This window comes from Scyliorhinus torazame, chromosome 8 (assembly GCF_047496885.1).
Source record: "Scyliorhinus torazame isolate Kashiwa2021f chromosome 8, sScyTor2.1, whole genome shotgun sequence".
In the NCBI taxonomy this organism is placed as follows: domain Eukaryota; kingdom Metazoa; phylum Chordata; class Chondrichthyes; order Carcharhiniformes; family Scyliorhinidae; genus Scyliorhinus; species Scyliorhinus torazame.
The window spans coordinates 277961423-279089041 of NC_092714.1; the positions used below are offsets into that span (position 1 = coordinate 277961423).

The window sequence follows — 1127619 nt, forward strand, 5'->3', positions numbered from 1 at the left end:
GCTACACATGTGTGCACAGGGAGTAGAGTAGGAGGCTAACTACGCAGCCTTGCGGGGCCCGGTATTGAGGACTATTGTGGAGGAGGTGTTGTTCATTCTTACTGATTGTGGTCTGTTGGTCAGAAAATCGAGGATGCGGTTGCAGAGTGAGGAGCCAAGTCCTAGGTTTTGGAGCTTCGATATGAGCTTGGCTGGGATTATGTGTTGAAGGCGAAGCTGTAGTCAATAATTAGGAGTCTGATGTAGGAGTCCTTGTTGTCGAGATGCTCCAGGGATGAGTGTAGGGCCAGGAAATGGTGTCTGATGTGGACCGGTTGCAGCGGTATGCGAATTGCAGTGGATCAAGGCGTTCTGGGAGTATGGAGGTGATGCGCTTCATGATGAACCTCTCGAAGCACTTCATTATGACTGAAGTCAGGGCCACCAGATGGTAATCATTGAGGCACGTTGCCTGGTTCTTCTTTGGCAACAGTATGATGGTCTTCTTGAAGCAGGTGGGGGACCTCGGAGTGGAGTAGGGACAGGTTAAAGATGTCCGTGAACACATCTGCCAGCTGGTCCGCGCAGGCTCTGAGTGCACAACCAGGGATCCCGTCTGGGCCCGTCGCCTTCCGAGGGTTCACTTTCAGGAAGGCCATCTGACTTCGGAAGCTGTGATGGTGGGTATGGGTGAATTATGGGCTGCTGGGGCACTCGACAGCAGATCATTGGTCACTCTTTCCCTCCAGTCCTCTCTCTCTCCATGCAGACTATGACGCATTCAGCCTTGCTGGCTCAAAGCAGATGATTAGTACATCTTGAAGCTGCCCCCAACTTAAAATGCTAGCGGAACGGCCTCCATATTTTTAACGTGGCCACCACCACTGGATTTGTTGAGCACTTTGTCAGCACCAAAGGACGTGGTGGCCTTGCCAAAGCTACAACCCCGTTTCTCTAACTGACTCCGACTCCATCTGAACCCAGAGAGCTCCCCCGGGGTCCCCGCACCACCCAGCACCTTCTCCGCATTAGCTGCCCAATAATAACACCGCAAATTTGGCAACGCTAAGCCCCGTGCCCGTCTCTCCCTCTGAAGCCCCCCCCCCCCCCACGCCCCCCATTCCGATCCTTGGGACCTTACCCATCCAAATAAAACAGGAAATAAACCGTTCGGCCTTCCGGAAAAACTTCGGCAGAAACACGGGATACACCGGAATAAAAATAAAAACCTTGGCAAGATGTTCATCTTAACCGATTGGACCGGGCCCGCCAATGATAACTATCCCACCTCTGCAAATCCACCTTAAATCTACCTACTAGGCTGCTATAATTCAACCATCAAAGCTGCCCCCAGACCCCCACCACCTGGACCCCTAGGTATCGAAAACTAGTCCGACGAACTGAAACGGCAAACCCCCCTCCCCCAAAATCCAGCTCCTGTCCTGAAGCACCCACCACAAATGATTGTCGTTTTTAATAATTATTATCTGGGATATTGTGCCACTGGCTATGCCACCACATATTGCTCATTCCTAATTCACCGTCACAATTTACATCGATGATTTGGAGTTGGGGACCAAGGGCAACGTGTCCAAGTTTGCAGACGACACTAAGATAAGTGGTAAAGCAAAAAGTGCAGAGGATACTGGAAGTGTGCAGAGGGATGTGGATAGGCTAAGTGAATGGGCTAGGGTCTGGCAGATGCAATACAATGTTGACAAATGTGAGGTTATCCATTTTGGTAGGAATAACAGCAAAAGGGATTATTATTTAAAAGATAAAATATTTAAACATTCTGCTTTGCAGAGACCTGGGTGTGCTAGTGCATGAGTCACAAAAAATTGGTTTACAGGTGCAACAGGTGATTAAGAAGACGAATGGAGTTTTGTCCTTCATTGCTAGAGGGATGGAGTTTAAGACTAGGGAGGTTATGCTGCAATTGTATAAGGTGTTAGTGAGGCCACACCTGGAGTATTGTGTTCAGTTTTGGTCTCCTTACCTGAGAAAGGACGTACTGGCGCTGGAGGGTGTGCAGAGGAGATTCACTAGGTTAATCCCAGAGCTGAAGGGGTTGGATTACGAAGAGAGGTTGAGCAGACTGGGACTGTTCTCATTGGAATTTAGAAGGATGAGGGGGGATCTTATAGAAACATATAAAATTATGAAGGGAATAGATAGGATAGATCCGGGCAGGTTGTTTCCACTGGCAGGTGAAAGCAGAACTAGGGGGCATAGCCTCAAAATAAGGGGAAGTAGATTTAGGACTGAGTTTAGGAGGAACTTCTTTACCCAAAGGGTTGTGAATTTATGGAATTCCTTGCCCAGTGAAGCAGTAGAGGCTCCTTCTTTAAATGTTTTTAAGATAAAGATAGATAGTTTTTTGAAGAATAAAGGGATTAGGGTTATGGTGTTCGGGCCGGCAAGTGGAGCTGAGTCCACAAAGATCAGCCATGATCTAATTGAATGGTGGAGCAGGCTCGAGGGGCCAGATGGCCTACTCCTGCTCCTAGTTCTTATGTTCTTGAGAAGATGGAGGTGAGATCTATCCTTGAATGTAGGTGCCCCCGCGGAGCTGGTGGAGTTGCAGGATTCTGATCCAGCATCAACAAAGGAACAGTTGGATGTCAGGGTGATGTTTGGCTTCGAAGGGAACTTGCACCAGGAGATGTTTCTGCACATCTGCAGTCCTTGTTCTTGATGGTGCAGGTCATGGGTCTGGGTGTCACAGCAAGAACTGATCCCTTAACCTCAGCTGGCACCCGTACAGACAAAATATCGGAGCAGATATCGGAATCTGCACAACTTACTTCAATTATTTATTTTGCTCCCACCTTCTAAATATGTTTAGGGTCAGAGGTTACAAATAATATTTGTCCACCTTGAAACTGCAGCTGTCTATCCATACAAAGAAAATCACTGGTGACGTACGCAGCCTTGGTTTTAGTTATAAAGCTCGAACCTTTGGCCAGCACTTCTCCACACTGCTCCAGCCAAGTGATGTTATTGGTACTTCATTCCCAGGACCTGAGGCCCACATGCTGGGGTTGTGATAAAGGCAGCAACAGAGACAGTGGATCCACCTTTGCAAACAGCGTTGTAGGCACGTCTGCCTCATTCTTCAACCAAAGTTCTACCGCCCCCCCCCCCCCTCCCCCACTGTGGGTGACAGGGCACTCACTCAACCATATTCAATCTGCCTTACACATCGCTGCCCTCCCCCCTCTCTCCCAGAACCACGTTAGGGCCCCTCTTGTTCTTTTCACCCCGTCTGCCTCTGCATTCAAAGGAACATTCTCCAGAATATCCGGCAACTCCAGAATGATAGCTCCATGAAACAGATCATCCCCTCTCTGCCAGCATTCTGCAAGAGACCGCTCCGTCCACAACACCCCGCCCACTCCTCCGTCCAACCCATCATCGCCATCCCATGGCCCATTCCCACTCAATCATTGAAGGTGCAACACCATCCCCCTTTACCTCCTCCCTCCTCACTGCCTAAACACCCAAACACTCCTTTCTGGTGAAACAGTGATTCACTTGCATCTCCTACAGTTTGATCGACTGTATTCACTGCTCCCAATGGGGTTACCTTGACACTGGGAAGACTAAACACAGACTGGGTGACAACTTTCCAGAACACCTTCACTCCGTCCACAAGTAGGACCCAGACCTTCTTGTCGCTGTCATTTCAACGCCCCGTCCGGCCCTCGCACCCACATGTCCGTCCTTGTCCTGCTGCAATGTTCCAGTGAAGCCCGGCGCAAACGGAGGAAACACCTCATCTTCCGATTAGGAACGTTACAGCCTTCTGGACTTAACATTTGTGGTGAACGTATTGCTACTGCAATTAACCACTGTATTGTACTGTATTATGTTGATGTCCCTGTGGGCTCTGCCTATGGCTCCGCCCCCTCAGGAGTGGTATATAAACCTGCAGCCTGTAGGCGGTACTCAGTACAGAGCAGTCGTCGGCAGGCACAGATCTTGCTGATTAAAACCACTGTTCACTTCTACTAATCGTCTCGTGTGAATTGATGGTGGCATCAATTTAATCAGCTAAGATATCGCAATGGAAGCCACCCTCAAACCTGATCGACTGGAACTCAACCCACAGGCAGCTGAAGCCAAAGGAATCTTTTCGCACTGGCTCCGCTGCTTTGAGGCCTACCTCGCCGCCTCCTTCTCACCCGCCGTCACCGAGGCACAGAAACTGAGTCTCCTCCACGCCCAGGTGAGCCACAGAATCCTTTTACTAATCGAGGACACGACCACGTACGCAGACGCGGTCGTGATCCTGAAAAGACACTACGTGAGGCCGGTGAACAAAGTGTTCGCACGGCATCTTCTCACCAAACGTCGTCAATGCCCCAGGGAATCGCTGGAGGAATACCTACGCGACCTGAGGGTACTCACTCAAAAACTGCAATTACAAAGACGCCTCGGCCTCGCAGCATATGGAACTCGCCATCCGGGACACCTATGTGGCTAGAGTCCGGTCCAACTATGTCAGACAGCGCCTGCTCGAAAAGGGCGCCCTCGACCTAGCAGAGACGGTAAAACTATCCACCTCCTTAGAAGTAGCCTTCCAGAGCCTCAATGCTTTCCCCTCCGACCACGCGATTTCCTCGTGGGCGCCGGAGGCGCGGCCATCACCCGACCCGAGGGTGTCCCAGGCCTGTGCCACGCGGCTTCCCGCCCAACCCGGGGGGCCGCCTTGCTATTTCTGTGGTCAGAACCGGCACCCCAGGCAGCATTGCCCGGCTCGGAACGCGACCTGCAGCGACTGCGGCAAGAAGTCTGCTTGGCCCGACCCAAAGTTCCAAAACCGCAGGCCCGACTCACAGGCCCGCAGAGTCATCCGCCTCGTGCTATCCGTGGGGGCCGCCATCTTTAACTCCGCCTGTCACGTGCGGCTCATGGGGGCCACCATCTTGGCCACCATTTTCAACGCCGCCCGACACGTGCAACCGACGGGGGCCGCCATCTTGGGACCACCTCGCTACCACCAACCATTCCGGCTACCCGCAGCTGGGCGCTGTCACTCTCGACCAGTCACGGCCCAAGCACCTCAAGAACTCCATGATGACCGTCCGGGTCAATGGGCACGAAACGCCCTGTCTGTTTGACTCCGGGAGCACGGAGAGCTTCATCCACCCAGACACGGTAAGGCGCTGTTTCCTCCAGATTTCCCCTGCATCCCAAACAATCTCCCTCACTTCCGGATCACATTCAGTGCAGATCCGGGGTTACTGTGTCGCAAACTTCGCGATATAGGGCGTCGAGTACGCCTATTTTAAACTCTATGTCCTTCCCCATCTCTGCGCTCCTCTCTTGCTAGGGCTGGATTTCCAGTGCAACCTCAGAAGCCTGACCTTGAAGTTCGGCTTATGAGCAATGAGCTGCATCAGTACCTGCTCGGTAAGGACATCACCTTGAGCAGGACTACCAGCTACAACCCCCGGGGGAAACGGGCAGGTGGAGAGGGAGAACGCGACGGTCTGGAAGGCCATCCTTCTGGCCCTACGGTCTAGAAGTCTCCCGGTTTCCCGCTGGCAGGAGGTCCTCCCCGACACGCTCCACTCCATTTGGTCACTCCTCTGCACAGCCTCGAACGAGACCCCACTCGACCGTCTATTTGTCTTCCCCAGGAAGTCCATCTCCGGGGTCTTGCTTCTGTCCTGGCTGACAACTCCGGGGCCTGTCCTCCTCCGGAAGCCAGTGAGGAGCCTAAGTCCGACCTCCTGGTCGAGATGGTCCAGCTCCTTCACGCCAACCCCCAGTATGCCTACGTGGCGCACCACGACAAGATACAGTCTCCCTCCGGGATCTGACACCCGCTGGAAGTTGGGTTTGATGCGAGACAAAGGGTCTTTAGAGAGAAGCAGACTCAAAGGTGGGTCTTTGAGTGCAAGGCCCAGTTTAATAAAGGCTAAAGTTCTCTCCAGAAGAAATCCTACTGCCTGTGAGTACTGAATGAATGTTCCTCCAGAAGACCATCACCAACTGCACACCGGTGGCTTTGATCAATCAGCCTGCTGCAAAGAATTCAACATCGAATGCAAGGACTCTTATCTTTACCTTAATCCTTATTATTGTTATTCCTTTCACCCTGCCCCCCCCCCCGCCCCGTTAGTCTGTATTGTGTGGGGGGGAAGTAATTTGCTTGCCCTTATTCCGTTGTCATTACTGCATATTTCATCTTTATTTGTTATAAATAAACACCGTACCAGCCTCCCCAAACAGGCGCCGGAATGTGGCGACTAGGGGCTTTTCACAGTAACTTCATTTGAAGCCTGCTTGAGACAATAAACGATTTTCATTTCAGCCAATCTTGTGAATTTTTATACAGTGTATTAATTTACTTGTGTTGGGACTCTGAAGCCGGTAAGGCTGCACCCGCCCAGGGTGGCCGTAACAATAGCTGACCAGCTATAACCCCCTCAATGATCAATTCTAACACCTTTCCCAGGACAGTCATCAAGCTAACCGGCCTAGTTTCCTGCCTCCCTCCCTTCTTGAATAGGGGGTGGGGGGGTTCAGGCGGATGGAAAGTTTCTCGAATCGAATGAATTTTGGAGAATTAACACCAACATATCTATTACTTCATCAGCCACTTTTTAAGGCCCGGGGACGAAGTCCATCAGGACCCAGAGGTCTGTCGGGCCACAGCTCCATCAGTTTGCTCAGCACCACTTCCTCAGTGATTGCAATTTCATCAAGTTCCTCCCTCCCACCTCCTGATTTACAGATATTCCTGGAATATTTCTTGCATCTTGAATACAGAAGCAAAGCACTCGTTCGTTTCATCCACCATTTCCTTATTGTCGACTATGAACTCCCCATTCTCACTCTCGAAAGGACCAACACTCACCTTCCTGACTCGTTTCCTGTTTAAATACCTGTAGAAACTCATGCTATCTGTTTTACATTTCTAACTAGCTTCCTCTTCTACTCTCATTTCTTTCTCCTGAGTAACCTTTAAGTTATTACCTGTCGTTCTTTATTTTCTGATCAATTATCTGACCAGCCACTCATCTTAGCAGTTTTTTCCTTAACCACTTTAGTTAACCACAGATGATGGCTCCTCCCTTTAGAATTGTTCTTGATGGTAGGAATATTCTGAAATATCCCCATAAATGTCTGTCACTGCTCATCTGCTGATGTATCTCCTGCTCCAGTATCCCAGTTCACTGCAGCTAACTCCGCTTTCATGCCCTCATAGTCGCCCTTATTTAAGTTTAAAATACTAGTCTTAGACTCACTCTTTTCCTTTTCAAACTAGATGTCAAATTTAATTATATTGTGATCGCTCCTACCTAGGGATGCCATTACTGACATCATTCATTAATCCTATCACATTACACAATACAAAGTCCAATAGAACCTTCTCTCTGGCTGGCTCCAGCATGCTTCCTCAAAAGCATTCTGGAAACTCCTCATCCAGATCATAATACAGGTGGGATGGTGGCACAGTGGTTAGCACAGCTGCCTCACAGCGCCAGGGACCCGGGTTCATTTCCAGCCTCGGGTGAATGTCTGTGTAGTTTTCACTTTCTCCCCGTGTCTGCGTGGGTTTCCTCCGGGTGCTCCGGTTTCCTCCCACAGTCCAAAGATGTGCAGGTTAGGTGGATTGGCCATGATAAATTGCTTTTGTGTGTTCAAAAGGTTAGGTGGGGTTACTGGGTAGAGGAGATAGGGTAGGGCATGGGCCTAGATGGGGTTACCTTTCAGAGGGTCATTGCAGACCCTCTGGGCCAAGTGGCCTCCTCCTTCACTATCAAGATTCTAGGAATACAATGCAGTTTTAGACTTCATATTTAAGGAAGAATATACTTACCTGGGAAGTTGTATAAGGTTCATTAGATGAAAGGTTTGTCCTATGACTTAATTAGCAAGTGTGTGTAGAAGACTGTGCCAAAGGAGGTAGTACATACGTTCCCCAACCGGAAACCATGGCTTAATCGGGAGATTGCCGCCCTACTGAAGGGCAGGTCTGAGGCATTCTAGGTGACCCTGACCTATACAAGAAATCCAGGTACCACCTCCGTAAAGTCATCAGGGATGCCAAGAGAGACTATCAGACCAAGCTAGAGTCACAGACTAGCGTCATGGACTCTCGTCGGTTGTGGCAAGGCTTAAACAACATAACGGGCCACAAAGCGAAGCCGAGCGGTATCTCTGGCAGCAGCGCACCCCACCGATGAACTCAATGCGTTCTATGCTCGGTTCGAGCAGGAAACCATCAATCCGCTGTCAACAGCCCCAGCAGGCTCGGATACGCCAATACCCACCATCATAGCTTCTGAAGTCAGATCGACCTTCTTGAAAGTGAACCCTTGGAAAGCGACTGGTCCTGACGGGGTCCCTGGTCGTGCACTCCGATCCTCCACAGACCGGCTGGCAGATGGGTTTGCGGACATCTTCAACCTCTCCCTACTCCGCTCCGAGGTCCCCACCTGTTTCAAGAAGACCATCACCATACCGATGCCAAAGAAGAATCAGCCAACATGCCTCAGCGACTATCGTCCGGTGGCCTTGACATCGATCATTATGAAGTGCTTCGAGAGGTTGCCCATGAGGCACGTCAACTCCATATTCTCAGAACGCCTCGATCCACTGCAATTCGCATACCGCCGCAACCGGTCCACAGCAGACGCCATCGCCCTGGTCCTACACTTGTCCCTGGAGCATCTCGACAACAAGAACTCCCACATCAGGACTCCCATGTCACGTAGGGGGCCATTGACAGAGGCCCCCACCGTGCGAAACCGGCTGAGTTCCCTGTGGCGTGGTTCTAACCACGTATCGGCCATCGGGAACCTCGGGTTGCGGGCTCTGTCCGTGACCTCCCTGGTGGGGGGGGCGGAGGGATCGATCACCGGGGGGGGGGGGGGGGGGGGGGGGCTCATGGGTGGCCAGGGGAGTGATCGGGTGGCAGGGATCCACGGGCGAGTGAGATCTCGGGGGGCCTACATTTTGCATGACGGTGAGAGTCCGCCACGTCGCACGGTGCAGCCGCCGCAGGCCGTGCGCATGCACGGACTCCCGACCGGAAGTGCGGGGCTCCGTATCCATAGCCAGAGCTGCGAGGAGCACTCCGGGTCCCTGCTAGCCCCCTGCAGGTAGGAGAATCGCTCAGGATTTAAGGAAAGTCCAGAGTGAAACGCGAGAATCCAGCCCATCAGGCTGCATCAAGCCTGGTATGGTAACTGCTCGGCCCAAGACCACAAGAAACTTCAAGAGAGTGGTGTACACCACCCCCCCAGTCCATCACACAAACCTGCCCCCCATCCCTTTACTCCGTCTACACCTCCCGCTGCCTGGGGAAAGCGGGCAGTATAATCAAAGACCCCTCCCACCCGCTTATTCTCTTCCAACTTCTTCCATCGGGCAGGAGATACAGAAGTCTGAGAACACGCACGGACAGACTCAAAAACAGCTTCTTCCCCGCTGTTACGAGACTCCTGAATGACCCTCTCAAAGACTGATCTGATCTCTCCACATATCTTCTTACTGAGTAGCACTACACTCCGTAAGCTTCACCCGATGCCTGTGTCTATTTACATTGTGTATTCATTGTATTTTCTTTTCATGTATGGAATGATGTGTCTGGACTGTACGCAGAACAATACTTTTCACTGTACCCCAATACATGTGGCAATAAATCAAATCCATTTACGATCGGAACAAAGGAAATAGGTGCAGATATTCTCCCAGTGTCTGCGTGGGTTTCCTCCGGGGGCTCCGGTTTCCTCCCACAAGTCCTGTAAGACGTGTTTGGTGAATCGGACATTCTGAATTCTCCCTCTGCGTACCCGAACGGGCGCCGGAGTGTGGCGACAGTAACTTCATTGTAGTGTTAATATAAGCCTACTTGCGACACGAATGAAGATTATGTCGGCAATTCAGCCCTTCGAGCCTGCGTCGCCATTCATGCAGATCCTGGCTGATCTCTTCCGGGTCTCAAAACCACTTTCCCACCAGTTCCCCATAACCCATTATCATCAGAAATATCTTTTTATCTTGAAACCATTTAATGACTCAGATTCCGCACTATGGGGCAGCGAGTTCCACAAATTCACCACCCTCTGCGAGAAGCATTCATCTCGGTTCTAAATCTACCGCCTCTCAACCTCTATCTGTGATCTCGCATTCCAGATTGCCCCACAGGGGGGAGCATTTGGTCTATGTTTACTTTATCAATCCCATTTAGTATTTTATACACCTCGATCAGATCCCCTCTCATCTTTCTAAACTCCAGCGAGTATAAACCCAAACTGTTTAATCTCTCCTCATACGTCAACCCTTTCATCCCCGGAATCAATCTGGTGACCCTCCTCTGAACTGCCTCCAATGCCGCCACATCCTTCCTCAAATAAGGGGCTGTTTAGCACAGGGCTAAATCGCTGGCTTTGAAAGCAGACTAAGGCAGGCCAGCAGCACGGTTCAATTCCCGTATCAGCCTCCCTGAACAGGCGCCGGAATGTGACGACTAGGGGCTTTTCACAGTAACTTCATTTGAAGCCTACTTGTGACAATAAGCGATTTTCATTTCATTTCAAATAAGGAGACCGAAACTGGACACAATACTCCAGATGTGGTCTCACCAACGCCCTATACAATTGCAACAACACCTCTCTACTTTTATACTCCAGTCCTTTGGCAATAAACGCTAACGTTCCATTTGCCTTTTTAATTACCGGCTGCACCTGCAAACCGACTTCCTGTGATTCATGAACAAAGACACCCAGATCCCTCTGCCCAGATCCCTCTGCCCAGATCCCTCTGCCCAGGGGCATTTTGAATCTACTTTGCGTTTACATAATTTGGCTTTCTCCTTTTCCGGTCAAAATGGATCTCAAATTTATCCACATAAAACTCCATCAGCCACATTTTGGCCCAATCTCCTGGCCAAAATTAGATTTGCATATTGTGGAAGTTTCGAAGAATGAAAGGTGCTCTTGTTGAAACATTCAAGGTGATGAGGGAGTTTGAAAGGATAGATACTGAAGTGTTTCCCCTGGTTGGGAAATGTAGATCACAGGTACAGTTTCGGGATAAGGAGGCGATCATTTAGGGCTGATAAACTTCTTCAGTGTTTGGGATTTAGAATTCCAAAGATTTACAGCCCTCCAGGGTTATGGATGCTTCACCATGGGGCGGTATGTGGCGCAGTGGTTAGCACTGGGACTGCAGCACAGAGGACCCGGGTTCGATCCCGGCCCTGGGTCACTGTCCGTGTGGAGTTTGCACATTCTCCCCACGTCTGCGTGGGTTTCACCCCCACAACCCAAAGCTGTGCAGGTTGGGTGGATTGGCCGCGCTAAATTGCCCCTTAATTGGGAAAAAAAATAAATGGGTACTCTAAATTTAAAAAAAATGGATGCTCCATCATTTAATATATTTAAATCTGGGATAGACAGATTGCAGCAAATCGAGAGACATGGGGTGCGGAGGATCAACAATGATTGTATAGATTGGCTGAATAGGCTTGAGGGTCGTATGGGCTACGCCTCCTATTTCTGATCTTGTGTCTGCGATAGAAGTAGGGGCATAGGGTGTAGACAGGACAGAGATGGACGCGGTGGACGCCCAACACAGAACAGGTCCGCAGCATAGTATTTATTAAACATTTCAGCTCATTAAATATTTACACAAATGCTGTGTACAGTAATGATTTAACAAAGGGAATCCTTCAACTCACAGTAGGATCAAACACACATCACCACAAAAATAATGTGCTCTGGAGGTAAATTAAAATGAGGTTAACTCTCCTTATGACAGACACAATGTGAGGATTCCAACTGCTCAGTGATGAATCAGAACAGTGAGCATTTCTCCAGTCAGACCAGCACTTGGAACATGCAGAGACTTGGGCATGGTTCACAGTGATACACCACCCACACACAAATCTCCAAGAAGCCCCAGTGAGATACTGGAATCTCCCCCCACCCACATCCCCAGGAGCCGATGATTTGTGATGTCCATGTTTAATAAATGAGACTGCAGAATTCCTATCCTATTTGAATATTGAATTCCGTGTGGACCGAAGGCCAGGACATGTATTCCGTTGAAAGACAACATTCAGCAGCCACTGAAGGGCAGCACTGCTCCAAATTTATTTCTTTTTAAAATACCAAAGGTTGTTGTGAGACAGCCAATGGAACACATTTAGGTTTGGATTATTGGTTTAATCAGAGCCAGCAATCCACCCATTGATCTGTGGCGTCTGACAATAAATATTATTTTTAATAGTGCCGTGCTTCCATAAAGGCCTGCTGAATGTTCATTTATTTTAAACTGTCATTAGTTTGTTTCCCCGCCCCCCCAGTTGGCTGAGAATGCAGGTCAGATGCTGCTGGAGTTGAGTATTCCTGATGATGAGTTATTTAGGAGGTTTGTAGGCAAGCTTTCTGCTCTTTAAAACAGACCATCGATGCCTCTTCAGGTAGTAAAGCAGGGGCCAAAGCAGAGCCGTGAACATCAGCATCTGGAAGAGAAAGGCAGAATCTTACAGTTTAGAGAGATTATCCAGCCCACTGGGCTTGTGGAAGCTCTCTGAAAGAACTGTCCAATTAATCCCATTTCCCCACTGCAATTCAAGTGACCACACTTCACAAGTATCACCCTGGCTGTGAAGCCAAGGGACTCCTATCCCTCCTGTAAAAACAGCAAGACTGAGCTCATTCCTTTCCTCAGTCAACACCAAATCAAGAATGAAGATCCACAGACAGCAATGAAGCAAAGTCCTGGCCCACTCTTACCTTCTCCACAAACTGTGACCATCACTGCCACCCAAACACCCAGGGGCTGTTTAGCACAGGGCTAAATCGCTGGCTTTGAAAGCAGACCAAGGCAGGCCAGCAGCACGGTTCAATTCCCGTAACAGCCTCCCCTAACAGGCGCCGGAATGTGGCGACTAGGGGCTTTTCACAGTAACTTCATTTGAAGCCTACTTGTGACAATAAGCGATTTTCATTTCATTTCAAGATAAAGGTAGTAAATGGGCAGAGACCAGGGCATAGAATTGAATTCAGGGCCATTCTGTGTGATTCAGCAGCATGTCCTCTTTGAGCCACAGGGAGGTGCACTTCCCTTTAAAAGCCAACAAAGTTGTTCAGAAATGCTCCTCCGTGGACTGTGCGACAATCTCACCCTGTGCCCCTTTCAGGGAGCGAGAGTTCCTGCATCACCCATTTTGCCAAACTATGAACGTATGAATTGGGAACAATAGGCCATTCGGCCCCTCGGGCCTGCTCCACCATTCAATAAGATCACGGCTGATCTGACTGTAACATCAACCCCACATTCCTGCCGACCCCCCAATAATCTTTCCCCAACCAATGCATATGAAGAATCTGTCCAGCTTTGCCGTAACAATTTTCAAAGACCCTGCTTTTCCACCCCCTTTTGAGGAAGAGCGCTCCAAAGACTCAATCCTCAGAAAAAGATTTTTCTCATCTGCCTGAAATGGGCAACCCCTTATTTTTAAACAGTGGCCCCTTGTTCGCCTCTGAATCCATGGGAAGATGTTTCAACAATGCAGCTTTCAACTGCAGCACAATGCAATGTGGCAGGAATGCTGCTCATTCACTTCAGGAGGATCACTTTAGTACAGAATAATATTCCCACAGCCCCTCTCAACAACATGGCCAATACTTGCCAAGACCGAGTTCAATTTCCCCATCTCCACTCAAATATTTTTCCATAGAATCTCTGCAGTGCAAAAAGGAGGCCATTCGGCCCATCTAGTCTGCATCAACCCTCCGAAAGGGCGCTACACCTGGGCCCACTCCCCCACCCTATCCCTGTAACCCTTCGCATTGATCACGGCCAATCCACATAATCTGCGCATCCTTGGGCTGTGGAGGAAACCGGAGCACCCGGAGGAAACCCACGCAGACACGGGGAGGATGTGCAGACGCCACACAGACAGTGACCCAAGCCGGAATCGTACCTGGGTCCCTGGCGCTGTGAAGCAGCAGTGTTAACCCGGGTCCCTGGCGCTGTGAGGAAGCAGTGTTAACCCGGGCCCCTGGCACTGTGAGACAGCAGTGTTAACCCGGGTCCCCGGCTCTGTGAGACAGCGGTGCTAACCCGGGTCCCTGGCACTGTGAGACAGCAGTGTTAACCCGGGTCCCTGGCACTGTGAGACAGCAGTGTTAACCCGGGTCCCTGGCACTGTGAGACAGCAGTGTTAACCCGGGTCCCTGGCACTGTGAGACAGCAGTGTTAACCCGGGTCCCTGGCACTGAGACAGCAGTGTTAACCCGGGTCCCTGGCGCTGTGTGGCAGCAGTGCTAACCTGGGTCCCTGGCACTGTGAGGCAGCAGTGTTAACCCGGGTCCCCGGCTCTGAGAGACAGCGGTGCTAACCCGGGTCCCTGGCACTGTGAGACAGCAGTGTTAACCCGGGTCCCTGGCGCTGTGAGACAGCAGTGTTAACCCGGGTCCCTGGCACTGTGAGACAGCAGTGCTAACCCGGGTCCGTGGCACTGAAACAGCGGTGTTAACCCGGGTCCCTGGCACTGAGACAGCAGTGTTAACCCGGGTCCCTGGCGCTGTGAGGCAGCAGTGCTAACCTGGGTCCCTGGCGCTGTGAGGCAGCAGTGCTAACCCAGGTCCCTTGCTCTGTGAGACAGCAGTGTTAACCCGGGTCCCTGGCACTGAGCCAGCAGTGTTAACCCGGGTCCCTGGCGCTGTGAGGCAGCAGTGCTAACCCGGGTCCCTAGCGCTGTGAGACAGCAGTGCTAACCAAGGTCCCTGGCACTGTGAGACAGCAGTGTTAACCTGGGTCCCTGGCACTGAGCCAGCAGTGTTAACCTGGGTCCCTGGCGCTGTGAGGCAGCAGTGCTAACCCGGGTCCCTAGCGCTGTGAGGCAGCAGTGCTAACCCGGGTCCCTGGCACTGTGAGGCAGCAGTGTTAACCCGGGTTCCTGGCACTGTGAGACAGCAGTGCTAACCCGGGTCCGTGGCACTGAGACAGCGGTGTTAACCCGGGTGCCTGGCTCTGTGAGGCAGCAGTGCTAACCTGGGTCCCCGGCACTGTGAGGCAGCAGTGCTAACCTGGGTCCCTGGCGCTGTGAGGCAGCAGTGCTAACCCGGGTCCCTGGCTCTGTGAGACAGCAGTGTTAACCCGGGTCCCTGGCACTGTAAGACAGCAGTGTTAACCCGGGTTCCTGGCGGTGAGACAGCAGTGTTAACCCGGGTTCCTGGCGCTGTGAGGCAGCAGTGTTAACCTGGGTCCCTGGGTCTGTGAAGCAGCGGTGCTAACCCGGGTCCCTGGCTCTGTGAGACAGCAGTGTTAACCCGGGTCCCTGGCACTGTGAGACAGCAGTGTTAACCCGGGTCCCTGGCACTGTGAGACAGCAGTGTTAACCCGGGTCCCTGGCGCTGAGCCAGCAGTGTTAACCTGGGTCCCTGGCGCTGTGAGGCAGCAGTGCTAACCCGGGTCCCTAGCGCTGTGAGACAGCAGTGCTAACCCGGGTCCCTGGCACTGTGAGACAGCAGTGTAAACACCGGTCCCTGGCACTGAGGCAGCAGTGCTAACCCGGGTCCCTGGCATTGTGAAACAGCAGTGCTAACCCGTGTCCGTGGCACTGAGACAGCGGTGTTAACCCGGGTGCCTGGCTCTGTGAGACAGCAATGCTAACCCGGGTCCCTGCCGCTGTGAGGCAGCAGTGCTAACCCGGGTCCCTGGCACTGTGAGACAGCAGTGTTAACCCGGGTCCCTGGCACTGTGAGACAGCAGTGTTAACCCGGGTCCCTGCCGTTGTGAGGCAGCAATAGAACATAGAACATTACAGCGCAGTACAGGCCCTTCGGCCCTCGATGTTGCGCCGACCTGTGAAACCATTCTAAAGCCCATCTACACTATTCCCTTATTGTCTATTTGTCTATCCAATGACCATTTGAATGTCCTTACTGTTGGCGAGTCCACTACTGTTGCAGGCAGGGCATTCCACGCCCTTACTACTCTCTGAGTAAAGAACCTGCCTCTGACATCTGTCTGATATCTATCTCCCCTCAATTTAAAGGTATGTCCCCTCGTGCTAGACATCACCATCCGAGGAAAAAGGCTCTCACTGTCCAACCTATCCAATCCTCTGATCATCTTGTATGCCTCAATTAAGTCACCTCTTAACCTTCTTCTCTCTAACGAAAACAGCCTCAAGTCCCTCAGCCTTTCCTCATAAGATCTTCCCTCCATACCAGGCAACATTCTGGTAAATCTCCTCTGCACCCTTTCCAATGCTTCCACATCCTTCCTATAATGCGGCGACCAGAATTGCACGCAATACTCCAAATGCGGCCGCACCAGAGTGTTGTATAGCTGCAACATGACCTCATGGCTCATAAACTCAATCCCTCTACCAATAAAAGCTAACACACCATACGCCTTCTTAACAACCCTCTCAACCTGGGTGGCAACTTTCAGGGATCTATGTACATGGACACCGAGACCTCTCTGCTCATCCACACTGCCAAGAATCTTACCATTAGCCCAGTACTCAGTCTTCCTGTTATTCCTTCCAAAATGAATCACCTCACACTTTTCTGCATTAAACTCCATTTGCCACCTCTCAGCCCAGCACTGCAGCTTATCTATGTCCCTCTGTAACTTGTAACATCCTTCCGCACTATCCACACTCCACCGACTTTAGTGTCATCTGCAAATTTACTCACCCGTCCTTCTACGCCCTCCTCCAGGTCATTTATAAAAATGACAAACAGCAGTGGCCCCAAAACAGATCCTTGTGGTACACCACTAGTAACTGGACTCCAGTCTGAACACTTCCCATCAACCACCACCCTTTGTCTTCTTCCAGCTAGCCAATTTCTGATCCAAACTGCTAAATCACCCTGAATCCCATGCCTCCGTATTTTCTGCAGTAGCCTACCATGGGGAACCTTATCAAACGCTTTACTGAAATCCATATACACCACATCAACTGCTTTACCCTCATCCACCTGTTTGGTCACCTTCGCAAAGAAACCTATAAGGTTTGTGAGGCACGATCTACCCTTCACAAAACCGTGTTGACTATCTCTAATCAAATTATTCCTTTCCAGATGATTATACATCCTATCTCTTATAAACCTTTCCAAGATTTTTCCCACAACAGAAGTAAGGCTCACTGGTCTATAGTTACCGGGGTTATCTCTACTCCCCTTCTTGAACAAGGGGACAACATTTGCTATCCTCCAGTCTTCTGGCACTATTCCTGTAGACAAAGATGACTTAAAGATCAAGGCCAAAGGCTCAGCAATCTCCTCCCTAGCTTCCCAGAGAATCCTAGGATAAATCCCATCCGGCCCAGGTGACTTATCTATTTTCACACTTTCCAGAATTGCTAACACCTCCTCCTTATGAACCTCAAGCCCTTCTCGTCGAGTAGCCTGAATCTCAGTATTCTCCTCGACAACATTGTCTTTTTCCTGTGTGAATACTGACGAAAACTATTCATTTAGCACCTCTCCTATCTCCTCGGACTCCAAGCACAACTTCCCACTACTGTCCTTGACTGGCCCTACTCTTACCCAAGTTATTCTTTTATTCCTGACATATCTAGAAAGCTTTAGGGTTATCCTTGATCCCACCTGGTAAAGTCTTCTCATGTCCCCTCCTGGTTCTTCTTAGCTCTCTCTTTAGGTCCTTCCTAGCTGACGTGTAACTCTCGAGCGCCCTAACTGAACCTTCATGTCTCATCTTTACACAAGTCTCCTTCTTCCTCTTGACAAGTATTGACTGCTTTAGTAAACCACGGTTCCCTCACTCGACCACTTCCTCCCTGCCTGACAGGTACATACTTATCAAGGACACGCAGTAGCTCTTCCTTGAACAAGCTCCACATTTCCATTGTGCCCATCCCCCGCAGTTTTCCTCTCCATCCGATGTATCCTAAGTCTTGCCTCATCGCACCATAATTGCCTTTCCCCCAGATATTACTCTTGCCCTGCGGTATATACCTATCCCTTTCCATCACTAAAGTAAACGTAATCGAATTGTGGTCACTATCACCAAAGTGCTCACCAAAGTACCTCCAAATCTAACACCTGTCCTGGTTCATTACCAAATCCAATATGGCCTCGCCTCTCGTTCGCCTATCTACATACTGTGTCAGGAAACCCTCCTGCACACATTGGACAAAAATGAACCCAACTAATGTACTCGAACTATAGCGTTTCCAGTCAATATTTGGAAAGTTAAAGTCCCCCATAACAACTACCCTCTTGCTTTCGCTCCTATCCAGAATCATCTTTGCAATTCTCTCCTCCACATCTCTGGAACCTTTCGGAGGCCTATAGAAAACCCCTAACAGGGTGACCTCTCCCAACAGTGTTAACCCGGGTCCCTGGCGCTGTGAGACAGCACTGTTAACCTGAGTCCCTGGCACTGTGAGACATCAGGGTTAACCTGGGTCCCTGGCATTGTGAAACAGCACTGTTAACCCGCATCCCTGGCGCTGTGAGGCAGCAGTGCTCACCCGGGTCCCTGGCGCTGTGAGGCAGCAGTGCTCACCCGGGTCCCTGGCGCTGTGAGGCAGAAGTGCTAACCCGGGTCCCTGGAGCTGAGGCAGCAGTGTTAACCCGGGTCCCTGGCACTGTGAGGCAGCAGTGCTAACCCGGGTCCCTGGAGCTGTGAGGCAGCAGTGCTAACCCACGTCCCTGGCGCTGTGAGGCAGCAGTGCTCACCCGCGTCCCTGGCGCTGTGAGGCAGCAGTGCTAACCCGGGTCCCTGGAGCTGTGAGGCAGCAGTGCTCACCCGGGTCCCTGGCGCTGTGAGGCAGAAGTGCTAACCCGGGTCCCTGGAGCTGAGGCAGCAGTGTTAACCCGGGTCCCTGGCACTGTGAGGCAGCAGTGCTCACCCGGGTCCCTGGCGCTGTGAGGCAGCAGTGCTAACCCGGGTCCCTGGAGCTGTGAGGCAGCAGTGCTAACCCACGTCCCTGGCGCTGTGAGGCAGCAGTGCTCACCCGCGTCCCTGGCGCTGTGAGGCAGCAGTGCTAACCCGGGTCCCTGGAGCTGTGAGGCAGCAGTGTTAACCCGGGTCCCTGGCACTGTGAGACAGCAGTGTTATCCCGGGTCTCTGGCACTGTGAGACAGCAGTGCTAGCACGGGTCCCTGGCACTGTGAGACAGCAGTGCTAACCCGGGTCCCTGGCACTGTGAGACAGCAGTGTTAACCCGGGTCCCTGGCGCTGTGATGCAGCAGTGTTAACCCGGGTCCCTGGCACTGTGAGGCAGCAGTGTTAACCTGGGTCCCTGGAGTTGTGAGGCAGCAGTGTTAACCCGGGTCCCTGGCACTGTGAGACAGCAGTGTTATCCCAGGTCTCTGGCACTGTGAGACAGCAGTGCTAGTCTGGGTCCCTGGCACTGTAAGACAGCAGTGTTAACCCGGGTTCCTGGCGCTGTGAGACAGCAGTGTTAACCCGGGTTCCTGGCGCTGTGAGGCAGCAGTGTTAACCTGGGTCCCTGGCTCTGTGAGGCAGCGGTGCTAACCACTGTGCCGCCCTTTGAACAAGATGTGACAATCAGATTGTAGTAAATGCCTAATTGGTTTATCAATGCTGTCTGGCCTATATGTGACTCCCATCCCACACTGAAATTTAACTCCACGGTCTTTGTGACGGTCCAACATTCAACCCAATTGTCGCAACAGAAATGGGTGATAAAAGTTGGCACGGCCAGTGATGCCCACTATTGCCCAAGTGGGGGATGGAGCTCACCTTGAGGCCCATGCGTTTCCGCTGGTCGTGTTCTGGCTCGGCTGTCCAGCGCAGGAATGTGCAGACATCTTTAGCGATCTGACTCATCGAGGCTGGGGTACCTGCACATTGGGAGAGAGGCCAACATGTAACCCAGCGAGTTCAATAAGCTTCAGTAATCTCAAAAGGTTCTCACAGACAATGCTAGTGGCACAGTGCAGGTTTCAGCACCGAGCCAGCCATGTAGCAATGCCAGTTATCACAATTACATCCAACCAGAACATCATTTTCATACAGTAGGGTCTTTGTTCTGGCGCCATTCATAGCACTGAACTCCAACACCAGTCTGTGACAGACATTGGAAAGGTGTGGAGCTGGAATGCGAAGCAATCATCCTCCCTGCCAGACCTGGCTTGCAATTCGCAGAAAAGCAAGTTTTCCTCCCTTATGGTCCCATTGCCCTGGCCTCCCCGCCGTGACCTCCGCCTCCCCGCCGTGACCTCCGCCTCCCCGCCGTGACCTCCGCCTCCCCGCCGTGACCTCCGCCTCCCCGCCGTGACCTCCGCCTCCCCGCCGTGACCTCCGCCTCCCCGCCGTGACCTCCGCCTCCCCGCCGTGACCTCCGCCTCCCCGCCGTGACCTCCGCCTCCCCGCCGTGACCTCCGCCTCCCCGCCGTGACCTCCGCCTCCCCGCCGTGACCTCCGCCTCCCCGCCGTGACCTCCGCCTCCCCGCCGTGACCTCCGCCTCCCCGCCGTGACCTCCGCCTCCCCGCCGTGACCTCCGCCTCCCCGCCGTGACCTCCGCCTCCCCGCCGCGACCCCCGCCTCCCCGCCGCGACCTCCGCCTCCCCGCCGCGACCTCCGCCTCCCCGCCGCGACCTCCGCCTCCCCGCCGTGACCTCCGCCTCCCCGCCGTGACCTCCGCCTCCCGCCGCGACCCCCGCCTCCCCGCCGTGACCTCCGCCTCCCCGCCGTGACCTCCGCCTCCCCGCCGTGACCTCCGCCTCCCCGCCGTGACCTCCGCCTCCCGCCGTGACCTCCGCCTCCCCGCCGCGACCCCCGCCGTGACCTCCGCCTCCCCGCCGCGACCCCCGCCTCCCCGCCGCGACCTCCGCCTCGACCCCCGCCTCCCCCGCCTCCCCGCCGCGACCTCCGCCTCCCCGCCGTGACCTCCGCCTCCCCGCCGTGACCTCCGCCTCCCCGCCGTGACCTCCGCCTCCCCGCCGTGACCTCCGCCTCCCCGCCGTGACCTCCGCCCCCCCCGCAGTGACCTCCGCTTCCTGCAGTGACCTTCAACCCCCCGCAGTGACCCCCCCTGCAGTGACCTCCGCCTCCCGCAGTGACCTTCCCCCTCCCCTCGCAGTGACCCCTCCCGCAGTGACCTTCCCTCCCCCCCGCAGTGACCTCTGCCTCCCGCAGTGAACTCCGCCTCCCGCAGTGACCTCCCACCCCCCGCAGTGACCTCCCACCCCCCGCAGTGACCCCCCCCCCCCCCCACGCGCGGTGACCTGCTCCTCTCCCCCCCCCCCCCCCCCCCCCGCAGTGACCTTCCCCTCTGTGTTGTTGGTCATTTGTATCCCCCAGGTGCACAGAGGCCAACAGTCTCAGGACAAACTCGGGATGAAGCACTCAGCAGTAAGGCTCAGTTCTGAGCACTGGAACATTGGGGACATTCTTGTGCTTTGATTCAGATTCATTCTCAGCTCATTCACAGAACAGAAGGCCATTCCGCCCATTCAGCCCATCCTGCCTTCCAACACCACGGTTCACCTATATCTTAACTCCATCCACATCACCATTCCAAATCCTTTTTTACCCTTGTCTAGAAATACACCATCAATCTCAGATTTAAAATTAATTAAACGAGCATCAATTGCATTTAGTTGCCAAGAGTTTCATACTGTTGCCACTCTTTGTTTGAAGAATTATTTCCCAACTTCTCTACTGAACAGACAAACTCTGATTTTAAGGTTATTTTCTTTGCACCTACCCATCAAATGCATTCAATATTCTAAAAACTTCAATCAAATCAACTCTTCAACCATTGATATTTTGGGGATACCAGCCGAGTTCATGCAATCTCCCCTCATCATCTTTTCCCAGGAATCCTGGTAACATCCTGGTCAACTGCGGTGCTATCCTTCCGAGGCCATTATCTCATACTCAGCTGCAGAGCCCAGGCCTGTGAACCAGTGCTCCAGCTGTGGATCGAGCAGGGTTTTGAATGCTTTAAATGGAATGGATCAAAGAGCACCAGAGCAAAAAGAAAGGTCAGAGTGTGCAGCGACATCAGGAATACAAGATCCAAGTCTCACCATCCTCAAACTCAACGGCTTCATCATAGATAGGAGGGGCCATCCCAATGGCCTGTCCAGGGAAGTAGGGGTTGTAGTATAACCCTTCCCGGATAGAGATGCCAGCAGGAGGTTCACAGTAACCAGTCAGGAGGGTGAAGATATAATCCTCACCACCATGTCTGCACATAACCAAAGAAGAACAATCAGTCCACATGTCTTACCGGCAAGTTAAACATTTCAGCAGCAATTTGTGAAAGAATGAAGTCTTACAGCAGATCCTGCCTCCCGCAGATTCTCTATCAATTCCTTCTCTTGGTGGAGATTATAGCAAAGGTTTCTCAACCCAAGGTCAGATGTTATCATTCTAGATTTCTTTAGAACAAGCAATTTTACAGCAAAGGCCATTTGTGTCAACTAATCCCACTGCCCCGCTCTCTCCCCATAGCCCTGAATCAATCCCAAACTAATCACACTGCCCCACTCTCGAGCCATAGCCCTGTATAAATCCCCAAACTAATCCCACTGTCCCAGTCTCTCCCCATAGCCCTGAATCAATCCCAAACTAATCCCACTGCCCCGCCCTCTTCCCATAGCCCTGAATCAATCCCAAACTAATCCCACTGCCCCACCCTCTCCCCATAGCTCTGAATCAATCCCCAACTAATCCCATTGTCCCACTTTCTCCTCATAGCCCTGTACCAATCAAACTAATCCCACTGTTCCACTCTCTCCCCCTAGCCCTGTATCAACACAAACTAATCCCACTGCCCCACTCTCCCCATAGCCCTGTATCAATCCCAAACTAATCCCACTGCCCCGCCTTCTACCCATAGCCCTGTATCAATCCCCAAACTAATCCCACTGCCCTGCCATCTCCTCATAGCCCTGTATCAATCCCAAACTAATCCCACTGCCCCACTCTCTCCCCATAGCCCTGTATCAATCACAAACTAATCCCACTGCCCCACTCTCTCCCCATAGCCCTGCATCAATCACAAACTAATCCCACTTCCCCACTCTCCCCATTGCCCTGTATTAACCCCAAACTAATCCCACTGTCCCACTCTCTCCCCATAGCCCTGTATCAATTCCCAAACCAATCTCACTGTCCCACTCTCTCCCCATAGCCCTGTATCAATCCCCAAACTAATCCCACTGCCCCGCTCTCTCCCCATAGCCCTGTATTAACCCCAAACTAATCCCACTGTTCCACTCTCTCCCCATAGCCCTGTATCAATCCAAAATAAATATCACTGTCCTGGTCTCTTCCCATTGCCCCGATCTCTTCCTAGGTTTCAAATATTTATTCAATTTTTCCATAAACAATTCAATAGTCTTTGTCTCGAAGGTCGCCTTAAGGGAGACTATCCTTTATACCAAGAGCAAAAAGAAAATGCTGGAAAATCTCAGGTCTGGCAGCATCTGTAGGGAGAGAAAAGAACTAACGTTTAGAGTCCAAAGGCTCTTTGTCAAAGCTAACAGGCAGAGAAAGTGGGAAATATTTATACTGTGGAGTGAGAATGAAAGATGAGTCATAGCCACGGAAACCCAGGGAAACCGGGTGCTAATGGCCACAGAATCCCAGGGAAACCGGGTGCTAACGGCCACAGAAACCCAGGGAAACCGGGTGCTAACGGCCACAGAATCCCAGGGAAACCGGGTGCTAACGGCCACGGAAACCCAGGGAAACCGGGTGCTAACTGCCACAGAAACCCAGGGAAACCAGGTGCTAATGGCCACAGAATCCCAGGGAAACCGGGTGCTAACGGCCACAGAAACCCAGGGAAACCGGGTGCTAACGGCCACAGAATCCCAGGGAAACCGGGTGCTAACGGCCACAGAAACCCAGGGAAACCGGGTGCTAACGGCCACAGAAACCCAGGGAAACCGGGTGCTAACGGCCACAGAAACCCAGGGAAACCGGGTGCTAACGGCCACAGAATCCCAGGGAAACCGGGTGCTAATGGCCACAGAATCCCAGGGAAACCGGGTGCTAACGGCCACAGAATCCCAGGGAAACCGGGTGCTAACGGCCACAGAAACCCAGGGAAACCGGGTGCTAACGGCCACAGAAACCCAGGGAAACCGGGTGCTAATGGCCACAGAAACCCAGGGAAACCGGGTGCTAATGGCCACAGAAACCCAGGGAAACCGGGTGCTAATGGCCACAGAATCCCAGGGAAACCGGGTGCTAATGGCCACAGAAACCCAGGGAAACCGGGTGCTAATGGCCACAGAAACCCAGGGAAACCGGGTGCTAATGGCCACAGAATCCCAGGGAAACCGGGTGCTAATGGCCACAGAAACCCAGGGAAACCGGGTGCTAATGGCCACAGAATCCCAGGGAAACCGGGTGCTAATGGCCACAGAAACCCAGGGAAACCGGGTGCTAATGGCCACAGAAACCCAGGGAAACCGGGTGCTAACTGCCACAGAAACCCAGGGAAACCGGGTGCTAATGGCCACAGAATCCCAGGGAAACCGGGTGCTAATGGCCACGGAAACCCAGGGAAACCGGGTGCTAACGGCCACAGAATCCCAGGGAAACCGGGTGCTAACGGCCACAGAAACCCAGGGAAACCGGGTGCTAACTGCCACAGAAACCCAGGGAAACCAGGTGCTAATGGCCACAGAAACCCAGGGAAACCGGGTGCTAACTGCCACAGAAACCCCGGGAAACCGGGTGCTAATGGCCACGGAAACCCAGGGAAACCGGGTGCTAATGGCCACGGAAACCCAGGGAAACCGGGTGCTAATGGCCACGGAAACCCAGGGAAACCGGGTGCTAACGGCCACAGAAACCAAGGGGAAAGAGTGCTAATCGCAGTCCCCAGAGAGAACAAATGGGGAGAGTGGTCAACTACATTGTGGTGTAGGGGAATGCCTATATACAACTACATTGCGGTGAGGGGAATGCCTATACAACTGCCTATGTACAACTACACTGCGATGTAGGGGAATGCCGATATACAAATGAACTATGGCTCACTCATATCTTCATTGTTCTTGCTTCCATCAGCATGCATGTAACCATAGGTTAGATCAACATTTGGGGATTCTAAAACATTTACCAATTTTCATTGCTACTGGGACCAAGGACTATCCTCTCTTTTCTAGAAGGATAATTGTGTCATCGACAGTGTTATAAGCAGCACTTGCACAGCATTGACCTGCTCACGGACACTCAGCTTGGGTTTTGCCAGAGCCACTCGGCTCCTGACCTCATTAAAGCCTTGGTCCAAAGGAGCTGAACTTCAGAGATGAGATGGGATTGACTGCCCTGGACAGTAAGGCAGCATTTGACCAAGTGTGGCATCAAGGAGCTCCCGCAGAATTGAAGTCAATGGGAACCAGAGGTAAGGCTCCACTGGCCAAAAACTGAACTGGACTAGCCATATAAATACTGTGGCTACAAGAGCAAGAGCATGTCAGAGGCCGGGAATCCTGCGGCGAGTAATTCAGCACCTGACTCACAAAAGTCTGTCCACCGTCTACAAGGCACAAGACAGGGATGTAATTGAATACTCTCCACTTGCCTGGATTAGTGTAGCCCCAACAACACTCAAGAAGTTCATCACCATCCAGGACAAAGCATCCCTAACATTCACCCCCTCCACACCACCGATGCACAGTGGCAACCGTGTGTACCAGGAGAACCAGGGGGCAGAGGTGAGTGCAGTGACCATTACTAAGGAGAAGGTTTCGGGGAAACTGAAGTCTGATGGTGGAAAAATCACCTGGACGGGATGGACTACACCCCAGGGTTCTAAAAGAGATAGCGGAGGAGATTGTGGAGGCATTGGTGATTCTTTCAGGAATCACTGGAGGCAGGAAGGGTCCCAGAAGACTGGAAAGTGGCTAATGTAACACAGCTGTTTAAGAAGGGAGGGAGGCAGAAGATGGGAAATTATAGGCAGGTTAGCCTGACTTCAGTCATTGGTAAGGTTTTAGAGTCTGTTATTAAAGATGAGATCGTGGAGTACTTGGAAGTGCATGGTAAAATAGGACTAAGTCAGCACGGCTTCGTCAAAGGGAAGTCATGTCTGACAAATCTGTTAGAGTTCTTTGAGGAAGTGATAAGGAAGTTAAACAAAGGAGAACCAGTAGACCTGATTTATTTAGATTTCCAGAAGTGGGGATAAAGGTCTTTTTCAGGATGGCAGCCGGCAATTAGCGGTGTGTCTCAGGGATCGGTGCTGGGACCACACCTTTTCACAACATACATTAATGATCTGGAGGAAGAAACTGAAGGCACTGTTGCTAACTTTGCAAATGATACAAAAGATTTGTAGAGGGGCAGGTAGTATTGAGGAAGCAGGCGGGCTGCAGGAGGACTTCGACAGGCGAGGAGAGTGAGCAAAGAAGTGGCAGATGGAATACAATCTGTAAAAGTGTGAGGCTATGCACTTTGGAAGGAGAAATGGAGGCATAGACTATTTTCTAAATGGAAAGATGCTTAGGAAATCAGAAGCACAAAGGGACTTGGGAGTCCTTGTTCACGATTCTCTCAGAGTATTGAAAGTCAAAGAGATCTTGGAGTACAGGTCCACAGGTCACTGAAAGGGGCAACACAGGTGGAGAAGGTAGTCAAGAAGGCATACGGCATGCTTGCCTTCATTGGCCGTGGCATTGAGTATAAGAATTGGCAAGTCATGTTGCAGCTGTATAGAACCTTAGTTAGGCCACACTTGGAGTATAGTGTTCAATTCTGGTCACCACACTACCAGAAGGATGTGGAGGCTTTAGAGAGGGTGCAGAAGAGATTTACCAGAATGTTGCCTGGTATGGAGGGCATAAGCTATGAGGAGCGGTTGAATAAACTCGGTTTGTTCTCACTGGAACGAAGGAGGTTGAGGGGCGACCTGATAGAGGTCTACAAAATTATGAGGGGCATAGACAGAGTGGATAGTCAGAGGCTTTTCCCCGGGGTAGAGGGGTCAATTACTAGGGGACATAGGTTTAAGGTGAGAGGGGCAAGGTTTAGAGTAGATGTACGAGGCAAGTTTTTTACGCAGAGGGTAGTGGGTGCCTGGAACTCACTACCGGAGGAGGTGGTGGAAGCAGGGACGATAGTGACATTTAAGGGGCATCTTGACAAATACATGAATAGGATGGGAATAGAGGGATACGGACCTAGGAAGTGTAGATGATTGTAGTTTAGTCGGGCAGCATGGTCGGCACGGGCTTGGAGGGCCGAAGGGCCTGTTCCTGTGCTGTACATTTCTTTGTTCTTTGTTAATGTGCAGGTTCAGTCGGCAGTTAGGAAGGCAAATGCAATGTTAGCATTCATGTCGAGAGGGCTAGAATACAAGAAAAGGAATGTACTTCTGAGGCTGACGGTCAGACCCCATTTGGAATATTGTGCGCAGTTTTGGGCCCCGTATCTAAGGAAGGATGTGCTGGCCTTGGAAAAGGTCCAGAGGAGGTTCACAAGAATGATCCTTGGAATGAAGAACTTGTTGTATGAGGAACGGTTGAGGACTCTGGATCTGTACCCGTTGGAGTTTAAAAGGATATGGGGGGATCTTATTGAAACTTACAGGATACTGTGAGGCCTGGATAGAACAAACATAGAACATACAGTGCAGGAGGTCGTCATTCGGCCCATCGAGTCTGCACCGACCCACTTAAGCCCACACTTCCACCCTATCCCCATAACCCAACAACCCCATCTAACCTTTTTGGTCACTAAGGGCAATTTATCATGGCCAATCCACCTAACCTGCACGTCTTTGGACTGTGGGAGGAAACTGGAGCACCCGGAGGAAACCCACGCAGACACGGGGAGAACGTGCAGACTCCACACAGACAGTGACCCAGCGGGGAATCGAACCTGGGACCCTGGCGCTGTGAAGCCACAGTGCTATCCACTTGTGCTACCGTGCTGCCTGTAGAGTGGGCGTGGAGAGGATGCTTCCACTTATAGGAAAAACTAGAAGCAGAGGACACAATCTCAGACTAAAGGGACGATCCTTTAAAACAGAGATGAGGAGGAATTTCTTCAGCCAGACGTGGTGAATCTGTGGGACTCTTTGCCACAGAAGGCTGTGGAGGCCAAATCACTGAGTGTCTTTAAGACAGGGATAGATACGTTTTTGATTAATAAGGGGATCAGGGGTTATGGGGAGAAGGCAGGAGAATGGGGATGAGAAAATATCAGCCATGATTGAATGGCGGAGCAGACTCGATGGGCCGAGTGGCCTAATTCTGCTCCTATGTCTTATGGTCTTATCATTTACAAGATGTACTGCAGCCAAGGTTCCTTTGACAGCACCTTCTAAATCCACAATCTCTGCCACCTAAAAGGACAAGGGCAACAGATGCATAGCACCTGCAAGTTCCCTTCCAAGCCAGGCTCCATTCTGCTTGGGATTATATTGCTGTTTCCGTCAGTGCCAGGGAATCAAAATTCTGGAACCCACTAACAGCACCAGCTGGATGACAACAGATCAGCGGAAGCTCAGTACCCACATTCTCAATTGCAATCAGGGATGGGCAACAAATGTTGGACGAGCCATCAGTGCGCAGTTTCAGATGGGAAACAAACTACCATCGCAGAAATGGACAGATTTCACCCCTTGGATTTTCACAATGCAAACAAAAGAATTCTTCCCTGAGAGACAGTAATTGCAGCATTAGTCAGTGAGCGTGAGGAAGGTACCTGGCATTTGCAATGTACGTGAGATCAGGTGGAAAAGATCCATTATTCGCTGCTCTTGCTGCCTCAGAATTGGGATACGGTTGAGGGAAATAGTCAGCGAGTTTTCCAGGGCGAGTGAACATTTCTCCAGTTTCATCTGGTCCATCCAGAATTTCAACCTAGAGGTAGTAAGGAGAGAGAGAGAGATGGTAAGAAACAGCAGGCATGGGTAATTCCTGCTTTTCTGGAGGGCAACTACTGATCAATACCAAAGAAACTCAAGTTAGCTTTCAGCTTTGTACACACTGAGGTATTAGATGTTAGCTTGGCCCAGTTCAGAGCTGGGGGTCAGAATCAATTCATTAGAAAACATGGAAACAGCCACTCGGCCCCAAACCAGCCCGTGTTCATGTTTGTCCTTCACACGAGCAGCATTATAATCCCACATCAGCACCCTGATCCCCTATCTTCTTCCAGCCCTTTAGTCATCTAATCTCAGACCCAGATTTGGGTATATACTCCTGCCTGCTCATATTGTCATGTGAGAGTACCTTTAAGAAATGGGTGTTTATAAATGGGGGTGTATATAAATATCTGTAGTGAGAGTACCTTTAAGAAATGGGTGTTTATTACTGCAGTGATGTCAGAGAGTGGGTGGAGCTGGGCTGTCTGTCAGCTTTTTACTTTCGTTTTTGAGCCGGTTGCAGGGTGTGTTTTAGTTTCGTTTCCAGAGCCGGATAGCTGCAGTCACAGCCAGAAGGTGTATGAATCTCTCTCTGTAATCTAAAGACTGTAAATCGATCCTAGTGATTTAAAACTAATAACAGTAGTGACTTTAACCTGGTGTGTTTCTGGCAAAAGGTGTTTTAAGTCGTATGGATGTTAAAAGGAAAGTTTAAAGGATTACTTAGTGTTGAAGTCTTTGGGGGTTGTATTTGAATTAACGGTTGCTAAGCTGTTGTTTGTTTTAAAAAGGTTAACTCGAGTTCATAGAATAAATATTGTTTTGCTTTAAAAAGTACTTTTCCATTTCTGCTGTCCCACACCTGTAGAGTGGGCCGTGTGCTCCCCATACCACAATCTAGTAAAAGTTGTGGGTCAGGTGAACTCCATGATACACTTTGGGGTTCGCTAAACCCTGGCCCATATAGTATGGATGTTAAAACCCTGTGCTATTATTCTGAGATTCAGGCTAATATTCACCATAAGGAGTCAAAAAACAGAACAAATCAACTGATTGTTCACCTTGCTGTTTTGAGGGTAATTCATTCAACTCAATGGGAAAACATTTCGAGACTTTAATCCGAGAGAAATGAATTGTCATTTGGAAAATTTAAGGGTTAACAAATGAAAGTCAGCACAAATTTGCCGATGGCAGAATGCGTTTGTCTAACTGGAGTTCTTTGATGCAGTTACAGAGAATGGGTGAGGGTAGTAGTTGTGTACATGGACACTCAAAAGGTGATTGAGAGCCACTTAATAAGACTTGTAAAAATGAAGCCAGTGGGATTAGAGATAGTAGCAGCATGGATACAAAATAGGCTCAGGGACAAAAATCAGAAAGTAATGGTGACTGGTTGCCCTTCCGATTTTCCTCACTCTTCCATGGGATGTGGCAGGGCCAGTATAAGGAAACAGGAGCATAATGAGGCTATTGTTAAAATTCATTTACGGGATGTAGGCATCGCTGGTTAGGCCAGCATTTATTGCCCATCCAGAGTTGCCCTTTAGAAGGTGATGGGTGAATTGCCTTCTTGAACCGCTGCAGTCCCTGAGGTGTAGGTACACCCACTGTGGTTAGGGAGGAAGTTCTAGGATGTTGCCCCGCCGACAGTGAAGGAACGGCGATATATTTCCAAGTCAGGGTGGTGAGTGACTCAGAGGGGAACCTCCAGGTGGTGGGGTTCCCAAGTATCTGCTGCTCTTGTCCTTCTAGATGGTAGTGGTCGTGGGTTTGGAAGGTGCTGTCTAAGGAACCTTGGTGAGTTACTGCAGTGCATCTTGTAGATGGTACACACGGCTGCCACTGTGTATCGGTGGCGGAGGGAATGAATGTTTGTGGAAGGGGAGCAATCAAGCGGGGCTGCTTTGTCCTGGATGGTATTGAGCTTCTGGAGTGTTGTTGGAGCTGCGCTCATCCAGGCAAGTGGAGAGTATTCCATCACACTCCTGACTTGTGCCTTGTAGGTGGTGTGCAGGCGGCGAGTTACTCGCCACAGGATTCGTAACCTTTGACCTGCCTTGGTAGCCACAGTATTAATGTGGCTGGGTCCGGTTCAGTTTCTGATCAATAGTAGCCCCAGGATGTTGATTGTGGAGGATTTAGCGATGGGAATGCCATTGAATGTCAAGGCGATAGTTAGATCATCTCTTGTAGGAGATGGTCACTGCCTGGCACTCGTGTGCTCTGAATGTAACTTCAGCCCCTCGAGCTTACTCTGTCATTCTACTAGATCACGGCTGATGTTCTACCTCAACACCATTTTCCTGCATTAATCCCATATCCATCGATGTTTTTAATCTGGAGAAATCGATAAAACTCTTGTCTTGAACAAACTCAACAACTGAACCTCCTCTGGACAGAGAATTCAAAAGATTCACCATGCTCTGACTGAGGAAATTCCTCTTTGTCTCGGTTCGAAATGGCATATCTCTGACTCTGAAACGGTGTCCCTTGGCTTTCGATCCCCCTCAACCATCCTTCTTGCATCTAACCCATTGAGTTCTGTAGGAATTTTATTGCCTCAATGAGGTCACCTCTCATTCGTTTAAACTATAGAGAATACAGGCTGAGTTTCCTTAATCGCTCCTCATAGAACAATCCCATTATCCCAGGAATGAGTCTGGTGAACATTTGTTGCATTCTTGGTGGTCAGTATATCCTTCCTCAGGTAAAGAGATCAAAACTGTACAATATTTAAAGAGTTCAAAATTACACAAGGTAAAATCACACACGCTGCTAAATTATAAAAGACAAAAAACAGTGATGAGAAACCAGTTGCTTCAGCTCAGACTGCCTACAGATTCAAGGACCATTGCTATATTAATTATAGGGAGGCTTTGGTCACACAGCTTACACACAAATATTCAATTGATCATTACACAGTTGCAGGACATATGCGCCCACTGGCCACGCCCACGGGACACAGGGGCACGCCCACAGGCCAGGCCCACGGGACACAAGGGCACGCCCACGGGACACCGGGGCAGGCCCACTGGACACAGGGGCAGGCCCACTGGACACTGGGACAAAGGGAAAGGAGTATGGTACATCACTGGTGAGGCATATTTTTCTCTTATTTATGTCTAGCAGATGGTGGAGAAGTCAAGACAAATTGGTGCTTGGTGATATTATAATTAAGTATATGTGCCCAAAATATGATTGGTTAATTATACTCATGTGTTATACATTATGCAATCCTAATTACTAGCTATGAATGTATACAGATAATTTCTACACAAAATGTAAACTTTGATTGGTATATGATAATTACTTGGAAGATAAGCAAACGGTATAACTTCTGTATTTTCCTTGTCCGGCGAGCTGGCAAACCATGCGGTAAATGTTTAGCTCCCCTTTTATAGCTTGAATAAAGTTTTTTTGAATTGAAACTTAATGCCGTCTGGTCAGTTGGAGAGTGAGGAACACTATAGTTGACTAGCTGGGAAACTCCTGTAACAATAATACTCGAAGTGTGGTCTCATCAAGGCTCTATACAATTGCAGCAAGACTTCTTTACTCCTGTACTTAAATCATCTTGCGATAAAGGCCAAGATAGTCTATGGAATTACTTGCTACACCTGCATGTTAGCTTTCAGTAACACATGAACAAGAACAGCCAGGTCTCTTTGGACATCAACATTTCCCAGTCTCACCATTTAAGAAATACTCTTGCATTTCTGTTTTTCCTAAAAAGAGGATAACGTCACATTTTTCCACATTATATTCCATCTGCCATGTTCTTGTCCGCTTACTTTGTCTGTCAAAAATCACACCTTGAAGCCTCTTTGCACCCTTCTCAACTCACAAGCGCACCTAGTTTTGTGTCAACTTCGAATATTACATTTTGCCCCGACATCCAAATCATTGATAGATTATGAACATCTGGGGCCAAAGCACTGATCCTTGCAGAACTCCACAAGTTACAGCCTCCGTATCTCTACCCCATTGTTTTCTGTTTGTTAACCAATGGTCAATCTATGCCAGTTTATTATCTTCAATCCCATGAGCTCTAATGTTGCTTCCAAACCTTGTGTGGGACCTTATTGAAAGCCTTCTGAAAAACTAAAAACACCACTTCCACTGGGTTCCCCTTATCTAGCCTACTTACATCCTCTTAAAAACTCCAATAGGGGGGACTTCCGGGTGCGGCGATGACCAGCTGAGTCGCATGTTTCGGCAGCTCCCTGTGAAACGGACTTTTGGGCTCTTGATAGGAGCCCCAACGGCAATTTTAACGGCTGAAAACACCGTGCGGTAAACCAGAAGGGTGTTCCCCCTGGACACGGATGGAAAAAGGAGAGGAAAGTGGCCGGATTGCAGCGGATCCTTTGGAGCAGCGGCAAGGAAGGCAAGCAGAAACCAAGATGGCGTCGGAAGGTGGCAGTTTCATATGGGGCCCTGAACAACAAGAGTTTTTGAAACGCTGCGTGGAGGAGATAAAAAAGGAAATGAAGAAAGAGTTGTTGGCCCCGATACGACAGGCGATCGAAGGGCTAAAGGAGGAACAAAAGACCCAGGAGCAGGAGCTTCGGGTTGTGAAGGCGAAAGCAGCAGAGAATGAAAACGATATACAGGGCCTGGTGGTGAAGTCGGAGATACAGGAGGCACACCAGAAACGATCTGTGGAGAGGTTGGAGGCACTGGAAAATAACGCAAGGAGGAACAACTTGAGGATTCTTGGCCTTCCTGAAGGTGTGGAGGGGGCGGACGTCGGGGCATATGTGAGCACGATGCTGCACTCGTTAATGGGAGTGGAGGCCCCGACGGGTCCGTTGGAGGTGGAGGGAGCATACCGAGTTATGGTGCGAGGATCGAGAGCAGGAGAAGCTCCCAGAGCCATAGTGGTGAGATTCCTCCGTTTTAAGGATAGAGAAATGGTCCTTAGATGGGCGAAGAAAACTCGGTGTAGTAAATGGGAGAACGCGGTGATCCGCGTCTATCAAGATTGGAGTGCGGAGGTGGCGAGAAGGAGGGCGAGCTTTAATCGGGCCAAAGCGGTACTTCACAAAAAAAAGATAAAGTTTGGAATGCTGCAACCGGCAAGACTGTGGGTCACATATCAAGGGAGGCACCACTACTTTGAGACGGCGGATGAAGCGTGGACTTTTATTGTAGAAGAAAAATTGGAATGATTGGACTACGAAAATGAACGTTTGGACAAAGTGGTGGGACGAGTGGGGGGGGGGGGGGGGGGGGGGGCGAAGAGGGATTGTATGATTAATCCTGCGGTATGGTAACTTTTCTTTCTCCCACTGGTGGTGATGGGGGGAGGTGGGGAGGGAGAGGAGATGGGGCGTTGGCCATGGGAGGCGGGGCCGAGGGAGAGGCGCGGGCTTGGTTCCCGCGCTATGATAATTATGGCGGGAATAGAGAAGCAGGAAGGAGGGGGCGCCGCACGGTGCGAGCCGTGATCACGGGGGGAAGCCGAGGTCAGCCAGAGTTTGCTGACTTCTGGGAGCAACATGGGGGGAGTAATTACGCTAGCGGGGGGTCTAGCGGGGGGGGGGGGGGGGGGGGAATTACTGGGTTGCTGCTGCTGGGGAAAGGGGGGAGTGGGTACGGGAAAGGATGGGCGGGGGGGCACCGTCTGGGAGAAATACAGCTGCGTGGGAACTGGGCGAGAAGCTGGAAAAAGATGATGGCTAACCGGCAAGGGGGGGGGGGGTGGGAAGCCCCCCAACTCGGCTGATCACGTGGAACGTGAGGGGGCTTAACGGGCCGATAAAGAGGGCACGAGTACTCGCACACCTTAAGAAACTTAAAGCAGATGTGGTCATGTTACAGGAAACGCACCTGAAACTGATAGATCAGGTTAGGTTGCACAAAGGATGGGTAGGGCAGGTGTTCCATTCGGGGCTGGATGCGAAAAACAGGGGGGTGGCTATATTAGTGGGGAAGCGGGTAATGTTCGAGGCAAAGACTATAGTGGCGGATAACGGGGGCAGATACGTGATGGTGAGTGGCAAATTACAGGGAGAGATGGTGGTGTTGGTAAACGTGTATGCCCCGAATTGGGACGATGCCAATTTTATGAGGCGAATGCTAGGACGCATCCCAGACCTAGAGACCGGAAAGCTGATAATGGGGGGAGACTTTAACACGGTGTTGGAACCAAGGCTGGATAGGTCGAAGTCCAGGACTGGTAGGATGCCGGCAGCAGCCAAGGTGCTTAAGGATTTTATGGAGCAGATGGGAGGGGTGGACCCGTGGAGATTCAGTAGACCTAGGAGTAAGGAGTTCTCGTTTTTCTCCTATGTCCATAAAGTCTATTCACGCATAGACTTTTTTGTGTTGGGTAGGGCATTGATCCCGAGGGTGAGGGGAACGGAATATACGGCTATAGCCATTTCGGATCATGCCCCACACTGGGTAGACTTGGAGATAGGGGAGGAAACAAGAGGGCGTCCACCCTGGAGAATGGACATGGGACTAATGGCGGGTGAGGGGGTGTGCTTAAGGGTGAGGGGATGCATTGAAAAGTACTTGGAACTCAATGACAATGGGGAGGTTCAGATGGGAGTGGTCTGGGAGGCGTTGAAGGCGGTGGTTAGGGGGGAGCTGATATCAATGAGGACACATAAAGGGAAGCAGGAGAGTAAGGAACGGGAGCGGTTGTTGCAAGAACTTTTGAGGGTGGACAGACAGTATGCGGAAGCACCGGAGGAGGGACTGTACAGGGAAAGGCAAAGGCTGCATGTGGAATTTGACTTGCTGACCACAGGCACTGCAGAGGCACAATGGAGGAAGGCGCAGGGTGTACAGTATGAATATGGAGAGAAGGCGAGCAGATTGCTGGCACACCAATTGAGGAAAAGGGGAGCAGCGAGGGAAATAGGGGGGGTGAGAGACGAAGATGGAGAGACGGAGCGGGGAGCGGAGAGAGTGAATGAAGTGTTTAAGACATTTTATAAAAAATTGTATGAAGCTCAACCCCCGGATGGGAGGGAGAGAATGATGGAGTTTTTGGATCGGCTGGAAATTCCCAAGGTGGAAGAGCAGGAAAGGATGGGATTAGGAGCACAGATCATGGTAGAAGAAGTGGTGAAAGGAATTAGGAACATGCAGACGGGAAAGGTTCCGGGACCGGACGGATTCCCAGTTGAATTTTACAGAAAATATTTGGACTTGCTCGCCCCGCTACTGACGAGGACCTTTAACGAGGCAAAGGAAAGGGGACAACTGCCCCCGACTATGTCAGAAGCAACGATATCGCTTCTTTTAAAGAAGGAAAAGGATCCGCTACAATGCGGGTCCTACAGACCAATCTCCCTCCTCAATGTAGATGCCAAGGTCTTGGCCAAGGTAATGGCAATGAGAATAGAGGAATGTGTCCCGGGGGTGGTTCATGAGGACCAAACTGGGTTTGTGAAGGGGAGACAGCTGAACACGAACATACGGAGGTTGTTAGGGGTAATGATGATGGCCCCACCAGAGGGTGAAACGGAGATAGTAGTGGCGATGGATGCCGAGAAAGCATTTGATAGAGTGGAGTGGGATTATCTGTGGGAGGTGTTGAGGAGATTTGGGTTCGGAGAGGGGTATGTTAGATGGGTGCAGCTGTTGTATAGGGCCCCAGTGGCGAGTGTGGTCACGAATGGATGGGGATCGGCATATTTTCGGCTCCATAGAGGGACAAGGCAGGGATGTCCTCTGTCCCCATTACTGTTTGCACTGGCGATTGAGCCCCTGGCGATAGCGCTGAGAGGTTCCAAGGGATGGAGGGGAATACTTAGGGGAGGAGAAGAACACCGGGTATCTTTATATGCGGATGATCTGCTACTATATGTGGCGGATCCAGCGGAGGGGATGCCAGAAATAATGCGGATACTTGGAGTTTGGGGATTTTTCAGGGTATAAATTGAACATGGGGAAGAGTGAGCTGTTTGTGGTGCATCCAGGGGAGCAGAGCAGAGAAATAGAAGACCTACCGTTGAGGAAGGTAACAAGAGACTTTCGTTACCTGGGGATCCAGATAGCTAAGAATTGGGGCACATTGCACAGGCTAAATTTGACGCGGTTGGTGGAACAGATGGAGGAAGATTTCAAGAGATGGGATATGGTAGCATTGTCAATGGCAGGGAGGGTGCAGGCGGTTAAGATGGTGGTCCTCCCGAGATTCCTCTTTGTGTTTCAGTGTCTCCCGGTGGTGATCACGAAGGCTTTTTTCAAAAGGATAGAAAAGAGTATCATGGGTTTTGTTTGGGCCGGGAAGACTCCGAGAGTGAGGAAGGGATTCTTACAGCGTAGTAGGGATAGGGGGGGGCTGGCACTACCGAGCCTAAGTGAGTATTATTGGGCCGCTAATATTTCAATGGTGAGTAAGTGGATGGGAGAGGAGGAAGGAGCGGCGTGGAAGAGATTAGAGAGGGCGTCCTGTAGGGGGACCAGCCTGCAGGCTATGGTGACAGCCCCATTGCCGTTCTCACCAAGGAACTATACCACGAGTCCGGTGGTGGTAGCTACACTGAAGATTTGGGGACAGTGGAGACGACATAGGGGAAAGACCGGAGCACTGGGGGGGTCCCCGATAAGAAACAACCATAGGTTTGCCCCGGGGGGAATGGATGGGGGATATGGAATGTGGCAAAGAGCAGGTATAACGCAATTGAAAGATCTATTTGTGGATGGGAAGTTTGCGAGTCTGGGAGCGCTGACCGAGAAATATGGGTTGCCCCAAGGGAATGCATTCAGGTACATGCAATTGAGGGCTTTTGCGAGGCAACAGGTGAGGGAATTCCCGCAGCTCCCGACACAAGAGGTGCAGGACAGAGTCATCTCAAAGAAATGGGTGGGGGACGGTAAGGTGTCGGATATATATAGGGAAATGAGAGACGAAGGGGAGACTATGATGGACGAACTAAAAGGAAAATGGGAAGAAGAGCTAGGGGAGGAGATTGAGGAGGGGATGTGGGCAGATGCCCTAAACAGGGTAAACTCGTCGTCCTCGTGCGCCAGGCTAAGCCTGATTCAGTTTAAGGTATTACACAGGGCACATATGACTGGAACACGGCTCAGTAAATTTTTTGGGGTGGAGGATAGGTGTGCGAGGTGCTCGAGAAGCCAGGCGAATCATACCCATATGTTTTGGTCATGCCCGGCACTACAGGGGTTTTGGATGGGGGTGACAAAGGTGCTTTCGAAAGTAGTAGGAGTCCGGGTCGAACCAAGCTGGGGGTTGGCTATATTTGGGGTTGCACAAGAGCCGGGAGTGCAGGAGGCGAAAGAGGCCGATGTTTTGGCCTTTGCGTCCCTAGTAGCCCGGCGCAGGATATTGCTAATGTGGAAAGAAGCCAAGCCCCCGGGGGTGGAGACCTGGATAAATGATATGGCGGGGTTCATAAAGTTAGAGCGGATTAAGTTCGTCCTAAGGGGGTCGGCTCAAGGGTTTACTAGGCGGTGGCAACCGTTCGTCGAATATCTTGCGGAAAGATAGATAGGGGAGAACAAAAAAGGCAGCAGCAGCGGCCCAGGACTTGGGGGGGGGGGGGGGGAGGGATGGGGGGGGATGGGTGGCCTCAGACAAGGCAGTTGCCAATTAGGGCTAGTTTTTATTTTTTTGTTATTTAATATTTATTTATTTGTTGTTGTTTTTGTTTAAACTTAAAAAGGTCATTATTATCTGTATTGTTACAATGTTGTGTAAAGGATGCACAATGTACTGTGTTGGTTGACCAAAAATTTTCAATAAAATATTATTTTAAAAAAAAACTCCAATAGGTTTGTCAAACAGGATTCTACTTTCATAAATTCATGTTGAGTCTGCCCAATCCGATCATTATTTTCTAACTGTCCACTTATCACATCCTTTATAATAGATTCAAGAATTTTCCTAGTACCTTTGTCAGGTTAACAGATCTGTAGTTTCCGTTTTCTCTCTCCCTCCTTTCTTGAAGAATGGAATTACATTTGCGACCTTCCGATCTGCAGGCACTATTCCAGAATCTATAGAATTTTGGATTAGATGACCACCAACGCATCCACCATCTACAGCTACCTCTTAACACGGAGATAGGAGTAGTGTACCATCGGTCACTAGTTCCACTATTCCTCAGGTCACAACATAGTTAAACGATTTCTCCAGCTAGCTATATGGACAAATCGGTGATTTACTCGTGAATCTCAGATAGACTACTCAATGTCCATGTTTCTTCTCCAAACAACAAAATTATTAGTTTATTATACCAAACCTGTGCAGAGAAAGGTGAAGCTTATTAACATACAGTATGAAATATACCCTAACTCTCTCTCACACATAAAAAAAAATTAAAATAGAGTAATTCTGCCAAAAAGTTAATGATTCGAGGGAAAAGGATAGATGGGAGTCTGTGGCATGGTGTCTGGGTTATACGGCTGATCCACCAGCACTGGTTTACGAAATAATCAATGACGCTTGCACTACTTTTCAAGAGGACTTTGCAGGAAACTTGACGGCAGTCAATTTCAGAAATTAGAGCGACTTCAGAGCAATGTCTGTTCACTTTTTGCTTTCGACTGGGTCTGGAGTTTCAGGAGCTATTGTCTTTAATCAAGTAATTGATCCTTCTTGTTTTCTCCCCAAAGCAAAACACGTACCAGATTTTAAACATACTTTTTCAAATCATGTTTTCCCCCCAAAGCCAGAGAGCACCAGGGTCAAGAGGTTCCCGGCTTCTTTAAAACTGCTTAATTACCTTTTCTTTCAAAATGCTGTCTTTTCCAGAAACAGCAGCAACTAGAGTCACAGAAACCATAGTAAATGTATGGCACAGAAATTTCAAACGAAAAAGAAAAAAATAAGAAAATGAGCTGCCCATTCTAATCCCACCTTCCAGCATCCAGCCCGTAGCTTTGCAGGTTACCTCACTTTGATTTTGACTTGTGTCACATGTACCGAAGTACAGTGAAAAGAATTTTTCTGCGACCAAGGGAATGTACACAGTAGACAAAAGAATAATCAACAGAGAACATTGACAAATGGTACATCAACAAACAGTGATTGGTTACGGTGCGGAACAAGGGGCCAAACAAAGCAAATACATGAGCAAGAGCAGCATAGGGCGTCGTGAATAGTGTTCCTACAGGGAACAGATCAGTCCGAGGAAGAATCGTTGAGGAGTCTAGTAGCTGTGGGGAGGCTGTTATTATGTCTGGATGTGCGGGTCCTCAGACTTCTGTATCTTCTGCCTGATGGAAGGGTCTGGAAGAAGGAGGTGCGAGGAGTCTCTGATAATGCTATCTGCCCTCCTGAGGCAGCGGGAGGTGTAGACAGAATCAATGTGCGGGTGGCAAGCTTGTGTGATGCGTTGGGCTGAGTTCACCACACTCTGCAGTTTCTTGCACTTTAGGTATAAATTCAGGTACTTTTAAATGAGAGGGTTTCTACGTCCACCACCTAACTAGGTAGTGAATTCCAAACACCCACCACCCTCTAGGCAGTTTCATCTCATGTCCTCTTTAATTTGACAGAGTGGTCTTAAAATCTCACAAACCTGAAAATCACTTCTGATATCTTTCTGGCCTATTCAACTCTGACTTTACTGAACAGTTCTCCGTTCTAGTACCTTTAACCTCAGACCTCTTGGAATCTTCTCTTCATTTCTCTAGTTTCCTCAACTTGTTACTCTTCAGATCTCCACACTTGCTTTCTTAACCATTCATCCATAGTCTGACTTTTCTTCCAGCAAAGCTGAGAGAGATGTTCCCTCTCTAGCTTTCTAAACCCACTGCTTCCAGCAGAGATGAGAGCTGCCTTCTCTCTCACTACGTGTCTCCAAGTGCCCATAAATTTGCTCAAAGTTTCTATACCTTACAAGGCCTCAGCTGCTAAGCAATCCCCACGTGCTACTGCCTTTTATTTATTCTTCATGCTGTAGCCCTCTCTAAGCACAATAGAAACATAGTTTCCCAGCATGAATCCAATTCTAGGTTTTACCCTTCCAGGCACAGAACCAATAAATTAAACGCACTTAAAACTGTACCTTATGAAATGAAATGAAAATCGCTTGTCACAAGCAGGCTTCAATTAAGTTACTGTGAAAAGCCCCTAGTCGCCACATTCCGGCGCCTGTTCAGGGAGGCTGTTACGGGAATTGAACCGTGCTGCTGGCCTGCCTTGGTCTGCTTTCAAAGCCAGCGATTTAGCCCTGTGCTAAACAGCCCCTTTCTAATGTTTACCAATGCAAATATATATCCCTTAAAACTTCCATTATTTTCCCAACAGGGTCAGAACTCTGGAACCCCCTTCCAACATTGAGTGTGTACTTACACCACATGCACTGCAGCAGTTCAAGATGGCAGCTCAGCACCTCCAGGGTAGTTAGGGATTGGCAATAACTGCTGATCAAGCCAGTGAGACCAATATTCCATGAAGAAATTGTCTTGCTCCTGTTTTCCCTCCCTGAAGAGCAGCTCGAGTTGAAATAACTATGGAATAAGTGTCTGGATCTCAGAGTTTGTGTGAAAGCAGATAAGACACAGAAATCCAAAAGGGGCAGTGTAAAACCTGGACTGGTTTCACTGTTAAAAGTGGAATGGAAGCTTTGTTTAAGTGTCATTTGCAAAGCCGGGCCTGAATTTCAGAATGCAAACCGCTAAGGGAAAGCATTCTTATGAGAGATTTTTAAGCTTGTTTTTGGGAGTCGAGTTTGGAAACGCTCATGTGATGATCATCTGGAGAGATTCTGAGGAAAAAATCCCCAGCCATTAACTTGTGTTCTCATTTAACCATAGCCAATCATTCTGCTTAAAAGGAACTGTGTGTTAATGGGATCTTTGTAACTTAAGAAAAGTTGTCACCAGTGATAACCATTAAATCTGTGAATAGTTGTGAAGCTTGGGGGAGGGGAGGGATATTGTATTATCCAATTTTTTCATGTTAAATAGTGGTTTGTTAGTTTTTGTATTGAAGGATGTAAAAATTGTTGTATATTATTTCATATTTGTTGCAGTAATATTATTAAAAACCCTGGTTTAGAATACATACAGACGGTGTGTCTACTAAAACTGTATTTAAGGTGTCAAAAGAGTAGGGTAGTTATTCATTCCAACCACTTAACAGGTTACAGATAAAGGGGTGATGGGATGTTGTTATGATTGCTGGAGATTCCCTGGAGAGAAGATACTTTGAGGGATTATATTTAGTCCTAGTTGAGCAGGTCATGCAGGTTAGTGGGATACAGATGATGTAATAAATGGGAGGAGCCAGGTCTGTCTGTGGGTTTTCAGTCTGTTATAAGATTTTAAGTTGAACAGCAGTTTGCCATAGGATTTGAGTCTGACAAGACAGATGTGTATTGGATCTGCTCTTGAAAGTATCTCCCGTTAAGTATCAACACAGATAATTAACCTGTGTTAACCTTAATTATAAGTGACATTTGAACTGTATTGCTTAATTGGAATTAGTAGCAGGTATATTTAGTAGGTTTAAGTTTTTCCTTTTATTTCAGAACTGCTTAACTGAGAACAGCAAGTAACCTTGTTAACTTTATTTACGAGGCTCCCGGTTGCGGCTATGCGGAGCTAAGTCACACGTTCGGCAGCTCCCGCAAGAAACTGACTTTTGGGCTCTTTTTAGGGCCCCCAACGGCACTTTTTCGACAATTCCCAGTGTGGGAAGGACAGCAATATTCCCCCAGCACTGTATGGATTGGACCAGGAGTGGAGCGGTGGAAAAAGTGGAATTGGAGCAGAGAAAGGTGCGAGGGAGGAAGACCAAGATGGCGGCGGGTGGAAAGCAGGCAGCGTGGGCGCAGTGGTCACAGGAGCAGGAGTTTCTCCAGCGCTGCTTCACGGAGCTGAAGGCAGAGCTGCTGGAGCCGATGAAGGCATCAATTGACAAGCTACTTGAGACTCAGACAGCCCAAGGGGCGGCGCTCCGGGAGGTCCGGCAAAAGGTCTCGGAGAATGAGGACGAGATCTTGGGCCTGGCGGTGGAGGTGCTCCATAAGAAATGGCAGGCGAAGTTCGAGGACATGGAGAACCGGTCGAGAAGAAAGAATCTGCGGATTCTGGGTCTCCCGGAGGGGCTGGAAGGATCGGATGTCAGAACCTACGTGGTCACCATGTTAAACACGCTGATGGGCGCGGGGGCCTTCCAGGGGCCCCTGGAGCTGGAGGGGGCCCATCGAGTGCTGGCGAGGACGTTTCGTGGACAGAGAATGTGACTTAAATTGGGCCAAGAAAGAGCGGAGCAGCAGGTGGGAGGACGCAGAGGTCCGGATTTATCAGGACTGGAGCACGGAGGTGACTAAGAAGAGAGCAGAGTACAATCGGGCTAAGGCGGTGCTGCATCGGAGAGGGGTGAAGTTCGGCATGTTGCAGCCGGCGCAACTGTGGGTCACCTACAGGGAACATCACCATTACTTTGAGACGCCGGAGGAAGCGTGGACCTTTATTGAGGCCGAAAAGATGGACTTGGATTAAGGGCTGGCGACGAGGGGGGTGCTGAGGGGGGATGGTTTGGACTGTTGTGTCGTGTTTTGGGGGGATTGTGCGGTTGATTGGGCAATGTTTCTTCTGTCTGCCGGGTGGGTTCGTGTGGGGGGGGCAGGTAAAAGCCTGTGGGCGTCGGTGGCTGGTAATGGAGATGGGGCCTGAGCCGGGGGAATTGGGACTGGGCCTGGAAAGGGAGCTGCGCCAGAAGAGGCGGGTCAGGTGGGTGGAAAGCACGGGCTTTTCCCCGTGCTAAGGGTGGAAAGGGGTGGGGCCGGGTTGCTGCTGGAATGGCCAAGGGGGAGCTGGAGTCTGTAGAGGAGGTCGGGGTGGGGGTCTGCTGCTGGGGGGAACGGGAAGTGCGGGGGGTGCAGGCACGTGGCTGGCCTAGAAAGGGTAATGACTAATCGGCAGGGGGGGGGGGGGGGAGCCCCCTGATCCGGCTGATAACCTGGAATGTAAGAGGCCTGAACGAGCTGGTCAAACGGGCCCGTGTGTTCGCGCACCTGAAGGGAGATGTGGTCATGCTCCAGGAAACGTATCTGCGGGTGGCAGATCAGGTAAGGCTAAGAGAGGGGTGGGTAGGGCAGGTGTTCCATTCGGGGTTGGATGCAAAAAAATCAGGGTGTGGCGTTTTGGTGGGGAAGCGGGTGTCGTTTGCGGCGTTGAGCATCGTGGCAGACAATGGAGGTAGGTATGTGATGGTGAGTGGTAAGCTGCAGGGGGTGTGGGTGGTCTTGGTAAATGCATACACCCCGAATTGGGACGATGCGGGGTTCATGCGGCGCATGATGGGCGGATCCCGGACTTGGAGACAGGGGGCTTGATAATGGGGGGGGGGGACGGACGACATCAACACGGTGCTGGATCCGGCATTGGATCACTCTCGGTCTAGGACAGGCAGGTGGCCGGTGGCGGGCCAAGGTGCTGAGGGGGTTTATGGACCAGATGGGAGGAGTGGATCCGTGGAGGTTTGCGAGGCCGGGGGACAGGGAATTCTCCCATGTTCATAAGGCCTACTCTCGCATTGATTTTTTTGTAATGAGCAGGGTGCTGATTCCGAGGGTGAAGGACACGGAGTATTCGGCGATAGCCATCTCTAACCATGCCCCGCATTGGGTGGACCTCGAGCTGGGGGAGGAGAGAAACCAGCGCCCGCTGTGGCGCTTGGATGCGGGGTTGTTGGCAGACGAGGTGGTGAGCGGGTGGGTACGGGGTGGTATAGAAAGGTACATGGAGGCCAATGATAATGGGGAGGTGCAGGTAGGGGTGGTCTGGGAGGCACTGAAGGCAGTGATCAAGGGTGAGTTGATCTCCATTAAGGCCCACAGAGAAGGGAAGGAGAGGGAGAGAGAGGGAGAGATTGGTGGGGGAGATTTTAAGGGTGGATAGGAGGTATTCAGAGGACGCCGAGGAGGGACTACTCAAGGAGCGACGGAGCCTCCAGGCCATGTTCGACCTGTTGACCACCAGGAAGGTGGAGGTGCAGTGGAGGAAGGCCCAAGGGGCGGTGTACGAGTACGGAGAGAAGGCTAGCCGGATGATGGCACACCAGCTTCGGAAGCAGGAGGCAGCGAGGGAGATCGGGGGAGTTAGGGATGGAGGAGGGAAGCACGGTGCGAAATTTCATAGAATTTTTTTACAGTGCAGAAGGAGGCCATTCGGCCCATCGAGTCTGCATCGGCTCTTGGAAAGAGCACCCTACCCAAGGTCCACACCGCCACCCTATCCCCATAACCCAGTAACCCCACCCAACATTAAGGGCAATTTTGGACACTAAGGGCAATTTATCATGGCCAATCCACCTAACCTGCACATCTTTGGACTGTGGGAGGAAACCGGAGCACCCGGAGGAAACCCACGCACACACGGGGAGGATGTGCAGATTCCGCACAGACAGTGACCCAAGCCGGAATCGAACCTGGGACCCTGGAGCTGTGAAGCAATTGTGCTATCCACAATGCTACCGTGCTGCCCTATGCGGTGGGTATTAATGGGGTCTTCAGGGACTTTTACGAGGGACTGTATCGGTCTGAGCCCCCATCGGAGGAGGGGGGGGATGGGTCGCTTTCTGGACCGGCTGAGGCTCCCGAGGGTAGAGGAGGGGCAGGTGGTGGGGCTGGGGGCGCCGGTGGGGCTGGAGGAACTGGTCAAGGGACTGGGGAGTATGCAGGCGGGGAAGGCACCGGGGCCAGATGGGTTCCCGGTGGAATTCTATAGGAAGTACACGCACCTGTTGGGCCCGCTGCTGGTAAGGACTTTCAACGAGGCAAGGGAGGGCCGGAGGGGGGGTCCTGCCCCCGACGATGTCTAGGGCGCTGATTTCTTTAATTCTGAAGCGGGACAAGGACCCTGTACAGTGCGGATCGTATAGGCCGATTTCACTCCTTAATGTGGATGCGAAACTGCTAGCAAAGGTATTGGCCATGATGATTGAGGACTGTGTTCTGGGGGTCATACAAGAGGATCAGACGGGTTTTGTGAAAGGGAGGCAGTTGAATACCAACGTACGAAGGTTCCTGAATGTAATTTTAATGCCGGTGGTGGAGGGGGAGGCGGAGATAGTGGCAGCTACAGACGCAGAGAAGGCCTTTGATAGGGTGGAGTGGGGGTACCTGTGGGAGGTGTTGAGGAGGTTTGGGTTCGGGGAGGGGTTCGTTAGCTGGGTGAGGTTGCTGTACGAGGCCCTGGTGGAGAGTGTGTCCACGAACAGGAGGTCGTAATATTTCCGGCTATACCGAGGGACGAGGCAGGGGTGTCCTCTATCCCCCCTGCTCTTTGCGCTGGTGATCGAGCCCCTGGCCATGGCTTTGAGGGAGTCTAGGAACTGGAAGGGGGTGGGGGGGGGAGAGAAACACCGGGTATCGTTGTATGTGGCGGACCCGGTGGGGGGAATGCCGGAGGTGATGCGGATCCTGAGGGAGTTTGGGGATTTCTCTGGGTATAAGTTCAACATGGGGAAGAACGAGCTGTTAGTGGTGCACCCGGGAGACCAGGAAAGGGGGATTGGTGAGCTTCCACTAAAAAGGGCAGAAAGAAGTTTTAGATACCTGGGGGTTCAGGTGGCTAGCAGCTGGGGGGCCCTGCATAAGCTCAAAGTAACGAGGCTGGTGGAGCAAACGGAGGAGTTCAAAAGGTGGGACATGCTGCCGCTCTCCCTGGCGGATAGGGTGCAGTCGGTTAAAATGACGGTGCTCCCGAGGTTTTTGTTTTTGTTTCAGTGCCTCCCCATCCTGATCCCTAAGGCCTTTTTTAAGCGGGTTAACAGGAGTATTATGGATTTCGTATGGGCGAAGAAGACCCCAAGGGTGAGAAGGGTGTTCTTAGAGCGGAGCAGGGACAGGGGGCGCGGTTAGCGTTGCCAAACTTATGTGGGTACTGGAGTTGGGCTGCCAACGTGCCGATGATACTTGTGGGTAATGGAGGGGGATGGGGGTGGCATGGAAAAGGCTGGAGATGGCTTCCTGTGTGGGCACGAGCCTGGGGGCGCAGGTGACGGCACCGCTGCCGCTTCCTACGACTAGGTACACCATGAGCCCGGTGGTAGCGGCGACCCTCAAAATCTGGGGGCAATGGACACGCCGCAGGGGGGGGGGGAAAGAGGTGGGGGCTTCGGTGTGGTCCCCGATACGGGAGAACCATCGGTTTGTCGCGGGGAAAATGGATGGGGGCTCTTGAGGTGGCACAGGGCAGGTATTAGGAGGATGGGGGACCTGTTCATAGACGGGAAGTTTACGAGCCTTGGGGAGCTGGAGGAGAAATTCGGGCTCCCCCCTGGAAATGCTTTCAGATATATGCAGGTAAGGGCGTTCGTTAGGCGACAGGTGGTGGAGTTTCCGCTGCTGCCGGTGCGCAGGGTCCAGGACAGGGTGCTTTCGGGGGTGTGGGTTGGAGAGGGTAGGATCTCGGCAACTTATCAGGTGATGCAGGAGGAGGAGGAGGCCTCGGCGGAGGAGTTAAAAGGTAAGTGGGAGGAGGAGCTGGGGGAGGAGATCAACGAGGGTATGTTGGTGGATGCCCTGGGAAGGGTAAACTCTTCCTCCTCTTGCGCGAGGCTCAGCCTGATACAATTTAAAGTGCTGCACAGGGCGCACATGACCGGGGCAAGGCTAAGCCGTTTTTTTGGGAGTGAGGACAGATGTGCGAGGTGTTCAGGGAGCCCAGCAAACCACACCCACATGTTCTGGGCATGTCCAGCGATTGAGGAGTTCTGGAGGGGCGTAGCGAGGACGGTGTCAAGGGTAGTGAATTCCAGGGTTAGGCCTAGCTGGGGGCTTGCAATATTTGGGGTGTCGGACGAGCTGGGAGTGCAGGAGGCGAAAGAGGCCGGTATTCTGGCCTTTGCATCCCTGGTAGCCCGGCGAAGGATTCTGCTTCAGTGGAAGGATGCGAGGCCCCCAAGCGTGGAATCCTGGATTAACGACATGGCAGGGTTTATTAAATTGGAGGTGAAATTTGCCTTAAGTGGATCTGTGCAAGGGTTCTTCAGGCGGTGCCAGCCGTTCCTAGACTTCCTGGCGGAGCGTTAGGAAATGGTCAGCAGCAACAGCAACCCGGGGGGGTAAGTTCGTGTCTGGTAGGGGATGCACTATTGTTTACTGTTTATTTATGCACTTTTGTTCTTGTTTTATTGTTTGTGTAAAGGGGGGGGGGGGGGGGGGGTTCTATTTTTCTGTTGTGATAATGTGAAAAATTTTGAATAAACATTTTTTAAAAAACTTTATTTATGAGTGGATTTTGAACTGTAGTGGGTTGCTTTGTTGGAATATATGTACGTTGTAGCAAACTCATCAAAGGACCAAAATGAACTGGACATGTTGGAACAGGACATTCTATTTTAAATGGGCAGATCAGGCAGACAACTGAATCAAGACAAACAGGCCGTGAGTCCTGAAACAGCCCAATCTCATTCAGAGACCAGGGGCAGTTGAAATGCAAATTACTTATTGCATTTCAGCCAGACGGAAGCACAATACCTAAATGAGATAACGATTAAAGTTGTCTAAAGCGACTATTGTCAAGAGACCAGCAGAAACCAGAGACATTGCAATCTTTTTTTAAGGGCTCTGATTAAAATCAAATTACATTATGACACCTTTTGATTAGGGAACTTGATCACTTCCATTCTGTCAACAATCAGAAGGCTTCCTTTGTCCTGGAACTCACCTGTGGGAGGGTCAGTGTTTGACCCATTCAGGGTTTTGCCTTTAAAAAGTCAAGTCTGAGGAACTGTTAGAGAACTCTACTCTCTTGCCTGACACACGCTTCGCCTTGCTGAAAACAGATGAGAACCGGAGGAACAACAGCCACAAGGACGGCCAGCTAGGAAGAAGATCTAAAGAAATCTGTGTCAACGTTTTTTTAACTATCCTGTCCCTGGAGTGGTGAGTATATTCCTCCAGCTCACACAAAACTCCCAATTAGTATAGCTTGTCGAGGTTTGGGGTGGGTGAGTGAATGTATCTGTGTTTGCGTCGCTAAAATAAATCTGTGTAAGCTGTAAGAATTTTCGATGTGCCGTTTAGTCTCTTGTTTTACACATAGTATTTCATAATCGGTGTGTGTGTGTGTTAATCTGAGTTGCAGAAGACTTAATTTCTCTTGAGTAAATCAATTATTTTAAAACTACCATTATTGTGGTCTCACCTTCCTTTCACTGTCCGCTCCGGTCAAGTCACAATAATTGCCAGGACATAATCCTGTAGTCAAGGACCGGAAAAAGGGAATCTGAGCGCTTCGAACACGCTCACTCAAGAGAGTCTACTAGTCAGGAGTAAACAGCGGTCCCTCTTTCTCTCTCTCGTGAAGTTGCACTAGTGGGGCGCTTCCGGGTGACATTTCACCATCACAGGAGAGAGACTCACACAGGCATAGGTGGCAGTCAAGGTAACTGGTGTGGCACAAGGACAACCTCACTGGTTAGGTATAAACAGTGAGACATGTCCCCTCTCTCTTGCGAAGCTGTCCCAGTGCGACACTTCCGGGTCGTGGTTTTAACACCTGCAAGAGAGAGACACCCAGTTATCTGTGACACCCAATACCAGCCTGTTGTGGAGTAAACATAGAACATTACAGCGCAGTACAGGCCCTTCTGCCCTCGATGTTGCATCGGCCCGTGAAACCACTCTAAAGCCCATCTACACTATTCCCTTATCGTCCATATGTCTATCCAATGACCATTTGAATGCCCTTAGCGTTGGCGAGTCCACTACTGTTGCAGGCAGGGCATTCCACCCCCTTACTACTCTCTGAGTAAAGAACCTACCTCTGACATCTGTCCTATATCTATCTCCCCTCAATTTAAAGCTATGTCCCCTCGTGCTAGACATCACCATCCGAGGAAAAAGGCTCTCACTGTCCACCCTATCTAATCCTCTGATCATCTTGTATGCCTCAATTAAGTCACCTCTTAACCTTCTTCTCTCTAACAAAAACAGCCTCAAGTCCCTCAGCCTTCCCTCATAAGATCTTCCCTCCATACCAGGCAACATTCTGGTAAATCTCCTCTGCACCCTTTCCAATACTTCCACATCCTTCCTATAATGCGGCGACCAGAATTGCACGCAATACTCCAAATGCGGCTGCACCAGAGTTTTGTACAGCTGCAACATGACTTCATGGCTCCGAAACTCAATCCCTCGACCAATAAAAGCTAACACACCGTATGCCTTCTTAACAACCCTCTCAACCTGGGTGGCAACTTTCAGAGATCTATGCACATGGACACCGAGATCTCTCTGCTCATCCACACTGCCAAGAATCTTACCATTAGCCCAGTACTCTGTCTTCCTGTTATTCCTTCCAAAATGAATCACTTTACACTTTTCTGCATTAAACTCCATTTGCCACCTCTCAGCCCAGCGCTGCAGCTTATCTATGTCCCTCTGTAACTTGTAACATCCTTCCGCACTGTCCACAACTCCACCGACTTTAGTGTCATCTGCAAATTTACTCACCCATCCTTCTACGCCCTCCTCCAGGTCATTTGTAAAAATGACAAACAACAGTGGCCCCAAAACAGATCCTTGTGGTACACCACTAGTAACTGGACTCCAGTCTGAACATTTTCCATCAACCACCACCCTTTGTCTTCTTCCAGCTAGCCAATTTCTGATCCAAACTGCTGAATCACCCTGAATCCCATGCCTCCATATTTTCTGCAGTAGCCTACCATGGGGAACCTTATCAAACGCTTTATTGAAATCCATATACACTACATCAACTGCTTTACCCTCATCCACCTGTTTGGTCACCTTCTCAAAGAACTCAATAAGGTTTGTGAAGCACGACCTACCCTTCACAAAACAGTGTTGACTATCTCTAATCAAATTATTCCTTTCCAGATGATTATACATCCTATCTCTTATAAACCTTCCCAAGACTTTGCCCACAACAGAAGTAAGGCTCACTGGTCTATAGTTACCGGGGTTGTCTCTACTCCCCTTCTTGAACAAGGGGACATTTACTATCCTCCAGTCTTCTGGCACTATTCCTGTAGACAAAGATGACTTAAAGATCAAAGCCAAAGGCTCAGCAATCTCCTCCCTAGCTTCCCAGACAATCCTAGGATAAATCCCATCCGGCCCAGGGGACTTTTCTATTTTCACACTTTCCAGAATTGCTATCACGTCCTCCTTATGAACCTCAAGCCCTTCTAGTCTAGTAGCCTGAATCTCAGTATTCTCGACAACATTGTCTTTTTCCTGTGTGAATACTGATGAAAAATATTCATTTAGCACCTCTCCTATCTTCTCGGACTCCACGCACAACTTCCCACTACTGTCCTTGACTGGCCCTACTCTTACCCTAATCATTCTTTTATTCCTGATATATCTATAGAAAGCTTTAGGGTTATCCTTGATCCGACCTGCCAAAGACTTCTCATGTCCCCTCCTTAGCTCTCTCTTTAGGTCCTTCCTAGCTAACTTGTAACTCTCGAGCGCCCTAACTGAACCTTCATGTCTCATCTTTACATAAGCCTCCTTCTTCCTCTTGACAAGTGTTTCGACTGCTTTAGTAAACCACGGTTCCCTCACTCGACCACTTCCTCCCTGCCTGACAGGTACATACTTATCAAGGACACGCAGTAGCTGTTCCTTGAACAAGCTCCACATTTCCTCCGACAGTCCAAAGATGTGCGGGTTAGGTGGATTGGCAGTGCTAAATTTCCCTCATGTGCAAAAAGGTTAAGTGGGGGTTACTGGGTTACGGGGATAGGGTAGATACGTGGGCTTGAGAGGGTGCTCTTTGTAAGGGCCGGCGCAGGCTCGATGGGCCGAATGGCCTCCTTATACACTGTAAATTCTATGATCTATAAATTCTATGATAAAAAGGGGTCACGAAATGTCCTTGGCAGACAGGATTAAGGAGAATCCCAAGGCATTTTGTACGTATATTAGGAACAAGAGGGGAGCTAGAGAAAGAGTTGGTCCATTCAAGGACAAAGGAGTGAAATCATGTGTAGAACAAGAGGAAGTCCTTAATCAGCATTTTGCATCAGTATTCACAAAGGAGAGGGACACTTTGATTGGTGGTGTCTCAGAGGGACAGGTCGTTATTGAGGGAGGAAGTGTTAGGTGTGTTAAAAGGCATTACGGTAAACAAATCCCCAGGACCAGAAGGCATCTATCCCAGATTACTGAGGGAGATGAGAGATGAAATCTCTGGGCCTCTAACAGAAATTTGTGTGTCCTCGTTGGCCACAGAGGATTGGAGAATAGCCAATGTTGTACTGTTTTTAAGAAGGGTTGCAAGGATAATCCGGGTAATTATAGGCCAGTGAGCCTGACGTCAGTGATAGTGAAATTGTTGGAAAAGAGTCTCAGAAATAGGATCTATGCATATTTGGAAGTGAATGGTCTTATTAGCGACAGACAGCATGGTTTTGTACAAGGGAGGTCTTGTCTCAATAATTTAATTTTTTGAGGTGACAAAATGATTGATGAGGGAAGGGCTGTGGATGATGTCGACATGGACTTTAGTAAAGCATTTGATAAGGTCCCTCATGGCAGGTTGGTGCAAAAGATTAGATCACATGGGGTCAGGGATGAACTAGCTGGATGGATCCAGAACTGGCTTGGCCATAGAAGACAGAGGGTAGCAGTGGAAGGGTGTTTTTGCGAATGGAGGTCTGTAACTAGTGGTGTTCCGCAGAGATCAGTACTGGAACCTCTGTTCTTTGTAATATATATAAATGACTTGGAAGAAAACATAGCGGGTCTGATTAGCAAGTTTGCGGATGATAATAAGATTGCATGAGTTGCAGATAGTAATGAAGATTGTCAGAGAATACAACCGGATATAGATAGGCTGCAAAATTGGGCAGAGAAATGACAGATGGAATTTAACCTGGACAAATGCGAGGCGATGCATTTTGGTCGATCCAATTCAGGTAGGAGCTATAAAATAAACAGCAGAACCATCAGGAATATAGACACATATCTGGGAGTGCGGGTCCACAGATCCTTAAAAGTGGCAGCACAGGTGGAAATGGTGGTAAAGGAAGCATATGGCATGCTTGCCTTCATAGGACAGGGTATCGAGTATAAAAGCTCGAAAATTATGTTACAGTTATATAGAACATTGGTTAGGCCACATTCGGAATACTGTGTCCAATTCTGGTCACCGCACTACCAGAAGGATGTGGAGGCTTTGGAGAGGGTACAGAAAAGGGTTACCAGGATGTTGCCTGGTATGGAGGGTATTAGCTATGAGGAGAGATTGAATAAATTGGGATTGTTCTCCCTAGAGAGACGGAGGCTGAGGGACGAGGAGGGAAAGGTTCAGAGGAGATGTGCGGGGAGGTTTGTTTACACAGAGGGTGGTGGTGGCCTGGAATGCACGGCCAAGTGAGGTGGTTGAGGCAGATACGTTAGCGACCTTTTCAGACTTATCTGGATAGGCACATGAACAGACAGGGTATAGAAGGATACAGGCATTTGGCCTAGATAGGACACGTGACCGGCACAGGTTTGGAGGGCCGAAGGGCCTGTTCTTGTGCTGTATTGTTCTTTGTTCATTACCAGTGGTGAACCATTAAAAGCAAGATTTAGTGGACGATATCAAATTGAAAGGAAATTGAGTAAGGTGAATTATTTGATAAGTATGGCAGATAGAAGAGTGTCACGTTAATATACTCAAAAGCTATTTTGATAGGGAAGGAAAGCTGGCTGCGTTAGTCGTTATAACTCAGAAAAAGATAAAAATCCAGATGATTCTGAATTTGACATTCCTCAAGTTAGACTGGATAATGAGGGAGTAAAAAGAAATTTGGATTAATTACGGAGTTAGGTTTCAGAGGAAAATCAGAGTGACCTAAAAGAGTTGTTACAGTCGCATAGAGCTATATGTGGGAACAAACCAAGAATTACCAAAGTAATTATACATCATATAGATGTGGAAAATTCTATTCCAATTAAGCAACATCCACATACACTCAGTCCATCAAAGTTGGCACAGGTACAAAAGGAGATTGAAAGCAAGCTTAAGAATATCATTGAAGTGAGTTGCAGCGATTGGAGCTCACCTCTTGTGATGGTACCAAAACCAGATGGAACGCAACAACTGTGTGTGGACTATAGGAAAGTCAATGCAGTTATGAAGTCAGATTCGTATCCTATTCCTCATTTGGAAGACTGTATTGAAAAGGTGGGACAAGCAAAGTTTATTACCAAAATTTACTTACTAAAAGGATACTGGCAAGTACCTATATCTGAAAGGGCAAAGGAAGTTTTGGCTTTTGTGACGCCAAATGGTCTGTATCAATTTACGGTTATGCCATTTGGAATGACGAATGCACCTGGAATATTCCAAAGACTAACCAACAAAGTCATTTCTGGACTAAAAAATTGTGCCACCATATGATCTGGTGGAGTTCAGACAAACCTGGAAGAAGCATTTGGAACATTTAAAGGAATTGTTCAATCGGCTACAGGAGGCTGGCATGGTGGTAAACTTGACCAAGTGAGTTTGCGAAAGCCCAACTCACATTCGACGGCCATACTGTTGGACTTGAAAATGAATGTGATTAGGGAGTTCTCAATACTGTCAATAAGAGAAGTTCTGAGGTCTCTGGGCATGAGTAGTTTCCGAAAGAAAATTTGGGCCAAATTTCAGCAGTGATTGCTCCACTGACTGAACTTCCACTGGAGGTCAGAATGTCAGGTCAATCTGAAAACTGTAATGACCACCTCACCAGTTTTGGTGAGAACCTAATTATGACAAGTAATTTAAGGTGGTCATTGATCCGAGTGATGTGGGTGTTGGTGCTGTACTGTTACAACAAGATGACAAAAGGTGCAGAAAAACCTGTTGGTTATTTTTCCAGAAAACTAAATACTCATCAAAAGACGTATTCGACCATTGAGAAGGAGACATTGAGTTTGATATTGGCGTTACAATATTTCAACATTTGTGTTGTTAACAATTCTTCAGAGACAATTGTTTATACAGACCATAACCCATTGAAGAAGAAAAGGCTGTTTGGATGGAGTTTATTGCTTCAACCATTTAACTTGAAAATTATACATGGAGACAAAATGTGATTGTCATGCTTTATCATGACTTTGAGATGGAAGAATAACGGAGTGTTCAAAGTTGGGAAAGGAAAACTGAATGGACTATCCTGATGTTTAAATCTGTATGCAGAAATGACGAGGTATGTATCATATAGTCTAATAGCAGTATTTCATAATTAGTATTTAAAGTTGAAATGTTTTTGGAAAATGAAGCCATCTTTTCTTATTGCTGGCTTATTTTTTTTTAAGGAGAAGGTATGAAGAATGTAGGAATTGTTATATATTATTTGTCATATTTGTTGCAGTAATGTTATTAAAAACCCTGGTTTAACATACATACAGGCAGTATGTCTACTAAATCTGTAATCAACGAGTCAGAAACAGTGTGAGGTAACATTGCTTCTAACCATTTACTTGGTTACAGATAAAGGGGATAATCGGATGCTGTTATGATTGGAGATAGGGCTGCACGGTGGCACAGTGGTTAGCACTGCTGTCTCACGGCACCGAGGCCCCAGGTTCGATCTCAGCTCTGGGTCACTGTCTTTTTTTAAAATAATCTTTATCACAAGTAGGCTTAAATTAACACTGCAATTAAGTTAGTGAAAAGCCCCTACTCGCCACACTCTGGCACCTGGTCGGATACACTGAGGGAGAATTCAGAATGTACAATTCACCTCACAGCACGTTTTTCGGGACTTATGAGGAAGAAACCGGAGCACCCGGAGGAAACCCACGCAGACACGGAGAACATGCAGACTCCACACAGTGACCCAAGCCGGGAATCAAACTTGGGACCCTGGCGCTCTGAGGCAAGATTGCTAACCACTTGTGCAACCATGCTGCCACTGTCCGTGTGGAGTTTGCACATTCTCCCCGTGTTTGTGTGGGTTTTGTCCCCACAAACCCGAAGATGTGCGGGGTAGGTGGATTGGCCATGCTAAATTGCCTCTTAATTGGAAAAATTGAATTAGGTACACTAAATTTAAAAAATAAGGAAAAAAAATGATTGCTCCCGATTCCCTGGAGACTAGACAATTTAAGTGGGATTGTATTTAGTCCTAACGAAGGAGGTCAAGGAGTTTTGTGCGGTACAGATGATGTAATTAATGAGAAGAGCCAAGTCTTGTCTTTTGTTTTGCAGTCTGTTATAAGATTTTAAGTAAGAAGTCTTACAACACCAGGTTAAAGTCCAACAGGTTTGTTTCGATGTCACTAGCTTTCGGAGAACACCACCCACCAGGTACGCGGTAAATACTCGTGCGACTCGGCCAACGTTGTCTACCTCATACGTTGCAGGAAAGGATGTCCCGAAGCGTGGTACATTGGCGAGACCATGCAGACGCTGCGACAACGAATGAACGGACATCGCGCGACAATCACCAGGCAGGAATGTTCCCTTCCAGTCGGGGAACACTTCAGCAGTCAAGGGCATTCAGCCTCTGATCTCCGGGTAAGCGTTCTCCAAGGCGGCCTTCAGGACCCGCGACAACGCTGAATCGCCGAGCAGAAACTTGTAGCCAAATTCCACACACGAGTGCGGCCTCAACCAGGACCTGGGATTCATGTCGCATTACATTCATCCCCCACCATCTAGCCTGCGAAATCCTACCAACTGTCCTGGCTTGACACAATTCACACCTCTTTAACCTGGGGTTACCCCATCTCTGGATCTGTAAAGATTTAATCACCTGCTAATGCTCACATTCCAAGCATTGTCCGGCATCTTTGGATCTGTCTATATATATATATATATATGTTTCTGGAACATACCTCCTCATTCACCCGAGGAAGGAGCAGCGCTCTGAAAGCTAGTGACATCGAAACAAACCTGTTGGACTTTAACCTGGTGTTGTAAGACTTCTTACTGTGCTTACCCCAGTCCAACACCGGCATCTCCACATCAAGATTGTAAGTTGAACAGCAGTTTGCCATTGGATTGGAGTCTGACAAGACAGAAGTGTACTGGATCTATTCTTAGAATACATAGAATCCCTACAGTGCAGAAGGAAGCCACGCAGCCCATCGAGCCTGCACCAACTATCTGAAAGAGCACCCTACTTAGGCCCACGTCCGCCCTATCCCCATAACCCTACATAACCTTCACATCTTTGGACTGTGGGAGGAAACGGGAGCACCCATAGGAAACCCACGCAGACACGGGGAGAATGTGCAAACTCCAGTCACCCACGGCCGGAATCAAATTCTGCCGCTGAGGCAGCAGGTTCTCTCTCTAAAAGTATCTACACAGATATGTAACCCTTTTGTTAAGTTTACAAGTGGCATTTGAACTGTATTGGGTTGCTTAATGGAATTAGTAGCAGGTGTAGATAGTAAGTTGAAGTTTTTCCTTTTATTTAAGAACTGTTTAACTGATAATTGTAAAGCTATTTCTTTGATGTTAATGTGGTTAATTCTGAGTTTGAATTAAAGCTTGTTTTAACAAAAAAGATACCTATTTATCAGAGTCATCACCCCTGGAGTGAAGTATCCTTTCCTCAGTTTTACAAATGTAAAATATTGGGGTTCTTGTCCAGCATCCTGACAAAAGTTGGAGTCTGGTTCGGTATCCGAACGTTGTTAATTAGCAGTCCTGTGACCCTCTTCCTCCACATTTAAAAAATGACAGTCTTTTGAGCCGGGATTCCATTCAAATACAGTTATCACAACTGTGATCGTAACATCACACCAACAGTGAAGTCAGGACAGTCTGCGGTTTGGGGTGGTGTTCCCATGTGCCTGCTGCCCTGTTTTGCTAGGCGGTTGATGTCCCAGGTTTGGAAAGTGAAGAGGTTTTTGAGTTGCTGTGGCACATCTTGTAGATGGTACAAACTGCTGCTACTGTGTGCTGTTGATGGACGGAGTGAATGTTTAAGACGGTCGACTTGTCATGGATAGTGACTAGTTTCTTGAGTGTTGTTGGAGCTGCACTCATCCAGGCAAATGGAGAGTATTTCATTTCACTGCTGTTGGTGCCTTGTAAATGGTGGGCAGGGGCATTGAAAGGTCAGGTGGAGTTAACTCTCCACAGGATTCTCATCCTCTGAACTTCTCTTGTAGCCACAGTAATAATGTTGCTAGTCCAGTTCAGCTTCTAGTCAATGGTAATCCCCAGATATTGATAGTGGGGGAATCAGCGATGGTAATGCCAGTGAATGTTATGGGGAGATGGTTAGGCTCTTTCTGGTTGGTGATGGCCGTTGCCTGGCACTTGAGGCACAAATGTAACTTGCCACTTTTCAGTCCAAGCCTGGATATTGTCCAAGTCTTGCTGCATATGGACACAGACAGTTTCAGTATCAGAGGATTACATTGCATTTGTTTATTGTCACGTGGACCAAGGTACAGTGAAAAGTATTTTTCTGCGAGCAGCTCAAACAGATCATTAAGTATATGAAAATAAAATGAAAGGAAATACATACTAGGGCAACACAAGGTATACAATGTGAATCCATAGACACCGGCATCAGGTGAAGCATACAGGAGTGTATCATTAATCAGACGTGTTACAAATATTGAACATTGTCACCAGCAAACACACACAGTTTTGACCTTAGGAGGAATGATCACTTGTGAAGCAGCTGAAGATGGTTGGATCGAGGGCACTACCCTGAGGAACTCCTGCAGTGTTGTCCTGGAACTGAGATGATTGATCCCCAACAACAGCAACCATCTTTTTGGTGCCAGGGAATACTCCAACCAGCAGACAATATTCCCTAGGGCTAGTTGTGCTAGGGCTCCTGGATGTCATACTCGGTCAAGGGCAGTCACTCACCTCTGGAGTTCAGCACCCATGTCCATGTTTGAAATGGGAGCTGAGGGGCCGGGGCAGAATGCAAAATGAATATCAGTGATCAGGTTATTGCCAAGTATCAGTAAGCAGGTTATTGCCGAGTATCAGTGAGCAGGGTATTGCTGGGTATCAGTGAGCAGGGTATTGCCGAGTATCAGTGAGCAGGGTATTGCCGAGTATCAGTGAGCAGGGTATTGCCGAGTATCAGTGAGCAGGGTATTGCCGAGTATCAGTGAGCAGGGTATTGCCGAGTATCAGTGAGCAGGGTATTGCCGAGTATCAGCGAGCAGGGTATTGCCGAGTATCAGTGAGCAGGATATTGCCGAGTATCAGTGAGCAGGGTATTACCGGGTATCAGTGAGCAGGGTATTGCTGGGTATCAGTGAGCAGGGCATTGCCGAGTATCAGTGAGCAGGGCATTGCCGAGTATCAGTGTGTAGCGTATTGCCGAGTATCAGTGAGCAGGGTATTGCCGAGTATCAGTGAGCAGGGTATTGCCGAGTATCAGTGAGCAGGGTATTGCTGAGTATCAGCGAGCAGGGTATTGCTGAGTATCAGTGAGCAGGGTATTGCCGAGTATCAGTGAGCAGGGTATTGCCGAGTATCAGTGAGCAGGGTATTGCTGGGTATCAGTGAGCAGGGTATTGCCGAGTATCAGTGAGCAGGGTATTGCTGAGTATCAGTGAGCAGGGCATTGCCGAGTATCAGTGAGCAGGGTATTGCCGAGTATCAGTGAGCAGGGTATTGCCGAGTATCAGTGAGCAGGGCATTGCCGAGTATCAGTGAGCAGGGCATTGCCGAGTATCAGTGAGCAGGGCATTGCCGAGTATCAGTGAGCAGGGCATTGCCGAGTATCAGTGAGCAGGGTATTGCCGAGTATCAGTGAGCAGGGTATTGCCGAGTATCAGTGAGCAGGGTATTGCCGAGTATCAGTGAGCAGGGTATTGCCGGGTATCAGTGTGCAGCGTATCGCTGAGTATCAGTGAGCAGGGTATCGCTGAGTATCAGTGAGCAGGGTATCGCGGGGTATCAGTGAGCAGGGTATCGCGGGGTATCAGTGAGCAGGGTATCGCGGGGTATCAGTGAGCAGGGTACTGCTGAGTATCAGTGTGCAGCGTATTGTTGGGTATCAGTGAGCAGGGTATTGCTGGGTATCAGTGAGCAGGGTATTGCAGAGTATCAGTGAGCAGGGTATTGCAGAGTATCAGTGAGCAGGGTATTGCCGAGTATCAGTGAGCAGGGTACTGCTGAGTATCAGTGTGTAGCGTATTGCTGAGTATCAGTGAGCAGGGTATTGCCGAGTATCAGTGAGCAGGGTATTGCCGAGTATCAGTGAGCAGGGTATTGCCGAGTATCAGTGAGCAGGGTATTGCCGAGTATCAGTGAGCAGGGTATTGCTGAGTATCAGCGAGCAGGGTATTGCTGAGTATCAGTGAGCAGGGTCTTGCCGAGTATCAGTGAGCAGGGTATTGCCGAGTATCAGTGAGCAGGGTATTGCTGGGTATCAGTGAGCAGTGTATTGCCGAGTATCAGTGAGCAGGGTATTGCTGAGTATCAGTGAGCAGGGTATTGCCGAGTATCAGTGAGCAGGGTATTGCCGAGTATCAGGGAGCAGGGTATTGCCGAGTATCAGGGAGCAGGGTACTGCTGAGTATCAGTGTGCAGCGTATTGCTGGGTATCAGTGAGCAGGGTATTGCTGGGTATCAGTGAGCAGGGTATTGCTGGGTATCAGTGAGCAGGGTATTGCTGGGTATCAGTGAGCAGGGTATTGCGGAGTATCAGTGAGCAGGGTATTGCCGAGTATCAGTGAGCAGGGTATTGCCGAGTATCAGTGAGCAGGGTATTGCCAAGTATCAGTGAGCAGGGTATTGCCGGGTACCAGTGAGCAGGGTATTGCCGGGTATCAGTGAGCAGGGTATTGCCGAGTATCAGTGAGCAGGGTATTGCTGAGTATCAGTGAGCAGGGTATTGCCGAGTATCAGTGAGCAGGGTATTGCCGAGTATCAGTGAGCAGGGTATTGCCGAGTATCAGTGAGCAGGGTATTGCTGAGTATCAGCGAGCAGGGTATTGCTGAGTATCAGCGAGCAGGGTATTGCTGAGTATCAGTGAGCAGGGTATTGCCGAGTATCAGTGAGCAGGTTATTATCAGTGAGCAGGGTATTGCCGAGTATCAGTGAGCAGGGTATTGCCGAGTATCAGTGAGCAGGGTATTGCCGAGTATCAGTGAGCAGGGTATTGCCGAGTATCAGTGAGCAGGGTATTGCCGAGTATCAGCGAGCAGGGTATTGCCGAGTATCAGTGAGCAGGATATTGCCGAGTATCAGTGAGCAGGGTATTACCGGGTATCAGTGAGCAGGGTATTGCTGGGTATCAGTGAGCAGGGCATTGCGGAGTATCAGTGAGCAGGGCATTGCCGAGTATCAGTGTGTAGCGTATTGCTGAGTATCAGTGAGCAGGGTATTGCCGAGTATCAGTGAGCAGGGTATTGCCGAGTATCAGTGAGCAGGGTATTGCTGAGTATCAGCGAGCAGGGTATTGCTGAGTATCAGTGAGCAGGGTATTGCCGAGTATCAGTGAGCAGGGTATTGCCGAGTATCAGTGAGCAGGGTATTGCTGGGTATCAGTGAGCAGGGTATTGCCGAGTATCAGTGAGCAGGGTATTGCTGAGTATCAGTGAGCAGGGCATTGCCGAGTATCAGTGAGCAGGGTATTGCCGAGTATCAGTGAGCAGGGTATTGCCGAGTATCAGTGAGCAGGGCATTGCCGAGTATCAGTGAGCAGGGCATTGCCGAGTATCAGTGAGCAGGGCATTGCCGAGTATCAGTGAGCAGGGCATTGCCGAGTATCAGTGAGCAGGGTATTGCCGAGTATCAGTGAGCAGGGTATTGCCGAGTATCAGTGAGCAGGGTATTGCCGGGTATCAGTGTGCAGCGTATCGCTGAGTATCAGTGAGCAGGGTATCGCTGAGTATCAGTGAGCAGGGTATCGCGGGGTATCAGTGAGCAGGGTATCGCGGGGTATCAGTGAGCAGGGTACTGCTGAGTATCAGTGTGCAGCGTATTGTTGGGTATCAGTGAGCAGGGTATTGCTGGGTATCAGTGAGCAGGGTATTGCAGAGTATCAGTGAGCAGGGTATTGCAGAGTATCAGTGAGCAGGGTATTGCCGAGTATCAGTGAGCAGGGTACTGCTGAGTATCAGTGTGTAGCGTATTGCTGAGTATCAGTGAGCAGGGTATTGCCGAGTATCAGTGAGCAGGGTATTGCTGGGTATCAGTGAGCAGGGTATTGCCGAGTATCAGTGAGCAGGGTATTGCAGAGTATCAGTGAGCAGGGTATTGCCGAGTATCAGTGAGCAGGGTACTGCTGAGTATCAGTGTGTAGCGTATTGCTGAGTATCAGTGAGCAGGGTATTGCCGAGTATCAGTGAGCAGGGTATTGCCGAGTATCAGTGAGCAGGGTATTGCCGAGTATCAGTGAGCAGGGTATTGCCGAGTATCAGTGAGCAGGGTATTGCTGAGTATCAGCGAGCAGGGTATTGCTGAGTATCAGTGAGCAGGGTATTGCCGAGTATCAGTGAGCAGGGTATTGCCGAGTATCAGTGAGCAGGGTATTGCTGGGTATCAGTGAGCAGTGTATTGCCGAGTATCAGTGAGCAGGGTATTGCTGAGTATCAGTGAGCAGGGTATTGCCGAGTATCAGTGAGCAGGGTATTGCCGAGTATCAGGGAGCAGGGTATTGCCGAGTATCAGTGAGCAGGGTACTGCTGAGTATCAGTGTGCAGCGTATTGCTGGGTATCAGTGAGCAGGGTATTGCTGGGTATCAGTGAGCAGGGTATTGCTGGGTATCAGTGAGCAGGGTATTGCTGGGTATCAGTGAGCAGGGTATTGCGGAGTATCAGTGAGCAGGGTATTGCCGAGTATCAGTGAGCAGGGTATTGCCGAGTATCAGTGAGCAGGGTATTGCCAAGTATCAGTGAGCAGGGTATTGCCGGGTACCAGTGAGCAGGGTATTGCCGGGTATCAGTGAGCAGGGTATTGCCGAGTATCAGTGAGCAGGGTATTGCTGAGTATCAGTGAGCAGGGTATTGCCGAGTATCAGTGAGCAGGGTATTGCTGAGTATCAGTGAGCAGGGTATTGCCGAGTATCAGTGAGCAGGGTATTGCTGAGTATCAGCGAGCAGGGTATTGCTGAGTATCAGCGAGCAGGGTATTGCTGAGTATCAGTGAGCAGGGTATTGCCGAGTATCAGTGAGCAGGTTATTATCAGTGAGCAGGGTATTGCCGAGTATCAGTGAGCAGGGTATTGCTGAGTATCAGTGAGCAGGGTATTGCCGAGTATCAGTGAGCAGGGTATTGCCGAGTATCAGCGAGCAGGGTATCGCCGAGTATCAGTGAGCAGGGTATTGCCGAGTATCAGTGAGCAGGGTATTGCCGAGTATCAGTGAGCAGGGTATTGCCGAGTATCAGTGAGCAGGGTATTGCCGAGTATCAGTGAGCAGGGTATTGCCGAGTATCAGTGAGCAGGGTATTGCCGAGTATCAGTGAGCAGGGTATTGCCGAGTATCAGTGAGCAGGGTATTGCCGAGTATCAGTGAGCAGGGTATTGCCGAGTATCAGTGAGCAGGGTATTGCCGAGTATCAGTGAGCAGGGTATTGCTGGGTATCAGCGAGCAGGGTAATGCTGAGTATCAGTGAGCAGGGTATTGCCGAGTATCAGTGAGCAGGGTATTGCTGAGCAGTGTATCGCTGAGTATCAGTGTGCAGCGTATTGCTGAGTATCAGTGAGCAGGGTGTTGCTGGGTATCAGCTAGCAGGGTGTTGCTGGGTATCAGTGAGCAGGGTATTGCTGAGTATCAGTGAGCAGGGTGTTGCTGGGTATCAGTGAGCAGGGTGTTGCTGGGTATCAGCGAGCAGGGTATTGCTGAGTATCAGTGAGCAGGGTATTGCTGAGTATCAGTGAGCAGGGTACTGCTGGGTATCAGCGAGCAGGGTATTGCTGAGTATCAGCGAGCAGGGTATTGCCGAGTATCAGTGAGCAGGGTATTGCCGAATATCAGTGAGCAGGGTATTGCTGGGTATCAGCGAGCAGGGTAATGCTGAGTATCAGTGAGCAGGGTATTGCCGAGTATCAGTGAGCAGGGTATTGCTGAGCAGGGTATCGTTGAGTATCAGTGTGCAGCGTATTGCTGAGTATGTGAGCAGGGTGTTGCTGGGTATCAGCGAGCAGGGTATTGCTGAGTATCAGTGAGCAGGGTATTGCTGAGTATCAGTGTGCAGCGTATTGCTGAGTATCAGTGTGCAGCGTATTGCTGAGTATCAGTGAGCAGCGTATTGCTGAGTATCAGTGAGCAGGGTATTGCTGGGTATCAGTGAGCAGGGTATTGCTGAGTATCAGTGTGCAGCGTATTGCTGAGTATCAGTGAGCAGGGTATTGCTGAGTATCAGTGAGCAGGGTATTGCTGAGTATCAGTGAGCAGGGTGTTGCTGAGTATCAGTGAGCAGGGTGTTGCTGAGTATCAGTGAGCAGGGTATTGCTTAGTATCAGTGTGCAGCGTATTGCTGGGTATCAGTGAGCAGGGTATTGCTGAGTATCAGTGTGCAGCGTATTGCTGAGTATCAGTGAGCAGGGTATTGCTGAGTATCAGTGAGCAGGGTGTTGCTGAGTATCAGTGAGCAGGGTATTGCTGAGTATCAGTGAGCAGGGTATTGCTGAGTATCAGTGAGCAGGGTATTGCTGAGTATCAGTGTGCAGCTTATTGCTGAGTATCAGTGAGCAGGGTGTTGCTGGGTATCAGTGAGCAGGGTATTGCCGAGTATCAGTGAGCAGGGTATTGCTGGGTATCAGCGAGCAGGGTAATGCTGAGTATCAGTGAGCAGGGTATTGCCGAGTATCAGTGAGCAGGGTATTGCTGAGCAGGGTATCGCTGAGTATCAGTGTGCAGCGTATTGCTGAGTATGTGAGCAGGGTGTTGCTGGGTATCAGCGAGCAGGGTATTGCTGAGTATCAGTGAGCAGGGTATTGCTGAGTATCAGTGTGCAGCGTATTGCTGAGTATCAGTGAGCAGGGTGTTGCTGGGTATCAGCGAGCAGGGTGTTGCTGGGTATCAGTGAGCAGGGTATTGCTGAGTATCAGTGAGCAGGGTGTTGCTGGGTATCAGTGAGCAGGGTATTGCTGAGTATCAGTGTGCAGCGTATTGCTGAGTATCAGTGAGCAGGGTATTGCTGAGTATCAGTGAGCAGGGTATTGCTGAGTATCAGTGAGCAGGGTGTTGCTGAGTATCAGTGAGCAGGGTACTGCTGGGTATCAGTGAGCAGGGTATTGCTGAGTATCAGTGTGCAGCGTATTGCTGAGTATCAGTGAGCAGGGTATTGCTGAGTATCAGTGAGCAGGGTATTGCTGAGTATCAGTGAGCAGGGTATTGCCGAGTATCAGTGAGCAGGGTATTGCCGAGTATCAGTGAGCAGGGTATTGCCGAGTATCAGTGAGCAGGGCATTGCCGAGTATCAGTGAGCAGGGCATTGCCGAGTATCAGTGTGTAGCGTATTGCTGAGTATCAGTGAGCAGGGTATTGCCGAGTATCAGTGAGCAGGGTATTGCCGAGTATCAGTGAGCAGGGTATTGCTGAGTATCAGCGAGCAGGGTATTGCTGAGTATCAGTGAGCAGGGTATTGCCGAGTATCAGTGAGCAGGGTATTGCCGAGTATCAGTGAGCAGGGTATTGCTGGGTATCAGTGAGCAGGGTATTGCCGAGTATCAGTGAGCAGGGTATTGCTGAGTATCAGTGAGCAGGGCATTGCCGAGTATCAGTGAGCAGGGTATTGCCGAGTATCAGTGAGCAGGGTATTGCCGAGTATCAGTGAGCAGGGCATTGCCGAGTATCAGTGAGCAGGGCATTGCCGAGTATCAGTGAGCAGGGCATTGCCGAGTATCAGTGAGCAGGGCATTGCCGAGTATCAGTGAGCAGGGTATTGCCGAGTATCAGTGAGCAGGGTATTGCCGAGTATCAGTGAGCAGGGTATTGCCGAGTATCAGTGAGCAGGGTATTGCCGGGTATCAGTGTGCAGCGTATCGCTGAGTATCAGTGAGCAGGGTATCGCTGAGTATCAGTGAGCAGGGTATCGCGGGGTATCAGTGAGCAGGGTATCGCGGGGTATCAGTGAGCAGGGTACTGCTGAGTATCAGTGTGCAGCGTATTGTTGGGTATCAGTGAGCAGGGTATTGCTGGGTATCAGTGAGCAGGGTATTGCAGAGTATCAGTGAGCAGGGTATTGCAGAGTATCAGTGAGCAGGGTATTGCCGAGTATCAGTGAGCAGGGTACTGCTGAGTATCAGTGTGTAGCGTATTGCTGAGTATCAGTGAGCAGGGTATTGCCGAGTATCAGTGAGCAGGGTATTGCTGGGTATCAGTGAGCAGGGTATTGCCGAGTATCAGTGAGCAGGGTATTGCAGAGTATCAGTGAGCAGGGTATTGCCGAGTATCAGTGAGCAGGGTACTGCTGAGTATCAGTGTGTAGCGTATTGCTGAGTATCAGTGAGCAGGGTATTGCCGAGTATCAGTGAGCAGGGTATTGCCGAGTATCAGTGAGCAGGGTATTGCCGAGTATCAGTGAGCAGGGTATTGCCGAGTATCAGTGAGCAGGGTATTGCTGAGTATCAGCGAGCAGGGTATTGCTGAGTATCAGTGAGCAGGGTATTGCCGAGTATCAGTGAGCAGGGTATTGCCGAGTATCAGTGAGCAGGGTATTGCTGGGTATCAGTGAGCAGTGTATTGCCGAGTATCAGTGAGCAGGGTATTGCTGAGTATCAGTGAGCAGGGTATTGCCGAGTATCAGTGAGCAGGGTATTGCCGAGTATCAGGGAGCAGGGTATTGCCGAGTATCAGTGAGCAGGGTACTGCTGAGTATCAGTGTGCAGCGTATTGCTGGGTATCAGTGAGCAGGGTATTGCTGGGTATCAGTGAGCAGGGTATTGCTGGGTATCAGTGAGCAGGGTATTGCTGGGTATCAGTGAGCAGGGTATTGCGGAGTATCAGTGAGCAGGGTATTGCCGAGTATCAGTGAGCAGTGTATTGCCGAGTATCAGTGAGCAGGGTATTGCCAAGTATCAGTGAGCAGGGTATTGCCGGGTACCAGTGAGCAGGGTATTGCCGGGTATCAGTGAGCAGGGTATTGCCGAGTATCAGTGAGCAGGGTATTGCTGAGTATCAGTGAGCAGGGTATTGCCGAGTATCAGTGAGCAGGGTATTGCTGAGTATCAGTGAGCAGGGTATTGCCGAGTATCAGTGAGCAGGGTATTGCTGAGTATCAGCGAGCAGGGTATTGCTGAGTATCAGCGAGCAGGGTATTGCTGAGTATCAGTGAGCAGGGTATTGCCGAGTATCAGTGAGCAGGTTATTATCAGTGAGCAGGGTATTGCCGAGTATCAGTGAGCAGGGTATTGCCGAGTATCAGTGAGCAGGGTATTGCCGAGTATCAGTGAGCAGGGTATTGCCGAGTATCAGTGAGCAGGGTATTGCCGAGTATCAGCGAGCAGGGTATTGCCGAGTATCAGTGAGCAGGATATTGCCGAGTATCAGTGAGCAGGGTATTACCGGGTATCAGTGAGCAGGGTATTGCTGGGTATCAGTGAGCAGGGCATTGCGGAGTATCAGTGAGCAGGGCATTGCCGAGTATCAGTGTGTAGCGTATTGCTGAGTATCAGTGAGCAGGGTATTGCCGAGTATCAGTGAGCAGGGTATTGCCGAGTATCAGTGAGCAGGGTATTGCTGAGTATCAGCGAGCAGGGTATTGCTGAGTATCAGTGAGCAGGGTATTGCCGAGTATCAGTGAGCAGGGTATTGCCGAGTATCAGTGAGCAGGGTATTGCTGGGTATCAGTGAGCAGGGTATTGCCGAGTATCAGTGAGCAGGGTATTGCTGAGTATCAGTGAGCAGGGCATTGCCGAGTATCAGTGAGCAGGGTATTGCCGAGTATCAGTGAGCAGGGTATTGCCGAGTATCAGTGAGCAGGGCATTGCCGAGTATCAGTGAGCAGGGCATTGCCGAGTATCAGTGAGCAGGGCATTGCCGAGTATCAGTGAGCAGGGCATTGCCGAGTATCAGTGAGCAGGGTATTGCCGAGTATCAGTGAGCAGGGTATTGCCGAGTATCAGTGAGCAGGGTATTGCCGAGTATCAGTGAGCAGGGTATTGCCGGGTATCAGTGTGCAGCGTATCGCTGAGTATCAGTGAGCAGGGTATCGCTGAGTATCAGTGAGCAGGGTATCGCGGGGTATCAGTGAGCAGGGTATCGCGGGGTATCAGTGAGCAGGGTACTGCTGAGTATCAGTGTGCAGCGTATTGTTGGGTATCAGTGAGCACGGTATTGCTGGGTATCAGTGAGCAGGGTATTGCAGAGTATCAGTGAGCAGGGTATTGCAGAGTATCAGTGAGCAGGGTATTGCCGAGTATCAGTGAGCAGGGTACTGCTGAGTATCAGCGAGCAGGGTATTGCTGAGTATCAGCGAGCAGGGTATTGCTGAGTATCAGTGAGCAGGGTATTGCCGAGTATCAGTGAGCAGGTTATTATCAGTGAGCAGGGTATTGCCGAGTATCAGTGAGCAGGGTATTGCTGAGTATCAGTGAGCAGGGTATTGCCGAGTATCAGTGAGCAGGGTATTGCCGAGTATCAGCGAGCAGGGTATCGCCGAGTATCAGTGAGCAGGGTATTGCCGAGTATCAGTGAGCAGGGTATTGCCGAGTATCAGTGAGCAGGGTATTGCCGAGTATCAGTGAGCAGGGTATTGCCGAGTATCAGTGAGCAGGGTATTGCCGAGTATCAGTGAGCAGGGTATTGCCGAGTATCAGTGAGCAGGGTATTGCTGGGTATCAGCGAGCAGGGTAATGCTGAGTATCAGTGAGCAGGGTATTGCCGAGTATCAGTGAGCAGGGTATTGCTGAGCAGTGTATCGCTGAGTATCAGTGTGCAGCGTATTGCTGAGTATCAGTGAGCAGGGTGTTGCTGGGTATCAGCTAGCAGGGTGTTGCTGGGTATCAGTGAGCAGGGTATTGCTGAGTATCAGTGAGCAGGGTGTTGCTGGGTATCAGTGAGCAGGGTGTTGCTGGGTATCAGCGAGCAGGGTATTGCTGAGTATCAGTGAGCAGGGTATTGCTGAGTATCAGTGAGCAGGGTACTGCTGGGTATCAGCGAGCAGGGTATTGCTGAGTATCAGCGAGCAGGGTATTGCCGAGTATCAGTGAGCAGGGTATTGCCGAATATCAGTGAGCAGGGTATTGCTGGGTATCAGCGAGCAGGGTAATGCTGAGTATCAGTGAGCAGGGTATTGCCGAGTATCAGTGAGCAGGGTATTGCTGAGCAGGGTATCGTTGAGTATCAGTGTGCAGCGTATTGCTGAGTATGTGAGCAGGGTGTTGCTGGGTATCAGCGAGCAGGGTATTGCTGAGTATCAGTGAGCAGGGTATTGCTGAGTATCAGTGTGCAGCGTATTGCTGAGTATCAGTGAGCAGGGTGTTGCTGGGTATCAGCGAGCAGGGTGTTGCTGGGTATCAGTGAGCAGGGTATTGCTGAGTATCAGTGAGCAGGGTGTTGCTGGGTATCAGTGAGCAGGGTATTGCTGAGTATCAGTGTGCAGCGTATTGCTGAGTATCAGTGAGCAGCGTATTGCTGAGTATCAGTGAGCAGGGTATTGCTGGGTATCAGTGAGCAGGGTATTGCTGAGTATCAGTGTGCAGCGTATTGCTGAGTATCAGTGAGCAGGGTATTGCTGAGTATCAGTGAGCAGGGTATTGCTGAGTATCAGTGAGCAGGGTGTTGCTGAGTATCAGTGAGCAGGGTGTTGCTGAGTATCAGTGAGCAGGGTATTGCTTAGTATCAGTGTGCAGCGTATTGCTGGGTATCAGTGAGCAGGGTATTGCTGAGTATCAGTGTGCAGCGTATTGCTGAGTATCAGTGAGCAGGGTATTGCTGAGTATCAGTGAGCAGGGTGTTGCTGAGTATCAGTGAGCAGGGTATTGCTGAGTATCAGTGAGCAGGGTATTGCTGAGTATCAGTGAGCAGGGTATTGCTGAGTATCAGTGTGCAGCTTATTGCTGAGTATCAGTGAGCAGGGTGTTGCTGGGTATCAGTGAGCAGGGTATTGCCGAGTATCAGTGAGCAGGGTATTGCTGGGTATCAGCGAGCAGGGTAATGCTGAGTATCAGTGAGCAGGGTATTGCCGAGTATCAGTGAGCAGGGTATTGCTGAGCAGGGTATCGCTGAGTATCAGTGTGCAGCGTATTGCTGAGTATGTGAGCAGGGTGTTGCTGGGTATCAGCGAGCAGGGTATTGCTGAGTATCAGTGAGCAGGGTATTGCTGAGTATCAGTGTGCAGCGTATTGCTGAGTATCAGTGAGCAGGGTGTTGCTGGGTATCAGCGAGCAGGGTGTTGCTGGGTATCAGTGAGCAGGGTATTGCTGAGTATCAGTGAGCAGGGTGTTGCTGGGTATCAGTGAGCAGGGTATTGCTGAGTATCAGTGTGCAGCGTATTGCTGAGTATCAGTGAGCAGTGTATTGCTGAGTATCAGTGAGCAGGGTATTGCTGAGTATCAGTGAGCAGGGTGTTGCTGAGTATCAGTGAGCAGGGTACTGCTGGGTATCAGTGAGCAGGGTATTGCTGAGTATCAGTGTGCAACGTATTGCTGAGTATCAGTGAGCAGGGTATTGCTGAGTATCAGTGAGCAGGGTATTGCTGAGTATCAGTGAGCAGGGTATTGCCGAGTATCAGTGAGCAGGGTACTGCTGAGTATCAGTGTGTAGCGTATTGCTGAGTATCAGTGAGCAGGGTATTGCCGAGTATCAGTGAGCAGGGTATTGCTGGGTATCAGTGAGCAGGGTATTGCCGAGTATCAGTGAGCAGGGTATTGCAGAGTATCAGTGAGCAGGGTATTGCCGAGTATCAGTGAGCAGGGTACTGCTGAGTATCAGTGTGTAGCGTATTGCTGAGTATCAGTGAGCAGGGTATTGCCGAGTATCAGTGAGCAGGGTATTGCCGAGTATCAGTGAGCAGGGTATTGCCGAGTATCAGTGAGCAGGGTATTGCCGAGTATCAGTGAGCAGGGTATTGCTGAGTATCAGCGAGCAGGGTATTGCTGAGTATCAGTGAGCAGGGTATTGCCGAGTATCAGTGAGCAGGGTATTGCCGAGTATCAGTGAGCAGGGTATTGCTGGGTATCAGTGAGCAGTGTATTGCCGAGTATCAGTGAGCAGGGTATTGCTGAGTATCAGTGAGCAGGGTATTGCCGAGTATCAGTGAGCAGGGTATTGCCGAGTATCAGGGAGCAGGGTATTGCCGAGTATCAGTGAGCAGGGTACTGCTGAGTATCAGTGTGCAGCGTATTGCTGGGTATCAGTGAGCAGGGTATTGCTGGGTATCAGTGAGCAGGGTATTGCTGGGTATCAGTGAGCAGGGTATTGCTGGGTATCAGTGAGCAGGGTATTGCGGAGTATCAGTGAGCAGGGTATTGCCGAGTATCAGTGAGCAGGGTATTGCCGAGTATCAGTGAGCAGGGTATTGCCGAGTATCAGTGAGCAGGGTATTGCCGGGTACCAGTGAGCAGGGTATTGCCGGGTATCAGTGAGCAGGGTATTGCCGAGTATCAGTGAGCAGGGTATTGCTGAGTATCAGTGAGCAGGGTATTGCCGAGTATCAGTGAGCAGGGTATTGCTGAGTATCAGTGAGCAGGGTATTGCCGAGTATCAGTGAGCAGGGTATTGCTGAGTATCAGCGAGCAGGGTATTGCTGAGTATCAGCGAGCAGGGTATTGCTGAGTATCAGTGAGCAGGGTATTGCCGAGTATCAGTGAGCAGGTTATTATCAGTGAGCAGGGTATTGCCGAGTATCAGTGAGCAGGGTATTGCTGAGTATCAGTGAGCAGGGTATTGCCGAGTATCAGTGAGCAGGGTATTGCCGAGTATCAGCGAGCAGGGTATCGCCGAGTATCAGTGAGCAGGGTATTGCCGAGTATCAGTGAGCAGGGTATTGCCGAGTATCAGTGAGCAGGGTATTGCCGAGTATCAGTGAGCAGGGTATTGCCGAGTATCAGTGAGCAGGGTATTGCCGAGTATCAGTGAGCAGGGTATTGCCGAGTATCTGTGAGCAGGGTATTGCCGAGTATCAGTGAGCAGGGTATTGCCGAGTATCAGTGAGCAGGGTATTGCCGAGTATCAGTGAGCAGGGTATTGCCGAGTATCAGTGAGCAGGGTATTGCCGAGTATCAGTGAGCAGGGTATTGCTGGGTATCAGCGAGCAGGGTAATGCTGAGTATCAGTGAGCAGGGTATTGCCGAGTATCAGTGAGCAGGGTATTGCTGAGCAGTGTATCGCTGAGTATCAGTGTGCAGCGTATTGCTGAGTATCAGTGAGCAGGGTGTTGCTGGGTATCAGCTAGCAGGGTGTTGCTGGGTATCAGTGAGCAGGGTATTGCTGAGTATCAGTGAGCAGGGTGTTGCTGGGTATCAGTGAGCAGGGTGTTGCTGGGTATCAGCGAGCAGGGTATTGCTGAGTATCAGTGAGCAGGGTATTGCTGAGTATCAGTGAGCAGGGTACTGCTGGGTATCAGCGAGCAGGGTATTGCTGAGTATCAGCGAGCAGGGTATTGCCGAGTATCAGTGAGCAGGGTATTGCCGAATATCAGTGAGCAGGGTATTGCTGGGTATCAGCGAGCAGGGTAATGCTGAGTATCAGTGAGCAGGGTATTGCCGAGTATCAGTGAGCAGGGTATTGCTGAGCAGGGTATCGTTGAGTATCAGTGTGCAGCGTATTGCTGAGTATGTGAGCAGGGTGTTGCTGGGTATCAGCGAGCAGGGTATTGCTGAGTATCAGTGAGCAGGGTATTGCTGAGTATCAGTGTGCAGCGTATTGCTGAGTATCAGTGAGCAGGGTGTTGCTGGGTATCAGCGAGCAGGGTGTTGCTGGGTATCAGTGAGCAGGGTATTGCTGAGTATCAGTGAGCAGGGTGTTGCTGGGTATCAGTGAGCAGGGTATTGCTGAGTATCAGTGTGCAGCGTATTGCTGAGTATCAGTGAGCAGCGTATTGCTGGGTATCAGTGAGCAGGGTATTGCTGGGTATCAGTGAGCAGGGTATTGCTGAGTATCAGTGTGCAGCGTATTGCTGAGTATCAGTGAGCAGGGTATTGCTGAGTATCAGTGAGCAGGGTGTTGCTGAGTATCAGTGAGCAGGGTGTTGCTGAGTATCAGTGAGCAGGGTGTTGCTGAGTATCAGTGAGCAGGGTATTGCTTAGTATCAGTGTGCAGCGTATTGCTGGGTATCAGTGAGCAGGGTATTGCTGAGTATCAGTGTGCAGCGTATTGCTGAGTATCAGTGAGCAGGGTATTGCTGAGTATCAGTGAGCAGGGTGTTGCTGAGTATCAGTGAGCAGGGTATTGCTGAGTATCAGTGAGCAGGGTATTGCTGAGTATCAGTGAGCAGGGTATTGCTGAGTATCAGTGTGCAGCTTATTGCTGAGTATCAGTGAGCAGGGTGTTGCTGGGTATCAGTGAGCAGGGTATTGCCGAGTATCAGTGAGCAGGGTATTGCTGGGTATCAGCGAGCAGGGTAATGCTGAGTATCAGTGAGCAGGGTATTGCCGAGTATCAGTGAGCAGGGTATTGCTGAGCAGGGTATCGCTGAGTATCAGTGTGCAGCGTATTGCTGAGTATGTGAGCAGGGTGTTGCTGGGTATCAGCGAGCAGGGTATTGCTGAGTATCAGTGAGCAGGGTATTGCTGAGTATCAGTGTGCAGCGTATTGCTGAGTATCAGTGAGCAGGGTGTTGCTGGGTATCAGCGAGCAGGGTGTTGCTGGGTATCAGTGAGCAGGGTATTGCTGAGTATCAGTGAGCAGGGTGTTGCTGGGTATCAGTGAGCAGGGTATTGCTGAGTATCAGTGTGCAGCGTATTGCTGAGTATCAGTGAGCAGGGTATTGCTGAGTATCAGTGAGCAGGGTATTGCTGAGTATCAGTGAGCAGGGTGTTGCTGAGTATCAGTGAGCAGGGTACTGCTGGGTATCAGTGAGCAGGGTATTGCTGAGTATCAGTGTGCAGCGTATTGCTGAGTATCAGTGAGCAGGGTATTGCTGAGTATCAGTGAGCAGGGTATTGCTGAGTATCAGTGAGCAGGGTATTGCTGAGTATCAGTGTGCAGGGTGTTGCTGGGTATCAGTGAGCAGGGTATTGCTGAGTATCAGTGTGCAGCGTATTGCTGAGTATCAGTGAGCAGGGTATTGCTGGGTATCAGTGAGCAGGGTATTGCTGGGTATCATTGAGCAGGGTATTGCTGAGTATCAGTGTGCAGCGTATTGCTGAGTATCAGTGAGCAGGGTATTGCTGAGTATCAGTGAGCAGGGTATTGCTGAGTATCAGTGTGCAGCGTATTGCTGAGTATCAGTGAGCAGGGTGTTGCTGAGTATCAGTGAGCAGGGTATTGCTGAGTATCAGTGAGCAGGGTGTTGCTGAGTATCAGTGAGCAGGGTATTGCTGAGTATCAGTGAGCAGGGTATTGCTGAGTATCAGTGAGCAGGGTATTGCTGAGTATCAGTGTGCAGGGTATTGCCGAGTATCAGTGAGCAGGGTATTGCTGAGTATCAGCGAGCAGGGTATTGCTGAGTATCAGTGAGCAGGGTATTGCTGAGTATCAGTGTGCAGCGTATTGCTGAGTATCAGTGAGCAGGGTGTTGCTGAGTATCAGTGAGCAGGGTATTGCTGAGTATCAGTGTGCAGCGTATTGCTGAGTATCAGTGAGCAGGGTATTGCTGAGTATCAGTGAGCAGGGTGTTGCTGAGTATCAGTGAGCAGGGTATTGCTGAGTATCAGTGTGCAGTGTATTGCTGAGTATCAGTGAGCAGGGTATTGCTGAGTATCAGTGTGCAGCGTATTGCTGAGTATCAGTGAGCAGGGTATTGCTGAGTATCAGTGAGCAGGGTGTTGCTGAGTATCAGTGAGCAGGGTATTGCTGAGTATCAGTGAGCAGGGTATTGCTGAGTATCAGTGAGCAGGGTATTGCTGAGTATCAGTGTGCAGGGTATTGCCGAGTATCAGTGAGCAGGGTATTGCTGAGTATCAGCGAGCAGGGTATTGCTGAGGAAGTGCCATTTGATAGCACCGTTGAGAACACTTTCCATCACTTTGTTATGATTGAGTTGATTGACGGGGCGATTGGCCGGGTTGGATTTGTTCTGCTATTTTTGGGCACACCTGGGCAATTTTCACATTGCCAGTTAGATGCCAGTGTTGTCGCTGTACTGGAGCAGCCTGGCTAGGAACGCAGCTGCATCCGGTGCACAAGTCATCAGTACAATTGCTGGAATATGGTCAGGACCAATAGCCTTTGCAGCATCCCTGTGCCATCAGTCGTTTCTTGATATCACGGGAAGTGAATCGTATTGGCTGAAGTTGGGCACCCGAGATGCTGGGAAGCTGAAGAGGGGGCAAGAGATGGATCATCCACTTGGCACTTCTGGTTGAAGATGGTGGTGTCCGGAACGTAGCCAGGTCTCACAGAATCATACCGTACAGTCAATGTCAGGCTGCAGGACAGCTCTCCCACGTTTGGCACAAGCCCCAGATGTTACTAAGGAGGACTTTGCAGAGTCGACATGGCTGGATTTGCCCCTGTTGCTTCTGGTTCCGAGGTAGAGGCCGGGTGATTGGTTGGGTTACATTCCTTTTATACACTGTATTGGTTTGATATAACTGAGAGGCTAACTAGGTCATTGTCGAGGGTATTTAAGAGTTGGTCACATTGCTGTGGGTCTGTAGTCACGTACTGGGTTATAGACAGTAGATTTCCTTCGCTAAAGGAAGTCAGTGAGCCAAACAGACATTGGTTTCATGGTCATCATTACTAACACTAACCTTAATTCCAGATGGTGGGATTTGAACCCAGGACCGCAGAGCATTAGCCTGAGTCCCTGGATTATTGGTCCAGTGACATTATCTCAATGCCACTGTCTTCCTGTTTGTGGCTGGAATTCCACAGGATCAGATTGTGTTCTGGTTTGAACTTAAATACATACAACTCAGCTATAATTTACTCCCTGCATGCAATATTCAGATAAATGGCCTTCCACTCAAAAACCTTGCTCTGATGGATTCATTATTTACCGTCAGGTACGTGTTTAAACTTGCCCCCAGGTTCCAGCGGCCTTCATTTCCGGGAGCAGGAGAGAGAGAGGGAGCCGGAGTGCTTAAGTGTTTGATTTTTACCTCTATTTCAGTTGGGCGGTTGCTAAACCCGAGACACACCCTTCCACCTCCTCTAACCTAAGGGGGTGAGTGAATATCAGGTAAGCTCTCTCTTTTCTTTTATCCGCAAGTTATAGCTTCAGATTTTCGGCGGGAGCAGTGGCCGGGGTTTGTCAGGAAGGTAAGTTTACCCTTTAAAAACTTACCTTGCATGAGAAGCGGCCTTCAGATTTTTGGCGGGAGCAGTGGCCAGGGGTCTGTTAGGAAGGTAAGTAGCTGGGAGAGATTTAACTCTTCCTGGGTTGGTAAGTATTGTGATTGGTAAGTAAAATCCTTATTCCTTTCACTTATTCATTATTTGATATTATATTTGTAATCAGTTAAGGTAAAGTGTAAAAATGGTAGGAGATCCCAGACCCATGTTATGCTCCTCGTGCTCAACGTGGGAGTTCAGGGACGCGGCCGATGCCCAGACTCCTTCATGTGCGGGAGGTGTGTCCAGCTGCAGCTCCAGTTAGACCGCATGACGGCTCTGGAGCTGCGGATGGACTCACTTTGGAGCATCCGCGATGCTGAGGAGGTCGTGGATAGCACGTTCAGTGAGTTGGTCCCACCGCAGATTAGGATTGGTGAGAGAGACAGGGAATGGGTGACCAAAAGGCAGAGAAAGATCAGGAAGGCAGTGCAGGTGTCCCCTGCGGTCATCTCCCTCCAAAACAGGTATACCGTTTTGGATACTGTTGGGGGAGAGGACTCACCGGGAAGGCAGTAGTAGCCAGGCTCATGGCACCGTGGCTGGCTCTGCTGCACAGAAGGGCGGGAAAAAGACTGGCAGGGCTATAGTCATAGGGGATTCAATTGTAAGGGGAGTAGACAGGCATTTCTGTGGTCGAAAACGAGACTCCCGAATGGTATGTTTTCTCCCGGATGCACGGGTCAGGGATGTCTCAGATCGGCTGCAGGACATACTGAAGGGGGAGGGTGAACAGCCAGTTGTCGTGGTCCATATAGGCACCAACGATATAGGTAGAAAACAGGATGAGGTCCTACAATCAGAATTTAGGGAGTTAGGAGATAAGTTAAAAAGTAGGACCTCAAAGATAGTAATCTCAGGGTTGCTACCAGTGCCACGAGACAGTCAGAGTAGAAATTCAAGAATAGTCAGAATGAATACGTGGCTTGAGAGATGGTGCAGGAGGGAGGGATTCAGATTTTGGGACATTGGAACCGGTTCTGGGGGCGGTGGAACCATTACAAATCGGATGGTCTACACCTGGGCAGGACTGGAACAAATGTCCCAGTGCTTTTGCTAACACTGTTGGGAGGTTTTAAACTAATGTGGCAGGGGGTTGGACTTCCGGTGACGGCAGACGGGAGGCAGCCGCGCGTTGGAGGGCTCCCGTTCGGGAACGGCATTGGCGGGGAGTAACGCCCGGACCTAGGGACAGCGACGGCATTTAAAGTCGGGAGACAGCGCACGGAGAAGAAGGACGTCAAAAAACACCAAAAAAACGACCGGGGAAAAAAGCGTCTGAAAGTCCATTGGGGAGTGGAAAGGTCACCGCAGGGTCAACAAAGAAAATGGAGGCTGGAGCACCAGGGGAGGCCGCAGTGCTTACGGCTGAAGAAATAACCACGGTGATGGCTGCGGAATTCCAAAAGCAGTTGGCGCAGATTGCGAAATGCATGGAGACGGTGAGGAAGGAGATGAGGGAGGGTTTGAGTGCGCTGGTGGAGGAGGCGGTTTCCCCGGTGATGACGGCGGTGGCGAGCGCAGTGGCGGAGGTGCGAGAGCAAGGGGAGGCGCTGAAGGAAGTGGAAGAGATGTTATTGCAGCACGGTGATCAACTTGCCTCGATGGGGAAGGAGATGCGGAAGGTGATAGACACTAACAAGGATCTGCGAGGAAAAATGGAAGATCTGGAAAACAGATCCAGGCGACAGAATTTGAGGATCGTGGGGCTGCCCGAAGGAGTTGAAGGACCAAAGCCGACTGAGTATTTTGCCGCGATGCTGGCAAAACTATTGGGAGAGGGGGAGGATCCCTCCCGATATGAACTGGATCGGGCTCATCGGTCGTGAAGGCCTGTACCAAAGGCGAGTGAGCCGCCAAGGGCAGTGACTCTGTGCTTCCGTAGGTACAGTGTGAAGGAGAAGGTCCTGAGCTGGGCCAAGCAGAAGCGGGTGGTGCAGTGGGATGGAGCTGGTATACGTGTATACCAGGACTTTACGGTGGAGCTGGCGAGGGGGCGGGCTGCCTTCAACCGGGTGAAGAGGGCACTGTACATTAGCAAGGTGCAGTGCGGCATTGTATATCCAGCGAAGCTGAGGGTGACTTATAAGCTCAGGGACTTTTATTTTGGAACGGCGGAAGCAGCGGAGGAGTTTGCGAAGGCAGAAGGACTGTGGCAGAACTGACAAATTGAGGAATGGTCATGTGCCGATGTAACCTCATGACTGTATTTTCTTCTTTTTTGTATCACTGCGCGCGGGTGTAGAGATTAAAGGAGCCAATGTTGTATATATTTGGACAAGGGAAGGGACGGGACTTTCACTCAAAATGAGGGCTCTTTGGGGTGTAGGTGGATGTGCGGGGTGTGTGTGCTAAAAGGGGATCTTTGGGCTTTCCTAGGGCTGGGCAAGGGGGAAAGGGACCCGGGCGGGGGCCTCCACGTTGGCCGGTTTAAGCCGGCCAGTGAACGGGAGTGAGGTGGGGGGAGGGGCTGCGGCCATCGGAGCCTGGCAGAACAGGGTCCGAGTGGTCTAGCCGGGGTGGAAAGTCGGGGGGGGAGGGAACTGAGGTTGGGAGGAGGAATTTTACAAGAGGCAGTGGACGGGAGGAGCTGGAGACTTTTTTTTTGGGGGGGGGGGGGGGGTACAACTCTGGGGTATCATGTACAGTACTCAGAGGCTGGATGGCGTTGGTTGGGGGGGGGGGGGGAAACTGTGTAGATTAAGGGTGACTATGGGTAATCCCTGATTCCTTTTTGTCATTTGTTTATGTAAACATGCGGGCTGATGTTTGGGGGTTGGTGGGCGGATGGGATCGTTGTTGTTATTATGGGGATTGACATATCTTGCTGATTATTGTTTATTGTTGATGGGTGTAAATGTGGGAGAAAATGTGAAAAAGGAGGAGCATTTAAAAAAAAAAATGTGGCAGGGGGATGGGAACCAGATTAGGAAGTTAGAGGTCAGTAAAGAGGCAGAAACTAAAGCCATTAAGGTCCTAGATAATAAACTCAATGTGACTAAGGGGAAGAGTAGACAGGGAAGAGATGATGGACGCAAAGGGACAGGTGGTCTGAGGTGCATTTGTTTCAATGCGAAAAGTGTAGCAGGTAAGGCAGATGAATTTAGGGCTTGGATTAGTACCTGGGAATATGATGTTATTGGTATTACGGAGACTTGGTTGAGGGAAGGGCAAGACTGGCAACTAAATATCCCAGGGTATAGATGCTTCAGGAGGGATAAAGAGGGAGGTAAAAGGGGTGGAGGAGTTGCATTGCTCGTCAGAGATGATATCACAGCTGTGATTAAGGAGGGCACAATGGAGGATTCGAGCACTGAGGCAATATGGGTAGAGCTAAGAAATAGGAAGGGTGCAGTAACATTGTTGGGATTTTGCTACAGGCCTCCCAAAAGCGAGCGTGAAGCAGAGGTACAAATATGTAGACAGATTATAGAAAAATGTAGGAGCAATAGGGTGGCCGTGATGGGAGATTTTAACTTCCCCAGCATTGAATGGGACTCATGTAGTGTTGGAGGCATAGATGGAGCAGAATTTGTAAGGAGCATCTAGGAGAGTTTTTTAGAGCAGTATGTAAATAGTCCAACTCGGGAAGGGGCCATACTGGACCTGGTATTGGGGAATGATCCCGGCCAGGTGGTTGAAGTTTCAGTCGGTGATTACTTTGGGAATAGCGATCACAATTCCGTAAGTTTTAGAATACTCATGGACAAAGACGAGAGTGGTCCTAAAGAAAGAGTGCTAAATTGGGGAAAGGCCAAGTATAACAAAATTCGGCAGGAGCTAGGATTGGGAGCAGCTCTTTAAGGGTAAATCCACATTTGAAATGTGGGAGTCTTTTAAGGAAAGGTTGATTAGCGTGCAGGACAGACATGTCCCTGTGAAAATGACGGATAGAAATGGCAAGATTAGGGAACCATGGATGACAGGTGGAATTGAGAGACTAGCCAAGATGAAAAAGGAAGCATACATAAGATCTAGGCGACTTAAATCTGATGAAGCTTTGGAGGAATATCGGGAAAGTAGGACAAATCTCAAACGCGCAATAAATAGGGCTAAAAGGGGTCATGAAATATCTTTGGCTAACAGGGTTAAGGAAAATCCCAAAGCCTTTTATTCGTATATAAGGAGCAAGAGGGTAACTAGAGAAAGGATTGGCCCACTCAAAGACAAATGAGGGAATTTATGCGTGGAGTCAGAGGAAATGGGTGAGATTCTTAATGAGTACTTTGCATCGGTATTCCAAGGAGAGGGACATGACGAATGTTGAGGCTAAGGATGGTTGTTTAAATACTCTAGGTCAAGTCAGCATAAGGAAGGGGGACGTTTTGGGTATTCTAAAAGGCATTAAGGCGGACAAGTCCCCAGGTCCGGATGGGATCTATCCCAGGTTACTGAGGGAAGCGAGGGAAGAAATAGCTGGGGCCTTAACAGATATCTTTGCAGCATCCTTGAGCACGGGTGAGGTCCCGGAGGACTGGAGAATTGCTAATATTGTCCCTTTGTTTAAGAAGGGTAGCAGGGATAATCCAGGGAATTATAGGCCTGTGAGCTTGATGTCAGTGGTAGGCAAACTGTTGGAGAAGATACGGAAGGATAGGATCTAGTCACATTTGGAAGAAAATAGACTATCAGTGATAGGCAGCATGGTTTTGTGCAGGGAAGGTCATGTCTTACAAACCTAATAGAATTCTTTGAGGAAGTGCCAACATTAATTGATGAGGGAAGGGCTGTAGATGTCATATACATGGACTTCAGTAAGGCGTTTGATAAAGTTTCCCATGGCAGGTTGATGGAAAAAGTGAAGTCGTATGGGGTGCAGGGTGTACTAGCTAGATGGATAAAGAACTGGCTGGGCAACAGGAGACTGAGAGTAGTGGTGGAAGGGAGTGTCTCAAAATGGAGAAAGGTGACTAGTGGTGTTCCATAGGGATCCATGCGCGGACCACTGTTGTTTGTGATATACATAAATGATCTGGATGAAGGTATAGGTGGCCTGATTAGCAAGTTTGCAGATGATACTAAGATTGGTGGAGTTGCAGATAGCGAGGAGGACAGTCAGAGAATACAGCAAAATATAAATAGATTGGAGAGTTGGGCAGAGAAATGGCAGATGGAGTTCAATCCAGGCAAATGCGAGGTGGTGCATTTTGGAAGACCTAATTCAAGAGCGGTCTATACGGTCAATGGAAGAGTCCTGGGGAAAATTGATGTACAGAGAGATCTGGGAGTTCAGGTCCATTGTACCCTGAGGGTGGCAACGCAGGTCGATAGAGTGGTCAAGAAGGCATACAGCATGCTTGCCTTCATCGGACGGGGTATTGAGTACAAGAGTCGGCAGGTCATGTTACAGTTGTATAGGACTTTGGTTAGGCCACATTTGGAATACTGCGTGCAGTTCTGGTCGCCACATTACCATAAGGATGTGGATGCTTTAGAGAGGGTGCAGAGGAGGTTCACCAGGATGTTGCCTGGTATGGAGGGTGCTAGCTATGAAGAAAGGTTGAGTAGATTAGGATTGTTTTCGTTGGAAAGACGGAGGTTGAGGGGGGACCTGATTGAAATCTACAAAATTATGAGAGGTATGGACAGGGTGGATAGCAACAAGCTTTTTCCAAGAGTGGGGGTGTCAATTACAAGGGGTCACGATTTCAAGGTGAGAAGGGAAAAGTTTAAGGGAGATGTGCGTGGAAAGTTTTTTTACGCAGAGGGTGGTGGGTGCCTGGAACACTTTGCCAGCGGAGGTGGTAGAGGCGGGCACGATAGCATCATTCAAGATGCATCTAGACAGATATATGAACGGGCAGGGAACAGAGGGAAGTAGATCCTTGAAAAATAGGTGACAGGTTTAGATAAAGGATCTGGATCGGCGTAGGCTGGGAGGGCCGAAAGGCCTGTTCCTGTGCTGTAATTTTCTTTGTTCTTTCCCCACCTCCTCCCGGATGCTCAGACTCAAGATATGGACCGAGTCACTCACTGGAACCTCACCTGTTACTGAAAGATCTGCAGCTTAGGAAGGGCATTCTCAAAGTGCAATCTAAGGTACGAGGTAATAATTCCACAGCAGCAAAAGGTAGAAAAAATACCAAAACATATGCAGAAGCGACGGATTGAACCAAGGTTCTTAAGGTGGATATTCAGCACATGGTTTCCAACCATTGTTCTGTGATGCACAGAATATTGAGGTATCGGACACACCGATCAACATGCAGTATTCAAAAACAATTAACAGGGAGACTGGTTTCTAGCCAGCTGAGACTAATGGTGTCACAGTTATCTGCTGTCCACAAAGTGAAATGTTTCTAGGCCAATACCAATCCACTTCAACAAGGGCTGGTCTGGGAAATGCCATTCTCGTCCCAGTTTTCCCAAGAACTCACTGCTGTGGCAAGGCACAGGAGCTTCACCCTGCACCCAACTCGTGCTGTCCCCCAGCAACGGGTGTTCAATGCTTCAAATACTGAATGGTGTTATCCCATAATGCAAAGCCAGTCATGCACACATCCCTCACCTCAATGAGGCCAAAAGTAAAATGGAGTCTGTGCTCTCACCTCCTCAGCTAGAACCTTGGCCTCGTCCTGTGTGTGAGTTGCGTCAACCAGGTTTCGAAAGGCTACATATTCCATGGTGTGACAGGCTGCACAGACCTGCTTGTAAACCTGATAACCACGGCGAACACTGGAAATAAAGCAAGACAGCAACTTCAAATCAAATAAAACCGCCCTCGAGGAGAAACAGAACCAGCGCTCCTCCACCACCCTCTCCTCCCAAGCAGGCTTCCTTCAAGAATTAGTGTCACTAATATACAGAACCAATATTTTAAAGCCACAAAATATTGGACTATGTCAAGCAGCAATTCGCATTAGTGCAGCAAGATTGAACTGCATTTTCATCCAAAATGTAGACCTGTTCATGGTGCAAAATGCTGAATAAATATCTGGAAAGTGTAGTGAGACATTCAATGAAAATAACCATATTTCCACAAGTCTTCTTGCATACATTAGATCAGAAATGTGATTACTCTTTTCAGGTAGATTTGTGAGCTGATTTAATCTCTTCACGCATAGCTGGGACACGGACACCCATCATACGTTTGATAAGGTTCCCCACGGTAGGCTATTGCAAAAAATACGGAGGCTGGGGATTGAGGGTGATTTAGAGATGTGGATCAGAAATTGGCTAGCTGAAAGAAGACAGAGGGTGGTGGTTGATGGGAAATGTTCAGAATGGAGTACAGTCACAAGTGGAGTACCACAAGGATCTGTTCTGGGGCCGTTGCTGTTTGTCATTTTTATCAATGACCTAGATAGAGGAAGGCGCAGAAGGGTGGGTGAGTAAATTTGCAGACGATACTAAAGTCGGTGGTGTCGTCGATAGTGTGGAAGGATGTAGCAGGTTACAGAGGGATATAGATAAGCTGCAGAGCTGGGCTGAGAGGTGGCAAATGGAGTTTAATGTAGAGAAGTGTGAGGTGATTCACTTCGGAAGGAATAACAGGAATGCGGAATATTTGGCTAATGGTAAAGTTCTTGAAAGTGTGGATGAGCAGAGGGATCTAGGTGTCCATGTACATAGATCCCTGAAAGTTGCCACCCAGGTTGATAGGGTTGTGAAGAAGGCCTATGGAGTGTTGGCCTTTATTGGTAGAGGGATTGAGTTCCGGAGTCGGGAGGTCATGTTGCAGCTGTACAGAACTCTGGTCCGGCCGCATTTGGAGTATTGCGTACAGTTCTGGTCACCGCATTATAGGAAGGACGTGGAGGCTTTGGAGCGGGTGCAGAGGAGATTTACCTGGATGTTGCCTGGTATGGAGGGAAAATCTTATGAGGAAAAGCTGATGGACTTGAGGTTGTTTTCGTTGGAGAGAAGAAGGTTAAGAGGAGACTTAATAGAGGCATACAAAATGATCAGGGGGTTGGATAGGGTGGACAGTGAGAGCCTTCTCCCGCGGATGGATATGGCTGGCACGAGGGGACATAACTTTAAACTGAGGGGTAATAGATATAGGACAGAGGTCAGAGGTAGGTTCTTTACGCAAAGAGTAGTGAGGCCGTGGAATGCCCTACCTGCTACAGTAGTGAACTCGCCAACATTGAGGGCATTTAAAAGTTTATTGGATAAACATATGGATGATAATGGCATAGTGTAGGTTAGATGGCTTTTGTTTCGGTGCAACATCGTGGGCCGAAGGGCCTGTACTGCGCTGTATTGTTCTATGTTCTATGTTCTATACCTGCACACATAAACCTTCCCAGAGCTTACACAGGGAGCGTTGGGCAGACTAATCGATCTGTAGGCTGTTGTCAGCAGTTGGTCAATGGGTAGCGCACACTCGTCTGAATCTGAAGGTTGAGAGTTCAAGTCTCACTCCAGGTTTAGGTATCCAAGGGGAGTTTCCCTCCTTTTCCCACGTACATCGGGTATATTCCCATATTGATTTTTGTGTGGCAGGGAAGTCGGTGCTCTCGGGGTTGTGGGGGGAATATGCAGTGATCGTGATTTTGAAGCACTTGCCACACTATGTGGTGTGAGGTTGGAAACGGGCTGGGCTCAGAGACCTGGGTGGAGGTTTGATTCTGCGCTCCTGGCAGACAGGAAATTCTCCGAGAATGTGGCCTTGGTGATGGAGGACTATGTGGAGCTTAATCAGAACAGGGAGGTTTCTCCCTCCACGTTTTGGAAGGCATTGAAGGTACGAGGAGAAGGCTAGTCGGCTGCTAGCAAATCAGTTGTTTCTTTAAAATTTAGAGTACCCGGGTCCTCAGTGCCGAGAGACAGCAGTGCTAACCACTGCGCCGCCCTTGCCCATCAGTTGTGACGGCAGGTGGATACATGGGAGATTGCGCAGGTGAGAGAGGAGGTTTGGTGACGACATCGGAAAAAAATTGATGAGGCATTCGAGGCCTTCTATCAGGGGCTGTATAGATCTGAGCCCGGAAGAGGAGGGGCAGGGCAGGGGTGACAGGGGGTGTATTAGTGTTCCCGGAGGTGGAGAGAGGGAAGGGACAAGGATTGGAGGCACCATTGGGGTTGCAGAAGATAATGGAGTGTGTCGGGTGATGCAGTCAGGGAAGGCACCGGGGCCGAATGGCTTTCTGGAACAATTTTATACACAGTTTTCCACAGATTTGGTGCTCCATCTCCTGGGGACTGGGCCTGATCCCAAAGAAGGATAAGGACCCGGCAGAACTTATAGACCCATCTCCGTGCTGAATACTGATGTGAAGGTGTTGGCGGAAAGGTTGGAGGGATGTATGCCAGAGGTGGTCTCGGAGGATCAGGCGGGGTTTGTTAAAGGGCAGCAGTTTTCAAGCATCATCAGGAGGTTGTTGAATCTGGTAATCACTCCATAAGGGGTAAAGCGGTAGTTATTACATCAACGGACGCGGAGAAAGCTTTTGACCGTCTAGAATGGAGGTAACGGTTTTAGATCTTGGGTGGTTTGGGTCAAAGTTCACTTCATGGGTGCGTTTTCCGTCCCACAAGTGCGAGGACGAATACGGTGGATTAGGGCAGCACGGTAGCACAAGTGGATAGCACTGTGCCTTCACAGCGCCAGGTTGGATTCCCCGCTGGGTCACTGTCTGTGCGGAGTCTGCACGTTCTCCCCGAGTGTGCAGGGTTTCCTCCAGGTGCTCCAGTTTCCTCCCAAAGACGTGCAGTTAAATTGCCCCTTACTGACCAAAAAGGTTAGGAGGGGTTATTGAATTACGGGAATAGGGTGGAAGTGAGGGCTTAAGTGGGTTGGTGCAGACTCGATAGGCCGAATGACCTCCTTCTGCACTGTATGTTCTATGGTTACAAATCTGTCTGTTTCAGCCCTGAACATACTTAATGGGCAGCACGGTAGCATTGTGGATAGCACAATTGCTTCACAGCTCCAGGGTCCCAGGTTCGAATCCCGGCTCGGGTCACTGTCTGTGCGGAGTCTGCACATCCTGCTCGTGTGCGCGTGGGTTTCCTCTGGGTGCTCCGGTTTCCTCCCACAGTCCCGAAAGACGTGCTGTTAGGTGAATTGGACATTCTGAATTCTCCGTGTACCCGAACAGGCGACAGCAGCACAGTGGTTAGCACTGTTGCTTCACAGCACCAGGGTCCCAGGTTCGATTCCTGGCTTGGGTCACTGTCTGTGTGGAGTCTGCACAGGGACTGTTTAGCACAGGGCTAAATCGCTGGCTTTGAAAGCAGACCAAGGCAGGCCAGCAGCACGGTTGAATTCCCGCACCAGCCTCCACGAACAGGCGCCGGAATGTGGCGACTAGGGGCTTTTCACAGTAACTTCATTGCAGTGTTAATGTAAGCCTACTTGTGACAATAATAAAGATTATTAATCTCAACCTCTCTTCATAAGAAAATCCCTCCATACCCAGGATCAACCTCGTGAACTCTCTCTGGATTGCCAATGTCAGTATATCATTCATAGAATAGCGACAGTGCAAAAGGAGGCCATTCGGCCCATCAAGTCTGCACCAACCCATCCTTCGATAAAGTGACCAAAAATGTTCCCAATATTCCAGGTGGGGTCTAACTAGTGCAAGACTTCCCTATTTTTACACTCCATTCCCTTTGAAATAAAGGTCAACATTCCATTTACCGTCCCAATTACCTGAACTTGCTAGCTTTCTGTGATTTATGCACAAGCACCCTCAAATCCCTGTGCGGCAGCTTACTGCAGTCTTTTTCCATTTAGATGTTTACAGCATGGAAACAGGCCCTTCAACCCAGCTTGTCCATGCCGCCCAGTTTCTATCACTAAGCTAGTCCCACTTGCCTGCATTTGGCCCATATCCCTCTCTACCCACCCTGCCCATGGAACTGGCTAACTGCTTTTTAAAGGACAAAATTGTACCCGCCTCTACCACAGCCTCTGGCAGCTCGTTCCAGATGCTCACCACCCTTTGTGTGAAGAAATGTCCCCTCTGGTCTCTTTTGTATCTCTCTCCTCTCACCTTAAACCTATGCCCTCTAGTTCTAGACTCCTTTACCTTTGGGAAAAGATGTTGACTATCTACCTTATCTATGCTCCTCATTATTTTATAGACCTCTCTAAGATCCCCCCCCCCAAGCCTCCTACGCTCCAAGGAAAAAGTCCCAGCCTATCCAGCCTCTCATTGTAGCTCAGACCATCAAGTCCTGGTCGCATCTTTGTAAATCTCTTCTGCACTCTTTCTAGTTTAACAATATCCTTCCTGTAATAGGGTGACCAGAACTGAACACAGTATTCCATGTGTGGTCTTACCAATGTCTTGTACAACTTCAACAAGAGGCCCCAACTCCTGTATTCAATATTCTGACCAATGAAACCCAGCATGCTGAATGCCTTCTTCACCACCCTGTCCACCTGCGACTCCACCTTCAAGGAGCTATGAGCCTGTACCCCTAAATCTTTGTTCTGTAACTCTCCCCAACTCCCTGCCATTAACTGAGGAGGTTCTGCCCTGATTTGATCTACCAAAATGCATCAGCTCACGTTTATCCAAATTAAACTCCATCTGCCATTCATTGTCCCACTGGCCCAATTGGTCAAGATCATGTTGCAATCTTATATAACCTTTTAAGAAAAATAGATTTACAGTACCCAATTCATTTTTTCCAAGGGGCAATTTAGCGTGGCCCGTCCACCTACCCTGCACATCTTTGGGTGGTGGGGGCGAAACCCACGCAGACACGGGGAGAATGTGCAAACTCCGCACGGACAGTGACCCAGAGCCGGGATCGAACCTGGGACCTTGGTGCCGTGATGCAGCAGTGCTTACCACTGCGCCACCATGTTGCCCCATATAACCACCTCCCAGCACCGATCCCTGAGGCACACTGCTGGTCACAGGACTCGTTTGAAAAACAACCCCCCTCAACCACCCTTTGGCTTCGGTCACCAAGCCAATTTTGTATAATGTTCAGCTCCTTTATTCTTCCTACAAAAACGCATAACTTCACATTTTCCCACATTATATTCCATCTGCCAAGTTGACAAGAGCAGCAGATACCTGGGAACCCCACCACCTGCAACTTCCCCTCCAAGTCACTCACCATCCTGACTTGGAAATATATCACCGTTCCTTCACTGTCACTGGATCAAAATCCTGGAACTCCCTAACAGCCCTGTGGGTGTACCTACACCACATGGACTGCAGGAATACAGCTCATCATCACTTTCTTTTTTTATTGTATATTTCTTTTAATTTAGAGTACCCAATTCTTTTATTTTCCAATTAAGGGGCAATTTAGCGTGGCCAATCCACCTGCCCTGCACATCTTTGGGTTGTGGGGGTGAGACCCATGCAGGGAGAATGTGCAAACTTCACACGGACAGTGACCTGGGGCTGGGATCGACCTGGGTCCTCAGCGCCGTGAGGCAGCAGTGCTAACCACTCAGCCACCGTGCTGCCCCTACACCATCATCTTCTCAAAGGCAGTTAAGAACGGCAGATAAACGCTGGCCCATGAAAAATCCCAGTCCCTCAAGATTTTTTAAATATTCTGCTTTTCTATTTATCATGCCAAACTGGGTAAGAATATTTTTATATTTTCTATTCCAGCTGCCATGCTCTTACCCACTTATTTAACTTGGCCAAATTCTTTTGCAGCATTTTCTCACAGCTTTCATTAGCAAACTTCAATACATTAACAGTACAGATGAGAGATGGAACCCAGGCTCTTACTGTTCTGTTCACTCTCAAACGGACCCATGATCTCACCAAGCAAGAAAGGCTCCGTCCATTTGATTAATTACCGCCAAACCCAATACTTGCCCAATTGAACAGCCTCTGGGGTGTAATTCTCTTACCTGGCATGATCTAGTGCAGATAAGTACCCCCCGTGACTCCAGGGGTAGCTGGGCGAATGGAGTTCCAGGTCCGCATACACAGAGTGATGCAGTGTCAAGGCAAGCGCACTGCCCCCCGCAGCAAGGACACCAAGTGTAGACAATGCTATCTTCCTCCCACGGGACAGGTTAGCAAAGGACATCCTGGCCTGCAAGACACAGAAAAATCAGAATTCAGTCCCACCAGTGAGCAGAAAGATGATCAGAATCCTTTTCTTTCTTACAGGCTGCTTCAGAAACATTAATAGGAAGATACAGAGAAATTTCTAAGTTTTTCCTTCCTGATTCACACGCCTGGTGGCTCTGGCGTATTACTGCTCCAGTATCTTTCCCCAGAGAATTCAACTCAAGGAACACTTCATCTTTGAGTCTCGCTGCATGGGCTATCATAGTTGTATGTAATGCTGTACGTTCGGACAGGAGGTGGCCATTCAACTCTTCGAGCCTGTACCACAGCTGATCTGTGTTTTAGCTCCATTTTACCCACTGTTGTTCTACATCCTTTACCGAAGAAAACCAGTCCTGAAAGCTCCAATTCACCCCAGTATCAGCAGGTTTTTTTGGGGGGGCGGGGAGCAAGAAAAGTGTTCCCGATATCCAGCCCTTCCTGGTATCACCCGAGCAGCTGGATTTTAAGGTAGGTTCTGTCACCTTATTATAATTATTATTATTGTCACAAGTACACTTACAGTAACACTGCAATGAAGTTACTGTGAAAAGTCCCTAGTCGCCACATTCCGAAGCCTGTTCAGGTACACTGAGGGAGAATTCAGAATGTCCAATTCACCTAACGAGCATGTCTTTCGGACTTGTGGGAGGAAACTGGAGCACCCGGAGGAAACCCACGCAGACACGGGGAGAATGTGCAGACAGTGACCAAGTCGGAAATCGAACCTGGGATGCTGGCGCTGTGAAGCAACTGCTAACCACTGTACTACCCTGCTGCCCCAAAATAATGGAGCACCAATTTGCTAACCCGAACCTTTGGTTTAAAAACCTGGAGTTTATCGGAGGAAAGCATGATTGTTTCTGGACTTATAAAATCCTAAGAAAAGGCTTCAGATCTGAAACAAAGGCTCAACGAGAAGGGTGCGCCATCTGTGACTAAGTATGGTATCAAAGTGAAGCAAAAGATATATGATGCTGCAAAGATTCGTGGTGGGCCAGAAGACGGAAGAATTTAGAAACCAGCAAAGAATGACCCAAAAATAACAGAGGGAACAATTTGAGAGAAAAGCAGCAATATAAAGAGTGAAGGCTTCTACAAGTACAGAAATTGGGAAAAAATAGCGAGAATGAGGGTGGATCCGTTAGGAGAGTGAGAATAAGAACAAGGACATGGCAAGGGTTTGAACAAGTATTCAGTATCTGTTTTCACTGTTGAAGAGGCAAAAAGCTTCCCAGGAACAGGAGAAAGTCAGGGGGCAAAAGGGCGATAGAAACTTAAAGAACAATCATTATCAAAGTACCAGGAAAATGAATGGGACTTGAGGCTGGCAAGTCCACTGGACCAGATGGCCTGCACCATAGGGTCTCAAAGGAAGTGGCTACAGAGATAGTGGGTGCACTGATTATAATCCTCCAAAATTTCCTCAATTGAGGAAACGTCCCAGCAGATTGGAAAACCACAAATATAACATCAATTTTCAATAAAGGAGGGAGACTGAAGCTGGATGTCAGGTGACGTAACATCGGTCATTGGGAAAATGACAGAACAAACAAAACAAAGAACAAAGAAATGTACAGCACAGGAACAGGCCCTTCGGCCCTCCAAGCCCGTGCCGACCATACTGCCCGACTAAACTACAATCTTCTACACTTCCTGGGTCCGTATCCTTCTATTCCCATCCTATTCATATATTTGTCAAGATGCCCCTTAAATGTCCCTATCGTCCCTGCCTCCACTACCTCCTCCGGTAGCGAGTTCCAGGCACCCACTACCCTCTGCGTAAAAAACTTGCCTCGTACATCTACTCTAAACTTTGCCCCTCTCACCTTAAACCTATGCCCCCTAGTAATTGACCCCTCTACCCTGGGGAAAAGCCTCTGACTATCCACTCTGTCTATGCCCCTCATAATTTTGTATACCTCTATCAGGTCGCCCCTCAACCTCCTTCGTTCCAGTGAGAACAAACCGAGTTTATTCAATCGCTCCTCATAGCTTATGCCCTCCATACCAGGCAACATTCTGGTAAATCTCTTCTGCACCCTCTCTAAAGCCTCCACATCCTTCTGGTAGTGTGGCGACCAGAATTGAACACTATACTCCAAGTGTGGCCTAACTAAGGTTCTATACAGCTGCAACATGACTTGCCAATTCTTATACTCAATGCCCCGGCCAATGAAGGCAAGCATGCCGTATGCCTTCTTGACTACCTTCTCCACCTGTGTAGCCCCTTTCAGTGATCTGTGGACCTGTACTCCTAGATCTCTTTGACTTTCAATACTCTTGAGGGTTCTACCATTCACTGTATATTCCCTACCTGCATTAGCCCTTCCAAAATGCATTACCTCACATTTGTCCAGGTTAAACTCCATCTGCCATCTCTCCGCCCAAGTCTCCAGACAATCTAAATCCTGCTGTATCCTCAGACAGTCCTCATCGCTATCCGCAATTCCACCAACCTTTGTGTCGTCTGCAAACTTACTAATCAGACCAGTTACATTTTCCTCCAAATCATTTATATATACTACAAAGAGCAAAGGTCCCAGCACTGATCCCTGTGGAACACCACTGGTCACAGCCCTCCAATTAGAAAAGCATCCCTCCATTGCTACCCTCTGCCTTCTATGGCCTTCTATGGCCTAGCCAGTTCTGTATCCACCTTGCCAGTTCACCCCTGATCCCGTGTGACTCCATTATTAAAGACAATCAGGCAGAATTAACATGATTTTATGAAATATAAGAATTCTTTGAGGATGTAACAAGGTGGATAAAGGCGAATTGGTAGACGGTGGTATGAAGTTTTCAAAAGTAATTTGATGAGGTGTTACAGAAAGATTACTGCACAACTAAGAACTGCTGGTTTGGGGATGATGTACCTGAATTAGCATGGAGAGTGGATCAGCAAACTTACAGAAGTTGTGCTAAACGGATCACTTTCAGATTGGCAAATTGCAACCGATGGTGTGCTACAGGAATCAGTACCGTAGCCTCAACTGTGATTGTCTCGACATGAATGACTTGGATGAAGGAATGAACTGTATTGTAGCCAAGTTTGCTGATGACACAAAGATGGGGAGGCTGAGGGGGTGGGGGGGGAGGCTGAGGGGGTGGGGGGGGGGGGGGGAGGCTGAGGGGGTGGGGGGGGGGGGGGAGGCTGAGGGGGTGGGGGGGGGGGGAGGCTGAGGGGGTGGGGGGGGGGGAGGCTGAGGGGGTGGGGGGGGGGGAGGCTGAGGGGGTGGGGGCAGGCTGAGGGGGTGGGGGGGGCAGGCTGAGGGGGTGGGGGGGCAGGCTGAGGGGGTGGGGGGGCAGGCTGAGGGGGTGGGGGGCAGGCTGAGGGGGTGGGGGGCAGGCTGAGGGGGTGGGGGGCAGGCTGAGGGGGTGGGGGGCAGGCTGAGGGGGTGGGGGGCAGGCTGAGGGGGTGGGGGGCAGGCTGAGGGGGTGGGGGGCAGGCTGAGGGGGTGGGGGGGCAGGCTGAGGGGGTGGGGGGGCAGGCTGAGGGGGTGGGGGGGCAGGCTGAGGGGGTGGGGGGGCAGGCTGAGGGGGTGGGGGGCAGGCTGAGGGGATGGGGGGCAGGCTGAGGGGGTGGGGGGGGAGGTGAGGGGGTGGGGGGGGAGGCGGGGGGGGGGGGAGGTGAGGGGGTGGGGGGGGAGGGGGTGGGGGGGGAGGCGGGGGGGGGGTCCGGGTTTGGGGGGGGGTCCGGGTTTGGGGGGGGGGGTCCAGGTTGGGGGGGGGGGTCCGGGTTGGGGGGGGGGGTGGTTCCGGGTTGGGGGGGGGGCCGGGTTGGGGGGGGGGCGCCGGGTTGGGGGGGGGGGGGGCCGGGTTGGGGGGGGGGTCCGGGTTGGGGGGGGGGGGGGTTCCGGGTTGGGGGGGGGGGGGGGTTCCGGGTTGGGGGGGGGGGGGGGGTTCCGGGTTGGGGGGGGGGGGGGGTTCCGGGTTGGGGGGGGGGGCCCGGGTTGGGGGGGGGGGGGCCCGGGTTGGGGGGGGGGGTCCGGGTTTGGGGGGGGGGGGTCCGGGTTTGGGGGGGGGGGGTCCGGGTTTGGGGAGGGGGGTCCGGGTCGGGGGGGGGGGTCCGGGTCGGGGGGGGGGGGGCCGGGTCGGGGGGGGGGGGCCCGGCCACGACCTCCGACTGACCCTCCGGAACCCCGCCTGCCTCCCGGAGCCGCTCCGACCCTCGGCCCCGAGGTGACCTTGAGGCGAGCCGGGCTGTGCACGTGATTTCCTGGCCCCGCTGTGGGGCTGCAGCCCAGGCCGGGATTCCGGCGCGGCGCCGCCCCGCCACCCTCACCTTGCACAAGTGGAAGGTTTTCTGCCGCGTATGGAGGAGGCGCCCACTCCCCACCACCGCTGCCGCTCGCAACGCCGCCATCTTCAGGAAGGCGCCCTCACTCCCATTGTGCACCGCGTCCGCACCGCGCCGCCATTTTGGCTGACCCGCCCTCACACCCAGCGTGCACAGCGGCCGCTCCTTCGCCGCCATCTTGGCTGATCGGCCTCACTCCCGGCGTGCACCACGCCTCCCGCCACTTATTGGAACGATTGACGATCCGAGGCAAAGAGAGATCTTGACGAATGTTTACTGTGATCGGCGGCCCGTGCACCCTCTACGGGCTGGGAGGTCGCAGTGCAGCACTCCCTCAGTACCGACCCTCAGACAGTGCAGCGCTCCCTCAGAACTGACTCTCTGACAGTGCAGCACTCCCTCAGTACTGATCCTCGGACAGTGCAGCACTCCCTCAGTACTGACCCTCTGACAGTGCAGCACTCCCTCAGTACTGATCCTCGGACAGTGCAGCACTCCCTCTGTACTGACCCTCTGACAGTGCGGCGCTCCCTCAGTACTGATCCTCGGACAGTGCGGCACTCCCTCAGTACTGACCCTCTGACAGTGCAGCACTCCCTCAGTACTGACCCTCTGACAGTGCGGCGCTCCCTCAGTACTGATCCTCGGACAGTGCGGCACTCCCTCAGTACTGACCCTCTGACAGTGCGGCACTCCCTCAGTACTGACCCTCTGACAGTGCGGCGCTCCCTCAGTACTGACCCTCTGACAGGGCAGCGCTCCCTCAGTACTGACCCTCTGACAGTGCGGCACTCCCTCAGTACTGACCCTCTGACAGTGCAGCACTCCCTCAGTACTGACCCTCTGACAGTGCAGCACTCCCTCAGTACTGACCCTCTGACAGTGCAGCAATCCCTCAGTACTGACCCTCTGACAGTGCAGCAATCCCTCAGTACTGACCCTCTGACAGTGCGGCACTCCCTCAGTACTGACCCTCTGACAGTGCAGCAATCCCTCAGTACTGACCCTCTGACAGTGCAGCACTCCCTCAGTACTGACACTCTGACAGTGCAGCACTCCCTCAGAACTGACTCTCTGACAGTGCGGCACTCCCTCAGTACTGACCCTCTGACAGTGCGGCACTCCCTCAGTACTGATCCTCGGACAGTGCAGCACTCCCTCTGTACTGACCCTCTGACAGTGCAGCAATCCCTCAGTACTGACCCTCTGACAGTGCGGCGCTCCCTCAGTACTGATCCTCGGACAGTGCAGCACTCCCTCAGTACTGACCCTCTGACAGTGCGGCACTCCCTCAGTACTGACCCTCTGACAGTGCGGCGCTCCCTCAGTACTGACCCTCTGACAGGGCAGCGCTCCCTCAGTACTGACCCTCTGACAGTGCAGCAATCCCTCAGTACTGACCCTCTGACAGTGCGGCACTCCCTCAGTACTGACCCTCTGACAGTGCGGCACTCCCTCGGTACTGACCCTCTGACAGTGCGGCACTCCCTCGGTACTGACCCTCTGACAGTGCGGCACTCCCTCAGTACTGACCCTCTGACAGTGCAGCAATCCCTCAGTACTGACCCTCTGACAGTGCGGCACTCCCTCAGTACTGACTCTCTGACAGTGCGGCACTCCCTCAGTACTGACCCCCTGACAGTGCAGCACTCCCTCAGTACTGACCCTCTGACAGTGCGGCACTCCCTCAGTACTGATCCTCGGACAGTGCAGCACTCCCTCAGTACTGACCCTCTGACAGTGCGGCACTCCCTCAGTACTGATCCTCGGACAGTGCAGCACTCCCTCAGTACTGACCCTCTGACAGTGCAGCACTCCCTCAGTACTGACACTCTGACAGTGCAGCACTCCCTCAGAACTGACTCTCTGACAGTGCGGCACTCCCTCAGTACTGACCCTCTGACAGTGCGGCACTCCCTCAGTACTGATCCTCGGACAGTGCAGCACTCCCTCAGTACTGACCCTCTGACAGTGCGGCGCTCCCTCAGTACTGACCCTCTGACAGTGCAGCGCTCCCTCAGTACTGACCCTCTGACAGTGCAGCAATCCCTCAGTACTGACCCTCTGACAGTGCGGCGCTCCCTCAGTACTGATCCTCGGACAGTGCAGCACTCCCTCAGTACTGACCCTCTGACAGTGCGGCACTCCCTCAGTACTGACCCTCTGACAGTGCGGCGCTCCCTCAGTACTGACCCTCTGACAGGGCAGCGCTCCCTCAGTACTGACCCTCTGACAGTGCAGCAATCCCTCAGTACTGACCCTCTGACAGTGCGGCACTCCCTCAGTACTGACCCTCTGACAGTGCGGCACTCCCTCGGTACTGACCCTCTGACAGTGCGGCACTCCCTCGGTACTGACCCTCTGACAGTGCGGCACTCCCTCAGTACTGACCCTCTGACAGTGCAGCAATCCCTCAGTACTGACCCTCTGACAGTGCGGCACTCCCTCAGTACTGACTCTCTGACAGTGCGGCACTCCCTCAGTACTGACCCCCTGACAGTGCAGCACTCCCTCAGTACTGACCCTCTGACAGTGCAGCAATCCCTCAGTACTGACCCTCTGACAGTGCGGCGCTCCCTCAGTACTGATCCTCGGACAGTGCAGCACTCCCTCAGTACTGACCCTCTGACAGTGCGGCACTCCCTCAGTACTGACCCTCTGACAGTGCGGCGCTCCCTCAGTACTGACCCTCTGACAGTGCGGCACTCCCTCAGTACTGACCCTCTGACAGTGCAGCGCTCCCTCAGTACTGACCCTCTGACAGGGCAGCGCTCCCTCAGTACTGACCCTCTGACAGTGCAGCAATCCCTCAGTACTGACCCTCTGACAGTGCGGCACTCCCTCAGTACTGACCCTCTGACAGTGCGGCACTCCCTCGGTACTGACCCTCTGACAGTGCGGCACTCCCTCGGTACTGACCCTCTGACAGTGCGGCACTCCCTCAGTACTGACCCTCTGACAGTGCAGCAATCCCTCAGTACTGACCCTCTGACAGTGCGGCACTCCCTCAGTACTGACTCTCTGACAGTGCGGCACTCCCTCAGAACTGACCCTCTGACAGTGCGGCACTCCCTCAGTACTGACCCTCTGACAGTGCCGCACTCCCTCAGTACTGACCCTCTGACAGTGCAGCACTCCCTCAGTACTGACCCTCTGACAGTGCGGCGCTCCCTCAGTACTGACCCTCTGACAGTGCAGTACTGACCCTCTGACAGTGCAGCACTCCCTCAGTACTGACCCTCTGACAGTGCCGCACTCCCTCAGTACTGACCCTCTGACAGTGCAGTACTGACCCTCTGACAGTGCAGCACTCCCTCAGTACTGACCCTCTGACAGTGCGGCATTCCCTCAGTACTGACCCTCTGACAGTGCAGCACTCCCTCAGTACTGACCCTCTGACAGTGCAGCACTCGCTCAGTACTGACCCTCTAACAGTGCAGTACTGACCCTCTGACAGTGCAGCACTCCCTCAGTACTGACCCTCTGACAGTGCGGCATTCCCTCAGTACTGACCCTCTGACAGTGCGAAACTCCCTCAGTACTGACCCTCTAACTGTGCAGCACTCCCTCAGTACTGACCCTCTGACAGTGCAGCACTCGCTCAGTACTGACCCTCTAACTGTGCAGCACTCCCTCAGTACTGACCCTCTGACAGTGCGGTACTCCCTCAGTACTGACCCTCTGACAGTGCGGCACTCCCTCAGTACTGACCCTCTGACAGTGCAGCGCTCCCTCAGTACTGACTCCCTGACAGTGCAGCACTCCCTCGGTACTGACCCTCTGACAGTGCAGCGCTCCCTCGGTACTGACCCTCTGACAGTGCAGCACTCCCTCGGTACTGACCCTCTGACTGTGCAGCACTCCCTCGGTACTGACCCTCTAACTGTGCGGCACTCCCGCAGTACTGACCCTCTGACAGTGCAGCACTCGCTCAGTACTGACCCTCTAACTGTGCAGCACTCCCTCAGTACTGACCCTCTGACAGTGCGGTACTCCCTCAGTACTGACCCTCTGACAGTGCAGCACTCCTTCAGTACTGACCCTCTGACAGTCCAGTGCTCCCTCACTACTGACCCTCTGACAGTGCGGCACTCCCTCAGTACTGACCCTCTGACAGTGCAGCGCTCCCTCAGTACTGACTCCCTGACAGTGCAGCACTCCCTCGGTACTGACCCTCTGACAGTGCAGCGCTCCCTCGGTACTGACCCTCTGACAGTGCAGCACTCCCTCGGTACTGACCCTCTGACTGTGCAGCACTCCCTCGGTACTGACCCTCTGACAGTGCGGCACTCCCGCAGTACTGACCCTCTGACAGTGCGGCACTCCCTCAGTACTGACCCTCTGACAGTGCAGCACTCCCTCAGTACTGACCCTCTGACAGTGCAGCGCTCCCTCAGTACTGACCCTCTGACAGTGCGGCGCTCCCTCAGTACTGACCCTCTGACAGTGCAGCACTCCCTCAGTAATGACCCTCTGACAGTGCAGCACTCACTCAGTACTGACCCTCTGACAGTGCGGCACTCCCTCAGTGCTGACCCTCTGACAGTGCAGCACTCCCTCAGTACTGACCCTCTGACAGTGCGGCACTCCCTCAGTACTGACCCTCTGACAGTGCGGCACTCCCTCAGTACTGACCCTCTGACAGTGCGGCACTCCCTCAGTACTGACCCTCTGACAGTGCGGCACTCCCTCAGTGCTGATCCTCTGATCTGAGGGGGGGCAAGTGAGAGGTTGAGGTTTGTTCATGATGTGCCTTCGGGAGTTGGTTACCATTGACTGTTGAATGGGGGGGGGTTAGGGTTTTGGATTGTAAAATTGTTGAAAATTTGCTGAATAAAAATATTTTCAAAAAATAGATGTACCCAGACGAAGAGGAAATGGGAACAGCAAGTGCAGATTTCAAAAGGAGCAATCAGACTTGACAGCGAGACAACATTCTTTGAGGAAGTAACTGAGGTCAGAGGGGTAAATGCAGCAGATATATTGTACATGATTTTTTTAAAATTGTGCTGTTATTGAAGTTGAAAGTTTTAACAATTGTCACATCGAAACAAAAGAAAAAGAACAAAGTCAGGGGTATCGATGCAAAACAGCGACAGCACAAAACAACGTCTCTGGAACATGGGAATAAATAAGACTGGATGAGTCGGGGAGAACGTTGCTCCCTCCGCGAGTACAAAATCAGTTTGTACCAAGCAAGGTACAGCCAATGGCAGCATAGTTAAATCAGACCCATAGTTCAAACAAAAGTATTAGAGGAATATAAACCCGAGAACCGTGGGAGTTACACTGACAACCACAGCACAAAACTGCCTGGGTTAAGCTCGATATCACCAGATCCCAGCTGGGAGGGAAGAAACCCCAATCGGAGCGGCCATCAGGGCTCCCCCAAAGAGTGGGTGCCCTGAGAGAGAGAGAGAGAGAGCCAGCCCACCTCCCCCGGCACCAGGAACCCACCAACACCACTCAGGAAAAAAGGGTACAGTTACCCCAAGAGAGAAAAGTACCGATGCTCAGATCCAAATTAAAAGAAAAAAGTCAGAAAAGAACCAGAAACAGATGAACTCTAACTGGGGGGAACCTTCCTCGATCACAGGGAGGAGAAAACTAACCCGATCAACTCCAGCCCTCCGCCCCTCGCCCCGCTCTGGATCCACTCAGCTTCCTCTCGGCGAGACAGGGGGGAGACAACAAAAAACATCCCCTCCCTCCACCAGCAGGATTGTCCGACAATATAAACCCCAATTACATTTAGGATAAAGACTGCACAAATCCCCAACTCAATATTTGGCTCAACATGAACTTGTTAAATCAGGATACCCAACGGTACAGGTCATCACACCCACATTATTCACTTCACTATAAACCGTTGACAACATCAAGCAGACAACAACAGGATCAACATGGAGCAAAGTCCAGGATAATAACCGAGATGCAGAAATGCAATGCAGTCCCCAGGATAAAGACTCCTGCACTGGAGCACGAAAGCTATAATCCGCGATGAAGCAGGATCGGGATCAATGAATGCTCACCAGATTTCTCAAGGATTTTGATGAACGAAGCATGAGACACCATTATTTCCGCCATCCCATCTCACCAGAACCTGGGCGGTCAACAACCTAGGTTCCACCCGGGGGGATGACTCTATCAGCTTCGCCACCTCCAACTCCATGACCCTCTGACAGTGCAGCACTCCCTCAGTACTGACCCTCTGACAGTGCAGCGCTCCCTCAGTACTGACCCTCTGACAGTGCGGCACTCCCTCAGTACTGACCCTCTGACAGTGCGGCACTCCCTCAGTACTGACCCTCTGACAGTGCAGCGCTCCCTCAGTACTGACCCTCTGACAGTGCAGCACTCCCTCAGTACTGACCCTCTGACAGTGCAGTGCTCCCTCAGTACTGACCCTCTGACAGTGCAGCACTCCCTCAGTACTGACCTTCTGACAGTGCGGCACTCCCTCAGTACTGACCCTCTGACAGTACGGCACTCCCTCAGTACTGACCCTCTGACAGTGCGGCGCTCCCTCAGTACTGACCCTCTGACAGTGCGGCACTTCCTCAGTACTGACCCTCTGACAGTGCGGCACTCCCTCAGTACTGACCCTCTGACAGTGCAGCGCTCCCTCAGTACTGACCCTCTGACAGTGCAGCACTCCCTCAGTACTGACCCTCTGACAGTGCAGCGCTCCCTCAGTACTGACCCTCTGACAGTGCAGCACTCCCTCAGTACTGACCTTCTGACAGTGCAGCACTCCCTCAGTACTGACCCTCTGACAGTGCAGCACTCCCTCAGTACTGATCCTCTGACAGTGCAGCACTCCCTCAGCACTGACCCTCTGACAGTGCAGCACTCCCTCAGTACTGACCCTCTGACAGTGCAGCACTCCCTCAGTACTGATCCTCTGACAGTGCAGCACTCCCTCAGCACTGACCCTCTGACAGTGCAGCGCTCCCTCAGTACTGACCCTCTGACAGTGCAGCACTCCCTCAATACTGACCCTCTGACAGTGCAGCACTCCCTCAGTACTGACCCTCTGACAGTACGGCACTCCCTCAGTACTGACCCTCTGACAGTGCAGCGCTCCCTCAGTACTGACCCTCTGACAGTGCAGCGCTCCCTCAGTACTGACCCTCTGACAGTGCAGCAATCTCTCAGTACTGACCCTCTGACAGTGCAGCGCTCCCTCAGTCCTGACCCTCTGACAGAGCAGCGCTCCCTCAGTACTGACCCTCTGACAGTGCAGCACTCTCTCAGTACTGACATCCAGAAGATGACTGACATCCAGCACCGGACAACACAGGACCAGTGGTCAGAAAGCCCCACCAACCCCAGGCCTCGAACACAGAATCAGATGTGCCCCAGTCTCCAGAGTGAGATTCCTGTAACTTGGCCCCCAATTTTCAAACTCAGCTGGGAATGTCTCCATCGCCTCACCTCGAGGCCTGTGCGCAGCAGCACTCCCCTCCTGTTCCCCCTCTCCCCCCCCGGCTGCTTCAGGATAAACAACAGGCCACGCAGCAGGACCTCCACCGTATGGAGGTGCGAGCTCCCACCAGGGACAGCGCTCTCTCTATTGCAGCAACCTCCTTGATTGCCTCCATAAAATCACCCACAACTCCTGGAATTGGGCCTTGACAACCTGAACCTCAGAGGTTAACAGGGCGGGCCCCCCTTGACAAGGAGCCGAGATCTTCAGCTAGAACGGCATCTTCATTGGCAGCCGTTATGCGTCGATGCACATCGCACCGTCAGGGCGGGAGCCCGCTCATTAACAACTGTGTCACTAAAGGCAAGGCCCCAACCCAAACTCCTTCCAGCCACCACAATCAATCGAGGATTTGAACATTCTAACTTGGCTCCATCCTGTACAAACACTGGCCTAAATTCTCAGGACATGGTGTAAACCAAGAAAAGACAAAAAAATCAATGTGCAAATGGATGAAAAAATGGAATAAAAGATAAGCAGAGCCAGAGCTCAGGAAAACAATGTAACTCCCGCGCTCATATCACTTGACCCCCCCCACTGTGTACATGCATTTTAAGAAAGGCTTTGACACACAATCGTGAAGATGATGAGGTTTGGAATGAGGAGAGGACAGCAAACCTGATTAAAAATGGCTTAGAAGAGATAAAACAGAGGGGAGGCATGATGGCACAGTGGTTAGCACTGCTGCCTCACAGCACTGAGGTCCCAGGTTTGATCCCAGCCCCGGGACACTGTCCGTGTGGAGTTTGCACATTCTCCCCGTGTCTACGTGGGTTTCACCCACACAACACAAAGACATGCAGGCTAGGTGGATTGGCCATGCTAAATTGTCCCTTAATTGGATAAAAAATAATTGGGTACGCTAAATTAAAAAATGAAAAAAAAAACAGACCTTAGCAGTGTATGAACTTCCCCTGTTTCTGTAGCTCTTGGGGGCTAACGGGATAGAGGGAAAGGCGGGATTGAGCCTAATGGTCAGCCATGATCATAATGAATGGCGGAGGAGGCTTGAAGGGCCGAATGGCCTGCTTCTGCGTTTCTATGTTAACAGGGCGGGCTCCCCCTTGACAAGGGGAGCCTGTCTAGTATAAAGGGCCCGGTTAAGTGAAGGTCAGGGTGGGAGAACCTTTCGGGGAGGAGAATAGAGTAACTGTGTGCTTCATTAAACCTTTATTTATACATGATGTGGAGATGCCGGCGTTGGACTGGGGTGAGCACAGTACGAAGTCTTACAACACCAGGTTAAAGTCCAACAGGTTAGTTTCGATGTCATTAGCTTTCGGAGCGCAGCTCCTTCCTCAGGTGAATGAAGAGGTATGTTCCAGAAACACATATATAGACAAATTCAAAGATGCCAAACAATGCTTGGAATGCGACCATTAGCAGGTGATTAAATCTTTACAGATCCAGAGATGGGGTAACCCCAGGTTAAAGAGGTGTGAATTACATCAAGCCAGGACAGTTGGTAGGATTTCGCAGGCCAGATGGTGGGGGATGAATGTAATGTGACATGAATCCCAAGTCCCGGTTGAGGCCGCACTCATGTGTGCGGAACTTGGCTATAAGTTTCTGCTCGGCGATTCTGCGTTGTCGCGCGTCCTGAAGGCCGCCTTGGAGAACGCTTACCCGGAGATCAGAGGCTGAATGCCCTTGACTGCTGAAGTGTTTTCCGACTGGAAGGGAACATTCCTGCCTGGTGATTGTTGCGCGATGTCCATTCATTCGTTGTCGCAGCGTCTGCATGGTCTCGCCAATGTACCACGCTTCGGGACATCCTTTCCTGCAGCGTATGAGGTAGACAACGTTGGCCGAGTCGCACGAGTACGTACCGCGTACCTGGTGGGTGGTGTTCTCACGTGTAATAGTGGTATCCATGTCAATGATCGGGCACGTCTTGCAGAGATTGCCATGGCAGGGTTGTGTGGTGTCGTGGTCACTGTTCTGAAGACTGGGTAGTTTGCTGCAAACAATGGTTCGTTTGAGGTTGCGCGGTTGTTTGAAGGCAAGTAGTGGGGGTGTGGGGATGACCTTGGCAAGATGTTCATCGTCATCAATGACGTGTTGAAGGCTGTGAAGAAGATGATGTAGTTTCTCCGCTCCGGGGAAGTACTGGACGACGAAGGGTATTCTGTCGGTTGTGTCCCATGTTTGTCTTCTGAGGAGGTCGGTGCGGTTTTTCGCTGTGGCGCGTTGGAACTGTCGATTGATGAGTCGAGTGCCATATCCCGTTCGTACGAGGGCATCTTTCAACGTCTGTAGATGTCTGTTACGCTCCTCCTCGTCTGAGCAGATCCTGTGTATACGGAGCACTTGTCCATAGGGGATGGCTTCTTTAATGTGTTTACTTAGAAGTTTACTACTTGCCTTCAAACAACCGCGCAACCTCAAACGAACCATTGTTTGCAGCAAACTACCCAGTCTTCAGAACAGTGACCACGACACCACACAACCCTGCCATGGCAATCTCTGCAAGACGTGCCCGATCATTGACATGGATACCACTATTACACGTGAGAACACCACCCACCAGGTACGCGGTACGTACTCGTGCGACTCGGCCAACGTTGTCTACCTCATACGCTGCAGGAAAGGATGTCCCGAAGCGTGGTACATTTGCGAGACCATGCAGACGCTGCGACAACGAATGAATGGACATCGCGCAACAATCAGGGGAGGCAGTGGCGTAGTGGCATTGCCGCTGGACTAGTAATCCAGTGAGTTTGGATAATGCTCTGGGGACCAGGGTTCAAATCCCACCATGGGAGATAGTGAAATATGACTTCAATAAAAATCTGGAATTTTTTAGGGCAGCACGGTAGCATAGTGGTTAGCACAAATGCTTCACAGCTCCAGGGTCCCAGGTTCGATTCCGGCTTGGGTCACTGTCTGTGCGGAGTCTGCACATCCTCCCCGTGTGTGCGTGGGTTTCCTCCGGGTTCTCCGGTTTCCTCCCACAGTCCAAAGATGTGCGAGTTAGGTGGATTGGCCATGCTAAACTGCCCATAGTGTCCAAAATTGCCCTTAGTGTAGGGTGGGGTTACTGGGTTATGGGGATAGGGTGGAGGTGTGGACCTTGGGTAGGGTGCTCTTTCCAAGAGCCGGTGCAGACTCGATGGGCCGAATGGCCTCCTTCTGCACTGTAAATTCTGTAAAAAAATCACCAGGCAGGAATGTTCCCTTCCAGTCGGAGAACACTTCAGCAGTCAAGGGCATTCAGCCTCTGATCTCCGTGTAAGCGTTCTCCAAGGCGGCCTTCAGGACGCGCGACAACGCAGAATCGCCGAGCAGAAACTTATAGCCAAGTTCCGTACACATGAGTGCGGCCTCAACCGGGACCTGGGATTCATGTCACATTACATTCATCACCCACCATCTGGCCTGCGAAATCCTACCAACTGTCCTGGCTTGATGTAATTCACACCTCTTTAACCTGGGGTTACCCCATCTCTGGATCTGTAAAGATTTAATCACCTGCTAATGGTCGCATTCCAAGCATTGTTTGGCATCTTTGAATTTGTCTATATATGTGTTTCTGGAACATACCTCTTCATTCACCTGAGGAAGGAGCTGCGCTCCGAAAGCTAATGACATTGAAACAAACCTGTTGGACTTTAACCTGGTGTTGTAAGACTTCGTACTTTATTTATACAACCTACTTATCGTTTCCTTGTGGTCACTCTGCTCGGACCCAACGTTGGCGACGAGCATCAAGTGGAGCTGCCGACAGCGCCAATTTCTAAGAAGTTGGAGCAGTTTTCAAAGGACTCTGGAGGCCACTTCTCAGCCATCAGGCAGGGCCCATATTGGGAAACTGGAACCGTTCGAAGCAGGCACAGGAGATTGGGGCCAATATGTGGAGCGTATGCAATAGTTTTTAAAACAAGTCCCATAATTGGAGGCAAACAGCAGACGGTCTACTAACGGCTTGTAGAGACGCCACGTACAGCATTATCAAAAACTCACCTACCCCAATGCCCCAGATACGAGGGACTGGATTCTCCGATTTGGAGACTATATCCCCACGCCGGCGTGGGAACGGTGGCAGGAATACTGGTGGAAAACGGCCACCGATTCCCCGTTTTTCTGGGGGCTAGCAGGGAGGCAGTGTAGAGCACCCGGCTCTAGCTGCCGTTACGCCCCAGAGAATTGCCTGTTCCGTGGCCGCGCATGCGCTTGGCGGCGGTCTGCAGCGGCCGCACGTACTTCATGGCAGTTGCCGCTCGCGAACCCGGCCCGCAAGATAGTCCCTTCGGCCGGTTTGTGCCTTCTGGACCGCTCTACCATAGTGCCCCCAGCCCCAAATAATGTCCCCCCTAACCGCGGATTGGCCCTCCCCCGACTGTGGTGCCGCAGGACTGAGTCCGCAGTCGCCACGCTGAGTTCCCGACGGGTGAGACCATGAGACACCCACGCCGTCGGGAACTCGGCCCGTCGGGGACGGATCATCGGGGGGCGGGCCTCAGGCAATGGCCTGATACGTGGCGCGGCTTACTCTGCGAGTACACCATTTATAAGGGGGCGGAGCATTGCCACCACATCCGGTTGGAATTGGATACTGGGGCCGCAGTCTCTGGGGTCAGCCGCTGCACCTTTGACCAGGTCAGCTCGGGAATCCAGACACTGGCCTTGTGGGATACTGACGCCCGGCTGGCCACGTACATGGGGAGGCCATTGGCCATCAACAGGTACCTCAAAGCATACAAAATGATTAGGGGGTTGGATAGGGTGGACAGTGAGAGCCTTCTCCCGCGGATGGATATGGCTGGCACGAGGGGACATAACTTTAAACTGAGGGGTAATAGATATAGGACAGAGGTCAGAGGTAGGTTCTTTACGCAAAGAGTAGTGAGGCCGTGGAATGCCCTACCTGCTACAGTAGTGAACTCGCCAACATTGAGGGCATTTAAAAGTTTATTGGATAAACATATGGACGATAATGGTATAGTGTAGGTTAGATGGCTTTTGTTTCGGTGCAACATTGTGAGCCGAAGGGCCTGTACTGCGCTGTATTGTTCTATGTTCTAATGGTGCTGAAGATGGGCAACAGTCAGCCAGTCTGTCCCTGGCGGCGGTACGCGATGGAGGACCCAACTTGCTGGGGCGTTATTGGTTGAAGAATCTCCGCCTCGAGTGGCAGCAGGTTTGCTGCATGTGCCCAGACAGACCAGAAGGCGTATTGGCAAAATTGCCGGAGGTTTCCCGGTATGGGTTGGGCACCATCAAAGGAGCCGTGGCCAAGATCTGTGTCGGCCAATCGGCACAGCCACACTAGGTCCGCGCCCAGCTGGTTCTGTAGGCCTTGCAGCTAAAGGTGGACATAGAGCCTGACCACTTGGAAGGACTGGGTATTATCCACCCCATACAATTTGCAGAATGGGCTGCTCCGGTCGTACCCGTTTTGAAGCCCGATGGCTCCGTTCGTCTTTGCAGGGATTTTAAAATGACAGTCAACAGGGTGTCTCGTTTGGACCATTACCCTGTCCCGCGCATAGAGGACGTCTACGCAAAACTCAGCAGCGGCTGCACATTCACGAAGCTGGAGATGAGCCACGAGTACCTCCAGCTGGTTTTGGCCCGGGGTTGAGTTAGTTTGTTATGGCGAACACACACCGTGGGCTTCAGGGTTTCATTGGCTTGTGCCAACTTTCAGCGGGTCATGAACCATATACTGGGGGGCCTACCACACGTCGCAGTCTCCCTGGATGATGTGTTGATCACCGGAGCCTCTGACCAAGAACATTTACAGAATGTGGCCGAGGTTCTCTAGCGTTTCACAGCTACCGGGGTTTGGCTGCGCAGAGAAAAGTGCGTGTTTTACGCTGCTGAAGTGACAGACTTAGGCTACGGTGTGGACCACCATGGCCTCCACGCGGCTAAGGATGAGGCACAAGCGATCCGGCAGGCCCCATCCCGGAAGGACCAATGGAGCTCCGTTCATTTTTGGGTTCTTTAATTATTACGGGATGTTCATTCCAAATCTAGCGACCCTGCTGGACCCTCTGCATCGATTGCTGAAGAAAGCCAGCCATGAGAAAGGGCTCAGCCACAACGTGCGGCCTTTTCAGAAGTAAAGAAGCAGCTGTCATCTTCAAGCCGCTGCTACTCACGTCCAATGCCTCGCCTTACGGAGTTAGGGCTGTTTGGGCCTGGTATGGACGACCGGACAGAACACCCCATAGCGTACAACTCTCAAGGTTCACTGTGGCTGAGCGGAATTATGCCCAAATTGACAAGGGGGAAGCTAGCCATGGTGTTTGCGGTCAAGAAGCTCCACCAGTACGGTTATGGCCATGCGTTCATCATACATCAGACCACAAACCCTTGCTTGGACTATTTAAAGAAGACAGGGCAATCCTTCCCTTCGCTTCGTGTGGATTCAGCATTGGGCACTGTTACTAGCAGCCTATGAGTACGTATTGGAGCACTGCCTGAACCCAGGCGGACCCACAGTTGTCTCGTGTCCGACATATAATTTTGTGTCGGGCTTGCCGGACGACCTGAGGGCTTTTACTAAAATTACAGAGCTCACCGTGGAGGATGGCGTTATCCTTTGAGGGACATGCAACATGATCCTGGAAAAAGGACATGGCCCGCTTTACAGGACCTCCACAACGGGCACCCGGGGGTGAAGAAGATGAAGGTGTTGGTGGCCCCCAGCTACGTCTGGTGGCCCGGGATTGACACCGACATAGACAGGTTAGCCCAGCAATGCGCCCCGTGTTAGGAACACCAGAGACTTCCTCCGGCAGCGCCCCTCCACCCTTGGGAATGGCCAGGTCGGCCCTGGTCCCGCTTTCACGTTGACTTTGCTGGGCCGTACCAGGGGTCAATCTTCCCGGCGATAGTTGACTCTCACTCCAAATGGATGGAGATACACCGGCTGCAGCCACGGCCACGAAGGCCTCAGTCGAGCGGCTTCACCAAACGTTTAGCCTACACGGCATCCCTGAGCTGCTCATTTCCAACAACAGAACAACATTTACCAGCACTGAATTTGGCTCTTTTATGTAGGCCAACAGGATGTGCTATGTTCTCACCGTTCCGTACCACCTGGCCTCCAACGGTTTGGCTGAATGGGGGCTCCAAACTTTAAAACAAAGGCTGTGGAAACAGACCACTGGCTCCCTTCAGACACGTTTGGTCTGTTTACTTTTTTGTTACCGGACCACACCACACACCACCATGGGGGTTGCACCGTTGGAACTGCTCATGGGGCGCTGCCTTTGCACTCGGTTGAGTTTGGTGATCCCTGACATTGGCGGGAAAGAACGCTGCGGGCAGGATCACTCTGAGGTAGACATGGCCAGACCTTCTCCCTGATGCCAATTTTCGCCAGGCAACTCAGTTCATGTACTAATCTTCGGCGATGGAGCCACATGGGTCCCGGGCCTGGTACTAGCCCAGATGGGACCGCTCCCCTATAAGGTGCAGGGCAGTGGATCCAACAGGCACGTGGGCCACCTTCACAGCCACGTCCCAGAGCTACCCGAACTGCTCCTGGTCGCCCAGGCCCCACAGATTCTGCCCCCTCCACTTTTGCCACTGGTAGCGGGCCCACAGGTCCGGGAACCCCAGGACACCGAGATGGTGGATGCAGACCCCTCGGACTCGGAAACTCAGCTGCTGGCGGTGGTCGAAGGGCGGTTTCCAATGCAGAGGCAGCTGCACCGACTCCGCTAAGATGTTCCACTCGATGTCAGTCCCCATATGGTACACGCCTCCGGACCCTGCACAGATGACGCCCGAGCGGCAGCCCCAGGTGAAGCGGACAGGAGGACCTTTGTGGCATTCCATTCAGGGCTGGGGGTGGGGGTGGGGAAGAGTGTTACAACCCTCACGGAGGTCACGAGACCTCAACAGAATATGAATTTCCCCGTTAACAGGACGGGACTTCCCCTTAACAAGGAAAGCTTGTCTAGTATAAAAATCCCGGCCTAAGTGAAGGTTGGGGCGGGAGAACCATTCGGGGGGTGGAGTAGAGTAATTGTGTGTTTCGTTAAACCTTTGTTAATGCCTCTTATCGACCGTTTCCTGGTGGTCACTCGACTCAGATCCAACAATTATCTTAATAGGAGGAATGTGCAGGGCTATTGGGAGAAGGCGGGAGTGGCACTTGGTAAATTGTTCCCATGGAGAGCCAGCACAGACACGATGGACCAAATGGCCTCCTCCTGTGCTGTGACAATTTGGTGATTATGTAGCCTCTTATCTTCCCACCCTCACCTCCGATAAGATCATCTCCTGATAAAGACAAAGTTCCTGGGCCCAATTGGTGTCTAATTCCCATCCCTGCGGTTTTCAGTTCAGCTTCCCCTTCAGGATCCCTGTGGCGTTGCAAACCCCAGAAACATCACCCAACAAGACTGTCTGCTGCTCCGCCTGGGGATCATAGAATTTACAGTGCAGAAGGAGGCCATTCGGCCCATCGAGTCTGCACCGGCTCTTGGAAAGAGCACCCTACCCAAGGTCAACACCTCCGCCCTATCCCCATAACCCAGTAACCCCACCCAACACTAAGGGCAATTTTGGACACTAAGGGGCAATTTATCACGGCCAATCCGCCTAACCTGCACGTCTTTGGACTGTGGGAGGAAACCGGAGCACCCGGAGGAAACCCACGCACACACGGGGAGGATGTGCAGACTCCACACAGACAGTGACCCAGCCGGGAATCGAACCTGGGACCCTGGAGCTGTGGAGCAATTGTGCTATCCACAAGGCTATCAGGACCAGGGTTTCACATGACAAACCTCCAGGGCCAAAATGTGTCAAACCGAGCTAATTTCACCTTTCCTCTATTCAAATCCAAACATTTTGGAGGTGAGCTGAGGGTGAAAATACGTGAGACGCCATCGAGAAGGAGTTTGTCCAACTTTAAATCTGCTCTTTGTGCCGCTGATGCAGATCAGGGTCTGAGTTAAGTTTCAGACTGAAACTTTGAAAGGCAAGTTAGTTTGAGTTGGAGCAGAGCACCCAGACCTCGGCACACAAGTCGGGTTTTATTAAATTGAAGCAGAAAACCACAGAGAGAGTCCCTGGCAGTTTACGGATGGTGTAGCAGAGCTCTCACTTCCTCTCGAACCATGCAGTATAAATCTGGAATTCCCCAACTCAGTTAGAATCTCAAATCCTGGTGTGTGTTGAAAGCTGGATGTGTCAATGCAACCTGATGCACGATTATCATCAAAGTCTGTCAGCATGAAACCAATAAGCAGGTATGTCTGACATTTTCTCAGCTGTAGTATTGGCTGTTATTCACAATCCTGTGGAAGAAATGTGGCCCTTGTTTACTGTTACTCTTCCCTGACAAGCTCCGAGCTGTTGACTCTTTGCTGGAATGCTTTCCAGTCTTGTCAAGTTATAACTTGTGCAGTTAATTATTTCAAAATTCCTTTTGAATTCTATAAGGATTGAGTCGCTAAAAATATTTGACATTTTTTTGGACTGTACAAGTGAATGTGATTCAGGTTGTAAGGTAAACACTGGCTTTGCGCAGCACAGCAGTCATTGCCCCAGGTATAAAACACGGCGAATGTGACTCGGAGCCAGAGTCTCCAATGCCCCACTGCCAAACTGAATTGTTAATGAGTTCAGTCAGCTCTGTGTTCACTTTCTTCAGGCACCAAACTGACAGCTCTTTTGAGGGCGATTGCCCAGACAAAAGGTAAATTCCACATTTTATTACCTTACTGTAGAGTCAGGTAGGGATGGGGTGGTTCAGTTGTCTATGTTACTCCATAATGGAATCAGCCTCACCCCCTCTTTCCCTTCTCGCTCTTCCCATCTCCCTCTCTTCTGCTCTCCTCAGCCCATCTTCTCCAACCTCCCATCAACTCCTCCCCCCTCTTCTCTCCACCCCTTTCCCACCTCCAATTTCCCCCCCCCCCCCCCCACCCTTCTCCCGGCCATCCTTTGCCCATACCCCCTCGCCTCCCCAGTTCCCCCTTTCCTTCCTCACCTCCCCAATTCCCTCACCTCCTCAATCCTCCCCCACCCCTCTCTCGTCCATCCCTTGCCCAGTCATCTCCTTCCTCCCCAATTCCCTCCCCTCCTCAATCCTCCCCCTCTCCCCCTCCCCACCCTCTACCTGCTCTCTTCCCCATATTGAAATCCTTGATCCAATCAGTCCTTCTCAATTCCAGGGAATACAACCATAGTTTGTGTTAGTCTCTCCTTTAATTTTACCCTTTGAGTCCCAGTGTTGGTTTGGTGTTTGTTGTAAGTTAACTTAAGAGTTTAGACATGGCAGGAGATCTCAGACCCGTGTCATGCTCCGCGTGTACGATGTGGGAGCTCAGGAACACGTCCACTGACCCTGGCTCCTTCACGTGCAAGAAGTGTGTCCAGCTGCAGCTCCTGTTAGACCGCTTGATGGCTCTGGAGCTGCGGATGGACTCACTTTGGAGCATCCGTGATGCTGTGATCATCGTGGATAGCACGTTTAGTGAGTTAGTCACACCGCAGATAAAGAGTACTGAGGGAGATAGGAAATGGGTGACCACCAGACAGAAGAAGAGTAGGAAGACAGTGCAGGGGTCCCCTGCGGTCATCTCCCTCCAAATCAGGTATACCGTTTTGGATACTTGGATGCGGGGTTGGTTTAGCTCAGTGGGCTAGACAGCTGGTTTGTGATGCAGAACAAGGCCAGCAACGCGGGTTCAATTCCCGTACCAGCTTACCTGAACAGGCGCCGGAATGTGGCGACTAGGGGCTTTTCACAGTAGCTTCATACTTGTGACAAAAAAAGATTATTATTATACCGTTTAGGGAGATGGCTCACCAGGGGAAGGCAGCAGTAGCCAGGTTCATGGCACTTTGGCTGGCTTTGCTGCGCAGGAGGGCAGGAAAAAGAGTGGCAGAGCTATAGTGATGGGGATACAATTGTAAGGGGAGTAGACAGGCGTTTCTGCAGACGCAAACGAGACTCCAGGAAGATATGTTGCCTCCCGGGTGCAAGAGTCCTGGATGTCTCAGAGCGGCTGCAGGATATTCTAAAGGGGGAGAGTGAGCAGCCAGCTGTCGAGGTGTATATAGGCACCAAAAATAAAGCTAAAAAATGGGATGAGGTCCTACATGCTGAATTTAGGGAGTTAGGAGATAAACTAAAAAGTAAGACCTCAAAGGTAGTAATCTTGGGTTGCTATCTGTGTCACGTGCTAGTCAGAGTAGGATTGACAGGGTAGAGAGGATGAATGCGTGGCTTGAGAGATGGTGCAGGAGGGAGGGATTCAGATTTTTGGGACATTGGAACCGGTTCTGGGAGATGTGGGACCATACAAATCAGACGGTCTGAACATGGACAGGACTGGAACCAATGTCCTAGAGGGGTTGTTTGCTCGTGCTTTTGGGGAGGGTTTAAACTAATGTGGCAGGGGGATGGAAACCATTGCAGGAAGTCAGAGGGGACGGAAACAAAAGCTAGTGTGGAGAAAAGCGGAAGACAGAGAAACAGATTGAACTGCCTAGTATGGCAGGGAGGTGGGAACCAGAGCAGTAGGTCAACGGGAGAAATAACACAAGGTAGGAGTTAGGAAGGCTAAAAGGGGTCATGAAATGTCATTGGCAAACACGATTAAGGAAAATCCTAAAGCGTTTTATCCATATGTAAAGAGCAAGAGGGTAGCCAGAGAAAGGGTTGGTCCATTCAAGGATATAGGAGGGAATCTATGTATGGAACCAGAGGAAATGGGAGAGATACTAAATGAATACTTTGCCCCAGTGTTCACCAAAGAGAAGGACTTGGTGGATGAGCAGTATAAGGTCGAGTGTGTAGATATTCTGAGTCTTGTTGATATTAATAAAGAGGTGGTGTTGGGCAGGACGGTGGCGCAGTGGTTAGCCCTGCTGCCTCATGGCGGCGAGGTCCCAGGTTCGATCCCAGCTCCTGGTCACTGTCCGTGTGGAGTTTGCACATTCTCCCCATGTTTGTGTGGGTCTCACCCCCACAACCTAAAGATGTGCAGGGTAAGTGGATTGGCCACGTTAAAATTGCCCCTTAATTGGAAAAAAATGAATTGGGTTCTCTAAATCTATTTTAAAAAAGAGGTGGTGTTGGACATCTTAAAAAGCATTAAAGTAGATAAGTCCCCAGGGCCTGGTGGGGATCTACCCCAGAATACTGAGGGAGGTAAGGGAGTTAATTGCTGGGGCCTTGACAGTAATCTTTGTCTCCTCATTGGCTACAGGTGAAGTTCCAGAGAACTGGAGAGGAGCCGATGTTGTTCCTTTGTTTAAGAAGGGCAGCAGGGATAATCCAGGAAATTATAGGCCGGTGAGCCTTACGTCAGTGGTAGGGAAATTATTGGAAAAGATTCTTAGAGACAGGATTTACTCACATTTGCAAACAAATGGACTTATTAGTGATGGACAGCATGGTTTTGTGAAGGGAAGGCCGTGCCTCACTAAATTAATCGAGTTTTTCGAGGAAGTGACAAAGATGATAGATGAGCGAAAGGCAGCAGATGTTGTTTACATGGACTTCAGTAAAGTCTTTGACAAGGTACCTCATGATAGACTGGTACAAAAGGTGAAGTCACACGGGATTAGAGGAGAACTGGCAAGTTGGATACAGAACTGACTTGGGTACAGAAGACAGAGTGTTGCAGTAGAAGGGTGCTTTTCTGAATGAAAGGCTGTGACTACCAGCGTTCCACAGGGATCAGTTCTGGGGCTTTTGTTGCTCGTGGTGCATATAAATGATTTGGAAGAAAAATGTAGCTGGTCTGATTAGTAAGTTCGCAGACGACACAAAAATTGGTGGAGTTGCAGATAGTGAAGAGGATTGTCAGAGGATACAGCAGGATATAAACTTGGAGTCTTGGGCGGAGAAATGGCAGATGGAGTTTAATCCAGACAAGTGTGAGGTAATGCACTTTGGACCAATGCAGGTAGGAATTACACAATAAATGGGAGTATTCCCCTCTTGCGAGTATTGACAGGCAGAGAGATCTGGGCGTGCATGTCCACCGATCACTGAAAGTGGCAATGCATGTGGACAAGTTGGTCAAGGAGGCATACGGCATGCTGGCTTTTGTGAGGGCCGCGAAGAATCCAGCACGAGTTTTAAGGTTACAAAGTAATAACATTTATTTACAATAACATATATATATATATATATAACAGCAGCAGCAACTTCCCTTGCTGCACACTCCTTCCTGCTGGTTCCTAAACTGGCCAGCTTTATTTATACTAGGAGTTTACTAATGGTTTCTCCGCCCCCCTCATTGGGGAAGCTCATACGCCCACAGGATTGTGGGATTGTCATTAGTTCCCAGCCAATGGTAAGTAGGCAGGTTATAACATCCCTCCCCCCCAAAGTCCAAGGAATCCACCGAAGACCCTGGCGAAGGAGGGCGTCGGACTCGTTTTGCCGCAGGCCGGACACCATTTGCACGCGGCGCTGGATCAGGCGGCGTGTAACGAGACGGAGACCGGCGCTTCCGTGATGAACGGCGCAACGGTTGTACATCCACAGCCCGTGGACCCGAGGATTCCCCCTCTGATGCATCCTGTGTCTCCATCTCGGAGTCAGAGTCTGCTGCCTCCGTCATGTCAGCGTCTCTATCTCCATTCGGTTCTGTAATGACCTGCGCAGGCTTCGAGTGAGGCACCAGTGGAAGATTGTGAGGACTACCTTCCCTTGTCTCTGGTCTCTGCGGCTGTAGAAATGAGCTCCGGGGGCGGGGAATCTTTTGAGGGGATAGTCTTCTGGACTGAACGTGGTCTACATGTTTGCGCTGGAGACGACCCTGGGCTTGCACCTGTTAAGATATAGGGCCCGTTTGGTGAAAGATTACACCAGGAACCCACTGGGCACCACCAGCAAAATTCCGAACGAACACTGGGTCACCGGGCGCAAACTGCCGAATCGGCCGATGCCGAGAAAATCCCTGTCCCTGCCATTCTTGTGTGCGGCGTACTTTTGCGGCAATGTCCGGGAAAACCATACTAAGGCGGGTGCGACGTCTCCGGCCCATCAGGAGTTCTGCGGGAGCTACCCCAGTCACCGCATGGGGGGGTGGTCCTATACGTAAACAAAAAGTGAGCCAGTCTCGTGTCCATTGATCCGGAAGACTGCTTCTTTAGGCCTCTTTTGAATGTCTGCACTGCGCGCTCTGCCAACCCATTTGAAGCCGGGTGGTAAGGGGCAGTGCGGATATGGCGTATGCCGTTCATCTTCGTGAACCTCGCAAACTCCTCACTCGTGAATGGAGTGCCGTTATCCGTGATCAGCACCTCGGGGAGGCCATGCGTACTAAACGACAAACGCATCTTTTCAATTGTTGCGCAGGACGTTGTCCCCTGCATATTATGCACCTTTAGCCATTTAGACTGGGCGTCAATTAATAGAAGGAACATGGATCCTTGAAAAGGTACTGCGAACTCTGCATGCAGGCGTGCCCAAGGCCGCCCTGGCCATTCCCAGTGATGTAGGGGCGCGGCCGGCGGAAGCTTCTGATGCTCCTGGCAAATGGAGCAGTTTTGGGCCACCTTCTCAATGTCGGTGTCGAGGCCTGGACCCCAGACATAACTCCGGGCCAACATTTTCATTTTGGTCACACCTGGATGCCCATTGTGCAAGTCTGTTAGTATCAGCTCCTGTCCTTTTTCCGGGACAATCACACGCGTCCCCCACAAGAGGATGCCGTCTTCCACGCTGAATTCTGACAGCTTGGAGGAAAATGCCCTCAACTCGCCTGGGAGCTGTCTATGCTGCCCACCATACAGGACTATGTGCCGAACCTTTGACAGGGCTGGCTCCGTCTGGGTCCACTCACGGATCTCTGATGCCGTGACAGGCAAGGTGTCCATAAAATTTAGGGTTGCAACCACCTCACCGGTCGTGGGGGTCAACATGGGGCCGGTCGATAAGGGCAATCGGCTCAGTGCGTCGGCATTTGCTATCTGCGTTCCTGGTTTGTGCTCCAGAGAATACTCGTATGCAGCAAGCAACAAAGCCCAGCGCTGGATCCGTGCGGAAGCAATGGGCAGTATTGGCTTATCCTCTCTGAAAAGTCCCAGCGGAGGCTTATGATCAGTCACGATAGTGAAATGGCGGCCATACACGTACTGGTGGAAGCGTTTCACCGCAAAAACCACTGCCAGGCCCTCCTCGATCTGCGCGTACTTTTTCTCCGCTGCAGTCAATGTGCGGGAGGCGAAAGCTATCGGTCGCTCGGCCCCGTTCTCCATCTTATGGGACAGGACGGCCCAATACCATACGGGGATGCATCACATGTGACGAGCAAAGGCTTTCCAGGGTCATAGTGGGTTAGTAACCCAGACAACGACACTTGTTGCTTTACCCGCCGGAAAGCGGTTTCTTGCGGCTGACCCCAAACCCAGGTGTGATTTTTCTTTAGCAGAAGGTGCAAAGGGGCCAGCGTAGTTGCCAGATTGGGGAGGAACTTCCCGTAATAGTTTACGAGACCGAGAAAAGAACGACGATGTGAAGTGTCAGTCGGGGCGGGGGCCTGTTGAATTGCACGCACCTTCTCTGCGACGGGGTGCAAACCTTCGCGGTCCACCCGATAACCTAGGTAGACTACTTCCTTTGCCTGAAATACACACTTTGTGCGACGTAAACGGACTCCAGCCTCCGAAAGGCGTCTAAGGACAGCCTCCAGATTTTCCAAATGTTCCTGCTCTGACGTCCCTGGAATCAAAACGTCATCCAAGTAGACAGCAACACGTGGTAAACCTCTCAAAATGCCCTCCATAACACGTTGAAAAATTGCGCAGGCAGAGGATACTCCAAAGGGCAACCGTGTATATTCATACAGGCCCCGGTGTGTATTAATCGTTACATATGGTCGGGAGGCAGGGTCCAGCTCCAACTGCAGGTAGGCGTGACTCATATCTAATTTTGTGAACGAGAGTCCACCTGCAAGCTTCGCGTAGAGATCCTCTATGCGAGGCATTAGATATCGGTCGAGTCGGGAAGCCGTATAACACTAAGTTTATAGTCGCCACACAAGTGAACTGTGGCATCTGGCTTCATTACAGGTACAATTGGTGCTGCCCAGTCAGCAAAACGGACGGGCCTGATAATACCCAAACTCTCCAAACGAGTGAGCTCCCCTTCTACCTTCTCGAGCAAGGCGTAAGGCATCGGGCGCGCCCGGAAATAGCGCGGCGTGGCTCCTGGTTCGATTTGGATACGGGCTACGGCCCCTTTTATTTTCCCCAAACCAGGCTGGAATACATCTGGGTATCGTCCTAGCACCTCAGTCAACCCTTCAGAAACTGTTTGGAGGATGTGCTGCCATTGCAACCGCAAATGGCGCAACCAGTCCCGACCCAACAGGCTGGGCCCATGGCCGCGCACCACGATACGTGGGAAACGCCCCCCCCTGGCATCCATAAACAACAGGGGTCATTGTAGTTCCTGCAATGTCCAGTGGTTCCCCCGTGTAGGTGGCCAACCTGGCCTGTGAGTCGGTTAATGTAAGGGTCTGTATACCCTGCTTGATGCGGTCGAATGTCCACTGGGCGATCACGGAGACCGCTGCGCCAGTGTCCAACTCCATCTCAAGCGGGTGGCCACTGACCCGTACTGTCACCTTAATGGGGGCCACACGGGGAGCTGCCACACAATGCAACTGCAGGCAGTCGTCCTCCGTCTCCACATCCTCAGGAGTAGTCGCCGCAGGTTCATCCACATGGAAGGTACGGCCCCTGGACTGGTCCCAGTTACGGCCCCTGGGCTGGTCCCAGTTTCGGTCGGAACGACGGCGCCTCTGGCGCCCCCAGGACCGCTGTCCGCGACGGGGTCGGCGCCTACAAGTCTGACACGGACATGGCTCCTCATCCATTGGTTCTGGAGAAGGCTTCCTTCGGGGAGGAATGTCCGACGGCCACTGACTTCGGTCCGGACGTTGCCTCGCCCAAGGTACCGCAGGAGTGCGGGGGGACGTTTTCGGACGGAAGGGGTTGCGCCCCAAGGCATGCACTTCCATTCCCTGTAGCTCCTGCACTGCTCGTTCTGCGCTCACTCGGGACAATACTATTTGAATGGCCTGTTGAAAAGTCAATGTTGGCTCAGCTAACAACTTTCTCTGGGTGGCCGCATTGTTAATACCGCAAACCAAACGGTCGCGTAACATCTCTGACAAGGTCTCACCATAGTCACAGTACTCCGCAATCCTGCGTAGCCTGGATAGAAAATCGTCAAGGGATTCTCCAGGGGTCCTCTCAGCTGTATTAAACCGGTAACGCTGGACTATCGTGGAGGGGGTTGGGTTAAAATGTTGCCCCACTATATTCACAAGTTCATCAAACGTTTTGGTGTCCGGCGCAGCTGGGTACGTAAGGCTCCTAATCACCCCAAACGTATGCGGGCCGCAGGCGGTGAGCAATATGACCACCTGGCGCTCGTTTTCGGTGATATTGTTTGCCCGGAAATAGTAACGCATCCATTGTGTGTACTGGTTCCAGCTTTCCAGCGCAGCATCAAAAACATCCAAACGTCCGTACAGAGGCATGGTATAATAGAAAACAACTTCCAACCTGTATCCAACAAAAATCCAGGGAGGTGGCTTCAGCAGTGTAGACAGCTATTCACTTTAACCTTCGTCGCCAGTTTTGTAAGGGCCACGAAGAATCCAGCACGAGTTTTAAGGATACAAAGTAATAACACTTATTTACAATAACATATATGTATAACAGCAGCAGCAACTTCCCTTGCTACACATTCCTTCCTGCTGGTTCCTAAACTTGCCAGCTTTATTTATACATGGGGTTTACGAATGGTTTCTCCGCCCCCCTCATTGGGGAAGCTCATACTCCCACAGGATTGTGGGATTGTCATTAGTCCCCAGCCAATGGTAAGTAGGCAGGTTATAACACTTCATCGGTCGGGGCATAAAAATTGGCAAGTCATGTTGCAGCTGTACAGGATCTTAGTTACACCTCATTTGGAATATTGTGTACAATTCTAGTCGCCACACTACCAGAAGGATGTGGATGCTTTGGAAAGGGTACAGAAACGGTTTACTAGGATGTTGCCTGGTATGGAGGGCATTAGCTATGAGGAGAGGTTGGATAAACTCGGTCAGTTCTCACTGGAACAACGGAGGTTGAGAGACGACCTGATAGAGGTCTACAAGATTATGAGTGGCATGGACAGAGTGGATAGTCAGGTGCTCTTTCCTAGGGTAGGAGAGTCAAGGGGACAGAGGTTTAAAGTGCGTGGGGAAAAGTTTAGAACTGATGTGCGAGGTAAGTTTTTTACACAGAGGATGGTAAATATATGGAACGCGCTGCCTGGGGAGGGGGTGGGAGCAGGCACGACAGCAGCATTTAAGGGACATCTGGACAAATATATGAATAGGGTGGGAATGGAAGGATACGGACTCCGTGAGTGTATAAAGTTTTAGTTTAGGCCGGTACCATGGTCAGCGCAGGCTTGGAGGGCTGAAGGGCCTGTTCCTGTGCTGTATTGTTCTTTGTTCTCTGTTGATGTTTAAACCGACATTGCACTCCCTCAGGCCAGTACATCCTTGCTAAGGTGTGGTTCCCAGAACTGCTCACAGTTAGAAAATACCCTGTTTTATCCTCTCGTGGTTCAAAGTGAATGATCTCACATTTGTCTCCATTCACTGTATCTATCAAAATCTCCGTGGAATGTGGTGATTCCATCTACATTGTTTAAAATCTGGCTGATTGTGCCACCGACAAATTTGGATACAAAGCTTTCTTTCCCATCATTGAAACGTTAATAAATAAAAATAGCTGGCGTGCGGGCAGCACGGTGGCGCAGTGGTTAGCACTGCTGCTTCACAGCGCTGAGGTCCCAGGTTCAATCTCGGCTCAAATTGCCCCTTAATTGAAAAAAAAAGAATTATTTACTCTGTATTTAATTTTAAAAGAAGCTCATTGACAACCTATATGATTCATTTATCTTTTAATATGTCTTGGGAATGGAAAGGAGAGAGATAGAGTTTCCTTTTCTATATTTCTTTTATTGATCTTTGACCTTTATTGACTATAAATATAACCAATTAATATTTCTTATCAAAGTTTATTAATCGTACAAAGAATTTTCAACCTCCTGGACCTGGGTCTGTGTTATAAACTGCCTTCAAGTCTTATCGATACCCAGGGTAACCTGTGCCATTGTGTGTTTGCAAACCTCTGACTTTTTCTCTCATTTTCCTCAATCTTAAAGCTGGCCTGTTTAGAGTTTCTCTTGTTTTTCGCCTAAGACACCCTCAGAATCCTTTGCCTTATTACCTTTCAACCATTTGTTATTTTAAATTTCATTTGAGACCTTCCACCCACAACTCACCTTCTTCACAGGCGTGCTGAACAAGCTAGAAGAGGATTCAAATGGTTAATAATAAACCTGCCCTCCGTTTTGCAATAGTTTGCATCCTGCCCTAATTAGATAAGGGCCATTTGGGAGATCAGTCTCGTGTTATTTACTATTTCTGTCATTACCTGGAAAAATAAGCACACACCTCTTTCCTCTGAGAACTGATAGATTTCAGCGTCTGTCAGCAGTGAATATTCCCCAGTAAAGACCAGAGGAGAAATGTTTTGCTGTCACTTTCCCACTCAACAAGGTGAATTTTCCGCAATGATTCTACCTGTCTGAGGCACTGAGCTGACCTTGGTGATAACATAATGATTGCAAGTATTTGTTAATATTTCATTATTGTTTATTTTATGTTATTTAAAAAGAATGTGAGGTAACTCTTTATCAATTCAATCATTTCAACAAGGTAAGGTGGCTTTAATTTAATTTACATAAAACTGAGGAAAATGTAACAACAAAACAATAGGAGCTTGAGAATTATTCTAAGCTTTCTTGACCAGTTTTTTTAATGTTCATACCCTAATCACTCACAGTAACGTGCTGGCTGTGCCAACGTCTTACAGCCTGAACCGTATTCTCCCTCACCCAGTTTGTGAAGGATTCTAGATTCATAGAACATAGAACATAGATCGATACAGCGCAGTACAGGCCCTTCGGCCCACGATGTTGCACCGAAACAAAAGCCATCTAACCTACACTATGCCATTATCATCCATATGCTTATCCAATAAACTTTTAAATGCCCTCAATGTTGGCGAGTTCACTACTGTAGCAGGTAGGGCATTCCACGGCCTCACCACTCTTTGCGTAAAGAACCTACCTCTGACCTCTGTCCTATATCTATTACCCCTCAGTTTAAGGCTATGTCCCCTCGTGCTAGCCATTTCCATCCGCGGGAGAAGGTTCTCACTGTCCACCCTATCTAACCCCCTGATCATTTTGTATGCCCCTATTAAGTCTCCTCTTAACCTTCTTCTCTCTAACGAAAACAACCTCAAGTCCATCAGCCTTTCCTCATAAGATTTTCCCTCCATACCAGGCAACATCCTGGTAAATCTCCTCTGCACCCGTTCCAAAGCTTCCACGTCCTTCCTATAATGCGGTGACCAGAACTGTACGCAATACTCCAAATGCGGCCACACCAGAGTTTTGTACAGCTGCAACATGAAGGGGGGACTGGAACTTAGTGCAGGAGCCAAAGTTGGACAGATCATGGCCGCGCTCGCTGGTCCCATCAGTGGGGGGGGGGGGGGGGGGGGGGCGAAGGCGCTGGCTGGGCTAATGGTGGAAATGGGGGGGGTGGACCCTTGGAGGTTCCTGCACCCGAGGGAGCGGGAGTATTCATTTTTCTTGGCGGTCCATAAGGTATATCTGTGGATCGACCTTTTTGTGGTGGGGAAGGCGTTGCTAGCTGGGGTTAATGTTTCGATACATGCAGGTTCGAGACTTTGCCAGAAAGGAGATATAGAGCTTCCTGGTAGAGCTGGCCTCCACATTATTGGAGGAGGTGCTGATGACAGGGGGACTGGAGAAGTGGGTAGTGTTGTCAGTTTACGGAGCTATTTTGGAAGGGGAGAAGGCACCACTGGAAGGGATCAAAGCAAAGTGGGAGGGAGAGTTGGGAGAGGATATGGAGGAGGGGTTCTGGGAAAACGATTAAAGAATACAGTGTTTCCTTACAATCTCATGGGTTTGTGCTTAACATATTTAATTTCCAGAAGAGGTGCGAATGTGTTGGACAATGGATCCCTTAGACTTACTGGGGCCTCCTGTGTTTCCCTTTTCATATTCCAATGCTCTGTGAGATGATTAAATCATTTCCAATGTGGGTGACTTTAACCCCTTGCTTGCTGGTTTTCCCTTGGTATATGTTTAACCCCTTGCCTGCTGGTTTGGCCTTGACCTGTGGCTATTACAATATTTTGAGACATCTTTATTATACCAATCCTGACACATACAGCAATTTCTTCCGCTAACAGATGGGATTATTGTTATTGATATGGGCATTGACTTTGCATTCGTTACTGATTATTGTTTATTTATTTTTAAATTTAGAATACCCAATTCATTTTTTCCAATTAAGGGACAATTTTTGCGTGGACAATCCACCTACCCTGCACATCTTTGGGTTGTGGGGCGAAACCCACGCAGACACGGGGAGAATGTGCAAACTCCACACGGACAGTGACCCAGAGCCGGGATCGAACCTGGGACCTCGGCGCCACAAGACAGCAGGGCTAACCCACTGCTCCACTGATTATTGTTTATTGTTGGTGGGTGTAAATTTGGGAGAAAATGTGAAAAAGGAAAATACAAATATTTGTTAAAAAACTTTTAAAAAACAAGAGGGGGTGAAAGGTTATTGGGTGGGTGGGAATGTGGGGTTGAGTTTACAATCTGATCGCCACGATTTTATTGAATGGTGGAGCAGGCTCGATGGGCCGAGTGGCCTGCTAACCGTATGTTTGTTTGGTATAGCTCGGTGTGTGTACAATTGCAGGTTACCTTGGGCAGGAAGGAAGTGACGAGGCTGGTTTGTCTTGGTTTATTTTCTGCTTCCTACAACCTCAAACTTCTGCTAACCTGATTTTGCTGGAGCTGGACTGCATTTGTCAGCTTTCCAAAGAGTTTCACTGCAATCACAAGTTTAATGGTGGGACTGCCTTTGGGGCTGGAGCATGTGGGGACGCAGCAAGGAACCCAGGAGATACCAGGAGCAGCTGACAGAGGTAGGAGGAGGAGGGCGGACCAGGCCACAGAGGATACCCAGGGGACTTTTATCTACCTGAACCCCACTCTGGGACATGTCTCAGAGATCCTGCTTCACCAAAGGAGAGCATCATCGAGCTAGGTCGGCTGCTGCAGCCACAACACAAACCTTGCAATAGAACGTGGCTGCCGTCAAGGTCACCTTGGCCCTTAACCTTTGTGCAAAATGCTCCTTACAGCCTGCAGTAGGGGTAACAGTAACAGCATGAGGGAGGTCATCAAGGCTTTCTACCAGGAGTAAAAGCTACATGTTCCTTGCCCTGACAGACAGTGCTAGGCTGTGCCTTGAGGCTCAACACTGTATTTAGCCAGCTTGAATTACTTGTGTCTTATATTAAAAAACAGCACTGGATTTTCAGAACAAATGAATGAGTTAATGGCTCAAATAGAGACAGAAGGGCATGATTTGGTGGTAATTATTGAGACATGGTTACAAGGAGACCAGGGAGTAATCTATGGGTCCAAACAGTAGTTCCGCAGTGGGGTAAAGTATAAACCAGGAAATATTGGGGGCTTGTAAGAAGGCACAGCAACAATCATGGGTGATTTAAAAAGAAATGTTTTTATTATATATATATATGTTTTTATTATATATATATATGTTTTTATTATATATATATATGTATCAGCCACAACCAAAACCAAAAAGAGAAAAAACAGGAAGTCACATAACAATTTAAATAACCGACACCCAGCCCCCTCCCCCCCCAAAACCTTCTTAACTATCCTTGAAGAAGTCGATAAACGGTTTCCATCTCCGGGCAAACCCCTCCACAGTCCTTCTCAAGCTAGGAGAGTGGGCAGTGAAGTGGCAAATGGAATACAATGTGGAAAGGTGTGAGGTTATGCACTTTGGAAGGAGGAATTGAGACACAGACTATTTTCTAAATGGGGAAATGCTTTGGAAAGCATAAGGACAAAGGGACTTGGGAGTCCTTGTTCATGATTCTGGTGTTCAGGTTCAGCCGGCAGTTAGGAAGGCAAATGCAATGTTAGATTTCATGTCGAGAGGGCTAGAATACAAGACCAGGGATGTACTTCTGAGGCTGTACAAGGCTCTGGTCAGACCCCATTTGGAGTATTCTGAGCAGTTTTGGGCCCCGTATCTAAGGAAGGATGTGCTGGGGCCTTGGAAAGGGTCCAGAGGAGGTTCACAAGAATGATCCCTGGAATGAAGAACTTGTCGTATGAGGAACGGTTGAGGACTCTGGGTCTGTACTCGTTGGAGTTTAGAACGATTAGAGGGGATCTTATTGAAACTTGCAGGATACTGCGAGGCCTGATAGAGTGGACGTGGAGAGGATGTGATGTACGATCAATGACCACTAAAGCGTGGTTGTAGTCCAACTGAAGGCTTTAATAAGCGCAATGTTTCCCCCAGCAGCTCAGGTACAGAATGAAGGTGCTGGGGCGGCACGGGCTTTTATACCCTGCCTAGCAGGGCGGAGCTACCATACAGCTTGACCAATAGGAAGCATACAATTTCTACCAATGGTGTTCCATCATTACCAGGTACCGTAATACCTCCACTACCACATTCACCCCCTATTAAAAAAGAGTCTGGCGGGGGTGGTGGCCTGATACTACAAACATGGCAACGTGGTAGAATTAGTTATGGAGGTACCGTAATCCTCCGTACAGCGTTTTGTAACTATTTACAATTCTAGTAACTATTTACAATTTATGATTTAAATTTAAAATGAAGCAATCAGTCGATCGGGGCCCCTGGTCGTCCTCTGTGATCGTCGGAGCTTCGGTGGTGACTCCAGTGGAGGCTCGGGCGTCTGTGACTCCAGGAGCGTGGCCTCGATCTCTGTGGCAGCTTCGACACCCCTAGACGGCGCTGGTGGGGAAAACGGTTGATCTGGGAAGGGAGCACCTGCGGGGTGCGTCGGTGGGTGGGGGGGCCTAGACGGGGCCGGCGGAAGGACCGATCCTCTTGTAAGGTGCTCTGGTGGAGGGGAGGGTGGGACTGGTGGCTGGGGTGTGTGTGGGGATCCGGCGGGTGCCAGGTCTCGTAGGGAGACCGTATCTTGTCGGCCATTGGGGTACGCCAGGCGTACTGAGGGTTAGCGTGGAGAAGATGGACCCTCTTGACCAACAGGTCCGACTTGTGTGCCCGCACGTGTTTTCGGAGCAGGATGGGTCCGGGAGCTGCCAGCCAGGTCGGGAGCAAGGTCCCAGAGGAGGACTTCCTGGCGAAGACAAGGAGATGTTCGTGAGGTGTCTGGTTGGTTGTGGTACAAAGCAGTCACCGGATGGAATGGAGGGCATCCGGGAGAACATCCTGCCAGCGGGAGACTGGGAGATTCCTGGACCGTAGGGCCAGTAGGACGGTCTTCCAGACCGTTCCGTTCGCCCTCTCTACCTGTCCGTTACCCCGGGGGTTGTAACTGGTCGTCCTGCTCAAGGCGATGCCCTTGCTGAGCAGGAATTGACACAGTTCGTCGCTCGTAAATCACTATGTATGTAGGCCGGGAACCTGAACAGTGCAAAGATGCTATGGAGGGCCTTGATGACGGTGGTTGCGGTCATGTCGGGGCAGGGGATGGTGAATGGGAACCGGGAGTACTCGTCAATCACGTTCAGGAAATACGTGTTGCGGTTGGTGGAGGGGAGGGGGCCTTTGAAGTCCATACTGAGGTGTTCAAAGGGATGGGAAGCCTTCATCAAGTGCGCTTTCTCTGGCCGGTAGAAGTGCGGTTTGCACTCCGCGCAGATTTGGCAGTCCCTGGTGACTGTCCTGACCTCCTTGATGGAGTAGGGCAGGTTGCGGGTCTTGATAAAGTGGAAAAAGCAAGTGACCCCCAGGTGGCAGAGGTCCTCGTGGAGGGCTCAGAGGCGGTCCACTTGTGCGGTGGCACATGTGCCGCGGGACAGGACGTCAGGAGGCTCGTTTAGCTTCCCGGGACGATACAAGATCTCGTAGTTGTAGGTGGAGAGTTCGATCCTCCACCGCAAGATCTTATCGTTTTTTATCTTGCCCCGCTGTGCATTATCGAACATGAAAGCAACCGACCGTTGATCAGTGAGGAGAGTGAATCTCCTGCCGGCCAGGTAATGCCTCCAATGTCGCACAGCTTCTACTATGGCCTGGGCCTCCTTTTCGACTGAGGAGTGGCGGATTTCGGAATCATGGAGGGTACGTGAGAAGAAGGCCACGGGCCTGCCCGCTTGGTTGAGGGTGGCTGCCAGAGCTACGTCAGATGCGTTGCTCTCGACCTGGAAGGGGAGGGACTCGTCGATGGCGTGCATCATGGCCTTTGCAATGTCCGTTTTGATGCGGCTGAAGGCCTGGCGGGCCTCTATCGACAGGGGAAAAGCTGTGGATTGGATCAGGGGACGGGCCTTGTCCGCGTAGTTGGGGACCCACTGGGCGTAGTAACTGAAAAACCCTAGGCAGCGCTTCAGGGCCTTGGAGCACTGAGGGAGGGGGAACTCCATAAGAGGGCGCATGCGTACCGGGTCGGGGCCTATAACTCCATTTCGCACTACGTAGCCGAGGATGGCTAGGCGGTCGGTGCTAAACACGCATTTATCCTTGTTGTATGTAAGGTAAAGGATCTTTGCCGTCTGGAGGAATTTTCGGAGGTTGGTGTCGTGGTCTTGCTGGTCGTGGCCGCAGATGGTGACATTATCGAGATACAGGAATGTTGCCCGTAAACCGTACCGGTCAACCATTCGGTCCATCTCGCGCTGGAAGACCAAGAACCCGTTGGTGACACCAAAGGGAACCCTTAAGAAGTGATAGAGCCGCCCATCTGCCTCGAAGACAGTGTATTTGCGGTCACTAGTGCGGATGAGGAGCTGGTGGTAGGCGGACTTGAGATCCACCATGGAGAAGACCTTGTAATGCGTGATCCTGTTTACCAGGTCGCATATGCGGGGAGAGGGTGTTGCTAACTTTTGGTTGGTTCAATTGGCTCTGTTTTATAACCTTTGCTCTAGAGTCGCCAGGTATCATTATGATACCGCCGCGAGGTTCAAGTAATGATCAATAACTCAACACACCAATTAGTAAGATTCAAATCAAAACACATTTATTATACACAGTAAATCGCTACTCATGCATAAACTCTACTTTCTAGGCTATTTCTACAACTAACAGGCCTATACTTAGCTTCGGACTGGCCCACCAGGTCTGGGGAACAAATGGCCTTTCGTTCAGGTTCTGAGTCTGCGGGATTCAAAAGCTGGTATGGACTGGTAGCTAGGAGCACCTATCTCGTAGCGAGCGTTGACTTGAGACTTACTTGCTTGGAGGCAACAAGACAGGTCACTGTCAAGGGTTGGTTCAAGTTGCTGAGTGACCCTGCCAAAGAAGAACGATTTGAACTTGGGGGCTTTACTTTATAGTCCCCAGGGGCACAGGTCATGTGGGTCAATCCTCAGAAGTCAGAGACTATCTGGACCAGAAAGTAAACATAAAAGACCATGATTAGTGATTATATAAGTGTTAGAATTGAGTTTTAAAAGGTTGGAACGGTGATAAAAGGGAGAGGATCTGTGGGGAGAACTCGCAGAGAGTCGCCACGCTCTGGCGCCATCTTGAGTAATTATAATGGGATCCTGTAGATGTATATCTGGACTTCCGGCAGACGTTTGATAAGGTGCCGCACAGAAGTTAAATCACAAGATTAGATCACATGGGATTTGGAGTAATTTATCATCTTGGATCGAAGACTGGCTGACGGCCAGGAGACAGAGAGTCGGGATAAATGGGTCTTTTTCTGGGTGGCACAATGTAACGAGTGGGGGGCCAGAGGGTTCGGTCCTCAGGCCCCTGGTTTCAGTCCCTGGGCCCCAGGTTTCGGTCCCTGGGCCCCAGGGTTCGGTCCCTGGGCCCCAGGGTTCGGTCCTCAGGTCCCAGGGTTCGGTCCTCAGGTCCCAGGGTTCGGTCCTCAGGCCCCAGGGTTCGGTCCTTGGGCCCCAGAGTTTGGTCCTCAGGCCCCAGGGTTCGGTCCCTGTGCCCCAGGGTTCAGTCCTCGAGCCCCAGGGCTCGGTCCTCAGGCCCCAGGTTTCGGTCCCTGGGCCCCAGGGTTCGGTCCCTGGGCCCCAGGGTTCGGTCCTCAGGCCCCAGGGTTCGGTCCCTGGACCCCAGGGTTCGGTCCTCAGGCGCCAGGGTTCGGTCCCTGGGCCCCAGGGTTCGCTCCCTGGGCCCCAGGGTTCGGTCCTCAGGCCCCAGGGTTCGGTCCCTGGACCCCAGGGTTCGGTCCTCAGGCGCCAGGGTTCGGTCCCTGGGCCCCAGGGTTCGGTCCCTGGGCCCCAGCTATTTACTTGGATACTGAGATAGAAGATTCTATTGCCAAATTTGCAGATGACACTAAAATAGGTAGGACAGTAAGTTACAAAGAGGAAATAAGAACCTTACAAAATGGGTATAGATAAGTTAGGAGAGTGGGCCAAAATGCGGCAGATGGAGTTTAACGTGGATAAGTGTGAGGTCATCCACTTTGGTTGAAAAAATAGAAAGGCAACTTCTTATTTAAATGGGGATAGACTTCGGGGAGCTCCGATGCAGAGGGATCTGGGTGTCCCTGTGCACGAGTCAGAAAACGAGCATGCCGGTACAGCAGGTAATAAAGAAAGCAAATGGAATTTTGGCATTTATAGTGGGGGGTTTGGGCCTGGGAGGGGGGCTCTTTCAGAGGGCCAGTGCAGACTCGATGGGCCAAGTGGCCTCCTTCTGCACTGTAAGGATTCTATGATAAGGGATAGCAAATTTAAAACACAGATGAGGAGAAACTACTTCTCCCAAAGGGTTGTGAATCTGGAATTCGCTACCCCAGAGTGCGGTGCATGCTGGGACAGTGAGTAAATTTAAGGAGGAGTTCAACAGATTTTTAATTGGGAATGGGTTGAAGGGTTATGGAGAACGGGCAGGACGGTGGAGTTCAGGCCAGGATGAGATTCCATGATCATACTGAATGGTGGAGCAGGCTCGAGAGACTAAATTGCTGACCCCCGTTCCTAGTTCTTATGTTCTCGGGAAGAACTATTCTGTCTAATTCCACCTTCCAGCTCCTGGTCTGAAGCCTTGTAGTAACAGCACCTCAAGCACAAATCTGGTGTTCTTGATTAATAAGGAGATTTCTTGATTAATCTGAAGATCAGGGGTTACGGGGAGAAGGCAGGAGAATGGAGATGAGGAAAATATCATCTATCATTGAATGGTGGAATAGACTCCATGGGCCGAATGGCCTAATTCTGCTCCTGTATCTTTGGTTTTATGGATTTGGCCAATCATAATGACACCCTCCTTAACATTGTTCACAGTAAGTTGCAGGAACCCTGGGCGTGATTCTCCGCTCCCGCGAATAAGTGCCCACGTCGTCGTGAACGGCGTCGAAGTTCACGACGGCGCGAAACGGCCCCGATCTCGACCGATTCAGGGCCCGAAAATGGGCTAGGATCGGGGCTGCGAGAAACTTGAGGGGGCGTGTCGCGAAAGCAGCGGCGTCAGTGCGCGCCGGGCGGCGCCGCTTAAATGACGCGGCCGGCGCCACGTAACTTGCGTCACCCGCGCATGCGTGGTTGCCGTCCTCCCCGAGGCCGCCCCGCATGAAGATGTTGGATGGATCTTGTGGGGCGCGGAGGAAAGGAGGTCCTCCTTCAGAGAGGCCGGTTCGCCGATTGGTGGGCACCGATGGCGGGCCAGACCCCTTTTGAGTGCAAGCCCGGTGAAAGAACCTCCCTCGCCCCCCCCACAGGCCGCCCCCCCAGCGTTCCCGCGCTGTTCCCGCCGGCAGCGACCAGGTGTGGATGGCGCCGGCGGGAAGCCGTCGTTTTTTGGCAGGCGGCTCGGCCCATCCGGGCCGGAGAATAGTGGGTGTAGCGGAGAATCGCCATTTTGGGTGTCCTGGGCGATTCTCCGGCCTGCGCCGCGCAGAACGCGACCGGGCCGTTCTCGCCGCTTGGGTGCATCCCGGGACGGCGTTGGACCGGCGTCTCGGGGAAAAATGGCGCGCCCAGCGATTCTTCAAACCAGCGCGGGAGCAGAGAATCGCGCCCCCTTTGTTTTATAGGGAAGAGGGATCGTTTTTTTTCATTTTTTCATGGTGTGTGGATGTCGCTGGTCAGGCCAGCAATTGTTGCCCATCCCTAATTGCCCTTCAGAAAGTGGTGGTGAGCCGCCTTGAACCGCTGTAGTCCTTGAGGTGTAGGTACACCCACCGTGCTGTTAGGGAGAGACTCAACGACAGCGATATGGTTCAAGTAAGGATGGTGAGTGACTTGGACACGAACATGCAGGCAGTGCTTTCGTGTGCCTGACAGCGAAATAATCTCGTTTTGTTAGTCATTCTAACTAACTAAATTATTCTCTTATACTTTAAAACTTTCAGCTCAGAATATTGTTCAAGGATGAAATGAACCATCGGAGATGATAGTTTTTGAAGATCCCTCAGCATTCAGCGAGATTTTACCAGGAGCTGAGAGATCGCCAGCTGAACTGCACCATGGTCTGTCATTTCAGAAAGAAATTTCACAAAAGGATAAAGTCTTTCCTTGTCATCTGTTGCTTTGTGTCTCCCACATACTTTATCTACAGCCATAGGCTAGTGAAGGAGGAACCATTGTGTCTGAAGAATACTTGCAGTTGTGAGACCTGTATCTCAGATCGAGGCATCTCCCATTGGTTCGACAGGAGATTTAATTCAAGTATTCAGCCACAATTGACTAGTAATAATGAGAATATTCCCCGGGAGGTCCTTTTGTGGTGGCTGGTAAGTTAAACTGACATTAAAAATTACATCTCAAATAATATTATTTCACCAGATGTGTTGTTGAGCTAATCTTGGCAGTCTGTGTGGTCAGGAGCACTGCTCTGCTCGGGCAGAAATTCCAGGATTTTAACTCAGTAATGCTGAAGAACTGGTGAGATATTTCCAAGTCAGGATGGTGTGTGATTTGAAGGGGAACTTGAAGGTGGTGGTCTGCTGTTCTGGTCCTCGGAGGGGTTTGGGAGGTTTCCATATAAGGCAGTGTTAGAGCCAGGGACCCTTCAAAATGGTTGCGTTTTCTGATGAGGAACATTAAAGACAATGCCAGGTTCTCTTTGCAGACACTCGGGGCCCTTTGCCCAACCAGGTCCAACAGCCTGGCACTGCGGACTCTGCCCTTGCAAGTTCCCCCTCCCCCATCCCCACAACCCTGGCCCCGTCGGTGCACAGCAAGAGTGAGGGTCCGTCCTAAATCACGATGACATCTTTCCATTTCTCACAGATCCATCCTTGTATCTTTGCAGAGTGGGACTGGCGTTTTTATAAAGGTATGAATCCACTGTGCAGAGGGATGTGACTTCCTCACATTCATTTTATGCAGAGGGGGGGTGATGGAATTCTCCGGTCTCCGACGCCGAAATCACGTTCGGTGATCAGCTGGAGAATCCAAGTTTTCGATGTAATCAGGGGTGGTGCCGTTTTTGCAATGCTCCGCCTCCTCCAAAGCGGTGGCTGAGGCCCACCCCCCGATGCTCCACCCCCGACCGGCCGAGTTCACGTGGGGTCTCACCCATCGGGAAATCGGCGTGGCGGCTGCGGACTCAGTCCAGCGCTGCAACAGTCGGGGGAGGGCCGATGCACGGGTAAGGGGGGACATTATTTGTGGCTGGGGGCACTGTGGGGGTGGGGGGGGTGGGGGGGGGGCGAAGTCCGGCGCGCACTGGCCGGCCGAAGGGTGGGACTATCTCGTGGGTTGGATCCGCCAGCAGCCACCGCCGTGAAGCATGGCGCGGCCACGGACCCGGCAATTCTCCGGGGCTTATCGGCAGCTAGAGCCGGGTTCACCTGAGGAAGGAGCAGCGCTCCGAAAGCTAGTGATTTGAAACAAACCTGTTGGACTTTAACCTGGTGTTGTAAGACTTTTTACTGTGCTCACCCCCGTCCAACGCCGGCATCTCTACATCATCTTTGGACTGTGGGAGGAAACCGGAGCACCCGGAGGAAACCCACGCCGACAGGGGGAGAAAGTACAAATTCCACACAGTCACTCATGGCAAGAATTGAACCTGGGTCCCTGGTGCTCTGAGGCAGCAGTGCTAACCACTGAATACAGATCCCTGGAACGAAATGACAGTACCTGTAGCAAAACTCAAACAAAACTCTTATTCTGATCCTCTCACAATCGTTCTCATTCATTTATTTGTGTATTTCCTGGCCAATATGCTCCAGGTAAGCAGGTTTAACTGTTGCTGTCTGTATATGTTTCCCTTCCCCAGTCACTGCTGTTTTACAGTTCGGGGAGAAAGCAAGTGAGCTAAACGGCTTTGCTATTTTGACATTCCCGAGCGCAAGGTGATGCTCTCCTTAGAATCTTTCCAAATGTCACATGCCACCCTTTGGATTAAGATTTGATTGATGGAAAGTGGGAGAGGGTTATACGGGTAACCCAACACAATATGTCAGAGTGTCAATAACCTCGGTGACACAATTGCAGTTTATACGGAAATCCACCCTCACTGCTGTGAAAGACTTGGGCGGAATTCCGCTGGAGGAGGTTGCACCCGGCCCAGGAGCTCCCTATGCCCGCCAGGGACCGGTGGACCGCCGGAGGAGTGTCAGCTGACAGCAGAATGAGGAAACGCGATTGTGCGGGGAATCGGTTTTGACGCCGGACTCGTGGGAGGCACCAGATCGGAATTCTCCGTCGCCTCGACAGCGGTCTCAATGCGTTCCACGTTCCACTCCGCACGTACAGTGAACGCAGTTGGCAAATCATTAGCGGGCCTGACCCGGTATTCTCCGGAGCCTCCGCCTCCACCACAGCGAATGTCTGACGGTGAGGTTCACTTCTGCTTTTAAAAACCGAGAAACAGGCACCGTGACTGGTGAGGGAGAGAGGGGAGGTAGGACATGGAGAGGTGTGACTGTGGGCTGCCGGGCAGGACACTGGCCAGGGTGGGGGCGTGACAGGGGGAGGACCATGGGGTCGGGGTGACCCACCACTGGACTGGGGCGGTGTCCAGGCACAGACTGCCATTGCTGCGGCCTGCAAGGCAGCCATCTTGCTGTACATCCCACTGACCACCCACCCCAGCCCCTAGTTCTGCAGAATGACACCAGCCATATAGGTGCTCCCAACCCCCGCCCCGCATCCTACCTTCCCTCATACCCCCCTAAAGTAACCGCCACCCACCAGCAGGGCATCATGCGGCCCGCACAAGGGCAATGGCCATAGTAGCCCCTCTAGGGGGCCTCCGGATGTGTGGGTGGGAGCGTACCACTGGCATGGTCAGCATGAGCCGACGGTACCCCTGGCAGCAGGGATGGACACCAGGCCAGAGGCCCCCAGGTTGCCGGGCATCAACGGGGCCAGGGGTGGGGGGATGGGAGAGAGTGGAGGGAGAACATGTGGGGGCAAAGTACGCAGTGCCAACCGTGGGCACCATGCAGCCCATGGGACCTGGTTGGGTCGGGGGCACGCGCCAAGCTAAGATGCCAGCCTTCAACCCCCTGCAGACAATGGATATTGGAATACAACCAGCAATGGTGGCCTTCCCGCTGGTCGCTGCAGCCCTGGGGGATGCCCTGCGGCTGCACCAGCTGGGCCACGCTGAGGAGCACCGCTGCAATCTCCAGCAGGCTCTGGCACATGGCTGCCTGTGAGAGGGTAGCCCTGCCCTGGGCCTCGGCCCCCGCCTGCACGGACTGCCCCAGGCCTTGGACAGGCTGATCCACAGCCAAAACCATCGCAGCCAAGACTTCACCGTGGACACCACCCGTGTGGTGTAGGCCTGGGAGCCATGCATGCCCGACGCCTCCTCCTGCTCCTGCAGGTACTGGATGGTCGCTGACAACCCCTCGTATAGTCCCTGGCTCGGTGACGGCATCTCCGCAATCGATGGACTGTCTGTTCCAGAAGCCCGAAACCCGCCAGACGCCTGCCCCCTCGGGACTTCCGACCTCCACCTGCTGTATCGCAGCAGCTAAGAGTGTCGCAGGAGCCTCTGCACTAAGCTGCCCCGCCGAGGTGAGTGTCTCTGGGATGGTGGAGGGTGTTGGAGAAGTTGTGACGAGAAGTCAGGGTCGTCCCCAGACTCGAGCACAGGGGTGTCCTGGGTCTTGGGTTGATGGCTCCCGTCCATCACAATATCATTCTCATCGCTGACCTGCACCCCGGGCTCTGGCTGCGGCTGTGACTGGGGTGGGGGACACCAGAAGGAACCCCCAAACCAGCAGGTCCGCAAGTCAGGACACGTGGTCTAAGGGTGGGAGGGGGGGGTGGGGGGGGGGGGGGGCGGGGGATGGTCTGAGGGTGAAGGTGCTGTTGGGGTGAGGGTGGTGTGGGAGTGAAGGGGGGGGTGAGGGTGGTGTGTGGGTGAGGGGGGTGGTGTGGGGGTGGGCGGGTGAGGGTGATGTGGGGGTGAGGGTCATGGTAGGGGGGTGTGGGAGTAAGGGGGGTGGGTGTGAGGGTGAATGGGAGTGGGGGCGGGGGTGGTGTGGGGGCGGGGGTTGTGTGGGGGTGAGGGTGAGGGTGGAGTGGGGGTGAGGGGGGTGAGGGTGGCGGGGAGGGGGCTGGAGGGGGGTGAGGGTGGTGGTGAGGGGGGTGAGGATGGCGGTGAGGGGGGTGAGGGGGTGGTGTAGGGGTGAGGGGGGTGAGGGGGAGAGGGTGGTGTGGGGGTGAGGGTGGTGTTGTGGTGAGGGGGGTGAGGGTGGTGGTGAGGGTGGTGGTGAGGTGGGTGAGGGGGGTGGTGTGGGGGTGAGGGTGGTGTGGGGGTGTTGGGGGTGAGGACTGTGGGGGTGAGGGGGAGAGGGTGGTGTGGGGGTGAGGGAGGTGTGGGGGTGAGAGGGGGTGAGGGCAGTGTGGGGTGAGGGGAGAGAGGGTGGTGTGGGGGTGAGGGTGGTGTGGGGGTGAGGGGGTGTCAGTGTGGTATGGGGGTGTGGGGGTGAGGGGGGGTGAGGGCGGTGTGGGGGTGAGGGGGGAGAGGGTGGTGTGGGGAAGAGGAGGGTGAGGGTGGAGTGGGAGTGAGGGTGGGGTGAGTGTGTGTGGGGAGTGTAATGTGTGTGTGCGGCTGGGATGAGTGTGTGTGGGGAGTGTAATGTGTGTGTGCGGCTGGGATGAGTGTCTGTGGGGAGTGTAAAGTGTGTGTGCGGCTGGGATAAGTGTGTGTGGGGAGTGTAATGTGCGTGCGGCTGGGATGAGTGTGTGTGGGGAGTGTAATGTGTGTGTGGCTGGGGTGAGTGTGTGTGGGGAGTGTAATGTGCGTGCGGCTGGGATGAGTGTGTGTGGGGAGTGTAATGAGTGTGTGCGGCTGGGATGAGTGTGTGCGGGGAGTGTAATGTGTGTGTGCGGCTGGGATGAGTGTGTGTGGGGAGTGTAATGTGTGTGTGTGGCTGGGATGAGTGTGTGTGGGGAGTGTGAAGTGTGTGTGCGGCTGGGATAAGTGTGTGTGGGGAGTGTAATGTGTGTGTGCGGCTGGGATGAGTGTGTGCGGTGAGTGTAATGTGTGTGTGCGGCTGGGATGAGTGTGTGTGGGGAGTGTAATGTGTGTGTGCGGCTGGGATGAGTGTGTGTGGGGAGTGTAATGTGTGTGTGCGTCTGGGATGAGTGTGTGTGGGGAGTGTAATGTGTGTGTGCGGCTGTGATGAGTGTGTGTGGGGAGTGTAATGTGTGTGTGCGGCTGGGATGAGTGTGTGTGGGGAGTGTAATGTGTGTGTGCGGCTGGGATGAGTGTGTGTGGGGAGTGTAATGTGTGTGTGCGGCTGGGATGAGTGTGTGTGGGAAGTATAATGTGTGCGTGCAGCTGGGATGAGTGTGTGTGGGGAGTGTAATGTGTGTGTGCAGCTGGGATGAGTGTGTGCGGGGAGAGTAATGTGTGTGTGCGGCTGGGATGAGTGTGTGTGGGGAGTGTAATGTGTGTGTGCGGCTGGGATGAGTGTGTGTGGGGAGTGTAATGTGTGTGTGCGGCTGGGATGAGTGTATGTGGGGAGTGTAATGTGTGTGTGCGGCTGTGATGAGTGTGTGTGGGGAGTGTAATGTGTGTGTGCGGCTGGGATGAGTGTGTGTGGGGAGTGTAATGTGTGTGCGGCTGGGATGAGTGTGTGCGGGGAGTGTAATGTGTGTGCGGCTGGGATGAGTGTGTGTGGGGAGTGTAATGTGTGTGTGCGGCTGGGATGAGTGTGTGTGGGGAGTGTAATGTGTGTGTGCGGCTGGGATGAGTGTGTGTGGGTAGTGTAATGTGTGTGGGCGGTTGGGATGAGTATGTGTGGGGAGTGTAATATGTGCGTGTGGCTGGAATGAGTGTGTGTGGGGAGTGTAATGTGTGTGTGCGGCTGGGATGAGTGTGTGTGGGGAGTGTAATTTGTGTGCGGCTGGGATGAGTGTGTGTGGGGAGTGCAATGTGTGTGTGCGGCTGGGATGAGTGTGTGTGGGAAGTGTAATGTGTAGGTACGGCTGGGATGAGTGTGTGTGGGAAGTGTAATGTGTACGTGCGGCTGGGATTAGTGTGTGTGGGAGTGCTGTGTGTGTGTGTGGCTGGGATGAGTGTGTGGGGAGTGTAATGTGTGTGTGCGGCTGGGATGAGTGTGTGGGGAGTGTAATGTGTGTGTGCGGCTGGGATGAGTGTGTGTGGGGAGTGTAATGTGTGTGCGCGGCTGGGATGAGTGAGAGCGGGGAGTGTAATGTGTGCGGGGAGTGTAATGTGTGTGTGCGGCTGGGATGAGTGTCTGTGGGGAGTGCAATGTATGTGTGCGGCTGGGATGAGTGTGTGTGGGGAGTGTAATGTGCGTGTGCGGCGGGGATGAGTGTGTGGGGAGTGCAGTGTGTGTGCGGCTGGGCTGAGTGTGTGTGGGGAGTGTAATGTGTGTGTGCGGCTGGGATGAGTGTGTGGGGAGTGCAGTGTGTGTGTGCGGCTGGGCTGAGTGTCTGTGGGGAGTGTAATCTGTATGTGCGACTGGGATGAGTGTGTGTGGGGAGTGTAATGTGTGCGTGCGGCTGGGATGAGTGTGTGTGGGGAGTGTAATGTGTTTGTGCGGCTGGGATGAGTGTGTGTGGAGAGTGTAATATGTGTGTGCGGCTGGGATGAGTGTGTGTGGGGAGTGTAATCTGTATGTGCGACTGGGATGAGTGTGTGTGGGGAGTGTAATGTGTGCGTGCGGCTGGGATGAGTGTGTGTGGGGAGTGTAATGTGTTTGTGCGGCTGGGATGAGTGTGTGTGGAGAGTGTAATATGTGTGTGCGGCTGGGATGAGTGTGTGTGGGGAGTGTAATGTGTGTGTGCGGCTGGGATGAGTGTGTGTGGGGGAGTGTAATGTGTATCTGCTGCTGGGATGAGTGTGTGTGGGGAGTGTAATGTGTGTGTGCGGCTGGGATGAGTGTGTGTGGGGGAGTGTAATGTGTATCTGCTGCTGGGATGAGTGTGTGTGGAGAGTGTAATATGTGTGTGCGGCTGGGATGAGTGTGTGTGGGGAGTGTAATGTGTGTGTGCGGCTGGGATGAGTGTGTGTGGGGGAGTGTAATGTGTATCTGCTGCTGGGATGAGTGTGTGTGGGGAGTGTAACGTGTGTGTGCGGCTGGGATGAGTGTGTGTGGGGAGTGTAATGTGTGTGTGCGGCTGGGATGAGTGTGTGTGGGAAGTGTAATGTGTATGTGCGGCTGGGATGAGTGTGTGTGGAGAGTGTAATGTGTGTGTGCGGCTGGGATGAGTGTGTGTGGGGAGTGTAATGTGTGCGTGCGACTGGGATGAGTGTGTGTGGGGAGTGTAATGTGTGTGAGGCTGGGATGAGTGTGTGGGGAGTGTAATGTGTGTGTGCGGCTGGGATGACTGTGTGTGGGAAGTGTAATGTGTATGTACGGCTGGGATGAGTGTGTGTGGAGAGTGTAATGTGTGTGTGCAGCTGGGATGAGTGTGTGTGGGAAGTGTAATGTGTATGTACGGCTGGGATGAGTGTGTGTGGAGAGTGTAATGTGTGTGTGCGGCTGGGATGAGTGTGTGTGGGGAGTGTAATGTGTGCGTGCGACTGGGATGAGTGTGTGTGGGGAGTGTAATGTGTGTGTGTGAGGCTGGGATGAGTGTGTGGGGAGTATAATGTGTGTGCGCGGCTGGGATGAGTGTGTGTGGGGAGTGTATTGTGTGTGCGGCTGGGATGAGTGGGTGTGGGGAGGGTAATGTGCATGTGTGGCTGGGGTGAGTGTGTGTGGGGAGTGTAATGTGTGTGTGGCTGGGGTGAGTGTGTGTGGCGAGTGGAATGTGTGTGTGCGGCTGGGATGAGTGTGTGGGGGAGTGTAATGTGTGTGTGCGGCTGGGTTGAGTGTGTGTGGGGAGTGGAATGTGTGTGTGCGGCTGGGATGAGTGTGTGTGGGGAGTGTAATGTGTGTGTGAGGCTGGGATGAGTGTGTGTGGGGAGTGTAATGTGTGTGTGGCTGGGGTGAGTGTGTATGGGGAGTGTAATGTGCGTGCGGCTGGGATGAGTGTGTGGGGGAGTGTAATGTGTGTGTGGCTGGGGTGAGTGTGTGTGGGGAGTGTAATGTGCGTGCGGCTGGGATGAGTGTGTGTGGGGAGTGTATGTGTGTGTGGCTGGGGTGAGTGTGTGTGGGGAGTGTAATGTGCATGTGCGGCTGGGATGAGTGTGTGGGGAGTGTAATGTGTGTGTGGCTGGGGTGAGTGTGTGTGGGGTGTGTAATGTGCGTGCGGCTGGGATGAGTGTGTGTGGGGAGTGTAATGTGTGTGTGCGGCTGGGATGCGTGTGTGTGGGGAGTGTAATGTGTGTGTGGCTGGGGTGAGTGTGTGTGGGGAGTGTAATGTGCGTGCGGCTGGGATGAGTGTGTGGGGGAGTGTAATGTGTGTGTGGCTGGGGTGAGTGTGTGTGGGGAGTGTAATGTGCATGCGGCTGGGATGAGTGTGTGTGGGGAGTGTATGTGTGTGTGGCTGGGGTGAGTGTGTGTGGGGAGTGTAATGTGCATGTGCGGCTGGGATGAGTGTGTGGGGAGTGTAATGTGTGTGTGGCTGGGGTGAGTGTGTGTGGGGAGTGTAATGTGCGTGCGGCTGGGATGAGTGTGTGGGAATGTAATGTGTGTGTGTGGCTGGGATGAGTGTGTGTGGGGAGTGTAATGTGTGTGTGCGGCTGGGATGAGTGTGTGTGGGGAGTGTAATGTGTGTGTGCGGCTGGGATGAGTGTGTGTGGGGAGTGTAATGTGTGTGCGGCTGAGATGAGTGTGTGTCGGGAGTGTATTGGGTGTGTGCGGCTGGGGTGAGTGTGTGTGGAGAGTGTAATGTGTGTGTGCGGCTGTGATGAGTGTGTGGGGGGAGTGTAATCTGTGTGCGCGGCTGGGATGAGTGTGTGTGGGGAGTGTAATGTGTGTGTGCGGCTGGGGTGAGTGTGTGTGGGGAGTGTAATGTGTGTGTGCGGCTGGGATGAGTATGTGGGGGGAGTGTAATGTGTGTGTGCGGCTGGGATGAGTGTGTGTGGGGAGTGTAATGTGTGTGTGGCTGGGGTGAGTGTGTGTGGGGAGTGTAATGTGCGTGCGGCTGGGATGAGTGTGTGTGGGGAGTGTAATGTGTGTGTGGCTGGGGTGAGTGTGTGTGGGGAGTGTAATGTGCGTGCGGCTGGGATGAGTGTGTGTGGGGAGTGTAATGAGTGTGTGCGGCTGGGATGAGTGTGTGTGGGGAGTGTAATGTGTGTGTGCGGCTGGGATGAGTGTGTGTGGGGAGTGTAATGTGTGTGTGGCTGGGGTGAGTGTGTGTGGGGAGTGTAATGTGTGTGTGAGGCTGGGATGAGTGTCTGTGGGGAGTGTAAAGTGTGTGTGCGGCTGGGATAAGTGTGTGTGGGGAGTGTAATGTGCGTGCGGCTGGGATGAGTGTGTGTGGGGAGTGTAATGTGTGTGTGGCTGGGGTGAGTGTGTGTGGGGAGTGTAATGTGCGTGCGGCTGGGATGAGTGTGTGTGGGGAGTGTAATGAGTGTGTGCGGCTGGGATGAGTGTGTGCGGGGAGTGTAATGTGTGTGTGCGGCTGGGATGAGTGTGTGTGGGGAGTGTAATGTGTGTGTGTGGCTGGGATGAGTGTGTGTGGGGAGTGTGAAGTGTGTGTGCGGCTGGGATAAGTGTGTGTGGGGAGTGTAATGTGTGTGTGCGGCTGGGATGAGTGTGTGCGGTGAGTGTAATGTGTGTGTGCGGCTGGGATGAGTGTGTGTGGGGAGTGTAATGTGTGTGTGCGGCTGGGATGAGTGTGTGTGGGGAGTGTAATGTGTGTGTGCGTCTGGGATGAGTGTGTGTGGGGAGTGTAATGTGTGTGTGCGGCTGTGATGAGTGTGTGTGGGGAGTGTAATGTGTGTGTGCGGCTGGGATGAGTGTGTGTGGGGAGTGTAATGTGTGTGTGCGGCTGGGATGAGTGTGTGTGGGGAGTGTAATGTGTGTGTGCGGCTGGGATGAGTGTGTGTGGGAAGTATAATGTGTGCGTGCAGCTGGGATGAGTGTGTGTGGGGAGTGTAATGTGTGTGTGCAGCTGGGATGAGTGTGTGCGGGGAGAGTAATGTGTGTGTGCGGCTGGGATGAGTGTGTGTGGGGAGTGTAATGTGTGTGTGCGGCTGGGATGAGTGTGTGTGGGGAGTGTAATGTGTGTGTGCGGCTGGGATGAGTGTATGTGGGGAGTGTAATGTGTGTGTGCGGCTGTGATGAGTGTGTGTGGGGAGTGTAATGTGTGTGTGCGGCTGGGATGAGTGTGTGTGGGGAGTGTAATGTGTGTGCGGCTGGGATGAGTGTGTGCGGGGAGTGTAATGTGTGTGCGGCTGGGATGAGTGTGTGTGGGGAGTGTAATGTGTGTGTGCGGCTGGGATGAGTGTGTGTGGGTAGTGTAATGTGTGTGGGCGGTTGGGATGAGTATGTGTGGGGAGTGTAATATGTGCGTGTGGCTGGAATGAGTGTGTGTGGGGAGTGTAATGTGTGTGTGCGGCTGGGATGAGTGTGTGTGGGGAGTGCAATGTGTGTGTGCGGCTGGGATGAGTGTGTGTGGGAAGTGTAATGTGTGTGCGGCTGGGATGAGTGTGTGTGGGGAGTGTAATGTGTAGGTACGGCTGGGATGAGTGTGTGTGGGAAGTGTAATGTGTACGTGCGGCTGGGATTAGTGTGTGTGGGAGTGCTGTGTGTGTGTGTGGCTGGGATGAGTGTGTGGGGAGTGTAATGTGTGTGTGCGGCTGGGATGAGTGTGTGGGGAGTGTAATGTGTGTGTGCGGCTGGGATGAGTGTGTGTGGGGAGTGTAATGTGTGTGCGCGGCTGGGATGAGTGAGAGCGGGGAGTGTAATGTGTGCGGGGAGTGTAATGTGTGTGTGCGGCTGGGATGAGTGTGTGGGGAGTGTAATGTGTGTGTGCGGCTGGGATGAGTGTGTGGGGAGTGCAGTGTGTGTGCGCGGCTGGGCTGAGTGTCTGTGGGGAGTGCAATGTATGTGTGCGGCTGGGATGAGTGTGTGTGGGGAGTGTAATGTGCGTGTGCGGCGGGGATGAGTGTGTGGGGAGTGCAGTGTGTGTGCGGCTGGGCTGAGTGTGTGTGGGGAGTGTAATGTGTGTGTGCGGCTGGGATGAGTGTGTGGGGAGTGCAGTGTGTGTGTGCGGCTGGGCTGAGTGTCTGTGGGGAGTGCAATGTGTGTGTGCGGCTGGGATGAGTGTGTGTGGGGAGTGTAATCTGTATGTGCGACTGGGATGAGTGTGTGTGGGGAGTGTAATGTGTGCGTGCGGCTGGGATGAGTGTGTGTGGGGAGTGTAATGTGTTTGTGCGGCTGGGATGAGTGTGTGTGGGGAGTGTAATGTGTGTGTGCGGCTGGGATGAGTGTGTGTGGGGGAGTGTAATGTGTATCTGCTGCTGGGATGAGTGTGTGTGGGGAGTGTAATGTGTGTGTGCGGCTGGGATGAGTGTGTGTGGGGGAGTGTAATGTGTATCTGCTGCTGGGATGAGTGTGTGTGGAGAGTGTAATATGTGTGTGCGGCTGGGATGAGTGTGTGTGGGGAGTGTAATGTGTGTGTGCGGCTGGGATGAGTGTGTGTGGGGGAGTGTAATGTGTATCTGCTGCTGGGATGAGTGTGTGTGGGGAGTGTAACGTGTGTGTGCGGCTGGGATGAGTGTGTGTGGGGAGTGTAATGTGTGTGTGCGGCTGGGATGAGTGTGTGTGGGAAGTGTAATGTGTATGTGCGGCTGGGATGAGTGTGTGTGGAGAGTGTAATGTGTGTGTGCGGCTGGGATGAGTGTGTGTGGGGAGTGTAATGTGTGCGTGCGACTGGGATGAGTGTGTGTGGGGAGTGTAATGTGTGTGAGGCTGGGATGAGTGTGTGGGGAGTGTAATGTGTGTGTGCGGCTGGGATGACTGTGTGTGGGAAGTGTAATGTGTATGTACGGCTGGGATGAGTGTGTGTGGAGAGTGTAATGTGTGTGTGCAGCTGGGATGAGTGTGTGTGGGAAGTGTAATGTGTATGTACGGCTGGGATGAGTGTGTGTGGAGAGTGTAATGTGTGTGTGCGGCTGGGATGAGTGTGTGTGGGGAGTGTAATGTGTGCGTGCGACTGGGATGAGTGTGTGTGGGGAGTGTAATGTGTGTGTGTGAGGCTGGGATGAGTGTGTGGGGAGTATAATGTGTGTGCGCGGCTGGGATGAGTGTGTGTGGGGAGTGTATTGTGTGTGCGGCTGGGATGAGTGGGTGTGGGGAGGGTAATGTGCATGTGTGGCTGGGGTGAGTGTGTGTGGGGAGTGTAATGTGTGTGTGGCTGGGGTGAGTGTGTGTGGCGAGTGGAATGTGTGTGTGCGGCTGGGATGAGTGTGTGGGGGAGTGTAATGTGTGTGTGCGGCTGGGTTGAGTGTGTGTGGGGAGTGGAATGTGTGTGTGCGGCTGGGATGAGTGTGTGTGGGGAGTGTAATGTGTGTGTGAGGCTGGGATGAGTGTGTGTGGGGAGTGTAATGTGTGTGTGGCTGGGGTGAGTGTGTATGGGGAGTGTAATGTGCGTGCGGCTGGGATGAGTGTGTGGGGGAGTGTAATGTGTGTGTGGCTGGGGTGAGTGTGTGTGGGGAGTGTAATGTGCGTGCGGCTGGGATGAGTGTGTGTGGGGAGTGTATGTGTGTGTGGCTGGGGTGAGTGTGTGTGGGGAGTGTAATGTGCATGTGCGGCTGGGATGAGTGTGTGGGGAGTGTAATGTGTGTGTGGCTGGGGTGAGTGTGTGTGGGGTGTGTAATGTGCGTGCGGCTGGGATGAGTGTGTGTGGGGAGTGTAATGTGTGTGTGCGGCTGGGATGCGTGTGTGTGGGGAGTGTAATGTGTGTGTGGCTGGGGTGAGTGTGTGTGGGGAGTGTAATGTGCGTGCGGCTGGGATGAGTGTGTGGGGGAGTGTAATGTGTGTGTGGCTGGGGTGAGTGTGTGTGGGGAGTGTAATGTGCATGCGGCTGGGATGAGTGTGTGTGGGGAGTGTATGTGTGTGTGGCTGGGGTGAGTGTGTGTGGGGAGTGTAATGTGCATGTGCGGCTGGGATGAGTGTGTGGGGAGTGTAATGTGTGTGTGGCTGGGGTGAGTGTGTGTGGGGAGTGTAATGTGCGTGCGGCTGGGATGAGTGTGTGGGAATGTAATGTGTGTGTGTGGCTGGGATGAGTGTGTGTGGGGAGTGTAATGTGTGTGTGCGGCTGGGATGAGTGTGTGTGGGGAGTGTAATGTGTGTGTGCGGCTGGGATGAGTGTGTGTGGGGAGTGTAATGTGTGTGCGGCTGAGATGAGTGTGTGTCGGGAGTGTAATGGGTGTGTGCGGCTGGGGTGAGTGTGTGTGGAGAGTGTAATGTGTGTGTGCGGCTGTGATGAGTGTGTGGGGGGAGTGTAATCTGTGTGCGCGGCTGGGATGAGTGTGTGTGGGGAGTGTAATGTGTGTGTGCGGCTGGGGTGAGTGTGTGTGGGGAGTGTAATGTGTGTGTGCGGCTGGGATGAGTATGTGGGGGGAGTGTAATGTGTGTGTGCGGCTGGGATGAGTGTGTGTGGGGAGTGTAATGTGTGTGTGGCTGGGGTGAGTGTGTGTGGGGAGTGTAATGTGCGTGCGGCTGGGATGAGTGTGTGTGGGGAGTGTAATGTGTGTGTGGCTGGGGTGAGTGTGTGTGGGGAGTGTAATGTGCGTGCGGCTGGGATGAGTGTGTGTGGGGAGTGTAATGAGTGTGTGCGGCTGGGATGAGTGTGTGTGGGGAGTGTAATGTGTGTGTGCGGCTGGGATGAGTGTGTGTGGGGAGTGTAATGTGTGTGTGGCTGGGGTGAGTGTGTGTGGGGAGTGTAATGTGTGTGTGAGGCTGGGATGAGTGTGTGTGGGGAGTGTAATGTGTGTGTGCGGCTGGGATGAGTGTGTGTGGGGAGTGCAATGTGTGTGTGCGGCTGGGATGAGTGTGTGTGGGGAGTGTAATGTGTGTGTGCGGCTGCAGCTTGTCAGCCTCACGAGTGTCAATCACGGACCCGGTGAATCCGGCACCTTTTCTCATTGGAATCGATTGTGTTCCACGTAATGCCGGAATCGGTCCGGGTGCGACGCTAGGCTGCCTGTCGTGGAACTGCACGAATCCTGCCCTGGCGTCAAAACTTAGTCTGAGGAATGGAGAATCCCGCCAATGATCTCCCTGATTTCCTGACCCATCTCATTTGGCATCAGGATGACGGGGACACATAGCTGTTTGACTCATACTCTGTAATCTCAGGGCAGCACGGTGGCGCAGTGATTAGCACTGCTGCCTCACTGCGCCGAGGTCCCAGGTTCGATCCCGACTCCAGGTCACTGTCCGTGTGGAGTTTGCACATTCTCCCCGTGTCTGCGTGGTTTTCACCCCCACACCTAAAGATGTGCAGGGTAGGTGGATTGGCCGCGCTAAATTGCCCCTTAATTGGAAAAAATGAATTGGGTATTCTACATTTTAAAAAAAATGCTCTGTAATCTAAGTACCACATCCTCACTAACACCCTGACCCCGAACCCACCACCTGACACCTGACCCCCATACCCCATCCCCTGACTCCACCCCACCCCAACCTACACTGACCCTGTTCCCCCGACCTATTGACCTCTGCCTGACCCCGATCCCACCACTGACCCCAGCTCTGACCCTGCTTTGTTTTTCTCATAAATGCCTGGATGGTGACTATCATTGTTTTCCTCTCCAGACGCTCCAATCTCGGCATCCGAGAGTCAATATCATCCACAGCAAGCTGTTTGAGGCCATGCCGAAATCAGATCCATCTCAGTCTGCCTCTCCCTGCCGATGTCGGAGCTGTGCCGTTGTTGGAAACTCTGGGAATCTCAAAGGATCAAATTATGGCGAGCTGATTGATTCGCAGGATTTTGTTATAAGGCAAGTTTTGAAATGTAATCGGTCCAATTATAACTCTCTCAGTTCCAAGAATACAGAATGTTTTCCCACAGTTTTCAGGCATCACGGTTTTCCCAGAGATCCTCTGTTGCGGTGCCCAGATTCCCGACAGTTTCAGACAGAAGGCCGAGTGTGAAATGTTAATGGACACAGTGTGCACTGTGTCCTCTGCCCATCCCGCACTGTGTCCTCTGCCCATCCCGCACTGTGTCCCTCTGCCCATCCCGCACTGTGTCCTCTGCCCATCCCGCACTGTGTCTCTCTGCCCATCCCGCACTGTGTCCCTCTGCCCATCCCGCACTATGTCCTCTGCCCATCCCGCACTGTGTCCCTCTGCCCATCCCGCACTATGTCCTCTGCCCATCCCGCACTGTGTCCTCTGTCCATCCCGCACTGTGTCCCTCTGCCCATCCCGCACTGTGTCCTCTGCCCATCCCGCACTGTGTCCTCTGCCCATCCCGCACTGTGTCCCTCTGCCCATCCCGCACTATGTCCTCTGCCCATCCCGCACTGTGTCCTCTGCCCATCCCGCACTGTGTCCCTCTGTCCATCCCGCACTGTGTCTCTCTGCCCATCGCGCACTGTGTCCTCTGCCCATCCCGCACTGTGTCCCTCTGCCCATCCCGCACTATGTCCTCTGCCCATCCCGTACTATGTCCTCTGTCCATCCCGCACTGTGTCCTCTGTCCATCCCGCACTGTGTCCTCTGCCCATCCCGCACTGTGTCCCTCTGCCCATCCCGCACTGTGTCCCTCTGCCCATCCCGCACTATGTCCTCTGCCCATCCCGTACTATGTCCTCTGTCCATCCCGCACTGTGTCCTCTGTCCATCCCGCACTGTGTCCCTCTGCCCATCCCGCACTGTGTCCCTCTGCCCATCCCGCACTGTGTCCCTCTGCCCATCCCGCACTATGTCCTCTGCCCATCCCGCACTATGTCCTCTGCCCATCCCGCACTATGTCCTCTGTCCATCCCGCACTGTTTCCTCTGTCCATCCCGCACTGTGTCTCTCTGTCCATCCCGCACTGTGTCCCTCTGCCCATCACGCACTGTGTCCTCTGTCCATCCCGCACTGTGTCCCCTGCCCATCCCGCACTGTGTCCTCTGTCCATCCCGCACTGTGTCCCTCTGTCCATCCCGCACTGTGTCCTCTGCCCATCCTGCACTGTGTCCCTCTGTCCATCCCGCACTATGTCTCTCTGTCCATCCCGCACTGTGTCCTCTGCCCATCCTGCACTGTGTCCCTCTGTCCATCCCGCACTATGTCCCCTGCCCATCCCGCACTGTGTCCTCTGCCCATCCCGCACTGTGTCCTCTGCCCATCCCGCACTGTGTCCCTCTGTCCATCCCGCACTATGTCCCCTGCCCATCCCGCACTGTGTCCTCTGTCCATCCCGCACTGTGTCCTCTGCCCATCCCGCACTGTGTCCCTCTGCCCATCCCGCACTGTGTCCCTCTGCCCATCCCGCACTATGTCTCTCTGTCCATCCCGCACTGTGTCCCTCTGTCCATCCCGCACTGTATCCCTCTGCCCATCCCGCACTGTGTCCCTCTGCCCATCCCGCACTGTGTCCCTCTGCCCATCCCGCACTATGTCCCCTGCCCATCCCGCACTGTGTCCCTCTGCCCATCCCGCACTGTGTCCTCTGCCCATCCCGCACTGTGTCCCTCTGTCCATCCCGCACTGTGTCCTCTGGCCATCCTGCACTGTGTCCCTCTGCCCATCCCGCACTGTGTCCTCTGTCCATCCCGCACTGTGTCCCCTGCCCATCCCGCACTATGTCCTCTGTCCATCCCGCACTGTGTCCTCTGCCCATCCCGCACTGTGTCCTCTGTCCATCCCGCACTGTGTCCCTCTGTCCATCCCGCACTGTGTCCCTCTGTCCATCCCGCACTGTGTCCCTCTGTCCATCCCGCACTGTGTCCTCTGCCCATCCCGCACTGTGTCCCTCTGTCCATCCCGCACTGTGTCCCTCTGTCCATCCCGCACTGTGTCCCTCTGTCCATCCCGCACTGTGTCCCTCTGCCCATCCCGCACTGTGTCCCTCTGCCCATCCCGCACTGTGTCCTCTGCCCATCCCGCACTGTGTCCCTCTGCCCATCCCGCACTGTGTCCCTCTGTCCATCCCGCACTGTGTCCCCTGCCCATCCCGCACTGTGTCCTCTGCCCATCCCGCACTGTGTCCCTCTGCCCATCCCGCACTGTGTCCCTCTGCCCATCCCGCACTGTGACCCTCTGCCCATCCCGCACTGTGACCCTCTGTCCATCCCGCACTGTGTCCCTCTGCCTATCCCGCACTGTGTCCCCTGCCCAACCCGCACTGTGTCCATCGGTCCATCCCGCACTGTGTCCTCTGCCCATCCCGCACTATGTCCTCTGCCCATCCCGCACTATGTCCTCTGTCCATCCCGCACTGTGTCCTCTGTCCATCCCGCACTGTGTCTCTCTGCCCATACCGCACTGTGTCCCCTGCCCATCCCGCACTGTGTCCCCTGCCCATCCCGCACTGTGTCCCTCTGCCCATCCCGCACTGTGTCCTCTGTCCATCCCGCACTGTGTCCCTCTGTCCATCCCGCACTGTGTCCCCTGCCCATCCCGCACTGTGTCCCTCTGCCCATCCCGCACTGTGTCCCTCTGCCTATCCCGCACTGTGTCCTCTATCCATCCCGCACTGTGTCCCCTGCCCATCCCGCACTGTGTCCCTCGTACTGTGTCGCACTGTGTCCCTCTGCCCATCCCGCACTATGTCCTCTGCCCATCCCGCACTATGTCCTCTGCCCATCCCGCACTATGTCCTCTGTCCATCCCGCACTGTTTCCTCTGTCCATCCCGCACTGTGTCTCTCTGTCCATCCCGCACTGTGTCCCTCTGCCCATCACGCACTGTGTCCTCTGTCCATCCCGCACTGTGTCCCCTGCCCATCCCGCACAGTGTCCTCTGTCCATCCCGCACTGTGTCCCTCTGTCCATCCCGCACTGTGTCCTCTGCCCATCCTGCACTGTGTCCCTCTGTCCATCCCGCACTGTGTCCCTCTGTCCATCCCGCACTATGTCCCCTGCCCATCCCGCACTGTGTCCTCTGCCCATCCCGCACTGTGTCCTCTGCCCATCCCGCACTGTGTCCCTCTATCCATCCCGCACTATGTCCCCTGCCCATCCTGCACTGTGTCCTCTGTCCATCCCGCACTGTGTCCTCTGCCCATCCCGCACTGTGTCCCTCTGCCCATCCCGCACTGTGTCCCTCTGCCCATCCCGCACTATGTCTCTCTGTCCATCCCGCACTGTGTCCCTCTGCCCATCCCGCACTGTGTCCCTCTGCCCATCCCGCACTGTGTCCCCTGCCCATCCTGCACTGTGTCCCTCTGTCCATCCCGCACTATGTCCCCTGCCCATCCCGCACTGTGTCCCTCTGCCCATCCCGCACTGTGTCCTCTGCCCATCCCGCACTGTGTCCCTCTGTCCATCCCGCACTGTGTCCTCTGGCCATCCTGCACTGTGTCCCTCTGCCCATCCCGCACTGTGTCCTCTGTCCATCCCGCACTGTGTCCCCTGCCCATCCCGCACTATGTCCTCTGTCCATCCCGCACTGTGTCCTCTGCCCATCCCGCACTGTGTCCTCTGTCCATCCCGCACTGTGTCCCTCTGTCCATCCCGCACTGTGTCCCTCTGTCCATCCCGCACTGTGTCCCTCTGTCCATCCCGCACTGTGTCCTCTGCCCATCCCGCACTGTGTCCCTCTGTCCATCCCGCACTGTGTCCCTCTGTCCATCCCGCACTGTGTCCCTCTGTCCATCCCGCACTGTGTCCCTCTGCCCATCCCGCACTGTGTCCCTCTGCCCATCCCGCACTGTGTCCTCTGCCCATCCCGCACTGTGTCCCTCTGCCCATCCCGCACTGTGTCCCTCTGTCCATCCCGCACTGTGTCCCCTGCCCATCCCGCACTGTGTCCTCTGCCCATCCCGCACTGTGTCCCTCTGCCCATCCCGCACTGTGTCCCTCTGCCCATCCCGCACTGTGACCCTCTGCCCATCCCGCACTGTGACCCTCTGTCCATCCCGCACTGTGTCCCTCTGCCTATCCCGCACTGTGTCCCCTGCCCATCCCGCACTGTGTCCATCTGTCCATCCCGCACTGTGTCCTCTGCCCATCCCGCACTATGTCCTCTGCCCATCCCGCACGATGTCCTCTGTCCATCCCGCACTGTGTCCTCTGTCCATCCCGCACTGTGTCTCTCTGCCCATACCGCACTGTGTCCCCTGCCCATCCCGCACTGTGTCCCCTGCCCATCCCGCACTGTGTCCCTCTGCCCATCCCGCACTGTGTCCTCTGTCCATCCCGCACTGTGTCCCTCTGTCCATCCCGCACTGTGTCCCCTGCCCATCCCGCACTGTGTCCCCTGCCCATCCCGCACTGTGTCCCTCTGTCCATCCCGCACTGTGTCCCCTGCCCATCCCGCACTGTGTCCCTCTGTCCATCCCGCATTGTGTCCCTCTGCCCATCCCGCACTGTGTCCCTCTGCCTATCCCGCACTGTGTCCTCTATCCATCCCGCACTGTGTCCCCTGCCCATCCCGCACTGTGTCCCTCGTACTGTGTCCCCTGCCCATCCCGCACTGTGTCCCCTGCCCATCCCGCACTGTGTCTCTCGCACTGTGTCCCCTGCCCATCCCGCACTGTGTCCCTCTGCCCATCACGCACTGTGTCCCTCTGCCCATCCTGCACTGTGTCCCCTGCCCATCCCGCACTGTGTCTCCTGCCCATCCCGCACTGTGTCCCTCTGCCCATCCCGCACTGTGTCCCCTGCCCATCCCGCACTGTGTCCCTCTGTCCATCCCGCACTGTGTCTCCTGCCCATCCCGCACTGTGACCCTCTGCCCATCCCGCACTGTATCCTCTGCCCATCCCGCACTGTGTCCCTCTGCCCATCCCGCACTGTGTCCCCTGCCCATCCCGCACTGTGTCCCTCTGCCCATCCCGCACTGTGTCCCTCTGCCCATCCCGCACTGTGTCCCTCTGTCCATCCCGCACTGTGTCCCTCTGCCCATCCCGCACTGTGTCCCCTGCCCATCCCGCACTGTATCCTCTGCCCATCCCGCACTGTGTCCCTCTGCCCATCCCGCACTGTGTCCCCTGCCCATCCCGCACTGTGTCCCTCTGCCCATCCCGCACTGTGTCCCTCTGCCCATCCCGCACTGTGTCCCTCTGCCCATCCCGCACTGTGTCCCTCTGTCCATCCCGCACTGTGTCCCTCTGCCCATCCCGCACTGTGTCCCCTGCCCATCCCGCACTGTATCCTCTGCCCATCCCGCACTGTGTCCCCTGCCCATCCCGCACTGTGTCCCTCTGCCCATCCCGCACTGTGTCCCTCTGTCCATCCCGCACTGTGTCCCCTGCCCATCCCGCACTGTGTCCTCTGCCCATCCTGCACTGTGTCCCCCTGCCCATCCCGCACTGTGTCCCCTGCCCATCCCGCACTGTGTCCCTCTGCCCATCCCGCACTGTGTCCCTCTGTCCATCCCGCACTGTGTCCCCTGCCCATCCCGCACTGTGTCCCTCTGCCTATCCCGCACTGTGTCCCCTGCCCATCCCGCACTGTGTCCCTCTGTCCATCCCGCACTGTGTCCCCTGCCCATCCCGCACTGTGTCCCTCTGCCTATCCCGCACTGTGTCCCCTGCCCATCCCGCACTGTGTCCCTCGCACTGTGTCCCCTGGTCATCCCGCACTGTGTCCCTCTGTCCTTCCCGCACTGTGTCCCTCTGTCCATCCCGCACTGTATCCCTCGCACTGTGTCCTCTGTCCATCCCGCACTGTGTCCCTCGCACTTTGTCCTCTGTCCATCCCGCACTGTGTCCCTCTGTCCATCCCGCACTGTATCCCTCGCACTGTGTCCTCTGTCCATCCCGCACTGTGTCCCTCTGTCCATCCCGCACTGTATCCCTCGCACTGTGTCCTCTGTCCATCCCGCACTGTGTCCCTCGCACTGTGTCCCCTGCCCATCCCGCACTGTGTCCCCTGCCCATCCCGCACTGTGTCCCCTGCCCATCCCGCACTGTGTCCCCTGCCCATCCCGCACTGTGTCTCTCTGTCCATCCCGCACTGTGTCCCTCTGCCCATCCCGCACTGTGTGACTCTGTCCATCCCGCACTGTGTCCCTCTGTCCATCCCGCACTGTGTCCCCTGCCATCCCGCACTGTGTCCATCTGTCCATCCCGCACTGTGTCCTCTGGCCATCCTGCACTGTGTCCCTCTGCCCATCCCGCACTGTGTCCTCTGTCCATCCCGCACTGTGTCCCCTGCCCATCCCGCACTATGTCCTCTGTCCATCCCGCACTGTGTCCTCTGCCCATCCCGCACTGTGTCCTCTGTCCATCCCGCACTGTGTCCCTCTGTCCATCCCGCACTGTGTCCCTCTGTCCATCCCGCACTGTGTCCCTCTGTCCATCCCGCACTGTGTCCTCTGCCCATCCCGCACTGTGTCCCTCTGTCCATCCCGCACTGTGTCCCTCTGTCCATCCCGCACTGTGTCCCTCTGTCCATCCCGCACTGTGTCCCTCTGCCCATCCCGCACTGTGTCCCTCTGCCCATCCCGCACTGTGTCCTCTGCCCATCCCGCACTGTGTCCCTCTGCCCATCCCGCACTGTGTCCCTCTGTCCATCCCGCACTGTGTCCCCTGCCCATCCCGCACTGTGTCCTCTGCCCATCCCGCACTGTGTCCCTCTGCCCATCCCGCACTGTGTCCCTCTGCCCATCCCGCACTGTGACCCTCTGTCCATCCCGCACTGTGACCCTCTGTCCATCCCGCACTGTGTCCCTCTGCCTATCCCGCACTGTGTCCCCTGCCCAACCCGCACTGTGTCCATCGGTCCATCCCGCACTGTGTCCTCTGCCCATCCCGCACTATGTCCTCTGCCCATCCCGCACTATGTCCTCTGTCCATCCCGCACTGTGTCCTCTGTCCATCCCGCACTGTGTCTCTCTGCCCATACCGCACTGTGTCCCCTGCCCATCCCGCACTGTGTCCCCTGCCCATCCCGCACTGTGTCCCTCTGCCCATCCCGCACTGTGTCCTCTGTCCATCCCGCACTGTGTCCCTCTGTCCATCCCGCACTGTGTCCCCTGCCCATCCCGCACTGTGTCCCTCTGCCCATCCCGCACTGTGTCCCTCTGCCTATCCCGCACTGTGTCCTCTATCCATCCCGCACTGTGTCCCCTGCCCATCCCGCACTGTGTCCCTCGTACTGTGTCGCACTGTGTCCCTCTGCCCATCCCGCACTATGTCCTCTGCCCATCCCGCACTATGTCCTCTGCCCATCCCGCACTATGTCCTCTGTCCATCCCGCACTGTTTCCTCTGTCCATCCCGCACTGTGTCTCTCTGTCCATCCCGCACTGTGTCCCTCTGCCCATCACGCACTGTGTCCTCTGTCCATCCCGCACTGTGTCCCCTGCCCATCCCGCACAGTGTCCTCTGTCCATCCCGCACTGTGTCCCTCTGTCCATCCCGCACTGTGTCCTCTGCCCATCCTGCACTGTGTCCCTCTGTCCATCCCGCACTATGTCTCTCTGTCCATCCCGCACTGTGTCCTCTGCCCATCCTGCACTGTGTCCCTCTGTCCATCCCGCACTGTGTCCCTCTGTCCATCCCGCACTATGTCCCCTGCCCATCCCGCACTGTGTCCTCTGCCCATCCCGCACTGTGTCCTCTGCCCATCCCGCACTGTGTCCCTCTATCCATCCCGCACTATGTCCCCTGCCCATCCTGCACTGTGTCCTCTGTCCATCCCGCACTGTGTCCTCTGCCCATCCCGCACTGTGTCCCTCTGCCCATCCCGCACTGTGTCCCTCTGCCCATCCCGCACTATGTCTCTCTGTCCATCCCGCACTGTGTCCCTCTGCCCATCCCGCACTGTGTCCCTCTGCCCATCCCGCACTGTGTCCCCTGCCCATCCTGCACTGTGTCCCTCTGTCCATCCCGCACTATGTCCCCTGCCCATCCCGCACTGTGTCCCTCTGCCCATCCCGCACTGTGTCCTCTGCCCATCCCGCACTGTGTCCCTCTGTCCATCCCGCACTGTGTCCTCTGGCCATCCTGCACTGTGTCCCTCTGCCCATCCCGCACTGTGTCCTCTGTCCATCCCGCACTGTGTCCCCTGCCCATCCCGCACTATGTCCTCTGTCCATCCCGCACTGTGTCCTCTGCCCATCCCGCACTGTGTCCTCTGTCCATCCCGCACTGTGTCCCTCTGTCCATCCCGCACTGTGTCCCTCTGTCCATCCCGCACTGTGTCCCTCTGTCCATCCCGCACTGTGTCCTCTGCCCATCCCGCACTGTGTCCCTCTGTCCATCCCGCACTGTGTCCCTCTGTCCATCCCGCACTGTGTCCCTCTGCCCATCCCGCACTGTGTCCCTCTGCCCATCCCGCACTGTGTCCTCTGCCCATCCCGCACTGTGTCCCTCTGCCCATCCCGCACTGTGTCCCTCTGTCCATCCCGCACTGTGTCCCCTGCCCATCCCGCACTGTGTCCTCTGCCCATCCCGCACTGTGTCCCTCTGCCCATCCCGCACTGTGTCCCTCTGCCCATCCCGCACTGTGACCCTCTGCCCATCCCGCACTGTGACCCTCTGTCCATCCCGCACTGTGTCCCTCTGCCTATCCCGCACTGTGTCCCCTGCCCATCCCGCACTGTGTCCATCTGTCCATCCCGCACTGTGTCCTCTGCCCATCCCGCACTATGTCCTCTGCCCATCCCGCACTATGTCCTCTGTCCATCCCGCACTGTGTCCTCTGTCCATCCCGCACTGTGTCTCTCTGCCCATACCGCACTGTGTCCCCTGCCCATCCCGCACTGTGTCCCCTGCCCATCCCGCACTGTGTCCCTCTGCCCATCCCGCACTGTGTCCTCTGTCCATCCCGCACTGTGTCCCTCTGTCCATCCCGCACTGTGTCCCCTGCCCATCCCGCACTGTGTCCCCTGCCCATCCCGCACTGTGTCCCTCTGTCCATCCCGCACTGTGTCCCCTGCCCATCCCGCACTGTGTCCCTCTGTCCATCCCGCATTGTGTCCCTCTGCCCATCCCGCACTGTGTCCCTCTGCCTATCCCGCACTGTGTCCTCTATCCATCCCGCACTGTGTCCCCTGCCCATCCCGCACTGTGTCCCTCGTACTGTGTCCCCTGCCCATCCCGCACTGTGTCCCCTGCCCATCCCGCACTGTGTCTCTCGCACTGTGTCCCCTGCCCATCCCGCACTGTGTCCCTCTGCCCATCCCGCACTGTGTCCATCTGTCCATCCCGCACTGTGTCCCTCTGCCCATCCCGCACTGTGTCCCCTGCCCATCCCGCACTGTGTCCCTCTGCCCATCACGCACTGTGTCCCTCTGCCCATCCTGCACTGTGTCCCCTGCCCATCCCGCACTGTGTCTCCTGCCCATCCCGCACTGTGACCCTCTGCCCATCCCGCACTGTATCCTCTGCCCATCCCGCACTGTGTCCCTCTGCCCATCCCGCACTGTGTCCCCTGCCCATCCCGCACTGTGTCCCTCTGCCCATCCCGCACTGTGTCCCTCTGCCCATCCCGCACTGTGTCCCTCTGTCCATCCCGCACTGTGTCCCTCTGCCCATCCCGCACTGTGTCCCCTGCCCATCCCGCACTGTATCCTCTGCCCATCCCGCACTGTGTCCCTCTGCCCATCCCGCACTGTGTCCCCTGCCCATCCCGCACTGTGTCCCTCTGCCCATCCCGCACTGTGTCCCTCTGCCCATCCCGCACTGTGTCCCTCTGCCCATCCCGCACTGTGTCCCTCTGTCCATCCCGCACTGTGTCCCTCTGCCCATCCCGCACTGTGTCCCCTGCCCATCCCGCACTGTATCCTCTGCCCATCCCGCACTGTGTCCCCTGCCCATCCCGCACTGTGTCCCTCTGCCCATCCCGCACTGTGTCCCTCTGTCCATCCCGCACTGTGTCCCCTGCCCATCCCGCACTGTGTCCTCTGCCCATCCTGCACTGTGTCCCCCTGCCCATCCCGCACTGTGTCCCCTGCCCATCCCGCACTGTGTCCCTCTGCCCATCCCGCACTGTGTCCCTCTGTCCATCCCGCACTGTGTCCCCTGCCCATCCCGCACTGTGTCCCTCTGCCTATCCCGCACTGTGTCCCCTGCCCATCCCGCACTGTGTCCCTCTGTCCATCCCGCACTGTGTCCCCTGCCCATCCCGCACTGTGTCCCTCTGCCTATCCCGCACTGTGTCCCCTGCCCATCCCGCACTGTGTCCCTCGCACTGTGTCCCCTGGTCATCCCGCACTGTGTCCCTCTGTCCTTCCCGCACTGTGTCCCTCTGTCCATCCCGCACTGTATCCCTCGCACTGTGTCCTCTGTCCATCCCGCACTGTGTCCCTCGCACTTTGTCCTCTGTCCATCCCGCACTGTGTCCCTCTGTCCATCCCGCACTGTATCCCTCGCACTGTGTCCTCTGTCCATCCCGCACTGTGTCCCTCTGTCCATCCCGCACTGTATCCCTCGCACTGTGTCCTCTGTCCATCCCGCACTGTGTCCCTCGCACTGTGTCCCCTGCCCATCCCGCACTGTGTCCCCTGCCCATCCCGCACTGTGTCCCCTGCCCATCCCGCACTGTGTCCCCTGCCCATCCCGCACTGTGTCTCTCTGTCCATCCCGCACTGTGTCCCTCTGCCCATCCCGCACTGTGTGACTCTGTCCATCCCGCACTGTGTCCCTCTGTCCATCCCGCACTGTGTCCCCTGCCATCCCGCACTGTGTCCATCTGTCCATCCCGCACTGTGTCCTCTGTCCATCCCGCACTGTGTCCTCTGTCCAGCCCGCACTATGTCTCTCTGCCCATCCCGCACTGTGTCCCCTGCCCATCCCGCACTGTGTCCCCTGCCCATCCCGCACTGTGTCCCTCTGCCCATCCCGAACTGTGTCCTCTGCCCATCCCGCACTGTGTCCTCTGCCCATCCCGCACTGTGTCCTCTGCCCATCCCGTACTATGTCCTCTGCCCATCCCGCACTATGTCCCTCTGTCCATCCCGCACTGTGTCCTCTGCCCATCCCGAACTGTGTCCTCTGCCCATCCCGCACTGTGTCCCTCTGCCCATCCCGCACTGTGTCCCTCTGTCCATCCCGCACTGTGTCCTCTGCCCATCCCGAACTGTGTCCTCTGCCCATCCCGCACTGTGTCCTCTGCCCATCCCGCACTGTATCCTCTGCCCATCCCGCACTGTGTCCCTCTGCCCATCCCGCACTGTGTCCCTCTGTCCATCCCGCACTGCGTCCTCTGCCCATCCCGAACTGTGTCCTCTGTCCATCCCGCACTGTGTCCTCTGCCCATCCCGCACTGTATCCTCTGCCCATCCCGCACTGTGTCCCTCTGCCCATCCCGCACTGTGTCCCTCTGCCCATCCCGCACTGTGTCCTCTGTCCATCCCGCACTGTGTCCTCTGCCCATCCCGCACTGTATCCTCTGTCCATCCCGCACTGTGTCCCCTGCCCATCCCGCACTGTGTCCCTCTGCCCATCCCGCACTGTGTCCCTCTGCCCATCCCGCACTGTGTCCCCTGCCTATCCCGCACTGTGTCCCCTGCCCATCCCGCACTGTGTCCCTCTGCCCATCCCGCACTGTGTCCCTTGCCCATCCCGCACTGTGTCCCTCTGCCCATCCCGCACTGTGTCCCTCTGCCCATCCCGCACTGTGTCCCTCTGCCCATCCCGCACTGTGTCCCCTGCCCATCCCGCATTGTGTCCCTCTGCCCATCCCGCACTGTGTCCCTCTGCCTATCCCGCACTGTGTCCTCTGTCCATCCCGCACTGTGTCCCCTGCCCATCCCGCACTGTGTCCCCTGCCCATCCCGCACTGTGTCTCTCGCACTGTGTCCCCTGCCCATCCCGCACTGTATCCCTCTGCCCATCACGTACTGTGTCCCTCTGCCCATCCTGCACTGTGTCCCCTGCCCATCCCGCACTGTGTCCCCTGCCCATCCCGCACTGTGTCCCTCTGCCCATCCCGCACTGTGTCCCCTGCCCATCCCGCACTGTGTCCCTCTGTCCATCCCGCACTGTGTCCCCTGCCCATCCCGCACTGTGTCCCTCTGCCCATCCCGCACTGTGTCCTCTGTCCATCCCGCACTGTGTCCTCTGCCCATCCCGCACTGTGTCCCTCGTACTGTGTCCCCTGTCCATCCCGCACTGTGTCCCTCTGCCCATCCCGCACTGTGACCCTCTGCCCATCCCGCACTGTGTCCCTCTGCCTATCCCGCACTGTGTCCCCTGCCCATCCCGCATTGTGTCCCTCTGCCCATCCCGCACTGTGTCCCCTGCCCATCCCGCACTGTGTCCCTCTGCCCATCCCGCACTGTGTCTCTCGCACTGTGTCCCTCTGCCCATCCCGCACTGTGTCCCTCTGCCCATCCCGCATTGTGTCCCCTGCCCATCCCGCACTGTGTCTCTCGCACTCTGTCCCTCTGCCCATCCCGCACTGTGTCCCTCTGCCCATCCCGCATTGTGTCCCCTGCCCATCCCGCACTGTGTCCCTCGCACTGTGTCCCTCTGCCCATCCCGCATTGTGTCCCCTGCCCATCCCGCACTGTGTCTCTCGCACTGTGTCCCCTGCCCATCCCGCACTGTGTCCCTCTGCCCATCACGCACTGTGTCCCTCTGCCCATCCTGCACTGTGTCCCCTGCCCATCCCGCACTGTGTCCCCTGCCCATCCCGCACTGTGCCCCTCTGCCCATCCCGCACTGTGTCCCCTGCCCATCCCGCACTGTGTCCCTCTGTCCATCCCGCACTGTGTCCCCTGCCCATCCCGCACTGTGTCCCTCTGCCCATCCCGCACTGTGTCCCCTGCCCATCCCGCACTGTGTCCCTCTGTCCATCCCGCACTGTGTCCCCTGCCCATCCCGCACTGTGTCCCTCTGTCCATCCCGCACTGTGTCCCCTGCCCATCCCGCATTGTGTCCCTCTGCCCATCCCGCACTGTGTCCCTCGCACTGTGTCCCCTGCTCATCCCGCACTGTGTCCCTCTGTCCATCCCGCACTGTGTCCCTCTGTCCATCCCGCACTGTGTCCCTCTGCCCATCCCGCACTGTGCCCCTCTGCCCATCCCGCACTGTGTCCCCTGCCCATCCCGCACTGTGTCCCTCTTTCCATCCCGCACTGTGTCCCCTGCCCATCCCGCACCGTGTCCCTCTGCCCATCCCGCACTGTGTCCCCTGCCCATCCCGCACTGTGTCCCTCTGTCCATCCCGCACTGTGTCCCCTGCCCATCCCGCACTGTGTCCCTCTGTCCATCCCGCACTGTGTCCCTCTGCCCATCCCGCACTGTGTCCCTCTGTCCATCCCGCACTGTGTCCCTCTGCCTATCCCGCACTGTGTCCCTCTGTCCATCCCGCACTGTGTCCCTCTGTCCATCCCGCACTGTGTCCCTCTGCCTATCCCGCACTGTGTCCCTCTGCCCATCCCGCACTGTGTCCCTCTGTCCATCCCGCACTGTGTCCCTCTGCCCATCCCGCACTGTGTCCCTCTGTCCATCCCGCACTGTGTCCTCTGTCCATCCCGCACTGTGTCCTCTGCCCATCCCGCACTGTGTCCTCTGTCCATCCCGCACTGTGTCCTCTGCCCATCCCGCACTGTGTCCCTCTGTCCATCCCGCACTGTGTCCCTCTGTCCATCCCGCACTGTGTCCCTCTGCCTATCCCGCACTGTGTCCCCTGCCCATCCCGCATTGTGTCCCTCTGCCCATCCCGCACTGTGTCCCTCGCACTGTGTCCCCTGCCCATCCCGCACTGTGTCCCTCTGTCCTTCCCGCACTGTGTCCCTCTGTCCATCCCGCACTGTATCCCTCGCACTGTGTCCTCTGTCCATCCCGCACTGTGTCCCTCGCACTTTGTCCTCTGTCCATCCCGCACTGTGTCCCTCTGTCCATCCCGCACTGTATCACTCGCACTGTGTCCTCTGTCCATCCCGCACTGTGTCCCTCTGTCCATCCCGCACTGTATCCCTCGCACTGTGTCCTCTGTCCATCCCGCACTGTGTCCCTCGCACTGTGACCCCTGCCCATCCCGCACTGTGTCCCTCTGCCCATCCCGCACTGTGTCCCTCTGCCCATCCCGCACTGTGTCCCTCTGCCCATCCCGCACTGTGTCCCCTGCCCATCCCGCACTGTGTCCCTCTGCCCATCCCGCACTGTGTCCCTCTGTCCATCCCGCACTGTGTCCCTCTGACCATCCCGCACTGTGTCCCTCTGTCCATCCCGCACTGTGTCCCCTGCCCATCCCGCACTGTGTCCCTCTGCCCATCCCGCACTGTGTCCCCTGCCCATCCCGCATTGTGTCCCTCTGACCATCCCGCACTGTGTCCCTCTGTCCATCCCGCACTGTGTCCCCTGCCCATCCCGCACTGTGTCCCTCTGCCCATCCCGCACTGTGTCCCTCTGACCATCCCGCACTGTGTCCCTCTGTCCATCCCGCACTGTGTCCCCTGCCCATCCCGCACTGTGTCCCTCTGTCCATCCCGCACTGTGTCCCCTGCCCATCCCGCACTGTGTCCCTCTGTCCATCCCGCACTGTGTCCCCTGCCCATCCCGCACTGTGTCCCTCTGCCCATCCCGCACTGTGTCCTCTGTCCATCCCGCACTGTGTCCCTCTGTCCATCCCGCACTGTGTCCCCTGCCCATCCCGCACTGTGGGTGGTCACCAGCAGCTCCAGAAACTGAATGCTGGAAGTTGCTGGAAAACTTTAATTGAAGATTATTGTGTGGTCAACTCCTCACCCTGGAGTCTGGGTGTCCTCACATCGATTTCCATTGAGTCACCTGGTCAACGGCTGCAATCTCAGTGCACAGAGTCTGCAGAGCTCATTCTTCAATTAAATATGATTGGCTTGTCTATTTTCCTGTGGGAGCTGGTGGAACTCTGCCCACCTCTTACATCACTGCCCACCTCTTATATCACTGCCACCTCTTACATCACTGCCCACCTCTTATATCACTGCCACCTCTTACACCACTGCCACCTCTTACATCACTGCCACCTCTTACATCACTGCCCACCTCTTGCATCACTGCCACCTCTTACATCACTGCCCACCTCTTACATCACTGCCCGCCTCTTACATCACTGCCACCTCTTACATCACTGCCCACCTCTTACATCACTGCCACCTCTTACATGACTGCCACCTCTTACATCACTGCCCACCTCTTACATCACTGCCACATCTTACATCACTGCCACCTCTTACATCACTGCCACCTCTTACATCACTGCCCACCTCTTACATCACTGCCACCTCTTACATCACTGCCCGCCTCTTACATCACTGCCACCTCTTACATCATTGCCACCTCTTACATCACTGCCCACCTCTTACATCACTGCCACCTCTTACATCACTGCCCACCTCTTACATCACTGCCCACCTCTTACATCACTGCCACCTCTTACATCACTGCTCACCTCTTACATCACTGCCCACCTCTTACATCACTGCCACCTCTTACATCACTGCCACCTCTTACATCACTGCCCACCTCTTACATCACTGCCACCTCTTACATCACTGCCCACCTCTTACATCACTGCCCACCTCTTACATCACTGCCACCTCTTACATCACTGCCCACCTCTTACGTCACTGCCACCTCTTACATCACTGCCCACCTTTTACATCACTGCCCACCTCTTACATCACTGCCCACCTCTTACATCACTGCCACCTCTTACATCACTGCCACCTCTTACATCACTGCCACCTCTTACATCACTGCCCACCTCTTACATCACTGCCACCTCTTACATCACTGCCCACCTCTTACATCACTGCCACCTCTTACATCACTGCCCACCTCTTACATCACTGCCACCTCTTACATCACTGCCACCTCTTACATCACTGCCCACCTCTTACATCACTGCCCACCTTTTACAGACCCAATCATCCACAGATAATGCAATGCAATGATTGAATAGCAGCAGCAGAAACCTTCCTGCCTATTCCTCTGGTAGGGTACCTTAACTCTCCACGCAAAACTGTTGGGAATTTGGGATGCCATCAGACAGGGAACTTTGAGTAAAAGCCAGTCATTGGGATGCATACTCCATTGTCCGATGCTGGGATTGGGTTTACTGATCGGTGGAGAATGGAACACCTGCTGAAAAATATCCTCGGCGCTGGAGCCCCTTAAAGTTCATTGGAAGGGCCCCTCTCTCCCACAATGCAAATCTTGCCCCACACATCCATCCCCATCAGACCCCCCCAACAGGTTCCCCCATCGGACCCCCCATCAGAGACCCCGCCTGCAAGCTAAAGAGCAGTCCAGGCAGTATAGGGCAGAATCACTGCATTTTCACTTGCCCTTCCCTTACATCTACTGCCTCACATAAAAGTGTTTAAAGCAGCAGTTGTTACAAGTGTCAGAAGGTTTCTCAAAAGCCCAGTAGACTTCAAATGGCTTCAAATCCCATGACTGCCTTTGAAATGCAAATCTTTCATTCAATTTCACACAGCAATACATTGCACTAGCCAGTGATTGACAGTTTTATTAGTCCAGAGACAGGTGCTTGGTGGATTATTGGTCTACGTTTCCCTTCACGTTTGAATGCATCGCTAGTACCTTGCTTTGATGCTAACCACAATGTTTATAAACACTCTTGAAATGATTGACATTTCCTCACCACATCAAAGGGAGCTAAGTGATTTCACTTCCTCTTTGTCACAGCAGACAACACTTAATTGCTTTTGATGTTGCAAGGAACCATTAAATGGGTGCACTTAGTCTCAAGAACAGGCAATCTAGCCCATTAGTCTTGCACCTTAAGGTTTTGACGGAAGAATTTGAATTTGTACAGGTGTACAGGTGTAACACCTGTAATAGGTGTACAGGTCCACAGGTCACTGAAAGGGGCAACACAGAAGGTAGTCAAGAAGGCATACGGCATGCTTGCCTTCATTGGCTGGGGCATTGAATATAAGAATTGGCAAGTCATGTTGCAGCTGTATAGAACCTTAGTTAGGCCACACTTGGAGTATAGTGTTCAATTCTGGTCGCCACACTACCAGAAGGATGTGGAGGCTTTAGAGAGGGTGCAGAAGAGATTGACCAGGATGTTGCCTGGTATGGAGGGCATTAGCTATGAGGAGCGGTTGAATAAATTTGGTTTGTTCTCACTGGAACGACGGAGGTTGAGGGGAGACCTGATAGAGGTCTACAAAATTATGAGGGGCATAGACAGAGTGAATAGTCAGAGGTCTTTCCCCAGGATAGAGGGGTCAATTACTAGGGGGCATAGGTCTAAGGTGCGGGGGGCAAGGTTTAGAGTAGATGTACGAGGCAAGTTTTTTACACAGAGGGTAGTGGGTGCCTGGAACTCGCTGCCGGAGGAGGTGGTGGAAGCAGGGACGATAGTGACATTTAAGGGGCATCTTGACAAATACATGAATAGGATGGGAATAGAGGGATACGGACCCAGGAAGTGTAGAAGATTGTAGTTTAGTCGGGCATCATGGTCGGCAAGGGCTTGGAGGGCCGAAGGGCCTGTTCCTGTGCTGTACATTTCTTAGTTCTTTGTTCTTTGTGTGAATTTGACCATGGCAGTAACACTTTGGCTTTTCACCTTAGAATGAACGGGGCAGTGACAACGGGATATGAGGCTGATGTGGGCAAGAAGACCACCCACCACTTTATGTACCCAGAGAGTGCCAAGGACCTTGAATCCAATGTTCATCTGGTACTGGTTCCGTTTAAACCTCAGGATCTACTATGGTTTATGAATGTCCTGTCAAACAGAAAAAACATTCTGTAAGTAAAATGTAGCCGAAGACAAACTTAGTGATCATCTGTAAGGAGAATGCTGATGCCTCACTAACGTGCCCAGCTCCTGTGGATGTGGCCCACTCTGAATAGGGCAGGTGTCACAGCTCGAAGGTTAAATACAGCTGAGGGGAATGGAATGAGGTGGGTTGGCAGAAATGCGGTCATGTGAAATTCAGAACCACCTGGAGAAATTAGTTCAAATCTCACCATGGCAGCTAATTCAATTAATTAAATAAAATTAGGAATTAAAAAGCTATTAAAAAGTAATATTGTCGTATTGAAACTATGAGAATATCTGAACTATGGGAGACATTAAACTGAGGACCCATCTGATATCTTCACTGGATGAAAAAGCTCCCAGGGTAATATTCTGAAAAAGAGCCCTGGCCAACATTTAATGCACGGGTAACACCGCCAAATAAACAGATAAGGTCATTAGCTAGCCAATACCTCCCCCCGCTCTACCCCATTGCTCCCCCGCTCTACCCCATTGCTCCCCGCTCTACCCCATTGCTCCCACCGCTCTACCCCATTGCTCCCCGCTCTACCCCATTGCTCCCCCCGCTCTACCCCATTGCTCCCCGCTCTACCCCATTGCTCCCCCACTCTATCCCATTGCTCCCCCGCTCTACCCCATTGCTCCCCCTGCTTTACCCCATTGCTCCCCCGCTCTACCCCATTGCTCCCCCTGCTCTACCCCATTGCTCCCCCTGCTCTACCCCATTGCTCCCCCCGCTTTACCCCATTGCTCCCCCCGCTTTACCCCATTGCTCCACCGCTCTACCCCATTGCTCCCCCCGCTCTATCCCATTGCTCCCCCCGCTCTACCCCATTGCCCCCCCCGCTCTACCCCATTGCTCCCCCCGCTCTATCCCATTGCTCCCCCACTCTATCCCATTGCTCCCCCGCTCTACCCCATTGCTCCCCTGCTTTACCCCATTGCTCCCCCGCTCTACCCCATTGCTCCCCCTGCTCTACCCCATTGCTCCCCCTGCTCTACCCCATTGCTCCCCCCGCTTTACCCCATTGCTCCCCCCGCTTTACCCCATTGCTCCCCCGCTCTACCCCATTGCTCCCCCGCTCTACCCCATTGCTCCCCTCGCTCTACCCCATTGCTCCCCTCGCTCTACCCCATTGCTCCCCCGCTTTACCCCATTGCTCCCCCGCTGTACCCCATTGCTCCCCGCTCTACCCCATTGCTCCCCCCGCTCTACCCCATTGCTCCCCGCTTTACCCCATTGCTACCCCGCTCCACCCCATTGCTCCCCCGCTCTACCCCATTGCTCCCCCCGCTCTCTCCCATCGCTGCCCCCGCTCTACCCCATCGTTCCCCCCGCTCTACCCCATTGCTCCCCCCGCTCTATCCCATCGCTGCCCCCGCTCTACCCCATTGCTCCCCCCGCTCTACCCCATTGCTCCCCCGCTCTACCCCATTGCTCCCCGCACTACCCCATTGCTCCCCCCGCTCTATCCCATTACTCCCCCCGCTCTACCCCATTGCTCCCCCTGCTCTATCTCATTGCTCCCCCGCTCTATCCCATTACTCCCCCCACTCTATCCCATTGCTCCCCCGCTCTACCCCATTGCTCCCCCGCTCTACCCCATTGCTCCCCCGCTCTACCTCATTGCTCCCCCGCTTTACCCCATTGCTCCCCGCTCTACCCCATTGCTCCCCGCTGTACCCCATTGCTCCCCCGCTTTACCCCATTGCTACCCCGCTCTACCCCATTGCTCCCCCCGCTTTACCCCATTGCTCCCCCGCTCTATCCCATCGCCGCCCCCGCTCTACCCCATTGCTCCCCCCGCTCTACCCCATTGCTCCTCCGCTCTACCCCATTGCTCCCCGCACTACCCCATTGCTCCCCCCGCTCTATCCCATTACTCCCCCCGCTCTACCCCATTACTCCCCCCGCTCTACCCCATTGCTCCCCCTGCTCTATCTCATTACTCCCCCCACTCTATCCCATTGCTCCCCCCGCTCTACCCCATTGCTCCCCCTGCTCTATCCCTTTGCTCCCCCTCTCTATCCCATTGCTCCCCCCGCTCTACTCCATTGCTCCCCCCGCTCTACCCCATTGCTCCCCCTGCTCTATCCCATTGCTCCCCCCGCTCTATCCCATACCTCCCGCTCTGTCCCATTGCTCCCTCTGCTCCATCCCATTGCTCCCCTGCTCTATCCCATACCTCCTCCCGCTCTATCCCATACCTCCCTCCGCACTATCCCATTGCCCACCCCGCTCTATTCATTGCTCCCCCCGCTCAATCCCATTGCTCCCCCTGCTCTATCCCATTGCTCCCACCGCTCTACCCCATTGCTCCCCCTGCTCTGGCCCATTGCTCCTCCCGCTCTATCCCATTGCTCCCCGCTCCATCCCATTGCTCCCCCCTCTCTATCCCTTTGCTCCCCCCGCTCTATCCCATCGCTCCCCCCGCTCTATCCCATCGCTCCCCCCGCTCTATCCCACTGCTACCTCCACTCTATCCAATTGCTCTCTCCGCTCTATCCCATTGCTCCCCCCGCTCTATCCCATTGCTCCCCCCGCTCTATCCCATTGCTCCCCCCGCTCTATCCCATTGATCATTGCTTCCCCGCTCTATCCCATTGATCATTGCTTCCCCGCTCTATCCCATTGATCATTGCTTCCCCGCTCTATCCCATTGACCATTGCTCCCCCGCTCTATCCCATTGCTCCCCGGCTCTAGCCCATACCTCCCCTCCTCTCTATCCCATTGCTCCCCCCACTCTATCCCATTGATCATTGCTCCCCGCTCTAGCCCATTGCTCCCCCGCTCTATCCCATTGCTCCCCCTGCTCTATCACATTGCTCCCCCCGCTCTATCCCGTACCTCCCGCTCTGTCCCATTGCTCCCCCGCTCTATCCCATTGCTCCCTCTGCTCCATCCCATTACTCCCCCGCTCTATCCCATACCTCCTCCCGCTCTATCCTATTGCACTCCCGCTCTATCCCATACCTCCCTCCGCACTATCCCATTGCTCCCCCCGCTCTATCCCACTGCTCCCCCGCTCTATCCCGTTACTCCCCCTGCCCTATCCCGTGGCTCCCCCCGCTCTATCCCATTGCTCCCCCTTATCCTATTGCTCCCCCCGCTCTATCCCATTACTCCGCCTGCTCTATCCCATTGCTCCCCCTGCTCTATCCCATTGCTCCCCCCTGTCTGTCCCATTGCTCCCCTGCTCTATCCCAACGCTCCCCCCCCACTCTATCCCATTGCTCCCCCCGCTCTATCCCATTACTCTGCCTCGTCTATTCCATTGCTCTCTAAATATTCCTGTTCATGTCCAACAGGTTTGTTTCAAATCACTAGCTTTCGGAGCACTGCTCCTTCCTCAGGTGAATGAAGAGGCAGGTTCCAGAAACATATATATAGACAAATTCAAAGATGCAAGACAATGCTTGGAATGCGAGCATTTGCAGGTAATTAAATCTTTACAGATCCAGAGATGGGGTAACCCCAGGTTAAAGAGGTGTGAATTGTGTCAAGCCAGGACAGTTGGTAGGATTTCGCAGGCCAGATGGTGGGGGATGAATGTAATGCGACATGAATCCCAGGTCCCAGTTGAGGCCGTACTCATGTGTGCGGAACTTGGCTATATGTTTCTGCTCGGCGATTCTGCGTAGTCGCGTGTCCTGAAGGCCGCCTTGGAGAATGCTTACCCGGAGATCAGAGGCTGAATGCCCTTGACTGCTGAAGTGTTCCCCGACTGGAAGGGAACAATCCTGCCTGGTGATTGTCGCGCGATGTCCGTTCATTCGTTGTTGCAGCCAATGCGTGGTCTCGCCAACGTACCATAAACTTTACCGAGTGACAGGAAACAGGATAAGGCTTGACACATATTTCTGTGACTGGAAAACTGTTTGTAGTGGGTTTCCATGGAGCTGAGCAATGGATTCCATGCTCTCCGTGGTTAATATCAAATGATGTACATGCCAGTAAATGGGATATCATCAAGATGTTTACAAAGGATAGAAAAATTGTTTATGTGGTTGACAGTGGTGAGGATCGCTGTAGACTACAGGAAGTTATAGAAACAGAAAATAGCAGCAGGAGGAGGCCATTCGGCCCCTCGAGCCTGCTCCGCCATTCATTCTGATCATGGCTGATCATCAGGTTCAGTAGCCTCATCCCGCTTTCCCCCCATATCCTCTGATCGCCTTCACCCTAACTGCTATATCTAACTGCTGCTTGAAAACATACAATGTTTGCCCTCAACTCCTTCCTGTGGTGACGAATTCCACCGGCCGACCACTCTCTGGGTGAAGGAATGTCTCCTCATCTCTGTCCTAAATGGTCTACCCCGTATCCTCAGACTGTGACCCCTGGTTCTGGACACCCCCACCATCGGGAACATCCTTCCTGCATCGACCCTGTCCAGTCCTGTTCGAATTTTATAGGCTTCTATGAGATTCCCCCTCTGAACTCCAGCCAATACAATCCTAACCGACTCGATCTCTCCTCATACATCAGTCCCGCCATCCCAGGAATCAGTCTGGTAAACCTTCGCTGCTCTCCCTCTGGAGCAAGAACATCCTTCCTCAGATAAGGAGACTAAAACTGCTCACAATACTCCAGGTGTGGCCTCACCAAGGCCCTGTATAATTACAGCAAGACATCCCTGCTTCTGTACTCGGATCCTCTCGCTATGAAGGCCAACATACCATTAGCCTTCTTTACCACCTGCTGTACCTGCATGCTTACCTTCAGTGGCTGGTGCAGGAGGACACCCAGGTCTCGGTGCACATTCCCCCCTCCTAATTTATGGCCATTCAGATAATAGTCTGCCTTCTCGTTTTTGCTACCAAAGTGGATAACCTCACATTTCTCCAAATTATACTGCATCTACCATTCATTTACCCACTCACTCAGCCTGTCCAAATCACACTGAAGCATCTCTGCATCCTCCTCACAGCTCACCCAGGTTTGTGTCACCAGGGGCAGCACGGTGGCGCAGTGGTTAGCACTGCTGCCTCACGGCGCTGTGGTTCGAACCCGGCTCTGGGTCACTGTCCGTGTGGAGTTTGCACATTCTCCCCGTGTCTGTGGGTTTCACCCCCACAACCCAAAGATGTGCAGGGTAGGTGGATTGGCCACGTTAAATTGCCCCTTAATTGGAAAAAAAGAATTGGGTACTCTAAATTTAAAAAAAAGGTTTGTGTCATCTGAAATTTGGAGATATTACGTTTTAGTTCCCTCATCTAACTCATTAATATATATTGTGACTAGCTGGGTTCCCAGCACCGATGCCTGTAGTACCCCACTAGTCACTGCCGGCCACTTGGAAAAAGACCTGTTAATTCCTACTCTTAGTTTCCTGTCTGCCAACCAGTTTTCATTCATCTCAATACACTCCCCCTAATCCCATGCACTTTAATTTTACACACTAATCTCTCATGTGGGACTTTGTCAAAAGCCTTCTGAAAGTCCGAATAAACCACATCGACTGGCTCCCCCTCGTCAACTCTACTAGTTACATCCTCGAAGAATTCCGGTAGATTTGTCAAGCATGATTTCCCCTTCATCAATTCATGCTGACTCTGTCCGATCCTGCCACTGTTGGCGGAAAAGTGACAAATGGAATTCAGTGCAGAGATGTGTGAGGCAATGCATTTGGGAAAGGAATAGACAATAAATGTGCGGATACTGAGAGTGCAGAGGAACAGCGGTAGATTGGAGTGAATATCCAGAGATTCCTGAATGTGATTGGACAAGTAGGTAGATGGTTAAGAAAGCGCACAAGCTATGGAGCTTTATTAGTCAAGGCATGGAATATAAGACAAGGAGGTTATGCTGGAAATGTATAAACCACAAGTTATACTGCGGCTTGAGCATTGCGTCTGCTCCTGGTCACCGCACTATAGGAAAGATGAGACTGCACTATGGAGGGACAAAAGATTGGATAGACTGGTGTTGTTTTCAATAGAACAGAGGAACCTGAGGGAAACCTTAATTGAGGTGTAGAAAATGATAAGGGGCCTAAATGGAGTGGGTAGGAAGGTTTTACGAGGGGTAAGTCATGCTTGACAAACTTGTTTGAGTTATTCGAGGATGTAACCAGCAAGGTGGATAATGGGGAACCTGTGGATGTGGTACATCTAGACTTCCAGAAGGCATTTGACAAGGTGCCGCAAAAAACGCTGATCCAGAAGGTGAGGTCGCAGGGGACTGGGGGTAGAGTACTAGATTGGATTGAGGACTGACTGACAGAAAGCAGAGGGTCGGGATAAATGGGTCCTTCTCTGGCTGGTGAACTGTAACGAGCGGGGTGCCACAGGGGTCAGTCCTCGGACCTCAACTGTTTACAATTTATATAAATGATCTGCAAGCAGGGACAGAGTGTAACATAGCAAAATTTGCGGATGATACTAAAATAGGTGGGACACCAGGCAATGAAGAGGAGATACAGAGTTTACAGACGGATATAGGTAGGCTCGGAGATTGGGCCAAAATCTGGCAGATGGAGCTTTGCAGGGGCTGGTTTAGCACAGTGGGCTAAACAGCTGGCTTGTAATGCAGAGCAAGACCAGCAGCATGGGTTCAGTTCCCGTTCCAGCCTCCCTGAACAGGTGCCGGAATGTGGCGACTAGGGGCTTTTCACAGTAACTTCATTGAAACCTACTTGTGACAATTAGCAATTATTATTGTTATTATTACATGGATAAGTGTGAGGTTATCCATTTTGGCCAAAAAAATAGAAAGGCAAATTATTATCTAAACGCAAAGCAGATTCAAAATGTGTCTGGGCAGGGGGAGCTGGGCAGAGGGAGCTGGGCAGGGGGAGCTGGGCAGAGGGAGCTGGGCAGGGGGAGCTGGGCAGAGGGAGCTGGGCAGGGGGAGCTGGGCAGAGGGATCTGGGTGTCTTTGTTCATGAATCACAGAAAGTCGGTTTGCAGGTGCAGCCGGTAATTAAAAAGGCAAATGGAACGTTAGCGTTTATTGCAAAAGGACTGGAGTATAAAAGTAGAGAAGTGTTGTTGCAATTGTATAGGGTGTTGGTGAGACCACATCTGGAGTATTGTGTCCAGTTTCGGTCTCCTTATTTGAGAAAGGATGTGGTGATTGGAGGCAGTTCAGAGGAGGGTCACCAGATTGATTCGGGGATGAAAGGGTTGGTGTATGATAATAATAATAATCACTTATTGTCACAAGTAGGCTTCAATGAAGATACTGTGAAAAGTCACCACATTCCGGCGCCTGTTCGGGGAGGCTGGTACGGGAATTGAACCCGCGCTGCTGGCCTGCCTTGTCCTGCTTTACGAGCCAGCTGTTTAGCCCACTGTGCTAAACCCGCCCCTAGAAGAGAGATGGTTAAACAGTGAGCAGAGATTAAACAGTTTGGGTTTATACTCGCTGGAGTTTAGAAGGATGAGAGGGGAACTGATCGAGGTGTATAAAATACTAAAAGGGATTGATAAAGTAAACGTAGACCAAATGCTCCCCCTTGTGGGGCAATCTGGAATGAGAGGTCACAGATATAGGTTGAGAGGCGGTAGATTTAGAACTGAGGGTGGTGAATTTGTGGAACTCGCTGCCCCATAGTGCGGTTTAAATGGTATAAAAGCATTACATGGTTTCAAGAAGGACGTAGATATATTTCTGATTTTAAAAATGGGTCAAAGGACTATGGCAACAGTTAGGGAGGTAGATTTGAGGCTGGGATCAGGTCTGATCTGACTGAATGTCGGGGCAGGCTCCAAGGACTGAATTGAAGACTTCTGCTCCTAATTGCTATGTTCCTCATGACCTATTTTCTGAATCAGTAAAATAATTGGTAGAAGGATTAGAGGGGAATTGAGGAGTAATATTTTCAACTAGAGGGTGGTCGAGTCTGGAACTCTCTGCCTGAAAGAGGCAGAAATCTTCACTGCATTAAACAAATTCTGGGATATGCACTTGAAGCGTCTCATGGCTATCGACTAAGAGCTGGAAAGTAGGGTTAGACTTGATAGCTTTTTCAGATAGCACACAAGAGGTGTTGAATGATCTCTTGTGCCATCTATCTTTCTCTGTTTATATGTTAATACATCATTTCCCACTTTTTCATGTTGAATTTTTATCTGACATGTTGTCTGCCCATTACCAGGAAGTCTGCCCATTACCAGGAAGTCTGCATCCTTCTTGTCATGATATTCAAACACACACATCATGATAGACACACCAACAGACAAATCAGAACACACAACACCACAACCAATGACAGAAAGATATAAAAGCACAGACACGACCCCCGGTGGTCAGTATTAGCTGCAGAGGAGGACCAGGACACATCTGCTACCAAACACACTCAGGGAGACAGCACGTGCAGAGTATCCAGAACGAACTGTATTATAAGAGTTAAAATAAAATAGAGTTGTACCACATACAACTGTGTTGGCTCATCTGTGCACCAGAGCACCCAACACCACATGGTGCAGGAGTGGATCGATACCTGCCGGCATACCTCCGTGTACACAGACAACCAGCAGTGCCCAGGCAAAATGATAGAGCTCCCGGTTCCGCAGCCGCTCCAGTGCTACGGCGATCTCCGCGAAAACTGGCGGCGATTCCGGCAATGGTTCGAATTGTTCCTGGTGGCAGCTGAACTCCAAGACCTGGATGATAGCGAAAAAATTGAATTTTTCCTCATCATCGCCGGTGCAAGGGCAAGAGAAATATTCACAAGGTTCAGGTTCTTCAGGAGGCAGCAAAGGTACGATTACCAGGCAGTCCTGGACAAATTCTCCAAGTACTGTGAAGAAAACGCAATCCAATCGGCAAGTAAAGGTAAGAAAAGCTGCAGTACTCACCTCGTGGCTGGGATCCCGGAGCCCGAATTCCCAGAGGCCGAAATCCCGGGCCTGAGAGGGGGCTGGGTCGAGGTCGGCGGCCATCTTGCTAAAGGTATCACGCTAGCACAGTTGCGCGAGCAGTGCGCAGAACCGGAAGTTTCGTTTGCGCATGCGCGAGATGCTGCGCATGCGCAGTCAAGAAAATGGCCATCGGTAAAGGAACAGCGATTTGAGCATGCGCAGTCGCTTCCTACGTGCTACATACCGAGCGTCAGGATGTCAGAGGCCCCAGACTGCACCAATTTAAAGGGGAAACGTCCCAAATCCAATTTAAAAGAGAAACGTCCCAAATCAAAAAAACAAAAATCTGTTAAAGCTGTAAAACAACCTTCCCTCACCTGGAATGACAGCACAGTGCCGCAAATTGACCCAGGAGATGAATTTGACCTCCGAAGAACCCTCCGACAAGCAGTTACCTACGCACAAGCCGATGATTCCGACCTCGAATACTTCGATGACGATCTTTACAGTGTTTCCGGACCTCGCGAGCCCAATGATAGCTCCGTGGTCCTATACGACTATGACTCGGACGAACCTTTCGTGTTGCACATTGGCGGCCCCCACATTGAATCCGACGCAGATGCGGATTCATTTTTCGGATTTGAGGATCTTCAATCCAGCAGATATGACGTTCCAACTTATCAGTACCGGATGATGCTGCAGCCTGACATTAACAGACAGGGAGCGGTGCAAGCACACGGAGAGCGCCCTGCTGCCACACAGAGCGTGGTCCACGTCCCGCTCAACGTTCCCGACTCTATGAAAGAAGACATGCACGACTCCAGAGCGCAGTCCTCGCATGAACCAGAAGTGACTCCAGTGTCACAAGCCTCCACAGCAAGCTCGTGGACAGACTCCACAATTGCAGAAATGCAAGACTCCAGAGCGCAGTCCTTGCACGGACAAGAAGTGACTCCAGTGTCACAAGCCTCCACAGAGAGCTCGTGGACAGCCTCCACGATAGAAGCAACGCAAGACTCCAGAGCGCAGTCCTTGCACGAACAAGAAGTGACTCCAGTGTCACAAGCCTCCACAGAGAGCTCGTGGACAGCCTCCACGATAGAAGCAACGCAAGACTCCAGAGCGCAGTCCTTGCACGAACAAGAAGTGACTCCAGTGTCACAAGCCTCCACAGAGAGCTCGTGGACAGCCTCCACGATAGAAGCAACGCAAGACTCCAATGTGCAGTCCTTGCAGGAACATGACCATGAGGGTCTAGCAACCTCTCCTGACCAACCAGCGGCAGATGATGCAAGTCTGCCATGCTCACGTGAACAGCAAGAAGGCTATAACAGCCTACCATGCTCCACTACACAGCAGCATGACCATGAAGGTCTCTCATGCTACAATGAAGGGCACAGCGCTGATGACTGTTCAAGCCCAACTGAAGACAAGCCAAAAGAATCGCCTCGTCCAAGCCCGAAGAAAAAAGGTTTATGCGCTGACCTTCAGGATCATTATAGCCGAACAGAGATTAATAATGCTGCACGGCCACAGAAGGATGCTGAGGATTTGCTAAAGAAATTTATTGAATGTTTAACTTGCAAGGAGCAGACTGAGAATTGCCAGTGTTTTAGTACGGATCGAAAAAATGGACACGACATTGATCCTCAGGTAATGGAAATAACACAACCTGAATCATATCTACAGCAGGGACAAATGTCTCCCTTCAACACAACGCCGCAAAAATCCCAACTTCGGAGACCAGCAGTTAGTCAGTAATGACTCTTCAAACCTTGAGGGGAACATTAATTGCATTGAACCTATACACACTCCACTGATAAATGAGCAGAACATTGGAGCAAGAATCCTGAGGACACCGACATCGAGTAGCCAGATAACGAATTTAAAACCCACAGCAGTTTCAAGTGAACCAAGTGTGCTTTCCACTAATGGTGAAGATGCAGATAAGGTCGACCCGATTATCCATTGTACCACACTAACCCCAGTGATTAAGCAGTTATGTATGGGGAGTATAATGTGGGCAATTGAGAACAGTAAAAGAGAGACTGTGACCATGCCAGTCCCAGCAAAATCAGACCCAGAGACCATGAAGGCATGTACATTAGACAAAGATACATATGAGGTACCTGAGAAGAAAAGTGAAACGGAATGTTCTTTGGAAAATAGTACAATGTCGATAGAAACATTGGATCCTATATTCGAGACCATACATATGGGAGAATTTGGGGGTAATAAACAAGGTTCTGCAATGTCTGGGGGAAGATTTAAAATTCCAAAGAAGAAAAGCCCAAATGAAGGACAACGGCAAGACAATGACAGTCCACCGACATGGTGTGCACCACCAGATGAAAACTCTGACAATTTATCCAACCCTAGTGAACAGCAAGCTGCTAATGAGGATCTATCCACGGGATGTGAGACGAGTGACGACAGCATCCCACTTCCCATGCAAAAGGTGCAAGGTGACAGACCTCGCCTAGTGCGTACCGAGGCACTCGACGATCACGGTGGGACCACTGACGACTGCGGTGGCGGCGCACCGCTTCCACCCTCGATGGCTCGAGCCTCTCCACTGGTTGGTGCATTCCTGCATGTTCCGACTCCAGAAGTGCAGCTTCAGGGAATCTCGGCTGCCTCCAGTGAACCTGTTGGGACTCCGGACGGGGGGCATCGACGGAAGGCAGACCGGACTCCAGATGGGGAGCAGCCAAGCGCCGACTCTGATTTGCGCACGCCAGACCTTGCTCCGGACGGGCGGTGTCGCGGCCTCGGTGATGGCACGCTCAGGGTGACGGCGGATGCCACGGCGACAGGGAATGGATCGCGTGGCAGTCCCACTGGGTCGGCAGTGGCAACCAGCACCGGCGGTCCAAGATGGACACACCAATTCGCGCCATCGCCAGACGTTGATGCGAGCAACAATTCTCTCTCCAAGGCGACATGCTTCGACGTTTCTCTGCGGAGTCGCCCTTCCGGCATAGCAGGTGGCCGGAACCAGCGTGCACGGTCTCGGCCAACTTCCACATCTGGCACAGTCATCGCCTTGCATGATATTAGTGATGGTGCTACTTCGATGGCAACGACCCATCGGCTACAAGATGCCGTCCACCACAAACATAAAAAGAAAAAAGACTCCACCTTGTTCCTGGCATGCAGGGCGGATGGATTGGTGCGTAGGCGCAATCAGCGAGCTTTGCGCCGCCTTCCACGCTCGCAACTGAACCGTACGCACACGCCGGATCCTCCACTGGTTCCCAAGGATGACTTCGTGGAGATGCCACGGATCATGCCCCTTCCATCGCCACCAGAACCAAACCACAGCCAAGGCACCACTAACAAAGATGTTGAATGTTATATTTGCACGAATGAAAAAACCAAGCACTGCACGAAGTACAACAAATGGTAAAGTAGAGACTTCGGCAACAGCATCACCTCCAACAGTCCAAGGTGAACCAGTGTGACCCCAAATCTCCACAGCTGAACCGGCTTGAGGACCAGCCCATTCTTGAGGCGGTCACCCATTAGACTGGACTTATAACGCTGTTCATACGTTCAAAAAGTCAAACACTTCTGTATTATAACCTGTTGTTGTTTATTGTTCCAGATATCGTCTGACCGGACCAATGTTCAAGTTTTTTTTTTCTCTCGCATCCAAGTTTTGTTATGGTACAACCTTGTTAGTGTGACGCACCCGACATCGCCCCATGTAAATAGTTACGTCATATACACACGCTGTACATAACACACACACACACTCTTAGATGCACTCACGACACAATTATATTTATAACCACGTAGGCACATATCTTTGTAAAAAGGGGGGATGTCATGATATTCAAACACACACATCATGATAGACACACCAACAGACAAATCAGAACACACAACACCACAACCAATGACAGAAAGATATAAAAGCACAGACACGACCCCCGGTGGTCAGTATTAGCTGCAGAGGAGGACCAGGACACATCTGCTACCAAACACACTCAGGGAGACAGCACGTGCAGAGTATCCAGAACGAACTGTATTATAAGAGTTAAAATAAAATAGAGTTGTACCACATACAACTGTGTTGGCTCATCTGTGCACCAGAGCACCCAACACCACATGGTGCAGGAGTGGATCGATACCTGCCGGCATACCTCCGTGTACACAGACAACCAGCAGTGCCCAGGCAAAATGATAGAGCTCCCGGTTCCGCAGCCGCTCCAGTGCTACGGCGATCTCCGCGAAAACTGGCGGCGATTCCGGCAATGGTTCGAATTGTTCCTGGTGGCAGCTGAACTCCAAGACCTGGATGATAGCGAAAAAATTGAATTTTTCCTCATCATCGCCGGTGCAAGGGCAAGAGAAATATTCACAAGGTTCAGGTTCTTCAGGAGGCAGCAAAGGTACGATTACCAGGCAGTCCTGGACAAATTCTCCAAGTACTGTGAAGAAAACGCAATCCAATCGGCAAGTAAAGGTAAGAAAAGCTGCAGTACTCACCTCGTGGCTGGGATCCCGGAGCCCGAATTCCCAGAGGCCGAAATCCCGGGCCTGAGAGGGGGCTGGGTCGAGGTCGGCGGCCATCTTGCTAAAGGTATCACGCTAGCACAGTTGCGCGAGCAGTGCGCAGAACCGGAAGTTTCGTTTGCGCATGCGCGAGATGCTGCGCATGCGCAGTCAAGAAAATGGCCATCGGTAAAGGAACAGCGATTTGAGCATGCGCAGTCGCTTCCTACGTGCTACATACCGAGCGTCAGGATGTCAGAGGCCCCAGACTGCACCAATTTAAAGGGGAAACGTCCCAAATCCAATTTAAAAGAGAAACGTCCCAAATCAAAAAAACAAAAATCTGTTAAAGCTGTAAAACAACCTTCCCTCACCTGGAATGACAGCACAGTGCCGCAAATTGACCCAGGAGATGAATTTGACCTCCGAAGAACCCTCCGACAAGCAGTTACCTACGCACAAGCCGATGATTCCGACCTCGAATACTTCGATGACGATCTTTACAGTGTTTCCGGACCTCGCGAGCCCAATGATAGCTCCGTGGTCCTATACGACTATGACTCGGACGAACCTTTCGTGTTGCACATTGGCGGCCCCCACATTGAATCCGACGCAGATGCGGATTCATTTTTCGGATTTGAGGATCTTCAATCCAGCAGATATGACGTTCCAACTTATCAGTACCGGATGATGCTGCAGCCTGACATTAACAGACAGGGAGCGGTGCAAGCACACGGAGAGCGCCCTGCTGCCACACAGAGCGTGGTCCACGTCCCGCTCAACGTTCCCGACTCTATGAAAGAAGACATGCACGACTCCAGAGCGCAGTCCTCGCATGAACCAGAAGTGACTCCAGTGTCACAAGCCTCCACAGCAAGCTCGTGGACAGACTCCACAATTGCAGAAATGCAAGACTCCAGAGCGCAGTCCTTGCACGGACAAGAAGTGACTCCAGTGTCACAAGCCTCCACAGAGAGCTCGTGGACAGCCTCCACGATAGAAGCAACGCAAGACTCCAGAGCGCAGTCCTTGCACGAACAAGAAGTGACTCCAGTGTCACAAGCCTCCACAGAGAGCTCGTGGACAGCCTCCACGATAGAAGCAACGCAAGACTCCAGAGCGCAGTCCTTGCACGAACAAGAAGTGACTCCAGTGTCACAAGCCTCCACAGAGAGCTCGTGGACAGCCTCCACGATAGAAGCAACGCAAGACTCCAATGTGCAGTCCTTGCAGGAACATGACCATGAGGGTCTAGCAACCTCTCCTGACCAACCAGCGGCAGATGATGCAAGTCTGCCATGCTCACGTGAACAGCAAGAAGGCTATAACAGCCTACCATGCTCCACTACACAGCAGCATGACCATGAAGGTCTCTCATGCTACAATGAAGGGCACAGCGCTGATGACTGTTCAAGCCCAACTGAAGACAAGCCAAAAGAATCGCCTCGTCCAAGCCCGAAGAAAAAAGGTTTATGCGCTGACCTTCAGGATCATTATAGCCGAACAGAGATTAATAATGCTGCACGGCCACAGAAGGATGCTGAGGATTTGCTAAAGAAATTTATTGAATGTTTAACTTGCAAGGAGCAGACTGAGAATTGCCAGTGTTTTAGTACGGATCGAAAAAATGGACACGACATTGATCCTCAGGTAATGGAAATAACACAACCTGAATCATATCTACAGCAGGGACAAATGTCTCCCTTCAACACAACGCCGCAAAAATCCCAACTTCGGAGACCAGCAGTTAGTCAGTAATGACTCTTCAAACCTTGAGGGGAACATTAATTGCATTGAACCTATACACACTCCACTGATAAATGAGCAGAACATTGGAGCAAGAATCCTGAGGACACCGACATCGAGTAGCCAGATAACGAATTTAAAACCCACAGCAGTTTCAAGTGAACCAAGTGTGCTTTCCACTAATGGTGAAGATGCAGATAAGGTCGACCCGATTATCCATTGTACCACACTAACCCCAGTGATTAAGCAGTTATGTATGGGGAGTATAATGTGGGCAATTGAGAACAGTAAAAGAGAGACTGTGACCATGCCAGTCCCAGCAAAATCAGACCCAGAGACCATGAAGGCATGTACATTAGACAAAGATACATATGAGGTACCTGAGAAGAAAAGTGAAACGGAATGTTCTTTGGAAAATAGTACAATGTCGATAGAAACATTGGATCCTATATTCGAGACCATACATATGGGAGAATTTGGGGGTAATAAACAAGGTTCTGCAATGTCTGGGGGAAGATTTAAAATTCCAAAGAAGAAAAGCCCAAATGAAGGACAACGGCAAGACAATGACAGTCCACCGACATGGTGTGCACCACCAGATGAAAACTCTGACAATTTATCCAACCCTAGTGAACAGCAAGCTGCTAATGAGGATCTATCCACGGGATGTGAGACGAGTGACGACAGCATCCCACTTCCCATGCAAAAGGTGCAAGGTGACAGACCTCGCCTAGTGCGTACCGAGGCACTCGACGATCACGGTGGGACCACTGACGACTGCGGTGGCGGCGCACCGCTTCCACCCTCGATGGCTCGAGCCTCTCCACTGGTTGGTGCATTCCTGCATGTTCCGACTCCAGAAGTGCAGCTTCAGGGAATCTCGGCTGCCTCCAGTGAACCTGTTGGGACTCCGGACGGGGGGCATCGACGGAAGGCAGACCGGACTCCAGATGGGGAGCAGCCAAGCGCCGACTCTGATTTGCGCACGCCAGACCTTGCTCCGGACGGGCGGTGTCGCGGCCTCGGTGATGGCACGCTCAGGGTGACGGCGGATGCCACGGCGACAGGGAATGGATCGCGTGGCAGTCCCACTGGGTCGGCAGTGGCAACCAGCACCGGCGGTCCAAGATGGACACACCAATTCGCGCCATCGCCAGACGTTGATGCGAGCAACAATTCTCTCTCCAAGGCGACATGCTTCGACGTTTCTCTGCGGAGTCGCCCTTCCGGCATAGCAGGTGGCCGGAACCAGCGTGCACGGTCTCGGCCAACTTCCACATCTGGCACAGTCATCGCCTTGCATGATATTAGTGATGGTGCTACTTCGATGGCAACGACCCATCGGCTACAAGATGCCGTCCACCACAAACATAAAAAGAAAAAAGACTCCACCTTGTTCCTGGCATGCAGGGCGGATGGATTGGTGCGTAGGCGCAATCAGCGAGCTTTGCGCCGCCTTCCACGCTCGCAACTGAACCGTACGCACACGCCGGATCCTCCACTGGTTCCCAAGGATGACTTCGTGGAGATGCCACGGATCATGCCCCTTCCATCGCCACCAGAACCAAACCACAGCCAAGGCACCACTAACAAAGATGTTGAATGTTATATTTGCACGAATGAAAAAACCAAGCACTGCACGAAGTACAACAAATGGTAAAGTAGAGACTTCGGCAACAGCATCACCTCCAACAGTCCAAGGTGAACCAGTGTGACCCCAAATCTCCACAGCTGAACCGGCTTGAGGACCAGCCCATTCTTGAGGCGGTCACCCATTAGACTGGACTTATAACGCTGTTCATACGTTCAAAAAGTCAAACACTTCTGTATTATAACCTGTTGTTGTTTATTGTTCCAGATATCGTCTGACCGGACCAATGTTCAAGTTTTTTTTTTCTCTCGCATCCAAGTTTTGTTATGGTACAACCTTGTTAGTGTGACGCACCCGACATCGCCCCATGTAAATAGTTACGTCATATACACACGCTGTACATAACACACACACACACTCTTAGATGCACTCACGACACAATTATATTTATAACCACGTAGGCACATATCTTTGTAAAAAGGGGGGATGTCATGATATTCAAACACACACATCATGATAGACACACCAACAGACAAATCAGAACACACAACACCACAACCAATGACAGAAAGATATAAAAGCACAGACACGACCCCCGGTGGTCAGTATTAGCTGCAGAGGAGGACCAGGACACATCTGCTACCAAACACACTCAGGGAGACAGCACGTGCAGAGTATCCAGAACGAACTGTATTATAAGAGTTAAAATAAAATAGAGTTGTACCACATACAACTGTGTTGGCTCATCTGTGCACCAGAGCACCCAACACCACACTTCTTCCCTCCACAATCGTCAGGAATTCAATCTCCCCTCACCCACATTCTGCTCTCGTGCCCCCTGCTGTTTCTGAGTGTATTACACCTGCACTAAACACCTCCTTTCATTCTTCCTTTCCAGGATGTACAGGAGAGTGAAAAGTTACATTAAAGCTGATCGAGACAAGGTGAGACGAGCTGGTTTATATTGTTATAATTACTTGTCCCATGTTCACATGATTTAAATACATTAGCCAATTATGTGGAGGTGTGCAAAAATATGAAAATGCAAATATACATGCATCAATATACATGGGTATGAAAGGTGTTTGCAAGTACCTGTTTGGGTTTTTTGTGTATGATTCTGTGCATTAGTGAACGTGTGTGTGCGGTGGTGTATGAGTGGGTGCCTGCCCAAGCCTGTGCATGTGGGCGTGCAGGTATCTATACGGATGTGTTCATGTATGTGCACGCATGGGTGTGTGTGTATGTCTGCATGCATGTGTGGGTGCACGTGTGTGCATGTGCACATCTGTGCGTGCCCGTGCATGTACACGTGTGGGAGTGCAGGTGTGCACGCATTTGTGTGTGCGGTGTTTTTAAAAAATATATTTTTATTCTCTTTTTTCACATTTTCTCCCAAATTTACACCCAACAATAAACAATAATCAGTAACGAATGTAATGTCAATCCACATATCAATAACAACAATCCCATCCTCCCATCAAATCCCCAAACATTAGCCCGCATATGAAGATAAAAAATGACAAAAAGGAATCAGGAATCATCCATAGTCACCATTAACACACACAGTCCCCCCCCCCCCCCCCCCGCACCCCCCCCCCCCCCCCCTCTCCGCCTAATGTTCGATGTAATCCAATTCTCGAGAGTGCATAATGAATAACGCCCATGAATTGTAGAACCCCTCCATCTTTCCCCTCAGTTCAAGTTTGACCTTTTCAAGCGTCAAGAATTCCAGCAGGCCCCCCAGGGCACAGGGTGGAGAGGTTGATCTCCACCCTAACAGGATTCGCCTTCGGGTGATCAACGAGGCGAAGGCTACAACATCTGCCTCCGCAACCGTTTCCAACCCCCGGCTGGTCCGACACCCCAAATATGGCCTCCCGAGGGCCCGGGTCCAGTTTGTGTGTGTGCGTAGTTGTGTGCCTTTGGTTGTGTATATGTGTGTGTGCATGTGTTTGTGCATGACTGTGTGTTCGGGTGTGTGTGTGTGTGTGCTGCATGGGTGTGTGCACATGTGTGGGTGTGTGTGCATGTGCGCATGCCTGTCTGCATGTACAGGTGTGCGCGCGTGTAAGATCTTCTTATCTCTCTTCGGGAGTTCAAGAGGTATCCAAAACACTCTTTATTTTTCAAGAATTCACTGAATGTATTTGCACAAAATTAAATCGAAAACCAAGATCAAAATAATACATAAACTGGTCAGAACAGATCAAAAAGCGTTGAACATAAAACCATAAAGGAATTACTTTAAATTACTTTGTGGAGAAGTAGGCTGCAAGTGTTGGGCACACTGGATAAGTGGGGCTTGTTCAAGGATCAGCTACTGCGTGTTCTTGATAAGTATGTACCGGTCAGGCAGGGAGGACGGCGTCGAGCGAGGGAACCGTGGTTTACCAAGGAAGTGGAATCTCTTGTTAAGAGGAAGAAGGAGGCCTATGTGAAGATGAGGTGTGAAGTTTCAGTTGGGGCGATGGATAGTTACAAGGTAGCGAGGAAGGATCTAAAGAGAGAGCTAAGACGAGCAAGGAGGGGACATGAGAAGTATTTGGCAGGAAGGATCAAGGAAAACCCAAAAGCTTTCTATAGGTATGTCAGGAACAAGCGAATGACTAGGGAAAAAGTAGGACCAGTCAAGGACAGGGATGGGAAATTGTGTGTGGAGTCTGGAGAGATAGGCGAGATACTAAATGAATATTTTTCGTCAGTATTCACTCAGGAAAAAGATAATGTTGTGGAGGAGAATGCTGAGCCCCAGGCTAATAGAATAGATGGCATTGAGGTACGTAGGGAAGAGGTGTTGGCAATTCTGGACAGGCTGAAAATAGATAAGTCCCCGGGACCTGATGGGATTTATCCTAGGATTCTCTGGGAGGCCAGGGAAGAGATTGCTGGACCTTTGGCTTTGATTTTTATGTCATCATTGGCTACAGGAATAGTGCCAGAGGACTGGAGGACAGCAAATGTGGTCCCTTTGTTCAAAAAGGGGAGCAGAGACAACCCCGGCAACTATAGACCGGTGAGCCTCACGTCTGTAGTGGGTAAAGTCTTGGAGGGGATTATAAGAGACAAGATTTATAATCATCTAGATAGGAATAATATGATCAGGGATAGTCAGCATGGCTTTGTGAAGGGTAGGTCATGCCTCACAAACCTTATTGAGTTCTTTGAGAAGGTGACTGAACAGGTAGATGAGGGTAGAGCAGTTGATGTGGTGTATATGGATTTCAGCAAAGCGTTTGATAAGGTTCCCACGGTAGGCTATTGCAGAAAATACGGAGGCTGGGAATTGAGGCTGATTTAGAGATGTGGATCAGAAATTGGCTAGCTGAAAGAAGACAGAGGGTGGTGGTTGATGGGAAATGTTCAGAATGGAGTTCAGTTACAAGTGGAGCACCACAAGGATCTGTTCTGGGGCCGTTGCTGTTTGTCATTTTTATCAATGACCTAGAGGAAGGCGCAGAAGGGTGGGTGAGTAAATTTGCAGACGATACTGTGGTGTTGTCGATAGTGTGGAAGGATGTAGCAGGTTACAGAGGGATATAGATAAGCTGCAGAGCTGGGCTGAGAGGTGGCAAATGGAGTTTAATGTAGAGAAGTGTGAGGTGATTCACTTTGGAAGGAATAACAGGAATGCGGAATATTTGGCTAATGGTAAAGTTCTTGAAAGTGTGGATGAGCAGAGGGATCTAGGTGTCCATGTACATAGATCCCTGAAATTTGCCACCCAGGTTGATAGGGTTGTGAAGAAGGCCTATGGAGTGTTGGCCTTTATTGGTAGAGGGATTGAGTTCCGGAGTCGGGAGGTCATGTTGCAGCTGTACAGAACTCTGGTACGGCCGCATTTGGAGTATTGCGTACAGTTCTGGTCACCGCATTATAGGAAGGACGTGGAGGTTTTGGAGCGGGTGCAGAGGAGATTTACCAGGATGTTGCCTGGTATGGAGGGAAAATCTTAGGAAAGGCTGATGGACTTGAGGTTGTTTTCGTTGGAGAGAAGAAGGTTAAGTGGAGACTTAATAGAGGCATACAAAATGATCAGGGGGTTGGATAGGGTGGACAGTGAGAGTCTTCTCCCGCAGATGGAAATGGCTTGCATGAGGGGACATAACTTTAAACTGAGGGGTAATAGATATAGGACAGAGGTCAGAGGTAGGTTCTTTACGCAAAGAGTAGTGAGGCCGTGGAATGCCCTACCTGCTACAGTAGTGAACTCGCCAACATTGAGGGCATTTAAAAGTTTATTGGATAAACATATGGATGATAATGGCATAGTGTAGGTTAGATGGCTTTTGTTTCGGTGCAACATCGTGGGCCGAAGGGCCTGTACTGCGCTGTATTGTTCTATGTTCTATGTTCTAAACAGATAGATGATTCAAGAACTCAGAAAGGCAGGAATTCAAGAACGAAACCTTGCCCATGAGGTCTTACGTTTAAGGGAATCCATATCTATGGTCTAACCCCTTATTTACTCTTATTGGATCTAATTCTCAGCTGAGACCCCCCTGAATCGTTCAGGACAGTGTCAGTCACCTAACAGGTGATTGGTTAATTGGACATTAATCAATTACTCCAAATTAATTATCCTTCCTGACACCGCACCGTTCTCATGCATTCTGTCCCATGATCAAACTCTGTGTGTCATGTCTAGTCTCAGCTTATGCCATTGTTGCTAGATTGTTGAAAATTCATTGAATGAACCTTTGTATCGTTTCTCTGGACATATTTGTACAGTGAATCGGTCCATCTTTTGAAACATCTGTCAGTATCTATAGACAGTCGTGGTTGGGGTTCAATAGTTTAGTCATTTTTTATAATTGATCATACTTCTGCAGATTCAGTATTTTTCAAGAATTGTTTTATTTTCCAGTATAGTTTTAGCTGTTTCTCTTTAAGGACCCCCCAAAATAATTGTTAAATCCAATAGCGCGAGTGTGTGCGTTTGTGCTTGTGTGCGTGGGCGTATACGTGCAGGGTGTGTGTGCATTCTTGAATGTGTGCGTGTCTGTGTGCATGTGTGTTTGTGTGTGCATGGTGTTGTGCACATGTGCATGCATGTGTGCATGCGTGAGTGTGTATTTGTGTGTATGTACTTGTGAACACATGCATGTGCACGTTTGGTTGTGTGTGTGTGCGGGTGCCTGCAAGCATGGGTGTGCACACAGGTGTGTGTGCATATGGGTATGTGTGCATGTGTGCATGCTCGGTGTGCGCACAGGTGCATGTGCCTGTGCATGCACTTGAGTTCAGTGTGGGAGTGTGTGCGTATGTCTCTGTGTGTCTCTGCGTCTGTATATACTGAGAAGCTGACTCTAGTATCTCTGTGCAGACTAATTCCAAGTGTTCAGATTGTCCTCCTGCAATGTTTTCTCCAAGATCTTGCCTGATGTCCATTAGCCGCCATTTATTCCAGAGTCTTTCTGCCTCAACTAAAGGAAACCTCAAGAACGAGGGAACGAATGTACTATTGCCAAGTTTGTGGATGACACAAAAATAGGTGGGAGGGGAAGTGGAGAGGATGACCAGAGTCCAGAGAAGGTTCACTGGGTTGATCCTGGGTATGGAGGGATTTTCATTTGAGGAGAGGTTGAGTAGATTGGGCCTGTAGTTACAACACCCCTGGGCGAGTGTACGGTCAATTCCAGCACTACAGACCCCGGAGACCAACATAAGTGAATTAACCAATAATTTGTATATTGTCCTGAGGGGGCGATTCTCCAATATTGGGCCCAAGAGCTCGCGCCGTCGTGAACCCCACAGGGGGCCAGCACGGCGCTGGAGCAGTTCACGCCGCTCCAGCCTCCTTTTGCAGCGCCAGACGCGCCCGCGCAAATGGCGGCGATTCTCCGCACCTCGGAGAATCACACGCCGGCGTCGTGGCGCGGTTGCGCCGATTCTCCGGCCCGGCGCGTGGCTCGGAGAATCGCCCCCGAGATCTTTGACCCTTAACTGCTCCAACGATTTACAGGCAACAGATTTGTAAGTAAAACTTTAAAAAAGGACTTTTTTAATAACAAGAGGAGAGATGAACGTGTAATGGTTATAATAGAAGAATGGACTGCTCATCTCGTTATTCCCCAAACCCCTTCCCACCCTCCACCCAGACACACACATGCTGTGGGTAGGGAAAGGATCGACAATAACAGAGATTAAAAGGGTGCGAGATGAATCTTTGTAGTCAGCGATCTTCCAGTGACGACAAGTGTTGAAATGATCGGTTGGTTTGAATCTTCTAATGTTTGTCCCAAGTAGGATTGTAAGAATTTCTCTGGAGAGTTACCTTCACTTCCACTAACCTGGGCTTTCCCAGAGACGATTCCCCGGCGGTCTGTGCAAAGAGAGTTTTCCATCCACTATGCCTCTGGAACGCTTTGTCTGCTCTTTCTGCAGATCAGGATTAACTGTAGTGAAGAGAAAGTAAAATGCCCTTTGCCAGATCTCTAGAGATATCAGGGGAGAGCTACCAGCGCTGTGCCTTCCCCAGCCTTCCAAACAGGGTTTAGGCTTTTACAGATCTGGCTGGACACTGCCTACAGCCTTTTGATCTGAGGTTAAAGTTCACAGGACTGATAGAGTCCAGACCTTCTCACTCCAGCCGAGAAATCAGAGAGAGAAGTTCCAGCCTTTCTGGGAGAGATAGTTAACAGGCTTCTGCCAAACCCCTTCTCAGAACAAAACTGAAAGCAAAAATGGAACCTGCCTTTTGTTCCATAATCTTCTAAAAGGCTCTACCAATCCCTATAAAAAACAGAAAATGTCCCTCAGTTTCAGAAGGGGGGGATTTCCTGCTAGCCAAGTGCATCAAAATGACATCACGAGCTATGCCACAGAGCACACTGCATCAAGAGATGTGCCTTTGCCAGTTCAAATAGCAGCTTGCAGTGGGGTGTTTCAGTTCAAAACCAAAAGTCTGCAGTTTTAAAGACAGCCAGCAGGTCAGGCATTAAAAAGGAAACCAGGATCAGACAAGGATGTAAAAGAGGTTCTTTACACTGTACTCATTGGTATTTAGAAGAATGAGAGGTTAGCAATCACCTGCTCACTGACGTTCAGTTTGGGTTCCGTCAGGGTCACTCAGCTCCTGACCTCATTGTAGCCTTGGTTCAAACACGGACAAAAGAGCTGAATGTCAGAGGGGAGGTGAGAGTGACTGCTCTTGACATCAAGGCAGCATTTGACCGAGTATGGCATCAGGGAGCCCTCGCTAAACTGGAGTCAATGGGAATCAGGGGGAAAACTCTCCGCTGGTTGGAGTCATACCCGGCACAAAGGAAGATGGTTGTGGTGATTGGAGGTCAATCATCTCAGCTCCAAGACATCACTGCAGGAGTTCCTCAGGGTAGTGTCCTCGGTCCAACCATCTTCAGCTGCTTCATCAATGGCCTCCCTTCCATCATAAGGTCAGAAATGGGGATGTATAATATTCAGCACCATTTGCAACTCCTCAGATAATGAAGCAGTCCCTGTCCAAATGCAGCAAGACCTGGACAATATCCAGGCTTGGGCTGACAAGTGGCAAGTTACATTCGTGCCACACAAGTGCCAGGCAATGACGACCTCCTACAAGAGAGGATCTAACCATCATCCCTTGACATTCAATGGCATTACCATCAGTGAATCCCCACAATCAACATCCTGGGGGTTACCATTGATCAGAAACTGAACTGGACCCAGCCACATTAATACTGTGGCTACCAGGGCAGGTCAGAGGCTTTGGATTCTGCAGTGAGTATCTCACCTCCTGACTCCCCAAAGCCTGCCCACCATCTACAAGGCACAAGTCAGGAGTGTGATGGAATACTCTCCACTTGCCTGGATGAGCGCAGCTCCAACAACACTCCAGAAGCTCAACACCATCCAGGACAAAGCAGCCCCGCTTGATTGCTCCCCCTTCCACAAACATTCAAACCCTCCATCACCAACAAACAGTGGCAGCCGTGTGTCCCATCTTCAAGATTCACTGCAGTAACTGCCCAAGGTTCCTTAGACAACACCTTCCAAACCCACGACCTCTACCATCTAGAAGGACAAGAGCAGCAGATACCTGGGAACCCCACCGCCTGGGGGTTCCCCTCCAAGTCACTCACCACCCCGACTGGGAAATATATCGCCGTTCCTTCACTGTCACTGGGGCAAAATCCTGGAAATCCCTCACTAACTGCACTGTGGGTGTACCTACACCTAGGGTCTGCAGCGGTTCAAGCAGCTGACCACCACCTTCTGAAGGGCAATCAGGAATGGGCAATAAATGCTGGGCCTAACCAGCGACACCCACATCCCGGTGCGCAGGGGCCTTCTGGGAGGTGAGTAGTGTCTTTAAAACCACTTACCTTTACAGGAGCAGCCCTTTGGATTTCGGCGGCAGCGGTGCGCAGGGGCCCTCTGGGAGGTGAGTAGCGACTTTAAAACCACTTACCTTTACAGGAGCAGCCCTTTGGATTTCGGCGGCAGCGGTGCGCAGGGGCCCTCTGGGAGGTGAGTAGGTAATTTAAAAACCCTTACCTGGTCCCGTGTCTGTTCTTCTTTTCTGTTTTATTTGTTTTTATATAAGGCAGGAACCGGAAGTTCGACCCGCGGACCTCTGGGAAGTCCCCCCCCAACCAATAAATTCTGGTGGAGAGGAAACCCGAGACACTACACATGTAGTGTCTCCCACCCCCCCTCCTCCTCTAACCTAATAATAAGACCCATTGGTGTGAGGTAAGTGCCATATTATATTATTATTATATTATTAGCATTGTGCAGGTCAAGGTTCGGAGGTGGAGGAGCAGTCTCTGTCAGCGAGAGAACCTGAGAACATCTAAGACACTCAGAAGGTAAGAAGGTAAGTAGGTGATTTTTACTTATTTTTACTTTTATACCTTTTTTCAAATTGTGTGTCGGGGGGAAACTGAAGTGACATCACAGAAAAGCTGTGGCCAGAGTGGCTAGTATTTGATAACTAATTAAACATAATAACTTAATTATAATTTAGAGGGATATCTAAGCCAGAGATCGGAGAGTACTATAGTTAGCTATCGCATTTCTATTAGAAATCTAGTGCTAGGAAACAGATAGTTGACAGTAACTTTGAAATTTTAAAAAATATATTAAAAAAAAAGACAAATTTTAATTTTAATTAATTGACGCAATGTCAGTTAGAGGGGTGCTGTGCTCTGACTGTGAGATGTGGCAGGTCCGAGAGGCTTCCAGCGTCCCGGATGGCTTCATCTGCAGAAAGTGCACCCAACTGGAGCTCCTCACAGACCGCATGGTTCGGTTGGAGCAGCAATTGGATGCACTTAGGAGCATGCAGGTGGCGGAAAGCGTCATAGATCGCAGTTATGTAAATGTGGTCACACCCAAGGTGCAGGCAGAGAAATGGGTGACCACCAGAAAGGGCAGGCAGTCAGTGCAGGAATCCCCTGTGGTTGTCCCCCTCTCGAACAGATATACCCCTTTGGATACTGTCGGGGGAGATAGCCTATCAGGGGAAAACAGCAGCAGCCAGAGCAGTGGCACCACGGCTGGCTCTGATGTTCAGAAGGGAGGGTCAAAGCGCAGAAGAGTAATAGTAATAGGGGACTCTATAGTCAGGGGCACAGATAGGCGCTTCTGTGGACGTGAAAGAGACTCCAGGATGGTATGTTGCCTCCCTGGTGCCAGGGTCCAAGATGTCTCCGAACGGGTAGCAGGCATCCAGAAGGGGGAGGGCAAACAGGCAGAGGTCGTTGTACATATTGGTACTAACGACATAGGCAGGAAGGGGCATGAGGTCCTGCAGCAGGAGTTCAGGGAGCTAGGCAGAAAGTTAAAAGACAGGACCTCGAGGGTTGTAATCTCGGGATTACTCCCTGTGCCACGTGCCAGTGAGGCTAGAAATAGGAAGATAGAGCAGCTAAACACGTGGCTAAACAGCTGGTGTAGGAGGGAGGGTTTCCATTATCTGGACCACTGGGAGCTCTTCCGGGGCAGGTGTGACCTGTATAAGAAGGACGGGTTGCATCTAAACCGGAGAGGCATAAATATCCTCGCGAGGTTTGCTAGTGTCACACGGGAGGGTTTAAACTAGTATGGCAGGGGGGTGGGCACGGGAACAATAGGTCAGAAGGTGAGATCATTGAGGGAGAACTAGGGAATAGGGACAGTGTGGCTCTGAGGCAGAGCAGACGGGGAGAAGTTGCTGAACACAGCGGGCCTGGTGGCCTGAAGTGCATATGTTTTAATGCAAGGAGCATTACGGGTAAGGCAGATGAACTTAGAGCTTGGATTAGTACTTGGAACTATGATGTTGTTGCCATTACAGAGACCTGGTTGAGGGAAGGGCAGGATTGGCAGCTAAACGTTCCAGGATTTAGATGTTTCAGGCGGGATAGAGGGGGATGTAAAAGGGGAGGTGGAGTTGCGCTACTTGTTCGGGAGAATATCACAGCTGTACTGCGAGAGGACACCTCAGAGGGCAGTGAGGCTATATGGGTAGAGATCAGGAATAAGAAGGGTGCAGTCACAATGTTGGGGGTTTACTACAGGCCTCCCAACAGCCAGCGGGAGATAGAGGAGCAGATAGGTAGACAGATTTTGGAAAAGAGTAAAAACAACAGGGTTGTGGTGATGGGAGACTTCAACTTCCCCAATATTGGCTGGGACTCACTTAGTGCCAGGGGCTTAGACGGGGCGGAGTTTGAGCATCCAGGAGGGCTTCTTAAAACAATATGTAGACAGTCCAACTAGGGAAGGGGCGGTACTGGACCTGGTATTGGGGAATGAGCCCGGCCTGGTGGTAGATGTTTCAGTGGGGGAGCATTTCGGTAACAGTGACCACAATTCAGTAAGTTTTAAAGTACTGGTGGACAAGGATAAGAGTGGTCCGAGGATGAATGTGCTAAATTGGGGGAAGGCTAATTATAACAATATTAGGCGGGAACTGAAGAACATAGATTGGGGGCAGATGTTTGAGGGCAAATCAACATCTGACATGTGGGAGGCTTTCAAGTGGCAGTTGAAAGGAATACAGGACCGGCATGTTCCTGTGACGAAGTAAGATAAATACGGCAATTTTCGGGAACCTTGGATGACGAGTGATATTGTAGGCCTCGTCAAAAAGAAAAAGGAGGCATTTGTCAGGGCTAAAAGGCTGGGAACAGACAAAGCCTGCGTGGAATATAAGGAAAGTAGGAAGGAACTTAAGCAAGGAGTCAGGAGGGCTAGAAGGGGTCACGAAAAGTCATTGGCAAATAGGGTTAAGGAAAATCCCAAGGCTTTTTACACGTACATGAAAAGCAAGAGGGTAGCCAGGGAAAGGGTTGGTCCACTGAAGGATAGGCAAGGGAATCTATGTGTGGAGCCAGAGGAAATGGGCGAGGTACTAAATGAATACTTTGCATCAGTATTCACCAAAGAGAAGGAATTGGTAGATGTTGAGTCTGGAGAAGGGGGTGTAGATAGCCTGGGTCACATTGTGATCCAAAAAGACGAGGTGTTGGGGGTCTTAAAAAATATTAAGGTAGATAAGTCCCCAGGGCCTGATGGGATCTACCCCAGAATACTGAAGGAGGCTGGAGAGGAAATTGCTGAGGCCTTGACAGAAATCTTTGGATCCTCGCTGTCTTCAGGTGATGTCCCGGAGGACTGGAGAATAGCCAATGTTGTTCCTCTGTTTAAGAAGGGTAGCAAGGATAATCCCGGGAACTACAGGCCGGTGAGCCTTACTTCAGTGGTAGGGAAATTACTGGAGAGAATTCTTCGAGACAGGATCTACTCCCATTTGGAAGCAAATGGACGTATTAGTGAGAGGCAGCACGGTTTTGTGAAGGGGAGGTCGTGTGTCACTAACTTAATAGAGTTTTTCGAGAAGGTCACTAAGATGATTGATGCAGGTAGGGCAGTAGATGTTGTCTATATGGACTTCAGTAAGGCCTTTGACAAGGTCCCTCATGGTAACTTGTACAAAAGGTGAAGTCACACGGGATCAGGGGTGAGCTGGCAAGGTGGATACAGAACTGGCTAGGCCATAGAAGGCAGAGAGTAGCAATGGAGGGATGCTTTTCTAATTGGAGGGCTGTGACCAGTGGTGTTCCACAGGGATCAGTGCTGGGACCTTTGCTCTTTGTAGTATATATAAATGATTTGGAGGAAAATGTAACTGGTCTGATTAGTTAGTTTGCAGACGACACAAAGGTTGGTGGAATTGCGGATAGCGATGAGGACTGTCGGAGGATACAGCAGGATTTAGATTGTCTGGAGACTTGGGCGGAGAGATGGCAGATGGAGTTTAATCCGGACAAATGTGAGGTAATGCATTTTGGAAGGTCTAATGCAGGTAGGGAATATACAGTGAATGGTAGAACCCTCAAGAGTATTGAAAGTCAGAGAGATCTAGGTGTACAGGTCCACAGGTAATTGAAAGGGGCAACAGGTGGAGAAGGTAGTCAAGAAGGCATACGGCATGCTTGCCTTCATTGGCCGGGGCATTGAGTATAAGAATTGGCAAATCATGTTGCAGCTGTATAGAACCTTAGTTAGGCCACACTTGGAGTATAGTGTTCAATTCTGGTCGCCACACTACCAGAAGGATGTGGAGGCTTAAGAGAGGGTGCAGAAGAGATTTACCAGAATGTTGCCTGGTATGGAGGGCATTAGCTATGAGGAGCGGTTGAATAAACTCGGTTTGTTCTCACTGGAACGAAGGAGGTTGAGGGGAGACCTGATAGAGGTATACAAAATTATGAGGGGCATAGACAGAGTGGATAGTCAGAGGCTTTTCTCCAGGGCAGAGGGGTCAATTACTAGGGGGCATAGGTTTAAGGTGAGAGGGGCAAGATTTAGAGTAGATGTACGAGGCAAGTTTTTTACGCAGAGGGTAGTGGGTGCCTGGAACTCACTACCGGAGGAGGTGGTGGAAGCAGGGACGATAGGGACATTTAAGGGGCATCTTGACAAATATATGAATAGGATGGGAATAGAAGGATATGGACCCAGGAAGTGTAGAAGATTTTAGTTTAGACGGGCAGCATGGTCGGCATGGGCTTGGAGGGCCGATGGGCCTGTTCCTGTGCTGTACATTTCTTTGTTCTTTTGTAAATTAATTAAAACATTTCCCATCCCACCTGGTGTCATTTATAACATTCCTACATTATCATCCCACTAGATCAGCATCTTTCATCCGACCTTTTTCAAGTATGTCCACGATGAATGGACTGAGCACCACGGAAGATATCCCTCGACTGGGATGCTGGCTCTCATCTTCGGTCTTCACATCTGTGATCAGGTAAGAGCGGAGAAACCAAGAGCGATTCCTTCAGCACTAAGTTACCAGTATTGAGGTCAGTGTGATTCTCCCTCTTACGGATTTGACGCCGGTGTCAACGGGCCTCCAGGCCCAGTCATTCTCCCCTTCCTCGGGGGCTAGAACGGCGCCGGAGTGCTGTGCGCTGCTCCAGCGCCGAATGCTGGCCCCACACGGCCAGCGTGGGTCCGCGCATGCGCGCCACGGCCATCTCCGTGTGGGCCTCCGGGCAATATGGTGGAGCCCTACAGGGGCCCGGCGTGGGATTGTAGAATCCCGCCTCAGAGTCTCAAATGGGGAATCAAAGTGTAGACTGAGTGCTTTGCCACTGAAAATTGACAGATGCCAAACTGCAGCTTGCCTCGTCTGCCACTTGTGTGGTGCGAATGAAACTTGCCTCTTGTCAGCCCAAGCCTGGAGATTGTCCAGGTCTTGCTGCATTTGGCCATGGACTGCTTCATTATCTGAGGAGTGGCGAATGGTTCAGCTGGGCATTGGAAATGGTGTAATCCCATTCGAGATCCTCGGTGGGATTCTCCGACCTGTGATGGGCCGAAGTCCCACCGCTGTCAACCCTCTCCCGCCGGCGTGGATTAAACCACCTACCTTACCGGCGGGAGCAGGCGGCGCGGGTGGGCTCCGGGGTCCTGGGGGGGGCGCGGGGCGATCTGGCCCCGGGGGGTGCCCCCACGGTAGCCTGGCCCGCGATCGGGGCCCACCAATCCGTGGGTGGGCCTGTGCCATGGGGGCACTCTTTTCCTTCCGCCTTCACCATGGCGGAGGCGGAAGAGACCCCCTCCCCTGCGCATGCGCGGGGATGATGTCAGCAGCTGCTGACGCTCCCGCGCATGCGTGGACCTACACAGGCCGGCGAAGTCCTTTCGGCCCCGGCTGGCGGAGCGCCAAAGGCCTTCCACGCCAGCCGGTGGAGCGGAAACCACTCCGGCGCGGGCCGAGCCCCTCAAGGTGAGGGCTTGGCCCCTAAAGGTGCGGAGACTTCCACACCTTTGGGGCGGCCCGACGCCAGAGTGGTTCCCGCCGCTCCATTACGCCTGGACCCCCCGCCCCGTTGGGTAGGGGAGAATCCCGGCCCCTGTTTTTTGGTCCAGGTCAAGCTGAGGTCATTTAGTGGACATTAAGCTGAGCACTCAACTAGCATTTCTATCAGAGCAACATCAAAACTACCACAAAGCTCGACATGGCAGAGGAACTGAACAGTTACTTTGCATCAGTCTCAGATTGGATCACACCAGTGACATATCAGAACTTCAGGAAAGTCAGGGGGCAGAGGTGAGTGTAGTGGCCATCACTAAGCAGAAGGTTCGGGGGAAAACGAAAGGTCTGAAGGTGGATAAGTCACCTGGACCGGATGGACTACACCCCAGGGTCCTAAAAGAGATAGCTGAGGAAATTGTGTCGACAATGGTAGTGATCTTTCAGGAATCACTGGAGGCAGGAAGGGTCCCAGAGGATTGGAAAGTGGCTAATGTAACACCGCTGTTTAAGAAGGGAGGGAGGCAGAAGATGGGAAATTATAGGCCAGTTAGCCTGACTTCGGTCATTGGTAAGATTTTAGAGTCTGTTATTAAAGATGAGATCGCGAAGCACTTGGAAGTGCATGGTAAAATAGGACTGAGTCAGCACGGCTTTGTCAAAGGGAGGTCATGCCTGACAAATCTGTTAGAGTTCTTTGAGATGGTAACAAGGAAGTTAGACAAAGGAGAACCAGTGGACGTGATTTATTTAGATTTCCAGAAGACCTTTGACAAGGTGCCGCATAGGAGACTGTTAAATAAGTTAAGAGCCCATGGTGTTAAGGATAAGACCCTGGTATGGATAGAGGATTGGCTGACTGGCAGAACGCAGAGAGTGGGGATAAAAGGGTCTTTTTCAGGATGGCAGCCGGTGACCAGTGGTGTGCCTCAGGGGTCGGTGCTGGGACCACAACTTTTCATAATATACATTAATGATCTGGAAGGTACTGAAGGCACTGTTGCTAAGTTTGCAGATGATACAAAGATCTGTAGAGGGACCGATAGTATTGAGGAAGTGGGGAGGTTGCCGAAGGACTTGGACAAGCTAGGAGAGTGGGCAATGAAGTGGCAGATGGAATACAATGTGGAAAAGTGTGAGGTTATGCACTTCAGAAGGCGAAATGGAGACATAGACTATTTTCTAAATGGGGAAATGCTTAGGAAATCAGAAGCACAAAGGGACTTGGGGGTCCTTGTTCCCGATTCTCTTAAGGTTACCGTGCAGGTTCAGTCAGCAGTTAGGAAGGCAAATGCAATGTTAGCATTCATGTCGAGAGGGCTAGAATACAAGAGCAGGGATGTATTTCTGAGGCTGTATAAGGCTCTGGTCAGATCCCATTTGGAATATTGTGAGCAGCTGTCGGCCCTCTATCTAAGGAAGGATGTGCTGGCCTTGGAAATGGTCCAGAGGAGGTTCACAAGAATGTTCCCTGGAATGGAGAGCCTGTCGTATGAGGAACGGTTGAGGACTCTGGGTCTGTACTCGTTGGAGTTTAGAAGGATGAGGGGGGGGATCTTATTGAAACTTACAGGACACTGCGAGGCCTGAATAGAGTGAATAGGAAAAACTAGAACCAGAGGACACAATCTCAGACTAAAGGGATGATTCTTTAAAACAGAGACGAGGAGGAATTTCTTCAGCCAGAGGGTGGTGAATCTGTGGAACTCTTTGCCACAGAAGGCTGTGGAGGCCGAATCAATGAGTGTCTTTAAGACAGAGATAGATAGGTTCTTGATTAATAAGGGGATCCGGGGTTATGGGGAGAAGGCAGGAGAATGGGGATGAGAAAAATATCAGCCATGGTTGAATGGCGGAGCAGACTCGATGGGCCGAGTGGCCTAATTCTGCTCCTATGTTTTATGATCTTATGGATCTCGTGTAAAGCCTCACTGTCGGAGCTCTATTTCCAAACTGAAAATCAAAGAGTTACATCACAGGAAATGCATAAATTCATTGGTTGATGTGAAACTACTGCTAGGGGGTGTCTTTAAATAGCTGTAAATTAGACAAGCTTATTATTATATTTTTAATAGTATTTTTATTAAGGCATTTATAAATAACCTTCAAAAACGACCAAAATCAAGTCCAAAAAGAGAACAAACAGGAAATCACATCATAACTAAATAAGTAACTAACAACCACAACCTGCCCTCCCTACCATGTCCCCCACCCTCTCTGTCTCCACCTTTCCTCATTAACCCCACAAGCTTATTATTTTTTAAAGAAGTACCTGTTTGGATTTGAGTAAGAGCCAATAAAATAAAGTAATACAAGTAAACCAAAGTAAAATAAAGCTAACACAAGGGAAGTAAATTTAAAACATGGCAGATAAGCTCAGCTGTGTGAAATATACGTCCTGTAATATGTGGGAAACAGTGGACTCTGCTGTTATCCGAGATGACCCACATGTGAAGGAAGTGCTACCAGCTGCAGAAAGATAAACTTCAGGGTTTGGAGCTCGAGTAGGGCTTGCAGTCACTCTGGCTGTGAGCTACGTGGATAACAGGTTCAGAAAGGTGGCCACTCTGAAGGTTAGGAACGTGGAAGCAGAAAGGGAATGGGTAGGGCAGCACGGTGGCACAGCGGTTAGCACTGGTGCCTCACGGCGCTGAGGACCCGGGTTCGAATCCCGGCTCTGGGTAACTGTCCGTGTGGAGTTTGCACATTCTCCCCGTGTCTGCGTGGGTTTCACCCCCACAACACAAAGATGTGCAGGGTAGGTGGATTGTCCACGCTAAATTGCTCCTTAATTGGAAAAAAAAATAATTGGGTACTTTAAATTTATTTTAAAAAAGAAAGGTAGTGGGTGACTGCCAGGCAGTCCAAAGGAAGGAGGCAGGGGGTGCAGGAGCCTTGGGCCCCGCTCACTAATCAGTTTTCCGGTTTGGATTCTGGTGAAAGTGTTGGTTCCTGTGAGGAGTGCAGTCAGAAAGTGCAGCAATATGGAAGGAAGTGAGAATGTAAATTCCTAGGGTGCTGTCCATAATCCTCAAGCATTCCCGAGCCTCAGGGAGGTGCCGGAGGACATGAGAATTGCAAATGTGACATCCTTGGTCAAAGAAAGATAAGCTCAGCAATTGCAGGCCTGTCAGTTTAACTTGAGTGGTGGGGAAGCTTCTGGAAACAATTATTTGGGATGGAATTACAAGTCACATGGTAAAATGTGGGTTGATTAGGAAGAGCCAGCTTGCATTTCTAAAGGGGAAATCATCTTTACGTAACTTGGGGCGGCTCGGTGGTGCAGTGGTTAGCACTGCTGCCTCACGGCCCCGGGTCACTGTCCGGGTGGAGTTTGCACATTCTCCCCGTGTCTGCGTGGGTCTCACCCCCACAACATAAAGATGTGCAGGGTAGGTGGATTGGCCAAGATGCTAAATTGGCCCTTTAACTAGGAAAAAAAAAAGAATTGGGTTTTCTAAATGCATTTAAAAAAACTAACTTGTATTTTTGAGGAGAGAACAGAGAGGGTTGATGAGGGTAATGCTGTTAATGTGGTGTACATGGACTTTCAGACGACATTCGATACAGTGCCACACAACAGACTTGAAAGAAACGTTCTAGCTCATGGAACAAAAAGGGACAGTAGCAACTTGGATGCAACATTGGCTGAGTAATAGAAAATTGCGAGCAATGGTCAATGGATATTTTTCAGGCTGGAGGACGGTTTGTAGTGGTGTTTCCCAGGGACCATCGGGATTGGGATCCTTACTTTTCCTGAGATATATTAATGATCTAGATCTTGTGTGCATGGGACAATTTCAAGTTTGCAGATGACACAAAACTTGGAAGTGTAAACTGTGAGGACAATGCAGAACTTCAAAGGGACATAGACAAGTTGGCGAAATGGGCAGATAGGTGGCAGATGAAGTTCAATGCGGAGAAGTGTGAGGTGATGCATTTTGGTAGGAAGAACATGGAGAGACGATATAAAATAAGGGGCAAAATCCTTAAAGGACCAGAGGGACCTGGGTGGCAGGACAGGCATCGAGTATTCTGTACTTTATTAATAGTGGCAGAGAGTACAAGAGCAAGGAGGTTATGCTGAACTTGTATGAGACACTAGTCAGACATCAGCTGATTTAATGTGCACAGTTCTGTGCACCACACTTTAGGAAGGGTGCTGTTAGGAGCATGATGGTAGCTTTAAGGGATTGCTATTGGCAAACATTAGAAATAAGATCTGTGTAATAACCTGTATGTAATATGCATTAGGTTCACCCAGCTGGGGATGATTGTTCCCTTGTCCTGATTGGACCTGGAATTAACCACCATTGGTATAATAAGCCGGCCTCTGTAGTAGTCGATAGGAAGGAGTAAGGACCCGGTAATGTGTAACTGGGCCTTATGTATGTGCTGCTGTAAAGGTGAATAAACGTCTCCCTGCGAACTCCCCCTGTTGCTACTATAGTATAGTTTTATGTGGGTTTAATGCAATGTTTCTGTGCCTGGAAGGATGAAACCTATAGTTCAGATTGATGCTGGACAAAGGTGTTTTGTATGTGCGGGGGTTGGTTAAGTTCCAACAGTATTTCTAAGAGAGGGCTATGATGTGAAGAATAAATAGTAATAGCAGGGGTGCCACATGGGCCCATTCCCCAGAGGGAAGGGCTTTCCTTTGTTCTTGGTTTTAACTAGAAGCCAGGGCAGTTGGAGACAGAACATCTCTTAATCCTGCTAGAAGACAGACTGGATTGGACAGGAAGGGAGTTGAAAAGAGGCAGGCTTCCTAAAGTGCAAGTTACAGTCCAGATAACCAGGGAATTGGGACCGAAAGAGTGTTCAAGACAACTGAAAAGAGATCAAGGTATTGTTCAGAATAATTCAAGGAAGAATAAACAAAGTGTTCTGAGTTAGAGAGACAATTGCAGTAACCAGATTTAAAGTGGAACAGCAGACTTCAGAGTTAGATGAAAAGTTTGATGCCATTTAAATAGAGTCTGGGAATTGAAAGTTAAAGCAATTGTGCGCAGTTTCCATAGCAGTCAAGACAAAGAAATCCTAAAGGGGTTGGTGTGAAATCCTGGACTGGAGTATTGTGTAATAATCCAACTTTTCATGTTGAAGATTTTTTTTTCTTGTTAAAATTAATTAACGGTCCCGTGACTCTGTTCCCCAAAGTTCTCTTCAAAAGAAGTAAAAGTTATGGGGCGGGATTCTCTGTTGGCCAATGTCGAAATCGGGAAAGGCGATTGGATGGTGAACAGGTTCCAATGCCAAAATCGAGGCAGGTGCCGATCTGATGCCAAATCGCAATTCTCCATCACCTTGGCAGCGGCATCAATAGTCTCCGGAATGCACATACAGTAAACGCTGTTTGCATGTCATTAGCGGGCATGGCCCGGATTTTCCGAGGCCTCCATGATGCTCCGCCTCCGATGGCCGAGTTCCCGATGCGCGGTTCATTTGTGCTTTTAAAAATCGTGCAACCGGCCTGGCGGCTGCTGAGGGGGAGAGGAAAGTGTCCAACATCGCCATGGTTTGCTGACAGTTGTGCCGCTGGCCGGAGGGCTACTGTCAGGGTCGGGGGGGAGTAGAGGAGGGTGGCCAGGAGGAAGGCTGTGGGGTCGGGGTGGACGGACACGGAACACCATTGTTGCTGCCGGCAAGGCAGCCATGCAGCTGTGCACGCCGCCAACAGCCCACTGTGAACTTAGGGCCACGGTTGTATAGGTGTCCCCACAAGCCACCAGGTGCCCTCTGGCCCCTGCCGGCCCATCAGCAGGATGGGCACGCTCCACCACATCCCAGCCAACAAGATGGCACTGGCTGAGTGTGTGTGGGGAGTGTAATGTGTGTGTGTGGCTGGGATGTGTGTGTGTGGGGAGTGTAATGGGTGTGTGCGGCTGGGATGAGTGTGTGTGGGGAGTGTAATGTGTGTGTGTGGCTGGGATGAGTGTGTGTGGGGAGTGTAGTGTGTGTGTGCGTCTGGGATGAGTGTGTGTGGGGATTGTAATGTGTATGTGCGGCTGCAGCTTGTCAATCACGGGCCCGGCGAATCCGACACCGTTTTTCATTGAATCGATTGTGTTCCACGTGGCACCGGTGCTGCCCCTCAGCGGTAGCGGAATCGGTCCAGGTGTGGCGCCAGTTTTTGTGTTGTGAAAGTCCAGGAATTCTGTGTCGCCGTCAATACTTAGTCTCAGAAACGGAGAATCCCGCCCTGAGTCTTTTAGCCAGGGTTCCATTCTGGAATATTCCCACCCAGTTTATCAACTGGGATCGTAACAATGGGAAACAAACTGGAGAGAGCGCAAAGAGATTTACAAAAATGTCAGCGCTGAGAACTGCCCCGCCATTAAACGGGACTCTGCTTTATTTCTGGGCCTCGGCAATGAACGCCTCCCCCACCCCACCCCCGAGGCCACACTTAGGGGGTGGCACTGCCAGGGTGCTGGGCTGGTGTGGTGTGGTGCTGGGTGGAATTGGGGGTGCCAGGGTACCACCTTGCCCAATCACCCAGCGGACCCCGATCACCTGGGAGACCCCCCCCCCCAAATACCATTACACATGGTCCACCAGGGCTTAATGGCGCTCGCCCGGGGTGTCCGCGACACGGGTGTTAGCTCTGCCGTAACTCTGGCACAAACATATTCAAGTCAGCACATTTGAACATGCAAATCTGGATCCTGCCCATTGTGGGCAGCATCCAGATTGCGATGCCTCACAAGGTTGTGACTTTGTGGAACTTTACAGACTTTTGCTCGGAGACATTAAGGTGAGGTAGGCTCGATCCAGGTCTTTCTTTCTGCTGCTTTGCACAGAACAATTTTGTGACCGTTTTGTCTCCTTCAGCTCCTTCTGCAGGGAAATGTGCAGAGCACCAAGGTAATGAGTTTCTGTTAAGGATTTCCCCGTCATTAACTCCTTCATTCTAACCAACAGCTATCGGTATTTGGCTATGGTGTGGACAAGGACGGTAACTGGCACCACTATTGGGAAAATAACCGGTTAGCTGGAGCTTTCCACATAACAGGCGTACACAACGCAACCTGCGAGACTCGCATCATCAGTCACCTGGCAGAAATTGGGAAAATCCAGCTATACAGAGGGAGACATGGAGCTTCCTGAATAACCAATGGAGAAGGAAAACCCTCACAATTCACCCCCTCATCACCGGGATCAGACCAATCAGGTCTGTCAGAATGCACAGAACCAATCAGAATGTTTGCGAGAGCTTAAGACTGATGGAATCAATTGTTTTCTGCTGGGAGAGCATCAGGCCAAGAATTTTGAGAATCACAGTTGCTTCGATTTAGTCTCTTCCCCCAGATAGGTTTTATATAAGAATGACTGGGGCAGCACGGTGGCGCAGTGGTTAGCCCTGTTGCCTCACGGCGCCGAGGTCCCAGGTTCGATCCCGGCTCTGGGTCACTGTCCGTGTGGAGTTTGCACATTCTCCCCGTGTCTGCGTGGGTTTCGCCCCCACAACCCAAAGATGTGACAATAAACGATTATTATTATGTGCAGGGTAGGTGGATGGGCCATGCTAAATTGCCCCTTAATTGGAAAAAATGAATTGTGTACTCTAAAATTTAAGAAAAAAAGAAAAAGATCTAACAATGATCTAAAACTCGCCCATTTCTGTAACACCCCCCATCACATTGGGGTAGATCTAAAACGCGCCCATTTCTGTAACACCCCCCATCACATTGGGGTAGATCTAAAACTCGCCCATTTCTGTAACACACCCATCACATTGGGGGAGATCCAGAACTCGCCCATTTCTGTAACACACCCCATCACATTGGGGTAGATCTAAAACTCGCCCATTTCTGTAACACCCCCCATCACATTGGGGTAGATCCAGAACTCGCCCATTTCTGTAACACACCCATCACATTGGGGTAGATAGCCACAGCCTGACACATTGAGCTTTAATTCCAGTCAGCTGATAAGTTTCTTTTGTTATATAATTGTTGGATGTGACCGTCACGGCAAGTCAAGCATTTATTGCCCACTCTGAATTGCCCTCAGGAAGGTGGTAGAGACCTCTACTGTCTGAAAACACTGCAGTGCATTCACCAGATTTGATACACCTGAGTTGGTGCTGGTCATCCAGTTGGTTTAATTTCAAGTTGACAGCATTTGGATGAAGGTTACTTTCTCGGTGTTGCCCCCAATAGGCCATCTGTGCCCAAAGCAGAAATGATCCAAAGGGGCGGAGGTTCGACCGGAGTTCGCTGGCAGGCTTGGCCTCCACGGTGGGAAATCTGGGACAGCTCATGCCTCCAGGCTGCGTGCCCCAAGGGGCGGTGAGTCCGGGATCGCTGCAGCTTTTAAGGGAAAATTGGATAAATATTTGAAATGGGGAAAGTTACGGAGCAACGGACTGAGAGGAGGAAAGTGCCAGCGGCCTGAACAAAGAGGAAGCAGATGCTCAATGCACAGAATGGCCTTGTGTTGTAAACTTGTGATTTAATCAGTAATCTATTAAAAAAAACATTTGTTTTGAACAGGAATTTGAAAGAATGTTCAAATGTTAATGAACTCACTCCATTGACATTCAAATTATATTTTTTATACACACACTAAACAGTTCAATTCTGAATGGAAAGGTTCCTGCGGAGCTCGTTTGTTGGGATTTACACTAAAATAAAGACGCAGTGCAGCAGAACATTTCCCCATATTCCTTTAATTTAAGGCAGAAGTCACTACAAAGAAAAAAAAAACTAGAATCCTTATATTACACAACAAAGGAGAAGAGATCAAAGGTCAAACAACCCAACAATCAAACACAACGTTAGCAACAGGGTTTTAAAGAGACAGTATCCATTTTGGTCAATATTCGAAAAAGAAAATCTTGCAGATCAAGAAACTTTGGTGCCATTTTCAGCTGATTGGAATCAGAATCCAGTCCTTTCCCTCCCCCCATTTCTTTGTTTCAAAGAGTTGTGCAGTGAGGTGATATCACAGAAGTATCTGGATCAGTGCCATCACCCCCCCCAACTCAGTCAGACGTCCCTGAACAGAAAGACTCTGGTGAAAAATCATTGTCCTTTGCAAGGTTTCGATTGGAAAGCAAGCTGGAGTTTGCGCCAGTAATAGCGTTAAAGCCACGTGCTCTGCTTTGTGAAGACAGGACTGTCAGGAACGAAGCAGAGCGATGATTTCAGACCAGTCTACTCCCGGGTGAGGACATTCTGTGGGAACAATGCAGTAACTCTGCCAGTGAGAAGCGTGAACCAAAGCGTTCATACTGAAATGATCACTTGTGAGTCACAAGAGTTGTTCAACTCACTGACACCGTGAAACTGTCTTTATTCCAAACCCATTGCACTGGAAAGCAATAAAAACATCCCCAAGCGCGGGTAAATCCGTTGCCCAAGATTACGTGGCGATGAATGTCGGAGCATTTAGGATGGTGAATTTTGCAGAAATTTGTTGCTTCTTGCAAAACATTCAGAGGGAATTCTGATTGTTTGGAAAAAAAGACAATTTATTCTCTAAGAGGACCAGAGTTCAAAGTCACAGCAAAGTAGTGAAGGCTCAAATTTACAATCTACTACTGAGCTGTCAGATTCTACAGAATCAGATGGAATCTGGGATTGCCTAATCATGTGTCCAGTGAGTCGACTCACAGAATTCCTACAGTGCAGAAGGCCCATCGGGTCTGCACCGACCCTCTGAAAGAGCAGCCTACCTAGGCCCACTCCCCCACCCTATCCTCGTAACCCAACCTAACCTTTTGGATACTCGGGCAATTTATCACGGCCAATCCACCTAACCCGCACATCTTTGGACTGTGGGAGGAAACCGGAGCACCCGGAGGAAACCCACGCACACACGGGGAGAACGTGCAGACTCCGCAGATAGTAACCCGAGGCCGGAATCGAACCCGGGTCCCTGGGAACCTTTGCAGCAGCTGCTTTGTGTTGTCATGGTCACTGCAATAATAATAATAATAATAATAATAATAATAATCGCTTATTGTTCAAGTAGGCTTCAATGAAGTTACTGTGAAAAGCTCCTAGTCGCCACATTCCGGCGCCTGTTCGGGGAGGCTGTTACAGGAATTGAACCCACGCTGCTGGCCGTGTTCTGCATTACAAGCCAGCTGTTTAGCCCACTGTGCTAAACCAGCCCCTCGATGCAGCCAATCAGCTGTCTACTTCCCAACTAGTGCATAATCCAAGCAAACAGTGAAAGAAAAGACAATAAAAGAAATGAACAGATATTGAGGCAGAGTTTGAATCAGACTCTCCCCTCAGGTCTATTAATTTCCCACCGTAAGATCTTTCCAGGGAGATTCAGTAATTATAGTTGGACTGTGGACAGTGCCAAGATCCCATTTACAACCAGACTTACAGTAAACTATCTACCCACAGGAGGATTTATAATTGACAATAAACTGTCAGGCTTCAAAGATCTGAACTGTTTCATATTGTACAACAGTATATATATATTGAGAATTTGATGTAAAAATGTAATTATTAATTTTTAAAACTTTATCTGGGCGTTGATAGATTAAACTCTGCTTTGTTCAAAGATCCTACTGCAGAATTTTGGTTCAACTTGTAACAAAGGAATACTGTCTCTATAAATCATCTAATTTTTAATAAACATTTAGTATTCAACAATCTGGAAGAAAAATGCTTTATGAAAATTCGTCAAATAAAAATGTTTTCACCTTCGCACATGGTAAAATGAAATAGAAATTCGAATTGAGCACTTGCAAATGATCAACACAATTTTCAAAATGTATGGAATTTAATAAAAAGGCTCTGATAATTCCTTTTACCTACCGCTAAATAACCTGGTTTCTGTTCTAAAGTGCAATGATTATGCAAAAATACTCCTGTGTATTTGTCTTTTGTGCTTATTGAGGTCAGAGGTGCCAGTGTTGGGAATGAAATTTGTCACTTTTGGCTGGCAGTATCAAACGCCCCTGATTAGAATATAAGTGACAATGAGATAGTCACATTGCTTCCACAGTGCCCCAAACTGGGAGATCGTCCCATACATCATATCCTGTACAAGGCCATTTCCCATGTTTGCATCCTCCCTAAAGCTTCTTTGTTTTGCTTGTCTGCTGCTTGCTCCCACAGAATAAACGCGTTGAGATAAACTTGCTCTGGGATGTTTTGGAGACCAGCAGTGAAGGCAATCTTTTTTTGCTGGACATCCCCTATCTATTTCCATCTCCCCCCCCCCCCCCTCACCAACAGCAAGCACACAATTCTCAAAGCTGACTCCATGATGCACAAACTTTGCTGTTATCTTGGCAATGGCATTGTGACATACACACTGTAAATGGCCAAAGCGCCACATCCAGCCAGCCACTTGGGCAGAGGGTTGAGCCCTGATAATAGTCAGTGTATAGGTCAACCCTGATGGCCATTGCAGAAATAATGTGGGAGAGCTTGTTTAGTTCCCTTGCTTAGAATCCAGGCCATAACACAAACCGGAGCTTGGATGAGGTTGCTAGGCTCATGTTAATTTGTCCTGAAGTAGGTGTTGTTCTGCTAGTGGGTTGATGATGCAATGCCATTGGGCCGGCACCTGCAGCAACCCCCCCACCACCCCTCCACTACCCACCCCAGATACTTTACAACCAGCCTACAAACACACGCAAGACTTTCATTTTGCCAGGTCTGGATCGGATTTGAATCAAGATTCAAGAGGTGGATAAACAAGGGGCCAAATTGTTGCAGATTTCCAGATTGTCCTTTCCCTCCCCCGTCACTCCTTTCTTACTATATTTGATAAATATTTTAACTTTGGTTTTTATTTTGAGAACTATACACTCCATAATTAAAATGGGCAGCAAATGACCCATTCCTGAATAAAACACTTTAGTATATCTCACAGTGTTAACTGATTTCCCTCCTTTTAAGGTCATCAGTACTGTCACATTCACCAATCTATCTCCAGAAACATAGTACTGCTGGCTACTGCTGAATAATATAGATTACAAGCAGAGTGCAATTAACATTTCTTAAAAAGACATTCACTCCATATGCGAGAATTTGGCACATTCATCACTGACCAATCATACAAGGGGGACTCACTAGACAGGTTGATTTACTAATGCACAGAGTTGAAAGATCTTGGACCCTCCCTTCTCCTGCACTGCTCACTCTCAACCTTCCGAAAGAGCACTTATTATTATTATTGTCTGGAACTGATTTCCTGACCTTTCCTACCACTTCCCTCCACTTTTGTTTGCCTCCTGTCTCAGCCCCGCACACTACTTCCTTTTCTCCAACAATCCAGAGTCTCTCAAAACCTGAGCAGCACCGTCTGCAAGTGCTACAATTCTTCTTTCACCACTCCTGCATTCGGAGGCTTGGCACAAATCTTGGGGGTTTCCTTAAAACAAGTGTTTGCCAAATTCTTCCCTAAGTTCTGTGCTGCTTCAGCCAATGTTGATTCACATTGTGGGTGGGAGGGGGAAGAGAGAGAGAGAGAGATCTTGATACACCAAAAATGCAGTGTAACTGTTAAAGGTTTCTGCCCTAGGCACCAACTCACACCAATACAAAACATAGAACATAGAAAAATACAGCACAGAACAGGCCCTTCGGCCCACGATGTTGTGCCGAACCTTTGTCCTAGATTAATCAGACTGCATAAACAGCTCTATAGTTTAAGATTGCAGGATTTTCACTAAAGATTCTCATATCACTTAAATGGGCCAACATTGACTAGGTTCTGGGTTTATTACGGGAGAAAGACTGCATTTCAACACTGCTCAGAGAGAAATGAGACTGAAAATAGTGATAGAAATGAGCTGAGGGTAGATGAGGAAAGGTCGAGCAGGGAATAGACACGGGAGTGAGGGTCTGCATTGGGGAGAGAAGCTCTGAGGGTGAATGAATATCCTGGAACCTTGCAATAAGGAGATGTTTATAAAGAGGTGAATCAGACATTGCGACGTGGAGATGGGACAGACGGTGAAAATAGGCTTAAATTTTTAAAATAAATTTAGAATACCCAAGTCATTTATTTCCGATTAAGGGGCAATTTAGCGTAGCAAATTCACCTACCCTGCACGTATTTTTGGGTTGTGAGGGTGAGACTCATGCATACACAGGGAGAATGTGCAAACTCCACACGGACAGTTACCCGGATCCAGGATCAAACCGGGTCGTCGCCAGCAGTGCTAACCACTACGCCACTGCCCCCCCCACCCTGGCAAATAGACTTAAATAAAAGCAAATTACTGCGGATGCTGGAATCTGAAACAAAAACAGAGGATACTGGACAATCTCAGCAGGTCTGACAGCATCTTTGACGAAGTCATCCAAACTCGAAACATTAGCTCCTCTTCTCTCCACAGAGGCTGTCAGACATTCTGAGATTGTCCAGTATTTTCTGTTTTTGTTTGTGAAAGAATACACTTTCGTTGAGAGGTCTTGTTCTCTATTCTTCATAGGGCGTGAATCCAAATATAGACCACTGATTATTTTTGCAGAGAGGTTATTTTGTAATGTGGAGAAAGTCTGTGTATTGACGGGGAGATATTGCCTGGAATGCATTGCCTGAGAGTGTGGAGGAGGCAGGTTCAATTGAAGTATCCAGAAGAGAATCAGACTGTTATCTGAAAAGGAAGAATGTGCAGGGTGACAGGGGTAAGGCGCGAGAATGGTACTAGGTGGATTTCTCATACGGAGAGCTGGTGCAGACTCAATGCACAGTAACAACTGTAAAATCGGCTCTGATTGCCGTTTTTGGGCCTTGCTTTTATACCCAGTCCAGCTGGGTTAATGTTACTCCTTTGTGATTAGGAGATTCAAGTTGCTGCTAAAACAGGGTCTGGCCAATAAAGTTCACCCTCATTAATGACCTAGACTGAAGGGCAGGATGCAGTGTTACAGAGAGCAGAGGAGTCAGCTCGTCAGAACCTTCAGTTCTGGGCCCAAGGAGAATACATTGAATCGGGATGGGGGGGGGGGGGTTGCCGCCAATTCATTGTGGCTCAAAACGCTGATTTAGGAGGACAGGTTGCATAAACCTAACTAGAATTCTCTTGTGTTTAAAGGGTTGAGAGATGATTTGACTGAAGTCTTTGAAATGATAAAGTGATTTGATGGGGTAAATCCGGAGAAATTATTTTCTTGGGAGGAAATTCAGAATGAGAACCTTAAAGTTCGAGTCAGGCTGCGTGGTGCAGGCATAATTTTTCCACACAAACAGGAGTGGGAATCTGGAATTTCCTATATTTAACTCGAGCTCCTGATACTGAAATGCGCACCACCAGCAAGACAGTTGGAGCCAGCAAAACCCAGTGTTCCTGGCATGATCTGCTCTTACGATTAAATTGACCAACATTTGTTCCATATTTAACATTGATTTATCAAAGAGGAGCAATTCAGTTTTCAATTGAAACTTACAGCCATGCGGGAAGGTTGGACAGGCTGGGGCTATTCCCCCTTGAAGAGAGGAGGCTGACGGGAGATTTGATGGAGATGTACAAGGTTGTGTAGGGTCTGGGTCGAGTGGATGCGACGGGCCTGTTTATTTCAGCAGTCAGGTCAGTGACTAGGGGCCACAGATTTAAAGTGATTGCTGGAGGATTAAAGGGGAGATAAGGAAAAATCTTTTCACCTGGAAGGCTGTGAGGGTCTGGAACTCGTTGCCTGGGAGGGTAGTAGAGGCAGGAAACCCTCAACTCTGCCGAAGGTATTCGGATAAGCAACTGAATTCTCGTAATGTTCTGGAAAATGGGGTTAGTCTACGTGACTCATTTCTCAGCTGGTGCAGCCACAATGGTCAAAGTGGCCTCTTTCTGTGTCCTAAATCTTTCTACATTTTCTAAATATGTGAAAGGATGAATGAACTTGAATGTGGGGGAGGGGCAGCACTGGAATACTCTCCACTTGCCTGGATGAGCGCGGCTCCAACAACACTCAAGGAGCTCGACACCATCCAGGACAAAGCAGCCACGCTTGCTCCCCTTCCACAAACATTCACTCCCTCCACCACCGGCGAACAGTGACAGCCGTGTACCATCTACAGGATTCACTGCAGTAACTCACCAAGGTTCCTCAGACAGCACCTTCCAAACCCACGACCATCTAGAAGGACAAGAGCAGCAGATACCTGGGAACCCCACCACCTGGAGGTTCCCCTCCAAGTCACTCGCCCCCCTGACTTGGGAATATTTAAAAAAAAATTTAAAGTACCCAATTCATTTTTTCCAATTAAGGGGCAATTTAGCATGTTCAATCCACCTACCCTGCACATCTTTGGGTTGTGGGGGTGAAACCCACGCAAACACGGGGAGAATGTGCAAATTCCACACGGACAGCGACCCAGAGCCGGGATCGAACCTGGGACCTCGGCGCCGTGAGGCAGCAATGCTAACCACTGCGCCATCGTGCAGCCCTCTGACTTGGGAATATATCGCCGTTCCTTCACTGTCACTGGGTCAACATCCTGGAACCCCCTCTCTAACAGCACTGTGGGTGTACCTACACCTCAGGGACTGCAGCGGTTCAAGAAGGCAGCTCACCACCAACTTCTGAAGGGCAACTAGGGATCGGCAATAAATGCTGGGCCTAACCAGCAGGGCCCACATCCAATGAATTAATTTAAAAAAATTGCTCCTTGGGGGAGCCAGATTGGACCTGATGGACCGAATTGCCAGGTGCTGTAACAACTTTTTTCTCTGAAAAAGCAAACGTGGTCCAATCAGTTTTTCCTACAAATATGCTACTTGCTCAAGTATTGCAACAAAACTGATAGTCGTCTCTGATTGTATAAAATATAGTGGAAAATATATATGTATTTGTGTATGAGATTGGTGAATCTGGTTTTAGCTGTAAAGCAAGTTTATGTTGTCCACCAGTGTTGGGCTTTGGAAATAATTCAAGAATCTGTGACTGCCCTTTAGGTCCAGATATTCACACAGCATTTATCCAAAACCACTCAAAAATCTTTAATTTTGAGAGCTGAAATTGGCACATTTATTGGGAAGAGGCACTTTCAGAGAGACCAGATTGGCAGAAAGTGTTCCCTTTCACAGTCAGGCACTGAATTAGGGTGCCTGGCCCAGTGGGCGAGAGCTGGTGTGTGAGATGTGGCTGAGGAGAGGAGGTGGCAGACAAATTCGAGAAGGGCACCAGGAGCTGAAAAACCCTGCAGCTTCTGAAATCATTGTACAATCTTAAAAATAAAAGCTAATATATTAACGCAAAATCAAATCTGGAAAATGCGTTTTTAAAAACAATGCTGACAAAACACCGGACATTTAAATATAGTCATCAGTCCCTCCATTTCTCAGGAAATCACAGGAAGCATTCTTCAGGAAAGTTACCTCCTGCGCAGAGAGCATTAACTAAAGCACAGAGAGTTGGTCTACATGTCTCACCTGTAAACCCGTAACTGTCGTCATCTCAATGTGTGGCAGAGAGTTAGGATGAACATTAATCGTTTTCTGGGGCTACTGTTCAATTTCACACCAACTCCATCCCTGCTCCCTACAATTAAATGTGTAATTCCAAAACACTCCTCCATTAAAATCTTCTGCCTCACAGAGTTCTGAACAATGACAACAGTTTGACAGCTTACTGTAGGGAGCTGAAGAAAAGTTTCTCGAAATATAGGTTGCACCCCACAATTGATTTTGATTTTCTGCTCTACATCAGTTGAAGTGATTATTCATCAACAAGTTTTCTGATCCTTCAAGGATTCACACGATGGATCGGAGGGGATATTAATGGAGGTTCTGGTCAGTTTTGACTGAGTGAGAACAGATTATTTGGCACCAGCTGTGGGTCAGCTGGCATCAGCTCCAGCCAGTGGTCACCAGCCATGAGTTAGCAGGCACGCTCTTTAGAACATTACAGTGTGCTCACATCAGACAGCAGAGGAATGTGTTGATGTACAAATCTTAGAGGCGAGATGCACTTGTTGCTAAACCAAGAATTTAAAAGAAAACATTTAGCAGACTGCTCACATTGCCAACGTACTTAAATACCCGATTAAAATTTAGATGCTCTGACAATTTTAAAACACTGCCCACTTAAGCCAAAAGAACAATAATTAAATAGGTCTGCGCACACACTGACAAACCTCACCCCTCGAGCTCAGTCTGTAAAGGTGGCAGCACAAAGCAATGCGATAGGCACCAGCAGTATAGAATAAAATTTAAAAGGGATTTAAAACTAACATATACAAACTATAATCTTTACCATTTAAAGCTTCCACTTCAATGAGAGGTGGTGGAGTTTCAATATTTGCTGCAAGAACTCATTATACAAACAGAAGCTTTCACAATTTTGACACAAATAAATATCTTTCGATGTTGTTAAGATTCACAAGGAAAAAAATAAATCTGTTGTTGCCCACCATCTGCAGTTTTTTTTAAACCTTGCGGGTTTAGAAATGAACACAAGCAAACTGCTGAGGTTTCTGTAAGGGCAGATGCTGCTTTCCACCAAGTATCAGAAAAAATGTCCTTTATAAACTTTGTTGAAAACAAATCCTTTGTAAGAAGCTTCACGTTGAAAATTCTGAGCAGATCCCCGAAGTGTCATTGCAAAATTATTTCCATGCCTCTCCACCTCAAAACACACTTCAAATGGACCAATCACGCTCCTGGCAGTGAACATAACTGCAAGGAACAAGTACAGTTTGTTTCAGTATTTCGGGGGGAGGCAGGGGTGGTATCCCCCATCCCCACCCCACCCTGAATTCTTCCCATTCTCTTCTGAAGCTATTGGCTGGGGTAAGGTCCATGGAAGTTCTCTCACTTTCCCCACAGGGCCACATCCGGGCTGTGACGGAGTCTGACGTCCAAGGCAGTGAGATCTCGCAGTCCTCATCTTACCCTCACCCAACATTCACACATCGCCATTTTGAGTATCGTTTAAGTCAGCATTCAGGAGCAGGAACCAGAGTCGATTTTCCATCTCTAACCTGGGTGCTGAGGCCACTTTTAGCCCCTGCTGCAAAGGGCTGACTCAGCAGGGGTCACACCTCATCACCTGCTGGGACTATGTGACCCAGTCTCACAAACTCCATCCCCTCCTCCCGTAGTCCATGAGACACAGTCTCCCAGCCTGAGACCTGTTACAGGAGGCGTGAGGATTCCCCAGACATCAGGAGAGCTGGGATGTGACCGGTTCTTGATGATATTTTGTGCATCAACAGTTTAATTCGAGAATGAGGAGTGAAAGAACTGTAACCAGTTTTGAAACAAAATACAGAGCGTGAAGGGGACAACATGAGGGGTTTCCATGTGTGCATTCGCCCCACTTTGTCTCTTTTAAATGATCTTGGGGGCTGATCGGTCATTGGTTAAAGTCTTTCTCAGTTTGACACCCCTGCGAATCATGGACAAAACATCATCGCCTCCCTCCATTGGTGAGGGGGTAGCGGCAACATTGTCAATCCTGCCAGTCCTTTGGGAACACTCCGTGATGCCCAGGTGAGGAGTCAGTCCATTTCCTGTCGGAGTTCTGGCAGGTTTGGATTCTTGGGCATTTTGGAGATTGGGAGCTGAGCGCTGGAGGCTGCTGCTGACCGCAATCGGTTTCTCTGGTACGAGGGAGTAACCGGGGTTCTGGGCCATGCTCAGACTTTGGGTTGAGCTACAAATCCCCGGGTTCCTCTGCACGAAACTGGAGCGCCCCCCATGCAGGCTGACTGACCCCTCGCTGCCTGTCCGAGAGGCTGCCAGGCCGGTCGGCTTACTCGACACAGGTGGCCCTGGAATGGGCACCACGGGAGTCCGGATGGGAATGGGCACGCCGCTAATGGTGCCACGTCGGAATGTTGGTTTGCTGGAAGGCTTCCTTCGAATCGTAGCTACGTGAGACATCATCATGGACTCAGGGTCAACCAGGAGACTGACTGTGGAAGCTGGCCGCTTAGTCTGGAACATTTTCCTGTAATTCAGGCTGATGTCACTATTCCTGGGAATGGTGGAGGATTTATCAAAATCAATCTGATCAGGCAGCTCCTGTTCCCCATGCAGTGAGATGTAATCATAGTCGGACACTAAGAGAGAGAATAGAAATTAATATGGAAACACACACACAACCACACTCTGAAATAAACCCTGAAGGAAGCAGGGACCACCAATAACAGAGAGGCCTGTTTGTACAAAGTATCTGTGCATCATTTTACAATGGAGCCAAGCTAGGCTGACGCTGTTAAAATGCTGCAATTTTATTCAAACACTAAGAAATCCAAGTTAATCGTATAACAAATTCAACCCATGAGGTTTGGGAGATTAGGGGGTGTACAGGAACAAAGAAATGTACAGCACAGGAACAGGCCCTTCGGCCCTCCAATCCCGTGCCGACCATGCTGCCCGACTAAACTAAAATCTTCTGCACTTCCGGGGTCCGTATCCCTCTATTCCCATCCTATTCATGTATTTGTCAAGATGGCCCTTAAACGTCACTATCGTCCCTGATTCCACCACCTCCTCCGGCAGCGAGTTCCAGGCACACACTACCCTCTGCGTAAAAAACTTGCCTCATACATCTCCTCTAAACCTTGCCCCTCACACCTTAAACCTATGTCCCCTAGTAATTGACCCCTCTACCCTGAGGAAAAGCCTCTGACTATCCACCCTGTCTATGCCCCTCATAATTTTGTAGACCTCTATCAGGTCGCCCCTCAACCTCCGTCGTTCCAGTGAGAACAAACCGAGTTTATTCAACCGCTCCTCATAGCTAATGCCCTCCATACCAGGCAACATCCTGGTAAATCTCTTCTGCACCCTCTCTAAAGCCTCCACTTCCTTCTGGTAGTGTGGTGACCAGAATTGAACACTATACCCCAAGTGTGGCCTAACTAAGGTTCTATACAGCTGCAACATGACTTGCCAATTCTTATACTCAATGTCCCGGCCAATGAAGGCAAGCATGCCGTATGCCTTCTTGACTACCTTCTCCACCTGTGCTGCCCCTTTCAGTGACCTGTGGACCTGTACACCGAGATCTCTCTGACTGTTCTTTACAAACAAAGAACAAAGAAATGTACATCTCAGGAACAGGCCCTTCGGCCCTCCAAGCCCGTGCCGACCATGCTGCCCGACTAAACTACAATCTTCTACACTTCCTGGGTCCGTATCCCTCTATTCCCATCCTATTCATGTATTTGTCAAGATGCCCCTTAAATGTCACTATCGTCCCTGCTTCCACCACCTCCTCCGGTAGCGAGTTCCAGGCACCCACTACCCTCTGCGTAAAAAACTTGCCTCGTACATCTACTCTAAACCTTGCCCCTCTCACCTTAAACCTATGCCCCTTAGTAATTGACCCCTCTACCCTGGGGAAAAGCCTCTGACTATCCACTCTGTTTATGCCCCTCATAATTTTGTAGACCTCTATCAGGTCTCCCCTCAACCTCCTTCGTTCCAGTGAGAACAAACCGAGTTTATTCAACCGCTCCTCATAGCTAATGCCCTCCATACCAGGCAACATTCTGGTAAATCTCTTCTGCACCCTCTCTAAAGCCTCCACATCCTTCTGGTAGTGTGGCGACCAGAACTGAACACTATACTCCAAGTGTGGCCTAACTAAGGTTCTATACAGCTGCAACATGACTTGCCAATTCTTATACTCAATGCCCCGGCCAATGAAGGCAAGCATGCCGTATGCCTTCTTGATTACCTTCTCCACCTGTGTTGCCCCTTTCAATGACCTGTGGACCTGGACTCCTAGATCTCTTTGACTTTCAATACTCTTGAGGGTTCTACCATTCACTGTATATTCCCTACCTGCATTAGACCTTCCAAAATGCATTACCTCACATTTGTCCAGATTAAACTCCATCTGCCACCTCTCCGCCCAAGTCTCCAAACAATCTAAATTCTGCTGTATCCTCTGACAGTCCTCATCGCTATCCGCAATTCCACCAACCTTTGTGTCGTCTGCAAACTTACTAATCAGACCAGTTACATTTTCCTCCAAATCATTTATATATACTACAAAGAGCAAAGGTCCCAGCACTGATCCCTGTGGAACACCACTGGTCACAGCCCTCCAATTAGAAAAGCACCCTTCCATTGCTACTCTCTGCCTTCTATGACCTAGCCAGTTCTGTATCCACCTTGCCAGCTCACCCCTGATCCCGTGTGACTTCACCTTTTGTACTAGTCTACCATGAGGGACCTTGTCAAAGGCCTTACTGAAGTCCATATAGACAACATCCACTGCCCTACCTGCATCAATCATCTTAGTGACCTCCTCGAAAAACTCTATCAAGTTAGTGAGACACGACCTCCCCTTCACAAAATCATGCTGCCTCTCACTAATACATCCATTTGCTTCCAAATGGGAGTAGATCCTGTCTCGAAGAATTCTCTCCAGTAATTTCCCTACCACTGAAGTAAGGCTCACCGGCCTGTAGTTCCCTGGATTATCCTTGCTACCCTTCTTAAACAGAGGAACAACATTGGCTATTCTCCAGTCCTCCGGGACATCCCCTGAAGACAGTGAGGATCCAAAGATTTCTGTCAAGGCCTCAGCAATTTCCTCTCCAGCCTCCTTCAGTATTCTGGGGTAGATCCCATCAGGCCCTGGGGACTTATCTACCTTAATATTTTTTAAGACCCCCAACACCTCGTCTTTTTGGATCTCAATGTGACCCAGGCTATCTACACACCCTTCTCCAGACTCAACATCTACCAATTTCTTCTCTTTGGTGAATACTGATGCAAAGTATTCATTTCGTACCTCGCCCATTTCCTCTGGCTCCACACATAGATTCCCTTGCCTATCCTTCAGTGGGCCAACCCTTTCCCTGGCTACCCTCTTGCTTTTTATGTACGTGTAAAAAGCCTTGGGATTTTCCTTAACCCTATTTGCCAATGACTTTTCGTGACCCCTTCTAGCCCTCCTGACTCCTTGCTTAAGTTCCTTCCTACTTTCCTTATATTCCACGCAGGCTTCGTCTGTTCCCAGCCTTTTAGCCCTGACAAATGCCTCCTTTTTCTTTTTGACGAGGCCTACAATATCTCTCGTTATCCAAGGTTCCCGAAAATTGCCGTATTTATCCTTCTTCCTCACAGGAACATGCCGGTCCTGAATTCCTTTCAACTGACACTTGAAAGCCTCCCACATGTCAGATGTTGATTTGCCCTCAAACATCCGCCCCCAATCTATGTTCTTCAGTTCCCGCCTAATATTGTTATAATTAGCCTTCCCCCAATTTAGCACATTCATCCTAGGACCACTCTTATCCTTGTACACCAGTACTTTAAAACTTACTGAATTGTGGTCACTGTTACCGAAATGCTCCCCTACTGAAACATCTACCACCTGGCCGGGCTCATTCCCCAATACCAGGTCCAGTACCGCCCCTTCCCTAGTTGGACTGTCTACATATTGTTTTAAGAAGCCCTCCTGGATGCTCCTTACAAACTCCACCCCGTCTAAGCCCCTGGCACTAAGTGAGTCCCAGTCAATATTGGGGAAGTTGAAGTTTACCCTCACCACAACCCTGTTGTTTTTACTCTTTTCCAAAATCTGTCTACCTATCTGCTCCTCTATCTCCCGCTGGCTGTTGGGAGGCCTGTAGTATACCCCCAACATTGTGACTGCACCCTTCTTATTCCTGATCTCTACCCATATAGCCTCACTGCCCTCTGAGGTGTCCTCCCGCAGTACAGCTGTGATATTCTCCCTAACCAGTAGCACAACTCCGCCTCCCCTTTTACATCCCCCTCTAGCCCGCCTGAAACATCTAAATCCTGGAACGTTTAGCTGCCAATCCTGCCCTTCCCTCAACCAGGTTTCTGTAATGGCAACAACATCATAGTTCCAAGTAGTAATCCAAGCTCTAAGTTCATCTGCCTTACCCGTAATACTTCTTGCATTAAAACATATGCACTTCAGGCCACCAGACCCGCTGTGTTCAGCAACTTCTCCCTGTCTGCTCTGCCTCAGAGCCCCACTGTCTCTATTCCCTAGTTCTCCCTCAATGCTCTCACCTTCTGACCTATTGCTCCCGTGCCCACCCCCCTGCCATACTAGTTTAAACCCTCCTTACCTTTACCTTTCCTTTATTCATTTCAAGGATGTGGCCATTGCTGACAAAGCCTGTACACACTGCCAAGGTGGCGGTGAGCTGCCTCCTCCAACCCGCTGCAGTCCTTGAGGTGTAGGTACAACCACTGTGCTGTTAGGGAGGGAGTTCCAGCATTTTAACCCCGTGACAGTGAACGGCAATATATTTCCAAGTCAGGGTGGTCAGTAGCTATAAGGGGAACTTGCGGTTGGTGGTGCTCCCATGTATCTGCTGCCTATGTCCCTGTAGAGGGTACACACTGTGGCCACTGTGCAATGGTGGTGGAGGGAGTGAATATTCAAGGTGGAGGATGGAATGCCAGTTCAGGTCAGTACGATGGAAGCACTCCACTGTCAGGGGGTCAGTACTGAGGGAGTGCCGCACTGTCAGAGGGTCAGTACTGAGGGAGTGCTGCACTGTCAGAGGGTCAGTACTGAGGGAGTGCCGTACTGTCAGAGGGTCAGTACTGAGGGAGTACTGCGCTGTCAGAGGGTCAGTACTGAGGGAGTGCCGTACTGTCAGAGGGTCAGTACTGAGGGAGTGCCGCACTGTCAGAGGGTCAGTACTGAGGGAGAGCTGCACTGTCAGAGGGTCAGTACTGAGGGAGTGCTGCACTGTCAGAGGGTCAGTACTGAGGGAGCGCCGCACTGTCAGAGGGTCAGTACTGAGGGAGTGCTGCACTGTCAGAGGGTCAGTACTGTGGGAGCGCTGCACTGTCAGAGGGTCAGTACTGAGGGAGTGCTGCACTGTCAGAGGGTCAGTACTGAGGGAGCGCTGCACTGTCAGAGGGTCAGTACTGAGGGAGTGTTGCACTGTCAGAGGGTCAGTACTGAGGGAGTGCTGCACTGTTTGAGGGTCAGTACTGAGGGAGCGCTGCACTGTCAGTGTCAGTACTGAGGGAGTGCCGCACTGTCAGAGGGTCAGTACTGAGGGAGAGCTGCACTGTCAGAGGGTCAGTACTGAGGGAGAGCTGCACTGTCAGAGGGTCAGTACTGAGGGAGAGCTGCACTGTCAGAGGGTCAGTACTGAGGGAGTGCTGCACTGTCAGAGGGTCAGTACTGAGGGTGTGCTGCACTGTCAGAGGGTCAGTACTGAGGGAGAGCTGCACTGTCAGAGGGTCAGTACTGAGGGAGTGCCGCACTGTCAGAGGGTCAGTACTGAGGGAGCGCTGCACTGTCAGAGGGTCAGTGCTGAGGGAGTGCTGCACTGTCAGAGGGTCAGTACTGAGGGAGTGCCGCACTGTCAGAGGGTCAGTACTGAGGGAGCGCTGCACTGTCAGAGGGTCAGTGCTGAGGGAGTGCTGCACTGTCAGAGGGTCAGTACTGAGGGAGCGCCGCACTGTCAGAGGGTCAGTACTGAGGGAATGCTGCACTGTCAGAGGGTCAGTACTGAGGGAGTGCTGCACTGTCAGAGGGTCAGTACTGAGGGAGTGCTGCACTGTCAGAGGGTCAGTACTGAGGGAGTGCCGCACTGTCAGAGGGTCAGTACTCCAGTTGAGGAGGTGATCAAGGATCCCAATGTTCTCACGAATGTTCATCATGAAGTGATTTTATTAGGAGCTGGTTTAGCACAGTGGGCTAAACAGCTGGCTAGTGATGCAGAACAAGGCCGGCAGCGCGGGTTCAATTCCCGTACCGGCCTCCCCGAACAGGCGCCGGAGTAACTTCATTGAAGCCTACTTGTGACAATAAGTGATTATTAATATTAATCACCCATCTGATGGCATAGATTATGGGGTCTTGCTGTGTATATGATGAGCTCTCTGCATCGCTATGAATCTGAAAACTGCTTCATAATACATCCTGCCTCTCAGAAATTTACACTTCTGTTCTGGTCAGATTAACCCCTTCAATAATCTGCCTGCTTCCCCGCAGCTTCACATTTATTGTTTTAGAATGACACAAATAATTTTACAACTCACCGATCAGGGACTGTTCCTTCTTCACTGCTGTAAAACAACCAGCAAAATTCAAAACCACATCAACAAACTGCAGGAAATAATTTCCACCTTCAGAACTCCCAACTCCACGCCTGGAGTATTGAGTGCAGTTTTGGTCTCCCTATCTGAGAAACGGACTTGCCGTAGAGGGAGTGCAGCGGAGATCCACCCGGCTGATACCAAATTAGCGGGAACGTCGTTTGAGAAGAGGTTGGTTTGACGGGGCCTAATTCACTAGAGTCTAGAAGGATGAGGCGAGCTCATTGAACCAAGTAAAATTCTAACAGAGTTGGACAGACTAGATGCAGGGAGGATGTTTTCCCTGGTTGGGGAATCCTGAACCTGGGGACACAGTCTCAGGGTACGGGATAGACTATTCAGGGCTGAGATAAGGAAACATGTCTTCACTCACAGGGCAGTGAACCTGTGGAATTCCCAATCACAGAGGCTCTGGAGACCAAGACACTGAAATGTGTTCAACAGATAGATCCTTTTACATTTAATTTAAAAAAATAAATTTAGAGTACCCAATTCTTTTTATTCCAATTAGGGGGCAATTCAGCGTGGCCAATCCACCTACCCTGCACATCTTTGGGTTGTGGGGGTGAAACCCACGTAGACACGGAGAGAATGTGCAAACTCCACACAGACAGTGACCCGGGCCAGGGTTGAACCCGGGTCCTCGGCGCCGTGAGGCAGCAGTGCTAACCACTGCACCACCATGCTGCCCAAGATCTTTTTAGACTTTAATGTCATCAAGAGCAGTGAGGCCGAGGCTGAATGGTCTACTTCTTCTATTTTCGGTATAATCTATTGAAAAAGCTGTCACAGTGGGAACCTGCTTGGGCAATGTTGTTCTCGAAAATTTTTAGACAAGGCAGGGAGAGTGGGGCAGGGGGATTAGTTTGGGATTGATACAGGGCTATGGGGAGAGAGTGGGGCAGGGGGATTAGTTTGGGATTGATACAGGGCTATGGGGAGAAAGCGGGGCAGTGGGATTAGTTTGGGGATTGATACAGGGCTATGGGGAGAGAGCGGGGCAATGGGATTAGTTTGGGGATTGATACAGGACTATGGGGAGAGAGCGGGGCAGTGGGATTAGTTTGGGGATTGATACAGGGCTATGGGGAGAGAGTGGGGCAGTGGGATTAGTTTGGGATTGATACAGGGCTACGGGGAGAGAGCGGGGCAGTGGGATTAGTTTGGGGATTGATACAGGGCTATGGGGTGAGAGTGGGGCAGTGGGATTAGTTTGGGATTGATACAGGGCTATGGGGAGAAAGCGGGGCAGTGGGATTAGTTTGGGGATTGATACAGGGCTATGGGGAGAGAGCGGGGCAATGGGATTAGTTTGGGGATTGATACAGGACTATGGGCAGAGAATGGGGCAGTGGGATTAGTTTGGGATTGATACAGGGCTATGGGGAGAGAGCGGGGCAGTGGGATTAGTTTGGGGATTGATACAGGGCTATGGGGTGAGAGTGGGGCAGTGGGATTAGTTTGGGATTGATACAGGGCTATGGGGAGAGAGTGGGGCAGTGGGATTAGTTTGGGATTGATACAGGGCTATGGGGAGAGAGTGGGGCAGTGGGATTAGTTTGGGATTGATACAGGGCTATGGGGAGAGAGCGGGGCAGTGGGATTAGTTTGGGGATTGACACAGGGCTATGGGGAGAGAGCGGGGCAGTGGGATTAGTTTGGGATTGATACAGGGCTATGGGGATAGAGTGGGACAGTGGGATTAGTTTGGGATTGATACAGGGCTTTGTGGAGAGAGTGGGACAGTGGAATTAGTTTGGGATTGATACAGGGCTATGGGGATAGAGTGGGACAGTGGGATTAGTTTGGGATTGATACAGGGCTTTGGGGAGAGAGTGGGACAGTGGGATTAATTTGGGATTGATACAGGGCTGTGGGGGCAGTGGGATTAGTTTGGGGATTGATACAGGGCTATGGGGTGGGGCAGTGGGATTAATTTGGGGATTGATACAGGGCTATGGGGAGAGAACGGGGCAGTGGGATTAATTTGGGATTGATACAGGGCTGTGGGGAGAGAGCGGGACAGTGGGATTAGTTTGGGGATTGATACAGGGCTATGGGGTGGGGCAGTGGGATTAATTTGAGGATTGATACAGGGCTATGGGGAGAGAGCAGGGCAGTGGGATTAGTTTGGGGATTGATACAGGGCTGTGGGGAGAGAGCGGGACAGTGGGATTAGTTTGGGGATTGATACAGGGCTATGGGGTGGGGCAGTGGGATTAATTTGAGGATTGATACAGGGCTATGGGGAGAGAGCAGGGCAGTGGGATTAGTTTGGGGATTGATACAGGGCTATGGGGAGAGAGCGGGGCAGTGGGATTAGTTTGGGGATTGATACAGGGCTATGGGGTGGGGCAGTGGGATTAATTTGGGGATTGATACAGATCTATGGGGTGGGGCAGTGGGATTAATTTGGGGATTGATACAGGGCTATGGGGTGGGGCAGTGGGATTAATTTGGGGATTGATACAGGACTATGGGGTGGGGCAGTGGGATTAATTTGGGGATTGATACAGGACTATGGGGTGGGGCAGTGGGATTAATTTGGGGATTGATACAGGGCTATGGGGTGGGGCAGTGGGATTAATTTGGGGATTGATACAGGGCTATGGGGTGGGGCAGTGGGATTAATTTGGGGATTGATACAGGACTATGGGGTGGGGCAGTGGGATTAATTTGGGGATTGATACAGGGCTATGGGGAGAGAGCGGGGCAGTGGGATTAGTTTGGGGATTGATACAGGGCTATGGGGAGAGAGCGGGGCAGTGGGATTGGTTTGGGGATTGATACAGGGCTATGGGGAGAGAGCGGGGCAGTGGGATTAGTTTGGGGATTGATACAGGGCTATGGGGAGAGAGCGTGGCAGTGGGATTAGTTTGGGGATTGATACAGGGCTATGGGGTGGGGCAGTGGGATTAATTTGGGGATTGATACAGGACTATGGGGTGGGGCAGTGGGATTAATTTGGGGATTGATACAGGGCTATGGGGAGAGAGCGGGACAGTGGGATTAGTTTGGGGATTGATACAGGGCTATGGGGAGAGAGCGTGGCAGTGGGATTAGTTTGGGGATTGATACAGGGCTATGGGGTGGGGCAGTGGGATTAATTTGGGGATTGATACAGGACTATGGGGTGGGGCAGTGGGATTAATTTGGGGATTGATACAGGGCTATGGGGAGAGAGCGGGACAGTGGGATTAGTTTGGGGATTGATACAGGGCTATGGGGAGAGAGCGGGGCAGTGGGATTAATTTGGGGATTGATACAGGACTATGGGGTGGGGCAGTGGGATTAATTTGGGGATTGATACAGGGCTATGGGGAGAGAGCGGGGCAGTGGGATTAATTTGGGGATTGATACAGGACTATGGGGTGGGCAGTGGGATTAATTTGGGGATTGATGCAGGACTATGGGGTGGGGCAGTGGGATTAATTTGGGGATTGATACAGGACTACGGGGTGGGGCAGTGGGATTAGTTTGGGGATTGATACAGGGCTATGGGGAGAGAGCGGGGCAGTGGGATTAATTTGGGGATTGATACAGGGCTATGGGGTGGGGCAGTGGGTTTAATTTGGGGATTGATACAGGGCTATGGGGTGTGGCAGTGGGATTAATTTGGGGATTGATACAGGGCTATGGGGTGGGGCAGTGGGATTAATTTGGGGATTGATACAGGTAAAAAGTCTGCATGGATATGATGGGTACCATTTGTAGCAACAGACTGCACTTCGTATGCCTTTTAGTTAACATATTCAATGTTTTCTTGTCAATATTCTGCTCAAGAATTTAGAGGGAGATAGTGCTGTAGTGTTAATGTCACTGGATATGACCAGATGCCCAGGTAATACTTCGAGGACTTGAGTTCAAATCTTACCATGGAAGCTGGGGAAATGTAAATTTCATGAATAAATCTGGAGTTTGAGGCTTGCCTCAGCGATGGTGACCGTGAAACTATCAGCGATTATAAAAACCTAATGTCCTTTAGGGAAGGAAATCTGCCGTCCTGACCCGGTCTGGCCTACATGTGACTCCAGACCCACAGCAATGTGGGTGACCCTTAACATCCCCTGAAACCGTTGACAGGCCAGTGTTTATTATAAACAATTTAATTACAGTTTCTCTCCAATCATTGAGACCAGCTTTTATTGCAGATTTATGTAATCCACTGAATTTAAATTGGTGAGATTTGAACTCATGTCTCTGACCATCGCAGGCGTCTGGATTGCTGATGCAGTAATATAATCATTTTGTTACAGTACCCTCGCTGCTATATGACTGGACCCAATTGCCAATCCTGTCCTTTGCTTCCCATTGGTTTGCAGTTCCTTACCGTGGGAGGGGATGGTGTCCTCGGAGCATGATGGTGTGGTGGTCTGGGTGCTGTAACCGCTAGAGCAATGCAGGGAGTCGCGGCTGCTCCTTTGAGCGTCCAGATTTATCCCTTGACTCAGGGTTAAGGCCAGATGTTCTCGAGCACTCATCTCTCCTACCTGTGGCTGCAAAACACAGAGTGATGAAGTGGGTGCATCTTTACAATTAATATCACTCTGTGGACAACCGGCATTCAATTGATTGGGAGTAGTGAGAATCGACAGGCATTAAAATACGCAATGCTAAACAATCAGTCACATCGACCCTGTTGTGTTATGTACTCTGGGATAACACAGGCTGCAACTCGATGCAGCTTTGACCAAAAGATACTCCAGACTTTGAAGTAAGTTCAATGTGATTTATTGAACCATCAGCACAGTTCTCCATGAGTGCGACTCTCCTGCTAATCTTGCTATAGTAACTCAGTCTAACTAACCAGTCTGCTCTAAGCCACGTGCTGGATGTGATGCTTCTGATCTGCCCCTGTCCTACCCTCTAAGTGTCGCCTGTGGAAAGAGACAGAGCATGTGTGCCCTGTCCTTATATATGGGTTGTGTAATGCCACCTCTGGGTGTTTTGACTGCTCATTGGTCGTGTCCTATTCTATGTGTTCATTAGCTGTATGACTGCATGTCATGACGTCTCTGGTACTCCCTCTAGTGTTTACTTAGTCGTAGTGTATTTACATTAACCCCTTGTGTATTTACAGTGATGAATATCACCACATCCCCCCTTTTTTCGTGTTACATATTTTCTGTACTTTGTTAAAGAAAATTGAACAAAATAGGTAGATAAGTGATGAGATGTACAAGTCATGATGACAGTGATGATTATACAATACCAAATAATAGTTTATGGGTCCAAAGTTCATGAATTTACACGGTCGAGTGGCTTTCTTGTGCTGTTATGGAAGTGTCGATTACATAGAATTTGCAGTGCAGAAGGAGGCCATTCGGCCCATCGAGTCTGCACCGGCTCTTGGAAAGAGCACCCTACCCAAGTCCACACCTCCACCCAATCCCCATAACCCAGTAACCCCACCCAACACTAAGGGCAATTTTGGACACTAAGGGCAATTTAGCTTGGCCAATCCACCTAACCTGCACATCTTTGGACTGTGGGAGGAAACCGGAGCACCCGGAGGAAACCCACGCACACACGGAGAGAACGTACAGACTCCGCACAGACAGTGACCCAAGCCTGAATCGAACCTGGGACTCTGGAGCTGTGAAGCAATTGTGCTATCCACAATGCTACCGTGCTGCCCTGTCGATGTCGATGTTGTCATTCCCTTGTGAATGCCGTCAGAGTCCTGGTGTTTACGTAACCAAGAAGTCATCAGGAGGAGTTCAAACCGTCAAATCACTTCATTGTCTGAGGTGGACTTTTTTCTTTTTATGCTTGTGGTAGCGATTCTTGATGATATCTTTCCCGAAATTGGTTTGCTTGTCCGTAGTGTAGCAAATGTGAATTGGTAAGATGCGTTGACATGCCATGGTATGTTTGCACTCTCGCCATTGTTCTGAGCTGAGCAGTAACATTGTCCTCCATGGGCAGAGTTGTACCATGTCGTACCAGTTGTTGTTCTATTGTTGTTATTGACCTGCTTGTTGTTGTGTTTGTTGCGCTCAATGACCACACCGAGTGGAGAATTCAAGTCCTTCACAAAGTTACTTGTGTCAGTGTCCTTTGTGACATCTGCTGTCTTACTGAGCGTGCCGTCTCGGATTCCTCGGCGCTCCCCGTCTGGAGTCATGTCCGGTTCACTGGAATCATCTTTGGCTTGTCGATGCTCCCCGTCTGGAGTCATTTCAGGTTCTTGTGGAGAGGTTCGAGTAGATGAGGTTTGAATTAACGTGGTGTCACTGGAGTCACTAGTAGCCTCACTTTGATTGTCGAGTGCCTCTGTACATACTAGCTGGGATCTGTCAGTCTCGCTGAGATGTCGCACATCTTGTATGGGAATTGTGAAGCCTTCGTCACTTGTCTCACATACAGTGGGTAGACCTTCAGTGTCTTCTTGTTGGTTAGATGAGCTGGGTAGACTGTCAGAGTCTTCTTCTGGTGGCTCAAGTAATCTGGGCAGACTGTTATAGTCTTTCTGTTGTTCATGTGAGCGTGGTAGACTGTCATAGTGGTCTTGCTGTGCACTTGAGCATGGCAGACTTGCATCGTCTGCTGCTGATTGCTCAGCTAAGGTTGCTAGACCTTCATGGTCTTGTTCATGCAAGGACTGCGCTCTGGAGTCTTGCGTTGCTTCCATTGTGGAGTCTGTCAACGAGCTCGCTGTGGAGGCTTGTATCGCTCTCTCTGTGGAGTCTGGCATCGTTCTCTGTGTGGAGACGTGCAATGGTCTGCTGTGGAGTCTGTCATCGCTTTCTGTGCGGAGTTGGGGACTCTTCGTGGTGCGTGGACCACTCTCTTGGTGTCAGGCCGCTCTCTGTGGGATTGTACCGCGCTCTGTCTCTTGGCGTCAGGCCGCTCTCTGTGGGATTGTACCGCTCTCGGTCTCTTGGTGTCAGGCCGCACTCTGTGGGCTTGTACCGCTCTCTGTCTCTTGGCATCAGGCCGCTCTCTGTGAGATTGTACCGCTCTCTGTCTCTTGGCATCAGGCCGCTCTCTGTGGGGTTGTACCGCTCTCTGTCTCTTGGCGTGAGGCCGCTCTCTGTGGGCTTGTACCGCTCTCTGTCTCTTGGCGTCAGGCCGCTCTCTGTGGGCTTGTACCGCTCTCTGTCTCTTGGCGTCAGGCCGCTCGCTGTGGGCTTGTACCGCTCTCTGTCTCTTGGCTTCAGGCCGCTCTCTGTGGGCTTGTCCCGCTCTCTGTTCTTGGCGTCAGGCCGCTCTCTGTGGGCTTGTACCGCTCTCTGTCTCTTGGCGTCAGGCCGCTCTCTGTGGGATTGTACCGCTCTCTGTTCTTGGCGTCAGGCCGCTCTCTGTGGGCTTGTACCGCTCTCTGTCTCTTGGCGTCAGGCCGCTCTCTGTGGGCTTGTACCGCTCTCTGTCTCTTGGCGTCAGGCCGCTCTCTGTGGGCTTGTACCGCTCTCTGTCTCTTGGCGTGAGGCCGCTCTCTGTGGGATTGTACCGCTCTCTGTCTCTTGGCGTCAGGCCGCTCTCTGTGGGCTTGTACCGCTCTCTGTCTCTTGGCGTCAGGCCGCTCTCTGTGGGCTTGTACCGCTCTCTGTCTCTTGGCGTCAGGCCGCTCTCTGTGGGATTGTACCGCTCTCTGCCTCTTGGCGTCAGGCCGCTCTCTGTGGGCTTGTACCGCTCTCTGTCTCTTGGCGTCAGGCCGCTCTCTGTGGGCTTGTACCGCTCTCTGTCTCTTGGCTTCAGGCCGCTCTCTGTGGGCTTGTCCCGCTCTCTGTTCTTGGCGTCAGGCCGCTCTCTGTGGGATTGTACCGCTCTCTGTCTCTTGGCTGCAGGCCACTCTCTGTGGGCTTGTACCGCTCTCTGTCTCTTGGCGTCAGGCCGCTCTCTGTGGGCTTGTACCGCTCTCTGTCTCTTGGCTTCAGGCCGCTCTCTGTGGGCTTGTACCGCTCTCTGCCTCTTGGCGTCAGGCCGCACTCTGTGGGCTTGTCCCGCTCTCTGTCTCTTGGCGTCAGGCCGCTCTCTGTGGGCTTGTACCGCTCTCTGCCTCTTGGCTTCAGGCCGCTCTCTGTGGGCTTGTACCGCTCTCTGCCTCTTGGCGTCAGGCCGCTCTCTGTGGGCTTGTCCCGCTCTCTGTCTCTTGGCGTCAGGCCACTCTCAGTGGGCTGGTACCGCTCTCTGTCTCTTGGCATCAGGCCGCTCTCTGTGGGCTTGTACCGCTCTCTGTCTCTTGGCGTCAGGCTGCAACAGAATCCTGTACTCATGGTCGGGATGTCGTCTATGCTGAGCTGAGGATCCTCAAATCCGAAGAACTCGTCCATGTCTGTGTCGGATGCTTCAATGTACAACACATCTCGTTGCGGTTCAGATTTGGTACTGAGGTCGCCACGTCCAATGATGAAATCATCGTCTGAGTCGTGGTCTTCAAGGACTAAATCATCTCTTAGGGCGGTGCCAACTGCTTGTTGCAGGGTTCTGTGGAGGCTACTCTCAGCTACTGGTCGAAGTTCAGGCATTGTGCTGTCGTTCCAGGTGAAAGAATTGTGTTTTCTGGCTTTAAAATGTTTTTTCCACTATTTTCAGACATTTCCCCTTTAAATGGGTGTGGTCCGGGGCCTCTGACGTCATGTCGCTGGTGACGTAGAGCGTAGGAATGGATTGCGCATGCGCAGATCGCTTTTCCTTCACTGTGCGCTCTTTTTTTCACTGTGCGCTCTTTTTGCAACTGCGCATGCGCGGCTTCTCGCGCATGCGTGAAACTGTTTCGCTGGTTCGCGTATTCTCGGGAACTGCGCATGTGCGGCTCCTTGCGCAAGATGGCTGCGAATCAAAATTGCCGTTTGCCTCTGCTGCAAGCCTACCTTTGCCTCGTGGGGAGTATAGGCGCCAGTTTTACCGATTTCTGTTGTGTTCAGTAGTTTTCAAACTTGTCCAGGACTCTCTGGAAGTCTCTCTTGTCCTGCCCTTTGGAGTACTTGAAGGAGTTGAAGATTTCTGTTGCATTTTCACCCGCAATGGTGAGTAGAAGATCTATCTTCTCAGCATTCGTCACGCCATCTAGGTCGGATGCTACCATGTAAATCTCAAATCTCTGCTTGAATGCACGCCAGTTGGCACTGAGATTGCCATGGTTCCTGAGCTGCTGAGGAACCGGAATCTCGATCATCTTGCCTGAGTGCTGTTTGCTGGTAGTCACGGATCTTGCTGATTTAACAGGCACTACTGGTACCATGTTGTGTTATGTACTCTGGGATAACACAGGCTGCAACTCGATGCAGCTTTGACCAAAAGATACTCCAGACTTTGAAGTAAGTTCAATGTGATTTATTGAACCATTAGCACAGTTCTCTATGAGTCCGTCTCTCCTGCTAATCTTGCTATAGTAACTCAGTCTAACTAACCAGTCTGCTCTAAGCCACGTGGTGGGTGTGATGCTTCTGATCTGCCCCTGTCCTACCCTCTAAGTGTCGCCTGTGGAAAGAGACAGAGCATGTGTGCCCAGTCCTTTTATATGGATTGTGTAATGCCCCCTTGTGGTAATGCCACCTCTGGGTGTCTTGACTGCTCATTGGTCGTGTCGTATTCCATGTGTTCATTAGCTGTATGTCTGCATGTCATGACGTCTCTGGTGCTCCCTCTAGTGCTTACTTAGTCTTAGTGTATTTACATTAACCCCTTGTGTATTTACAGTGATGCACATCACCACTGACCCCACTGACAAAAAGCAATTCTGTCCTGTCAGAGTGAGTCAGAGACATAGGGCTTGAGTGCGTCGTGCCCCTGTCTCGGAGTTTCACTACAGAATTTGATAGCTAAGGAAGATGCATTTGTGACGTGGCAAACCGGTTGATTATCAGCCTGTGAACCCTTCCGGTACACCTGAGGGCAGGCGGGACTTTCCTGGGGCAGTCATACTGCAGAAGGCAACAACGAACCACTGCAGTACTTTGCCAAACATAATCACGGATTGACAGGAATCAAATGAAAGTCCCTGGTCGCCAGCACCCTCTTAGGTCACGGCACGGGGAGAGAAAGACCGAGCCTCTTCACCCGAGTGAGGTTGGCACTGAAGTGCTCAGATGGTAACTCACTCAGAAACTTGTGGGTTCGAATCCCATTCCACAGTCTTTAAAGAAGGGCTGGGGAGTTCTCCCCAGTGTCCTGGCCAATAATTCCCACTCAATCCACATCACGAACAAACATTATCTGGGCATTATCACCTTGCCCTTTGTGGGATCTTGCTGTGCACAGTGACAGCTGCATTTCCTACATCACAATAGTGACCGTACTCCAGAAACTACTTTGCTGACATTCTGAAGGCGTAAAAGATGCTACAGAAATGCAAGTGTGTATTTTTCACTGGGGTACCTTGCAAGCAGCAGTCATTGTCATGGACGGTGGTCTGTCTGTGGCCTGTGTATACACACTGGCCTCCATTGGTGCTTGGGGTCCATTTGCTCCAATCAACTGATAAGAAGATGCTTCCTTCAGCTGGAGGTTGCTGCCCTGCAGGTGGTCCGTCGGTGGTAACTTTGCCCAGTCCTGGTTTAAACAGAGAGCAATCATTTAATGATTTTTGGGAAATGACACTCTGAATATCTGTTGGGTAAATGGTTCACAAAAATATTTCACATCTCGGGTGAAATTGGCATTGTATCTTTGGCAGTTTCTACTGTGATATGGATACACGTCATAGCTCAGCGATCGTCAGTCTATTAGACCGAATGTGGGTTTGATCCCAGACCACAGGTCATCATTCAGGGATACAGAACTTCCTTCCCTGTTAATTGACCATTGGAAAGTCCTTCTTCCTCTTCAATTGTGCCAACCTGTAACTTCTCCAATTGCACTATCTCACCCTCAGCGTTACTCTGGGGTTCAGCTCCTCGGGGATTGTGAACCCGCTCCAGCACACTCCCAACCCGCTAAACACAAGGCAATACAATCCACCTTCCTGCAGCCTCTCCTCCTGATGTAACCGTCAGATCCTGGGAATCCAGCTGATTTTTGTCTTTCCTTGAATACAGAGACCAGGGAACACATTCCATCACAACCCAGCCTAACTCAGGACACAACACTGAGATCCTCCTGATCAACCGGATTTAATCGCACAACATACGCCGCCTCTGCCTGGAAAACAGTCCAGGACTGCATTTATGTTGGAATCCATTCGGAGTTTCCCCAATCGCTGTAGACAGTGCAGTGATGGTAAAGCGAATGAAAGCAATCACCCACTTAGAACCAGCCAATCAGCAATTTGCTGAAGGAACGTTCATTAAAAACAACTGAACAAGATCTGAATTAATTTAAAATGTAAAATCTAAAGAGAACATGACCTATTGTCACAGTTAAAATCCCAGGTTCCCAATTTCCATCCGATCTCTATCCGTCCTGCACGCCAGTGTTATACAGTGACAGACCCCTCCCCACCAGTACTGTAACCCAGTGTTATACAGTGACAGACCCGTCCCCACCAGTACTGTACCCCAGTGTTATACAGTGACAGACCCGTCCCCACCAGTACTGTACCCCAGTGTTATACAGTGACAGACCCGTCCCCACCAGTACTGTACCCCAGTGTTATACAGTGATAGACCCGTCCCACCAGTACTGTACCCCAGTGTTATACGGTGACAGACCCGTCACCACCAGTACTGTACCCCATGTTATACAGTGACAGACCCGTCCCCATCAGTACTGTACCCCAGTGTTATACAGTGACAGACCCGTCCCCACCAGTACTGTACCCCAGTGTTATACAGTGACAGACCCATCCCAACCAGTACTGTACCCCAGTGTTATACAGTGACAGACCCATCCCCACCAGTACTGTACCCCAGTGTTATACAGTGACAGACCCATCCCAACCAGTACTGTACCCCAGTGTTATACAGTGACAGACCCGTCCCCACCAGTACTGTACCCCAGTGTTATACAGTGACAGACCCGTCCCCACCAGTACTGTACCCCAGTGTTATACAGTGACAGACCAATCCCCACCAGTACTGTACCCCAGTGTTATACAGTGACAGACCCGTCCCCACCAGTACTGTATCCCAGTGTTATACAGTGACAGACCCGTCCCCACCAGTACTGTGCCCCAGTGTTATACAGTGACAGACCCGTCCCCACCAGTACTGTGCCCCAGTGTTATACAGTGACAGACCCGTCCCCACCAGTACTGTGCCCCAGTGTTATACAGTGACAGACCCGTCCCCACCAGTACTGTACCCCAGTGTTATACAGTGACAGACCCGTCCCCACCAGTACTGTACTCCAGTGTTATACAGCGACAGACCCATCCCCACCAGTACTGTACCCCAGTGTTATACAGCGACAGACCCGTCCCCACCAGTACTGTACCCCAGTGTTATACAGCGACAGACCCGTCCCCACCAGTACTGTACTCCAGTGTTATACAGCGACAGACCCGTCCCCACCTTTACTGTACCCCAGTGTTATACAGTGACAGACCCGTCCCCACCAGTACTGTACCCCAGTGTTATACAGTGACAGACCCGTCCCCACCGGTACTGTACCCCAGTGTTATACAGTGACAGACCCCTCCCCACCAATACTGTACCCCAGTGTTATACAGTGACAGACCCCTCCCCACCAATACTGTACCCCAGTGTTATACAGTGACAGACCCGTCCCCACCAGTACTGTACTCCAGTGTTATACAGCGACAGACCCGTCCCCACCAGTACTGTATCCCAGTGTTAAACAGTGAAAGACCCATCCCCACCAGTACTGTACCCCAGTGTTATACAGTGACAGACCCGTCCCCACCGGTACTGTACCCCAGTGTTATACAGTGACAGACCCCTCCCCACCAATACTGTACCCCAGTGTTATACAGTGACAGACCCGTCCCCACCAGTACTGTACTCCAGTGTTATACAGTGACAGACCCGTCCACACCAGTACTGTAACCCAGTGTTATACAGTGACAGACCCCTCCCCACCAATACTGTACCCCAGTGTTATACAGTGACAGACCCGTCCCCACCAGTACTGTACTCCAGTGTTATACAGCGACAGACCCGTCCCCCCCCAGTACTGTACCCCAGTGTTAAACAGTGAAAGACCCATCCCCACCAGTACTGTACCCCAGTGTTATACAGTGACAGACCCGTCCCCACCGGTACTGTACCCCAGTGTTATACATTGACAGACCCGTCCCCACCAGTACTGTACCCCAGTGTAATACAGTGACAGACCCGTCCTCACCAGTACTGTACCCCAGTGTAATACAGTGACAGACCCGTCCCCACCAGTACTGTACCCCAGTGTTATACAGTGACAGACCCGTCCCCACCAGTACTGTACCCCAGTGTTATACAGTGACAGACCTGTCCCCACCAGTACTGTACCCCAGTGTGATACAGTGACAGACCCGTCCCCACCAGTACTGTACCCCAGTGTTATACAGTGACAGACCCGTCCCCACCAGTACTGTACCCCAGTGTTATACAGTGACAGACCCGTCCCCACCAGTACTGTACCCCAGTGTTATACAGTGACAGACCCGTCCCCACCAGTACTGCACCCCAGTGTTATACAGTGACAGACCCGTCCCCACCAGTACTGTACCCCAGTGTTATACAGTGACAGACCCGTCCCCACCAGTACTGTACCCCAGTGTTATACAGTGACAGACCCGTCCCCACCAGTACTGCACCCCAGTGTTATACAGTGACAGACCCGTCCCCACCAGTACTGCACCCCAGTGTTATACAGTGACAGACCCGTCCCCACCAGTACTGTACCCCAGTGTTATACAGTGACAGACCCGTCCCCACCGGTACTGTACCCCAGTGTTATACATTGACAGACCCGTCCCCACCAGTACTGTACCCCAGTGTTATACATTGACAGACCCGTCCCCACCAGTACTGTACCCCAGTGTTATACAGTGACAGACCCGTCCCCACCGGTACTGTACCCCAGTGTTATACATTGACAGACCCGTCCCCACCAGTACTGTACCCCAGTGTAATACAGTGACAGACCCGTCCTCACCAGTACTGTACCCCAGTGTAATACAGTGACAGACCCGTCCCCACCAGTACTGTACCCCAGTGTTATACAGTGACAGACCCGTCCCCACCAGTACTGCACCCCAGTGTTATACAGTGACAGACCCGTCCCCACCAGTACTGTACCCCAGTGTTATACAGTGACAGACCCGTCCCCACCAGTACTGTACCCCAGTGTTATACAGTGACAGACCCGTCCCCACCAGTACTGTATCCCAGTGTTATACAGTGACAGACCCGTCCCCACCAGTACTGTACCCCAGTGTTATACAGTGACAGACCCGTCCCCACCAGTACTGTACCCCAGTGTTATACAGAGACAGACCCGACCCCACCAGTACTGTACCCCAGTGTTATACAGTGACAGACCCGTCCCCACCAGTACTGTACCCCAGTGTTATACAGTGACAGACCCGTCCCCACCAGTACTGTACCCCAGTGTTATACAGTGACAGACCCATCCCCACCAGTACTGTACCCCAGTGTTATACAGTGACAGACCCGTCCCCACCAGTACTGTACCCCAGTGTTATACAGTGACAGACCCGTCCCCACCAGTACTGTACCCCAGTGTTATACAGTGACAGACCCGTCCCCACCAGTACTGTACCCCAGTGTTATACAGTGACAGACCCGTCCCCACCAGTACTGTACCCCAGTGTTATACAGTGACAGACCCGTCCCCACCAGTACTGTACCCCAGTGTTATACAGTGACAGACCCGTCCCCACCAGTACTGTACCCCAGTGTTATACAGTGACAGACCCGTCCCCACCAGTACTGTACCCCAGTGTTATACAGTGACAGACCCATCCCCACCAGTACTGTACCCCAGTGTTATACAGTGACAGACCCGTCCCCACCAGTACTGTACCCCAGTGTTATACAGTGACAGACCCGTCCCCACCAGTACTGTACCCCAGTGTTATACAGTGACAGACCCGTCCCCACCAGTACTGTACCCCAGTGTTATACAGTGACAGACCCGTCCCCACCAGTACTGTACCCCAGTGTTATACAGTGACAGACCCGTCCCCACCAGTACTGTACCCCAGTGTTATACAGTGACAGACCCGTCCCCACCAGTACTGTACCCCAGTGTTATACAGTGACAGACCCGTCCCCACCAGTACTGTACCCCAGTGTTATACAGTGACAGACCCATCCCCACCAGTACTGTACCCCAGTGTTATACAGTGACAGACCCATCCCCACCAGTACTGTACCCCAGTGTTATACAGTGACAGACCCATCCCCACCAGTACTGTATCCCAGTGTGATACAGTGACAGACCCATCCCCACCAGTACTGTATCCCAGTGTTATACAGAGACAGACCCATCCCCACCAGTACTGTACCCCAGTGTTATACAGCGACAGACCCGTCCCCACCAGTACTGTACCCCAGTGTTATACAGCGACAGACCCGTCCCCCCCCAGTACTGTACCCCAGTGTTAAACAGTGAAAGACCCATCCCCACCAGTACTGTACCCCAGTGTTATACAGTGACAGACCCGTCCCCACCAGTACTGTACCCCAGTGTTATACAGTGACAGACCCGTCCCCACCGGTACTGTACCCCAGTGTTATACATTGACAGACCCGTCCCCACCAGTACTGTACCCCAGTGTAATACAGTGACAGACCCGTCCCCACCAGTACTGTACCCCAGTGTTATACAGTGACAGACCCGTCCCCACCGGTACTGTACCCCAGTGTTATACATTGACAGACCCGTCCCCACCAGTACTCTACCCCAGTGTTATACATTGACAGACCCGTCCCCACCAGTACTGTACCCCAGTGTAATACAGTGACAGACCCGTCCCCACCAGTACTGTACCCCAGTGTTATACAGTGACAGACCCGTCCCCACCGGTACTGTACCCCAGTGTTATACATTGACAGACCCGTCCCCACCAGTACTGTACCCCAGTGTAATACAGTGACAGACCCGTCCTCACCAGTACTGTACCCCAGTGTAATACAGTGACAGACCCGTCCCCACCAGTACTGTACCCCAGTGTTATACAGTGACAGACCCGTCCCCACCAGTACTGCACCCCAGTGTTATACAGTGACAGACCCGTCCCCACCAGTACTGTACTCCAGTGTTATACAGTGACAGACCCGTCCCCACCTGTACGGTACCCCAGTGTTATACAGTGACAGACCCGTCCCCACCAGTACTGTATCCCAGTGTTATACAGTGACAGACCCGTCCCCACCAGTACTGTACCCCAGTGTTATACAGTGACAGACCCGTCCCCACCAGTACTGTACCCCAGTGTTATACAGAGACAGACCCGACCCCACCAGTACTGTACCCCAGTGTTATACAGTGACAGACCCGTCCCCACCAGTACTGTACCCCAGTGTTATACAGTGACAGACCCGTCCCCACCAGTACTGTACCCCAGTGTTATACAGTGACAGACCCATCCCCACCAGTACTGTACCCCAGTGTTATACAGTGACAGACCCGTCCCCACCAGTACTGTACCCCAGTGTTATACAGTGACAGACCCGTCCCCACCAGTACTGTACCCCAGTGTTATACAGTGACAGACCCGTCCCCACCAGTACTGTACCCCAGTGTTATACAGTGACAGACCCGTCCCCACCAGTACTGTACCCCAGTGTTATACAGTGACAGACCCGTCCCCACCAGTACTGTACCCCAGTGTTATACAGTGACAGACCCGTCCCCACCAGTACTGTACCCCAGTGTTATACAGTGACAGACCCATCCCCACCAGTACTGTACCCCAGTGTTATACAGTGACAGACCCATCCCCACCAGTACTGTACCCCAGTGTTATACAGTGACAGACCCGTCCCCACCAGTACTGTACCCCAGTGTTATACAGTGACAGACCCGTCCCCACCAGTACTGTACCCCAGTGTTATACAGTGACAGACCCGTCCCCACCAGTACTGTACCCCAGTGTTATACAGTGACAGACCCGTCCCCACCAGTACTGTACCCCAGTGTTATACAGTGACAGACCCGTCCCCACCAGTACTGTACCCCAGTGTTATACAGTGACAGACCCGTCCCCACCAGTACTGTACCCCAGTGTTATACAGTGACAGACCCGTCCCCACCAGTACTGTACCCCAGTGTTATACAGTGACAGACCCATCCCCACCAGTACTGTACCCCAGTGTTATACAGTGACAGACCCATCCCCACCAGTACTGTACCCCAGTGTTATACAGTGACAGACCCATCCCCACCAGTACTGTATCCCAGTGTGATACAGTGACAGACCCATCCCCACCAGTACTGTATCCCAGTGTTATACAGAGACAGACCCATCCCCACCAGTACTGTACCCCAGTGTTATACAGCGACAGACCCGTCCCCACCAGTACTGTACCCCAGTGTTATACAGTGACAGACCCGTCCCCACCAGTACTGTACCCCAGTGTTACACAGTGACAGACCCATCCCCACCAGTACTGTACCCCAGTGTTATACAGTGACAGACCCATCCCCACCAGTACTGTATCCCAGTGTGATACAGTGACAGACCCATCCCCACCAGTACTGTATCCCAGTGTTATACAGAGACAGACCCATCCCCACCAGTACCGTACCCCAGTGTTATACAGCGACAGACCCGTCCCCACCAGTACTGTACCCCAGTGTTATACAGTGACAGACCCGTCCCCACCAGTACTGTACCCCAGTGTTACACAGTGACAGACCCGTCCCCACCAGTACTGTGCCCCAGTGTTATACAGTGACAGACCCGTCCCCACCAGTACTGTACCCCAGGGTTATACAGTGACAGACCCATCCCCACCAGTACTGTACCCCAGTGTTATAGTGACAGACCCGTCACCAGTACTGTACCCCAGTGTTATACAGTGACAGACCCATCCCCACCAGTACTGTACCCCAGTGTTATACAGTGACAGACCCGTCCCCACCAGTACTGTACCCCAGTGTTATACAGTGACAGACACGTCCCCACCAGTACTGTACCCCAGTGTTATACAGTGACAGACCCGTCACCAGTACTGTACCCCAGTGTTATACAGTGACAGACACGTCCCCACCAGTACTGTACCCCAGTGTTATACAGTGACAGACCCGTCCCCACCAGTACTGTACCCCAGTGTTATACAGTGACAGACCCGTCCCCACCAGTACTGTACCCCAGGGTTATACAGTGACAGACCCATCCACACCAGTACTGTACCCGTGTTATACAGTGACAGACACGTCCCCACCAGTACTGTACCCCAGTGTTATACAGTGACAGACCCGTCCCCACCAGTACTGCACCCCAGTGTTATACAGTGACAGACCCATCCCCACCAGTACTGTACCCCAGTGTTATACAGTGACAGACACGTCCCCACCAGTACTGTACCCCAGTGTTATACAGTGACAGACCCATCCCCAGTACTGTACCCCAGTGTTAAACAGTGACAGACCCATCCCCACCAGTACTGCACCCCAGTGTTATACAGTGACAGACCCATCCCCATCAGTACTGTATCCCAGTGTTATACAGTGACAGACCTGTCCCCACCAGTACTGTACCCGTGTTATACAGTGACAGACCCGTCCCCACCAGTACTGTACCCCAGTGTTATACAGTGACAGACCCGTCCCCACCAGTACTGTACCCCAGTGTTATACAGTGACAGACCCGTCCCCACCAGTACTGTACTCCAGTGTTATACAGCGACAGACCCATCCCCACCAGTACTGTACCCCAGTGTTATACAGCGACAGACCCGTCCCCACCAGTACTGTACCCCAGTGTTATACAGCGACAGACCCGTCCCCACCAGTACTGTACTCCAGTGTTATACAGCGACAGACCCGTCCCCACCAGTACTGTACCCCAGTGTTATACAGTGACAGACCCCCCCCCCCCCCAGTACTGTACCCCAGTGTTAAACAGTGAAAGACCCATCCCCACCAGTACTGTACCCCAGTGTTATACAGTGACAGACCCGTCCCCACCGGTACTGTACCCCAGTGTTACACAGTGACAGACCCCTCCCCACCAATACTGTACCCCAGTGTTATACAGTGACAGACCCGTCCCCACCGGTACTGTACCCCAGTGTTATACAGCGACAGACCCGTCCCCACCAGTACTGTACCCCAGTGTTATACAGTGACAGACCCGTCCCCACCGGTACTGTACCCCAGTGTTATACAGTGACAGACCCCTCCCCACCAATACTGTACCCCAGTGTTATACAGTGACAGACCCCTCCCCACCAATACTGTACCCCAGTGTTATACAGTGACAGACCCGTCCCCACCAGTACTGTACTCCAGTGTTATACAGCGACAGACCCGTCCCCACCAGTACTGTACCCCAGTGTTAAACAGTGAAAGACCCATCCCCACCAGTACTGTACCCCAGTGTTATACAGTGACAGACCCGTCCCCACCGGTACTGTACCCCAGTGTTATACAGTGACAGACCCCTCCCCACCAATACTGTACCCCAGTGTTATACAGTGACAGACCCGTCCCCACCAGTACTGTACTCCAGTGTTATACAGTGACAGACCCGTCCCCACCAGTACTGTAACCCAGTGTTATACAGTGACAGACCCCTCCCCACCAATACTGTACCCCAGTGTTATACAGTGACAGACCCGTCCCCACCAGTACTGTACTCCAGTGTTATACAGCGACAGACCCGTCCCCCCCCAGTACTGTACCCCAGTGTTAAACAGTGAAAGACCCATCCCCACCAGTACTGTACCCCAGTGTTATACAGTGACAGACCCGTCCCCACCGGTACTGTACCCCAGTGTTATACATTGATAGACCCGTCCCCACCAGTACTGTACCCCAGTGTAATACAGTGACAGACCCGTCCTCACCAGTACTGTACCCCAGTGTAATACAGTGACAGACACGTCCCCACCAGTACTGTACCCCAGTGTTATACAGTGACAGACCCGTCCCCACCAGTACTGTACCCCAGTGTTATACAGTGACAGACCTGTCCCCACCAGTACTGTACCCCAGTGTGATACAGTGACAGACCCGTCCCCACCAGTACTGTACCCCAGTGTTATACAGTGACAGACCCGTCCCCACCAGTACTGTACCCCAGTGTTATACAGTGACAGACCCGTCCCCACCAGTACTGTACCCCAGTGTTATACAGTGACAGACCCGTCCCCACCAGTACTGCACCCCAGTGTTATACAGTGACAGACCCGTCCCCACCAGTACTGTACCCCAGTGTTATACAGTGACAGACCCGTCCCCACCAGTACTGTACCCCAGTGTTATACAGTGACAGACCCGTCCCCACCAGTACTGCACCCCAGTGTTATACAGTGACAGACCCGTCCCCACCAGTACTGCACCCCAGTGTTATACAGTGACAGACCCGTCCCCACCAGTACTGTACCCCAGTGTTATACAGTGACAGACCCGTCCCCACCGGTACTGTACCCCAGTGTTATACATTGACAGACCCGTCCCCACCAGTACTGTACCCCAGTGTTATACATTGACAGACCCGTCCCCACCAGTACTGTACCCCAGTGTTATACAGTGACAGACCCGTCCCCACCGGTACTGTACCCCAGTGTTATACATTGACAGACCCGTCCCCACCAGTACTGTACCCCAGTGTAATACAGTGACAGACCCGTCCTCACCAGTACTGTACCCCAGTGTAATACAGTGACAGACCCGTCCCCACCAGTACTGTACCCCAGTGTTATACAGTGACAGACCCATCCCCACCAGTACTGCACCCCAGTGTTATACAGTGACAGACCCGTCCCCACCAGTACTGTACCCCAGTGTTATACAGTGACAGACCCGTCCCCACCAGTACTGTACCCCAGTGTTATACAGTGACAGACCCGTCCCCACCAGTACTGTATCCCAGTGTTATACAGTGACAGACCCGTCCCCACCAGTACTGTACCCCAGTGTTATACAGTGACAGACCCGTCCCCACCAGTACTGTACCCCAGTGTTAAACAGTGAAAGACCCATCCCCACCAGTACTGTACCCCAGTGTTATACAGTGACAGACCCGTCCCCACCGGTACTGTACCCCAGTGTTATACAGTGACAGACCCCTCCCCACCAATACTGTACCCCAGTGTTATACAGTGACAGACCCGTCCCCACCAGTACTGTACTCCAGTGTTATACAGTGACAGACCCGTCCCCACCAGTACTGTAACCCAGTGTTATACAGTGACAGACCCCTCCCCACCAATACTGTACCCCAGTGTTATACAGTGACAGACCCGTCCCCACCAGTACTGTACTCCAGTGTTATACAGCGACAGACCCGTCCCCCCCCAGTACTGTACCCCAGTGTTAAACAGTGAAAGACCCATCCCCACCAGTACTGTACCCCAGTGTTATACAGTGACAGACCCGTCCCCACCGGTACTGTACCCCAGTGTTATACATTGATAGACCCGTCCCCACCAGTACTGTACCCCAGTGTAATACAGTGACAGACCCGTCCTCACCAGTACTGTACCCCAGTGTAATACAGTGACAGACACGTCCCCACCAGTACTGTACCCCAGTGTTATACAGTGACAGACCCGTCCCCACCAGTACTGTACCCCAGTGTTATACAGTGACAGACCTGTCCCCACCAGTACTGTACCCCAGTGTGATACAGTGACAGACCCGTCCCCACCAGTACTGTACCCCAGTGTTATACAGTGACAGACCCGTCCCCACCAGTACTGTACCCCAGTGTTATACAGTGACAGACCCGTCCCCACCAGTACTGTACCCCAGTGTTATACAGTGACAGACCCGTCCCCACCAGTACTGCACCCCAGTGTTATACAGTGACAGACCCGTCCCCACCAGTACTGTACCCCAGTGTTATACAGTGACAGACCCGTCCCCACCAGTACTGTACCCCAGTGTTATACAGTGACAGACCCGTCCCCACCAGTACTGCACCCCAGTGTTATACAGTGACAGACCCGTCCCCACCAGTACTGCACCCCAGTGTTATACAGTGACAGACCCGTCCCCACCAGTACTGTACCCCAGTGTTATACAGTGACAGACCCGTCCCCACCGGTACTGTACCCCAGTGTTATACATTGACAGACCCGTCCCCACCAGTACTGTACCCCAGTGTTATACATTGACAGACCCGTCCCCACCGGTACTGTACCCCAGTGTTATACAGTGACAGACCCGTCCCCACCGGTACTGTACCCCAGTGTTATACATTGACAGACCCGTCCCCACCAGTACTGTACCCCAGTGTAATACAGTGACAGACCCGTCCTCACCAGTACTGTACCCCAGTGTAATACAGTGACAGACCCGTCCCCACCAGTACTGTACCCCAGTGTTATACAGTGACAGACCCGTCCCCACCAGTACTGCACCCCAGTGTTATACAGTGACAGACCCGTCCCCACCAGTACTGTACCCCAGTGTTATACAGTGACAGACCCGTCCCCACCAGTACTGTACCCCAGTGTTATACAGTGACAGACCCGTCCCCACCAGTACTGTATCCCAGTGTTATACAGTGACAGACCCGTCCCCACCAGTACTGTACCCCAGTGTTATACAGTGACAGACCCGTCCCCACCAGTACTGTACCCCAGTGTTATACAGAGACAGACCCGACCCCACCAGTACTGTACCCCAGTGTTATACAGTGACAGACCCGTCCCCACCAGTACTGTACCCCAGTGTTATACAGTGACAGACCCGTCCTCACCAGTACTGTACCCCAGTGTTATACAGTGACAGACCCATCCCCACCAGTACTGTACCCCAGTGTTATACAGTGACAGACCCGTCCCCACCAGTACTGTACCCCAGTGTTATACAGTGACAGACCCGTCCCCACCGGTACTGTACCCCAGTGTTATACAGTGACAGACCCGTCCCCACCGGTACTGTACCCCAGTGTTATACAGTGACAGACCCCTCCCCACCAATACTGTACCCCAGTGTTATACAGTGACAGACCCCTCCCCACCAATACTGTACCCCAGTGTTATACAGTGACAGACCCGTCCCCACCAGTACTGTACTCCAGTGTTATACAGCGACAGACCCGTCCCCACCAGTACTGTATCCCAGTGTTAAACAGTGAAAGACCCATCCCCACCAGTACTGTACCCCAGTGTTATACAGTGACAGACCCGTCCCCACCGGTACTGTACCCCAGTGTTATACAGTGACAGACCCCTCCCCACCAATACTGTACCCCAGTGTTATACAGTGACAGACCCGTCCCCACCAGTACTGTACTCCAGTGTTATACAGTGACAGACCCGTCCACACCAGTACTGTAACCCAGTGTTATACAGTGACAGACCCCTCCCCACCAATACTGTACCCCAGTGTTATACAGTGACAGACCCGTCCCCACCAGTACTGTACTCCAGTGTTATACAGCGACAGACCCGTCCCCCCCCAGTACTGTACCCCAGTGTTAAACAGTGAAAGACCCATCCCCACCAGTACTGTACCCCAGTGTTATACAGTGACAGACCCGTCCCCACCGGTACTGTACCCCAGTGTTATACATTGACAGACCCGTCCCCACCAGTACTGTACCCCAGTGTAATACAGTGACAGACCCGTCCTCACCAGTACTGTACCCCAGTGTAATACAGTGACAGACCCGTCCCCACCAGTACTGTACCCCAGTGTTATACAGTGACAGACCCGTCCCCACCAGTACTGTACCCCAGTGTTATACAGTGACAGACCTGTCCCCACCAGTACTGTACCCCAGTGTGATACAGTGACAGACCCGTCCCCACCAGTACTGTACCCCAGTGTTATACAGTGACAGACCCGTCCCCACCAGTACTGTACCCCAGTGTTATACAGTGACAGACCCGTCCCCACCAGTACTGTACCCCAGTGTTATACAGTGACAGACCCGTCCCCACCAGTACTGCACCCCAGTGTTATACAGTGACAGACCCGTCCCCACCAGTACTGTACCCCAGTGTTATACAGTGACAGACCCGTCCCCACCAGTACTGTACCCCAGTGTTATACAGTGACAGACCCGTCCCCACCAGTACTGCACCCCAGTGTTATACAGTGACAGACCCGTCCCCACCAGTACTGCACCCCAGTGTTATACAGTGACAGACCCGTCCCCACCAGTACTGTACCCCAGTGTTATACAGTGACAGACCCGTCCCCACCGGTACTGTACCCCAGTGTTATACATTGACAGACCCGTCCCCACCAGTACTGTACCCCAGTGTTATACATTGACAGACCCGTCCCCACCAGTACTGTACCCCAGTGTTATACAGTGACAGACCCGTCCCCACCGGTACTGTACCCCAGTGTTATACATTGACAGACCCGTCCCCACCAGTACTGTACCCCAGTGTAATACAGTGACAGACCCGTCCTCACCAGTACTGTACCCCAGTGTAATACAGTGACAGACCCGTCCCCACCAGTACTGTACCCCAGTGTTATACAGTGACAGACCCGTCCCCACCAGTACTGCACCCCAGTGTTATACAGTGACAGACCCGTCCCCACCAGTACTGCACCCCAGTGTTATACAGTGACAGACCCGTCCCCACCAGTACTGTACCCCAGTGTTATACAGTGACAGACCCGTCCCCACCAGTACTGTATCCCAGTGTTATACAGTGACAGACCCGTCCCCACCAGTACTGTACCCCAGTGTTATACAGTGACAGACCCGTCCCCACCAGTACTGTACCCCAGTGTTATACAGAGACAGACCCGACCCCACCAGTACTGTACCCCAGTGTTATACAGTGACAGACCCGTCCCCACCAGTACTGTACCCCAGTGTTATACAGTGACAGACCCGTCCCCACCAGTACTGTACCCCAGTGTTATACAGTGACAGACCCATCCCCACCAGTACTGTACCCCAGTGTTATACAGTGACAGACCCGTCCCCACCAGTACTGTACCCCAGTGTTATACAGTGACAGACCCGTCCCCACCAGTACTGTACCCCAGTGTTATACAGTGACAGACCCGTCCCCACCAGTACTGTACCCCAGTGTTATACAGTGACAGACCCGTCCCCACCAGTACTGTACCCCAGTGTTATACAGTGACAGACCCGTCCCCACCAGTACTGTACCCCAGTGTTATACAGTGACAGACCCGTCCCCACCAGTACTGTACCCCAGTGTTATACAGTGACAGACCCGTCCCCACCAGTACTGTACCCCAGTGTTATACAGTGACAGACCCATCCCCACCAGTACTGTACCCCAGTGTTATACAGTGACAGACCCGTCCCCACCAGTACTGTACCCCAGTGTTATACAGTGACAGACCCGTCCCCACCAGTACTGTACCCCAGTGTTATACAGTGACAGACCCGTCCCCACCAGTACTGTACCCCAGTGTTATACAGTGACAGACCCGTCCCCACCAGTACTGTACCCCAGTGTTATACAGTGACAGACCCGTCCCCACCAGTACTGTACCCCAGTGTTATACAGTGACAGACCCGTCCCCACCAGTACTGTACCCCAGTGTTATACAGTGACAGACCCGTCCCCACCAGTACTGTACCCCAGTGTTATACAGTGACAGACCCATCCCCACCAGTACTGTACCCCAGTGTTATACAGTGACAGACCCATCCCCACCAGTACTGTACCCCAGTGTTATACAGTGACAGACCCATCCCCACCAGTACTGTATCCCAGTGTGATACAGTGACAGACCCATCCCCACCAGTACTGTATCCCAGTGTTATACAGAGACAGACCCATCCCCACCAGTACTGTACCCCAGTGTTATACAGCGACAGACCCGTCCCCACCAGTACTGTACCCCAGTGTTATACAGCGACAGACCCGTCCCCCCCCAGTACTGTACCCCAGTGTTAAACAGTGAAAGACCCATCCCCACCAGTACTGTACCCCAGTGTTATACAGTGACAGACCCGTCCCCACCAGTACTGTACCCCAGTGTTATACAGTGACAGACCCCTCCCCACCAATACTGTACCCCAGTGTTATACAGTGACAGACCCGTCCCCACCAGTACTGTACTCCAGTGTTATACAGCGACAGACCCGTCCCCACCAGTACTGTATCCCAGTGTTAAACAGTGAAAGACCCATCCCCACCAGTACTGTACCCCAGTGTTATACAGTGACAGACCCGTCCCCACCGGTACTGTACCCCAGTGTTATACAGTGACAGACCCCTCCCCACCAATACTGTACCCCAGTGTTATACAGTGACAGACCCGTCCCCACCAGTACTGTACTCCAGTGTTATACAGTGACAGACCCGTCCACACCAGTACTGTAACCCAGTGTTATACAGTGACAGACCCCTCCCCACCAATACTGTACCCCAGTGTTATACAGTGACAGACCCGTCCCCACCAGTACTGTACCCCAGTGTTATACAGTGACAGACCCGTCCCCACCAGTACTGTACCCCAGTGTTATACAGTGACAGACCCATCCCCACCAGTACTGTACCCCAGTGTTATACAGTGACAGACCCGTCCCCACCAGTACTGTACCCCAGTGTTATACAGTGACAGACCCGTCCCCACCAGTACTGTACCCCAGTGTTATACAGTGACAGACCCGTCCCCACCAGTACTGTACCCCAGTGTTATACAGTGACAGACCCGTCCCCACCAGTACTGTACCCCAGTGTTATACAGTGACAGACCCGTCCCCACCAGTACTGTACCCCAGTGTTATACAGTGACAGACCCGTCCCCACCAGTACTGTACCCCAGTGTTATACAGTGACAGACCCGTCCCCACCAGTACTGTACCCCAGTGTTATACAGTGACAGACCCATCCCCACCAGTACTGTACCCCAGTGTTATACAGTGACAGACCCATCCCCACCAGTACTGTACCCCAGTGTTATACAGTGACAGACCCATCCCCACCAGTACTGTATCCCAGTGTGATACAGTGACAGACCCATCCCCACCAGTACTGTATCCCAGTGTTATACAGAGACAGACCCATCCCCACCAGTACTGTACCCCAGTGTTATACAGCGACAGACCCGTCCCCACCAGTACTGTACCCCAGTGTTATACAGCGACAGACCCGTCCCCCCCCAGTACTGTACCCCAGTGTTAAACAGTGAAAGACCCATCCCCACCAGTACTGTACCCCAGTGTTATACAGTGACAGACCCGTCCCCACCAGTACTGTACCCCAGTGTTATACAGTGACAGACCCCTCCCCACCAATACTGTACCCCAGTGTTATACAGTGACAGACCCGTCCCCACCAGTACTGTACTCCAGTGTTATACAGCGACAGACCCGTCCCCACCAGTACTGTATCCCAGTGTTAAACAGTGAAAGACCCATCCCCACCAGTACTGTACCCCAGTGTTATACAGTGACAGACCCGTCCCCACCGGTACTGTACCCCAGTGTTATACAGTGACAGACCCCTCCCCACCAATACTGTACCCCAGTGTTATACAGTGACAGACCCGTCCCCACCAGTACTGTACTCCAGTGTTATACAGTGACAGACCCGTCCACACCAGTACTGTAACCCAGTGTTATACAGTGACAGACCCCTCCCCACCAATACTGTACCCCAGTGTTATACAGTGACAGACCCGTCCCCACCAGTACTGTACTCCAGTGTTATACAGCGACAGACCCGTCCCCCCCCAGTACTGTACCCCAGTGTTAAACAGTGAAAGACCCATCCCCACCAGTACTGTACCCCAGTGTTATACAGTGACAGACCCGTCCCCACCGGTACTGTACCCCAGTGTTATACATTGACAGACCCGTCCCCACCAGTACTGTACCCCAGTGTAATACAGTGACAGACCCGTCCTCACCAGTACTGTACCCCAGTGTAATACAGTGACAGACCCGTCCCCACCAGTACTGTACCCCAGTGTTATACAGTGACAGACCCGTCCCCACCAGTACTGTACCCCAGTGTTATACAGTGACAGACCTGTCCCCACCAGTACTGTACCCCAGTGTGATACAGTGACAGACCCGTCCCCACCAGTACTGTACCCCAGTGTTATACAGTGACAGACCCGTCCCCACCAGTACTGTACCCCAGTGTTATACAGTGACAGACCCGTCCCCACCAGTACTGTACCCCAGTGTTATACAGTGACAGACCCGTCCCCACCAGTACTGCACCCCAGTGTTATACAGTGACAGACCCGTCCCCACCAGTACTGTACCCCAGTGTTATACAGTGACAGACCCGTCCCCACCAGTACTGTACCCCAGTGTTATACAGTGACAGACCCGTCCCCACCAGTACTGCACCCCAGTGTTATACAGTGACAGACCCGTCCCCACCAGTACTGCACCCCAGTGTTATACAGTGACAGACCCGTCCCCACCAGTACTGTACCCCAGTGTTATACAGTGACAGACCCGTCCCCACCGGTACTGTACCCCAGTGTTATACATTGACAGACCCGTCCCCACCAGTACTGTACCCCAGTGTTATACATTGACAGACCCGTCCCCACCAGTACTGTACCCCAGTGTTATACAGTGACAGACCCGTCCCCACCGGTACTGTACCCCAGTGTTATACATTGACAGACCCGTCCCCACCAGTACTGTACCCCAGTGTAATACAGTGACAGACCCGTCCTCACCAGTACTGTACCCCAGTGTAATACAGTGACAGACCCGTCCCCACCAGTACTGTACCCCAGTGTTATACAGTGACAGACCCGTCCCCACCAGTACTGCACCCCAGTGTTATACAGTGACAGACCCGTCCCCACCAGTACTGCACCCCAGTGTTATACAGTGACAGACCCGTCCCCACCAGTACTGTACCCCAGTGTTATACAGTGACAGACCCGTCCCCACCAGTACTGTATCCCAGTGTTATACAGTGACAGACCCGTCCCCACCAGTACTGTACCCCAGTGTTATACAGTGACAGACCCGTCCCCACCAGTACTGTACCCCAGTGTTATACAGAGACAGACCCGACCCCACCAGTACTGTACCCCAGTGTTATACAGTGACAGACCCGTCCCCACCAGTACTGTACCCCAGTGTTATACAGTGACAGACCCGTCCCCACCAGTACTGTACCCCAGTGTTATACAGTGACAGACCCATCCCCACCAGTACTGTACCCCAGTGTTATACAGTGACAGACCCGTCCCCACCAGTACTGTACCCCAGTGTTATACAGTGACAGACCCGTCCCCACCAGTACTGTACCCCAGTGTTATACAGTGACAGACCCGTCCCCACCAGTACTGTACCCCAGTGTTATACAGTGACAGACCCGTCCCCACCAGTACTGTACCCCAGTGTTATACAGTGACAGACCCGTCCCCACCAGTACTGTACCCCAGTGTTATACAGTGACAGACCCGTCCCCACCAGTACTGTACCCCAGTGTTATACAGTGACAGACCCGTCCCCACCAGTACTGTACCCCAGTGTTATACAGTGACAGACCCATCCCCACCAGTACTGTACCCCAGTGTTATACAGTGACAGACCCGTCCCCACCAGTACTGTACCCCAGTGTTATACAGTGACAGACCCGTCCCCACCAGTACTGTACCCCAGTGTTATACAGTGACAGACCCGTCCCCACCAGTACTGTACCCCAGTGTTATACAGTGACAGACCCGTCCCCACCAGTACTGTACCCCAGTGTTATACAGTGACAGACCCGTCCCCACCAGTACTGTACCCCAGTGTTATACAGTGACAGACCCGTCCCCACCAGTACTGTACCCCAGTGTTATACAGTGACAGACCCGTCCCCACCAGTACTGTACCCCAGTGTTATACAGTGACAGACCCATCCCCACCAGTACTGTACCCCAGTGTTATACAGTGACAGACCCATCCCCACCAGTACTGTACCCCAGTGTTATACAGTGACAGACCCATCCCCACCAGTACTGTATCCCAGTGTGATACAGTGACAGACCCATCCCCACCAGTACTGTATCCCAGTGTTATACAGAGACAGACCCATCCCCACCAGTACTGTACCCCAGTGTTATACAGCGACAGACCCGTCCCCACCAGTACTGTACCCCAGTGTTATACAGCGACAGACCCGTCCCCCCCCAGTACTGTACCCCAGTGTTAAACAGTGAAAGACCCATCCCCACCAGTACTGTACCCCAGTGTTATACAGTGACAGACCCGTCCCCACCAGTACTGTACCCCAGTGTTATACAGTGACAGACCCGTCCCCACCGGTACTGTACCCCAGTGTTATACATTGACAGACCCGTCCCCACCAGTACTGTACCCCAGTGTAATACAGTGACAGACCCGTCCCCACCAGTACTGTACCCCAGTGTTATACAGTGACAGACCCGTCCCCACCGGTACTGTACCCCAGTGTTATACATTGACAGACCCGTCCCCACCAGTACTCTACCCCAGTGTTATACATTGACAGACCCGTCCCCACCAGTACTGTAGCCCAGTGTAATACAGTGACAGACCCGTCCCCACCAGTACTGTACCCCAGTGTTATACAGTGACAGACCCGTCCCCACCGGTACTGTACCCCAGTGTTATACATTGACAGACCCGTCCCCACCTGTACTGTACCCCAGTGTTATACAGTGACAGACCCGTCCCCACCAGTACTGTACCCCAGTGTTATACAGTGACAGACCCGTCCCCACCTGTACTGTACCCCAGTGTTATACAGTGACAGACCCGTCCCCACCAGTACTGTATCCCAGTGTTATACAGTGACAGACCCGTCCCCACCAGTACTGTACCCCAGTGTTATACAGTGACAGACCCGTCCCCACCAGTACTGTACCCCAGTGTTATACAGAGACAGACCCGACCCCACCAGTACTGTACCCCAGTGTTATACAGTGACAGACCCGTCCCCACCAGTACTGTACCCCAGTGTTATACAGTGACAGACCCGTCCCCACCAGTACTGTACCCCAGTGTTATACAGTGACAGACCCATCCCCACCAGTACTGTACCCCAGTGTTATACAGTGACAGACCCGTCCCCACCAGTACTGTACCCCAGTGTTATACAGTGACAGACCCGTCCCCACCAGTACTGTACCCCAGTGTTATACAGTGACAGACCCGTCCCCACCAGTACTGTACCCCAGTGTTATACAGTGACAGACCCGTCCCCACCAGTACTGTACCCCAGTGTTATACAGTGACAGACCCGTCCCCACCAGTACTGTACCCCAGTGTTATACAGTGACAGACCCGTCCCCACCAGTACTGTACCCCAGTGTTATACAGTGACAGACCCATCCCCACCAGTACTGTACCCCAGTGTTATACAGTGACAGACCCATCCCCACCAGTACTGTACCCCAGTGTTATACAGTGACAGACCCGTCCCCACCAGTACTGTACCCCAGTGTTATACAGTGACAGACCCGTCCCCACCAGTACTGTACCCCAGTGTTATACAGTGACAGACCCGTCCCCACCAGTACTGTACCCCAGTGTTATACAGTGACAGACCCGTCCCCACCAGTACTGTACCCCAGTGTTATACAGTGACAGACCCGTCCCCACCAGTACTGTACCCCAGTGTTATACAGTGACAGACCCGTCCCCACCAGTACTGTACCCCAGTGTTATACAGTGACAGACCCGTCCCCACCAGTACTGTACCCCAGTGTTATACAGTGACAGACCCATCCCCACCAGTACTGTACCCCAGTGTTATACAGTGACAGACCCATCCCCACCAGTACTGTACCCCAGTGTTATACAGTGACAGACCCATCCCCACCAGTACTGTATCCCAGTGTGATACAGTGACAGACCCATCCCCACCAGTACTGTATCCCAGTGTTATACAGAGACAGACCCATCCCCACCAGTACTGTACCCCAGTGTTATACAGCGACAGACCCGTCCCCACCAGTACTGTACCCCAGTGTTATACAGTGACAGACCCGTCCCCACCAGTACTGTACCCCAGTGTTACACAGTGACAGACCCATCCCCACCAGTACTGTACCCCAGTGTTATACAGTGACAGACCCATCCCCACCAGTACTGTATCCCAGTGTGATACAGTGACAGACCCATCCCCACCAGTACTGTATCCCAGTGTTATACAGAGACAGACCCATCCCCACCAGTACCGTACCCCAGTGTTATACAGCGACAGACCCGTCCCCACCAGTACTGTACCCCAGTGTTATACAGTGACAGACCCGTCCCCACCAGTACTGTACCCCAGTGTTACACAGTGACAGACCCGTCCCCACCAGTACTGTGCCCCAGTGTTATACAGTGACAGACCCGTCCCCACCAGTACTGTACCCCAGGGTTATACAGTGACAGACCCATCCCCACCAGTACTGTACCCCAGTGTTATAGTGACAGACCCGTCACCAGTACTGTACCCCAGTGTTATACAGTGACAGACCCATCCCCACCAGTACTGTACCCCAGTGTTATACAGTGACAGACCCGTCCCCACCAGTACTGTACCCCAGTGTTATACAGTGACAGACACGTCCCCACCAGTACTGTACCCCAGTGTTATACAGTGACAGACCCGTCACCAGTACTGTACCCCAGTGTTATACAGTGACAGACACGTCCCCACCAGTACTGTACCCCAGTGTTATACAGTGACAGACCCGTCCCCACCAGTACTGTACCCCAGTGTTATACAGTGACAGACCCGTCCCCACCAGTACTGTACCCCAGGGTTATACAGTGACAGACCCATCCACACCAGTACTGTACCCGTGTTATACAGTGACAGACACGTCCCCACCAGTACTGTACCCCAGTGTTATACAGTGACAGACCCGTCCCCACCAGTACTGCACCCCAGTGTTATACAGTGACAGACCCATCCCCACCAGTACTGTACCCCAGTGTTATACAGTGACAGACACGTCCCCACCAGTACTGTACCCCAGTGTTATACAGTGACAGACCCATCCCCAGTACTGTACCCCAGTGTTAAACAGTGACAGACCCATCCCCACCAGTACTGCACCCCAGTGTTATACAGTGACAGACCCGTCCCCACCAGTACTGTACCCCAGTGTTATACAGTGACAGACCCGTCCCCACCAGTACTGTACTCCAGTGTTATACAGCGACAGACCCATCCCCACCAGTACTGTACCCCAGTGTTATACAGCGACAGACCCGTCCCCACCAGTACTGTACCCCAGTGTTATACAGCGACAGACCCGTCCCCACCAGTACTGTACTCCAGTGTTATACAGCGACAGACCCGTCCCCACCAGTACTGTACCCCAGTGTTATACAGTGACAGACCCGTCCCCCCCCCAGTACTGTACCCCAGTGTTAAACAGTGAAAGACCCATCCCCACCAGTACTGTACCCCAGTGTTATACAGTGACAGACCCGTCCCCACCGGTACTGTACCCCAGTGTTACACAGTGACAGACCCCTCCCCACCAATACTGTACCCCAGTGTTATACAGTGACAGACCCGTCCCCACCGGTACTGTACCCCAGTGTTATACAGCGACAGACCCGTCCCCACCAGTACTGTACCCCAGTGTTATACAGTGACAGACCCGTCCCCACCGGTACTGTACCCCAGTGTTATACAGTGACAGACCCCTCCCCACCAATACTGTACCCCAGTGTTATACAGTGACAGACCCCTCCCCACCAATACTGTACCCCAGTGTTATACAGTGACAGACCCGTCCCCACCAGTACTGTACTCCAGTGTTATACAGCGACAGACCCGTCCCCACCAGTACTGTACCCCAGTGTTAAACAGTGAAAGACCCATCCCCACCAGTACTGTACCCCAGTGTTATACAGTGACAGACCCGTCCCCACCGGTACTGTACCCCAGTGTTATACAGTGACAGACCCCTCCCCACCAATACTGTACCCCAGTGTTATACAGTGACAGACCCGTCCCCACCAGTACTGTACTCCAGTGTTATACAGTGACAGACCCGTCCCCACCAGTACTGTAACCCAGTGTTATACAGTGACAGACCCCTCCCCACCAATACTGTACCCCAGTGTTATACAGTGACAGACCCGTCCCCACCAGTACTGTACTCCAGTGTTATACAGCGACAGACCCGTCCCCCCCCAGTACTGTACCCCAGTGTTAAACAGTGAAAGACCCATCCCCACCAGTACTGTACCCCAGTGTTATACAGTGACAGACCCGTCCCCACCGGTACTGTACCCCAGTGTTATACATTGACAGACCCGTCCCCACCAGTACTGTCCCCCAGTGTAATACAGTGACAGACCCGTCCTCACCAGTACTGTACCCCAGTGTAATACAGTGACAGACACGTCCCCACCAGTACTGTACCCCAGTGTTATACAGTGACAGACCCGTCCCCACCAGTACTGTACCCCAGTGTTATACAGTGACAGACCTGTCCCCACCAGTACTGTACCCCAGTGTGATACAGTGACAGACCCGTCCCCACCAGTACTGTACCCCAGTGTTATACAGTGACAGACCCGTCCCCACCAGTACTGTACCCCAGTGTTATACAGTGACAGACCCGTCCCCACCAGTACTGTACCCCAGTGTTATACAGTGACAGACCCGTCCCCACCAGGACTGCACCCCAGTGTTATACAGTGACAGACCCGTCCCCACCAGTACTGTACCCCAGTGTTATACAGTGACAGACCCGTCCCCACCAGTACTGTACCCCAGTGTTATACAGTGACAGACCCGTCCCCACCAGTACTGCACCCCAGTGTTATACAGTGACAGACCCGTCCCCACCAGTACTGCACCCCAGTGTTATACAGTGACAGACCCGTCCCCACCAGTACTGTACCCCAGTGTTATACAGTGACAGACCCGTCCCCACCGGTACTGTACCCCAGTGTTATACATTGACAGACCCGTCCCCACCAGTACTGTACCCCAGTGTTATACATTGACAGACCCGTCCCCACCAGTACTGTACCCCAGTGTTATACAGTGACAGACCCGTCCCCACCGGTACTGTACCCCAGTGTTATACATTGACAGACCCGTCCCCACCAGTACTGTACCCCAGTGTAATACAGTGACAGACCCGTCCTCACCAGTACTGTACCCCAGTGTAATACAGTGACAGACCCGTCCCCACCAGTACTGTACCCCAGTGTTATACAGTGACAGACCCATCCCCACCAGTACTGCACCCCAGTGTTATACAGTGACAGACCCGTCCCCACCAGTACTGTACCCCAGTGTTATACAGTGACAGACCCGTCCCCACCAGTACTGTACCCCAGTGTTATACAGTGACAGACCCGTCCCCACCAGTACTGTATCCCAGTGTTATACAGTGACAGACCCGTCCCCACCAGTACTGTACCCCAGTGTTATACAGTGACAGACCCGTCCCCACCAGTACTGTACCCCAGTGTTATACAGAGACAGACCCGACCCCACCAGTACTGTACCCCAGTGTTATACAGTGACAGACCCGTCCCCACCAGTACTGTACCCCAGTGTTATACAGTGACAGACCCGTCCTCACCAGTACTGTACCCCAGTGTTATACAGTGACAGACCCATCCCCACCAGTACTGTACCCCAGTGTTATACAGTGACAGACCCGTCCCCACCAGTACTGTACCCCAGTGTTATACAGTGACAGACCCGTCCCCACCAGTACTGTACCCCAGTGTTATACAGTGACAGACCCGTCCCCACCAGTACTGTACCCCAGTGTTATACAGTGACAGACCCGTCCCCACCAGTACTGTACCCCAGTGTTATACAGTGACAGACCCGTCCCCACCAGTACTGTACCCCAGTGTTATACAGTGACAGACCCGTCCCCACCAGTACTGTACCCCAGTGTTATACAGTGACAGACCCATCCCCACCAGTACTGTACCCCAGTGTTATACAGTGACAGACCCATCCCCACCAGTACTGTACCCCAGTGTTATACAGTGACAGACCCGTCCCCACCAGTACTGTACCCCAGTGTTATACAGTGACAGACCTGTCCCCACCAGTACTGTACCCCAGTGTTATACAGTGACAGACCCGTCCCCACCAGTACTGTACCCCAGTGTTATACAGTGACAGACCCGTCCCCACCAGTACTGTACCCCAGTGTTATACAGTGACAGACCCGTCCCCACCAGTACTGTACCCCAGTGTTATACAGTGACAGACCCGTCCCCACCAGTACTGTACCCCAGTGTTATACAGTGACAGACCCGTCCCCACCAGTACTGTACCCCAGTGTTATACAGTGACAGACCCATCCCCACCAGTACTGTACCCCAGTGTTATACAGTGACAGACCCATCCCCACCAGTACTGTACCCCAGTGTTATACAGTGACAGACCCATCCCCACCAGTACTGTATCCCAGTGTGATACAGTGACAGACCCATCCCCACCAGTACTGTATCCCAGTGTTATACAGAGACAGACCCATCCCCACCAGTACTGTACCCCAGTGTTATACAGCGACAGACCCGTCCCCACCAGTACTGTACCCCAGTGTTATACAGCGACAGACCCGTCCCCCCCCAGTACTGTACCCCAGTGTTAAACAGTGAAAGACCCATCCCCACCAGTACTGTACCCCAGTGTTATACAGTGACAGACCCGTCCCCACCAGTACTGTACCCCAGTGTTATACAGTGACAGACCCGTCCCCACCGGTACTGTACCCCAGTGTTATACATTGACAGACCCGTCCCCACCAGTACTGTACCCCAGTGTAATACAGTGACAGACCCGTCCCCACCAGTACTGTACCCCAGTGTTATACAGTGACAGACCCGTCCCCACCGGTACTGTACCCCAGTGTTATACATTGACAGACCCGTCCCCACCAGTACTGTACCCCAGTGTTATACATTGACAGACCCGTCCCCACCAGTACTGTACCCCAGTGTTACACAGTGACAGACCCGTCCCCACCAGTACTGTACCCCAGTGTTATACAGTGACAGACCCGTCCCCACCGGTACTGTACCCCAGTGTTATACATTGACAGACCAGTCCCCACAAGTACTGTACCCCAGTGTAATACAGTGACAGACCCGTCCTCACCAGTACTGTACCCCAGTGTAATACAGTGACAGACCCGTCCCCACCAGTACTGTACCCCAGTGTTATACAGTGACAGACCCGTCCCCACCAGTACTGCACCCCAGTGTTATACAGTGACAGACCCGTCCCCACCAGTACTGTACCCCAGTGTTATACAGTGACAGACCCGTCCCCACCAGTACTGTACCCCAGTGTTATACAGTGACAGACCCGTCCCCACCAGTACTGTATCCCAGTGTTATACAGTGACAGACCCGTCCCCACCAGTACTGTACCCCAGTGTTATACAGTGACAGACCCGTCCCCCCAGTACTGTACCCCAGAGTTATACAGAGACAGACCCGACCCCACCAGTACTGTACCCCAGTGTTATACAGTGACAGACCCGTCCCCACCAGTACTGTACCCCAGTGTTATACAGTGACAGACCCGTCCCCACCAGTACTGTACCCCAGTGTTATACAGTGAAAGACCCATCCCCACCAGTACTGTACCCCAGTGTTATACAGTGACAGACCCGTCCCCACCAGTACTGTACCCCAGTGTTATACAGTGACAGACCCGTCCCCACCAGTACTGTACCCCAGTGTTATACAGTGACAGACCCGTCCCCACCAGTACTGTACCCCAGTGTTATACAGTGACAGACCCGTCCCCACCAGTACTGTACCCCAGTGTTATACAGTGACAGACCCGTCCCCACCAGTACTGTACCCCAGTGTTATACAGTGACAGACCCGTCCCCACCAGTACTGTACCCCAGTGTTATACAGTGACAGACCCATCCCCACCAGTACTGTACCCCAGTGTTATACAGTGACAGACCCATCCCCACCAGTACTGTACCCCAGTGTTATACAGTGACAGACCCGTCCCCACCAGTACTGTACCCCAGTGTTATACAGTGACAGACCCGTCCCCACCAGTACTGTACCCCAGTGTTATACAGTGACAGACCCGTCCCCACCAGTACTGTACCCCAGTGTTATACAGTGACAGACCCGTCCCCACCAGTACTGTACCCCAGTGTTATACAGTGACAGACCCGTCCCCACCAGTACTGTACCCCAGTGTTATACAGTGACAGACCCGTCCCCACCAGTACTGTACCCCAGTGTTATACAGTGACAGACCCGTCCCCACCAGTACTGTACCCCAGTGTTATACAGTGACAGACCCATCCCCACCAGTACTGTACCCCAGTGTTATACAGTGACAGACCCATCCCCACCAGTACTGTACCCCAGTGTTATACAGTGACAGACCCATCCCCACCAGTACTGTATCCCAGTGTGATACAGTGACAGACCCATCCCCACCAGTACTGTATCCCAGTGTTATACAGAGACAGACCCATCCCCACCAGTACTGTACCCCAGTGTTATACAGCGACAGACCCGTCCCCACCAGTACTGTACCCCAGTGTTATACAGTGACAGACCCGTCCCCACCAGTACTGTACCCCAGTGTTACACAGTGACAGACCCATCCCCACCAGTACTGTACCCCAGTGTTACACAGTGACAGACCCATCCCCACCAGTACTGTATCCCAGTGTGATACAGTGACAGACCCATCCCCACCAGTACTGTATCCCAGTGTTATACAGAGACAGACCCATCCCCACCAGTACTGTACCCCAGTGTTATACAGCGACAGACCCGTCCCCACCAGTACTGTACCCCAGTGTTATACAGTGACAGACCCGTCCCCACCAGTACTGTACCCCAGTGTTACACAGTGACAGACCCGTCCCCACCAGTACTGTGCCCCAGTGTTATACAGTGACAGACCCGTCCCCACCAGTACTGTACCCCAGGGTTATACAGTGACAGACCCATCCCCACCAGTACTGTACCCCAGTGTTATAGTGACAGACCCGTCACCAGTACTGTACCCCAGTGTTATACAGTGACAGACCCATCCCCACCAGTACTGTACCCCAGTGTTATACAGTGACAGACCCGTCCCCACCAGTACTGTACCCCAGTGTTATACAGTGACAGACACGTCCCCACCAGTACTGTACCCCAGTGTTATACAGTGACAGACCCGTCACCAGTACTGTACCCCAGTGTTATACAGTGACAGACACGTCCCCACCAGTACTGTACCCCAGTGTTATACAGTGACAGACCCGTCCCCACCAGTACTGTACCCCAGGGTTATACAGTGACAGACCCATCCACACCAGTACTGTACCCGTGTTATACAGTGACAGACACGTCCCCACCAGTACTGTACCCCAGTGTTATACAGTGACAGACCCGTCCCCACCAGTACTGCACCCCAGTGTTATACAGTGACAGACCCATCCCCACCAGTACTGTACCCCAGTGTTATACAGTGACAGACACGTCCCCACCAGTACTGTACCCCAGTGTTATACAGTGACAGACCCGTCCCCACCAGTACTGTACCCCAGTGTTATACAGTGACAGACCCATCCCCAGTACTGTACCCCAGTGTTAAACAGTGACAGACCCATCCCCACCAGTACTGCACCCCAGTGTTATACAGTGACAGACCCATCCCCATCAGTACTGTATCCCAGTGTTATACAGTGACAGACCCGTCCCCACCAGTACTGTACCCCAGTGTTATACAGTGACAGACCCGTCCCCACCAGTACTGTACCCCAGTGTTATACAGTGACAGACCCATCCCCAGTACTGTACCCCAGTGTTAAACAGTGACAGACACGTCCCCACCAGTACTGTACCCCAGTGTTATACAGTGACAGACCCATCCCCAGTACTGTACCCCAGTGTTATACAGTGACAGACACGTCCCCACCAGTACTGTACCCCAGTGTTATACAGTGACAGACCCGTCCCCACCAGTACTGTACCCCAGTGTTATACAGTGACAGACCCATCCCCAGTACTGTACCCCAGTGTTAAACAGTGACAGACCCATCCCCACCAGTACTGCACCCCAGTGTTATACAGTGACAGACCCATCCCCATCAGTACTGCACCCCAGTGTTATACAGTGACAGACCCGTCCCCACCAGTACTGTACCCCAGTGTTATACAGTGACAGACCTGTCCCCACCAGTACTGTACCCCAGAGTTATACAGTGACAGACCCGTCTCCACCAGTACTGTACCCCAGTGTTATACAGCGACAGACCCGTCCCCACCAGTACTGTACCCCAGTGTTATACAGTGACAGACCCGTCCCCACCAGTACTGTACCCCAGTGTTATACAGTGGCGGACACGTCCCCACCAGTACTGTACCCCAGTGTTATACAGCGACAGACCCGTTCCCACCAGTACTGTACCCCAGTGTTATACAGCGACAGACCCGTCCCCACCAGTACTGTACCCCAGTGTTATACAGTGACAGACACGTCCCCACCAGTACTGTACCCCAGTGTTATATAGCGACAGACCCGTCCCCACCAATACTGTACCCCAGTGTTATACAGTGACAGACCCGTCCCCACCAGTACTGTACCCCAGTGTTATACAGTGACAGAACCGCCCCCACCAGTACTGTACCCGTGTTATACAGTGACAGACCCGTCCCCACCAGTACTGTACCCCAGTGTTATACAGTGACACACCCGTCCCCACCAGTACTGTACCCCAGTGTTATCCAGTGACAGACCCGTCCCCACCAGTACTGTACCCTAGTGTGATACAGTGACAGACCCGTCCCCACCAGTACTGTACCCCAGTGTGATACAGTGACAGGCCTGTCCCCACCAGTACTGTACCCCAGTGTTATACAGTGACAGACCCGTCCCCACCAGTACTGTACCCCAGTGTTAAACAGTGACAGACCCATCCCCACCAGTACTGCACCCCAGTGTGATACAGTGACAGACCCGTCCCCACCAGTACTGTACCCCAGTGTTATACAGTGACAGGCCTGTCCCCACCAGTACTGTACCCCAGTGTTATACAGTGACAGACCTGTCCCCACCAATACTGTACCCCAGTGTTATACAGTGACAGACCCGTCCCCACCCATACTGTACCCCAGTGTTACCCAGCGACAGACCCGTCCCCGCCAGTACTGTACCCCAGTGTTATACAGTGACAGACCCGTCCCTGCCAGGACTGTATCCCAGTGTGACACAGTGACAGACCTGTCCCCACCAGGACTGTACCCCAGTGTTAAACAGTGACAGACCCGTCCCCGCCAGGACTGTACCCCAGTGTGACACAGTGACAGACCCGTCCCCGCCAGGACTGTACCCCAGTGTGACACAGTGACAGACCCGTCCCCACCAGTACTGTACCCCAGTGTTATACAGTGACAGACCCGTCCCCACCAGTACTGTACCCCAGTGTTATACAGTGACAGACCCGTCCCCACCAGTACTGTACCCCAGTGTTATACAGTGACAGACCCGTCCCCACCAGTACTGTACCCCAGTGTTATACAGTGACAGACCCGTCCCCACCAGTACCGTCCGCCAGTGTGATACAGTGACAGACCCGTCCCCACCAGTACTGTACCCCAGTGTGATACAGTGACAGACCCGTCCCCACCAGTACTGTACCCCAGTGTTATACAGTGACAGGCCCGTCCCCACCAGTATTGTACCCCAGTGTTATACGGTGACAGACCCGTCACCACCAGTACTGTACCCCATGTGATACAGTGACAGACCCGTCCCCACCATTACTGTACCCCAGTGTTATACAGTGACAGACCCGTCCCCACCAGTACTGTACCCCAGTGTGATACAGTGACAGACCCGTCCCCACCAGTACTGTACCCCAGTGTTATACAGTGACAGACCCGTCCCCACCAGTACTGTATACCAGTGTTACACAGTGACAGACCCGTCCCCACCAGTACTGTACTCCAGTGTTATACAGCGACAGACCCGTTCCCACCAGTACTGTACCCCAGTGTTATACAGTGACAGACACGTCCCCACCAGTACTGTACCCCAGTGTTATACAGTGACAGACCCGTCACCAGTACTGTACCCCAGTGTTATACAGTGACAGACACGTCCCCACCAGTACTGTACCCCAGTGTTATACAGTGACAGACCCGTCCCCACCAGTACTGTACCCCAGGGTTATACAGTGACAGACCCATCCACACCAGTACTGTACCCGTGTTATACAGTGACAGACACGTCCCCACCAGTACTGTACCCCAGTGTTATACAGTGACAGACCCGTCCCCACCAGTACTGCACCCCAGTGTTATACAGTGACAGACCCATCCCCACCAGTACTGTACCCCAGTGTTATACAGTGACAGACACGTCCCCACCAGTACTGTACCCCAGTGTTATACAGTGACAGACCCATCCCCACCAGTACTGTACCCCAGTGTTATACAGTGACAGACCCATCCCCAGTACTGTACCCCAGTGTTAAACAGTGACAGACCCATCCCCACCAGTACTGCACCCCAGTGTTATACAGTGACAGACCCATCCCCATCAGTACTGTATCCCAGTGTTATACAGTGACAGACCTGTCCCCACCAGTACTGTACCCGTGTTATACAGTGACAGACCCGTCCCCACCAGTACTGTGCCCCAGTGTTATACAGTGACAGACCCATCCCCACCAGTACTGCACCCCAGTGTTATACAGTGACAGACCCATCCCCATCAGTACTGCACCCCAGTGTTATACAGTGACAGACCCGTCCCCACCAGTACTGTACCCCAGTGTTATACAGTGACAGACCTGTCCCCACCAGTACTGTACCCCAGAGTTATACAGTGACAGACCCGTCTCCACCAGTACTGTACCCCAGTGTTATACAGCGACAGACCCGTCCCCACCAGTACTGTACCCCAGTGTTATACAGTGACAGACCCGTCCCCACCAGTACTGTACCCCAGTGTTATACAGTGGCGGACACGTCCCCACCAGTACTGTACCCCAGTGTTATACAGCGACAGACCCGTTCCCACCAGTACTGTACCCCAGTGTTATACAGCGACAGACCCGTCCCCACCAGTACTGTACCCCAGTGTTATACAGTGACAGACACGTCCCCACCAGTACTGTACCCCAGTGTTATATAGCGACAGACCCGTCCCCACCAATACTGTACCCCAGTGTTATACAGTGACAGACCCGTCCCCACCAGTACTGTACCCCAGTGTTATACAGTGACAGAACCGCCCCCACCAGTACTGTACCCGTGTTATACAGTGACAGACCCGTCCCCACCAGTACTGTACCCCAGTGTTATACAGTGACACACCCGTCCCCACCAGTACTGTACCCCAGTGTTATCCAGTGACAGACCCGTCCCCACCAGTACTGTACCCTAGTGTGATACAGTGACAGACCCGTCCCCACCAGTACTGTACCCCAGTGTGATACAGTGACAGGCCTGTCCCCACCAGTACTGTACCCCAGTGTTATACAGTGACAGACCCGTCCCCACCAGTACTGTACCCCAGTGTTAAACAGTGACAGACCCATCCCCACCAGTACTGTACCCCAGTGTGATACAGTGACAGACCCGTCCCCACCAGTACTGTACCCCAGTGTTATACAGTGACAGGCCTGTCCCCACCAGTACTGTACCCCAGTGTTATACAGTGACAGACCTGTCCCCACCAATACTGTACCCCAGTGTTATACAGTGACAGACCCGTCCCCACCCATACTGTACCCCAGTGTTACCCAGCGACAGACCCGTCCCCGCCAGTACTGTACCCCAGTGTTATACAGTGACAGACCCGTCCCTGCCAGGACTGTATCCCAGTGTGACACAGTGACAGACCTGTCCCCACCAGGACTGTACCCCAGTGTTAAACAGTGACAGACCCGTCCCCGCCAGGACTGTACCCCAGTGTGACACAGTGACAGACCCGTCCCCGCCAGGACTGTACCCCAGTGTGACACAGTGACAGACCCGTCCCCACCAGTACTGTACCCCAGTGTTATACAGTGACAGACCCGTCCCCACCAGTACTGTACCCCAGTGTTATACAGTGACAGACCCGTCCCCACCAGTACTGTACCCCAGTGTTATACAGTGACAGACCCGTCCCCACCAGTACTGTACCCCAGTGTTATACAGTGACAGACCCGTCCCCACCAGTACCGTCCGCCAGTGTGATACAGTGACAGACCCGTCCCCACCAGTACTGTACCCCAGTGTGATACAGTGACAGACCCGTCCCCACCAGTACTGTACCCCAGTGTTACACAGTGACAGACCCGTCCCCACCAGTACTGTACCCCAGTGTTATACAGTGACAGACCCGTACCCACCGGTATTGTACCCCAGTGTTATACAGTGACAGACCCGTCCCCACCAGTACTGTACTCCAGTGTTATACAGTGACAGACCCGTCCCCACCAGTACTGTACTCCAGTGTTATACAGTGACAGACCTGACCCCACCAGTACTGGTACCCCAGTGTTATACAGTGACAGACCCGTCCCCACCAGTACTGTACCCCAGTGTTATACAGTGACAGACCCGTCCCCACCAGTACTGTACCCCAGTGTGATACAGTGACAGACCCGTCCCCACCAGTACTGTACCCCAGTGTTATACAGTGACAGACCCGTCCCCACCAGTACTGTATACCAGTGTTACACAGTGACAGACCCGTCCCCACCAGTACTGTACTCCAGTGTTATACAGCGACAGACCCGTTCCCACCAGTACTGTATACCAGTGTTACACAGTGACAGACCCGTCCCCACCAGTACTGTACCCCAGTGTTATACAGTGACAGACCCGTCCCCACCAGTACTGTACCCCAGTGTTATACAGTGACAGACCCGTACCCACCGGTATTGTACCCCAGTGTTATACAGTGACAGACCCGTCCCCACCAGTACTGTACTCCAGTGTTATACAGTGACAGACCCGTCCCCACCAGTACTGTACTCCAGTGTTATACAGTGACAGACCTGACCCCACCAGTACTGTACCCCAGTGTTATACAGTGACAGACCCGTCCCCACCAGTACTGTACCCCAGTGTTATACAGTGACAGACCAATCCCCACCAGTACTGTACCCCAGTGTTATACAGTGACAGACCCGTCCCCACCAGTACTGTACCCCAGTGTTACACAGTGACAGACCCGTCCCCACCAGTACTGTACCCCAGTGTTATACAGTGACAGACCCGTACCCACCGGTATTGTACCCCAGTGTTATACAGTGACAGACCCGTCCCCACCAGTACTGTACTCCAGTGTTATACAGTGACAGACCCGTCCCCACCAGTACTGTACTCCAGTGTTATACAGTGACAGACCTGACCCCACCAGTACTGGTACCCCAGTGTTATACAGTGACAGACCCGTCCCCACCAGTACTGTACCCCAGTGTTATACAGTGACAGACCAATCCCCACCAGTACTGTACCCCAGTGTTACACAGTGACAGACCCGTCCCCACCAGTACTGTACCCCAGTGTTATACAGTGACAGACCCATCCCCACCGGTACTGTACCCCAGTGTTATACAGTGACAGACCCGTCCCCACCAGTACTGAACCCCAGTGTTATACAGGGACAGACCCGTCCCCACCAGTACTGTATCCCAGTGTTATACAGCGACAGACCCATCCCCACCAGTACTGTACGCCAGTGTTATACAGCGACAGACCCGTCCCCACCAGTACTGTACCCCAGTGTTATACAGTGACAGACCCGTTCCCACCAGTACTGTACCCCAGTGTTATACAGTGACAGACCCATCCCCACCAGTACTGTACCCCAGTGTTACACAGTGACAGACCCGTCCCCACCAGTACTGTACCCCAGTGTTATACAGTGACAGACCCGTCCCCACCAGTACTGTACCCCAGTGTTATACAGTGACAGACATGTCCCCACCAGTACTGTACCCCAGTGTTACACAGTGACAGACCCGTCCCCACCAGTGCTGTACCCCAGTGTTATACAGTGACAGACCCGTCCCCACCAGTACTGTACCCCAGTGTTATACAGTGACAGACCCGTCCCCACCAGTACTGTACTCCAGTGTTATACAGTGACAGACCCGTCCCCACCAGTACTGTACTCCAGTGTTATACAGTGACAGACCAATCCCCACCAGTACTGTACCCCAGTGTTATACAGTGACAGACCCGTCCCCACCAGTACTGTACCCCAGTGTTACACAGTGACAGACCCGTCCCCACCAGTACTGTACCCCAGTGTTATACAGTGACAGACCCGTCCCCACCGGTACTGTACCCCAGTGTTATACAGTGACAGACCCGTCCCCACCAGTACTGAACCCCAGTGTTATACAGGGACAGACCCGTCCCCACCAGTACTGTATCCCAGTGTTATACAGCGACAGACCCGTCCCCACCAGTACTGTACGCCAGTGTTATACAGCGACAGACCCGTCCCCACCAGTACTGTACCCCAGTGTTATACAGTGACAGACCCGTTCCCACCAGTACTGTACCCCAGTGTTATACAGTGACAGACCCATCCCCACCAGTACTGTACCCCAGTGTTACACAGTGACAGACCCGTCCCCACCAGTACTGTACCCCAGTGTTATACAGTGACAGACCCGTCCCCACCAGTACTGTACCCCAGTGTTATACAGTGACAGACACGTCCCCACCAGTACTGTACCCCAGTGTTATACAGCGACAGACTCGTCCCCACCAGTACTGTACCCCAGTGTTATACAGTGACAGACCCGTCCCCACCAGTACTGTACCGCAGTGTTATACTGTGACAGACCCACCCCCACCAGTACTGTACCCCAGTGTTATACTGCGACAGACCCGTCCCCACCAGTACTGTACCCCAGTGTTATACAGTGACAGACCCGTCCCCACCAGTACTGTACTCTAGTGTTATACAGTGACAGACCCGTCCCCACCAGTACTGTACCCCAGTGTGATACAGTGACAGACCCGTCCCCACCAGTACTGTACTCTAGTGTTATACAGTGACAGACCCGTCCCCACCAGTACTGTACCCCAGTGTTATACAGTGACAGACCCATCCCCACCAGTACTGTACCCCAGTGTTATACAGTGACAGACCCGTCCCCACCAGTACTGTACTCTAGTGTTATACAGTGACAGACCCGTCCCCACCAGTACTGTACCCCAGTGTGATACAGTGACAGACCCGTCCCCACCAGTACTGTACCCCAGTGTTATACAGTGACAGGCCTGTCCCCACCAGTACTGTACCCCAGTGTTATACAGTGACAGACCCGTCCCCACCAGTACTGTACCCCAATGTTATACAGTGACAGACCCATCCCCACCAGTACTGTACCCCAGTGTTATACAGTGACAGACCCGTCCCCACCAGTACTGTACCCCAGTGTTATACAGTGACAGACCCGTCCCCACCAGTACTGTACCCTAGTGTTATACAGTGACAGACCCGTCCCCACCAGTACTGTACCCCAGTGTTATGCAGTGACAGGCCCGTCCCCACCAGTACTGTACCCCAGTGTTATACAGTGACAGGCCTGTCCCCACCAGTACTGTACCCCAGTGTTATACAGTGACAGACCCGTCCCCACCAGTACTGTACCCCAATGTTATACAGTGACAGACCCGTCCCCACCAGTACTGTGCCCCAGTGTTAAACAGTGACAGACCCATCCCCACAAGTACTGTACCCCAGTGTGATACAGTGACAGACCCGTCCCCACCAGTACTGTGCCCCAGTGTTATACAGTGACAGGCCTGTCCCCACCAGTACTGTACCCCAGTGTTATACAGTGACAGACCCGTCCCCACCAGTACTGTACCCCAGTGTTATACAGTGACAGACCAGTCCCCACCCATACTGTACCCCAGTGTTACCCAGCGACAGACCCGTCCCCACCAGTACTGTACCCCAGTGTTATACAGTGACAGACCCGTCCCTGCCAGGACTGTACCCCAGTGTGACACAGTGACAGACCTGTCTCCACCAGTACTGTACCCCAGTGTTATACAGTGACAGACACGTCCCCACCAGTACTGTACCCCAGTGTTAAACAGTGACAGACCCGTCCTCACCAGTACTGTACCCCAGTGTTATACAGTGACAGACCCGTCCCCACCAGTACTGCACCCCAGTGTTATACAGTGAGACCCGTCCCCACCAGGACTGTACCCCAGTGTTACACAGTGACAGACCCGTCCCCACCAGTACTGTACCTCAGTGTGATATAGTGTTATACTTCTTCACCCACCCAGTCACCTCAACAACTCTCCATACTCCTACCTTCTGTGGAACAGAAACAGGAAGAATATAGAAAGAGATGGAGAAATGGAGAAAAGGCGTGAAAGAAAATTTCCTCGAAAGCTAGGTTGATGGAACTGGACTTCCGATTAATTTGTGTCACTTGATCAAATCAGAGTGATGCTGGTCCACAGAGCCTGCCTCATCCGCCATCGACCTGTATCGCAGGGCCCAGGAACGTGAACTCCTGCCAAGTTCTCTCACTCCATCAACGTCGTCAGCCTCCACTCTCTGAAAGCACCCTCTTTCAAACCATCAGTCTTCCTCCACCTCCAACCCCTGTCATTGTCAGCACCCCTCCCCCCTGCGCCATTGTAAGTTACTAAAGTGAGAGGAGCCACAAAGAGAATAGGAAGGTCCCAGCCAGATGTGGTGCAGCCCGATACACCGTATCTGTCACGACCCCATGCAGCTTGGAGGTTGTTTCCACAAACCCTGCTCCAGTTATTGCAGCTCTGTAGTTACACAGCTTGGGTAGGACCCAGTGCACCCTGTGCTTTCCTCTGACCCACCCTCAGGACCCAGCACTCAAACCTGGCACGGAAGAGGCTGTTATCACCTTGCTGGTTGCTGCCCACAGCCCAGTCTTGGAGCCAGAGCAGAGAGAAGTGGGAGAGCTGCATTCGCTAAACGACCTCCAAGTTTCGGATGTCTCGGAGGATGCTGAACTGGTAGACATCTGCAGGTCAAGCCAAGAATTAAAGCAAAAAATAGGAAAGAGAGAGAGGGAGGAAGAGAGAGAGAGAGACAGGAAGTAGAAAGATTAGAAATCATAACCGTGAACATTTTTAGTTATTAAACCCTTTGAAAGTCCGGGATAGTGTGAGGCAGCGATTTGAATGGACATGGCAGCAATAAACAGGATTAACATGGAGTAAATCGTCACTGCTTGTTTCGCTTCAGCATTCAGCACACACACAACACACCCACTCTGAGTGAACTCCCAAAGTACCCCCACAGCTCTCGTCCCTACACAGGCACGGTGGCACAGTGGTTAGCACTGTTGCTTCACAGCTCTAGGGTCCCAGGTTCGATTCCCCGCTGGGTCACTGTCTGTGCGGAGTCTGCACGTTCTCCCCGTGTCTGCGTGGGTTTCCTCCGGGCGCTCCGGTTTCCTCCCACAAATCCCGAAAGACGTGCTGTTAGGTGAATTGGACATTCTGAATTCTCCCTCTGTGTACCCGAACAGGTGCTGGAATGTGGCGACTAGGGGATTTCACAGTAACTTCATTGCAGTGTTAATGTAAGCTTACTTGTGACAATAAAGATTATAACTCCCTGTCCCACCCTCACAACCCTTCCCACTCCATAACCCTCCCCGCAGCCCCTCCCCACCTTCCCCGCAGCCCCCTCCTCCACCTTCCCCGCAGCCCCCTCCCCCATCTTCCCCGCAGCCCCCTTCCCACCTTCCCCGCAGCCCCCTCCCCCACATTCCCCACAGCCCCCTCCCCCACCTTCCCCGCAGCCCCCTCCCCACACCCACCTTCCCCGCAGCCCCCTCCCCATGCCCACCTTCCCCGTAAACCCCCCAAAATTCCCCATAACATGCCCCCCCCCCTCGAAGGTGGAATACTGATGAAAGTGTATGGTAGGCAGAGACAGCTCATCTGCATCGTCGCCTGTCTCACATGTACCACAGTGGGACATGCAAAGCAACACTGGAATATGGTGGAGGGGGGTTGCTAGGAGATTGCTAGGGTTTTGGGGTAGCTGCTGCAGGGTTGAGTGTGAGGTGGTGGAACGGAGTGTATGGCAGAGTCTACATTAACACAAGACGCTAAAGATCTGGGGACAGTGGAGACGACACAGGGGAGCGTTGGGAGCCTCGGCGTGGTCCCCGATTAGGGATAACCATCGGTTTGTCCCAGGAAGGATGGACGGGGGGTTTCAGAGCTGGCATCGGGCAGGGATTAGAAGAATGGGGGACCTGTTCATCGATGGGACGTTTGCGAGCTTAGGGGCGCTAGAGGAGAAATTTGGACTACCCCCGGGAAATGTCTTCCGGTACATGCAAGTGAGGGTGTTTGTGAGGCGGCAGGTGAGGGAATTCCCGCTGCTCCCGGCACAGGGGATTCAAGACAGGGTGATTTCGGGCGTATGGGTCGGGGAGGGCAAGGTGTCGGCGATATACCAGGAGATGAAAGAGGGGGAGGCTTTGGCAGAGGAGCTGAAGGGTAAACGGGAAGAGGAACTGGGGGAAGAGATTGAGGAGGGTCTGTGGGCTGATGCCCTAGGTAGGGTTAATTCCTCCTCCTCGTGTGCCAGGCTTAGCCTGATACAGTTTAAGGTGGTCCACAGAGCGCACTTGACGGGGGCGAGGTCGAGTAGGTTCTTTGGGGTAGAGGACAGATGTGGAAGGTGCTCAGGGAGCCCGGCGAACCATGTCCATATGTTTTGGTCATGCCCGGCACTGGAGTGGTTCTGGAGGAGAATTGCGGGAACAGTATCTAAGGTGGTGAAAGTCCAGGTCAAGCCAAGCTGGGGGCTAGCTATATTTGGAGTAGTGGACGAGCCGGGAGTGCAGGAGGCGAAAGAGGCCGGCATTCTGGCCTTTGCGTCCCTAGTAGCCCGGCGAAGGATCTTGCTAATGTGGAAGGAGGCGAAGCCCCCTAGCCTGGAGGCCTGGATAAACGACATGGCTGGGTTCATAAAGTTGGAGAGGATTAAGTTTGCCTTGAGAGGGTCTGCGCAGGGGTTCTACAGGCGGTGGCAACCGTTCCTACACTATCTCGCGTTAGAGGAAGGTCGGACAGCAGCAACAGCAACCCGGGGCGGGGGGGGGGGGGGGGGGGGGGGGCACATCGTTCGTGGTGGCAGCGGCCGGGGGGGGGGTTTCTGGGGGGCATTTGAGCAAGAAAACACATGAATGATCTGGAAAACTGACATGTACGGGAGGAATCCAATATTGACTTGCTATGTTTATGTGTTGCTATGCAAGCTTTCTTTCTTTTTGTAACGCCGGGGGGGGGTTGTTTGTATGGTTGAAAACTTTGTTGAAAAATTCTGAATAAATATATTTTTAAAAAAAGAAATGACATCGTAAACTTCACTTGTAACATCACAGCAACAAGCAGCTGAACTGCTACAAAATACTCATCAGTCAGTGTTAGATTAATGCATCAGGTAGGAGGAGGTTCCACACTGAGGCCTCGGACAGATACATCACACTTGCATCTCTGAATTCAAAGGGGTCTCCAGGCTCCGGATATGAAGATCTATTTAAACTGACCACAGCAGCCACAGTGGTACAACATTCCTCATTCAGGATTACAGAGGGTGCCAGCACAGAACGAGGCCATTCAGCCCCTCCAGCCTTTGCCAGCGCTCTGAATGAATTCTCCACTCACTCCCGAGACCCTGCCCTTTCACATTTCCCTATTCCAATTATTTATCAACCTCCCTCAAAACTGTTTCTGCCTTTATTGCAAACAGATTGGAGAGCAGGAGTAATGAAATCATACAACAAGTGTACAGATCTTTGTGATCGTGCATCTGGAATACTCTGGGCAGTTTCGATCTCCACATTTAAGGAACGATATACTTGAATTGATACAGCAAAGGTTCACTAGTTAGGTCCCTGGGCTGAGGGGCTGCCTTGTGAGTAAATTAGGCTTATATACTCTGGAGTTATATACTCACTGAAACACACGGGACTCTGGAGGGGTTTAAAGACCTTTATTCGAATGAAAATAGCCCCATGTCTCCCATCTCTCCCCAAAGATAACTGCCGGGATCCTCCAGGTCCACCTGCTAGATTCGGGATTCGCGATGGCCTCTGGAATCCTGGGTCGGGCCAAAATCGGGCTTCGTGTCATGCAGCATCCCGTTGCATCCCGTGCCTACCCTGCCTGCCAAAGCGGGTTTTCCGATGTCCCATCCGGGCTTCCCAGACCCCAGGACCCTGCACATGTAACTCATTAGATCTATTTTACATGTCATTGACAGACAGGACGTACCATTCACTCACCGGGCGGGAATCTCCCAGGAGGTGCTGGGGTTTGGTGTGAATTGGTCCACGTATCGAGCAATGTGGGCCTGGCGACTTGCAGTCTGAGGGGTGGCAAGGTGGTAAGTATCCTCCCAATAATTGGGCCAGGGTGCCGATGGGGGTCCATCGTGGGAGGTGGGGGTCAGGGGGGCTTGTGCTGGGCTGGAGGGGCTCAGACCGGGGTCGTCCCAAGGATGGGGCTCGATTGGCTGTCTCTCCATCAGTCAGTATGTAAAAAATAAAGTTTTCACATAATAAAGTGAATATGTTCTCCTCTGTACCCCAAAGCCCTTTAGAAAGTCAGTCAGGATGCCAAGTTTAAAGCAAATTACTGCAAATCTGAACTAAAAACAGAAAATTCTGGACAATGGCAGCAGGTCTGACAGCCTCTGTGGAGAGGGGAGCGAAGGTTCCGAGTCTGGTGACTCTTTCAGAGAGGCTGTCAGATTTGCTGTGATTGTCCAGTGTTTTCTGTTTTTATGCCAGGTTTAAAAGTCTGTGTGAAGAAGGTCAACACAGACTTCTAACGTCAAAGGGCAATGAAACTGACTATGTGAAAACCACCTCAGCGTGTTTGGCTAGAAGGCTGAAAGCTTTGAACTGGATTGTTTACATTCAATTTCACACTCCTTTGCCTGCCAAAAGCTTTTCGATTGACAGGTTGAGACAGGTTCAAAGGGGAGAATCAGATTGTTTATTTTCATAGCTCTGAAGGGATCCATTAATTCAGGGTAACCGGTATTTTCCTAACCCCAGGTTTTTTTTAAATGAGTCTGACTCTTTGTTCTCAAGTGCAACTGTGGGGGCTCAGGGGGCTAGGGGTACAGATGAAACACTTTCACTTTATTATGAAGGATGTGTATTTCTAAGGTATTGAGTAACTGATAATTTTTATGATTGGACAGCCAGAAACGGGTTCAATATTTCAGTGCTTCCTCCATGGCCAAACAGCTAACCCACATTAATCCTGCACAAAGAATGAAGCCTCTGGCTGGAGGTAGCCCTGGTCCAGTAAGCCGGGCCCTGGTGTGAGACCGCACATTCAGGCAGTGGGGGAGCGAATCATGGGCAAAACTAAAATTCACCATGAAATAAGAACTGGATCCACACCTGTCCAGACTCGAGGATAATCTGAATAAGCCAACATATGAGGAGGTGCTCACTCCCCTCGATGGATAAACTCGCCACCGGTTCTACTGCAGGTCTCAGGCTAAGCTGGGAAACCCAGTAAGTTGCAGGTATATAATCAGGTTTTCACTGTCTGAGGGCCTGATTTTGGGGTTTTATACAGAATTAACCCTTCAATGAACCAGAGACCTTTGTTGGTTAGAGCAATAATACAGCAAGGGGCAGCAAGAGGCGGTGGGCACAGGGCAGCGAGAGGCGGTGGGCACAGGGCAGCGAGAGGCGATGGGCACAGGGCAGCGAGAGGTGGTGGGCACAGGGCAGCGAGAGGCGGTGGGCACAGGGCAGCGAGAGGCGGTGGGCACAGGGCAGCGAGAGGCGGTGGGCACAGGGCAGCGAGAGGCGGTGGGCACAGGGCAGCGAGAGGCGGTGGGCACAGGGCAGCGAGAGGCGGTGGGCACAGGGCAGCGAGAGGCGGTGGGCACAGGGCAGCGAGAGGCGGTGGGCACAGGGCAGCGAGAGGCGGTGGGGACAGGGCAGCGAGAGGCGGTGGGCACAGGGCAGCGAGAGGCGGTGGGCACAGGGCAGCGAGAGGCGGTGGGCACAGGGCAGCGAGAGGCGGTGGGCACAGGGCAGCGAGAGGCGGTGGGCACAGAGCGGCGAGAGGCGGGCAGCACAGGGTGGCGAGAGGCGGTGGGCACAGGGCTGTGAGAGGCGGGCAGCACAGGGCAGCGAGAGGCGGGCAGCACAGGGCAGCGAGAGGCGGGCAGCACAGGGCAGCGAGAGGCGGTGGGCACAGGGCAGCGCGAGGCGGTGGGCACAGGGCAGCAAGAGACGGTGGGCACAGGGCAGCGAGAGGCGGTGGGCACAGGGCAGTGAGAGGCGGTGGGCACAGGGCAGTGAGAGATGGGCAGCAGAGGGCAGTGAGAGGCGTTGGGCACAGGGCAGCGAGAGGCGGTGGGCACAGGGCAGCGAGAGGTGGGTGGCACAGGGCAGCGAGAGGTGGTGGGCACAGAGCAGCGAGAGGCGGTGGGCACAGGGCAGCGAGAGGCGGTGGGCACAGGGCAGCGAGAGGCGGTGGGCACAGGGCAGCGAGAGGCGGTGGGCACAGGGCAGCGAGAGGTGGTGGGCACAGAGCAGCGAGAGGCGGTGGGCACAGGGCAGTGACAGGCGGTGGGCACAGGGCAGCGAGAGGCGGTGGGCACAGGGCAGCGAGAGGCGGTGGGCACAGAGCGGCGAGAGGCGGGCAGCACAGGGTGGCGAGAGGCGGTGGGCACAGGGCTGTGAGAGGCGGGCAGCACAGGGCAGCGAGAGGCGGGCAGCACAGGTCAGCGAGAGGCGGTGGGCACAGGGCAGCGCGAGGCGGTGGGCACAGGGCAGCAAGAGACGGTGGGCACAGGGCAGCGAGAGGCGGTGGGCACAGGGCAGCGAGAGGCGGTGGGCACAGGGTAGCGAGAGGTGGGCAGCACAGGGCAGCGAGAGGAGGGCAGCACAGGGCAGTGCGAGGCAGTGGGCACAAGGTAGCGAGAGGCAGGCAGCACAGGGCAGCAAGAGGCGGGCAGCACAGGGCGGCGAGAGGCGGTGGACACAGGGCAGCGAGAGGCGGTGGACACAAGGCAGCGAGAGGCGGTGGACACAAGGCAGCGAGAGGGGGCAGCGAGAGGCGGTGGGCACAGGGCAGTGAGAGGCGGTGGGCACAGGGCAGCGAGAGGCGGTGGGCACAGGGCAGCGAGAGGCGGTGGGCACAGGGCAGCGAGAGGCGGTGGGCACAGGGCAGCGAGAGGCGGGCAGCACAGGGCAGCGAGAGGCGGGCAGCACAGGGCAGCGAGAGGCGGGCAGCACAGGGCAGCGAGAGGCGGTGGGTACAGGGCAGCGCGAGGCGGTGGGCACAGGGCAGCAAGAGACGGTGGGCACAGGGCAGTGAGAGGCGGTGGGCACAGGGCAGCGAGAGGCGGTGGGCACAGGGCAGCGAGAGGCGGTGGGCACAGGGCAGCGAGAGGCGGTGGGCACAGGGCAGCGAGAGGCGGTGGGCACAGGGCAGCGAGAGGGGGGCAGCGAGAGGCGGTGGGCACAGGGCAGCGAGAGGGGGGCAGCGAGAGGCGGTGGGCACAGGGCAGCGAGAGGGGGGCAGCGAGAGGCGGTGGGCACAGGGCAGCGAGAGGGGGGCAGCGAGAGGCGGTGGGCACAGGGCAGCGAGAGGGGGGCAGCGAGAGGCGGTGGGCACAGGGCAGTGAGAGGCGGTGGGCACAGGGCAGCGAGAGGCGGTGGGCACAGGGCAGCGAGAGGCGGTGGGCACAGGGCAGCGAGAGGGGGGCAGCACAGGGCAGCGAGAGGCGGTGGGCACAGGGCAGCGAGAGGCGGTGGGCACAGGGCAGCGAGAGGCGGTGGGCACAGGGCAGCGAGAGGCGGTGGGCACAGGCAGCGACAGGCGGTGGGCACAGGGCAGCGACAGGCGGTGGGCACAGGGCAGCGAGAGGCGGTGGGCACAGGGCAGCGAGAGGCGGTGGGCACAGGGCAGCGAGAGGCGGTGGGCACAGGGCAGCGAGAGGCGGGTGGGCACAGGTCAGCGAGAGGCGGTGGGCACAGGGCAGCGAGAGGCGGTGGGCACAGGGCGAGAGGCGGGCAGCACAGGGCAGCGAGAGGCGGTGGGCACAGGGCAGCGAGAGGCTGTGGGCACAGGGCAGCGAGAGGCTGTGGGCACAGGGCAGCGAGAGGCGGTGGGCACAAGGCAGCGAGAGGCGGGCAGCACAGGTCAGCGAGAGGCAGTGGGCACAGGGCAGCGAGAGGCGGGCAGCACAGGGCAGTGAGAGGCGGGCAGCACAGGGCAGCGAGAGGCGGTGGGCACAGGGCAGCGAGGCGGTGGGCACAGGGCAGCGAGAGGCGGTGGGCACTGGGCAGCGAGAGGCGGTGGGCACAGGGCAGCGACAGGCGGTGGGCACAGGGCAGCGAGAGGCGGTGGGCACAGGGCAGCGAGAGGCGGTGGGCACAGGTCAGCGAGAGGCGGTGGGCACAGGGCAGCGAGAGGTAGTGGGCACAGAGCAGCGAGAGGCGGTGGGCACAGGGCAGCGAGAGGCAGTGGGCACAGGGCAGCGACAGGCGGTGGGCACAGGGCAGCGAGAGGCGGTGGGCACAGGGCAGCGAGAGGCGGTGGGCACAGGGCAGCGAGAGGCGGTGGGCACAGGGCAGCGAGAGGCGGGCAGCACAGGGCAGCGAGAGGCGGGCAGCACAGGGCAGTGCGAGGCGGTGGGCACAGGGTAGCGAGAGGCGGTGGGCACAGGGTAGCGAGAGGCGGGCAGCACAGGGCAGTGAGAGGCGGGCAGCACAGGGCGGCGAGAGACGGGCAGCACAGGGCGGCGAGAGGCGGGCGGCACAGGGCGGCGAGAGGCGGTGGGCACAGGGCAGCGAGAGGCGGGCACAGGGCAGCGAGAGGCGGTGGGCACAGGGCTGCGAGAGGCGGTGGGCACAGGGCAGCGACAGGCGATGGGCACAGGGCAGCGAGAGTCGGTGGGCACAGGGCAGCGAGAGGCGGGCAGCGCAGGGCAGCGAGAGGCGGTGGGCACAGGGCAGCGAGAGGCGGTGGGCACAGGGCAGCGAGAGGTGGTGGGCACAGGGCAGCGAGAGGCGGTGGGCACAGGGCAGCGACAGGCGATGGGCACAGGGCAGCGAGAGGCGGTGGGCACAGGGCAGCGAGAGTCGGTGGGCACAGGGCAGCGAGAGGTGGTGGGCACAGGGCAGCGACAGGCGGTGGGCACAGGGCAGCGAGAGGCGGTGGGCACAGGGCAGCGAGAGTCGGTGGGCACAGGGCAGCGAGAGGTGGTGGGCACAGGGCAGCGAGAGGCGGTGGGCACAGGGCAGCGAGAGGCGGTGGGCACAGGGCAGCGAGAGGCGGTGGACACAGGGCAGTGAGAGGCGGTGGGCACAGGGCAGTGAGAGGCGGTGGGCACGGGCCAGCAAGAGGCGGTGGGCACAGGGCAGCGAGAGGCGGTGGGCACAGGGCAGCGAGGCGCGGTGGGCACAGGGCAGCGAGAGGCGGTGGGCACAGGGCAGCGAGAGGCGGTGGGCACAGGGCAGCGAGAGGCGGTGGACACAAGGCAGCGAGAGGGGGGCAGCGAGAGGCGGTGGGCACAGGGCAGTGAGAGGCGGTGGGCACAGGGCAGCGAGAGGCGGTGGGCACAGGGCAGCGAGAGGCGGTGGGCACAGGGCAGCGAGAGGGGGGCAGCACAGGGCAGCGAGAGGCGGTGGGCACAGGGCAGCGAGAGGCGGTGGGCACAGGGCAGCGAGAGGCGGTGGGCACAGGGCAGCGAGAGGCGGTGGGCACAGGGCAGCGAGAGGCGGTGGGCACAGGGCAGCGAGAGGCGGTGGGCACAGGCAGTGAGAGGCGGTGGGCACAGGGCAGCGAGAGGCGGTGGGCACAGGGCAGCGAGAGGCGGTGGGCACAGGGCAGCGAGAGGCGGTGGGCACAGGGCAGCGAGAGGCGGTGGGCACAGGGCAGCGAGAGGCGGGCGGGCACAGGTCAGCGAGAGGCGGTGGGCACAGGGCAGCGAGAGGCTGTGGGCACAGGGCGAGAGGCGGGCGGCACAGGGCAGCGAGAGGCGGTGGGCACAGGGCAGCGAGAGGCTGTGGGCACAGGGCAGCGAGAGGCTGTGGGCACAGGGCAGCGAGAGGCTGTGAGCACAGGGCAGCGAGAGGCGGTGGGCACAGGGCAGTGAGAGGCGATGGGCACAGGGCAGCGAGAGGCGGGCAGCACAGGTCAGCGAGAGGCAGTGGGCAAAGGGCAGCGAGAGGCGGGCAGCACAGGGCAGTGAGAGGCGGGCAGCACAGGGCAGCGAGAGGCGGTGGGCACAGGGCAGCGAGGCGGTGGGCACAGGGCAGCGAGAGGCGGGCAGCACAGGTCAGCGAGAGGCGGTGGGCACAGGGCAGCGAGAGGCGGTGGGCACAGGGCAGCGAGAGGCGGTGGGCACAGGGCAGCGAGAGGCGGGCAGCACAGGGCAGCGAGAGGCGGTGGGCACAGGGCAGCGAGAGGCGGTGGGCACAGGGCAGCGAGAGGCGGTGGGCACAGGGCAGCGAGAGGCGGTGGGCACAGGGCAGCGAGCACAGAGCAGCGAGGGGCGGTGGGCACAGGGCAGCGAGAGGCGGTGGGCACAGGGCAGCGAGAGGCGGTGGGCACAGGGCAGCGAGGCGGTGGGCACAGGGCAGTGAGAGGCGGTGGGCACAGGGCAGCGAGAGGCGGTGGGCACAGGGCAGCGAGAGGCGGTGGGCACAGGGCAGCGAGAGGCGGTGGGCACAGGGCAGCGAGAGGCGGGCAGCACAGGGCAGTGACTCCCGGGCAGCACAGGTCAGCGAGACCCGGGCGGCAGCAGACACCACAACTGTCGGTGGAATGAAGGAAAGGCAGGTTTGGAGTGAGATTCGATTCTTACCTGACTCGTACCATCAGCTGCTGTCACAGATGGGGTTTGAATATGAAGCGTTTCCATTGATGGAGAAGCAGATTGGAAGTTGGGAATGCTGGCGTGTCTGCCTGAAGATTGTGGGTACTGACAGCTGCTGCAGGAATGGCAGATAGAGAAATCTGATTAGTTTTCCTCCACACCACTTGTCCCATCGCCATGGCGACACATTCCTGGTTAGGTAGCATTCAGTCCATCACTCCCCACTGCTATAATATCCAGCACCTGAGTGTCACATCACACTCCGTCTTTATTAACCACACCATCCGTCAACTTTTACAGATGCTTTTCCATACGTTTTACATTTAATTTACAGCACAGAACCAGGCCATTCGGCCCATCAGCTCCATAGTGGTGTTTCTGATCCACACGAGCCTCCTCCCACCTCATCGCCATATCCTTGTAATCCTTCTTCCTCATCTGTTTATCCATCTTCCCTTAAATATATCCCTGTTATTTGTCTCCGCCACTCGCGAGCGAGTTCCACATTCTCCCCTCTCTTTCTGGGTAAAGAAGTCTCTCCCGAATTCCCGATTGGATCTATTCGGGTCTGCCTGATATTGGTGGTCCCTGGTTCTGATCTGCCCCATAACTGGAAACATCTTCTCTGTGTCTCCTCTATCAAACCCCCCTTTGTAATTTTAAACACCTCCATCAGGTCACCTAGCTAGTGCCGCAATAATGGTGCGTCAGCAATCTAAGCGACCTTGCATACTCTTTACAATGAACATAGATAAAATGCCAACTCCAAGGTGAAAGATAGCAGGGAGGGTCAAACAAGGAATGGTTTTAGCTACAACCCAGCCTGGCTTAGCTTTAAGATTCCTTGACAGAAATCTTTGGATCCTCACTGTCTTCAGGTGATGTCCCGGAGGACTGGAGAATAGCCAATGTTGTTCCTTTGTTTAAGAAGGGTAGCAAGGGTAATCCAGGGAACTACAGGCCGGTGAGCCTTACGTCAGTGGTAGGGAAATTACTGGAGAGAATTCTTCGTGACAGGATCTACTACTTTGGAAGCAAATGGACGTATTAGCGAGAGGCAGCATGGTTTTGTGAAGGGGAGGCCGTGTCTCACTAACTTGATAGAGTTTTTCGAGGAGGTCACAAAGATAATTGATGCAGGTAGGGCAGTGGATGTTGTCTATATGGACTTCAGTAAGGCCTTTGACGAGGTCCCTCATGGTAGACTAGTACAAAAGGGGAAATCACACGGGATCAAAGGTGAGCTGGCAAGGTGGATACAGAACTGGCTAGGTCATAGAAGGCAGAGAGCAGCAATGGAAGGATGCTTTTCTGATTGGAGGGCTGTGACTAGTGGTGTTCCACAGGGATCAGTGCTGGGACCTTTGCTGTTCGTAGTATATATAAATGATTTGGAGGAAAATGTAACTGGTCTGATTAGTAAGTTTGCAGACGACACAAAGGTTGGTGGAATTGCGGATAGTAATGAGGACTGTCAGAGGATACAGCAGGATTTAGATTGTTTGGAGACTTGGGCAGAGAGATGGCAGATGGAGTTTAATTCGGACAAATGTGAGGTAATGCATTTTGGAAGGTCTAATACAGGTCGGGAATATACAGTGAATGGTAGAACCCTCAAAAGTATTGACAGTCAGAGAGATCTAGATGTACAGGTCCACAGGTCATTGAAAGGGGCAACACAGGTGGAGAAGGTAGTCAAGAAGGCATACGGCATGCTTGCCTTCATTGGCCGGGGCACTGAGTATAAGAATTGGCAAGTCATGTTGCAGCTGTATAGAACCTTAGTTAGGCCACACTTGGAGTATAGTGTTCAATTCTGGTCGCCACACTACCAGAAGGATGTGGAGGCTTTAGAGAGGGTGCAGAAGTGATTTACCAGGATGTTGCCTGGTATGGAGGGTATTAGCTATGAGGAGAGGTTGAATAAACTCGGTTTGTTCTCACTGGAACGACGGAGGTTGAGGGGAGACCTGATAGAGGCCTACAAAATTATGAGGGGCATAGACAGAGTGGATAGTCAGAGGCTTTTCCCCAGGGTAGAGTGGGTCAATTACTAGGGGGCATAGGTTTAAGGTGTGAGGGGCAAGGTTTAGAGGAGATGTACGAGGCAAGTTTTTTACGCAGAGGGTAGTGGGTGCCTAGAACTCGCTGCCGGAGGAGGTGGTGGAAGCAGGGACGGTAGTGACATTTAAGGGGCATCTTGACAAATACATGAATAGGATGGGAATAGAGGAATACGGACCCCGGAAGTGTAGAAGATTGTAGTTTAGTCGGGCATCATGGTTGGCACGGGCTTGGAGGGCCGAAGGGCCTGTTCCTGTGCTGTACTTTTCTTTGTTCTTTGTTTGAATTCCAGTAATTTAAGGTGGAGAGTTGGAGTTTTATCTGAACCCAGCCTAGATGCTAGCGGAGGAAGAGACTATAGGCTAGTGCAAGGCTAACAAACTAACACAGAGAAACCCAGGTTAGCACAGTCGGCTGCCCACCTGCTGATAGTCCCTCTCCGAGAGTGGGAGCTGCTGGGAGATGAGGGAGGAGTGTGATAGGTGTAGTTATAATCGTCTGCCACCTTCAAATCCAAGATCACCTGTCAACGAGAGAGAACACAAACATAGTCAGAAACTGCAGAGGTGGTTGGGGATAGAGTTAGGTGACAAACTGGCACCTGGGCACTGCCAGGGTGCCACAGCTAAGAGTCAGGCCCAGAGGGGACTTACCAGGTAGTGGGGGGGCAGTTTCCGGGGCCTTCCCCAAGATTGGGGTGGTGGTGGAGGGTCACAAAAACAGGGTGGGGAGGGAGGAAAGAACGATCGAGGCTGCCAGGCAAAACAGAGCCTCGATCTGTGAGGAATCTTTTCTGCCTGAGAGCTTGAATCACTTCACTAACTATGCTGAACAGCAGACTTTAACTTGAGTCCCCTGAATGGGGCCCAGGGTCTAATCTCTGCCATGTGGAATGTGGGAAGAGTAATAGATTCATTGAACATTAGAACAATCTTGTACAAATAAATGTAACTTTCAACCAAGGGGTAATGTATTAGCATGGATTGAGGATTGGTTAACTAACAGAAAGCAAAGAGTGGGGATAAATGGGTGTTTTTCTCGTTAGCGATCAGTGGCTAGTGGTGTCCCTCAGGGATCAGTGTTGGGTCTGCAATTGTTCACAATTTATATAGTTGGTCTGGAGTTGGGGACCAAGTGCAATGTGTCAAAGTTCGCAGATGACACTAAGATAAGTGGTATAGCCAAGTGTGCAGAGGACACTAAACCTGCAGAGGAATATAGATAGTTTAAGTGAGTGGGCAAGAGTCTGGCAGATGGAGTACAATGTTGGTAAATGTGAGGTCATCCATTCTGGTAGGAAAAACAGCAAAATGGACTATTATTTAAATAGTAAAAAATTGCAGCATGCTGCTGTGCAGAGGGACCTGGGTATCCTTGTGCATGAATCACAAAATTTGGTTTGCAGGTGCAGCAGGTAATTAAGAAGGCAAATGGAATGTTGTCCTTCATTGCTAGTGGGATGGAGTTTAAGAACAGGGATTTGGATTTGATTTGTCAGTGAAAAGTATTGTTCTGTTGTCCAGACAGATCGTTCCATACATGAAAAAAACATAGGACATACGATAAATATACAATGTAAATACATAGACACAGGGTGAAGCATACAGGAGTGTAGTGCTACACAGCAGAGAAGATGTGTGGAGATATCAGTTCAGTCTATAAGAGGGTCGTTTAGGAGTCTGGTAACAGCGGGGAAGAAGCTGTTTTTGAGTCTATTCGTGCGTGTTCTCAGACATTTGTATCTCCTGCCCGATGGAAGAAGTTGGAAGAGTGAGTAAGCCGGGTGGGAGGGATCTTTGATTATGCTGCCCGCTTTCCCCAGGCAGCAGGAGGTGTAGATGGAGTCAATGGATGGGAGGCAGGTTTGTGTGATGGACTGGGCGATGTTCACGACTCTCTGAAGTTTCTTGCGGTCTTGGGCCGAGCAGTTGCCATACCAGGCTGTGATGCAGCTAGAAAGGATGCTTTCTATGTACATCTGTAAAAGTTGGGAAGAGTTAGTGTGGACATGCCGAATTTCCTTAGTTTCCTGAGGAAGTATAGGCGCTGTTGTGCTTTCTTGGCCGTGGCGTCGATGTGGGTGGACCAGGACAGATTGTTGGTGATGTGCACCCCTAGGAATTTGAAACTGCTAACCATCTCCACCTCGGCCCCGTTGATGCTGACAGGGGTGTGTACAGTACTTTGCTTCCTGAAGTCAATGACCGGCTCTTTAGTTTTGCAAGTCAGGAATTTACCCAACAGCAGCAAGTCAAATCGTATTGACCTCAATTAAAAAAATTAATTGTGGGGATGGGTTGGTAACTGGCTCGACCCACGTTTATTGCTCATCCCTAATGGTTGAAGAATGCGATGGTAGCTCTCCCTGAATGAACTGAGCGGCTGGCTGGCCCATTGCAGAGGGCAGGGTCTGTTGGTGAAGGTCAGGAATCACGCGAAGACTCAGAATGGATCAGGACGGCAGGGGATTTTTTCCTTGAAAGGATATTAATGAACCAGTTGGAGTTTTAACAATCGAACAGCTCTGGGATCACTGCTACTGAGACCAGCTCTTAATTTCCACATTTGTGAAATTAATTCAAAATCCCCCAAATTGTCCCATCGGGATTTGAAATCACATTCCCTGGATTATTACTCTGTAACAGGATCATTACTGTGCCCACGAGGCACCCAAACAAACGTAAGTCGCTGGGAGACGCCCCCGAGTTTAAACTTTTCATCCTGGTTTTCAAATCCCTCCATGACCATGTCCTTCACTCCCTCTGTACTCTCCAGCCCTGCAACTCTTCGAGATATTTGTGCTCACCTAATTCCCCTCCCCCCCCCTCTCTCTAATGGTCACTGCTCCACCATTGGCAGCCGTGCCTGTAGCTGCTTGGGGCCTATAACTCTGAAATGAAATGAAATGAAAATCGCTTATTGTCACAAGTCGGCTTCAATGAAGTTACTGTGAAAAGCCCCTAGTCGCCACATTCCAGCGCCTGTTCGGGAAGGTTGCTACGGGAATTGAACCATGCTGCTGGCCTGCCTTGGGCATCTTTAAAAGCCAGCGATTTAGCCCAGTGTGCTAAACCAGCCCCAGATAGGAAGTATAGGCGCTGTTGTTCTTTCTTGGTCATAGCGCGACGTAGGTGGGTCGGGCCCTATCTGGAATCCTCTCCCTAAATTTCACTGCCTCCCTCTCCTTTAAGATGCTCCTGAAAACCCACCTCTCCTGCCCCAATATGTCCTTATTTGGCTCACTGTCAAATTTTCTTTGATACTATTCCTGTGAAGCACCTTGGGATGTTTCACAACGTTGAAGGCGCTATATAAATACAAATTGTTGTTGTTGGTGCTGTAGCCAGGTTGGGGTGCCCTTTTGTCGATATTTCAAGATTTAATTTCTCAAAAAATTATTTATTTAAATACACAAAAGCAGTTAAAACTGTCAGGAGTCAGGGAGTCAGAATTGCACACGGCTGAGCAGCTTCAATCCTGGGACTGTGAGGCGCGCTCGCTCCTTGACACAGCAGATCCCTGGGTGGATCTGGGGTTGTGCTGAGCAGGTTCACAAAGAGAGGGGGCGGTGGAGAGAGGGACTCTGAGTGATGCCTCTTGCAGTCGCAGAGCAAAACCCACAGTGACCATTGCCAACTGGGCTTGGGAATTTGCCTACTCGATGCTGGAGAGGGAGAAAGTTGCTGCAAAGGTGTCAAAAGCCACTCACTTGTTCACTCGCAGGAGGCAATTTCTGAGGTTCAGCCGTCAGGTTTGTCAGGTCTTCTAAAATAGTTTGTAAGTGTGTGACCTCTCCGAGCATTCCAATCTCCTCGCCCTGTGTGGGGAAGAGAAATCAATACTTTCAATATTAACAGTCGGCTGGATATTTTCATGAACTAAAGGTCATTCCATTAGATAGCGAGACTATTTCACAAGGTGCAGGTACCTTTACATCTAAAGGAGCCAAACTTCAGCTGAAATCAGTAGCAGCTTCATTAGTGTCTGCGATTTGAGTCCTGACCCACTTTATTCACTGGGCCTATAGTTCCTAAAAAGAAGGTGGCCTGATGGAGGGGTTGAGGGTGATTAAAGGATTTGATGGGGTCGATAGAGAGAAATTATTTCCTCTGGTGGGGAGAAGGTCCAGAGCCTTAAAGTTTCAGCCAAGCCTTTTAGTGGTGATTGTAGGAAAAATGTCCTCACATAAAAGGGAATGGAAATTGGAGTTGAGTCAGGGCGTGGGGCAGGGGGATTATTAATCAGTGAGATATCGGCGGGACAGACGGGGAGAGGATTTATAAATCAGCGAGATATCGGCGGGGGTTATAAATCAGCGAGATATCGGAGGGACAGAGCGGGAGGGGATTTATAAATCAGCGAGATATCGGCAGGACAGAGCGGGGGGAAGGCTATAAATCAGCGAGATATCGGAGGGACAGAGGGGTAGGGGATTTATAAATCAGCGAGATATCGGCGGGGCAGAGCGGGAGGGGATTTATAAATCAGCGAGATATCGGCAGGGGTTATAAATCAGCGAGATATCGGAGGGACAGAGCGGGAGGGGATTTATAAATCAGCGAGATATCGGCGGGGGTTATAAATCAGCAAGATATCGGAGGGACAGAGCGGGGGGGGCGATTTATAAACCGCGAGATATCGGCGGGGGTTATAAATCAGCGAGATATCGGAGGGACAGAGCGGGAGGGGATTTATAAACCAGCGAGATATCGGAGGGACATAGCGGGAGGGGATTTATAAATCAGCAAGATATCGGAGGGACAGAGCGGGGGGACGATTTATAAACCGCGAGATATCGGAGGGACATAGCGGGAGGGGATTTATAAATCAGCAAGATATCGGAGGGACAGAGCGGGGGGGGCGATTTATAAACCGCGAGATATCGGAGGGACATAGCGGGAGGGGATTTATAAATCAGCAAGATATCGGAGGGACAGAGCGGGGGGGGGGATTTATAAACCAGCGAGATATCGGAGGGACAGAGCGGGGGGGGGGGGTTTATTAATCAGTGAGATATCGGAGGGACAGAGCGGGAGGGCGATTTATAAACCAGCGAGATATCGGCGGGGGTTATAAATCAGCAAGATATCGGAGGGACAGAGCGGGGGGGGGGGGGGGGGGGATTTATAACCAGCGAGATATCGGAGGAAAGAGCGGGGGGGGTTTATTAATCAGTGAGATATCGGAGGGACAGAGCGGGGGGATTTATAAATCAACGAGATATCAGAGGGACAGAGCGAGAGAGGATTTATAAATCAGCGAGATACCGGAGGGACAGAGTGGGAGGGGATTTATAAATCAGCGAGATATCGGCGGGGGTTATAAATCAGCAGGATATCGGAGGGACAGAGAGGGAGGGGATTTATAAATCAGCGAGATATCGGAGGGACAGAGCAGGACGGGATTTATAAATCAGCGAGATATCGGAGGGACAGAGCGGGAGGGGATTTATAAATCAACGAGATATCAGAGGGACAGAGCGGGAGAGGATTTATAAATCAGCGAGATATCGGAGGGACAGAGCGGGAGGGGATTTATAAATCAGCGAGATATCGGAGGGACAGAGCGGGAGGGGATTTATAAATCAGCGAGATGTTGGAGGGACAGAGGGGTAGGGGATTTATAAATCAGCAAGATATCGGCGGGGCAGAACGGGAGGGGATTTATAAATCAGCGAGATATCGGAGGGACAGAGCACGACGGGATTTATAAATCAGCCAGATATCGGAGGGACAGAGCAGGACGGGATTTATAAATCAGCCAGATATCGGAGGGACAGAGCGGGAGGGGATTTATAAATCAGCGAGATATCGGCGGGGCAGAGTGGGAGGGGATTTATAAATCAGCGAGATATCGGAGGGACAGAGCGGGAGGGGATTTATAAATCAGCGAGATATCGGCGGGGCAGAGTGGGAGGGGATTTATAAATCAGCGAGATATCGGAGGGACAGAGCGGGAGGGGATTTATAAATCAGCGGGATATCGGAGGGACAGAGCGGGAGGGGATTTATAAATCAACGAGATATCAGAGGGACAGAGCGGGAGAGGATTTATAAATCAGCGAGATATCGGCGGGACAGAGTGGGAGGGGATTTATAAATCAGCGAGATATCGGAGGGACAGAACGGGAGGGGGTTTATAAATCAGCGAGATATCGGCGGGACAGAGCGGAGGGGGGATTTATAAATCAACGAGATATCAGAGGGACAGAGCGGGAGGGGATTTATAAATCAGCGAGATATCGGCGGGGGTTATAAATCAGCAAGATATCGGAGGGAAGAGAGGGAGGGGATTTATAAATCAGCGAGATATCGGAGGGACAGAGCAGGACGGGATTTATAAATCAGCGAGATATCGGCGGGGGTTATAAATCAGCGAGATATCGGAGGGACAGAGTGGGAGGGGGTTTATAAATCAGCGAGATATCGGCGGGGGTTATAAATCAGCAAGATATCGGAGGGACAGAGAGGGAGGGGATTTATAAATCAGCGAGATATCGGAGGGACAGAGCGGGAGGGGATTTATAAATCAGCGAGATATCAGAGGGACAGAGCGGGAGAGGATTTATAAATCAGCGAGATATCGGAGGGACAGAGCGGGAGGGGATTTATAAATCAGCGAGATATCGGCGGGGGTTATAAATCAGCGAGATATCGGAGGGACAGAGAGGGAGGGGATTTACAAATCAGCGAGATATCGGAGGGACAGAGCGGGAGGGGATTTATGAATCAGCGAGATATCGGAGGGACAGAGCGGGAGGGGATTTATAAATCAGCGAGATATCAGAGGGACAGAGCGGGAGAGGATTTATAAATCAGCGCGATATCGGAGGGACAGAGCGGGAGGGGATTTATAAATCAGCGAGATATCGGCGGGGGTTATAAATCAGCGAGATATCGGAGGGACAGAGAGGGAGGGGATTTACAAATCAGCGAGATATCGGAGGGACAGAGCGGGAGGGGATTTATGAATCAGCGAGATATCGGAGGGACAGAGCGGGAGGGGATTTATAAATCAGCGAGATATCGGCAGGACAGAGCCGGGGGAAGGCTATAAATCAGCGAGATATCGGAGGGACAGAGGGGTAGGGGATTTATAAATCAGCGAGATATCGGCGGGGCAGAGCGGGAGGGGATTTATAAATCAGCGAGATATCGGAGGGACAGAGCAGGATGGGATTTATAAATCAGCGAGATATCGGCGGGGCAGAGCGGGAGGGGATTTATAAATCAGCGAGATATCGGAGGGACAGAGCAGGACAGGATTTATAAATCAGCGAGATATCGGAGGGACAGAGCAGGACGGGATTTATAAATCAGCCAGATATCGGAGGGACAGAGCGGGAGGGGATTTATAAATCAGCGAGATATCGGCGGGGCAGAGTGGGAGGTGATTTATAAATCAGCGAGATTTCGGAGGGACAGAGCGGGAGGGGATTTATTAATCAGCAAGATATCAGAGGGACAGAGCGGGAGGGGATTTATAAATCAGCGAGATATCGGAGGGACAGAGTGGGAGGGGATTTATAAATCAGCGAGATATCGGAGGGACAGAGCGGGAGGGGATTTATAAATCAGCGAGATATCGGAGGGACAGAGCGGGAGGGGATTTATAAATCAGCGAGATATCGGCGGGGGTTATAAATCAGCGAGATATCGGAGGGACAGAGAGGGAGGGGATTTACAAATCAGCGAGATATCGGAGGGACAGAGCGGGAGGGGATTTATGAATCAGCGAGATATCGGAGGGACAGAGCGGGAGGGGATTTATAAATCAGCGAGATATCAGAGGGACAGAGCGGGAGAGGATTTATAAATCAGCGCGATATCGGAGGGACAGAGCGGGAGGGGATTTATAAATCAGCGAGATATCGGCGGGGGTTATAAATCAGCGAGATATCGGAGGGACAGAGAGGGAGGGGATTTACAAATCAGCGAGATATCGGAGGGACAGAGCGGGAGGGGATTTATGAATCAGCGAGATATCGGAGGGACAGAGCGGGAGGGGATTTATAAATCAGCGAGATATCGGCAGGACAGAGCCGGGGGAAGGCTATAAATCAGCGAGATATCGGAGGGACAGAGGGGTAGGGGATTTATAAATCAGCGAGATATCGGCGGGGCAGAGCGGGAGGGGATTTATAAATCAGCGAGATATCGGAGGGACAGAGCAGGATGGGATTTATAAATCAGCGAGATATCGGCGGGGCAGAGCGGGAGGGGATTTATAAATCAGCGAGATATCGGAGGGACAGAGCAGGACAGGATTTATAAATCAGCGAGATATCGGAGGGACAGAGCAGGACGGGATTTATAAATCAGCCAGATATCGGAGGGACAGAGCGGGAGGGGATTTATAAATCAGCGAGATATCGGCGGGGCAGAGTGGGAGGTGATTTATAAATCAGCGAGATTTCGGAGGGACAGAGCGGGAGGGGATTTATTAATCAGCAAGATATCAGAGGGACAGAGCGGGAGGGGATTTATAAATCAGCGAGATATCGGAGGGACAGAGTGGGAGGGGATTTATAAATCAGCGAGATATCGGAGGGACAGAGCGGGAGGGGATTTATAAATCAGCGAGATATCGGCGGGACAGAGCGGGAGGGGATTTATAAATCAGCGAGATATCGGAGGGACAGAGTGGGAGGGGATTTATAAATCAGCGATATATCGGCGGGACAGAGCGGGAGGGGATTTATAAATCAGCGAGATATTGGAGGGACAGAGCGGGTGGGTTATAAATCAGCGAGATATCGGAGGGACAGAGTGGGAGGGGATTTATAAATCAGCGATATATCGGCGGGACAGAGCGGGAGGGGATTTATAAATCAGCCAGATATCGGCGGGACAGAGCGGGGGGAGATTTCTAAATCAGCGAGATATCGGAGGGACAGAGCGGGGGGGCGGGATTTATAAATCAGCGGGATATCAGAGGGACAGAGCGGGAGGGGATTTATAAATCAGTGAGATATTGGGGTGCGGGGGTTATTGTCATGATATTCAAACACACACATCATGATGGACACACTAACAGGCAAATCAGAGTACACAACACCACAACCAATCACAGACAAGAACACCAACCACATAAAAAGCACGAGCACGACACCTGGAGGTCAGTAGGTCTGGGGAGAAGGAAGCATGAAAGAGCTGTTGAAACACCACAAGCAGGGAGCCCCCCACGTGCAGAGTGCAAAGACCAAGTTGTAAATAGTGAGTTTAAATAAACAAGTGTTGTACCATATGCAACTGTGTTGGCTCTTCTGTGTGTTAGAACACCCAACACCACATGGTACAGGAGTGGATCGATACCTGCCTACCAACCTGCCATTCTGGACATGGACCACACCGGCAAACCGCAGCCGATGCAAGTCACGGGGAACCTAGGCACCAACTGGAAGCTCTACAGGCAGCGATTTGACCTGTACATCCGTGCCACCGAAAAACAGAATGTCTCGGATGATTCGAAGATTGCAATGCTCCTCTTCTACGCAGGCCCCCACCCAAATGATGTCTTTAATTCACTGGTGTTCGAGGAAGGCGAAAACCAGGCCAAATATGACACGGTCATCCTCAAAATGGACCAGCACTTTCAAACTGAAGTAAACGAAACTTTCGAAAGATACATCTTTCAGCAACGCCTGCAAGGTAAGGAGGAGCTTTTTCAACCCTTTTTGACGCACCTCCGGATTCTAGCGCAGTCCTGCGGTTACGGCACCACCACAGAGTCCATGATCAGGGACCAGATTGTTTTTGGCGTTGCCTCCAGTGGCCTACGCCAGCAGCTTCTTAAAATAAAGAGCCTCACCTTAGCGTCTGCTGTGGAAGCCTGTGTCCTCCATGAAAATGCGACCTGCCGTTTTGCCCGATTTCAGGCGTCCGAGTTGGCACGGAGGGGGTCCCCAGCCGTCGAATCGGCAAGCCAGGCCGCCCACGACGTTGAACGCATCCAGGCCGTCGATTTCTTCCCGCCCCACGGCCCGGACGACAGCGGCCGCTTCCCGCGCTTTTCGCGGTCTCCCGCGCAGGTGCGCGCCAAGAATAACGGCCACAACGAGGGACGCACTGCGCAGGCGCGCCCACCGCAAGATCGCACTGCGCATGCGCAGTGGCGCAACGAACGCCGTGACGTCATGACGTGCAGCAAGTGTGGAGGTCTACACTTAAAAGGGCAATGTCCTGCAAAATACCAACAGTGCAACAGATGTGCCATGATAGGCCACTACGCAGCCCGCTGTCGTGCGGCTCAACCCATGGATCCGGCGCATCCTCGACAACCTCGCACACGAGTCAGGACCGTCCAGCCCACGCATCAAGACTTCCAGTTAAGTGATGCAGATGACCAGGATGACTTCAGAGTTGCCGTCATTGATGTCAACAAGGTCAATGCCATCAATCCAGACGATGAGTGGTGTGCCACCCTGACGGTCAACCGATCGCGCGTCGCCTTCCGTCTGGACACCGGCGCATCCGCCAACCTGATTGCTTACTCTGCAGTCCAGGCCATGAAGGTCAAACCACTCATCACACCATCCCGGCTTAAGATGGTTGACTATAACGGGAACGTTATCCCGTCCGCAGGATCTTGCCAGCTACAGGTGACTCACAAGGGGTACACGGCCACACTCCCCTTCGAAGTTGTGGGCTCATCAAAGGACTCGTTACTGGGCGCACAAGCGTGTAAGGTCCTTCACCTGGTACAGCGCATCATGTCTCTCTCTCCAGATGAGATATCCGACTTCCCGGATGCTGAGTTCCACGCGAATCTCCATTCCCTCCTCGCTCACAACCAGGAGGTTTTTGAAGGCATGGGGACATTGCCACACACGTACAAGATTCGACTCAGACCGGACGCCATCCCTGTCGTTCACGCACCTCGCAGGGTTCCTGCGCCTCTCAAAGACCGCCTCAAGGCACAACTGCAGATTCTTCAGGACCAAGGGGTCCTATCCAAGGTCACGGAGCCCACGCCATGGGTCAGCTCCATGGTCTGTGTAAAGAAGCCCTCTGGCGAGCTCCGTATATGTATAGATCCAAAAGATCTGAACAACAACATCATGCGGGAACACTATCCCATCCCAAAACGAGAAGACCTCACCAGCGAGATGGCGCGAGCCAACATATTCACTAAATTGGATGCGTCCAAAGGATTCTGGCAGATCCAACTGGACCCGGCCAGCCGAAGACTATGCACATTCAACACCCCTTTTGGCAGATTCTGCTACAACCGGATGCCATTCGGCATCATTTCGGCATCTGAAGTATTCCACCGCATTATGGAGCAGATGATGGAAGGCATCGAAGGGGTACGTGTATATGTGGACGATATCATCATTTGGTCCACCACTCCGCAGGAACACATGCATCGTCTTCGACGTGTCTTCACCCGCATACGGCAAAATGGCCTGCGTCTCAACCGTGCGAAGTGTGCTTTCGGCCAGACGGAGCTGAAATTCCTCGGGGACCACATCTCAAGGTCCGGGGTCCGTCCCGATGCAGACAAGGTTAGCGCCATCACAGCCATGCCACGACCGGCTGACAAGAAGGCTGTCTTAAGATTCCTGGGCATGGTCAACTTCCTTGGGAAGTTCATTCCCAACCTGGCTTCTCATACAACAAACATGCGCCATCTCGTAAAAAAATCGACGGAATTCAACTGGCACCAGTCGCATCAGCAGGAATGGGAGGAGCTCAAGCACAAACTGGTCACGGCACCAGTGCTGGCCTTCTTTGACGCGACTCGCCCTACAAAGATCTCAACAGACGCCAGCCAATCTGGTATTGGAGCGGTACTCCTGCAAAAAGACAGCACGTCATCATGGGCCCCGGTTGCGTATGCCTCACGAGCCATGACCCCTACCGAACAGCGCTACGCGCAAATCGAAAAAGAATGCCTGGGCTTGTTAACTGGACTGGACAAGTTCCACGACTATGTGTATGGCCTGCCACGATTCACGGTCGAAACTGACCACCGCCCCCTGGTCAACATCATTAACAAAGACCTGAACGACATGACTCCTCGCCTCCAGCGCATCTTACTCAAACTCAGGAGGTACGATTTTGAACTGATCTACACTCCGGGGAAGGAACTCATAGTGGCGGACACTCTTTCCCGAGCAGTGAGCACACCACCAGATGCGGAGGGGTTCGTGCGTCAAATTGAGGCACACGTGACTCTGACAGCAGCAAATATGCCAGCTGATGATCCTTGTCTGGCCCACATACGCGCAGAGACGGCGACTGACCCTCTGCTGCAGCGAGTGATGCGCCACATGACGGAAGGGTGGCTAAAAGGGCAGTGCCCCCAGTTTTACAATGTGCGAGATGATCTCACCAATATAGACGGGGTCCTTATGAAATCGCATAGGATCGTCATTCCACACAGTGTGCGCCAGATGATTCTTCGTCAACTACACGAAGGCCACCTGGGTGTCGAAAAATGCAGACGAAGGGCCCGGGCGGCGGTATATTGGCCGGGTATTAATGAAGACATAGCCAACATGGTGCTCAACTGCACAACCTGTCAGAGGTTTCAGCCGGCGCAACCTCCGGAAACACTTCTACCACACGAGATGGTGACGTCCCCCTGGGCGAAGGTGGGTGTTGACCTATTTCACGCGCTCGGCAGAGATTACATTGTTATTATAGACTACTTCTCAAACTACCCGGAAGTCATGCCTCTCCATGATCTGACGTCGTCCGCAGTCATTGGGGCCTGCAAGGAAACGTTTGCTCGCCATGGCATTCCAAGGACTGTCATGTCAGACAATGGACCTTGTTTTGCCAGCCGTGAATGGTCGTCCTTTGCCGCAGCATATGGTTTCACTCATGTGACATCCAGCCCTCTGCATCCACAATCGAACGGGAAGGCTGAAAAGGGTGTCCACATCGCAAAGCGGCTCCTGTGCAAGGCGGCTGATGCCGGATCGGACTTTAACCTTGCCTTGCTGGCCTATCGATCGGCCCCGTTATCCACGGGCCTCTCGCCAGCGCAGCTACTAATGGGTCGCTCCCTCAGGACGACGGTACCTTCCGTCCTGGCACCGACAACAGACCATGAGGCGGTTCTTCGGGACATGCAACTGCAGCGTGATCGCCAGAAAGGTCGGTACGACACACGAGCGACGGACCTGCCCCCCCTGTCCTCCGGAGACAAAGTACGCGTCCATCAACCGTATGGTGGCTGGTCAGCACCGGCCGAAGTCCTCCGACAAGTGGCTCCCCGCTCGTTCCTGGTTCGCATGCCGGATGGTTCCGTGCGTCGCCGCAATCGGCGCGCCCTTCGCCGACTTCCACGTTCACAGCCACACAACACGCCAGATCCTCAACAGGCTTCCGAGGATGACTTTGTGGAGCTGCCGCACATCACGCCCTTTCCATCGCCACCCATGGCCATGCCTGCACAGCAGCCGGTGGTTCGTGATCCACCCTTAAGGCGGTCAACCCGAATTCGTCGCAAACCCATTAGAATGGACTTATAATACAGTTCATATGTTTAATAAGTTGGACAATTTTACATGATAACCTGTTGTTGTTTATCGTTCCAGATGTCGTCTGACTGGACAACTGTTCAAAATTTTTTTTCTTCTTCTCTCGTTCGAATTTCTGTTATGTTATGGTACAACTGGATTCATGTGACGCACTCGACATCGCCCCATGTACATAGTTCCGTCATAGACACATGCTGCACACGACACACACACACTCTTAGATGCACTCACGTCACGATCATATTTATTACCACGTAGGCACATATCTTTGTAAAAAGGGGGGATGTCATGATATTCAAACACACACATCATGATGGACACACTAACAGGCAAATCAGAGTACACAACACCACAACCAATCACAGACAAGAACACCAACCACATAAAAAGCACGAGCACGACACCTGGAGGTCAGTAGGTCTGGGGAGAAGGAAGCATGAAAGAGCTGTTGAAACACCACAAGCAGGGAGCCCCCCACGTGCAGAGTGCAAAGACCAAGTTGTAAATAGTGAGTTTAAATAAACAAGTGTTGTACCATATGCAACTGTGTTGGCTCTTCTGTGTGTTAGAACACCCAACACCACAGTTATTATTCAGCGAGATATTGGGGCGCGGGGGTTATTAATCAGCGAGATATCGGGGTGCGGGGGTTATTAATCAGCACAATTTTGGGGTGCGGGGGTTATTAATCAGCGAGATATCAGAGTGCGGGGGTTATTAATCAGCGAGATATCGGGGTGCAGGGGTTATTAATCAGCGAGATATCGGGGTGCAGGGGTTATTAATCAGCGAGATATCGGGGTGCGGGGGTTATTAATCAGCGAGATATCGGGGTGCAGGGGTTATTTTTCAACAAGATATCGGGATGCGGGGGTTATTAATCAGCGAGATTTTCTTGGGGGGAGGGGTTCCAATCAGAACGTGCATTCGGAAATGAGAGCTACGCTGTGACATCACAGTAAAACTGGTCGGTGATTGGATGCTGTGTATTTCTCATTCACTTTATCTAACCTATGGATTTTGAATCGGGAAGTAGAACCTTTCTTAAATAATAATAGAAGCACAAACAGGCGTAGATGTATTCAATGAATTAAGAAAATAATTAGTTAATAAAAACCTATTAAAGATGGCAGGGTAGGTGATGTGTTGCGGCTGCAGTATGTGGGACCTGATGGATCCACAGTGAGATTCTGCGACTCTCGAAGTTTCAGCTAAGGGGAGGCTGAGCTGCGGACAGTGAGACACATCAGGGAGGCTGAGCTGCGGACACTGAGACACATCAGGGAGGCTGAGCTGCGGACACTGAGACACATCAGGGAGGATGAGCTGCGGACAGTGAGACACATCAGGGAGGCTGAGCTGCGGACACTGTGACACATCAGGGAGGGAGAACGTCACGGTGACTCTGTCCCAGAGGGCAGTGATACCCTCAGGCTAGGGTCATTTGATTTGTTCCATGGTCAGGGACAGGTGGTTGTGATGGCGAAGGTAACTGATATGGGAATGGAGAAGGGAGAAGTGGGGGAGCCTCAGTACTTGCAATTGTCCAACACGTTTGGAGTTGTTGCAGCGTTGATGGATTAGAGTGGGACTGCAGGGTGGATGGATTAGAGTGGGACTGCAGGGTGGATGGATTAGAGTGGGACTGCAGGGTGGATGGATTAGAGTGGGACTGCAGGGTGGATAGATTGATAGGGCGGATGGATTAGGCCATGCGGCCCTTTCTGCTGCATCATTTAATAAGGCCATGGCTGATCCGGTTGTGGTTTCAACTGCAGTTTGCTGTAGCTGTGGGTGAGAAGGTTGTGTTGCCTGCCCAGTGCCAGGGTTCAGAGCATCTGCTGGGGGCTGGAGAGACACTTGCAGTGAGAGACGGAGGATCCGTGTCAGTATCAACGTTGTAGGGAAATGGTTCCACACAGGGAGTTTGAGAAATCTGGGGCTAAAATAAAGAGTAGAACCTACAAGGTAATACGCTCTGGATTATTAACCGAGCCAGGAGCAAATTGGCATTTGGTAAATCAGATTAGGGAGCTGAATCTGCAGCTCCAAGATTGGCATGGAAGACATGGGCTGATTCAGCACTGGGCTAAATCGCTGGCTTTGAAAGCAGACCAAGGCAGGCCAGCAGCACGGTTCGATTCCCGTACCAGCCTCCCCGAACAGGCGCCGGAATGTGGCGACTAGGGGCTTTTCACAGTAACTTCATTGAAGCCGACTTGTGACAATAAGTGATTTTCATTTTCATTTCCTTTTTCATTGGGCTGGATTCTCCGTCCCTGATTTCTGGTTCAGCATGCTGTCGGGATGCTCCGTTTGGCCGGCTGGTCAGTGTGGTTTCCCATTGTGGAGCAGCCCCACGCCGGAACCCCCCGGGCTGTCGGCAAAACGGAGCATCCCGCCCGCAGAGAATCCCCGGTTATTTCTCAGAGAGCAGTGGGGGTTGAGTTATTGAATATTTTAAAGGCTGGATTAAATAGATTTTTAATTGACACTCAGGTCAAAGGGTATTGGGGGGGGGGGCACTGGGGGTAGTCCGTCTCCCCCCCCGGTGTCTGACTTACCAGCACAGGTCTCAGTAGGGTAACAAATGTACAGAAGCGACTGCGTTCCTCGATGAGAGCTCGCACCACAGCTTGCTTCTCCGTCTCCTCCAGCAGGACATACTTGTCATTGACGTCCTGTAAAGCTGTGTCCAATTGTAGCCTCACATCCTCCTTCCCTGTAACACAGCACGAGATACCGGTCAGCACACCTGCCCCAGGGGCCAGCACAGTATATAACCACATCAGCAGCAGCAACACCGAAAACACCCAATCTGGTGCATGGAGATAGATCAGTGTGCACCCCCCGGCCCTGGCACTGTGGGCTCCCCCACCCCCATGGGCCCAGCACTGCCCCCTTGCCCCGGTACTGCCACCGCCCCCCCCCCCCCCCGGCACTGTGGACCCCCCTCCCCCCGGCCCGGCACAACCCCCCCCCGGCACTGTGGACCCCCCACCTCCCCCACCCCAGCACTGCCCCCACTCCCTCACCTATAACCAGTGTTACCGCCACTCTTATCTCCAGGTTAGCAGATCATGGGTTGAGGCCCATTCTGGGTCTTTAGTTAATACTTTTGGTCAAAAATTCTGGAACTCCCGACCTAAGAGTTGTGGTCGGCAACGTTATAATAATGTTTTGGAGACATTGCAGAAAGAGCAAAAACAAATCTTGATCTTGAAGTCATCTTTGTCTACAGGAATAGTGCCAGAAGACTGGAGGATAGCAAATGTTGTCCCCTTGTTCAAGAAGGGGAGTAGAGACAACCCCGGTAACTATAGACCAGTGAGCCTTACTTCTGTTGTGGGAAAAATCGTGGAAAGGTTTATAAGGGATAGGATGTATAATCATCTGGAAAGGAATAATTTGATTAGAGATAGTCAACACGGTTTTGTGAAGGGTAGGTCGTGCCTCACAAACCTTATTGAGTTCTTTGAGAGGGTGACCAAACAGATGGATGAGGGTAAAGCAGTTGATGTGGTGTATATGGATTTCAGTAAAGCGTTTGATAAGGTTTCCCATGGTAGGCTACTGCAGAAAATACGGAGGCATGGGATTCAGGGTGATTTAGCAGTTTGGATCAGAAATTGGCTAGCTGGAAGAAGACAAAGGGTGGTGGTTGATGGGAAATGTTCAGACTGGAGTCCAGTTACTAGTGGTGTACCACAAGGATCTGTTTTGGGGCCACTGCTGTTTGTCATTTTTATAAATGTCCTGGAGGAGGGCGTAGAAGGATGGTTGAGTAAATTTGCAGATGACACTAAAGTCGGTGGAGTTGTGGACAATGCGGAAGGATGTTACAAGTTACAGAGGGACATAGATAAGCTGCAGTGCTGGGCTGAGAGGTGGCAAATGGAGTTTAATGCAGAAAAGTGTGAGGTGATTCATTTTGGAAGGAATAACAGGAAGACAGAGTACTGGGCTAATGGTAAGATTCTTGGCAGTGTGGATGAGCAGAGAGATCTCGGTGTCCATGTACATAGATCCCTGAAAGTTGCCACCCAGGTTGAGAGGGTTGTTAAGAAGGCATACGGTGTGTTAGCTTTTATTGGTAGAGGGATTGAGTTTCGGAGCCATGAGGTCATGTTGCAGCTGTACAAAACTCTGGTGCGGCCGCATTTGGAGTATTGCGTGCAATTCTGGTCGCCGCATTATAGGAAGGATGTGGAAGCATTGGAAAGGGTGCAGAGGAGATTTACCAGAATGTTGCCTGGTATGGAGGGAAGATCTTACGAGGAAAGGCTGAGGGACTTGAGGCTGTTTTCGTTAGAGAGAAGAAGGTTAAGAGGTGACTTAATTGAGGCATACAAGATGATCAGAGGATTGGATAGGGTGGACAGTGAGAACCTTTTTCCTCGGATGGTGATGTCTAGCACGAGGGGACATAGCTTTAAATTGAGGGGAGATAGATATCAGACAGATGTCAGAGGTAGATTCTTTACTCAGAGAGTAGTAAGGGCGTGGAATGCCCTGCCTGCAACAGTAGTGGACTCGCCAACACTAAGGGCATTCAAATGGTCATTGGATAGACACATGGACGATAAGGGAATAGTGTAGATGGGCTTTAGAGTGGTTTCACAGGTCGGCGCAACATCGAGGGCCGAAGGGCCTGTACTGCGCTGTAATGTTCTATGTTCTAAAAGTCACATGGATGGTACCAGACTGAGAGGTTAAAACTATCAAGAAAAACTGTCGTCTGTGCTCATTTCTCTGGAAAAGAAAAAACTGACGGGTGACGGAACAGATCATAGAATAGGAGGCCATTCAGCCCATCGAGTCTGCACCGATCCTCGGAAAGAGCGCCCTAGCCACGCCCACTTCCCGCAACTCCACCTATCCTTTTGGACACTTAGGGGCAATTTATCATGGCCAATCCACCTAACCTGCACATCTTTGGACTGTGGGAGGAAACCGGAGCACCCGGAGGAAACCCACGCACACACGGGGAGGATGTGCAGACTCCACACAGACAGTCACCCGAGGTTGGATTTGAACCCGGGTCCCTGGTGCTGTGAAGCAGCAGTGCTAACCACTGTGTCGCCAAAAAGATCTTTAAAATCATGAAAGGGTTTGATAGGATAAACGTAGAGAAGTTTCCACTTATAGGAGAGATCAGGATTAGAGGCCATATATAAGACAGTCACTAATAAACTGGATATGGAATTCAGGAGAAACCTGATCCAGAGAGTAGTGAGAATGTGGAACTCGCCCCCACTGGGAGTGGGGTGGGGTGAATAGAGTAGAGACAGTTAAGAGGAAGCTGGATAAAACTGAAGGATATGGTGATGGACTGAGATGAACGGGGGCAGGAGGAGGCTGGTGTGGAGCAGAAAGACCAGCACAGAGCACGTGGGCCGAATGGACTGTTCCGATGTTGTAACGACTTCTAAACAGCACTCAGACAATCATGGGGCTGCAGCAATTTGAGGAAACGACTCACACCCACCCTCTTGTGCGGGGGGGGGGGGGGGGGGGAACGAGGGATGGACAATAATTGCCAGTCTTGCCCATGGTGCTCACATCTCGAGAATTAATCTAAATATAATCCAGGCTGACACTACTGATCCAATATCCAGCTGACAATCTCTGCATAAAATATCTGTAACTAAGGTTCCAACAGCCAGGTCAGTTCTGGATCTAATGACCACTTGTAAAGACCAGGAGAGCAACTGCTCCACTCAAATGTTATTCGTGAAACTTTATTGCAGCAGAAAGTTAGACACAGTCAGAAAGTCTTCATTCTGTGAAGAGTTTATGATAAGATGTCACTCTGATGAGGATTCAGCGACACCAATGTATTCTAGTCACTCACATGCGGGGGGGGGGGGAGGCACACAAGAGATCTTGAATTGAGAAAGAGAATGGGCGGGATTCTCCGATTCCCCGCCGGATCGGAGAATCCCAAGGGGGCGGCACGAATCCCGCCCCGCCGCCGGCTGCCGTATTCTCCGGCGCTGTTTTTCGGGCGGGGGCAGGGATCACGCCTCGCTGGTCGGGGGCCGTTGGCAGCGCCCCCCCCCCGGCGATTCTCCGGGCCCCGATGGGCCGGCGTGAATCACTCAACTCACGCTCAGCGGCACCTGGCAGGTAACAATAATACTCGCTTATTGTCACGAGTAGGCTTCAATGAGGTTACTGTGAAAAGCCCCTAGTCACCACATTCCGCCGCCTGTTCGGGGAGGCCGGTACGGGAATTGAACCCGCGCTGCTGGTATTGTTCTGCATTACAAGCCAGCTGTTTAGCCCACTGTGCTAAACCAGACGCTGGTCAGTACCTTCAATTATTTGACCACATAGTCCCTTTCTCCGTGGAATCCAGATTTCTGTGACCTCCAATCTTGAAATGAGAATCGATCTGCACCTTTTGTTTTGTGTGACGAAGCGGAGCTGGTTATTAGCGCAGTGACTGCACAACACAGGCCAGACCACTGGGTGGCAGTGACGAGCCACAAGTCTGAGCCACAGAAATCAAACAGAATTCCCCAAAACAATATAGCTGATCTCAAAGGAGAAGGTTTTTCTCTCACTTCAAACAATTAACTGACTCATCACCATCAAGACAACACCACCAGGTCCACAGCAAATATTGTCATTCAGCTTTGGTCTTTATTTCAAAGCGTCTGAAGAAGCTATACTTTTCATTGTATACCAATACACGTGACAACAGCCCAGCCCAGCCCAGCTCAGCCCAGCCCAGCCCAGCCCAGCTCAGCCCAGCCCAGCCCAGCCCAGCCCAGCCCAGCCCAGCCCAGCCCAGCTCAGCCCAGCCCAGCTCAGCCCAGCCCAGCCCAGCCCAGCCCAGCCCAGCCCAGCCCAGCCCAGCCCAGCCCAGCCCAGCCCAGCCCAGCCCAGCCCAGCCCAGCCCAGCCCAGCCCAGCCCACCCCAGCCCAGCTCAGCCCAGCCCAGCCCAGCCCAGCCCAGCTCAGCCCAGCCCAGCCCAGCCCAGCCCAGCCCAGCCCAGCTCAGCCCAGCCCAGCTCAGCTCAGCCCAGCCCAGCCCAGCTCAGCCCAGCCCAGCTCAGCCCAGCTCAGCCCAGCCCAGCCCAGCCCAGCCCAGCCCAGCCCAGCTCAGCTCAGCCCAGCCCAGCCCAGCTCAGCCCAGCTCAGCCCAGCCCAGCTCAGCTCAGCCCAGCCCAGCCCAGCTCAGCCCAGCTCAGCCCAGCTCAGCCCAGCTCAGCCCAACCCAGCCCAGCCCAGCTCAGCCCAGCCCAGCCCAGCCCAGCCCAGCCCAGCCCAGCTCAGCTCAGCCCAGCCCAGCCCAGCTCAGCCCAGCCCAGCTCAGCCCAGCCCAGCTCAGCCCAGCTCAGCTCAGCCCAGCCCAGCTCAGCCCAGCTCAGCTCAGCTCAGCCCAGCTCAGCCCAACCCAGCTCAGCCCAGCTCAGCCCAGCTCAGCCCAACCCAGCTCAGCCCAGCTCAGCCCAGCTCAGCTCAGCCCAGCCCAGCTCAGCCCAGCTCAGCTCAGCTCAGCCCAGCTCAGCCCAACCCAGCTCAGCCCAGCTCAGCCCAGCTCAGCCCAACCCAGCTCAGCCCAACCCAGCTCAGCCCAACCCAGCTCAGCTCAGCCCAGCTCAGCTCAGCCCAGCCCAGCTCAGCTCAGCCCAGCTCAGCTCAGCTCAGCCCAGCTCAGCCCAACCCAGCTCAGCCCAGCTCAGCCCAGCTCAGCCCAGCTCAGCCCAGCTCAGCCCAACCCAGCTCAGCCCAGCTCAGCCCAGCTCAGCTCAGCTCAGCCCAGCCCAGCCCAGCCCAGCCCAGCCCAGCTCAGCCCAACCCAGCCCACCCCAGCCCAGCCCAGCTCAGCCCAGCTCAGCTCAGCTCAGCCCAGCTCAGCCCAACCCAGCTCAGCCCAGCTCAGCCCAGCTCAGCCCAGCTCAGCCCAGCTCAGCCCAACCCAGCTCAGCCCAGCTCAGCCCAGCTCAGCTCAGCCCAGCCCAGCCCAGCTCAGCCCACCCCAGCCCAGCCCACCCCAGCCCAGCCCAGCCCAGCCCAACCCAGCTCAGCCCAGCCCACCCCAGCTCAGCTCAGCCCAGCCCACCCCAGCTCAGCCCAGCCCAGCCCAGCCCAGCCCAGCCCAGCCCAGCCCAGCCCAGCTCAGCCCAGCTCAGCCCAGCTCAGCCCAGCCCAGCCCAGCCCAGCCCAGCCCAGCCCAGCTCAGCCCAGCCCAGCTCAGCTCAGCCCAGCCCAGCCCAGCCCACCCCAGCTCAGCCCAGCCCAGCCCAGCCTAGCCCAGCCCAGCCCAGCCCAGCCCAGCTCAGACCAGCCCAGCCCAGCCCAGCTCAGCCCAGCCCAGCTCAGACCAGCCCAGCCCAGCCCAGCTCAGCCCAGCCCAGCTCAGACCAGCCCAGCCCAGACCGTATCAGACCAGACCAGACAGACCAGCCCAGCTCAGAGCCGACCAGTCCAGACCAGCCCATCCCAGACCAGTCCATCCCAGATCAGTCCAGCGCAGCCCAGATCAGTCCAGCCCAGCTCAGCCCAGCCCAGCTCAGCCCAGCCCAGCTCAGGTCAGACGAATCCAGACCAGTCCAGGCCAGCTCAGACCAGACCAGTCAAGACTAGCCCAGCCCAGCCCAGCTCAGATCAGACGAGACGAGACGAGCCCAGCCCAGCTCAGATCAGACCAGCCTAGCCCAACCCAGCCCAGTCCACTCCAGCTCAGCTCTATCCCAGCCCAGCTCACATCAGACCCCCCATTCTGGAGGGGGGGGGGGGGGGGGGAAAGGAGGAGGAGGAGGAGGAGGAGAGAGAGAGAGAGAAGAGAAGAGAGAGAGTCCAGGGTGGGGGGCAGGATCTGCAATTCGAGCCAGCCCATTCAGGGGCACCATAAGAAAGCACTTTGCACACTAAGGGTTCTGGAAATCCGGACTTTTCCCCAAAGAAGCTGTGAATGTTGGGAATCAACTGAAAATTTCACGATGGCGATTCCTGAGTTTAGTTGGATAAGGATATGGTGGGACTGGGAGCAATGTCAGCTAGGCGGAGTTAAATATAGACAAGACATAATCTAATTCAATGGCAGAGCAGTATATTGGGGCTGAATGGAACACAGCTCTTCCTGTGCAGCGCTCCCTCAGTACTGACCCTCTGACAGTGCGGCACTCCCTCAGTACTGACCCTCTGACAGTGCGGCACTCCCTCAGTACTGACCCTCTGACAGTGCGGCACTCCCTCAGTACTGACCCTCTGACAGTGCAGCACTCCCTCAGTACTGACCCTGCAACAGTGCGGCGCTCCCTCAGTACTGACCCTCTGACAGTGCAGCACTCCCTCGGTACTGACACTCTGACAGTGCAGCACTCCCTCAGTACTGACCCTCCGACAGTGCAGCTCTCCCTCAGTACTGACCTCTGACAGTGCAGCACTCCCTCAGTACTGACCCTGCAACAGTGCGGCGCTCCCTCAATACTGACCCTCTGACAGTGCAGCACTCCCTCAGTACTGACCCTCTGACAGTGCGGCACTCCCTCAGTACTGACCCTCTGACAGTGCAGCTCTCCCTCAGTACTGACCCTGCAACAGTGCGGCGCTCCCTCAATACTGACCCTCTGACAGTGCAGCACTCCCTCAGTACTGACCCTCTGACAGTGCGGCACTCCCTCAATACTGACCCTCTGACAGTGCAGCACTCCCTCGGTACTGACACTCTGACAGTGCAGCACTCCCTCAGTACTGACCCTCCGACAGTGCGGCACTCCCTCAGTACTGACCCTCTGACAGTGCGGCACTCCCTCAGTACTGACCCTCTGACAGTGCGGCACTCGCTCAGTACTGACCCTCTGACAGTGCGGCACTCCCTCAGTACTGACCCTCTGACAGTGCGGCACTCCCTCAGTACTGACCCTCTGACAGTGCAGCACTCCCTCAGTACTGACCCTCTGACAGTGCGGCACTCCCTCAATACTGACCCTCTGACAGTGCAGCACTCCCTCAGTACTGACCCTGCAACAGTGCGGCGCTCCCTCAGTACTGACCCTCTGACAGTGCAGCACTCCCTCGGTACTGACACTCTGACAGTGCAGCACTCCCTCAGTACTGACCCTCCGACAGTGCAGCTCTCCCTCAGTACTGACCTCTGACAGTGCAGCACTCCCTCAGTACTGACCCTGCAACAGTGCGGCGCTCCCTCAATACTGACCCTCTGACAGTGCAGCACTCCCTCAGTACTGACCCTCTGACAGTGCGGCACTCCCTCAGTACTGACCCTCTGACAGTGCAGCTCTCCCTCAGTACTGACCCTGCAACAGTGCGGCGCTCCCTCAATACTGACCCTCTGACAGTGCAGCACTCCCTCAGTACTGACCCTCTGACAGTGCGGCACTCCCTCAATACTGACCCTCTGACAGTGCAGCACTCCCTCGGTACTGACACTCTGACAGTGCAGCACTCCCTCAGTACTGACCCTCCGACAGTGCAGCACTCCCTCAGTACTGACCCTCCGACAGTGCAACGCTCCCTCAGTACTGACACTCTGACAGTGCGGCACTCCCTCAGTACTGACCCTCTGACAGTGCGACGCTCCCTCAGTACTGACCCACTGACAGTGCAGCACTCCCTCAGTACTGACCCTCCGACAGTGCGACGCTCCCTCAGTACTGACCCTCTGACAGTGCAGCACTCCCTCAGTACTGACCCTCTGACAGAGCGGCACTCCCTCAGTACTGACCCTCTGACAGTGCGGCACTCCCTCAATACTGACCCTCTGACAGTGCTGCACTCCCTCAGTACTGACGCTCTGACAGTGCGGCACTCCCTCAGTACTGACCCTCTGACAGTGCAGCACTCCCTCAGTACTGACCCTCCGACAGTGCAACGCTTGCTTAGTACTGACCCTCTGACAGTGCGGCACTCCCTCAGTACTGACCCTCTGACAGTGCAGCACTCCCTCAGTGCTGACCCTCTGACAGTGCAGCTCTCCCTCAGTACTGACCCTCTGACAGTGCAGCTCTCCCTCAGTACTGACCCTGCGACAGTGCAGCACTCCCTCAGTACTGACCCTCTGACAGTGCGGCACTGCCTCAATACTGACCCTCTGACAGTGCAGCACTCCCTCAGTACTGACCCTCTGACAGTGCAGCTCTCCCTCAGTGCTGACCCTGCGACAGTGCGGCACTCCCTCAATACTGACCCTCTGACAGTGCAGCACTCCCTCAGTACTGACCCTCCGACAGTGCAACGCTCCCTCAGTACTGACCCTCTGACAGTGCAGCACTCCCTCAGTACTGACCCTCCGACAGTGCAACGCTCCCTCAGTACTGACCCTCTGACAGTGCGGCACTCCCTCAGTACTGACCCTCTGACAGTGCGGCACTCCCTCAGTACTGACCCTCTGACAGTGCGGCACTCCCTCAGTACTGACCCTCTGACAGTGCAGCACTCCCTCAGTACTGATCCTCTGACAGTGCGGCACTCCCTCAGTACTGACCCTCTGACAGTGCAGCACTCCCTCAGTACTGACCCTCTGACAGTGCAGCACTCCCTCAGTATCCCCACCCTATTCCTGTAACCCAATAACCCCATCTCACCTTTTTGGACGCTAAGGGCAATTTATCATGGCCAATCCACGTAACCTGCACATCTTTGGACTGTGGGAGGAAACCGGACCCACGCAGACACGGGGAGACTCCACACAGACTGTCACCCAAGTGAAAATTGTACCCGAGACCCTGGCGCTCTGAGGCAGCAGTGCTAACCACTGTGCCACCCAGTTAGAAACATTTAATTTACTAAACCCGTTAGCAACATGTCACTAACCTTTTTTAAAATAAATATTTTTATTGAAGTTTACATTTTTACACTGTACAGGAGAAAACCGAAACGGTTATTATTTACAATATACATGTTCTTCCTTTTTGGCTCCCCCCTCCTCCTACCCACTCATGTTATTTTCGGGCCCTGTCTTCGGCCCTTCCCTCCGCCGTTGATGGATGATTTGTCGTTCATTTTGGTCTTGCAGCTTTGTGTGTCTGTGTCCGTGTGTGTGTCTGTGTGTTTGTGTGTCTGTGTGTGTGCGCCTGTGTGTGTGTGTCCGTGTGTGTGTCCTTGTGTGTGTCCGTGTGTGTGTCTGTGTGTGTGCCTGTGTGTGTGTGTGCCTGTGTGTCTGTCTGTGTGTGTGTGTGCCTGAGTGTGTGTCTGTGTGTGTGCCTGTGTCTGTCTGTGTGCCTGTGTGCGCGTGCGCCTGTGTGTGTGTGTGTGTGCCTGTGTGTGTGCCTGTCTGTGTGTGTGCCTGTGTGTGTATGTGCCTGTGTGTCTGTCTGTGTGCCTGTGTGCGCGTGCGCCTGTGTGTGCGCCTGTGTGTGTGTGCCTGTGTGTGCATGTCTGTGTGTGTGCCTGTGTGCGTGTGCCTGTATGTGCGTGCCTGTGTGTGTGTGTGCCTGTGTTTGCTTGTGTGTGTGTCTGTGTGTGTGTGTCTGTGTGTGTGTCTGTGTGTGTGTGTCTGTGTGTGTGTGTCTGTGTGTGTGTGCCTGTGTGTGTGCCTGTGTGTGTGTGCCTGTGTGTGTGTGTCTGTGTGTGTGTGTCTGTGTGTGTGTCTGTAGGTAACGGGGAGCCAATGGATGTGGTATATCTGGATTTCCAGAAAGCCTTTGACAAGGTGCCACACAAAAGGTTGTTGCATAAGATAAAGATGCATGATATTAATAGGAAAGTAGTAGCATGGATAGAGGATTGGTTAATTAATAGAAAGCAAAGAGTGGGGATTAATGGGTGTTTCTCTGCTTGGCAATCAGTAGCTAGTGGTGTCCCTCAGGGATCAGTGTTGGGCCCACAATTGTTCACAATTTACATAGATGATTTAGATTTGGGGACCAAGGGCAATGTGTCCAAGTTTGCAGACGACACTAAGATAAGTGGTAAAGCAAAAAGTGCAGAGGATACTGGAAGTCTGCAGAGGGATTTGGATAGGCTAAGTGAATGGGCTAGGGTCTGGCAGATGGAATACAATGTTGACAAATGTGAGGTTATCCATTTTGGTAGGAATAACAACAAAAGGGATTATTTAAATGATAAAATATTAAAACATGCTGCTGTGCAGAGAGACCTGGGTGTGCTAGTGCACGAGTCGCAAAAAGTTGGTTTACAGGTGCAACAGGTGATTAAGAAAGCAAATGGAATTTTGTCCTTCATTGCTAGAGGGATGGAGTTTAAGACTAGGGAGGTTATGCTGCAATTGTATAAGGTGTTAGTGAGGCCACACCTGGAGTAGTGTGTTCAGTTTTGGTCTCCTGACTTGAGAAAGGACGTACTGGCACTGGAGGGTGTGCAGAGGAGATTCACTAGGTTAATCCCAGATCTGAAGGGTTGGATTACGAGGAGAGGTTGAGCAGACTGGGACTATACTCGGTGGAATTTAGAGGGGTGAGGGCGGATCTTATAGAAACATAGAAAATTATGAAGGGAATAGATAGGATAGATGCGGGCAGGTTGTTTCCACTGGCGGGTGAAAGCAGAACTAGGGGCATAGCCTCAAAATAAGGGGAAGTAGATTTAGGACTGAGTTTAGGAGGAACCTCTTCACCCAAAGGGTTGTGAATCTATGGAATTCCTTGCCCAGTGAAGCATTAGAGGCTCCTTCATTAAATGTTTTTAAGATAAAGATAGATAGTTTTTTGAAGAATAAAGGGATTAAGGGTTATGGTGTTCGGGCCGGAAAGTGGAGCTGAGTCCACAAAAGATCAGCCATGATCTCATTGAATGGTGGAGCAGGCTCGAGGGGCCAGAAGGCCGACTCCTGCTCCTAGTTCTTATGTTCTAACCAGTGAGCAGTATATCACTAACCTAACCAGTGAGCAGTATATCACTAACCTAACCAGTTACTGTGGTTGGTTCCGGTGAATAACAAGATGACAATGTACACTGGCCATTGTTTAACAGATGCTACGAACCACAACCTATTGTGTCCTTTGTTTAATTATTAAACCACACTTAATGTAGTCAATTCATTCTGTCTCAGGCACGTAACAAAGGAAATAAGAATGTCTGTTTTTATTAGTGGGATATCTATAATTTACAAAATCTCAGACACTGGAAAGAATCAATCGTTAATCTTCATTCATGCAGGATCCACAAAATACTGAATTAACCTTCAAATATTGCTGAGGGACCTTTAATGTTCACCTGAGCAGAGATTGACCAGCAGTTTAACAAAGCACACCCCCCAATCACCGTGCCCCCCAACCCGCTCACCCCCCATCCCGCTAACTCCCCCCCCCATCCCGCTCAGCCCCCCATCCCGCTCACCCCCCCATCCCGCTCATCCCCCATCCCGATCACCCCCCCCAATCACCGTGCCCCCCATCCCGCTCACTCCCCATCCCGATTACCCCCAATCACCGTGCCCCCCCATCCCGATCACCCCCCCAATCACCGTGCCCGCTCCCCATCCCGATCACCCCCCCAATCAACGTGCCCCCTCCCCATCCCGCTCACCCCCCCAGTCACCGTGCCCCCTCCCCATCCCATCCCGCTCACTCCCCCATCCCGATGACCCCCCAGTCACCGTGCCCCCCCATCCCGCTCATCCCCCCATCCCGATCACCCCCCCAATCACCGTGCCCCCCCATCCCGCTCACCCCTATCCCGTTCACTCCCCCCCATCCCGCTCAGCCCTCCATCCCGCTCACCCACCCCATCCCGCTCAGCCCCCCATCCCGCTCACCCCCCATCCCGCTCAGCCCCCCATCCCGCTCAGCCCCCATTCCGCTCAGCCCCCATCCCGCTCACCTTCCATCCCGCTCCCCCCCATCCCGCTCACCCCCCCATCCCGCTCACCCCCCATCCCGCTCACCCTCCATCCCGCTCACCCTCCCATCCCGCTCACCCCCCCATCCCGCTCACCCTCCCATCCCGCTCACCCCCATCCCGCTCACCCCCCCATTCCGCTCCCCCCATCCCGCTCACCCCCCCATCCCGCTCACTCCCTCCCATCCCGCTCACACACTCCATCCCGTTCACTCCCCCCATCCCGCTCACCCCCCATCCCGCTCACCCCCCCATCCCGCTCACCCCCCATTCCGCTCACCCCCCATTCCGCTCACCCCCCATTCCGTTCACTCCCCCCCCATCCCGCTCACCCCCCCCATCCCGCTCACCTCCCATCCCGCTCACCCCCCCATCCCGCTCACCCCCCCATCCCGCTCACCCCCCATCCCGCTCACCCCCCTACCCCATTCACTCCCCCCCCATCCCGCTCACCCCCCATCCCGCTCCCCCCCATCCCGCTCACCCCCCCATCCCGTTCACTCCCCCCCCATCCCGCTCACCCCCCATCCCGCTCACCCCCCCATCCCGCTCACCGCTCCCCCTCCAATCCTGCGCTGTCAGGAAAAGGAGATAACGTGAGTGGGGACAAAAACTTTGTATAAAGAATGGCCGTTCGCGATAGAGGGGTTGAGGAGTGGAGATGGGGGGAAATGGCGAATGGAGGAAGAGATTACAGGGTGGAGGGGGGCAGACACAGGGGGGGCAAATGAGGACATGGGGCTGAATTTTAACAAAAATAGATGAGTTGCCTGGTGTTAAATTTAAAAAATCTGAAGCCTCTCTCCCGGGTTGCGAGGCAGGGCAGGGGTAGGCAATCTGCTCACACACGGTAGGACGGCAATTTAAATACCGGAATGAATCTGGCAGCCTGGCATTTAATCGGTTTTACCGGTTTATCCGTGATTGGCTGAAATTCCCAGAATTTGGGAAAGTGGCTGCTGAAGAGAAGCGAGGGTAGAGTCAGATTGACGGCAGCTCCTTTACAGCACGGCTTGTGGGCCGAGGGACAGAGCAGCTCCCCAGGCTCCCACACCCCTTCTTACAAAGGCCCAAGGGGCAAGAAATCTCTTTGGATTCAGAACTGGACCATACCCAGGGCTCGAGTTTGGGTCTATCTGTTCCTACATCCTCCTGCTAGCTGATTGAAAGACAAACCTGCCAAATCAGGCTGACTTCTAGACGGGGAAAGCTGCCAGCAACAAACCTTCCGCAGGCTGGCACCTAAACCCCATCACGCGGGGCTGAAGAAACTCGGTCTCCGGATCCTCCGACTCCACTCTCCCCTACACAACCCATTCTAATTAATATCCAGGTCTTGGAGACGGAGTCAGACCCATCGGGGGGGCAGGGCCTGTGTGTGGATCAGTGAGGTCGTGGAGCAGTGAGGTCGTGGAGCAGTGAGGTCGTGGAGCAGTAAAGTTTAATTAAGGGACAGGAGAAGGCTGGACTGTGTAATGGTTTCAGTGATTAATTATGAATCCTTTGCCATGGTTACAATGTGCTGGATTGCGTCACACTTTGTGGATCTTACGAACTGTAGCTTACCTCTGTACTCACTATTTAATGCAACACACTCAACAAAGACAAATGCAATGTGAGAGCTGGAGTTTGAATGTTCTCAGACAGAGGATGTGAGACAGTGAGACACTCACTGCTTATTGCTCAGCTGCGATTATCTGAGGGGCGGCTGAATGGATGGCCTTCACCTCGATGTTTGCTCCCTCTGAAGGTCCTCCCGCTCATCCCTCCGGGAATACCATGCTGTTTAAGGTGATATCTGCTCGAGATTCTCAGAATAAAACACTGCCAACGACTCGAGGCCCTTCTCCCTCTCACACAATTCATCCAGGGCGGGGATTGAACGACTCTCTCCGATCAGCCCATCCCGCCTCTCAAACCAAAGTCAAATATTCCGCAGTCACTACCCCGGGTCCTGGCCAATAGAAATCATTCGCTCGACATGGGAAGAGTTATCTGGTCAGTGAGCAGTTTCTGCGTTTGGGAACAGATTGAGTGTTGTCTTTCCGACATTGCAGCCGTGGCGAATCAAGAACTCCACTGTGGCTGTCAAACATTTTGGGAAGTCCTGTGGTTGCGAAAGGCGCTATATAAATGCAAGGCGTGGCAGGAGCACGGGCGTGGAGAGGTTGGAGGTCAGGTGGTGAAATCTCCAGGAATATGTCCAATGGAAAATGGGATGAGCCTCACTGCGAGTGGAGTCTGCCCGCTGAGGACACATGTAGCAACTTAAATTGGCCAACTCCAGATTCAAAATGATGAACGGCAAAGGCTGATGGGAAAGTCAGCCAACAAGACTAAAACCAGCAGCTGCAGGTTGGCTGTGTATTTACCTCTGGAAAGGCCAGACAATATCGATACCAGCAACCATCAGCATAACAAAGCAACAGCCATCTGCATACTAATGAGCAATCCCCGGGAACAATAAGCAACATTTAGACAGACAAAGCCAAACCAGACTCTTCGGCACCAGCAGGAGCCTACACAAAGGAGGTGACCGAGCACCTCAAGACCGCCCCTCGATCAGGGAACCGCTCCAGCATTGGAGAAAATCGAACCAAGTGATTGGAACTGAGTCCAATCACTTGGGACCAGGCACAGGGTCCGCCCCGAAAGGCAGGAAGCCCCTGGGAACTAGAAGAATTGAGCCCCAAGTTCAAGTCGCTCTCTTCCTCAGAAGATCCTTTATAATTAAAATCTTCACTCGTCAGCTGCTCCTCTTCAGCTCCCCTTCCTGCCCGGGTCACCCAGCATCAAGAACCAACATTGACCGTGACCGGAGCAGTGAAGATCAAACTCGTAAGTTTAATTCAACGCTCGCTACGAGATAGGCGCTCCGAGCTACCAATCCGTACCAACTTCGAATCCCGCGGACTCAGAACCCGAACGAAAGGCCATTTGTTCCCCTGACCTGGTGGGCCAGTCCGAAGCTAAGTATAGGCCTGTTAGTTGTAGAAGTAGCTGAGACGTAGAATTTATGCATGAGTAGCGATTACTGTGTATAATAAATGTGCTTTGATTTGAATCTTACTAAGTGGTGTATTGGATTATTGATCATTACTCGGACTTGAACCTCGTGGCGGTATCATAAGGATACCTGGCGACTTGAGAGCAAAGGTAATAAAACAGAGCAATTGAACTAAGGCAAAATTAGCAACACACAGCCATCACGACAAGCACAGAGGCTGAATTAAACAGCTTCACAGATCTGTGATCAGACTTGCATTTACATCACTCCGGCATGTCTGAAAATGCTTCATGCATGATCCACAACTCTGACTAATACGGAAATGAACACAGCAATAAAACCACAAAAATGCAATAGTGAAAAGGTTTCAGTCCAATCGGCTGAAGGATAAATATCAGCGAGGTCAGGAAGAGGCATTGCCCTGCTCATCTACATGTGGTGTCTATGAAGTTTATTATATCCAAAGGAGCTTTTCTGTTGTTTAAACAATATCATCTCTGACAGTGCAGCACTCCCTCAGTACTGACCCTCTGACAGTGCAGCACTCCCTCAGTACTGACCCTCTGACAGTGCAGCACTCCCTCAGTACTGACCCTCTGACAGTGCGGCACTCCCTCAGTACTGACCCTCTGACAGTGCAGCACTCCCTCAGTACTGACCCTCTGACAGTGCAGCGCTCCCTCAGTACTGACCCTCTGACAGTGCAGCACTCCCTCAGTACTGATCCTCTGACATTGCCGCACTCCCTCAGTACTGACCCTCTGACAGTGCAGCACTCCCTCAGTACTGACCCTCTGACAGTGCGGCACTCCCTCAGTACTGACCCTCTGACAGTGCAGCACTCTCTCAGTACTAACCCTCTGACAGTGCAGCACTCCCTCAGTACTGACCCTCTGACACTGCCGCACTCCCTCAGTACTGACCCTCTGACAGTGCAGCACTCCCTCAGTACTGACCCTCTGACAGTGCAGCACTCCCTCAGTACTGATCCTCTGACATTGCCGCACTCCCTCAGTACTGACCCTCTGACAGTGCAGCACTCCCTCAGTACTGACCCTCTGACAGCGCGGCACTCCCTCAGTACTGACCCTCTGACCGTGCAGCACACCCTCAGTCTGACACTCTTGACAGTGCAGCACTCCCTCAGTACTGACCCTCTGACAGTGCAGCACACCCTCAGTACTGACCCTCTGACAGTGTAGCACTCCCTCACTACCGACCCTCTGACAGTGATGCACTCCCTCAGTACTGACCCTCTGACAGTGCGGCACTCCCTCACTTCCGAGCCTCTCACAGTACAGCACTCCCTCACTACTGACCCTCGGACAGGGCGGCACTCCCTCAGTACTGACCCTCTGACAGTGCAGCAGTCCCTCAGTACTGACCCTCTGACAGTGTGGCACTCCCTCAGTACTGACCCTCTGTGAGTGCCGCACTCCCTCAGTACTGACCCTCTGACAGTGCAGCACTCCCTCAGTACTGACCCTCTGACAGTGCAGCACTCCCTCAGTACTGACCCTCTGACAGTGCGGCACTCCCTCAGTACTGACCCTCTGACAGTGCAGCACTCCCTCAGCACTGACCCTCTGACAGTGCAGCACTCCCTCAGTACTGGCCGTCTGACAGTGCAGCACTCCCTCAGTACTGACCCTCTGACAGTGCGGCACTCCCTCAGTACTGACCCTCTGACAGTGCGGCTCTCCCTCAGTACTGACCCTCTGACAGTGCAGCACTCCCTCAGTACTGACCCTCTGACAGTGCGGCACTCCCTCAGTACTGACCCTCTGACAGTGCGGCACTCCCTCAGTACTGACCCTCTTACAGTGCAGCACTCCCTCAGTACTGACCCTCTGACAGTGCAGCACTCCCTCAGTACTGACTCTCTGACAGCGCGGCACTCCTTCAGTACTGACCGTCTGACAGTGCGGCACTCCCTCAGTACTGACCCTCTGACAGTGCAGCACTCCCTCAGTACTGACCCTCTGACAGTGAGGCACTCCCTCAGTACTGACCGTCTGACAGTGCGGCACCTCCTCAGTACTGACCCTCTGACAGTGCGGCACTCCCTCAGTACTGACCCTCTGACAGTGCGGCACTCCCTCAGTACCGGCCCTCTGACAGTGCAGCACTCCCTCAGTACTGACCCTCTGTCAGTGCAGCACTCCCTCAGTACTGACCCTCTGACAGTGCAGCACTCCCTCAGTACTGACCCTCTGTCAGTGCGGCACTCCCTCAGTACTGACCCTCTGACAGTGCAGCACTCCCTCAGTACTGACCCTCTGTCAGTGCGGCACTCCCTCAGTACTGACCCTCTGTCAGTGCTCCCTCAGTACTCGAGAGACTGTCTGGATTGAGTTTGGGTTTCTGTTCCCTCACCCTGTCACCCTCAGTAGTGAGTGATACGAGCGGAACCAAACTGGGACGTGGATTTTCGCAACGGTCACAGAACTGATAAGGTGCAGGTGAAATTCAACACATTAACAAAGTTAATCTTGGAAATGATTTAATCACTTAAGAAAACAGATTCTGGTGGTGTCCGGAGCTGAGAGCTCCAGGAACTGCCTCTCTGATTAAATCCGAGTATTAACCATGAGCAGTGATGGTTTAATCATTCACAAGCTCAATAGCTCTTTAAAACTGGCAGGAATTTGGAGCAAGGTAATTATGTTGGATCTTTTTTGATCTGTGGATTATGGAAAGTCGCTCAATCTCACAGTTAAATCAGATTTGGGTTTTTTTTGTTATGGTTTCTTTCAGCAGGAGCATGTGAAAAATCCCAGGATCGCCCCTGCTCCGGCAGCCTGGTAAACAGGCCTCACGTGTGTGACTGCTGACGGAGCAGCTTTCCAACAAGGAGCTGAGCTTACCCTCGGAATATTCTGGACCCTTTGTGAAGGGTGGGGTACGCGGGATACAGTGACACTGCTAACAGGTTTGCAGTAGGCTAATCTGTTACCATAACAACCACATTCCAACACAGATATCCAGCAGCTTCTGTGCACACATCACAGTCAGGACACATGTTTGCATCGTGTTTGTACAAGCCCAGACCCTGCCTCCAGTAATTGGATCTGTTTCTCAGCCACCTGCACAGGGTAATAAAGTGGACAACGTGAGCCCCTGGTCATCACACAACCTCACAAACCAGGAACTTCCCACTCTCCTCACAATAACTGAGAATGAACAACTTGCTCAGGGCCATTTAGCCACACCAGTTGTTTTCACACTCTGCATGTGACTGCTGTATTCCCATCAACCCCTTCTCTAATCCCCTCTCCAACACCGTCTCTTCTCCACCCACTGAACAATTAGGAACCTCAGTCTTTCCCAGAACCACAGAATTCCTCCTGTGCAGGAGGCGGCCATTCGGGTCTGCGCCGACCCTCGCCGGTCATTCCCCAAGAACAAATCTACAGCCCCCTCTCCCAGTTTCCAAGAATAATTCTCGGAGCTTTCTTTCCAATGTTATTCCAGAACTTTCTTCATCGTGCTGATCGCTCCTGGGAATATCTTCTCAGTGGCCGCTACACTTGGTTGAATTTGACCCATTCTCCCTCATTCAGGTACCGTTCTTCAAGACTGAAGGTCTTGTCGATGTGCCATTTGTCAATGTTCTCTGTTGATTATTCTTTTGTCTACTATGTACGTAGTGTGTACGTTCCCTTGGCCGCAGAAAAATACTTTTCACTGTACTTCGGTACATGAGACAATAAAAATCAATCAATCGAGATCTTTCATGTATTTGTGATAAAGTTGGTGTGCCCCGGAGATCGATATTTTTAGATAAGGTATAAAATATCATCAAGGCACATGCCTTCATCCCAGAGTACATAAGGAAGTGACCCTAGAAATAGTAGATCCATCGGTGGTCATTTGCCAAAATTTGTTGGACTCTGGAATGGTTCCTGCAGATTGGAGGGTAGCTAATGTAACCCCACTATTCAAAAAGGGAGGTAGAGAGAAAACAGGAAACTATAGACCAGTAAGCCTGACGCCGGTAGTGGGGAAGTTGCTGGAGCCCATTATCAATAATAATAATAATAATAATAATAATAATAATAATAATAATAATAATAATAATAATAATAATAATAATAATCGCTTATTGTCACAAGTAGGCTTCAATGAAGTTACTGTGACAAGCCCCTAGTCACCGCATTCCGGCGCCTGTTCGGGGAGGCTGGTACGGGAATTGAACCTGCGCTGCTGGTATTGTTCTGCATTGCAAGCCAGCTATTTAGCCCACTGTGCTAAACCAGCCCCTATCAAGGATTTCACAGCACAGCATTTGGAAAGCAAGGGTGTAATCAGACAAAGTCAGCGTGGATTTACAAAAGGGAAATCATTCTTGACAAATCTATTGGAATTCTTTGAAGATGTATCGAGCAGAGTTGACCGGGGAGGACAAGTGGATGTGGTTTATTTAGACTATCAGAAGGCTTTCAACAAGCTCTCACATAGCAGATTACTATGTAAAGTTAAAGTGCATGGGATTACAGCCAGTGTCTTGAGATGGATAGAAAGCTGGTTAGAAAACAGGAAGCAAAAAGTTGGAATAAATGGGTCTGTTTCCGATTGGCCGGCAGTGGCTGTGGGGTACCGCAGGGATCTGTGCTAGGACTCCAACTGTTCACATTATATAGTAAAGGTTTGGACAAGGGAACTAAATTATCTCCAAATTTGCAGATGATACGAAGTTGGGTGGGAGGGTGAGCTGTGAGGAGGATGCAGAGATGCTTCAGCGGGATTTGGACAGGCTGAGGGAGTGGGCACATGCACGGCAGATGCAGTATAATGTGGATAAATGTGAGGTTATCCACTTTGGTAGCAAAAATAGAAAGGCAGATTATTATTTGAATGGGTGTAAATTGAGAGCGGTGGATACTCAGCGAGACCTTGGTGTCCTCGTGCATCAGTCGCTGAAAGTAAGCGGCAGGTACAGCCGGCAGTAAAGAAGGTAAATGGTATGTTGGGCTTCATAGCGAGAGGATTGGAGTATAGGAATAGAGATGTTTTACTGTAATTGTAAAGGGAATTGGTGAGGCCACACCTGGAGTATTGTGGGCAGTTTTGGTCCCCTTATCTGAGGAAGAATGTTCTTGCTGTGGAGGGAGAGCAGCGAAGGTTTACCAGACTGATTCCTGGGATGGCGGGACTGTCATATGAGGAGAGACTAATTCGGTTCGGATTATATTCACTGGAGTTTAGAAGACCCTCTGACAGTGCGGCACTCCCTCAGTATTGACCCTCTGACAGTGCAGCACTCCCTCAGTACTGACCCTCTGACAGTGCGGCACTCCCTCAGTATTGACCCTCTGACAGTGCGGCACTCCCTCAGTACTGACCCTCTGACAGTGCAGCACTCCCTCAGCACTGACCCTCTGACAGTGCAGCACTCTCTCAGCACTGACCCTCTGACAGTGCAGCACTCCCTCAGTACTGACCCTCTGACAGTGCAGCACTCCCTCAGTACTGACCCTCTGACAGTGCAGCACTCCCTCAGTATTGACCCTCTGACAGTGCAGCACTCCCTCAGTACTGACCCTCTGACAGTGCGGCACTCCCTCAGTATTGACCCTCTGACAGTGCAGCACTCCCTCAGTACTGACCCTCTGACAGTGCAGCACTCCCTCAGTATTGACCCTCTGACAGTGCAGCACTCCCTCAGTACTGACCCTCTGACAGTGCAGCACTCCCTCAGTACTGACCCTCTGACAGTGCAGCACTCCCTCAGTACTGACCCTCTGACAGTGCAGCACTCCCTCAGTACTGACCCTCTGACAGTGCAGCACTCCCTCAGTACTGACCCTCTGACAGTGCGGCACTCCCTCAGTATTGACCCTCTGACAGTGCAGCGCTCCCTCAGTACTGACCCTCTGACAGTGCAGCACTCCCTCAGTACTGACCATCTGACAGTGCGGCACTCCCTCAGTATTGACCCTCTGACAGTGCGGCACTGCCTCAGTACTGACCCTCTGACAGTGCGGCACTGCCTCAGTACTGACCCTCTGACAGTGCAGCGCTCCCTCAGTACTGACCCTCTGACAGTGCGGCACTCCCTCAATACTGACCCTCTGACAGTGCGGCACTCCCTCAGTACTGACCCTCTGACAGTGCGGCACTCCCTCAGTACTGACCCTCTGACAGTGAGGCACTCCCTCAGTACTGACCCTCTGACAGTGCGGCACTCCCTCAGTACTGACCCTCTGACAGTGCGGCACTCCCTCAATACTGACCCTCTGACAGTGCAGCACTCCCTCAGTACTGACCCTCTGACAGTGCGGCACTCCCTCAGTACTGACCCTCTGACAGTTCAGCACTCCCTCAGTACTGACCCTCTGACAGTGCGGCACTCCCTCAGTACTGACCCTCTGACAGTGCGGCACTCCCTCAGTACTGACCCTCTGACAGTGCAGCACTCCCTCAGTACTGACCCTCTGACAGTGCGGCACTCCCTCAGTACTGCACTGAAGTATCAGCCTGAAGTTTGTTTGTGCTGGTGCGGGAATAAACTCAGTTCGTAGGAGGTGTTATAGAAACACATGTTCTTGAAAAGTTGGACATCCAAAACCAGCAGTTGAAGAGTTAATTGCACCGAGCAGTGGAGATTCTGGTCAGTTGTTTTTGAACCGACCAGTCCTGTTCCCCCAGTTAAGTGAGAAATTCTTCCGGGCTCACCTGGTATGGCAACACAATAAGTTGTGATCTAGTTACACTGAGTTTCCACCTGACTCTCGAATGCACTCTGTAAATGTGTGTCGTGTGACCTTTTCAGATCTCAATGACTTTACTGAGCAAAATATATAAACAAGTGATATCCACAGCCTTTCATCTTTACCTCCGAAGGCAAGCCTCATTTCACAGCACATTCCATTTCCTCCCAAGTTAGGGGCAAACAATTAATGAGGAATTTCCAAAATGCTCCAATTTTGGTTCATTTTTTCTGCCACTGGAACCCAAAACTGTGACTGAGTTTCAGGAGGTGATGTTGGAATTACATCTGCACCACCGTAACTGCCTCAACACACTCCGGATCCACGCCCCACGCCAGAGACCCCAAGCTCAGAAGCCAGGCTGACACACCCAGCGCGCCACGCTCTCCGAGGTGCCACTGTCCGGATCAAACATTAAGCTGCCAGCCTTCCCAGCTGGATTTCACGGGTACTATTCAAAGAGCTGAGGAATTTTCCCAGGGCCCTGGCTGACAGTATTGCTGCATGTCTGAGCTTGCTGCTAGAATTCAAACGTATGTCACTGGTTGTGAAACTCCGCTCTCCTTCCCTCCCCCACACCCCCCGTCTTTGGGGTGGGGAGGATACAGGTGAGGACAAGAGGGAAAGGGATGGGTCTAAATTTGGTCAGGAAGCGAGAAGGTTCCTCCGCTCACAGTTCTTAGTAAAACTAGAAACACTTCTAAAAGGCAGCCAGGCAACCCTCATTGGAATAGAGTTCAGGGGAAATCCGTTTCCTTTCCTTATTGAACTCTCTCATTTTGGTCCGGTTTCCCCAACTTGGTCACCTCAGTGACCTGTCCGGCTCCACTCTCTGGCCAATCATGACCAGCAACAGGTGAGTGCGGACGAGATAGTCGCTCACAACCACACATCGCCATGAGCCTTGCATCCCGCTTCACCCAAACTCTTGGGCGTTCCAGCTGTTTCCAGTTATTTAGTTATTTATTTCCTGGGATTGGATTGCACGGAGGAAGCATTTTCCTGCATTCTGGAAGCCCTCCAGGGTTTTCAAGCCCATTTCCTGAAGCACTTTCAGAAATTGCTGCAGTTTGTTATTTCAAATGTCCCTATGCCTTCCCAGAAACCCCCTTCTGGGCGGAGAGAAACACAGATGATTTAACCTGTGTTCGTAAAGGAGACTTACATGAAAAAGTGTTTTGTGAGCTGCATTGATAATGGCAAAGGCAACAAACAGGCATCAGTGTAATGAATGTAGAAGTGGTTATTTATTATAGTTTGTTGCAATAATGTTATTAAAAACCCTGGTTTAAGATACATACAGGCTAAAGCTGTGATTAAGGAGTCATAAAGGTGAGATAATCATTGATTTTAACCATTTACCTGTTTACAGAGATGGCTAATGTAACATTGTTTATGTTTTGGGGATGTAGATCATTAATTTTTAAAAATAAATTTAGAGTACCCAATTATTATTTTTTTTCCAATTAAGGGGCAATTTAGCGCGGCCAATCCACCTAACCTGCACATCTTTGGGTTGTGGGAGTGAGACCCACGCAGACACAGGGAGAATGTGCAAACTCCACACGGACAGTGACCCGGGGCCGGGATTTGAACACAGGTCCTCAGCGCCGTAGTCCCAGTGCTATCCACTGCGCCACCTTGCTGCCCTCGGGATGTAGATCATTAATGAGGGATGGTGTTTAGGCCTAGCTAAGCAGGCCATGGGATATTTTAGTAGGATCCAGATGATGTAATTAATGGGAGGAACAAGGTCAGTTTGTGGTTCTGGCAGTGGAGTGCAGGCAAATGAGTACAGCCCCAACTTACTCAACCTCTCCTCATAACAAAATCCCTCCATGCCCAGGATTAAGCGAGTGAACCTTCTCTGAATGGCCTCCAATGCCAGTATGTCTTTCCTTAGATAAGGGGATCAAAACTGTTCACAGTATTCCAGATGTGATCTAACTAGTGTCTTGTACAATTTTACCAATACTCACCTATTTTTGTCCTCCAATCCCTTTGTAATAAAGGCCAATATTCCATTTGCTTCCCAATTTCCTGCTGAACTTGCATGCTAGCTTTTTATGATTTACGCACAAGGCCCTCCAAATCCCTCTGTACTGCAGCTTTCTGCAATCTCTCTCTATTTAAATAATATTCAGCTCCTTTATTCTTCCTACCAAAGAGCAGAACTTCACATTTTCCTACATTATATTACATCTGTCAGGTTTTTCCCAGCTCAGCTAACCTGGCTATCCCTCTGTAGATTCTGTGTCATCCACACCACTTCCCCTCCCACCTGTTTTGTGTCATCCACAAACTTGCCAATAGTACATTCACTTTCCTCATCTGAGCCATTAATATATATTGTAAATAATTGTGGTCCCAGCACGGATTCCTGTGGCACTCCACTGGTTTCCGATTGCCATCCTGAAAAAGCCACTCTTATCCCAACTCTGTCTTCTATCAGTTAGCCAATGCTCTATCCGTGCTAATATGCTACCCACAACACCATGGGCTCTGATCTTAATAAGCACCTTATCAAACGCATTTTGGAAATCCAAGTATATTACATATACTGGTTCTCCTTCATCTATCCTGCTCCTTACCACATCAAAAAATTCAAGTTAATTTGTGAGCCATTATTTCCCCTTCATGAAGCTATGCTGACTCTGCTTGATAATACTGTGTATTTCTAAATGCTCAGCTACTACATCCTTTATTTGTTGAGTTATCACACGGTCTAGTACACCAGTGAAAAGCTGTCGCATGAAAAAGCTGTTTCCAGTGAGATGTTGTCACAATCAGCTCAGTATTATCCAATCGATCCTGGGCAGCTGAGAGTGGAGGGGCTTCATTAGCGAGATTTGCATCCTCCACTTCCCACACACCCTATGCCACCAGACAGAGATTTGAAAAATGTCAATGAAATATTGGCCTTTAGCACCAGGGATACAAAGATGCTTCAGTTGTACAGAGCATTCGTCAGACCCCACCTGGAGTACCTGTGTCCATTTCTGGGTACTGGTCTTCAGGAAGAGAGACTGGCCTTGTAGGGTTTCAGTGCAGATCAGAATGTTACCAAGGCTAAAGGGTTAAATTGTGAGGACAGGTTGCACAGGTATAACCCTCCCTCCAATCTAGAATGGCTTTGTCAGAGGGAGGTGATGCCTAACAAATTTGATTGATATTTTTTGAGCATGTGACCAGGTGTATAGATGAGGGTAGTGCAGTTGATGTAGTTTACATGGATTTCACAAAGCCTTTGACGAGGTCCCACATGGGAGACTTATAAAGAAGGCTAATGCACTTGGGATACAGGGGGATTTGAGAAGGTAGATTCATATTTGGCTGAGCTGTAGGAGACAGGGGGTGATGACAGACGGCTGCTTTTGTGCCTGGAAGCCAGTGACCAGTGGGGTACCACAGGGACCTGTGCTGGGTCACCTATTGTTTGTCATTTATATAAATGACTTAGATGACTATGTGGGGGATGGGATCAGTAAGTTTGCAGATGACACAAAGATTGGCCGGGTGGTTAACAGTGAGGTGGAGTGTCTTGGGTTACAGGAAGATGTAAATGTTGTGGTCAAATGGGCAGAAAAGTGACAGATGGAATTTAACCCTGAAAAGTGTGAGGTGATACACTTTGGAAGGAGTAATTTGACAAGAAAGCATTCAATGAATGGCCTGTTTGTCCATAGATCTCTTAAGGCAGAAGGGATTAGGTTGGCTCAGGTGTCTTTCATATATCGGTGCAGACTCGATGGGCTGTAGGGCCTCTTCTGCACGGTGTGATTCTGCGATTCTGTCATTTATCTCTGTCACGTCTAAAAATACTGAAAAAGGGACAGAAGGGCGATGGGCTGACATTCCGGTATCCAACTGGGTAACGAGTCTTTTTACTTTGCAATTGGTATAAGGAGCAGTGTGTCATTAGCAAGGTGTATTGACGGACTAGTGGGTGAAGCATGGGGACAAGTCACGTGATGATACTTCAGGGAATACATTTCAATACAATTGGGGACTCTTCAGCTTATCCTGAGACTGCACCCACTCACTCTGAACTTTCCCAGTAAGAAGTCTTACAACACCAGGTTAAAGTCCAACAGGTTTGTTTCAAACACTCGCTTACGGAGCACTGCTCCTTCCTCAGGTGAATGCTCCTTTCCCAGCAGGGGCAACAGCATTTACCCATCCCAAGCTCAGTAAGAAGATCTCAATGAGACCCTCTCTCATGCTTCTTGGCTTCAGAGAACATAGGCTCATTGTACTCAATCGTTCCTCATGGAACACCCTTCCCATTGCAAAATAAGCACCCTCTGCATTCTCTCTAAGGCAAATATATTCTTCAGGTAAGGAGTCCCAAACTGTACATAGTCCCCAGCTTTGGTCTCTCCACTGTCGTTTATAGTTTCCTTGCAGGAAGTGGGGGGGTGGGGGGCGGGGGGGGATGTCACCTCATGTTGTAACATTCGGGAAACATCAAACGGTCCACCTCAAATGTGAAAAATTCAGGTATTCCAGTTTGCAAAGTGACACTGGGCTGACATCATTTCACTCGAACTGTGCTCATGCAGAGTAAACACATTTCTCTGAACTAGTCACTTCAAGGTCATTTACTAAAGGCAAAGTGTACAGAGGCATTGTACAGAACAAGGTCGCACAAAGAATAAGGAGGACAACGTGCAGTTAATTGATGTTGTGGACACTGGTTTATGGCAGGACAATTCACTCTGCAATCTAAATTTGAATGGTTCAGAATTCGCTGTGGACCTTAAACCCACAACTTCCAACTCCGGCATCAATGTGCAAACTAAGAGAAGCTAAAATTTGTTGACAATAGACAAGTCCCAACTCCCTATACGGCCATGATCTAATGTGAAGGAGCACTGCCCATGACCAGTAAATTACAACACGTCCCAGGCTTCTAACGTTGAAAATCTTAATCTCTGAGCAGGCAGCATGGTGGCACAGTGGTTAGCACTGCTGCCTCACAGCGCAGAGGTCCCAGGTTCGATCCTGGCTCTGGGTCACTGTCCGTGTGGAGTTTGCACATTCTCCCTGTGTTTGTGTGGGTTTCACCCCACAACCCAAAGATGTGCAGGGTAGGTGGATTGGCCACGATAAACTGCCCCTTAATTGGAAAAAATGAATTGGGTACTCAAAATTAAAAAAAATAAAATCTGATCTCAGTGATCCAGAAAGGGAATAAAATCACCAGGGGAACTTTCTCCTACTGGCTAATCCTTGCAGGACCCCCCAGCCCCCCCCCCCGCCCCCCCCCCACCCCCCGGTATCTCTACAGCACTTTTCCCAACCTCTGGATCTTCCAAAGCACTTTACAGTTAATTAAATATTATTTTGAAATGTAACCTGGGAGGGTGGGAGAGGCGGGTGTGAGACGCGCTGCCTGGGAGGGGGGGGAGAGAGGCGGGTCTGGGACGCGCTGCCTGGGAGGGGGGGGGGGGAGAAGAGGCGGGTCTGGGACGCGCTGCCTGGGAGGGGGGGGGGGGGGGAGAAGAGGCGGGTCTGGGACGCGCTGCCGGGGGGGGGGGGGGGGGGGGGGGGGAGAGGCGGGTCTGGGACGCGCTGCCTGGGAGGGGGGGGGGGGGGGGGGGAGAGAGAGGCGGGTCTGGAATGCGCTGCCTGGGAGGGGGGGGAGAGGCGGGTCTGGAACGCACGGCCTGGGAGGGTGGGAGAGGCGGGTCTGGGACGCGCTGCCTGGGAGGGTGGGAGAGGCGGGTCTGGGACGCGCTGCCTGGGAGGGTGGGAGAGGCGGGTCTGGGACGCGCTGCCTGGGAGGGGGGGGGGGGGGGGGGGGGGGGGAGAGGCGGGTCTGGGACGCGCTGCCTGGGAGGGTGGGAGAGGCGGGTCTGGGACGCGCTGCCTGGGAGGGTGGGGAGAGGCGGGTCTGGGACGCGCTGCCTGGGAGGGGGGGGGGAGAGGCGGGTCTGGGACGCGCTGCCTGGGAGGGTGGGAGAGGCGGGTCTGGGACACGCTGCCTGGGAGGGGGGGGGGGGGAGGCGGGTCGGGGACGCGTTGCCTGGGAGGGGGGGGGGGGAGAGGCGGGTCTGGGACGCGCTGCCTGGGAGGGTGGGAGAGGCGGGTCTGGGACGCGCTGCCTGGGAGGGGGGGGGGGGGGGAGAGGCGGGTCTGGGACGCGCTGCCTGGGAGGGGGGGGGGAGAGGCGGGTCTGGGACGCGCTGCCTGGGAGGGGGGGGGGAGAGGCGGGTCTGGGACGCGCTGCCTGGGAGGGTGGGAGAGGCGGGTCTGGGACGCGCTGCCTGGGAGGGGGGGAGAGGCGGGTCTGGGACGCGCTGCCTGGGAGGGGGGGGGAGAGGCGGGTCTGGGACGCGCTGCCTGGGAGGGGGTGGGGAGAGGCGGGTCTGGGACGCGCTGCCTGGGAGGGTGGGAGAGGCGGGTCTGGGACGCGCTGCCTGGGAGGGGGTGGGGAGAGGCGGGTCTGGGACGCGCTGCCTGGGAGGGTGGGAGAGGCGGGTCTGGAACGCGCTGCCTTGGAGGGTGGGAGAGGCGGGTCTGGAACGCGCTGCCTGGGAGGGGGGGGGAGAGGCGGGTCTGGGACGCGCTGCCTGGGAGGGGGGGGAGGCGGGTCTGGGACGCGCTGCCTGGGAGGGTGGGAGAGGCGGGTCTGGGACGCGCTGCCTGGGAGGGTGGGAGAGGTGGGAGAGGTCGCACAAAGAATAAGGAGGACAACGTGCAGTTAATTGATGTTGTGGACACTGGTTTATGGCAGGACAATTCACTCTGCAATCTAAATTTGAATGGTTCAGAATTCGCTGTGGACCTTAAACCCACAACTTCCAACTCCGGCATCAATGTGCAAACTAAGAGAAGCTAAAATTTGTTGACAATAGACAAGTCCCAACTCCCTATACGGCCATGATCTAATGTGAAGGAGCACTGCCCATGACCAGTAAATTACAACACGTCCCAGGCTTCTAACGTTGAAAATCTTAATCTCTGAGCAGGCAGCATGGTGGCACAGTGGTTAGCACTGCTGCCTCACAGCGCAGAGGTCCCAGGTTCGATCCTGGCTCTGGGTCACTGTCCGTGTGGAGTTTGCACATTCTCCCTGTGTTTGTGTGGGTTTCACCCCACAACCCAAAGATGTGCAGGGTAGGTGGATTGGCCACGATAAACTGCCCCTTAATTGGAAAAAATGAATTGGGTACTCAAAATTAAAAAAATAAAATCTGATCTCAGTGATCCAGAAAGGGAATAAAATCACCAGGGGAACTTTCTCCTACTGGCTAATCCTTGCAGGACCCCCCAGCCCCCCCCGCCACCCCCCCCACCCCCCGGTATCTCTACAGCACTTTTCCCAACCTCTGGATCTTCCAAAGCACTTTACAGTTAATTAAATATTATTTTTAAATGTAACCTGGGAGGGTGGGAGAGGCGGGTGTGAGACGCGCTGCCTGGGAGGGGGGGAGAGGCGGGTCTGGGACGCGCTGCCTGGGAGGGGGGGGGAGAGGCGGGTCTGGGACGCGCTGCCTGGGAGGGGGGGGGGGAGAAGAGGCGGGTCTGGGACGCGCTGCCTGGGAGGGGGGGGGGGGGGGGGGAAGAGGCGGGTCTGGGACGCGCTGCCGGGGGGGGGGGGGGGGGGGGGGGGGGGAAGAGGCGGGTCTGGGACGCGCTGCCTGGGAGGGGGTGGGGAGAGGCGGGTCTGGGACGCGCTGCCTGGGAGGGTGGGAGAGGCGGGTCTGGGACGCGCTGCCTGGGAGGGGGTGGGGAGAGGCGGGTCTGGGACGCGCTGCCGGGGAGGGGGGGGGGGGGGGAGAGAGAGGCGGGTCTGGGACGCGCTGCCTGGGAGGGTGGGAGAGGCGGGTCTGGGACGCGCTGCCTGGGAGGGGGGGGGGTAGAGGCGGGTCTGGGACGCGCTGCCTGGGAGGGTGGGAGAGGCGTGTCTGGGACGCGCTGCCTGGGAGGGTGGGAGTGGCGGGTCTGGGACGCGCTGCCTGGGAGGGTGGGAGAGGCGGGTCTGGGACGCGCTGCCTGGGAGGGGGGGGGGGGGAGAGGCGGGTCTGGGACGCGCTGCCTGGGAGGGTGGGAGAGGCGGGTCTGGGACCCGCTGCCTGGGAGGGTGGGAGAGGCGGGTCTGGGACGCGCTGCCTGGGAGGGGGGGAGAGGCGGGTCTGGGACGCGCTGCCTGGGAGGGTGGGTGAGGCGGGTCTGGGATGCGCTGCCTGGGAGGGGGGGAGAGGCGGGTCTGGGACGCGCTGCCTGGGAGGGGGGGAGAGGCGGGTCTGGGACGCGCTGCCTGGGAGGGGGGGAGAGGCGGGTCTGAGACGCGCTGCCTGGGAGGGGGGGGGGAGAGGCGGGTCTGGGACGCGCTGCCTGGGAGGGTGGGAGAGGCGGGTCTGGGACGCGCTGCCTGGGAGGGGGGGGGGGGGAGAGGCGGGTCTGGGACGCGCTGCCTGGGAGGGTGGGAGAGGCGGGTCTGGGACACGCTGCCTGGGAGGGGGGGGGGGGAGGCGGGTCGGGGACGCGTTGCCTGGGAGGGGGGGGGGGGGAGAGGCGGGTCTGGGACGCGCTGCCTGGGAGGGTGGGAGAGGCGGGTCTGGGACGCGCTGCCTGGGAGGAGGGGGGGGGAGAGGCGGGTCTGGGACGCGCTGCCTGGGAGGGGGGGTGGGAGAGGCGGGTCTGGGACGCGCTGCCTGGGAGGGGGGGGGGGGGAGAGGCGGGTCTGGGACGCGCTGCCTGGGAGGGTGGGAGAGGCGGGTCTGGGACGCGCTGCCTGGGAGGGGGGGAGAGGCGGGTCTGGGACGCGCTGCCTGGGAGGGGGGGGGGAGAGGCGGGTCTGGGACGCGCTGCCTGGGAGGGGGTGGGGAGAGGCGGGTCTGGGACGCGCTGCCTGGGAGGGTGGGAGAGGCGGGTCTGGGACGCGCTGCCTGGGAGGGGGTGGGGAGAGGCGGGTCTGGGACGCGCTGCCTGGGAGGGTGGGAGAGGCGGGTCTGGAACGCGCTGCCTGGGAGGGTGGGAGAGGCGGGTCTGGAACGCGCTGCCTGGGAGGGGGGGGGGGGAGAGGCGGGTCTGGGACGCGCTGCCTGGGAGGGGGGGGGAGGCGGGTCTGGGACGCGCTGCCTGGGAGGGTGGGAGAGGCGGGTCTGGGACGCGCTGCCTGGGAGGGGGGGGGAGAGGCAGGTCTGGAACGCGCTGCCTGGGAGGGTGGGAGAGGCGGGTCTGGGACGCGCTGCCTGGGAGGGGGTGGGGAGAGGCGGGTCTGGGACGCGCTGCCTGGGAGGGTGGGAGAGGCGGGTCTGGGACGCACTGCCTGGGAGGGTGGGAGAGGCGGGTCTGGGACGCGCTGCCTGGGAGGGGGTGGGGAGAGGCGGGTCTGGGACGCGCTGCCTGGGAGGGGGGGAGAGGCGGGTCTGGGACGCGCTGCCTGGGAGGGTGGGAGAGGCGGGTCTGGGACGCGCTGCCTGGGAGGGTGGGAGAGGCGGGTCTGGAACGCACTGTCTGGGAGGGGGGGGGGAGAGGCGGGTCTGGGACGCGCTGCCTGGGGGGGTGGGGGAGGCGGGTCTGGGACGCGCTGCCTGGGAGGGGGGGGGAGAGGCGGGTCTGGGACGCGCTGCCTGGGAGGGGGGGAGAGGCGGGTCTGGGACGCGCTGCCTGGGAGGGGGGGGGGGGAGAGGCGGCTCTGGGACGCGCTGCCTGGGAGGGGGGGGGGGAGAGGCGGGTCTGGGACGTGCTGCCTGGGAGGGTGGGAGAGGCGGGTCTGGGACACGCTGCCTGGGAGGGGGGGGGGGGGGAGGCGGGTCGGGGACGCGTTGCCTGGGAGGGGGGGGGGGGGGAGAGGCGGGTCTGGGACGCGCTGCCTGGGAGGGGGTGGGGAGAGGCGGCTCTGGGACGCGCTGCCTGGGAGGGGGGGGGGGGAGAGGCGGGTCTGGGACGCGCTGCCTGGGAGGGGGTGGGGAGAGGCGGCTCTGGGACGCGCTGCCTGGGAGGGGGGGGGGGAGAGGCGGGTCTGGGACGCGCTGCCTGGGAGGGTGGGAGAGGCGGGTCTGGGACACGCTGCCTGGGAGGGGGGGGGGGGGGAGGCGGGTCGGGGACGCGTTGCCTGGGAGGGGGGGGGGGGGGGAGAGGCGGGTCTGGGACGCGCTGCCTGGGAGGGTGGGAGAGGCGGGTCTGGGACGCGCTGCCTGGGAGGGGGGGGGGGGGGAGAGGCGGGTCTGGGACGCGCTGCCTGGGAGGGGGGGGGAGAGGCGGGTCTGGGACGCGCTGCCTGGGAGTGGGGGGGGGGAGAGGCGGGTCTGGGACGCGCTGCCTGGGAGGGTGGGAGAGGCGGGTCTGGGACGCGCTGCCTGGGAGGGGGGGGGAGAGGCGGGTCTGGGACGCGCTGCCTGGGAGGGGGGGGGGGGGAGAGGCGGGTCTGGGACGCGCTGCCTGGGAGGGGGTGGGGAGAGGCGGGTCTGGGACGCGCTGCCTGGGAGGGTGGGAGAGGCGGGTCTGGGACGCGCTGCCTGGGAGGGGGTGGGGAGAGGCGGGTCTGGGACGCGCTGCCTGGGAGGGTGGGAGAGGCGGGTCTGGAACGCGCTGCCTGGGAGGGTGGGAGAGGCGGGTCTGGAACGCGCTGCCTGGGAGGGGGGGGGAGAGGCGGGTCTGGGACGCGCTGCCTGGGAGGGGGGGGAGGCGGGTCTGGGACGCGCTGCCTGGGAGGGTGGGAGAGGCGGGTCTGGGACGCGCTGCCTGGGAGGGTGGGAGAGGCGGGTCTGGAACGCGCTGCCTGGGAGGGTGGGAGAGGCGGGTCTGGGACGCGCTGCCTGGGAGGGGGTGGGGAGAGGCGGGTCTGGGACGCGCTGCCTGGGAGGGTGGGAGAGGCGGGTCTGGGACGCGCTGCCTGGGAGGGGGGGAGAGGCGGGTCTGGGACGCGCTGCCTGGGAGGGGGTGGTGAGAGGCGGGTCTGGGACGCGCTGCCTGGGAGGGTGGGAGAGGCGGGTCTGGAACGCGCTGCCTGGGAGGGTGGGAGAGGCGGGTCTGGGACGCGCTGCCTGGGAGGGTGGGAGAGGCGGGTCTGGAACGCGCTGCCTGGGAGGGGGGGAGAGGCGGGTCTGGAATGCGCTGCCTGGGAGGCTGGGAGAGGCGGGTCTGGGACGCACTGCCTGGGAGGGTGGGAGAGGCGGGTCTGGGACGCGCTGCCTGGGAGGGTGGGAGAGGCGGGTCTGGGACGCGCTGCCTGGGAGGGGGGGAGAGGCGGGTCTGGGACGCGCTGCCTGGGAGGGTGGGAGAGGCGGGTCTGGGACGCGCTGCCTGGGAGGGTGGGAGAGGCGGGTCTGGAACGCACTGTCTGGGAGGGGGGGGGAGAGGCGGGTCTGGGACGCGCTGCCTGGGAGGGTGGGAGAGGCGGGTCTGGGACGCGCTGCCTGGGAGGGTGGGAGAGGCGGGTCTGGAACGCACTGTCTGGGAGGGGGGGAGAGGCGGGTCTGGAACGCGCTGCCTGGGAGGGGGGGGAGAGGCGGGTCTGGAACGCGCTGCCTGGGGGGGTGGGGGAGGCGGGTCTGGGACGCGCTGCCTGGGAGGGGGTGGGGAGAGGCGGGTCTGGGACGCGCTGCCTGGGAGGGGGGGAGAGGCGGGTCTGGGACACGCTGCCTGGGAGGGTGGGAGAGGCGGGTCTGGGACGCGCTGCCTGGGAGGGTGGGAGAGGCGGGTCTGGGACGCGCTGTCTGGGAGGGTGGGAGAGGCGGGTCTGGGACGCGCTGTCTGGGAGGGTGGGAGAGGCGGGTCTGGGACGCGCTGCCTGGGAGGGTGGGAGAGGCGGGTCTGGAACGCGCTGCCTGGGGGGGTGGGGGACGCGGGTCTGGGACGCGCTGCCTGGGAGGGGGGGAGAGGCGGGTCTGGGACGCGCTGTCTGGGAGGGGGGGAGAGGCGGGTCTGGGACGCGCTGTCTGGGAGGGGGGGAGAGGCGGGTCTGGAACGCGCTGCCTGGGGGGGTGGGGGAGAGGTGGGTTGCCTCACATCCTTTAAAAAGTACCTGGATGAGCACTTGGCTCGGCTTGACATTCCAGGCTATGGGCCAAGTGCTGGCAAATGGCATTAGGTCGACACGCCAGGTGTTTTCCATGCATCGGTGTGGACTCGATGGGCTGAAGGGCCTTTTCTGCACTGTGTGATTCTGCGATTCTCACAAACAGCAGTGCGATAATTGCTAGGTACTCTAAATTTAATGATGTTGTTTGATAAATATGGTGTCCAGGACACTGGGGAGTCCTCCCCTGCTCTGAGCAAGATTGAGGGATGTCAGAGACTGTGTGGATTCTACCACATACCCTCTCCATTGAACATCTTGCCAAGCCTCACTGCAGAGGCTCACACTTGGGGGCAATGTGATCCAGCACCTTCTAAAGTGGAGGGTTTCGGGAGTGGGCTAAGCGAATACTATAAGATATCTCACCCATCCCTTCACGCACAATGAAGGACCTCTCATCAGCGTCGACTGGGCTGGAATCCAAAGGTAGAGCCAGAAAGTTCTGGAAAAATAGAGGGAAATGGAGCTGGGAGGGGGGTGGGGTGCTAACATTCGATTCAATTCATTAATCACTTTGAAGGAGAATTTTCCAATTCCAGTGGTTAACCTCCAACACACAGGTCATCATTTCCATTGACCAATGTAAGCTGCTAAATATGAAGTGACTCATCGCAGACACTGACAGAATGCACCCTGAAGCCAAGATAACCCTCACTCGTACTTTCACATAGAAAAACTGGGTCAGAAAAGAGGCTTAAAAAGTGGGCATGTTAAATCATTTTTAAACCTATTTTCTAAAGCATTAAGTTAAGCATCAACTTCTAAACATTCCCTCACAAATAGGAGGTGTCAAGATGCTGACGAGGCAGTGAGGAAATCACGCAAAACGGAGGCTCTCTTTTATAAATGATGTATGCGTTCCCTCGATAATAAAATGTCTCCAGCTCCCAGTCTCCCTCAAGAGGCTCCTCACCATCCCAGAGTCTTCAAGTCTCGCTCAGCTTCACTTCATCCGCTGGGAATCGCAACTCCTCAACCTAACCTCAGGATTCCCCAATCTGAGACGCAGTCTCCAGCCACCGACTCCACCTGAGACGCAGTCTCCAGCCACCGACTCCACCTGAGACGCAGTCTCCAGCCACCGACTCCACCTGAGACGCAGTCTCCAGCCACCGACTCCATCTGAGACGCAGTCTCCAGCCACCGACTCCATCTGAGACGCAGTCTCCAGCCACCGACTCCATCTGAGACGCAGTCTCCAGCCACCGACTCCATCTGAGACGCAGTCTCCAGCCACCGACTCCACCTGAGACGCAGTCTCCAGCCACCGACTCCACCTGCGACGCAGTATCCAGCCACCGACTCCATCGAGACGCAGTCTCCAGCCACCGACTCCATCTGAGACGCAGTCTCCAGCCACCGACTCCACCTGAGACGCAGTCTCCAGCCACCGACTCCACCTGAGACGCAGTCTCCAGCCACCGACTCCATCTGAGACGCAGTCTCCAGCCACCGACTCCACCTGAGACGCAGTCTCCAGCCACCGACTCCACCTGAGACGCAGTCTCCAGCCACCGACTCCACCTGAGACGCAGTCTCCAGCCACCGACTCCACCTGAGACGCAGTCTCCAGCCACCGACTCCACCTGAGACGCAGTCTCCAGCCACCGACTCCACCTGAGACGCAGTCTCCAGCCACCGACTCCACCTGAGACGCAGTCTCCAGCCACCGACTCCACCTGAGACGCAGTCTCCAGCCACCGACTCCATCTGAGACGCAGTCTCCAGCCACCGACTCCACCTGAGACGCAGTCTCCAGCCACCGACTCCACCTGAGACGCAGTCTCCAGCCACCGACTCCACCTGAGACGCAGTCTCCAGCCACCGACTCCATCTGAGACGCAGTCTCCAGCCACCGACTCCATCTGAGACGCAGTCTCCAGCCACCGACTCCACCTGAGACGCAGTCTCCAGCCACCGACTCCACCTGAGACGCAGTCTCCAGCCACCGACTCCATCTGAGACGCAGTCTCCAGCCACCGACTCCATCTGAGACGCAGTCTCCAGCCACCGACTCCACCTGAGACGCAGTCTCCAGCCACCGACTCCACCTGAGACGCAGTCTCCAGCCACCGACTCCATCTGAGACGCAGTCTCCAGCCACCGACTCCACCTGAGACGCAGTCTCCAGCCACCGACTCCATCTGAGACGCAGTCTCCAGCCACCGACTCCACCTGAGACGCAGTCTCCAGCCACCGACTCCATCTGAGACGCAGTCTCCAGCCACCGACTCCACCTGAGACGCAGTCTCCAGCCACCGACTCCACCTGAGACGCAGTCTCCAGCCACCGACTCCACCTGAGACGCAGTCTCCAGCCACCGACTCCACCTGAGACGCAGTCTCCAGCCACCGACTCCACCTGAGACGCAGTCTCCAGCCACCGACTCCACCTGAGACGCAGTCTCCAGCCACCGACTCCACCTGAGACGCCGTCCTCAGCTACCAACTCCATTTCTCTCCCTCATAACGTTCTGAGGCCAAACAAAACTGTTTGCAACCTCAGTTTTATTTCTGACCCCGAGATGAGCTTCAATCTCCTATTCGCACTGAAACCACCCATTTCCACCTCTGAAATATAACCCCACCTCCACCCTTGCCTCAGAGTATCAGCTGCTCAAACCTTCAGCCTGTTACCTTCTCTGTTAACCCTGGACTTCACTATTCAAACACACTGCGGGCCGGTCCCCAATATTCTATTTCCATTCTATTTGTCCTTCAACGCAGCAAGTCCTCTTCCCCCATCGCGGGTTTGCTCGATGATCTACCTCGGCCCCCAGTTAAACGACGCCTTGATTTTTACATTTTCAGCAAATAAATGCCCCCCTCCCCCGGGATATCTGTGCTCCGCTCTACCTGGCCCCCTGAGCATCTCTGATTTAAATTACCCCGCCACTGGTGGCCGTGCCTTCTGCTGCCTGGGTCCTAAGCTCTGGAATTCCCTCCCTAAACGTGTCCGCCTCCCACTCTTCCTTTACCCTGCTCCTTAAAACCCACAAACAAACTTTTAACCATTCACCTGACTAGCAGCTCATGGTCCAGTGCGGACTTTGCTTCATAAAGCTCCTGTGAAATGCTTTGGTATGTTTTGTGACATTGAAGGCGCTATACAAGTACAAGTTGTTGTTGTCAGCACTTTGGGACCTTTGGAGTTTATGAAAGGAGCTACAGAAAATCCGAATTCCAAATCTCTTTCCCTCCAGTCTGATGCCGGGATCGAGCCTCGGGCGTTAAACGTCCAGCCCGACAATGGGCCAGAGCCTCTGTTTCCTCTCTCAGGTTAAGCAGCAGAAACTCCCAGCGAGGATTAAATCCACAGTCAGGAAAATACTTCTGCAGCCATTACGCACATCACCTCCCGCGCCCTAATCAACAGCTCAATTCATTTTGTTCCTCCATTAAGTTGATCTTTTCTCTACGCCTTGCTTTAACAGTAACATTATATTCTGCAGTCTCTCCTTCCTTCCCTGTGTACGGTGTGCATTGTTTGTACAGCAGGCAAGAAACAATACTTTTCACTGTGTACTAATACATGTGACAATAATAAATCAAATCAAATAAGCTGATGGTGAACATCGCTTGCTGGAGGAGTGATTCTCAAACCACAGGGATTGACTTTTCTGCTCAATGGTCACAAGTCTGTTATTAATTCATAATGAACTGTTCACAAACTGGCTGTGGATGAGGTTCCAACATTGATTGCAGTAGCTACCTTGGGATACTGTCTCATCTTTTATTCCTTTGTGAAGGAGCCCAACTGCCTGCCCACTGCATAAACCAGGTCAGTGAGGACTGGTCGGCCAGTAAACCAGCAAGGTGCTGTTTTACCTTGAATTGATCAAATATCTCTGTATATATGGAAAATGCAGATGTAATTTGCCATTTCCAGCAGGGTCTCAGGAAAGGGGACCCCAACCCTAACCTATTGCATCCTCCCAGCCCTGCTCCCTCGTCATCACCCTAGACCAACAGATACGTGGACAGTACGGTAGCACAGTGCTTAGCACTGTTGCTTCATAGCTCCAGGGTCACTGGTTCAATTCCCTGCTGGGTCACTGTCTGTGTGGAGTCTGCACGTTCTCCCCGTGTCTGCGTGGGTTTCCTCCGGGTGCTCCGGTTTCCTCCCACAGTCCAAAGATGTGCAGGTTAGGTGGATTGGCCATGATCAATTTCCCCTTGGTGTCCAAAAAGGTTAGGTGGGGTTACTGGGTTATGAGGATAGGGTGGAGGTGTGGGCTTCCAAGGGCCTGTGCAGAATCGATGGGCCAAATGGCCTCCTTCTGCACTGTAAATTCTATGATTCTCTGAGTTGCAATGCCCATTCACCGCACCGCCTGCTGTCTCAACTATAAGTGAAAGAATGTTGATAATTATCCAGGGATCTCATTTATAATTGTGGGAAACGCATTTAGGGAAAAAGACCAACATTTACCGAGCAGCGGATTCAGAGACTGAGGACTGCCTGTAAATGTAACAAGGTTACAAGTATCACCAATGAGCGATAAACTGGCCTCAAGGTAGGTTTCTGATGCTGTTTATTTCCCACTTCACCAAGACAGAGTTTTATTTCATTTAATCCTTTTATCCCAGTCTTATGAAAACAGTTTTAAGTGAATTGGAATTGTATTAGTAAACAATAGAAATAAGGTATAGTTTTGAGTGGGTTTAATTTGACTGTTTCTGTGCCTGGAAGGGAAAAACCTAGAGTTAGATTCATGCTGGACAAAGGTGTTTGTATGTGTGGGGGTTGGTTAATTTTCAACTTTGTGTTTAGCGAGGGCTATGGCGTGAAGAATAATAAAAGGCATAAGCATGTGGAAGTTGCTTAGCAACTGGGGCCTTGTAAGGGAGAGAAGCATTTAGGTTTTAATTTTAGCTGAATTTGTGGGACGTTGAGATAGGTAGAGAGAGAGAAGGCAGTTCTTACAGCTCTGCTAGAAGCTGTTGATTTTGAAGGATAGTTAGAAGCAGTTGGTTTAGGAGCAGCACCATAGTTAGCAATGCTACCTCACAGACCCAGGGACCCAGGTTTAATTCTGACCTTGGATGACTGTGTGGAACTCTCCCCGTGCCTGCGTGGGTTTTTTCCGGGTGTTCCGGTTTCCTCCCACAGTCCAAAGATGAACAGGTTACATGGTTTGGTCATGCTAAATTGCTCCTTAGTGTCCAGGTTAGGTTACAGGGATGGGGTGGGGTGGATGGGGGAGTAGACATGGGTAGGGTGCTCTTTCAGAGAGTCGGTGCAGACTCGATGGGCCAAATGGCCTCATTCGGCACTGTAGGGATCCTCTGATTCGATGAAGGCCAGAGAGGGAACGTCTCTATCAGCTTTGTTAGATGAAAAGCAACGGTTAAGAAAACAAGTGCAGAAATCGGAAAAACAGATAGTTAAGGAAACTAGAAAAATGGAGAGAAGTTTCCAAGAAGCCTAAAGGTACTGGAACCGAGAACTGTTCAGTAAAGATAGACAGAGCTGAGAAGAAGGCAGAGATGTCAGAAAGATCTGGAGTGATTTTCAGGTTTGTGAGATTTTACTGAAACGTGTGTTGAAATAGCTATGGAAATCAGCGGCTGGATCTTGGAGTAAAACATATGAGACCAAGAAAATCTAAAAAGGGCGGAGTAAAATCCTGGACTGATTCGCCGCTAAAAGTGGAGCAGAAGCTTTCATTAAAAGGGTCATTTGTAAGACCTGGATTGTTTTTCAGTATGCAAACCACTCAGGGAAATCATAATTATGAGAGAAGATATTAAAGCGTGTTTTGGGGAATAAGAGTTTGGAAACTTTTATCTGATCATCATCTGGAAGGATTCGGAGCAGATTGTGTGAATTTGACTACAGTCATCTTGTGTGCTTGAAAGGGACTTTTCTTTTAATGAGACCATTGTAACTTAAGGTGTACTTGTAATCCATATTAACCTTTAAATCTGTGTGTATTCGTTAAGCTAAGGGGGGAGTAAAGGAGCATTTTATAATAATCCAATTTTTTAAATGTTTAATAAATGTTTTCTTGTTGTTGAACTAATTAACCATCCTGTGACTCTGGTCCTCCAGGTTTTGTAAAAAAATGTTAAACTGGGATCGTAAGTGGGCTCAGATTCCAATCGGTCAGAGTCACAGGATTTGTTTAGAATGCAAGTTCCTCCCTTTCCTTCATTTACAAAATGACAAAAGATATTTCATTCTTCATCTTACTTCCCACACTATGTTTGTACATTCAGCTGAAGCTCTTTCCCTCCTCAACCAACCCCCCCCCCCCCCATAGTGCAGGCTGATGTTCAGAGGTTATCACCTCCCCCCGCCCCCCTCAGAGTGAGAGCATTGTGGGTTCAAGTCCCTCCTTCAGAGACCTCGGGCCCATAGCCCAGGCCGGCAAACCCCAGTGTAGTCACAAGAACAGAAGAAATAGGAGCAGGTGTTAAGGAATGGGTTTAAGAGGCATTCCAATTAAATGTCTCATTTATGTTAAGTATCCAATAATTGACACTGATATGTAAAGAAGCTTCAGGTGGCCTTTGGGGCACGTGATGTGATGATAGAGTTTTGTACAGAGTTGTGTTAAAGGAAAATAAAGGTGTTTGTGAGAAGGTGCAGAATCTCTGACTCTTTATACAACAGCAGCCAGAAGTTAACAGCAGGATTGGACCATACGGCCAACTGGTCAACTTTGCTCCACCATTCAGTGTCCCATTGGCTGATTTTGGTCTTCAGCTCCACTTTCCCGCCCAAATCCCATAATTCCAGGGGAAACCAAAAATCACTCCATTCCGGCCCTAAATGTAATCCACAGTGGAGCATCCACAACCCTCCCGGCTGGAAAACTCCAAAGATTCCCAACTCTGAGTGAAGAAATTTCTCCTCATCACAACGTGAACTGATTATCTGGAGACTGTGCCCCCGGGGTTTAGATTCCCCGACCAGGGGAAAGAATCTCTCCGCATCCACCCCATCACACCCCTTCCCAATTCTGTCTCCTTCGATGACTTTTCTGCCCATTCTTCCATACGCAGGAAATACAAGCTCAATTTACTCAGCGTCTCGTATAGAATAACCCCATCTTCGGAGTGAACCTTCGCTGTATCGTCACCAATGCAACTATATCCTCTTTTAAACGTGGAGACAGAAATGCACACAATATTCCAGATGGGGTCTCACATAAACCGTCTGCAATTGTAACAAGGCTTCTTTATCCCTGTATCCAATCTCCTTGCAGCCAACCTGTCACGTGCCTTCCGAATTGCTTGCTTCACCTGCAGACTAACATTCTGCGTTCTTTGTACAAGGGAGCCCAAGTCTCTTTGAACATCAACACTTAGAATATTCTGCTTTTTGTGGCAAAACCTGAGGAACGTACCTCGACTCAAAGTCGGAGATCAGGAGATTGGAGGCCAAGGGGTATCAGGAGTGCGGTGTTGAGATAGAACACAGAAAAATACAGCACAGAACAGGCCCTTCGGCCCACGATGTTGTGCCGAACCTTTGTCCTAGATTAATCATAGATTATCATTGAATTTACAGTGCAGAAGGAGGCCATTCGGCCCATTGAGTCTGTACCGGCTCTTGGAAAGAGCACCCTACCCAAAGTCAACACCTCCACTCAACACTAAGGGCAATTTTGGACACTAAGGGCAATTTATCATGGCCAATCCACCTAACCTGCACATCTTTGGACTGTGGGAGGAAACTGGAGCACCCGGAGGAAACGCACGCAGACACGGGGAGGATGTGCAGACTCCGCACAGACAGTGACCCAAGCCGGAATCGAACCTGGGACCCTGGAGCTGTGAAGCAATTGTGCTATCCACAATGCTACCGTGCTGCCCTTAGAACAAATAAATCTACACTATATCATTTTACCGTAATCCATGTACCTATCCAATAGCTGCTTGAAAGTCCCTAATGTTTCCGACTCAACTACATCCACAGGCAGTGCATTCCATGCCCCCACTACTCTCTGGGTAAAGAACCTACCTCTGACATCCCCCCCTATACCTTCCACCATTCACCTTAAATTTATGTCCCCTTGTAATGGTTTGTTCCACCCGGGGAAAAAGTCTCTGACTGTCTACTCTATCTATTCCCCTGATCATCTTATAAACCTCTATCAAGTCGCCCCTCATCCTTCTCCGTTCTAATGAGAAAAGGCCTAGCACCCTCAACCTTTCCTCGTAAGACCTACTCTCCATTCCAGGCAACATCCTGGTAAATCTCCTTTGCACCTTTCCCAAAGCTTCCACATCCTTCCTAAAATGAGGCAACCAGAACTGTACACAGTACTCCAAATGTGGCCTTACCAAAGTTTTGTACAGCTGCATCATTACCACACAGCTCTTAAATTAAATCCCTCTGTTAATGAACGCTAGCACACCATAGGCCTTCTTCACAGCTCTATCCACTTGAGTGGCAACTTTCAAAGATGTATGAACATAGACCCCAAGATCTCTCTGCTCCTCCACATTGCCAAGAACTCTACCGTTAACCCTGTATTCCGCATTCATATTTGTCCTTCCAAAATGGACCTCACATTTTTCAGGGTTAAACTCCAGCTGCCACTTCTCAGCCCAGTTCTGCATCCTATCTATGTCTCTTTGCAGCCGACAACAGCCCTCCTCACTATCCACAACTCCACCAATCTTCGTATCGTCTGCAAATTTACTGACCCACCCTTCAACTCCCTCATCCAAGTCATTAATGAAAATCACAAACAGCAGAGGACCCAGAACTGATCCCTGCGGTACGCCACTGGTAACTGGGATCCAGGCTGAATATTTGCCATCCACCACCACTCTCTGACTTCTATCGGTTAGCCAGTTCGTTATCCAACTGGCCAAATTTCCCATTATCCCATGCCTCCTTACTTTCTGCAGAAGCCTACCATGGGGAACCTTATCAAATGCCTTACTAAAATCCATGTACACTACATCCACTGCTTTACCTTCATCCACATGCTTGGTCACCTCCTCAAAGAATTCAATAAGACTTGTAAGGCAAGAGAGAGTCAGGGGGCAGAGTTGAATATGGTAGCTATCACAAAGGAGAAAGTGCGAGAGAAACTAAGAGGTCTAAAAATTGATAAATCTCCAGGCCCAGATGGACTACATCCTAGAGTTCTAAAGGAGATAGCTGAAGAAATAGTGGAGGCGTTAGTTATGATCTTTCAAAAGTCACTGGAGTCAGGGAAAGTCCCAGAGGATTGGAAAATCGCTGTTGTAGCCCCCCTGTTCAAGAAGGGAACAAGGAAAAAGATGGAAAATTATAGGCCAATTAGCCTAACCTCGGTTGTTGGCAAGATTCTAGAATTCATTGTTAAGGATGAGATTTCTAAATTCTTGGAAGTGCAGGGTCGGATTAGGACAAGTCAGCATGGATTTAGTAAGGGGAGGTCGTGCCTGACAAACCTGTTAGAGTTCTTTGAAAAGATAACAAATAGGTTAGACCAAGGAGAGCCAATGGATGTTATCTATCTTGACTTCCAAAAGGCCTTTGATAAGGTGCCTCACGGGAGACTGCTGAGTAAAATAAGGGCCCATGGTATTCGAGGCAAGGTACTAACATGGATTGACGATTGGCTGTCAGGCAGAAGGCAGAGAGTTGGGATAAAAGGTTATTTTTCGGAATGGCAACCGGTGACGAGTGGTGTCCCGCAGGGTTCAGTGTTGGGGCCACAGCTGTTCTCTTTATATATTAACGATCTAGATGACGGGACTGGGGGCATTCTGGATAAGTTTGCCGATGATACAAAGATAGGTGGAGGGGCAGGTAGTATGGAGGAGGTGGGGAGGCTGCAGAAAGATTTAGACAGTTTAGGAGAGTGGTCCAAGAAATGGCTGATGAAATTCAACGTGGGCAAGTGCGAGGTCTTGCACTTTGGAAAAAAGAATAGAGGCATGGACTATTTTCTAAACGGTGACAAAATTCATAATGCTGAAGTGCAAAGGGACTTGGGAGTCCTAGTCCAGGATTCTCTAAAGGTAAACTTGCAGGTTGAGTCCGTAATTAAGAAAGCAAATGCAATGTTGTCATTCATCTCAAGAGGCTTGGAATATAAAAGCAGGGATGTACTTCTGAAGCTTTATAAAGCATTAGTTAGGCCCCATTTAGAATACTGTGAGCAGTTTTGGGCCCCACACCTCAGGAAGGACATACTGGCACTGGAGCGGGTCCAGCGGAGATTCACACGGATGATCCCAGGAATGGTAGGCCTAACATACGATGAACGTCTGAGGATCCTGGGATTATATTCATTGGAGTTTAGGAGGTTGAGGGGAGATCTAATAGAAACTTACAAGATAATGAATGGCTTAGATAGGGTGGATGTAGGGAAGTTGTTTCCATTAGCAGGGGAGACTAGGACCCGGGGGCACAGCCTTAGAATAAAAGGGAGTCACTTTAGAACAGAGATGAGGAGAAATTTCTTCAGCCAGAGAGTGGTGGGTCTGTGGAATTCATTGCCACAGAGCGCGGTGGAGGCCAGGACGTTGAGTGTCTTTAAGACAGAAGTTGATAAATTTTTGATTTCTCGAGGAATTAAGGGCTATGGAGAGAGAGCGGGTAAATGGAGTTGAAATCAGCCATGATTGAATGGTGGAGTGGACTTGATGAGCCGAATCGCCTTACTTCCACTCCTATGTCTTATGGTCTTAAGACCTACCCCTCACAAATCCGTGCTGACTATCCCTAATCAAGCAGTGTCTTTCCAGATGCTCAGAAATCCTATCCTTCAGTACCCTTTCCATTACTTTGCCTACCACCGAAGTAAGACTAACTGGCCTGTAATTCCCAGGGTTATCCCTATTCCATTTTTTGAACAGGGGCACAACATTCGCCACTCTCCAATCCCCTGGTACCACCCCTGTTGACAGTGAGGACGAAAAGATCATTGCCAACGGCTCTGCAATTTCATCTCTTGCTTCCCATAGAATCCTTGGATATATCCCGTCAGGCCGGGGGACTTGTCTATCCTCAAGTTTTTCAAAATGCCCAACACATCTTCCTTCCTAACAAGTATTTCCTCGAGCTTACCAGTCTGTTTCACACGGTCCTCTCCAACAATATGGCCCCTCTCATTCGTAAATACTGAAGAAAAGTACTCGTTCATAGAGGATTGGCTATGATTATACTGAATGGTGGAGCAGGCTCGATGGGCCGAATGGCATACTCTTGCTCCTAGTTTCTACGTTCTCTATAAATGCAAGTCCTTTGTTCTTTCTATCGGCCACATGCTACAGTTTGAGTCCAGCTGGACAATATTTAAAATCATCGAAAGTCAATAAATAATTATCCGTATCTGGCAGATACTTTCAATTAATGATACAAAATAAACCCCTGCCCAAGCATAGAGAGCACAATTTTAATTTCATAAAGCACTGAGGAAGGAGGGATATCTGACGAGCGAACCCTTAATTTAAGACAATGTTTAATCACTTCCGCAGAACTCTCTTGTAATAATTGTTATGTGAGGGGTTTCATTTTCAGCTTGTACATTAACCAATGGATGGTTAGTAAGTGGTAATTTGAAACACGGAGAGGGTTAAGCAATCACCAATTGTTTCATTTGTAATACTTCCAGGGGTTATTGAGAGTCGCATTCAGTTGCCTGGTTACTCTTGGGTCTTTCCCTTGTTTGAACTTGGCTGATAGACACTCAATAACAGAGGACTTCCCGTCAGCCCCTCAAGCCCGTCAAATACACGAGGTTGGTAAACCCAGATTTTCCAACTTTCACAAACCTTTTTTCACTTTCTTCTGCAGTTTCAGTGTATCAGACGATTTCTTCTTAATCTCCTGTCGAGCTTTCTTGTATTCTGCAAAAATAAGCAGTGGAGAGACACCGTTAGTGAAGAGGGTTTAAAATGAAGTGAGTTTCACAGAAGTAGCAGTGGAGTCGTGTTCCACATCATTCACTGTTTTGATGTTTTTTTGACATTTCACAACCAGCTCTGTGAATTGTTGCTGATGACATGTCACAGTCTGTTCCCCAGACCACAAATTCCATGCCAGAATTGTGGGAGCAGTTTCCATGAACCTCTTGCCCAATCATTATCTTGGAACACGCACAGAGCTGTAGTTAATGAAAGTTGTATACAGCACTGGGTGAGAAGGGATTAGGAGATGGTGTGTAAGCAACAATGGGCTAACTACAGATTCATTCGTTTCTCATAGCCTCCTTCAGCAATATCAAGTCCAATCTCAGCTTGGGGGGGGGGGGGGGGGGGGGGGGGGGTCCCTCGTGCTCCTAGAGGAAGCCACACAATCTTGTATCCTAAAAGACAAATTTTAATTTTAATTAATTGACGCAATGTCAGTTAGAGGGGTGCTGTGCTCTGACTGTGAGATGTGGCAGGTCCGGGAGGCTTCCAGTGTCCCGGATGGCTTCATCTGCAGAAAGTGCACCCAACTGCAGCTCCTCACAGACCGCATGGTTCGGTTGGAGCAGCAATTGGATGCACTTAGGAGCATGCAGGTGGCGGAAAGCGTCATAGATCGCAGTTATGTAAGTGTGGTCACACCCAAGGTGCAGGCAGAGAAATGGGTGACCACCAGAAAGGGCAGGCAGTCAGTGCAGGAATCCCCTGTGGTTGTCCCCCTCTCGAACAGATATACCCCTTTGGATACTGTCGGGGGGGATAGCCTATCAGGGGAAAACAGCAGCAGCCAGAGCAGTGGCACCACGGCTGGCTCTGATGTTCAGAAGGGAGGGTCAAAGCGCAGAAGAGTAATAGTTATAGGGGACTCTATAGTCAGGGGCACAGATAGGCGCTTCTGTGGACGTGAAAGAGACTCCAGGATGGTATGTTGCCTCCCTGGTGCCAGGGTCCAGGATGTCTCCGAACGGGTAGAGGGAATCCTGAAGGGGGAGGGCAAACAGGCAGAGGTCGTGGTACATATTGGTACTAACGACATAGGCAGGAAGGGGCATGAGGTCCTGCAGCAGGAGTTCAGGGAGCTAGGCAGAAAGTTAAAAGACAGGACCTCGAGGGTTGTAATCTCGGGATTACTCCCTGTGCCACGTGCCAGTGAGGCTAGAAATAGGAAGATAGAGCAGACAAACACGTGGCTAAACAGCTGGTGTAGGAGGGAGGGTTTCTGTTATCTGGACCACTGGGAGCTCTTCCGGGGCAGGTGTGACCTGTATAAGATGGACGGGTTGCATCTAAACCGGAGAGGCATAAATATCCTGGCCGCGAGGTTTGCTAGTGTCACACGGGAGGGTTTAAACTAGTATGGCAGGGGGGTGGGCACGGGAGCAATAGGTCAGAAGGTGAGAGCATTGAGGGAGAACTAGGGAATAGGGACAGTGTGGCTCTGAGGCAGCGCAGACGGGGAGAAGTTGCTGAACACAGCGGGTCTGGTGGCCTGAAGTGCATATGTTTTAATGCAAGGAGCATTACGGGTAAGGCAGATGAACTTAGAGCTTGGATTACTACTTGGAACTATGATGTTGTTGCCATTACAGAGACCTGGTTGAGGGAAGGGCAGGATTGGCAGCTAAACGTTCCAGGATTTAGATGTTTCAGGCGGGATAGAGGGGGATGTAAAAGGGGAGGCGGAGTTGCGCTACTTGTTCAGGAGAGTATCACAGCTATACAGCGAGAGGACACCTCAGAGGGCAGTGAGGCTATATGGGTAGAGATCAGGAATAAGAAGGGTGCAGTCACAATGTTGGGGGTATACTACAGGCCTCCCAACAGCCAGCGGGAGATAGAGGAGCAGATAGGTAGACAGATTTTGGAAAAGAGTAAAAACAACAGGGTTGTGGTGATGGGAGACTTCAACTTCCCCAATATTGACTGGGACTCACTTAGTGCCAGGGGCTTAGACGGGGCAGAGTTTGTAAGGAGCATCCAGGAGGGCTTCTTAAAACAATATGTAAACAGTCCAACTAGGGAAGGGGCGGTACTGGACCTGGTATTGGGGAATGAGCCCGGCCAGGTGGTAGATGTTTCAGTAGGGGAGCATTTCGGTAACAGTGACCACAATTCAGTAAGTTTTAAAGTACTGGTGGACAAGGATAAGAGTGGTCCGAGGATGAATGTGCTAAATTGGGGGAAGGCTAATTATAACAATATTAGGCGGGAACTGAAGAACATAGATTGGGGGCGGATGTTTGAGGGCAAATCAACATCTGACATGTGGGAGGCTTTCAAGTGTCAGTTGAAAGGAATACAGGACAGGCATGTTCCTGTGAGGAAGAAAGATAAATACGGCAATTTTCGGGAACCTTGGATGACGAGTGATATTGTAGGCCTCGTCAAAAAGAAAAAGGAGGCATTTGTCAGGGCTAAAAGGCTGGGAACAGACGAAGCCTGTGTGGCATATAAGGAAAGTAGGAAGGAACTTAAGCAAGGAGTCAGGAGGGCTAGAAGGGGTCATGAAAAGGCATTGGCAAATAGGGTTAAGGAAAATCCCAAGGCTTTTTACACTTACATAAAAAGTAAGAGGGTAGCCAGGGAAAGGGTTGGCCCACTGAAGGATAGGCAAGGGAATCTATGTGTGGAGCCAGAGGAAATGGGCGAGGTACTAAATGAATACTTTGCATCAGTATTCACCAAAGAGAAGGAATTGGTAGATGTTGAGTCTGGAGAAGGGGGTGTAGATAGCCTGGGTCACATTGTGATCCAAAAAGACGAGGTGTTGGGTGTCTTAAAAAATATTAAGGTAGATAAGTCCCCAGGGCCGGATGGGATCTACCCCAGAATACTGAAGGAGGCTGGAGAGGAAATTGCTGAGGCCTTGACAGAAATCTTTGGATCCTCGCTGTCTTCAGGGGATGTCCCGGAGGACTGGAGAATAGCCAATGTTGTTCCTCTGTTTAAGAAGGGTGGCAGGGATAATCCCGGGAACTACAGGCCGGTGAGCCTTACTTCAGTGGTAGGGAAATTACTGGAGAGAATTCTTCGAGACAGGATCTACTCCCATTTGGAAGCAAATGGACGTATTAGTGAGAGGCAGCACGGTTTTGTGAAGGGGAGGTCGTGTCTCACTAACTTGATAGAGTTTTTCGAGGAGGTCACTAAGATGATTGATGCAGGTAGGGCAGTAGATGTTGTCTATATGGACTTCAGTAAGGCCTTTGACAAGGTCCCTCATGGTAGACTGGTACAAAAGGTGAAGTCACACGGGATCAGGGGTGAACTGGCAAGGTGGATACAGAACTGGCTAGGCCATAGAAGGCAGAGGGTAGCAATGGAGGGATGCTTTTCTAATTGGAGGGCTGTGACCAGTGGTGTTCCACAGGGATCAGTGCTGGGACCTTTGCTCTTTGTAGTATATATAAATGATTTGGAGGAAAATGTAACTGGTCTGATTAGTAAGTTTGCAGACGACACAAAGGTTGGTGGAATTGCGGATAGCGATGAGGACTGTCTGAGGATACAGCAGGATTTAGATTGTCTGGAGACTTGGGCGGAGAGATGGCAGATGGAGTTTAACCTGGACAAATGTGAGGTAATGCATTTTGGAAGGGCTAATGCAGGTAGGGAATATACAGTGAATGGTAGAACCCTCAAGAGTATTGAAAGTCAAAGAGATCTAGGAGTACAGGTCCACAGATCACTGAAAGGGGCTACACAGGTGGAGAAGGTAGTCAAGAAGGCATACGGCATGCTTGCCTTCATTGGCCGGGGCATTGAGTATAAGAATTGGCAAGTCATGTTGCAGCTGTATAGAACCTTAGTTAGGCCACACTTGGAGTATAGTGTTCAATTCTGGTCGCCACACTACCAGAAGGATGTGGAGGCTTTAGAGAGGGTGCAGAAGAGATTTACCAGAATGTTGCCTGGTATGGAGGGCATAAGCTATGAGGAGCGATTGAATAAACTCGGTTTGTTCTCACTGGAACGAAGGAGGTTGAGGGGCGACCTGATAGAGGTATACAAAATTATGAGGGGCATAGACAGAGTGGATAGTCAGAGGCTTTTCCCCAGGGTAGAGGGGTCAATTACTAGGGGGCATAGGTTTAAGGTGAGAGGGGCAAAGTTTAGAGTAGATGTACGAGGCAAGTTTTTTACGCAGAGGGTAGTGGGTGCCTGGAACTCACTACCGGAGGAGGTAGTGGAGGCAGGGACGATAGGGACATTTAAGGGGCATCTTGACAAATATATGAATAGGATGGGAATAGAAGGATACGGACCCAGGAAGTGTAGAAGATTGTAGTTTAGTCGGGCAGTATGGTCGGCACGGGCTTGGAGGGCCGAAGGGCCTGTTCCTGTGCTGTACATTTCTTTGTTCTTTGTTTGTAGTCCTGGACACTTGTGCACAGACACTTGTGCACAACACTATTTTGCTGCACCTTTGGCAACATGGACGAGTTCAGCTGCAAATTTCGGTTGGGAAGCTGGGATTAGTCTCCATTGCTGCCAGGAGAATGGGGGAGATTTGCTCAAGGTGTGTAGAATTATGACAGGTTTGGATAAGATGGACCAAGGAAAAGCTGTTCCCATTACCTGAGGACGTAAGGACTAGGGGGACACATATTTAAGTTGCAGATGCAGCAGGAATGTGAGGAAGAACTCTGGGACTCAGTGCCAGTGAGGGTGGTGGAACAGGAGCTGCTTGAGGGAAATAAATGTGCAGGAGTCCAGGGATAGAGCGGGGGATGGGATAGAGCGGTGAGGCGAGCTGGCACTGAGGGAGAGCGGCGTGGCGGACCGCGAGGGGGAGTGGCGTGGCGGACCGCGAGGGGGAGTGGCGGGGCAGACCGCGAGGGGGAGTGGCGGGGCAGACCGCGAGGGGGAGTGGCGGGGCGGGCCGGCACTGAGGGAGAGCGGCGTGGCGGACCGCGAGGGGGAGTGGCGGGGCGGACCGCGAGGGGGAGTGGCGGGGCGGACCGCGAGGGGGAGTGGCGGGGCGGACCGCGAGGGGGAGTGGCGGGGCGGGCCGGCACTGAGGGAGAGCGGTGTGGCGGACCGCGAGGGGGAGCGGAGAGGCGGGCCGGCACTGAGGGAGAGCGGTGTGGCGGACCGCGAGGGGGAGCGGAGAGGCGGACCGCGAGGGGGAGGGGCGAGGCGGACCGCGAGGGGGAGTGGCGGGGCGGACCGCGAGGGGGAGTGGCGGGGCGGACCGCGAGGGGGAGTGGCGGGGCGGGCCGCGAGGGGGAGCGGAGAGGCGGGCCGGCACTGAGGGAGAGCGGTGTGGCGGACCGCGAGGGGGAGCGGAGAGGCGGGCCGGCACTGAGGGAGAGCGGTGTGGCGGACCGCGAGGGGGAGTGGCGGGGCGGACCGCGAGGGGGAGTGGCGGGGCGGACCGCGAGGGGGAGTGGCGGGGCGGACCGAGAGGGGGAGTGGCGGGGCGGACCGCGAGGGGGAGCGGAGTGGCGGACCGCGAGGGGGAGCGGAGAGGCGGGCCGGCAGTGAGGGAGAGCAGCGTGGCGGACCGCGAGGGGGAGTGGCGGGGCGGACCGTGAGGGGGAGTGGCGGGGCGGACCGTGAGGGGGAGCGGAGTGGCGGACCGCGAGGGGGAGTGGCGGGGCGGACCGCGAGGGGGAGTGGCGTGGCGGACCGTGAGGGGGAGCGGAGTGGCGGACCGCGAGGGGGAGTGGCGGGGCGGACCGCGAGGGGGAGCGGAGTGGCGGACCGCGAGGGGGAGCGGAGAGGCGGGCCAGCAGTGAGGGAGAGCGGTGTGGCGGACCGCGAGGGGGAGTGGCGGGGCGGACCGCGAGGGGGAGCGGAGTGGCGGACCGCGAGGGGGAGCGGAGAGGCGGGCCAGCAGTGAGGGAGAGCAGCGTGGCGGACCGCGAGGGGGAGTGGCGGGGCGGACCGTGAGGGGGAGTGGCGTGGCGGACCGTGAGGGGGAGCGGAGTGGCGGACCGCGAGGGGGAGTGGCGGGGCGGACCGCGAGGGGGAGCGGAGTGGCGGACCGCGAGGGGGAGCGGAGAGGCGGGCCAGCAGTGAGGGAGAGCGGTGTGGCGGACCGCGAGGGGGAGTGGCGGGGCGGACCGTGAGGGGGAGTGGTGTGGCGGACCGCGAGGGGGAGCGGCGGGGCGGACCGCGAGGGGGAGCGGAGTGGCGGACCGCGAGGGGGAGCGGCGGGGCGGACCGCGAGGGGGAGTGGCGGGGCGGACCGCGAGGGGGAGCGGTGAGGCAGACCGTGATGGGGAGCGGAGGGGCGGACCGCGAGGGGGAGTGGCGGGGCGGACCGCGAGGGGGAGCGGCGTGGCGGACTGTGAGGGGGAGTGGCGGGGCGGGCCGGCACTGAGGGAGAGCGGTGTGGCGGACCGCGAGGGGGAGCGGCGGGGCGGACCGCGAGGGGGAGTGGCGGACCGCGAGGGGGAGCGGAGAGGCGGGCCGGCACTGAGGGAGAGTGGCGGGGCGGACCGCGAGGGGGAGTGGCGGGGCGGACCGCGAGGGGGAGTGGTGTGGCGGACCGCGAGGGGGAGTGGCGGGGCGGCACTGAGGGAGAGCGGCGGGGCGGACCGCGAGGGGGAGTGGCGGGGCGGCACTGAGGGAGAGCGGTGTGGCGGACTGTGAGGGGGAGTGGAGAGGCCGGCCGGCACTGAGTGAGAGCGGTGTGGCGGACTGTGAGGGGGAGGGGCGGGGCGGTCCGTGAGGGGGAGGGGCGAGGCGGTCCGTGAGGGGGTGCGGAGTGGCGGACCGCGAGGGGGAGTGGAGAGGCCGGCCGGCACTGAGTGAGAGCGGTGTGGCGGACCGCGAGGGGGAGTGGCGGGGCGGTCCGTGAGGGGGAGGGGCGGGGCGGACCGCGAGGGGGAGCGGAGAGGCGGGCCGGCACTGAGGGAGAGCGGTGTGGCGGACCGCGAGGGGGAGTGGCGGGGCGGACCGCGAGGGGGAGTGGCGGGGCGGACCGTGAGGGGGTGCGGAGAGGCGGACCGTGATGGGGAGCGGAGTGGCGGACCGCGAGGGGGAGTGGCGGGGCGGGCCGGCACTGAGGGAGAGCGGCGTGGCGGGCCGCGAGGGGGAGCGGAGTGGCGGACCGCGAGGCGGAGTGGCGGGGCGGACCGCGAGGGGGAGTGGCGGGGCGGACCGCGAGGGGGAGTGGCGGGGCGGACCGCGAGGGGGAGTGGCGGGGCGGACCGTGAGGGGGAGCGGAGTGGCGGACCGCGAGGGGGAGTGGCGGGGCGGACCGCGAGGGGGAGTGGCGGGGCGGACCGTGAGGGGGAGCGGAGAGGCGGGCCGGCACTGAGGGAGAGCGGCGTGGCGGGCCGCGAGGGGGAGTGGCGGGGCGGACCGTGATGGGGAGCGGAGTGGCGGACCGCGAGGGGGAGTGGCGGGGCGGACCGTGAGGGGGTGCGGAGAGGCGGACCGTGAGGGAGAGCGGCGGGGCGGACCGCGAGGGGGAGTGGCGGGGCGGACCGTGAGGGGGTGCGGAGTGGCGGACCGTGATGGGGAGCGGAGTGGCGGACCGCGAGGGGGAGTGGAGAGGCCGGCCGGCACTGAGTGAGAGCGGCGTGGCGGACTGTGAGGGGGAGGGGCGGGGCGGTCCGTGAGGGGGAGGGGCGGGGCGGACCGCGAGGGGGAGTGGCGGGCCGGCACTGAGGGAGAGCGGCGGGGCGGACCGCGAGGGGGAGGGGCGGGGCGGACCGTGAGGGGGAGGGGCGGGGCGGACCGCGAGGGGGAGGGGCGGGGCGGGCCGGCACTGAGGGAGAGCGGCGGGGCGGACCGCGAGGGGGAGGGGCGGGGCGGACCGTGAGGGGGAGGGGCGGGGCGGACTGTGAGGGGGAGTGGTGAGGCAGACCGTGATGGGGAGCGGAGTGGCGGACTGCGAGGGGGAGCGGTGAGGCGGGCCGGCACTGAGGGAGAGCGGCGTGGCGGGCCGCGAGGGGGAGGGGCGGGGCGGACCGTGAGGGGGAGGGGCGGGGCAGACCGCGAGGGGGAGCGGTGAGGCGGGCCGCGAGGGGGAGGGGCGAGGCGGACCGTGAGGGGGAGGGGCGGGGCGGACCGCGAGGGGGAGGGGCGAGGCGGACCGTGAGGGGGAGGGGCGGGGCGGACCGCGAGGGGGAGGGGCGAGGCGGACTGCGAGGGGGAGGGGCGAGGCGGACCGTGATGGGGAGCGGAGTGGCGGACTGCGAGGGGGAGCGGTGAGGCCGGCCGGCACTGAGTGAGAGCGGCGTGGCGGACCGCGAGGGGGAGGGGCGAGGCGGACCGTGAGGGGGAGGGGCGGGGCGGACCGCGAGGGGGAGGGGCGAGGCGGACCGTGAGGGGGAGGGGTGAGGCGGACCGTGAGGGGGGGGGGAGGGGCGGGGCGGACCGCGAGGGGGAGGGGCGAGGCGGACCGTGAGGGGGAGGGGCGGGGCGGACCGCGAGGGGGAGGGGCGAGGCGGACCGTGAGGGGGAGGGGCGGGGCGGACCGCGAGGGGGAGGGGCGAGGCGGACCGTGAGGGGGAGGGGCGGGGCGGACCGCGAGGGGGAGGGGCGGGGCGGACCGCGAGGGGGAGGGGCGAGGCGGACTGCGAGGGGGAGGGGCGAGGCGGACCGTGAGGGGGAGGGGCGAGGCGGACCGCGAGGGGGAGCGGTGAGGCGGGCCGGCACTGAGGGAGAGCGGCGGGGCGGACCGCGAGGGGGAGGGGCGGGGTGGACCGCGAGGGGGAGCGGCGGGGCACGAGGGGGAGCGGCGGGGTGGACCGCGAGGGGGAGCGGCGTGGGTGGGAGGGGGAGCGGCAGCGAGGGGGTGCGGTGGGGTGGGCCGTGGGAGGGAGGGGGAGCGGCGGGACGCGACGGTGATCTAAGGGGCTGACTACGAGGGTGAGCAGTGGGGCGGGAGGGAAAGCGCTGAATTGCTAGCGGGATTCTCGGGCCGGATCGTGAGTGCCGGGTCAGTTACCCTTGGCGTGGTCTTTGTCCAGTTGATTAGCCATTTTCTTCCACTCCTCGATTCGACCCTCCAGAGGGTTTATCAGGCTGTCAGTCAGAGCCCTGTCAGGGAAAAGAAACAATTCAGCAAAGTGATGAGGAAATGTGTTCAGGGAGCAAGAGAGGGAGCGTGATAAAGAAAAAGCACAATAAAAGAAGAGAGAGTGAGAAGAAGAACAAGAGAATGAGATAGAATGGGACCAGCAGACAGCAAAAATTGAGACGGAGGGTCTGTTTGGAAAATGAAGATAATTTGTAAAACAGACTTACGCAGTGAGCTGTTTGAGCCTGGTCTCGATGCTGCGGTGTCTCATACACATCCTGGTCAGAGCTGAACCAATCTCCTTAGTGGCACCTGAAATAAAAATATATAAATCATGTCAATTACAGCAACTTATTCATTTACATGAGTACAGTCCAGAGGGAGCTTTACTCTGTATCTAACCCCGTGCTGTACCTGTCCTGGGAGTGTTTGATGGGGACAGTGTAGAGGGAGCTTTACTCTGTATCTAACCCCGTGCTATACCTGTCCTGGGAGTGTTTGATGGGGACAGTGTAGAGGGAGCTTTACTCTGTATCTGACCTGCACTGTACCTGTCCTGGGAGTGTTTGATGGGGACAGTGTAGAGGGAGCTTTACTCTGTATCTAACCCCGTGCTATACCTGTCCTGGGAGTATTTGATGGGGACAGTGTAGAGGGAGCTTTACTCTGTATCTAACCCCGTGCTGTACCTGTCCTGGGAGTGTTTGATGGGGACAGTGTAGAGGGAGCTTTACTCTGTATCTAACCCCGTGCTGTACCTGTCCTGGGAGTGTTTGATGGGGACAGTGTAGAGGGAGCTTTACTCTGTATCTAACCCCGTGCTGTACCTGTCCTGGGAGTGTTTGATGGGGACTGTGTAGAGGGAGCTTTACTCTGTATCTAGCCCCGTGCTGTACCTGTCCTGGGAGTGTTTGATGGGGACAGTGTAGAGGGAGCTTTGCTCTGTGTCTAACCCCATGCTGTACCTGTCCTGGGAGTGTTTGATGGGGGCAGTGTAGAGGGAGCTTTACTCTGAATCTAACCCCATGCTGTATTTGTCCTGGGAGTGTTTGATGGGGACAGTGTAGAGGGAGCTTTACTCTGGTCGATAGGGGTGAGGTGCACCAAGCTTTGCTCTGTATTCTGCTTCTTAGCCTGGACACGATGCTGATCGCCAGCCCAGCTCAACCAACAGTGTTCCAGGACACAGAATGCTGGACAATCTCAGCAGGCCTGACAGCATTGGTGGAGAGACAAGGGAGCTGATGTTTCGAGTCTGATGACTCTTTGAGACACCTAGACTGGAAACGTTCGCTCCCCTCTCTCTCCACAGAGGCTGTCAGACCTGCTGCGATTGTCCAGTAGTCTCTGTTTTTGTTGCAGTTTTCAGCATCCCCAGTTGCTTTTATGAACAGTGTTCCAGACTTGACGCTCACCCTCCCCTCCCTCCAAATCCACTGATTCAAGGAACAAAGTCAAAAAATGCCAGACCATAAAGACAGTAAAGTCAGAACAGTATAAAGTTGGGTGGCACGGTGGTGCAGTGGTTAGCACTGCTGCCTCACGGCACCGAGGTCCCAGTTCCGATCCCGGCCCCGGGTCACTGTCTGTGCGGAGTTTGCACATTCTCCCCGTGTTTGCGTGGGTTTCGCCCCCACAACCCAAAGATATGCAGGGTAGGTGGATTGGCCACGCTAAATTGCCCCTTAATTGGAAAAAATGAATTGGGTACTCTAAATTTTAAAAAAAGAACAGTCTAAAGCTTCATGTTAAAGCTGCTGTAAGTGTGTGGCATGTCCGGTAGCTCGGAACCCATTAACAGGCTCAACCTCTCCACTTTAAAAGGCCGAAACACAAAAGAGACACAAGCTCCTGTTGCTTGGCCTCTACGTGTATCACAGGATTGGAGGCCATTTCGGCAACTTCAGAGAGGATTTCAGAATGGTGCGAATTGTGAGAGAATCGGCAGCATTTTAATCTCTGCCCAGGCCAGCGAGCGGGCAGTGAGGATTGCCGGGACAGTGAGGATTCCCGGGCCAGTGAGCAGGCAGTGAGGTTTCCCGGGACAGTGAGGATTCCCGGGCCACTGAGCAGGCAGTGAGGTTTCCCGGGCCAGTAAGGATTCCCAGGCCAGCGAACGGGCAGTGAGGATTCACGGGCCAGTGAGGATTCCCAGGCCAGCGAGCGGGCAGTGAGGATTCCCGGGCGAGTGAGGATTCCCGGGCCAGTGAGGATTCCCGGGCCAGTGAGCAGGCGGTGAGGATTCCCGGGACAGTGAGGATTCCCGGGACAGTGAGTGGCAGTGAGGATTCCCGGGACAGTGAGGATTCCCGGGCCAGTGAGGATTCCCGGGCCAGTGAGCGGGCAGTGAGGATTCCCGGGCCAGTGAGGATTCCCGGGCCAGTGAGGATTCCCGGGGCCAGTGAGGATTCCCTGGGCCAGTGAGGGTTCCCGGGGCCAGTGAGGATTCCCGGGACAGTGAGGATTCCCGGGCCAGTGAGGATTCCCGGGCCAGTGAGCAGGCAGTGAGGATTCCCGGGCCAGTGAGGATTCACGGCCAGTGAGGATTCCCAGGCCAGTGAGGATTCCCGGGCCAGTGAGGATTCCTGGGCCAGTGAGGATTCGCGGGCCAGTGAGCGACAGTGAGGATTCCCGGGACAGTGAGGATTCCCGGGCCAGTGAGGATTCCCGGGCCAGTGAGGATTCCCGGGCCAGTGAGGATTCCCGGGCCAGTGAGGATTCCCGGGCCAGTGAGGATTCCCGGGGCAGTGGGCGGCAGTGAGAATTCCCGGGACAGTAAGGGTTCCCGTGCCAGTGAGGATTCCCGGGACAGTGAGGATTCCCGGGCCAGTGAGGATTCCCAGGCCAGTGAGCGGGCAGTGAGGATTCCCGGGACAGTGAGGATTTCCAGGCCAGTGAGGATTCCCGGGACAGTGAGGATTCCCGGGCCAGTGAGAGGGCGGTGAGGATTCCCGGGACAGTGAGGATTCCCGGGACAGTGAGCGGCAGTGAGGATTCCCGGGACAGTGAGGATTCCCGGGCCCATGAGGATTCCCGGGCCAGTGAGCGGGCAGTGAGGATTCCCGGGACAGTGAGGATTCCCGGGGCCAGTGAGGATTCCCGGGACAGTGAGGATTCCCGGGGACAGTGGGGATTCCCGGGGCCAGTGAGGATTCCCGGGCCAGTGAGGATTCCCAGGCCAGTGAGGATTCCCAGGCCAGTGAGGATTCCCAGGCCAGTGAGGATTCCCGGGCCAGTGAGCAGGCAGTGAGGATTCCCGGGCCAGTGAGGATTCCCGGGCCAGTGAGGATTCCCAGGCCAGTGAGCGGCAGTGAGGATTCCCGGGCCAGTGAGGATTCCCGGGCCAGTGAGGGGCAGTGTGGATTCCCAGGCCAGTGAGGATTCCCGGGCCAGTGAGGATTCCCGGGCCAGTGAGGATTCCCGGGACAGTGAGCGGCAGTGAGAATTCCCTGGACAGTAAGGATTCCCGTGCCAATGAGGATTCCCGGGACAGTGAGGATTCCCGGGCCAGTGAGGATTCCCAGGCCAGTGAGCGGGCAGTGAGGATTCCCGGGACAGTGAGGATTTCCAGGCCAGTGAGGATTCCCGGGACAGTGAGGATTCCCGGGCCAGTGAGCAGGCAGAGAGGATTCCCGGGACAGTGAGGATTCCCGGGCCAGTGAGGATTCCCGGACTAGTGAGCGGCAGTGAGGATTCCCGGGCCAGTGAGGATTCCCGGGCCAGTGAGGATTCCCGGGCCAGTGAGGATTCCCGGGACAGTGAGGATTCCCGGGCCAGTGAGGATTCCCGGGCCAGTGAGCGGGCAGTGTGGATTCCCAGGGCAGTAAGGATTCCTGGGCCAGTGAGGATCCCCAGGGACAGTGAGGATTCCCAGGGCAGTGTGGATTCCCAGGGCCAGTGAGGATTCCCAGGGCCAGTGAGGATTCCCAGGGCCAGTGAAGATTCCCAGACCAGTGAGTGGGCAGTGAAAATTCCCAGGCCAGTGAGGATCCCCAGGGACAGTGAGGATTCCCGGGACAGTGAGTGGGCAGTGAGGATTCCCAGGCCAGTGAGGATCCCCAGGGACAGTGAGGATTCCCGGGACAGTGTGGATTCCCGGGACAGTGAGGATTCCCGGGCCAGTGAGCGGGCAGTGAGGATTCCCGGGGACAGTGAGGATTCCCGGGACAGTGAGGATTCCCGGGACAGTGAGGATTCCCAGGCCAGTGAGGATTCCCAGGGCCAGTGAGGATTCCCAGGGCCAATGAGTATTCCCAGGGCCAGTGAGGATTCCCGGGCCAGTGAGCAGGCAGTGAGGATTCCCGGGCCAGTGAGGATTCACGGCCAGTGAGGATTCCCAGGCCAGTGAGGATTCCCAGGCCAGTGAGGAATCCCAGGGCCAGTGAGGATTCCCAGGGCCAGTGAGTATTCCCAGGGCCAGTGAGGATTCCCGGGCCAGTGAGCAGGCAGTGAGGATTCCCGGGCCAGTGAGGATTCACGGCCAGTGAGGATTCCCGGGCCAGTGAGGATTCCCGGGCCAGTGAGGATTCCCGGGCCAGTGAGGATTCCCGGGCCAGTGAGCGGCAGTGAGGATTCCCGGGACAGTGAGGATTCCCGGGACAGTGAGGATTCCTGGGCCAGTGAGGATTCCCGGGCCAGTGAGGAGTCCCGGGCCAGTGAGGGGCAGTGTGGATTCCCAGGCCAGTGAGGATTCCCGGGCCAGTGAGGATTCCCGGGCCAGTGAGGATTCCCGGGCCAGTGAGGATTCCCGGGACAGTGAGCGGCAGTGAGAATTCCCGGGACAGTAAGGATTCCCGTGCCAGTGAGGATTCCCGGGACAGTGAGGATTCCCGGGCCAGTGAGGATTCCCAGGCCAGTGAGCGGGCAGTGAGGATTCCCGGGACAGTAAGGATTCCCGTGCCAGTGAGGATTCCCAGGGCCAGTGAGGATTCCCGGGCCAGTGAGCAGGCAGTGAGGATTCCCGGGCCAGTGAGGGTTCACGGCCAGTGAGGATTCCCAGGCCAGTGAGGATTCCCGGGCCAGTGAGGATTCCCGGGCCAGGAGGATTCCCGGGCCAGTGAGTGGCAGTGAGGATTCCCGGGACAGTGAGGATTCCTGGTCCAGTGAGGATTCCCGGGCCAGTGAGGGGCAGTGTGGATTCCCAGGCCAGTGAGGATTCCCGGGCCAGTGAGGATTCCCGGGCCAGTGAGGATTCCCGGGACAGTGAGCGGCAGTGAGAATTCCCGGGACAGTAAGGATTCCCGTGCCAGTGAGGATTCCCGGGACAGTGAGGATTCCTGGGACAGTGAGGATTCCCGGGACAGTGAGGATTCCCAGGCCAGTGAGCGGGCAGTGAGGATTCCCGGGACAGTGAGGATTCCCGGGCCAGTGAGGATTCCCAGGCCAGTGAGCGGGCAGTGAGGATTCCCATGACAGTGAGGATTTCCAGGCCAGTGAGGATTCCCGGGCCAGTGAGGATTCCCGGGCCAGTGAGGGGCAGTGTGGATTCCCAGGCCAGTGAGGATTCCCGGGCCAGTGAGGATTCCCGGGCCAGTGAGGATTCCCGGGACAGTGAGCGGCAGTGAGAATTCCCTGGACAGTAAGGATTCCCGTGCCAATGAGGATTCCCGGGACAGTGAGGATTCCCGGGCCAGTGAGGATTCCCAGGCCAGTGAGCGGGCAGTGAGGATTCCCGGGACAGTGAGGATTTCCAGGCCAGTGAGGATTCCCGGGACAGTGAGGATTCCCGGGCCAGTGAGCAGGCAGAGAGGATTCCCGGGACAGTGAGGATTCCCGGGCCAGTGAGGATTCCCGGACTAGTGAGCGGCAGTGAGGATTCCCGGGCCAGTGAGGATTCCCGGGCCAGTGAGGATTCCCGGGCCAGTGAGGATTCCCGGGACAGTGAGGATTCCCGGGCCAGTGAGGATTCCCGGGCCAGTGAGCGGGCAGTGTGGATTCCCAGGGCAGTAAGGATTCCTGGGCCAGTGAGGATCCCCAGGGACAGTGAGGATTCCCAGGGCAGTGTGGATTCCCAGGGCCAGTGAGGATTCCCAGGGCCAGTGAGGATTCCCAGGGCCAGTGAGGATTCCCAGGGCCAGTGAAGATTCCCAGACCAGTGAGTGGGCAGTGAAAATTCCCAGGCCAGTGAGGATCCCCAGGGACAGTGAGGATTCCCGGGACAGTGAGTGGGCAGTGAGGATTCCCAGGCCAGTGAGGATCCCCAGGGACAGTGAGGATTCCCGGGACAGTGTGGATTCCCGGGACAGTGAGGATTCCCGGGCCAGTGAGCGGGCAGTGAGGATTCCCGGGGACAGTGAGGATTCCCGGGACAGTGAGGATTCCCGGGACAGTGAGGATTCCCAGGCCAGTGAGGATTCCCAGGGCCAGTGAGGATTCCCAGGGCCAATGAGTATTCCCAGGGCCAGTGAGGATTCCCGGGCCAGTGAGCAGGCAGTGAGGATTCCCGGGCCAGTGAGGATTCCCAGGCCAGTGAGGATTCCCAGGCCAGTGAGGAATCCCAGGGCCAGTGAGGATTCCCAGGGCCAGTGAGTATTCCCAGGGCCAGTGAGGATTCCCGGGCCAGTGAGCAGGCAGTGAGGATTCCCGGGCCAGTGAGGATTCACGGCCAGTGAGGATTCCCGGGCCAGTGAGGATTCCCGGGCCAGTGAGGATTCCCGGGCCAGTGAGCGGCAGTGAGGATTCCCGGGACAGTGAGGATTCCCGGGACAGTGAGGATTCCTGGGCCAGTGAGGATTCCCGGGCCAGTGAGGAGTCCCGGGCCAGTGAGGGGCAGTGTGGATTCCCAGGCCAGTGAGGATTCCCGGGCCAGTGAGGATTCCCGGGCCAGTGAGGATTCCCGGGCCAGTGAGGATTCCCGGGACAGTGAGCGGCAGTGAGAATTCCCGGGACAGTAAGGATTCCCGTGCCAGTGAGGATTCCCGTGCCAGTAAGGATTCCCGTGCCAGTGAGGATTCCCAGGGCCAGTGAGGATTCCCGGGCCAGTGAGCAGGCAGTGAGGATTCCCGGGCCAGTGAGGGTTCACGGCCAGTGAGGATTCCCAGGCCAGTGAGGATTCCCGGGCCAGTGAGGATTCCCGGGCCAGTGAGGATTCCCGGGCCAGTGAGGATTCCCGGGCCAGGAGGATTCCCGGGCCAGTGAGCGGCAGTGAGGATTCCCGGGACAGTGAGGATTCCTGGTCCAGTGAGGATTCCCGGGCCAGAGAGGGGCAGTGTGGATTCCCAGGCCAGTGAGGATTCCCGGGCCAGTGAGGATTCCCGGGCCAGTGAGGATTCCCGGGACAGTGAGCGGCAGTGAGAATTCCCGGGACAGTAAGGATTCCCGTGCCAGTGAGGATTCCCGGGACAGTGAGGATTCCTGGGACAGTGAGGATTCCCGGGACAGTGAGGATTCCCAGGCCAGTGAGCGGGCAGTGAGGATTCCCGGGACAGTGAGGATTCCCGGGCCAGTGAGGATTCCCAGGCCAGTGAGCGGGCAGTGAGGATTCCCATGACAGTGAGGATTTCCAGGCCAGTGAGGATTCCCGGGACAGTGAGGATTCCCGGGCCAGTGAGCGGGCAGAGAGGATTCCCGGGACAGTGAGGATTCCCGGGCCAGTGAGGATTCCAGGACTTGTGAGCGGCAGTGAGGATTCCCGGGCCAGTGAGGATTCCCGGGCCAGTGAGGATTCCCGGGACAGTGAGGCTTCACAGCCAGTGAGGATTCCCAGGGCAGTGAGGATTCCTGGGCCAGTGAGGATCCCCAGGGACAGTGAGGATCCCCAGGGACAGTGAGGATCCCCAGGGACAGTGAGGATCCCCAGGGACAGTGAGGATTCCCAGGGACAGTGCGGATTCCCAGGGCCAGTGAGGATTCCCAGGGCCAGTGAGGATTCCCAGGGCCAGTGAAGATTCCCAGGGCCAGTGAAGATTCCCAGACCAGTGAGTGGGCAGTGAGGATTCCCAGGGCCAGTGAGGATCCCCAGGGACAGTGAGGATTCCCGGGACAATGAGGATTCCCGGGACAGTGTGGATTCCCGGGACAGTGTGGATTCCCGGGACAGTGAGGATTCCCGGGCCAGTGAGTGGGCAGTGTGGATTCCCGGGTCAGTGAGGATTCCCCGGCCAGTGAGGATTCCCAGGCCAGTGAGGATTCCCAGGCCAATGAGGATTCCCAGGGCAGTGTGGATTGCCAGGGCCAGTGTGGATTCCCAGGCCAGTGAGGATTCCCGGGTCAGTGAGGATTCCCGGGTCAGTGAGGATTCCCGGGTCAGTGAGGATTCCCGGGTCAGTGAGGATTCCCAGGCCAGTGAGGATTCCCAGGCCAGTGAGGATTCCCAGGCCAGTGTGGATTCCCAGGGCCAGTGAGGATTCCCAGGCCAGTGTGGATTCCCAGGGCCAGTGAGGAATCCCAGGCCAGTGAGGATTCCCAGGGCCAGTGAGGATTCCCAGGCCAGTGTGGATTCCCAGGGCCAGTGAGGTTTCCCAGGCCAGTGAGGATTCCCAGGACAGTGAGGATTCCCAGGGAGAGTGAGGATTCCCAGGGAGAGTGAGGATTCCCGGGCCAGTGAGGATTCCCAGGGCCAGTGAGGATTCCCAGGCCAGTGAGGATTCCCGGGCCAGTGAGGAGTGAGTGGATTATATCTTGCAGCCGAGTAGCACATTCAGTGCGGGCTCGGAGCACCTGGATTGAGTTATATATCTTGGCAGAGACACTGTGCATTTTCCTTGCAGATGATTCACTGTCTGCAGTGAGGAGAGGACAGACTGTCTGAGCGACAAACCTGGGAGAGAATATAGAAAACAAGATGCTGCATAGCGGCTGGTACCAGATTGAGATGTAAACCAGAGATTGGAGCGGGGGAAGAGCGGGGAGCAGGGGGATGATGGAGGGTGAGGGAGGAGGGGAGTGCATGGCGAGGGCAGTGGAGGGCGAGGTGAGTGGAGGGCCAGGGGAGCAGGGGACGAGGGGAGCGGAGGACGAGGGGAGCGGAGGACGAGGGGAGCGGAGGACGAGGGGAGCGGAGGACGAGGGGAGCGGAGGACGAGGGGAGCGGAGGACGAGGGGAGCGGAGGACGAGGGGAGCGGAGGACGAGGGGAGCGGAGGACGAGGGGAGCGGAGGACGAGGGGAGCGGAGGACGAGGGGAGCGGAGGACGAGGGGAGCGGAGGACGAGGGGAGAGGAGGACGAGGGGAGCGGAGGACGAGGGGAGCGGAGGACGAGGGGAGCGGAGGACGAGGGGAGAGGAGGACGAGGGGAGCGGAGGGCGGGGGGAGCGGAGGGCGGGGGGAGTGGAGGGCGGGGGGAGTGGAGGACGAGGGGAGTAGAGGGCGAGGGGAGTAGAGGGCGAGGGGAGTGAAGGGCGAGGGGAGCGAAGGGCGAGAGGAGTGGAGGGTGAGGGGAGTGCAGGGCGAGGGGAGTGGGAGAGGGGAGTGGAGGGCGAGTGGAGCAGAGGGGAGGGTGAGGGGAGCAGAGGGGTGAGGTGAATGGAGGGTAAAGGGAGCGGAGGGCGAGGGGAGCGGAGGGCGAGGGGAGCGGAGGGCGAGGGGAGCGGAGGGCGAGGGGAGCGGAGGGCGAGGGGAGCGGAGGGCGAGGGGAGCGGAGGGCGAGGGGAGGGCGAGGGGAACAGAGGGGAGTGGAGGGCGAGGGGAGGAGTGGTGGACGGGAACGGAGGGCAAGGGAACACCACCCTGAATCACTCCACTGCTCCCACAATCCTTTGGCAGTTTGAATAAACAGTACTTGACCTGTCTGACCTCAGCATCCCCAATATCCATCCCGATTGTCCATCCCCAATATCCATCCCGATTGTCCATCCCCAATATCCATCCCGATTGTCCATCCCCTGAACAGATTCAAAAACAGCTTCTTCCCCGCTGTTACCAGACTCCTAAACGCCTCATTTACACTACACCCTGTATGCTTCACCCGGTGCCAGTGTTATCTCGTTACATTGTGGACCTTGTGTTGCCCAATTATATATTTTCTTTTCTTTTCATTTATTCAATGATCTGTTGAGCTGCTCGCAGAAAAATACTTTTCACTGTACCTCGGTACACGTGACAATAAACAAATCCAATCAAAGATTGTCCATCCTCAATATCCATCCGTTCCTGACATGAATCTTCTGACTGACCCGTGCTGAGGTACAGCAGAGAGGCAGCCGTGTGGGTATGAAGACAAATTTATCCCATCCCCCCAAAATTCAGCAGCCAGGGATTCTCAAATAAATAGTCAAGTCAAACTGCAAACTGTGGGAAAATTTTAAATGTCCAGATTACAGGGTGAGCTGGGATTCTTGAACACTTGTATCTGGTTTCTATTTCGGAGCCATTCTGGTGGAAAGGATTCTGAGGTTTGGAGTTTAAATAACTAACTATGTGCAATTACATTCCCCTTTTAGCATAAAGCGAGGTTTCAAATTGCCCTGGATTCCACAGCTCAGGGTATTAGAGAGAGAGATTCCTCATCATTAACTATAAATAAAACACCCAAATAGTTAACACTCGGTCAGGTTGTCTGAAAACAGATTTTAATTTGGATTCAATTTTAATTTGTTGTTCACTTATGTCAAATACAGATACCGGTGTCTCTGGATTTATATTGTGTACCTTGTATTATGTACTTTTCTTTCACGTACTGATCGGTTTGAGATGCTCGCAGAAAAATACTTTTCACTGTACCTCGGTACACGTGACGATAAACAAATCCAAATGTCCTTTAAGGAAGGAAATCTGCCGTCCTTACCCGGTCTGGCCTACATGTGACTCCAGACCCACAGCAATGTGGGTGACTCTTAACTGTCCTCTGAAACCTTACAACACCAGGTTAAAGTCCAACACGTTTGTTTGAAGTCAGTAGCTTTCGGAGCGCTGCTCCTTCCTCAGGTGAGTGAATAGGTGGGTTCCACAAATACATATAAAGACAAAGTCAATGATGCACGATGAGACTTTGAATGCGAGTCCTTGCATCATTGACTCTCTATACATGTGTTTCTGGGACGCACCTATTCATTCACCTGAGAAAGGAGCAGTGCTCCGAAAGCTAGTGATTGAAAACAAACCTGTTGGACTTTAACCTGGTGTTGTAAGACTTCTTACTGTGCTCACCCCAGTCCAACGCCGGCATCACGGTCTCTGAAACGGCCGAGCGAGTCACTCAGTTCAAGGAAAGTTAGGGATGGACAACAAATGCTGGTCCAGCCCAGCGACGCCCACATACCTCTGTTAATTCTGAAAATACCCCAAGCTGCTTCACAAGAACGTAAATCAAATAAAAAGTGTCACAACTACAGGATCATTGAGATCTCAAGATGAAAAACAAGTTCAAAAACAAAGGAGTGGCTTTTCAGCTGTTGTGATTGGTTGGGGGGGTGTTAAGGAGGATTCCAGAGTTTCGGACCTGGAGAGCTGAAGGCCAGTTTGAAGTTTTGAAGCCTGCAGGAATTTGACATTTTATTGTTCAACACGGGATCTACTGTCTCTCAGATATTCAAACACACCTTCTACAAGAATCGAGGTGACAATCATAATCACCAGGGAGCTACTCCCTGAACAGTCTAACAAATTCCAACGTGCAAGTTACAACCAATAGCTCACTTATTGGCTGAAAGAGTCTTCACCTTGAGATCTGGAGTTGGGGGTCACACACTCGGTCAGGATGTGGAGTGGGTCATTTAGGATTGAGATGAGGAAAACCTTTTCACTCAGAGGGTGCTGGAAGTCTGGAACTCGCTGTCGAAAGGGTGGTGGAGGCAGAGACCCGCATAACATTTATACAAACATAGATACATAGGAGATAGGAGCAGGAGGAGGCCTTTCAGCCCTTCGAGCCTGCTCCGCCATTCATCACCATCATGGCTGATCATCCAACTCAATAGCCTAATCCTGCTTTCTCCCCGCTAGCCTTTGATCCCATTCTCCCCAAGTGCTATATCCAGTCGCCTCTTGAATATATTCAATGTTTTAGCATCAAGTACTTCCTGTGGTAATGAATTCCACAGGCTCACCACTCTTTTGGTGAAGAAATGTCTTTTTATCTCTGTCCGAAATGGTTTACCCTGAATCCTCAGGCTGTGACCCCTGGTTCTGGACCCATCAATGGTAACATCTTTCCTGCATCTTCCCTGTCTAGTCCCGTTAGAATTTTATAAGTCTCTATGAGATCCCCCCTCGAACTATCCCAACATAGTCAATCTCTCCTCATATGACAGTCCCAACATCTCTGGAATCAGTCTGGTAAACCTTCTCTGCACTCCCTCGAGAGCAAGAACATCCTTCCTCAGAAGGAGACCAAAACTGTCCACAATACTCTAAGTATGGCCTCACCAAGGCACTGAACAATTACAGCAACAAATCCCTGCTTCTATACTCGAAACCTCTCGCAATGAAGGCCAACATACCATTAGCCTTCTTGACCGCCTGCTGCACCTGCATGCTTACCTTCAGCGACTGGTGCACAAGGACACCCAGGTCCCGATGCACACTCCCCTCTCCTAATTTACAACCATTCAGGGAGCAATCTGCCTTCCTGTTTTTGCTTCCAAAATGAATAACCTCACACTTATCCAAATTATACTGCATCTGCCATTGGTTTGCCCACTCGCCCAACCTGTCCAGACCTTGCTGTAGGATCCCTGCATCCTCGTCACAATTCACCCTCCCACCTAATTTAGTATCATCTGCAAACTTTGAGATGTTACATTTTGTTCCCTCATCCAAATCATTAACATATATTGTGAATAGCTGGGGTCTCAGCACCGATCCCTGTGGTGCCCCACTGGTTACTGCCTGCCAATTTGAAAAGGACCCATTAATCCCTACTCTTTGTTTCCTCTCTGCCAACCAGTTTTCTATCCACCTCAGTACACTTCCCCCAATCCCATGCACTTTAATTTTGCACAATAATCTCTTATGCGGGACTTTGTCAAATGCCTTCTGAAAGTCCAAATATACTACATCGACTGGCTCCCCCTTGTCGACTGTACTGGTTACCTCTTTAAAGAATTCCAACAGATTTGTCAAGCATGATTTTCCCTTCATAAATCCATGCTGTCTCTGACTGATCCTGCCACTGCTTTCTAAATGTTCCGCTATAAAGTCCTTGATAATGGATTCAAGCATTTTCCCCACTACTGATGCTAGGCTTACTGGTCTATAATTCCCTGCTTTCTCTCTACCTCCCTTTTTGAATATCGGAGTGATGTGAGCTACCCTCCAATCTGCAGAGACAGTTCCAGAGTCTATAGAATCCCGGAAGATGACCACCAATGTGTCCATTATTTCCAGAGCCAGCTCCTTAAGCTCTCTGGGATGCAGATTCTCAGGCCCTGGGGAATTATCCGCCTTCAATCCCATCAGTTTTCCCAGCACCATTTCTCTACTGATGTTGATCTCCCTCAGTTCTTCCGTCTCACTAAACCTTTCATTTTCCAACATTTCTGGGATCTGATTTGTGTCCTCATTTGTGAAGACAGAACCAAAGTATGTATTCAATTGCTCAGCCATTTCTTATTATTTCTTATTGTCCCTTATTATGCATTCCCCTGTTTCTGTCTGCTGTGGGCCTACATTTCTCTTTACCAATCTCTTTCTCTTCACATATCTATAGAAACTCTTAGTGTCAGTCTTTATCTTCCCTGCAAGCTTCCTTTCGTACTGTACTTTCCCCTTCTTAATCAATCCCTTCGTCCTTCTTTGCTGAATTCTCAACTACTCTCAATCCTCAGACCTATTATTTTTCTTGGCCAGTCTGTATGCTTCTTCCTTGGATCAGATACTATTTCTAATTTCCTTTGTAAGTCATGGATTGGCCCTCTTACCCCCTTTGCTTTTGTGCCAGACAGGAATGAACAGTTGCTGTAGTTCCTCCATGCGTTCCTTGAATGTTTGCCATTGTCTATCCACTGTCATCCCTTTAAGTAACTCTCCCCAATCTATCAAGGCCAACTCACGCCTCATATCCTCACAGTTCCCTTTATTAAGATTCAGCACCCTAGTCTCCGAATCAACTACTTCACTCTCCATCTTGATAAAAAATTCTATCATGTTATGGTCGCTCATCCCCAAGGAGTCTCGTACAGTCAGATTGGCAATTATTCCCTTCTCATTACACAGTACCCAGTCTAAGATGGCCTGCTCTCTAGTTGGTTCCTCCACATATTGGTCAAGAAAACCGTCCCGTAAACACTCCAGGAATTCCTCCTCTCCGGCATTGTGGCTAATTTGACTTGCCCAATCTATGTGAAGATTAAAATCACCTATGATCACCGATGTTCCCTTATTACATGCATCACTAATTTCTTGTTTAATGCCATTCCCAACCTCACCAGTGCAGTTTGGGGGTCTATATGTGACACCCACCGATGTTTTTTGTCCCTTGGTATTTCTCAACTCTCCCCATCCAGATTCCACATTGTCAGAGCTAATATCCTTTCTCTCTATTGTGTTAATTTCCTCTTTAACCAGCAGTGCCACGCCACCACCTTTTCTTTTCTGCCTGTCCTTCCTAAATACTGAGAATCCTGGGGCATTCAGTTCCCATCCCTGGTCCCCCTGCAGCCATGTCTCCGTCATCCCAATTACATCACACCCTTTTATATCTATCTGCGCGATTAGTTCACCCACTTTATTGCGAATGCTCCGTGCAGTAAGGCACAGAGCCTTTAAGTTTGTCTTTTTCACAATGCTTGTCTTGCTCCCAATATTTTTCTCTACTGCCCTGTTTGAATTTTGTCCCTGGTTTCTCCAACGATCACTTTTCTAATTCACTTTTCTACCTTTTGCTTTTGTCCTTGCTCCCTCTTTCTCTGACTCCTTGCGTAGGTTCCCACCCCCCTGCCACATTAGTTTAAACCCTCCCCAACCGCTCGAGCAAATAGCCCCCCTAGGACATCAGTCCCAGTCCTGCCCAGGTATAACCCGTCCAGTTTGTACAGGTCCACCTCCCCCAGAACCGGTCTCAATGCCCCAGGAATCTGAAACCCTCCCCCTGACACCATCCCTTCAGCCACGTATTCATCCTATATATCCTGTCATTTCCACTCTGACTAGCACGTGGCACCGGTAGTAATCCTGAGATCACTGCCTTCGAGGTCCGATTTCTTAACTTCCGTCCTCGCTCCCTGTATTCTGCTTTTAGGACCTCATCCCTTTTTTTACTCTGTCGTTTGTACTGATGTGTACCACGACCACTGGCTGTTCATCCTCTCCCTCCAGAATGTCCTGTACCCGCTCCGAGACATCCTTGACCCTAGCACCAGGGAGGCAACATACCATCCTGGAGTCTCGTTTGCGGCCACAGAAACACCTGTGAATCCCCTCTAACTATTGCACTGTCACACTTATCCCCCCTCCCCTCTGCAGCAGAACCAACCGCGGTGCCACGAGTTTGGCTGTTGCTGCTTTACCCTGAGAGGCCATTCCCCTCAATGTATCCGAAACGGTATATCTGTTCTGCAGGGGAATGACCACAGGAGATTCCTGCACTACCTGCCTCGCTCTGTTGCTCTGTCTGGTGGTCACCCATTCCCTTCCTGCCTGCGGAGTTTCCTCCCACAAGTCCTGAAAGACGTGCTGTTAGGTCATTTGGACATTCTGAATTCTCCGTGTACCCGAACAGGCGACGGAATGTGGCGACTCGGGGAGTTTCACAATAACTTCATTGCAGTGTTAATGTAGCCTATTATTATTATTACATATAGCTCTGGGGGGAGCACAGTGGCGCAGTGGTTAGCACTGTTGCCTCACAGCGTCGAGGTTCCAAGTTCGATCCCGGCTCTGGGTCACTGTCCGTGTGGAGTTTGCACATTCTCCCCGTGTCTGCGTGGGTTTCACCCCCACAACCCAAAGATGTACAGGGTAAGTGGATTGGCCACGCTAAATTGCCCCTTAGCTGGACAGCCTTCTTCGAGGCAATGTCTAAGGTGGTGGGGGTGAGGGTGGAGCCGTGCCCGAAAGTGGCGGTCTTCGGGGTTTCAGACCAGCCAGATCTATTCCTGGGGAGGCGGGCGGACGCCCTTGCCTTTGCTTCCCTGATCGCCCGCCGTAGAATCCTGTTCGGCTGGCGGTCAGCAGCACCACCCAAAGCTGCAGACTGGCTGGCGGTCAGCAGCACCACCCAAAGCTGCGGACTGGCTGGCGGTCAGCAGCTCCACCCAAAGCTGCAGACTGACTGGCGGTCAGCACCACCCAAAGCTGCAGACTGGCTGGCGGTCAGCAGCACCCAAAGCTGCAGACTGGCTGGCGGTCAGCAGCACCCAAAGCTGCAGACTGGCTGGCGGTCAGCAGCACCACCCAAAGCTGCAGACTGACTGGCGGTCAGCACCACCCAAAGCTGCGGACTGGCTGGCGGTCAGCACCACCCAAAGCTGCAGACTGGCTGGCGGTCAGCAGCACCACCCAAAGCTGCAGACTGGCTGGCGGTCAGCAGCACCACCCAAAGCTGCGGACTGGCTGGCGGTCAGCAGCTCCACCCAAAGCTGCAGACTGACTGGCGGTCAGCACCACCCAAAGCTGCGGACTGGCTGGCGGTCAGCAGCACCACCCAAAGCTGCAGACTGGCTGGCGGTCAGCAGCACCCAAAGCTGCAGACTGGCTGGCGGTCAGCAGCACCCAAAGCTGCAGACTGACTGGCGGTCAGCACCACCCAAAGCTGCAGACTGGCTGGCGGTCAGCAGCACCACCCAAAGCTGCGGACTGGCTGGCGGGCAGCACCACCCAAAGCTGCAGACTGGCTGGCGGTCAGCAGCACCCAAAGCTGCAGACTGGCTGGCGGTCAGCACCACCCAAAGCTGCAGACTGGCTGGCGGTCAGCAGCACCCAAAGCTGCAGACTGGCTGTCTGACCTCTCGGAATCTCTCCAAATGGAGAAAATCAAATTGGCCATCCGAGGGTCAGAGGGGGGGAAGAGACGGAACAATAGAGGAGAGCCAAGGAGGGGGAGAGGGGGGCAGGGAAATGTTAACAAACTTAACGTCCACAGGAACAGAGAAAACGGGGAAGACGGGAGGGGCGCAGAAGCGGAATGAGACAACAACGGCAGCGAACTCCGTCTGGGAGAAGCAAGGGACGACAACACCACGAACAGATGCCTACTTATGTGTGTAAATAATTTTGCCAAGTGTACAGAGCTGCTGTTGAGTGGGGGCATAATACCGTCCGACGGCTTCTCAGGGAAAATTAAAACGTCAGCAGCAGCAGCGACCCGTAGGGGAGTGGGGGTGGGGGCTCCGTTGGGAGGGTGTGGGAAGACTGAGGCGCGTGGGGTCACGTCTAGTCAATTGCTGTTGTATATTCTCTTTTTGCACTATGTTAATGTTCACTCTATTTTGCTGTGTTAGGATTATTACTATTTATTATGAAAAACTTTGCTAAAATTTAATTTTTTTTAAAATTGCCCCTTAATTGGAAAAAGTCTAATTTTATTTAAAAAAAAACAAATAAAAAGATATAGCTCTTGGGCCGAAAGGGATCAAGGGGTATGGGGGGGGGGGGGGGGGGGGGGGGGGGGGCAGGATCAGGGTATTGAACTTGATGATCAGCCATGATCATAATGAATGGCGGAGCAGGCTTGATGGGCCGAATGGCCTCCTCCTGCTCCTATTTTCTATGTACTGAATTTTGTTGACATGTTTCCCAGTAGGTTCTGGATTTTATTTTCAAGGAAGCCCCAGTTCTTTCGCCCCGTCACTGGCACCCGGTAGGAAGATTCACTTTGCACAGGGAGTCTTAATTCCCAAGGTATGATTTGTTTAAATTGAGAAAGGCACAGGAAGAGCCCTGGGAGCAGTGAGAATCCAGACCCGATTGCTGTAGTTATCAGAACCGAGTTTCCAAATCCTGCGGAGTGAAGGAATGAGAAAAACAGTGAAGGCAACGGGACAAAAGGTGAGAATAGATCCTTTAGCTGAAGTGGAGCGGTGATGATAGGGAGGGTGAGGCAAGGAGAGTGCGTCAGGCTGAGGCAGTGGGGGACCAGTGTGTGTGTGTGATAGTCCGACAGACAGGAGTATGGTTGAACAGAGTGTGGGTACATAGCGGCTACACTGAATGGTCAGTGTCTGGAACGTATTTTGCAGATGGATTATTGATCGAATTGCCGATTACAGGCCTGTTTGAACTTCTCTCTGCTAAGATCCAATCTTCCTGCAGCAGACGTCTGCTCCACAGCTGAGCTAAGTGAATGTGGGCTCTGGAGGTAGTGCCATGAGCGGTCAATGAATCAAACCCTGGCTCAGTCCAGCCGAAGTATAAATATTTACTGAAGTGTGGTCTGATTATTTAACAATTGGACCAGTATCTGAGGAAGGCCGTGCAGAGTATTTTTCCAGGACACTCGTCACTCTCACAGATTATTGCTGGGTTCTGTTCCGCGACAAACTCTCCCAATTCCTCAAACACGTGACTGGCAGCGAACGTCTGAGATAAATTATGAAATGTTTGAGGTTGAGATAAATATGGAGCAGCACGCCCGGGAAAACTCCCTGATCTTCTCTGAAATCTGAGCTGTGGAATCTTTTACATCCATGCAAGGGGCAAGCTGACACTTGGTGTAATGTGTCATCAGATAGACTGCGCTGCACTGTCAGAGGGTCAGTACTGAGGGAGTGCCGCACTGTCAGAGGGTCAGTACTGAGGGAGTGCTGCACTGTCAGAGGGTCAGTACTGAGGGAGTGCTGCACTGTCAGAGGGTCAGTACTGAGGGAGTGCCGCACTGTCAGAGGGTCAGTACTGAGGGAGTGCTGCACTGTCAGAGGGTCAGTACTGAGGGAGCGCTGCACTGTCAGAGGGTCAGTACAGAGGGAGCGCCGCACTGTCAGAGGGTCAGTACTGAGGGAGTGCTGCACTGTCAGAGGGTCAGTACTGAGGGAGTGCCGCACTGTCAGAGGGTCAGTACTGAGGGAGTGCTGCACTGTCAGAGGGTCAGTACTGGGGGAGTGCTGCACTGTCAGAGGGTCAGTACTGAGGGAGCGCTGCACTGTCAGAGGGTCAGTACTGAGGGAGTGCTGCACTGTCAGAGGGTCAGTACTGAGGGAGTGCTGCACTGTCAGAGGGTCAGTACTGGGGGAGTGCTGCACTGTCAGAGGGTCAGTACTGAGGGAGTGCTGCACTGTCAGAGGGTCAGTACTGAGGGAGTGCTGCACTGTCAGAGGGTCAGTACTGAGGGAGTGCTGCACTGTCAGAGGGTCAGTACTGGGGGAGTGCTGCACTGTCAGAGGGTCAGTACTGAGGGAGTGCTGCACTGTCAGAGGGTCAGTACTGAGGGAGTGCTGCACTGTCAGAGGGTCAGTACTGAGGGAGTGCTGCACTGTCAGAGGGTCAGTACTGAGGGAGTGCCACACTGTCAGAGGGTCAGTACTGAGGGAGTGCTGCACTGTCAGAGGGTCAGTACTGAGGGAGTGCTGCACTGTCAGAGGGTCAGTACTGAGGGAGTGCCGCACTGTCAGAGGGTCAGTACTGAGGGAGTGCCGCACTGTCAGAGGGTCAGTACTGCGGGAGCGCTGCACTGTCAGAGAGTCAGTACTGAGGGAGTGCTGCACTGTCAGGGGGTCAGTACTGACCGCACTGTCAGAGGGTCAGTACTGCAGGAGCGCTGCACTGTCAGAGGGTCAGTACTGAGGGAGTGCCGCACTGTGAGAGGGTCAGTACTGAGGGAGTGCTGCACTGTCAGAGGGTCAGTACTGAGGGAGTGCTGCACTGTTAGAGGGTCAGTACTGAGGGAGCGCTGCACTGTCAGAGGGTCAGTGAGGGAGCGCTGCACTGTCAGAGGGTCAGTACTGAGGGAGTGCCGCACTGTGAGAGGGTCAGTACTGAGGGAGTGCTGCACTGTCAGAGGGTCAGTACTGACGGAGTGCTGCACTGTTAGAGGGTCAGTACTGAGGGAGTGCCGCACTGTCAGAGGGTCAGTGAGGGAGCGCTGCACTGTCAGAGGGTCAGTACAGAGGGAGTGCTGCACTGTCAGAGGGTCAGTACTGAGGGAGCGCTGCACTGTCAGAGAGTCAGTACTGAGGGAGCGCTGCACTGTCAGAGAGTCAGTACAGAGGGAGTGCTGTATGATTGGAGATGCTGTTTTTTGAGACGAGATGTTAAACTGTACTGCCCCATATGTCCTCTTGGGTGGATGTACATGATTCCATGGTCACTATCCGAAGAACAGCAGGCTAATATATCCAAGGTCTGCTCTATATTTATCCCTGAACAGCACCACTCAGCACAGCGTTGCTGTACATTGTCGTATGAAGACCATAAGACATAGGAGCGGAAGTAAGGCCATTCGGCCCATCAAGTCCACTCCACCATTCAATCATGGCTGATTTCAACTCCATTTACCCGCTCTCTCTCCATAGCCCTTAATTCCTCGAGAAATCAAGAATTTATCAACTTCTGTCTGAAAGACACTCAACGTCCCGGCCTCCACCGCCCTCTGTGGCAATGAATTCCACAGACCCACCACTCTCTGGCTGAAGAAATTTCTCATCTCTGTTCTAAAGTGACTCCCTTTTATTCTAAGGCTGTGCCCCCGGGTCCTAGTCTCCCCTGCTAATGGAAACAACTTCCCTACATCCACCCTATCTAAGCCATTCATTATCTTGTAAGTTTCTATTAGATCTCCCCTCAACCTCCTAAACTCCAATGAATATAATCCCAGGATCCTCAGACGGTCATCGTATGTTAGGCCTACCATTCCTGGGATCATCCGTGTGAATCTCCGCTGGACCCGCTCCAGTGCCAGTATGACCTTCCTGAGTATGTCCTATTGTTGCCAGTAGGCTGTTGTGATGAAGCTGGCTGTTTGCTACATTTCAACAGCGCCTACATTTCATTAAATATTACACTGACGGGGAAGAACGTTGGGATCTGGCATTGTGGAAGGCTCTGCAGAAATATAAGTCTTTCTTTTCCAGTCCTTTGGGAAATTCTTTTTCACGCTCATCTTATAAAGACATCATTCCACAGAAATGTTGAGAATTCAGAATTCTGAGCTCAAATTGGGACAAAGCCTGTGTTCCTTTATACCAGAGGCAATCCTTGTGGGTGAAATTCTCCAGTTGTCCCCATTCTGCCACTGTTCCTTTAGTGGAAACTACATTTACACATGTTAACAGTGACGTTACAGATCATACTGAAAACACTTGCAGAACTCTCTGTGTGAATCTATCCGTTTGACACCCTGACTCCGTGTGACTGTGACCAAGGTGAACTTTCCCCCTCCTCACCCTCCTCCACCTGCCTGCAGCCTTTGACATGTTTGGCTGCACCAACCTCCTCCGACCCACCTTCACTGTCGTCCAGCTGGGTGGGACTGATCCCACCTGGGTCCAGTCTAGTACCTAATCGTAACCAGAGAATCACTTACAATGGCTTCTCTTCCTGCTCGGTAACATTGGATTTATCTTTGCTCCTCTCCTATTTCCCATTTTTCTCAGCGACATCATCCAAAAGCACATTAGCAACATTTAAGAGGCATCTGGATGGGTCCATGAATAGGGAGGAAATAGAGGGATACGGACCGAGTCCAAAGATGTGCAGGTTAGGTGGATTGGCCGTGCTAAATTGCCCTTAGTGTCCAAAATTGCCCTACTATAGTGTTGGGTGGGGTTACTGGGTTATGGGGATAGGGTGGAGGTGTGGACCTTGGGTAGGGTGCTCTTTCTAAGAGCCAGTGCAGACTCGATGGGCCGAATGGCCTCCTTCTGCACTGTAAATTCTATGAAATTCTATGAAATTTGCAACTTTGGTGTTGTATTTGACCTCGAGATGAGCTTCCAGCCACATTTCCAAGCCTTTACCAAGACCTCCTATTCCCAACTCCATAATATCACCGAGCGCCATCCCTGCCTCAGTTCTTCAGCTGCTGAAATCGGGATCTATGATTCGGTAACTCCGGTGCACTCTTGGCCAGCTCTCCTCCATCAGTTTGAAGTGATTCTGCTGTCGAGATCCCAACTTGCACCCGTCCTGTTCACTGAACCACGCTGGCTTCCGCTGAAGCAACCTCTCAATTTTAGCTTTAAAAATGCGTTCAAATCCCCCCCCCCCCTCCCACCTTTACACTTTCCTGGATCTCCACATTCCTCCAATTATAGTCCCATCATCTCTCTTTCTGCTTGCTAACATCTTTCTTTTTGACCAACCCTTTGATCATGGGTTCAAATATCCCTTATTTAGTTCGGTGTCAATCCTTTATTTTGGATAAAGTTCCTGTCAAGAGTTCCCAGACGTGGAAAGTTCGATATAAACAGGAGTTGATGTGTAAACTACAGAAATGGAGTCAGGCTAACTCCAAGATGTACAGCCCTCTTTTAATAAGCTTATCTTCAAAGTAAAGTTTAAAAACAAATTCATTCCCAGATGTGGGACTTGTTCTTGTCGACGAGTTTAGTTTAATTTTTCATGAGGAATACGAGGCGAGATTCTCCGACCCCCCGCTGGGTCGGAGAATCGCCGGGGGCTGGCGTGAATCCCGCCCCCGCCGGTTGCTGAAGTCTCCGGCACCGGAGATTCGGCGGGGGCGGGAATCGCGCCGCGCCGGTTGGCGGCCCCCCCCCCCCCCCCCCGCTCGATTCTCCGGCCCGGATGGGCCGAAGTCCTGCCGCTAAAATGCCTGTCCTGCCGGCGTAAATTAAACCACCTACCTTACCGGCGGGACAAGGCGCGGGGCAATCTGGCCCCGGGGGGTGCCCCCACGGTGGCCTGGCCCGCGATCGGGGCCCACCGATCCGCGGGCGGGCCTGTGCCGTGGGGGCACTCTTTCCCTTCCGCCTCCGCCACGGTCTCCACCATGGCGGAGGCAGAAGAGACTCCCTCCAATGCGCATGCGTGGGAATGCCGTCAGTGGCCGCTGACGCTCCCGCGCATGCGCCACCCGGAGATGTCATTTCCGCGCCAGCTGGCGGGGCACCAAAGGCCTTTTCCGCCAGCTGGCAGGGCGGAAATTCGTCCGGCGCTGACCTAGCCCCTCAAGGTTGGGGCTCGGCCCCCAAAGATGCGGAGAATTCCGCACCTTTGGGGCGGCGCGATGCCCGTCTGATCTGCGCCGTTTTGGGCGCCAGTCGGCGGACATCGCGTAGTTTCCGGAGAATTTCGCCCACGGTGTGGACAAAAAACAATATTTGGTCACTCCTCCCTTAAGGGGCTGGTTTAGCTCACTGGGCTAAATCGCTGGCTTTTAAAGCAGACCAAGGCAGGCCAGCAGCACGGTTCAATTCCCGTACCAGCCTCCCCGAACAGGCGCCGGAATGTGGCGACTAGGGGCTTTTCACAGTAACTTCATTGAAGCCTACTTGTGACAGTAAGCGATTTTCATTCTTTTTTTCAAGTGCAGCAAGAAGTAATCTTCCAGAAAAGCTAAACCCTGATGCACATTAACTTCGATATTAGGTGTTCTGCTGCTGTCTGCATGAAGAAAATATGTTACTATAGCAACAAAACATTGGTCGTTGCTCAAAGGTTGATTTACATCGACACTGCCACTCCCTGAAATATTAATGTAAATCTCCAACCAAAGATAAACACAGCTCTGGATGGAACTGACACGATTCAGGACAATTCCCCACAGCTGACAGTCCGGAATGCCATATTCGTGTCCCAGCACTCACTGCCCGTGTGTGCTTCAACCGTCCATCAACAATCAAGGAGGAAACACTGGAAAACAGTGACTGCACCCACTTTAACCTGTGTCTAAATTAAATATTACCCAGCAGTGTATCACGGTACCAGGGTGGGGCTAACACAACGGAGCTTAAACATTACACCCCCAACCCAGACATTTCACGCCTGCATGCAAAAAGGTTTTGATCGAGAGGCTTTAACGATTTGGTACACGGATGAGTTTTAAGATGGGGCAACGGGGGCAAGAATGGTTTTCATTTGGAAGAATAAAAAGAGAGAGAGAGAAAGAGAGAGAGAGAGAGGAATCTGACCAAGCGGTTTGACAAGTACATCTCAGGATCACAGACAAAAATACCCGGCTAAAGCAGCCACAATTTGAGTCGTTTTCCTGTCTCGTGAGCTCAGGCAACTTTGTGGCAACTTTTAACAGCAAATATTAATAATCTAGATTGCCGTTGGTGCTGCTGCCTCGAGCCAGCTCTGCACTGACCCCCTGCTACCCCCCCCCAACAACCCCGCTTCTTGATTCCATTCTCTGTCTCGGTAACATCAATAATATCATTGGAAAAAATACTGGCCTCAGATTATCTCGCTCTATATTCCTGCTGGGGGTGTACAGCTGCAATTTTACCAGCTACAAAGGGAGCCCCTGGATAATGAAACACCAATATGGGCGACAGTTAGTCACCAATGAAGGGTCAGTGGCTGGCGTGAAGGGTCTGGAAGATGATGATAGGAGCAGCTTCCAATCAACAGGCTGTAGTGAGGGCCGTTAGTCTGCAGCTCACATAAACTCGGTGGCTGAGAGCTCGATGAAGTTATGGGATGGGAGGGAGTGGGATCCTCCGATCGGGAGCTAACGGCAGTGGATGTGGAGGATGCTCACACCCAATTCCCAGAAGCTGTTCTGGGACAGAGATGGGTAAACGGTTTCGGAACCCCTGCCTCAAGTGGGAATGTTCCGGCCGGAGCTGCTGAATGGAATTGTGTTTAAGGAGCACAGATTCTTGGTGCTGTGCAGCCTGGTCCTCGAATCAAATGGTCTTCGTTTGTTTCCTGGGCTTTGTTGCAGATGATTCGTCAGGTGTTCTGAAGGACCAGAGTCATCAGAACAAAACCCTGATCTGGGAGTTCAAACTCCTGATAATATTACTGGCGGGGGGCGACACTGGCGGGGGAGACACTGGCGGGGGGAGACACTGGCGGGGGGAGACACTGGCGGGGGGGCGACACTGGCGGGGGGAGACACTGGCGGGGGGAGACACTGGCGGGGGGAGACACTGGCGGGGGGAGACACTGGCGGGGGGAGACACTGGCGGGGGGAGACACTGGCGGGGGAGACACTGGCGGGGGAGACACTGGCGGGGGGAGACACTGGCGGGGGGCGACACTGGCGGGGGGAGACACTGGCTGGGGAGACACTGGCGGGGGGAGGCACTGGCGGGGGGAGACACTGGCGGGGGGAGACACTGGCGGGGGGAGACACTGGCGGGGGAGACACTGGCGGGGGGAGACACTGGCGGGGGGAGACACTGGCGGGGGAGACACTGGCGGGGGGCGACACTGGCGGGGGGCGACACTGGCGGGGGGCGACACTGGCGGGGGGAGACACTGGCGGGGGGAGACACTGGCAGGGGGAGACACTGGCAGGGGGAGACACTGGCAGGGGAGACACTGGCAGGGGGAGACACTGGCAGGGGGAGACACTGGCAGGGGGAGACACTGGCAGGGGGAGACACTGGCGGGGGGAGACACTGGCGGGGGGAGACACTGGCGGGGGGAGACACTGGCGGGGGGAGACACTGGCGGGGGGAGACACTGGCGGGGGGAGACACTGGCGGGGGGAGACACTGGCGGGGGGAGACACTGGCGGGGGGAGACACTGGCACCAAACATCAAGTCCAGTTCCACTGAAGAAGCTCAACACCATCCAGGACAAAGGAGCCCCCACTTCAACATTAAACATTCACTCCCCAAGTGGGCAGCATGGTGATGCAGTGGTTAGCACTGCTGCCTCACGGTGCCAAGGTCCCAGGGTCGATTCCGTGTGGGGTTTGCACATTCTCCCCGTGTCTGCATTGGTCTTACCTCCACAACCCAAAGATCTCTATGATGATGATGTGCAGGGTAGGTGGACTGGCCACGCTAAATTGTCCCTTATCGGAATTTTTTTCAGAAATTTTTAAAAACAATAACTTCTCTCCATTATAGAACATTGAATATAGCACAGCACTGGCCCTTCAGCCCACGATGCTGCACCGACCATTTATCCAAATCTAAGATCAACCTAACCTACAACCCTTCAATTTACTCCTGTCCATGTGCCTAAGAGTTGCTTAAATGTCCCTAATGACTCTGACTCCACCACCTCTGCTGGCAGTGATTCCACACACCCACCACTCTCTGTGTAAAGAACCTACCTCTGACATCTAGAACTTAGAACATAACAGCGCAGTACAGGCCCTTCGGCCCTCGATGTTGCGCCGACCTGTGAAACCACTCTAAAGCCCATCTACACTATTCCCTTATCGTCCATATGTCTATCCAATGACCATTTGAATGTCCTTAGTGTTGGCGAGTCCACTACTGTTGCAGGCAGGGCATTCCACGCCCTTACTACTCTCTGAATAAAGAACCTACCTCTGACATCTGTCTGATATCTATCTCCCCTCAATTTAAAGGTATGTCCCCTCGTGCTAGACATCACCATCCGAGGAAAAAGGCTCTCACTGTCCACCCTATCCAATCCTCTGATCATCTTGTATGCCTCAATTAAGTCACCTCTTAACCTTCTTCTCTCGAACGAAAACAGCCTCAAGTCCCTCATCCTTCCCTCATAAGATCTTCCCTCCATACCAGGCAACATTCTGGTAAATCTCCACTGCACCCTTTCCAATGCTTCCACATCCTTCCTATAATGCGGCGACCAGAATTGCACGCAATACTCCAAATGCGGTCGCACCAGAGTTTTGTACAGCTGCAACATGACCTCATGGCTCAGAAACTCAATCCCTCTACCAATAAAAGCTAACACACCGTACGCCTTCTTAACAACCCTCTCAACCTGGGTGGCAACTTTCAGGGATCTATGTACATGGACACCGAGATCTCTCTGCCCAGTACTCTGTCTTCCTGTTATTCCTTCCAAAATGAATCACCTCACACTTTTCTGCATTAAACTCCATTTGCCACCTCTCAGCCCAGCGCTGCAGCTTATCTATGTCCCTCTGTAACTTGTAACATCCTTCCGCACTATCCACACTCCACCGACTTTAGTGTCATCTGCAAATTTACTCACCCGTCCTTCTACGCCCTCCTCCAGGTCATTTATAAAAATGACAAACAGCAGTGGCCCCAAAACAGATCCTTGTGGTACACCACTAGTAACTGGACTCCAGTCTGAATATTTCCCATCAACCACCACCCTTTGTCTTCTTCCAGCTAGCCAATTTCTGATCCAAACTGCTAAATCACCCTGAATCCCATGCCTCCGTATTTTCTGCAGTAGCCTACCATGGGGAACCTTATCAAACGCTTTACTGAAATCCATATACACCGCATCAACTGCTTTACCCTCATCCACCTGTTTGGTCACCTTCTCAAAGAACTCTATAAGGTTTGTGAGGCACGATCTACCCTACACAAAACCATGTTGACTATCTCTAATCAAATTATTCCTTTCCAGATGATTATACATCCTATCTCTTATAAACCTTTCCAAGACTTTGCCCACAACAGAAGTAAGGCTCACTGGTCTATAGTTACCGGGGTTATCTCTACTCCCCTTCTTGAACAAGGGGACAACATTTGCTATCCTCCAGTCTTCTGGCACTATTCCTGTAGACAAAGATGACTTAAAGATCAAAGCCAAAGGCTCAGCAATCTCCTCCCTAGCTTCCCAGAGAATCCTAGGATAAATCCCATCCGGCCCAGGGGACTTATCTATTTTCACACTTTCTAGAATTGCTAACACCTCCTCCTTATGAACCTCAAGCCCTTCTAGTCTAGTAGCCTGAATCTCAGTATTCTCCTCGACAACATTGTCTTTTTCCTGTGTGAATACTGACGAAAAATATTCATTTAGCACCTCTCCTATCTCCTCGGACTCCAAGCACAACTTCCTGCTACTGTCCTTGACTGGCCCTACGCTTACCCTAGTCATTCTTTTATTCCTGATATATCTATAGAAAGCTTTAGGGTTATCCTTGATCCTACCTGCCAAAGACTTCTCATGTCCCCTCCTGGCTCTTCTTAGCTCTCTCTTTAGGTCCTTCCTAGCTAACTTGTAACTCTTGGCAGGTATCTCCCCTATACCTTCCTCCAATCACCTTCAAATTATGTCCCCTCGTGACAGCCATCTCCGCTCTGGGGAAATGTCTCTGGCTATACACTCTATCCATGCCTCTCATCACCTTGTACACCTCTATCAAGTCACCTCTCTGCCTTCTTCGCTACAGTGAGAAAAGCCCTCGCTCCCTCAACCTTTCTTCATAAGACATGCCCAGACCAATCCCGGCCGAGCCCAATCCCGGCCCAGACCAATCCCTGCCGAACCCAATCCCGGCCCAGACCAATCCGGCCCAGCCCAATCCCGGCCGAGCCCAATCCCGGCCCAGACCAATCCCGGGCCAGATCAATCCCGGGCCAGACCAATCCCGGGCCAGACCAATCCTGGCCCAGACCAATCCCGGCCGAACCCAATCCCGGCCCAGACCAATCCCAGCTGAACCCAATCCCGGCCCAGCCCAATCCCGGCCCAGCCCAATCCCGGCCCAGACCAATCCCGGTCCAGACCAATCCCAGCCGAACCCAATCCCGGCCCAGACCAATCCCGGCCCAGACCAATCCCGGCCCAGACCAATCCCGGCCCAGACCAATCCCAGCCGAACCCAATCCCGGCCCAGACCAATCCCAGCCGAACCCAATCCCAGCCGAACCCAATCCCGGGCCAGACCAATCCCGGGCCAGACCAATCCCGGCCCAGACCAATCCCGGGCCAGACCAATCCCGGCCCAGACCAATCCCGGCCCAGACCAATCCCGGCCCAGACCAATCCCAGCCGAACCCAAACCCGGTCCAGACCAATCCCAGCCGAACCCAATCCCGGCCCAGACCAATCCCGGCCCAGACCAATCCCGGCCCAGACCAATCCCGGCCCAGACCAATCCCGGCCCAGACCAATCCCGGCCCAGACCAATCCCGGCCCTGGTCAGCACAAACTGTCTGTGAAGATCTTTGGATTTGGATTTGTTTATTGTCACGTGTACCGAGGTTCAGTGAAAAGTAATTTTCTGCGTTCAGCTCAAACAGGTCATTTAGTACATGGAAATAAAAGAAAATAAAAAGAAAATACATAATTGGGCAACACAAGGTCCACAATGTAAATACATAGACACCGGCATCGGATGAAGCAGACAGGGTGTGGTGTTAATGAGCTCAGTCCATAAGAGGGTCGTTTAGGAGTCTGGTAACAGCGGGGAAGAAGCTGTTTTTGAGTCTGTTCGTGCGTGTTCTCAGATTTTTAAGCCCCTCTGATGACAGGTGGCCACCATGTAGGTGATCAGGAAACGAAGAGCAGGGTGAGAGTTCCTGGAAACCGCATGGACATATCCAGTGTCACGGTTAGAAACAGCGCTGGTTTTGAACTCAGCCCCGGGAGAAGTCAGAACCACAAACATGCCAGAAGATGGTTCATTTGGTAACCAATGGCAACAGAGAAAATAACTCCTTTGAGAAACACAATAACTGCGAGTTGAATTTAACTGCCGCAAAGTAGATCCAAATGATAGAAATTTGTAAATACACAATGGAGTATAGTTTGCATTTTATGTACTCTGTAATGAACACCATTTCCATACAGCAGTGTTGGCCCAAATCCATGCTTCCTTTTTCAATGTAGCGTTTGTTCTCCAGCACTCATTTAATCTCAGTACCACAGGGAAAATGTGTTAGCAACACAGAACAGGGGGAGGATTTCCTCTTTGTTATTTCGAGACAAATCATTACCGTTCTGCAAGAGAATGCATTTAGATCTGTGATAATCAGCAATCAAGGAAGACCTGTCACTATTTTGAAAACAAATTCCTTTACCCAGCTGAGAGAGAGTGCCTGAGCTCCAGCCACTGGCAATGCCAAGATCTACACCCAGCTTTCCCCACACATCTGCCAGAGTCATTCATGGCACACAAAAAGAGGCCATTCAACACATCAAGTCCATGCTGGTTCTCTGCAGAGGAATTGTGTTGTCAAAACCTGTCCACTTCATTAGAGAATTGTCCAATTTCATACAACACAGAGCAGTGTAGAGGGAGCTTTACTCTGTATCTAACCCGTGCTGTACCTGTCCTGGGAGTGTTTGATGGGGACAGTGTAGAGGGAGCTTTACTCTGTATCTAACCCCGTGCTGTACCTGTCCTGGGAGTGTTTGATGGGGACAGTGTAGAGGGAGCTTTATTCTGTATCTAACCCCGTGCTGCACCTGTCCTGGGAGTGTTTGATGGGGACAGTGTAGAGGGAGCTTTATTCTGTATCTAACCCCGTGCTGTACCTGTCCTGGGAGTGTTTGATGGGGACAGTGCAGTGAGAGCTTTACACTGTATCTAACCCCGTGCTGCACCTGTCCTGGGAGTGTTTGATGGGGACAGTGTAGAGGGAGCTTTACTCTGTATCTAACTCCGTGCTGCACCTGTCCTGGGAGTGTTTGATGGGGACAGTGCAGAGAGAGCTTTACACTGTATCTAACCCCGTGCTGTACCTATCCTGGGAGTGTTTGATGGGAACAGTGTAGAGGGAGCTTTACACTGTATCTAACCCCGTGCTGCACCTGTCCTGGGAGTGTTTGATGGGAACAGTGTAGAGGGAGCTTTACTCTGTATCTAACCCGTGCTGTACCTGTCCTGGGAGTGTTTGATGGGGACAGTGTAGAGAGAGCTTTACTCTGTATCTAACCCAGTGCTGTACCTGTCCTGGTAGTGTTTGATGGGGACAGTGTAGAGAGAGCTTTACTCTGTATCTAACCCAGTGCTGTACCTGTCCTGGGAGTGTTTGATGGGGACAGTGTAGAGGGAGCTTTACTCTGTATCTAACCCCGTGCTGTACCTGTCCTGGGAGTGTTTGATGGGGACAGTGTAGAGAGAGCTTTACTCTGTATCTAACCCAGTGCTGTACCTGTCCTGGGAGTGTTTGATGGGGACAGTGTAGAGGGACCTTTACTCTGTATCTAACCCCGTGCTGTACCTGTCCTGGGAGTGTTTGATGGGGACAGTGTAGAGGGAGCTTTACTCTGTATCTAACCCTGTGCTGTACCTGTCCTGGGAGTGTTTGACGGGGACAGTGTAGAGGGAGCTTTACTCTGTATCTAACCCCGTGCTGTACCTGTCCTGGGAGTGTTTGATGGGGACAGTGTAGAGGGAGCTTTACTCTGTATCTAACCCCGTGCTGCACCTGTCCTGGGAGTGTTTGATGGGGACAGTGCAGAGAGAGCTTTACACTGTATCTAACCCCGTGCTGCACCTGTCCTGGGAGTGTTTGATGGGGACAGTGTAGAGGGAGCTTTACTCTGTACCTAACCCCGTGCTGTACCTGTCCTGGGAGTGTTTGATGGGGACAGTGTAGAGGGAGCTTTACTCTGTATCTAACCCCGTGCTGTACCTGTCCTGGGAGTGTTTGATGGGGACAGTGTAGAGAGAGCTTTACTCTCTATCTAACCCAGTGCTGTACCTGTCCTGGGAGTGTTTGATGGGGACAGTGTAGAGGGACCTTTACTCTGTATCTAACCCCGTGCTGTACCTGTCCTGGGAGTGTTTGATGGGGACAGTGTAGAGGGAGCTTTACTCTGTATCTAACCCTGTGCTGTACCTGTCCTGGGAGTGTTTGACGGGGACAGTGTGGAGGGAGCTTTACTCTGTATCTAACCCCGTGCTGTACCTGTCCTGGGAGTGTTTGATGGGGACAGTGTAGAGGGAGCTTTACTCTGTATCTAACCCCGTGCTGCACCTGTCCTGGGAGTGTTTGATGGGGACAGTGCAGAGAGAGCTTTACACTGTATCTAACCCCGTGCTGCACCTGTCCTGGGAGTGTTTGATGGGGACAGTGTAGAGGGAGCTTTACTCTGCACCTAACCCCGTGCTGTACCTGTCCTGGGAGTGTTTGATGGGAACAGTGTAGAGGGAGCTTTACTCTGTATCTAACCCGTGCTGTACCTGTCCTGGGAGTGTTTGATGGGGACAGTGTAGAGAGAGCTTTACTCTGTATCTAACCCAGTGCTGTACCTGTCCTGGTAGTGTTTGATGGGGACAGTGTAGAGAGAGCTTTACTCTGTATCTAACCCAGTGCTGTACCTGTCCTGGGAGTGTTTGATGGGGACAGTGTAGAGGGAGCTTTACTCTGTATCTAACCCCGTGCTGTACCTGTCCTGGGAGTGTTTGATGGGGACAGTGTAGAGAGAGCTTTACTCTGTATCTAACCCAGTGCTGTACCTGTCCTGGGAGTGTTTGATGGGGACAGTGTAGAGGGACCTTTACTCTGTATCTAACCCCGTGCTGTACCTGTCCTGGGAGTGTTTGATGGGGACAGTGTAGAGGGAGCTTTACTCTGTATCTAACCCTGTGCTGTACCTGTCCTGGGAGTGTTTGACGGGGACAGTGTAGAGGGAGCTTTAGTCTGTATCTAACCCCGTGCTGTATCTGCCCTGGGAGTGTTTGATGGGGACAGTGTAGAGGGAGCTTTACTCTGTATCTAACCCCGTGCTGTACCTGTCCTGGGAGTGTTTGATGGGGACAGTGTAGAGGGAGTTTTACTCTGTATCTAACCCCGTGCTGTACCTGTCCTGGGAGTGTGTGATGGGGACAGTGTAGAGGGAGCTTTACTCTGTATCTAACCCGTGCTGTACCTGTCCTGGGAGTGTTTGATGGGGACGGTTTGGCCACACACTCACAGGAAAAAAATTCCGCCACAAACTTTCTTACGAAGTTCTAAATACCACAGCTACAAAGCAAGTCTCTCACATACGCGAGACATTTCTCCACATCGCTACTTGACACACCACTCCTTTCTCTGGCTGCCTTGACAGCTCATGGTACTGGATTGTGGCACACAAACTCTGGTAAAATACCTCCACATCAGTATTACCAATCGGGCTTGTACAGACTGCTACCATTCGACAGAACACACCAAAATGCTCTCTGGATAAAGATAGAGCAGGAACAGGAAACCTTCCAGTGAGGGTGAAAATTATTTTCTAGCGGGTGTGTGGCTGATTGCTCTGGATAGAGCTGTAAGGGAGGAGTGGGTATTTAATGGAGGCCGTGAACGTTTCCACGGGAGCCCCACCTCATCTGTTTCAGGAAGAGCCGGCGTATTAATGCCACTGGACAGCTGGGGTGCTCTATCGGCTTAGAGCAGCTGGCCAATCAGAGGCCAGCAACCCTTCGTTGCTCAGCATGAATAATAATAATCTTTATTACTGTCACAAGTAGGCTTACATTAACACTGCAGTGTAGTTACTGTGAAAAGTCCCTAGTCGCCACATTCTGGCGCCTGTTCGGGTACACTGAGGGAGAATTCAAAATGTCCAATTCACCTAACCTGCACGTCTTTCAGGACTTGTGCGAGGAAACCAGAGCACCCGGAGGAAACCCACGCAGACACGGGGAGAACGTGCAGACTCCGCACAGACAGTCACCCAAACCGGGAATCCAACCTGGTACCCTGGAGCTGTGAAGCAACAGTGCTAACCACTGTGCTACCGTGCTGCTCGAGGATTGTCACGCGGGGCAGCAAAGCCCTTAAATTTCACCCAAAGTGTCTGATGTCACCCACCTGCTTACCCTGAGAGCGGCACGGTAGCACAGTGGTTAGCACTGCTCACCATTCCTTGCCCTCACTCATCATCTCCGTGTTTACAGAACTAAGATGGAATCTCATGTGGATAGATCACAGGACACAGGCACCACTCGATTAACAATGGCCAAATGTACAATAACAAATATACTCCTCCCACAGCAGATGTTTACTCTACCCATCAGTCTTACGTCTGTGGTGAGCAAAATATTGAAAAGGATTCTGCGAGATTGGATTTATGATTATTTGAAAAAACATAGTTTGATTAAAGATAGTCAGCATGGCTTTGTGAGGGGCAGGTCACGCCTCACAAGCCTCATTGAATTCTGTGAGGATGTGATGAGACACATTGTTGAAGGTCGGGCAGCGGATGTGGTATATATGGATTTCAGCAAGGCATTTGATAAGGTTCCCCATGGTAGGCTCATTCAGAAGGTTGGGGGGGGAATGGGATACAGGGAAATTTGGCTGTCTGGATACAGAATTGGCTGGCCGAAAGAAGACAGCGAGTGGTAGTGGATGGAAAGTATTCCGCCTGGAGGTCGGTGACCAGTGGTGTCCCGCAAGGATCTGTTCTGGGACCTCTGCTCTTTGTGGTTTTTATACATGACTTGGATGAGGAAGTGGAAGGGTGGGTTACTAAGTTTGCCAATGACATGAAAGTTGGGGGTGTTGTAGATAGTGTTGAGGGTTGTTGCAGGGTACAAAAGGACATTGACAGGATGCAGAGCTGGGCTGAGAAGTGGCAGATGGAGTTCAACCTAGATAAATGTGAAGTGATCCATTTTGGATGGTCGAATTTGAATGCTGAATACAGGGTTCAAGGCAGGATTCTTGGAAGTGTGGAGGAACAGAGGGATCTTGGGGTCCACGTACATAGATCCCTCAAAGTTGCCACCCAGGTACATAGGGTTGTTTAGAAGGCGTACGGTGTGTTGGCTTTCATTAACAGGGGGATTGAGTTTAAGAGCCGTGAGGTTTTGCTGCAGCTTTATAAAACCCTGGTTAGACCACACTTGAAATATTGTGTCCAGTTCTGGTCGCCCCATTATAGGAAGGGTGTGGATGTTTTGGAGAGGGTACAGAGGAGATTTACCAGGATGCTGCCTGGACTGGAGGGCATGTCTTATGAAGAAAGGTTGAGGGAGCGAGGGCTTTTCTCACTGGAGCGAAGAAGGCAGAGAGGTGACTTGATAGAGGAGGACAAGGTGATGAGAGGCATGGATAGAGTGGATAGCCAGAGACTTTTCCCCAGGGTGGAAATGGCCGTCACGAGGGGACATAATTTTAAGGTGATTGGAGGAAGGTATAGGGGAGATGTCAGAGGTTCTTTACACAGAGAGTGGTGGGTGTGTGGAATGCACTGCCAGCAGAGGTGGTGGAGTCAGAGTCATTCGGGACATTTAAGCGACTCTTGGACAGGCACATGGACAGCAGTAAATTGAAGGGGTGGAGGTTAGGTTGATCTTAGATTAGGGTAAATGGTCGGCACATCGTGGGCTGAAGGGCTGTGCTGTACTGTTCTATGTTCTCTGTTCACCCCACAGCACACATACACTTCTGAGCTTTGATCATGTTTGCAATGTAGGAAGCACATTTGTGCACAGTAAGATCTCACAACCAGCAATGTGTTGATTTAAGGTGAGGGGCAGGAGGTTTAGAGGGGATGTGAGGAAACCCTTTTCACCCAGAGGGGGGTGGGAGTCTGGAACTCGCTGCCTGAAAGGGGGGTGGGGGCAGAGACCCGCATAACACTGAAGAAGTATTTAGATGTGCGCTTGCGATCCCAGGGCAGACACGGCGATGGGCCACGTGCTGGGATATGGGGTTAGAATGGTCAGGTGGGTGTTTTTGGCCGGCGCAGATGCGATGGGCTGAAGGGCCTTTTCTGTGCTGTTTGGCTCTAGAACTTTATGACCAGATCATGTTTTTTGTGTTGTTGGCTGAGGGATAAATATTGGCCAGGACACTATGGAGACCACGTCTGCTCTTCTTTCAACAGCACAATGGGACACACCTGTGAGGGAGATAAGACTTTGGCTGAACATTTTGTTCAGAAATGGCACCTCTGACAGTGCGGCACTCCCACAGTACTGACCCTCTGACAGTGCGGCACTCCCACAGTACTGACCCTCTGACAGTGCAGCACTCCCTCAGTACTGACCCTCTGACAGTGCGGCACTCCCTCAGTACTGACCCTCTGACAGTGCGGCACTCCCTCAGTACTGACCCTCTGACAGGGCAGCACTCCCTCAGTACTGATCCTCTGACAGGGCAGCACTCCCTCAGTACTGACCCTCTGACAGGGCAGCACTCCCTCAGTACTGATCCTCTGACAGTGCAGCACTCCCTCAGTACTGACCCTCTGACAGTGCGGCACTCCCTCAGTACTGACCCTCTGACAGTGCAGCACTCCCTCAGTACTGACCCTCTGACAGTGCAGCACTCCCTCAGTACTGACCCTCTGACAGTGCGGCACTCCCTCAGTACTGACCCTCTGACTGTGCGGCACTCCCTCAGTACTGACCCTCTGACAGGGCAGCACTCCCTCAGTACTGACCCTCTGACAGTGCGGCACTCCCTCAGTACTGACCCTCTGACAGTGCAGCACTCCCTCAGTACTGATCCTCTGACAGTGCGGCACTCCCTCAGTACTGACCCTCTGACAGTGCAGCACTCCCTCAGTACTGACCCTCTGACAGTGCAGCGCTCCCTCAGTACTGACCCTCTGACATTGCAGCACTCCCTCAGTACTGACCCTCTGACAGTGCAGCACTCCCTCAGTACTGACCCTCTGACAGTGCAGCACTCCCTCAGTACTGACCCTCTGACAGTGCGGCACTCCCTCAGTACTGACCCTCTGACAGTGCGGCACTCCCTCAGTACTGACCCACTGACAGTGCAGCACTCCCTCAGTACTGACCCTCCGACAGTGCAGCACTCCCTCAGTACTGACCCTCCGACAGTGCAGCACTCCCTCAGTACTGACCCTCTGACAGTGCGGCACTCCCTCAGTACTGACCCACTGACAGTGCAGCACTCCCTCAGTACTGACCCTCCGACAGTGCAGCACTCCCTCAGTACTGACCCACTGACAGTGCAGCACACCCTCAGTACTGACAAACAAACAAAGAACAAAGAAATGTACAGCACAGGAACAGGCCCTTCGGCCCTCCAAGCCCGTGCCGACCATGCTGCCCAACTAAACTGCCCTGTGCCCTGACAGTGCGGCACTCCCTCAGTACTGCCCTGTGAGAGTCAGCCTGGAGTCTGTTCACAAGCCACTGGTGTGGGTCTTGAAGCCATGACCTCCTGACAGGAAGCCATTGCTGACACAATCTATTGGTTCACGGATACTATCTCACTGTGTCAGGAATAATAAGTAATAATAAAAATAAGGCATGCGGTAAGGATTGGCTAAAAATTGGAGAGTGAAGTCCTCTTGCTCCTAATAATCCAGCTGTTCCTGTGCTATCTGTTGATATCACGCAAACCACAACTTGAGCTCAACCATCATCTGCTCCGCCATAGAACAGACCAGCAACAACCCCCCCATTGACCTCCGCATGACGAACTGGCTCTGGGATCATCGCCAGTGTGAGGTCTGTCCCTTGTGGCCCGGAGGATGCAATCGAGTCCTGTTGAAACCAAACCTCCCACCGCCCAGCCTTAGTGAAATGGAACAGGAGCCATCAGATGTAAAGAGCATTTAAATGTTCCATTAATGAGTCAACATTACAGATATATGGAAACATTTGGAAGTTGCTGTTTTGACAAGCAGACAGCTCCGCCCTGTTAATTACTACCTGCGTCTCAAAGTGGGCAAGGTAGCAGCTCGCTGAACAGGGCTTGTTTGAACAAGATGATCTGTGTGAATATATGAGCTCAGCCAGTTTAAACAAGAAAACCCTGTTCTACAGAGAAAACACAGAACAAAACGCCTTTCTATCTTCTCTGCTGTGCACTAATATTGCGGACATCGAGGCAGTGAGAACTATTTGTTTGAAGTTCAATGACGCAGACAATAAATGTTAGCCGCAGCTCGGTTTTCTGTTGAATCATTTTGACTTTTGCTGTGAATGCTCCTTGGGTGCCATCACTAACAGCGGAGTGTGAATCCAATGGAAAGTTCAGGCTGAAAATGCTGCCCTTCCCTCAACTCATTCCCCAAAGATAGGGGCTCACCCCTGGGTGAGGTTTCACAGGTCCCTGGTACCAATCAGCACTCTCCTCTCATACAGTATAAAGACGTTGTTTCGCCTGACATTGGTACTCTTGTGATTGTTCTGATGAGTGTAAGATGAAAAACTTTGACAAAATGTATTTTCTTCAGCAATACCCAAGCAGTGTGAGATAAATTTAACCTCAATGATCTGGTCCTCACCCGACATTCAGGGTGATGAATACTGCAGCAGCAGCTGTGGACCCTCACCAGATGTTGGGAGTCCAGTGTGATGACCCATATGCTGGGAATAGCCTGGATTTGCTTTTGTGCAATGTCCCTTTAAGAACAAAGTGAGCTCGAGAGTATTCTGAAAGAGGGTTAAATAGTTTCCTGATAATTACATCACTAGGTTCAAAGGAATGCCAAATGACCCAAGGTTGCCATGGGAATAAACAGCTAAGAAGCAAGGGGTAAATACAAAGCTAATTGCAGCGGGATTGGGTACGCGAGTGTTTTCTATTCGGCAATTCAGAAGACACTTAGAATTAGTGCCAAGAGAAAGCAGGGAAAGTTCTTTCTGAATGGAACAGTTTTCTGCTTGGCATTTTTATACAGATCCTGGTGTTCAAATAGCACCGGGTGTTCCGATGTATGTTATCCAACTGGAAAGGACAGAGCTGAAGATTGGAAGGTCAACCGATTGCGGATTGTGTCAGGAATGTGGGAGGTTAACGAGATTAGTCGTGCATTTGAGATGAAAATACCAGAAAATAACAACACTAGCAGATACCTAGCGGAATAATGCAATGTGATCTGCCCAGTAAAGGTTACGAGATATTGAGGTGCGAATGGCCATATCGGATTGTTTATCAGAGATCAGGGAGGTTGTACTTCTAAAGGTAAGGATTTGGAGCGAGGTAGACAGCAGAATCCACAGGGGGGAATATCAAAGAGATTGAACAGTATAACTGCTAGCACCCTCATTGGGGAGAAAGGTTAGTTCTCCATCCAACAGTCAGACAGGCCAGCTCCATCTGTGATCTGAGCCATGTTCCACCTAATATTCTGTGCCACGGCACATTGCAGATACTCATAATAATAACATATTATTCTCAAGCCGCAGTTTTGTGCCTTCGCTGAACCAGGAAGAAACTTTTCACAGACTTGGTCACCTAGGCGGTATTCTGGGGTAACTATTGACTGGATTTGACCAACACAGTTTTTAAAATTGGATATTGTCTGGGAAAAGGGCTGTCTCCGAGTTCAGGGAAGGCGGATATATTTTAGAAACAAGAGGTAACTTCAGTTAAAATGGTTTGTTTAGTTATTCATATACTTAAATATCATAGTTTATGTGAATTATTTGTTGTGTTTTTCTTTTCATAGAATTTACAGTCCAGAAGGAGGCCATTCGGCCCATCGAGTCCGCACTGGCTCTTGGAAAGAGCACCCCATTTAAGCCCACACCTCCACCCTATCCCTGTAACCCAGTAACCTCACCTGACCTCTTTGGACACGAAGGGGCAATTTAGCGTGGCCAATGCACCTAACCTGCACATCTTTGGACTGTGGGAGGAAACCGGAGCACCCGGAGGAAACCCACGCACACACGGGGAGAACGTGCAGACTCCGCACAGACAGTGACCCAAGCCGGGAATCGAACCTGGGACCCTGGAGCTGTGAAGCAACAGTGCTAACCACTGTAATACCCTAACTTTAGTCAATATCATTATTAATGGTTTACACAATGACTGAACTGGTTCCTCACTGGGTTGTACATTGTCCCTCACATTATTCCAAACAAAAATACACCACCAAGAAGAAGTTACCCTTTGGGGTTTTGAGACACTTTCGCAGGTAACATCAGCGAGGTTTACAATTGGAAAATACATATTGCTGTTGTTTCAGTGTCGTCAGAGTTCAGTAGATAACTTAAATGGTTCAAAGGGAGGGATTCTGTGCGATCAGTACCATTGTGATCTGAGTGAGAGGGGGTTCATGAGCACGTGCCTTGTTTTTTGTTTAAGAATTTCTAATGTTTTTCTTGGGTTTTCACATTTTGTATTTCCCAACTCGTTACATGTTACACTGTACATAGTCACAACAGGCAGAGAAAAACAAACAAGACAAAAACGAGCTAGGTATAAAAGGAGATAAAAAGACAGACAGAAGTCAGTACAGATATTACATACAATTGATTTCTCTCCCGCTGTGGCCGAGACCCCCCCCCGATGAACAATGTTGCTTTGTTGCCGTTCCCAGGTTGTCCTGGGTGCAGTATATTTACAGATGTCTATCTACCGTTTTACTCCCTTGTCCCTCCCCACACCGCCCCCCCAACCCTTTCTTTTTCATCTCTATTCCGTGACTCGCTTGCATCTCCCCGCTCTCTCTCCCCCTCCTCCTGCTGGTTGCAGCATGTGCCTTGTTGACGGTAACCGTGTCCAGGGACTTCAGATGGAACCAGGCAATTGGTGAATGTGACCTCAAGGGCAGAGAAGGTTGAACGGGGAGTTAGAAATACTGAAAAATGGAGGCGGTGTTGTAAAGACAGTGCTAGGTACGAGTCCATCCAGCGGAGAGTTTCCCCGATTACAACTGACTTCACCTTTGCTCCAGTTCCTTGATGCGACCGCACTCGAGTCAAATGCTGCTTTGATGTCCAGGGCATTGACTCTAATCTCAGACGGAATTCAGCTCATCTCTCCATGTTTGGACCATTTCTATCTTAACAGGTGGTAATATAAGGATGTCAGGTGACTGCTGGCCCGGGCAGAATCCTAAACTGAGCAGATTCAAACCAGTGTGATTATCAGTATTCCCCCACCCCCAAAAAAACCCAGTGACATCATTGCTGGAACATTCAGTTTTACTCATTAAGAACCCAAGAAGCAGACCCCTTGACATCCCTCTAATCACTAAATCCTCAGCGGAGGTGGAAATGATGCTGTAAATAGAACCAAACTGTTTAGGGGCTGGATATCCGGGAAGTGAGGTTTGTTTGTGAGTTTGTTTCCTGAGCTTGGTTCAAACACTGAGCCTGACTGAAAGTGAAACACAATTCAGCAGCAGACTGATTGAGGAATTCATTCCTGAAAGGGGATAGGTGGAGAGAGGACAGAGAGCGAGAGAGTGGAACAATATCCTCCAACCATTACATTCAATAACATCGCAAACACAGGAGAGAAATCACACTGAAACTGTAAATAATCTCAATTCACAAAACACGAAGGTGTCTCTCAGTCGGAGTCTGAAATTCAGTGTCTGAAAAGCAGAAACGCTTGGATATACACACGAGATGCTGTGTCCTACAAGGCTGCGGACCAAGAACTGGAAGGTGGAATTAGAACGGACAGCTCTTTTCCGATTTTCCCAGACAAGATGGACTGAATGGTATCCTGTGCTGTAAAATTTCTATCTCAGCAGGTGGTAAAATTAGTTTCCAGTCAATACTGACACCAAGGCAGCAAGATAAACTGTCCTCGAACATTAGGTTAAACTTTATTAGACCACACCTGGAGTACTGTGAACAGTTCTGGTCTCCATATTAATAAAAAGATGTAGAGGGTGAAACTGGAGAAGGTGCAAAAAAGATTCACTTGGATGACATCAGAGGTTATACACATCAGGAAAGAATGGACCAGGCCAGAACCTGCTCTTTAGGAAAGAGTAGATCGAGGAGTGGCCTGATATAGGTCTTTAAGATTATCAGACGCTTTGATGGGCAAATATTGAAACGGTGTTCACACTTGTGGAGACAACCAGAATTAAAAGCCATCAATATAAGACAGTCATCAAGAAATCCAATAGGGAATTCGGGAGAACCTTATCTATCCAGAGAGTGGTGAGGATGTGGAGTTCACAGGGAGTGTCTGAGGTGAATTAGTTAGTTTCTGGCACCCTTCCATCTATAAACAGTGACGGTCATATGTAAACAATCCTCTCAGATAAGGATGAGGTGAATAGTATAAATGCACTTATGGCAAAGTTAGATAAACACATTAGGGAAAAAAGGATAGAAGGCTACGCTGATAGGATGAGATAAAGAAGGGTTGTAGGAGGCTCATGTGGAGCAGAAAGACCAAATTAGTCCCATTATTCAAAAAGGGAGGGAGACAGAAAGTTGGGAACTACAGGCCAGTTAACTTAACATCTGTCATGGGGAAAATGTTCGAAACTATTATTAAAGAAGTTATATCATACACTTGGAAAATCCAAAGGTAATCAGGCAGAGTCAACATGGTTTTGTGAAAGGGAAATTATGTTTGACCAACTATTTGGTGTTCTTTGGAGACGTAACCTATGCTGCAGATAAATGGGAACCGGTAGATGGACTGTACTCAGATTTCCAGGTGGAATTTGGTAGGGCGTCATATTGAAGGTTATTGCTGGAAATGAAAGCTTATGCTATAAATGTATTGGCTAACTAACAGGTAACAGAGAGTAGATATAAATGGGCCTTTTGCAGGTTGACAGGAGGTGACAAGTAATAACAATAATAATAATCGCTTATTGTCACAAGTAGGCTTCAAATGAAGTTACTGTGAAAAGCCCCTAGTCGCCACATTCCAGCGCCTGTTCGGGGAGGCTGGTACGGGAATTGAACCCGCGCTGCTGCCTTGTTCTGCATTACAAGCCAGCTGTTTAGCCCACCGTGCTAAACCAGCCCCTGGTGTGTCACAGGGATCAGTGCTGGGGCCTCAACTGTTTACAATTTATATAAATCACTGGGATGAAGGAATAGTTGCCAAATTTGTTGATGACACACAGATAGGCAGGAAAGTAAATTGTGAAGAGGACATAAGGAGTTTACAAAAAGATAAAGATAGGTTAAGATCTGGCTAATGGAGTGTAATGTGAGAAAATGTGAAACTGTCCTTTCTTGAAAAGTGAAACTTGATAGAGTTTTTACTAACTTGATAGAGTTTTTCGAGGAGGTCACTAAGATGATTGATGCAGGTAGGGCAGTAGATGTTGTCTATATGGACTTCAGTAAGGCCTTTGACAAGGTCCCTCATGGTAGACTAGTACAAAAGGTGAAGTCACACGGGATCAGGGGTGAACTGGCAAGGTGGATACAGAACTGGCTAGGCCATAGAAAGCAGAGGGTAGCAATGGAGGGATGCTTTTCTAATTGGAGGGCTGTGACCAGTGGTGTTCCACAGGGATCAGTGCTGGGACCTTTGCTCTTTGTAGTATATATAAATGATTTGGAGGAAAATGTAACTGGTCTGATTAGTAAGTTTGCAGACGACACAAAGGTTGGTGGAATTGCGGATAGCGATGAGGACTGTCTGAGGATACAGCAGGATTTAGATTGTCTGGAGACTTGGGCGGAGAGATGGCAGATGGAGTTTAACCTGGACAAATGTGAGGTAATGCATTTTGGAAGGGCTAATGCAGGTAGGGAATATACAGTGAATGGTAGAACCCTCAAGAGTATTGAAAGTCAAAGAGATCTAGGAGTACAGGTCCACAGATCACTGAAAGGGGCTACACAGGTGGAGAAGGTAGTCAAGAAGGCATACGGCATGCTTGCCTTCATTGGCCGGGGATTTGAGTATAAGAATTGGCAAGTCATGTTGCAGCTGTATAGAACCTTAGTTAGGCCACACTTGGAGTATAGTGTTCAATTCTGGTCGCCACACTACCAGAAGGATGTGGAGGCTTTAGAGAGGGTGCAGAAGAGATTTACCAGAATGTTGCCTGGTATGGAGGGCATAAGCTATGAGGAGCGATTGAATAAACTCGGTTTGTTCTCACTGGAACGAAGGAGGTTGAGGGGCGACCTGATAGAGGTATACAAAATTATGAGGGGCATAGACAGAGTGGATAGTCAGAGGCTTTTCCCCAGGGCAGAGGGGTCAATTACTAGGGGGCATAGGTTTAAGGTGAGAGGGGCAAAGTTTAGAGTAGATGTACGAGGCAAGTTTTTTACGCAGAGGGTAGTGGGTGCCTGGAACGCACTACCGGAGGAGGTAGTGGAGGCAGGGACGATAGGGACATTTAAGGGGCATCTTGACAAATATATGAATAGGATGGGAATAGAAGGATACGGACCCAGGAAGTGTAGAAGATTGTAGTTTAGTCGGGCAGTATGGTCGGCACGGGCTTGGAGGGCCGAAGGGCCTGTTCCTGTGCTGTACATTTCTTTGTTCTTTGTTCTTTGTTTGAAACTGAGAAGTTTATTATCTAAATGGTGAGAGATTGCAGAGCTCTGAGATGCAGAGGGGTCTGGGTGGCCGAGTGCATGAATCATAGAAGGTTAGTATACAGGTACAGCAAATATTGCGAGGGGAATTGAATACATAAGTCGGGAGGTTATGCTTCAGTTAAATCGACACTAGTGGTTAGCACTGCTGCCTCATGGTGCCGAGGACCCGGGTTCGATCCTGGCCCCGGGTCACTGTCTGTGTGGAGTTCGCACATTCTCCCCGTGTTTGCGTGGGTCAAAGATGTGCAGGGTAGGTGGATTGGCCACGCTAAATTGCCCCTTAATTGGAAAAAAGAATTGGGCACTTTAGATTAAAAAACAGGCACTAGTGAGACCCATTACTGTGCACGGGATTAGTCACCTTATCAGAAGCCTAGAAATGATGTGGTGGAGAAAGAGGCCATTCAGCCCATTTTGACTGCACCAGCCAGAAAAGATAAAAAGGGAACTAGCCACTCATTTTAATCCTACTTTCCCGCACCCGGTTACACAACTTTAAATGTAGATCCTGGTACCTATTAAGTGAGTTTAGTGTTTCAGCCTCAACCGCCAGCTTAGACGGTGCATTTCAGATACCCACCACTCGCTGGGTGAAAGGTTTTTCTTCACGACCAATCGAATCGCTCCGGCAATCACGTTAAGTCTATGCCACCTGGTAATTAACCCGCAGCCTGGGGAAACCAGTTTTCTTCTCCACTCTATCCAGATCCCTCAAACCCCTCCATCACCTCTGTTCTAATGAAAACAACCCAAGCCTATCCAATCTCTCGTCATAGCTGTGATTTTCAATCCCTGGCAACATTCTTGTCAATCTCTCTCTTCACTCTCTCCAGAGCAATTATATATTTCTTATAATGTGGTGACCAGAACTGTCCACAAAACCTCAGCTGTGGCCTAGCCAGTGTGTTTTACAGTTCCATCATTACATCCCTGCTTTTGTATTCCATACCACAGCCAATAAAGAAGAGTGTTCTATCTGCTTTCTTCACCTCCTTATCCACCTCTCCTTAAGGGACCTGTGGACATGCATTCCAAGGTGTCTCACTTCCTCAACCCCTCTCAATATCTTCCTGTTTATTGAGCATTCCCTTGCTTTGTTTGTCCTCTTCGAACGCACTGCCTCACACTTTTCCAGATTGAACTCCATTTGCCACTTCTCTGCCCACCCAACCAAACCACTGACATTTCTGGAGTTGACAACTATCCTCTTCACTATCGACCACACGTCAATTATTGAGTCATCTGTGAATTTCCCAATCACACCTCCCACATTTAAGTCTAAATCATTAATCGGAGCCCTGTGGAACACCGTGGAAACTGCTTTCCATTCGCAAATCCAATCCATTAAACAATTACAATTTGTTTCCCGTCACTGAGCCAATTTTGGATCCAACCTGCCACCTCCCCCCATATCCCATGAGATCTCACTTTTCTGACCAGTCTGCCATGTGGGGCCTTGTCAAGTAACTTACTGAAATCCATGTAGATAACATCCACTGCACTACCCTCATCAATCCTCCTTGTTACTTCCTCAATAGTTAGACATGATCTTCCCCAAACAAAAGCATGCTGACCATCCCTGATCAATCTGTGCTTTTCTAAGTGAAATTTATCCTGCCTTTCAGAAATTGTTTCCAATAATTTGCCGATCACCGCAGTCAGACTGACCTGCCTATCGTTCCCTGGCCTCTCCCTCACACCCTTTTTAAATAATGGTACAACGTTGCAGACCTCCAATCCTCTGGGACCTCGCCTGTATCTAGTGAGGATTGCAAAATGATCCTCAGAGTATCTGCTATTTCTTCCCTGGTTTCCTTAGGGATACAATCTATCCGGCCCTGGTGACTTATCCATCGTCAAGGATGCCAGTCCCTCCAATACTTCCTCTCTCGTTATGTTTATTGTAGCTAATATTTCACACTCCTCCTCTTTAACTAGAATGTCTGCATCATCTCTCTCTTTAGTGAAGACAGAGACAAAGTGCTCATCGAGATCCCAGCCCACATACATAGAACATAGAACATAGAACAATACAGCGCAGTACAGGCCCTTCGGCCCACGATGTTGCACCGAAACAAAAGCCATCTAACCTACACTATGCCATTATCATCCATATGTTTATCCAATAAACTTTTAAATGCCCTCAATGTTGGCGAGTTCACTACTGTAGCAGGTAGGGCATTCCACGGCCTCACTACTCTTTGCGTAAAGAACCTACCTCTGACCTCTGTCCTATATCTATTACCCCTCAGTTTAAAGTTATGTCCCCTCGTGCCAGCCATATCCATCCGCGGGAGAAGGCTCTCACTGTCCACCCTATCCAACCCCCTGATAATTTTGTATGCCTCTATTAAGTCTCCTCTTAACCTTCTTCTCTCCAACGAAAACAACCTCAAGTCTGTCAGCCTTTCCTCATAAGATTTTCCCTCCATACCAGGCAACATCCTGGTAAATCTCCTCTGCACCCGCTCCAAAGCCTCCACGTCCTTCCTATAATGCGGTGACCAGAACTGTACGCAATACTCCAAATGCGGCCGTACCAGAGTTCTGTACAGCTGCAACATGACCTCCCGACTCCGGAACTCAATCCCTCTACCAATAAAGGCCAACTCTCCATAGGCCTTCTTCACAACCCATCTTCTGAATCAACCCACGAGTTACCATGGACATCTCTGATAGGCTCCACCTTTTCCTTAATTATTCTCTTGCTCTTAATGTACTGGTAAAGCACGAGGATTTTCTTTGATTTTATCATCCAATGTTCTTTCGTATCCTCTCTTTGTTTCCTAATTTACATTTTTACTTTACCCATGCACTTTGTATACTTTTAGGATTTATAAGCTTTCTTTTTCTGCTTTATCTTGGCCTGTATGTTTCAGGATAAGCAGGGACTCTGGGTTTTGGCAGGACTACCCCTTTTCTTTTTGGGGACATGTTTACATTGTGCCCACAGAACCTTTCCCTTTGAAATGCCTCCCACTGACCCAACACCATTTTTCCTTCGAATAACTGGGTCCAGTCCACTCGCCAACTCACTTCTCAGTTTTTTCAAATTTGTCTTCCCCCAATTTAGAACTTTTACTCCTGTCCTATTTTGTCCTTTTCCATAATGATGCTAAATCTAACTATATTATAATCTCTCTACAGAATGGTCGCCCACGTCCTCCCCGTGTGTGCGTGGGTTCCCTCCGGGTGCTCCGGTTTCCTCCCACAGTCCAAAGATGTGCAGGTTAGGTGGATTAGCCATTCTAAATTGCCCTTAATGTCCAAAAAGATTGAGTGGGGTTACTGGGTTACGGGGATAGGGTGGAGGTGTGGGCTTGGGCAGGGTGCTCTTTCCAAGGGCCAGTGCCGACTCGATGGGCCAAATGGTCTCCTTCTGCACTGTAAATTCTATGATAATATGATTTCTCCAGTTCCCTGCTCTGAATTTGCCCTCAGGTCCCCAATTCCCTGCCAATCTAATTTAACCCACGCCCACCCTCCCCACAGTGCTGGCAAATCTCCCTAGTAAGGATCCTTCTGTTTCTTCCCTTATTTTCCCTTTCCTTTATTCTTTCAGTTACATTTTTGATCCATGGATGATTAATGGACACGTGTCTTTAAGACAGTCTGTCATTTGAATTCAAGCAGAAGGGAGTGTTGGCCTGTGCCTTTAATTCGAACAGCAGGATCCAGAAGACTGTGCGTTCTTTCGACTGGTGACTGGAGATTGGCTGGCCTCAGTGATGACTCAGTTTGATTGATGTGGCTGGTGGCCTATGATTTGACCTAAAAGGCTGTGCTCTGCCTGGTAACCGGTGCTGATTGGATATTATCCCACTGGAATGTTTTTGAGAGCCACAAGATTCCATTTTAGTTTCACTTTTGGTCGTGAAAATGGAGGGAAAAGAACCAACAAAATCCTTCCAGAAAACTGCTGCCAAGCCTCTCCGAAAAAGATCCAGTTGACTCTCTCTTTCCAATATGCCTGTTGGTGTTGGGTTTCTGAAAACAGAACCTGAAGGCAGGCCATAAACTGAGAGCAAAGTCAGATGAAACAGGGACAGTACAGCTGCAAAAGAAGGACTGTGTTTCCCGAAGCTACTGTGGGGGAAGCTTGTGCGGACCGTCACCTGAAGCTTGCGCGGACCGTCACCTGAAGCTTGTGCGGACCGTCACCTGAAGCTTGCGAGGACCGTCACCTGAAGCTTGCGCGGACCGTCACCTGAAGTTTGCGCGGACCGTCACCTGAAGCTTGCGCGGACCGTCACCTGAAGCTTGCGCGGACCGTCACCTGAAGCTTGCGCGGACCGTCACCTGAAGCTTGCGCGGACCGTCACCTGAAGTTTGCGCGGACCGTCACCTGAAGCTTGCGCGGACCGTCACCTGAAGCTTGCGCGGACCGTCACCTGAAGCTTGCGCGGACCGTCACCTGAAGCTTGCGCGGACCGTCACCTGAAGTTTGCGCGGACCGACACCTGAAGCTTGCGAGGACCGTCACCTGAAGCTTGCGCGGACCGTCACCTGAAGCAAAGACTCATTTCTCTTTCACTTATGTTTTTTCCCCCTTTTCCACCCCATTATGTCTGTCTGTCTTGTGTGTGTGTGAGTGGGAAGGCAAGTTAAAGTAGGAGCTGGGTACTTATTAATATTTGTGTCTGCTGTACCTTTCATAATTAATCGTGTGATAAATAAAGAGTAATTGTGTTTCAACCTACAAACCTAGTGCCTGTAATTATTGGGCAGCTAAGGGCCAAAGATTTTGGGAATTTTTATAAGATTTATTGGTTAATTCACTCGTGTTGTGACTCCGGGGCGTGTGGGGCTGGAATTGACCGCGCACTCGCCCAGGGTGGCTTAACACCCTGCAAGGATTTTCGTCCCAATCCAGTTCAGGTGTAGACTGGCTTGAACAAGTCCCACATTCCCCAGGACTGTTCCCAATGCCTCAGTAATCTGATGCCCTCCCTCCTAAACCAGCTTTCCAGCCATAGGTTTAATGGCTCAATTCTCCTGTTGCTGCACTCACTTGCACATGGGTCTGGGAGCAATCCTGAGATTACTGCTTTTGAGGTCTTGCTTTTCAATCTCCTTCCTAGCTCCCTAAGGTTTGACTTTAGGAGACCTCATCCCCTTTCCTACCCAAGTCATTGGTACCAGCGTGGACCATGCCTTCTAGCTGATCCCCCTCCCCTAGCATATCCCGTCGCACTGCAGCCTCACGGAGCCGAGGTCCCAGGTTTGAGCCCGGCCACGGATCCCTGTCTGTGTGGAGTTTGCACATTCTCCCCGTGTCTGCGTGGGTTTCACCCCCACAACCCAAAGATGTGCAGGGTATGTGGATTGGCCACGCTAAATTGCCCTTTAATTGGAAAAAAGTAATTGGGTACTCTACACTTATTTAAAAAAACAATACTCCAGGTGTATTCTCACCAAGGCCCTATACAGCTGCAGTAAGACATCCTTGCTCCACACTCAAGTCCTCTTGCAATGAAGGTCAACATATCATTTACCTTCCGAACATGCTGTACCTGCATGTTTGCTTTCAGTGACTGGTGTACAAGGACACCCAGGTCCCTTCTGTATGTCAACATTTCCCAATCTGTCACCATTTAAATAATACTCTCTCATTCTGTTTCTCTGTCCGAAGTGGATAATTTCACATTTATCCACATTATACTGCATTTGCCATGTATTTGCCCACTCACTCAACACATCTAAATCACCTTGAAACCTTTTAACATCCTCCTCGCAACTCGCATTTCCACCATGTTTTGTGTTATCTTGGAAATATTACTTTTGGTTCCCTCACCCAAATCATTGCTGTATATTGTGAAAAGCCGGGTCCCAAGCTCTGACCCCTGCGGGACCCCATTAGTCACTGGCTGTCACTTTGAAAAGACCCATTTATTCCTACTCTCCGTGTACTGTCAGCTAACCAATTCTCAATCCATGCCACTGTATTATCTCCAATCCCATGTGCGTTAATTTTTCACACTAACTTCTTATGTGGGACTTTATCGAAAGCTTTCTGAAAATCCAAATACACCACATCCACTGGTTCACCCTTATCCATTCTATTAGTTACATCTTCAAAAAACTCCAGTAAATTTATGAAACATGTTTTCTCTGTCATAAATCCATGTTGACTTTATCTAATCCCATTGATATTTTCTAACTGTCCTCTTCTGGCATCCTTTATAATAGACTCTAGAATTTCCTCTACTATTGACGTCAGGCTAACTGCTCTGCAATTCCCTGTTTTCTCCCTCCCTCCTTTTTGAAATAGCAAGGTTATATTTTCCACCCTCCAACCTGCTGGGACTATTCCAGAATCTACAGAATTTTGGAAGATGACAATCAACACATCCGTTATTTCCATGGCACCTGCTTTACTCCCCTGGGCTGTGGACTATCCGGGGCAACCAATTTCCCAGCACCATTTTTCTAGTAATACCACTTTTGTTCAATTCCTCCTGACTGGACCCTTTGTTCCTTGCATTTCTGGAAAGTTATTTGTGTCTTCCTCTGTGAAGACATACAAACATAGAATTCCTACAGTGTAGAAGGAGGCCATTCAGCTCAAGAAGTCTGCACTAACCCTCTGAAAGACCACCCCCCCTCCCTATCCCCATAACCCCACCTAACCTGCACATCTTAGGACACAAAGGGGAAATTTAGCATCTAACCCATGCATCTTTGGGCTGTGGGAGGAAACCGGAGCACCCGGAGGAAACCCACGCAGACACGGGGAGGAAATGCAAACTCCACACATAGATTATCATAGAATTTACAGTGCAGAAGGTACAGTGCACATAAAATCATCTGAGGCTGGAATTGAACCCTGGCATTGTGAGGCAGCAATGCTAACCACTGTGCCACCATGCTGCCAACATAGTTGTTTAATTGCCCTGCCATTTTCTTGTTCTCTATTATAAATCCCCCCCTTTCGGTCTTCATTCACTTTCTTTTTAAAGACGTGTTGGATCTTTAACAGTCCGCTTCTATGTTTTTAAAATTATTAAAAAAAAATTTTTTTTAGAGTACCCAATTCTTATTTTTTCCAATTGAGGGGCAATTTAGCGTGGCCAATCCACCTACCCTGCACATCTTTGGGTTGTGGGGGTGAAACCCACGCAGACACGGGGAGAATGTGCAAACTCCACACGGACAGTGACCCAGAGCCAGGATCGAACCTGGGACCTCAGCGCCGTGAGGCAGCAGTGCTAACCACTGCGCCACCGCGGTCCGCTTCTATGTTACTTGCAAGTTTACTCTCATATTTTCTTTTCTCCCTGTTAGTCAATCTCTTGATTCTCCTTTGTTGAATTCTGAACTGCTCCTAATCCTCAGGCTTGCTAATTTTTCTAATTAATGGAACTTTGTATTACTCTTCTTTACTATCTTTAATTATTTTTGTTAGCTGTAGTTGGGCTATTTATCTTGTAGTGTCTATCTGCCAGAAAGGAATATAACTGTTCCAATGTGCACATTCGTTCCTTAAATATTAGCCATTACCTATCCACCATCGTGCTTTTTAATGAAGTTAAACAGGGGCGGCACAGTGACGCAGTGGTCAGAACCACTGCCTCACGGCACCGAGGTCCCAGGTTCGATCCCAGCCCCGGGTCACTGTCTGGGTAGTTGGATTGGCCACGTTAAATTGCCCCTTAATTGGAAAAAAAATCTTTAGATTTAAAAAGAATAAAATTAATGAAGTTACCCAATGTATCTTAGCCAACTCGCACCTCGTGCCTTTTGTACTTTTGGGATCTTGCTGTACGCTTTCAGGCTGCCATATTTGCCTATGGAACAGGAGTGGCTACACTTCAAGTAGCTATTTCAGGAGGTCCTGAAAGATGAAAGTTTCATAAGTGCAAGCTATTTTAATCCATCCATCTGAAGGAGCAGATGGGGTTTGACATCTGAGCGAGAATCTGTAGCTGTGCCTCAGCGACGCACTCGGTCAACATCGAGTGTGTTCTTCAATCCCTGTCCAGGTTCAGCCCAGAGCTTCCAGCCTCGAAGGTGTGCTGCCTCCACACTGACAGCCTCTCTCATTCTTACTGAGTTTTAACCGTGTCCCTCCTCAGTCCCTTCCCCCAATGTTAACACACATCACAGACCTGGTTAAAATGTTTAAGTGCGCCTCTCACTATAACTCGGTTTTTTGGGGTCTGATTGTGCTGTGAAAAGTAGGTTATTCCTTTCACTGATCAAACGGAATGAAAAATTAATGCCTTGGGAGACAGAAACATGTTGAGACACAGAATTTTTGTTCCCTGGTTCAGGCTGCCAGACCTGCTGATACCTGTCTGATATTATGTTTACTCTCTACCTTCCACATCCCAGGCCTAGGCATCCAGACACACTCAGAAAGTATTTGCACACTCAAGCTGCTTAGTGTTGAGCTGGGATCTATTCTGCTTATTTTGGTCAAAACTTTTAAGAAGCATTTTTAGGATGAGTCCAAATTGCTTGATGCTCCAATTAGTAAACGTGGCCATTGCTGATCTCTCTCCGCTCCAGCAGCCCTGACTCAGTCTGGGGAATGGGCTGGGAATACCCTTCCTGCTTGCTGGGCAGCGCCTCCAGCAGGGAAGTGCGTGGGTGAGGAAGATGGTGGGCTCAGCCATGAGGGTTTACACAGTTGGAAATCCTGCTGGCCTTCCCATCAGAGCTCACACCTGAATTAGAGTCACTATTACAGACCGAGCTGGCCAGGTCCTAAAGGACAAAACTGCTAGACTGGGTCTGTAGGTGGTGAGGGAACCACCAAGAGGGAAAAACATACTTGACGTCATCCCCACCAACCTGCCTGCCGCAGATGCATCTGTCCATGACAGTATCGGGGGGTGCGGCGACCGCACAGTCCTTGTGGAGACAGAGTCCCGTCTTCACATTGAGGATACTTTCCATTGTGATGTGTGGCACAACCACTGTGCTAAATGGGATAGACTCCGAACAGATCTAGCAACTCAAAAATGGGCACCCATGAGGGGCTGTGGGCCATCAGCAGCAGCAGAATTGGGTTCTGCCAGGGTCACTCAGCACCTGCCTTGGTTCAAATATGGACAAAAGAGCTGAACTCCAGAGGTGAGAGTGACTGCCCCTGAGATCAAGGCAGCACTTGACCGAGTGCGGCATCAAGCAGGCCTCACTAAACTGGAGTCAATGGGAATCGGGGGAAACTCTCTGCTGGTTGAAGTCATACCTGGCACAAAGGAAGATGGTTGTGGTTGTTGGGTGTCAGTTCCATAGAGAGCATCCTATCCGGCTGCATCACAGCTGGTACGGCAACTGCTCGGCCCAAGATCGCAAGAAACTGCAGAGTGTGGTGAACACAGCCCAACGCATCACACAGCTTGCCACCCCCACATTGATTCTGTATACACCTCCCGCTGTCTCAGGAAGGCAGACAGCATTATCAGAGACCCCTCCCACCCAAGCATTGCTTTCTTCCAGACCCTTCCATCAGATGGCAGAAGATACAGAAGTCTGAAGACCCCACATCCAGACATAGAAACAGTTTCTTCCCCACAGCTACTAGACTCCTCAACGACTCCCCCTCGGACTGATCTGTTCCCTGTAGGAACACTATTCACGACGCCCTATGCTGCTCTTGCTCATGTATTTGCTTTGTTTGGCCCCTTGTTCTGCACTTTAACCAATCACTGTTTGTCAATGTACTTTGTCGATGATTCTTTTTGTCTGTGTATGTCCCCTTGGCTGCAGAAAAATACTTTTCACTATACTTCGGTACGTGACAATAAATCAATCAATCAATCAAACCAGGACATCACTGCAGGAGTTCCATGGAGTAGTGTCCGAGGCCCAACCATCTTCAGCTGGTTCAGCAATGACTTTCTAATATAAGATCAGATGCGGGGATGTTTGCAGATGATGTTCAGCACCATTCGGCACACTGAAGCCGTCCAATTTAGAGTACCCAATTCATTTTTTCCAATTAAGGGGCAATTTAGCGTGTTCAATCCACCTACTTTGCACATCTTTGGATTGTGGGGGCGAAACCCACGCAGACACGGGGAGAATGCGCAAACTCCACACGGACAGTGACCCAGAGCCGGAATCGAACCTGGGACCTATGCGCCGTGAGACTGCAGTGCTACCACTGCGCCACCGTGCTGCAATTGCAAGTAACATTCATGCCACACAAGTGCCAGGCAATGGTCATCTCCAATGAGAGAGACTCAAACCTTTGCCCCTTGACATTCAATGGCATTATTATCACTGAACGCCCCACTATCAACATCCTGGGGGTTACCATTGACCCAGCCATATAAATACTGTGGCTACCAGGGCAGGTCAAAGGCTAGCAATTCTGCGGCGAGTAACTCACCTCTTGATTCCCCAAAGCCTGTCCACCATCTACCAGGCACAAGTCAGGAGTGTGATGGAATACTCTCCACTTGCCTGGATGAGCGCAGCTCCAACAACACTCCAGATGCTCAACGTCATCCAGGACAAAGCAGGAGCGACCGATTGCTCCGCGATGCTCCCGACACCCACCTGCGGTTCACGATCCGCACTTTGAAAAATCCTGATCTACAAGATGCACTGCAGCAACTCACCAAGTTTTCTCAGACAGCACCTTCCAAACCCCCAACCACTACCTTCTAGAAGGACAAGAGCAGCAGATACCTGGGAACCCCACCACCTGGAGGTTCCCCTCCAAGTCACTCACCACCCTGACTTGGAAATATATCGGCCGTTCCTTCACTGTCACTGGGGCAAAATCCTGGAAATCCCTCACTAACTGCACTGTGGGTGTACCTACACCTCGGACTGCAGCTGCTCAAGAAGGCAGCTCACCACCACCTTCTGAAGGGCAACTAGGGATGGGCAATAAATGCTGGCCTAACCAGCGACGCCCACATCCAGTAAAAATGAATTTACCGTAAAAAGGTTGTAGACTGACTGTCATCCCCTCCCCACACACCCCAGTATCTTCCCACATGGCCATGCCTGACACGTGTGGTGATATGCATCACTGTAAATATACAAGGGGTTAATGTAAATACAATAAGACTAAGTAAACACTAGAGGGAGCACCGGAGATGTTATGACATGCAGACATACAGCTAATGAACACATAGAATAGGACACAACCAATGGGCAGTCAAGACAACCAGAGGTGACACTACCACAAGGGGGCAACCCATATAAAAGGACAGAGCACACATGCTCTTTCTCTTTCCACAGGCGACACAGGGGCAGATCAGAAGCATCACACCCACCGCATGGCTTAGAGCAGACTGGTTAGTTAGATTGAGTTACTATAGCAAGATTAGCAGGAGAGTCGAACTCAAGTAGGAGAATGTGTTAAATCTGTGCTCTGTGAACATTGGAGAACCATCTCATTGAAATCTCTAACATTTTGGTGACAGTTCTGTAAAGGCAATGGGGCAAGAATTGCTAATAGCTTTGTTCAGTGTAATAATGAAATCAGGTATCTCTTTAGAATAATAAACAATAGCTGAGAGGGTAATAATTGTACACTTGAGAAAGAGCAGTTTAAGTTGCCAGATACAGGTTACAATGTTGTTCTGGCCAGATAACATTCTTTAAGATGTGATACTGGATTGGTTTGTATTTACAATTGCTTTGTTGGAAATGTTAATCTCTTAGTCTAAGGTCCCACTCTGCAGTCTCAGTGTCTCTCTCTCTCTCCTTCCCCCCCCACCCCGATCATTTCAAACACTGTTACAAACGACATCAGTTTGTTCCCACCTGGGCCTCCCTTCTTTCTAACCAATATCAAAGAGTCATCTGTTCTGTTTTGATAACTGGGTTCATTCATGAACAGTTTGGTACATGTGTGCTTAATTATTATTTTTTTTAACTCTTTCCGTTTTCTTAGTTTAGAAATTGGGTGAGACCTGAGCAGTAAAAGATGCACAGTCCCAGGCCGGCTGGGGCAGATAGTGACTGAGGGTTGTGATCTGAACTGGCAGTCTGCGGGAATAGGCACTGGACCCACCAAATCTAATCTCCACTTCCCCTCCCCTTACATTACACCCCCTGTATCCCCTAATCCCTACAATTACCCTTAATTTCATTCCAAGATTTATATACAATCGCATTTATTAAAGAGCATCAAGCTAACTGGCGGGAGTGCGGCCTCCTGGAATAGTTTATACTGGTTTTGAGTTTGGCAGCGGAACAATTTCCAAACTGAGGCTTCAGCTGTTATCATAGAATCATAGAATTGACAGTGCAGAAGGAGGCCATTCAGCCCATCGAGTCTGCACCGGCCCTTGGAAAGAGCACCCTACCCAAGCCCCACCCCCCCACCCCATCCCAGTAACCCCACCCAACCTTTCTGGACACTAAGGGGCAATTTACCATGGCCAATCCACCTAACCTGCACATCTTTGGACTGTGGGAGGAAACCGGAGCACCCGGAGGAAACCCACGCAGACACGGGGAGGACGTGCAGATTCCGCACAGACAGTGACCCAAGCCGGAATCGAACCTGGGACCCTGGAGATATGAAGCAGCTGTGCTAACCACTGTGCTATCGTGCCCCCCCCCCCAACTGAGGATGTTTGAAAACATTCGCACCTTTCATTCACAAACTGCTGCAAAGAGGGACAAGGAGGTTATAAAACCACTGGTTATGTCTCAGCGGGAGTATTGTATCCAGCCCTGGGAGGATGTCAGAGTCTCCGAGAGGGTGCGGAGGGGATTTACAAGAATGTTACCGTCATGTGGTACCTAATGTTCCGCAGAGAGTCTGGGAAAGCTGAAATTCTTCTCCTTAAAGCAGGGAAGGTTATGGGGAGATTGAATAGAGGTGGACAAAATGATGAAGGGTTTTGATAGAGTAGGAGGGGAGAAGCTGTTCCCTCTGGTAGGATGGTCAGTCGGCAGAGGTTGTTAATTCAAGGTGATAAGCTAAATAAACCCAGAGATGAGAGTTTATTTTACAGGTTGTTATGGTCTGGAAGACGCAGCTTGTAGAGCAGGGGAAGCACGTTGAATAGGAACTTGCGAAAGGAAATTTGATAAATAGTTGAAAGGGAAGAGTTTGCAGGGTGGTGGAGAAAGAGCAAAAGAGTGGGATGAATGTCATCTTTCTGTGCTCAATCATATATTTTTTCAATGACAATGGTGGGAAGAGCAGCTTGGTGAGTTTCAGTATGGAGGGAATATTACTGAGTGGTCTGAAATGGCCTTCCCCAGTGTTATTGGACAGCAATGGGGGCAGGGGCAGTCACAGTTGGTTGGAAAGCAGTGAGACTCTGTGGGACATGGGCCAATTCTAACCCTGAATGTGAATTCAGGTAGAAACAGCTGGCTCTACACAGCCGAGGAATCAGGCCAGGAATCTCCTAGTTGGGCATGGCTCCCGCTACTAATCTGGAAATCACTGTTTTGGTGTTTTATCCAGTCCCTTGGAAGAGTCTATTCTGTGCTCAGTGAAATGTTGGTGGTCTTCTCACCAAATATTCCGAGCTGAACTTAGATACTGCAACAGAACCAAATCAGTCGGATGGTAAGGAGGAGGTGTTAGCAATTCTGGAAAGTGTGAAAATAGATAAGTCACCTGGGCTGGATGGGATTTATCCTAGGATTCTCTGGGAAGCTAGGGTGGAGATTGCTGAGTCTTTGGCCTTGATCTTTAAGTCATCTTTGTCTACAGGAATAGTGCCAGAAGACTGGAGGATAGCAAATGTTGTCCCCTTGTTCAAGAAGGGGAGTAGAGACAACCCCGGTAACTATAGACCTGTGAGCCTTACTTCTGTTGTGGGAAAAATCTTGGAAAGGTTTATAAAAGATAGGATGTACAATCATCTGGAAAGGAATAATTTGATTAGAGATAGTCAACACGGTTTTGAGAAGGTGACCAAACAGGTGGATGAGGGTAAAGCAGTTGATGTGGTGTATATGGATTTCAGTAAAGCGTTTGATAAGGTTCCCACGGTAGGCTACTGCAGAAAATACGGAGGCATGGGATTCAGGGAGATTTAGCAGTTTGGATCAGAAATTGGTGAGCTGGAAGAAGACAAAGGGTGGCGGTTGATGGGAAATGTTCAGACTGGAGTCCAGTTACTAGTGGTGTACCACAAGCATCTGTTTTGGGGCCACTGCTGTTTGTCATTTTTATAAATGACCTGGAGGAGGGCGTAGAAGGATGGGTGAGTAAATTTGCAGATGACACTAAAGTCGGTGGAGTTGTGGACAGTGCGGAAGGATGTTACAAGTTACAGAGGGACATAGATAAGCTGCAGCGCTGGGCTGAGAGGTGGCAAATGGAGTTTAATGCAGAAAAGTGTCATGTGATTCATTTTGAAAGGAATAACAGGACGACTGAGTACTGAGCTAATGGTAAGATTCTTGGCAGTGTGGATGAGCAGAGAGATCTCGGTGTCCATGTACATAGATCCCTGAAAGTTGCCACCCAGGTTGAGAGGGTTGTTAAGAAGGAGCTTTTATTGGTAGAGGGATTGAGTTTTGAAGCCATGAGGTCATGTTGCAGCTATACAACACTCTGGTGCGGACGCATTTGGAGTATTGCGTGCAATTCTGGTCGCCGCATTATAGGAAGGATGCGGAAGCATTGGAAAGGGTGCAGAGGAGATTTACCAGAATGTTGCCTGGTATGGAGGGAAGATCTTATGAGGAAAGGCTGAGGGACTTGAGGCTGTTTTCGTTAGAGAGAAGGTTAAGAGGTGACTTAATTGAGGCATACAAGATGATCAGAGGATTGGATAGGGTGGACAGTGAAAGCCTTTTTCCTCGGATGGTGATGTCTAGCACAAGGGGACATAGCTTTAAATTGAGGCGAGATAGATATAGGACAGATGTCAGAGGTAGGTTCTTTACTCGGAGAGTAGTAAGGGTGTGGAATGCCCTGCCTGCAACAGTAGTGGACTCGCCAACACTAAGGGTATTCAAATGGTCATTGGATAGACATATGGACGATAAGGGAATAGTGTAGATGGGCTTTAGAGTGGTTTCACAGGTCGGCGCAACATCGAGGGCCGAAGGGCCTGTACTGCAACGTTCTGTGTTCTATGTAATGTCTGTGGCTCCAGGCTAATCTTCTTTCCCCAGTTCCTCTTTCTCTGCCCTTCCTTACATTTCTCTCGCTTGCTTTCTCTGCCTCTCCTTTTCTCTCCTGTTTCTGTCTCTTTTATCTCTCTTTTTCACCCTCTTTCTTCCTTTTATTTATTCCCCCTTCCTCTCTTCACCTCCACTCTTTTTCCCCCTGGCCTATTCGCTCATTCCCCCCCTCACCCTCACTGTCCTGTGTCTGTATCTTTTTCTCTCTTTGCCATACTTGCTTTCAAGTTATTTTGCTCTTGTTTTTTGTGTGTCTGACTCTCTCACACAAGCTCTCTCTGTCTCAAAAGCAACTGATGTTTCTCGAGCATCTTTTAATGTAATATTGCATTCCAGGGCATTTCACAGGAGCTTTATGAAGCAAATTAGATGTTGAACAACCGAAGGAGATATTAGGTCAGATGACCAAAATCTTGGTCAAAGAGGTAGGTTCTAAAGAGTATCTTAAAGGAGAAAAACAAGGCCTCTCCCTCTCCGCCTCCCCCTCTCCGCCTCCCCCTCCCTCTCCGCCTCCCTCTCCCTCTCCGCCTCCCTCTCCCTCTCCGCCTCCCTCTCCGCCTCTCCCTGCCTCTCCGCCTCTCCCTGCCTCTCCCTCTCCCTCTCTCCGCCTCTCCCTCTCTCCGCCTCTCCCTCTCTCCGCCTCTCCCTCTCTGCCTCTCCCTCTCTCTCCGTCTTTGTCTCTCTCTGTCTCTCTCCCTCTCTCTCCGTCTTTGTCTCTCTCTCTGTCTCTCTCTCTCTCTCTCCGTCTTTGTCTCTCTCTCTGTCTCTCTCTCTCTGTCTCTCTGTCACTCCCTCTCTCTCCGTCTTTGTCTCTCTCTCGGTCTCTCTGTCTCTCTCTCTCTGTCTCTCTCTCTCTCTGTCTCTCTCTCTCTCTGTCTCTCTCTCTGTCTTTGTCTCTCTCTCCGTCTTTGTCTCTCTCTCCGTCTTTGTCTCTCTCTCTGTCTCTCTCTCTCTCTGTCTCTCTCTCTCTCTCCGTCTTTGTCTCTGTCTCTCTCTCTCGGTCTCTCTCTCTCTCTGTCTCTCTCTCTCTGTCTTTGCCTCTCTCTCTCTGTCTCTCTGTCTCTCTCTCTGTCTCTCTGTCTCTCTCTCTGTCTCTCTCTCTCTCGCTCTGTCTCTCGCTCTGTCTCTCGCTCTGTCTCTCGCTCTGTCTCTCGCTCTGTCTCTCTCTCTCTGTCTCTCTGTCTCTCTCTCTCTCTCTCTGTCACTCCCTCTCTCTCTGTCACTCCCTCTCTCTCTGTCTCTCTCTCTCTCTCTGTCTCTCTCTCTCTCTGTCTCTCTCTCTCTCTCTGTCTCTCTCTCTCTCTCTGTCTCTCTCTCTGTCTCTGTCTCTCTCTCTGTCTCTGTCTCTCTCTCTGTCTCTCTCTCTGTCTCTCTCTCTGTCTCTCTCTCTCTGTCACTCCCTCTCTCTCCGTCTTTGTCTCTCTCTCTCTCTGGCACACACACACACACACACAAACTACTTCTGGAAGATCCTGCCGTCTGTGCCCAAACCTGCAAATAATAAAGTTGTTGCCATGGCAACATCCCGCAGCATGCCTGCACACACTGTGTTACGATCTGGTTGAAATGTTTTGAAGTTCAGGTGCCTGATATTCTTAATGGAGAGGGTTGGGAAATCCTTATTTCAGCTTTGTTTTTTCACTGAAAAATGTAAAGCCCAGTAATGGTGTACTGGGGCGAGCACTGTTTTTTCCCTTAAATTTAGAGTACCCAATTCATTTTTTCCAATTAAGGGGCAATTTATCGCGGCCAATCCACCTACCCTGCACATCTTTGGGTTGTGGGGGTTAGACCCACGCAGACACGGGGAGAATGTGCAAACTCCACACGGACAGTGACCCGGGGCCGGGATCAAACCACTGTGCTAACCACCATGCCGCCCACTGTTTTTTATAATAATCTTTATTAGTGTCACAAGTAGGCTTACATTAACACTGAAGTTATTGTGAAACTCCCCTAGTCGCCACATTCCGGCACCTGTTCGGGTACACTGAGGGAGAATTCAGAATGTCCAATTCACCTAACAAGCACGTCTTTCAGACTTTGGGAGGAAACCCACGCAGACACGGGGAGGACGTGCAGACTCCGCACAGACAGTGACCCAAGCCGGGAATCGAACCTGGGGCCCTGGCGCTGTGAAGCAACAGTGCTAACCACTGTGCTACCGTGGCGCCCATAAGGCCGGGAACACTATATTCTGTAACACAATGGTATTACCATTACTGAATCCCCCACATCCTGGGGGTTACCATTGATCAGAAACTGAACTGGACCCAGCCATATTTATACTGTGGCTACCAGGGCAGGTCAGAGGCTGGAATCCTGCGGAGAGTAACTCACCTCCTGACCCCCCCAAAGCCTGTCTACCATCGACAAGGCACAAGCCAGGAGTGTGATGGAATACTCTCCACTTGCCTGGATGAGTGCAGCTCCAACAACACACAAGAAGCTCAACACCATCCAGGACAAAGCAGCCGCTTGATTGCTCCCCTTCCACAAACATTCACTCCCTCCACCAGCAGCCGTGTGTACCATCTGCAAGATGCACTGCAGGAACTCACCAAGGTTCCTTAGACAGCACCTTCCAAACTCATAGCCGAATGGCCTTCTTCTGCACTGTAAATTCTATGAAATTTATGAGTAAGGGCAGGAGGTTTTTATAAGTTAGGGCATCGTGATCGGCACAGGCTTAGAGGGCCGAAGGGCCTATTCCTGTGCTGTACTTCTCTTTGTTGTAACATCATGTTGGAGCCAGCAGGATTGTCATTGCCCTGGATTATTACCCTGCCGTTCGAGACACTTGTCTCAAACAAAGGAGTACGGTTGGCACAGTTAATTTCACTGGAGATGTAAGGGCAGCCTGCCATTAGTATCAGTGAACGCCTTGTTAATATTTAATGGCCTGTTTTTTTTTAATTTAGAGTACCCAATTCATTTTTTCCAATTAAGGGGCAATTTAGCGTGGCCAATCCACCTACCCTGCACATCTTTGGGTTGTGGGGGTTAGACCCCCGCAGACACGGGGAGAATGTGCAAAACTCCACACGGACAGTGACCAGAGCCAGGGTCGAACCTGGGACCTCGGTGCCGTGAGGCTGCAGTGCTAACCACTGCGCCACCGTGCTGCCCATTTAATGGCCTGCTAACTGACTGTTGACGCAGCCTTGCATCCTGGGTGAGTTGGTGCAGTGGACATCAGGATCTCAGCACTGTTTCCAATTGCACCCTTATCCCTCCCGGATCTCAGCCCCTGTTGATTGAGAGAGTTACATAGAATATGGAGGCCATTCGGCCCAACAGCTCCAGACTAGTGTTTATGTTTGACCGAAGCTACCTCTGACCTTCCTGTGAATCTAAGGACATATCGTGCTAGTCTTCACTCTGTGTTGGGGGCTATTCAACTGAAAAGACATATCAAAGACCCAAACAATCCTGTCCTCTCATTTGTCCACTGAACTTGTAGCTATCCCTTGGGACCAACTAGCCCACGTTCACTTGCTGTTCAGTTGGAACCCGTCTTCACTTTGATCTTCTTTCTAGCCTGAATCACCACTTGATCTTCTTGGGAACTTCACCCGACACCTCCCCACACTCCAGTCCCAAGACTTGTGGGCGCTAAGGCCAATTCCAGGGCTACAGATCTTGCCCTGGCTTATCGTGGAATGATAGAGCGCAGAAGGGGGCTATCTGGCCCACCGTGACTGTGCTGATTATCCGAAAGAGCGAGCTCGGAACAGCCTGGCCATTCTTGTTTGGTGTGTCTCAGTATCACAGCAGCCAATACAGTTATCCAATGAGCTGTTGAGATGGCCACGCTGCCTTTCAGTAAATAAGAATTGACAGCTTTATTAACCATGCAGCTAGATATCGCTGCCTGCTAACTAACCTGCTAACTAACCTGCTAACTAACCAGTGAACTGTAACCCTGGCTACAACTGTATATATTTTTGCTATCGAGTTTGAGAGTATTTTTTTCTGGTGGCTCGGTGATGTGAGTCACACCCAGATGGGGAAGGACAGTTACACTGGGGAACAAGGGAGTTCTGTGATAGACTGTTTAAATAAGGGAGGTTTATGGGACGCACATTGTATCATATAGGAATACCTGTGTGGGCTGTGGAGTGTATTGCTCACAGAGAGATTTCTGTCTTGAGGGGCATGTCTAAGGAAAGCTCAATGACGCCTTATAAAGAACAGGGAGGGAACTTGGTGGGCTGTATGGGGGCTGTATGTGAGAGAGGGGGAAGCTTAATGGGCTGAATCGAGGGTATATGTGAGAGGTACAGTGTTTGGTGAGTTGTGCAATGTTATAGTTCGAGAGTTGCTAAGTTCTGGTGTTGGGACTTGTGTTTTTGGGTGGGGATGTGAATTCCAGGAAATCTCCCAAGGTTGGAAAAGTGTTTCCCAAGTTTCCTTCCGGAGCCTTTTTTTAAAAGTTTATTTATCATAATTTTATATTTTAGAAACAGACGCAACAAAATTACAAAATAGTATAGAGCAGGGGGAAAAAAGGTTCAACATTTCATGGGTACAAAGTGGAAGCGAGAACGACATCACATCTGGCTCCGTACATCTGGCTCCGTACAATTACTGGGTAAAACCAAATATGAAAAATGAAATGAAAATCGCTTACTGTCACGAGTAGGCTTCAAATGAAGTTACTGTGAAAAGCCCCTAGTCGCCACATTCCGGCGCCTGTTCGGGGAGGCTGGTACGGGAATTGAACCGTGCTGCTGGCCTGCCTTGGTCTGCTTTCAAAGCCAGCAATTTAGCCCTGTGCTAAACCAGCACTGAAATATTCCCGCGACCCCGCAAGAAACCAAGGGAAGAAAAGGATAAAGTCCTAAAAACATGACGACAGTGCTCGCCATTCCAGGCTGCACGACTCCCAGCCATGTCACATGCACACCCACACACAAACCCCTCAACACCGGCACCACCACAGCAACCTGGGCAGCACGGTTGCACAGTGGTTAGCACTGCTGCCTCACGGCGCCAAGGGCCCGGCTTTGATCCTGGCCCGAGGTCACTGTCCGTGTGGAGTTTGCACATTCTCCCCGTGTGCGCGTGGGTCTCACCCCCACAACCCAAAGATGTGCATAGTAGGATTGGCCACGTGAAATTGCCCCTTTATTGTAGAAAAGAAAGTTATCAGCAAGCCAGCCGTCCCTTTCGAATATCAGACCCAGCCGCACCAGGCAGGGGCCAAGAATGGGTAAATCATACCCAGCACGACAGAATCACAGATAATACAGTGCAGTGAACAGACCCTTCGGCCCATCGAGCCTGCACAGACATATGAAAGACACCTGACCTGCCTAACTAATCCCATTTGCCAGCACTCAGCCCATAGCCTTGAATGTTATGACGTGCCAAGTGCTCATCCAGGAACTCTTTCAAGGATGTGAGACATCAAGTAAAGAACGAGAATGCCCTGGGAGGGCTGGCACCACCAGCACCAGGTAACTCCCCACCAGGACCGCCCAGGAGAAAGCCCAACACCATAAAGCGAACGTTCAAAGTGGACCCACTCCTAAACAGCCCGAACACCCAAACCTAGCCAGCTTCAACATGGCCAGGAATGAACCGCATCTCCCAATAGCCCAGGGGGAAAGTCAAGGGGAAAAGCCGCTGAGATATCCCAGGCGTATGGGCGACATGGTAACACAGTGGTTAGCACAATTGCTTCACAGCTCCAGGGTCCCAGGTTCGATTCCGGCTTGGGTCACTGTCTGTGCGGAGTCTGCACATCCTCCCCGTGTGTGCGTGGGTTTCCTCCGGGTGCTCCGGTTTCCTCCCACAGTTAAAAAGATGTGCAGGTTAGGTGGATTGGGCTGGATCAAGTCCCCTTAGTGTCCAGAAAGGTTGGGTGGGGTTACTGGGATGGGGTGGAGATGTGGGCTTGTGTGGGGTGCTCTTTCCCAGGGCTGGTGCAGACCTCAATGTATACATTAAAATGTATACATTTAAACAGTGGCCTCAAGTTCCCGATTCTCCCCCAAGAGGAAACATCCTCTCCACATCCACCCTGTCAATATCCCTCAGAATTTTATGTTTCAGTCAAGTCGCCTCTTACTCTTCTAAACTCTAGCGGATACAAGCCTAACCTGTCCAGCCTCTTCTCGTAAGACAATCCGCACATTCCAATCTTCTCTGAACTGCTTCCAAAGCATTTACACCTCTCCTAAAGAGTGAAGGGTGCCACAAAGCAGCTGCAGGATGTGCTAAGCACTGCACCACCGTGCTGCCCAACACCTGGAGTATTGTGTGCAGCTGTGGTCTCCTTATCTAAGAAAGGATATACTGGTCATGGAGCAAGTTCAGCAAAGGTTCACCAGACTGATTCCTGGGATGGCGGGATTGTCAGATGAGGAGAGACTGTGCCTGTATTCACTGGAGTTTAGAATGAGAGGGGTTCTAACAGAAATGTATAAAACTCTGACAGGGCTGAACATGGAGGCCGGCAGGCTGTTTCCTCTGGCTGGGGGGGGGGGGGGCCGAATGGCCGGCTCGATGGGCCGAATGGCCAGGCCGGCTCGATGGGCCGAATGGCTTACTCTTGCCCCTATTTTCTGTGTTTTGAGATTTTTATTAACTGCTCTCAACCTGTCCTGTCACCTTCAATGCTTTACACACATATACACCTAGGCCCCTCTGTTCCTGCACCCCGGTTAGAATTGTAACCTTTATATTGTCTCTTCGTATTCTTCCGACCAAAATGAATCACTTCACACTTCTCTGCATTGAATTTCATCTGCCACACGTCTGCCCCAACAACCTGGATCAGTATTCTGGAAATTTGTCACTAGTCCCCTCACAGTTCACAGCATTTACAAGTTGTGTCATCTGAATATTTTAAAATGTGCCCTTTAGAAAGTGTAGGTCATTAATCTAAATCAAGATAAGCCGTGGTTCTAATACTGCCCCCCCCCCAAGGAAGCTCACTAAATATCTTCCTCCAGTCCAATAAACATCTGTTTATTACTACTCCGTTTCCTGTGACTCCCATTTCCTGTGATTCTAATTAATTCCGTATCCATGTTGCTACTTTCCCTTGTATTCCATGAGTTATAACTTTGCTCACAAAACTGCTTGTGGCACTTTATCCAATGCCTTCTCAAAGTTCATGTACACCATTTTGACCGCATTACCCTCATCAACCCTCTTTATTACCTCATCAAAAACCACAAATCAAGCTAAACACAATTGTCCCTCAACACATTGTACTGGCTCTCCTCAATTAATCCACATTTATCCAAGTGACTTTTAACTTTGTCTCGCATTCTCATTTTTAAAAGCTTCTCTATCACAGAGGGTTTGTATTCTTAACTTGTCACAGTGTACACGGAGTTAAAATTAAAAGTGCTGTTTTCTAATTCATCGTGCTGCTGAGGATACTCATTGTGGTCTCGGTGGTCCCTGCCAGACAAACGGCAGCCACTGGGTCCACTGGAACCTTGGTGACCACTGTCCTCAGATAGTCTCAAGCTGTCTGGAAAAGACTGATGGGATTTCAAGGGAGGGGCTAAGTCAACTAACTCAAATCTTCACAAATGATTGACATCCCAGTGATATTTATTCCAAATTAACATCAATTCGATCAACAACTATACCGAGATGTGACACCAGAATTGCAGAGACGCCAGAGGATGGGTTTTCATTGCCTTCAATAAAGGGTCAGACTTTCTGACTATCAGAGATTCATAGACGATAGGAGCAGGAGGAGGCCTTTTGGCCCTTCGAGCTGCTCCGCCATTCATCACCATCATGGCTGATCATCCAGCTCAATAGCCTAATCCAGCTTTCTCCCCATAGCCTTTGATCCCATTCTCGCCAAGTGCTATATCCAGCCGCCTCTTGAATATATTCAAAGTTTTAGCATCAACTACTTCCTGTGGTAATGAATTCCACAGGCTCACCACTCTTTGTGTGAAGAAATGTCTCCTTATCTCTGTCCGAAATGGTTTACCCTGAATCCTCAGGCTGTGACCCCTGGTTCTGGACACCCCCAACCACTGGGAACACCCTCCCTGCATCTACCCTGAACAGTCCTGTTAGAATTGTATAAGTCTCTATGAGATTCCCCCCTCATTCTCCTGAACTCCAGCGAGAACAATCCCAACCTAGTCAATCTCTCCTCACATGACAGTCCCGCCATCCCTGGAATCAGTCTGGTAAACCTTCGCTGCAAGCACTCGAGAGCAAGAACATCCTTCCTCAGAGAAGGAGACCAAATCTGCCCACAATACTCCAGATGTGGCCTCACCAAGGTCCTGAACAATTGCAGCAACACATCCCTGCTCTCAGATCACATTCTCTTCCTCTACATGACAAATTTCCTTTGGCCGCATAATTAGTACAACTTGTTTCTAGTTAACCATTTACACTTTATATGTTTATAAAATGGTTTAGGGCTCAAATTAATGTCACTTGTCAATCTGTTCCAATCCCTCTTTGCATCTTGTATTATAACTTTTTAATTCCCTCCTATATTTTCCTAATCTTCCTGGTTATGAAATAGAATTTGCTCCTGATATTTCTCATAAGCCTCCTTTCTCTGTTTAATTTTAACTTTTATTGCCGTTGCCACCCAGCTTGCTTTAGCTTTGTATATTCTACCATTTCCTTTGTAGCCACCTGGGTTGGCCACTTCCCGACTTAAAATGGAGAACCGCAAAGACTACAGGGAAATTCAGCCAACACAGGCAAAGACCAGCAAATACAGAAATCATGTGTATTGAGCCCTGTAAGAAACCAGACAGCACTGAAACCAGCAGCCATCTGCATAGTAATGAGCAATTCCAAGGCACAAATGCAACAGTTAAGGTGAATAAAGCCAAGCCAGACTCCTCGGCGCCAGCAGGGGCCAAGACAAAGGAAGGCCAACGGACATTTAGGGACCGCCCAACGATCAGGGAACAACTCCAGTATTGGAGAAATCGATCCAAGTGATCGGGACGCAGTAATCGATCCAAGTGATCGGGACGCAGTCCAATCACTTGGAACCAGGTACAGGGTCCGCCCCGAAGGGCGGGAAGCCTCGGAGGACTATAAAGTAAAGCCCCCATGTTCAAATCGTCCTTCTTGACAGGGTCACTCAGCAACGCGAAGCAACCCCTGAGAGTGAACTGTCCAGCGGCCGCCAACCAAGTAAGTCTCAAGTCAATGCTCGCTACGAGATAGGCGCTCCTAACTACCAGTCCATACCAGCTTTTGAATCCTACAGACTCAGGACCTGAATGAAAGGCCATTTGTTCCCCTGACCTGGTGGGCCAGTCCGAAGCTAAGTATAGGCCTTTTAGTGATAGGAACAGTCTAGAAAGTAGAGTTTATGCATGAGTAGTGATGTACTGTGTATAATAAATGTGTTTTGATTTGAATCTTACTAATTGGTGTGTTGAGTTATTGATCATTACTTGAACTTGAACCTCGTGGTGGTATCATAAAGATACCTGGCGACACGAGAGCAAAGGTTAAACAAACAGAGCAAATTATGAATTAAGAGCCAACCAAAAGTTAGCAACACCTTGCAAAGGAATACACCTGGTTTGGACCTGAACACTCACTTTCATTAATTCCCTCCATTGTTTCATTACTGTTTCACCTCAGAATCATCTTCTCCAATCAACCAGTGCCAGGTCCGTTCTCGAAACATTGAAATTAGCTCTTTGCCTTGGCATATTTACTTGGGAGATTTTCTGGTCTCTTTCAATAATTTTCTTTTAATTCATTTACAGGATGTGGGCGTCACTAGCTCGGTCAGCATTTATTGACCAGCCCCAATTGCCCTTCAGAAGGTGGTGATGAGCTGCCTTCTTGATCCGCTGCAGTCCATGTGGTGCAGGTACACCCACTGTGCCGTTCGGGAGGGAGTTCCAGGATGTTGTCCCAGCGACAGTGGAGGAGCAGCGATATATTTCCAAGTCAGGGTGGTGAGTGACTTGGAGGGGAACCTCCAGGTGGTGGGGTTCCCAGGTATCTGCTGCTCTTGTCCTTCTAGATGGTAGCGGTCGTGGGTTTGGAAGGTGCTGTCTGAGGAACCTTGGTGAGTTACTGCAGTGCATCTTGTGGAACCTCGGCAAGTTCTGGAGCACAAGTCTTCAGTACTATTGCCTGAATATTGTCAGGGCCCACAACCTTTACAGTATCCAGTGCCTTCAGCCGTTTCTTGATATCACGTGGAGTGAATCGTATTGGCTGAAGACGGACATCTGTGATGCTGGGACCTCCAGAGGAGACTAAGATGGACTCTAAACAAAATTACATTGTGATTGCTATTTGCGAGATGCTATCAGAGTGGCACATTCCACTTGCCCAGATCCACTGTGCTTCTTTCCTTGTTACACGGGAGAAATATTGATCAAGAAGGTTTTGTTGTACAGATATCAGAAAGTCCTCTCCTTTCCTTCTACATGTTGATTGGTTTAACCAGGTCGGTCAAGGCAGCCTTGAGGAGGAGTTTATAGAATGTATCCGCGATAGTTTCCTAGAACAGTATGCAATGGAACCTACGAGGGAACAAGCGGTCCTAGATCTGGTCCTGTGTAATGAGACAGGATTGATTCAGGATCTCATAGTTAGGGATCCTCTCGGAAGGAGCGATCACAATATGGTGGATTTTAAAATACAGATGGAGGGTGAGAAGGTAAAATCAAGCACTAGTGTTTTGTGCTTAAACAAAGGAGATTACAATGGGATGAGAGAAGAACTAGCTAAGGTAGATTGGGAGCAAAGACTTTATAGTCAAACAGTTGAGGAACAGTGGAGAACCTTCCAAGTGATTTTTCACAGTGCTCAGCAAAGGTTTATACCAACATAAAGGAAGGACGGTAAAAAGAGGGAAAATCGACCGTGGATATCTAAGGAAATAAGGGAGAGTATCAAATTGAAGGAAAAAGCATACAAAGTAGCAAAGATCAGTGGGAGACTAGAGGACTGGGAAGTCTTTAGGGGGCAACAGAAAGCTACTAAAAAAACTATAAAGAAGAGTAAGATAGATTATGAGAGTAAACTTGCTCAGAATATAAAAACAGATAGTAAAAGTTTCTACAAATACATAAAACAAAAAAGAGTGGCTAAGGTAAATATTGGTCCTTTAGAGGATGAGAAGGGAGATTTAATAATGGGAGATGAGGAAATGGCTGAGGAACTGAACAGGTTTTTTGGGTCGGTCTTCACAGTGGAAGACACAAATAACATGCCAGTAACTGATGGAAATGAGGCTATGACAGGTGAGGACCTTGAGAGGATTGTTATCACCATGGAGGTAGTGATGGGCAAGCTAATGGGGCTAAAGGTAGGCAAGTCTCCTGGACCTGATGGAATGCATCCCAGAGTGCTAAAAGAGATGGCTAGGGAAATTGCAAATGCACTAGTGATAATTTACCAAAATTCACTAGACTCTGGGGTGGTCCCGGCGGATTGGAAATTAGCAAACGTGACACCACTGTTTAAAAAAGGAGGTAGGCAGAAAGCGGGTAATTATAGGCCAGTGAGCTTAACTTCGGTAGTAGGGAAGATGCTGGAATCTATCATCAAGGAAGGAATAGCGAGGCATCTGGATGAAAATTGTCCCATTGGGCAGACGCAGCATGGGTTCATAAAGGGCAGGTCATGCCTAACTAATTTAGTGGAACTTTTTGAGGACATTAACAGTGCGGTAGATAACGGGGAGCCAGTGGATGTGGTATATCTGGATTTCCAGAAAGCCTTTGACAAGGTGCCACACAAAAGGTTGTTGCATAAGATAAAGATGCATGGCATTCAGGGGAAAGTAGTAGCATGGATAGAGGATTGGTTAATTAATAGAAAGCAAAGAGTGGGGATTAATGGGTGTTTCTCTGCTTGGCAATCAGTAGCTAGTGGTGTCCCTCAGGGATCAGTGTTGGGCCCACAACTGTTCACAATTTACATAGATGATTTGGAGTTGGGGACCAAGGGCAATGTGTCCAAGTTTGCAGACGGCACTAAGATAAGTGGTAAAGCAAAAAGTGCAGAGGATACTGGAAGTCTGCAGAGGGATTTGGATAGGCTAAGTGAATGGGCTAGGGTCTGGCAGATGGAATACAATGTTGACAAATGTGAGGTTATCCATTTTGGTAGGAATAACAGCAAAAGGGATTATTATTTAAATGATAACATATTAAAACATGCTGCTGTGCAGAGAGACCTGGGTGTGCTAGTGCATGAGTCGCAGAAAGTTGGTTTCCAGGTCCAACAGGTGATTAAGAAGGCAAATGAAATTTTGTCCTTCATTGCTAGAGGGATGGAGTTTAAGACTAGGGAGGTTCTGCTGCAATTGTATAAGGTGTTAGTGAGGCCACACCTGGAGTATTGTGTTCAGTTTTGGTCTCCTTACTTGAGAAAGGACGTACTGGCACTGGAGGGTGTGCAGAGGAGATTCACTAGGTTAATCCCAGAGCTGAAGGGGTTGGATTACGAGGAGAGGTTGAGTAGACTGGGACTGTACTCGTTGGAATTTAGAAGGATGAGGGGGGATCTTATAGAAACATATAAGATTATGAAGGGAATAGATAGGATAGATGCGGGCAGGTTGTTTCCACTGGCGGGTGAAAGCAGAACTAGGGTGCATAGCCTCAAAATAAGGGGAAGTAGATTTAGGACTGAGTTTAGGAGGAACTTCTTCACCCAAAGGGTTGTGAATCTATGGAATTCCTTGCCCAGTGAAGCAGTAGAGGCTCCTTCATTAAATGTTTTTAAGATAAAGATAGATAGTTTTTTGAAGAATAAAGGGATTAAGGGTTATGGTGTTCGGGCCGGAAAGTGGAGCTGAGTCCACAAAAGATCAGCCATGATCTCATTGAATGGTGGAGCAGGCTCGAGGGGCCAGATGGCCTACTCCTACTCCTAGTTCTTATGTTCTTACCCCCAGCACCATGTTTTGCCCACTTTTTTATGAGGTTAACTGAAGTCTCCTAATATTATTTCTCTATTTATCTTGCACTTTAATATTTTCTCATCTTTCACCTGCTCAGAGTTTGAAGCTCCATAAAGCTACTCCTCTATTCCCCAACTCAAGAAAAATGGGATTAAATCCTAAAACCATCGAGTTCGTCTTGTCCATTTGGAACTGTAACATCTCCTTAAACAATTCTGCAATGGTCACTTCTGTTTTTCCAATAAAAGTTCACACGATCCCTTGGCCTTGCCAAATCTACTGAGACATTGGTATCAGAGACTGCCCAAGGACCACTTAAAAGACAGATTGGTGATCCTAAACCCAAGAGGAATAATCAACACAACCCATTGATGAAAGTATTATTCTTCTCTTAAAGAGAGTTAATCTGCGTGTCCCAATGGATCAGGAACAGGAAGATTCGATCAAGCTTGTTCTCTCACTCAATTGGATTACGGCTGATCTGATTCTTAACTCCATTCACTGCCTTTGAACAAATCATTTGTTCAACACAAAGAGCTAAGTAAACAAAATCAAATTAACTGAGGGACAAATTAAAGGGACAGTCCCTTAAAGAGAAACAGTCGTAAACAAGTTCCTTTATACCCTTAACTCTATCAGCCCCAGGGATCATTTTTGATTCTGATGCTGAGAGACTGTGCCTGAGAGCTGGTTGCCAGCATTTACACTCAGTCCAACTCACATAGTTTGGAAGGAGACGTGTAGGCTCAGACAACAACGTTTAAGAAGTTTGAAGTTAAGATTATAAGTTAACAGATGGCTACAGTCGTGGTGAAGTAACTGGCACCAATATCTCACAATATTTCACTCGACTTATTTAACTTGGATATTTGAATTGCTGGAACAAATATTTCTTTATTGAAGGAACAAACCTGGCTTTGCAAGGCAAGTGGAAAAATCCAGAAAATCGTGTCCCAGATCACAACATGGAAAAAGCAAAACAAGGCTTTTTTTCATCATTGAAAAGCTGAGCTGAAGGCAGGGTCTCTGTCCTTACATTCTAACAAGGCTGGAGTGACAGGATACCTGAAACTGGGGGGCGGGAGCGAGTGAGGGAGGAGTGAGCAGAGATAGGACGGGACAATGTGTGCAGACACTTATGGTAGAAGAGTAAAGTCGGTAATTTTTGAAAAATGAAAGGAAGCTTTAGAGTTTCCAAATAGGCAGAACAAAGAGTGCTGCAGAAAGCCTGATTGGGAGTGTGGCTGGTGAGGACAGGAGAGAGGAAGGGAGAAGGGCGGGAGGGAAAGATGGAGGGAGAGAGGTATCATGCGAGAAGGGCGGGTGGAAGGGAGCGAGAGAGAGGGGGAGGGAGCAAAAATATGCACATACAGATGTGAAGTGGATCACCATTGGACAGGCCAATGGCTATTTCCAATCCAGAAGCTAGTGGAGTGTGGGGACATCTTTCTCAGAAGCAGCAACTACTGTTCATTGCCCTTGTGATGCTGGCTGGGTTAAATTTGCAAACTCAGTTGTGGCATCTGCTCGGAGTCACGTTTGATAATCCTGCTTTTCATTTTGGGAACAGATGTGCCTGCTGGATTCCACAGGCAATCAGACTCTTCAAGGAGTGAATTATAGGCTGTCAGGAGCTGGACACAATTAACACAAGATGTGGGTTTAGCTGCTCATTTTGCACAGCTTGTTCTCCAAGGTGCAACACTGAACAGTGTACACCTCACTGGAAAATAACAGCCTTGCAACAGCACTCTGCAAGTCACATGACCCATCAATTACACTTGCTGACATCAGCAAAATTCCATAATTTACCTCAGATTCCCAAACTGCTAAAAGGGAGTTGGAGAGTAAAGCTTGGGTTTATATATCCATAAAGGAAATGCCAATATATTTACAAAGTCAGTCCACTGTATGTTCTACAGATAGCACTGAGGTAATTATGTTGTTCTTGTCACAACCTCAAAGGTTACAATTCTCGCCTTTAAACAGGTGAGGATTCCTTTGTTGGGCTCTGATCCCATGTTCAACGTGTGACAATGGCCCTCACTTCACAAACCATACAGCCCCGAAGGAGACCATGTAACCCAACGTGCAATGCTAATCTTTGATAAAAATCCTTTCACACAACACTGCACATAGACATTTCAAAAGGCAATGGGATAGGTACATGGAGTTACAAATGAATCTGCTTCCAGCAAACTTTCAGGCAACGAGTTCCAGGAGCTTTCTATTTCAGGCTAGTGCCCCTGAAACAGACTTGTATTTGTGGTTGAGATACGATTAGCGATGGGCAATGCAGAGGTAGGATAAGCGATGGACAATGCTGGGGTAGGATTAGCGATGGACAATGCTGGAGTAGGATTAGCGATGGACAATGCTGGAGTAGGATTAGCGATGGGCAATGCTGGGGTAGGATTAGCGATGGGCAATGCTGGAGTAGGATTAGCGATGGGCAATGCTGGGGTAGGATTGGCGATGGACAATGCTGGAGTAGGATTAGCGATGGACAATGCTGGAGTAGGATTAGCGATGGACAATGCTGGAGTAGGATTAGCGATGGGCAATGCTGGAGTAGGATTAGCGATGGGCAATGCTGGAGTAGGATTAGCGATGGGCAATGCAGAGGTAGGATAAGCGATGGACAATGCTGGGGTAGGATTAGCGATGGACAATGCTGGAGTAGGATTAGCGATGGACAATGCTGGAGTAGGATTAGCGATGGGCAATGCTGGGGTAGGATTAGCGATGGGCAATGCTGGAGTAGGATTAGCGATGGGCAATGCTGGGGTAGGATTGGCGATGGACAATGCTGGAGTAGGATTAGCGATGGACAATGCTGGAGTAGGATTAGCGATGGGCAATGCTGGAGTAGGATTAGCGATGGGCAATGCTGGAGTAGGATTAGTGATGGACAATGCTGGGGTAGGATTAGCGATGGGCAATGCTGGAGTAGGATAAGCGATGGACAATGCTGGAGTAGGATTAGCGATGGACAATGCTGGAGTAGGATTAGCGATGGGCAATGCTGGAGTCGGATTAGCGATGGGCAATGCTGGAGTAGGATTAGCGATGGGCAATGCTGGAGTAGGATTAGCGATGGGCAATGCTGGAGTAGGATTAGCGATGGGCAATGCTGGAGTAGGATTAGCGATGGACAATGCTGGAGTAGGATTAGCGATGGACAATGCTGGGGTAGGATTAGCGATGGACAATGCTGGAGTAGGATTAGCGATGGGCAATGCTGGAGTAGGATTAGCGATGGGCAATGCTGGAGTAGGATTAGCGATGGACAATGCTGGAATAGGATTAGCGATGGGCAATGCTGGGGTAGGATTAGCGATGGGCAATGCTGGAGTAGGATTAGCGATGGGCAATGCTGGAGTAGGATTAGCAATGGACAATGCTGGAGTAGGATTAGCGATGGGCAATGCTGGAGTAGGATTAGCGATGGACAATGCTGGAGTAGGATTAGCAATGGACAATGCTGGAGTAGGATTAGCGATGGACAATGCTGGAGTAGGATTAGCGATGGACAATGCTGGAGTAGGATTAGCGATGGACAATGCTGGGGTAGGATTAGCGATGGATAATGCTGGAGTAGGATTGGCGCTGGATAATGCTGGAGTAGGATTAGCGATGGACAATCCTGGAGTAGGATTAGCGATGGGCAATGCTGGGGTAGGATTAGCGATGGGCAATGCTGGAGTAGGATTAGCGATGGACAATGCTGGAGTAGGATTAGCGATGGACAATGCTGGGGTAGGATTATCGATGGATAATGCTGGAGTAGGATTAGCGCTGGATAATGCTGGGGTAGGATTAGCGATGGACAATGCTGGAGTAGGATTAGCAATGGACAATGCTGGAGTAGGATTAGCGATGGGCAATGCTGGAGTAGGATTAGCGATGGGCAATGCTGGAGTAGGATTAGCGATGGGCAATGCTGGGGTAGGATTAGCGATGGGCAATGCTGGAGTAGGATTAGCGATGGGCAATGCTGGAGTAGGATTAGCGATGGGCAATGCTGGAGTAGGATTAGCGATGGGCAATGCTGGGGTAGGATTAGCGATGGACAATGCTGGAGTAGGATTAGCGATGGACAATGCTGGAGTAGGATTAGCGATGGACAATGCTGGAGTAGGATTAGCGATGGACAATGCTGGAGTAGGATTAGCGATGGACAATGCTGGAGTAGGATTAGCGATGGGCAATGCTGGAGTAGGATTAGCGATGGGCAATGCTGGGGTAGGATTAGCGATGGACAATGCTGGAGTAGGATTAGCGATGGGCAATGCTGGGGTACGATTAGCGATGGACAATGCTGGAGTAGGATTAGCGATGGGTAATGCTGGGGTAGGATTGGTGATGGACAATGCTGGAGTAGGATTAGCGATGGGCAATGCTGGAGTAGGATTAGCGATGGGCAATGCTGGAGTAGGATTAGCGATGGACAATGCTGGGGTAGGATTAGCGATGGACAATGCTGGAGTAGGATTAGCGATGGGCAATGCTGGGGTAGGATTAGCGATGGACAATGCTGGAGTAGGATTAGCGATGGACAATGCTGGAGTAGGATTAGCGATGGACAATGCTGGGGTAGGATTAGCGATGGACAATGCTGGGGTAGGATTAGCGATGGGCAATGCTGGGGTAGGATTAGCGATGGGCAATGCTGGGGTAGGATTAGCGATGGGCAATGCTGGGGTAGGATTAGCGATGGACAATGCTGGAGTAGGATTAGCGATGGACAATGCTGGAGTAGGATTAGCGATGGGCAATGCTGGAGTAGGATTAGCGATGGGCAATGCTGGAGTAGGATTAGCGATGGGCAATGCTGGAGTAGGATTAGCGATGGACAATGCTGGAGTAGGATTAGCGATGGACAATGCTGGGGTAGGATTAGCGATGGACAATGCTGGAGTAGGATTAGCGATGGGCAATGCTGGAGTAGGATTAGCGATGGGCAATGCTGGAGTAGGATTAGCGATGGACAATGCTGGAATAGGATTAGCGATGGGCAATGCTGGGGTAGGATTAGCGATGGGCAATGCTGGAGTAGGATTAGCGATGGGCAATGCTGGAGTAGGATTAGCAATGGACAATGCTGGAGTAGGATTAGCGATGGGCAATGCTGGAGTAGGATTAGCGATGGACAATGCTGGAGTAGGATTAGCAATGGACAATGCTGGAGTAGGATTAGCGATGGACAATGCTGGAGTAGGATTAGCGATGGACAATGCTGGAGTAGGATTAGCGATGGACAATGCTGGGGTAGGATTAGCGATGGATAATGCTGGAGTAGGATTAGCGCTGGATAATGCTGGAGTAGGATTAGCGATGGACAATGCTGGAGTAGGATTAGCGATGGGCAATGCTGGGGTAGGATTAGCGATGGGCAATGCTGGAGTAGGATTAGCGATGGACAATGCTGGAGTAGGATTAGCGATGGACAATGCTGGGGTAGGATTATCGATGGATAATGCTGGAGTAGGATTAGCGCTGGATAATGCTGGGGTAGGATTAGCGATGGACAATGCTGGAGTAGGATTAGCAATGGACAATGCTGGAGTAGGATTAGCGATGGGCAATGCTGGAGTAGGATTAGCGATGGGCAATGCTGGAGTAGGATTAGCGATGGGCAATGCTGGGGTAGGATTAGCGATGGGCAATGCTGGAGTAGGATTAGCGATGGGCAATGCTGGAGTAGGATTAGCGATGGGCAATGCTGGAGTAGGATTAGCGATGGGCAATGCTGGGGTAGGATTAGCGATGGACAATGCTGGAGTAGGATTAGCGATGGACAATGCTGGAGTAGGATTAGCGATGGACAATGCTGGAGTAGGATTAGCGATGGACAATGCTGGAGTAGGATTAGCGATGGACAATGCTGGAGTAGGATTAGCGATGGGCAATGCTGGAGTAGGATTAGCGATGGGCAATGCTGGGGTAGGATTAGCGATGGACAATGCTGGAGTAGGATTAGCGATGGGCAATGCTGGGGTACGATTAGCGATGGACAATGCTGGAGTAGGATTAGCGATGGGTAATGCTGGGGTAGGATTGGTGATGGACAATGCTGGAGTAGGATTAGCGATGGGCAATGCTGGAGTAGGATTAGCGATGGGCAATGCTGGAGTAGGATTAGCGATGGACAATGCTGGGGTAGGATTAGCGATGGACAATGCTGGAGTAGGATTAGCGATGGGCAATGCTGGGGTAGGATTAGCGATGGACAATGCTGGAGTAGGATTAGCGATGGACAATGCTGGAGTAGGATTAGCGATGGACAATGCTGGGGTAGGATTAGCGATGGACAATGCTGGGGTAGGATTAGCGATGGGCAATGCTGGGGTAGGATTAGCGATGGGCAATGCTGGGGTAGGATTAGCGATGGGCAATGCTGGGGTAGGATTAGCGATGGACAATGCTGGAGTAGGATTAGCGATGGACAATGCTGGAGTAGGATTAGCGATGGGCAATGCTGGAGTAGGATTAGCGATGGGCAATGCTGGAGTAGGATTAGCGATGGGCAATGCTGGAGTAGGATTAACGATGGGCAATGCTGGAGTAGGATTAGCGATGGACAATGCTGGAGTAGGATTAGCGATGGGCAATGCTGGAGTAGGATTAGAGATGGGCAATGCTGGAGTAGGATTAACGATGGGCAATGCTGGAGTAGGATTAGCGATGAGCAATGCTGGGGTAGGATTAGTAATGGACAATGCTGGGGTAGGATTGGTGATGGGCAATGCTGGGGTAGGATTAGCGATGGGCAATGCGGGAGTAGGATTAGTGATGGACAATGCTGGGGTAGGATTGGTGATGGGCAATGCTGGGGTAGGATTAGCGATGGGCAATGCGGGAGTAGGATTAGCGATGGGCAATGCTGGAGTAGGATTGGTGATGGACAATGCTGGAGTAGGATTAGCGATGGACAATGCTGGAGTAGGATTAGCGATGGGTAATGCTGGAGTATGATTAGCGATGGGCAATGCTGGAGTAGGATTAGCGATGGGCAATGCTGGGGTAGGATTGGTGATGGACAATGCTGGAGTAGGATTAGCGATGGGCAATGCTGGGGTAGGATTAGCGATGGACAATGCTGGGGTAGGATTAGCGATGGGCAATGCTGGGGTAGGATTAGCGATGAGCAATGCTGGGGTAGGATTGGTGATGGACAATGCTGGAGTAGGATTAGCGATGGGCAATGCTGGGGTAGGATTAGCGATGAGCAATGCTGGAGTAGGATTAGCGATGGGCAATGCTGGAGTAGGATTGGTGATGGACAATGCTGGAGTAGGATTAGCGATGGACAATGCTGGAGTCGGATTAGCGATGGGCAATGCTGGGGTAGGATTAGCGATGGGCAATGCTGGAGTAGGATTAGCGATGGACAATGCTGGGGTAGGATTGGTGATGGACAATGCTGGGGTAGGATTGGTGATGGGCAATGCTGGGGTAGGATTGGTGATGGACAATGCTGGGGTAGGATTAGCGATGGACAATGCTGGGGTAGGATTAGCGATGGACAATGCTGGGGTAGGATTGGTGATGGACAATGCTGGGGTAGGATTAGCGATGGGCAATGCTGGGGTAGGATTGGTGATGGACAATGCTGGGGTAGGATTGGTGATGGACAATGCTGGGGTAGGATTGGTGATGGACAATGCTGGGGTAGGATTAGCGATGGACAATGCTGGAGTAGGATTAGCGATGGGCAATGCTGGGGTAGGATTGGTGATGGGCAATGCTGGGGTAGGATTAGCGATGGACAATGCTGGGGTAGGATTAGCGATGGGCAATGCTGGGGTAGGATTAGCGATGGGCAATGCTGGGGTAGGATTGGTGATGGACAATGCTGGGGTAGGATTGGTGATGGACAATGCTGGGGTAGGATTGGTGATGGACAATGCTGGGGTAGGATTAGCGATGGACAATGCTGGAGTAGGATTAGCGATGGGCAATGCTGGAGTAGGATTAGCGATGGGCAATGCTGGAGTAGGATTAGCGATGGGCAATGCTGGGGTAGGATTAGCGATGGGCAATGCTGGGGTAGGATTAGCGATGGGCAATGCTGGGGTAGGATTGGTGATGGACAATGCTGGAGTAGGATTAGCGATGGGCAATGCTGGGGTAGGGAGGGAGAGCAGCGAAGGTTTACCAGGCTGATTCCTGGGATGGTGGGGCTGTCAGATGAGGAGAGGTGATTATATTCATTGGAGTTTAGAAGAATGAGGGCTCTTATCGAAACTTATAAAATTCTAACAGGATTAGACATGGTAGATTCAGAAAGAATGTTACCGATGGTGGGGGAGTCCAGAGCTAGGGGTCATAGTTTGAGGATAAGGGGTGAAGCTTTTAGGACTGAGGTGAAGAGAGATTTCTTCACCCAGAGACTGGTGAATCTGTGGAATTCACTCCCACAGAAAGTAGTTGAGGCCAAAATATTATCTAATTTCAAGAAGGAATCAGATACAGCTCTTGGGGCTAAAGGGATCCGGAGAGGCGGGATCAGGGTATTGAACTTGAAGATCAGCCATGATCATAATGGTAAGAAGTCTTACAACAGCAGGTTAAAGTCCAACAGGTTTGTTTTGAATCACTAGCTTTCGGAGCACTGCTCCTTCATCCATTCACCTGAGGAAGGAGCAGCACTCTGAAAGCTAGTGACTCGAAACAAACCTGTTGGACTGTAACCTGCTGTTGTAAGGCTTCTTACTGTGCTCACCCCAGTCCAACGCCGGCATCCCCACATTATGGTCATAATGAATGGCGGAGCAGGCTCGAAGGGCCGAATGGCCTCCTCCTGCTTCTATTTTGGATGTATGTTTCTCTGTATGGTGACCGCTCTTTGTGTGAAAAATGACATCTTGATATCAGTTCCAACTAAGAGATTATATCCACTTCGAAAGACCAAACCGGCTGAGGCTCCCTGCTCTTGGACTGAGTGGGGGTACCTGGGAAATGTCTTTAAAGTTGGGAAAGGATTTGATCCGGTAAAAACAAAGTTTCCACTTGCTGGTGAGGCCAGAACGTGGGGTCACAAATATAAGATAATCACTAATAATCCAATGGAAAATTGAGGAGAAACTTCTTTACCCAGAGAATGGAGAGAATGTGGAAGGCACCCACAGGCTGTGGTAAAGGGCAAAGAGTACAGACACAGTTCAGGGGAAGTCAGCGAAGCATACGAGGGAGAAAGGAATAGGACGAGGTAAGATGAAGGGAGACAGGAAGAGGCTGCGTGCAGCTGGCACAGAGCAGCAAGGATGGATGACCGGTTCCTGGGTGATAAATGTATTTTTCTCCCTTCTGCTGCAGGAGCTGACCTCCGCATGGATCTCCCACGGTATTTGCCCAATCTACTCACAATCATCAACATACACAGCTCTGGAAGCCACCTCACTCACCTCGTGTGTTAGTTGCCAGGTCTGCAACTTTCTGAAAAGCATCCAGAAAGGATCCAGCGATCACAATGGTGGTCCTGAAATAAACAGAGGATTCATTATGTTCACCAAAGATATTTCCACAATCTTTAGGAGTACCGTTCAAACACTGGCTCGGTAAAGGCACAAAGCCATATAGTTAAACTGATCGCCTGGCTCACCCAAGTGCCCACTCTTTCTGCCTCAGTCCAAGACAGCGAGTGCGAGCGGGCTGTTCAACTATAGTGTGGCATCACACCTGAGCGCAATGCCGCCATCGTCCTGGACTGCCTGCTCTGATTCGGTATATTCCTGGCAGGGTCATCACTTGATCTCCAACTCAAACCAGTAGCTCACGATCACGGTTACTGAGACCAGATTTATATTCCAGGTTAGTTAAAAAATTTAATTTAATTTCTCCAGTTGTTTTGCTTTCTCTGGGTTACTCATCAATAACAAAACCACAAACCACATTACTTCCACTGAAGTCAGCAAAGCCTAGAGATTGAAGCCAGGGCCTTGCTGCTCTGTATGCCTCAGTATCATATTGGACTGATTTTCAATCAAAGTGGACCATAGAACAATACAGCACAGTACAGTACAGGCCCTTCGGCCCACAATGTTGTGCCGACCATTTATCCTAATGTGGCAGGTCCGGGAGGCTTCCAGCGTCCCGGATGGCTTCATCTGCAGAAAGTGCACCCAACTGGAGCTCCTCACAGACCGCATGGTTCGGTTGGAGCAGCAGTTGGATGCACTTCGGAGCATGCAGGTGGCGGAAAGCGTCACAGATAGCAGTTATATAAATGTGGTCACACCCAAGGTGCAGGCAGAGAAATGGGTGACCATCAGAAGGGGACCACCAGAATAGGTATACCGCTTTGGATACTGTCGGGGGGGGATAGCCTATCAGGGGAAAAAAGCAGCAGCCAGAGCAGTGGCACCACGGCTGGCTCTGATGTTCAGCAGGGAGGGTCAAAGTGCAGAAGAGCAATACTCACAGGGGACTCTATAGTCAGGGGCACAGATAGGCGCTTCTGTGGACGTGAAAGAGACTCCAGGATGGTATGTTGCCTCCCTGGTGCCAGGGTCCAGGATGTCTCTGAACGGGTAGCAGGCATCCAGAAGGGGGAGGGCAAACAGGCAGAGGTCGTTGTACATATTGGTACTAACGACATAGGCAGGAAGGGGCATGAGGTCCTGCAGCAGGAGTTCAGGGAGCTAGGCAGAAAGTTAAAAGACAGGACCTCTAGGGTTGTAATCTCGGGATTACGCCCTGTGCCACGTGTCAGTGAGGCTAGAAATCGGAAGATAGAGCAGCTAAACACGTGGCGAAACAGCTGATGTAGGAGGGTGGGTTTCAGTTATCGCGACCACTGGGAGCTCTCCCGGGGCAGGTGTGACCTGTATAAGAAGGACGGGTTGCATCTAAACCGGAGAGGCATAAATATCCTGGATGCGAGGTTTGCTAGTGTCACACGGGAGGGATTAAACTAGTATGGCAGGGGGGTGGGCACGGGAGCAATAGGTCGGAAGGTGAAACAATTGAGGGAGAACTAGGGAATAGGGACAGTGTGGCTCTGAGGAAGAGCAGACAGGGAGAAGTTGCTGAACACAGCGGGACTGGTGGCCTGAAGTGCGAATGTTTTAATGCAAGAAGTATTACGGGTAAGGCAGATGTACTTAGAGCTTGGATTAGTACTGGGAACTATGATGTTTTTGCCATTATAGAGACCTGGTTGAGGGAAGGACAGGATTGGCAGCTACGCAGCAGGCCCCGGGAAGAGAGTGCAGCAGACCGTGGGGAGAGAGTGCACAGGCCCTGGGGAGAGAGTGCACAGGCCCTGGGGAGAGAGTGCAGCAGACCCTGGGGAGAGAGTGCACAGGCCCTGGGGAGAGAGTGCACAGGCCCTGGGGAGAGAGTGCAGCAGGCCCCGGGGAGAGAGTGCAGTAGGCCCTGGGGAGAGAGTGCAGTAGGCCCTGGGGAGAGAGTGCACAGGCCCTGGGGAGAGTGTGCAGTAGGCCCTGGGGAGAGAGTGCACAGGCCCTGGGGAGAGTGTGCAGTAGGCCCTGGGGAGAGAGTGCAGCAGGCCCTGGGGAGAGAGTGCAGCAGGCCTCGGGGAGAGAGTGCACAGGCCCCGGGGAGAGAGTGCAGCAGGCCCTGGGGAGAGAGTGCAGCAGGCCCCGGGGAGAGAGTGCACAGGCCCCGGGGTGAGAGTGCAGCAGGCCCTGGGGAGAGAGTGCACAGGCCCCGGGGTGAGAGTGCAGCAGGCCCTGGGGAGAGAGTGCAGCAGGCCCTGGGGAGAGAGTGCAGCAGGCCCCGGGGAGAGAGTGCAGTAGGCCCTGGGGAGAAAGTGCAGTAGGCCCTGGGGAGAGAGTGCACAGGCCCTGGGGAGAGTGTGCAGTAGGCCCTGGGGAGAGAGTGCACAGGCCCTGGGGAGAGAGTGCAGCAGGCCTCGGGGAGAGAGTGCACAGGCCCCGGGGAGAGAGTGCAGCAGGCCCTGGGGAGAGAGTGCACAGGCCCCGGGGTGAGAGTGCAGCAGGCCCTGGGGAGAGAGTGCACAGACCCCGGGGAGAGAGTGCAGCAGGCCCCGGGGAGAGAGTGCAGCAGGCCCCGGGGAGAGAGTGCAGTAGGCCCTGGGGAGAGAGTGCACAGGCCCCGGGGAGAGAGTGCACAGGCCCTGGGGAGAGAGTGCACAGGCCCTGGGGAGAGAGTGCACAGTCCCCGGGGTGAGAGTGCAGCAGGCCCTGGGGAGAGAGTGCACAGGCCCCGGGGAGAGAGTGCACAGGCCCCGGGGAGAGAGTGCATAGGCCCCGGGGAGAGAGTGCAGCGGGCCCTGGGGAGAGAGTGCAGCGGGCCCTGGGGAGAGAGTGCACAGGCCCCGGGGATAGAGTGCACAGGCCCCGGGGAGAGAGTGCAGCAGGCCCTGGGGAGAGAGTGCACAGGCCCCGGGGAGAGAGTGCACAGGCCCCAGGGAGAGAGTGCACAGGCCCCGGGGAGAGAGTGCAGCAGGCCCTGGGGAGAGAGTGCACAGGCCCTGGGAGAGTGCGCACAGGCACTGGGGAGAGAGTGCACAGGCACTGGGGAGAGAGTGCACAGGCCCTGGGGAGAGAGTGCACAGGCCCTGGGGAGAGAGTGCACAGACCCTGGGGAGAGAGTGCACAGGCCCTGTGGAGAGAGTGCACAGGCCCCGGGGTGAGAGTGCAGCAGGCCCTGTGGAGAGAGTGCACAGGCCCCGGGGTGAGAGTGCAGCAGGCCCTGGGGAGAGAGTGCACAGGCCCCGGGGAGAGAGTGCAGCAGGCCCTGGGGAGAGAGTGCACAGGCCCTGGGGAGAGAGTGCAGCAGGCCCTGGGGAGAGAGTGCACAGGCCCTGGGGAGAGAGTGCACAGGCCCTGGGGAGAGAGTGCAGCAGGCCCTGGGGAGAGAGTGCACAGGCCCCGGGGTGTGAGTGCAGCAGGCCCTGGGGAGAGAGTGCAGCAGGCCCCGGGGAGAGAGTGCACAGGCCCCGGGGAGAGAGTGCACAGGCCCCGGGGTGAGAGTGCAGCAGGCCCTGGGGAGAGAGTGCACAGACCCCGGGGAGAGAGTGCAGCAGGCCCCGGGGAGAGAGTGCACAGGCCCCGGGGAGAGAGTGCAGCAGGCCCTGGGGAGAGAGTGCAGCAGGCCCTGGGGAGAGTGTGCAGCAGGCCCTGGGGAGAGAGTGCACAGGCCCTGGGGAGAGAGTGCACAGGCCCTGGGGAGAGAGTGCACAGGCCCTGGGGAGAGAGTGCACAGGCCCTGGGGAGAGAGTGCACAGGCCCTGGGGAGAGAGTGCACAGGCCCTGGGGAGAGAGTGCACAGGCCCTGGGGAGAGAGTGCAGCAGGCCCTGGGGATTAATCACTTTCAATCTTATTAATTTCCCGAGCACTTTTTTTTCCACATGTTTCCTTCAATTCTTCCTTCTCACTATATATTCAAGAGGCGGCTGGATATAGCACTTGGGGAGAATGGGATCAAAGGCTATGGGGAGAAAGCAGGATTAGGCTATTGAGTTGGTTGATCAGATATGATGGTGATGAATGGCGGAGCAGGCTCGAAAGGCCAAAAGGCCTCCTCCTGCTCCTATCTTTTATGTATCTATGTATCAGTGTATCTGGGTATCAGTGTATCTGGGTATCAGTGTATCGGGGTATCAGTGTATCGGGGTATCAGTGTATCGGGGTATCAGTGTATCTGGGTATCAGTGTATCTGGGTATCAGTGTATCGGGGTATCAGTGTATCGGGGTATCAGTGTATCTGGGTATCAGTGTATCGGGGTATCAGTGTATCCGGGTATCCGTGTATCGGGGTATCGGGGTATCGGTGTATCGGGGTATCAGTGTATCTGGGTATCAGTGTATCTGGGTATCAGTGTATCTATGTACCCGTGTATCTGGGTACCCGTGTATCTGGGTACCCGTGTATCTGGGTACCCGTGTATCTGGGTACCCGTGTATCTGGGTACCCGTGTATCTGGGTACCCGTGTATCTGGGTACCCGTGTATCTGGGTACCCGTGTATCTGGGTACCCGTGTATCGGGATACCCGTGTATCGGGGTATCCGTGTATCGGGGTATCCGTGTATCGGGGTATCCGTGTATCGGGGTATCCGTGTATCGGGGTATCCGTGTATCGGGGTATCCGTGTATCGGGGTATCCGTGTATCGGGGTATCCGTGTATCGGGGTATCCGTGTATCGGGGTATCCGTGTATCGAGGTATCCGTGTATCGGGGTATCAGTGTATCGGGGTATCAGTGTATCGGGGTATCAGTGTATCGGGGTATCAGTGTATCGGGGTATCAGTGTATCGGGGTATCAGTGTATCGGGGTATCAGTGTATCGGGGTATCAGTGTATCGGGGTATCAGTGTATCGGGGTATCAGTGTATCGGGGTATCAGTGTATCGGGGTATCAGTGTATCGGGGTATCAGTGTATCGGGGTATCAGTGTATCGGGGTATCAGTGTATCGGGGTATCAGTGTATCGGGGTATCAGTGTATCGGGGTATCAGTGTATCGGGGTATCAGTGTATCGGGGTATCAGTGTATCGGGGTATCAGTGTATCTGGGTATCAGTGTATCTGGGTATCAGTGTATCCGGGTATCAGTGTATCCGGGTATCAGTGTATCCGGGTATCAGTGTATCCGGGTATCCGTGTATCCGGGTATCAGTGTATCCGGGTAACCGTGTATCCGGGTATCCGTGTATCTGGGTATCAGTGTATCCGGGTATCCGTGTATCCGGGTATCCGTGTATCCGGGTATCCGTGTATCCGTGTATCCGGGTATTCGTGTATCTGGGTATCCGTGTATCTGGGTATCAGTGTATCCACTTCTGCGGAATCAATACAGCTGGACCAGGACAGGTGGGAGGAAGGATTATCACAAAAAATATGTATAACTCGTGATGAACTGAATTAATAAATTAATACCTTAGGTGTGACTGCAGCTTTGTAGTTTTGGAGATGAAATCCTCCCAGACTGGGTAACCACCCTGGAGAGGAATAAAAGTAGAGTCACCATGATGAAATACACTGACACCAGGTACAGTTAGCAATCTTAGACCGTGACAGTCCATCCACATCAAACAATCTGTGCACAAATGCAATTCGAAGACGCAACACCTCAAGGGGGCGTTTAGCAAGAAGGGACAGCACAGTGGTTAGCACAGCGGCCTCACAACACCAGGGACCCTGGCTCGATTCTGGTCTTGGGTCACTGTCTGTGCGGAGTCTGCACGTTCTCCCCGTGTCTGTGTGGGTTTCCTCCGGGTGCTCCGGTTTCCTCCCACAGTCCAAAGATGTACAGGTTAGATGAATTGGCCATGATAAATTGCCCCTTAGTGTCCATGTTAGGTGGGGTTACAGGGATAATAATAATAATAATCGCTTAGTGTCACAGGTATGGTTCAATGAAGTTACTGTGAAAAGCCCCTAGTCGCCACATTCCGGCGCCTGTTCGGGGAGGCCGGTATGGGAATTCCGCTCTGCTGGCCTTGTTCTGCATTACAAGCCAGCTGTTTAGCCCACTGTGCTAAATAGGCTGGGGGAGTGGGCCTGCGAGGGGTGCTCATTCAGAGGGTCGATACAGACTCTATAGGCTGAATGGCCTCCTTATGCACTGCGGGAATTCCGATTCCAATGGAACCAGCCAGGGGCAGGGTTTCAGATTAATGTTGTCTATGAGCAAGGCAGGCACATTGTGAACAGGGAGGGAATTCTGCCGTCAGTTCCCATTGCTGACTCCCAGGTTCCAGTGACAATCATCACACTGCTGATAGGAACGAGACTGGCTTTGAGTTAGCACAACAGAATTTGGAAATTGCCACGCCCAGTCCAGTGACAAGAGGGATATCAGAAGAGAGTTTATAATCTCTTGGGGCCCAGTCACCTAAATGTACCACAAAATCTCCTGGAATCTGGATTTTCAATTGAAGCAACAGGGTATCATTCCATTAGTCTGGCCTGAATTTAGTCTAAGTCGAGGAACAGAGACCTTCAATTACTTAGTTTCAATATTATCTAAGCACGCTTGGTAAATGCACTGTGTTAGAGTTACACAGGCCACCAAGCTCTTGATCGTGATTCATTGCTGGGTTTAATGGTTCTTGATTATGGCTGTGATGGCTGCTCTACAGCTGGGAACAATATTCTTGGTCTGAGAGAGTTAGGAGACCCTTCAGAGTATTGACAGGCAGAGGGGTCTGGGTGTACAGGTACTCAGGCCACTGAAAGTAGCAACGCAGGTGGAGAAGGTAATCAGGAAGGCATACGGCATGCTTAGAACCATAGAATTTACAGTGCAGAAGGAGGCCATTCGGCCCATCGAGTCTGCACTGGCCCTTGTAAAGAGCACCCTACCCAAGCCCACACCTCTACCCTATCCCCATAACCCAGTAATCCCACCTAACCTTTTTGGACACTATGGGCAATTTATCATGGCCAATCCACCTAACCTGCACATCTTTGGACTGTGGGAGGAAACCGGAGCACCCGGAGGAAACCCACGCAGACACGGGGAGAACGTGCAGACTCTGCACAGACAGACCCAAGCCGGGAATCGAATCTGGGACCCTGGAGCTGTGAAGCAACTGTGCTAACCACTGTGCTACCGTGCCGCCCCAAGCTACATCCTCAGAAAATCCTAATACATTTGTCAAATGCAATTTCCCGTTCATAAAACCAGGCTGACTTTGATCATACTGTGGATTTTACAAGTGCATTGTTAAGACTTCCTTAATCATAGATTCCCGCTCTTTCCCAATGACTGATGTCAGGCTAACTGACCTTTTGATCACTGCTTTCTCTTTCTCTCCTTTCTTGAGTATCGTATCCTCAGATACTGATGCACTCTGTGTCCACCTGCCTGGTGACTGCAGCTCCAATAACACTTCAGAATTTCAACACCATCTCAGATAAAGCAGCCCGTCTGATTGGCATTCCACCCACCACCTTAAACATTCCCCCCCCCCCCTCTCACGGATGCACAGTGGTAGCTGTGTCTTCCATCTACACTACAGCAGTGCCTTGGGCAGACCTCGCAAACCCACAGCCTCTCCCACTCATAATGGCAAAAGCAGCAAAATCATCATCATTGCCAAGCTACTCACAAAGACACACACATAGAAAATAGAAGCAGCCCCTTCGGCCTGCTCTACCATTCATTATGATCACGGCTGATTGTCAAGTTCAACCCTGACTTGGGATCCTCACCATCCTGACTTGGAAATATATCTCTGTTCCTCCATTGTTGCTGGGTCAAAATCCTGGAACTCCCTCCCTAAGAACACGGTGGGTGTACCTACACCTCAGGGACTGCAGCGGTTCAAGGCAGCAGCTCACCACCACCTTCTCAAGGGCAATTAGGGATGGGCAACAATGGCTGCCCTATAATAATAATCTTTATTGTCACAAGTAGGCTTACATTAACACTGCAATGACGTTACTGTGAAAAGACCCTAGTCGCCACATTCCGGCGCCTGTTTGGGTACACGGGGAGAATTCAGAATGTCCAATTCACCTAACAGCACGTCTTTCGGGACTTGTGGGAGGAAACCGGAGCACCCGGAGGAAACCCACGCAGACACGGGGAGAACGTGCAGACTCCGCACAGACAGTGACCCAAGCCGGGAATCGAACCTGGGACTCTGGCGCTGTGAAGCAATAGTGCTAACCACTGTGCTACTGTGCCACCGTGTAGCCTGCATAACTAAGAACAGATTGAGAAAAAGACTGTTAATATCAGCAGCCTGTGTTCCCCATGAAGGAATAAAGCTGATTCTGTCCTTAACCAAGTACGAAGTCTTACAACACCAGGTTAAAGTCCAACAGGTTTGTTTCGATGTCACTAGCTTTCGGAGCACTGCTCCTTCCTCAGGTGAATGAAGAGGTCTGTTCCAGAAACACATATATAGACAATATATATGAGAGACTTAACCAAGTGGCATAAACATGGAATGACTGGGTATAAATGAGAAGCAGGAACCTTGAAGGACTCTTACCCTCGATAGAGGCACTACTACCAATTGCCCCAACTGAAACCATCCAGACCCAACTCAGCTATGAGAATAGGGACCTCAGTGTTGGATGTCTGGCTGACTACGACACTCATTACACCAGAGTCTAAATATTTAATATTTGAGGACCCGAGGTCTCACTCCATGAGGTTTACAATAATCAATTACGGAGCTTCAGTTCCTTCCCACATGTACTATTTATATCCAGACGCTGTGACAAGCCTCCCATACTCAGACTATATTTGGCACACATTTGTGCCGTCTGCAAGGTGCACTAACACTGGAAGGAGGACAGAATAGAATTCACAGGCATCTCAAAATCTGAGCTATCAAATAATGTCTGCAGAAATGAAATAGCTTTTTATTTCGAGTCCGTGAACTGCGATCCTTCACAGCTGCATCTGATCAGGAAATCTGCTTCTACTTCCACGCTACAGAACTGAACAGTAACAGTCTCATTGCAGCTGCCAAGTGTGATACATACTCTTCTCCCAAGCCCAGTGAAATTCACTCCCTGCCCCACACTCACCACCCCACAAAAGGGGAGGCAGTAGCGTGCTGGGATTGTTGAAGGACTAGTGATCACGAGACCCGAGAGGAGGGAGTGGAGTTCAGTCTCCCTCTTATTGTTGGGGGGCTAGCACCGAGTCCTGGCCTAGTCCAAACAGGGATCATCAAGGGGCTCGGGTTCGAATTCCACCACAGCAGATGGGGGAATTTAAGTTACATTTGTTAAAAATCTGGGATTCTAAATCTAATGCTAACCATTGTCGGTTGTTGTAAAAAAAACATCTGGTTCACTAATGTCCTTTAGGGAAGGAAATCTGCCGTCCTTACCCGGTCTGGCCTACATGTGACTCCAGACCCTCTGAATCATAGAATTTACAGTGCAAAAGGAGTCCATTCGGCCCATCGAGTCTGCACCGGCTCTTGGAAAGAACACCCTACTTAAGCCCGCACCTCCACCCTATCCCCGTAACCCCAGCTAACATTTTTTGGACACTAAGGGCAATTTAGTGTGGCCAATCCACCTAATCTGCACATCTTTGGACTTGTGGAAGGAAACTGGAGCACCCGGAGGAAACCCACGCAGACACGGGGAGAACGTGCAGACTCTGCACAGACAGTGACCCAAGCCGAGAATCGAACGGTTCCCAGGTTGCAGTGAAGCAACTGTGCTAACTACTGTGCTACCGCGCTGTCCTTGAAACGCTCATGGGCAACAAATGCTGGCTATCAGCAATGGCCAAATCCCACCAAAGAATAAAGAATAAAAATGCCAAGCAATAGCTTCCTTGTTTTCTGAGTTTGCCACCACTTAGTCTGCTGAAGGGATAATGTCACCAGTTTGCACAACCGTCACTCACTGAAAGCCAAAGCTTGGCAAACTCTACCAGAATCACAGGGCAACAAGCATTGCATCAAACTTGGTTTAATTCTCATCCTGGATTGCGTGGTTCCTCAGTGTGGGGGAGGAGGGAGCGGAGCCCAGGGTTCAGTCTCCTGCTCACTGTCGGGGGATTGAACTCAGTCTTGGCCGAGCCCAAACAGTGATCATCGGTGGGTGACTGCAGGGCAATAATACCAGGAATGGCCAGGATGTCGCATGAGAACGAGTTGGACAGGTTGGGTTTGCAACCATTGGTGTTTAGAAGAATAAGAAGCCACTTGATTGAATCACAAGATCCTGAGGGGTATTAACAGGGTGGATGTGGAGAGGATGTTTCCTCTTGTGGGAGAATCTAGAGCTGTAACTATTTAAAAATAAGGGGTCGCCCATTTAAAATAGCGAAGAGGAGAAATGTATTTTCTCTCGGAGGATACGGAGTCTCTGGACTCTTCCTCACAAGGCAGTAGAAGCAGATTCTTTGAATATTTTTAAGGCAGAGCTGGAAAGATTCTTCATTAACAAGAGGGTGAAAGATTATGGGGGGTGGGCAGGAATGTGAGATTATAATCAGTTCAGGCAGAAGATGAGAGAGTTCAATGACCAGCAGTTCCCTGTCAGACACACAGTAAACTCCAGTCATTGCAATCACTGCAGCTTGCAGTGTGGTGTGGCTGAATGGGCGCCAGTTGGTCAGCAGCAGAGGGCAGCAGCATTCCCGCCGTTAGGGAGACACTGCGCTGTGCCCAGTAAACCACAGCGCCCAACAGGATTCCAGCAGTGTTTCCCTCCAACTGTTCCAGACTGCTCAGGCTGTTTAACCAGCTGCTCCTGTGAACATGTTACCGTCTCTGAGACAGGTGCGGGTAACGTTTTTGCCATTTAGTCTGCAGGGCAATCACTCACAATCGGCATCAAATCATTGCCCAGGGCAGGGGTGAGAACGGGGGTTGTGGAAGGGTCTGACTATAATTAATTCTGCAGCTGACAACTGGCTGCATCCTGGGTCACAACCTGAGCCCCCTCCACTTCAGCAAATGGTGCATTATCGAAGGAGGACTGATGTACTAATGTTGGGCACAGAGTGGACATAGAACAATACAGCACAGAACAGGCCCTTCGGCCCTCGATGTTGTGCCGGGCTTTGTCCAAAACCAAGATCAAGCTATCCCACTCCCTGTCATTCTGGTGTGCTCCGTGTGCCTATCCAATAACCGCTTGAAAGTTCCTAAAGTGTCCGACTCCACTGACACAGCAGGCAGTCCATTCCACACCCTAACCACTCTCGAGTAAAGAACCTACCTCAGACATCCCTCCTATATCTCCCACCCTGCATCTTATAGTTATGCCCCCTTGTAACAGCTACATCCACCCGAGGAAATAGTCTCTGAACGTCCACTCTATCTATCCCCCTCATTATCTTATAAACCTCTATTAAGTCACCTCTCATCCTCCTCCGCTCCAAAGAGAAAAGCCCTCGCGTTCCCTCAACCTTTCCTCATACAACCTATCCTGCAAACCAGGCAGCATCCTGGTAAATCTCCTTTGCACCCTTTCCAATGCTTCCACATCCTTCCTATAGTGAGGTGACCAGAACTGCACACAATACTCCAAATGTGGTCTCACCAGGGTCATGTATAGTTGCAGCATAACCTCGCGGCTCTCAAACTCAAGCCCCCTGTTAATAAACGCTAACACACTATAATCCTTCTTCACGGCTCTATCCACTTGAGTGGCAACCTTCAGAGATCTGTGGACATGAACCCCAAGTCTCTCTGTTCCCCCACATTCCTCAGAACCCTCGGGTTCAACTCCGACCTCGGGTGACTGTCTGTGCGGAGTCTGCACGTTCTCCCCGTGTGTGCGTGGGTTTCCTCCGGGTGCTCCGGTTTCCTCCCACAGTCTAAAGATGTGCAGGTTAGGTGGGGTTATGGGGATAGGTGGGGGAAGTGGGGCTAGGTGGGGTGCTCTTTGAGAGGATAGGTGCAGACTCACTGGGCTGAATGGCCTTATTCTGCATTGTAATGGACAGTGTTAAAGCCATACAGACAAGACAAAATCAAGATCAAGGAATGTGACCAAAGTCTGAAAAGAGAGGGTATTCACCTCTTCCAGAATTGGGATTTTCCTCCTTTGAGAGGAGGAGTGACCAGCTGGATAATCCCCAGGAGTCTGCAGTTTCCTGCTTATTCCTCTATTCTGCTGGGTGAATATCACGGATTATTCAACTTGGAAGTCAGGGGGGTTGTCTGGAGACTGGGATGTCAGCACACCACCGTACAGTGCTCTCAGGGGCAGCACGGTAGCATAGTGGTTAGCACAATTGCTTCACAGCTCCAGGGTCCCAGGTTCGATTCCCGGCTTGGGTCACTGTCTGTGCGGAGTCTGCACGTTCTCCCCGTGTGTGCGTGGGTTTCCTCCGGGTGCTCCGGTTTCCTCCCACATTCCAAAGATGTGCAGGTTAGGTGGATTGGCCATGCTAAATTGCCCTTAGTGTCCAAAATTGCCCTTAGTGTTGGGTGGGGTTACTGTGTTATGGGGATAGGGTGGTGGTGTGGTCTTTGGTAGGGTGCTCTTTCCAAGAGCCGGTGCAGACCCGATGGGCCAAATGGCCTCCTTCTGCACTGTAAATTCTATGATCTATGATCGTGAACAGGAAGGGAAACCCTGGATGAATATCCATGTCCAGAGCCAATTATACATAAACGTCCCCCCCCCGCCACCGCCTTCCCCCCTCCAAACCCCTCAATTAGAGTCTGCATCTCACTGGTCACTGTCTACTATTCCATATACAAATCACGCTAACTGGTCAATTAGATTCTAGGACTGCTCTGGAGAGGATTGCTCCTCCAAATTCAACTCTCAGAGTGCAGATACTCTGCACTCAGCAGCTTCCCTCACACTCAACACTTCTCAAATCTCCAACTGCCCATTGCACACTCCAGTCTTTCCTTGATGTAATCAGACAAAGTGAGCTGTGCACATCACCAGGTAGCTTTTGCAAAGCTAAGGTCACAGAGACCTTATGCACAGAGCCTGTGTGAGGTAAGTAAGTGCTTTGTTTAACAAGGCAGTTTTAACAGAGCTAAAATTAAATTTACTTCCATCACTGTTGCAACTTATCAGATCAGAACATCTCAGACAACCTTCATATGACCAATTACACTTCCCCGTAATCAGGAGCAATCTATCCCATCGACTCCCCAAAAACTGATCCACCTGGTTTCTGGGGGAAGAACATTGTGCAGGAGCTGAAATAATCTTTCAATCGTGTCCTGGGAGCTTCGACACCCATCGCTGCAGTAGTGAACAGAACGTTAATGCCTGGAGGATGACAGCAGAGAAGCTCCCTTTCAACAATTAAAAATGTTATTGTGAGATCCCGGCTGCCCTCTCAGCGAAATGGAAAAGATCTCAGAACTGTTCAGAGAAGAGCAGGGTAATTGCCCCAGGGTAACTGCGCCCTGGCCAATATATTTCAGATAAATCAGCCAACATCACAAACACAGATTACTTGCTCATTGCCACTTTGCTGGGTGTGAATTGGCCATTGGGTTTGCCCAGATTATGAGTGTGACCTACTTCATTGGCTGGAACACACTTTGGGATGGCTCGAGGACATGAAAGGCACTATTTAAATGCAATGGCTTTCAATGGAAAATTATTTTTTGAAACTTGCCCTGCTACTCTCTGCACCAGGTACAGCATTGAGGTGTCCTCGCTGATGGCTGTGAAACAAGGCAGCCTATTCACCCACAAGCGCAATCACAGTATATCCACTGCTGCCACAATCAAACACCCTGCCTAAACTCACTGGGTGGAGGGATTGAGGTTAATTCGTGCGTGGAATCAGACAGCTACAGGTCGGCACTGTCGACAATGGCACCTTGGGGGACAAGGCAAGTTGAGACGGCTGCCAGAAGGCAAACAGAATCCGTAGCTTTATAAATAGAGGCAGAAAGCAAGGAAATGAAGCTCAACTTTTATAAACACCAGTTAGACCCCAGCTAGAGTATTGGGTCCAATTCTGGGCCCCACACTTTAGTCAGGATGTCAAGGCCTTGGAGAAGGTGCAGAGGAGAGGGACTAGACTGGGGCCAGGGATGAGGGATTTCAGTTATGTAGAGAGGCTGGGGCATCTGGGATTGTGCTCCTTAAAGCAGAGAAAGTTATGGGGAGATTTGATCAAGTTGTTCAAAATTATGAATTGTTTAGCTAGAGTAATGAGCAGAAACTGTTTCCAGTGGAGGGAGGGTCAGTAACCAGAGACATAGATTATCTGAGGCATGATGAGAATTCTATCTTTTACACAGTAAACCGCAAGGTCCTACCCTGCAGATTGAACCAAAACTTCCAAAAGAGAATCAGTGAAATATTAGAAAAGTATGAATTTGCAGGGCTGAACAGAAAGAGCCGGGAGTAGGACTGATCGGACATCGCTTTCAAAGAGTGAGGCACATAAGACCACAAGACCTAGGAGCAGAATTGGGCCACTCGGCCCATCGAGTCTGCTCCGCCATTCAATCATGGCTGATATTTTTCTGATCCCCATTCTCCTGCTTTCTCCCCATAACCCCGATCCCCTTATTAATCAAGAACCTATCTATCTCTGTCTTAAAGACACTCAGTGATTTAGCCTCCACAGCCTTCTGCGGCAAAGAGTTCCACAGATTCACCACCCTCTGGCTGAAGAAATTCCTCCTCATCTCTGTTTTAAAGAATCGTCCCTTTAGTCGGAGATTGTGTCCTCTGCTTCTAGTTTTTCCACTTTCTAGTTTTTCCTACAAGTGGAAACATCCTCTCCACGTCCACTCTATCCAGGCCTCGCAGTATCCTGTAAGTTTCAATAAGATCCCCCCTCATCCTTCTAAACTCCAACGAGTACAGAACCAGAGTCCTCAACCGTTCCTCATACGACAAGTTCTTCGTTCCAGGGATCATTCTTGTGAACCTCCTCTGGACCCTTTCCAAGGCCGGCACATCCTTCCTTAGATACGGGGCCCAAAACTGCTCAGAATACTCCAAATGGGGTCTGCCCAGAGCCTTATACAGCCTCAGTACATCCCTGCTCTTGTATTCTAGCTCACTCGACATGAATGCTAACATTGCATTTGCCTTCCTAACTGTCGACTGAACCTGCACGTTAACCTTAAGAGAATCTTAAGCCAAGTCCCCGGTTCTGCGCTGTGAGATTCTGTGTTTGTCCCACTTTATGTTTTCTGCTCTTTTCCTTTGCCCGTGCTGTGACTTTGTTGAGTTTTTCTTTGTTGAAGTAAATACTCCCGTGTTTCCTGCCTCGCCCACAAGCTGCAGCCTCCTCACGATGTCACATTGAAAGCAAACAACTTCCTTTCCAGATAAGAGTGCACACTCTCCACCCGAAATAAACTATTCAAGAGTTTTGCCATTAGAAGCCATGCATTTTGATTCGTTTGACCACGTGAAGGAAATCTGGCCCCTCCCGAAGCATTTTCTAACTTCAATCATAAATTTAACCTTCCCACAATCAACATTTTCATTCACTGGATTATATGCACGTTAGACAGCAAATTACTCTGTACAGTGAGGTTAAATCGGAAAAGCAGGGTCCCCAATTCCAAGAAATAATGGGTCACATTTGCTGCAGCAGGTCATCGGACATCAGTCATTAGTTACACTCGCCCAATACAATGTTTGGTTTTTGAATTTTTGCTTGGCAAGTAATAGAAAGTGCAAGCTGATAATTTCACAGTGAGAGAGCGAGTGAGAAAGAGAGCGATCAACTGGGACCAGAGTGAACAGTGAGAGTGAGAGCATGAGAGTGAGAGAGAGAGACAGAGAGAGAGAGAGAGAGAGAGAGAGGGAGGGAGGGAGAGAGAGAGAGAGAGAGAGAGGGAGGGAGGGAGGGAGGGAGAGAGAGAGACACACACAGAGAGGGAGGGAGAGAAAGAGAGAGAGAGGGGGAGGGAGAGAGAGAGAGAGAGGGGGGAGGGAGAGAGAGAGAGAGACAGAGAGAGAGGGAGAGAGAGGGAGGGAGGGAGAGAGAGAGAGACACACAGAGAGAGAGGGAGGGAGAGGGAGAGAGACACAGAGAGAGAGGGAGGGAGAGAGAGAGAGAGAGAGAGAAAAAAAGAGAGAGGGAGGGAGAGAGAGAAAGAGAGAGACACACAGAGAGAGAGAGACAGTGAGAGAGGATATGACTGAATGAATGGTGAACTGGGACCACAATGATCAGACCAAGCTATGAAATCCTGCCCTCTAATGAATCAATGAGCCACTCACAGCATCTTCCAGAGCCGAGCTTAAACTTAAACCTCTCTCTCTTTCTCTCTCTCCCCCCCTCTCCCCCATTCCCCACCCCCCCCCCCCCCCCCCCCACCCCACTCTCTCTCTCCCCCTCTCCTTCTCTCACTGTGCACGGGTTCCAATTGAATGTCCTCTCTCACACTCCAAGGTTAAGCAATCAGAGTGAAAGATTCTGATATTAATGTCACAAAACTGAGATGGAAATGTAAATTAAAGTGGGTGAATTTAACATCAAATCAGGTACAGAAAAAAACAAAGGGAAATAATTAGATTGAGAGAACAAAATTTGAAAAAATCATTTTAAATGTGACATTTTTATAACCTGCATTGGTTTGGGAGAATGTGATTCCCCACATTTGTTGTTAATCTTCAGTGTCAGGGAGGTCAATTAATAGTAATTACTGGCCATTAGATATTTAGACTAAAATGGTTAATTTTCTGTGGTGAGTTTAGTTTATATTAAGTTTATTAATAGTTTATGTTATTGCTAAAACAGCACTGTTCAGTGAGATTCTGTGGCATAGCTTAAACTGCAAATTCCAATTTCCACCTTCAAGGGAGAATCTTGCCTGAAGTTCCTGTGCCACATGCGCAGGACAGGGTTCGACACACAGGATGTGGAGGTCACTGCCAAAGCCAGCATTTGTTGCTCATCCCGAATTGCCCTTGAACTGTGCGTCTCGCCAGTGATCGCTATATTTAAACTTTTTAAATTTAATTTACGAATTAATTGATGCAATGTCAGTTAGAGGGGTGCAGTGCTCTGGCTGTGAGGTGGGCAGGTCCGGGAGGCTTCCAGCGTCCCGGATGGCTTCATCTGCAGAAAGTGCACCCAACTGGAGCTCCTCACAGACCGTGTGGTTCGGTTGGAGCAGCAGTTGGATGCACTTAGGAGCATGCAGGTGGCGGAAAGCGTCATTGATAGCAGTTATATAAATGTGGTCACACCCAAGGTGCAGGCAGAGAAATGAGTGACCACCAGAAAGGGCAGGCAGTCAGTGCAGGAATCCCCTGTGGTGTCCCCCTCTCGAACAGGTATACCCCTTTGGATACTGTCGGGGGGGATAGCCTATCAGGGGAAAACAGGAGCAGCCACAGCAGTGGCACCACGGCTGGCTCTGATGTTCAGCAGGGAGGGTCAAAGTGCAGAAGAGCAATAGTCACAGGGGACTCGATTGTCAGGGGCACAGATAGTGCTTCTGTGGACGTGAAAGAGACTCCAGGATGGTATGTTGCCTCCCTGGTGCCAGGGTCCAGGATGTCTCAGAACGGGTAGAGGGCATCCTGAAGGGGGAGGGCAAACAGGCAGAGGTTGTTGTACATATTGGAACTAACAACATAGGCAGGAAGGGGCATGAGGTCCTGCAGCAGGAGTTCAGGGAGCGAGGCAGAAAGTTAAAAGACAGGACCTCTAGGGTTGAAGAAGCTAGCTGGAAGAAGACAAAGGGTGGTGGTTGATGGGAAATGTTCAGACTGGAGTCCAGTTACTAGTGGTGTACCACAAGGATCTGTTTTGGGGCCACTGCTGTTTGTTATTTTTATAAATGACCTGGAGGGCGTAGAAGGATGGGTGAGTAAATTTGCAGCTGACACTAAAGTTGGTGGCGTTGTGGACAGTGCGGAAGGATGTTACAAGTTACAGAAGGACATAGATAAGCTGCAGCGATGGGCTGAGAGGTGGCAAATGGAGTTTAATGCAGAAAAGTGTGAGGTGATTCATTTTGGAAGGAATAACAGGAAGACAGAGTACTGGGCTAATGGGAAGCTTCTTGGCAGTATGGATGAGCAGAGAGATCTCTGTGTCCATGTACATAGATCCCTGAAAGTTGCCACCCAGGTTGAGAGGGTTGTTAAGAAGGCGTACGGTGTGTTAGCTTTTATTGGGAGAGGGATTGAGTTTCGGAGCCATGAGGTCATGTTGCAGCTGTACAAAACTCTGGTGCGGCCGCATTTGGAGTATTGCGTGCAATTCTGGTCGCCGCATTATAGGAAGGATGTGGCAGCATTGGAAAGGGTGCAGAGGAGATTTACCAGAATGTTGCCTGGTATGGAGGGAAGATCTTATGAGGAAAAGCTGAGGGAATTGAGGCTGTTTTCGTTAGAGAGAAGAAGGTTAAGAGGTGACTTAATTGATGATCAGAGGATTGGATAGGGTGGACAGTGAGAGCCTTTTTCCTCGGATGGTGATGTCTAGCACAAGGGGACATAGCTTTAAATTGAGGGGAGATAGATATAGGACAGATGTCAGAGGTAGGTTCTTTACTCAGAGAGTAGTAAGGGCGTGGAATGCCCTGCCTGCAACAGTAGTGCACTCGCCAACATTAAGGACATTCAAATGGTCATTGGATAGACATATGGATGATAAGGGAATAGTGTAGATGGGCTTTAGAGTGGTTTCACAGGTCGGCGCAACATCGAGGGCCGAAGGGCCTGTACTGCGCTGTAATGTTCTATGTTCTATATCGGGATTACTCCCTGTGCCACGTGCCAGTGAGGCTAGAAATAGGAAGATAGAGCAGCAAAACACGTGGCTAAACAGCTGGTGTAGGAGGGAGGGTTTCCGTTATCTGGACCACTGGGAGATCTTCCGGGGCAGGTGTGACCTGTATAAGAAGGATGGGTTGCATCTAAACCGGAGAGGCATAAATATCCTGGCTGCGAGGTTTGCTAGTGTCACATGGGAGGGTTTAAACTAGTATGGCAGGGGGGTGGGTACCGGAGCAATTGGTCAGAAGGTGAGAGCATTGAGGGAGAACTAGGGAATAGGGACAGTGTGGCTCTGAGGCAGAGCAGACAGGGAGAAGTTGCTGAAAACAGCGGGTCTGGTGGCCTGAAGTGCATATGTTTTAATGCAAGAAGTATTACGGGTAAGGCAGATAAACTTAAAACTAGGATTAGTACTTGGAACTATGATGTTGTTGCCATTACAGAGACCTGGTTGAGGGAAGGAAGGATTGGCAGCTAAACGTTCCAGGATTTAGATGTTTCAGGCGGGATAGAGGGGGATGTAAAAGGGGTGGCGGAGTTGCGCTACTGGTTAGGGAGACTATCACAGCTGTACTGCAGGAGGACACCTCAGAAGTCAGCGAGGCGATATGGGTAGAGATCAGGAATAAGAAGGGTGCAGTCACAATGTTGGGGATTTACTACAGGCCTCACAACAGCCAGCGGGAGATAGAGGAGCAGATAGGTAGACAGATTTTGGAAACAAGTAAAAACAACAGGGTTGTTGTGATGGGAGACTTCAACTTCCCCAATATTGACTGGGACTCACTTAGTGCCAGGGGCTTAGACGGGGCAGAGTTTGTAAGGAGCATCCAGGAGGGCTTCTTAAAACAATATGTAGATAGTCCAACTAGGGAAGGGGCTGTCCTGGACCTGGTATTGGGGAATGAGCCTGGCCAGGTGGTAGAAGTTTCAGTCGGGGAGCATTTCGGGAACAGTGACCACAATTCAGTAAGTTTTAAAGTGCTGGTGGACAAGGATAAGAGTGGTCCTAGGGTGAATGTGCTAAATTGGGGGAAGACTAATTATAACAATATTAGGCGGGAACTGAAGAACCTAGATTGGGGGCGGATGTTTGAGGGTAAATCAACATCTGACATGTGGGAGGCTTTCAAGTGGCAGTTGAAAGGAATTCAGGACCGGCATGTTCCTGTGCGGAAGAAGGATAAATACGGCAAATTTCGGGAACCTTGGATAACGAGAGATATTGTAGGCCTCATCAAAAAGAAAAAGGAGACATTTGTCAGGGCTAGAAGGCTGGGAATAGACAAAGCCTGTGTGGAATACAAGGAAAGTAGGAAGGAACTTAAGCAAGGAGTCAGGAGGGTTAAAAGGGGTCACGAAAAGTCATTGGCAAATAGGGTCAAGGAAAATCTCACGGCTTTTTACACGTACATAAAAAGCAAGAGGGTAGCCAGGGAAAGGGTTGGCCCACTGAAGAATACGCAAGGGAATCTATGTGTGGAGCCAGAGGAAATGGGCGAGGTACTAAATGAATACTTTGCATTAGTATTCACCAAAGAGAAGGAATTGGTAGATGTTGAGTCTGGAGTAGGGTGTGTAGATAGCCTGGGTCACATTGAGATCCAAAAGATGAGGTGTTGGGCGTCTTGAAAAATATTAAGGTAGATAAGTCCCCAGGGCCTGATGGGATCTACCCCAGAATACTGAAGGAGGCTAGAGAGGAAATTGCTGAGGTCTTGACAGAAATCTTTGGATCCTTACTGTCTTCAGGTGATGTCCCGGAGGACTGGAGAATAGCCAATGCTGTTCCTTTGTTTAAGAAGGATAGCAAGGATAATCCACGGAACTACAGGTCGGTGAGTCTTACGTCAGTGGTAGGGAAATTACTGGAGAGAATTCTTCGAGACAGGATCTACTCCCATTTGGAAGCAAATGGACGTATTAGCGAGAGGCAGCATGGTTTTGTGAAGGGGAGGTCGTGTCTCACTAACTTGATCAGAGTTTTTTGAAGAGGTCACAAAGATGATTGATGCAGGTAGGGCAGTGGATGTTGTCTATATGGACTTCAGTAAGGCCTTTGACAAGGTCCCTCATGGCAGACTGGTACAAAAGGTGAAGTCACACGGGACCAGGGGTGAGCTGGCAAGGTGGATACAGAACTGGCTAGGTCATAGAAGGCAGATAGTAGCAATGGAAGCGTGCTTTTCTGATTGGAGGGCTGTGACTAGTGGTGTTTCGCAGGGATCAGTGCTGGGACCTTTGCTGTTCGTAGTATATATAAATGATTTGGAGGAAAATGTAACTGGTCTGATTAGTGAGTTTGCTGACACAAAGGATGGTGGAATTGCGGATAGCGATGAGGACTGTCAGAGGATACAGCAGGATTTAGATTGTTTGGAGACTTGGGCGGAGAGATGGCAGATGGAGTTTAATCCGGACAAATGTGAGGTAATGCATTTTGGAAGGTCTAATGCAGGTCGGGAATATACAGTGAATGGGTAGAACCCTCAAGAGTATTGAAAGTCAGAGAGATCTAGGTGTACAGGTCCACAGGTCACTGAAAGGGGCAACACAGGTGGAGAAGGTAGTCAAGAAGGCATACAGCATGCTTGCCTTCATTGGCCGGGGCATTGAGTATAAGAATTGGCAAGTCATGTTGCAGCTGTATAGAACCTTAGTTAGGCCACACTTGGAGTATAGTGTTCAATTCTGGTCGCCACACTACCAGAAGGATGTGGAGGCTTTAGAGAGGGTGCAGAAGAGATTTACCAGGATGTTGCCTGGTATGGAGGGCATTAGCTATGAGGAGCGGTTGAATAAACTCGGTTTGTTCTCACTGGAACGACGGAGGTTGGCGACCTGATAGAGGTCTATGAAATTATGAGGGGCATAGACAGAGTGGGTAGTCAGAGGCTTTTTCCCAGGGTAGAGGGGTCAATTACTAGGGGGCATAGGTTTAAGGTGCAAGGGGCAAGGTTTAGAGGAGATGTGCGAGGCAAGTTTTTTTACACAGAGGGTAGTGGGTGCCTGGAACTCGCTACCGGAGGAGGTGGTGGAAGCAGGGACGATAGGGACATTTAAGGGTCATCTTGACAAATACATGAATAGGATGGGAATAGAAGGATACGGACCCAGGAAGTGTAGACGATTTTAGTTGAGACGGGCAGCATGGTCGGCACAGGCTTGGAGGGCCGAAGGGCCTGTTCCTGTGCTGTACTTTTCTTTGTTCTTTGTTCAGCCCAGTTAAGGGCCAGCAGGCTGCTGACGTCAGCCACACCAGGTAAGGACAGCAGATTTCTTTCCCTAACGGACAGTTTTCATGTCGTGAGGTAACTATTACTGAGACTACCTTCATATCCACATTTATTCATTGAATTTAAATTCCACCAGCTGCCATGGTGCGTTTGAACCAATGGTCCCAGCACTGTGGGCCTCTGGGTTACTGTGCTGTGACATTACCACCATCTCACCTCCCATGAATAGTAACAGGTTAATCTCAGTACTTGGAGGCCAGCACGGTAGCAGTGGTTAGCACTGTTGCTTCACAGCTCCAGGGTCTCAGGTTCGATTCCTGCTTGGGTCACTGTGTGCCTTCTGCACGTTGTCCCCGTGTGTGCGTGGGTTTCCTCCGGGTGCTCCGGTTTCCTCCCACAGTCCAAAGATGTGCAGGTTAGGTGGATTGGCCGTGCTAAATTGCCCCTTAGTGTGCAAAAGGTTTAGATCGGGTCACTGGCTAATGGGGACAGGGTGGGGGCGTGGGCTTCAGTAGGGTGCTCTCTCCAAGGGCTGGTGTAGACTCGATGGGACAAATGGCCTCCTTCTGCACTGTAAATTCTAGGATTCTATGAAGAGCCAATATGTGACAAACTTTCAACAAGAAATCAAAATATATTTGAATTGACAGTTGTCTTTAGTTCAGCACCTTCGAGTCAAGAACCACACAGGCTGACATCTCTCCCAGCTCAATCATAATGCTGCAATAAGGCTGCAGTACACACTCACCGCCCCCCAACCCTGCCCGCACCCCAGCATTTATTGGTGCATCCTCGTCTCCCACAAAATCTCTGCCCCTTTGAAAAGCCCCTGCCCCAGCTCAGGTCCGGAGCCCGTGCCCAGTCACATCAAAATAATATTTCCCCCAGACAATGTTTACGCACAGTGCCTGTAACCCTGACACTCCCAGTTACATTCCAGATTCTAATTGTACAAGGTCAAGAAAGCAAATTGCTGTTTCATTATGTTTAGAATGCTCGAACCAAGCCTGCTGTTAGAACCTACCCTCAGACACCCTCATTCCCAGGGTGAACCTACCCTCGGACACCCTCATTCCCAGTGTGAACCTACCCTCGGACACCCTCATTCCCAGTGTGAACCTACCCTCGGACACTCTCATTCCCAGTGTGAACCTACATTCGGACACCCTCATTCCCAGTGTAAACCTACCCTCGGACACCCTCATTCCCAGTGTGAACCTACCCTCGCCCTCATACCCAGTGTGAACCTACCCTCATCCTGATTCACAGTGTGAACCTACCCTCATCCTCATTCCCAGTGTGAACCTACCCTCGCCCTCATTCCCAGTGTGAACCTACCTTCAGACACCCTCATTCCCAGTGTGAACCTACCCTCGCCCTCATACCCAGTGTGAACCGACCCTCACCCTCATGACAAGACCCTCTCTCCGCCAAACACTGATGATCACCAGAATGGAATCGCTGACTGCAATAGTCCAACACCGAGCATTCCAACAATCCAACATGGAATAGAACATGAGCTCTAAATGCTGTACCTGTCCTGGGAGTGTTTGATGGGGGAAGTGTAGAGGGAGCTTTACTCTGTATCAAATCCCGTGCTGTACCTGTCCTGGGAGTGTTTGATGGGGACAGTGTAGAGGGAGCTTTACTCTGTATCTAATCCCATGCTGTACCTGTCCTGGGAGTGTGTGATGGGGACAGTGTAGAGGGAGCTTCACTCTGTATCTAACCCCGTGCTGTACCTGTCCTGGGAGTGTTTGATGGGGACAGTGTAGAGGGAGCATTACTCTGTATCTAACCCCGTACTGTACCTGTCCTGGGAGTGTTTGATGGGGACAGTGTAGAGGGAGTTTTACTCTGTATCTAACCCAGTGCTGTACCTGTCCTGGGAGTGTTTGATGGGGACAGTGTAGAGGGAGCTTTACTCTGTATCTAACCCCGTGCTGTACCTGTCCTGGGAGTGTTTGATGGGGACAGTGTAGAGGGAGCTTTACTCTGTATCTAACCCGTGCTGTACCCGTCCTGGGAGTGTTTGATGGGGACAGTGCAGAGGGAGCTTTACTCTGTATCTAACCCCGTGCTGTACCTGTCCTGGGAGTGTTTGATGGGGACAGTGTATAGGGAGCTTTACTCTGTATCTAACCCCGTGCTGTACCTGTCCTGGGAGTGTTTGATGGGGACAGTGTAGAGGGAGCTTTACTCTGTATCTAACCCCGTGCTGTACCTGTCCTGGGAGTGTTTTATGTTGACAGCAGTTGTTTGAAATGGGGAAATGTAAAGATCCAAGTTAAATAGTGGCTGTTGTGGATGGTAACTGGTCTCACAGAGAATAATCTGAAATGAAGTGTAGCTGAGAGTTTAGTGAGTAAGCGGAGGAGAGGGGTTGGCTGGGGGGGCAGAGAGGGGGTGGCTGGCGGGGGGGCAGAGAGTGGGTGGTTGGCGGGGGGGCAGAGAGGGGGTGGTTGGTGGGGGGGCAGAGAGGGGTTGGCTGGGGGGGCAGAGAGGGGTTGGCTGGGGGGGCAGAGAGGGGGTGGTTGGTGGGGGGCGGAGAGGGGTTGGCTGGGGGGGCAGAGAGGGGGTGGTTGGTGGGGGGCGGAGAGGGGTTGGCTGGGGGGGCAGAGAGGGGGTGGTTGGTGGGGGGCGGAGAGGGGTTGGCTGGGGGGGCAGAGAGGGGGTGGCTGGCGGGGGGGCAGAGAGGGGGTGGTTGGAGGGGGGGCAGAGAGTGGGTGATTGGCGGGGGGGCAGAGAGTGGGTGGTTGGCGGGGGGGCAGAGAGGGGGTGGTAAACGACCCTCTCACAAAGGCAGTCAAATATAAAACAAACATTTGAGACTGCAAAGATTTGGGGGATTCAAAGGGTTAAATATAAAATCCTCACTCTGCACATGGGGGTAAGGAGTGACCCGGATGAGACACACCCCAATTTGCTCGATAGATTCTGCCCAGCGGCTCAATGAGTTCCAACAAATCTCACATTTCTCAATACAGACCCCACCTAACCTCAACACAGCAAAGCACAAATCTTTACAATGCCTCATCGTGGAATCAATCTTGAGCAAGACCAAGAACCTAGCTCTGGGCGATGATACACAGTATAAGTCACTGCCTGTTTTATGGGCCAAGCAGATTTATCACCCGACCACAGTCCATTGGAATCCTGCCCGAATGAGAAGGTCTTGGGTTCAAGTTAGAGGTTGGTGCCCATAGACACAACTGTCACTCCAGAGGGTCAGTACTGAGGGAGTGCTGCACTGTCAGAGGGTCAGTACTGAGGGAGTGCTGCACTGTCAGAGGGTTAGTACTGAGGGAGTGCTGCACTGTCAGAGGGTCAGTACTGAGGGAGTGCCGCACAGTCAGAGGGTCAGTACTGAGGGAGTGCTGCACTGTCAGAGGGTTAGTACTGAGGGAGTGCCGCACTGTCAGACGGTCAGTACTGAGGGAGTGCCGCACTGTCAGAGAGTCAGTACTGAGGGAGTGCCGCACTGTCAGAGAGTCAGTACTGAGGGAGCGCCGCACTGTCAGAGGGTCAGTACTGATGGAGTGCCTCACTGTCAGAGGGTCAGTACTGAGGGAGTGCCGCACTGTCAGAGGGTCAGTACTGAGGGAGTGCCGCACTGTCAGAGGGTCAGTACTGAGGGAGTGCCGCACTGTCAGAGGGTCAGTACTGAGGGAGTGCTGCACTGTCAGAGGGTCAGTACTGAGGGAGTGCTGCACTGTCAGAGGGTCAGTACTGAGGGAGCACTGCACTGTCAGAGGGTCAGTACTGAGGGAGTGCCGCACAGTCAGAGGGTCAGTACTGAGGGAGTGCTGCACTGTCAGAGGGTTAGTACTGAGGGAGTGCCGCACTGTCAGACGGTCAGTACTGAGGGAGTGCCGCACTGTCAGAGAGTCAGTACTGAGGGAGTGCCGCACTGTCAGAGAGTCAGTACTGAGGGAGCGCCGCACTGTCAGAGGGTCAGTACTGATGGAGTGCCTCACTGTCAGAGGGTCAGTACTGAGGGAGTGCCGCACTGTCAGAGGGTCAGTACTGAGGGAGTGCCGCACTGTCAGAGGGTCAGTACTGAGGGAGTGCCGCACTGTCAGAGGGTCAGTACTGAGGGAGTGCTGCACTGTCACACGGTCAGTACTGAGGGAGTGCTGCACTGTTAGAGGGTCAGTACTGACGGAGTGCCGCACTGTCAGAGGGTCAGTACTGAGGGAGTGCTGAACTGTCAGAGGGTCAGTACTGAGGGAGTGCTGCACTGTCAGAGGGTCAGTACTGACGGAGTGCTGCACTGTCAGAGGGTCAGTACTGAGGGAGCGCTGCACTGTCAGAGGGTCAGTACTGAGGGAGTGCCGCACAGTCAGAGGGTCAGTACTGAGGGAGTGCTGCACTGTCAGAGGGTTAGTACTGAGGGAGTGCCGCACTGTCAGACGGTCAGTACTGAGGGAGTGCTGCATTGTCAGAGGGTCAGTACTGAGGGGGTTCCAATCCCACCACAGACCCAGGGTAACGCTCTGGGCCCCGGGTTCCAATCCCACCACAGACCCAGGGTAACGCTCTGGGCCCCGGGTTCCAATCCCACCACAGACCCAGGGTACTGCTCTGGGCCCCGGGTTCCAATCCCACCACAGACCCAGGGTAACGCTCTGGGCCCCGGGTTCCAATCCCACCACGCCATTGGTGGAATTTGAATTCAATTTTTTTAAAAATCTGGAATTAAAAGTCTAATGGTGACCATGACAGCATTGTCAATTGTTGTATAAACGCATCTAGTTCACTAATGTCCTTTAGGGAAGGAAATCTGCCGTCCTTACCCGATCTGGCCTACACGTGACTCCAGTCCCACAGCAATGTGGCTGACTCTTAAATGCCCTCAGGGATGGGCAGTAAATGCTGGCCCAGCCTCGTCCACATCCCATTAATGAATAAAGAAAACATAAGTTTCATTGTGTTGATGTTCACTGATGATTGAATAATGTTCAGCACTATTCGCGACTCCTCAGATACTGAAGCAGTCCCTGTCCAAATGCAGCAAGACCTGGACAATATCCAGGCTTGGGCTGACAAGTGGCAAGTTACAGTCGTACCAAACAAGTGCCAGGCCATCTCCAACAAGAGAGGATCTAACCACCGCCCCTTGACATTCAATGGCATTACCATCGCTGAATCCCCCACAATCAACATCCTGGGGGTTACCATTGATCAGAAACTGGACTAGCCATATTCATACTGTGGCTACCAGGGCAGGTCAGAGGCTGGGAATCCTGCAGCGAGTAACTCATCTCCTGATTCCCCAAAGCCTGTCCACCATCTACAAGACACAAGTCAGGAGTGTGATGGAATACTCTCCACTTGCCTGGATGAGCGCTGCTCCAACAACATTCAAGAAGCCCAACATCACCCAGGACAAAGCAGCCCAGCTGTTTGGCATCTCATTCCCAAACATTCAAATGTCCACCATCAACCCACACCAGCAGCCGTGTGTACCATCTACAAGATGCACTGTAGTAACTCACCAAGGTTGCTTTAACTGCACCTTCCAAAACCATGATCACTACCATCTGGAAGAACAAATGTAGCAGATACCTGGGAACTATGAAATATATCACCGTTCCTTCACTGTTGCTGGGACAACATCCTATAACACCCTCCCTAGCAGCACTGTGGGTGTACCTACACTGGTCCAAGAAGGCAGTTTACCACCACCTTGTCAATGAGCAGTGAGGGATGAGAAACGAAAGATGACCTTTCCAGTGACACACATCTGGTAAAAATGAACTGGAAGAAAATTGGTTGTCACATTGCCTACAACACTTTAAAAGTATTTTACTGGCAATAAACATTCTGAGTTTGCGAAAAAAGCTATAGAAAACTAAGTTCTTTCTTCAAACCCATATTTCGGACAGCAAGTCCAAACATTCCAACAGCTGCAATGAAATGAAAGGAGATCTGAGGCTGTGTATAAGACAGTATGTGGGGCACTTCCTGGCTGGTCTGCCTCTGTGTGCTTCAGATAAGGAAAGGGCTGGAATTCTAACCACTTCCTTGGATGGTACAATCACAACAACACCTATCAGTGCAATACTATCCTGGAAAGAGCAATTTGCTCCGTTCCACAGCCCCTGGACTCAATCACTTCTCCCTTCACCTCCGATAGACAGTGACAGTAGTCACACTTTCTACAAGATACATTGCAGCAACAACTTACCAGGACTCCTTCGACAGCACCTTTTCAACCTGCAACTAGATCAAGGGCAGCAGACACATGGGAACACCATTAGCTGTATGTTCCCCTCCAAGTGGGGCTGTTTAGCACAGGGCTAAATCACTGGCTTTGAAAGCAGACCAAGGCAGGCCAGCAGCACGGTTCAATTCCCGTAACAGCCTCCCCGAACAGGCGCCGGAATGTGGCGACTAGGGGCTTTTCACAGTAACTTCATTGAAGCCTACTTGTGACAAGAAGCAATTTTCATTTTTCATTTTTTTTCAAGTCACTCACCACCCTGACTTGGAAATATATCTCTGTGCCTTCACTGTCACTGGGGCAAAATCCTAGAACTCCCTCACTAACTGCACTATGGGTGTACTTACACCACATGAACTGTAGCAGTTCAAGGCAGCTACTACCACCTTCCCAAAGCAATTAGGGATGGACTATATGGATGGCACGGTGACACAGTGGTTAGCACTGCTGCTTCACAACACCAGGGACCCGGGTTCAATTCTGGCCTCAGGTCACTGTCTGTGCGGAGTCTGCACGTTCTTCCCGTGTCTGCGTGGGTTTCCTCCGGGTGCTCCGGTTTCCTCCCACAGTCCAAAGATGTGCAGGTTAGGTTGATTGGTCACGCTAAATTTCCCCTTAGAGTCCAACAGTTAGGTGGGGTTACTGGGTTACGAGGATAGGGTGGAGATGTGGGTCTAGTTCGGGTGCTCTTTCAAAGATGGATCGAATGGCCTCCTTCTGCACTGTAAATTCTATGGGCGCGATTCTCTGAAATGGAAACAGAGTGTTTGCACCGTCGTGAACGCCATTGAGGTTCATGACGGCGCGAAATGGCCCCTATCCCGACCGATTCAGGGCCCGTAAATGGGCTAGGAACGGCGCTGCGTCATTTACACGCGCCAGGCCTTGGCGCCGCTTACATGACGCGGCCGGCGCCGCATAACTGGCATCACCCGCGCATGCGTGGGTGCCGTCCTCCCCGTATCCGCCCCGCAAGAAGATGTCCGACGGATCTTGCGGGGCTGCGGAAGAAAGGAGGTCCTCCTTCAGAGAGGCCGGCCCGACGATCGGTGGGCACCGATCGCGGACCAGACCCCATTTGAGGCCCCCCCCCGGTGCAGGATCCCCCCCCCCCGCAGTCTCTCCCCCCCCCCCCCGCAGTCTCCCCCCCCCCCCCCCCCCCAGCGTTCTTGCGCTGTTCCCGCCGGCAGCAACCAGGTGTGGACGGCGCCGGGGGGAACCCGCCGTTTTGGGCAGGCTGCTCGGACCATGCGGCACTGAGAATCGCGGGGGTACCGGTGAATCACCATTTTGGCTGTCTCAGGCGATTCACTGGACTGCGCCGCGCAAAACGCGATTGTGCCGATCTGGCCGCTTCCATGAATCGCGGGAGGGCGTCGCGGGAAAATTTGGCGACCCAGGCGATTCTCTGAAAGGCGGGGGAGCAGAGAATCGCGCCCCATGATTCTACAAGTCGTTGTGAAATGTGGTCTGTTCTACTCTTTTTTATTATGTGCTGTGACCCTCGTGGTTATGGGGAGTCTTTTTGGACATCCCTTATCCCATTTATAATGAAGATTATCATAAAATTCGGCCCATCGAGTCTGCACCGGCTCTTGGAAAGAGCACCCTACCCAAGGTCAACACCGCCACCCTATCCCCATAACCCAGTAACCCCACCCAACACTAAGGGCAATTTATCATGGCCAATCCACCTAACCTGCACATCTTTAGACTGTGGGAGGAAACTGGAGCACCCGGAGGAAACCCACGCACACACGGGGAGGATGTGCAGACTCCGCACCGACAGTGCCCCAAGCCGGAATCGAACCTGGGACCCTGGAGCTGTGAAGCAATTGTGCTATCCACAATGCTACCGTGCTGCCCTGGAGCCAGGGTAGGGTGATGGGTGGATGGTTGGTGTGGAGTTGGGTGGTAGAGTTAGTTAAGACCTCACTGAGATTGAGGAGAGCCCCCCAGTTAGAGATCACCATATCAGTTCTTTATTTGGTTATTTGTTATTTTGAATTTAAGAATCTATGCTCGTCTCCTTCGATGGGCCTGGGCAGATTCGGTATCCTGGGGCAGGCAGGGTTCCTACAGACTCTCCCTTGAGGTTGGGGAGCTTTTTTGGGGTTGTTTGTTTTAGAGCTATAAGAACAGGAGGAATTGAATGAGGATGCATGCCGAGGTGGGTTTGACCAATTTGTTGAAAAGAGAGACTATTTGCCATCTCTCAACATTGTTGGAGCTCTTGCCTCCTGTGGGGATGGTTCAATGGGGGAGTTAGGAGCCCTCCTCCAAGTCGTCGTATATGATGGTTTCCAGAGTGTCTTGCTCGTGGTGGTTGGGTTTTCCATGAGAAAGCAGTGTTTGTGTCTCTGTTGAGGCAGTGCTGCCTTAATATCCTCATTGTGATGGTGTACAGTGAGGGGCAGTGTTTAATTATCCTGTCAATCGGGCTTTCCTCCTTTAGGGTTATGGTCCTTCCCTTCATCTTGGTGAGCAGCGTGCTGATATAAATCCTGGTCTAGTCCGGTGGCCTACGGGCCTTTGTTATCCTGTGATCCACTCCTGGTAGTTCTAGCTCTCCTTCCCTTTTTGTTTTTCTTGGTTGGGAGGTGTTGATGGCACTGATCGTAATCCGAACATGTTACTGCTGGTCCTCTCGGTGTAACTGTGTGGAACGATGTTGGTTCTGTACTGGGCCCGAGACTGCCGTTCTGTTGTGTTGGGTGATATTTATGTCACACTCTTTTAGAACTAGGGTTCTCGTGAATTTCTGTTGTATATGCTGCCTTTTCTTTAAGGGTGGGTATAAAGGGGGCTGTAGTTTGTCATTGATACCTCTGTGCTGGAGTTCAGGGAGATGTAACTTGGTGCGCGTCCGAACAAAAAAGTTATCCTGAGCTCTCGTGGTAATTGTGAGCAATCACTGTGTGGGAAGGTGTGAATCGTTTTACCTGTCTTCATGGCCTTAGCCTGTTCCTCCATTGTTCTCTGGTCGAGTTTCTAGAGGCAGCAAGTTATGTCCAATAATTGTATCGAGCTGGTTAATGCCTGTTCTCCTGCAGCCCTCTGTGTTCATGTTCGTCGAGCCTCGTGTTTGGATGCGGTGCTGTGTCAGACTTCCAGTTTTGTTGCTTTGTTTATCAAAATGTAAAGCCTTAATAAACATACTATTTAAATAAAACATGGAGGAAGGGGCATGGCTGCATGAATTGCCTCAGCAGACATTGGGCCACTGCGGAGATTCAGCCTTGCATTCATATAACTCATTTGTGAAGCTCCCATAATGCAATTGCTAGACAAGGAACAGGTGAGTAATCCTCAGACAATTGAATGTGGAAAATATCCCAGCAAAAGTTTTCACAATGTCAGCAGAGAGAGGGGATCAGGAAGAATTGGACAGAAACAAGTAATAAAAACAGACAACAAGAGCAGAGACTAACAACTGCAAAGTATTCAATGATTCAGGGAAACCCTCAAGCACACTGATCATGTGAACTCAGTACCAGGTCACAGAAATAAAATCCAGGGGGAACTTGATGGAGGGGAATGCCAAGGGAAAAGGAATAACTGCTCTCATGGGTACAGTATTAGGTTGCTAATAGAATAATAGGCAGATCCGAACCGTGAAAAAGAAGATCCCCCCTCGTGTTGCCATTACTGCTTTTGCCAATTAACTTAAATCTGCTCCCTCTGGTCCTCAATCCCTCCACCAATGGGATGTTTCTCCCTCCCTATTCTGTCCAGACCCTTCACAATTTTGAATACCTCGATCAAATCGCCTCTCAACTCTTTCAACAGCAAGGAAAACAGCCGCTTCTCCAATCGATGATATAATTGAAGTTCTCTATCCCTGGGAGCACTCTCATTAATCTTTTTTGCACTCGCGTCTTCCTAAAGTGTGGAGCTCACAACTGGACACAGTTCTCCAGCTGATGCCAAACCAGTGGTTAATATAGGCTTCACATAACTTCCTTGCTTATACAGTCTGTGCTCCTATTGATAAAGCCCAGGGTGCCAAATTCTAACCGGTTCTCTGAACCCACTCTGCCACCGTCAATGATTTACACCCTGTTCCTATACCCCCTTTACAATTGCACCTTTCTATTTATATGGGCTCTTGGTGTTCAATCTGCTAAATTTCACCTGCAGAGCGGTTAGCACTGTTGCTTCACAGCGCCAGGGTCCCGGGTTCGATTCGCGGTTTGGGTCACTGTCTGCGCGGAGGCTGGGATTCCATGGATTCAGCCCCTCAAGCATGGTAAGATCATAGCTGACCTGCCTGTGGCTTCCACTTTCCTCTCTACCCCCATGCCCTTTGACTTTCTTGCCAGTCAAGGATCTATCCAACCCAGTCTTAAAAGTACTCGATGACCCGGCCTTCACTGCTCTCTGGGGAAGAGAATTCCACAGAACCAATCACCCTGTGCGAGGAAAGATTTCCTCACCTCTGTCTCAAATGGGCGATCCCTTATTTTTAAACTGTGTCTCTGATCCCGCTTGCAAGGGGAAACATTCTCTCAGCATCCATAACCAATACTACTAAATACAGTAAGTACAATACCTTGAATTACTATCTCTATTCCCAACTAAACAATAAGAAAGGAAAAACATACAGCTCTCAATCCATTCCCCATCCCGATGACACAGATTAACACTTGCTTTCCAGAACAGATTAGGCTGTTAGAACCCCTGCAGACTCTGGCTGGACATCTTCAAAAAACCTGTTTTAACTGATTTGTTTCAGCTTTCCCCTTGTCCTCAGACAAGTCTGCTCTGCTTTAAATTATATGAATCCTTTTTAATTATACTATTGTGGGCACAAAATACTTTACTGCTTGACTCAGTGTTAGCCGGATTAGAACGCAACTCAAAAGTTGCGAATACATTAGCTCCACACAACAATAAAATCACCACTCAGACCCAAAACACACAAACTCCCCAGGCACAAGACACGCAAACTACCCAGGGAAAAAACACGCAACACAAACTCCCCATGCCCAAAACATGCAAACTCCCCATGCCCAAAACATGCAAACTCCCCATGCCCAAAACACCCATATTCCCCAGCCCAAAACACGCAAACACCCCAGGCTTAAAACACGCAAACTCCCCAGGCACAAAACACGCAAACTCCCCAGGCCCGAATCACGCAAACTCCCCAGGCCCAAAACACGCAAACTCCCCAGGCCCAAAACACACAAACACCCCATGCCCAAAACACACAAACACCCCATGCCCAAAACACGCAACACAAACTCCCCAGGCACACAACACGCAACAGAAACCCCCCAGGCCCAAAACACGCAACACAAACTCCCCAGGCCCAAAACACGCAAACTCCCCAGGCCCAAAACACGCAAACTCCCCAGGCCCAAAACACGCAAACTCCCCAGGCCCAAAACACGCAAACTCCCCAGGCCCAAAACACGCAAACTCCCCAGGCCCAAAACACGCAAACTCCCCAGGCCCAAAACACGCAAACTCCCCAGGCCCAAAGCACGCAAACTCCCCAGGCCCAAAACACGCAAACTCCACAGGCCTAAAACACGCAACGCAAACTCCCCAGGCCCAAAACATACAAACTCCCCAGGCTGAAAAAACACAAACTCTCCAAGCTGAAAACACGCAAACTCCCCAGGCCCAAAACACGCAAACACCCGAGTCCCAAAACACGCAAACTCCCCAGGCCCAAAGCACGCAAACTCCCCAGGCCCAAAACACGCAAACTCCACAGGCCTAAAACACGCAACGCAAACTCCCCAGGCCCAAAACACGCAAACTCCCCCGGCCCAAAACACGCAACACAAACTCCACATGTCCAAAACACACAAACTCCGCAGGCCCAAAACACACAAACTCCCCAGGCTGAAAACACACAAACTCTCCAGGCTGAAAACACACAAACTCCCCAGGCCCAAAACACGCAACACAAACTCCCCAGGCCCAAAACACGCAACGCCCCAGGCCCAAAACACGCAAACTCCCCAGGCCCAAAACATGCAAACTACCCTGGCCCAAAACACGCAAACTCCCCTGGGCCAAAACATGCAACACAAACTCCCCAGGCCCAAAACACGCAACATAAACTCCCCAGGCCCAAAACACGCAAAGGCCCCAAGCCCAAAACACGCAAAGGCCCCAAGCCCAAAACACGCAAACGCCCCAGGCCCAAAACACGCGAACTCCCCAGGCCCAAAACACGCAAACTCCCCAGGCCCAAAACACGCAAACTCCCCAGGCCCAAATAACACAAACTCCCCAGGCCCAAAACACACAAACTCCCCAGGCCCAAAACACGCAACACAAACTCCCCAGGCCCAAAACACGCAACACAAACTCCCCAGTCCCAAAACACGCAAAGTCCCCAAGCCCAAAACACGCAAACTCCCCAGGCCTAAAACACGCAAACTCCGCAGACCCAAAGCACGCAAACTCCCCAGACTCAAAACACACAAACTCCCCAGGCCCAAAACACGCAAACTCCCCAGGCCCAAAACACGCAAACTCTCTAGGCCCAAAACACGCAAACTCCCCATGCCCAAAACACGCAAACTCCCCAGGCACAAAACGCGCAAACTCCCCAGGCACAAAACACGCAAACTCCCCAGGCCCAAAACACGCAACACAAACTCCCCAGGCCCAAAATATGCAACACAAACTCCCCAGGCCCAAACCACGCAACACAAACTCCCCAGGCCCAAAACACGCAAACTCCCCAGGCCCCAAACACGCAAACTCCCCAGGCCCAAAACACGCAAACTCCCCAGGCCCAAAACACGCAAACTCCCCGGGCCCAAAACATGCAACGCAAACTCCCCAGGCCCAAGACACACAACACAAACTTGCCCAAGCCCAAAACACGCAAACTCCCCAGGCCCAAAACACGCAACACACACTCCCCAGGCCCAAAACACGCAAACTTCCCAGGCCCAAAACATGCAACACAAAATCCCCAAGCCCAAAACACGCAAATTCTACAGGCCCAAAACACGCAAACTCCCCAGGCCCAAAACACGCAAACTCCCCAGGCCCAAAACACGCAAACACCCCAGGCCCAAAACACGCAAACTCCCCAGGCCCAAAACACGCAAACTCCCCAGTCCCAAAACACACAAACTCCCCAGTCTCAAAACACACAAACTCCCCAAGCTGAAAACACGCAAACTCCCCAGGCCGAAAACACGCAAACTCCCCTGGCCCAAAACACGCAACACAAACTCCCCTGGCCCAAAACACGCAAACTCCCAAGGCCCAAAACACGCAACACAAACTCCCCAGGCCCAAAACATGCAAACTCCCCAGGCCCAAAACATGCAAACTCCCCAGGCCCAAAACACGCAAACTCCCCAGGCCCAAAACACGCAAACTCCCCAGGCCCAAAACATGCAAACTCCCCAGGCCCAAAACACGCAACACACACTCCCCAGGCCCAAAACACGCAAACTTCCCAGGCCCAAAACATGCAACACAAAATCCCCAAGCCCAAAACACGCAAACTCCCCAGGCCCAAAACACGCAAACTCCCCAGGCCCAAAACACGCAAACACCCCAGGCCCAAAACACGCAAACTCCCCAGGCCCAAAACACGCAAACTCCCCAGTCCCAAAACACACAAACTCCCCAGTCTCAAAACACACAAACTCCCCAGGCTGAAAACACGCAAACTCCCCAGGCCGAAAACACGCAAACTCCCCTGGCCCAAAACACGCAACACAAACTCCCCTGGCCCAAAACACGCAAACTCCCCAGGCCCAAAACACGCAACACAAACTCCCCAGGCCCAAAACATGCAAACTCCCCAGGCCCAAAACATGCAAACTCCCCAGGCCCAAAACACGCAAACTCCCCAGGCCCAAAACACGCAAACTCCCCAGGCCCAAAACATGCAAACTCCCCAGGCCCAAAACACGCAAACTCCCCAGGCCCAAAACACGCAAACTCCCCAGGCCCAAAACACGCAAACTCCCCAGGCCCAAAACACGCAAACTCCCCAGGCCCAAAACACGCAAACTCCCCAGGCCCAAAACACGCAAACTCCCCAGGCCCAAAACACGCAAACTCCCAAGGCCCAAAACACGCAAACTCCCCAGGCCCAAAACACGCAAACTCCCAGACCCAAAACACGCAAACTCCCCTGGCCCAAAACATGCAACACAAACTCCCCAGGCCCAAAACATGCAACACAAACTCCCCAGGCCCAAAACATGCAACACAAACTCCCCAGGCCCAAAACACGCAAACTCCACAGGCCCAAAACACGCAAACTCCCCAGGCCCAAAACATGCAACACAAACTCCCCAAGCCTAAAGCACGCAAACTCCACAGGCCCAAAACACGCAACACAAACTCCCCAGGCACAAAACACACAAACTCCCCAGGCCCAAAACACGCAACACACACTCCCCTGGCCCAAAACACGCAAACTCCCCAGGCCCAAAACACGCAACACAAACTCCCCAGGCCCAAAACACGCAAACTCCCCAGGCTCAAAACACACAAGCTCCCCAGGCCCAAAACACGCAACACAAACTCCCCAGGCCCAAAACACGCAAACTCCCCAGGCTCAAAACACGCAAACTCCCCAGGCCCAAAACACGCAAACTCCCCAGGCCCAAAACACGCAAACTCCCCAGGCCCAAAACACGCAAACTCCCCAGACCCAAAACACGCAAACTCCCCAGGCCCAAAACACGCAAACTCCCCAGGCCCAAAACACGCAAACTCCCCAGGCCCAAAACACGCAAACTCCCCAGGCCCAAAACACGCAAACTCCCCAGGCTGAAAACATATAAACTCTGCACGAACTGCGCCTAGTCAATAAACAGTGTATCAGCCCAGGCTTTTACACTGGTCAATGTTATAGAATCACTACAGTGTAGAAGGTGGCCATTCAGCCCATTGTGTCTGCACCAACCCTCTGAAGGAGCATCCTACCTATCCCCGTAACCCAGTGACCTCACCGAACCTTTTGGACATGTTTTGGGGGCAATTTAGCATGGCCAATCCATCCAACCTGCACGTTTCACGCCTGGCTTCTAAACATTTTCTGAAAGATTAGAATCATAGAAATGTAGAATCCCTACAGTGCAGAAGGAGGCCATTTGGCCCATTGGGCTGCACCGAACCTCCAAAAGAGCATCTTACCTAGGCCCAATCCTCCGCCCTATCCCCGTAACACCACCCAACCTTTGATTACTAAGAGACAACCTATCATGGCCAATCCACCTAACCTGCACATCTTTGGACTGTGGAGGAAACCGGAGCTCCCGGAGGAAACCCACGCATAGAACATAGAACATAGAACATAGAACAATACAGCGCAGTACAGGCCCTTCGGCCCACGATGTTGCACCGAAACAAAAGCCATCTAACCTACACTATGCCATTATCATCCATATGTTTATCCAATAAACTTTTAAATGCCCTCAATGTTGGCGAGTTCACTACTGTAGCAGGTAGGGCATTCCACGGCCTCACTACTCTTTGCGTAAAGAACCTACCTCTGACCTCTGTCCTATATCTATTACCCCTCAGTTTAAAGTTATGTCCCCTCGTGCCAGCCATATCCATCCGCGGGAGAAGGCTCTCACTGTCCACCCTATCCAACCCCCTGATCACTTTGTATGCCTCTATTAAGTCTCCTCTTAACCTTCTTCTCTCCAACGAAAACAACCTCAAGTCCGTCAGCCTTTCCTCATAAGATTTTCCCTCCATACCAGGCAACATCCTGGTAAATCTCCTCTGCACCCGCTCCAAAGCCTCCACGTCCTTCCTATAATGCGGTGACCAGAACTGTACGCAATACTCCAAATGCGGCCGGACCAGAGTTCTGTACAGCTGCAACATGACCTCCCGACTCCGGAACTCAATCCCTCTACCAATAAAGGCCAACACTCCATAGGCCTTCTTCACAACCCTATCAACCTGGGTGGCAACTTTCAGGGATCTATGTACATGGACACCTAGATCCCTCTGCTCAGCCACACTTTCAAGAACTTTACCATTAGCCAAATATTCTGCATTCCTGTTATTCCTTCCAAAGTGAATCACCTCACACTTCTCTACATTAAACTCCATTTGCCACCTCTCAGCCCAGCTCTGCAGCTTATCTATATCCCTCTGTAACCTGCTACATCCTTCCACACTATCGACAACACCACCGACTTTAGTATCATCTGCAAATTTACTCACCCACCCTTCTGTGCCTTCCTCTAGGTCTTTGATAAAAATGACAAACAGCAACGGCCCCAGAACAGATCCTTGTGGTACTCCACTTGTGACTGTACTCCATTCTGAACATTTCCCATCAACCACCACCCTCTGTCTTCTTTCAGCTAGCCAATTTCTGATCCACATCTCTAAATCACCCTCAATCCCCAGCCTCCGTATTTTTTGCAATAGCCTACCGTGGGGAACCTTATCAAACGCTTTGCTGAAATCCATATACACCACATCAACTGCTCTACCCTCGTCTACCTGTTCAGTCACCTTCTCAAAGAACTCAATAAGGTTTGTGAGGCATGACCTACCCTTCACAAAGCCATGCTGACTATCCCTGATCATATCATTCCTATCTAGATGATTATAAATCTTGTCCCTTATAATCCCCTCCAAGACTTTACCCACTACAGACGTGAGGCTCACCGGTCTATAGTTGCCGGGGTTGTCTCTGCTCCCCTTTTTGAACAAAGGGACCACATTTGCTGTCCTCCAGTCCTCTGGCACTATTCCTGTAGCCAATGATGACATAAAAATCAAAGCCAAAGGTCCAGCAATCTCTTCCCTGGCCTCCCATAGAATCCTAGGATAAATCCCATCAGGTCCCGGGGACTTATCTATTTTCAGCCTGTCCAGAATTGCCAACACCTCTTCCCTACGTACCTCAATGCCATCTATTCTATTAGCCTGGGGCTCAGCATTCTCCTCCACAACATTATCTTTTTCCTGAGTGAATACTGACGAAAAATATTCATTTAGTATCTCGCCTATCTCTTCAGACTCCACACACAATTTCCCATCCCTGTCCTTGACTGGTCCTACTCTTTCCCTAGTCATTCGCTTATTCCTGACATACCTATAGAAAGCTTTTGGGTTTTCCTTGATCCTTCCTGCCAAATACTTCTCATGTCCCCTCCTTGCTCGTCTTAGCTCTCTCTTTAGATCCTTCCTCGCTACCTTGTAACTATCCATCGCCCCAACCGAAACTTCACACTTCATCTTCACATAGGCCTCCTTCTTCCTCTTAACAAGAGATTCCACTTCCCTGGTAAACCACGGTTCCCTCGCTCGACGCCTTCCTCCCTGTCTGACCGGTACATACTTATCAAGAACACGCAGTAGCTGATCCTTGAACAAGCCCCACTTATCCAGTGTGCCCAACACTTGCAGCCTACTTCTCCACCTTATCCCCCCCAAGTCACGTCTAATGGCATCATAATTGCCCTTCCCCCAGCTATAACTCTTGCCCTGCGGTGTATACTTATCCCTTTCCATCATTAACGTAAACGTCACCGAATTGTGGTCACTGTCCCCAAAGTGCTCTCCTACCTCCAAATCCAACACCTGGCCTGGTTCATTACCCAAAACCAAATCCAACGTGGCCTCGCCTCTTGTTGGCCTGTCAACATATTGTTTCAGGAAACCCTCCTGCACACACTGTACAAAAAACGACCCATCTATTGTACTCGAACTATATCTTTTCCAGTCAATATTTGGAAAGTTAAAGTCTCCCATAATAACTACCCTGTTACTTTCGCTCATATCCAGAATCATCTTCGCCATCCTTTCCTCTACATCCCTAGAACTATTAGGAGGCCTATAAAAAACTCCCAACAGGGTGACCTCTCCTTTCCTGTTTCTAACTTCAGCCAATACTACCTCGGAAGAAGAGTCCCCATCTAGCATCCTCTCCGCCACCGTAATACTGCTCTTGACTAGCAGCGCCACACCTCCCCCTCTTTTGCCTCCTTCTCTGAGCTTACTAAAACACCTAAACCCCGGAACCTGCAACATCCATTCCTGTCCCTGCTCTATCCATGTCTCCGAAATGGCCACAACATCGAAGTCCCAGGTACCAACCCACGCTGCCAGTTCCCCTACCTTGTTTCGTATACTCCTGGCATTGAAGTAGACACACTTCAAACCACCTACCTGAACGCTGGCCCCCTCCTGCGACGTCAAATCTGTGCTCCTGACCTCTATACTCTCATTCTCCCTTACCCTAAAACTACAATCCAGGTTCCCATGCCCCTGCTGCATTAGTTTAAACCCCCCCAAAGAGCACTAACAAATCTCCCCCCCAGGATATTTGTGCCCCTCAGGTTCAGATGTAGACCATCCTGTCTGTAGAGGTCCCACCTTCCCCAGAAAGAGCCCCAGTTATCCAAAAATCTGAAACCCTCCCGCCTGCACCATCCCTGTAGCCACGTGTTTAAATGCTCTCTCTCCCTATTCCTCATCTCACTATCACGTGGCACGGGCAACAACCCAGAGATAACAACTCTGTTTGTTCTAGTTCTGAGCTTCCATCCTAGCTCCCTGAAAGCCTGCCTGACATCCTTGTCCCCTTTCCTACCTATGTCGTTGGTGCCAATGTGGACCACGACTTGGGGCTGCTCCCCCTCCCCCCTAAGGACCCGGAAAACACGATCCGAGACATCACGTACCCTTGCACCTGGGAGGCAACATACCAAACGTGAGTCTCTCACGCTCCCACAAAATCTCCTATCTGTGCCCCTGACTATAGAGTCCCCAATTACTAATGCTCTGCTCCTCTCCCCCCTTCCCTTCTGAGCAACAGGGACAGACTCCGTGCCAGAGGCCCGTACCCCATGGCTTACCCCTGGTAAGTCGTCCCCCCCACAAGTATCCAAAGCGGTATACTTGTTTCTCAGGGGAACGACCGCAGGGGATCCCTGCACTGACTGTTTTTTCCCAGTCCCTCTTACAGTTACCCACCTATCTCCAATCTTTGGTGTAACTAATTCCCTGAAGCTGCTATCTATGACCCCTTCTGCCTCCCGAATGATCCGAAGTTCTTCCAACTCCAGCTCCAGTTCCCTAACTCGGTCTTGGAGGAGCTGGAGATGGCAGCACTTCCTGCAGGTAAAATCAGCAGGGACACTAACTGCATCCCTCACCTCAAACATCCTGCAGGAGGAACATTGCACTCCCTTCCCTGCCATTCCTCTAACTTTCTACCAAGATCTGGCTAACAACTAAATTAAATTTTTATAAAAAATAATAATAATATAATAAAAATATGGTACTTACCTCAGACCAATGGTTTTATTATTAGGTTAGAGGAGGAGGGCGGGTGGGAGACACTACACGTGTAGTGTCTCGGGTTACCTCTCCACCAGAATTTATTGGTGAGGGTCTTCCCAGACGTCCGCGGGTCGACTTCCTGTTCCCGCCTAAAAAACTAATTTAAAGAAAAGAGAAAAAGTCTCAGCTCCTGCTGAAACTGACTCACCACTCACCAGCTGCTCTCACGCCGCCGAAATCGACTGGCCTGCCCCTGCAAAGAGAAGTGCTTTTAAAGGTTGACTTACCTCCCAGCACCCTCCTTCCGCAATGCTCCCGCTGAAACTGACTAACCAGCTGCTCTCACGCCGCCGAAATCGACTGGCCTGCCCCTGCAAAGAGAAGTGCTTTTAAAGGTTGACTTACCTCCCAGCACCCTCCACGCACACGGGGAGAACGTGCAGACTCCGCACAGACAGTGACCCAAGGTTGGATTTGAACCCGGGTCTCTGGTGCTGTGAGGCAGCAGTGCTAACCATTGTGCCGCCCCAAACATTATCTTTTAAACATGACGACTGCAGTCAAACTCACTCTAACCCCAGGCTTTTAACCCTTAAATTGCAAATATTTATAAACCAATGTTTCTAATATCCTGCATTTGTCATGCTACCACCCGGAAGGCACCAGCAGCAGATACCTGGGAACCCCACCACTGGGAGGTTCCCCACCCTGACTGGCAAATATATCACCGTTCCTTCACTGTCACTGGGGCAACATCTCGGAACTCCCTCCCTAACAGCACAGTGGCTGTACCTACACCTCAGGGACCGTAACGGTTTAAGAAGGCAGCTCACCATCACCTTCTGAAGGGAAACTCGGGCTGGGCAATAAATGCTGGCCTAACCAGCGACACCCACATCCCGCAAATGAATTTTAAAAAACGCGCATCAACAACTGCCTGAAGCGAAATCACAGAAAACTGAATGAGAAATACATGAACAGCAGCGAACATAGAATTTACAGTGCAGATGGAGGCCATTCGACCCATTGAGTCTGCACTGGCCCTTGGAAAGAGCACCCCACCACCCCATCCCGGAACCCAGTAACCCAACCTAACCTTTTTTGGACACCAAGGGCAATTTATCATGGCCAATCCACCTAACCTGCACATCTTTGGACTGTGGGAGGAAACCGGAGCACCCGGAGGAAACCCACGCAGACACGGGGAGGACGTGCAGACTCCGCACAGACAGTGACCCAGCCGGGAATCGAACCCGGGACCCTGGCGCTCTGAAGCCACAGTGCTAACCACTGTGCTACCGTGCTGTCCCCGAAGATTGGAAGCTGGAACGAGAAATTTCAAACGTTTACGCAAAGCACCAGGTTTAGTCCCTGCAGAGCCAGGGCAGAATGCCCAGCAACAGCGCGGAGAGCTAGAGACCAGGTGCACACAGAGAGGGGCGTGTGGTGCATGTGGGTGCCCAGGCCACGGGGGCACTCAGGCGCACGCACTGACATGCAAGCTTTCTTTACCCCATAGCAAAGTGAATCCCAGGAACATTGGGATCCCTCTGGAATTGTACAGCTTGTATACTCCCATGATTCATTCGCTAGGCGAGAACACGGAGATACCAGGAAGAGTCTAACACCAGATTATAGCAACTGCCCCATTCAATCAACAAGACCCTCTAGACACCACTTCAGCTCAAACTGCCCACTTGTGCGTCTCCTCAGACACCCCAATACCAACCTCCTCATCCATCTCTCCTCCATGAGTCTACTCGTGTTTCAGCTCCACCCTGTACCAATGCAGAGTGACATCTCCAGCTATTGATTCTCCTCCTAAACCGTCCATCGCCACCCTGGTTGTTCACTCGGGTTTAACCAGGGCTGTGTCCAAAGATGAGCTTCAAATCACCCTCCCCATCGTCCCCACGCATCAACCACCAAGATGGGTTACTCCACCTTGACATTACAGCCCACTGCCTCAAGTCCACCTCCCTTGTTATCCATTGCTGTCACCAACCCTAAACTCATTTTCCTTCTGATACTGAATTTGTGTTTCCCCCAGTCCATCTCCTTCTCTCTGGAATTCTCTCCCAGGATGATCATCTCTGTCTCCCTCTGCCACCAATACAAAGTCGCCACAGTCCCAGGTGACCATCGGCGGCTTTCTCCTTTGAGGGGGACAGCTGGCTGGAGGAAACTCTCACAGACACGGGGAGAAAGTGCAAACTCCACACAGTCACCCGAGGCCGGAATTGAATCCAGGACCCTGGAGCTGTGAGGCAGCAGTGCTAACTGCCGTGCCACCCCACGAACCAGCTCTGCAGCCCAGAGCTAAACCAGCCCCAGCTACACCCAGTGACCATCTTATTCCCCTCAAGCTCCCTGTGTCTTTGTGAGCACAAAGTGTCCAGTCTCACCCAGCCAGCTAGATCATTAGTTCCTGGAAATGAACAGGTTTCTTTTCACAACAGACCCACAGAGACAGGACTGGGGCTGTCCTGAGCAGTCACAAAATAACTTGTACACAAACCGGCCCAAGTACAGGTTTGAACCCGGAGGGAGTATCGTGGAGTCAGTCTTATCATCAGCTCGACATAAGTTAACAGCAAATCCTAAACTCAACAGCACTTAATCTAATCTCCCGTAATAGTGCTAATTGAGAAATTCTGGCAACAGTCAAAGATTTGAATCATACAGACCGGGTGAGTGAGATTGAGATATTTTTAACAGGCATGGGTAGTAACACAGAACCAAGGGTAGGAAGATCAGCAGCAAAGCGACTGAACAATAGAGGAGCTCAGGGAATGTCCGTTCCTGTGTTGTTACCTTGATCAGAGCTGAGTGATCAAACTTCACCTGGATCAGTGCTGGGGCTACACCCGAGAATCATCCGTCCAGCCGGAACGCCAGTAAAGACGAGGGGAGAGAAGCCTCAGTCTCGGAGCAGGAACCGCACGTGGGGGCACAGAACCAGTGAGGGCCAAACCCCGCAGAGGGCCCAGCGCAGACCCAGGAGCTGATGGGCAAAGGGACAAGCTTCATCACCTCCGACCTCCAGAGAAACGGGGCGGAGATGAGGAAAGATCGCCTGACAGCGTCAAGGGGCAGTGGAACCCACGTCGGCCCCCATGAGGGGGTCAATGGACAATACAGAGCGGGGGCTGGAGGCCCAGGAGACGACGACAAGGGACCTCAGACCAAGGAGGCCAAATCGCGGCCATCGGCAAAACTGGAAATCGTGGGGCTGCCGGAGGGAACGGAGGGGAGAAACCCCACAGAATATGTAGCAGTGATGCTCGGGAATCTGGTCGGCGAGGAGGGCCTTGCCCAGTCCCTGGAGGTAGACAGATAGACAACGCCCTGGAGGAAGGCAGGAGTGTCCGCTATCCTTGCTCCTGTTCGCAATGACAATCGGACCACTGACCATTGGCCTCAGATCAGACGAGTGGTGGACGGGCGTTTGGAAAGGGGGCAGAGGGCACAGAGTCTCGCTCTATGCGGATGACCTGCTCCCTCGACGTGTCGAACCTCCGAGCCAGCATGGGAAATAGAACAGGACTCATCAGGGAGTTTGGAGCCTTTTCAGGTTACAAACTCAACCTGGGAAAGAGCAAAATCTTCTCGGTGAACCCCTGAAATGGAGGAGCAGAGCTGCAAGAACTGCCATTTAAAGTGACCCAAACCAAGTTCAGGTACCTGGGGATCCAAATGGCCCACACCTGGATGAGGCTCCACAAGTGGAACCTCCCCATCCTGTGGAGATGGGACTCACTCCCTCGTTTGCCAGCGGGAAGGGTCCTGATGGTCAAAATGAACGTGCTGCCTGGTCCTCTTCGTGTTCAGATCATCCGAATCTTCATCCCCAAATCATTCTTCACCAGGGTCGACAGGTTAACCATGGCCTTCATCTGCTGGGGGAAGAGTCTGGAGGATATGCAAGACCATTTTACAGCGAGAATGACACGTGGGAGGCCTGGCCCTACCCTCCGGAAGCCCCACGACTTCCTGTTTTGCCGACACGATCGGTTCTCCTGGCCTTACCGAACCTCCTACTCTACCACTGGGCGGCAAACGGGTAAAGGGTGAGGAGGTGGCTAAGGGAACTGGAAACGTACTTGATCCAAATGGAGGAAGCCTCGTGCACGGGGAAGTCCCTTCGAGCACTGGCCACCGCACCACTCCCAGCAGCACCACCCCCCCCCCCCCCCCCCCCCAACACACACACACACTCCAGGAGCACGGTGGTAGTGGCCACACTAAGGACATGGAACCAGTTCAAGGGCCATTTGGCGAGATGTCCAGAGGTCCCTCCATCTGTAACAACCACAGGTTCACACCGGCATGGATAGACGCCACATTTGGGACGTGGAATGAGGACAGAGGTACACTGAGATTGAAGGACATGTTAAACTGGTGACCCTGGGGGAACTCTCAGAGAGGCTCCAACTGCCGAAAGAGAATGAGCTCAGGTACCTGAAACTGTTTGACTTTCTGCGTAAGGTGACAAAAGCGATTCCGCAGAGACGCGGACACACATTTCCGGTCACAATGGAAGAGTTGGGCTGGTTAGGGGACAGCAAATGTGGCGACATCTACGGATAACTCATGGAAAAGGTCAGGACTCCACTGGACAAGACCAGACGGAAATGGGAGGAGGAGCTGGGCATGGAGATAGGGAGAGGACTCTGGATCGAGGCGTTGCACGGGATCAACTCCACCTCCTCCTGTGCCGGGCTAAGCCAGATGCAGCTCAAGGTGGTGCACAGAGTGACCTTACCAAGGCACACATGAGCGGGTCCATCCCGCGGGTGAAGGATAAGTGAGAGTGGGATGGTGAATGATGTAAAGTCCTGGCAATAAATGTAAAACATGTGTAAAATTAGGTGTAACTCACACCACTAAATGTTAAGAGTCCTGATAAGAACACTTCTAAAAAACTATTTGATACAAACTAATGTAAATAAAGTGGGGAAAAGATAGAACTGGGACCACTGCCACCGACGCAGGGACAGCCTGTGGTATCTGTGTTGATGATTTTTATCCTTGTTTCTGTATTATTCTGCAAAGTTTGGATATTAAGTGCAAAATGCCAATGAAAATATTTTTTCTTTTTAAAAAGGAAATTCCTCACCTATCCAAGGTGTACCCGAGTAATGAAGTGACCTCATGTCAGGTTGACCGAGGGACTTCCGGTTGCGGTGATGCCGAGCTAGCCGCACGTTTCGGCGGCTCCAGCTCCCGACGGACCTTCGGGCTCTTTTAAGAGCCCCAACGGGGAATTTTTTGTCGACCCAGCCCGGTGTGGGGTGTGGGAGAAGGGAGTCCCCCCCAAACGAAGGAGGAAAAAACCGGCGGCGGCGGCTGCAGCCCGAGGAATCATCGACCAAAAGGTCAGAGGGAGAGAAGTTCAAGATGGCGGCGGAGAAAGCGCAGGCGACATGGGGGCCTGAGCAGGATGAAATCGTGAGACGGTGCGTGGAGCTGCTGAAGAGGGAGGTGCTGACCCCGTTGCTACAGGCAATTGAGGGGCTCAAGGAGACATTAAAGACCCAGGAGACTGAGCTCCGCGTGGTGGAGCAGAAGGTGACAGATATTGAGGACGAGATCCTGGGCCTGGCGGTTAAGACTCAGACGCACGAGGCACTTCATAAAAAGTGCACTGAAAGGATCGAGGCCCTAGAAAACGGAGCGCGAAGGAAGAACCTTCGGATACTTGGTCTCCCTGAGGGTGTGGAAGGAGTGGACTGTGGAGCGTACGCAAGTACGATGCTGAGCTCACTGATGGGTGCTGAGGCCCCTACGGGCCCCATGGAGGTGGAGTGGGCAAATCGGATTCCGTCGAGAAGACCAAAAGCGGGAGAACCACCGAGGGCGATAATCGTGCGATTTTACTGCCTTAAGGACAGAGAAGAGGTCCTGAGATGGGCTAAAAAGGTGCGGAGTAGCAGATGGGAGAACGCTGTGGTACGGATATACCAGGATTGGAGTGCGTAGGTGGCGTGAAGGAGGGCGAGCTTCAACCGAGCCAAAGAGGTGTTGCATAAAAGGAAGGTGAAGTTTGGGATGCTGCAGCCGGCAAGACTATGGGTCACGTATCAGGAGAGACACCATTATTTCGAGACGGCGGAGGAAGCATGGTCCTTCATCAAAGAAGAGAAATTGGATGGGAACTGAGGGACTGATGCTGCAGGAAATGTTATTGTTATTGATTTTGTTAATGTTATGGGTGAAGTTAATTGAGAAGCAAACTGGGAAGGGGGGAGACACTGGGGAAATGTGGGCGCCGGTGATGGGGGAAAGACGGGACACAGTCGGAGAATGGGGAAGGGGAGGGGGAGGGGAAAGGGAGCTGCGCCATAAGAGGCGGGTCAGGTAAACGGATGTTCCCGTGCCTGAAAGAATAAGGCGGGAAGACAGGCGCAAGGCGGATGGGAGTTCCCTCACACGGGGAGGTCGAGGAGTGAGCAGGAGTAGCCGGGGTCAGTTGAAGTCAGCTGACTTACGGAAGTGACATGGGGGGAGCAATCAAGCTAGATAGGGATCTAGCGGGGGGGGGGGGGGGGGGGGGTGGGGGGGGCGGGGTCAACTGGGTTGCTGCTGCGGAAATCCAAAAGGAAATGGCTAAAGAGTGGGTGGGCGGGGATGGTGTGCGACGCTGGGGGAGCGAGCGCGGAGGCGGGATATGGTACTGGCCTAGAGAAGGTAATGGCTAGTCGACACGGGAGGGGGGCAGGTAGCCCCCTAGTGAGGCTGATCACGTGGAACGTGAGAGGCCTGAACGGACCGATAAAAAGGGCCCGAGTGCTCGCACATTTGAAAGGACTAAGGGCAGACGCACATAAAGGTGGCGGACCAAGTTAGGCTCAGGAAAGGATGGGTGGGACAGGTGTTCCACTCAGGACTGGACGCAAAGAACAGAGGGGTGGCCATTTTGGTGGGGAAACGGGTAGCATTTGAAGCAAAGAACATCGTAGCAGATAGCGGAGGTAGATATGTAATGGTGAGTGGTAGGCTGGAGGGAATGGAGGTCGTGTTGGTTAATGTGTATGCCCCAAATTGGGACGATGCAGGATTTATGAGACGGATGCTGGGGCGTATACCGGACCTGGAGGTAGGAAACTTGATTCTAGGAGGGGACTTTAATACCGTGCTAGACCCGGGGCTAGATAGATCCAGCTCAAGGACTGGAAGGAGGCCGGCAGCGGCCAAGGTACTTAAGGGGTTTATGGACCAAATGGGGGGAGTGGATCCATGGCGATTTCTTAGACCTAGGGCTAGGGAGTTTTCCTTCTTCTCCCATGTCCATAAAGTGTACTCCCGGATAATTTTTTTGTTTTGGGAAGGTCGTTGATCTCTAGGGTGGAAGAAGCTGAGTACTCAGCCATAGCGGTTTCGGATCATGCCCCACATTGGGTGGACCTGGAATTAGGAGAGGGCAGGGAGCAGAGAACACTCTGGCGATTAGATGTGGGACTGATGGCGGATGAGGGAGTGTGTGCAAGAGTGCAGGGGTGTATTGAGAGATATCTGGAGGTCAATGACGACGGCGAGGTCCCTGTGGGAGTGGTTTGGGAAGCACTAAAAGCGGTGGTCAGAGGAGAGCTGATCTCTATTGGGGCCCACAAAAGGAAAACAGAGGCCAAGGAAAGGGATAGATTACTGGGGGAGATTGTAAGGGTGGTCAGGGAATTTGCAGAGAACCCGGAGGAGGAATTGTACAGGGAGAGGAGACGACTCCAGACGGAGTTTGACCTTCTGACCACCAGAAAGGCGGAGGTACTGTGGAGGAAGGCACAGGGGAGGAGGTATGAATATGGGGAAAAGGCTAGTCGCCTGTTGGCGCATCAATTGTGAAAGAGGGCAGCAGCGAGGGAGATAGGAGGAATTAGAGACGAAAGGGGAGACACGGTGCGAAGGGCAGGAAAGATAAATGAGGTGTTCAAGACCTTTTATGAGGAACTGTATAGGTCTCAACCCCCAGAGGGAGAGGAGGGGATGCGGCAGTTCCTGGACCAATTGAGGTTCCGAAAGTGGAGGAGCAGGAGGTGGTAGGCCTGGGGGCACCGATTGAGGTGGACGAGGTCATTAAGGGACTGGGAAGCATGCAAGCAGGGAAGGCCCGGGGGCCAGACGGGTTCCCGATATCGCTAATTTTGAAGAGGGACAAAGATCCGTTGCAGTGCGGGTCCTATAGACCTATTTCACTATTGAACGTGGACGCCAAATTGTTGGCAAAGGTACTGGCATCGAGGATAGAGGACTGTGTCCCGGGGGTGGTGCACGAAGACCAGACAGGGTTCGTAAAAGGGAGACAATTGAATGTTAACGTGCGACGGCTATTAGGGGTGATAATGATGCCCTCAGTGGAGGGGGAGGCAGAGATAGTGGCGGCAATGGACGCAGAGAAGGCATTTGATAGGGTGGAGTGGGAGTATTTATGGGAAGTGTTAAGGAGGTTTGGGTTTGGGAACGGGTTTATTAGCTGGGTTAGACTTCTTTATGGGGCACCAACGGCAAGCGTAGTTACAGGTCGACATAGATCGGAGTATTTCCAACTATATAGGGGAACAAGACAGGGATGCCCGCTGTCTCCATTGTTGTTCGCGTTGGCAATTGAACCTCTGGCCATGGCGTTGAGAGACTCCAGGAAATGGAGTGGGGTGATTTGAGGGGGAGAAGAACACAGAGTCTCGTTATACGCGGATGACCTATTGTTATACGTGTCGAACGTTCAAGGGCAGCACGGTAGCATTGTGGATAGCACAATTGCTTCACAGATCCATGGTCCCAGGTTCGATTCCAGCTTGGGTCATTGTCTGTGCGGAGTCTGCACGTCCTCCCCGTGTCTGCGTGGGTTTCCTCCGGGTGCTCCGGTTTCCTCCCACAGTCCAAAGATGTGCGGGTTAGGTGAATTGGCCAATGATAAATTGCCCTTAATGTCCAAATTGCCCTTGGTGTTGGGTGGAGGTGTTGAGTTTGGGTAGGGTGCTCTTTCCAAGAGCTGGTGCAGACTCAAGGGGCCGAATGGCCTCCTTCTGCACTGTAAATTCAATGATAATCTATGATTAATCTAGGACAAAGGTTCGGCACAACATCGTGGGCCGAAGGGCCTGTTCTGTGCTGTATTTTCTATGTTCTATGTTCTATGAACCCAGCAGGGGGGATGATAGAGGTTATGCGAATTTTGAGGGGGTTCGGGGAATTCTCGGGGTATAGGCTAAACATGGGGAAGAGTGAATTATTTGTGATACATCCAGGGGACCAGAGTAGAGAGATAGAAGGTTTGCCGCTAAGGAAAGTGGAAAGAAACTTCCGATACCTGGGGATTCAGATCGCTAGGAGCTGGGGAACCTTGCACAGACTTAATCTGACACGGCTGGTAGAACAAATGGAGGAGGACTTCAAGAGGTGGGACATGCAGCCTCTATCGCTGGCGGGCAGGGTGCAAGCAATTAAGATGATGGTCCTCCCGAGGTTCTTATTTGTATTTCAATGTCTCCCTATATTAATCACCAAGGCCTTCTTTAATAAAATAGATAGAAGCATCACGAGCTTTGTGTGGGCAGGGAAAGTTCCGAGAGTAAGGAGGGGGTTCCTTCAGCGTAGTAGGGACAGAGGAGGATTGGCACTACCGAACTTGGGCGATTACTATTGGGCCGCCAATGTGGCAATGATACGTAGATGGATGATGGAGGGTGAGGGAGCGGCGTGGAAAAGGCTGGAGAGAAGGTCCTGTAAAGGGACGAGTTTAGAGGCGCTGGTGACGGCGCCGCTACCGTTCTCACCTAAAAGGTTTACCACAAACCCGGTGGTGGCGGCAACACTGAACATATGGGGACAGTGGAGGCGACAGAGAGGGGTGCGGGGAGCCCTGGTGGGGTCCCCTATCAGGAACAACCATAGGTTCGCCCCGGGAAGAATGGATGGAGGATTTCAGAGCTGGTACCAGTTGGGAATTAGGAGGGTGGGAGATTTATTTATAGATGGGACTTTTGCGAGCTTGGGAGCATTGGAGGAAAAGTATAAGTTGCCCCGGGGAAATTTCTTGAGATATATGCAGGTGAGGGCGTTTACTAGACAACAGGTGAGGGAATTTCCGTTGCTCCCGACACAGGGGATACAGGACAGTGTGCTTTCAAGGGTGTGGGTCGGAGAGGGCAAGGTGTCAGAGATGTATCGAGAGATGAGGGAAGAGGGGGAGGAGTCGGTGGGCGAACTAAAAGGAAAGTGGGAAGAAGAATGAGGGGAGGAGATAGAGGAGGGTATGTGGGCTGATGCCCTAAGCAGGGTAAATTCCTCTTCCTCATGCGCCAGGCTTAGCCTGATTCAATTTAAGGTGCTACATAGAGCACACATAACGGGAGCAAGATTGAGCAGGTTCTTTGGAGTGGAGAACAAATGTGGGAGGTGCGGTGGGAGCCCGGCAAACCACGCACATATGTTTTGGGCGTGCCCGGCACTGGAGGGGTATTGGAAGGGAGTGACGAGAGTGATTTCGCGGGTGGTGAAGGCCCGGGTCAAACCAGGCTGGGGGTTAGCTCTATTTGGAGTTGCGGAAGAGCCGGGAGTGCAGGAGGCGAAAGAGGCCGACGTTGTGGCCTTTGCGTCCCTAGTAGCCCGGCGCAGGATCCTACTCATGTGGAAGGAGGCGAAACCCCCCGGACTGGAGGCCTGGGTAAACGATATGGCGGGGTTCATTAAACTGGAGCAGATAAAGTTTGCCCTGAGAGGATCGGCTCAAGGGTTCACCAGGCGGTGGCAGCCATTTCTCGACTACCTAGGGGAACGTTAGAGGGAAGACAGATGACCAGCAGCAGCAACCCAGGGGGAGGGGGGGGGGTAGTTTAGTTTAGGTCAATAGATAATGGGGTTTTGTTACTTGTGTATTGTTAAAAATTTCTGTATTGTTACTGTTGCGTATGCTTTATAAGAGGGGAAAATTGTTGTTTGGGTAAAAAAATTTCAATAAAATATATATATTTTTAAAAAAAATGTCAGGTTGACCGACTTGTCACCTGTGCATTTCCAGACGCCAGTCCGGCAGTCCAGCCTTCCGGCAGTCCGTCGGTCCGGCAGTCCGTCGGTCCGGCAGTCAGTCAGAGAGTCCGACAGACTGGAAGTCAGTCCGAGAGTCCGCCAGTCAGTCCGGCAGCCAGTCAGTCCGACCGTTCGGCAGTCCATCAGTCCCACCGTTCGGCAGTCCATCAGTCCCACCGTTCGGCAGTCCAGCAGTACGCCAGTCAGTCCGACAGAGCGGCAGTCCGGCAGTCAGTCCGACAGAGCGGCAGTCCGGCAGTCAGTCCGACAGAGCGGCAGTGCGACAGAGCGGCAGTGGGACAGAGCGGCAGTCCGACAGAGCGGCAGTCCGACAGAGCGGCAGTCCGACAGAGCGGCAGTCCGACAGTCCGGCAGTTAGTCCGACAGAGCGGCAGTCCGACAGAGCGGCAGTCCGACAGAGCGGCAGTCCGACAGAGCGGCAGTCCGACAGAGCGGCAGTCCGACAGTCCGGCAGTTAGTCCGACAGAGCGGCAGTCCGACAGAGCGGCAGTCCGGCAGTTAGTCCGACAGAGCGGCAGTCCGACAGGGCGGCAGTGCGACAGGGCGGCAGTCCGACAGAGCGGCAGTGCGACAGAGCGGCAGTCCGACAGAGCGGCAGTCCGACAGTCAGTCCGACAGAGCGGCAGTCCGACAGAGCGGCAGTCCGACAGAGCGGCAGTCCGACAGGGCGGCAGTCCGACAGGGCGGCAGTCCGACAGGGCGGCAGTCCGACAGGGCGGCAGTCCGACAGGGCGGCAGTCCGACAGGGCGGCAGTCCGACAGGGCGGCAGTCCGACAGAGCGGCAGTCCGACAGAGCGGCAGTCCGACAGAGCGGCAGTCCGACAGAGCGGCAGTCCGACAGGGCGGCAGTCCGACAGGGCGGCAGTCCGACAGAGCGGCAGTCCGACAGGGCGGCAGTCCGACAGAGCGGCAGTCCGACAGAGCAGCAGTCCGACAGAGCGGCAGTCCGACAGGGCGGCAGTCCGACAGGGCGGCAGTCCGACAGAGCGGCAGTCCGACAGAGCGGCAGTCCGACAGAGCGGCAGTCCGACAGGGCGGCAGTCCGACAGGGCGGCAGTCCGACAGAGCGGCAGTCCGACAGAGCGGCAGTCCGACAGGGCGGCAGTCCGACAGGGCGGCAGTCCGACAGGGCGGCAGTCCGACAGGGCGGCAGTCCGACAGGGCGGCAGTCCGACAGGGCGGCAGTCCGACAGGGCGGCAGTCCGACAGAGCGGCAGTCCGACAGAGCGGCAGTCCGACAGGGCGGCAGTCCGACAGGGCGGCAGTCCGACAGGGCGGCAGGCAGTCCGACAGAGCAGCAGTCCGACAGAGCGTCAGTCCGACAGGGCGGCAGTCCGACAGAGCGTCAGTCCGACAGAGCGGCAGTCCGACAGAGCGGCAGTCCGACAGGGCGGCAGTCCGACAGGGCGGCAGTCCGACAGAGCGGCAGTCCGACAGGGCGGCAGTCCGACAGGGCGGCAGTCCGACAGAGCGGCAGTCCGACAGAGCGGCAGTCCGACAGAGCGGCAGTCCGACAGAGCGGCAGTCCGACAGAGCGGCAGTCCGACAGAGCGGCAGTCCGACAGAGCGGCAGTCCGACAGAGCGGCAGTCCGACAGAGCGGCAGTCCGACAGGGCGGCAGTCCGACAGGGCGGCAGTCCGACAGGGCGGCAGTCCGACAGGGCGGCAGTCCGACAGGGCGGCAGTCCGACAGAGCGGCAGTCCGACAGAGCGGCAGTCCGACAGAGCGGCAGTCCGACAGAGCGGCAGTCCGACAGAGCGGCAGTCCGACAGAGCGGCAGTCCGACAGAGCGGCAGTCCGACAGAGCGGCAGTCCGACAGAGCGGCAGTCCGACAGAGCGGCAGTCCGACAGGGCGGCAGTCCGACAGGGCGGCAGTCCGACAGGGCGGCAGTCCGACAGGGCGGCAGTCCGACAGGGCGGCAGTCCGACAGAGCGGCAGTCCGACAGGGCGGCAGTCCGACAGAGCGGCAGTGCGACAGAGCGGCAGTCCGACAGAGCGGCAGTCCGACAGAGCGGCAGTCCGACAGAGCGGCAGTCCGACAGAGCGGCAGTCCGACAGAGCGGCAGTCCGACAGAGCGGCAGTCCGACAGGGCGGCAGTCCGACAGGGCGGCAGTCCGACAGAGCGGCAGTCCGACAGAGCGGCAGTCCGACAGGGCGGCAGTCCGACAGGGCGGCAGTCCGACAGGGCGGCAGTCCGACAGGGCGGCAGTCCGACAGGGCGGCAGTCCGACAGGGCGGCAGTCCGACAGAGCGGCAGTGCGACAGGGCGGCAGTCCGACAGAGCGGCAGTGCGACAGGGCGGCAGTCCGACAGGGCGGCAGTCCGACAGAGCGGCAGTCCGGCAGTTAGTCCGACAGAGCGGCAGTCCGACAGAGCGGCAGTCCGACAGAGCGGCAGTCCGACAGGGCGGCAGTCCGACAGAGCGGCAGTCCGACAGAGCGGCAGTGCGACAGAGCGGCAGTGCGACAGAGCGGCAGTCCGACAGAGCGGCAGTCCGACAGAGCAGCAGTCCGACAGAGCAGCAGTCCGACAGAGCAGCAGTCCGACAGAGCAGCAGTCCGACAGAGCGGCAGTGCGACAGAGCGGCAGTGCGACAGAGCGGCAGTCCGACAGAGCGGCAGTCCGACAGAGCGGCAGTCCGACAGAGCGGCAGTCCGACAGAGCGGCAGTCCGACAGAGCGGCAGTCCGACAGAGCAGCAGGCAGTCCGACAGAGCAGCAGGCAGTCCGACAGAGCGGCAGTGCGACAGAGCGGCAGTCCGACAGGGCGGCAGTGCGACAGAGCGGCAGTCCGACAGAGCGGCAGTCCGACAGAGCGGCAGTGCGACAGAGCGGCAGTGCGACAGAGCGGCAGTCCGACAGAGCGGCAGTCCGACAGAGCGGCAGTGCGACAGAGCGGCAGTGCGACAGAGCGGCAGTGCGACAGAGCGGCAGTCCGACAGGGCGGCAGTCCGACAGGGCGGCAGTCCGACAGAGCGGCAGTCCGACAGAGCGGCAGTCCGACAGAGCGGCAGTCCGACAGAGCGGCAGTCCGACAGGGCGGCAGTCCGACAGGGCGGCAGTCCGACAGGGCGGCAGTCCGACAGAGCGGCAGTCCGACAGAGCGGCAGTCCGACAGAGCGGCAGTCCGACAGAGCGGCAGTCCGACAGAGCGGCAGTCCGACAGGGCGGCAGTCCGACAGGGCGGCAGTCCGACAGGGCGGCAGTCCGACAGGGCGGCAGTCCGACAGAGCGGCAGTCCGACAGGGCGGCAGTCCGACAGAGCGGCAGTCCGACAGAGCGGCAGTCCGACAGAGCGGCAGTCCGACAGAGCGGCAGTCCGACAGAGCGGCAGTCCGACAGGGCGGCAGTCCGACAGGGCGGCAGTCCGACAGAGCAGCAGTCAGTCCGGCAGCAGTTTAAGGTCAGAGACGATGCAGGAGAAAAGTTAACCCACTGACATCAGCAGGGGTTTGACAAAAGGTCTCATTTCCTATCACAGGCTGACTAACCAGAGGCACATGTCCAACTCCTTAATTAAACAAGGATCGGAACAAGCTGAAGGAGTCGATGGAAATGCCAGCGACCTGTTTGGTGACACAAGTAGTTCGTAGGCAAAAATATAATACAGAACTAATTAATCATTACCAATTTACCACAATCAACTGGAATTCATATTAAAAAACTCCCCAAAATGCTTCATAATGTTTTTTTTTCAAGTAAGGGGCAATTTAGCGTGGCCAATCCACCTACCCTGCAGCTCTTTGGGTTGTGGGGGTGAGGCCCACGCAGAAACGGGGAGAATATGCAAACTCCACACGGACAGTGACCCGGGGCCTGAATCGAACCCGGGTTCTTGGCGCTGTGAGGCAGCAGTGCTAACCACTGAACCAACCTGCCGCCCGTTCTAAATCTACGACCAAAGGACATGGACAACAGGCCAGAGTTGGAGATATTAGGGGGGGGGGGGGGGGGGGGGGGATGAGCAAATATTTGGTCAGGGAAGAAATTGGCTGAATCGAGGCTGCAGCTGTCAGATAGGACAGTGCACCCAGTGTGAGTACTATCCCCAGCACTCGATCAGTGAACTGTCAACTTGGCCAAGGGGATCCTCAGCACTAACAGTATCTATTAAACTTCCTTAACACACCGGTCAGTCATAAACAGCTTTTTCACAATTACAGACTTCCCCACTGCCCAAAATACCGACACACTGCCAGGGGCCCTTGAGTCATACAGACACACTCCCGGAGACCCCAGTGCACAGTGACACACTCCCGGAGACCCCAGTGCAGTGACACATTCCCAGAGACCCCAGTGCAGTGACACATTCCCAGAGACCCCAGTGCAGTGACACATTCCCAGAGACCCCAGTGCACAGTGACACACTCCCGGAGACCCCAGTGAACAATGACACACTCCCAGAGACCCCAGTGCACAGTGACACACTCCCAGAGACCCCAGTGCACAGTGACACACTCCCGGAGACCCCTGTGCACAGTGACATACTCCCAGAGACCCCAGTGCACAGTGACACACTCCCAGAGACCCCAGTGCACAGTGACACACTCCCGGAGACCCCAGTGCAGTGACACACTCCCGGAGACCCCAGTGCAGTGACACATTCCCAGAGACCCCAGTGCACAGTGACACACTCCCGGAGACCCCAGTGAACAATGACACACTCCCAGAGACCCCAGTGCACAGTGACACACTCCCAGAGACCCCAGTGCACAGTGACACACTCCCGGAGACCCCAGTGCACAGTGACACACTCCCGGAGACCCCAGTGCACAGTGACACACTCCCGGAGACCCCAGTGAACAATGACACACTCCCAGAGACCCCAGTGCACAGTGACACACTCCCAGAGACCCCAGTGCACAGTGACACACTCCCAGAGACCCCAGTGCACAGTGACACACTCCCAGAGACCCCAGTGCACAGTGACACACTCCCAGAGACCCCAGTGCACAGTGACACACTCCCAGAGACCCAGTGCACAGTGACATACTCCCGGAGACCCCAGTGCACAGTGACACACTCCCAGAGACCCCAGTGCACAGTGACACACTCCCAGAGACCCCAGTGCAGTGACACACTCCCGGAGCCCCTGTGCACAATGACATACTCCCAGAGACCCCAGTGCACAGTAACACACTCCCAGAGACCGCAGTGCATACTGACACACTCCCAGAGACCCCAGTGCACAGTGACACACTCCCAGAGACCGCAGTGCACAGTGACATACTCCCAGAGACCGCAGTGCACAGTGACATACTCCCAGAGACCCCAGTGCACAGTAACATACTCCCAGAGACCGCAGTGCACAGTGACATACTCCCAGAGACCCCAGTGCACAGTGACATACTCCCAGAGACCGCAGTGCACAGTGACACACTCCCGGAGACCCCAGTGCACAGTAACATACTCCCAGAGACCGCAGTGCACAGTGACATACTCCCAGAGACCCCAGTGCACAGTGACACACTCCCAGAGACCGCAGTGCATACTGACACACTCCCAGAGACCCCAGTGCACAGTGACACACTCCCAGAGACCGCAGTGCACAGTGACATACTCCCAGAGACCCCAGTGCACAGTGACACACTCCCAGAGACCCCAGTGCATACTGACATACTTCCCGAGACCCCAGTGCACAGTGACACACTCCCGGAGACCCCTGTGCACAGTGACATACTCCCAGAGACCCCAGTGCACAGTGACACACTCCCAGAGACCGCAGTGCACATTGACTTACTCCCTGAGACCCCACTGCACAGTGACACACTCCCAGAGACCGCAGTGCACAGTGACACACTCCGAGAGACTGCAGTGCATACTGACACACTCCCAGAGACCCCAGTGCACAGTGACACACTCCCAGAGACCGCAGTGCACAGTGACACACACCCAGAGACCCCAGTGCACAGTGACACACTCCCAGAGACCCCAGTGCACAGTGACATACCCCCAGAGACCCCAGTGCACAGTGGCGCACTCCCAGAGACCCCAGTGCACAGTGACACACTCCCGGAGACCCCAGTGCACAGTAACACACTCCCAGAGACCCCAGTGCACAGTGACACTCTCCCAGAGACCCCAGTGCACAGTGACACACTCCCAGAGACCCCAGTGCACAGTGACACACTCCCGGAGACCCCAGTGCACAGTGACACACTCCCAGAGACCCCAGTGCACAGTGACATACTCCCAGAGACCGCAGTGCACAGTGACATACTCCCAGAGACCCCAGTGCACAGTGACACACTCCCAGAGACCGCAGTGCACAATGACACACTCCCAGAGACCGCAGTGCACAATGACATACTCCCAGAGACCGCAGTGCACAGTGACATACTCCCAGAGACCGCAGTGCACAATGACATACTCCCAGAGACCGCAGTGCACAGTGACATACTCCCAGAGACCGCAGTGCACAGTGACACACTCCCAGAGACCGCAGTGCACAATGACATACTCCCAGAGACCCCAGTGCACAGTGACACACTCCCGGAGACCCCAGTGCACAGTAACATACTCCCAGAGACCGCAGTGCATACTGACACTCTTATGGGAACCATTCACTTTGATTTCAACAGGTAGTTAAGGCGCGGCACTCCCTCAGTCCTGACCCTCTGACAGTGCGGCACTCCCTCAGTACTGACCCTCTGACAGTGCAGCACTCCCTCAGTACTGACCCTCTGACAGTGCGGCACTCCCTCAGTACTGACCCTCTGACAGTGCAGCACTCCCTCAGTACTGACCCTCTGACAGTGCGGCACTCCCTCAGTACTGACCCTCTGACAGTGCAGCACTCCCTCAGTACTGACCCTCTGACAGTGCGGCACTCCCTCAGTACTGACCCTCTGACAGTGCAGCACTCGTTCAGTACTGACCCTCTGACAGTGCAGCACTCCCTCAGTACTGACCCGCTGACAGTGGAGCACTCGTTCAGTACTGACCCTCTGACAGTGCAGCACTCGTTCAGTACTGACCCTCTGACCGTGCAGCACTCCCTCAGTACTGACCCTCTGATAGCGCGGCACTCCCTCAGTACTGACCTTCTGACAGTGCAGCACTCCCTCAGTACGGACCCTCTGACAGTGCAGCACTCGTTCAGTACTGACCCTCTGACAGTGCAGCACTCCCTCTGACAGTGCAGCACTCCTTCAGTACTGACCCTCTGACAGTGCAGCACTCCCTCAGTACTGACCCTCTGACAGTGCAGCACTCCCTCAGTACTGACCTTCTGACAGTGCAGCACTCCCTCAGTACTGACCCTCTGACAGTGCAGCACTCCCACAGTACTGACCCTCTGACAGCGTGGCACTCCCTCAGTACTGACCCTCTGACAGTGCGGCACTCCCTCTGTACTGACCCTCTGACAGTGTAGCACTCCTCAGTACTGATCCTCTGACAGTGCGGCACTCCCTCAGTACTGACCCTCTGACAGTGCAGCACTCTCTCAGTACTGACCCTCTGACAGTGCAGCACTCCCTCAGTACTGACCCTCTGACAGTGCAGCACTCCCTCAGTACTGATCCTCTGACAGTGCGGCACTCCCTCAGTACTGACCCTCTGACAGTGCAGCACTCTCTCAGTACTGACCCTCTGACAGTGCAGCACTCCCTCAGTACTGACCCTCTGACAGTGCGGCCCTCCCTCAGTACTGACTCTCTGACAGTGCGGCACTCCCTCAGTACTGACCCTCTGACAGTGCGGCACTCCCTCAGTACTGACCCTCTGACAATGCGGCACTCCCTCAGTACTGACCCTCTGACAGTGCGACACTCCCTCAGTACTGACCCTCTGACAGTGCAGCACTCCCTCAGTACTGACCCTCTGACAGTGCAGCACTCCCTCAGTACTGACCCTCTGACAGTGCAGCACTCCCTCAGTACTCACCCTCTGACAGTGCGGCCCTCCCTCAGAACTGACCCTCTGACAGTGCAGCACTCCCTCAGTACTGGACCTCCAGCAGTGTGGCACTCCCTCAGTGGAATGGGAGTTGAAGCTGGGACCTTGAACTCCAAAAAGGAATTGCCACAACCTGCCAAGCAATCTCTTTCCTCATTTTAAAACCTTTATCAGGTTGCTTGACCTGAAAAGAGCCCCTGTCGGTTCGATCTTTCTTGAAAACAGTGACTGAAAAATACAACTACCGGTCCCCTAACCCTACCCTGCACATCTTTGGGTTGTGGGGGTGAGACCCACGCAGACACGGGGAGAATGTGTAAACTCCACACGGACAGTGACCCAGAGCCGGGATCGAAACTGGGACATCGGCGCCGTGAGGCCACAGTGCTAACCACTGCGTCATCGTGCTGCCCCAGTTTACAGCGTTATCGTTACAAGTTAAGAGTTATAATTTTAATCTGACAGCAGTGATCAAGCAAGAGCGTATGTTTGAACAGACTGGTTCAGTATAACTTCTTTCCAATTGTAGCTGATGACAACACCCAGAACATCGATGGTCACTAAACACTAGTGTCTGTAACTACAGCAGCTGCAATCATGTCAACATAAACTCACAGCAATTGCTGGAATCATTCAATTCCCTGTTGCAGCACTGATCCTCGTGACAGCTGAATCTCTATCAGACTCTCACTCTTTCTTAATGTCGGTGTGTCTGACCATCCTTCAACAAGGAAGTTCAGAACTGCAAAAAGCCAGGTATCTGGAAGGTCTTAACTTTTGTTCCCAACTGAGGGAGCATGTTTGCACGCGGATCTTTCACCAATTGTAGAATTATTCAACAGAGGAGGCCATTCAGCCCATCGCGCGCTTACTGGGCTTGGAAAGTCCCCCGCTCTTTCTCCATAGCCCTGTTATAGTTTCCCCATCACTATCCAAGCTTTAAGTACACAAATATTTTTCTAAATGTTTAGAAAATTAGACCAATTTGAAAATACATGTTCTGCAGCAAGTTGGGTTTTCAGACTGAAAAGTCCCGATAAAACGCTGGTTTTAAATGACGCTGGAGAAAAACTGTTTGCAAACCATGCCTCAACGTTTAACGGTTCATTAATGACTGAAGTCTCCATAGTGTTAATAGTATCAAGCAGTCAACAGGTCACATTACGATCAATGATTTGAAATTCCAGCCATATATCAATCATTAGGATTTCTAATCCTATTTAATATCAGAAACACAGCGATGGATTCATCTAGTGCTCCCTCCCACCCCCGTGAACAACCCCCAGCCTCTCAAATTTGCTTGTGTCTGTGCGGAGTCTGCACATCCTCCCCGAGTGTGCGTGGGTTTCCTCCGGGTGCTCCGGTTTCCTCCCACAGTCCAAAGATGTGCGGGTTAGGTGGGTTGGACATGATAAATTGCCCTTAAGTGTCTAAAAGGTTAGGTGGGGTTACTGGGATAGGGTGGAGGTGTGGACCTTGGGTAGGGTGCACTTTCCAAGGACCGGTGCAGACTCGATGGGCCGAATGGCCTCCTTCCTCACTGTAAATTCTGTATGACTTTCCCAAAACTCCAGCCATTACCCCCCTCACCTCTCAGTCGGAACATTACTCACTCCAAAGGGTATGCTATTGGTTAAAAAGCATTTTAGCACATTTCCCAAATAATGAAAACACAAAACTTAATTTCAGATCAAAACAGCAAATTCCCTCACTGACCATGATCGCCTTCACCTCCACCCCCTCATCCTCCACCTCCTCACCTACCCCTCACCACCACCCCTCACCCTCCACCCCCTCACCCTCCACCTCCTCACCTACCCCTCACCCACTACCCCATACCCTCCACCTCCTCAACCATCTCTCACCACCACCCCATCCACAACCACCCCATCCACAACCACCCCCCCTCCACCTCCTCACCCACCCCTCATCCTCCACCATCCACTCAACCGCCCCCTTCTCCCTCCACCTCCTCACTTACCCCTCACCACCACCTCACCCTCCACCTCCTCAATCACCCTCCACCCCATCCACCCCCCTCACCCTCCACCCCATCCACCCCCTCACCCTCCACCTCCTCAACCACCCCTCATCCTCCACCCCATCCACTCCTCAACCGCCCCCCTCCTCACCTACCCTCATCCTGCAGCTCCAACTCTCCCACACAACCACCTTCCTCCACCTCCCACCCTCACCCGTTAGATTTATTGTCCGCGCTGACAGATTGCCCTCAGGATAAGGGTCCCTCACTCTGCCTCTCACTCACTCTGCCTCTCACACTCTGTGTCTCCCTCACATTCTCTCTCTCTCTGTATGTCTCTCTCTCTCTCTGTCTGTCTGTCTCTCTCTCTCTCAGTCTCTCTCTCTCTCAGTCTCTCTCTCTCTCAGTCTCTCTCTCTCTCTGTCAGTCTCTCTCAGTCTGTCTCTCTCTCTGTCTGTCTCTCTCTCTCTCTCAGTCAGTCTCTCTCTGTCTGTCTCTGTCTCTCTCTCTCTCTCAGTCTCTCTCTCTGTCAGTCTCTCTCTGTCAGTCTGTCTCTCTCTCTCTCTCAGTCTCTCTCTCTCTCACACAGTCTCTCTCAGTCAGTCTCTCTCTGTCTGTCTCTGTCTCTCTCTCTCACACAGTCTCTCTCTCTCAGTCTCTCTCTCTCTCTCTGTCTGTCTCTCTCTCTCTCTCAGTCAGTCTCTCTCTGTCTGTCTCTGTCTCTCTCTCTCTCTCAGTCTCTCTCTCTGTCAGTCTCTCTCTCTCAGTCTGTCTCTCTCTCTCAGTCTCTCTCTCTCTCTCTGTCTCTCTCTCTCTGTCTCTCTCTCTCAGTTTCTCACCTTCATGTCGTTCATGATGGTCTGGAAGAGCTCCCCCAGGGCGCTGCAATCTTTCTCCATCCCGCCCGCGTCCATCCGGCTCCCAATCCCCAATCCCGGCTCCGCTTCACAGGCTCCCGGGGACCCGACCCGAGTCCATGGAGCCCCGGAGCCGGGAATCACTCACTGCGGGACCGGGAATCACTCCGGGATCGGGAATTCTCTCTTAGTCCGGGATCGGGATTCACTCCGGGATCGGGAATTCTCTCTCACTCCGGGATCGGGAATTCTCTCTCACTCCGGGATCGGGAATCACTCCGGGATCGGGAATTCTCTCTCAGTCCGGGATCGGGAATCACTCCGGGATCGGGAATTCTCTCTCACTCCGGGATCGGGAATTCTCTCTCACTCCGGGATCGGGAATTCTTTCTCTCTCCCAGTTTCCATTTTTTCCTCCGGCCGCCGCTTCCTGGGAGGAGTCGGAAACTTCGCCGAATTTCCGACAAATCTCCGCCCCGCAAACCCCTCCCCGCAAAACCCTCCCCTCCCCAAACCCCGCCCCTTCCCCCCAAACCCCGCCCCTTTCCCCCAAACCCCGCCCCTTTCCCCAAACCCCTCCCCCAAATCCCAAATCTCCCCCAAACCCAACCCACAATTCCCCCGAAACCCAAATCCCCCAAATCCCAAATCCCCCAAACCCAAATCTCCCCAAATCCCAACCCCCAAATCCCCAAGACCCAAATCCCCAAAACCCAACCCCAAAATCCCATCCCCCAAACCCATCCCCACTCCCAACCACCAAATCCCAACCCTCAAATCCCCCCAAACCCGAATCCATCAAACCCAAATCCCCAAAACCCAACCCCCAAATCCCATCCCTCAAATCCCCCAAAACCCAACCCCCAATCCAATCCCTCAAATCCCCAAAACCCAACCCCCAAATCCCATCCCTCAAATCCCCCAAAACCCAACCCCCAATCCAATCCCTCAAATCCCCCAAAACCCAACCCCCAATCCAATCCCTCAAATCCCCCAAAACCCAACCCCAAAATCCCATCCCCCAAACCCATCCCCCACTCCCAACCGCCAAATCCCAACCCTCAAATCCCAACCCCAAAACCCAACCCCAAATCCGCCTAAACCCAAATCCACCAAAACCCATCCTCCAAAACCAAACCCCAAAATCCCAACCCCCAAAAATCCAACCCCCAAAATCCACCCCCAAACCCAATCCCCCAAACCAAATCCCAAACTCCCAAAACCCGACCCCACAAATCCAAAACCCAAATCCCCCAAACCCTCCAAAACCCAAGTCCCCCAAAACCCAACCGCCAAATACCCCAAAACCCAAATCCCACAAAACCCAACCCCCAAATCCCCCAAAACCCAGATCCCCCCAAACCAACCCCCAAATTCCCCAAAACCCAAATCCCCCAAAACCCAACCCCCAAAACCCAAGCCCCAAATCCCCCAAAACCCATCCCCCAAAGCCCATCCTCTAAAACCCAACCCCCAAAACCCATCCCCAAAAACCCATCCCCCAAAACCCAACCCCAAAACCCACCCCCCAAAAACCCAACTCCCAAATTGCAAATCTCCCAAAACCCAATCCCCAAACCCAATCGCCAAATCTCCCAAACACAAACCCAATCCCCAAATACCAACCCCCAAATTCCCCAAAACCCATCCCCAAATCCCAACCTCCAAATCCCCCAAAACCCAACCCCACCCCACCCAAATCCCAACCACCAAACCCCATCCCCCAAATCCCAACCCCCAAATCCCAACCCTCAAATCCCCCAAAACCCAACGCCCAAATCCCAACCCCCAAATCCCATCCCCCAAAACCCAACTCCCAAACCCCTCAAAACCCATCCTCCCAATCCCCCAAAACCCATCCTCCAAAACCCAACCCCAAATCCCCAAAAGCCCAACCCCCAAATCTCCCAAAACCCAACCCCCAAATCCCCCAAACCCAACGCCCAAATCCCAAATCTCCCAAAACCCAACCCCCAAACCAATCCACACTTCCCCCAAATCCCAAATTCCCGAAAACCCATTCCCCAATACCCAAATCTCCCAAAACCCAAATCCCCCAAACCCTCCAAAACCCAAATCCCCCAAAACCCAACCCCCAAAACCCAGCCCCCAAATCCCCAAAAACCCAACCCCAATCCACAAATCCCCAAATTCCCCAAAACCCAGTCCCCAAAACCCAAATCTCCCAAAACCCAAATCCCCCAAAACGCCTAAAACCCAAAACCCAAATCCCCAAAACTCTCTTTAACCCAAGTCCCCCAAAACCCAACCCCCAAATACCCCAAAACCCAAATCCCCCAAACCCAACCCCCAAATCCCCCCAAACCCAAATCTCCAAAAACCCAACCCCCAAATCCCCCAAAACCCAAATCCCCCAAAACACAACCCCCAAATCCCCCAAAACCCAAATCTCCCAAAAGCCAACCCCCAAAACCCAACCTCCAAAACACATCCCCCAAAACCCAATCCCCAAATCCCCCAAAACCCAACCCCCAATACCCAACCACCAAATCGCAAATCTCCCAAAACCCAATCCCAAAATCTCCCAACCCCCAACCCCAAATCCCAACCCCCAAAACCCAAATCCCCCAAACCCTCCAAAACCCAAATCCCCAAAACCCAACTCCCAAAACCCAAATCCCCAAAACCCAAATCCCCCCAAAACCCATCCCCTAAATCCCAACCCCCAAAACCCAACCCCCAAAACCCAACCACCAAATCGCAAATCTCCCAAAACCCAATCCCCAAATCTCCCAACCCCCAACCCCAAATCCCAACCCCCAAAACCCAAATCCCCCAAACCCTCCAAAACCCAAATCCCCAAAACCCAACTCCCATCTCCCAAAACCCAAATCCCCCCAAACCCAAATCCCCCAAAACCTAAATCCCCCCAAAACCCGTACCCCAAAACCCAAATCCCCCAAACCCTCCAAAACCCAAATCCCCAAAACCCAAATCCCCCAAAACCCATCCCCCAAAACCCAAATCCCCTAAAACCCATCTCCCAAAACCCAAATCCCCCAAAACCCAACCGCCAAATCCCCCAAAACCCACCCCCCAAATCCCCACACTCATATCCCATCCCCCCAAAACCCATCCCCTAAATCCCAACCCCCAAATCCCAACCCTGAAATCCTAACCCCCAAATCCCAAACCTCCCAAAACCCAACCCCCAAATCTGCCCCCTAAATCCCAACCCTCAAATCCCCACCCCCAAATCTCAACCCCCAAATCTCCCAAAGCCCAACCCCCAAATCTCCCAAAGCCCAACCCCCAAACCCAATCTTCAAATCCCCCCAAACCCAATCCCAACGTCCAAATCCCCCAATCCCAATCCACTCCCCCACCAACCCCAACCCCCTCCCCATCCCATCCCCCAAATCCCCCACCTCCAATCCAAATGCCCAAATCCCTCAAACTCTGCGCCCTCCCCACCAAAGCCCACCCCCCCCCCACCCTTCCCCAACCTCACCACCACCCCAAACACAACCCCCTCCCATTTGCAACCACTTCCCAAATTCTCCAGCATCCCCCAACCCTTCTGCGCCCTGCCCCTCCTCCCAACCCTTCTCCCCCTCCCCCAACCCTCTCCCCAATCCTCCCTTAACCTCCAATATGACACTGATCCCCCCCCCCAAACACTGATCCCCCTCCCCCGAACACTGATCCCCCTCCCTGACACGAACCCCTCCTGGACACTGACCCTCCCTCCCCCCCAAACACGGTTGCCTCACAGACTCTATTTTGAAATATTGACAATCAGACAGGGGGCAAAAGGGGTTAATGTGCCTCGTGTGTTGCCCTAGCCTTACCAGGCTCAGTGCCAGCAAAGCAGCAGCCCCTGTACTGGGGGGTGGGGGGGGAGGCGAGAAAATTAGAAAGATTCTGCATTTGTTGCTCTGGGTAAAACAGATAGATTCCCGCACACAGTCTCTTTAAACAGGAGAGTTGTCTTGTCACACCGACAAAAGCTGCCCCTGTTTTCGGGAACAAAGAAAAAAGATTCCGGAGATCCAATACCTTCGGTGAAAATGATTTTTAGTGAGAGTTCAAAATGGAATAAAACACGCGGGAAGATAATGCGGAAGGTGGTAGCTGCTTCCCCCTCTGGCTGAGTGCAAGCTTTCTTCACAAAGCTTTGGGGTCACCGGTTGAGCTTGTGCAAAAATAACTGTGTCTATAACCCACCCACTGCCTTGCCTGAAACACAGCCAAAACATCAACCAACACACATTGGGCTGCCTTACCAGACAGTCCTGCGATCTACAGCTCCCCCAATGGCAAGCTACAGGCAGACAGGTAAAGGGTTCAAAGAAAAATATGCAGCTTCAGCAGAAACGTGCAATGAACAACTTTTTAACATTGTAAAACAACTCCAGGCTCGTGACCCCAAGGTACAGTGTAGAGGGAGCTTTACTCTGTATCTAACCCCGTGCGGTACCTGTCCTGGGAGTGTTTGATGGGGACAGTGTAGAGGGAGCTTTACTCTGTATCTAACCCCGTGCTGTACCTGTCCTGGGAGTGTTTGATGGGGACAGTGTAGAGGGAGCTTTACTGTGTATCTAACCCCGTGCTGTAGCTGTCCTGGGAGTGTTTGATGGGGACAGTGTAGAGGGAGCTTTACTCTGTATCTAACCCCTTGCTGTACCTGTCCTGGGAGTGTGTGGTGGGGACAGTGTAGAGGGAGCTTTACTGTGTATCTAACCCCGTGCTGTAGCTGTCCTGGGAGTGTTTGATGGGGACAGTGTAGAGGGAGCTTTACTCTGTATCTAACCCCTTGCTGTACCTGTCCTGGGAGTGTGTGATGGGGACAGTGTAGAGAGAGCTTTATTCTGTATCTAACCCTGTGCTGTACCTAGTACTGGGAGTGTTTGATGGGGCAGTGTAGAGGGAGCTTTACTCTGTATCTAACTCCGTGCTGTACCTGTCCTGGGAGTGTTTGATGGGGACAGTGTAGAGGGAGCTTTACTCTGTATCTAACCCCGTGCTGCAGCTGTCCTGGGAGTGTTTGATGGGGACAGTGTAGAGGGTGCTTTACTCTGTATCTAACCCCGTGCTGTACCTGTCCTGGGAGTGTTTGATGGTGCTGCTCATTTTAGCCTTAGTCTATTGGCTCTGATTACGTCACCTTTGCTCACGAGTCGCCAGGTATCTTTATGATACCGCCACGTGGCTCAAGTTCAGGTTATGATTAATAAGTCAGCACACCGCTTAGTAAGGATTAAAACAACGGTCATTTATTATATACAACAAGCAATATTAATACCCTAATACTACTTTCTATATAATAAACCTATCACTACTGGCCAATACTTAACTTAGGAAGAGCCCACCAGGTCAGGGAAACGAATGGCTTGTCCAATCAGATCTGGCCCGCGGGATTCAAAAGGCTGCTACAGGTCGGTGGCTAGGTGTCTCTACCGGATAGCGATCGCTGGATTCAAACTTAAAGTTGCCGGTTGCTGTTCTTGTGAAGGTCTCGAGCAGGCTAAGAGGTGAGAGAGAGAGATCTGAACTTGGCCCCCCACTTTTATAGGGCCCAGGGGCTTCCCGCCTCCCGGGGCGGCCCTTGACCCTGAGTCCCAAGTGATTGGATTCTGTCCCCAATCTCTGGGGTCGATGTGTCCAATGGTGAGGTGATTCCTCGATCAGGGGGTGGTCGCTCACCTGTCTTTGTTTCGGCCACTGCAGGCGCCGACAGGTCTGGCCCGGCATTCAATTGCTAATATGTTGCAATTGTTCCCGGGGATAGCCGATTAAACTGTGGATGTCTGGGTTGATTAGGTGTAAACAGTCCTGAATGTAAATGCAAATACCTGGGTTGATGGGCTGTTGATAGCCCTGAGTATCGATCTGGGCTAACTTCCCCAGAGCCGAATATGCAAAACTGTCTGCAGCTGCCTGCTTGTGTCTCGTTAGCTGCTTTTCCCAGCAGTCTTTCGGGTTAGCCATTTCAAACTGGGTTTTGGCCAGATTAATCGGAACGCAGCCATTTTACGTGGCTACAATGGGGACAGTGTAGAGGGAGCTTTACTCTGTATCTAACCCCGTGCTGTACCTGTCCTGGGAGTGTTTGATGTGGACAGTGTAGAGGGAGCTTTACTCTGTATCTAACCCCGTGCTGTACCTGTCCTGGGAGTGTTTGATGGGGACAGTGTAGAGGGAGCTTTACTCTGTATCTAACCCCGTGCTGTACCTGTCCTGGGAGTGTTTGATGGGGACAGTGTAGAGGGAGCTTTACTCTGTATCTAACCCCGTGCTGTACCTGTCCTGGGAGTGTTTGATGGGGACAGTGTAGAGGGAGCTTTACTCTGTATCTAACCCCGTGCTGTACCTGTCCCGGGAGTGTTTGATGGGGACAGTGTAGAGGGAGCTTTACTCTGAACAAAGAACAAAGAAACGTACAGCACAGGAACAGGCCCTTCGGCCCTCCAAGCCCGTGCCGACCATGCTGCCCGACTAAACTACAATCTTCTACACTTCCTGGGTCCGTATCCCTCTATTCCCATCCTATTCATGTATTTGTTAAATGTCACTATCGTCCCTGCTTCCACCACCTCCTCCGGTAGTGAGTTCCAGGCACCCACTACCCTCTGTGTAAAAAACTTGCCTTATACATCTACTCTAAACCTTGCCCCTCTCACCTTAAACCTATGCCCCCTAGTAATTGACCCCTCTACCCTGGGGAAAAGCCTCTGACTATCCACTCTGTCTATGCCCCTCATAATTTTGTAGACCTCTATCAGGTCGCCCCTCAACCTCCTTTGTTCCAGTGAGAACAAACCGAGTTTATTCAACCGCTCCTCATAGCTAATGCCCTCCATACCAGGCAACATTCTGGTAAATCTCTTCTGCACCCTCTCTAAAGCCTCCACATCCTTCTGGTAGTGTGGTGACCAGAATTGAACACTATACTCCAAGTGTGGCCTAACTAAGGTTCTATACAGCTGCAACATGACTTGCCAATTCTTATACTCAATGCCCCGGCCAATGAAGGCAAGCATGCCGTATGCCTTCTTGACTACCTTCTCCACCTGTGTTGCCCCTTTCAGTGACCTGTGGACCTGTACTCCTAGATCTCTCTGACTTTCAATACTCTTGAGGGTTCTACCATTCACTGTATATTCCCTACCTGCATTAGACCTTCCAAAATGCATTACCTCACATTTGCAATGACCATCTCCTACAAGAGAGGATCTAACCATCGCTCTTGACATTCAATGGCATTACCATCGCTGAATCCCCCACATTCAGCATCCTGGGGGTTACCATTGATCAGAAACTGAACTGGACTAGCCACATTAATACTGTGGCTACAAGAGCAGGTCAGAGGTTGGAATCCTAAGGTGAGTAACTCACCTCCTGACCCCCCCCAAAGCCTGTCCACCATCTACAAGGCACAAGTCAGGAGTGTGATGGAATACTCTCCACTTGCCTGGATGAGTGCAGTTGCAACAACACTCTAGAAGTTCGACACCATCCAGGACAAAGCAGCCGCTTGATTGCTCCCCTTCCACAAACATTCAAACCTTCCACCACCATCGAACAGTGGCAGCAACTCACTATGGTTCCTTAGACAGCACCTTCCAAACCCACAACCTCTGCCATCTGGAGGGACAAGAGCAGCAGATACCTGGGAACCCCACCAACTGGAGGTTTCCCTCCAAGTCACTCACTACCCTGACTTGGAAATATATCGCCATTCCTTCACTGTCATTGGACAAAATCCTGGAACTCCCTCCCTAACAGCATTATGGGTGTACCTACACCTGAAGGACTGCAGCGGTTAAAGAAGGCAGCTCACCACCACCTTCTGAAGGGCAACCAGGGATGGGTAATAAATGCTGGCGTAACCAGCGACGCCCACATCCTGTCAATACATTTTTTTTAAAGGTGGCACACAGTCGGGAGGGTGTTGCCCTGGGAGTCCTCAACATCGACTCTGGACCCTATGAAGTCTCATGGCTTCAGGTTAAACATGGACAAGGAAACCTCCTGCTGATTACCAAGTACCGGCCACCATCAGCTGATTAATCAGTTCTCCTCCATGTTGAACACCACTCGGAGGAAGAACTGGGGTTGGCAATGACGTAGAATATGCTTCTGGGTGGGGGGACTTCAATGTCCATCACCAACAGTCGCTCGGTAGCACCACCACTGACCGAGCTGGCCGGGTCCTAAATTACATAGACTGGCACTGCAGCAGGTGGTGAGGGAAAAACATACTTGACCTCCTCCTCACCAACCTGCCTGCTGCAGATGCATCTGTCAGTGACAGTATCGGTAGCAGTGACCACCACGCAGTCCTTGCGGAGACAAAGTCCCGTCTTCACATTGCGGATACCCTCCATCGTGTTGTGTGGCACTAGCACCGTGCTAAATGGGATAGACTTTGAACAGATACAGCAACTCCAGACTGGGTATCTATGAGGCGCTGTGGGCCATCAGCAGCAGCAGAATTGTATCAACCACAATCTGCAACCTCCTGGCCCGGGATATCCCCCACCCTACCATTACCACCCAGCCAGGGATCAACCCTGGTTCAATGAAGAGTGCAGGAGAGCGTGGCAGGAGCAACACCAGGCTGACTGAGAAATGAGGTGTCAACATGGTGAAGCTACAACACAGGATTACTTGTGTGTCAAACAGCAGAAGCAGCAAGTGATAGACAGAGCTAAGCGATTCCACAATGAACACATCAGATCTAAAGCTCTGCAGTCCTGTCACATCCAGCCGTGAATGGTGGTGGACAATTAAACAACTCACTGGAGGAGGAGGCTCCACAAATATCCCCATCCTCAATGCTGGAGGAGAACAGCACATCTGTGCGAAAGACAAGGCTGAGGCATTCGCAACAATCTTCAGCCAGAAGTGCCGAGTGGATGATCCGTCTCGGTCTCCTCCAGAGGTCCCAGCATCACAGATGTCAGTCTTCAGCCAATACGATTCACTCCACGTGATATCAAGAAACGGCTGAAGGTAGAGGATACTGCAAAGGCTATCGGTCCTGACAATATTCCGGCAATAGTACTGAAGACCTGTGCTCCAGAACTTGCCGCACCCCTAGCCAAGCTGTTCCAGTACAGCTACAACTCTGGCATCTACCTGGCAATGTGGAAAATTGCCCAGGTGTGTCCTGTACACAAGAAACAGGACAAATCCAACCCAGCCAATTACCGCCCTATCAGTCTACTCTCCATCATCAGCAAAGGAGTTATCAACAATGCTATCAAGCAGCACTTACTCAGCAATATCCTGCTCACGGACACTCAGTTTGGGTTCCATCAGGGTCACTCAGCTCCTGACCTCATTACAGTCATGGTTCAAACATGGACAAAAGAGCTGAATGCCAGAGGTGAGGTAAGAGTGACTGCCCTCAGCATCAAGGCAGTATTTGACCGAGTGTGGCATCAAGGAGCCCGAGCTGAACTGGAGTCAATGGGGATCAGGGGGAAAACTCTCCGCTGGTTGGAATCATACCCGGCACAAAGGAAGATGTGATGGTTGGGGGTCAGCTGAGATGACTGACCCCCAGGACATCACTGCAGGAGTTCCTCAGGGTCGTGTCCTAGGCCCAACCATCTTCAGCTGCTTCATCAATGATCTACCTTCCAGCATAAGGTCAGAAGTGGAGACGTTTGCGGATGACTGCACTATGTTAAGCACCATTCGCGACGCCTCAGATAATGAATCAGTCCCTGTCCAAATGCAGCAAGACCCGGACAGTATCCAGGTTTGGGCTGACAAGTGGCAAGTTACATTCGCGTCACACAAGTGCCAGGCAATGGCCATCTCCTACCAGAGAGGATCTAACCATCACCTCTTGACATTCAATGGCATTACCATCATTGAATCCCCCACAATCAACATCCTGGTGGTTACCATTGATCAGACACTGAACTGGACTAGTCATATTAATACTGTGGGCAGGTCAAAGGCTAGGAATACTACTGCGAGTAACTCACCTCCTGACTCACCAAAGCCTGTCCACCATCCACAAGGCACAAGTCAGGAGTGTGATGGAAACTTCCCACTTGCTCAATGCCATCCAGGACAAAGCAGCCGCTTGATTGCTCCCCCTTCCACATTCACTCCCTCCACCACCGATGAACAATGGCAGCCGTGTGTACCATCTACAAGATGCACTGCAGGAACTCACCAAGGTACCAAATCCACAACCACTATCATCTAGAAGGTCAAGAGCAGCAGATACCTGGGAACCCCACCACCTGGAGGTTCCCCTCCAAGTCACTCACCACCGTGACTTGGAAATATATCGGCCGTTCGTTCACTGTCGCTGAGGCAACATCCTGGAACTCTATCCCTAACAGCACAGTGGGTGTACCTACACCTCAAGGACTGCAGCGGTTCAAGAAGGCAGTTCACCCCCACCTTCTGAAGGGCAACTCGGGATGGGCAATAAATGCTGGCGTAACCAGCGACGCCCACATTCCGTAAATGAACTTTTAAAAAGGTGACACTTATCATAACATGATAGAATTTATGGGGAATAGCAAGTTTATCGTTCTATTAAGACTTTAGAGGCTATGTTTAGTTCTTTGAATCTTGCTATTGTGAAGGTAAGGTAACTAAAATTCTGGGCTTTACAGATTTCCAGAACACCTATAAGAAAATGGCAGTTCAGAATGTTAGCCGTGTTTGTTTAGAAAAGTCAGAATACAAGAAATGGAGCCGTTAAAAACAGCAGATGGTTTTCTTACCTGGAGAACTGCAGACGTGATGGCCACATTGCTTGCAAAGAACGGTGGTCCAGAAATAGGTTTTGTTTTTGAAGTTAGAGCTAAATTTATTTTAAAACATTCAATGATCCCTGAATGTCTATGTTGTCATGGGGGGATAGGTGGAGCTTTAGAAGGCTCCCTGATTTCAATTTATCTGTGTGTTGGCTGGGAGAGTGGGTTGTTTGCAGTTTGGAGCTTGTATGGTTTGCAGTTCACAGTGAAGACCTGGGAGCTGTTCAATGTAGTTAGGGCTCAGTAAAAGTCCTGGGAAGCTGAGAAGATGGTGCAATGTTGTTCTTTCTCTGTTGAAGACAGTTAGGCTTAGGGTAGCACGGTGGCACAGTGTGTTAGCCCTGCTGCTTCACGGCACTGAGGTCCAAGGTTTGATCCCGGCCCCGGGTCACTGTCTGTGTGGAGTTTGCACATTCTCCCCGTGATTGCGTGGGTTTCGCCCCCACAACCCAAAGATGTGCAGGGGAGGTGGACTGAACATGCTAAATTGCCCCCTAATTGGAAAAAAATGAATTGGGTACAGTAAATTTCTAAAAAAAAAGACAGTTATGCCTCAGAGAAGCCCATTTATAGCTCAGTGTAACAAGCAGACTGGAGTTCAGAGAAACCCGGGGCAGTATCAGCTTAGTGTTGTGCTGGTTATTAGAGGTGGGAATGCAGCTTTATGAATCGAGTGGAATGCTGACTCAGAAGAGATCGAACCCTCAGGAGGTGAGCAGCCATTGAGACAGTGCGAGTCAGAGCGGCTTTGAGCTAATTCAGAAGCTAGATCTTCAAAAGTGAGGAGTTGAACTCCTTCGTGAGGGAGACAGAGTTTTAATGAGATTTTGTGACTCACAATGATCACTGATGCTTGGTTGAGTTGCTGAGAAATCTATGGGATCTGTGTTGGTTTCATCTGCCATTTATTGTACAGTGTGTGTTTTATCACAGTTTTCCTGTCAATTCATATTTACCTCATGCTAATTCTGAATGTTAGAGTAAAAGGTACACAATGCAGAGTTCTTTGAGGGTGTCACATGTGCTGTGGATAATGGGGAACTGGTGGATGTACTATACTTCTCAAGAGTATTGAAAGTCAAAGAGATCTAGGAGTACAGGTCCACAGGTCATTGAAAGGGGCAACACAGGTGGAGAAGGTAGTCAAGAAGGCATACGGCATGCTTGCCTTCATTGGCCGGGGCATTGAGTATAAGAATTGGCAAGTCATGTTGCAGCTGTATAGAACCTTAGTTAGGCCACACTTGGAGTATAGTGTTCAATTCTGGTCGCCACACTACCAGAAGGATGTGGAGGCTTTAGAGAGGGTGCAGAAGAGATTTACCAGAATGTTGCCTGGTATGGAGGGCATAAGCTATGAGGAGCGATTGAATAAACTCGGTTTGTTCTCACTGGAACGAAGGAGGTTGAGGGGCGACCTGATAGAGGTATACAAAATTATGAGGGGCATAGACAGAGTGGATAGTCAGAGGCTTTTCCCCAGGGTAGAGGGGTCAATTACTAGGGGGCATAGGTTTAAGGTGAGAGGGGCAAGGTTTAGAGTAGATGTACGAGGCAAGTTTTTTACGCAGAGGGTAGTGGGTGCCTGGAACTCACTACCGGAGGAGGTAGTGGAAGCAGGGACGATAGGGACATTTAAGGGGCATCTTGACAAATATATGAATAGGATGGGAATAGAAGGATACGGACCCAGGAAGTGTAGAAGATTGTAGTTTAGTCGGGCAGTATGGTCGGCACGGGCTTGGAGGGCCGAAGGGCCTGTTCCTGTGCTGTACATTTCTTTGTTCTTTGTTCTTTGTATACTTAGATTTCCAGAAACCATTTGATAAAACACCACATCAAAGGTCAGTGTGGAAAACAACAGTTCATGGCATGGGGGTAAAATATTGGCATGAATAGAGGCTTAATTGGGTGATTTTCTGGTTGGCAGGCTGTAACTAATGGAGTGCCACAGGCATCAGTGCTGGGGCCTCAACGTTTTACAATTTATATACATGACTTGGATGGAGAGACTGAAGGAATGGTTGCAAAGTTTGCTGATGACACACAGATAGGGAGGAAAGTAAATTGTGAAGAGGGTGTAAAGGGGCTACAAAGGGACACGGTTGGGTTAAATGAATGGACAAAACTCTGGCAGATGGAGTATAATGCAGGCAAATGTGAAATGGTCTATTAGGAAGAATTTTAAAAATGATTTAAATGGTGAAAGACTGCAGAGCTGTGAGGTAGAGGGATCTGGGTATCCTCGTGCATGCATCACAAGAGGCTGGTACATAGACACAGCAAGTAATTAGGAAGGATAATAGAATGTTATTGTTTATTGTGAGGAGAATTGAATACAAAAGTAGAGAGATTATGCTTCAGTTTTGTAGGACATTGGTGAGACCACATCTGGTGTACTGTGTACAGCATTGGTCACTTTATTTAAGGAAAAATGTAAATGCATTGGAAGCAATTTCAGAGATGATCAGGAATTGGCTGGTTGTCTTATGAGGAAAGGTTGGGCAGGTTGGGCTTTTATCCAGTGGAGTTTAGAAGAGTAAGAGGCGATTTGATCGAAACCTTCAAGATCCTGAGGGGTATTAACAGGGTGGATGTGGAGAGGGTGAGATCCTGAGGGGTATTAACAGGGTGGATGTGGAGAGGGTGAGATCCTGAGGGGTATTAACAGGGTGGATGTGGAGAGGGTGAGATCCTGAGGGGTATTAACAGGGTGGATGTGGAGAGGGTGAGATCCTGAGGGGTATTAACAGGGTGGATGTGGAGAGGGTGAGATCCTGAGGGGTATTAACAGGGTGGATGTGGAGAGGGTGAGATCCTGAGGGGTATTAACAGGGTGGGTGTGGAGAGGGTGAGATCCTGAGGGGTATTAACAGGGTGGATGTGGAGAGGGTGAGATCCTGAGGGGTATTAACAGGGTGGGTGTGGAGAGGGTGAGATCCTGAGGGGTATTAACAGGGTGGATGTGGAGAGGGTGAGATCCTGAGGGGTATTAACAGGGTGGATGTGGAGAGGGTGAGATCCTGAGGGGTATTAACAGGGTGGATGTGGAGAGGGTGAGATCCTGAGGGGTATTAACAGGGTGGATGTGGAGAGGGTGAGATCCTGAGGGGTATTAACAGGGTGGATGTGGAGAGGGTGAGATCCTGAGGGGTATTAACAGGGTGGATGTGGAGAGGATGTTTCCTCTTGTGGGAGAATCTAGAACTTGGGGCCACTGTTTAAAAATAAGGGGTCGCCTTATGGCAGATGAGGAGAAATTTATTTTCACTCAGTGGGTAGTGAGTCTCTGGAACTCTCTTCCCAAAAGCAGAGTGTTTGAATATTTTTAAAGCAGAGGTAGATAGATTCTTGATTAACAAGATGGTGAAAGGTTACCAGGGGTGGGCGGATGGTTACACTCAGATTGGACATGATCCTAGTGAATGGTGGAGCAGGCTCGAAGGAGCAACTGGCCAAAATCATGTGTTTGTATGTTGTAAATAGTTTTACTTTTCTGACTTTGCACCTTAAAGTTTATTTTATTGGTTTTACACCGTGGAATATTGTGGCTTTATCCTCCAGGTGGGTAACTGAGATTTCAAAAGGTTACTGGTCCCTAACTGGGTGGTAACAACATTCAGTTTGAAGATCAGGGGCGGGATTCTCTAATCTCGCGGAAGTGTCGAAGCTGTCGTAAACACTGTCGCGTTTTACGACGGCGTCAACGGGCCGCTGCCAGGACTAATTATGGCCCCTACAGGGGGCCAGCACGCCGCTGGAGCGGTTCGCACTGCTCTAGCTGCCAATCCCGGCGCGAACCGTGGGCCGCGGGATCCGCACATGTGCAGTGGCGCCGGCGCCAACACACGCATGCGCAGTGGCCTCCTTCAACGTGCCGGCCGGCCCCAACGCAACATGGCGCAGGGCTACAGGGGCCGGCGCGTAGGAAAGGAAGCCCCCAGCTAGAGAGGCCAGCCCGCCGATCACAGGCCAGGCCACATCGGAGGTCCCCCCCCCGGGTCGGACCCCCCTCCCCCACAGGCCGCCACCCGCCCCTTCAACGCCGTGGTCCCGCCGGCTCAGAGCAGCTTAGAACGGCGCCAGCGGGACTCGTTTTTTTATTCACGGCCGCCCGGCCCATCCGGGCTGGAGAATTGCGGGGCGGGGGGGGGGCCTGTAGAGCGGCCCGCGACTGGCGCCGTGCCAATGGCGCCGATTCTCCACTCTGCCCAGGGTTGGGAGAATCCCACCCCCTAAGTGTGGGTCTAAGACGACTGTTTCAAACCTAAATGAAAGTAATTACAAGGGTGTGAAGGCAGATGAATTGGAAACTAGGCTAAAAGGTAAGACAGTAGAGATGCAATGGCAGACATTTAAGGAGATATTTAATAGCTGTCAGCAAAGATTTCTCCCAGTGAGAAAGAGAGACTCGTTGAAAAGGATGCATGAATCATGGCTGAATAAGGAAGTTAAGGACGGTATCAAACTGAAAGAAACACTTTATAATTCTGTGAAGATTTGTGATAGGTCAGAAGATTGGATAGATTTTAAGAACTAGCAAAAAGAATGACTAAAAATATAATAAAGGGGGAGAAATTGGAGTATAAGTGAAAGCGGGCTCACGATATAAAACCGATAGTGAGTGTTTCTACAAGTATTTAAAAAGGAAAATGGGCAGCATAGTGGCACAGTGGTTAGCACTGCTGCCTCACGGCGCCGAGGATCCGGGTTCGAATCCCAGCCCCGCGTCACTATCCGTGTGGAGTTTGCACATTCTCCCCGTGTCTGTGTGGGTCTCACCCCCACAACCCAAAGATGGATTGGTCACACTAAATTGCCCCTTAATTGGAAAAAACTAAATGGGTGCTCTAAATTTAAAAAAAAGGAAACTAGTAACTACATCAAGTCTTGGTCCTCTAGGGTTGTGAGTCTGGGGAATTAATAATAGAAGATAAGGAAATGATACAAGTGTTGAACAGATATTCTGTGTCTGTCTTCACTCTTGGACACTTGGAAAACTAACCATGGATAATTGGAAATCAAAAGAAAAAAGGAGGGATGAACTTAAAACAACCACCACCATCAGGGAAAATCTACTGGGACAACTATTCGACCTAAAGGCTGACAAGTCCTCAGGGTCAGATAGCCAGCATCATAAGAAAAGTCACTACAGAGATAGTAGATTCATTGGTTAGAATCTTCCAAAGTTTATTAGAATCTGGGAGGTTCCCAATGGATTGGAAAATAGCAAATATAACACCTTTCTCCAAGAAAGGAGGGAGACAGAAAGAAGGAAGCTAGAGGCCAGTTAGTCTAACATCAGTCATAGGGTAATCGTGAGAATCCATTATTGAGGAGGTTATAGGAGGGTACTTAGACATCATTGTAGAATCAGGCAGGGTAAACATGGCTTTGTGAAAGGAAAATTGTGCTTAAATCATTTATTAGATGAATTAACAAGCAAGGTAAATAAGAGAGGACTTGTAGATGTGGTGTATTTGGATTTTCTAAAGATATTTGATCTGGTGCCACATAGATGGTTACTATAAAAAATAAGGATTTGTGGTGTTGGCAAGTTGTAACTCTCGAGATCAGTGCTGGCTCTCACAGTGCTAACCACTGTGCCACCGTGCTGCCCTTACATCAATGATTTGAATGAAGGGACCGAATATATGGTAGCTAGATTTGCTGATGACACCAAGATAAATAAGTTGTCAAGAGGAGGTAGGGAGTCTGCAAAGAGACAGGTTAAGTGAGGGGGAAATAAATTGGCAGATGGAGGATAATGTGGGAAAATGTGAGGTTGACCACTTTGGCAGGAAGAATAGAAAAAATATTCCATTTAAATGGAGAGATTGCAGAACTCGAGGGACAGGTGGATCTGGGTGACCTGCTCCATGAATCACAGACGGTTAGTTTGCAGGTTCAGCAAGTGATTAGGAAGGCAAATGGAATGTTGATGTTTATTGCAATGGGAATGGAATATAAAAGTCGGAATGTTTTACTGCAGCTGTGCAGGCTCTTGGTAAGGTCACATCGAGAATATGGTGTACAGTTTTACTCTCCTTATTTGAGAAAAGATATAATTGTGTTAGGAGCAGTTCAGAGAATCATAGAATCACTACAGTGCAAGAAGAGACCATTCGGCCCATCAAGTCTGCACCAACGCTCTGAAAGATCCCCCACCCACCCTAACCCCATAACCTAGTAAAAGCCCACCTAACCTTTTGGACACTAAGAAGCAATTTAGCACGGCTAATCCGCCTAACATGCACATTTTTGGACTGTGGGCGGAAACCGGAGCACCCGGGGGAAACCCACACGGACACAGGGAGAAAGTGCAAACGGCACACAGACAGTCACACAAGGCCGGAATTGAACCCGGGTCCCTGTGCTGTGAGGCAGCAGTGCTAACCACTGTGCCATGTGCCGCCAAAGAGATTCACTCAACCCATTCCTGGGATGAAAAGCTTATCTTATGCTGAAAGGTTGGGGCTGTATCCATTGGAGTTTAGAAGAATGAGAGGGACAGATAGAAAAATGGAATTGAGACCACAGCCAAATCAGCTGTGATCTTATTGAATGGCACAGGAGGTTTGAGGGGACAAATGGTGGATACCTGCTCCTAAGCCCTATGTTCCTACGCATTTGTTTCTGTGTTATGATTAATGTTTGAATGTAGTTTGAATGGATTGAATGGTGAATGGGAGGAAAGTGGGAGGAGAGATCAGAGATGGAGACAGAGTGAATTCCAATCCAGCCTAAATATCAGCAGGGTATAGAATAATACTTTCTTTACATTACAGATTCTAGCTCTTGTTAGAATCCCTTCAGACTCTAGCTGAATATCTTCAAATAGCTGCTTCAACTGGGTTGTTTCAGTCTCTTCCTTGTCTTCAGGCAAGACTGCTCTGCTTTAAAATATTCTTCTTCTTTTTTGAACTAGCCTACTGGGAAAGAAAACTGCCTTTACTTGTGATAAAAAAAAGAGTTGTCAGGTCAGACTTCAACTCTTCTCCCCAAAAGCTTTCTCAAAATGCCTCTCTCTCCCTTAGCTCCACCCAGCACTGACATCATCTCTTCAAGCTGAAAAGCAAATTAACTTTCTAGTGACCGAAAGCACATTGACTCCCCAGGGAGTTCCCCAGTCAAATCACAGTGCATTAACTCAGACTGACAAACACATTCCTATTGGTCAATTTCACCTTCTGGCTGCTAAAAGCTCCCAGGATCTGCAAAACAGAATCTTTTTTTAAAAAACAGGACCACTGCAGCCAAACACACTCCAACCCAAGTCTTTTAACTCTTAAATTATCAATATATTTATAATCCAATTTTCCTAAAATTTTCCAGTTGTCCCAAAGGCCTGATCATAGTAAATGGTAATAACCCTGGCTCCCCTCTTACTCAACAGCTCGTCTGTAATATCACAAGGTGGCACAGTGGTTAGCACTGCCGCCTCACAGCACCAGGGTGGCACAGTGGTTAGCACTGCTGCCTCACAGCGCCGAGGTAGCACAGTGGTTGGCACTGCTGTCTCAGTGTCAAAGGCCCGGGGGTCGGTGGAAGCTCGAAGTGCTGACTGTCCTCTTTCTGCACTGTAGAGATTCTGTGATGTATGATTCTATGATAATGTGTGGGACATATAAACAGAAGGACCATTCAGCCTCTCAAACCTGTTCCGCAGGAACATGAGGCCATTAATCCCCTTGAGTCTGTTCCACAATTCAATTCAATTCCGAGTATTCTGCACCTCAATTCCTTGAACCCACTTTTGCTCCATATCACTTCTCGCCTCCCCAACAATAATCTATCCACCTCAAACTTGAAGGGTTCAATCGACCCCTAACATTGAAGATTTTTTATAATAATCTTTATTATTGTCACAAGTAGGCTTACATTAACACCGCAGTGAAGTTACTGTGAAAAGCCCCCAGTCGCCACATTCCGGCGCCTGTTCGGATACACAGAAGGAGAATTCAGAATGTCCAATTCACCTAACCTGCACATCTTTGGACTGTGGGAGGAAACCAGAGCACCCGGAGGAAACCCACGCACACACGGGGAGGGTGTGCAGACTCCACACAGATAGCACAGTGGTTAGCACTGTTGCTTCTCAGCTCCAGGGTCTCAGGTTCGATTCCCCGCTCGGTCACTGTCTGTGCGGAGTATGCACGACCTCCCCGTGTCTGCGTGGGTTTCCTCCGGGTGCTCCGGTTTCCTCCCACAGTCCAAAGATGTGCAGGTTGGGTGAATTGGCCATGCTAAATTGCCCCAGTGTCCAAACGTTAGGTGGAGTTGCTGGGTTACGGGGCTAGGGAGGAAGTGTGGGCTTAGGTAGGGTGTTCTTTCAGGGGCTGGTATAAAACGCAATGGGCCAAATGGCCTGCTTCTGCACTGTAAATTCTATGACAGTGACCCAAGCTGGGAATCGAACTTGGGTCTGGTGGTGTGAAGCAACATTGCCACTATGCTACCGTGCAGCCCATATGCCTGGGATGTCTCAGAGGCTGAGGTCTCCGCTGCGTCTCCCCTTTCCTTGGCTTTTCCCCTGAACTACTGGGAGATGCTGCCTTGATGTCGAGGGCAGTCACTCTCACCTCTGGCATTCAGCTCTTTTGTCCATGTTTGAACCAAGGCTGTAATGAGGTCAGGAGCTGAGTGACCCTGGCGGAACCCAAACTGAGTGTCTGTGAGCAGGTTATTGCTGAGTAAATGCCGCGTGATAGCACTGTTGATGACCCCTTCCATCACTTTGCTGATGATGGAGAGTAGACTGATAGGGTGGTAATCGGCTGGGTTGGATTTGTCCTGTTTCTTGTGTACAGGAAACACCTGGGCAATTTTCCCCATTGCCGGGTAGATGCCAGTGTTGTAGCTGTACTGGAACGGCTTGACTAGGGGTGCGGCAAGTTCTGGAGCACAAGTGTTCAGTAGTATTGCTGGAATATTATCAGGGCCGTTAGCCTTTGCAGTATCCAGTGCCTTCAGCTGTTTCTTGGTATCACATAGAGTGACAAATCCTCCGGAGCAGACTGGGACAGTTCTCTCTGTCGGGTAGTGTTTTGAATTCAAGTTGTGGGTCTTAAACGTATGTAACTGTTCAAATAAGCGCATAACTAAAGTCATACTGAGTTAAATAAAGTTGTATAAAATAAAGTTTGTATTGAGTAGACTCCAAATTATGACGGATGTATCTGTTTCGCCAGTTGAAGCCAGTGGAGGCGACAACAGTTCTGTATGAGGTGCTGTTCTCCTCCATCATTGAGGATGGGGATATTTGTGGAGCCTCCTCCTCCAGTGAGTTGTTTAATTGTCCACCACCATTCACGGCTGGATGTGACAGGACTGCAGAGCTTAGGTCTGATCCATTGGTTGTGGGATCGATTAACTCTGTCTATCACTTGCTGCTTATGTCGTTCGGCTCACAAGTAGTCCATGTTGTAGCTTCACCCGGTTGACACCTCATTTTTAGGTATTCCTGGTGCTGCTCCTGGCCTGGCCTTCTGCACTTGTCACTGCTTATCTCCTCGCATCAGAGAGAGTAGATGCTCCCTATCTGCCTTTTGTGAGGGCCACGAAGAATCCAGCACGAGTTGAAGGATAGAAAGAAATAACATTTATTTACAATAACGTATATATACAACAGCAGCAGCAACTCCCTTGCTGCTCACTCTCCTCCAGCTCGTTCCAAACTGGCCAGCATTATTCATGCAGGGAATCTGCGAATGATTTCTCTGCCCCCCTCATTGGGAAACTCACACTCCCAAAGGATTGTGGGATTGCCATTAGTCCCCAGCCAATGGTAAGCAGGCAGGTTATAACATCCCTCCCCCACAAAGTCCAAGGAATCTACTGAAGACCCTGGCGAAGGAGGGCGTCGGGCACCATTTGCACGAGGCGCTGGATCGGGCGGCGTGTAACGAGACGGAGAATGGCGCTTCCGTGATGAACGGCATAACGGTTGTACATCCACGGCCTGTGGGCCCAAGGATTCCCCCTCTGAGGTGTCCTGTGTCTCCATCTCGGAGTCGGAGTCCACTGCCTCCGTCATCTCGGCGTCTCTATCTCCACGCGGTTCTGTAACGACCTGCGCAGGCTTTGAGTGCGGCACCAGAGGAAGCTTGTGAGGAATAATCTCCACTGTGTCTGGTCTCTGTGGCTGTAGAAATGAGCTCCAGGGGCAGGGGATCTTTGGAAGGGATGGTCTTCTGGACCGAACGAGGTCTACATGCTTGCGCTGGAGACGACCCTGGGCTTGCACCTGGTAAGAGATAGGGCCCGTTCGGCGAAAGATTACGCCAGGAACCCACTGGGCACCACCAGCAAAATTCCAGACGAACACTGGGTCACCGGGCGCAAACTGCCGAATCGGCCGATGCCGAGAAAATCTCTGTCCCTGCCATTCTTGTGTGCGGCGTACTTTTGCGCCAATGTCTGGGAAAACCATGCGAAGGTGGGTGCGAAGTCTCCAGCCCATTAGGAGTTCCACGGGAGCTACCCCAGTCACCGCATGTGTGGTGGTCCTATACGTAAACAAAAAACGAGCCAGTCTCGTGTCCATTGACCCGGAAGACTGATTCTTTAGGCCCCGTTTGAATGTCTGCACTGCGCGCTCCGCCAACCCATTTGAAGCCGGGTGGTAAGGGGCAGTGCGGATATGGCATATGCCGTTCATCTTCATGAATCTCGCAAACTCCTCACTTGTGAATGGAGTGCCGTTGTCCGTGACCAGCACCTCGGGGAGGCCATGCGTACTGAAAGACAAACGCATCTTCTCGATTGTTGCGCAGGATGTTGTGCCTACCATCTTATGCACCTCTAACCATTTAGACTGGGCATCGATTAATAGAAGGAACATGGATCCTTGAAAAGGGCCTGCAAAATCTGCATGCAAGCGCGCCCAAGGCCGCCCTGGCCATTCCCAGTGATGTAGGGGCGCGGCCGGCGGAAGCTTCTGATGCTCCTGGCAAATGGAGCAGTTTTGGGCCACCTTCTCAATGTTGGTGTCGAGGCCTGGCCACCAGATATAACTCCGGGCCAACATTTTCAGTTTGGTCACACCCGGATGCCCATTGTGCAAGTCTCTTGGTATCAGCTCCTGCCCTTTTTCCGGGACAATCACACGCGTCCCCCACAAGAGGATACCGTCTTCCACACTAAATTCTGACAGCTTGGAGGAAAATGCACGCAACTCGCCTGGGTGCTGTCTATGCTGCCCACCATACAGGACTATGTGCCGAACCTTTGACAGGACTGGCTCCGTCTGGGTCCACTCACGGATCTGTGATGCCGTGACAGGCAAGGTGCCCGTAAAATTTAGTGTTGCAACCACTTCACCGGTCGTGGGAGTCGACATGGGGCCGGTCGATAAAGGCAATCGGCTCAGTGCGTCGGCATTCGCTATCTGGGTCCCTGGTTTGTGCTCCAGAGAATACTCATATGCAGCGAGCAACAAAGCTCAGCGCTGGATCCGTGCGGAAGCAATGGGCGGTATTGGCTTATCCTCTCTGAAAAGTCCCAGCAGAGGCTTATGATCAGTCACGATCACGATAGTGAAGTGGCGGCCGTACACGTACTGGTGGAAGCGTTTCACCGCAAAGACAACTGCCAGGCCCTCCTTCTCGATCTGCGCGTACTTCTTTTCCGCTCTAGTCAATGTGCGGGAGGCGAAAGCTATCGGATGCTCGGCCCTGTTCTCCATTTTGTGGGACAGGACGGCCCCAATACCATACGGGGATGCATCACATGTGACGAGCAAAGGCTTCCCAGGATCATAGTGGGTTAGTAACCCAGACGACGACAATTGTTGCTTTACCCGCCGGAAAGCGGTTTCTTGCGGTTGACCCCAAACCCAGGTGTGATTTTTCTTTAGCAGCAGGTGTAAGGGGGCCAGCGTAGTTGCCAGATTGGGGAGGAACTTCCCGTAATAGTTTACGAGACCGAGAAAAGAACGAAGATGCGAAGTGTCAGTCGGGGTGGGGGCATGTTGAATTGCGCGCACCTTCTCTGCAACGGGGTGTAAACCTTCGCAGTCCACCCGATAACCCAGGTAGACCACTCCCTTTGCCTGAAAGACGCACTTTGTACAACGTAAACGGACTCCAGCCTCGAAAAGGCGTCTAAGGACAGCCTCTAAATTTTCCAACTGTTCCTGCTCCGACGTCCCTGTAATCAAAACATCGTCGAAGTAAACAGCGACACGCAGTAAACCTCTCAAAATACCCTCCATGAGACGTTGAAAAATAGCGCAGGCAGAGGACTTCCAGTTGCGGCTACGCGGAGCTAAGCCGCACGATTCGGCAGCTCCCGCGAACACGGACTTTCGGGCTCGATAGAAGACCCCCAACGGAATTTTTTTTACAGCCAACCCATGGGGAAGCGAGGAGAGAGGTTCCCTACTAACTTGTATGGACCGGACCCGCAGCGAAACGGCCAAAAAAGTGGCACTGGAGCAGCGGGAGAAGAGAGGGAAAACAAGCAAAATGGCGGCGGCCGGGACAAAGAGGAGATGCAGGAATTCATCAAGCGCTGCTTCGAGGAGCTGCGTAAGGAGATGGTGGCGCCTATGCTGGCAATAATTGAAGGACTTGGGGCAACCCAGAAAGCCCACGAGGTGAAGATCCAGGAGATTCAGGAAAAAGTGAGTGAGAATGAGGACGAGCTCTTGGGCCTGGCGGTGAGAGTGGAGCGGCACGAGGCACTACACAAGACGTGGGCAGGAAGACTCGAAGACCTGGAGAACAGGTCGAGGGGAAATAATCTGAGGATCCTGGGTCTCCCAGAAGGAGTGGAGGGGGCCGGCGCCGCGGCATATGCGGGCACAATGATCGGGGCGCTGATGGGCGCGGAGGCCCCCCCGGGGTTGCTGGAGCTGGACGGGGCGCACCGGGTGCTGGCGAGGAAACCCAAGGCAAATGAGCCGCCAAGGGCGATGGTGGTGAGATTTCACCGGTTTACGGACAGAGAGAGGGTCCTGAAATGGGCCAAGAAGGAACGGAGCAGTAAGTGGGACAATGCTGAGATCAGAATATACCCGGACTGGAGCACGGAGGTCGCTAAGCGGAGAGCGGGTTTAAACCGGGCTAAAGCGGTGCTGCATCGGAAAGGAGTGAAATTTGGAATGTTGCAGCCAGCGCGACTGTGGGTCACACATAATGGCCAACACCACTACTTCGAAACGCCCAAAGAGGCATGGACATTTATACTAACTGAAAAGTTGGACTCTTTAATTGAGGGTTTGTGAGGGTGGGGGGTGTTTGAGGGTTGAAGTATGATGGTTGTTGTATATAGGGGGCAATCACGCGCAGGGAATGTTATATGGGCTGGGGGAGAGAGACAAGGCCGCGACAGGAGCTGTGCCAGAGGGGGCGGGGCAGGCTTTGGAAAGCGCGGGGTTTTTTTTCCCGCGTGCGGGAAGAAAGGCGGGTAGGGGAACGAAGGAACGTATATTGATGGGGAGACTCACACACGGGGGGGCCAAAGGGATGGCGGGGGAAGCCGGGGTCAGCAGGTGTCAGCTGACTTACGGGAGTGATATGGGGGGAGCAAAAAAGCTAGACAGGGATCTAGCGGGGGTGGGGGGGGGGGGAAAGAGGATTGCTGCTGCACTGGCCGAAAGGGAATGGGACACAGAAGAGGTGGTCGGGACGGAGGTCCCCCGGCTGGGGGACTGGAGGGTGAGGGAGACGCGAACTTACGCCCGCTGTGGCGGCTGGACGTGGGACTGCTGGCGGACGAGGTGGTGTGTGGGAAGGTGAGGGGGTGTATCGAAAGGTACTTGGAGGCCAACGATAACGGGGAGGTGCGAGTGGGGGTGGTATGGGAGGCGTTGAAGGTGGTGATCGGGGAGAGCTAATCTCCATCAGGGCTCACAGGGAGAAGACAGAGAGCATGGAAAGGGAGAGGTTAGTGGGGGAGATTGAGAGTGGACAGGAGATACGCAGAGGCCCCGGAGGAAAGATTACTTGGGGAAAGGCGACGGCTCCAGACGGAGTTTGACCTGTTGACCACGGGGAAGGCGGAGGCACAGTGGAGGAAAGCGCAGGGGGCGACCTACAAGTACGGGGAAAAGGCCAGTCGGATGCTGGCACACCAGCTCCGTAAGAGGACGGCAGCGAGGGAAATAGGGGGAATCAAAGATGGAGGGGAGCCACGGTTCAGAGTGCAATGAAAATAAACAAGGTATTCAAGGCCTTCTATGAAGAGCTGTACAGATCCCAGCCCCCAGGGGGGAAGAGGGGATGAGACGATTCCTAGACCAGCTGCGGTTCCTGAGGGTGGAGGACCAAGAGGTGGCTGGTTTGGGGGCACCAATCGGGTTGGAGGAGCTGAGTAAGGGTTTGGGGAGCATGCAGGCGGGGAAGGCTCCGGGGCCGGACGGGTTCCCGGTGGAGTTCTACAGAAAGTATGTGGACCTGTTGGCCCCGCTACTAGTGAGGACCTTTAATGAGGCAAGAGAGGAGGGGACCCTGCCCCCGACAATGTCGGAGGCGACAATTTCCTTGATTCTGAAGCGAGACAAGGACCCACTGCAATGTGGATCGTACAAGCCTATTTCGCTCCTTAATGTGGACCTTAAAGTTATTGGCAAAAGTGCTGGCCACGAGGATTCAGGAGTGTGTCCCGGGGGTGATTCATGAGGACCAGACAGGATTCGTAAAGGGCAGGCAATTAAATACCAATGTGCGGCGGCTCTTAAACGTGATAATGATGCCATCAGGGGAGGGAGAGGCGGAGATTGTGGCAGCTATGGACGCGGAAAAGGCCTTTGACCGAGTAGAGTGGGAGTCCCTCTGGGAGGTGTTGCGTAGGTTTGGGTTCGGGGGAGGGTTTATTAGCTGGGTTAAGCTCCTTTACAGCGCCCCAGTGGCGAGTGTGGTGACGAACCGGCGGAGGTCGGAGTACTTTCGGCTGTACCGAGGGACGAGGCAGGGGTGCCCCCTGTCCCCCCTGTTGTTTGCATTGGCGATCGAACCCGTGGCCATATCATTGAGGGAGTCTAATAAATGGAGGGGGGTGGTCCGCGGGGGAGAAGAGCATCGGGTGTCGCTATATGCGGATGACCTGTTGCTGTACGTGGCGGACCCAATGGAGGGGATGGTGGAGGTCATGCAGACTCTGAGGGAGTTTGGGGAGTTCTCGGGCTTTAAGCTCAATGTAGGGAAGAGTGAGATTTTTGTACTACAGGCAGGGGACCAAGAAAGAGGGATAGGGGACCTACCGCTGAGGAGGGCGGTGGGGAGTTTTCGGTATCTGGGGATCCAGATAGCCAGGAGTTGGGGGGCCCTACACAAATTGAATCTGACGAGGTTGGTGGACCAAATGTTTTTCCCACTCTTCTTCCTCCAACTGAAATCCTTCTTGATTGACATTCTCTTTGAACAAGAAGGTCTCTGCACGATCCGTCCATTTCTCTATGCCTCGGCATTTCTCTTTAAAGTCAGATACTTTAGTTCAATCTGATCACAGAGTCCCTTGTAATTCTCCAACACAGGAGCATTGGTTATCACAATTTGCAGGCCGTCAAATGCCTGTTGAAACTCCGCGGTCCACTGGAATGTGTTACACTTCTTGAGCAAGTCCGTCAGTGGAGCGACCACACTACAAAAATTTTGCATCAATGTTCGAACAAATCCACTCATGCCAAGAAATCGCATTATTTCCCTTCATCTTGAGGGTATTGAAAACTCCTCAATAACTGTTGGTTTCACATCCCGTGTGACTATTCGACCCTGTCCGATTGTACGGCCAAAGAAAGTGACTTGGGCTTTTCCAAATTCACTTTTGGCTAGGTTTATCACCAAACCCGCCTCCTGAAGTCGATCGAATAACTTCATCAGATGTTTTAAATGTTCTTTCCATGTCTGGCTGAAAATTACCAGATTGTCGATGTATACCGCACAATTGGGCAATCCTGAAACGACTTTGTTAGTTAACCGTTGAAATGTGGCTGGGATGCTTTTCATGCCAAATGGCATAACTTTGAATTGGTATATACCATCTGGAGTCACAAAAGCTGAAATCTCCTTCACCCTTTCAGATAAAGGTACCTGCCAGTAACGTTTAAGTAACTCCAGTTTAGAAATAAAAGCTGATTGTCCCACTTTCTCAATGCAATCCTCCAAACGTGGGATAGTATAAGAGTCTGTTCTTGTAACTGCATTAACCTTTCTATAGTCCACACACAACCATTGGGTACTGTCTGGTTTAGGTACCATCACTGTGGGTGAGCTCCATTGGCTGCAACCCACTTCAATTATGCCATTTTTAAGCATACTCTCAACCTCTTTGTTAACTTGTGGCAATTATAAAGGATTAAGTCGATATGGATGTTGTTTGATTGCAACAGCATTTCCCACATCTACATCATGTATAGCCATTTTAGTACTTCCCAATTTATCTCTACAAACTTGCCCACGTGACATCAATAACTCTTTCAGGTCAGTCATTTTTTCCTCTGGAAGGTAACTCAACAATTTATCCCAATTAAAGCGACAGTCTCATGACAGCTTCCACAACCTCCCCTGGCAGCGCGTTCCACAACCTCTCCTGGCAACGCGTTCCACAACCTCCCCTGGCAGCGTGTTCTACAACCTCCCCTGGCAACGCGCTCCACAACCTCCCCTGGCTTTGCGCTCCACAACCTCCCCTGGCAGCGTGTTCCACAACCTCCCCTGGCAACGCGCTCCACAACCTCCCCTGGCAGCGTGTTCCACAACCTCCCCTGGCAGCGTGTTCCACAACCTCCCCTGGCAACGCGTTCTACAACCTCCCCTGGCAACGCGCTCCACAACCTCCCCTGGCTTTGCGCTCCACAACCTCCCCTGGCAGCGTGTTCCACAACCTCCCCTGGCAGCGTGTTCCACAACCTCCCCTGGCAGCGTGTTCTACAACCTCCCCTGGCAGCGCGTTCCACAACCTCCCCTGGCAGCGTGTTCCACAACCACCCCTGGCAGCGTGTTCCACAACCTCCCCTGGCAGCGTGTTCCACAACCTCCCCTGGCAGCGTGTTCCACAACCTCCCCTGGCAACACGTTCCACAACCTCCCCTGGCAGCGCGTTCCACAACCTCCCCTGGCAGCGTGTTCCACAACCTCCCCTGGTAACGTGCTCCACAACCTCCCCTGGCAGCGCGTTCCACAACCTCCCCTGGCAGCGCGTTCCACAACCTCCCCTGGCAACGCGTTCCACAACCTCCCCTGGCAGCGCGTTCCACAACCTCCCCTGGCAACACGTTCCACAACCTCCCCTGGCAACACGTTCCACAACCTCCCCTGGCAGCGCGTTCCACAACCTCCCCTGGCAACGCGTTCCACAACCTCCTCTGGCAGCGCGTTCCACAACCTCCCCTGGCAGCGCGTTCCACAACCTCCTCTGGCAGCGCGTTACACAACCTCCCCTGGCAGCGCGTTCCACAACCTCCCCTGGCAGCGTGTTCTACAACCTCCCCTGGCAGCGCGTTCCACAACCTCCCCTGGCAGCGCGTTCCACAACCTCCCCTGGCAGCGTGTTCCACAACCTCCCCTGGCAGCGTGTTCCACAACCTCCCCTGGCAGCGCGTTCCACAACCTCCCCTGGCAGCGCGTTCCACAACCTCCCCTGGCAACACGTTCCACAACCTCTCCTGGCAGCGCGTTCCACAACCTCCCCTGGCAGCGTGTTCTACAACCTCCCCTGGCAGCGCGTTCCACAACCTCCCCTGGCAGCGCGTTCCACAACCTCCCCTGGCAGCGCGTTCCACAACCTCCCCTGGCAGCGTGTTCCACAACCTCCCCTGGCAACGTGTTCTACAACCTCCCCTGGCAGCGCGTTCCACAACCTCCCCTGGCAGCGTGTTCCACAACCTCCCCTGGCAGCGTGTTCCACAACCTCCCCTGGCAGCGCGTTCCACAACCTCCCCTGGCAGCGCGTTCCACAACCTCCCCTGGCAGCGTGTTCCACAACCTCCCCTGGCAGCGCGTTCCACAACCTCCCCTGGCAGCGCGTTCCACAACCTCCCCTGGCAGCGCGTTCCACAACCTCCCCTGGCAACACGTTCCACAACCTCCCCTGGCAGCGCGTTCCACAACCTCCCCTGGCAACACGTTCCACAACCTCCCCTGGCAACACGCTCCCAAACCTCCCCTGGCAACACGTTCCACAACCTCCCCTGGCAAAGTGTTCCACAACCTCCCCTGGCAGCACATTCCACAACCTCCCCTGGCAGCGTGTTCCACAATCTCCCCTGGCAACGCGTTCCACAACCTCCCCTGGCAGCGCGTTCCACAACCTCCCCTGGCAACACGTTCCACAACCTCCCCTGGGAACGCGTTCCACAACCTCCCCTGGCAACGCGTTCCACAACCTCCCCTGGCAACGCGTTCCACAACCTCCCCTGGCAGCGCGTTCCACAACCTCCCCTGGCAGCACGTTCCACAACCGCTCCTGGCAGCGCGTTCCACAACCTCCCCTGGCAGCGCGTTCCACAACCTCCCCTGGCAGCGTGTTCCACAACCTTCCCTGGCAGCGTGTTCCACAACCTCCCCTGGCAGCACATTCCACAATCTCCCCTGGCAACGCGTTCCACAACCTCCCCTGGCAGCACGTTCCACAACCTTGCCTGGCAGCGTGTTCCACAACCTCCCCTGGCAGCGTGTTCCACACCTCCCCTGGCAGCGTGTTCCACAACCTCCCCTGGCAACGTGTTCCACAATCTCCCCTGGCAACGCGTTCCACAACCTTCCCTGGCAGCGCGTTCCACAACCTCCCCTGGCAACGCGTTCCACAACCTCCCCTGGCAGAGTGTTCCACAACCACCCCTGGCAACACATTCCACAACCTCCCCTGGCAGCGCGTTCCACAACCTCCCCTGGCAACGCGTTCCACAACCTCCCCTGGCAACGCGCTCCACAACCTCCCCTGGCAGCGCGTTCCACAACCTCCCCTGGCAACGCGTTCCACAACCTCCCCTGGCAGCGTGTTCCACAACCTCCCCTGGCAGCGTGTTCCACAACCTCCCCTGGCAGCGCGTTCCACAACCTCCCCTGGCAACACGTTCCACACCTCCCCTGGCAACACGTTCCACAACCTTCCCTGGCAACGCGTTCCACAACCTCCCCTGGCAGCGTGTTCCACACCTCCCCTGGCAGCGTGTTCCACAACCTCCCCTGGCAACGTGTTCCACAATCTCCCCTGGCAACGCGTTCCACAACCTTCCCTGGCAGCGCGTTCCACAACCTCCCCTGGCAACGCGTTCCACAACCTCCCCTGGCAACGCGTTCCACAACCTCCCCTGGCAGCGCGTTCCACAACCTCCCCTGGCAACGCGTTCCACAACCTCCCCTGGCAACACGCTCCACAACCTCCCCTGGCAGCGCGTTCCACAACCTCCCCTGGCAGCGCGTTCCACAACCTCCCCTGGCAACACGTTCCACAACCTCTCCTGGCAGCGCGTTCCACAACCTCCCCTGGCAGCGTGTTCCACAACCTCCCCTGGCAGCGCGTTCCACAACCTCCCCTGGCAGCGTGTTCCACAACCTCCCCTGGCAGCGCGTTCCACAACCTCCCCTGGCAGCGTGTTCCACAACCTCCCCTGGCAACGTGTTCTACAACCTCCCCTGGCAGCGCGTTCCACAACCTCCCCTGGCAGCGTGTTCCACAACCTCCCCTGGCAGCGTGTTCCACAACCTCCCCTGGCAGCGCGTTCCACAACCTCCCCTGGCAGCGCGTTCCACAACCTCCCCTGGCAGCGTGTTCCACAACCTCCCCTGGCAGCGCGTTCCACAACCTCCCCTGGCAGCGCGTTCCACAACCTCCCCTGGCAGCGCGTTCCACAACCTCCCCTGGCAACACGTTCCACAACCTCCCCTGGCAGCGCGTTCCACAACCTCCCCTGGCAACACGTTCCACAACCTCCCCTGGCAACACGCTCCCAAACCTCCCCTGGCAACACGTTCCACAACCTCCCCTGGCAAAGTGTTCCACAACCTCCCCTGGCAGCACATTCCACAACCTCCCCTGGCAGCGTGTTCCACAATCTCCCCTGGCAACGCGTTCCACAACCTCCCCTGGCAGCGCGTTCCACAACCTCCCCTGGCAACACGTTCCACAACCTCCCCTGGGAACGCGTTCCACAACCTCCCCTGGCAACGCGTTCCACAACCTCCCCTGGCAACGCGTTCCACAACCTCCCCTGGCAGCGCGTTCCACAACCTCCCCTGGCAGCACGTTCCACAACCGCTCCTGGCAGCGCGTTCCACAACCTCCCCTGGCAGCGCGTTCCACAACCTCCCCGGGCAGCGTGTTCCACAACCTTCCCTGGCAGCGTGTTCCACAACCTCCCCTGGCAGCACATTCCACAATCTCCCCTGGCAACGCGTTCCACAACCTCCCCTGGCAGCACGTTCCACAACCTTCCCTGGCAGCGTGTTCCACAACCTCCCCTGGCAGCGTGTTCCACACCTCCCCTGGCAGCGTGTTCCACAACCTCCCCTGGCAACGTGTTCCACAATCTCCCCTGGCAACGCGTTCCACAACCTTCCCTGGCAGCGCGTTCCACAACCTCCCCTGGCAACGCGTTCCACAACCTCCCCTGGCAGCGTGTTCCACAACCTCCCCTGGCAACACATTCCACAACCTCCCCTGGCAGCGCGTTCCACAACCTCCCCTGGCAACGCGTTCCACAACCTCCCCTGGCAACGCGCTCCACAACCTCCCCTGGCAGCGCGTTCCACAACCTCCCCTGGCAGCGCGTTCCACAACCTCCCCTGGCAGCGTGTTCCACAACCTCCCCTGGCAGCGTGTTCCACAACCTCCCCTGGCAGCGCGTTCCACAACCTCCCCTGGCAACACGTTCCACAACCTTCCCTGGCAACGCGTTCCACAACCTCCCCTGGCAGCGTGTTCCACACCTCCCCTGGCAGCGTGTTCCACAACCTCCCCTGGCAACGTGTTCCACAATCTCCCCTGGCAACGCGTTCCACAACCTTCCCTGGCAGCGCGTTCCACAACCTCCCCTGGCAACGCGTTCCACAACCTCCCCTGGCAACGCGTTCCACAACCTCCCCTGGCAGCGCGTTCCACAACCTCCCCTGGCAACGCGTTCCACAACCTCCCCTGGCAACACGCTCCACAACCTCCCCTGGCAGCGTGTTCCACAACCTCCCCTGGCAGCGTGTTCCACAACCTCCCCTGGCAACACGTTCCACAACCTCTCCTGGCAGCGTGTTCCACAACCTCCCCTGGCAACACATTCCACAACCTCCCCTGGCAGCGCGTTCCACAACCTCCCCTGGCAACGCGTTCCACAACCTCCCCTGGCAGCGCGTTCCACAACCTCCCCTGGCAACGCGTTCCACAACCTCCCCTGGCAACACGCTCCACAACCTCCCCTGGCAGCGTGTTCCACAACCTCCCCTGGCAGCGTGTTCCACAACCTCCCCTGGCAACACGTTCCACAACCTCCCCTGGCAACACATTCCACAACCTCCTCTGGCAACACGTTCCACAACCTCCCCTGGCAGCGTGTTCCACAACCTCCCCTGGCAACACGTTCCACAACCTCCCCTGGCAGCGTGTTCCACAACCTCCCCTGGCAGCGTGTTCCACAACCGCACCTGGCAGCGCGTTCCACAACCTCCCCTGGCAGCGCGTTCCACAACCTCCCCTGGCAGCGTGTTCCACAACCTCCCCTGGCAACACGTTCCACAACCTCCCCTGGCAACACATTCCACAACCTCCTCTGGCAACACGTTCCACAACCTCCCCTGGCAGCGTGTTCCACAACCTCCCCTGGCAACACGTTCCACAACCTCCCCTGGCAGCGTGTTCCACAACCTCCCCTGGCAGCGTGTTCCACAACCGCACCTGGCAGCGCGTTCCACAACCTCCCCTGGCAGCGCGTTCCACAACCTCCCCTGGCAGCGTGTTCCACAACCTCCCCTGGCAACACGTTCCACAACCTCCCCTGGCAACACATTCCACAACCTCCCCTGGCAACACGTTCCACAACCTCCCCTGGCAGCGTGTTCCACAACCTCCCCTGGCAGCGCGTTCCACAACCTCCCCTGGCAGCGTGTTCCACAACCTCCCCTGGCAGCGTGTTCCACAACCTCCCCTGGCAGCGCGTTCCACAACCTCCCCTGGCAGCGTGTTCCACAACCTCCCCTGGCAGCGCGTTCCACAACCTCCCCTGGCAGCGCGTTCCACAACCTCCCCTGGTAACGTGTTCCACAACCTCCCCTGGCAGCGCGTTCCACAACCTCCCCTGGCAGCGTGTTCCACACCTCCCCTGGCAGCGTGTTCCACACCTCCCCTGGCAGCGTGTTCCACAACCTCCCCTGGCAGCGCGTTCCACAACCTCCCCTGGCAGCGTGTTCCACAACCTCCCCTGGCAACACGTTCCACAACCTCCCCTGGCAGCGTGTTCCACAACCTCCCGTGGCAGCGCGTTCCACAACCTCCCCTGGCAACACGTTCCACAACGTCCCCTGGCAGCGCGTTCCACAACCTCCCCTGGCAGTGCGTTCCACAACCTCCCCTGGCAGCGCGTTCCACAACCTCCCCTGGCAACACGTTCCACAACCTCCCCTGGCAGCGTGTTCCACAACCTCCCCTGGCAACACGTTCCACAACCTCCCCTGGCAGCGCGTTCCACAACCTCCCCTGGCAACACGTTCCACAACCTCCCCTGGCAGCGCGTTCCACAACCTCCTCTGGCAACACGTTCCACAACCTCCCCTGGCAGCGTGTTCCACAACCTCCCCTGGCAGCGTGTTCCACAACCTCCCCTGGCAACGTGTTCCACAACCTCCCCTGGCAGCGTGTTCCACAACCTCCCCTGGCAACGCGTTCCACACCTCCGCTGGCAGCGCGTTCCACAACCTCCCCTGGCAGCATGTTCCACAACCTCCCCTGGCAACGTGTTCCACAACCTCCCCTGGCAGCGCGTTCCACAACCTCCCCTGGCAACGCGTTCCACACCTCCCCTGGCAGCGCGTTCCACAACCTCCGCTGGCAGCGCGTTCCACAACCTCCCCTGGCAGCATGTTCCACAACCTCCCCTGGCAACGTGTTCCACAACCTCCCCTGGCAGCGCGTTCCACAACCTCCCCTTGCAACGCGTTCCACACCTCCCCTGGCAGCGCGTTCCACAACCTCCTCTGGCAGCGTGTTCCACAACCTCCCCTGGCAACGCGTTCCACACCTCCCCTGGCAGCGCGTTCCACAACCTCCCCTGGCAGCGCGTTCCACAACCTCCCCTGGCAGCGTGTTCCACAACCTCCCCTGGCAGCGTGTTCCACAACCTCCCCTGGCAACGCGTTCCACAACCTCCCCTGGCAACGTGTTCCACAACCTCCCCTGGCAGCGCGTTCCACAACCTCCCCTGGCAACGCGTTCCACACCTCCCCTGGCAGCGCGTTCCACAACCTCCCCTGGCAGCGTGTTCCACAACCTCCCCTGGCAACGCGTTCCACACCTCCCCTGGCAGCGCGTTCCACAACCTCCCCTGGCAGCGTGTTCCACAACCTCCCCTGGCAGCGCGTTCCACAACCTCTCCTGGCAACGCGTTCCACAACCTCTCCTGGCAACGCGCTCCACAACCTCTCCTGGCAACGTGTTCCACAACCTCCCCTGGCAGCGTGTTCTACAACCTCCCCTGGCAGCGTGTTCCACAACCTCCCCTGGCAGCGTGTTCCACAACCTCCCCTGGCAGCGCGTTCCACAACCTCCCCTGGCAGCGCGTTCCACAACCTCCCCTGGCAGCGTGTTCCACAACCTCCCCTGGCAGCGTGTTCCACAACCTCCCCTGGCAGCGTGTTCCACAACCTCCCCTGGCAACACGTTCCACAACCTCCCCTGGCAGCGCGTTCCACAACCTCCCCTGGCAGCGTGTTCCACAACCTCCCCTGGTAACGTGTTCCACAACCTCCCCTGGCAGCGCGTTCCACAACCTCCCCTGGCAGCGCGTTCCACAACCTCCCCTGGCAACGCGTTCCACAACCTCCCCTGGCAACACGTTCCACAACCTCCCCTGGCAGCGCGTTCCACAACCTCCCCTGGCAACACGTTCCACAACCTCCCCTGGCAACACGTTCCACAACCTCCCCTGGCAGCGCGTTCCACAACCTCCCCTGGCAACACGTTCCACAACCTCCCCTGGCAACACGTTCCACAACCTCCCCTGGCAGCGCGTTCCACAACCTCCCCTGGCAACACGTTCCACAACCTCCTCTGGCAGCGCGTTCCACAACCTCCCCTGGCAGCGCGTTCCACAACCTCCCCTGGCAGCGCGTTCCACAACCTCCCCTGGCAGCGCGTTCCACAATCTCCCCTGGCAACGGGTTCTACAACCTCCCCTGGCAACACGTTCCACAACCTCCCCTGGCAGCGTGTTCCACAACCTCCCCTGGCAACACGTTCCACAACCTCCCCTGGCAGCGCGTTCCACAACCTCCCCTGGCAACACGTTCCACAACCTCCCCTGGCAACACGTTCCACAACCTCCCCTGGCAACACGTTCCACAACCTCCCCTGGCAGCGCGTTCCACAACCTCCCCTGGCAACACGTTCCACAACCTCCTCTGGCAGCGCGTTCCACAACCTCCCCTGGCAGCGCGTTCCACAACCTCCTCTGGCAGCGCGTTCCACAACCTCCCCTGGCAGCGCGTTCCACAACCTCCCCTGGCAGCGTGTTCCACAACCTCCCCTGGCAACGTTTTCTACAACCTCCCCTGGCAGCGCGTTCCACAACCTCCCCTGGCAGCGCGTTCCACAACCTCCCCTGGCAGCGTGTTCCACAACCTCCCCTGGCAGCGCGTTCCACAACCTCCCCTGGCAGCGCGTTCCACAACCTCCCCTGGCAGCGCGTTCCACAACCTCCCCTGGCAGCGTGTTCCACAACCTCCCCTGGCAGCGTGTTCTACAACCTCCCCTGGCAGCGCGTTCCACAACCTCCCCTGGCAGCGTGTTCCACAACCTCCCCGGCAGCGTGTTCCACAACCTCCCCTGGCAGCGTGTTCCACAACCTCCCCTGGCAGCGTGTTCCACACCTCCCCTGGCAGCGTGTTCCACAACCTCCCCTGGCAACGTGTTCCACAATCTCCCCTGGCAACGCGTTCCACAACCTTCCCTGGCAGCGCGTTCCACAACCTCCCCTGGCAACGCGTTCCACAACCTCCCCTGGCAGAGTGTTCCACAACCACCCCTGGCAACACATTCCACAACCTCCCCTGGCAGCGCGTTCCACAACCTCCCCTGGCAACGCGTTCCACAACCTCCCCTGGCAACGCGCTCCACAACCTCCCCTGGCAGCGCGTTCCACAACCTCCCCTGGCAACGCGTTCCACAACCTCCCCTGGCAGCGTGTTCCACAACCTCCCCTGGCAGCGTGTTCCACAACCTCCCCTGGCAGCGCGTTCCACAACCTCCCCTGGCAACACGTTCCACACCTCCCCTGGCAACACGTTCCACAACCTTCCCTGGCAACGCGTTCCACAACCTCCCCTGGCAGCGTGTTCCACACCTCCCCTGGCAGCGTGTTCCACAACCTCCCCTGGCAACGTGTTCCACAATCTCCCCTGGCAACGCGTTCCACAACCTTCCCTGGCAGCGCGTTCCACAACCTCCCCTGGCAACGCGTTCCACAACCTCCCCTGGCAACGCGTTCCACAACCTCCCCTGGCAGCGCGTTCCACAACCTCCCCTGGCAACGCGTTCCACAACCTCCCCTGGCAACACGCTCCACAACCTCCCCTGGCAGCGCGTTCCACAACCTCCCCTGGCAGCGCGTTCCACAACCTCCCCTGGCAACACGTTCCACAACCTCTCCTGGCAGCGCGTTCCACAACCTCCCCTGGCAGCGTGTTCCACAACCTCCCCTGGCAGCGCGTTCCACAACCTCCCCTGGCAGCGTGTTCCACAACCTCCCCTGGCAGCGCGTTCCACAACCTCCCCTGGCAGCGTGTTCCACAACCTCCCCTGGCAACGTGTTCTACAACCTCCCCTGGCAGCGCGTTCCACAACCTCCCCTGGCAGCGTGTTCCACAACCTCCCCTGGCAGCGTGTTCCACAACCTCCCCTGGCAGCGCGTTCCACAACCTCCCCTGGCAGCGCGTTCCACAACCTCCCCTGGCAGCGTGTTCCACAACCTCCCCTGGCAGCGCGTTCCACAACCTCCCCTGGCAGCGCGTTCCACAACCTCCCCTGGCAGCGCGTTCCACAACCTCCCCTGGCAACACGTTCCACAACCTCCCCTGGCAGCGCGTTCCACAACCTCCCCTGGCAACACGTTCCACAACCTCCCCTGGCAACACGCTCCCAAACCTCCCCTGGCAACACGTTCCACAACCTCCCCTGGCAAAGTGTTCCACAACCTCCCCTGGCAGCACATTCCACAACCTCCCCTGGCAGCGTGTTCCACAATCTCCCCTGGCAACGCGTTCCACAACCTCCCCTGGCAGCGCGTTCCACAACCTCCCCTGGCAACACGTTCCACAACCTCCCCTGGGAACGCGTTCCACAACCTCCCCTGGCAACGCGTTCCACAACCTCCCCTGGCAACGCGTTCCACAACCTCCCCTGGCAGCGCGTTCCACAACCTCCCCTGGCAGCACGTTCCACAACCGCTCCTGGCAGCGCGTTCCACAACCTCCCCTGGCAGCGCGTTCCACAACCTCCCCGGGCAGCGTGTTCCACAACCTTCCCTGGCAGCGTGTTCCACAACCTCCCCTGGCAGCACATTCCACAATCTCCCCTGGCAACGCGTTCCACAACCTCCCCTGGCAGCACGTTCCACAACCTTCCCTGGCAGCGTGTTCCACAACCTCCCCTGGCAGCGTGTTCCACACCTCCCCTGGCAGCGTGTTCCACAACCTCCCCTGGCAACGTGTTCCACAATCTCCCCTGGCAACGCGTTCCACAACCTTCCCTGGCAGCGCGTTCCACAACCTCCCCTGGCAACGCGTTCCACAACCTCCCCTGGCAGCGTGTTCCACAACCTCCCCTGGCAACACATTCCACAACCTCCCCTGGCAGCGCGTTCCACAACCTCCCCTGGCAACGCGTTCCACAACCTCCCCTGGCAACGCGCTCCACAACCTCCCCTGGCAGCGCGTTCCACAACCTCCCCTGGCAGCGCGTTCCACAACCTCCCCTGGCAGCGTGTTCCACAACCTCCCCTGGCAGCGTGTTCCACAACCTCCCCTGGCAGCGCGTTCCACAACCTCCCCTGGCAACACGTTCCACACCTCCCCTGGCAACACGTTCCACAACCTTCCCTGGCAACGCGTTCCACAACCTCCCCTGGCAGCGTGTTCCACACCTCCCCTGGCAGCGTGTTCCACAACCTCCCCTGGCAACGTGTTCCACAATCTCCCCTGGCAACGCGTTCCACAACCTTCCCTGGCAGCGCGTTCCACAACCTCCCCTGGCAACGCGTTCCACAACCTCCCCTGGCAACGCGTTCCACAACCTCCCCTGGCAGCGCGTTCCACAACCTCCCCTGGCAACGCGTTCCACAACCTCCCCTGGCAACACGCTCCACAACCTCCCCTGGCAGCGTGTTCCACAACCTCCCCTGGCAGCGTGTTCCACAACCTCCCCTGGCAACACGTTCCACAACCTCTCCTGGCAGCGTGTTCCACAACCTCCCCTGGCAACACATTCCACAACCTCCCCTGGCAGCGCGTTCCACAACCTCCCCTGGCAACGCGTTCCACAACCTCCCCTGGCAGCGCGTTCCACAACCTCCCCTGGCAACGCGTTCCACAACCTCCCCTGGCAACACGCTCCACAACCTCCCCTGGCAGCGTGTTCCACAACCTCCCCTGGCAGCGTGTTCCACAACCTCCCCTGGCAACACGTTCCACAACCTCCCCTGGCAACACATTCCACAACCTCCTCTGGCAACACGTTCCACAACCTCCCCTGGCAGCGTGTTCCACAACCTCCCCTGGCAACACGTTCCACAACCTCCCCTGGCAGCGTGTTCCACAACCTCCCCTGGCAGCGTGTTCCACAACCGCACCTGGCAGCGCGTTCCACAACCTCCCCTGGCAGCGCGTTCCACAACCTCCCCTGGCAGCGTGTTCCACAACCTCCCCTGGCAACACGTTCCACAACCTCCCCTGGCAACACATTCCACAACCTCCTCTGGCAACACGTTCCACAACCTCCCCTGGCAGCGTGTTCCACAACCTCCCCTGGCAACACGTTCCACAACCTCCCCTGGCAGCGTGTTCCACAACCTCCCCTGGCAGCGTGTTCCACAACCGCACCTGGCAGCGCGTTCCACAACCTCCCCTGGCAGCGCGTTCCACAACCTCCCCTGGCAGCGTGTTCCACAACCTCCCCTGGCAACACGTTCCACAACCTCCCCTGGCAACACATTCCACAACCTCCCCTGGCAACACGTTCCACAACCTCCCCTGGCAGCGTGTTCCACAACCTCCCCTGGCAGCGCGTTCCACAACCTCCCCTGGCAGCGTGTTCCACAACCTCCCCTGGCAGCGTGTTCCACAACCTCCCCTGGCAGCGCGTTCCACAACCTCCCCTGGCAGCGTGTTCCACAACCTCCCCTGGCAGCGCGTTCCACAACCTCCCCTGGCAGCGCGTTCCACAACCTCCCCTGGTAACGTGTTCCACAACCTCCCCTGGCAGCGCGTTCCACAACCTCCCCTGGCAGCGTGTTCCACACCTCCCCTGGCAGCGTGTTCCACACCTCCCCTGGCAGCGTGTTCCACAACCTCCCCTGGCAGCGCGTTCCACAACCTCCCCTGGCAGCGTGTTCCACAACCTCCCCTGGCAACACGTTCCACAACCTCCCCTGGCAGCGTGTTCCACAACCTCCCGTGGCAGCGCGTTCCACAACCTCCCCTGGCAACACGTTCCACAACGTCCCCTGGCAGCGCGTTCCACAACCTCCCCTGGCAGTGCGTTCCACAACCTCCCCTGGCAGCGCGTTCCACAACCTCCCCTGGCAACACGTTCCACAACCTCCCCTGGCAGCGTGTTCCACAACCTCCCCTGGCAACACGTTCCACAACCTCCCCTGGCAGCGCGTTCCACAACCTCCCCTGGCAACACGTTCCACAACCTCCCCTGGCAGCGCGTTCCACAACCTCCTCTGGCAACACGTTCCACAACCTCCCCTGGCAGCGTGTTCCACAACCTCCCCTGGCAGCGTGTTCCACAACCTCCCCTGGCAACGTGTTCCACAACCTCCCCTGGCAGCGTGTTCCACAACCTCCCCTGGCAACGCGTTCCACACCTCCGCTGGCAGCGCGTTCCACAACCTCCCCTGGCAGCATGTTCCACAACCTCCCCTGGCAACGTGTTCCACAACCTCCCCTGGCAGCGCGTTCCACAACCTCCCCTGGCAACGCGTTCCACACCTCCCCTGGCAGCGCGTTCCACAACCTCCGCTGGCAGCGCGTTCCACAACCTCCCCTGGCAGCATGTTCCACAACCTCCCCTGGCAACGTGTTCCACAACCTCCCCTGGCAGCGCGTTCCACAACCTCCCCTTGCAACGCGTTCCACACCTCCCCTGGCAGCGCGTTCCACAACCTCCTCTGGCAGCGTGTTCCACAACCTCCCCTGGCAACGCGTTCCACACCTCCCCTGGCAGCGCGTTCCACAACCTCCCCTGGCAGCGCGTTCCACAACCTCCCCTGGCAGCGTGTTCCACAACCTCCCCTGGCAGCGTGTTCCACAACCTCCCCTGGCAACGCGTTCCACAACCTCCCCTGGCAACGTGTTCCACAACCTCCCCTGGCAGCGCGTTCCACAACCTCCCCTGGCAACGCGTTCCACACCTCCCCTGGCAGCGCGTTCCACAACCTCCCCTGGCAGCGTGTTCCACAACCTCCCCTGGCAACGCGTTCCACACCTCCCCTGGCAGCGCGTTCCACAACCTCCCCTGGCAGCGTGTTCCACAACCTCCCCTGGCAGCGCGTTCCACAACCTCTCCTGGCAACGCGTTCCACAACCTCTCCTGGCAACGCGCTCCACAACCTCTCCTGGCAACGTGTTCCACAACCTCCCCTGGCAGCGTGTTCTACAACCTCCCCTGGCAGCGTGTTCCACAACCTCCCCTGGCAGCGTGTTCCACAACCTCCCCTGGCAGCGCGTTCCACAACCTCCCCTGGCAGCGCGTTCCACAACCTCCCCTGGCAGCGTGTTCCACAACCTCCCCTGGCAGCGTGTTCCACAACCTCCCCTGGCAGCGTGTTCCACAACCTCCCCTGGCAACACGTTCCACAACCTCCCCTGGCAGCGCGTTCCACAACCTTCCCTGGCAGCGTGTTCCACAACCTCCCCTTGAAACGTGTTCCACAACCTCCCCTGGCAGCGCGTTCCACAACCTCCCCTGGCAGCGCGTTCCACAACCTCCCCTGGCAACGCGTTCCACAACCTCCCCTGGCAACACGTTCCACAACCTCCCCTGGCAGCGCGTTCCACAACCTCCCCTGGCAACACGTTCCACAACCTCCCCTGGCAACACGTTCCACAACCTCCCCTGGCAGCGCGTTCCACAACCTCCCCTGGCAACACGTTCCACAACCTCCCCTGGCAACACGTTCCACAACCTCCCCTGGCAGCGCGTTCCACAACCTCCCCTGGCAACACGTTCCACAACCTCCTCTGGCAGCGCGTTCCACAACCTCCCCTGGCAGCGCGTTCCACAACCTCCCCTGGCAGCGCGTTCCACAACCTCCGCTGGCAGCGCGTTCCACAATCTCCCCTGGCAACGGGTTCTACAACCTCCCCTGGCAACACGTTCCACAACCTCCCCTGGCAGCGTGTTCCACAACCTCCCCTGGCAACACGTTCCACAACCTCCCCTGGCAGCGCGTTCCACAACCTCCCCTGGCAACACGTTCCACAACCTCCCCTGGCAACACGTTCCACAACCTCCCCTGGCAACACGTTCCACAACCTCCCCTGGCAGCGCGTTCCACAACCTCCCCTGGCAACACGTTCCACAACCTCCTCTGGCAGCGCGTTCCACAACCTCCCCTGGCAGCGCGTTCCACAACCTCCTCTGGCAGCGCGTTCCACAACCTCCCCTGGCAGCGCGTTCCACAACCTCCCCTGGCAGCGTGTTCCACAACCTCCCCTGGCAACGTTTTCTACAACCTCCCCTGGCAGCGCGTTCCACAACCTCCCCTGGCAGCGCGTTCCACAACCTCCCCTGGCAGCGTGTTCCACAACCTCCCCTGGCAGCGCGTTCCACAACCTCCCCTGGCAGCGCGTTCCACAACCTCCCCTGGCAGCGCGTTCCACAACCTCCCCTGGCAGCGTGTTCCACAACCTCCCCTGGCAGCGTGTTCTACAACCTCCCCTGGCAGCGCGTTCCACAACCTCCCCTGGCAGCGTGTTCCACAACCTCCCCGGCAGCGTGTTCCACAACCTCCCCTGGCAGCGTGTTCCACAACCTCCCCTGGCAGCGCGTTCCACAACCTCCCCTGGCAGCGCGTTCCACAACCTCCCCTGGCAGCGCGTTCCACAACCTCCCCTGGCAGCGCGTTCCACAACCTCCCCTGGCAGCGCGTTCCACAACCTCCCCTGGCAACACGTTCCACAACCTCCCCTGGCAGCGCGTTCCACAACCTCCCCTGGCAACACGTTCCACAACCTCCCCTGGCAACACGTTCCACAACCTCCCCTGGCAGCACATTCCACAACCTCCCCTGGCAGCGTGTTCCACAATCTCCCCTGGCAACGCGTTCCACAACCTCCCCTGGCAGCGCGTTCCACAACCTCCCCTGGCAACACGTTCCACAACCTCCCCTGGCAACGCGTTCCACAACCTCCCCTGGCAACGCGTTCCACAACCTCCCCTGGCAACGCGTTCCACAACCTCCCCTGGCAGCGCGTTCCACAACCTCCCCTGGCAGCGTGTTCCACAACCTCCCCTGGCAGCGCGTTCCACAACCTCCCCTGGCAGCGTGTTCCACAACCTTCCCTGGCAGCGTGTTCCACAACCTCCCCTGGCAGCACATTCCACAATCTCCCCTGGCAACGCGTTCCACAACCTGCCCTGGCAGCACGTTCCACAACCTTCCCTGGCAGCGTGTTCCACAACCTCCCCTGGCAGCGTGTTCCACACCTCCCCTGGCAGCGTGTTCCACAACCTCCCCTGGCAACGTGTTCCACAATCTCCCCTGGCAACGCGTTCCACAACCTTCCCTGGCAGCGCGTTCCACAACCTCCCCTGGCAACGCGTTCCACAACCTCCCCTGGCAGCGTGTTCCACAACCTCCCCTGGCAACACATTCCACAACCTCCCCTGGCAGCGCGTTCCACAACCTCCCCTGGCAACGCGTTCCACAACCTCCCCTGGCAACGCGCTCCACAACCTCCCCTGGCAGCGCGTTCCACAACCTCCCCTGGCAGCGCGTTCCACAACCTCCCCTAGCAGCGTGTTCCACAACCTCCCCTGGAAGCGTGTTCCACAACCTCCCCTGGCAACGCGTTCCACACCTCCCCTGGCAGCGCGTTCCACAACCTCCGCTGGCAGCGCGTTCCACAACCTCCCCTGGCAGCATGTTCCACAACCTCCCCTGGCAACGTGTTCCACAACCTCCCCTGGCAGCGCGTTCCACAACCTCCCCTTGCAACGCGTTCCACACCTCCCCTGGCAGCGCGTTCCACAACCTCCTCTGGCAGCGTGTTCCACAACCTCCCCTGGCAACGCGTTCCACACCTCCCCTGGCAGCGCGTTCCACAACCTCCCCTGGCAGCGCGTTCCACAACCTCCCCTGGCAGCGTGTTCCACAACCTCCCCTGGCAGCGTGTTCCACAACCTCCCCTGGCAACGCGTTCCACAACCTCCCCTGGCAACGTGTTCCACAACCTCCCCTGGCAGCGCGTTCCACAACCTCCCCTGGCAACGCGTTCCACACCTCCCCTGGCAGCGCGTTCCACAACCTCCCCTGGCAGCGTGTTCCACAACCTCCCCTGGCAACGCGTTCCACACCTCCCCTGGCAGCGCGTTCCACAACCTCCCCTGGCAGCGTGTTCCACAACCTCCCCTGGCAGCGCGTTCCACAACCTCTCCTGGCAACGCGTTCCACAACCTCTCCTGGCAACGCGCTCCACAACCTCTCCTGGCAACGTGTTCCACAACCTCCCCTGGCAGCGTGTTCTACAACCTCCCCTGGCAGCGTGTTCCACAACCTCCCCTGGCAGCGTGTTCCACAACCTCCCCTGGCAGCGCGTTCCACAACCTCCCCTGGCAGCGCGTTCCACAACCTCCCCTGGCAGCGTGTTCCACAACCTCCCCTGGCAGCGTGTTCCACAACCTCCCCTGGCAGCGTGTTCCACAACCTCCCCTGGCAACACGTTCCACAACCTCCCCTGGCAGCGCGTTCCACAACCTCCCCTGGCAGCGTGTTCCACAACCTCCCCTGGTAACGTGTTCCACAACCTCCCCTGGCAGCGCGTTCCACAACCTCCCCTGGCAGCGCGTTCCACAACCTCCCCTGGCAACGCGTTCCACAACCTCCCCTGGCAACACGTTCCACAACCTCCCCTGGCAGCGCGTTCCACAACCTCCCCTGGCAACACGTTCCACAACCTCCCCTGGCAACACGTTCCACAACCTCCCCTGGCAGCGCGTTCCACAACCTCCCCTGGCAACACGTTCCACAACCTCCCCTGGCAACACGTTCCACAACCTCCCCTGGCAGCGCGTTCCACAACCTCCCCTGGCAACACGTTCCACAACCTCCTCTGGCAGCGCGTTCCACAACCTCCCCTGGCAGCGCGTTCCACAACCTCCCCTGGCAGCGCGTTCCACAACCTCCCCTGGCAGCGCGTTCCACAATCTCCCCTGGCAACGTGTTCTACAACCTCCCCTGGCAACACGTTCCACAACCTCCCCTGGCAGCGTGTTCCACAACCTCCCCTGGCAACACGTTCCACAACCTCCCCTGGCAGCGCGTTCCACAACCTCCCCTGGCAACACGTTCCACAACCTCCCCTGGCAACACGTTCCACAACCTCCCCTGGCAACACGTTCCACAACCTCCCCTGGCAGCGCGTTCCACAACCTCCCCTGGCAACACGTTCCACAACCTCCTCTGGCAGCGCGTTCCACAACCTCCCCTGGCAGCGCGTTCCACAACCTCCTCTGGCAGCGCGTTCCACAACCTCCCCTGGCAGCGCGTTCCACAACCTCCCCTGGCAGCGTGTTCCACAACCTCCCCTGGCAACGTGTTCTACAACCTCCCCTGGCAGCGCGTTCCACAACCTCCCCTGGCAGCGCGTTCCACAACCTCCCCTGGCAGCGTGTTCCACAACCTCCCCTGGCAGCGCGTTCCACAACCTCCCCTGGCAGCGCGTTCCACAACCTCCCCTGGCAGCGCGTTCCACAACCTCCCCTGGCAGCGTGTTCCACAACCTCCCCTGGCAGCGTGTTCTACAACCTCCCCTGGCAGCGCGTTCCACAACCTCCCCTGGCAGCGTGTTCCACAACCTCCCCGGCAGCGTGTTCCACAACCTCCCCTGGCAGCGTGTTCCACAACCTCCCCTGGCAGCGCGTTCCACAACCTCCCCTGGCAGCGCGTTCCACAACCTCCCCTGGCAGCGCGTTCCACAACCTCCCCTGGCAGCGCGTTCCACAACCTCCCCTGGCAGCGCGTTCCACAACCTCCCCTGGCAACACGTTCCACAACCTCCCCTGGCAGCGCGTTCCACAACCTCCCCTGGCAACACGTTCCACAACCTCCCCTGGCAACACGTTCCACAACCTCCCCTGGCAGCACATTCCACAACCTCCCCTGGCAGCGTGTTCCACAATCTCCCCTGGCAACGCGTTCCACAACCTCCCCTGGCAGCGCGTTCCACAACCTCCCCTGGCAACACGTTCCACAACCTCCCCTGGCAACGCGTTCCACAACCTCCCCTGGCAACGCGTTCCACAACCTCCCCTGGCAACGCGTTCCACAACCTCCCCTGGCAGCGCGTTCCACAACCTCCCCTGGCAGCGTGTTCCACAACCTCCCCTGGCAGCGCGTTCCACAACCTCCCCTGGCAGCGTGTTCCACAACCTTCCCTGGCAGCGTGTTCCACAACCTCCCCTGGCAGCACATTCCACAATCTCCCCTGGCAACGCGTTCCACAACCTCCCCTGGCAGCACGTTCCACAACCTTCCCTGGCAGCGTGTTCCACAACCTCCCCTGGCAGCGTGTTCCACACCTCCCCTGGCAGCGTGTTCCACAACCTCCCCTGGCAACGTGTTCCACAATCTCCCCTGGCAACGCGTTCCACAACCTTCCCTGGCAGCGCGTTCCACAACCTCCCCTGGCAACGCGTTCCACAACCTCCCCTGGCAGCGCGTTCCACAACCTCCCCTGGCAGCGCGTTCCACAACCTCCCCTGGCAGCGCGTTCCACAACCTCCCCTGGCAGCGCGTTCCACAACCTCCCCTGGCAGCGCGTTCCACAACCTCCCCTGGCAACACGTTCCACAACCTCCCCTGGCAGCGCGTTCCACAACCTCCCCTGGCAACACGTTCCACAACCTCCCCTGGCAACACGTTCCACAACCTCCCCTGGCAGCACATTCCACAACCTCCCCTGGCAGCGTGTTCCACAATCTCCCCTGGCAACGCGTTCCACAACCTCCCCTGGCAGCGCGTTCCACAACCTCCCCTGGCAACACGTTCCACAACCTCCCCTGGCAACGCGTTCCACAACCTCCCCTGGCAACGCGTTCCACAACCTCCCCTGGCAACGCGTTCCACAACCTCCCCTGGCAGCGCGTTCCACAACCTCCCCTGGCAGCGTGTTCCACAACCTCCCCTGGCAGCGCGTTCCACAACCTCCCCTGGCAGCGTGTTCCACAACCTTCCCTGGCAGCGTGTTCCACAACCTCCCCTGGCAGCACATTCCACAATCTCCCCTGGCAACGCGTTCCACAACCTCCCCTGGCAGCACGTTCCACAACCTTCCCTGGCAGCGTGTTCCACAACCTCCCCTGGCAGCGTGTTCCACACCTCCCCTGGCAGCGTGTTCCACAACCTCCCCTGGCAACGTGTTCCACAATCTCCCCTGGCAACGCGTTCCACAACCTTCCCTGGCAGCGCGTTCCACAACCTCCCCTGGCAACGCGTTCCACAACCTCCCCTGGCAGCGTGTTCCACAACCTCCCCTGGCAACACATTCCACAACCTCCCCTGGCAGCGCGTTCCACAACCTCCCCTGGCAACGCGTTCCACAACCTCCCCTGGCAACGCGCTCCACAACCTCCCCTGGCAGCGCGTTCCACAACCTCCCCTGGCAGCGCGTTCCACAACCTCCCCTAGCAGCGTGTTCCACAACCTCCCCTGGAAGCGTGTTCCACAACCTCCCCTGGCAACGCGTTCCACACCTCCCCTGGCAGCGCGTTCCACAACCTCCGCTGGCAGCGCGTTCCACAACCTCCCCTGGCAGCATGTTCCACAACCTCCCCTGGCAACGTGTTCCACAACCTCCCCTGGCAGCGCGTTCCACAACCTCCCCTTGCAACGCGTTCCACACCTCCTTTGGCAGCGCGTTCCACAACCTCCTCTGGCAGCGTGTTCCACAACCTCCCCTGGCAACGCGTTCCACACCTCCCCTGGCAGCGCGTTCCACAACCTCCCCTGGCAGCGCGTTCCACAACCTCCCCTGGCAGCGTGTTCCACAACCTCCCCTGGCAGCGTGTTCCACAACCTCCCCTGGCAACGCGTTCCACAACCTCCCCTGGCAACGTGTTCCACAACCTCCCCTGGCAGCGCGTTCCACAACCTCCCCTGGCAACGCGTTCCACACCTCCCCTGGCAGCGCGTTCCACAACCTCCCCTGGCAGCGTGTTCCACAACCTCCCCTGGCAACGCGTTCCACACCTCCCCTGGCAGCGCGTTCCACAACCTCCCCTGGCAGCGTGTTCCACAACCTCCCCTGGCAGCGCGTTCCACAACCTCTCCTGGCAACGCGTTCCACAACCTCTCCTGGCAACGCGCTCCACAACCTCTCCTGGCAACGTGTTCCACAACCTCCCCTGGCAGCGTGTTCTACAACCTCCCCTGGCAGCGTGTTCCACAACCTCCCCTGGCAGCGTGTTCCACAACCTCCCCTGGCAGCGCGTTCCACAACCTCCCCTGGCAGCGCGTTCCACAACCTCCCCTGGCAGCGTGTTCCACAACCTCCCCTGGCAGCGTGTTCCACAACCTCCCCTGGCAGCGTGTTCCACAACCTCCCCTGGCAACACGTTCCACAACCTCCCCTGGCAGCGCGTTCCACAACCTCCCCTGGCAGCGTGTTCCACAACCTCCCCTGGTAACGTGTTCCACAACCTCCCCTGGCAGCGCGTTCCACAACCTCCCCTGGCAGCGCGTTCCACAACCTCCCCTGGCAACGCGTTCCACAACCTCCCCTGGCAACACGTTCCACAACCTCCCCTGGCAGCGCGTTCCACAACCTCCCCTGGCAACACGTTCCACAACCTCCCCTGGCAACACGTTCCACAACCTCCCCTGGCAGCGCGTTCCACAACCTCCCCTGGCAACACGTTCCACAACCTCCCCTGGCAACACGTTCCACAACCTCCCCTGGCAGCGCGTTCCACAACCTCCCCTGGCAACACGTTCCACAACCTCCTCTGGCAGCGCGTTCCACAACCTCCCCTGGCAGCGCGTTCCACAACCTCCCCTGGCAGCGCGTTCCACAACCTCCCCTGGCAGCGCGTTCCACAATCTCCCCTGGCAACGTGTTCTACAACCTCCCCTGGCAACACGTTCCACAACCTCCCCTGGCAGCGTGTTCCACAACCTCCCCTGGCAACACGTTCCACAACCTCCCCTGGCAGCGCGTTCCACAACCTCCCCTGGCAACACGTTCCACAACCTCCCCTGGCAACACGTTCCACAACCTCCCCTGGCAACACGTTCCACAACCTCCCCTGGCAGCGCGTTCCACAACCTCCCCTGGCAACACGTTCCACAACCTCCTCTGGCAGCGCGTTCCACAACCTCCCCTGGCAGCGCGTTCCACAACCTCCTCTGGCAGCGCGTTCCACAACCTCCCCTGGCAGCGCGTTCCACAACCTCCCCTGGCAGCGTGTTCCACAACCTCCCCTGGCAACGTGTTCTACAACCTCCCCTGGCAGCGCGTTCCACAACCTCCCCTGGCAGCGCGTTCCACAACCTCCCCTGGCAGCGTGTTCCACAACCTCCCCTGGCAGCGCGTTCCACAACCTCCCCTGGCAGCGCGTTCCACAACCTCCCCTGGCAGCGCGTTCCACAACCTCCCCTGGCAGCGTGTTCCACAACCTCCCCTGGCAGCGTGTTCTACAACCTCCCCTGGCAGCGCGTTCCACAACCTCCCCTGGCAGCGTGTTCCACAACCTCCCCGGCAGCGTGTTCCACAACCTCCCCTGGCAGCGTGTTCCACAACCTCCCCTGGCAGCGCGTTCCACAACCTCCCCTGGCAGCGCGTTCCACAACCTCCCCTGGCAGCGCGTTCCACAACCTCCCCTGGCAGCGCGTTCCACAACCTCCCCTGGCAGCGCGTTCCACAACCTCCCCTGGCAACACGTTCCACAACCTCCCCTGGCAGCGCGTTCCACAACCTCCCCTGGCAACACGTTCCACAACCTCCCCTGGCAACACGTTCCACAACCTCCCCTGGCAGCACATTCCACAACCTCCCCTGGCAGCGTGTTCCACAATCTCCCCTGGCAACGCGTTCCACAACCTCCCCTGGCAGCGCGTTCCACAACCTCCCCTGGCAACACGTTCCACAACCTCCCCTGGCAACGCGTTCCACAACCTCCCCTGGCAACGCGTTCCACAACCTCCCCTGGCAACGCGTTCCACAACCTCCCCTGGCAGCGCGTTCCACAACCTCCCCTGGCAGCGTGTTCCACAACCTCCCCTGGCAGCGCGTTCCACAACCTCCCCTGGCAGCGCGTTCCACAACCTCCCCTGGCAGCGTGTTCCACAACCTCCCCTGGTAACGTGTTCCACAACCTCCCCTGGCAGCGCGTTCCACAACCTCCCCTGGCAGCGCGTTCCACAACCTCCCCTGGCAACGCGTTCCACAACCTCCCCTGGCAACACGTTCCACAACCTCCCCTGGCAGCGCGTTCCACAACCTCCCCTGGCAACACGTTCCACAACCTCCCCTGGCAACACGTTCCACAACCTCCCCTGGCAGCGCGTTCCACAACCTCCCCTGGCAACACGTTCCACAACCTCCCCTGGCAACACGTTCCACAACCTCCCCTGGCAGCGCGTTCCACAACCTCCCCTGGCAACACGTTCCACAACCTCCTCTGGCAGCGCGTTCCACAACCTCCCCTGGCAGCGCGTTCCACAACCTCCCCTGGCAGCGCGTTCCACAACCTCCCCTGGCAGCGCGTTCCACAATCTCCCCTGGCAACGTGTTCTACAACCTCCCCTGGCAACACGTTCCACAACCTCCCCTGGCAGCGTGTTCCACAACCTCCCCTGGCAACACGTTCCACAACCTCCCCTGGCAGCGCGTTCCACAACCTCCCCTGGCAACACGTTCCACAACCTCCCCTGGCAACACGTTCCACAACCTCCCCTGGCAACACGTTCCACAACCTCCCCTGGCAGCGCGTTCCACAACCTCCCCTGGCAACACGTTCCACAACCTCCTCTGGCAGCGCGTTCCACAACCTCCCCTGGCAGCGCGTTCCACAACCTCCTCTGGCAGCGCGTTCCACAACCTCCCCTGGCAGCGCGTTCCACAACCTCCCCTGGCAGCGTGTTCCACAACCTCCCCTGGCAACGTGTTCTACAACCTCCCCTGGCAGCGCGTTCCACAACCTCCCCTGGCAGCGCGTTCCACAACCTCCCCTGGCAGCGTGTTCCACAACCTCCCCTGGCAGCGCGTTCCACAACCTCCCCTGGCAGCGCGTTCCACAACCTCCCCTGGCAGCGCGTTCCACAACCTCCCCTGGCAGCGTGTTCCACAACCTCCCCTGGCAGCGTGTTCTACAACCTCCCCTGGCAGCGCGTTCCACAACCTCCCCTGGCAGCGTGTTCCACAACCTCCCCGGCAGCGTGTTCCACAACCTCCCCTGGCAGCGTGTTCCACAACCTCCCCTGGCAGCGCGTTCCACAACCTCCCCTGGCAGCGCGTTCCACAACCTCCCCTGGCAGCGCGTTCCACAACCTCCCCTGGCAGCGCGTTCCACAACCTCCCCTGGCAGCGCGTTCCACAACCTCCCCTGGCAACACGTTCCACAACCTCCCCTGGCAGCGCGTTCCACAACCTCCCCTGGCAACACGTTCCACAACCTCCCCTGGCAACACGTTCCACAACCTCCCCTGGCAGCACATTCCACAACCTCCCCTGGCAGCGTGTTCCACAATCTCCCCTGGCAACGCGTTCCACAACCTCCCCTGGCAGCGCGTTCCACAACCTCCCCTGGCAACACGTTCCACAACCTCCCCTGGCAACGCGTTCCACAACCTCCCCTGGCAACGCGTTCCACAACCTCCCCTGGCAACGCGTTCCACAACCTCCCCTGGCAGCGCGTTCCACAACCTCCCCTGGCAGCGTGTTCCACAACCTCCCCTGGCAGCGCGTTCCACAACCTCCCCTGGCAGCGTGTTCCACAACCTTCCCTGGCAGCGTGTTCCACAACCTCCCCTGGCAGCACATTCCACAATCTCCCCTGGCAACGCGTTCCACAACCTCCCCTGGCAGCACGTTCCACAACCTTCCCTGGCAGCGTGTTCCACAACCTCCCCTGGCAGCGTGTTCCACACCTCCCCTGGCAGCGTGTTCCACAACCTCCCCTGGCAACGTGTTCCACAATCTCCCCTGGCAACGCGTTCCACAACCTTCCCTGGCAGCGCGTTCCACAACCTCCCCTGGCAACGCGTTCCACAACCTCCCCTGGCAGCGCGTTCCACAACCTCCCCTGGCAGCGCGTTCCACAACCTCCCCTGGCAGCGCGTTCCACAACCTCCCCTGGCAGCGCGTTCCACAACCTCCCCTGGCAGCGCGTTCCACAACCTCCCCTGGCAACACGTTCCACAACCTCCCCTGGCAGCGCGTTCCACAACCTCCCCTGGCAACACGTTCCACAACCTCCCCTGGCAACACGTTCCACAACCTCCCCTGGCAGCACATTCCACAACCTCCCCTGGCAGCGTGTTCCACAATCTCCCCTGGCAACGCGTTCCACAACCTCCCCTGGCAGCGCGTTCCACAACCTCCCCTGGCAACACGTTCCACAACCTCCCCTGGCAACGCGTTCCACAACCTCCCCTGGCAACGCGTTCCACAACCTCCCCTGGCAACGCGTTCCACAACCTCCCCTGGCAGCGCGTTCCACAACCTCCCCTGGCAGCGTGTTCCACAACCTCCCCTGGCAGCGCGTTCCACAACCTCCCCTGGCAGCGTGTTCCACAACCTTCCCTGGCAGCGTGTTCCACAACCTCCCCTGGCAGCACATTCCACAATCTCCCCTGGCAACGCGTTCCACAACCTCCCCTGGCAGCACGTTCCACAACCTTCCCTGGCAGCGTGTTCCACAACCTCCCCTGGCAGCGTGTTCCACACCTCCCCTGGCAGCGTGTTCCACAACCTCCCCTGGCAACGTGTTCCACAATCTCCCCTGGCAACGCGTTCCACAACCTTCCCTGGCAGCGCGTTCCACAACCTCCCCTGGCAACGCGTTCCACAACCTCCCCTGGCAGCGTGTTCCACAACCTCCCCTGGCAACACATTCCACAACCTCCCCTGGCAGCGCGTTCCACAACCTCCCCTGGCAACGCGTTCCACAACCTCCCCTGGCAACGCGCTCCACAACCTCCCCTGGCAGCGCGTTCCACAACCTCCCCTGGCAGCGCGTTCCACAACCTCCCCTAGCAGCGTGTTCCACAACCTCCCCTGGAAGCGTGTTCCACAACCTCCCCTGGCAACGCGTTCCACACCTCCCCTGGCAGCGCGTTCCACAACCTCCGCTGGCAGCGCGTTCCACAACCTCCCCTGGCAGCATGTTCCACAACCTCCCCTGGCAACGTGTTCCACAACCTCCCCTGGCAGCGCGTTCCACAACCTCCCCTTGCAACGCGTTCCACACCTCCTTTGGCAGCGCGTTCCACAACCTCCTCTGGCAGCGTGTTCCACAACCTCCCCTGGCAACGCGTTCCACACCTCCCCTGGCAGCGCGTTCCACAACCTCCCCTGGCAGCGCGTTCCACAACCTCCCCTGGCAGCGTGTTCCACAACCTCCCCTGGCAGCGTGTTCCACAACCTCCCCTGGCAACGCGTTCCACAACCTCCCCTGGCAACGTGTTCCACAACCTCCCCTGGCAGCGCGTTCCACAACCTCCCCTGGCAACGCGTTCCACACCTCCCCTGGCAGCGCGTTCCACAACCTCCCCTGGCAGCGTGTTCCACAACCTCCCCTGGCAACGCGTTCCACACCTCCCCTGGCAGCGCGTTCCACAACCTCCCCTGGCAGCGTGTTCCACAACCTCCCCTGGCAGCGCGTTCCACAACCTCTCCTGGCAACGCGTTCCACAACCTCTCCTGGCAACGCGCTCCACAACCTCTCCTGGCAACGTGTTCCACAACCTCCCCTGGCAGCGTGTTCTACAACCTCCCCTGGCAGCGTGTTCCACAACCTCCCCTGGCAGCGTGTTCCACAACCTCCCCTGGCAGCGCGTTCCACAACCTCCCCTGGCAGCGCGTTCCACAACCTCCCCTGGCAGCGTGTTCCACAACCTCCCCTGGCAGCGTGTTCCACAACCTCCCCTGGCAGCGTGTTCCACAACCTCCCCTGGCAACACGTTCCACAACCTCCCCTGGCAGCGCGTTCCACAACCTCCCCTGGCAGCGTGTTCCACAACCTCCCCTGGTAACGTGTTCCACAACCTCCCCTGGCAGCGTGTTCTACAACCTCCCCTGGCAGCGTGTTCCACAACCTCCCCTGGCAGCGCGTTCCACAACCTCCCCTGGCAACACGTTCCACAACCTCCCCTGGCAACACGTTCCACAACCTCCCCTGGCAGCGCGTTCCACAACCTCCCCTGGCAACACGTTCCACAACCTCCCCTGGCAACACGTTCCACAACCTCCCCTGGCAGCGCGTTCCACAACCTCCCCTGGCAACACGTTCCACAACCTCCTCTGGCAGCGCGTTCCACAACCTCCCCTGGCAGCGCGTTCCACAACCTCCCCTGGCAGCGCGTTCCACAACCTCCCCTGGCAGCGCGTTCCACAATCTCCCCTGGCAACGTGTTCTACAACCTCCCCTGGCAACACGTTCCACAACCTCCCCTGGCAGCGTGTTCCACAACCTCCCCTGGCAACACGTTCCACAACCTCCCCTGGCAGCGCGTTCCACAACCTCCCCTGGCAACACGTTCCACAACCTCCCCTGGCAACACGTTCCACAACCTCCCCTGGCAACACGTTCCACAACCTCCCCTGGCAGCGCGTTCCACAACCTCCCCTGGCAACACGTTCCACAACCTCCTCTGGCAGCGCGTTCCACAACCTCCCCTGGCAGCGCGTTCCACAACCTCCTCTGGCAGCGCGTTCCACAACCTCCCCTGGCAGCGCGTTCCACAACCTCCCCTGGCAGCGTGTTCCACAACCTCCCCTGGCAACGTGTTCTACAACCTCCCCTGGCAGCGCGTTCCACAACCTCCCCTGGCAGCGCGTTCCACAACCTCCCCTGGCAGCGTGTTCCACAACCTCCCCTGGCAGCGCGTTCCACAACCTCCCCTGGCAGCGCGTTCCACAACCTCCCCTGGCAGCGCGTTCCACAACCTCCCCTGGCAGCGTGTTCCACAACCTCCCCTGGCAGCGTGTTCTACAACCTCCCCTGGCAGCGCGTTCCACAACCTCCCCTGGCAGCGTGTTCCACAACCTCCCCGGCAGCGTGTTCCACAACCTCCCCTGGCAGCGTGTTCCACAACCTCCCCTGGCAGCGCGTTCCACAACCTCCCCTGGCAGCGCGTTCCACAACCTCCCCTGGCAGCGCGTTCCACAACCTCCCCTGGCAGCGCGTTCCACAACCTCCCCTGGCAGCGCGTTCCACAACCTCCCCTGGCAACACGTTCCACAACCTCCCCTGGCAGCGCGTTCCACAACCTCCCCTGGCAACACGTTCCACAACCTCCCCTGGCAACACGTTCCACAACCTCCCCTGGCAGCACATTCCACAACCTCCCCTGGCAGCGTGTTCCACAATCTCCCCTGGCAACGCGTTCCACAACCTCCCCTGGCAGCGCGTTCCACAACCTCCCCTGGCAACACGTTCCACAACCTCCCCTGGCAACGCGTTCCACAACCTCCCCTGGCAACGCGTTCCACAACCTCCCCTGGCAACGCGTTCCACAACCTCCCCTGGCAGCGCGTTCCACAACCTCCCCTGGCAGCGTGTTCCACAACCTCCCCTGGCAGCGCGTTCCACAACCTCCCCTGGCAGCGTGTTCCACAACCTTCCCTGGCAGCGTGTTCCACAACCTCCCCTGGCAGCACATTCCACAATCTCCCCTGGCAACGCGTTCCACAACCTCCCCTGGCAGCACGTTCCACAACCTTCCCTGGCAGCGTGTTCCACAACCTCCCCTGGCAGCGTGTTCCACACCTCCCCTGGCAGCGTGTTCCACAACCTCCCCTGGCAACGTGTTCCACAATCTCCCCTGGCAACGCGTTCCACAACCTTCCCTGGCAGCGCGTTCCACAACCTCCCCTGGCAACGCGTTCCACAACCTCCCCTGGCAGCGTGTTCCACAACCTCCCCTGGCAACACATTCCACAACCTCCCCTGGCAGCGCGTTCCACAACCTCCCCTGGCAACGCGTTCCACAACCTCCCCTGGCAACGCGCTCCACAACCTCCCCTGGCAGCGCGTTCCACAACCTCCCCTGGCAGCGCGTTCCACAACCTCCCCTAGCAGCGTGTTCCACAACCTCCCCTGGCAGCGTGTTCCACAACCTCCCCTGGCAGCGCATTCCACAACCTCCCCTGGCAACACGTTCCACACCTCCCCTGGCAACGCGTTCCACAACCTTCCCTGGCAACGCGTTCCACAACCTCCCCTGGCAGCGTGTTCCACACGTCCCCTGGCAGCGTGTTCCACAACCTCCCCTGGCAACGTGTTCCACAATCTCCCCTGGCAACGTGTTCCACAACCTTCCCTGGCAGCGCGTTCCACAACCTCCCCTGGCAACGCGTTCCACAACCTCCCCTGGCAACGCGTTCCACAACCTCCCCTGGCAGCGCGTTCCACAACCTCCCCTGGCAACGCGTTCCACAACCTCCCCTGGCAACACGCTCCACAACCTCCCCTGGCAGCGTGTTCCACAACCTCCCCTGGCAGCGTGTTCCACAACCTCCCCTGGCAACACGTTCCACAACCTCTCCTGGCAGCGTGTTCCACAACCTCCCCTGGCAACACATTCCACAACCTCCCCTGGCAGCGCGTTCCACAACCTCCCCTGGCAACGCGTTCCACAACCTCCCCTGGCAGCGCGTTCCACAACCTCCCCTGGCAACGCGTTCCACAACCTCCCCTGGCAACACGCTCCACAACCTCCCCTGGCAGCGTGTTCCACAACCTCCCCTGGCAGCGTGTTCCACAACCTCCCCTGGCAACACGTTCCACAACCTCCCCTGGCAGCGTGTTCCACAACCTCCCCTGGCAGCGCGTTCCACAACCTCCCCTGGCAGCGTGTTCCACAACCTCCTCTGGCAACACGTTCCACAACCTCCCCTGGCAGCGTGTTCCACAACCTCCCCTGGCAGCGCGTTCCACAACCTCCCCTGGCAGCGTGTTCCACAACCTCCCCTGGCAGCGCGTTCCACAACCTCCCCTGGCAGCGTGTTCCACAACCTCCCCTGGCAGCGTGTTCCACAACCTCCCCTGGCAGCGCGTTCCACAACCTCCCCTGGCAGCGCGTTCCACAACCTCCCCTGGCAGCGCGTTCCACAACCTCCCCTGGTAACGTGTTCCACAACCTCCCCTGGCAGCGCGTTCCACAACCTCCCCTGGCAGCGTGTTCCACACCTCCCCTGGCAGCGTGTTCCACACCTCCCCTGGCAGCGTGTTGCACAACCTCCCCTGGCAGCACGTTCCACAACCTCCCCTGGCAGCGTGTTCCACAACCTCCCCTGGCAACACGTTCCACAACCTCCCCTGGCAGCGTGTTCCACAACCTCCCCTGGCAGCGCGTTCCACAACCTCCCCTGGCAACACGTTCCACAACCTCCCCTGGCAGCGCGTTCCACAACCTCCCCTGGCAGTGCGTTCCACAACCTCCCCTGGCAGCGCGTTCCACAACCTCCCCTGGCAGCGCGTTCCACAACCTCCCCTGGCAGCGCGTTCCACAACCTCCCCTGGCAAAACGTTCCACAACCTCCCCTGGCAGCGCGTTCCACAACCTCCCCTGGCAGCGCGTTCCACAACCTCCCCTGGCAGCGTGTTCCACAACCTCCCCTGGCAGCGTGTTCCACAACCTCCCCTGGCAACGTGTTCCACAACCTCCCCTGGCAGCGTGTTCCACAACCTCCCCTGGCAACACGTTCCACAACCTCCCCTGGCAGCGTGTTCCACAACCTCCCCTGGCAACACGTTCCACAACCTCCCCTGGCAACACGTTCCACAACCTCCCCTGGCAGCGCGTTCCACAACCTCCTCTGGCAACACGTTCCACAACCTCCCCTGGCAGCGTGTTCCACAACCTCCCCTGGCAGCGTGTTCCACAACCTCCCCTGGCAACGTGTTCCACAACCTCCCCTGGCAGCGTGTTCCACAACCTCCCCTGGCAACGCGTTCCACACCTCCCCTGGCAGCGCGTTCCACAACCTCCCCTGGCAGCGTGTTCCACAACCTCCCCTGGCAACGTGTTCCACAACCTCCCCTGGCAGCGTGTTCCACAACCTCCCCTGGCAGCGCGTTCCACAACCTCCCCTGGCAGCGTGTTCCACAACCTACCCTGGCAGCGCGTTCCACAACCTCCCCTGGCAGCGTGTTCCACAACCTCCCCTGGCAGCGTGTTCCACAACCTCCCCTGGCAGCGCGTTCCACAACCTCCCCTGGCAGCGCGTTCCACAACCTCCCCTGGCAGCGCGTTCCACAACCTCCCCTGGTAACGTGTTCCACAACCTCCCCTGGCAGCGCGTTCCACAACCTCCCCTGGCAGCGTGTTCCACACCTCCCCTGGCAGCGTGTTGCACAACCTCCCCTGGCAGCGCGTTCCACAACCTCCCCTGGCAGCGTGTTCCACAACCTCCCCTGGCAACACGTTCCACAACCTCCCCTGGCAGCGTGTTCCACAACCTCCCCTGGCAGCGCGTTCCACAACCTCCCCTGGCAACACGTTCCACAACCTCCCCTGGCAGCGCGTTCCACAACCTCCCCTGGCAGCGCGTTCCACAACCTCCCCTGGCAGCGCGTTCCACAACCTCCCCTGGCAGCGCGTTCCACAACCTCCCCTGGCAGCGCGTTCCACAACCTCCCCTGGCAACACGTTCCACAACCTCCCCTGGCAGCGCGTTCCACAACCTCCCCTGGCAGCGCGTTCCACAACCTCCTCTGGCAACACGTTCCACAACCTCCCCTGGCAGCGTGTTCCACAACCTCCCCTGGCAGCGTGTTCCACAACCTCCCCTGGCAACGTGTTCCACAACCTCCCCTGGCAGCGTGTTCCACAACCTCCCCTGGCAACACGTTCCACAACCTCCCCTGGCAGCGTGTTCCACAACCTCCCCTGGCAACACGTTCCACAACCTCCCCTGGCAACACGTTCCACAACCTCCCCTGGCAGCGCGTTCCACAACCTCCTCTGGCAACACGTTCCACAACCTCCCCTGGCAGCGTGTTCCACAACCTCCCCTGGCAGCGTGTTCCACAACCTCCCCTGGCAACGTGTTCCACAACCTCCCCTGGCAGCGTGTTCCACAACCTCCCCTGGCAACGCGTTCCACACCTCCCCTGGCAGCGCGTTCCACAACCTCCCCTGGCAGCGTGTTCCACAACCTCCCCTGGCAACGTGTTCCACAACCTCCCCTGGCAGCGCGTTCCACAACCTCCCCTGGCAACGCGTTCCACACCTCCCCTGGCAGCGCGTTCCACAACCTCCCCTGGCAGCGTGTTCCACAACCTCCCCTGGCAGCGTGTTCCACAACCTCCCCTGGCAGCGTGTTCCACAACCTCCCCTGGCAGCGCGTTCCACACCTCCCCTGGCAGCGCGTTCCACAACCTCCCCTGGCAGCGCGTTCCACAACCTCCCCTGGCAGCGCGTTCCACAACCTCCCCTGGCAGCGTGTTCCACAACCTCCCCTGGCAGCGTGTTCTACAACCTCCCCTGGCAGCGCGTTCCACAACCTCCCCTGGCAGCGTGTTCCACAACCTCCCCGGCAGCGTGTTCCACAACCTCCCCTGGCAGCGTGTTCCACAACCTCCCCTGGCAGCGCGTTCCACAACCTCCCCTGGCAGCGCGTTCCACAACCTCCCCTGGCAGCGCGTTCCACAACCTCCCCTGGCAGCGCGTTCCACAACCTCCCCTGGCAGCGCGTTCCACAACCTCCCCTGGCAACACGTTCCACAACCTCCCCTGGCAGCGCGTTCCACAACCTCCCCTGGCAACACGTTCCACAACCTCCCCTGGCAACACGTTCCACAACCTCCCCTGGCAGCACATTCCACAACCTCCCCTGGCAGCGTGTTCCACAATCTCCCCTGGCAACGCGTTCCACAACCTCCCCTGGCAGCGCGTTCCACAACCTCCCCTGGCAACACGTTCCACAACCTCCCCTGGCAACGCGTTCCACAACCTCCCCTGGCAACGCGTTCCACAACCTCCCCTGGCAACGCGTTCCACAACCTCCCCTGGCAGCGCGTTCCACAACCTCCCCTGGCAGCGTGTTCCACAACCTCCCCTGGCAGCGCGTTCCACAACCTCCCCTGGCAGCGTGTTCCACAACCTTCCCTGGCAGCGTGTTCCACAACCTCCCCTGGCAGCACATTCCACAATCTCCCCTGGCAACGCGTTCCACAACCTCCCCTGGCAGCACGTTCCACAACCTTCCCTGGCAGCGTGTTCCACAACCTCCCCTGGCAGCGTGTTCCACACCTCCCCTGGCAGCGTGTTCCACAACCTCCCCTGGCAACGTGTTCCACAATCTCCCCTGGCAACGCGTTCCACAACCTTCCCTGGCAGCGCGTTCCACAACCTCCCCTGGCAACGCGTTCCACAACCTCCCCTGGCAGCGTGTTCCACAACCTCCCCTGGCAACACATTCCACAACCTCCCCTGGCAGCGCGTTCCACAACCTCCCCTGGCAACGCGTTCCACAACCTCCCCTGGCAACGCGCTCCACAACCTCCCCTGGCAGCGCGTTCCACAACCTCCCCTGGCAGCGCGTTCCACAACCTCCCCTAGCAGCGTGTTCCACAACCTCCCCTGGCAGCGTGTTCCACAACCTCCCCTGGCAGCGCATTCCACAACCTCCCCTGGCAACACGTTCCACACCTCCCCTGGCAACGCGTTCCACAACCTTCCCTGGCAACGCGTTCCACAACCTCCCCTGGCAGCGTGTTCCACACGTCCCCTGGCAGCGTGTTCCACAACCTCCCCTGGCAACGTGTTCCACAATCTCCCCTGGCAACGTGTTCCACAACCTTCCCTGGCAGCGCGTTCCACAACCTCCCCTGGCAACGCGTTCCACAACCTCCCCTGGCAACGCGTTCCACAACCTCCCCTGGCAGCGCGTTCCACAACCTCCCCTGGCAACGCGTTCCACAACCTCCCCTGGCAACACGCTCCACAACCTCCCCTGGCAGCGTGTTCCACAACCTCCCCTGGCAGCGTGTTCCACAACCTCCCCTGGCAACACGTTCCACAACCTCTCCTGGCAGCGTGTTCCACAACCTCCCCTGGCAACACATTCCACAACCTCCCCTGGCAGCGCGTTCCACAACCTCCCCTGGCAACGCGTTCCACAACCTCCCCTGGCAGCGCGTTCCACAACCTCCCCTGGCAACGCGTTCCACAACCTCCCCTGGCAACACGCTCCACAACCTCCCCTGGCAGCGTGTTCCACAACCTCCCCTGGCAGCGTGTTCCACAACCTCCCCTGGCAACACGTTCCACAACCTCCCCTGGCAGCGTGTTCCACAACCTCCCCTGGCAGCGCGTTCCACAACCTCCCCTGGCAGCGTGTTCCACAACCTCCTCTGGCAACACGTTCCACAACCTCCCCTGGCAGCGTGTTCCACAACCTCCCCTGGCAGCGCGTTCCACAACCTCCCCTGGCAGCGTGTTCCACAACCTCCCCTGGCAGCGCGTTCCACAACCTCCCCTGGCAGCGTGTTCCACAACCTCCCCTGGCAGCGTGTTCCACAACCTCCCCTGGCAGCGCGTTCCACAACCTCCCCTGGCAGCGCGTTCCACAACCTCCCCTGGCAGCGCGTTCCACAACCTCCCCTGGTAACGTGTTCCACAACCTCCCCTGGCAGCGCGTTCCACAACCTCCCCTGGCAGCGTGTTCCACACCTCCCCTGGCAGCGTGTTCCACACCTCCCCTGGCAGCGTGTTGCACAACCTCCCCTGGCAGCACGTTCCACAACCTCCCCTGGCAGCGTGTTCCACAACCTCCCCTGGCAACACGTTCCACAACCTCCCCTGGCAGCGTGTTCCACAACCTCCCCTGGCAGCGCGTTCCACAACCTCCCCTGGCAACACGTTCCACAACCTCCCCTGGCAGCGCGTTCCACAACCTCCCCTGGCAGTGCGTTCCACAACCTCCCCTGGCAGCGCGTTCCACAACCTCCCCTGGCAGCGCGTTCCACAACCTCCCCTGGCAGCGCGTTCCACAACCTCCCCTGGCAAAACGTTCCACAACCTCCCCTGGCAGCGCGTTCCACAACCTCCCCTGGCAGCGCGTTCCACAACCTCCCCTGGCAGCGTGTTCCACAACCTCCCCTGGCAGCGTGTTCCACAACCTCCCCTGGCAACGTGTTCCACAACCTCCCCTGGCAGCGTGTTCCACAACCTCCCCTGGCAACACGTTCCACAACCTCCCCTGGCAGCGTGTTCCACAACCTCCCCTGGCAACACGTTCCACAACCTCCCCTGGCAACACGTTCCACAACCTCCCCTGGCAGCGCGTTCCACAACCTCCTCTGGCAACACGTTCCACAACCTCCCCTGGCAGCGTGTTCCACAACCTCCCCTGGCAGCGTGTTCCACAACCTCCCCTGGCAACGTGTTCCACAACCTCCCCTGGCAGCGTGTTCCACAACCTCCCCTGGCAACGCGTTCCACACCTCCCCTGGCAGCGCGTTCCACAACCTCCCCTGGCAGCGTGTTCCACAACCTCCCCTGGCAACGTGTTCCACAACCTCCCCTGGCAGCGTGTTCCACAACCTCCCCTGGCAGCGCGTTCCACAACCTCCCCTGGCAGCGTGTTCCACAACCTACCCTGGCAGCGCGTTCCACAACCTCCCCTGGCAGCGTGTTCCACAACCTCCCCTGGCAGCGTGTTCCACAACCTCCCCTGGCAGCGCGTTCCACAACCTCCCCTGGCAGCGCGTTCCACAACCTCCCCTGGCAGCGCGTTCCACAACCTCCCCTGGTAACGTGTTCCACAACCTCCCCTGGCAGCGCGTTCCACAACCTCCCCTGGCAGCGTGTTCCACACCTCCCCTGGCAGCGTGTTGCACAACCTCCCCTGGCAGCGCGTTCCACAACCTCCCCTGGCAGCGTGTTCCACAACCTCCCCTGGCAACACGTTCCACAACCTCCCCTGGCAGCGTGTTCCACAACCTCCCCTGGCAGCGCGTTCCACAACCTCCCCTGGCAACACGTTCCACAACCTCCCCTGGCAGCGCGTTCCACAACCTCCCCTGGCAGCGCGTTCCACAACCTCCCCTGGCAGCGCGTTCCACAACCTCCCCTGGCAGCGCGTTCCACAACCTCCCCTGGCAGCGCGTTCCACAACCTCCCCTGGCAACACGTTCCACAACCTCCCCTGGCAGCGCGTTCCACAACCTCCCCTGGCAGCGCGTTCCACAACCTCCTCTGGCAACACGTTCCACAACCTCCCCTGGCAGCGTGTTCCACAACCTCCCCTGGCAGCGTGTTCCACAACCTCCCCTGGCAACGTGTTCCACAACCTCCCCTGGCAGCGTGTTCCACAACCTCCCCTGGCAACACGTTCCACAACCTCCCCTGGCAGCGTGTTCCACAACCTCCCCTGGCAACACGTTCCACAACCTCCCCTGGCAACACGTTCCACAACCTCCCCTGGCAGCGCGTTCCACAACCTCCTCTGGCAACACGTTCCACAACCTCCCCTGGCAGCGTGTTCCACAACCTCCCCTGGCAGCGTGTTCCACAACCTCCCCTGGCAACGTGTTCCACAACCTCCCCTGGCAGCGTGTTCCACAACCTCCCCTGGCAACGCGTTCCACACCTCCCCTGGCAGCGCGTTCCACAACCTCCCCTGGCAGCGTGTTCCACAACCTCCCCTGGCAACGTGTTCCACAACCTCCCCTGGCAGCGCGTTCCACAACCTCCCCTGGCAACGCGTTCCACACCTCCCCTGGCAGCGCGTTCCACAACCTCCCCTGGCAGCGTGTTCCACAACCTCCCCTGGCAGCGTGTTCCACAACCTCCCCTGGCAGCGTGTTCCACAACCTCCCCTGGCAGCGCGTTCCACACCTCCCCTGGCAGCGCGTTCCACAACCTCCCCTGGCAGCGCGTTCCACAACCTCCCCTGGCAGCGTGTTCCACAACCTCCCCTGGCAGCGTGTTCCACAACCTCCCCAGGCAACGCGTTCCACAACCTCCCCTGGCAACGTGTTCCACAACCTCCCCTGGCAGCGCGTTCCACAACCTCCCCTGGCAACGCGTTCCACACCTCCCCTGGCAGCGCGTTCCACAACCTCCCCTGGCAGCGTGTTCCACAACCTCCCCTGGCAACGCGTTCCACACCTCCCCTGGCAGCGCGTTCCACAACCTCCCCTGGCAGCGTGTTCCACAACCTCCCCTGGCAGCGCGTTCCACAACCTCCCCTGGCAGCGCGTTCCACAACCTCCCCTGGCAGCGTGTTCCACAACCTCCCCTGGCAGCGCGTTCCACAACCTCCCCTGGCAACGCGTTCCACAACCTCCCCTGGCAGCGCGTTCCACAACCTCCCCTGGCAGCGCGTTCCACAACCTCCCCTGGCAGCGTGTTCCACAACCTCCCCTGGCAGCGTGTTCCACAACCTCCCCTGGCAGCGCGTTCCACAACCTCCCCTGGCAGCGTGTTCCACAACCTCCCCTGGCAGCGCGTTCCACAACCTCCCCTGGCAACACGTTCCACAACCTCCCCTGGCAGCGCGTTCCACAACCTCCCCTGGCAGCGCGTTCCACAACCTCCCCTGGCAGCGTGTTCCACAACCTCCCCTGGCAGCGCGTTCCACAACCTCCTCTGGCAGCGTGTTCCACAACCTCCCCTGGCAACACGTTCCACAACCTCCCCTGGCAGCGCGTTCCACAACCTCCTCTGGCAGCGTGTTCCACAACCTCCCCTGGCAGCGCGTTCCACAACCTCCCCTGGCAGCGCGTTCCACAACCTCCCCTGGCAGCGTGTTCCACAACCTCCCCTGGCAGCGTGTTCCACAACCTCCTCTGGCAGCGTGTTCCACAACCTCCCCTGGCAACACGTTCCACAACCTCCCCTGGCAGCGTGTTCCACAACCTCCCCTGGCAGCGCGTTCCACAACCTCCCCTGGCAACGCGTTCCACAACCTCCCCTGGCAACACGTTCCACAACCTCCCCTGGCAGCGCGTTCCACAACCTCCTCTGGCAGCGTGTTCCACAACCTCCCCTGGCAACACGTTCCACAACCTCCCCTGGCAGCGCGTTACACAACCTCCCCTGGCAGCGCGTTCCACAACCTCCCCTGGCAACACGTTCCACAACCTCCCCTGGCAGCGCGTTCCACAACCTCCCCTGGCAGCGCGTTCCACAACCTTCCCTGGCAGCGCGTTCCACAACCTCCCCTGGCAGCGTGTTCTACAACCTCCCCTGGCAGCGTGTTCCACAACCTCCCCTGGCAGCGTGTTCCACAACCTCCCCTGGCAGCGCGTTCCACAACCTCCTCTGGCAGCGTGTTCCACAACCTCCCCTGGCAGCGCGTTCCACAACCTCCCCTGGCAACACGTTCCACAACCTCCCCTGGCAGCGCGTTCCACAACCTCCCCTGGCAACACGTTCCACAACCTCCCATGGCAGCGCGTTCCACAACCTCGTCTGGCAGCGTGTTCCACAACCTCCCCTGGCAGCGCGTTCCACAACCTCCCCTGGCAACACGTTCCACAACCTCCCCTGGCAGCGCGTTCCACAACCTCCCCTGGCAACACGTTCCACAACCTCCCCTGGCAGCGCGTTCCACAACCTCCTCTGGCAGCGTGTTCCACAACCTCCCCTGGCAGCGTGTTCCACAACCTCCCCTGGCAGCGCGTTCCACAACCTCCCCTGGCAACACGTTCCACAACCTCCCCTGGCAGCGCGTTCCACAACCTTCCCTGGCAGCGCGTTCCACAACCTCCCCTGGCAGCGTGTTCCACAACCTCCCCTGGCAACGCGTTCCACAACCTCCCCTGGCAGCGTGTTCAACACCTCACCTGGCAGCGCGTTCCACAACCTCCCCTGGCAGCGTGTTCCACAACCTCCGCTGGCAACACATTCCACAACCTCCTCTGGCAGCGCGTTCCACAACCTCCCCTGGCAGCGTGTTCCACAACCTCCCCTGGCAGCGTGTTCCACAACCTCCCCTGGCAGCGCGTTCCACACCTCCCCTGGCAGCGCGTTCCACAACGTCCCCTGGCAGCGTGTTCCACAACCTCCCCTGGCAGCGTGTTCCACAACCTCCCCTGGCAGCGCGTTCCACAACCTCCCCTGGCAGCGTGTTCCACAACCTCCCCTGGCAGCGTGTTCCACAACCTCCCCTGGCAGCGTGTTCCACAACCTCCCCTGGCAGCGTGTTCCACAACCTCCCCTGGCAGCGTGTTCCACAACCTCCCCTGGCAGCGTGTTCCACAACCTCCCCTGGCAGCGCGTTCCACAACCTCCCCTGGCAGCGCGTTCCACAACCTCCCCTGGCAGCGTGTTCCACAACCTCCCCTGGCAACGCGTTCCACACCTCCCCTGGCAGCGCGTTCCACAACCTCCCCTGGCAGCGCGTTCCACAACCTTCCCTGGCAGCGTGTTCCACAACCTCCCCTGGCAGCGTGTTCCACAACCTCCCCTGGCAGCGCGTTCCACAACCTCCCCTGGCAGCGCGTTCCACAACCTCCCCTGGCAGCGTGTTCCACAACCTCCCCTGGCAGCGTGTTCCACAACCTCCCCTGGCAACACGTTCCACAACCTCCTCTGGCAGCGCGTTCCACAACCTCCCCTGGCAGCGTGTTCCACAACCTCCCCTGGCAACGTGTTCCACAACCTCCCCTGGCAGCGCATTCCACAACCTCCCCTGGCAGCGCGTTCCACAACCTCCCCTGGCAACGCGTTCCACAACCTCCTCTGGCAGCGCGTTCCACAACCTCCCCTGGCAGCGCGTTCCACAACCTCCCCTGGCAGCGCGTTCCACAACCTCCCCTGGCAGCGCGTTCCACAACCTCCCCTAGCAGCGCGTTCCACAACCTCCCCTGGCAGCGTGTTCCACAACCTCCCCTGGTAACGTGTTCCACAACCTCCCCTGGCAGCGCGTTCCACAACCTCCCCTGGCAGCGCGTTCCACAACCTCCCCTGGCAACGCGTTCCACAACCTCCCCTGGCAGCGTGTTCCACAACCTCCCCTGGCAACACATTCCACAACCTCCCCTGGCAGCGCGTTCCACAACCTCCCCTGGCAACGCGTTCCACAACCTCCCCTGGCAACGCGCTCCACAACCTCCCCTGGCAGCGCGTTCCACAACCTCCCCTGGCAGCGCGTTCCACAACCTCCCCTAGCAGCGTGTTCCACAACCTCCCCTGGCAGCGTGTTCCACAACCTCCCCTGGCAGCGCATTCCACAACCTCCCCTGGCAACACGTTCCACACCTCCCCTGGCAACACGTTCCACAACCTTCCCTGGCAACGCGTTCCAGAACCTCCCCTGGCAGCGTGTTCCACACCTCCCCTGGCAGCGTGTTCCACAACCTCCCCTGGCAACGTGTTCCACAATCTCCCCTGGCAACGCGTTCCACAACCTTCCCTGGCAGCGCGTTCCACAACCTCCCGTGGCAACGCGTTCCACAACCTCCCCTGGCAACGCGTTCCACAACCTCCCCTGGCAGCGCGTTCCACAACCTCCCCTGGCAACGCGTTCCACAACCTCCCCTGGCAGCGCGTTCCACAACCTCCCCTGGCAGCGCGTTCCACAACCTCCCCTGGTAACGTGTTCCACAACCTCCCCTGGCAGCGCGTTCCACAACCTCCCCTGGCAGCGTGTTCCACACCTCCCCCGGCAGCGTGTTCCACACCTCCCCTCGCAGCGTGTTGCACAACCTCCCCTGGCAGCGCGTTCCACAACCTCCCCTGGCAGCGTGTTCCACAACCTCCCCTGGCAACACGTTCCACAACCTCCCCTGGCAGCGTGTTCCACAACCTCCCCTGGCAGCGCGTTCCACAACCTCCCCTGGCAACACGTTCCACAACCTCCCCTGGCAGCGCGTTCCACAACCTCCCCTGGCAGTGCGTTCCACAACCTCCCCTGGCAGCGCGTTCCACAACCTCCCCTGGCAGCGCGTTCCACAACCTCCCCTGGCAACACGTTCCACAACCTCCCCTGGCAGCGCGTTCCACAACCTCCCCTGGCAACACGTTCCACAACCTCCCATGGCAGCGCGTTCCACAACCTCGTCTGGCAGCGTGTTCCACAACCTCCCCTGGCAGCGCGTTCCACAACCTCCCCTGGCAACACGTTCCACAACCTCCCCTGGCAGCGCGTTCCACAACCTCCCCTGGCAACACGTTCCACAACCTCCCCTGGCAGCGCGTTCCACAACCTCCTCTGGCAGCGTGTTCCACAACCTCCCCTGGCAGCGTGTTCCACAACCTCCCCTGGCAGCGCGTTCCACAACCTCCCCTGGCAACACGTTCCACAACCTCCCCTGGCAGCGCGTTCCACAACCTTCCCTGGCAGCGCGTTCCACAACCTCCCCTGGCAGCGTGTTCCACAACCTCCCCTGGCAACGCGTTCCACAACCTCCCCTGGCAGCGTGTTCAACACCTCACCTGGCAGCGCGTTCCACAACCTCCCCTGGCAGCGTGTTCCACAACCTCCGCTGGCAACACATTCCACAACCTCCTCTGGCAGCGCGTTCCACAACCTCCCCTGGCAGCGTGTTCCACAACCTCCCCTGGCAGCGTGTTCCACAACCTCCCCTGGCAGCGCGTTCCACACCTCCCCTGGCAGCGCGTTCCACAACGTCCCCTGGCAGCGTGTTCCACAACCTCCCCTGGCAGCGTGTTCCACAACCTCCCCTGGCAGCGCGTTCCACAACCTCCCCTGGCAGCGTGTTCCACAACCTCCCCTGGCAGCGTGTTCCACAACCTCCCCTGGCAGCGTGTTCCACAACCTCCCCTGGCAGCGTGTTCCACAACCTCCCCTGGCAGCGTGTTCCACAACCTCCCCTGGCAGCGTGTTCCACAACCTCCCCTGGCAGCGCGTTCCACAACCTCCCCTGGCAGCGCGTTCCACAACCTCCCCTGGCAGCGTGTTCCACAACCTCCCCTGGCAACGCGTTCCACACCTCCCCTGGCAGCGCGTTCCACAACCTCCCCTGGCAGCGCGTTCCACAACCTTCCCTGGCAGCGTGTTCCACAACCTCCCCTGGCAGCGTGTTCCACAACCTCCCCTGGCAGCGCGTTCCACAACCTCCCCTGGCAGCGCGTTCCACAACCTCCCCTGGCAGCGTGTTCCACAACCTCCCCTGGCAGCGTGTTCCACAACCTCCCCTGGCAACACGTTCCACAACCTCCTCTGGCAGCGCGTTCCACAACCTCCCCTGGCAGCGTGTTCCACAACCTCCCCTGGCAGCGTGTTCCACAACCTCCCCTGGCAGCGCATTCCACAACCTCCCCTGGCAGCGCGTTCCACAACCTCCCCTGGCAACGCGTTCCACAACCTCCTCTGGCAGCGCGTTCCACAACCTCCCCTGGCAGCGCGTTCCACAACCTCCCCTGGCAGCGCGTTCCACAACCTCCCCTGGCAGCGCGTTCCACAACCTCCCCTAGCAGCGCGTTCCACAACCTCCCCTGGCAGCGTGTTCCACAACCTCCCCTGGTAACGTGTTCCACAACCTCCCCTGGCAGCGCGTTCCACAACCTCCCCTGGCAGCGCGTTCCACAACCTCCCCTGGCAACGCGTTCCACAACCTCCCCTGGCAGCGTGTTCCACAACCTCCCCTGGCAACACATTCCACAACCTCCCCTGGCAGCGCGTTCCACAACCTCCCCTGGCAACGCGTTCCACAACCTCCCCTGGCAACGCGCTCCACAACCTCCCCTGGCAGCGCGTTCCACAACCTCCCCTGGCAGCGCGTTCCACAACCTCCCCTAGCAGCGTGTTCCACAACCTCCCCTGGCAGCGTGTTCCACAACCTCCCCTGGCAGCGCATTCCACAACCTCCCCTGGCAACACGTTCCACACCTCCCCTGGCAACACGTTCCACAACCTTCCCTGGCAACGCGTTCCAGAACCTCCCCTGGCAGCGTGTTCCACACCTCCCCTGGCAGCGTGTTCCACAACCTCCCCTGGCAACGTGTTCCACAATCTCCCCTGGCAACGCGTTCCACAACCTTCCCTGGCAGCGCGTTCCACAACCTCCCGTGGCAACGCGTTCCACAACCTCCCCTGGCAACGCGTTCCACAACCTCCCCTGGCAGCGCGTTCCACAACCTCCCCTGGCAACGCGTTCCACAACCTCCCCTGGCAACACGCTCCACAACCTCCCCTGGCAGCGTGTTCCACAACCTCCACTGGCAGCGTGTTCCACAACCTCCCCTGGCAACACGTTCCACAACCTCTCCTGGCAGCGTGTTCCACAACCTCCCCTGGCAACACATTCCACAACCTCCCCTGGCAGCGCGTTCCACAACCTCACCTGGCAACGCGTTCCACAACCTCCCCTGGCAGCGCGTTCCACAACCTCGTCTGGCAACGCGTTCCACAACCTCCCCTGGCAACACGCTCCACAACCTCCCCTGGCAGCGTGTTCCACAACCTCCCCTGGCAGCGTGTTCCACAACCTCCCCTGGCAACACGTTCCACAACCTCCTCTGGCAACACGTTCCACAACCTCCCCTGGCAGCGTGTTCCACAACCTCCCCTGGCAGCGTGTTCCACAACCGCACCTGGCAGCGCATTCCACAACCTCCCCTGGCAGCGCGTTCCACAACCTCCCCTGGCAGCGTATTCCACAACCTCCCCTGGCAACACGTTCCACAACCTCCCCTGGCAGCGTGTTCCACAACCTCCCCTGGCAGCGCGTTCCACAACCTCGCCTGGCAGCGTGTTCCACAACCTCCCCTGGCAGCGCGTTCCACAACCTCCCCTGGCAGCGTGTTCCACAACCTCCCCTGGCAGCGTGTTCCACAACCTCCCCTGGCAGCGCGTTCCACAACCTCCCCCGGCAGCGCGTTCCACAACCTCCCCTGGCAGCGCGTTCCACAACCTCCCCTGGCAGCGCGTTCCACAACCTCCCCTGGCAGCGTGTTCCACAACCTCCCCTGGCAGCGCGTTCCACAACCTCCCCTGGCAGCGCGTTCCACAACCTCCCCTGGTAACGTGTTCCACAACCTCCCCTGGCAGCGCGTTCCACAACCTCCCCTGGCAGCGTGTTCCACACCTCCCCTGGCAGCGTGTTCCACACCTCCCCTGGCAGCGTGTTGCACAACCTCCCCTGGCAGCGCGTTCCACAACCTCCCCTGGCAGCGTGTTCCACAACCTCCCCTGGCAACACGTTCCACAACCTCCCCTGGCAGCGTGTTCCACAACCTCCCCTGGCAGCGCGTTCCACAACCTCCCCTGGCAACACGTTCCACAACCTCCCCTGGCAGCGCGTTCCACAACCTCCCCTGGCAGTGCGTTCCACAACCTCCCCTGGCAGCGCGTTCCACAACCTCCCCTGGCAGCGCGTTCCACAACCTCCCCTGGCAGCGCGTTCCACAACCTCCCCTGGCAACACATTCCACAACCTCCCCTGGCAGCGCGTTCCACAACCTCCTCTGGCAACACGTTCCACAACCTCCCCTGGCAGCGTGTTCCACAACCTCCCCTGGCAGCGTGTTCCACAACCTCCCCTGGCAACGTGTTCCACAACCTCCCCTGGCAGCGTGTTCCACAACCTCCCCTGGCAACACGTTCCACAACCTCCCCTGGCAGCGTGTTCCACAACCTCCCCTGGCAACACGTTCCACAACCTCCCCTGGCAACACGTTCCACAACCTCCCCTGGCAGCGCGTTCCACAACCTCCTCTGGCAACACGTTCCACAACCTCCCCTGGCAGCGTGTTCCACAACCTCCCCTGGCAGCGTGTTCCACAACCTCCCCTGGCAACGTGTTCCACAACCTCCCCTGGCAGCGTGTTCCACAACCTCCCCTGGCAACGCGTTCCACACCTCCCCTGGCAGCGCGTTCCACAACCTCCCCTGGCAGCGTGTTCCACAACCTCCCCTGGCAACGTGTTCCACAACCTCCCCTGGCAGCGCGTTCCACAACCTCCCCTGGCAACGCGTTCCACACCTCCCCTGGCAGCGCGTTCCACAACCTCCCCTGGCAGCGTGTTCCACAACCTCCCCTGGAAGCGTGTTCCACAACCTCCCCTGGCAGCGTGTTCCACAACCTCCCCTGGCAACGCGTTCCACACCTCCCCTGGCAGCGCGTTCCACAACCTCCCCTGGCAGCGCGTTCCACAACCTCCCCTGGCAGCGTTTTCCACAACCTCCCCTGGCAGCGTGTTCCACAACCTCCCCTGGCAACGCGTTCCACAACCTCCCCTGGCAACGTGTTCCACAACCTCCCCTGGCAGCGCGTTCCACAACCTCCCCTGGCAACGCGTTCCACACCTCCCCTGGCAGCGCGTTCCACAACCTCCCCTGGCAGCGTGTTCCACAACCTCCCCTGGCAACGCGTTCCACACCTCCCCTGGCAGCGCTTTCCACAACCTCCCCTGGCAGCGTGTTCCACCACCTCCCCTGGCAGCGCGTTCCACAACCTCCCCTGGCAGCGCGTTCCACAACCTCCCCTGGCAGCGTGTTCCACAACCTCCCCTGGCAGCGCGTTCCACAACCTCCCCTGGCAACACGTTCCACAACCTCCCCTGGCAGCGCGTTCCACAACCTCCCCTGGCAGCGCGTTCCACAACCTCCCCTGGCAGCGTGTTCCACAACCTCCCCTGGCAGCGCGTTCCACAACCTCCCCTGGCAGCGTGTTCCACAACCTCCCCTGGCAGCGTGTTCCACACCTCCCCTGGCAGCGTGTTCCACAACCTCCCCTGGCAACGTGTTCCACAATCTCCCCTGGCAACGCGTTCCACAACCTTCCCTGGCAGCGCGTTCCACAACCTCCCGTGGCAACGCGTTCCACAACCTCCCCTGGCAACGCGTTCCACAACCTCCCCTGGCAGCGCGTTCCACAACCTCCCCTGGCAACGCGTTCCACAACCTCCCCTGGCAACACGCTCCACAACCTCCCCTGGCAGCGTGTTCCACAACCTCCACTGGCAGCGTGTTCCACAACCTCCCCTGGCAACACGTTCCACAACCTCTCCTGGCAGCGTGTTCCACAACCTCCCCTGGCAACACATTCCACAACCTCCCCTGGCAGCGCGTTCCACAACCTCACCTGGCAACGCGTTCCACAACCTCCCCTGGCAGCGCGTTCCACAACCTCGTCTGGCAACGCGTTCCACAACCTCCCCTGGCAACACGCTCCACAACCTCCCCTGGCAGCGTGTTCCACAACCTCCCCTGGCAGCGTGTTCCACAACCTCCCCTGGCAACACGTTCCACAACCTCCCCTGGCAACACGTTCCACAACCTCCCCTGGCAGCGTGTTCCACAACCTCCCCTGGCAGCGTGTTCCACAACCGCACCTGGCAGCGCATTCCACAACCTCCCCTGGCAGCGCGTTCCACAACCTCCCCTGGCAGCGTGTTCCACAACCTCCCCTGGCAACACGTTCCACAACCTCCCCTGGCAGCGTGTTCCACAACCTCCCCTGGCAGCGCGTTCCACAACCTCGCCTGGCAGCGTGTTCCACAACCTCCCCTGGCAGCGCGTTCCACAACCTCCCCTGGCAGCGTGTTCCACAACCTCCCCTGGCAGCGTGTTCCACAACCTCCCCTGGCAGCGCGTTCCACAACCTCCCCCGGCAGCGCGTTCCACAACCTCCCCTGGCAGCGCGTTCCACAACCTCCCCTGGCAGCGCGTTCCACAACCTCCCCTGGCAGCGTGTTCCACAACCTCCCCTGGCAGCGCGTTCCACAACCTCCCCTGGCAGCGCGTTCCACAACCTCCCCTGGTAACGTGTTCCACAACCTTCGCTGGCAGCGCGTTCCACAACCTCCCCTGGCAGCGTGTTCCACACCTCCCCTGGCAGCGTGTTCCACACCTCCCCTGGCAGCGTGTTGCACAACCTCCCCTGGCAGCGCGTTCCACAACCTCCCCTGGCAGCGTGTTCCACAACCTCCCCTGGCAACACGTTCCACAAACTCCCCTGGCAGCGTGTTCCACAACCTCCCCTGGCAGCGCGTTCCACAACCTCCCCTGGCAACACGTTCCACAACCTCCCCTGGCAGCGCGTTCCACAACCTCCCCTGGCAGTGCGTTCCACAACCTCCCCTGGCAGCGCGTTCCACAACCTCCCCTGGCAGCGCGTTCCACAACCTCCCCTGGCAGCGCGTTCCACAACCTCCCCTGGCAACACATTCCACAACCTCCCCTGGCAGCGCGTTCCACAACCTCCTCTGGCAACACGTTCCACAACCTCCCCTGGCAGCGTGTTCCACAACCTCCCCTGGCAGCGTGTTCCACAACCTCCCCTGGCAACGTGTTCCACAACCTCCCCTGGCAGCGTGTTCCACAACCTCCCCTGGCAACACGTTCCACAACCTCCCCTGGCAGCGTGTTCCACAACCTCCCCTGGCAACACGTTCCACAACCTCCCCTGGCAACACGTTCCACAACCTCCCCTGGCAGCGCGTTCCACAACCTCCTCTGGCAACACGTTCCACAACCTCCCCTGGCAGCGTGTTCCACAACCTCCCCTGGCAGCGTGTTCCACAACCTCCCCTGGCAACGTGTTCCACAACCTCCCCTGGCAGCCTGTTCCACAACCTCCCCTGGCAACGCGTTCCACACCTCCCCTGGCAGCGCGTTCCACAACCTCCCCTGGCAGCGTGTTCCACAACCTCCCCTGGCAACGTGTTCCACAACCTCCCCTGGCAGCGCGTTCCACAACCTCCCCTGGCAACGCGTTCCACACCTCCCCTGGCAGCGCGTTCCACAACCTCCCCTGGCAGCGTGTTCCACAACCTCCCCTGGAAGCGTGTTCCACAACCTCCCCTGGCAGCGTGTTCCACAACCTCCCCTGGCAACGCGTTCCACACCTCCCCTGGCAGCGCGTTCCACAACCTCCCCTGGCAGCGCGTTCCACAACCTCCCCTGGCAGCGTTTTCCACAACCTCCCCTGGCAGCGTGTTCCACAACCTCCCCTGGCAACGCGTTCCACAACCTCCCCTGGCAACGTGTTCCACAACCTCCCCTGGCAGCGCGTTCCACAACCTCCCCTGGCAACGCGTTCCACACCTCCCCTGGCAGCGCGTTCCACAACCTCCCCTGGCAGCGTGTTCCACAACCTCCCCTGGCAACGCGTTCCACACCTCCCCTGGCAGCGCGTTCCACAACCTCCCCTGGCAGCGTGTTCCACAACCTCCCCTGGCAGCGCGTTCCACAACCTCCCCTGGCAGCGCGTTCCACAACCTCCCCTGGCAGCGTGTTCCACAACCTCCCCTGGCAGCGCGTTCCACAACCTCCCCTGGCAACACGTTCCACAACCTCCCCTGGCAGCGCGTTCCACAACCTCCCCTGGCAGCGCGTTCCACAACCTCCCCTGGCAGCGTGTTCCACAACCTCCCCTGGCAGCGCGTTCCACAACCTCCCCTGGCAGCGTGTTCCACAACCTCCCCTGGCAGCGCGTTCCACAACCTCCCCTGGCAACACGTTCCACAACCTCCCCTGGCAGCGCGTTCCACAACCTCCCCTGGCAGCGCGTTCCACAACCTCCCCTGGCAGCGTGTTCCACAACCTCCCCTGGCAGCGCGTTCCACAACCTCCTCTGGCAGCGTGTTCCACAACCTCCTCTGGCAACACGTTCCACAACCTCCCCTGGCAACACGTTCCACAACCTCCCCTGGCAGCGCGTTCCACAACCTCCTCTGGCAGCGTGTTCCACAACCTCCCCTGGCAGCGCGTTCCACAACCTCCCCTGGCAGCGCGTTCCACAACCTCCCCTGGCAGCGTGTTCCACAACCTCCCCTGGCAGCGTGTTCCACAACCTCCTCTGGCAGCGTGTTCCACAACCTCCCCTGGCAACACGTTCCACAACCTCCCCTGGCAGCGTGTTCCACAACCTCCCCTGGCAGCGCGTTCCACAACCTCCCCTGGCAACGCGTTCCACAACCTCCCCTGGCAACACGTTCCACAACCTCCCCTGGCAGCGCGTTCCACAACCTCCTCTGGCAGCGTGTTCCACAACCTCCCCTGGCAACACGTTCCACAACCTCCCCTGGCAGCGCGTTCCACAACCTCCCCTGGCAGCGCGTTCCACAACCTCCCCTGGCAACACGTTCCACAACCTCCCCTGGCAGCGCGTTCCACAACCTCCCCTGGCAGCGCGTTCCACAACCTTCCCTGGCAGCGCGTTCCACAACCTCCCCTGGCAGCGTGTTCCACAACCTCCCCTGGCAGCGTGTTCCACAACCTCCCCTGGCAGCGTGTTCCACAACCTCCCCTGGCAGCGCGTTCCACAACCTCCTCTGGCAGCGTGTTCCACAACCTCCCCTGGCAGCGCGTTCCACAACCTCCCCTGGCAACACGTTCCACAACCTCCCCTGGCAGCGCGTTCCACAACCTCCCCTGGCAACACGTTCCACAACCTCCCATGGCAGCGCGTTCCACAACCTCCTCTGGCAGCGTGTTCCACAACCTCCCCTGGCAGCGCGTTCCACAACCTCCCCTGGCAACACGTTCCACAACCTCCCCTGGCAGCGCGTTCCACAACCTCCCCTGGCAACACGTTCCACAACCTCCCCTGGCAGCGCGTTCCACAACCTCCTCTGGCAGCGTGTTCCACAACCTCCCCTGGCAGCGTGTTCCACAACCTCCCCTGGCAGCGCGTTCCACAACCTCCCCTGGCAACACGTTCCACAACCTCCCCTGGCAGCGCGTTCCACAACCTTCCCTGGCAGCGCGTTCCACAACCTCCCCTGGCAGCGTGTTCCACAACCTCCCCTGGCAACGCGTTCCACAACCTCCCCTGGCAGCGTGTTCAACACCTCACCTGGCAGCGCGTTCCACAACTTCCCCTGGCAGCGTGTTCCACAACCTCCCCTGGCAGCGCGTTCCACAACCTCCCCTGGCAGCGTGTTCCACAACCTCCCCTGGCAACGCGTTCCACACCTCCCCTGGCAGCGCGTTCCACAACCTCCCCTGGCAGCGCGTTCCACAACCTCCCCTGGCAGCGTGTTCCACAACCTCCCCTGGCAGCGTGTTCCACAACCTCCCCTGGCAGCGCGTTCCACAACCTCCCCTGGCAGCGCGTTCCACAACCTCCCCTGGCAGCGTGTTCCACAACCTCCCCTGGCAGCGTGTTCCACAACCTCCCCTGGCAACACATTCCACAACCTCCTCTGGCAGCACGTTCCACAACCTCCCCTGGCAGCGCGTTCCACAACCTCCCCTGGCAACGCGTTCCACAACCTCCCCTGGCAGCGCATTCCACAACCTCCCCTGGCAGCGCGTTCCACAACCTCCCCTGGCAACGCGTTCCACAACCTCCTCTGGCAGCGCGTTCCACAACCTCCCCTGGCAGCGCGTTCCACAACCTCCCCTGGCAGCGCGTTCCACAACCTCCCCTGGCAGCGCGTTCCACAACCTCCCCTAGCAGCGCGTTCCACAACATCCCCTGGCAACGCGTTCCACAACCTCCCCTGGCAGCGCGTTCCACAACCTCCCCTGGCAGCGCGTTCCACAACCTCCCCTGGCAGCGTGTTCCACAACCTCCCCTGGCAGCGTGTTCCACAACCTCCCCTGGCAACGCGTTCCACAACCTCCCCTGGCAGCGCGTTCCACAACCTCCCCTGGCAGCGTGTTCCACAACCTCCCCTGGCAGCGCGTTCCACAACCTCCCCTGGCAGCGCGTTCCACAACCTCCCCTGGCAGCGTGTTCCACAACCTCCCCTGGCAACGCGTTCCACAACCTCCCCTGGCAACACGTTCCACAACCTCCCCTGGCAGCGTGTTCAACACCTCACCTGGCAACACGTTCCACAACCTCCCCTGGCAGCACGTTCCACAACCTCCCCTGGCAGCGTGTTCCACAACCTCCCCTGGCAGCGTGTTCCACAACCTCCCCTGGCAGCGCGTTCCACAACCTCCCCTGGCAGCGTGTTCCAGGCACTCACCACCCTCTGTGTAAAAAACTGCCTCGTACATCTCTTCTAAACTCTGTCCCACGGACCTTAAACCTATGCCCCCTGGTGACTGACCACTCCACCCTGGGAAATAGTGCCTGCCCATCCACTCGATCTACGCCCCTCATAACCATGTAGACCTCTATCAGGTCACCCCTCAACCTCCGTCTTTCTGATGAAAACAGTCCGAGTCTATTCAGCCTCTCCACATTGCTAACACCCTCCATACCAGGCAACATCGTGGTAAACCTCCTCTGCACCCTCTCCAAAGACTCCACATCCTTCTGGTAGTGCGGCGACCAGAATTGTGCGCAATATTCCAAGTGCGGCCTTACCAAGGTTCTATACAACTGTAGCATGACTTGCCAGTTTTTATACTCGATGCCCCGTCCAATGAAGGCCAGCATTCCGTATGCTTTCTTGATTACCTTGTCCACTTGTGTTGCCACCTTCAAAGATCTGTGGACCTGCACGCCCAGATCTCTCTGACTTTCTATATTCCGAAGAGCTTTGCCATTTATGGTATATTTCTTCTCTCTGTTAGACCGACCACAATGCATTACCTCACATTTGTCCGCATTAAATTCCATTTGCCAATTTACTGCCCAAGTCTCCAATCTATCTATCCAAGTCCATGTAAACAACATCCACCGCCCTCCCTTCATCAATCATCTTTGTCACCTCCTCAAAAACCTCGATCAAGTTAATGAGGCACGACTTCCCCTTCACAAAACCATGCTGTCCATCGCTAATGGGTCCATTTGCTTCCAAATGGGAATAACTCCTGTCCCTGAGAATTCTCTCCAATAATTTACCTACTACCGACTTGAGGCTCACCAGCCTATAGTTTCCAGGATTATCACTTCTACGTTTCTTAACAGCGGGACCACATTAGCTTTTCTCCAGTCCGCTGGGATCTCACCTGTAGCCAATGAGGATACAAAGATGTCAGTCAAGGACTCAGCAATTTCCTCCCTTGCTTCCCTCAGTATTCTGGGATAACTCCCATCTGGTCCAGGAGCCTTATCTACCTTAATATCTTTTAAAAGACCCAATACCTCCTCCTTTACGATGTCAACATTGCCCAGATTGTGCACACACCCTACCCAAGAATCATCACAGATCATAGAATTTTCAGTGCAGAAGGAGGCCATTCAGCCCATCGAGTCTGCACCGGCTCTTGGAAAGAGCACCCTACCCAAGCCCACACCTCCACCCTATCCCCATAACTCAGTAGCCCCACCCAACACTAAGGGCAATTTCGGACACTAAGGGCAATTTATCATGGCCAATCCACCTAACCCGCACATCTTTGGATTGTGGGAGGAAACCAGAGCACCCGGAGGAAACCCACTCACACACGGAGAGAACGTGCAGACTCCGCACAGACAGTGACCCAAGCCGGGAATCGAACCTGGGAACCTGGAACGGTGAAGCTATTGTGCTATCCACAATGCTACCGTGCTGCTCATTGTGGAATCATCTTCTTTGGTGAACAATGATGCAATGTAGTCATTTAGTGCCTCGCCCATTTCCTCGGTTCAACACATAGATTCCCCCACTATCCTTAACTGGTCCAATCCTATCCCTGGCCACCCTCTTGCTTTTTACATATGACTAAAAGGCTTTGGGATTCACCTTAATCCGACTTGCCAAGGACTTTCCATGACCCCTCCTAGCCCTCCTAATTTCCCACTTCAGTACCTTCCTACTTTTTTTATACTCCTCCAGGGTTTTGACTGTCCCCACCCTTCTAGACCGTACAAAAGTCTCCTTTTTCTTTTTGACGAAGTTCACAATATCTCTCGTTATCCAAGGCTCCCTAAACTTCCCATAATTATCCTTCGTTCTCTCAGGAACATGACTTTCCTGAAACCTAATCAACTGTCGCTTGAAAGACTCCCACATGTCCGATGTTGATTTACCCTCCAACAGCCGCACCCAATCCAAATTCTTCAATTCCAGTCTAATGTTATCTTAATTTTTTTTAAAATGTAAAATTTTAAAAAGTTAAAAATTTAGAGTACCCAATTCATTTTTTCCAATTAAGGGTCAATTTAGCGTGGCCAATCCACCTACCCTGCACATCTTTTGGGTTGTGGGGGCGAAACCCACGCAGACACGGGGAGAATGTGCAAACTCCACACGGACAGTGACCCAGAGCCGGGATCGAACCTGGGACCTCGGCGCCGTGAGGCAGCAGTGCTAACCACTGTGGAACCGTGCTGCCCTAATGTTATCGTAATTTGCCTTTCCCCAGTTTAGCCCCTTAACGCGAGGGTGACCCTCATCCCTATCCAGGAGTACCCTAAAACATTCGGAATTGTGGTCACTACTCCCAAAATGTTCCCCGACTGAAACCTCAACCACCTGTCCAGACTCATTCCCCAATACCAGATCCAATACGGCCCCTTCCCGAGTTGGACTATCTAGGGGCTGGTTTAGCACAGTGGGCTAAACAGCTGGCTTGTAAAGCAGAACAAGGCCAGCAGCGCGGGTTCAATTCCCGTACCGGCCTCCCCGAACAGGCGCTGGAATGTGGTGACTTGCGACAATAAGCGATTATTATTATTATTACATATTGCATCAAGAAGGCTTCCTGGACACACCTTACAAACTCGGCCCCATCCAAGCCCCTAGCACTAAGTGAGTCCCAGTTAATATCGGGGAAATTAAAATTCCCTACACAGCAACCCTGTTACTTTTGCACCTTTCCAAAATCTCTCTGCCGATCTGCTCCTCTATCTCTCGCTGGCAGTTGGGGGGTCTGTAATAAACTCCCAACATTGTGATTGCCCCCTTCCTGTTCCTGGGTTCTACCCAGATTGCCTCACTGTATGAGCCCTCCGAGGTGTCCTCCCGCAGTACGGCTATAATATTCTCCTTAACCAGTAATACTACTCTCCCACCCCTTTACATCCCCCTCGATCTCTCCTGAAGCATCTCTATCCTCCAATGTTCAGCTGCCGATCCTGCCCTTCCTTTAACCACGTTCCTGTGATCGCCACAACATCATAATTCCAAGTACCAATAAGTCCCCCAAGTTCATCTGCCTTACCCGCTATTTTTCTGGCATTGAAACAAATACACCAGACCTCTGCATTTGAGCAGACAGGGTGATGTTGTTCTATTATTTCTGTTCTCTATTTACCCTTCAGTTTTGACACCTTCTAACCTAATGCTCTGCTACCCACCCCCCTGCCATTCTAGTTTAAATCCTCCCGAGTGACTCTAGCAAACTTCCCAGCCAGGATATCGGTGCCCCTAAAGTTTAGATGCAACCCGTCCTTCTTGTACAGGTCACACCTACCCCGGAGGAGATCCCAATGGGCCAAAAATCTGAAACCCTCCCTCCTACACAGTATAGCCACATATTTAGCGGCACTATCATCCTATTTCTAGCCTCACTGGCACTTGGCACAGGGAGTAATCCTGAGATTACAACCCTAGAGGTCCTGCTTTTTAGCTTGCTGCCTAAACTCCTTCTGCAGGACCTCATCACTCTTCCTGCCTATGTCGTTAGTACCTATGTGTACTACGACCTGTGGCTGTTCACCCTCCCCCTTCAGGATGTCCTGTGTTCGTTCAGAGACATCCTTCACCTTGGCACCAGGGAGGCAACATACCCATCCTGGAGTCTCTTTCCCGTCCACAGAAGCCCCTATCTGTGCCCCTTACTATAGAGTCCCCTATTACTATCGCTCTCCTGCACTTTGCCCTCCCCTGCCACAGTTGCCACTGTTCTGGCTGCTGTTGTTTTCCCCTGATAGGCTATCCCCCTCAACAGTATCCAAAATGGTATACTTCTTAGAGAGGGGGACAGCTTCAGGGGATCCCTGCGCTGACTGGCTGCCCTTTCTAGCGGTCACCCATCTGTCTGCCCGCACCTTGGGTGTGACCACGTCTCTATAACTCCTATCTATGACGCTTTCCGCCACCTGCATGCTCCTAAGTGCATCCAAATGCTGCTCCAACCGAACCACGTGGTCTGTGAGGAGCTGCCATTGGTTGCACTTCCTGCAGACGTAGTCGACCGGAACTCTGGAACCGTCACGGATCTCCCACGTCTCACAGTTAGAGCACTGCACCCCACTGAGTGACATTTCAGCACTAGTTAATTAATTCAAATTAAATACTTAAATCGTTATTAGATTAAGTTCTGACTAACTATGTGGTCCCTGGCACCAAATTCCTACTGTAAAATGAAATGCTAAATACTAATCACTGCCCTCAGGTTTAGTTACTCCTCTACCGAGTTAAGTAATTCGTTTTAATTAGTTTTTTCAATGTTTTTTCAATTCCCTACCAGCCAATCAGGTCACAGCTTTACTGTGGCATCATTTCTCAGTGTTTTCCTCCCACAATTTGAAAACACAGAGAGACACAGACACAGAGACATCCTAAGACCATAAGACATAGGAGCAGAATTAGGCCACTTGGCCCATCGAGTCTGCTCCGCCATTCAATTATGGCTGATATTTTCTCATCCCCATTCTCCTGCCTTCTCCCCATAACCCCTGATCCCCTTATTAATCAAGAATCTATTTATCTCCGTTTTAAAGACACTCAGTGATTTGGCCTCCACAGCCTTCTGCGGCAAAGATTCCACAGAGTCACCACCCTCTGGCTGAAGAAATTCCTCCTCATCTCTGTTTTAAAGGATCGTCCCTTTAGTCTGAGATGGTGTCCTCTGCTTCTAGTTTTTCCTACAAGTGGAAACACCCTCTCCACGTCCACTCTATCCAGGCCTCGCAGTATCCTGTAAGTTTCAATAAGATCCCCCCTCATCCTTCTAAACTCCAACGAGTACAGACCCAGAGTCCTCAACCGTTCCTCATACGACAAGCTCTTCATTCCAGGGATCATTCTTGTGAACCTCCTCTGGACCCTTTCCAAGGCCAGCACATCCTTCCTTAGATACGGGGCCCAAAACCGCTCACAATACTCCAAATGGGGTCTGACCAGAGTCTTATATAGCCTCAGAAGTACATCCCTGCTCTTGTATTCTAGCCCACTTGACATGAATGCTAACATTGCATTTGCCTTCCTAACTGCCGACTGAACCTGCACATTAACCTGAAGAGAATCGTGAACAAGGATTCCCAAGTCCCTTTGTGCTTCTGCTTTCCGAAGCATTTCCCCATTTCGAAAATAGTCTATGCCTAGATTCCTCCTTCCAAAGTGCATAACCTCACACTTTTCCACATTGTATTCCATTTGCCACTTCTTTGCCCGCTCTCCTAGCTTGTCCAAGTCCTTCTGCAGCCCCCTTGCTTCCTCAATACTACCTGTCCCTCCACAGATCTTTGTATCATCTGCAAACTTAGCAACAGTGCCTTCAGTTCCTTCTTCCAGATCATTAATGTACATTGTGAAAAGTTGCGTCCCCAGCACAGACCCCTGAGGCACACCACTAGTCACCGGCTGCTATCCTGAAAAAGAGCCCTTTATCCCCACTCTCTGCCTTCTGCCAGTCAGCCAATCCTCTATCCATGCCAGGATCTTACCCTGAAGGGTAAGGCTCGCACCATGGGCTCTTAACTTATTTAACAGTCAGAGACACAGACACAAAGAGAGGCACAGAGAGAGAGACACAGACAGAGAGAGAGACAGAGAGAGAGACAGAGAGAGACAGAGAGAGAGACAGAGAGAGAGAGACACGGACACAGAGAGAGAGACACACAGAGAGTCACAGGCACAGAGAGAAACTGACACAGAGACAGAGACAAAGAGAGACACCAACAGAGCGAGAGAGACAGAGAGAGAGGCACACAGACACTAAGAGACACAGACATAAAGAGACCAGAGAGACAGACAGAGAGAGAGAGAGAGACACAGACACTAAGAGACACAGGCACAAAGAGACCAGAGAGACAGACAGAGAGAGAGAGACACAGACAGAGAGAGAGAGAGACACAGACACAAAGAGACACAGAGAGAGACACAGACACAGAGAGTGATACAGAGACAGAGTGAGACACAAATACAAATACCACCTACCTTCTGACTGCACTCTGGTTTTCTCCTGGAGAGGATTACAGCGATTGGGAGGACGAGGCCTTGGAGGAATTGGAAAGCAAGCAAGAGAATTTTAAAATTGAGTTATTAGGCAGCACGGTGGCACAGTGGTTAGCACTGCTGCCTCACTGCGCTGAGTTCCCAGGTTCGATCCCGACTCTGGGTCACTGTCCGTGTGGAGTTTGCACATTCCCCCCGTGTCTGCGTGGGTTTCGCCCCCACAACCCAAAGATGTGCAGGGGAGGTGGACGGGCCACGTTAAATTGCCCCTTAACTGGAAAAAATGAATTGGGTACTCTAAATTTGAAAAGAAAAAGAAAATTGTGTTCTTGTTTGACGGGGAGGGAATGTGGTCATTGAGCTCTGAGGCGATGAGTGAATGTGTGAGGAAACAGACTGAAGGGTTTTGCATAGAATCGATGGCTAGGAAATCAGTGGAATAGTAAAGTTTCAGAGTGATTACAGTATTGATCGGAGTTTCAGCAATACCTGAGCTGATGCTGGGGTGATCTCACTGAGCTGCTAATAAGTGTTACACCAAAATCAGCCCAAAGATGGGCAGCTGCTTTGGCCAATTGTCCCTTAATATCCAACGGTTACTTGGGAATACGGGAATAGGGCAGCGGAGTGGGTCTAAGTAGGGTACACTGTCAGACAGTGAGCAGGAGGAGATTCACTGTCAGACAGTGAGCAGGAGGAGATTCACTGGCAGACAGTAAACAGGAGGAGATTCACTGGCACACAGTGAGCAGGAGGAGATTCACTGGCAGACAGTGAACAGGAGGAGATTCACTGGCAGACACTGAACAGGAGGAGATTCACTGGCAGACAGTGAGCAGGAGCAGATTCACTGGCAGACAGTGAGCAGGAGCAGATTCACTGGCAGACAGTGAACAGGAGATTCACTGGCAGACACTGAACAGGAGGAGATTCACTGGCAGACACTGAACAGGAGGAGATTCACTGGCAGACTCTGAACAGGAGGAGATTCACTGGCAGACAGTGAACAGGAGGAGATTCACTGGCAGACAGTGAACAGGAGGAGATTCACTGGCAGACAGTGAACAGGAGGAGATTCACTGGCAGACACTGAACAGGAGGAGATTCACTGGCAGACAGTGAGCAGGAGCAGATTCACTGGCAGACAGTGAGCAGGAGCAGATTCACTGGCAGACAGTGAACAGGAGATTCACTGGCAGACACTGAACAGGAGGAGATTCACTGGCAGACACTGAACAGGAGGAGATTCACTGGCAGACTCTGAACAGGAGGAGATTCACTGGCAGACAGTGAACAGGAGGAGATTCACTGGCAGACAGTGAACAGGAGGAGATTCACTGGCAGACAGTGAACAGGACTAGATTCACTGGCAGACAGTGAGCAAGAGGAGATTCACTGGCAGACACTGAACAGGAGGAGATTCACTGGCAGACAGTGAACAGGAGGAGATTCACTGGCAGACATTGAACAGGAGGAGATTCACTGGCAGACAGTGAACAGGAGGAGATTCACTTGCAGACACTGAACAGGAGGAGATTCACTGGCAGACAGTGAACAGGAGGAAATTCACTGGCAGACAGTGAGCAGGAGGAGATTCACTGGCAGACAGTGAACAGGAGGAGATTCACTGGGAGGCAGTGAGCAGGAGGAGATTCACTGGCATACAGTGAGCAGGAGGAGATTCACTGGCAGACAGTGAGCAGGAGGAGATTCACTGGCAGACACTGAACAGGAGGAGATTCACTGGCAGACAGTGAACAGGAGGAGATTCACTGGCACACAGTGAGCAGGAGGAGATTCACTGGCAGACAGTGAACAGGAGGAGATTCACTGGCAGACACTGAACAGGAGGAGATTCACTGGCAGACAGTGAGCAGGAGCAGATTCACTGGCAGACAGTGAGCAGGAGCAGATTCACTGGCAGACAGTGAACAGGAGATTCACTGGCAGACACTGAACAGGAGGAGATTCACTGGCAGACACTGAACAGGAGGAGATTCACTGGCAGACTCTGAACAGGAGGAGATTCACTGGCAGACAGTGAACAGGAGGAGATTCACTGGCAGACAGTGAACAGGAGGAGATTCACTGGCAGACAGTGAACAGGACTAGATTCACTGGCAGACAGTGAGCAAGAGGAGATTCACTGGCAGACACTGAACAGGAGGAGATTCACTGGCAGACAGTGAACAGGAGGAGATTCACTGGCAGACATTGAACAGGAGGAGATTCACTGGGAGACAGTGAACAGGAGGAGATTCACTGGCAGACAGTGAACAGGAGGAAATTCACTGGCAGACAGTGAGCAGGAGGAGATTCAATGGCAGACAGTGAACAGGAGGAGATTCACTGGGAGGCAGTGAGCAGGAGGAGATTCACTGGCATACAGTGAGCAGGAGGAGATTCACTGGCAGACAGTGAGCAGGAGGAGATTCACTGGCAGACACTGAACAGGAGGAGATTCACTGGAAGACAGTGAACAGGAGGAGATTCACTCGCACACAGTGAGCAGGAGGAGATTCACTGGCAGGCAGTGAACAGGAGGAGATTCACTGGCAGACAGTGAACAGGAGGAGATTCACTGGCACACAGTGAGCAGGAGGAGATTCACTGGCAGGCAGTGAACAGGAGGAGATTCACTGGCAGATAGTGAACAGGAGGAGATTCACTGGCAGACAGCGAACAGGAGGAGATTCACTGGCAGACAGTGAACAGGAGGAGATTCACTGGCAGACAGTGAGCAGGAGGAGATTCACTGGCAGACAGTGAACAGGAGGAGATTCACCGGCACACAGTGAACAGGAGGAGATTCACTGGCAGACAGTGAACAGGAGGAGATTCACTGGCAGACAGTGAACAGGAGGAGATTCATTGGCAGACACTGAACAGGAGGAGATTCACTGGCAGACAGTGAACAGGAGGAGATTCACTGGCAGACAGTGAACAGGAGGAAATTCACTGGCAGACAGTGAGCAGGAGGAGATTCACTGGCAGACAGTGAACAGGAGGAGATTCACTGGGAGGCAGTGAGCAGGAGGAGATTCACTGGCAGACAGTGAGCAGGAGGTGATTCACTGGCTGACAGTGAGCAGGAGGAGATTCACTGGCAGACACTGAGCAGGAGGAGATTCACTGGCAGACAGTGAACAGGAGGAGATTCACTGGCACACAGTGAGCAGGAGGAGATTCACTGGCAGACAGTGAACAGGAGGAGATTCACTGGCAGACACTGAACAGGAGGAGATTCACTGGCAGGCAGTGAACAGGAGGAGATTCACTGGCAGACAGTGAACAGGAGGAGATTCACTGGCACACAGTGAGCAGGAGGAGATTCACTGGCAGACAGTGAGCGGGAGGAGATTCACTGGCAGACAGTGAGCAGGAGGAGATTCACTGGCAGACAGTGAACAGGAGGAAATTCACTGGCAGACAGTGAACAGGAGGAGATACACTGGCAGGCAGTGAACAGGAGGACATACACTGGCAGGCAGTGAACAGGAGGAGATTCACTGGCAGACAGTGAACAGGAGGAGATTCACTGGCAGACAGTGAGCAGGAGTAGATTCACTGGCAGACAGTGAGCGGGAGGAGATTCACTGGCAGACAGTGAGCAGGAGGAGATTCACTGGCAGACAGTGAACAGGAGGAAATTCACTGGCAGACAGTGAACAGGAGGAGATACACTGGCAGGCAGTGAACAGGAGGACATACACTGGCAGACAGTGAACAGGAGGTGATTCACTGGCAGACAGTGAGCAGGAGGAGATTCACTGGCAGACAGTGAACAGGAGTTTCACTGGCACACAGTGAACAGGAGATTCACTGGCACACAGTGAACAGGAGGAGATTCACTGGCACACAGTGAACAGGAGATTCACTGGCACACAGTGAACAGGAGGAGAATCACTGGCAGACAGTGAGCAGGAGGAGATTCACTGGCAGACAGTGAACATGAGGAGATTCACTGGCAGACAGTGAACAGGAGGAGATTCACAGGCAGACAGTGAACAGGAGGAGATTCACTGGCAGACACTGAACAGGAGGAGATTCACTGGCAGACAGTGAGCAGGAGGAGATTCACTGGCAGACAGTGAACAGGAGGAGATTCACTGGCACACAGTGAACAGGAGATTCACTGGCACACAGTGAACAGGAGGAGATTCACTGGCACACAGTGAACAGGGGATTCACTGGCACACAGTGAACAGGAGGAGATTCACTGGCAGACAGTGAACAGGAGGAGATTCACTGGCAGACAGTGAACAGGAGGTGATTCACTGGCAGACAGTGAGCAGAAGAAGGTTCACTGGCAGACAGTGAACAGGAGGAGATTCACTGGCAGGCAGTGAACAGGAGGAGATTCACAGGCAGACAGTGAGCAGGAGGAGATTCACTGGCAGACAGTGTGCAGGAGGAGATTCACTGGCAGACAGTGAACAGGAGGAGATTCACTGGCAGACAGTGAACAGGAGGAGATTCACTGGCAGACACTGAACAGGAGGAGATTCACTGGCAGACAGTGTGCAGGAGGAGATTGACTGGCAGACAGTGAACAGGAGGAGATTCAATGGCAGACAGTGAACAGGAGGAGATTCACTGGCAGACACTGAACAGGAGGAGATTCACTGGAAGACAGTGAACAGGAGGAAATTAACTGGCAGACAGTGAGCAGGAGGAGATTCACTGGCAGACAGTGAACAGGAGGAGATTCACTGGGAGGCAGTGAGCAGGAGGAGATTCACTGGCAGACAGTGAGCAGGAGGGGATTCACTGGCTGACAGTGAGCAGGAGGAGATTCACTGGCCGACAGTGAACAGGAGGAGATTCACTGGCAGACAGTGAACAGGAGGAAATTCACTGGCACACAGTGAGCAGGAGGAGATTCACTGGCAGACAGTGAACAGGAGGAGATTCACTGGCAGACACTGAACAGGAGGAGATTCACTGGCAGGCAGTGAACAGGAGGAGATTCACTGGCAGACAGTGAACAGGAGGAGATTCACTGGCACACAGTGAGCAGGAGGAGATTCACTGGCAGGCAGTGAACAGGAGGAGATTCACTGGCAGACAGTGAACAGGAGGAGATTCACTGGCAGACAGTGAACAGGAGGAGATTCACTGGCAGACAGTGAGCAGGAGGAGATTCACTGGCAGACAGTGAACAGGAGGAAATTCACTGGCAGACAGTGAACAGGAGGAGATTCACTGGCAGACAGTGAACAGGAGGAGATTCACTGGCAGACAGTGAACAGGAGGAGATTCACCGGCAGACAGTGAACAGGAGGAGATTCACTGGCAGATAGTGAACAGGAGGAGATTCACTGGCAGACATTGAACAGGAGGAGATTCACTGGCAGACAGTGAACAGGAGGAGATTCACTGGCAGGCAGTGAGCAGGAGGAGATTCACTGGCAGACAGTGAGCAGGAGGAGATACACTGGCAGACAGTGAACAGGAGGTGATTCACTGGCAGACAGTGAGCAGGAGGAGATTCACTGGCAGACAGTGAACAGGAGTTTCACTGGCACACAGTGAACAGGAGATTCACTGGCACACAGTGAACAGGAGGAGATTCACTGGCACACAGTGAACAGGAGATTCACTGGCACACAGTGAACAGGAGGAGAATCACTGGCAGACAGTGAGCAGGAGGAGATTCACTGGCAGACAGTGAACATGAGGAGATTCACTGGCAGACAGTGAACAGGAGGAGATTCACAGGCAGACAGTGAACAGGAGGAGATTCACTGGCAGACACTGAACAGGAGGAGATTCACTGGCAGACAGTGAGCAGGAGGAGATTCACTGGCAGACAGTGAACAGGAGGAGATTCACTGGCACACAGTGAACAGGAGATTCACTGGCACACAGTGAACAGGAGGAGATTCACTGGCACACAGTGAACAGGGGATTCACTGGCACACAGTGAACAGGAGGAGATTCACTGGCAGACAGTGAACAGGAGGAGATTCACTGGCAGACAGTGAACAGGAGGTGATTCACTGGCAGACAGTGAGCAGAAGAAGATTCACTGGCAGACAGTGAACAGGAGGAGATTCACTGGCAGGCAGTGAACAGGAGGAGATTCACAGGCAGACAGTGAGCAGGAGGAGATTCACTGGCAGACAGTGTGCAGGAGGAGATTCACTGGCAGACAGTGAACAGGAGGAGATTCACTGGCAGACAGTGAACAGGAGGAGATTCACTGGCAGACACTGAACAGGAGGAGATTCACTGGCAGACAGTGTGCAGGAGGAGATTGACTGGCAGACAGTGAACAGGAGGAGATTCAATGGCAGACAGTGAACAGGAGGAGATTCACTGGCAGACACTGAACAGGAGGAGATTCACTGGAAGACAGTGAACAGGAGGAAATTAACTGGCAGACAGTGAGCAGGAGGAGATTCACTGGCAGACAGTGAACAGGAGGAGATTCACTGGGAGGCAGTGAGCAGGAGGAGATTCACTGGCAGACAGTGAGCAGGAGGGGATTCACTGGCTGACAGTGAGCAGGAGGAGATTCACTGGCCGACAGTGAACAGGAGGAGATTCACTGGCAGACAGTGAACAGGAGGAAATTCACTGGCACACAGTGAGCAGGAGGAGATTCACTGGCAGACAGTGAACAGGAGGAGATTCACTGGCAGACACTGAACAGGAGGAGATTCACTGGCAGGCAGTGAACAGGAGGAGATTCACTGGCAGACAGTGAACAGGAGGAGATTCACTGGCACACAGTGAGCAGGAGGAGATTCACTGGCAGGCAGTGAACAGGAGGAGATTCACTGGCAGACAGTGAACAGGAGGAGATTCACTGGCAGACAGTGAACAGGAGGAGATTCACTGGCAGACAGTGAACAGGAGGAGATTCACTGGCAGACAGTGAACAGGAGGAGATTCACTGGCAGACAGTGAGCAGGAGGAGATTCACTGGCAGACAGTGAACAGGAGGAGATTCACCGGCACACAGTGAACAGGAGGAGATTCACCGGCACACAGTGAACAGGAGGAGATTCACCGGCAGACAGTGAACAGGAGGAGATTCACTGGCAGATAGTGAACAGGAGGAGATTCACTGGCAGACATTGAACAGGAGGAGATTCACTGGCAGACAGTGAACAGGAGGAGATTCACTGGCAGGCAGTGAGCAGGAGGAGATTCACTGGCAGACAGTGAGCAGGAGGAGATTCACTGGCAGACAGTGAACAGGAGGAGATTCACCGGCACACAGTGAACAGGAGGAGATTCACCGGCACACAGTGAACAGGAGGAGATTCACCGGCAGACAGTGAACAGGAGGAGATTCACTGGCACACAGTGAACAGGAGATTCACTGGCAGATAGTGAACAGGAGGAGATTCACTGGCAGACATTGAACAGGAGGAGATTCACTGGCAGACAGTGAACAGGAGGAGATTCACTGGCAGGCAGTGAGCAGGAGGAGATTCACTGGCAGACAGTGAGCAGGAGGAGATTCACTGGCAGACAGTGAACAGGAGGAGATTCACTGGCAGACAGTGAGCAGGAGTAGATTCACTGGCAGACAGTGAGCGGGAGGAGATTCACTTGCAGACAGTGAGCAGGAGGAGATTCACTGGCAGACAGTGAACAGGAGGAAATTCACTGGCAGACAGTGAACAGGAGGAGATACACTGGCAGACAGTGAACAGGAGGACATACACAGGCAGACAGTGAACAGGAGGTGATTCACTGGCAGACAGTGAGCAGGAGGAGATTCACTGGCAGACAGTGAACAGGTGTTTCACTGGCACACAGTGAACAGGAGATTCACTGGCACGCAGTGAACAGGAGGAGATTCACTGGCACACAGTGAACAGGGGATTCACTGGCACACAGTGAACAGGAGGTGATTCACTGGCAGGCAGTGAGCAGAAGAAGATTCACTGGCAGACTGTGAACAGGAGGAGATTCACTGGCAGACAGTGAGCAGGAGGAGATTCACTGGCAGACAGTGAACAGGAGGAAATTCACTGGCAGACAGTGAACAGGAGGAGATACACTGGCAGACAGTGAACAGGAGGACATACACAGGCAGACAGTGAACAGGAGGTGATTCACTGGCAGACAGTGAGCAGGAGGAGATTCACTGGCAGACAGTGAACAGGTGTTTCACTGGCACACAGTGAACAGGAGATTCACTGGCACGCAGTGAACAGGAGGAGATTCACTGGCACACAGTGAACAGGGGATTCACTGGCACACAGTGAACAGGAGGTGATTCACTGGCAGACAGTGAGCAGAAGAAGATTCACTGGCAGACTGTGAACAGGAGGAGATTCACTGGCAGGCAGTGAACAGGAGGAGATTCACAGGCAGACACTGAACAGGAGGAGATTCACTGGCAGACAGTGAGCAGGAGGAGATTCACTGGCTGACAGTGAACAGGAGGAGATTCACTGGCAGACACTGAACAGGAGGAGATTCACTGGCAGACAGTGAGTAGGAGGAGATTCACTGGCAGACAGTAAACAGGAGGAGATTCACTGGCAGACAGTGAACAGGAGAAGATTCACTGGCAGACACTGAACAGGAGATTCACTGGCAGACAGTGAGCAGAAGGAGATTCACTGGCAGACAGTGAGCAGGAGGAGATTCACTGGCAGACACTGAACAGGAGGAGATTCACTGGCAGACACTGAACAGGAGGAAATTCACTGGCAGACAGTGAGCAGGAGGAGATTCACTGGCAGACAGTGAGCAGGAGGAGATTCACTGGCAGACACTGAACAGGAGGAGATTCACTGGCAGACACTGAACAGGAGGAAATTCACTGGCAGACAGTGAGCAGGAGGAGATTCACTGGCAGACAGTGAGCAGGAGGAGATTCACTGGCAGACAGTGAGCAGGAGGAGATTCACTGGCAGACAGTGAACAGGAGATTCACTGGCACACAGTGCACAGGAGATTCACTGGCACACAGTGAACAGGATGAGATTCACTGGCACACAGTGAACAGGAGTTTCACTGGCACACAGTGAACAGGAGGAGATTCACGGGCACACAGTGAACAGGAGATTCACTGGCACACAGTGAACAGGAGGAGAATCACTGGCAGACAGTGAGCAGGAGGAGATTCACTGGCAGACAGTGAACATGATGAGATTCACTGGCAGACAGTGAACAGGAGGAGATTCACTGGCAGACAGTGAACAGGAGGAGATTCACTGGCAGACAGTGAACAGGAGGAGATTCACTGGCAGACAGTGAGCAGGAGGAGATTCACTGGCAGACAGTGAACAGGAGGAGATTCACTGGCACACAGTGAACAGGAGGAGATTCACTGGCACACAGTGAACAGGAGAAGATTCACTGGCAGACACTGAACAGGAGATTCACTGGCAGACAGTGAGCAGGAGGAGATTCACTGGCAGACAGTGAGCAGGAGGGGATTCACTGGCAGACAGTGAGCAGGAGGAGATTCACTGGCAGACAGTGAGCAGGAGGAGATTCACTGGCAGACAGTGAACAGGAGGAGATTCACTGGCAGACAGTGAACAGGAGGACATACACTGGCAGACAGTGAACAGGAGGTGATTCACTGGCAGACAGTGAGCAGGAGGAGATTCACTGGCAGACAGTGAACAGGAGATTCACTGGCACACAGTGAACAGGAGGAGATTCACTGGCACACAGTGAACAGGAGATTCACTGGCACACAGTGAACAGGAGGAGAATCACTGGCAGACAGTGAGCAGGAGGAGATTCACTGGCAGACAGTGAACATGAGGAGATTCACTGGCAGACAGTGAACAGGAGGAGATTCACTGGCAGACAGTGAACAGGAGGAGATTCACTGGCAGACACTGAACAGGAGGAGATTCACTGGCAGACAGTGAGCAGGAGGGGATTCACTGGCAGACAGTGAACAGGAGGAGATTCACTGGCACACAGTGAACAGGAGATTCACTGGCACACAGTGAACAGGAGGAGATTCACTGGCACACAGTGAACAGGGGATTCACTGGCACACAGTGAACAGGAGGAGATTCACTGGCAGACAGTGAACAGGAGGTGATTCACTGGCAGACAGTGAGCAGAAGAAGATTCAGTGGCAGACAGTGAGCAGGAGGAGATTCACTGGCAGACAGTGAACAGGAGGAGATTCACTGGCAGACAGTGAACAGGAGGAGATTCACTGGCAGACCGTGAGCAGGAGGAGATTCACTGGCAGACAGTGTGCAGGAGTAGATTCACTGGCAGACAGTGAAAAGGAGGAGATTCAATGGCAGACAGTGAACAGGAGGCGATTCACTGGCAGACACTGAACAGGAGGAGATTCACTGGCAGACAGTGAGCAGGAGGAGATTCACTGGCTGACAGTGAACAGGAGGAGATTCACTGGCAGACACTGAACAGGAGGATATTCACTGGCAGACAGTGAGGAGGAGGAGAGTCACTGGCAGACAGTAAACAGGAGGAGATTCACTGGCAGACAGCGAACAGGAGAAGATTCACTGGCAGACACTGAACAGGAGATTCACTGGCAGACAGTGAGCAGGAGGAGATTCACTGGCAGACAGTGAACAGGAGGAAATTCACTGGCAGACAGTCAGCAGGAGGAGATTCACTGGCAGACAGTGAACAGGAGGAGATTCACTGGCAGACAGTGAGCAGGAGGAGATTCACTGGCAGACAGTTAACAGGAGGAGATTCACTGGCAGACACTGAACAGGAGATTCACTGGCAGACAGTGAGCAGGAGGGGATTCACTGGCAGACAGTGAACATGAGGAGATTCACTGGCAGACAGTGAACAGGAGGAGATTCACTGGCAGACACTGAACAGGAGGAGATTCACAGGCAGACAGTGAGCAGGAGGAGATTCACTGGCACACAGTGAACAGGAGGAGATTCACTGGCACACAGTGAACAGGAGATTCACTGGCAGACAATGAACAGGAGGAGATTCACTGGCACACAGCGAACAGGAGATTCACTGGCACACAGTGAACAGGAGGAGATTCACTGGCAGACAGTGAACAGGTGGTGATTCACTGGCAGACAGTGAGTTGAAGAAGATTCACTGGCAGACAGTGAACAGGAGGAGATTCACTGGCAGATAGTGAGCAGGAGGAGATTCACTGGCAGACAGTGTGCAGGAGGAGATTCACTGGCAGACAGTGAACAGGAGGAGATTCAATGGCAGACAGTGAACAGGAGGAGATTCACTGGCAGACAGTGAGCAGGAGGAGATTCACTGGCAGACAGTGAACAGGAGGAGATTCACTGGCAGACACTGAACAGGAGGGGATTCACTGGCAGACAGTGAGCAGGAGGAGATTCACTGGCAGGCGGTGAGCAGGAGGAGATTCACTGGCAGACAGTGAACAGGAGGAAATTCACTGGCAGACTGTGAACAGGAGGAGATTCACTGGCAGACAGTGTGCAGGAGGAGATTCACTGGCAGACAGTGAACAGGAGGAGATTCAATGGCAGACAGTGAACAGGAGGAGATTCACTGGCAGACAGTGAACAGGAGGAGATTCACTGGCAGACAGTGTGCAGGAGGAGATTCACTGGCAGACAGTGAACAGGAGGAGATTCAATGGCAGACAGTGAACAGGAGGAGATTCACTGATAGACACTGAACAGGAGGAGATTCACTGGCAGACAGTGAGCAGGAGGAGATTCACTGGCAGACAGTGAACAGGAGGAGATTCACTGGCAGACAGTGAGCAGGAGGAGATTCACTGGCAGACAGTGAGCAGGAGGAGATTCACTGGGAGACAGTGAGCAGGAGGAGATTCACTGGCAGACAGTGAACAGGAGGAGATTCACTGGCAGACAGTGAACAGGAGGAGATTCACTGGCAGACAGTGAGCAGGAGGAGATTCACTGGCCGACAGTGAACAGGAGGAGATTCACTGGCAGACAGTGAACAGGAGGAGATTCACTGGCAGACAGTGAACAGGAGGAGATTCACTGGCAGACAGTGAACAGGAGGAGATTCACTGGCACACAGTGAGCAGGAGGAGATTCACTGGCAGACAGTGAACAGGAGGAGATTCACTGGCAGACAGTGAGCAGGAGGGGATTCACTGGCAGACACTGAACAGGAGATTTACTGGCAGGCGGTGAACAGGAGGAGATTCACTGGCAGACAGTGAACAGGAGGAGATTCACTGCCAGACACTGAACAGGAGGAGATTCACTGGCAGACAGTGAGCAGGAGGAGATTCACTGGCAGACAGTGAACAGGAGGAGATTCACTGGCACACAGTGAACAGGAGATTCACTGGCACACAGTGAACAGGAGGAGATTCACTGGCAGACAGTGAACAGGAGGTGATTCACTGGCAGACAGTGAGCAGAAGAAGATTCACTGGCAGACAGTGAGCAGGAGGAGATTCACTGGCAGACAGTGAGCAGGAGGGGATACACTGGCAGACACTGAACAGGAGGAGATTCACTGGCAGACAGTGAGCAGGAGGAGATTCACTGGCAGACAGTGAACAGGAGGAGATTCACTGGCAGACAGTGAGCAGGAGGAGATTCACTCGCAGACAGTGAACAGGAGGAGATTCACTGGCAGACAGTGAACAGGAGGAGATTTACTGGCAGGCACTGAACAGGAGGAGATTCACTGGCAGACAGTGAACAGCAGGAGATTCACTGGCAGACAGTGAACAGGAGATTCACTGGCAGACAGTGAGCAGGAGGAGATTCACTGGCAAACAGTGAGCAGGAGGAGATTCACTGGCAGACACTGAACAGGAGATTCACTGTCAGACAGTGAGCAGGACTAGATTCACTGGCAGACAGTGAACACGAGGAGATTCACTGGCAGACAGTGAGCAGGAGGAGATTCACTGGCAAACAGTGAACAGGAGGAGATTCACTGGCAGACACTGAACAGGAGGAGATTCACTGGCAGACAGTCAACAGGAGGAGATTCACTGGCAGACAGTGAACAGGAGGTGATTCACTGGCAGACAGTGAGCAGAAGAAGATTCAGTGGCAGACAGTGAGCAGGAGGAGATTCACTGGCAGACAGTGAACAGGAGGAGATTCACTGGCAGACAGTGAACAGGAGGAGATTCACTGGCAGACCGTGAGCAGGAGGAGATTCACTGGCAGACAGTGTGCAGGAGTAGATTCACTGGCAGACAGTGAAAAGGAGGAGATTCAATGGCAGACAGTGAACAGGAGGAGATTCACTGGCAGACACTGAACAGGAGGAGATTCACTGGCAGACAGTGAGCAGGAGGAGATTCACTGGCTGACAGTGAACAGGAGGAGATTCACTGGCAGACACTGAACAGGAGGATATTCACTGGCAGACAGTGAGGAGGAGGAGAGTCACTGGCAGACAGTAAACAGGAGGAGATTCACTGGCAGACAGCGAACAGGAGAAGATTCACTGGCAGACACTGAACAGGAGATTCACTGGCAGACAGTGAGCAGGAGGAGATTCACTGGCAGACAGTGAACAGGAGGAAATTCACTGGCAGACAGTCAGCAGGAGGAGATTCACTGGCAGACAGTGAACAGGAGGAGATTCACTGGCAGACAGTGAGCAGGAGGAGATTCACTGGCAGACAGTTAACAGGAGGAGATTCACTGGCAGACACTGAACAGGAGATTCACTGGCAGACAGTGAGCAGGAGGGGATTCACTGGCAGACAGTGAACATGAGGAGATTCACTGGCAGACAGTGAACAGGAGGAGATTCACTGGCAGACACTGAACAGGAGGAGATTCACAGGCAGACAGTGAGCAGGAGGAGATTCACTGGCACACAGTGAACAGGAGGAGATTCACTGGCACACAGTGAACAGGAGATTCACTGGCAGACAATGAACAGGAGGAGATTCACTGGCACACAGCGAACAGGAGATTCACTGGCACACAGTGAACAGGAGGAGATTCACTGGCAGACAGTGAACAGGTGGTGATTCACTGGCAGACAGTGAGTTGAAGAAGATTCACTGGCAGACAGTGAACAGGAGGAGATTCACTGGCAGATAGTGAGCAGGAGGAGATTCACTGGCAGACAGTGTGCAGGAGGAGATTCACTGGCAGACAGTGAACAGGAGGAGATTCAATGGCAGACAGTGAACAGGAGGAGATTCACTGGCAGACAGTGAGCAGGAGGAGATTCACTGGCAGACAGTGAACAGGAGGAGATTCACTGGCAGACACTGAACAGGAGGGGATTCACTGGCAGACAGTGAGCAGGAGGAGATTCACTGGCAGGCGGTGAACAGGAGGAGATTCACTGGCAGACAGTGAACAGGAGGAAATTCACTGGCAGACTGTGAACAGGAGGAGATTCACTGGCAGACAGTGTGCAGGAGGAGATTCACTGGCAGACAGTGAACAGGAGGAGATTCAATGGCAGACAGTGAACAGGAGGAGATTCACTGGCAGACAGTGAACAGGAGGAGATTCACTGGCAGACAGTGTGCAGGAGGAGATTCACTGGCAGACAGTGAACAGGAGGAGATTCAATGGCAGACAGTGAACAGGAGGAGATTCACTGATAGACACTGAACAGGAGGAGATTCACTGGCAGACAGTGAGCAGGAGGAGATTCACTGGCAGACAGTGAACAGGAGGAGATTCACTGGCAGACAGTGAGCAGGAGGAGATTCACTGGCAGACAGTGAGCAGGAGGAGATTCACTGGGAGACAGTGAGCAGGAGGAGATTCACTGGCAGACAGTGAACAGGAGGAGATTCACTGGCAGACAGTGAACAGGAGGAGATTCACTGGCAGACAGTGAGCAGGAGGAGATTCACTGGCAGACAGTGAGCAGGAGGGGATACACTGGCAGACACTGAACAGGAGGAGATTCACTGGCAGACAGTGAGCAGGAGGAGATTCACTGGCAGACAGTGAACAGGAGGAGATTCACTGGCAGACAGTGAGCAGGAGGAGATTCACTCGCAGACAGTGAACAGGAGGAGATTCACTGGCAGACAGTGAACAGGAGGAGATTTACTGGCAGGCACTGAACAGGAGGAGATTCACTGGCAGACAGTGAACAGCAGGAGATTCACTGGCAGACAGTGAACAGGAGATTCACTGGCAGACAGTGAGCAGGAGGAGATTCACTGGCAAACAGTGAGCAGGAGGAGATTCACTGGCAGACACTGAACAGGAGATTCACTGTCAGACAGTGAGCAGGACTAGATTCACTGGCAGACAGTGAACACGAGGAGATTCACTGGCAGACAGTGAGCAGGAGGAGATTCACTGGCAAACAGTGAACAGGAGGAGATTCACTGGCAGACACTGAACAGGAGGAGATTCACTGGCAGACAGTCAACAGGAGGAGATTCACTGGCAGACAGTGAGCAGGAGGAGATTCACTGCAGACAGTGAACAGGAGGAGATTTACTGGCAGACAGTGAGCAGGAGGAGATTCACTGGCAGACAGTGAACAGGAGATTCACTGGCACACAGTGAACAGGAGGAGATTCACTGGCAGACAGTGAACAGGAGGTGATTCACTGGCAGACAGTGAACAGGAGGAGATTCACTGGCAGACAGTGAACAGGAGGAGATTCACTGGCAGACAGTGAGCAGGTGATTCACTGGCAGACAGTGAACAGGAGGAGATTCACTGGCAGACAGTGAACAGGAGTTGATTCACTGGCAGACAGTGAACAGGAGGTGATTCACTGGCAGACACTGAACAGGAGGAGATTCACTGGCAGACAGTGAGCAGGAGGAGATTCACTGGCAGACTGTGAGCAGGAGGAGATTCACTGGCAGACAGTGAGCAGGAGGAGATTCACAGGCAGACAGTGAACAGGAGGAGATTCACTGACAGACAGTGAGCAGGAGGAGATTCACTGGCAGACAGTGAGCAGGAGGAGATTCACTGGCACACAGTGAGCAGGAGGAGATTCACTGGCAGACAGTGAGCAGGAGGAGATTCACTGGCAGACACTGAACAGGAGATTCACTGGCAGACGGTGAACAGGAGGAGATTCACTGGCAGACACTGCACAGGAGATTCACTGGCAGACGGTAAACAGGAGGAGATTCACTGGCAGACAGTGAGCAGGAGGAGATTCACTGGCAGACAGTGAACAGGAGATTCACCGGCACACAGTGAACAGGAGGAGATTCACTGGCAGACAGTGAGCAGGAGGAGATGCACTGGCAGACAGTGAGCAGGAGGAGATGCACTGGCAGACAGAGAACAGGAGGAGATTCACTGGCAGACAGTGAGCAGGTGTAGATTCACTGGCAGACAGTGAGAGGGAGGAGATTCACTGGCAGACAGTGAGCAGGAGGAGATTCACTGGCAGACAGTGAGCAGGAGGGGATTCACTGGCAGACAGTGAGCAGGAAGAGATTCACTGGCAGACAGTGAGCAGGAGGAGATTCACTGGCAGACAGTGAACAGGAGATTCACTGGCACACAGTGAACAGGAGATTCACTGGCACACAGTGAACAGGAGGAGATTCACTGGCACACAGTGAACAGGAGATTCACTGGCACACAGTGAACAGGAGGAGAATCACGGGCAGACAGTGAGCAGGAGGAGATTCACTGGCAGACAGTGAACATGAGGAGATTCACTGGCAGACAGTGAACAGGAGGAGATTCACTGGCAGACAGTGAACAGGAGGAGATTCACTGGCAGACACTGAACAGGAGGAGATTCACTGGCAGACAGTGAGCAGGAGGAGATTCACTGGCAGACAGTGAACAGGAGGAGATTCACTGGCACACAGTGAACAGGTGATTCACTGGCAGACAGTGAACAGGAGGAGATTCACTGGCAGACAGTGAACAGGAGGAGATTCACTGGCACACAGTGAGCAGGAGGAGATTCACTGGCAGACAGTGAACAGGAGGAGATTCACTGGCAGGCAGTGAGCAGGAGGGGATTCACTGGCAGACAGTGAGCAGGAGGAGATTCACTGGCAGACAGTGAACAGGAGGAGATTCACTGCCAGACAGTGAACAGGAGGTGATTCACTCGCAGACAGTGAGCAGGAGGAGATTCACTGGCAGACACTGAACAGGAGATTCACTGGCAGACAGTGAGCAGGAGGAGATTCACTGGCAGACACTGAACAGGAGATTTACTGGCAGACGGTGAACAGGAGGAGATTCACTGGCAGACAGTGAACAGGAGGAGATTCACTGCCAGACACTGAACAGGAGGAGATTCACTGGCAGACAGTGAGCAGGAGGAGATTCACTGGCAGACAGTGAACAGGAGGAGATTCACTGGCACACAGTGAACAGGAGATTCACTGGCACACAGTGAACAGGAGGAGATTCACTGGCAGACAGTGAGCAGGTGATTCACTGGCAGACAGTGAACAGGAGGAGATTCACTGGCAGACAGTCAACAGGAGGAGATTCACTGGCAGACAGTGAGCAGGAGGAGATTCACTGCAGACAGTGAACAGGAGGAGATTTACTGGCAGACAGTGAGCAGGAGGAGATTCACTGGCAGACAGTGAACAGGAGATTCACTGGCACACAGTGAACAGGAGGAGATTCACTGGCAGACAGTGAACAGGAGGTGATTCACTGGCAGACAGTGAACAGGAGGAGATTCACTGGTAGACAGTGAACAGGAGGAGATTCACTGGCAGACAGTGAGCAGGTGATTCACTGGCAGACAGTGAACAGGAGGAGATTCACTGGCAGACACTGAACAGGAGTTGATTCACTGGCAGACAGTGAACAGGAGGTGATTCACTGGCAGACACTGAACAGGAGATTTACTGGCAGACGGTGAACAGGAGGAGATTCACTGGCAGACAGTGAACAGGAGGAGATTCACTGGCAGACAGTGAACAGGAGGAGATTCACTGGCACACAGTGAACAGGAGATTCACTGGCACACAGTGAACAGGAGGAGATTCACTGGCAGACAGTGAACAGGAGGTGATTCACTGGCAGACAGTGAGCAGAAGAAGATTCACTGGCAGACAGTGAGCAGGAGGAGATTCACTGGCAGACAGTGAGCAGGAGGGGATACACTGGCAGACACTGAACAGGAGGAGATTCACTGGCAGACAGTGAGCAGGAGGAGATTCACTGGCAGACAGTGAACAGGAGGAGATTCACTGGCAGACAGTGAGCAGGAGGAGATTCACTCGCAGACAGTGAACAGGAGGAGATTCACTGGCAGACAGTAAACAGGAGGAGATTTACTGGCAGGCACTGAACAGGAGGAGATTCACTGGCAGACAGTGAACAGCAGGAGATTCACTGGCAGACAGTGAACAGGAGATTCACTGGCAGACAGTGAGCAGGAGGAGATTCACTGGCAAACAGTGAGCAGGAGGAGATTCACTGGCAGACACTGAACAGAAGATTCACTGTCAGACAGTGAGCAGGACTAGATTCACTGGCAGACAGTGAACACGAGGAGATTCACTGGCAGACAGTGAGCAGGAGGAGATTCACTGGCAAACAGTGAACAGGAGGAGATTCACTGGCAGACACTGAACAGGAGGAGATTCACTGGCAGACAGTCAACAGGAGGAGATTCACTGGCAGACAGTGAACAGGAGGTGATTCACTGGCAGACAGTGAGCAGAAGAAGATTCAGTGGCAGACAGTGAGCAGGAGGAGATTCACTGGCAGACAGTGAACAGGAGGAGATTCACTGGCAGACAGTGAACAGGAGGAGATTCACTGGCAGACCGTGAGCAGGAGGAGATTCACTGGCAGACAGTGTGCAGGAGTAGATTCACTGGCAGACAGTGAAAAGGAGGAGATTCAATGGCAGACAGTGAACAGGAGGAGATTCACTGGCAGACACTGAACAGGAGGAGATTCACTGGCAGACAGTGAGCAGGAGGAGATTCACTGGCTGACAGTGAACAGGAGGAGATTCACTGGCAGACACTGAACAGGAGGATATTCACTGGCAGACAGTGAGGAGGAGGAGAGTCACTGGCAGACAGTAAACAGGAGGAGATTCACTGGCAGACAGCGAACAGGAGAAGATTCACTGGCAGACACTGAACAGGAGATTCACTGGCAGAGAGTGAGCAGGAGGAGATTCACTGGCAGACAGTGAACAGGAGGAAATTCACTGGCAGACAGTCAGCAGGAGGAGATTCACTGGCAGACAGTGAACAGGAGGAGATTCACTGGCAGACAGTGAGCAGGAGGAGATTCACTGGCAGACAGTTAACAGGAGGAGATTCACTGGCAGACACTGAACAGGAGATTCACTGGCAGACAGTGAGCAGGAGGGGATTCACTGGCAGACAGTGAACATGAGGAGATTCACTGGCAGACAGTGAACAGGAGGAGATTCACTGGCAGACACTGAACAGGAGGAGATTCACAGGCAGACAGTGAGCAGGAGGAGATTCACTGGCACACAGTGAACAGGAGGAGATTCACTGGCACACAGTGAACAGGAGATTCACTGGCAGACAATGAACAGGAGGAGATTCACTGGCACACAGCGAACAGGAGATTCACTGGCACACAGTGAACAGGAGGAGATTCACTGGCAGACAGTGAACAGGTGGTGATTCACTGGCAGACAGTGAGTTGAAGAAGATTCACTGGCAGACAGTGAACAGGAGGAGATTCACTGGCAGATAGTGAGCAGGAGGAGATTCACTGGCAGACAGTGTGCAGGAGGAGATTCACTGGCAGACAGTGAACAGGAGGAGATTCAATGGCAGACAGTGAACAGGAGGAGATTCACTGGCAGACAGTGAGCAGGAGGAGATTCACTGGCAGACAGTGAACAGGAGGAGATTCACTGGCAGACACTGAACAGGAGGGGATTCACTGGCAGACAGTGAGCAGGAGGAGATTCACTGGCAGGCGGTGAACAGGAGGAGATTCACTGGCAGACAGTGAACAGGAGGAAATTCACTGGCAGACTGTGAACAGGAGGAGATTCACTGGCAGACAGTGTGCAGGAGGAGATTCACTGGCAGACAGTGAACAGGAGGAGATTCAATGGCAGACAGTGAACAGGAGGAGATTCACTGGCAGACAGTGAACAGGAGGAGATTCACTGGCAGACAGTGTGCAGGAGGAGATTCACTGGCAGACAGTGAACAGGAGGAGATTCAATGGCAGACAGTGAACAGGAGGAGATTCACTGATAGACACTGAACAGGAGGAGATTCACTGGCAGACAGTGAGCAGGAGGAGATTCACTGGCAGACAGTGAACAGGAGGAGATTCACTGGCAGACAGTGAGCAGGAGGAGATTCACTGGCAGACAGTGAGCAGGAGGAGATTCACTGGGAGACAGTGAGCAGGAGGAGATTCACTAGCAGACAGTGAACAGGAGGAGATTCACTGGCAGACAGTGAACAGGAGGAGATTCACTGGCAGACAGTGAGCAGGAGGAGATTCACTGGCAGACAGTGAGCAGGAGGGGATACACTGGCAGACACTGAACAGGAGGAGATTCACTGGCAGACAGTGAGCAGGAGGAGATTCACTGGCAGACAGTGAACAGGAGGAGATTCACTGGCAGACAGTGAGCAGGAGGAGATTCACTCGCAGACAGTGAACAGGAGGAGATTCACTGGCAGACAGTGAACAGGAGGAGATTTACTGGCAGGCACTGAACAGGAGGAGATTCACTGGCAGACAGTGAACAGCAGGAGATTCACTGGCAGACAGTGAACAGGAGGAGATTCACTGGCAGACAGTGAGCAGGAGGAGATTCACTGGCAGACAGTGAACAGGAGGAGATTCACTGGCAAACAGTGAGCAGGAGGAGATTCACTGGCAGACACTGAACAGGAGATTCACTGTCAGACAGTGAGCAGGACTAGATTCACTGGCAGACAGTGAACACGAGGAGATTCACTGGCAGACAGTGAGCAGGAGGAGATTCACTGGCAAACAGTGAACAGGAGGAGATTCACTGGCAGACACTGAACAGGAGGAGATTCACTGGCAGACAGTCAACAGGAGGAGATTCACTGGCAGACAGTGAGCAGGAGGAGATTCACTGCAGACAGTGAACAGGAGGAGATTTACTGGCAGACAGTGAGCAGGAGGAGATTCACTGGCAGACAGTGAACAGGAGATTCACTGGCACACAGTGAACAGGAGGAGATTCACTGGCAGACAGTGAACAGGAGGTGATTCACTGGCAGACAGTGAACAGGAGGAGATTCACTGGCAGACAGTGAACAGGAGGAGATTCACTGGCAGACAGTGAGCAGGTGATTCACTGGCAGACAGTGAACAGGAGGAGATTCACTGGCAGACAGTGAACAGGAGTTGATTCACTGGCAGACAGTGAACAGGAGGTGATTCACTGGCAGACACTGAACAGGAGGAGATTCACTGGCAGACAGTGAGCAGGAGGAGATTCACTGGCAGACTGTGAGCAGGAGGAGATTCACTGGCAGACAGTGAGCAGGAGGAGATTCACAGGCAGACAGTGAACAGGAGGAGATTCACTGACAGACAGTGAGCAGGAGGAGATTCACTGGCAGACAGTGAGCAGGAGGAGATTCACTGGCACACAGTGAGCAGGAGGAGATTCACTGGCAGACAGTGAGCAGGAGGAGATTCACTGGCAGACACTGAACAGGAGATTCACTGGCAGACGGTGAACAGGAGGAGATTCACTGGCAGACACTGCACAGGAGATTCACTGGCAGACGGTAAACAGGAGGAGATTCACTGGCAGACAGTGAGCAGGAGGAGATTCACTGGCAGACAGTGAACAGGAGATTCACCGGCACACAGTGAACAGGAGGAGATTCACTGGCAGACAGTGAGCAGGAGGAGATGCACTGGCAGACAGTGAGCAGGAGGAGATGCACTGGCAGACAGAGAACAGGAGGAGATTCACTGGCAGACAGTGAGCAGGTGTAGATTCACTGGCAGACAGTGAGAGGGAGGAGATTCACTGGCAGACAGTGAGCAGGAGGAGATTCACTGGCAGACAGTGAGTAGGAGGGGATTCACTGGCAGACAGTGAGCAGGAGGAGATTCACTGGCAGACAGTGAGCAGGAGGAGATTCACTGGCAGACAGTGAACAGGAGATTCACTGGCACACAGTGAACAGGAGATTCACTGGCACACAGTGAACAGGAGGAGATTCACTGGCACACAGTGAACAGGAGATTCACTGGCACACAGTGAACAGGAGGAGAATCACGGGCAGACAGTGAGCAGGAGGAGATTCACTGGCAGACAGTGAACTTGAGGAGATTCACTGGCAGACAGTGAACAGGAGGAGATTCACTGGCAGACAGTGAACAGGAGGAGATTCACTGGCAGACACTGAACAGGAGGAGATTCACTGGCAGACAGTGAGCAGGAGGAGATTCACTGGCAGACAGTGAACAGGAGGAGATTCACTGGCACACAGTGAACAGGTGATTCACTGGCAGACAGTGAACAGGAGGAGATTCACTGGCAGACAGTGAACAGGAGGAGATTCACTGGCACACAGTGAGCAGGAGGAGATTCACTGGCAGACAGTGAACAGGAGGAGATTCACTGGCAGGCAGTGAGCAGGAGGGGATTCACTGGCAGACAGTGAGCAGGAGGAGATTCACTGGCAGACAGTGAACAGGAGGAGATTCACTGCCAGACAGTGAACAGGAGGTGATTCACTCGCAGACAGTGAGCAGGAGGAGATTCACTGGCAGACACTGAACAGGAGATTCACTGGCAGACAGTGAGCAGGAGGAGATTCACTGGCAGACACTGAACAGGAGATTTACTGGCAGACGGTGAACAGGAGGAGATTCACTGGCAGACAGTGAACAGGAGGAGATTCACTGCCAGACACTGAACAGGAGGAGATTCACTGGCAGACAGTGAGCAGGAGGAGATTCACTGGCAGACAGTGAACAGGAGGAGATTCACTGGCACACAGTGAACAGGAGATTCACTGGCACACAGTGAACAGGAGGAGATTCACTGGCAGACAGTGAGCAGGTGATTCACTGGCAGACAGTGAACAGGAGGAGATTCACTGGCAGACAGTCAACAGGAGGAGATTCACTGGCAGACAGTGAGCAGGAGGAGATTCACTGCAGACAGTGAACAGGAGGAGATTTACTGGCAGACAGTGAGCAGGAGGAGATTCACTGGCAGACAGTGAACAGGAGATTCACTGGCACACAGTGAACAGGAGGAGATTCACTGGCAGACAGTGAACAGGAGGTGATTCACTGGCAGACAGTGAACAGGAGGAGATTCACTGGCAGACAGTGAACAGGAGGAGATTCACTGGCAGACAGTGAGCAGGTGATTCACTGGCAGACAGTGAACAGGAGGAGATTCACTGGCAGACAGTGAACAGGAGTTGATTCACTGGCAGACAGTGAACAGGAGGTGATTCACTGGCAGACACTGAACAGGAGGAGATTCACTGGCAGACAGTGAGCAGGAGGAGATTCACTGGCAGACAGTGAGCAGGAGGAGATTCACTGGCAGACTGTGAGCAGGAGGAGATTCACTGGCAGACAGTGAGCAGGAGGAGATTCACAGGCAGACAGTGAACAGGAGGAGATTCACTGACAGACAGTGAGCAGGAGGAGATTCACTGGCAGACAGTGAGCAGGAGGAGATTCACTGGCACACAGTGAGCAGGAGGAGATTCACTGGCAGACAGTGAGCAGGAGGAGATTCACTGGCAGACACTGAACAGGAGATTCACTGGCAGACGGTGAACAGGAGGAGATTCACTGGCAGACACTGCACAGGAGATTCACTGGCAGACGGTAAACAGGAGGAGATTCACTGGCAGACAGTGAGCAGGAGGAGATTCACTGGCAGACAGTGAACAGGAGATTCACCGGCACACAGTGAACAGGAGGAGATTCACTGGCAGACAGTGAGCAGGAGGAGATGCACTGGCAGACAGTGAGCAGGAGGAGATGCACTGGCAGACAGAGAACAGGAGGAGATTCACTGGCAGACAGTGAGCAGGTGTAGATTCACTGGCAGACAGTGAGAGGGAGGAGATTCACTGGCAGACAGTGAGCAGGAGGAGATTCACTGGCAGACAGTGAGCAGGAGGGGATTCACTGGCAGACAGTGAGCAGGAGGAGATTCACTGGCAGACAGTGAGCAGGAGGAGATTCACTGGCAGACAGTGAACAGGAGATTGACTTGCACACAGTGAACAGGAGATTCACTGGCACACAGTGAACAGGAGGAGATTCACTGGCACACAGTGAACAGGAGATTCACTGGCACACAGTGAACAGGAGGAGAATCACGGGCAGACAGTGAGCAGGAGGAGATTCACTGGCAGACAGTGAACATGAGGAGATTCACTGGCAGACAGTGAACAGGAGGAGATTCACTGGCAGACAGTGAACAGGAGGAGATTCACTGGCAGACACTGAACAGGAGGAGATTCACTGGCAGACAGTGAGCAGGAGGAGATTCACTGGCAGACAGTGAACAGGAGGAGATTCACTGGCACACAGTGAACAGGTGATTCACTGGCAGACAGTGAACAGGAGGAGATTCACTGGCAGACAGTGAACAGGAGGAGATTCACTGGCACACAGTGAGCAGGAGGAGATTCACTGGCAGACAGTGAACAGGAGGAGATTCACTGGCAGGCAGTGAGCAGGAGGGGATTCACTGGCAGACAGTGAGCAGGAGGAGATTCACTGGCAGACAGTGAACAGGAGGAGATTCACTGCCAGACAGTGAACAGGAGGTGATTCACTCGCAGACAGTGAGCAGGAGGAGATTCACTGGCAGACACTGAACAGGAGATTCACTGGCAGACAGTGAGCAGGAGGAGATTCACTGGCAGACACTGAACAGGAGATTTACTGGCAGACGATGAACAGGAGGAGATTCACTGGCAGACAGTGAACAGGAGGAGATTCACTGCCAGACACTGAACAGGAGGAGATTCACTGGCAGACAGTGAGCAGGAGGAGATTCACTGGCAGACAGTGAACAGGAGGAGATTCACTGGCACACAGTGAACAGGAGATTCACTGGCACACAGTGAACAGGAGGAGATTCACTGGCACACAGTGAACAGGGGATTCACTGGCACATAGTGAACAGGAGGAGATTCACTGGCAGACAGTGAACAGGAGGTGATTCACTGGCAGACAGTGAGCAGAAGAAGATTCACTGGCAGACAGTGAGCAGGAGGAGATTCACTGGCAGACAGTGAGCAGGAGGGGATACACTGGCAGACACTGAACAGGAGGAGATTCACTGGCAGACAGTGAGCAGGAGGAGATTCACTGGCAGACAGTGAACAGGAGGAGATTCACTGGCAGACAGTGAGCAGGAGGAGATTCACTGGCAGACAGTGAACAGGAGGAGATTAACTGGCAGACAGTGAACAGGAGGCGATATACTGGCAGGCACTGAACAGGAGGAGATTCACTGGCAGACAGTGAACAGCAGGAGATTCACTGGCAGACAGTGAACAGGAGATTCACTGGCAGACAGTGAGCAGGAGGAGATTCACTGGCAGACAGTGAGCAGGAGGGGATACACTGGCAGACACTGAACAGGAGGAGATTCACTGGCAGACAGTGAGCAGGAGGAGATTCACTGGCAGACAGTGAACAGGAGGAGATTCACTGGCAGACAGTGAGCAGGAGGAGATTCACTGGCAGACAGTGAACAGGAGGAGATTAACTGGCAGACAGTGAACAGGAGGCGATATACTGGCAGGCACTGAACAGGAGGAGATTCACTGGCAGACAGTGAACAGCAGGAGATTCACTGGCAGACAGTGAACAGGAGATTCACTGGCAGACAGTGAGCAGGAGGAGATTCACTTGCAAACAGTGAACAGGAGGAGATTCACTGGCAGACAATGAACAGGAGGAGATTCACTGGCAGACAGTGAACAGGAGGAGATTCACTGGCAGACAGTGAGCAGGAGGAGATTCACTGCAGACAGTGAACAGGAGGAGATTTACTGGCAGACAGTGAGCAGGAGGAGATTCACTGGCAGACAGTGAACAGGAGATTCACTGGCACACAGTGAACAGGAGGAGATTCACTGGCACACAGTGAACAGGAGGTGATTCACTGGCAGACAGTGAACAGGAGGAGATTCACTGGCAGACAGTGAACAGGAGGAGATTCACTGGCAGTCAGTGAGCAGGTGATTCACTGGCAGACAGTGAACAGGAGGAGATTCACTGGCAGACAGTGAACAGGAGGTGATTCACTGGCAGACAGTGAACAGGAGGGGATTCACTGGCAGACACTGAACAGGAGGAGATTCACTGGCAGACAGTGAGCAGGAGGAGATTCACTGGCAGACAGTGAGCAGGAGGAGATTCACAGGCAGACAGTGAACAGGAGGAGATTCACTGACAGAGAGTGAGCAGGAGGAGATTCACTGGCAGACTGTGAGCAGGAGGAGATTCACTGGCAGACACTGAACAGGAGATTCACTGGCAGACGGTGAACAGGATGAGATTCACTGGCAGACACTGAACAGGAGGAGATTCACTGGCAGACAGTGAACAGGAGGAGATTCACTGGCAGACAGTGAGCAGGAGGAGATTCACTGGCTGACAGTGAGCAGGAGGAGATTCACTGGCAGACACTGAACAGGAGATTCACTGGATGACAGTGAGCAGGAGGGGATTCACTGGCAGACACTGAACAGGAGATTCACTGGCAGACGGTGAACAGGAGGAGATTCACTGGCAGACAGTGAGCAGGAGGAGATTCACTGGCAGACACTGAACAGGAGATTCACTGGCAGACGGTGAACAGGAGGAGATTCACTGGCAGACAGTGAGCAGGAGGAGATTCACTGGCAGACAGTGAGCAGGAGGAGATTCACTGGCAGACAGTGAACAGGAGGAGATACACTGGCAGACAGTGAACAGGAGGACATACACTGGCAGACAGTGAACAGGAGGTGATTCACTGTCAGACAGTGAGCAGGAGGAGATTCACTGGCAGACAGTGAACAGGAGATTCACTGGCAGGCAGTGAGCAGGAGGAGATTCACTGGCAGACAGTGAACAGGAGGAAATTCACTGGCAGACACTGAACAGGAGATTCACTGGCACACAGTGAACAGGAGGAGATTCACTGGAACACAGTGAACAGGAGATTCACTGGCACACAGTGAACAGGAGGAGAATCACTGGCAGACAGTGAGCAGGAGGAGATTCACTGGCAGACAGTGAACATGAGGAGATTCACTGGCAGACAGTGAACAGGAGGAGATTCACTGGCAGACAGTGAACAGGAGGAGATTCACTGGCAGACACTTAACAGGAGGAGATTCACTGGCAGACAGTGAGCAGGAGGAGATTCACTGGCAGACAGTGAACAGGAGGAGATTCACTGGCACACAGTGAACAGGAGATTTACTGGCACACAGTGAACAGGAGGAGATTCACTGGCACACAGTGAACAGGGGATTCACTGGCACACAGTGAACAGGAGGAGATTCACTGGCAGACAGTGAACAGGAGGTGATTCACTGGCAGACAGTGAGCAGAAGAAGATTCACTGGCAGACAGTGAACAGGAGGAGATTCACTGGCAGACAGTGAACAGGAGGAGATTCACTGGCAGACCGTAAGCAGGAGGAGATTCACTGGCAGACTGTGTGCAGGAGGAGATTCAATGGCAGACAGTGAACAGGAGGAGATTCACTGGCAGACACTGAACAGGAGGAGATTCACTGGCAGACAGTGAGCAGGAGGAGATTCACTGGCTGACAGTGAACAGGAGGAGATTCACTGGCAGACACTGAACAGGAGGATATTCACTGGCAGACAGTGAGTAGGAGGAGATTCACTGGCAGACAGTAAACAGGAGGAGATTCACTGGCAGACAGCGAACAGGAGAAGATTCACTGGCAGACACTGAACAGGAGATTCACTGGCAGACAGTGAGCAGGAGGAGATTCACTGGCAGACAGTGAGCAGGAGGAGATTCACTGGCAGACAGTGAACAGGAGGAAATTCACTGGCAGACAGTCAGCAGGAGGAGATTCACTGGCAGACATTGAACAGGAGGAGATTCACTGGCAGACAGTGAGCAGGAGGAGATTCACTGGCAGACAGTTAACAGGAGGAGATTCACTGGCAGACACTGAACAGGAGATTCACTGGCAGACAGTGAGCAGGAGGAAATTCACTGGCAGACAGTGAACATGAGGAGATTCACTGGCAGACAGTCAGCAGGAGGAGATTCACTGGCACACAGTGAGCAGGAGGAGATTCACTGGCACACAGTGAACAGGAGGAGATTCACTGGCACACAGTGAACAGGAGATTCACTTGCAGACAGTGAACAGGAGGAGATTCACTGGCACACAGCGAACAGGAGATTCACTGGCACACAGTGAACAGGAGGAGATTCACTGGCAGACAGTGAACAGGAGGTGATTCACTGGCAGACAGTGAGTTGAAGAAGATTCACTGGCAGACAGTGTGCAGGAGGAGATTCACTGGCAGACAGTGAACAGGAGGAGATTCAATGGCAGACAGTGAACAGGAGGAGATTCACTGGCAGACACTGAACAGGAGGAGATTCACTGGCAGACAGTGAGCAGAAGGAGATTCACTGGCAGCCAGTGACCAGGAGGAGATTCACTGGCAGACAGTGAGCAGGAGGAGATTCACTGGCAGACGGTGAACAGGAGGAGATTCACTGGCAGACAGTGAACAGGAGGAAATTCACTGGCAGACAGTGAACAGGAGGAGATTCACTGGCAGACAGTGTGCAGGAGGAGATTCACTGGCAGACAGTGAACAGGAGGAGATTCAATGGCAGACAGTGAACAGGAGGAGATTCACTGGCAGCCAGTGAACAGGAGGAGATTCACTGGCAGACAGTGTGCAGGAGGAGATTCACTGGCAGACAGTGAACAGGAGGAGATTCAATGGCAGACAGTGAACAGGAGGAGATTCACTGGTAGACACTGAACAGGAGGAGATTCACTGGCAGACAGTGAGCAGGAGGAGATTCACTGGCAGACAGTGAACAGGAGGAGATTCACTGGCAGACAGTGAGCAGGAGGAGATTCACTGGCAGACAGTGAGCAGGAGGAGATTCACTGGCAGACACTGAACAGGAGGAGATTCACTGGCAGACAGTGAGCAGGAGGAGATTCACTGGCTGACAGTGAACAGGAGGAGATTCACTGGCAGACACTGAACAGGAGGATATTCACTGGCAGACAGTGAGTAGGAGGAGATTCACTGGCAGACAGTAAACAGGAGGAGATTCACTGGCAGACAGCGAACAGGAGAAGATTCACTGGCAGACACTGAACAGGAGATTCACTGGCAGACAGTGAGCAGGAGGAGATTCACTGGCAGACAGTGAGCAGGAGGAGATTCACTGGCAGACAGTGAACAGGAGGAAATTCACTGGCAGACAGTCAGCAGGAGGAGATTCACTGGCAGACATTGAACAGGAGGAGATTCACTGGCAGACAGTGAGCAGGAGGAGATTCACTGGCAGACAGTTAACAGGAGGAGATTCACTGGCAGACACTGAACAGGAGATTCACTGGCAGACAGTGAGCAGGAGGAAATTCACTGGCAGACAGTGAACATGAGGAGATTCACTGGCAGACAGTCAGCAGGAGGAGATTCACTGGCACACAGTGAGCAGGAGGAGATTCACTGGCACACAGTGAACAGGAGGAGATTCACTGGCACACAGTGAACAGGAGATTCACTTGCAGACAGTGAACAGGAGGAGATTCACTGGCACACAGCGAACAGGAGATTCACTGGCACACAGTGAACAGGAGGAGATTCACTGGCAGACAGTGAACAGGAGGTGATTCACTGGCAGACAGTGAGTTGAAGAAGATTCACTGGCAGACAGTGTGCAGGAGGAGATTCACTGGCAGACAGTGAACAGGAGGAGATTCAATGGCAGACAGTGAACAGGAGGAGATTCACTGGCAGACACTGAACAGGAGGAGATTCACTGGCAGACAGTGAGCAGGAGGAGATTCACTGGCAGACAGTGAACAGGAGGAAATTCACTGGCAGACAGTCAGCAGGAGGAGATTCACTGGCAGACATTGAACAGGAGGAGATTCACTGGCAGACAGTGAGCAGGAGGAGATTCACTGGCAGACAGTTAACAGGAGGAGATTCACTGGCAGACACTGAACAGGAGATTCACTGGCAGACAGTGAGCAGGAGGAAATTCACTGGCAGACAGTGAACATGAGGAGATTCACTGGCAGACAGTCAGCAGGAGGAGATTCACTGGCACACAGTGAGCAGGAGGAGATTCACTGGCACACAGTGAACAGGAGGAGATTCACTGGCACACAGTGAACAGGAGATTCACTTGCAGACAGTGAACAGGAGGAGATTCACTGGCACACAGCGAACAGGAGATTCACTGGCACACAGTGAACAGGAGGAGATTCACTGGCAGACAGTGAACAGGAGGTGATTCACTGGCAGACAGTGAGTTGAAGAAGATTCACTGGCAGACAGTGTGCAGGAGGAGATTCACTGGCAGACAGTGAACAGGAGGAGATTCAATGGCAGACAGTGAACAGGAGGAGATTCACTGGCAGACAGTGAGCAGGAGGAGATTCACTGGCAGACAGTGAGCAGGAGGAGATTCACTGGCAGACAGTGAACAGGAGGAGATTCACTGGCAGACAGTGAACAGGAGGAAATTCACTGGCAGACAGTCAGCAGGAGGAGATTCACTGGCAGACAGTGAGCAGGAGGAGATTCACTGGCAGACAGTGAGCAGGAGGAGATTCACTGGCAGACAGTTAACAGGAGGAGATTCACTGGCAGACACTGAACAGGAGATTCACTGGCAGACAGTGAGCAGGAGGAAATTCACTGGCAGACAGTGAACATGAGGAGATTCACTGGCAGACAGTCAGCAGGAGGAGATTCACTGGCACACAGTGAGCAGGAGGAGATTCACTGGCACACAGTGAACAGGAGGAGATTCACTGGCACACAGTGAACAGGAGATTCACTTGCAGACAGTGAACAGGAGGAGATTCACTGGCACACAGCGAACAGGAGATTCACTGGCACACAGTGAACAGGAGGAGATTCACTGGCAGACAGTGAACAGGAGGTGATTCACTGGCAGACAGTGAGTTGAAGAAGATTCACTGGCAGACAGTGTGCAGGAGGAGATTCACTGGCAGACAGTGAACAGGAGGAGATTCAATGGCAGACAGTGAACAGGAGGAGATTCACTGGCAGACACTGAACAGGAGGAGATTCACTGGCAGACAGTGAGCAGAAGGAGATTCACTGGCAGCCAGTGACCAGGAGGAGATTCACTGGCAGACAGTGAGCAGGAGGAGATTCACTGGCAGACGGTGAACAGGAGGAGATTCACTGGCAGACAGTGAACAGGAGGAAATTCACTGGCAGACAGTGAACAGGAGGAGATTCACTGGCAGACAGTGTGCAGGAGGAGATTCACTGGCAGACAGTGAACAGGAGGAGATTCAATGGCAGACAGTGAACAGGAGGAGATTCACTGGCAGCCAGTGAACAGGAGGAGATTCACTGGCAGACAGTGTGCAGGAGGAGATTCACTGGCAGACAGTGAACAGGAGGAGATTCAATGGCAGACAGTGAACAGGAGGAGATTCACTGGTAGACACTGAACAGGAGGAGATTCACTGGCAGACAGTGAGCAGGAGGAGATTCACTGGCAGACAGTGAACAGGAGGAGATTCACTGGCAGACAGTGAGCAGGAGGAGATTCACTGGCAGACAGTGAGCAGGAGGAGATTCACTGGCAGACACTGAACAGGAGGAGATTCACTGGCAGACAGTGAGCAGGAGGAGATTCACTGGCTGACAGTGAACAGGAGGAGATTCACTGGCAGACACTGAACAGGAGGATATTCACTGGCAGACAGTGAGTAGGAGGAGATTCACTGGCAGACAGTAAACAGGAGGAGATTCACTGGCAGACAGCGAACAGGAGAAGATTCACTGGCAGACACTGAACAGGAGATTCACTGGCAGACAGTGAGCAGGAGGAGATTCACTGGCAGACAGTGAGCAGGAGGAGATTCACTGGCAGACAGTGAACAGGAGGAAATTCACTGGCAGACAGTCAGCAGGAGGAGATTCACTGGCAGACATTGAACAGGAGGAGATTCACTGGCAGACAGTGAGCAGGAGGAGATTCACTGGCAGACAGTTAACAGGAGGAGATTCACTGGCAGACACTGAACAGGAGATTCACTGGCAGACAGTGAGCAGGAGGAAATTCACTGGCAGACAGTGAACATGAGGAGATTCACTGGCAGACAGTCAGCAGGAGGAGATTCACTGGCACACAGTGAGCAGGAGGAGATTCACTGGCACACAGTGAACAGGAGGAGATTCACTGGCACACAGTGAACAGGAGATTCACTTGCAGACAGTGAACAGGAGGAGATTCACTGGCACACAGCGAACAGGAGATTCACTGGCACACAGTGAACAGGAGGAGATTCACTGGCAGACAGTGAACAGGAGGTGATTCACTGGCAGACAGTGAGTTGAAGAAGATTCACTGGCAGACAGTGTGCAGGAGGAGATTCACTGGCAGACAGTGAACAGGAGGAGATTCAATGGCAGACAGTGAACAGGAGGAGATTCACTGGCAGACACTGAACAGGAGGAGATTCACTGGCAGACAGTGAGCAGAAGGAGATTCACTGGCAGCCAGTGACCAGGAGGAGATTCACTGGCAGACAGTGAGCAGGAGGAGATTCACTGGCAGACGGTGAACAGGAGGAGATTCACTGGCAGACAGTGAACAGGAGGAAATTCACTGGCAGACAGTGAACAGGAGGAGATTCACTGGCAGACAGTGTGCAGGAGGAGATTCACTGGCAGACAGTGAACAGGAGGAGATTCAATGGCAGACAGTGAACAGGAGGAGATTCACTGGCAGCCAGTGAACAGGAGGAGATTCACTGGCAGACAGTGTGCAGGAGGAGATTCACTGGCAGACAGTGAACAGGAGGAGATTCAATGGCAGACAGTGAACAGGAGGAGATTCACTGGTAGACACTGAACAGGAGGAGATTCACTGGCAGACAGTGAGCAGGAGGAGATTCACTGGCAGACAGTGAACAGGAGGAGATTCACTGGCAGACAGTGAGCAGGAGGAGATTCACTGGCAGACAGTGAGCAGGAGGAGATTCACTGGCCGACAGTGAGCAGGAGGAGATTCACTGGCAGACAGTGAACAGGAGGAGATTCACTGGCAGACAGTGAACAGGAGGAAATTCACTGGCAGACAGTGAGCAGGAGGAGATTCACTGGCCGACAGTGAACAGGAGGAGATTCACTGGCAGACAGTGAACAGGAGGAGATTCACTGGCAGACAGTGAACAGGAGGAGATTCACTGGCACACAGTGAGCAGGAGGAGATTCACTGGCAGACAGTGAACAGGAGGAGATGCACTGGCAGACAGTGAGCAGGAGGGGGTTCACTGGCAGACACTGAACAGGAGATTTACTGGCAGACGGTGAACAGGAGGAGATTCACTGGCACACAGTGAACAGGAGGAGATTCACTGCCAGACACTGAACAGGATGAGATTCACTGGCAGACAGTGACCAGGAGGAGATTCACTGGCAGACAGTGAACAGGAGGAGATTCACTGGCACACAGTGAACAGGAGATTCACTGGCACACAGTGAACAGGAGGAGATTCACTGGCACACAGTGAACAGGGGATTCACTGGCACACAGTGATCAGGAGGAGATTCACTGGCAGACAGTGAACAGGAGGTGATTCACTGGCAGACAGTGAGCAGAAGAAGATTCACTGGCAGACAGTGAGCAGGAGGAGATTCACTGGCAGACAGTGAGCAGGAGGGAATACACTGGCAGACACTGAACAGGAGGAGATTCACTGGCAGACAGTGAGCAGGAGGAGATTCACTGGCAGACAGTGAACAGGAGGAGATTCACTGGCAGACAGTGAGCACGAGGATATTCACTGGCAGACAGTGAACAGGAGGAGATTCACTGGCAGACAGTGAACAGGAGGAGATTTACTGGCAGGCACAGAACAGGAGGAGATTCACTGGCAGACAGTGAACAGCAGGAGATTCACTGGCAGACAGTGAACAGGAGATTCACTGGCAGACAGTGAGCAGGAGGAGATTCACTGGCAAACAGTGAACAGGAGGAGATTCACTGGCAGACACTGAACAGGAGGAGATTGACTGGCAGACAGTGAACAGGAGGAGATTCACTGGCAGACAGTGAGCAGGAGGAGATTCACTGCAGACAGTGAACAGGAGGAGATTCACTGGCACACAGTGAACAGGAGGAGATTCACTGGCAGACAGTGAACAGGAGGTGATTCACTGGCAGACAGTGAACAGGAGGAGATTCACTGGCAGACAGTGAACAGGAGGAGATTCACTGGCAGACAGTGAGCAGGTGATTCACTGGCAGACAGTGAACAGGAGGAGATTCACTGGCAGACAGTGAAAAGGAGGTGATTCACTGGCAGACAGTGAACAGGAGGGGATTCACTGGCAGACACTGAACAGGAGGAGATTCACTGGCAGACAGTGAGCAGGAGGAGATTCACTGGCAGACAGTGAGCAGAAGGAGATTCACTGGCAGACACTGAACAGGAGATTCACTGGCAGACGGTGAACAGGATGAGATTCACTGGCAGACACTGAACAGGAGGAGATTCACTGGCAGACAGTGAACAGGAGGAGATTCACTAGCAGACAGTGAGCAGGAGGAGATTCACTGGCAGACAGTGAGCAGGAGGAGGTTCACTGGCAGACACTGAACAGGAGATTCACTGGATGACAGTGAGCAGGAGGGGATTCACTGGCAGACACTGAACAGGAGAATCACTGGCAGACGGTGAACAGGAGGAGATTCACTGGCAGACAGTGAGCAGGAGGAGATTCACTGGCAGACACTGAACAGGAGATTCACTGGCAGACGGTGAACAGGAGGAGATTCACTGGCAGACAGTGAGCAGGAGGAGATTCACTGGCAGACAGTGAACAGGAGATTCACCGGCACACAGTGAACAGGAGGAGATTCACTGGCAGACAGTGAGCAGGAGGAGATGCACTGGCAGACAGTGAACAGGAGGAGATTCACTGGCAGTCAGTGAGCAGGTGTAGATTCACTGGCAGACAGTGAGAGGGAGGAGATTCACTGGCAGACAGTGAGCAGGAGGAGATTCACTGGCAGACAGTGAGCAGGAGGAGATTCACTGGCAGACAGTGAGCAGGAGGAGATTCACTGGCAGACAGTGAGCAGGAGGAGATTCACTGGCAGACAGTGAACAGGAGATTCACTGGCACACAGTGAACAGGAGATTCACTGGCACACAGTGAACAGGAGGAGATTCACTGGCACACAGTGAACAGGAGATTCACTGGCACACAGTGAACAGGAGGAGATTCACTGGCAGACAGTGAACAGGAGGAGATTCACTGGCAGACAGTGAACAGGAGGAGATTCACTGGCAGACACTGAACATGAGGAGATTCACTGGCAGACAGTGAGCAGGAGGAGATTCACTGGCAGACAGTGAACAGGAGGAGATTCACTGGCACACAGAGAACAGGAGATTCACTGGCAGACAGTGAACAGGAGGAGGTTCACTGGCACACAGTGAGCAGGAGGAGATTCACTGGCAGACAGTGAACAGGAGGAGATTCACTGGCAGACAGTGAGCAGGAGGTGATTCACTGGCAGACAGTGAGCAGGAGGAGATTCACAGGCAGACAGTGAACAGGAGGAGATTCACTGCCAGACAGTGAACAGGAGGTGATTCACTGGCAGACAGTGAGCAGGAGGAGATTCACTGGCAGACACTGAACAGGAGATTCACTGACAGACAGTGAGCAGGAGGAGATTCACTGGCAGACACTGAACAGGAGATTTACTGGCAGACGGTGAACAGGAGGAGATTCACTGGCAGACAGTGAACAGGAGGAGATTCACTGGCAGACAGTGAGCAGGAGGAGATTCACTGGCAGACAGTGAACAGGAGGAGATTCACTGGCACACAGTGAACAGGAGATTCACTGGCACACAGTGAACAGGAGGAGATTCACTGGCACACAGTGAACAAGGGATTCACTGGCAGACGGTGAACAGGAGGAGATTCACTGGCAGACAGTGAACAGGAGGAAATTGACTGGCAGACAGTGAACAGGAGGTGATTCAGGGCAGACAGTGAGCAGAAGAAGATTCACTGGCAGACAGTGAGCAGGAGGAGATTCACTGGCAGACAGTCAGCAGGAGGGGATACACTGGCAGACACTGAACAGGAGGAGATTCACTGGCAGACAGTGAGCAGGAGGAGATTCACTGGCAGACAGTGAACAGGAGGAGATTCACTGGCAGACAGTGAGCAGGAGGAGATTTACTGGCAGGCACTGAACAGGAGGAGATTCACTGGCAGACAGTGAACAGCAGGCGATTCACTGGCAGACAGTGAACAGAAGATTCACTGGCAGACAGTGAGCAGGAGGAGATTCACTGGCAGACAGTGAACAGGAGGAGATTCACTGGCAGACACTGAACAGGAGGAGATTCACTGGCAGACAGTGAACAGGAGGAGATTCACTGGCAGACAGTGAGCAGGAGGAGATTCACTGCAGACAGTGAACAGGAGGAGATTTACTGGCAGACAGTGAGCAGGAGGAGATTCACTGGCAGACAGTGAACAGGAGATTCACTGGCACACAGTGAACAGGAGGAGATTCACTGGCAGACAGTGAACAGGAGGTGATTCACTGGCAGACAGTGAATAGGAGGAGATTCACTGGCGGACAGTGAACAGGAGGAGATTCACTGGCAGACAGTGAGCAGGTGATTCACTGGCAGACAGTGAACAGGAGGAGATTCACTGGCAGACAGTGAACAGGAGGTGATTCACTGGCAGACAGTGAACAGGAGGGGATTCACTGGCAGACACTGAACAGGAGATTCACTGGCAGACGGTGAACAGGAGGAGATTCACTGGCAGACAGTGAGCAGGAGGAGATTCACTGGCAGACACTGAACAGGAGATTCACTGGCAGACAGTGAACAGGAGGAGATTCACTGGCAGACAGTGAGCAGGAGGAGATTCACTGGCAGAGAGTGAACAGGAGGTGATGCACTGGCAGACAGTGAGCAGGAGTAGATTCACTGGCAGACAGTGAACAGGAGGAGATTCACTGGCAGACAGTGAACAGGAGATTCACCGGCACACAGTGAACAGGAGGAGATTCACTGGCAGACAGTGAGCAGGAGGAGATGCACTGGCAGACAGTGAACAGGAGGAGATTCACTGGCAGACAGTGAGCAGGTGTAGATTCACTGGCAGACAGTGAGAGGGAGGAGATTCACTGGCAGACAGTGAGCAGGAGGAGATTCACTGGCAGACAGTGAGCAGGAGGGGATTCACTGGCAGACAGTGAGCAGGAGGAGATTCACTGGCAGACAGTGAACAGGAGATTCACTGGCACACAGTGAACAGGAGATTCACTGGCACACAGTGAACAGGAGGAGATTCACTGGCACACAGTGAACAGGAGATTCACTGGCACACAGTGAACAGGAGGAGAATCACGGGCAGACAGTGAGCAGGAGGAGATTCACTGGCAGACAGTGAACATGAGGAGATTCACTGGCAGACAGTGAACAGGAGGAGATTCACTGGCAGACAGTGAACAGGAGGAGATTCGCTGGCAGACAGTGAACAGGAGGAGATTCACTGGCAGACACTGAACAGGAGGAGATTCACTGGCAGACAGTGAGCAGGAGGAGATTCACTGGCAGACAGTGAACAGGAGGAGATTCACTGGCACACGGTGAACAGGAGATTCACTGGCAGACAGTGAACATGAGGAGATTCACTGGCAGACAGTGAGCAGGAGGAGATTCACTGGTAGACAGTGAACGGGAGGTGATTCACTGGCAGACAGTGAGCAGGAGGAGAGTCACTGGCAGACAGTGAGCAGGAGGAGATTCACTGGCAGACAGTGAACAGGAGGAGATTCACTGGCAGACAGTGAGCAGGAGGAGATTCACTGGCAGACAGTGAACAGGAGGAGATTCACTGGCAGACAGTGAACAGGAGGAGATTCACTGGCAGACAGTGAACAGGAGGTGATTCACTGGCAGACAGTGAGCAGAAGAAGATTCACTGGCAGACAGTGAACAGGAGGAGATTCACTGGCAGACAGTGAGCAGGAGGAGATTCACTGGCAGACAGTGTGCAGAAGAAGATTCCCTGGCAGACAGTGAGCAGGAGGAGATTCACTGGCAGACAGTGTGCAGGAGGAGATTCACTGGCAGAGAGTGAACAGGAGGAGATTCAATGGCAGACAGTGAGCAGAAGAAGATTCACTGGCAGACAGTGAGCAGGAGGAGATTCACTGGCAGACAGTGAGCAGAAGAAGATTCACTGGCAGACAGTGAGCAGGAGGAGATTCACTGGCAGACAGTGAGCAGAAGAAGATTCACTGGCAGACAGTGAGCAGGAGGAGATTCACTGGCAGACAGTGTGCAGGAGGAGATTCACTGGCAGACTGTGAACAGGAGGAGATTCAATGGCAGGCAGTGAACAGGAGGAGATTCACTGGCAGACACTGAACAGGAGGAGATTCACTGGCAGACAGTGAGCAGGAGGAGATTCACTGGCAGACAGTGAACAGGAGCAGATTCACTGGCAGACACTGAACAGGAGGAGATTCACTGGCAGACAGTGAGCAGGAGGAGATTCACTGGCAGATAGTGAACAGGAGGAAATTCACTGGTAGACAGTGAGCAGGAGGAGATTCACTGGCAGACAGTGAACAGGAGGAGATTCACTGGCAGACAGTGAGCAGGAGGAGATTCGCTGGCAGACAGTGAACAGGAGGAGATTCACTGGCAGACAGTGAACAGGAGGAGATTCACTGGCAGACTGTGAGCAGGATGAGATTCACTGGCAGACAGTGAGCAGGAGGAGATTCACTGGCAGACTGTGTGCAGGAGGAGATTCACTGGCAGACAGTGAACAGGAGGAGATTCAATGGCAGACAGTGAACAGGAGGAGATTCACTGGCAGACAGTGAGCAGGAGGAGATTCACTGGCAGACAGTGAGCAGGAGGAGATTCACTGGCAGACAGTGAACAGGAGGAGATTCACTGGCAGACACTGAACAGGAGGAGATTCACTTGCAGACAGTGAGCAGGAGGAGATTCACTGGCAGACAGTGACCAGGAGGAGATTCACTGGCAGACAGTGAGCAGGAGGAGATTCACTGGCAGACAGTGAACAGGAGGAGATTCAATGGCAGACAGTGAACAGGAGGAGATTCACTGGCAGACACTGAACAGGAGGAGATTCACTGCCAGACAGTGAGCAGTAGGAGATTCACTGGCAGACAGTGAACAGGAGGAGATTCACTGGCAGACACTGAACAGGAGGAGATTCACTGGCAGACAGTGAGCAGGAGGAGATTCACTGGCAGACGGTGAACAGGAGGAGATTCACTGGCAGACAGTGAACAGGAGGAGATTCACTGGCAGACACTGAAAAGGAGATTCACTGGCAGACAGTGAGCAGGAGGAGATTCACTGGCAGACAGTGAGCAGGAGGAGATTCACTGGCAGACAGTGAACAGGAGGAAATTCACTGGCAGACAGTGAACAGGAGGAGATTCACTGGCAGACAGTGTGCAGGAGGAGATTCACTGGCAGACAGTGAACAGGAGGAGATTCAATGGCAGACAGTGAACAGGAGGAGATTCACTGGGAGACAGTGAACAGGAGGAGATTCACTGGCAGACAGTGTGCAGGAGGAGATTCACTGGCAGACAGTGAACAGGAGGAGATTCAATGGCAGACAGTGAACAGGAGGAGATTCACTGGCAGACACTGAACAGGAGGAGATTCACTGGCAGACAGTGAGCAGGAGGAGATTCACTGGCAGACAGTGAACAGGAGGAGATTCACTGGCAGACAGTGAGCAGGAGGAGATTCATTGGCAGACAGTGAGCAGGAGGAGATTCACTGGCCGACAGTGAACAGGAGGAGATTCACTGGCAGACAGTGAACAGGAGGAGATTCACTGGCAGACAGTGTGCAGGAGGAGATTCACTGGCAGACAGTGAACAGGAGGAGATTCACTGGCAGACAGTGAACAGGAGGAGATTCACTGGCAGACAGTGAGCAGGAGGAGATTCACTGGCCGACAGTGAACAGGAGGAGATTCACTGGCAGACAGTGAACAGGAGGAGATTCACTGGCAGACAGTGAGCAGGAGGAGATTCACTGGCAGACAGTGAACAGGAGAAGATTCACTGGCAGACAGTGAGCAGGAGGGGATTCACTGGCAGACAGTGAGCAGGAGGAGATTCACTGGCAGACAGTGAACAGGAGAAGATTCACTGGCAGACAGTGAACAGGAGAAGATTCACTGGCAGACAGTGAGCAGGAGGAGATTCACTGGCTGTTATAACCTGCTACTGACGATTGGCTGGGGACTAATGATTATCCCACAATCCTATGGGAGTATGAACTTCCCCAATGAGGGGGGCGGAGAAACTCCTACTATAAATAAGCTGGCCAGTCCAGGAACCAGGAGGAAGGAGAAGGTAGCAAGGGAAGTTACTGCTACTGCTATGTATATATTGTTATAGTAAATAAACTTTATTATTTTGTATCCTTAAAACTCGTGCTGGATTCTTCGGGGCCTTTACAAAACTGGCGACGAAGGTTAAAGTGAATAGCTGTCTACACTGCTGAAGCCACCTCCCTGGATTTTTGTTGGATACAGGTTGGAAGTTGTTTTCTATTATACCATGCCTCTGTATGGACATTTGGATGTTTTTGATGCTGCGCTGGAAAGCTGGAACCAGTACGCACAACGGATGCGTTACTATTTCCGGGCAAACAATATCACCGAAAACGAGCGCCAGGTGGTCATATTGCTCACCGCCTGCGGCCCGCATACGTTTGGGGTGATTAGGAGCCTTACGTACCCAGCTGCGCCGCACACCAAAACGTTTGACGAACTTGTGAATATAGTGGGGCAACACTTTAACCCAACCCCGTCCACGATAGTCCAGCGTTACCGGTTTAATACCGCTGAGAGGACCCCTGGAGAATCCCTTGCCGATTTTTTTATCCAGGCTACGCGGGATTGCGGAATACTGTGACTATGGTGAGACCTTGTCAGAAATGTTACGCGACCGTTTGGTTTGCGGTTTAACAATGCGGCCACCCAGAGAAAGTTGTTAGCGGAGCCAACATTGACTTTTCAACAGGCCATTCAAATAGTCTTGTCCCGAGAGAGCGCAGAGCGAGGAGTACAGGAGCTACAGGGAATGGAAGTGCATGCCTTGGGGCGAAACCCTTTCCGCCCAAAAACGTCCCCCCGCACTCCTGCGGTACCTTGGGCGAGGCAACGACCAGACCGACGCCAGTGGCCATCGGACATTCCTCCCCGAAGGGAGCCTTCTCCAGAGCCAATGGATGAGGAGCCATGTCCGTGTCAGACTTGTAGGCGCGACCCCGTCGCGGACGGCGGTCCTGGGGACGCCAGAGGCGCCGTCGTTCCGACCGAAACTGGGACCAGCCCAGGGGTCGTAACTGTGACCAGCCCAGAGGCCGTACCTTCCATGTGGATGAACCTGCGGCGACCACTCCTGAGGACGCGGAGACGGAGGACGACTGCCTGCAGCTGCATTGTGTGGCAGCTCCCCGTGTGGCCCCCATTAAGGTGACAGTACGGGTCAATGGCCACCCGCTGGAGATGGAGTTGGATACTGGCGCAGCGGTCTCCGTGATCGCCCAGAGGACATTCGACCGCATCAAGCAGGGTATACAGACCCTTACACTAACTGACTCACAGGCCAGGTTGGCCACCTACACGGGGGAACCGCTGGACATTGCAGGAACTACAATGACCCCTGTTGTCTACGGACGCCAGGAGGGGCGTTTCCCACTTATCGTAGTGCGTGGCCATGGGCCCAGCCTGTTGGGTCGGGACTGGTTGCGCCATTTGCGGTTGCAATGGCAGCACATCCTCCAAACAGTTTCTGGAGGGTTGACTGAGGTGCTAGGACGATACCCAGAGGTATTCCAGCCTGGTCTGGGGAAAATAAAAGGGGCCGTAGCCCGTATCCAAGTTGAACCAGGAGCCACACCGCGCTATTTCCGGGCGCGCCCAGTGCCTCACGCTTTGCTCGAGAAGGTAGAAGGGGAGCTCACTCGTTTGGAGAGTTTGGGTATTATCAGGCCTGTCCGTTTTGCTGACTGGGCAGCACCAATTGTGCCAGTAATGAAGCCAGATGCCACAGTTCGCTTGTGTGGCGACTATAAACTTACAGTGAATACAGTTTCCCGACTCGACCGATACCCAATGCCTCGCATAGAGGATCTCTACGCGAAACTTGCAGGCGGACTCTCATTCACAAAATCAGATATGAGTCACGCCTACCTGCAGTTGGAGCTGGACCCTGCCTCCCGACCATATGTAACAATTAACACACACCGGGGCCTGTATGAATATACACGGTTGCCCTTTGGAGTATCCTCTGCCTGCGCAATTTTTCAACGTGTTATGGAGGGCATTTTGAGAGGTTTACCACGTGTGGCTGTCTACCTCGATGACGTGTTGATTACAGGGACGTCGGAGCAAGAGCATTTGGAAAATCTGGAGGCTGTCCTTAAACGCCTTTCGGAGGCTGGAGTCCGTTTACGTCACACAAAGTGCGTATTTCAGGCAAAAGAAGTAGTCTACCTAGGTTATCGGGTGGACCGTGAGGGTCTGCACCCTGTCGCAGAGAAGGTGCGTGCAATTCAACATGCCCCCACCCCGACTGACACTTTGCATCTTCGTTCTTTTCTCGGTCTCGTAAACTATTACGGGAAGTTCCTCCCCAATCTGGCAACTACGCTGGCCCCTTTACACCTGCTGCTAAAGAAAAATCACACCTGGGTTTGGGGTCAGCCGCAAGAAACCGCTTTCCGGCGGGTAAAGCAACAATTGTCGTCGTCTGGGTTACTAACCCACTATGATCCGGGAAAGCCTTTGCTCGTCACATGTGATGCATCCCCGTATGGTATTGGGCCGTCCTGTCCCACAAGATGGAGAACGGGGCCGAGCGACCGATAGCTTTCGCCTCCCGCACATTGACTGCAGCGGAGAAAAAGTACGCGCAGATCGAGAAGGAGGGCCTGGCAGTGGTTTTCGCGGTGAAACGCTTCCACCAGTATGTGTACGGCCGCCATTTCACTATCGTGACTGATCATAAGCCCCTGCTGGGACTTTTCAGAGAGGATAAGCCAATACCGCCCATTGCTTCTGCACGGATCCAGCGCTGGGCTTTGTTGCTTGCTGCATATGAGTATTCTCTGGAGCACAAACTAGGTACGCAGATAGCAAATGCCGACGCACTGAGCCGATTGCCTTTATCGACCGACCCCATGTCGACCCCCACGACCGGTGAGGTGGTCGCAACCCTAAATTTTATGGACACCTTGCCTGTCACGGCATCACAGATCCGTGAGTGGACCCAGACGGAGCCAGTCCTGTCAAAGGTTCGGCACATAGTCCTGTATGGTGGGCAGCATAGACAGCTCCCAGGCGAGTTACGGGCATTTTCCTCCAAGCTGTCAGAGTTCAGCGTGGAAGACGGCATCCTCTTGTGTGTGGTTGTCCCGGAAAAAGGCCAGGAGCTGATATTATCAGACTTGCACAATGGGCATCCGGGCGTGACCAAGATGAAAATGTTGGCCCGGAGTTATGTCTGGTGGCCAGGCCTCGACACCGACATTGAGAAGGTGGCCCAAAACTGCTCCATTTGCCAGGAGCATCAGAAGCTTCCGCCGGCCGCGCCCCTACATCACTGGGAATGGCCAGGGCGGCCTTGGGCACGCTTACATGCGGATTTCGCAGGCCCTTTTCAGGGATCCATGTTCCTTCTGCTAATTGACGCCCAGTCCAAATGGCTGGCGGTGCATAAGATGCAGGGGACAACGTCCTGCGCAACAATTGAAAAGATGCGTTTATCATTTAGCACGCATGGCCTCCCCGAGGTGCTGGTCACGGATAATGGCACTCCATTCACGAGTGAGGAGTTTGCTAGGTTTACAAAGATGAACGGCATCCGCCATATCCGCACTGCCCCTTACCACCCGGCTTCAAATGGGTTGGCAGAGCGTGCAGTGCAAACATTCAAAAGAGGCCTAAAGAAGCAGTCTTCCGGATCAATGGACACGAGACTGGCTCGCTTTTTGTTTACGTACAGGACCACCCCCCATACAGTGACTGGGGTAGCTCCCGTGGAACTCCTAATGGGCCGGAGACTTCGCACCCGCCTTAGTATGGTCTTCCCGGACATTGGCGCAAAAGTACGCCGCACACAAGAACGGCAGGGACCGGGATTGTCTCAGCTTCGTCCGATTCGGCAGTTTGCGCCCGGTGACCCAGTATTCGTGCGGAATTTTGATGGTGGTGCCCAATGGGTTCCTGGGGTAATCTTTCGCCAAACGGGCCCTATATCGTACCAAGTGCAAGCCCAGGGTCGTCTCCAGCGAAAACATGTAGACCACGTCCGGTCCAGAAGATCATCCCCGCAAAAGATTCCCCGCCCCCGGAGCTCAGTTCAACAGTGGCAAAGACCACAAACAAGGGAAGGTAGTCCTCCAAATCTTCCACTGGTGCCTCACTCGAAGCCTGCGCAGGTCGTTATGGGACCGAATGGAGACAGAGACGCTGACATGACGGAGGCAGCAGACTCTGACTCCGAGATGGAGACACAGGATGAATCAGAGGGGGAATCCTCGGGTCCACAGGCCGTGGATGTACAACCGCGCCGTTCATCACGGAAGCGCCGGTCTCCGTCTCGTTGTACGCCGCCTGATCCAGCGCCGCGTGCAAATGGCGTCCGGCCTGCGGCCAAACGAGTTCGCCGCCTTCCTTCGCCAGGGCCTACGGTGGATTCCTTGGACTTTGGGGGGGAGGGATGTTATAACCTGCCTACTGACGATTGGCTGGGGACTAATGATTATCCCACAATCCTATGGGAGTATGAACTTCCCCAATGAGGGGGGCGGAGAAACTCCTACTATAAATAAGCTGGCCAGTCCAGGAACCAGGAGGAAGGAGAAGGTAGCAAGGGAAGTTACTGCTACTACTATGTATATATTGTTATAGTAAATAAACGTTATTATTTTGTATCCTTAAAACTCGTGCTGGATTCTTCGGGGCCCTTACAAAACTGGCAGACAGTGAGCAGGAGGAGATTCACTGGCAGACAGTGAGCAGGAGGAGATTCACTGGCTGACAGTGAACAGGAGGAGATTCACTGGCAGACAGTGAGTAGGAGGAGATTCACTGGCAGACAGTAAACAGGAGGAGATTCACTGGCAGACAGTGAGCAGAAGGAGATTCACTGGCAGACAGTGAGCAGGAGGAGATTCACTGGCAGACAGTGAGCAGGAGGAGATCCACTGGCAGACAGTGAACAGGAGGAGATACACTGGCAGACAGTGAACAGGAGGACATACACTGGCAGACAGTGAACAGGAGGACATACACTGGCAGACAGTGAGCAGGAGGCGATTCACTGGCAGACAGTGAACAGGAGATTCACTGGCACACAGTGATCAGGAGATTCACTGGCACACAGTGAACAGGAGGAGATTCACTGGCACACAGTGAACAGAAGATTCACTGGCACACAGTAAACAGGAGGAGATTCACTGGCAGACAGTGAACAGGAGGAGATTCACTGGCAGACAGTGAACAGTAGGAGATTCACTGGCAGACACTGAACAGGAGGAGATTCACTGGCAGACACTGAACAGGAGGAGATTCACTGGCACACAGTGAACAGGAGGAGATTCACTGGCACACAGTGAACAGGGGATTTACTGGCACACAGTGAACAGGAGGAGATTCACTGGCAGACAGTGAACAGGAGGTGATTCACTGGCAGATAGTGAGCAGAAGAAGATTCACTGGCAGACAGTGAACAGGAGGAGATTCACTGGCAGACAGTGAACAGGAGGGGATTCACTGGCAGACACTGAACAGGAGAATCACTGGCAGACGGTGAACAGGAGGAGATTCACTGGCAGACCGTGAGCAGGAGGAGATTCACTGGCAGACAGTGTGCAGGAGGAGATTCACTGGCACACAGTGAACAGGAGATTCACTGGCACACAGTGAACAGGAGGAGATTCACTGGCACACAGTGAACAGGAGGAGATTCACTGGCACACAGTGAACAGGGGATTCACTGGCACACAGTGAACAGGAGGTGATTCACTGGCAGACAGTGAACAGGAGGTGATTCACTGGATGACAGTGAGCAGAAGAAGATTCACTGGCAGACAGTGAACAGGAGGAGATTCACTGGCAGACAGTGAACAAGAGGAGATTCACTGGCAGACCGTGAGCAGGAGGAGATTCACTGGCAGACAGTGTGCAGGAGGAGATTCACTGGCAGACAGTGTGCAGGAGGAGATTCACTGGCAGACAGTGAACAGGAGGAGATTCAATGGCAGACAGTGAACAGGAGGAGATTCACTGGCAGACAGTGAGTAGGAGGAGATTCACTGGCAGACAGTAAACAGGAGGAGATTCACTGGCAGACAGTGAACAGGAGAAGATTCACTGGCAGACACTGAACAGGAGATTCACTGGCAGACAGTGAGCAGGAGGAGATTCACTGGCAGACAGTGAGCAGGAGGAGATTCACTGGCAGACAGTGAACAGGAGGAAATTCACTGGCAGACAGTCAGCAGGAGAAGATTCACTGGCAGACAGTGAACAGGAGGAGATTCACTGGCAGACAGTGAGCAGGAGGAGATTCACCTGCAGACAGTTAACAGGAGGAGATTCACTGGCAGACACTGAACAGGAGATTCACTGGCAGACAGTGAGCAGGAGGAGATTCACTGGCAGACAGTGAACATGAGGAGATTCACTGGCAGACACTGAACAGGAGGAGATTCACTGGCAGACACTGAACAGGAGGAGATTCACTGGCAGACAGTGAGCAGGAGGAGATTCACTGGCAGACAGTGAGCAGGAGGAGATTCACTGGCAGACAGTGAGCAGGAGGAGATTCACTGGCAGACAGTGAGCAGGAGGAGATACACTGGCAGACAGTGAACAGGAGGAGATTCACTGGCAGACAGTGAGCAGGAGGAGATTCACTGGCAGACAGTGAACAGGAGGAGATTCACTGGCACACAGTGAACAGGAGATTCACTGGCACACAGTGAACAGGAGGAGATTCACTGGCACACAGTGAACAGGGGATTCACTGGCACACAGTGAACAGGAGGGGATTCACTGGCAGACAGTGAACAGGAGGTGATTCACTGGCAGACAGTGAGCAGAAGAAGATTCACTGGCAGACAGTGAACAGGAGGAGATTCACTGGCAGGCAGTGAACAGGAGGAGATTCACTGGCAGGCAGTGAACAGGAGGAGATTCACTGGCAGACAGTGAACAGGAGGAGATTCAATGGCAGACAGTGAACAGGAGGAGATTCACTGGCAGACAGTGATTAGGAGGAGATTCACTGGCAGACAGTAAACAGGAGGAGATTCACTGGCAGACAGTGAACAGGAGAAGATTCACTGGCAGACACTGAACAGGAGATTCACTGGCAGACAGTGAGCAGGAGGAGATTCACTGGCAGACAGTGAGCAGGAGGAGATTCACTGGCAGACAGTGAACAGGAGGAAATTCACTCGCAGACAGTCAGCAGGAGGAGATTCACTGGCAGACAGTGAACAGGAGGAGATTCACTGGCAGAGAGTGAACAGGAGGAGATTCACTGGCAGACAGTTAACAGGAGGAGATTCACTGGCAGACACTGAACAGGAGATTCACTGGCAGACAGTGAGCAGGAGGAGATTCACTGGCAGACAGTGAACAGGAGGAGATTCACTGGCAGACACTGAACAGGAGGAGATTCACTGGCAGACAGTGAGCAGGAGGAGATTCACTGGCAGACAGTGAACAGGAGGAGATTCACTGGCACACAGTGAACAGGGGATTCACTGGCACACAGTGAACAGGAGGCGATTCACTGGCACACAGCGAACAGGAGATTCACTGGCACAGAGTGAACAGGAGGAGATTCACTGGCAGACAGTGAACAGGCGGTGATTCACTGGCAGACAGTGAGTTGAAGAAGATTCACGGGCAGATAGTGAGCAGGAGGAGATTCACTGGCAGACAGTGTGCAGGAGGAGATTCACTGGCAGACAGTGAACAGGAGGAGATTCAATGGCAGACAGTGAACAGGAGGAGATTCACTGGCAGACACTGAACAGGAGATTCACTGGATGACAGTGAGCAGGAGGGGATTCACTGGCAGACACTGAACAGGAGATTCACTGGCAGACAGTGAGCAGGAGGAGATTCACTTGCAGACAGTGTGCAGGAGGAGATTCACTGGCAGACAGTGAACAGGAGGAGATTCACTGGCAGACAGTGAACAGGAGGAGATTCACTGGCAGACAGTGAGCAGGAGGAGATTCACTGGCCGACAGTGAACAGGAGGAGATTCACTGGCAGACAGTGAACAGGAGGAGATTCACTGGCAGACAGTGAACAGGAGGAAATTCACTGGCACACAGTGAGCAGGAGGAGATTCACTGGCAGACAGTGAACAGGAGGAGATTCACTGGCAGACAGTGAGCAGGAGGGGATTCACTGGCAGACAGTGAGCAGGAGGAGATTCACTGGCAGACAGTGAGCAGGAGGAGATTCACTGGCACAAAGTGAACAGGAGGAGATTCACTGCCAGACAGTGAACAGGAGGTGATTCACTCGCAGACAGTGAGCAGGAGGAGATTCACTGGCAGACACTGAACAGGAGATTCACTGGCAGGCAGTGAGCAGGAGGAGATTCACTGGCAGACACTGAACAGGAGATTTACTGGCAGAGGGTGAACAGGAGGAGATTCACTGGCAGACAGTGAACAGGAGGAGATTCACTGGCAGACAGTGAGCAGGAGGAGATTCACTGGCAGACAGTGAGCAGGAGGAGATTCACTGGCAGACAGTGAACAGGTGGAGATTCACTGGCAGACAGTGAGCAGGAGGGGATTCACTGGCAGACAGTGAGCAGGAGGGGATACACTGGCAGACACTGAAGAGGAGGAGATTCACTGGCAGACAGTGAGCAGGAGGAGATTCACTGGCAGACAGTGAGCAGGAGGAGATTCACAGGCAGACAGTGAACAGGAGGAGATTCACTGGCAGACAGTGAACAGGAGGAGATTCACTGGCAGACAGTGAACAGGAGGAGATTCACTGGCAGACAGTGAGCAGGAGGAGATTCACTGGCAGACAGTGAACAGGAGGAGATTCACTGGCAGACAGTGAACAGGAGGAGATTCACTGGCAGGCACTGAACAGGAGGAGATTCACTGGCAGGCACTGAACAGGAGGAGATTCACTGGCAGACAGTGAGCAGGAGGAGATTCACTGGCAGACAGTGAACAGGAGGAGATTCACTGGCAGACAGTGAGCAGGAGGAGATTCACTGGCAGACAGTGAACAGGAGGAGATTCACTGGCAGACAGTGAACAGGAGGAGATTCACTGGCAGGCACTGAACAGGAGTAGATTCACTGGCAGACAGTGAACAGCAGGAGATTCACTGGCAGACAGTGAGCAGGAGGAGATTCACGGCAGACAGTGAACAGGAGGAGATTCACTGGCAGACAGTGAACAGGAGGAGATTCACTGGCAGACAGTGAACAGGAGGAGATTCACTGGCAGACAGTGAGCAGGTGATTCACTGGCAGACAGTGAACAGGAGGAGATTCACTGGCAGACAGTGAACAGGAGGTGATTCACTGGCAGACAGTGAACAGGAGGGGATTCACTGGCAGACACTGAACAGGAGGAGATTCACTGGCAGACAGTGAGCAGGAGGAGATTCACTGGCAGACAGTGAGCAGGAGGAGATTCACAGGCAGACAGTGAACAGGAGGAGATTCACTGACAGACAGTGAGCAGGAGGAGATTCACTGGCAGACACTGAACAGGAGATTCACTGGCAGACAGTGAACAGGAGATTCACTGGCACACAGTGAACTGGAGGAGATTCACTGGCACACAGTGAACAGGAGATTCACTGGCACATAGTGAACAGGAGGAGATTCGCTGGCAGACAGTGAACAGGAGGTGATTCACTGGCAGACAGTGAGCAGAAGAAGATTCACTGGCAGACAGTGAACAGGAGGAGATTCACTGGCAGACAGTGTGCAGGAGAAGATTCACTGGCAGACAGTGAACAGGAGGAGATTCACTGGCAGACAGTGAGCAGGAGGAGATTCACTGGCAGACAGTGAACAGGAGGAGATTCACTGGCAGACAGTGAGCAGGAGGAGATTCACTGGCAGACAGTGTGCAGGAGGAGATTCATTGGCAGACAGTGAGCAGGAGGAGATTCACGGGCAGACACTGAACAGGAGGAGATTCACTGGCAGACAGTGAACAGGAGGGGATTCACTGGCAGACAGTGAACAGGAGGAGATTCACTGGCAGACACTGAACAGGAGATTCACTGGCAGACAGTGAGCAGGAGGAGATTCACTGGCAGACAGTGAACAGGAGGAAATTCACTGGCAGACAGTGAGCAGGAGGAGATTCACTGGCAGACAGTGAACAGGAGGAGATTCACTGGCAGACAGTGAGCAGGAGGAGATTCACTGGCAGACAGTGAACAGGAGGAGATTCACTGGCAGACAGTGAACAGGAGGAGATTCACTGGCAGACAGTGAACAGGAGGAGATTCACTGGCAGACAGTGAGCTGGAGGAGATTCACTGGCAGACACTGAACAGGAGGAGATTGACTGGCAGACAGTGAGCAGGAGGAGATTCACTGGCAGACACTGAACAGGAGATTCACTGGCAGACAGTGTACAGGAGGAGATTCACTGGCAGACACTGAACAGGAGATTCACTGGCAGACAGTGAACAGGAGGAGATTCACTGGCAGACACTGAACAGGAGATTCACTGGCAGACAGTGAACAGGAGGAGATTTACTGGCAGACAGTGAGCAGGGGGTGATTCACTGGCAGACAGTGAGCAGGAGGAGATTCACTGGCCGACAGTGAACAGGAGGAGATTCACTGGTAGACAGTGAACAGGAGGAGATTCACTGGTAGACAGTGAACAGGAGGAGATTCACTGGCAGACAGTGAACAGGAGGAGATTGACTGGCAGACAGTGAACAGGAGGAGATTCACTGGCAGATACAGAACAGGAGATTCACTGGCAGACAGTGAGCAGGAGGAGATTCACTGGCAGACACTGAACAGGAGATTCACTGGCAGACGGTGAACAGGAGGAGATTCACTGGCAGGCAGTGAGCAGGAGGAGATTCACTGGCAGACAGTGAACAGGAGGAGATTCACTGGCAGACAGTGAACAGGAGGAGATTCACTGGCAGACACTGAACAGGAGGAGATTGACTGGCAGGCAGTGAGCAGGAGGAGATTCACTGGCAGACAGTGAGCAGGAGGAGATTCACTGGCAGACAGTGAACAGGAGGAGATTCACTGGCAGACAGTGAACAGGAGGAGATACACTGGCAGACAGTGAGCAGGAGGAGATTCACTGGCAGACAGTGAGCAGGAGGAGATTCACTGGCAGACAGTGAACAGGAGGAGATTCACTGGCACAGAGTGAGCAGGAGGAGATTCACTGGCAGACACTGAACAGGAGATTCACTGGCAGACAGTGAACAGGAGGAGATTCACTGGCAGACAGTGAGCAGGAGGTGATTCACTGGCAGACAGTGAACAGGAGGAGATTCACTGGCAGACAGTGAGCCGGAGGAGATTCACTGGCAGACAGTGAGCAGGAGGAGATTCACTGGCCGACAGTGAACAGGAGGAGATTCACTGGTAGACAGTGAAAAGGAGGAGAGTCACTGGCAGACAGTGACCAAGACTAGATTCACTGGCAGACAGTGAACAAGACTAGATTCACTAGCAGACAGTGAGCAGGAGGAGATTCACTGGCAGACACTGAACCGGAGGAGATTCACTGGCAGACACTGAACAGGAGGAGATTCACTGGCAGACACTGAACAGGAGGAGATTCACTGGCAGACAGTGAACAGGAGGAAATTCACTGGCAGACAGTGAGCAGGAGGAGATTCACTGGCAGACAGTGAACAGAAGGAGATTCACTGGCAGACAGTGAACAGGAGGAGATTCACTGGCAGACAGTGAACAGGAGGAGATTCACTGGCAGACAGTGAACAGGAGAAGATTCACTGGCAGACAGTGAACAGGAGGAGATTCACTGGCAGGCAGTGAACAGGAGGAGATTCACTGGCAGACAGTGAGCAGGAGGAGATTCACTGGCAGACAGTGAGCAGGAGGAGATTCACTGGCAGACAGTGAGCAGGAGGTGATTCACTGGCAGACAGTGAGCAGGAGGAGATTCACTGGCAGACACTGAACAGGACGAGATTCACTGGCAGACAGTGAACAGGAGGAGATTCACTGGCACACAGTGAGCAGGAGGAGATTCACTGGCAGACAGTGAACAGGAGGAGATTCATTGGCACACAGTGAGCAGGAGGAGATTCACTGGCAGACAGTGAACGGGAGGAGATTCACTGGCAGACACTGAACAGGAGGAGATTCACTGGCAGACAGTGAACAGGAGGAGATTCACTGGCACACAGTGAGCAGGAGGAGATTCACTGGCAGGCAGTGAACAGGAGGAGATTCACTGGCAGACAGTGAACAGGAGGAGATTCACTGGCAGACAGTGAACAGGAGGAGATTCACTGGCAGACAGTGAACAGGAGGAGATTCACTGGCAGACAGTGAACAGGAGGAGATTCACTGGCAGACAGTGAACAGGAGGAGATTCACTGGCAGACAGTGAACAGGAGGAGATTCACTGGCAGGCAGTGAACAGGAGGAGATTCACTGGCAGACAGTGAACAGGAGGAGATTCACTGGCAGACACTGAACAGGAGATTCACTGGCAGACAGTGAGCAGGAGGAGATTCACTGGCAGACAGTGAACAGGAGGAAATTCACTGGCAGACAGTGAGCAGGAGGAGATTCACTGGCAGACAGTGAACAGGAGGAGATTCACTGGCAGACAGTGAGCAGGAGGAGATTCACTGGCAGACAGTGAACAGGAGGAGATTCACTGGCAGACAGTGAACAGGAGGAGATTCACTGGCAGACAGTGAACAGGAGGAGATTCACTGGCAGACAGTGAGCTGGAGGAGATTCACTGGCAGACACTGAACAGGAGGAGATTGACTGGCAGACAGTGAGCAGGAGGAGATTGACTGGCAGACAGTGAGCAGGAGGAGATTCACTGGCAGACACTGAACAGGAGATTCACTGGCAGACAGTGTACAGGAGGAGATTCACTGGCAGACACTGAACAGGAGATTCACTGGCAGACAGTGAACAGGAGGAGATTCACTGGCAGACACTGAACAGGAGATTCACTGGCAGACAGTGAACAGGAGGAGATTTACTGGCAGACAGTGAGCAGGGGGTGATTCACTGGCAGACAGTGAGCAGGAGGAGATTCACTGGCCGACAGTGAACAGGAGGAGATTCACTGGTAGACAGTGAACAGGAGGAGATTCACTGGTAGACAGTGAACAGGAGGAGATTCACTGGCAGACAGTGAACAGGAGGAGATTGACTGGCAGACAGTGAGCAGGAGGGGATTCACTGGCAGACAATGAGCTGGAGGAGATTCACTGGCAGACAGTGAACAGGAGGAGATTCACTGGCAGATACAGAACAGGAGATTCACTGGCAGACAGTGAGCAGGAGGAGATTCACTGGCAGACACTGAACAGGAGATTCACTGGCAGACGGTGAACAGGAGGAGATTCACTGGCAGGCAGTGAGCAGGAGGAGATTCACTGGCAGACAGTGAACAGGAGGAGATTCACTGGCAGACAGTGAACAGGAGGAGATTCACTGGCAGACACTGAACAGGAGGAGATTGACTGGCAGGCAGTGAGCAGGAGGAGATTCACTGGCAGACAGTGAGCAGGAGGAGATTCACTGGCAGACAGTGAGCAGGAGGAGATTCACTGGCAGACAGTGAACAGGAGGAGATTCACTGGCAGACAGTGAGCAGGAGGAGATTCACTGGCAGACAGTGAGCAGGAGGAGATTCACTGGCAGACAGTGAACAGGAGGAGATTCACTGGCACAGAGTGAGCAGGAGGAGATTCACTGGCAGACACTGAACAGGAGGAGATTCACTGGCAGACAGTGAACAGGAGGAGATTCACTGGCAGACAGTGAGCAGGAGGTGATTCACTGGCAGACAGTGAACAGGAGGAGATTCACTGGCAGACAGTGAGCCGGAGGAGATTCACTGGCAGACAGTGAGCAGGAGGAGATTCACTGGCCGACAGTGAACAGGAGGAGATTCACTGGTAGACAGTGAAAAGGAGGAGAGTCACTGGCAGACAGTGAACAAGACTAGATTCACTGGCAGACAGTGAGCAGGAGGAGATTCACTGGCAGACACTGAACCGGAGGAGATTCACTGGCAGACACTGAACAGGAGGAGATTCACTGGCAGACACTGAACAGGAGGAGATTCACTGGCAGACAGTGAACAGGAGGAGATTCACTGGCAGACAGTGAACAGGAGGAAATTCACTGGCAGACAGTGAGCAGGAGGAGATTCACTGGCAGACAGTGAACAGAAGCAGATTCACTGGCAGACAGTGAACAGGAGGAGATTCACTGGCAGACAGTGAACAGGAGGAGATTCACTGGCAGACAGTGAACAGGAGAAGATTCACTGGCAGACAGTGAACAGGAGGAGATTCACTGGCAGGCAGTGAACAGGAGGAGATTCACTGGCAGACAGTGAGCAGGAGGAGATTCACTGGCAGACAGTGAGCAGGAGGAGATTCACTGGCAGACAGTGAGCAGGAGGTGATTCACTGGCAGACAGTGAGCAGGAGGAGATTCACTGGCAGACACTGAACAGGACGAGATTCACTGGCAGACAGTGAACAGGAGGAGATTCACTGGCACACAGTGAGCAGGAGGAGATTCACTGGCAGACAGTGAACAGGAGGAGATTCATTGGCACACAGTGAGCAGGAGGAGATTCACTGGCAGACAGTGAACGGGAGGAGATTCACTGGCAGACACTGAACAGGAGGAGATTCACTGGCAGACAGTGAACAGGAGGAGATTCACTGGCACACAGTGAGCAGGAGGAGATTCACTGGCAGGCAGTGAACAGGAGGAGATTCACTGGCAGACAGTGAACAGGAGGAGATTCACTGGCAGACAGTGAACAGGAGGAGATTCACTGGCAGACAGTGAACAGGAGGAGATTCACTGGCAGACAGTGAACAGGAGGAGATTCACTGGCAGACAGTGAACAGGAGGAGATTCACTGGCAGACAGTGAACAGGAGGAGATTCACTGGCAGACAGTGAACAGGAGGAGATTCACTGGCAGGCAGTGAACAGGAGGAGATTCACTGGCAGACAGTGAACAGGAGGAGATTCACTGGCAGACACTGAACAGGAGGAGATTCACTGGCAGACAGTGAGCAGGAGGAGATTCACTGGCAGACAGTGTGCAGGAGGAGATTCACTGGCAGACAGTGAACAGGAGGAGATTCAATGGCAGACAGTGAACAGGAGGAGATTCACTGGCAGACACTGAACAGGAGGAGATTCACTGGCAGACAGTGAGCAGGAGGAGATTCACTGGCCGACAGTGAACAGGAGGAGATTCACTGGCAGACAGTGAACAGGAGGAGATTCACTGGTAGACAGTGAACAGGAGGAGATTCACTGGTAGACAGTGAACAGGAGGAGATTCACTGGCAGACAGTGAACAGGAGGAGATTCACTGGCAGACAGTGAGCAGGAGGTGATTCACTGGCAGACAGTGAGCAGGAGGAGATTCACTGGCAGACAGTGAACAGGAGGAGATTCACTGGCAGACACTGAACAGGAGATTCACTGGCAGACAGTGAGCAGGAGAAGATTCACTGGCAGACACTGAACAGGAGATTCACTGGCAGACAGTGAACAGGAGGAGATTCACTGGCAGGCAGTGAGCAGGAGGAGATTCACTGGCAGACAGTGAACAGGAGGAGATTCACTGGCAGACAGTGAACAGGAGGAGATTCACTGGCAGGCACTGAACAGGAGGAGATTCACTGGCAGGCAGTGAGCAGGAGGAGATTCACTGGCAGACACTGAACAGGAGGAGATTCACTGGCAGACAGTGAACAGGACATTCACTGGCATTCACTGAACAGGAGGAGATTCACTGGCAGACACTGAACAGGAGGAGATTGACTGGCAGACTCTGAACAGGAGGAGATTCACTGGCAGACAGTGAACAGGAGGAGATTCACTGGCAGACAGTGAACAGGAGGAGATTCACTGGCAGACAGTGAACAGGAGGAGATTCACTGGAAGACACTGAACAGGAGGAGATTCACTGGTAGACAGTGAACAGGAGGAGATTCACTGGCAGACAGTGAACAGGAGGAGATTCAGTGGTAGACAGTGAACAGGAGGAGATTCACTGGCAGACAGTGAACAGGAGGAGATTCAGTGGTAGACAGTGAACAGGAGGAGATTCACTGGCAGACAGTGAACAGGAGGAGATTGACTGGCAGACAGTGAGCAGGAGGGGATTCACTGGCAGACAGTGAGCAGGAGGAGATTCACTGGCAGACAGTGAACAGGAGGAGATTCACTGGCAGACAGTGAACAGGAGGAGATTCACTGGCAGACAGTGAGCAGGAGGAGATTCACTGGCCGACAGTGAACAGGAGGAGATTCACTGGTAGACAGTGAACCGGAGGAGATTCACTGGCAGACAGTGAACAGGAGGAGATTCACTGGCAGATACAGAACAGGAGATTCACTGGCAGACAGTGAGCAGGAGGAGATTCACTGGCCGACAGTGAACAGGAGGAGATTCACTGGCAGACAGTGAGCAGGAGGAGATTCACTGGCAGACAGTGAACAGGAGGAGATTCACTGGCAGACAGTGAGCAGGAGGAGATTCACTGGCAGACAGTGAACAGGAGGAGATTCACTGGCAGACAGTGAACAGGAGGAGATTCACTGGCAGACAGTGAACAGGAGGAGATTCACTGGCAGACACTGAACAGGAGGAGATTCAGTGGCAGACAGTGAACAGAGGGAGATTCACTGGCAGACAGTGTGCAGGAGGAGATTCACTGGCAGACAGTGAACAGGAGGAGATTCAATGGCAGACAGTGAACAGGAGGAGATTCAATGGCAGACAGTGAACAGCAGGAGATTCACTGGCAGACACTGAACAGGAGGAGATTGACTGGCAGACAGTGAGCAGGAGGAGATTCACTGGCAGACACTGAACAGGAGATTCACTGGCAGACAGTGAGCAGGAGGTGATTCACTGGTAGACAGTGAACAGGAGGAGATTCACTGGTAGACAGTGAACAGGAGGAGATTCACTGGCAGACAGTGAACAGGAGGAGATTCACTGGTAGACAGTGAACAGGAGGAGATTCACTGGCAGACAGTGAACAGGAGGAGATTCACTGGCAGACAGTGAGCAGGAGGGGATTCACTGGCAGACAGTGAGCAGGAGGAGATTCACTGGCAGACAGTGAACAGGAGGAGATTCACTGGCAGATACAGAACAGGAGATTCACTGGCAGACAGTGAGCAGGAGGAGATTCACTGGCCGACAGTGAAAAGGAGGAGATTCACTGGTAGACAGTGAACCGGAGGAGATTCACTGGCAGACAGTGAACAGGAGGAGATTCACTGGCAGATACAGAACAGGAGATTCACTGGCAGACAGTGAGCAGGAGGAGATTCACTGGCAGACAGTGAACAGGAGGAGATTCACTGGCAGACAGTGAGCAGGAGGAGATTCACTGGCAGACAGTGAGCAGGAGGAGATTCACTGGCAGACAGTGAACAGGAGGAGATTCACTGGCACACAGTGAGCAGGAGGAGATTCACTGGCAGACAGTGAACAGGAGGAGATTCACTGGCAGACACTGAACAGGAGGAGATTCACTGGCAGACAGTGAACAGGACATTCACTGGCATTCACTGAACAGGAGGAGATTCACTGGCAGACACTGAACAGGAGGAGATTGACTGGCAGACTCTGAACAGGAGGAGATTCACTGGCAGACAGTGAACAGGAGGAGATTCACTGGCAGACAGTGAACAGGAGGAGATTCACTGGCAGACAGTGAACAGGAGGAGATTCACTGGCAGACAGTGAACAGGACTAGATTCACTGGCAGACAGTGAGCAGGAGGAGATTCACTGGCAGACACTGAACAGGAGGAGATTCACTGGCAGACAGTGAACAGGAGGAGATTCACTGGCAGACAGTGAGCAGGAGGAGATTCACTGGCAGACAGTGAACAGGAGGAGATTCACTGGCAGACAGTGAGCAGGAGGAGATTCACTGGCAGACAGTGAACAGGAGGAGATTCACTGGCAGACAGTGAACAGGAGGAGATTCACTGGCAGACACTGAACAGGAGGAGATTCACTGGCAGACAGCGAACAGGAGGAGATTCACTGGCAGACAGTGTGCAGGAGGAGATTCACTGGCAGACAGTGAACAGGAGGAGATTCAATGGCAGACAGTGAACAGGAGGAGATTCAATGGTAGACAGTGAACAGGAGGAGATTCACTGGCAGACAGTGAACAGGAGGAGATTGACTGGCAGACAGTGAGCAGGAGGGGATTCACTGGCAGACAGTGAGCAGGAGGAGATTCACTGGCAGACAGTGAACAGGAGGAGATTCACTGGCAGATACAGAACAGGAGATTCACTGGCAGACAGTGAGCAGGAGGAGATTCACTGGCCGACAGTGAGCAGGAGGAGATTCACTGGCAGACAGTGAACAGGAGGAGATTCACTGGAAGACAGTGAGCAGGAGGAGATTCACTGGCAGACAGTGAGCAGGAGGAGATTGACTGGCAGACAGTGAGCAGGAGGAGATTCACTGGCAGACAGTGAGCAGGAGGTGATTCACTGGTAGACAGTGAACAGGAGGAGATTCACTGGTAGACAGTGAACAGGAGGAGATTCACTGGCAGACAGTGAACAGGAGGAGATTCAGTGGTAGACAGTGAACAGGAGGAGATTCACTGGCAGACAGTGAACAGGAGGAGATTGACTGGCAGACAGTGAGCAGGAGGGGATTCACTGGCAGACAGTGAGCAGGAGGAGATTCACTGGCAGACAGTGAACAGGAGGAGATTCACTGGCAGATACAGAACAGGAGATTCACTGGCAGACAGTGAGCAGGAGGAGATTCACTGGCCGACAGTGAACAGGAGGAGATTCACTGGTAGACAGTGAACCGGAGGAGATTCACTGGCAGACAGTGAACAGGAGGAGATTCACTGGCAGATACAGGACAGGAGATTCACTGGCAGACAGTGAGCAGGAGGAGATTCACTGGCCGACAGTGAACAGGAGGAGATTCACTGGCAGACACTGAACATGAGATTCACTGGCAGACAGTGAACAGGAGGAGATTCACTGGAAGACAGTGAGCAGGAGGAGATTCACTGGCAGACAGTGAGCAGGAGGAGATTGACTGGCAGACAGTGAGCAGGAGGAGATTCACTGGCAGACAGTGAGCAGGAGGTGATTCACTGGTAGACAGTGAACAGGAGGAGATTCACTGGTAGACAGTGAACAGGAGGAGATTCACTGGCAGACAGTGAACAGGAGGAGATTCAGTGGTAGACAGTGAACAGGAGGAGATTCACTGGCAGACAGTGAACAGGAGGAGATTGACTGGCAGACAGTGAGCAGGAGGGGATTCACTGGCAGACAGTGAGCAGGAGGAGATTCACTGGCAGACAGTGAACAGGAGGAGATTCACTGGCAGATACAGAACAGGAGATTCACTGGCAGACAGTGAGCAGGAGGAGATTCACTGGCCGACAGTGAACAGGAGGAGATTCACTGGTAGACAGTGAACCGGAGGAGATTCACTGGCAGACAGTGAACAGGAGGAGATTCACTGGCAGATACAGGACAGGAGATTCACTGGCAGACAGTGAGCAGGAGGAGATTCACTGGCCGACAGTGAGCAGGAGGAGATTCACTGGCAGACAGTGAGCAGGAGGAGATTCACTGGCAGACAGTGAACAGGAGGAGATTCACTGGCAGACAGTGAGCAGGAGGAGATTCACTGGCAGACAGTGAACAGGAGGAGATTCACTGGCAGACAGTGAACAGGAGGAGATTCACTGGCAGACACTGAACAGGAGGAGATTCACTGGCAGACAGTGAACAGGAGGAGATTCACTGGCAGACAGTGTGCAGGAGGAGATTCACTGGCAGACAGTGAACAGGAGGAGATTCAATGGCAGACAGTGAACAGCAGGAGATTCACTGGCAGACACTGAACAGGAGGAGATTGACTGGCAGACAGTGTGCAGGAGGAGATTCACTGGCAGACAGTGAACAGGAGGAGATTCAATGGCAGACAGTGAACAGGAGGAGATTCAATGGTAGACAGTGAACAGGAGGAGATTCACTGGCAGACAGTGAACAGGAGGAGATTGACTGGCAGACAGTGAGCAGGAGGGGATTCACTGGCAGACAGTGAGCAGGAGGAGATTCACTGGCAGACAGTGAACAGGAGGAGATTCACTGGCAGATACAGAACAGGAGATTCACTGGCAGACAGTGAGCAGGAGGAGATTCACTGGCAGACAGTGAACAGGAGGAGATTCACTGGAAGACAGTGAGCAGGAGGAGATTCACTGGCAGACAGTGAGCAGGAGGAGATTGACTGGCAGACAGTGAGCAGGAGGAGATTCACTGGCAGACAGTGAGCAGGAGGTGATTCACTGGTAGACAGTGAACAGGAGGAGATTCACTGGTAGACAGTGAACAGGAGGAGATTCACTGGCAGACAGTGAACAGGAGGAGATTCAGTGGTAGACAGTGAACAGGAGGAGATTCACTGGCAGACAGTGAACAGGAGGAGATTGACTGGCAGACAGTGAGCAGGAGGGGATTCACTGGCAGACAGTGAGCAGGAGGAGATTCACTGGCAGACAGTGAACAGGAGGAGATTCACTGGCAGATACAGAACAGGAGATTCACTGGCAGACAGTGAGCAGGAGGAGATTCACTGGCCGACAGTGAACAGGAGGAGATTCACTGGTAGACAGTGAACCGGAGGAGATTCACTGGCAGACAGTGAACAGGAGGAGATTCACTGGCAGATACAGGAAAGGAGATTCACTGGCAGACAGTGAGCAGGAGGAGATTCACTGGCCGACAGTGAACAGGAGGAGATTCACTGGCAGACACTGAACATGAGATTCACTGGCAGACAGTGAACAGGAGGAGATTCACTGGAAGACAGTGAGCAGGAGGAGATTCACTGGCAGACAGTGAGCAGGAGGAGATTGACTGGCAGACAGTGAGCAGGAGGAGATTCACTGGCCGACAGTGAACAGGAGGAGATTCACTGGTAGACAGTGAACCGGAGGAGATTCACTGGCAGACAGTGAACAGGAGGAGATTCACTGGCAGATACAGGACAGGAGATTCACTGGCAGACAGTGAGCAGGAGGAGATTCACTGGCCGACAGTGAACAGGAGGAGATTCACTGGCAGACAGTGAGCAGGAGGAGATTCACTGGCAGACAGTGAACAGGAGGAGATTCACTGGCAGACAGTGAGCAGGAGGAGATTCACTGGCAGACAGTGAACAGGAGGAGATTCACTGGCAGACAGTGAACAGGAGGAGATTCACTGGCAGACACTGAACAGGAGGAGATTCACTGGCAGACAGTGAACAGGAGGAGATTCACTGGCAGACAGTGTGCAGGAGGAGATTCACTGGCAGACAGTGAACAGGAGGAGATTCAATGGCAGACAGTGAACAGGAGGAGATTCAATGGCAGACAGTGAACAGCAGGAGATTCACTGGCAGACACTGAACAGGAGGAGATTGACTGGCAGACAGTGAGCAGGAGGAGATTCACTGGCAGACACTGAACAGGAGATTCACTGGCAGACAGTGAACAGGAGGAGATTCACTGGAAGACAGTGAGCAGGAGGAGATTCACTGGCAGACAGTGATCAGGAGGAGATTGACTGGCAGACAGTGAGCAGGAGGAGATTCACTGGCAGACAGTGAGCAGGAGGTGATTCACTGGTAGACAGTGAACAGGAGGAGATTCACTGGTAGACAGTGAACAGGAGGAGATTCACTGGCAGACAGTGAACAGGAGGAGATTCACTGGTAGACAGTGAACAGGAGGAGATTCACTGGCAGACAGTGAACAGGAGGAGATTGACTGGCAGACAGTGAGCAGGAGGGGATTCACTGGCAGACAGTGAGCAGGAGGAGATTCACTGGCAGACAGTGAACAGGAGGAGATTCACTGGCAGATACAGAACAGGAGATTCACTGGCAGACAGTGAGCAGGAGGAGATTCACTGGCCGACAGTGAACAGGAGGAGATTCACTGGTAGACAGTGAACCGGAGGAGATTCACTGGCAGACAGTGAACAGGAGGAGATTCACTGGCAGATACAGAACAGGAGATTCACTGGCAGACAGTGAGCAGGAGGAGATTCACTGGCCGACAGTGAACAGGAGGAGATTCACTGGAAGACAGTGAACAGGAGGAGATTCACTGGCAGACAGTGAACAGGAGGAGATTCACTGGCAGACAGTGAACAGGAGGAGATTCACTGGCAGACAGTGAACAGGAGGAGATTCACTGGCAGACACTGAACAGGAGGAGATTCACTGGCAGATAGTGAACAGGAGGAGATTCACTGGCAGACAGTGTGCAGGAGGAGATTCACTGGCAGACAGTGAACAGGAGGAGATTCAATGGCAGACAGTGAACAGGAGGACATTCAATGGCAGACAGTGAACAGCAGGAGATTCACTGGCAGACACTGAACAGGAGGAGATTGACTGGCAGACAGTGAGCAGGAGGAGATTCACTGGCAGACACTGAACAGGAGATTCACTGGCAGACAGTGAACAGGAGGAGATTCACTGGAAGACAGTGAGCAGGAGGAGATTCACTGGCAGACAGTGATCAGGAGGAGATTGACTGGCAGACAGTGAGCAGGAGGAGATTCACTGGCAGACAGTGAGCAGGAGGTGATTCACTGGTAGACAGTGAACAGGAGGAGATTCACTGCTAGACAGTGAACAGGAGGAGATTCACTGGCAGACAGTGAACAGGAGGAGATTGACTGGCAGACAGTGAGCAGGAGGAGATTCACTGGCAGACAGTGAGCAGGAGGGGATTCACTGGCAGACAGTGAGCAGGAGGAGATTCACTGGCAGACAGTGAACAGGAGGAGATTCACTGGCAGATACAGAACAGGAGATTCACTGGCAGACAGTGAGCAGGAGGAGATTCACTGGCCGACAGTGAGCAGGAGGAGATTCACTGGCAGACACTGAACAGGAGATTCACTGGCAGACAGTGAACAGGAGAAGATTCACTGGCAGACACAGAACAGGAGATTCACAGGCAGACAGTGAACAGGAGGAGATTCACTGGAAGACAGTGAGCAGGAGGAGATTCACTGGCAGACAGTGAGCAGGAGGAGATTGACTGGCAGACAGTGAACAGGAGGAGATTCACTGGCAGATACAGGACAGGAGATTCACTGGCAGACAGTGAGCAGGAGGAGATTCACTGGCCGACAGTGAACAGGAGGAGATTCACTGGCAGACAGTGAGCAGGAGGAGATTCACTGGCAGACAGTGAACAGGAGGAGATTCACTGGCAGACAGTGAACAGGAGGAGATTCACTGGCAGACACTGAACAGGAGGAGATTCACTGGCAGACAGTGAACAGGAGGAGATTCACTGGCAGACAGTGTGCAGGAGGAGATTCACTGGCAGACAGTGAACAGGAGGAGATTCAATGGCAGACAGTGAACAGGAGGAGATTCAATGGCAGACAGTGAACAGCAGGAGATTCACTGGCAGACACTGAACAGGAGGAGATTGACTGGCAGACAGTGAGCAGGAGGAGATTCACTGGCAGACACTGAACAGGAGATTCACTGGCAGACAGTGAACAGGAGGAGATTCACTGGAAGACAGTGAGCAGGAGGAGATTCACTGGCAGACAGTGATCAGGAGGAGATTGACTGGCAGACAGTGAGCAGGAGGAGATTCACTGGCAGACAGTGAGCAGGAGGTGATTCACTGGTAGACAGTGAACAGGAGGAGATTCACTGGTAGACAGTGAACAGGAGGAGATTCACTGGCAGACAGTGAACAGGAGGAGATTCACTGGTAGACAGTGAACAGGAGGAGATTCACTGGCAGACAGTGAACAGGAGGAGATTCACTGGCAGACAGTGAGCAGGAGGAGATTCACTGGCAGACAGTGAACAGGAGGAGATTCACTGGCAGATACAGAACAGGAGATTCACTGGCAGACAGTGAGCAGGAGGAGATTCACTGGCCGACAGTGAGCAGGAGGAGATTCACTGGCAGACACTGAACAGGAGATTCACTGGCAGACAGTGAACAGGAGAAGATTCACTGGCAGACACAGAACAGGAGATTCACAGGCAGACAGTGAACAGGAGGAGATTCACTGGAAGACAGTGAGCAGGAGGAGATTCACTGGCAGACAGTGAGCAGGAGGAGATTGACTGGCAGACAGTGAACAGGAGGAGATTCACTGGCAGACAGTGAGCAGGAGGTGATTCACTGGTAGACAGTGAACAGGAGGGAGATTCACTGGTAAACAGTGAACAGGAGGAGATTCACTGGCAGACAGTGAACAGGAGGAGATTCACTGGTAGACAGTGAACAGGAGGAGATTCACTGGCAGACAGTGAACAGGAGGAGATTGACTGGCAGACAGTGAGCAGGAGGGGATTCACTGGCAGACAGTGAGCAGGAGGAGATTCACTGGCAGACAGTGAACAGGAGGAGATTCACTGGCAGATACAGAACAGGAGATTCACTGGCAGACAGTGAGCAGGAGGAGATTCACTGGCCGACAGTGAACAGGAGGAGATTCACTGGTAGACAGTGAACCGGAGGAGATTCACTGGCAGACAGTGAACAGGAGGAGATTCACTGGCAGATACAGAATAGGAGATTCACTGGCAGACAGTGAGCAGGAGGAGATTCACTGGCCGACAGTGAACAGGAGGAGATTCACTGGCAGACAGTGAACAGGAGGAGATTCACTGGCAGACAGTGAACAGGAGGAGATACACTGGCAGACAGTGAGCAGGAGGAGATTCACTGGCAGACAGTGAGCAGGAGGAGATTCACTGGCAGACAGTGAACAGGAGGAGATTCACTGGCACACAGTGAGCAGGAGGAGATTCACTGGCAGACAGTGAACAGGAGGAGATTCACTGACAGACACTGAACAGGAGGAGATTCACTGGCAGTCAGTGAGCAGGAGCATATTCACTGGCAGACAGTGAACAGGAGATTCACTGGCAGACACTGAACAGGAGAAGATTCACTGGCAGACACTGAACAGGAGGAGATTCACTGGCAGACACTGAACAGGAGGAGATTCACTGGCAGACTCTGAACAGGAGGAGATTCACTGGCAGACAGTCAACAGGAGGAGATTCACTGGCAGACAGTGAACATGACTAGATTCACTGGCAGACAGTGAGCAGGAGGAGATTCACTGGCAGACACTGAACCGGAGGAGATTCACTGGCAGACAGTGAACAGGAGGAGATTCACTGGCAGACAGTGAACAGGAGGAGATTCACTGGCAGACAGTGAACAGGAGGAGATTCACTGGCAGACAGTGAACAGGAGGAGATTCACTGGCAGGCAGTGAACAGGAAGAGATTCACTGGCAGACAGTGAGCAGGAGGAGATTCACTGGCAGACAGTGAACAGGAGGAGATTCACTGGCAGGCAGTGAACAGGAGGAGATTCACTGGCAGACAGTGAGCAGGAGGTGATTCACTGGCAGACAGTGAACAGGAGGAGATTCACTGGCAGACACTGAACAGGAGGAGATTCACTGGCAGACAGTGAACAGGAGGAGATTCACTGGCAGACACTGAACAGGAGGAGATTTACTGGCAGGCAGTGAACAGGAGGAGATTCACTGGCAGACAGTGAACAGGAGGAGATTCACTGGCACACAGTGAGCAGGAGGAGATTCACTGGCAGGCAGTGAACAGGAGGAGATTCACTGGCAGACAGTGAACAGGAGGAGATTCACTGGCAGACAGTGAACAGGAGGAGATTCACTGGCAGACAGTGAACAGGAAGAGATTCACTGGGAGACAGTGAACAGGAGGAGATTCACTGGCAGACAGTGAGCAGGAGGAGATTCACTGGCAGACAGTGAACAGGAGGAGATTCACCGGCACACAGTGAACAGGAGGAGATTCACAGGCAGACAGTGAACAGGAGGAGATTCACTGGCAGATAGTGAACAGGAGGAGATTCACTGGCAGACACTGAACAGGAGGAGATTCACTGGCAGACAGTGAACAGGAGGAAATTCACTGGGAGACAGTGAGCAGGAGGAGATTCACTGGCAGACAGTGAACAGGAGGAGATTCACTGGGAGGCAGTGAGCAGGAGGAGATTTACTGGCAGACAGTGAGCAGGAGGAGATTCATTGGCAGACAGTGAGCAGGAGGTGATTCACTGGCAGACAGTGAGCAGGAGGAGATTCACTGGCAGACACTGAACAAGAGGAGATTCACTGGCAGACAGTGAACAGGAGGAGATTCACTGGCACACAGTGAGCAGGAGGAGATTCACTGGCAGACAGTGAACAGGAGGAGATTCACTGGCAGGCAGTGAACAGGAGGAGTTTCACTGGCAGACAGTGAACAGGAGGAGATTCACTGGCACACAGTGAGCAGGAGGAGATTCACTGGCAGGCAGTGAACAGGAGGAGATTCACTGGCAGACAGTGAACAGGAGGAGATTCACTGGCAGACAGTGAACAGGAGGAGATTCACTGGCAGACAGTGAACAGGAGGAGATTCACTGGCAGACAGTGAACAGGAGGAGATTCACTGGCAGACAGTGAACAGGAGGAGATTCACTGGCAGACAGTGAACAGGAGGAGATTCACTGGCAGACAGTGAACAGGAGGAGATTCACTGGCAGACAGTGAGCAGGAGGAGATTCACTGGCCGACAGTGAACAGGAGGAGATTCACTGGTAGACAGTGAACTGGAGTAGATTCACTGGCAGACAGTGAACAGGAGGAGATTCACTGGCAGATACAGAACAGGAGATTCACTGGCAGACAGTGAGCAGGAGGAGATTCACTGGCCGACAGTGAACAGGAGGAGATTCACTGGCAGACAGTGAGCAGGAGGAGATTCACTGGCAGACAGTGAACAGGAGGAGATTCACTGGCAGACAGTGAACAGGAGGAGATTCACTGGCAGACAGTGTGCAGGAGGAGATTCACTGGCAGACAGTGAACAGGAGGAGATTCAATGGCAGACAGTGAACAGGAGGAGATTCAATGGCAGACACTGAACAGGAGGAGATTGACTGGCAGACAGTGAGCAGGAGGAGATTCACTGGCAGACACTGAACAGGAGATTCACTGGCAGACAGTGAACAGGAGGAGATTCACTGGAAGACAGTGAGCAGGAGGAGATTCACTGGCAGACAGTGATCAGGAGGAGATTGACTGGCAGACAGTGAGCAGGAGGAGATTCACTGGCAGACAGTGAGCAGGAGGTGATTCACTGGTAGACAGTGAACAGGAGGAGATTCACTGGCAGACAGTGAACAGGAGGAGATTCACTGGCAGACAGTGAACAGGAGGAGATTCACTGGTAGACAGTGAACAGGAGGAGATTCACTGGCAGACAGTGAGCAGGAGGAGATTCACTGGCAGACAGTGAGCAGGAGGAGATTCACTGGCAGACAGTGAGCAGGAGCTGATTCACTGGTAGACAGTGAACAGGAGGGAGATTCACTGGTAGACAGTGAACAGGAGGAGATTCACTGGCAGATACAGAACAGGAGATTCACTGGCAGACAGTGAGCAGGAGGAGATTCACTGGCAGACAGTGAACAGGAGGAGATTCACTGGCAGACAGTGAACAGGAGGAGATTCACTGGCAGACAGTGAACAGGAGGAGATTCACTGGCAGACAGTGAACAGGAAGAGATTCACTGGGAGACAGTGAACAGGAGGAGATTCACTGGCAGACAGTGAGCAGGAGGAGATTCACTGGCAGACAGTGAACAGGAGGAGATTCACCGGCACACAGTGAACAGGAGGAGATTCACAGGCAGACAGTGAACAGGAGGAGATTCACTGGCAGATAGTGAACAGGAGGAGATTCACTGGCAGACACTGAACAGGAGGAGATTCACTGGCAGACAGTGAACAGGAGGAGATTCACTGGCAGACACTGAACAGGAGGAGATTCACTGGCAGACAGTGAACAGGAGGAAATTCACTGGGAGACAGTGAGCAGGAGGAGATTCACTGGCAGACAGTGAACAGGAGGAGATTCACTGGGAGGCAGTGAGCAGGAGGAGATTTACTGGCAGACAGTGAGCAGGAGGAGATTCATTGGCAGACAGTGAGCAGGAGGTGATTCACTGGCAGACAGTGAGCAGGAGGAGATTCACTGGCAGACACTGAACAGGAGGAGATTCACTGGCAGACAGTGAACAGGAGGAGATTCACTGGCACACAGTGAGCAGGAGGAGATTCACTGGCAGACAGTGAACAGGAGGAGATTCACTGGCAGGCAGTGAACAGGAGGAGTTTCACTGGGAGACAGTGAACAGGAGGAGATTCACTGGCACACAGTGAGCAGGAGGAGATTCACTGGCAGGCAGTGAACAGGAGGAGATTCACTGGCAGACAGTGAACAGGAGGAGATTCACTGGCAGACAGTGAGCAGGAGGAGATTCACTGGCCGACAGTGAACAGGAGGAGATTCACTGGTAGACAGTGAACTGGAGGAGATTCACTGGCAGACAGTGAACAGGAGGAGATTCACTGGCAGATACAGAACAGGAGATTCACTGGCAGACAGTGAACAGGAGATTCCCTGGCCGACAGTGAGCAGGAGGAGATTCACTGGCAGTGAACAGGAGGAGATTCACTGGCAGACAGTGAACAGGAGGAGATTCACTGGCAGACAGTGTGCAGGAGGAGATTCACTGGCAGACAGTGAACAGGAGGAGATTCAATGGCAGACAGTGAACAGGAGGAGATTCAATGGCAGACAGTGAACAGCAGGAGATTCACTGGCAGACACTGAACAGGAGGAGATTGACTGGCAGGCAGTGAGCAGGAGGAGATTCACTGGCAGACACTGAACAGGAGATTCACTGGCAGACAGTGAACAGGAGGAGATTCACTGGTAGACAGTGAACAGGAGGAGATTCACTGGCAGACAGTGAACAGGAGGAGATTCACTGGTAGACAGTGAACAGGAGGAGATTCACTGGCAGACAGTGAACAGGAGGAGATTGACTGGCAGACAGTGAGCAGGAGGAGATTCACTGGCAGACAGTGAACAGGAGGAGATTCACTGGCAGATACAGAACAGGAGATTCACTGGCAGACAGTGAGCAGGAGGAGATTCACTGGCCGACAGTGAGCAGGAGGAGATTCACTGGCAGACACTGAACAGGAGATTCACTGGCAGACAGTGAACAGGAGAAGATTCACTGGCAGACACAGAACAGGAGATTCACTGGCAGACAGTGAACAGGAGGAGATTCACTGGAAGACAGTGAGCAGGAGGAGATTCACTGGCAGACAGTGAGCAGGAGGAGATTGACTGGCAGACAGTGAGCAGAAGGAGATTCACTGGCAGACAGTGAGCAGGAGCTGATTCACTGGTAGACAGTGAACAGGAGGGAGATTCACTGGTAGACAGTGAACAGGAGGAGATTCACTGGCAGACAGTGAACAGGAGGAGATTCACTGGTAGACAGTGAACAGGAGGAGATTCACTGGCAGACAGTGAACAGGAGGAGATTGACTGGCAGACAGTGAGCAGGAGGGGATTCACTGGCAGACAGTGAGCAGGAGGAGATTCACTGGCAGACAGTGAACAGGAGGAGATTCACTGGCAGATACGGAACAGGAGATTCACTGGCAGACAGTGAGCAGGAGGAGATTCACTGGCCGACAGTGAACAGGAGGAGATTCACTGGTAGACAGTGAACCGGAGGAGATTCACTGGCAGACAGTGAACAGGAGGAGATTCACTGGCAGATACAGAACAGGAGATTCACTGGCAGACAGTGAGCAGGAGGAGATTCACTGGCCGACAGTGAACAGGAGGAGATTCACTGGCAGACAGTGAACAGGTGGAGATTCACTGGCAGACAGTGAACAGGAGGAGATACACTGGCAGACAGTGAGCAGGAGGAGATTCACTGGCAGACAGTGAGCAGGAGGAGATTCACTGGCAGACAGTGAACAGGAGGAGATTCACTGGCACACAGTGAGCAGGAGGAGATTCACTGGCAGACAGTGAACAGGAGGAGATTCACTGACAGACACTGAACAGGAGGAGATTCACTGGCAGTCAGTGAGCAGGAGCATATTCACTGGCAGACAGTGAACAGGAGATTCACTGGCAGACATTGAACAGGAGGAGATTCACTGGCAGACACTGAACAGGAGGAGATTCACTGGCAGACTCTGAACAGGAGGAGATTCCCTGGCAGACAGTCAACAGGAGGAGATTCACTGGCAGACAGTGAACAAGACTAGATTCACTGGCAGACAGTGAGCAGGAGGAGATTCACTGGCAGACACTGAACCGGAGGAGATTCACTGGCAGACAGTGAACAGGAGGAGATTCACTGGCAGACAGTGAACAGGAGGAGATTCACTGGCAGACAGTGAACAGGAGGAGATTCACTGGCAGACAGTGAACAGGAGGAGATTCACTGGCAGACACTGAACAGGAGATTCACTGGCAGACAGTGAACAGGAGAAGATTCACTGGCAGACACAGAACAGGAGATTCACTGGCAGACAGTGAACAGGAGAAGATTCACTGGAAGACAGTGAGCAGGAGGAGATTCACTGGCAGACAGTGAGCAGGAGGAGATTGACTGGCAGACAGTGAGCAGGATGGGATTCACTGGCAGACAGTGAGCAGGAGGAGATTCACTGGCAGACAGTGAACAGGAGGAGATTCACTGGCAGATGCAGAACAGGAGATTCACTGGCAGACAGTGAGCAGGAGGAGATTCACTGGCCGACAGTGAACAGGAGGAGATTCACTGGTAGACAGTGAACCGGAGGAGATTCACTGGCAGACAGTGAACAGGAGGAGATTCACTGGCAGATACAGAACAGGAGATTCACTGGCAGACAGTGAGCAGGAGGAGATTCACTGGCCGACAGTGAACAGGAGGAGATTCACTGGCAGACAGTGAACAGGAGGAGATTCACTGGCAGACAGTGAACAGGAGGAGATACACTGGCAGACAGTGAGCAGGAGGAGATTCACTGGCAGACAGTGAGCAGGAGGAGATTCACTGGCAGACAGTGAACAGGAGGAGATTCACTGGCACACAGTGAGCAGGAGGAGATTCACTGGCAGACAGTGAACAGGAGGAGATTCACTGACAGACACTGAACAGGAGGAGATTCACTGGCAGTCAGTGAGCAGGAGCATATTCACGGGCAGACAGTGAACAGGAGATTCACTGGCAGACACTGAACAGGAGGAGATTCACTGGCAGACACTGAACAGGAGGAGATTCATGGCAGACTCTGAACAGGAGGAGATTCACTGGCAGACAGTCAACAGGAGGAGATTCACTGGCAGACAGTGAACAAGACTAGATTCACTGGCAGACAGTGAGCAGGAGGAGATTCACTGGCAGACTCTGAACCGGAGGAGATTCACTGGCAGACAGTGAACAGGAGGAGATTCACTGGCAGACAGTGAACAGGAGGAGATTCACTGGCAGACAGTGAACAGGAGGAGATTCACTGGCAGACAGTGAACAGGAGGAGATTCACTGGCAGGCAGTGAACAGGAGGAGATTCACTGGCAGACAGTGAGCAGGAGGAGATTCACTGGCAGACAGTGAGCAGGAGGAGATTCACTGGCAGACAGTGAACAGGAGGAGATTCACTGGCAGGCAGTGAACAGGAGGAGATTCACTGGCAGACAGTGAGCAGGAGGAGATTCACTGGCAGACAGTGAGCAGGAGGTGATTCACTGGCAGACAGTGAACAGGAGGAGATTCACTGGCAGACACTGAACAGGAGGAGATTCACTGGCAGACAGTGAACAGGAGGAGATTCACTGGCAGACACTGAACAGGAGGAGATTCACTGGCAGGCAGTGAACAGGAGGAGATTCACTGGCAGACAGTGAACAGGAGGAGATTCACTGGCACACAGTGAGCAGGAGGAGATTCACTGGCAGACACTGAACAGGAGATTCACTGGCAGACAGTGAACAGGAGGAGATTCACTGGCAGACAGTGAGCAGGAGGTGATTCACTGGCAGACAGTGAACAGGAGGAGATTCACTGGCCGACAGTGAGCAGGAGGAGATTCACTGGCAGACAGTGAGCAGGAGGAGATTCACTGGCAGACAGTGAGCAGGAGGAGATTCACTGGCAGACAGTGAACAGGAGGAGATTCACTGGCAGACAGTGAACAGGAGGAGATTCACTGGCAGACAGTGAGCAGGAGGAGATTCACTGGCCGACAGTGAACAGGAGGAGATTCACTGGCAGACAGTGAACAAGAGGAGATTCACTGGTAGACAGTGAACAGGAGGAGATTCACTGGCAGACAGTGAACAGGAGGAGATTCACTGGCACACAGTGAGCAGGAGGAGATTCACTGGCAGACAGTGAACAGGAGGAGATTCACTGGCAGACACTGAACAGGAGGAGATTCACTGGCAGACAGTGAGCAGGAGCAGATTCACTGGCAGACAGTGAACAGGAGATTCACTGGCAGACACTGAACAGGAGGAGATTCACTGGCAGACACTGAACAGGAGGAGATTCACTGGCAGACATTGAACAGGAGGAGATTCACTGGCAGACAGTGAACAGGAGGAGATTCACTTGCAGACACTGAACAGGAGGAGATTCACTGGCAGACAGTGAACAGGAGGAAATTCACTGGCAGACAGTGAGCAGGAGGAGATTCACTGGCAGACAGTGAACAGGAGGAGATTCACTGGGAGGCAGTGAGCAGGAGGAGATTCACTGGCAGACAGTGAACAGGAGGAGATTAACTGGCAGGCAGTGAACAGGAGGAGATTCACTGGCAGACAGTGAGCAGGAGGAGATTCACTGGCAGACAGTGAACAGGAGGAGATTCACTGGCAGGCAGTGAACAGGAGGAGATTCACTGGCAGACAGTGAGCAGGAGGAGATTCACTGGCAGACAGTGAGCAGGAGGTGATTCACTGGCAGACAGTGAACAGGAGGAGATTCACTGGCAGACAGTGAACAGGAGGAGATTCACTGGCAGACAGTGAGCAGGAGGAGATTCACTGGCAGACAGTGTGCAGGAGGAGATTCACTGGCAGACAGTGAACAGGAGGATATTCAATGGCAGACAGTGAACAGGAGGAGATTCACTGGCAGACACTTAACAGGAGGAGATTCACTGGCAGACAGTGAGCAGGAGGGGATTCACTGGCAGACACTTAACAGGAGGAGATTCACTGGCAGACAGTGAGCAGGAGGAGATTCACTGGCAGACAGTGAACAGGAGGAGATTCACGGGCAGACAGTGAGCAGGAGGAGATTCACTGGCAGACAGTGAACAGGAGGAGATTCACTGGCAGACAGTGAACAGGTGGAGATTCACTGGCAGACAGTGAACAGGAGGAGATACACTGGCAGACAGTGAGCAGGAGGAGATTCACTGGCAGACAGTGAGCAGGAGGAGATTCACTGGCAGACAGTGAACAGGAGGAGATTCACTGGCACACAGTGAGCAGGAGGAGATTCACTGGCAGACAGTGAACAGGAGGAGATTCACTGACAGACACTGAACAGGAGGAGATTCACTGGCAGTCAGTGAGCAGGAGCATATTCACTGGCAGACAGTGAACAGGAGATTCACTGGCAGACATTGAACAGGAGGAGATTCACTGGCAGACACTGAACAGGAGGAGATTCACTGGCAGACTCTGAACAGGAGGAGATTCCCTGGCAGACAGTCAACAGGAGGAGATTCACTGGCAGACAGTGAACAAGACTAGATTCACTGGCAGACAGTGAGCAGGAGGAGATTCACTGGCAGACACTGAACCGGAGGAGATTCACTGGCAGACAGTGAACAGGAGGAGATTCACTGGCAGACAGTGAACAGGAGGAGATTCACTGGCAGACAGTGAACAGGAGGAGATTCACTGGCAGACAGTGAACAGGAGGAGATTCACTGGCAGACACTGAACAGGAGATTCACTGGCAGACAGTGAACAGGAGAAGATTCACTGGCAGACACAGAACAGGAGATTCACTGGCAGACAGTGAACAGGAGAAGATTCACTGGAAGACAGTGAGCAGGAGGAGATTCACTGGCAGACAGTGAGCAGGAGGAGATTGACTGGCAGACAGTGAGCAGGATGGGATTCACTGGCAGACAGTGAGCAGGAGGAGATTCACTGGCAGACAGTGAACAGGAGGAGATTCACTGGCAGATGCAGAACAGGAGATTCACTGGCAGACAGTGAGCAGGAGGAGATTCACTGGCCGACAGTGAACAGGAGGAGATTCACTGGTAGACAGTGAACCGGAGGAGATTCACTGGCAGACAGTGAACAGGAGGAGATTCACTGGCAGATACAGAACAGGAGATTCACTGGCAGACAGTGAGCAGGAGGAGATTCACTGGCCGACAGTGAACAGGAGGAGATTCACTGGCAGACAGTGAACAGGAGGAGATTCACTGGCAGACAGTGAACAGGAGGAGATACACTGGCAGACAGTGAGCAGGAGGAGATTCACTGGCAGACAGTGAGCAGGAGGAGATTCACTGGCAGACAGTGAACAGGAGGAGATTCACTGGCACACAGTGAGCAGGAGGAGATTCACTGGCAGACAGTGAACAGGAGGAGATTCACTGACAGACACTGAACAGGAGGAGATTCACTGGCAGTCAGTGAGCAGGAGCATATTCACGGGCAGACAGTGAACAGGAGATTCACTGGCAGACACTGAACAGGAGGAGATTCACTGGCAGACACTGAACAGGAGGAGATTCATGGCAGACTCTGAACAGGAGGAGATTCACTGGCAGACAGTCAACAGGAGGAGATTCACTGGCAGACAGTGAACAAGACTAGATTCACTGGCAGACAGTGAGCAGGAGGAGATTCACTGGCAGACACTGAACCGGAGGAGATTCACTGGCAGACAGTGAACAGGAGGAGATTCACTGGCAGACAGTGAACAGGAGGAGATTCACTGGCAGACAGTGAACAGGAGGAGATTCACTGGCAGACAGTGAACAGGAGGAGATTCACTGGCAGGCAGTGAACAGGAGGAGATTCACTGGCAGACAGTGAGCAGGAGGAGATTCACTGGCAGACAGTGAGCAGGAGGAGATTCACTGGCAGACAGTGAACAGGAGGAGATTCACTGGCAGGCAGTGAACAGGAGGAGATTCACTGGCAGACAGTGAGCAGGAGGAGATTCACTGGCAGACAGTGAGCAGGAGGTGATTCACTGGCAGACAGTGAACAGGAGGAGATTCACTGGCAGACACTGAACAGGAGGAGATTCACTGGCAGACAGTGAACAGGAGGAGATTCACTGGCAGGCAGTGAACAGGAGGAGATTTACTGGCAGGCAGTGAACAGGAGGAGATTCACTGGCAGACAGTGAACAGGAGGAGATTCACTGGCACACAGTGAGCAGGAGGAGATTCACTGGCAGGCAGTGAACAGGAGGAGATTCACTGGCAGACAGTGAACAGGAGGAGATTCACTGGCAGACAGTGAACAGGAGGAGATTCACTGGCAGACAGTGAACAGGAGGAGATTCACTGGCAGACAGTGAACAGGAGGAGATTGACTGGCAGACAGTGAGCAGGAGGAGATTCACTGGCAGACAGTGAGCAGGAGGAGATTCACTGGCAGACAGTGAGCAGGAGGAGATTCACTGGCAGACAGTGAACAGGAGGAGATTCACTGGCAGACACTGAACAGGAGATTCACTGGCAGACAGTGAACAGGAGGAGATTCACTGGCAGACAGTGAGCAGGAGGTGATTCACTGGCAGACAGTGAACAGGAGGAGATTCACTGGCCGACAGTGAGCAGGAGGAGATTCACTGGCAGACAGTGAGCAGGAGGAGATTCACTGGCAGACAGTGAGCAGGAGGAGATTCACTGGCAGACAGTGAACAGGAGGAGATTCACTGGCAGACACTGAACAGGAGGAGATTCACTGGCAGACAGTGAGCAGGAGCAGATTCACTGGCAGACAGTGAACAGGAGATTCACTGGCAGACACTGAACAGGAGGAGATTCACTGGCAGACACTGAACAGGAGGAGATTCACTGGCAGACATTGAACAGGAGGAGATTCACTGGCAGACAGTGAACAGGAGGAGATTCACTTGCAGACACTGAACAGGAGGAGATTCACTGGCAGACAGTGAACAGGAGGAAATTCACTGGCAGACAGTGAGCAGGAGGAGATTCACTGGCAGACAGTGAACAGGAGGAGATTCACTGGGAGGCAGTGAGCAGGAGGAGATTCACTGGCAGACAGTGAACAGGAGGAGATTAACTGGCAGGCAGTGAACAGGAGGAGATTCACTGGCAGACAGTGAGCAGGAGGAGATTCACTGGCAGACAGTGAACAGGAGGAGATTCACTGGCAGGCAGTGAACAGGAGGAGATTCACTGGCAGACAGTGAGCAGGAGGAGATTCACTGGCAGACAGTGAGCAGGAGGTGATTCACTGGCAGACAGTGAACAGGAGGAGATTCACTGGCAGACAGTGAACAGGAGGAGATTCACTGGCAGACAGTGAGCAGGAGGAGATTCACTGGCAGACAGTGTGCAGGAGGAGATTCACTGGCAGACAGTGAACAGGAGGATATTCAATGGCAGACAGTGAACAGGAGGAGATTCACTGGCAGACACTTAACAGGAGGAGATTCACTGGCAGACAGTGAGCAGGAGGGGATTCACTGGCAGACACTTAACAGGAGGAGATTCACTGGCAGACAGTGAGCAGGAGGAGATTCACTGGCAGACAGTGAACAGGAGGAGATTCACGGGCAGACAGTGAGCAGGAGGAGATTCACTGGCAGACAGTGAACAGGAGGAGATTCACTGGCAGACAGTGAGCAGGAGGAGATTCACTGGCAGACAGTGAACAGGAGGAGATTCACTGACAGACAGTGAACAGGAGGAGATTCACTGGCAGACAGTGAACAGGAGGAAATTCACTGGCAGACAGTGAGCTGGAGGAGATTCACTGGCAGACAGTGTGCAGGAGGAGATTCAATGGCAGACAGTGAACAGGAGGAGATTCACTGTCAGACAGTGAGCTGGAGGAGATTCACTGGCAGACAGTTAACAGGAGGAAATTCACTGGCAGACATTGAGCTGGAGGAGATTCACTGGCAGACAGTGTGCAGGAGGAGATTCAATGGCAGACAGTGAACAGGAGGAGATTCACTGGCAGACAGTGAACAGGAGGAGATTCACTGGCAGACAGTGAACAGGAGGAAATTCACTGGCAGACAGTGAGCTGGAGGAGATTCACTGGCAGACAGTGAACAGGAGGAGATTCAATGGCAGACAGTGAACAGGAGGAGATTCACTGGCAGACACTGAACAGGAGGAGATTGACTGGCAGACAGTGAGCAGGAGGAGATTCACTGGCAGACACTGAACAGGAGATTCACTGGCAGACAGTGAACAGGAGGAGATTCACTGGCAGACACTGAACAGGAGATTCACTGGCAGACAGTGAACAGGAGGAGATTCACTGGCAGACAGTGAGCAGGAGGTGATTCACTGGCAGACAGTGAACAGGAGGAGATTCACTGGCAGACAGTGAGCCGGAGGAGATTCACTGGCAGACAGTGAGCAGGAGGAGATTCACTGGCCGACAGTGAACAGGAGGAGATTCACTGGTAGACAGTGAAAAGGAGGAGAGTCACTGGTAGACAGTGAACAGGAGGAGATTCACTGGCAGACAGTGAACAGGAGGAGATTGACTGGCAGACAGTGAGCAGGAGCGGATTCACTGGCAGACAGTGAGCAGGAGGAGATTCACTGGCAGACAGTGAACAGGAGGAGATTCACTGGCAGATACAGAACAGGAGATTCACTGGCAGACAGTGAGCAGGAGGAGATTCACTGGCAGACACTGAACAGGAGATTCACTGGCAGACGGTGAACAGGAGGAGATTCACTGGCAGGCAGTGAGCAGGAGGAGATTCACTGGCAGACAGTGAACAGGAGGAGATTCACTGGCAGACACTGAACAGGAGGAGATTGAGTGGCAGGCAGTGAGCAGGAGGAGATTCACTGGCAGACACTTAACAGGAGGAGATTCACTGGCAGACAGTGAACAGGAGGAGATTCACTGGCAGACAGTGAGCAGGAGGAGATTCACTGGCAGACAGTGAACAGGAGGAGATTCACTGGCAGACAGTGAACAGGAGGAGATTCACTTGCAGACAGTGAACAGGAGGAGATTCACTGGCAGACAGTGAACAGGAGGAGATTCACTGGCAGACTCTGAACAGGAGGAGATTCACTGGCAGACAGTGAACAGGAGGAGATTCACTGGCAGACAGTGAACAGGAGGAGATTCACTGGCAGACTCTGAACAGGAGGAGATTCACTGGCAGACAGTGAACAGGAGGAGATTCACTGGCAGACAGTGAACAGGAGGAAATTCACTGGCAGACAGTGAACAGGAGGAGATTCACTGGCAGACAGTGATCAGGAGGAGATTCACTGGCAGACTCTGAACAGGAGGAGATTCACTGGCAGACAGTGAACAGGAGGAGATTCACTGGCAGACAGTGAACAGGAGGAGATTCACTGGCAGACTCTGAACAGGAGGAGATTCACTGGCAGACAGTGAACAGGAGGAGATTCACTGGCAGACAGTGAACAGGAGGAGATTCACTGGCAGACAGTGAACAAGACTAGATTCACTGGCAGACAGTGAGCAGGAGGAGATTCACTGGCAGACACTGAACCGGAGGAGATTCACTGGCAGACAGTGAACAGGAGGAGATTCACTGGCAGACACTGAACAGGAGGAGATTCACTGGCAGACAGTGAACAGGAGGAGATTCACTGGCAGACAGTGAACAGGAGGAAATTCACTGGCAGACAGTGAGCAGGAGGAGATTCACTGGCAGACAGTGAACAGGAGGAGATTCACTGGCAGACAGTGAACAGGAGGAGATTCACTGGCAGACAGTGAGCAGGAGGAGATTCACTGGCAGACAGTGAACAGGAGGAGATTCACTGGCAGGCAGTGAACAGGAGGAGATTCACTGGCAGACAGCGAGCAGGAGGAGATTCACTGGCAGACAGCGAGCAGGAGGTGATTCACTGGCAGACAGTGAGCAGGAGGAGATTCACTGGCAGACACTGAACAGGAGGAGATTCACTGGCAGACAGTGAACAGGAGGAGATTCACTGGCAGACAGTGAGCAGGAGGAGATTCACTGGCAGACAGTGTGCAGGAGGAGATTCACTGGCAGACAGTGAACAGGAGGATATTCAATGGCAGACAGTGAACAGGAGGAGATTCACTGGCAGACACTTAACAGGAGGAGATTCACTGGCAGACAGTGAGCAGGAGGGGATTCACTGGCAGACACTTAACAGGAGGAGATTCACTGGCAGACAGTGAGCAGGAGGAGATTCACTGGCAGACAGTGAACAGGAGGAGATTCACGGGCAGACAGTGAGCAGGAGGAGATTCACTGGCAGACAGTGAACAGGAGGAGATTCACTGGCAGACAGTGAGCAGGAGGAGATTCACTGGCAGACAGTGAACAGGAGGAGATTCACTGACAGACAGTGAACAGGAGGAGATTCACTGGCAGACAGTGAACAGGAGGAAATTCACTGGCAGACAGTGAGCTGGAGGAGATTCACTGGCAGACAGTGTGCAGGAGGAGATTCAATGGCAGACAGTGAACAGGAGGAGATTCACTGTCAGACAGTGAGCTGGAGGAGATTCACTGGCAGACAGTTAACAGGAGGAAATTCACTGGCAGACATTGAGCTGGAGGAGATTCACTGGCAGACAGTGAACAGGAGGAGATTCAATGGCAGACAGTGAACAGGAGGAGATTCACTGGCAGACACTGAACAGGAGGAGATTGACTGGCAGACAGTGAGCAGGAGGAGATTCACTGGCAGACACTGAACAGGAGATTCACTGGCAGACAGTGAACAGGAGGAGATTCACTGGCAGACACTGAACAGGAGATTCACTGGCAGACAGTGAACAGGAGGAGATTCACTGGCAGACAGTGAGCAGGAGGTGATTCACTGGCAGACAGTGAACAGGAGGAGATTCACTGGCAGACAGTGAGCCGGAGGAGATTCACTGGCAGACAGTGAGCAGGAGGAGATTCACTGGCCGACAGTGAACAGGAGGAGATTCACTGGCAGGCAGTGAACAGGAGGAGATTCACTGGCAGACAGTGAACAGGAGGAGATTCACTGGCAGACAGTGAACAGGAGGAGATTCACTGGCAGACAGTGAGCAGGAGGAGATTCACTGGCAGACAGTGTGCAGGAGGAGATTCACTGGCAGACAGTGAACAGGAGGAGATTCACTGGCAGACAGTGAGCAGGAGGAGATTCACTGGCAGACAGTGTGCAGGAGGAGATTCACTGGCAGACAGTGAACAGGAGGATATTCAATGGCAGACAGTGAACAGGAGGAGATTCACTGGCAGACACTTAACAGGAGGAGATTCACTGGCAGACAGTGAGCAGGAGGGGATTCACTGGCAGACACTTAACAGGAGGAGATTCACTGGCAGACAGTGAGCAGGAGGAGATTCACTGGCAGACAGTGAACAGGAGGAGATTCACGGGCAGACAGTGAGCAGGAGGAGATTCACTGGCAGACAGTGAACAGGAGGAGATTCACTGGCAGACAGTGAGCAGGAGGAGATTCACTGGCAGACAGTGAACAGGAGGAGATTCACTGACAGACAGTGAACAGGAGGAGATTCACTGGCAGACAGTGAACAGGAGGAAATTCACTGGCAGACAGTGAGCTGGAGGAGATTCACTGGCAGACAGTGTGCAGGAGGAGATTCAATGGCAGACAGTGAACAGGAGGAGATTCACTGTCAGACAGTGAGCTGGAGGAGATTCACTGGCAGACAGTTAACAGGAGGAAATTCACTGGCAGACATTGAGCTGGAGGAGATTCACTGGCAGACAGTGAACAGGAGGAGATTCAATGGCAGACAGTGAACAGGAGGAGATTCACTGGCAGACACTGAACAGGAGGAGATTGACTGGCAGACAGTGAGCAGGAGGAGATTCACTGGCAGACACTGAACAGGAGATTCACTGGCAGACAGTGAACAGGAGGAGATTCACTGGCAGACACTGAACAGGAGATTCACTGGCAGACAGTGAACAGGAGGAGATTCACTGGCAGACAGTGAGCAGGAGGTGATTCACTGGCAGACAGTGAACAGGAGGAGATTCACTGGCAGACAGTGAGCCGGAGGAGATTCACTGGCAGACAGTGAGCAGGAGGAGATTCACTGGCCGACAGTGAACAGGAGGAGATTCACTGGTAGACAGTGAAAAGGAGGAGAGTCACTGGTAGACAGTGAACTGGAGGAGATTCACTGGCAGACAGTGAACAGGAGGAGATTGACTGGCAGACAGTGAGCAGGAGCGGATTCACTGGCAGACAGTGAGCAGGAGGAGATTCACTGGCAGACAGTGAACAGGAGGAGATTCACTGGCAGATACAGAACAGGAGATTCACTGGCAGACATTGAGCAGGAGGAGATTCACTGGCAGACACTGAACAGGAGATTCACTGGCAGACGGTGAACAGGAGGAGATTCACTGGCAGGCAGTGAGCAGGAGGAGATTCACTGGCAGACAGTGAACAGGAGGAGATTCACTGGCAGACACTGAACAGGAGGAGATTGACTGGCAGGCAGTGAGCAGGAGGAGATTCACTGGCAGACAGTGAACAGGAGGAGATTCACTGGCAGACAGTGAGCAGGAGGAGATTCACTGGCAGACAGTGAACAGGAGGAGATTCACTGGCAGACAGTGAACAGGAGGAGATTCACTTGCAGACAGTGAACAGGAGGAGATTCACTGGCAGACAGTGAACAGGAGGAGATTCACTGGCAGACTCTGAACAGGAGGAGATTCACTGGCAGACAGTGAACAGGAGGAGATTCACTGGCAGACAGTGAACAGGAGGAGATTCACTGCCAGACTCTGAACAGGAGGAGATTCACTGGCAGACAGTGAACAGGAGGAGATTCACTGGCAGACAGTGAACAGGAGGAAATTCACTGGCAGACAGTGAACAGGAGGAGATTCACTGGCAGACAGTGATCAGGAGGAGATTCACTGGCAGACTCTGAACAGGAGGAGATTCACTGGCAGACAGTGAACAGGAGGAGATTCACTGGCAGACAGTGAACAGGAGGAGATTCACTGGCAGACTCTGAACAGGAGGAGATTCACTGGCAGACAGTGAACAGGAGGAGATTCACTGGCAGACAGTGAACAGGAGGAGATTCACTGGCAGACAGTGAACAAGACTAGATTCACTGGCAGACAGTGAGCAGGAGGAGATTCACTGGCAGACACTGAACCGGAGGAGATTCACTGGCAGACAGTGAACAGGAGGAGATTCACTGGCAGACACTGAACAGGAGGAGATTCACTGGCAGACAGTGAACAGGAGGAGATTCACTGGCAGACAGTGAACAGGAGGAAATTCACTGGCAGACAGTGAGCAGGAGGAGATTCACTGGCAGACAGTGAACAGGAGGAGATTCACTGGCAGACAGTGAACAGGAGGAGATTCACTGGCAGGCAGTGAACAGGAGGAGATTCACTGGCAGACAGTGAGCAGGAGGAGATTCACTGGCAGACAGTGAACAGGAGGAGATTCACTGGCAGACAGTGAGCAGGAGGGGATTCACTGGCAGACACTTAACAGGAGGAGATTCACTCGCAGACAGTGAGCAGGAGGAGATTCACTGGCAGACAGTGAACAGGAGGAGATTCACGGGCAGACAGTGAGCAGGAGGAGATTCACTGGCAGACAGTGAACAGGAGGAGATTCACTGGCAGACAGTGAGCAGGAGGAGATTCACTGGCAGACAGTGAACAGGAGGAGATTCACTGACAGACAGTGAACAGGAGGAGATTCACTGGCAGACAGTGAATAGGACGAAATTCACTGGCAGACAGTGAGCTGGAGGAGATTCACTGGCAGACAGTGTGCAGGAGGAGATTCAATGGCAGACAGTGAACAGGAGGAGATTCACTGTCAGACAGTGAGCTGGAGGAGATTCACTGGCAGACAGTTAACAGGAGGAAATTCACTGGCAGACATTGAGCTGGAGGAGATTCACTGGCAGACAGTGTGCAGGAGGAGATTCAATGGCAGACAGTGAACAGGAGGAGATTCACTGGCAGACAGTGAACAGGAGGAGATTCACTGGCAGACAGTGAACAGGAGGAAATTCACTGGCAGACAGTGAGCTGGAGGAGATTCACTGGCAGACAGTGAACAGGAGGAGATTCAATGGCAGACAGTGAACAGGAGGAGATTCACTGGCAGACACTGAACAGGAGGAGATTGACTGGCAGACAGTGAGCAGGAGGAGATTCACTGGCAGACACTGAACAGGAGATTCACTGGCAGACAGTGAACAGGAGGAGATTCACTGGCAGACACTGAACAGGAGATTCACTGGCAGACAGTGAACAGGAGGAGATTCACTGGCAGACAGTGAGCAGGAGGTGATTCACTGGCAGACAGTGAACAGGAGGAGATTCACTGGCAGACAGTGAGCCGGAGGAGATTCACTGGCAGACAGTGAGCAGGAGGAGATTCTCTGGCCGACAGTGAACAGGAGGAGATTCACTGGTAGACAGTGAAAAGGAGGAGAGTCACTGGTAGACAGTGAACAGGAGGAGATTCACTGGCAGACAGTGAACAGGAGGAGATTGACTGGCAGACAGTGAGCAGGAGCGGATTCACTGGCAGACAGTGAGCAGGAGGAGATTCACTGGCAGACAGTGAACAGGAGGAGATTCACTGGCAGATACAGAACAGGAGATTCACTGGCAGACAGTGAGCAGGAGGAGATTCACTGGCAGACACTGAACAGGAGATTCACTGGCAGACGGTGAACAGGAGGAGATTCACTGGCAGGCAGTGAGCAGGAGGAGATTCACTGGCAGACAGTGAACAGGAGGAGATTCACTGGCAGACACTGAACAGGAGGAGATTGACTGGCAGGCAGTGAGCAGGAGGAGATTCACTGGCAGACACTTAACAGGAGGAGATTCACTGGCAGACAGTGAACAGGAGGAGATTCACTGGCAGACAGTGAGCAGGAGGAGATTCACTGGCAGACAGTGAACAGGAGGAGATTCACTGGCAGACAGTGAACAGGAGGAGATTCACTTGCAGACAGTGAACAGGAGGAGATTCACTGGCAGACAGTGAACAGGAGGAGATTCACTGGCAGACTCTGAACAGGAGGAGATTCACTGGCAGACAGTGAACAGGAGGAGATTCACTGGCAGACAGTGAACAGGAGGAGATTCACTGCCAGACTCTGAACAGGAGGAGATTCACTGGCAGACAGTGAACAGGAGGAGATTCACTGGCAGACAGTGAACAGGAGGAAATTCACTGGCAGACAGTGAACAGGAGGAGATTCACTGGCAGACAGTGATCAGGAGGAGATTCACTGGCAGACTCTGAACAGGAGGAGATTCACTGGCAGACAGTGAACAGGAGGAGATTCACTGGCAGACAGTGAACAGGAGGAGATTCACTGGCAGACTCTGAACAGGAGGAGATTCACTGGCAGACAGTGAACAGGAGGAGATTCACTGGCAGACAGTGAACAGGAGGAGATTCACTGGCAGACAGTGAACAAGACTAGATTCACTGGCAGACAGTGAGCAGGAGGAGATTCACTGGCAGACACTGAACCGGAGGAGATTCACTGGCAGACAGTGAACAGGAGGAGATTCACTGGCAGACACTGAACAGGAGGAGATTCACTGGCAGGCACTGAACAGGAGGAGATTCACTGGCAGGCAGTGAACAGGAGGAGATTCACTGGCAGACAGTGAACAGGAGGAGATTCACTGGCACACAGTGAGCAGGAGGAGATTCATGGCAGGCAGTGAACAGGAGGAGATTCACTGGCAGACAGTGAACAGGAGGAGATTCACTGGCAGACAGTGAACAGGAGGAGATTCACTGCCAGACTCTGAACAGGAGGAGATTCACTGGCAGACAGTGAACAGGAGGAGATTCACTGGCAGACAGTGAACAGGAGGAAATTCACTGGCAGACAGTGAACAGGAGGAGATTCACTGGCAGACAGTGATCAGGAGGAGATTCACTGGCAGACTCTGAACAGGAGGAGATTCACTGGCAGACAGTGAACAGGAGGAGATTCACTGGCAGACAGTGAACAGGAGGAGATTCACTGGCAGACTCTGAACAGGAGGAGATTCACTGGCAGACAGTGAACAGGAGGAGATTCACTGGCAGACAGTGAACAGGAGGAGATTCACTGGCAGACAGTGAACAAGACTAGATTCACTGGCAGACAGTGAGCAGGAGGAGATTCACTGGCAGACACTGAACCGGAGGAGATTCACTGGCAGACAGTGAACAGGAGGAGATTCACTGGCAGACACTGAACAGGAGGAGATTGACTGGCAGACAGTGAGCAGGAGGAGATTCACTGGCAGACACTGAACAGGAGATTCACTGGCAGACAGTGAACAGGAGGAGATTCACTGGCAGACACTGAACAGGAGATTCACTGGCAGACAGTGAACAGGAGGAGATTCACTGGCAGACAGTGAGCAGGAGGTGATTCACTGGCAGACAGTGAACAGGAGGAGATTCACTGGCAGACAGTGAGCCGGAGGAGATTCACTGGCAGACAGTGAGCAGGAGGAGATTCTCTGGCCGACAGTGAACAGGAGGAGATTCACTGGTAGACAGTGAAAAGGAGGAGAGTCACTGGTAGACAGTGAACAGGAGGAGATTCACTGGCAGACAGTGAACAGGAGGAGATTGACTGGCAGACAGTGAGCAGGAGCGGATTCACTGGCAGACAGTGAGCAGGAGGAGATTCACTGGCAGACAGTGAACAGGAGGAGATTCACTGGCAGATACAGAACAGGAGATTCACTGGCAGACAGTGAGCAGGAGGAGATTCACTGGCAGACACTGAACAGGAGATTCACTGGCAGACGGTGAACAGGAGGAGATTCACTGGCAGGCAGTGAGCAGGAGGAGATTCACTGGCAGACAGTGAACAGGAGGAGATTCACTGGCAGACACTGAACAGGAGGAGATTGACTGGCAGGCAGTGAGCAGGAGGAGATTCACTGGCAGACACTTAACAGGAGGAGATTCACTGGCAGACAGTGAACAGGAGGAGATTCACTGGCAGACAGTGAGCAGGAGGAGATTCACTGGCAGACAGTGAACAGGAGGAGATTCACTGGCAGACAGTGAACAGGAGGAGATTCACTTGCAGACAGTGAACAGGAGGAGATTCACTGGCAGACAGTGAACAGGAGGAGATTCACTGGCAGACTCTGAACAGGAGGAGATTCACTGGCAGACAGTGAACAGGAGGAGATTCACTGGCAGACAGTGAACAGGAGGAGATTCACTGCCAGACTCTGAACAGGAGGAGATTCACTGGCAGACAGTGAACAGGAGGAGATTCACTGGCAGACAGTGAACAGGAGGAAATTCACTGGCAGACAGTGAACAGGAGGAGATTCACTGGCAGACAGTGATCAGGAGGAGATTCACTGGCAGACTCTGAACAGGAGGAGATTCACTGGCAGACAGTGAACAGGAGGAGATTCACTGGCAGACAGTGAACAGGAGGAGATTCACTGGCAGACTCTGAACAGGAGGAGATTCACTGGCAGACAGTGAACAGGAGGAGATTCACTGGCAGACAGTGAACAGGAGGAGATTCACTGGCAGACAGTGAACAAGACTAGATTCACTGGCAGACAGTGAGCAGGAGGAGATTCACTGGCAGACACTGAACCGGAGGAGATTCACTGGCAGACAGTGAACAGGAGGAGATTCACTGGCAGACACTGAACAGGAGGAGATTCACTGGCAGGCACTGAACAGGAGGAGATTCACTGGCAGGCAGTGAACAGGAGGAGATTCACTGGCAGACAGTGAACAGGAGGAGATTCACTGGCACACAGTGAGCAGGAGGAGATTCATGGCAGGCAGTGAACAGGAGGAGATTCACTGGCAGACAGTGAACAGGAGGAGATTCACTGGCAGACAGTGAACAGGAGGAGATTCACTGGCAGACAGTGTGCAGGAGGAGATTCACTGGCAGACAGTGAACAGGAGGAGATTCAATGGCAGACAGTGAACAGGAGGAGATTCACTGGCAGACAGTGAACAGGAGGAGATTCAATGGCAGACAGTGAACAGGAGGAGATTCACTGGCAGACATTGAACAGGAGGAGATTCACTGGCAGACACTTAACAGGAGGAGATTCACTGGCAGACAGTGAGCAGGAGGAGATTCACTGGCAGACAGTGAACAGGAGGAGATTCACGGGCAGACAGTGAGCAGGAGGAGATTCACTGGCAGACAGTGAACAGGAGGAGATTCACTGGCAGACAGTGAACAGGAGGAGATTCACGGGCAGACAGTGAGCAGGAGGAGATTCACTGGCAGACAGTGAGCTGGAGGAGATTCACTGGCAGACAGTGTGCAGGAGGAGATTCAATGGCAGACAGTGAACAGGAGGAGATTCACTGCCAGACAGTGAGCTGGAGGAGATTCACTGGCAGACAGTGAACAGGAGGAAATTCACTGGCAGACAGTGAGCTGGAGGAGATTCACTGGCAGACATTGAACAGGAGGAGATTCACTGGCAGACACTTAACAGGAGGAGATTCACTGGCAGACAGTGAGCAGGAGGAGATTCACTGGCAGACAGTGAACAGGAGGAGATTCACTGCCAGACAGTGAGCTGGAGGAGATTCACTGGCAGACAGTGAACAGGAGGAGATTCAATGGCAGACAGTGAGCTGGAGGAGATTCACTGGCAGACATTGAACAGGAGGAGATTCACTGGCAGACACTTAACAGGAGGAGATTCACTGGCAGACAGTGAGCAGGAGGAGATTCACTGGCAGACAGTGAACAGGAGGAGATTCACGGGCAGACAGTGAGCAGGAGGAGATTCACTGGCAGACAGTGAACAGGAGGAGATTCACTGGCAGACAGTGAGCAGGAGGAGATTCACTGGCAGACAGTGAACAGGAGGAGATTCACTGGCAGACAGTGAACAGGAGGAGATTCACTGGCAGACAGTGAACAGGAGGAAATTCATTGGCAGACAGTGAGCTGGAGGAGATTCACTGGCAGACAGTGTGCAGGAGGAGATTCAATGGCAGACAGTGAACAGGAGGAGATTCACTGCCAGACAGTGAGCTGGAGGAGATTCACTGGCAGACAGTGAACAGGAGGAAATTCACTGGCAGACAGTGAACAGGAGGAGATTCAATGGCAGACAGTGAACAGGAGGAGATTCACTGGCAGACAGTGAACAGGAGGAGATTCACTGGCAGACAGTGAACAGGAGGAGATTCACTGGCAGACACTTAACAGGAGGAGATTCACTGGCAGACAGTGAGCAGGAGGAGATTCACTGGCAGACAGTGAACAGGAGGAGATTCACGGGCAGACAGTGAGCAGGAGGAGATTCACTGGCAGACAGTGAACAGGAGGAGATTCACTGGCAGACAGTGAGCAGGAAGAGATTCACTGGCAGACAGTGAACAGGAGGAGATTCACTGTCAGACAGTGAACAGGAGGAGATTCACTGGCAGAGAGTGAACAGGAGGAAATTTACTGGCAGACAGTGAGCTGGAGGAGATTCACTGGCAGACAGTGAACAGGAGGATATTCAATGGCAGACAGTGAACAGGAGGAGATTCACTGGCAGACACTTAACAGGAGGAGATTCACTGGCAGACAGTGAGCAGGAGGAGATTCACTGGCAGACACTTAACAGGAGGAGATTCACTGGCAGACAGCGAGCAGGAGGTGATTCACTGGCAGACAGTGAGCAGGAGGAGATTCACTGGCAGACACTGAATAGGAGGAGATTCACTGGCAGACAGTGAACAGGAGGAGATTCACTGGCACACAGTGAGCAGGAGGAGATTCACTGGCAGACAGTGAACAGGAGGAGATTCACTGGCACACAGTGAGCAGGAGGAGATTCACTGGCAGACAGTGAACAGGAGGAGATTCACTGGCAGGCACTGAACAGGAGGAGATTCACTGGCAGGCAGTGAACAGGAGGAGATTCACTGGCAGAGAGTGAACAGGAGGAGATTCATTGGCACACAGTGAGCAGGAGGAGATTCATGGCAGGCAGTGAACAGGAGGAGATTCACTGGCAGACAGTGAACAGGAGGAGATTCACTGGCAGACAGTGAACAGGAGGAGATTCACTGGCAGACAGTGTGCAGGAGGAGATTCACTGGCAGACAGTGAACAGGAGGAGATTCAATGGCAGACAGTGAACAGGAGGAGATTCACTGGCAGACAGTGAACAGGAGGAGATTCAATGGCAGACAGTGAACAGGAGGAGATTCACTGGCAGACATTGAACAGGAGGAGATTCACTGGCAGACACTTAACAGGAGGAGATTCACTGGCAGACAGTGAGCAGGAGGAGATTCACTGGCAGACAGTGAACAGGAGGAGATTCACGGGCAGACAGTGAGCAGGAGGAGATTCACTGGCAGACAGTGAACAGGAGGAGATTCACTGGCAGACAGTGAACAGGAGGAGATTCACGGGCAGACAGTGAGCAGGAGGAGATTCACTGGCAGACAGTGAGCTGGAGGAGATTCACTGGCAGACAGTGTGCAGGAGGAGATTCAATGGCAGACAGTGAACAGGAGGAGATTCACTGCCAGACAGTGAGCTGGAGGAGATTCACTGGCAGACAGTGAACAGGAGGAAATTCACTGGCAGACAGTGAGCTGGAGGAGATTCACTGGCAGACATTGAACAGGAGGAGATTCACTGGCAGACACTTAACAGGAGGAGATTCACTGGCAGACAGTGAGCAGGAGGAGATTCACTGGCAGACAGTGAACAGGAGGAGATTCACTGCCAGACAGTGAGCTGGAGGAGATTCACTGGCAGACAGTGAACAGGAGGAGATTCAATGGCAGACAGTGAGCTGGAGGAGATTCACTGGCAGACATTGAACAGGAGGAGATTCACTGGCAGACACTTAACAGGAGGAGATTCACTGGCAGACAGTGAGCAGGAGGAGATTCACTGGCAGACAGTGAACAGGAGGAGATTCACGGGCAGACAGTGAGCAGGAGGAGATTCACTGGCAGACAGTGAACAGGAGGAGATTCACTGGCAGACAGTGAGCAGGAGGAGATTCACTGGCAGACAGTGAACAGGAGGAGATTCACTGGCAGACAGTGAACAGGAGGAGATTCACTGGCAGACAGTGAACAGGAGGAAATTCATTGGCAGACAGTGAGCTGGAGGAGATTCACTGGCAGACAGTGTGCAGGAGGAGATTCAATGGCAGACAGTGAACAGGAGGAGATTCACTGCCAGACAGTGAGCTGGAGGAGATTCACTGGCAGACAGTGAACAGGAGGAAATTCACTGGCAGACAGTGAACAGGAGGAGATTCAATGGCAGACAGTGAACAGGAGGAGATTCACTGGCAGACAGTGAACAGGAGGAGATTCACTGGCAGACAGTGAACAGGAGGAGATTCACTGGCAGACACTTAACAGGAGGAGATTCACTGGCAGACAGTGAGCAGGAGGAGATTCACTGGCAGACAGTGAACAGGAGGAGATTCACGGGCAGACAGTGAGCAGGAGGAGATTCACTGGCAGACAGTGAACAGGAGGAGATTCACTGGCAGACAGTGAGCAGGAAGCGATTCACTGGCAGACAGTGAACAGGAGGAGATTCACTGGCAGACAGTGAACAGGAGGAGATTCACTGGCAGAGAGTGAACAGGAGGAAATTTACTGGCAGACAGTGAGCTGGAGGAGATTCACTGGCAGACAGTGAACAGGAGGATATTCAATGGCAGACAGTGAACAGGAGGAGATTCACTGGCAGACACTTAACAGGAGGAGATTCACTGGCAGACAGTGAGCAGGAGGAGATTCACTGGCAGACACTTAACAGGAGGAGATTCACTGGCAGACAGTGAGCAGGAGGAGATTCACTGGCAGACAGTGAACAGGAGGAGATTCACGGGCAGACAGTGAGCAGGAGGAGATTCACTGGCAGACAGTGAACAGGAGGAGATTCACTGGCAGACAGTGAGCAGGAGGAGATTCACTGGCAGACAGTGAACAGGAGGAGATTCACTGACAGACAGTGAACAGGAGGAGATTCACTGGCAGACAGTTAACAGGAGGAAATTCACTGGCAGACAGTGAGCTGGAGGAGATTCACTGGCAGACAGTGTGCAGGAGGAGATTCAATGGCAGACAGTGAACAGGAGGAGATTCACTGGCAGACAGTGAACAGGAGGAGATTCACTGGCAGACACTGAACAGGAGGAGATTGACTGGCAGACAGTGAGCAGGAGGAGATTCACTGGCAGACACTGAACAGGAGATTCACTGGCAGACAGTGAACAGGAGGAGATTCACTGGCAGACACTGAACAGGAGATTCACTGGCAGACAGTGAACAGGAGGAGATTCACTGGCAGACAGTGAGCAGGAGGTGATTCACTGGCAGACAGTGAACAGGAGGAGATTCACTGGCAGACAGTGAGCCGGAGGAGATTCACTGGCAGACAGTGAGCAGGAGGAGATTCACTGGCCGACAGTGAACAGGAGGAGATTCACTGGTAGACAGTGAAAAGGAGGAGAGTCACTGGTAGACAGTGAACAGGAGGAGATTCACTGGCAGACAGTGAACAGGAGGAGATTGACTGGCAGACAGTGAGCAGGAGCGGATTCACTGGCAGACAGTGAGCAGGAGGAGATTCACTGGCAGACAGTGAACAGGAGGAGATTCACTGGCAGATACAGAACAGGAGATTCACTGGCAGACAGTGAGCAGGAGGAGATTCACTGGCAGACACTGAACAGGAGATTCACTGGCAGACGGTGAACAGGAGGAGATTCACTGGCAGGCAGTGAGCAGGAGGAGATTCACTGGCAGACAGTGAACAGGAGGAGATTCACTGGCAGACACTGAACAGGAGGAGATTGACTGGCAGGCAGTGAGCAGGAGGAGATTCACTGGCAGACACTTAACAGGAGGAGATTCACTGGCAGACAGTGAACAGGAGGAGATTCACTGGCAGACAGTGAGCAGGAGGAGATTCACTGGCAGACAGTGAACAGGAGGAGATTCACTGGCAGACAGTGAACAGGAGGAGATTCACTGGCAGACAGTGAACAGGAGGAGATTCACTGGCAGACAGTGAACAGGAGGAGATTCACTGGCAGACTCTGAACAGGAGGAGATTCACTGGCAGACAGTGAACAGGAGGAGATTCACTGGCAGACAGTGAACAGGAGGAGATTCACTGGCAGACTCTGAACAGGAGGAGATTCACTGGCAGACAGTGAACAGGAGGAGATTCACTGGCAGACAGTGAACAGGAGGAGATTCACTGGCAGACACTGAACAGGAGGAGATTCACTGGCAGACAGTGATCAGGAGGAGATTCACTGGCAGACTCTGAACAGGAGGAGATTCACTGGCAGACAGTGAACAGGAGGAGATTCACTGGCAGACAGTGAACAGGAGGAGATTCACTGGCAGACTCTGAACAGGAGGAGATTCACTGGCAGACAGTGAAAAGGAGGAGATTCACTGGCAGACAGTGAACAAGACTAGATTCACTGGCAGACAGTGAGCAGGAGGAGATTCACTGGCAGACAGTGAACAGGAGGAGATTCACTGGCAGACAGTGAACAGGAGGAGATTCACTGGCAGACAGTGAACAAGACTAGATTCACTGGCAGGCAGTGAACAGGAGGAGATTCACTGGCAGACAGTGAGCAGGAGCAGATTCACTGGCAGACAGTGAACAGGAGATTCACTGGCAGACACTGAACAGGAGGAGATTCACTGGCAGACACTGAACAGGAGGAGATTCACTGGCAGACAGTGAACAGGAGGAAATTCACTGGCAGACAGTGAGCAGGAGGAGATTCACTGGCAGACAGTGAACAGGAGGAGATTCACTGGGAGGCAGTGAGCAGGAGGAGATTCACTGGCAGACAGTGAACAGGAGGAGATTAACTGGCAGGCAGTGAACAGGAGGAGATTCACTGGCAGACAGTGAGCAGGAGGAGATTCACTGGCAGACAGTGAACAGGAGGAGATTCACTGGCAGGCAGTGAACAGGAGGAGATTCACTGGCAGACAGTGAGCAGGAGGAGATTCACTGGCAGACAGTGAGCAGGAGCAGATTCACTGGCAGACAGTGAACAGGAGATTCACTGGCAGACACTGAACAGGAGGAGATTCACTGGCAGACACTGAACAGGAGGAGATTCACTGGCAGACATTGAACAGGAGGAGATTCACTGGCAGATAGTGAACAGGAGGAGATTCACTTGCAGACACTGAACAGGAGGAGATTCACTGGCAGACAGTGAACAGGAGGAGATTCACTGGCAGACAGTGAACAGGAGGAGATTCACTGGCAGACAGTGAGCTGGAGGAGATTCACTGGCAGACAGTGTGCAGGAGGAGATTCAATGGCAGACAGTGAACAGGAGGAGATTCACTGCCAGACAGTGAGCTAGAGGAGATTCACTGGCAGACCGTGAACAGGAGGAAATTCACTGGCAGACAGTGAGCTGGAGGAGATTCACTGGCAGACAGTGTGCAGGAGGAGATTCAATGGCAGACAGTGAACAGGAGGAGATTCACTGGCAGACACTTAACAGGAGGAGATTCACTGGCAGACAGTGAGCAGGAGGAGATTCACTGGCAGACAGTGAACAGGAGGAGATTCACGGGCAGACAGTGAGCAGGAGGAGATTCACTGGCAGACAGTGAGCTGGAGGAGATTCACTGGCAGACAGTGTGCAGGAGGAGATTCACTGGCAGACAGTGAGCAGGAGGAGATTCACTGGCAGACAGTGAACAGGAGGAGATTCACTGCCAGACAGTGAGCTGGAGGAGATTCACTGGCAGACAGTGAACAGGAGGAGATTCACTGGCACACAGTGAGCAGGAGGAGATTCACTGGCAGACAGTGAACAGGAGGAGATTCACTGGCAGACACTGAACAGGAGGAGATTCACTGGCAGACAGTGAGCAGGAGCAGAGTCACTGGCAGACAGTGAACAGGAGATTCACTGGCAGACACTGAACAGGAGGAGATTCACTGGCAGACACTGAACAGGAGGAGATTCACTGGCAGACATTGAACAGGAGGAGATTCACTGGCAGATAGTGAACAGGAGGAGATTCACTTGCAGACACTGAACAGGAGGAGATTCACTGGCAGACAGTGAACAGGAGGAAATTCACTGGCAGACAGTGAGCAGGAGGAGATTCACTGGCAGACAGTGAACAGGAGGAGATTCACTGGGAGGCAGTGAGCAGGAGGAGATTCACTGGCAGACAGTGAACAGGAGGAGATTAACTGGCAGGCAGTGAACAGGAGGAGATTCACTGGCAGACAGTGAGCAGGAGGAGATTCACTGGCAGACAGTGAACAGGAGGAGATTCACTGGCAGGCAGTGAACAGGAGGAGATTCACTGGCAGACAGTGAGCAGGAGGAGATTCACTGGCAGACAGTGAGCAGGAGGTGATTCACTGGCAGACAGTGAACAGGAGGAGATTCACTGGCAGACAGTGAACAGGAGGAGATTCACTGGCAGACAGTAAGCAGGAGGAGATTCACTGGCAGACAGTGTGCAGGAGGAGATTCACTGGCAGACAGTGAACAGGAGGATATTCAATGGCAGACAGTGAACAGGAGGAGATTCACTGGCAGACACTTAACAGGAGGAGATTCACTGGCAGACAGTGAGCAGGAGGAGATTCACTGGCAGACACTTAACAGGAGGAGATTCACTGGCAGACAGTGAGCAGGAGGAGATTCACTGGCAGACAGTGAACAGGAGGAGATTCACGGGCAGACAGTGAGCAGGAGGAGATTCACTGGCAGACAGTGAACAGGAGGAGATTCACTGGCAGACAGTGAGCAGGAGGACATTCACTGGCAGACAGTGAACAGGAGGAGATTCACTGACAGACAGTGAACAGGAGGAGATTCACTGGCAGACAGTTAACAGGAGGAAATTCACTGGCAGACAGTGAGCTGGAGGAGATTCACTGGCAGACAGTGTGCAGGAGGAGATTCAATGGCAGACAGTGAACAGGAGGAGATTCACTGGCAGACAGTGAACAGGAGGAGATTCACTGGCAGACACTGAACAGGAGGAGATTGACTGGCAGACAGTGAGCAGGAGGAGATTCACTGGCAGACACTGAAAAGGAGATTCACTGGCAGACAGTGAACAGGAGGAGATTCACTGGCAGACACTGAACAGGAGATTCACTGGCAGACAGTGAACAGGAGGAGATTCACTGGCAGACAGTGAGCAGGAGGTGATTCACTGGCAGACAGTGAACAGGAGGAGATTCACTGGCAGACAGTGAGCCGGAGGAGATTCACTGGCAGACAGTGAGCAGGAGGAGATTCACTGGCCGACAGTGAACAGGAGGAGATTCACTGGTAGACAGTGAAAAGGAGGAGAGTCACTGGTAGACAGTGAACAGGAGGAGATTCACTGGCAGACAGTGAACAGGAGGAGATTGACTGGCAGACAGTGAGCAGGAGCGGATTCACTGGCAGACAGTGAGCAGGAGGAGATTCACTGGCAGACAGTGAACAGGAGGAGATTCACTGGCAGATACAGAACAGGAGATTCACTGGCAGACAGTGAGCAGGAGGAGATTCACTGGCAGACACTGAACAGGAGATTCACTGGCAGACGGTGAACAGGAGGAGATTCACTGGCAGGCAGTGAGCAGGAGGAGATTCACTGGCAGACAGTGAACAGGAGGAGATTCACTGGCAGACACTGAACAGGAGGAGATTGACTGGCAGGCAGTGAGCAGGAGGAGATTCACTGGCAGACACTTAACAGGAGGAGATTCACTGGCAGACAGTGAACAGGAGGAGATTCACTGGCAGACAGTGAGCAGGAGGAGATTCACTGGCAGAGAGTGAACAGTAGGAGATTCACTGGCAGACAGTGAACAGGAGGAGATTCACTGGCAGACAGTGAACAGGAGGAGATTCACTGGCAGACAGTGAACAGGAGGAGATTCACTGGCAGACTCTGAACAGGAGGAGATTCACTGGCAGACAGTGAACAGGAGGAGATTCACTGGCAGACAGTGAACAGGAGGAGATTCACTGGCAGACTCTGAACAGGAGGAGATTCACTGGCAGACAGTGAACAGGAGGAGATTCACTGGCAGACAGTGAACAGGAGGAGATTCACTGGCAGACAGTGAACAGGAGGAGATTCACTGGCAGACAGTGATCAGGAGGAGATTCACTGGCAGACTCTGAACAGGAGGAGATTCACTGGCAGACAGTGAACAGGAGGAGATTCACTGGCAGACTCTGAACAGGAGGAGATTCACTGGCAGACAGTGAACAGGAGGAGATTCACTGGCAGACAGTGAACAGGAGGAGATTCACTGGCAGACAGTGAACAAGACTAGATTCACTGGCAGACAGTGAGCAGGAGGAGATTCACTGGCAGACAGTGAACAGGAGGAGATTCACTGGCAGACAGTGAACAGGAGGAGATTCACTGGCAGACAGTGAACAAGACTAGATTCACTGGCAGGCAGTGAACAGGAGGAGATTCACTGGCAGACAGCGAGCAGGAGGAGATTCACTGGCAGACAGCGAGCAGGAGGTGATTCACTGGCAGACAGTGAGCAGGAGGAGATTCACTGGCAGACACTGAATAGGAGGAGATTCACTGGCAGACAGTGAACAGGAGGAGATTCACTGGCACACAGTGAGCAGGAGGAGATTCACTGGCAGACAGTGAACAGGAGGAGATTCACTGGCACACAGTGAGCAGGAGGAGATTCACTGGCAGACAGTGAACAGGAGGAGATTCACTGGCAGGCACTGAACAGGAGGAGATTCACTGGCAGGCAGTGAACAGGAGGAGATTCACTGGCAGACAGTGAACAGGAGGAGATTCACTGGCACACAGTGAGCAGGAGGAGATTCATGGCAGGCAGTGAACAGGAGGAGATTCACTGGCAGACAGTGAACAGGAGGAGATTCACTGGCAGACAGTGAACAGGAGGAGATTCACTGGCAGACAGTGTGCAGGAGGAGATTCACTGGCAGACAGTGAACAGGAGGAGATTCAATGGCAGACAGTGAACAGGAGGAGATTCACTGGCAGACAGTGAACAGGAGGAGATTCAATGGCAGACAGTGAACAGGAGGAGATTCACTGGCAGACACTTAACAGGAGGAGATTCACTGGCAGACAGTGAGCAGGAGGAGATTCACTGGCAGACAGTGAACAGGAGGAGATTCACGGGCAGACAGTGAGCAGGAGGAGATTCACTGGCAGACAGTGAACAGGAGGAGATTCACTGGCAGACAGTGAGCAGGAGGAGATTCACTGGCAGACAGTGAACAGGAGGAGATTCACGGGCAGACAGTGAGCAGGGGGAGATTCACTGGCAGACAGTGAGCTGGAGGAGATTCACTGGCAGACAGTGTGCAGGAGGAGATTCAATGGCAGACAGTGAACAGGAGGAGATTCACTGCCAGACAGTGAGCTGGAGGAGATTCACTGGCAGACAGTGAACAGGAGGAAATTCACTGGCAGACAGTGAGCTGGAGGAGATTCACTGGCAGACACTTAACAGGAGGAGATTCACTGGCAGACAGTGAGCAGGAGGAGATTCACTGGCAGACAGTGAACAGGAGGAGATTCACTGCCAGACAGTGAGCTGGAGGAGATTCACTGGCAGACAGTGAACAGGAGGAGATTCAATGGCAGACAGTGAGCTGGAGGAGATTCACTGGCAGACATTGAACAGGAGGAGATTCACTGGCAGACACTTAACAGGAGGAGATTCACTGGCAGACAGTGAGCAGGAGGAGATTCACTGGCAGACAGTGAACAGGAGGAGATTCACGGGCAGACAGTGAGCAGGAGGAGATTCAATGGCAGACAGTGAACAGGAGGAGATTCACTGCCAGACAGTGAGCTGGAGGAGATTCACTGGCAGACAGTGAACAGGAGGAAATTCACTGGCAGACAGTGAACAGGAGGAGATTCAATGGCAGACAGTGAACAGGAGGAGATTCACTGGCAGACAGTGAACAGGAGGAGATTCACTGGCAGACAGTGAACAGGAGGAGATTCACTGGCAGAGAGTGAACAGGAGGAAATTTACTGGCAGACAGTGAGCTGGAGGAGATTCACTGCCAGACAGTGTGCAGGAGGAGATTCAATGGCAGACAGTGAACAGGAGGAGATTCACTGCCAGACAGTGAGCAGGAGGTGATTCACTGGCAGACAGTGAACAGGAGGAAATTCACTGGCAGACAGTGAGCTGGAGGAGATTCACTGGTAGACAGTGAACAGGAGGAGATTCACGGGCAGACAGTGAGCAGGAGGAGATTCACTGGCAGACAGTGAGCAGGAGGTGATTCACTGGCAGACAGTGAACAGGAGGAAATTCACTGGCAGACAGTGAGCTGGAGGAGATTCACTGGCAGACAGTGAACAGGAGGAGATTCACGGGCAGACAGTGAGCAGGAGGAGATTCACTGGCAGACAGTGAACAGGAGGAGATTCACTGGCAGACAGTGAACAGGAGGAGATTCACTGGCAGACAGTGAGCTGGAGGAGATTCACTGGCAGACAGTGTGCAGGAGGAGATTCAATGGCAGACAGTGAACAGGAGGAGATTCACTGCCAGACAGTGAGCTAGAGGAGATTCACTGGCAGACAGTGAACAGGAGGAAATTCACTGGCAGACAGTGAGCTGGAGGAGATTCACTGGCAGACAGTGTGCAGGAGGAGATTCAATGGCAGACAGTGAACAGGAGGAGATTCACTGGCAGACACTTAACAGGAGGAGATTCACTGGCAGACAGTGAGCAGGAGGAGATTCACTGGCAGACAGTGAACAGGAGGAGATTCACGGGCAGACAGTGAGCAGGAGGAGATTCACTGGCAGACAGTGAGCTGGAGGAGATTCACTGGCAGACAGTGTGCAGGAGGAGATTCAATGGCAGACAGTGAACAGGAGGAGATTCACTGGCAGACAGTGAGCAGGAGGAGATTCACTGACAGACAGTGAACAGGAGGAGATTCACTGCCAGACAGTGAGCTGGAGGAGATTCACTGGCAGACAGTGAACAGGAGGAGATTCAATGGCAGACAGTGAGCTGGAGGAGATTCACTGGCAGACATTGAACAGGAGGAGATTCACTGCCAGACAGTGAGCTAGAGGAGATTCACTGGCAGACAGTGAACAGGAGGAAATTCACTGGCAGACAGTGAGCTGGAGGAGATTCACTGGCAGACAGTGTGCAGGAGGAGATTCAATGGCAGACAGTGAACAGGAGGAGATTCACTGGCAGACACTTAACAGGAGGAGATTCACTGGCAGACAGTGAGCAGGAGGAGATTCACTGGCAGACAGTGAACAGGAGGAGATTCACGGGCAGACAGTGAGCAGGAGGAGATTCACTGGCAGACAGTGAGCTGGAGGAGATGCACTGGCAGACAGTGTGCAGGAGGAGATTCAATGGCAGACAGTGAACAGGAGGAGATTCACTGCCAGACAGTGAGCTGGAGGAGATTCACTGGCAGACATTGAACAGGAGGAGATTCACTGGCAGACAGTGAGCAGGAGGAGATTCACTGGCAGACAGTGAACAGGAGGAGATTCACTGCCAGACAGTGAGCTGGAGGAGATTCACTGGCAGACAGTGAACAGGAGGAGATTCAATGGCAGACAGTGAGCTGGAGGAGATTCACTGGCAGACATTGAACAGGAGGAGATTCACTGGCAGACACTTAACAGGAGGAGATTCACTGGCAGACAGTGAGCAGGAGGAGATTCACTGGCAGACAGTGAACAGGAGGAGATTCACGGGCAGACAGTGAACAGGAGGAGATTCACTGGCAGACAGTGAACAGGAGGAGATTCACTGGCAGACACTTAACAGGAGGAGATTCACTGGCAGACAGTGAGCAGGAGGAGATTCACTGGCAGACAGTGAACAGGAGGAGATTCACGGGCAGACAGTGAGCAGGAGGAGATTCACTGGCAGACAGTGAACAGGAGGAGATTCACTGGCAGACAGTGTGCAGGAGGAGATTCAATGGCAGACAGTGAACAGGAGGAGATTCACTGGCAGACAGTGAACAGGAGGAGATTCACTGGCAGACAGTGAACAGGAGGAAATTTACTGGCAGACAGTGAGCTGGAGGAGATTCACTGGCAGACAGTGTGCAGGAGGAGATTCAATGGCAGACAGTGAACAGGAGGAGATTCACTGCCAGACAGTGAGCAGGAGGTGATTCACTGGCAGACAGTGAACAGGAGGAAATTCACTGGCAGACAGTGAGCTGGAGGAGATTCACTGGCAGACAGTGAACAGGAGGAGATTCACGGACAGACAGTGAGCAGGAGGAGATTCACTGGCAGACAGTGAGCAGGAGGTGATTCACTGGCAGACAGTGAACAGGAGGAAATTCACTGGCAGACAGTGAGCTGGAGGAGATTCACTGGCAGACAGTGAACAGGAGGAGATTCACGGGCAGACAGTGAGCAGGAGGAGATTCACTGGCAGACAGTGAACAGGAGGAGATTCACTGGCAGACAGTGAGCAGGAGGAGATTCACTGGCAGACAGTGAACAGGAGGAGATTCACTGGCAGACAGTGAACAGGAGGAGATTCACTGGCAGACAGTGAGCTGGAGGAGATTCACTGGCAGACAGTGTGCAGGAGGAGATTCAATGGCAGACAGTGAACAGGAGGAGATTCACTGCCAGACAGTGAGCTAGAGGAGATTCACTGGCAGACAGTGAACAGGAGGAAATTCACTGGCAGACAGTGAGCTGGAGGAGATTCACTGGCAGACAGTGTGCAGGAGGAGATTCAATGGCAGACAGTGAACAGGAGGAGATTCACTGGCAGACACTTAACAGGAGGAGATTCACTGGCAGACAGTGAGCAGGAGGAGATTCACTGGCAGACAGTGAACAGGAGGAGATTCACGGGCAGACATTGAGCAGGAGGAGATTCACTGGCAGACAGTGAGCTGGAGGAGATTCACTGGCAGACAGTGTGCAGGAGGAGATTCAATGGCAGACAGTGAACAGGAGGAGATTCACTGCCAGACAGTGAGCTGGAGGAGATTCACTGGCAGACAGTGAACAGGAGGAGATTCAATGGCAGACAGTGAGCTGGAGGAGATTCACTGGCAGACAGTGAGCAGGAGGAGATTCTCTGGCAGACAGTGAACAGGAGGAGATTCACGGGCAGACAGTGAGCAGGAGGAGATTCACTGCCAGACAGTGAGCTGGAGGAGATTCACTGGCAGACAGTGAACAGGAGGAGATTCAATGGCAGACAGTGAGCTGGAGGAGATTCACTGGCAGACAGTGAGCAGGAGGAGATTCTCTGGCAGACAGTGAACAGGAGGAGATTCACGGGCAGACAGTGAGCAGGAGGAGATTCACTGGCAGACAGTGTGCAGGAGGAGATTCAATGGCAGACAGTGAACAGGAGGAGATTCACTGCCAGACAGTGAGCTGGAGGAGATTCACATGCAGACAGTGAACAGGAGGAAATTCACTGGCAGACAGTGAGCTGGAGGAGATTCACTGGCAGACAGTGAACAGGAGGAGATTCAATGGCAGACAGTGAACAGGAGGAGATTCACTGGCAGACAGTGAACAGGAGGAGATTCACTGGCAGACACTTAACAGGAGGAGATTCACTGGCAGACAGTGAGCAGGAGGAGATTCACTGGCAGACAGTGAACAGGAGGAGATTCACGGGCAGACAGTGAGCAGGAGGAGATTCACTGGCAGACAGTGAACAGGAGGAGATTCACTGGCAGACAGTGAGCAGGAGGAGATTCACTGGCAGACAGTGAACAGGAGGAGATTCACTGGCAGACAGTGAACAGGAGGAGATTCACTGGCAGACAGTGAACAGGAGGAAATTCACTGGCAGACAGTGAGCCGGAGGAGATTCACTGGCAGACAGTGTGCAGGAGGAGATTCAATGGCAGACAGTGAACAGGAGGAGATTCACTGCCAGACAGTGAGCTGGAGGAGATTCACTGGCAGACAGTGAACAGGAGGAGATTCACTGGCAGACAGTGAACAGGAGGAGATTCACTGGCAGACAGTGAACAGGAGGAGATTCACGGGCAGACAGTGAGCAGGAGGAGATTCACTGGCAGACAGTGAACAGGAGGAGATTCACTGGCAGACAGTGAGCAGGAGGAGATTCACTGGCAGACAGTGAACAGGAGGAGATTCACTGGCAGACAGTGAACAGGAGGAGATTCACTGGCAGACAGTGAACAGGAGGAAATTCACTGGCAGACAGTGAGCTGGAGGAGATTCACTGGCAGACAGTGTGCAGGAGGAGATTCAATGCCAGACAGTGAACAGGAGGAGATTCACTGCCAGACAGTGAGCTGGAGGAGATTCACTGGCAGACAGTGAACAGGAGGAAATTCACTGGCAGACAGTGAGCTGGAGGAGATTCACTGGCAGACAGTGAACAGGAGGAGATTCACTGGCAGACAGTGAACAGGAGGAGATTCACTGGCAGACAGTGAACAGGAGGAGATTCACTGGCAGACAGTGAACAGGAGGAAATTCACTGGCAGACAGTGAGCTGGAGGAGATTCCCTGGCAGACAGTGAACAGGAGGAGATTCAATGGCAGACAGTGAACAGAAGGAGATTCACTGGCAGACACTGAACAGGAGGAGATTGACTGGCAGACAGTGAGCAGGAGATTCACTGGCATACAGTGAACAGGAGGAGATTCACTGGCAGACACTGAACAGGAGATTCACTGGCAGACAGTGAACAGGAGGAGATTCACTGGCAGACAGTGAGCAGGAGGTGATTCACTGGCAGACAGTGAACAGGAGGAAATTCACTGGCAGACAGTGAGCTGGAGGAGATTCACTGGCAGACAGTGAACAGGAGGAGATTCACGGGCAGACAGTGAGCAGGAGGAGATTCAATGGCAGACAGTAAACAGGGGGAGATTCACTGGCAGACAGTGAGCAGGAGGAGATTCACTGGCAGACAGTGAGCAGGAGGAGATTCACTGGCAGACAGTGAACAGGAGGAGATTCACTGGCAGACAGTGAGCAGGAGGAGATTCACTGGCAGACAGTGAACAGGAGGAGATTCACGGGCAGACAGTGAGCAGGAGGAGATTCACTGGCAGACAGTGAGCTGGAGGAGATTCACTGGCAGACAGTGTGCAGGAGGAGATTCAATGGCAGACAGTGAACAGGAGGAGATTCACTGCCAGACAGTGAGCTGGAGGAGATTCACTGGCAGACATTGAACAGGAGGAGATTCACTGGCAGACAGTGAGCAGGAGGAGATTCACTGGCAGACAGTGAACAGGAGGAGATTCACTGCCAGACAGTGAGCTGGAGGAGATTCACTGGCAGACAGTGAACAGGAGGAGATTCAATGGCAGACAGTGAGCTGGAGGAGATTCACTGGCAGACATTGAACAGGAGGAGATTCACTGGCAGACACTTAACAGGAGGAGATTCACTGGCAGACAGTGAGCAGGAGGAGATTCACTGGCAGACAGTGAACAGGAGGAGATTCACGGGCAGACAGTGAGCAGGAGGAGATTCACTGGCAGACAGTGAACAGGAGGAGATTCACTGGCAGACAGTGAGCAGGAGGAGATTCACTGGCAGACAGTGAACAGGAGGAGATTCACTGGCAGACAGTGAACAGGAGGAGATTCACTGGCAGACAGTGAACAGGAGGAAATTCATTGGCAGACAGTGAGCTGGAGGAGATTCACTGGCAGACAGTGTGCAGGAGGAGATTCAATGGCAGACAGTGAACAGGAGGAGATTCACTGCCAGACAGTGAGCTGGAGGAGATTCACTGGCAGACAGTGAACAGGAGGAAATTCACTGGCAGACAGTGAACAGGAGGAGATTCAATGGCAGACAGTGAACAGGAGGAGATTCACTGGCAGACAGTGAACAGGAGGAGATTCACTGGCAGACAGTGAACAGGAGGAGATTCACTGGCAGACACTTAACAGGAGGAGATTCACTGGCAGACAGTGAGCAGGAGGAGATTCACTGGCAGACAGTGAACAGGAGGAGATTCACGGGCAGACAGTGAGCAGGAGGAGATTCACTGGCAGACAGTGAACAGGAGGAGATTCACTGGCAGACAGTGAGCAGGAGGAGATTCACTGGCAGACAGTGAACAGGAGGAGATTCACTGGCAGACAGTGAACAGGAGGAGATTCACTGGCAGACAGTGAACAGGAGGAAATTTACTGGCAGACAGTGAGCTGGAGGAGATTCACTGGCAGACAGTGTGCAGGAGGAGATTCAATGGCAGACAGTGAACAGGAGGAGATTCACTGCCAGACAGTGAGCAGGAGGTGATTCACTGGAAGACAGTGAACAGGAGGAAATTCACTGGCAGACAGTGAGCTGGAGGAGATTCACTGGCAGACAGTGAACAGGAGGAGATTCACGGGCAGACAGTGAGCAGGAGGAGATTCACTGGCAGACAGTGAGCAGGAGGTGATTCACTGGCAGACAGTGAACAGGAGGAAATTCACTGGCAGACAGTGAGCTGGAGGAGATTCACTGGCAGACAGTGAACAGGAGGAGATTCACGGGCAGACAGTGAGCAGGAGGAGATTCACTGGCAGACAGTGAACAGGAGGAGATTCACTGGCAGACAGTGAGCAGGAGGAGATTCACTGGCAGACAGTGAACAGGAGGAGATTCACTGGCAGACAGTGAACAGGAGGAGATTCACTGGCAGACAGTGAGCTGGAGGAGATTCACTGGCAGACAGTGTGCAGGAGGAGATTCAATGGCAGACAGTGAACAGGAGGAGATTCACTGCCAGACAGTGAGCTAGAGGAGATTCACTGGCAGACAGTGAACAGGAGGAAATTCACTGGCAGACAGTGAGCTGGAGGAGATTCACTGGCAGACAGTGTGCAGGAGGAGATTCAATGGCAGACAGTGAACAGGAGGAGATTCACTGGCAGACACTTAACAGGAGGAGATTCACTGGCAGACAGTGAGCAGGAGGAGATTCACTGGCAGACAGTGAACAGGAGGAGATTCACGGGCAGACATTGAGCAGGAGGAGATTCACTGGCAGACAGTGAGCTGGAGGAGATTCACTGGCAGACAGTGTGCAGGAGGAGATTCAATGGCAGACAGTGAACAGGAGGAGATTCACTGCCAGACAGTGAGCTGGAGGAGATTCACTGGCAGACAGTGAACAGGAGGAGATTCAATGGCAGACAGTGAGCTGGAGGAGATTCACTGGCAGACAGTGAGCAGGAGGAGATTCTCTGGCAGACAGTGAACAGGAGGAGATTCACGGGCAGACAGTGAGCAGGAGGAGATTCACTGCCAGACAGTGAGCTGGAGGAGATTCACTGGCAGACAGTGAACAGGAGGAGATTCAATGGCAGACAGTGAGCTGGAGGAGATTCACTGGCAGACAGTGAGCAGGAGGAGATTCTCTGGCAGACAGTGAACAGGAGGAGATTCACGGGCAGACAGTGAGCAGGAGGAGATTCACTGGCAGACAGTGAACAGGAGGAAATTCACTGGCAGACAGTGAGCTGGAGGAGATTCACTGGCAGACAGTGAACAGGAGGAAATTCACTGGCAGACAGTGAGCTGGAGGAGATTCACTGGCAGACAGTGAACAGGAGGAGATTCAATGGCAGACAGTGAACAGGAGGAGATTCACTGGCAGACAGTGAACAGGAGGAGATTCACTGGCAGACACTTAACAGGAGGAGATTCACTGGCAGACAGTGAGCAGGAGGAGATTCACTGGCAGACAGTGAACAGGAGGAGATTCACGGGCAGACAGTGAGCAGGAGGAGATTCACTGGCAGACAGTGAACAGGAGGAGATTCACTGGCAGACAGTGAGCAGGAGGAGATTCACTGGCAGACAGTGAACAGGAGGAGATTCACTGGCAGACAGTGAACAGGAGGAGATTCACTGGCAGACAGTGAACAGGAGGAAATTCACTGGCAGACAGTGAGCTGGAGGAGATTCACTGGCAGACAGTGTGCAGGAGGAGATTCAATGGCAGACAGTGAACAGGAGGAGATTCACTGCCAGACAGTGAGCTGGAGGAGATTCACTGGCAGACAGTGAACAGGAGGAAATTCACTGGCAGACAGTGAACAGGAGGAGATTCAATGGCAGACAGTGAACAGGAGGAGATTCACTGGCAGACAGTGAACAGGAGGAGATTCACTGGCAGACAGTGAACAGGAGGAGATTCACTGGCAGACACTTAACAGGAGGAGATTCACTGGCAGACAGTGAGCAGGAGGAGATTCACTGGCAGACAGTGAACAGGAGGAGATTCACGGGCAGACAGTGAGCAGGAGGAGATTCACTGGCAGACAGTGAACAGGAGGAGATTCACTGGCAGACAGTGAGCAGGAGGAGATTCACTGGCAGACAGTGAACAGGAGGAGATTCACTGGCAGACAGTGAACAGGAGGAGATTCACTGGCAGACAGTGAACAGGAGGAAATTCACTGGCAGACAGTGAGCTGGAGGAGATTCACTGGCAGACAGTGTGCAGGAGGAGATTCAATGCCAGACAGTGAACAGGAGGAGATTCACTGCCAGACAGTGAGCTGGAGGAGATTCACCGGCAGACAGTGAACAGGAGGAAATTCACTGGCAGACAGTGAGCTGGAGGAGATTCACTGGCAGACAGTGAACAGGAGGAGATTCACTGGCAGACAGTGAACAGGAGGAGATTCACTGGCAGACAGTGAACAGGAGGAGATTCACTGGCAGACAGTGAACAGGAGGAAATTCACTGGCAGACAGTGAGCTGGAGGAGATTCCCTGGCAGACAGTGAACAGGAGGAGATTCAATGGCAGACAGTGAACAGAAGGAGATTCACTGGCAGACACTGAACAGGAGGAGATTGACTGGCAGACAGTGAGCAGGAGATTCACTGGCATACAGTGAACAGGAGGAGATTCACTGGCAGACACTGAACAGGGGATTCACTGGCAGGCAGTGAACAGGAGGAGATTCACTGGCAGACAGTGAGCAGGAGGTGATTCACTGGCAGACAGTGAACAGGAGGAAATTCACTGGCAGGCAGTGAGCTGGAGGAGATTCACTGGCAGACAGTGAACAGGAGGAGATTCACGGGCAGACAGTGAGCAGGAGGAGATTCAATGGCAGACAGTGAACAGGGGGAGATTCACTGGCAGACAGTGAGCAGGAGGAGATTCACTGGCAGACAGTGAGCAGGAGGAGATTCACTGGCAGACAGTGAACAGGAGGAGATTCACTGGCAGACAGTGAACAGGAGGAGATTCACTGGCAGACAGTGAGCTGGAGGAGATTCACTGGCAGACAGTGTGCAGGAGGAGATTCAATGGCAGACAGTGAACAGGAGGAGATTCACTGCCAGACAGTGAGCTGGAGGAGATTCACTGGCAGACAGTGAACAGGAGGAAATTCACTGGCAGACAGTGAGCTGGAGGAGATTCACTGGCAGACAGTGTGCAGGAGGAGATTCAATGGCAGACAGTGAACAGGAGGAGATTCACTGGCAGACAGTGAACAGGAGGAGATTCACTGGCAGACAGTGAACAGGAGGAAATTCACTGGCAGACAGTGAGCTGGAGGAGATTCACTGGCAGACAGTGAACAGGAGGAGATTCAATGGCAGACAGTGAACAGGAGGAGATTCACTGGCAGACACTGAACAGGAGGAGATTGACTGGCAGACAGTGAGCAGGAGGAGATTCACTGGCAGACACTGAACAGGAGATTCACTGGCAGACAGTGAACAGGAGGAGATTCACTGGCAGACACTGAACAGGAGATTCACTGGCAGACAGTGAACAGGAGGAGATTCACTGGCAGACAGTGAGCAGGAGGTGATTCACTGGCAGACAGTGAACAGGAGGAGATTCACTGGCAGACAGTGAGCCGGAGGAGATTCACTGGCAGACAGTGAGCAGGAGGAGATTCACTGGCCGACAGTGAACAGGAGGAGATTCACTGGTAGAAAGTGAAAAGGAGGAGAGTCACTGGTAGACAGTGAACAGGAGGAGATTCACTGGCAGACAGTGAACAGGAGGAGATTCACTGGCAGACAGTGAGCAGGAGGAGATTCACTGGCAGACAGTGAACAGGAGGAGATTCACTGGCAGGCAGTGAACAGGAGGAGATTCACTGGCAGACAGTGAGCAGGAGGAGATTCACTGGCAGACACTGAACAGGAGGAGATTCACTGGCAGACAGTGAACAGGAGGAGATTCACTGGCACACAGTGAGCAGGAGGAGATTCACTGGCAGACAGTGAACAGGAGGAGATTCACTGGCACACAGTGAGCAGGAGGAAATTCACTGGCAGACAGTGAACAGGAGGAGATTCACTGGCAGGCACTGAACAGGAGGAGATTCACTGGCAGGCAGTGAACAGGAGGTGATTCACTGGCAGACAGTGAACAGGAGGAGATTCACTGGCACACAGTGAGCAGGAGGAGATTCACTGGCAGACAGTGAGGAGGAGGAGATTCACTGGCAGACAGTGTGCAGGAGGAGATTCACTGGCAGACAGTGAACAGGAGGAGATTCAATGGCAGACAGTGAACAGGAGGAGATTCACTGGCAGACACTTAACAGGAGGAGATTCACTGGCAGACAGTGAGCAGGAGGAGATTCAGTGGCAGACACTTAACAGGAGGAGATTCACTGGCAGACAGTGAGCAGGAGGAGATTCACTGGCAGACAGTGAACAGGAGGAGATTCACGGGCAGACAGTGAGCAGGAGGAGATTCACTGGCAGACAGTGAACAGGAGGAGATTCACTGGCAGACAGTGAGCAGGAGGAGATTCGCTGGCAGACAGTGAACAGGATGAGATTCACGGGCAGACAGTGAGCAGGAGGAGATTCACTGGCAGACAGTGAGCTGGAGGAGATTCACTGGCAGACAGTGTGCAGGAGGAGATTCAATGGCAGACAGTGAACAGGAGGGGATTCACTGGCAGACAGTGAGCTGGAGGAGATTCACTGGCAGACAGTGAACAGGAGGAAATTCACTGGCAGACAGTGAGCTGGAGGAGATTCACTGGCAGACAGTGAACAGGAGGAGATTCAATGGCAGACAGTGAACAGGAGGAGATTCACTGGCAGACAGTGAACAGGAGGAGATTCACTGGCAGACACTTAACAGGAGGAGATTCACTGGCAGACAGTGAGCAGGAGGAGATTCACTGGCAGACAGTGAACAGGAGGAGATTCACGGGCAGACAGTGAGCAGGAGGAGATTCACTGGCAGACAGTGAACAGGAGGAGATTCACTGGCAGACAGTGAGCAGGAGGAGATTCACTGGCAGACAGTGAACAGGAGGAGATTCACTGGCAGACAGTGAACAGGAGGAGATTCACTGGCAGACAGTGAACAGGAGGAAATTCACTGGCAGACAGTGAGCTGGAGGAGATTCACTGGCAGACAGTGTGCAGGAGGAGATTCAATGGCAGACAGTGAACAGGAGGAGATTCACTGCCAGACAGTGAGCTGGAGGAGATTCACTGGCAGACAGTGAACAGGAGGAAATTCACTGGCAGACAGTGAACAGGAGGAGATTCAATGGCAGACAGTGAACAGGAGGAGATTCACTGGCAGACAGTGAACAGGAGGAGATTCACTGGCAGACAGTGAACAGGAGGAGATTCACTGGCAGACACTTAACAGGAGGAGATTCACTGGCAGACAGTGAGCAGGAGGAGATTCACTGGCAGACAGTGAACAGGAGGAGATTCACTGGCAGACAGTGAACAGGAGGAGATTCACTGGCAGACAGTGAACAGGAGGAAATTCACTGGCAGACAGTGAGCTGGAGGAGATTCACTGGCAGACAGTGTGCAGGAGGAGATTCAATGGCAGACAGTGAACAGGAGGAGATTCACTGGCAGACAGTGAGCTGGAGGAGATTCACTGGCAGACAGTGAACAGGAGGAAATTCACTGGCAGACAGTGAGCTGGAGGAGATTCACTGGCAGACAGTGTGCAGGAGGAGATTCAATGGCAGACAGTGAACAGGAGGAGATTCACTGGCAGACAGTGAACAGGAGGAGATTCACTGGCAGACAGTGAACAGGAGGAAATTCACTGGCAGACAGTGAGCTGGAGGAGATTCACTGGCAGACAGTGAACAGGAGGAGATTCAATGGCAGACAGTGAACAGGAGGAGATTCACTGGCAGACACTGAACAGGAGGAGATTGACTGGCAGACAGTGAGCAGGAGGAGATTCACTGGCAGACACTGAACAGGAGATTCACTGGCAGACAGTGAACAGGAGGAGATTCACTGGCAGACACTGAACAGGAGATTCACTGGCAGACAGTGAACAGGAGGAGATTCACTGGCAGACAGTGAGCAGGAGGTGATTCACTGGCAGACAGTGAACAGGAGGAGATTCACTGGCAGACAGTGAGCCGGAGGAGATTCACTGGCAGACAGTGAGCAGGAGGAGATTCACTGGCCGACAGTGAACAGGAGGAGATTCACTGGTAGACAGTGAAAAGGAGGAGAGTCACTGGTAGACAGTGAACAGGAGGAGATTCACTGGCAGACAGTGAACAGGAGGAGATTGACTGGCAGACAGTGAGCAGGAGCGGATTCACTGGCAGACAGTGAGCAGGAGGAGATTCACTGGCAGACAGTGAACAGGAGGAGATTCACTGGCAGATACAGAACAGGAGATTCACTGGCAGACAGTGAGCAGGAGGAGATTCACTGGCAGACACTGAACAGGAGATTCACTGGCAGACGGTGAACAGGAGGAGATTCACTGGCAGGCAGTGATCAGGAGGAGATTCACTGGCAGACAGTGAACAGGAGGAGATTCACTGGCAGACAGTGAACAGGAGGAGATTCACTGGCAGACAGTGAACAGGAGGAGATTGACTCGCAGGCAGTGAGCAGGAGGAGATTCACTGGCAGACAGTGAACAGGAGAAGATTCACTGGCAGACACTTAACAGGAGGAGATTCACTGGCAGACAGTGAGCAGGAGGAGATTCACTGGCAGACACTTAACAGGAGGAGATTCACTGGCAGACAGTGAACAGGAGGAGATTCACTGGCACACAGTGAGCAGGAGGAGATTCACTGGCAGACAGTGAACAGGAGGAGATTCACTGGCAGACAGTGAACAGGAGGAGATTCACTGGCAGACAGTGAACAGGAGGAGATTGACTGGCAGACAGTGAGCAGGAGGAGATTCACTGGCAGACACTGAACAGGAGATTCACTGGCAGACAGTGAACAGGAGGAGATTCACTGGCAGACACTGAACAGGAGATTCACTGGCAGACAGTGAACAGGAGGAGATTCACTGGCAGACAGTGAGCAGGAGGTGATTCACTGGCAGACAGTGAACAGGAGGAGATTCACTGGCAGACAGTGAGCCGGAGGAGATTCACTGGCAGACAGTGAGCAGGAGGAGATTCACTGGCCGACAGTGAACAGGAGGAGATTCACTGGTAGACAGTGAAAAGGAGGAGAGTCACTGGTAGACAGTGAACAGGAGGAGATTCACTGGCAGACAGTGAACAGGAGGAGATTGACTGGCAGACAGTGAGCAGGAGCGGATTCACTGGCAGACAGTGAGCAGGAGGAGATTCACTGGCAGACAGTGAACAGGAGGAGATTCACTGGCAGATACAGAACAGGAGATTCACTGGCAGACAGTGAGCAGGAGGAGATTCACTGGCAGACACTGAACAGGAGATTCACTGGCAGACGGTGAACAGGAGGAGATTCACTGGCAGGCAGTGAGCAGGAGGAGATTCACTGGCAGACAGTGAACAGGAGGAGATTCACTGGCAGACAGTGAACAGGAGGAGATTGACTGGCAGGCAGTGAGCAGGAGGATATTCACTGGCAGACAGTGAACAGGAGGAGATTCACTGGCAGACACTTAACAGGAGGAGATTCACTGGCAGACAGTGAGCAGGAGGAGATTCACTGGCAGACACTTAACAGGAGGAGATTCACTGGCAGACAGTGAACAGGAGGAGATTCACTGGCACACAGTGAGCAGGAGGAGATTCACTGGCAGACAGTGAACAGGAGGAGATTCACTGGCAGACAGTGAACAGGAGGAGATTCACTGGCAGACAGTGAACAGGAGGAGATTCACTGGCAGACAGTGAACAGGAGGAGATTCACTGGCAGACTCTGAACAGGAGGAGATTCACTGGCAGACAGTGAACAGGAGGAGATTCACTGGCAGACAGTGAACAGGAGGAGATTCACTGGCAGACTCTGAACAGGAGGAGATTCACTGGCAGACAGTGAACAGGAGGAGATTCACTGGCAGACAGTGAACAGGAGGAGATTCACTGGCAGACAGTGAACAGGAGGAGATTCACTGGCAGACAGTGAACAGGAGGAGATTCACTGGCAGACAGTGAACAGGAGGAGATTCACTGGCAGACAGTGAGCAGGAGGAGATTCACTGGTAGACTCTGAACAGGAGGAGATTCACTGGCAGACAGTGAACAGGAGGAGATTCACTGGCAGACAGTGAACAGGAGGAGATTCACTGGCAGACAGTGAACAAGACTAGATTCACTGGCAGACAGTGAGCAGGAGGAGATTCACTGGCAGACACTGAACCGGAGGAGATTCACTGGCAGACAGTGAACAGGAGGAGATTCACTGGCAGACACTGAACAGGAGGAGATTCACTGGCAGACACTGAACAGGAGGAGATTCACTTGCAGACACTGAACAGGAGGAGATTCACTGGCAGACAGTGAACAGGAGGAAATTCACTGGCAGACAGTGAGCAGGAGGAGATTCACTGGCAGACAGTGAACAGGAGGAGATTCACTGGCAGACAGTGAACAGGAGGAGATTCACTGGGAGACAGTGAACAGGAGGAGATTCACTGGCAGGCAGTGAACAGGAGGAGATTCACTGGCAGACAGTGAGCAGGAGGAGATTCACTGGCAGACAGTGAACAGGAGGAGATTCACTGGCAGGCAGTGAACAGGAGGAGATTCACTGGCAGACAGCGAGCAGGAGGAGATTCACTGGCAGACAGTGAGCAGGAGGTGATTCACTGGCAGACAGTGAGCAGGAGGAGATTCACTGGCAGACACTGAACAGGAGGAGATTCACTGGCAGACAGTGAACAGGAGGAGATTCACTGGCACACAGTGAGCAGGAGGAGTTTCACTGGCAGACAGTGAACAGGAGGAGATTCACTGGCACACAGTGAGCAGGAGGAGATTCACTGGCAGACAGTGAACAGGAGGAGATTCACTGGCAGACAGTGAACAGGAGGAGATTCACTGGCAGGCACTGAACAGGAGGAGATTCACTGGCAGGCAGTGAACAGGAGGAGATTCACTGGCAGACAGTGAACAGGAGGAGATTCACTGGCACACAGTGAGCAGGAGGAGATTCATGGCAGGCAGTGAACAGGAGGAGATTCACTGGCAGCCAGTGAACAGGAGGAGATTCACTGGCAGACAGTGAACAGGAGGAGATTCACTGGCAGACAGTGAGCAGGAGGAGATTCACTGGCAGACAGTGTGCAGGAGGAGATTCACTGGCAGACAGTGAACAGGAGGAGATTCAATGGCAGACAGTGAACAGGAGGAGATTCACTGGCAGACACTTAACAGGAGGAGATTCACTGGCAGACAGTGAGCAGGAGGAGATTCACTGGCAGACACTTAACAGGAGGAGATTCACTGGCAGACAGTGAACAGGAGGAGATTCACGGGCAGACAGTGAGCAGGAGGAGATTCACTGGCAGACAGTGAACAGGAGAAGATTCACTGGCAGACAGTGAGCAGGAGGAGATTCACTGGCAGACAGTGAACAGGAGGAGATTCACGGGCAGACAGTGAGCAGGAGGAGATTCACTGGCAGACAGTGAGCTGGAGGAGATTCACTGGCAGACAGTGTGCAGGAGGAGATTCAATGGCAGACAGTGAACAGGAGGAGATTCACTGCCAGACAGTGAGCTGGAGGAGATTCACTGGCAGACAGTGAACAGGAGGAAATTCACTGGCAGACAGTGAGCTGGAGGAGATTCAATGGCAGACAGTGAACAGGAGGAGATTCACTGGCAGACAGTGAACAGGAGGAGATTCACTGCCAGACAGTGAGCTGGAGGAGATTCACTGGCAGACAGTGAACAGGAAGAAATTCACTGGCAGACAGTGAGCTGGAGGAGATTCACTGGCAGACAGTGAACAGGAGGAGTTTCAATGGCAGACAGTGAACAGGAGGAGATTCACTGGCAGACAGTGAACAGGAGGAGATTCACTGGCAGACAGTGAACAGGAGGACATTCACTGGCAGACAGTGAGCTGGAGGAGATTCACTGGCAGACAGTGAGCAGGAGGAGATTCACTGGCAGACAGTGAACAGGAGGAGATTCACTGGCAGACAGTGAACAGGAGGAGATTCACTGGCAGACACTGAACAGGAGATTCACTGGCAGACAGTGAACAGGAGGAGATTCACTGGCAGACAGTGAACAGGAGGAGATTCACTGGCCGACAGTGAGCAGGAGGAGATTCACTGGCAGACAGTGAGCAGGAGGAGATTCACTGGCAGACAGTGAGCAGGAGGAGATTCACTGGCAGACAGTGAACAGGAGGAGATTCACTGGCAGACAGTGAACAGGAGGAGATTCACTGGCAGACAGTGAGCAGGAGGAGATTCACTGGCCGACAGTGAACAGGAGGAGATTCACTGGCAGACAGTGAACAGGAGGAGATTCACTGGTAGACAGTGAACAGGAGGAGATTCACTGGTAGACAGTGAACAGGAGGAGATTCACTGGCAGACAGTGAACAGGAGGAGATTCACTGGCAGACACTGAACAGGAGGAGATTCACTGGCAGACAGTGAGCAGGAGCAGATTCACTGGCAGACAGTGAACAGGAGATTCACTGGCAGACACTGAACAGGAGGAGATTCACTGGCAGACACTGAACAGGAGGAGATTCACTGGCAGACATTGAACAGGAGGAGATTCACTGGCAGACAGTGAACAGGAGGAGATTCACTTGCAGACAGTGAGCAGGAGGAGATTCACTGGCAGACAGTGAACAGGAGGAGATTCACTGGGAAGCAGTGAGCAGGAGGAGATTCACTGGCAGACAGTGAACAGGAGGAGATTAACTGGCAGGCAGTGAACAGGAGGAGATTCACTGGCAGACAGTGAGCAGGAGGAGATTCACTGGCAGACAGTGAACAGGAGGAGATTCACTGGCAGGCAGTGAACAGGAGGAGATTCACTGGCAGACAGTGAGCAGGAGGAGATTCACTGGCAGACAGTGAGCAGGAGGAGATTCACTGGCAGACAGTGAACAGGAGGAGATTCACGGGCAGACAGTGAGCAGGAGGAGATTCACTGGCAGACAGTGAACAGGAGGAGATTCACTGGCAGACAGTGAGCAGGAGGAGATTCACTGGCAGACAGTGAGCAGGAGGAGATTCACTGGCAGACAGTGAACAGGAGGAGATTTACTGGCAGACAGTGAACAGGAGGAGATTCACTGGCAGACAGTGAACAGGAGGAAATTTACTGGCAGACAGTGAGCTGGAGGAGATTCACTGGCAGACAGTGTGCAGGAGGAGATTCAATGGCAGACAGTGAACAGGAGGAGATTCACTGCCAGACAGTGAGCTGGAGGAGATTCACTGGCAGACAGTGAACAGGAGGAAATTCACTGGCAGACAGTGAGCTGGAGGAGATTCACTGGCAGACAGTGTGCAGGAGGAGATTCAATGGCAGACAGTGAACAGGAGGAGATTCACTGGCAGACAGTGAACAGGAGGAGATTCACTGGCAGACAGTGAACAGGAGGAAATTCACTGGCAGACAGTGAGCTGGAGGAGATTCACTGGCAGGCAGTGAACAGGAGGAGATTCAATGGCAGACAGTGAACAGGAGGAGATTCACTGGCAGACACTGAACAGGAGGAGATTGACTGGCAGACAGTGAGCAGGAGGAGATTCACTGGCAGACACTGAACAGGAGATTCACTGGCAGACAGTGAACAGGAGGAGATTCACTGGCAGACACTGAACAGGAGATTCACTGGCAGACAGTGAACAGCAGGAGATTCACTGGCAGACAGTGCGCAGGAGGTGATTCACTGGCAGACAGTGAACAGGAGGAGATTCACTGGCAGACAGTGAGCCGGAGGAGATTCACTGGCAGACAGTGAGGAGGAGGAGATTCACTGGCCGACAGTGAACAGGAGGAGATTCACTGGTAGACAGTGAAAAGGAGGAGAGTCACTGGTAGACAGTGAACAGGAGGAGATTCACTGGCAGACAGTGAACAGGAGGAGATTGACTGGCAGACAGTGAGCAGGAGCGGATTCACTGGCAGACAGTGAGCAGGAGGAGATTCACTGGCAGACAGTGAACAGGAGGAGATTCACTGGCAGATACAGAACAGGAGATTCACTGGCAGACAGTGAGCAGGAGGAGATTCACTGGCAGACACTGAACAGGAGATTCACTGGCAGACGGTGAACAGGAGGAGATTCACTGGCAGGCAGTGAGCAGGAGGAGATTCACTGGCAGACAGTGAACAGGAGGAGATTCACTGGCAGACAGTGAACAGGAGGAGATTCAATGGCAGACACTGAACAGGAGGAGATTGACTGGCAGGCAGTGAGCAGGAGGAGATTCTCTGGCAGACACTGAACAGGAGATTCACTGGCAGACACTGAACAGGAGGAGATTCACTGGCAGACACTTAACAGGAGGAGATTCACTGGCAGAGAGTGAGCAGGAGGAGATTCACTGGCAGACACTTAACAGGAGGAGATTCACTGGCAGACAGTGAACAGGAGGAGATTCACTGGCACACAGTGAGCAGGAGGAGATTCACTGGCAGACAGTGAACAGGAGGAGATTCACTGGCAGACAGTGAACAGGAGGAGATTCACTGGCAGACAGTGAACAGGAGGAGATTGACTGGCAGACAGTGAGCAGGAGGAGATTCACTGGCAGACACTGAACAGGAGATTCACTGGCAGACAGTGAACAGGAGGAGATTCACTGGCAGACACTGAAAAGGAGATTCACTGGCAGACAGTGAACAGGAGGAGATTCACTGGCAGACAGTGAGCAGGAGGTGATTCACTGGCAGACAGTGAACAGGAGGAGATTCACTGGCAGACAGTGAGCCGGAGGAGATTCACTGGCAGACAGTGAGCAGGAGGAGATTCACTGGCAGACAGTGAACAGGAGGAGATTCACTGGCAGACACTGAACAGGAGGAGATTCACTGGCAGACAGTGAGCAGGAGCAGATTCACTGGCAGACAGTGAACAGGAGATTCACTGGCAGACACTGAACAGGAGGAGATTCACTGGCAGACACTGAACAGGAGGAGATTCACTGGCAGACATTGAACAGGAGGAGATTCACTGGCAGGCAGTGAACAGGAGGAGATTCACTTGCAGACACTGAACAGGAGGAGATTCACTGGCAGACAGTGAACAGGAGGAAATTCACTGGCAGACAGTGAGCAGGAGGAGATTCACTGGCAGACAGTGAACAGGAGGAGATTCACTGGGAGGCAGTGAGCAGGAGGAGATTCACTGGCAGACAGTGAACAGGAGGAGATTAACTGGCAGGCAGTGAACAGGAGGAGATTCACTGGCAGACAGTGAGCAGGAGGAGATTCACTGGCAGACAGTGAACAGGAGGAGATTCACTGGCAGGCAGTGAACAGGGGGAGATTCACTGGCAGACAGTGAGCAGGAGGAGATTCACTGGCAGACAGTGAGCAGGAGGTGATTCACTGGCAGACAGTGAACAGGAGGAGATTCACTGGCAGACAGTGAACAGGAGGAGATTCACTGGCAGACAGTGAGCAGGAGGAGATTCACTGGCAGACAGTGTGCAGGAGGAGATTCACTGGCAGACAGTGAACAGGAGGAGATTCAATGGCAGACAGTGAACAGGAGGAGATTCACTGGCAGACACTTAACAGGAGGAGATTCACTGGCAGACAGTGAGCAGGAGGAGATTCACTGGCAGACACTTAACAGGAGGAGATTCACTGGCAGACAGTGAGCAGGAGGAGATTCACTGGCAGACAGTGAACAGGAGGAGATTCACGGGCAGACAGTGAGCAGGAGGAGATTCACTGGCAGACAGTGAACAGGAGGAGATTCACTGGCAGAGAGTGAACAGGAGGAGATTCACTGGCAGACAGTGAACAGGAGGAAATTCACTGGCAGACAGTGAGCTGGAGGAGATTCACTGGCAGACAGTGTGCAGGAGGAGATTCAATGGCAGACAGTGAACAGGAGGAGATTCACTGCCAGACAGTGAGCTGGAGGAGATTCACTGGCAGGCAGTGAACAGGAGGAGATTGACTGGCAGACAGTGAGCAGGAGCGGATTCACTGGCAGACAGTGAGCAGGAGGAGATTCACTGGCAGACAGTGAACAGGAGGAGATTCACTGGCAGACACTGAACAGGAGATTCACTGGCAGACAGTGAACAGGAGGAGATTCACTGGCAGACACTGAACAGGAGATTCACTGGCAGACAGTGAACAGGAGGAGATTCACTGGCAGACAGTGAGCAGGAGATGATTCACTGGCAGACAGTGAACAGGAGGAGATTAACTGGCAGACAGTGAGCCGGAGGAGATTCACTGGCAGACAGTGAGCAGGAGGAGATTCACTGGCCGACAGTGAACAGGAGGAGATTCACTGGTAGACAGTGAAAAGGAGGAGAGTCACTGGTAGATAGTGAACAGGAGGAGATTCACTGGCAGACAGTGAACAGGAGGAGATTGACTGGCAGACAGTGAGCAGGAGCGGATTCACTGGCAGACAGTGAGCAGGAGGAGATTCACTGGCAGACAGTGAACAGGAGGAGATTCACTGGCAGATACAGAACAGGAGATTCACTGGCAGACAGTGAGCAGGAGGGGATTCACTGGCAGACACTGAACAGGAGATTCACTGGCAGACGGTGAACAGGAGGAGATTCACTGGCAGGCAGTGAGCAGGAGGAGATTCACTGGCAGACAGTGAACAGGAGGAGATTCACTGGCAGACAGTGAACAGGAGGAGATTCAATGGCAGACACTGAACAGGAGGAGATTGACTGGCAGGCAGTGAGCAGGAGGAGATTCACTGGCAGACAGTGAACAGGAGGAGATTCACTGGCAGACACTTAACAGGAGGAGATTCACTGGCAGAGAGTGAGCAGGAGGAGATTCACTGGCAGACACTTAACAGGAGGAGATTCACTGGCAGACAGTGAACAGGAGGAGATTCACTGGCACACAGTGAGCAGGAGGAGATTCACTGGCAGACAGTGAACAGGAGGAGATTCACTGGCAGACAGTGAACAGGAGGAGATTCACTGGCAGACAGTGAACAGGAGGAGATTGACTGGCAGACAGTGAGCAGGAGGAGATTCACTGGCAGACACTGAACAGGATATTCACTGGCAGACAGTGAACAGGAGGAGATTCACTGGCAGACACTGAACAGGAGATTCACTGGCAGACAGTGAACAGGAGGAGATTCACTGGCAGACAGTGAGCAGGAGGTGATTCACTGGCAGACAGTGAACAGGAGGAGATTCACTGGCAGACAGTGAGCCGGAGGAGATTCACTGGCAGACAGTGAGCAGGAGGAGATTCACTGGCAGACAGTGAACAGGAGGAGATTCACTGGCAGACACTGAACAGGAGGAGATTCACTGGCAGACAGTGAGCAGGAGCAGATTCACTGGCAGACAGTGAACAGGAGATTCACTGGCAGACACTGAACAGGAGGAGATTCACTGGCAGACACTGAACAGGAGGAGATTCACTGGCAGACATTGAACAGGAGGAGATTCACTGGCAGACAGTGAACAGGAGGAGATTCACTTGCAGACACTGAACAGGAGGAGATTCACTGGCAGACAGTGAACAGGAGGAAATTCACTGGCAGACAGTGAGCAGGAGGAGATTCACTGGCAGACAGTGAACAGGAGGAGATTCACTGGGAGGCAGTGAGCAGGAGGAGATTCACTGGCAGACAGTGAACAGGAGGAGATTAACTGGCAGGCAGTGAACAGGAGGAGATTCACTGGCAGACAGTGAGCAGGAGGAGATTCACTGGCAGACAGTGAACAGGAGGAGATTCACTGGCAGGCAGTGAACAGGAGGAGATTCACTGGCAGACAGTGAGCAGGAGGAGATTCACTGGCAGACAGTGAGCAGGAGGTGATTCACTGGCAGACAGTGAACAGGATGAGATTCACTGGCAGACAGTGAACAGGAGGAGATTCACTGGCAGACAGTGAGCAGGAGGAGATTCACTGGCAGACAGTGTGCAGGAGGAGATTCACTGGCAGACAGTGAACAGGAAGAGATTCAATGGCAGACAGTGAACAGGAGGAGATTCACTGGCAGACACTTAACAGGAGGAGATTCACTGGCAGACAGTGAGCAGGAGTAGATTCACTGGCAGACACTTAACAGGAGGAGATTCACTGGCAGACAGTGAGCAGGAGGAGATTCACTGGCAGACAGTGAACAGGAGGAGATTCACTGCCAGACAGTGAGCTGGAGGAGATTCACTGGCAGACAGTGAACAGGAGGAAATTCACTGGCAGACAGTGAGCTGGAGGAGATTCACTGGCAGACAGTGTGCAGGAGGAGATTCAATGGCAGACAGTGAACAGGAGGAGATTCACTGGCAGACAGTGAACAGGAGGAGATTCACTGGCAGACAGTGAACAGGAGGAAATTCACTGGCAGACAGTGAGCTGGAGGAGATTCACTGGCAGACAGTGAACAGGAGGAGATTCAATGGCAGACAGTGAACAGGAGGAGATTCACTGGCAGACACTGAACAGGAGGAGATTGACTGGCAGACAGTGAGCAGGAGGAGATTCACTGGCAGAAACTGAACAGGAGATTCACTGGCAGACAGTGAACAGGAGGAGATTCACTGGCAGACACTGAACAGGAGATTCACTGGCAGACAGTGAACAGGAGGAGATTCACTGGCAGACAGTGAGCAGGAGGTGATTCACTGGCAGACAGTGAACAGGAGGAGATTCACTGGCAGACAGTGAGCCGGAGGAGATTCACTGGCAGACAGTGAGCAGGAGGAGATTCACTGGCCGACAGTGAACAGGAGGAGATTCACTGGTAGACAGTGAAAAGGAGGAGAGTCACTGGTAGACAGTGAACAGGAGGAGATTCACTGGCAGACAGTGAACAGGAGGAGATTGACTGGCAGACAGTGAGCAGGAGCGGATTCACTGGCAGACAGTGAGCAGGAGGAGATTCACTGGCAGACAGTGAACAGGAGGAGATTCACTGGCAGATACAGAACAGGAGATTCACTGGCAGACAGTGAGCAGGAGGAGATTCACTGGCAGACACTGAACAGGAGATTCACTGGCAGACGGTGAACAGGAGGAGATTCACTGGCAGGCAGTGATCAGGAGGAGATTCACTGGCAGACAGTGAACAGGAGGAGATTCACTGGCAGACAGTGAACAGGAGGAGATTCACTGGCAGACAGTGAACAGGAGGAGATTGACTCGCAGGCAGTGAGCAGGAGGAGATTCACTGGCAGACACTTAACAGGAGGAGATTCACTGGCAGACAGTGAACAGGAGGAGATTCACTGGCACACAGTGAGCAGGAGGAGATTCACTGGCAGACAGTGAACAGGAGGAGATTCACTGGCAGACAGTGAACAGGAGGAGATTCACTGGCAGACAGTGAACAGGAGGAGATTGACTGGCAGACAGTGAGCAGGAGGAGATTCACTGGCAGACACTGAACAGGAGATTCACTGGCAGACAGTGAACAGGAGGAGATTCACTGGCAGACACTGAACAGGAGATTCACTGGCAGACAGTGAACAGGAGGAGATTCACTGGCAGACAGTGAGCAGGAGGTGATTCACTGGCAGACAGTGAACAGGAGGAGATTCACTGGCAGACAGTGAGCCGGAGGAGATTCACTGGCAGACAGTGAGCAGGAGGAGATTCACTGGCCGACAGAGAACAGGAGGAGATTCACTGGTAGACAGTGAAAAGGAGGAGAGTCACTGGTAGACAGTGAACAGGAGGAGATTCACTGGCAGACAGTGAACAGGAGGAGATTGACTGGCAGACAGTGAGCAGGAGCGGATTCACTGGCAGACAGTGAGCAGGAGGAGATTCACTGGCAGACAGTGAACAGGAGGAGATTCACTGGCAGATACAGAACAGGAGATTCACTGGTAGACAGTGAGCAGGAGGAGATTCACTGGCAGACACTGAACAGGAGATTCACTGGCAGACGGTGAACAGGAGGAGATTCACTGGCAGGCAGTGAGCAGGAGGAGATTCACTGGCAGACAGTGAACAGGAGGAGATTCACTGGCAGACAGTGAACAGGAGGAGATTCACTGGCAGACAGTGAGCAGGAGGAGATTCACTGGCAGACAGTGAACAGGAGGAGATTCACTGGCAGATACAGAACAGGAGATTCACTGGTAGACAGTGAACAGGAGGAGATTCACTGGCAGACACTTAACAGGAGGAGATTCACTGGCAGACAGTGAGCAGGAGGAGATTCACTGGCAGACACTTAACAGCAGGAGATTCACTGGCAGACAGTGAACAGGAGGAGATTCACTGGCACACAGTGAGCAGGAGGAGATTCACTGGCAGACAGTGAACAGGAGGAGATTCACTGGCAGACAGTGAACAGGAGGAGATTCACTGGCAGACAGTGAACAGGAGGAGATTCACTGGCAGACAGTGAACAGGAGGAGATTCACTGGCAGACAGTGAACAGGAGGAGATTCACTGGCAGACAGTGAACAGGAGGAGATTCACTGGCAGACAGTGAACAGGAGGAGATTCACTGGCAGACAGTGAACAGGAGGAGATTCACTGGCAGACAGTGAGCAGGAGGAGATTCACTGGCAGACTCTGAACAGGAGGAGATTCACTGGCAGACAGTGAACAGGAGGAGATTCACTGGCAGACAGTGAACAGGAGGAGATTCACTGGCAGACAGTGAACAAGACTAGATTCACTGGCAGACAGTGAGCAGGAGGAGATTCACTGGCAGACACTGAACCGGAGGAGATTCACTGGCAGACAGTGAACAGGAGGAGATTCACTGGCAGACACTGAACAGGAGGAGATTCACTGGCAGACAGTGAACAGGAGGAGATTCACTTGCAGACACTGAACAGGAGGAGATTCACTGGCAGACAGTGAACAGGAGGAAATTCACTGGCAGACAGTGAGCAGGAGGAGATTCACTGGCAGACAGTGAACAGGAGGAGATTCACTGGCAGACAGTGAACAGGAGGAGATTCACTGGGAGACAGTGAACAGGAGGAGATTCACTGGCAGGCAGTGAACAGGAGGAGATTCACTGGCAGACAGTGAGCAGGAGGAGATTCACTGGCAGACAGTGAACAGGAGGAGATTCACTGGCAGGCAGTGAACAGGAGGAGATTCACTGGCAGACAGCGAGCAGGAGGAGATTCACTGGCAGACAGTGAGCAGGAGGTGATTCACTGGCAGACAGTGAGCAGGAGGAGATTCACTGGCAGACACTGAACAGGAGGAGATTCACTGGCAGACAGTGAACAGGAGGAGATTCACTGGCACACAGTGAGCAGGAGGAGATTCACTGGCAGACAGTGAACAGGAGGAGATTCACTGGCACACAGTGAGCAGGAGGAGATTCACTGGCAGACAGTGAACAGGAGGAGATTCACTGGCAGGCACTGAACAGGAGGAGATTCACTGGCAGGCAGTGAACAGGAGGAGATTCACTGGCAGACAGTGAACAGGAGGAGATTCACTGGCACACAGTGAACAGGAGGAGATTCACTGGCAGACAGTGAGCAGGAGGAGATTCACTGGCAGACAGTGTGCAGGAGGAGATTCACTGGCAGACAGTGAACAGGAGGAGATTCAATGGCAGACAGTGAACAGGAGGAGATTCACTGGCAGACACTTAACAGGAGGAGATTCACTGGCAGACAGTGAGCAGGAGGAGATTCACTGGCAGACACTTAACAGGAGGAGATTCACTGGCAGACAGTGAGCAGGAGGAGATTCACTGGCAGACAGTGAACAGGAGGAGATTCACGGGCAGACAGTGAGCAGGAGGAGATTCACTGGCAGACAGTGAACAGGAGAAGATTCACTGGCAGACAGTGAGCAGGAGGAGATTCACTGGCAGACAGTGAACAGGAGGAGATTCACGGGCAGACAGTGAGCAGGAGGAGATTCACTGGCAGACAGTGAGCTGGAGGAGATTCACTGGCAGACAGTGTGCAGGAGGAGATTCAATGGCAGACAGTGAACAGGAGGAGATTCACTGCCAGACAGTGAGCTGGAGGAGATTCACTGGCAGACAGTGAACAGGAGGAAATTCACTGGCAGACAGTGAGCTGGAGGAGATTCACTGGCAGACAGTGAACAGGAGGAGATTCAATGGCAGACAGTGAACAGGAGGAGATTCACTGGCAGACAGTGAACAGGAGGAGATTCACTGCCAGACAGTGAGCTGGAGGAGATTCACTGGCAGACAGTGAACAGGAGGAAATTCACTGGCAGACAGTGAGCTGGAGGAGATTCACTGGCAGACAGTGAACAGGAGGAGATTCAATGGCAGACAGTGAACAGGAGGAGATTCACTGGCAGACAGTGAACAGGAGGAGATTCACTGGCAGACAGTGAGCAGGAGGAGATTCACTGGCAGACTCTGAACAGGAGGAGATTCACTGGCAGACAGTGAACAGGAGGAGATTCACTGGCAGACAGTGAACAGGAGGAGATTCACTGGCAGACAGTGAACAAGACTAGATTCACTGGCAGACAGTGAGCAGGAGGAGATTCACTGGCAGACACTGAACCGGAGGAGATTCACTGGCAGACAGTGAACAGGAGGAGATTCACTGGCAGACACTGAACAGGAGGAGATTCACTGGCAGACAGTGAACAGGAGGAGATTCACTTGCAGACACTGAACAGGAGGAGATTCACTGGCAGACAGTGAACAGGAGGAAATTCACTGGCAGACAGTGAGCAGGAGGAGATTCACTGGCAGACAGTGAACAGGAGGAGATTCACTGCCAGACAGTGAACAGGAGGAGATTCACTGGGAGACAGTGAACAGGAGGAGATTCACTGGCAGGCAGTGAACAGGAGGAGATTCACTGGCAGACAGTGAGCAGGAGGAGATTCACTGGCAGACAGTGAACAGGAGGAGATTCACTGGCAGGCAGTGAACAGGAGGAGATTCACTGGCAGACAGCAAGCAGGAGGAGATTCACTGGCAGACAGTGAGCAGGAGGTGATTCACTGGCAGACAGTGAGCAGGAGGAGATTCACTGGCAGACACTGAACAGGAGGAGATTCACTGGCAGACAGTGAACAGGAGGAGATTCACTGGCACACAGTGAGCAGGAGGAGATTCACTGGCAGACAGTGAACAGGAGGAGATTCACTGGCACACAGTGAGCAGGAGGAGATTCACTGGCAGACAGTGAACAGGAGGAGATTCACTGGCAGGCACTGAACAGGAGGAGATTCACTGGCAGGCAGTGAACAGGAGGAGATTCACTGGCAGACAGTGAACAGGAGGAGATTCACTGGCACACAGTGAACAGGAGGAGATTCACTGGCAGACAGTGAGCAGGAGGAGATTCACTGGCAGACAGTGTGCAGGAGGAGATTCACTGGCAGACAGTGAACAGGAGGAGATTCAATGGCAGACAGTGAACAGGAGGAGATTCACTGGCAGACACTTAACATGAGGAGATTCACTGGCAGACAGTGAGCAGGAGGAGATTCACTGGCAGACACTTAACAGGAGGAGATTCACTGGCAGACAGTGAGCAGGAGGAGATTCACTGGCAGACAGTGAACAGGAGGAGATTCACGGGCAGACAGTGAGCAGGAGGAGATTCACTGGCAGACAGTGAACAGGAGAAGATTCACTGGCAGACAGTGAGCAGGAGGAGATTCACTGGCAGACAGTGAACAGGAGGAGATTCACGGGCAGACAGTGAGCAGGAGGAGATTCACTGGCAGACAGTGAACAGGAGGAGATTCACTGCCAGACAGTGAGCTGGAGGAGATTCACTGGCAGACAGTGAACAGGAGGAAATTCACTGGCAGACAGTGAGCTGGAGGAGATTCACTGGCAGACAGTGAACAGGAGGAGATTCAATGGCAGACAGTGAACAGGAGGAGATTCACTGGCAGACAGTGAACAGGAGAAGATTCACTGCCAGACAGTGAGCTGGAGGAGATTCACTGGCAGACAGTGAACAGGAGGAAATTCACTGGCAGACAGTGAGCTGGAGGAGATTCACTGGCAGACAGTGAACAGGAGGAGATTCAATGGCAGACAGTGAACAGGAGGAGATTCACTGGCAGACAGTGAACAGGAGGAGATTCACTGGCAGACAGTGAACAGGAGGAAATTCACTGGCAGACAGTGAGCTGGAGGAGATTCACTGGCAGACAGTGAGCAGGAGGAGATTCACTGGCAGACAGTGAACAGGAGGAGATTCACTGGCAGACACTGAACAGGAGATTCACTGGCAGACAGTGAACAGGAGGAGATTCACTGGCAGACAGTGAGCAGGAGGTGATTCACTGGCAGACAGTGAACAGGAGGAGATTCACTGGCCGACAGTGAGCAGGAGGAGATTCACTGGCAGACAGTGAGCAGGAGGAGATTCACTGGCAGACAGTGAGCAGGAGGAGATTCACTGGCAGACAGTGAACAGGAGGAGATTCACTGGCAGACAGTGAACAGGAGGAGATTCACTGGCAGACAGTGAGCAGGAGGAGATTCACTGGCCGACAGTGAACAGGAGGAGATTCACTGGCAGACAGTGAACAGGAGGAGATTCACTGGTAGACAGTGAACAGGAGGAGATTCACTGGTAGACAGTGAACAGGAGGAGATTCACTGGCAGACAGTGAGCAGGAGGAGATTCACTGGCAGACAGTGAACAGGAGGAGATTCACTGGCAGACACTGAACAGGAGGAGATTCACTGGCAGACAGTGAGCAGGAGCAGATTCACTGGCAGACAGTGAACAGGAGATTCACTGGCAGACAGTGAACAGGAGGAGATTCACTGGCAGACACTGAACAGGAGGAGATTCACTGGCAGACACTGAACAGGAGGAGATTCACTGGCAGACATTGAACAGGAGGAGATTCACTGGCAGACAGTGAACAGGAGGAGATTCACTTGCAGACACTGAACAGGAGGAGATTCACTGGCAGACAGTGAACAGGAGGAAATTCACTGGCAGACAGTGAGCAGGAGGAGATTCACTCGCAGACAGTGAGCAGGAGGTGATTCACTGGCAGACAGTGAACAGGAGGAGATTCACTGGCAGACAGTGAGCAGGAGGAGATTTACTGGCAGACAGTGTGCAGGAGGAGATTCACTGGCAGACAGTGAACAGGAGGAGATTCAATGGCAGACAGTGAACAGGAGGAGATTCACTGGCAGACACTTAACAGGAGGAGATTCACTGGCAGACAGTGAGCAGGAGGAGATTCACTGGCAGACAGTGAACAGGAGGAGATTCACTGGCAGACAGTGAACAGGAGGAGATTCACTGGCAGACAGTGAGCAGGAGGAGATTCACTGGCAGACAGTGAACAGGAGGAGATTCACTGGCAGACAGTGAACAGGAGGAGATTCACTGGCAGACAGTGAACAGGAGGAAATTTACTGGCAGACAGTGAGCTGGAGGAGATTCACTGGCAGACAGTGTGCAGGAGGAGATTCAATGGCAGACAGTGAACAGGAGGAGATTCACTGCCAGACAGTGAGCTGGAGGAGATTCACTGGCAGACCGTGAACAGGAGGAAATTCACTGGCAGACAGTGAGCTGGAGGAGATTCACTGGCAGACAGTGTGCAGGAGGAGATTCAATGGCAGACAGTGAACAGGAGGAGATTCACTGGCAGACAGTGAACAGGAGGAGATTCACTGGCAGACAGTGAACAGGAGGAAATTCACTGGCAGACAGTGAGCTGGAGGAGATTCACTGGCAGACAGTGAACAGGAGGAGATTCAATGGCAGACAGTGAACAGGAGGAGATTCACTGGCAGACACTGAACAGGAGGAGATTGACTGGCAGACAGTGAGCAGGAGGAGATTCACTGGCAGACACTGAACAGGAGATTCACTGGCAGACAGTGAACAGGAGGAGATTCACTGGCAGACACTGAACAGGAGATTCACTGGCAGACAGTGAACAGGAGGAGATTCACTGGCAGACAGTGAGCAGGAGGTGATTCACTGGCAGACAGTGAACAGGAGGAGATTCACTGGCAGACAGTGAGCCGGAGGAGATTCCCTGGCAGACAGTGAGCAGGAGGAGATTCACTGGCCGACAGTGAACAGGAGGAGATTCACTGGTAGACAGTGAAAAGGAGGAGAGTCACTGGTAGACAGTGAACAGGAGGAGATTCACTGGCAGACAGTGAACAGGAGGAGATTGACTGGCAGACAGTGAGCAGGAGCGGATTCACTGGCAGACAGTGAGCAGGAGGAGATTCACTGGCAGACAGTGAACAGGAGGAGATTCACTGGCAGATACAGAACAGGAGATTCACTGGCAGACAGTGAGCAGGAGGAGATTCACTGGCAGACACTGAACAGGAGATTCACTGGCAGACGGTGAACAGGAGGAGATTCACTGGCAGGCAGTGAGCAGGAGGAGATTCACTGGCAGACAGTGAACAGGAGGAGATTCACTGGCAGACAGTGAACAGGAGGAGATTCACTGGCAGACAGTGAACAGGAGGAGATTCACTGGCAGACACTGAACAGGAGGAGATTGACTGGCAGGCAGTGAGCAGGAGGAGATTCACTGGCAGACAGTGAACAGGAGGAGATTCACTGGCAGACACTTAACAGGAGGAGATTCACTGGCAGAGAGTGAGCAGGAGGAGATTCACTGGCAGACACTTAACAGGAGGAGATTCACTGGCAGACAGTGAACAGGAGGAGATTCACTGGCACACAGTGAGCAGGAGGAGATTCACTGGCAGACAGTGAACAGGAGGAGATTCACTGGCAGACAGTGAACAGGAGGAGATTCACTGGCAGACAGTGAACAGGAGGAGATTGACTGGCAGACAGTGAGCAGGAGGAGATTCACTGGCAGACACTGAACAGGAGATTCACTGGCAGACAGTGAACAGGAGGAGATTCACTGGCAGACACTGAACAGGAGATTCACTGGCAGACAGTGAACAGGAGGAGATTCACTGGCAGACAGTGAGCAGGAGGTGATTCACTGGCAGACAGTGAACAGGAGGAGATTCACTGGCAGACAGTGAGCCGGAGGAGATTCACTGGCAGACAGTGAGCAGGAGGAGATTCACTGGCAGACAGTGAACAGGAGGAGATTCACTGGCAGACACTGAACAGGAGGAGATTCACTGGCAGACAGTGAGCAGGAGCAGATTCACTGGCAGACAGTGAACAGGAGATTCACTGGCAGACACTGAACAGGAGGAGATTCACTGGCAGACACTGAACAGGAGGAGATTCACTGGCAGACATTGAACAGGAGGAGATTCACTGGCAGACAGTGAACAGGAGGAGATTCACTTGCAGACACTGAACAGGAGGAGATTCACTGGCAGACAGTGAACAGGAGGAAATTCACTGGCAGACAGTGAGCAGGAGGAGATTCACTGGCAGACAGTGAACAGGAGGAGATTCACTGGGAGGCAGTGAGCAGGAGGAGATTCACTGGCAGACAGTGAACAGGAGGAGATTAACTGGCAGGCAGTGAACAGGAGGAGATTCACTGGCAGACAGTGAGCAGGAGGAGATTCACTGGCAGACAGTGAACAGGAGGAGATTCACTGGCAGGCAGTGAACAGGAGGAGATTCACTGGCAGACAGTGAGCAGGAGGAGATTCACTGGCAGACAGTGAGCAGGAGGTGATTCACTGGCAGACAGTGAACAGGAGGAGATTCACTGGCAGACAGTGAACAGGAGGAGATTCACTGGCAGACAGTGAGCAGGAGGAGATTCACTGGCAGACAGTGTGCAGGAGGAGATTCACTGGCAGACAGTGAACAGGAGGAGATTCAATGGCAGACAGTGAACAGGAGGAGATTCACTGGCAGACACTTAACAGGAGGAGATTCACTGGCAGACAGTGAGCAGGAGGAGATTCACTGGCAGACACTTAACAGGAGGAGATTCACTGGCAGACAGTGAGCAGGAGGAGATTCACTGGCAGACAGTGAACAGGAGGAGATTCACGGGCAGACAGTGAGCAGGAGGAGATTCACTGGCAGACAGTGAACAGGAGGAGATTCACTGGCAGACAGTGGGCAGGAGGAGATTCACTGGCAGACAGTGAACAGGAGGAGATTCACTGGCACACAGTGAGCAGGAGGAGATTCACTGGCAGACAGTGAACAGGAGGAGATTCACTGGCAGACAGTGAACAGGAGGAGATTCACTGGCAGACACTGAACAGGAGGAGATTGACTGGCAGGCAGTGAGCAGGAGGAGATTCACTGGCAGACAGTGAACAGGAGGAGATTCACTGGCAGACACTTAACAGGAGGAGATTCACTGGCAGACAGTGAGCAGGAGGAGATTCACTGGCAGACACTTAACAGGAGGAGATTCACTGGCAGACAGTGAACAGGACGAGATTCACTGGCACACAGTGAGCAGGAGGAGATTCACTGGCAGACAGTGAACAGGAGGAGATTCACTGGCAGACAGTGAACAGGAGGAGATTCACTGGCAGACAGTGAACAGGAGGAGATTCACTGGCAGACAGTGAACAGGAGGAGATTCACTGGCAGACTCTGAACAGGAGGAGATTCACTGGCAGACAGTGAACAGGAGGAGATTCACTGGCAGACAGTGAACAGGAGGAGATTCACTGGCAGACTCTGAACAGGAGGAGATTCACTGGCAGACAGTGAACAGGAGGAGATTCACTGGCAGACAGTGAACAGGAGGAGATTCACTGGCAGACAGTGAACAGGAGGAGATTCACTGGCAAACAGTGATCAGGAGGAGATTCACTGGCAGACTCTGAACAGGAGGAGATTCATTGGCAGACAGTGAACAGGAGGAGATTCACTGGCAGACAGTGAACAGGAGGAGATTCACTGGCAGACTCTGAACAGGAGGAGATTCACTGGCAGACAGTGAACAGGAGGAGATTCACTGGCAGACAGTGAACAGGAGGAGATTCACTGGCAGACAGTGAACAAGACTAGATTCACTGGCAGACAGTGAGCAGGAGGAGATTCACTGGCAGACACTGAACCGGAGGAGATTCACTGGCAGACAGTGAACAGGAGGAGATTCACTGGGAGACAGTGAACAGGAGGAGATTCACTGGCAGGCAGTGAACAGGAGGAGATTCACTGGCAGACAGTGAGCAGGAGGAGATTCACTGGCAGACAGTGAACAGGAGGAGATTCACTGGCAGGCAGTGAACAGGAGGAGATTCACTGGCAGACAGCGAGCAGGAGGAGATTCACTGGCAGACAGTGAGCAGGAGGTGATTCACTGGCAGACAGTGAGCAGGAGGAGATTCACTGGCAGACACTGAACAGGAGGAGATTCACTGGCAGACAGTGAACAGGAGGAGATTCACTGGCACACAGTGAGCAGGAGGAGATTCACTGGCAGACAGTGAACAGGAGGAGATTCACTGGCACACAGTGAGCAGGAGGAGATTCACTGGCAGACAGTGAACAGGAGGAGATTCACTGGCAGGCACTGAACAGGAGGAGATTCACTGGCAGGCAGTGAACAGGAGGAGATTCACTGGCAGACAGTGAACAGGAGGAGATTCACTGGCACACAGTGAGCAGGAGGAGATTCACTGGCAGACTCTGAACAGGAGGAGATTCACTGGCAGACTCTGAACAGGAGGAGATTCACTGGCAGACAGTGAACAGGAGGAGATTCACTGGCAGACAGTGAACAGGAGGAGATTCACTGGCAGACTCTGAACAGGAGGAGATTCACTGGCAGACAGTGAACAAGACTAGATTCACTGGCAGACAGTGAGCAGGAGGAGATTCACTGGCAGACACTGAACCGGAGGAGATTCACTGGCAGACAGTGAACAGGCGGAGATTCACTGGCAGACACTGAACAGGAGGAGATTCACTGGCAGACAGTGAACAGGAGGAGATTCACTTGCAGACACTGAACAGGAGGAGATTCACTGGCAGACAGTGAACAGGAGGAAATTCACTGGCAGACAGTGAGCAGGAGGAGATTCACTGGCAGACAGTGAACAGGAGGAGATTCACTGGCAGACAGTGAACAGGAGGAGATTCACTGGGAGACAGTGAACAGGAGGAGATTCACTGGCAGGCAGTGAACAGGAGGAGATTCACTGGCAGACAGTGAGCAGGAGGAGATTCACTGGCAGACAGTGAACAGGAGGAGATTCACTAGCAGGCAGTGAACAGGAGGAGATTCACTGGCAGACAGCGAGCAGGAGAAGATTCACTGGCAGACAGTGAGCAGGAGGTGATTCACTGGCAGACAGTGAGCAGGAGGAGATTCACTGGCAGACACTGAACAGGAGGAGATTCACTGGCAGACAGTGAACAGGAGGAGATTCACTGGCACACAGTGAGCAGGAGGAGATTCACTGGCAGACAGTGAACAGGAGGAGATTCACTGGCACACAGTGAGCAGGAGGAGATTCACTGGCAGACAGTGAACAGGAGGAGATTCACTGGCAGGCACTGAACAGGAGGAGATTCACTGGCAGGCAGTGAACAGGAGGAGATTCACTGGCAGACAGTGAACAGGAGGAGATTCACTGGCACACAGTGAGCAGGAGGAGATTAATGGCAGGCAGTGAACAGGAGGAGATTCACTGGCAGACAGTGAACAGGAGGAGATTCACTGGCAGACAGTGAACAGGAGGAGATTCACTGGCAGACAGTGAGCAGGAGGAGATTCACTGGCAGACAGTCTGCAGGAGGAGATTCACTGGCAGACAGTGAACAGGAGGAGATTCAATGGCAGACAGTGAACAGGAGGAGATTCACTGGCAGACACTTAACAGGAGGAGATTCACTGGCAGACAGTGAGCAGGAGGAGATTCACTGGCAGACACTTAACAGGAGGAGATTCACTGGCAGACAGTGAGCAGGAGGAGATTCACTGGCAGACAGTGAACAGGAGGAGATTCACTGGCAGACAGTGAGCTGGAGGAGATTCACTGGCAGACAGTGTGCAGGAGGAGATTCAATGGCAGACAGTGATCAGGAGGAGATTCACTGGCAGACAGTGAACAGGAGGAGATTCACTGGCAGACAGTGAACAGGAGGAAATTCACTGGCAGACAGTGAGCTGGAGGAGATTCACTGGCAGACAGTGAACAGGAGGAGATTCAATGGCAGACAGTGAACAGGAGGAGATTCACTGGCAGACACTGAACAGGAGGAGATTGACTGGCAGACAGTGAGCAGGAGGAGATTCACTGGCAGACACTGAACAGGAGATTCACTGGCAGACAGTGAACAGGAGGAGATTCACTGGCAGACACTGAACAGGAGATTCACTGGCAGACAGTGAACAGGAGGAGATTCACTGGCAGACAGTGAGCAGGAGGTGATTCACTGGCAGACAGTGAACAGGAGGAGATTCACTGGCAGACAGTGAGCCGGAGGAGATTCACTGGCAGACAGTGAGCAGGAGGAGATTCACTGGTAGACAGTGAAAAGGAGGAGAGTCACTGGTAGACAGTGAACAGGAGGAGATTCACTGGCAGACAGTGAACAGGAGGAGATTGACTGGCAGACAGTGAGCAGGAGCGGATTCACTGGCAGACAGTGAGCAGGAGGAGATTCACTGGCAGACAGTGAACAGGAGGAGATTCACTGGCAGATACAGAACAGGAGATTCACTGGCAGACAGTGAGCAGGAGGAGATTCACTGGCAGACACTGAACAGGAGATTCACTGGCAGACGGTGAACAGGAGGAGATTCACTGGCAGGCAGTGAGCAGGAGAAGATTCACTGGCAGACAGTGAACAGGAGGAGATTCACTGGCAGACAGTGAACAGGAGGAGATTCACTGGCAGACACTGAACAGGAGGAGATTGACTGGCAGGCAGTGAGCAGGAGGAGATTCACTGGCAGACACTTAACAGGAGGAGATTCACTGGCAGACAGTGAGCAGGAGGAGATTCACTGGCAGACACTTAACAGGAGGAGATTCACTGGCAGACAGTGATCAGGAGGAGATTCACTGGCACACAGTGAGCAGGAGGAGATTCACTGGCAGACAGTGAACAGGAGGAGATTCACTGGCAGACAGTGAACAGGAGGAGATTCACTGGCAGACAGTGAACAGGAGGAGATTCACTGGCAGACAGTGAACAGGAGGAGATTCACTGGCAGACTCTGAACAGGAGGAGATTCACTGGCAGACAGTGAACAGGAGGAGATTCACTGGCAGACAGTGAACAGGAGGAGATTCACTGGCAGAATCTGAACAGGAGGAGATTCACTGGCAGACAGTGAACAGGAGGAGATTCACTGGCAGACAGTGAACAGGAGGAGATTCACTGGCAGACAGTGAACAGGAGGAGATTCACTGGCAAACAGTGATCAGGAGGAGATTCACTGGCAGACTCTGAACAGGAGGAGATTCACTGGCAGACAGTGAACAGGAGGAGATTCACTGGCAGACAGTGAACAGGAGGAGATTCACTGGCAGACTCTGAACAGGACGAGATTCACTGGCAGACAGTGAACAGGAGGAGATTCACTGGCAGACAGTGAACAGGAGGAGATTCACTGGCAGACAGTGAACAAGACTAGATTCACTGGCAGACAGTGAGCAGGAGGAGATTCACTGGCAGACACTGAACCGGAGGAGATTCACTGGCAGACAGTGAACAGGAGGAGATTCACTGGGAGACAGTGAACAGGAGGAGATTCACTGGCAGGCAGTGAACAGGAGGAGATTCACTGGCAGACAGTGAACAGGAGGAGATTCACTGGCAGGCAGTGAACAGGAGGAGATTCACTGGCAGACAGCGAGCAGGAGGAGATTCACTGGCAGACAGTGAGCAGGAGGTGATTCACTGGCAGACAGTGAGCAGGAGGAGATTCACTGGCAGACAGTGAGCAGGAGGAGATTCACTGGCAGACAGTGAACAGGAGGAGATTCACTGGCACACAGTGAGCAGGAGGAGATTCACTGGCAGACAGTGAACAGGAGGAGATTCACTGGCACACAGTGAGCAGGAGGAGATTCACTGGCAGACAGTGAACAGGAGGAGATTCACTGGCAGGCACTGAACAGGAGGAGATTCACTGGCAGGCAGTGAACAGGAGGAGATTCACTGGCAGACAGTGAACAGGAGGAGATTCACTGGCACACAGTGAGCAGGAGGAGATTCACTGGCAGACTCTGAACAGGAGGAGATTCACTGGCAGACTTTGAACAGGAGGAGATTCACTGGCAGACAGTGAACAGGAGGAGATTCACTGGCAGACAGTGAACAGGAGGAGATTCACTGGCAGACTCTGAACAGGAGGAGATTCACTGGCAGACAGTGAACAAGACTAGATTCACTGGCAGACAGTGAGCAGGAGGAGATTCACTGGCAGACACTGAACCGGAGGAGATTCACTGGCAGACAGTGAACAGGAGGAGATTCACTGGCAGACACTGAACAGGAGGAGATTCACTGGCAGACAGTGAACAGGAGGGGATTCACTTGCAGACACGGAACAGGAGGAGATTCACTGGCAGACAGTGAACAGGAGGAAATTCACTGGCAGACAGTGAGCAGGAGGAGATTCACTGGCAGACAGTGAACAGGAGGAGATTCACTGGCAGACAGTGAACAGGAGGAGATTCACTGGGAGACAGTGAACAGGAGGAGATTCACTGGCAGGCAGTGAACAGGAGGAGATTCACTGGCAGACAGTGAGCAGGAGGAGATTCACTGGCAGACAGTGAACAGGAGGAGATTCACTGGCAGGCAGTGAACAGGAGGAGATTCACTGGCAGACAGCGAGCAGGAGAAGATTCACTGGCAGACAGTGAGCAGGAGGTGATTCACTGGCAGACAGTGAGCAGGAGGAGATTCACTGGCAGACACTGAACAGGAGGAGATTCACTGGCAGACAGTGAACAGGAGGAGATTCACTGGCACACAGTGAGCAGGAGGAGAATCACTGGCAGACAGTGAACAGGAGGAGATTCACTGGCACACAGTGAGCAGGAGGAGATTCACTGGCAGACAGTGAACAGGAGGAGATTCACTGGCAGGCACTGAACAGGAGGAGATTCACTGGCAGGCAGTGAACAGGAGGAGATTCACTGGCAGACAGTGAACAGGAGGAGATTCACTGGCACACAGTGAGCAGGAGGAGATTAATGGCAGGCAGTGAACAGGAGGAGATTCACTGGCAGACAGTGAACAGGAGGAGATTCACTGGCAGACAGTGAACAGGAGGAGATTCACTGGCAGACAGTGAGCAGGAGGAGATTCACTGGCAGACAGTCTGCAGGAGGAGATTCACTGGCAGACAGTGAACAGGAGGAGATTCAATGGCAGACAGTGAACAGGAGGAGATTCACTGGCAGACACTTAACAGGAGGAGATTCACTGGCAGACAGTGAGCAGGAGGAGATTCACTGGCAGACACTTAACAGGAGGAGATTCACTGGCAGACAGTGAGCAGGAGGAGATTCACTGGCAGACAGTGAACAGGAGGAGATTCACGGGCAGACAGTGAGCAGGAGGAGATTCACTGGCAGACAGTGAACAGGAGGTGATTCACTGGCAGACAGTGAGCAGGAGGAGATTCACTGGCAGACAGTGAACAGGAGGAGATTCACCGTCAGACAGTGAGCAGGAGGAGATTCACCGGCAGACAGTGAGCTGGAGGAGATTCACTGCCAGACAGTGAGCTGGAGGAGATTCACTGGCAGACAGTGAACAGGAGGAAATTCACTGGCAGACAGTGAGCTGGAGGAGATTCACTGGCAGACAGTGAACAGGAGGAGATTCAATGGCAGACAGTGAACAGGAGGAGATTCACTGGCAGACAGTGTGCAGGAGGAGATTCAATGGCAGACAGTGAACAGGAGGAGATTCACTGCCAGACAGTGAGCTGGAGGAGATTCACTGGCAGACAGTGAACAGGAGGAAATTCACTGGCAGACAGTGAGCTGGAGGAGATTCACTGGCAGACAGTGAACAGGAGGAGATTCAATGGCAGACAGTGAACAGGAGGAGATTCACTGGCAGACAGTGAACAGGAGGAGATTCACTGGCAGACAGTGAACAGGAGGAAATTCACTGGCAGACAGTGAGCTGGAGGAGATTCACTGGCAGACAGTGAACAGGAGGAGATTCAATGGCAGACAGTGAACAGGAGGAGATTCACTGGCAGACACTGAACAGGAGGAGATTCACTGGCAGGCACTGAACAGGAGGAGATTCACTGGCAGGCAGTGAACAGGAGGAGATTCACTGGCAGACAGTGAACAGGAGGAGATTCACGGGCACACAGTGAGCAGGAGGAGATTCATGGCAGGCAGTGAACAGGAGGAGATTCACTGGCAGACAGTGAACAGGAGGAGATTCACTGGCAGACAGTGAACAGGAGGAGATTCACTGCCAGACAGTGAGCTGGAGGAGATTCACTGGCAGACAGTGAACAGGAGGAAATTCACTGGCAGACAGTGAGCTGGAGGAGATTCACTGGCAGACAGTGAACAGGAGGAGATTCAATGGCAGACAGTGAACAGGAGGAGATTCACTGGCAGACAGTGTGCAGGAGGAGATTCAATGGCAGACAGTGAACAGGAGGAGATTCACTGCCAGACAGTGAGCTGGAGGAGATTCACTGGCAGACAGTGAGCTGGAGGAGATTCACTGGCAGACAGTGAACAGGAGGAGATTCACTGGCAGACAGTGTGCAGGAGGAGATTCAATGGCAGACAGTGAACAGGAGGAGATTCACTGCCAGACAGTGAACAGGAGGAAATTCACTGGCAGACAGTGAGCTGGAGGAGATTCACTGGCAGACAGTGAACAGGAGGAGATTCACTGGCAGACAGTGAACAGGAGGAGATTCAATGGCAGACAGTGAACAGGAGGAGATTCACTGGCAGACAGTGAACAGGAGGAGATTCACTGGCAGACAGTGAACAGGAGGAAATTCACTGGCAGACAGTGAGCTGGAGGAGATTCACCGGCAGACAGTGAACAGGAGGAGATTCAATGGCAGACAGTGAACAGGAGGAGATTCACTGGCAGACACTGAACAGGAGGAGATTGACTGGCAGACAGTGAGCAGGAGGAGATTCATCGGCAGACACTGAACAGGAGATTCACTGGCAGACAGTGAACAGGAGGAGATTCACTGGCAGACACTGAACAGGAGATTCACTGGCAGACAGTGAACAGGAGGAGATTCACTGGTAGACAGTGAAAAGGAGGAGAGTCACTGGTAGACAGTGAACAGGAGGAGATTCACTGGCAGACAGTGAACAGGAGGAGATTGACTGGCAGACAGTGAGCAGGAGCGGATTCAATGGCAGACAGTGAGCAGGAGGAGATTCACTGGCAGACAGTGAACAGGAGGAGATTCACTGGCAGATACAGAACAGGAGATTCACTGGCAGACAGTGAGCAGGAGGAGATTCACTGGCAGACAGTGAACAGGAGGAAATTCACTGGCAGACAGTGAGCTGGAGGAGATTCACTGGCAGACAGTGAACAGGAGGAGATTCAATGGCAGACAGTGAACAGGAGGAGATTCACTGGCAGACAGTGTGCAGGAGGAGATTCAATGGCAGACAGTGAACAGGAGGAGATTCACTGCCAGACAGTGAGCTGGAGGAGATTCACTGGCAGACAGTGAGCTGGAGGAGATTCACTGGCAGACAGTGAACAGGAGGAGATTCACTGGCAGACAGTGTGCAGGAGGAGATTCAATGGCAGACAGTGAACAGGAGGAGATTCACTGCCAGACAGTGAACAGGAGGAAATTCACTGGCAGACAGTGAGCTGGAGGAGATTCACTGGCAGACAGTGAACAGGAGGAGATTCACTGGCAGACAGTGAACAGGAGGAGATTCAATGGCAGACAGTGAACAGGAGGAGATTCACTGGCAGACAGTGAACAGGAGGAGATTCACTGGCAGACAGTGAACAGGAGGAAATTCACTGGCAGACAGTGAGCTGGAGGAGATTCACCGGCAGACAGTGAACAGGAGGAGATTCAATGGCAGACAGTGAACAGGAGGAGATTCACTGGCAGACACTGAACAGGAGGAGATTGACTGGCAGACAGTGAGCAGGAGGAGATTCATCGGCAGACACTGAACAGGAGATTCACTGGCAGACAGTGAACAGGAGGAGATTCACTGGCAGACACTGAACAGGAGATTCACTGGCAGACAGTGAACAGGAGGAGATTCACTGGTAGACAGTGAAAAGGAGGAGAGTCACTGGTAGACAGTGAACAGGAGGAGATTCACTGGCAGACAGTGAACAGAAGGAGATTGACTGGCAGACAGTGAGCAGGAGGAGATTCACTGGCAGACACTGAACAGGAGGAGATTGACTGGCAGGCAGTGAGCAGGAGGAGATTCACTGGCAGACACTGAACAGGAGGAGATTGACTGGCAGGCAGTGAGCAGGAGGAGATTCACTGGCAGACAGTGAACAGGAGGAGATTCACTGGCAGACGGTGAACAGGAGGAGATTCACTGGCAGGCAGTGAACAGGAGGAGATTCACAGGCAGACAGTGAACAGAAGGAGATTGACTGGCAGGCAGTGAGCAGGAGGAGATTCACTGGCAGACAATGAACAGGAGGAGATTCACTGGCAGACGGTGAACAGGAGGATATTCACTGGCAGACAGTGAACAGGAGGAGATTCACTGGCAGACGGTGAACAGGAGGAGATTCACTGGCAGACAGTGAACAGAAGGAGATTGACTGGCAGACGGTGAACAGGAGGAGATTCACTGGCAGGCAGTGAGCAGGAGTAGATTCACTGGCAGACACTGAACAGGAGGAGATTGACTGGCAGGCAGTGAGCAGGAGGAGATTCACTGGCAGACAGTGAACAGGAGGAGATTCACTGGCAGACACTTAACAGGAGGAGATTCACTGGCAGACAGTGAGCAGGAGGAGATTCACTGGCAGACACTTAACAGGAGGAGATTCACTGGCAGACAGTGAGCAGGAGGAGATTCACTGGCAGACAGTGAACAGGAGGAGATTCACGGGCAGACAGTGAGCAGGAGGAGATTCACTGGCAGACAGTGAACAGGAGGAGATTCACTGGCAGACAGTGAGCAGGAGGAGATTCACTGGCAGACAGTGAACAGGAGGAGATTCACTGGCAGACAGTGAACAGGAGGAGATTCACTGGCAGACAGTGAACAGGAGGAGATTCACTGGCAGACAGTGAACAGGAGGAAATTCACTGGCAGACAGTGAGCTGGAGGAGATTCACTGGCAGACAGTGTGCAGGAGGAGATTCACTGCCAGACAGTGAGCTGGAGGAGATTCGCTGGCAGACAGTGAACAGGAGGAAATTCACTGGCAGACAGTGAGCTGGAGGAGATTCACCGGCAGACAGTGAACAGGAGGAGATTCAATGGCAGACAGTGAACAGGAGGAGATTCACTGGCAGACACTGAACAGGAGGAGATTGACTGGCAGACAGTGAGCAGGAGGAGATTCATCGGCAGACACTGAACAGGAGATTCACTGGCAGACAGTGAACAGGAGGAGATTCACTGGCAGACACTGAACAGGAGATTCACTGGCAGACAGTGAACAGGAGGAGATTCACTGGTAGACAGTGAAAAGGAGGAGAGTCACTGGTAGACAGTGAACAGGAGGAGATTCACTGGCAGACAGTGAACAGGAGGAGATTGACTGGCAGACAGTGAGCAGGAGCGGATTCACTGGCAGACAGTGAGCAGCAGGAGATTCACTGGCAGACAGTGAACAGGAGGAGATTCACTGGCAGATACAGAACAGGAGATTCACTGGCAGACAGTGAGCAGGAGGAGATTCACTGGCAGACACTGAACAGGAGATTCACTGGCAGACGGTGAACAGGAGGAGATTCACTGGCAGGCAGTGAGCAGGAGGAGATTCACTGGCAGACACTGAACAGGAGGAGATTGACTGGCAGGCAGTGAGCAGGAGGAGATTCACTGGCAGACAGTGAACAGGAGGAGATTCACTGGCAGACACTTAACAGGAGGAGATTCACTGGCAGACAGTGAGCAGGAGGAGATTCACTGGCAGACACTTAACAGGAGGAGATTCACTGGCAGACAGTGAGCAGGAGGAGATTCACTGGCAGACAGTGAACAGGAGGAGATTCACGGGCAGACAGTGAGCAGGAGGAGATTCACTGGCAGACAGTGAACAGGAGGAGATTCACTGGCAGACAGTGAGCAGGAGGAGATTCACTGGCAGACAGTGAACAGGAGGAGATTCACTGGCAGACAGTGAACAGGAGGAGATTCACTGGCAGACAGTGAACAGGAGGAGATTCACTGGCAGACAGTGAACAGGAGGAAATTCACTGGCAGACAGTGAGCTGGAGGAGATTCACTGGCAGACAGTGTGCAGGAGGAGATTCACTGCCAGACAGTGAGCTGGAGGAGATTCACTGGCAGACAGTGAACAGGAGGAAATTCACTGGCAGACAGTGAGCTGGAGGAGATTCACTGGCAGACAGTGTGCAGGAGGAGATTCAATGGCAGACAGTGAACAGGAGGAGATTCACTGGCAGACAGTGAACAGGAGGAGATTCACTGGCAGACAGTGAACAGGAGGAAATTCACTGGCAGACAGTGAGCTGGAGGAGATTCACTGGCAGACAGTGAACAGGAGGAGATTCAATGGCAGACAGTGAACAGGAGGAGATTCACTGGCAGACACTGAACAGGAGGAGATTGACTGGCAGACAGTGAGCAGGAGGAGATTCACTGGCAGACAGTGAACAGGAGATTCACTGGCAGACAGTGAACAGGAGGAGATTCACTGGCAGACACTGAACAGGAGATTCACTGGCAGACAGTGAACAGGAGGAGATTCACTGGCAGACAGTGAGCAGGAGGTGATTCACTGGCAGACAGTGAACAGGAGGAGATTCACTGGCAGACAGTGAGCCGGAGGAGATTCACTGGCAGACAGTGAGCAGGAGGAGATTCACTGGCCGACAGTGAACAGGAGGAGATTCATTGGTAGACAGTGAAAAGGAGGAGAGTCACTGGTAGACAGTGAACAGGAGGAGATTCACTGGCAGACAGAGAACAGGAGGAGATTGACTGGCAGACAGTGAGCAGGAGCGGATTCACTGGCAGACAGTGAGCAGGAGGAGATTCACTGGCAGACAGTGAACAGGAGGAGATTGACTGGCAGATACAGAACAGGAGATTCACTGGCAGACAGTGAGCAGGAGGAGATTCACTGGCAGACACTGAACAGGAGATTCACTGGCAGACGGTGAACAGGAGGAGATTCACTGGCAGGCAGTGAGCAGGAGGAGATTCACTGGCAGACAGTGAACAGGAGGAGATTCACTGGCAGACAGTGAACAGGAGGAGATTCACTGGCAGACACTGAACAGGAGGAGATTGACTGGCAGGCAGTGAGCAGGAGGAGATTCACTGGCAGACAGTGAGCAGGAGGAGATTCACTGGCAGACAGTGAACAGGAGGAGATTCACTGGCACACAGTGAGCAGGAGGAGATTCACTGGCAGACAGTGAACAGGAGGAGATTCACTGGCAGACACTGAACAGGAGGAGATTCACTGGCAGACAGTGAGCAGGAGCATATTCACTGGCAGACAGTGAACAGGAGATTCACTGGCAGACACTGAACAGGAGGAGATTCACTGGCAGACTCTGAACAGGAGGAGATTCACTGGCAGACAGTGAACAGGAGGAGATTCACTGGCAGACAGTGAACAGGAGGAGATTCACTGGCAGACAGTGAACAAGACTAGATTCACTGGCAGACAGTGAGCAGGAGGAGATTCACTGGCAGACACTGAACCGGAGGAGATTCACTGGCAGACAGTGAACAGGAGGAGATTCACTGGCAGACACTGAACAGGAGGAGATTCACTGGCAGACAGTGAACAGGAGGAGATTCACTTGCAGACACTGAACAGGAGGAGATTCACTGGCAGACAGTGAACAGGAGGAAATTCACTGGCAGACAGTGAGCAGGAGGAGATTCACTGGCAGACAGTGAACAGGAGGAGATTCACTGGGAGACAGTGAACAGGAGGAGATTCACTGGCAGGCAGTGAACAGGAGGAGATTCACTGGCAGACAGTGAGCAGGAGGAGATTCACTGGCAGACAGTGAACAGGAGGAGATTCACTGGCAGGCAGTGAACAGGAGGAGATTCACTGGCAGACAGCGAGCAGGAGGAGATTCACTGGCAGACAGTGAGCAGGAGGTGATTCACTGGCAGACAGTGAGCAGGAGGAGATTCACTGGCAGACACTGAACAGGAGGAGATTCACTGGCAGACAGTGAACAGGAGGAGATTCACTGGCACACAGTGAGCAGGAGGAGATTCACTGGCAGACAGTGAACAGGAGGAGATTCACTGGCACACAGTGAGCAGGAGGAGATTCACTGGCAGACAGTGAACAGGAGGAGATTCACTGGCAGGCACGGAACAGGAGGAGATTCACTGGCAGATAGTGAACAGGAGGAGATTCACTGGCAGACACTGAACAGGAGGAGATTCACTGGCACACAGTGAGCAGGAGGAGATTCACTGGCAGGCAGTGAACAGGAGGAGATTCACTGGCAGACAGTGAACAGGAGGAGATTCACTGGCAGACAGTGAACAGGAGGAGATTCACTGGCAGACAGTGAACAGGAGGAGATTCACTGGCAGACAGTGAACAGGAGGAGATTCATTGGCAGACAGTGAGCAGGAGGAGATTCACTGGCAGACACTGAACAGGAGGAGATTCACTGGCAGACAGTGAACAGGAGGAGATTCACTGGCAGACACAGAACAGGAGGAGATTCACTGGCAGATAGTGAGCAGGAGGAGATTCACTGGCAGACAGTGAACAGTAGGAGATTCACTGGCAGACAGTGAACAGGAGGAGATTCACTGGCAGGCAGTGAGCAGGAGGAGATTCACTGGCAGACAGTGAGCAGGAGGAGATTCACTGGCAGACAGTGAACAGGAGGAGATTCACTGGCAGACAGTGAACAGGAGGAGATTCACTGGCAGACAGTGAACAGGAGGAGATTCACTGGCAGACAGTGAGCAGGAGGAGATTCACCGGCACACAGTGAACAGGAGGAGATTCACAGGCAGACAGTGAACAGGAGGAGATTCACTGGCAGATAGTGAACAGGAGGAGATTCACTGGCAGACAGTGAACAGGAGGAGATTCACTGGCAGATAGTGAACAGGAGGAGATTCACTGGCAGACAGTGAACAGGAGGAGATTCACTGGCAGACAGTGAAAAGGAGGAGATTCACTGGCAGACAGTGAACAGGAGGAGATTCACTTGCAGACACGGAACAGGAGGAGATTCACTGGCAGACAGTGAACAGGAGGAAATTCACAGGGAGACAGTGAGCAGGAGGAGATTCACTGGCAGACAGTGAACAGGAGGAGATTCATTTGGAGGCTGTGAGCAGGAGGAGATTCACTGGCAGACAGTGAGCAGGAGGAGATTCATTGGCTGACAGTGAGCAGGAGGTGATTCACTGGCAGACAGTGAACAGGAGGAGATTCACTGGCAGACAGTGAACAGGAGAAGATTCACTGGCAGACACTGAACAGGAGGAGATTCACTGGCAGGCAGTGAACAGGAGGAGATTCACTGCCAGACAGTGAACAGGAGGAGATTCACTGGCACACAGTGAGCAGGAGGAGATTCACTGGCAGGCAGTGAACAGGAGGAGATTCACTGGCAGACAGTGAACAGGAGGAGATTCACTGGCAGACAGTGAACAGGAGGAGATTCACTGGCAGACAGTGAACAGGAGGAGATTCACTGGCAGACAGTGAACAGGAGGAGATTCACTGGCAGACAGTGAGCAGGAGGAGATTCACTGGCAGACAGTGAGCAGGAGGAGATTCACTGGCAGACAGTGAACAGGAGGAGATTCACTGGCAGACAGTGAACAGGAGGAGATTCACTGGCAGACACAGAACAGGAGGAGATTCACTGGCAGATAGTGAGCAGGAGGAGATTCACTGGCAGACAGTGAACAGGAGGAGATTCACTGGCAGCCAGTGAACAGGAGGAGATTCACTGGCAGGCAGTGAGCAGGAGGAGATTCACTGGCAGACAGTGAGCAGGAGGAGATTCACTGGCAGACAGTGAACAGGAGGAGATTCACTGGCAGACAGTCAACAGGAGGAGATTCACTGGCAGACACTGAACAGGAGGAGATTCACTGGCAGGCAGTGAACAGGAGGAGATTCACTGGCAGACACTGAACAGGAGGAGATTCACTGGCAGAAAGTGAACAGGAGGAGATTCACTGGCAGACACTGAACAGGAGGAGATTCACTGGCAGACAGGGAACAGGAGGAGATTCACTGGCAGACAGTGAACAGGAGGAGATTCACTATCAGGCAGTGAGCAGGAGGAGATTCACTGGCAGACACTGAACAGGAGGAGATTCACTGGCAGGCAGTGAACAGGAGGAGATTCACTGGCAGACAGTGAACAGGAGGAGATTCACTGGCACACAGTGGTCAGGAGGAGATTCACTGGCAGGCAGTGAACAGGAGGAGACTCACTGGCAGACAGTGAGCAGGAGGAGATTCACTGGCAGACAGTTAGCAGGAGGAGATTCACTGGCAGACAGTGAACAGGAGGTGATTCACTGGCAGACAGTGAACAGGAGGAGATTCACTGGCAGACAGTGAGCAGGAGGAGATTCACTGGCAGACAGTGAACAGGAGGTGATTCACTGGCAGACAGTGAGCAGAAGAAGATTCACTGGCAGACAGTGAACAGGAGGAGATTCACTGGCAGACAGTGAGCAGGAGGAGATTCACTGGCAGACAGTGTGCAGGAGGAGATTCACTGGCAGACAGTGAACAGGAGGAGATTCAATGGCAGACAGTGAACAGGAGGAGATTCACTGGCAGACACTGAACAGGAGGAGATTCACTGGCAGACAGTGAGCAGGAGGAGATTCACTGGCAGACAGTGAACAGGAGGAGATTCACTGGCAGACACTGAACAGGAGATTCACTGGCAGCCAGTGAGCAGGAGGAGATTCACTGGCAGATAGTGAGCAGGAGGAGATTCACTGGCAGACAGTGAACAGGAGGAAATTCACTGGCAGACAGTGAGCAGGAGGAGATTCACTGGCAGACAGTGAACAGGAGGAGATTCACTGGCAGACAGTGAGCAGGAGGAGATTCACTGGCAGACAGTGAACAGGAGGAGATTCACTGGCAGACAGTGAACAGGAGGAGATTCACTGGCAGACAGTGAGCAGGAGGAGATTCACTGGCAGACAGTGTGCAGGAGGAGATTCACTGGCAGACAGTGAACAGGAGGAGATTCAATGGCAGACAGTGAACAGGAGGAGATTCACTGGCAGACAGTGAGCAGGAGGAGATTCACTGACCGACAGTGAGCCGGAGGAGATTCACTGGCAGACAGTGAGCAGGAGGAGATTCACTGGCAGACAGTGAACAGGAGGAGATTCACTGGCAGACAGTGAGCAGGAGATTCACTGGCAGGCAGCGAACAGGAGAAGATTCACTGGCAGGCAGTGAACAGGAGGAGATTCACTGGCAGGCAGTGAGCAGGAGGAGATTCACTGGCAGACAGTGAACAGGAGGAGATTCACTGGCAGACAGTGAACAGGAGGAAATTCACTGGCAGACACTGAACAGGAGGAGATTCACTGGCAGGCAGTGAGCAGGAGGAGATTCACTGGCAGACAGTGAGCAGGAGGTGATTCACTGGCAGACAGTGAACAGGAGGAGATTCACTGGCAGACAGTGAACAGGAGGAGATACACTGGCAGACAGTGAGCAGGAGGAGATTCACTGGCAGACAGTGAGCAGGAGGAGATTCACTGGCAGACAGTGAACAGGAGGAGATTCACTGGCACACAGTGAGCAGGAGGAGATTCACTGGCAGACAGTGATCAGGAGGAGATTCACTGGCAGACACTGAACAGGAGGAGATTCACTGGCAGACAGTGAGCAGGAGCAGATTCACTGGCAGACAGTGAACAGGAGATTCACTGGCAGACACTGAACAGGAGGAGATTGACTGGCAGACTCTGAACAGGAGGAGATTCACTGGCAGACAGTGAACAGGAGGAGATTCACTGGCAGACAGTGAACAGGAGGAGATTCACTGGCAGACAGTGAACAGGACTAGATTCACTGGCAGACAGTGAGCAGGAGGAGATTCACTGGCAGACACTGAACAGGAGGAGATTCACTGGCAGACAGTGAACAGGAGGAGATTCACTGGCAGACATTGAACAGGAGGAGATTCACTGGCAGACAGTGAACAGGAGGAGATTCACTTGCAGACACTGAACAGGAGGAGATTCACTGGCAGACAGTGAACAGGAGGAAATTCACTGGCAGACAGTGAGCAGGAGGAGATTCACTGGCAGACAGCGAACAGGAGGAGATTCACAGGGAGGCAGTGAGCAGGAGGAGATTCACTGGCAGACAGTGAACAGGAGGAGATTCACTGGCAGGCAGTGAACAGGAGGAGATTCACTGGCAGACAGTGAGCAGGAGGAGATTCACTGGCAGACAGTGAACAGGAGGAGATTCACTGGCAGGCAGTGAACAGGAGGAGATTCACTGGCAGACAGTGAGCAGGAGGAGATTCACTGGCAGACAGTGAGCAGGAGGTGATTCACTGGCAGACAGTGAACAGGAGGAGATTCACTGGCACACAGTGAGCAGGAGGAGATTCACTGGCAGACAGTGAACAGGAGGAGATTCACTGGCAGACACTGAACAGGAGGAGATTCACTGGCAGACAGCGAGCAGGAGGAGATTCACTGGCAGGCAGTGAACAGGACGAGATTCACTGGCAGACAGTGAACAGGAGGAGATTCACTGGCAGACAGTGAACAGGAGGAGATTCACTGGCAGACAGTGAACAGGAGGAGATACACTGGCAGACAGTGAGCAGGAGGAGATTCACTGGCAGACAGTGAGCAGGAGGCGATTCACTGGCAGACAGTGAGCAGGAGGAGATTCACTGGCAGACAGTGAACAGGAGGAGATTCACTGGCAGACACTGAAGAGGAGGAGATTCACTGGCAGACAGTGAGCAGGAGCAGATTCACTGGCAGACAGTGAACAGGAGATTCACTGGCAGACACTGAACAGGAGGAGATTCACTGGCAGACACTGAACAGGAGGAGATTGACTGGCAGACTCTGAACAGGAGGAGATTCACTGGCGGACAGTGAACAGGAGGAGATTCACTGGCAGACAGTGAACAGGAGGAGATTCACTGGCAGACAGTGAACAGGACTAGATTCACTGGCAGACAGTGAGCAGGAGGAGATTCACTGGCAGACACTGAACAGGAGGAGATTCACTGGCAGACAGTGAACAGGAGGAGATTCACTGGCAGACATTGAACAGGAGGAGATTCACTGGCAGACAGTGAACAGGAGGAGATTCACTTGCAGACACTGAACAGGAGGAGATTCACTGGCAGACAGTGAACAGGAGGAAATTCACTGGCAGACAGTGAGCAGGAGGAGATTCACTGGCAGACAGTGAGCAGGAGGAGATTCACTGGCAGACAGTGAACAGGAGGAGATTCACGGGCAGACAGTGAGCAGGAGGAGATTCATTGGCAGACAGTGAACAGGAGGAGATTCACTGGCAGACAGTGAGCAGGAGGAGATTCACTGGCAGACAGTGAACAGGAGGAGATTCACTGGCAGACAGTGAACAGGAGGAGATTCACTGGCAGACAGTGAACAGGAGGAAATTCACTGGCAGACAGTGAGCTGGAGGAGATTCACTGGCAGACAGTGTGCAGGAGGAGATTCAATGGCAGACAGTGAACAGGAGGAGATTCACTGCCAGACAGTGAGCTGGAGGAGATTCACTGGCAGACAGTGAACAGGAGGAAATTCACTGGCAGACAGTGAGCTGGAGGAGATTCACTGGCAGACAGTGAACAGGAGGAAATTCACTGGCAGACAGTGAGCTGGAGGAGATTCAATGGCAGACAGTAAACAGGAGGAGATTCACTGGCAGACACTGAACAGGAGGAGATTGACTGGCAGACAGTGAGCAGGAAGAGATTCACTGGCAGACACTGAACAGGAGATTCACTGGCAGACAGTGAACAGGAGGAGATTCACTGGCAGACACTGAACAGGAGATTCACTGGCAGACAGTGAACAGGAGGAGAGTCACTGGCAGACAGTGAGCAGGAGGTGATTCACTGGCAGACAGTGAACAGGAGGAGATTCACTGGCAGACAGTGAGCCAGAGGAGATTCACTGGCAGACAGTGAGCAGGAGGAGATTCACTGGCAGACACTGAACAGGAGGAGATTCACTGGCAGACAGTGAACAGGAGGAGATTCACTGGCAGACAGTGAGCAGGAGGAGATTCACTGGCAGACACTGAACAGGAGGAGATTCACTGGCAGACAGTGAACAGGAGGAGATTCACTGGCAGACATTGAACAGGAGGAGATTCACTGGCAGACAGTGAACAGGAGGAGATTCACTTGCAGACACTGAACAGGAGGAGATTCACTGGCAGACAGTGAACAGGAGGAAATTCACTGGCAGACAGTGAGCAGGAGGAGATTCACTGGCAGACAGTGAGCAGGAGGAGATTCACTGGCAGACAGTGAACAGGAGGAGATTCACGGGCAGACAGTGAGCAGGAGGAGATTCATTGGCAGACAGTGAACAGGAGGAGATTCACTGGCAGACAGTGAGCAGGAGGAGATTCACTGGCAGAGAGTGAACAGGAGGAGATTCACTGGCAGACAGTGAACAGGAGGAGATTCACTGGCAGACAGTGAACAGGAGGAAATTCACTGGCAGACAGTGAGCTGGAGGAGATTCACTGGCAGACAGTGTGCAGGAGGAGATTCAATGGCAGACAGTGAACAGGAGGAGATTCACTGCCAGACAGTGAGCTGGAGGAGATTCACTGGCAGACAGTGAACAGGAGGAAATTCACTGGCAGACAGTGAGCTGGAGGAGATTCACTGGCAGACAGTGAACAGGAGGAAATTCACTGGCAGACAGTGAGCTGGAGGAGATTCACTGGCAGACAGTGAACAGGAGGAGATTCAATGGCAGACAGTAAACAGGAGGAGATTCACTGGCAGACACTGAACAGGAGGAGATTGACTGGCAGACAGTGAGCAGGAGGAGATTCACTGGCAGACACTGAACAGGAGATTCACTGGCAGACAGTGAACAGGAGGAGATTCACTGGCAGACACTGAACAGGAGATTCACTGGCAGACAGTGAACAGGAGGAGAGTCACTGGCAGACAGTGAGCAGGAGGTGATTCACTGGCAGACAGTGAACAGGAGGAGATTCACTGGCAGACAGTGAGCCAGAGGAGATTCACTGGCAGACAGTGAGCAGGAGGAGATTCACTGGCAGACACTGAACAGGAGGAGATTCACTGGCAGACAGTGAACAGGAGGAGATTCACTGGCAGACATTGAACAGGAGGAGATTCACTGGCAGACAGTGAACAGGAGGAGATTCACTTGCAGACACTGAACAGGAGGAGATTCACTGGCAGACAGTGAACAGGAGGAAATTCACTGGCAGACAGTGAGCAGGAGGAGATTCACTGGCAGACAGTGAGCAGGAGGAGATTCACTGGCAGACAGTGAACAGGAGGAGATTCACGGGCAGACAGTGAGCAGGAGGAGATTCATTGGCAGACAGTGAACAGGAGGAGATTCACTGGCAGACAGTGAGCAGGAGGAGATTCACTGGCAGACAGTGAACAGGAGGAGATTCACTGGCAGACAGTGAACAGGAGGAGATTCACTGGCAGACAGTGAACAGGAGGAAATTCACTGGCAGACAGTGAGCTGGAGGAGATTCACTGGCAGACAGTGTGCAGGAGGAGATTCAATGGTAGACAGTGAACAGGAGGAGATTCACTGCCAGACAGTGAGCTGGAGGAGATTCACTGGCAGACAGTGAACAGGAGGAAATTCACTGGCAGACAGTGAGCTGGAGGAGATTCACTGGCAGACAGTGAACAGGAGGAAATTCACTGGCAGACAGTGAGCTGGAGGAGATTCACTGGCAGACAGTGAACAGGAGGAGATTCAATGGCAGACAGTGAACAGGAGGAGATTCACTGGCAGACACTGAACAGGAGGAGATTGACTGGCAGACAGTGAGCAGGAGGAGATTCACTGGCAGACACTGAACAGGAGATTCACTGACAGACAGTGAACAGGAGGAGATTCACTGGCAGACACTGAACAGGAGATTCACTGGCAGACAGTGAACAGGAGGAGATTCACTGGCAGACAGTGAGCCAGAGGAGATTCACTGGCAGACAGTGAGCAGGAGGAGATTCACTGGCCGACAGTGAACAGGAGGAGATTCACTGGTAGACAGTGAAAAGGAGGAGAGTCACTGGTAGACAGTGAACAGGAGGAGATTCACTGGCAGACAGTGAACAGGAGGAGATTGACTGGCAGACAGTGAGCAGGAGCGGCTTCACTGGCAGACAGTGAGCAGGAGGAGATTCACTGGCAGACAGTGAACAGGAGGAGATTCACTGGCAGATACAGAACAGGAGATTCACTGGCAGACAGTGAGCAGGAGGAGATTCACTGGCAGATACTGAACAGGAGATTCACTGGCAGACGGTGAACAGGAGGAGATTCACTGGCAGGCAGTGAGCAGGAGGAGATTCACTGGCAGACAGTGAACAGGAGGAGATTCACTGGCAGACAGTGAACAGGAGGAGATTCACTGGCAGACACTGATCAGGAGGAGATTCACTGGCAGACAGTGAACAGGAGGAAATACACTGGCAGACAGTGAGCAGGAGGAGATTCACTGGCAGACAGTGAACAGGAGGAGATTCACTGGCAGACAGTGAACATGAGGAGATTCACTGGCACACAGTGAGCAGGAGGAGATTCACTGGCAGACAGTGAACAGGAGGAGATTCAATGGCAGACAGTGAACAGGAGGAGATTCACTGGCAGACACTGAACAGGAGGAGATTCACTGGCAGACAGTGAGCAGGAGGAGATTCACTGGCAGACAGTGAACAGGAGGAGATTCACTGGCAGACACTGAACAGGAGATTCACTGGCAGCCAGTGAGCAGGAGGAGATTCACTGGCAGGTAGTGAGCAGGAGGAGATTCACTGGCAGACAGTGAACAGGAGGAAATTCACTGGCAGACAGTGAGCAGGAGGAGATTCACTGGCAGACAGTGAACAGGAGGAGATTCACTGGCAGACAGTGAGCAGGAGGAGATTCACTGGCAGACAGTGAACAGGAGGAGATTCACTGGCAGACAGTGAACAGGAGGAGATTCACTGGCAGACAGTGAGCAGGAGGAGATTCACTGGCAGACAGTGTGCAGGAGGAGATTCACTGGCAGACAGTGAACAGGAGGAGATTCAATGGCAGACAGTGAACAGGAGGAGATTCACTGGCAGACAGTGAGCAGGAGGAGATTCACTGACCGACAGTGAGCCGGAGGAGATTCACTGGCAGACAGTGAGCAGGAGGAGATTCACTGGCAGACAGTGAACAGGAGGAGATTCACTGGCAGACAGTGAGCAGGAGATTCACTGGCAGACAGCGAACAGGAGAAGATTCACTGGCAGGCAGTGAACAGGAGGAGATTCACTGGCAGGCAGTGAGCAGGAGGAGATTCACTGGCAGACAGTGAACAGGAGGAGATTCACTGGCAGACAGTGAACAGGAGGAAATTCACTGGCAGACACTGAACAGGAGGAGATTCACTGGCAGGCAGTGAGCAGGAGGAGATTCACTGGCAGACAGTGAGCAGGAGGTGATTCACTGGCAGACAGTGAACAGGAGGAGATTCACTGGCAGGCAGTGAGCAGGAGGAGATTCACTGGCAGACAGTGAACAGGAGGAGATTCACTGGCAGACAGTGAACAGGAGGAAATTCACTGGCAGACACTGAACAGGAGGAGATTCACTGGCAGGCAGTGAGCAGGAGGAGATTCACTGGCAGACAGTGAGCAGGAGGTGATTCACTGGCAGACAGTGAACAGGAGGAGATTCACTGGCAGACAGTGAGCAGGAGGAGATTCACTGGCAGACAGTGAACAGGAGGAAATTCACTGGCAGACACTGAACAGGAGGAGATTCACTGGCAGGCAGTGAGCAGGAGGAGATTCACTGGCAGACAGTGAGCAGGAGGTGATTCACTGGCAGACAGTGAACAGGAGGAGATTCACTGGCAGACAGTGAACAGGAGGAGATACACTGGCAGACAGTGAGCAGGAGGAGATTCACTGGCAGACAGTGAGCAGGAGGAGATTCACTGGCAGACAGTGAACAGGAGGAGATTCACTGGCACACAGTGAGCAGGAGGAGATTCACTGGCAGACAGTGATCAGGAGGAGATTCACTGGCAGACACTGAACAGGAGGAGATTCACTGGCAGACAGTGAGCAGGAGCAGATTCACTGGCAGACAGTGAACAGGAGATTCACTGGCAGACACTGAACAGGAGGAGATTGACTGGCAGACTCTGAACAGGAGGAGATTCACTGGCAGACAGTGAACAGGAGGAGATTCACTGGCAGACAGTGAACAGGAGGAGATTCACTGGCAGACAGTGAACAGGACTAGATTCACTGGCAGACAGTGAGCAGGAGGAGATTCACTGGCAGACACTGAACAGGAGGAGATTCACTGGCAGACAGTGAACAGGAGGAGATTCACTGGCAGACATTGAACAGGAGGAGATTCACTGGCAGACAGTGAACAGGAGGAGATTCACTTGCAGACACTGAACAGGAGGAGATTCACTGGCAGACAGTGAACAGGAGGAAATTCACTGGCAGACAGTGAGCAGGAGGAGATTCACTGGCAGACAGCGAACAGGAGGAGATTCACAGGGAGGCAGTGAGCAGGAGGAGATTCACTGGCAGACAGTGAACAGGAGGAGATTCACTGGCAGGCAGTGAACAGGAGGAGATTCACTGGCAGACAGTGAGCAGGAGGAGATTCACTGGCAGACAGTGAACAGGAGGAGATTCACTGGCAGGCAGTGAACAGGAGGAGATTCACTGGCAGACAGTGAGCAGGAGGAGATTCACTGGCAGACAGTGAGCAGGAGGTGATTCACTGGCAGACAGTGAACAGGAGGAGATTCACTGGCACACAGTGAGCAGGAGGAGATTCACTGGCAGACAGTGAACAGGAGGAGATTCACTGGCAGACACTGAACAGGAGGAGATTCACTGGCAGACAGCGAGCAGGAGGAGATTCACTGGCAGGCAGTGAACAGGACGAGATTCACTGGCAGACAGTGAACAGGAGGAGATTCACTGGCAGACAGTGAACAGGAGGAGATTCACTGGCAGACAGTGAACAGGAGGAGATACACTGGCAGACAGTGAGCAGGAGGAGATTCACTGGCAGACAGTGAGCAGGAGGAGATTCACTGGCAGACAGTGAGCAGGAGGAGATTCACTGGCAGACAGTGAACAGGAGGAGATTCACTGGCAGACACTGAAGAGGAGGAGATTCACTGGCAGACAGTGAGCAGGAGCAGATTCACTGGCAGACAGTGAACAGGAGATTCACTGGCAGACACTGAACAGGAGGAGATTCACTGGCAGACACTGAACAGGAGGAGATTGACTGGCAGACTCTGAACAGGAGGAGATTCACTGGCGGACAGTGAACAGGAGGAGATTCACTGGCAGACAGTGAACAGGAGGAGATTCACTGGCAGACAGTGAACAGGACTAGATTCACTGGCAGACAGTGAGCAGGAGGAGATTCACTGGCAGACACTGAACAGGAGGAGATTCACTGGCAGACAGTGAACAGGAGGAGATTCACTGGCAGACATTGAACAGGAGGAGATTCACTGGCAGACAGTGAACAGGAGGAGATTCACTTGCAGACACTGAACAGGAGGAGATTCACTGGCAGACAGTGAACAGGAGGAAATTCACTGGCAGACAGTGAGCAGGAGGAGATTCACTGGCAGACAGTGAGCAGGAGGAGATTCACTGGCAGACAGTGAACAGGAGGAGATTCACGGGCAGACAGTGAGCAGGAGGAGATTCATTGGCAGACAGTGAACAGGAGGAGATTCACTGGCAGACAGTGAGCAGGAGGAGATTCACTGGCAGACAGTGAACAGGAGGAGATTCACTGGCAGACAGTGAACAGGAGGAGATTCACTGGCAGACAGTGAACAGGAGGAAATTCACTGGCAGACAGTGAGCTGGAGGAGATTCACTGGCAGACAGTGTGCAGGAGGAGATTCAATGGCAGACAGTGAACAGGAGGAGATTCACTGCCAGACAGTGAGCTGGAGGAGATTCACTGGCAGACAGTGAACAGGAGGAAATTCACTGGCAGACAGTGAGCTGGAGGAGATTCACTGGCAGACAGTGAACAGGAGGAAATTCACTGGCAGACAGTGAGCTGGAGGAGATTCAATGGCAGACAGTAAACAGGAGGAGATTCACTGGCAGACACTGAACAGGAGGAGATTGACTGGCAGACAGTGAGCAGGAGGAGATTCACTGGCAGACACTGAACAGGAGATTCACTGGCAGACAGTGAACAGGAGGAGATTCACTGGCAGACACTGAACAGGAGATTCACTGGCAGACAGTGAACAGGAGGAGAGTCACTGGCAGACAGTGAGCAGGAGGTGATTCACTGGCAGACAGTGAACAGGAGGAGATTCACTGGCAGACAGTGAGCCAGAGGAGATTCACTGGCAGACAGTGAGCAGGAGGAGATTCACTGGCAGACACTGAACAGGAGGAGATTCACTGGCAGACAGTGAACAGGAGGAGATTCACTGGCAGACAGTGAGCAGGAGGAGATTCACTGGCAGACACTGAACAGGAGGAGATTCACTGGCAGACAGTGAACAGGAGGAGATTCACTGGCAGACATTGAACAGGAGGAGATTCACTGGCAGACAGTGAACAGGAGGAGATTCACTTGCAGACACTGAACAGGAGGAGATTCACTGGCAGACAGTGAACAGGAGGAAATTCACTGGCAGACAGTGAGCAGGAGGAGATTCACTGGCAGACAGTGAGCAGGAGGAGATTCACTGGCAGACAGTGAACAGGAGGAGATTCACGGGCAGACAGTGAGCAGGAGGAGATTCATTGGCAGACAGTGAACAGGAGGAGATTCACTGGCAGACAGTGAGCAGGAGGAGATTCACTGGCAGAGAGTGAACAGGAGGAGATTCACTGGCAGACAGTGAACAGGAGGAGATTCACTGGCAGACAGTGAACAGGAGGAAATTCACTGGCAGACAGTGAGCTGGAGGAGATTCACTGGCAGACAGTGTGCAGGAGGAGATTCAATGGCAGACAGTGAACAGGAGGAGATTCACTGCCAGACAGTGAGCTGGAGGAGATTCACTGGCAGACAGTGAACAGGAGGAAATTCACTGGCAGACAGTGAGCTGGAGGAGATTCACTGGCAGACAGTGAACAGGAGGAAATTCACTGGCAGACAGTGAGCTGGAGGAGATTCACTGGCAGACAGTGAACAGGAGGAGATTCAATGGCAGACAGTAAACAGGAGGAGATTCACTGGCAGACACTGAACAGGAGGAGATTGACTGGCAGACAGTGAGCAGGAGGAGATTCACTGGCAGACACTGAACAGGAGATTCACTGGCAGACAGTGAACAGGAGGAGATTCACTGGCAGACACTGAACAGGAGATTCACTGGCAGACAGTGAACAGGAGGAGAGTCACTGGCAGACAGTGAGCAGGAGGTGATTCACTGGCAGACAGTGAACAGGAGGAGATTCACTGGCAGACAGTGAGCCAGAGGAGATTCACTGGCAGACAGTGAGCAGGAGGAGATTCACTGGCAGACACTGAACAGGAGGAGATTCACTGGCAGACAGTGAACAGGAGGAGATTCACTGGCAGACATTGAACAGGAGGAGATTCACTGGCAGACAGTGAACAGGAGGAGATTCACTTGCAGACACTGAACAGGAGGAGATTCACTGGCAGACAGTGAACAGGAGGAAATTCACTGGCAGACAGTGAGCAGGAGGAGATTCACTGGCAGACAGTGAGCAGGAGGAGATTGACTGGCAGACAGTGAACAGGAGGAGATTCACGGGCAGACAGTGAGCAGGAGGAGATTCATTGGCAGACAGTGAACAGGAGGAGATTCACTGGCAGACAGTGAGCAGGAGGAGATTCACTGGCAGACAGTGAACAGGAGGAGATTCACTGGCAGACAGTGAACAGGAGGAGATTCACTGGCAGACAGTGAACAGGAGGAAATTCACTGGCAGACAGTGAGCTGGAGGAGATTCACTGGCAGACAGTGTGCAGGAGGAGATTCAATGGCAGACAGTGAACAGGAGGAGATTCACTGCCAGACAGTGAGCTGGAGGAGATTCACTGGCAGACAGTGAACAGGAGGAAATTCACTGGCAGACAGTGAGCTGGAGGAGATTCACTGGCAGACAGTGAACAGGAGGAAATTCACTGGCAGACAGTGAGCTGGAGGAGATTCACTGGCAGACAGTGAACAGGAGGAGATTCAATGGCAGACACTGAACAGGAGGAGATTGACTGGCAGACAGTGAGCAGGAGGAGATTCACTGGCAGACACTGAACAGGAGATTCACTGACAGACAGTGAACAGGAGGAGATTCACTGGCAGACACTGAACAGGAGATTCACTGGCAGACAGTGAACAGGAGGAGATTCACTGGCAGACAGTGAGCCAGAGGAGATTCACTGGCAGACAGTGAGCAGGAGGAGATTCACTGGCCGACAGTGAACAGGAGGAGATTCACTGGTAGACAGTGAAAAGGAGGAGAGTCACTGGTAGACAGTGAACAGGAGGAGATTCACTGGCAGACAGTGAACAGGAGGAGATTGACTGGCAGACAGTGAGCAGGAGCGGCTTCACTGGCAGACAGTGAGCAGGAGGAGATTCACTGGCAGACAGTGAACAGGAGGAGATTCACTGGCAGATACAGAACAGGAGATTCACTGGCAGACAGTGAGCAGGAGGAGATTCACTGGCAGATACTGAACAGGAGATTCACTGGCAGACGGTGAACAGGAGGAGATTCACTGGCAGGCAGTGAGCAGGAGGAGATTCACTGGCAGACAGTGAACAGGAGGAGATTCACTGGCAGACAGTGAACAGGAGGAGATTCACTGGCAGACACTGAACAGGAGGAGATTGACTGGCAGGCAGTGAGCAGGAGGAGATTCACTGGCAGACAGTGAGCAGGAGGAGATTCACTGGCAGACAGTGATCAGGAGGAGATTCACTGGCAGACAGTGAACAGGAGGAAATACACTGGCAGACAGTGAGCAGGAGGAGATTCACTGGCAGACAGTGAACAGGAGGAGATTCACTGGCAGACAGTGAACATGAGGAGATTCACTGGCACACAGTGAGCAGGAGGAGATTCACTGGCAGACAGTGAACAGGAGGAGATTCAATGGCAGACAGTGAACAGGAGGAGATTCACTGGCAGACACTGAACAGGAGGAGATTCACTGGCAGACAGTGAGCAGGAGGAGATTCACTGGCAGACAGTGAACAGGAGGAGATTCACTGGCAGACACTGAACAGGAGATTCACTGGCAGCCAGTGAGCAGGAGGAGATTCACTGGCAGGTAGTGAGCAGGAGGAGATTCACTGGCAGACAGTGAACAGGAGGAAATTCACTGGCAGACAGTGAGCAGGAGGAGATTCACTGGCAGACAGTGAACAGGAGGAGATTCACTGGCAGACAGTGAGCAGGAGGAGATTCACTGGCAGACAGTGAACAGGAGGAGATTCACTGGCAGACAGTGAACAGGAGGAGATTCACTGGCAGACAGTGAGCAGGAGGAGATTCACTGGCAGACAGTGTGCAGGAGGAGATTCACTGGCAGACAGTGAACAGGAGGAGATTCAATGGCAGACAGTGAACAGGAGGAGATTCACTGGCAGACAGTGAGCAGGAGGAGATTCACTGACCGACAGTGAGCCGGAGGAGATTCACTGGCAGACAGTGAGCAGGAGGAGATTCACTGGCAGACAGTGAACAGGAGGAGATTCACTGGCAGACAGTGAGCAGGAGATTCACTGGCAGACAGCGAACAGGAGAAGATTCACTGGCAGGCAGTGAACAGGAGGAGATTCACTGGCAGGCAGTGAGCAGGAGGAGATTCACTGGCAGACAGTGAACAGGAGGAGATTCACTGGCAGACAGTGAACAGGAGGAAATTCACTGGCAGACACTGAACAGGAGGAGATTCACTGGCAGGCAGTGAGCAGGAGGAGATTCACTGGCAGACAGTGAGCAGGAGGTGATTCACTGGCAGACAGTGAACAGGAGGAGATTCACTGGCAGACAGTGAACAGGAGGAAATTCACTGGCAGACAGTGAGCTGGAGGAGATTCACTGGCAGACAGTGAACAGGAGGAAATTCACTGGCAGACAGTGAGCTGGAGGAGATTCACTGGCAGACAGTGAACAGGAGGAGATTCAATGGCAGACAGTAAACAGGAGGAGATTCACTGGCAGACACTGAACAGGAGGAGATTGACTGGCAGACAGTGAGCAGGAGGAGATTCACTGGCAGACACTGAACAGGAGATTCACTGGCAGACAGTGAACAGGAGGAGATTCACTGGCAGACACTGAACAGGAGATTCACTGGCAGACAGTGAACAGGAGGAGAGTCACTGGCAGACAGTGAGCAGGAGGTGATTCACTGGCAGACAGTGAACAGGAGGAGATTCACTGGCAGACAGTGAGCCAGAGGAGATTCACTGGCAGACAGTGAGCAGGAGGAGATTCACTGGCAGACACTGAACAGGAGGAGATTCACTGGCAGACAGTGAACAGGAGGAGATTCACTGGCAGACATTGAACAGGAGGAGATTCACTGGCAGACAGTGAACAGGAGGAGATTCACTTGCAGACACTGAACAGGAGGAGATTCACTGGCAGACAGTGAACAGGAGGAAATTCACTGGCAGACAGTGAGCAGGAGGAGATTCACTGGCAGACAGTGAGCAGGAGGAGATTCACTGGCAGACAGTGAACAGGAGGAGATTCACGGGCAGACAGTGAGCAGGAGGAGATTCATTGGCAGACAGTGAACAGGAGGAGATTCACTGGCAGACAGTGAGCAGGAGGAGATTCACTGGCAGACAGTGAACAGGAGGAGATTCACTGGCAGACAGTGAACAGGAGGAGATTCACTGGCAGACAGTGAACAGGAGGAAATTCACTGGCAGACAGTGAGCTGGAGGAGATTCACTGGCAGACAGTGTGCAGGAGGAGATTCAATGGCAGACAGTGAACAGGAGGAGATTCACTGCCAGACAGTGAGCTGGAGGAGATTCACTGGCAGACAGTGAACAGGAGGAAATTCACTGGCAGACAGTGAGCTGGAGGAGATTCACTGGCAGACAGTGAACAGGAGGAAATTCACTGGCAGACAGTGAGCTGGAGGAGATTCACTGGCAGACAGTGAACAGGAGGAGATTCAATGGCAGACAGTGAACAGGAGGAGATTCACTGGCAGACACTGAACAGGAGGAGATTGACTGGCAGACAGTGAGCAGGAGGAGATTCACTGGCAGACACTGAACAGGAGATTCACTGACAGACAGTGAACAGGAGGAGATTCACTGGCAGACACTGAACAGGAGATTCACTGGCAGACAGTGAACAGGAGGAGATTCACTGGCAGACAGTGAGCCAGAGGAGATTCACTGGCAGACAGTGAGCAGGAGGAGATTCACTGGCCGACAGTGAACAGGAGGAGATTCACTGGTAGACAGTGAAAAGGAGGAGAGTCACTGGTAGACAGTGAACAGGAGGAGATTCACTGGCAGACAGTGAACAGGAGGAGATTGACTGGCAGACAGTGAGCAGGAGCGGCTTCACTGGCAGACAGTGAGCAGGAGGAGATTCACTGGCAGACAGTGAACAGGAGGAGATTCACTGGCAGATACAGAACAGGAGATTCACTGGCAGACAGTGAGCAGGAGGAGATTCACTGGCAGATACTGAACAGGAGATTCACTGGCAGACGGTGAACAGGAGGAGATTCACTGGCAGGCAGTGAGCAGGAGGAGATTCACTGGCAGACAGTGAACAGGAGGAGATTCACTGGCAGACAGTGAACAGGAGGAGATTCACTGGCAGACACTGAACAGGAGGAGATTGACTGGCAGGCAGTGAGCAGGAGGAGATTCACTGGCAGACAGTGAGCAGGAGGAGATTCACTGGCAGACAGTGATCAGGAGGAGATTCACTGGCAGACAGTGAACAGGAGGAAATACACTGGCAGACAGTGAGCAGGAGGAGATTCACTGGCAGACAGTGAACAGGAGGAGATTCACTGGCAGACAGTGAACATGAGGAGATTCACTGGCACACAGTGAGCAGGAGGAGATTCACTGGCAGACAGTGAACAGGAGGAGATTCAATGGCAGACAGTGAACAGGAGGAGATTCACTGGCAGACACTGAACAGGAGGAGATTCACTGGCAGACAGTGAGCAGGAGGAGATTCACTGGCAGACAGTGAACAGGAGGAGATTCACTGGCAGACACTGAACAGGAGATTCACTGGCAGCCAGTGAGCAGGAGGAGATTCACTGGCAGGTAGTGAGCAGGAGGAGATTCACTGGCAGACAGTGAACAGGAGGAAATTCACTGGCAGACAGTGAGCAGGAGGAGATTCACTGGCAGACAGTGAACAGGAGGAGATTCACTGGCAGACAGTGAGCAGGAGGAGATTCACTGGCAGACAGTGAACAGGAGGAGATTCACTGGCAGACAGTGAACAGGAGGAGATTCACTGGCAGACAGTGAGCAGGAGGAGATTCACTGGCAGACAGTGTGCAGGAGGAGATTCACTGGCAGACAGTGAACAGGAGGAGATTCAATGGCAGACAGTGAACAGGAGGAGATTCACTGGCAGACAGTGAGCAGGAGGAGATTCACTGACCGACAGTGAGCCGGAGGAGATTCACTGGCAGACAGTGAGCAGGAGGAGATTCACTGGCAGACAGTGAACAGGAGGAGATTCACTGGCAGACAGTGAGCAGGAGATTCACTGGCAGACAGCGAACAGGAGAAGATTCACTGGCAGGCAGTGAACAGGAGGAGATTCACTGGCAGGCAGTGAGCAGGAGGAGATTCACTGGCAGACAGTGAACAGGAGGAGATTCACTGGCAGACAGTGAACAGGAGGAAATTCACTGGCAGACACTGAACAGGAGGAGATTCACTGGCAGGCAGTGAGCAGGAGGAGATTCACTGGCAGACAGTGAGCAGGAGGTGATTCACTGGCAGACAGTGAACAGGAGGAGATTCACTGGCAGACAGTGAACAGGAGGAGATACACTGGCAGACAGTGAGCAGGAGGAGATTCACTGGCAGACAGTGAGCAGGAGGAGATTCACTGGCAGACAGTGAACAGGAGGAGATTCACTGGCACACAGTGAGCAGGAGGAGATTCACTGGCAGACAGTGATCAGGAGGAGATTCACTGGCAGACACTGAACAGGAGGAGATTCACTGGCAGACAGTGAGCAGGAGCAGATTCACTGACAGACAGTGAACAGGAGATTCACTGGCAGACACTGAACAGGAGGAGATTGACTGGCAGACTCTGAACAGGAGATTCACTGGCAGACAGTGAACAGGAGGAGATTCACTGGCAGACAGTGAACAGGAGGAGATTCACTGGCAGACAGTCAACAGGACTAGATTCACTGGCAGACAGTGAGCAGGAGGAGATTCACTGGCAGACACTGAACAGGAGGAGATTCACTGGCAGACAGTGAACAGGAGGAGATTCACTGGCAGACATTGAACAGGAGGAGATTCACTGGCAGACAGTGAACAGGAGGAGATTCACTTGCAGACACTGAACAGGAGGAGAATCACTGGCAGACAGTGAACAGCTAGAAATTCACTGGCAGACAGTGAGCAGGAGGAGATTCACTGGCAGACAGTGAACAGGAGGAGATTCACTGGGAGGCAGTGAGCAGGAGGAGATTCACTGGCAGACAGTGAACAGGAGGAGATTCACTGGCAGGCAGTGAACAGGAGGAGATTCACTGGCAGACAGTGAGCAGGAGGAGATTCACTGGCAGACAGTGAACAGGAGGAGATTCACTGGCAGGCAGTGAACAGGAGGAGATTCACTGGCAGACAGTGAGCAGGAGGAGATTCACTGGCAGACAGTGAGCAGGAGGTGATTCACTGGCAGACAGCGAACACGAGAAGATTCACTGGCAGGCAGTGAACAGGAGGAGATTCACTGGCAGGCAGTGAGCAGGAGGAGATTCACTGGCAGACAGTGAACAGGAGGAGATTCACTGGCAGACAGTGAACAGGAGGAAATTCACTGGCAGACACTGAACAGGAGGAGATTCACTGGCAGGCAGTGAGCAGGAGGAGATTCACTGGCAGACAGTGAGCAGGAGGTGATTCACTGGCAGACAGTGAACAGGAGGAGATTCACTGGCAGACAGTGAACAGGAGGAGATACACTGGCAGACAGTGAGCAGGAGGAGATTCACTGGCAGACAGTGAGCAGGAGGAGATTCACTGGCAGACAGTGAACAGGAGGAGATTCACTGGCACACAGTGAGCAGGAGGAGATTCACTGGCAGACAGGGAACAGGAGGAGATTCACTGGCACACAGTGAGCAGGAGGAGATTCACTGGCAGACAGTGAACAGGAGGAGATTCACTGGCAGGCACTGAACAGGAGGAGCTTCACTGGCAGGCAGTGAACAGGAGGAGATTCACTGGCAGACAGTGAACAGGAGGAGATTCACTGGCACACAGTGAGCAGGAGGAGATTCACTGGCAGACTCTGAACAGGAGGAGATTCACTGGCAGACTTTGAACAGGAGGAGATTCACTGGCAGACAGTGAACAGGAGGAGATTCACTGGCTGACAGTGAACAGGAGAAGATTCACTGGCAGACTCTGAACAGGAGGAGATTCACTGGCAGACAGTGAACAAGACTAGATTCACTGGCAGACAGTGAGCAGGAGGAGATTCACTGGCAGACACTGAACCGGAGGAGATTCACTAGCAGACAGTGAACAGGAGGAGATTCACTGGCAGACACTGAACAGGAGGAGATTCACTGGCAGACAGTGAACAGGAGGAGATTCACTTGCAGACACTGAACAGGAGGAGATTCACTGGCAGACAGTGAACAGGAGGAAATTCACTGGCAGACAGTGAGCAGGAGGAGAATCACTGGCAGACAGTGAACAGGAGGAGATTCACTGGCAGACAGTGAACAGGAGGAGATTCACTGGGAGACAGTGAACAGGAGGAGATTCACTGGCAGACAGTGAACAAGACTAGATTCACTGGCAGACAGTGAGCAGGAGGAGATTCACTGGCAGAGACTGAACCGGAGGAGATTCACTGGCAGACAGTGAACAGGAGGAGATTCACTGGCAGACACTGAACAGGAGGAGATTCACTGGCAGACAGTGAACAGGAGGAGATTCACTTGCAGACACTGAACAGGAGGAGATTCACTGGCAGACAGTGAACAGGAGGAAATTCACTGGCAGACAGTGAGCAGGAGGAGATTCACTGGCAGACAGTGAACAGGAGGAGATTCACTGGCAGACAGTGAACAGGAGGAGATTCACTGGGAGACAGTGAACAGGAGGAGATTCACTGGCAGGCAGTGAACAGGAGGAGATTCACTGGCAGACAGTGAGCAGGAGGAGATTCACTGGCAGACAGTGAACAGGAGGAGATTCACTGGCAGACAGCGAGCAGGAGAAGATTCACTGGCAGACAGTGAGCAGGAGGTGATTCACTGGCAGACAGTGAGCAGGAGGAGATTCACTGGCAGACACTGAACAGGAGGAGATTCACTGGCAGACAGTGAACAGGAGGAGATTCACTGGCACACAGTGAGCAGGAGGAGATTCACTGGCAGACAGTGAACAGGAGGAGATTCACTGGCACACAGTGAGCAGGAGGAGATTCACTGGCAGACAGTGAACAGGAGGAGATTCACTGGCAGGCACTGAACAGGAGGAGATTCACTGGCAGGCAGTGAACAGGAGGAGATTCACTGGCAGACAGTGAACAGGAGGAGATTCACTGGCACACAGTGAGCAGGAGGAGATTAATGGCAGGCAGTGAACAGGAGGAGATTCACTGGCAGACAGTGAACAGGAGGAGATTCACTGGCAGACAGTGAACAGGAGGAGATTCACTGGCAGACAGTGAGCAGGAGGAGATTCACTGGCAGACAGTCTGCAGGAGGAGATTCACTGGCAGACAGTGAACAGGAGGAGATTCAATGGCAGACAGTGAACAGGAGGAGATTCACTGGCAGACACTTAACAGGAGGAGATTCACTGGCAGACAGTGAGCAGGAGGAGATTCACTGGCAGACACTTAACAGGAGGAGATTCACTGGCAGACAGTGAGCAGGAGGAGATTCACTGGCAGACAGTGAACAGGAGGAGATTCACGGGCAGACAGTGAGCAGGAGGAGATTCACTGGCAGACAGTGAACAGGAGGAGATTCACTGGCAGACAGTGAGCAGGAGGAGATTCACTGGCAGACAGTGAACAGGAGGAGATTCACCGTCAGACAGTGAGCAGGAGGAGATTCACTGGCAGACAGTGAGCTGGAGGAGATTCACTGGCAGACAATGTGCAGGAGGAGATTCAATGGCAGACAGTGAACAGGAGGAGATTCACTGCCAGACAGTGAGCTGGAGGAGATTCACTGGCAGACAGTGAACAGGAGGAAATTCACTGGCAGACAGTGAGCTGGAGGAGATTCACTGGCAGACAGTGAACAGGAGGAGATTCAATGGCAGACAGTGAGCAGGAGGAGATTCACTGGCAGACAGTGTGCAGGAGGAGATTCAATGGCAGACAGTGAACAGGAGGAGATTCACTGCCAGACAGTGAGCTGGAGGAGATTCACTGGCAGACAGTGAACAGGAGGAAATTCACTGGCAGACAGTGAGCTGGAGGAGATTCACTGGCAGACAGTGAACAGGAGGAGATTCAATGGCAGACAGTGAACAGGAGGAGATTCACTGGCAGACAGTGAACAGGAGGAGATTCACTGGCAGACAGTGAACAGGAGGAAATTCACTGGCAGACAGTGAGCTGGAGGAGATTCACTGGCAGACAGTGAACAGGAGGAGATTCAATGGCAGACAGTGAACAGGAGGAGATTCACTGGCAGACACTGAACAGGAGGAGATTCACTGGCAGGCAGTGAACAGGAGGAGATTCACTGGCAGACAGTGAAAAGGAGGAGATTCACGGGCACACAGTGAGCAGGAGGAGATTCATGGCAGGCAGTGAACAGGAGGAGATTCACTGGCCGACAGTGAACAGGAGGAGATTCACTGGTAGACAGTGAAAAGGAGGAGAGTCACTGGTAGACAGTGAACAGGAGGAGATTCACTGGCAGACAGTGAACAGGAGGAAATTCACTGGCAGACAGTGAGCTGGAGGAGATTCACTGGCAGACAGTGAACAGGAGGAGATTCAATGGCAGACAGTGAACAGGAGGAGATTCACTGGCAGACAGTGTGCAGGAGGAGATTCAATGGCAGACAGTGAACAGGAGGAGATTCACTGCCAGACAGTGAGCTGGAGGAGATTCACTGGCAGACAGTGAGCTGGAGGAGATTCACTGGCAGACAGTGAACAGGAGGAGATTCACTGGCAGACAGTGTGCAGGAGGAGATTCAATGGCAGACAGTGAACAGGAGGAGATTCACTGCCAGACAGTGAACAGGAGGAAATTCACTGGCAGACAGTGAGCTGGAGGAGATTCACTGGCAGACAGTGAACAGGAGGAGATTCACTGGCAGACAGTGAACAGGAGGAGATTCAATGGCAGACAGTGAACAGGAGGAGATTCACTGGCAGACAGTGAACAGGAGGAGATTCACTGGCAGACAGTGAACAGGAGGAAATTCACTGGCAGACAGTGAGCTGGAGGAGATTCACCGGCAGACAGTGAACAGGAGGAGATTCACTGGCAGACAGTGAACAGGAGGAGATTCACTGGCAGACAGTGAACAGGAGGAGATTCACTGGCAGACAGTGAACAGGAGGAAATTCACTGGCAGACAGTGAGCTGGAGGAGATTCACTGGCAGACAGTGTGCAGGAGGAGATTCAATGGCAGACAGTGAACAGGAGGAGATTCACTGCCAGACATTGAGCTGGAGGAGATTCACTGGCAGACAGTGAACAGGAGGAAATTCACTGGCAGACAGTGAGCTGGAGGAGATTCACTGGCAGACAGTGAACAGGAGGAAGTTCACTGGCAGACAGTGAGCTGGAGGAGATTCACTGGCAGACAGTGAACAGGAGGAGATTCAATGGCAGACAGTGAACAGGAGGAGATTCACTGGCAGACACTGAACAGGAGGAGATTGACTGGCAGACAGTGAGCAGGAGGAGATTCACTGGCAGACACTGAACAGGAGATTCACTGGCAGACAGTGAACAGGAGGAGATTCACTGGCAGACACTGAACAGGAGATTCACTGGCAGACAGTGAACAGGAGGAGAGTCACTGGCAGACAGTGAGCAGGAGGTGATTCACTGGCAGACAGTGAACAGGAGGAGATTCACTGGCAGACAGTGAGCCAGAGGAGATTCACTGGCAGACAGTGAGCAGGAGGAGATTCACTGGCCGACAGTGAACAGGAGGAGATTCACTGGTAGACAGTGAAAAGGAGGAGAGTCACTGGTAGACAGTGAACAGGAGGAGATTCACTGGCAGACACTGAACAGGAGGAGATTGACTGGCAGACAGTGAGCAGGAGCGGATTCACTGGCAGACAGTGAACAGGAGGAGATTCACTGGCAGATACAGAACAGGAGATTCACTGGCAGACAGTGAGCAGGAGGAGATTCACTGGCAGATACTGAACAGGAGATTCACTGGCAGACGGTGAACAGGAGGAGATTCACTGGCAGGCAGTGAGCAGGAGGAGATTCACTGGCAGACAGTGAACAGGAGGAGATTCACTGGCAGACAGTGAACAGGAGGAGATTCACTGGCAGACACTGAACAGGAGGAGATTGACTGGCAGGCAGTGAGCAGGAGGAGATTCACTGGCAGACAGTGAGCAGGAGGAGATTCACTGGCAGACAGTGAACAGGAGGAGATTCACTGGCAGACAGTGAACAGGAGGAAATACACTGGCAGACAGTGAGCAGGAGGAGATTCACTGGCAGACAGTGAACAGGAGGAGATTCACTGGCAGACAGTGAACATGAGGAGATTCACTGGCACACAGTGAGCAGGAGGAGATTCACTGGCAGACAGTGAACAGGAGGAGATTCAATGGCAGACAGTGAACAGGAGGAGATTCACTGGCAGACACTGAACAGGAGGAGATTCACTGGCAGACAGTGAGCAGGAGGAGATTCACTGGCAGACAGTGAACAGGAGGAGATTCACTGGCAGACACTGAACAGGAGATTCACTGGCAGCCAGTGAGCAGGAGGAGATTCACTGGCAGGTAGTGAGCAGGAGGAGATTCACTGGCAGACAGTGAACAGGAGGAAATTCACTGGCAGACAGTGAGCAGGAGGAGATTCACTGGCAGACAGTGAACAGGAGGAGATTCACTGGCAGACAGTGAGCAGGAGGAGATTCACTGGCAGACAGTGAACAGGAGGAGATTCACTGGCAGACAGTGAACAGGAGGAGATTCACTGGCAGACAGTGAGCAGGAGGAGATTCACTGGCAGACAGTGTGCAGGAGGAGATTCACTGGCAGACAGTGAACAGGAGGAGATTCAATGGCAGACAGTGAACAGGAGGAGATTCACTGGCAGACAGTGAGCAGGAGGAGATTCACTGACCGACAGTGAGCCGGAGGAGATTCACTGGCAGACAGTGAGCAGGAGGAGATTCACTGGCAGACAGTGAACAGGAGGAGATTCACTGGCAGACAGTGAGCAGGAGATTCACTGGCAGACAGCGAACAGGAGAAGATTCACTGGCAGACAGTGAACAGGAGGAGATTCACTGGCAGGCAGTGAGCAGGAGGAGATTCACTGGCAGACAGTGAACAGGAGGAAATTCACTGGCAGACAGTGAACAGGAGGAAATTCACTGGCAGACACTGAACAGGAGGAGATTCACTGGCAGGCAGTGAGCAGGAGGAGATTCACTGGCAGACAGTGAGCAGGAGGTGATTCACTGGCAGACAGTGAACAGGAGGAGATTCACTGGCAGACAGTGAACAGGAGGAGATACACTGGCAGACAGTGAGCAGGAGGAGATTCACTGGCAGACAGTGAGCAGGAGGAGATTCACTGGCAGACAGTGAACAGGAGGAGATTCACTGGCACACAGTGAGCAGGAGGAGATTCACTGGCAGACAGTGATCAGGAGGAGATTCACTGGCAGACACTGAACAGGAGGAGATTCACTGGCAGACAGTGAGCAGGAGCAGATTCACTGACAGACAGTGAACAGGAGATTCACTGGCAGACACTGAACAGGAGGAGATTGACTGGCAGACTCTGAACAGGAGGAGATTCACTGGCAGACAGTGAACAGGAGGAGATTCACTGGCAGACAGTGAACAGGAGGAGATTCACTGGCAGACAGTGAACAGGACTAGATTCACTGGCAGACAGTGAGCAGGAGGAGATTCACTGGCAGACACTGAACAGGAGGAGATTCACTGGCAGACAGTGAACAGGAGGAGATTCACTGGCAGACATTGAACAGGAGGAGATTCACTGGCAGACAGTGAACAGGAGGAGATTCACTTGCAGACACTGAACAGGAGGAGAATCACTGGCAGACAGTGAACAGCTAGAAATTCACTGGCAGACAGTGAGCAGGAGGAGATTCACTGGCAGACAGTGAACAGGAGGAGATTCACTGGGAGGCAGTGAGCAGGAGGAGATTCACTGGCAGACAGTGAACAGGAGGAGATTCACTGGCAGGCAGTGAACAGGAGGAGATTCACTGGCAGACAGTGAGCAGGAGGAGATTCACTGGCAGACAGTGAACAGGAGGAGATTCACTGGCAGGCAGTGAACAGGAGGAGATTCACTGGCAGACAGTGAGCAGGAGGAGATTCACTGGCAGACAGTGAGCAGGAGGTGATTCACTGGCAGACAGCGAACAGGAGAAGATTCACTGGCAGGCAGTGAACAGGAGGAGATTCACTGGCAGGCAGTGAGCAGGAGGAGATTCACTGGCAGACAGTGAACAGGAGGAGATTCACTGGCAGACAGTGAACAGGAGGAAATTCACTGGCAGACACTGAACAGGAGGAGATTCACTGGCAGGCAGTGAGCAGGAGGAGATTCACTGGCAGACAGTGAGCAGGAGGTGATTCACTGGCAGACAGTGAACAGGAGGAGATTCACTGGCAGACAGTGAACAGGAGGAGATACACTGGCAGACAGTGAGCAGGAGGAGATTCACTGGCAGACAGTGAGCAGGAGGAGATTCACTGGCAGACAGTGAACAGGAGGAGATTCACTGGCACACAGTGAGCAGGAGCAGATTCACTGACAGACAGTGAACAGGAGATTCACTGGCAGACACTGAACAGGAGGAGATTGACTGGCAGACTCTGAACAGGAGGAGATTCACTGGCAGACAGTGAACAGGAGGAGATTCACTGGCAGACAGTGAACAGGAGGAGATTCACTGGCAGACAGTGAACAGGACTAGATTCACTGGCAGACAGTGAGCAGGAGGAGATTCACTGGCAGACACTGAACAGGAGGAGATTCACTGGCAGACAGTGAACAGGAGGAGATTCACTGGCAGACAGTGAACAGGAGGAGATTCACTGGGAGGCAGTGAGCAGGAGGAGATTCACTGGCAGACAGTGAACAGGAGGAGATTCACTGGCAGGCAGTGAACAGGAGGAGATTCACTGGCAGACAGTGAGCAGGAGGAGATTCACTGGCAGACAGTGAACAGGAGGAGATTCACTGGCAGGCAGTGAACAGGAGGAGATTCACTGGCAGACAGTGAGCAGGAGGAGATTCACTGGCAGACAGTGAGCAGGAGGTGATTCACTGGCAGACAGTGAACAGGAGGAGATTCACTGGCACACAGTGAGCAGGACGAGATTCACTGGCAGACAGTGAACAGGAGGAGATTCACTGGCAGACACTGAACAGGAGGAGATTCACTGGCAGACAGCGAGCAGGAGGAGATTCACTGGCAGGCAGTGAACAGGACGAGATTCACTGGCAGACAGTGAACAGGAGGAGATTCACTGGCAGACAGTGAACAGGAGGAGATTCACTGGCAGACAGTGAACAGGAGGAGATACACTGGCAGACAGTGAGCAGGAGGAGATTCACTGGCAGACAGTGAGCAGGAGGAGATTCACTGGCAGACAGTGAGCAGGAGGAGATTCACTGGCAGACAGTGAACAGGAGGAGATTCACTGGCAGACACTGAACAGGAGGAGATTCACTGGCAGACAGTGAGCAGGAGCAGATTCACTGGCAGACAGTGAACAGGAGATTCACTGGCAGACACTGAACAGGAGGAGATTCACTGGCAGACACTGAACAGGAGGAGATTGACTGGCAGACTCTGAACAGGAGGAGCTTCACTGGCAGACAGTGAACAGGAGGAGATTCACTGGCAGACAGTGAACAGGAGGAGATTCACTGGCAGACAGTGAACAGGACTAGATTCACTGGCAGACAGTGAGCAGGAGGAGATTCACTGGCAGACACTGAACAGGAGGAGATTCACTGGCAGACAGTGAACAGGAGGAGATTCACTGGCAGACATTGAACAGGAGGAGATTCACTGGCAGACAGTGAACAGGAGGAGATTCACTTGCAGACACTGAACAGGAGGAGATTCACTGGCAGACAGTGAACAGGAGGAAATTCACTGGCAGACAGTGAGCAGGAGGAGATTCACTGGCAGACAGTGAGCAGGAGGAGATTCACTGGCAGACAGTGAACAGGAGGAGATTCACGGGCAGACAGTGAGCAGGAGGAGATTCATTGGCAGACAGTGAACAGGAGGAGATTCACTGGCAGACAGTGAGCAGGAGGAGATTCACTGGCAGACAGTGAACAGGAGGAGATTCACTGGCAGACAGTGAACAGGAGGAGATTCACTGGCAGACAGTGAACAGGAGGAAATTCACTGGCAGACAGTGAGCTGGAGGAGATTCACTGGCAGACAGTGTGCAGGAGGAGATTCAATGGCAGACAGTGAACAGGAGGAGATTCACTGCCAGACAGTGAGCTGGAGGAGATTCACTGGCAGACAGTGAACAGGAGGAAATTCACTGGCAGACAGTGAGCTGGAGGAGATTCACTGGCAGACAGTGAACAGGAGGAAATTCACTGGCAGACAGTGAGCTGGAGGAGATTCACTGGCAGACAGTGAACAGGAGGAGATTCAATGGCAGACAGTGAACAGGAGGAGATTCACTGGCAGACACTGAACAGGAGGAGATTGACTGGCAGACAGTGAGCAGGAGGAGATTCACTGGCAGACACTGAACAGGAGATTCACTGGCAGACAGTGAACAGGAGGAGAGTCACTGGCAGACAGTGAGCAGGAGGAGATTCACTGGCAGACAGTGAACAGGAGGAGATCACTGGCAGACAGTGAGCCAGAGGAGATTCACTGGCAGACAGTGAGCAGGAGGAGATTCACTGGCCGACATGGAACAGGAGGAGATTCACTGGTAGACAGTGAAAAGGAGGAGAGTCACTGGTAGACAGTGAACAGGAGGAGATTCACTGGCAGACAGTGAACAGGAGGAGATTGACTGGCAGACAGTGAGCAGGAGCGGATTCACTGGCAGACAGTGAGCAGGAGGAGATTCACTGGCAGACAGTGAACAGGAGGAGATTCACTGGCAGATACAGAACAGGAGATTCACTGGCAGACAGTGAGCAGGAGGAGATTCACTGGCAGACACTGAACAGGAGATTCACTGGCAGGCAGTGAGCAGGAGGAGATTCACTGGCAGACAGTGAACAGGAGGAGATTCACTGGCAGACAGTGAACAGGAGGAGATTCACTGGCAGACACTGAACAGGAGGAGATTGACTGGCAGGCAGTGAGCAGGAGGAGATTCACTGGCAGACAGTGAGCAGGAGGAGATTCACTGGCAGACAGTGAACAGGAGGAGATTCACTGGCAGACAGTGAACAGGAGGAAATACACTGGCAGACAGTGAGCAGGAGGAGATTCACTGGCAGACAGTGAACAGGAGGAGATTCACTGGCAGACAGTGAACATGAGGAGATTCACTGGCACACAGTGAGCAGGAGGAGATTCACTGGCAGACAGTGAACAGGAGGAGATTCACTGGCAGACACTGAACAGGAGGAGATTCACTGGCAGACAGTGAGCAGGAGCATATTCACTGTCAGACAATGAACAGGAGATTCACTGGCAGACACTGAACAGGAGGAGATTCACTGGCAGACTCTGAACAGGAGGAGATTCACTGGCAGACAGTGAACAGGAGGAGATTCACTGCCAGACAGTGAACAGGAGGAGATTCACTGGCAGACAGTGAACAAGACTAGATTCACTGGCAGACAGTGAGCAGGAGGAGATTTACTGGCAGACACTGAACCGGAGGAGTTTCACTGGCAGACAGTGAACAGGAGGAGATTCACTGGCAGACACTGAACAGGAGGAGATTCACTGGCAGACAGTGAACAGGAGGAGATTCACTTGCAGACACTGAACAGGAGGAGATTCACTGGCAAACAGTGAACAGGAGGAAATTCACTGGCAGACAGTGAGCAGGAGGAGATTCACTGGCAGACAGTGAACAGGAGGAGATTCACTGGCAGACAGTGAACAGGAGGAGATTCACTGGGAGACAGTGAACAGGAGGAGATTCACTGGCAGGCAGTGAACAGGAGGAGATTCACTGGCAGACAGTGAGCAGGAGGAGATTCACTGGCAGACAGTGAACAGGAGGAGATTCACTGGCAGGCAGTGAACAGGAGGAGATTCACTGGCAGACAGTGAGCAGGAGGAGATTCACTGGCAGACAGTGAGCAGGAGGTGATTCACTGGCAGACAGTGAGCAGGAGGAGATTCACTGGCAGACACTGAACAGGAGGAGATTCACTGGCAGACAGTGAACAGGAGGAGATTCACTGGCACACAGTGAGCAGGAGGAGATTCACTGGCAGACAGTGAACAGGAGGAGATTCACTGGCACACAGTGAGCAGGAGGAGATTCACTGGCAGACAGTGAACAGGAGGAGATTCACTGGCAGGCACTGAACAGGAGGAGATTCACTGGCAGGCAGTGAACAGGAGGAGATTCACTGGCAGACAGTGAACAGGAGGAGATTCACTGGCACACAGTGAGCAGGAGGAGATTCACTGGCAGGCAGTGAACAGGAGGAGATTCACTGGCAGATAGTGAACAGGAGGAGATTCACTGGCAGACACTGAACAGGAGGAGATTCACTGGCACACAGTGAGCAGGAGGAGATTCACTGGCAGGCAGTGAACAGGAGGAGATTCACTGGCAGACAGTGAACAGGAGGAGATTCACTGGCAGACAGTGAACAGGAGGAGATTCACTGGCAGACAGTGAACAGGAGGAGATTCACTGGCAGACAGTGAACAGGAGGAGATTCACTGGCAGACAGTGAGCAGGAGGAGATTCACTGGCAGACAGTGAGCAGGAGGAGATTCACTGGCAGACACTGAACAGGAGGAGATTCACTGGCAGACAGTGAACAGGAGGAGATTCACTGGCAGACACAGAACAGGAGGAGATTCACTGGCAGATAGTGAGCAGGAGGAGATTCACTGGCAGACAGTGAACAGGAGGAGATTCACTGGCAGACAGTGAACAGGAGGAGATTCACTGGCAGGCAGTGAGCAGGAGGAGATTCACTGGCAGACAGTGAACAGGAGGAGATTCACTGGCAGACAGTCAACAGGAGGAGATTCACTGGCAGACACTGAACAGGAGGAGATTCACAGGCAGGCAGTGAACAGGAGGAGATTCACTGGCAGACAGTGAACAGGAGGAGATTCACTGGCAGACAGTGAACAGGAGGAGATTCACTGGCAGACACTGAACAGGAGGAGATTCACTGGCAGACAGTGAACAGGAGGAGATTCACTGGCAGACAGTGAACAGGAGGAGATTCACTGGCAGGCAGTGAGCAGGAGGAGATTCACTGGCAGACACTGAACAGGAGGAGATTCACTGGCAGGCAGTGAACAGGAGGAGATTCACTGGCAGACAGTGAACAGGAGGAGATTCACTGGCACACAGTGAGCAGGAGGAGATTCACTGGCAGGCAGTGAACAGGAGGAGACTCACTGGCAGACAGTGAGCAGGAGGAGATTCACTGGCAGACAGTGAACAGGAGGAGATTCACTAGCAGACAGTGAACAGGAGGAGATTCACTGGCACACAGTGAGCAGGAGGAGATTCACTGGCAGGCAGTGAACAGGAGGAGATTCACTGGCAGACAGTGAGCAGGAGGAGATTCACTGGCAGACACTGAACAGGAGGAGATTCACTAGCAGACAGTGAACAGGAGGAGATTCACTGGCACACAGTGAGCAGGAGGAGATTCACTGGCAGGCAGTGAACAGGAGGAGATTCACTGGCAGACAGCGAACAGGAGGAGATTCACTGGCAGACAGTGAACAGGAGGAGATTCACTGGCAGACAGTGAACAGGAGGAGATTCACTGGCAGACAGTGAACAAGAGGAGATTCACTGGCAGACAGTGAACAGGAGGAGATTCACTGGCAGACAGTGAGCAGGAGGAGATTCACTGGCAGACAGTGAACAGGAGGAGATTCACTGGCAGACAGTGAACAGGAGGAGATTCACTGGCAGGCAGTGAGCAGGAGGAGATTCACTGGCAGACAGTGAGCAGGAGGAGATTCACTGGCAGACAGTGAACAGGAGGAGATTCACTGGCAGACAGTCAACAGGAGGAGATTCACTGGCAGACACTGAACAGGAGGAAATTCACTGGCAGACACTGAACAGGAGGAGATTCACTGGCAGACAGTGAACAGGAGGAGATTCACTGGCAGACAGTGAACAGGAGGAGATTCACTGGCAGGCAGTGAGCAGGAGGAGATTCACTGGCAGGCAGTGAACAGGAGGAGATTCACTGGCAGACAGTGAACAGGAGGAGATTCACTGGCAGGCAGTGAGCAGGAGGAGATTCACTGGCAGACACTGAACAGGAGGAGATTCACTGGCAGGCAGTGAACAGGAGGAGATTCACTGGCAGACAGTGAACAGGAGGAGATTCACTGGCACACAGTGAGCAGGAGGAGACTCACTGGCAGACAGTGAGCAGGAGGAGATTCACTGGCAGACAGTTAGCAGGAGGAGATTCACTGGCAGACAGTGAACGGGAGGTGATTCACTGGCAGACAGTGAACAGGAGGAGATTCACTGGCAGACAGTGAACAGGAGGAGATTCACTGGCAGACAGTGAACAGGAGGTGATTCACTGGCAGACAGTGAGCAGAAGAAGATTCACTGGCAGACAGTGAACAGGAGGAGATTCACTGGCAGACAGTGAGCAGGAGGAGATTCACTGGCAGACAGTGTGCAGGAGGAGATTCACTGGCAGACAGTGAACAGGAGGAGATTCAATGGCAGACAGTGAACAGGAGGAGATTCACTGGCAGACAGTGAGCAGGACGAGATTCACTGGCAGACAGTGAACAGGAGGAGATTCACTGGCAGACACTGAACAGGAGATTCACTGGCAGACAGTGAGCAGGAGGAGATTCACTGGCAGATAGTGAGCAGGAGGAGATTCACTGGCAGACAGTGAACAGGAGGAAATTCACTGGCAGACAGTGAGCAGGAGGAGAGTCACTGGCAGACAGTGAACAGGAGGAGATTCACTGGCAGACAGTGAGCAGGAGGAGATTCACTGGCAGACAGTGAACAGGAGGAGATTCACTGGCAGACAGTGAACAGGAGGAGATTCACTGGCAGACAGTGAGCAGGAGGAGATTCACTGGCAGACAGTGTGCAGGAGGAGATTCACTGGCAGACAGTGAACAGGAGGAGATTCAATGGCAGACAGTGAACAGGAGGAGATTCACTGGCAGACAGTGAGCAGGAGGAGATTCACTGACCGACAGTGAGCAGGAGGAGATTCACTGGCAGACAGTGAGCAGGAGGAGATTCACTGGCAGACAGTGAACAGGAGGAGATTCACTGGCAGGCAGTGAACAGGAGGAGATTCACTGGCAGGCAGTGAACAGGAGGAGATTCACTGGCAGACAGTGAACAGGAGGAGATTCACTGGCAGACAGTGAACAGGAGGAGATTCACTGGCACACAGTGAGCAGGAGGAGATTCACTGGCAGACAGTGATCAGGAGGAGATTCACTGGCAGACACTGAACAGGAGGAGATTCACTGGCAGACAGTGAGCAGGAGCAGATTCACTGGCAGACAGTGAACAGGAGATTCACTGGCAGACACTGAACAGGAGGAGATTGACTGGCAGACTCTGAACAGGAGGAGATTCACTGGCAGACAGTGAACAGGAGGAGATTCACTGGCAGACAGTGAACAGGAGGAGATTCACTGGCAGACAGTGAACAGGACTAGATTCACTGGCAGACAGTGAGCAGGAGGAGATTCACTGGCAGACACTGAACAGGAGGAGATTCACTGGCAGACAGTGAACAGGAGGAGATTCACTGGCAGACATTGAACAGGAGGAGATTCACTGGCAGACAGTGAACAGGAGGAGATTCACTTGCAGACACTGAACAGGAGGAGATTCACTGGCAGACAGTGAACAGGAGGAAATTCACTGGCAGACAGTGAGCAGGAGGAGATTCACTGGCAGACAGTGAACAGGAGGAGATTCACTGGGAGGCAGTGAGCAGGAGGAGATTCACTGGCAGACAGTGAACAGGAGGAGATTCACTGGCAGGCAGTGAACAGGAGGAGATTCACTGGCAGACAGTGAGCAGGAGGAGATTCACTGGCAGACAGTGAACAGGAGGAGATTCACTGGCAGGCAGTGAACAGGAGGAGATTCACTGGCAGACAGTGAGCAGGAAGAGATTCACTGGCAGACAGTGAGCAGGAGGTGATTCACTGGCAGACAGTGAACAGGAGGAGATTCACTGGCACACAGTGAGCAGGAGGAGATTCACTGGCAGACAGTGAACAGGAGGAGATTCACTGGCAGACACTGAACAGGAGGAGATTCACTGGCAGACACTGAACAGGAGGAGATTCACTGGCAGACAGTGAGCAGGAGGAGATTCACTGGCAGGCAGTGAACAGGACGAGATTCACTGGCAGACAGTGAACAGGAGGAGATTCACTGCCAGACAGTGAACAGGAGGAGATTCAGTGGCAGACAGTGAACAGGAGGAGATACACTGGCAGACAGTGAGCAGGAGGAGATTCACTGGCAGACAGTGAGCAGGAGGAGATTCACTGGCAGACAGTGAGCAGGAGGAGATTCACTGGCAGACAGTGAACAGGAGGAGATTCACTGGCAGACACTGAACAGGAGGAGATTCACTGGCAGACAGTGAGCAGGAGCAGATTCACTGGCAGACAGTGAACAGGAGATTCACTGGCAGACACTGAACAGGAGGAGATTCACTGGCAGACACTGAACAGGAGGAGATTGACTGGCAGACTCTGAACAGGAGGAGATTCACTGGCAGACAGTGAACAGGAGGAGATTCACTGGCAGACAGTGAACAGGAGGAGATTCACTGGCAGACAGTGAACAGGACTAGATTCACTGGCAGACAGTGAGCAGGAGGAGATTCACTGGCACACACTGAACAGGAGGAGATTCACTGGCAGACAGTGAACAGGAGGAGATTCACTGGCAGACATTGAACAGGAGGAGATTCACTGGCAGACAGTGAACAGGAGGAGATTCACTTGCAGACACTGAACAGGAGGAGATTCACTGGCAGACAGTGAACAGGAGGAAATTCACTGGCAGACAGTGAGCAGGAGGAGATTCACTGGCAGACACTGAACAGGAGGAGATTCACTGGGAGGCAGTGAGCAGGAGGAGATTCACTGGCAGACAGTGAACAGGAGGAGATTCACTGGCAGACAGTGAGCAGGAGGTGATTCACTGGCAGACAGTGAACAGGAGGAGATTCACTCGCAGACAGTGAACAGGAGGAGATTCACTGGCAGACAGTGAACAGGAGGAGAATCACTGGCAGACAGTGAGCTGGAGGAGATTCACTGGCAGACAGTGAACAGGAGGAGATTCACTGGCAGACACTGAACAGGAGGAGATTCACTGGCAGACAGTGAACAGGAGGAGATTCACTGGCAGACACTGAACAGGAGGAGATTCACTGGCAGACAGTGAACAGGAGGAGATTCACTTGCAGACACTGAACAGGAGGAGATTCACTGGCAGACAGTGAACAGGAGGAAATTCACTGGGAGACAGTGAGCAGGAGGAGATTCACTGGCAGACAGTGAACAGGAGGAGATTCACTGGGAGGCAGTGAGCAGGAGTAGATTCACTGGCAGACAGTGAGCAGGAGGAGATTCATTGGCAGACAGTGAGCAGGAGGTGATTCACTGGCAGTCAGTGAGCAGGAGGAGATTCACTGGCAGACACTGAACAGGAGTAGATTCACTGGCAGACAGTGAGCAGGAGGAGATTCATTGGCAGACAGTGAGCAGGAGGTGATTCACTGGCAGACAGTGAGCAGGAGGAGATTCACTGGCAGGCAGTGAACAGGAGGAGATGCAATGGCAGACAGTGAACAGGAGGAGATTCACTGGCAGACAGTGAGCAGGAGGAGATTCACTGACCGACAGTGAGCAGGAGGAGATTCACTGGCAGACAGTGAGCAGGAGGAGATTCACTGGCAGACACTGAACAGGAGATTCACTGGCAGACAGTGAACAGGAGGAGATTCACTGGCAGGCAGTGAGCAGGAGGAGATTCACTGGCAGACAGTGAGCAGGAGGTGATTCACTGGCAGACAGTGAGCAGGAGGAGATTCACTGGCAGACAGTGAGCAGGAGGTGATTCACTGGCAGACAGTGAACAGGAGGAGATTCATTGGCAGACAGTGAGCAGGAGGTGATTCACTGGCAGACAGTGAGCAGGAGGAGATTCACTGGCAGACAGTGAGCAGGAGGAGATTCACTGGCAGAAAGTGAGCAGGAGGAGATTCCCTGGCAGACACTGAACAGGAGATTCACTGGCAGACAGTGAACAGGAGGAGATTCACTGGCAGGCAGTGAGCAGGAGGAGATTCACTGGCAGACAGTGAGCAGGAGGTGATTCACTGGCAGACAGTGAACAGGAGGAGATTCACTGGCAGACAGTGAACAGGAGGAGATACACTGGCAGACAGTGAGCAGGAGGAGATTCACTGGCAGACAGTGAGCAGGAGGAGATTCACTGGCAGACAGTGAACAGGAGGAGATTCACTGGCACACAGTGAGCAGGAGGAGATTCACTGGCAGACAGTGAACAGGAGGAGATTCACTGGCAGACACTGAACAGGAGGAGATTCACTGGCAGACAGTGAGCAGGAGCAGATTCACTGGCAGACAGTGAACAGGAGATTCACTGGCAGACACTGAACAGGAGGAGATTGACTGGCAGACTCTGAACAGGAGGAGATTCACTGGCAGACAGTGAACAGGAGGAGATTCACTGGCAGACAGTGAACAGGAGGAGATTCACTGGCAGACAGTGAACAGGACTAGATTCACTGGCAGACAGTGAGCAGGAGGAGATTCACTGGCAGACACTGAACAGGAGGAGATTCACTGGCAGACATTGAACAGGAGGAGATTCACTGGCAGACAGTGAACAGGAGGAGATTCACTTGCAGACACTGAACAGGAGGAGATTCACTGGCAGACAGTGAACAGGAGGAAATTCACTGGCAGAAAGTGAGCAGGAGGAGATTCACTGGCAGACAGTGAACAGGAGGAGATTCACTGGGAGGCAGTGAGCAGGAGGAGATTCACTGGCAGACAGTGAACAGGAGGAGATTCACTGGCAGGCAGTGAACAGGAGGAGATTCACTGGCAGACAGTGAGCAGGAGGAGATTCACTGGCAGACAGTGAACAGGAGGAGATTCACTGGCAGGCAGTGAACAGGATGAGATTCACTGGCAGACAGTGAGCAGGAGGAGATTCACTGGCAGACAGTGAGCAGGAGGTGATTCACTGGCACACAGTGAGCAGGAGGAGATTCAATGGCAGACAGTGAACAGGAGGAGATTCACTGGCAGACACTGAACAGGAGGAGATTCACTGGCAGACACTGAACAGGAGGAGATTCACTGGCAGACAGTGAACAGGAGGAGAATCACTGGCAGACAGTGAGCTGGAGGAGATTCACTGGCAGACAGTGTGCAGGAGGAGATTCACTGGCAGACAGTGAACAGGAGGAGATTCACTGGCAGACAGTGAACAGGAGGAGATTCACTGGCAGACAGTGAGCAGGAGGAGATTCACTGGCAGACAGTGAACAGGAGGAGATTCACCGGCACACAGTGAACAGGAGGAGATTCACCGGCACACAGTGAACAGGAGGAGATTCTCTGGCAGATAGTCAACAGGAGGAGATTCACTGGCAGACACTGAACAGGAGGAGATTCACTGGCAGACAGTGAACAGGAGGAGATTCACTGGCAGACACTGAACAGGAGGAGATTCACTGGCAGACAGTGAACAGGAGGAGATTCACTGGCAGACACTGAACAGGAGGAGATTCACTGGCAGACAGTGAACAGGAGGAGATTCACTTGCAGACACTGAACAGGAGGAGATTCACTGGCAGACAGTGAACAGGAGGAAATTCACTGGGAGACAGTGAGCAGGAGGAGATTCACTGGCAGACAGTGAACAGGAGGAGATTCACTGGGAGGCAGTGAGCAGGAGGAGATTCACTTGCAGACACTGAACAGGAGGAGATTCACTGGCAGACAGTGAACAGGAGGAAATTCACTGGCAGACAGTGAGCAGGAGGAGATTCACTGGCAGACAGTGAACAGGAGGAGATTCACTGGGAGGCAGTGAGCAGGAGGAGATTCACTGGGAGGCAGTGAACAGGAGGAGATTCACTGGCAGGCAGTGAACAGGAGGAGATTCACTGGCAGACAGTGAGCAGGAGGAGATTCACTGGCAGACAGTGAACAGGAGGAGATTCACTGGCAGGCAGTGAGCAGGAGGAGATTCACTGGCAGACAGTGAGCAGGAGGTGATTCACTGGCAGACAGTGAACAGGAGGAGATTCACTGGCACACAATGAGCAGGAGGAGATTCACTGGCAGACAGTGAACAGGAGGAGATTCACTGGCAGACACTGAACAGGAGGAGATTCACTGGCAGACACTGAACAGGAGGAGATTCACTGGCAGACAGTGAGCAGGAGGAGATTCACTGGCAGGCAGTGAACAGGGCGAGATTCACTGGCAGACAGTGAACAGGAGGAGATTCACTGGCAGACAGTGAACAGGAGGAGATTCACTGGCAGACAGTGAACAGGAGGAGATACACTGGCAGACAGTGAGCAGGAGGAGATTCACTGGCAGACAGTGAGCAGGAGGAGATTCACTGGCAGACAGTGAGCAGGAGGAGATTCACTGGCAGACAGTGAACAGGAGGAGATTCACTGGCAGACACTGAACAGGAGGAGATTCACTGGCAGACAGTGAGCAGGAGCAGATTCACTGGCAGACAGTGAACAGGAGATTCACTGGCAGACACTGAACAGGAGGAGATTCACTGGCAGACACTGAACAGGAGGAGATTGACTGGCAGACTCTGAACAGTAGGAGATTCACTGGCAGACAGTGAACAGGAGGAGATTCACTGGCAGACAGTGAACAGGAGGAGATTCACTGGCAGACAGTGAACAGGACTAGATTCACTGGCAGACAGTGAGCAGGAGGAGATTCACTGGCAGACACTGAACAGGAGGAGATTCACTGGCAGACAGTGAGCAGGAGGAGATTCACTGACCGACAGTGAGCAGGAGGAGATTCACTGGCAGACAGTGAGCAGGAGGAGATTCACTGGCAGACATTGAACAGGAGGAGATTCACTGGCAGACAGTGAGCAGGAGATTCACTGGCAGACACTGAACAGGAGGAGATTCACTGGCAGACAGTGAACAGGAGGAGATTCACTTGCAGACACTGAACAGGAGGAGATTCACTGGCAGACAGTGAACAGGAGGAAATTCACTGGGAGACAGTGAGCAGGAGGAGATTCACTGGCAGACAGTGAACAGGAGGAGATTCACTGGGAGGCAGTGAGCAGGAGGAGATTCACTTGCAGACACTGAACAGGAGGAGATTCACTGGCAGAGAGTGAACAGGAGGAAATTCACTGGCAGACAGTGAGCAGGAGGAGATTCACTGGCAGACAATGAACAGGAGGAGATTCACTGGGAGGCAGTGAGCAGGAGGAGATTCACTGGGAGGCAGTGAACAGGAGGAGATTCACTGGCAGGCAGTGAACAGGAGGAGATTCACTGGCAGACAGTGAGCAGGAGGAGATTCACTGGCAGACAGTGAACAGGAGGAGATTCACTGGCAGGCAGTGAGCAGGAGGAGATTCACTGGCAGACAGTGAGCAGGAGGAGATTCACTGGCAGACAGTGAGCAGGAGGTGATTCACTGGCAGACAGTGAACAGGAGGAGATTCACTGGCACACAATGAGCAGGAGGAGATTCACTGGCAGACAGTGAACAGGAGGAGATTCACTGGCAGACACTGAACAGGAGGAGATTCACTGGCAGACACTGAACAGGAGGAGATTCACTGGCAGACAGTGAGCAGGAGGAGATTCACTGGCAGGCAGTGAACAGGGCGAGATTCACTGGCAGACAGTGAACAGGAGGAGATTCACTGGCAGACAGTGAACAGGAGGAGATTCACTGGCAGACAGTGAACAGGAGGAGATACACTGGCAGACAGTGAGCAGGAGGAGATTCACTGGCAGACAGTGAGCAGGAGGAGATTCACTGGCAGACAGTGAGCAGGAGGAGATTCACTGGCAGACAGTGAACAGGAGGAGATTCACTGGCAGACACTGAACAGGAGGAGATTCACTGGCAGACAGTGAGCAGGAGCAGATTCACTGGCAGACAGTGAACAGGAGATTCACTGGCAGACACTGAACAGGAGGAGATTCACTGGCAGACACTGAACAGGAGGAGATTGACTGGCAGACTCTGAACAGTAGGAGATTCACTGGCAGACAGTGAACAGGAGGAGATTCACTGGCAGACAGTGAACAGGAGGAGATTCACTGGCAGACAGTGAACAGGACTAGATTCACTGGCAGACAGTGAGCAGGAGGAGATTCACTGGCAGACACTGAACAGGAGGAGATTCACTGGCAGACAGTGAGCAGGAGGAGATTCACTGACCGACAGTGAGCAGGAGGAGATTCACTGGCAGACAGTGAGCAGGAGGAGATTCACTGGCAGACATTGAACAGGAGGAGATTCACTGGCAGACAGTGAGCAGGAGATTCACTGGCAGACAGCGAACAGGAGAAGATTCACTGGCAGGCAGTGAACAGGAGGAGATTCACTGGCAGGCAGTGAACAGGAGGAGATTCACTGGCAGACAGTGAACAGGAGGAGATACACTGGCAGGCAGCGAGCAGGAGAAGATTCACTGGCAGACAGTGAGCAGGAGGAGATTCACTGGCAGACAGTGAACAGGAGGAGATTCACTGGCACACAGTGAGCAGGAGGAGATTCACTGGCAGACAGTGATCAGGAGGAGATTCACTGGCAGACACTGAACAGGAGGAGATTCACTGGCAGACAGTGAGCAGGAGCAGATTCACTGGCAGACAGTGAACAGGAGATTCACTGGCAGACACTGAACAGGAGGAGATTGACTGGCAGACTCTGAACAGGAGGAGATTCACTGGCAGACAGTGAACAGGAGGAGATTCACTGGCAGACAGTGAACAGGAGGAGATTCCCTGGCAGACAGTGAACAGGACTAGATTCACTGGCAGACAGTGAGCAGGAGGAGATTCACTGGCAGACACTGAACAGGAGGAGATTCACTGGCAGACAGTGAACAGGAGGAGATTCACTGGCAGACATTGAACAGGAGGAGATTCACTGGCAGACAGTGAACAGGAGGAGATTCACTTGCAGACACTGAACAGGAGGAGATTCACTGGCAGACAGTGAACAGGAGGAAATTCACTGGCAGACAGTGAGCAGGAGGAGATTCACTGGCAGACAGTGAACAGGAGGAGATTCACTGGGAGGCAGTGAGCAGGAGGAGATTCACTGGCAGACAGTGAACAGGAGGAGATTCACTGGCAGGCAGTGAACAGGAGGAGATTCACTGGCAGACAGTGAGCAGGAGGAGATTCACTGGCAGACAGTGAACAGGAGGAGATTCACTGGCAGGCAGTGAACAGGAGGAGATTCACTGGCAGACAGTGAGCAGGAAGAGATTCACTGGCAGACAGTGAGCAGGAGGTGATTCACTGGCAGACAGTGAACAGGAGGAGATTCACTGGCACACAGTGAGCAGGAGGAGATTCACTGGCAGACAGTGAACAGGAGGAGATTCACTGGCAGACACTGAACAGGAGGAGATTCACTGGCAGACACTGAACAGGAGGAGATTCACTGGCAGACAGTGAGCAGGAGGAGAGTCACTGGCAGGCAGTGAACAGGACGAGATTCACTGGCAGACAGTGAACAGGAGGAGATTCACTGCCAGACAGTGAACAGGAGGAGATTCAGTGGCAGACAGTGAACAGGAGGAGATACACTGGCAGACAGTGAGCAGGAGGAGATTCACTGGCAGACAGTGAGCAGGAGGAGATTCACTGGCAGACAGTGAGCAGGAGGAGATTCACTGGCAGACAGTGAACAGGAGGAGATTCACTGGCAGACACTGAACAGGAGGAGATTCACTGGCAGACAGTGAGCAGGAGCAGATTCACTGGCAGGCAGTGAACAGGAGATTCACTGGCAGACACTGAACAGGAGGAGATTCACTGGCAGACACTGAACAGGAGGAGATTGACTGGCAGACTCTGAACAGGAGGAGATTCACTGGCAGACAGTGAACAGGAGGAGATTCACTGGCAGACAGTGAACAGGAGGAGATTCACTGGCAGACAGTGAACAGGACTAGATTCACTGGCAGACAGTGAGCAGGAGGAGATTCACTGGCACACACTGAACAGGAGGAGATTCACTGGCAGACAGTGAACAGGAGGAGATTCACTGGCAGACATTGAACAGGAGGAGATTCACTGGCAGACAGTGAACAGGAGGAGATTCACTTGCAGACACTGAACAGGAGGAGATTCACTGGCAGACAGTGAACAGGAGGAAATTCACTGGCAGACAGTGAGCAGGAGGAGATTCACTGGCAGACACTGAACAGGAGGAGATTCACTGGGAGGCAGTGAGCAGGAGGAGATTCACTGGCAGACAGTGAACAGGAGGAGATTCACTGGCAGACAGTGAGCAGGAGGTGATTCACTGGCAGACAGTGAACAGGAGGAGATTCACTCGCAGACAGTGAACAGGAGGAGATTCACTGGCAGACAGTGAACAGGAGGAGAATCACTGGCAGACAGTGAGCTGGAGGAGATTCACTGGCAGACAGTGAACAGGAGGAGATTCACTGGCAGACACTGAACAGGAGGAGATTCACTGGCAGACAGTGAACAGGAGGAGATTCACTGGCAGACACTGAACAGGAGGAGATTCACTGGCAGACAGTGAACAGGAGGAGATTCACTGGCAGACACTGAACAGGAGGAGATTGACTGGCAGACTCTGAACAGGAGGAGATTCACTGGCAGACAGTGAACAGGAGGAGATTCACTGGCAGACAGTGAACAGGAGGAGATTCCCTGGCAGACAGTGAACAGGACTAGATTCACTGGCAGACAGTGAGCAGGAGGAGATTCACTGGCAGACACTGAACAGGAGGAGATTCACTGGCAGACAGTGAACAGGAGGAGATTCACTGGCAGACATTGAACAGGAGGAGATTCACTGGCAGACAGTGAACAGGAGGAGATTCACTTGCAGACACTGAACAGGAGGAGATTCACTGGCAGACAGTGAACAGGAGGAAATTCACTGGCAGACAGTGAGCAGGAGGAGATTCACTGGCAGACAGTGAACAGGAGGAGATTCACTGGGAGGCAGTGAGCAGGAGGAGATTCACTGGCAGACAGTGAACAGGAGGAGATTCACTGGCAGGCAGTGAACAGGAGGAGATTCACTGGCAGACAGTGAGCAGGAGGAGATTCACTGGCAGACAGTGAACAGGAGGAGATTCACTGGCAGGCAGTGAACAGGAGGAGATTCACTGGCAGACAGTGAGCAGGAAGAGATTCACTGGCAGACAGTGAGCAGGAGGTGATTCACTGGCAGACAGTGAACAGGAGGAGATTCACTGGCACACAGTGAGCAGGAGGAGATTCACTGGCAGACAGTGAACAGGAGGAGATTCACTGGCAGACACTGAACAGGAGGAGATTCACTGGCAGACACTGAACAGGAGGAGATTCACTGGCAGACAGTGAGCAGGAGGAGAGTCACTGGCAGGCAGTGAACAGGACGAGATTCACTGGCAGACAGTGAACAGGAGGAGATTCACTGCCAGACAGTGAACAGGAGGAGATTCAGTGGCAGACAGTGAACAGGAGGAGATACACTGGCAGACAGTGAGCAGGAGGAGATTCACTGGCAGACAGTGAGCAGGAGGAGATTCACTGGCAGACAGTGAGCAGGAGGAGATTCACTGGCAGACAGTGAACAGGAGGAGATTCACTGGCAGACACTGAACAGGAGGAGATTCACTGGCAGACAGTGAGCAGGAGCAGATTCACTGGCAGGCAGTGAACAGGAGATTCACTGGCAGACACTGAACAGGAGGAGATTCACTGGCAGACACTGAACAGGAGGAGATTGACTGGCAGACTCTGAACAGGAGGAGATTCACTGGCAGACAGTGAACAGGAGGAGATTCACTGGCAGACAGTGAACAGGAGGAGATTCACTGGCAGACAGTGAACAGGACTAGATTCACTGGCAGACAGTGAGCAGGAGGAGATTCACTGGCACACACTGAACAGGAGGAGATTCACTGGCAGACAGTGAACAGGAGGAGATTCACTGGCAGACATTGAACAGGAGGAGATTCACTGGCAGACAGTGAACAGGAGGAGATTCACTTGCAGACACTGAACAGGAGGAGATTCACTGGCAGACAGTGAACAGGAGGAAATTCACTGGCAGACAGTGAGCAGGAGGAGATTCACTGGCAGACACTGAACAGGAGGAGATTCACTGGGAGGCAGTGAGCAGGAGGAGATTCACTGGCAGACAGTGAACAGGAGGAGATTCACTGGCAGACAGTGAGCAGGAGGTGATTCACTGGCAGACAGTGAACAGGAGGAGATTCACTCGCAGACAGTGAACAGGAGGAGATTCACTGGCAGACAGTGAACAGGAGGAGAATCACTGGCAGACAGTGAGCTGGAGGAGATTCACTGGCAGACAGTGAACAGGAGGAGATTCACTGGCAGACACTGAACAGGAGGAGATTCACTGGCAGACAGTGAACAGGAGGAGATTCACTGGCAGACACTGAACAGGAGGAGATTCACTGGCAGACAGTGAACAGGAGGAGATTCACTTGCAGACACTGAACAGGAGGAGATTCACTGGCAGACAGTGAACAGGAGGAAATTCACTGGGAGACAGTGAGCAGGAGGAGATTCACTGGCAGACAGTGAACAGGAGGAGATTCACTGGGAGGCAGTGAGCAGGAGTAGATTCACTGGCAGACAGTGAGCAGGAGGAGATTCATTGGCAGACAGTGAGCAGGAGGTGATTCACTGGCAGTCAGTGAGCAGGAGGAGATTCACTGGCAGACACTGAACAGGAGTAGATTCACTGGCAGACAGTGAGCAGGAGGAGATTCATTGGCAGACAGTGAGCAGGAGGTGATTCACTGGCAGACAGTGAGCAGGAGGAGATTCACTGGCAGGCAGTGAACAGGAGGAGATGCAATGGCAGACAGTGAACAGGAGGAGATTCACTGGCAGACAGTGAGCAGGAGGAGATTCACTGACCGACAGTGAGCAGGAGGAGATTCACTGGCAGACAGTGAGCAGGAGGAGATTCACTGGCAGACACTGAACAGGAGATTCACTGGCAGACAGTGAACAGGAGGAGATTCACTGGCAGGCAGTGAGCAGGAGGAGATTCACTGGCAGACAGTGAGCAGGAGGTGATTCACTGGCAGACAGTGAGCAGGAGGAGATTCACTGGCAGACAGTGAGCAGGAGGTGATTCACTGGCAGACAGTGAACAGGAGGAGATTCATTGGCAGACAGTGAGCAGGAGGTGATTCACTGGCAGACAGTGAGCAGGAGGAGATTCACTGGCAGACAGTGAGCAGGAGGAGATTCACTGGCAGAAAGTGAGCAGGAGGAGATTCCCTGGCAGACACTGAACAGGAGATTCACTGGCAGACAGTGAACAGGAGGAGATTCACTGGCAGGCAGTGAGCAGGAGGAGATTCACTGGCAGACAGTGAGCAGGAGGTGATTCACTGGCAGACAGTGAACAGGAGGAGATTCACTGGCAGACAGTGAACAGGAGGAGATACACTGGCAGACAGTGAGCAGGAGGAGATTCACTGGCAGACAGTGAGCAGGAGGAGATTCACTGGCAGACAGTGAACAGGAGGAGATTCACTGGCACACAGTGAGCAGGAGGAGATTCACTGGCAGACAGTGAACAGGAGGAGATTCACTGGCAGACACTGAACAGGAGGAGATTCACTGGCAGACAGTGAGCAGGAGCAGATTCACTGGCAGACAGTGAGCAGGAGCAGATTCACTGGCAGACAGTGAACAGGAGATTCACTGGCAGACACTGAACAGGAGGAGATTGACTGGCAGACTCTGAACAGGAGGAGATTCACTGGCAGACAGTGAACAGGAGGAGATTCACTGGCAGACAGTGAACAGGAGGAGATTCACTGGCAGACAGTGAACAGGACTAGATTCACTGGCAGACAGTGAGCAGGAGGAGATTCACTGGCAGACACTGAACAGGAGGAGATTCACTGGCAGACATTGAACAGGAGGAGATTCACTGGCAGACAGTGAACAGGAGGAGATTCACTTGCAGACACTGAACAGGAGGAGATTCACTGGCAGACAGTGAACAGGAGGTGATTCACTGGCAGACAGTGAGCAGGAGGAGATTCACTGGCAGGCAGTGAACAGGAGGAGATGCAATGGCAGACAGTGAACAGGAGGAGATTCACTGGCAGACAGTGAGCAGGAGGAGATTCACTGACCGACAGTGAGCAGGAGGAGATTCACTGGCAGACAGTGAGCAGGAGGAGATTCACTGGCAGACACTGAACAGGAGATTCACTGGCAGACAGTGAACAGGAGGAGATTCACTGGCAGGCAGTGAGCAGGAGGAGATTCACTGGCAGACAGTGAGCAGGAGGTGATTCACTGGCAGACAGTGAGCAGGAGGAGATTCACTGGCAGACAGTGAGCAGGAGGTGATTCACTGGCAGACAGTGAACAGGAGGAGATTCATTGGCAGACAGTGAGCAGGAGGTGATTCACTGGCAGACAGTGAGCAGGAGGAGATTCACTGGCAGACAGTGAGCAGGAGGAGATTCACTGGCAGAAAGTGAGCAGGAGGAGATTCCCTGGCAGACACTGAACAGGAGATTCACTGGCAGACAGTGAACAGGAGGAGATTCACTGGCAGGCAGTGAGCAGGAGGAGATTCACTGGCAGACAGTGAGCAGGAGGTGATTCACTGGCAGACAGTGAACAGGAGGAGATTCACTGGCAGACAGTGAACAGGAGGAGATACACTGGCAGACAGTGAGCAGGAGGAGATTCACTGGCAGACAGTGAGCAGGAGGAGATTCACTGGCAGACAGTGAACAGGAGGAGATTCACTGGCACACAGTGAGCAGGAGGAGATTCACTGGCAGACAGTGAACAGGAGGAGATTCACTGGCAGACACTGAACAGGAGGAGATTCACTGGCAGTCAGTGAGCAGGAGCAGATTCACTGGCAGACAGTGAGCAGGAGCAGATTCACTGGCAGACAGTGAACAGGAGATTCACTGGCAGACACTGAACAGGAGGAGATTGACTGGCAGACTCTGAACAGGAGGAGATTCACTGGCAGACAGTGAACAGGAGGAGATTCACTGGCAGACAGTGAACAGGAGGAGATTCACTGGCAGACAGTGAACAGGACTAGATTCACTGGCAGACAGTGAGCAGGAGGAGATTCACTGGCAGACACTGAACAGGAGGAGATTCACTGGCAGACATTGAACAGGAGGAGATTCACTGGCAGACAGTGAACAGGAGGAGATTCACTTGCAGACACTGAACAGGAGGAGATTCACTGGCAGACAGTGAACAGGAGGAAATTCACTGGCAGACAGTGAGCAGGAGGAGATTCACTGGCAGACAGTGAAAAGGAGGAGATTCACTGGGAGGCAGTGAGCAGGAGGAGATTCACTGGCAGACAGTGAACAGGAGGAGATTCACTGGCAGGCAGTGAACAGGAGGAGATTCACTGGCAGACAGTGAGCAGGAGGAGATTCACTGGCAGACAGTGAACAGGAGGAGATTCACTGGCAGGCAGTGAACAGGATGAGATTCACTGGCAGACAGTGAGCAGGAGGAGATTCACTGGCAGACAGTGAGCAGGAGGTGATTCACTGGCACACAGTGAGCAGGAGGAGATTCAATGGCAGACAGTGAACAGGAGGAGATTCACTGGCAGACACTGAACAGGAGGAGATTCACTGGCAGACACTGAACAGGAGGAGATTCACTGGCAGACAGTGAACAGGAGGAGAATCACTGGCAGACAGTGAGCTGGAGGAGATTCACTGGCAGACAGTGTGCAGGAGGAGATTCACTGGCAGACAGTGAACAGGAGGAGATTCACTGGCAGACAGTGAACAGGAGGAGATTCACTGGCAGACAGTGAGCAGGAGGAGATTCACTGGCAGACAGTGAACAGGAGGAGATTCACCGGCACACAGTGAACAGGAGGAGATTCACCGGCACACAGTGAACAGGAGGAGATTCTCTGGCAGATAGTCAACAGGAGGAGATTCACTGGCAGACACTGAACAGGAGGAGATTCACTGGCAGACAGTGAACAGGAGGAGATTCACTGGCAGACACTGAACAGGAGGAGATTCACTGGCAGACAGTGAACAGGAGGAGATTCACTGGCAGACACTGAACAGGAGGAGATTCACTGGCAGACAGTGAACAGGAGGAGATTCACTTGCAGACACTGAACAGGAGGAGATTCACTGGCAGACAGTGAACAGGAGGAAATTCACTGGGAGACAGTGAGCAGGAGGAGATTCACTGGCAGACAGTGAACAGGAGGAGATTCACTGGGAGGCAGTGAGCAGGAGGAGATTCACTTGCAGACACTGAACAGGAGGAGATTCACTGGCAGACAGTGAACAGGAGGAAATTCACTGGCAGACAGTGAGCAGGAGGAGATTCACTGGCAGACAGTGAACAGGAGGAGATTCACTGGGAGGCAGTGAGCAGGAGGAGATTCACTGGGAGGCAGTGAACAGGAGGAGATTCACTGGCAGGCAGTGAACAGGAGGAGATTCACTGGCAGACAGTGAGCAGGAGGAGATTCACTGGCAGACAGTGAACAGGAGGAGATTCACTGGCAGGCAGTGAGCAGGAGGAGATTCACTGGCAGACAGTGAGCAGGAGGAGATTCACTGGCAGACAGTGAGCAGGAGGTGATTCACTGGCAGACAGTGAACAGGAGGAGATTCACTGGTACACAGTGAGCAGGAGGAGATTCACTGGCAGACAGTGAACAGGAGGAGATTCACTGGCAGACACTGAACAGGAGGAGATTCACTGGCAGACACTGAACAGGAGGAGATTCACTGGCAGACAGTGAGCAGGAGGAGATTCACTGGCAGGCAGTGAACAGGGCGAGATTCACTGGCAGACAGTGAACAGGAGGAGATTCACTGGCAGACAGTGAACAGGAGGAGATTCACTGGCAGACAGTGAACAGGAGGAGATACACTGGCAGACAGTGAGCAGGAGGAGATTCACTGGCAGACAGTGAGCAGGAGGAGATTCACTGGCAGACAGTGAGCAGGAGGAGATTCGCTGGCAGACAGTGAACAGGAGGAGATTCACTGGCAGACACTGAACAGGAGGAGATTCACTGGCAGACAGTGAGCAGGAGCAGATTCACTGGCAGACAGTGAACAGGAGATTCACTGGCAGACACTGAACAGGAGGAGATTCACTGGCAGACACTGAACAGGAGGAGATTGACTGGCAGACTCTGAACAGTAGGAGATTCACTGGCAGACAGTGAACAGGAGGAGATTCACTGGCAGACAGTGAACAGGAGGAGATTCACTGGCAGACAGTGAACAGGACTAGATTCACTGGCAGACAGTGAGCAGGAGGAGATTCACTGGCAGACACTGAACAGGAGGAGATTCACTGGCAGACAGTGAACAGGAGGAGATTCACTGGCAGACATTGAACAGGAGGAGATTCACTGGCAGACAGTGAACAGGAGGAGATTCACTTGCAGACACTGAACAGGAGGAGATTCACTGGCAGACAGTGAACAGGAGGAAATTCACTGGCAGACAGTGAGCAGGAGGAGATTCACTGGCAGACACTGAACAGGAGGAGATTCACTGGGAGGCAGTGAGCAGGAGGAGATTCACTGGCAGACAGTGTACAGGAGGAGATTCACTGGCAGACAGTGAGCAGGAGGAGATTCACTGGCAGACACTGAACAGGAGGAGATTCATTGGCAGACAGTGAGCAGGAGGAGATTCACTGGCAGACAGTGAACAGGAGGAGATTCACTGGCAGACAGTGAACAGGAGGAGATTCACTGGCAGACAGTGAACAGGAGGAGATACACTGGCAGACCGTGAGCAGGAGGAGATTCACTGGCAGACAGTGAGCAGGAGGAGATTCACTGGCAGACAGTGAGCAGGAGGGGATTCACTGGCAGACAGTGAGCAGGAGGAGATTCACTGGCAGACAGTGAACAGGAGGAGATTCACTGGCAGACACTGAACAGGAGGAGATTCACTGGCAGACAGTGAGCAGGAGCAGATTCACTGGCAGACAGTGAACAGGAGATTCACTGGCAGACACTGAACAGGAGGAGATTCACTGGCAGACACTGAACAGGAGGAGATTGACTGGCAGACTCTGAACAGGAGGAGACTCACTGGCAGACAGTGAACAGGAGGAGATTCACTGGCAGACAGTGAACAGGAGGAGATTCACTGGCAGACAGTGAACAGGACTAGATTCACTGGCAGACAGTGAGCAGGAGGAGATTCACTGGCAGACACTGAACAGGAGGAGATTCACTGGCAGACAGTGAACAGGAGGAGATTCACTGGCAGACATTGAACAGGAGGAGATTCACTGGCAGACAGTGAACAGGAGGAGATTCACTTGCAGACACTGAACAGGAGGAGATTCACTGGCAGACAGTGAACAGGAGGAAATTCACTGGCAGAGAGTGAGCAGGAGGAGATTCACTGGCAGACACTGAACAGGAGGAGATTCACTGGGAGGCAGTGAGCAGGAGGAGATTCACTGGCAGACAGTGAACAGGAGGAGATTCACTGGCAGACAGTGAGCAGGAGGTGATTCACTGGCAGACAGTGAACAGGAGGAGATTCACTCGCAGACAGTGAACAGGAGGAGATTCACTGGCAGACAGTGAACAGGAGGAGAATCACTGGCAGACAGTGAGCTGGAGGAGATTCACTGGCAGACAGTGTGCAGGAGGAGATTCACTGGCAGACAGTGAGCAGGAGGAGATTCACTGGCAGACAGTGAACAGGAGGAGATTCACTGGCAGACAGTGAGCAGGAGGAGATTCACTGGAAGACAGTGAGCAGGAGGAGATTCACTGGCAGACAGTGAACAGGAGGAGATTCACTTGCAGACACTGAACAGGAGGAGATTCACTGGCAGACAGTGAACAGGAGGAAATTCACTGGGAGACAGTGAGCAGGAGGAGATTCACTGGCAGACAGTGAACAGGAGGAGATTCACTGGGAGGCAGTGAGCAGGAGGAGATTCACTTGCAGACACTGAACAGGAGGAGATTCACTGGCAGACAGTGAACAGGAGGAAATTCACTGGCAGACAGTGAGCAGGAGGAGATTCACTGGCAGACAGTGAACAGGAGGAGATTCACTGGGAGGCAGTGAGCAGGAGGAGATTCACTGGGAGGCAGTGAACAGGAGGAGATTCACTGGCAGGCAGTGAACAGGAGGAGATTCACTGGCAGACAGTGAGCAGGAGGAGATTCACTGGCAGACAGTGAACAGGAGGAGATTCACTGGCAGGCAGTGAGCAGGAGGAGATTCACTGGCAGACAGTGAGCAGGAGGAGATTCACTGGCAGACAGTGAGCAGGAGGTGATTCACTGGCAGACAGTGAACAGGAGGAGATTCACTGGCACACAGTGAGCAGGAGGAGATTCACTGGCAGACAGTGAACAGGAGGAGATTCACTGGCAGACACTGAACAGGAGGAGATTCACTGGCAGACACTGAACAGGAGGAGATTCACTGGCAGACAGTGAGCAGGAGGAGATTCACTGGCAGGCAGTGAACAGGGCGAGATTCACTGGCAGACAGTGAACAGGAGGAGATTCACTGGCAGACAGTGAACAGGAGGAGATTCACTGGCAGACAGTGAACAGGAGGAGATACACTGGCAGACAGTGAGCAGGAGGAGATTCACTGGCAGACAGTGAGCAGGAGGAGATTCACTGGCAGACAGTGAGCAGGAGGAGATTCACTGGCAGACAGTGAACAGGAGGAGATTCACTGGCAGACACTGAACAGGAGGAGATTCACTGGCAGACAGTGAGCAGGAGCAGATTCACTGGCAGACAGTGAACAGGAGATTCACTGGCAGACACTGAACAGGAGGAGATTCACTGGCAGACACTGAACAGGAGGAGATTGACTGGCAGACTCTGAACAGTAGGAGATTCACTGGCAGACAGTGAACAGGGGGAGATTCACTGGCAGACAGTGAACAGGAGATTCACTGGCAGACACTGAACAGGAGGAGATTCACTGGCAGACACTGAACAGGAGGAGATTGACTGGCAGACTCTGAACAGTAGGAGATTCACTGGCAGACAGTGAACAGGGGGAGATTCACTGGCAGACAGTGAACAGGAGGAGATTCACTGGCAGACAGTGAACAGGACTAGATTCACTGGCAGACAGTGAGCAGGAGGAGATTCACTGGCAGACACTGAACAGGAGGAGATTCACTGGCAGACAGTGAACAGGAGGAGATTCACTGGCAGACATTGAACAGGAGGAGATTCACTGGCAGACAGTGAACAGGAGGAGATTCACTTGCAGACACTGAACAGGAGGAGATTCACTGGCAGACAGTGAACAGGAGGAAATTCACTGGCAGACAGTGAGCAGGAGGAGATTCACTGGCAGACACTGAACAGGAGGAGATTCACTGGGAGGCAGTGAGCAGGAGGAGATTCACTGGCAGACAGTGTACAGGAGGAGATTCACTGGCAGACAGTGAGCAGGAGGAGATTCACTGGCAGACACTGAACAGGAGGAGATTCATTGGCAGACAGTGAGCAGGAGGAGATTCACTGGCAGACAGTGAACAGGAGGAGATTCACTGGCAGACAGTGAACAGGAGGAGATTCACTGGCAGACAGTGAACAGGAGGAGATACACTGGCAGACCGTGAGCAGGAGGAGATTCACTGGCAGACAGTGAGCAGGAGGAGATTCACTGGCAGACAGTGAGCAGGAGGGGATTCACTGGCAGACAGTGAGCAGGAGGAGATTCACTGGCAGACAGTGAACAGGAGGAGATTCACTGGCAGACACTGAACAGGAGGAGATTCACTGGCAGACAGTGAGCAGGAGCAGATTCACTGGCAGACAGTGAACAGGAGATTCACTGGCAGACACTGAACAGGAGGAGATTCACTGGCAGACACTGAACAGGAGGAGATTGACTGGCAGACTCTGAACAGGAGGAGACTCACTGGCAGACAGTGAACAGGAGGAGATTCACTGGCAGACAGTGAACAGGAGGAGATTCACTGGCAGACAGTGAACAGGACTAGATTCACTGGCAGACAGTGAGCAGGAGGAGATTCACTGGCAGACACTGAACAGGAGGAGATTCACTGGCAGACAGTGAACAGGAGGAGATTCACTGGCAGACATTGAACAGGAGGAGATTCACTGGCAGACAGTGAACAGGAGGAGATTCACTTGCAGACACTGAACAGGAGGAGATTCACTGGCAGACAGTGAACAGGAGGAAATTCACTGGCAGACAGTGAGCAGGAGGAGATTCACTGGCAGACACTGAACAGGAGGAGATTCACTGGGAGGCAGTGAGCAGGAGGAGATTCACTGGCAGACAGTGAACAGGAGGAGATTCACTGGCAGACAGTGAGCAGGAGGTGATTCACTGGCAGACAGTGAACAGGAGGAGATTCACTCGCAGACAGTGAACAGGAGGAGATTCACTGGCAGACAGTGAACAGGAGGAGAATCACTGGCAGACAGTGAGCTGGAGGAGATTCACTGGCAGACAGTGTGCAGGAGGAGATTCACTGGCAGACAGTGAGCAGGAGGAGATTCACTGGCAGACAGTGAACAGGAGGAGATTCACTGGCAGACAGTGAGCAGGAGGAGATTCACTGGAAGACAGTGAGCAGGAGGAGATTCACCGGCACACAGTGAACAGGAGGAGATTCACCGGCAGACAGTGAACAGGAGGAGATTCACTGGCAGATAGTCAACAGGAGGAGATTCACTGGCAGACACTGAACAGGAGGAGATTCACTGGCAGACAGTGAACAGGAGGAGATTCACTGGCAGACACTGAACAGGAGGAGATTCACTGGCAGACAGTGAACAGGAGGAGATTCACTGGCAGACACTGAACAGGAGGAGATTCACTGGCAGACAGTGAACAGGAGGAGATTCACTTGCAGACACTGAACAGGAGGAGATTCACTGGCAGACAGTGAACAGGAGGAAATTCACTGGGAGACAGTGAGCAGGAGGAGATTCACTGGCAGACAGTGAACAGGAGGAGATTCACTGGGAGGCAGTGAGCAGGAGTAGATTCACTGGCAGACAGTGAGCAGGAGGAGATTCATTGGCAGACAGTGAGCAGGAGGTGATTCACTGGCAGACAGTGAGCAGGAGGAGATTCACTGGCAGACAGTGAGCAGGAGGAGATTCACTGGCAGACACTGAACAGGAGATTCACTGGCAGACAGTGAACAGGAGGAGATTCACTGGCAGGCAGTGAGCAGGAGGAGATTCACTGGCAGACAGTGAACAGGAGGAGATTCACTGGCAGGCAGTGAACAGGAGGAGATTCACTGGCAGACACTGAACAGGAGGAGATTCACTGGCAGACAGTGAGCAGGAGGTGATTCACTGGCAGACAGTGAACAGGAGGAAATTCACTATCAGACAGTGAACAGGAGGAGATTCACTGGCAGACAGTGAACAGGAGGAGATTCACTGGCAGACACTGAACAGGAGGAGATTCACTGGCAGGCAGTGAGCAGGAGGAGATTCACTGGCAGACAGTGAGCAGGAGGTGATTCACTGGCAGACAGTGAACAGGAGGAGATTCACTGGCAGACAGTGAGCAGGAGGAGATTCACTGGCAGACAGTGAACAGGAGGAGATTCACTGGCACACAGTGAGCAGGAGGAGATTCACTGGCAGACAGTGAACAGGAGGAGATTCACTGGCAGACACTGAACACGAGGAGATTCACTGGCAGACAGTGAGCAGGAGCAGATTCACTGGCAGACAGTGAACAGGAGATTCACTGGCAGACACTGAACAGGAGGAGATTCACTGGCAGACACTGAACAGGAGGAGATTGACTGGCAGACTCTGAACAGGAGGAGATTCACTGGCAGACAGTGAACAGGAGGAGATTCACTGGCAGACCGTGAACAGGAGGAGATTCACTGGCAGACAGTGAACAGGACTAGATTCACTGGCAGACAGTGAGCAGGAGGAGATTCACTGGCAGACACTGAACAGGAGGAGATTCACTGGCAGACAGTGAACAGGAGGAGATTCACTGGCAGACATTGAACAGGAGGAGATTCACTGGCAGACAGTGAACAGGAGGAGATTCACTTGCAGACACTGAACAGGAGGAGATTCACTGGCAGACAGTGAACAGGAGGAAATTCACTGGAAGACAGTGAGCAGGAGGAGATTCACTGGCAGACAGTGAACAGGAGGAGATTCACTGGGAGGCAGTGAGCAGGAGGAGATTCACTGGCAGACAGTGAACAGGAGGAGATTCACTGGCAGGCAGTGAACAGGAGGAGATTCACTGGCAGACAGTCAGCAGGAGGAGATTCACTGGCAGACAGTGAACAGGAGGAGATTCACTGGCAGGCAGTGAACAGGAGGAGATTCACTGGCAGACAGTGAGCAGGAGGAGATTCACTGGCAGACAGTGAGCAGGAGGTGATTCACTGGCAGACAGTGAACAGGAGGAGATTCACTGGCACACAGTGAGCAGGAGGAGATTCACTGGCAGACAGTGAACAGGAGGAGATTCACTGGCAGACACTGAACAGGAGGAGATTCACTGGCAGACACTGAACAGGAGGAGATTCATTGGCAGACAGTGAGCAGGAGGAGATTCACTGGCAGACAGTGAACAGGAGGAGATTCACTGGCAGACAGTGAACAGGAGGAGATTCACTGGCAGACAGTGAACAGGAGGAGATACACTGGCAGACCGTGAGCAGGAGGAGATTCACTGGCAGACAGTGAGCAGGAGGAGATTCACTGGCAGACAGTGAGCAGGAGGGGATTCACTGGCAGACAGTGAGCAGGAGGAGCTTCACTGGCAGACAGTGAACAGGAGGAGATTCACTGGCAGACACTGAACAGGAGGAGATTCACTGGCAGACAGTGAGCAGGAGCAGATTCACTGGCAGACAGTGAACAGGAGATTCACTGGCAGACACTGAACAGGAGGAGATTCACTGGCAGACACTGAACAGGAGGAGATTGACTGGCAGACTCTGAACAGGAGGAGATTCACTGGCAGACAGTGAACAGGAGGAGATTCACTGGCAGACAGTGAACAGGAGGAGATTCACTGGCAGACAGTGAACAGGACTAGATTCACTGGCAGACAGTGAGCAGGAGGAGATTCACTGGCAGACACTGAACAGGAGGAGATTCACTGGCAGACAGTGAACAGGAGGAGATTCACTGGCAGACATTGAACAGGAGGAGATTCACTGGCAGACAGTGAACAGGAGGAGATTCACTTGCAGACACTGAACAGGAGGAGATTCACTGGCAGACAGTGAACAGGAGGAAATTCACTGGCAGACAGTGAGCAGGAGGAGATTCACTGGCAGACACTGAACAGGAGGAGATTCACTGGGAGGCAGTGAGCAGGAGGAGATTCACTGGCAGACAGTGAACAGGAGGAGATTCACTGGCAGACAGTGAGCAGGAGGTGATTCACTGGCAGACAGTGAACAGGAGGAGATTCACTGGCAGACAGTGAACAGGAGGAGATTCACTGGCACACAGTGAACAGGAGGAGATTCACTGGCAGACAGTGAGCAGGAGGAGATTCACTGGCAGACAGTGAACAGGAGGAGATTCACCGGCACACAGTGAACAGGAGGAGATTCACCGGCAGACAGTGAAGAGGAGGAGATTCACCGGCAGATAGTCAACAGGAGGAGATTCACTGGCAGACACTGAACAGGAGGAGATTCACTGGCAGACAGTGAACAGGAGGAGATTCACTGGCAGACACTGAACAGGAGGAGATTCACTGGCAGACAGTGAACAGGAGGAGATTCACTGGCAGACACTGAACAGGAGGAGATTCACTGGCAGACAGTGAACAGGAGGAGATTCACTTGCAGACACTGAACAGGAGGAGATTCACTGGCAGACAGTGAACAGGAGGAAATTCACTGGGAGACAGAGAGCAGCAGGAGATTCACTGGCAGACAGTGAACAGGAGGAGATTCACTGGGAGGCAGTGAGCAGGAGTAGATTCACTGGCAGACAGTGAGCAGGAGGAGATTCACTGGCAGACAGTGAGCAGGAGGAGATTCACTGGCAGACAGTGAACAGGAGGAGATTCACTGGCACACAGTGAGCAGGAGGAGATTCACTGGCAGACAGTGAACAGGAGGAGATTCACTGGCAGACACTGAACAGGAGGAGATTCACTGGCAGGCAGTGAACAGGAGGAGATTCACTGGCACACAGTGAGCAGGAGGAGATTCACTGGCAGGCAGTGAACAGGAGGAGATTCACTTGCAGACAGTGAACAGGAGGAGATTCACTGGCAGACAGTGAACAGGAGGAGATTCACTGGCAGACACTGAACAGGAGGAGATTCACTGGCAGATAGTGAGCAGGAGGAGATTCACTGGCAGACAGTGAACAGGAGGAGATTCACTGGCAGACAGTGAACAGGAGGAGATTCACTGGCAGGCAGTGAACAGGAGGAGATTCACTGGCAGACAGTGAACAGGAGGAGATTCACTGGCAGACAGTGAACAGGAGGAGATTCACTGGCAGACAGTGAGCAGGAGGAGATTCACTGGCAGACAGTGTGCAGGAGGAGATTCACTGGCAGACAGTGAACAGGAGGAGATTCAATGGCAGACAGTGAACAGGAGGAGATTCACTGGCAGACACTGAACAGGAGGAGATTCACTGGCAGACAGTGAGCAGGAGGAGATTCACTGGCAGACAGTGAACAGGAGGAGATTCACTGGCAGACAGTGAACAGGAGGAGATTCACTGGCAGACACTGAACAGGAGGAGATTCACTGGCAGACAGTGAGCAGGAGAAGATTCACTGGCAGACAGTGAGCAGGAGGAGATTCACTGGCAGACAGTGAACAGGAGGAGATTCACTGGCAGACACTGAACAGGAGATTCACTGGCAGACAGTGAACAGGAGGAGATTCACTGGCAGACAGTGAGCAGGATGTGATTCACTGGCAGACAGTGAACAGGAGGAGATTCACTGGCAGACAGTGAGCAGGAGGAGATTCACTGGCAGACAGTGAGCAGGAGGAGATTCACTGGCAGACAGTGAGCAGGAGGAGATTCACTGGCAGACAGTGAACAGGAGGAGATTCACTGGTAGACAGTGAACAGGAGGAGATTCACTGGCAGACAGTGAGCAGGAGGAGATTCACTGGCCGACAGTGAACAGGAGGAGATTCACTGGTAGACAGTGAACAGGAGGAGATTCACTGGCAGACAGTGAACAGGAGGAGATTCACTGGCAGACAGTGAGCAGGAGGGGATTCACTGGCAGACAGTGAGCAGGAGGAGATTCACTGGCAGACAGTGAGCAGGAGAAGATTCACTGGCAGACACTGAACAGGAGATTCACTGGCAGACAGTGAACAGGAGGAGATTCACTGGCAGGCAGTGAGCAGGAGGAGATTCACTGGCAGACAGTGAACAGGAGGAGATTCACTGGCAGACAGTGAACAGGAGGAGATTCACTGGCAGACACTGAACAGAAGGAGATTCACTGGCAGGCAGTGAGCAGGAGGAGATTCACTGGCAGACAGTGAGCAGGAGGAGATTCACTGGCAGACAGTGAACAGGAGGAGATTCACTGGCAGACAGTGAACCGGAGGAGATACACTGGCAGACAGTGAGCAGGAGGAGATTCACTGGCATACAGTGAGCAGGAGGAGATTCACTGGCAGACAGTGAACAGGAGGAGATTCACTGGCAGACACTGAACAGGAGGAGATTCACTGGCAGACAGTGAAGAGGAGGAGATACCCTGGCAGACAGTGAACAGGAGGAGATTCACTGGCAGACACTGAACAGGAGGAGATTCACTGGCAGACAGTGAGCAGGAGCAGATTCACTGGCAGACAGTGAACAGGAGATTCACTGGCAGACACTGAACAGGAGGAGATTGACTGGCAGACTCTGAAAAGGAGGAGATTCACTGGCAGACAGTGAACAGGAGGAGATTCACTGGCAGACAGTGAACAGGAGGAGATTCACTGGCAGACAGTGAACAGGACTAGATTCAGTGGCAGACAGTGAGCAGGAGGAGATTCACTGGCAGACACTGAACAGGAGGAGATTCACTGGCAGACAGTGAACAGGAGGAGATTCACTGGCAGACATTGAACAGGAGGAGATTCACTGGCAGACAGTGAGCAGGAGGAGATTCACTGACCGACAGTGAGCAGGAGGAGATTCACTGGCAGACAGTGAGCAGGAGGAGATTCACTGGCAGACACTGAACAGGAGATTCACTGGCAGACAGTGAACAGGAGGAGATTCACTGGCAGGCAGTGAGCAGGAGGAGATTCACTGGCAGACAGTGAACAGGAGGAGATTCACTGGCAGACAGTGAACAGGAGGAGATTCACTGGCAGACACTGAACAGGAGGAGATTCACGGGCAGGCAGTGAGCAGGAGGAGATTCACTGGCAGACAGTGAGCAGGAGGTGATTCACTGGCAGACAGTGAACAGGAGGAAATTCACTATCAGACAGTGAACAGGAGGAGATTCACTGGCAGACAATGAACAGGAGGAGATTCACTGGCAGACACTGAACAGGAGGAGATTCACTGGCAGGCAGTGAGCAGGAGGAGATTCACTGGCAGACAGTGAGCAGGAGGTGATTCACTGGCAGACAGTGAACAGGAGGAGATTCACTGGCAGACAGTGAGCAGGAGGAGATTCACTGGCAGACAGTGAACAGGAGGAGATTCACTGGCACACAGTGAGCAGGAGGAGATTCACTGGCAGACAGTGAACAGGAGGAGATTCACTGGCAGACACTGAACAGGAGGAGATTCACTGGCAGACAGTGAGCAGGAGCAGATTCACTGGCAGACAGTGAACAGGAGATTCACTGGCAGACACTGAACAGGAGGAGATTCACTGGCAGACACTGAACAGGAGGAGATTGACTGGCAGACTCTGAACAGGAGGAGATTCACTGGCAGACAGTGAACAGGAGGAGATTCACTGGCAGACAGTGAACAGGAGGAGATTCACTGGCAGACAGTGAGCAGGAGGAGATTCACTGGCAGACACTGAACAGGAGGAGATTCACTGGCAGACAGTGAACAGGAGGAGATTCACTGGCAGACATTGAACAGGAGGAGATTCACTGGCAGACAGTGAACAGGAGGAGATTCACTTGCAGACACTGAACAGGAGGAGATTCACTGGCAGACAGTGAACAGGAGGAAATTCACTGGCAGACAGTGAGCAGGAGGAGATTCACTGGCAGACAGTGAACAGGAGGAGATTCACTGGGAGGCAGTGAGCAGGAGGAGATTCACTGGCAGACAGTGAACAGGAGGAGATTCACTGGCAGGCAGTGAACAGGAGGAGATTCACTGGCAGACAGTGAGCAGGAGGAGATTCACTGGCAGACAGTGAACAGGAGGAGATTCACTGGCAGGCAGTGAACAGGAGGAGATTCACTGGCAGACAGTGAGCAGGAGGAGATTCACTGGCAGACAGTGAACAGGAGGTGATTCACTGGCAGACAGTGAACAGGAGGAGATTCACTGGCACACAGTGAGCAGGAGGAGATTCACTGGCAGACAGTGAACAGGAGGAGATTCACTGGCAGACACTGAACAGGAGGAGATTCACTGGCAGACACTGAACAGGAGGAGATTCATTGGCAGACAGTGAGCAGGAGGAGATTCACTGGCAGACAGTGAACAGGAGGAGATTCACTGGCAGACAGTGAACAGGAGGAGATTCACTGGCAGACAGTGAACAGGAGGAGATACACTCGCAGACCGTGAGCAGGAGGAGATTCACTGGCAGACAGTGAGCAGGAGGAGATTCACTGGCAGACAGTGAGCAGGAGGGGATTCACTGGCAGACAGTGAGCAGGAGGAGATTCACTGGCAGACAGTGAACAGGAGGAGGTTCACTGGCAGACACTGAACAGGAGGAGATTCCCTGGCAGACAGTGAGCAGGAGCAGATTCACTGGCAGACAGTGAACAGGAGATTCACTGGCAGACACTGAACAGGAGGAGATTCACTGGCAGACACTGAACAGGAGGAGATTGACGGGCAGACTCTGAACAGGAGGAGATTCACTGGCAGACAGTGAACAGGAGGAGATTCATTGGCAGACAGTGAACAGGAGGAGATTCACTGGCAGACAGTGAACAGGACTAGATTCACTGGCAGACAGTGAGCAGGAGGAGATTCACTGGCAGACAGTGAACAGGAGGAGATTCACTGGCAGACAGTGAACAGGAGGAGATTCACTGGCAGACATTGAACAGGAGGAGATTCACTGGCAGACAGTGAACAGGAGGAGATTCACTTGCAGACACTGAACAGGAGGAGATTCACTGGCAGACAGTGAACAGGAGGAAATTCACTGGCAGACAGTGAGCAGGAGGAGATTCACTGGCAGACAGTGAACAGGAGGAGATTCACTGGGAGGCAGTGAGCAGGAGGAGATTCACTGGCAGACAGTGAAGAGGAGGAGATTCACTGGCAGGCAGTGAACAGGAGGAGATTCACTGGCAGGAGTGAGCAGGAGGAGATTCACTGGCAGACAGTGAACAGGAGGAGATTCACTGGCAGACCGTGAACAGGAGGAGATTCACTGGCAGACAGTGAACAGGACTAGATTCACTGGCAGACATTGAGCAGGAGGAGATTCACTGGCAGACACTGAACAGGAGGAGATTCACTGGCAGACAGTGAACAGGAGGAGATTCACTGGCAGACATTGAACAGGAGGAGATTCACTGGCAGACAGTGAACAGGAGGAGATTCACTTGCAGAGACTGAACAGGAGGAGATTCACTGGCAGACCGTGAACAGGAGGAAATTCACTGGCAGACAGTGAGCAGGAGGAGATTCACTGGCAGACAGTGAACAGGAGGAGATTCACTGGGAGGCAGTGAGCAGGAGGATATTCACTGGCAGACAGTGAACAGGAGGAGATTCACTGGCAGGCAGTGAACAGGAGGAGATTCACTGGCAGACAGTGAGCAGGAGGAGATTCACTGGCAGACAGTGAACAGGAGGAGATTCACTGGCAGGCAGTGAACAGGAGGAGATTCACTGGCAGACAGTGAGCAGGAGGAGATTCACTGGCAGACAGTGAGCAGGAGGTGATTCACTGGCAGACAGTGAACAGGAGGAGATTCACTGGCACACAGTGAGCAGGAGGAGATTCACTGGCAGACAGTGAACAGGAGGAGATTCACTGGCAGACACTGAACAGGAGGAGATTCACTGGCAGACACTGAACAGGAGGAGATTCATTGGCAGACAGTGAGCAGGAGGAGATTCACTGGCAGACAGTGAACAGGAGGAGATTCACTGGCAGACAGTGAACAGGAGGAGATTCACTGGCAGACAGTGAACAGGAGGAGATACACTGGCAGACCGTGAGCAGGAGGAGATTCACTGGCAGACAGTGAGCAGGAGGAGATTCACTGGCAGACAGTGAGCAGGAGGGGATTCACTGGCAGACAGTGAGCAGGAGGAGATTCACTGGCAGACAGTGAACAGGAGGAGGTTCACTGGCAGACACTGAACAGGAGGAGATTCACTGGCAGACAGTGAGCAGGAGCAGATTCACTGGCAGACAGTGAACAGGAGATTCACTGGCAGACACTGAACAGGAGGAGATTCACTGGCAGACACTGAACAGGAGGAGATTGACTGGCAGACTCTGAACAGGAGGAGATTCACTGGCAGACAGTGAACAGGTGGAGATTCACTGGCAGACAGTGAACAGGAGGAGATTCACTGGCAGACAGTGAACAGGACTAGATTCACTGGCAGACAGTGAGCAGGAGGAGATTCACTGGCAGACACTGAACAGGAGGAGATTCACTGGCAGACAGTGAACAGGAGGAGATTCACTGGCAGACATTGAACAGGAGGAGATTCACTGGCAGACAGTGAACAGGAGGAGATTCACTTGCAGACACTGAACAGGAGGAGATTCACTGGCAGACAGTGAACAGGAGGAAATTCACTGGCAGACAGTGAGCAGGAGGAGATTCACTGGCAGACACTGAACAGGAGGAGATTCACTGGGAGGCAGTGAGCAGGATGAGATTCACTGGCAGACAGTGAACAGGAGGAGATTCACTGGCAGACAGTGAGCAGGAGGTGATTCACTGGCAGGCAGTGAACAGGAGGAGATTCACTGGCAGACAGTGAACAGGAGGAGATTCACTGGCACACAGTGAACAGGAGGAGATTCACTGGCAGACAGTGAGCAGGAGGAGATTCACTGGCAGACAGTGAACAGGAGAGATTCACCGGCACACAGTGAACAGGAGGAGATTCACCGGCAGACAGTGAACAGGAGGAGATTCACCGGCAGATAGTCAACAGGAGGAGATTCACTGGCAGACACTGAACAGGAGGAGATTCACTGGCAGACAGTGAACAGGAGGAGATTCACTGGCAGACACTGAACAGGAGGAGATTCACTGGCAGACAGTGAACAGGAGGAGATTCACTGGCAGACACTGAACAGGAGGAGATTCACTGGCAGACAGTGAACAGGAGGAGTTTCACTTGCAGACACTGAACAGGAGGAGATTCACTGGCAGACAGTGAACAGGAGGAAATTCACTGGGAGACAGTGAGCAGGAGGAGATTCACTGGCAGACAGTGAACAGGAGGAGATTCACTGGGAGGCAGTGAGCAGGAGTAGATTCACTGGCAGACAGTGAGCAGGAGGAGATTCACTGGCAGACAGTGAGCAGGAGGAGATTCACTGGCAGACAGTGAACAGGAGGAGATTCACTGGCACACAGTGAGCAGGAGGAGATTCACCGGCAGACAGTGAACAGGAGGAGATTCACTGGCAGACACTGAACAGGAGGAGATTCACTGGCAGGCAGTGAACAGGAGGAGATTCACTGGCACACAGTGAGCAGGAGGAGATTCACTGGCAGACACTGAACAGGAGGAGATTCACTGGCAGACAGTGAACAGGAGGAGATTCACTGGCAGACATTGAACAGGAGGAGATTCACTGGCAGACAGTGAACAGGAGGAGATTCACTTGCAGACACTGAACAGGAGGAGATTCACTGGCAGACAGTGAACAGGAGGAAATTCACTGGCAGACAGTGAGCAGGAGGAGATTCACTGGCAGACAGTGAACAGGAGGAGATTCACTGGGAGGCAGTGAGCAGGAGGAGATTCACTGGCAGACAGTGAACAGGAGGAGATTCACTGGCAGGCAGTGAACAGGAGGAGATTCACTGGCAGACAGTGAGCAGGAGGAGATTCACTGGCAGACAGTGAACAGGAGGAGATTCACTGGCAGGCAGTGAACAGGAGGAGATTCACTGGCAGACAGTGAGCAGGAGGAGATTCACTGGCAGACAGTGAACAGGAGGTGATTCACTGGCAGACAGTGAACAGGAGGAGATTCACTGGCACACAGTGAGCAGGAGGAGATTCACTGGCAGACAGTGAACAGGAGGAGATTCACTGGCAGACACTGAACAGGAGGAGATTCACTGGCAGACACTGAACAGGAGGAGATTCATTGGCAGACAGTGAGCAGGAGGAGATTCACTGGCAGACAGTGAACAGGAGGAGATTCACTGGCAGACAGTGAACAGGAGGAGATTCACTGGCAGACAGTGAACAGGAGGAGATACACTCGCAGACCGTGAGCAGGAGGAGATTCACTGGCAGACAGTGAGCAGGAGGAGATTCACTGGCAGACAGTGAGCAGGAGGGGATTCACTGGCAGACAGTGAGCAGGAGGAGATTCACTGGCAGACAGTGAACAGGAGGAGGTTCACTGGCAGACACTGAACAGGAGGAGATTCCCTGGCAGACAGTGAGCAGGAGCAGATTCACTGGCAGACAGTGAACAGGAGATTCACTGGCAGACACTGAACAGGAGGAGATTCACTGGCAGACACTGAACAGGAGGAGATTGACGGGCAGACTCTGAACAGGAGGAGATTCACTGGCAGACAGTGAACAGGAGGAGATTCATTGGCAGACAGTGAACAGGAGGAGATTCACTGGCAGACAGTGAACAGGACTAGATTCACTGGCAGACAGTGAGCAGGAGGAGATTCACTGGCAGACAGTGAACAGGAGGAGATTCACTGGCAGACAGTGAACAGGAGGAGATTCACTGGCAGACATTGAACAGGAGGAGATTCACTGGCAGACAGTGAACAGGAGGAGATTCACTTGCAGACACTGAACAGGAGGAGATTCACTGGCAGACAGTGAACAGGAGGAAATTCACTGGCAGACAGTGAGCAGGAGGAGATTCACTGGCAGACAGTGAACAGGAGGAGATTCACTGGGAGGCAGTGAGCAGGAGGAGATTCACTGGCAGACAGTGAAGAGGAGGAGATTCACTGGCAGGCAGTGAACAGGAGGAGATTCACTGGCAGGAGTGAGCAGGAGGAGATTCACTGGCAGACAGTGAACAGGAGGAGATTCACTGGCAGACCGTGAACAGGAGGAGATTCACTGGCAGACAGTGAACAGGACTAGATTCACTGGCAGACATTGAGCAGGAGGAGATTCACTGGCAGACACTGAACAGGAGGAGATTCACTGGCAGACAGTGAACAGGAGGAGATTCACTGGCAGACATTGAACAGGAGGAGATTCACTGGCAGACAGTGAACAGGAGGAGATTCACTTGCAGAGACTGAACAGGAGGAGATTCACTGGCAGACCGTGAACAGGAGGAAATTCACTGGCAGACAGTGAGCAGGAGGAGATTCACTGGCAGACAGTGAACAGGAGGAGATTCACTGGGAGGCAGTGAGCAGGAGGATATTCACTGGCAGACAGTGAACAGGAGGAGATTCACTGGCAGGCAGTGAACAGGAGGAGATTCACTGGCAGACAGTGAGCAGGAGGAGATTCACTGGCAGACAGTGAACAGGAGGAGATTCACTGGCAGGCAGTGAACAGGAGGAGATTCACTGGCAGACAGTGAGCAGGAGGAGATTCACTGGCAGACAGTGAGCAGGAGGTGATTCACTGGCAGACAGTGAACAGGAGGAGATTCACTGGCACACAGTGAGCAGGAGGAGATTCACTGGCAGACAGTGAACAGGAGGAGATTCACTGGCAGACACTGAACAGGAGGAGATTCACTGGCAGACACTGAACAGGAGGAGATTCATTGGCAGACAGTGAGCAGGAGGAGATTCACTGGCAGACAGTGAACAGGAGGAGATTCACTGGCAGACAGTGAACAGGAGGAGATTCACTGGCAGACAGTGAACAGGAGGAGATACACTGGCAGACCGTGAGCAGGAGGAGATTCACTGGCAGACAGTGAGCAGGAGGAGATTCACTGGCAGACAGTGAGCAGGAGGGGATTCACTGGCAGACAGTGAGCAGGAGGAGATTCACTGGCAGACAGTGAACAGGAGGAGGTTCACTGGCAGACACTGAACAGGAGGAGATTCACTGGCAGACAGTGAGCAGGAGCAGATTCACTGGCAGACAGTGAACAGGAGATTCACTGGCAGACACTGAACAGGAGGAGATTCACTGGCAGACACTGAACAGGAGGAGATTGACTGGCAGACTCTGAACAGGAGGAGATTCACTGGCAGACAGTGAACAGGTGGAGATTCACTGGCAGACAGTGAACAGGAGGAGATTCACTGGCAGACAGTGAACAGGACTAGATTCACTGGCAGACAGTGAGCAGGAGGAGATTCACTGGCAGACACTGAACAGGAGGAGATTCACTGGCAGACAGTGAACAGGAGGAGATTCACTGGCAGACATTGAACAGGAGGAGATTCACTGGCAGACAGTGAACAGGAGGAGATTCACTTGCAGACACTGAACAGGAGGAGATTCACTGGCAGACAGTGAACAGGAGGAAATTCACTGGCAGACAGTGAGCAGGAGGAGATTCACTGGCAGACACTGAACAGGAGGAGATTCACTGGGAGGCAGTGAGCAGGATGAGATTCACTGGCAGACAGTGAACAGGAGGAGATTCACTGGCAGACAGTGAGCAGGAGGTGATTCACTGGCAGGCAGTGAACAGGAGGAGATTCACTGGCAGACAGTGAACAGGAGGAGATTCACTGGCACACAGTGAACAGGAGGAGATTCACTGGCAGACAGTGAGCAGGAGGAGATTCACTGGCAGACAGTGAACAGGAGAGATTCACCGGCACACAGTGAACAGGAGGAGATTCACCGGCAGACAGTGAACAGGAGGAGATTCACCGGCAGATAGTCAACAGGAGGAGATTCACTGGCAGACACTGAACAGGAGGAGATTCACTGGCAGACAGTGAACAGGAGGAGATTCACGGGCAGACACTGAACAGGAGGAGATTCACTGGCAGACAGTGAACAGGAGGAGATTCACTGGCAGACACTGAACAGGAGGAGATTCACTGGCAGACAGTGAACAGGAGGAGTTTCACTTGCAGACACTGAACAGGAGGAGATTCACTGGCAGACAGTGAACAGGAGGAAATTCACTGGGAGACAGTGAGCAGGAGGAGATTCACTGGCAGACAGTGAACAGGAGGAGATTCACTGGGAGGCAGTGAGCAGGAGTAGATTCACTGGCAGACAGTGAGCAGGAGGAGATTCACTGGCAGACAGTGAGCAGGAGGAGATTCACTGGCAGACAGTGAACAGGAGGAGATTCACTGGCACACAGTGAGCAGGAGGAGATTCACCGGCAGACAGTGAACAGGAGGAGATTCACTGGCAGACACTGAACAGGAGGAGATTCACTGGCAGGCAGTGAACAGGAGGAGATTCACTGGCACACAGTGAGCAGGAGGAGATTCACTGGCAGGCAGTGAACAGGAGGAGATTCACTTGCAGACAGTGAACAGGAGGAGATTCACTGGCAGACAGTGAACAGGAGGAGATTCACTGGCAGACACTGAACAGGAGGAGATTCACTGGCAGACAGTGAGCAGGAGGAGATTCACTGGCAGACAGTGAACAGGAGGAGATTCACTGGCAGACAGTGGACAGGAGGAGATTCACTGGCAGGCAGTGAGCAGGAGGAGATTCACTGGCAGACACTGAACAGGAGGGGATTCACTGGCAGGCAGTGAACAGGAGGAGATTCACTGGCAGACAGTGAACAGGAGGAGATTCACTGGCACACAGTGAGCAGGAGGAGATTCACTGGCAGGCAGTGAACAGGAGGAGATTCACTGGCAGACAGTGAGCAGGAGGACATTCACTGGCAGACAGCGAGCAGGAGGAGATTCACTGGCAGACAGTGAACGGGAGGTGATTCACTGGCAGACAGTGAACAGGAGGAGATTCACTGGCAGACAGTGAGCAGGAGGAGATTCACTGGCAGACAGTGAACAGGAGGTGATTCACTGGCAGACAGTGAGCAGAAGAAGATTAACTGGCAGACAGTGAACAGGAGGAGATTCACTGGCAGACAGTGAGCAGGAGGAGATTCACTGGCAGACAGTGTGCAGGAGGAGATTCACCGGCAGACAGTGAACAGGAGGAGATTCAATGGCAGACAGTGAACAGGAGGAGATTCACTGGCAGACACTGAACAGGAGGAGATTCACTGGCAGACAGTGAGCAGGAGGAGATTCACTGGCAGACAGTGAACAGGAGGAGATTCACTGGCAGACACTGAACAGGAGATTCACTGGCAGACAGTGAGCAGGAGGAGATTCACTGGCAGACAGTGAACAGGAGGAAATTCACTGGCAGACAGTGAGCAGGAGGAGATTCACTGGCAGACAGTGAACAGGAGGAGATTCACTGGCAGACAGTGAGCAGGAGGAGATTCACTGGCAGACAGTGAACAGGAGGAGATTCACTGGCAGACAGTGAACAGGAGGAGATTCACTGGCAGACAGTGAACAGGAGGAGGTTCACTGGCAGACAGTGAGCAGGAGGAGATACACTGGCAGACAGTGTGCAGGAGGAGATTCACTGGCAGACAGTGAACAGGAGGAGATTCAATGGCAGACAGTGAACAGGAGGAGATTCACTGGCAGACAGTGAGCAGGAGGAGATTCACTGGCAGACAGTGAACAGGAGGAGATTCACTGGCAGACAGTGAACAGGAGGAGATTCACTGGCAGACAGTGAACGGGAGGAGATTCACTGGCAGACAGTGAGCAGGAGGAGATTCACTGGCAGACAGTGTGCAGGAGGAGATTCACTGGCAGACAGTGAACAGGAGGAGATTCAATGGCAGACAGTGAACAGGAGGAGATTCACTGGCAGACACTGAACAGGAGGAGATTCACTGGCAGACAGTGAGCAGGAGGAGATTCACTGGCAGACAGTGAACAGGAGGAGATTCACTGGCAGACAGTGAACAGGAGGAGATTCACTGGCAGACACTGAACAGGAGGAGATTCACTGGCAGACAGTGAGCAGGAGAAGATTCACTGGCAGACAGTGAGCAGGAGGAGATTCACTGGCAGACAGTGAACAGGAGGAGATTCACTGGCAGACACTGAACAGGAGATTCACTGGCAGACAGTGAACAGGAGGAGATTCACTGGCAGACAGTGAGCAGGAGGTGATTCACTGGCAGACAGTGAACAGGAGGAGATTCACTGGCAGACAGTGAGCAGGAGGAGATTCACTGGCAGACAGTGAGCAGGAGGAGATTCACTGGCAGACAGTGAGCAGGAGGATATTCACTGGCAGACAGTGAACAGGAGGAGATTCACTGGTAGACAGTGAACAGGAGGAGATTCACTGGCAGACAGTGAGCAGGAGGAGATTCACTGGCCGACAGTGAACAGGAGGAGATTCACTGGTAGACAGTGAACAGGAGGAGATTCACTGGCAGACAGTGAACAGGAGGAGATTCACTGGCAGACAGTGAGCAGGAGGGGATTCACTGGCAGACAGTGAGCAGGAGGAGATTCACTGGCAGACAGTGAGCAGGAGAAGATTCACTGGCAGACACTGAACAGGAGATTCACTGGCAGACAGTGAACAGGAGGAGATTCACTGGCACGCAGTGAGCAGGAGGAGATTCACTGGCAGACAGTGAACAGGAGGAGATTCACTGGCAGACAGTGAACAGGAGGAGATTCACTGGCAGACACTGAACAGGAGGAGATTCACTGGCAGGCAGTGAACAGGAGGAGATTCACTGGCAGGCAGTGAACAGGAGGAGATTCACTGGCAGGCAGTGAACAGGAGGAGATTCACTGGCAGACAGTGAGCAGGAGGTGATTCACTGGCAGACAGTGAACAGGAGGAGATTCACTGGCACACAGTGAGCAGGAGGAGATTCACTGGCAGACAGTGAACAGGAGGAGATTCACTGGCAGACACTGAACAGGAGGAGATTCACTGGCAGACACTGAACAGGAGGAGATTCACTGGCAGACAGTGAGCAGGAGTAGATTCACTGGCAGGCAGTGAACAGGACGAGATTCACTGGCAGACAGTGAACAGGAGGAGATTGACTGGCAGACAGTGAGCAGGAGGAGATTCACTGGCAGGCAGTGAACAGGAGGAGATTCACTGGCAGACAGTGAACAGGAGGAGATTCACCGGCAGACAGTGAACAGGAGGAGATTCACTGGCAGACAGTGAACAGGAGGAGATTCACTGGCAGACTGTGAACAGGAGGAGATTCACTGGCAGACACTGAACAGGAGGAGATTCACTGGCAGACAGTGAACAGGAGGAGATTCACTGGCAGACACTGAACAGGAGGAGATTCACTGGCAGGCAGTGAACAGGAGGAGATTCACTGGCAGACAGTGAACAGGAGGAGATTCACTGGCACACAGTGAGCAGGAGGAGATTCACTGGCAGGCAGTGAACAGGAGGAGATTCACTGGCAGACAGTGAACAGGAGGAGATTCACTGGCAGACAGTGAACAGGAGGAGATTCACTGGCAGACAGTGAACAGGAGGAGATTCACTGGCAGACAGTGAGCAGGAGGAGATTCACTGGCAGACAGTGAACAGGAGGAGATTCACTGGCAGACACTGAACAGGAGATTCACTGGCAGACAGTGAACAGGAGGAGATTCACTGGCAGACAGTGAACAGGAGGAGATTCACTGGCAGACAGTGAACAGGAGGTGATTCACTGGCAGACAGTGAACAGGAGGAGATTCACTGGCAGACAGTGAGCAGGAGGAGATTCACTGGCAGACAGTGAGCAGGAGGAGATTCACTGGCAGACAGTGAGCAGGAGGATATTCACTGGCAGACAGTGAACAGGAGGAGATTCACTGGTAGACAGTGAACAGGAGGAGATTCACTGGCAGACAGTGAGCAGGAGGAGATTCACTGGCCGACAGTGAACAGGAGGAGATTCACTGGTAGACAGTGAACAGGAGGAGATTCACTGGCAGACAGTGAACAGGAGGAGATTCACTGGCAGACAGTGAGCAGGAGGGGATTCACTGGCAGACAGTGAGCAGCAGCAGATTCACTGGCAGACAGTGAGCAGGAGAAGATTCACTGGCAGACACTGAACAGGAGATTCACTGGCAGACAGTGAACAGGAGGAGATTCACTGGCACACAGTGAGCAGGAGGAGATTCACTGGCAGACAGTGAACAGGAGGAGATTCACTGGCAGACACTGAACAGGAGGAGATTCACTGGCAGACACTGAACAGGAGGAGATTCACTGGCAGACAGTGAGCAGGAGTAGATTCACTGGCAGGCAGTGAACAGGACGAGATTCACTGGCAGACAGTGAACAGGAGGAGATTGACTGGCAGACAGTGAGCAGGAGGAGATTCACTGGCAGGCAGTGAACAGGAGGAGATTCACTGGCAGACAGTGAACAGGAGGAGATTCACCGGCAGACAGTGAGCAGGAGGAGATTCACTGGCCGACAGTGAACAGGAGGAGATTCACTGGTAGACAGTGAACAGGAGGAGATTCACTGGCAGACAGTGAACAGGAGGAGATTCACTGGCAGACAGTGAGCAGGAGGGGATTCACTGGCAGACAGTGAGCAGGAGCAGATTCACTGGCAGACAGTGAGCAGGAGAAGATTCACTGGCAGACACTGAACAGGAGATTCACTGGCAGACAGTGAACAGGAGGAGATTCACTGGCACACAGTGAGCAGGAGGAGATTCACTGGCAGACAGTGAACAGGAGGAGATTCACTGGCAGACACTGAACAGGAGGAGATTCACTGGCAGACACTGAACAGGAGGAGATTCACTGGCAGACAGTGAGCAGGAGTAGATTCACTGGCAGGCAGTGAACAGGACGAGATTCACTGGCAGACAGTGAACAGGAGGAGATTGACTGGCAGACAGTGAGCAGGAGGAGATTCACTGGCAGGCAGTGAACAGGAGGAGATTCACTGGCAGACAGTGAACAGGAGGAGATTCACTGGCAGACACTGAACAGGAGGAGATTCACTGGCAGACAGTGAACAGGAGGAGATTCACTGGCAGACACTGAACAGGAGGAGATTCACTGGCAGGCAGTGAACAGGAGGAGATTCACTGGCAGACAGTGAACAGGAGGAGATTCACTGGCACACAGTGAGCAGGAGGAGATTCACTGGCAGGCAGTGAACAGGAGGAGATTCACTGGCAGACAGTGAACAGGAGGAGATTCACTGGCAGACAGTGAACAGGAGGAGATTCACTGGCAGACAGTGAACAGGAGGAGATTCACTGGCAGACAGTGAGCAGGAGGAGATTCACTGGCAGACAGTGAACAGGAGGAGATTCACCGGCACACAGTGAACAGGAGGAGATTCACTGGCAGACAGTGAACAGGAGGAGATTCACTGGCAGACAGTGAACAGGAGGAGATTCACCGGCAGACACTGAACAGGAGGAGATTCACTGGCAGACAGTGAACAGGAGGAGATTCACTGGCAGACACTGAACAGGAGAAGATTCACTGGCAGGCAGTGAGCAGGAGGAGATTCACTGGCAGACAGTGAGCAGGAGGAGATTCACTGGCAGACAGTGAACAGGAGGAGATTCACTGGCAGACAGTGAACAGGAGGAGATACACTGGCAGACAGGGAGCAGGAGGAGATTCACTGGCAGACAGTGAGCAGGAGGAGATTCACTGGCAGACAGTGAACAGGAGGAGATTCACTGGCACACAGTGAGCAGGAGGAGATTCACTGGCAGACAGTGAACAGGAGGAGATCCACTGGCAGACACTGAACAGGAGGAGATTCACTGGCAGACAGTGAGCAGGAGCAGATTCACTGGCAGACAGTGAACAGGAGATTCACTGGCAGACACTGAACAGGAGGAGATTCACTGGCAGTCACTGATCAGGAGGAGATTGACTGGCAGACTCTGAACAGGAGGAGATTCACTGGCAGACAGTGAACAGGAGGAGATTCACTGGCAGACAGTGAACAGGACTAGATTCACTGGCAGACAGTGAGCAGGAGGAGATTCACTGGCAGACACTGAACAGGAGGAGATTCACTGGCAGACAGTGAACAGGAGGAGATTCACTGGCAGACATTGAACAGGAGGAGATTCACTGGCAGACAGTGAACAGGAGGAGATTCACTTGCAGACACTGAACAGGAGGAGATTCACTGGCAGACAGTGAACAGGAGGAGATTCACTGGGAGGCAGTGAGCAGGAGGAGATTCACTGGCAGACAGTGAACAGGAGATTCAATGGCAGGCAGTGAACAGGAGGAGATTCACTGGCAGACAGTGAGCAGGAGGAGATTCACTGGCAGACAGTGAACAGGAGGAGATACACTGGCAGACAGTGAACAGGAGGAGATACACTGGCAGGCAGTGAACAGGAGGAGATTCACTGGCAGACAGTGAGCAGGAGGACATTCACTGGCAGACAGTGAGCAGGAGGAGATTCACTGGCAGACAGTGAACAGGAGGAGATTCACTGGCAGACACTGAACAGGAGGAGATTCACCGGCAGACAGTGAACAGGAGGAGATTCACTGGCAGACACTGAACAGGAGGAGATTCACTGGCAGACAGTGAACAGGAGGAGATTCACTGGCAGACAGTGAACAGGAGGAGATTCACTGGCAGACAGTGAACAGGAGGAGATTCACTGGCAGACACTGAACAGGAGGAGATTCACTGGCAGACAGTGAACAGGAGGAGATTCACTGGCAGGCAGTGAGCAGGAGGAGATTCACTGGCAGACACTGAACAGGAGGAGATTCACTGGCAGACAGTGAACAGGAGGAGATTCACTGGCAGACACTGAACAGGAGGAGATTCACTGGCAGACAGTGAACAGGAGGAGATTCACTTGCAGACATTGAACAGGAGGAGATTCACTGGCAGACAGTGAACAGGAGGAGATTCACTGGCAGACAGTGAACAGGAGGAGATTCACTGGGAGACAGTGAGCAGGAGGAGATTCACTGGCAGACAGTGTGCAGGAGGAGATTCACTGGCAGACAGTGAACAGGAGGAGATTCAATGGCAGACAGTGAACAGGAGGAGATTCACTGGCAGACAGTGAGCAGGAGGAGATTCACTGGCAGACAGAGAACAGGAGGAGATTCACTGGCAGACAGTGAACAGGAGGAGATTCACTGGCAGACAGTGAACAGGAGGAGATTCACTGGCAGACAGTGAGCAGGAGGAGATTCACTGGCAGACAGTGTGCAGGAGGAGATTCACTGGCAGACAGTGAACAGGAGGAGATTCAATGGCAGACAGTGAACAGGAGGAGATTCACTGGCAGACACTGAATAGGAGGAGATTCACTGGCAGACAGTGAGCAGGAGGAGATTCACTGGCAGACAGTGAACAGGAGGAGATTCACTGGCAGACAGTGAACAGGAGGAGATTCACTGGCAGACACTGAACAGGAGGAGATTCACTGGCAGACAGTGAGCAGGAGAAGATTCACTGGCAGACAGTGAGCAGGAGGAGATTCACTGGCAGACAGTGAACAGGAGGAGATTCACTGGCAGACACTGAACAGGAGATTCACTGGCAGACAGTGAGCAGGAGGTGATTCACTGGCAGACAGTGAACAGGAGGAGATTCACTGGCAGACAGTGAGCAGGAGGAGATTCACTGGCAGACAGTGAGCAGGAGGAGATTCACTGGCAGACAGTGAGCAGGAGGAGATTCACTGGCAGACAGTGAACAGGAGGAGATTCACTGGTAGACAGTGAACAGGAGGAGATTCACTGGCAGACAGTGAGCAGGAGGAGATTCACTGGCCGACAGTGAACAGGAGGAGATTCACTGGTAGACAGTGAACAGGAGGAGATTCACTGGCAGACAGTGAACAGGAGGAGATTCACTGGCAGACAGTGAGCAGGAGGGGATTCACTGGCAGACAGTGAGCAGGAGCAGATTCACTGGCAGACAGTGAGCAGGAGAAGATTCACTGGCAGACACTGAACAGGAGATTCACTGGCAGACAGTGAACAGGAGGAGATTCACTGGCAGGCAGTGAGCAGGAGGAGATTCACTGGCAGACAGTGAACAGGAGGAGATTCACTGGCAGACAGTGAACAGGAGAAGATTCACTGGCAGACACTGAACAGGAGGAGATTCACTGGAAGGCAGTGAGCAGGAGGAGATTCACTGGCAGACAGTGAGCAGGAGGAGATTCACTGGCAGACAGTGAACAGGAGGAGATTCACTGGCAGACAGTGAACCGGAGGAGATACACTGGCAGACAGTGAGCAGGAGGAGATTCACTGGCAGAGAGTGAGCAGGAGGAGATTCACTGGCAGACAGTGAACAGGAGGAGATTCACTGGCAGACACTGAACAGGAGGAGATTCACTGGCAGACAGTGAAGAGGAGGAGATACACTGGCAGACAGTGAACAGGAGGAGATTCACTGGCAGACACTGAACAGGAGGTGATTCACTGGCAGACAGTGAGCAGGAGCAGATTCACTGGCAGACAGTGAACAGGAGATTCACTGGCAGACACTGAACAGGAGGAGATTGACTGGCAGACTCTGAAAAGGAGGAGATTCACTGGCAGACAGTGAACAGGAGGAGATTCACTGGCAGACAGTGAACAGGAGGAGATTCACTGGCAGACAGTGAACAGGACTAGATTCAGTGGCAGACAGTGAGCAGGAGGAGATTCACTGGCAGACACTGAACAGGAGGAGATTCACTGGCAGACAGTGAACAGGAGGAGATTCACTGGCAGACATTGAACAGGAGGAGATTCACTGGCAGACAGTGAACAGGAGGAGATTCACTGGCAGACATTGAACAGGAGGAGATTCACTTGCAGACACTGAACAGGAGGAGATTCACTGGCAGACAGTGAACAGGAGGAAATTCACTGGCAGACAGTGAGCAGGAGGAGATTCACTGGCAGACAGTGAACAGGAGGAGATTCACTGGGAGGCAGTGAGCAGGAGGAGATTCACTGGCAGACAGTGAACAGGAGGAGATTCACTGGCAGGCAGTGAACAGGAGGAGATTCACTGGCAGGCAGTGAACAGGAGGAGATTCACTGGCAGACAGTGAGCAGGAGGAGATTCACTGGCAGGCAGTGAACAGGAGGAGATTCACTGGCAGACAGTGAACAGGAGGAGATTCACTGGCAGACACTGAACAGGAGATTCACTGGCAGACAGTGAACAGGAGGAGATTCACTGGTAGACAGTGAGCAGGAGGTGATTCACTGGCAGACAGTGAACAGGAGGAGATTCACTGGCAGACAGTGAGCAGGAGGAGATTCACTGGCACACAGTGAGCAGGAGGAGATTCACTGGCAGACAGTGAGCAGGAGGAGATTCACTGGCAGACAGTGAACAGGAGGAGATTCACTGGTAGACAGTGAACAGGAGGAGATTCACTGGCAGACAGTGAGCAGGAGGAGATTCACTGGCCGACAGTGAACAGGAGGAGATTCACTGGTAGACAGTGAACAGGAGGAGATTCACTGGCAGACAGTGAACAGGAGGAGATTCACTGGCAGACAGTGAGCAGGAGGGGATTCACTGGCAGACAGTGAGCAGGAGCAGATTCACTGGCAGACAGTGAGCAGGAGAAGATTCACTGGCAGACACTGAACAGGAGATTCACTGGCAGACAGTGAACAGGAGGAGATTCACTGGCAGGCAGTGAGCAGGAGGAGATTCACTGGCAGACAGTGAACAGGAGGAGATTCACTGGCAGACAGTGAACAGGAGAAGATTCACTGGCAGACACTGAACAGGAGGAGATTCACTGGCAGGCAGTGAGCAGGAGGAGATTCACTGGCAGACAGTGAGCAGGAGGAGATTCACTGGCAGACAGTGAACAGGAGGAGATTCACTGGCAGACAGTGAACCGGAGGAGATACACTGGCAGACAGTGAGCAGGAGGAGATTCACTGGCAGAGAGTGAGCAGGAGGAGATTCACTGGCAGACAGTGAACAGGAGGAGATTCACTGGCAGACACTGAACAGGAGGAGATTCACTGGCAGACAGTGAAGAGGAGGAGATACACTGGCAGACAGTGAACAGGAGGAGATTCACTGGCAGACACTGAACAGGAGGTGATTCACTGGCAGACAGTGAGCAGGAGCAGATTCACTGGCAGACAGTGAACAGGAGATTCACTGGCAGACACTGAACAGGAGGAGATTGACTGGCAGACTCTGAAAAGGAGGAGATTCACTGGCAGACAGTGAACAGGAGGAGATTCACTGGCAGACAGTGAACAGGAGGAGATTCACTGGCAGACAGTGAACAGGACTAGATTCAGTGGCAGACAGTGAGCAGGAGGAGATTCACTGGCAGACACTGAACAGGAGGAGATTCACTGGCAGACAGTGAACAGGAGGAGATTCACTGGCAGACATTGAACAGGAGGAGATTCACTGGCAGACAGTGAACAGGAGGAGATTCACTGGCAGACATTGAACAGGAGGAGATTCACTTGCAGACACTGAACAGGAGGAGATTCACTGGCAGACAGTGAACAGGAGGAAATTCACTGGCAGACAGTGAGCAGGAGGAGATTCACTGGCAGACAGTGAACAGGAGGAGATTCACTGGGAGGCAGTGAGCAGGAGGAGATTCACTGGCAGACAGTGAACAGGAGGAGATTCACTGGCAGGCAGTGAACAGGAGGAGATTCACTGGCAGGCAGTGAACAGGAGGAGATTCACTGGCAGACAGTGAGCAGGAGGAGATTCACTGGCAGGCAGTGAACAGGAGGAGATTCACTGGCAGACAGTGAGCAGGAGGAGATTCACTGGCAGACAGTGAGCAGGAGGTGATTCACTGGCAAACAGTGAACAGGAGGAGATTCACTGGCAGACAGTGAACAGGAGGAGATACACTGGCAGACAGTGAGCAGGAGGAGATTCACTGGCAGACAGTGAGCAGGAGGAGATTCACTGGCAGACAGTGAACAGGAGGAGATTCACTGGCACACAGTGAGCAGGAGGAGATTCACTGGCAGACAGTGAACAGGAGGAGATTCATTGGCAGACACTGAACAGGAGGAGATTCACTGGCAGACAGTGAGCAGGAGCAGATTCACTGGCAGACAGTGAACAGGAGATTCACTGGCAGACACTGAACAGGAGGAGATTCACTGGCAGTCACTGATCAGGAGCAGATTGACTGGCAGACTCTGAACAGGAGGAGATTCACTGGCAGACAGTGAACAGGAGGAGATTCACTGGCAGACAGTGAACAGGACTAGATTCACTGGCAGACAGTGAGCAGGAGGAGATTCACTGGCAGACACTGAACAGGAGGAGATTCACTGGCAGACAGTGAACAGGAGGAGATTCACTGGCAGACATTGAACAGGAGGAGATTCACTGGCAGACAGTGAACAGGAGGAGATTCACTTGCAGACACTGAACAGGAGGAGATTCACTGGCAGACAATGAACAGGAGGAGATTCACTGGCAGACAGTGAGCAGGAGGAGATTCACTGGGAGGCAGTGAGCAGGAGGAGATTCACTGGCAGACAGTGAACAGGAGATTCACTGGCAGGCAGTGAACAGGAGGAGATTCACTGGCAGACAGTGAGCAGGAGGAGATTCACTGGCAGACAGTGAACAGGAGGAGATACACTGGCAGACAGTGAACAGGAGGAGATACACTGGTAGGCAGTGAACAGGAGGAGATTCACTGGCAGACAGTTAGCAGGAGGAGATTCACTGGCAGACAGTGAGCAGGAGGAGATTCACTGGCAGACAGTGAACAGGAGGAGATTCACTGGCAGACACTGAACAGGAGGAGATTCACCGGCAGACAGTGAACAGGAGGAGATTCACTGGCAGACACTGAACAGGAGGAGATTCACTGGCAGACAGTGAACAGGAGGAGATTCACTGGCAGACAGTGAACAGGAGGAGATTCACTCGCAGACAGTGAACAGGAGGAGATTCATTGGCAGACACTGAACAGGAGGAGATTCACTGGCAGACAGTGAACAAGAGGAGATTCACTGGCAGGCAGTGAGCAGGAGGAGATTCACTGGCAGACACTGAACAGGAGGAGATTCACTGGCAGACAGTGAACAGGAGGAGATTCACTGGCAGACACTGAACAGGAGGAGATTCACTGGCAGACAGTGAACAGGAGGAGATTCACTTGCAGACATTGAACAGGAGGAGATTCACTGGCAGACAGTGAACAGGAGGAAATTCACTGGCAGACAGTGAGCAGGAGGAGATTCACTGGCAGACAGTGAACAGGAGGAGATTCACTGGGAGGCAGTGAGCAGGAGGAGATTCACTGGCAGACAGTGAGCAGGAGGAGATTCACTGGCAGACAGTGAGCAGGAGGTGATTCACTGGCAGACAGTGAGCAGGAGGAGATTCACTGGCAGACAGTGAACAGGAGGAGATTCACTGGGAGGCAGTGAGCAGGAGGAGATTCACTGGCAGACAGTGAGCAGGAGGAGATTCACTGGCAGACAGTGAGCAGGAGGTGATTCACTGGCAGACAGTGAGCAGGAGGAGATTCACTGGCAGGCAGTGATCAGGAGGAGATTCACTGGCAGACACTGAACAGGAGGAGATTCACTGGCAGACAGTGAACAGGAGGAGATTCACTGGCAGACACTGAACAGGAGGAGATTCACTGGCAGGCAGTGAACAGGAGGAGATTCACTGGCAGACAGTGAACAGGAGGAGATTCACTGGCACACAGTGAGCAGGAGGAGATTCACTGGCAGGCAGTGAACAGGAGGAGATTCACTGGCAGACAGTGAACAGGAGGAGATTCACTGGCAGACAGTGAACAGGAGGAGATTCACTGGCAGACAGTGAACAGGAGGAGATTCACTGGCAGACAGTGAGCAGGAGGTGATTCACTGGCAGACAGTGAGCAGGAGGAGATTCACTGGCAGGCAGTGAACAGGAGGAGATTCACTGGCAGACACTGAACAGGAGGAGATTCACTGGCAGACAGTGAACAGGAGGAGATTCACTGGCAGACACTGAACAGGAGGAGATTCACTGGCAGGCAGTGAACAGGAGGAGATTCACTGGCAGACAGTGAACAGGAGGAGATTCACTGGCACACAGTGAGCAGGAGGAGATTCACTGGCAGGCAGTGAACAGGAGGAGATTCACTGGCAGACACTGAACAGGAGGAGATTCACTGGCAGACAGTGAACAGGAGGAGATTCACTGGCAGACATTGAACAGGAGGAGATTCACTGGCAGGCAGTGAACAGGAGGAGATTCACTGGCAGACAGTGAACAGGAGGAGATTCACTGGCAGACAGTGAACAGGAGGAGATTCACTGGCAGACAGTGAACAGGAGGAGATTCACTGGCAGACAGTGAACAGTAGGAGATTCACTGGCAGACAGTGAACAGGAGGAGATTCACTGGCAGACAATGAACAGGAGGAGATTCACTGGCAGATAGTGAGCAGGAGGAGATTCACTGGCAGACAGTGAACAGGAGGAGATTCACTGGCAGACAGTGAGCAGGAGGAGATTCACTGGCAGACAGTGAGCAGGAGGAGATTCACTGGCAGACAGTGCACAGGAGGAGATTCACTGGCAGACAGTCAACAGGAGGAGATTCACTGGCAGACACTGAACAGGAGGATATTCACTGGCAGGCAGTGAACAGGAGGAGATTCACTGGCAGATAGTGAGCAGGAGGAGATTCACTGGCAGACAGTGAACAGGAGGAGATTCACTGGTAGACAGTGAACAGGAGGAGATTCACTGGCAGACATTGAACAGGAGGAGATTCACTGGCAGACAGTGAACAGGAGGAGATTCACTGGCAGACATTGAACAGGAGGAGATTCACTGGCAGACAGTGAACAGGAGGAGATTCACTGGCAGACAGTGAACAGGAGGAGATTCACTGGCAGACAGTGAACAGGAGGAGATTCACTGGCAGACAGTGAACAGGAGGAGATTCACTGGCAGACAGTGAGCAGGAGGTGATTCACTGGCAGACAGTGAGCAGGAGGAGATTCACTGGCAGGCAGTGAACAGGAGGAGATTCACTGGCAGACACTGAACAGGAGGAGATTCACTGGCAGACAGTGAACAGGAGGAGATTCACTGGCAGACACTGAACAGGAGGAGATTCACTGGCAGGCAGTGAACAGGAGGAGATTCACTGGCAGACAGTGAACAGGAGGAGATTCACTGGCACACAGTGAGCAGGAGGAGATTCACTGGCAGGCAGTGAACAGGAGGAGATTCACTGGCAGACACTGAACAGGAGGAGATTCACTGGCAGACAGTGAACAGGAGGAGATTCACTGGCAGACATTGAACAGGAGGAGATTCACTGGCAGGCAGTGAACAGGAGGAGATTCACTGGCAGACAGTGAACAGGAGGAGATTCACTGGCAGACAGTGAACAGGAGGAGATTCACTGGCAGACAGTGAACAGGAGGAGATTCACTGGCAGACAGTGAACAGGAGGAGATTCACTGGCAGACAGTGAACAGGAGGAGATTCACTGGCAGACAATGAACAGGAGGAGATTCACTGGCAGATAGTGAGCAGGAGGAGATTCACTGGCAGACAGTGAACAGGAGGAGATTCACTGGCAGACAGTGAGCAGGAGGAGATTCACTGGCAGACAGTGAGCAGGAGGAGATTCACTGGCAGACAGTGCACAGGAGGAGATTCACTGGCAGACAGTCAACAGGAGGAGATTCACTGGCAGACACTGAACAGGAGGATATTCACTGGCAGGCAGTGAACAGGAGGAGATTCACTGGCAGATAGTGAGCAGGAGGAGATTCACTGGCAGACAGTGAACAGGAGGAGATTCACTGGTAGACAGTGAACAGGAGGAGATTCACTGGCAGACATTGAACAGGAGGAGATTCACTGGCAGACAGTGAACAGGAGGAGATTCACTTGCAGACACTGAACAGGAGGAGATTCACTGGCAGACAATGAACAGGAGGAGATTCACTGGCAGACAGTGAGCAGGAGGAGATTCACTGGGAGGCAGTGAGCAGGAGGTGATTCACTGGCAGACAGTGAACAGGAGATTCACTGGCAGGCAGTGAACAGGAGGAGATTCACTGGCAGACAGTGAGCAGGAGGAGATTCACTGGCAGACAGTGAACAGGAGGAGATACACTGGCAGACAGTGAACAGGAGGAGATACACTGGCAGGCAGTGAACAGGAGGAGATTCACTGGCAGACAGTGAGCAGGAGGAGATTCACTGGCAGACACTGAACAGGAGGAGATTCACTGGCAGGCAGTGAACAGGAGGAGATTCACTGGCAGACAGTGAACATGAGGAGATTCACTGGCACACAGTGAGCAGGAGGAGATTCACTGGCAGGCAGTGAACAGGAGGAGATTCACTGGCAGACACTGAACAGGAGGAGATTCACTGGCAGACAGTGAACAGGAGGAGATTCACTGGCAGGCAGTGAACAGGAGGAGATTCACTGGCAGACAGTGAACAGGAGGAGATTCACTGGCAGACAGTGAACAGGAGGAGATTCACTGGCAGACAGTGAACAGGAGGAGATTCACTGGCAGACAGTGAACAGGAGGAGATTCACTGGCAGACAGTGAACAGGAGGAGATTCACTGGCAGACAATGAACAGGAGGAGATTCACTGGCAGATAGTGAGCAGGAGGAGATTCACTGGCAGACAGTGAACAGGAGGAGATTCACTGGCAGACAGTGAGCAGGAGGAGATTCACTGGCAGACAGTGAGCAGGAGGAGATTCACTGGCAGACAGTGCACAGGAGGAGATTCACTGGCAGACAGTCAACAGGAGGAGATTCACTGGCAGACACTGAACAGGAGGATATTCACTGGCAGGCAGTGAACAGGAGGAGATTCACTGGCAGATAGTGAGCAGGAGGAGATTCACTGGCAGACAGTGAACAGGAGGAGATTCACTGGTAGACAGTGAACAGGAGGAGATTCACTGGCAGGCAGTGAGCAGGAGGAGATTCACTGGCAGACACTGAACAGGAGGAGATTCACTGGCAGGCAGTGAACAGGAGGAGATTCACTGGCAGGCAGTGAACAGGAGGAGATTCACTGGCAGACAGTGAACAGGAGGAGATTCACTGGCACACAGTGAGCAGGAGGAGATTCACTGGCAGGCAGTGAACAGGAGGAGATTCACTGGCAGACAGTGAGCAGGAGGAGATTCACTGGCAGACAGTGAGCGGGAGGAGATTCACTGGCAGACAGTGAACGGGAGGTGATTCACTGGCAGACAGTGAACAGGAGGAGATTCACTGGAAGACAGTGAGCCGGAGGAGATTCACTGGCAGGCAGTGAACAGGAGGAGATTCACTGGCAGACAGTGAGCGGGAGGAGATTCACAGGCAGACAGTGTGCCAGAGGAGATTCACTGGCAGACAGTGAACGGGAGGAGATTCACTGGCAGACACTGAACAGGAGGAGATTCACTGGCAGGCAGTGAACAGGAGGAGATTCACTGGCAGACAGTGAACAGGAGGAGATTCACTGGCACACAGTGAAGAGGAGGAGATTCACTGGCAGACAGTGAACAGGAGGAGATTCACTGGCAGACAGTGAGCAGGAGGAGATTCACTGGCAGACAGTGAACAGGAGGAGATTCACCGGCACACAGTGAACAGGAGGAGATTCACTGGCAGACAGTGAACAGGAGGAGATTCACTGGCAGACAGTGAACAGGAGGAGATTCACTGGCAGACAGTGAACAGGAGGAGATTCACTGGCAGACAGTGAACAGGAGGAGATTCACTGGCAGACAGTGAACAGGAGGAGATTCACTGGCAGGCAGTGAACAGGAGGAGATTCACTGGCAGACAGTGAGCAGGAGGAGATTCACTGGCAGGCAGTGAACAGGAGGAGATTCACTAGCAGACACTGAACAGGAGGAGATTCACTGGCAGAAAGTGAACAGGAGGAGATTCACTGGCAGACACTGAACAGGAGGAGATTCACTGGCAGGCAGTGAACAGGAGGAGATTCACTGGCAGACAGTGAACAGGAGGAGATTCACTGGCAGACAGTGAGCAGGAGGAGATTCACTGGCAGGCAGTGAACAGGAGGAGATTCACTGGCAGACAGTGAACAGGAGGAGATTCACTGGCAGACAGTGAACAGGAGGAGATTCACTGGCAGACAGTGAACAGGAGGAGATTCACTGGCAGACAGTGAACAGGAGGAGATTCACTGGCAGACACTGAACAGGAGGAGATTCACTGGCAGACAGTGAGCAGGAGGAGATTCACTGGCAGGCAGTGAACAGGAGGAGATTCACTGGCAGACAGTGAACAGGAGGAGATTCACTGGCAGACAGTGAGCAGGAGGAGATTCACTGGCAGACAGTGAACAGGAGGAGATTCACTGGCAGACAGTCAACAGGAGGAGATTCACTGGCAGACACTGAACAGGAGCAGTTTCACTGGCAGGCAGTGAACAGGAGGAGATTCACTGGCAGATAGTGAGCAGGAGGAGATTCACTGGCAGACAGTGAGCAGGAGGAGATTCACTGGCAGACAGTGAACAGGAGGTGATTCACTGGCAGACAGTGAACAGGAGGAGATTCACTGGCAGACAGTGAGCCGGAGGAGATTCACTGGCAGGCAGTGAACGGGAGGAGATTCACTGGCAGACAGTGAGCGGGAGGAGATTCACAGGCAGGCAGTGAGCGGGAGGTGATTCACTGGCAGACAGTGAACGGGAGGTGATTCACTGGCAGACAGTGAACAGGAGGAGATTCACTGGCAGACAGTGAGCAGGAGGAGATTCACTGGCAGGCAGTGAACGGGAGGTGATTCACTGGCACACAGTGAGCAGGAGGAGATTCACTGGCAGACAGTGAACAGGAGGAGATTCACTGGCAGACACTGAACAGGAGGAGATTCACTGGCAGGCAGTGAACAGGAGGAGATTCACTGGCAGACAGTGAACAGGAGGAGATTCACTGGCACGCAGTGAGCAGGAGGAGATTCACTGGCAGGCAGTGAACAGGAGGAGATTCACTGGCAGACAGTGAACAGGAGGAGATTCACTGGCAGACAGTGAAGAGGAGGAGATTCACTGGCAGACAGTGAACAGGAGGAGATTCACTGGCAGACAGTGAACAGGAGGAGATTCACTGGCAGACAGTGAGCAGGAGGAGATTCACTGGCAGACAGTGAACAGGAGGAGATTCACCGGCACACAGTGAACAGGAGGAGATTCACTGGCAGACAATGAACAGGAGGAGATTCACTGGCAGACAGTGAACAGGAGGAGATTCACTGGCAGACAGTGGACAGGAGGAGATTCACTGGCAGACAGTGAACAGGAGGAGATTCACTGGCAGGCAGTGAGCAGGAGGAGGTTCACTGGCAGACAGTGAGCAGGAGGAGATTCACTGGCAGACAGTGAACAGGAGGAGATTCACTGGCAGACACTGAACAAGAGGAGATTCACTGGCAGGCAGTGAACAGGAGGAGATTCACTGGCAGACAGTGAACAGGAGGAGATTCACTGGCACACAGTGAGCAGGAGGAGATTCACTGGCAGGCAGTGAACAGGAGGAGATTCACTGGCACACAGTGAGCAGGAGGAGATTCACTGGCAGGCAGTGAACAGGAGGAGATTCACTGGCAGGCAGTGAGCAGGAGGAGATTCACTGGCAGACAGTGAGCAGGAGGAGATTCACTGGCAGACAGTGAACAGGAGGAGATACACTGGCAGACAGTGAGCAGGAGGAGATTCACTGGCAGACAGTGAGCAGGAGGAGATTCACTGGCAGACAGTGAACAGGAGGAGATTCACTGGCACACAGTGAGCAGGAGGAGATTCACTGGCAGACAGTGAACAGGAGGAGATTCACTGGCAGACAGTCAACAGGAGGAGATTCACTGGCAGACACTGAACAGGAGCAGTTTCACTGGCAGGCAGTGAACAGGAGGAGATTCACTGGCAGATAGTGAGCAGGAGGAGATTCACTGGCAGACAGTGAGCAGGAGGAGATTCACTGGCAGACAGTGAACAGGAGGTGATTCACTGGCAGACAGTGAACAGGAGGAGATTCACTGGCAGACAGTGAGCCGGAGGAGATTCACTGGCAGGCAGTGAACGGGAGGAGATTCACTGGCAGACAGTGAGCGGGAGGAGATTCACAGGCAGGCAGTGAGCGGGAGGTGATTCACTGGCAGACAGTGAACGGGAGGTGATTCACTGGCAGACAGTGAACAGGAGGAGATTCACTGGCAGACAGTGAGCAGGAGGAGATTCACTGGCAGGCAGTGAACGGGAGGTGATTCACTGGCACACAGTGAGCAGGAGGAGATTCACTGGCAGACAGTGAACAGGAGGAGATTCACTGGCAGACACTGAACAGGAGGAGATTCACTGGCAGGCAGTGAACAGGAGGAGATTCACTGGCAGACAGTGAACAGGAGGAGATTCACTGGCACGCAGTGAGCAGGAGGAGATTCACTGGCAGGCAGTGAACAGGAGGAGATTCACTGGCAGACAGTGAACAGGAGGAGATTCACTGGCAGACAGTGAAGAGGAGGAGATTCACTGGCAGACAGTGAACAGGAGGAGATTCACTGGCAGACAGTGAACAGGAGGAGATTCACTGGCAGACAGTGAGCAGGAGGAGATTCACTGGCAGACAGTGAACAGGAGGAGATTCACCGGCACACAGTGAACAGGAGGAGATTCACTGGCAGACAATGAACAGGAGGAGATTCACTGGCAGACAGTGAACAGGAGGAGATTCACTGGCAGACAGTGGACAGGAGGAGATTCACTGGCAGACAGTGAACAGGAGGAGATTCACTGGCAGGCAGTGAGCAGGAGGAGGTTCACTGGCAGACAGTGAGCAGGAGGAGATTCACTGGCAGACAGTGAACAGGAGGAGATTCACTGGCAGACACTGAACAAGAGGAGATTCACTGGCAGGCAGTGAACAGGAGGAGATTCACTGGCAGACAGTGAACAGGAGGAGATTCACTGGCACACAGTGAGCAGGAGGAGATTCACTGGCAGGCAGTGAACAGGAGGAGATTCACTGGCACACAGTGAGCAGGAGGAGATTCACTGGCAGGCAGTGAACAGGAGGAGATTCACTGGCAGGCAGTGAGCAGGAGGAGATTCACTGGCAGACAGTGAGCAGGAGGAGATTCACTGGCAGACAGTGAACAGGAGGAGATACACTGGCAGACAGTGAGCAGGAGGAGATTCACTGGCAGACAGTGAGCAGGAGGAGATTCACTGGCAGACAGTGAACAGGAGGAGATTCACTGGCACACAGTGAGCAGGAGGAGATTCACTGGCAGACAGTGAACAGGAGGAGATTCACTGGCAGACACTGAACAGGAGGAGATTCACTGGCAGACAGTGACCAGGAGCAGATTCACTGGCAGACAGTGAACAGGAGATTCACTGGCAGACATGAACAGGAGGAGATTCACTGGCAGACACTGAACAGGAGGAGATTGACTGGCAGACTCTGAACAGGAGGAGATTCACTGGCAGACAGTGAACAGGAGGAGATTCACTGGCAGACAGTGAACAGGAGGAGATTCACTGGCAGACGGCGAACAGGACTAGATTCACTGGCAGACAGTGAGCAGGAGGAGATTCACTGGCAGACACTGAACATGAGGAGATTCACTGGCAGACAGTGAACAGGAGGAAATTCACTGGCAGACAGTGAGCAGGAGGAGATTCACTGGCAGACAGTGAACAGGAGGAGATTCACTGGGAGGCAGTGAGCAGGAGGAGATTCACTGGCAGACAGTGAGCAGGAGGAGATTCACTGGCAGACAGTGAGCAGGAGGTGATTCACTGGCAGACAGTGAGCAGGAGGAGATTCACTGGCAGACAGTGAACAGGAGGAGATTCACTGGGAGGCAGTGAGCAGGAGGAGATTCACTGGCAGACAGTGAGCAGGAGGAGATTCACTGGCAGACAGTGAGCAGGAGGTGATTCACTGGCAGACAGTGAGCAGGAGGAGATTCACTGGCAGGCAGTGAACAGGAGGAGATTCACTGGCAGACACTGAACAGGAGGAGATTCACTGGCAGACAGTGAACAGGAGGAGATTCACTGGCAGACACTGAACAGGAGGAGATTCACTGGCAGGCAGTGAACAGGAGGAGATTCACTGACAGACAGTGAACAGGAGGAGATTCACTGGCACACAGTGAGCAGGAGGAGATTCACTGGCAGGCAGTGAACAGGAGGAGATTCACTGGCAGACACTGAACAGGAGGAGATTCACTGGCAGACAGTGAGCAGGAGGAGATTGACTGGCAGACAGTGAGCAGGAGGAGATTCACTGGCAGACAGTGAACAGGAGGAGATTCACTGGCACACAGTGAGCAGGAGGAGATTCACTGGCAGACAGTGAACAGGAGGAGATTCACTGGCAGGCACTGAACAGGAGGAGATTCACTGGCAGACAGTGAGCAGGAGCAGATTCACTGGCAGACAGTGAACAGGAGATTCACTGGCAGACATGAACAGGAGGAGATTCACTGGCAGACACTGAACAGGAGGAGATTGACTGGCAGACTCTGAACAGGAGGAGATTCACTGGCAGACAGTGAACAGGAGGAGATTCACTGGCAGACAGTGAACAGGAGGAGATTCACTGGCAGACAGCGAACAGGACTAGATTCACTGGCAGACAGTGAGCAGGAGGAGATTCACTGGCAGACACTGAACATGAGGAGATTCACTGGCAGACAGTGAACAGGAGGAAATTCACTGGCAGACAGTGAGCAGGAGGAGATTCACTGGCAGACAGTGAACAGGAGGAGATTCACTGGGAGGCAGTGAGCAGGAGGAGATTCACTGGCAGACAGTGAGCAGGAGGAGATTCACTGGCAGACAGTGAACAGGAGGAGATTCACTGGGAGGCAGTGAGCAGGAGGAGATTCACTGGCAGACAGTGAGCAGGAGGAGATTCACTGGCAGACAGTGAGCAGGAGGTGATTCACTGGCAGACAGTGAGCAGGAGGAGATTCACTGGCAGGCAGTGAACAGGAGGAGATTCACTGGCAGACAGTGAGCAGGAGGAGATTCACTGGCAGACAGTGAACAGGAGGTGATTCACTGGCAGACAGTGAGCAGAAGAAGATTCACTGGCAGACAGTGAACAGGAGGAGATTCACTGGCAGACAGTGAGCAGGAGGAGATTCACTGGCAGACAGTGTGCAGGAGGAGATTCACTGGCAGACAGTGAACAGGAGGAGATTCAATGGCAGACAGTGAACAGGAGGAGATTCACTGGCAGACACTGAACAGGAGGAGATTCACTGGCAGACAGTGAGCAGGAGGAGATTCACTGGCAGACAGTGAACAGGAGGAGATTCACTGGCAGACACTGAACAGGAGATTCACTGGCAGCCAGTGAGCAGGAGGAGATTCACTGGCAGATAGTGAGCAGGAGGAGATTCACTGGCAGACAGTGAACAGGAGGAAATTCACTGGCAGACAGTGAGCAGGAGGAGATTCACTGGCAGACAGTGAACAGGAGGAGATTCACTGGCAGACAGTGAGCAGGAGGAGATTCACTGGCAGACAGTGAACAGGAGGAGATTCACTGGCAGACAGTGAACAGGAGGAGATTCACTGGCAGACAGTGAGCAGGAGGAGATTCACTGGCAGACAGTGTGCAGGAGGAGATTCACTGGCAGACAGTGAACAGGAGGAGATTCAATGGCAGACAGTGAACAGGAGGAGATTCACTGGCAGACAGTGAGCAGGAGGAGATTCACTGACCGACAGTGAGCCGGAGGAGATTCACTGGCAGACAGTGAGCAGGAGGAGATTCACTGGCAGACAGTGAACAGGAGGAGATTCACTGGCAGACAGTGAGCAGGAGATTCACTGGCAGGCAGCGAACAGGAGAAGATTCACTGGCAGGCAGTGAACAGGAGGAGATTCACTGGCAGGCAGTGAGCAGGAGGAGATTCACTGGCAGACAGTGAACAGGAGGAGATTCACTGGCAGACAGTGAACAGGAGGAAATTCACTGGCAGACACTGAACAGGAGGAGATTCACTGGCAGGCAGTGAGCAGGAGGAGTTTCACTGGCAGACAGTGAGCAGGAGGTGATTCACTGGCAGACAGTGAACAGGAGGAGATTCACTGGCAGACAGTGAACAGGAGGAGATACACTGGCAGACAGTGAGCAGGAGGAGATTCACTGGCAGACAGTGAGCAGGAGGAGATTCACTGGCAGACAGTGAACAGGAGGAGATTCACTGGCACACAGTGAGCAGGAGGAGATTCACTGGCAGACAGTGATCAGGAGGAGATTCACTGGCAGACACTGAACAGGAGGAGATTCACTGGCAGACAGTGAGCAGGAGCAGATTCACTGGCAGACAGTGAACAGGAGATTCACTGGCAGACACTGAACAGGAGGAGATTGACTGGCAGACTCTGAACAGGAGGAGATTCACTGGCAGACAGTGAACAGGAGGAGATTCACTGGCAGACAGTGAACAGGAGGAGATTCACTGGCAGACAGTGAACAGGACTAGATTCACTGGCAGACAGTGAGCAGGAGGAGATTCACTGGCAGACACTGAACAGGAGGAGATTCACTGGCAGACAGTGAACAGGAGGAGATTCACTGGCAGACATTGAACAGGAGGAGATTCACTGGCAGACAGTGAACAGGAGGAGATTCACTTGCAGACACTGAACAGGAGGAGATTCACTGGCAGACAGTGAACAGGAGGAAATTCACTGGCAGACAGTGAGCAGGAGGAGATTCACTGGCAGACAGTGAACAGGAGGAGATTCACTGGGAGGCAGTGAGCAGGAGGAGATTCACTGGCAGACAGTGAACAGGAGGAGATTCACTGGCAGGCAGTGAACAGGAGGAGATTCACTGGCAGACAGTGAGCAGGAGGAGATTCACTGGCAGACAGTGAACAGGAGGAGATTCACTGGCAGGCAGTGAACAGGAGGAGATTCACTGGCAGACAGTGAGCAGGAGGAGATTCACTGGCAGACAGTGAGCAGGAGGTGATTCACTGGCAGACAGTGAACAGGAGGAGATTCACTGGCACACAGTGAGCAGGAGGAGATTCACTGGCAGACAGTGAACAGGAGGAGATTCACTGGCAGACACTGAACAGGAGGAGATTCACTGGCAGACAGCGAGCAGGAGGAGATTCACTGGCAGGCAGTGAACAGGAGGAGATTCACTGGCAGACAGTGAACAGGAGGAGATTCACTGGCAGACAGTGAACAGGAGGAGATACACTGGCAGACAGTGAGCAGGAGGAGATTCACTGGCAGACAGTGAGCAGGAGGAGATTCACTGGCAGACAGTGAGCAGGAGGAGATTCACTGGCAGACAGTGAACAGGAGGAGATTCACTGGCAGACACTGAAGAGGAGGAGATTCACTGGCAGACAGTGAGCAGGAGCAGATTCACTGGCAGACAGTGAACAGGAGATTCACTGGCAGACACTGAACAGGAGGAGATTCACTGGCAGACACTGAACAGGAGGAGATTGACTGGCAGACTCTGAACAGGAGGAGATTCACTGGCAGACAGTGAACAGGAGGAGATTCACTGGCAGACAGTGAACAGGAGGAGATTCACTGGCAGACAGTGAACAGGACTAGATTCACTGGCAGACAGTGAGCAGGAGGAGATTCACTGGCAGACACTGAACAGGAGGAGATTCACTGGCAGACAGTGAACAGGAGGAGATTCACTGGCAGACATTGAACAGGAGGAGATTCACTGGCAGACAGTGAACAGGAGGAGATTCACTTGCAGACACTGAACAGGAGGAGATTCACTGGCAGACAGTGAACAGGAGGAAATTCACTGGCAGACAGTGAGCAGGAGGAGATTCACTGGCAGACAGTGAGCAGGAGGAGATTCACTGGCAGACAGTGAACAGGAGGAGATTCACGGGCAGACAGTGAGCAGGAGGAGATTCATTGGCAGACAGTGAACAGGAGGAGATTCACTGGCAGACAGTGAGCAGGAGGAGATTCACTGGCAGACAGTGAACAGGAGGAGATTCACTGGCAGACAGTGAACAGGAGGAGATTCACTGGCAGACAGTGAACAGGAGGAAATTCACTGGCAGACAGTGAGCTGGAGGAGATTCACTGGCAGACAGTGTGCAGGAGGAGATTCAATGGCAGACAGTGAACAGGAGGAGATTCACTGCCAGACAGTGAGCTGGAGGAGATTCACTGGCAGACAGTGAACAGGAGGAAATTCACTGGCAGACAGTGAGCTGGAGGAGATTCACTGGCAGACAGTGAACAGGAGGAAATTCACTGGCAGACAGTGAGCTGGAGGAGATTCACTGGCAGACAGTGAACAGGAGGAGATTCAATGGCAGACAGTAAACAGGAGGAGATTCACTGGCAGACACTGAACAGGAGGAGATTGACTGGCAGACAGTGAGCAGGAGGAGATTCACTGGCAGACACTGAACAGGAGATTCACTGGCAGACAGTGAACAGGAGGAGATTCACTGGCAGACACTGAACAGGAGATTCACTGGCAGACAGTGAACAGGAGGAGAGTCACTGGCAGACAGTGAGCAGGAGGTGATTCACTGGCAGACAGTGAACAGGAGGAGATTCACTGGCAGACAGTGAGCCAGAGGAGATTCACTGGCAGACAGTGAGCAGGAGGAGATTCACTGGCAGACACTGAACAGGAGGAGATTCACTGGCAGACAGTGAGCAGGAGGAGATTCACTGGCAGACACTGAACAGGAGGAGATTCACTGGCAGACAGTGAACAGGAGGAGATTCACTGGCAGACATTGAACAGGAGGAGATTCACTGGCAGACAGTGAACAGGAGGAGATTCACTTGCAGACACTGAACAGGAGGAGATTCACTGGCAGACAGTGAACAGGAGGAAATTCACTGGCAGACAGTGAGCAGGAGGAGATTCACTGGCAGACAGTGAGCAGGAGGAGATTCACTGGCAGACAGTGAACAGGAGGAGATTCACGGGCAGACAGTGAGCAGGAGGAGATTCATTGGCAGACAGTGAACAGGAGGAGATTCACTGGCAGACAGTGAGCAGGAGGAGATTCACTGGCAGACAGTGAACAGGAGGAGATTCACTGGCAGACAGTGAACAGGAGGAGATTCACTGGCAGACAGTGAACAGGAGGAAATTCACTGGCAGACAGTGAGCTGGAGGAGATTCACTGGCAGACAGTGTGCAGGAGGAGATTCAATGGCAGACAGTGAACAGGAGGAGATTCACTGCCAGACAGTGAGCTGGAGGAGATTCACTGGCAGACAGTGAACAGGAGGAAATTCACTGGCAGACAGTGAGCTGGAGGAGATTCACTGGCAGACAGTGAACAGGAGGAAATTCACTGGCAGACAGTGAGCTGGAGGAGATTCACTGGCAGACAGTGAACAGGAGGAGATTCAATGGCAGACAGTAAACAGGAGGAGATTCACTGGCAGACACTGAACAGGAGGAGATTGACTGGCAGACAGTGAGCAGGAGGAGATTCACTGGCAGACAGTGAACAGGAGGAGATTCACTGGCAGACACTGAACAGGAGATTCACTGGCAGACAGTGAACAGGAGGAGAGTCACTGGCAGACAGTGAGCAGGAGGTGATTCACTGGCAGACAGTGAACAGGAGGAGATTCACTGGCAGACAGTGAGCCAGAGGAGATTCACTGGCAGACAGTGAGCAGGAGGAGATTCACTGGCAGACACTGAACAGGAGGAGATTCACTGGCAGACAGTGAACAGGAGGAGATTCACTGGCAGACATTGAACAGGAGGAGATTCACTGGCAGACAGTGAACAGGAGGAGATTCACTTGCAGACACTGAACAGGAGGAGATTCACTGGCAGACAGTGAACAGGAGGAAATTCACTGGCAGACAGTGAGCAGGAGGAGATTCAATGGCAGACAGTAAACAGGAGGAGATTCACTGGCAGACACTGAACAGGAGGAGATTGACTGGCAGACAGTGAGCAGGAGGAGATTCACTGGCAGACACTGAACAGGAGATTCACTGGCAGACAGTGAACAGGAGGAGATTCACTGGCAGACACTGAACAGGAGATTCACTGGCAGACAGTGAACAGGAGGAGAGTCACTGGCAGACAGTGAGCAGGAGGTGATTCACTGGCAGACAGTGAGCTGGAGGAGATTCACTGGCAGACAGTGTGCAGGAGGAGATTCAATGGCAGACAGTGAACAGGAGGAGATTCACTGCCAGACAGTGAGCTGGAGGAGATTCACTGGCAGACAGTGAACAGGAGGAAATTCACTGGCAGACAGTGAGCTGGAGGAGATTCACTGGCAGACAGTGAACAGGAGGAAATTCACTGGCAGACAGTGAGCTGGAGGAGATTCACTGGCAGACAGTGAACAGGAGGAGATTCAATGGCAGACAGTGAACAGGAGGAGATTCACTGGCAGACACTGAACAGGAGGAGATTGACTGGCAGACAGTGAGCAGGAGGAGATTCACTGGCAGACACTGAACAGGAGATTCACTGGCAGACAGTGAACAGGAGGAGATTCACTGGCAGACACTGAACAGGAGATTCACTGGCAGACAGTGAACAGGAGGAGAGTCACTGGCAGACAGTGAGCAGGAGGTGATTCACTGGCAGACAGTGAACAGGAGGAGATTCACTGGCAGACAGTGAGCCAGAGGAGATTCACTGGCAGACAGTGAGCAGGAGGAGATTCACTGGCCGACAGTGAACAGGAGGAGATTCACTGGTAGACAGTGAAAAGGAGGAGAGTCACTGGTAGACAGTGAACAGGAGGAGATTCACTGGCAGACAGTGAACAGGAGGAGATTGACTGGCAGACAGTGAGCAGGAGCGGATTCACTGGCAGACAGTGAGCAGGAGGAGATTCACTGGCAGACAGTGAACAGGAGGAGATTCACTGGCAGATACAGAACAGGAGATTCACTGGCAGACAGTGAGCAGGAGGAGATTCACTGGCAGATACTGAACAGGAGATTCACTGGCAGACGGTGAACAGGAGGAGATTCACTGGCAGGCAGTGAGCAGGAGGAGATTCACTGGCAGACTGTGAACAGGAGGAGATTCACTGGCAGACAGTGAACAGGAGGAGATTCACTGGCAGACACTGAACAGGAGGAGATTGACTGGCAGGCAGTGAGCAGGAGGAGATTCACTGGCAGACAGTGAGCAGGAGGAGATTCACTGGCAGACAGTGAACAGGAGGAGATTCACTGGCAGACAGTGAACAGGAGGAAATACACTGGCAGACAGTGAGCAGGAGGAGATTCACTGGCACACAGTGAGCAGGAGGAGATTCACTGGCAGACAGTGAACAGGAGGAGATTCAATGGCAGACAGTGAACAGGAGGAGATTCACTGGCAGACACTGAACAGGAGGAGATTCACTGGCAGACAGTGAGCAGGAGGAGATTCACTGGCAGACAGTGAACAGGAGGAGATTCACTGGCAGACACTGAACAGGAGATTCACTGGCAGCCAGTGAGCAGGAGGAGATTCACTGGCAGGTAGTGAGCAGGAGGAGATTCACTGGCAGACAGTGAACAGGAGGAAATTCACTGGCAGACAGTGAGCAGGAGGAGATTCACTGGCAGACAGTGAACAGGAGGAGATTCACTGGCAGACAGTGAGCAGGAGGAGATTCACTGGCAGACAGTGAACAGGAGGAGATTCACTGGCAGACAGTGAACAGGAGGAGATTCACTGGCAGACAGTGAGCAGGAGGAGATTCACTGGCAGACAGTGTGCAGGAGGAGATTCACTGGCAGACAGTGAACAGGAGGAGATTCAATGGCAGACAGTGAACAGGAGGAGATTCACTGGCAGACAGTGAGCAGGAGGAGATTCACTGACCGACAGTGAGCCGGAGGAGATTCACTGGCAGACAGTGAGCAGGAGGAGATTCACTGGCAGACAGTGAACAGGAGGAGATTCACTGGCAGACAGTGAGCAGGAGATTCACTGGCAGACAGCGAACAGGAGAAGATTCACTGGCAGGCAGTGAACAGGAGGAGATTCACTGGCAGGCAGTGAGCAGGAGGAGATTCACTGGAAGACAGTGAACAGGAGGAGATTCACTGGCAGACAGTGAACAGGAGGAAATTCACTGGCAGACACTGAACAGGAGGAGATTCACTGGCAGGCAGTGAGCAGGAGGAGATTCACTGGCAGACAGTGAGCAGGAGGTGATTCACTGGCAGACAGTGAACAGGAGGAGATTCACTGGCAGACAGTGAACAGGAGGAGATACACTGGCAGACAGTGAGCAGGAGGAGATTCACTGGCAGACAGTGAGCAGGAGGAGATTCACTGGCAGACAGTGAACAGGAGGAGATTCACTGGCACACAGTGAGCAGGAGGAGATTCACTGGCAGACAGTGATCAGGAGGAGATTCACTGGCAGACACTGAACAGGAGGAGATTCACTGGCAGACAGTGAGCAGGAGCAGATTCACTGACAGACAGTGAACAGGAGATTCACTGGCAGACACTGAACAGGAGGAGATTGACTGGCAGACTCTGAACAGGAGGAGATTCACTGGCAGACAGTGAACAGGAGGAGATTCACTGGCAGACAGTGAACAGGAGGAGATTCACTGGCAGACAGTGAACAGGACTAGATTCACTGGCAGACAGTGAGCAGGAGGAGATTCACTGGCAGACACTGAACAGGAGGAGATTCACTGGCAGACAGTGAACAGGAGGAGATTCACTGGCAGACATTGAACAGGAGGAGATTCACTGGCAGACAGTGAACAGGAGGAGATTCACTTGCAGACACTGAACAGGAGGAGAATCACTGGCAGACAGTGAACAGCTAGAAATTCACTGGCAGACAGTGAGCAGGAGGAGATTCACTGGCAGACAGTGAACAGGAGGAGATTCACTGGGAGGCAGTGAGCAGGAGGAGATTCACTGGCAGACAGTGAACAGGAGGAGATTCACTGGCAGGCAGTGAACAGGAGGAGATTCACTGGCAGACAGTGAGCAGGAGGAGATTCACTGGCAGACAGTGAACAGGAGGAGATTCACTGGCAGGCAGTGAACAGGAGGAGATTCACTGGCAGACAGTGAGCAGGAGGAGATTCACTGGCAGACAGTGAGCAGGAGGTGATTCACTGGCAGACAGCGAACAGGAGAAGATTCACTGGCAGGCAGTGAACAGGAGGAGATTCACTGGCAGGCAGTGAGCAGGAGGAGATTCACTGGCAGACAGTGAACAGGAGGAGATTCACTGGCAGACAGTGAACAGGAGGAAATTCACTGGCAGACACTGAACAGGAGGAGATTCACTGGCAGGCAGTGAGCAGGAGGAGATTCACTGGCAGACAGTGAGCAGGAGGTGATTCACTGGCAGACAGTGAACAGGAGGAGATTCACTGGCAGACAGTGAACAGGAGGAGATACACTGGCAGACAGTGAGCAGGAGGAGATTCACTGCAGACAGTGAGCAGGAGGAGATTCACTGGCAGACAGTGAACAGGAGGAGATTCACTGGCACACAGTGAGCAGGAGGAGATTCACTGGCAGACAGGGAACAGGAGGAGATTCACTGGCACACAGTGAGCAGGAGGAGATTCACTGGCAGACAGTGAACAGGAGGAGATTCACTGGCAGGCACTGAACAGGAGGAGCTTCACTGGCAGGCAGTGAACAGGAGGAGATTCACTGGCAGACAGTGAACAGGAGGAGATTCACTGGCACACAGTGAGCAGGAGGAGATTCACTGGCAGACTCTGAACAGGAGGAGATTCACTGGCAGACTTTGAACAGGAGGAGATTCACTGGCAGACAGTGAACAGGAGGAGATTCACTGGCAGACAGTGAACAGGAGGAGATTCACTGGCAGACTCTGAACAGGAGGAGATTCACTGGCAGACAGTGAACAAGACTAGATTCACTGGCAGACAGTGAGCAGGAGGAGATTCACTGGCAGACACTGAACCGGAGGAGATTCACTGGCAGACAGTGAACAGGAGGAGATTCACTGGCAGACACTGAACAGGAGGAGATTCACTGGCAGACAGTGAACAGGAGGAGATTCACTTGCAGACACTGAACAGGAGGAGATTCACTGGCAGACAGTGAACAGGAGGAAATTCACTGGCAGACAGTGAGCAGGAGGAGATTCACTGGCAGACAGTGAACAGGAGGAGATTCACTGGCAGACAGTGAACAGGAGGAGATTCACTGGGAGACAGTGAACAGGAGGAGATTCACTGGCAGACAGTGAACAAGACTAGATTCACTGGCAGACAGTGAGCAGGAGGAGATTCACTGGCAGACACTGAACCGGAGGAGATTCACTGGCAGACAGTGAACAGGAGGAGATTCACTGGCAGACACTGAACAGGAGGAGATTCACTGGCAGACAGTGAACAGGAGGAGATTCACTTGCAGACACTGAACAGGAGGAGATTCACTGGCAGACAGTGAACAGGAGGAAATTCACTGGCAGACAGTGAGCAGGAGGAGATTCACTGGCAGACAGTGAACAGGAGGAGATTCACTGGCAGACAGTGAACAGGAGGAGATTCACTGGGAGACAGTGAACAGGAGGAGATTCACTGGCAGGCAGTGAACAGGAGGAGATTCACTGGCAGACAGTGAGCAGGAGGAGATTCACTGGCAGACAGTGAACAGGAGGAGATTCACTGGCAGACAGCGAGCAGGAGAAGATTCACTGGCAGACAGTGAGCAGGAGGTGATTCACTGGCAGACAGTGAGCAGGAGGAGATTCACTGGCAGACACTGAACAGGAGGAGATTCACTGGCAGACAGTGAACAGGAGGAGATTCACTGGCACACAGTGAGCAGGAGGAGATTCACTGGCAGACAGTGAACAGGAGGAGATTCACTGGCACACAGTGAGCAGGAGGAGATTCACTGGCAGACAGTGAACAGGAGGAGATTCACTGGCAGGCACTGAACAGGAGGAGATTCACTGGCAGGCAGTGAACAGGAGGAGATTCACTGGCAGACAGTGAACAGGAGGAGATTCACTGGCAGACACTGAACAGGAGGAGATTCACTGGCAGACAGTGAGCAGGAGGAGATTCACTGGCAGACAGTCTGCAGGAGGAGATTCACTGGCAGACAGTGAACAGGAGGAGATTCAATGGCAGACAGTGAACAGGAGGAGATTCACTGGCAGACACTTAACAGGAGGAGATTCACTGGCAGACAGTGAGCAGGAGGAGATTCACTGGCAGACACTTAACAGGAGGAGATTCACTGGCAGACAGTGAGCAGGAGGAGATTCACTGGCAGACAGTGAACAGGAGGAGATTCACGGGCAGACAGTGAGCAGGAGGAGATTCACTGGCAGACAGTGAACAGGAGGAGATTCACTGGCAGACAGTGAGCAGGAGGAGATTCACTGGCAGACAGTGAACAGGAGGAGATTCACCGTCAGACAGTGAGCAGGAGGAGATTCACTGGCAGACAGTGAGCTGGAGGAGATTCACTGGCAGACAGTGTGCAGGAGGAGATTCAATGGCAGACAGTGAACAGGAGGAGATTCACTGCCAGACAGTGAGCTGGAGGAGATTCACTGGCAGACAGTGAACAGGAGGAAATTCACTGGCAGACAGTGAGCTGGAGGAGATTCACTGGCAGACAGTGAACAGGAGGAGATTCAATGGCAGACAGTGAACAGGAGGAGATTCACTGGCAGACAGTGTGCAGGAGGAGATTCAATGGCAACAGTGAACAGGAGGAGATTCACTGCCAGACAGTGAGCTGGAGGAGATTCACTGGCAGACAGTGAACAGGAGGAAATTCACTGGCAGACAGTGAGCTGGAGGAGATTCACTGGCAGACAGTGAACAGGAGGAGATTCAATGGCAGACAGTGAACAGGAGGAGATTCACTGGCAGACAGTGAACAGGAGGAGATTCACTGGCAGACAGTGAACAGGAGGAAATTCACTGGCAGACAGTGAGCTGGAGGAGATTCACTGGCAGACAGTGAACAGGAGGAGATTCAATGGCAGACAGTGAACAGGAGGAGATTCACTGGCAGACACTGAACAGGAGGAGATTCACTGGCAGGCACTGAACAGGAGGAGATTCACTGGCAGGCAGTGAACAGGAGGAGATTCACTGGCAGACAGTGAACAGGAGGAGATTCACGGGCACACAGTGAGCAGGAGGAGATTCATGGCAGGCAGTGAACAGGAGGAGATTCACTGGCCGACAGTGAACAGGAGGAGATTCACTGGTACACAGTGAAAAGGAGGAGAGTCACTGGTAGACAGTGAACAGGAGGAGATTCACTGGCAGACAGTGAACAGGAGGAAATTCACTGGCAGACAGTGAGCTGGAGGAGATTCACTGGCAGACAGTGAACAGGAGGAGATTCAATGGCAGACAGTGAACAGGAGGAGATTCACTGGCAGACAGTGTGCAGGAGGAGATTCAATGGCAGACAGTGAACAGGAGGAGATTCACTGCCAGACAGTGAGCTGGAGGAGATTCACTGGCAGACAGTGAGCTGGAGGAGATTCACTGGCAGACAGTGAACAGGAGCAGATTCACTGGCAGACAGTGTGCAGGAGGAGATTCAATGGCAGACAGTGAACAGGAGGAGATTCACTGCCAGACAGTGAACAGGAGGAAATTCACTGGCAGACAGTGAGCTGGAGGAGATTCACTGGCAGACAGTGAACAGGAGGAGATTCACTGGCAGACAGTGAACAGGAGGAGATTCAATGGCAGACAGTGAACAGGAGGAGATTCACTGGCAGACAGTGAACAGGAGGAGATTCACTGGCAGACAGTGAACAGGAGGAAATTCACTGGCAGACAGTGAGCTGGAGGAGATTCACCGGCAGACAGTGAACAGGAGGAGATTCACTGGCAGACAGTGAACAGGAGGAGATTCACTGGCAGACAGTGAACAGGAGGAGATTCACTGGCAGACAGTGAACAGGAGGAAATTCACTGGCAGACAGTGAGCTGGAGGAGATTCACTGGCAGACAGTGTGCAGGAGGAGATTCAATGGCAGACAGTGAACAGGAGGAGATTCACTGCCAGACATTGAGCTGGAGGAGATTCACTGGCAGACAGTGAACAGGAGGAAATTCACTGGCAGACAGTGAGCTGGAGGAGATTCACTGGCAGACAGTGAACAGGAGGAAATTCACTGGCAGACAGTGAGCTGGAGGAGATTCACTGGCAGACAGTGAACAGGAGGAGATTCAATGGCAGACAGTGAACAGGAGGAGATTCACTGGCAGACACTGAACAGGAGGAGATTGACTGGCAGACAGTGAGCAGGAGGAGATTCACTGGCAGACACTGAACAGGAGATTCACTGGCAGACAGTGAACAGGAGGAGATTCACTGGCAGACACTGAACAGGAGATTCACTGGCAGACAGTGAACAGGAGGAGAGTCACTGGCAGACAGTGAGCAGGAGGTGATTCACTGGCAGACAGTGAACAGGAGGAGATTCACTGGCAGACAGTGAGCCAGAGGAGATTCACTGGCAGACAGTGAGCAGGAGGAGATTCACTGGCCGACAGTGAACAGGAGGAGATTCACTGGTAGACAGTGAAAAGGAGGAGAGTCACTGGTAGACAGTGAACAGGAGGAGATTCACTGGCAGACAGTGAACAGGAGGAGATTGACTGGCAGACAGTGAGCAGGAGCGGATTCACTGGCAGACAGTGAGCAGGAGGAGATTCACTGGCAGACAGTGAACAGGAGGAGATTCACTGGCAGATACAGAACAGGAGATTCACTGGCAGACAGTGAGCAGGAGGAGATTCACTGGCAGATACTGAACAGGAGATTCACTGGCAGACGGTGAACAGGAGGAGATTCACTGGCAGGCAGTGAGCAGGAGGAGATTCACTGGCAGACAGTGAACAGGAGGAGATTCACTGGCAGACAGTGAACAGGAGGAGATTCACTGGCAGACACTGAACAGGAGGAGATTGACTGGCAGGCAGTGAGCAGGAGGAGATTCACTGGCAGACAGTGAGCAGGAGGAGATTCACTGGCAGACAGTGAACAGGAGGAGATTCACTGGCAGACAGTGAACAGGAGGAAATACACTGGCAGACAGTGAGCAGGAGGAGATTCACTGGCAGACAGTGAACAGGAGGAGATTCACTGGCAGACAGTGAACATGAGGAGATTCACTGGCACACAGTGAGCAGGAGGAGATTCACTGGCAGACAGTGAACAGGAGGAGATTCAATGGCAGACAGTGAACAGGAGGAGATTCACTGGCAGACACTGAACAGGAGGAGATTCACTGGCAGACAGTGAGCAGGAGGAGATTCACTGGCAGACAGTGAACAGGAGGAGATTCACTGGCAGACACTGAACAGGAGATTCACTGGCAGCCAGTGAGCAGGAGGAGATTCACTGGCAGGTAGTGAGCAGGAGGAGATTCACTGGCAGACAGTGAACAGGAGGAAATTCACTGGCAGACAGTGAGCAGGAGGAGATTCACTGGCAGACAGTGAACAGGAGGAGATTCACTGGCAGACAGTGAGCAGGAGGAGATTCACTGGCAGACAGTGAACAGGAGGAGATTCACTGGCAGACAGTGAACAGGAGGAGATTCACTGGCAGACAGTGAGCAGGAGGAGATTCACTGGCAGACAGTGTGCAGGAGGAGATTCACTGGCAGACAGTGAACAGGAGGAGATTCAATGGCAGACAGTGAACAGGAGGAGATTCACTGGCAGACAGTGAGCAGGAGGAGATTCACTGACCGACAGTGAGCCGGAGGAGATTCACTGGCAGACAGTGAGCAGGAGGAGATTCACTGGCAGACAGTGAACAGGAGGAGATTCACTGGCAGACAGTGAGCAGGAGATTCACTGGCAGACAGCGAACAGGAGAAGATTCACTGGCAGACAGTGAACAGGAGGAGATTCACTGGCAGGCAGTGAGCAGGAGGAGATTCACTGGCAGACAGTGAACAGGAGGAAATTCACTGGCAGACAGTGAACAGGAGGAAATTCACTGGCAGACACTGAACAGGAGGAGATTCACTGGCAGGCAGTGAGCAGGAGGAGATTCACTGGCAGACAGTGAGCAGGAGGTGATTCACTGGCAGACAGTGAACAGGAGGAGATTCACTGGCAGACAGTGAACAGGAGGAGATACACTGGCAGACAGTGAGCAGGAGGAGATTCACTGGCAGACAGTGAGCAGGAGGAGATTCACTGGCAGACAGTGAACAGGAGGAGATTCACTGGCACACAGTGAGCAGGAGGAGATTCACTGGCAGACAGTGATCAGGAGGAGATTCACTGGCAGACACTGAACAGGAGGAGATTCACTGGCAGACAGTGAGCAGGAGCAGATTCACTGACAGACAGTGAACAGGAGATTCACTGGCAGACACTGAACAGGAGGAGATTGACTGGCAGACTCTGAACAGGAGAAGATTCACTGGCAGACAGTGAACAGGAGGAGATTCACTGGCAGACAGTGAACAGGAGGAGATTCACTGGCAGACAGTGAACAGGACTAGATTCACTGGCAGACAGTGAGCAGGAGGAGATTCACTGGCAGACACTGAACAGGAGGAGATTCACTGGCAGACAGTGAACAGGAGGAGATTCACTGGCAGACATTGAACAGGAGGAGATTCACTGGCAGACAGTGAACAGGAGGAGATTCACTTGCAGACACTGAACAGGAGGAGAATCACTGGCAGACAGTGAACAGCTAGAAATTCACTGGCAGACAGTGAGCAGGAGGAGATTCACTGGCAGACAGTGAACAGGAGGAGATTCACTGGGAGGCAGTGAGCAGGAGGAGATTCACTGGCAGACAGTGAACAGGAGGAGATTCACTGGCAGGCAGTGAACAGGAGGAGATTCACTGGCAGACAGTGAGCAGGAGGAGATTCACTGGCAGACAGTGAACAGGAGGAGATTCACTGGCAGGCAGTGAACAGGAGGAGATTCACTGGCAGACAGTGAGCAGGAGGAGATTCACTGGCAGACAGTGAGCAGGAGGTGATTCACTGGCAGACAGCGAACAGGAGAAGATTCACTGGCAGGCAGTGAACAGGAGGAGATTCACTGGCAGGCAGTGAGCAGGAGGAGATTCACTGGCAGACAGTGAACAGGAGGAGATTCACTGGCAGACAGTGAACAGGAGGAAATTCACTGGCAGACACTGAACAGGAGGAGATTCACTGGCAGGCAGTGAGCAGGAGGAGATTCACTGGCAGACAGTGAGCAGGAGGTGATTCACTGGCAGACAGTGAACAGGAGGAGATTCACTGGCAGACAGTGAACAGGAGGAGATACACTGGCAGACAGTGAGCAGGAGGAGATTCACTGGCAGACAGTGAGCAGGAGGAGATTCACTGGCAGACAGTGAACAGGAGGAGATTCACTGGCACACAGTGAGCAGGAGGAGATTCACTGGCAGACAGTGATCAGGAGGAGATTCACTGGCAGACACTGAACAGGAGGAGATTAACTGGCAGATAGTGAGCAGGAGCAGATTCACTGACAGACAGTGAACAGGAGATTCACTGGCAGACACTGAACAGGAGGAGATTGACTGGCAGACTCTGAACAGGAGGAGATTCACTGGCAGACAGTGAACAGGAGGAGATTCACTGGCAGACAGTGAACAGGAGGAGATTCACTGGCAGACAGTGAACAGGACTAGATTCACTGGCAGACAGTGAGCAGGAGGAGATTCACTGGCAGACACTGGACAGGAGGAGATTCACTGGCAGACAGTGAACAGGAGGAGATTCACTGGCAGACAGTGAGCAGGAGGAGATTCACTGGGAGGCAGTGAGCAGGAGGAGATTCACTGGCAGACAGTGAACAGGAGGAGATTCACTGGCAGGCAGTGAACAGGAGGAGATTCACTGGCAGACAGTGAGCAGGAGGAGATTCACTGGCAGACAGTGAACAGGAGGAGATTCACTGGCAGGCAGTGAACAGGAGGAGATTCACTGGCAGACAGTGAGCAGGAGGAGATTCACTGGCAGACAGTGAGCAGGAGGTGATTCACTGGCAGACAGTGAACAGGAAGAGATTCACTGGCACACAGTGAGCAGGAGGAGATTCACTGGCAGACAGTGAACAGGAGGAGATTCACTGGCAGACACTGAACAGGAGGAGATTCACTGGCAGACAGCGAGCAGGAGGAGATTCACTGGCAGGCAGTGAACAGGACGAGATTCACTGGCAGACAGTGAACAGGAGGAGATTCACTGGCAGACAGTGAACAGGAGGAGATTCACTGGCAGACAGTGAACAGGAGGAGATACACTGGCAGACAGTGAGCAGGAGGAGATTCACTGGCAGACAGTGAGCAGGAGGAGATTCACTGGCAGACAGTGAGCAGGAGGAGATTCACTGGCAGACAGTGAACAGGAGGAGACTCACTGGCAGACACTGAACAGGAGGAGATTCACTGGCAGACAGTGAGCAGGAGCAGATTCACTGGCAGACAGTGAACAGGAGATTCACTGGCAGACACTGAACAGGAGGAGATTCACTGGCAGACACTGAACAGGAGGAGATTGACTGGCAGACTCTGAACAGGAGGAGCTTCACTGGCAGACAGTGAACAGGAGGAGATTCACTGGCAGACAGTGAACAGGAGGAGATTCACTGGCAGACAGTGAACAGGACTAGATTCACTGGCAGACAGTGAGCAGGAGGAGATTCACTGGCAGACACTGAACAGGAGGAGATTCACTGGCAGACAGTGAACAGGAGGAGATTCACTGGCACACATTGAACAGGAGGAGATTCACTGGCAGACAGTGAACAGGAGGAGATTCACTTGCAGACACTGAACAGGAGGAGATTCACTGGCAGACAGTGAACAGGAGGAAATTCACTGGCACACAGTGAGCAGGAGGAGATTCACTGGCAGACAGTGAGCAGGAGGAGATTCACTGGCAGACAGTGAACAGGAGGAGATTCACGGGCAGACAGTGAGCAGGAGGAGATTCATTGGCAGACAGTGAACAGGAGGAGATTCACTGGCAGACAGTGAGCAGGAGGAGATTCACTGGCAGACAGTGAACAGGAGGAGATTCACTGGCAGACAGTGAACAGGAGGAGATTCACTGGCAGACAGTGAACAGGAGGAAATTCACTGGCAGACAGTGAGCTGGAGGAGATTCACTGGCAGACAGTGTGCAGGAGGAGATTCAATGGCAGACAGTGAACAGGAGGAGATTCACTGCCAGACAGTGAGCTGGAGGAGATTCACTGGCAGACAGTGAACAGGAGGAAATTCACTGGCAGACAGTGAGCTGGAGGAGATTCACTGGCAGACAGTGAACAGGAGGAAATTCACTGGCAGACAGTGAGCTGGAGGAGATTCACTGGCAGACAGTGAACAGGAGGAGATTCAATGGCAGACAGTGAACAGGAGGAGATTCACTGGCAGACACTGAACAGGAGGAGATTGACTGGCAGACAGTGAGCAGGAGGAGATTCACTGGCAGACACTGAACAGGAGATTCACTGGCAGACAGTGAACAGGAGGAGATTCACTGGCAGACACTGAACAGGAGATTCACTGGCAGACAGTGAACAGGAGGAGAGTCACTGGCAGACAGTGAGCAGGAGGAGATTCACTGGCAGACAGTGAACAGGAGGAGATCACTGGCAGACAGTGAGCCAGAGGAGATTCACTGGCAGACAGTGAGCAGGAGGAGATTCACTGGCCGACAGTGAACAGGAGGAGATTCACTGGTAGACAGTGAAAAGGAGGAGAGTCACTGGTAGACAGTGAACAGGAGGAGATTCACTGGCAGACAGTGAACAGGAGGAGATTGACTGGCAGACAGTGAGCAGGAGCGGATTCACTGGCAGACAGTGAGCAGGAGGAGATTCACTGGCAGACAGTGAACAGGAGGAGATTCACTGGCAGATACAGAACAGGAGATTCACTGGCAGACAGTGAGCAGGAGGAGATTCACTGGCAGACACTGAACAGGAGATTCACTGGCAGGCAGTGAGCAGGAGGAGATTCACTGGCAGACAGTGAACAGGAGGAGATTCACTGGCAGACAGTGAACAGGAGGAGATTCACTGGCAGACACTGAACAGGAGGAGATTGACTGGCAGGCAGTGAGCAGGAGGAGATTCACTGGCAGACAGTGAGCAGGAGGAGATTCACTGGCAGACAGTGAACAGGAGGAGATTCACTGGCAGACAGTGAACAGGAGGAAATACACTGGCAGACAGTGAGCAGGAGGAGATTCACTGGCAGACAGTGAACAGGAGGAGATTCACTGGCAGACAGTGAACATGAGGAGATTCACTGGCACACAGTGAGCAGGAGGAGATTCACTGGCAGACAGTGAACAGGAGGAGATTCACTGGCAGACACTGAACAGGAGGAGATTCACTGGCAGACAGTGAGCAGGAGCATATTCACTGTCAGACAGTGAACAGGAGATTCACTGGCAGACACTGAACAGGAGGAGATTCACTGGCAGACTCTGAACAGGAGGAGATTCACTGGCAGACACTGAACCGGAGGAGATTCACTGGCAGACAGTGAACAGGAGGAGATTCACTGGCAGACACTGAACAGGAGGAGATTCACTGGCAGACAGTGAACAGGAGGAGATTCACTTGCAGACACTGAACAGGAGGAGATTCACTGGCAAACAGTGAACAGGAGGAAATTCACTGGCAGACAGTGAGCAGGAGGAGATTCACTGGCAGACAGTGAACAGGAGGAGATTCACTGGCAGACAGTGAACAGGAGGAGATTCACTGGGAGACAGTGAACAGGAGGAGATTCACTGGCAGGCAGTGAACAGGAGGAGATTCACTGGCAGACAGTGAGCAGGAGGAGATTCACTGGCAGACAGTGAACAGGAGGAGATTCACTGGCAGGCAGTGAACAGGAGGAGATTCACTGGCAGACAGTGAGCAGGAGGAGATTCACTGGCAGACAGTGAGCAGGAGGTGATTCACTGGCAGACAGTGAGCAGGAGGAGATTCACTGGCAGACACTGAACAGGAGGAGATTCACTGGCAGACAGTGAACAGGAGGAGATTCACTGGCACACAGTGAGCAGGAGGAGATTCACTGGCAGACAGTGAACAGGAGGAGATTCACTGGCACACAGTGAGCAGGAGGAGATTCACTGGCAGACAGTGAACAGGAGGAGATTCACTGGCAGGCACTGAACAGGAGGAGATTCACTGGCAGGCAGTGAACAGGAGGAGATTCACTGGCAGACAGTGAACAGGAGGAGATTCACTGGCACACAGTGAGCAGGAGGAGATTCACTGGCAGGCAGTGAACAAGAGGAGATTCACTGGCAGATAGTGAACAGGAGGAGATTCACTGGCAGACACTGAACAGGAGGAGATTCACTGGCACGCAGTGAGCAGGAGGAGATTCACTGGCAGGCAGTGAACAGGAGGAGATTCACTGGCAGACAGTGAACAGGAGGAGATTCACTGGCAGACAGTGAACAGGAGGAGATTCACTGGCAGACAGTGAACAGGAGGAGATTCACTGGCAGACAGTGAACAGGAGGAGATTCACTGGCAGACAGTGAGCAGGAGGAGATTCACTGGCAGACAGTGAGCAGGAGGAGATTCACTGGCAGACACTGAACAGGAGGAGATTCACTGGCAGACAGTGAACAGGAGGAGATTCACTGGCAGACACAGAACAGGAGGAGATTCACTGGCAGATAGTGAGCAGGAGGAGATTCACTGGCAGACAGTGAACAGGAGGAGATTCACTGGCAGACAGTGAACAGGAGGAGATTCACTGGCAGGCAGTGAGCAGGAGGAGATTCACTGGCAGACAGTGAGCAGGAGGAGATTCACTGGCAGACAGTGAACAGGAGGAGATTCACTGGCAGACAGTCAACAGGAGGAGATTCACTGGCAGACACTGAACAGGAGGAGATTCACAGGCAGGCAGTGAACAGGAGGAGATTCACTGGCAGACAGTGAACAGGAGGAGATTCACTGGCAGACAGTGAACAGGAGGAGATTCACTGGCAGACACTGAACAGGAGGAGATTCACTGGCAGACAGTGAACAGGAGGAGATTCACTGGCAGACAGTGAACAGGAGGAGATTCACTGGCAGGCAGTGAGCAGGAGAAGATTCACTGGCAGACACTGAACAGGAGGAGATTCACTGGCAGGCAGTGAACAGGAGGAGATTCACTGGCAGACAGTGAACAGGAGGAGATTCACTGGCACACAGTGAGCAGGAGGAGATTCACTGGCAGGCAGTGAACAGGAGGAGACTCACTGGCAGACAGTGAGCAGGAGGAGATTCACTGGCAGACAGTGAACAGGAGGAGATTCACTAGCAGACAGTGAACAGGAGGAGATTCACTGGCACACAGTGAGCAGGAGGAGATTCACTGGCAGGCAGTGAACAGGAGGAGATTCACTGGCAGACAGTGAGCAGGAGGAGATTCACTGGCAGACACTGAACAGGAGGAGATTCACTAGCAGACAGTGAACAGGAGGAGATTCACTGGCACACAGTGAGCAGGAGGAGATTCACTGGCAGGCAGTGAACAGGAGGAGATTCACTGGCAGACAGCGAACAGGAGGAGATTCACTGGCAGACAGTGAACAGGAGGAGATTCACTGGCAGACAGTGAACAGGAGGAGATTCACTGGCAGACAGTGAACAGGAGGAGATTCACTGGCAGACAGTGAACAGGAGGAGATTCACTGGCAGACAGTGAGCAGGAGGAGATTCACCGGCACACAGTGAACAGGAGGAGATTCACAGGCAGACAGTGAACAGGAGGAGATTCACTGGCAGATAGTGAACAGGAGGAGATTCACTGGCAGACAGTGAACAGGAGGAGATTCACTGGCAGACAGTGAACAGGAGGAGATACACTGGCAGACAGTGAACAGGAGGAGATTCACTGGCAGACAGTGAACAGGAGGAGATTCACTGGCAGACAGTGAACAGGAGGAGATTCACTTGCAGACACTGAACAGGAGGAGATTCACTGGCAGACAGTGAACAGGAGGAAATTCACAGGGAGACAGTGAGCAGGAGGAGATTCACTGGCAGGCAGTGAACAGGAGAAGATTCACTGGCAGACACTGAACAGGAGGAGATTCACTGGCAGGCAGTGAACAGGAGGAGATTCACTGGCAGACAGTGAACAGGAGGAGATTCACTGGCACACAGTGAGCAGGAGGAGATTCACTGGCAGGCAGTGAACAGGAGGAGATTCGCTGGCAGACAGTGAACAGGAGGAGATTCACTGGCAGACAGTGAACAGGAGGAGATTCACTGGCAGACAGTGAGCAGGAGGAGATTCACTGGCAGACAGTGAGCAGGAGGAGATTCACTGGCAGACAGTGAACAGGAGGAGATTCACTGGCAGACACAGAACAGGAGGAGATTCACTGGCAGACAGTGAGCAGGAGGAGATTCACTGGCAGACAGTGAACAGGAGGAGATTCACTGGCAGACAGTGAACAGGAGGAGATTCACTGGCAGGCAGTGAACAGGAGGAGACTCACTGGCAGACAGTGAGCAGGAGGAGATTCACTGGCAGACAGTTAGCAGGAGGAGATTCACTGGCAGACAGTGAACGGGAGGTGATTCACTGGCAGACAGTGAACAGGAGGAGATTCACTGGCAGACAGTGAACAGGAGGAGATTCACTGGCAGACAGTGAACAGGAGGTGATACACTGGCAGACAGTGAGCATAAGAAGATTCACTGGCAGACAGTGAACAGGAGGAGATTCACTGGCAGACAGTGAGCAGGAGGAGATTCACTGGCAGACAGTGTGCAGGAGGAGATTCACTGGCAGACAGTGAACAGGAGGAGATTCAATGGCAGACAGTGAACAGGAGGAGATTCACTGGCAGACACTGAACAGGAGGAGATTCACTGGCAGACAGTGAGCAGGACGAGATTCACTGGCAGACAGTGAACAGGAGGAGATTCACTGGCAGACACTGAACAGGAGATTCACTGGCAGACAGTGAGCAGGAGGAGATTCACTGGCAGATAGTGAGCAGGAGGAGATTCACTGGCAGACAGTGAACAGGAGGAAATTCACTGGCAGACAGTGAGCAGGAGGAGAGTCACTGGCAGACAGTGAACAGGAGGAGATTCACTGGCAGACAGTGAGCAGGAGGAGATTCACTGGCAGACAGTGAACAGGAGGAGATTCACTGGCAGACAGTGAACAGGAGGAGATTCACTGGCAGACAGTGAGCAGGAGGAGATTCACTGGCAGACAGTGTGCAGGAGGAGATTCACTGGCAGACAGTGAACAGGAGGAGATTCAATGGCAGACAGTGAACAGGAGGAGATTCACTGGCAGACAGTGAGCAGGAGGAGATTCACTGACCGACAGTGAGCAGGAGGAGATTCACTGGCAGACAGTGAGCAGGAGGAGATTCACTGGCAGACAGTGAACAGGAGGAGATTCACTGGCAGACAGTGAGCAGGAGATTCACTGGCAGACAGCGAACAGGAGAAGATTCACTGGCAGGCAGTGAACAGGAGGAGATTCACTGGCAGGCAGTGAACAGGAGGAGATTCACTGGCAGACAGTGAACAGGAGGAGATACACTGGCAGACAGCGAGCAGGAGAAGATTCACTGGCAGACAGTGAGCAGGAGGAGATTCACTGGCAGACAGTGAACAGGAGGAGATTCACTGGCACACAGTGAGCAGGAGGAGATTCACTGGCAGACAGTGATCAGGAGGAGATTCACTGGCAGACACTGAACAGGAGGAGATTCACTGGCAGACAGTGAGCAGGAGCAGATTCACTGGCAGACAGTGAACAGGAGATTCACTGGCAGACACTGAACAGGAGGAGATTGACTGGCAGACTCTGAACAGGAGGAGATTCACTGGCAGACAGTGAACAGGAGGAGATTCACTGGCAGACAGTGAACAGGAGGAGATTCACTGGCAGACAGTGAACAGGACTAGATTCACTGGCAGACAGTGAGCAGGAGGAGATTCACTGGCAGACACTGAAAAGGAGGAGATTCACTGGCAGACAGTGAACAGGAGGAGATTCACTGGCAGACATTGAACAGGAGGAGATTCACTGGCAGACAGTGAACAGGAGGAGATTCACTTGCAGACACTGAACAGGAGGAGATTCACTGGCAGACAGTGAACAGGAGGAAATTCACTGGCAGACAGTGAGCAGGAGGAGATTCACTGGCAGACAGTGAACAGGAGGAGATTCACTGGGAGGCAGTGAGCAGGAGGAGATTCACTGGCAGACAGTGAACAGGAGGAGATTCACTGGCAGGCAGTGAACAGGAGGAGATTCACTGGCAGACAGTGAGCAGGAGGAGATTCACTGGCAGACAGTGAACAGGAGGAGATTCACTGGCAGGCAGTGAACAGGAGGAGATTCACTGGCAGACAGTGAGCAGGAAGAGATTCACTGGCAGACAGTGAGCAGGAGGTGATTCACTGGCAGACAGTGAACAGGAGGAGATTCACTGGCACACAGTGAGCAGGAGGAGATTCACTGGCAGACAGTGAACAGGAGGAGATTCACTGGCAGACACTGAACAGGAGGAGATTCACTGGCAGACACTGAACAGGAGGAGATTCACTGGCAGACAGTGAGCAGGAGGAGATTCACTGGCAGGCAGTGAACAGGACGAGATTCACTGGCAGACAGTGAACAGGAGGAGATTCACTGCCAGACAGTGAACAGGAGGAGATTCAGTGGCAGACAGTGAACAGGAGGAGATACACTGGCAGACAGTGAGCAGGAGGAGATTCACTGGCAGACAGTGAGCAGGAGGAGATTCACTGGCAGACAGTGAGCAGGAGGAGATTCACTGGCAGACAGTGAACAGGAGGAGATTCACTGGCAGACACTGAACAGGAGGAGATTCACTGGCAGACAGTGAGCAGGAGCAGATTCACTGGCAGACAGTGAACAGGAGATTCACTGGCAGACACTGAACAGGAGGAGATTCACTGGCAGACACTGAACAGGAGGAGATTGACTGGCAGACGCTGAACAGGAGGAGATTCACTGGCAGACAGTGAACAGGAGGAGATTCACTGGCAGACAGTGAACAGGAGGAGATTCACTGGCAGACACTGAAAAGGAGGAGATTCACTGGCAGACAGTGAACAGGAGGAGATTCACTGGCAGACATTGAACAGGAGGAGATTCACTGGCAGACAGTGAACAGGAGGAGATTCACTTGCAGACACTGAACAGGAGGAGATTCACTGGCAGACAGTGAACAGGAGGAAATTCACTGGCAGACAGTGAGCAGGAGGAGATTCACTGGCAGACAGTGAACAGGAGGAGATTCACTGGGAGGCAGTGAGCAGGAGGAGATTCACTGGCAGACAGTGAACAGGAGGAGATTCACTGGCAGGCAGTGAACAGGAGGAGATTCACTGGCAGACAGTGAGCAGGAGGAGATTCACTGGCAGACAGTGAACAGGAGGAGATTCACTGGCAGGCAGTGAACAGGAGGAGATTCACTGGCAGACAGTGAGCAGGAAGAGATTCACTGGCAGACAGTGAGCAGGAGGTGATTCACTGGCAGACAGTGAACAGGAGGAGATTCACTGGCACACAGTGAGCAGGAGGAGATTCACTGGCAGACAGTGAACAGGAGGAGATTCACTGGCAGACACTGAACAGGAGGAGATTCACTGGCAGACACTGAACAGGAGGAGATTCACTGGCAGACAGTGAGCAGGAGGAGATTCACTGGCAGACAGTGAACAGGAGGAGATTCACTGGCAGACACTGAACAGGAGGAGATTCACTGGCAGACAGTGAGCAGGAGCAGATTCACTGGCAGACAGTGAACAGGAGATTCACTGGCAGACACTGAACAGGAGGAGATTCACTGGCAGACACTGAACAGGAGGAGATTGACTGGCAGACGCTGAACAGGAGGAGATTCACTGGCAGACAGTGAACAGGAGGAGATTCACTGGCAGACAGTGAACAGGAGGAGATTCACTGGCAGACACTGAAAAGGAGGAGATTCACTGGCAGACAGTGAACAGGAGGAGATTCACTGGCAGACATTGAACAGGAGGAGATTCACTGGCAGACAGTGAACAGGAGGAGATTCACTTGCAGACACTGAACAGGAGGAGATTCACTGGCAGACAGTGAACAGGAGGAAATTCACTGGCAGACAGTGAGCAGGAGGAGATTCACTGGCAGACAGTGAACAGGAGGAGATTCACTGGGAGGCAGTGAGCAGGAGGAGATTCACTGGCAGACAGTGAACAGGAGGAGATTCACTGGCAGGCAGTGAACAGGAGGAGATTCACTGGCAGACAGTGAGCAGGAGGAGATTCACTGGCAGACAGTGAACAGGAGGAGATTCACTGGCAGGCAGTGAACAGGAGCAGATTCACTGGCAGACAGTGAGCAGGAAGAGATTCACTGGCTGACAGTGAGCAGGAGGTGATTCACTGGCAGACAGTGAACAGGAGGAGATTCACTGGCACACAGTGAGCAGGAGGAGATTCACTGGCAGACAGTGAACAGGAGGAGATTCACTGGCAGACACTGAACAGGAGGAGATTCACTGGCAGACACTGAACAGGAGGAGATTCACTGGCAGACAGTGAGCAGGAGGAGATTCACTGGCAGGCAGTGAACAGGACGAGATTCACTGGCAGACAGTGAACAGGAGGAGATTCACTGCCAGACAGTGAACAGGAGGAGATTCAGTGGCAGACAGTGAACAGGAGGAGATACACTGGCAGACAGTGAGCAGGAGGAGATTCACTGGCAGACAGTGAGCAGGAGGAGATTCACTGGCAGACAGTGAGCAGGAGGAGATTCACTGGCAGACAGTGAACAGGAGGAGATTCACTGGCAGACACTGAACAGGAGGAGATTCACTGGCAGACAGTGAGCAGGAGCAGATTCACTGGCAGACAGTGAACAGGAGATTCACTGGCAGACACTGAACAGGAGGAGATTCACTGGCAGACACTGAACAGGAGGAGATTGACTGGCAGACGCTGAACAGGAGGAGATTCACTGGCAGACAGTGAACAGGAGGAGATTCACTGGCAGACAGTGAACAGGAGGAGATTCACTGGCAGACAGTGAACAGGACTAGATTCACTGGCAGACAGTGAGCAGGAGGAGATTCACTGGCACACAGTGAGCAGGAGGAGATTCACTGGCAGACAGTGAACAGGAGGAGATTCACTGGCAGACACTGAACAGGAGGAGATTCACTGGCAGGCAGTGAACAGGAGGAGATTCACTGGCAGACAGTGAACAGGAGGAGATTCACTGGCACGCAGTGAGCAGGAGGAGATTCACTGGCAGGCAGTGAACAGGAGGAGATTCACTGGCAGACAGTGAACAGGAGGAGATTCACTGGCAGACAGTGAAGAGGAGGAGATTCACTGGCAGACAGTGAACAGGAGGAGATTCACTGGCAGACAGTGAACAGGAGGAGATTCACTGGCAGACAGTGAGCAGGAGGAGATTCACTGGCAGACAGTGAACAGGAGGAGATTCACCGGCACACAGTGAACAGGAGGAGATTCACTGGCAGACAATGAACAGGAGGAGATTCACTGGCAGACAGTGAACAGGAGGAGATTCACTGGCAGACAGTGGACAGGAGGAGATTCACTGGCAGACAGTGAACAGGAGGAGATTCACTGGCAGGCAGTGAGCAGGAGGAGGTTCACTGGCAGACAGTGAGCAGGAGGAGATTCACTGGCAGACAGTGAACAGGAGGAGATTCACTGGCAGACACTGAACAAGAGGAGATTCACTGGCAGGCAGTGAACAGGAGGAGATTCACTGGCAGACAGTGAACAGGAGGAGATTCACTGGCACACAGTGAGCAGGAGGAGATTCACTGGCAGGCAGTGAACAGGAGGAGATTCACTGGCACACAGTGAGCAGGAGGAGATTCACTGGCAGGCAGTGAACAGGAGGAGATTCACTGGCAGGCAGTGAGCAGGAGGAGATTCACTGGCAGACAGTGAGCAGGAGGAGATTCACTGGCAGACAGTGAACAGGAGGAGATACACTGGCAGACAGTGAGCAGGAGGAGATTCACTGGCAGACAGTGAGCAGGAGGAGATTCACTGGCAGACAGTGAACAGGAGGAGATTCACTGGCACACAGTGAGCAGGAGGAGATTCACTGGCAGACAGTGAACAGGAGGAGATTCACTGGCAGACACTGAACAGGAGGAGATTCACTGGCAGACAGTGACCAGGAGCAGATTCACTGGCAGACAGTGAACAGGAGATTCACTGGCAGACATGAACAGGAGGAGATTCACTGGCAGACACTGAACAGGAGGAGATTGACTGGCAGACTCTGAACAGGAGGAGATTCACTGGCAGACAGTGAACAGGAGGAGATTCACTGGCAGACAGTGAACAGGAGGAGATTCACTGGCAGACGGCGAACAGGACTAGATTCACTGGCAGACAGTGAGCAGGAGGAGATTCACTGGCAGACACTGAACATGAGGAGATTCACTGGCAGACAGTGAACAGGAGGAAATTCACTGGCAGACAGTGAGCAGGAGGAGATTCACTGGCAGACAGTGAACAGGAGGAGATTCACTGGGAGGCAGTGAGCAGGAGGAGATTCACTGGCAGACAGTGAGCAGGAGGAGATTCACTGGCAGACAGTGAGCAGGAGGTGATTCACTGGCAGACAGTGAGCAGGAGGAGATTCACTGGCAGACAGTGAACAGGAGGAGATTCACTGGGAGGCAGTGAGCAGGAGGAGATTCACTGGCAGACAGTGAGCAGGAGGAGATTCACTGGCAGACAGTGAGCAGGAGGTGATTCACTGGCAGACAGTGAGCAGGAGGAGATTCACTGGCAGGCAGTGAACAGGAGGAGATTCACTGGCAGACACTGAACAGGAGGAGATTCACTGGCAGACAGTGAACAGGAGGAGATTCACTGGCAGACACTGAACAGGAGGAGATTCACTGGCAGGCAGTGAACAGGAGGAGATTCACTGACAGACAGTGAACAGGAGGAGATTCACTGGCACACAGTGAGCAGGAGGAGATTCACTGGCAGGCAGTGAACAGGAGGAGATTCACTGGCAGACACTGAACAGGAGGAGATTCACTGGCAGACAGTGAGCAGGAGGAGATTGACTGGCAGACAGTGAGCAGGAGGAGATTCACTGGCAGACAGTGAACAGGAGGAGATTCACTGGCACACAGTGAGCAGGAGGAGATTCACTGGCAGACAGTGAACAGGAGGAGATTCACTGGCAGGCACTGAACAGGAGGAGATTCACTGGCAGACAGTGAGCAGGAGCAGATTCACTGGCAGACAGTGAACAGGAGATTCACTGGCAGACATGAACAGGAGGAGATTCACTGGCAGACACTGAACAGGAGGAGATTGACTGGCAGACTCTGAACAGGAGGAGATTCACTGGCAGACAGTGAACAGGAGGAGATTCACTGGCAGACAGTGAACAGGAGGAGATTCACTGGCAGACAGCGAACAGGACTAGATTCACTGGCAGACAGTGAGCAGGAGGAGATTCACTGGCAGACACTGAACATGAGGAGATTCACTGGCAGACAGTGAACAGGAGGAAATTCACTGGCAGACAGTGAGCAGGAGGAGATTCACTGGCAGACAGTGAACAGGAGGAGATTCACTGGGAGGCAGTGAGCAGGAGGAGATTCACTGGCAGACAGTGAGCAGGAGGAGATTCACTGGCAGACAGTGAACAGGAGGAGATTCACTGGGAGGCAGTGAGCAGGAGGAGATTCACTGGCAGACAGTGAGCAGGAGGAGATTCACTGGCAGACAGTGAGCAGGAGGTGATTCACTGGCAGACAGTGAGCAGGAGGAGATTCACTGGCAGGCAGTGAACAGGAGGAGATTCACTGGCAGACAGTGAGCAGGAGGAGATTCACTGGCAGACAGTGAACAGGAGGTGATTCACTGGCAGACAGTGAGCAGAAGAAGATTCACTGGCAGACAGTGAACAGGAGGAGATTCACTGGCAGACAGTGAGCAGGAGGAGATTCACTGGCAGACAGTGTGCAGGAGGAGATTCACTGGCAGACAGTGAACAGGAGGAGATTCAATGGCAGACAGTGAACAGGAGGAGATTCACTGGCAGACACTGAACAGGAGGAGATTCACTGGCAGACAGTGAGCAGGAGGAGATTCACTGGCAGACAGTGAACAGGAGGAGATTCACTGGCAGACACTGAACAGGAGATTCACTGGCAGCCAGTGAGCAGGAGGAGATTCACTGGCAGATAGTGAGCAGGAGGAGATTCACTGGCAGACAGTGAACAGGAGGAAATTCACTGGCAGACAGTGAGCAGGAGGAGATTCACTGGCAGACAGTGAACAGGAGGAGATTCACTGGCAGACAGTGAGCAGGAGGAGATTCACTGGCAGACAGTGAACAGGAGGAGATTCACTGGCAGACAGTGAACAGGAGGAGATTCACTGGCAGACAGTGAGCAGGAGGAGATTCACTGGCAGACAGTGTGCAGGAGGAGATTCACTGGCAGACAGTGAACAGGAGGAGATTCAATGGCAGACAGTGAACAGGAGGAGATTCACTGGCAGACAGTGAGCAGGAGGAGATTCACTGACCGACAGTGAGCCGGAGGAGATTCACTGGCAGACAGTGAGCAGGAGGAGATTCACTGGCAGACAGTGAACAGGAGGAGATTCACTGGCAGACAGTGAGCAGGAGATTCACTGGCAGGCAGCGAACAGGAGAAGATTCACTGGCAGGCAGTGAACAGGAGGAGATTCACTGGCAGGCAGTGAGCAGGAGGAGATTCACTGGCAGACAGTGAACAGGAGGAGATTCACTGGCAGACAGTGAACAGGAGGAAATTCACTGGCAGACACTGAACAGGAGGAGATTCACTGGCAGGCAGTGAGCAGGAGGAGTTTCACTGGCAGACAGTGAGCAGGAGGTGATTCACTGGCAGACAGTGAACAGGAGGAGATTCACTGGCAGACAGTGAACAGGAGGAGATACACTGGCAGACAGTGAGCAGGAGGAGATTCACTGGCAGACAGTGAGCAGGAGGAGATTCACTGGCAGACAGTGAACAGGAGGAGATTCACTGGCACACAGTGAGCAGGAGGAGATTCACTGGCAGACAGTGATCAGGAGGAGATTCACTGGCAGACACTGAACAGGAGGAGATTCACTGGCAGACAGTGAGCAGGAGCAGATTCACTGGCAGACAGTGAACAGGAGATTCACTGGCAGACACTGAACAGGAGGAGATTGACTGGCAGACTCTGAACAGGAGGAGATTCACTGGCAGACAGTGAACAGGAGGAGATTCACTGGCAGACAGTGAACAGGAGGAGATTCACTGGCAGACAGTGAACAGGACTAGATTCACTGGCAGACAGTGAGCAGGAGGAGATTCACTGGCAGACACTGAACAGGAGGAGATTCACTGGCAGACAGTGAACAGGAGGAGATTCACTGGCAGACATTGAACAGGAGGAGATTCACTGGCAGACAGTGAACAGGAGGAGATTCACTTGCAGACACTGAACAGGAGGAGATTCACTGGCAGACAGTGAACAGGAGGAAATTCACTGGCAGACAGTGAGCAGGAGGAGATTCACTGGCAGACAGTGAACAGGAGGAGATTCACTGGGAGGCAGTGAGCAGGAGGAGATTCACTGGCAGACAGTGAACAGGAGGAGATTCACTGGCAGGCAGTGAACAGGAGGAGATTCACTGGCAGACAGTGAGCAGGAGGAGATTCACTGGCAGACAGTGAACAGGAGGAGATTCACTGGCAGGCAGTGAACAGGAGGAGATTCACTGGCAGACAGTGAGCAGGAGGAGATTCACTGGCAGACAGTGAGCAGGAGGTGATTCACTGGCAGACAGTGAACAGGAGGAGATTCACTGGCACACAGTGAGCAGGAGGAGATTCACTGGCAGACAGTGAACAGGAGGAGATTCACTGGCAGACACTGAACAGGAGGAGATTCACTGGCAGACAGCGAGCAGGAGGAGATTCACTGGCAGGCAGTGAACAGGAGGAGATTCACTGGCAGACAGTGAACAGGAGGAGATTCACTGGCAGACAGTGAACAGGAGGAGATACACTGGCAGACAGTGAGCAGGAGGAGATTCACTGGCAGACAGTGAGCAGGAGGAGATTCACTGGCAGACAGTGAGCAGGAGGAGATTCACTGGCAGACAGTGAACAGGAGGAGATTCACTGGCAGACACTGAAGAGGAGGAGATTCACTGGCAGACAGTGAGCAGGAGCAGATTCACTGGCAGACAGTGAACAGGAGATTCACTGGCAGACACTGAACAGGAGGAGATTCACTGGCAGACACTGAACAGGAGGAGATTGACTGGCAGACTCTGAACAGGAGGAGATTCACTGGCAGACAGTGAACAGGAGGAGATTCACTGGCAGACAGTGAACAGGAGGAGATTCACTGGCAGACAGTGAACAGGACTAGATTCACTGGCAGACAGTGAGCAGGAGGAGATTCACTGGCAGACACTGAACAGGAGGAGATTCACTGGCAGACAGTGAACAGGAGGAGATTCACTGGCAGACATTGAACAGGAGGAGATTCACTGGCAGACAGTGAACAGGAGGAGATTCACTTGCAGACACTGAACAGGAGGAGATTCACTGGCAGACAGTGAACAGGAGGAAATTCACTGGCAGACAGTGAGCAGGAGGAGATTCACTGGCAGACAGTGAGCAGGAGGAGATTCACTGGCAGACAGTGAACAGGAGGAGATTCACGGGCAGACAGTGAGCAGGAGGAGATTCATTGGCAGACAGTGAACAGGAGGAGATTCACTGGCAGACAGTGAGCAGGAGGAGATTCACTGGCAGACAGTGAACAGGAGGAGATTCACTGGCAGACAGTGAACAGGAGGAGATTCACTGGCAGACAGTGAACAGGAGGAAATTCACTGGCAGACAGTGAGCTGGAGGAGATTCACTGGCAGACAGTGTGCAGGAGGAGATTCAATGGCAGACAGTGAACAGGAGGAGATTCACTGCCAGACAGTGAGCTGGAGGAGATTCACTGGCAGACAGTGAACAGGAGGAAATTCACTGGCAGACAGTGAGCTGGAGGAGATTCACTGGCAGACAGTGAACAGGAGGAAATTCACTGGCAGACAGTGAGCTGGAGGAGATTCACTGGCAGACAGTGAACAGGAGGAGATTCAATGGCAGACAGTAAACAGGAGGAGATTCACTGGCAGACACTGAACAGGAGGAGATTGACTGGCAGACAGTGAGCAGGAGGAGATTCACTGGCAGACACTGAACAGGAGATTCACTGGCAGACAGTGAACAGGAGGAGATTCACTGGCAGACACTGAACAGGAGATTCACTGGCAGACAGTGAACAGGAGGAGAGTCACTGGCAGACAGTGAGCAGGAGGTGATTCACTGGCAGACAGTGAACAGGAGGAGATTCACTGGCAGACAGTGAGCCAGAGGAGATTCACTGGCAGACAGTGAGCAGGAGGAGATTCACTGGCAGACACTGAACAGGAGGAGATTCACTGGCAGACAGTGAGCAGGAGGAGATTCACTGGCAGACACTGAACAGGAGGAGATTCACTGGCAGACAGTGAACAGGAGGAGATTCACTGGCAGACATTGAACAGGAGGAGATTCACTGGCAGACAGTGAACAGGAGGAGATTCACTTGCAGACACTGAACAGGAGGAGATTCACTGGCAGACAGTGAACAGGAGGAAATTCACTGGCAGACAGTGAGCAGGAGGAGATTCACTGGCAGACAGTGAGCAGGAGGAGATTCACTGGCAGACAGTGAACAGGAGGAGATTCACGGGCAGACAGTGAGCAGGAGGAGATTCATTGGCAGACAGTGAACAGGAGGAGATTCACTGGCAGACAGTGAGCAGGAGGAGATTCACTGGCAGACAGTGAACAGGAGGAGATTCACTGGCAGACAGTGAACAGGAGGAGATTCACTGGCAGACAGTGAACAGGAGGAAATTCACTGGCAGACAGTGAGCTGGAGGAGATTCACTGGCAGACAGTGTGCAGGAGGAGATTCAATGGCAGACAGTGAACAGGAGGAGATTCACTGCCAGACAGTGAGCTGGAGGAGATTCACTGGCAGACAGTGAACAGGAGGAAATTCACTGGCAGACAGTGAGCTGGAGGAGATTCACTGGCAGACAGTGAACAGGAGGAAATTCACTGGCAGACAGTGAGCTGGAGGAGATTCACTGGCAGACAGTGAACAGGAGGAGATTCAATGGCAGACAGTAAACAGGAGGAGATTCACTGGCAGACACTGAACAGGAGGAGATTGACTGGCAGACAGTGAGCAGGAGGAGATTCACTGGCAGACACTGAACAGGAGATTCACTGGCAGACAGTGAACAGGAGGAGATTCACTGGCAGACACTGAACAGGAGATTCACTGGCAGACAGTGAACAGGAGGAGAGTCACTGGCAGACAGTGAGCAGGAGGTGATTCACTGGCAGACAGTGAACAGGAGGAGATTCACTGGCAGACAGTGAGCCAGAGGAGATTCACTGGCAGACAGTGAGCAGGAGGAGATTCACTGGCAGACACTGAACAGGAGGAGATTCACTGGCAGACAGTGAACAGGAGGAGATTCACTGGCAGACATTGAACAGGAGGAGATTCACTGGCAGACAGTGAACAGGAGGAGATTCACTTGCAGACACTGAACAGGAGGAGATTCACTGGCAGACAGTGAACAGGAGGAAATTCACTGGCAGACAGTGAGCAGGAGGAGATTCAATGGCAGACAGTAAACAGGAGGAGATTCACTGGCAGACACTGAACAGGAGGAGATTGACTGGCAGACAGTGAGCAGGAGGAGATTCACTGGCAGACACTGAACAGGAGATTCACTGGCAGACAGTGAACAGGAGGAGATTCACTGGCAGACACTGAACAGGAGATTCACTGGCAGACAGTGAACAGGAGGAGAGTCACTGGCAGACAGTGAGCAGGAGGTGATTCACTGGCAGACAGTGAGCTGGAGGAGATTCACTGGCAGACAGTGTGCAGGAGGAGATTCAATGGCAGACAGTGAACAGGAGGAGATTCACTGCCAGACAGTGAGCTGGAGGAGATTCACTGGCAGACAGTGAACAGGAGGAAATTCACTGGCAGACAGTGAGCTGGAGGAGATTCACTGGCAGACAGTGAACAGGAGGAAATTCACTGGCAGACAGTGAGCTGGAGGAGATTCACTGGCAGACAGTGAACAGGAGGAGATTCAATGGCAGACAGTGAACAGGAGGAGATTCACTGGCAGACACTGAACAGGAGGAGATTGACTGGCAGACAGTGAGCAGGAGGAGATTCACTGGCAGACACTGAACAGGAGATTCACTGGCAGACAGTGAACAGGAGGAGATTCACTGGCAGACACTGAACAGGAGATTCACTGGCAGACAGTGAGCAGGAGGTGATTCACTGGCAGACAGTGAACAGGAGGAGATTCACTGGCAGACAGTGAGCCAGAGGAGATTCACTGGCAGACAGTGAGCAGGAGGAGATTCACTGGCCGACAGTGAACAGGAGGAGATTCACTGGTAGACAGTGAAAAGGAGGAGAGTCACTGGTAGACAGTGAACAGGAGGAGATTCACTGGCAGACAGTGAACAGGAGGAGATTGACTGGCAGACAGTGAGCAGGAGCGGATTCACTGGCAGACAGTGAGCAGGAGGAGATTCACTGGCAGACAGTGAACAGGAGGAGATTCACTGGCAGATACAGAACAGGAGATTCACTGGCAGACAGTGAGCAGGAGGAGATTCACTGGCAGATACTGAACAGGAGATTCACTGGCAGACGGTGAACAGGAGGAGATTCACTGGCAGGCAGTGAGCAGGAGGAGATTCACTGGCAGACAGTGAACAGGAGGAGATTCACTGGCAGACAGTGAACAGGAGGAGATTCACTGGCAGACACTGAACAGGAGGAGATTGACTGGCAGGCAGTGAGCAGGAGGAGATTCACTGGCAGACAGTGAGCAGGAGGAGATTCACTGGCAGACAGTGAACAGGAGGAGATTCACTGGCAGACAGTGAACAGGAGGAAATACACTGGCAGACAGTGAGCAGGAGGAGATTCACTGGCACACAGTGAGCAGGAGGAGATTCACTGGCAGACAGTGAACAGGAGGAGATTCAATGGCAGACAGTGAACAGGAGGAGATTCACTGGCAGACACTGAACAGGAGGAGATTCACTGGCAGACAGTGAGCAGGAGGAGATTCACTGGCAGACAGTGAACAGGAGGAGATTCACTGGCAGACACTGAACAGGAGATTCACTGGCAGCCAGTGAGCAGGAGGAGATTCACTGGCAGGTAGTGAGCAGGAGGAGATTCACTGGCAGACAGTGAACAGGAGGAAATTCACTGGCAGACAGTGAGCAGGAGGAGATTCACTGGCAGACAGTGAACAGGAGGAGATTCACTGGCAGACAGTGAGCAGGAGGAGATTCACTGGCAGACAGTGAACAGGAGGAGATTCACTGGCAGACAGTGAACAGGAGGAGATTCACTGGCAGACAGTGAGCAGGAGGAGATTCACTGGCAGACAGTGTGCAGGAGGAGATTCACTGGCAGACAGTGAACAGGAGGAGATTCAATGGCAGACAGTGAACAGGAGGAGATTCACTGGCAGACAGTGAGCAGGAGGAGATTCACTGACCGACAGTGAGCCGGAGGAGATTCACTGGCAGACAGTGAGCAGGAGGAGATTCACTGGCAGACAGTGAACAGGAGGAGATTCACTGGCAGACAGTGAGCAGGAGATTCACTGGCAGACAGCGAACAGGAGAAGATTCACTGGCAGGCAGTGAACAGGAGGAGATTCACTGGCAGGCAGTGAGCAGGAGGAGATTCACTGGAAGACAGTGAACAGGAGGAGATTCACTGGCAGACAGTGAACAGGAGGAAATTCACTGGCAGACACTGAACAGGAGGAGATTCACTGGCAGGCAGTGAGCAGGAGGAGATTCACTGGCAGACAGTGAGCAGGAGGTGATTCACTGGCAGACAGTGAACAGGAGGAGATTCACTGGCAGACAGTGAACAGGAGGAGATACACTGGCAGACAGTGAGCAGGAGGAGATTCACTGGCAGACAGTGAGCAGGAGGAGATTCACTGGCAGACAGTGAACAGGAGGAGATTCACTGGCACACAGTGAGCAGGAGGAGATTCACTGGCAGACAGTGATCAGGAGGAGATTCACTGGCAGACACTGAACAGGAGGAGATTCACTGGCAGACAGTGAGCAGGAGCAGATTCACTGACAGACAGTGAACAGGAGATTCACTGGCAGACACTGAACAGGAGGAGATTGACTGGCAGACTCTGAACAGGAGGAGATTCACTGGCAGACAGTGAACAGGAGGAGATTCACTGGCAGACAGTGAACAGGAGGAGATTCACTGGCAGACAGTGAACAGGACTAGATTCACTGGCAGACAGTGAGCAGGAGGAGATTCACTGGCAGACACTGAACAGGAGGAGATTCACTGGCAGACAGTGAACAGGAGGAGATTCACTGGCAGACATTGAACAGGAGGAGATTCACTGGCAGACAGTGAACAGGAGGAGATTCACTTGCAGACACTGAACAGGAGGAGAATCACTGGCAGACAGTGAACAGCTAGAAATTCACTGGCAGACAGTGAGCAGGAGGAGATTCACTGGCAGACAGTGAACAGGAGGAGATTCACTGGGAGGCAGTGAGCAGGAGGAGATTCACTGGCAGACAGTGAACAGGAGGAGATTCACTGGCAGGCAGTGAACAGGAGGAGATTCACTGGCAGACAGTGAGCAGGAGGAGATTCACTGGCAGACAGTGAACAGGAGGAGATTCACTGGCAGGCAGTGAACAGGAGGAGATTCACTGGCAGACAGTGAGCAGGAGGAGATTCACTGGCAGACAGTGAGCAGGAGGTGATTCACTGGCAGACAGCGAACAGGAGAAGATTCACTGGCAGGCAGTGAACAGGAGGAGATTCACTGGCAGGCAGTGAGCAGGAGGAGATTCACTGGCAGACAGTGAACAGGAGGAGATTCACTGGCAGACAGTGAACAGGAGGAAATTCACTGGCAGACACTGAACAGGAGGAGATTCACTGGCAGGCAGTGAGCAGGAGGAGATTCACTGGCAGACAGTGAGCAGGAGGTGATTCACTGGCAGACAGTGAACAGGAGGAGATTCACTGGCAGACAGTGAACAGGAGGAGATACACTGGCAGACAGTGAGCAGGAGGAGATTCACTGGCAGACAGTGAGCAGGAGGAGATTCACTGGCAGACAGTGAACAGGAGGAGATTCACTGGCACACAGTGAGCAGGAGGAGATTCACTGGCAGACAGGGAACAGGAGGAGATTCACTGGCACACAGTGAGCAGGAGGAGATTCACTGGCAGACAGTGAACAGGAGGAGATTCACTGGCAGGCACTGAACAGGAGGAGCTTCACTGGCAGGCAGTGAACAGGAGGAGATTCACTGGCAGACAGTGAACAGGAGGAGATTCACTGGCACACAGTGAGCAGGAGGAGATTCACTGGCAGACTCTGAACAGGAGGAGATTCACTGGCAGACTTTGAACAGGAGGAGATTCACTGGCAGACAGTGAACAGGAGGAGATTCACTGGCAGACAGTGAACAGGAGGAGATTCACTGGCAGACTCTGAACAGGAGGAGATTCACTGGCAGACAGTGAACAAGACTAGATTCACTGGCAGACAGTGAGCAGGAGGAGATTCACTGGCAGACACTGAACCGGAGGAGATTCACTGGCAGACAGTGAACAGGAGGAGATTCACTGGCAGACACTGAACAGGAGGAGATTCACTGGCAGACAGTGAACAGGAGGAGATTCACTTGCAGACACTGAACAGGAGGAGATTCACTGGCAGACAGTGAACAGGAGGAAATTCACTGGCAGACAGTGAGCAGGAGGAGATTCACTGGCAGACAGTGAACAGGAGGAGATTCACTGGCAGACAGTGAACAGGAGGAGATTCACTGGGAGACAGTGAACAGGAGGAGATTCACTGGCAGACAGTGAACAAGACTAGATTCACTGGCAGACAGTGAGCAGGAGGAAATTCACTGGCAGACAGTGAGCAGGAGGAGATTCACTGGCAGACAGTGAACAGGAGGAGATTCACTGGCAGACAGTGAACAGGAGGAGATTCACTGGGAGACAGTGAACAGGAGGAGATTCACTGGCAGGCAGTGAACAGGAGGAGATTCACTGGCAGACAGTGAGCAGGAGGAGATTCACTGGCAGACAGTGAACAGGAGGAGATTCACTGGCAGACAGCGAGCAGGAGAAGATTCACTGGCAGACAGTGAGCAGGAGGTGATTCACTGGCAGACAGTGAGCAGGAGGAGATTCACTGGCAGACACTGAACAGGAGGAGATTCACTGGCAGACAGTGAACAGGAGGAGATTCACTGGCACACAGTGAGCAGGAGGAGATTCACTGGCAGACAGTGAACAGGAGGAGATTCACTGGCACACAGTGAGCAGGAGGAGATTCACTGGCAGACAGTGAACAGGAGGAGATTCACTGGCAGGCACTGAACAGGAGGAGATTCACTGGCAGGCAGTGAACAGGAGGAGATTCACTGGCAGACAGTGAACAGGAGGAGATTCACTGGCAGACACTGAACAGGAGGAGATTCACTGGCAGACAGTGAGCAGGAGGAGATTCACTGGCAGACAGTCTGCAGGAGGAGATTCACTGGCAGACAGTGAACAGGAGGAGATTCAATGGCAGACAGTGAACAGGAGGAGATTCACTGGCAGACACTTAACAGGAGGAGATTCACTGGCAGACAGTGAGCAGGAGGAGATTCACTGGCAGACACTTAACAGGAGGAGATTCACTGGCAGACAGTGAGCAGGAGGAGATTCACTGGCAGACAGTGAACAGGAGGAGATTCACGGGCAGACAGTGAGCAGGAGGAGATTCACTGGCAGACAGTGAACAGGAGGAGATTCACTGGCAGACAGTGAGCAGGAGGAGATTCACTGGCAGACAGTGAACAGGAGGAGATTCACCGTCAGACAGTGAGCAGGAGGAGATTCACTGGCAGACAGTGAGCTGGAGGAGATTCACTGGCAGACAGTGTGCAGGAGGAGATTCAATGGCAGACAGTGAACAGGAGGAGATTCACTGCCAGACAGTGAGCTGGAGGAGATTCACTGGCAGACAGTGAACAGGAGGAAATTCACTGGCAGACAGTGAGCTGGAGGAGATTCACTGGCAGACAGTGAACAGGAGGAGATTCAATGGCAGACAGTGAACAGGAGGAGATTCACTGGCAGACAGTGTGCAGGAGGAGATTCAATGGCAACAGTGAACAGGAGGAGATTCACTGCCAGACAGTGAGCTGGAGGAGATTCACTGGCAGACAGTGAACAGGAGGAAATTCACTGGCAGACAGTGAGCTGGAGGAGATTCACTGGCAGACAGTGAACAGGAGGAGATTCAATGGCAGACAGTGAACAGGAGGAGATTCACTGGCAGACAGTGAACAGGAGGAGATTCACTGGCAGACAGTGAACAGGAGGAAATTCACTGGCAGACAGTGAGCTGGAGGAGATTCACTGGCAGACAGTGAACAGGAGGAGATTCAATGGCAGACAGTGAACAGGAGGAGATTCACTGGCAGACACTGAACAGGAGGAGATTCACTGGCAGGCACTGAACAGGAGGAGATTCACTGGCAGGCAGTGAACAGGAGGAGATTCACTGGCAGACAGTGAACAGGAGGAGATTCACGGGCACACAGTGAGCAGGAGGAGATTCATGGCAGGCAGTGAACAGGAGGAGATTCACTGGCCGACAGTGAACAGGAGGAGATTCACTGGTACACAGTGAAAAGGAGGAGAGTCACTGGTAGACAGTGAACAGGAGGAGATTCACTGGCAGACAGTGAACAGGAGGAAATTCACTGGCAGACAGTGAGCTGGAGGAGATTCACTGGCAGACAGTGAACAGGAGGAGATTCAATGGCAGACAGTGAACAGGAGGAGATTCACTGGCAGACAGTGTGCAGGAGGAGATTCAATGGCAGACAGTGAACAGGAGGAGATTCACTGCCAGACAGTGAGCTGGAGGAGATTCACTGGCAGACAGTGAGCTGGAGGAGATTCACTGGCAGACAGTGAACAGGAGCAGATTCACTGGCAGACAGTGTGCAGGAGGAGATTCAATGGCAGACAGTGAACAGGAGGAGATTCACTGCCAGACAGTGAACAGGAGGAAATTCACTGGCAGACAGTGAGCTGGAGCAGATTCACTGGCAGACAGTGAACAGGAGGAGATTCACTGGCAGACAGTGAACAGGAGGAGATTCAATGGCAGACAGTGAACAGGAGGAGATTCACTGGCAGACAGTGAACAGGAGGAGATTCACTGGCAGACAGTGAACAGGAGGAAATTCACTGGCAGACAGTGAGCTGGAGGAGATTCACCGGCAGACAGTGAACAGGAGGAGATTCACTGGCAGACAGTGAACAGGAGGAGATTCACTGGCAGACAGTGAACAGGAGGAGATTCACTGGCAGACAGTGAACAGGAGGAAATTCACTGGCAGACAGTGAGCTGGAGGAGATTCACTGGCAGACAGTGTGCAGGAGGAGATTCAATGGCAGACAGTGAACAGGAGGAGATTCACTGCCAGACATTGAGCTGGAGGAGATTCACTGGCAGACAGTGAACAGGAGGAAATTCACTGGCAGACAGTGAGCTGGAGGAGATTCACTGGCAGACAGTGAACAGGAGGAAATTCACTGGCAGACAGTGAGCTGGAGGAGATTCACTGGCAGACAGTGAACAGGAGGAGATTCAATGGCAGACAGTGAACAGGAGGAGATTCACTGGCAGACACTGAACAGGAGGAGATTGACTGGCAGACAGTGAGCAGGAGGAGATTCACTGGCAGACACTGAACAGGAGATTCACTGGCAGACAGTGAACAGGAGGAGATTCACTGGCAGACACTGAACAGGAGATTCACTGGCAGACAGTGAACAGGAGGAGAGTCACTGGCAGACAGTGAGCAGGAGGTGATTCACTGGCAGACAGTGAACAGGAGGAGATTCACTGGCAGACAGTGAGCCAGAGGAGATTCACTGGCAGACAGTGAGCAGGAGGAGATTCACTGGCCGACAGTGAACAGGAGGAGATTCACTGGTAGACAGTGAAAAGGAGGAGAGTCACTGGTAGACAGTGAACAGGAGGAGATTCACTGGCAGACAGTGAACAGGAGGAGATTGACTGGCAGACAGTGAGCAGGAGCGGATTCACTGGCAGACAGTGAGCAGGAGGAGATTCACTGGCAGACAGTGAACAGGAGGAGATTCACTGGCAGATACAGAACAGGAGATTCACTGGCAGACAGTGAGCAGGAGGAGATTCACTGGCAGATACTGAACAGGAGATTCACTGGCAGACGGTGAACAGGAGGAGATTCACTGGCAGGCAGTGAGCAGGAGGAGATTCACTGGCAGACAGTGAACAGGAGGAGATTCACTGGCAGACAGTGAACAGGAGGAGATTCACTGGCAGACACTGAACAGGAGGAGATTGACTGGCAGGCAGTGAGCAGGAGGAGATTCACTGGCAGACAGTGAGCAGGAGGAGATTCACTGGCAGACAGTGAACAGGAGGAGATTCACTGGCAGACAGTGAACAGGAGGAAATACACTGGCAGACAGTGAGCAGGAGGAGATTCACTGGCAGACAGTGAACAGGAGGAGATTCACTGGCAGACAGTGAACATGAGGAGATTCACTGGCACACAGTGAGCAGGAGGAGATTCACTGGCAGACAGTGAACAGGAGGAGATTCAATGGCAGACAGTGAACAGGAGGAGATTCACTGGCAGACACTGAACAGGAGGAGATTCACTGGCAGACAGTGAGCAGGAGGAGATTCACTGGCAGACAGTGAACAGGAGGAGATTCACTGGCAGACACTGAACAGGAGATTCACTGGCAGCCAGTGAGCAGGAGGAGATTCACTGGCAGGTAGTGAGCAGGAGGAGATTCACTGGCAGACAGTGAACAGGAGGAAATTCACTGGCAGACAGTGAGCAGGAGGAGATTCACTGGCAGACAGTGAACAGGAGGAGATTCACTGGCAGACAGTGAGCAGGAGGAGATTCACTGGCAGACAGTGAACAGGAGGAGATTCACTGGCAGACAGTGAACAGGAGGAGATTCACTGGCAGACAGTGAGCAGGAGGAGATTCACTGGCAGACAGTGTGCAGGAGGAGATTCACTGGCAGACAGTGAACAGGAGGAGATTCAATGGCAGACAGTGAACAGGAGGAGATTCACTGGCAGACAGTGAGCAGGAGGAGATTCACTGACCGACAGTGAGCCGGAGGAGATTCACTGGCAGACAGTGAGCAGGAGGAGATTCACTGGCAGACAGTGAACAGGAGGAGATTCACTGGCAGACAGTGAGCAGGAGATTCACTGGCAGACAGCGAACAGGAGAAGATTCACTGGCAGACAGTGAACAGGAGGAGATTCACTGGCAGGCAGTGAGCAGGAGGAGATTCACTGGCAGACAGTGAACAGGAGGAAATTCACTGGCAGACAGTGAACAGGAGGAAATTCACTGGCAGACACTGAACAGGAGGAGATTCACTGGCAGGCAGTGAGCAGGAGGAGATTCACTGGCAGACAGTGAGCAGGAGGTGATTCACTGGCAGACAGTGAACAGGAGGAGATTCACTGGCAGACAGTGAACAGGAGGAGATACACTGGCAGACAGTGAGCAGGAGGAGATTCACTGGCAGACAGTGAGCAGGAGGAGATTCACTGGCAGACAGTGAACAGGAGGAGATTCACTGGCACACAGTGAGCAGGAGGAGATTCACTGGCAGACAGTGATCAGGAGGAGATTCACTGGCAGACACTGAACAGGAGGAGATTCACTGGCAGACAGTGAGCAGGAGCAGATTCACTGACAGACAGTGAACAGGAGATTCACTGGCAGACACTGAACAGGAGGAGATTGACTGGCAGACTCTGAACAGGAGAAGATTCACTGGCAGACAGTGAACAGGAGGAGATTCACTGGCAGACAGTGAACAGGAGGAGATTCACTGGCAGACAGTGAACAGGACTAGATTCACTGGCAGACAGTGAGCAGGAGGAGATTCACTGGCAGACACTGAACAGGAGGAGATTCACTGGCAGACAGTGAACAGGAGGAGATTCACTGGCAGACATTGAACAGGAGGAGATTCACTGGCAGACAGTGAACAGGAGGAGATTCACTTGCAGACACTGAACAGGAGGAGAATCACTGGCAGACAGTGAACAGCTAGAAATTCACTGGCAGACAGTGAGCAGGAGGAGATTCACTGGCAGACAGTGAACAGGAGGAGATTCACTGGGAGGCAGTGAGCAGGAGGAGATTCACTGGCAGACAGTGAACAGGAGGAGATTCACTGGCAGGCAGTGAACAGGAGGAGATTCACTGGCAGACAGTGAGCAGGAGGAGATTCACTGGCAGACAGTGAACAGGAGGAGATTCACTGGCAGGCAGTGAACAGGAGGAGATTCACTGGCAGACAGTGAGCAGGAGGAGATTCACTGGCAGACAGTGAGCAGGAGGTGATTCACTGGCAGACAGCGAACAGGAGAAGATTCACTGGCAGGCAGTGAACAGGAGGAGATTCACTGGCAGGCAGTGAGCAGGAGGAGATTCACTGGCAGACAGTGAACAGGAGGAGATTCACTGGCAGACAGTGAACAGGAGGAAATTCACTGGCAGACACTGAACAGGAGGAGATTCACTGGCAGGCAGTGAGCAGGAGGAGATTCACTGGCAGACAGTGAGCAGGAGGTGATTCACTGGCAGACAGTGAACAGGAGGAGATTCACTGGCAGACAGTGAACAGGAGGAGATACACTGGCAGACAGTGAGCAGGAGGAGATTCACTGGCAGACAGTGAGCAGGAGGAGATTCACTGGCAGACAGTGAACAGGAGGAGATTCACTGGCACACAGTGAGCAGGAGGAGATTCACTGGCAGACAGTGATCAGGAGGAGATTCACTGGCAGACACTGAACAGGAGGAGATTAACTGGCAGATAGTGAGCAGGAGCAGATTCACTGACAGACAGTGAACAGGAGATTCACTGGCAGACACTGAACAGGAGGAGATTGACTGGCAGACTCTGAACAGGAGGAGATTCACTGGCAGACAGTGAACAGGAGGAGATTCACTGGCAGACAGTGAACAGGAGGAGATTCACTGGCAGACAGTGAACAGGACTAGATTCACTGGCAGACAGTGAGCAGGAGGAGATTCACTGGCAGACACTGGACAGGAGGAGATTCACTGGCAGACAGTGAACAGGAGGAGATTCACTGGCAGACAGTGAACAGGAGGAGATTCACTGGGAGGCAGTGAGCAGGAGGAGATTCACTGGCAGACAGTGAACAGGAGGAGATTCACTGGCAGGCAGTGAACAGGAGGAGATTCACTGGCAGACAGTGAGCAGGAGGAGATTCACTGGCAGACAGTGAACAGGAGGAGATTCACTGGCAGGCAGTGAACAGGAGGAGATTCACTGGCAGACAGTGAGCAGGAGGAGATTCACTGGCAGACAGTGAGCAGGAGGTGATTCACTGGCAGACAGTGAACAGGAAGAGATTCACTGGCACACAGTGAGCAGGAGGAGATTCACTGGCAGACAGTGAACAGGAGGAGATTCACTGGCAGACACTGAACAGGAGGAGATTCACTGGCAGACAGCGAGCAGGAGGAGATTCACTGGCAGGCAGTGAACAGGACGAGATTCACTGGCAGACAGTGAACAGGAGGAGATTCACTGGCAGACAGTGAACAGGAGGAGATTCACTGGCAGACAGTGAACAGGAGGAGATACACTGGCAGACAGTGAGCAGGAGGAGATTCACTGGCAGACAGTGAGCAGGAGGAGATTCACTGGCAGACAGTGAGCAGGAGGAGATTCACTGGCAGACAGTGAACAGGAGGAGACTCACTGGCAGACACTGAACAGGAGGAGATTCACTGGCAGACAGTGAGCAGGAGCAGATTCACTGGCAGACAGTGAACAGGAGATTCACTGGCAGACACTGAACAGGAGGAGATTCACTGGCAGACACTGAACAGGAGGAGATTGACTGGCAGACTCTGAACAGGAGGAGCTTCACTGGCAGACAGTGAACAGGAGGAGATTCACTGGCAGACAGTGAACAGGAGGAGATTCACTGGCAGACAGTGAACAGGACTAGATTCACTGGCAGACAGTGAGCAGGAGGAGATTCACTGGCAGACACTGAACAGGAGGAGATTCACTGGCAGACAGTGAACAGGAGGAGATTCACTGGCACACATTGAACAGGAGGAGATTCACTGGCAGACAGTGAACAGGAGGAGATTCACTTGCAGACACTGAACAGGAGGAGATTCACTGGCAGACAGTGAACAGGAGGAAATTCACTGGCACACAGTGAGCAGGAGGAGATTCACTGGCAGACAGTGAGCAGGAGGAGATTCACTGGCAGACAGTGAACAGGAGGAGATTCACGGGCAGACAGTGAGCAGGAGGAGATTCATTGGCAGACAGTGAACAGGAGGAGATTCACTGGCAGACAGTGAGCAGGAGGAGATTCACTGGCAGACAGTGAACAGGAGGAGATTCACTGGCAGACAGTGAACAGGAGGAGATTCACTGGCAGACAGTGAACAGGAGGAAATTCACTGGCAGACAGTGAGCTGGAGGAGATTCACTGGCAGACAGTGTGCAGGAGGAGATTCAATGGCAGACAGTGAACAGGAGGAGATTCACTGCCAGACAGTGAGCTGGAGGAGATTCACTGGCAGACAGTGAACAGGAGGAAATTCACTGGCAGACAGTGAGCTGGAGGAGATTCACTGGCAGACAGTGAACAGGAGGAAATTCACTGGCAGACAGTGAGCTGGAGGAGATTCACTGGCAGACAGTGAACAGGAGGAGATTCAATGGCAGACAGTGAACAGGAGGAGATTCACTGGCAGACACTGAACAGGAGGAGATTGACTGGCAGACAGTGAGCAGGAGGAGATTCACTGGCAGACACTGAACAGGAGATTCACTGGCAGACAGTGAACAGGAGGAGATTCACTGGCAGACACTGAACAGGAGATTCACTGGCAGACAGTGAACAGGAGGAGAGTCACTGGCAGACAGTGAGCAGGAGGAGATTCACTGGCAGACAGTGAACAGGAGGAGATCACTGGCAGACAGTGAGCCAGAGGAGATTCACTGGCAGACAGTGAGCAGGAGGAGATTCACTGGCCGACAGTGAACAGGAGGAGATTCACTGGTAGACAGTGAAAAGGAGGAGAGTCACTGGTAGACAGTGAACAGGAGGAGATTCACTGGCAGACAGTGAACAGGAGGAGATTGACTGGCAGACAGTGAGCAGGAGCGGATTCACTGGCAGACAGTGAGCAGGAGGAGATTCACTGGCAGACAGTGAACAGGAGGAGATTCACTGGCAGATACAGAACAGGAGATTCACTGGCAGACAGTGAGCAGGAGGAGATTCACTGGCAGACACTGAACAGGAGATTCACTGGCAGGCAGTGAGCAGGAGGAGATTCACTGGCAGACAGTGAACAGGAGGAGATTCACTGGCAGACAGTGAACAGGAGGAGATTCACTGGCAGACACTGAACAGGAGGAGATTGACTGGCAGGCAGTGAGCAGGAGGAGATTCACTGGCAGACAGTGAGCAGGAGGAGATTCACTGGCAGACAGTGAACAGGAGGAGATTCACTGGCAGACAGTGAACAGGAGGAAATACACTGGCAGACAGTGAGCAGGAGGAGATTCACTGGCAGACAGTGAACAGGAGGAGATTCACTGGCAGACAGTGAACATGAGGAGATTCACTGGCACACAGTGAGCAGGAGGAGATTCACTGGCAGACAGTGAACAGGAGGAGATTCACTGGCAGACACTGAACAGGAGGAGATTCACTGGCAGACAGTGAGCAGGAGCATATTCACTGTCAGACAGTGAACAGGAGATTCACTGGCAGACACTGAACAGGAGGAGATTCACTGGCAGACTCTGAACAGGAGGAGATTCACTGGCAGACACTGAACCGGAGGAGATTCACTGGCAGACAGTGAACAGGAGGAGATTCACTGGCAGACACTGAACAGGAGGAGATTCACTGGCAGACAGTGAACAGGAGGAGATTCACTTGCAGACACTGAACAGGAGGAGATTCACTGGCAAACAGTGAACAGGAGGAAATTCACTGGCAGACAGTGAGCAGGAGGAGATTCACTGGCAGACAGTGAACAGGAGGAGATTCACTGGCAGACAGTGAACAGGAGGAGATTCACTGGGAGACAGTGAACAGGAGGAGATTCACTGGCAGGCAGTGAACAGGAGGAGATTCACTGGCAGACAGTGAGCAGGAGGAGATTCACTGGCAGACAGTGAACAGGAGGAGATTCACTGGCAGGCAGTGAACAGGAGGAGATTCACTGGCAGACAGTGAGCAGGAGGAGATTCACTGGCAGACAGTGAGCAGGAGGTGATTCACTGGCAGACAGTGAGCAGGAGGAGATTCACTGGCAGACACTGAACAGGAGGAGATTCACTGGCAGACAGTGAACAGGAGGAGATTCACTGGCACACAGTGAGCAGGAGGAGATTCACTGGCAGACAGTGAACAGGAGGAGATTCACTGGCACACAGTGAGCAGGAGGAGATTCACTGGCAGACAGTGAACAGGAGGAGATTCACTGGCAGGCACTGAACAGGAGGAGATTCACTGGCAGGCAGTGAACAGGAGGAGATTCACTGGCAGACAGTGAACAGGAGGAGATTCACTGGCACACAGTGAGCAGGAGGAGATTCACTGGCAGGCAGTGAACAAGAGGAGATTCACTGGCAGATAGTGAACAGGAGGAGATTCACTGGCAGACACTGAACAGGAGGAGATTCACTGGCACGCAGTGAGCAGGAGGAGATTCACTGGCAGGCAGTGAACAGGAGGAGATTCACTGGCAGACAGTGAACAGGAGGAGATTCACTGGCAGACAGTGAACAGGAGGAGATTCACTGGCAGACAGTGAACAGGAGGAGATTCACTGGCAGACAGTGAACAGGAGGAGATTCACTGGCAGACAGTGAGCAGGAGGAGATTCACTGGCAGACAGTGAGCAGGAGGAGATTCACTGGCAGACACTGAACAGGAGGAGATTCACTGGCAGACAGTGAACAGGAGGAGATTCACTGGCAGACACAGAACAGGAGGAGATTCACTGGCAGATAGTGAGCAGGAGGAGATTCACTGGCAGACAGTGAACAGGAGGAGATTCACTGGCAGACAGTGAACAGGAGGAGATTCACTGGCAGGCAGTGAGCAGGAGGAGATTCACTGGCAGACAGTGAGCAGGAGGAGATTCACTGGCAGACAGTGAACAGGAGGAGATTCACTGGCAGACAGTCAACAGGAGGAGATTCACTGGCAGACACTGAACAGGAGGAGATTCACAGGCAGGCAGTGAACAGGAGGAGATTCACTGGCAGACAGTGAACAGGAGGAGATTCACTGGCAGACAGTGAACAGGAGGAGATTCACTGGCAGACACTGAACAGGAGGAGATTCACTGGCAGACAGTGAACAGGAGGAGATTCACTGGCAGACAGTGAACAGGAGGAGATTCACTGGCAGGCAGTGAGCAGGAGAAGATTCACTGGCAGACACTGAACAGGAGGAGATTCACTGGCAGGCAGTGAACAGGAGGAGATTCACTGGCAGACAGTGAACAGGAGGAGATTCACTGGCACACAGTGAGCAGGAGGAGATTCACTGGCAGGCAGTGAACAGGAGGAGACTCACTGGCAGACAGTGAGCAGGAGGAGATTCACTGGCAGACAGTGAACAGGAGGAGATTCACTAGCAGACAGTGAACAGGAGGAGATTCACTGGCACACAGTGAGCAGGAGGAGATTCACTGGCAGGCAGTGAACAGGAGGAGATTCACTGGCAGACAGTGAGCAGGAGGAGATTCACTGGCAGACACTGAACAGGAGGAGATTCACTAGCAGACAGTGAACAGGAGGAGATTCACTGGCACACAGTGAGCAGGAGGAGATTCACTGGCAGGCAGTGAACAGGAGGAGATTCACTGGCAGACAGCGAACAGGAGGAGATTCACTGGCAGACAGTGAACAGGAGGAGATTCACTGGCAGACAGTGAACAGGAGGAGATTCACTGGCAGACAGTGAACAGGAGGAGATTCACTGGCAGACAGTGAACAGGAGGAGATTCACTGGCAGACAGTGAGCAGGAGGAGATTCACCGGCACACAGTGAACAGGAGGAGATTCACAGGCAGACAGTGAACAGGAGGAGATTCACTGGCAGATAGTGAACAGGAGGAGATTCACTGGCAGACAGTGAACAGGAGGAGATTCACTGGCAGACAGTGAACAGGAGGAGATTCACTGGCAGACAGTGAACAGGAGGAGATTCACTGGCAGACAGTGAACAGGAGGAGATTCACTGGCAGACAGTGAACAGGAGGAGATTCACTTGCAGACACTGAACAGGAGGAGATTCACTGGCAGACAGTGAACAGGAGGAAATTCACAGGGAGACAGTGAGCAGGAGGAGATTCACTGGCAGGCAGTGAACAGGAGAAGATTCACTGGCAGACACTGAACAGGAGGAGATTCACTGGCAGGCAGTGAACAGGAGGAGATTCACTGGCAGACAGTGAACAGGAGGAGATTCACTGGCACACAGTGAGCAGGAGGAGATTCACTGGCAGGCAGTGAACAGGAGGAGATTCGCTGGCAGACAGTGAACAGGAGGAGATTCACTGGCAGACAGTGAACAGGAGGAGATTCACTGGCAGACAGTGAGCAGGAGGAGATTCACTGGCAGACAGTGAGCAGGAGGAGATTCACTGGCAGACAGTGAACAGGAGGAGATTCACTGGCAGACACAGAACAGGAGGAGATTCACTGGCAGACAGTGAGCAGGAGGAGATTCACTGGCAGACAGTGAACAGGAGGAGATTCACTGGCAGACAGTGAACAGGAGGAGATTCACTGGCAGGCAGTGAACAGGAGGAGACTCACTGGCAGACAGTGAGCAGGAGGAGATTCACTGGCAGACAGTTAGCAGGAGGAGATTCACTGGCAGACAGTGAACGGGAGGTGATTCACTGGCAGACAGTGAACAGGAGGAGATTCACTGGCAGACAGTGAACAGGAGGAGATTCACTGGCAGACAGTGAACAGGAGGTGATACACTGGCAGACAGTGAGCAGAAGAAGATTCACTGGCAGACAGTGAACAGGAGGAGATTCACTGGCAGACAGTGAGCAGGAGGAGATTCACTGGCAGACAGTGTGCAGGAGGAGATTCACTGGCAGACAGTGAACAGGAGGAGATTCAATGGCAGACAGTGAACAGGAGGAGATTCACTGGCAGACACTGAACAGGAGGAGATTCACTGGCAGACAGTGAGCAGGACGAGATTCACTGGCAGACAGTGAACAGGAGGAGATTCACTGGCAGACACTGAACAGGAGATTCACTGGCAGACAGTGAGCAGGAGGAGATTCACTGGCAGATAGTGAGCAGGAGGAGATTCACTGGCAGACAGTGAACAGGAGGAAATTCACTGGCAGACAGTGAGCAGGAGGAGAGTCACTGGCAGACAGTGAACAGGAGGAGATTCACTGGCAGACAGTGAGCAGGAGGAGATTCACTGGCAGACAGTGAACAGGAGGAGATTCACTGGCAGACAGTGAACAGGAGGAGATTCACTGGCAGACAGTGAGCAGGAGGAGATTCACTGGCAGACAGTGTGCAGGAGGAGATTCACTGGCAGACAGTGAACAGGAGGAGATTCAATGGCAGACAGTGAACAGGAGGAGATTCACTGGCAGACAGTGAGCAGGAGGAGATTCACTGACCGACAGTGAGCAGGAGGAGATTCACTGGCAGACAGTGAGCAGGAGGAGATTCACTGGCAGACAGTGAACAGGAGGAGATTCACTGGCAGACAGTGAGCAGGAGATTCACTGGCAGACAGCGAACAGGAGAAGATTCACTGGCAGGCAGTGAACAGGAGGAGATTCACTGGCAGGCAGTGAACAGGAGGAGATTCACTGGCAGACAGTGAACAGGAGGAGATACACTGGCAGACAGCGAGCAGGAGAAGATTCACTGGCAGACAGTGAGCAGGAGGAGATTCACTGGCAGACAGTGAACAGGAGGAGATTCACTGGCACACAGTGAGCAGGAGGAGATTCACTGGCAGACAGTGATCAGGAGGAGATTCACTGGCAGACACTGAACAGGAGGAGATTCACTGGCAGACAGTGAGCAGGAGCAGATTCACTGGCAGACAGTGAACAGGAGATTCACTGGCAGACACTGAACAGGAGGAGATTGACTGGCAGACTCTGAACAGGAGGAGATTCACTGGCAGACAGTGAACAGGAGGAGATTCACTGGCAGACAGTGAACAGGAGGAGATTCACTGGCAGACAGTGAACAGGACTAGATTCACTGGCAGACAGTGAGCAGGAGGAGATTCACTGGCAGACACTGAAAAGGAGGAGATTCACTGGCAGACAGTGAACAGGAGGAGATTCACTGGCAGACATTGAACAGGAGGAGATTCACTGGCAGACAGTGAACAGGAGGAGATTCACTTGCAGACACTGAACAGGAGGAGATTCACTGGCAGACAGTGAACAGGAGGAAATTCACTGGCAGACAGTGAGCAGGAGGAGATTCACTGGCAGACAGTGAACAGGAGGAGATTCACTGGGAGGCAGTGAGCAGGAGGAGATTCACTGGCAGACAGTGAACAGGAGGAGATTCACTGGCAGGCAGTGAACAGGAGGAGATTCACTGGCAGACAGTGAGCAGGAGGAGATTCACTGGCAGACAGTGAACAGGAGGAGATTCACTGGCAGGCAGTGAACAGGAGGAGATTCACTGGCAGACAGTGAGCAGGAAGAGATTCACTGGCAGACAGTGAGCAGGAGGTGATTCACTGGCAGACAGTGAACAGGAGGAGATTCACTGGCACACAGTGAGCAGGAGGAGATTCACTGGCAGACAGTGAACAGGAGGAGATTCACTGGCAGACACTGAACAGGAGGAGATTCACTGGCAGACACTGAACAGGAGGAGATTCACTGGCAGACAGTGAGCAGGAGGAGATTCACTGGCAGGCAGTGAACAGGACGAGATTCACTGGCAGACAGTGAACAGGAGGAGATTCACTGCCAGACAGTGAACAGGAGGAGATTCAGTGGCAGACAGTGAACAGGAGGAGATACACTGGCAGACAGTGAGCAGGAGGAGATTCACTGGCAGACAGTGAGCAGGAGGAGATTCACTGGCAGACAGTGAGCAGGAGGAGATTCACTGGCAGACAGTGAACAGGAGGAGATTCACTGGCAGACACTGAACAGGAGGAGATTCACTGGCAGACAGTGAGCAGGAGCAGATTCACTGGCAGACAGTGAACAGGAGATTCACTGGCAGACACTGAACAGGAGGAGATTCACTGGCAGACACTGAACAGGAGGAGATTGACTGGCAGACGCTGAACAGGAGGAGATTCACTGGCAGACAGTGAACAGGAGGAGATTCACTGGCAGACAGTGAACAGGAGGAGATTCACTGGCAGACACTGAAAAGGAGGAGATTCACTGGCAGACAGTGAACAGGAGGAGATTCACTGGCAGACATTGAACAGGAGGAGATTCACTGGCAGACAGTGAACAGGAGGAGATTCACTTGCAGACACTGAACAGGAGGAGATTCACTGGCAGACAGTGAACAGGAGGAAATTCACTGGCAGACAGTGAGCAGGAGGAGATTCACTGGCAGACAGTGAACAGGAGGAGATTCACTGGGAGGCAGTGAGCAGGAGGAGATTCACTGGCAGACAGTGAACAGGAGGAGATTCACTGGCAGGCAGTGAACAGGAGGAGATTCACTGGCAGACAGTGAGCAGGAGGAGATTCACTGGCAGACAGTGAACAGGAGGAGATTCACTGGCAGGCAGTGAACAGGAGGAGATTCACTGGCAGACAGTGAGCAGGAAGAGATTCACTGGCAGACAGTGAGCAGGAGGTGATTCACTGGCAGACAGTGAACAGGAGGAGATTCACTGGCACACAGTGAGCAGGAGGAGATTCACTGGCAGACAGTGAACAGGAGGAGATTCACTGGCAGACACTGAACAGGAGGAGATTCACTGGCAGACACTGAACAGGAGGAGATTCACTGGCAGACAGTGAGCAGGAGGAGATTCACTGGCAGGCAGTGAACAGGACGAGATTCACTGGCAGACAGTGAACAGGAGGAGATTCACTGCCAGACAGTGAACAGGAGGAGATTCAGTGGCAGACAGTGAACAGGAGGAGATACACTGGCAGACAGTGAGCAGGAGGAGATTCACTGGCAGACAGTGAGCAGGAGGAGATTCACTGGCAGACAGTGAGCAGGAGGAGATTCACTGGCAGACAGTGAACAGGAGGAGATTCACTGGCAGACACTGAACAGGAGGAGATTCACTGGCAGACAGTGAGCAGGAGCAGATTCACTGGCAGACAGTGAACAGGAGATTCACTGGCAGACACTGAACAGGAGGAGATTCACTGGCAGACACTGAACAGGAGGAGATTGACTGGCAGACGCTGAACAGGAGGAGATTCACTGGCAGACAGTGAACAGGAGGAGATTCACTGGCAGACAGTGAACAGGAGGAGATTCACTGGCAGACAGTGAACAGGACTAGATTCACTGGCAGACAGTGAGCAGGAGGAGATTCACTGGCACACACTGAACAGGAGGAGATTCACTGGCAGACAGTGAACAGGAGGAGATTCACTGGCAGACATTGAACAGGAGGAGATTCACTGGCAGACAGTGAACAGGAGGAGATTCACTTGCAGACACTGAACAGGAGGAGATTCACTGGCAGACAGTGAACAGGAGGAAATTCACTGGCAGACAGTGAGCAGGAGGAGATTCACTGGCAGACACTGAACAGGAGGAGATTCACTGGGAGGCAGTGAGCAGGAGGAGATTCACTGGCAGACAGTGAACAGGAGCAGATTCACTGGCAGACAGTGAGCAGGAGGAGATTCACTGGCAGACAGTGAACAGGAGGAGATTCACTGGCAGACAGTGAACAGGAGGAGATTCACTGGCAGACAGTGAGCAGGAGGAGATTCACTGGCAGACAGTGTGCAGGAGGAGATTCACTGGCAGACAGTGAACAGGAGGAGATTCAATGGCAGACAGTGAACAGGAGGAGATTCACTGGCAGACACTGAACAGGAGGAGATTCACTGGGAGGCAGTGAGCAGGAGGAGATTCACTGGCAGACAGTGAACAGGAGGAGATTCACTGGCAGACAGTGAGCAGGAGGAGATTCACTGGCAGACAGTGAACAGGAGGAGATTCACTGGCAGACAGTGAACAGGAGGAGATTCACTGGCAGACAGTGAGCAGGAGGAGATTCACTGGCAGACAGTGTGCAGGAGGAGATTCACTGGCAGACAGTGAACAGGAGGAGATTCAATGGCAGACAGTGAACAGGAGGAGATTCACTGGCAGACAGTGAGCAGGAGGAGATTCACTGACCGACAGTGAGCAGGAGGAGATTCACTGGCAGACAGTGAGCAGGAGGAGATTCACTGGCAGACAGTGAACAGGAGGAGATTCACTGGCAGACAGTGAGCAGGAGATTCACTGGCAGACAGCGAACAGGAGAAGATTCACTGGCAGGCAGTGAACAGGAGGAGATTCACTGGCAGGCAGTGAACAGGAGGAGATTCACTGGCAGACAGTGAACAGGAGGAGATACACTGGCAGACAGCGAGCAGGAGAAGATTCACTGGCAGACAGTGAGCAGGAGGAGATTCACTGGCAGACAGTGAACAGGAGGAGATTCACTGGCACACAGTGAGCAGGAGGAGATTCACTGGCAGACAGTGATCAGGAGGAGATTCACTGGCAGACACTGAACAGGAGGAGATTCACTGGCAGACAGTGAGCAGGAGCAGATTCACTGGCAGACAGTGAACAGGAGATTCACTGGCAGACACTGAACAGGAGGAGATTGACTGGCAGACTCTGAACAGGAGGAGATTCACTGGCAGACAGTGAACAGGAGGAGATTCACTGGCAGACAGTGAACAGGAGGAGATTCACTGGCAGACAGTGAACAGGACTAGATTCACTGGCAGACAGTGAGCAGGAGGAGATTCACTGGCAGACACTGAACAGGAGGAGATTCACTGGCAGACAGTGAACAGGAGGAGATTCACTGGCAGACAGTGAACAGGAGCAAATTCACTGGCAGACAGTGAGCAGGAGGAGATTCACTGGCAGACAGTGAACAGGAGGAGATTCACTGGGAGGCAGTGAGCAGGAGGAGATTCACTGGCAGACAGTGAACAGGAGGAGATTCACTGGCAGGCAGTGAACAGGAGGAGATTCACTGGCAGACAGTGAGCAGGAGGAGATTCACTGGCAGACAGTGAACAGGAGGAGATTCACTGGCAGGCAGTGAACAGGAGGAGATTCACTGGCAGACAGTGAGCAGGAAGAGATTCACTGGCAGACAGTGAGCAGGAGGTGATTCACTGGCAGACAGTGAACAGGAGGAGATTCACTGGCACACAGTGAGCAGGAGGAGATTCACTGGCAGACAGTGAACAGGAGGAGATTCACTGGCAGACACTGAACAGGAGGAGATTCACTGGCAGACACTGAACAGGAGGAGATTCACTGGCAGACAGTGAGCAGGAGGAGATTCACTGGCAGGCAGTGAACAGGACGAGATTCACTGGCAGACAGTGAACAGGAGGAGATTCACTGCCAGACAGTGAACAGGAGGAGATTCAGTGGCAGACAGTGAACAGGAGGAGATACACTGGCAGACAGTGAGCAGGAGGAGATTCACTGGCAGACAGTGAGCAGGAGGAGATTCACTGGCAGACAGTGAGCAGGAGGAGATTCACTGGCAGACAGTGAACAGGAGGAGATTCACTGGCAGACACTGAACAGGAGGAGATTCACTGGCAGACAGTGAGCAGGAGCAGATTCACTGGCAGACAGTGAACAGGAGATTCACTGGCAGACACTGAACAGGAGGAGATTCACTGGCAGACACTGAACAGGAGGAGATTGACTGGCAGACTCTGAACAGGAGGAGATTCACTGGCAGACAGTGAACAGGAGGAGATTCACTGGCAGACAGTGAACAGGAGGAGATTCACTGGCAGACAGTGAACAGGACTAGATTCACTGGCAGACAGTGAGCAGGAGGAGATTCACTGGCACACACTGAACAGGAGGAGATTCACTGGCAGACAGTGAACAGGAGGAGATTCACTGGCAGACATTGAACAGGAGGAGATTCACTGGCAGACAGTGAACAGGAGGAGATTCACTTGCAGACACTGAACAGGAGGAGATTCACTGGCAGACAGTGAACAGGAGGAAATTCACTGGCAGACAGTGAGCAGGAGGAGATTCACTGGCAGACACTGAACAGGAGGAGATTCACTGGGAGGCAGTGAGCAGGAGGAGATTCACTGGCAGACAGTGAACAGGAGGAGATTCACTGGCAGACAGTGAGCAGGAGGTGATTCACTGGCAGACAGTGAACAGGAGGAGATTCACTCGCAGACAGTGAACAGGAGGAGATTCACTGGCAGACAGTGAACAGGAGGAGAATCACTGGCAGACAGTGAGCTGGAGGAGATTCACTGGCAGACAGTGAACAGGAGGAGATTCACTGGCAGACACTGAACAGGAGGATATTCACTGGCAGACAGTGAACAGGAGGAGATTCACTGGCAGACACTGAACAGGAGGAGATTCACTGGCAGACAGTGAACAGGAGGAGATTCACTTGCAGACACTGAACAGGAGGAGATTCACTGGCAGACAGTGAACAGGAGGAAATTCACTGGGAGACAGTGAGCAGGAGGAGATTCACTGGCAGACAGTGAACAGGAGGAGATTCACTGGGAGGCAGTGAGCAGGAGTAGATTCACTGGCAGACAGTGAGCAGGAGGAGATTCATTGGCAGACAGTGAGCAGGAGGTGATTCACTGGCAGTCAGTGAGCAGGAGGAGATTCACTGGCAGACACTGAACAGGAGTAGATTCACTGGCAGACAGTGAGCAGGAGGAGATTCATTGGCAGACAGTGAGCACGAGGTGATTCACTGGCAGACAGTGAGCAGGAGGAGATTCACTGGCAGGCAGTGAACAGGAGGAGATGCAATGGCAGACAGTGAACAGGAGGAGATTCACTGGCAGACAGTGAGCAGGAGGAGATTCACTGACCGACAGTGAGCAGGAGGAGATTCACTGGCAGACAGTGAGCAGGAGGAGATTCACTGGCAGACACTGAACAGGAGATTCACTGGCAGACAGTGAACAGGAGGAGATTCACTGGCAGGCAGTGAGCAGGAGGAGATTCACTGGCAGACAGTGAGCAGGAGGTGATTCACTGGCAGACAGTGAGCAGGAGGAGATTCACTGGCAGACAGTGAGCAGGAGGTGATTCACTGGCAGACAGTGAACAGGAGGAGATTCATTGGCAGACAGTGAGCAGGAGGTGATTCACTGGCAGACAGTGAGCAGGAGGAGATTCACTGGCAGACAGTGAGCAGGAGGAGATTCACTGGCAGAAAGTGAGCAGGAGGAGATTCCCTGGCAGACACTGAACAGGAGATTCACTGGCAGACAGTGAACAGGAGGAGATTCACTGGCAGGCAGTGAGCAGGAGGAGATTCACTGGCAGACAGTGAGCAGGAGGTGATTCACTGGCAGACAGTGAACAGGAGGAGATTCACTGGCAGACAGTGAACAGGAGGAGATACACTGGCAGACAGTGAGCAGGAGGAGATTCACTGGCAGACAGTGAGCAGGAGGAGATTCACTGGCAGACAGTGAACAGGAGGAGATTCACTGGCACACAGTGAGCAGGAGGAGATTCACTGGCAGACAGTGAACAGGAGGAGATTCACTGGCAGACACTGAACAGGAGGAGATTCACTGGCAGACAGTGAGCAGGAGCAGATTCACTGGCAGACAGTGAACAGGACATTCACTGGCAGACACTGAACAGGAGGAGATTGACTGGCAGACTCTGAACAGGAGGAGATTCACTGGCAGACAGTGAACAGGAGGAGATTCACTGGCAGACAGTGAACAGGAGGAGATTCACTGGCAGACAGTGAACAGGACTAGATTGACTGGCAGACAGTGAGCAGGAGGAGATTCACTGGCAGACACTGAACAGGAGGAGATTCACTTGCAGACACTGAACAGGAGGAGATTCACTGGCAGACAGTGAACAGGAGGAAATTCACTGGCAGACAGTGAGCAGGAGGAGATTCACTGGCAGACAGTGAACAGGAGGAGATTCACTGGGAGGCAGTGAGCAGGAGGAGATTCACTGGCAGACAGTGAACAGGAGGAGATTCACTGGCAGGCAGTGAACAGGAGGAGATTCACTGGCAGACAGTGAGCAGGAGGAGATTCACTGGCAGACAGTGAACAGGAGGAGATTCACTGGCAGGCAGTGAACAGGATGAGATTCACTGGCAGACAGTGAGCAGGAGGAGATTCACTGGCAGACAGTGAGCAGGAGGTGATTCACTGGCACACAGTGAGCAGGAGGAGATTCAATGGCAGACAGTGAACAGGAGGAGATTCACTGGCAGACACTGAACAGGAGGAGATTCACTGGCAGACACTGAACAGGAGGAGATTCACTGGCAGACAGTGAACAGGAGGAGAATCACTGGCAGACAGTGAGCTGGAGGAGATTCACTGGCAGACAGTGTGCAGGAGGAGATTCACTGGCAGACAGTGAACAGGAGGAGATTCACTGGCAGACAGTGAACAGGAGGAGATTCACTGGCAGACAGTGAGCAGGAGGAGATTCACTGGCAGACAGTGAACAGGAGGAGATTCACCAGCACACAGTGAACAGGAGGAGATTCACCGGCACACAGTGAACAGGAGGAGATTCTCTGGCAGATAGTCAACAGGAGGAGATTCACTGGCAGACACTGAACAGGAGGAGATTCACTGGCAGACAGTGAACAGGAGGAGATTCACTGGCAGACACTGAACAGGAGGAGATTCACTGGGAGACATTGAACAGGAGGAGATTCACTGGCAGACAGTGAACAGGAGGAGATTCACTGGCAGACAGTGAACAGGAGGAGATTCACTTGCAGACACTGAACAGGAGGAGATTCACTGGCAGACAGTGAACAGGAGGAAATTCACTGGGAGACAGTGAGCAGGAGGAGATTCACTGGCAGACAGTGAACAGGAGGAGATTCACTGGGAGGCAGTGAGCAGGAGGAGATTCACTTGCAGACACTGAACAGGAGGAGATTCACTGGCAGACAGTGAACAGGAGGAAATTCACTGGCAGACAGTGAGCAGGAGGAGATTCACTGGCAGACAGTGAACAGGAGGAGATTCACTGGGAGGCAGTGAGCAGGAGGAGATTCACTGGGAGGCAGTGAACAGGAGGAGATTCACTGGCAGGCAGTGAACAGGAGGAGATTCACTGGCAGACAGTGAGCAGGAGGAGATTCACTGGCAGACAGTGAACAGGAGGAGATTCACTGGCAGGCAGTGAGCAGGAGGAGATTCACTGGCAGACAGTGAGCAGGAGGAGATTCACTGGCAGACAGTGAGCAGGAGGTGATTCACTGGCAGACAGTGAACAGGAGGAGATTCACTGGCACACAATGAGCAGGAGGAGATTCACTGGCAGACAGTGAACAGGAGGAGATTCACTGGCAGACACTGAACAGGAGGAGATTCACTGGCAGACACTGAACAGGAGGAGATTCACTGGCAGACAGTGAGCAGGAGGACATTCACTGGCAGGCAGTGAACAGGGCGAGATTCACTGGCAGACAGTGAACAGGAGGAGATTCACTGGCAGACAGTGAACAGGAGGAGATTCACTGGCAGACAGTGAACAGGAGGAGATACACTGGCAGACAGTGAGCAGGAGGAGATTCACTGGCAGACAGTGAGCAGGAGGAGATTCACTGGCAGACAGTGAGCAGGAGGAGATTCACTGGCAGACAGTGAACAGGAGGAGATTCACTGGCAGACACTGAACAGGAGGAGATTCACTGGCAGACAGTGAGCAGGAGCAGATTCACTGGCAGACAGTGAACAGGAGATTCACTGGCAGACACTGAACAGGAGGAGATTCACTGGCAGACACTGAACAGGAGGAGATTGACTGGCAGACTCTGAACAGTAGGAGATTCACTGGCAGACAGTGAACAGGAGGAGATTCACTGGCAGACAGTGAACAGGAGGAGATTCACTGGCAGACAGTGAACAGGACTAGATTCACTGGCAGACAGTGAGCAGGAGGAGATTCACTGGCAGACACTGAACAGGAGGAGATTCACTGGCAGACAGTGAACAGGAGGAGATTCACTGGCAGACATTGAACAGGAGGAGATTCACTGGCAGACAGTGAACAGGAGGAGATTCACTTGCAGACACTGAACAGGAGGAGATTCACTGGCAGACAGTGAACAGGAGGAAATTCACTGGCAGACAGTGAGCAGGAGGAGATTCACTGGCAGACACTGAACAGGAGGAGATTCACTGGGAGGCAGTGAGCAGGAGGAGATTCACTGGCAGACAGTGTACAGGAGGAGATTCACTGGCAGACAGTGAGCAGGAGGTGATTCACTGGCAGACAGTGAACAGGAGGAGATTCACTCGCAGACAGTGAACAGGAGGAGAATCACGGGCAGACAGTGAGCTGGAGGAGATTCACTGGCAGACAGTGTGCAGGAGGAGATTCACTGGCAGACAGTGAGCACGAGGTGATTCACTGGCAGACAGTGAGCAGGAGGAGATTCACTGGCAGGCAGTGAACAGGAGGAGATGCAATGGCAGACAGTGAACAGGAGGAGATTCACTGGCAGACAGTGAGCAGGAGGAGATTCACTGACCGACAGTGAGCAGGAGGAGATTCACTGGCAGACAGTGAGCAGGAGGAGATTCACTGGCAGACACTGAACAGGAGATTCACTGGCAGACAGTGAACAGGAGGAGATTCACTGGCAGGCAGTGAGCAGGAGGAGATTCACTGGCAGACAGTGAGCAGGAGGTGATTCACTGGCAGACAGTGAGCAGGAGGAGATTCACTGGCAGACAGTGAGCAGGAGGTGATTCACTGGCAGACAGTGAACAGGAGGAGATTCATTGGCAGACAGTGAGCAGGAGGTGATTCACTGGCAGACAGTGAGCAGGAGGAGATTCACTGGCAGACAGTGAGCAGGAGGAGATTCACTGGCAGAAAGTGAGCAGGAGGAGATTCCCTGGCAGACACTGAACAGGAGATTCACTGGCAGACAGTGAACAGGAGGAGATTCACTGGCAGGCAGTGAGCAGGAGGAGATTCACTGGCAGACAGTGAGCAGGAGGTGATTCACTGGCAGACAGTGAACAGGAGGAGATTCACTGGCAGACAGTGAACAGGAGGAGATACACTGGCAGACAGTGAGCAGGAGGAGATTCACTGGCAGACAGTGAGCAGGAGGAGATTCACTGGCAGACAGTGAACAGGAGGAGATTCACTGGCACACAGTGAGCAGGAGGAGATTCACTGGCAGACAGTGAACAGGAGGAGATTCACTGGCAGACACTGAACAGGAGGAGATTCACTGGCAGACAGTGAGCAGGAGCAGATTCACTGGCAGACAGTGAACAGGACTAGATTGACTGGCAGACAGTGAGCAGGAGGAGATTCACTGGCAGACACTGAACAGGAGGAGATTCACTTGCAGACACTGAACAGGAGGAGATTCACTGGCAGACAGTGAACAGGAGGAAATTCACTGGCAGACAGTGAGCAGGAGGAGATTCACTGGCAGACAGTGAACAGGAGGAGATTCACTGGGAGGCAGTGAGCAGGAGGAGATTCACTGGCAGACAGTGAACAGGAGGAGATTCACTGGCAGGCAGTGAACAGGAGGAGATTCACTGGCAGACAGTGAGCAGGAGGAGATTCACTGGCAGAAAGTGAGCAGGAGGAGATTCCCTGGCAGACACTGAACAGGAGATTCACTGGCAGACAGTGAACAGGAGGAGATTCACTGGCAGGCAGTGAGCAGGAGGAGATTCACTGGCAGACAGTGAGCAGGAGGTGATTCACTGGCAGACAGTGAACAGGAGGAGATTCACTGGCAGACAGTGAACAGGAGGAGATACACTGGCAGACAGTGAGCAGGAGGAGATTCACTGGCAGACAGTGAGCAGGAGGAGATTCACTGGCAGACAGTGAACAGGAGGAGATTCACTGGCACACAGTGAGCAGGAGGAGATTCACTGGCAGACAGTGAACAGGAGGAGATTCACTGGGAGGCAGTGAGCAGGAGGAGATTCACTTGCAGACACTGAACAGGAGGAGATTCACTGGCAGACAGTGAACAGGAGGAAATTCACTGGCAGACAGTGAGCAGGAGGAGATTCACTGGCAGACAGTGAACAGGAGGAGATTCACTGGGAGGCAGTGAGCAGGAGGAGATTCACTGGGAGGCAGTGAACAGGAGGAGATTCACTGGCAGGCAGTGAACAGGAGGAGATTCACTGGCAGACAGTGAGCAGGAGGAGATTCACTGGCAGACAGTGAACAGGAGGAGATTCACTGGCAGGCAGTGAGCAGGAGGAGATTCACTGGCAGACAGTGAGCAGGAGGAGATTCACTGGCAGACAGTGAGCAGGAGGTGATTCACTGGCAGACAGTGAACAGGAGGAGATTCACTGGCACACAATGAGGAGGAGGAGATTCACTGGCAGACAGTGAACAGGAGGAGATTCACTGGCAGACACTGAACAGGAGGAGATTCACTGGCAGACACTGAACAGGAGGAGATTCACTGGCAGACAGTGAGCAGGAGGAGATTCACTGGCAGGCAGTGAACAGGGCGAGATTCACTGGCAGACAGTGAACAGGAGGAGATTCACTGGCAGACAGTGAACAGGAGGAGATTCACTGGCAGACAGTGAACAGGAGGAGATACACTGGCAGACAGTGAGCAGGAGGAGATTCACTGGCAGACAGTGAGCAGGAGGAGATTCACTGGCAGACAGTGAGCAGGAGGAGATTCACTGGCAGACAGTGAACAGGAGGAGATTCACTGGCAGACACTGAACAGGAGGAGATTCACTGGCAGACAGTGAGCAGGAGCAGATTCACTGGCAGACAGTGAACAGGAGATTCACTGGCAGACACTGAACAGGAGGAGATTCACTGGCAGACACTGAACAGGAGGAGATTGACTGGCAGACTCTGAACAGTAGGAGATTCACTGGCAGACAGTGAACAGGAGGAGATTCACTGGCAGACAGTGAACAGGAGGAGATTCACTGGCAGACAGTGAACAGGACTAGATTCACTGGCAGACAGTGAGCAGGAGGAGATTCACTGGCAGACACTGAACAGGAGGAGATTCACTGGCAGACAGTGAACAGGAGGAGATTCACTGGCAGACAGTGAACAGGAGGAGATTCACTGGGAGGCAGTGAGCAGGAGGAGATTCACTGGGAGGCAGTGAACAGGAGGAGATTCACTGGCAGGCAGTGAACAGGAGGAGATTCACTGGCAGACAGTGAGCAGGAGGAGATTCACTGGCAGACAGTGAACAGGAGGAGATTCACTGGCAGGCAGTGAGCAGGAGGAGATTCACTGGCAGACAGTGAGCAGGAGGAGATTCACTGGCAGACAGTGAGCAGGAGGTGATTCACTGGCAGACAGTGAACAGGAGGAGATTCACTGGCACACAATGAGGAGGAGGAGATTCACTGGCAGACAGTGAACAGGAGGAGATTCACTGGCAGACACTGAACAGGAGGAGATTCACTGGCAGACACTGAACAGGAGGAGATTCACTGGCAGACAGTGAGCAGGAGGAGATTCACTGGCAGGCAGTGAACAGGGCGAGATTCACTGGCAGACAGTGAACAGGAGGAGATTCACTGGCAGACAGTGAACAGGAGGAGATTCACTGGCAGACAGTGAACAGGAGGAGATACACTGGCAGACAGTGAGCAGGAGGAGATTCACTGGCAGACAGTGAGCAGGAGGAGATTCACTGGCAGACAGTGAGCAGGAGGAGATTCACTGGCAGACAGTGAACAGGAGGAGATTCACTGGCAGACACTGAACAGGAGGAGATTCACTGGCAGACAGTGAGCAGGAGCAGATTCACTGGCAGACAGTGAACAGGAGATTCACTGGCAGACACTGAACAGGAGGAGATTCACTGGCAGACACTGAACAGGAGGAGATTGACTGGCAGACTCTGAACAGTAGGAGATTCACTGGCAGACAGTGAACAGGAGGAGATTCACTGGCAGACAGTGAACAGGAGGAGATTCACTGGCAGACAGTGAACAGGACTAGATTCACTGGCAGACAGTGAGCAGGAGGAGATTCACTGGCAGACACTGAACAGGAGGAGATTCACTGGCAGACAGTGAACAGGAGGAGATTCACTGGCAGACATTGAACAGGAGGAGATTCACTGGCAGACAGTGAACAGGAGGAGATTCACTTGCAGACACTGAACAGGAGGAGATTCACTGGCAGACAGTGAACAGGAGGAAATTCACTGGCAGACAGTGAGCAGGAGGAGATTCACTGGCAGACACTGAACAGGAGGAGATTCACTGGGAGGCAGTGAGCAGGAGGAGATTCACTGGCAGACAGTGTACAGGAGGAGATTCACTGGCAGACAGTGAGCAGGAGGTGATTCACTGGCAGACAGTGAACAGGAGGAGATTCACTCGCAGACAGTGAACAGGAGGAGAATCACTGGCAGACAGTGAGCTGGAGGAGATTCACTGGCAGACAGTGTGCAGGAGGAGATTCACTGGCAGACAGTGAACAGGAGGAGATTCACTGGCAGACAGTGAACAGGAGGAGATTCACTGGCAGACAGTGAGCAGGAGGAGATTCACTGGCAGACAGTGAGCAGGAGGTGATTCACTGGCAGACAGTGAACAGGAGGAGATTCACTGGCACACAATGAGGAGGAGGAGATTCACTGGCAGACAGTGAACAGGAGGAGATTCACTGGCAGACACTGAACAGGAGGAGATTCACTGGCAGACACTGAACAGGAGGAGATTCACTGGCAGACAGTGAGCAGGAGGAGATTCACTGGCAGGCAGTGAACAGGGCGAGATTCACTGGCAGACAGTGAACAGGAGGAGATTCACTGGCAGACAGTGAACAGGAGGAGATTCACTGGCAGACAGTGAACAGGAGGAGATACACTGGCAGACAGTGAGCAGGAGGAGATTCACTGGCAGACAGTGAGCAGGAGGAGATTCACTGGCAGACAGTGAGCAGGAGGAGATTCACTGGCAGACAGTGAACAGGAGGAGATTCACTGGCAGACACTGAACAGGAGGAGATTCACTGGCAGACAGTGAGCAGGAGCAGATTCACTGGCAGACAGTGAACAGGAGATTCACTGGCAGACACTGAACAGGAGGAGATTCACTGGCAGACACTGAACAGGAGGAGATTGACTGGCAGACTCTGAACAGTAGGAGATTCACTGGCAGACAGTGAACAGGAGGAGATTCACTGGCAGACAGTGAACAGGAGGAGATTCACTGGCAGACAGTGAACAGGACTAGATTCACTGGCAGACAGTGAGCAGGAGGAGATTCACTGGCAGACACTGAACAGGAGGAGATTCACTGGCAGACAGTGAACAGGAGGAGATTCACTGGCAGACATTGAACAGGAGGAGATTCACTGGCAGACAGTGAACAGGAGGAGATTCACTTGCAGACACTGAACAGGAGGAGATTCACTGGCAGACAGTGAACAGGAGGAAATTCACTGGCAGACAGTGAGCAGGAGGAGATTCACTGGCAGACACTGAACAGGAGGAGATTCACTGGGAGGCAGTGAGCAGGAGGAGATTCACTGGCAGACAGTGTACAGGAGGAGATTCACTGGCAGACAGTGAGCAGGAGGTGATTCACTGGCAGACAGTGAACAGGAGGAGATTCACTCGCAGACAGTGAACAGGAGGAGAATCACTGGCAGACAGTGAGCTGGAGGAGATTCACTGGCAGACAGTGTGCAGGAGGAGATTCACTGGCAGACAGTGAACAGGAGGAGATTCACTGGCAGACAGTGAACAGGAGGAGATTCACTGGCAGACAGTGAGCAGGAGGAGATTCACTGGAAGACAGTGAGCAGGAGGAGATTCACCGGCACACAGTGAACAGGAGGAGATTCACCGGCAGACAGTGAACAGGAGGCGATTCACTGGCAGATAGTCAACAGGAGGAGATTCACTGGCAGACACTGAACAGGAGGAGATTCACTGGCAGACAGTGGACAGGAGGAGATTCACTGGCAGACACTGAACAGGAGGAGATTCACTGGCAGACAGTGAACAGGAGGAGATTCACTGGCAGACACTGAACAGGAGGAGATTCACTGGCAGACAGTGAACAGGAGGAGATTCACTTGCAGACACTGAACAGGAGGAGATTCACTGGCAGACAGTGAACAGGAGGAAATTCACTGGGAGACAGTGAGCAGGAGGAGATTCACTGGCAGACAGTGAACAGGAGGAGATTCACTGGGAGGCAGTGAGCAGGAGTAGATTCACTGGCAGACAGTGAGCAGGAGGAGATTCATTGGCAGACAGTGAGCAGGAGGTGATTCACTGGCAGACAGTGAGCAGGAGGAGATTCACTGGCAGACAGTGAGCAGGAGGAGATTCACTGGCAGACACTGAACAGGAGATTCACTGGCAGACAGTGAACAGGAGGAGATTCACTGGCAGGCAGTGAGCAGGAGGAGATTCACTGGCAGACAGTGAACAGGAGGAGATTCACTGGCAGGCAGTGAACAGGAGGAGATTCACTGGCAGACACTGAACAGGAGGAGATTCACTGGCAGACAGTGAGCAGGAGGTGATTCACTGGCAGACAGTGAACAGGAGGAAATTCACTATCAGACAGTGAACAGGAGGAGATTCACTGGCAGACAGTGAACAGGAGGAGATTCACTGGCAGACACTGAACAGGAGGAGATTCACTGGCAGGCAGTGAGCAGGAGGAGATTCACTGGCAGACAGTGAGCAGGAGGTGATTCACTGGCAGACAGTGAACAGGAGGAGATTCACTGGCAGACAGTGAGCAGGAGGAGATTCACTGGCAGACAGTGAACAGGAGGAGATTCACTGGCACACAGTGAGCAGGAGGAGATTCACTGGCAGACAGTGAACAGGAGGAGATTCACTGGCAGACACTGAACACGAGGAGATTCACTGGCAGACAGTGAGCAGGAGCAGATTCACTGGCAGACAGTGAACAGGAGATTCACTGGCAGACACTGAACAGGAGGAGATTCACTGGCAGACACTGAACAGGAGGAGATTGACTGGCAGACTCTGAACAGGAGGAGATTCACTGGCAGACAGTGAACAGGAGGAGATTCACTGGCAGACCGTGAACAGGAGGAGATTCACTGGCAGACAGTGAACAGGACTAGATTCACTGGCAGACAGTGAGCAGGAGGAGATTCACTGGCAGACACTGAACAGGAGGAGATTCACTGGCAGACAGTGAACAGGAGGAGATTCACTGGCAGACATTGAACAGGAGGAGATTCACTGGCAGACAGTGAACAGGAGGAGATTCACTTGCAGACACTGAACAGGAGGAGATTCACTGGCAGACAGTGAACAGGAGGAAATTCACTGGCAGACAGTGAGCAGGAGGAGATTCACTGGCAGACAGTGAACAGGAGGAGATTCACTGGGAGGCAGTGAGCAGGAGGAGATTCACTGGCAGACAGTGAACAGGAGGAGATTCACTGGCAGGCAGTGAACAGGAGGAGATTCACTGGCAGACAGTGAGCAGGAGGAGATTCACTGGCAGACAGTGAACAGGAGGAGATTCACTGGCAGGCAGTGAACAGGAGGAGATTCACTGGCAGACAGTGAGCAGGAGGAGATTCACTGGCAGACAGTGAGCAGGAGGTGATTCACTGGCAGACAGTGAACAGGAGGAGATTCACTGGCACACAGTGAGCAGGAGGAGATTCACTGGCAGACAGTGAACAGGAGGAGATTCACTGGCAGACACTGAACAGGAGGAGATTCACTGGCAGACACTGAACAGGAGGAGATTCATTGGCAGACAGTGAGCAGGAGGAGATTCACTGGCAGACAGTGAACAGGAGGAGATTCACTGGCAGACAGTGAACAGGAGGAGATTCACTGGCAGACAGTGAACAGGAGGAGATACACTGGCAGACCGTGAGCAGGAGGAGATTCACTGGCAGACAGTGAGCAGGAGGAGATTCACTGGCAGACAGTGAGCAGGAGGGGATTCACTGGCAGACAGTGAGCAGGAGGAGATTCACTGGCAGACAGTGAACAGGAGGAGATTCACTGGCAGACACTGAACAGGAGGAGATTCACTGGCAGACAGTGAGCAGGAGCAGATTCACTGGCAGACAGTGAACAGGAGATTCACTGGCAGACACTGAACAGGAGGAGATTCACTGGCAGACACTGAACAGGAGGAGATTGACTGGCAGACTCTGAACAGGAGGAGATTCACTGGCAGACAGTGAACAGGAGGAGATTCACTGGCAGACAGTGAACAGGAGGAGATTCACTGGCAGACAGTGAACAGGACTAGATTCACTGGCAGACAGTGAGCAGGAGGAGATTCACTGGCAGACACTGAACAGGAGGAGATTCACTGGCAGACAGTGAACAGGAGGAGATTCACTGGCAGACATTGAACAGGAGGAGATTCACTGGCAGACAGTGAACAGGAGGAGATTCACTTGCAGACACTGAACAGGAGGAGATTCACTGGCAGACAGTGAACAGGAGGAAATTCACTGGCAGACAGTGAGCAGGAGGAGATTCACTGGCAGACACTGAACAGGAGGAGATTCACTGGGAGGCAGTGAGCAGGAGGAGATTCACTGGCAGACAGTGAACAGGAGGAGATTCACTGGCAGACAGTCAGCAGGAGGTGATTCACTGGCAGACAGTGAACAGGAGGAGATTCACTCGCAGACAGTGAACAGGAGGAGATTCACTGGCAGACAGTGAACAGGAGGAGAATCACTGGCAGACAGTGAGCTGGAGGAGATTCACTGGCAGACAGTGTGCAGGAGGAGATTCACTGGCAGACAGTGAACAGGAGGAGATTCACTGGCAGACAGTGAACAGGAGGAGATTCACTGGCAGACAGTGAGCAGGAGGAGATTCACTGGAAGACAGTGAGCAGGAGGAGATTCACCGGCACACAGTGAACAGGAGGAGATTCACCGGCAGACAGTGAACAGGAGGAGATTCACTGGCAGATAGTCAACAGGAGGAGATTCACTGGCAGACACTGAACAGGAGGAGATTCACTGGCAGACAGTGAACAGGAGGAGATTCACTGGCAGACACTGAACAGGAGGAGATTCACTGGCAGACAGTGAACAGGAGGAGATTCACTGGCAGACACTGAACAGGAGGAGATTCACTGGCAGACAGTGAACAGGAGGAGATTCACTTGCAGACACTGAACAGGAGGAGATTCACTGGCAGACAGTGAACAGGAGGAAATTCACTGGGAGACAGTGAGCAGGAGGAGATTCACTGGCAGACAGTGAACAGGAGGAGATTCACTGGGAGGCAGTGAGCAGGAGTAGATTCACTGGCAGACAGTGAGCAGGAGGAGATTCATTGGCAGACAGTGAGCAGGAGGTGATTCACTGGCAGACAGTGAGCAGGAGGAGATTCACTGGCAGACAGTGAGCAGGAGGAGATTCACTGGCAGACACTGAACAGGAGATTCACTGGCAGACAGTGAACAGGAGGAGATTCACTGGCAGGCAGTGAGCAGGAGGAGATTCACTGGCAGACAGTGAACAGGAGGAGATTCACTGGCAGGCAGTGAACAGGAGGAGATTCACTGGCAGACACTGAACAGGAGGAGATTCACTGGCAGACAGTGAGCAGGAGGTGATTCACTGGCAGACAGTGAACAGGAGGAAATTCACTATCAGACAGTGAACAGGAGGAGATTCACTGGCAGACAGTGAACAGGAGAAGATTCACTGGCAGACACTGAACAGGAGGAGATTCACTGGCTGGCAGTGAGCAGGAGGAGATTCACTGGCAGACAGTGAGCAGGAGGTGATTCACTGGCAGACAGTGAACAGGAGGAGATTCACTGGCAGACAGTGAGCAGGAGGAGATTCACTGGCAGACAGTGAACAGGAGGAGATTCACTGGCACACAGTGAGCAGGAGGAGATTCACTGGCAGACAGTGAACAGGAGGAGATTCACTGGCAGACACTGAACACGAGGAGATTCACTGGCAGACAGTGAGCAGGAGCAGATTCACTGGCAGACAGTGAACAGGAGATTCACTGGCAGACACTGAACAGGAGGAGATTCACTGGCAGACACTGAACAGGAGGAGATTGACTGGCAGACTCTGAACAGGAGGAGATTCACTGGCAGACAGTGAACAGGAGGAGATTCACTGGCAGACCGTGAACAGGAGGAGATTCACTGGCAGACAGTGAACAGGACTAGATTCACTGGCAGACAGTGAGCAGGAGGAGATTCACTGGCAGACACTGAACAGGAGGAGATTCACTGGCAGACAGTGAACAGGAGGAGATTCACTGGCAGACATTGAACAGGAGGAGATTCACTGGCAGACAGTGAACAGGAGGAGATTCACTTGCAGACACTGAACAGGAGGAGATTCACTGGCAGACAGTGAACAGGAGGAAATTCACTGGCAGACAGTGAGCAGGAGGAGATTCACTGGCAGACAGTGAACAGGAGGAGATTCACTGGCAGGCAGTGAGCAGGAGGAGATTCACTGGCAGACAGTGAACAGGAGGAGATTCACTGGCAGGCAGTGAACAGGAGGAGATTCACTGGCAGACAGTCAGCAGGAGGAGATTCACTGGCAGACAGTGAACAGGAGGAGATTCACTGGCAGGCAGTGAACAGGAGGAGATTCACTGGCAGACAGTGAGCAGGAGGAGATTCACTGGCAGACAGTGAACAGGAGGAGATTCACTGGCAGACACTGAACAGGAGGAGATTCACTGGCAGACACTGAGCAGGAGGAGATTCACTGGCAGACAGTGAGCAGGAGGAGATTCACTGGCAGACAGTGAGCAGGAGGGGATTCACTGGCAGACAGTGAGCAGGAGGAGATTCACTGGCAGACAGTGAACAGGAGGAGATTCACTGGCAGACACTGAACAGGAGGAGATTCACTGGCAGACAGTGAGCAGGAGCAGATTCACTGGCAGACAGTGAACAGGAGATTCACTGGCAGACACTGAACAGGAGGAGATTCACTGGCAGACACTGAACAGGAGGAGATTGACTGGCAGACTCTGAACAGGAGGAGATTCACTGGCAGACAGTGAACAGGAGGAGATTCACTGGCAGACAGTGAACAGGAGGAGATTCACTGGCAGACAGTGAACAGGACTAGATTCACTGGCAGACAGTGAGCAGGAGGAGATTCACTGGCAGACACTGAACAGGAGGAGATTCACTGGCAGACAGTGAACAGGAGGAGATTCACTGGCAGACATTGAACAGGAGGAGATTCACTGGCAGACAGTGAACAGGAGGAGATTCACTTGCAGACACTGAACAGGAGGAGATTCACTGGCAGACAGTGAACAGGAGGAAATTCACTGGCAGACAGTGAGCAGGAGGAGATTCACTGGCAGACACTGAACAGGAGGAGATTCACTGGGAGGCAGTGAGCAGGAGGAGATTCACTGGCAGACAGTGAACAGGAGGAGATTCACTGGCAGACAGTGAGCAGGAGGTGATTCACTGGCAGACAGTGAACAGGAGGAGATTCACTGGCAGACAGTGAACAGGAGGAGATTCACTGGCACACAGTGAACAGGAGGAGATTCACTGGCAGACAGTGAGCAGGAGGAGATTCACTGGCAGACAGTGAACAGGAGGAGATTCACCGGCACACAGTGAACAGGAGGAGATTCACCGGCAGACAGTGAAGAGGAGGAGATTCACCGGCAGATAGTCAACAGGAGGAGATTCACTGGCAGACACTGAACAGGAGGAGATTCACTGGCAGACAGTGAACAGGAGGAGATTCACTGGCAGACACTGAACAGGAGGAGATTCACTGGCAGACAGTGAACAGGAGGAGATTCACTGGCAGACACTGAACAGGAGGAGATTCACTGGCAGACAGTGAACAGGAGGAGATTCACTTGCAGACACTGAACAGGAGGAGATTCACTGGCAGACAGTGAACAGGAGGAAATTCACTGGGAGACAGAGAGCAGCAGGAGATTCACTGGCAGACAGTGAACAGGAGGAGATTCACTGGGAGGCAGTGAGCAGGAGTAGATTCACTGGCAGAGAGTGAGCAGGAGGAGATTCACTGGCAGACAGTGAGCAGGAGGAGATTCACTGGCAGACAGTGAACAGGAGGAGATTCACTGGCACACAGTGAGCAGGAGGAGATTCACTGGCAGACAGTGAACAGGAGGAGATTCACTGGCAGACACTGAACAGGAGGAGATTCACTGGCACACAGTGAGCAGGAGGAGATTCACTGGCAGGCAGTGAACAGGAGGAGATTCACTTGCAGACAGTGAACAGGAGGAGATTCACTGGCAGACAGTGAACAGGAGGAGATTCACTGGCAGACACTGAACAGGAGGAGATTCACTGGCAGACAGTGAGCAGGAGGAGATTCACTGGCAGACAGTGAACAGGAGGAGATTCACTGGCAGACAGTGAACAGGAGGAGATTCACTGGCAGGCAGTGAACAGGAGGAGATTCACTGGCAGACAGTGAACAGGAGGAGATTCACTGGCAGACAGTGAACAGGAGGAGATTCACTGGCAGACAGTGAGCAGGAGGAGATTCACTGGCAGACAGTGTGCAGGAGGAGATTCACTGGCAGACAGTGAACAGGAGGAGATTCAATGGCAGACAGTGAACAGGAGGAGATTCACTGGCAGACACTGAACAGGAGGAGATTCACTGGCAGACAGTGAGCAGGAGGAGATTCACTGGCAGACAGTGAACAGGAGGAGATTCACTGGCAGACAGTGAACAGGAGGAGATTCACTGGCAGACACTGAACAGGAGGAGATTCACTGGCAGACAGTGAGCAGGAGAAGATTCACTGGCAGACAGTGAGCAGGAGGAGATTCACTGGCAGACAGTGAACAGGAGGAGATTCACTGGCAGACACTGAACAGGAGATTCACTGGCAGACAGTGAACAGGAGGAGATTCACTGGCAGACAGTGAGCAGGATGTGATTCACTGGCAGACAGTGAACAGGAGGAGATTCACTGGCAGACAGTGAGCAGGAGGAGATTCACTGGCAGACAGTGAGCAGGAGGAGATTCACTGGCAGACAGTGAGCAGGAGGAGATTCACTGGCAGACAGTGAACAGGAGGAGATTCACTGGTAGACAGTGAACAGGAGGAGATTCACTGGCAGACAGTGAGCAGGAGGAGATTCACTGGCCGACAGTGAACAGGAGGAGATTCACTGGTAGACAGTGAACAGGAGGAGATTCACTGGCAGACAGTGAACAGGAGATTCACTGGCAGACAGTGAGCAGGAGGGGATTCACTGGCAGACAGTGAGCAGGAGGAGATTCACTGGCAGACAGTGAGCAGGAGAAGATTCACTGGCAGACACTGAACAGGAGATTCACTGGCAGACAGTGAACAGGAGGAGATTCACTGGCAGGCAGTGAGCAGGAGGAGATTCACTGGCAGACAGTGAACAGGAGGAGATTCACTGGCAGACAGTGAACAGGAGGAGATTCACTGGCAGACACTGAACACGAGGAGATTCACTGGCAGGCAGTGAGCAGGAGGAGATTCACTGGCAGACAGTGAGCAGGAGGAGATTCACTGGCAGACAGTGAACAGGAGGAGATTCACTGGCAGACAGTGAACCGGAGGAGATACACTGGCAGACAGTGAGCAGGAGGAGATTCACTGGCATACAGTGAGCAGGAGGAGATTCACTGGCAGACAGTGAACAGGAGGAGATTCACTGGCAGACACTGAACAGGAGGAGATTCACTGGCAGACAGTGAAGAGGAGGAGATACACTGGCAGACAGTGAACAGGAGGAGATTCACTGGCAGACACTGAACAGGAGGAGATTCACGGGCAGACAGTGAGCAGGAGCAGATTCACTGGCAGACAGTGAACAGGAGATTCACTGGCAGACACTGAACAGGAGGAGATTGACTGGCAGACTCTGAAAAGGAGGAGATTCACTGGCAGACAGTGAACAGGAGGAGATTCACTGGCAGACAGTGAACAGGAGGAGATTCACTGGCAGACAGTGAACAGGACTAGATTCAGTGGCAGACAGTGAGCAGGAGGAGATTCACTGGCAGACACTGAACAGGAGGAGATTCACTGGCAGACAGTGAACAGGAGGAGATTCACTGGCAGACATTGAACAGGAGGAGATTCACTGGCAGACAGTGAGCAGGAGGAGATTCACTGACCGACAGTGAGCAGGAGGAGATTCACTGGCAGACAGTGAGCAGGAGGAGATTCACTGGCAGACACTGAACAGGAGATTCACTGGCAGACAGTGAACAGGAGGAGATTCACTGGCAGGCAGTGAGCAGGAGGAGATTCACTGGCAGACAGTGAACAGGAGGAGATTCACTGGCAGACAGTGAACAGGAGGAGATTCACTGGCAGACACTGAACAGGAGGAGATTCACGGGCAGGCAGTGAGCAGGAGGAGATTCACTGGCAGACAGTGAGCAGGAGGTGATTCACTGGCAGACAGTGAACAGGAGGAAATTCACTATCAGACAGTGAACAGGAGGAGATTCACTGGCAGACAGTGAACAGGAGGAGATTCACTGGCAGACACTGAACAGGAGGAGATTCACTGGCAGGCAGTGAGCAGGAGGAGATTCACTGGCAGACAGTGAGCAGGAGGTGATTCACTGGCAGACAGTGAACAGGAGGAGATTCACTGGCAGACAGTGAGCAGGAGGAGATTCACTGGCAAACAGTGAACAGGAGGAGATTCACTGGCACACAGTGAGCAGGAGGAGATTCACTGGCAGACAGTGAACAGGAGGAGATTCACTGGCAGACACTGAACAGGAGGAGATTCACTGGCAGACAGTGAGCAGGAGCAGATTCACTGGCAGACAGTGAACAGGAGATTCACTGGCAGACACTGAACAGGAGGAGATTCACTGGCAGACACTGAACAGGAGGAGATTGACTGGCAGACTCTGAACAGGAGGAGATTCACTGGCAGACAGTGAACAGGAGGAGATTCACTGGCAGACAGTGAGCAGGAGGAGATTCACTGGCAGACACTGAACAGGAGGAGATTCACTGGCAGACAGTGAACAGGAGGAGATTCACTGGCAGACATTGAACAGGAGGAGATTCACTGGCAGACAGTGAACAGGAGGAGATTCACTTGCAGACACTGAACAGGAGGAGATTCACTGGCAGACAGTGAACAGGAGGAAATTCACTGGCAGACAGTGAGCAGGAGGAGATTCACTGGCAGACAGTGAACAGGAGGAGATTCACTGGGAGGCAGTGAGCAGGAGGAGATTCACTGGCAGACAGTGAACAGGAGGAGATTCACTGGCAGGCAGTGAACAGGAGGAGATTCACTGGCAGACAGTGAGCAGGAGGAGATTCACTGGCAGACAGTGAACAGGAGGAGATTCACTGGCAGGCAGTGAACAGGAGGAGATTCACTGGCAGACAGTGAGCAGGAGGAGATTCACTGGCAGACAGTGAACAGGAGGTGATTCACTGGCAGACAGTGAACAGGAGGAGATTCACTGGCACACAGTGAGCAGGAGGAGATTCACTGGCAGACAGTGAACAGGAGGAGATTCACTGGCAGACACTGAACAGGAGGAGATTCACTGGCAGACACTGAACAGGAGGAGATTCATTGGCAGACAGTGAGCAGGAGGAGATTCACTGGCAGACAGTGAACAGGAGGAGATTCACTGGCAGACAGAGAACAGGAGGAGATTCACTGGCAGACAGTGAACAGGAGGAGCTACACTGGCAGACCGTGAGCAGGAGGAGATTCACTGGCAGACAGTGAGCAGGAGGAGATTCACTGGCAGACAGTGAGCAGGAGGGGATTCACTGGCAGACAGTGAGCAGGAGGAGATTCACTGGCAGACAGTGAACAGGAGGAGGTTCACTGGCAGACACTGAACAGGAGGAGATTCCCTGGCAGACAGTGAGCAGGAGCAGATTCACTGGCAGACAGTGAACAGGAGATTCACTGGCAGACACTGAACAGGAGGAGATTCACTGGCAGACACTGAACAGGAGGAGATTGACTGGCAGACTCTGAACAGGAGGAGATTCACTGGCAGACAGTGAACAGGAGGAGATTCATTGGCAGACAGTGAACAGGAGGAGATTCACTGGCAGACAGTGAACAGGACTAGATTCACTGGCAGACAGTGAGCAGGAGGAGATTCACTGGCAGACAGTGAACAGGAGGAGATTCACTGGCAGACAGTGAACAGGAGGAGATTCACTTGCAGACACTGAACAGGAGGAGATTCACTGGCAGACAGTGAACAGGAGGAAATTCACTGGCAGACAGTGAGCAGGAGGAGATTCACTGGCAGACAGTGAACAGGAGGAGATTCACTGGGAGGCAGTGAGCAGGAGGAGATTCACTGGCAGACAGTGAACAGGAGGAGATTCACTGGCAGGCAGTGAACAGGAGGAGATTCACTGGCAGGAGTGAGCAGGAGGAGATTCACTGGCAGACAGTGAACAGGAGGAGATTCACTGGCAGACCGTGAACAGGAGGAGATTCACTGGCAGACAGTGAACAGGACTAGATTCACTGGCAGACATTGAGCAGGAGGAGATTCACTGGCAGACACTGAACAGGAGGAGATTCACTGGCAGACAGTGAACAGGAGGAGATTCACTGGCAGACATTGAACAGGAGGAGATTCACTGGCAGACAGTGAACAGGAGGAGATTCACTTGCAGACACTGAACAGGAGGAGATTCACTGGCAGACCGTGAACAGGAGGAAATTCACTGGCAGACAGTGAGCAGGAGGAGATTCACTGGCAGACAGTGAACAGGAGGAGATTCACTGGGAGGCAGTGAGCAGGAGGATATTCACTGGCAGACAGTGAACAGGACGAGATTCACTGGCAGGCAGTGAACAGGAGGAGATTCACTGGCAGACAGTGAGCAGGAGGAGATTCACTGGCAGACAGTGAACAGGAGGAGATTCACTGGCAGGCAGTGAACAGGAGGAGATTCACTGGCAGACAGTGAGCAGGAGGAGATTCACTGGCAGACAGTGAGCAGGAGGTGATTCACTGGCAGACAGTGAACAGGAGGAGATTCACTGGCACACAGTGAGCAGGAGGAGATTCACTGGCAGACAGTGAACAGGAGGAGATTCACTGGCAGACACTGAACAGGAGGAGATTCACTGGCAGACACTGAACAGGAGGAGATTCATTGGCAGACAGTGAGCAGGAGGAGATTCACTGGCAGACAGTGAACAGGAGGAGATTCACTGGCAGACAGTGAACAGGAGGAGATTCACTGGCAGACAGTGAACAGGAGGAGATACACTGGCAGACCGTGAGCAGGAGGAGATTCACTGGCAGACAGTGAGCAGGAGGAGATTCACTGGCAGACAGTGAGCAGGAGGGGATTCACTGGCAGACAGTGAGCAGGAGGAGATTCACTGGCAGACAGTGAACAGGAGGAGGTTCACTGGCAGACACTGAACAGGAGGAGATTCACTGGCAGACAGTGAGCAGGAGCAGATTCACTGGCAGACAGTGAACAGGAGATTCACTGGCAGACACTGAACAGGAGGAGATTCACTGGCAAACACTGAACAGGAGGAGATTGACTGGCAGACTCTGAACAGGAGGAGATTCACTGGCAGACAGTGAACAGGAGGAGATTCACTGGCAGACAGTGAACAGGAGGAGATTCACTGGCAGACAGTGAACAGGACTAGATTCACTGGCAGACAGTGAGCAGGAGGAGATTCACTGGCAGACACTGAACAGGAGGAGATTCACTGGCAGACAGTGAACAGGAGGAGATTCACTGGCAGACATTGAACAGGAGGAGATTCACTGGCAGACAGTGAACAGGAGGAGATTCACTTGCAGACACTGAACAGGAGGAGATTCACTGGCAGACAGTGAACAGGAGGAAATTCACTGGCAGACAGTGAGCAGGAGGAGATTCACTGGCAGACACTGAACAGGAGGAGATTCACTGGGAGGCAGTGAGCAGGATGAGATTCACTGGCAGACAGTGAACAGGAGGAGATTCACTGGCAGACAGTGAGCAGGAGGTGATTCACTGGCAGGCAGTGAACAGGAGGAGATTCACTGGCAGACAGTGAACAGGAGGAGATTCACTGGCACACAGTGAACAGGAGGAGATTCACTGGCAGACAGTGAGCAGGAGGAGATTCACTGGCAGACAGTGAACAGGAGGAGATTCACCGGCACACAGTGAACAGGAGGAGATTCACCGGCAGACAGTGAACAGGAGGAGATTCACCGGCAGATAGTCAACAGGAGGAGATTCACTGGCAGACACTGAACAGGAGGAGATTCACTGGCAGACAGTGAACAGGAGGAGATTCACTGGCAGACACTGAACAGGAGGAGATTCACTGGCAGACAGTGAACAGGAGGAGATTCACTGGCAGACACTGAACAGGAGGAGATTCACTGGCAGACAGTGAACAGGAGGAGATTCACTTGCAGACACTGAACAGGAGGAGATTCACTGGCAGACAGTGAACAGGAGGAAATTCACTGGGAGACAGTGAGCAGGAGGAGATTCACTGGCAGACAGTGAACAGGAGGAGATTCACTGGGAGGCAGTGAGCAGGAGTAGATTCACTGGCAGACAGTGAGCAGGAGGAGATTCACTGGCAGACAGTGAGCAGGAGGAGATTCACTGGCAGACAGTGAACAGGAGGAGATTCACTGGCACACAGTGAGCAGGAGGAGATTCACCGGCAGACAGTGAACAGGAGGAGATTCACTGGCAGACACTGAACAGGAGGAGATTCACTGGCAGGCAGTGAACAGGAGAAGATTCACTGGCACACAGTGAGCAGGAGGAGATTCACTGGCAGGCAGTGAACAGGAGGAGATTCACTTGCAGACAGTGAACAGGAGGAGATTCACTGGCAGACAGTGAACAGGAGGAGATTCACTGGCAGACACTGAACAGGAGGAGATTCACTGGCAGACAGTGAGCAGGAGGAGATTCACTGGCAGACAGTGAACAGGAGGAGATTCACTGGCAGACAGTGGACAGGAGGAGATTCACTGGCAGGCAGTGAGCAGGAGGAGATTCACTGGCAGACACTGAACAGGAGGGGATTCACTGGCAGGCAGTGAACAGGAGGAGATTCACTGGCAGACAGTGAACAGGAGGAGATTCACTGGCACACAGTGAGCAGGAGGAGATTCACTGGCAGGCAGTGAACAGGAGGAGATTCACTGGCAGACAGTGAGCAGGAGGACATTCACTGGCAGACAGCGAGCAGGAGGAGATTCACTGGCAGACAGTGAATGGGAGGTGATTCACTGGCAGACAGTGAACAGGAGGAGATTCACTGGCAGACAGTGAGCAGGAGGAGATTCACTGGCAGACAGTGAACAGGAGGTGATTCACTGGCAGACAGTGAGCAGAAGAAGATTAACTGGCAGACAGTGAACAGGAGGAGATTCACTGGCAGACAGTGAGCAGGAGGAGATTCACTGGCAGACAGTGTGCAGGAGGAGATTCACCGGCAGACAGTGAACAGGAGGAGATTCAATGGCAGACAGTGAACAGGAGGAGATTCACTGGCAGACACTGAACAGGAGGAGATTCACTGGCAGACAGTGAGCAGGAGGAGATTCACTGGCAGACAGTGAACAGGAGGAGATTCACTGGCAGACACTGAACAGGAGATTCACTGGCAGACAGTGAGCAGGAGGAGATTCACTGGCAGACAGTGAACAGGAGGAAATTCACTGGCAGACAGTGAGCAGGAGGAGATTCACTGGCAGACAGTGAACAGGAGGAGATTCACTGGCAGACAGTGAGCAGGAGGAGATTCACTGGCAGACAGTGAACAGGAGGAGATTCACTGGCAGACAGTGAACAGGAGGAGATTCACTGGCAGACAGTGAACAGGAGGAGGTTCACTGGCAGACAGTGAGCAGGAGGAGATACACTGGCAGACAGTGTGCAGGAGGAGATTCACTGGCAGACAGTGAACAGGAGGAGATTCAATGGCAGACAGTGAACAGGAGGAGATTCACTGGCAGACAGTGAGCAGGAGGAGATTCACTGGCAGACAGTGAACAGGAGGAGATTCACTGGCAGACAGTGAACAGGAGGAGATTCACTGGCAGACAGTGAACAGGAGGAGATTCACTGGCAGACAGTGAGCAGGAGGAGATTCACTGGCAGACAGTGTGCAGGAGGAGATTCACTGGCAGACAGTGAACAGGAGGAGATTCAATGGCAGACAGTGAACAGGAGGAGATTCACTGGCAGACACTGAACAGGAGGAGATTCACTGGCAGACAGTGAGCAGGAGGAGATTCACTGGCAGACAGTGAACAGGAGGAGATTCACTGGCAGACAGTGAACAGGAGGAGATTCACTGGCAGACACTGAACAGGAGGAGATTCACTGGCAGACAGTGAGCAGGAGAAGATTCACTGGCAGACAGTGAGCAGGAGGAGATTCACTGGCAGACAGTGAACAGGAGGAGATTCACTGGCAGACACTGAACAGGAGATTCACTGGCAGACAGTGAACAGGAGGAGATTCACTGGCAGACAGTGAGCAGGAGGTGATTCACTGGCAGACAGTGAACAGGAGGAGATTCACTGGCAGACAGTGAGCAGGAGGAGATTCACTGGCAGACAGTGAGCAGGAGGAGATTCACTGGCAGACAGTGAGCAGGAGGATATTCACTGGCAGACAGTGAACAGGAGGAGATTCACTGGTAGACAGTGAACAGGAGGAGATTCACTGGCAGACAGTGAGCAGGAGGAGATTCACTGGCCGACAGTGAACAGGAGGAGATTCACTGGTAGACAGTGAACAGGAGGAGATTCACTGGCAGACAGTGAACAGGAGGAGATTCACTGGCAGACAGTGAGCAGGAGGGGATTCACTGGCAGACAGTGAGCAGGAGGAGATTCACTGGCAGACAGTGAGCAGGAGAAGATTCACTGGCAGACACTGAACAGGAGATTCACTGGCAGACAGTGAACAGGAGGAGATTCACTGGCACGCAGTGAGCAGGAGGAGATTCACTGGCAGACAGTGAACAGGAGGAGATTCACTGGCAGACAGTGAACAGGAGGAGATTCACTGGCAGACACTGAACAGGAGGAGATTCACTGGCAGGCAGTGAACAGGAGGAGATTCACTGGCAGGCAGTGAACAGGAGGAGATTCACTGGCAGGCAGTGAACAGGAGGAGATTCACTGGCAGACAGTGAGCAGGAGGTGATTCACTGGCAGACAGTGAACAGGAGGAGATTCACTGGCACACAGTGAGCAGGAGGAGATTCACTGGCAGACAGTGAACAGGAGGAGATTCACTGGCAGACACTGAACAGGAGGAGATTCACTGGCAGACACTGAACAGGAGGAGATTCACTGGCAGACAGTGAGCAGGAGTAGATTCACTGGCAGGCAGTGAACAGGACGAGATTCACTGGCAGACAGTGAACAGGAGGAGATTGACTGGCAGACAGTGAGCAGGAGGAGATTCACTGGCAGGCAGTGAACAGGAGGAGATTCACTGGCAGACAGTGAACAGGAGGAGATTCACCGGCAGACAGTGAACAGGAGGAGATTCACTGGCAGACAGTGAACAGGAGGAGATTCACTGGCAGACAGTGAACAGGAGGAGATTCACTGGCAGACACTGAACAGGAGGAGATTCACTGGCAGACAGTGAACAGGAGGAGATTCACTGGCAGGCAGTGAACAGGAGGAGATTCACTGGCAGGCAGTGAACAGGAGGAGATTCACTGGCAGACAGTGAACAGGAGGAGATTCACTGGCACACAGTGAGCAGGAGGAGATTCACTGGCAGGCAGTGAACAGGAGGAGATTCACTGGCAGACAGTGAACAGGAGGAGATTCACTGGCAGACAGTGAACAGGAGGAGATTCACTGGCAGACAGTGAACAGGAGGAGATTCACTGGCAGACAGTGAGCAGGAGGAGATTCACTGGCAGACAGTGAACAGGAGGAGATTCACCGGCACACAGTGAACAGGAGGAGATTCACTGGCAGACAGTGAACAGGAGGAGATTCACTGGCAGACAGTGAACAGGAGGAGATTCACCGGCAGACACTGAACAGGAGGAGATTCACTGGCAGACAGTGAACAGGAGGAGATTCACTGGCAGACACTGAACAGGAGAAGATTCACTGGCAGGCAGTGAGCAGGAGGAGATTCACTGGCAGACAGTGAGCAGGAGGAGATTCACTGGCAGACAGTGAACAGGAGGAGATTCACTGGCAGACAGTGAACAGGAGGAGATACACTGGCAGACAGGGAGCAGGAGGAGATTCACTGGCAGACAGTGAGCAGGAGGAGATTCACTGGCAGACAGTGAACAGGAGGAGATTCACTGGCACACAGTGAGCAGGAGGAGATTCACTGGCAGACAGTGAACAGGAGGAGATCCACTGGCAGACACTGAACAGGAGGAGATTCACTGGCAGACAGTGAGCAGGAGCAGATTCACTGGCAGACAGTGAACAGGAGATTCACTGGCAGACACTGAACAGGAGGAGATTCACTGGCAGTCACTGATCAGGAGGAGATTGACTGGCAGACTCTGAACAGGAGGAGATTCACTGGCAGACAGTGAACAGGAGGAGATTCACTGGCAGACAGTGAACAGGACTAGATTCACTGGCAGACAGTGAGCAGGAGGAGATTCACTGGCAGACACTGAACAGGAGGAGATTCACTGGCAGACAGTGAACAGGAGGAGATTCACTGGCAGACATTGAACAGGAGGAGATTCACTGGCAGACAGTGAACAGGAGGAGATTCACTTGCAGACACTGAACAGGAGGAGATTCACTGGCAGACAATGAACAGGAGGAGATTCACTAGCAGACAGTGAGCAGGAGGAGATTCACTGGGAGGCAGTGAGCAGGAGGAGATTCACTGGCAGACAGTGAACAGGAGATTCAATGGCAGGCAGTGAACAGGAGGAGATTCACTGGCAGACAGTGAGCAGGAGGAGATTCACTGGCAGACAGTGAGCAGGAGGAGATTCACTGGCAGACAGTGAACAGGAGGAGATTCACTGGCAGACACTGAACAGGAGGAGATTCACCGGCAGACAGTGAACAGGAGGAGATTCACTGGCAGACACTGAACAGGAGGAGATTCACTGGCAGACAGTGAACAGGAGGAGATTCACTGGCAGACAGTGAACAGGAGGAGATTCACTGGCAGACAGTGAACAGGAGGAGATTCACTGGCAGACACTGAACAGGAGGAGATTCACTGGCAGACAGTGAACAGGAGGAGATTCACTGGCAGGCAGTGAGCAGGAGGAGATTCACTGGCAGACACTGAACAGGAGGAGATTCACTGGCAGACAGTGAACAGGAGGAGATTCACTGGCAGACACTGAACAGGAGGAGATTCACTGGCAGACAGTGAACAGGAGGAGATTCACTTGCAGACATTGAACAGGAGGAGATTCACTGGCAGACAGTGAACAGGAGGAGATTCACTGGCAGACAGTGAACAGGAGGAGATTCACTGGCAGACAGTGAGCAGGAGGAGATTCACTGGCAGACAGTGTGCAGGAGGAGATTCACTGGCAGACAGTGAACAGGAGGAGATTCAATGGCAGACAGTGAACAGGAGGAGATTCACTGGCAGACAGTGAGCAGGAGGAGATTCACTGGCAGACAGAGAACAGGAGGAGATTCACTGGCAGACAGTGAACAGGAGGAGATTCACTGGCAGACAGTGAACAGGAGGAGATTCACTGGCAGACAGTGAGCAGGAGGAGATTCACTGGCAGACAGTGTGCAGGAGGAGATTCACTGGCAGACAGTGAACAGGAGGAGATTCAATGGCAGACAGTGAACAGGAGGAGATTCACTGGCAGACACTGAACAGGAGGAGATTCACTGGCAGACAGTGAGCAGGAGGAGATTCACTGGCAGACAGTGAACAGGAGGAGATTCACTGGCAGACAGTGAACAGGAGGAGATTCACTGGCAGACACTGAACAGGAGGAGACTCACTGGCAGACAGTGAGCAGGAGAAGATTCACTGGCAGACAGTGAGCAGGAGGAGATTCACTGGCAGACAGTGAACAGGAGGAGATTCACTGGCAGACACTGAACAGGAGATTCACTGGCAGACAGTGAACAGGAGGAGATTCACTGGCAGACAGTGAGCAGGAGGTGATTCACTGGCAGACAGTGAACAGGAGGAGATTCACTGGCAGACAGTGAGCAGGAGGAGATTCACTGGCAGACAGTGAGCAGGAGGAGATTCACTGGCAGACAGTGAGCAGGAGGAGATTCACTGGCAGACAGTGAACAGGAGGAGATTCACTGGTAGACAGTGAACAGGAGGAGATTCACTGGCAGACAGTGAGCAGGAGGAGATTCACTGGCCGACAGTGAACAGGAGGAGATTCACTGGTAGACAGTGAACAGGAGGAGATTCACTGGCAGACAGTGAACAGGAGGAGATTCACTGGCAGACAGTGAGCAGGAGGGGATTCACTGGCAGACAGTGAGCAGCAGCAGATTCACTGGCAGACAGTGAGCAGGAGAAGATTCACTGGCAGACACTGAACAGGAGATTCACTGGCAGACAGTGAACAGGAGGAGATTCACTGGCACACAGTGAGCAGGAGGAGATTCACTGGCAGACAGTGAACAGGAGGAGATTCACTGGCAGACACTGAACAGGAGGAGATTCACTGGCAGACACTGAACAGGAGGAGATTCACTGGCAGACAGTGAGCAGGAGTAGATTCACTGGCAGGCAGTGAACAGGACGAGATTCACTGGCAGACAGTGAACAGGAGGAGATTGACTGGCAGACAGTGAGCAGGAGGAGATTCACTGGCAGGCAGTGAACAGGAGGAGATTCACTGGCAGACAGTGAACAGGAGGAGATTCACCGGCAGACAGTGAGCAGGAGGAGATTCACTGGCCGACAGTGAACAGGAGGAGATTCACTGGTAGACAGTGAACAGGAGGAGATTCACTGGCAGACAGTGAACAGGAGGAGATTCACTGGCAGACAGTGAGCAGGAGGGGATTCACTGGCAGACAGTGAGCAGGAGCAGATTCACTGGCAGACAGTGAGCAGGAGAAGATTCACTGGCAGACACTGAACAGGAGATTCACTGGCAGACAGTGAACAGGAGGAGATTCACTGGCACACAGTGAGCAGGAGGAGATTCACTGGCAGACAGTGAACAGGAGGAGATTCACTGGCAGACACTGAACAGGAGGAGATTCACTGGCAGACACTGAACAGGAGGAGATTCACTGGCAGACAGTGAGCAGGAGTAGATTCACTGGCAGGCAGTGAACAGGACGAGATTCACTGGCAGACAGTGAACAGGAGGAGATTGACTGGCAGACAGTGAGCAGGAGGAGATTCACTGGCAGGCAGTGAACAGGAGGAGATTCACTGGCAGACAGTGAACAGGAGGAGATTCACTGGCAGACACTGAACAGGAGGAGATTCACTGGCAGACAGTGAACAGGAGGAGATTCACTGGCAGACACTGAACAGGAGGAGATTCACTGGCAGGCAGTGAACAGGAGGAGATTCACTGGCAGACAGTGAACAGGAGGAGATTCACTGGCACACAGTGAGCAGGAGGAGATTCACTGGCAGGCAGTGAACAGGAGGAGATTCACTGGCAGACAGTGAACAGGAGGAGATTCACTGGCAGACAGTGAACAGGAGGAGATTCACTGGCAGACAGTGAACAGGAGGAGATTCACTGGCAGACAGTGAGCAGGAGGAGATTCACTGGCAGACAGTGAACAGGAGGAGATTCACCGGCACACAGTGAACAGGAGGAGATTCACTGGCAGACAGTGAACAGGAGGAGATTCACTGGCAGACAGTGAACAGGAGGAGATTCACCGGCAGACACTGAACAGGAGGAGATTCACTGGCAGACAGTGAACAGGAGGAGATTCACTGGCAGACACTGAACAGGAGAAGATTCACTGGCAGGCAGTGAGCAGGAGGAGATTCACTGGCAGACAGTGAGCAGGAGGAGATTCACTGGCAGACAGTGAACAGGAGGAGATTCACTGGCAGACAGTGAACAGGAGGAGATTCACTGGCAGACAGGGAGCAGGAGGAGATTCACTGGCAGACAGTGAGCAGGAGGAGATTCACTGGCAGACAGTGAACAGGAGGAGATTCACTGGCACACAGTGAGCAGGAGGAGATTCACTGGCAGACAGTGAACAGGAGGAGATCCACTGGCAGACACTGAACAGGAGGAGATTCACTGGCAGACAGTGAGCAGGAGCAGATTCACTGGCAGACAGTGAACAGGAGATTCACTGGCAGACACTGAACAGGAGGAGATTCACTGGCAGTCACTGATCAGGAGGAGATTGACTGGCAGACTCTGAACAGGAGGAGATTCACTGGCAGACAGTGAACAGGAGGAGATTCACTGGCAGACAGTGAACAGGACTAGATTCACTGGCAGACAGTGAGCAGGAGGAGATTCACTGGCAGACACTGAACAGGAGGAGATTCACTGGCAGACAGTGAACAGGAGGAGATTCACTGGCAGACATTGAACAGGAGGAGATTCACTGGCAGACAGTGAACAGGAGGAGATTCACTTGCAGACACTGAACAGGAGGAGATTCACTGGCAGACAATGAACAGGAGGAGATTCACTGGCAGACAGTGAGCAGGAGGAGATTCACTGGGAGGCAGTGAGCAGGAGGAGATTCACTGGCAGACAGTGAACAGGAGATTCAATGGCAGGCAGTGAACAGGAGGAGATTCACTGGCAGACAGTGAGCAGGAGGAGATTCACTGGCAGACAGTGAACAGGAGGAGATACACTGGCAGACAGTGAACAGGAGGAGATACACTGGCAGGCAGTGAACAGGAGGAGATTCACTGGCAGACAGTGAGCAGGAGGACATTCACTGGCAGACAGTGAGCAGGAGGAGATTCACTGGCAGACAGTGAACAGGAGGAGATTCACTGGCAGACACTGAACAGGAGGAGATTCACCGGCAGACAGTGAACAGGAGGAGATTCACTGGCAGACACTGAACAGGAGGAGATTCACTGGCAGACAGTGAACAGGAGGAGATTCACTGGCAGACAGTGAACAGGAGGAGATTCACTGGCAGACAGTGAACAGGAGGAGATTCACTGGCAGACACTGAACAGGAGGAGATTCACTGGCAGACAGTGAACAGGAGGAGATTCACTGGCAGGCAGTGAGCAGGAGGAGATTCACTGGCAGACACTGAACAGGAGGAGATTCACTGGCAGACAGTGAACAGGAGGAGATTCACTGGCAGACACTGAACAGGAGGAGATTCACTGGCAGACAGTGAACAGGAGGAGATTCACTTGCAGACATTGAACAGGAGGAGATTCACTGGCAGACAGTGAACAGGAGGAGATTCACTGGCAGACAGTGAACAGGAGGAGATTCACTGGGAGACAGTGAGCAGGAGGAGATTCACTGGCAGACAGTGTGCAGGAGGAGATTCACTGGCAGACAGTGAACAGGAGGAGATTCAATGGCAGACAGTGAACAGGAGGAGATTCACTGGCAGACAGTGAGCAGGAGGAGATTCACTGGCAGACAGAGAACAGGAGGAGATTCACTGGCAGACAGTGAACAGGAGGAGATTCACTGGCAGACAGTGAACAGGAGGAGATTCACTGGCAGACAGTGAGCAGGAGGAGATTCACTGGCAGACAGTGTGCAGGAGGAGATTCACTGGCAGACAGTGAACAGGAGGAGATTCAATGGCAGACAGTGAACAGGAGGAGATTCACTGGCAGACACTGAACAGGAGGAGATTCACTGGCAGACAGTGAGCAGGAGGAGATTCACTGGCAGACAGTGAACAGGAGGAGATTCACTGGCAGACAGTGAACAGGAGGAGATTCACTGGCAGACACTGAACAGGAGGAGATTCACTGGCAGACAGTGAGCAGGAGAAGATTCACTGGCAGACAGTGAGCAGGAGGAGATTCACTGGCAGACAGTGAACAGGAGGAGATTCACTGGCAGACACTGAACAGGAGATTCACTGGCAGACAGTGAACAGGAGGAGATTCACTGGCAGACAGTGAGCAGGAGGTGATTCACTGGCAGACAGTGAACAGGAGGAGATTCACTGGCAGACAGTGAGCAGGAGGAGATTCACTGGCAGACAGTGAGCAGGAGGAGATTCACTGGCAGACAGTGAGCAGGAGGAGATTCACTGGCAGACAGTGAACAGGAGGAGATTCACTGGTAGACAGTGAACAGGAGGAGATTCACTGGCAGACAGTGAGCAGGAGGAGATTCACTGGCCGACAGTGAACAGGAGGAGATTCACTGGTAGACAGTGAACAGGAGGAGATTCACTGGCAGACAGTGAACAGGAGGAGATTCACTGGCAGACAGTGAGCAGGAGGGGATTCACTGGCAGACAGTGAGCAGGAGCAGATTCACTGGCAGACAGTGAGCAGGAGAAGATTCACTGGCAGACACTGAACAGGAGATTCACTGGCAGACAGTGAACAGGAGGAGATTCACTGGCAGGCAGTGAGCAGGAGGAGATTCACTGGCAGACAGTGAACAGGAGGAGATTCACTGGCAGACAGTGAACAGGAGAAGATTCACTGGCAGACACTGAACAGGAGGAGATTCACTGGCAGGCAGTGAGCAGGAGGAGATTCACTGGCAGACAGTGAGCAGGAGGAGATTCACTGGCAGACAGTGAACAGGAGGAGATTCACTGGCAGACAGTGAACCGGAGGAGATACACTGGCAGACAGTGAGCAGGAGGAGATTCACTGGCAGAGAGTGAGCAGGAGGAGATTCACTGGCAGACAGTGAACAGGAGGAGATTCACTGGCAGACACTGAACAGGAGGAGATTCACTGGCAGACAGTGAAGAGGAGGAGATACACTGGCAGACAGTGAACAGGAGGAGATTCACTGGCAGACACTGAACAGGAGGTGATTCACTGGCAGACAGTGAGCAGGAGCAGATTCACTGGCAGACAGTGAACAGGAGATTCACTGGCAGACACTGAACAGGAGGAGATTGACTGGCAGACTCTGAAAAGGAGGAGATTCACTGGCAGACAGTGAACAGGAGGAGATTCACTGGCAGACAGTGAACAGGAGGAGATTCACTGGCAGACAGTGAACAGGACTAGATTCAGTGGCAGACAGTGAGCAGGAGGAGATTCACTGGCAGACACTGAACAGGAGGAGATTCACTGGCAGACAGTGAACAGGAGGAGATTCACTGGCAGACATTGAACAGGAGGAGATTCACTGGCAGACAGTGAACAGGAGGAGATTCACTTGCAGACACTGAACAGGAGGAGATTCACTGGCAGACATTGAACAGGAGGAGATTCACTGGCAGACATTGAACAGGAGGAGATTCACTTGCAGACACTGAACAGGAGGAGATTCACTGGCAGACAGTGAACAGGAGGAAATTCACTGGCAGACAGTGAGCAGGAGGAGATTCACTGGCAGACAGTGAACAGGAGGAGATTCACTGGGAGGCAGTGAGCAGGAGGAGATTCACTGGCAGACAGTGAACAGGAGGAGATTCACTGGCAGGCAGTGAACAGGAGGAGATTCACTGGCAGGCAGTGAACAGGAGGAGATTCACTGGCAGACAGTGAGCAGGAGGAGATTCACTGGCAGACAGTGAGCAGGAGGTGATTCACTGGCAGACAGTGAACAGGAGGAGATTCACTGGCAGACAGTGAGCAGGAGGAGATTCACTGGCAGACAGTGAGCAGGAGGAGATTCACTGGCAGACAGTGAGCAGGAGGAGATTCACTGGCAGACAGTGAACAGGAGGAGATTCACTGGTAGACAGTGAACAGGAGGAGATTCACTGGCAGACAGTGAGCAGGAGGAGATTCACTGGCCGACAGTGAACAGGAGGAGATTCACTGGTAGACAGTGAACAGGAGGAGATTCACTGGCAGACAGTGAACAGGAGGAGATTCACTGGCAGACAGTGAGCAGGAGGGGATTCACTGGCAGACAGTGAGCAGGAGCAGATTCACTGGCAGACAGTGAGCAGGAGAAGATTCACTGGCAGACACTGAACAGGAGATTCACTGGCAGACAGTGAACAGGAGGAGATTCACTGGCAGGCAGTGAGCAGGAGGAGATTCACTGGCAGACAGTGAACAGGAGGAGATTCACTGGCAGACAGTGAACAGGAGAAGATTCACTGGCAGACACTGAACAGGAGGAGATTCACTGGCAGGCAGTGAGCAGGAGGAGATTCACTGGCAGACAGTGAGCAGGAGGAGATTCACTGGCAGACAGTGAACAGGAGGAGATTCACTGGCAGACAGTGAACCGGAGGAGATACACTGGCAGACAGTGAGCAGGAGGAGATTCACTGGCAGAGAGTGAGCAGGAGGAGATTCACTGGCAGACAGTGAACAGGAGGAGATTCACTGGCAGACACTGAACAGGAGGAGATTCACTGGCAGACAGTGAAGAGGAGGAGATACACTGGCAGACAGTGAACAGGAGGAGATTCACTGGCAGACACTGAACAGGAGGTGATTCACTGGCAGACAGTGAGCAGGAGCAGATTCACTGGCAGACAGTGAACAGGAGATTCACTGGCAGACACTGAACAGGAGGAGATTGACTGGCAGACTCTGAAAAGGAGGAGATTCACTGGCAGACAGTGAACAGGAGGAGATTCACTGGCAGACAGTGAACAGGAGGAGATTCACTGGCAGACAGTGAACAGGACTAGATTCAGTGGCAGACAGTGAGCAGGAGGAGATTCACTGGCAGACACTGAACAGGAGGAGCTTCACTGGCAGACAGTGAACAGGAGGAGATTCACTGGCAGACATTGAACAGGAGGAGATTCACTGGCAGACAGTGAACAGGAGGAGATTCACTGGCAGACATTGAACAGGAGGAGATTCACTTGCAGACACTGAACAGGAGGAGATTCACTGGCAGACAGTGAACAGGAGGAAATTCACTGGCAGGCAGTGAGCAGGAGGAGATTCACTGGCAGACAGTGAGCAGGAGGAGATTCACTGGCAGACAGTGAACAGGAGGAGATTCACTGGCAGACAGTTAACCGGAGGAGATACACTGGCAGACAGTGAGCAGGAGGAGATTCACTGGCAGAGAGTGAGCAGGAGGAGATTCACTGGCAGACAGTGAACAGGAGGAGATTCACTGGCAGACACTGAACAGGAGGAGATTCACTGGCAGACAGTGAAGAGGAGGAGATACACTGGCAGACAGTGAACAGGAGGAGATTCACTGGCAGACACTGAACAGGAGGTGATTCACTGGCAGACAGTGAGCAGGAGCAGATTCACTGGCAGACAGTGAACAGGAGATTCACTGGCAGACACTGAACAGGAGGAGATTGACTGGCAGACTCTGAAAAGGAGGAGATTCACTGGCAGACAGTGAACAGGAGGAGATTCACTGGCAGACAGTGAACAGGAGGAGATTCACTGGCAGACAGTGAACAGGACTAGATTCAGTGGCAGACAGTGAGCAGGAGGAGATTCACTGGCAGACACTGAACAGGAGGAGATTCACTGGCAGACAGTGAACAGGAGGAGATTCACTGGCAGACATTGAACAGGAGGAGATTCACTGGCAGACAGTGAACAGGAGGAGATTCACTGGCAGACATTGAACAGGAGGAGATTCACTTGCAGACACTGAACAGGAGGAGATTCACTGGCAGACAGTGAACAGGAGGAGATTCACTGGCAGACAGTGAACAGGAGGAAATTCACTGGCAGACAGTGAGCAGGAGGAGATTCACTGGCAGACAGTGAACAGGAGGAGATTCACTGGGAGGCAGTGAGCAGGAGGAGATTCACTGGCAGACAGTGAACAGGAGGAGATTCACTGGCAGGCAGTGAACAGGAGGAGATTCACTGGCAGGCAGTGAACAGGAGGAGATTCACTGGCAGACAGTGAGCAGGAGGAGATTCACTGGCAGACAGTGAGCAGGAGGTGATTCACTGGCAGACAGTGAACAGGAGGAGATTCACTGGCAGACAGTGAGCAGGAGGAGATTCACTGGCAGACAGTGAGCAGGAGGAGATTCACTGGCAGACAGTGAGCAGGAGGAGATTCACTGGCAGACAGTGAACAGGAGGAGATTCACTGGTAGACAGTGAACAGGAGGAGATTCACTGGCAGACAGTGAGCAGGAGGAGATTCACTGGCCGACAGTGAACAGGAGGAGATTCACTGGTAGACAGTGAACAGGAGGAGATTCACTGGCAGACAGTGAACAGGAGGAGATTCACTGGCAGACAGTGAGCAGGAGGGGATTCACTGGCAGACAGTGAGCAGGAGCAGATTCACTGGCAGACAGTGAGCAGGAGAAGATTCACTGGCAGACACTGAACAGGAGATTCACTGGCAGACAGTGAACAGGAGGAGATTCACTGGCAGACAGTGAGCAGGAGGAGATTCACTGGCAGACAGTGAACAGGAGGAGATTCACTGGCAGACAGTGAACAGGAGAAGATTCACTGGCAGACACTGAACAGGAGGAGATTCACTGGCAGGCAGTGAGCAGGAGGAGATTCACTGGCAGACAGTGAGCAGGAGGAGATTCACTGGCAGACAGTGAACAGGAGGAGATTCACTGGCAGACAGTGAACCGGAGGAGATACACTGGCAGACAGTGAGCAGGAGGAGATTCACTGGCAGAGAGTGAGCAGGAGGAGATTCACTGGCAGACAGTGAACAGGAGGAGATTCACTGGCAGACACTGAACAGGAGGAGATTCACTGGCAGACAGTGAAGAGGAGGAGATACACTGGCAGACAGTGAACAGGAGGAGATTCACTGGCAGACACTGAACAGGAGGTGATTCACTGGCAGACAGTGAGCAGGAGCAGATTCACTGGCAGACAGTGAACAGGAGATTCACTGGCAGACACTGAACAGGAGGAGATTGACTGGCAGACTCTGAAAAGGAGGAGATTCACTGGCAGACAGTGAACAGGAGGAGATTCACTGGCAGACAGTGAACAGGAGGAGATTCACTGGCAGACAGTGAACAGGACTAGATTCAGTGGCAGACAGTGAGCAGGAGGAGATTCACTGGCAGACACTGAACAGGAGGAGATTCACTGGCAGACAGTGAACAGGAGGAGATTCACTGGCAGACATTGAACAGGAGGAGATTCACTGGCAGACAGTGAACAGGAGGAGATTCACTGGCAGACATTGAACAGGAGGAGATTCACTTGCAGACACTGAACAGGAGGAGATTCACTGGCAGACAGTGAACAGGAGGAAATTCACTGGCAGACAGTGAGCAGGAGGAGATTCACTGGCAGACAGTGAACAGGAGGAGATTCACTGGCAGACAGTGAACAGGAGGAGATTCACTGGCAGACAGTGAACAGGAGGAGATTCACTGGCAGACAGTGAGCAGGAGGAGATTCACTGGCAGACAGTGAACAGGAGGAGATTCACCGGCACACAGTGAACAGGAGGAGATTCACTGGCAGACAGTGAACAGGAGGAGATTCACTGGCAGACAGTGAACAGGAGGAGATTCACCGGCAGACACTGAACAGGAGGAGATTCACTGGCAGACAGTGAACAGGAGGAGATTCACTGGCAGACACTGAACAGGAGGAGATTCACTGGCAGGCAGTGAGCAGGAGGAGATTCACTGGCAGACAGTGAGCAGGAGGAGATTCACTGGCAGACAGTGAACAGGAGGAGATTCACTGGCAGACAGTGAACAGGAGGAGATACACTGGCAGACAGGGAGCAGGAGGAGATTCACTGGCAGACAGTGAGCAGGAGGAGATTCACTGGCAGACAGTGAACAGGAGGAGATTCACTGGCACACAGTGAGCAGGAGGAGATTCACTGGCAGACAGTGAACAGGAGGAGATCCACTGTCAGACACTGAACAGGAGGAGATTCACTGGCAGACAGTGAGCAGGAGCAGATTCACTGGCAGACAGTGAACAGGTGATTCACTGGCAGACACTGAACAGGAGGAGATTCACTGGCAGTCACTGATCAGGAGGAGATTGACTGGCAGACTCTGAACAGGAGGAGATTCACTGGCAGACAGTGAACAGGAGGAGATTCACTGGCAGACAGTGAACAGGACTAGATTCACTGGCAGACAGTGAGCAGGAGGAGATTCACTGGCAGACACTGAACAGGAGGAGATTCACTGGCAGACAGTGAACAGGAGGAGATTCACTGGCAGACATTGAACAGGAGGAGATTCACTGGCAGACAGTGAACAGGAGGAGATTCACTTGCAGACACTGAACAGGAGGAGATTCACTGGCAGACAATGAACAGGAGGAGATTCACTGGCAGACAGTGAGCAGGAGGAGATTCACTGGGAGGCAGTGAGCAGGAGGAGATTCACTGGCAGACAGTGAACAGGAGATTCAATGGCAGGCAGTGAACAGGAGGAGATTCACTGGCAGACAGTGAGCAGGAGGAGATTCACTGGCAGACAGTGAACAGGAGGAGATACACTGGCAGACAGTGAACAGGAGGAGATACACTGGCAGGCAGTGAACAGGAGGAGATTCACTGGCAGACAGTGAGCAGGAGGACATTCACTGGCAGACAGTGAGCAGGAGGAGATTCACTGGCAGACAGTGAACAGGAGGAGATTCACTGGCAGACACTGAACAGGAGGAGATTCACCGGCAGACAGTGAACAGGAGGAGATTCACTGGCAGACACTGAACAGGAGGAGATTCACTGGCAGACAGTGAACAGGAGGAGATTCACTGGCAGACAGTGAACAGGAGGAGATTCATTGGCAGACAGTGAACAGGAGGAGATTCACTGGCAGACACTGAACAGGAGGAGATTCACTGGCAGACAGTGAACAGGAGGAGATTCACTGGCAGGCAGTGAGCAGGAGGAGAATCACTGGCAGACACTGAACAGGAGGAGATTCACTGGCAGACAGTGAACAGGAGGAGATTCACTGGCAGACACTGAACAGGAGGAGATTCACTGGCAGACAGTGAACAGGAGGAGATTCACTTGCAGACATTGAACAGGAGGAGATTCACTGGCAGACAGTGAACAGGAGGAGATTCACTGGCAGACAGTGAACAGGAGGAGATTCACTGGGAGACAGTGAGCAGGAGGAGATTCACTGGCAGACAGTGTGCAGGAGGAGATTCACTGGCAGACAGTGAACAGGAGGAGATTCAATGGCAGACAGTGAACAGGAGGAGATTCACTGGCAGACAGTGAGCAGGAGGAGATTCACTGGCAGACAGAGAACAGGAGGAGATTCACTGGCAGACAGTGAACAGGAGGAGATTCACTGGCAGACAGTGAACAGGAGGAGATTCACTGGCAGACATTGAACAGGAGGAGATTCACTTGCAGACACTGAACAGGAGGAGATTCACTGGCAGACAGTGAACAGGAGGAAATTCACTGGCAGACAGTGAGCAGGAGGAGATTCACTGGCAGACAGTGAACAGGAGGAGATTCACTGGGAGGCAGTGAGCAGGAGGAGATTCACTGGCAGACAGTGAACAGGAGGAGATTCACTGGCAGGCAGTGAACAGGAGGAGATTCACTGGCAGGCAGTGAACAGGAGGAGATTCACTGGCAGACAGTGAGCAGGAGGAGATTCACTGGCAGACAGTGAGCAGGAGGTGATTCACTGGCAGACAGTGAACAGGAGGAGATTCACTGGCAGACAGTGAGCAGGAGGAGATTCACTGGCAGACAGTGAGCAGGAGGAGATTCACTGGCAGACAGTGAGCAGGAGGAGATTCACTGGCAGACAGTGAACAGGAGGAGATTCACTGGTAGACAGTGAACAGGAGGAGATTCACTGGCAGACAGTGAGCAGGAGGAGATTCACTGGCCGACAGTGAACAGGAGGAGATTCACTGGTAGACAGTGAACAGGAGGAGATTCACTGGCAGACAGTGAACAGGAGGAGATTCACTGGCAGACAGTGAGCAGGAGGGGATTCACTGGCAGACAGTGAGCAGGAGCAGATTCACTGGCAGACAGTGAGCAGGAGAAGATTCACTGGCAGACACTGAACAGGAGATTCACTGGCAGACAGTGAACAGGAGGAGATTCACTGGCAGGCAGTGAGCAGGAGGAGATTCACTGGCAGACAGTGAACAGGAGGAGATTCACTGGCAGACAGTGAACAGGAGAAGATTCACTGGCAGACACTGAACAGGAGGAGATTCACTGGCAGGCAGTGAGCAGGAGGAGATTCACTGGCAGACAGTGAGCAGGAGGAGATTCACTGGCAGACAGTGAACAGGAGGAGATTCACTGGCAGACAGTGAACCGGAGGAGATACACTGGCAGACAGTGAGCAGGAGGAGATTCACTGGCAGAGAGTGAGCAGGAGGAGATTCACTGGCAGACAGTGAACAGGAGGAGATTCACTGGCAGACACTGAACAGGAGGAGATTCACTGGCAGACAGTGAAGAGGAGGAGATACACTGGCAGACAGTGAACAGGAGGAGATTCACTGGCAGACACTGAACAGGAGGTGATTCACTGGCAGACAGTGAGCAGGAGCAGATTCACTGGCAGACAGTGAACAGGAGATTCACTGGCAGACACTGAACAGGAGGAGATTGACTGGCAGACTCTGAAAAGGAGGAGATTCACTGGCAGACAGTGAACAGGAGGAGATTCACTGGCAGACAGTGAACAGGACTAGATTCAGTGGCAGACAGTGAGCAGGAGGAGATTCACTGGCAGACACTGAACAGGAGGAGATTCACTGGCAGACAGTGAACAGGAGGAGATTCACTGGCAGACATTGAACAGGAGGAGATTCACTGGCAGACAGTGAACAGGAGGAGATTCACTGGCAGACATTGAACAGGAGGAGATTCACTTGCAGACACTGAACAGGAGGAGATTCACTGGCAGACAGTGAACAGGAGGAAATTCACTGGCAGGCAGTGAGCAGGAGGAGATTCACTGGCAGACAGTGAGCAGGAGGAGATTCACTGGCAGACAGTGAACAGGAGGAGATTCACTGGCAGACAGTGAACCGGAGGAGATACACTGGCAGACAGTGAGCAGGAGGAGATTCACTGGCAGAGAGTGAGCAGGAGGAGATTCACTGGCAGACAGTGAACAGGAGGAGATTCACTGGCAGACACTGAACAGGAGGAGATTCACTGGCAGACAGTGAAGAGGAGGAGATACACTGGCAGACAGTGAACAGGAGGAGATTCACTGGCAGACACTGAACAGGAGGTGATTCACTGGCAGACAGTGAGCAGGAGCAGATTCACTGGCAGACAGTGAACAGGAGATTCACTGGCAGACACTGAACAGGAGGAGATTGACTGGCAGACTCTGAAAAGGAGGAGATTCACTGGCAGACAGTGAACAGGAGGAGATTCACTGGCAGACAGTGAACAGGAGGAGATTCACTGGCAGACAGTGAACAGGACTAGATTCAGTGGCAGACAGTGAGCAGGAGGAGATTCACTGGCAGACACTGAACAGGAGGAGATTCACTGGCAGACAGTGAACAGGAGGAGATTCACTGGCAGACATTGAACAGGAGGAGATTCACTGGCAGACAGTGAACAGGAGGAGATTCACTGGCAGACATTGAACAGGAGGAGATTCACTTGCAGACACTGAACAGGAGGAGATTCACTGGCAGACAGTGAACAGGAGGAAATTCACTGGCAGACAGTGAGCAGGAGGAGATTCACTGGCAGACAGTGAACAGGAGGAGATTCACTGGGAGGCAGTGAGCAGGAGGAGATTCACTGGCAGACAGTGAACAGGAGGAGATTCACTGGCAGGCAGTGAACAGGAGGAGATTCACTGGCAGGCAGTGAACAGGAGGAGATTCACTGGCAGACAGTGAGCAGGAGGAGATTCACTGGCAGACAGTGAGCAGGAGGTGATTCACTGGCAGACAGTGAACAGGAGGAGATTCACTGGCAGACAGTGAGCAGGAGGAGATTCACTGGCAGACAGTGAGCAGGAGGAGATTCACTGGCAGACAGTGAGCAGGAGGAGATTCACTGGCAGACAGTGAACAGGAGGAGATTCACTGGTAGACAGTGAACAGGAGGAGATTCACTGGCAGACAGTGAGCAGGAGGAGATTCACTGGCCGACAGTGAACAGGAGGAGATTCACTGGTAGACAGTGAACAGGAGGAGATTCACTGGCAGACAGTGAACAGGAGGAGATTCACTGGCAGACAGTGAGCAGGAGGGGATTCACTGGCAGACAGTGAGCAGGAGCAGATTCACTGGCAGACAGTGAGCAGGAGAAGATTCACTGGCAGACACTGAACAGGAGATTCACTGGCAGACAGTGAACAGGAGGAGATTCACTGGCAGGCAGTGAGCAGGAGGAGATTCACTGGCAGACAGTGAACAGGAGGAGATTCACTGGCAGACAGTGAACAGGAGAAGATTCACTGGCAGACACTGAACAGGAGGAGATTCACTGGCAGGCAGTGAGCAGGAGGAGATTCACTGGCAGACAGTGAGCAGGAGGAGATTCACTGGCAGACAGTGAACAGGAGGAGATTCACTGGCAGACAGTGAACCGGAGGAGATACACTGGCAGACAGTGAGCAGGAGGAGATTCACTGGCAGAGAGTGAGCAGGAGGAGATTCACTGGCAGACAGTGAACAGGAGGAGATTCACTGGCAGACACTGAACAGGAGGAGATTCACTGGCAGACAGTGAAGAGGAGGAGATACACTGGCAGACAGTGAACAGGAGGAGATTCACTGGCAGACACTGAACAGGAGGTGATTCACTGGCAGACAGTGAGCAGGAGCAGATTCACTGGCAGACAGTGAACAGGAGATTCACTGGCAGACACTGAACAGGAGGAGATTGACTGGCAGACTCTGAAAAGGAGGAGATTCACTGGCAGACAGTGAACAGGAGGAGATTCACTGGCAGACAGTGAACAGGAGGAGATTCACTGGCAGACAGTGAACAGGACTAGATTCAGTGGCAGACAGTGAGCAGGAGGAGATTCACTGGCAGACACTGAACAGGAGGAGATTCACTGGCAGACAGTGAACAGGAGGAGATTCACTGGCAGACATTGAACAGGAGGAGATTCACTGGCAGACAGTGAACAGGAGGAGATTCACTGGCAGACATTGAACAGGAGGAGATTCACTTGCAGACACTGAACAGGAGGAGATTCACTGGCAGACAGTGAACAGGAGGAAATTCACTGGCAGACAGTGAGCAGGAGGAGATTCACTGGCAGACAGTGAACAGGAGGAGATTCACTGGCAGACAGTGAACAGGAGGAGATTCACTGGCAGACAGTGAACAGGAGGAGATTCACTGGCAGACAGTGAGCAGGAGGAGATTCACTGGCAGACAGTGAACAGGAGGAGATTCACCGGCACACAGTGAACAGGAGGAGATTCACTGGCAGACAGTGAACAGGAGGAGATTCACTGGCAGACAGTGAACAGGAGGAGATTCACCGGCAGACACTGAACAGGAGGAGATTCACTGGCAGACAGTGAACAGGAGGAGATTCACTGGCAGACACTGAACAGGAGAAGATTCACTGGCAGGCAGTGAGCAGGAGGAGATTCACTGGCAGACAGTGAGCAGGAGGAGATTCACTGGCAGACAGTGAACAGGAGGAGATTCACTGGCAGACAGTGAACAGGAGGAGATACACTGGCAGACAGGGAGCAGGAGGAGATTCACTGGCAGACAGTGAGCAGGAGGAGATTCACTGGCAGACAGTGAACAGGAGGAGATTCACTGGCACACAGTGAGCAGGAGGAGATTCACTGGCAGACAGTGAACAGGAGGAGATCCACTGGCAGACACTGAACAGGAGGAGATTCACTGGCAGACAGTGAGCAGGAGCAGATTCACTGGCAGACAGTGAACAGGTGATTCACTGGCAGACACTGAACAGGAGGAGATTCACTGGCAGTCACTGATCAGGAGGAGATTGACTGGCAGACTCTGAACAGGAGGAGATTCACTGGCAGACAGTGAACAGGAGGAGATTCACTGGCAGACAGTGAACAGGACTAGATTCACTGGCAGACAGTGAGCAGGAGGAGATTCACTGGCAGACACTGAACAGGAGGAGATTCACTGGCAGACAGTGAACAGGAGGAGATTCACTGGCAGACATTGAACAGGAGGAGATTCACTGGCAGACAGTGAACAGGAGGAGATTCACTTGCAGACACTGAACAGGAGGAGATTCACTGGCAGACAATGAACAGGAGGAGATTCACTGGCAGACAGTGAGCAGGAGGAGATTCACTGGGAGGCAGTGAGCAGGAGGAGATTCACTGGCAGACAGTGAACAGGAGATTCAATGGCAGGCAGTGAACAGGAGGAGATTCACTGGCAGACAGTGAGCAGGAGGAGATTCACTGGCAGACAGTGAACAGGAGGAGATACACTGGCAGACAGTGAACAGGAGGAGATACACTGGCAGGCAGTGAACAGGAGGAGATTCACTGGCAGACAGTGAGCAGGAGGACATTCACTGGCAGACAGTGAGCAGGAGGAGATTCACTGGCAGACAGTGAACAGGAGGAGATTCACTGGCAGACACTGAACAGGAGGAGATTCACCGGCAGACAGTGAACAGGAGGAGATTCACTGGCAGACACTGAACAGGAGGAGATTCACTGGCAGACAGTGAACAGGAGGAGATTCACTGGCAGACAGTGAACAGGAGGAGATTCATTGGCAGACAGTGAACAGGAGGAGATTCACTGGCAGACACTGAACAGGAGGAGATTCACTGGCAGACAGTGAACAGGAGGAGATTCACTGGCAGGCAGTGAGCAGGAGGAGATTCACTGGCAGACACTGAACAGGAGGAGATTCACTGGCAGACAGTGAACAGGAGGAGATTCACTGGCAGACACTGAACAGGAGGAGATTCACTGGCAGACAGTGAACAGGAGGAGATTCACTTGCAGACATTGAACAGGAGGAGATTCACTGGCAGACAGTGAACAGGAGGAGATTCACTGGCAGACAGTGAACAGGAGGAGATTCACTGGGAGACAGTGAGCAGGAGGAGATTCACTGGCAGACAGTGTGCAGGAGGAGATTCACTGGCAGACAGTGAACAGGAGGAGATTCAATGGCAGACAGTGAACAGGAGGAGATTCACTGGCAGACAGTGAGCAGGAGGAGATTCACTGGCAGACAGAGAACAGGAGGAGATTCACTGGCAGACAGTGAACAGGAGGAGATTCACTGGCAGACAGTGAACAGGAGGAGATTCACTGGCAGACAGTGAGCAGGAGGAGATTCACTGGCAGACAGTGTGCAGGAGGAGATTCACTGGCAGACAGTGAACAGGAGGAGATTCAATGGCAGACAGTGAACAGGAGGAGATTCACTGGCAGACACTGAACAGGAGGAGATTCACTGGCAGACAGTGAGCAGGAGGAGATTCACTGGCAGACAGTGAACAGGAGGAGATTCACTGGCAGACAGTGAACAGGAGGAGATTCACTGGCAGACACTGAACAGGAGGAGATTCACTGGCAGACAGTGAGCAGGAGAAGATTCACTGGCAGACAGTGAGCAGGAGGAGATTCACTGGCAGACAGTGAACAGGAGGAGATTCACTGGCAGACACTGAACAGGAGATTCACTGGCAGACAGTGAACAGGAGGAGATTCACTGGCAGACAGTGAGCAGGAGGTGATTCACTGGCAGACAGTGAACAGGAGGAGATTCACTGGCAGACAGTGAGCAGGAGGAGATTCACTGGCAGACAGTGAGCAGGAGGAGATTCACTGGCAGACAGTGAGCAGGAGGAGATTCACTGGCAGACAGTGAACAGGAGGAGATTCACTGGTAGACAGTGAACAGGAGGAGATTCACTGGCAGACAGTGAGCAGGAGGAGATTCACTGGCCGACAGTGAACAGGAGGAGATTCACTGGTAGACAGTGAACAGGAGGAGATTCACTGGCAGACAGTGAACAGGAGGAGATTCACTGGCAGACAGTGAGCAGGAGGGGATTCACTGGCAGACAGTGAGCAGGAGCAGATTCACTGGCAGACAGTGAGCAGGAGAAGATTCACTGGCAGACACTGAACAGGAGATTCACTGGCAGACAGTGAACAGGAGGAGATTCACTGGCAGGCAGTGAGCAGGAGGAGATTCACTGGCAGACAGTGAACAGGAGGAGATTCACTGGCAGACAGTGAACAGGAGAAGATTCACTGGCAGACACTGAACAGGAGGAGATTCACTGGCAGGCAGTGAGCAGGAGGAGATTCACTGGCAGACAGTGAGCAGGAGGAGATTCACTGGCAGACAGTGAACAGGAGGAGATTCACTGGCAGACAGTGAACCGGAGGAGATACACTGGCAGACAGTGAGCAGGAGGAGATTCACTGGCAGAGAGTGAGCAGGAGGAGATTCACTGGCAGACAGTGAACAGGAGGAGATTCACTGGCAGACACTGAACAGGAGGAGAACTAGGGAAGGTGAGAGCATTGAGGGAGAACTAGGGAATAGGGACAGTGTGGCTCTGAGGCAGCGCAGACGGGGAGAAGTTGCTGAACACAGCGGGTCTGGTGGCCTGAAGTGCATATGTTTTAATGCAAGGAGCATTACGGGTAAGGCAGATGAACTTAGAGCTTGGATTACTACTTGGAACTATGATGTTGTTGCCATTACAGAGACCTGGTTGAGGGAAGGGCAGGATTGGCAGCTAAACGTTCCAGGATTTAGATGTTTCAGGCGGGATAGAGGGGGATGTAAAAGGGGAGGCGGAGTTGCGCTACTTGTTCAGGAGAGTATCACAGCTATACAGCGAGAGGACACCTCAGAGGGCAGTGAGGCTATATGGGTAGAGATCAGGAATAAGAAGGGTGCAGTCACAATGTTGGGGGTATACTACAGGCCTCCCAACAGCCAGCGGGAGATAGAGGAGCAGATAGGTAGACAGATTTTGGAAAAGAGTAAAAACAACAGGGTTGTGGTGATGGGAGACTTCAACTTCCCCAATATTGACTGGGACTCACTTAGTGCCAGGGGCTTAGACGGGGCAGAGTTTGTAAGGAGCATCCAGGAGGGCTTCTTAAAACAATATGTAAACAGTCCAACTAGGGAAGGGGCGGTACTGGACCTGGTATTAGGGAATGAGCCCGGCCAGGTGGTAGATGTTTCAGTAGGGGAGCATTTCGGTAACAGTGACCACAATTCAGTAAGTTTTAAAGTACTGGTGGACAAGGATAAGAGTGGTCCGAGGATGAATGTGCTAAATTGGGGGAAGGCTAATTATAACAATATTAGGCGGGAACTGAAGAACATAGATTGGGGGCGGATGTTTGAGGGCAAATCAACATCTGACATGTGGGAGGCTTTCAAGTGTCAGTTGAAAGGAATACAGGACAGGCATGTTCCTGTGAGGAAGAAAGATAAATACGGCAATTTTCGGGAACCTTGGATGACGAGTGATATTGTAGGCCTCGTCAAAAAGAAAAAGGAGGCATTTGTCAGGGCTAAAAGGCTGGGAACAGACGAAGCCTGTGTGGCATATAAGGAAAGTAGGAAGGAACTTAAGCAAGGAGTCAGGAGGGCTAGAAGGGGTCATGAAAAGGCATTGGCAAATAGGGTTAAGGAAAATCCCAAGGCTTTTTACACTTACATAAAAAGTAAGAGGGTAGCCAGGGAAAGGGTTGGCCCACTGAAGGATAGGCAAGGGAATCTATGTGTGGAGCCAGAGGAAATGGGCGAGGTACTAAATGAATACTTTGCATCAGTATTCACCAAAGAGAAGGAATTGGTAGATGTTGAGTCTGGAGAAGGGGGTGTAGATAGCCTGGGTCACATTGTGATCCAAAAAGACGAGGTGTTGGGTGTCTTAAAAAATATTAAGGTAGATAAGTCCCCAGGGCCGGATGGGATCTACCCCAGAATACTGAAGGAGGCTGGAGAGGAAATTGCTGAGGCCTTGACAGAAATCTTTGGATCCTCGCTGTCTTCAGGGGATGTCCCGGAGGACTGGAGAATAGCCAATGTTGTTCCTCTGTTTAAGAAGGGTGGCAGGGATAATCCCGGGAACTACAGGCCGGTGAGCCTTACTTCAGTGGTAGGGAAATTACTGGAGAGAATTCTTCGAGACAGGATCTACTCCCATTTGGAAGCAAATGGACGTATTAGTGAGAGGCAGCACGGTTTTGTGAAGGGGAGGTCGTGTCTCACTAACTTGATAGAGTTTTTCGAGGAGGTCACTAAGATGATTGATGCAGGTAGGGCAGTAGATGTTGTCTATATGGACTTCAGTAAGGCCTTTGACAAGGTCCCTCATGGTAGACTAGTACAAAAGGTGAAGTCACACGGGATCAGGGGTGAACTGGCAAGGTGGATACAGAACTGGCTAGGCCATAGAAGGCAGAGGGTAGCAATGGAGGGATGCTTTTCTAATTGGAGGGCTGTGACCAGTGGTGTTCCACAGGGATCAGTGCTGGGACCTTTGCTCTTTGTAGTATATATAAATGATTTGGAGGAAAATGTAACTGGTCTGATTAGTAAGTTTGCAGACGACACAAAGGTTGGTGGAATTGCGGATAGCGATGAGGACTGTCTGAGGATACAGCAGGATTTAGATTGTCTGGAGACTTGGGCGGAGAGATGGCAGATGGAGTTTAACCTGGACAAATGTGAGGTAATGCATTTTGGAAGGGCTAATGCAGGTAGGGAATATACAGTGAATGGTAGAACCCTCAAGAGTATTGAAAGTCAAAGAGATCTAGGAGTACAGGTCCACAGATCACTGAAAGGGGCTACACAGGTGGAGAAGGTAGTCAAGAAGGCATACGGCATGCTTGCCTTCATTGGCCGGGGCATTGAGTATAAGAATTGGCAAGTCATGTTGCAGCTGTATAGAACCTTAGTTAGGCCACACTTGGAGTATAGTGTTCAATTCTGGTCGCCACACTACCAGAAGGATGTGGAGGCTTTAGAGAGGGTGCAGAAGAGATTTACCAGAATGTTGCCTGGTATGGAGGGCATAAGCTATGAGGAGCGATTGAATAAACTCGGTTTGTTCTCACTGGAACGAAGGAGGTTGAGGGGCGACCTGATAGAGGTATACAAAATTATGAGGGGCATAGACAGAGTGGATAGTCAGAGGCTTTTCCCCAGGGTAGAGGGGTCAATTACTAGGGGGCATAGGTTTAAGGTGAGAGGGGCAAAGTTTAGAGTAGATGTACGAGGCAAGTTTTTTACGCAGAGGGTAGTGGGTGCCTGGAACTCACTACCGGAGGAGGTAGTGGAGGCAGGGACGATAGGGACATTTAAGGGGCATCTTGACAAATATATGAATAGGATGGGAATAGAAGGATACGGACCCAGGAAGTGTAGAAGATTGTAGTTTAGTCGGGCAGTATGGTCGGCACGGGCTTGGAGGGCCGAAGGGCCTGTTCCTGTGCTGTACATTTCTTTGTTCTTTGTTCTTTGTTGAGATTCACTGGCAGACAGTGAAGAGGAGGAGATACACTGGCAGACAGTGAACAGGAGGAGATTCACTGGCAGACACTGAACAGGAGGTGATTCACTGGCAGACAGTGAGCAGGAGCAGATTCACTGGCAGACAGTGAACAGGAGATTCACTGGCAGACACTGAACAGGAGGAGATTGACTGGCAGACTCTGAAAAGGAGGAGATTCACTGGCAGACAGTGAACAGGAGGAGATTCACTGGCAGACAGTGAACAGGAGGAGATTCACTGGCAGACAGTGAACAGGACTAGATAAAGTGGCAGACAGTGAGCAGGAGGAGATTCACTGGCAGACACTGAACAGGAGGAGATTCACTGGCAGACAGTGAACAGGAGGAGATTCACTGGCAGACATTGAACAGGAGGAGATTCACTGGCAGACAGTGAACAGGAGGAGATTCACTGGCAGACATTGAACAGGAGGAGATTCACTTGCAGACACTGAACAGGAGGAGATTCACTGGCAGACAGTGAACAGGAGGAAATTCACTGGCAGACAGTGAGCAGGAGGAGATTCACTGGCAGACAGTGAACAGGAGGAGATTCACTGGGAGGCAGTGAGCAGGAGGAGATTCACTGGCAGACAGTGAACAGGAGGAGATTCACTGGCAGGCAGTGAACAGGAGGAGATTCACTGGCAGGCAGTGAACAGGAGGAGATTCACTGGCAGACAGTGAGCAGGAGGAGATTCACTGGCAGGCAGTGAACAGGAGGAGATTCACTGGCAGACAGTGAACAGGAGGAGATTCACTGGCAGACACTGAACAGGAGATTCACTGGCAGACAGTGAACAGGAGGAGATTCACTGGCAGACAGTGAGCAGGAGGTGATTCACTGGCAGACAGTGAACAGGAGGAGATTCACTGGCAGACAGTGAGCAGGAGGAGATTCACTGGCAGACAGTGAGCAGGAGGAGATTCACTGGCAGACAGTGAGCAGGAGGAGATTCACTGGCAGACAGTGAACAGGAGGAGATTCACTGGTAGACAGTGAACAGGAGGAGATTCACTGGCAGACAGTGAGCAGGAGGAGATTCACTGGCCGACAGTGAACAGGAGGAGATTCACTGGTAGACAGTGAACAGGAGGAGATTCACTGGCAGACAGTGAACAGGAGGAGATTCACTGGCAGACAGTGAGCAGGAGGGGATTCACTGGCAGACAGTGAGCAGGAGCAGATTCACTGGCAGACAGTGAGCAGGAGAAGATTCACTGGCAGACACTGAACAGGAGATTCACTGGCAGACAGTGAACAGGAGGAGATTCACTGGCAGGCAGTGAGCAGGAGGAGATTCACTGGCAGACAGTGAACAGGAGGAGATTCACTGGCAGACAGTGAACAGGAGAAGATTCACTGGCAGACACTGAACAGGAGGAGATTCACTGGCAGGCAGTGAGCAGGAGGAGATTCACTGGCAGACAGTGAGCAGGAGGAGATTCACTGGCAGACAGTGAACAGGAGGAGATTCACTGGCAGACAGTGAACCGGAGGAGATACACTGGCAGACAGTGAGCAGGAGGAGATTCACTGGCAGAGAGTGAGCAGGAGGAGATTCACTGGCAGACAGTGAACAGGAGGAGATTCACTGGCAGACACTGAACAGGAGGAGATTCACTGGCAGACAGTGAAGAGGAGGAGATACACTGGCAGACAGTGAACAGGAGGAGATTCACTGGCAGACAGTGAACAGGAGATTCACTGGCAGACACTGAACAGGAGGAGATTGACTGGCAGACTCTGAAAAGGAGGAGATTCACTGGCAGACAGTGAACAGGAGGAGATTCACTGGCAGACAGTGAACAGGAGGAGATTCACTGGCAGACAGTGAACAGGACTAGATTCAGTGGCAGACAGTGAGCAGGAGGAGATTCACTGGCAGACACTGAACAGGAGGAGATTCACTGGCAGACAGTGAACAGGAGGAGATTCACTGGCAGACATTGAACAGGAGGAGATTCACTGGCAGACAGTGAACAGGAGGAGATTCACTGGCAGACATTGAACAGGAGGAGATTCACTTGCAGACACTGAACAGGAGGAGATTCACTGGCAGACAGTGAACAGGAGGAAATTCACTGGCAGACAGTGAGCAGGAGGAGATTCACTGGCAGACAGTGAACAGGAGGAGATTCACTGGGAGGCAGTGAGCAGGAGGAGATTCACTGGCAGACAGTGAACAGGAGGAGATTCACTGGCAGACAGCGAACAGGACTAGATTCACTGGCAGACAGTGAACAGGAGGAGATTCACTGGCAGGCAGTGAACAGGAGGAGATTCACTGGCAGACAGTGAGCAGGAGGAGATTCACTGGCAGGCAGTGAACAGGAGGAGATTCACTGGCAGACAGTGAACAGGAGGAGATTCACTGGCAGACACTGAACAGGAGATTCACTGGCAGACAGTGAACAGGAGGAGATTCACTGGCAGACAGTGAGCAGGAGGTGATTCACTGGCAGACAGTGAACAGGAGGAGATTCACTGGCAGACAGTGAGCAGGAGGAGATTCACTGGCAGACAGTGAGCAGGAGGAGATTCACTGGCAGACAGTGAGCAGGAGGAGATTCACTGGCAGACAGTGAACAGGAGGAGATTCACTGGTAGACAGTGAACAGGAGGAGATTCACTGGCAGACAGTGAGCAGGAGGAGATTCACTGGCCGACAGTGAACAGGAGGAGATTCACTGGTAGACAGTGAACAGGAGGAGATTCACTGGCAGACAGTGAACAGGAGGAGATTCACTGGCAGACAGTGAGCAGGAGGGGATTCACTGGCAGACAGTGAGCAGGAGCAGATTCACTGGCAGACAGTGAGCAGGAGAAGATTCACTGGCAGACACTGAACAGGAGATTCACTGGCAGACAGTGAACAGGAGGAGATTCACTGGCAGGCAGTGAGCAGGAGGAGATTCACTGGCAGACAGTGAACAGGAGGAGATTCACTGGCAGACAGTGAACAGGAGAAGATTCACTGGCAGACACTGAACAGGAGGAGATTCACTGGCAGGCAGTGAGCAGGAGGAGATTCACTGGCAGACAGTGAGCAGGAGGAGATTCACTGGCAGACAGTGAACAGGAGGAGATTCACTGGCAGACAGTGAACCGGAGGAGATACACTGGCAGACAGTGAGCAGGAGGAGATTCACTGGCAGAGAGTGAGCAGGAGGAGATTCACTGGCAGACAGTGAACAGGAGGAGATTCACTGGCAGACACTGAACAGGAGGAGATTCACTGGCAGACAGTGAAGAGGAGGAGATACACTGGCAGACAGTGAACAGGAGGAGATTCACTGGCAGACAGTGAACAGGAGATTCACTGGCAGACACTGAACAGGAGGAGATTGACTGGCAGACTCTGAAAAGGAGGAGATTCACTGGCAGACAGTGAACAGGAGGAGATTCACTGGCAGACAGTGAACAGGAGGAGATTCACTGGCAGACAGTGAACAGGACTAGATTCAGTGGCAGACAGTGAGCAGGAGGAGATTCACTGGCAGACACTGAACAGGAGGAGATTCACTGGCAGACAGTGAACAGGAGGAGATTCACTGGCAGACATTGAACAGGAGGAGATTCACTGGCAGACAGTGAACAGGAGGAGATTCACTGGCAGACATTGAACAGGAGGAGATTCACTTGCAGACACTGAACAGGAGGAGATTCACTGGCAGACAGTGAACAGGAGGAAATTCACTGGCAGACAGTGAGCAGGAGGAGATTCACTGGCAGACAGTGAACAGGAGGAGATTCACTGGGAGGCAGTGAGCAGGAGGAGATTCACTGGCAGACAGTGAACAGGAGGAGATTCACTGGCAGGCAGTGAACAGGAGGAGATTCACTGGCAGGCAGTGAACAGGAGGAGATTCACTGGCAGACAGTGAGCAGGAGGAGATTCACTGGCAGGCAGTGAACAGGAGGAGATTCACTGGCAGACAGTGAGCAGGAGGAGATTCACTGGCAGACAGTGAGCAGGAGGTGATTCACTGGCAAACAGTGAACAGGAGGAGATTCACTGGCAGACAGTGAACAGGAGGAGATACACTGGCAGACAGTGAGCAGGAGGAGATTCACTGGCAGACAGTGAGCAGGAGGAGATTCACTGGCAGACAGTGAACAGGAGGAGATTCACTGGCACACAGTGAGCAGGAGGAGATTCACTGGCAGACAGTGAACAGGAGGAGATTCACTGGCAGACACTGAACAGAAGGAGATTCACTGGCAGACAGTGAGCAGGAGCAGATTCACTGGCAGACAGTGAACAGGAGATTCACTGGCAGACACTGAACAGGAGGAGATTCACTGGCAGTCACTGATCAGGAGCAGATTGACTGGCAGACTCTGAACAGGAGGAGATTCACTGGCAGACAGTGAACAGGAGGAGATTCACTGGCAGACAGTGAACAGGACTAGATTCACTGGCAGACAGTGAGCAGGAGGAGATTCACTGGCAGACACTGAACAGGAGGAGATTCACTGGCAGACAGTGAACAGGAGGAGATTCACTGGCAGACATTGAACAGGAGGAGATTCACTGGCAGACAGTGAACAGGAGGAGATTCACTTGCAGACACTGAACAGGAGGAGATTCACTGGCAGACAATGAACAGGAGGAGATTCACTGGCAGACAGTGAGCAGGAGGAGATTCACTGGGAGGCAGTGAGCAGGAGGAGATTCACTGGCAGACAGTGAACAGGAGATTCACTGGCAGGCAGTGAACAGGAGGAGATTCACTGGCAGACAGTGAGCAGGAGGAGATTCACTGGCAGACAGTGAACAGGAGGAGATACACTGGCAGACAGTGAACAGGAGGAGATACACTGGCAGACAGTGAGCAGGAGGAGATTCACTGGCAGACAGTGAACAGGAGGAGATACACTGGTAGGCAGTGAACAGGAGGAGATTCACTGGCAGACAGTGAGCAGGAGGAGATTCACTGGCAGACAGTGAGCAGGAGGAGATTCACTGGCAGACAGTGAACAGGAGGAGATTCACTGGCAGACACTGAACAGGAGGAGATTCACCGGCAGACAGTGAACAGGAGGAGATTCACTGGCAGACACTGAACAGGAGGAGATTCACTGGCAGACAGTGAACAGGAGGAGATTCACTGGCAGACAGTGAACAGGAGGAGATTCACTCGCAGACAGTGAACAGGAGGAGATTCACTGGCAGACACTGAACAGGAGGAGATTCACTGGCAGACAGTGAACAAGAGGAGATTCACTGGCAGGCAGTGAGCAGGAGGAGATTCACTGGCAGACACTGAACAGGAGGAGATTCACTGGCAGACAGTGAACAGGAGGAGATTCACTGGCAGACACTGAACAGGAGGAGATTCACTGGCAGACAGTGAACAGGAGGAGATTCACTTGCAGACATTGAACAGGAGGAGATTCACTGGCAGACAGTGAACAGGAGGAAATTCACTGGCAGACAGTGAGCAGGAGGAGATTCACTGGCAGACAGTGAACAGGAGGAGATTCACTGGGAGGCAGTGAGCAGGAGGAGATTCACTGGCAGACAGTGAGCAGGAGGAGATTCACTGGCAGACAGTGAGCAGGAGGTGATTCACTGGCAGACAGTGAGCAGGAGGAGATTCACTGGCAGACAGTGAACAGGAGGAGATTCACTGGGAGGCAGTGAGCAGGAGGAGATTCACTGGCAGACAGTGAGCAGGAGGAGATTCACTGGCAGACAGTGAGCAGGAGGTGATTCACTGGCAGACAGTGAGCAGGAGGAGATTCACTGGCAGGCAGTGAACAGGAGGAGATTCACTGGCAGACACTGAACAGGAGGAGATTCACTGGCAGACAGTGAACAGGAGGAGATTCACTGGCAGACACTGAACAGGAGGAGATTCACTGGCAGCCAGTGAACAGGAGGAGATTCACTGGCAGACAGTGAACAGGAGGAGATTCACTGGCACACAGTGAGCAGGAGGAGATTCACTGGCAGGCAGTGAACAGGAGGAGATTCACTGGCAGACACTGAACAGGAGGAGATTCACTGGCAGACAGTGAACAGGAGGAGATTCACTGGCAGACATTGAACAGGAGGAGATTCACTGGCAGGCAGTGAACAGGAGGAGATTCACTGGCAGACAGTGAACAGGAGGAGATTCACTGGCAGACAGTGAACAGGAGGAGATTCACTGGCAGACAGTGAACAGGAGGAGATTCACTGGCAGACAGTGAACAGGAGGAGATTCACTGGCAGACAGTGAACAGGAGGAGATTCACTGGCAGACAATGAACAGGAGGAGATTCACTGGCAGATAGTGAGCAGGAGGAGATTCACTGGCAGACAGTGAACAGGAGGAGATTCACTGGCAGACAGTGAGCAGGAGGAGATTCACTGGCAGACAGTGAGCAGGAGGAGATTCACTGGCAGACAGTGCACAGGAGGAGATTCACTGGCAGACAGTCAACAGGAGGAGATTCACTGGCAGACACTGAACAGGAGGATATTCACTGGCAGGCAGTGAACAGGAGGAGATTCACTGGCAGATAGTGAGCAGGAGGAGATTCACTGGCAGACAGTGAACAGGAGGAGATTCACTGGTAGACAGTGAACAGGAGGAGATTCACTGGCAGACATTGAACAGGAGGAGATTCACTGGCAGACAGTGAACAGGAGGAGATTCACTTGCAGACACTGAACAGGAGGAGATTCACTGGCAGACAATGAACAGGAGGAGATTCACTGGCAGACAGTGAGCAGGAGGAGATTCACTGGGAGGCAGTGAGCAGGAGGTGATTCACTGGCAGACAGTGAACAGGAGATTCACTGGCAGGCAGTGAACAGGAGGAGATTCACTGGCAGACAGTGAGCAGGAGGAGATTCACTGGCAGACAGTGAACAGGAGGAGATACACTGGCAGACAGTGAACAGGAGGAGATACACTGGCAGGCAGTGAACAGGAGGAGATTCACTGGCAGACAGTGAGCAGGAGGAGATTCACTGGCAGACAGTGAGCAGGAGGAGATTCACTGGCAGACAGTGAACAGGAGGAGATTCACTGGCAGACACTGAACAGGAGGAGATTCACCGGCAGACAGTGAACAGGAGGAGATTCACTGGCAGACACTGAACAGGAGGAGATTCACTGGCAGACAGTGAACAGGAGGAGATTCACTGGCAGACAGTGAACAGGAGGAGATTCACTGGCAGACAGTGAACAGGAGGAGATTCACTGGCAGACACTGAACAGGAGGAGATTCACTGGCAGACAGTGAACAGGAGGAGATTCACTGGCAGGCAGTGAGCAGGAGGAGATTCACTGGCAGACACTGAACAGGAGGAGATTCACTGGCAGACAGTGAACAGGAGGAGATTCACTGGCAGACACTGAACAGGAGGAGATTCACTGGCAGACAGTGAACAGGAGGAGATTCACTTGCAGACATTGAACAGGAGGAGATTCACTGGCAGACAGTGAACAGGAGGAAATTCACTGGCAGACAGTGAGCAGGAGGAGATTCACTGGCAGACAGTGAACAGGAGGAGATTCACTGGGAGGAAGTGAGCAGGAGGAGATTCACTGGCAGACAGTGAGCAGGAGGAGATTCACTGGCAGACAGTGAGCAGGAGGTGATTCACTGGCAGACAGTGAGCAGGAGGAGATTCACTGGCAGACAGTGAACAGGAGGAGATTCACTGGGAGGCAGTGAGCAGGAGGAGATTCACTGGCAGACAGTGAGCAGGAGGAGATTCACTGGCAGACAGTGAGCAGGAGGTGATTCACTGGCAGACAGTGAGCAGGAGGAGATTCACTGGCAGGCAGTGAACAGGAGGAGATTCACTGGCAGACACTGAACAGGAGGAGATTCACTGGCAGACAGTGAACAGGAGATTCACTGGCAGACACTGAACAGGAGGAGATTGACTGGCAGACTCTGAAAAGGAGGAGATTCACTGGCAGACAGTGAACAGGAGGAGATTCACTGGCAGACAGTGAACAGGAGGAGATTCACTGGCAGACAGTGAACAGGACTAGATTCAGTGGCAGACAGTGAGCAGGAGGAGATTCACTGGCAGACACTGAACAGGAGGAGATTCACTGGCAGACAGTGAACAGGAGGAGATTCACTGGCAGACATTGAACAGGAGGAGATTCACTGGCAGACAGTGAACAGGAGGAGATTCACTGGCAGACATTGAACAGGAGGAGATTCACTTGCAGACACTGAACAGGAGGAGATTCACTGGCAGACAGTGAACAGGAGGAAATTCACTGGCAGACAGTGAGCAGGAGGAGATTCACTGGCAGACAGTGAACAGGAGGAGATTCACTGGGAGGCAGTGAGCAGGAGGAGATTCACTGGCAGACAGTGAACAGGAGGAGATTCACTGGCAGGCAGTGAACAGGAGGAGATTCACTGGCAGGCAGTGAACAGGAGGAGATTCACTGGCAGACAGTGAGCAGGAGGAGATTCACTGGCAGGCAGTGAACAGGAGGAGATTCACTGGCAGACAGTGAACAGGAGGAGATTCACTGGCAGACACTGAACAGGAGATTCACTGGCAGACAGTGAACAGGAGGAGATTCACTGGCAGACAGTGAGCAGGAGGTGATTCACTGGCAGACAGTGAACAGGAGGAGATTCACTGGCAGACAGTGAGCAGGAGGAGATTCACTGGCAGACAGTGAGCAGGAGGAGATTCACTGGCAGACAGTGAGCAGGAGGAGATTCACTGGCAGACAGTGAACAGGAGGAGATTCACTGGTAGACAGTGAACAGGAGGAGATTCACTGGCAGACAGTGAGCAGGAGGAGATTCACTGGCCGACAGTGAACAGGAGGAGATTCACTGGTAGACAGTGAACAGGAGGAGATTCACTGGCAGACAGTGAACAGGAGGAGATTCACTGGCAGACAGTGAGCAGGAGGGGATTCACTGGCAGACAGTGAGCAGGAGCAGATTCACTGGCAGACAGTGAGCAGGAGAAGATTCACTGGCAGACACTGAACAGGAGATTCACTGGCAGACAGTGAACAGGAGGAGATTCACTGGCAGGCAGTGAGCAGGAGGAGATTCACTGGCAGACAGTGAACAGGAGGAGATTCACTGGCAGACAGTGAACAGGAGAAGCTTCACTGGCAGACACTGAACAGGAGGAGATTCACTGGCAGGCAGTGAGCAGGAGGAGATTCACTGGCAGACAGTGAGCAGGAGGAGATTCACTGGCAGACAGTGAACAGGAGGAGATTCACTGGCAGACAGTGAACCGGAGGAGATACACTGGCAGACAGTGAGCAGGAGGAGATTCACTGGCAGAGAGTGAGCAGGAGGAGATTCACTGGCAGACAGTGAACAGGAGGAGATTCACTGGCAGACACTGAACAGGAGGAGATTCACTGGCAGACAGTGAAGAGGAGGAGATACACTGGCAGACAGTGAACAGGAGGAGATTCACTGGCAGACAGTGAACAGGAGATTCACTGGCAGACACTGAACAGGAGGAGATTGACTGGCAGACTCTGAAAAGGAGGAGATTCACTGGCAGACAGTGAACAGGAGGAGATTCACTGGCAGACAGTGAACAGGAGGAGATTCACTGGCAGACAGTGAACAGGACTAGATTCAGTGGCAGACAGTGAGCAGGAGGAGATTCACTGGCAGACACTGAACAGGAGGAGATTCACTGGCAGACAGTGAACAGGAGGAGATTCACTGGCAGACATTGAACAGGAGGAGATTCACTGGCAGACAGTGAACAGGAGGAGATTCACTGGCAGACATTGAACAGGAGGAGATTCACTTGCAGACACTGAACAGGAGGAGATTCACTGGCAGACAGTGAACAGGAGGAAATTCACTGGCAGACAGTGAGCAGGAGGAGATTCACTGGCAGACAGTGAACAGGAGGAGATTCACTGGGAGGCAGTGAGCAGGAGGAGATTCACTGGCAGACAGTGAACAGGAGGAGATTCACTGGCAGGCAGTGAACAGGAGGAGATTCACTGGCAGGCAGTGAACAGGAGGAGATTCACTGGCAGACAGTGAGCAGGAGGAGATTCACTGGCAGGCAGTGAACAGGAGGAGATTCACTGGCAGACAGTGAGCAGGAGGAGATTCACTGGCAGACAGTGAGCAGGAGGTGATTCACTGGCAAACAGTGAACAGGAGGAGATTCACTGGCAGACAGTGAACAGGAGGAGATACACTGGCAGACAGTGAGCAGGAGGAGATTCACTGGCAGACAGTGAGCAGGAGGAGATTCACTGGCAGACAGTGAACAGGAGGAGATTCACTGGCACACAGTGAGCAGGAGGAGATTCACTGGCAGACAGTGAACAGGAGGAGATTCACTGGCAGACACTGAACAGGAGGAGATTCACTGGCAGACAGTGAGCAGGAGCAGATTCACTGGCAGACAGTGAACAGGAGATTCACTGGCAGACACTGAACAGGAGGAGATTCACTGGCAGTCACTGATCAGGAGCAGATTGACTGGCAGACTCTGAACAGGAGGAGATTCACTGGCAGACAGTGAACAGGAGGAGATTCACTGGCAGACAGTGAACAGGACTAGATTCACTGGCAGACAGTGAGCAGGAGGAGATTCACTGGCAGACACTGAACAGGAGGAGATTCACTGGCAGACAGTGAACAGGAGGAGATTCACTGGCAGACATTGAACAGGAGGAGATTCACTGGCAGACAGTGAACAGGAGGAGATTCACTTGCAGACACTGAACAGGAGGAGATTCACTGGCAGACAATGAACAGGAGGAGATTCACTGGCAGACAGTGAGCAGGAGGAGATTCACTGGGAGGCAGTGAGCAGGAGGAGATTCACTGGCAGACAGTGAACAGGAGATTCACTGGCAGGCAGTGAACAGGAGGAGATTCACTGGCAGACAGTGAGCAGGAGGAGATTCACTGGCAGACAGTGAACAGGAGGAGATACACTGGCAGACAGTGAACAGGAGGAGATACACTGGTAGGCAGTGAACAGGAGGAGATTCACTGGCAGACAGTGAGCAGGAGGAGATTCACTGGCAGACAGTGAGCAGGAGGAGATTCACTGGCAGACAGTGAACAGGAGGAGATTCACTGGCAGACACTGAACAGGAGGAGATTCACTGGCAGATAGTGAGCAGGAGGAGATTCACTGGCAGACAGTGAACAGGAGGAGATTCACTGGTAGACAGTGAACAGGAGGAGATTCACTGGCAGACATTGAACAGGAGGAGATTCACTGGCAGACAGTGAACAGGAGGAGATTCACTTGCAGACACTGAACAGGAGGAGATTCACTGGCAGACAATGAACAGGAGGAGATTCACTGGCAGACAGTGAGCAGGAGGAGATTCACTGGGAGGCAGTGAGCAGGAGGTGATTCACTGGCAGACAGTGAACAGGAGATTCACTGGCAGGCAGTGAACAGGAGGAGATTCACTGGCAGACAGTGAGCAGGAGGAGATTCACTGGCAGACAGTGAACAGGAGGAGATACACTGGCAGACAGTGAACAGGAGGAGATACACTGGCAGGCAGTGAACAGGAGGAGATTCACTGGCAGACAGTGAGCAGGAGGAGATTCACTGGCAGACAGTGAGCAGGAGGAGATTCACTGGCAGACAGTGAACAGGAGGAGATTCACTGGCAGACACTGAACAGGAGGAGATTCACCGGCAGACAGTGAACAGGAGGAGATTCACTGGCAGACACTGAACAGGAGGAGATTCACTGGCAGACAGTGAACAGGAGGAGATTCACTGGCAGACAGTGAACAGGAGGAGATTCACTGGCAGACAGTGAACAGGAGGAGATTCACTGGCAGACACTGAACAGGAGGAGATTCACTGGCAGACAGTGAACAGGAGGAGATTCACTGGCAGGCAGTGAGCAGGAGGAGATTCACTGGCAGACACTGAACAGGAGGAGATTCACTGGCAGACAGTGAACAGGAGGAGATTCACTGGCAGACACTGAACAGGAGGAGATTCACTGGCAGACAGTGAACAGGAGGAGATTCACTTGCAGACATTGAACAGGAGGAGATTCACTGGCAGACAGTGAACAGGAGGAAATTCACTGGCAGACAGTGAGCAGGAGGAGATTCACTGGCAGACAGTGAACAGGAGGAGATTCACTGGGAGGAAGTGAGCAGGAGGAGATTCACTGGCAGACAGTGAGCAGGAGGAGATTCACTGGCAGACAGTGAGCAGGAGGTGATTCACTGGCAGACAGTGAGCAGGAGGAGATTCACTGGCAGACAGTGAACAGGAGGAGATTCACTGGGAGGCAGTGAGCAGGAGGAGATTCACTGGCAGACAGTGAGCAGGAGGAGATTCACTGGCAGACAGTGAGCAGGAGGTGATTCACTGGCAGACAGTGAGCAGGAGGAGATTCACTGGCAGGCAGTGAACAGGAGGAGATTCACTGGCAGACACTGAACAGGAGGAGATTCACTGGCAGACAGTGAACAGGAGATTCACTGGCAGACACTGAACAGGAGGAGATTGACTGGCAGACTCTGAAAAGGAGGAGATTCACTGGCAGACAGTGAACAGGAGGAGATTCACTGGCAGACAGTGAACAGGAGGAGATTCACTGGCAGACAGTGAACAGGACTAGATTCAGTGGCAGACAGTGAGCAGGAGGAGATTCACTGGCAGACACTGAACAGGAGGAGATTCACTGGCAGACAGTGAACAGGAGGAGATTCACTGGCAGACATTGAACAGGAGGAGATTCACTGGCAGACAGTGAACAGGAGGAGATTCACTGGCAGACATTGAACAGGAGGAGATTCACTTGCAGACACTGAACAGGAGGAGATTCACTGGCAGACAGTGAACAGGAGGAAATTCACTGGCAGACAGTGAGCAGGAGGAGATTCACTGGCAGACAGTGAACAGGAGGAGATTCACTGGGAGGCAGTGAGCAGGAGGAGATTCACTGGCAGACAGTGAACAGGAGGAGATTCACTGGCAGGCAGTGAACAGGAGGAGATTCACTGGCAGGCAGTGAACAGGAGGAGATTCACTGGCAGACAGTGAGCAGGAGGAGATTCACTGGCAGGCAGTGAACAGGAGGAGATTCACTGGCAGACAGTGAACAGGAGGAGATTCACTGGCAGACACTGAACAGGAGATTCACTGGCAGACAGTGAACAGGAGGAGATTCACTGGCAGACAGTGAGCAGGAGGTGATTCACTGGCAGACAGTGAACAGGAGGAGATTCACTGGCAGACAGTGAGCAGGAGGAGATTCACTGGCAGACAGTGAGCAGGAGGAGATTCACTGGCAGACAGTGAGCAGGAGGAGATTCACTGGCAGACAGTGAACAGGAGGAGATTCACTGGTAGACAGTGAACAGGAGGAGATTCACTGGCAGACAGTGAGCAGGAGGAGATTCACTGGCCGACAGTGAACAGGAGGAGATTCACTGGTAGACAGTGAACAGGAGGAGATTCACTGGCAGACAGTGAACAGGAGGAGATTCACTGGCAGACAGTGAGCAGGAGGGGATTCACTGGCAGACAGTGAGCAGGAGCAGATTCACTGGCAGACAGTGAGCAGGAGAAGATTCACTGGCAGACACTGAACAGGAGATTCACTGGCAGACAGTGAACAGGAGGAGATTCACTGGCAGGCAGTGAGCAGGAGGAGATTCACTGGCAGACAGTGAACAGGAGGAGATTCACTGGCAGACAGTGAACAGGAGAAGCTTCACTGGCAGACACTGAACAGGAGGAGATTCACTGGCAGGCAGTGAGCAGGAGGAGATTCACTGGCAGACAGTGAGCAGGAGGAGATTCACTGGCAGACAGTGAACAGGAGGAGATTCACTGGCAGACAGTGAACCGGAGGAGATACACTGGCAGACAGTGAGCAGGAGGAGATTCACTGGCAGAGAGTGAGCAGGAGGAGATTCACTGGCAGACAGTGAACAGGAGGAGATTCACTGGCAGACACTGAACAGGAGGAGATTCACTGGCAGACAGTGAAGAGGAGGAGATACACTGGCAGACAGTGAACAGGAGGAGATTCACTGGCAGACAGTGAACAGGAGATTCACTGGCAGACACTGAACAGGAGGAGATTGACTGGCAGACTCTGAAAAGGAGGAGATTCACTGGCAGACAGTGAACAGGAGGAGATTCACTGGCAGACAGTGAACAGGAGGAGATTCACTGGCAGACAGTGAACAGGACTAGATTCAGTGGCAGACAGTGAGCAGGAGGAGATTCACTGGCAGACACTGAACAGGAGGAGATTCACTGGCAGACAGTGAACAGGAGGAGATTCACTGGCAGACATTGAACAGGAGGAGATTCACTGGCAGACAGTGAACAGGAGGAGATTCACTGGCAGACATTGAACAGGAGGAGATTCACTTGCAGACACTGAACAGGAGGAGATTCACTGGCAGACAGTGAACAGGAGGAAATTCACTGGCAGACAGTGAGCAGGAGGAGATTCACTGGCAGACAGTGAACAGGAGGAGATTCACTGGGAGGCAGTGAGCAGGAGGAGATTCACTGGCAGACAGTGAACAGGAGGAGATTCACTGGCAGGCAGTGAACAGGAGGAGATTCACTGGCAGGCAGTGAACAGGAGGAGATTCACTGGCAGACAGTGAGCAGGAGGAGATTCACTGGCAGGCAGTGAACAGGAGGAGATTCACTGGCAGACAGTGAGCAGGAGGAGATTCACTGGCAGACAGTGAGCAGGAGGTGATTCACTGGCAAACAGTGAACAGGAGGAGATTCACTGGCAGACAGTGAACAGGAGGAGATACACTGGCAGACAGTGAGCAGGAGGAGATTCACTGGCAGACAGTGAGCAGGAGGAGATTCACTGGCAGACAGTGAACAGGAGGAGATTCACTGGCACACAGTGAGCAGGAGGAGATTCACTGGCAGACAGTGAACAGGAGGAGATTCACTGGCAGACACTGAACAGGAGGAGATTCACTGGCAGACAGTGAGCAGGAGCAGATTCACTGGCAGACAGTGAACAGGAGATTCACTGGCAGACACTGAACAGGAGGAGATTCACTGGCAGTCACTGATCAGGAGCAGATTGACTGGCAGACTCTGAACAGGAGGAGATTCACTGGCAGACAGTGAACAGGAGGAGATTCACTGGCAGACAGTGAACAGGACTAGATTCACTGGCAGACAGTGAGCAGGAGGAGATTCACTGGCAGACACTGAACAGGAGGAGATTCACTGGCAGACAGTGAACAGGAGGAGATTCACTGGCAGACATTGAACAGGAGGAGATTCACTGGCAGACAGTGAACAGGAGGAGATTCACTTGCAGACACTGAACAGGAGGAGATTCACTGGCAGACAATGAACAGGAGGAGATTCACTGGCAGACAGTGAGCAGGAGGAGATTCACTGGGAGGCAGTGAGCAGGAGGAGATTCACTGGCAGACAGTGAACAGGAGATTCACTGGCAGGCAGTGAACAGGAGGAGATTCACTGGCAGACAGTGAGCAGGAGGAGATTCACTGGCAGACAGTGAACAGGAGGAGATACACTGGCAGACAGTGAACAGGAGGAGATACACTGGTAGGCAGTGAACAGGAGGAGATTCACTGGCAGACAGTGAGCAGGAGGAGATTCACTGGCAGACAGTGAGCAGGAGGAGATTCACTGGCAGACAGTGAACAGGAGGAGATTCACTGGCAGACACTGAACAGGAGGAGATTCACCGGCAGACAGTGAACAGGAGGAGATTCACTGGCAGACACTGAACAGGAGGAGATTCACTGGCAGACAGTGAACAGGAGGAGATTCACTGGCAGACAGTGAACAGGAGGAGATTCACTGGCAGACACTGAACAGGAGGAGATTCACTGGCAGACAGTGAACAAGAGGAGATTCACCGGCAGACAGTGAACAGGAGGAGATTCACTGGCAGACACTGAACAGGAGGAGATTCACTGGCAGACAGTGAACAGGAGGAGATTCACTCGCAGACAGTGAACAGGAGGAGATTCACTGGCAGACACTGAACAGGAGGAGATTCACTGGCAGACAGTGAACAAGAGGAGATTCACTGGCAGGCAGTGAGCAGGAGGAGATTCACTGGCAGACACTGAACAGGAGGAGATTCACTGGCAGACAGTGAACAGGAGGAGATTCACTGGCAGACACTGAACAGGAGGAGATTCACTGGCAGACAGTGAACAGGAGGAGATTCACTTGCAGACATTGAACAGGAGGAGATTCACTGGCAGACAGTGAACAGGAGGAAATTCACTGGCAGACAGTGAGCAGGAGGAGATTCACTGGCAGACAGTGAACAGGAGGAGATTCACTGGGAGGCAGTGAGCAGGAGGAGATTCACTGGCAGACAGTGAGCAGGAGGAGATTCACTGGCAGACAGTGAGCAGGAGGTGATTCACTGGCAGACAGTGAGCAGGAGGAGATTCACTGGCAGACAGTGAACAGGAGGAGATTCACTGGGAGGCAGTGAGCAGGAGGAGATTCACTGGCAGACAGTGAGCAGGAGGAGATTCACTGGCAGACAGTGAGCAGGAGGTGATTCACTGGCAGACAGTGAGCAGGAGGAGATTCACTGGCAGGCAGTGAACAGGAGGAGATTCACTGGCAGACACTGAACAGGAGGAGATTCACTGGCAGACAGTGAACAGGAGGAGATTCACTGGCAGACACTGAACAGGAGGAGATTCACTGGCAGGCAGTGAACAGGAGGAGATTCACTGGCAGACAGTGAACAGGAGGAGATTCACTGGCACACAGTGAGCAGGAGGAGATTCACTGGCAGGCAGTGAACAGGAGGAGATTCACTGGCAGACACTGAACAGGAGGAGATTCACTGGCAGACAGTGAACAGGAGGAGATTCACTGGCAGACATTGAACAGGAGGAGATTCACTGGCAGGCAGTGAACAGGAGGAGATTCACTGGCAGACAGTGAACAGGAGGAGATTCACTGGCAGACAGTGACCAGGAGGAGATTCACTGGCAGACAGTGAACAGGAGGAGATTCACTGGCAGACAGTGAACAGGAGGAGATTCACTGGCAGACAGTGAACAGGAGGAGATTCACTGGCAGACAGTGAGCAGGAGGAGATTCACTGGCAGACAGTGAGCAGGAGGAGATTCACTGGCAGACAGTGCACAGGAGGAGATTCACTGGCAGACAGTCAACAGGAGGAGATTCACTGGCAGACACTGAACAGGAGGATATTCACTGGCAGGCAGTGAACAGGAGGAGATTCACTGGCAGATAGTGAGCAGGAGAAGATTCACTGGCAGACAGTGAACAGGAGGAGATTCACTGGTAGACAGTGAACAGGAGGAGATTCACTGGCAGACATTGAACAGGAGGAGATTCACTGGCAGACAGTGAACAGGAGGAGATTCACTTGCAGACACTGAACAGGAGGAGATTCACTGGCAGACAATGAACAGGAGGAGATTCACTGGCAGACAGTGAGCAGGAGGAGATTCACTGGGAGGCAGTGAGCAGGAGGTGATTCACTGGCAGACAGTGAACAGGAGATTCACTGGCAGGCAGTGAACAGGAGGAGATTCACTGGCAGACAGTGAGCAGGAGGAGATTCACTGGCAGACAGTGAACAGGAGGAGATACACTGGCAGACAGTGAACAGGAGGAGATACACTGGCAGGCAGTGAACAGGAGGAGATTCACTGGCAGACAGTGAGCAGGAGGAGATTCACTGGCAGACAGTGAGCAGGAGGAGATTCACTGGCAGACAGTGAACAGGAGGAGATTCACTGGCAGACACTGAACAGGAGGAGATTCACCGGCAGACAGTGAACAGGAGGAGATTCACTGGCAGACACTGAACAGGAGGAGATTCACTGGCAGACAGTGAACAGGAGGAGATTCACTGGCAGACAGTGAACAGGAGGAGATTCACTGGCAGACAGTGAACAGGAGGAGATTCACTGGCAGACACTGAACAGGAGGAGATTCACTGGCAGACAGTGAACAGGAGGAGATTCACTGGCAGGCAGTGAGCAGGAGGAGATTCACTGGCAGACACTGAACAGGAGGAGATTCACTGGCAGACAGTGAACAGGAGGAGATTCACTGGCAGACACTGAACAGGAGGAGATTCACTGGCAGACAGTGAACAGGAGGAGATTCACTTGCAGACATTGAACAGGAGGAGATTCACTGGCAGACAGTGAACAGGAGGAAATTCACTGGCAGACAGTGAGCAGGAGGAGATTCACTGGCAGACAGTGAACAGGAGGAGATTCACTGGGAGGCAGTGAGCAGGAGGAGATTCACTGGCAGACAGTGAGCAGGAGGAGATTCACTGGCAGACAGTGAGCAGGAGGTGATTCACTGGCAGACAGTGAGCAGGAGGAGATTCACTGGCAGACAGTGAACAGGAGGAGATTCACTGGGAGGCAGTGAGCAGGAGGAGATTCACTGGCAGACAGTGAGCAGGAGGAGATTCACTGGCAGACAGTGAGCAGGAGGTGATTCACTGGCAGACAGTGAGCAGGAGGAGATTCACTGGCAGGCAGTGAACAGGAGGAGATTCACTGGCAGACACTGAACAGGAGGAGATTCACTGGCAGACAGTGAACAGGAGGAGATTCACTGGCAGACACTGAACAGGAGGAGATTCACTGGCAGGCAGTGAACAGGAGGAGATTCACTGGCAGACAGTGAACAGGAGGAGATTCACTGGCACACAGTGAGCAGGAGGAGATTCACTGGCAGGCAGTGAACAGGAGGAGATTCACTGGCAGACACTGAACAGGAGGAGATTCACTGGCAGACAGTGAACAGGAGGAGATTCACTGGCAGACATTGAACAGGAGGAGATTCACTGGCAGGCAGTGAACAGGAGGAGATTCACTGGCAGACAGTGAACAGGAGGAGATTCACTGGCAGACAGTGAACAGGAGGAGATTCACTGGCAGACAGTGAACAGGAGGAGATTCACTGGCAGACAGTGAACAGGAGGAGATTCACTGGCAGACAGTGAACAGGAGGAGATTCACTGGCAGACAATGAACAGGAGGAGATTCACTGGCAGATAGTGAGCAGGAGGAGATTCACTGGCAGACAGTGAACAGGAGGAGATTCACTGGCAGACAGTGAGCAGGAGGAGATTCACTGGCAGACAGTGAGCAGGAGGAGATTCACTGGCAGACAGTGCACAGGAGGAGATTCACTGGCAGACAGTCAACAGGAGGAGATTCACTGGCAGACACTGAACAGGAGGATATTCACTGGCAGGCAGTGAACAGGAGGAGATTCACTGGCAGATAGTGAGCAGGAGGAGATTCACTGGCAGACAGTGAACAGGAGGAGATTCACTGGTAGACAGTGAACAGGAGGAGATTCACTGGCAGGCAGTGAGCAGGAGGAGATTCACTGGCAGACACTGAACAGGAGGAGATTCACTGGCAGGCAGTGAACAGGAGGAGATTCACTGGCAGGCAGTGAACAGGAGGAGATTCACTGGCAGACAGTGAACAGGAGGAGATTCACTGGCACACAGTGAGCAGGAGGAGATTCACTGGCAGGCAGTGAACAGGAGGAGATTCACTGGCAGACAGTGAGCAGGAGGAGATTCACTGGCAGACAGTGAGCGGGAGGAGATTCACTGGCAGACAGTGAACGGGAGGTGATTCACTGGCAGACAGTGAACAGGAGGAGATTCACTGGAAGACAGTGAGCCGGAGGAGATTCACTGGCAGGCAGTGAACAGGAGGAGATTCACTGGCAGACAGTGAGCGGGAGGAGATTCACAGGCAGACAGTGTGCGGGAGGAGATTCACTGGCAGACAGTGAACGGGAGGTGATTCACTGGCTGACAGTGAACAGGAGGAGATTCACTGGCAGACAGTGAGCAGGAGGAGATTCACTGGCAGACAGTGAACGGGGAGGTGATTCACTGGCACACAGTGAGCAGGAGGAGATTCACTGGCTGACAGTGATCAGGAGGAGATTCACTGGCAGACACTGAACAGGAGGAGATTCACTGGCAGGCAGTGAACAGGAGGAGATTCACTGGCAGACAGTGAACAGGAGGAGATTCACTGGCACACAGTGAAGAGGAGGAGATTCACTGGCAGACAGTGAACAGGAGGAGATTCACTGGCAGACAGTGAGCAGGAGGAGATTCACTGGCAGACAGTGAACAGGAGGAGATTCACCGGCACACAGTGAACAGGAGGAGATTCACTGGCAGACAGTGAACAGGAGGAGATTCACTGGCAGACAGTGAACAGGAGGAGATTCACTGGCAGACAGTGAACAGGAGGAGATTCACTGGCAGACAGTGAACAGGAGGAGATTCACTGGCAGACAGTGAACAGGAGGAGATTCACTGGCAGGCAGTGAACAGGAGGAGATTCACTGGCAGACAGTGAGCAGGAGGAGATTCACTGGCAGGCAGTGAACAGGAGGAGATTCACTAGCAGACACTGAACAGGAGGAGATTCACTGGCAGAAAGTGAACAGGAGGAGATTCACTGGCAGACACTGAACAGGAGGAGATTCACTGGCAGGCAGTGAACAGGAGGAGATTCACTGGCAGACAGTGAACAGGAGGAGATTCACTGGCAGACAGTGAGCAGGAGGAGATTCACTGGCAGGCAGTGAACAGGAGGAGATTCACTGGCAGACAGTGAACAGGAGGAGATTCACTGGCAGACAGTGAACAGGAGGAGATTCACTGGCAGACAGTGAACAGGAGGAGATTCACTGGCAGACAGTGAACAGGAGGAGATTCACTGGCAGACACTGAACAGGAGGAGATTCACTGGCAGACAGTGAGCAGGAGGAGATTCACTGGCAGGCAGTGAACAGGAGGAGATTCACTGGCAGACAGTGAACAGGAGGAGATTCACTGGCAGACAGTGAGCAGGAGGAGATTCACTGGCAGACAGTGAACAGGAGGAGATTCACTGGCAGACAGTCAACAGGAGGAGATTCACTGGCAGACACTGAACAGGAGCAGTGTCACTGGCAGGCAGTGAACAGGAGGAGATTCACTGGCAGATAGTGAGCAGGAGGAGATTCACTGGCAGACAGTGAGCAGGAGGAGATTCACTGGCAGACAGTGAACAGGAGGTGATTCACTGGCAGACAGTGAACAGGAGGAGATTCACTGGCAGACAGTGAGCCGGAGGAGATTCACTGGCAGGCAGTGAACGGGAGGAGATTCACTGGCAGACAGTGAGCGGGAGGAGATTCACAGGCAGGCAGTGAGCGGGAGGTGATTCACTGGCAGACAGTGAACGGGAGGTGATTCACTGGCAGACAGTGAACAGGAGGAGATTCACTGGCAGACAGTGAGCAGGAGGAGATTCACTGGCAGGCAGTGAACGGGAGGTGATTCACTGGCACACAGTGAGCAGGAGGAGATTCACTGGCAGACAGTGAACAGGAGGAGATTCACTGGCAGACACTGAACAGGAGGAGATTCACTGGCAGGCAGTGAACAGGAGGAGATTCACTGGCAGACACTGAACAGGAGGAGATTCACTGGCAGGCAGTGAACAGGAGGAGATTCACTGGCAGGCAGTGAACAGGAGGAGATTCACTGGCAGACAGTGAACAGGAGGAGATTCACTGGCACGCAGTGAGCAGGAGGAGATTCACTGGCAGGCAGTGAACAGGAGGAGATTCACTGGCAGACAGTGAACAGGAGGAGATTCACTGGCAGACAGTGAAGAGGAGGAGATTCACTGGCAGACAGTGAACAGGAGGAGATTCACTGGCAGACAGTGAACAGGAGGAGATTCACTGGCACACAGTGAGCAGGAGGAGATTCACTGGCAGGCAGTGAACAGGAGGAGATTCACTGGCACACAGTGAGCAGGAGGAGATTCACTGGCAGGCAGTGAACAGGAGGAGATTCACTGGCAGGCAGTGAGCAGGAGGAGATTCACTGGCAGACAGTGAGCAGGAGGAGATTCACTGGCAGACAGTGAACAGGAGGAGATACACTGGCAGACAGTGAGCAGGAGGAGATTCACTGGCAGACAGTGAGCAGGAGGAGATTCACTGGCAGACAGTGAACAGGAGGAGATTCACTGGCACACAGTGAGCAGGAGGAGATTCACTGGCAGACAGTGAACAGGAGGAGATTCACTGGCAGACACTGAACAGGAGGAGATTCACTGGCAGACAGTGACCAGGAGCAGATTCACTGGCAGACAGTGAACAGGAGATTCACTGGCAGACATGAACAGGAGGAGATTCACTGGCAGACACTGAACAGGAGGAGATTGACTGGCAGACTCTGAACAGGAGGAGATTCACTGGCAGACAGTGAACAGGAGATTCACTGGCAGACAGTGAACAGGAGGAGATTCACTGGCAGACAGCGAACAGGACTAGATTCACTGGCAGACAGTGAGCAGGAGGAGATTCACTGGCAGACACTGAACATGAGGAGATTCACTGGCAGACAGTGAACAGGAGGAAATTCACTGGCAGACAGTGAGCAGGAGGAGATTCACTGGCAGACAGTGAACAGGAGGAGATTCACTGGGAGGCAGTGAGCAGGAGGAGATTCACTGGCAGACAGTGAGCAGGAGGAGATTCACTGGCAGACAGTGAGCAGGAGGTGATTCACTGGCAGACAGTGAGCAGGAGGAGATTCACTGGCAGACAGTGAACAGGAGGAGATTCACTGGGAGGCAGTGAGCAGGAGGAGATTCACTGGCAGACAGTGAGCAGGAGGAGATTCACTGGCAGACAGTGAGCAGGAGGTGATTCACTGGCAGACAGTGAGCAGGAGGAGATTCACTGGCAGGCAGTGAACAGGAGGAGATTCACTGGCAGACACTGAACAGGAGGAGATTCACTGGCAGACAGTGAACAGGAGGAGATTCACTGGCAGACAATGAACAGGAGGAGATTCACTGGCAGGCAGTGAACAGGAGGAGATTCACTGGCAGACAGTGAACAGGAGGAGATTCACTGGCACACAGTGAGCAGGAGGAGATTCACTGGCAGGCAGTGAACAGGAGGAGATTCACTGGCAGACACTGAACAGGAGGAGATTCACTGGCAGACAGTGAGCAGGAGGAGATTGACTGGCAGACAGTGAGCAGGAGGAGATTCACTGGCAGACAGTGAACAGGAGGAGATTCACTGGCACACAGTGAGCAGGAGGAGATTCACTGGCAGACAGTGAACAGGAGGAGATTCACTGGCAGGCACTGAACAGGAGGAGATTCACTGGCAGACAGTGAGCAGGAGCAGATTCACTGGCAGACAGTGAACAGGAGATTCACTGGCAGACACTGAACAGGAGGAGATTGACTGGCAGACTCTGAACAGGAGGAGATTCACTGGCAGACAGTGAACAGGAGGAGATTCACTGGCAGACAGTGAACAGGAGGAGATTCACTGGCAGACAGCGAACAGGACTAGATTCACTGGCAGACAGTGAGCAGGAGGAGATTCACTGGCAGACACTGAACATGAGGAGATTCACTGGCAGGCAGTGAACAGGAGGAAATTCACTGGCAGACAGTGAGCAGGAGGAGATTCACTGGCAGACAGTGAACAGGAGGAGATTCACTGGGAGGCAGTGAGCAGGAGGAGATTCACTGGCAGACAGTGAGCAGGAGGAGATTCACTGGCAGACAGTGAACAGGAGGAGATTCACTGGGAGGCAGTGAGCAGGAGGAGATTCACTGGCAGACAGTGAGCAGGAGGAGATTCACTGGCAGACAGTGAGCAGGAGGTGATTCACTGGCAGACAGTGAGCAGGAGGAGATTCACTGGCAGGCAGTGAACAGGAGGAGATTCACTGGCAGACACTGAACAGGAGGAGATTCACTGGCAGACAGTGAACAGGAGGAGATTCACTGGCAGACACTGAACAGGAGGAGATTCACTGGCAGGCAGTGAACAGGAGGAGATTCACTGGCAGACAGTGAACAGGAGGAGATTCACTGGCACACAGTGAGCAGGAGGAGATTCACTGGCAGGCAGTGAACAGGATGAGATTCACTGGCAGACACTGAACAGGAGGAGATTCACTGGCAGACAGTGAACAGGAGGAGATTCACTGGCAGACACTGAACAGGAGGAGATTCACTGGCAGGCAGTGAACAGGAGGAGATTCACTGGCAGACAGTGAACAGGAGGAGATTCACTGGCAGACAGTGAACAGGAGGAGATTCACTGGCAGACAGTGAACAGGAGGAGATTCACTGGCAGACAGTGAACAGGAGGAGATTCACTGGCAGACAGTGAACAGGAGGAGATTCACTGGCAGACACTGAACAGGAGGAGATTCACTGGCAGATAGTGAGCAGGAGGAGATTCACTGGCAGACAGTGAACAGGAGGAGATTCACTGGCAGACAGTGAGCAGGAGGAGATTCACTGGCAGACAGTGAGCAGGAGGAGATTCACTGGCAGACAGTGAACAGGAGGAGATTCACTGGCAGACAGTCAACAGGAGGAGATTCACTGGCAGACACTGAACAGGAGGATATTCACTGGCAGGCAGTGAACAGGAGGAGGTTCACTGGCATATAGTGAGCAGGAGGAGATTCACTGGCAGACAGTGAACAGGAGGAGATTCACTGGTAGACAGTGAACAGGTGGAGATTCACTGGCAGGCAGTGAGCAGGAGGAGATTCACTGGCAGACACTGAACAGGAGGAGATTCACTGGCAGGCAGTGAACAGGAGGAGATTCACTGGCAGGCAGTGAACAGGAGATTCACTGGCAGACAGTGAACAGGAGGAGATTCACTGGCACACAGTGAGCAGGAGGAGATTCACTGGCAGGCAGTGAACAGGAGGAGATTCACTGGCAGACAGTGAGCAGGAGGAGATTCACTGGCAGACTGTGAGCGGGAGGAGATTCACTGGCAGACAGTGAACGGGAGGTGATTCACTGGCAGACAGTGAACAGGAGGAGATTCACTGGAAGACAGTGAGCCGGAGGAGATTCACTGGCAGACAGTGAACAGGAGGAGATTCACTGGCAGACAGTGAGCAGGAGGAGATTCACTGGCAGACAGTGAGCGGGAGGAGATTCACTGGCAGACAGTGAACGGGAGGTGATTCACTAGCTGACAGTGAACAGGAGGAGATTCACTGGCAGAGAGTGAGCAGGAGGAGATTCACTGGCAGACAGTGAACGGGGAGGTGATTCACTGGCACACAGTGAGCAGGAGGAGATTCACTGGCTGACAGTGATCAGGAGGAGATTCACTGGCAGACACTGAACAGGAGGAGATTCACTGGCAGGCAGTGAACAGGAGGAGATTCACTGGCAGACAGTGAACAGGAGGAGATTCACTGGCACACAGTGAAGAGGAGGAGATTCTCTGGCAGACAGTGAACAGGAGGAGATTCACTGGCAGACAGTGAGCAGGAGGAGATTCACTGGCAGACAGTGAACAGGAGGAGATTCACCGGCACACAGTGAACAGGAGGAGATTCACTGGCAGACAGTGAACAGGAGGAGATTCACTGGCAGACAGTGAACAGGAGGAGATTCACTGGCAGACAGTGAACAGGAGGAGATTCACTGGCAGACAGTGAACAGGAGGAGATTCACTGGCAGGCAGTGAACAGGAGGAGATTCACTGGCAGACAGTGAGCAGGAGGAGATTCACTGGCAGGCAGTGAACAGGAGGAGATTCACTGGCAGACACTGAACAGGAGGAGATTCACTGGCAGACAGTGAACAGGAGGAGATTCACTGGCAGACAGTGAACAGGAGGAGATTCACTGGCAGACAATGAACAGGAGGAGATTCACTGGCAGATAGTGAGCAGGAGGAGATTCACTGGCAGACAGTGAACAGGAGGAGATTCACTGGCAGACAGTGAGCAGGAGGAGATTCACTGGCAGACAGTGAGCAGGAGGAGATTCACTGGCAGACAGTGCACAGGAGGAGATTCACTGGCAGACAGTCAACAGGAGGAGATTCACTGGCAGACACTGAACAGGAGGATATTCACTGGCAGGCAGTGAACAGGAGGAGATTCACTGGCAGATAGTGAGCAGGAGGAGATTCACTGGCAGACAGTGAACAGGAGGAGATTCACTGGTAGACAGTGAACAGGAGGAGATTCACTGGCAGGCAGTGAGCAGGAGGAGATTCACTGGCAGACACTGAACAGGAGGAGATTCACTGGCAGGCAGTGAACAGGAGGAGATTCACTGGCAGGCAGTGAACAGGAGGAGATTCACTGGCAGACAGTGAACAGGAGGAGATTCACTGGCACACAGTGAGCAGGAGGAGATTCACTGGCAGGCAGTGAACAGGAGGAGATTCACTGGCAGACAGTGAGCAGGAGGAGATTCACTGGCAGACAGTGAGCGGGAGGAGATTCACTGGCAGACAGTGAACGGGAGGTGATTCACTGGCAGACAGTGAACAGGAGGAGATTCACTGGAAGACAGTGAGCCGGAGGAGATTCACTGGCAGGCAGTGAACAGGAGGAGATTCACTGGCAGACAGTGAGCGGGAGGAGATTCACAGGCAGACAGTGTGCGGGAGGAGATTCACTGGCAGACAGTGAACGGGAGGTGATTCACTGGCTGACAGTGAACAGGAGGAGATTCACTGGCAGACAGTGAGCAGGAGGAGATTCACTGGCAGACAGTGAACGGGGAGGTGATTCACTGGCAGACAGTGAGCAGGAGGAGATTCACTGGCTGACAGTGATCAGGAGGAGATTCACTGGCAGACACTGAACAGGAGGAGATTCACTGGCAGGCAGTGAACAGGAGGAGATTCACTGGCAGACAGTGAACAGGAGGAGATTCACTGGCACACAGTGAAGAGGAGGAGATTCACTGGCAGACAGTGAACAGGAGGAGATTCACTGGCAGACAGTGAGCAGGAGGAGATTCACTGGCAGACAGTGAACAGGAGGAGATTCACCGGCACACAGTGAACAGGAGGAGATTCACTGGCAGACAGTGAACAGGAGGAGATTCACTGGCAGACAGTGAACAGGAGGAGATTCACTGGCAGACAGTGAACAGGAGGAGATTCACTGGCAGACAGTGAACAGGAGGAGATTCACTGGCAGACAGTGAACAGGAGGAGATTCACTGGCAGGCAGTGAACAGGAGGAGATTCACTGGCAGACAGTGAGCAGGAGGAGATTCACTGGCAGGCAGTGAACAGGAGGAGATTCACTAGCAGACACTGAACAGGAGGAGATTCACTGGCAGAAAGTGAACAGGAGGAGATTCACTGGCAGACACTGAACAGGAGGAGATTCACTGGCAGGCAGTGAACAGGAGGAGATTCACTGGCAGACAGTGAACAGGAGGAGATTCACTGGCAGACAGTGAGCAGGAGGAGATTCACTGGCAGGCAGTGAACAGGAGGAGATTCACTGGCAGACAGTGAACAGGAGGAGATTCACTGGCAGACAGTGAACAGGAGGAGATTCACTGGCAGACAGTGAACAGGAGGAGATTCACTGGCAGACAGTGAACAGGAGGAGATTCACTGGCAGACACTGAACAGGAGGAGATTCACAGGCAGACAGTGAGCAGGAGGAGATTCACTGGCAGGCAGTGAACAGGAGGAGATTCACTGGCAGACAGTGAACAGGAGGAGATTCACTGGCAGACAGTGAGCAGGAGGAGATTCACTGGCAGACAGTGAACAGGAGGAGATTCACTGGCAGACAGTCAACAGGAGGAGATTCACTGGCAGACACTGAACAGGAGCAGTGTCACTGGCAGGCAGTGAACAGGAGGAGATTCACTGGCAGATAGTGAGCAGGAGGAGATTCACTGGCAGACAGTGAGCAGGAGGAGATTCACTGGCAGACAGTGAACAGGAGGTGATTCACTGGCAGACAGTGAACAGGAGGAGATTCACTGGCAGACAGTGAGCCGGAGGAGATTCACTGGCAGGCAGTGAACGGGAGGAGATTCACTGGCAGACAGTGAGCGGGAGGAGATTCACAGGCAGGCAGTGAGCGGGAGGTGATTCACTGGCAGACAGTGAACGGGAGGTGATTCACTGGCAGACAGTGAACAGGAGGAGATTCACTGGCAGACAGTGAGCAGGAGGAGATTCACTGGCAGGCAGTGAACGGGAGGTGATTCACTGGCACACAGTGAGCAGGAGGAGATTCACTGGCAGACAGTGAACAGGAGGAGATTCACTGGCAGACACTGAACAGGAGGAGATTCACTGGCAGGCAGTGAACAGGAGGAGATTCACTGGCAGACAGTGAACAGGAGGAGATTCACTGGCACGCAGTGAGCAGGAGGAGATTCACTGGCAGGCAGTGAACAGGAGGAGATTCACTGGCAGACAGTGAACAGGAGGAGATTCACTGGCAGACAGTGAAGAGGAGGAGATTCACTGGCAGACAGTGAACAGGAGGAGATTCACTGGCAGACAGTGAACAGGAGGAGATTCACTGGCAGACAGTGAGCAGGAGGAGATTCACTGGCAGACAGTGAACAGGAGGAGATTCACCGGCACACAGTGAACAGGAGGAGATTCACTGGCAGACAATGAACAGGAGGAGATTCACTGGCAGACAGTGAACAGCAGGAGATTCACTGGCAGACAGTGGACAGGAGGAGATTCACTGGCAGACAGTGAACAGGAGGAGATTCACTGGCAGGCAGTGAGCAGGAGGAGGTTCACTGGCAGACAGTGAGCAGGAGGAGATTCACTGGCAGACAGTGAACAGGAGGAGATTCACTGGCAGACACTGAACAAGAGGAGATTCACTGGCAGGCAGTGAACAGGAGGAGATTCACTGGCAGACAGTGAACAGGAGGAGATTCACTGGCACACAGTGAGCAGGAGGAGATTCACTGGCAGGCAGTGAACAGGAGGAGATTCACTGGCACACAGTGAGCAGGAGGAGATTCACTGGCAGGCAGTGAACAGGAGGAGATTCACTGGCAGGCAGTGAGCAGGAGGAGATTCACTGGCAGACAGTGAGCAGGAGGAGATTCACTGGCAGACAGTGAACAGGAGGAGATACACTGGCAGACAGTGAGCAGGAGGAGATTCACTGGCAGACAGTGAGCAGGAGGAGATTCACTGGCAGACAGTGAACAGGAGGAGATTCACTGGCACACAGTGAGCAGGAGGAGATTCACTGGCAGACAGTGAACAGGAGGAGATTCACTGGCAGACACTGAACAGGAGGAGATTCACTGGCAGACAGTGACCAGGAGCAGATTCACTGGCAGACAGTGAACAGGAGATTCACTGGCAGACATGAACAGGAGGAGATTCACTGGCAGACACTGAACAGGAGGAGATTGACTGGCAGACTCTGAACAGGAGGAGATTCACTGGCAGACAGTGAACAGGAGGAGATTCACTGGCAGACAGTGAATAGGAGGAGATTCACTGGCAGACAGCGAACAGGACTAGATTCACTGGCAGCCAGTGAGCAGGAGGAGATTCACTGGCAGACACTGAACATGAGGAGATTCACTGGCAGACAGTGAACAGGAGGAAATTCACTGGCAGACAGTGAGCAGGAGGAGATTCACTGGCAGACAGTGAACAGGAGGAGATTCACTGGGAGGCAGTGAGCAGGAGGAGATTCACTGGCAGACAGTGAGCAGGAGGAGATTCACTGGCAGACAGTGAGCAGGAGGTGATTCACTGGCAGACAGTGAGCAGGAGGAGATTCACTGGCAGACAGTGAACAGGAGGAGATTCACTGGGAGGCAGTGAGCAGAAGGAGATTCACTGGCAGACAGTGAGCAGGAGGAGATTCACTGGCAGACAGTGAGCAGGAGGTGATTCACTGGCAGACAGTGAGCAGGAGGAGATTCACTGGCAGGCAGTGAACAGGAGGAGATTCACTGGCAGACACTGAACAGGAGGAGATTCACTGGCAGACAGTGAACAGGAGGAGATTCACTGGCAGACACTGAACAGGAGGAGATTCACTGGCAGGCAGTGAACAGGAGGAGATTCACTGGCAGACAGTGAACAGGAGGAGATTCACTGGCACACAGTGAGCAGGAGGAGATTCACTGGCAGGCAGTGAACAGGAGGAGATTCACTGGCAGACACTGAACAGGAGGAGATTCACTGGCAGACAGTGAGCAGGAGGAGATTGACTGGCAGACAGTGAGCAGGAGGAGATTCACTGGCAGACAGTGAACAGGAGGAGATTCACTGGCACACAGTGAGCAGGAGGAGATTCACTGGCAGACAGTGAACAGGAGGAGATTCACTGGCAGGCACTGAACAGGAGGAGATTCACTGGCAGATAGTGAGCAGGAGCAGATTCACTGGCAGACAGTGAACAGGAGATTCACTGGCAGACACTGAACAGGAGGAGATTGACTGGCAGACTCTGAACAGGAGGAGATTCACTGGCAGACAGTGAACAGGAGGAGATTCACTGGCAGACAGTGAACAGGAGGAGATTCACTGGCAGACAGCGAACAGGACTAGATTCACTGGCAGACAGTGAGCAGGAGGAGATTCACTGGCAGACACTGAACATGAGGAGATTCACTGGCAGACAGTGAACAGGAGGAAATTCACTGGCAGACAGTGAGCAGGAGGAGATTCACTGGCAGACAGTGAACAGGAGGAGATTCACTGGGAGGCAGTGAGCAGGAGGAGATTCACTGGCAGACAGGGAGCAGGAGGAGATTCACTGGCAGACAGTGAACAGGAGGAGATTCACTGGGAGGCAGTGAGCAGGAGGAGATTCACTGGCAGACAGTGAGCAGGAGGAGATTCACTGGCAGACAGTGAGCAGGAGGTGATTCACTGGCAGACAGTGAGCAGGAGGAGATTCACTGGCAGGCAGTGAACAGGAGGAGATTCACTGGCAGACACTGAACAGGAGGAGATTCACTGGCAGACAGTGAACAGGAGGAAATTCACTGGCAGACAGTGAGCAGGAGGAGATTCACTGGCAGACACTGAACAAGAGGAGATTCACTGGCAGGCAGTGAACAGGAGGAGATTCACTGGCAGACAGTGAACAGGAGGAGATTCACTGGCACACAGTGAGCAGGAGGAGATTCACTGGCAGGCAGTGAACAGGAGGAGATTCACTGGCACACAGTGAGCAGGAGGAGATTCACTGGCAGGCAGTGAACAGGAGGAGATTCACTGGCAGGCAGTGAGCAGGAGGAGATTCACTGGCAGACAGTGAGCAGGAGGAGATTCACTGGCAGACAGTGAACAGGAGGAGATACACTGGCAGACAGTGAGCAGGAGGAGATTCACTGGCAGACAGTGAGCAGGAGGAGATTCACTGGCAGACAGTGAACAGGAGGAGATTCACTGGCACACAGTGAGCAGGAGGAGATTCACTGGCAGACAGTGAACAGGAGGAGATTCACTGGCAGACACTGAACATGAGGAGATTCACTGGCAGACAGTGACCAGGAGCAGATTCACTGGCAGACAGTGAACAGGAGATTCACTGGCAGACATGAACAGGAGGAGATTCACTGGCAGACACTGAACAGGAGGAGATTGACTGGCAGACTCTGAACAGGAGGAGATTCACTGGCAGACAGTGAACAGGAGGAGATTCACTGGCAGACAGTGAACAGGAGGAGATTCACTGGCAGACAGCGAACAGGACTAGATTCACTGGCAGACAGTGAGCAGGAGGAGATTCACTGGCAGACACTGAACATGAGGAGATTCACTGGCAGACAGTGAACAGGAGGAAATTCACTGGCAGACAGTGAGCAGGAGGAGATTCACTGGCAGACAGTGAACAGGAGGAGATTCACTGGGAGGCAGTGAGCAGGAGGAGATTCACTGGCAGACAGTGAGCAGGAGGAGATTCACTGGCAGACAGTGAGCAGGAGGTGATTCACTGGCAGACAGTGAGCAGGAGGAGATTCACTGGCAGACAGTGAACAGGAGGAGATTCACTGGGAGGCAGTGAGCAGGAGGAGATTCACTGGCAGACAGTGAGCAGGAGGAGATTCACTGGCAGACAGTGAGCAGGAGGTGATTCACTGGCAGACAGTGAGCAGGAGGAGATTCACTGGCAGGCAGTGAACAGGAGGAGATTCACTGGCAGACACTGAACAGGAGGAGATTCACTGGCAGACAGTGAACAGGAGGAGATTCACTGGCAGACACTGAACAGGAGGAGATTCACTGGCAGGCAGTGAACAGGAGGAGATTCACTGGCAGACAGTGAACAGGAGGAGATTCACTGGCACACAGTGAGCAGGAGGAGATTCACTGGCAGGCAGTGAACAGGAGGAGATTCACTGGCAGACACTGAACAGGAGGAGATTCACTGGCAGACAGTGAGCAGGAGGAGATTGACTGGCAGACAGTGAGCAGGAGGAGATTCACTGGCAGACAGTGAACAGGAGGAGATTCACTGGCACACAGTGAGCAGGAGGAGATTCACTGGCAGACAGTGAACAGGAGGAGATTCACTGGCAGGCACTGAACAGGAGGAGATTCACTGGCAGACAGTGAGCAGGAGCAGATTCACTGGCAGACAGTGAACAGGAGATTCACTGGCAGACACTGAACAGGAGGAGATTGACTGGCAGACTCTGAACAGGAGGAGATTCACTGGCAGACAGTGAACAGGAGGAGATTCACTGGCAGACAGTGAACAGGAGGAGATTCACTGGCAGACAGCGAACAGGACTAGATTCACTGGCAGACAGTGAGCAGGAGGAGATTCACTGGCAGACACTGAACATGAGGAGATTCACTGGCAGACAGTGAACAGGAGGAAATTCACTGGCAGACAGTGAGCAGGAGGAGATTCACTGGCAGACAGTGAACAGGAGGAGATTCACTGGGAGGCAGTGAGCAGGAGGAGATTCACTGGCAGACAGTGAGCAGGAGGAGATTCACTGGCAGACAGTGAACAGGAGGAGATTCACTGGGAGGCAGTGAGCAGGAGGAGATTCACTGGCAGACAGTGAGCAGGAGGAGATTCACTGGCAGACAGTGAGCAGGAGGTGATTCACTGGCAGACAGTGAGCAGGAGGAGATTCACTGGCAGGCAGTGAACAGGAGGAGATTCACTGGCAGACACTGAACAGGAGGAGATTCACTGGCAGACAGTGAACAGGAGGAGATTCACTGGCAGACACTGAACAGGAGGAGATTCACTGGCAGGCAGTGAACAGGAGGAGATTCACTGGCAGACAGTGAACAGGAGGAGGTTCACTGGCACACAGTGAGCAGGAGGAGATTCACTGGCAGGCAGTGAACAGGATGAGATTCACTGGCAGACACTGAACAGGAGGAGATTCACTGGCAGACAGTGAACAGGAGGAGATTCACTGGCAGACACTGAACAGGAGGAGATTCACTGGCAGGCAGTGAACAGGAGGAGATTCACTGGCAGACAGTGAACAGGAGGAGATTCACTGGCAGACAGTGAACAGGAGGAGATTCACTGGCAGACAGTGAACAGGAGGAGATTCACTGGCAGACAGTGAACAGGAGGAGATTCACTGGCAGACAGTGAACAGGAGGAGATTCACTGGCAGACACTGAACAGGAGGAGATTCACTGGCAGATAGTGAGCAGGAGGAGATTCACTGGCAGACAGTGAACAGGAGGAGATTCACTGGCAGACAGTGAGCAGGAGGAGATTCACTGGCAGACAGTGAGCAGGAGGAGATTCACTGGCAGACAGTGAACAGGAGGAGATTCACTGGCAGACAGTCAACAGGAGGAGATTCACTGGCAGACACTGAACAGGAGGATATTCACTGGCAGGCAGTGAACAGGAGGAGGTTCACTGGCAGATAGTGAGCAGGAGGAGATTCACTGGCAGACAGTGAACAGGAGGAGATTCACTGGTAGACAGTGAACAGGTGGAGATTCACTGGCAGGCAGTGAGCAGGAGGAGATTCACTGGCAGACACTGAACAGGAGGAGATTCACTGGCAGGCAGTGAACAGGAGGAGATTCACTGGCAGGCAGTGAACAGGAGGAGATTCACTGGCAGGCAGTGAACAGGAGATTCACTGGCAGACAGTGAACAGGAGGAGATTCACTGGCACACAGTGAGCAGGAGGAGATTCACTGGCAGGCAGTGAACAGGAGGAGATTCACTGGCAGACAGTGAGCAGGAGGAGATTCACTGGCAGACTGTGAGCGGGAGGAGATTCACTGGCAGACAGTGAACGGGAGGTGATTCACTGGCAGACAGTGAACAGGAGGAGATTCACTGGAAGACAGTAAGCCGGAGGAGATTCACTGGCAGACAGTGAACAGGAGGAGATTCACTGGCAGACAGTGAGCAGGAGGAGATTCACTGGCAGACAGTGAGCGGGAGGAGATTCACTGGCAGACAGTGAACGGGAGGTGATTCACTGGCTGACAGTGAACAGGAGGAGATTCACTGGCAGAGAGTGAGCAGGAGGAGATTCACTGGCAGACAGTGAACGGGGAGGTGATTCACTGGCACACAGTGAGCAGGAGGAGATTCACTGGCTGACAGTGATCAGGAGGAGATTCACTGGCAGACACTGAACAGGAGGAGATTCACTGGCAGACAGTGAACAGGAGGAGATTCACTGGCACACAGTGAGCAGGAGGAGATTCACTGGCAGGCAGTGAACAGGAGGAGATTCACTGGCAGACACTGAACAGGAGGAGATTCACTGGCAGACAGTGAGCAGGAGGAGATTGACTGGCAGACAGTGAGCAGGAGGAGATTCACTGGCAGACAGTGAACAGGAGGAGATTCACTGGCACACAGTGAGCAGGAGGAGATTCACTGGCAGACAGTGAACAGGAGGAGATTCACTGGCAGGCACTGAACAGGAGGAGATTCACTGGCAGACAGTGAGCAGGAGCAGATTCACTGGCAGACAGTGAACAGGAGATTCACTGGCAGACACTGAACAGGAGGAGATTGACTGGCAGACTCTGAACAGGAGGAGATTCACTGGCAGACAGTGAACAGGAGGAGATTCACTGGCAGACAGTGAACAGGAGGAGATTCACTGGCAGACAGCGAACAGGACTAGATTCACTGGCAGACAGTGAGCAGGAGGAGATTCACTGGCAGACACTGAACATGAGGAGATTCACTGGCAGACAGTGAACAGGAGGAAATTCACTGGCAGACAGTGAGCAGGAGGAGATTCACTGGCAGACAGTGAACAGGAGGAGATTCACTGGGAGGCAGTGAGCAGGAGGAGATTCACTGGGAGGCAGTGAGCAGGAGGAGATTCACTGGCAGACAGTGAGCAGGAGGAGATTCACTGGCAGACAGTGAGCAGGAGGTGATTTACTGGCAGACAGTGAGCAGGAGGAGATTCACTGGCAGGCAGTGAACAGGAGGAGATTCACTGGCAGACACTGAACAGGAGGAGATTCACTGGCAGACAGTGAACAGGAGGAGATTCACTGGCAGACACTGAACAGGAGGAGATTCACTGGCAGGCAGTGAACAGGAGGAGATTCACTGGCAGACAGTGAACAGGAGGAGGTTCACTGGCACACAGTGAGCAGGAGGAGATTCACTGGCAGGCAGTGAACAGGATGAGATTCACTGGCAGACACTGAACAGGAGGAGATTCACTGGCAGACAGTGAACAGGAGGAGATTCACTGGCAGACACTGAACAGGAGGAGATTCACTGGCAGGCAGTGAACAGGAGGAGATTCACTGGCAGACAGTGAACAGGAGGAGATTCACTGGCAGACAGTGAACAGGAGGAGATTCACTGGCAGACAGTGAACAGGAGGAGATTCACTGGCAGACAGTGAACAGGAGGAGATTCACTGGCAGACAGTGAACAGGAGGAGATTCACTGGCAGACACTGAACAGGAGGAGATTCACTGGCAGATAGTGAGCAGGAGGAGATTCACTGGCAGACAGTGAACAGGAGGAGATTCACTGGCAGACAGTGAGCAGGAGGAGATTCACTGGCAGACAGTGAGCAGGAGGAGATTCACTGGCAGACAGTGAACAGGAGGAGATTCACTGGCAGACAGTCAACAGGAGGAGATTCACTGGCAGACACTGAACAGGAGGATATTCACTGGCAGGCAGTGAACAGGAGGAGGTTCACTGGCAGATAGTGAGCAGGAGGAGATTCACTGGCAGACAGTGAACAGGAGGAGATTCACTGGTAGACAGTGAACAGGTGGAGATTCACTGGCAGGCAGTGAGCAGGAGGAGATTCACTGGCAGACACTGAACAGGAGGAGATTCACTGGCAGGCAGTGAACAGGAGGAGATTCACTGGCAGGCAGTGAACAGGAGGAGATTCACTGGCAGGCAGTGAACAGGAGATTCACTGGCAGACAGTGAACAGGAGGAGATTCACTGGCACACAGTGAGCAGGAGGAGATTCACTGGCAGGCAGTGAACAGGAGGAGATTCACTGGCAGACAGTGAGCAGGAGGAGATTCACTGGCAGACTGTGAGCGGGAGGAGATTCACTGGCAGACAGTGAACGGGAGGTGATTCACTGGCAGACAGTGAACAGGAGGAGATTCACTGGAAGACAGTAAGCCGGAGGAGATTCACTGGCAGACAGTGAACAGGAGGAGATTCACTGGCAGACAGTGAGCAGGAGGAGATTCACTGGCAGACAGTGAGCGGGAGGAGATTCACTGGCAGACAGTGAACGGGAGGTGATTCACTGGCTGACAGTGAACAGGAGGAGATTCACTGGCAGAGAGTGAGCAGGAGGAGATTCACTGGCAGACAGTGAACGGGGAGGTGATTCACTGGCACACAGTGAGCAGGAGGAGATTCACTGGCTGACAGTGATCAGGAGGAGATTCACTGGCAGACACTGAACAGGAGGAGATTCACTGGCAGGCAGTGAACAGGAGGAGATTCACTGGCAGACAGTGAACAGGAGGAGATTCACTGGCACACAGTGAAGAGGAGGAGATTCTCTGGCAGACAGTGAACAGGAGGAGATTCACTGGCAGACAGTGAGCAGGAGGAGATTCACTGGCAGACAGTGAACAGGAGGAGATTCACCGGCACACAGTGAACAGGAGGAGATTCACTGGCAGACAGTGAACAGGAGGAGATTCACTGGCAGACAGTGAACAGGAGGAGATTCACTGGCAGACAGTGAACAGGAGGAGATTCACTGGCAGACAGTGAACAGGAGGAGATTCACTGGCAGGCAGTGAACAGGAGGAGATTCACTGGCAGACAGTGAGCAGGAGGAGATTCACTGGCAGGCAGTGAACAGGAGGAGATTCACTGGCAGACACTGAACAGGAGGAGATTCACTGGCAGAAAGTGAACAGGAGGAGATTCACTGGCAGGCAGTGAACAGGAGGAGATTCACTGGCAGACAGTGAGCAGGAGGAGATTCACTGGCAGGCAGTGAACAGGAGGAGATTCACTGGCAGAGAGTGAGCAGGAGGAGATTCACTGGCAGACAGTGAACGGGGAGGTGATTCACTGGCACACAGTGAGCAGGAGGAGATTCACTGGCTGACAGTGATCAGGAGGAGATTCACTGGCAGACACTGAACAGGAGGAGATTCACTGGCAGGCAGTGAACAGGAGGAGATTCACTGGCAGACAGTGAACAGGAGGAGATTCACTGGCACACAGTGAAGAGGAGGAGATTCTCTGGCAGACAGTGAACAGGAGGAGATTCACTGGCAGACAGTGAGCAGGAGGAGATTCACCGGCAGACAGTGAACAGGAGGAGATTCACCGGCACACAGTGAACAGGAGGAGATTCACTGGCAGACAGTGAACAGGAGGAGATTCACTGGCAGACAGTGAACAGGAGGAGATTCACTGGCAGACAGTGAACAGGAGGAGATTCACTGGCAGGCAGTGAACAGGAGGAGATTCACTGGCAGACAGTGAGCAGGAGGAGATTCACTGGCAGGCAGTGAACAGGAGGAGATTCACTGGCAGACACTGAACAGGAGGAGATTCACTGGCAGAAAGTGAACAGGAGGAGATTCACTGGCAGGCACTGAACAGGAGGAGATTCACTGGCAGGCAGTGAACAGGAGGAGATTCACTGGCAGACAGTGAACAGGAGGAGATTCACTGGCAGACAGTGAGCAGGAGGAGATTCACTGGCAGGCAGTGAACAGGAGGAGATTCACTGGCAGACAGTGAACAGGAGGAGATTCACTGGCAGACACTGAACAGGAGGAGATTCACTGGCAGACAGTGAGCAGGAGGAGATTCACTGGCAGACAGTGAACAGGAGGAGATTCACTGGCAGACAGTGAACAGGAGGAGATTCACTGGCAGACAGTGAGCAGGAGGAGATTCACTGGCAGACAGTGAACAGGAGGAGATTCACTGGCAGACAGTCAACAGGAGGAGATTCACTGGAAGACAGTGAGCCGGAGGAGATTCACTGGCAGACAGTGAACAGGAGGAGATTCACTGGCAGACAGTGAGCAGGAGGAGATTCACTGGCAGACAGTGAGCGGGAGGAGATTCACTGGCAGACAGTGAACGGGAGGTGATTCACTGGCTGACAGTGAACAGGAGGAGATTCACTGGCAGACAGTGAGCAGGAGGAGATTCACTGGCAGACAGTGAACGGGGAGGTGATTCACTGGCACACAGTGAGCAGGAGGAGATTCACTGGCTGACAGTGATCAGGAGGAGATTCACTGGCAGACACTGAACAGGAGGAGATTCACTGGCAGGCAGTGAACAGGAGGAGATTCACTGGCAGACAGTGAACAGGAGGAGATTCACTGGCACACAGTGAAGAGGAGGAGATTCTCTGGCAGACAGTGAACAGGAGGAGATTCACTGGCAGACAGTGAGCAGGAGGAGATTCACTGGCAGACAGTGAACGGGAGGTGATTCACTGGCTGACAGTGAACAGGAGGAGATTCACTGGCAGACAGTGAGCAGGAGGAGATTCACTGGCAGACAGTGAACGGGGAGGTGATTCACTGGCACACAGTGAGCAGGAGGAGATTCACTGGCTGACAGTGATCAGGAGGAGATTCACTGGCAGACACTGAACAGGAGGAGATTCACTGGCAGGCAGTGAACAGGAGGAGATTCACTGGCAGACAGTGAACAGGAGGAGATTCACTGGCACACAGTGAAGAGGAGGAGATTCTCTGGCAGACAGTGAACAGGAGGAGATTCACTGGCAGACAGTGAGCAGGAGGAGATTCACTGGCAGACAGTGAACAGGAGGAGATTCACCGGCACACAGTGAACAGGAGGAGATTCACTGGCAGACAGTGAACAGGAGGCGATTCACTGGCAGACAGTGAACAGGAGGAGATTCACTGGCAGACAGTGAACAGGAGGAGATTCACTGGCAGACAGTGAACAGGAGGAGATTCACTGGCAGGCAGTGAACAGGAGGAGATTCACTGGCAGACAGTGAGCAGGAGGAGATTCACTGGCAGGCAGTGAACAGGAGGAGATTCACTGGCAGACAGTGAACAGGAGGAGATTCACTGGCACACAGTGAGCAGGAGGAGATTCACTGGCAGACAGTGAACAGGAGGAGATTCACTGGCAGACACTGAACAGGAGGAGATTCACTGGCAGACAGTGAGCAGGAGCAGATTCACTGGCAGACAGTGAGCAGGAGGAGATTCACTGGCAGACAGTGAACAGGAGGAGATTCACTGGGAGGCAGTGAGCAGGAGGAGATTCACTGGCAGACAGTGAGCAGGAGGAGATTCACTGGCAGACAGTGAACAGGAGGAGATTCACTGGCAGACAGTGAACAGGAGGAGATTCACTGGCAGACACTGAACAGGAGGAGATTCACTGGCAGAAAGTGAACAGGAGGAGATTCACTGGCAGGCACTGAACAGGAGGAGATTCACTGGCAGGCAGTGAACAGGAGGAGATTCACTGGCAGACAGTGAACAGGAGGAGATTCACTGGCAGACAGTGAGCAGGAGGAGATTCACTGGCAGGCAGTGAACAGGAGGAGATTCACTGGCAGACAGTGAGCAGGAGGAGATTCACTGGCAGGCAGTGAACAGGAGGAGATTCACTGGCAGACAGTGAACAGGAGGAGATTCACTGGCACACAGTGAGCAGGAGGAGATTCACTGGCAGACAGTGAACAGGAGGAGATTCACTGGCAGACACTGAACAGGAGGAGATTCACTGGCAGACAGTGAGCAGGAGCAGATTCACTGGCAGACAGTGAGCAGGAGGAGATTCACTGGCAGACAGTGAACAGGAGGAGATTCACTGGGAGGCAGTGAGCAGGAGGAGATTCACTGGCAGACAGTGAGCAGGAGGAGATTCACTGGCAGACAGTGAACAGGAGGAGATTCACTGGCAGACAGTGAACAGGAGGAGATTCACTGGCAGACACTGAACAGGAGGAGATTCACTGGCAGAAAGTGAACAGGAGGAGATTCACTGGCAGGCACTGAACAGGAGGAGATTCACTGGCAGGCAGTGAACAGGAGGAGATTCACTGGCAGACAGTGAACAGGAGGAGATTCACTGGCAGACAGTGAGCAGGAGGAGATTCACTGGCAGGCAGTGAACAGGAGGAGATTCACTGGCAGACAGTGAACAGGAGGAGATTCACTGGCAGACAGTGAACAGGAGGAGATTCACTGGCAGACAGTGAACAGGAGGAGATTCACTGGCAGACAGTGAACAGGAGGAGATTCACTGGCAGACACTGAACAGGAGGAGATTCACTGGCAGACAGTGAGCAGGAGGAGATTCACTGGCAGACAGTGAACAGGAGGAGATTCACTGGCAGACAGTGAACAGGAGGAGATTCACTGGCAGACAGTGAGCAGGAGGAGATTCACTGGCAGACAGTGAACAGGAGGAGATTCACTGACAGACAGTCAACAGGAGGAGATTCACTGGCAGACACTGAACAGTAGGAGTTTCACTGGCAGGCAGTGAACAGGAGGAGATTCACTGGCAGATAGTGAGCAGGAGGAGATTCACTGGCAGACAGTGAGCAGGAGGAGATTCACTGGCAGACAGTGAACAGGAGGTGATTCACTGGCAGACAGTGAACAGGAGGAGATTGACTGGCAGACAGTGAACAGGAGGAGATTCACTGGAAGACAGTGAGCCGGAGGAGATTCACTGGCAGACAGTGAACAGGAGGAGATTCACTGGCAGACAGTGAGCAGGAGGAGATTCACTGGCAGACAGTGAGCGGGAGGAGATTCACTGGCAGACAGTGAACGGGAGGTGATTCACTGGCTGACAGTGAACAGGAGGAGATTCACTGGCAGACAGTGAGCAGGAGGAGATTCACTGGCAGACAGTGAACGGGGAGGTGATTCACTGGCACACAGTGAGCAGGAGGAGATTCACTGGCTGACAGTGATCAGGAGGAGATTCACTGGCAGACACTGAACAGGAGGAGATTCACTGGCAGGCAGTGAACAGGAGGAGATTCACTGGCAGACAGTGAACAGGAGGAGATTCACTGGCACACAGTGAAGAGGAGGAGATTCTCTGGCAGACAGTGAACAGGAGGAGATTCACTGGCAGACAGTGAGCAGGAGGAGATTCACTGGCAGACAGTGAACAGGAGGAGATTCACCGGCACACAGTGAACAGGAGGAGATTCACTGGCAGACAGTGAACAGGAGGAGATTCACTGGCAGACAGTGAACAGGAGGAGATTCACTGGCAGACAGTGAACAGGAGGAGATTCACTGGCAGACAGTGAACAGGAGGAGATTCACTGGCAGGCAGTGAACAGGAGGAGATTCACTGGCAGACAGTGAGCAGGAGGAGATTCACTGGCAGGCAGTGAACAGGAGGAGATTCACTGGCAGACAGTGAACAGGAGGAGATTCACTGGCACACAGTGAGCAGGAGGAGATTCACTGGCAGACAGTGAACAGGAGGAGATTCACTGGCAGACACTGAACAGGAGGAGATTCACTGGCAGACAGTGAGCAGGAGCAGATTCACTGGCAGACAGTGAGCAGGAGGAGATTCACTGGCAGACAGTGAACAGGAGGAGATTCACTGGGAGGCAGTGAGCAGGAGGAGATTCACTGGCAGACAGTGAGCAGGAGGAGATTCACTGGCAGACAGTGAGCAGGAGGTGATTCACTGGCAGACAGTGAGCAGGAGGAGATTCACTGGCAGACAGTGAACAGGAGGAGATTCACTGGGAGGCAGTGAGCAGGAGGAGATTCACTGGCAGACAGTGAGCAGGAGGAGATTCACTGGCAGACAGTGAGCAGGAGGTGATTCACTGGCAGACAGTGAGCAGGAGGAGATTCACTGGCAGGCAGTGAACAGGAGGAGATTCACTGGCAGACACTGAACAGGAGGAGATTCACTGGCAGACAGTGAACAGGAGGAGATTCACTGGCAGACACTGAACAGGAGGAGATTCACTGGCAGGCAGTGAACAGGAGGAGATTCACTGGCAGACAGTGAACAGGAGGAGATTCACTGGCACACAGTGAGCAGGAGGAGATTCACTGGCAGGCAGTGAACAGGAGGAGATTCACTGGCAGACACTGAACAGGAGGAGATTCACTGGCAGACAGTGAGCAGGAGGAGATTCACTGGCAGACAGTGAGCAGGAGGAGATTCACTGGCAGACAGTGAACAGGAGGAGATTCACTGGCACACAGTGAGCAGGAGGAGATTCACTGGCAGACAGTGAACAGGAGGAGATTCACTGGCAGACACTGAACAGGAGGAGATTCACTGGCAGACAGTGAGCAGGAGCAGATTCACTGGCAGACAGTGAACAGGAGATTCACTGGCAGACATGAACAGGAGGAGATTCACTGGCAGACACTGAACAGGAGGAGATTGACTGGCAGACTCTGAACAGGAGGAGATTCACTGGCAGACAGTGAACAGGAGGAGATTCACTGGCAGACAGTGAACAGGAGGAGATTCACTGGCAGACAGCGAACAGGACTAGATTCACTGGCAGACAGTGAGCAGGAGGAGATTCACTGGCAGACACTGAACATGAGGAGATTCACTGGCAGACTGTGAACAGGAGGAAATTCACTGGCAGACAGTGAGCAGGAGGAGATTCACTGGCAGACAGTGAACAGGAGGAGATTCACTGGGAGGCAGTGAGCAGGAGGAGATTCACTGGCAGACAGTGAGCAGGAGGAGATTCACTGGCAGACAGTGAACAGGAGGAGATTCACTGGGAGGCAGTGAGCAGGAGGAGATTCACTGGCAGACAGTGAGCAGGAGGAGATTCACTGGCAGACAGTGAGCAGGAGGTGATTCACTGGCAGACAGTGAGCAGGAGGAGATTCACTGGCAGGCAGTGAACAGGAGGAGATTCACTGGCAGACACTGAACAGGAGGAGATTCACTGGCAGACAGTGAACAGGAGGAGATTCACTGGCAGACACTGAACAGGAGGAGATTCACTGGCAGGCAGTGAACAGGAGGAGATTCACTGGCAGACACTGAACAGGAGGAGATTCACTGGCAGACAGTGAACAGGAGGAGATTCACTGGCAGACACTGAACAGGAGGAGATTCACTGGCAGGCAGTGAACAGGAGGAGATTCACTGGCAGACAGTGAACAGGAGGAGGTTCACTGGCACACAGTGAGCAGGGGGAGATTCACTGGCAGGCAGTGAACAGGAGGAGATTCACTGGCAGACACTGAACAGGAGGAGATTCACTGGCAGACAGTGAACAGGAGGAGATTCACTGGCAGACACTGAACAGGAGGAGATTCACTGGCAGGCAGTGAACAGGAGGAGATTCACTGGCAGACAGTGAACAGGAGGAGATTCACTGGCAGACAGTGAACAGGAGGAGATTCACTGGCAGACAGTGAACAGGAGGAGATTCACTGGCAGACAGTGAACAGGAGGAGATTCACTGGCAGACAGTGAACAGGAGGAGATTCACTGGCAGACACTGAACAGGAGGAGATTCACTGGCAGATAGTGAGCAGGAGGAGATTCACTGGCAGACAGTGAACAGGAGGAGATTCACTGGCAGACAGTGAGCAGGAGGAGATTCACTGGCAGACAGTGAGCAGGAGGAGATTCACTGGCAGACAGTGAACAGGAGGAGATTCACTGGCAGACAGTCAACAGGAGGAGATTCACTGGCAGACACTGAACAGGAGGATATTCACTGGCAGGCAGTGAACAGGAGGAGGTTCACTGGCAGATAGTGAGCAGGAGGAGATTCACTGGCAGACAGTGAACAGGAGGAGATTCACTGGTAGACAGTGAACAGGAGGAGATTCACTGGCAGGCAGTGAGCAGGAGGAGATTCACTGGCAGACACTGAACAGGAGGAGATTCACTGGCAGGCAGTGAACAGGAGGAGATTCACTGGCAGGCAGTGAACAGGAGATTCACTGGCAGACAGTGAACGGGAGGTGATTCACTGGCTGACAGTGAACAGGAGGAGATTCACTGGCAGAGAGTGAGCAGGAGGAGATTCACTGGCAGACAGTGAACGGGGAGGTGATTCACTGGCACACAGTGAGCAGGAGGAGATTCACTGGCTGACAGTGATCAGGAGGAGATTCACTGGCAGACACTGAACAGGAGGAGATTCACTGGCAGGCAGTGAACAGGAGGAGATTCACTGGCAGACAGTGAACAGGAGGAGATTCACTGGCACACAGTGAAGAGGAGGAGATTCTCTGGCAGACAGTGAACAGGAGGAGATTCACTGGCAGACAGTGAGCAGGAGGAGATTCACTGGCAGACAGTGAACAGGAGGAGATTCACCGGCACACAGTGAACAGGAGGAGATTCACTGGCAGACAGTGAACAGGAGGAGATTCACTGGCAGACAGTGAACAGGAGGAGATTCACTGGCAGACAGTGAACAGGAGGAGATTCACTGGCAGACAGTGAACAGGAGGAGATTCACTGGCAGGCAGTGAACAGGAGGAGATTCACTGGCAGACAGTGAGCAGGAGGAGATTCACTGGCAGGCAGTGAACAGGAGGAGATTCACTGGCAGACACTGAACAGGAGGAGATTCACTGGCAGAAAGTGAACAGGAGGAGATTCACTGGCAGGCACTGAACAGGAGGAGATTCACTGGCAGGCAGTGAACAGGAGGAGATTCACTGGCAGACAGTGAACAGGAGGAGATTCACTGGCAGACAGTGAGCAGGAGGAGATTCACTGGCAGGCAGTGAACAGGAGGAGATTCACTGGCAGACAGTGAACAGGAGGAGATTCACTGGCAGACAGTGAACAGGAGGAGATTCACTGGCAGACAGTGAACAGGAGGAGATTCACTGGCAGACAGTGAACAGGAGGAGATTCACTGGCAGACAGTGAACAGGAGGAGATTCACTGGCAGACAGTGAGCAGGAGGAGATTCACTGGCAGACAGTGAACAGGAGGAGATTCACTGGCAGACAGTGAACAGGAGGAGATTCACTGGCTGACAGTGAGCAGGAGGAGATTCACTGGCAGACAGTGAACAGGAGGAGATTCACTGGCAGACAGTCAACAGGAGGAGATTCACTGGCAGACACTGAACAGTAGGAGTTTCACTGGCAGGCAGTGAACAGGAGGAGATTCACTGGCAGATAGTGAGCAGGAGGAGATTCACTGGCAGACAGTGAGCAGGAGGAGATTCACTGGCAGACAGTGAACAGGAGGTGATTCACTGGCAGACAGTGAACAGGAGGAGATTCACTGGCAGACAGTGAACAGGAGGAGATTCACTGGAAGACAGTGAGCCGGAGGAGATTCACTGGCAGACAGTGAACAGGAGGAGATTCACTGGCAGACAGTGAGCAGGAGGAGATTCACTGGCAGACAGTGAGCGGGAGGAGATTCACTGGCAGACAGTGAACGGGAGGTGATTCACTGGCTGACAGTGAACAGGAGGAGATTCACTGGCAGACAGTGAGCAGGAGGAGATTCACTGGCAGACAGTGAACGGGGAGGTGATTCACTGGCACACAGTGAGCAGGAGGAGGTTCACTGGCTGACAGTGATCAGGAGGAGATTCACTGGCAGACACTGAACAGGAGGAGATTCACTGGCAGGCAGTGAACAGGAGGAGATTCACTGGCAGACAGTGAACAGGAGGAGATTCACTGGCACACAGTGAAGAGGAGGAGATTCTCTGGCAGACAGTGAACAGGAGGAGATTCACTGGCAGACAGTGAGCAGGAGGAGATTTACTGGCAGACAGTGAACAGGAGGAGATTCACCGGCACACAGTGAACAGGAGGAGATTCACTGGCAGACAGTGAACTGGAGGAGATTCACTGGCAGACAGTGAACAGGAGGAGATTCACTGGCAGACAGTGAACAGGAGGAGATTCACTGGCAGACAGTGAACAGGAGGAGATTCACTGGCAGGCAGTGAACAGGAGGAGATTCACTGGCAGACAGTGAGCAGGAGGAGATTCACTGGCAGGCAGTGAACAGGAGGAGATTCACTGGCAGACACTGAACAGGAGGAGATTCACTGGCAGAAAGTGAACAGGAGGAGATTCACTGGCAGGCACTGAACAGGAGGAGATTCACTGGCAGGCAGTGAACAGGAGGAGATTCACTGGCAGACAGTGAACAGGAGGAGATTCACTGGCAGACAGTGAGCAGGAGGAGATTCACTGGCAGGCAGTGAACAGGAGGAGATTCACTGGCAGACAGTGAACAGGAGGAGATTCACTGGCAGACAGTGAACAGGAGGAGATTCACTGGCAGACAGTGAACAGGAGGAGATTCACTGGCAGACACTGAACAGGAGGAGATTCACTGGCAGACAGTGAGCAGGAGGAGGTTCACTGGCAGACAGTGAACAGGAGGAGATTCACTGGCAGACAGTGAACAGGAGGAGATTCACTGGCAGACAGTGAGCAGGAGGAGATTCACTGGCAGACAGTGAACAGGAGGAGATTCACTGGCAGACAGTCAACAGGAGGAGATTCACTGGCAGACACTGAACAGTAGGAGTTTCACTGGCAGGCAGTGAACAGGAGGAGATTCACTGGCAGATAGTGAGCAGGAGGAGATTCACTGGCAGACAGTGAGCAGGAGGAGATTCACTGGCAGACAGTGAACAGGAGGTGATTCACTGGCAGACAGTGAACAGGAGGAGATTCACTGGCAGACAGTGAGCCGGAGGAGATTCACTGGCAGGCAGTGAACAGGAGGAGATTCACTGGCAGACAGTGAGCGGGAGGAGATTCACAGGCAGACAGTGAGCGGGAGGAGATTCACTGGCAGACAGTGAACGGGAGGTGATTCACTGGCAGACAGTGAACAGGAGGAGATTCACTGGCAGACAGTGAGCAGGAGGAGATTCACTGGCAGACAGTGAACGGGAGGTGATTCACTGGCACACAGTGAGCAGGAGGAGATTCACTGGCAGACAGTGAACAGGAGGAGATTCACTGGCAGACACTGAACAGGAGGAGATTCATTGGCAGACAGTGAACAGGAGGAGATTCACTGGCACGCAGTGAGCAGGAGGAGATTCACTGGCAGGCAGTGAACAGGAGGAGATTCACTGGCAGACAGTGAACTGGAGGAGATTCACTGGCACGCAGTGAGCAGGAGGAGATTCACTGGCAGGCAGTGAACAGGAGGAGATTCACTGGCACGCAGTGAGCAGGAGGAGATTCACTGGCAGGCAGTGAACAGGAGGAGATTCACTGGCAGACAGTGAACTGGAGGAGATTCACTGGCAGACAGTGAAGAGGAGGAGATTCACTGGCAGACAGTGAACAGGAGGATATTCACTGGCAGACAGTGAACAGGAGGAGATTCACTGGCAGACAGTGAGCAGGAGGAGATTCACTGGCAGACAGTGAACAGGAGGAGATTCACTGGCACACAGTGAACAGGAGGAGATTCACTGGCAGGCAGTGAACAGGAGGAGATTCACTGGCAGACAGTGAGCAGGAGGAGATTCACTGGCACACAGTGAGCAGGAGGAGATTCACTGGCAGACAGTGAACAGGAGGAGATTCACTGGCAGACACTGAACAGGAGGAGATTCACTGGCAGACAGTGAGCAGGAGCAGATTCACTGGCAGACAGTGAACAGGAGATTCACTGGCAGACACTGAACAGGAGGAGTTTCACTGGCAGACACTGAACAGGAGGAGATTGACTGGCAGACTCTGAACAGGAGGAGATTCACTGGCAGACAGTGAACAGGAGGAGATTCACTGGCAGACAGTGAACAGGAGGAGATTCACTGGCAGACAGCGAACAGGACTAGATTCACTGGCAGACAGTGAGCAGGAGGAGATTCACTGGCAGACACTGAACATGAGGAGATTCACTGGCAGACAGTGAACAGGAGGAGATTCACTGGCAGACATTGAACAGGAGGAGATTCACTGGCAGACAGTGAACAGGAGGAGATTCATTTGCAGACACTGAACAGGAGGAGATTCACTGGCAGACAGTGAACAGGAGGAAATTCACTGGCAGACAGTGAGCAGGAGGAGATTCACTGGCAGACAGTGAACAGGAGGAGATTCACTGGGAGGCAGTGAGCAGGAGGAGATTCACTGGCAGACAGTGAACAGGAGGATATTCACTGGCAGGCAGTGAACAGGAGGAGATTCACTGGCAGACAGTGAGCAGGAGGAGATTCTCTGGCAGACAGTGAGCAGGAGGTGATTCACTGGCAGACAGTGAACAGGAGGAGATTCACTGGCACACAGTGAGCAGGAGGAGATTCACTGGCAGACAGTGAACAGGAGGAGATCACTGGCCGACACTGAACAGGACGAGATTCACTGGCAGACACTGAACAGGAGGAGATTCACTGGCAGACAGTGAGCAGGAGGAGATTCACTGGCAGGCAGTGAACAGGATGAGATTCACTGGCAGACAGTGAACAGGAGGAGATTCACTGGCACACAGTGAGCAGGAGGAGATTCACTGGCACACAGTGAGCAGGAGGAGATTCACTGGCAGACAGTGAGCAGGAGGAGATTCACTGGCAGACAGTGAGCAGGAGGAGATTCACTGGCAGACAGTGAACAGGAGGAGATACACTGGCAGACAGTGACCAGGAGGAGATTCACTGGCAGACAGTGAGCAGGAGGAGATTCACTGGCAGACAGTGAACAGGAGGAGATTCACTGGCACACAGTGAGCAGGAGGAGATTCACTGGCAGACAGTGAACAGGAGGAGATTCACTGGCAGACACTGAACAGGAGGAGATTCACTGGCAGACAGTGAACAGGAGCAGATTCACTGGCAGACAGTGAACAGGAGATTCACTGGCAGACACTGAACAGGAGGAGATTCACTGGCAGACACTGAACAGGAGGAGATTGACTGGCAGACTCTGAACAGGAGGAGATTCACTGGCAGACAGTGAACAGGAGGAGATTCACTGGCAGACAGTGAACAGGAGGAGATTCACTGGCACACAGTGAGCAGGAGGAGATTCACCGGCAGACAGTGAACAGGAGGAGATTCACTGGCAGACACTGAACAGGAGGAGATTCACTGGCAGGCAGTGAACAGGAGGAGATTCACTGGCACACAGTGAGCAGGAGGAGATTCACTGGCAGGCAGTGAACAGGAGGAGATTCACTTGCAGACAGTGAACAGGAGGAGATTCACTGGCAGACAGTGAACAGGAGGAGATTCACTGGCAGACACTGAACAGGAGGAGATTCACTGGCAGACAGTGAGCAGGAGGAGATTCACTGGCAGACAGTGAACAGGAGGAGATTCACTGGCAGGCAGTGAGCAGGAGGAGATTCACTGGCAGACACTGAACAGGAGGGGATTCACTGGCAGGCAGTGAACAGGAGGAGATTCACTGGCAGACAGTGAACAGGAGGAGATTCACTGGCACACAGTGAGCAGGAGGAGATTCACTGGCAGGCAGTGAACAGGAGGAGATTCACTGGCAGACAGTGAGCAGGAGGAGATTCACTGGCAGACAGTGAGCAGGAGGAGATTCACTGGCAGACAGTGAGCAGGAGGAGATTCACTGGCAGACACTGAACAGGAGGAGATTCACTGGCAGACACTGAACAGGAGGAGATTCACTGGCAGACAGTGAAGAGGAGGAGATACACTGGCAGACAGTGAACAGGAGGAGATTCACTGGCAGACACTGAACAGGAGGAGATTCACTGGCAGACAGTGAGCAGGAGCAGATTCACTGGCAGACAGTGAACAGGAGATTCACTGGCAGACACTGAACAGTAGGAGATTGACTGGCAGACTCTGAAAAGGAGGAGATTCACTGGCATACAGTGAACAGGAGGAGATTCACTGGCAGACAGTGAACAGGAGGAGATTCACTGGCAGACAGTGAACAGGACTAGATTCAGTGGCAGACAGTGAGCAGGAGGAGATTCACTGGCAGACACTGAACAGGAGGAGATTCACTGGCAGACAGTGAACAGGAGGAGATTCACTGGCAGACATTGAACAGGAGGAGATTCACTGGCAGACAGTGAACAGGAGGAGATTCACTGGCAGTCATTGAACAGGAGGAGATTCACTTGCAGACACTGAACAGGAGGAGATTCACTGGCAGACAGTGAACAGGAGGAAATTCACTGGCAGACAGTGAGCAGGAGGAGATTCACTGGCAGACAGTGAACAGGAGGAGATTCGCTGGGAGGCAGTGAGCAGGAGGAGATTCACTGGCAGACAGTGAACAGGAGGAGATTCACTGGCAGGCAGTGAGCAGGAGGAGATACACTGGCAGACAGTGTGCAGGAGGAGATTCACTGGCAGACAGTGAACAGGAGGAGATTCAATGGCAGACAGTGAACAGGAGGAGATTCACTGGCAGACAGTGAGCAGGAGGAGATTCACTGGCACACAGTGAACAGGAGGAGATTCACTGGCAGACAGTGAACAGGAGGAGATTCATGGCAGACAGTGAACAGGAGGAGATTCACTGGCAGACAGTGAGCAGGAGGAGATTCACTGGCAGACAGTGTGCAGGAGGAGATTCACTAGCAGACAGTGAACAGGAGGAGATTCAATGGCAGACAGTGAACAGGAGGAGATTCACTGGCAGACACTGAACAGGAGGAGATTCACTGGCAGACAGTGAGCAGGAGGAGATTCACTGGCAGACAGTGAACAGGAGGAGATTCACTGGCAGACAGTGAACAGGAGGAGATTCACTGGCAGACACTGAACAGGAGGAGATTCACTGGCAGACAGTGAGCAGGAGAAGATTCACTGGCAGACAGTGAGCAGGAGGAGATTCACTGGCAGACAGTGAACAGGAGGAGATTCACTGGCAGACACTGAACAGGAGATTCACTGGCAGACAGTGAGCAGGAGGAGATTCACTGGCAGACAGTGAACAGGAGGAGATTCACTGGTAGACAGTGAACAGGAGGAGATTCACTGGCAGACAGTGAGCAGGAGGAGATTCACTGGCCGACAGTGAACAGGAGGAGATTCACTGGTAGACAGTGAACAGGAGGAGATTCACTGGCAGACAGTGAACAGGAGGAGATTCACTGGCAGACAGTGAGCAGGAGGGGATTCACTGGCAGACAGTGAGCAGGAGGAGATTCACTGGCAGACAGTGAGCAGGAGAAGATTCACTGGCAGACACTGAACAGGAGATTCACTGGCAGACAGTGAACAGGAGGAGATTCACTGGCAGGCAGTGAGCAGGAGGAGATTCACTGGCAGACAGTGAACAGGAGGAGATTCACTGGCAGACAGTGAACAGGAGGAGATTCACTGGCAGACACTGAACAGGAGGAGATTCACTGGCAGGCAGTGAGCAGGAGGAGATTCACTGGCAGACAGTGAGCAGGAGGAGATTCACTGGCAGACAGTGAACAGGAGGAGATTCACTGGCAGACAGTGAACCGGAGGAGATTCACTGGCAGACAGTGAGCAGGAGGAGATTCACTGGCAGACAGTGAGCAGGAGGAGATTCACTGGCAGACAGTGAACAGGAGGAGATTCACTGGCAGACACTGAACAGGAGGAGATTCACTGGCAGACAGTGAAGAGGAGGAGATACACTGGCAGACAGTGAACAGGAGGAGATTCACTGGCAGACACTGAACAGGAGGAGATTCACTGGCAGACAGTGAGCAGGAGCAGATTCACTGGCAGACAGTGAACAGGAGATTCACTGGCAGACACTGAACAGTAGGAGATTGACTGGCAGACTCTGAAAAGGAGGAGATTCACTGGCATACAGTGAACAGGAGGAGATTCACTGGCAGACAGTGAACAGGAGGAGATTCACTGGCAGACAGTGAACAGGACTAGATTCAGTGGCAGACAGTGAGCAGGAGGAGATTCACTGGCAGACACTGAACAGGAGGAGATTCACTGGCAGACAGTGAACAGGAGGAGATTCACTGGCAGACATTGAACAGGAGGAGATTCACTGGCAGACAGTGAACAGGAGGAGATTCACTGGCAGTCATTGAACAGGAGGAGATTCACTTGCAGACACTGAACAGGAGGAGATTCACTGGCAGACAGTGAACAGGAGGAAATTCACTGGCAGACAGTGAGCAGGAGGAGATTCACTGGCAGACAGTGAACAGGAGGAGATTCGCTGGGAGGCAGTGAGCAGGAGGAGATTCACTGGCAGACAGTGAACAGGAGGAGATTCACTGGCAGGCAGTGAACAGGAGGAGATTCACTGGCAGGCAGTGAACAGGAGGAGATTCACTGGCAGACAGTGAGCAGGAGGAGATTCACTGGCAGGCAGTGAACAGGAGGAGATTCACTGGCAGACAGTGAGCAGGAGGAGATTCACTGGCAGACAGTGAGCAGGAGGTGATTCACTGGCAGACAGTGAACAGGAGGAGATTCACTGGCACACAGTGAGCAGGAGGAGATTCACTGGCAGACAGTGAACAGGAGGAGATTCACTGGCAGACACTCAACAGGAGGAGATTCACTGCCAGACACTGAACAGGAGGAGATTCACTGGCAGACAGTGAGCAGGAGTAGATTCACTGGCAGGCAGTGAACAGGACGAGATTCACTGGCAGACAGTGAAAAGGAGGAGATTGACTGGCAGACAGTGAGCAGGAGGAGATTCACTGGCAGGCAGTGAACAGGAGGAGATTCACTGGCAGACAGTGAACAGGAGGAGATTCACCGGCAGACAGTGAACAGGAGGAGATTCACTGGCAGACAGTGAACAGGAGGAGATTCACTGGCAGACAGTGAACAGGAGGAGATTCACTGGCAGACACTGAACAGGAGGAGATTCACTGGCAGACAGTGAACAGGAGGAGATTCACTGGCAGACACTGAATAGGAGGAGATTCACTGGCAGGCAGTGAACAGGAGGAGATTCACTGGCAGACAGTGAACAGGAGAAGATTCACTGGCAGGCAGTGAGCAGGAGGAGATTCACTGGCAGACAGTGAGCAGGAGGAGATTCACTGGCAGACAGTGAACAGGAGGAGATTCACTGGCAGACAGTGAACAGGAGGAGATACACTGGCAGACAGGGAGCAGGAGGAGATTCACTGGCAGACAGTGAGCAGGAGGAGATTCACTGGCAGACAGTGAACAGGAGGAGATTCACTGGCACACAGTGAGCAGGAGGAGATTCACTGGCAGACAGTGAACAGGAGGAGATTCACTGGCAGACAGTGAACAGGAGGAGATTCACTGGCAGACACTGAACAGGAGGAGATTCACTGGCAGACAGTGAGCAGGAGCAGATTCACTGGCAGACAGTGAACAGGAGATTCACTGGCAGACACTGAACAGGAGGAGATTGACTGGCAGACTCTGAACAGGAGGAGATTCACTGGCAGACAGTGAACAGGAGGAGATTCACTGGCAGACAGTGAACAGGACTAGATTCACTGGCAGACAGTGAACAGGAGGAGATTCACTTGCAGACACTGAACAGGAGGAGATTCACTGGCAGACAATGAACAGGAGGAGATTCACTGGCAGACAGTGAGCAGGAGGAGATTCACTGGGAGGCAGTGAGCAGGAGGAGATTCACTGGCAGACAGTGAACAGGAGATTCACTGGCAGGCAGTGAACAGGAGGAGATTCACTGGCAGACAGTGAGCAGGAGGAGATTCACTGGCAGACAGTGAACAGTAGGAGATACACTGGCAGACAGTGAACAGGAGGAGATACACTGGCAGGCAGTGAACAGGAGGAGATTCACTGGCAGACAGTGAGCAGGAGGAGATTCACTGGCAGACAGTGAGCAGGAGGAGATTCACTGGCAGACAGTGAACAGGAGGAGATTCACTGGCAGACACTGAACAGGAGGAGATTCACCGGCAGACAGTGAACTGGAGGAGATTCACTGGCAGACACTGAACAGGAGGAGATTCACTGGCAGACAGTGAACAGGAGGAGATTCACTGGCAGACAGTGAACAGGAGGAGATTCACTGGCAGACAGTGAACAGGAGGAGATTCACTGGCAGACACTGAACAGGAGGAGATTCACTGGCAGACAGTGAACAGGAGGAGATTCACTGGCAGGCAGTGAGCAGGAGGAGATTCACTGGCAGGCACTGAACAGGAGGAGATTCACTGGCAGACAGTGAACAGGAGGAGATTCACTGGCAGACACTGAACAGGAGGAGATTCACTGGCAGACAGTGAACAGGAGGAGATTCACTTGCAGACATTGAACAGGAGGAGATTCACTGGCAGACAGTGAACAGGAGGAGATTCACTGGCAGACAGTGAACAGGAGGAGATTCACTGGCAGACAGTGAGCAGGAGGAGATTCACTGGCAGACAGTGTGCAGGAGGAGATTCACTGGCAGACAGTGAACAGGAGGAGATTCAATGGCAGACAGTGAACAGGAGGAGATTCACTGGCAGACAGTGAGCAGGAGGAGATTCACTGGCAGACAGAGAACAGGAGGAGATTCACTGGCAGACAGTGAACAGGAGGAGATTCACTGGCAGACAGTGAACAGGAGGAGATTCACTGGCAGACAGTGAGCAGGAGGAGATTCACTGGCAGACAGTGTGCAGGAGGAGATTCACTGGCAGACAGTGAACAGGAGGAGATTCAATGGCAGACAGTGAACAGGAGGAGATTCACTGGCAGACACTGAACAGGAGGAGATTCACTGGCAGACAGTGAGCAGGAGGAGATTCACTGGCAGACAGTGAACAGGAGAAGACTCACTGGCAGACAGTGAACAGGAGGAGATTCACTGGCAGACACTGAACAGGAGGAGATTCACTGGCAGACAGTGAGCAGGAGAAGATTCACTGGCAGACAGTGACCAGGAGGAGATTCACTGGCAGACAGTGAACAGGAGGAGATTCACTGGCAGACACTGAACAGGAGATTCACTGGCAGACAGTGAACAGGAGGAGATTCACTGGCAGACAGTGAGCAGGAGGTGATTCACTGGCAGACAGTGAACAGGAGGAGATTCACTGGCAGACAGTGAGCAGGAGGAGATTCACTGGCAGACAGTGAGCAGGAGGAGATTCACTGGCAGACAGTGAGCAGGAGGAAATTCACTGGCAGACAGTGAACAGGAGGAGATTCACTGGTAGACAGTGAACAGGAGGAGATTCACTGGCAGACAGTGAGCAGGAGGAGATTCACTGGCCGACAGTGAACAGGAGGAGATTCACTGGTAGACAGTGAACAGGAGGAGATTCACTGGCAGACAGTGAACAGGAGGAGATTCACTGGCAGACAGTGAGCAGGAGGGGATTCACTGGCAGACAGTGAGCAGGAGCAGATTCACTGGCAGACAGTGAGCAGGAGAAGATTCACTGGCAGACACTGAACAGGAGATTCACTGGCAGACAGTGAACAGGAGGAGATTCACTGGCAGGCAGTGAGCAGGAGGAGATTCACTGGCAGACAGTGAACAGGAGGAGATTCACTGGCAGACAGTGAACAGGAGGAGATTCACTGGCAGACACTGAACAGGAGGAGATTCACTGGCAGGCAGTGAGCAGGAGGAGATTCACTGGCAGACAGTGAGCAGGAGGAGATTCACTGGCAGACAGTGAACAGGAGGAGATTCACTGGCAGACAGTGAACCGGAGGAGATACACTGGCAGACAGTGAGCAGGAGGAGATTCACTGGCAGAGAGTGAGCAGGAGGAGATTCACTGGCAGACAGTGAACAGGAGGAGATTCACTGGCAGACACTGAACAGGAGGAGATTCACTGGCAGACAGTGAAGAGGAGGAGATACACTGGCAGACAGTGAACAGGAGGAGATTCACTGGCAGACACTGAACAGGAGGTGATTCACTGGCAGACAGTGAGCAGGAGCAGATTCACTGGCAGACAGTGAACAGGAGATTCACTGGCAGACACTGAACAGGAGGAGATTGACTGGCAGACTCTGAAAAGGAGGAGATTCACTGGCAGACAGTGAACAGGAGGAGATTCACTGGCAGACAGTGAACAGGAGGAGATTCACTGGCAGACAGTGAACAGGACTAGATTCAGTGGCAGACAGTGAGCAGGAGGAGATTCACTGGCAGACACTGAACAGGAGGAGATTCACTGGCCGACAGTGAACAGGAGGAGATTCACTGGCAGACATTGAACAGGAGGAGATTCACTGGCAGACAGTGAACAGGAGGAGATTCACTGGCAGACATTGAACAGGAGGAGATTCACTTGCAGACACTGAACAGGAGGAGATTCACTGGCAGACAGTGAACAGGAGGAAATTCACTGGCAGACAGTGAGCAGGAGGAGATTCACTGGCAGACAGTGAACAGGAGGAGATTCACTGGGAGGCAGTGAGCAGGAGGAGATTCACTGGCAGACAGTGAACAGGAGGAGATTCACTGGCAGGCAGTGAACAGGAGGAGATTCACTGGCAGGCAGTGAACAGGAGGAGATTCACTGGCAGACAGTGAGCAGGAGGAGATTCACTGGCAGGCAGTGAACAGGAGGAGATTCACTGGCAGACAGTGAGCAGGAGGAGATTCACTGGCAGACAGTGAGCAGGAGGTGATTCACTGGCAGACAGTGAACAGGAGGAGATTCACTGGCAGACAGTGAACAGGAGGAGATACACTGGCAGACAGTGAGCAGGAGGAGATTCACTGGCAGACAGTGAGCAGGAGGAGATTCACTGGCAGACAGTGAACAGGAGGAGATTCACTGGCACACAGTGAGCAGGAGGAGATTCACTGGCAGACAGTGAACAGGAGGAGATTCACTGGCAGACACTGAACAGGAGGAGATTCACTGGCAGACAGTGAGCAGGAGCAGATTCACTGGCAGACAGTGAACAGGAGATTCACTGGCAGACACTGAACAGGAGGAGATTCACTGGCAGTCACTGATCAGGAGGAGATTGACTGGCAGACTCTGAACAGGAGGAGATTCACTGGCAGACAGTGAACAGGAGGAGATTCACTGGCAGACAGTGAGCAGGACTAGATTCACTGGCAGACAGTGAGCAGGAGGAGATTCACTGGCAGACACTGAACAGGAGGAGATTCACTGGCAGACAGTGAACAGGAGGAGATTCACTGGCAGACATTGAACAGGAGGAGATTCACTGGCAGACAGTGAACAGGAGGAGATTCACTTGCAGACACTGAACAGGAGGAGATTCACTGGCAGACAATGAACAGGAGGAGATTCACTGGCAGACAGTGAGCAGGAGGAGATTCACTGGGAGGCAGTGAGCAGGAGGAGATTCACTGGCAGACAGTGAACAGGAGATTCACTGGCAGGCAGTGAACAGGAGGAGATTCACTGGCAGACAGTGAGCAGGAGGAGATTCACTGGCAGACAGTGAACAGGAGGAGATACACTGGCAGACAGTGAACAGGAGGAGATACACTGGCAGGCAGTGAACAGGAGGAGATTCACTGGCAGACAGTGAGCAGGAGGAGATTCACTGGCAGACAGTGAGCAGGAGGAGATTCACTGGCAGACAGTGAACAGGAGGAGATTCACTGGCAGACACTGAACAGGAGGAGATTCACCGGCAGACAGTGAACAGGAGGAGATTCACCGGCAGACACTGAACAGGAGGAGATTCACTGGCAGACAGTGAACAGGAGGAGATTCACTGGCAGACAGTGAACAGGAGGAGATTCACTGGCAGACAGTGAACAGGAGGAGATTCACTGGCAGACACTGAACAGGAGGAGATTCACTGGCAGACAGTGAACAGGAGGAGTTTCACTGGCAGGCAGTGAGCAGGAGGAGATTCACTGGCAGACACTGAACAGGAGGAGATTCACTGGCAGACAGTGAACAGGAGGAGATTCACTGGCAGACACTGAACAGGAGGAGATTCACTGGCAGACAGTGAACAGGAGGAGATTCACTTGCAGACATTGAACAGGAGGAGATTCACTGGCAGACAGTGAACAGGAGGAAATTCACTGGCAGACAGTGAGCAGGAGGAGATTCACTGGCAGACAGTGAACAGGAGGAGATTCACTGGGAGGCAGTGAGCAGGAGGAGATTCACTGGCAGACAGTGAGCAGGAGGAGATTCACTGGCAGACAGTGAGCAGGAGGTGATTCACTGGCAGACAGTGAGCAGGAGGAGATTCACTGGCAGACAGTGAGCAGGAGGTGATTCACTGGCAGACAGCGAGCAGGAGGAGATTCACTGGCAGGCAGTGAACAGGAGGAGATTCACTGGCAGACACTGAACAGGAGGAGATTCACTGGCAGACAGTGAACAGGAGGAGATTCACTGGCAGACACTGAACAGGAGGAGATTCACTGGCAGGCAGTGAACAGGAGGAGATTCACTGGCAGACAGTGAACAGGAGGAGATTCACTGGCACACAGTGAGCAGGAGGAGATTCACTGGCAGGCAGTGAACAGGAGGAGATTCACTGGCAGACACTGAACAGGAGGAGATTCACTGGCAGACAGTGAACAGGAGGAGATTCACTGGCAGACATTGAACAGGAGGAGATTCACTGGCAGGCAGTGAACAGGAGGAGATTCACTGGCAGACAGTGAACAGGAGGAGATTCACTGGCAGACAGTGAACAGGAGGAGATTCACTGGCAGACAGTGAACAGGAGGAGATTCACTGGCAGACAGTGAACAGGAGGAGATTCACTGGCAGACAGTGAACAGGAGGAGATTCACTGGCAGACAATGAACAGGAGGAGATTCACTGGCAGATAGTGAGCAGGAGGAGATTCACTGGCAGACAGTGAACAGGAGGAGATTCACTGGCAGACAGTGAGCAGGAGGAGATTCACTGGCAGACAGTGAGCAGGAGGAGATTCACTGGCAGACAGTGCACAGGAGGAGATTCACTGGCAGACAGTCAACAGGAGGAGATTCACTGGCAGACACTGAACAGGAGGATATTCACTGGCAGGCAGTGAACAGGAGGAGATTCACTGGCAGATAGTGAGCAGGAGGAGATTCACTGGCAGACAGTGAACAGGAGGAGATTCACTGGTAGACAGTGAACAGGAGGAGATTCACTGGCAGGCAGTGAGCAGGAGGAGATTCACTGGCAGACACTGAACAGGAGGAGATTCACTGGCAGGCAGTGAACAGGAGGAGATTCACTGGCAGGCAGTGAACAGGAGGAGATTCACTGGCACACAGTGAGCAGGAGGAGATTCACTGGCAGGCAGTGAACAGGAGGAGATTCACTGGCAGACAGTGAGCAGGAGGAGATTCACTGGCAGACAGTGAGCGGGAGGAGATTCACTGGCAGACAGTGAACGGGAGGTGATTCACTGGCAGACAGTGAACAGGAGGAGATTCACTGGAAGACAGTGAGCCGGAGGAGATTCACTGGCAGGCAGTGAACAGGAGGAGATTCACTGGCGGACAGTGAGCGGGAGGAGATTCACAGGCAGACAGTGTGCGGGAGGAGATTCACTGGCAGACAGTGAACGGGAGGTGATTCACTGGCTGACAGTGAACAGGAGGAGATTCACTGGCAGACAGTGAGCAGGAGGAGATTCACTGGCAGACAGTGAACGGGGAGGTGATTCACTGGCACACAGTGAGCAGGAGGAGATTCACTGGCTGACAGTGATCAGGAGGAGATTCACTGGCAGACACTGAACAGGAGGAGATTCACTGGCAGGCAGTGAACAGGAGGAGATTCACTGGCAGACAGTGAACAGGAGGAGATTCACTGGCACACAGTGAAGAGGAGGAGATTCACTGGCAGGCAGTGAACAGGAGGAGATTCACTGGCAGACAGTGAGCAGGAGGAGATTCACTGGCCGACAGTGAACAGGAGGAGATTCACCGGCACACAGTGAACAGGAGGAGATTCACTGGCAGACAGTGAACAGGAGGAGATTCACTGGCAGACAGTGAACAGGAGGAGATTCACTGGCAGACAGTGAACAGGAGGAGATTCACTGGCAGACAGTGAACAGGAGGAGATTCACTGGCAGACAGTGAACAGGAGGAGATTCACTGGCAGACAGTGAGCAGGAGGAGATTCACTGGCAGACAGTGAGCAGGAGGAGATTCACTGGCAGACAGTGCACAGGAGGAGATTCACTGGCAGACAGTCAGCAGGAGGAGATTCACTGGCAGACACTGAACAGGAGGATATTCACTGGCAGGCAGTGAACAGGAGGAGATTCACTGGCAGATAGTGAGCAGGAGGAGATTCACTGGCAGACAGTGAACAGGAGGAGATTCACTGGTAGACAGTGAACAGGAGGAGATTCACTGGCAGGCAGTGAGCAGGAGGAGATTCACTGGCAGACACTGAACAGGAGGAGATTCACTGGCAGGCAGTGAACAGGAGGAGATTCACTGGCAGGCAGTGAACAGGAGGAGATTCACTGGCACACAGTGAGCAGGAGGAGATTCACTGGCAGGCAGTGAACAGGAGGAGACTCACTGGCAGACAGTGAGCAGGAGGAGATTCACTGGCAGACAGTGAGCGGGAGGAGATTCACTGGCAGACAGTGAACGGGAGGTGATTCACTGGCAGACAGTGAACAGGAGGAGATTCACTGGAAGACAGTGAGCCGGAGGAGATTCACTGGCAGGCAGTGAACAGGAGGAGATTCACTGGCAGACAGTGAGCGGGAGGAGATTCACAGGCAGACAGTGTGCGGGAGGAGATTCACTGGCAGACAGTGAACGGGAGGTGATTCACTGGCTGACAGTGAACAGGAGGAGATTCACTGGCAGACAGTGAGCAGGAGGAGATTCACTGGCAGACAGTGAACGGGGAGGTGATTCACTGGCACACAGTGAGCAGGAGGAGATTCACTGGCTGACAGTGATCAGGAGGAGATTCACTGGCAGACACTGAACAGGAGGAGATTCACTGGCAGGCAGTGAACAGGAGGAGATTCACTGGCAGACAGTGAAGAGGAGGAGATTCACTGGCAGACAGTGAACAGGAGGAGATTCACTGGCAGACAGTGAGCAGGAGGAGATTCACTGGCCGACAGTGAACAGGAGGAGATTCACCGGCACACAGTGAACAGGAGGAGATTCACTGGCAGACAGTGAACAGGAGGAGATTCACTGGCAGACAGTGAACAGGAGGAGATTCACTGGCAGACAGTGAACAGGAGGAGATTCACTGGCAGACAGTGAACAGGAGGAGATTCACTGGCAGACACTGAACAGGAGGAGATTCACTGGCAGACAGTGAACAGGAGGAGATTCACTGGCAGACAGTGAACAGGAGGAGATTCACTGGCAGACAGTGAACAGGAGGAGATTCACTGGCAGACAGTGAACAGGAGGAGATTCACTGGCAGACACTGAACAGGAGGAGATTCACTGGCAGACAGTGAACAGGAGGAGATTCACTGGCAGACAGTGAGCAGGAGGAGATTCACTGGCAGACAGTGAGCAGGAGGAGATTCACTGGCTGGCAGTGAACAGGAGGAGATTCACTGGCTGGCAGTGAACAGGAGGAGATTCACTGGCAGACAGTGAGCAGGAGGAGATTCACTGGCAGACAGTGAGCAGGAGGAGATTCACTGGCAGACACTGAACAGGAGGAGATTCACTGGCAGACAGTGAACAGGAGGAGATTCACTGGCAGACACTGAACAGGAGGAGATTCACTGGCAGACAGTGAGCAGGAGGAGATTCACTGGCAGACACTGAACAGGAGGAGATTCACTGGCAGAAAGTGAACAGGAGGAGATTCACTGGCAGGCAGTGAACAGGAGGAGATTCACTGGCAGACAGTGAGCAGGAGGAGATTCACTGGCAGAAAGTGAACAGGAGGAGATTCACTGGCAGGCAGTGAACAGGAGGAGATTCACTGGCAGACAGTGAACAGGAGGAGATTCACTGGCAGACAGTGAGCAGGAGGAGATTCACTGGCAGGCAGTGAACAGGAGGAGATTCACTGGCAGACAGTGAACAGGAGGAGATTCACTGGCAGAAAGTGAACAGGAGGAGATTCACTGGCTGGCAGTGAGCAGGAGGAGATTCACTGGCAGACACTGAACAGGAGGAGATTCACTGGCAGAAAGTGAACAGGAGGAGATTCACTGGCAGGCAGTGAACAGGAGGAGATTCACTGGCAGACAGTGAACAGGAGGAGATTCACTGGCAGACAGTGAGCAGGAGGAGATTCACTGGCAGGCAGTGAACAGGAGGAGATTCACTGGCAGACAGTGAACAGGAGGAGATTCACTGGCAGACAGTGAACAGGAGGAGATTCACTGGCAGACAGTGAACAGGAGGAGATTCACTGGCAGACACTGAACAGGAGGAGATTCACTGGCAGACAGTGAGCAGGAGGAGATTCACTGGCAGGCAGTGAACAGGAGGAGATTCACTGGCAGACAGTGAACAGGAGGAGATTCACTGGCAGACACTGAACAGGAGGAGATTCACTGGCAGACAGTGAGCAGGAGGAGATTCACTGGCAGACAGTGAACAGGAGGAGATTCACTGGCAGACAGTCAACAGGAGGAGATTCACTGGCAGACACTGAACAGGAGCAGTTTCACTGGCAGGCAGTGAACAGGAGGAGATTCACTGGCAGATAGTGAGCAGGAGGAGATTCACTGGCAGACAGTGAGCAGGAGGAGATTCACTGGCAGACAGTGAACAGGAGGTGATTCACTGGCAGACAGTGAACAGGAGGAGATTCACTGGCAGACAGTGAGCCGGAGGAGATTCACTGGCAGGCAGTGAACAGGAGGAGATTCACTGGCAGACAGTGAGCGGGAGGAGATTCACAGGCAGACAGTGAGCGGGAGGTAATTCACTGGCAGACAGTGAACGGGAGGTGATTCACTGGCAGACAGTGAACAGGAGGAGATTCACTGGCAGACAGTGAGCAGGAGGAGATTCACTGGCAGACAGTGAACGGGAGGTGATTCACTGGCACACAGTGAGCAGGAGGAGATTCACTGGCAGACAGTGAACAGGAGGAGATTCACTGGCAGACACTGAACAGGAGGAGATTCACTGGCAGGCAGTGAACAGGAGGAGATTCACTGGCAGACAGTGAACAGGAGGAGATTCACTGGCACGCAGTGAGCAGGAGGAGATTCACTGGCAGGCAGTGAACAGGAGGAGATTCACTGGCAGACAGTGAACAGGAGGAGATTCACTGGCAGACAGTGAAGAGGAGGAGATTCACTGGCAGACAGTGAACAGGAGGAGATTCACTGGCAGACAGTGAACAGGAGGAGATTCACTGGCAGACAGTGAGCAGGAGGAGATTCACTGGCAGACAGTGAACAGGAGGAGATTCACCGGCACACAGTGAACAGGAGGAGATTCACTGGCAGACAATGAACAGGAGGAGATTCACTGGCAGACAGTGAACAGGAGGAGATTCACTGGCAGACAGTGGACAGGAGGAGATTCACTGGCAGACAGTGAACAGGAGGAGATTCACTGGCAGGCAGTGAGCAGGAGGAGGTTCACTGGCAGACAGTGAGCAGGAGGAGATTCACTGGCAGACAGTGAACAGGAGGAGATTCACTGGCAGACACTGAACAGGAGGAGATTCACTGGCAGGCAGTGAACAGGAGGAGATTCACTGGCAGACAGTGAACAGGAGGAGATTCACTGGAAGACAGTGAGCCGGAGGAGATTCACTGGCAGGCAGTGAACAGGAGGAGATTCACTGGCAGACAGTGAGCGGGAGGAGATTCACAGGCAGACAGTGTGCGGGAGGAGATTCACTGGCAGACAGTGAACGGGAGGTGATTCACTGGCTGACAGTGAACAGGAGGAGATTCACTGGCTGACAGTGATCAGGAGGAGATTCACTGGCAGACACTGAACAGGAGGAGATTCACTGGCAGGCAGTGAACAGGAGGAGATTCACTGGCAGACAGTGAACAGGAGGAGATTCACTGGCAGACAGTGAGCAGGAGGAGATTCACTGGCCGACAGTGAACAGGAGGAGATTCACCGGCACACAGTGAACAGGAGGAGATTCACTGGCAGACAGTGAACAGGAGGAGATTCACTGGCAGACAGTGAACAGGAGGAGATTCACTGGCAGACAGTGAACAGGAGGAGATTCACTGGCAGACAGTGAACAGGAGGAGATTCACTGGCAGACAGTGAACAGGAGGAGATTCACTGGCAGACAGTGAGCAGGAGGAGATTCACTGGCAGACAGTGAGCAGGAGGAGATTCACTGGCAGACAGTGCACAGGAGGAGATTCACTGGCAGACAGTCAACAGGAGGAGATTCACTGGCAGACACTGAACAGGAGGATATTCACTGGCAGGCAGTGAACAGGAGGAGATTCACTGGCAGATAGTGAGCAGGAGGAGATTCACTGGCAGACAGTGAACAGGAGGAGATTCACTGGTAGACAGTGAACAGGAGGAGATTCACTGGCAGGCAGTGAGCAGGAGGAGATTCACTGGCAGACACTGAACAGGAGGAGATTCACTGGCAGGCAGTGAACAGGAGGAGATTCACTGGCAGGCAGTGAACAGGAGGAGATTCACTGGCACACAGTGAGCAGGAGGAGATTCACTGGCAGGCAGTGAACAGGAGGAGACTCACTGGCAGACAGTGAGCAGGAGGAGATTCACTGGCAGACAGTGAGCGGGAGGAGATTCACTGGCAGACAGTGAACGGGAGGTGATTCACTGGCAGACAGTGAACAGGAGGAGATTCACTGGAAGACAGTGAGCCGGAGGAGATTCACTGGCAGGCAGTGAACAGGAGGAGATTCACTGGCAGACAGTGAGCGGGAGGAGATTCACAGGCAGACAGTGTGCGGGAGGAGATTCACTGGCAGACAGTGAACGTGAGGTGATTCACTGGCTGACAGTGAACAGGAGGAGATTCACTGGCAGACAGTGAGCAGGAGGAGATTCACTGGCAGACAGTGAACGGGGAGGTGATTCACTGGCACACAGTGAGCAGGAGGAGATTCACTGGCTGACAGTGATCAGGAGGAGATTCACTGGCAGACACTGAACAGGAGGAGATTCACTGGCAGGCAGTGAACAGGAGGAGATTCACTGGCAGACAGTGAAGAGGAGGAGATTCACTGGCAGACAGTGAACAGGAGGAGATTCACTGGCAGACAGTGAGCAGGAGGAGATTCACTGGCCGACAGTGAACAGGAGGAGATTCACCGGCACACAGTGAACAGGAGGAGATTCACTGGCAGACAGTGAACAGGAGGAGATTCACTGGCAGACAGTGAACAGGAGGAGATTCACTGGCAGACAGTGAACAGGAGGAGATTCACTGGCAGACAGTGAACAGGAGGAGATTCACTGGCAGACAGTGAACAGGAGGAGATTCACTGGCAGGCAGTGAACAGGAGGAGATTCACTGGCAGACAGTGTGCAGGAGGAGATTCACTAGCAGACACTGAACAGGAGGAGATTCACTGGCAGAAAGTGAACAGGAGGAGATTCACTGGCAGACACTGAACAGGAGGAGATTCACTGGCAGGCAGTGAACAGGAGGAGATTCACTGGCAGACAGTGAACAGGAGGAGATTCACTGGCTGGCAGTGAACAGGAGGAGATTCACTAGCAGACACTGAACAGGAGGAGATTCACTGGCAGAAAGTGAACAGGAGGAGATTCACTGGCAGACACTGAACAGTAGGAGATTCACTGGCAGGCAGTGAACAGGAGGAGATTCACTGGCAGACAGTGAACAGGAGGAGATTCACTGGCAGACAGTGAGCAGGAGGAGATTCACTGGCAGGCAGTGAACAGGAGGAGATTCACTGGCAGACAGTGAACAGGAGGAGATTCACTGGCAGACAGTGAACAGGAGGAGATTCACTGGCAGACAGTGAACAGGAGGAGATTCACTGGCAGACAGTGAACAGGAGGAGATTCACTGGCAGACACTGAACAGGAGGAGATTCACTGGCAGACAGTGAGCAGGAGGAGATTCACTGGCAGGCAGTGAACAGGAGGAGATTCACTGGCAGACAGTGAACAGGAGGAGATTCACTGGCAGACACTGAACAGGAGGAGATTCACTGGCAGACAGTGAGCAGGAGGAGATTCACTGGCAGACAGTGAACAGGAGGAGATTCACTGGCAGACAGTCAACAGGAGGAGATTCACTGGCAGACACTGAACAGGAGCAGTTTCACTGGCAGGCAGTGAACAGGAGGAGATTCACTGGCAGATAGTGAGCAGGAAGAGATTCACTGGCAGACAGTGAGCAGGAGGAGATTCACTGGCAGACAGTGAACAGGAGGTGATTCACTGGCAGACAGTGAACAGGAGGAGATTCACTGGCAGACAGTGAGCCGGAGGAGATTCACTGGCAGGCAGTGAACAGGAGGAGATTCACTGGCAGACAGTGAGCGGGAGGAGATTCACAGGCAGACAGTGAGCGGGAGGTAATTCACTGGCAGACAGTGAACGGGAGGTGATTCACTGGCAGACAGTGAACAGGAGGAGATTCACTGGCAGACAGTGAGCAGGAGGAGATTCACTGGCAGACAGTGAACGGGAGGTGATTCACTGGCACACAGTGAGCAGGAGGAGATTCACTGGCAGACAGTGAACAGGAGGAGATTCACTGGCAGACACTGAACAGGAGGAGATTCACTGGCAGGCAGTGAACAGGAGGAGATTCACTGGAAGACAGTGAACAGGAGGAGATTCACTGGCACGCAGTGAGCAGGAGGAGATTCACTGGCAGGCAGTGAACAGGAGGAGATTCACTGGCAGACAGTGAACAGGAGGAGATTCACTGGCAGACAGTGAAGAGGAGGAGATTCACTGGCAGACAGTGAACAGGAGGAGATTCACTGGCACACAGTGAGCAGGAGGAGATTCACTGGCAGGCAGTGAACAGGAGGAGATTCACTGGCAGGCAGTGAGCAGGAGGAGATTCACTGGCAGACAGTGAGCAGGAGGAGATTCACTGGCAGACAGTGAACAGGAGGAGATACACTGGCAGACAGTGAGCAGGAGGAGATTCACTGGCAGACAGTGAGCAGGAGGAGATTCACTGGCAGACAGTGAACAGGAGGAGATTCACTGGCACACAGTGAGCAGGAGGAGATTCACTGGCAGACAGTGAACAGGAGGAGATTCACTGGCAGACACTGAACAGGAGGAGATTCACTGGCAGACAGTGAGCAGGAGCAGATTCACTGGCAGACAGTGAACAGGAGATTCACTGGCAGACATGAACAGGAGGAGATTCACTGGCAGACACTGAACAGGAGGAGATTGACTGGCAGACTCTGAACAGGAGGAGATTCACTGGCAGACAGTGAACAGGAGGAGATTCACTGGCAGACAGTGAACAGGAGGAGATTCACTGGCAGACAGCGAACAGGACTAGATTCACTGGCAGACAGTGAGCAGGAGGATATTCACTGGCAGACACTGAACATGAGGAGATTCACTGGCAGACAGTGAACAGGAGGAAATTCACTGGCAGACAGTGAGCAGGAGGAGATTCACTGGCAGACAGTGAACAGGAGGAGATTCACTGGGAGGCAGTGAGCAGGAGGAGATTCACTGGCAGACAGTGAGCAGGAGGAGATTCACTGGCAGACAGTGAGCAGGAGGTGATTCACTGGCAGACAGTGAGCAGGAGGAGATTCATTGGCAGACAGTGAACAGGAGGAGATTCACTGGGAGGCAGTGAGCAGGAGGAGATTCACTGGCAGACAGTGAGCAGGAGGAGATTCACTGGCAGACAGTGAGCAGGAGGTGATTCACTGGCAGACAGTGAGCAGGAGGAGATTCACTGGCAGGCAGTGAACAGGAGGAGATTCACTGGCAGACACTGAACAGGAGGAGATTCACTGGCAGACAGTGAACAGGAGGAGATTCACTGGCAGACACTGAACAGGAGGAGATTCACTGGCAGGCAGTGAACAGGAGGAGATTCACTGGCAGACAGTGAACAGGAGGAGATTCACTGGCACACAGTGAGCAGGAGGAGATTCACTGGCAGGCAGTGAACAGGAGGAGATTCACTGGCAGACACTGAACAGGAGGAGATTCACTGGCAGACAGTGAGCAGGAGGAGATTCACTGGCAGACAGTGAGCAGGAGGAGATTCACTGGCAGACAGTGAACAGGAGGAGATTCACTGGCACACAGTGAGCAGGAGGAGATTCACTGGCAGACAGTGAACAGGAGGAGATTCACTGGCAGACACTGAACAGGAGGAGATTCACTGGCAGACAGTGAGCAGGAGCAGATTCACTGGCAGACAGTGAACAGGAGATTCACTGGCAGACATGAACAGGAGGAGATTCAATGGCAGACACTGAACAGGAGGAGATTGACTGGCAGACTCTGAACAGGAGGAGATTCACTGGCAGACAGTGAACAGGAGGAGATTCACTGGCAGACAGTGAACAGGAGGAGATTCACTGGCAGACAGCGAACAGGACTAGATTCACTGGCAGACAGTGAGCAGGAGGAGATTCACTGGCAGACACTGAACATGAGGAGATTCACTGGCAGACAGTGAACAGGAGGAAATTCACTGGCAGACAGTGAGCAGGAGGAGATTCACTGGCAGACAGTGAACAGGAGGAGATTCACTGGGAGGCAGTGAGCAGGAGGAGATTCACTGGCAGACAGTGAGCAGGAGGAGATTCACTGGCAGACAGTGAGCAGGAGGTGATTCACTGGCAGACAGTGAGCAGGAGGAGATTCACTGGCAGACAGTGAACAGGAGGAGATTCACTGGGAGGCAGTGAGCAGGAGGAGATTCACTGGCAGACAGTGAGCAGGAGGAGATTCACTGGCAGACAGTGAGCAGGAGGTGATTCACTGGCAGACAGTGAGCAGGAGGAGATTCACTGGCAGGCAGTGAACAGGAGGAGATTCACTGGCAGACACTGAACAGGAGGAGATTCACTGGCAGACAGTGAACAGGAGGAGATTCACTGGCAGACACTGAACAGGAGGAGATTCACTGGCAGGCAGTGAACAGGAGGAGATTCACTGGCAGACAGTGAACAGGAGGAGATTCACTGGCACACAGTGAGCAGGAGGAGATTCACTGGAAGGCAGTGAACAGGAGGAGATTCACTGGCAGACACTGAACAGGAGGAGATTCACTGGCAGACAGTGAACAGGAGGAGATTCACTGGCAGACACTGAACAGGAGGAGATTCACTGGCAGGCAGTGAACAGGAGGAGATTCACTGGCAGACAGTGAACAGGAGGAGATTCACTGGCAGACAGTGAACAGGAGGAGATTCACTGGCAGACAGTGAACGGGAGGAGATTCACTGGCAGACAGTGAACAGGAGGAGATTCACTGGCAGACAGTGAACAGGAGGAGATTCACTGGCAGACACTGAACAGGAGGAGATTCACTGGCAGATAGTGAGCAGGAGGAGATTCACTGGCAGACAGTGAGCAGGAGGAGATTCACTGGCAGACAGTGAGCAGGAGGAGATTCACTGGCAGACAGTGAACAGGAGGAGATTCACTGGCAGACAGTCAACAGGAGGAGATTCACTGGCAGACACTGAACAGGAGGATATTCACTGGCAGGCAGTGAACAGGAGGAGGTTCACTGGCAGATAGTGAGCAGGAGGAGATTCACTGGCAGACAGTGAACAGGAGGAGATTCACTGGTAGACAGTGAACAGGAGGAGATTCACTGGCAGGCAGTGAGCAGGAGGAGATTCACTGGCAGACACTGAACAGGAGGAGATTCACTGGCAGGCAGTGAACAGGAGGAGATTCACTGGCAGGCAGTGAACAGGAGGAGATTCACTGGCAGACAGTGAACAGGAGGAGATTCACTGGCACACAGTGAGCAGGAGGAGATTCACTGGCAGGCAGTGAACAGGAGGAGATTCACTGGCAGACAGTGAGCAGGAGGAGATTCACTGGCAGACAGTGAGCGGGAGGAGATTCACTGGCAGACAGTGAACGGGAGGTGATTCACTGGCAGACAGTGAACAGGAGGAGATTCACTGGAAGACAGTGAGCCGGAGGAGATTCACTCGCAGACAGTGAACAGGAGGAGATTCACTGGCAGACAGTGAGCAGGAGGAGATTCACTGGCAGACAGTGAGCGGGAGGAGATTCACTGGCAGACAGTGAACAGGAGGAGATTCACTGGCAGACAGTGAACAGGAGGAGATTCACTGGCAGACACTGAACAGGAGGAGATTCACTGGCAGGCAGTGAACAGGAGGAGATTCACTGGCAGACAGTGAACAGGAGGAGATTCACTGGCACACAGTGAGCAGGAGGAGATTCACTGGCAGGCAGTGAACAGGAGGAGATTCACTGGCAGACACTGAACAGGAGGAGATTCACTGGCAGACAGTGAGCAGGAGGAGATTCACTGGCAGACAGTGAGCAGGAGGAGATTCACTGGCAGACAGTGAACAGGAGGAGATTCACTGGCACACAGTGAGCAGGAGGAGATTCACTGGCAGACAGTGAACAGGAGGAGATTCACTGGCAGACACTGAACAGGAGGAGATTCACTGGCAGACAGTGAGCAGGAGCAGATTCACTGGCAGACAGTGAACAGGAGATTCACTGGCAGACATGAACAGGAGGAGATTCAATGGCAGACACTGAACAGGAGGAGATTGACTGGCAGACTCTGAACAGGAGGAGATTCACTGGCAGACAGTGAACAGGAGGAGATTCACTGGCAGACAGTGAACAGGAGGAGATTCACTGGCAGACAGCGAACAGGACTAGATTCACTGGCAGACAGTGAGCAGGAGGAGATTCACTGGCAGACACTGAACATGAGGAGATTCACTGGCAGACAGTGAACAGGAGGAAATTCACTGGCAGACAGTGAGCAGGAGGAGATTCACTGGCAGACAGTGAACAGGAGGAGATTCACTGGGAGGCAGTGAGCAGGAGGAGATTCACTGGCAGACAGTGAGCAGGAGGAGATTCACTGGCAGACAGTGAGCAGGAGGTGATTCACTGGCAGACAGTGAGCAGGAGGAGATTCACTGGCAGACAGTGAACAGGAGGAGATTCACTGGGAGGCAGTGAGCAGGAGGAGATTCACTGGCAGACAGTGAGCAGGAGGAGATTCACTGGCAGACAGTGAGCAGGAGGTGATTCACTGGCAGACAGTGAGCAGGAGGAGATTCACTGGCAGGCAGTGAACAGGAGGAGATTCACTGGCAGACACTGAACAGGAGGAGATTCACTGGCAGACAGTGAACAGGAGGAGATTCACTGGCAGACACTGAACAGGAGGAGATTCACTGGCAGGCAGTGAACAGGAGGAGATTCACTGGCAGACAGTGAACAGGAGGAGATTCACTGGCACACAGTGAGCAGGAGGAGATTCACTGGAAGGCAGTGAACAGGAGGAGATTCACTGGCAGACACTGAACAGGAGGAGATTCACTGGCAGACAGTGAACAGGAGGAGATTCACTGGCAGACACTGAACAGGAGGAGATTCACTGGCAGGCAGTGAACAGGAGGAGATTCACTGGCAGACAGTGAACAGGAGGAGATTCACTGGCAGACAGTGAACAGGAGGAGATTCACTGGCAGACAGTGAACGGGAGGAGATTCACTGGCAGACAGTGAACAGGAGGAGATTCACTGGCAGACAGTGAACAGGAGGAGATTCACTGGCAGACACTGAACAGGAGGAGATTCACTGGCAGATAGTGAGCAGGAGGAGATTCACTGGCAGACAGTGAGCAGGAGGAGATTCACTGGCAGACAGTGAGCAGGAGGAGATTCACTGGCAGACAGTGAACAGGAGGAGATTCACTGGCAGACAGTCAACAGGAGGAGATTCACTGGCAGACACTGAACAGGAGGATATTCACTGGCAGGCAGTGAACAGGAGGAGGTTCACTGGCAGATAGTGAGCAGGAGGAGATTCACTGGCAGACAGTGAACAGGAGGAGATTCACTGGTAGACAGTGAACAGGAGGAGATTCACTGGCAGGCAGTGAGCAGGAGGAGATTCACTGGCAGACACTGAACAGGAGGAGATTCACTGGCAGGCAGTGAACAGGAGGAGATTCACTGGCAGGCAGTGAACAGGAGGAGATTCACTGGCAGACAGTGAACAGGAGGAGATTCACTGGCACACAGTGAGCAGGAGGAGATTCACTGGCAGGCAGTGAACAGGAGGAGATTCACTGGCAGACAGTGAGCAGGAGGAGATTCACTGGCAGACAGTGAGCGGGAGGAGATTCACTGGCAGACAGTGAACGGGAGGTGATTCACTGGCAGACAGTGAACAGGAGGAGATTCACTGGAAGACAGTGAGCCGGAGGAGATTCACTCGCAGACAGTGAACAGGAGGAGATTCACTGGCAGACAGTGAGCAGGAGGAGATTCACTGGCAGACAGTGAGCGGGAGGAGATTCACTGGCAGACAGTGAACGGGAGGTGATTCACTGGCTGACAGTGAACAGGAGGAGATTCACTGGCACACAGTGAGCAGGAGGAGATTCACTGGCAGGCAGTGAACAGGAGGAGATTCACTGGCAGGCAGTGAGCAGGAGGAGATTCACTGGCAGACAGTGAGCAGGAGGAGATTCACTGGCAGACAGTGAACAGGAGGAGATACACTGGCAGACAGTGAGCAGGAGGAGATTCACTGGCAGACAGTGAGCAGGAGGAGATTCACTGGCAGACAGTGAACAGGAGGAGATTCACTGGCACACAGTGAGCAGGAGGAGATTCACTGGCAGACAGTGAACAGGAGGAGATTCACTGGCAGACACTGAACAGGAGGAGATTCACTGGCAGACAGTGAGCAGGAGCAGATTCACTGGCAGACAGTGAACAGGAGATTCACTGGCAGACATGAACAGGAGGAGATTCACTGGCAGACACTGAACAGGAGGAGATTGACTGGCAGACTCTGAACAGGAGGAGATTCACTGGCAGACAGTGAACAGGAGGAGATTCACTGGCAGACAGTGAACAGGAGGAGATTCACTGGCAGACAGCGAACAGGACTAGATTCACTGGCAGACAGTGAGCAGGAGGAGATTCACTGGCAGACACTGAACATGAGGAGATTCACTGGCAGACAGTGAACAGGAGGAAATTCACTGGCAGACAGTGAGCAGGAGGAGATTCACTGGCAGACAGTGAACAGGAGGAGATTCACTGGGAGGCAGTGAGCAGGAGGAGATTCACTGGCAGACAGTGAGCAGGAGGAGATTCACTGGCAGACAGTGAGCAGGAGGTGATTCACTGGCAGACAGTGAGCAGGAGGAGATTCATTGGCAGACAGTGAACAGGAGGAGATTCACTGGGAGGCCGTGAGCAGGAGGAGATTCACTGGCAGACAGTGAGCAGGAGGAGATTCACTGGCAGACAGTGAGCAGGAGGTGATTCACTGGCAGACAGTGAGCAGGAGGAGATTCACTGGCAGGCAGTGAACAGGAGGAGATTCACTGGCAGACACTGAACAGGAGGAGATTCACTGGCAGACAGTGAGCAGGAGGAGATTCACTGGCAGACACTGAACAGGAGGAGATTCACTGGCAGGCAGTGAACAGGAGGAGATTCACTGGCAGACAGTGAACAGGAGGAGATTCACTGGCACACAGTGAGCAGGAGGAGATTCACTGGCAGGCAGTGAACAGGAGGAGATTCACTGGCAGACACTGAACAGGAGGAGATTCACTGGCAGACAGTGAGCAGGAGGAGATTCACTGGCAGACAGTGAGCAGGAGGAGATTCACTGGCAGACAGTGAACAGGAGGAGATTCACTGGCACACAGTGAGCAGGAGGAGATTCACTGGCAGACAGTGAACAGGAGGAGATTCACTGGCAGACACTGAACAGGAGGAGATTCACTGGCAGACAGTGAGCAGGAGCAGATTCACTGGCAGACAGTGAACAGGAGATTCACTGGCAGACATGAACAGGAGGAGATTCAATGGCAGACACTGAACAGGAGGAGATTGACTGGCAGACTCTGAACAGGAGGAGATTCACTGGCAGACAGTGAACAGGAGGAGATTCACTGGCAGACAGTGAACAGGAGGAGATTCACTGGCAGACAGCGAACAGGACTAGATTCACTGGCAGACAGTGAGCAGGAGGAGATTCACTGGCAGACACTGAACATGAGGAGATTCACTGGCAGACAGTGAACAGGAGGAAATTCACTGGCAGACAGTGAGCAGGAGGAGATTCACTGGCAGACAGTGAACAGGAGGAGATTCACTGGGAGGCAGTGAGCAGGAGGAGATTTACTGGCAGACAGTGAGCAGGAGGAGATTCACTGGCAGACAGTGAGCAGGAGGTGATTCACTGGCAGACAGTGAGCAGGAGGAGATTCACTGGCAGACAGTGAACAGGAGGAGATTCACTGGGAGGCAGTGAGCAGGAGGAGATTCACTGGCAGACAGTGAGCAGGAGGAGATTCACTGGCAGACAGTGAGCAGGAGGTGATTCACTGGCAGACAGTGAGCAGGAGGAGATTCACTGGCAGGCAGTGAACAGGAGGAGATTCACTGGCAGACACTGAACAGGAGGAGATTCACTGGCAGACAGTGAACAGGAGGAGATTCACTGGCAGACACTGAACAGGAGGAGATTCACTGGCAGGCAGTGAACAGGAGGAGATTCACTGGCAGACAGTGAACAGGAGGAGATTCACTGGCACACAGTGAGCAGGAGGAGATTCACTGGAAGGCAGTGAACAGGAGGAGATTCACTGGCAGACACTGAACAGGAGGAGATTCACTGGCAGACAGTGAACAGGAGGAGATTCACTGGCAGACACTGAACAGGAGGAGATTCACTGGCAGGCAGTGAACAGGAGGAGATTCACTGGCAGACAGTGAACAGGAGGAGATTCACTGGCAGACAGTGAACAGGAGGAGATTCACTGGCAGACAGTGAACGGGAGGAGATTCACTGGCAGACAGTGAACAGGAGGAGATTCACTGGCAGACAGTGAACAGGAGGAGATTCACTGGCAGACACTGAACAGGAGGAGATTCACTGGCAGATAGTGAGCAGGAGGAGATTCACTGGCAGACAGTGAGCAGGAGGAGATTCACTGGCAGACAGTGAGCAGGAGGAGATTCACTGGCAGACAGTGAACAGGAGGAGATTCACTGGCAGACAGTCAACAGGAGGAGATTCACTGGCAGACACTGAACAGGAGGATATTCACTGGCAGGCAGTGAACAGGAGGAGGTTCACTGGCAGATAGTGAGCAGGAGGAGATTCACTGGCAGACAGTGAACAGGAGGAGATTCACTGGTAGACAGTGAACAGGAGGAGATTCACTGGCAGGCAGTGAGCAGGAGGAGATTCACTGGCAGACACTGAACAGGAGGAGATTCACTGGCAGGCAGTGAACAGGAGGAGATTCACTGGCAGGCAGTGAACAGGAGGAGATTCACTGGCAGACAGTGAACAGGAGGAGATTCACTGGCAGGCAGTGAGCAGGAGGAGATTCACTGGCAGGCAGTGAACAGGAGGAGATTCACTGGCAGACAGTGAGCAGGAGGAGATTCACTGGCAGACAGTGAGCGGGAGGAGATTCACTGGCAGACAGTGAACGGGAGGTGATTCACTGGCAGACAGTGAGCAGGAGGAGATTCACTGGCAGACAGTGAGCGGGAGGAGATTCACTGGCAGACAGTGAACGGGAGGTGATTCACTGGCTGACAGTGAACAGGAGGAGATTCACTGGCAGACAGTGAGCAGGAGGAGATTCACTGGCAGACAGTGAACGGGGAGGTGATTCACTGGCACACAGTGAGCAGGAGGAGATTCACTGGCTGACAGTGATCAGGAGGAGATTCACTGGCAGACACTGAACAGGAGGAGATTCACTGGCAGGCAGTGAACAGGAGGAGATTCACTGGCAGACAGTGAACAGGAGGAGATTCACTGGCACACAGTGAAGAGGAGGAGATTCTCTGGCAGACAGTGAACAGGAGGAGATTCACTGGCAGACAGTGAGCAGGAGGAGATTCACTGGCAGACAGTGAACAGGAGGAGATTCACCGGCACACAGTGAACAGGAGGAGATTCACTGGCAGACAGTGAACAGGAGGAGATTCACTGGCAGACAGTGAACAGGAGGAGATTCACTGGCAGACAGTGAACAGGAGGAGATTCACTGGCAGACAGTGAACAGGAGGAGATTCACTGGCAGGCAGTGAACAGGAGGAGATTCACTGGCAGACAGTGAGCAGGAGGAGATTCACTGGCAGGCAGTGAACAGGAGGAGATTCACTGGCAGACACTGAACAGGAGGAGATTCACTGGCAGAAAGTGAACAGGAGGAGATTCACTGGCAGGCACTGAACAGGAGGAGATTCACTGGCAGGCAGTGAACAGGAGGAGATTCACTGGCAGACAGTGAACAGGAGGATATTCACTGGCAGACAGTGAGCAGGAGGAGATTCACTGGCAGGCAGTGAACAGGAGGAGATTCATTGGCAGACAGTGAACAGGAGGAGATTCACTGGCAGACAGTGAACAGGAGGAGATTCACTGGCAGACAGTGAACAGGAGGAGATTCACTGGCAGACAGTGAACAGGAGGAGATTCACTGGCAGACACTGAACAGGAGGAGATTCACTGGCAGACAGTGAGCAGGAGGAGATTCACTGGCAGACAGTGAACAGGAGGAGATTCACTGGCAGACAGTGAACAGGAGGAGATTCACTGGCAGACAGTGAGCAGGAGGAGATTCACTGGCAGACAGTGAACAGGAGGAGATTCACTGGCAGACAGTCAACAGGAGGAGATTCACTGGCAGACACTGAACAGGAGGAGTTTCACTGGCAGGCAGTGAACAGGAGGAGATTCACTGGCAGATAGTGAGCAGGAGGAGATTCACTGGCAGACAGTGAGCAGGAGGAGATTCACTGGCAGACAGTGAACAGGAGGTGATTCACTGGCAGACAGTGAACAGGAGGAGATTCACTGGCAGACAGTGAGCCGGAGGAGATTCACTGGCAGGCAGTGAACAGGAGGAGATTCACTGGCAGACAGTGAGCGGGAGGAGATTCACAGGCAGACAGTGAGCGGGAGGAGATTCACTGGCAGACAGTGAACGGGAGGTGATTCACTGGCAGACAGTGAACAGGAGGAGATTCACTGGCAGACAGTGAGCAGGAGGAGATTCACTGGCAGACAGTGAACGGGAGGTGATTCACTGGCACACAGTGAGCAGGAGGAGATTCACTGGCAGGCAGTGAACAGGAGGAGATTCACTGGCAGACAGTGAACTGGAGGAGATTCACTGGCAGACAGTGAAGAGGAGGAGATTCACTGGCAGACAGTGAACAGGAGGAGATTCACTGGCAGACAGTGAACAGGAGGAGATTCACCGGCACACAGTGAACAGGAGGAGATTCACTGGCAGGCAGTGAACAGGAGGAGATTCACTGGCAGACAGTGAGCAGGAGGAGATTCACTGGCAGACAGTGAGCAGGAGGAGATTCACTGGCAGACAGTGAACGGGAGGTGATTCACTGGAAGACAGTGAACAGGAGGAGATTCACTGGCAGACAGTGAACAGGAGGAGATTCACTGGCAGACAGTGAACAGGAGGAGATTCACTGGCAGACACTGAACATGAGGAGATTCACTGGCAGGCAGTGAGCAGGAGGAGATTCACTGGCAGACAGTGAGCAGGAGGAGATTCACTGGCAGACAGTGAACAGGAGGAGATACACTGGCAGACAGTGAGCAGGAGGAGATTCACTGGCAGACAGTGAGCAGGAGGAGATTCACTGGCAGACAGTGAACAGGAGGAGATTCACTGGCACACAGTGAGCAGGAGGAGATTCACTGGCAGACAGTGAACAGGAGGAGATTCACTGGCAGACACTGAACAGGAGGAGATTCACTGGCAGACAGTGAGCAGGAGCAGATTCACTGGCAGACAGTGAACAGGAGATTCACTGGCAGACACTGAACAGGAGGAGATTCACTGGCAGACACTGAACAGGAGGAGATTGACTGGCAGACTCTGAACAGGAGGAGATTCACTGGCAGACAGTGAACAGGAGGAGATTCACTGGCAGACAGTGAACAGGAGGAGATTCACTGGCAGACAGCGAACAGGACTAGATTCACTGGCAGACAGTGAGCAGGAGGAGATTCACAGGCAGACACTGAACATGAGGAGATTCACTGGCAGACAGTGAACAGGAGGAGATTCACTGGCAGACATTGAACAGGAGGAGATTCACTGGCAGACAGTGAACAGGAGGAGATTCATTTGCAGACACTGAACAGGAGGAGATTCACTGGCAGACAGTGAACAGGAGGAAATTCACTGGCAGACAGTGAGCAGGAGGAGATTCACTGGCAGACAGTGAACAGGAGGAGATTCACTGGGAGGCAGTGAGCAGGAGGAGATTCACTGGCAGACAGTGAACAGGAGGATATTCACTGGCAGGCAGTGAACAGGAGGAGATTCACTGGCAGACAGTGAGCAGGAGGAGATTCTCTGGCAGACAGTGAGCAGGAGGTGATTCACTGGCAGACAGTGAACAGGAGGAGATTCACTGGCACACAGTGAGCAGGAGGAGATTCACTGGCAGACAGTGAACAGGAGGAGATCACTGGCAGACACTGAACAGGACGAGATTCACTGGCAGACACTGAACAGGAGGAGATTCACTGCCAGACAGTGAGCAGGAGGAGATACACTGGCAGGCAGTGAACAGGATGAGATTCACTGGCAGACAGTGAACAGGAGGAGATTCACTGGCACACAGTGAGCAGGAGGAGATTCACTGGCACACAGTGAGCAGGAGGAGATTCACTGGCAGACAGTGAGCAGGAGGAGATTCACTGGCAGACAGTGAGCAGGAGGAGATTCACTGACAGACAGTGAACAGGATGAGATACACTGGCAGACAGTGACCAGGAGGAGATTCACTGGCAGACAGTGAGCAGGAGGAGATTCACTGGCAGACAGTGAACAGGAGGAGATTCACTGGCACACAGTGAGCAGGAGGAGATTCACTGGCAGACAGTGAACAGGAGGAGATTCACTGGCAGACACTGAACAGGAGGAGATTCACTGGCAGACAGTGAACAGGAGCAGATTCACTGGCAGACAGTGAACAGGAGATTCACTGGCAGACACTGAACAGGAGGAGATTCACTGGCAGACACTGAACAGGAGGAGATTGACTGGCAGACTCTGAACAGGAGGAGATTCACTGGCAGACAGTGAACAGGAGGAGATTCACTGGCAGACAGTGAACAGGAGGAGATTCACTGGCAGACAGCGAACAGGACTAGATTCACTGGCAGACAGTGAGCAGGAGGAGATTCACTGGCAGACACTGAACATGAGGAGATTCACTGGCAGACAGTGAACAGGAGGAGATTCACTGTCAGACATTGAACTGGAGGAGATTCACTGGCAGACAGTGAACAGGAGGAGATTCACTTGCAGACACTGAACAGGAGGAGATTCACTGGCAGACAGTGAACAGGAGGAAATTCACTGGCAGACAGTGAGCAGGAGGAGATTCACTGGCAGACAGTGAACAGGAGGAGATTCACTGGGAGGCAGTGAGCAGGAGGAGATTCGCTGGCAGACAGTGAACAGGAGGAGATTCACTGGCAGGCAGTGAACAGGAGGAGATTCACTGGCAGACAGTGAGCAGGAGGAGATTCACTGGCAGGCAGTGAACAGGAGGAGATTCACTGGCAGACAGGGAGCAGGAGGAGATTCTCTGGCAGACAGTGAGCAGGAGGTGATTCACTGGCAGACAGTGAACAGGAGGAGATTCACTGGCACACAGTGAGCAGGAGGAGATTCACTGGCAGACAGTGAACAGGAGGAGATTCATTGGCAGACACTGAACAGGAGGAGATTCACTGGCAGACACTGAACAGGAGGAGATTCACTGGCAGACAGTGAGCAGGAGGAGATTCACTGGCAGGCAGTGAACAGGACGAGATTCACTGGCAGACAGTGAACAGGAGGAGATTCACTGGCACACAGTGAGCAGGAGGAGATTCACTGGCACACAGTGAGCAGGGGGAGATTCACTGGCAGGCAGTGAACAGGAGGAGATTCACTGGCAGACAGTGAACAGGAGGAGATTCACTGGCAGACAGTGAACAGGAGGAGATTCACTGGCAGACAGTGAACAGGAGGAGATTCACTGGCAGACAGTGAACAGGAGGAGATTCACTGGCAGACAGTGAACAGGAGGAGATTCACTGGCAGACAGTGAACAGGAGGAGATTCACCGGCAGACAGTGAACAGGAGGAGATTCACTGGCAGACACTGAACAGGAGGAGATTCACTGGCAGACAGTGAACAGGAGGAGATTCACTGGCAGACAGTGAACAGAAGGAGATTCACTGGCAGACAGTGAACAGGAGGAGATTCACTGGCAGACACTGAACAGGAGGAGATTCACTGGCAGACAGTGAACAGGAGGAGATTCACTGGCAGGCAGTGAGCAGCAGGAGATTCACTGGCAGACACTGAACAGGAGGAGATTCACTGGCACACAGTGAGCAGGAGGAGATTCACTGGCAGACAGTGAACAGGAGGAGATTCACTGGCAGACACTGAACAGGAGGAGATTCACTGGCAGACAGTGAACAGGAGCAGATTCACTGGCAGACAGTGAACAGGAGATTCACTGGCAGACACTGAACAGGAGGAGATTCACTGGCAGACACTGAACAGGAGGAGATTGACTGGCAGACTCTGAACAGGAGGAGATTCACTGGCAGACAGTGAACAGGAGGAGATTCACTGGCAGACAGTGAACAGGAGGAGATTCACTGGCAGACAGCGAACAGGACTAGATTCACTGGCAGACAGTGAGCAGGAGGAGATTCAATGGCAGACACTGAACATGAGGAGATTCACTGGCAGACAGTGAACAGGAGGAGATTCACTGTCAGACATTGAACTGGAGGAGATTCACTGGCAGACAGTGAACAGGAGGAGATTCACTTGCAGACACTGAACAGGAGGAGATTCACTGGCAGACAGTGAACAGGAGGAAATTCACTGGCAGACAGTGAGCAGGAGGAGATTCACTGGCAGACAGTGAACAGGAGGAGATTCACTGGGAGGCAGTGAGCAGGAGGAGATTCGCTGGCAGACAGTGAACAGGAGGAGATTCACTGGCAGGCAGTGAACAGGAGGAGATTCACTGGCAGACAGTGAGCAGGAGGAGATTCACTGGCAGGCAGTGAACAGGAGGAGATTCACTGGCAGACAGGGAGCAGGAGGAGATTCTCTGGCAGACAGTGAGCAGGAGGTGATTCACTGGCAGACAGTGAACAGGAGGAGATTCACTGGCACACAGTGAGCAGGAGGAGATTCACTGGCAGACAGTGAACAGGAGGAGATTCATTGGCAGACACTGAACAGGAGGAGATTCACTGGCAGACACTGAACAGGAGGAGATTCACTGGCAGACAGTGAGCAGGAGGAGATTCACTGGCAGGCAGTGAACAGGACGAGATTCACTGGCAGACAGTGAACAGGAGGAGATTCACTGGCACACAGTGAGCAGGAGGAGATTCACTGGCAGACAGTGAGCAGGGGGAGATTCACTGGCAGGCAGTGAACAGGAGGAGATTCACTGGCAGACAGTGAACAGGAGGAGATTCACTGGCAGACAGTGAACAGGAGGAGATTCACTGGCAGACAGTGAACAGGAGGAGATTCACTGGCAGACAGTGAGCAGGAGGAAATTCACTGGCAGACAGTGAACAGGAGGAGATTCACTGGCAGACAGTGAGCAGGAGGAGATTCACTGGCACACAGTGAGCAGGAGGAAATTCACTGGCAGACAGTGAGCAGGGGGAGATTCACTGGCAGGCAGTGAACAGGAGGAGATTCACTGGCAGACAGTGAACAGGAGGAGATTCACTGGCAGACAGTGAACAGGAGGAGATTCACTGGCAGACAGTGAACAGGAGGAGATTCACTGGCAGACAGTGAACAGGAGGAGATTCACTGGCAGACAGTGAACAGGAGGAGATTCACCGGCAGACAGTGAACAGGAGGAGATTCACTGGCAGACACTGAACAGGAGGAGATTCACTGGCAGACAGTGAACAGGAGGAGATTCACTGGCAGACAGTGAACAGGAGGAGATTCACTGGCAGACAGTGAACAGGAGGAGATTCACTGGCAGACACTGAACAGGAGGAGATTCACTGGCAGACAGTGAACAGGAGGAGATTCACTGGCAGGCAGTGAGCAGCAGGAGATTCACTGGCAGACACTGAACAGGAGGAGATTCACTGGCAGACAGTGAACAGGAGGAGATTCACTGGCAGACACTGAACAGGAGGAGATTCACTGGCAGACAGTGAGCAGGAGGAGATTCACTGGCAGACAGTGAACATGAGGAGATTCACTGGCAGACAGTGAATAGGAGGAGATTCACTTGCAGACACTGAACAGGAGGAGATTCACTGGCAGACAGTGAACAGGAGGAAATTCACTGGAAGACAGTGAGCAGGAGGAGATTCACTGGCAGACAGTGAACAGGAGGAGATTCACTGGGAGGCAGTGAGCAGGAGGAGATTCACTGGCAGACAGTGAGCAGGAGGAGATTCACTGGCAGACAGTGAGCAGGAGGTGATTCACTGGCAGACAGTGAGCAGGAGGAGATTCACTGGCAGACACTGAACAGGAGGAGATTCACTGGCAGACACTGAACAGGAGGAGATTCACTGGCAGACAGTGAGCAGGAGGAGATTCACTAGCAGACAGTGTGCAGGAGATGATTCACTGGCAGACAGTGAACAGGAGGAGATTCACTGGCAGACACTGAACAGGAGGAGATTCACTGTCAGGCAGTGAACAGGAGGAGATTCACTGGCACACAGTGAGCAGGAGGAGATTCACTGGCAGGCAGTGAACAGGAGGAGATTCACTGGCAGGCAGTGAACAGGAGGAGATTCACTGGCAGACAGTGAACAGGAGGAGATTCACTGGCAGACAGTGAACAGGAGGAGATTCACTGGCAGACAGTGAACAGGAGGAGATTCACTGGCAGACAGTGAACAGGAGGAGATTCACTGGCAGACAGTGAGCAGGAGGAGATTCACTGGCAGACAGTGAACAGGAGGAGATTCACCGGCACACAGTGAACAGGAGGAGATTCACTGGCAGACAGTGAACAGGAGGAGATTCACTGGCAGACAGTGAACAGGAGGAGATTCACTGGCAGACACTGAACAGGAGGAGATTCACTGGCAGGCAGTGAGCAGGAGGAAATTCACTGGCAGACAGTGAGCAGGAGGAGATTCACTGGCAGACAGTGAACAGGAGGAGATTCACTGGCAGACAGTGAACAGGAGGAGATACACTGGCAGACAGTGAGCAGGAGGAGATTCACTGGCAGACAGTGAGCAGGGGGAGATTCACTGGCAGACAGTGAACAGGAGGAGATTCACTGGCACACAGTGAGCAGGAGGAGATTCACTGGCAGACAGTGAACAGGAGGAGATTCACTGGCAGACACTGAACAGGAGGAGATTCACTGGCAGGCAGTGAGCAGGAGCAGATTCACTGGCAGACAGTGAACAGGAGATTCACTGGCAGACACTGAACAGGAGGAGATTCACTGCCAGACACTGAACAGGAGGAGATTGACTGGCAGACTCTGAACAGGAGGAGATTCACTGGCAGACACTGAACAGGAGGAGATTCACTGGCAGACAGTGAACAGGAGGAGATTCACTTGCAGACACTGAACAGGAGGAGATGCACTGGCAGACAGTGAACAGGAGGAAATTCACTGGAAGACAGTGAGCAGGAGGAGATTCACTGGCAGACAGTGAACAGGAGGAGATTCACTGGGAGGCAGTGAACAGGAGGAGATTCACTGGCAGGCAGTGAACAGGAGGAGATTCACTGGCAGACAGTGAGCAGGAGGAGATTCACTGGCAGACAGTGAACAGGAGGAGATTCACTGGCAGGCTTTGAACAGGAGGAGATTCACTGGCAGACAGTGAGCAGGAGGAGATTCACTGGCAGACAGTGAGCAGGAGGTGATTCACTGGCAGACTGTGAACAGGAGGAGATTCACTGGCACACAGTGAGCAGGAGGAGATTAACTGGCAGACAGTGAACAGGAGGAGATTCACTGGCAGACACTGAACAGGAGGAGATTCACTGGCAGACACTGAACAGGAGGAGATTCACTGGCAGACAGTGAACAGGAGGAGATTCACTGGCAGACAGTGAACAGGAGGAGATTCACTGGCAGACAGTGAACAGGAGGAGATTCACTGGCAGACACTGAACAGGAGGAGATTCACTGGCAGACACTGAACAGGAGGAGATTCACTGGCAGGCAGTGAGCAGGAGGAGATTCACTGGCAGACAGTGAGCAGGAGGAGATTCACTGGCAGACACTGAACAGGAGGAGATTCACTGGCAGACAGTGAACAGGAGGAGATTCACTGGCAGACACTGAACAGGAGGAGATTCACTGGCAGACAGTGAACAGGAGGAGATTCACTTGCAGACACTGAACAGGAGGAGATTCACTGGCAGACAGTGAACAGGAGGAAATTCACTGGCAGACAGTGAGCAGGAGGAGATTCACTGGCAGACAGTGAACAGGAGGAGATTCACTGGGAGGCAGTGAGCAGGAGAAGATTCACTGGCAGACAGTGAGCAGGAGGAGATTCACTGGCAGACAGTGAGCAGGAGGTGATTCACTGTCAGACAGTGAGCAGGAGGAGATTCACTGGCAGACACTGAACAGGAGGAGATTCAGTGGCAGATAGTGAACAGGAGGAGATTCACTGGCAGACAGTGAACAGGAGGAGATTCACTGGCAGACAGCGAACAGGACTAGATTCACTGGCAGACAGTGAGCAGGAGGTGATTCACTGGCAGACACTGAACATGAGGAGATTCACTGGCAGACAGTGAACAGGAGGAGATTCACTGGCAGACATTGAACAGGAGGAGATTCACTGGCAGACAGTGAGCAGGAGGAGATTCACTGGCAGACAGTGAACAGGAGGAGATTCACTGGCAGACAGTGAACAGGAGGAGATTCACTTGCAGACACTGAACAGGAGGAGATTCACTGGCAGACAGTGAACAGGAGGAAATTCACTGGCAGACAGTGAGCAGGAGGAGATTCACTGGCAGACAGTGAACAGGAGGAGATTCACTGGGAGGCAGTGAGCAGGAGGAGATTCGCTGGCAGACAGTGAACAGGAGGAGATTCACTGGCAGGCAGTGAACAGGAGGAGATTCACTGGCAGACAGTGAGCAGGAGGAGATTCACTGGCAGGCAGTGAACAGGAGGAGATTCACTGGCAGACAGTGAGCAGGAGGAGATTCTCTGGCAGACAGTGAGCAGGAGGTGATTCACTGGCAGACAGTGAACAGGAGGAGATTCACTGGCACACAGTGAGCAGGAGGAGATTCACTGGCAGACAGGGAGCAGGAGGAGATTCTCTGGCAGACAGTGAGCAGGAGGAGATTCACTGGCAGACAGTGAACAGGAGGAGATTCACTGGCAGACAGTGAACAGGAGGAGATTCACTGGCAGACACTGAACAGGAGGAGATTCACTGGCAGACAGTGAACAGGAGGATATTCACTGGCAGGCAGTGAGCAGCAGGAGATTCACTGGCAGACACTGAACAGGAGGAGATTCACTGGCAGACACTGAACAGGAGGAGATTCACTGGCAGACACTGAACAGGAGGAGATTCACTGGCAGACAGTGAGCAGGAGGAGATTCACTGGCAGACAGTGAACATGAGGAGATTCACTGGCAGACAGTGAATAGGAGGAGATTCACTTGCAGACACTGAACAGGAGGAGATTCACTGGCAGACAGTGAACAGGAGGAAATTCACTGGAAGACAGTGAGCAGGAGGAGATTCACTGGCAGACAGTGAACAGGAGGAGATTCACTGGGAGGCAGTGAGCAGGAGGAGATTCACTGGCAGACAGTGAGCAGGAGGAGATTCACTGGCAGACAGTGAGCAGGAGGTGATTCACTGGCAGACAGTGAGCAGGAGGAGATTCACTGGCAGACACTGAACAGGAGGAGATTCACTGGCAGACACTGAACAGGAGGAGATTCACTGGCAGACAGTGAGCAGGAGGAGATTCACTAGCAGACAGTGAGCAGGAGGTGATTCACTGGCAGACAGTGAACAGGAGGAGATTCACTGGCAGACACTGAACAGGAGGAGATTCACTGTCAGGCAGTGAACAGGAGGAGATTCACTGGCACACAGTGAGCAGGAGGAGATTCACTGGCAGGCAGTGAACAGGAGGAGATTCACTGGCAGGCAGTGAACAGGAGGAGATTCACTGGCAGACAGTGAACAGGAGGAGATTCACTGGCAGACAGTGAACAGGAGGAGATTCACTGGCAGACAGTGAACAGGAGGAGATTCACTGGCAGACAGTGAGCAGGACGAGATTCACTGGCAGACAGTGAACAGGAGGAGATTCACCGGCACACAGTGAACAGGAGGAGATTCACTGGCAGACAGTGAACAGGAGGAGATTCACTGGCAGACAGTGAACAGGAGGAGATTCACTGGCAGACACTGAACAGGAGGAGATTCACTGGCAGGCAGTGAGCAGGAGGAAATTCACTGGCAGACAGTGAGCAGGAGGAGATTCACTGGCAGACAGTGAACAGGAGGAGATTCACTGGCAGACAGTGAACAGGAGGAGATACACTGGCAGACAGTGAGCAGGAGGAGATTCACTGGCAGACAGTGAGCAGGGGGAGATTCACTGGCAGACAGTGAACAGGAGGAGATTCACTGGCACACAGTGAGCAGGAGGAGATTCACTGGCAGACAGTGAACAGGAGGAGATTCACTGGCAGACACTGAACAGGAGGAGATTCACTGGCAGACAGTGAGCAGGAGCAGATTCACTGGCAGACAGTGAACAGGAGATTCACTGGCAGACACTGAACAGGAGGAGATTCACTGCCAGACACTGAACAGGAGGAGATTGACTGGCAGACTCTGAACAGGAGGAGATTCACTGGCAGACACTGAACAGGAGGAGATTCACTGGCAGACAGTGAACAGGAGGAGATTCACTTGCAGACACTGAACAGGAGGAGATTCACTGGCAGACAGTGAACAGGAGGAAATTCACTGGAATACAGTGAGCAGGAGGAGATTCACTGGCAGACAGTGAACAGGAGGAGATTCACTGGGAGGCAGTGAACAGGAGGAGATTCACTGGCAGGCAGTGAACAGGAGGAGATTCACTGGCAGTCAGTGAGCAGGACGAGATTCACTGGCAGACAGTGAACAGGAGGAGATTCACTGGCAGGCTTTGAACAGGAGGAGATTCACTGGCAGACAGTGAGCAGGAGGAGATTCACTGGCAGACAGTGAGCAGGAGGTGATTCACTGGCAGACTGTGAACAGGAGGAGATTCACTGGCACACAGTGAGCAGGAGGAGATTAACTGGCAGACAGTGAACAGGAGGAGATTCACTGGCAGACACTGAACAGGAGGAGATTCACTGGCAGACACTGAACAGGAGGAGATTCACTGGCAGACAGTGAACAGGAGGAGATTCACTGGCAGACAGTGAACAGGAGGAGATTCACTGGCAGACAGTGAACAGGAGGAGATTCACTGGCAGACACTGAACAGGAGGAGATTCACTGGCAGACACTGAACAGGAGGAGATTCACTGGCAGGCAGTGAGCAGGAGGAGATTCACTGGCAGACAGTGAGCAGGAGGAGATTCACTGGCAGACACTGAACAGGAGGAGATTCACTGGCAGACAGTGAACAGGAGGAGATTCACTGGCAGACACTGAACAGGAGGAGATTCACTGGCAGACAGTGAACAGGAGGAGATTCACTTGCAGACACTGAACAGGACGAGATTCACTGGCAGACAGTGAACAGGAGGAAATTCACTGGCAGACAGTGAACAGGAGGAGATTCACTGGCAGACACTGAACAGGAGGAGATTCACTGGCAGGCAGTGAACAGGAGGAGATTCACTGGCAGACAGTGAACAGCAGGAGATTCACTGGCACACAGTGAGCAGGAGGAGATTCACTGGCAGACAGTGAACAGGAGGAGATTCACTTGCAGACACTGAACAGGAGGAGATTCACTGGCAGACAGTGAACAGGAGGAAATTCACTGGAAGACAGTGAGCAGGAGGAGATTCACTGGCAGACAGTGAACAGGAGGAGATTCACTGGGAGGCAGTGAACAGGAGGAGATTCACTGGCAGGCAGTGAACAGGAGGAGATTCACTGGCAGACAGTGAGCAGGAGGAGATTCACTGGCAGACAGTGAACAGGAGGAGATTCACTGGCAGGCTTTGAACAGGAGGAGATTCACTGGCAGACAGTGAGCAGGAGGAGATTCACTGGCAGACAGTGAGCAGGAGGTGATTCACTGGCAGACTGTGAACAGGAGGAGATTCACTGGCACACAGTGAGCAGGAGGAGATTAACTGGCAGACAGTGAACAGGAGGAGATTCACTGGCAGACACTGAACAGGAGGAGATTCACTGGCAGACACTGAACAGGAGGAGATTCACTGGCAGACACTGAACAGGAGGAGATTCACTGGCAGGCAGTGAGCAGGAGGAGATTCACTGGCAGACAGTGAGCAGGAGGAGATTCACTGGCAGACACTGAACAGGAGGAGATTCACTGGCAGACAGTGAACAGGAGGAGATTCACTGGCAGACACTGAACAGGAGGAGATTCACTGGCAGACAGTGAACAGGAGGAGATTCACTTGCAGACACTGAACAGGAGGAGATTCACTGGCAGACAGTGAACAGGAGGAAATTCACTGGCAGACAGTGAGCAGGAGGAGATTCACTGGCAGACAGTGAACAGGAGGAGATTCACTGGGAGGCAGTGAGCAGGAGAAGATTCACTGGCAGACAGTGAGCAGGAGGAGATTCACTGGCAGACAGTGAGCAGGAGGTGATTCACTGTCAGACAGTGAGCAGGAGGAGATTCACTGGCAGACACTGAACAGGAGGAGATTCAGTGGCAGATAGTGAACAGGAGGAGATTCACTGGCAGACAGTGAACAGGAGGAGATTCACTGGCAGACAGCGAACAGGACTAGATTCACTGGCAGACAGTGAGCAGGAGGTGATTCACTGGCAGACACTGAACATGAGGAGATTCACTGGCAGACAGTGAACAGGAGGAGATTCACTTGCAGACACTGAACAGGAGGAGATTCACTGGCAGACAGTGAACAGGAGGAAATTCACTGGCAGACAGTGAGCAGGAGGAGATTCACTGGCAGACAGTGAACAGGAGGAGATTCACTGGGAGGCAGTGAGCAGGAGGAGATTCGCTGGCAGACAGTGAACAGGAGGAGATTCACTGGCAGGCAGTGAACAGGAGGAGATTCACTGGCAGACAGTGAGCAGGAGGAGATTCACTGGCAGGCAGTGAACAGGAGGAGATTCACTGGCAGACAGTGAGCAGGAGGAGATTCTCTGGCAGACAGTGATCAGGAGGTGATTCACTGGCAGACAGTGAACAGGAGGAGATTCACTGGCACACAGTGAGCAGGAGGAGATTCACTGGCAGACAGGGAGCAGGAGGAGATTCTCTGGCAGACAGTGAGCAGGAGGAGATTCACTGGCAGACAGTGAACAGGAGGAGATTCACTGGCAGACAGTGAACAGGAGGAGATTCACTGGCAGACACTGAACAGGAGGAGATTCACTGGCAGACAGTGAACAGGAGGATATTCACTGGCAGGCAGTGAGCAGCAGGAGATTCACTGGCAGACACTGAACAGGAGGAGATTCACTGGCAGACAGTGAACAGGAGGAGATTCACTGGCAGACACTGAACAGGAGGAGATTCACTGGCAGACAGTGAGCAGGAGGAGATTCACTGGCAGACAGTGAACATGAGGAGATTCACTGGCAGACAGTGAATAGGAGGAGATTCACTTGCAGACACTGAACAGGAGGAGATTCACTGGCAGACAGTGAACAGGAGGAAATTCACTGGAAGACAGTGAGCAGGAGGAGATTCACTGGCAGACAGTGAACAGGAGGAGATTCACTGGGAGGCAGTGAGCAGGAGGAGATTCACTGGCAGACAGTGAGCAGGAGGAGATTCACTGGCAGACAGTGAGCAGGAGGTGATTCACTGGCAGACAGTGAACAGGAGGAGATTCACTGGCAGACACTGAACAGGAGGAGATTCACTGTCAGGCAGTGAACAGGAGGAGATTCACTGGCACACAGTGAGCAGGAGGAGATTCACTGGCAGGCAGTGAACAGGAGGAGATTCACTGGCAGGCAGTGAACAGGAGGAGATTCACTGGCAGACAGTGAACAGGAGGAGATTCACTGGCAGACAGTGAGCAGGAGGAGATTCACTGGCAGACAGTGAACAGGAGGAGATTCACTTGCAGACACTGAACAGGAGGAGATTCACTGGCAGACAGTGAACAGGAGGAAATTCACTGGAAGACAGTGAGCAGGAGGAGATTCACTGGCAGACAGTGAACAGGAGGAGATTCACTGGGAGGCAGTGAACAGGAGGAGATTCACTGGCAGGCAGTGAACAGGAGGAGATTCACTGGCAGACAGTGAGCAGGAGGAGATTCACTGGCAGACAGTGAACAGGAGGAGATTCACTGGCAGGCTTTGAACAGGAGGAGATTCACTGGCAGACAGTGAGCAGGAGGAGATTCACTGGCAGACAGTGAGCAGGAGGTGATTCACTGGCAGACTGTGAACAGGAGGAGATTCACTGGCACACAGTGAGCAGGAGGAGATTAACTGGCAGACAGTGAACAGGAGGAGATTCACTGGCAGACACTGAACAGGAGGAGATTCACTGGCAGACACTGAACAGGAGGAGATTCACTGGCAGACACTGAACAGGAGGAGATTCACTGGCAGGCAGTGAGCAGGAGGAGATTCACTGGCAGACAGTGAGCAGGAGGAGATTCACTGGCAGACACTGAACAGGAGGAGATTCACTGGCAGACAGTGAACAGGAGGAGATTCACTGGCAGACACTGAACAGGAGGAGATTCACTGGCAGACAGTGAACAGGAGGAGATTCACTTGCAGACACTGAACAGGAGGAGATTCACTGGCAGACAGTGAACAGGAGGAAATTCACTGGCAGACAGTGAGCAGGAGGAGATTCACTGGCAGACAGTGAACAGGAGGAGATTCACTGGGAGGCAGTGAGCAGGAGAAGATTCACTGGCAGACAGTGAGCAGGAGGAGATTCACTGGCAGACAGTGAGCAGGAGGTGATTCACTGTCAGACAGTGAGCAGGAGGAGATTCACTGGCAGACACTGAACAGGAGGAGATTCAGTGGCAGATAGTGAACAGGAGGAGATTCACTGGCAGACAGTGAACAGGAGGAGATTCACTGGCAGACAGCGAACAGGACTAGATTCACTGGCAGACAGTGAGCAGGAGGTGATTCACTGGCAGACACTGAACATGAGGAGATTCACTGGCAGACAGTGAACAGGAGGAGATTCACTGGCAGACATTGAACAGGAGGAGATTCACTGGCAGACAGTCAGCAGGAGGAGATTCACTGGCAGACAGTGAACAGGAGGAGATTCACTGGCAGACAGTGAACAGGAGGAGATTCACTTGCAGACACTGAACAGGAGGAGATTCACTGGCAGACAGTGAACAGGAGGAAATTCACTGGCAGACAGTGAGCAGGAGGAGATTCACTGGCAGACAGTGAACAGGAGGAGATTCACTGGGAGGCAGTGAGCAGGAGGAGATTCGCTGGCAGACAGTGAACAGGAGGAGATTCACTGGCAGGCAGTGAACAGGAGGAGATTCACTGGCAGACAGTGAGCAGGAGGAGATTCACTGGCAGGCAGTGAACAGGAGGAGATTCACTGGCAGACAGTGAGCAGGAGGAGATTCTCTGGCAGACAGTGAGCAGGAGGTGATTCACTGGCAGACAGTGAACAGGAGGAGATTCACTGGCACACAGTGAGCAGGAGGAGATTCACTGGCAGACAGGGAGCAGGAGGAGATTCTCTGGCAGACAGTGAGCAGGAGGAGATTCACTGGCAGACAGTGAACAGGAGGAGATTCACTGGCAGACAGTGAACAGGAGGAGATTCACTGGCAGACACTGAACAGGAGGAGATTCACTGGCAGACAGTGAACAGGAGGATATTCACTGGCAGGCAGTGAGCAGCAGGAGATTCACTGGCAGACACTGAACAGGAGGAGATTCACTGGCAGACAGTGAACAGGAGGAGATTCACTGGCAGACACTGAACAGGAGGAGATTCACTGGCAGACAGTGAGCAGGAGGAGATTCACTGGCAGACAGTGAACATGAGGAGATTCACTGGCAGACAGTGAATAGGAGGAGATTCACTTGCAGACACTGAACAGGAGGAGATTCACTGGCAGACAGTGAACAGGAGGAAATTCACTGGAAGACAGTGAGCAGGAGGAGATTCACTGGCAGACAGTGAACAGGAGGAGATTCACTGGGAGGCAGTGAGCAGGAGGAGATTCACTGGCAGACAGTGAGCAGGAGGAGATTCACTGGCAGACAGTGAGCAGGAGGTGATTCACTGGCAGACAGTGAACAGGAGGAGATTCACTGGCAGACACTGAACAGGAGGAGATTCACTGTCAGGCAGTGAACAGGAGGAGATTCACTGGCACACAGTGAGCAGGAGGAGATTCACTGGCAGGCAGTGAACAGGAGGAGATTCACTGGCAGGCAGTGAACAGGAGGAGATTCACTGGCAGACAGTGAACAGGAGGAGATTCACTGGCAGACAGTGAACAGGAGGAGATTCACTGGCAGACAGTGAACAGGAGGAGATTCACTGGCAGACAGTGAGCAGGACGAGATTCACTGGCAGACAGTGAACAGGAGGAGATTCACCGGCACACAGTGAACAGGAGGAGATTCACTGGCAGACAGTGAACAGGAGGAGATTCACTGGCAGACAGTGAACAGGAGGAGATTCACTGGCAGACACTGAACAGGAGGAGATTCACTGGCAGGCAGTGAGCAGGAGGAAATTCACTGGCAGACAGTGAGCAGGAGGAGATTCACTGGCAGACAGTGAACAGGAGGAGATTCACTGGCAGACAGTGAACAGGAGGAGATACACTGGCAGACAGTGAGCAGGAGGAGATTCACTGGCAGACAGTGAGCAGGGGGAGATTCACTGGCAGACAGTGAACAGGAGGAGATTCACTGGCACACAGTGAGCAGGAGGAGATTCACTGGCAGACAGTGAACAGGAGGAGATTCACTGGCAGACACTGAACAGGAGGAGATTCACTGGCAGACAGTGAGCAGGAGCAGATTCACTGGCAGACAGTGAACAGGAGATTCACTGGCAGACACTGAACAGGAGGAGATTCACTGCCAGACACTGAACAGGAGGAGATTGACTGGCAGACTCTGAACAGGAGGAGATTCACTGGCAGACACTGAACAGGAGGAGATTCACTGGCAGACAGTGAACAGGAGGAGATTCACTTGCAGACACTGAACAGGAGGAGATTCACTGGCAGACAGTGAACAGGAGGAAATTCACTGGAATACAGTGAGCAGGAGGAGATTCACTGGCAGACAGTGAACAGGAGGAGATTCACTGGGAGGCAGTGAACAGGAGGAGATTCACTGGCAGGCAGTGAACAGGAGGAGATTCACTGGCAGTCAGTGAGCAGGACGAGATTCACTGGCAGACAGTGAACAGGAGGAGATTCACTGGCAGGCTTTGAACAGGAGGAGATTCACTGGCAGACAGTGAGCAGGAGGAGATTCACTGGCAGACAGTGAGCAGGAGGTGATTCACTGGCAGACTGTGAACAGGAGGAGATTCACTGGCACACAGTGAGCAGGAGGAGATTAACTGGCAGACAGTGAACAGGAGGAGATTCACTGGCAGACACTGAACAGGAGGAGATTCACTGGCAGACACTGAACAGGAGGAGATTCACTGGCAGACAGTGAACAGGAGGAGATTCACTGGCAGACAGTGAACAGGAGGAGATTCACTGGCAGACAGTGAACAGGAGGAGATTCACTGGCAGACACTGAACAGGAGGAGATTCACTGGCAGACACTGAACAGGAGGAGATTCACTGGCAGGCAGTGAGCAGGAGGAGATTCACTGGCAGACAGTGAGCAGGAGGAGATTCACTGGCAGACACTGAACAGGAGGAGATTCACTGGCAGACAGTGAACAGGAGGAGATTCACTGGCAGACACTGAACAGGAGGAGATTCACTGGCAGACAGTGAACAGGAGGAGATTCACTTGCAGACACTGAACAGGACGAGATTCACTGGCAGACAGTGAACAGGAGGAAATTCACTGGCAGACAGTGAACAGGAGGAGATTCACTGGCAGACACTGAACAGGAGGAGATTCACTGGCAGGCAGTGAACAGGAGGAGATTCACTGGCAGACAGTGAACAGCAGGAGATTCACTGGCACACAGTGAGCAGGAGGAGATTCACTGGCAGACAGTGAACAGGAGGAGATTCACTTGCAGACACTGAACAGGAGGAGATTCACTGGCAGACAGTGAACAGGAGGAAATTCACTGGAAGACAGTGAGCAGGAGGAGATTCACTGGCAGACAGTGAACAGGAGGAGATTCACTGGGAGGCAGTGAACAGGAGGAGATTCACTGGCAGGCAGTGAACAGGAGGAGATTCACTGGCAGACAGTGAGCAGGAGGAGATTCACTGGCAGACAGTGAACAGGAGGAGATTCACTGGCAGGCTTTGAACAGGAGGAGATTCACTGGCAGACAGTGAGCAGGAGGAGATTCACTGGCAGACAGTGAGCAGGAGGTGATTCACTGGCAGACTGTGAACAGGAGGAGATTCACTGGCACACAGTGAGCAGGAGGAGATTAACTGGCAGACAGTGAACAGGAGGAGATTCACTGGCAGACACTGAACAGGAGGAGATTCACTGGCAGACACTGAACAGGAGGAGATTCACTGGCAGACAGTGAACAGGAGGAGATTCACTGGCAGACAGTGAACAGGAGGAGATTCACTGGCAGACAGTGAACAGGAGGAGATTCACTGGCAGACACTGAACAGGAGGAGATTCACTGGCAGACACTGAACAGGAGGAGATTCACTGGCAGGCAGTGAGCAGGAGGAGATTCACTGGCAGACAGTGAGCAGGAGGAGATTCACTGGCAGACACTGAACAGGAGGAGATTCACTGGCAGACAGTGAACAGGAGGAGATTCACTGGCAGACACTGAACAGGAGGAGATTCACTGGCAGACAGTGAACAGGAGGAGATTCACTTGCAGACACTGAACAGGAGGAGATTCACTGGCAGACAGTGAACAGGAGGAAATTCACTGGCAGACAGTGAGCAGGAGGAGATTCACTGGCAGACAGTGAACAGGAGGAGATTCACTGGGAGGCAGTGAGCAGGAGAAGATTCACTGGCAGACAGTGAGCAGGAGGAGATTCACTGGCAGACAGTGAGCAGGAGGTGATTCACTGTCAGACAGTGAGCAGGAGGAGATTCACTGGCAGACACTGAACAGGAGGAGATTCAGTGGCAGATAGTGAACAGGAGGAGATTCACTGGCAGACAGTGAACAGGAGGAGATTCACTGGCAGACAGCGAACAGGACTAGATTCACTGGCAGACAGTGAGCAGGAGGTGATTCACTGGCAGACACTGAACATGAGGAGATTCACTGGCAGACAGTGAACAGGAGGAGATTCACTGGCAGACATTGAACAGGAGGAGATTCACTGGCAGACAGTGAGCAGGAGGAGATTCACTGGCAGACAGTGAACAGGAGGAGATTCACTGGCAGACAGTGAACAGGAGGAGATTCACTTGCAGACACTGAACAGGAGGAGATTCACTGGCAGACAGTGAACAGGAGGAAATTCACTGGCAGACAGTGAGCAGGAGGAGATTCACTGGCAGACAGTGAACAGGAGGAGATTCACTGGGAGGCAGTGAGCAGGAGGAGATTCGCTGGCAGACAGTGAACAGGAGGAGATTCACTGGCAGGCAGTGAACAGGAGGAGATTCACTGGCAGACAGTGAGCAGGAGGAGATTCACTGGCAGGCAGTGAACAGGAGGAGATTCACTGGCAGACAGGGAGCAGGAGGAGATTCTCTGGCAGACAGTGAGCAGGAGGTGATTCACTGGCAGACAGTGAACAGGAGGAGATTCTCTGGCAGACAGTGAGCAGGAGGTGATTCACTGGCAGACAGTGAACAGGAGGAGATTCACTGGCACACAGTGAGCAGGAGGAGATTCACTGGCAGACAGTGAACAGGAGGAGATTCACTGGCAGACACTGAACAGGAGGAGATTCACTGGCAGACACTGAACAGGAGGAGATTCACTGGCAGACAGTGAGCAGGAGGAGATTCACTGGCAGGCAGTGAACAGGACGAGATTCACTGGCAGATAGTGAACAGGAGGAGATTCACTGGCACACAGTGAGCAGGAGGAGATTCACTGGCACACAGTGAGCAGGGGGAGATTCACTGGCAGGCAGTGAACAGGAGGAGATTCACTGGCAGACAGTGAACAGGAGGAGATTCACTGGCAGACAGTGAACAGGAGGAGATTCACTGGCAGACAGTGAACAGGAGGAGATTCACTGGCAGACAGTGAACAGGAGGAGATTCACTGGCAGACAGTGAGCAGGAGGAGATTCACTGGCAGACAGTGAACAGGAGGAGATTCACCGGCAGACAGTGAACAGGAGGAGATTCACTGGCAGACACTGAACAGGAGGAGATTCACTGGCAGACAGTGAACAGGAGGAGATTCACTGGCAGACAGTGAACAGGAGGAGATTCACTGGCAGACAGTGAACAGGAGGAGATTCACTGGCAGACACTGAACAGGAGGAGATTCACTGGCAGACAGTGAACAGGAGGAGATTCACTGGCAGGCAGTGAGCAGCAGGAGATTCACTGGCAGACAGTGAGCAGGAGGAGATTCACTGGCAGACAGTGAACAGGAGGAGATTCACTGGCACACAGTGAGCAGGAGGAGATTCACTGGCAGACAGTGAACAGGAGGAGATTCACTGGCAGACACTGAACAGGAGGAGATTCACTGGCAGACAGTGAGCAGGAGCAGATTCACTGGCAGACAGTGAACAGGAGATTCACTGGCAGACACTGAACAGGAGGAGATTCACTGGCAGACACTGAACAGGAGGAGATTGACTGGCAGACTCTGAACAGGAGGAGATTCACTGGCAGACAGTGAACAGGAGGAGATTCACTGGCAGACAGTGAACAGGAGGAGATTCACTGGCAGACAGCGAACAGGACTAGATTCACTGGCAGACAGTGAGCAGGAGGAGATTCACAGGCAGACACTGAACATGAGGAGATTCACTGGCAGACAGTGAACAGGAGGAGATTCACTGGCAGACATTGAACAGGAGGAGATTCACTGGCAGACAGTGAACAGGAGGAGATTCATTTGCAGACACTGAACAGGAGGAGATTCACTGGCAGACAGTGAACAGGAGGAAATTCACTGGCAGACATTGAGCAGGAGGAGATTCACTGGCAGACAGTGAACAGGAGGAGATTCACTGGGAGGCAGTGAGCAGGAGGAGATTCACTGGCAGACAGTGAACAGGAGGATATTCACTGGCAGGCAGTGAACAGGAGGAGATTCACTGGCAGACAGTGAGCAGGAGGAGATTCTCTGGCAGACAGTGAGCAGGAGGTGATTCACTGGCAGACAGTGAACAGGAGGAGATTCACTGGCACACAGTGAGCAGGAGGAGATTCACTGGCAGACAGTGAACAGGAGGAGATCACTGGCAGACACTGAACAGGACGAGATTCACTGGCAGACACTGAACAGGAGGAGATTCACTGCCAGACAGTGAGCAGGAGGAGATTCACTGGCAGGCAGTGAACAGGATGAGATTCACTGGCAGACAGTGAACAGGAGGAGATTCACTGGCACACAGTGAGCAGGAGGAGATTCACTGGCACACAGTGAGCAGGAGGAGATTCACTGGCAGACAGTGAGCAGGAGGAGATTCACTGGCAGACAGTGAGCAGGAGGAGATTCACTGACAGACAGTGAACAGGATGAGATACACTGGCAGACAGTGACCAGGAGGAGATTCACTGGCAGACAGTGAGCAGGAGGAGATTCACTGGCAGACAGTGAACAGGAGGAGATTCACTGGCACACAGTGAGCAGGAGGAGATTCACTGGCAGACAGTGAACAGGAGGAGATTCACTGGCAGACACTGAACAGGAGGAGATTCACTGGCAGACAGTGAACAGGAGCAGATTCACTGGCAGACAGTGAACAGGAGATTCACTGGCAGACACTGAACAGGAGGAGATTCACTGGCAGACACTGAACAGGAGGAGATTGACTGGCAGACTCTGAACAGGAGGAGATTCACTGGCAGACAGTGAACAGGAGGAGATTCACTGGCAGACAGTGAACAGGAGGAGATTCACTGGCAGACAGCGAACAGGACTAGATTCACTGGCAGACAGTGAGCAGGAGGAGATTCACTGGCAGACACTGAACATGAGGAGATTCACTGGCAGACAGTGAACAGGAGGAGATTCACTGTCAGACATTGAACTGGAGGAGATTCACTGGCAGACAGTGAACAGGAGGAGATTCACTTGCAGACACTGAACAGGAGGAGATTCACTGGCAGACAGTGAACAGGAGGAAATTCACTGGCAGACAGTGAGCAGGAGGAGATTCACTGGCAGACAGTGAACAGGAGGAGATTCACTGGGAGGCAGTGAGCAGGAGGAGATTCGCTGGCAGACAGTGAACAGGAGGAGATTCACTGGCAGGCAGTGAACAGGAGGAGATTCACTGGCAGACAGTGAGCAGGAGGAGATTCACTGGCAGGCAGTGAACAGGAGGAGATTCACTGGCAGACAGGGAGCAGGAGGAGATTCTCTGGCAGACAGTGAGCAGGAGGTGATTCACTGGCAGACAGTGAACAGGAGGAGATTCACTGGCACACAGTGAGCAGGAGGAGATTCACTGGCAGACACTGAACAGGAGGAGATTCACTGGCAGACAGTGAACAGGAGGAGATTCACTGGCAGACAGTGAACAGGAGGAGATTCACTGGCAGACAGTGAACAGGAGGAGATTCACTGGCAGACACTGAACAGGAGGAGATTCACTGGCAGACAGTGAACAGGAGGAGATTCACTGGCAGGCAGTGAGCAGCAGGAGATTCACTGGCAGACAGTGAGCAGGAGGAGATTCACTGGCAGACAGTGAACAGGAGGAGATTCACTGGCACACAGTGAGCAGGAGGAGATTCACTGGCAGACAGTGAACAGGAGGAGATTCACTGGCAGACACTGAACAGGAGGAGATTCACTGGCAGACAGTGAGCAGGAGCAGATTCACTGGCAGACAGTGAACAGGAGATTCACTGGCAGACACTGAACAGGAGGAGATTCACTGGCAGACACTGAACAGGAGGAGATTGACTGGCAGACTCTGAACAGGAGGAGATTCACTGGCAGACAGTGAACAGGAGGAGATTCACTGGCAGACAGTGAACAGGAGGAGATTCACTGGCAGACAGCGAACAGGACTAGATTCACTGGCAGACAGTGAGCAGGAGGAGATTCACAGGCAGACACTGAACATGAGGAGATTCACTGGCAGACAGTGAACAGGAGGAGATTCACTGGCAGACATTGAACAGGAGGAGATTCACTGGCAGACAGTGAACAGGAGGAGATTCATTTGCAGACACTGAACAGGAGGAGATTCACTGGCAGACAGTGAACAGGAGGAAATTCACTGGCAGACATTGAGCAGGAGGAGATTCACTGGCAGACAGTGAACAGGAGGAGATTCACTGGGAGGCAGTGAGCAGGAGGAGATTCACTGGCAGACAGTGAACAGGAGGATATTCACTGGCAGGCAGTGAACAGGAGGAGATTCACTGGCAGACAGTGAGCAGGAGGAGATTCTCTGGCAGACAGTGAGCAGGAGGTGATTCACTGGCAGACAGTGAACAGGAGGAGATTCACTGGCACACAGTGAGCAGGAGGAGATTCACTGGCAGACAGTGAACAGGAGGAGATCACTGGCAGACACTGAACAGGACGAGATTCACTGGCAGACACTGAACAGGAGGAGATTCACTGCCAGACAGTGAGCAGGAGGAGATTCACTGGCAGGCAGTGAACAGGATGAGATTCACTGGCAGACAGTGAACAGGAGGAGATTCACTGGCACACAGTGAGCAGGAGGAGATTCACTGGCACACAGTGAGCAGGAGGAGATTCACTGGCAGACAGTGAGCAGGAGGAGATTCACTGGCAGACAGTGAGCAGGAGGAGATTCACTGACAGACAGTGAACAGGATGAGATACACTGGCAGACAGTGACCAGGAGGAGATTCACTGGCAGACAGTGAGCAGGAGGAGATTCACTGGCAGACAGTGAACAGGAGGAGATTCACTGGCACACAGTGAGCAGGAGGAGATTCACTGGCAGACAGTGAACAGGAGGAGATTCACTGGCAGACACTGAACAGGAGGAGATTCACTGGCAGACAGTGAACAGGAGCAGATTCACTGGCAGACAGTGAACAGGAGATTCACTGGCAGACACTGAACAGGAGGAGATTCACTGGCAGACACTGAACAGGAGGAGATTGACTGGCAGACTCTGAACAGGAGGAGATTCACTGGCAGACAGTGAACAGGAGGAGATTCACTGGCAGACAGTGAACAGGAGGAGATTCACTGGCAGACAGCGAACAGGACTAGATTCACTGGCAGACAGTGAGCAGGAGGAGATTCACTGGCAGACACTGAACATGAGGAGATTCACTGGCAGACAGTGAACAGGAGGAGATTCACTGTCAGACATTGAACTGGAGGAGATTCACTGGCAGACAGTGAACAGGAGGAGATTCACTTGCAGACACTGAACAGGAGGAGATTCACTGGCAGACAGTGAACAGGAGGAAATTCACTGGCAGACAGTGAGCAGGAGGAGATTCACTGGCAGACAGTGAACAGGAGGAGATTCACTGGGAGGCAGTGAGCAGGAGGAGATTCGCTGGCAGACAGTGAACAGGAGGAGATTCACTGGCAGGCAGTGAACAGGAGGAGATTCACTGGCAGACAGTGAGCAGGAGGAGATTCACTGGCAGGCAGTGAACAGGAGGAGATTCACTGGCAGACAGGGAGCAGGAGGAGATTCTCTGGCAGACAGTGAGCAGGAGGTGATTCACTGGCAGACAGTGAACAGGAGGAGATTCACTGGCACACAGTGAGCAGGAGGAGATTCACTGGCAGACAGTGAACAGGAGGAGATTCATTGGCAGACACTGAACAGGAGGAGATTCACTGGCAGACACTGAACAGGAGGAGATTCACTGGCAGACAGTGAGCAGGAGGAGATTCACTGGCAGGCAGTGAACAGGACGAGATTCACTGGCAGACAGTGAACAGGAGGAGATTCACTGGCACACAGTGAGCAGGAGGAGATTCACTGGCACACAGTGAGCAGGGGGAGATTCACTGGCAGACAGTGAACAGGAGGAGATTCACTGGCAGACAGTGAACAGGAGGAGATTCACTGGCAGACAGTGAACAGGAGGAGATTCACTGGCAGACAGTGAACAGGAGGAGATTCACCGGCAGACAGTGAACAGGAGGAGATTCACTGGCAGACACTGAACAGGAGGAGATTCACTGGCAGACAGTGAACAGGAGGAGATTCACTGGCAGACAGTGAACAGGAGGAGATTCACTGGCAGACAGTGAACAGGAGGAGATTCACTGGCAGACACTGAACAGGAGGAGATTCACTGGCAGACAGTGAACAGGAGGAGATTCACTGGCAGGCAGTGAGCAGCAGGAGATTCACTGGCAGACACTGAACAGGAGGAGATTCACTGGCAGACAGTGAACAGGAGGAGATTCACTGGCAGACACTGAACAGGAGGAGATTCACTGGCAGACAGTGAGCAGGAGGAGATTCACTGGCAGACAGTGAACATGAGGAGATTCACTGGGAGGCAGTGAGCAGGAGGAGATTCACTGGCAGACAGTGAATAGGAGGAGATTCACTTGCAGACACTGAACAGGAGGAGATTCACTGGCAGACAGTGAACAGGAGGAAATTCACTGGAAGACAGTGAGCAGGAGGAGATTCACTGGCAGACAGTGAACAGGAGGAGATTCACTGGGAGGCAGTGAGCAGGAGGAGATTCACTGGCAGACAGTGAGCAGGAGGAGATTCACTGGCAGACAGTGAGCAGGAGGTGATTCACTGGCAGACAGTGAGCAGGAGGAGATTCACTGGCAGACACTGAACAGGAGGAGATTCACTGGCAGACACTGAACAGGAGGAGATTCACTGGCAGACAGTGAGCAGGAGGAGATTCACTAGCAGACAGTGTGCAGGAGATGATTCACTGGCAGACAGTGAACAGGAGGAGATTCACTGGCAGACACTGAACAGGAGGAGATTCACTGTCAGGCAGTGAACAGGAGGAGATTCACTGGCACACAGTGAGCAGGAGGAGATTCACTGGCAGGCAGTGAACAGGAGGAGATTCACTGGCAGGCAGTGAACAGGAGGAGATTCACTGGCAGACAGTGAACAGGAGGAGATTCACTGGCAGACAGTGAACAGGAGGAGATTCACTGGCAGGCAGTGAACAGGAGGAGATTCACTGGCAGACAGTGAACAGGAGGAGATTCACTGGCAGACAGTGAACAGGAGGAGATTCACTGGCAGACAGTGAACAGGAGGAGATTCACTGGCAGACAGTGAACAGGAGGAGATTCACTGGCAGACAGTGAGCAGGAGGAGATTCACTGGCAGACAGTGAACAGGAGGAGATTCACCGGCACACAGTGAACAGGAGGAGATTCACTGGCAGACAGTGAACAGGAGGAGATTCACTGGCAGACAGTGAACAGGAGGAGATTCACCGGCAGACAGTGAACAGGAGGAGATTCACTGGCAGACACTGAACAGGAGGAGATTCACTGGCAGACAGTGAACAGGAGGAGATTCACTGGCAGACAGTGAACAGGAGGAGATTCACTGGCAGACAGTGAACAGGAGGAGATTCACTGGCAGACACTGAACAGGAGGAGATTCACTGGCAGACAGTGAACAGGAGGAGATTCACTGGCAGGCAGTGAGCAGCAGGAGATTCACTGGCAGACACTGAACAGGAGGAGATTCACTGGCAGACAGTGAACAGGAGGAGATTCACTGGCAGACACTGAACAGGAGGAGATTCACTGGCAGACAGTGAGCAGGAGGAGATTCACTGGCAGACAGTGAACATGAGGAGATTCACTGGCAGACAGTGAATAGGAGGAGATTCACTTGCAGACACTGAACAGGAGGAGATTCACTGGCAGACAGTGAACAGGAGGAAATTCACTGGAAGACAGTGAGCAGGAGGAGATTCACTGGCAGACAGTGAACAGGAGGAGATTCACTGGGAGGCAGTGAGCAGGAGGAGATTCACTGGCAGACAGTGAGCAGGAGGAGATTCACTGGCAGACAGTGAGCAGGAGGTGATTCACTGGCAGACAGTGAGCAGGAGGAGATTCACTGGCAGACACTGAACAGGAGGAGATTCACTGGCAGACACTGAACAGGAGGAGATTCACTGGCAGACAGTGAGCAGGAGGAGATTCACTAGCAGACAGTGTGCAGGAGATGATTCACTGGCAGACAGTGAACAGGAGGAGATTCACTGGCAGACACTGAACAGGAGGAGATTCACTGTCAGGCAGTGAACAGGAGGAGATTCACTGGCACACAGTGAGCAGGAGGAGATTCACTGGCAGGCAGTGAACAGGAGGAGATTCACTGGCAGGCAGTGAACAGGAGGAGATTCACTGGCAGACAGTGAACAGGAGGAGATTCACTGGCAGACAGTGAACAGGAGGAGATTCACTGGCAGGCAGTGAACAGGAGGAGATTCACTGGCAGACAGTGAACAGGAGGAGATTCACTGGCAGACAGTGAACAGGAGGAGATTCACTGGCAGACAGTGAACAGGAGGAGATTCACTGGCAGACAGTGAACAGGAGGAGATTCACTGGCAGACAGTGAGCAGGAGGAGATTCACTGGCAGACAGTGAACAGGAGGAGATTCACCGGCACACAGTGAACAGGAGGAGATTCACTGGCAGACAGTGAACAGGAGGAGATTCACTGGCAGACAGTGAACAGGAGGAAATTCACTGGCAGACAGTGAGCAGGAGGAGATTCACTGGCAGACAGTGAACAGGAGGAGATTCACTGGCAGACAGTGAGCAGGAGGAGATTCACTGGCAGACAGTGAACAGGAGGAGATTCACTGGCAGACAGTGAACAGGAGGAGATACACTGGCAGACAGTGAGCAGGAGGAGATTCACTGGCAGACAGTGAGCAGGGGGAGATTCACTGGCAGACAGTGAACAGGAGGAGATTCACTGGCACACAGTGAGCAGGAGGAGATTCACTGGCAGACAGTGAACAGGAGGAGATTCACTGGCAGACACTGAACAGGAGGAGATTCACTGGCAGGCAGTGAGCAGGAGCAGATTCACTGGCAGACAGTGAACAGGAGATTCACTGGCAGACACTGAACAGGAGGAGATTCACTGCCAGACACTGAACAGGAGGAGATTGACTGGCAGACTCTGAACAGGAGGAGATTCACTGGCAGACACTGAACAGGAGGAGATTCACTGGCAGACAGTGAACAGGAGGAGATTCACTTGCAGACACTGAACAGGAGGAGATTCACTGGCAGACAGTGAACAGGAGGAAATTCACTGGAAGACAGTGAGCAGGAGGAGATTCACTGGCAGACAGTGAACAGGAGGAGATTCACTGGGAGGCAGTGAACAGGAGGAGATTCACTGGCAGGCAGTGAACAGGAGGAGATTCACTGGCAGACAGTGAGCAGGAGGAGATTCACTGGCAGACAGTGAACAGGAGGAGATTCACTGGCAGGCTTTGAACAGGAGGAGATTCACTGGCAGACAGTGAGCAGGAGGAGATTCACTGGCAGACAGTGAGCAGGAGGTGATTCACTGGCAGACTGTGAACAGGAGGAGATTCACTGGCACACAGTGAGCAGGAGGAGATTAACTGGCAGACAGTGAACAGGAGGAGATTCACTGGCAGACACTGAACAGGAGGAGATTCACTGGCAGACACTGAACAGGAGGAGATTCACTGGCAGACAGTGAACAGGAGGAGATTCACTGGCAGACAGTGAACAGGAGGAGATTCACTGGCAGACAGTGAACAGGAGGAGATTCACTGGCAGACACTGAACAGGAGGAGATTCACTGGCAGACACTGAACAGGAGGAGATTCACTGGCAGGCAGTGAGCAGGAGGAGATTCACTGGCAGACAGTGAGCAGGAGGAGATTCACTGGCAGACACTGAACAGGAGGAGATTCACTGGCAGACAGTGAACAGGAGGAGATTCACTGGCAGACACTGAACAGGAGGAGATTCACTGGCAGACAGTGAACAGGAGGAGATTCACTTGCAGACACTGAACAGGAGGAGATTCACTGGCAGACAGTGAACAGGAGGAAATTCACTGGCAGACAGTGAGCAGGAGGAGATTCACTGGCAGACAGTGAACAGGAGGAGATTCACTGGGAGGCAGTGAGCAGGAGAAGATTCACTGGCAGACAGTGAGCAGGAGGAGATTCACTGGCAGACAGTGAGCAGGAGGTGATTCACTGTCAGACAGTGAGCAGGAGGAGATTCACTGGCAGACACTGAACAGGAGGAGATTCAGTGGCAGATAGTGAACAGGAGGAGATTCACTGGCAGACAGTGAACAGGAGGAGATTCACTGGCAGACAGCGAACAGGACTAGATTCACTGGCAGACAGTGAGCAGGAGGTGATTCACTGGCAGACACTGAACATGAGGAGATTCACTGGCAGACAGTGAACAGGAGGAGATTCACTGGCAGACATTGAACAGGAGGAGATTCACTGGCAGACAGTCAGCAGGAGGAGATTCACTGGCAGACAGTGAACAGGAGGAGATTCACTGGCAGACAGTGAACAGGAGGAGATTCACTTGCAGACACTGAACAGGAGGAGATTCACTGGCAGACAGTGAACAGGAGGAAATTCACTGGCAGACAGTGAGCAGGAGGAGATTCACTGGCAGACAGTGAACAGGAGGAGATTCACTGGGAGGCAGTGAGCAGGAGGAGATTCGCTGGCAGACAGTGAACAGGAGGAGATTCACTGGCAGGCAGTGAACAGGAGGAGATTCACTGGCAGACAGTGAGCAGGAGGAGATTCACTGGCAGGCAGTGAACAGGAGGAGATTCACTGGCAGACAGGGAGCAGGAGGAGATTCTCTGGCAGGCAGTGAGCAGGAGGTGATTCACTGGCAGACAGTGAACAGTAGGAGATTCACTGGCACACAGTGAGCAGGAGGAGATTCACTGGCAGACAGGGAGCAGGAGGAGATTCTCTGGCAGACAGTGAGCAGGAGGAGATTCACTGGCAGACAGTGAACAGGAGGAGATTCACTGGCAGACAGTGAACAGGAGGAGATTCACTGGCAGACACTGAACAGGAGGAGATTCACTGGCAGACAGTGAACAGGAGGATATTCACTGGCAGGCAGTGAGCAGCAGGAGATTCACTGGCAGACACTGAACAGGAGGAGATTCACTGGCAGACAGTGAACAGGAGGAGATTCACTGGCAGACACTGAACAGGAGGAGATTCACTGGCAGACAGTGAGCAGGAGGAGATTCACTGGCAGACAGTGAACATGAGGAGATTCACTGGCAGACAGTGAATAGGAGGAGATTCACTTGCAGACACTGAACAGGAGGAGATTCACTGGCAGACAGTGAACAGGAGGAAATTCACTGGAAGACAGTGAGCAGGAGGAGATTCACTGGCAGACAGTGAACAGGAGGAGATTCACTGGGAGGCAGTGAGCAGGAGGAGATTCACTGGCAGACAGTGAGCAGGAGGAGATTCACTGGCAGACAGTGAGCAGGAGGTGATTCACTGGCAGACAGTGAGCAGGAGGAGATTCACTGGCAGACACTGAACAGGAGGAGATTCACTGGCAGACACTGAACAGGAGGAGATTCACTGGCAGACAGTGAGCAGGAGGAGATTCACTAGCAGACAGTGAGCAGGAGGTGATTCACTGGCAGACAGTGAACAGGAGGAGATTCACTGGCAGACACTGAACAGGAGGAGATTCACTGTCAGGCAGTGAACAGGAGGAGATTCACTGGCACACAGTGAGCAGGAGGAGATTCACTGGCAGGCAGTGAACAGGAGGAGATTCACTGGCAGGCAGTGAACAGGAGGAGATTCACTGGCAGACAGTGAACAGGAGGAGATTCACTGGCAGACAGTGAACAGGAGGAGATTCACTGGCAGACAGTGAACAGGAGGAGATTCACTGGCAGACAGTGAACAGGAGGAGATTCACTGGCAGACAGTGAGCAGGACGAGATTCACTGGCAGACAGTGAACAGGAGGAGATTCACCGGCACACAGTGAACAGGAGGAGATTCACTGGCAGACAGTGAACAGGAGGAGATTCACTGGCAGACAGTGAACAGGAGGAGATTCACTGGCAGACACTGAACAGGAGGAGATTCACTGGCAGGCAGTGAGCAGGAGGAAATTCACTGGCAGACAGTGAGCAGGAGGAGATTCACTGGCAGACAGTGAACAGGAGGAGATTCACTGGCAGACAGTGAACAGGAGGAGATACACTGGCAGACAGTGAGCAGGAGGAGATTCACTGGCAGACAGTGAGCAGGGGGAGATTCACTGGCAGACAGTGAACAGGAGGAGATTCACTGGCACACAGTGAGCAGGAGGAGATTCACTGGCAGACAGTGAACAGGAGGAGATTCACTGGCAGACACTGAACAGGAGGAGATTCACTGGCAGACAGTGAGCAGGAGCAGATTCACTGGCAGACAGTGAACAGGAGATTCACTGGCAGACACTGAACAGGAGGAGATTCACTGCCAGACACTGAACAGGAGGAGATTGACTGGCAGACTCTGAACAGGAGGAGATTCACTGGCAGACACTGAACAGGAGGAGATTCACTGGCAGACAGTGAACAGGAGGAGATTCACTTGCAGACACTGAACAGGAGGAGATTCACTGGCAGACAGTGAACAGGAGGAAATTCACTGGAATACAGTGAGCAGGAGGAGATTCACTGGCAGACAGTGAACAGGAGGAGATTCACTGGGAGGCAGTGAACAGGAGGAGATTCACTGGCAGGCAGTGAACAGGAGGAGATTCACTGGCAGACAGTGAGCAGGACGAGATTCACTGGCAGACAGTGAACAGGAGGAGATTCACTGGCAGGCTTTGAACAGGAGGAGATTCACTGGCAGACAGTGAGCAGGAGGAGATTCACTGGCAGACAGTGAGCAGGAGGTGATTCACTGGCAGACTGTGAACAGGAGGAGATTCACTGGCACACAGTGAGCAGGAGGAGATTAACTGGCAGACAGTGAACAGGAGGAGATTCACTGGCAGACACTGAACAGGAGGAGATTCACTGGCAGACACTGAACAGGAGGAGATTCACTGGCAGACAGTGAACAGGAGGAGATTCACTGGCAGACAGTGAACAGGAGGAGATTCACTGGCAGACAGTGAACAGGAGGAGATTCACTGGCAGACACTGAACAGGAGGAGATTCACTGGCAGACACTGAACAGGAGGAGATTCACTGGCAGGCAGTGAGCAGGAGGAGATTCACTGGCAGACAGTGAGCAGGAGGAGATTCACTGGCAGACACTGAACAGGAGGAGATTCACTGGCAGACAGTGAACAGGAGGAGATTCACTGGCAGACACTGAACAGGAGGAGATTCACTGGCAGACAGTGAACAGGAGGAGATTCACTTGCAGACACTGAACAGGACGAGATTCACTGGCAGACAGTGAACAGGAGGAAATTCACTGGCAGACAGTGAACAGGAGGAGATTCACTGGCAGACACTGAACAGGAGGAGATTCACTGGCAGGCAGTGAACAGGAGGAGATTCACTTGCAGACACTGAACAGGAGGAGATTCACTGGCAGACAGTGAACAGGAGGAAATTCACTGGAAGACAGTGAGCAGGAGGAGATTCACTGGCAGACAGTGAACAGGAGGAGATTCACTGGGAGGCAGTGAACAGGAGGAGATTCACTGGCAGGCAGTGAACAGGAGGAGATTCACTGGCAGACAGTGAGCAGGAGGAGATTCACTGGCAGACAGTGAACAGGAGGAGATTCACTGGCAGGCTTTGAACAGGAGGAGATTCACTGGCAGACAGTGAGCAGGAGGAGATTCACTGGCAGACAGTGAGCAGGAGGTGATTCACTGGCAGACTGTGAACAGGAGGAGATTCACTGGCACACAGTGAGCAGGAGGAGATTAACTGGCAGACAGTGAACAGGAGGAGATTCACTGGCAGACACTGAACAGGAGGAGATTCACTGGCAGACACTGAACAGGAGGAGATTCACTGGCAGACAGTGAACAGGAGGAGATTCACTGGCAGACAGTGAACAGGAGGAGATTCACTGGCAGACAGTGAACAGGAGGAGATTCACTGGCAGACACTGAACAGGAGGAGATTCACTGGCAGACACTGAACAGGAGGAGATTCACTGGCAGGCAGTGAGCAGGAGGAGATTCACTGGCAGACAGTGAGCAGGAGGAGATTCACTGGCAGACACTGAACAGGAGGAGATTCACTGGCAGACAGTGAACAGGAGGAGATTCACTGGCAGACACTGAACAGGAGGAGATTCACTGGCAGACAGTGAACAGGAGGAGATTCACTTGCAGACACTGAACAGGAGGAGATTCACTGGCAGACAGTGAACAGGAGGAAATTCACTGGCAGACAGTGAGCAGGAGGAGATTCACTGGCAGACAGTGAACAGGAGGAGATTCACTGGGAGGCAGTGAGCAGGAGAAGATTCACTGGCAGACAGTGAGCAGGAGGAGATTCACTGGCAGACAGTGAGCAGGAGGTGATTCACTGTCAGACAGTGAGCAGGAGGAGATTCACTGGCAGACACTGAACAGGAGGAGATTCAGTGGCAGATAGTGAACAGGAGGAGATTCACTGGCAGACAGTGAACAGGAGGAGATTCACTGGCAGACAGCGAACAGGACTAGATTCACTGGCAGACAGTGAGCAGGAGGTGATTCACTGGCAGACACTGAACATGAGGAGATTCACTGGCAGACAGTGAACAGGAGGAGATTCACTGGCAGACATTGAACAGGAGGAGATTCACTGGCAGACAGTGAGCAGGAGGAGATTCACTGGCAGACAGTGAACAGGAGGAGATTCACTGGCAGACAGTGAACAGGAGGAGATTCACTTGCAGACACTGAACAGGAGGAGATTCACTGGCAGACAGTGAACAGGAGGAAATTCACTGGCAGACAGTGAGCAGGAGGAGATTCACTGGCAGACAGTGAACAGGAGGAGATTCACTGGGAGGCAGTGAGCAGGAGGAGATTCGCTGGCAGACAGTGAACAGGAGGAGATTCACTGGCAGGCAGTGAACAGGAGGAGATTCACTGGCAGACAGTGAGCAGGAGGAGATTCACTGGCAGGCAGTGAACAGGAGGAGATTCACTGGCAGACAGGGAGCAGGAGGAGATTCTCTGGCAGACAGTGAGCAGGAGGTGATTCACTGGCAGACAGTGAACAGGAGGAGATTCACTGGCACACAGTGAGCAGGAGGAGATTCACTGGCAGACAGTGAACAGGAGGAGATTCACTGGCAGACACTGAACAGGAGGAGATTCACTGGCAGACAGTGAACAGGAGGAGATTCACTGGCAGACAGTGAACAGGAGGAGATTCACTGGCAGACAGTGAACAGGAGGAGATTCACTGGCAGACAGTGAGCAGGAGGAGATTCACTGGCAGACAGTGAACAGGAGGAGATTCACCGGCAGACAGTGAACAGGAGGAGATTCACTGGCAGACACTGAACAGGAGGAGATTCACTGGCAGACAGTGAACAGGAGGAGATTCACTGGCAGACAGTGAACAGGAGGAGATTCACTGGCAGACAGTGAACAGGAGGAGATTCACTGGCAGACACTGAACAGGAGGAGATTCACTGGCAGACAGTGAACAGGAGGAGATTCACTGGCAGGCAGTGAGCAGCAGGAGATTCACTGGCAGACACTGAACAGGAGGAGATTCACTGGCAGACAGTGAACAGGAGGAGATTCACTGGCAGACACTGAACAGGAGGAGATTCACTGGCAGACAGTGAGCAGGAGGAGATTCACTGGCAGACAGTGAACATGAGGAGATTCACTGGCAGACAGTGAATAGGAGGAGATTCACTTGCAGACACTGAACAGGAGGAGATTCACTGGCAGACAGTGAACAGGAGGAAATTCACTGGAAGACAGTGAGCAGGAGGAGATTCACTGGCAGACAGTGAACAGGAGGAGATTCACTGGGAGGCAGTGAGCAGGAGGAGATTCACTGGCAGACAGTGAGCAGGAGGAGATTCACTGGCAGACAGTGAGCAGGAGGTGATTCACTGGCAGACAGTGAGCAGGAGGAGATTCACTGGCAGACACTGAACAGGAGGAGATTCACTGGCAGACAGTGAACAGGAGGAGATTCACTGGCAGACAGTGAACAGGAGGAGATTCACTGGCAGACAGTGAGCAGGAGGAGATTCACTGGCAGACAGTGAACAGGAGGAGATTCACCGGCAGACAGTGAACAGGAGGAGATTCACTGGCAGACACTGAACAGGAGGAGATTCACTGGCAGACAGTGAACAGGAGGAGATTCACTGGCAGACAGTGAACAGGAGGAGATTCACTGGCAGACAGTGAACAGGAGGAGATTCACTGGCAGACACTGAACAGGAGGAGATTCACTGGCAGACAGTGAACAGGAGGAGATTCACTGGCAGGCAGTGAGCAGCAGGAGATTCACTGGCAGACACTGAACAGGAGGAGATTCACTGGCAGACAGTGAACAGGAGGAGATTCACTGGCAGACACTGAACAGGAGGAGATTCACTGGCAGACAGTGAGCAGGAGGAGATTCACTGGCAGACAGTGAACATGAGGAGATTCACTGGCAGACAGTGAATAGGAGGAGATTCACTTGCAGACACTGAACAGGAGGAGATTCACTGGCAGACAGTGAACAGGAGGAAATTCACTGGAAGACAGTGAGCAGGAGGAGATTCACTGGCAGACAGTGAACAGGAGGAGATTCACTGGGAGGCAGTGAGCAGGAGGAGATTCACTGGCAGACAGTGAGCAGGAGGAGATTCACTGGCAGACAGTGAGCAGGAGGTGATTCACTGGCAGACAGTGAACAGGAGGAGATTCACTGGCAGACAGTGAACAGGAGGAGATTCACTGGCAGACAGTGAGCAGGACGAGATTCACTGGCAGACAGTGAACAGGAGGAGATTCACCGGCACACAGTGAACAGGAGGAGATTCACTGGCAGACAGTGAACAGGAGGAGATTCACTGGCAGACAGTGAACAGGAGGAGATTCACTGGCAGACACTGAACAGGAGGAGATTCACTGGCAGGCAGTGAGCAGGAGGACATTCACTGGCAGACAGTGAGCAGGAGGAGATTCACTGGCAGACAGTGAACAGGAGGAGATTCACTGGCAGACAGTGAACAGGAGGAGATACACTGGCAGACAGTGAGCAGGAGGAGATTCACTGGCAGACAGTGAGCAGGGGGAGATTCACTGGCAGACAGTGAACAGGAGGAGATTCACTGGCACACAGTGAGCAGGAGGAGATTCACTGGCAGACAGTGAACAGGAGGAGATTCACTGGCAGACACTGAACAGGAGGAGATTCACTGGCAGACAGTGAGCAGGAGCAGATTCACTGGCAGACAGTGAACAGGAGATTCACTGGCAGACACTGAACAGGAGGAGATTCACTGCCAGACACTGAACAGGAGGAGATTGACTGGCAGACTCTGAACAGGAGGAGATTCACTGGCAGACACTGAACAGGAGGAGATTCACTGGCAGACAGTGAACAGGAGGAGATTCACTTGCAGACACTGAACAGGAGGAGATTCACTGGCAGACAGTGAACAGGAGGAAATTCACTGGAAGACAGTGAGCAGGAGGAGATTCACTGGCAGACAGTGAACAGGAGGAGATTCACTGGGAGGCAGTGAACAGGAGGAGATTCACTGGCAGGCAGTGAACAGGAGGAGATTCACTGGCAGACAGTGAGCAGGACGAGATTCACTGGCAGACAGTGAACAGGAGGAGATTCACTGGCAGGCTTTGAACAGGAGGAGATTCACTGGCAGACAGTGAGCAGGAGGAGATTCACTGGCAGACAGTGAGCAGGAGGTGATTCACTGGCAGACTGTGAACAGGAGGAGATTCACTGGCACACAGTGAGCAGGAGGAGATTAACTGGCAGACAGTGAACAGGAGGAGATTCACTGGCAGACACTGAACAGGAGGAGATTCACTGGCAGACACTGAACAGGAGGAGATTCACTGGCAGACAGTGAACAGGAGGAGATTCACTGGCAGACAGTGAACAGGAGGAGATTCACCGGCACACAGTGAACAGGAGGAGATTCACTGGCAGACAGTGAACAGGAGGAGATTCACTGGCAGACAGTGAACAGGAGGAGATTCACTGGCAGACACTGAACAGGAGGAGATTCACTGGCAGGCAGTGAGCAGGAGGACATTCACTGGCAGACAGTGAGCAGGAGGAGATTCACTGGCAGACAGTGAACAGGAGGAGATTCACTGGCAGACAGTGAACAGGAGGAGATACACTGGCAGACAGTGAGCAGGAGGAGATTCACTGGCAGACAGTGAGCAGGGGGAGATTCACTGGCAGACAGTGAACAGGAGGAGATTCACTGGCACACAGTGAGCAGGAGGAGATTCACTGGCAGACAGTGAACAGGAGGAGATTCACTGGCAGACACTGAACAGGAGGAGATTCACTGGCAGACAGTGAGCAGGAGCAGATTCACTGGCAGACAGTGAACAGGAGATTCACTGGCAGACACTGAACAGGAGGAGATTCACTGCCAGACACTGAACAGGAGGAGATTGACTGGCAGACTCTGAACAGGAGGAGATTCACTGGCAGACACTGAACAGGAGGAGATTCACTGGCAGACAGTGAACAGGAGGAGATTCACTTGCAGACACTGAACAGGAGGAGATTCACTGGCAGACAGTGAACAGGAGGAAATTCACTGGAAGACAGTGAGCAGGAGGAGATTCACTGGCAGACAGTGAACAGGAGGAGATTCACTGGGAGGCAGTGAACAGGAGGAGATTCACTGGCAGGCAGTGAACAGGAGGAGATTCACTGGCAGACAGTGAGCAGGACGAGATTCACTGGCAGACAGTGAACAGGAGGAGATTCACTGGCAGGCTTTGAACAGGAGGAGATTCACTGGCAGACAGTGAGCAGGAGGAGATTCACTGGCAGACAGTGAGCAGGAGGTGATTCACTGGCAGACTGTGAACAGGAGGAGATTCACTGGCACACAGTGAGCAGGAGGAGATTAACTGGCAGACAGTGAACAGGAGGAGATTCACTGGCAGACACTGAACAGGAGGAGATTCACTGGCAGACACTGAACAGGAGGAGATTCACTGGCAGACAGTGAACAGGAGGAGATTCACTGGCAGACAGTGAACAGGAGGAGATTCACTGGCAGACAGTGAACAGGAGGAGATTCACTGGCAGACACTGAACAGGAGGAGATTCACTGGCAGACACTGAACAGGAGGAGATTCACTGGCAGGCAGTGAGCAGGAGGAGATTCACTGGCAGACAGTGAGCAGGAGGAGATTCACTGGCAGACACTGAACAGGAGGAGATTCACTGGCAGACAGTGAACAGGAGGAGATTCACTGGCAGACACTGAACAGGAGGAGATTCACTGGCAGACAGTGAACAGGAGGAGATTCACTTGCAGACACTGAACAGGACGAGATTCACTGGCAGACAGTGAACAGGAGGAAATTCACTGGCAGACAGTGAACAGGAGGAGATTCACTGGCAGACACTGAACAGGAGGAGATTCACTGGCAGGCAGTGAACAGGAGGAGATTCACTGGCTGACAGTGAACAGCAGGAGATTCACTGGCACACAGTGAGCAGGAGGAGATTCACTGGCAGGCAGTGAACAGGAGGAGATTCACTGGCAGACACTGAACAGGAGGAGATTCACTGGCAGACAGTGAACAGCAGGAGATTCACTGGCAGACACTGAACAGGAGGAGATTCACTGGCAGGCAGTGAACAGGAGGAGATTCACTGGCAGACAGTGAACAGGAGGAGATTCACTGGCAGACAGTGAACAGGAGGAGATTCACTGGCAGACAGTGAACAGGAGGAGATTCACTGGCACACAGTGAGCAGGAGGAGATTCACTGGCAGGCAGTGAACAGGAGGAGATTCACTGGCAGACAGTGAGCAGGAGGAGATTCACTGGCAGACAGTGAACAGGAGGAGATTCACTGGCAGACAGTGAACAGGAGGAGATTCACTGGCAGACAGTGAGCAGGAGGAGATTCACTGGCAGACAGTGAACAGGAGGAGATTCACTGGCAGACAGTCAACAGGAGGAGATTCACTGGCAGACACTGAACAGGAGGAGATTCACTGGCAGACAGTGAACAGGAGATACACTGGCAGGCAGTGAGCAGGAGGAGATTCACTGGCAGGCAGTGAGCAGGAGGAGATTCACTGGCAGGCAGTGAACAGGAGGAGATTCACTGGCAGACACTGAACAGGAGATTATTCACTGGCAGGCAGTGAGCAGGAGGAGATTCACTGGCAGGCAGTGAACAGGAGGAGATTCACTGGCAGACAGTGAACAGGAGGTGATTCACTGGCAGACAGTGAACAGGAGGAGATTCACTGGCAGACAGTGAGCCGGAGGAGATTCACTGGCAAGCAGTGAACAGGAGGAGATTCACTGGCAGACAGTGAGCAGGAGGAGATTCACAGGCAGACAGTGAGCGGGAGGAGATTCACTGGCAGACAGTGAACGGGAGGTGATTCACTGGCAGACAGTGAACGGGAGGAGATTCACTGCCAGACAGTGAGCAGGAGGAGATTCACTGGCAGACAGTGAACGGGAGGTGATTCACTGGCACACAGTGAGCAGGAGGAGATTCACTGGCAGACAGTGAACAGGAGGAGATTCACTGGCAGACACTGAACAGGAGGAGATTCACTGGCAGACAGTGAGCAGGAGGAGATTCACTGGCAGACAGTGAGCAGGAGGAGATTCACTGGCAGACAGTGAACAGGAGGAGATTCACTGGCAGACAGTGAACAGGAGGAGAGTCACTGGCAGACACTGAACAGGAGGAGATTCACTGGCACACAGTGAACAGGAGGAGATTCACTGGCAGACAGTGAGCAGGAGGAGATTCACTGGCACACAGTGAGCAGGAGGAGATTCACTGGCAGGCCGTGAACAGGAGGAGATTCACTGGCAGACAGTGAGCAGGAGGAGATTCACTGGCAGACAGTGAGCAGGAGGTGATTCACTGGCAGACAGTGAACAGGAGGAGATTCACTGGCAGACAGTGAGCAGGAGGAGATTCACTGGCAGACAGTGAACGGGAGGTGATTCACTGGCAGACAGTGAACAGGAGGAGATTCACTGGCAGACAGTGAACGGGAGGTGATTCACTGGCAGAAAGTGAACAGGAGGAGATTCACTGGCAGACAGTGAGCCGGAGGAGATTCACTGGCAGGCAGTGAACAGGAGGAGATTCACTGGCAGACAGTGAGCAGGAGGAGATTCACTGGCAGACAGTGAACAGGAGGTGATTCACTGGCAGACAGTGAACAGGAGGAGATTCACTGGCAGACAGTGAGCAGGAGGAGATTCACTGGCACACAGTGAACAGGAGGAGATTCACTGGCAGACAGTGAACGGGAGGTGATTCACTGGCAGACAGTGAACAGGAGGAGATTCACTGGCAGACAGTGAGCAGGAGGAGATTCACTGGCAGACAGTGAACGGGAGGTGATTCACTGGCACACAGTGAGCAGGAGGAGATTCACTGGCAGGCAGTGAACAGGAGGAGATTCACTGGCAGACAGTGAGCAGGAGGAGATTCACTGGCAGACAGTGAACAGGAGGTGATTCACTGGCAGACAGTGAACAGGAGGAGATTCACTGGCAGACAGTGAGCAGGAGGAGATTCACTGGCACACAGTGAACAGGAGGAGATTCACTGGCAGACAGTGAACGGGAGGTGATTCACTGGCAGACAGTGAACAGGAGGAGATTCACTGGCAGACAGTGAGCAGGAGGAGATTCACTGGCAGACAGTGAACGGGAGGTGATTCACTGGCACACAGTGAGCAGGAGGAGATTCACTGGCAGACAGTGAACAGGAGGAGATTCACTGGCAGACACTGAACAGGAGGAGATTCACTGGCAGGCAGTGAACAGGAGGAGATTCACTGGCAGACAGTGAACAGGAGGAGATTCACTGGCACACAGTGAGCAGGAGGAGATTCACTGGCAGGCAGTGAACAGGAGGAGATCCACTGGCAGACAGTGAACAGGAGGAGATTCACTGGCAGACAGTGAACAGGAGGTGATTCACTGGCAGACAGTGAACAGGAGGAGATTCACTGGCAGACAGTGAACAGGAGGAGATTCACTGGCAGACTGTGAACAGGAGGAGATTCACTGGCAGACAGTGAGCAGGAGGAGATTCACCGGCACACAGTGAACAGGAGGAGATTCACCGGCAGACAGTGAACAGGAGGAGATTCACTGGCAGGCAGTGCACAGGAGGAGATTCACTGGCAGACAGTGAACAGGAGGAGATTCACTGGCAGACAGTGAACGGGAGGAGATTCACCGGCAGACAGTGAACAGGAGGAGATTCACTGGCAGGCAGTGCACAGGAGGAGATTCACTGGCAGACAGTGAACAGGAGGAGATTCACTGGCAGACAGTGAACGGGAGGAGATTCACTGGCAGACAGTGAACAGGAGGAGATTCACTGGCAGGCAGTGAACAGCAGGAGATTCACTGGCAGACAGTGAACAGGAGGAGATTCACTGGCAGACAGTGAACAGGAGGAGATTCACTGGCAGACAGTGAACAGGAGGAGATTCACTGGCACACAGTGAGCAGGAGGAGATTCACTGGCAGGCAGTGAACAGGAGGAGATTCACTGGCAGACAGTGAGCAGGAGGAGATTCACTGGCAGACAGTGAACAGGAGGAGATTCACTGGCAGACAGTGAACAGGAGGAGATTCACTGGCAGACAGTGAGCAGGAGGAGATTCACTGGCAGACAGTGAACAGGAGGAGATTCACTGGCAGACAGTGAACAGGAGGAGATTCACTGGCAGGCAGTGAGCAGGAGGAGATTCACTGGCAGGCAGTGAACAGGAGGAGATTCACTGGCAGACACTGAACAGGAGATTATTCACTGGCAGACAGTGAGCAGGAGGAGATTCACTGGCAGGCAGTGAACAGGAGGAGATTCACTGGCAGACAGTGAACAGGAGGTGATTCACTGGCAGACAGTGAACAGGAGGAGATTCACTGGCAGACAGTGAGCCGGAGGAAATTCACTGGCAAGCAGTGAACAGGAGGAGATTCACTGGCAGACAGTGAGCAGGAGGAGATTCACAGGCAGACAGTGAGCGGGAGGAGATTCACTGGCAGACAGTGAACGGGAGGTGATTCACTGGCAGACAGTGAACGGGAGGAGATTCACTGCCAGACAGTGAGCAGGAGGAGATTCACTGGCAGACAGTGAACAGGAGGAGATTCACCGGCACACAGTGAACAGGAGGAGATTCACTGGCAGACAGTGAACAGGAGGAGATTCACTGGCAGACAGTGAACAGGAGGAGATTCACTGGCAGACAGTGAACAGGAGGAGATTCACTGGCAGACAGTGAACAGGAGGAGATTCACTGGCAGGCAGTGAGCAGGAGGAGATTCACTGGCAGACAGTGAGCAGGAGGAGATTCACTGGCAGACAGTGAGCAGGAGGAGATTCACTGGCAGACAGTGAACAGGAGGAGATTCACTGGCAGACAGTGAACAGGAGGAGAGTCACTGGCAGACACTGAACAGGAGGAGATTCACTGGCACACAGTGAACAGGAGGAGATTCACTGGCAGACAGTGAGCAGGAGGAGATTCACTGGCAGACAGTGAACAGGAGGAGATTCACTGGCAGACAGTGAGCCGGAGGAGATTCACTGGCAGGCAGTGAACAGGAGGAGATTCACTGGCAGACAGTGAGCAGGAGGAGATTCACTGGCAGACAGTGAACAGGAGGTGATTCACTGGCAGACAGTGAACAGGAGGAGATTCACTGGCAGACAGTGAGCAGGAGGAGATTCACTGGCACACAGTGAACAGGAGGAGATTCACTGGCAGACAGTGAACGGGAGGTGATTCACTGGCAGACAGTGAACAGGAGGAGATTCACTGGCAGACAGTGAGCAGGAGGAGATTCACTGGCAGACAGTGAACAGGAGGTGATTCACTGGCACACAGTGAGCAGGAGGAGATTCACTGGCAGGCAGTGAACAGGAGGAGATTCACTGGCAGACACTGAGCAGGAGGAGATTCACTGGCAGGCAGTGAACAGGAGGAGATTCACTGGCAGACAGTGAAGAGGAGGAGATTCACTGGCACACAGTGAGCAGGAGGAGATTCACTGGCAGGCAGTGAACAGGAGGAGATCCACTGGCAGACAGTGAACAGGAGGAGATTCACTGGCAGACAGTGAAGAGGAGGAGATTCACTGGCAGACAGTGAACAGGAGGAGATTCACTGGCAGACTGTGAACAGGAGGAGATTCACTGGCAGACAGTGAGCAGGAGGAGATTCACTGGCAGACAGTGAACAGGAGGAGATTCACCGGCACACAGTGAACAGGAGGAGATTCACCGGCAGACAGTGAACAGGAGGAGATTCACTGGCAGGCAGTGCACAGGAGGAGATTCACTGGCAGACAGTGAACAGGAGGAGATTCACTGGCAGACAGTGAACAGGAGGAGATTCACTGGCAGACAGTGAGCAGGAGGAGATTCACTGGCAGACAGTGAACAGGAGGAGATTCACTGGCAGACAGTGAACAGGAGGAGATTCACTGGCAGGCAGTGAGCAGGAGGAGATTCACTGGCAGGCAGTGAACAGGAGGAGATTCACTGGCAGACACTGAACAGGAGATTATTCACTGGCAGACAGTGAGCAGGAGGAGATTCACTGGCAGGCAGTGAACAGGAGGAGATTCACTGGCAGACAGTGAACAGGAGGTGATTCACTGGCAGACAGTGAACAGGAGGAGATTCACTGGCAGACAGTGAGCCGGAGGAGATTCACTGGCAAGCAGTGAACAGGAGGAGATTCACTGGCAGACAGTGAGCAGGAGGAGATTCACAGGCAGACAGTGAGCGGGAGGAGATTCACTGGCAGACAGTGAACGGGAGGTGATTCACTGGCAGACAGTGAACGGGAGGAGATTCACTGCCAGACAGTGAGCAGGAGGAGATTCACTGGCAGACTGTGAACAGGAGGAGATTCACCGGCACACAGTGAACAGGAGGAGATTCACTGGCAGACAGTGAACAGGAGGAGATTCACTGGCAGACAGTGAACAGGAGGAGATTCACTGGCAGACAGTGAACAGGAGGAGATTCACTGGCAGACAGTGAACAGGAGGAGATTCACTGGCAGGCAGTGAGCAGGAGGAGATTCACTGGCAGACAGTGAGCAGGAGGAGATTCACTGACAGACAGTGAGCAGGAGGAGATTCACTGGCAGACAGTGAACAGGAGGAGATTCACTGGCAGACAGTGAACAGGAGGAGAGTCACTGGCAGACACTGAACAGGAGGAGATTCACTGGCACACAGTGAACAGGAGGAGATTCACTGGCAGACAGTGAGCAGGAGGAGATTCACTGGCACACAGTGAGCAGGAGGAGATTCACTGGCAGGCCGTGAACAGGAGGAGATTCACTGGCAGACAGTGAGCAGGAGGAGATTCACTGGCAGACAGTGAGCAGGAGGTGATTCACTGGCAGACAGTGAACAGGAGGAGATTCACTGGCAGACAGTGAGCAGGAGGAGATTCACTGGCAGACAGTGAACGGGAGGTGATTCACTGGCAGACAGTGAACAGGAGGAGATTCACTGGCAGACAGTGAACGGGAGGTGATTCACTGGCAGACAGTGAACAGGAGGAGATTCACTGGCAGACAGTGAACGGGAGGAGATTCACTGCCAGACAGTGAGCAGGAGGAGATTCACTGGCAGACAGTGAACAGGAGGAGATTCACCGGCACACAGTGAACAGGAGGAGATTCACTGGCAGACAGTGAACAGGAGGAGATTCACTGGCAGACAGTGAACAGGAGGAGATTCACTGGCAGACAGTGAACAGGAGGAGATTCACTGGCAGACAGTGAACAGGAGGAGATTCACTGGCAGGCAGTGAGCAGGAGGAGATTCACTGGCAGACAGTGAGCAGGAGGAGATTCACTGGCAGACAGTGAGCAGGAGGAGATTCACTGGCAGACAGTGAACAGGAGGAGATTCACTGGCAGACAGTGAACAGGAGGAGGGTCACTGGCAGACACTGAACAGGAGGAGATTCACTGGCACACAGTGAACAGGAGGAGATTCACTGGCAGACAGTGAGCAGGAGGAGATTCACTGGCAGACAGTGAACAGGAGGAGATTCACTGGCAGACAGTGAGCCGGAGGAGATTCACTGGCAGGCAGTGAACAGGAGGAGATTCACTGGCAGACAGTGAGCAGGAGGAGATTCACTGGCAGACAGTGAGCAGGAGGAGATTCACTGGCACACAGTGAACAGGAGGAGATTCACTGGCAGACAGTGAACGGGAGGTGATTCACTGGCAGACAGTGAACAGGAGGAGATTCACTGGCAGACAGTGAGCAGGAGGAGATTCACTGGCAGACAGTGAACAGGAGGTGATTCACTGGCACACAGTGAGCAGGAGGAGATTCACTGGCAGGCAGTGAACAGGAGGAGATTCACTGGCAGACACTGAGCAGGAGGAGATTCACTGGCAGGCAGTGAACAGGAGGAGATTCACTGGCAGACAGTGAAGAGGAGGAGATTCACTGGCACACAGTGAGCAGGAGGAGATTCACTGGCAGGCAGTGAACAGGAGGAGATCCACTGGCAGACAGTGAACAGGAGGAGATTCACTGGCAGACAGTGAAGAGGAGGAGATTCACTGGCAGACAGTGAACAGGAGGAGATTCACTGGCAGACTGTGAACAGGAGGAGATTCACTGGCAGACAGTGAGCAGGAGGAGATTCACTGGCAGACAGTGAACAGGAGGAGATTCACCGGCACACAGTGAACAGGAGGAGATTCACCGGCAGACAGTGAACAGGAGGAGATTCACTGGCAGGCAGTGCACAGGAGGAGATTCACTGGCAGACAGTGAACAGGAGGAGATTCACTGGCAGACAGTGAACAGGAGGAGATTCACTGGCAGACAGTGAGCAGGAGGAGATTCACTGGCAGACAGTGAACAGGAGGAGATTCACTGGCAGACAGTGAACAGGAGGAGATTCACTGGCAGGCAGTGAGCAGGAGGAGATTCACTGGCAGGCAGTGAACAGGAGGAGATTCACTGGCAGACACTGAACAGGAGATTATTCACTGGCAGACAGTGAGCAGGAGGAGATTCACTGGCAGGCAGTGAACAGGAGGAGATTCACTGGCAGACAGTGAACAGGAGGTGATTCACTGGCAGACAGTGAACAGGAGGAGATTCACTGGCAGACAGTGAGCCGGAGGAGATTCACTGGCAAGCAGTGAACAGGAGGAGATTCACTGGCAGACAGTGAGCAGGAGGAGATTCACAGGCAGACAGTGAGCGGGAGGAGATTCACTGGCAGACAGTGAACGGGAGGTGATTCACTGGCAGACAGTGAACGGGAGGAGATTCACTGCCAGACAGTGAGCAGGAGGAGATTCACTGGCAGACTGTGAACAGGAGGAGATTCACCGGCACACAGTGAACAGGAGGAGATTCACTGGCAGACAGTGAACAGGAGGAGATTCACTGGCAGACAGTGAACAGGAGGAGATTCACTGGCAGACAGTGAACAGGAGGAGATTCACTGGCAGACAGTGAACAGGAGGAGATTCACTGGCAGGCAGTGAGCAGGAGGAGATTCACTGGCAGACAGTGAGCAGGAGGAGATTCACTGGCAGACAGTGAGCAGGAGGAGATTCACTGGCAGACAGTGAACAGGAGGAGATTCACTGGCAGACAGTGAACAGGAGGAGAGTCACTGGCAGACACTGAACAGGAGGAGATTCACTGGCACACAGTGAACAGGAGGAGATTCACTGGCAGACAGTGAGCAGGAGGAGATTCACTGGCACACAGTGAGCAGGAGGAGATTCACTGGCAGGCCGTGAACAGGAGGAGATTCACTGGCAGACAGTGAGCAGGAGGAGATTCACTGGCAGACAGTGAGCAGGAGGTGATTCACTGGCAGACAGTGAACAGGAGGAGATTCACTGGCAGACAGTGAGCAGGAGGAGATTCACTGGCAGACAGTGAACGGGAGGTGATTCACTGGCAGACAGTGAACAGGAGGAGATTCACTGGCAGACAGTGAACGGGAGGTGATTCACTGGCAGACAGTGAACAGGAGGAGATTCACTGGCAGACAGTGAGCCGGAGGAGATTCACTGGCAGGCAGTGAACAGGAGGAGATTCACTGGCAGACAGTGAGCAGGAGGAGATTCACTGGCAGACAGTGAACAGGCGGTGATTCACTGGCAGACAGTGAACAGGAGGAGATTCACTGGCAGACAGTGAACAGGAGGAGAGTCACTGGCAGACACTGAACAGGAGGAGATTCACTGGCACACAGTGAACAGGAGGAGATTCACTGGCAGACAGTGAGCAGGAGGAGATTCACTGGCACACAGTGAGCAGGAGGAGATTCACTGGCAGGCCGTGAACAGGAGGAGATTCACTGGCAGACAGTGAGCAGGAGGAGATTCACTGGCAGACAGTGAGCAGGAGGTGATTCACTGGCAGACAGTGAACAGGAGGAGATTCACTGGCAGACAGTGAGCAGGAGGAGATTCACTGGCAGACAGTGAACGGGAGGTGATTCACTGGCAGACAGTGAACAGGAGGAGATTCACTGGCAGACAGTGAACGGGAGGTGATTCACTGGCAGACAGTGAACAGGAGGAGATTCACTGGCAGACAGTGAGCCGGAGGAGATTCACTGGCAGGCAGTGAACAGGAGGAGATTCACTGGCAGACAGTGAGCAGGAGGAGATTCACTGGCAGACAGTGAACAGGAGGTGATTCACTGGCAGGCAGTGAACAGGAGGAGATTCACTGGCAGACAGTGAGCAGGAGGAGATTCACTGGCAGACAGTGAACAGGAGGAGATTCACTGGCAGACAGTGAGCAGGAGGAGATTCACTGGCACACAGTGAACAGGAGGAGATTCACTGGCAGACAGTGAACGGGAGGTGATTCACTGGCAGACAGTGAACAGGAGGAGATTCACTGGCAGACAGTGAGCAGGAGGAGATTCACTGGCAGACAGTGAACGGGAGGTGATTCACTGGCACACAGTGAGCAGGAGGAGATTCACTGGCAGACAGTGAACAGGAGGAGATTCACTGGCAGACACTGAACAGGAGGAGATTCACTGGCAGGCAGTGAACAGGAGGAGATTCACTGGCAGGCAGTGAACAGGAGGAGATTCACTGGCAGACAGTGAACAGGAGGAGATTCACTGGCACACAGTGAGCAGGAGGAGATTCACTGGCAGGCAGTGAACAGGAGGAGATCCACTGGCAGACAGTGAACAGGAGGAGATTCACTGGCAGACAGTGAAGAGGAGGAGATTCACTGGCAGACAGTGAACAGGAGGAGATTCACTGGCAGACTGTGAACAGGAGGAGATTCACTGGCAGACAGTGAGCAGGAGGAGATTCACTGGCAGACAGTGAACAGGAGGAGATTCACCGGCACACAGTGAACAGGAGGAGATTCACCGGCAGACAGTGAACAGGAGGAGATTCACTGGCAGGCAGTGCACAGTAGGAGATTCACTGGCAGACAGTGAACAGGAGGAGATTCACTGGCAGACAGTGAACAGGAGGAGATTCACTGGCAGACAGTGAACAGGAGGAGATTCACTGGCAGGCAGTGAACAGCAGGAGATTCACTGGCAGACAGTGAACAGGAGGAGATTCACTGGCAGACACTGAACAGGAGGAGATTCACTGGCACACAGTGAGCAGGAGGAGATTCACTGGCAGGCAGTGAACAGGAGGAGATTCACTGGCAGACAGTGAGCAGGAGGAGATTCACTGGCAGACAGTGAACAGGAGGAGATTCACTGGCAGACAGTGAGCAGGAGGAGATTCACTGGCAGACAGTGAGCAGGAGGAGATTCACTGGCAGACAGTGAACAGGAGGAGATTCACTGGCAGACAGTGAACAGGAGGAGATTCACTGGCAGACAGTGAACAGGAGGAGATTCACTGGCAGGCAGTGAGCAGGAGGAGATTCACTGGCAGGCAGTGAACAGGAGGAGATTCACTGGCAGACACTGAACAGGAGATTATTCACTGGCAGACAGTGAGCAGGAGGAGATTAACTGGCAGGCAGTGAACAGGAGGAGATTCACTGGCAGACAGTGAACAGGAGGTGATTCACTGGCAGACTGTGAACAGGAGGAGATTCACTGGCAGACAGTGAGCCGGAGGAGATTCACTGGCAAGCAGTGAACAGGAGGAGATTCACTGGCAGACAGTGAGCAGGAGGAGATTCACAGGCAGACAGTGAGCGGGAGGAGATTCACTGGCAGACAGTGAACGGGAGGTGATTCACTGGCAGACAGTGAACGGGAGGAGATTCACTGCCAGACAGTGAGCAGGAGGAGATTCACTGGCAGACAGTGAACGGGAGGTGATTCACTGGCACACAGTGAGCAGGAGGAGATTCACTGGCAGATAGTCAACAGGAGGAGATTCACTGGCAGACACTGAACAGGAGGAGATTCACTGGCAGGCAGTGAACAGGAGGAGATTCACTGGCACACAGTGAGCAGGAGGAGATTCACTGGCAGGCAGTGAACAGGAGGAGATTCACTGGCAGACAGTGAACAGGAGGAGATTCACTGGCAGACAGTGAAGAGGAGGAGATTCACTGGCAGACAGTGAACAGGAGGAGATTCACTGGCAGACAGTGAACAGGAGGAGATTCACTGGCAGACAGTGAGCAGGAGGAGATTCACTGGCAGACAGTGAACAGGAGGAGATTCACCGGCACACAGTGAACAGGAGGAGATTCACTGGCAGACAGTGAACAGGAGGAGATTCACTGGCAGACAGTGAACAGGAGGAGATTCACTGGCAGACAGTGAACAGGAGGAGATTCACTGGCAGACAGTGAACAGGAGGAGATTCACTGGCAGGCAGTGAGCAGGAGGAGATTCACTGGCAGACAGTGAGCAGGAGGAGATTCACTGGCAGACAGTGAGCAGGAGGAGATTCACTGGCAGACAGTGAACAGGAGGAGATTCACTGGCAGACAGTGAACAGGAGGAGAGTCACTGGCAGACACTGAACAGGAGGAGATTCACTGGCACACAGTGAACAGGAGGAGATTCACTGGCAGACAGTGAGCAGGAGGAGATTCACTGGCACACAGTGAGCAGGAGGAGATTCACTGGCAGGCCGTGAACAGGAGGAGATTCACTGGCAGACAGTGAGCAGGAGGAGATTCACTGGCAGACAGTGAGCAGGAGGTGATTCACTGGCAGACAGTGAACAGGAGGAGATTCACTGGCAGACAGTGAGCAGGAGGAGATTCACGGGCAGACACTGAACAGGAGGAGATTCACTGGCAGGCAGTGAGCAGGAGGAAATTCACTGGCAGACAGTGAGCAGGAGGAGATTCACTGGCAGACAGTGAACAGGAGGAGATTCACTGGCAGACAGTGAACAGGAGGAGATACACTGGCAGACAGTGAGCAGGAGGAGATTCACTGGCAGACAGTGAGCAGGGGGAGATTCACTGGCAGACAGTGAACAGGAGGAGATTCACTGGCACACAGTGAGCAGGAGGAGATTCACTGGCAGACAGTGAACAGGAGGAGATTCACTGGCAGACACTGAACAGGAGGAGATTCACTGGCAGACAGTGAGCAGGAGCAGATTCACTGGCAGACAGTGAACAGGAGATTCACTGGCAGACACTGAACAGGAGGAGATTCACTGCCAGACACTGAACAGGAGGAGATTGACTGGCAGACTCTGAACAGGAGGAGATTCACTGGCAGACACTGAACAGGAGGAGATTCACTGGCAGACAGTGAACAGGAGGAGATTCACTTGCAGACACTGAACAGGAGGAGATTCACTGGCAGACAGTGAACAGGAGGAAATTCACTGGAAGACAGTGAGCAGGAGGAGATTCACTGGCAGACAGTGAACAGGAGGAGATTCACTGGGTGGCAGTGAACAGGAGGAGATTCACTGGCAGGCAGTGAACAGGAGGAGATTCACTGGCAGACAGTGAGCAGGAGGAGATTCACTGGCAGACAGTGAACAGGAGGAGATTCACTGGCAGGCTTTGAACAGGAGGAGATTCACTGGCAGACAGTGAGCAGGAGGAGATTCACTGGCAGACAGTGAGCAGGAGGTGATTCACTGGCAGACTGTGAACAGGAGGAGATTCACTGGCACACAGTGAGCAGGAGGAGATTAACTGGCAGACAGTGAACAGGAGGAGATTCACTGGCGGACACTGAACAGGAGGAGATTCACTGGCAGACACTGAACAGGAGGAGATTCACTGGCAGACAGTGAACAGGAGGAGATTCACTGGCAGACAGTGAACAGGAGGAGATTCACTGGCAGACAGTGAACAGGAGGAGATTCACTGGCAGACACTGAACAGGAGGAGATTCACTGGCAGACAGTGAACAGGAGGAGATTCACTGGCAGGCAGTGAGCAGGAGGAGATTCACTGGCAGACAGTGAGCAGGAGGAGATTCACTGGCAGACACTGAACTGGAGGAGATTCACTGGCAGACAGTGAACAGGAGGAGATTCACTGGCAGACACTGAACAGGAGGAGATTCACTGGCAGACAGTGAGCAGGAGGAGATTCACTGGCAGACAGTGAACAGGAGGAGATTCACTGGCAGACAGTGAACAGGAGGAAATTCACTGGCAGACAGTGAGCAGGAGGAGATTCACTGGCAGACAGTGAACAGGAGGAGATTCACTGGGAGGCAGTGAGCAGGAGGAGATTCACTGGCAGACAGTGAGCAGGAGGAGATTCACTGGCAGACAGTGAGCAGGAGGTGATTCACTGTCAGACAGTGAGCAGGAGGAGATTCACTGGCAGACACTGAACAGGAGGAGATTCACTGGCAGACAGTGAACAGGAGGAGATTCACTGGCAGACACTGAACAGGAGGAGATTCACTGGCAGGCAGTGAACAGGAGGAGATTCACTGGCAGACAGTGAACAGGAGGAGATTCACTGGCACACAGTGAGCAGGAGGAGATTCACTGGCAGGCAGTGAACAGGAGGAGATTCACTGGCAGACACTGAACAGGAGGAGATTCACTGGCAGACAGTGAACAGGAGGAGATTCACTGGCAGACACTGACAGGAGGAGATTCACTGGCAGGCAGTGAACAGGAGGAGATTCACTACCAGACAGTGAACAGGAGGAGATTCACTGGCAGACAGTGAACAGGAGGAGATTCACTGGCAGACAGTGAACAGGAGGAGATTCACTGGCACACAGTGAGCAGGAGGAGATTCACTGGCAGGCAGTGAACAGGAGGAGATTCACTGGCAGACAGTGAGCAGGAGGAGATTCACTGGCAGACAGTGAACAGGAGGAGATTCACTGGCAGACAGTGAACAGGAGGAGATTCACTGGCAGACAGTGAGCAGGAGGAGATTCACTGGCAGACAGTGAACAGGAGGAGATTCCCTGGCAGACAGTCAACAGGAGGAGATTCACTGGCAGACACTGAACAGGAGGAGATTCACTGGCAGACAGTGAACAGGAGGAGATTCACTGGCAGGCAGTGAGCAGGAGGAGATTCACTGGCAGGCAGTGAGCAGGAGGAGATTCACTGGCAGACAGTGAACAGGAGGAGATTCACTGGCAGACACTGAACAGGAGATTATTCACTGGCAGACAGTGAGCAGGAGGAGATTCACTGGCAGGCAGTGAACAGGAGGAGATTCACTGGCAGACACTGAACAGGAGGTGATTCACTGGCAGACAGTGAACAGGAGGAGATTCACTGGCAGACAGTGAGCCAGAGGAGATTCACAGGCAAGCAGTGAACAGGAGGAGATTCACTGGCAGACAGTGAGCAGGAGGAGATTCACAGGCAGACAGTGAGCGGGAGGAGATTCACTGGCAGACAGTGAACAGGAGGAGATTCACTGGCAGACAGTGAACAGGAGGAGATTCACTGGCACACAGTGAACAGGAGGAGATTCACTGGCAGACAGTGAGCAGGAGGAGATTCACTGGCACACAGTGAGCAGGAGGAGATTCACTGGCAGGCCGTGAACAGGAGGAGATTCACTGGCAGACAGTGAGCAGGAGGAGATTCACTGGCAGACAGTGAGCAGGAGGTGATTCACTGGCAGACAGTGAACAGGAGGAGATTCACTGGCAGACAGTGAGCAGGAGGAGATTCACTGGCAGACAGTGAACGGGAGGTGATTCACTGGCAGACAGTGAACAGGAGGAGATTCACTGGCAGACAGTGAACGGGAGGTGATTCACTGGCAGACAGTGAACAGGAGGAGATTCACTGGCAGACAGTGAGCCGGAGGAGATTCACTGGCAGGCAGTGAACAGGAGGAGATTCACTGGCAGACAGTGAGCAGGAGGAGATTCACTGGCAGACAGTGAACAGGAGGTGATTCACTGGCAGGCAGTGAACAGGAGGAGATTCACTGGCAGACAGTGAGCAGGAGGAGATTCACTGGCAGACAGTGAACAGGAGGAGATTCACTGGCAGACAGTGAGCAGGAGGAGATTCACTGGCACACAGTGAACAGGAGGAGATTCACTGGCAGACAGTGAACGGGAGGTGATTCACTGGCAGACAGTGAACAGGAGGAGATTCACTGGCAGACAGTGAGCAGGAGGAGATTCACTGGCAGACAGTGAACGGGAGGTGATTCACTGGCACACAGTGAGCAGGAGGAGATTCACTGGCAGACAGTGAACAGGAGGAGATTCACTGGCAGACACTGAACAGGAGGAGATTCACTGGCAGGCAGTGAACAGGAGGAGATTCACTGGCAGGCAGTGAACAGGAGGAGATTCACTGGCAGACAGTGAACAGGAGGAGATTCACTGGCACACAGTGAGCAGGAGGAGATTCACTGGCAGGCAGTGAACAGGAGGAGATCCACTGGCAGACAGTGAACAGGAGGAGATTCACTGGCAGACAGTGAAGAGGAGGAGATTCACTGGCAGACAGTGAACAGGAGGAGATTCACTGGCAGACTGTGAACAGGAGGAGATTCACTGGCAGACAGTGAGCAGGAGGAGATTCACTGGCAGACAGTGAACAGGAGGAGATTCACCGGCACACAGTGAACAGGAGGAGATTCACCGGCAGACAGTGAACAGGAGGAGATTCACTGGCAGGCAGTGCACAGTAGGAGATTCACTGGCAGACAGTGAACAGGAGGAGATTCACTGGCAGACAGTGAACAGGAGGAGATTCACTGGCAGACAGTGAACAGGAGGAGATTCACTGGCAGGCAGTGAACAGCAGGAGATTCACTGGCAGACAGTGAACAGGAGGAGATTCACTGGCAGACACTGAACAGGAGGAGATTCACTGGCACACAGTGAGCAGGAGGAGATTCACTGGCAGGCAGTGAACAGGAGGAGATTCACTGGCAGACAGTGAGCAGGAGGAGATTCACTGGCAGACAGTGAACAGGAGGAGATTCACTGGCAGACAGTGAGCAGGAGGAGATTCACTGGCAGACAGTGAGCAGGAGGAGATTCACTGGCAGACAGTGAACAGGAGGAGATTCACTGGCAGACAGTGAACAGGAGGAGATTCACTGGCAGACAGTGAACAGGAGGAGATTCACTGGCAGGCAGTGAGCAGGAGGAGATTCACTGGCAGGCAGTGAACAGGAGGAGATTCACTGGCAGACACTGAACAGGAGATTATTCACTGGCAGACAGTGAGCAGGAGGAGATTAACTGGCAGGCAGTGAACAGGAGGAGATTCACTGGCAGACAGTGAACAGGAGGTGATTCACTGGCAGACTGTGAACAGGAGGAGATTCACTGGCAGACAGTGAGCCGGAGGAGATTCACTGGCAAGCAGTGAACAGGAGGAGATTCACTGGCAGACAGTGAGCAGGAGGAGATTCACAGGCAGACAGTGAGCGGGAGGAGATTCACTGGCAGACAGTGAACGGGAGGTGATTCACTGGCAGACAGTGAACGGGAGGAGATTCACTGCCAGACAGTGAGCAGGAGGAGATTCACTGGCAGACAGTGAACGGGAGGTGATTCACTGGCACACAGTGAGCAGGAGGAGATTCACTGGCAGATAGTCAACAGGAGGAGATTCACTGGCAGACACTGAACAGGAGGAGATTCACTGGCAGGCAGTGAACAGGAGGAGATTCACTGGCACACAGTGAGCAGGAGGAGATTCACTGGCAGGCAGTGAACAGGAGGAGATTCACTGGCAGACAGTGAACAGGAGGAGATTCACTGGCAGACAGTGAAGAGGAGGAGATTCACTGGCAGACAGTGAACAGGAGGAGATTCACTGGCAGACAGTGAACAGGAGGAGATTCACTGGCAGACAGTGAGCAGGAGGAGATTCACTGGCAGACAGTGAACAGGAGGAGATTCACCGGCACACAGTGAACAGGAGGAGATTCACTGGCAGACAGTGAACAGGAGGAGATTCACTGGCAGACAGTGAACAGGAGGAGATTCACTGGCAGACAGTGAACAGGAGGAGATTCACTGGCAGACAGTGAACAGGAGGAGATTCACTGGCAGGCAGTGAGCAGGAGGAGATTCACTGGCAGACAGTGAGCAGGAGGAGATTCACTGGCAGACAGTGAGCAGGAGGAGATTCACTGGCAGACAGTGAACAGGAGGAGATTCACTGGCAGACAGTGAACAGGAGGAGAGTCACTGGCAGACACTGAACAGGAGGAGATTCACTGGCACACAGTGAACAGGAGGAGATTCACTGGCAGACAGTGAGCAGGAGGAGATTCACTGGCACACAGTGAGCAGGAGGAGATTCACTGGCAGGCCGTGAACAGGAGGAGATTCACTGGCAGACAGTGAGCAGGAGGAGATTCACTGGCAGACAGTGAGCAGGAGGTGATTCACTGGCAGACAGTGAACAGGAGGAGATTCACTGGCAGACAGTGAGCAGGAGGAGATTCACGGGCAGACACTGAACAGGAGGAGATTCACTGGCAGGCAGTGAGCAGGAGGAAATTCACTGGCAGACAGTGAGCAGGAGGAGATTCACTGGCAGACAGTGAACAGGAGGAGATTCACTGGCAGACAGTGAACAGGAGGAGATACACTGGCAGACAGTGAGCAGGAGGAGATTCACTGGCAGACAGTGAGCAGGGGGAGATTCACTGGCAGACAGTGAACAGGAGGAGATTCACTGGCACACAGTGAGCAGGAGGAGATTCACTGGCAGACAGTGAACAGGAGGAGATTCACTGGCAGACACTGAACAGGAGGAGATTCACTGGCAGACAGTGAGCAGGAGCAGATTCACTGGCAGACAGTGAACAGGAGATTCACTGGCAGACACTGAACAGGAGGAGATTCACTGCCAGACACTGAACAGGAGGAGATTGACTGGCAGACTCTGAACAGGAGGAGATTCACTGGCAGACACTGAACAGGAGGAGATTCACTGGCAGACAGTGAACAGGAGGAGATTCACTTGCAGACACTGAACAGGAGGAGATTCACTGGCAGACAGTGAACAGGAGGAAATTCACTGGAAGACAGTGAGCAGGAGGAGATTCACTGGCAGACAGTGAACAGGAGGAGATTCACTGGGTGGCAGTGAACAGGAGGAGATTCACTGGCAGGCAGTGAACAGGAGGAGATTCACTGGCAGACAGTGAGCAGGAGGAGATTCACTGGCAGACAGTGAACAGGAGGAGATTCACTGGCAGGCTTTGAACAGGAGGAGATTCACTGGCAGACAGTGAGCAGGAGGAGATTCACTGGCAGACAGTGAGCAGGAGGTGATTCACTGGCAGACTGTGAACAGGAGGAGATTCACTGGCACACAGTGAGCAGGAGGAGATTAACTGGCAGACAGTGAACAGGAGGAGATTCACTGGCGGACACTGAACAGGAGGAGATTCACTGGCAGACACTGAACAGGAGGAGATTCACTGGCAGACAGTGAACAGGAGGAGATTCACTGGCAGACAGTGAACAGGAGGAGATTCACTGGCAGACAGTGAACAGGAGGAGATTCACTGGCAGACACTGAACAGGAGGAGATTCACTGGCAGACAGTGAACAGGAGGAGATTCACTGGCAGGCAGTGAGCAGGAGGAGATTCACTGGCAGACAGTGAGCAGGAGGAGATTCACTGGCAGACACTGAACTGGAGGAGATTCACTGGCAGACAGTGAACAGGAGGAGATTCACTGGCAGACACTGAACAGGAGGAGATTCACTGGCAGACAGTGAGCAGGAGGAGATTCACTGGCAGACAGTGAACAGGAGGAGATTCACTGGCAGACAGTGAACAGGAGGAAATTCACTGGCAGACAGTGAGCAGGAGGAGATTCACTGGCAGACAGTGAACAGGAGGAGATTCACTGGGAGGCAGTGAGCAGGAGGAGATTCACTGGCAGACAGTGAGCAGGAGGAGATTCACTGGCAGACAGTGAGCAGGAGGTGATTCACTGTCAGACAGTGAGCAGGAGGAGATTCACTGGCAGACACTGAACAGGAGGAGATTCACTGGCAGACAGTGAACAGGAGGAGATTCACTGGCAGACACTGAACAGGAGGAGATTCACTGGCAGGCAGTGAACAGGAGGAGATTCACTGGCAGACAGTGAACAGGAGGAGATTCACTGGCACACAGTGAGCAGGAGGAGATTCACTGGCAGGCAGTGAACAGGAGGAGATTCACTGGCAGACACTGAACAGGAGGAGATTCACTGGCAGACAGTGAACAGGAGGAGATTCACTGGCAGACACTGACAGGAGGAGATTCACTGGCAGGCAGTGAACAGGAGGAGATTCACTACCAGACAGTGAACAGGAGGAGATTCACTGGCAGACAGTGAACAGGAGGAGATTCACTGGCAGACAGTGAACAGGAGGAGATTCACTGGCACACAGTGAGCAGGAGGAGATTCACTGGCAGGCAGTGAACAGGAGGAGATTCACTGGCAGACAGTGAGCAGGAGGAGATTCACTGGCAGACAGTGAACAGGAGGAGATTCACTGGCAGACAGTGAACAGGAGGAGATTCACTGGCAGACAGTGAGCAGGAGGAGATTCACTGGCAGACAGTGAACAGGAGGAGATTCCCTGGCAGACAGTCAACAGGAGGAGATTCACTGGCAGACACTGAACAGGAGGAGATTCACTGGCAGACAGTGAACAGGAGGAGATTCACTGGCAGGCAGTGAGCAGGAGGAGATTCACTGGCAGGCAGTGAGCAGGAGGAGATTCACTGGCAGACAGTGAACAGGAGGAGATTCACTGGCAGACACTGAACAGGAGATTATTCACTGGCAGACAGTGAGCAGGAGGAGATTCACTGGCAGGCAGTGAACAGGAGGAGATTCACTGGCAGACACTGAACAGGAGGTGATTCACTGGCAGACAGTGAACAGGAGGAGATTCACTGGCAGACAGTGAGCCAGAGGAGATTCACAGGCAAGCAGTGAACAGGAGGAGATTCACTGGCAGACAGTGAGCAGGAGGAGATTCACAGGCAGACAGTGAGCGGGAGGAGATTCACTGGCAGACAGTGAACGGGAGGTGATTCACTGGCATACAGTGAACGGGAGGAGATTCACTGGCAGACAGTGAGCAGGAGGAGATTCACTGGCAGACAGTGAACGGGAGGTGATTCACTGGCACACAGTGAGCAGGAGGAGATTCACTGGCAGACAGTGAACAGGAGGAGATTCACTGGCAGACACTGAACAGGAGGAGATTCACTGGCAGGCAGTGAACAGGAGGAGATTCACTGGCACACAGTGAGCAGGAGGAGATTCACTGGCAGGCAGTGAACAGGAGGAGATTCACTGGCAGACAGTGAACAGGAGGAGATTCACTGGCAGACAGTGAAGAGGAGGAGATTCACTGGCAGACAGTGAACAGGAGGAGATTCACTGGCAGACAGTGAACAGGAGGAGATTCACTGGCAGACAGTGAGCAGGAGGAGATTCACTGGCAGACAGTGAACAGGAGGAGATTCACCGGCACACAGTGAACAGGAGGAGATTCACTGGCAGACAGTGAACAGGAGGAGATTCACTGGCAGACAGTGAACAGGAGGAGATTCACTGGCAGACAGTGAACAGGAGGAGATTCACTGGCAGACAGTGAACAGGAGGAGATTCACTGGCAGGCAGTGAGCAGGAGGAGATTCACTGGCAGACAGTGAGCAGGAGGAGATTCACTGGCAGACAGTGAGCAGGAGGAGATTCACTGGCAGACAGTGAACAGGAGGAGATTCACTGGCAGACAGTGAACAGGAGGAGATTCACTGGCAGACACTGAACAGGAGGAGATTCACTGGCACACAGTGAACAGGAGGAGATTCACTGGCAGACAGTGAGCAGGAGGAGATTCACTGGCACACAGTGAGCAGGAGGAGATTCACTGGCAGGCCGTGAACAGGAGGAGATTCACTGGCAGACAGTGAGCAGGAGGAGATTCACTGGCAGACAGTGAGCAGGAGGAGATTCACTGGCAGACAGTGAACGGGAGGTGATTCACTGGCAGACAGTGAACAGGAGGAGATTCACTGGCAGACAGTGAGCAGGAGGAGATTCACTGGCAGACAGTGAGCAGGAGGAGATTCACTGGCAGACAGTGAACGGGAGGTGATTCACTGGCAGACAGTGAACAGGAGGAGATTCACTGGCAGACAGTGAACGGGAGGTGATTCACTGGCAGACAGTGAACAGGATAAGATTCACTGGCAGACAGTGAGCCGGAGGAGATTCACTGGCAGGCAGTGAACAGGAGGAGATTCACTGGCAGACAGTGAGCAGGAGGAGATTCACTGGCACACAGTGAACAGGAGGAGATTCACTGGCAGACAGTGAACGGGAGGTGATTCACTGGCAAACAGTGAACAGGAGGAGATTCACTGGCAGACAGTGAGCAGGAGGAGATTCACTGGCAGACAGTGAACGGGAGGTGATTCACTGGCACACAGTGAGCAGGAGGAGATTCACTGGCAGACAGTGAACAGGAGGAGATTCACTGGCAGACAGTGTGCAGGAGGAGATTCACTGGCAGGCAGTGAACAGGAGGAGATCCACTGGCAGACAGTGAACAGGAGGAGATTCACTGGCAGACAGAGAACAGGAGGAGATTCACTGGCAGACAGTGAAGAGGAGGAGATTCACTGGCAGACAGTGAACAGGAGGAGATTCACTGGCAGACAGTGAACAGGAGGAGATTCACTGGCAGACAGTGAAGAGGAGGAGATTCACTGGCAGACAGTGAACAGGAGGAGATTCACTGGCAGACTGTGAACAGGAGGAGATTCACTGGCAGACAGTGAGCAGGAGGAGATTCACTGGCAGACAGTGAACAGGAGGAGATTCACCGGCACACAGTGAACAGGAGGAGATTCACCGGCAGACAGTGAACAGGAGGAGATTCACTGGCAGACAGTGAACAGGAGGAGATTCACTGGCAGACACTGAACAGGAGGAGATTCACTGGCAGACAGTGAACAGGAGGAGATTCACTAGCAGGCAGTGAGCAGGAGGAGATTCACTGGCAGACAGTGAACAGGAGGAGATTCACTGGCAGACACTGAACAGGAGGAGATTCACTGGCAGACAGTGAACAGGAGGAGATTCACTGGCAGACACTGAACAGGAGGAGATTCACTGGCAGGCAGTGAACAGGAGGAGATTCACTGGCAGACAGTGAACAGGAGGAGATTCACTGGCACACAGTGAGCAGGAGGAGATTCACTGGCAGGCAGTGAACAGGAGGAGATTCACTGGCAGACAGTGAGCAGGAGGAGATTCACTGGCAGACAGTGAGCAGGAGGAGATTCACTGGCAGACAGTGAACGGGAGGAGATTCACTGGCAGACAGTGAGCAGGAGGAGATTCACTGGCAGACAGTGAACGGGAGGTGATTCACTGGCAGGCAGTGAGCAGGAGGAGATTCACTGGCAGACAGTGAACGGGAGGTGATTCACTGGCAGACAGTGAGCCGGAGGAGATTCACTGGCAGGCAGTGAACAGGAGGAGATTCACTGGCAGACAGTGAGCAGGAGGAGATTCACTGGCAGACAGTGAGCAGGAGGAGATTCACTGGCACACAGTGAACAGGAGGAGATTCACTGGCAGACAGTGAGCAGGAGGAGATTCACTGGCAGACAGTGAGCAGGAGGAGATTCACTGGCACACAGTGAACAGGAGGAGATTCACTGGCAGACAGTGAGCAGGAGGAGATTCACTGGCAGACAGTGAGCAGGAGGAGATTCACTGGCAGACAGTGAGCAGGAGGAGATTCACTGGCAGACAGTGAGCAGGAGGAGATTCACTGGCACACAGTGAACAGGAGGAGATTCACTGGCAGACAGAGCTGGTGTTCTGGCACCTCCCCTGCGGGAGTCACTGGCATGGGCGACAGTACCTCCTTGGGGTGACCGATAGCCCCCTGCCCCACAGGAGGATGCCGTCCTCCATGGTCAGCTCCAAGAATTGTGAGGAGAAATCCTTCAGCTCCCCGTTAGCTGCTGACGCTGCCCACCGATGTCGCGCCCTGGCACAGGGTCGGTCTGCATCCTGTCGCAAACACACGAGGCTGTGACGGGCAAGGAGCAGGACAACAATCACTTTGTCCGAGGGGAGGACACCTCAGCCCATTGGGTCCCTGGGCGCTGCTGGAGAGTATTCGTAAGCAGCAAATAACAGAGCCGGTGCTGAATCCTCGCACACTCTATGGGCGGATCGCATCGTCTTCACGCAAAAGGCCAAGAAAAGGCTTGTGATCGGTGACAATAAACAAATGGAGACCATAAACATATTGATTCAACCGCTTGACACCAATGACAACCGCCAGACCATCGTTTTCCATCTGGGCGAATTTTTCTTTCGGCCGCGGCCAGCGTCTGGGAGACAAAAGTGATTGGACGGCCTTGGCCGTCACCCATCCCATGGGACAGCTCGGTCCCAATGCCGTACGGTGAAGCATCGCTCGTGATATGTAACGGCTTAGAAAAGTCAAAATGTGTCAACATCCCCGGAGAAGACAATCACCGCATCACCTTCATAAATCCTGCACCCTGGCCCTCGCCCCAAGCCCAAGGCTGGTGCTTCTTCAAGAGCAAGTGGAGTGGGGCCAGAACGGTGGTCAAATTCAGGATAAATCACCCATAGTAATTAACCAGCCCAAGGAAAGTGTGAAGTTCTGTGCCGTCTCGCAGAGCGGGGGGTCATTTTATTTCTCGCCGACCGGGTGTAGGCCGACTCGGTCCAGCCGATATCCCAAATAGACCACCCTCTTCACGTGAAACACGCTCTTCACACGGCACAGGCGGACCCCATATTCTGAAACACGCTTCAATACTGCCTCGAGGTTTTGCAGATGTTCTCACGCTATGGTCCTTGTGACCAACACGTTATCCAAATAAACTGCAACACGTGGAAAATCACTCGGGATGTTCTCCATGACCCGCTGGATGACTGCTCACCCCGAGGAGACTCCAAACAGATGTCGGGTGTACTGGAGACCCTCTTGTGCGTATTAATTGTGACGTAATTCCAGGAGGATTTATCGGGCTCCAGCGTAGATAAGTGTTGCCCATGTTTAATTTTGTGAATGTACAGCCAGTTGCCAATGTTGCTGGTAAATCCGCGATGTGGGGTGAAGGATCACGGTCTAATCTCAACGCTGTGTTCACTATTAATTTATAGACTCTGTGGATTGTTTTACCGGCTTCATTATGGGGACGACTGGCATTGCTCAATCAGCCAAGCGCACAGCACGAATGATGCCCAAACTTCCCAACACCGAAGTTTGGTCTCAACCTTCTCGACTGTAGGGAACCGGGCGGCACATAAATATCAGGGCTGGGCTTCTGGATTCACCTGGACATTGGCCACGCCTCCTTTAATGTTGCCCAATCCGGGCTGGAAAACCTCAGGAATTTGCTCAGTGCCGCACTCAGACCGGCAGATCCCACGTGGAGGATTTGCGGCCAATCCAGCTGCAGCTGCTGCAGCCAATCACGGCCCAACAGGCTAGAGCCGCTTCCTCGCACAACAATGAGGGGAATTCGCACTGACTGGTGTCCACAAAGCACCGGAGTGAGGGTGGACCCCACCATATTCATTCGTTCCCCTGTGTAACGAGCCGAACGAACCGCAGTGTCAGCCAAAGACAAAGTATGGACTCCTCGTTTGGTAAGATGGAAATTCTCTGCGCCACCACAGAAACGGCCGCTCCCGTATCCAACTCCATTTGGAGAATGTGACCATTCACTTGTATCGGACACGAAAAGGGGCCCCGCGGGACGCTGCCAAACAGCTCAGCTGCATCTCAGCCTCATCCTCGGCCTCTTCTGGCTCATCCAGATAAAAGGCCCGGCCCCAGGATTGACGCCGACCCCGACCGAGGCTCCTGTAGCGCCGGCCCTCCAGCTGCCTGCGGTTCCGCCGAGACCGGAGTTCACACGGACCAGAGCTGCCTTCAGCCAAATCCCGGGACAACGCACGTCTCGGCAGCCGGCTTTTCACCCAGAGGCCAGGGTCACAGTGGCGTTCGGTCCGGGCGGCGGGGTCACCATGTGAGAGGTGATACCCCAAAGCGTTCACCTCCATACCTCGTGTCACTCGGATGCTGCGTTTTGCCCTTTCTTGGGACAGTGAGATCTGCAGTGCCTGCTGACAAGTTAGGGAAACTTCACCCAAAAGTGTTTTCTCAGTCTCCATGTCATTGACACCGCGGACCAAGCGATCGCGGAGCATATCAGACAAAACAGTTCCATACTCACAAAACCCCCCTGACACGAACTCAGGGACAGATTCACCGGTCCAATCTCCACCATATTAAACCGATATCTTTGAATGATTATTGATAGTGTTGGGTTCAAATGTTGATCCACGTGTGTCACAAGCTGGCCGAACGTTGGCATATCCGGCATCGCCCCGAACGTGTGCGATCCACACTGTGAACTGTATAACCGTCTGCCGCTCGTTCCCCGTGATATTATCGGCCCGGAAGAAAGGACGCATTTGGCTAGCGTACTGGTTACAGGCTTCAACACGGGCGTCAAATGTATCCAACCGTCGAAACAGAGGCACGGCAGAGAATCAAAGAAATCCAAACCTGGATCCAGGAAATTGGACCTGGTCCAGCTGGTTTCCAGTTATAATGGAGTTTCTGGTCCAGGATGCGTGGTCAGCACTGCCCTCTGGTGGACACAAGTTGTGCAGCAGGTGAGGCTGTTCTTCACTGGGTTTGTGGCCAAATATTTCTTCTAATTGCTATTAGTATTGATTTTGTAAGAATTCCAAACCTCATTGAACCAGGGTTGATCTCCTGGCTTGGGGGTAATGGTAGGGTGGGGGATATGCCGGGCCAGGAGGTTGCAGATTGGGGTTGATACAATTCTGCTGCGGTGCCCAGTCTGGAGTTGCTGGATCTGTTTGAAGTCTGTCCCGTTTAGCACGATGGAGGTTATGCTCAATGTGAAGACGGGACTCTGTCTCCACAAGGACTGTAGGGTGGTCACTTCTACCGGTGCTGCCATGGACAGATGCATCTGTGGCAGGCAGTGTGGTGAGGATGAGGTCAAGTATGTTTTTCCCAGGCCAGCACGGTGTCGCAGTGGTTAGCACTGCTGCCTCACGGCGCCGAGGTCCCAGGTTCGATCCCGGCTCTGGGTCACTGTCCGTGTGGAGTTTGCACATTCTCCCCGTGTTTGCGTGGGTCTCACCCCCACAACCCAAAGATGTGCAGGGTAGGTGGATTGGCCGCGCTAAATTGCCCCTTAATTGGAAAAAATGAATTGGATACTCTAAATTTATTTTTTTTAAAGTATGTTTTTCCCTCTTGTTGGTTCCCTCACCACCTGCTGCCGTGCCAGTCTGTGTCCTTTAGGACCCGGCCAGCTCGGTCGGTGGTGGTATTACCGAGCCACTGTTGGTGATGGACATTGAAGTCCCCACTAAGAGTACATTCTGCCCCCTCGCCGCCCTCGGTGCTTCCTCCAAGTGGTGTTCAACATGGAAGAACAAAGAAAATTACAGCACAGGAACAGGCCCTTCGGCCCTCCCAGCCTGCGCCGATCCAGATCCTTTATCTAAACCTGTCGCCTATTTTCCAAGGATCTACTTCCCTCTGTTCCCCGCCCGTTCATATATCTGTCTAGATGCATCTTAAATGATGCTATCGTGCCCGCCTCTACCACCTCCGCCGGCAAAGCGTTCCAGGCACCCACCACCCTCTGCGTAAAAAACTTTCCACGCACATCTCCCTTAAACTTTCCCCCTCTCACCTTGAAATCGTGACCCCCTTGTAATTGACACCCCCACTCTTGGAAAAAGCTTGTTGCTATCCACCCTGTCCATACCTCTCATAATTTTGTAGACCTCAATCACGTCCCCCCTCAACCTCCGTCTTTCCAACGAAAACAATCCTAATCTACTCAACCTTTCTTCATAGCTAGCACCCTCCATACCAGGCAACATCCTGGTGAACCTCCTCTGCACCCTCTCTAAAGCATCCACATCCTTCTGGTAATGTGGCGACCAGAACTGCACGCAGTATTCCAAATGTGGCCTAACCAAAGTCCTATACAACTGTAACATGACCTGCCGACTCTTGTACTCAATACCCTGTCCGATGAAGGCAAGCATGCTGTATGCCTTCTTGACCACTCTATCGACCTGCGTTGCCACCTTCAGGGTACAATGGACCTGAACTCCCAGATCTCTCTGTACATCAGTTTTCCCCAGGACTCTTCCATTGACCGTATAGTCCGCTCTTGAATTAGATCTTCCGAAATGCATCACCTCGCATTTGCCTGGATTGAACTCCATCTGCCATTTCTCTGCCCAACTCTCCAATCTATCTATATTTTGCTGTATTCTCTGACAGTCCTCCTCGCTATCTGCAACTCCACCAATCTTAGTATCATCTGCAAACTTGCTAATCAGACCACCTACACCTTCGTCCAGATCATTTATGTATATCACAAACAACAGTGGTCCAAGCACGGATCCCTGTGGAACACCACTAGTCACCTTTCTCCATTTTGAGACACGCGCTTCCACCACTACTCTCTGTCTCCTGTTGCCCAGCCAGTTCTTTATCCATCTAGCTAGTACACCCTGAACCCCATACGACATCACTTTTTCCATCAACGTGCCATGGGAAACTTTATCAAACGCCTTACTGAAGTCCATGTATCTGACATCTACAGCCCTTCCCTCATCAATTAACTTTGTCACTTCCTCAAAGAATTCTATTAGGTTTGTAAAACGTGACCTTCCCTGCACAAAAGCATGCTGCCTATCACTGATAAGTCTATTTTCTTCCAAATGTGAATAGATCCTATCCCTCAGTATCTTCTCCAACAGTTTGCCTACCACTGACGTCAAGCTCACAGGTCTATAATTCCCTGGATTATCCCTGCTACCCTTCTTAAACAAAGGGACAGCATTAGCAATTCTCCAGTCCTCCGGGACCTCACCCGTGCTCAAGGATGCTGCAAAGATATCTGTTAAGGCTCCAGCTATTTCATCCCTCGCTTCCCTCAGTAACCTGGGATAGATCCCATCTGGACCTGGGGACTTGTCCACCTTAATGCCTTTTAGAATACCCAAAACTTCCCCCTTACTTATGCCAACTTGACCTAGAGTATTTAAACATCCATCTCTAGCCTCAACATCAGTCATGTCCCTCTCTTTGGTGATACCGATGCAAAGTACTCATTAAGAATCTCACCCATTTCCTCTGACTCCACGCATAAATTCCCTTTTTTGTCTTTGAGTGGGCCAATCCTTTCTCTAGTTACCCTCTTGCTCCTTATATACGAATAAAAGGCTTTGGGATTTTCCTTAACCCTATTAGCCAAAGATATTTCATGAGTTTTTCGAGGAGGTCACTAAGATGATTGATGCAGGTAGGGCAGTAGATGTTGTCTATATGGACTTCAGTAAGGCCTTTGACAAGGTCCCTCATGGTAGACTAGTACAAAAGGTGAAGTCACACGGGATCAGGGGTGAGCTGGCAAGGTGGATACAGAACTGGCTAGGCCATAGAAGGCAGAGAGTAGCAATGGAGGGATGCTTTTCTAATTGGAGGGCTGTGACCAGTGGTGTTCCACAGGGATCAGTGCTGGGACCTTTGCTCTTTGTAGTATATATAAATGATTTGGAGGAAAATGTAACTGGTCTGATTAGTAAGTTTGCAGACGACACAAAGGTTGGTGGAATTGCGGATAGCGATGAGGACTGTCGGAGGATACAGCAGGATTTAGATTGTCTGGAGACTTGGGCGGAGAGATGGCAGATGGAGTTTAATCCGGACAAATGTGAGGTAATGCATTTTGGAAGGTCTAATGCAGGTAGGGAATATACAGTGAATGGTAGAACCCTCAAGAGTATTGAAAGTCAAAGAGATCTAGGAGTACAGGTCCACAGGTCATTGAAAGGGGCAACACAGGTGGAGAAGGTAGTCAAGAAGGCATACGGCATGCTTGCCTTCATTGGCCGGGGCATTGAGTATAAGAATTGGCAAGTCATGTTGCAGCTGTATAGAACCTTAGTTAGGCCACACTTGGAGTATAGTGTTCAATTCTGGTCGCCACACTACCAGAAGGATGTGGAGGCTTTAGAGAGGGTGCAGAAGAGATTTACAAGAATGTTGCCTGGTATGGAGGGCATTAGCTATGAGGAGCGATTGAATAAACTCGGTTTGTTCTCACTGGAACGACGGAGGTTGAGGGGCGACCTGATAGAGGTACACAAAATTATGAGGGGCATAGACAGAGTGGATAGTCAGAGGCTTTTCCCCAGGGTAGAGGGGTCAATTACTAGGGGGCATAGGTTTAAGGTGAGAGGGGCAAGGTTTAGAGTAGATGTACGAGGCAAGTTTTTTACGCAGAGGGTAGTGGGTGCCTGGAACTCGCTACCGGAGGAGGTAGTGGAAGCAGGGACGATAGGGACATTTAAGGGGCATCTTGACAAATATATGAATAGGATGGGAATAGAAGGATACGGACCCAGGAAGTGTAGAAGATTGTAGTTTAGTCGGGCAGCATGGTCGGCACGGGCTTGGAGGGCCGAAGGGCCTGTTCCTGTGCTGTACATTTCTTTGTTCTTTGTTGACTTCTTTTAGCCCTCTTTACTGCGCGTTTGACATTTGTCCTACTTTCCCGATATTCCTCCAAAGCTTCATCAGTTTTAAGTCGCCTAGATCGTATGTATGCTTCCTTTTTCATCTTAGCTAGTCTCACAATTCCAACGTCATCCATGGTTCCCTAATCGTGCCATTTCTATCCCTCATTTTCACAGGGACATGTCTGTCCTGCACTCTAATCAACCTTTCAAGGAGTACTGATTCATCAGCTGATGGTGGCCGGTACGTGGTAATCAGCAGGAGGTTTCCTTGCCCATGTTTAACCTGAAGCCATGAGACTTCATGGGGTCCAGAGTCGATGTTGGGGCTCCCAAGACAACTCCCTCCCGACTGTATACCACTGTGCCACCACCTCTGCTGGGTCTGTCCTGCCGGTGAGACAGGACATACCCAGGAGTGGTGATAGTGGTGTCTGGGACATTGTAAGGTATGATTCTGTGAGTGTGACTATGTCAGGCTGTTGCTTAACAACTCTGTGAGACAGCTCCCCCAACTTTGGCACAAGCCCCCAGGTGTAAGGACTTTGCAGAGTCGCAGGGCTGGGACAGCGAAAATAGCGCGGGAGCAGAGAGAGCCGGGACAGCGAAAACAGCACCGGAGGAGAGAGCCGGGAGAGTTAAGAAGCGCGGGAGGAGAGAGCCGGGACAGCAAAAATAGCGCGGGAGCAGAGAGAGCCGGGGCAGCGAAAACAGCGCCGGAGTAGAGAGTCGGGAGATTTAAAAAGCGCGGGAGGAGAGAGCCGGGACAGCGAAAACAGCGCGGGAGCAGAGAGAGCCGTGACAGCGAAAACAGCGCCGGAGGAGAGAGCCGGGAGATTTAGAAAGCGTGGGAGGAGGGAGCCGGGACAGCGAAAACAGTGCGGGAGCAGAGAGAGCCGGGACAGCGAAGACAGCGCCGGAGGGGAGAGCCGGGAGATTTAAAAAGCGCGGGAGGAGAGAGCCGGGACAGCGAAAACAACGCGGGAGCAGAGAGAGCCGGGGCAGCGAAAACAGCGCCGGAGTAGAGAGTCGGGAGATTTAAAAAGCGCGGGAGGAGAGAGCCGGGACAGCGAAAACAGCGCGGGAGCAGAGAGAGCCGTGACAGCGAAAACAGCGCCGGAGGAGAGAGCCGGGAGATTTAGAAAGCGTGGGAGGAGGGAGCCGGGACAGCGAAAACAGTGCGGGAGCAGAGAGAGCCGGGACAGCGAAGACAGCGCCGGAGGGGAGAGCCGGGAGATTTAAAAAGCGCGGGAGGAGAGAGCCGGGACAGCGAAAACAACGCGGGAGCAGAGAGAGCCGGGACAGCGAAAACAGCACCGGAGGAGAGAGCCGGGAGATTTTAAAAGCGCGGGAGGAGAGAGCCGGGACAGCGAAAACAGCGCGGGAGCAGAGAGAGCCGGGACAGCGAAAACAGCGCCGGGGGAGAGAGCCGGAAGATTTTAAAAGCGCGGGAGGAGAGAGCCGGGACAGCGAAAACAGCGCGGGAGCAGAGAGAGCCGGGACAGCGAAAACAGCGCCGGAGGAGAGAGCCGGGCGATTTAAAAAGCGCGGGAGGAGAGAGCCAGGACAGCGAAAACAGCGCGGGAGCAGAGAGACCCGGGACAGCGAAAACAGCACCGGAGGAGAGAGCCGGGAGATTTAAAAAGCGCGGGAGGAGAGAGCCGGGACAGCGAAAACAACGCGGGAGCAGAGAGAGCCGGGACAGCGAAAACAGCACCGGAGGAGAGAGCCGGGAGATTTTAAAAGCGCGGGAGGAGAGAGCCGGGACAGCGAAAACAGCGCGGGAGCAGAGAGAGCCGGGACAGCGAAAACAGCGCCGGAGGAGAGAGCCGGGAGATTTAAAAAGCGTGGGAGGAGAGAGCCGGGAGATTTAAAAAGCGCGGGAGGAGAGAGAGCCGGGACAGCGAAAGCAGCGCGGGAGCAGAGAGACCCGGGACAGCGAAAACAGCGCGGGAGAAGAGAGCCAGGAGATTTAAAAAGCACGGGAGGAGAGAGCCGGGACAGCGAAAACAGCGCGGGAGCAGAGAGACCCGGGACAGCGAAAACAGCGCCGGAGGAGAGAGCTGGGAGATTTAAAAAGCGCGGGAGGAGAGAGCCGGGACAGCGAAAACAGCGCGGGAGCAGAGAGAGCCGGGACAGCGAAAACAGCGCCGGAGGAGAGAGCCGGGAGATTTAAAAAGCGCGGGAGGAGAGAGCCGGGACAGCGAAAACAGCGCGGGAGCAGAGAGAGCCGGGACAGCGAAAACAGTGCCAGAGGAGAGAGCCGGGAGATTTTAAAAGCGCGGGAGGAGAGAGCCGGGACAGCGAAAACAGCGCCGGAGGAGAGAGCCGGGAGATTTAAACAGCGCGGGAGGAGAGAGCCGGGACAGTGCTGGGAGAGGTGAGTGCACAAAAGGTGTGGCAGGAGTGCCTTTAGTCACGGAGTGCTGATTGGAACAGAGTGCATCTGAGTTTAGGTGAGTGACTGAGTTTGGGTTAGTGGCGAGAGAGGGCTGTGTTTTTGTTGGCGTTCGGGTTTATCCTTGAGGTTCTATAAAGAAAATTTAAAAAAATAAAAAAATTTAAATTAATTAACTAGTTGAATATGGCTGGACAGGTGATGTGCTGTTGCTGTATGATGATGGAACTGGTGGATCCCATTTAGACCGTCAGTGACCACAGCAAGTGTTGGCTGCTCGATGAACTTCGGCTCAGAATTGATGAGCTGGAGACCGAGCTGCACACACTGCGGCACATCAGGGAGGGGGAACATTACCTGGACGCTTTGTTTCAGGAGGCAGTCACACCCGGTAGAATAAGTTCTGTGAATTCGGACAGTGGTCAGGGACAGAGTGGTGTGACTGCAAGGGAGGCAGGTAGGGGGATCCTGAGTTTAGGAGTTGAGGAGCCTCAGCCCTTGACCTTGTCCAACAGGTATGAGGTACTTGCTCCCTGTGTGGATGAGGAAGAGGGCTGTAGGGAGGATGCGTTGACTGACCACTGCTCCATGGTACAGGAAGCCATTCAAGAGGGGGGAGCAAAAAGACAAGTGGTAGTTGTAGGGGATTCTATAATTAGGGGTATTGATGGCATCCTTTGTAAGCCAGATCGAGAGTCCCACATGGTATGTTGCCTGCCCGGTGCCAGGGTGAGGGACATCTCTGATCGGCTTGAAAGGATTTTGGAGAGGGAGGGGGAGGATCCAGTTGTTGTGGTCCACATTGGGACTAACAACATAGGTAAGACTAGGAAAGAGGACCTGTTTGGGGATTATCAAACACTAGGGACTAAATTAAAGAACAGGTTCTCCAGGGTTATAATCTCTGGATTACTACCCGAGCCACGTGCCAATTGGCATAGGGTTGAGAAAATTAGAGAAGTTAACACGTGTCTAAAGGAGTGGTGCGGGAAAGAGGGATTCCATTTCATGGGGCATTGGCATCAGTACTGGGGCAGGAGGGACCTGTACTGTTGGGACGGTCTTCACCTGAACCATTCTGGGACCAGTGTTCTAGCGAATAGGATAAATAGGTTGGTCACAAGGACTTAAAACTAGCAAGTTGGGGGGAAGGGAAGTGTAAAGCTATGGACAGTATAATGGTTAATGGAGATCAAGGCAGCAGGTTACGTGACAGGTTATTATGTAGAGATATGGGTTCAAAGACAAGGAAAATTAGGAGAAAGGGTAAGAGGAAAATAAATTGTGAAAAGTTACTGATCAAGGTGTTAGGATTCATAACAAAGACATAAAAAACAGCATAAGTGTACTTTACCTGAATGCTCGTAGTATACGAAATAAGGTAAATGAGTTGATGGCGCAAATCATCGTGAATGACTATGATTTAGTGGCCATTACTGAAACATGGTTAAAAGATGGTCACGACTGGGAGTTAAATATCCAAGGGTATCAGACTATATGAAAGGATAGAATGGACGGTAAGGGCGGTGGTGTAGCTTTGTTGTTTAAGGATGGCATCCGGACAATAGTAAGGGATGATATTGGTGCTATGGAGGACAAGGTTGAATCAATTTGGGTGGAAATCAGGAATAGTAAGGCGAAAAGGTCACTGATAGGAGTAGTCTATAGGCCACCAAATAGTAACAGGACGGTAGGGCAGGCAATAAGCAAAGCAATAACGGATGCATGTAGAAATGGTACAGCGGTTATCATGGGAGATTTTAATCTGCATATCGATTGGTTTAACCAGGTTGGTAAAGGCAGCCTTGAGAAGGAGTTTATAGAATGTGCCCGGGATAATTTCCTGGAACAGTATGTAATGGAACCTACAAGGGAACAAGCGGTCCTAGATCTGATCCTGTGTAATGAGGCAGGATTGATTAATGATCTCATAGTTCGGGATCCTCCTGGAAGGAGCGACCACAATATGGTGGAATTTAAAACACAGTTGGCGAATGACAAGGTAAAATCAAACACTAGTGTTTTGTGCTTAAACAAAGGAGATTACAATGGGATGAGAGAAGAACTAGCTAAGGTAGACTGGGAGCAAAGACTTCATGGTGAAGCAGTTGAGGAACAGTGGAGAAGCTTCCGAGCGATCTTTCACAGTGTTCAGGAAAGGTTCATACCGACAAAAAAGAAAGACGGTAGAAAGGGGAAAAATCGACCGTGGATATCTAAGGAGGTGAGGGAGAGTATCAAATTGAAGGAAAAAACATACAAAGTGGCAAAAATTAGTGGGAGACTAGAGGACTGAGAAGTCTTTAGGGGACAACAGAAAGCTACTAAAAAAGCCATAAAGAAGAGTAAGGTAGACTATGAAAGTAAACTGGCTCAGAACATAAAAGCAGATAGTAAAAGCTTCTACAAATATATAAGACAAAAAAGAGTGGCTAAGGTAAATATTGGTCCTTTGGAAGATGAGAAGGGAGATTTAATAATAGGAGACAGGGAAATGGCTGAGAAGCTGAACAGGTTTTTTGGGTCAGTCTTCACAGTGGAAGACACAAATAACATGCCAGTGACTGATGGAAATAAGGATATGACAGGTGAGGACCTTGAGATGATTGTAATCACTAAGGAGGCAGTATTGGGCAAGCTAATGGGGCTAAAGGTAGATAAGTCTCCTGGCCCTGATGGGATGCATCCCAGAGTGTTAAAAGAGATGGCTAGGGAAATTGTAAACGCACTAGTGATAATTTATCAAAATTCACTAGACTCTGGGGTGGTCCCAGAGGATTGGAAAGTAGCAAACGTGACACCACTGTTTAAAAAAGGAGGTCGGCAGAAAGCGGGTAATTATAGGCCGGTAAGCTTAACTTCGGTAGTAGGGAAAATGCTGGAATCTATCATTAAGGAGGAAATAGCGGGGCACCTGGAGGGAAATTGTCCCATTGGGCAGACGCAGCATGGGTTCACAAAGGGTAGGTCGTGTCTGACTAATTTGGTAGAATTTTTTGAGGCCGTTACCAGTGCAGTAGATAACGGGGAGCCAATGGATGTGGTATATCTGGATTTCCAGAAAGCTTTTGACAAGGTGCCACACAAAAGGTTGCTGCATAAACTAAAGATGCATGGCATTGAGGGTAAAGTGGTAGCATGGGTAGAGGATTGGTTAACTAACAGAAAGCAGAGAGTGGGGATAAATGGGTGTTTCTCTGGTTGGCAACCTGTAACTAGTGGTGTCCCTCAAGGATCAGTGTTGGGCCTGCAGTTGTTCACAATTTACATAGACGATTTGGAGTTGGGGACCAAGTGCAATGTGTCAAAGTTTGCAGACGACACTAAGATGAGCGGTAAAGCAAAAAGTGCAGAGGATACTGGAAGTCTGCAGAAGGATTTGGATAGGTTAGGTGAATGGGCTAGGGTCTGGCAGATGGAATTCAATGTTGCCAAGTGTGAGGCTATCCATTTTGGGAGGAATAACAGCAGAATGGATTATCATTTAAACGGTAAGATGTTAAAACATGCTGCTGTGCAGAGAGACCTGGGTGTGCTGGTGCACGAGTCGCAAAAAGTTGGTGTGCAGGTGCAACAGGTGATTAAGAAGGCTAATCGAGTTTTGTCTTTCGTTGCTAGAGGGATGGAGTTCAAGACTAGGGAGGTTATGCTGCAATTGTATAAGGTGTTGGTGAGGCCACACCTGGAGTATTGTGTTCAGTTTTGGTCTCCTTACCTGAGAAAGGACATATTGGCGCTGGAGGATGTGCAGATGAGGTTCACTAGGTTAATCTCAGAGTTGAAGGGGTTGGATTACGAGGAGAGGTTGAGTAGACTGGGACTGTACTCATTAGAATTTAGAAAGATGAGGGGGGATCTTATTGAAACATATAAAATTATGAAGGGAATAGATAGGATAGATGCGGGCAGGTTGTTTCCACTGGCGGGGAAAGCAGAACTAGGGGGCATAGCCTCAAAATAAGGGGAAGTAGATTTAGGACTGAGTTTAGGAGGAACTTCTTCACCCAAAGGGTTGTGAATCTCTGGAAATCCTTGCCCAGTGAAGCAGTAGAGGCTCCTTCTTTAAACGGTTAAGAAAAAGATAGATACCTTTCTAAAGAATGAAGGGATTCGGGGATATGGTGTACGGGCCAGAGAGTGGAGCTGAGTCCACAAAGATCAGCCATGATCTCATTGAATGGCGGAGCAGGCTCGAGGGGCCAGATGGCCGACTCCTGTTCCTAGTTCTTCTGTTTGCCGTTGTCGTTTCCGGTGCCTCGATCATTTTTGACTTTCTAAGAGTTTTGATACAACTGAGTGGCTTGTGACACCATTTCAGAGGGGGGCCATTGCTGGACTCACATGTAGACCAGACCAGGTAAGGACGGCAGATTTCCTTCCCAAAAGGACATCAGTGAACCAGATGGGGTTTTACAACAATCGACAATGGTTCCATGGTCAGCGTTAGACTTTAAATTTTATTTCATTCAAATGTCATCATCGGGAGTGATGGGACTCGAGTCAGCGCATTCCTCTGGGTCTCCGAGTTATGAATCCAGTGACAATGTCACCACACCAGCACCTCTGCTTGTTCCAGTCAAGCCCAATGCAAACTGGAATAACAGCTTCTCATCTTCCGATTAGACACTTTACAACCTCTGGAATTAACGTAGAAATCAACAAATTTACACCATAAAGTCTCTCATCCATTTTGATTGTTTAAAAAACTCCCAACCCCTTAAACCGCCCCCCCCCCCCGACAGGGACAGTCCGTAACAGAGCATTGGCTGTATTGTGCTATCAACACATCCTGCCACTAGTGAGGGGGGGGGGGGGGGGGCATGGTAACACAGTGTGGGGGGCGCACCGTAAAACAGTGAGGGGGGGCACGGTAACACAGTGAGGGGGGGGCACGGTAACACAGTGAGGGGGGGGCACGGTAACACAGTGAGGGGGGGGCACGGTAACACAGTGAGGGGGGCACGGTAACACAGTGAGGGGGGCACGGTAACACAGTGGGGGTGGGGCACGGTAACACAGTGTGGGGGGCGCACCGTAAAACAGTGAGGGGGGGCACGGTAACACAGTGAGGGGGGGGCACGGTAACACAGTGAGGGGGGCACGGTAACACAGTGAGGGGGGGCACGGTAACACAGTGAGGGGGGGGCACGGTAACACAGTGAGGGGGTGGGGCACGGTAACAGTGAGGGGGGGCACGGTAACACAGTGGGGTGGGGCACGGTAATACAGTGGGGGGGGTACGGTAACACAGTGAGGGGGGGGCACGGTAACACAGTGAGGGGGGCACGGTGACACAGTGAGGGGGTGGGCACAGTAATACAGTGGGGGGGGCATGGTAACACAGTGAGGGGGGGCATGGTAACACAGAGAGGGGGGGCACGGTGACACAGTGAGGGGGGGGCATGGTAACACAGAGAGGGGGGGCACGGTGACACAGTGAGGGGGTGGGCACAGTAATACAGTGGGGGGGGCACGGTAACACAGTGAGGGGGGGGCACGGTAATACAGTGGGGGGGGCACGGTAACACAGTGGGGGTGGGGTACGGTAACACAGTGAGGGGGGGCACGGTAACACAGTGAGGGGTGGCACGGTAACGCAGTGAGGGGGGGCACGGTAACACAGTGAGGGAGGGCACGGTAACACAGTGAGGGGGGGCACCGTAACACAGTGAGGGGGGGCACGGTAACGCAGTGAGGGGGGGCACGGTAACACAGTGAGGGGGGGCACGGTAATACAGTGAGGGAGGGCACAGTAACACAGTGAGAGGGGGGCACGGTAACACAGTGAGGGGGGGCCACGGTAACACAGTGAGGGGGGGCACAGTAACACAGTGAGCAGGGGACGGTAACACAGTGAGGGGGGTCACGGTAACACAGTGAGGGGGGTCACGGTAACACAGTGAGGGGGGCACGGTAACACAGTGAGGGGGGCACGGTAACACAGTGAGGGGGGCACGGTAACACAGTGGGGGGGGCACGGTAACACAGTGAGGGGGGGCACGGTAACACAGTGAGGGGGGGGCACGGTAACACAGTGGGGGGGGCACGGTAACACAGTGGGGGGGGCACGGTAACACAGTGAGGGGGGCACGGTAACACAGTGAGGGGGGGGCACGGTAACACAGTGAGGGGGGGCACGGTAACACAGTGAGGGAGTGGCACGGTAACACAGTGAGGGGGGGCACGGTAACACAGTGAGGGGGGGCACGGTAACACAGTGAGGGGGGCACGGTAACACAGTGAGGGGGGGCACAGTAACACAGTGAGGGGGGGCACGGTAACACAGTGAGGGGGGGCACGGTAACACAGTGAGGGGGGCGCATGGTAACACAGTGAGGGGGGGCACGGTAACACAGTGAGGGGGGCACGGTAACACAGTGAGGGGGGGGCACGGTAACACAGTGAGGGGGGGCACGGTAACACAGTGAGGGAGGGGCACGGTAACACAGTGAGGGGGGGCACGGTAACACAGTGAGGGGGGGCACGGTAACACAGTGAGGGGGGGCACAGTAACACAGTGAGGGGGGCACGGTAACACAGTGAGGGGGGGCACGGTAACACAGTGAGGGGGGCGCATGGTAACACAGTGAGGGGGGGCACGGTAACACAGTGAGGGGGGGCACGGTAACACAGTGAGGGGGGGCACGGTAACACAGTGAGGGGGGGGCACGGTAACACAGTGAGGGGGCACGGTAACACAGTGAGGGGGGGCACGGTAGCACAGTGAGGGGGGGCACGGTAACACAGTGAGGGGGGCACGGTAACACAGTGAGGGGCGGGGCACGGTAACACAGTGAGGGGGGCATGGTAACACAGTGAGGGGGGGCACGGTAACACATTGAGGGGGGGCAGGGTAACACAGTGAGGGGGGGGCAGGGTAACACAGTGAGGGGGGCACAGTAACACAGTGAGGGGGGCACAGTAACACAGTGAGGGGGGCATGGTAACACAGTGAGGGGGGGCACGGTAACACAGTGAGGGGGGCAGGGTAACACAGTGAGGGGGGGCACGGTAACACAGTGAGGGGGGGCACGGTAACACAATGAGGGGGGGCACGGTAACACAGTGAGGGGGGGCAGGGTAACACAGTGAGGGGGGGCAGGGTAACACAGCGAGGGAGGGCACGGTAACACAGCGAGGGGGGGCACGGTAACACAGTGAGGAGGGGCACGGTAACACAATGAGGGGGGGCACGGTAACACAGTGAGGGGGGGCAGGGTAACACAGTGAGGGGGGCACGGTAACACAGTGAGGGGGGGCACGGTAACACAGTGAGGGGGGCACGGTAACACAGTGAGGGGGGGCACGGTAACACAGTGAGGGGGGCACGGTAACACAGTGAGGGGGGCACAGTAACACAGTGAGGGGGGGCACGGTAACACAGTGAGGGGGGGCACGGTAACACAGTGAGGGGGGCACGGTAACACAGTGAGGGGGGCACGGTAACACAGTGAGGGGGGGGGCACGGTAACACAGTGAGGGGGGGGACGGTAACACAGTGAGGGGGGGGCACGGTAACCCAGTGAGGGGGGGGCACGGTAACACAGTGAGAGGGGGGCACGGTAACACAGTGAGGGGGGCACGGTAACACAGTGAGGGGGGGGCACGGTAACACAGTGAGGGGGGGCACGGTAACACAGTGAGGGGGGCACGGTAACACAGTGAGGGGGGGGCATGGTAACACAGTGAGGGGGGGCATGGTAACACAGTGAGGGGGGGGCACGGTAACACAGTGAGGGGGGGGCACGGTAACACAGTGAGGGGGGGCACGGTAACACAGTGAGGAGGGGGCACAGTAACACAGTGAGGGGGGCACAGTAACACAGTGAGGGGGGCACGGTAACACAGTGAGGGGGGGCATGGTAACACAGTGAGGGGGGGCACGGTAACACAGTGAGGGGGGGGACGGTAACACAGTGAGGGGGGGGGACGGTAACACAGTGAGGGTGGGGCACGGTAACACAGTGAGGGGGGCACAGTAACACAGTGAGGGGGGGCACGGTAACACAATGAGGGGGGGCACGGCAACACAGTGAGGGGTGGGCACGGTAACACAGTGAGGCGTGGGGCACGGTAACACAGTGAGGGGGGGCACGGTAACACAGTGAGGGGGGGGGGCACGGTAACACAGTGAGGGGGGCACGGTAACACAGTGAGGGGGGGCACGGTAACACAGTGAGGGGGGGGGACGGTAACACAGTGAGGGTGGGGCACGGTAACACAGTGAGGGGGGGGCACGGTAACACAGTGAGGGGGGGGGGACGGTAACACAGTGAGGGTGGGGCACGGTAACACAGTGAGGGGGGGCACGGTAACACAGTGAGGGGGGGCACGGTAACACAGTGAGGGGGGCATGGTAACACAGTGCGGGGGGGGCACAGTAACACAGTGAGGGGGGCACGGTAACACAGTGAGGGGGGGCACGGTAACACAGTGAGGGGGGGGGCACGGTAACACAGTGAGGGGGGCACGGTAACACAGTGAGGGGGGGCACGGTAACACAGTGAGGGGGGGGCACGGTAACACAGTGAGGGGGGGGCACGGTAACACAGTGAGGGGGGGCACGGTAACACAGTGAGGGGGGGGCACGGTAACACAGTGAGGGGGGGCACGGTAACACAGTGAGGGGGGGGGCACGGTAACACAGTGAGGGGGCACGGTAACACAGTGAGGGGGGGCACGGTAGCACAGTGAGGGGGGGGCACGGTAACACAGTGAGGGGGGCACGGTAACACAGTGAGGGGCGGGGCACGGTAACACAGTGAGGGGGGCATGGTAACACAGTGAGGGGGGCACGGTAACACATTGAGGGGGGGGCAGGGTAACAAAGTGAGGGGGGCACGGTAACACAGTGAGGGGGGGGCAGGGTAACACAGTGAGGGGGGCACAGTACCACAGTGAGGGGGGCACAGTAACACAGTGAGGGGGGCACAGTAACACAGTGAGGGGGGCACGGTAACACAGTGAGGGGGGGGCACGGTAACACAGTGAGGGGGGGCAGGGTAACACAGTGAGGGGGGGCAGGGTAACACAGTGAGGGGGGGCACGGTAACACAGTGAGGGGGGGCACGGTAACACAATGAGGGGGGCACGGTAACACAGTGAGGGGGGGCAGGGTAACACAGTGAGGGGGGGCAGGGTAACACAGCGAGGGGGGGCACGGTAACACAGCGAGTGGGGGCACGGTAACACAGTGAGGGGGGGCACGGTAACACAATGAGGGGGGGCACGGTAACACAGTGAGGGGGGGCAGGGTAACACAGTGAGGGGGGGCACGGTAACACAGTGAGGGGGGGCATGGTAACACAGTGAGGGGGGGCACGGTAACACAGTGAGGGGGGCACGGTAACACAGTGAGGGGGGCATGGTAACACAGTGAGGGGGGGGCACGGTAACACAGTGAGGGGGGGCACGGTAACACAGTGAGGGGGGCACGGTAACACAGTGAGGGGTGCACGGTAACACAGTGAGGGGGGGGGAAGGTAACACAGTGAGGGGGGGGCACGGTAACCCAGTGAGGGGGGGGCACGGTAACACAGTGAGAGGGGGGCACGGTAACACAGTGAGGGGGGCACGGTAACACAGTGAGGGGGGCACAGTAACACAGTGAGGGGGGGCACGTAACACAGTGAGGGGGGGGCACGGTAACACAGTGAGGGGGGCACGGTAACACAGTGAGGGGGGCACGGTAACACAGTGAGGGGGGGCATGGTAACACAGTGAGGGGGGCACGGTAACACAGTGAGGGGTGGGGCACGGTAACACAGTGAGGGGGGGCACGGTAACACATTGAGGGGGGGGCACGGTAACACAGTGAGGGGGGGCACGGTAACACAGTGAGGGGGGGGCACGGTAACACAGTGAGGGGGGGGGACGGTAACACAGTGAGGGTGGGGCACGGTAACACAGTGAGGGGGGGGCACGGTAACACAGTGGGGGGGGCACGGTAACACAGTGAGGGGGGGCGCGGTAACACAGTGAGGGGGGCGCGGTAACACAGTGAGGGGGGGCACGGTAACACAGTGAGGGGGGCACGGTAACACAGTGAGGGGGGGCGCGGTAACACAGTGAGGGGGGCGCGGTAACACAGTGAGGGGGGGCACGGTAACACAGTGAGGGGGGCGCGGTAACACAGTGAGGGGGGGCGCGGTAACACAGTGAGGGGGGCGCGGTAACACAGTGAGGGGGGGCACGGTAACACAGTGAGGGGGGGCACGGTAACACAGTGAGGTGGGGGCACTGTAACACAGTGAGGGGGGCACGGTAACACAGTGAGGGGGGGCACGGTAACACAGTGAGGGGGGGCACGGTAACAGAGTGAGGGGGGCACGGTAACACAGTGAGGGGGGGCACGGTAACACAGTGAGGGGGGGCATGGTAACACAGTGAGGGGGGGGCACGGTAACACAGTGAGGGGGGCACGGTAACACAGTGAGGGGGTGCACGGTAACACAGTGAGGGGGGCACAGTAACACAGTGAGGGGGGGCACGGTAACACAATGAGGGGGGGCACGGCAACACAGTGAGGGGTGGGCACGGTAACACAGTGAGGGGTGGGGCACGGTAACACAGTGAGGGGGGGCACGGTAACACAGTGAGGGGGGGGGCACGGTAACACAGTGAGGGGGGCACGGTAACACAGTGAGGCGGGGCACGGTAACACAGTGAGGGGGGGGCACGGTAACACAGTGACGGGGGGGGACGGTAACACAGTGAGGGTGGGGCACGGTAACACAGTGAGGGGGGGGCACGGTAACACAGTGAGGGGGGGGGACGGTAACACAGTGAGGGTGGGGCACGGTAACACAGTGAGGGGGGGCACGGTAACACAGTGAGGGGGGGGCACGGTAACACAGTGAGGGGGGGCACGGTAACACAGTGAGGGGGGCACGGTAACACAGTGCGGGGGGGGCACAGTAACACAGTGAGGGGGGCACGGTAACACAGTGAGGGGGGGGCACGGTAACACAGTGAGGGGGGGGCACGGTAACACAGTGAGGGGGGGCACGGTAACACAGTGAGGGGGGGCACGGTAACACAGTGAGGGGGGGGCACGGTAACACAGTGAGGGGGGGGCACGGTAACACAGTGAGGGGGGGCACGGTAACACAGTGAGGGGGGGGCACGGTAACACAGTGAGGGGGGGCATGGTAACACAGTGAGGGGGGGGCACGGTAACACAGTGAGGGGGCACGGTAACACAGTGAGGGGGGGCACGGTAGCACAGTGAGGCGGGGGCACGGTAACACAGTGAGGGGGGCACGGTAACACAGTGAGGGGCGGGGCACGGTAACACAGTGAGGGGGGCATGGTAACACAGTGAGGGGGGGCACGGTAACACATTGAGGGGGGGGCAGGGTAACAAAGTGAGGGGGGCACGGTAACACAGTGAGGGGGGGGCAGGGTAACACAGTGAGGGGGGCACAGTACCACAGTGAGGGGGGCACAGTAACACAGTGAGGGGGGCACAGTAACACAGTGAGGGGGGCACGGTAACACAGTGAGGGGGGGGCACGGTAACACAGTGAGGGGGGGCAGGGTAACACAGTGAGGGGGGGCACGGTAACACAGTGAGGGGGGGCACGGTAACACAGTGAGGGGGGGCACGGTAACACAGTGAGGGGGGGCAGGGTATCACAGTGAGGGGGGGCAGGGTAACACAGCGAGGGGGGGCACGGTAACACAGCGAGTGGGGGCACGGTAACACAGTGAGGGGGGCACGGTAACACAGTGAGGGGGGCACGGTAACACAGCGAGTGGGGGCACGGTAACACAGTGAGGGGGGCACGGTAACACAGTAAAGGGGGCACGGTAACACAGTGAGGGGGGGCACGGTAACACAATGAGGGGGGGCACGGTAACACAGTGAGGGGGGGCACGGTAACACAGTGAGGGGGGGCACGGTAACACAGTGAGGGGGGGCACGGTAACACAGTGAGGGGGGCACGGTAACACAGTGAGGGGGGGGCACGGTAACACAGTGAGGGGGGGCACGGTAACACAGTGAGGGGGGCACGGTAACACAGTGAGGGGGGGGCACGGTAACACAGTGAGGGGGGGGGACGGTAACACAGTGAGGGGGGGCACGGTAACCCAGTGAGGGGGGGGCACGGTAACACAGTGAGAGGGGGGCACGGTAACACAGTGAGGGGGGCACGGTAACACAGTGAGGGGGGCACAGTAACACAGTGAGGGGGGGCACGGTAACACAGTGAGGGGGGGGCACGGTAACACAGTGAGGGGGGCACGGTAACACAGTGAGGGGGGCACGGTAACACAGTGAGGGGGGGCATGGTAACACAGTGAGGGGGGCACGGTAACACAGTGAGGGGGGGCACGGTAACACAGTGAGGGGGGGGCACGGTAACACAGTGAGGGGGGCACGGTAACACAGTGAGGGGGGGCACGGTAACACAGTGAGGGGGGGGGCACGGTAACACAGTGAGGGGGGGGGACGGTAACACAGTGAGGGTGGGGCACGGTAACACAGTGAGGGGGGGGCACGGTAACACAGTGAGGGGGGGGGACGGTAACACAGTGAGGGTGGGGCACGGTAACACAGTGAGGGGGGGCACGGTAACACAGTGAGGGGGGGGCACGGTAACACAGTGAGGGGGGGCACGGTAACACAGTGAGGGGGGCACGGTAACACAGTGCGGGGGGGGCACAGTAACACAGTGAGGGGGGCACGGTAACACAGTGAAGGGGGTGCACGGTAACACAGTGAGGGGGGGGCACGGTAACACAGTGAGGGGGGGCACGGTAACACAGTGAGGGGGGGCACGGTAACACAGTGAGGGGGGGCACGGTAACACAGTGAGGGGGGGCACGGTAACACAGTGAGGGGGGGCACGGTAACACAGTGAGGGGGGGCACGGTAACACAGTGAGGGGGGGCACGGTAACACAGTGAGGGGGGGGCACGGTAACACAGTGAGGGGGCACGGTAACACAGTGAGGGGGGGCACGGTAGCACAGTGAGGGGGGGCACGGTAACACAGTGAGGGGGGCACGGTAACACAGTGAGGGGGGCACGGTAACACAGTGAGGGGGGCATGGTAACACAGTGAGGGGGGGCACGGTAACACATTGAGGGGGGGGCAGGGTAACAAAGTGAGGGGGGGCACGGTAACACAGTGAGGGGGGGGGCAGGGTAACACAGTGAGGGGGGCACAGTAACACAGTGAGGGGGGCACAGTAACACAGTGAGGGGGGCACAGTAACACAGTGAGGGGGGCACGGTAACACAGTGAGGGGGGGGCACGGTAACACAGTGAGGGGGGGCAGGGTAACACAGTGAGGGGGGGCAGGGTAACACAGTGAGGGGGGGCACGGTAACACAGTGAGGGGGGGCACGGTAACACAATGAGGGGGGGCACGGTAACACAGTGAGGGGGGGCGGGGTAACACAGTGAGGGGGGGCAGGGTAACACAGCGAGGGGGGGCACGGTAACACAGCGAGTGGGGGCACGGTAACACAGTGAGGGGGAGCACGGTAACACAATGAGGGGGGGCACGGTAACACAGTGAGGGGGGGCAGGGTAACACAGTGAGGGGGGGCACGGTAACACAGTGAGGGGGGCACGGTAACACAGTGAGGGGGGGCACGGTAACACAGTGAGGGGGGGGCACGGTAACACAGTGAGGGGGGGGCACGGTAACACAGTGAGGGGAGGGCACGGTAACACAGTGAGGGGGGCACGGTAACACAGTGAGGGGGGCACGGTAACACAGTGAGGGGGGGGCACGGTAACACAGTGAGGGGGGCACGGTAACACAGTGAGGGGGGGGCACGGTAACACAGTGAGGGGGGGCACGGTAACACAGTGAGGGGGGCACGGTAACACAGTGAGGGGGGGGCACGGTAACACAGTGAGGGGGGGGGACGGTAACACAGTGAGGGGGGGGCACGGTAACCCAGTGAGGGGGGGGGCACGGTAACACAGTGAGAGGGGGGCACGGTAACACAGTGAGGGGGGCACGGTAACAATGTGAGGGGGGCACGGTAACACAGTGAGGGGGGGGCACGGTAACACAGTGAGGGGGGGGGCACGGTAACACAGTGAGGGGGGCACGGTAACACAGTGAGGGGGGCACGGTAACACAGTGAGGGGGGCATGGTAACACAGTGAGGGGGGCACGGTAACACAGTGAGGGGGGGCACGGTAACACAGTGAGGGGGGCACGGGAACACAGTGAGGGGGGGCACGGTAACACAGTGAGGGGGGCACGGTAACACAGTGAGGTGGGGTGCACGGTAACACAGTGAGGGGGGCACGGTAACACAGTGAGGGGGGGGAACGGTAACACAGTGAGGGGGGGCACGGTAACACAGTGAGGGGGGCACGGTAACACAGTGAGGGGGGTGCACGGTAACACAGTGAGGGGGGCACGGTAACACAGTGAGGGGGGGCACGGTAACACAGTGAGGGGGGGCACGGTAACACAGTGAGGGGGGGGCACGGTAACACAGTGAGGGGGGGGCATGGTAACACAGTGAGGGGGGGGTACGGTAACACAGTGAGGGGGGGCACGGTAACACAGTGGGGGTGGGGCACAGTAACACAGTGAGGGGGGGCACGGTAACACAGTGAGGGGGGGGCACGGTAACACAGTGAGGGGGGGGCACGGTAACACAGTGAGGGGGGGCACGGTAACACAGTGAGGGGGGCGCGGTAACACAGTGAGGGGGGGCACGGTAACACAGTGAGGGGGGGCACGGTTACACAGTGAGGGGGGGCACGGTAACACAGTGAGGGAGGGGCACGGTAACACAGTGAGGGGGGGCACGGTAACACAGTGAGGGGGGGCACGGTAACACAGTGAGGGGGGGCACGGTAACACAGTGAGGGGGGCACTGTAACACAGTGAGGGGGGGCACGGTAACACAGTGAGGGGGGGCACGGTTACACAGTGAGGGGGGGCACTGTAACACAGTGAGGGGGGGGCACGGTAACACAGTGAGGGGTGGGCACGGTAACACAGTGAGGGGGGGCACGGTAACACAGTGAGGGGGGGGCACGGTAACATAGTGAGGTGGGGGCACGGTAACACAGTGAGGGGGGGGCACGGTAACACAGTGAGGGGGGCACGGTAACACAGTGAGGGGGGGCACGGTAACACAGTGAGGGGGGGCACTGTAACACAGTGAGGGGGGGCACGGTAACACAGTGAGGGGGGGCACGGTTACACAGTGAGGGGGGGCACTGTAACACAGTGAGGGGGGGGCACGGTAACACAGTGAGGGGGGGGCACGGTAACACAGTGAGGGGGGCACGGTAACACAGTGAGGGGGGGCACGGTAACACAGTGAGGGGGGGCACGGTAACACAGTGAGGGGGGGCACGGTAACACAGTGAGGGGGGCACGGTAACACAGTGAGGGGGAGCACGGTAACACAGTGAGGGGGGGCACGGTTACACAGTGAGGGGGGCACGGTAACACAGTGAGGGGGGGGCACGGTAACACAGTGAGGGGGGGCACGGTAACACAGTGAGGGGGGGCACGGTTACACAGTGAGGGGGGCACGGTAACACAGTGAAAGGGGCACGGTAACACAGTGAGGGGGGGGCACGGTAACACAGTAAGGGGGGCACGGTAACACAGTGAGGGTGGGCACGGTAACACAGTGAGGGGGGGCACGGTAACACAGTGAGGGGGGGGCACGGTAACACAGTGAGGTGGGGGCACGGTAACACAGTGAGGGGGGGCACGGTAACACAGTGAGGGGGGCACGGTAACACAGTGAGGGGGGCACGGTAACACAGTGGGGGGGGGCACGGTAACACAGTGAGGGGGGGCACGGTAACACAGTGAGGGGGGCACGGTAACACAGTGAGGGGGGCACGGTAACACAGTGGGGGGGGGCACGGTAACACAGTGAGGGGGTGCACGGTAACACAGTGAGGGGGGCACGGTAACACAGTGAGGGGGGCACGGTAACACAGTGAGGGGGGGGCACGGTAACACAGTGAGGGGGTGCACGGTAACACAGTGAGGGGGGCACGGTAACACAGTGAGGGGGGCACGGTAACACAGTGAGGGGGGGCACGGTAACACAGTGAGGGGGGCACGGTAACACAGTGAGGGGGGGCACGGTAACACAGTGAGGGGGGCACGGTAACACAGTGAGGGGGGGCACGGTAACACAGTGAGGGGGGCACGGTAACACAGTGAGGGGGGGCACGGTAACACAGTGAGGGGGGGCACGGTAACACAGTGAGGGGGGGCACGGTAACACAGTGAGGGGGGGCACGGTAACACAGTGAGAGGGGGGCACGGTAACACAGTGAGGGGGGGGCACGGTAACACAGTGAGGGGGGGCACGGTAACACAGTGAGGGGGGGGCACGGTAACACAGTGAGGGGAGGCACGGTAACACAGTGAGGGGGGCACGGTAACACAGTGAGGGGGGGGCACGGTAACACAGTGAGGGGGGTACGGTAACACAGTGAGGGGGGGCACGGTAACACAGTGAGGGGGGGGCACGGTAACACAGTGAGGGGGGGGCACGGTAACACAGTGAGGGGGGGCACGGTAACACAGTGAGGGGGGCACGGTAACACAGTGAGGGGGGCACGGTAACACAGTGAGGGAGGCACGGTAACACAGTGAGGGGGGGGCACGGTAACACAGTGAGGGGGGGCACGGTAACACAGTGAGGGGGGCACGGTAACACAGTGAGGGGGGCACGGTAACACAGTGAGGGAGGCACGGTAACACAGTGAGGGGGGGGCACGGTAACACAGTGAGGGGGGGGCACGGTAACACAGTGAGGGGGGGCACGGTAACACAGTGAGGGGGGGCACGGTAACACAGTGAGGGGGGGCACGGTAACACAGTGAGGGGGGGCACGGTAACACAGTGAGGGGGGGGCACGGTAACACAGCGAGGGGGGGGCACGGTAACACAGTGAGGGGTGGCACGGTTACACAGTGAGGGGGGGGCACGGTAACACAGTGAGGGGGGGGCACGGTAACACAGTGAGGGGTGGCACGGTTACACAGTGAGGGGGGCACGGTAACACAGTGAGGGGGGGCACGGTAACACAGTGAGGGGGGGCACGGTAACACAGTGAGGGGGGCACGGTAACACAGTGAGGGGGGCACGGTTACACAGTGAGGGGGAGCACGGTAACACAGTGAGTGGGGGCACGGTAACACAGTGAGGGGGGGCACGGTTACACAGTGAGGGGGAGCACGGTAACACAGTGAGGGGGGGCACGGTAACACAGTGAGGGGGGCACGGTAACACAGTGAGGGGGGCATGGTAACACAGTGAGGGGGGGCACGGTAACACAGTGAGGGGGGGGGACGGTAACACAGTGAGGGGGGGCACGGTAACACAGTGAGGGGGGGGCACGGTAACACAGTGAGGGGGGGCACGGTAACACAGCGAGGGGGGGGCACGGTAACACAGTGAGGGGAGGGCACGGTAACACAGTGAGGGGAGGGCACGGTAACACAGTGAGGGGGGGGGCACGGTAACACAGTGAGGGGGGGGCACGGTAACACAGTGAGGGGGGGCACGGTAACACAGTGAGGGGGGGGCACGGTAACACAGTGACGGGGGGGCACGGTAACACAGTGAGGGGGGCACGGTAACACAGTGAGGGGGGGCACGGTAACACAGTGAGGGGGGGGCACGGTAACACAGTGAGGGGGGGCACGGTAACACAGTGAGGGGGGGCACGGTAACACAGTGAGGGGGGCACGGTAACACAGTGAGGGGGGGGAGTACGGTAACACAGTGAGGGGGGGCACGGTAACACAGTGAGGGGGGGCACGGTAACACAGCGAGGGGGGGCACGGTAACACAGTAGGGGGGGGGCACGGTTACACAGTGGGGGGGGCACGGTAACACAGTGGGGGGGGCACGGTAACACAGTGAGGGGGGGCACGGTAACACAGTGAGGGGGCACGGTAACACAGTAAGGGGGGCACGGTAACACAGTGAGGGTGGGCACGGTAACACAGTGAGGGGGGCACGGTAACACAGTGAGGGGGGCACGGTAACACAGTGAGGGAGGCACGGTAACACAGTGAGGGGGGCCACCGTAACACAGTGAGGGGGGGGCACGGTAACACAGTGAGGGTGGGGGCACGGTAACACAGTGAGGGGGGGCACCGTAACACAGTGAGGGGGGGCACGGTAACACAGTGAGGGGGGGCACAGTAACACAGTGAGGGGGGGGCACGGTAACACAGTGAGGGGGGGCACGGTAACACAGTGAGGGGGGGGCACGGTAACACAGTGAGGGGGTGCACGGTAACACAGTGAGGGGGGCACGGTAGCACAGTGGGTGTGGGGCACAGTAACACAGTGAGGGGGGGCACGGTAACACAGTGAGGGGGGTACGGTAACACAGTGAGGGGGGGCACGGTAACACAGTGAGGGGGGCACGGTAACACAGTGAGGGGGGGCACGGTAACACAGTGAGGGGGGGCACGGTAACACAGTGAGGGGGGGCACGGTAACACAGTGAGGGGGGCACGGTAACACAGTGAGGGGGGGGCACGGTAACACAGTGAGGGGGGGCACGGTAACACAGTGAGGGGGGCACGGTAACACAGTGAGGGGGGGCACGGTAACACAGTGAGGGGGGCCACCGTAACACAGTGAGGGGGGGGCACGGTAACACAGTGAGGGGGGGCACGGTAACACAGTGAGGGGGGGCACGGTAACACAGTGAGGGGGGCACGATAACACAGTGAGTGGGGGGCACGGTAACACAGTGAGGGGGGCACGGTAACACAGTGAGGGGGGGGCACGGTAACACAGTGAGGGGGGGGCACGGTAACACAGTGGGGGGGGCACGGTAACACAGTGAGGGGGGGCACGGTAACACAGTGAGGGGGGGGCACGGTGACACAGTGAGGGGGGCACGGTAACACAGTGAGGGGGGGCACGGTAACACAGTGAGGGGGGGGCACGGTAACACAGTGAGGGCGGGCACGGTAACACAGTGAGGGGGGGGCATGGTAACACAGTGAGGGGGGGGTACGGTAACACAGTGAGGGGGGGGCACGGTAACACAGTGAGGGGGGGCACGGTAACACAGTGAGGGGGGCACGGTAACACAGTGAGGGGGGGGCACGGTAACACAGTGAGGGGGGCACGGTAACACAGTGAGGTGGGGGCACGGTAACACAGTGAGGGGGGCACGGTAACACAGTGAGGGGGGGCACGGTAACACAGTGAGGGTGGGCACGGTAACACAGTGAGAGGGGGCACGGTAACACAGTGAGGGGGGCACGGTAACACAGTGAGGGGGGCACGGTAACACAGTGAGGGGGGGGCACGGTAACACAGTGAGGGTGGGCACGGTAACACAGTGAGGGGGGGCACGGTAACACAGTGAGGGGGGGGCACGGTAACACAGTGAGGGGGGGGCACGGTAACACAGTGAGGGGGGGCACGGTAACACAGTGAGGGGGGGTACGGTAACACAGTGAGGGGGGGGCACGGTAACACAGTGAGGTGGGCACGGTAACACAGTGAGGGGGATGCACGGTAACACAGTGAGGTGGGGGCACGGTAACACAGTGAGGGGGGGGCACGGTAACACAGTGAGGGGGGGCACAGTAACACAGTGAGGGGGGGCACAGTAACACAGTGAGGGGGGGCACGGTAACACAGTGAGGGGGGCACGGTAACACAGTGAGGTGGGGGCACGGTAACACAGTGAGGGGGGGCACGGTAACACAGTGAGGGGGGCACGGTAACACAGTGAGGGGGGGGCACGGTAACACAGTGAGGTGGGCACGGTAACACAGTGAGGGGGGGGCACGGTAACACAGTGAGGGGGGGGCACGGAAACACAGTGAGGGGGGGGCACGGTAACACAGTGAGAGGGGGCACGGTAACACAGTAAAGGGGGCACGGTAACACAGTGAGGGGGGGGCACGGTAACACAGTGAGGGCGGGCACGGTAACACAGTGAGGGCGGGCACGGTAACACAGTGAGGGAGGCACGGTAACACAGTGAGGGGGGGCACGGTAACACAGTGAGGGGGGGCACGGTAACACAGTGAGGGGGGGGCACGGTAACACAGTTAGGGCGGGCACGGTAACACAGTGAGGGGGGGCACGGTAACACAGTGAGGGGGGGCACGGTAACACAGCGAGGGGGGCACGGTAACACAGTGAGGGGGGCACGGTAACACAGTGAGGGGGGGGCACGGTAACACAGTGAGGGGGGCACGGTAACACAGTGAGGGGGGCACGGTAACACAGTGAGAGGGGGCACGGTAACACAGTAAAGGGGGCACGGTAACACAGTAAAGGGGGCACGGTAACACAGTAAGGGGGGCACGGTAACACAGTGAGGGGGGGCACGGTAACACAGTGAGCGGGGGGCACGGTAACACAGTGGGGGTGGGGCACGGTAACACAGTGAGAGGGGGCACGGTAACACAGTGAGGGGGGGCACGGTAACACAGTGAGGGGGGGGCACGGTAACACAGTGAGGGGGGGGCACGGTAACACAGTGAGGGGGGTGTACGGCAACACAGTGAGGGGGGCACGGTAACACAGTGAGGGGGGGCACGGTAACACAGTGAGGGGGGCACGGTAACACAGTGAGGGGGGGCACGGTAACACAGTGAGGGGGGGCACGGTAACACAGTGAGGGGGGCACGGTAACACAGTGAGGGGGGGCACGGTTACACAGTGAGGGGGGGCACGGTAACACAGTGAGGGGGGGGCACAGTTACACAGTGAGGGGGGTGCACGGTAACACAGTGAGGGGGGGCACGGTAACACAGTGAGGGTAGCACGGTAACACAGTGAGGGGGGGCACGGTAACACAGTGAGGGGGGGGCACGGTAACACAGTGAGGGGGGGGCACGGTAACACAGTGAGGGGGGCGCACGGTAACACAGTGAGGGGGGTGCACGGTAACACAGTGAGGGGGGGCACGGTAACACAGTGAGGGGAAGGCACGGTAACACAGTGAGGGGGGCACGGTAACACAGTGAGGGGGGCACGGTAACACAGTGAGGGGGGGCACGGTAACACAGTGAGGGGGGGCACGGTAACACAGTGAGGGGGGGCACGGTAACACAGTGAGGGAGGGCACGGTAACACAGTGAGGGGGGCACGGTAACACAGTGAGGGGGGGCACGGTAACACAGTGAGGGGGGCACGGTAACACAGTGAGGGGGGTGCACGGTAACACAGTGAGAGGGGGCACGGTAACACAGTGAGGGGGGGGCACGGTAACACAGTGAGGGGGGCGCACGGTAACACAGTGAGGGGGGTGCACGGTAACACAGTGAGGCGGGGCACGGGAACACAGTGAGGGGGGTGTACGGTAACACAGTGAGGGGGGCACGGTAACACAGTGAGGGGGGGGCACGGTAACACAGTGAGGGGGAGGCACGGTAACACAGTGAGGGGGGGGCACGGTAACACAGTGAGGGGGGCACGGTAACACAGTGAGGGGGGGCACGGTAACACAGTGAGGGGGGGCACGGTAACACAGTGAGGGGGGCACGGTAACACAGTGAGGGGGGCACGGTAACACAGTGAGGGGGGCACGGCAACACAGTGAGAGGGGGCACGGTAACACAGTGAGGGGGGGGCACGGTAACACAGTGAGGGGGGCACGGTAACACAGTGAGGGGGGGCACGGTAACACATTGAGAGGGGGCACGGTAACACAGTGAGGGGAGGGCACGGTAACACAGTGAGGGGGGCACGGTAACACAGTGAGGGGGGCACGGTAACACAGTGAGAGGGGGCACGGTAACACAGTGAGGGGAGGGCACGGTAACACAGTGAGGGGGGGGCACGGTAACACAGTGAGGGGGGGCACGGTAACACAGTGAGAGGGGGCACGGTAACACAGTGAGGTGGGGCACGGTAACACAGTGAGGGGGGGGCACGGTAACACAGTGAGGGGGGGGCACGGTAACACAGTGAGGGGGGGGCATGGTAACACAGTGAGGGGGGGCACGGTAACACAGTGAGGGGGGGCACGGTAACACAGTGAGGGGGGCACGGGAACACAGTGAGGGGGGGGCACGGTAACACAGTGAGGGGGGCACGGTAACACAGTGAGGGGGGCACGGTAACACAGTGAGGGGGGGCACGGTAACACAGTGAGGGGGGGGCACGGTAACACAGTGAGGGGGGCACGGTAACACAGTGAGGGGGGGCACGGTAACACAGTGAGGGGGGAAACGGTAACACAGTGAGGGGGGGCACGGTAACAGAGTGAGGGGGGGGGCACGGTAACACAGTGAGGGGGGGGCACGGTAACACAGTGAGGGGGGGCACGGTAACACAGTGAGGGGGGGGCACGGTAACACAGTGAGGGGGGGGGCACGGTAACACAGTGAGGGGGGCACGGTAACATAGTGAGGGGTTGGGGCACGGTAACACAGTGAGGGGGGCACGGTAACACAGTGAGGGGGGGGCACGGTAACACAGTGAGGGGGGGGGCACGGTAACACAGTGAGGGGGGCACGGTAACATAGTGAGGGGGGCACGGTAACACAGTGAGGGGAGGCACGGTAACACAGTGAGGGGGGGCACGGTAACACAGTGAGGGGGGCACGGTAACACAGTGAGGGGGGGCACGGTAACACAGTGAGGGGGGCACGGTAACACAGTGAGGGGGGGGCACGGTAACACAGTGAGGGGGGGCACGGTAACACAGTGAGGGGGGGGGCACGGTAACACAGTGAGGGGGGCACGGTAACACAGTGAGGGGGGGCACGGTAACACAGTGAGGGGGGCACGGTAACACAGTGAGGGGGGGCACTGTAACACAGTGAGGGGGGGGCACGGTAACACAGTGAGGGGGGGCACTGTAACACAGTGAGGGGGGGTACGGTAACACAGTGAGGGGGGGCACGGTAACACAGTGAGGGGGGGCACTGTAACACAGTGAGGGGGGGTACGGTCACACAGTGAGGGGGGCACGGTAACACAGTGAGGGGGGGGCACGGTAACACAGTGAGGGGGGGCACTGTAACACAGTGAGGGGGGGTACGGTCACACAGTGAGGGGGGGTACGGTAACACAGTGAGGGGGGCACGGTAGCACAGTGAGGGGGGGCACTGTAACACAGTGAGGGGGGGCACTGTAACACAGTGAGGGGGGGTACGGTAACACAGTGAGGGGGGCACGGTAACACAGTGAGGGGGGGGCACGGTAACACAGTGAGGGGGGGCACTGTAACACAGTGAGGGGGGGTACGGTCACACAGTGAGGGGGGCACGGTAACACAGTGAGGGGGGGGCACGGTAACACAGTGAGGGGGGGCACGGTAACACAGTGAGGGGGGGCACGGTAACACAGTGGGGGTGGGGCACGGTAACACAGTGAGGAGGGGCACGGTAACACAGTGAGGGGGGGGTACGGTAACACAGTGTGGGGGGCACGGTAACAGTGAGGGGGGGCACGGTAACACAGTGAGGGGGGGCACGGTAACACAGTGAGGGGGGGCACGGTAACACAGTGAGGGGGGGGCACGGTAACACAGTGAGGGGGGGCACGGTAACACAGTGAGGGGGGGGCACGGTAACACAGTGAGGGGGGGCACGGTAACACAGTGAGGGGGGGCACGGTAACACAGTGAGGGGGGCACGGTAACACAGTGAGGGGGGGGCACAGTAACACAGTGAGGGGGGGCACGGTAACACAGTGAGGGGGGCACGGTAACACAGTGAGGTGGGGGCACGGTAACACAGTGAGGGGGGCACGGTAACACAGTGAGGGGGGGGCACGGTAACACAGTGAGGGTGGGCACGGTAACACAGTGAGGGGGGGGCACGGTAACACAGTGAGGTGGGCACGGTAACACAGTGAGGGGGGGGCACGGTAACACAGTGAGGTGGGGGCACGGTAACACAGTGAGGGGGGGGCACGGTAACACAGTGAGGGGGGGCACGGTAACACAGTGAGGGGGGGCACGGTAACACAGTGAGGGGGGGCACGGTAACACAGTGAGGGGGGGCACGGTAACACAGTGAGGGGGGTCACGGTAACACAGTGAGGGGGGCACGGTAACACAGTGAGGGGGGCACGGTAACACAGTGAGGGGGGGCACGGTAACACAGTGAGGGGGGTCACGGTAACACAGTGAGGGGGGCACGGTAACACAGTGAGGGGGGGCACGGTAACACAGTGAGGGGGGGCACGGTAACACAGTGAGGGGGGGCACGGTAACACAGTGAGGGGGGCACGGTAACACAGTGAGGGGGGTACGGTAACACAGTGAGGGGGCACGGTAACACAGTGAGGGGGGTACGGTAACACAGTGAGGGGGCACGGTAACACAGTGAGGGGGGCACGGTAACACAGTGAGGGGGGCACGGTAACACAGTGAGGGGGGCACGGTAACACAGTGAGGGGGGGCACCGTAACACAGTGAGGGGGGCACGGTAACACAGTGAGGGGGGGCACGGTAACACATTGAGGGGGCACGGTAACACAGTGAGGGGGGGCAGGGTAACACAGTGAGGGGGGGCACGGTAACACAGTGGGGGGGGGCACGGTAACACAGTGGGGGGGGCACGGTAACACAGTGGGGGGGGCACGGTAACACAGTGAGGGGGGCACGGTAACACAGTGAGGGGGGGCACGGTAACACAGTGAGGGGGGGCACGGTAACACAGTGAGGGGGGGCACGGTAACACAGTGAGGGGGGCACGGTAACACAGTGAGGGGGGCACGGTAACACAGTGGGGGGGGGCACGGTAACACAGTGAGGGGGGGCACGGTAACACAGTGAGGGGGGCACGGTAACACAGTGAGGGGTGCACGGTAACACAGTGAGGGGGGGCACGGTAACACAGTGAGGGGGGGCACGGTAACACAGTGAGGGGGGGCACGGTAACACAGTGAGGGGGGGCACGGTAACACAGTGAGGGGGGGGCACGGTAACACAGTGAGGGGGGGCACGGTAACACAGTGAGGGGGGCACGGTAACACAGTGAGGGGGGCACGGTAACACAGTGAGGGGGGGCACCGTAACACAGTGAGGGGGGCACGGTAACACAGTGAGGGGGGGGCACGGTAACACAGTGAGGGGGGCACGGTAACACAGTGAGGGGGGCACGGTAACACAGTGAGGGGGGGGGGGTACGGTAACACAGTGAGGGGGGGCACGGTAACACAGTGAGGGGGGCACGGTAACACAGTGAGGGGGGCACGGTAACACAGTGAGGGGGGGGCACGGTAACACAGTGAGGGGGGGGTACGGTAACACAGTGAGGGGGGCACGGTAACCCAGTGAGGGGGGGGTACGGTAACACAGTGAGGCGGGCACGGTAACATAGTGAGGGGGGGGCACGGTAACACAGTGAGGGGGGGCACCGTAACACAGTGAGGGGGGCACGGTAACACAGTGAGGGGGGGGGGCACGGTAACACAGTGAGGAGGGGGCACGGTAACACAGTGAGGGGAGGGCACGGTAACACAGTGAGGGGGGGGGAACGGTAACACAGTGAGGGGGGCACGGTAACACAGTGAGGGGGGCACGGTAACACAGTGAGGGGGGGCACGGTAACACAGTGAAGGGGGCACGGTAACACAGTGAGGGGGGCACGGTAACACAGTGAGGGGGGGCACGGTAACACAGTGAGGGGGGCACGGTAACACAGTGAGGGGGGCACGGTAACACAGTGAGGGGGGCACGGTAACACAGTGAGGGGGGGCACGTTAACACAGTGAGGGGGGCACGGTAACACAGTGAGGGGGGGGCACGGTAACACAGTGAGGGGGGCACGGTAACACAGTGAGGGGGGGCACGGTAACACAGTGAGGGGGGGGCACGGTAACACAGTGAGGGGGGGCACGGTAACACAGTGAGGGGGGCACGGTAACACAGTGAGGGGGGGCACGTTAACACAGTGAGGGGGGCACGGTAACACAGTGAGGGGGGGGCACGGTAACACAGTGAGGGGGGCACGGTAACACAGTGAGGGGGCGGCACGGTAACACAGTGAGGGGGGCACGGTAACACAGTGAGGGGGGCACGGTAACACAGTGAGGGGGGGGCACGGTAACACAGTGAGGGGGGCACGGTAACACAGTGAGGGGGGCACGGTAACACAGTGAGGGGGGTGCACGGTAACACAGTGAGGGGGGCACGGTAGCACAGTGAGGGGGGCGCGGTAACACAGTGAGGGGGGCACGGTGACACAGTGAGGGGAGGCACGGTAACACAGTGAGGGGGGCACGGTAACACAGTGAGGGGGGGCACGGTAACACAGTGAGGGGGGCACGGTAGCACAGTGAGGGGGGCGCGGTAACACAGTGAGGGGGGCACGGTAACACAGTGGGGGGGGTCACGGTAACAGTGGTTAGCACAGTTGCTTCACAGCTCCAGGGTCCTGGGTTCGATTCCGGCTTGGGTCACTGTCTGTGTGGAGTCTGCACACCCTCCCCGTGTGTGCGTGGGTTTCCTCCGGGTGCTCCGGTTTCCTCCCACAGTCCAAAGATGTGTAGGTTAGGTGGATTGGCCATGCTAAATTGCCCTTAATGTCCAAAAAAGATTAGGTGGGGTTACTGGGTTCCGGAGATAGTGCAGAGGTGTGGGCCTTAAGTGGGGCGCTCTTTCCAAGAGCCGGTGCAGACTCAATGGGCCGAATGGCTTCCTTCTGCTCTGTAAATTCTATGTAAATCTATGTCGCTTTAAGAAAGTTTTTTGTCTTATCACATGGATTCAGTGACGTCTTTGTGTGGGTGGAGCTGGGCTGTGAGAGCTGTTTTTGGCTTCGCTTTCACATTAGACTGCTGTGACTCAGGGAAAAATAAATGCTTTGTTCCTGACTTTCTATGTTTTCATTTTAAAGAGTTGTTCCAGGAAAAACTCCTTGGTTATAGCTACCTGCTTTAAAAACTGAAAAGATAGAGTTTGCTTTCCGAAGGGTTTGAACCTGCTGGTGAGACGGGGTCAGAATCTCAGGAAAAGCCAGTCTTATTCAAGTAAGAATGCGGAGTGCTGGGCCACGCCCTTTTATTTGAAAATTATACATGTCGCAGTACGAGAAAATGTGATAGCCAATGCTTTGTCACGAATGAAGAGAAGCAGGTTTGATGGTGGAAGAAGAACTAAAATGGACTATTATTATCAATGTTTGCCTGTTTTGATTTTGTTTAAAAAATGTATGTTTATTGTCAATTGATATAAATGGGCAAGTGAAAAATGAAAACATCTTTGAAGTTGATGGGGTTTTTTTTCTTGGGGGGAGGTGTCACGGGAATGTCCCTTTAAGAAATGTTTTTGTCTTATCACATGGCTTCAGTGATGTCATTGTGTGGGTGGAGCTGGGCTGTGGCTCTCTGAGTTTTACTTTTGCTTTCCAGTTTGGACTGGTTTGAACTGCACAGGTTGAAAGAAGTGTTTTTCTTTATCTTCATTTTAAAAGCTGCTCCAGACTGCTTGGTAACTTAAAAGAGATTGGATTGGATTGGATTTGTTTATTGTCACGTGTACCGAGGTACAGTGAAAAGTATTTTTCTGCGAGCAGCTCAACAGATCATTCAGTACATGAGAACAAAAGGGAATAAAAGAAAATACATAATAGGGCAACACAACATATACAATGTAACTACAAAATCACCGACATCGGATGAAGCATACAGGGTGTAGTGTTAATGAGGTCAGTCCATAAGAGGGTCATTTAGGAGTCTGGTGACAGTGGGGAAGAAGCTGTTTTTGAGTCTGTTCGTGCGTGTTCTCAGACTTCTGTATCTCCTGCCCGATGGAAGAAGTTGGAAGAGTGAGTAAGCCGGGTGGGAGGGATCTTTGATTATGCTGCCCGCTTTCCCCAGGCAGCAGGAGGTGTAGATGGAGTCAATGGATGGGAGGCAGGTTTGTGTGATGGACTGGGCGGTGTTCACGACTCTCTGAAGTTTCTTGCGGTCCTGGGCCGAGCAGTTGCCATACCAGGCTGTGATGCAGCCCGATAGGATGCTTTCTATGGTGCATGTGTAAAAGTTGGTAAGAGTCAATGTGGACATGCCGAATTTCCTTAGTTTCCTGAGGAAGTATAGGCGCTGTTGTGCTTTCTTGGTGGTCGCGTCGACGTGGGCGTCCACACGTAGCGGCCACACAAAGATAATTGCTTTCAGGAAGGAATTCAAACCTGCTGTTTGAAAAGGGGAACAAGAGTATCACTAACAAGTCTCATACCAGTGAGAGTGCTGTGTGCTGGGCCACACCTTTGAAAAGGAGTTTCTGGTTTTACTTGGATTTTGTTATTGAATTGGAACAGTTAAGGGGGAATTCATTAAGGGTTACACATAGATTACTGTGGCTGTGTGGGTCTTTGTGTTTGTAGTTGATAAAAATTCTTGCTGTGTCTGTTTATACAAATGTCAACTAAGTTCTTAGAGTAAAGCTTGTTTTACAGGCGCCCAAGAGGTCTGTTTAATAAGACGTGAAAGGCAGGCTCTTGTGGTCATCCCAGCCAAATTCAACAAAACGTATGGGTCATGTGAACTCCATAATATACTTTGGAGTTTTTAAACCCTGGCCTATAACACTGAATAGACATTTACTGAACTCACTGAGTAAGTTACTGACTAACTCACTGACTAGCCAGTTACTGAACTCACTGAGGAATAGTTACTGACTAACTCACTAACTAGCCAGTTCCTGAATTCACTAATAGTTACCAACTAACTCACTGACTACTGTTACTGAACTTACTGAGTAATAGTTACTGACTGACTAGCTAGTTACTGAACTCACTGGGCAATAGTTGCTGACTAACTCACTGACTAGTCAGTTACTAAACTCAGAGTAATAGTTACTGACAAACTCACTGACTAGCCAGAGTGGAAAGTGGATAATCTGGATGAAGAGGAATTGAGTTTTCTGATACAATTTTTAGATATGTTTTATAAACAGGCCGAGTTAATGAAGTGTATGAAGCCTGAGCAATCTTTGATAGGTTCAGGAAATCAAAGGATCAGTCCATGGAGGGATATATTGTGGATTTTGATCAATGTTACAGAACTTGTATTTGAAATTCCAGAATCCGTATTGACATTTAAATTACTAGAATGTGCCCACATTTCCCATGTTGATAATCTTTTGGTATAAACAGGGGTTCAATTCGGGGAGAAGGGAATCCTGAAACCAATGGCTGGAGCCCTAAAATAATTCCTGGGGAGACAGTTGCTCCCAGACACTCTTAGCAAAGGCTTTAAAACAAAGGATAAAGGATTCAATGGTGACTCCATTTCAGGGTCAACCAAACATTAGACTGAAATTCCAGAACAGAGATGGGGTTAGTGACAGGAGGTTTGATAATGGTCATAAGGTTTGAAAGTTGGGACAAAATGCGTGCCTGGGACGGTGGCCGGAGGCATTTAAACCCTAAAAAATGCACGGGGCTTAGTGGATCTGTACAGAAAGGGGACTCCCAGGCGGCACATCTCAAGACAAAGCAACATGAGTAGCCCGAGGTTTTGAAAACAGATATGGGGATCAGGATGTCAGGATGGACTCACCGGCTGCAGGGAAAGAGACTTTGAAAATTATTTCGGCTATATTGGCATCAAATTCCTGGGAATGCAAATCAATTGACATTGTGACCCCCCTTGGGTGAGAGCACGGCCAATTCCAGTCCCACGGGCCCTAGAGTCACAACACAAGTAAATTAACCAATAATTCTTATAAAGATTCTTAAGTCTTTGGCTCTTAGCTGCACAATAATTACAGTCACCAGGTTTGTAAATTGAAGCACAATTACTGTTTATTTATAGCAACAGTAATGATGAAATACGTAGTAAAACACAACTGGATAACAAGGTAACATACTACCCCGTTTAACTGTCCCATCCTCTACCCACACGCACAAGACAGACAAATATATGGGGGAGGGGGCGGACAAGTAAAAATAAGACGGATGAAGGAAAGGCTTTTTTCACAGCAGCCTTGCTGATTAAAGTCTCTGGTTTACAGCTGGTGAAGGTCTTTCTTGCAGAGTCATTCATTCAGTATCGTGCCTACAGGCAGCACGCCTTCTGGAGAGTCACTTTATGTCTTATCAAACCGGGTCTTCAGCTCAAGGTTCACACCCAGGCCTATATCGTTCTGTATAGACACTTCATTCCACATCAAACCTGGCTTTCAGCTTGTGGTTTGACTTCAAGTCTTTGCTGTCTCAAGAGCATGACACCCAGTCTTGCTGGAGAGTCAGCCCTCACAGTGGCCTTCTGGAGAGTTTAGCTGGATCTTTTGGGAGAGAGTGAGCAACAGCTTTCTGGAGAGGATTTGGCTGGATGTTGGCCTGTTGCCAAAATAAAACTGAAAGCTCCTTCAGTCTCTGAACCATTTCAGTGGGACAAGATCCAATCACCTCCCGCTACCAGGCAGAGCCCAGCCTTTTGGGCCCATTCACTGGCCACCAGCTAAATCAATCAAAGCATGTCATCACTGATGTCAGCCAGTCTAAAACTCCACAGCCTTCTGGATTCTTCTGTTTGAATGAAAGATACTGGCTGCCTTAAAGACACAGGTCCATAAATCATCCATGGATTAAAAATGTAACGGCAAAAATAACTGTCTGTGTGGAGTCTGCCCGTGTCTGTGTGGGCTTCCTCCGGTTTCCACCCACAAGTCCCGAAAGACGTGCTGTTAGGTGAATTGGACATTCTGAATTCTCCCTCTGTGTACCCGAACAGGTGCTGGAATGTGGCGACTAGGGGATTCTCACAGTAACATCATTGCAGTGTTAATGTAAGCCTACTTGTGACAATAATAAAGATTATTATAGGATCCTTACAACATGAAGGCTGTGTTTTTACATGTGAGAAGTTTCAAAGACAAGTTTTCTTATATAAAAAAAAAAATTTTATTCGGGTATTTGCAATTTTTATAATAACAGTGACATAAACATGGCACAATAAATATTTCCACCCCCATCACAATATTCACCCCCCCCAAACAGTCGGGCCCTCTTCCCCCCGCCCCCTTTGGAATTCTGCATCTGCTGACATTTTAATTTTCTCCGAGAAAGTCGACGAACGGCTGCCACCTCCGAGTGAACCCCAGCGTAGACCCTCTTATGGCGAACTTTATTTTCTCGAGACTGAGAAACCCAGCCATGTCACTAACCCAGGTCTCTACACTGGGGGGCTTCGAGTCCCTCCACATTAATAAGATTCGTCTCCGGGCTACCAGGGAGGCAAAGGCCAAAATGTCAGCCTCTTTCACCCCCTGAACTCCAGCTCATCCGACACTCCAAAGATCGCCACCTCCGGACTCGGCACCACCCTTAGCGAAACTCTGCCAAAACCCTCTGTGGACATGATTTGCTGAACTTCCCGCGCACCTCGCACACCTGTCCTCTACCCCGAAAAACTTGCTCATCCAGGCCACCGTCATGTGTGCCCGGTGGACTACCTTGAATTGTATCAGACTAAGCCTGGCACATGATGAGGATGAGTTAATCGTGCTTAGGGCATCTGCCCACAGACCCGCCTCTATCTCTCCCCCCAGCTTGTCTTCCCACTTGCCCTTTAGCTCTTCCACCGGAGTTTCCTCCGATTCCATAAGTTCTCGGTAGATGTCTGATACCTTCCCGTCTCCCACTCATGTACAAGTTTTCTTATAACTACTGCAAGACATTAGTAACGTAGAAGGCAAGCTATGGAAATTGAACAAATGTGTTTACAGACTGAAAGATGTGTCAGGATGGTACTTTTCCATGAGGTCTGTCCTGTTGAAAATATTGTGTTCAGTTAAAGGCTACCCAGCAATGTTCTACTGGTACCATAAGGAGAAACTAGCTGGGAGTTTCATTATGCAGGTGGATGGTTTCCTGTGGGGAGGCTCGGTTGAATTTGAGCAAGGGGTAATAGAGAAGATAAGGAAGGAATTTAAGGTAGGAAGTCAATCATATTCTTGGTGGGAAAAATTGAGAAGTGTTGTCCATTGCCTCGGGAGGCCAATAGGGCCGAAAAAAGCAGATTAGCTGTGGAAACATTGGCTTTTGTAGAAGCGCTGGATAAGAGGGTTTACTTGTCCAATATCCTGTCCGAACCTTTAATCAAGGGACAATGTGAATACCATTGACGCACTGAACGTTACGTTGAGAACAAATCTGTTTGGGACAATGTTCATTGAACAAAGAATGTCACTTAGAAAAGGCCAAGAAGAGACCTGAGCGGCATAAATGAAATGTTAGAGAGAAAGGAAAGTGGGTAGCACGTTCAGTGAGTTGGTCACACCGCAGATTAGGATTGGTGAGGGAGACAGGGAATGGGTGACCAAAAGGCAGAGAAAGAGCAGGAAGGCAGTGCAGGTGTCCCCTGCGGTCATCTCCCTCCAAAACAGGTATACCATTTTGGATACTGTTGGGGGAGATGACTCACCAGGGGAAGGCAGTAGTAGCCAGGCTCATGGCACCGTGGCTGGCTCTGCTGCACAGAAGGGCGGGAAAAAGACTGGCAGGGCAATAGTCATAGGGGATTCAATCGTAAGGGGAGTAGACAGGCGTTTCTGTGGTCGAAAACGAGACTCCCGAATGGTATGTTGCCTCCCGGGTGCACGGGTCAGGGATGTCTCAGATCGGCTGGACATACTGAAGGGGAGAGTGAACAGCCAGTTGTCGTGGTGCATATAGGCACCAACGATATAGGTAAAAAACAGGATGAGGTCCTACAATCAGAATTTAGGGAGTTAGGAGATAAGTTAAAAAGTAGGACCTCAAAAGGTAGTAATCTCAGGATTGCTACCAGTACCACGAGACAGTCAGAGTAGAAATTCAAGAATAGTCAGAATGAATACATGGCTTGAGAGATGGTGCAGGAGGGTGGGATTAAGATTTTTGGGACATTGGAACTGGTTCTGGGGGCGGTGGGACCATTACAAATCGGATGGTCTACGCCTGGGCAGGACTGGAACCAATGTCCTAGCGGGTGCTTTTGCTAACACTGTTGGGGAGGTTTTAAACTAATGTGGCAGGGGGATGAGAACCAGATTAGGAAGTTAGAGGTCAGTAAAGAGGCAGCAACTAAAGCCAGTAAGGTACTAGATAATAAACTCAATGTGACTAAGGGGAAGAGTAGACAGGGAAGAGATGATGAACGCAAAGGGACAGGTGGTCTGAGGTGCATTTGTTTCAATGCTAAAAGTGTAGCAGGTAAGGCAGATGAATTTAGGGCTTGGATTAGTACCTGGGAATATGATGTTATTGGTATTACTGAGATTTGATTGAGGGAAGGGCAAGACTGGCAACTAAATATCCCAGGGTATAGATGCTTCAGGAGGGATAGAGAGGGAGGTAAAAGGGGTGGAGGAGTTGCATTACTGGTCAGAGATGATATCACAGCTGTGATTAAGGAGGGCACAATGGAGGATTCGAGCACTGAGGCAATATGGGTAGAGCTAAGAAATAGGAAGGGTGCAGTAACATTGTTGGGATTTTGCTACAGGCCTCCCAAAAACGAGCGTGAAGTAGAGGTACAAATATGTAGACAGATTATAGAAAAATGTAGGAGCAATAGGGTGGTCGTGATGGGAGATTTTAACTTCCCCAACATTGAATGGGACTCATGTAGTGTTGGAGGCGTAGATGGAGCAGAATTTCTAAGGAGCATCCAGGAGAGTTTTTTAGAGCAGTATGTAAATAGTCCAACTCGGGAAGGGGCCATACTGGACCTGGTATTGGGGAATGATCCCGGCCAGGTGGTTGAAGTTTCAGTCGGTGATTACTTTGGGAATAGCGATCACAATTCCGTAAGTTTTAGAATACTCATGGACAAAGACGAGAGTGGTCCTAAAGAAAGAGTGCTAAATTGGGGCAAGACCAAGTATAACAAAATTCAGCAGGAGCTGGGGAATGTGTATTGGGAGCAGCTGTTTAAGGGTAAATCCACATTTGAAATGTGGGGGTTTTCTAAGGAAAGGTTGATTAGAGTGCAGGACAAACATGTCCCTGTGAAAATGAGGGATAGAAATGGCAAGATTAGGGAACCATAGATGACGGGTGGAATTGTGAGACTAGCTAAGATGAAAAAGGAAGCATACATAAGATCTAGGCGACTTAAAACTGATGAAGCTTTGGAGGAATATCGGGAAAGTAGGACAAATCTCAAACGCGCAATAAAGAGGGCTAAAAGGGGTCATGAAATATCTTTGACTAACAGGTATAAGGAAAATTCCAAAGCCTTTTATTCGTATATAAGGAGCAAGAGGGTAACTAGAGAAAGGATTGGCCCACTCGAAGACAAAAGAGGGAATTTATGCGTGGAGTCAGGGGAAATGGGTGAGATTCTTAATGAGTACTTTGCATCGGTATTCACCAAGGAGAGGGACATGATGGATGTTGAGGCCACGGATGGATGTTTAAATACTCTAGGTCAAGTTGGTATAAGGAAGGGAGAGGTTTTGGGTATTCTAAAAGGCATTAAGGTGGACAAGGCCCCAGGTCCAGATGGGATCTATCCCAGGTTGCTGAGGGAAGTGAGGGACGAAATAGCTGGGGCCTTAACAGATATCTTTGCAGCATCCTTGAGCACGGGTGAGGTCCCAGAGGACTGGAGAATTGCTAACGTTGTCCCTTTGTTTAAGAAGGGTAGCAGGGATAATCCAGGGAATTATAGACCTGTGAGCTTGACGTCAGTGGTAGGCAAACTGTTGGAGAAAATACTGAGGGATAGGATCTATTCACATTTGGAAGAAAATAGACTTATCAGTGATAGGCAGCATGCTTTTGTGCAGGGAAGATCATGTCTTACAAACCTAATAGAATTCTTTGAGGAAGTGACAAAGTTAATTGATGAGGGAAGGGCTATAGATGTCATATACATGGACTTCAGTAATGCGTTTGATAAAGTTTTCCATGGCAGGTTGATGGAAAAAGTGAAGTCGTATGGGGTTCAGGGTGTACTAGCTAGATGGATAAAGAACTGGCTGGGCAACAGGAGACAGAGAGTAGTGGTGGAAGGGAGTGTCTCAAAATGGAGAAAGGTGACTAGTGGTGTTCCACAGGGATTCGTGCTCGGACCACTGTTGTTTGTGATATACATAAATGATCTGGATGAAGGTATAGGTGGTCTGATTAGCAAGTTTGCAGATGATACGAAGATTGGTGGAGTTGCAGATAGCGAGGAGGACTGTCAGAGAATACAGCAAAATATAAATAGATTGGAGAGTTGGGCAGAGAAATGGCAGATGGAGTTCAATCCAGGAAAATGGAGTCAATTTCAGCGGGAGCAGTGCGGAAGTGATTTCTGGGAGGTAAGTCTCTCCTTTAAAAACACTTGTCTTTGCAGGAGCAGGCCAGTCGATTTCAGCGGGAGCGGTGCGCTAGTGATTTCTGGGAGACCTTCACAGGAGCAGGCTAGTCAATTTCAGCGGTAAACACTTACCTGGTCCCGTTTTCGGTCCCTCTTTGCTGTTTTAAAAAAAAAATTTAGTGTTTAAGGCGGGAACAGGAAGTTCGACCCGCAGACTTCTGGGAAGACCCTCACCAATAAATTCTGGTGGAGAGGAAACCCGAGACACTACACGTGTAGTGTCTCCCACCTGCCCTCCTCCTCTAACCTAATAATAAAACCCATTGGTGTGAGGTAAGTACCATATTTTATTATTATTATTACTTTTTAAAAAATTTAATTTAGTTGTTAGCCAGATCTTGGTAGAAAGTTAGAGGGGTGGCAGGGAAGGGAGTGCAATGTTCCTCCTGCAGGATGTTTGAGGTGAGGGATGCCGTTAGTGTCCCTGCTGATTTTACCTGCAGGAAGTGCTGCCATCTCCAGCTCCTCCAAGACCGAGTTAGGGAACTGGAGCTGGAGTTGGAAGAACTTCAGATCATTCGGGAGGCAGAGGGGGTCATAGATAGCAGCTTCAGGGAATTAATTACACCAAAGATTGGAGATAGATGGGTAACTGTAAGAGGGACTGGGAAAAAGCAGTCAGTGCAGGGATCCCCTGCGGTCGTTCCCCTGAGAAACAAGTATACCGCTTTGGATACTTGTGGGGGGGGGGGGGACTTACCAGGGGTAAGCCATGGGGTACGGGCCTCTGGCACGGAGTCTGTCCCTGTTGCTCAGAAGGGAAGGGGGGAGAGGAGCAGAGCATTAGTAATTGGGGACTCGATAGTCAGGGGCACAGATAGGAGATTTTGTGGGAGCGTGAGAGACTCACGTTTGGTATGTTGCCTCCCAGGTGCAAGGGTACGTGATGTCTCAGATCGTGTTTTCCGGGTCCTTAGGGGGGAGGGGGAGCAGCCCCAAGTCGTGGTCCACATTGGCACTAACGACATAGGTAGGAAAGGGGACAAGGATGTCAGGCAGGCTTTCAGGGAGCTAGGATGGAAGCTCAGAACTAGAACAAACAGAGTTGTTATCTCTGGGTTGTTGCCCGTGCCACGTGATAGTGAGATGAGGAATAGGGAGAGAGAGCAATTAAACACGTGGCTACAGGGATGGTGCAGGCGGGAGGGATTCAGATTTCTGGATAACTTGGGCTCTTTCTGGGGAAGGTGGGACCTCTACAGACAGGATGGTCTACATCTGAACCTGAGGGGCACAAATATCCTGGGGGGGAGATTTGTTAGTGCTCTTTGGGGGGGTTTAAACTAATGCAGCAGGGGCATGGGAACCTGGATTGTAGTTTTAGGGTAAGGGAGAATGAGAGTATAGAGGTCAGGAGCACAGATTTGACGTCGAAGGAGGGGGCCAGTGTTCAGGTAGGTGGTTTGAAGTGTGCCTACTTCAATGCCAGGAGTATACGAAATAAGGTAGGGGAACTGGCAGCATGGGTTGGTACCTGGGACTTCGATGTTGTGGCCATTTCGGAGACATGGATAGAGCAGGGACAGGAATGGATGTTGCAGGTTCCGGGGTTTAGGTGTTTTAGGAAGCTCAGAGAAGGAGGCAAAAGAGGGGGAGGTGTGGCGCTGCTAGTCAAGAGCAGTATTACGGTGGCGGAGAGGATGCTAGATGGGGACTCATCTTCCGAGGTAGTATGGGCTGAGGTTAGAAACATGAAAGGAGAGGTCACACTGTTGGGAGTCTTCTATAGGCCTCCAAATAGTTCTAGGGATGTAGAGGAAAGGATGGCGAGGATGATCCTGGATAAGAGCGAAAGTAACAGGGTAGTTATTATGGGAGACTTTAACTTTCCAAATATTGACTGGAAAATATATAGTTCGAGTACATTAGATGGGTCGTTTTTTGTACAGTGTGTGCAGGAGGGTTTCCTGACACAATATGTTGACAGGCCAACAAGAGGCGAGGCCACGTTGGATTTGGTTTTGGGTAATGAACCAGGCCAGGTGTTGGATTTGGAGGTAGGAGAGCACTTTGGGGACAGTGACCACAATTCGGTGACGTTTACGTTAATGATGGAAAGGGATAAGTATACACTGCAGGGCAAGAGTTATAGCTGGGGGAAGGGCAATTATGATGCCATTAGACGTGACTTGGGGGGGATAAGGTGGAGAAGTAGGCTGCAAGTGTTGGGCACACTGGATAAGTGGAGCTTGTTCAAGGATCAGCTACTGCGTGTTCTTGATAAGTACGTACCGGTCAGGCAGGGAGGAAGGCGTCGAGCTGGGGAACCGTGGTTTACCAAAGAAGTGGAATCTCTTGTTAAGAGGAAGAAGGAGGCCTATGTGAAGATGAGGTGTGAAGTTTCAGTTGGGGCGATGGATAGTTACAAGGTAGCGAGGAAGGATCTAAAGAGAGAGCTAAGACGAGCAAGGAGGGGACATGAGAAGTATTTGGCAGGTAGGATCAAGGAAAACCCAAAAGCTTTCTATAGGTATGTCAGGAATAAGCGAATGACTAGGGAAAGAGTAGGACCAGTCAAGGACAGGGATGGGAAGTTGTGTGTGGAGTCTGAAGAGATAGGCGAGATACTAAATGAATATTTTTCGTCAGTATTCACTCAGGAAAAAGATAATGTTGTGGAGGAGAATGCTGAGCCCCAGGCTAATAGAATAGATGGCATTGAGGTACGTAGGGAAGAGGTGTTGGCAATTCTGGACAGGCTGAAAATAGATAAGTCCCCGGGTCCTGATGGGATTTATCTTAGGATTCTCTGGGAGGCCAGGGAAGAGATTGCTGGACCTTTGGCTTTGATTTTTATGTCATCATTGGCTACAGGAATAGTGCCAGAGGACTGGAGGATAGCAAATGTGGTCCCTTTGTTCAAAAAGGGGAGCAGAGACAATCCCGGCATCTATAGACCGGTGAGCCTCACGTCTGTAGTGGGTAAAGTCTTGGAGGGGATTATAAGAGACAAGATTTATAATCATCTAGATAGGAATAATATGACCAGGGATAGTCAGCATGGCTTTGTGAAGGGTAGGTCATGCCTCACAAACCTTATCGAGTTCTTTGAGAAGGTGACTGAACAGGTAGACGAGGGTAGAGCAGTTGATGTGGTGTATATGGATTTCAGCAAAGCGTTTGATAAGGTTCCCCACGGTAGGCTATTGCAGAAAATACGGAGGCTGGGGATTGAGGGTGATTTAGTGATGTGGATCAGAAATTGGCTAGCTGAAAGAAGACAGAGGGTGGTGGTTGATGGGAAATGTTCAGAATGGAGTTCAGTTACAAGTGGAGTACCACAAGGATCTGTTCTGGGGCCGTTGTTGTTTGTCATGTTTATCAATGACCTAGAGGAAGGCACAGAAGGGTGGGTGAGTAAATTTGCAGACGATACTAAAGTCGGTGGTGTTGTCGATAGTGTGGAAGGATGTAGCAGGTTACAGAGGGATATAGATAAGCTGCAGAGCTGGGCTGAGAGGTGGCAAATGGAGTTTAATGTAGAGAAGTGTGAGGTGATTCACTTTGGAAGGAATAACAGGAATGCGGAATATTTGGCTAATGGTAAAGTTCTTGGAAGTGTGGATGAGCAGAGGGATCTAGGTGTCCATGTACATAGATCCCTGAAAGTTGCCACCCAGGTTGATAGGGTTGTGAAGAAGGCCTATGGAGTGTTGGCCTTTATTGGTAGAGGGATTGAGTTCCGGAGTCAGGAGGTCATGTTGCAGCTGTACAGAACTCTGGTACGGCCGCATTTGGAGTATTGCGTACAGTTCTGGTCACCGCATTATAGGAAGGACGTGGAGGCTTTGGAGCGGGTGCAGAGGAGATTTACCAGGATGTTGCCTGGTATGGAGGGAAAATCTTATGAGGAATGGCTGATGGACTTGACGTTGTTTTCGTTGGAGAGAAGAAGGTTAAGAGGAGACTTAATAGAGGCATACAAAATGATCAGGGGGTTGGATAGGGTGGACAGTGAGAGCCTTCTCCCGCGATTGGAAATGGCTGGCACGAGGGGACATAACTTTAAACTGAGGGGTAATAGATATAGGACAGAGGTCAGAGGTAGGTTCTTTATGCGAAGAGTAGTGAGGCCGTGGAATGCCCTACCTGCTACAGTAGTGAACTCGCCAACATTGAGGGCATTTAAAAGTTTATTGGATAAACATATGGATGATAATGGCATAGGGTAGGTTAGATGGCTTTTGTTTCGGTGCAACATCGTGGGCCGAAGGGCCTGTACTGCGCTGTATCGTTCTATGTTCTATGTTCTAAATGCGAGGTGATGCATTTTGGAAGATCTAATTCAAGAGTCCTTGGGAAAATTGATGTACAGATACATCTGGGAGTTCAGGTCCATTGTACCCTGAAGGTGGCAACGCAGGTCAATAGAGTGGTCAAAAAGGCATACAGCATGCTTGCCTTCATCGGACGGGGTATTGAGTACAAGAGTCGGCAGGTCATGTTACAGTTGTACAGGATTTTGGTTAGGCCACATTTGGAATACTGCGTGCACTTCTGGTCGCCACATTACCAGAAGGATGTGGATGCTTTAGAGAGGGTGCAGAGGAGGTTCACCAGGATGTTGCCTGGTATGGAGGGTGCTAGCTATGAAGAAAGGTTGAGTAGATTAAGATTGTTTTCATTGGAAAGACGGAGGTTGAGGGGAGACCTGATTGAGGTCTACAAAATTATGAGAGGTATGGACAGGGTGGATAGCAACAAGCCTATTCCAAGAGTGGGGGTGTCAATTACAAGGGGTCACGATTTCAAGGTGAGAGAGAGAAAGTTTAAGGGAGATGTGCGTGGAAAGTTTTTTACGCAGAGGGTGGTGGGTGCCTAGAACGCCTTGCTAGCGGAGGTAGTAGAGGCGGGCACGATAGCATCATTTAAGATGCATCTAGACAGATATATGAACGGGCGGGGAACAGAGGGAAGTAGATCCTTGGAAAATAGAAGACAGGTTTAGGTAAAGGATCAGGCTGCGAGGGCCGAAGGGCCTGTTCCTGCGCTGTAATTTTCTTTGTTCTTTGTCTAAAATATAATGGGTTGACACAAGTCACCAGTTATCGGACTGTTTTACATAAAGAAGTGCCTGCTCTAAGAAATTACTAAACGTCATTAGACGTTTTATGTTATAATGATGAAAAAAAAAATCTAATTATTGTTTCTTTTACAATGGTTTATGTAGATTTAGTAATGGGATCACGGGATTCGTATGTTTGGAAATGTGGGATCATTTCTTTCTGTTCCATATTTTTTTAATCTTCAAAACTCAAGGAAAAGAGGGGAAACTATTAATTACTGTGTGTGGTGTAAGGGTCATTCCTGTTTATTTCCTCTGTTCCCATTTCTTTGATGTTATTTTATTATTTGGGTCTGTGGACACACAACTGGAATGTGTCTTTAAGTAGGAGGCTCAGTGTTGAAGCATTCTGCTTGTCAGGACACTTCCGAGGATTTGTTTTTGGAAAGAAGTCAAAATCCTCAGCACCAAGTGGATCTTAGGGACTTGCTTTGGAGGGAGTAAGATCGATTTGGTTGGCTGCCCACCAGTGGGTTGTCCAGGGATAGTGTTCTGTCTGACAACGGTCAGTGATTGGTTCCTGCGTGATGTTCCCCGAGAGAGCTGGGCAGAAGTGTATAGACCGTGGTAGTGAAAGGGACGCTCTCTCTCTCTCTCGCTTGTTGAAGTGACAGAATTGCTTTACTGTTGTGAAAGCAGTGAGTGTCCAGAATATTCTTTACTACAAACCTGGAAGGATGCTGAATGTGCGGAGGTAGACAACCTTGCCAGAGAAAACCATTTCAAACCTGGAAGGAAGAAATATCAAAACGGAAGATAAACTTCGGAGACACAATCCGGAAATCATCCCAGTGCAAAGATCTTTCACCTTTTATTTTATTAATATTTTCGTCACCTTTCCACCACCTTTTCCCCTCGGTGTTGTTTGTCTGTGTGTGTGTGTATATAGAGAGTGGGGGTAGTTAAGGGGGGGGGGAGGGGTTGAGAGCGATATTAGTTACATTCTGTCTGTTTATCCATAGAATCCCTCCAGTGCAGGAGGCCATTCGGCCCATCGATTCTGCACTGACCCTCTGAAAGAGCATCCTACCTAGGCCCACTCCCCAAGCCTATCCCCGTAATCCCATAGCCCCACCTAACCGGCACAGTTTTGGACTGTGGGAGGAAACCGGAGCACCCGGAGGAAACCCACACAGATACGGGGAGAACGTGCAGACTCCGCACAGACAGTCACCCGAGGCCGGAACTGAACCCGGGACCCTGCCGCTGTGAGGCAGCACTGCTAACCACTGTAATATTGTACATAATAAAAGGTTACTTGTATTAAAGTTACAAACCTGATGACTAGTTTATTGGGGCTCAGCCAAGGATCTCGGATATTTTAAATAAAATTAATTTTTCCTGTGTTGTGACTCCGGGTCAAGTGAGCCTGTGGTTGACCGCGCGGCAGCCCTGGGTTCCGTGACAATGGCAACTACCTTGTTCAGTGAATTGCTAGTTAAAGAGGTGACACTGATTATCCGCTAAATACAGACAGCTGCAACACTTTGGTGTGGGAACTTCTTGTGGGTTAGTTTCTACGAGAAACCGTCTTACAATAAACCAGCTTGAACCTAAAAGACAGACGGCATTGATTCTTCCACTATAGGCCCAGATTGTGAGTAACCCTCACCATTGATTCTCACCATCATCTCTCACTGTTCACCATCGACTCACACCATCACCATTCACCTTGGACTCTCACCATCACCGTTCACCATTGACTCTCACCCATTACCATTCACCATTAACTTTCACCATCACCGTTCACCACTGACTTTCACCATAATCAGTCACCAATGACTCACCATTACCATTGACTCTCACCATCATCAGTCACCATTGACTCTCCCCATTCCTGCTCACAACTGACTCTAACCATTACCGTTCACGGTTGCCTCTCATCATCATCGTTCACCATTGACTCTCACCATCACCGTTCACCATTGACTCTCACCATCACTGTTCACCATTGACTCTCACCATCACCGTTCACCATTGACTCTCACCATGACACTTTGCCCTTCAGCTAATTTCACATCCACGCCAGCATTGTCTCTGTACTCCCCATGGTTACAATTTGCATAAAGTCCATCATGTGCAACTTTATCAAATATCATTTGAATGTCCACAATGCCAGGCCAAGCACATTACCGTCATCAACACCTTCTTTACTTTGTCAAAGTTCTCAACAAAATGTAGTCAAACATAGTTTGTCTTTAACAATTTCTTGCTGACTTTCATTGATTTATCCATGTTTTTCTGTTAATATTCTCCTGGATCATCAGCTCTCAAAGTTTCCCCACCAGTGAATTGAGACGGACTAATCTGTACTTACCAGGTTTTTCCCTCTGCATTTCAAACGGAGCAACATCCTGTGGAAGATTATGGCCAGAGGCTCTACAATGTCCACCCTTCCATCACTCAGTAATTTGGGATGTATCCCAACCATCACCGGTGATGTGGCCCAGCTTTCAGGGCTGTCATCCTGTTAACTATCACCTATTTATTTTCATACTATTTATCATCACTCCCACTCCCCTCACTCCCCATCACTCCCCTCATTCCCCATCACTCCCCTCACTCCCCATCACTCCCCTCATTCACCCTCATTCCCCATCACTCCCCTCATTCCCCATCACTCCCCTCACTCCCCATCACTCCCCTCATTCACCCTCATTCCCCATCACTCCCCTCACTCCCCATCACTCCCCTCATTCACCCTCACTCCCCATCACTCCCCTCATTGCCCATCACTCCCCTCATTCCCCATCACTCCACTCATTCCCCATCACTCCACTCATTCCCCATCACTCCACTCATTCCCCATCACTCCCCTCATTCCCCATCACTCCCCTCATTTCCCATCACTCCCCTCATTCCCCATCACTCCCCTCATTCCCATCACTCCCCTCATTCCCCATCACTCCACTAATTCCCCATCACTCCCCTCATTCCCCATCACTCCCCTCATTCCCCATCACACCCTCATTCCCCATCACTCCCCTCATTCACCATCACTCCCCTCATTCCCCATCACTCCCCTCATTCCCCATCACTCCCCTCATTCCCCATCACACCCTCATTCCCCATCACTCCCCTCTTACCCCATTACTCCCCTCATTCACCCTCATTCCCCATCACTCCACTCATTCCCCATCACTCCCCTCATTCCCCATCACTCCCCTCACTCCCCATCACTCCCCTCATTCCCCATCACTCCACTCATTCACCCTCATTCCCCATCACTCCCCTCATTCCCCATCACTCCCCTAATTCCCCATCACTCCCCTCATCCCCCATCACTCCCCTCACTCCCCTCATTCCCCATCACTCCCCTCATTCCCCATCACTCCCCTCATTCCCATCACTCCCCTCATTCCCCATCACTCCCCTCATTCCCATCACTCCCCTCATTCCCCATCACTCCCCTAATTCCCCATCACTCCCCTCATCCCCCATCACTCCCCTCATCCCCCATCACTCCCCTCATCCCCCATCACTCCCCTCATTCCCCATCACTCCCCTCATTCCCCATCACTCCCCTCATTCCCCATCACTCCCCTCATTCCCCATCACTCCCCTCATTCCCCATCACACCCTCATTCCCCATCACTCCCCTCACTCACCATCACACCCTCATTCCCCATCACTCCCCTCATTCCCATCACTCCCCTCATTCCCCATCACTCCCCTCATTCCCATCACTCCCCTCATTCCCCATCACTCCCCTAATTCCCCATCACTCCCCTCATCCCCCATCACTCCCCTCATTCCCCATCACTCCCCTCATTCCCCATCACTCCACTCATTCACCCTCATTCCCCATCACTCCACTCATTCCCCATCACTCCCCTCATTCCCCATCACTCCCCTCATTCACCCTCATTCCCCATCACTCCACTCATTCCCCATCACTCCCCTCATTCCCCATCACACCCTCATTCCCCATCACTCCCCTCTTACCCCATTACTCCCCTCATTCACCCTCATTCACCATCACTCCCCTCATTCCCCATCACTCCCCTCACTCCCCATCGCTCCCCTCATTCCCCATCACTCCCCTCATTCCCCATCACTCCCCTCTTACCCCATCACTCCCCTCATTCACCCTCATTCCCCATCACTCCACTCATTCCCCATCACTCCCCTCATTCACCATCACTCCCCTCATTCCCCATCACTCCCCCCATTCCCCATCACTCCCATCATTCCCCATCACTCCCCTCATTCCCCATCACTCCCCTCATTCACCATCACTCCCCTCATTCCCCATCACTCCCCCCATTCCCCATCACTCCCCTCATTTCCCATCACTCCCCTCATTCCCCATCACTCCCCTCATTCCCCTCACTCCCCTCATTCCCCATCACTCCCCTCATTCCCCATCACTCCTCTCATTCCCCATCACTCCCCTCATTCAACATCACTCCCCTCATTCCCCATCACTCCCCTCATTCCCCATCACTCCCCTCATTCCCCATCACTCCCCACATTCCCCAGCACACCCTCATTCCCCATCACTCCCCTCTTACCCCATCACTCCCCTCATTCACCCTCATTCCCCATCACTCCACTCATTCCCCATTACTCCCCTCATTCACCATCACTCCCCTCATTCCCCATCACACCCCTCATTCACCATCACTCCCCCCATTCCCCATCACTCCCCTCATTCCCCATCACTCCCCTCACTCCCCTCATTCCCCATCACTCCCCTCATTCCCCATCACTCCCCTCATTCAACATCACTCCCCTCATTCCCCATCACTCCCCTCATTCCCCATCACTCCCCTCATTCACCACCACTCCCCTCATTCCCCATCACTCCCCTCATTCCCCATCACACCCTCATTCCCCATCACTCCCCTCATTCACCATCACTCCCACTCCCATCATTCCCCATCACCCCCCTCAATTACATTCACTCCCACTCCCATAATTTCTGAATTTTCCGTGTACCCAAACAGGCGGCAGAATGTGGCGACTAGGGGATTTTAACAGTAACTTCACTGCAGTGTTAATGTAGGCCTACTTGTGACACTAATCAAGATTACAAATTTACCATCACTCCCCTCATTCCCCATCACCCCCCTCATTCCCCATCACTCCCCATCACTCCCCTCATTCCCCATCACTCCCCTCACTCCCCATCACTCCCCTCACTCCCCATCACTCCCCTCACTCCCCATCACTCCCCTCATTCCCCATCACTCCCCTCATTCCCCATCACTCCCCTCTTACCCCATCACTCCCCTCATTCACCCTCATTCCCCATCACTCCACTCATTCCCCATCACTCCCCTCATTCCCCATCACTCCCCTCATTCACCCTCACTCCCCTCATTCACCATCACTCCCCTCATTCCCCATCACTCCCCCCATTCCCCATCACTCCCCTCATTTCCCATCACTCCCCTCATTCCCCATCACTCCCCTCATTCCCCATCACTCCCCTCATTCCCCTCACTCCCCTCATTCTCCATCACTCCCCTCATTCCCCATCACTCCCCTCATTCCCCATCACTCCCCTCATTCAACATCACTCCCCTCTTTCCCCATCACTCCCCTCATTCCCCATCACACCCTCATTCCCCATCACTCCCCTCTTACCCCATTACTCCCCTCATTCACCATCACTCCCCTCACTCCCCATCACTCCCCTCACTCCCCATCACTCCCCTCATTCCCCATCACTCCCCTCATTCCCCATCACTCCCCTCTTACCCCATCACTCCCCTCATTCACCCTCATTCCCCATCACTCCACTCATTCCCCATCACTCCCCTCATTCACCATCACTCCCCTCATTCCCCATCACTCCCCCCATTCCCCATCACTCCCCCCATTCCCCATCACTCCCCTCATTCCCCATCACTCCCCTCATTCCCCATCACTCCCCTCATTCCCCATCACTCCCCTCATTCACCATCACTCCCCTCATTCACCATCACTCCCCCCATTCCCCATCACTCCCCTCATTTCCCATCACTCCCCTCATTCCCCATCACTCCCCTCATTCCCCTCACTCCCCTCATTCCCCATCACTCCCCTCATTCCCCATCACTCCTCTCATTCCCCATCACTCCCCTCATTCAACATCACTCCCCTCATTCCCCATCACTCCCCTCATTCCCCATCACTCCCCACATTCCCCAGCACACCCTCATTCCCCATCACTCCCCTCTTACCCCATCACTCCCCTCATTCACCCTCATTCCCCATCACTCCACTCATTCCCCATCACTCCCCTCATTCACCATCACTCCCTTCATTCCCCATCACTCCCCTCATTCACCATCACTCCCCCCATTCCCCATCACTCCCCTCATTCCCCATCACTCCCCTCACTCAACTCACTCCCCTCATTCCCCATCACTCCCATCATTCCCATCATTCCCCATCACCCCCCTCAATTACATTCACTCCCACTCCCATAATTTCTGAATTTTCCGCGTACCCAAACAGGCGGCAGAATGTGGCGACTAGCGGATTTTAACAGTAACTTCACTGCAGTGTTAATGTAGGCCTACTTGTGACACTAATCAAGATTACAAATTTACCATCACTCCCCTCATTCCCCATCACCCCCCTCATTCCCCTCATTCCACATCACTCCCCTCATTCCCCATCACTCCCCTCATTCTCCATCACTCCCCTCATTCCCCATCACTCCCCTCATTCCCCATCACTCCCCTCATTCCCCATCACTCCCCTCATTCCCCATCACTCCCCTCATTTCCCATCACTCCCCTCATTCACCATCACTCCCCTCATTCCCCATCACTCCCCTCATTTCCCATCACTCCCCTCATTCTCCATCACTCCCCTCATTCCCCATCACTCCCCTCATTCCCCATCACTCCCCTCATTCACCATCACTCCCCTCACTCACCATCACTCCCCTCATTTCCCATCACTCCCCTCATTCAACATCACTCCCCTCACTCACTATCACTCCCCTCATTCACCATCACTCGCCTCACTCACCATCACTCCCCTCACTCACCATCACTCCCCTCACTCACTATCACTCCCCTCATTCACAATCACTCCCCTCATTCCCCATCACTCCCCTCATTCCCCATCACTCCCCTCATTCACCATCACTCCCCTCATTCACCATCACTCCTCTCACTCACTATCACTCCGCTCATTCACCCTCATTCCCCATCAGTCCCCTCATTCCCCATCACTCCCCTCACTCACCATCATTCCCCATCACACCCCTCATTCCCCATCACTCCCCTCATTCCCCATCACCCCCCTCACTCACCATCACGCCCTCACTCACCATCACTCCCCTCATTCACCATCACTCCCCTCATTCCCCATCACTCCCCTCATTCAACATCACTCCCCTCATTCACCATCACTCCCCTCATTCCCCATCACCCACCACATTCCCCATCACCCCCCTTTCCCCATCACTCCCCTCATTCACCATCACTCCCCTCATTCACCATCACTCCCCTCATTCCCCATCACTCCCCTCATTCTCCATCACTCCCCACATTCCCCATCACTCCCCTCATTCCCCATCACTCCCCTCATTCACCCTCATTCCCCATCACTCGACTCATTCCCCATCACTCCCCTCATTCACCATCACTCCCCTCATTCACCATCACTCCCCTCATTCCCCATCACTCCCCTCATTCACCCTCATTCCCCATCACTCCCCTCATTCACCATCACTCCCCTCATTCACCATCACTCCCCTCATTCCCCATCACTCCCCTCATTCCCCATCACTCCCCTCATTCCCCATCACACCCTCATTCACCATCACTCCCCTCATTCCCCATCACTCCCCTCATTCCCCATCACCCCCCTCATTCCCCATCACTCCCCTCATTCACCATCACTCCCCTCATTCACCATCACTCCCCTCATTCCCCATCACTCCCCTCATTCCCCATCACTCCCCTCATTCCCCATCACTCCCCTCATTCCCCATCACACCCTCATTCACCATCACTCCCCTCATTCCCCATCACTCCCCTCATTCCCCATCACCCCCCTCATTCCCCATCACCCCCCACATTCCCCATCACCCCCCTTTCCCCATCACTCCCCTCATTCCCCATCACACCCTCATTCACCATCACTCCCCTCATTCCCCATCACTCCCCTCATTCCCCATCACCCCCCTCATTCCCCATCACTCTCCTCATTCTCCATCACTCCCCTCATTCCCCATCACCCCCCTCATTCCCCATCACTCCCCTCATTCACCATCACTCCCCTCATTCTCCATCACTCCCCACATTCCCCATCACTCCCCTCATTCCCCATCACTCCCCTCATTCACCCTCATTCCCCATCACTCCACTCATTCCCCATCACTCCCCTCATTCCCCATCACTCCCCTCATTCCCCATCACTCCCCTCATTCCCCATCACTCCCCTCATTCCCCATCACACCCTCATTCCCCATCACTCCCCTCATTCACCATCACTCCCCTCATTCCCCATCACACCCTCATTCCCCATCACTCCCCTCATTCCCCATCACTCCCCTCATTCCCCATCACACCCTCATTCCCCATCACTCCCCTCATTCCCCATCACTCCCCTCATTCACCATCACTCCCACTCCCATCATTCCCCATCACCCCCCTCAATTACATTCACTCCCACTCCCATAATTTCTGAATTTTCCGTGTACCCAAACAGGCGGCAGAATGTGGCGACTAGGGGATTTTCACAGTAACTTCACTGCAGTGTTAATGTAGGCCTACTTGTGACACTAATCAAGATTATTACAAATTTACCATCACTCCCCTCATTCCCCATCACCCCCCTCATTCCCCATCACTCCCCTCATTCCCCATCACTCCCCTCATTCCCCATCACTCCCCTCATTCCCCATCACCCCCCTCATTCCCCATCACTCCCCTCATTCCCCATTACTCCGCTCATTCCCCATCACTCCCCTCACTCACCATCACTCCCCTCATTTCCCATCACTCCCCTCATTCCCCATCACTCCCCTCATTCCCCATCACTCCCCTCATTCCCCATCACTCCCCTCATTCCCCATCACTCCCCTCATTCCCCATCACCCCCCTCATTCCCCATCACTCCCCTCATTCCCCATCACTCCCCTCGACTCCCCTCATTCCCCATCACCCCCCTCATTCCCCATCACCCCCCTCATTCCCGTTCACTCCCCATCACTCCCCTCATTTCCCATCACTCCCCTCATTCCCCATCACTCCCCTCATTCCCCATCACTCCCCTCATTCCCCATCACTCCCCTCATTCCCCATCACTCCACTCATTCCCCATCACTCCCCTCACTTCCCATCACTCCCCTCATTCCCCATCACTCCCCTCATTCCCCATCACTCCCCTCATTCACCATCACTCCCCTCACTCCACATCACTCCCCTCATTCACTCTCATTCCCCATGACTCCCCTCATTCCCCATCACCCCCCTCATTCCCCATCACCCCCATCACTCCCCTCATTTCCCATCACTCCCCTCATTCCCCATCACTCCCCTCATTCCCCATCACTCCCCTCATTCACCATCACTCCCCTCACTCCCCATCACTCCCCTCATTTCCCATCACTCCCCTCATTCTCCATCACTCCCCTCATTCCCCATCACTCCCCTCATTCCCCATCACTCCCCTCATTCCCCATCACTCCCCTCATTCCCCATCACTCCCCTCATTCCCCATCACTCCCCTCATTCCCCATCACTCCCCTCATTCCCCATCACTCCCCTCATTCCCCATCACTCCCCTCATTCCCCATCACTCCCCTCAGTCACCATCACACCCCTCATTCCCCATCACTCCCCTCATTCCCCATTACTCCCCTCATTCACCATCACACCCCTCATTCCCCATCACTCCCCATCATTCCCTCATTCACCATCACCCCACTCATTCCCCATCACTCCCCTCATTCCCCATCACTCACCTCATTCCCCATCACTCCCCTCATTCCCCATCACTCCCCTCATTCCCCATCACCCCCCTCATTCCCCATCACTCCCCTCATTCCCCATCACTCCCCTCATTCACCATCACCCCCTCATTCCACATCACTCCCCTCATTCCCCATCACTCCCCTCATTCCCCATCACTCCCCTCATTCACCATCACCCCCCTCATTCCCCATCACTCCCCTCATTCCCCATCACTCCCCTCATTCCCCATGACTCCCCTCATTCCCCATCACCCCCCTCATTCCCCATCACCCCCCTCATTCCCCATCACTCCCCTCATTCCCCATCACTCCCCTCATTCCCATCACTCCCCTCATTCATCTTCACCCCACTCATTCACCATCACCCCCCTCATTCCCCATCACCCCCCTCATTCCCCATCACTCCCCTCATTCCCCATCACTCCCCTCACCCCCCTCATTCCCCATCACTCCCCTCATTCACTCTCATTCCCCATGACTCCCCTCATTCCCCATGACTCCCCTCATTCCCCATGACTCCCCTCATTCCCCATGACTCACCCTCATTCCCCATCACTCCCCTCATTCCCCATCACTCCCCTCATTCACCATCACTCCCCTCATTCACCATCACACCCCTCGTTCCCCATCACTCCCCTCGTTCCCCATCACTCCCCTCACTCCCCATCACCCCCCTCATTCCCCATCACCCCCCTCATTCCCCATCACTCCCCTCATTCCCCATCACTCCCCTCACCCCCCTCATTCCCCATGACTCCCCTCATTCCCATCACTCCCCTCATTCCCCATCACCCCCCTCATTCCCCATCACTCCCCTCATTTCCCATCACTCCCCTCAACCCCCTCATTCCCCATCACTCCCCTCATTCACTCTCATTCCCCATGACTCCCCTCATTCCCCATCACCCCCCTCATTCCCAATCACCCCCATCACTCCCCTCATTCACTCATTCCCCATCACCCCCCTCATTCCCCATCACTCCCCTCATTCCCCACATTCCCCATCACTCCCTCATTCACCATCACCCCCCTCATTCCCCATCACTCCCCTCATTCCCCATCACTCCCCTCATTCCCCATCACTCCCCTCATTCCCCATCACTCCCCTCATTCCCCATCACTCCCCTCATTCCCCATCACTCTCCTCATTCCCCATCACTCCCCTCATTCCCCATCACTCCCCTCATTCACCATCACTCCCCTCATTCACCATCACTCCCCTCATTCACCATCACACCCCTCATTCCCCATCACTCCCCTCATTCCCCATCACTCCCCTCATTCCCCATCACCCCCCTCATTCACCATCACCCCCCTCATTCCCCATCACTCCCCTCATTCCCCATCACTCCCCTCATTCACCATCACTCCCCTCATTCACCATCACACCCCTCATTCCCCATCACTCCCCTCATTCCCCATCACTCCCCTCATTCCCCATCACTCCCCTCATTCCCCATCACTCCCCTCATTCACTCTCATTCCCCATGACTCCCCTCATTCCCCATGACTCCCCTCATTCCCCATGACTCCCCTCATTCCCCATGACTCACCCTCATTCCCCATCACTCCCCTCATTCCCCATCACTCCCCTCATTCACCATCACTCCCCTCATTCACCATCACACCCCTCGTTCCCCATCACTCCCCTCGTTCCCCATCACTCCCCTCACTCCCCATCACCCCCCTCATTCCCCATCACCCCCCTCATTCCCCATCACTCCCCTCATTCCCCATCACTCCCCTCACCCCCCTCATTCCCCATGACTCCCCTCATTCCCATCACTCCCCTCATTCCCCATCACCCCCCTCATTCCCCATCACTCCCCTCATTTCCCATCACTCCCCTCAACCCCCTCATTCCCCATCACTCCCCTCATTCACTCTCATTCCCCATGACTCCCCTCATTCCCCATCACCCCCCTCATTCCCCATCACCCCCATCACTCCCCTCATTCACTCTCATTCCCCATCACCCCCCTAATTCCCCATCACTCCCCTCATTCCCCACATTCCCCATCACTCCCTCATTCACCATCACCCCCCTCATTCCCCATCACTCCCCTCATTCCCCATCACTCCCCTCATTCCCCATCACTCCCCTCATTCCCCATCACTCCCCTCATTCCCCATCACTCCCCTCATTCCCCATCACTCTCCTCATTCCCCATCACTCCCCTCATTCCCCATCACTCCCCTCATTCACCATCACTCCCCTCATTCACCATCACTCCCCTCATTCACCATCACACCCCTCATTCCCCATCACTCCCCTCATTCCCCATCACTCCCCTCATTCCCCATCACTCCCCTCATTCCCCATCACCCCCCTCATTCACCATCACCCCCCTCATTCCCCATCACTCCCTTCATTCCCCATCACTCCCCTCATTCACCATCACTCCCCTCATTCACCATCACACCCCTCATTCCCCATCATTCCCCTCATTCCCCATCACTCCCCTCATTCCCCATCACTCCCCTCATTCCCCATCACTCCCCTCATTCCCCATCACTCCCCTCATTCCCCATCACTCCCCTCATTCACCATCACTCCCCTCATTCACCATCACACCCCTCATTCCCCATCACTCCCCTCATTCCCCATCACTCCCCTCATTCCCCATCACTCCCCTCATTCCCCATCACTCTCCTCATTCCCATCACTCCCCTCATTACCCATCACACCCCTCATTCCCCATCACTCCCCTCATTCCCCATCACTCCCCTCATTCCCCATCACTCCCCTCATTCCCCATCACTCCCCTCATTCCCCATCACTCCCCTCATTCCCCATCACTCCCCTCATTCCCCATCACTCCCCTCATTCACCATCACTCCCCTCATTCCCCATCACACCCCTCATTCCCCATCACTCCCCTCATTTCCCATCACTCTCCTCATTCCCCATCACTCCCCTCATTCCCCATCACTCCCCTCACTCACCATCACTCCCCTCATTCCCCATCACTCCCCTCATTCACCATCACTCCCCTCATTCCCCATCACACCCCTCATTCCCCATCACTCCCCTCATTCCCCATCACTCCCCTCATTCCCCATCACTCCCCTCATTTCCCATCACTCTCCTCATTCCCCATCACTCCCCTCATTCCCCATCACACCCCTCATTCCCCATCACTCCCCTCATTTCCCATCACTGTCCTCATTCCCCATCACTCCCCTCATTCCCCATCACACCCCTCATTCCCCATCACTCCCCTCATTCCCCATCACTCCCCTCATTCCCCATCACTCCCCTCATTCCCCATCACACCCCTCATTCCCCATCACTCCTCATTCCCCATCACTCCCCTCATTCCCCATCACTCCCCTCATTCACCATCACTCCCCTCATTGACCATCACACCCCTCATTCCCCATCACTCCCCTCATTTCCCATCACTCCCCTCATTCCCCTCATTCCCCATCACTCCCCTCATTCCCCATCACTCCCCTCATTCACCATCACTCCCCTCATTCACCATCACACCCCTCATTCCCCATCACTCCCCTCATTCCCCATCACTCCCATCACTCCCCTCATTCCCCATCACTCCCCTCATTCACCATCACCCCCCTCATTCCCCATCACCCCCCTCATTCCCCATCACTCCCCTCATTCCCCATCACTCCCCTCACCCCCCTCATTCCCCATCACTCCCCTCATTCACTCTCATTCCCCATGACTCCCCTCATTCCCCATGACTCCCCTCATTCCCCATGACTCCCCTCATTCCCCATCACTCCCCTCATTCCCCATCACTCCCCTCATTCCCCATCACTCCCCTCATTCCCCATCACTCCCCTCATTCCCCATCACTCCCCTCATTCCCCATCACACCCTCATTCCACATCACTCCCCTCTTACCCCATTACTCCCCTCATACACCCTCATTCACCATCACTCCCCTCATTCCCCTCACTCCCCATCACTCCCCTCATTCCCCATCACTCCCCTCATTCCCCATCACTCCCCTCTTACCCCATCACTCCGCTCATTCACCCTCATTCCCCATCACTCCACTCATTCCCCATCACTCCCCTCATTCACCATCACTCCCCTCATTCCCCATCACTCCCCCCATTCCCCATCACTCCCCTCATTCCCCATCACTCCCCTCATTCCCCATCACTCCCCTCATTCCCCATCACTCCCCTCATTCACCATCACTCCCCTCATTCACCATCACTCCCCTCATTCCCCATCACTCCCCCCATTCCCCATCACTCCCCTCATTTCCCATCACTCCCCTCATTCCCCATCACTCCTCTCATTCCCCATCACTCCCCTCATTCCCCTCATTCCCCATCACTCCCCTCATTCCCCATCACTCCCCTCATTCCCCATCACTCCCCTCATTCAACATCACTCCCCTCATTCCCCATGACTCCCCTCATTCCCCATCACTCCCCTCATTCACTCTCATTCCCCATGACTCCCCTCATTCCCCATGACTCCCCTCATTCCCCATGACTCCCATCATTCCCCATCACTCCCCTCACTCCCCATCACTCCCCTCATTCCCTATCACTCCCCTCATTCCCCATCACTCCCCTCATTCCCCATCACTCCCCTCATTCCCCATGACTCCCCTCATTCCCCATCACTCCCCTCACTCCCCATCACTCCCCTCATTCCCCATCACTCCCCTCATTCCCCATCACTCCCCTCATTCCCCATCACTCCCCTCATTCCCCATCACTCTCCTCATTCCCCATCACTCCCCTCATTCCCCATCACTCCCCTCACTCCCCTCATTCCCCATCACTCCCCTCATTCCCCATCACTCCCCTCATTCCCCATCACTCCCCTCATTCCCCATCACTCCCCTCACTCCCCATCACTCCCCTCATTCCCCATCACTCCCCTCATTCCCCATCACTCCCCTCATTCCCCATCACTCCCCTCATTTCCCATCACTCCTCATTCCCCTCACTCCCCTCATTTCCCATCACTCCTCATTCCCCTCACTCCCCTCACTCCCCATCACTCCCCATGACTCCCCTCATTCCCCATCACACCCCTCATTCCCCTCACTCTCCTCATTCCCCTCACTCCCCTCATTTCCCATCACTCCTCATTCCCCTCACTCCCCTCATTCCCCATCACTCCCCTCATTCCCCATCACTCCCCTCATTCCCCATCACTCCCCTCATTCAACATCACTCCCCTCACTCTCCTCATTCCCCATCACTCCCCTCATTCCCCATCACTCCCCTCATTCCCCATCACCCCCCTCATTCCCCATCACACCCCTAATTCCCCATCACTCCCCTCATTTCCCATCACCCCTCATTCCCCTCACTCCCCTCATTTCCCATCACTCCTCATTCCCCTCACTCCCCATCACTCCCCTCACTCCCCATGACTCCCCTCATTCCCCATCACACCCCTCATTCCCCTCACTCTCCTCATTCCCCTCACTCCCCTCATTTCCCATCACTCCTCATTCCCCATCACCCCCCTCATTCCCCATCACTCCCCTCATTTCCCATCACTCCCCTCAACCCCCTCATTCCCCATCACTCCCCTCATTCACTCTCATTCCCCATGACTCCCCTCATTCCCCATCACCCCCCTCATTCCCAATCACCCCCATCACTCCCCTCATTCACTCATTCCCCATCACCCCCCTCATTCCCCATCACTCCCCTCATTCCCCACATTCCCCATCACTCCCTCATTCACCATCACCCCCCTCATTCCCCATCACTCCCCTCATTCCCCATCACTCCCCTCATTCCCCATCACTCCCCTCATTCCCCATCACTCCCCTCATTCCCCATCACTCCCCTCATTCCCCATCACTCTCCTCATTCCCCATCACTCCCCTCATTCCCCATCACTCCCCTCATTCACCATCACTCCCCTCATTCACCATCACTCCCCTCATTCACCATCACACCCCTCATTCCCCATCACTCCCCTCATTCCCCATCACTCCCCTCATTCCCCATCACCCCCCTCATTCACCATCACCCCCCTCATTCCCCATCACTCCCCTCATTCCCCATCACTCCCCTCATTCACCATCACTCCCCTCATTCACCATCACACCCCTCATTCCCCATCACTCCCCTCATTCCCCATCACTCCCCTCATTCCCCATCACTCCCCTCATTCCCCATCACTCCCCTCATTCACTCTCATTCCCCATGACTCCCCTCATTCCCCATGACTCCCCTCATTCCCCATGACTCCCCTCATTCCCCATGACTCACCCTCATTCCCCATCACTCCCCTCATTCCCCATCACTCCCCTCATTCACCATCACTCCCCTCATTCACCATCACACCCCTCGTTCCCCATCACTCCCCTCGTTCCCCATCACTCCCCTCACTCCCCATCACCCCCCTCATTCCCCATCACCCCCCTCATTCCCCATCACTCCCCTCATTCCCCATCACTCCCCTCACCCCCCTCATTCCCCATGACTCCCCTCATTCCCATCACTCCCCTCATTCCCCATCACCCCCCTCATTCCCCATCACTCCCCTCATTTCCCATCACTCCCCTCAACCCCCTCATTCCCCATCACTCCCCTCATTCACTCTCATTCCCCATGACTCCCCTCATTCCCCATCACCCCCCTCATTCCCCATCACCCCCATCACTCCCCTCATTCACTCTCATTCCCCATCACCCCCCTAATTCCCCATCACTCCCCTCATTCCCCACATTCCCCATCACTCCCTCATTCACCATCACCCCCCTCATTCCCCATCACTCCCCTCATTCCCCATCACTCCCCTCATTCCCCATCACTCCCCTCATTCCCCATCACTCCCCTCATTCCCCATCACTCCCCTCATTCCCCATCACTCTCCTCATTCCCCATCACTCCCCTCATTCCCCATCACTCCCCTCATTCACCATCACTCCCCTCATTCACCATCACTCCCCTCATTCACCATCACACCCCTCATTCCCCATCACTCCCCTCATTCCCCATCACTCCCCTCATTCCCCATCACTCCCCTCATTCCCCATCACCCCCCTCATTCACCATCACCCCCCTCATTCCCCATCACTCCCCTCATTCCCCATCACTCCCCTCATTCACCATCACTCCCCTCATTCACCATCACACCCCTCATTCCCCATCATTCCCCTCATTCCCCATCACTCCCCTCATTCCCCATCACTCCCCTCATTCCCCATCACTCCCCTCATTCCCCATCACTCCCCTCATTCCCCATCACTCCCCTCATTCACCATCACTCCCCTCATTCACCATCACACCCCTCATTCCCCATCACTCCCCTCATTCCCCATCACTCCCCTCATTCCCCATCACTCCCCTCATTCCCCATCACTCTCCTCATTCCCATCACTCCCCTCATTACCCATCACACCCCTCATTCCCCATCACTCCCCTCATTCCCCATCACTCCCCTCATTCCCCATCACTCCCCTCATTCCCCATCACTCCCCTCATTCCCCATCACTCCCCTCATTCCCCATCACTCCCCTCATTCCCCATCACTCCCCTCATTCACCATCACTCCCCTCATTCCCCATCACACCCCTCATTCCCCATCACTCCCCTCATTTCCCATCACTCTCCTCATTCCCCATCACTCCCCTCATTCCCCATCACTCCCCTCACTCACCATCACTCCCCTCATTCCCCATCACTCCCCTCATTCACCATCACTCCCCTCATTCCCCATCACACCCCTCATTCCCCATCACTCCCCTCATTCCCCATCACTCCCCTCATTCCCCATCACTCCCCTCATTTCCCATCACTCTCCTCATTCCCCATCACTCCCCTCATTCCCCATCACACCCCTCATTCCCCATCACTCCCCTCATTTCCCATCACTGTCCTCATTCCCCATCACTCCCCTCATTCCCCATCACACCCCTCATTCCCCATCACTCCCCTCATTCCCCATCACTCCCCTCATTCCCCATCACTCCCCTCATTCCCCATCACACCCCTCATTCCCCATCACTCCTCATTCCCCATCACTCCCCTCATTCCCCATCACTCCCCTCATTCACCATCACTCCCCTCATTGACCATCACACCCCTCATTCCCCATCACTCCCCTCATTTCCCATCACTCCCCTCATTCCCCTCATTCCCCATCACTCCCCTCATTCCCCATCACTCCCCTCATTCACCATCACTCCCCTCATTCACCATCACACCCCTCATTCCCCATCACTCCCCTCATTCCCCATCACTCCCATCACTCCCCTCATTCCCCATCACTCCCCTCATTCACCATCACCCCCCTCATTCCCCATCACCCCCCTCATTCCCCATCACTCCCCTCATTCCCCATCACTCCCCTCACCCCCCTCATTCCCCATCACTCCCCTCATTCACTCTCATTCCCCATGACTCCCCTCATTCCCCATGACTCCCCTCATTCCCCATGACTCCCCTCATTCCCCATCACTCCCCTCATTCCCCATCACTCCCCTCATTCCCCATCACTCCCCTCATTCCCCATCACTCCCCTCATTCCCCATCACTCCCCTCATTCCCCATCACACCCTCATTCCACATCACTCCCCTCTTACCCCATTACTCCCCTCATACACCCTCATTCACCATCACTCCCCTCATTCCCCTCACTCCCCATCACTCCCCTCATTCCCCATCACTCCCCTCATTCCCCATCACTCCCCTCTTACCCCATCACTCCGCTCATTCACCCTCATTCCCCATCACTCCACTCATTCCCCATCACTCCCCTCATTCACCATCACTCCCCTCATTCCCCATCACTCCCCCCATTCCCCATCACTCCCCTCATTCCCCATCACTCCCCTCATTCCCCATCACTCCCCTCATTCCCCATCACTCCCCTCATTCACCATCACTCCCCTCATTCACCATCACTCCCCTCATTCCCCATCACTCCCCCCATTCCCCATCACTCCCCTCATTTCCCATCACTCCCCTCATTCCCCATCACTCCTCTCATTCCCCATCACTCCCCTCATTCCCCTCATTCCCCATCACTCCCCTCATTCCCCATCACTCCCCTCATTCCCCATCACTCCCCTCATTCAACATCACTCCCCTCATTCCCCATGACTCCCCTCATTCCCCATCACTCCCCTCATTCACTCTCATTCCCCATGACTCCCCTCATTCCCCATGACTCCCCTCATTCCCCATGACTCCCATCATTCCCCATCACTCCCCTCACTCCCCATCACTCCCCTCATTCCCTATCACTCCCCTCATTCCCCATCACTCCCCTCATTCCCCATCACTCCCCTCATTCCCCATGACTCCCCTCATTCCCCATCACTCCCCTCACTCCCCATCACTCCCCTCATTCCCCATCACTCCCCTCATTCCCCATCACTCCCCTCATTCCCCATCACTCCCCTCATTCCCCATCACTCCCCTCATTCCCCATCACTCTCCTCATTCCCCATCACTCCCCTCATTCCCCATCACTCCCCTCACTCCCCTCATTCCCCATCACTCCCCTCATTCCCCATCACTCCCCTCATTCCCCATCACTCCCCTCATTCCCCATCACTCCCCTCACTCCCCATCACTCCCCTCATTCCCCATCACTCCCCTCATTCCCCATCACTCCCCTCATTCCCCATCACTCCCCTCATTTCCCATCACTCCTCATTCCCCTCACTCCCCTCATTTCCCATCACTCCTCATTCCCCTCACTCCCCTCACTCCCCATCACTCCCCATGACTCCCCTCATTCCCCATCACACCCCTCATTCCCCTCACTCTCCTCATTCCCCTCACTCCCCTCATTTCCCATCACTCCTCATTCCCCTCACTCCCCTCATTCCCCATCACTCCCCTCATTCCCCATCACTCCCCTCATTCCCCATCACTCCCCTCATTCAACATCACTCCCCTCACTCTCCTCATTCCCCATCACTCCCCTCATTCCCCATCACTCCCCTCATTCCCCATCACCCCCCTCATTCCCCATCACACCCCTAATTCCCCATCACTCCCCTCATTTCCCATCACCCCTCATTCCCCTCACTCCCCTCATTTCCCATCACTCCTCATTCCCCTCACTCCCCATCACTCCCCTCACTCCCCATGACTCCCCTCATTCCCCATCACACCCCTCATTCCCCTCACTCTCCTCATTCCCCTCACTCCCCTCATTTCCCATCACTCCTCATTCCCCTCACTCCCCTCATTCCCCATCACTCCCCTCATTCCCCATCACTCCCCTCATTCCCCATCACTCCCCTCATTCCCCATCACTCCCCTCATTCAACATCACTCCCCTCACTCTCCTCATTCCCCATCACTCCCCTCATTCCCCATCACTCCCCTCATTCCCCATCACTGCCCTCATTCCCCATCACACCCCTCATTCACCATCACCCCCCTCATTCCCCATCACCCCCCTCATTCCCCATCACCCCCCTCATTCCCCATCACTCCCCTCATTCCCCATCACTCCCCTCACTCCCCATCACCCCCCTCATTCACTCTCATTCCCCATGACTCCCCTCATTCCCCATGACTCCCCTCATTCCCCATCACTCCCCATCACTCCCCTCATTCCCCATCACTCCCCTCATTCCCCATCACTCCCCATCACTCCCCTCATTCCCCATCACTCCCCTCATTCCCCATGACTCCCCTCACTCCCCATCACTCCCCTCATTCCCCATCACTCCCCTCATTCCCCATCACTCCGCTCATTCCCCATCACTCCCCTCATTCCCCATCACTCCCCTCATTCACCATCACTCCCCTCATTCCCCTCATTCCCCATCACTCCCCTCATTCCCCATCACTCCCCTCATTCCCCATCACTCCCCTCATTCCCCATCACTCCCCTCATTCCCCATCACTCCCCTCATTCCCCATCACCCCCCTCATTCCCCATCACCCCCCTCATTCCCCATCACTCCCCTCATTCCCCATCACTCCCCTCATTCCCCATCACTCCCCTCATTCCCCATCACTCCCCTCATTCCCCATCACTCCCCATCACCCTCATCACTCCCCTCATTCCCCATCACTCCCCTCATTCCCCATCACTCCCCTCATTTCCCATCACTCTCCTCATTCCCCATCACTCCCCTCATTCCCCATCACTCCCCTCATTCCCCATCACTCCCCATCACTCCCCTCATTCCCCATCACTCCCCATC

At 53.0% G+C, this 1127619-nt stretch overlaps 3 protein-coding genes across 13 annotated transcripts; 1 reads left to right on the plus strand and 2 right to left on the minus strand.

The window, feature by feature from the left end:
• Positions 1-11586: 11586 nt before the first annotated feature.
• Positions 11587-93507, minus strand: cyc1 (cytochrome c-1). The gene is made up of 7 exons (XM_072515396.1): positions 93307-93507; positions 88817-89004; positions 82581-82707; positions 28643-28800; positions 22000-22160; positions 19705-19805; positions 11587-12469 (listed from the first exon to the last, which is right to left on the minus strand). The coding sequence occupies exons 1-7, from the start codon at positions 93496-93498 to the stop codon at positions 12365-12367; spliced, it is 1032 nt and encodes a 343-aa protein (XP_072371497.1). The 5' UTR covers positions 93499-93507; the 3' UTR covers positions 11587-12364.
• st3gal8 (ST3 beta-galactoside alpha-2,3-sialyltransferase 8) lies at positions 48536-203522 on the plus strand. 6 transcript variants are annotated; one of them, XM_072515398.1, is made up of 9 exons: positions 48536-48637; positions 54580-54909; positions 98178-98286; positions 130241-130621; positions 144986-145173; positions 162820-162999; positions 180557-180602; positions 192782-192901; positions 200837-203522. In XM_072515398.1, exons 4-9 carry the CDS (start codon positions 130355-130357, stop codon positions 201020-201022), a joined length of 987 nt encoding a protein of 328 aa, XP_072371499.1. In that variant the 5' UTR covers positions 48536-48637; positions 54580-54909; positions 98178-98286; positions 130241-130354; the 3' UTR covers positions 201023-203522. The 6 variants fall into 6 exon arrangements, with proteins under 6 accessions (XP_072371499.1, XP_072371501.1, XP_072371500.1 ...); XM_072515400.1 differs by lacking the exons at positions 48536-48637; positions 54580-54909; positions 98178-98286 and adding an exon at positions 109867-110025; XM_072515399.1 differs by lacking the exons at positions 48536-48637; positions 54580-54909; positions 98178-98286 and adding an exon at positions 110329-110474.
• mtss1 (MTSS I-BAR domain containing 1) lies at positions 202567-495429 on the minus strand. 6 transcript variants are annotated; one of them, XM_072515391.1, is made up of 15 exons: positions 494970-495429; positions 437240-437301; positions 431775-431848; positions 350817-350901; positions 350518-350609; positions 341472-341546; positions 295778-295935; positions 283431-283538; positions 280144-280244; positions 277646-277769; positions 267672-267791; positions 229224-229397; positions 223231-223396; positions 218844-218870; positions 202567-212899 (listed from the first exon to the last, which is right to left on the minus strand). In XM_072515391.1, the coding sequence occupies exons 1-15, from the start codon at positions 495042-495044 to the stop codon at positions 212166-212168; spliced, it is 2175 nt and encodes a 724-aa protein (XP_072371492.1). In that variant the 5' UTR covers positions 495045-495429; the 3' UTR covers positions 202567-212165. The 6 variants fall into 6 exon arrangements, with proteins under 6 accessions (XP_072371492.1, XP_072371491.1, XP_072371493.1 ...); XM_072515390.1 differs by having other exon boundaries at positions 277646-277772; XM_072515392.1 differs by lacking the exon at positions 218844-218870 and having other exon boundaries at positions 277646-277772.
• Positions 495430-1127619: the final 632190 nt, after the last annotated feature.

Coding starts and splice junctions, on each gene's coding strand:
- cyc1 (XM_072515396.1), bottom strand. CDS start 93,498: ATGGCGGCGAAGGAGCGGCCGCTGTGCACGCTGGGTGTGAGGGCGGGT. Junction 89,005..93,306: donor AAACCTTCCACTTGTGCAAG/GTGAGGGTGGCG, acceptor TGTGTCTTGCAG/GCCAGGATGTCCTTTGCTAA. Junction 12,470..19,704: donor GGAAACGCATGGGCCTCAAG/GTGAGCTCCATC, acceptor TTTCTCTTCCAG/ATGCTGATGTTCACGGCTCT.
- st3gal8 (XM_072515398.1), top strand. CDS start 130,355: ATGGTCTGTCATTTCAGAAAGAAATTTCACAAAAGGATAAAGTCTTTC. Junction 145,174..162,819: donor TCGCAGGATTTTGTTATAAG/GCAAGTTTTGAA, acceptor TTTTCACCTTAG/AATGAACGGGGCAGTGACAA. Junction 180,603..192,781: donor TTAAAGCTGATCGAGACAAG/GTGAGACGAGCT, acceptor TCATCCCACTAG/ATCAGCATCTTTCATCCGAC.
- mtss1 (XM_072515390.1), bottom strand. CDS start 495,044: ATGGACGCGGGCGGGATGGAGAAAGATTGCAGCGCCCTGGGGGAGCTC. Junction 431,849..437,239: donor AAGCTGCAGTCACACCTAAG/GTATTAATTTAT, acceptor TGTTTATTTCAG/GACCACCATTGTGATCGCTG. Junction 280,245..283,430: donor TGCCTCCTGCGAGTGAACAA/GTGAGTGGCTTT, acceptor TCTCGTTGACAG/GTGATCTTGGATTTGAAGGT.